The sequence below is a fragment of the Chiloscyllium punctatum genome, chromosome 7, assembly GCF_047496795.1.
Source record: "Chiloscyllium punctatum isolate Juve2018m chromosome 7, sChiPun1.3, whole genome shotgun sequence".
In the NCBI taxonomy this organism is placed as follows: Eukaryota; Metazoa; Chordata; class Chondrichthyes; order Orectolobiformes; family Hemiscylliidae; genus Chiloscyllium; species Chiloscyllium punctatum.
In genome coordinates this window covers 66,559,265-67,712,697 of record NC_092745.1, presented here as the reverse complement: position 1 = coordinate 67,712,697, position 1,153,433 = coordinate 66,559,265, and the positions used below count along the sequence as shown (strand labels likewise).

General features: G+C 41.8%; 2 protein-coding genes, 2 long non-coding RNA genes and 1 pseudogene across 5 annotated transcripts in view; 3 read left to right on the top strand and 2 right to left on the bottom strand.

Moving 5' to 3' along the window:
* Window positions 1-271,370: 271,370 nt before the first annotated feature.
* LOC140479464 (uncharacterized) lies at window positions 271,371-279,975 on the top strand. The gene is made up of 3 exons (XR_011961048.1): window positions 271,371-271,444; window positions 271,542-271,682; window positions 279,582-279,975. It is a non-coding gene; the product is annotated as an uncharacterized lncRNA (long non-coding RNA).
* An 80,440-nt stretch (window positions 279,976-360,415) lies between these two features.
* LOC140479765 (potassium channel subfamily T member 2) lies at window positions 360,416-1,083,972 on the bottom strand. 2 transcript variants are annotated; one of them, XM_072573900.1, is made up of 31 exons: window positions 1,083,863-1,083,972; window positions 1,083,269-1,083,385; window positions 830,252-830,331; window positions 826,012-826,111; window positions 817,610-817,654; window positions 812,415-812,463; window positions 798,064-798,123; window positions 776,040-776,114; window positions 772,446-772,529; window positions 771,954-772,048; window positions 739,674-739,854; window positions 726,457-726,621; window positions 724,954-725,090; window positions 721,103-721,166; window positions 707,635-707,743; window positions 691,950-692,058; window positions 686,053-686,109; window positions 685,788-685,937; window positions 676,218-676,447; window positions 672,219-672,435; window positions 665,740-665,845; window positions 663,415-663,587; window positions 651,176-651,247; window positions 646,450-646,584; window positions 619,032-619,143; window positions 571,940-572,041; window positions 568,689-568,772; window positions 537,207-537,335; window positions 473,830-474,136; window positions 377,881-377,965; window positions 360,416-372,835 (listed from the first exon to the last, which is right to left on the bottom strand). In XM_072573900.1, exons 2-31 carry the CDS (start codon window positions 1,083,361-1,083,363, stop codon window positions 372,718-372,720), a joined length of 3,525 nt encoding a protein of 1,174 aa, XP_072430001.1. In that variant the 5' UTR covers window positions 1,083,364-1,083,385; window positions 1,083,863-1,083,972; the 3' UTR covers window positions 360,416-372,717. The 2 variants fall into 2 exon arrangements, with proteins under 2 accessions (XP_072430001.1, XP_072430002.1); XM_072573901.1 differs by lacking the exon at window positions 651,176-651,247.
* LOC140479766 (uncharacterized) lies at window positions 378,920-436,150 on the top strand. The gene is made up of 4 exons (XR_011961117.1): window positions 378,920-379,084; window positions 427,665-427,827; window positions 429,027-429,191; window positions 434,738-436,150. It is a non-coding gene; the product is annotated as an uncharacterized lncRNA (long non-coding RNA).
* LOC140479497 (large ribosomal subunit protein uL2-like) lies at window positions 826,496-827,045 on the bottom strand (annotated as a pseudogene).
* A 44,210-nt stretch (window positions 1,083,973-1,128,182) lies between the features above and the next one.
* The window catches only part of LOC140479763 (complement factor H-like), a 92,787-nt gene continuing 67,536 nt past the window's right edge, over window positions 1,128,183-1,153,433 (top strand). Inside the window, exons 1-4 of the mRNA XM_072573899.1 lie at window positions 1,128,183-1,128,315; window positions 1,137,630-1,137,803; window positions 1,144,337-1,144,442; window positions 1,147,044-1,147,120. Coding sequence (XP_072430000.1) covers window positions 1,128,243-1,128,315; window positions 1,137,630-1,137,803; window positions 1,144,337-1,144,442; window positions 1,147,044-1,147,120 — 430 coding nt within the window. The 5' untranslated portion in view covers window positions 1,128,183-1,128,242. The remainder of the gene's footprint in view (window positions 1,128,316-1,137,629; window positions 1,137,804-1,144,336; window positions 1,144,443-1,147,043; window positions 1,147,121-1,153,433) is intronic.

The following is a 1,153,433-nucleotide window of genomic DNA, read 5'->3' as shown; positions in this document are numbered from 1 at the left end:
CATAAAAGATGGAGCAGGCTGCTGATGACATTGAGATAGGCCTTGCCAGACTGATTCTATCACAAATCTCGCTGTAGCCCACAATGCTAAGACGTCTATAAGATTCTGATCCTCGTTTTCAAATTCCTCACTGGACTCTTCCCTTTTATTTATGTAACAAAATGCAGCCTAACAACCCTGCAAGGTATTTACAGTTCTTTATTTATGGTTTCTTGAGTACCTCCAATTTTAATCATGTTGCAGTCTGCAAGGTGCCTTCAGCTGCTAAGGCTCCAAGCTTTGACATTCCTTGCCCTTAAACTCTTGACCTCTCTCTCTCTCATTAATTTTATAAGACACTTCTCAAATAGCACTACTTTAAATAAGATTTGGTCCTCTCTTCTAACATCTTCCTTTGTGTCAACAACTTGATCATTTTTTAAAAATTCCTTGAGATCTTTAATGACAATGAAGGAACTGTGTAGATATGTATTGTGAGCATAAAGTGGTCCCTTTATAGAGGTTTGGCAAGGTGTGCATCTCAAAGCACACAAAACTAGCATTGAGGTGCTACAATTGATGCAGTTCAATTATTTCAATATGGTCCTATCTGTATCAGGCATAAGTGCTTACCTCAAGACCAGTCGACAAAATCAAATCAGGCTGGCAAATTTTATGTTCCAGGCACGAGTTAAAAATGACCTCTCCTGCAAATGTTTCAGGCTGCATCAATCATTGTTACAAGTTAGTGACTCAACAGGGGAACAATTTTTCCTTTGTGACATGTGAATAGTCCATTGTTGATGGCACAAAGTTGCTTCTTTGCTCTGAAAAGATGAAGTGCGCGATGGTTTGAAGGAAATGACAAAAATAACAGAGCAAGTTGAGAGTTCAGTGTTAAAAGGGTGTGAATTTTCAAATAATGAATTAAGCGTCTTTAAATTAAGTAAAAATTAAGGTCTAGGTTGGATTTTGTTGAATGAGACATGAGGAATTCCTAAAAAAAAAATGCCCCATTACAAAATCACACAAGAGCAGGAAAAGGTTCCTTACTTTGAGATTTTGAGAATGTAATGGGAAATATTGCTCAATACCTGAGTCCATTCTATAGTCTTTGGTAACATTTATGGTAGCTAATAAAATTAATTGTAAAACTTTGGTTCATGAGTAAAATGATTAAAGCCTTCATTGAAGCCTCTGGAGGCTTCTATTCAAGGGCTTGCTCTGTGCTAGGGAAGAGATGATTCTGAATGAATGCTATTATTGTACTCAGCAATCCCAAGACTGGAAAGACCAATGCACTTGTTATCAACGCTTGTGTCCTTTGCTCTCCTCCTTCCAGTTCACATGCATGCATTTTGCTTACAACATGATCAATTCTATACATTACTTGAATATTCATCAGTCCAGGCAAGATTTGCAGCAGAGCTTCAGCGTTGAAGAGGGGTGGGAGGAATGTAAAATCAAGTGGAGACTTGTGATAACAGATTCATTGTAATTGTCACTTCCTCAGCCAGAAACACAAGTGTTTGGGTGAATTGCAAAAAATCAGATTGACCTTCCCAGCTGAAATTATGATCGTTCCATATACAAGAGTGTAGTGCTGGAAAAGCACACCAGGTCAGGCAATATCGGAGGAGCAAGAGAATCGACATTTCGGGTATAAGCCCTTCATCAGGAATGAGTCTCTTCATTCCTGATGAAGGGCTTATGCACATAACATCGATTCTCCTGCACCTCGGATACTGCCCTGATCTGCTGTGCTTTTCCAGTATCACACTCTCGACTCTGATCTCTAGCATCTACAGACTTCACTTTTTCCTTCATTCCAGACACACCAACAGAGAGGACCATGAATAACAAGATCCATTTTGCAGCTAAGTCAGCACAGAACAGAGTTCTAAGGTATGTTTAATGTGCCTGGATTAATCTAGAGGTGCTTTTTCACACAGATTCAACATGGTGGAGATTTTCTCTTGTATCAGCAATAACAACTGCAACACATTAAAGGCAACAGAATGAGTCCTCCAATCACAGACATTGCAATGATCAAACATTCAAAATTTACCCAGCAAACTCCCCAGCAAGCTTCATCTAAAGGACATATTGAACTGGGAGAAATTATAGTTTCAACAAGATACTTCATGCAATGTTGATCAACAAAACACCAAAGGCAATTGACATTTTCCAAGCATTCTTCACAAGATGTATTTGTAAAATCTAAGCAATCTTGCATGGTAGGTCGGAGGGTGACCTTGCTCCCAACGGGTACCATAAACAGTAGCATAGAGTACAATAGGTGATTGGGGGTGGGGATGGAGGTGATAGGTCAGCGAGGAGGGTAGGGGAAGGTAGCAAAGAGTACAATAGGTGAATGGGGGTGGGGATGAAGATGATAGGTCAGAGAGGAGGGTGGAGTGAATACATGGGAAGGAAGATAGGCAGATAGGACAAGTCATGGGGACAGTGCTGACTGGAAGGTTGGAGCTGGGGTGAGGTGGGGGAAGGGGAAATGAGGAAACTGGCAAACCCCGCACCGCCCGATTCTACCTCCTTCTCAAGATCCACAAGCCTTCCTAAGATCCACCCCGGCCGACCCGTTGTCTCAGCATGCTCCTGCCCCACCGAACTCATCTCCACCTACCTTGACACTGTCCTACCTCCCCCCCATCCCCCCAGTCCAGGAACTCCCCACATACATTACAGACACCACCCAAGCCCTCCACCTCCTCCAAGACTTCCGTTTCCCCGGCTCCCAATGCCTCATCTTCACCATGGAGGTTGAGCAATTCATCACCTTCACCAACACATTCCACCCCGACCTTAAATTCCCCTGGACCATCTCTGACACATCCCTCCCCTTCCTGGACCTCTCCATCTCCATTACTAACGACCGACTTGACACTGACATTTTTTACAAACCCACCGACTCCCACAGCTACCTGTATTACACCTCTTCCCACCCTACCTCCTTCAAATATGCCATTCTATATTCCCAATTCCTCTGCCTCTGCCATATCAGCTCCCAGGAGGACCAGATCCACCACAGAACACACCAGATGGCCTCCTTCTTTAGAGACCGCAATTTCCCTTCCCACGTGGTTAAAGATGTCCTCCAATGCATCTCATCCACATCCCGCACCTCCACCCTCAAACCACACCCCTCCAATCGTAACAAGGACAGAACCCCCCCTGGTGCTCATCTTCCACCCTACCAACCTTCGCATAAACCACATTATCCGAAGACATTTCAGTAATCTCCAAACGGACCCCATCACCAGGGATATATTTCCCTTCCCACCCATTTCCGATTTCCGCAAAGACCGTTCCCTCCATGAATACCTGGTCAGGTCCACGCCCCCCAACAACCCACCCTCCCTTCGTGGCACCCTCCCCTGCCACCGCAGGAATTGCAAAACCTGCACCCACGCCTCCTCCCTCACTTCCATCCAAGGCCCCAAAGGAGCCTTCCATATTCATCAAAGTTTTACCTGCACATCCACCAATATCATTTATTGTATCCGTTGCTCCCGATGTGGTCTCCTCTACATTGGGGAGACTGGACGCCTCCTAGCAGAGCGCTTTAGGGAACATCTCCGAGACACCCGCACCAATCAACCACACCGCCCCGTGGCCCAACATTTCAACTCCCCCTCCCACTCAGCCGAGGACATGCAGGTCCAGGGCCTCCTTCACCGCTGCTCCCTCACCACCAGACGCCTGGAGGAAGAATGCCTCATCTTCCGCCTCGGAACACTTCAACCCCAGTGCATCAATGTGGATTTCACCAGTTTCCTCATTTCCCTTCCCCCACCTCACCCTAGTTCCAACCTACCAGCTCAGCACCACTCTTATGACCTGTCCTACCTGCCTATCTTCCTTCCTACCTATCCACTCCACCTTCCTTTCTGACCTATCACCTTCATCCCATCCCCATTCACCCATCATACTCTCTGCTACCTTCCCCCACACTCCTCTCTGACCTATCACCCCCATTCACCTTTTGTACTCTATGCGACTTTCTCCCCACCCCCACCCCCCTCATTTATCTCTTCACTCTGCAGGCACCCTGCCCTCTATTCCTGATGAAGGGCTTTTGCCCGAACCGTTGATTTTCCTGCTCCTTGGATGCTGCCTGACCTGCTGTGCTTTTTCAGCCCTACTCTAATCTAGACTCAGGAGAAAGAGGAGAGCAGGCATTGCCCTCCAACATGGTGGAGACTGTGCTTCATGTTTTATCACTTTCAGCTGAAGTATTCAATGAAGCGGGTCAGATGGGGGCCATTCAGTCCCTCGTTCCTGTGACAGTAGAACTATCCAATTAATCTTATTCATCTGCTTTCCCCCCACAGCCCGTTGTTTATCTTCCTCCAAGTAGTTACCCAATTGTCTTTTGAAATTTCTATTGAATCTGCTTCTCTGTCCTTTCACCCAAAGCATACAAGAACGCACAGACTCTGTCATGACTGGTGTGGGATCAGTGTGAACTGATTCCACTCCTGGCTTGATTGTAATAGTGGTTGAATTATTTAAAAAGATGAAACGTCACTTATTATTTCCACAGTTAACCATATGAAGCTTGATGTATAGACATAAGATAGCTTCCTTAGATTAAATAATTAAGGAGATAATTTTATTACTAAAATTCACCAGGGTAGAGGCATAGGAGGATCCTTCCACATCTGGCAGAGATTTTCCTGCACCTCCAAACACCTCATCTACTGTGTCCATTGCTCTTGATGTCATCTCCTCTGCGTTGAGGAGACAGGACTCCAACTTGCGGAACATTTCAGAAAACATCTCCAGAACACACGCACCAATCAACCCCACTGCCCTGTGGCCAAACTTCCCCTCCCACTCCGGCAAGGACTTGCAAGTCCTGGGCCTCCTCCACTGCCAAATCCTAGACACCCGACGACTGGAGGAAGAACACCTCATCTTCCACCTTGGGACCCTCCAACCACATTGGCATCAATGTCGATTTCACCAATTTCCTGATATCTCCACATCCTACCTTATCCCAGATCCAAACTCCAACTCGGTACCACCCTCTTAAACTGTCCTACCTGTCCATCTTCATTCCCACCTATTCGCTCCACCCCCACTCCGACCTATCATCATCGCACCCCACCTCCATATGCCTATCGCATTCCCAGCTACATTCCTCTCAGCCCCACCCCCTTCCATTTATCTTTCACGTCCCACATTCCTGATGAAGAGCTTATGCTCGAAACATTGACTCTCCCGTTTGTCAGATGCTGTCTGACTGGCTGTGATTTTCCAGCACCACACTTTTTGACTCTGACCTCCAGCATCTGCAGTCCTCACTTTCTCCTAGAGATAAAGAAGAACATTGAAAGGCAGAGACTTCTTGACTTCCACAATGCACACAAGCAGGCAAGACACAAGTTACAAGGTAACAGAGGATAAAATGATAAAAGATAAGAGATAAATGCTCAGATTACTCTTCAATGATCCAAGATACTAGTTTACAGCAGCTTGTCAATTTGGGTTGCTCTTCTGAAGACAGTGGCACTGAGTTGATGTCTTCTGTTACAGCTCTGTCTGCAGCAGGTCTGCATCCAGTCAGTTGCAGGATGCAGCTGTTGAGAGCTTTCAGAGAGAAGGAAAGGAAAGGACATGGATGGATATGCAGTTGCCTCTTTTGTCTTGGTTTCTCAGGATGGCTCTGGAAAGAACTGTAATGGTTCTGCCTTTCCTACACATCTACAGTCAAAGTGGCTGCTGTCCAAAGTGACTGGATTTCAACATAAAGCATCACGGTAACCATATCAGACAGTTGGGTAGTCCCCAGCATGGGCTGAAACTTATTGTTCCTTAACAAGGCAGATTTGCCTTCCCTTACAAGGAACATAATAGTTGGAGTTCGACTGACAAGCATTTAGTCAATATCAGAAAAATGTGATCTCAATTTTCTTGATTACCCTTTCAACTACTAGATATGGAAAGAAGGAATGTGCATGTGACACTATTCATGACTGTGAAATGTCACAGAGTGGTTTACAAACAGTGCAATACTTTTGAAGTGTAAGGTGGGAAAGGAGGTGACCAGCTTGTACACAGTGAACTCCCAATGTCTACGATGAAAATCGATAGAGAAATTAGATTAGATTAGATTACTTACAGTGTGGAAACAGGCCCTTCGGCCCAACAAGTCCACACCGCCCCGCCGAAGCGCAACCCACCCATACCCCTACATCTACCCCTTACCTAACACTACGGGCAATTTAGCATGGCCAATCCACCTGACCTGCACATCTTTGGACTGTGGGAGGAAACCGGAGCACCCGGAGGAAACCCACGCAGACACGGGGAGAACATGCAAACTCCACACAGTCAGTCGCCTGAGGCGGGAATTGAACCCGGGTCTCTGGCGCTGTGAGGCAGCAGTGCTAACCACTGTGCCACTGTGCTGCCCACAATGCTTACTGAGAATCCTGTTGTGCATTCCCATCATATGGAACACATTGAATGAGCAGGCCAATTATAAAGTCATATAATCTGGCATAAAAGAAAATTACTGCAGATGCTGGAGTCTGAAACCAAAAGAGAAAATGCTGGAAAATCTCAGCAGGTCTGGCAGCATCTGTAAGGAGAGAAAAGAGCTGACATTTCGAGTCTAACTGACCCTTTGTCAAAGCTAAAAAAAGGGAGAAATAGGGAGGTATTTATACCAGGCTGAGAGAAGGTGAGTCATGGCTCCAGAAGCAAAGGTAGTTACTAAGAGGTGATAGTGACAGTGCATAGAGAGATTATAGGGAGATTAGGAGCTGTGAATGACCAAGGCTGAAGCCAGTGCTATGTGACAAAATATGTGGGGGATGGTGGGGATGGGTGAATCAGAGGCAAAATGGAAAACAGGGGAGAAGGGTACAAAGAGGGAAGAGGAGAGGAAAAAGGTGATGAGAGAGTGGGGAGTGAGAGAAAGAGAGACAATCAAGAAATAAGAGGTACAGAACAGTGAAAAAAAATAAATAAAATAAATGAAATAAAGTTTGTGAGAAGATTTGTAGCTTGGGTGCTCGTTGTTGTGGTTCTGTTCGCCGAGCTGGGAATTTGTGTTGCAGACGTTTCGTCCCCTGTCTAGGTGACATCCTCAGTGCTTGGGAGCCTCCTGTGAAGCGCTTCTGTGAACTTTCCTCCGGCATTTGTAGTGGTTTGAATCTATCGTTTCCGGTTGTCAGTCCCAGCTGTCCGTTGTAGTGGTCGGTATATTGGGTCCAGGTCGATGTGCTTACTGATTGAATCTATGGATGAGTGCCATGCCTCTAGGAATTCCCTGACTGTTCTCTGTTTGGCTTGTCCTATCATAGTAGTGTTGTCCCAGTCGAATTCATGTTGCTTGTCATCTGCATGTGTGACTACTAAGGATAGCTGGTCGTGTCGTTTCATGGCTAATTAGTGTTCATGGATGCGGATCGTTAGCTGTCTTCCTGTTTGTCCTATGTAGTGTTTTGTGCAGTCCTTGCATGGGAATTTGTACACTACATTGGTTTTGCTCATGCTGGGTATCGGGTCCTTCGTTCTGGTGAGTTGTTGTCTGAGAGTGGCTGTTGGTTTGTGTGCTGTTATGAGTCCTAGTGGTCGCAGTAGTCTGGCTGTCAGTTCGGAAATGCTCTTGATATATGGTAGTGTGGCTAGTCCTTTGGGTTGCAGCATGTCCGCGTTCCGTTGTCTTTCCCTTAGGCATCTGTTGATGAAATTGCGCGGGTATCCGTTTTTGGCAAATACATTGTAGAGGTGTTCTTCTTCCTCTTTTTGCAGTTCTGGTGTACTGCAGTGTGTTGTGGCCCTTTTGAGTAGTGTCTTGATGCAACTTCTTTTGTGTGTGTTGGGGTGGTTGCTTTCGTAATTCAGGACTTGGTCTGTGTGTGTGGCTTTCCTGTATACCTTTGTGGTGAATTCTCCGTTTGGTGTTCTCTGTACCATCACGTCTAGGAATGGGAGTTGGTTTCCTTTTCTTCCTCTCTAGTGAATCAGATTCCTGTGAGTGTGGTGTTGATGATCCAGTGTATGTTCTCTATTTCTGTGTTTTTAATGATTACAAAGGTGTCATCCCCATATCTGACCCAGAGTTTGGGTTGAATTTGCGGTAATACTGTTTGTTCTAATCTTTGCATAACCGCTTCTGCTATGAGTCCAGAGATGGGTGAGCCCATGGGGTGGCATACTCAAACTACTGGACCTGTGCCTCACAACACACTTCACATTGCGTATGCAAGAAAGTGTCACCCCCTGTGTCCTGACAAACATTGGGTTGTAGCTGCTGTCCCACAGCGGCTACGGTGAAGGGCAACTTCAGACTGCCAGCTCTTGACCAGGTGCATGGTTTGGGATCAATGCTGGCCTAGCATCATGCATTCTGGGATATTTTAGCAGAGAGTAGCTGCGTCTGCCTGCCATGAGTGGGAAAACCAGGCTAGCATTAGTAGAGCAGAATGTCACGGGGCGTGGTACTGAGTTAGTGAGGTGATTTTGGGATGATTTTGTGAGACCGTGTGGAAAGAAACCCTACACAAAATTTGACAAACATGAGACTTCATCGATTTCTGGTAAGATTCAGGGCTTTGACTTAAATTCAAGCCTTTTGCCTGCATGCCTTTTACCTACCAGCGCCCGGCCTATATCCCTCCAAATCCTTCCTATTCATATATCCATCCAAATGCCTCTTACATGTTGCAATTGTACCAGCTTCCACCACTTCCAAACGTTCAAACAAAATTGAGTTCGTTGCTGTCCTTTCCCAAGCTTGGAGCTAATTACTTATTACTGACTGAATGTAAGAAGTCCTACTACCAGCTAATTGTTATGAACTTTTACCCTCAGACCATCTGCAACAAATTCTTAGCAAGGTCATCTCACACTAATACACTTACAGTTTGCCTGGGGCGCCAACCTTTTTTGAATCATTTTGTTTATGACTGCACACACCCCTTTGCAAAAAGTGTTTTATGTTGCCAGACTCATAACGATTATTTTCATATCTGCAAACTTATTTCTAAATTCCGCATTAGCAAATTTTTGACCCATTATCAGTCAGAAATTTTGTCAGTAGTCCAATCCAGTCCCTATCCAAATTTCCATTACTTTATTGAATTAACTGCACAGAGGCTGGTATCCTGTCACCAAGTCACCCTTTATTTACTTGTGCACACTACACTGGCTGTGACCAGCCAGCTCGGAGTCAGTGCCTTGAATTGAGGTGATTTTAATCTCCTGGGATTTTTTTTGTTTTAACTGACTGTGACCTAGCCAGTGCAGAGTCAATCAACCTGAACTGAGGCAATTCTAAATCTCCTGGTAATATTTTTTCTCTATGGCACCAGTCAGCACAGAGACATTTCCCTAAATTGAGGCAATTCCAAGTCTCCTGCCTATATTTTTTTTTCAAAAGAAGAAAGAGAAACTTCAAAACAATCATACGAAAACAAAAAAAACCCAGAAGTCAAATGTCTCCTGGCTCAGAGAACTCTTTCCTGGTTATGTTGGTCAGCCATGGCTTTCCTGATTGGTCCAGGTTAACAACCTCAATCAACGACCTGGTTCCAATCACTACATTTGCCCACAGTATTTTTCAAATTTTTACTATGCGTTGTTGTTGGCCGACTGGTGGCCAAACCTCAGAAATGTAAATTAAAAGAGTTATTTTTTCAATCTCATTAAAATGTAAAAATAACAGTAGGACATTTGGCCCAGTAAGCCTGCCCTGACGATTTATAAGGTCATTATTGATACGTCCCAGGCCTCAACTCTTATAGAGTCATTGAGTCATAGAGAGGTACAGCATGGAAACAGACCCTTCGGACCAACCCGTCCATACCGACCAGATATCCCAACCCAATATAGTCCTACCTACCAGCGCCCGGCCTATATCCCTCCAAATCCTTCCTATTCATATATCCATCTAAATGCCTCTTAAATGTTGCAATTGTACCAGCTTCCACCACTTGCTCTGGCAGCTCATTCCATACACGTACCACCCTCTGCGTGAAAAAGTTGCCCCGTAGGTCTCTTTTATATCTTTCCTCTCTCACCTTAAACCAACGCCCTCTAGTCCTGGACTCCCAGACCCCCAAAGAAAAGACTTTGCCTATTTACCTTATCCATGCCCCTCATAATTTTGTAAACCTCTATAAGGTCACCCCTCAGCCTCCGACGCTCCAGGGAAAACAGCTCCGGCCTGTTCAGCCTCTCCCTATAGCTCAAATAGCTCTCAACTCCTTGATGTTCCAAAATCGACTTCCATAAACTATGAGATGATAAAAAGTCAGAACAAAAGACAGCCATTTGGCCCGTTGAGCCTGTTCTGCCATTGAATAGGATCATGGCTGATCTGACATTCCTTAGCCAGTTGGTGGTTGATTTTTGGAACTCATGGCCACAGAAAGTTTTGGAGGCCAAGTCATTGAGAGTATTTAAGACTGATGTAGATAGGTTCTTTATTAGTAAATGAATCAGGGTTTATGGGGTGGGTGGGGGGAGGCAGGAGAATGAGGTTGAGAAACATTCAGTTAAGATTGAATGGTGGAGTAGTTTTGAAAGGCCAAATGGTCTAATTCTGCTTCTGTATTTTATAGTCTTATGGTCCTCATGTCCATTTTCCTTCATTTACCAAGTAGTCCTTGATTCCCCTCCACTTTAAATACTTATAGAGATGCAGCTTCCACAATTCACTGGCGTAAAGAATTCCATATGTATTTTTACCCTGAGAGAGTACAATTTCCTTTGAATCCCAGTTTTAAATGAGTGCCCCCTTATTCTGTTACTATGTGGCCTATTTTGAGATTCTCCCATTCGTAACATCTTCTTAACTTTTACCCTGTCCAGACCTCTCGGAATCTTGTATGTTTCAATAAGATTACTCCTCATTCTTCGAAACTGTAATGTATAAACATCAAGCCTGCTTAGCTGTTCTTCATATGTCAATCCCTTCATTTCAGCAAACAACCTAGTGAAAATCTTTTGAATTGCCTCCAATGTCACTACATTTCCTACAGTAAATCCAATTTGCCAAATTATTGTCCACTCACTCATTCTATATCTCCTTGTATAATACTAATGTCTTCATTGTGATGTGTCCTCCTACCCATTTTTACATCAGCAGAAAATTTGAATACAATACAATCTGTTCCCTCTGCCAAGCCATCAATACAGATGGTAAATAATCAAGCCCGGGGACCGATTCTTGTTGTACTTTGCTAACTACATATTTCCAACCTGGAAAAGACTCATTAATCCCAACTCTGTCTTCTGTCTGTTAAACAATCATTAATCTATTTTAATACATGAACCCACTAACACACTAAAACAGCAGTTAATGAACCTGAAAAACCCGATACAAACAATAAGTAAAACTAATGTTATTTACAAAATACCTTGCACTAACTGTAACAAACACTACATTGGACTAACAGGCAGAAAACTAGCCACCAGGATACATGGACATCAACTGGTGACAAAATGACATGACCCACTCTCACTCATATCCTTACATATGGATGAGGAAGGACACCACTTTGACTTGGACAACACATCCATCTTAGGACAAGCCAAACAGAGACACACGAGAATTCCTAGAAGCATGGCATTCCAACTGGAACTCTATCAACAAACACATTGACTTGGATCCCATTTACCATGCCTTGTGAAAGAGAACAGGAAATGACATCACAATAGGAAATGATATCACCACAGGACATTACATCACTAATCCTAGCAAACTCAAACATATAAATAGAAAGAGGGCTTTCACCCAAAGCATACATGGAGGTTCACTGAAGATGTTACCTAGTATGGTGATGAAATGTCTGAAAACGAGCCACCTAGCTCAGTGAGCAAATCTACATCCAGAACCTTATCCAGAGCTACAAATCTTCTCAAAGATAGCTAACTTTGCTCTACGCTAATGTTTCTGTCTAGAGTTTGCTGCAATGTACCAATGAAACACAAGCTTAATGAATACTACCTTATTTTTTTACAGCCTCAAAATCTCAACACTGAATTTAATAACTTAAGAAAGTGGCTGTATTCTATCTGTTCTCCATTTGTTTTGCATTTCCCTGCATACCCCTTTTCCCATAGCTGTGTCCTGTTTGCCCTTGCTTACTTTATTTTATAAGAGTTAACTTAACATTACTACTGGTTAATGAACCTTATCTTATTACTTAAGATAAGTGCTTCTGCTACTAAGATGGACTTGCAACTTCATCTTACACCACAAACCAATATAAAACCCTTAGTCTAATATTCAAAGAAGGTTTGGTGGCAACTATCGACTTAACCACAAATAATTGGCCCCTCAGCCTTCTACCATTGTTATAACAGTCCTCATTCTGAATTGAAGATTAATTTTATCAGGGCAATGGCAGGAGGACAATAATTAATTTCACGGCACCTATAGGAAGTGTTCATGTATGTCAGATGAGAAGTGGATAGCGTTCCTGTATGGTATGCTTATAGTCACATAACCTACTGACTGCAATCTCTCGCAGTTTGTGTGTAGTATATTTTCAAGAAATTTATTCATGATATCATTACGGTACGTAGTATAGAAGTATAAAGGTCAAGAACTCCATCTTGACAGGGATCACCTGAAGTCTGATAAAAATGTGCTACTGTTTGTAACTGATTTGTTTGACATTGGCCAAGGGCCTTGACTGCAAGATGTGTACATATTAGAAGCTGCAACAACATATGTTGAATCTTTAAATGCCACATTACCTGTGTTTAATTCTTATGTTATGGGAGATAACATAAGTATTGCCACACCAGACACAAATATCCTCTTGGAGGCAAAATCCACATCACAGTGACAGATCACCAATACTCCATTTCAAAGGCTGACAGGTGACAATTGGCTTTGAGGCGCTGTCAATGCCTATGGAGCTTTATCTCAATAGAAATTCAATGCCTTTCAGAAAAGGAGAATAGAAAATTGGGAAGAAAGAGAAATTGACCTACTGCTATAAATTGCAGTATTCTCTGTTACACTCCCTACATATGTTACGAACTTTGGATTAAATTCTGATAATCTTCAAGTAATGTGTCAAAACTTTAATTGTTCAGTCAAAGTGCCATCAAACATTGATTGAGTGAAGAGATTGAGCTCAGATAGTACTATCAAAGGCATCTGGATGGGAGCATGGATAGGAAGAGTTTAGAAGGGCATGGACCAAATGCTGGCAAATGGGACTAGATTAATTTAGGATATCTGGTTGGCATGGACAAGTTGGATTGAAGAGTCTGTTTCTGTGCTGTACAGCTCTGTGACTCTATAACATTACTACACAGGAACAGGCTCTTTGGCCCATCAAGGCTGTGCTGACACATGATGCCTCACTGAACTAAAAATATTTTGCTTCTATATGGTTCCATATCAGGGTGGGTGAGTGACAGCAATGTAAACACAATTGTTACCATCAAATGCCCCGACATGCATGTTTTATATATAATGTAATATGCACTTAAATATGTATTTTTAAATAGTAGGGCATTATTTCTGACTAAATAATTCAATTTTAGTGCTCAAGGGACAATTGACTGAAGCTTTATTCTTATGGATTATGTTGATCCGTTGATCAGACTCCTTACCAGGGGTCATTTCATCATATCTGTTATTCAACACATAAATCAAACAATGATTTATTTTACACCATTGTACTTTTAAGCTGTAAACAAATTGCTATTTAACCAATGAGGATTGTGAAGTCACAAAGAGAAAGCTTCCTGGTGTATTTTATATCACTGATTGATGTGGAGTAAAACATGCTGCCACTTTGATACATGGCTGAGGACATGCCCATAAGCTCACACTAAGCTTGCCAGTAATGTTCTGTGAAGTGCTAAGTTGCAGCTTCTACACAAAACCCAAATGTATGCTGTTTCATTGCTTCTGCACGAGATGACAACATTTCAATCGATCATCATACTTTGAGGTGTAATTCAGTTTGTGTGTTTATATCTAGTGTAGTGGGAGTAGAATGAAGCTGCCAGGAACTTAAATTTTTCAATACATTTAAGTAGTTATCGACATGTATCTTTATATCCTATCGACGTTATTTTTTAGGTTCACCAATTCTAGCTTGGTTGATGCTAAAATAAGTTTTTTTTTAATTCACTGAAGACAGATGATTAATTGTAAATCGATACTGTCTCAAAGTCAGCAGAACACAGATTGCTAAGCATTCTGAGAAAGGATTTGTTATCTGCTACACATTTAAGTGTGCAGTTAACATTGTATTTTTTGCTCTATTTGAGTAATATGTGTTTTATTTATTGTTTTTGCTGCATTAGGACATGCAATGAGCTGCAAAGATATTCTGTCATATTCATTAATTTAGCTTGCTATGATTCTGGATTTGGGTCCAAACTGTAGCTGATAATGAAGCACATCAACTACAAATGTAATGAATCTTGTAGGTTCTCTGTTGGATTATTGTGGAAAGCAGCCAATCTCTCATCTTGCACCCATTAGCTTATTGTGATTCCAATTAGCTTGATTGAGGTTGTTATTGCTGTCAGTGCAGTTAGCATCCCAATTGAAACAGAATCCATTCGAAAACGCTGCAAGTGAAAGATAAACAAAAAGAGGCTGAATTCTCCCCTTCCCGGAGCAGCATGAACAACAGTGCAAAAGTTGGGAAATTAGGTCAAAACTGCAATGCCATAAGGGAGGGAATTCCAGGATTTTAAGACCATAAGACCATAAGACCATAAGACATAGGAGTGGAAGTAAGGCCATTCGGCCCATCGAGTCCACTCCGCCATTCAATCATGGCTGATGGGCATTTCAACTCCACTTACCTGCATTCTCCCCGTAGTCCTTAATTCCTTGTGACATCAAGAATTTATCAATCTCTGCCTTGAAGACATTTAGCGTCCCGGCCTCTACTGCACTCCGTGGCAATGAATTCCACAGGCCCACCACTCTGGCTGAAGAAATGTCTCCGCATTTCTGTTCTGAATTTACACCCTCTAATTCCAAGGCTGTGTCCACGGGTCCTAGTCTACTTACCTAACGGAAACAATTTCCTAGCGTCCACCCTTTCCAAGCCATGTATTATCTTGTAAGTTTCTATTAGATTCCCCCTTAATCTTCTAACCTCCAATGAATACAATCCCAGGATCCTCAGCCGTTCCTCGTATGTTAGACCTACCATTCCAGAGATCATCTGTGTGAATCTCCGCTGGACACGCTCCAGTGCCAGTATGTCCTTCCTGAGGTGTGGGGACCAAAACTAGACACAGTACTCCAAATGGGGCCTAACCAGAGCTTTATAAAGTCTCAGTAACACAATGGTGCTTTTATATTCCAACCCTCTTGAGATAAATGACAACATTGCATTCGCTTTCTCAACCACGGACTCAACCTGCATGTTTACCTTTAGAGAATCCTCAACTAGCACTCCCAGATCCCTTTGTACTTTGGCTTTTTGAATTTTCTCACCATTTAGAAAGTAGTCCATGCTTGTATTCTTTTTTTCCCAAAGTGCAAGATCTCGCATTTGCTCACATTGAATTTCATCAGCCATTTCCTGAACCACTCTCCCAAACTGTCTAGATCCTCCTGCAGCCTTCCCACTTCCTCAGTACTACCTGCCTGTCCACCTAACTTTGTATCATCGGCAAACTTTGCTAGAATGCCCCCAGTCCTTTCATCCAGATCATTAATATATAACGTGAACAGCTGCGGCCACAACACTGAACCCTGCGGAACACCGCTTGTAACTGGCTACCATTCCGAAAAAGAATCTTTTATCCCAACTCTCTGCCTTCTGTCAGACAGCCAATCCTCAATCCATACCAGTAGCTCACCTCGAACACCATGGGCCCTCACCTTACTCAGCAGCCTCCCGTGTGGCACTTTATCAAAGGCCTTTTGGAAGTCTAGGTAGACAACATCCACTGGGTTTCCCTGGTCTAACATACTTGTCACCTCTTCAAAGAATTCCAACAGGTTTGTCAAGCACAACCTCCCCTTACTAAATCCATGTTGACTTGCTCTTCCAAGAATTTAGAATTTTGACCCGGGGCAGTTAAGCAATAGTGATATATTTCCAAGTTAAGGTAGAGAGTGGCTTGGAGGGAGATTTATGGGTGATGATGTTCCCCTGCATGTGCTGCCCTTGTCCTTGTGGATGGAAATGGTCATGGGTTCAGAAGGTGCTGTTTAAGGAGTTTTGGTGAATTTTTGCAGTGCATCTTGTAAATAGTTCATACTGCTGCTATGAAGCATCAGTGGTGAGAAGGTGCTGTGGGATGCTTGTGCATGTCGTACGAATCAAGTAGGTTACTTTAACCTGGACAGTGTCAAGTTTCTTCAGTGTTGTTGGAGCTGTAGTTATCCCAGCAATAGGGGAGTATTCCATCACACTCCTGACTTGTGCCTTGTAGATGGTGGACAGGGGTCAGGAGGTAAGTTACTTGTCGTAGTATTCCTAGCCTCTGACCTGCATTTGTAGTCACGATGTTTTTATTGTGAGTCCTGCTGAGCTTCTGGTCAATGCTAACTTCCAAGATGTTGATAGTGGGGAATGTGGTGGTGAGAACACCATTGAATGCCAAGAAGTACTGGTTAAATTGCCTCTTACTGGAGACAGTTATTGCTTGGCATTTTTGTAGTGTGTATGTTACTTGACACTTGTCAGTCCAAGCTTAGATATTGTCCAGATCTTGTTAGATTTGAACATGGTCCATTTTTGCATCTGAGAAGTCACAAACATGCTGAATAGACAATAGACAATAGACAATAGGTGCAGGAGTAGAACATTCAGCCTTTCGAGCCTGCACCGCCATTCAATATGATCATGGCTGATCATTCCTAATCAGTATCCTGTTCCAGCCTTATCTCCATAACCCTTGATTCCACTATCCTTGAGAGCTCTATCCAACTCTTTCTTAAATGAATCCAGAGACTGGGCCTCCACTGCCCTCTGGGGCAGAGCATTCCACACAGCCACCACTCTCTGGGTGAAGAAGTTTCTCCTCATCTCTGTCCTAAATGGTCTACCCCGTATTTTTAAGCTGTGTCCTCTGGTTCGGCACTCACCCATCAACGGAAATATGTTTCCTGCCTCCAGAGTGTCCAATCCTTTCATAATCTTATATGTCTCAATCCCTCTCAGTCTTCTAAACTCAAGGGTATACAAGCCCAGTCGCTTCAGTCTTTCAGTGTAAGGTAATCCCGCCATTCCAGGAATTGACTGCGTGAACCTACGCTGCACTCCCTCAATAGCCAGAATGTCTTTCCTCAAATTTGGAGACCAGAACTGCACACAGTACTCCAGGTGTGGTCTCACCAGGGCCCTGTACAGCTGCAGAAGCACCTCTTTGCTTCTACACTCAATCCCTCTTGTAATGAAGGCCAGCATGCTATTAGCCTTCTTCACGACCTGCTGTACCTGCATGCTTGCCTTCATTGACTGATGTACAAGAACACCCAGATCTCTCTGTACTGCCCCTTTACCTAAATTGATTCCATTGAGATAGTAATCTGCCTTCCTGTTCTTGCCACCAAAGTCGATAACCATACATTTATCCACATTAAACTGCATCTGCCATGCATCTGCCCACTCACCTAACTTGTCCAGGTCACCCTGTAATCTCCTAACATCCTCATCACATTTCACCCAGCTTTGTATTATCAGCAAATTTGCTAATGTTATTACTGATACCATCTTCTATATCATTAATATATATTGTAAAAAGCTGCGGTCCCAGCACGGATCCCTGCGGTATCCCACTGGTCACAGCCTGCCATTTTGAAATGGAGCCGTTTATCACTACCCTTTGTTTCCTATCAGCCAACCAATTTTCAATCCAATCTAGTACTTTGCCCCCAATACCATGCACCCTAATTTTATTCACTAACCTCCTGTGTGGGACTTTATCAAAAGCTTTCTGAAAGTCCAGGTACACTACATCTACTGGATCTCCCTCATCCATCTTCCGAGTTACATCCCCAAAAAATTCAAGAAGATTAGTCAAGCATGATTTCCCCTTCATAAATCCATGCTGACTCTGTCCTATCCTGCTACTACTATCCAGATGTGTCGTAATTTCATCCTTTATAATAGACTCCAGCATCTTTCCCACCACTGAGGTCAGACTAACTGGTCTATAATTTCCTGCTTTCTTTCTCCCACCTTTCTCAAAAAGTGGTATAACATTAGCCACCCTCCAATCCTCAGGAACCAACCCCGAATCTATCGAACTCTGGAAAATAATCACCAACGCATCCACGATTTCCAGAGCCACCTCCTTCAGTACCCTGGGATGTAGACCATCAGGCCCCGGAGACTTATCAACCTTCAGACCTAACAGTCTCTCCAACACCAATTCCTGGCAAATATAAGTTCCCGTAAGTTCAGGTTCTTCAGCCACTATTACCTCAGGGAGATTGCTTGTGTATTCCCCAGTGAACACCGATCTGAAGTACCCATTTAATTCTTCTGCCATTTCTTTGTTTAATATTATATAATCATGGCGAACATCCCCACTTCTGACCTTATGCTGGAGGGAAAGTCATTGATGAAGCAACTGAAGATGTTGGGCCTTGGATATTACCCTGAGGAACTCCTGCAGAGATATCTTGGAGCTGAGATGACTGACCTTTAAGAACCACAAGCACCTCCTTATGAGCCAGGCATGGCTCCAATCAGCAGAGGTTTTCTCCCATAATTCCCACTGATTCAGTTTTGCTAGGGCTTCTTGATGCCTCATTTGGTCAGATGCAGCCTTGATGTCAAAAACTGTCACCCTCACCTCACCTGGAAAGCAGCAGCTTGCCAACTGCTTATCCTAGCCTTTATCCAGATCTCTCCGCATCAACATGTCACAATGGACATCAAGTTTCTCATTCATCTATGCAAATCAGCATTGACAAAGCTTACCGCATCATTATGCCTGGCCTTGGTCCAACACAAGGTAAAAACAATGGCTGCAGATGCTGGGAACCAGATTCTGGATTAGTGGTGCTGGAAGAGCACAGCAGTTCAGGCAGCATCCAAGGAGCAGCAAATCGATGTTTCGGGCAAAAGCCCTTCATCAGGAATAAAGGCAGAGAGCCTGAAGCGTGGAGGGATAAGCTGGAGGAGGGTGGGGGTGGGGAGAAAGTAGCATGGATTATAATAGGTGAGTGGGGGAGGGGATGAAGGTGATAAGTCAGGGAGGAGGGTGGAATGGATCGGTGGAAAAGAAGATAGGCAGGTAGGACAAGTCATGGGGACAGTGCTGAGCTGGAAGTTTGGGACTAGGGTGAGGTGGGGGAAGGGGAAATGAGGAAACTGTTGAAGTCTACATTGATGCCCTGGGGTTGAAGATGAGGCGTTCTTCCTCCAGGCGTCTGGTGGTGAGGGAGCGGCGGTGAAGGAGGCCCAGGACCTCCATGTCCTCGGCAGAGTGGGGGGGGAGTTGAAATGTTGGGCCACAGGGCGGTGTGGTTGATTGGTGCGGGTGTCCCGGAGATGTTCCCTAAAGTGCTCTGCTAGGAGGCGTCCAGTCTCCCCAATGTACAGGAGACCGCATCGGGAGCAACAGATGCAATAAATGATATTAGTGGATGTGCAGGTAAAACATTGATGGATGTGGAAGGCTCCTTTAGGGCCTTGGATGGAGGTGAGGGAGGAGGTGTGGGCACAGGTTTTGCAGTTCCTGCGGTGGCAGGGGAAGGTGCCAGGATGGGAGGGTGGGTTGTAGGGGGGCATGGACCTGACCAGGTAGTCACGGAGGGAACGGTCTTTGCGGAAGGCGGAAAGAGGTGGGAAGGGAAATATGTCCCTGATGGTGGGGTCTTTTTGGAGGTGGCGGAAATGTCAGTGGATCATTTGGTTTATGTGAAGGTTGGTAGGGTGGAAGGTGAGCACCAGGGGCGTTCTGTCCTTGTTACGGTTGGAGGGGTGGGGTCTGAGGGCGGCGGTGTGGGATGTGGACAAGATGCGTTGGAGGGCATCTTTAACCACGTGGGAAGGGAAATTGTGGTCTCAAAAGAAGGAGGCCATCTGGTGTGTTCTGTTGTGGAACTGGTCCTTCTAGGAGCAGACACGGCGGAGGTGGAGGAATTGGGAATACGGGATGGCAGGTTTGCAAGAGGTAGGGTGGGAAGAGGTGAAATCCAGGTAGCTGTGGGAGTCGGTGGGTTTGTAAAAATTGTCAGTGTCAAGTCGGTTGTCATTAATGGAGATGGAGAGGTCCAGGAAGGGGAGGGAGGTGTCAGAGATGGTCCAGGTAAACTTAAAGTCAGGGTGGAATGTGTTGGTGAAGTTGATGAATTGCTCAACCTCCTCACAGGAGCATGAGGTGGCCCAATGCAGTCATCAATGTAGTGGAGGAAGAGGTGGGGAGTGGTGCCGGTGTAATCACAGAAGTTCGACTGTTCTACGTAGCCAACAAAGAGACAGGCAGAGCTGGGGCCCATACGTGTGCCCATGGCTACTCCTTTGGTCTGGAGGAAGTGGGAGGATTCGAAGGAGAAATTGTTAAGGGTGAGGATCAGTTTGGCCAAACGAATGAGAGTGTCGGTGTCAGTCTTTCAGAACTTGTTATTGGAACTTAGAGTCAACTATGACTTGCAAGCTTCTTCCAGGTTACTTTGCAAAGGCTCTGGCAGCCTCCATGGCCTGCATTATTGTATAGTGCAAAGGGAGATGCAGGCAGTTTGACTTCTGACCAGAGATAATAAGCCAAACTAAATCAGCCTTAATGCCACTTGATTTACAACATAGTGAAATTAAAACATTTGATGTTCTTCAAAAATTTTCAGTTATTTGAAACAACTTGAAACATTCGGATGCCATGCCTTCATGCAATTCTTGGATAAAGACTTGCTCACAGGCATGACTGTGTATTTCAACTCAAAGTCATCAATGAATATGAACAGTTCAATAGCTGTCGAAGAGAAATGACCTATTAATTACAGACCAGGATTCTTTTCTCAGAACATTCAACAATTCTTTAACCAGACAGAAACTGGGGAGAATAAAGTGTCATAGCCAGTCTGGAAATCCCTCTGCACCTGAAAGAAACAATCAGAACTGGTTTACTCCCTCCTGTTCTTTGTTTTTAAATCAATCTTCTCTGTGGTTGACTGACTAGCCCTCCCTTAATTGACCAACTCAACATCCAACCAGCTGCCATGTCTGGGTATGGCAATATATATTGTGGAATAGTCTGCAGTGTTCCTTAGTGAGTAAAGTCATAAGTAAGTTGCATTATCTTCTGGGCCAGTCACCATCAACAGCCATTGGCATTTGGTTTTCTTTGCCTTTTTTTTAAAGGTACGCAACCATTCAAAGTTCAACTAACTCAAACCTTGGCTCAAACTTCCAACAAAACAAAATTGAAAACAGTGATAGTCTCCACACTTGTCAGAGTTGGAGCATTGATCAGTGTGGTGCTGGATAAACACAGCAGGTCAGACAGCGTCTGAGGAGCAGGAGAGTTTAAGTTTTGGGCATTAGCCCTTCATCATTCCTAACCTTCATCATTTGGATGCTGCCTGACCTGCTGCGCTATTCCAGCACCACACTTTTTGACTCTGATCTTCAGCATCTGCAGTCCTTACATTCACCCTGGGAGCATTGATCAGTCAAAGGACACTTGATGGAACTATGCTATGTCAATATCACATGTATCAAGAGCTTAATGGGAAAACACATTTGGGCTTCAAAGAAATCGTTAAGTGTGAAAGTCAAAAGAGGAACCTGCTGAGAGGGGCAAGTGGCTGGGGGGGTTGGGGGGAGGCTACAGTCACAGGAGGTGTCATCACACACAGTTGAGGGTTACTGGATATAGACTTGTAGAGTCTCATGGAAAGTGGGTAACTCAAGTATGGGGATGGGCTTCATTAGACTCAGTTGTTGAGGGGAAGTTTACAGTGAAAGTGGACAATTAGAGATAGAATGATACATCAAAACAGGGGATGGGGATCACTGGTGAGCTGAGTTTAGTGGGGTGGTGGAGCAGGTAGCAGGGATAACAGGATATTATCACTCTGGGTGCGTGAATGGTGAACAAGGGTGTGGCACTTTGCAGAGCCATGGGCTTCAGTGGTATTGTGGACACATTAATGGTTATATAGAGGGACCAAATGAAAATTGGGTAGACTGAAAAATCATTGGGGACAAGGAACTGTGACATAAAAGGAAACAGAAAGGACAGTGGGATCATCCTGTGACTGAGGCAGAGCTTGCAAGTCGCTCATCAAATGGAAAATAAGTTTTGAATTAAAAGATCTGCCACAATATCATTTAATTGTGGAGCAGGCTTGGAGAGCTCCTGCTCTTATTAAGTTTGCATTTTTCCGCTCTTTTCCTGATCTATGGACCATCATCACTCTTCTTACCTATTTGAAACTCTTGGTTAATAATATATCAAACTGTGTTCAAAATCTTCTGTGCTCTTGTGCGATTCTACATCTTGAACTGACAACTCTATCATTGACATGTCAATTCCTCATGCTACCTGATCTGCCTGTGCATCAGCGCGTGGGGCTGGCAATTGGAGGGCAATATCTGACCAAGTAGCATTGTCATAGCCCAATTTCCAATACTGCACAAGAAGGCAGAGCTAAAAATCTGTGATAAAGTTTCAAAATGACTTTCCAAAGATGAAAGCTTCACACCAGTATTCAAATTTTATCACAATGGTAATGAGGGAGTGGAACAGATCAGAAATGTCATTCAATACTCTTATAAAAACCTATTTACGGGGTATGTGGATCATTGGCTTGGCCAGAATTTATTGCCGTTGAGAAGGTGGGAATGATCTGCCTTTTTGACTGCTGTAGTCCACATCAGAAGATTCTTCCATATTGCTGTTAGCAAGGGAGTTCCAGGATTTTGGCCAAATAACAGTGAATGAACCATGATACAGTTCCAAGTCAGGGTGGTGAATGGCTTGGATGGGAACTTGCAGGTGGTGGTGTTCCTTAGGAAACATCTTAATATCATTAAATGTAACATTATCATGGAATGTGTTCGATCAGCTATGTTTATATTAAACAGCACAGGCTTGACGGGTTGAAGCCTATTCCTGGTCCTATGTCCTAAAAGTCCAGACCAGGCTGGCGTGTGACTTGGAGGGGACCTTGCAATGTGGTGGTGTTCCCATGCTTGTGGGAGAGGTCATGGGTAATCTTTAAAATAATTGCCATTTATAACATGCTACTCATGTAAGGGACTACGTGAAAGATAATCTTGGACAGCTAGGAAATAGGTGGTGGAAATCAGCGAAATACAGTGAGGAAGAGGAATAAAAGATGAAATTTGGGCCATAGTGGTAAAGGGGGAAAGTGAACAGAAAATGGACAGACAGATGTTCAACAGATATGGCAAGGAGTTCAGCTCTCAGATACACATGACAGCACATGAGTAAGTTACAACACAAAATTGTTTCAGGGATTGAAAAGCCAGAAATCAATGTTAACACAATGTTAATATCCATTGGAGCTAATTCTTGGTATTTTGATTTCAAGCCTGGCAATTTGAGTTCATATTTGTAAAATGTTATGATTCATTGCACATTCTCCGTGAATTGGAAATTAAACTATTAACTTCTGCAAGCTAGTAGCATTTTAGATTTGGGTTCCTAACACTTGCAATGCATTTAGGCTAATCTAACTCAACGAGGCTTGGCACAATGAGGGTGTTCTGGAGAACTAAACAGTTTTGATGAGTGGGATGCAATGTCATTTGGTGCTGTGCATTTGAAAATTACACAAAATGCAGTGGGTGGATTCCCACGAGGTGAAATAAGTTCATTCCTCACAAAATTCCATAATGTAATAATGTACTGCTCAGGATATGTTTTGTAACTGAAAACTTTTATCATTATCTCTGTCATAGGCTTTAGAATTGGAGATTGTGCACAGGGATATTCCTTTAGAAATGGGATGAATTAAGTTATTCACCCTGGTATTCTTCACGGGAAATCAGTTGAAAGACGGAGTGTGCACGTTCTGAGTTAAGTGCGTTTTGCATTATGAAACAAAGAGAAACGTTTGTCTTCCTAATGTGCTTGCTAGTGAAGATGAGATTTAAAACAATAAGAATTTAATTTCTCTTTCCTTGCATTTGAACTGTTTTTTTCTTCACTTGTGAGCTTCCTTTTTTTCTTCAAGGTGAGGCTACAGCAAATAAATAGAGCATTTTTATAGACATACTCCATGCACCATTGCTTTTCTCTCAAAGAAAAAATATCTTACTACAGGCCTTTTAAAGCACACAGTAATTTTATTGCGTCAGTTATTTCTTTAGGTTTAAAAAGTATTTTTCGCTTAATTGTCTAGAAGAAATTATTCCATTCAGCATGAGAGCAGAATTTAAAAAAACATTTCAAATATCAGATTCAATGCTCCATTCAGGGATATTGATGAACTATTGATGATAATTCAGCTCTTGCTTACTGTTTAGTTCAGTATTCCACCCGGCTGGTTTCCTCCAGTGGAAATGGATTTGAATGTACAGAAATTAATGACAAAAGAAATAGTACAAAACAAGGCTTCAGCATAAATCAACATCAGTTCTAACATCCTTAATTTTGAAAAGGTTAGTGCTTGTCTTTAAAATGTTGTCAATATATGACTTTGCACTCTCATCTTCAGTGGCAAGTGGGATTTGTCAAAACCACACATGCTATTAAATTAACATTGAGTCATGGTGAATATGTGCTGGTACTCAGATGGAACTGATGCATTGTGACTAGGATGCTTTTAGTGCTGTTTACTGCAGTGATTTAACCTTTTGATTCATATATTCATTAAAAGGCTTTTTTGTTGGAATCATTGAAATGGTTTTGAATTCATGATAGAATAATGTTGTGGTGAGGAGTGTTCTACATTATTTACAAAGAACTCAGACAGCAAATTTCTGTGACCACACGTGAACAACAAAATGCAGGAACAAGGAAGTCACTGTCCAAGATGCCCTGACTGTGTCCTGCCAGTGGTATTCTGCTGAGAGTTTCAACATTGAAACACATGGAACAGTTGCCATAGAATAATCTGGAATAGATTCACTTCCTGCACAAGTACCTCTTCTGTCATCAACGTTGTGTCCTTGACCTCCTCTTAGTTATCATCCTCATTCAAAAACACAACATCAGGTTTCTTGTACAATGGTGGCATCCAGCTCAACCTCACTGCAACCCCTCTCATACTGTTCTCGGTCTATAATATTATCATCCAGCATGAAATGAGCTGATATGTTCTGTCATTAACTATCCCTCTCCTCAGTCATTGCCCGAGGCTGAACCATGTTTGCAACTTGTGTGTCATTCCTGACCTCAAAGTGAACTTCTGGCCATATCTTTTGAACGACCTTTTCCCTCCACTCTGGTGCAATAGTGCATGCAGTTCTGGTCGCCTTAATATAAAAAGGATATTATTAAACTAGAAAGAGTGCAGAACAGATTTACTAGGATTCTACCTGGTCTGGAAGGTTAATGTTCCAAGGAGAGGCTGTACAGGCTGGATGTTTGTTCACTGGAGTGTCTGACACTGAGTGGTGACTTTATATAGGTCCATAACATTCTGAGATACACAGGTAAGGTAGATAGCCACAGCTTTTCCCCATGGTGGGTGAGTGTAAAACTAGAGGGCATAGGTTTAATTTGAGAGGGGATAAATACAAAAGAGTCCAGACAGACAATTATTTCACACACAGGGTGCTCAGTGTCTGGAACAGGCTGCTGGGGTAGTGGTGGAGGCGAGTACAATTTTGTCATTTAAGAAACATATACACAGGTACATGGATAGGCTAGATATGGAGGGATATGGGCCAAAAGCTAAATGGGTCTAGCTTAGAACTGGGTGGCATGGACAAGTTGGATGAAAGGGCCTGTTGTAGATCTCAATGACACAGGTTTACATCAATGTGCAGACTTGTTAATCCTAGCATGTACACGTTTTAACCTAATTTCTCATCCTGCCACATTGTTATCAAACCCATAATGCATTCTTCAGCCAAGTACCATTCCTTGATGCTCTGCACTGAGTTCCACTACAATTCATTTGCATTTAGTAGTAAGAAAGAAATTGAAGAATAATTGCATGATTCAAAGTGAGTGATACAACACAAAGGTGAACAATCCATTGGTTTACACTTTTTCACTTCTGTACCATACTCCTCAGCTACTCCACATCTGCTGCTGAAGCCTTATTCCTTTGTTACCATCCATGTCCCAATCGAGCCCATGATCTCTGTGTGTCCTCTGTGTTCTCTCCAAATGGTCTCTGAATTAAGCAGTGCCTTGTTTTCAAGCTCTCAGTCATTTTATTGTGTCTTTCCATGGCGTCATCCCTCACTATGTCCATAAGCTTGTCCAGCTCTACAACCTCAGACATAGCTGTGCTCCTCTGTGACCTTTCTAAATCTCTCCGACTAACTGCTTTAGAATCTCCTTCTGTTGCTCACTGGCCAAAACTGATGAAAAATGTTTGCAATAAAAAGCATGTTAGAATGTATTTCTGTCAAGTGCATAATGTAACATTTTCCATTCATTCGTTCATTGGATTTGGGGATCACTAACTAAGCCAACAATTCTTGCCCATTCCTGGTTGTGTTTGAGAAAATACCAGTGAAGTAACATTTCCAACCATTCTCGTCCTTGGGCTGTAGGTACATCACTGTGCTGGCTGGGAGGGAATTTCAGGATTTTGAAGTCCATGAGTGGGGGAGGATTAATGTATTTTCATATCAGCATGGTGTGTGGCTCAGAGGGAACTTGTGGTGTGACAGTGCATGCTCTTCCAGGCAGAAGAGGTCACTGACTTGAGCCTTGGTGAATTTACACACTGCCACTGTGTATTGATGATGAAGAGAGTGAGTATTAAAGGTGGTGGATGGGATGCTAACAAAGTGGAGATGGAGAGTAATCAATCATACCCCTCACTTGTCGATGGTGGACAGAACTTGTTGAGACAGGCAGTGGGATATTTATCGCGAAACTCCTAGCCGTGAAGCTGTTCTTATAGCCACTCTGATAAAAAGCCTGGTTCAGTTCAGTTTCTGGTCAATGGTAACTCTCCCCCACCCACCACCACCCCAGCTGTTAATATTAGTGAATTCAGTAACTGTGACTGAATATGGGGTTGGAGGGGGGGGGAGCGGGGGGGTAGGTGGATAGTCACATTCTCTCTTGTTTGACATTCTCTCTTGTCCTTGTCTGGCACTTGTGTGGTGCACATGTTACTTGCCATTTATCTAAGCCAGGACATTGTCCAGGTCTTGTTGTCCATGGATGAGGGCTGCTTCAGTATTTGAGGAGTCATGAATGGCGCTGAATGTTGTGCAATCATCAGTGAACATGCCCACTTCTGACGTTATGATGGACGGAAGGTCATTGGTGGAGCGGCTGAAGATGGTCAGACCCAGGTCCTACCTTGAAGAACTCATGTAGAGCTTTCCTGAGATGAAGATGATTGACATAAATTATTGATACAACATACATTAATATTGCTATTTTTCCAACATTACTGAAATATTGAATCCAGTGTTATATTTGAAAGGGAGAAATTTTTAAGTCCTGTTAAGGCTGATTTAAGATGATGAGACAAATTATTTCCAGTTAACTGCACAATCTGTTAACGGACAAAAAGACAGAAGATCAGTGAGAGATGTTGAAAAATAATAAGTTACAAAACAGGTTTCTGACTGATCAGGAAAGCCTGTACCTGAAAAAACACACACACACATGGCTAAAAAGTAAGAAACAATATAAAATGGAAAGAGAAAATTACAAAGTGCAAGATCCCTGGAAAAAAGCAAGGATAAAAAGTACATCAAAAAGTTTCAAAGCAGATAGTAGCAAAAAAAATTGTAAAAATAAACCAGCAAGGGATATAAAAAACCAACATGAAAGCAACTACACTGGAAAAGAAATTGAGATTAGGAACAACATGGAATTCTTGACGACTGATAATATTTTTAAAGAAAGTAATGAAACTGCATAAAAATTGAATTATATTGCCTCAGTATTTACAATGGAATTTCATAGGTATTGAATTACATTGCCTCAGTATTTATAATGGAAGAAAATGTTAAAAGACTAGAAATGTCAAAGAAACAGAATTTGAATTAAGGATTATAAACACCCCAAAGTTAATAGGAATAAAACAAAAATGGGGCCAATTGGCTGAGAAATGCAGATGGAGTTTAATTTGGATAAATGTGAAGTGTTGTGTTTTGGTAAAACAAACAAGGGCAGGATTTATACAGTTATTGGTAGGGTCGTGGGTACTGTTGTTGAACCAAGAACCTAAAGGTGCAGGTACATTGTTCCTTGAAAGGTGCATCACAGGTAGATAGGGTGATTATGAAGGCGTCTTAAGATAGGTGTCTGTCACTGCATACAAAGTTAAAAATCACACAATACCAGGTTATAGTCCAACAGGTTTAATTGGAAGCACACTAGCTTTCGGAGTGACGCTACTTCATCAGGCATCTCCGAATCATGACTGCATACAAAGATATGCATCATTATAATGATGTGTGCCATTGTGCTCCAAAATGCAGCATTGAATTGCAGAACTACATGGTATGTGGGTTGGAGGTGCAGCAGGAGGTTGCGAAGAAACTCATACACATTCAATGTCAACCTCCATGGGCAGGAGATTTGCGCTTTTTGGCTGTCTATGAAGCAATCTCTGAGATGTTGCTGACTTCTGTCTATGTGCAAGCCTGGAGAGGCAAGCAGTAAGCAGAAGCTTCTAGGTACCCACTCTGACTTTCACATCAAGAATTGTCATTGTCTAGTTTCTATCCAGTGAGTTGGAGCACGAGAAACTGCACATCAATGGGGTGAAATAAGATAATAATAGCATGCATACAAATAGGCACTAATAGGTCCCTCATCCTCATGAATGAGATTCTCATCTCAATGATCAAAACTTGGTTGGAGAATCAGGCATTTTCTTCTTGATATCAATAATCTAATTTTTGTTGATCTCAACCTATTTTCCCAACTGACTCACCAATACCCATGTTGTTCTGGAGCTGTGTAGATTCTGTCCACAGACCCTAAACAGTGAGTGGCCTCTGAAGTGAGATTGTTTCCATCCAGGAACTTAAAGGTAGTGGATGAGAACACTATGCACAGCCTGACTCTAATGTCTAAAGGTCTCTTGATTCAGAATATATTCCTTTAGTTGGAAAACTGTGCATGACACTCTGCTTTTTTTAGAAAGGAGGGAAATTATAGATGAGTCAGTCTAATCTCTTTGTTGGAAAGAACTAATGTGCATTATCAATGATAAGGTGACTGGCTGCTGAAGATTTTCAGCTGACTAGGGAGAGCCAGCAATGATTTGCTAAGAGTAAGTCATGACTAATGAAGCTAATTTTATTTTTTGAAGAGGTAGCCAAAACAAATGCCTATGGATGTTATTTGTTGGATTTCTAATACCTCTTTGCTGAAGTTCTTCCTAAGAGGCTACCAGCTAAAGATTTTGCCAGTAGGATTGAAGGCAAACTATTTCCTGTTGTACAACCAGAGTGTTTGGATAATGGGCGCATGTTCTCATCATCAGGATGTGGAGAGTGGTGACACATCCTCAACTATTCCCTCTGTTCAGGGTAATGGGTTAGAAAAACACAAATCCCACTTAGATTTGATTTGATTTGACTTATTACTGTCACGTATACCAAGGAACAGTGCAAAGTGTTGTCTTACATGCTTTACAGGCAGATTGTACCACACAAGTACATCAGGGTAGCAGAGCAGAGTACAGGATAAAATGTTATAACTGCCAAGAAGGTGCAGAGAGAGGTGAACATTAAAATTGAAGAGGTCCATTCAAAAGTTAACAGAGGGGAAGAACCTGTCCTTGAATCTGTTCATACATGTGTGCAAACATTCTTATCTTGTACCCAACAGAAGAGGGTGCAAGAGAGTATAAATGGGGAGGGAGGGGTCTTTTGATGATGTTGGTTGCTTTCCCTAAGCAGTGGGAGGTGTAGATGAAGTCAATGGATGGGAGGCTGGTTTACATGATGGACTGGGCTGAGTTCACAACTTTAGTTTCTCTCAGTCTTGAGAAGGGCGGTTACCATACCAATATGTGATGCACCCAGATAGGATGCTTTCCATGGTGCATCTATAAAAATTTGGAAGAGTCTTTGTAGACAAGCAGAAATTATTTGACATCATCAAACTAAGCTTCTATGAATATGAAGATAGAAAACCAATGTTGGTAAAATTGAGACTTGGAACCTGTATGTGTTCATCCTTATGGTTTACCATTGAGGAGCAGATTTGTTTTGAAATCATTATGCAAGAGAATTTAGCTGCAACCAATTAGTTGGTAATATGGTTATTTGGCACTTTGAGGATGGGCATGATCAATAATAATCTAAACAAAATGAGGCACATGTGCAATAAATTATAACCTGGATATCAAAGGATCATAAAAATAAAATGAAGTGCTAATTTGCTAGTTAAAGTTTTATAACTATTTTAGAGTCAGAGAGTCATAGAGTCATACAGCACAGAAACAGACCCTTCAGTCCAACTAGTCCACATTGGCTATAATCCCAGCCTAAACTAGTTCCACCTGCCTGGACTTCGCCCATATCCCTCCAAATGTTTCTTATTCATGACTTATCCAAATGTCTTTTAAATGTTGTAACTGTACCCACATCCACCACTTCCTCTGGAAGCTGTGTGACACGGTGGCTCAGTGGTTAGCACTGCTGCCTCACAGCGCCAGGGACCCAGGTTTGGTTCCAGCCTCTGGCAATTGTCTGTGTGGCATTTGCATATTCTCCTCATGTCTGCATGGGTTTCCTCTGGGTGCTTCGGTTTCCTTCCAAAGGTGGCTGCATTAGCCATGCTAAAATTGCCTATTGTGTTCAAGGATGTGTAGGCTAGGTGCATTAGTCAGGGGATAATAAAGGACGGGAATGGGTCTGGGTGGATTACTCTTCGGAGGGTCGGTGTGGACTTGTTGGGCTGAAGGGCCGGTTTCCACACTGTAGAGATTCTATGAAGTTCATCCTACACATGAGCCACTCTCCATGTAAACAAAAATGTTGCCCCTTGTAACTTTTTAAAATCTTTCTTTTCTCACCTTAAAAATATGCCCCTACTTTTGAAATCCTCCACCGTGGGGAAAAGACACCTGCCATTCACTTTATCTACAGCCCTCATGATTTTATAAATCTCTATGAGGACACCCCTTAACCTCCTGCGATCCAAATAAAAAAAAGTCCCAGCCTATCCTTATAATCAAATCGTCCATTCCCAGCAACATCCTGGACATTTATTCTTTTTTATATTTTCCAAGACGTCTAGCATTCCCTCTTCTGAAATGTGAACTGTTTTCAAAGCATCAACATTTATTTCCCTGGGCTCTTTAGCCTCCTTTCTTTTTCCACAGTAAAAACTGATGAGAAATATTCATTTAATATCTCTCCCATCTCTTGAGGTTCAACACAACAACTTCTTTTAGTCTTTAAGGGGCCTATTCTCTCTCTCTCTCTCTTGTTGTCCTCTTGCTCTTAATGTATTCAGAGAATCTCTTTAAAATATCCTTAACCCTACCTGCCTCAAAACTCACCTACCTGCCAAGGCTATCGCTTATCCACTTTTTGCCTTCCTGATCTTCCTCTTAAAAAGGCCCCTATTCTCTTCATGCTGTTCAAGAGATTCATTTAAACTCAGTTGTCTATGTAATTTACTTTATTCTTGACTAGAACCTCAACATTTTTATTCATTTGTTAAAAGTTTATTGTATCCAGGATGAACAAATTAAAAGAAAAGAACTGACAATATTAATATAAACTTCTGTTCAGACCAAGGTGCATAGCATAAGTGCAGAGAAAACAAAAGACAATTGAAGCAGATATTTAATCCAAAACGGAAACTGAGAGATCCAGAGGAGATTTTGCTTGTGTGAGATCCCAAAGGTATAACCCCCCCCCCATTTTGTTTTAAATTTTCATTGTATATTTATATATAATTTTGTTGTGTTAATAAGGCTAATTTTGCTAAGAGCGGTTAACTGAGGTCAGATATGATTTGGCTCGTGTGGACTGGGAGAAGCTATTTGCAGGTATAACTGTCAGAGCCGAGGGGTCATTCAAGGAGGGAATAGAAGGAGTGGAGGGCAAATGTTGTCCTATAAAGCCAAAGTGTGGGACCAAGACCAGAGAACACTGGATGCCAAGGGACATAAAGTTTAGGATTAAGACAAAAAGAGAAGCTTATGACAGATATTGCATGTTTCCTCTGGCAGAGTCCTCAGACAAGTATAAAAAGTGCCTTGTTTGCTTGTGAGGAAAGGAAACCTAGAGTGAGGTCAAAGACCTTCACCCCCCTGATGCCATCCCATTCAATGGTTGGACTGGAGGGGTACAGCTGAGTGTATAGATTAAGCAGGAAATGGGAATGCTAGACCTGCCTCTCCATGGCAGCTCCCAACTTGTCCAGAGAGGCAACCAGATGGTCTTACGCCAAAGGCAGAATGGTGCCAACAACATTGGTGCACTCCTGCAATATCTGTGTCAGTTAGTCCAGTGCCTTCGGCAGAGCTACCTGCTGCTCCTGCCGGTGCATTCCAATGAAGTTTCTAGAATCTTAGAATTAGAATCCCTATTGTGTGGAAACAGGAGCCCAACAAGTCCACACCGACCATCGGAAGAGTATCCCACCCAAAACTATTCCTCTATGTTTACCCCTGACTAATACACCTAACCTATACATCTCTGAAAACTATGGGCAATTTAGCATGGCTGATTCACCTAATCTGCACATCTTTGGATTGTGAGAAAAAACTGGAGCACCCAGAGGAAACACACACAGACACAGGGAGAATGTATAAACTCCACACAGACAGCCGCCTGAGGCTGGAATCAAACCTGGGTCCCTGAGACAGCAGTGCTAACCACTGAGCCACCTAAGTTTTTAATCTGTGGGGTCCTGTCCTGGCTGGAGTTGAGCAAAAAGGAGCAGTTGTATCTGGAATCATGCCCAGCCAAATGTAATTTTACATATTGCCATCATGCAATAAGCCTTGTTATCTAAGCCTGCAGATACTCTCTGGTTGGTGTATCCTTTACCACTAATCACTAGAGTGGCCCAAGGCAAAACAAAGACAATGAAGGATTGGTGACAGTGAACACTCCTCACTGAATGCCACATGCTGGTAGGGGTGGCAAATACCACAAGGTGCCAGGAGTCTACTATTGGGAAATACAACTGTTAGCAGGGATGAGGAAGTTCAATTATGTAAAGAGACTGAAGAATATAGTATCGTTTCATTTACAGGAACGAAATTAAGAGGACATTTGAAAGAGATGTTTACAACTGTAAATGTTTTTTAATGTAGTAAATTTGGAGAAACCTTTTCAGCAGGAGAATGGTCAGTAGTCCGAGGAGATAGATTTAAGGTGATGAGAAAGGAACCAAAGGTGACAAGAGGATAAGCCTTCAATTTTTACCACTTACATTTTATTAATTCCTACACCTAAATAGGTCACTACTAGCATTCAAATAACATTAATCATAAAATCTGCCATTCAGTCTCTTGATCCATTAATTATAGAGTCATAGAGTCCTAGAGATGTACAGCAAGGAAACAGACCCTTCGGTCCAACCCGTCCATGCCGACCAGATATCCCAACCCAATCTAGTCTCACCTGCCAGACCTGGCCCATATCCCTCCAAACCCTTCCTATTCATATACCCATCCAAATGCCTCTTAAATGTTGCAATTGTACCAGCCTCCACCACATCTTCTGGCAGCTCATTCCATATACGTACTACCCTCTGCGTGAAAAAGTTGCCCCTTAGGTCTCTTTTATATCTTTCCCCTCTCACCCTAAACCTATGCCCTCTAGTTCTGGATTCTTCAACCTTAGGGAAAAGACTTTGCCTATTTATCCTATCCATGCCCTTCATAATTTTGTAAACCTCTATAAGTTCACCCCTCAACCTCCGACGCTCCAGGGAAAACAGCCCCAGCCTGTTCAGCCTCCCCCTGTAGCTCAGATCCTCCAACCCTGGCAACATCCTTGTAAATCTTTTCTGAACCATTTCAAGTTTCACAACATCTTTCCGATAGGAAGGAGACCAAAATTGCATGCAATATTCCAACATAGGTAACTGATTGATACAATGGCTTGAAAGCATTTTAAAAATTATGAAGTATAAATAACACTTATCTACTAGCTGAAGCCAACTTCCACTTCATTATAAAGGACAATGACTCACACAATTACCTAAACTCTATCACTGTAATATTACTTCAACAATGCATGATATAGACAGTACATTAGTCAAATAATAATTTGATTAGAGTCAGAATCGAGGAGTAAAGAATGGTTTTGTGTATTCACTCACAGGGGGAAGAGCATTGCTGGCTAATCAGCATTTATTTCCCATCCATAGGTTGTTGGTCTTCAGGGGTGGTTCGGTGGCACAGTGTTTAGCACTGCTGCGTCACAGTGCCAGAGACCCGTGTTCAATTCCGGCCTTGGGCAACTGCCTGTGTGGAGTTTGCACTTTCTCTGTGTGGGCACCCTCCGGGTGCTCTGGTTTTCCCCCCCACAGTCCAAAGATGTGCAGGTCAGGTGAATTGGCCATGCTAAATTGCCCGCAGTGTTAGGTGAAGGGGTAAATGTAGGGGAATGGGTCTGAGTGGGTTGCTCTTCGGAGGGTCGGTGTGGACTTGTTGGGCCGAAGGGCCTGTTTCCACACTGTAAGTAATCTAAATAATTTGCTGCATTTTTAAGAATCACATTCATATCCTAATATAAGGAGCTGTTAATTGTATCAAAAATGTTGGAGATTTTGTTTCAAAAATGCCTAGTTTTATACACAAATGGAGAATTGGCTTTGTTGAGGCGAAAGGAAAGACAGTTGGGTGCCACAGAGAAACTAAGGGCTTTCCAGCACAAAGAATGACACAAATGAGGCACTGAAGTGGAACCGTGCTGTTTAAATATATCAGACCTCCAGCTTTTGTGTGTAGCTAGTAAGGAATTGAGTCAAGGTTAGGGCATTGTGAAATATCTAGAGATTCATGTAGGTCCCATTCACCATTCTGAAAAACATTACTCTCATATCAATCAGGACAATATGAGGAAAATCAGTTGAATATTTCATCACTGTAACCAGAGATGTAAAATTCATGATCAAGCCAGAATGGTTTCTGACATAGTAAGCCTTTTAAATTCAGAACCAGGGCGCCAGTTTATTTTTTGTTAAAAAAGAAAATTCTTTTAAACAGTGTGAATAAATATATTCAATAAGTTTCAGGGGAAGTTATGATGGATTGGAGATTTCAAGAATCAAATTAGCCCTTATTGGTTAATTTGATCTTTGAAAAGTAGCTCCTTAACAGATAATGTTGCAATCTTTTTCCACTCAAGTGAGATATATTCAATGTAAGGTAAAGAAGGAGCACTAGACACTCATTTATCATGATATAAATGGTGCTTCACAAAATTATCTTGGGGGGCTTGAAGAAGCTATTTCCTGTGTCTGGAGGGTCAATAACCAAAGGATATAGATTTAAAATCGTTGGTAAAAGAACCATAGATGAGATGAGAATATTTTCCTGCAGCAAGTAATGATGATCTGAATGCAGTGCCTGAAAGGGCTTGGGAAGCACGCTAACTGAAGATTTCCAAAAGAAATATGTGAAGGAGCAAAAAAGAAAGGACAATGGGGGAAAAGCAGTGGAAGGTGCCTAATTAGAGAACTTTACCAAATAAACATGATGGGTCAAGTGGACTCCTCCCTTCTACTCTTTTAAACAGAAAGTAAAGTTCCCTTTACACTATCTCCATCAAACACTCATGGACAGGGAGAGCATAGGGTCAGATACAAAGTTAAATTCTCTCTGCACTATCCCCAACAAACACTCCCAGGACAGGGAAAGCATGGGGTCAGATACAGAGTAAAGCTCTCACTATCCTTTTAGACAGAAAGCAAAGTTCACTTTACTCTTCTAAACAGAAAGTCAAACAATGTAGTCAAACAGACCCTGCTGGGGTGCTGGAACAAAAAAACCCCACATATTAACAGTTTACCAGAATCTTATTTAATGAAAAGGAAACTGACTAAATTAAAATAACATTGTTCATAGTTGGGGGTGGGGGTGGTAATTATGCACCCCAGGCCCTGTGGTGTCACACCCGTTTCTAAAAGTCTCTATTGTGTCAGTAAGCACTGTGTGCTCCCTCTCTGGGGACCCCTGATCACAGACATAACTGCAAACAATGGGCAGACGGTCAGGAACAATGCCCCCTCCACCTCCCTTCTGCGCTCTGTCTTTCTGAGTTGATAATTGTACTAAAGCCATTAATGAAGTTGCGTTCACAACAGGACCCATTATACATTGTCAATTAAAACACCAACCTTGATGATGCAATGGCGTTCCATTATTTCATGTTTCTCGATGTTATGCCTTTTTTTATGTTATCATTTATTTGTTACAAGGAAATTCACTTGCTAATAAGGAATGATCTATGCACCAAAGGTCCCTGATTATAAATTCAATTTAAATTATCAATTAGAGATTACATCTGTTTCTGGGCAAAAAATTTGGGAAATAAATTCCATGGAGGAAATGCTGGCACTCAGCATTAGAATATGAAACCATCTTGATTTGCATTAAAATTTGTAATTCAAAATGGAAAGTCACACATCACCACTTCTTACTTATTTGCATGCAGCTGCATCTTGTCTTCATTACACAGTATAGAAGACAATTATCTGCCAGCAGTCAGTGGCTCATATTTATTTTCTGTAAACCTAACTTACAGGCTACATAGCTTCACATGCCACTTTCATGTGAGTTGCATTTTAACAAAATGCTTTTTTCAGTGGAAGTGAGCACTTACGAGCCATTCATTAGTGGAAATGAGAGCTGTTGCTTTCTAAAAACCTATTTTCTATTCATTCTTTTTTTTTAAAAAAAACATTATTTTTAATTACTGCCCAGAAAACTGTGATCAGATAATATAGCCAACATTGTTCTCAAAGGTGGAAAAGTACTCCAATACTTTTAAAGATTTCCTTCACAAGTTTGAAACAGTATCCTAATTTTACTGATTAAGGATCTGAAGATATTGGAAGGAGTGGGGATGAATCCTTGGTGCTAATTGGCCACAAATAAGGTTTTCAAGGTAAAGCTAATTTGTCTACATGAATGATGGGCATTTGAACCCTACTGGGAGTAACCAGGTGGATTGCCGACTTTGAGAGGTTATAAAATGAGTTAAATGATGTCAGTTCCCCCAACTCCCCAGCCTAAGGAAATAAACACAATACTCAACCTATGGAGGAGCTAAGCCATATTCAAACCAACACCTATTCCACAAGCTTCTCATTTATACATGTGAGAAGAGATTATTTTTGAATCTGACTATGATTTATTCAAACCTGTAACATCGGCAGACTTTATACGCGACTGAACTGAGTGTAATGGAGTTGAGAGCATCTACTTGGTACCTCCAAGCATTAAATCAAAGTAGTATAGCTTTTTGCTGGGCAGAGAATTGAAAAATGAAAAAAATCACTGTAACAATTAAATAGAAACTCAAATGAATAAGTGCAGCAAATAGGATCTTTTATTAATTTCCTTTCGATAAATGAATACATATATGTCATCAACATAAACAATAGCTATGTGAGTATATATACATTAGTGTGCATATATGTTTGTGTGTTTGCATGCAAGCTTGAGTACTTACATGTGGGCATATAATTTTTCTGGAAACCAATTATTGAAATTGCACTGTTGTTCTCTTGTCATACAACTCCACTGGTCAAAACATAAATTTGAAAGTTTAACCTGGTTGCCAGCATGGCAAATTATATACTTTATCTGTGTTATGTTTCAAACTGAAAATGTATCAACCAGGTTTATTTAACAGATGACAGAATTATTGATTTCTTGTGAAAGCAGGACTTAGTCAACAAGATGCAAATATGATTAACATAGCTTGAAATAGGTCAAGACTGATCGTGCAACCCAATAGCCTAATTCTGCTTTCTCCCCATAACCTTTGGTCCCATTTGCCCCAAGTGCTATACCTAGCCATCTCCTGAATATGTTCACTATTTTGGTATCAACTACATCCTGTGGGAATGAATTCCACAGGCTCACCAATCTTTAGGTGAAGAAATGTCTCCTCATCTCTGTCCTAAATTGTCCATCCTGAAATTTCAAACTGTGACCCCTGGTTCTGAATGCATCCACCTCTGGTAACATCCTCCCTGCATCTACCCTTTCTAGTCCTGTTAGTCTTTTATAAGTCTCTATGAGAACCCCGCCTCATTCATCTGAAATCCAGCAAAAACAATCCTAACCTCGTCAATCTCTCCTTATCTGTCAGTCTCACCATCTCTGGACTCAGCCAAGTAAACCTTGGCTGTACTCCCTCGAGAGCAAGAACATCCTTCCTCAGAAAAGGAGACTGAAACTGCACACAGTATTCTATGTTGACCTCACCAAGGCTCCGTCTAACTGCAATAAGACATCCCTGCTCCTGTACGCAAAACCTCTCGCAATGAAGGCCAACATAGCATTTACCTTCTTTACTGCCTGCTGCACCTGCATGCTCACCTTCAGCAAGTGGTGCACAAGGACACCCAGGTCCCACTGCACACTCTCCTCTCCCAACTTACAGCCATTCAGGTAGTAATCTGCCATCTTGTTTTTGCTTCCAAAGTGAATAACTTCACTCTTATACAAGTTATACTATATTTAACATGAATACACAAAAATATATTACTGATGAGGTAGCTTCAGAACAATTTATGGATGTATATATGCCTGCATGTATGCCTACATAGAACATGACAGAATTTTGGATAATAATGAAAACTCATATATCATTTATATATTTGATTACCGAAATATTCCATCCCCCAAAAAATGTGTTGACGGAGACATTCTGGAATACGTTGAGCACTTCCTATAGTCTGCTAACTATTGTGGTTGACAAGGGGATCCAGCGTGAGATCAGCTTCTCCAACTCAACTTTCCACAATGTACAGCAGCAAAAATATCTCCACAAGTCAACAGAACTCATAGTGTACAGAACAATTGTCACCATATTCCTGTAATGCAATAAATCTTAGGTTATGTATTGCTGATGTATATGAACTCATGACATTTTTCATCAGCAACGTCCCTGCCACATCCTAAGGATTTGATGAGAGAATTGCTTAGCAATGATCAATTGTTGCTTATTCAGGAGACATGCCTGCAAAATGGGCAGCATGGTGGCTTGGTGGTTAGCATTGCTGCCTACAGTGCCAGCGACCCGGGTTCGATTCCAGGCTTGGGTGACTGTCTATGTGGAGTTTGCACATTCTCCCCCTGTCTGTGTGGGTTTCCTCTGGGTGCTCTGGTTTCCTCCCACAATCCAAAGATGTGTAGGTCAGGTGAATTGGCCGTGCTAAATTGCCCATAGTGTTAGGTGCATTAGTCAGGGGTAAATATTGGGTAGGGGAATGGCTCTGGCTGGGTTCCTCTTCAGAGGATCGGTGTGGACTTGTTGGGCTGAAGGGCCTGTTTTCATACTGTAGGTAAACTAATCTAATCTTAAGTCACCTTCATTGGATTAACCACAAAGACAGGATGGCTGAAAGCTGCCTTCATGTCTTCAGGTCCGCTGTCCTAAACTCTCAGATGACCAATATCCCAGAGTATTTGAAGAAATACATTTGTCTCTAGTCTTCTGACTGGCTTGCCATTGTCATGGGACCTCTACCTCTGCTTTAAGAGCTGCCAGTTAAGGTGACCATTAAAGCATATTACTTTAATATGGCATCTGAACTGGGAAACTCAATTTGAGTGAATTTTCAGAGCTGTAAGAGATCGAGCTGCTGCAATCAAAAGCAACAAAGAAGAATTGAAAAAAGAGCATTTGCAACATTTCAGTGCTGAGTGAGTCTGTGAATTTTTCATTCCTTTTTGCTGCAGAAATGAAAGGAGGTGTGAGACATGACGTATTCTGCTCTCAGTGGCAAAACTATGAGATAGCAATTGAATTGAATAAAAGAACTGACTAAATAAGAGTAATAACCCTGTTATGCCTGAAACGTCAATTCTCCTGCTCCTTGGATGCTGCCTGACCTACTGTGCTTTTCCAGCAACACGTTTTCAGTAATAACCCTGTTACTAATGTTGGGGGGAAAGAGTGCAATAAGCTACAATGCCAAACCAAAACATTATTAGTCAGTATGTGATGGGATTGATTCATTTAGCTGGAGGCTGAGAATTCAAGCAAGTGTGAAATGAGTCATCAAAAACAGGATTATCATGGGCATAAGAGATCCTGCAGTGAAATGAGATAGAGAGCTTGGTGTCATGGTGCAATGATAACAACCTCCCTCTCAGTGTCAGTAAAACAAAAGAACTGATTATTGACTTCACAAAGAAAGGAGGAAGGCATGCCCCCATCTACATCAATGGAGTGAAGGTTGAGGGGGTGAAGAGAATCAAGTTCCTAGGAGTGACGATAACCAACAAACTGTTCTGGACTTGCCACATAGATGTGACAGGCAAGAAGGCACAATAATGCCTGTTCTTCCTCAGGTGGCTCAGGAAGTACAGCATTTTCAAAAAGACCCTCACCAACTTTTACAGCAAGCATACTATCAAGGTGCATAATGGTAAGGCAACTGCTCTGCCCAAGATAAGAAATTATAGAAGGTGGTGTGCACAGCTCAGATCATCACAGAAGCCAACTTCCCATCCAAGGATTCCATTTACATGGTTGGTTGCTGCAGAAAGGCTGCCAATATTATCAAAAACCCCTCCCACCCTCTCCTCCAACCTCTTCTGACAGGCAGAAGACACAGAAGCTCAAACACATGCATCAGCAGGTTCAAGAACAGCTTCTCCCCTGTTTTTATTAGACTGATGAATGGATGCTCTAACTTCAAATAATATTGATCTTGCTAAAGTTGATCTTGCTTTACACACCTCCTGTGCAGTAGTAACCTGTATGTCTCGCTCTGTCTGAGCACCCTATGGACTGCACGTCCTTGTTTGCTATGATCTGCTTGCAAAACAAAAGCTTTTCACAGTACTTAGGTACATGTGTCAAATGTAATCAGACAAAATCAAATGAAAGCAGGGCTACTGTGAGAGGATAAGCTTCTCTCAAGAGAACTATTGAGTTGCAGGGGCTCTGAAGTTGTCAATAATCAGCAAGAGTGTATTAACGAGACAGCAGTTGGGACTTTGCATTATACTTAGAGAGAGTCCAGGCTGAATGAGAATAACATACTATTGGAAAAATGTAAGAGATATTTCAAAAAGATCAAAAAATCATGGCCACACAGCAGGATGTGACTATTATGGCAGATATCACACAAAAGAAAAGAAAGCATGCCCAATGTAGGGATTGGGTGGCATGGTGGCTCAGTGGTTAGTGCTACTGCCTCATAGTGCCAGGGACCTGGGTTCAATTCCCACCTTGGGCAACTGTCTGTGTGGTGTTTGCACATTCTCCCCATGTCTGCGTGCGTTTGCTCCGGTTTCCTCCCACAATCCAAACATGTGCAGGTCAGGTGAATTGACCATGCTAAATTGCCCATAGTGTTAGGTGGATTGGTTAGGGGTAAATATAGGGGGGTAGGTTTCTCTTCGGAGGGTTGGTGTGGATTTGTTGGGCCAGAGGGTCTGTTTCCACACTGTAGGTAATCTAATACAATGATCTAACTTGAACACGTTGAATTACTTTGCATGAGAGTGCTCAAAATGCACTTATAATGATAGCTGCCAGAGAAATAATTAAAACTAATCACTCTCCACCATACATCCATTGAACATCAAGAGGCAATGGTTAATTTCTCTCTTGTAAGAGATGTTCATTGCCTGGCACTTGTGTGGCACAAATATTGCTTGTGACATATCAGTCCAAGTCTGGATGTTGGCAAGGACTTGCTGGATATTGGGGCAGATAGTTTCAGTATCTGAGCAGTTGTGAATGGTGCCTAACATTGTTCATCAACAAACATCCTGAATTCTAGCATCATGATGAAGGGAAGGTTATTGATAAAGCAGCTGAAAGTGGTTGTGCCTAGGACAGTATCCTGATAAATTCTTGCAACAATGCCCTAGACCTGACGTGATAAATCTTGATTAAGCACAGCCTATTTCCATTCCAACCATCAGGAAGCCCCCATCTCCAGCACCACTTCCAACCACCATGCCCCCCCCACCCCAACCGTCCCCATTCCAAGCTACTCCAGTTTATCCGCAGCTCTTTGATGCCATGTTTGGTTAATTGCTGCTTTAACACTGAGGGTAATCTTCAGTCATTTCAGTATTGTGAAAAGTGCCAACGACCCTCAGTTCATGAAAGAAGAATTCAGGCACTTAAGAAATGATTGGGAAATTAAACACTACACATGATCTTCATAGACGCACACAAACTGCATGTCATACGCATCAACTCCACACTATCCCTAGTGAAATGGAAGGGTTGAGGCAAATGATACAAATCACCAAAGGGATTAAAAAGAAATAAAGCAGATTAATACAACCCTGAATAAGGCAACACTTGAGTGTAGAAACATACAAACTGAGGGCATGGAATACAGTCCAGGCCATAACATCCAAATCTTTCAACTGTGACAAGTGACTAAAGCCAGAAGTAGTAAAATGTAAAATTAAAGTGAAATGATAAAAAGCCAAATTTTACTTCTATAAAACTGCCTGAAGCAAAAATAGAAATTGCTAGAAAAACTCATAAGGTCTGGCTGCATATGTCAAAAGAAAGCAGAGTTAACATTTCAGGTTCAATGACTCTTCTTCAGAACTAAACTCCAGTTTAGATGTTGCCAGACCTGCTGAGTTTTTTTCCCACAATTTCTGTTTATGTTTCTGATTTCCAGCATCCGCAGTTCTTTGATTTTTAAGTCATTGTCTGAGTGGAACATTGAACAGCCAGCCAGAGTGTAAAAGGCTCTTAACAAGAGTAAGCCCACACAACAACTTGGGACCTGTATGGAGCATTTGTCTCTTCAGTCATATTCAATGAACATGATATATAACAGCAACCCCAGGCATTTACATCCAAACGAAGAAGCAGAGCGTTCACTGCCGGCAGCTGCTCAGCAAGATGTGATTTCACCATCTGTACAGAGTATAGAAAAACCATCAGTCCTAGATGTCCACCTGTCTGGCTCAGTGGTTAGCATGCTGCCTCATAGTGCCAGGGACCCAGTTTCGATTCCAGCCTCAGGCAACTGTCTGTGTGGAGTTTGCACATTCTTCTCCTGTTTCATCTGGGTGCTCCAGTGTCCTCCCACAATCCAAGGGTGTACAGGTTCGGTTAATTGGCCATGTTAAATTGCCCATTGTTTTCAGGGATATGTACGTTAGGTGCATTAGTCAGGGGTAATGTCGAGTAATAGGGTAGGGGAATGGATCTGGGTGGGTTACTGTTCGGAGGATCGGTGTGGATTTGTTGAGCCAAATGGCCTGTTTCCACACTGTCCAGAGATACTCACACATATGGTTGACTCCCATATCTGCAAGGGACATTCCAAGACGTACCATGGAAGCCCGAAACCACGGATAGTAGCAAACCCATTCATTGAAATGGGAAACTTACGGTCCCGGCAGCCCTCAGTCCATGGTTCTGGAAGGTTTCCTGTAATATGTTTGGGGCACAGTAAAATGTGGGTATCTGAAACCGCATAAACAGGACCCACAAATACAGATTTGGAGATGCCGGTGTTGGACTGGGGTGTACAAAGTTAAAAATCACACAACACCAGGTTATAGTCCAACAGGTTTAATTGGAAGTACACTAGCTTTTGGAGTGATGCTCCTTCATCAGGTGATAGTGGAGGGCTCAATCCTAACACAGAATTTATAGCAAAACTTTACAGTGTGATGGAACTGAAATTATACATTGAAAAATTGATTGTCTGTTAAGTCTTTCATCTGTTAGAATACAGTCATTATTTCACTTCTTTCATGTGTAAATCACAAAATCTTTTTATATAAAAAGTTGCATTCTCGGGTTAGCTGTTAACAATGGTGATAGCTAGATAATATGTTGAAAGGTGTTGGCCCCCCTGTGTTCTCTGTCTATGCCATGATGTTTAGATTGATTTGAATCTAAAAAGTGAGATAACGGAGTTTTACGTAAATTCATGCAGTTTTTGAGCAAAGTACAATGTAACCCTGCAAGTACAAATTCACCCCACAAAATATATGTGTGCATGTGGATCTTTGTCTGTCTGTGTGTGTGTGTCTGTCTGGGTTGGGGGTTGTGAGTGTGAGAAAGTGTGTGTGTGTGTGTGTAGTGAGTGCAGAGTGTCTTAAGTCTGTGAGGGGGTGCATGTTGAGTGTGGGAGTGTGTGTGTCTGTAAGGGTGTGTGTGGGTGTCTGTGTGCACATCTGTGTGTATGTGTGTGTGTGAGAGTGTGTGTGTGTAGGAGTATCTGTGTGTGTGTATAGTGCAATGGTGGTCATCTGTGATGTGACATGAACCCAAGGTCCCGGTTGAGGCCCTCCCTATGGGCACCGAACTTAGCTATCAGCCTCTGCTCAGCCACTTTTCTCTGCTGCCTGTCCCGAAGTCCACCTTGGAGGATGGTCACCTGAAGGTCTGAGGCTGAATGTCCTGGACCACTGAAGTGTTCCCCAACTGGGAGGGAACCCTCCTGTCTGTTGATTGTTGTGCGGTGCCCATTCATCCGTTGTCGTAGCCTTTGCTCGGTTTCCCCAATGTACCATGCCTCAGGGCATCCTTGCCTGCAACGTATAAGATAGACAACTTTGGCTGAGTCACATGAGTACCTTCGAGGAGAAAGTGAGGACTGCAGATGCTGGAGATCAGAGCTGAAAATGTGTTGCTGGAAAAGCGCAGCAGGTCAGGCAGCATCCAAGGAGCAGGAAAATCCTGAAGAAGGGCTCATGCCCAAAATGTCGATTCTCCTGCTCCTTGGATGCTGCCTGACCTGCTGCGCTTTTCCAGCAACACATTTTCAGCTCACGTGAGTACAGTACCTGCCATGTACAAGGTGGGAGGTGTCCCCATGTGAAATGGTGGTATCTATGTCCACACTCTGACATGTCTTGCAGCGTTTACCGTGACAGGATTGTATGGAGTTGTCCTGAGAGCCGGGCAGCTTGCTACGAACAATGATCTGTTTGAGGTTTGGCGGTTGTTTAAAGGCAAGTAGTGGAGGTGTGGGGAACGTCTTGGTGAGGTGCTCATCCTCATTGATAATGTGTTGCAGGTCAAGAAGAACATGGGGTAATTTTTCAGCTCCTGGGAAATACTGAACAATGAAGGGTACCCTGTCGGTTGCAGCCTGTGTCTGTCTCCTGAGGATGTCATTACGGTTCATTGCTGTGGCACGTCGGAACTGGCGGTCGATGAGTTGGGCATCGTACTCCATTCTTGTGAGGGCATCCCTGAGTACTTCCAGGCCTCCGTCATGTTCCTTCTCATCTGAGCAGATCCGGTGTATGTGTAGGGCTTGTCCATTGGGGATGGCTGTTTTAATATGTTTTGGGTGGAAGCTGGAGAAGTGTAGCATTGTGAGGTTGTCTGTGGGTTTGCGGTAGAGTGTGGTGCTGAGGTGTCCATCCTTGATGGAGATGCATGTGTCCAAGAATGAGACAGATAGTCGAGAGTAGTCCATGGTGAGTTTGATGGTGAGATGAAACTTGTTGATGTCACTGTGTAGTTTTATCAGTGACTCCTCGCCATGGGTCCAGAGGAAGAAAATGTCATCGATGTACCTGGTGCACAATGTTGGTTGGAGATCCTGCATAGATAAGAAGTCTTGTTCGAATCTGTGCATAAAAATGTTGGCATATTGGGGTGCAAATTTGGTCCCCAAGGCTCTTCCGTGTGTCTGTTGCTGCGATGCCATCCTTGTGGGGCATCGCGGCAACAGCCTCAGTACTCAACACCAACAACTGCCAGTCTCCAAACACCATCCTACAACTCATCCGCTTTATCCTTGATCACAACGTCTTCACCTTTGACAACCAATTCTTCATCCAGACACACGGAATAGCCTTGGGGACCAAATTTGCACCCCAATATGCCAACATTTTTATGCACAGGTTCGAACAAGACTTCTTCTCTATGCAGGATCTCCAACCAACATTGTGCACCAGGTACATCGATGACATTTTCTTCCTCTGGTCCCATGGCGAGGAGTCACTGATAAAACAAGCTGTCCGGCTCTCAGGACAACTCCATACAATCCTGTCACGGTAGACGCTGCAAGACATGTCAGAGTATGGACATAGATACCACTATTACACGTGGGGACACCTCCCACCTTGTACATGGCAGGTACTCACGTGAGCTGAAAATGTGTTGCTGGAAAAGCGCAGCAGGTCAGGCAGCATCCAAGGAGCAGGAGAATCGACATTTTGGGCATGAGCCCTTCTTCAGGATTTTCCTGCTCCTTGGATGCTGCCTGACCTGCTGTGCTTTTCCAGCAACACATTTTCAGCTCTGATCTCCAGCATCTGCAGTCCTCACTTTCTCCTCGAAGGTACTCATGTGACTCAGCCAACATTGTCTATCTTATACATTGCAGGCAAGGATGCCCTGAGGCATGGTACATTGGGGAAACTGAGCAAAGGCTACAACAACGGATGAATGGGCACCGCACAACAATGAACAGACAGGAGGGTTCCCTCCCAGTTGGGGAACACTGCAGTGGTCCAGGACATTCAGCCTCAGACCTTCAGGTGACCATCCTCCAAGGTGGACTTCGGGACAGGCAGCAGAGAAAAGTGGCTGAGCAGAGGCTGATAGCTAAGTTTGGTACCCATAGGGAGGGCCTCAACCGGGACCTTGGGTTCATGTCACATTACAAGTGACCACCATTGCACTATATACACACACAGATACTCCTACACACACACACTCTCACACACACACAGGCACTCCTATACAGACATACACACAGATGTGCACACAGACCCTTACAGACACACACACTCCCACACTCAACATGCACTCCCTCACAGACTTAAGACACTCTGCACTCACTACACGCACACATACACTTTCTCACACTCACAACCCCCAATCCAGACAGACAGAGAGACACGCACACACACACACAGACAAAACCCACATGCACACATATATTTTGTGGGGTGAATTTGTACTTTCAGGGTTACATTGTACTTCGTTCAAAAACTGCATGAATTTATGTAAAACTCCGTTATCTCACTTTTTAGATCAGAATCAATCTAAACATCATGGCATAGACAGAGAACACAGGGGGCCAACCCCTTCAACATATTGTCTAGCTATCACCATTGTTAACAGCTAACCCGAGAATGCAATTTTTTATATAACAAGATTTTGTGATTTACACATGAAAGAAGTGAAACTATCGCTGTATTCTATCAGATGAAAGGCTTAACAGACAATCAATTTTTCAATGTATAATTTCTGTTACATCATACTGTAAATTCTTGCTATAAATTCTGTGTTAGGATTGAGCCCTCCACTATCACCTGATGAAGGAGCGTCGCTCCGAAAACTAGTGTACTTCCAATTAAATCTGTTGGACTATAACCTCGTGTTGTGTGAGTTTTCACACAAATACAGAGGTTGCCTTGTGTGTAACAGAAGTGAATCAACAGCAACAGTTACCACAAGAATAACATTCACTATGAGATTGACACTCCCTGTAGAAGAAACATCACCTGGAGAACAAGCAGATACCAGATACACAGCCGACAATAATGCACATGCATAACATTCAGAGGTATGTGCAAACTTATTGAAAGTATTTGCAGTACACATCCAATGGCTATAAGTGGGACTGATTAGAATTAACGTATGGTTTTGTCAATGAATGATAAATTTCTTTGCCAACAATGGATAACAAATATCTTATAATTTACAGCAGGAAATGGTGGCACATGCACATTTTTCTTTAGAAAAGGGAAGATGTTTGGATTATTATATTTCTGCTTAGTGTACTAGCTAGCTTGCTGTAGTCATGTGGTCTCTACCTCTGCTGTAAGAACTTTCACTTTAGTTTATAGCAATCATTACAACACATTACTTGAAATGCAGGGAGTGATAAAGAAAGAACTTCAAGGATAAGTTGAAATTCTCCTTGAAGTCAGGAAGCATTGAAATTATTGACTTGGTGGAGAGTGATATCAATGGTCAGAATGGTGGAGTTAAGGTCAATGATTTATATGTATATTTTAATATAATTAATTTCAGAGTTTAGATCATGCACTAATGACATGTGCATTTGGCCTGTGTCTATGAGAGTGTTTAATGATTTAACTTGTAATTCTGAAGTACTGGTGATTATTTTGAAAAAAAAACACTTTGAGAGAGAGAGTTCTTTGAGACTAATGGGAATTTGTTTACATTGTGAGAGTTTTAGCAAGTGAAGAAAGAAAATAGTTGTGCACTAGATTTCAGGTGGATGATTCTCATTTAATTTGTCTTAGCTTAGAAGAATCAACCATAGCTAGGAAAAGCCTTTCATTTGCAGTATGACAGTTTTGTGGAAGTCTTGGCTGAAGCTTGATGTGTGGAACAGTTGTCTCAAACAAGAAAGATCATTGAGAACTGTTAAAAGAAAGATTACCTTGATGGAAGGATTTTAATTTTAAAATTTCAGATTAAAATGTTTCGTTGAAACCCTGAAAGATTTATTTGAAGATGAAGAAGTCTTAGCTCAGATGAATGAAGACTCAAGGAAGAGAATAAATTAGACAAGATAAATGTGGTAAAGAAAGGAATTCTGTCTGATATGAGTGCCGTAAAGGAGTGCTATTTTGAATAATAAGGTTATCTATTAACCATATGTTTCAAAATCTTTGAACAGGCGTTCTATATAAATAGTTCTGTTTATTCTACTTTATCTTCATTTCTTTTGTGTGATAAGCTTCTGTTTTACAATTGAAATCAAATCGGCAACATTGCATGTTTGTATTTCAATGAAAAATTGCATTGTTCAAACCAAAAACAATAAATTATGACCAGTCATGCCATCAGTTGATATCATAATCATGTTGACTATTCATCGACCTATCTTCATCACATTCAGAGTAACAACATCTTAATGATGAGGAAGGGAAGGAAGAAGAATTGGAATCAAATCCTGCCTCATGAGACATCCTGTTGCATGTGTCAAAGACCTGTGCGTCACATGAAAACCCGTTGCTGAAGCCAACATCTCTGTGTAGATGGTATTTGCAGATCGAGGGAGAGCTGATGTTGTACGGTTAAATGTCAGTAAGTCAACATCGTGAAGTCGGAATAATACAGTTGTACAGCATGGAAACGGACCTATTAGTTCAACTTGTCCATGCCATCTAGATATCCTAAATTAATCTAGTCCCATTTGCCAGCATTTCACCCGTTTCCCTCTAAACCCTTCCTATTCATATACCCATTCAGATGCCTCTTAAATGTTGTAATTGTACCAGCCTCCACCACTTCCTCTGGCAGCACATTCTATACATGCACCACCCTCTGCATGAAAAAGTTGCCCCTTAGCTCCTTTTTAAATCTTCCCCGGTTTGCTTTTGCGGTCCCCACCCTGGGGAAAAGACCATGTTTATTTACCCTATCCATGCCCTTCATGATTTTATGAGCCTCTGTAAGGGATCCCTCAGTCTTCAACACTCCAGGGAAAATAGCCCCAACCTCTCCCTCAAGCTCAAACCCTCCAACATCCTTGTAAATCTTTTCTGAACCCTTTCAAGTTTCACAACATCCTTCCTATAGCAGAGAGATGAGAATTGCATGCAATATTCCAAAACTGCTCTAACCACTGTCCTGTACAGCTGCAACATGACCTCCCATCTCCTATACTCAATGCACTGACCAACAAAACAAAATCTTCATGATACATAACGTGGCCCTGAGGTTGCAGCCTCATGACCTCATAATGACAGCAGAAAAAATGAATGAGGAATTATGCCATCATAGGACTAACTCTTGAATTTTTTTAAGCTAAGTGCAAGTTGCATTGAGTTTTCTGAAAGGATCCTCGTCACAAGTCTGCATGAGATTCCTGATCTGTAGCTTAGCAACGTTGTTTCATTAAATCAAATCTTGCCATAGCCCATGTTGCTTAGACTCCTATAAGATTTCACCTGTGGTCTTTTTTAAATGCTTTAAAATGCAAGTCTTCCTGTGTATCGGACAGGTTACAAGTGTAAAACAAAAGGCAAAAATACTTGGAGCAGACTCTGATACTGTCCATTTCCCAATTGCTTTTTCTGATGACAGGAGCCAGATCATCACTTGGATAGGTTACACATTTCATAAAACAGGGTCTTATTTTGAAATACTCTGAATCTTTCTGCTTTATTCTTTTAAACTTGAATCTATCCAAGCTTTTCCTCTCTAGGTATCTAGTATTCACCCCAAGCAATTGCAAGTGGCTTAACAAGTCTGCTGATCTGATATTGTCCATTTCTAATCTCGAGTTACCTGTGCAAAACTTTAGCTTATCACAGGCATTGCACTGTGATATTCCAGCTGACTACTTTGACACAAATAGAATTATATTTCATCCAACTTGGACGTTTTGTGATTTCACTGTATCTAAAAACAATACCATTGGTCAAAGCAAAGAGGTACATAGAACATAGAACATAGAAGAATACAGCGCAGTACAGGCCCTTCAGCCCTCGATGTTGCGCCGATCAAAGCCCACCTAACCTACACTAACCCACTATCCTCCATATACCTATCCAATGCCCGCTTAAATACCCATAAAGAGGGAGAGTCCACTACTGCTACTGGCAGGGCATTCCATGAACTTACGACTCGCTGAGTGAAGAACCTACCCCTAACATCAGTCCTATATCTACCCCCCCTTAATTTAAAGCTATGCCCCCTTGTAATAGCTGACTCCATACGTGGAAAAAGGTTCTCACTGTCAACCCTATCTAACCCCCTAATCATCTTGTAAGAGTTGATCAGCAGAAATGGCAGCGGTCAGGGCGAATTTAAGTTATGGTTGCTCTTCCCCTATTTAGCACAATACAGTATGGTATCAATTGAGTTATTCTTTTTATCATTCCTGTCCATTACTGAGTTAGATTGAAAAGTTTTCTCCAAACCTTGCATTTTGGATTCCAATTTTTGAAATAAACCCTTGGCAAAATCCTTTAAAGAAATCAAGGAAAAGGCTAATTAACAAACCATTCAAAATGCAGGGGAAGTGGACTTTGCAACTGTATCCTTGCTCCCACACACCCTGGGATTTAAGGAAAACAAGACAGGAAAATAATCAGATTTGAAATGACAGCTTCCATCAGTTCATGTGAATTACAATTTCCTGTAGTAACTTGGTGAACTGGGCCCTGTGGTTTTTCCTTTTCACAGATGAAGCATTCTTTGGAGCAGACAACTTTAGATTAGATTACTTACAGTGTGGAAACAGGCCCTTCAGCCCAACAAGTCCACACCGACCCTCTGAAGAGCAACCCACCCAGACCCATTCCCCTACATTTAACACTTCACCTAACACTACGGGCAATTTAGCATGACCAATTCACCTGGCCTGCACATCTTTGGACTGTGGGTGGAAACTGGAGCACCCGGAGGAAACCCACGCAGACACAGGGAGCATGTTCAAACTCCACACAGACAGTTGCTTGAGGCGGGAATTGAACCCGGGTCTCTGACGGTGTGAGGTAGCAGTGCTCACCACTGTGCCACCATGCCACCCAACTTGGAAGCAGTGAACTGTTGTTTGATGGAAAAATGGACCCTGAAAATTCTCCAGGAGTCAAGCTGCTTGTGCAGAGGAGAGACCAGCAACAAAACGGCGAAATATCTCAAATCAACCACCTTTTTCACTGGGGCTCTGGATATCCCTCGGACCTGTGTGAGTGCAGCTACAAATTCCTGGATGATGGGATGTGGGAATGTGTAAACCACACTCAAGGTAGATTCATCCCTCTCCAAGAGATGGCATTCTGGCTCAGTGGTTAGTACTACTGCCTCATAGTACCAGGGATCCAAGTTCAATTCCAGCCTCGGGCAACTGTTTGTGTGGAATTTGGGCATTTTCACCATGTCTATATGGGCTCCCTCAGGGCGCTCTGCGTTCCTCCCATAGTTCAAAGTTGTGCAGGCTAGGTAAATTGGCCACATGGGGATATGCAGTCTAGGTGGGTTAGCACTGCTTCCTCACAGCAGGTTTATTACTGCATGTTTATAGGGTAGTGGGGTGGGATGCTCTTTGGAGGGTCATTGTGGACTTGATGGGCTGAATGGCCTGACTCCACATTCAGGAATTCTATGATTTGATATGATTCAGAGATGGTAGCTTCAAATCAGGCTGCAAACTGAGCCTGGAATCCTGTTCTCCCTCTGCAGGTCAAATAGCAACAGATGTAGAATTCCACAATTGTATGTCGAAGCAATTTCAGTCATGTGACAATGAAGCAGACAGCTCATCGTCAAGTCCTTTGTGCCAGCTTTAACTGGGATGTTCACATTCTGCAAGGGACTCAGAAGCCACAATGTTACCTGTTTTCTAACAGAAACAGACTTTAAACCTGAAAATACAGATGAGGTATTAGCTCTCTTTTGAGATTTCCCTTCATGCTCACTGGCCATGATACATTTATTAGCTTGTTCATCTTGTACTCAATAAATTTATTTGATAATTTAGATCTAAACAGTGTTTGATTTTGTGATACTCCATCAATCACTGAAGATGGGATTAGAATCCTTGGGATGCTTTTGTTAATTTCATAATCAAAACAGTTATTTGAGAGCTTTCCCTCTTAATTATCCCGAACACTTCATTGTGTAATACCTAGCTATCAATGTGAGGGATGATATTTTTAAAACCACAGTCAGTTGGGACTCAACTGCATGAGAAATACAAAATAGAGAAACCATAGCATTGTGAGTAACAACATTAAAGGTAAGTTATATTGCAGCTTGTAGATATTCAAGATCTTTACAGAGCTTTGTTTGCACTCTCATTGAAATGCAATAATGAAAAATTTCAATGTTAAATTTAAATGTGACAGCAACTTCATTCAGAGGCTGGTTTACAAAACCACTGTCTCACCAGATAGTTTGGGCTGCACTTGCTGTCTTCAGTTCAGGAAGTGTGAGCCAAACCATTTCCCAATATCACATTCTTGACTTTGGAAAATACATCCATTCAGCCAGAATTGTGATCTCTGATCATCCTGTATAAATTGGAATCATGGCGGTCACTAAGTTAATACAGACTTGAGGTGGGAACCGAAGCTGGGCAGATATTGAAGCCAGGAAAATTGACTCCTCACCTCTATCCATCTCAGTGTTCCACAAGATTGTTCAGGGCTTATCCATATACCCTCATGCTCTCTTCTTACCTCACATGCTAATTCAGCCTGTCTCATATCTCCTATGCTCCCTCCATGCTTTTTCATACACAGAAAGCCCTTCCATATCTTCCCTGCTCTTTCGTTCCTCATATCTCATGCCCCTACCCCTCTAGGACACATACCCTCTCCAAACTCACTTGTCCACCATCAACTATGTACCAAAGTCACAATGGTGAGGACTTTTACAAATGCACAGGCAACCAAAAAAAAGTCTCAAAACGCCTATTAATAATATGCCCACATGGAAACTGAAAACCTCATCAAACACACAGCTATTGAAATACTCCTTAAAATAAAATACTTCCTTATCTCAACTGCTCACTAATCTGTCAAAATAAACATGCATTCACAACCATCGTGAAAATGTCAATTCCTACGCTGAGAAAACTGGCATCTAAACAAAGTACAGAGACCGCTCACAACTGTGTAACAAACCTTGCTGAGCTGAATTGAGTCATAGTGCTTGGAACTCAGCCATCTATTCATAAGGAGATTAACATATGCAGCTGAATAAACAGACTCCACAAACGCCAATAGACTGTTAAATTTGCCTAACCAGATTTGCTGCCATCTGTTCCATGTATTTTAAAGGCTTGGTGGAGTTTCAATCAGAGGAGTCTGGCAACTAAAAATTAAATTGTTAATATCCATAACACAGTCTGCAGATTGCCCATTTAAAAGAGATTTTCAATACCATTAAATGCAGAAACGCATTCTACCCATTGGAACTACTCTGTTCCATTCTGCGGTATCCAAGCCCATGCAGAAGAAGAGGATGAACATCATCAACAATGATGCAAGCTGTGAAGTGATGTGTAAGCCATGGTTGAACAGCTAGAGGTTTATGAAGCCAGTGAAAGATGGCTGTGTGGCTGGTTGCATTGATAGGTGTGTGTGAATAACATGGAGTAGCAGGATGTTCTGCATGAATCATAGGTACAAAGATCTGGTAATGTGAGACTGGTAGGGATGTGTTGCATTGATTGCAATGAGAATCTGATACATCTGTAGATGTGAGAGTTATTCATTGACTTTGACTATCCGAATATGGTCATTGATCTTCTTATTGGACTGTTTCTCGCTCCTCTGTTCTAAATGCCAAGAACTGAACTCCCTACTCATATGTTTGCTATGTTTCCTGAGAGATGCTGTTAAAGACTTTGTCTCCCCCAATGGAACTGGGACCACTTCCACCTCGCCCATATCCATCAAAGACATTCAGAACTGGAACCATGATCCTAGACCCATATCAATGCCCTGCTGTTCTATTTCCTTGTTTAAAATTGCAGCAATAGTATTCAGTAGTAACTCTTTGTCACTCAGTGCAGTTTCCCTTTACAAAGGATATTCCCTTTACGAGCAGAAGGCTGGCTACAGTACCTGAGCTGAACAAATGCTACTGGGCACCAATACTGAAATGTCACATCATTCAATACATTCCAGTGATACAACAGACAGTGAAACACAGCGTTTGCATAGCTAGCAGGAGAATGGCACAGCTCGGACAGCAACATTTAGATTTTTGAATTTAATCACGCATCTGCCACTTGTCTGAAGTTGCTGTCACATTTGCGCATAAACAGCAGCAAATGTCATTAGCCTCACTGTTAGCTTGACAGCGTAATCTGTGGCACTCTTTTCCAAAGGTTGGTGTGTGGAAAATTCACCTAAACTAACTGGCAAAGCATTTCCATGGTGTGTGAGATTTGCAAAGATAAACCGGCCTGTGAAACAACTGCAGACTTAACCATTGGGTCTTTCTATTCTGTGTACTGTAATTGCAAAATAAAAGAAAAAAAAAGGCTTGCTTTTGTTAGATGAGTCTTGCATGAATGCTGCCAGATGGAGACTGTTGTACTCAATAGATTGTGCTCATTTGTGAACATGCAGAGAAATTTCTAATGCATAAGTAAAAAGGAAATCTGTATCAGGTATGAACTAGACAGATGGAATAGTCATGGATGTTTCTTCAGATGACAGGATGGTTGTCACCAGTGGAATATCTCCCAGTCAGATTTATATTTATTGGCTCCCTCATTACTGTGCACATTCTGTGATGTTGTCATGGCACTCTTTAGTTGATTTATGCATTACATGCACTATCAGATAGCCCTTGTTTCGAGTCACCTTCTTCTAAGTCCAAATACTCAGCTTGCATTTAAGGAGGAGTTTATGGTAGTGAGAAATGCTTGTCCTCATTCTGTTTTTTATTTTATAAAAAGGCTTTTCTCTCCTGATTTCTTGAATCTGTTATGATTGGTACATTTAATGTGCTGCAATGTCACAATACAAAGCATCACCATTATTAACAGCAAGCATTCTGTTTACATAACACAGTAGTATCTCTTTATATCTAATGCTTGGATAAATGATCTTACAATCATCTAATGTACACAAAATAAAGCACATAAATATTCGAAGTATTTGGGTGTTTGCTTCTAATTCTAATATGGTCCCCATTTTTGGAACTTTTCCTGTTATTTTTCTTCCATAGATACATTTGCCTCTGACTTTTCTGATCTCCTTTTCCTATCTGTTTAGTTTTCACTTCAGGTTTTACCAAATGTTCATGTTTTACTGAGATTGCATTACAGAGAGCTGCAATCAGAGCATGGCAGGGTGTCACCAAGGTTACAATCAGAGGGCTCGAGTCTGCAATTAGAGGGTATGGATATTTGGGAGATCTGTGTCTTATACAGGTTTTCAAATCAATATAAACATTAATATAGCTGTCTGAGCTAAAAGCTGGATGATTTTAATGATCGCTTGTTTAGCCCAGATAACTGGTATGTACATTCAGGTAAGATTTGGAACAGACTTAGCTTTTTGATTGAAGCCATTAAGAATTCACTGTGAGGCTGCATGTTTTCCCTGAATGAAGCTGAAATCCATACTGGCTGACATTCTGCAAGCCAACATTACAGAAGGAGCCATGAACAGACATTAAACCTTTAGTTTGTCTCTGCAGAGTATCTAGCATTTGTTTCAGGCTCAGACCCTTTTCTTTTGCTTCTACTGATATGGTCATTTATTCCTCTGGCTCATAACGTAATATTGGAGGCATGGGGACCTGTTTATTGCTGAGAAAATGGGCAAGGTGCCTTTGAATCTAGACAAGTTATACAGTAAAATGTCACAAAATTATGCACTGTATATGCCCAAATTTCCAATCTTTATTTGTGACAGCCAAAACTTCCAGTCGTTATGTCATCATGAAATTAACACTTTTATTGCAAGTATATAGCTTCTGAGATGGTTTTAAGCAAGTACATTATTATTCTGTACCAGAATTTTAAAACACAACACTCTGATTTGCCCTTATGCAATACAGTAACACCTTGCATTGTACCTTAAAGACAGGCACATCCACAGTGCTATGAATGAGGCTTGATGCAGTTGAATGGCTTGCAATACCATTCCAAAGGGTAGTTAATGAGCAACTACATTGCTGTGGATCTGCAGATATCCCATAATTCCCTTGATGGCTGAAGTGAGGCACGTACCCACAAAAGTCATGTTCTACACACTGAGCCATTGGGCAATTGTTGGACCAATCAAAATCGAGGAATCCCATGAGATCAGAATAAAATGGGTGCAGAATTCTTGGAGAGTTGTAGGGTGGGAGGAGGTGAGAGGCAGGTGAGGCAGGTGAGGCAGGTGAGGCCATAAAGGGATTTGAAAACATGAATAGGGCTTTTTAATTCAGTACAAACCCATTGTGCAGGGAACATTGATTTTTCATGTCAGTTCAATTCATGGTTTTGACTCCTTATATGTGAACAGTCTGATGTTAAGTAGAAACAAACACACATTTATTCTGTTAACTTTCGGTATATTAACTATAAACGTTGAGGTGCATGGCTCCTGTCTTAAGTCTCTTCCAGGCTCTGAGGAGTAACAGTTCACCTACAAAAATGCAGATAAGGATTACACAGATGTTTTACAATAATGGAAGAGGTTGTTGAGCCATTTCTGCCTGTGTCAAGGTTGACTCCATTCTTTGATCAGTTTTCTTGAGTCTCATTTTCCATTTCCTTCCCTAAAACCATTAATGTCTTTGCTTTTCGAATATTGTCACCCTGGGACCAAAATATGTAGGAGAGGTGATGGCCATTTAGCCCACTGAGTCTGCTCTGCCATTCGAAGAGATTATTGCTAATCCGAGATTGCTCTGGGAGAAGACATTCCTCCTCATTTCTACTCTAACTGGGTGACTCTGAGTTGGCACCCTCTGGTTCTTGACTCTACGCCACGGGAAAACAACTTCTCCGCAACTACTCTGTCAACTATCTTTCAATCATAGAACATAGAACATAGAACAATACAGCACAGAACAGGCCCTTCGGCCCACGATGTTGTGCTGAACTTCTAACCTAGATTAAGCACCCATCCATGTACCTATCCAAATGCCGCTTAAAGGTCGCCAATGATTCTGATTCTACCACTCCCACGGGCAGCGCATTCCCTGTCCCCACCACTCTCTGGGTAAAGAACCCACCCCTGACATCTCCCCTATGCCTTCCACCCTTCACCTTAAATTTATGTCCCCTTGTAACACTCTGTTGTACCCAGGGAAAAAGTTTCTGACTGTCTACTCTATCTATTCCTCTGATCATCTTATAAACCTCTATCAAGTCACCCCTCATCCTTCGCCGTTCCAACGAGAAAAGGCCGAGAACTCTCAACCTATCCTCGTATGACCTATTCTCCATTCCAGGCAACATCCTGGTAAATCTTCTCTGCACCCTCTCCAAAGCTTCCACATCTTTCCTAAAGTGAGGCGACCAGAACTGCACACAGTACTCCAACTGTGGCCTAACCAAAGTCCTGTACAGCTGCAACATCACTTCACGACTCTTGAATTCAATCCCTCTGCTAATGAGCGATAATACTCCATAGGCCTTCTTACAAACTCTATCCACCTGAGTGGCAACCTTCAAAGATCTATGTACATAGACCCCAAGATCCCTCTGTTCCTCCACCTGACTAAGAACCCTACCATTAACCCTGTATTCCGCATTCTTATTTGTTCTTCCAAAATGGACAACCTCACACTTGGCAGGGTTGAACTCCATCTGCCACTCCTCCGCCCAGCTCTGCATCATATCTAAGTCCCTCTGCAGCCGACAACAGCCCTCCTCACTGTCCACAACTCCACCTATCTTCGTATCATCTGCAAATTTACTGACCCACCCTTCGACTCCCTCATCTAAGTCATTAATAAAAATTACAAACAGCAGAGGACCCAGAACTGATCCCTGCGGAACTCCACTTGTAACTGGGCTCCAGGCTGAATATTTACCATCTACCACCACTCTCTGCCTTCGACTGGTTAGCCAGTTTTCTATCCAATTGGCCAAATTTCCCTCTATCCCATGCCTCCTGACTTTCCGCATAAGCCTACCATGGGGAACCTTATCAAATGCCTTACTAAAATCCATGTACACTACATCCACTGCTCTACCCTCATCCACATGCTTGGTCACCTCCTCGAAGAATTCAATAAGACTTGTAAGGCAAGACCTACCCTTCACAAATCCGTGCTGGCTGTCCCTAATCAAGCAGTGTCTTTCCAGATACTCATAAATCCTATCCCTCAGTACCCTTTCCATTACTTTGCCTACCACAGAAGTAAGACTAACTGGCCTGTAATTCCCGGGGTTATCCCTATTCCCTTTTTTGAACAGGGGCACAACATTCGCTACTCTCCAGTCCCCTGGTACCACCCCCGTTGCCAGTGAAGACAAGAAGATCATTGCCAACGGTACTGCAATTTCCTCTCTTGCTTCCCACATAATCCTAGGATATATCCTGTCAGGCCCGGGGGACTTGTCTATCCTCAAGTTGTTCAAAATGTCCAACATATCTTCCTTCCTAACAGGTATCTCTTCTAGCTTAACAGTCCGTTTCACACTCTCCTCTTCAACAATACGGTCCCTCTCGTTCGTAAATATCAAATCACCTCTTATTTTTTAAACTCCAATGAATACAGGCCCAACCTACTCAACAACCTCCTCGTAAGGCAATCTCTCCATACAAGGGATTAACTTAGTGAACTTTTTCCTTGCTGCATCCAATGACACAATATTTTTCCTTAGATAAAGAGACCAAAGCTATCCACAGTATCCCAGGTGTGTTCCAACTAGAACCTGTGTACTTTTAGCAAGACTTCCCATTTATTCAGCTCTTCTGTTCTTCCTGTCAAAGTGCATAACCTCACATTTTTTGCCATTATATTCCACTTGCCATGTCTTTTGACCACAGTGACATGGTGGCTAAGTGGTTAGCACTGCTGCCTCAAAGGGACCCAGGTTTGATTCCAACCTCATGTGACTGTCTGTGTTGAGTTTGCACGTTCTCCCCGTGTCTACGTGGGTTTCCTCTGGGTGCTCCGGTTTCCTCCCACAATCCAAAGATGTGCAGGTCAGGTGAATTAGCCATGTTTAATTGCCCATAGTGTTCAGCTATGGGTAGGTTGGGTGCATTGGTCAGGGGTAAATATAGGATAATAGGGTAGGGAATGGGTCTGCGTGAGTTACTCTTCAGAGGGTTGGTGTGGACTTGTTGGGCTGAAGGGCCTGTTTCCACACTGTCAGGATTCTATGATTCCCTCAACCTGTTTTTATTCCACTGCAGACTTTTTGTGTCATCCTTACCGTTTGCCTTGCCACCTAATTCTGTATCATCTGTATGCTTGGTTATACATATTCCTGTTCCCTGTGCAAGCCATAAATACATATTGCAAATAATTGTGACCCCAGCACTGATCCCTGAGGTACTCCACAGTTAATGAGGGGAAGCTCCCCTCTTTAAAAGCCCCTCTTGGTGCGTCAACAAACACTTTTACTTTGTTTTGACACACAGCAATATCACACATCAATTAAAAAAAATTGTTAAAGTCCAAACTAAAGGAGTTAATTATAAGGTTTTCTTGTGTCAGGGGAAGAAGAATTTTATTACCAAGTAACTAATGGAATAAAATGTGGCATCAAACATATGTACAAACAACGGCAATAATTTTGTTTTATTATGAAAGAGTGCCTGCTATAAACAGGGAGAATAAAGATTACTCAGTTTAAAAGTCCATAGAGTCCTCAAAGTGGTGGCCATGGTTGTTTAATTGCTGTTTAGCATCCTCAGCAGTGGTGAAGCCCATAGCTATCCTTGAATTCTTGGTTAATGATTGTTTCCCCTGTTTGCTTTTTTAGTAGGCACTGTTTTAAGATAATGAGAGAGATATGTGCAGAGTGAAAGAGTAATGAAGACTTTCCAGGTAATTTGCTGTAGAGTCCATCATCCCTTCTGTCTGCTGGTCTACTAAGGCCTTGCTTTAAATATAGTTTGCTGTGCATATACCCTGAATCTGACTCTATTGTCTTTTGAAGTTGGCTAACTGGCCAGTGAGCCTTTCATCTTTCAATATGTGAAATAATCATACATGTGTGAATCAAAACAGGAGATGTGAATTTCTTGTTGCTGACTCAGTTACTTAGTTTCGATGTCTTTATTATTTTCAGATTCTGGAATCGGCAGCCATGCAGGAACAAACCTTCTGCATTCTACAAGGCTAATGCTACCGTTTTCTCTCCACTACCATGCACTCACTTTAACTCTGCCACTACCACCAAGACCTCCCACCAATGCTCATGTTCAATCACTCTCACTCACACCATTTCATCAGACAATTAACCCTGCATGCTTTTGTGCTGCCTACTCGCTCACTTGGGACAGCTTCCTCAGCCTGCACCAAAACAAAAATCTGCACCAGCCACTTTCACCTCACTCAATTCTTCCCTATGTTTCATTCCAAGAGACAACAGTCCACAATAGGGTTGAGAAAGCTAAGACGGGTGGTGGGGTGCCTGATATCTTTCTCCTCACCCCCCGAAGAGGAGGGAATCCTTATCTTTGTGGAAAAGCACCACGACCAGTCATGTGATGATGCCAAAACCTCCATATCGCAGCAAACCAAATAAGATTCATTGTCAATGCTGCATCTCCCATCATTTCGCTGTGAGTATATTCTTAATATGCTCAAACTTGCAGCGATTTTGTAATTCACTCCCTTGCCTGTCTGCTGGCAGCATGAATGCCAACCACTCATGCTGCAAAAGATCTCTGCCCATCAGAGATCTGCCCCTCCAGACTGATCCAGCTCTGAGGGAGAAGTACCAGATCCCGCCCGGTTAGCTGCAGCAAGGCCACCTCCTGCACCCTCGACACTGCACTGGGGCTGTAGATAAATAGGATACGGGAGAACATACTGGCGAGGATGTCACTGCTGTGTCTCTGCAGCAGGCTGACGAAGAGGTGCTGGCACTCAGAGGCCTGCAGAGTCCCAGGGACCTGCCCAGTGCCCAAGGCTGGAGAGGAGCCCTGCCCAAGGAGTCTTGCCCAAGCTGCCTGGAAACTCTGCATTATCAGGCTGCTCTATTTCTGTTGTAGAGCTCGATGCTGGTCACAGGCTTCCAGATGCCTTTGTTCCTCAGCCATTCCTATGGATGCTCTCAATGCAGTGGTCATAGAGACAACAATGATTCAACCTACTGGGATAGTTCCAATGAACTTATGTGGGCAATGTCAGAAACAAGACAGCTCCTCAGTAATGGGATCATTCAGCACACACAAACAACACTTGAACAGCATCCTCAAAACATTTGAGGTGTAGAGACCTCCAATAAGGAGGGTAATAGGATGCCTCTGCATGGACTTTGCTCATCATTGACTTTTTTCAGATGAATGTTGCTCGTGAGCTCTGGCACTTGTGGTGCTTATACGTGTGGTAGAAATAATGAGAACGTCTCCCCTATACCTCCAATCTCTACATTACTGAAGAAAGGCAAAATTACATGGAGGATAATGGTGAAGACATAGTACAACATGTGAATTGAGCAACTCCATAAGACTATAATGCATAGAAGCAGAATTAGACCATTTGGCTCATCAGTTTGCTCGGCCATTTTATTGTTAGAGACAAAAAAAACTGCAGATGCTGGAATAACACAGCAAACCAGGCACCATCAGGAGATAACCTTTCTTCAGGGCTGGGAGTGGGGGGGGGGAATGGTAGTTGGTGAAGTAGGGATAGATGAACCCAGGTAGAGGATATGACCTGGTCGATGGGAAGAGTGAATCCAGTTGGTAGCTGGAAGAAAGAATCAATCAGAGGAATGGGAGGGAGTAGGGAGATTATTTGAAGTTTTTTTTTAGATTACTTACAGTGTGGAAACAGGCCCTTCTGCTCAACAAGTCCACACTGACCCACCACCCACCCAGACCCATTCCCCGACATTTATCCCTTTACCTAACACTACGGACAATATAGCATGGCCAATTCACCTAACCTGCACATTTTTGGACTGTGGGAGAAAACCAGAGCACCCGGAGGAAATCTGCACAGACACAGGGAGAATGTGCAAACTCTACACAGTCAGTCGCCTGAGGCGGGAATTGAACCTGGGTCTCTGACGCTGTGAGGTAGCAGTGCTAACCACTGTGCCACCGTGCTGCCCATAAGTTGGAGATGTCAATGTTGAGTCCTCCAAGCTGTAGGCTGCCCAGGCACAAAATGAGGTGTTGTTTCTCCAACCTGCAGTCTGATTCACTGTGGCACTAGAGGAGGCCACAGATGGTAATGTCGGAAAAGGAATGGGAAGGGGAATTAAAATGGGTGGTGACTGGGAGATCAGGTCAACCCCTGCAGGCCTGGCTGAGATTCTTGGTGAAATGGGCCCTGAATTTACATTTGGTCTCTCCTAAATGTAGAGAAAACCACTTCGAGAGTGACGGATACCGGATATAGAACATAGATAGAACATAGAACAATACAGCACAGAACAGGCCCTTCGGCGCACGATGTTGTGCCGAACTTCTATCCTAGATTAAGCACCCATCCATGTACCTATCCAAATGCCGCTTAAAGGTCGCCAATGAATCTGACTCTACCACTCCCTCGGGCAGCGCATTCCATGCCCCCACCACTCTCTGGGTAAAGAACCCACCCCTGACATCTCCCCTATACCTTCCACCCTTCACCTTAAATTTATGTCCCCTTGTAACACTCTGTTGTACCCGGGGAAAAAGTTTCTGACTGTCTACTCTATCTATTCCTCTGATCATCTTATAAACCTCTATCAAGTCACCCCTCATCCTTCGCCGTTCCAACGAGAAAAGGCCGAGAACTCTCAACCTATCCTCGTACGACCTACTCTCCATTCCAGGCAACATCCTGGTAAATCTTCTCTGCACCCTCTCCAAAGCTTCCACATCTTTCCTAAAGTGAGGCGACCAGAACTGCACACAGTACTCCAAATGTGGCCTAACCAAAGTCCTGTACAGCTGCAACATCACCTCACGACTCTTGAATTCAATCCCTCTGCTAATGAACGATAATACTCCATAGGCCTTCTTACAAACTCTATCCACCTGAGTGGCAACCTTCAAAGATCTATGTACATAGACCCCAAGATCCCTCTGTTCCTCCACCTGACCAAGAACCCTACCATTAACCCTGTATTCCACATTCTTATTTGTTCTTCCAAAATGGACAACCTCACACTTGGCAGGGTTGAACTCCATCTGCCACTCCTCAGCCCAGCTCTGCATCATATCTAAGTCCCTCTGCAGCCGACAACAGCCCTCCTCACTGTCCACAACTCCACCTATCTTTGTATCATCTGCAAATTTACTGACCCACCCTTCGACTCCCTCCTCTAAGTCATTAATAAAAATTACAAACAGCAGAGGACCCAGAACTGATCCCTGCGGAACTCCACTTGTAACTGGACTCCATGCTGAATATTTACCATCTACCACCACTCTCTGACTTCGACCGGTTAGCCAGTTTTCTATCCATGGCTGACATGTTGCTCAACCTCATTCTCTTACCATCTCCCTATAACCCTTGATCTCCTTACTAACTAAGGACCTGACTATCTATTGCGGCCATGTTCTGGTGGGTCCTATGATATGGTGGGCTGTTTTGGCAGCGGCTTCAGTGACAAAGTGGGTCGGGGCCCGTGGGAAACATGGTGTCACAGTGGTTAGCACTGCTACCTCACAATACTCAGAACCCAGGTTCAATTCCACCTTTGGGCAACTATCTGTGTAGAGTTTGCACATTCTCCCCGTGTCTGTGTAGCTTTGCTCCGGTTTCCTCTCACAATCCAAAGATGTGCAGTTTAGGTGAATTGGCCATGTTAAATTGCCCATAGTGTTCAGGGATATATAGGTTAGGTGCATTAGTTAGGGAGAAATGTAAAGTAATAGGGTAGTGAGGTGTTGTTGAACCTAATGGTCTGTTTCCACAGTGTAGGGATTCTATGATTCCAAAGGTCTGGAAGCTACATTAGTATCATGGTGAATCCAACCCAGGATTCCTTATCGTGGCTTCGGTGTTGGGTTTCTTTGACTTCAGGAGCTCTGGAGCTGTGTATTGAACTAAGATGGACTTTATCTTAATTAAAATAAATATATACTTTTATTTGCTTATGGGATGAAGGCATCACCAGCCATACCAACAATTATTACCCATACCTAATTGTTCAGTGTCAGCCACATTGCTGTGGGTCTGGTGTCATATGTAGGTCATTAGTGAACCAGATGGGTTTTTCCCCAATAATGGATCCATGGTCAGCATTACACTCTTAATTCCAGATATTTATTGAATTCAAATCCACTATCTGCCATGGTGGGATTTGAACCTAGGTCTTTGGGGTAATAGTCCAGTGATAATGCCACTAGGCCATTACCTCCCCTACCTATACTTTCCATACTAAAATGGCATCAGTTTGTGATGATGTAAACACTTTTCACTGCATTTTCTTTTGTGACAATGCAAGTGACAATAAATTACTATTCTGTTCCATCTCCGTCTTAAATACGCTCAATGACTTGACTTCCACAGCCCTCTGTGGCAATGCGTCCCACAGGTTCACCACTTGAAGAAATTCCTCGTCCCGGATATTGTGCAGACTATGGAATCTTGGAAGCTGAATGCAAATTGTGAACCGAGGGTTAATCTTTACAGTTCACCTGACATTACTTGAGTTTCACAGCCATTGGTAGGATTAATTTGAAATGTTGAATGATATAGTTGAGACTGCTTGAGGCCAGGATTTACAGTTGGCACAGTGAGTGAGGCCCACATACTGAATTATATGATCACAGATACCTTAAACCCACACTGCGTGAGTCTGTGTTATGCTATTGGCTTCTTGAAGTGCCCTACATTGCTCACCAATTGAGCTTGCTGTCTTAGCCGAGCTGAAACCTTAATCCCGCCATTCTCAGATCTAGGGGTAGTCATTTTCTGATTCAATTGCCCACTTGTGATTTGGATGAGGATGATAGGGAACACAGGTAGTGTCCCCGGAGTAAGTCACAGGCTCAATCTCTCAGCACAATTAACCTTCCTGCTTCAATATGCCTTGCCCTCCCTGATCAAACCAATCAGAATTTATCTTCTCCATTTCCCACTCTCCTTTTCTTTTAAATTTAACTCTACATCTACTCAGAAATAGAGCTCAGTTGTGGCAAAAAAACAGTTCTGCACTATTTTTCTATTGAAGCCAGAGGCATGGTGACTGTTAATGACACCCCCTTCTCCCAGTGCCTCTTACCAGCCCAAGCTCTATTATCTCACACCTTTTACATGTGGAGTTGCCTTCCTTCACAGTGATTATCCCCTTTGTATCCCAATGTGCTGCCTTCAGTCCCCACACTTGACTCCCCTAGTGTCTGTAACACAGCTGCGGTTGTTGACAACTCCCTTGATTGATAGTGGGCCATGTCCAGAACCAAATGCAAAGACACCCCTGACTGGTGAGTGACTATATCTCGGCTGATCACTGTGCAGCTGCTAATCCACAGACTGATTGCGTTGGATGCACGGGACTGACCATTTTCCACTGTCCAGACCATAATAACATGGAGGCCCTGACTCTGATCAGCTCAAAAGGCCAACTGAGTGCGTTCAAGCCCCTAAACTGAGATCAGGCAATGCCCTTGACTTACTGGCCTGGTACCCTCTCTCCATCTTCTTTGACTTGCCTGACATGCCCCTACTCACCCACAATCCGTATCAATATTATTGACTTCTGTCTCAGAAGTCGGGGTGCTCAAAGTACAGAAAAATGACATTAGAGGGAGCTTTGCTCCAAAGTGCAGGACCGAAGTGATGATCTGTTTTAAAAGTGAATTGGAGACATGCCGTGGCGAGGTTGGTGTGTGTCCAATGCCAACCTCCGTGGATGAAGACCACAGTCAGTGTCTCTGCCTATGGAGCATGCCCACTGTTCAAGATGGAGGCCTGGAGGAGGAGCAGCAAGCTGAAGTTACAAGCTGTCTGCTCTGTATTTCATGTTGGGAATAGTCACCATGTAGTTTCTCTTTGCCATGTGGGGCAACAGCAAATTGCATCTAACTTAGACAAGAATGACATAATAATGAGATAGTGATACATGAAAATGGGTCTCTCACCACTTGCTAGCAGGAATCCCATCTCATCACTAAATCCCTGGGTGGAAAATTGGACATTTTTCTCACAATGTCGAGAATCTCATTTATTCCGATCTCACCAAATTTTTCAAATTGTGTCATCATTGCCCACATCACCCAGGGGCTGGGATGATTTAACTCTATGTTCATTTGTTCCTGATCTGAGCATCAGTAGAAGAATTTAGCAGTACTTGTCCTTTCAAATCCTTCAAATTCCCCACTTCTATTTTATTTAACTATAATCATCATTTAGTGCAAACTTAGCTTGATGTAATAAGTTGGAGTATTTTAAATAGATGAATCATTTATTTACTACAATTTGTAATGTGCTTCTTTCGTGCCGGTTAAGTACATTTTGTAACATGCATCATTACCTCATAGAGGTGATATGATATTTTCCCAGTCAGTAGAATAAAAATGGTAATTTGAAGATTACAAATGTAAGAGAAATAAGAAAGTGACTATTAATCAAGGTATTAATTTAAAAACCAAATGGAAGTACAGTTAAGTTATAGAATCCCTGCAGTATGGAAACAGGCAATTTGGCCCATTGAGATTAGAGTGGTGCTGGAAAAGCAGAGCAGGTCAGACAGCATCCGATGGCAGGAAAATCAATGTTTCGGGCAAAAGTTCCTGATAAAGGGCTTTTGCCCAAAACGTTGATTTTCCTGCTCCTCGGATGCTACCTGACCTGCTATGCTTTTCGAGCACCACTCTAATCTGGACTCTGATCTCCAGCATCTGCAGTCCTCACTGCCACCCATTTGCTCATTGAGTCCACCCAGACCCACCCACCTGTTCTGTAACCCTAATTTCCTATGGCTAATCCACCTAGCCAGCACACCCTGGCCACTATGGACAATTTAGCATGGCCAATCCACCTCACCTGCACATCTTCGGACTGTAGGAGGAAACTGGAGCACATGGAGGAATCCCACACAGGCGAGGGCAGAATGCAAATTCCACACTGGGTGGAATTGAACCTGAGTCTCTAGTGCTGTGAGGCAGCAGTGCTAACCACTGAGCCATCGTGCCACACCCCCCAAGTTGAAAAAGGGCAGAGTTGGAAGCAAACGTATTCCTGCAAATGAGAAGTTGTCATTTTCTGTTTTTGATTGAAATTACTCACAATACTTCAGTAGTCTGGTGTTCAATTCACAGTGCTAAAGAAAGGAAGGCTTTTAGACCTTAAACTGTTTCTTCCATTGATGCATACAAATTGCCCTGTTGTGGATTATTACACATACTTGTTATTCTGAGAAGGAAATCTCTGCAACTCCTCTCCCTAGCTCTAAGTAGGATAATGGAGTCCTTCTCCTCAATCTTTAGTTACCTTCAGACTAATATTGACATTTGCATTGTCAAAATGCATAGAAACCATTGCACTCAGAGATTTATCCGATACGGATGCCAGTCCCTGTTGACTATTTGGAGAAAGTGAGCACTGCAGATGCTGGAAATCAGAGTCGAAGAGTGTGTTGCTGGAAACGCACAGCAGGTCAGGCAGCATCCGAGGAGCAGGACAATTGACGTTTCAAGCATAAGCTTTTCATCAAGAATGATGACATGCCTGATGAAGAGTTTTGCCCGAAACGTTGACTCTCCACTCCTCGGATGCCGCCTGACCAGCTGTGCTTTTCCAGCACCACACTCTTCAGCCCTGTTGTCTATTTGTGTATTTCATGATGGACTGCCACTTTAAGAGTCTGATCATGTGAGATTATGATAACATCATTGATCATTTTGGCCCGGCAAACAGTTTAGCCTAAACTTGCTACCTATAAACTCCTCCATACTAAAGCTCCTGCTGTTATATTGCTTCAATCTCCTGGTCCTTCCTGGAACATAATCCAAGAGGAGAATTGGCAACAAAGATTAAAACTGCTGCAAGATCCATGAGGTCAATCCGATGAGGTCAATCTGCAAAAGCAAAAACAGAATTGTCGCCCTTATTGAAGATCTTGGAGATACAAAGAGGTAAAAAAGAAAAGAAGAAAAGACACCATCTCTGCACTGAAGCAGGTAGGGTCACCAAGGAAAAAGAATCAAATTCACTCCAGGAGAGAGGTGAACAATACAGAGCAAGCTCACTGCATGCTCCATCCTGAAAGAACTGTGAGTAACGAGTACCCAACATGGAGGGAAATGTTTTGTGTTAGTGGTGTAGACTTGGAAGAACTAGGAAACCTCAGGAACATCCTGCTTTAAATGGGACAAAACAAGATATGCTAAAGTCTTCATGATACATTGTACAATACAATGCCATTCTCAGTTTAGAACTAGAATTAGATTTTGTTGTCACGTATACTCAAGTACAGGGAGACATGGGTCCAATGAAAAGTGTACAAGGTTGCCAGTTCTGGAACCATCTCAGGTATAAAGATGCCTAGGTACAAAATCTGAGGTGTACAGAAAGTAAGGAGTTCAGCATTACAGTCCTTCTAAAGTAGATAAGGAAAGAAAAGGTTTTGAAGCAGACGGAGCAGATGAGTCCGCACTGGGCTTTTCTTCAAGACAGGGAATCAACGCTAGGCTTCACCTCAAGGCTGGGAGCCTACACTGGACTTCACTTCAAGACCAGGAGACTGCACTGGGATTCACCTCAAGACCGGGAGTCCGCACTGGGCTTCACTTCAAGGCTGGATTCTGTGCAGGGCTTTACCTTGAGAATGGAAGTGTGCACTGGGCTTCACCTCCAGGCTGGGAGTCCACACTGGGCTTCACTTCGCTGCTACTGATGCCTTCTGAGAATGAGAGGTAAATAGAAAGGAAAAAAAGATGAAAAGAGAAAAGAAGAAAAGAAATGGACGAAGCAGAGGAGCTCCAGCTCAGGAGCCCTACACTGCCGCCATCTTGGATTTTTAAAAAGGTAAGAAATCTTGGCTGTGTGGGCTCGTATGATGAAAATACAGAGAGCTGAAACTCCTACACATAGAGACAGACGTTTGATTTCTTTGTTAAGGTGACCAAACTTGAAACAGATACAGTCATCAATGCATTCCTGAGTGTTACGGGGAGGGGTAGAATCTTTTAACCTCCTGAGGGATTTGGTAAAACCAGAAAAGCTGATTTCCGGAACTCATGAAGGAATATTAGGGATCCCACAGAACCATCTTCACCAAAACCATTGCTGATTGCTGGACGATTCAGGTTCCACAGACACAGCAAGCACGATGGTGAATTTATCCCTCTGTTTGAAGCAATTTTGAAGAGGTTAGCAAAATAATGAGAAATTGTAGGCAACTTCAATGATGCTATCAGAGCCAGACTGGTCTGTGGTTTAAGATATGGAGCAATCCAGAAAAGATTACCAGACAAAAAGGAACCTAGATTTAAAGAAAGCACTGGAAATAGCATTCCTGATGGAACTATCAGCCAAGAAAGCTCAAGCCATGTGAGTTTACAAAATGGCTGCTGAAGGCTGAGCACCAACACAGACCCAAAACTGCCACTGATGTGGAGAAACGGGTCGGGCAGCAGCAAATAGCGAAGAAGGTTACCTCAGATTACAACAGGATCTGGACCAGTTGGGCCAATGGGCTGCAAAGTGGCAGATGGAGTTTAATTCAGATAAATGCGAGGTGCTGCATTTTGGGAAAGCAAATCTTAGCAGGACTTATACACTTAATAGTGAAGTACTAGGGAGTGTTGCTGAACAAAGAGACCTTGGAGTGCAGGTTCATAGCTTCTTGAAACTGGAGTCACAGGTAGATAGGATAGTGAAGAAGGCGTTTGGTATGCTTTCCTTTATTGGTCAGAGTATTGAGTATAGGAATTGGGAGGTCATGTTGCAGCTGTACAGGACATTGGTTAAGTCCTGTTGGAATATTGCATGCCGTTCTGCTCTCCTTCCTATCGGAAAGATATTGTGAAACTTGAAAGGGTTCAGAAAAGATTTACAAGGATGTTGCCAGGATTGGAGGATTTGAGCTACAGGGAGAGGCTGAACAGGTTGGGGCTGTTTTCCCTGGAGTGTGGGAGGTTGAGGTTTACAAAATTATGAGGGGCATGGATAGGATAAATAGGCAAAGTCTTTTCCTGGGTTGGGAGAAGAGACTTGGGGAGGGGCATTGGAAATGCGATAAGTGGAAGGAGGTTAAGGTGAGGGTGATAGGCCAGAGTGGGGGTGGGGGCGGAGAGGTCAGGAAGAAGATTGCAGGTTAGGAAGGTGGTGCTGAGTTCAAGGGTTGGGACTGAGACAAGGTGGAGGGAGGGAAAATGAGGAAACTTGAGAAATCTGAGTTCATCTCTTGTGGTTGGAGGGTTCCTAGGCGGAAGATGAGGCACTCTTCCTCCAGCCGTCGTGTTGCTATGGTCTGGCGATGGAGGAGTCCAAGGACCTTCATGTCCTTGGTGGAGTGGGAGGGGGAGTTGAAGTGTTGGGCTACGGGGTGGTTGGGTTGGTTGGTCCGGGTGTCCCAGAGGTGTTCTCTGAAACGCTCTGCAAGTAGGCGGCCTGTATCCCCAAGATAGAGGAGGCCACATCGGGTGCAGCGGATGCAGTAAATGATGTGTGTGGAGGTGCAGGTGAATTTGTGGTAGATATGGAAAGATCCCTTGAGGCCTTGGAGGGAAGTAAGGGGGGAGGTGTGGGTGCAAGTTTTGCATTTCTTGCAGTTGCAGGGGAATGTGCCAGGAGTGGAGATTGGGTTGGTGGGGGGTGTGGACCTGATGAGGGAGTCATGGAGGGAGTGGTCTTTTCGGAATGCTGATAGGGGAGGGAAGGGAAATATATCCCTGGTGGTGGGGTCCATTTGGAGGTGGCGGAAATGACGATGGATGATACGGTGTATGTGGAGGTTGGTGGGGTGGTAGGTGAGGACCAGTGGGGTTCTGTCCTGGTGGCGATTGGAGGGGCGGGGCTCAAGGGCAGACGAGCAGGATGTGGAGGAGATGCGGTGGAGAGCATCGTCGATCTCGTCTGGGGGGAAATTGCAGTCTTTGGAGAAGGAGGCCATCTGGGTTGTTCGGTATTGGAACTGGTCCTCCTGGGAGCAGATGCGGTGGAGACGAAGGAATTGGGAATATGGGATGGTGTTTTTACAGGGGACAGGGTGAGAGGAGGTGTAATCTAGGTAGCTGTGGGAGTCGGTTGGCTTATAGTAAATGTCCGTGTTGATTTGGTCTATCTCCTCATCTTCCGCCTAGGAACCCTCCAACCACAAGGGATGAACTCAGGTTTCTCCAGTTTCCTCATTTCCCCTCCCCCCACCTTGTCTCAGTCCCAACCTTCGAAATCAGCACCATCTTCCTAACCTGCAATCTTCTTCCTGACCTCTCCGCCCCCACCCCCACTCCGGCCTATCACCCTCACCTTAACCTCCTTCCACCTATCTCATTTCCAACGCCCCTCCCCCAAATCCCTCCTCCCTACCTTTTATCTTAGCCTGCTTGGCACACTTTCCTCATTCCTGAAGAAGGGCTCATGCCTGAAACGTCAATTCTCCTGCTCCTTGGATGCTGCCTGACCTGCTGCGCTTTTCCAGCAACACATTTTCAGCTCTGATCTCCAGCATTTGCAGTCCTCACTTTCTCCTGGGTTGGGAGAGTCCAGAACTAGAGGGCATAGGTTTAGGTGAGAGGGGAAAGATATAAAAGAGACCTAAGGGGCAACTTTTTCACACAGAGGGTGGTATATATATGGAATGAGCTGCCAAAGGAAGTGGTGGAGGCTGGTACAATTGCAAAAGTTAAAAGGCATTTGGATGGGTATATGAATAGGAAGGGTTTGGAGGGATATGGGCTAGGTGCTGGCAGGTGGGGCTACATTGGGTTGGGATATCTGGTTGACATGGACGGGTTGGACTGAAGGGTCTATTTCCATGCTGTACATCTCTATGACTCCATGACTCTATTTAGAAGCTGCGTTCAGAAACTCCAACAACAAAGGGCACATTGAACAGGCATGTCTGTGGAAAAAATATGAACATACTGCAAAAGTACAGAAACCAAAGAGTAAGAAGAACATCTACATGGTATGAAAAGGGGCATGAGAAACACCCAGACTCACAGTCCACAGAGGAGCTGCGATTAATCATATTGGCCTTTACTGGTGATACCAATCAATACTGAGTCACTGCATTTTCCAAAAAGATCAGGAAGTGTTGGCGAGGAATTACACCAGTGATGAGGAAGTGGGTACCAGCCATCATTATATTGCTGACTCGACCGGTCTCCAACACTGTATTGATGAGAGAAGTCACGCGGATCAACTCTTGGCAACCGCAACGAATGAGCTAGAGATAGCATTAGTTGAAGGTCCACTAATAACTGCCAAATAAAGACCCGGATGTACCTGAGGACAGAGCAGTAGATGGAGCATCTGAGCAAGACAATGTGCAAACTTCGAAATATTCAGTTGTCTCAGAAAAACAAACGACAGAAGATGTTCCTAGTACACTTAACACATCTGAGGTTAAATGCAACAGGAAGTATAAACAGACACCTGAGGTGTGCCAACAGCTAAATAGGAATCAATATCCTCCAGAATCCCTTGTCTACCGGTGATGACTGATTGTATACACAATTGTGAATATTATGGATGTTTTCATTGCAGGAATCTCTGACATAAAAGGAGAAGGATGCTGTTGTATTTGTGTAGAGATGGTGGACTGTCAATTTAAGAGTCTGGTCACCTGGTCTAATGGTGACATCACCAACCAATTTTGGGCAGAAATCAGCTTCGTCTCACCTCACCTCCTATGGAGTAAATATCTCCAGAACGAAGTCCTGCTGTTTATCACTTCAGCTTCCTGGTCCTTCTTGGAATGTAATATTCTCCCAATCTGTGATTTCTTGATGCTTTATTTGTTCTCAGCAAGAACCACATTTATTGCCCATTCCCAGAATCAGTTTATAACATACACAAGTCCTAAACTACGTTAAGCTTAAAATGCTTCATAACATTGACCACAAAGTGTATTATTCTAACAGCAATGACAATGGAAATAGAAATATCAAAATTTCTTTATTTGCAAATATACATGAGTAAAAGCACAATAAGAAACCAATAATGTAACTAAAACATATAACTTGCAATAAGCCTATTCACCTGCATTTAAAATACTTTTCAATAAAACTATGTTTTCTTAATTAACATAAAAGAAAAAAAGCAATACAAGAACAATTACACACTTGCTAACCAGAAAGTACAATTCAACCTGAGAAATCTTAAAACATTGTATTTTGTGAATAGTCCCTGATGATGCCCACAAACAATAAGCTGTAAAATTATCCATGTTCAATGTGCATTGTGCTTAATGAAGACCACATTTCTGAAAGCATTGTTGTTTACAATTTGTTTTTTTTTACAATTCATTCTTGATGTATTTCGGAGGCAAAAAAATGTCATTTCTCAAGCAGTTTGTGTCCAGCAGACACAAAAAGAGACACAATATTACATCTTCAATAGGGAAAGCCAACGGAATGTGATCTTGGATGATGACAGTTACAGATCCTGGTGGTATAAATGTCCTTTACATGAATGATGTTCCTTGATATAAGTTTGGAAATGCTTTATTTCTCAAATGACCACTAACATCATCAGGATAATCTTTTATCATAAGCTTAGGGCTTTCACACAGATATTTTTTCCTGAAGCGTCTAAACCGACCAAGACCAAAAAATATTTTGCATCATTATCATCATTTCTTTTGTTCTTCAAGTTGGTGTCAAATGCAAACGTTTAAACAATTTAACACAAAACTTTTCTCTTGGAGAAAATATTTCCTCATCATTGGGTCTAATACCATCATTAAGTGCTATTTTTCTCATTTGTTTCATTTTATTCACATATTTGTCATCTGCATCAAGTTGTATTTTGTTTTGCCTTGCTTTGAATTCAATTTCATCAGAACCTTCTTGGGTTCCTTTCAAACAGTGGAAGGTGTGTGAGTAGAGTTTTGTACAAGTGATAAGGATGCATCCTGTGGGGCCTTGCTGGATTTGTGCAAATGGTCTAACAAAAAAATTCCAAAGATCTAAAATGATCACAGAATCAATAACCTCCATTTCCTCCTGCAGAATCCAAGCTGTTTTCCTTCTAATACCTTTTTTTTTACCAGAATGAAGATAAACAACAGCATTATTTATTGAACTATATGCTGATCTATGGCTGGAGTAGTTTTTGCATGTGTCTCCCTACCAAGTGAAGTCAAAATGTCAAAGAGCTGCTTTGGTGCCATTCCACATGGTTAAGAGAAGGGGTTGAGTAACCAATTTAAGAAATATGAGCTGAGTTTGTGCTTTCTTTAAGAATGAAATGAAGAGACATTAGCTAAAGAAAATTGCATCGGAAATTTCCAAAAACACAAACCAATTATGCCAGTTGAAGAAAGAGCTTTAGCATGGATATGGGGATTTTGTAAAAATGCTGAATCCCTCTTCCTTTTATTTGTAATAAGATAATTTCAAACAGTTCTTGCATGCTGCAATATAGATTGTGGCTTTTTTTGGTGTAATAAATGTTAATGTTCTTTGCAAAAACTATATCAATAATGTCTTGTTGCTATGTCCTGTGACTGACCTCAATGATAAATCAAAACAAAATAAAACTTATGGTCTATCAAGCCAGGTTCACTATATGATTGGACTGGTCTGTCCTATCATCAGATGTTGTCATGACCTTGTTCTCTTCTCTTACTGAAGGTAACTTTGTTGTCATTGCTGAAGTCAGCCAGCCCCCAGATGGCTGTACATTGGCAAGTATGCTTTTCTAATTCAGGGAATTTGGAAAGAAATCAATGGACACGCCATCATCGGCTGACACCGATCTTGCAGGAACAATTTGTTTATCAACCTGGTGTAAAGTGATCAATCTGCAACATCCTGTAAGTATGAAGGCTTCCCACATTTGCTGCTTCCAGATTATTTTATAGAAACGGATCAACTTAGTAATAAGCTATTTGAAGCCAAGGACATTCCCGTGATGTGGCAAAACAAACTTTACATGCTTCACCTGAAAGTCAATCCATATTCTGCAAATGTGCTCCAACTACAGTAAGACATTCAAGTATGTGCCTCCAGTACTCTGCACATTTCTCATCTGATCCTCCAGGTCTTAATCTCATGTTAGCTCACTAAGTTTCATCTAATATGTGAGCAAAGCTGTTCCGTGATCCTCAGAGTTCTGATGATTTTAGATTCTAACAAGACCTTTGTTCATCATTAACCTCATCACTAATTGGTGCTGCTGATGATGTTGCTGACAGCAGGAGAGGACACAAGGCATTCTTGATAGTATTTTTCACCATTAACTGTTGGAAATGAACTCTTCGCACAAAATCAATTTTGGTTTTTGAATGACTACTTCAATTTCTGAAATGAATCAGAAAACAATCAACAATGTTGACACTCTGAGTAACCTTTCTGAATCCAGAATGAGTGTCATCCTGTGCCAAGTTTACCCAGAGACCATGACCATGTGCACCTGTTGTCTTCACCTAGAATTATAGCCTCTGGATCCTCCATCAGTTATGGTAGTCACATTCACGTCGTTGATTCTAGTCGAAGAGGTAGATGCTTGTGGGTTGTTGTGGGTTTGGCTGGTTCTCTTCAATATGAGATCCCTCCTTTATTACAGTGAAGAAGCTGTCAAAGTTCAGTAATTGTTTGTGCTGCCCTTCAGGCTGCTACTTAGCTTTTCACTTCTGACATTCACTATCAAAAGACCTGTTCATTTCAACAGTTCCTCTGTAATAATGGGAGAAATAAACTCCAGACAAATCCTTTGAACTCAGTCCTTTATGTTTATACATAAAGTAGAAATAAAAGAACGCAGTATGACAAACTTATAACTAAACATCACATGTGGGACCAGGAGTGTGCCAGTTGATCAAATATTCTGGAAAATCAAGAGGCCATATTAATTAATGTAAAGGGGCACACTATTGGGATGCAGGAGGTTTATGCATCATACACTGTTATATTATATGTACAGCATAAATGGCTTAAATAATGATGCAACTTTGCCTTAAACAAAACATCTGAGCAGCGAGCCTTCTGAATCACACCCTCACCTGCTCAGACATCGAGGTAGATCATGGTATTTGTGGAGGAATTGATTCAAAATTTAATCAACTCTTGATATTTCATGTAGCCATTTGGTTGAACAAGTATACTTGCATTGAAATAGATAAGTTTAAAAAACAATTAATAATAGGACAGACTAACACAGTAAACTTTGCGGTATTTGAGGTATGTAGTTTTTGCTGGTTTATCGAGAATGACAGTTTGTAGGGTGCGAGTTAAAACAAAGTTTGCTGTACTTGCATTTCAATAAATATATATAGTTCACGGGTCTTGAGGTAAGAAGGGGGTGCTTTTCACAATTTATATGCTTTTAGAAAACAAATTTATTATTTGAAAATAAAAAGAGTTAAACTTCAAAACTACTTTAATATTTATAATTATCTCAATAAAACAATGCAAGCAACTTGTATGAGAGAAGGAAATGTATAAATGGATTATGTGACTGTCAAAGGTCAGAGAAAGGGTGGTTCTGGATTGTTTCTGACTCATATTGTAATCCACTTCATCAGTGGGAGACAAAGGTGTCTAGGAGTGCAAATACTGCATTTCAATGGAGGCTTCAAAGCTTTTTAATTAGTATTTAACATTGGTGGCTGTGTGGAATGCTCTGCCCAGAGGGCAGTGGAGGCCCAGTCTCTGGATTCATTTAAGAAAGAGTTGGATAGAGCTCTCAAGGATAGTGGAATCCAGGGTTATGGAGATAAGGCAGGAACAGGGAACTGATTAAGGATGATCAGCCATGATCATATTGAATGGTGGTGCAGGCTCAAAGGGCAGAATGACCTACTCCTGCACCTATTGTCTATTGTCTTGCATTACTATATAAATATATATTTATAATATCAGAATGCAAGCATGTAGGAATGTAGTTTTGGTTGCCAACAGGTAGCTGTTTGGTCACTAGTTAAATTTAGACCAGTTATTGATGGCACAGGCCTTCTGCCTACCAACAGTTGTGTGATTGGCTATCAGGTAGCTGAACAGCTTGGAAATGTGAATGTTTGGGAGAAGTCATTCAATCTCCACAAGGACAGGAATTGTTTCTTTTCTTTGCAGTGAAACCTGCTGTAGCCTGAAGACAGTAATTTTACCTTTCCACAGCAGTTGTTTTAAGCTATGGCTCAGAACCTTTAAGCCAGAGACTTTCTAAAAGATGAAACAACCATTCTGTAGCTTCTACAAGCAAATAGAGTCATAGAGATGTACAGCATGGAAACAGACCCTTCGATCCTACTCGCCCACGTCGATCAGATATCCCAACCCAATCTAGTCTCACCTGCCAGCACCCAGCCCATATCCCCCCAAACCTTTCCTGCTCATATACCCATCCAAATGCCTCTTAAATATTGCAATTGTACCAGCCTCCACCACTTCCTCTGGCAGCTCATTCCAGACACTTACCACTCTCTGTGTGAAAATGTTGCCCCTTAGGTCTCTTTTATATCTTTCCCCTCTCACCTTAAACCTATGCCCTCTAGTTCTGACATACCTGACCCCAAGGAAAAGACTTTGCCTATTTATCCTATCCATGCCCCTCATAATTTTGGAAACCTCTATAAGGTCACCCCTCAGCCTCTGACGCTCCAGGGAAAACAGCCCCAGCCTGTTCAGCCTCTCCCCATAGCTCAAATCTTCCAACCCTGGCAACATCCTTGTAAATCCTTTCTGAACCCTTTCAGGTTTCACAACATCTTTTCCATTGGAAGGAGACCAGAATTGCATGCAATATTCCAACAGTGGCCTAACTAATGTCCTGTGGAGAAGCAGAACCTAGGAGCATCACATCCTGACCATGCCAGTGAACCCAGTAAACAGGTTCTTCCCTGTCTTACCATCATACCCTTTCTTTTATTACCCGTCTACGTCTGCCTGTATGTTTGTAATGAGAGAGAAGTCCCATGAGCTGGCAAGACTATGGCGACTTTGCCTTTGTGGGGGATTTTATGACAGGATTAGAGTTTTAACTCTTGGAATTATATGTCAGTGGTTCATAATTGTTTATCTGTGGTACTTTGCAATCTCGGTGGGCCAAAGGGGCTCTTCTAGTGCTGTGCTGTTTTCTGTTGTTTGTTTATGTTCTATTTATTTGTTATTAATCATGATTGTTTTTAATGCAGAAACCTGGTACAGGATTTCTGTCAACAGAAAAACGTACGAACAAGGAAAGGACAGTAGGCCACTCAGCACTTTGAGTCTGATCCACTATTCAATAAGATCATGGCTGACAATATTAACCTCAACTCTACATTCCTGTATATCCTTGATAATCATTCATCCTCTTGGTGATCATGAATCTATCGACCTCTGACTTAAACGATATTTAAAGGTTCTGGTTTGACTGCCTTTTGACGAAGGGAAATCCAATCGCAAACCTCTTAGAGAAAAGAAAAAGTCTCCTCCTTCCTGTCTTAAGGGTGACCCCTGAACTTTTAAATTGTGCCCTTCGAGTTCTGTCACCCTGGGCCTGTAAGACAGATATTTTAGGGAATTTTGAATGCTTTTAGAAAATCTTTACTATTTGTGATGAATCCAGGAATGGTGGATCTTGATTTCCACAGCACAACCTTAGTGTAGTATAGCAACATGTTCATGCTGAAAATCATGAGGGGACTGAAAAGCAAACAAATAGGACAAGCATAAGATGCCTCACTTCTGTCAGATCTCAACCAAAGTTTAAATTGTAATCAAGTGCCTCAAGGTGTGGTCAACAATTTGTTTGCCTTTTTCATGGCTGATTAGAAGTGCCCAGTGTGCATTCAAGAGTTCAAACCTTCTTATTTTTCCACAACAAAAACAAGTTGCTAGTGAAACTAAGCAGGTCTGGCAGCCAACATGGGGAGAAAGCAAAATTAATGTTTCAAGTCCGGTTTCAGAACCGATAATAACTCTGAATGAGTGGTATTTATGCTGAAGACGAGATTGGGGTGGATGGAGGGTGGAGGTGAATGGATAGGTAGAGACGAAGCCCAGAGAGAGAGGGAGAAAGAAAGAGAGAGAGAGAGAAGTGAAAGGAGTAGGTAAATGAGGGGATTAGTGATAGTAAGTGAGAATGGGCATGCTTTCTGTCATTTGGCACATGACTGTGTTCCATAATTAACACTTCTGTCTCAGGCCTGCTGCAGCATTCTCGCCAGCCTCAGCCTAAGCTCAAAGAGCAGCCTCTGATTTTCTGCTCGTGGTCCCTGCAGCCTCTAGCACTTAACATCCAGTTCAGTAACTTCAAAGCCTGATTCTGTCATTCCAACTTTATTATCCACCCCCACACCCAGCTCCAGTCATAACATGGGCTGCTTTCAGCAGAACCTGTCCATTCTCTCCTACTCTCAGCTCTCATTATCACTTATTCAGCTTCTCTTCTGCACTGGCTTACTATTAATCATCTCATTGTTTACCCAACCACTTCATACCTCTCTCACTCTCTTTGCCCTGTCTCAATGTATCCACTCACTTCCACCACCTATATATCATTCCTGAACCTCATCTTCAACACAAACATATATATATATATATATATATATAAAATCACCTTTCTCTAGCTGCTATTAGTTCAGTCCTGTGACACCAGACTCGAAACATTAACTCTGCCTTCTCCCCACAGATGCTACCAGACCTGCAGAGTTTTGCCAGTAATTTCTGTTTTAGTTTCAGATTTCAACCATCTCCAGTTCTTTGTTTGATTTTACTTTTTCACCTTTGCTGAAGGGCATTTGGACCCATTTGATATTTCCTGTTCTAATCGGCATCCATCTGCCATCGCTTAGCTCAACCGTTTAACTGGTGCTTTGAATGCTGTCTTTTTATGTTTATCATCTGGCCACATGGCTTCTAGTGATTAGGAAATCCTATCATGTTAAGACAATCAGCCTTTTCCATTTTCCATACAAATCGTGTGAACAGTAGAGGTGCAATGATGTGTGTTATGAGTCCCATAGGAATTCCTGCTTTTACTTCATCGAGCTGCAAGGACAACGTTCCGGTTATACAAAATATTACTTAGTTATTGGTGCTAACCTGACACAATTACACTGCAGGTTTAAATTAATAGCAGGCAGGTCATCAACAAGAGAAATGAATAGCAGACAGCAAATTGATTAGCTGAAATGATACAAAATTGTGCGCCCACTGGCAAGCCAAGAGACATCGATGACGGCATTTTGTTTCAAAACTGTCAGTTAGTTACTGTAAATAGCTTCACAATAGTCTATATGTGCCTGTTTAAAGAGTATAAAGTAATACAAAAGTGTGGAATGCAAAAAGCTAATTGTCCCAATCAGCCTATTTCCTTCTATGTGTCATGTGTAATCTGCACTTTTATGTCTTCTTTTTAACTTGTTTAAATCTCTAGAGACAGGCAATTAATCAGGTGAAATGTTAACACTGTCCAATTTCAATGGATGATATTGCCACATTCCGAATAATGTGCCTCAAACAATTGAACCATCTATAGATAACTTTAACATCAGAAATATCAACCCCATTTCTAGCTAGATAATTACTAACACTTGCTAAACTGGTAATTAATGTAGCACAGAGGTCTAGTCTGTCTCTCAGTGTGCAACTTCAATCTATGCCATTGTTAATATTAAGGTGATTTTGTGATGTTGGAAACAGCTAAATCAATTTTGTTTTTGGAATGAACTTTTTGAAGAGCTACAGTGCAGTTACATGGTTCTGGAGATTAAAGGTATGTTACAAGCGCGTCTGCAACACAAGATGTCTAATATAGTAAAGAACACGTATATACTTCACAATCAAGAATTCTCACTTTTGAGTCTTAACTTCAATCTTCTTCAAATAGTAGAAGGTGTTAAACTTATTTGTGCTGAGAAATAACTGATTGAGCAATAGCCTGTCATGCCACAGTGATTCAAAAAATGGCTAGTCACTGAACCACAGATCAAGAAAATGCTAACCAGTGAAAAAATAGTGAAGGACCAGTTGACATAAGATTTCTGAGACTCATTGTGGAACCCAAGAACAAGACAGAATCCACTAACTATGTTTCCATTTTGGATACTGCTTAATGTGATCCGTCTTTAGAGGATTTTAGTGGGAGGCAAGCTTGTGGCAATGTAAGTGGGGGACAGTGAAGAAGATAGGAAGGGTAAGCAATTCAATAGGAGAACAAACAGCCATTTGTGTAGCTGTAAACATGACCCCAGGACGATATATTGTCTCCCCGGTGCCAGGGTCAAGGATGTCACAGATCAGCTGCAGCACATTCTTTTGAGGGAAGGTCCACATTGGCACCAGCAACATGGATACAAAGTGGGATGGGTCCTGAAAGTAGAACTTAGGGAGCTGGATAACAGACTGAAAAGCAGGAATTCCAAAGCAGTAACCTCAGGAGAGCTCCCAGTACCAAGTGCAACATGAAAATAGGACGATTGAGTGAATGACCACATGATTCAGGGCTTTATATTTCTAGGGCATTTGGACCGGATCTAGGACTTGCACAAGGAGGATTAGATTAGATTCCCTACAGAGTGGAAACAGGCCCTTCGGCCCAACAAGTCCACATTGACCCTCCAAATAGCAACCCATCCCCCTCTGATTAATGCATCTCACACTATGGGCAATTTAACATGGCCAATTCACCTGACCTGCACATCTTTGGACTGTGGGTGGAAACCGGAGCACCCAGAGGAAACCCACGCAGACACGGGGAGGATGTGCGAACTCCACACAGACAGTCACCCGAGGCTGCGATTGAACCTGGGATCCTGGTGCTGTGAGACAGCAGTGCTAGCCAGTGAGCCACCAGGGATGGACTATATCTTGTCAGAAATGGGGCAAATATCATTGTGGGAGATTAGTGCCATTGAGGAGGATTTAAATTAACATTTCTGGGGATGGGCTTCTAAGAGGCAAATCAGATAAAATAAAATCAAAGTGCTCGTGAAAAGTATAAAAGCTGTAAGTGTCAGTGGAAAGCAGTACAAACAAATCCTAGAGTAAATAATAGTGTTAAAAAGGCAGAATTAAAATAGCTTTATCTGAATCTAGGTAGCATTCACAATGAGACAGGTGAATTGATGACTTTGGTAGAACTTAAAATATCTGGTTTAATTGCCATCATGGAGATGTGACGGAATGGTGACCAAGACTGGGAACTGCTTATGAAAGGATATTTGTGATTGTGGACGTATGGACAGAAAGGAAAAGTGAGTGGAGCAGTTAGAAATGAACAGGATCATTGTATTAATGAGAGAGGACCTCTGGGGATAAACAAAATGTAGAATCTGCTTTAGTGGAGCTAAGAAACAGCAAGAGACAGGAGAGGTTGCTAGAAGTGTCCTAAAGACCAACACACTGCAACAATAATGTGGGGTTATCATATAAATCAGGAAATTAGAGATGCATGTAATCAAGGGGAATACAATAAAAGGTGACTTCAATTTACATAGAGACTGGGTAAATCTAATGAGTACCAATGTTGTGGAAGAAGAATTCCAGGAATGTGTTCAGGATATTTTCCTGGAACAATTTGTTGGGGAACTAACTGGAACAAAGGTTATTTTAGATCTGGTATTATTCACAACAAAAGAGCTAATCAATAATGTTGTTGTAAAATAGCCTTCAGGGAATAGTTATTATAGTATGACAGAATTTGCCATTAACTCAAAAAATTGTGGTTCAGTCTGAAACTAGGACCTTTAATCCAAACAAAGGTAATGATGAAGGTATGAGGAGTAAGTTGGATATGATAGGTTGAAATAATAATGTAGCCTGTGATTACTTCTGTTTCACAGAGTTGTCTATCATCAATCGTCAAAGGCTGAAGACATGGTCAAGTCTGTTTGTGACTAGTATTTGCACCCCACACAGTTGGAAACACCATGCTTTTCCCATGCACTGTGACACAATCACAAATCACTTCAACCTGGACTCAGCAAGTTTGAATTTACCCCTTGATGGTCCTCCTGTTCATCAGATGTCAAACCCGCCCGTTGGGATGGTAAACAAATAATGATTCTACACACTCTGATTGTGGTTGCAGACATTTTCCACTCCTAGTTCATATTTAGGATTTTTGAGAATATGAAAGGTAACACCACTGCAGCTCAGCCTGGCCTAACCACCTCAAGCGGATGACCTACCAGGCGGGACAGCACCCAGACTGATCACAAATAATGCCCTTGACCACCTGGACCAGGACCCTGTCACTGATGCCAATGTCCCTTCGGCTTTCAGACATGGCATTTGGTTGAAGCACATGCACTTGCTGCCATTTACACTGTTAGCACATGCTGCAGGTGTGACATTTAGATAGCATAATATTGTTTAGTCAGTTCTGCTATAACACGCGTTTCTTCAACCTGAATTGGCTTTAATGCAAATGAAGAAATTAGACCCTTATTTGCTACAACTCAGTTCCGGTCCTATTTGTTAAAATGGCACAGCGCGATTTTCTTATAAATGCCGGATCGCACAAGAATGGAACTAAAGTGTTATATCAGAACCAACTGTACAGCAACATATTCATCTCCTTGACTGATGACTGCTAGGAAGCATGACAAGCCACCTGGCTTTGTGTCAGATTTAAACAGCAAGGCAAGACATCAGCACTATGAGCTTTAAAGGCATGGATAGGGCACAGAACAATCAAAGACAAAGCAGAAATGCTGTGAGAGTTGAAGTAGGCACAAGTAAATGAGCACTAAGGGACCAAGTGAGCAAGTCTGAGATAGCAGGAGACAGTGAGGTCTGCAGATGCTGGATATCAGAGTTAAGAGTGTGTTGCTGGAAAAGCACAGCAGGTCAGGCAGCATCTGAGGATCAGGAAAATCATTTCCTGATGAAGGGCTCCGGCCCGAAATGTTCGATTTCCTGTTCCTTGGATGTTGCCTTACCTGCTGTGCTTTTCCAGCAACATACACTCAACCTGAGGTAATCTCTAGCCTGAATCATGAGCTAGTTGCCAGTCTCTATGCAGAAAGCATCCTGCAGCAGCAGTTTCAGTTTCCCACCATCCTGAAATCCTGGAACAAACCCTTTCCAACAGCAATGTAGGAATACCTTCACTGCATAGACTGTAGTGGTTCACCACCACCTTATCAAAGGAAACTGGAGATGGGCAATAAATACTGGCCGCATCAGCAATGCTCATGTCCTATGAGTGAACTAAATGTAAATTATCAAAAATGCTTTTGGTAATCAAGCTGGTGTTTGAACAGTTCAATTATTGATGTACAGTGAATTGAGACATTGAAGCATTTAGCTGATCTGTGAACACAGCAGTTGGTACTTTGTTCTGATTTCTCCCACACTGACTCGGAATAACGCTTTTACCTTGTAATAACCCTGTGCTGTGCATTGCTAATATATCTCATATCTGGTCTTGTCTTTCATTGGAATTGAAGAATTAATATACCAGCGAAACTTCATCGCAGCACCCTTCACAATCAATGATCACATGCTTGTTATCTACCCGGCTAAAACAAAAAAGATCAAATATTTCTTCTCCAACTCACTCCATCAGCCACATGTATATTGTATTGGAATCTTTCATACACCTCTGAAACCAGTCTCTGTCTCAAATTGTAACAAATAGATTGCAACGTTATCCAGAATCCTGTTGAAACTCCAAAGCATATGAGACTACATGGCACATATTTAATTCTGCTTTCAAAAACCTGTATCCAACACCCACTATTAGTTAGACATGATTTAAAGGCCACAAAATCCATTTATTTGTGCTGTGTGTGCTGTTTCAAATTGCCTGCATGCATAAGTTTGGTTCATGCTGCACCAAATGACATTTGTACATGTCATTTCTGCAGACACTTGTATCAGCAATGTGCAGAGTAATCACATTGTGATGTCAGTCAGCTTGTTACACTAATTTAATCATAGCAATGTAATTTTCAATGCTTCAGCTATTGCCCTCTCTTAACCTCACATACCTGAATTTGTCTTAAGCAGCAAGGATGATTCTCCCACCAAACCTATTTAAAATGATCATTAAACACCTTCAGGCTAGTTGCTGGTTTGTTCCTATGAGAATAGAATTATTTGGAGGCTTCTATTTACTATTAAATTTGGTAAAGGGCTGTGGTGATGGATTTGTTTTGCAGTTAAGAGTTTTACTCAGATACTTGCACTCTATGATAGGTATATTATTCTCCTCGGCCTGCAATGTGATCGAGAGAATAAGCAATGATATCATAGAGGAGAGAGCAGGAATAAGGGGTGACTGCACCTAGCAGGAAGTTATTCTATTTACGATCTTCTGTGATTTTCCAATCTCGACCCCAATGTGGAAAAACATATGCAATTACATTATTCCACTGATGATCCTGTACATTTGCCGGCTTTTGCAGACAGTTCTGCAGCTTCAGAGTTGTGGGAGCAGTGGTTGTAAAGCGAGACTGTGTTGATGAATCTCTCATGTTGTACTCTCATGTTTTCAGGCTGGAGCTGGTGACGTCTCCACATCTTGCTATTCTCCATCCGCTATTGTTTACATGAGATGACTGATGAACTATGCGAAGAGAATATATTGCAGTTTCGAATGTATTATTTCTTTCCATAGAGAAGCAGGGAAAGCGAGTATCTTGAATTTTCCAAGATATTGACTTTCCCACGGTGTAGGGACAGACCCCACATGCAACTTGAGAGATGGAGCACAATTGCAAGGGTTCGGTGTCCTCACTGTGGAGAAGGTGTGCAATAATGACCCAGAGAACCCGTTCTAATCTGATTAACTGTACCCTGAGGTGGGTGTACCTGTGCTGGTGCTGACTATTGAAGCAGTGAATGACAATGAATGTTCAGCAGAGTAACTAAAAGAACAAACCTCTTTTGCACATTTAAAAAAACATAATAAGCTCAAACATGCATTAGAATCTTTATTGAATAACACTCCCTAAATAGCCTCTCTCAGATTAAAATGTGCTGTAATGCTTTGCTGTAAAGTGTAGATTGGAGTAAATGTGGAAGGAGGAAGAATAATGAGAAAAAAGATGTCCTGATATTCAACTTTGATGGTGCCTCAGCTTTATTGTGGGTAACCCAATGCTCTTGAACCCCATCACATTCAGGAGTGGCATGAGCAGAATATCTAAAGGAGGGAGAGGCTCTGGTCTAACCCCTCCACTCAATCCTGCAAACAGAGAAATAGAACTGATATATTGAAAGTTTGCACAGCATATAGATGAATTATGAAACAATGACTATTTTGCAGCCAGCTTGGCAGTTTTTTGCAGGTTAGTTTGTAATAAGTTTGCGTTATGCAGTTTGTTATTCATTGTGACTGTATTACCATTTTCTCAGCACAGTTAGGTGAGGACATTAGGTGCCAGCCTTGCAAACAGCACATGCATAGCTAGCATGAGTAGAGATATTACGGACTTGTGACAGTAACACAATGTGGATGTGATAATCCCTGCCCAGCTTCAGTACATTATGCATGGTAAAATTGAAAAGAGCTGTTTTGTCAGAGCTTAGCATGTTGTCTGTGTCGGCATGGACCAGGATGAGAAAAGAATGTTGAAAGCCTGTATTTTTTGGCAAGCCATTGCTATAAGGCAATATTATCTTACCTTTCTCTTATTGATGTACTCAGATTTTGAAAAGTCCCATTTTAGAGTCATAGAGTCATAGAGATGTTCAGCACGGAAACAGACCCTTCGGTCCAACTCGTCCATGCCAACCAGATATCCCAACCCAATCTAGTCCCACCTACCAGCACCCAGCCCATATCCCTCCAAACCCTTCCTATTCATATACCCATCCAAATGCCTCTTAAATGTTGCAATTGTACCAGCCTCCACCACTTCCTCTGGCAGCTCATTCCATACACATACCACCCTCTGCGTGAAAAAGTTGCCCTGTGGGTCTCTTTTATATCTTTCCCCTCTCACCCTAAACCTATGCCCTCTCGTTCTGGACTCTCCCACCCAGGGAAAAGACTTTGCCTATTTACCCTATCCATGCCCCTCATAATTTTGTAAACCTCTATAAGGTCACCCCTCAGCCTCCGATGCTCCAGGGAAAACAGCCCCAGCCTGTTCAGCCTCTCATAGCTCAAATCCTCTAACCCTGACAACATCCTTGTAAATCTTTTCTGAACCCTTTCAAGTTTCACAACATTATTCCAATAGGAAAGAGACCAGAATTGCTTGCAATATTCCAGCAGTGGCCTAACCAATGTCATGTACAGCCGCAACATGACGTCCCAATTCCTGTACTCAATACTCTGACCAATAAATGAAAGCATACCAAACGCCACCTTCACTATCCTATCTACCTGCGACTCCACTTTCAAGGAGCTATGAAACTGCACTCCAAGGTCTCTTTGTTCAGCAACACTCCCTAGGACCTTACCATTAAGTATATAAGTCCTGCTAAGATTTGCTTTCCCAAAATGTAGCACCTCGCATTCATCTGAAATAAACTCCATCTGCGACTTCTCAGCCCATTGGCCCATCTGGTCAAGATCCTGTTGTAATCATGACTTCTGTAGTTTTGAACTGCTATCCATTCTGATATTCACTTTTTGCTAAATGCCCTGCATAATCTTTTCATAAGGAAGTTGCCTGGGGCTACCAGACAGGATGAATCTCTTTTGCAATATCTCTGCCCCAAACATCTCCTTTTATATTCCAATATTGAAGTTTTCCCCTTTTCAAAACCAGAAAAATACCTTTATTTTTAAAACCTGTTTTTCTAATTGACCTGTTCAGCAATGTTAAGATACACTCCTGGAGTAGGTGAGTCTTGAACCCAGGTCTCTCAGACCAAGGGGGAGGGACACATTTAAATGCATGTTCAATGAATGCAGCTGTGTGTTATTTTTCAATACCCTTCTGACATTCAACTCCCACAGGTAAAGACATTCTGGACGAATGAATTAATCTTGGGATGCATCTTCAGCAGGTGTTAAGCTCTCCAATCCAGTGTCACTGCAGTTCAGTTCTTTAGTATAATCCAATTGTGTGTTTTGTGACAGAAACATTCAACAACATGGCCACAAACTCAGATGCGGTTCTTGCAGACATTTAAAAATTTTTTTTTTTCCTTAAACTCAGAGAGGGTAGATTTTCATTACCTTTTCATCATAGAATCCCTACAATGTGGACACAGGTCATTTTGGTCCATCAAGTCCACGTCAATCCTCTGAAGAGTAACCCACCCAGAGCCATTTCCCTAACCTACACATCCTTGGACACTAAGGGCAATTTAGCATGGCCAATTCACTTAACTTGCACATCTTTGGATTCTGTGAGGAAACCCACACAAATAAGGAGGCAACGTGCAAACTCCACAGATACTCAGCCGAGGCTGGGATTGAACCTGGCTCCTGGCATTGTGTGGCAACAGTGCTAACCACTGAGCCACCGTGCCACACAGTCCAAGATACTGTAGACATTATTATTGACCAGAAACTAACCTGAAATAATCATATATATATTGTGGCTGAAAGAGAAGTCAAAAGCTAGGAATCCTGCAGTGAGTAACTTCTTGTTTCCCCCAAAGTCTGTCCACCTTTTTCAAGGCACAATTCAGGAGTGTAATGGAAAACTGTGTACTTGTCTGGATGAGTAAAACTTCAACAACACACAAGAAGTTGGACATTGTTGAACCATAAGCAAGTCATAACACAGTAAGAAGCCATTCAGTACATCATGTCCCCACCAGCTGAATAAACTAGCCCCCATTCTAATCCTACTTTGCAGCATCTGCTCCATGGCCTTACAGGGGACAGCTTTAGGCACAAATCCAGGTCCTTTTAATTGAAAACCACCAACAGGGCAAAAGTTTCTCAGGCCCACTGCCCTCATGTCCCCTTTAATCTTTATACAGGTCACTTTAGATCTGTGCCTCCGGTAATTGATCTGTCCACCAGGACAGGCATGTCGAACCAGTCTATTCTATCCAAACCCTCCTTACTATTGAACATTTTAATTAAACCACCCCTTAACCTTCTCTGATCTAAGGAAAATAGCCGTAGTCTATCAATCTTTCCTCAGAGCTACAATTTTCAATTCCTGTCAACATTCCTTTAAATCTCCTCTGTAGACTCTCTAGAATAATTATGTTCTTCCTCCTGTAATGTGGCAATAAGAAATGTACACAATACTGCAGCTATGTCTTAACCAGTGTCTTATATGTTTTGAGAATTATCTCCCAATTGTCGTATTCCCAACCTTGTATAGTGAATGAAAGCTTCCTATATGCCTTCCTTGCCACATTATCTGCCAGTCTTGCCACCTTTAAGGACCTTGGACATAGACTCCAAGGCTTTTCACTCTCTCTATCCCTCTTAATAGCCTCCTGTTAATTGTGTATTCCTATGCTTCATTTGTTCTCCTCAAATGCATAACCTCACACTGTTCTGGATTGAATTCCATTTGCTACCTTTCCGCTCACTCGACCAAATCATTGATATTACCCTGTCTTTGACAGCTATCCTCTTCACCATCAATGTTTGTGTGTTGTCAATTTTCTGTGTCTTTTCTAAATCTTTCTCAATTGCGCCACCTAATTATGCAAGTCAAATTAGCCTGCTTCACTCATACCTCAATCTTCATATTAGAGATTTAGCTTGTCCACCTCTACCACAGAGTTGCAACAGTATATACCAGCTACACAAAGCACTGCAGTGATTTATCATTACTTCTTCAGCAGCACCTTTCAAACCCCTACCACCTAGAAAAATAAGCACAATAGGAAATGAGCACCAAGGAAAAACTAAAGTTCCCCTCCAAGTTACTCACTATCCTGACTTGGAAATATATTACTATTCCTTCAGTGTTACTGGGCTACAATTCTGGAGCTCCCTCCCTAACAGCACTGTGCTGTACCACATGGACTTCAGCAATTCCTGAAAGTGGCTCACATCACCTTCTCAAGGTGGATGGGAATGGATATTGACCTTATCAATGGCAATCGTATTCAGTGAACATTCTTTTTTACACATCGATCATCTAAAAATGGAATACAGCTGAAATTAAAATCTGAGTTTGTGAATTCATCTGGGACTACTGCAACTTCCTTGTGGCAAGTGGCAATGATCAAATTCCAGTCAATGCAAGGCCATTGGATGGAGCTGTCCAAAGTGCTGATTACAAATCAGTACACAGTGGCGCTGTTCCCTGTGATGATGCCGTGTCTTTAGAAGGTTGTTTTCTCCTGTTTCTTTTGAAAGACCAATTGAATGAGAGGTGGAGAGATGTCTGTAGGAAAGTAAAAAAGCTTGTGAGGCCTTGCAGTACTTTTTTGGAGTTGGAACAATGGATACTCCTTGGCTGGGCGTGGTCAGCTAGCACAGACCAGGATTTCTAGTTTTCTTTTTCATTTTTAGCTTTAAGCAGTTGCTGTTGTGGGCTTGAAGAGGTAGAAGCTATCTTCTCCCTTTCTAAGCTGCAACTGAAAGCTGGAATGTGGGATACCTGTGAAACAAATATTTTTTTCTGGTTCATTACATCACTGTGCCACATTGTTAGGGTACACTATACCAGCAGTATGTCATTGCTATTGTTGTGAATGGATTATATTAGCCTGGGTAGGTCACCAGTAATTTTCACAGTAAGGGTAGGTACAGCATTAAGGATGAAGTTAAATGCAGCTCTTATATTTGAACAAGCATTTTGGTTTACATTACTGTTGTACAGAGCTAACAGCGTAGAATTTCCCACAGTAAGGGATATGGAGTCTGACTTATCTGTTGCTAAAATGGCTTGTTACCCTGTTCAAAACTAATAATCTTCTTTAAATACACAAAGGAGCCAATTTTGACTTCACCTGCCATCAGAAAACTCATGATATCAGGGACAATGTAGGTTTTACAACCCTCAAGTGCTACTTTGTCGGTAGACATTATATAGGTATAAACGAAGATGTGAAAAGGAGAAAGTGAGTCTGCAAGTGCTTAGAGCAGGGTCAACAATACACAAGCAGGATATGGATTGCCTTGGTGGAGGGTATTAAGAGAAATAGAGGTCAGAGGTCATGCTTGGAACTCAATATTGAGTCCTGGATGTTGTAAAATGCGAAGTAGAAAATGAGGGTCTGTTTTTCCAACTTGCAAAGAGCTTCATTGGAACACTGTAGCAGGCCCAGGATACAAGTGTTAGCAAGGGAGCAAGGTTGTTTATTGAAATGGCTAGCAACGAGAAGGTTGGGGTCATTCCCATGGACAGAGTGAAGGTGTTCCGCAAAGTGGTCAAGCAAGACTTTTAGTCTTGCCAATGTGAAGGAGATGGTGTTGTGAGCAGCAACTACAGTAGACGATATTGCAAGAAGTACAAGTACAATGCAGTTTCACCCTGGATAGTGTTTTTGAAATAAGCCCAGGCACAGGCTGAAACAATAGGCCTGCTGGGGCACTCCTGTTTGTGGATTGAAAACTTGAGTTCTTTTCTTGTTTTGACTCTATGTTATCCCCTATTGTTCAGTCTCTTCCCACTTACATTTATGATTTTTCTGCTGCTTTACAATAGTTCCACAGTTTCCAGTTTTCAGGCCCTAGCTACCTTCTTGTCAGCATGGACGTGCAATCCCTCAGCCTGGGTCCTACATTAAAACAGCCCAAAAGCTGTTTGCTTCTTAGGACAGAGCCTGAACCATCCCCATCTACCTTCTTGATGGTGTGAAGAGTTATCTGGAAATGGAAAAAGTAACAGTGGATTATTTGAAATCTCTGATGAAAGCTAAAAGTTGAGAGTTAACAGATAAATTGAAGGTAGACGTAAAAGCTGGATCTTGTAAGGATGAAACTTAGAATATTTTGAGCAAATACAGATTCAATGGGGCTAATTTTAACTCCAATAAGTTGATGGATTTGGTTAAGGTAACTGGTATAAGCTTAAAAACTGCAAGCCCCCACCTCATCCGTTTTAGCAGAGGCAGGTTGGCATAATTAAAATTTTTTAAGGTGTTTGCATGCTAGTATTTTAACCAGCTAGTTATTTGCAGCTCACGTTAGCTGGGTTTTTCTTACCTTACAATATTTGACATATAGAAGCAAACAAGAAGGGCTGGATCGAACAGATGCCTTTATAATGCTACTTGTGGGTCCAGGACTGCTATCTCCAGGCTTAGAAAACTGATTGTAAGGCCACCCATTTGTTTCTTCCTTCTATATCCCCTTCCAGTCTATGTTCCACACCTCAAACACCAACTCAATGCCATCAAGACCTACCCCCAACACTAGCAAACTCGCTGACAGCAATCTCTACTTAACCTCTCCTGTTGCACATTTAGGTTGCAGGTCTTCTTCCCTGAGGGATAGCCAGCTGCAAATCAGTTGCTTTGTTAAGGAAACGTCTTGGGAGAAAAAAAATGTATAAAAATTAATTCACTCCCCACTTCAAAATTTCAGTATATATTGTAGCTAATGTAGTTTGTTGATTTGCATGTAAAATGGGAGGCTTATCTATTTATTCACAGCATGAGGGCATCGTTGGCTAGGCAACATATATTGCCCAGAAAAGAGTCAACCACATGTGGGTCTGGAGTCACATGTAGGCCCAATCAGGTAATGCTGGCAGTTTTTTTCCCTAAAGGGCATTTGTGAACCAGATGGGTTTTTCCAACATTTCATCATTGCACTCTTAATTCCAGATATTTATTAAATTCAGTTTCAATTATCTGCGGTGGTAGGATTCAAACCCAGGTCCACAGAACATTACCTGGGTTAAGAGTCCAGTGATAATACCACTGGGCCATCATCTCCCCATGCTAATAACCACTCCAGTTCTGTAGGACTCTTGCGTTTCTGCGGTAGAATTTCAACTTTCTAACATGAACAAGCGAAGCTATAGAGCAGTTCTGGCATCTTTTTAGTGTACATAAGGCATTGAAACAGAATGGACTCCTTAACCCAGCAAGCTCCCAACTAAACAGCTTCAGCACCTTGGGCTAACAACTTTGCTACCTCGCTCCTCAAAGTCATTAATATATACAGAGAAAACAAAGATGTGGAAGTACCTTTGTTTCTATCACTTCTGTCAATGTCCTCATGTCTGAGAAGCCATTTAGCAAAACTGATAATAACAGTGCTACATGATACTGGCTTCCATTCCAACTGTTTCTCAGCCATCAAGCAGAAAGCCCATGGTAAAATTAATAAAACACGCACAGATTCTCCTGTGACAAACAGTAAATACTAACTTCAGCAATCTGAATATATATTTTTTAAGGTGTCACTATATTTTGGTTCTTTTGAAGAGGAAATGCACGGAGTATATAACTATTATAAACAAGGGGAATGTATGAGACCATTTAGCCCCTCAAATCTATTTTACCATTCATTAAGACTGTGATGGAGCTGTGATTTAGAATCTTACCCTGTCTTTTCCCATGTCCCTTTCACTTGCATACCTTGTACCAGAATTCAAAAAGTAGGCACTGTCTAACTCTATCAAGCAAAATTGAAAAGCTTTGACAGTGAGAGGGTAACAGCATCTCATCCCCTCAATAGGGCACTGACAGGATCAAGTCCAATATTTGTTTTACCTTGCCTAATATTACTGTGCAATAAAGTAATATTGAGTAGGATGTCAAACTATCCTTCTGTATTCAAATTCCAATCTCACCTCTTTCCATTTTATTATCACTTTGTCCAAAATATTGAAGCCCCATGCCTCTTTCTACCCTCTCTAGCCCCTTGAGTTAATTAGAGTTAAGTGGGAAGCCTCCTCTGGCATATATGTAATGGCTTCATATTTGCAATACCAATGCCTTCTTGTGATCAAATGCAACTGCTAAAATTAAAAAGAGCAGAGACAAAATCAACCCCATGCTCAGTCTTCTGACCATCTCGTGAGTTCATGAACATCCACTGAGCAAGTAGCTTGTATTAGGAATATACTTGGCATTCCTACATTAGAGAATTTATGAGAGACAGTGCAAACTTGGTCATATGCCAGCAATGCAGTGTTCCCTGGAAAAAAAGATGTGTGTAAGGAAAGTATGTGAAAAATCACCAGAGTGCTGAGCATGTGTTCTCTTTAAAGCTATACGGAGTTTTCAATTATCATATACAAAGTAAGACCAACTTGTCTTAACAACTTTTCAGAAACCAGCAGAGTTCTCCTTCATGTGTTCTCAGTGATGTTTTGCACACAATGCTACATTTAACCTTCCATTGGTCTTTATTATGACTGGCCAGTTTCTTTTTTTGGATACAAGATGAGACTCAGAAATCAGTCAAATATTGTCACGTTCATTTTCATGATGTTCCTCTGTACCTCTGAAACTCACATGATTAAAAGCTCTGTACTTGGAAATGCCCCTAGACTGTGATAAATGCAAAAAGCTGATTTTAATTTATGAATTCACCCCGAGCCATTATATTGCTGAATCACTACGAGACTAAACTCCCTGAATCTGTGCTGACATAAGCAACAGAAGCCAATGAGGACCTGTTATGACCTGGTGAGGAGGCGTGAATCAGTTCATCTCTTGATAACATTCTCAATTTGCTGCAACAAAAACAATTCTTTGTAAAGTTTCAGCCCATTCTTAAAAAAAAGGTTTAGCCCATTCCAACAATAATGTAGTTCTCCAGTTGACTGGTATAAAATAGGGAGCTCCTTGCAGGCTTTTCTTGAGTGACAAAAGAGCAATTTTGTAACTCACTAATCCAGGAACAATAATAATAACATGCCATCAAACATATACACATGAACACTGGCATAAAAGTTTAAAAAGTAGAGAATGTCTGCTACAATATTTAGTTTAAAAGTACTTGGCATCCATCAGGTGTTAGCTTTTAACCTGGGACCAGTATTGTTTAAATAATGACTTCCATGCTTAGCAGTAGCAAGACTGGCAGATATTTTTAAGTTCTTGGTAAGTGGATGCTTCTTCCATTTGCTTCACTACTGGAAATTATTTTTAAGAGAGATGGAGACTATACAGAGAGAAAGAATCTTTCGGTTCTGTTGTTACAACTCAATTTTCCATCCCCTGTCTGCTTTGCTAAGCAGCTACTGAAATACTGTTTATTAGTGTTTTCATGAGTTTGGCTTGAGTGTTCTTCTGACCTAGAAATTTTCAGTGGGAAAAGATTTGCTAACCCACGAGAGGCCCACAAAGCAAATTGACCAAATTGTGCCCGGACACCCAGAATTCCCGAGCAGCTCACAAACTGAGTCAGACAGCACCCAGACTATGGAATACACTTTAAGCTCCCATGGACATGACAGAGATCTGAAAGCCTTAAGGGCAATTTCACAACCCAGCAATACCAAAGCCACACAAAGAGCAGGACAGACTGAGAGGCACCACAGGACAATGGAAGCACCTCATCACTTCAGAAAAGACTTTAACACCTACCTGTGAAGATGAAAGGAACCATGATACTGTCAGGATGTTGCGTTGTGTGAAGGAACAGGACATTCATCCAATAAACTGTTTTCCAATTAGCATCCTTGCAACTAAATTACTCCTTTTCCAGACACATTGTAGTTTCCCATTTCTTAATCAGTGTCATTGTACAGCATTACTTTTAAACTGGTCTCATCTTCAGCTCTGGGAAGAGAAAATCTGATCTGGCTGCGCAGACTGTCAGTTCTGTGTCAGTCTGGGTCAATTTCTCTGCCAGCGATATTGCTTGCGATAAACTGTTTGTCAATTTCACTTCGAGCTGTGTTTTGTGATCTCTAACCTATTGGGTCAATTTCTCTGACACATTCAAATCCAAAATGTACAACATACCATACAAGTGCAAATTAAACAGGCGATGCAAGTTTCTTGATGCCTGACTCAACTGTCTTCTTTTATTGTCTTTTGAAAAAAATTATAATTTTGGTTCAAAGAAGTTGTTTTTTCCATTTTGGTTTCCTGAATTTGCCTCAATATGTAGTCAGGTTATCACTTGAGTCAGTTTAGGTTGGTGCTTATTCCATAAAGGAAATTGAGCCCATGAAGGTCTTGGATATTAAAATCAAGTGATAATAGTTGAAGATTGATAGTCAATGTTTTGTCCCTATCTTGACAGACACACATATGATTAGTCTTTGACTCAAAACATTTAACTTTATGGCTATTTCACAAATTTTATTTACAAGGTGTCAGTCTTGGTGTGGTTGGTAGCAATTGCACTTCTGCATAAGCATGTTGTAGATTCAAGTCCCACTTTAGATAATGTAGCGATAAACTAACACTTCAGCTAAGTACTGAGGAAATGTTACACTATCAGCGACACTGCCTTTAATGCCTTTAAAAGAAACATTAAACTGAAGGCCCTTTGTCCTTTTGGGTGGATGCAGGATATCAATGAGGAAAAGACCTCCTTGGTGTGCTGGATGATATATATCTTTCAACAGACAGCATTAAAAAGAAAAGCCATTTATTATCTTAATGCTGCTTGTTTGAGCTTCCATGTATAAATATGTGTATCATATCTCGCAACAATAATTGTGTAATGTTGTACAGCATTTTCTGATCTCCTGAGTTTCTCAAAGTGGGGTATAAATGCCAGTTGTTTTCTTTCTTCTTCAAAATTATTTTGCATTTGTGTATTGTTCTCGTACTCACCAATTGAAATGTGTGTTTTATCATTTTGAGGAAGAATCATCAGAAGGATTGGGTGATTCAGGGTGATGGGCTCAGGTCCGACAGTTTGAAGGACCATGTCCTAGACCATGAGTTCCTGAAAGGAACTGGAAGCTGGAATGGGAGTGAACTTTCAATAGGGGAGAATGGTTTTGTTTGATCTTTTGTTTTGTTTCTGATTTAGTTGCTTAGGGGAGAGGCAGGTGGGGGATGTGTCACACAAGTGATTTGTCCCAGGCCCCAGACCCTCCTCAGGACAGCTTTGCCTGGAGGTCAAGAGTCTATGGGGATACTTGATACTATTTTTGGTACATCCAGCAGTAACAAAGGATATTTCTATTTACAAACCACCCTAAATCCTGTTCAGAACATGTACAATATTAACTATTGGAATTCAGGGTCACTAACAATATGGCAAGAGGATATGGCTACGAGATGGGTGGAATTTGGATGACAGAAGTAAATGCAATATTGCCAAGTTTGCAAGGCAATAGTCAGAACACAGCTGGATTACTGTGAACAGTTTTGGTCCCCTTATCTAGAGAATGATATGCTGGAATTGGAGGCAACTTAGAGAAGGTTAATTGGGTTGATCCTGGATGTGGAGTGATTCTTCTAAAAGGAGAGGATAAGTTTGTTGAGCCTATACTCATTTGAGTTTAGAAGAATGAGAAGCAGCCTTATTGAAACTTATAAGATTCTTAGGGGGGCTTGTAAGGGTAGATGTGGAGAGGTTATTTCCCCTTGTCAGAGAGTCCAGGACCAGGCAACATAATTACAAAGTAAGGGAGCACCTATTTCAAATCGAGATAAGGATCAATTTCTTCTCTCAGAAGGAATTGTGAATCTATGGAATTCTTTACCACAGAAAGCTAGAGAGGTTAGGAATCAAGAGTACAGGGATGATGTAAGAAAGTGGAGCTGAGAATTATCAGGTCAACCAAAATTTCATTGAATGGCAGAGCAGATCCATTGGACCAAATGGCCTACTTTTTTTGATGTTGTTATGAGTGGAAATGAAACTCTCTGCTTGTGATTGTAACATTTTCTACCACGTACAGTATAAACGTGAGTCAATATGATTCAGTTTTTATTGCTGTAGGGGATACAATAAGTGCAAGGCTGGAGTCAGCGAGAAGTCTTTCCTAAATAGGTGGAGATCTGCCAAATGCCCATTTCACCTTACATCTTATTAACAGTAGGTAATACTGTAACTTACAAAGGTTTCAGAAGTTGTTGGATCACTGTTTCAAAGAGGGTGTCATGAAATGAGGAATTAACTAGAAAACGATGTTTTATTTGCCACTTGAAACTTTTCCTGCTATCTCAAATGAAATAAATCTCATTCTGTATTGACTGCTACAACATTCATATGATACTAAAAGTTTAAAGTGCTTTGAGTGGTTTGACTATCTACTTGTTGAAGTGTTGACAAGAACTTACATATGGTCTACCTTTGTCTGCTATAGTTCATTTCAACCCTTGCCAGGTAATGTCATCAAGAAGTTTTGAAAGTTGACTCTCAGTCTGAGAAGGGTGACAGCCCCTAACAAGGATCAGCGATGAAAATAATTTGTCCGTTCTGAAGAAGGGTCATTGGACTTGAAATGGTAACTTTGTTTTCTCTCCACAGATGCTGCCTGACCCACTGAGTTTCTATAGCTGTTTTTGTTTGTTTTAGATCCCCAATATCCACAGTTCTTTGTCTTATGTTAAATAATTGGTCCGGCACGCTGTATTTTTTGATTCAATGTTGAAAGTCTATCTCAGGTAAAGAAATTGAGATCCTGAGAAGGAATTTTTATGAAAGTGTTTACGCATGTGCAAATTTCACTGCATGGCGTGGGTGCTATGAAGATGATATATAGTTAGTCATATAGAAGTGATGATGAATTAGAAACTGTGAGCCCAATAGGAGCTTGTCAGAAAGGATAAGAATGTTACTATGTGTCAACCAACCAATTAATCCTGAACTACTTGAGTAGTCATAAATCAATGAAATTGAAATAATTGATCTCTACTTAATCTGATTATGTGATTATAGTTCTAAAGGGAAAATGACTGAAGATGGTCTATGCAACTAAGCCTTCATCGAGATGGTAGAGGAGAATTATCATAGAATTCCTGACGATACAAAAATGTAGGACTTCTGTTTTATTGTACATTTGTACAGTAGAATCCCATCAAATAGAAGCAAACATGTTCTAGAACTTAAAGCCAAACAGATTCTTGGAAAAGGCATCATTTACTCAGTTCTACCTGTCAGTTGATGGGCATCAAAACAAACAGAAGGTTCAACCGGATGACCTTCCCAAGTGCTTAATAGCCATTTTAATGCAGCACAGCCCATTACTATTTTAAATTAAAAGCCCTGCAGGTAAGAATGGAAATGTTCCATTACTCAGATGACAACTGGAAGCAACGCAAAGGACAAATTTTATTCTTTATTGTGCAATTTTCCCAAAACATAGCAAGGGAGAGAAAGGTTGTGAATGAATGATTTCATAACAAAATGTTCACATTGATAACAAATTGAGAAATTGAGGTAGAATACTTGTTTTTAATACAATTGGCAATTAAGGCAAAAAAGCCTTAAAATTGCTTTATTTTCTCAAATGCCACTGAATATAAAATCTGCCCCGAACCCATACGACATGACATTTTAAAATGCTATTTATTTTTAAAACGTTTTGCTTGAAATGTGACCTTGATACATTAATGAATGTAATGTGGTGCAGTTTGATTACCACAGTTGAAACTTTCTCACATGAAAAATAATCATTTTGCATCAGTGTCACCTGTGAGTAATACTGTTTTAAACCACTGTAAGTGACTTTTGAAACATGTGCAGAACTATTTATCACTGATTTGGTAGTCAGTTTCTTACAATTATACAAAGAACATTCAAATGTTTTTAAGTCATGCCTATTAATGTTCTTGGACCCAAGATAGATAGCCTTCCTAATGGCTTAAATACCAGAGCAAATAAAGGAAACTTGGCATGGTGATTAATTCACTATGGGAATGTTGGCCAGATTTGGGGTTGGATCCTGCTTCTAGGATGATCTTTACAATATTATGCAAAAATATTGGGGAAACCAAAGTTGTGCTGACTGTATTGAAGACAGTCAGGACTGCAGATGCTAGAAGTCAGAGTCAATCGATGTGAAGCTAAAGAGCACAGCAAGTCAGACAGCACCCTAGGAGCAGGGAAGTCAACGTTTACGACCGAAACCCTGGACTCAGCCCTGACGAAGGATTTCAGCCCAAAACCTTGACTTTCCAACTCCTCGGATCCCGTCAGACCTGCTGTGCTCATCCAGCTTCACATTTATTGACTTTGTGGTGAGTGTAATTTGTACTTAGAATTCTGTGATCTTTTGCACAGGTTAAGCCAATGTTGGATGAGGTACATCATGAAATCCAACACAAATGAATGGAAATTCTACTGTATAATTTAAGATCCTTTTAGTAAGTATTCATTGACATATTTTATCACATAAAGGGATTAACTAGCTATGATAATGTTATAATTGGCTCTGTTATCAGGGGGTATTATCAAGTTAATTGGCAAGATCATCCAGTGACTCCCACACATTGGCAAGTGTTCAGTAGATTTTGGAAGAATCAGCAATCTGAGCATGTTTTCAGTTGGTAAAGCTATGCAATGCTGAGCTAAAAAAGAACTGGTCAGCACAGAACCATCAAATTTTACAGCACCAAAATCAACCATTTTCCCCATTGTGCCTGCGAAAGCTCTTTAAAAGACTTAAACAATCAGATGCACTTCCATATTCTTCTCCCATTTAGCTCTATCTATTACGTGCTGCTGTCATTAGCAACAGTTTCTGAGTAAATCATAATATTAATGCTTTCTGTTGGTTGAAGCTACTATAACACTACATGGTTTCTGGGCGTTTTATCATTCAGAACTGCACTCAGAAGGTGATTCAGAGCAGTAGAACTGTTTCTCGTTGACCTTTCAATTTTGTGGGGTGACATTTCAATAAAATTAGCAAAATAGAATTTGATTGAGGTCCTGAAAAACATACCTGTTTCCAGTCTTTTTGTTCTTTTTAATTTTATAAAGGGAATTATACATTCACTTATTTTCTTTTGGTAATTGTACTAGCAAAGGGATGAAAACATACTATTCTTTCTTTTAAAAAACATGCACCTGCATATTACATATGGTCACTGAGGGTTTTCTCTGCAGGTTAAGCTGCATGTAACGAAACAGCAACTTTATTTGAAATCTTCCCCTGTGCTTTGTTGTAAGTGCTGGGTTTTGAATTCCTTTTTTGTATTCTGAGAAGCGATGTTTGTGATTTAGTATTATCACAATCATTTAATTAGTCACCAGTCATTCATTATGATTGTATCAGTAATCAACTTGGTAAAGGTATTAGGGTATCGGCTACTAGTGTTTTATCCTAGAGAAAAGGGGATTGAGAGGTGTAAAATTTTAAAAGGGTATAATGAGACCATAAAAAATAGGGGCAGACGAAGGCTATTTGACCCATTGATCTGTTCTACCGTTCAATAAAATCATTCTGATCTGATAATCCTCAACTCCACTTTCCTGCCTTTTCTTTGTAACCTTTGATTCCCCTACTGATTAAAAATCTGTCTAGCTCAGCTTTGAATATACTTAATAACTCAACCTCTACACAGCCCCAACAGTAAGGAATTCCATTGCTTTATTAGCCTCCAAAAGAAGGAATTGCTCATCTTTGTCTTAAATGGGAGACTCGTTAATATGCCCTTTGGTTCTAGACTCTTGCACAATCAGAAACAACCTCTGCATTCACCCTGTCAAGGCCCCTAAGAGTCTTGCATGTTTCAATAACGTTTCTTCTAATTATTCTAAACCCCATTGAGTACAGGTCCAACCAACTCAACCTCTCTTCATAACGCAGTCTTTCCCTGATCAACCTAGTGAACCGTTTTTGGTTTGCCTCCAATGCCAGCATATTTTGTTTTCAATAAGGGTCCTAAAATCGTTCACAGTATTCTGTGGTCTCATTATTGCCTTGAAAGGTTTTTCTAAGATCTCTCTGTTTTTATACTCTATTCCCTTTGAAATAAAGGCCAATATTCCATTTGCCTTCCCTGTTCTCTGCTGAACTTACATGCTAGCTTTTTGTGATTGTGAATGAGGACTGCCAAATCCTTCTGTCCTCCAGTTTTCTGCAGTCTTTCTCCATTTAAATAACTTTCAGCTTCTTTGTTCTTTCTACCAAAGTACAAACTAATTGGGTAAATGCAGAATTGTTATTTCCTCTGGGCGGAAGATTAAAAATTGGCAAAATATTCTTAACATTTAAGCTAATCATTTAGAAGGCCAATCAGGCAGTGCAGAAATCTTTCATAAGTACTTTCCGATTATCCTGTGTAATAAAATTATGAAAGTTTCATAGATAAGCTATTAAACTGGAAAGAATGCAGAAGAAATTTATGAGCATGTTGCCAGGACTCAAGTGTCTGAGTTATTGGGAGAGGTTGGACAAGCTAGGAGTTTTTTCTTTAGAGCATAGGAGACTGAGGAGGGTGGGGGGGGGATCATATTGAAGTGTATAAGATCATAAGAGGCATGAATAGGATGAATGCAGTCCTTTTCCCAGAGTTAGGAATCAATGATTAGAGGGTATCACCTGAAGATTAGAGGGGAAAAAATAAGGGAACCAGACTGACAGTTTTTTACATCGAAGATGGTACGTTTGTGGAATGAGCTGCCAGTGGAAGTGGTTAAGTCGGGTACATTAGTAACATTTAAAAGGCATTTGACAAATACATGAATAGGAAAGGTTAGGAAGGATATTGGCAAATTGCAGGGAAATGAGATTAACCTTGAAGGACATTTTGGTCGGCATGTACCACTTTGGGCCAAAGGGTCTGAGTCCATGCTGAGTCCATCTATAACTTAACAATGGCATTTCTTTCACCTCTGTCTCTGGTTTTGAATTTGGCGAATAATTTCCAACCATCCAAAATTATTTTAGAACAGTTACAACATGTGCAATGTTTTAATTTGTACAGGACCAAATCAAGATTTGATTAAAAATCTACTATCCCAAATAGATTATATTTTAAAATAACAGAAGTGGAAGTTGCTGGAAAAGCTCAGCAGGTCTGGCAGCAACTGTGGAGTGAAATCAGAGTTAACGTTTCAGGTCAAGTGATCAGAAACTGAGGAACTCGGTTGGCCTTTCTTTAAAAAAAAAGTTCTGAGGAAGGGTCACTCGACAGGAACTGCTAATTCTGATTTCTCTCCACAGATGCTACCAGACCTGTTGAGTTTTTCCAGCAATTTCTGTTTTTCTTATTTTAAAATATATATTATTTGAGATAATAGCTTTGTTTAAACAGACCTTGATTTCGTCATGTGCAAATTAAAACATTGCACATGTTGTAACTGCTCTAAAATAATTTTGGATGGTTGGTAATTATTTTGTCAATTCAAAACCTGAGACAGCAGTGAAAGAAATGCCATTGTTAAGTTCATCCATGAAGCTTTTAATGTCACTACACAGAATAATCGGAAAGTACTTACAAAAGATTTCTCTTCAGTACTTCCGCAGCGTAAAGAATGACAGAGCATTAACCATGAAGGTTACATGTAATTTTCCCAGAAAAGTTAATGGTTTCACAGTTCTATATCTATAGATAATAGGACAAAAATACAAATTCGACAATCACATAGAAACATTTACAGACTAACTGTACATACATCATCACTGCAATTTATGGAAAGGATTTATTTCGCAGAGATTGAACCTGTGCTAGTACACAATAGCAGAGAAAACAAACATCAATGTCACTGAGGTACTGTTGAAGGAGATTTGGTGAGTTACTGCAGAGCATCTTGTACTCTGGTGGACCTGCTGCCTCTGTGAATTAGTGGTGGAGGGAGGAAAGGTGGTGAATTGGATGGCAATCAAATAGACTGCTTTCTCCAAGATGACATTGAGCTTCTTCGGTGTTGTTGGAGTTGTAGTCATAAAAGCAAGAGGACAATATCCTATCACATGCCTCACTTTGCTTTTAGATGGTGTACAGGCTTTAAAAAGTAAAAAAGTGAGCAACTCTCCACAAGAATTTCCAATTTCTGACCTGCTGTTGTAGTATTTATATGGCTAGACCAGTTCATTTTCTGCACAGTGGTAATCCCAGTATGTTGACAGTGGGGATTCAGTGATGGTAATGTCACTGAATGTCAAGGGGAGATGTTTAGATTTTCCCCTGTTTGAGATGACCATGAGTGATGTGAATATTGCTTGCCACTTATCAGACTAAAACCGAGTGTTGTGCAGGTCTTGCTGCACATGGACACAACTGCTTCAGGATGTGAGGAGTCACAAGTGATACTGAGCATCAGGGAACTTACAACTTCTAACCTTATGATGAATGGAAGATCATTCACGAAGCAACTGAATATGATTGGGCCTAGGACACCACCTTGAGGAACCCTTGCAACGATGCCCTAGAATTGAGATGACAGCTTCCAACAATTTCAACATCTTTCCTTTGTGCAGCAGGTCAGGCAGCATCCGAGGAGCAGAAAAATCAACATTTCGGGCAAAAGCCCTTCATCAGGAATTCTTGATGAAAGGCTTTTGCCTGAAACATTGATTTTCCTGCTCCTTGGATGCTACCTGACCCTCAGAGCAATATTGTCTGTTCTCATCATTGTAAAGGCCCAAATTGAAATGGGTTTGGTAAGTAACCATCCAAGCTGCATCTGAGTTCAGTTTCAGATGCACAGAACTATTTTATCAAGGTTTAAAAATCACACACCAGTCTATAGTTCAACAGGTTTATTTGAAATTACAAGCTTTCGGAGCGCTGCTCCTTCATATGGAGCTAGTGGGGCAGGATCATAGGACACAGAATTTATAGCAAAAGTTCAAAGTATCATACCATTGATGTGATGTGTTGAATAAACCTAGATTGCTGTTAAGTCATTAATCACTTAGAATGGGGATGCAGGTTTCGATATACTGGTAAAACTTTAGTGATCTCGGGACTGTGAATTGAAACAAGTTCTGGGATTTTCATATTAATCAATCGAGTTGAAGAGTGTGGTGCTGGAGAAGCACAGCCAGTCAGGCAGCATCTGAGGAGCAGGAGAGTCGATGTTTTAGGCTTAAGCGCTTCATCAGGAATGAGGCAGCTGGACCAACGAGGCTGAGAGATAAATGGGAGCAGGATGGGGCTGGGGTGAAGATAGCTGGGAATGACATAGGTAGATGAAGGTGGAGGTGAAAGTAATAGGTTGGCGAGGAGGGTGGAGCAGGTGGGTGGGAAGGAAGATCGACAGGTAGGACCGTTCAAGAGTTCACCAGTTTCCCCATTTCCCCTCCCCCCATCTAATCCCAGTCCCAAACCCCAACTCTGCATCATCCTCTTAACTGTCCTACCTGTCTGTCTGTCTTCCTTCCCACCTATCCGTTCCACCCCCACTCTGACCTATCACTTTCACCTCCACCTTCAATCTCCCTATTGCATTCCCAGCTACCTTCCCCCCAGCCCCACCCCCCTCCCATTTATCTCAGTCCCCTTGCCCCACAAGCCTCATTCCTGATGAAGGGCTTATGCCTGAAATGCCCATCGGATGCTGCATGACCTGCTGTGATTTTCCAGCACCACACTCTTCAAATCTGACCTCCAGCATCTGCAGTCCTCACTTTCTCCTACATTAATCAATCGAAACCTGCAACCCCATTCTCAGTGACTAAAGACTTAACAGCAATCTAGGTTTGTTCAATACATCATATCAGTTGTATGACACATTGATCTTTTGCTATAAAATCTGTGTCCATGATCCTGCTGCACTAGCAACCTGATGAAGGAGCAATGCTCTGAAAGCTAGTGCTTCCAAAGAAACCCGTTGGACTAGAACCTGGTGTTGTGTGATTTTTAACTTTGTCCACCTCAGTCCAACATCGGTTCTTCCACTTCTTGTCAAGAATTGACGGACTCCCTCTTAGAAATCACAATGTTGATTAGAAAGTGAATGGAAATGGTATATTCACCTGAGAATCAAATTCAGGGTCAATTAACCCATTTTCAAATTTATTTAAAACCTCTTAATCTGTTCCAGGCATATTGAGAATGTTTTCAGAGAAAAGCAACATGATTGCGAAAGTGGTATTAGTAAATTCAGGAAGGGAAACAGCAATCAAACTGACCAGAATAAGAGAGGGAAATGATAATCACAGCGAAGAATACTGACCATCACAAAGTGTCATTCGCCTGAAACATTGGACTGTGTGTCATGCCCCTGCTCTGAGCATACATTTAGGAGGGGCATTGGTGAGGTGCACTCCTGAAATATGAGATATGCCCAGCTAACTATCTTTCCACCTAACCCCAAGCTGCCGCCCACAATCCTTTTGGGTGGGTTACTGAATGCCAAAGCCAACAGCCCACCAACCATATCCAGATAAATAAGCATGTGTCAACTGAGCTTGGTATCAAGACATTCAGTGGGGATAATGCACTGCCCTCACCTCAAGATGTTTGGCGTGGGTGGGAGTGGGCAGTGTGTTTCTTGTAGATAGGTTGAAAAAGGGTGGGAAGGAATCAGGTACACACCATTCTGTGCCCTGTGCGCTATGCAGGCTCTTTACCCAGGATATGAAGCCAAGCCCACTTCTACCCTGAGGTATCACGTCTCTCACAAACCCTTCCCCTGCACACCACTATCATGTTCCTCTCTGACTGCCCTCCACCACGACGTGGGCTGCAGGGTGAATCTCCTTCTGATGTGTCGGCTGACTGATTGATTTTCCTTCTGGGGTGTGGGGTGAGAGGTCTGCATTCCATCCTGTTATAAGTTGCTGCTCTTTTTCTCTCTCCCTCAATGCAGTCTGAGGTTTCCTCATCTGAAGTGCTCAAGGGTATCAGTTCCAGTGCTTTATTCTTTTCAGAATGCTAATCCAATCTTGACCCATAACAGATATAAATGTTAGCTGCATCTCATACGTGGTTCTGTCTCAATATTTTCGTAGGAGTGTAAATAAATGTTGTGACTAATAAGGTATTTAATTGTTGGCAGTAGTACAAGACCTTTTGATGATAAGTAGTCTTGTAATTTGGTGCATGTTGGAAATAACAATTGTACAGTGATTTGAGTAAAAGATCCAAAATAGTAGCTTAGACACTATAATGTTGACTTTTTTGATGTTTTTAATAATACTTTCTAATAAACATTGCATTGAATAGTCACATCAATACTATGTCGGTCCTAGTTTAGAACAGTGCAATTTGGAACAGTGAAAATAAAGATTACGTAGATGAAATTATCACTTCACTGCTCTTGCCACAAATTGTATTGCCACTCTTAAAAGTACCATAGTATAAGATTAATTTAGAAACATAGGAAGTCGGCAGGAATAGGTCATTTGGTCCATCAATCTGCTCTGTCATTGTATATGATCATGGCTGATCATATTTTAACATCATATTCACACTCTTTCCACATATATAGTATATATAAACCTGTACTTATATGCGGGGACTTGGCCTTATATGGTACAGAATTCCATAGGTTAACCACCCTCTGAATCAGTAAAGTTCTCTATATCCCCATCCTTGTATTGTGACATAAATTCGAAGGTCTTATTATCACGATCAATAAATCCTAACCTTTTTGTACGTGTGCTCACCTTCATTGTAATAGAAAACAAACTGTTATTTTCTATTTAAAAAGATCTTTTGTCTTATCATTTATCAGAATGACTGGTGTTGTTAGTTACATTGTTTTATGTTTGTTTTTAGTTATCTCTGACCCAGTTACAAATGGGCCATTCTTTAGCCAGGTGATTGTAGGAATGTGAGTAACTGATGTGACTAACTATCATGTGAATAATTAATAAAGACAAATGATAGAAAAATAAGAGAAGATTCAGGACCAAATAGAGTCACACACCTGTCATCACTTTGACTACTTTTAAAATGTTCATCTTCACTGCATGTCTTTATCTTGCAATGTTCATAACAATTTGTGAGCTAATTCTTGGTCAAAAAGTGTGGTGCTGGAAGAGCACAGCTGGTCTAGCAGCATCTGAGGAGCAGGAGAGTCAGCGTTTTGAGCATAAGCTCTTCATTGCTAATTCTTGGGTTGGGTTGAGGCATTGGCAGTCCTGTTCAAAGAAGATCCAAGAACTAACTCGCTCTTGGAGGTAACAGGGCTATTTGTGATGAGTATGAAGGGCTGATTGTCTGCCCCCCACCCTCTCCCAATCACCACAGCCCACAACTTCTACAGCCCTTCCTTCATCATTAAAGCACGCTCACAATTTAAACTGGAAATGAGAATTGTTGGCATGTTTGTGACTGTTTAAATGTCTGTGTTTAGTATTCTAGTCTCGTTATTCTAATACATTAGTTCATCAAAATGAAATTCAAAGTGAAATGATAAAGTAGTGCTGGAGGTCTGTTGCCCGTTTCTGTGAGACAACAGTATATGCATAGATGAAGATACTGCAGCAAGCTCAATAAAACTTAATTTATTAAGCATTTAAGTAAAAGATACATGTCTTTAAGTAGTAAAGATATATCAATCACTGTCTTTCACTCCCCTGGGTTCTGTAACCAACACCAAACATTATGACCCAGGAGAGTTGGCAGCTGGCTAGACTGAAACTCTTCTTGGTATCTTAACCACACCTGCTGACATAACTTACTACCTCATAGTTGTTCGTCTTGGAGCTACAGGGGTTTCCTGGGCTACTTTTTATACAGCTCAGACCTGCCAAGTTCGCATTCCGATTGTTTTGGAATTGCTTGTGAAACTTGTCCAGTTCCAAATGGGTTTTAACTTAGATGGCTAGCAATTGTCACATTCCTTTGGTTTTTGTTAATGCTTATGGTTTCAATCGTAAATTAGCCCCTGATTGGTTTTCACTGCAGCTGGAATGTCAGTCTGTTAATTCTTCCTAACCTGCAGCTGGAACTTGGGTGCAATAACCTATTTATCTCAGAGAACCGCTTTCTACAATGTCTTCTGTCTGGCTTACAGCTAACTTGTTCCAGTCCATTGGGTGGAAGGATTTATTGGAATATTTGAATGATGTTATCAAGTTCTACGTATTCTTACCTGAGAGATGAAGAAGGATGAAGTTGAAATGTATTTTGTTTCAGGACATTGACCGATAAGGAAAATGATATAATTTTGTAATAATTGATTGTATTGGAGGTTATAGGATTATAATTTCATTGTGTATAATAAAAAACATTTATTTGCCTTGCAGGAGATCTCTGCTTAGGTTTGTTTTGAGGCTCACTATTTTTTACATGTTACAAAACAAATGTACCACTGGATCCATTCAAAGCCACTGACAAGACTGAGGTCCCACACAATTGCACAAATTGTTGCTTAAATATAAGGAGTTGGGTGTGGGGCGGGGAGCAGGGAAAGAAAGGAAAGAGAAAGGGAGGTAAAAGTAATATGTCATCATGATGAATGGAAACAATGTTTTGATGGGCAGAGTGATTGGAAAACTTCAGATTTGGTCCATAAATTTACTAAAAGGATAATAACCAAATGCATGGCCCCATAACTATCCATCCATTATTATGATCCATGGTCCCTGTTAAGCTATTTTCCCTCATAGTAGGGATGAGAAAGAGATGGCCAACTTGTCTCTTGTGATGATATTGAGATTGTTAGGTAAGTTGGTATTGAAAGAAGGAACTATTTCATAGAACCTCTACACAGTGGAAGCAGGCCATTTGGCCCATCAAGTCCACACCGACCCTGTGAAGATCATTCCACCCAGATTCACCTTCCTATCCTATCCCTGTGACCTTGCATTCCCCACATTAACTCACCTAGCCTGCGCACTATGGGCAATTTAGCAAGACCAATCGATCAACTTGATGAAAATGAGGACTGCAGGTGCTGGAGATAAGAGTCGAGAGTGTGGTGCTGCAAAAGCACAGCAGATCAGGCAGTATCTGAGAAGCAGGAGAATTGACGTTTCAGGCAAAAGCCCTTCATCAGGAATGAGGCTCAGGGGTGGAGAGATAAATGGGAGGGGGGTGGAGATGTGAGAAGGTTGCTGAGAGTGTGATAGGTGAATGGAGGTGTGGGTAAAGGTGATAGGTCGGCGGGGAGGGTGTAGCGGATAGGTAGGAAGGAAGATGGACAGGTAGACAGGCCATGAGGGCGGTGCTGTAGAGGGGAGACAGGATGTCTACTGGCAGAGCACTTCAGAGAACATCTCCGTGACACCCGCACCAACCAACCCCACCACCCCATGGCTGAACACTTCAACTCCCCCTCCCACTCCACCAAGAGCATGCAAGTCCTGGGCCACCTCCATCGCCACTCCCTGACCACCCGATGCCTGGAGGAAGAACACCTCATCTTCCACCTCAGGACCCTCCAAACCCATGGCATCAATGTAGATTTCACTAGTTTCCTCATTTCCCCTCCCCTCCAACTTATCCCAGTTCCAACCTTCCAGCTCAGTATTGCCCTCATGAGCTGTCCATCTTCCTTCCCATCTAACCACTCCACCCTATCACGTTTATCTCCACTTCCATCTCCCTATCACACTCTCAGCTACCTTCCCTCCAGCCCCACCCCACTCTCCCATTTATCTCTCCACCCCTGAGGCTCCCAGCCTCATTCCTGATGAAAGGTTTTTAAAAGCTCAAAACGTCAATTTTCCTGCTCCTCAGATGTTGCCTGACCTGCTGTGCTTTTTCAGCACCACACAATCGACCAACTTGTACAACTTTAGACTGTGTGAGGAAACTGGAGTATCTGGAAGAAACCCATGTAGACACGGGGAGAATGTGCAAACTTCACATAGATTGTTGCTTGAAGGTGGAATCGAACCTGTGAGGCAGCAATACTAATCACTGAGCCACTATGCTGCCCATGAATATATCTAACATACTGCAGTTAAGCAACACCCAAAATGCATTGTCAAGAGCTTAACATTTAATAAAGTAATGCTGATAAGGAGTTAACTGTTTTCCCCCCACCCCCCACAATTGATTTATGAAAAGCTATCTATTTTCTTTTAAACAAGAAGTGTTCAAATATGTAATTAGCTTTTCATGCCTTAATTTGTTGTGGATGATCCAAAGCACAATGGTGGAATTCTAATGAAATTTGCATTGTTAGTTTAGCACGAATGATGCTTGGACTTGGATAGGCATCCACTGAGTTTCTCATTCAGTAGAATGTTAGAATGGGTGAAAAGAAGTGGCTTAGTAATTGAGAAAGCTTTTGCAAAATTCCACGGCATTGGAATCCCCTATTTCAGACATGCCACTGAAAGCTGAAAGATCTAATCATTAGCTGTTCTTTGGCAGTTACTAGTGAGACTGAATCTATTCTAAGCTAGAAGGAACAGCGGACCTGCTGCGGAATCTAATAGAAAATAATAAGCCAAGGGAGGAAAAAAAAGCGTTTGTTAAATTGGCTGGTATATTGGCTTCATTTGGACAGCTATGTTCATCATTGGGGCTCTCAAGCATTCAGTATTAACAATGTTGGCAGATTCATGCGTGCCCTCTGAAACATTTAGAAAGAAGCAGTCAATGTGATTAGGAAATCAATGCATTTGTTGGCACAGTTGATTGTTCTAGGAGACAGGAAGGCCTGTTGGTGGACTTAAGCCCTGTCAATCTGACAAAATAAAAATAAATTCTCTAAGTTGAATAAAAACATGATGGGAAAATATTCAGCAAGTAAACAAGAACATATGTTAGAATAATGGACATTGTAGAAAGCTACTGAGCAAGTCCTTTCTCGTTTTTGTGCAGGTGAATCAAAAGGAAAAAAATCTATTTTTGTCCTGACAATATCACACACACACATTTGAATTGTGTACATTGATGCAATTTATCATTTATAGGCAGACTTAAAAAGGTTTCTCAATCATGCATTCACAAATTCATCATTCTTTCAAAACCAATGCTTGCAAATTCCCGAAATTTGGTATAGTGTAGGTTCACAAGCATGGGCTATGGGAAAAGGTAAACTGTTGGATTTTCCAAGTAGAGAATGCAGTTATCTGTCTTGCATACCTAATGGTATTACCTTTACTTTGGACATCAATATTCCCTGCTCAACTCACAGCTGAAATGCTTTTTTGATGTGACAATTTTTTGAATTTGTTATCATTTTTGGAAGTTTGACAGTTTGTTTTATTTTTCAGTTTGTGGTTACGCTGAAGTTAATTCTTGAAGTGCAGTTGGCTTTATATAGGCCTCATGAGATAATTGGCCAGATTTCCCTCCTAGATGTCCCGCTTAACTTCACTGTCAAACACACATGGGTGTCATTTGATGAGAGGAATAATCACTTTATTCTTTCACTGGATGCAGCCATCTCTAGAAATGCCAACATTTACTGTCTGTCCATAATTGCCCTTGAAGAGTTTATTGGGTCATTTCACAGGACAGGTAAGAGTCAATGCCATTGTTGTGGATCTGGAGCCAGACATTGATCAGACCAGATGAGGACAGCAGATTTCCTTCCCTAAAGAACATGAGTGAACAAGACAGCGTTTTGAATTAATCTATATTAGTTGCCAGGGTCACCATTATTTGTAAAGCTGTATATAACCAATTTATTAATTTAATTCGCAATCTACCAGATGGGGTTTTGGGAATTGAACCCTTCTCAGCTGAACGTTAGCCAACTGGGCTTCTGGATTACTGGTCCCATAGCAGTGGTAGTGTGCTTCTGTCTCCCCTCATGTGGTTCAATGTGAGCCTCCTCAAATTCCAATTCCAAATAGTAATCCTTTAGAATGGAATCTTGCTGAAGAAGTTATGAATGTGGTCAGCAATCATGGTTGCTGATCTATTGGGCACTTACCAGTCCAGCTTACGTATAGTACCTATTGGACTGTGCCACTAAACACCTGTCAGGTATAAGAAGTGTTTGGTCAACCAATGGTTTATATCTGACAATAACTTAACAGTTGCTCCCATGTTTAACTTTAAAAAAAAGTGTTGAGGAATGTTGTGGTGCAGTCGTACTGTCCCTATCTCTGGACCTGGAGATGTCAGTTCAATTCCCATCACAGAGGTGGGTGATGGTATTTCTGAACAGGTTGATTGGAACATTTTTTTAAAAGTGAGAGCTGCCCAATGACAAAAGAAAGTCAGCATGCCAAACTATTCAGTCTGGGGAGCCAATTTTACTGAGGTAAACCATTGGGTTTATCTTCTTTTGGAGACTTTTCCAACTCTTTGCCCTTTGTGTTGATAAAACTTCAGTCTTTTGCTTTTCTATGACTATATCCTGCTTTGCACATTTTCTGAAAGTGACTACTTCATGCAATACACACGTTCAGTTTGACAAAGCTGTGTGCTGTTTACATTTGTTAAGTTTCTTTCCTTCAGAACATTGACAAGGACTTTTATGTGTGTGTCTGTTCTACCTACTGCATTGGCTTATTTGGCGTGTCTTTTGTGGTTTTATGTATTCTAAATGAATAGATTCTGCAAGTCTGCTGTAACAAGTCTTGTCTCCTCTTAGGACTAATCCATTTTGTTTCCAGATGTCTGTTTTATTAGGCTTTTGAATAGCTTTCTCTTGTGTTAAGTCGTCTTTGCACTCTCATAAATCTGACAAAGGCTCATCAGTGATGACTGCATCAATACAGCCTCTGATGAATTCTGACTTTAAGTCACCATAGTTTCATCTCTCCATCAACCTATAAAGATCATTAATGATATTATCTATTCATTCACTTGAATACTGTACTCTTTTGTTAAATCTTGCCCTTTGAAGAACATTTTTTAGTTCTGTGGTTGAAATAATTATCAAAGGATTTCAATGCCTCAATGAATTTTATTTGTGCTTCATCCACCTCTTGAGAAGCAATACCATCATTTGCTATTCTCTCAGTTGTGTAAGTATATGCAGCTTCTGTCTTATGATTAACTTATATATTTGGAAGATATTCTACACCTCAAGAATTATTTTCTCTAGGATATCCAATCTTATGTTCCATTTTTGAAATTAAGTCTTCTTGGCAATGTTCTTTCTGATGCCATAGCTTTATAATGTAAATAAGAAATGGTCTTACTTAAAGATGTGTAATCAACAGTTCTCTAGTGCTTTGCTGCTGAATGTGAATGTTTTCGTATGTTTTGTAACTATACTGCTGATTTTCCCACATTATCTGGCTATTATGGATATTTTCTCCTTGTTTCCTAAAAAATGATCTGTGTTAGACTAGAAGCTTCTTTAAATTGTCCAATGCTTATCTGCCTTCAGTGGCTTGGTCAAGGCTTTTCCTGGCTGTCTACTCCTGAAATATATGAGTTTTCTCTCATGGCCCACTTAGTTTCAGTTTCAAACCCATGTGTCTTTTTATGCACTGTGGTGGTGTAACACTGTCTTAAGTTACTGCCCTTTTGGCCTTAATGAACACAATTTAAAGTTTGCCAATTGGTACAAAGACCTTTTTGGCTTTGCCTTATACAGTTCTTGATTTCTGGCAGGTTCACCAACTCAGCTGCCTCATGATACAGCCTGTAACTCCACCTTTGAACTGTGGATTTCTTCTTTTCCTGTGGGTCTTCTACCAGGTCTGAAATCTGTGTCATTCCCTGAAGTATTCTCCTGTGTTGAATGTCACCAGGATGTCTGTGGGATTTTCTGTTGAGAACAATCAGATTTATCTGTTTATCTTGAAGGCTTCGGGGTAAGCAGGATGTTGTTTTTTTTTGAAGCTGTGAACACTAATGTAGAATTCGATTTTAGTTTTATTAGAATTGGATTTTATTGTCACATGTATTCATATAAAAGAATGCGTGAGTACTGTGAAAAGTGTACAAAGTTGCCATTCTCTGGCATCATCTTGGTTACAAAACCAGAATAAAAAGAGACAACAGAAAAAATAGAAAAGAGCCCAAAGGTACATCCAGATCTTAACGTCCGAAGTCTTATCTCCACAAATTTCTTTCAGTTGGCACCACTTAGGAGTCATGCACATCGCCATTGTTCTCTATGTTGTGCCAAGCACCCATCATTGCCACTATTTGTGAGGACAAATATAAACCCTATGGCTTGAAATAGGAGAACTCATTTTTAAAAATTCAATTTGATTCCCTACAGTGTGGAAACAGGCCCTTTGGCCCAACCAGTCCACGTCAACTCTCTAAAGAGTAGCCCACCCAGTCCCATTTCCCTCTGACTAATGCACCTAACACTATGGGCAATTTAGCATAGCCAATCCACCTGACCTGCACATCTTTGAACTGTGGGAGGAAACCCACGCAGACTCTGGGAGAATGTGCAAACTCCAAACAGACAGTGACCCAAGGCTGGAATCGAACCAGGGACCCTGTTGCTGTGAGGCAGCATTGCCAACCACTGAACCACCCTTTTAACTGATAATTCCCCAAGAAACAAACCCACATTTTGTTTTGAACTTACATACACCAGTGCTTAACATGGCATTTCAACATGCTGCAATATCACAACTGATCCACAGAAATGGCAGCGGTGGGTTTTGAACCCACGCCTCCTTAGAGACTGGAACCTGGATCCAGCATCTGAGACTGCTCAGCCACACTACCAGCCTCATGGAATGGAAGGAGTGAGTCTAGGACAAGATATCACAGTGTCAGGATACAAGCTAGGCCACTTTGGATTGGTACAAAGAGAACTTTACTCAGATCTAACGGAAGAATCCTATATCACATAAGACCATGTCACTGAATATAGAAATAGATTTCTAAACACTGGAGTTGTCAGGGCTGTGTGGAAACAGTGTGACTATGGCATTGAAGTAGAGAATCAGCCATGATCATATTGAATGGCAGAGCAGATTCGATGGACTGAATAGCCTATACCTGCTGATTTCCTATGTTTCTAAGTTTTCTGGACCATAGATTATGATGTTTTTAAGGATGGCTATATAATTTCTGGTAAGAGCAGTGGAGTGATATTTTCATCTATGTAATCCTCATTTTCACTGTTCCAAATTGCATGGTTGTAGACCAGGACAGGTACACCATTGATATAATTATTCAATGCATATGTAAGTATTTTTAATTACTTCTGTTAATGTACTTGGAATGATTGCTGGTCATGCCGAGTCTTGGGATTGGGATTTGAATCTTGAGATTAAACATTTGTTGTACTGAAGAGAGCACTCCTGAATCTGCAGGAAATCAAGGAAGCAAAACTTTTATTTGAGTGTATGCAAGTCAGCAGGTTTCATATGCCTGTGAGCCTTACTCAACTTCACAGAGTTAGTAGCACATACATCTGATACTCAGGTTTCTGTACACAGTAACAAAGTTTCACAATTTCATGACTCATTGGCTTAGTAATGTCCAGAGGGCAGGACGTGAGAGGGATCCTAAATAATTTTTATTTAAAAAAGGTACATTATTTTGTTGAAATTCTTTCATTTCGTAATGTCTTTTGCTAGACTGTAAATAGCTGTTATCAAATGCAGAATGGACAAGGTGACCACTTCCAGAAATTGCTGGAAATAGCCAGGACTAAGGCAAACATATCAGTCCTTGGAATGCAACGTGTCTTGTGAACACTCCAGTCAAATCAACAAAGTGACATAATAGAAGATTGGCTGGTTATCAGAATGCAAAGTCGGTGTAAATGGCTCTACTTCAACTTGCCAAGATGTAATAAGTGGTGTGCCACAAGAATTAGTGTTCAGACCTCCACTGTTTACAATTTATATGAATAACCTAGATGAAGGGACGATAGATATGGTTGCCAAATTTGCTGATGACAAACATTGGTAGGAAAATGGCGAACAGGCCACAAAGAAGTTACGAAGATATGTTGATAGTTTAAGTGAGTTAGAAAATGATTTGGCAACTGGAATATCTTGTAGGATGATGCGAAGTTGTTCACTTTGGCAGGAACAATAAAAATAGTGAGAGATGGCAGAGCTCTGAGATGCAGAGAGAACTGGATGTCCTCAAGCATGAATCACAAAAGGATAATATGCAGGTATAGTGAGTAATTAGAAAAGCTAATAAAGCATTACCATTTGTTGCAAGGGGGGGAGGTTGAATACAAAAGTAGGAATAGTTACATTTCATTCATACAGGACACTGCTGAGATTGATTCATATTGGTCACCTTGTTTAAGGAAGGATGTAAATGAATTACCGGCAATTCAGAAGATTTTACTAGGCTAGGCAGGTGACAGGGAGGGCCGAAGAGGTCTATGCCCTAGTGACACCAGCAATGTCTGTTAGTTATGAGCAGAGCCAAGCTACAATCCTCAGTGCACATTAATTAGTTCCAGAGGCAATTCAGGAGTGTTCATGCAGAGCTATCTGGAATTCAAAAGGCAAAGGCAAATTGCTTTCAACCTGCGGGTCTGTTCCATAAAAATGCTGCACACCTCTGATGAATTACGGGAGATAAGATTTTCTACCTCCTCACGTGAGAATGCACTTTGAGGAGCAGACAGTCCCACACAACTGCGATCGCTGCCGGAAACTAAGAGCTCACTAATAAACTCAGCAGCTCAGGTGAATATCTTCAGAGCCATCCCCGATATCACTGGGATGACAGGAGGGGAGAACGGAGTAGAAAGGAACGATACCCAGAAGGGAAGTACAAGTGGATGTTGGCAGTGATCACCTCATATGTGGAAGGAAACCACCCAGAGAGTGGTCTCTTCCCTCTGTTAATACAATAAATTACTCCAGGCTAAATGCTAGACGTGAAAAGGGAAGTAGCTAAGAATGGTGCACAACCCGCAGGGATCTTGCAGCAGAATCTAGTTACTTAGGAGAGTTGGCCCATTGTTTGGTCCACCCAGCAATGCTCTTTGAAAGCTGCAGGTGTTTCATCCTCCCAGATACAGTGACTCCACATCCCTCTCCAAAAATGAGAATGTCTATTGCCTTGCTCAGAGACATAAGGTCTACTCAACCCTTAATGTCAAGAAGGTTTCTAAAGCATTCTCCCCAGTCTGGTTTGAAAGCCAAGGCCTAGATCAGAGAAATGGGTGGGTTGTGCATGTCTGTTCCCCTCCATGAGGTTAATCTACAGAGTGATGTAGTTACACATTCCATAATAGTCGTTCCATAATGTACTTTGGTAAGAAGGATAGATGCACTGACTATTTTCTAAATGGGGAGAAAATTCAGAAGTCTGAAGTGCAAAAAGACTTGGGAGTTCTAGTCCAGGATCCTCTCAAGGTAAACTTGCAGTTTGAGTCAAATGCAATGTTGGCATTTATTTTGAGAGGATTTGAATATAAAAACAGGTATTTACTTCTGAGGCTCTGTTCAGATCATATTTGGAATATCTCAGGAAGGATGTACTAGCCCTGGAGTGCGTTCAGAGGAGGTTCATGAGAACGGCCCTCGGAATGAAAAGCTTAACATATGAGGAATGTTTGAGGACTCTGGCTCTATACTCAATGGAGTTTAGAAGGATGAGAGGGGATCAAATTGAAACTTACAGAATACTGAATGGCCTGGACAGAGTGGATGTTGGGAAGATACTTCCATTGATAGGAGACACTAGGACCCAAGGACCATAGTCTTAATGTAAAGGGAAGACCTTTTAGAATGGAGATAGGGAGAAACTTCTTCAGCTAGAGAGTGGTGAAACTATGGAATTCACTGACACAGAAGTCTGTGGAGACCAGGTCATTGAGTATATTTAAGACAGAGATAGATAGGTTTTTGATTGTCAAGCGGATAAATGGTTACGGGGAGAAAGTGGAAGAATGGGGATGAGAAACTTATCAGCCATGATTGAATTGCAAAGCAGACTCAATGGGCTGAATGGCCTAATTTCTGTTCCTATGTCTTATGGTCTTATGTCTGAGTAACAATTGCACCTGAGCTACCAGTAGCAAAGATAGATTCTACTTGAAATGGCCTGACCATTAATTAAGTTGAGTAACTCCAACAAGCCTAGGTCAGACAAGCACCACAAGTGAGACTGAGTCTCACAGAAATTGAGGAAGGCCAAGCTAGAGCTCGCCAAAGTAAATGGGGTCAATAAAGAACCCCTCAGGAAATAAACAGGGTGAAAAGGGACCTATTGAACAAAAGGGTTTCATCTTGCCTTTCAGAAAAAGAAAGGGGTGCCACTTCATCAAGGTTCTGCAAAGCTGCAGGAAGTGAGCAAGTGAATGGCCACTGTAGGAGATAGTGGAATCCAGAAGGGTTAGAATAACCCAGATTAAATCCCAAGAAATCCAGAGGGCTGTATTCAGACCAAAAAGAGTCCAAGGATCATAAGGAAGACAGGGTAATGGAGCAGAAGTTGCAGAGCTTGAAGGAGACACAGCATAACGTGTGGGGACCAGCACTGTCTTTAATCACAGAGTTAACGGAAGACTCAGGAATTTCCCAAAAGAGACAGCTACATGTGGATAGAAGAAACCCACATCCTTGCTGGCCAACTGGGAAGGCAGGCTAAGCAGAACTTTCTCCCTCCTAGACCAGATAATAGTGAGAGAAATGCCTCACCCAGTTGATTAGCAGCAGTGCAGAGCAATAGGGGCCTGACAGCCATGTGAGGGCTGTAGCGTTCCAACAAATATGGGACCAGATGTCAACTAACCCTTGTCAAAAGCCTCAGAACTGGAAAAGGTAACTCTCCTGAGGTTTGATCAGCCTAACAAATAATGGTCAAGCAAATAGGATTCAGAAACGGCAGCACCACTCAGTGGAGTTATTTGCTTCTGACTGTTATGAACTAAACCCATTCTAATATACCATATACATAAGTTTTGAGTCTGTGCATGAGATGTTGAAAAATTTCCTGTAACCTCATCGCAGGAAAACTGCCTGATAATATTGTAGAATGCACCTCATAAATCTAATGTACCTTTTGGATCAACATCAGAATTCCAATATATCTTCAGATTCCATGTTGTAAAATCAATACCATTCTTTGTCTTGTGTCACCTATTTTCATCTTCAGAAAACAGAGAAGTATGAACCGAAAATTGCCAAAAAGAGACATAGCTATCTGTAAACCAATGGATGTTTTCTCAGAGAATTTAAGACACCGATCCAGTTTTGGATTTTAAAATGAAATACTATTGAAAACTTGTCTTCCCTAATTTAGTTTATGACCCCCACTGAATCAACTGATTTGAGGAATGCCACATAATTGAAATAAGAGTTATCAATTTGAATTGGCTCTGGATTGAAGTCAAATGTTGAGTGAAAACTGCAGTGTCAAAAAACACTGCAGGAAGTTCTCTTCAATTCAGTGATGTTGCACATGTCTGGGAGGTGCAGCATTACAAACTGGATGTTTAAGCTGAGTCGTATTTAGATTTTAATAAACTAGTATTCCAACTTGCATTGACCTTCATCCTCAAAAGCCGCTACATTTTCTTACTTAAATATTTCATTATAACCATGACATTTTGTCATTCAGACATGAATAGAAGCAATATTTGAAGGGCTGAACAATAACTAACAACACAAAAGAAATAATCAGCCACTGCTTCCCAGCAGGATTTTGAAATACAACTATAAATATCGAATTTAAGTGTCTTCTTATGATGTCATTTCCCAAAATTCCTTTGAAGGCTATTGATTGCAATTGTCAGCCACAATATCACAAAGACAGCAATGAGATGGATGACCATTTAATATTTTAATTGGTAACTTTTGCTAAATAAGAGGTATGGCCAGGTCATTTAACAAACCACTTGGCCTTCTTCCATTCCTCATGCAATCTTTTCTGCTAGATTAACATCCTGAATGAAGCATAGCAGATTTGACACCTATCTAACAATTCAGTACTTTCTCAGCCACACAACACTCAGTCTGACTGAAGATTTGAAGGGATAGTCTGAAAAACATTTTGGAAAACACTTTGACATGTATGCAATTAAGAACATGATTTGTAGTATTTGATCTCAAACTACATTTGGTGTGAATGGGGAAAATGACAAGCCCTGATCTTCTTTTGTTGATTCTTCTGTTTTCTGAGAGAATCAAAGTGGATTACAATCAATTACATTTCAGTGTTATTTTTGCTTAACCAAGATGCTTTGTCACCACACAAGACATGATAACATCTTCTTTACATCTGTGCTTAGTTACACATAAGATAATCCCATTCTTCCTTTTCAAAATAACTAGCAGAGTAGGTTGTGACAAGCTTAAATCCTTTTTAACACTTGGAGAAGTTGCTAACCTAATTAATCACAATCTGTGCAGGTAATAAGCCTGATGCAATATGGAGGTTAACATGTCGTTGTATGTGGATGTCAAATCCATACAACAAGATCAAATATCCAGCTTCTTGGGACAATTTACATTGTGATCAGGTCAATGAGCACTCCACTAGCTGTCAATTCTGTGTCTTACGATCTTATACTCCACAACCACCTGATGAAGGAGCAATGCTCCGAAAGCTAGTGCTTCCAATTAAACCTGTTGGACTAGAACCTGGTGTTGTGTGATTTTTAACTTTGTACACTCAGTCCAACACCGGCATCTCCAAATCATAACCCAGCTTTTGACTTAGCTGACTTTAAGGCAGGGATCATATCACTATCCATGATGATGTCTTTGTGAATTAATTTCAGTTTGACACTGAATAAGAATAGTGTTAGAATGGAGCATGATTGAAGTTTTCACCCAAAGAGCTATTGATGAGAAGAAATCAGCTATGGAAGCAAGTCTGATATTTCAAAGTTGCAATAGGAAAATTATGAAGGAGGCTGGTTGTTAGTCTGGTATTAAAAGGAAAATACTGCAGATACTGGTATTCTGAAATAACTGCAGAAAATGCTGGAGAAACCCAGCAGGTTCAGCAGCATCTGTGGAGAGAGAAACAGAATTAATGTTTCAAGTTGGATATGATTATTCTTCAGAACTCAGAAGAATCATATTGGCTCAAAATACTAATTCTGTTTCTCTCTCCACTGATGCTGCCAGATCTGCTAATTTACTCCAGCATTTTCTGTATTTGATTCAGATTACCAGCATCTGCAATATTTTGCTCTTGTTTGAGTGTTCAATTTCACAACAAAGTTGGAAATTAGACATAAGTTTTATTTAATTGAAGATTTGCCTTTGGATTTTTCAGCAGGCAGATTTGTTACCGAGGTTTAGTCAATTCCTGTTCCAGGAGGGTGTAGTTACACTCACTCACATAACATACAAAAGGCTAGAGTGTCAATGGCTGCTAGTCACATGCTCTACATCCTGTTACTTGCTCATTAGGATGTTCCTTCTTTAAGTGTTATCACAACAGATAATGTAATCTGATGGTGTAGCAATTTTTTCATTATAGACTAAAACAATGTATATTTTGTACATGGATACACCTTAGAAGCTTTGGCATTAAATATTCAATCACTGAAAGTCCAGAATTGTTACGATGCAGACATTGGGTTGAGTCCGTAAAGTATTGTTGAGCTCTGTGATGTTTCTTAAGAAGCATTTTTTCTCTAAATTTGCTTCAATTAAACAAACAAAAGGATATTATGTTATTACATTAAAGCTGTATAAATGCTGTAGAACATTTTTCAGTTCTATGGCTGCACCCAGCCCCAGCAACCATTCCAAACTCTGATTCTAACAACTTTACCTTCAGCCATCCCCGTTCAAGGCTCTGGAATAGTCTTCACAAATTTCTCCACCACAATTTATTAAATGAAGATGCTCCTTTTCCATCAAGGTTTGGTTCAACGAAGAGTGTAAGAAAGCATGCCAGGAGCAGCACCCGACATACCTAAAACTGAAGTGTCAACTCAGTGAAGCTACAAGTCGGGACTACTTGCATGGCAAATAGTGTAAGCAGCAAGTTATAGACAAGAGGCAAAAGATGAACCTTAGAGATGTTTGCAGGAGACCTAAATAATAGTAAAATCCAGTCCAACATTTTGGTTGAAGGTGTTACACTGGTATGGATTGAGCCTTGAGATGAGAGCATGACTGTAAATCGTAGAAGAGGTAACTGGCCATAGCAACTGACCATACCAGCCAAGTCCACAGACTCAGAGCCAGGAATTTAGATACTCCCATTGCTTCAGTGGACAGCAATAATTTCAAAGCTCTCTTCTATTCCTTGTTATTCCTGTGGCAAAGTTATTCATGTCCGTTAGCATGCAAGAGTTGAGGAAAGAATAATGCTGCAGGTAATGGTATTCCTGATCTCAGTCATGCACTAGATCAAGGTTGTAGAAGAGTGAAAACTAGCTCAGGAGTTTGGAAATCTTCAAATGTTCCTATGATAGATCTGGGAAGAAAAATTCATGCTGTCGATCAGAAAGATCAAGCATTATACTCAGAAAGAGAGGAAGAGAAAACAGTTTGAACAATGAGAGTAAATGGACTGAAGATATAATTCTAGCGCTCTCTGTAGAACTGAAATGATGGCCAGAGCTTCGCAACTTACCTTTATTTGTGAGCACAGCAGCAGCGTTGTTACGTCAGAATTGAACAAATCCTATACAATTGTACACGAAATCCCCAACTCAAATTCTCTTGTTTGAGACTGTCTTCTCTCAGAGGGTAGTGACCTGTGGAATTCTTTCCCAACGAGGTCTGTCAAAGCTGGGTCATTAAGTACATTCAAGGCTGAGATAGATTTTTATTCAGTAAGGGAATCGGGATATGTGGAAAAAAGGAAAGTGGAGTTGAAGATTGCCAGATCAGCCATAATTTGATTGAATGACAGGATCAGACTTCTTTGGTTGAAAGACCCGTTTTTGCTCCTACATTTTATGGTGTTTTCACATTGGCTGAGTCGATTGCTTTCTGATAACCACACCACCTTCGTTTGTGCCATGTGTGACCCTTGCCATTTGAGAGTTATACCCCTCAATTCCCATCGACTTTGGTTCCAGCTGCTTGACATCACAGTCAGTCAAATGCTGCCTAGATGTCAAGTGCAGTTACTCTCACTTCATCATTAATACTCGATTCTTTAGTTCATTGGAACAACCTGTAATGAGGCCAAAAGCCAAAATGTCCTACAGAAACTAAGCAAGCTATTGAGACTCTATTGGTATAGCAGTGGTGTCTCGATTCCTGAAGTAGGAATCCTAAGTTCAAGCCCCACTTATACCAGTGGGGTATAATTAAGGGTGACACAATGGCTCAGTGATTAGCACTGCTGCCTCACAGCATCAGGGACCCAGGTTTGATTCCAGCCTCAGGTGACTGTCTGTGTGGAGCTTGCATGTACTCCCTGTGTCTGGGTGGGTTTCCTCCAGGTGCTCCAGTTTCTTCCCCCAGATGTACAGGGTAAGTGGATTGGCTGTACTAAATTTCCCACATTGGTGAGCTAGCCATGGGAAATGCAGGTTTATGGCATGGGGAGGGGTGGGTGTGGGTCTGAGTGTGATGCTCTTCAAAGGGCGGTTATGGACTTGATGGGTGAAATGGCCTGCTTCCACACTGTAAGGATTCAAATTTTCTTTAAATTGTGTTTGTTTCTCAGGCCAAATGCTTCTCTTCAGTTTGCTTTTATTTTAATTAACCCATTTTTCTAATCAACCCGTTAAAAGATGTTATTACACAAGTCTGGAGGAGGTGGTACTTGAACCCAGCCCTCTTTAATTCACGGGTAGGGACGTTACCACTGAACCACAAGAGGGCCTCCACTCTTAGGAGCCTTTGATGTGTGAATAGATTGGAACAACCACTTCCATCACTTTGCTAATGATACAGAGTAGAAGGCAGTGAGTGGCTAAATTGAATTGCCCTGCAGTACACTTAAGAGGGAAATCAGGAGGGCAAAAAGGGAACATGAGAGAGCTTTGGCAAATAGAGTTAAGGAGAATCCAAAGGGATTCTACAAAACATTGATGACAAAAGGGTAACTTGAGAGAGAATAGGGCCCCTTAAAGATCAGATATGTGTGGAACTGCAGGTGATGGGAGAGATACTAAATGAGTACTTTTCATCAGTAATTACTTTGGAGAAGGATATGGAAGATAAAGAATGTGGGGAAATAAATAGCAACATCTTGAAAAATGTCCATATTACAGAGAAGGAGATGCTGGACATCTTAAAATGCATAAGAGTGGATAAATCCCCGCGACCTGATCAGGTGTACCCGAGAACTCTGTGGGAAGCTAGAGAAGTGATTGCTGGGCCCCTTGCTGAGATATTTGCATCATCAATAGTCACAGGTGAGGTGCCGGAAGACTGGAGGTTGGCTAACGTGGTGCCACTGTTTAAGAAAGGTGGTAAGGAAAAGCCAGAGATCTATAGACCAGTGAGCCTGATATCAGTTGTGGGCAAGTTGTTGGAGGGAATCCTGAGGGACAGGATGGACATGTATTTTGAAAGGCAAGGACTGATTAGGGATAGTCAACATGGCTTTGTGGATGGGAAATCATGTTGAGTTTTTTTCAATTATCAGCCAGTATCCATGATTTGGAAGTGGAGGAATTGCAGTGTTTTAATCTGATCTATTAGTTATTAATTTCAGTATAAACAAAAAACAAAAATAATCCTACATCCTTTGGTTACTGATCTTTAGACCAATGGAAATGACTTGTCCAACACACTTATCCAGCAAACAACCTGTGGACTACACTGTGTTTTGCCAATGGATCCTGCATTGCCCACTAGGCCATTGTTCATAAGTTCAGTCTAATTGGAAGATTTTTCAAGTGTCTGATCCTCAAACATCAAGAATAATGTTGAATTTGTGAAAGGTACTTGTTAGACCTCAGCATATTGTGTACAGTTATAGATACCCACATTATCAGAAATTTATGAATGCATTGGACAGAGTGCAGACATAGTTTACAAGGATGGTTCCATGGATGAGAAACCTCAGCTATGAGGATAGGTTGATGATGTTGGGTCTGTTGGAAGGGAGAAGAAGGCTGAGAAAAGATCTGATTGATGTTTAGGAAATTGCGAGCCGGCTAGGCAGAGTAAATAGGATGAAGTTTGGAAAAGAAACAAGAACAAGAGGGCATAGATTTAAAGTGATGTGCAACCAAAGAAAGGGTGAGGTGAGAAAAACCTTTATCATAAGTGAATTATTGGCGTCTGAAATGCTGTGCCTGGAAATGCGATGGAAGCTTTCAAGTCAGTATTGAATAGTAAGTTGAGTAGTAATAGTGTGCAGGGATATAGGAAAAGGCAGGAGATTGGCACTTGGTCATTGGGTTTGAATAGACAATCGAATCAGTAAGGGGCTAGGGCTAAATAGAGTCATAGAGTCATAGGCATGGAAACCGACCCTTCGGTTCAACCTATCGATGCCGACCAGATATCCCAACCCAATCTAGTCCCACCTGCCAGCATCCGGCCCATATCTGTCCAAACCTTTCCTATTCATATACCCATCCAAATGCCTCTTAAATGTTACAATTGTACCAGCCTCCTCCACATCGTCCAGTAACTCATTACATACACATACCACCCTCTGCGTGAAAAAGTTGCCCCATAGGTCTCTTTTATATCTCACCCTAAACCCCCGATCCCAGGGAAAAGACTTTGTCTATTTATCCTATCTGTGCCCCTCATAATTTTGTAAACCTCTATAATATCACTCCTCAGCCTCCAATGCTCCAGGGAAAACAGCCCCAACCTGTTCAGCTTCTCCCTATAGCTCAAATCCTCCAACCCTGGTAACATCCTTGGAAATCTTTTCTGAACCCTTTATGGTTTCACAACATCTTTCCAATAGGAAGGAGACCTGAATTGCACGCAATATTCCAACAGTGGTCTAACCAATGTCCTACACAGCCACAACATGACCTCCCAACACCTGTACTCAATACTCTGACCAATAAAGGAAAGCATACCAAACGCCTTCTTCACTATCCTATCTACCTGCAACCCCACTTTCAAGGAGCTATGAACCTGCACTCCAAGGTCTCTTTGTTCAGCAACACTCCCGAGGACCTTACCATTAAGTGTATAAGCCCTGATAAGATTTGCTTTCCCAAAATGCAGCACCTCGCATTTATCTGAACTCCATCTGTCACTTCTCAGCCCATTGGCCCATCTGGTCCAGATCCTGTTGTAATCTGAGGTAACACTCTTCACTGCCCACTACACCTCCAATTTTGGTGTCATCTGCAAACTTACTAACTGTACCTCTTTACTCGCATCCAAATCATTTATGTAAATGACAAAAAGTAGAGGGCCCAGCACCGATCCTTGTGGCACTCCACTGGTCACAGGCCTCCAGTCTGAAAAACAACCCTCCACCATCACCCTCTGTCTTCTACCTTTCTGTATCCAAATGGCTAGTTCTCCCTGTATTCCATGAGATCTAACCTTGCTAATCAGTCTCCCATGGGGAACCCTGTCGAATGCCTTACTGAAGTCCATATAGATCACATCTACTGCTCTGCCCTCATCGATCTTCTTTGTTACTTCTTCAAAACACTCAATCAAGTTTGTGGGACATGATTTCCCATGCACAAAGCCATGTTGACTATCCCTAATCAGTCCTTGCCTTTCCAACTATATCAACATCCTGTCCCTCAGGATTCCCTCCAACAACTTGCCCACCACTGACATCAGGCTCACTGGTCTATAGATCCCTGGCTTGTCCTTACCCACCCTTCTTAAACAGTGGCACCACATTTGCCAACCCCCAGTCTTCTAGCACCTCACCTGTGACTATCGATGATACAAATGTCTCAGCAAGAGGCTCAGCAATCACTTCTCTAGCTTCCCACAGAGTTCTCGGGTACACCTGATTAGGTCCTGGGGATTTATCCACCTTTAACCATTTCAAGACATCCAGCACTTTCTCCTCTGTAATCTGGACATTTTGCAAGATGTCACCAACTATTTCCCTACAGTCTATATCTTCCATACTCTTTTCCACAGTAAATACTGATGCAAAATATTCATTTATTATCTCCCCCATTTTCTGTGGCTCCGCACAAAGGCCGCCTTGCTGATCTTTGAGGGGCCCTATTCTCTCCCTAGTTACCCTTTTGTCCTTAATATATTTGTAAAAACCCTTTGGATTTTCCTTAATTCTATTTTCCAAAGCTATTTCATGTCCCATGGCCTCCTTCTGCGCTGTAATAATTCTGTGATTTCCCTCCTGCATTTGCTGCATGAACCTATCAGTATCAAATGTGGAAGAGGAACTGTTTGTCATTGGAGGAGCAGCAGAACAAGATGGGTTTGAGTCAGCCCAAAGCCTGGAACTGTGATGGTGAGTCTGCAAATGGGGGTCAGGGAGTGTTCCAGAAACACACTGGGTTTGGAGAATCAGACTTTTGATTGAGAGGGAGCATGAGAGTTGTGCTACTGTTGAAGGGAAGGATGAGAGTCAGATCTCAACCTGGAGAGCAAAAGTCAGGAAGAATTAATGCAGCAATGTGAATTAGGTTTCTGGAGGTGTGGGGTGGAGCGCTTGGAGTGCTGGGTGAATGTGAATTGCACCACCTGTAGCTGGGGGAGAACAAGACTGGGTTGTTGGGCAGTAAGAAGGAAGCAATGGGAGACTATGAGATCCCATGCTGCGCCTAAGTAATAAAAATCAGCAAAGTACTCAGGCCTTGGGAGTGAGCGAGTGAGTGAGTGGGTGAGTGAGTGGGTCGAATGGTGACTGTGGGTACATTAGTGAGAGAGTAAATTAATGGGGTGGTGGGGTGGCTCAGTGGCTAGCACAGCTGCCTCACAGCGTCAGGGACGTGGGTTCAATTCCTGCCTCGGGTGACTGTCTGTATTGAGTTGGCACCTTCTCCCCGTGTCTGCGTGGGCTTCCTCCAGGTGCTTCTGTTTCCTCCCACTTGTCTCTGGAAAGAATAAAACTAAGGATATTCATTAGCTTCTTGGCTGTTTATAAGTGGTCCTTTTGTTGTTGATGACTTTTTAAAAAATGTGCTCTTGTGGAAAACCTCACCTTGCTAAAGTTTGTTCACTTGCCCCTCCTCACCTCCTGAAGTAAAGACCTCTACACCTCTGTGAAAGGGATGGACAGCCTTGCTCTACGTTTTACATTTCTATAGTCAGAAACATGGTAACCAATCTACACACAGCAGTGTCTTGTAAACAGTGCTCGGTTGGCTGGATGGTTGCTTTGCAATGCAGAATATGGGTTCAATTCCCACACTGGCTGAGGTTATCCTGAAGAACTTTCCTGCTCAACCTCTCCCCTCACCTGAAACACAGTGACCCTCAGCTTAAACCACCACCCGTCATCTCTCGCTAGTGAGAGAGCAGCCATATAATGCAGTAGGATGACCTGATCATTTCTGTTGATGTTAATTGAGGGATAATATTGGGCACGGCTCCCATACTCTCTCTGGAAGTAATAAGCAGACTAAGACAAGGCAAATTTCCAGAAGTGGCTAAAAAGCATACTTCTTTGGCAGGTGGCAATGTGCTTTAATAACATGACACCCAAAAGAAACAAGCAAATAAGCAAACACCTTTTCTCAAAGTTACTCTTCTTAAAAATACATGCTCCATTTGGCTTTCTTTATTTGTTTGGATACCACAAACACCAGCCACCTCAGCCTTTGAAAATTGCACTGTTGCTCTTCGTACTCATCAAAATGATGGATGACATTGTCGGAGAACAGAACTTTGTTTTTCTCTCTGTGAACAGCAAAAGTATCAAGTGTTCCAAGGTTAGATATTGCATAAGTCACAAGCAATTTAGAATGCCTTCGACACTGCTTGAAAATCCATACACCCCAGCACCTTCCGTCTGCCAATGTGAAGTCCTGTGTTACCACTATCCTATTCTTTCCTACTCTTTTCATTCCCTGATATGTTGAAACAGATCTTGCATCCAATCAAGGTAACGTCACAGACATTAACTTCCTCCAACTTCACGAGAACCAACTGATCGTCCCACAATCTGATACTTCTTTTTCTGCCTTGCTTCCCATCTCTTAATAAAAACAGTTGCACTCTTTTGGTATTACTCATTCAGTCACGTTGCTTGCCATGTTGTTATTCTTGACACCCTTTCCACTTCAACTTGATCAAGGAAATTCTGGTGGCCATACAGTGTACCACAACAAAGAATTTATTTTGCATTGACAAACTTCATTCAGTATCCAAACTCGAAGTATCTTAGTATATGAATATATAATGTTGGCAGCTCCCCTTTTTTTCCCTCTTCTTGAGTCAACATGAAGAGATGATCAACATTCCTTTAATGCCTTCTATGAAAGCTTCATGGAATCTGAAGGGGGAGGGTGAGCAGCCAGAAATCATGGTACATATTGGTACCAATGATATAGCCAGGAAAGGGATTGAGAATCTGAAAAGTGACTACAGAGAGCTAGGTTGGAAGCGGAAGAGCAGGATGAGTAGAGTATGATCTCAGGTTTGTTACTGATCCCACAAGACAGTGAGGTGAGGAACAGTCAGCGAATACAGCTTAACACATGGCTGTGCAGTTGGTGCAGGAGGGAGGGTTTCAGATACTTAGACCATTGGGATGCCTTCTGGGGAAGCTGAGACTTGTACATGAAGGATGGGATGCATCTGAACTGGAAGGGTACAAATGTCCTGGTTGGGAGATTTGCTTGTGTCATTCAAGAGGGTTTAAACTTGTTTGGTGGGAACCAAAGCTACATATCCGAGAAAAGGGTAGTTGTAGATAGGGCAGTGACAGAATGTTGTGAATCTATCGGGAAGGTTCTCATGTGATGGAAAAACGGGATTGATTAAAGTGTGTCTGTTTTAATGTAAGGAGTGTCAGGAATAAGAGTGATGAACTTAGAGGATGGATCAATACTTGGGACTGTGATGTTGTGGCCATAATTGAGATGTGGGTTTCACAGGGGCAGGAATGGTTGCTGGATGTTTAAGGGTTTAGAAGGTTTAAAAAGAACAGGGAGGGTGGAAAAAGTGGAGGGGGTGTAGTATCGCTAATCAGAGAGTGCATCATAGCTACAGAAATGAAGGTTGTTGAAGAAAGTTTGTCTACTGAGTCAGTAAGTTAGGAACAGCAAGGGAGCAGTCAGCTCATTGGGGGTTTACTACGGACCCTCTAATAGCAGTAGGGAGATCGAAGAACTCATAGGCTGTCAAATTTTGGAAAAGTACAGTTGTAGCAGGGTTGTTGTTATGGGTGACTTCAACTTTCCCAATATTATCTGGAACCTTCTTGGTGCAGATGGTTTGGATGGAGCCATTTTTATCAGGTGTGCTCAGGAAGGTTTCCTTACTCAGTATGTAGATAGGCCAATGAGGGGAGAGGTCATTTTGGATTTGGTACTCGTCAATGAGCCAGGACAGGTGTTAGATCTCGCAGTGGAAGAACACTTTGGTGACAGTGACCATAACTGCCTCACATTTACCATAGCCATGGAGAGGGAAAGGGACAGTTACCATGGGAAGATATTTAATTGGGGAAAAGGAAATTATGACACTATCAGACAGGAGTTGGGAAATACAGACTGGGAGCAATTGTTCCACAGAAAGGGTACAACAGACATGTGGAGATTATTTAACGAGCAGTTGTTGCAAGTGATGTATGAATTTGTTCCTCTGAGGCAGGCACGAAGGAGTAAGATTAAGGAACCTTGGATGACGAGAACAGAGGAGCTTCTCGTCAAAAGGAAGAAGGCAGCTTACGTAAGGTGGGAGGAAGCAAGGGTCTAGCACAGCTTTAGACGATTACAGGCTTGCTAGAAAGGAGCTCAGAAATGGACTGAGGAGAGCCGGGGCGGGGGGGGGGGGGGGCACGAAAAAGGTTTGGCGAGAAGGGTTAGGGAGAACTAAAAGGCATTTTACTCATACGTGAGGAATAAGAGAATGATCAGGGAGAAGGTAGGGCTGGTCAGGGATAGTGTAGGGAAATTGTGCATGTAGTCTGAGCAGATATGGGAAGCCTAAATTAGATTTTTTGCTTTGGTTTTCACTAAGGAAAGGGACCTTGTTGTGAATGCGGACTTTGAGGAGCTGGGAAATAGGCTTGAACAGATCAAGATTAATAAAGTTGATGTGCTGGAGATTTTGGCAAACATTAAGATTGATAAGTCCCCAGAGCCAGACCAGATGTATCCTGGGCTAGTCCGGAAGCGAGAAAAGAAGTTGCTAAGCCGCTGGCAAAGATCTTTGTTTCCTCACTCTCAATGGGAGTTGTACCGGAGGATTGGAGGGAGGCAAATGTTGTTGCTATTTTCAAGAAGGGTAATAGAGAAATCCCTGGCAATTACAGACCAGTCAGTCTTATGTCTATGGTCAGCAAAGTTTTGGAAAGAATTCTGAGGGGTAGGATTTATGACTATTTGGAAAAGCATAACATGATTAAAGCAGTCAGCATGGCTTTGTGAGGGGCAACTCATGCCTCACAAATCCTACTGAGTTCTTTGAGGAGGTGATGAGACAGGTTGATGAAGGTCAAGTAGTGGATGCGGTGTATATGGACTTCAGCAAGGTATTTGGCAAGGTTCCACAAGGTAGGCTTATTCATACAGTCAGGAGGTATGGGATACAGGGAGATTTGGCTGTCTGGATTCAGAATTGGTTGGCTGACAGAAGGCAGAGAGTGGTGGTAGGTGGAAAGTATTCTGCCTGGAAGTCAGTGTTGAGTGGTGTCCTGCAGGGCTCTGTTCTTGGGCCTCTGCTACTTGCTCTTTATAATTGATTTGGATGAGGAGTTTGAGGGGTGGGTTAGTAAGTTTGCCGATCATACAAAGGTTGGAGGTACCATTGATAGTATTGAGGGCTATTGAAGGCTGCAGCACCATGTAGACAGGATGCAGAAATGGGCCGAGAAATGGCAGATGGCGTTCAACCTGAATAAATGCGAAGTGATTCATTTTGGAAGGTCTAACTTGAATGCTGAATATAGGATTAAAGATAGGATTCTTGTCAATGTGGAGGAACAGTGGCACCTTGGTGTTCAAGTGCATAGATTCCTCAAAGTTGCCACCCAAGTGGATAGGGTTGTTAAGAAAGAATATGGTGATTTGGCTTTCATTAACAGGGGAATTGAGTTTAACACCCTCTAATTGAGTTTTGCTGCAGCTCTACAAGTCCCTGGTGAGACCACACTTGGAGTATTGTGTCCGGTTCTGGTAGCCCCATTGCAGGAAAGATACAGAGGCTTTGGAGAGGGTGCAAAGAAGGTTTACCAGGATGCAGCCTGGACTGGAAGTCTTGTCTTACAAAGAGAAGTTGACTAAGCTCAAACTTTTCTCTCTGGAGAGTAGGAGGAAGAGAGGTGACCTGATCAAGGTATACAAGGTAATGAGATGCATGGAGAGAGTCAATAGACAGAGACTTTTCCCCAGGGCAGGATTGACTGGCATGAGGGGGTCATAGTTTTAAGGTGTTAGAAGGAAGGCACAGAGGAGACATCAGAGGTAGGTTCTTTACACAGAGAGTTGTGAACGCATGGAATGCCAGCAGTGGTGATGGAAGCAGAGTCATTAGGGACACTTAGGTGACTGCTGGACATGCACATGGACAGCAGTGAATTGAGGGGTGCGTAGGTTAGGTTATTTTATTTTAGATCAGGAATAATCCTTGGCACAACATCATGGGCCAAAGGGCCTGTTCCGTGCTGTACTTTTCTATGTTCTATGAGTGTTATTTTCAAGAAGATCACATTCTGAAGAATGATCTCTCTACCACATCCTCAGCTTTCTGAACTGGAATCATACTCCAAATCTCAACAAAAGGCACGAACAATCCAGAGCGCAGAGAAACAAGCCTTGTTTATTGCAGACAGAGTCCATCATGATTGGCCATGCAATACGCTGAATGTCACCAAGAGGTGGCTGTGTGCCCATCTCGGGGATTTTTTTGAATGTTTCTCTGTGTGAGCTCTAGTTGGTTACCTCATGGAGTTCTCTGCTGCTCACCTCATGGGAATATTGACCAGTATTTGAACCTTCCAGGATTGCCGCTGCCAGCACCTTCTTTAAAGGCCAGCTGGATACCATCAGTTGCTGCCAGTGATAGATAACCCTTTATTGTACGCATAGCCAGAGGGAAATAAAGAAGAACAACTTCTGAGAGGACATAAGACGGGTGACACAAGTGGAAAGAAAAGGGCATATTCCAAAATCTATTGCTACTTTTGATCATCACATGTCAGATCAGCTTTCATTGTAACTGTAGCTCCAAGAATTAGGCTACCTAGGCAACCGGTCCCGAATGATGTCCTATGATCGAGTATTACTCTTTCCCTAATGCTCACATTTTGTCATAGAGTCATGAACAGTCTTAGATGAACAGTTTATAAATGTTTTGAGGTTTCCCACCTTGACTACCCTTCCAGATACCCACAACCCTTGGGGCAAATTTTCTTTTCCTCAAATCCCCTCCAATCCTCGTACTCCTGACCTTAAATCCTGGTTATTGATCCCTATATTAAGGGGGAGACATTTCTCCCTATCCAGCCCATCCATGCCCCTCAAAACTTTGTGCACCTCAATCTAGATCTTTTAAGGAAGATAACCCCAGACTATCTAGTCCATCTTCTTCATTGAATCACTCAAGCCCAGGCAACAACCTGGTGGATCTCCTCTACAGGATGAGACTCCCCCCACAGCAAACCTTCATTTATTGATACCCTCTGTCAATCTCTTCAGTTCTGAGCTTCCCCACGTTCCCCAAAACACTTCCATTTCACTCTTTATCTCTCTGAACTCCAGACCAGCACCATTAGCCATGACGAGTACTATGGTGCACTGTTTCCCCCCTCCCACTTCAAAAGCAGATGGAGATGAGTTGCCTCTTTTCACAATTACTGGCCCCACTGCCTCCAATCCACACAACTGACTTTCCCAGCTTCCCTATATCAATGGTAGCTCATGAAAACAGCCACCACTCCTTGACTTTCAGTGAACTGACCCCTGAATTGACCACCCCATCCCCACCCTGCCAAACCCATGACCTACTTGGAAGATCTCTGTACAGCTCCCGGACTGACTTGGTGCCAACCTCGGACTTTGAAGCACTGATCTGTAGGACTGACCATGGCCCACTGTAATGCAGAACCCCTGACCCTGAGTGACTCAAGCAGTTGATTGATTGTGTCCTAACCCCTGGACTGACTAACATCAGGCACTTTGACTTAAACAATGACCACTCCCCTTAGACTTTGAAACATAGCCATTTGGCTGAAGTACACCCACTGTGTTTGCTGCATAAGCTGCTGGCATATACTGTAGGTGCAACATTGATGTAGTGAGGTGCCACAGAGCAACACGTCCCTATTTTAGACTGATCACTACTGACAGCTGTGACAAACTGCCTGCCTTTGTGTCAGAGCTAAAAGGCACGGCAAGGCTGAAGTACTGTGAGCCTGTCCAGTTCTGAATGAGGCTGCAAAGTGCAAAACAGCAAGCCAGAGATGGCATCAGCATCCACAGAGTGCACAAAGTGCTAAGAAAGCAAATGAAAGCCTTGAGGTGCACCCTGTTGTGATGCATGAGATGGATGTCTATGTATAAAATGGCCCCGTAGCAGTGTTACAATAAACACTGATACATTCCAAAGTGCAGCATTGAGGTAGCTGACTGTACTCTAAATGGGTCAGAGATTAGCCATGATGATGGGATGAGGCTGGTGCATGTCTGATGCTAACCTGCATGGATGGGCAGTGGGGATGCAGGTGGTCACTGTCTACGGAGCATACCCTGAGATGTTGGGGACCATTGTTCAAGATGGAGGACGGACGGGAGCAGGACCCGCACTGGAGCCGCTGACCTATATGTCAGGAATTGTCGGCATCTAGCTTCTCTCTGGTGCATGGAAGAATTTTTAAAAATGCATATAAATGAGGTGAGAAGAGATAATATTGAAATCTTAATGCATGCAAATTGGAACTCTTATAATTCATTGATGCTCATTCTTGCCGTACAAATCCTGGGTGAAAAATCACAATGTTTCTTTCTCAACATTGAGGAATTCAATGTTCCATTCTTGCTATATTATTCTAGCTGACTTGCCATTACCCACATTGTTCACTGGCTGGGAAAGTTCAGCCCAGTGGTACAACATCAGTAATTATAGTAAATAGTTACTATCCAATTATTTTTCCCTTTTTCTTTGTTTTATCAGACACAGAAATAGCTCTTAAATTGTGTGGAGGACTAATATCAAAGACCTCAAGTGAAAGGGTTCAGATGTAATTCAGGATGTTACACTTTTAACTTTGCAAGCTTGGTTCAGTAACGCTAACCCATTGTCTTCAGTGAACCTCCATCTCATATGAACTACACTGTGCATTTCTTTGCAGAATATAAAGCAGACCTACCACAACGAAGGTTAAAACAGAGTCATTTCATCACCATGTCTGAAGCATATTGTCGTCTGGGTGAAGAAAGATACTAAATCAGATCATGGCCAAGGTCATAAAGCACTATAAAGCAATGAATAAGAAAATTAATAATATTTTCTACAAACAGTTTATTCACAGTAACTACAAGCATTTCTAATTTGTGTAAGTCTCAGTACTACTTTGGCAGTTAAATCATTCAGAAGCTATATATTACCACAGAGCTAATAATTAATTGGCTAATCTAATAGAGGAAAGAGAGTTGGTATAAGAGGGCAATGTTAGATTGTCAACGAGTAAGTAGTGGAGTGTCACATGATCAGTGCTGGCATCACAATGATTTACAGCATATATTAAATGAGTTGGATGAGGGAAGTGAATGTACTCTAGCTAAGTTTGCCGATGGCATAAAAAATGGCAAGGCAAGTGATGAGGATGGCACAAGGAGTCAACAGAGGCAGAGAGACAGGTTGAGAGAGTAGACAAAAAAAAGTTGGCAAATGGAATATAATGGGGGAGGATATGAGATTGCGCACTTTGGCACGATGAATAGAGGAGTTGAATATCATTGAGATAGAGAAAGGCTGCATAAAACTACTGAATCACAAAAAAAGTGTCCAAGTTCAGTGAGTTAAAGCAAAGGCAAGTGGAATTTCAAAAGGAAAGTAGAATAAAGCAGAGAGGTTTTGCTAAAACAATACTATCAAACCTGTGGGAATATAGTTGGCCCCTTATCTGAGGCAAGATATACTGGCACTGGTCCAGAGAAAGTTTATGAGATTGACACCTGGTATGGACGGACAGTGTTATCGAGAGAGGTTGTGTCGGTTGGGCCTGTGCTCATTAAAATTTAGAAGAATGAGAGGCAACCAGATTGAAATATATGAGATTCTTAGGAAACTTGACAGTGTAGATGGGGACTGGTTATATCCTCTTTTAGGAGAGTCTCAGACCAGAGGGCATAATCTCACAATAAACTGACAGATGTTTTAAGATTGCGATGAGGATGCATTTTTCTCTCAGACAGTAGTGAATGTGAGGAATTCTTTATCACAGAGGACTGTCAAGTCTGGGCTTTAAGTCTATTCAAGGCTGAGACAGGGAGATTATTAATTAGTAAAAGAATCAAGGGTTCTGAGGAAAAGACAGAAAAGTAGAAATGAGGATGAACAGATCAACCATGGTCTCATTAAATGGTGGGATAGATTTGATGGACTGAATGGCCTACTTCTGTTTCTACATATTGTTGCCTTATGACCATTCTCTTCCCTTATTTAGTTTTTAGACAGGCTTTCTGCATGTGTAGCACTACCCTGTCAAATCATTTTTTTTACAGTAAACTGGAGCAAATTTAAGCATAAATATTTGTATTAACACCTGTTGATGGTTAAATGTTCACCAAAGTTTTAAGTATTTTAGCTAAATCCTTCCCAGGAAACCTTCCCAGGATTTTTTCCCAAACATTTTAGATGATCTTTAAGAATTGCCTCTGTGCAAGGTAATGGCAACCCACGCACAGCAAGTGTTCACTGAGTAAACATTTTATGCGGCAACGCACAAAAAGCTAGCAGTTACTCATTTTAACTCACTTTGTGCTGTAAGGAATCTAATAAATTAGATTAGGAATCTAATCTAAACATTTAAAAGGCACTTGGATGGATATATGAATAATAGGAAGGGTTTAGAGGGATATGGGCCAAGTGCTGGCAAATGGGACTAGATTAGGTTGGGATACCTGGTCACATGGACAAGTTGGACCAAAGGATTTGTTTCCATGCTGTACATCTCTATGACTCTAAATGGTCTGAAACAAAACGTTTGGGGTCTTGTATCTTGAAATCAAGTGACATGGGATATAAAGCTGTTTGGAGAAATGCACAGGGTTCTGGAAGACTTGCCACTGTTCACTCAATTTCTGCTTCTACTTTCTCATTAGTTTGTCTATTTTCCAGGCATTGGAAAAGTGTTCAGTTTTGGTGAGTTCCACCAAGGCTTTCTCTTGGCAAGTTCCAGTGAGCTTTTGCCCACTATCTTCCCAAACTTGCCTCATTACCTGTCCACCAGATCCACTTGTTCTATTCTGCCACTCACTTCAACCAAATGTACTTGCCACTGCTGAATTATCCAGAGATTGCTGGCACTGGTTCGGAGGAAGGCTCACTTGACCCGAAACATTGACTCTGATTTCTGTCCACAGGTGCTACCCAACCTGCTGAACTTTTCCAGCAATTTCTACTTTTGTCCCTGGCACTGGTGCCAGCTATAAAGGCCAGCTGTGTACTTGCATCAACAGCCTAGAGTTACCCTTCACAATGCACACAGCAGGAGAGCTGCCACAAAACCAACACGTCAGGGCACATAGGTGGCACACAGACATTACATTGAATATACAATTATACAGTCTTACATCCATTGCTAAATAGGGGCCAAGCAACACCGATTACCCATCCTTAGCCTCATCCCATCTTACAACCCTGGCTAAGGAAGTGCTACACTTTCCCAATGCCAAGTGTAGCCAAGTCTCATCTCATTACCCAAGGTTGAACAATCACATACTGGAAAGCCTTCAAACACTTCACTAAAAGATCACTTTTAGTCAGCAGCAAAAAAGCCAGATGAAAAGAAAAATGGACACAAGCTGCATTTACCCCTGGCAAGAGACAGGGACTTGCCTTTCCAGCACCAATTAACTTACAATCAATGAGTGATCATACAAAAAGTATACATTGTTAAATGTAAGAGGTTCTTCTAATTAAGTGAGAAGTGTTTTTTTTCTCTACCACCCTAGAATAAGCAGGCCTTTTTTGTTTCCTACACTGGTAGAGGATGATGGTAACAACATAATAAGGTGGCACACATTGACAATCAGGTAGGCAGCAGTACAGATCTAATTTGACTTGACATACTGCATGGTGGGCAGTAATATGAGATCTTCTGACTCAGCTTTAAGTCATCTACTCATACCGTACAATCAGCAGCAGCAGAAACAGCTGAAGATTTAAGAACATTACCTCCTCAGGCAGCTTATCCCATAGACGCATCACCCTCGCCATGAGAAGATTGCCCCTTAGGTCATTTTTAAATCTTTCCTCTCTCACCCAAAAGCTATGCCCTCTAGTTCTGGACTCCCACACCCCAAGGAAAAGTCTTGTCTATTTACCCGATCCATGCCCCTCATGATTTTATAAACCTCCATAAGGTCACACCCCCTCAGTCTCTGATGCTCCAGGGAAAACAGCCCTAGACAATTCAGCCTCTCACTATATCTCAAACCCTCCAACCCTGGCAACATCCTTGTATATCTTTTCTCAGATCAGGGTAAGAGACATGTTGCAACAAGGGAGTAAGCAAGTCTGTGGGGAAGAGAAATTAGCAACCCCAAAGCAGATACATCGCTAAGTCGCAGTTTGTATGATTGGTCCCAAATTCAAGTTCAGCGACGGCCAAATATCAGAAGTCTCACAAACTTAAAGCTTAAAATCTCTGGTGGACCAAGGTAGGGAGTCTTTAAAAATGTGCAGCAATCCAATATGGAAAAGCAAGAGGTTAAAACACTGATTACAGCTCTGATCAAGTGTCACTGCTGTGGTGAGGGGCTAGCAAGAGGGAGAGCTACAGAAACAGTAATAAAGAGTCTCAAAATGCAGACTACTCTGAGGTCACAGAGTAGAGGATATCACAAAGCCAGTAAATACAGCATGAACATTGCACAGGCTAAAAGCTAAAGCAGGCTTGCTCTAATGGAGAAACACAGTTTGGAAGATTTTATTAACAGCAGGGAAAAAGCAGAAGATACTACCTAAAATCTGAGATAAGCATAGGAATCATATAGTCAAATCATTCAGGAGGAGTGGGAATCACCTTGATTCAGGTGGTAATTATTCATTAACACTGAGATTCAGGCTTTGAAGCTGCAATAAACATAGTAATCTACCTGATTAGCTATGAGAAGGCAGGAGACCTCCATTGTTAGCCACAAAGTGCAGGAGAATTTTCCATTGTAGCAGCAAAAAGCAGATTAACTGTTACTATCGCAAAATACAAGGCCTACACAAAAACATTTTGTAATCACAAGGAAGACATGGCATCAAAAATAATATTGCCCCAAAGTCTTGCTTTCAGAGTTGAGGTAAATTGCCCACAGATTGGACATGTTAGCGAAAATAACGTCTGAGATGCAGAATAGCTTCTCATTTGATATTACATTGGAAGGTGAATAAGTAACTTCAATTTGAGACACAATGGAGTACAGCATTGATGGCATAGTTCACCAAGACACCAAAGAAGCAATAGATGCTTTTGAGGAGGCACTGAAAGCCTCTGATAATTATTTCAACCTGAAAAGTAATGAAATTCTTGAAATAAGAAAATTGAATAAAAAGTTTCAACATCCAGGGGAATCCACAGATTATTTGACTACTGACCTCTCCGGATAGTGAAGAAATGCAATGATGTTGCTCTTAGTCAGAATTCATAAGAGACAGAATTGTTATGGAGACTGCCAATGAGTCTTTATTGGATTTAGTCCAAAAACAGACCTGACTCTGGAGAAAGCCATACAGATGGTGAGTGAAGAAGACATCTGGAAGAAACATTGATCAATCCTAGGAGAAGAGGAACAGCCTTGATGCAGGAAATCAGCAGTCTCCATTCAAGTCCTATAGCCACAAATGACACAATGTGGGAAACCATAGCAGTGATTAGGACAGGCAGCAGACACTAGGAGTCTGTGGCAGGCTTGTTGAACAAAGAAACTCGCAGAGTCAGACCATGCCCAGCAAGTGAGAGAAAATGCTTTCTTTCTCACCCAACAGGTACATTTCAGAAAATATGCAAATTTGGGACACATTTTCAGAAAAAAAACATAAAATCAATAGCTTCCCACACAAAATGGTTAATGACGTAGAATAGACCTCAGCAGAAGAGAAACTTGAAGTATATCCAGAGGAAATAAATGGTCCAGACCAAACATTTTGGCAGCTTGATATTTATGGCAATGGCCCTTTCATAAAGTGAAAGTTAGACATCATGGTGATACGATCCAGCTCACTAGCTGGTGTTGTGTTTTGGATACTGGTGAGGACATTGGCTGCTCAGAGAAGTCAAGTCAGGATGAAGTCTGTGAAACTACATGTGGCTTAGCTATACAGGCAGGAAGGACAAACAGTGGCAGGTCAGTTATGCTGGAGGATTTGTTAATCTATGGCAATGGACAGGATGGTACATCACCTCCTTAGTGTTTGGTCAAGGATGTCACAGACCTGCTGCAGGACATTTTTCTGGGGGTGGGGTGAATATGGAGATCAAGAGCAGTGTCGGTACCAATTACTTAGTTAGGAAAGGGGATAAGGTCCGAAAAGAAGATTTCGGGAGACCAGGAAGGAGTTTTAAAAAAAGGACCTCAAAAGCTGTAACCTCAGAATTACTGAGCTAGTCCCAGATGCTAGTGAGAACAGGAAAAGGAGAGCTGACTGTTGAACATACAACTGGAGAACTGGAGGGAGGGCATCAGATTGCTGAGGCCAGTTCAGGGAAAGTTGTGACCTGTACAAAATGGATGGATTTTGTAGTACTGGGACTAATATCCTTCATTACATTCCTGGTGAAAGGCTGATGCCTGAAACGTCAATTTTCCTGCTCGTCAGATGCTGCCTGACCTGCTGTGTTTTTCCAGCGCCACACTTTTTGACTGAGACTAATATTCTTGCTAGGAAAATCGCTTTTGCGGTTGAGGAGGGTTTACACTAAACCAGCTAGTAGAAGGGAACCTGACAGGAAGATTGTCAGGTAGCAAGAAGTAGAAAAGTAATAAGAAAAATTAGAAGAAAGAAAGCAAAGGTAAGCATCAAATAGGATCTGAATGGAGAATTCTGTTAAAAAGCAGAATTAAAAAGTAGAATCTATCTTTATGCATGTGAGTTCACAAAAAGATTGACCATTTGTAGACACAAATTGATTTTGTTGCTATTATAGAAACATGGCTAAAATGTGACCAAGCACTGAAACTAAACATCCAAGGGCCTTCACCATTTAGAAAGAATAGGCTAAAAAAAGGAAAGGGACGAGATCAGTACATTATAGAGTCATAGAGCTGTATAGCAGGAAACAGAACATTCAGTCCAACTTGTCCATACCGACCAGATGTCCTAAAATAATCTAGTCCCATTTGCCAGAATTTGGCCCATATCCTTCTAAATCTTTCCGATTCATCTACCCATACAGATGCCTTTTAAATGTCGCAATTGTACCAGCCTCCACCACTTCCTTTGGCAGCTCTTTCTGTATGTGCACCACCCTCGGCGTGAAAGAGTTGGCCCTTAGGTCCCTTTTAAATCTTGTCCCTCTCACTTTAGAACAATGCCTTCTAATTTTGGACTACCCTCAGAAAAAAGACCTTGGCTATTTACCCTATCCATGCCCCTCATGATTTCATAAACTTCCATAAGGTCACTGCTCAGCATCTGATTAGAGAAAGCAGAGAAGCAAGAAGAAGTAAAGAAGGGAAGAAAGCAGAATTGATGATTCGAGTCCAGTGACTGCGGTGAAACATCACTAATCATTACTAATGCTGTCGAGGATGAATTCTTAGAGTGTGAGAAAGATAGGATGATCCTGGAGCAGTACATCGAAGAAACAATTAGAGATTTAGAAATTTCATATTCAGCATTACGTAATAAAAAAGGATTAATTATTAACTTTGCAGTAAAGGAACCTTTGTGAAGTAGTGATCATTATTTGATCGAATTTCACACTAGATTTGAATGTGATACTGCTCATTATGAAACTAGGGTTTTGAATTTGAACAAAAGAAACAATGAAGATATGAGAGGCAAGTTGGCTGTGATGGGTTGGGAAATACAATAGAAGGTTTAATGATGGACAGGTAAGGTCTAGAATGTAAAGCAATCTGACATGATTTACAACAGATGTACAGTCCTCTGAGGCACAGAGACCCAAAGGGAAAGATGAATCAACCTTGCCCCCTCAAAAGTAGTTGAACATGTGTTACATTGGAAGTGCCTTGAAAAAGTGTGAGGAATAGTTGTAATCCTGAGGATTGGGAAACCAGCAAAGGAGAACCACTAAACTAATAAATAAAGGAAAATGAGAAAATGAAAGTAAGAAGCATAAAGGTGGCCTTTTTTTTTAATTTTTGGAAAGGAAAAGATCAGCTTTAATAAATGTCAGTCCATTTCAAGAGAATTTATGGCAGAGTACAGAGAAATTATAGAGAAACTAAGCTATTACTTCTTGTCTGTCTTGTAAGAAGCATTGGAAAATTTCCAGAAACACTAGGCCACAAAAGGAATCAGCATCGGTCAAGAGCCAGTGCTTGAAGCACTAATTGGATTGAAGATGAACAAATAACCTGGACTAGATGGGCTAAGGCAGTTGCTGTAGACAGGATCAGTGACAGAAACCGTTGGCCTCAATGTTGCTCCCAGTCCTGTATCTACTCCCCAAGTTGAGCATGGTGGCCATGCTCCTGATTTGAGAATAGCAGCCTCATGCTGAGCACAAGTGTGCCTCCCAGAGCCCTGATGGGCCTTCCAATCCTTGGCCTTGGTTACAGAGATACTTAATGCATTGGTGGTTATCTTTTGAAACTCTATAGATTTTGGAAAGTTTCCATCAAGCTGGAAGGTTGCAAATATATCTACGCTATTTAAAAAGGAGAATGGAGAACTACAGACCCGATATTTTGATGTCAGCATGAGGGAGAATGTTAGCATTTATTATAAGGGATATTTAAACCTGTACACATAGAAAAGAATGATAAAATTAGGCAATGTTAGCATAATTTATGAAATGGATATCATGTTTGATTGTTGGATATCTTTGAGGAGAAAGTGAGGACTGCAGATGCTGGAGATCAGAGCTGAAAATGTGTTGCTGGAAAAGTGCAGCAGGTCAGGCAGCATCCAAGGAGCAGGAGAATCGACGTTTTGGGCATGAGCCCTTCTGGCAGGTGCTGAGGAAGGAGATGTGGCTGTGGTAGCGAGTCTGTTTGAGAATGTGGCTGAAGAGCTTCTGTGCAGAAGGGCTGTCCTGAAGAAAGGCTCTTGCCTGAAACGTCGATTCTCCTGCTCCTTGGATGCTGCCTGACCTGCTGTGCTTTTCCAGCAACACATTTTCAGCTCAGTGTTGGATATCTTTGACAATATTGCTTGTACGATAGATAAGGGATAACTACTGGATGTTGTGCATTGAGATTTTCAGGAGGGTTTTGATAAGACCCCACACAGAAGTTAAAAAACCAAATGCGAACACATTGGATTGTGGGTAATGTACCAGTATCGATGGGGAATTGGTTAACAGACAGAAACCAGAGAGAAGTTGTAAACAGATTATATTCAGGATGACAGCCTGTAATTAGTGCAAAGTCTAAAGCCATTCAAAATCTAGAAAAAGATATGGGGACCAAATATAACAGTTCCACATTTGCTGATGACACTAAAGTAGGTGGAACCGTAAGTTGTGAAAAGAATGCAAGGAGACTTCAAAAAGACTTGGATAGGCTACATGAAAATGCTAGAATATGGCAGATGGAACATAATGTGAATAGAAGAGAAGTTATTCACTTTGGTGACAGAACAGAAAAAAGAAAACATATCTGAAAATCCTGAGAAGTTGGAAAATGCCAACATCTACAGGTACCTTAATGTCATTATTAATTAGTTACTGAAAGCTAGCATGCAGGTGGAACAAACAATTAGCTTTCATTAGAAGAGGATTTGACAACATGAGTATAGATGTCTTGCAGCAATATATAGGATCATGTTGAGACTAGAGAGAGGCAATGGCTTAGTGGCATTATCACTGAATTATTAACCCAGAGACCACAGTAATGATCTGGGGACCCTGGTTCAAACTCTGCCATGCAATATACAGTCATAGCATGGAGACAGGCCCTTCAGCCCAATTGGATCCATGCGACTGAAATGTCCATCAATGCTAACCCTGTTTCCCTGCACTTGACCCATATCCTTCTAAACTTCTCTGATCTATGTATTTGTTTAAATGTTGCTAATATATCCACCTCAACCACTTCTGTTGGCAGCTCATTCCATATGTGCACCACCCTGTGTAAAAAAAAAGTTGCCTCTCAAGTTCTGTTTTATTCTTTCTCTTCTTACCTTACACTGATGCCCTCTTGTCTTTGATTCCTCAACCCTGGGAAAAAGACTGACTGCATTCACCCTTTCCCTGCCTCTCATAATCTTATACACTGCTGTAAGATCCCTCCCCCTCCTTCAGTCTCATATGCCGTAAAGAAAAAATGGTCTTAGCTTATCCAACCTCTTCCTATAACTCAGTGCATTGAGTCCTAGCAACATCCTTCTAAATTTCTTCTGCACTCTTTCCAGTTTAATAACATCCTTCCTACAGCAAGGTGACCAAAACTGAACACAGTACTCCAAATGTAGCTTTACCTATGTCCTGTACAACTGCAACATAACTTCCCAACTACTATACTCAATGCCCTGACTGATGCAGGCCAGTGTGCCAAAAGCTTTCCTCAGTGCCCTGTCTACTTGTGACTCCACTTTCAGAGAACTGTGCACCTGAACTCCAAGGTCCCTCTGTTGTAAAACACTTCTTAAAACCCTACCATTCATCATGAAACTCCTACCTTGATTTGACTTTCCAAAATGCAAGACTTCATCTGTACAAAACTCTATTTGCCATTTCTCGACCCACCTGCCCAGCTGCTCAAGATCCTGCTGCAATATTTGATAACATTCCTCGCTGTCCACGATACTACCTATTTTAGTGTCATCAGCGAACGTACTAATCATGCCTTGTACATTCTCATCCGAATCATTGATATAGATAACAAACTGCAATGGGCCCACCACCAATCCCTGAGGCACACCACTAGTCACAGGCCTCCAGCCCAACAAACATTTTCCACCAGCATCCTCTTCTTCCTACCATCAAGCCAATTGTGTATCCAATTTGCCAGCTCCCCCCAGATTTCATGTGATCTAATCCTCCAGAGTAGCCTACCATGTAGAACCTTATCAAAGACATTACTGAAATCCATATGGACTACATCTATCACCCTGCCCTCACCAACCTTTCTGGTCATCAAAGAACTCTAATAAATTTGAGGCATGATCTCCCACGCACAAAGCTGTGCTGACTGCTCCTAAATAAACCCTGTCTTTCCAAATGCATGTACACCTTATCTCTCAGAACCTTCTCAAATAACTTGCCCACCACAGATAGTATGTTTACTAATCTATAGTTGCCAGGTTTTTCTTTGCAGCCCTTCTTGAATAAGGGCACAACATTTGTTACTCTCTAGTCTTCCAGGACCTCACCCACGGCTAATGCTGATGCAAAAATATCAGCCAAGGCCCCGCAATTTCTTCTCGAGCCTCTTGCAGTGTTCTTGGATATACCTGGTCAGAATGAGGAGGTTTATCTAACTTCATACATTCTAATACTTCCAATATCTCCACTACAGTGATATTGACAGTTCCCAAGATATCACCACTAACTTTCCCAAGTTAACAAGTCTTCATGTCTTTCTCTACAGTAAACACAGAGGAAAAATATTCATTGAGAACCTTGCCCATCTCCTGTGGTTCCAAATGTACATGTCCACTATGATCCTTAAGGGGTCCTATTCTCTATTTAGTTGTCTTTTTCCTTTAATATATTTAAAGAATCTCTTTGGATGCACCCTAATCTTCTCAGTCAAGGCTATCTCCTGCCCTCTTCTCGCCCTCCTGATTTCCTTCTTCAGTAAACTCCTGTATTCGTCCAGGGATTCCCTTGATCCCAGCTGCTGTACCTGAGCCACACCTCCTTTTTTTTCTGGTCAAAGCCTCAATATGTCTTGGCATCCAGGGTTCCTTATTTCTGTCAACCTTGGCCTTCACCGTCACAGGATCATATAGACCTTACTCTAGCTATCTCATTTTTAAAGGCCTTCCACTTGCTGGAGATCCCTTTGCCTGCAAACAAACCATTCCAATCAACCCCTACAAGCTCCTGTCTAATTCCATCAAAATTCAAAATAGTGGAATTTGAATTCATTTAGAAATATGGGATTAAGAGTCCAATAAAAAAAATCAAAAGAATTCCAGTTGCTGGAAATCAGAAACAAAAACAGAGATTGCTGCTAAAAAAGAAAGATGCTGCCAGACCTATTGAGTTTTTCCAGCAATTTCTGTTTTTGGTTAAGAGACTAATGATGGCCATGGAACCAATGTCAATTGTTGTGAAATAGCCATCCGGTTCACTAATGTCACGAGTGAAGGAAACTGCCATTCTTACTTGGTACGGCCTTCATTTGACTCTAGTCCCGCAGCAATGTGGTTAACTTCCAACTGCATTTTGGGAAAGTAGGAATGGACAATAAATGCTGGCCTAGCCAGCAATGCCCAAATCATGTGAATGGAGTATTGTATATGGTTTTGGTGTCCTTATCCAAAGGAAGGATAAAGTTGCCACAAAAAGAGTACAATAGAGGTTCAGCAGATTTATCCTTGGAATAGTGGGATCATTTTATGAGAAATGTTTGAGGAATCTGGGTCTGCATTCTTTAAAGTTTCAAAGACTGAGAGGTGATCTCATTGCAACTTGCATGAATCTTACAGAATATGACAGAGTGGATGTTTAGATAGAGAAGATGTTTCCCCAGGATGGTGACTCTAGAACCAAGGCACATCTTAAGAGGCAAGCCATTTAAGACTAGGATTAGGAAGAATTTCTTCACTCAGTGGATGATAACTCTTTGGAATTCTTTACAGCAGAGAGCTGTGGAAGATCAATCACTGAGCAAATCAAGACAGATATCATTAGACTTCAGAGGGATATGGAACTTTTGCAGGAATCTGGTATCAATGTAGATAATCATTCATATTCAAACTGAATGGCAGGGTGCCCTGGTGAGGCTGAATGACCAACTCCTGCTGCTATGTTTGTACATCCAAACTAATCAACACGTTGGAGAGAAATGTTTATATGCTTCATCAAAACCTCCTGATGAATAGAGGATAAAAATCTCCTGTCGCAGATTGTAAATATGCTGCAAACAACTCCATAGAAGCCAGCACTGAGGCACGCTGGCTGCTATCCAGTGACTCAAGATACCATGAGGAAGAAATTGCCTCTTGCAACAGAGAAGGCATCCTCCATGAAGGAAATCGAGGAGGTTAAAGGTCTTACAGAACTCAGTGAATCAAAGTACACAGTCATCCACCCAGTAAAAAGGACCAGTCTTCCACATGAAAAGGGAATGAGTTCTGGAGTAAAAGCAAAACCTCTAGATTTCCTGAATTTATAAAGTCAGAGACTTGGGGGGAGATGCACTTGTGGTAAATGTGATTGAGTTAACAAATGTATAATTACTTGTCATGTGAAAAAGGTAGCTTGGTGGGGGAGATGTTGTCTGAAAATGTTCACACTGAAGATTGCCATGAGCTCCACCCACTGTGGTGATGTGGTTTTCCTTCATCACACGAGACCAAGGGCGGCACGGTGGCTCAGTGGTTAGCACTGCTGCCTCACAGTCCTAGGGTCCCAGGTTTGATTTCAGCCTTGGGCAACTATGGAGTTTGCACATTCTCCCTGTATCTGCGTGGGTTTCCTCTGGGTGCTCCAGTTTCCTGCCACAGTCCAAAGATGTGCAGGTCAGATAAATTGCCTATAGTGTTAGTCGAAAGATATGCAGGTCGGGTGAATTGTCCATAGTGTTAGGTGCATTAGTGAGAGGGGAATGGGTCTGGGTGGGTTACTCTTTGGAGGATTGGTGTGGACTGGTTGGGCTGAAGGGCCTGTTTCCACACTATAGGGAATCTAATCTAATCTCAAGTAGGCCCTTTAGTATCCAACACTTAAACAGGAAAGTGGCAGCAACTTTCATTATGAGTTGCAATCCATAGATAGAGGCATAAGCTGGCATGCCCTTATCACAGTCCTCATAAATGGAAAATTAAGAGGGCCAGGAAATCACTTTATGAGGAGCTGGCAGACAAGCAAGCGGAAGTAGAAAAGGTAGTCATTTACAGGACAACAGAAGAAAGAAGTGTGATAGAGAAAAGATCAGACCACGGATGAAAAGATGCAGCTGAAGATGCCTGAGACCCAGCATAGTTCGTGCACTGACAACAAAAGGACATCGCTTGGATCTTGACAAGATCAGAGCCATAGCAGAGATGCAGCAACCAATGTTGGAATCGTGAACAATCGAGCAAAGTTCTCATCGAATTTTGTCAAAAAGTATGGTCATTCACACAAACTCGCTGTTGAAGATGTACAGAGGCACCGGGAACACAGAAAAAGCAGCAGCTTTCACTCAAATTTAACAAACAAAGACAGCCACAGCAGGTTGAAATGCTCTGGAAGTCACCAACCAGACAGACAGTGAACCTGAACGACAAGGGTCTTGCTCTGATTAAGGATTCACCATAGGAATAGAACTTCCCAGAGATGGAACTTTACCCCAGGAATGAGCAGATAACAGAAAAACTGCCAACAATTATTGCATGCAAGCTAATAAAATGCTTTCACATATAAACATATGAGTTAGAGTGTAGTGGGCCAGGGATAGTAAGTAATTAAATGGAATGGTATGGTTTATTATAAGGAGAGTCTGATCCCCTATTTTACAAGGCCATGCATGATCTGATTTTAAACTCAATACCAAGTTCTAGCCTATCAAGCCCCATAAGCTTTTGTTTCTTGCTTAACACAAGATCTATCCAGTTCTGTCTTAATAATATTCAAAGATCCTGCTCTTTTGAGGAAGAGAGTTCTAAAGACTTATGTCACTCAGAGGGGAAAAAAATCCCCTCGTCTCAGTCTTAAATGGGTGATACCTTATTGAAAACAGCTGCACCTAGGTTTAGTTTCTGCCATGTGAAGCAACACCCTCTTCGCACCCACCCTGTTAAGTCCCCTCATTATGATCTAATATGTTTAAATCAAGTCACCTTCTAAATTCCAATAAAAACCATCCTAGCATCTCCCAGATTTCCTCATAAGACAATCAGCCATTTCAATTAATAGTCTGGTAAACCAACTCTGAAATACTTGCATTGTGTTCCATTCGTAGGGTGAATGCGGTACTCTAGATGTGGTTTCACCATTTTTTAAATTCACTCGTGGGACATGTATTGCTGGATGAGTTACCATTTATTGCCTGTGCCTAGTTGCTTTGAGAAGGTAGTAGTGAGCTGCCTTCTTGAATCACAGCAGTTCATGTATTGTATAAGCTTAACCTCCCGACTTATGTATTCAATTCCCCTTACTATAAACAATAGCATTCTATTAGCTTTCCTAATTACTTACTATTCCTGCATACAAGTCTTTTATGCATGAAGACACTCAGATTTATCTGTATCTCAGAGTTCTGCAATCTCTCACTATTTAGATAATTTGCTTCTTTTTTAGTATTCCTGTCAAATGAGATAGTTTCTCATTTTGCCACATTATATTCCATCCCACTCAACCTATTTCCCTTAGTAATCTCCTTATGCCGTCTTCTTCACAACTTACTTTCATATGTAAATCAAAGCAAAGCACTCCAGATCCTGCAGATCTGAAATAAAAACTGGAGGTGCTAAAGAAATTGGAACATTCAAAGTCATTTATATAAAGTGTAAAAAGTTAAGGTCCGAGTCCTGAGCCCTGTGGCACACCCCTCATTATATCACGTCAATCAGAGAAAGATCTATTTATACCTATTGTGCTTCTGTCCGAGCCATTATGTTAAGCTCCCCTACACTGTAACCCTTTATTTTTCACAATAACCTTATCAAATGCCTTCTGGAAATCTAAATATAGTACATCAACTGATACCCATTATCTATGTTACTTCTTCAAAGAACTGCAATCAAGTGATTGAACAAGATTCCAGTAATAAATAATCAATGAAATAATGTGCGGCAACTGATGAAGGTGGGATAGACTAGAATTAACATGCATTTTTCCCTAAATAATAATCTGTTTTTGATGACCACGTGCTTCGAGTAATATCAGCAATTTGTAACTGCAAATGATAATGCATGCAATTTCTCTGCTTTTTCTGAAAAGGAGATGTTTTGAGAAATACGTGTGTGTTATAGTAAATGACTGGCTTGACATAATAATGACTTTTACCACTGATGTAACTTGTTTATGTATTAATTTTTTCAGTCTTAGAACATGATTTATGAAACAAAAGCTACAAAATTAAGTTGCCCCTACTTATCTTCTTCATCTTCCCAGACTACTTTGCAGAGGCACCAATTGCTGGGATTCCAAGGGCAAGACATAATACTAGCTTTCACTCGGCACAGCAAGAAAATAAATTGAAAGGTCGTGCATTTTTCCCTCCCATCTCCACTCAGTGCTTGTGACCGTCCTCTGCATTCTGAGGTGCAGGCCTAACTCTGTCCTTTGTCCCAGAACGTCCTGGAAATTCCATTAAAGAAAGGCTCATGGAGTTGATGAAACAGGACTCTCACTTGATCTTTGTCCTGGTTCGTGGACATTCCATAAGGAAAAAAGGCAGTAAAATTATTCAGTTAAGTTGGACAGAGCAATGGAAGATGGAATTTAATCCTGGTAGGAGCAAGGTGATGAATTTTGGGAGGTCTAAAAAGGGCAGGATATAGGCATTGAATGATAGGCCCCTTGGGGCAAAGGGACCTTGCAGTACAAATCCATAGATCCCTAAAGGTGGCAGTAAAGGTTGACAAGGTGGGAGAGAAGGAATTTGGGATGCTTCCCTTCATTAGCTGAGAAATAGAGTACAGAAGCAAGGATGTCTTGTAACAACTTTATAAAACATTAGTTAGGCCACAGAAGAAAAGACGTTGTGCCGTTTTATTTGTCATGTTATTGGAAGGTCGTGATTGAACTAGAGAGGTTGCAGAGGAGATACACCAGGGTGTTGCCTGGGATGAAAAGTCTTAGTTATGAGGAGAGACTGGATAGACTGGGTTTGTTTTCCTTGGAAGGTGAAGGGCAACCGGGTGCTCCGGTTTCCTCCCACAGTCCAAAGATGTGTAGGTCAGGTGAATTGGCCATGCTAAATTGCGCGTAGTGTTAGGTTAGGGGTATGGGTGGGTTGCGCTTCGGCGGGTCGGTGTGGACTTGTTGGGCCGAAGGGCCTGTTTCCACACTGTAAGTAATCTAATCTAATTTATAAAAATATGAGGTTCACAGATAACATGGATCATGAGAATCTTTTCCCCATGTCAAGTGTATCCAGACCAGAAGGCATAAGTTTAGGGTGAGGAGTAAGTGACTTAGCACAGATCAGAAGAAAATATTTTTCACGCAAAGGGTGATAGAAAATGGAACGCATTATCTGAGAAGGTAGTGGAGGCAGGTAGTCTGTCACATTCAAGAGGCATTTAGATGAGCACTTTAAATGTCAGGGGATAGTGGGCTATGGGCCAAGTGCAGGTAACTGGGATTAGTATAGTTTGATGTTTGTTGGTCCGCAAAGATCTAGTGTGTAGAAGGGCTGTATGACTCTAAGAGTCTAATCAAGTTTTGGACATCTAAGCAATTATTTTCCAAAATTCCAGATTTTCTATTTTATGAGGATCTACAATAAAAGGCCAGTTTAGACTGGAAGTGATTGAGCCCTCCATGATGGATATCTTGGCATTCGTCAAATGTACAATAAATGACAAATGGAAAAAGAAGCATCTTTCAGAATTAGAGAAGCACTTATGTGTCTTAATATATAAGGTGGAAAGATGTTAAAGGGGATGAACAAAGTAGACGCGGAAAGAAAGTTTCCTCATGAGCAGCAATCTAGAATGAGAGGTCACAGTTTTAGGACAAGGGGTGGCAGGTTTAAAACAAAGAAGAGGAGAAATTACTTCTCTTAAAGGGATGTAAATTTGTGGAATTCACTATCCAGAGTGTGGTGGATGTTGGAACAGGTTACGGAGTGTGGTTGAAAGGTTATGGAGAGCAGACAGAAAAGTAGAATTGAGGCTGAGATGAAATCAATCAAGTATTGAATGGTGGAGCAGATTTGAGGGGCCAAATTGCCTACTCTTGTTCCTCACTCCTTTTCTCTTATATTCTTAAGTTAAGGTATTATGCAGATGTTCTTTATCCGTAATATTTATTCACAGTTCATGTGGCAGCTATTTGATTCCACAATTTTTTCATGAATATGAAAACTTTAGGATAGCATGCTGTTGCTGATGTTTTATGAATACAGTCTAGAAGATCAAGCCTTTCTTAGAATTTCAAAACATAGCATTATGTTTTAAATTCTCTACAGGCAAATGTGTTGATTAGAAACTGAAATAAAATCTTGCGCGATAAAACCTTTGGTCTATTAAGCCCTTTGCATTTACATGCTATGTACCATTTGCTTTATCAACGAACCTGTCAAAGACTGAATCTCCTGAGAGAGGTGACTAACCACAGGTAAAAATTCTAAGATGTCGAGGCTTTGTGAGATATTTTCCAGTCTCCCCATGGTGATCTAGCAAACTCAAAACTGTCAATCTAGCAAAGCAGGCTATTTTGTTACAATCCACAGATGACATTTCGATGGTCCCAATAGCACTGAAACTTGGTTGGCATATTGCTGAATTAATATCAGAAATTGCAGTTTTAAGGCAATTTTATATTCTGTACCAAGGTAGCCAAAACCAATTTTATTCAGGATCTTTTAAGGCTTTTGGTGAGATTGGGACTTCTGGCTTTATGTGGACTGAGTTTATACCTGGACCCTGAAGTTAAAGGAATAAATGTTCTGGTGCAGAAATACCTTGCAGAAATGGACTGCTACTCCTGCACACTCTAATTCTTTCTGTCATTGTTCTGATGTATGTTCTGACTGCTGTTTAAATTTGCTCTTTATTGTTCAATTCAGAAATGCAGGTCTAGAAAGATAACTATTTTTTGTGGTTCATTGTTGTTCGTCTGTGTTGCACATTTACATTTGTTTGTCATCAAGCTCTGTTTGGATAGGATGTAATTTCCAGAAGCAAATTCCTCTCACAGTGTGATCTCTAAGATGACATTTATAAAAGGTCAATCAACTATATTCCTTTCATTATTTTGCTTCTTTTCTGCTTTGAGTTCATATTCAGTTCCACCGTGGAAAATTGTCAAACAGATGCCTTTGCTTTGCCATTAAATATACTTTTCATTTTTTTTTTGCTGATTGGTACTGATTAAAGATGCCCATAATATTGACCAGTAAATGTCAGAAAAGATCCATTTTACAAAATTGTTTGAGATGTTTACACTTCAGTCCAGTCTCAGGCAATGTCAGAGACGGCAAAAGTAATCTAAATTCTGAGATTATTCATTAAACATCATCAAGCTTCTTGTCAATGTTTTCTTTTTCAGAAAGCTGTGTTTTGAAGGGCACAAATATATACTTGCCCTGCAGCCTTTCTATGATGACCAAGAAGGCATCACTCTGAATTATTCGGTGGAAAAAATGCACTTCAACAGAGATCAGTATGTTTATGTCAGAAAATCAATAACCTCTAAGAAATATTAAGTAGGACAAATGGCAATAATTTCACAGAAGCTTGAACTCAACACTTTTCAATAAACATTGATGAAACACTGATCACACTTATTGTTGTGGTTATTCAAAGCTGTTGAATTTTCTCCATAAGTAGCATGAAAGTGATTAAAAATCCATCTGTTCCCCTTTTTTGTGATGTATATGAGATTGTATATGAGTTTTGATCAATTTATCACCCAGATCCTCAAAAAGGAAGGGAGGTTAGCTCATTGTGCTACCTTTCTTTCTTTTTGAGGATCTGGGTGATAAATTAATCAAAACTCATATACATCATGCTGGATTTTAATGTTAAGATTTGAACCTGTTACAATTTAGGTGAGGAGAGATTTGAATTACGTTGGTATAAGGATGCTATTCTACTGGATTTAGATGGAAACAACTTCAATTGGTGTGATGTACAAGAAACACAGCCAAGAATAAAATAATGTAGCTGCTCCTTAACAAGCAAATGTGTTTAATCAAGCAAAGCCAAAGATTTAATCTAATAACTAATGCCATTTCTTTTTGTTTAATCTCTAATATCTGGCTAACTACTGGCGTAACTGCTTTCAGGCATTATCCTATTGAGCTCAGCTAGACTTGTGATAATGTTATTGATTGTGCAATTAAAATTGAATGCAAAGAGGTTGTTTCATTGAAACTTCATGTAATGTTTATGCAAAAGCTAATTTCCATCACTTTACAGCCAGCATTAAGAATTAACCTTCAGTGTGACTTTGCTTACTAAGCTTATTATTATTTTAATAATCTCCAAATGTATTGTTCCAACTTTAAGAACATGGATTTCCAATAATTTATGTGCATTAATAAGGTTTAATTTGAAGATAATCCCGCAATCCAGATAGATTTACTAAAATGACCTGGACAGGGCCCATGTTTGAATTTGAAATTGTTCCCCTGTGAATTAAGGAGGATGAAGAGATGAATGCAGCTTGTTAAGTGGAACAGGAGGGGATTGTCCACATGGAAGTCGACTCATAGGAAAGCACTACTTTATACCCTGTGCACTTTGAAAGAGGCGCAATGCATTACAAGTAGTGCTCAACTGGAGAACCAATTAAACTCAGCCTGCAATAACAATACTGCCGGGCTACTTGCTAAGCAGCTAAATGGGCCAAATTAATAAACTGAAATCTGGAGAGATTTGATAATCCTGCATCATGTAGTCTGTACAGATTGTTGTGTGGAACTCGATGAGTTTCAAGGCAATGCATGAACTTAGCGGTTTTAATGTCAACCATTCTGCTTTTCTCATATCTAAAACTGCAGCTTATGTTAAAATAACAAGGCTCCTTGTCATCCTTTCATCATTTGCAGAATATTAATATACTGACTACTGTAAAGAGTAGTCATTTATGAAAGAGCTCCAGTTACGTGCTGTAGCAATTTTAGTTTTACAAATATCCCCTGAAAGAATAAAAAGTTGCCATTTTAATACCATGTAAGCATAATTTCTTGTTTCTATAAAACACCTAATTTATCAATCAGGATCAGTTGTAACCAATATGGTGATCACATTGAGTTGAAAATGGATTAAAACAAAGAGTAAAATCTGTGACAGGCAATAAGTACTCATCCAAATTAAGCAGGATGACCGGTAATGTGCAAACAGCTCTTCTTTTTCCTATCCCCTTCCCAGTGCCTCATGATTTCATTACTGCTGAGACTATTCTTTAGAAAGTTTAAATCATGGTGTAAAATCTCACCTTTATATTCTCATCCATCTTCAGTGGCCTCTGCACACATACCATCCTCAGTCAGGACTGGTTTACTTGCCTCTTTTCCTTCTTCCCCAATGAGCACTTTCAATGAATACCACCTCCAGCCTTCAAACTAATTGTCAGGAGGTCCATTTTTTGGATTAGTCTCTCATCTGTTGCTTATGCTTAGATCCATTCAAGGAGCCTCTTAATGAGCCGTTCATAATGGCTGTCCAGACTCACCATACTAATTTATCAGATCATTGAACCATGGAGTCATTCACGAAGGTAACTCCTATCCTATTTCTGCACACTAATTGCATTTCAGCAAGCTTCTTAAATAGGCAGGATGAACTGGAAATCTGTAACACAGCTTTGCAGCAGTTTTTTGTTTTCCCTGTTACTGCAAGTCTCATCTGACCATGGCCTGTTTTGGGATTAGCTGCAACTGCCATCACTTGAGATTAATTATTCCACTGGCTTTGCTACTGAAGACTCAAAATTTTACAGGTTTTGACTAAAGCAGAAACAAACAAAAACAGAAACTGCTGGAGAAATGCAAAGGCCTGACTGTGTCTGGCAGAGAAAACGGTTAATATGTCTGGAAATGTTTAGGAAAGTACAGTTTTTATACTGTTGCTGGGGCAGTGGGGAGAGGATTGAATGGATGGGTGGAGATGGAGATGGAGCCCAGAAAGAGAGAAAGAGAAAAAGTAGGCAGACAAAGGGATTATTAATAGATTCTTGACAGGACCTAGGGCTACAGAAATAGGTAATGGACATGGAAAGAGATGTTCCTGCTCTGAAATTGTTAAACCCAATGCTGTGTCTTAAACAGCTTATATTTATATGTGTGTAAAACGTATTTCCAATTTGTAACAAGATCCCAACATAATTATAAGAGTAAAATGGCATGTTCATTCACAAGGTGTGCACTTACTTACTGCTTGCTGTTTTAGCATGTCTGACTCTTAAGTTTAGCTAAAAAACTAACATTTTGCAAACTGAGCAGTCATTCCTCAGACATCCTTTTTTATTTATATTTCAAATATCTATTTCATGCCAACTAACAAAATACAAACCAATCATGTTAATAGCAAAAGGTTGCAAGAGCACTTTTAAAAACATCAATGCAAAGGTAACAACTCAGCTCCACTTCCTCTCGACATTATCTCATTGCTGTTTATGGGACTTGAGAATCCCTCCAAGCAGATAGAGACCAAACAGTCCATTAAGTCTGCACTGATTTTCTGAAGGGCATCCCACCAAACCCAATCCTGCATTTAACATGGCCAATCCACCTAACCTGCACATCTTGAGACTGTTGGAAACCCACACAGACACAGGGAGAACATGCAAACACCACAGAGACTATCAAGAATGGAATCGGACCCAAATCCTTGACTCTCTGAGGCAGCAGTGCTAACCACTGGGCCAATGTGCTGCCCTGTGTGTGTGGCACCTTGCTGTGTGCAAATTGGATGCTATGTTTCCAACACTAGAACTGTGACTACATGTCAAAAGTACTTAATTAGCTTTATTCCTGTCACTTTTTTATATACAGCATGAATAAAACATAAATGTTGTCTTCATTATTACTGTTATCTCATGCCCCAGGCTGCTGCTTGTTGTAGCGGTGAAGCACTTTACATCAGGGACCTGGTGATTTTTTACTCTTTGCTGTTTCACTTCATTTATTTATTTTGGCTTTCCCTCTGTTCCACATGCTGGCTTCATCTTCCCCCTTACTTATCTGCTTGTTTTTTCTTGTGCTCTGAGTAAATATTATCTGTTTGTCCATGTGAATTCAAAGATTCTCTTTGAAGAAGATAAATTTTTCCTTGATCAGCCTCTAATAAGCAAGAACACCATCAATGTAAGATATTTAGGCAACTTTAGCAGTGTTTGTAGATGTTAACAATCACTCTATTCATAGTATTGCACCAAATTGATATACTTTAATGCACTCATAATCCCCCACACAACAGAGAAATCCCATCCATTGTTCTTCTAGAACTATATCGTAAAAGCTTCTTAAATATCTCCTTGTCAGGCTGTCATTCTGCTTTTAACATTGTAGTGTACGGATGAATGAACTTATTGTAAATTATGCCCTTTATTCTAACAAAGTCACCAACCAATTTAAAATAAATGTGAGCATTCACAACGAAAAGTGTGAACAAGTTGTAAGAAAAATCAGCTGTTTTCCCTCCTTTTGCACTGGAGTCACGGCATTTTACAATGTTTCACAGTCCCACCCAATTCTCCCACTGACTACATGGACCAGGCTTGCCTATTTCTGCACAGCCATGTTATGCACCACTTGTGCAAACAGGAGTATCAGTCAGGAAGGACTGCACGTTCATTCTAGTGGTTGAACGACAGGGCAGGCTCTTTTGCCAATATGTGATCCAGCCCTGACCATCTTCCTTTCAAGTTTTGGTTATTGGAAAATTTGCCCCTCTAACCTTCTTTGAAAGCCATGGCTTTCAAAACAGAAGTTTGGAAGCACTTCATCACTGCTACTTGATTTACCTCAGTTTCTCTCTGATTTTTGTTTTCTCTTTCAACCGTGGTACTGCACATCCTATGGTCCTCAGCTTTTCACAGGTTTTTCAATGCAAAAAGGTATTCATGTATGAAATCCATATAACGGTGATTTAACTTTAATTGCATAGCACATACTTGAAACGAATTATCGTGGTTATCCACTCACTCATTTCTGCTTATCTATAAATATAATGAGGTAATTTGAGCATGCAAATACTCCATAGACCATATTGCCAGGCTGGAGCCTATTAAAATGATTTTGAAATGAACTACCAGCATGAGGTGAAACAGGAGTCTGATGAATGAAAATATCATGCTGCAAAATAAAATAATTGTTTGATAAGTACGCTGTTGCAAAATTATCATGTGCTAAACTCTTCAGATTTAATCTCTGGGAAGAGGTGAATAATTTCATCTTCAAATAGACCATGAAAAGAGGTAACGAACACCATTTGAAATTGAGAAGTATTCGGTTTTATTAAAATTGTTTAAGTTCAAAAGAAGATACGTAGGCATCGGAACTCACACTGTGCTTTTATGTACAAAACGTTTCACGTGTCTCTCTGAAATGTCTGCTATTTTAGGGATGGTGCTATTCCTTGTATCATATAAATGAGCTACTTGCAATCTTTCAACTGATTCAGTGCACCAATTGTTGAAACCCTTCTCCATATCTTTGTTACCTCCTAACTCAACCATTCTGATGCATTCATGGTTGGTCTCCTATATCCTGCTCCTCATAAATTTAATGTCATCCAAAACTCTGCTGCCCAGGTCTTAACTCACAGCAAGTCCCATTCCCCTCCTACTGCTATGAGTACTACATTGGCTTCCAATTAAACAGTGGGTGAAATGTTCCCTTTTGCAGCTAAGTGTTTTGCTGAAAGTGGTTCTTGACTCTCGGGTCCACCCACGGCTCAGTTATATTGCTCACTCAATCTTCATCTCCTCACCTGAACCCACCCCTTCCGCACCTTTCCTGCAGCTGGAGTTGGGGATGCGCTCATCACTGCCATGTTTACCTTCCTGACGTACTATTCACAAGTGAACTACACGCCACTTCCGATGCTGCCGGGCAGGACCAGCCCCTCACACTGTGGTGCCAGACCATTACCCTTCAGAAAGGAAGCCACACTTTGCAGATAGGGAGCTGCCTGGAGGTGCTGGTGGGTGGGCTGGTGGAGAGAAGAGCAGTCCTTTTTTCACTCAAATGACACAGGAGGCCAAGTCACCAGACCAAGTTGGCCTGGGCACAGATAGCAAAACGGTTCAGTACTGTGCCCTGGGTAAAGTGAGATGTCTGGCAGAGCAGGATAAAGATTAATAATTTTCCGCACTCCTTGTTACCACCTTCTCTCTTCCACCTCACACTCTCAGGGTCACCACTCTCTGCCATTGTACACTGGTCACACTGAAGCTCATGCACTATAACTATCACTGTTGCATGGATCATGTACACTTGACAGTTCTCATTTTTCCAAACTACTAACCTTTCCCATTCACTTGCTTCCCACTTATTCATAGTGGACACCTCATGACCTCTCCTGCTGTTATATCACCTCTAACTACACTGCCATTCACTTCCCTCATACTCAGTCCCTCCCTTTGTCTCAGTTCAGGTAGACTGGCCCACAATCAGCTAGTGAAGGTTAAGACAGGAAGGGCTGGTGCAGACTGCAGGTTTCGAAGAGAATATTCTTGATTTAACTGGAAAATACCATGATTACTCAAGTGGCGATGAAGTGACCTCAATGGGCACCAATCTATTGTACCATTCAGTACGGCTCTCCCATTACCATTCTTAATTTGCACAAACGTTTATTCCTCATACGTAACTAATGCCATCTTTTCTCCCATACTGCCACGAGCTACAATTATTGAGATTCCACAAGAGGCCAGCACCAGACACCCTAAAATCCACCTCTGCTTCTGAGAAGGAAGCCACTCAACCTCATAGGAGACAACACCATACACCAGCTCAGAGACTGTCACTTCACTGCCATTCTCTCTCTCGATTAGACTTGGGAACAGGATCTGGCCCACACAATCAATGACAACTCTCTGTAACTCATTGAGGGAGAGACACCCCAGATCTACCTTTCATGGTGAATTAAGCAGTGTATTGGAACAGAGGGACCTTGGAGTTCAGGTGCACAGTTCTCTGAAAGTGGATTCACAGGTAGACAGGGCACTGAAGAAAGCTTTTGACACACCGGCCTTCATCAGTCAGGACACTGAGTATAGACATTGGGAAGTTATGTTGCAGTTGTAAAGGACGTTGGTGAGACCACACTTAGAGTATTGTGTTCAGTTTTGGCCACCTTGCTGTAGGAAAGATGTTATTAAACTGGAAAGAGTGCAGAAGAAATTTACAAGAATATTGCCAGGACTCAACGGTCTGAGTTATAGGGAGAAGTTGGACAAGTTGGGATTTTTTCTTTAGTGCATAGGAGACTGTGGGGAGATCTTATAGAAGTGTATAAAATCACGAGAGGCATGGATAGGGTGAATGCACTCAGTCTTTTTCCCAGGGTTGAGGAATCATAGACTAGAAGCTATTAGTTTATGGTTAGAGGGAAAGAATAAAAGGGAAACTGAGGAGCAACTGTTTTACACAGAGGATGATATGCATGTGGAATGAGCTACCAGCGGAAGTGGTTAAGGTGGGTATATTAACAACATTTAAAATGCATTTGGACAAATATGAATAGGAAAGGTTTAGGAGGTTAAAGGCCAAGTGCAGGGAATTGGGTTTAGCATGGAAGGGCTTTTTGGTCAGCATGGACCTGTTTGGACCAAAGGGTCAGACTCCATACTGTAGGACTCTCTGACTCTCTCTGATGCTTTGAGGACTGCTAGAGACAAGGCACATGCTCAGCCAGGATCCAGGTTCAACACACTCAGGGCCTAATGGATAAGCTCATGGACCTGCACTCCATTCCTCTGGCTATAGACGCACAGCAGCAATGATAAGGTGAGAGGGGATCTTGACCCTGACTCCTTCCTTTCAGGGTGAATACTTCTCACAGGTTGGTGCCAGCAGATAGCACCAACAAGGAGGAGAAGCCACACACAACACATACAGAAGATTCTAACAACAATAGAAGTTCCTGGAAAAATCTCAGCAGGTTTAACAGCATCTGTGAAGAGAAATCAAAGTTAACTTTTCAGGTCCGGTGACCCTTCCTCAGAACTGATGGTAACTAGGGAAATGTGGGGTTTATATGCAGAAAATAGGATGGGGGTAGGGAGAAAATTTTAAGTAAGGATAGAGCCCAAAGAGAGAGAAGAACAGTTGGACAGACAAAGAGGAGTCAATAATGATCTGGCTAGGAGGGTGAATAGCTGTTAATGGAGACAGTTAGTGGCAAACAATGATAGTGTAATGGCAGGCTATGTGATAACAAGGCCCGGAGTGTGTGGTAGGGGCCATGACATGGGAGAGTTCAGGCACTAAAATGATTGAACTCGATATTGAGTCTGGATGGTTGCAAGCGGAAAATGAAGTGTTGTTCTTCTAGCTTGCACTGAGCTTCACTGGGGCACTGCAGCAAGCCTGAGATAGAGATGTTGGCCAGGGAACAGGGTGGTGTATTGAAGTGACAGACAACTAGAAGCTCAAGGTCTTTTGTGTGGCAGAACATAGATGTTCTGCTTAGCAGTCACCCAGTCTACATTTAACTTCCCCAGTGTAGTGGAGACCGCACTATGAGCAGCAAATGCAGTGGACTCGATTGTGTGACATGCAGGTAAAGTGCTGCTTCACCTGGAATGTTTGGGCCCTTGGATACTCAGGAGGGAAGAGGTAAATGAGCAGGTGTTGCACCTTCAGTGGTTGCAGGGGAAGGTGCTGAGGCACCAGGGAGTGTTGGTGTTGGGGGTGAATGAAGAGTGAACCAGAATGTCCTGGAGGGAATGGTAGCTGTGGAAGGGCAGACAAGGGAGAGGAGGGGAACATGTGGATCTTCGGCCTATCAAGTCTATGCCAACATGTATGCCTTTCTAAACCAAAAGTCTTTTGCCTCTACACTGTCATATCCTTCAATTCCCTGTCTACTCATATATCTATCAAGATGTTCTTAAACGTTGCTATTGTATCTGTTTCTGCCATCTCTTCAGGCAACATATTCCAGGTACCTATCACACTTTATGTAAAGAAACTGCCTCTCACATCTCCTTTAAATTTACCCCTTCTTGCCTTAAATCTACGCCCTCTCGTAATTGACATTTCTACCCTGGGAAAAAGACTCTGACACCACCTATCTATTCTATCCATTTCTTTCATCATTTTGTAAACTTGCATAAGGTCACCCCTCAACCTTCATCGTTCAAGTGAAAACAAAACAAGTTTATCCAATCTCTTCTCATAGCTAATGTCCTCTAAACCAGGCAACATATTTTTCTGTACCCTCTCCAAGGCCTCCACATCCTTCTGGTAATGTGCCAGAATACGGTACACAATATTCCAAATTTCATTAAAATTGCAATGTAAATAGTTTCTGCTGAAATAATTGATTTTTAGAAATATATTAAATATTTTATACAGTAACACACATTTAAGACCATTGACTTTGAGTTTAGGTTTAGACATCTGAGCTAAATGTAAGTATTAATGTTGCTGCTTCAGTCTGCACAATCATAGAATGAAACAACACAGAGAGAGGCCATTGGGTGCATACTGGTTTTTGGGTATATTTTGCTGTATATTTCCTTTTGTCAATCTGACAATTTTTGGCAAAAGTAAGGACTGCAGATGCTGGAAACCAGAGTTTAGATTAGAGTGGTGCTGGAAAGGCACAGCAGGTCAGGCAGCATCTGAGGAGCAGGAAAATCGACATTTCGGGCAAAAGCCCTTCATCAGGAATGCCAATTACCTTAAATTTGTGTCTTCTGGTTACCAACTCTCTTGACAGTGAAAGTAATTTCTCTTATCTACTATTTCAAAATCTCTTAGTTTTGAAAGATTTCTCTCTGTCAAATCATCCATAACCTCTGCTCTATTAGAACAACCCCAATTTGTCCAGCCTCTTCACAAAACTGAAATCCCCCATCCTTAGTATCATCTCTGCCAACCTCCAATCCACCCTTTCTCACGTCTGGACTTCTGTTCTTGAACATAGGCACTAGAATTGGATCAAATTGGTTTAGCATAACTTCCCTTCTTTCTGCCTCTATTGCAAAGCCAGGGATCTAACTTTCAGAACAGCATCCTTGAATTATTCTACTGTGTTCAAAAACTAGTTCTTATGACCTCCCATCTTTCTATATTTTTCTATCCTACGAACAACTTAGACATTTCCAGGCATTGGTTACTTTAAGAGCTGAGTCAATAGATGGTCCTGCAAATTGGTGTATCACAGAGGTTAATGATGTTTTTCAGAGATTATTACAGTTTGGGAGCATTCATGGAGAAGGCAATATTTCTGCAGTTTTGCAGGAGCATTTACCTGAATTGCAGGTTATCATTCAGAATGTGGCCAATCTTGGATCATCACTGTGGGGCTCTCCATGAGTGGTATCTTATGCTCAAAGATAGCTTCCAGTAAATGAACTGATTGTATATTTTGAGTTTAATCCACAGAAGATTGATTATTGGTGAATCAGACGAAACCATCATAATGTTTGGCTTCAGCAACCTTCTGACTGTGATGAAATTGCAAAATGTCAACTATCCTCCTTATCATAGAGTACTGAATATTGGCAAATCAAAACTGACAAATGGTGTGAAACAAACACAGAAAATACTGGAGAAACTCAGCAGGTCTGGCAGCATCTGTACAGAGAGAAAAACAGTATTAACAGTTTGTATCTGGTATAACTCCTGTTCAGTTCTAAAACACTAATTCTGTTTCTCTCTCCACAGGGTGTGGAATGATAAAAGGAGAATGAAGTTTTGATGTGTCCATAGATTAATTGGCTGAGCCTGCAACTCAATTTGCTAAGTGCGACCTGTGCAAGGTTTGTGAAGGTTTGTAGCTCAGAATGAGATTTAGGGTGTAGGTTTGCTCTCTGAGCTGTAGGTTTGATATCCAGACATTTCGTTACCTGGCGACCTCCAAATGAAGCGAAGCTGTTGTCTCCTGCTTTCTATTTATATCTTTCTCCTGGATGGGGTTCCTGGGGTTTGTGGTGATGTCATTTCCTGTTCATTTTCTGAGGGGTTGATAGATGGCATCCAGGTCTATGTGTTTGTTTATGGCATTGTGGTTGGAGTGCAAGGCCTCTAGGAATTCTCTGGCATGCCTTTGCTTAGCCTGTCCCAGGATAGATGTATTATCCCAGTCGAAATGGTGGCTTTTTTACAGTGTGACCTGTGATGCCTTCAACAACATTGGCAATAAGTAATGAAAATGGAAACCTGTTATAATCACATATGTAGCAAATGGAGTAAGTGTTTATCTTTCCCATCTGAGCATGTGGACTTCACTTGTGAACACTGAGAGACTTTTCAAGGGGCAATTATATTAATAAGGTACTTACACGGTACTGGTTGAAGGCATCAATAATCTCAGTACTCTTACAAAGAAAGTTAACTGTGGGAAAGCAAAAATTAATATTTCAAGAATATGCAAATGGCACAAAGCTAAAACAGCAAAGGTGACTCAATCTTGACTTACAAAATAAATTAGGGTCTGTGTTAAATTCAAAGAGGGGACATAAAATTTTGAGGAAAACAGGAAGCCTGAGGATGGGGAGCATTTTAGCAATCAGCAAGAGAGGAGAAGAAGCTGATCAATGGGGGATAAATGGAGTATGAGTAAAATTCCAGAGATCATAAAAACTGACCAGAAAAGCTTTGATAAACACGTGAAGAGAAAAAGATTGGTAAAGTCAAATGCAGGTCTCTTAGTCAGAAGCTGGGAAAAATATATTGGAAAACAAAGAAATGGCAGAAGAATCAAATACATACTTTAGTTCTGTTCTCACAAATGAGAGCACAAAAATATCCCAAAAATGTTAGAGAACCAAAGGTTCAGTGAGAGGGAAGAATCGAAGAAAAGCAGTATTAGCAAGAGAATGGTGTTGAAGAAATTAATGTGGTTAAAGGCTAATAAATCATTAGGGCCTGATAATTTGCATCACAGAATAGTAAGAGCCCTGGAAATATTGGATGCATTGGTGATCATCTTCCAAAATTCTACAGAGAAGTTCCTGCAGATTGGACAGTGGCAAATGTAACCCCACTATTTAGAACAGAAAAACGGAATTACAAACCACTGAGCCCAACATCAATAGTAGGGAAAATGCTGGACTCAATCATAAAGAGGTGATAACAAAACATTTGGAAAACATTAACGTGATTGGACAAGGCCAGAATGGGTTTATGAAAGCGAAATCATGCTTAACAAATCTACTGGAGTATTTTTGAGGATATATGTAGTGAAATAGATGAGGAGAATCTGTGGATGTGGTATATTTGGATTTTCAGAAGGCCTTTGATAAAGTCTCATATAAGAGGTTAATGAAAAGAATTAAAGCACATGGGATAGGGATTAATATATTAACAAGAATTGACACTTAGTTTACAAACAGTGTAGAATGTGAGAATTGATGGGTTTTTCACTGAGTGCCAGGCAGTAACAAATGGGTACCACAGGGTCAGTTTTTTGACCCCAGGTAATCATAATGTATGTAAATAGACTATGAGGTTAGCATTCCAATGTTTTCTGATTGTGCAAAGTTGGGGGGATTATGAATTATACATAGGATGCAAGGAAACCTCAAGAATGTTTCAAAAAGTTGAATGATTTATTTGATTTGATTTATTATTGTCACACATACCAAGGTACAATGAAAAATATTGTTTTGTATGCTAACCAGACAAATCATACCTTATATAAACACACCAGGGTAATATAAAAGAATGCAGAATATAGTTACAGCTTCAGAGAAGGTGCAGAGAAAGATCATCTCTAATATATGAGAGGTCCATTCATAAGTCTAAAAACAGCGGGGAAGAAGCTGTTCAGAGTGAATGGGCAAACAAGTGGCAGGTGAAACAATACCATGACTAAATGAAAATTATTACATTGCAGTGTGAACAACAGAAAGGAAACATATTATTCAAGTGGAGCTGTATTGATAGATGTGGCTTTATAAAGGGATCTGAGTGTCCTCTTACAACAATCAATGAAAGTCAACAGGCAGGTGCAGCAAGCAATTAAAAAGGCAAATGCCATATTGGCCTTCATTGCAAAAGGATTTGAGTTCAGAAAGAAGAATGTCTTACTGGAATTATACTGGAGTTTGGTGAGACAACATCTGGAGAACTGTGTCCAGTTTTGGTTTCCTTACCTAAGAAAGAATAATCTCACCAGAGAAGGAGTGCGGTGGAGGTTTGATAGGAAGATGCTGGGGATGGCAGTATTGTCCTTTGATGAACTGTGTCTGTATTCAGTAAAGTATAATTAATTGAATTAACTTTATTGACATGTATCCATTTAAGTACAGTGAAAAGTTTATAAATCCCCACTTACAGCACCATCTTAGTTACATATGCAGAATCCTTAGTTACAGAATAGAGAAATGAAGTTACATTATATCTATACACAGTATGACTGCTGGTCAGGAAAAACACGAAGCAAAGTTAAAAAGACAAACATCACAGTCTGTCTCCAAAGACTGTCTGCTGCAGACCAGTGCATGGAGTGTCCACGTGGTGTGACCACTAGCTGCTGCCATGCCCCGCACTGGGCTGCTGGTCGCTGGCATCCCCGTTTCAGGCTGGGCATCTCCGCTGACCCCACCTAAGAGGCTGGGAGTTGGAGGCTGAGGCCGGGTGCCTGAGCTGAGAGAAGCGAGGAGAGAAGGGGGAGAAAAAGAGAAAGAATGGGCGGTCGAAGGAGCTCCGTCTGGAGCGTCCTCTTGTGCCGCCTTCTTATCGGATGGTATGAAGATGGTTAGAATGATGAAAGGGGATTTGATTGAAAAGTATAAAATTGTAGCAGGCCTGGACAGACTAGATTTAGGGAGGATGTTTCCTCTGGTTGGGAGTCACAGTCTTCGGATACAGGATAGACCATTTAGGAGCAGCACAGTGGCTCAGTGGTTAGCATGGCTGCCTCAAAGTGCCAGGTTCGAGTCCAGCCTCAGGCGACTGTGTGGAGTTTGCACATTCTCCCCGGGTCTGCATGGGTTTCCTCTGGCTGCTCCCACAGTCCAAAGATGTGCAGGTTAGGTGAATTGGTCATGCTAAATTGCCCATAGTGTTCAGTGATATGTAGCTTAGGGACATTAGTCGGGGAGTAAACATAGGAAGATAGGGTAGGGGAATGGGTCTGGGTGGGTTACTGTTCAGAGGATCAGTGTGGACCTGTTGGGCCCAATGGCCTGTTTCCGCACTATAGGGATTCTGAGATTTCTGTGATTCTGTGACTGAGATGACGAAACGTTTCTTCCTTCAAAGGGAAGTAAACCTGTGTAATTCTCCACCACAAGAGGTTCTGAAGGCCAAGTCACTGAATATGTTCAAGGAAGAGATTGATAAATGTTTAGATTTTGAAGGTATCAAAGGATATAGGAAGAAAATAGGAACATGGTGTGGAGATAGAGGATCAGCCATGATCAGATTAAATGGCAGAGCAGGCTCATTGGGTCAAATAACCGACTGTGGCTGCTGCTTTCTATGTTTCTGATGACTCATTTGATTTCTTCTTTTGATGTAACTTTGTGTTTGTCAGATGAAGAAGTCACCTGTAGCTGTGTTCCAGGAGAAGGGGAAGATGCCAATTAGGAGAAAAAATGTGTTAGCCGCCCGAGACAGGTTACATTTCCTTAAGCCAATTCAGTGTCTGTTTCCTAGTGCCATTTCCCAATGGACAAAGGCAAAAACGCAGAGAGCTCTTCTCACTCTGCTTCTGTCTTATCGTGCAGAGAATGAATGAATAATGAAAATAGTGAAGGTGAGTGCAATTTTCATCCACTTTCATACTTTCTGGATATTCTGCCTCTAGCACCTGTCTTCAGGCATTTTGCACAGTATCTCTTTATGCGCTGCTATTACTCATATAAATTTCACATAATAATTTGTAATTAAAATTATTGCAGTTTTATAGTAACAGTCACCCAGGAGCACATAGGTCTCGAAGTAGAGGGTATTGACTGGTGAGGATCACATAGGGAGAGAGGCAAATACATGGATAGGAAAGGTTTGCAAGGATATAGGCCAAATGCAGGGAAATGGGGTTATCCTGGATGGACATTTTGATTGGCATGGACCAGTTTGGGCCATAGGGCCTGTCTCTGTGCTGTAGGACTCTATGACTATGAGGTTGGTGCCTTGCATCGGAAAACCAGCGCGCACGCTGTGGTATTTTAACTCCAAAATTAAAACAACTATTTGCATTTATATAGTGCGCTTACTGCAGTGAAACATTTCAACCTGCTTTATGCAAGTGTTAGACATCAATCCCCAAAAGGTGATATTGGGGCAAATGATCGAAAGCTTGGTTAGAGGTAGGTGCGAAAGTGCATCACTCAGGAATAAAGCCAAATGGAGGAATTTTGGGAGAGAATTCCAAATTCCAGATTTTTGGCAACTGAAGGTGCAACTGCCAATGTTGGAAGAATTACAATTGGATATGCACAAGGGCCCAGTGTATATTGCCCATTCCCAGCTGCCCTTGAGAGAGCAGCACTTCCTTGATCTGCTTCAATCTATTTGATATAGGTATATCCATAGAGCTGTTTAGAAGGGAGTTCCAGAAGGATTTTGACTCAGGAGAGTGAAACAACAGTGATATAGTTGCAAGTCGGGATGATGTGTGTATGGAGGGGATCTTGCATGGCAGAGGTGCTTCCATGCAAGTGCTGCCATTATCCTTCCTCACCTGGATATCAACCTGATTGTCAATCCTGGCTTCTCTCAGACAGGAAACAGTCTGGACCAAGCTGCTGGATGAATTGTGGCCAATCTATGACCCTAGGGGAACAGATAGGAGTTTTCAGTCCTTACACTGGAGATCTTTCCAATGGTTAGGGGTGCCTGACATTGAGGATATGAGGAAACGCCAGCATTCGTCTTGACCCACCAGCAGTGCTACAAAAGCACTGACTTGCTCCTCAGCCACTTTGCTTCATATGCCGATTTTCCTCAGGTCTGGGAAACACTGTTGCCCAGTGTCAATCCTGCAAATCAGGTTAGCTCAGAAGCTCCCGGCTGCATCATGCATTTAAATGAACACCTCACCTTTTGCAAGCAGCTTGGCTATTTTAGTTTTTTACTTTCCTTTGGTAAACCCAGAGGTGTGCATGTTGTTGGAGGGGGTTGGGGGGGTGGGGGGGGGGGGTGGGGTTAGGGTTGGGATGCCAAACCACAGCATTTTCCTGCCACCCAGCCCCCCCCAACCAACTACATCCATTCCCGTTCCACTTGTTTCATGCTGCAGTGTCCCTTCCCCATGACCTCACAGTATCAATTTCCCTCAGGTCCTAACATCATTAAAAAACCAATGCTTTAGTCCATAGTGTCCTCTTGCTTTTATGTTACTACAATAATTAACAAAATTAAACCTCGCCAAAGAACTTTACACAAGTCTAAACATAAAATACTTGTAGTCATCCTATTATAACAATTTTCACTGGAGTCTATTAGATGTACATTTTTATTGCTATTGTTCCCATAATATGAAATATGTAGCTGGGAACTATCCATCAAACCTTATTCTTGCGATTAATTATCGATATTGGTTCTGAGTGCGTTATGTTATTTAATTTGCAGTAACCCTAGCAAAATGAAGCACAGCTTTCTTTTAGCATAGATTACGTCCAAGGTAATAAAGTCTTCCCCAACATAGCTTTGATAATTTCACTTCTGGTTGTCAGAGGCAGTTAGAGAGCTTATGCCTGCAGCGTGTTATGTTCTTCTAATCTACTTTTTGAACTTTTGCAGCAATATTTTCATAGAATTTCAGACTTGATAGATGGCAGTTCCATCCCTTTCCGAAGCCATATAAAAGTTTTGTAATGATGCACACCAGTTAAGTGTTTCTAGCTGGACTGTGAATTTATTAGACCTGTGACACATTGCTCTGGACCACTGAGGTACAGTTTTTATCAAGGACCTGTAACGTTACTGCTGCCTGAGACTCCAGTTCATGTGTAGCATAATGTCTTTTCAGAATTGGGGATGGGGCTTCTCTCTCCATCATTTTGTATGCTTTATTCTAGAAACTTTGCTTTATGTAAGTTAAAATCTCTCAACTAGTTTGTTTGAGAGTTTTTTGGACTTACTTTGAAGTGATCATTTGTCTATTTTTATTTCAGACTTTAGTTCTTGTTTGTTGTGCTATGCACTCTTTGCACAGTCAATACCACTGACTTGGAACAAAGATGGCACAGCCAATACAGTCACACAGCAGGCAAAATCCTGATCCCCAGGTTTTTGGCACATTGTAAAATCTGCGATCAGTCCATTTTCAACCATAGTAAGATGGGATGGACAATCCAGTTTCATTCATTGAGTAGAAACCTTTGAGTCCACCTCTGCACTGCACCAGACAATGAGTACTATTACCATGTTCATTCCACACAGTGAAGCCTCCCAAGCAAAAAGTATAACTAGCCCCTGGTTACAGAATGACCTTGCTCAATTATTCTTTTGGGAATAGGAGGTGCAGCTACAATCCATGAAAGTGATTGGCAAATATGGACCAAAACCGTTTAAGGTCCAGTTACTCCATCCTTCATAAGTGCTATAAAGAAAATCCAGGCAGAGCTGCTACCTACAGAAGCATCAAAACACTACTGAAGAGATCACTTTTATCAGACCTCACTGGCACCATCTGCTTATGTGCAAGGCAGCCATCTTTGACAGCCATCTTGGCAACACATGTGCCTTTTCTTTGCAATAATCTCTGTAATATTATTTTGCTTTTTGAAGAAGTATTTTCCCATTCTTCCTACTGACAGGGTGTTAATAGGAATATGCACAGGAATCTCTGCAGTTTGTTCTGAACCATGATCAAAGTATGGTGCTTTACAATGCAATTTACATAAGTGTTTGCCAAGTTGCGATTGCCCCAATGATACGCCATGTTAATTATGTTTAAAAGGCTGGAAGTTGAAGGAGCTCATGCACAACTGCATATTTACTTGGCCTAAAGGTCAACCTGCCAACCTTTTGTTTTATTCATTTTAATACTTTTAGCAACTATTAACCAAAGACTAACTTTGATATTCTTTCAACCTAAAATTATTGGTGATTAATGACTCCAGAGACTTACAAAGATTTAAAATTCACAGCTTTATTTGTTTTTGTAAATGTTAGAAAACTGTCCAAATCCACCTCATGTATCTTTCTTTCGGGCAGCCATGGTGACGATTCATCATGCATCAGCTATGCAGATCTCTGAGCTGAATTATTAATTTTGGCTCATATTGACTGGACTTGTGTCTATTTTGTGCACTTTTCAGAAAGAACACTTTGAAAACCAAGGGAGACTGGCTGCAGCAGGGAAAAAAGTTTGCAAAGAATACAAACTGCTTGGCTGGGGTCAGTGGAGACTGCAATAATGTCAGAGAAAAGGCTCGAATACAGACAACCAGTGAGACCTTACTTGGAACAACAATCTTGCTTTCTCTTCCTCTCAAACATCTTTCGATCTTTGTGAGTTGATAACTGACTGGAAGAATGGACCACCACAAGGAGAGGGTTCCAAAAGGAGTACAGAGGAACCTCAATTGTCCGAATGTCAATTATCTGAAAATCGGATTTTCCGAAGGAGATCTCGAGGTCCTGATAGAAACATTACATCAAAGGTGTGTTTCCAGCAGTGATTGCGTCTTGTTTATAGTGATTAAACAGGCACCGTCTCCAAATGATTGACCTCCGGCCCTCTCTCTATCTCCTCACACACTTTCCCTGGAGTTTGACAGAGGGGTGTACACTAACCCCCCCTTCCGCAGATAATCTGACCAACATTGTCCTGCACAGGGCAAATGTGGAACCTGTCAAAAAGTTGCAGTAAAGAGTTGTGTGTTGTGGGGGGGGGGCTGTGTGTGTGTGTGTGTGTGTGTGTGTGTGTGTATGCGCGCGCTATTTGGAGACTTACCCCACAAAGGCAGCTGCAGCAGCAGCCTTGTTGTTGGTGTCCAGTCTGGCTGCCCCAAAAAGGGGGCGGGGTGGATGGGGGGGTCAGTGTCAGACGGGGTTGGGGGCGGGTGCAGGCGGGGGTCGGTCTTGGACGGGGGGGGTGGGGGGGTCTCGCGCGCTGTGTGTTAGTCTCCTGCTGCTAGTCTCCTGAACAGGGAGCAGACTTTAAACCGAGCCCCAGAGGAAAGGCATTTAATCGATCAAGCGAATAATCGATTATCCAACAAAATAGTGCCCGCCATCTCGTTAGGATGATCAAGGTTCCCCTGTATATGGAATATAACACTAATGTTTTCAGAAAAGTTAGCTTGGCCAGCCCGTACTGATCCAGGAAGATGCACTAGTGTGACAGTGTTTGTGTGATACGTAGATATAACTGCAGATCAACATATGAAAAGTTCTATAATTTGTTTTTGAATTTAATTCTTATTTAGCTCAAAAACTTTTAAGATAACTCTGCACTATTTTATATTTTCTTACTAGTTCAGAAATCAGAGAACATAGAGCAATACAGCATAGGAACAGGCCCCTTGGTTGAACGTGATGCCAAATGTAACTAATCCCTTCTGTCTGCTTTTGGTTCGTGTCCCTCCATTTCTTGCATATTCATGTGCTTATGTAAAAGCCCTTTAAGTGCCCCTATTTAATATTCCTTCACCACCCCTGACAGCATGTTTCAGTCTCCTGCCACTCTTTGTATAAAAACTTGCCCCTCACATCTCCTTTGAACTTTCCCCCTCTCATCTTAAATGCATGCCCTCTAGTATTAGACATTTCACCTCCAGCAAAAAGATTCTGCTGGTCTACCCTATCTATGCTTCTCAAGTCTCTCCTCAGCCTCTGCCACTCCAGAGAAAATAACCCGAGTTCTTCTAGCCTCTCCATATAGCTCATACCCTCTAATCCAGACAGCAACTTGGTCAACCTCTTCGGCCCCCTTTCCAAAGCCTCCACATCCTGCCTATAATAAGGCGACCAGAACTGAATGCAGTACTCTAAGTGTGGCCTAACCAAAGTCTTATAAAGCTGCAACATGACATCCTGACTCTTGTAGTCGAAAGTGTGGTACTGGAAAAGCACAGCAGGTCAGGCAGCATCCGAGGAGCAGAAGAATTGAAGTTTCAGGCATAAATCTTAATGAAGGTCTTATGCCCAAAACATTGATTCTCCTGCTCCTCGGATGCTGTCTGGCCTGTTGTATTTTTCCAGCACCGTACTCTCGACTCTGGCCTCCAGCATCTGCAGTCCTCACTTTCTCTATCCTGAATCTTCTACTCAATTCCCCAACTAATCAAGGAAAGCATTCCATATACCTTCTTTACCATACTATCGACTTGCGTGGCCATTCAGGGAGTTATGGACTTGAACCCCAAGACTTGAGCTCCTTTGTACATTAGAGATTGTATGTTTGCTTATAATATGGCTATTTGTATATATGTGCACGGTTTAAACCTTTTACTAACAATCTTCGGTGCTTTACTTGAGTAAATTTAGTTTGCAATAAACCAGTTCTGCTTAATGAACATGGCTGACATGTTTCTGATACTGAGTTACATGCAGTCTGACAGTTGAACATGTGTATTGGCAATGCCAGCTCCCATTTAGAGTTCAAACTTTGATGGGATCGGTGAAGGAGCAGTTGAAAGGAAGGAATCAGTCCGTCTCACCGTGGAAACAGAATTGGTTGAAGCCCTCCTCCCTTCAAAAAGTCATGATGTGGAGGATGGGGAGGTGCCAGCGTTGGACTAGGGTGGGGTATACTCCCTCTCTCTCTCTCTCTCTCTCTCTCACTTTCTCTTTCTCTGTTTCTCTCACAGACACACACTCTCTCATACACACATACACACACACAACACACACACTCTCTCACACACTCACTCACACACACAGACACTCTCTCTCTCTCTCTCTCTCCCTCACATGCACACACACGGGGTGAATTTGCATAGCACACACTCTGTCAGCAGTCAGTCCATGTGACATTTGATAAATTCCTACTTTGGAAATAAAACCAGTCTGACTCAAGGTTGGAATACAGATAGACTCTAATCTCGCACCTTTAATACATTGTCTGAGTTGAGATGTCACATTTATTTATAAAACCTTGAGTTATCTCAGGAATGTGACTTTAAAAGAATTTCTGGAATTTACATATTATAACCATTGTAAGTGATTAAAGACTTAACAGCAATCTAGGTTTGTTTAATACATTGCATCAGTTGTATGACACTTTGATCTTTAACAGAAATTCTGTGTCCTATGAACCTGTTCCACTAGCTACCTGACAAAGGAGCAGTGCTCTGACAGCTTGTACTTCCAAATAAACTTGTTGGGCTATAACCTGGTGTTGTGTGATTTTTAACTTCAAAAAGTCAGCCTGTGCAAGGTAGGGGAGAAACTGCAATGCAAAGCCTGCAGGTTGTGCACCCCATCCCTGGTATTACAGGTGACTGTAAGCACAGCAGAGCTACATGTTTGAAAGGAAACTACACACTCCATGACTGAGTGCTGAGTGTCAATGTTGTACAACCTAGCCTCACGGGAGCTTGGAGCAGAATCCATCACCTCCTCTATCATATGATAGCAGATCCCTGGCAGGCTGCTCAGTGAGCTCAGAATTTGCCAGTGTGTCAAGACTTTTATCTTTGCTAAGCAGGGTACTGATATCTAGATACCTCTGCTTCTTAATGAAGCTACAACATGAGCTTCCTCCAGTAAGTTGTTTCCTGGGTCTTCCTGCTTACCTGCACTTCGCTGAGTGACTCACTCTGTACTTGCTCTCCAGTGCATGAAGGATGTTGATCTCTCTGCGGCCTTCAGTAGATCTGAATCACTGCAAGGGAAAAAAAGAAGAACATGTGCTTGTACAGCATCTTTCATAATTTCAGTATCTCCCGAGGCATATTATAGCCAATTAAATACTTTAATTAGAACTGTCACCCTCTTGTTATGTAGAGAAATGCAATAGCAGTTCACTGATAGCAAGGTCCCACAAGCAGTACACAGAGCTTCCTGCATGGGAAGAAGTGTATTGGTTCATTGCATATGGCAATATAGGCACCTATTTTTGATCCCTGTCCAATTTTGCGTCAATCTGAGTGCCCCATTTGTGCCACAAGAAAAGTGGTCTACAGTACTAGCAGCTTGCCATTCATACTTAAACAAGATGCATTCATCACAACCAGTTCAACCTCCTGTCAATATGATTGAGAGTAGAGCAATTGGCCTACTTGATCTGCAGACAGATATTGGTCCCAATAGGACAGTGTAGCAGACCCATCAGCCCACACATCTGTGCCAACCTCATGATGCAAATCTAAATTAATCCCATCTCCAGCACACGGTCCATTTCCCTTTGTTCTCTACCTGGTCATGTGTCTGTCAATAGAACATAGAACAAGAACATTACAGCACAGTACAGACCTTTCAGCCCTCGATATTGCGCCAACCTGTGAAAACAATCTGAAGCCTTTCTATCCTCCACTAATCCATTTTCATCCATATATTTATCAAAATGCCTCAATCTTTGCTACTGTATCTACTTCTACCCTGGCAACTCATTCCAGACACCTACCGTTCTCTGTGTAAAATACTTTCCTCGCAGATCTCCTTTAAACTTCCCCCTCTCACCTTAACTACTATTTGACATTTCCACCCTGGAAAGAGCCTACCATTATCCACCTCATTCATACCGCTCATAATTTAATATATTTCTATTAGATCGCCCCTAGTCTCTGATGCTCTGGTGAAAACAATCCAAGCTTAGCCAACCTCTCCTTATAGCAAATACACTCCAATCCATCCTGATAAACTTTTCTTCACCCTCTCCAAAACATCCACATCCTTCCTATAGTGCAACAACCATAACTGCGCACAGTACTTCAAACGTGGCCCGACCAAAATCTTATAAAGTTGCAGCCTGATTTGCTGACTTTTATACTCAATGTCCCAACTGATGCCAAGGTCGTATGCCTTCTGTACAATCTTATCCACTTGTGGATAATCCACACGTTCCCAGCCTTCCACCCAGCCCCACCCTCCTCTGATTTATCTCTCAACTCCCCTAGAACCGCCCTCTTGACCTGTCCATCTTCTTTCCCACCTATCCGCTCCACCCTCCTTTCCGACCTATCACTTTCACCCCACCTTTATCTACCGATCACATTCCTAGGTACTTTCCTCCCAGACCAACCCCTCCCATTTATCTCTCTGACCTATGGCGCACAAACCTCCTTCCTGGTGAATGGTTTCTGACCGAAGCATCGATTCTCCTGCTCCTTGGATGCTGGCTGACCTGCTGTGCTTTTTCCAGCTTCACACTTTCGACTCTGAGCTCCAGCATCTGCAGTCCTCACTTTCTCCTGTCCACTTGTGTGGTCACTTTCAGAGATCCATGGACTCGAACCCCAAGATCCCTCTATATATTAATGCCCCGAAGGATCCACCCATTTGGAGTAAACTTTCCTCTTGCATTTGACCTCCAAACATGCCTCACACTTGTCTGGATTAACATCTATCTGCCTTTCCTCCACCCAACTTGCCAGCTGATCTGTATTTTGCTGCATCCTTTGATATCCCTCCCCACCATCCACAACTGGACCAATGTTCCTGCCCTCAGCCCCCTGACATTTTCCATATAAATATATATAAAACAAATCATAATTTCCTGGATTGTTCCTGTTGCCCTTCTTGAAAAAAGGAGCAGCATTGGCTATTCTCCAGTCTTCTAGGACTTTGCTTGTGGCTAAAGAGAGTGCCAAAATGTCTGCCAAGACCACAGCAATCTCCTCCCTTACCTCCTTCAATATCCTGGGGTTGATCCCATCAGGACCTGGGAACTCAAGGTATGCAACATCTCCTTTTAAATATTGACAAGCTTTATGCAAAGTGCTCATTAAGGACCTCACCCACTTCCTTTGGCTCCACACATAAATTCTTTCCTTTGTCCTTGAGTGGATATATCCTTCACCTAGTTACCTTCCTGCTGCTAATATGAGTGTAAAATATCTTGGAATACTCCTCCTTAATCTTACTTGCTAAGAACATTTCTGGTCCTTTATAATCCTCCTAATTTCTCTTTCAAGTTCTCTTCTGCTTCTTTTACAATCCTAAAAGTGCCTTGTTTGATTTCTGCTTCTTAAACCTTACATATGCTTCCTTTTCCTTTTTAACTAACCTTGTAACATCTCTTGTCATCCAAGGTTCCTGAATCTTGCCATCCTTATCTTTCACCCTCACAGGAACATGCTGGTCCGGAACTCTGGTCGACTGGCTTTTAAAAGACTCCCTTCAAACAGCTGCCCCCCCAATCCAATTTTATACTGTTGCAATTAGCCTTTCCCCAATATAACACTTTCACCTGAGGATTTGCCTTATATTTTTCCATAACTATGTTAAAATCTATGTAAGTATGATTACTGTTCCCAAAATCCTCCCCCTCTGAAACCTGAATCACCTGGCCAGACTCATTCCCAATACAAGGTCTAAAACAGCACTGTCCCTTGTTGGATTACCTACACATTGTTTCAAAAAGCTCTCCTGGACTCACCTAACAAATTCTTTCCCTTCTAAGACTAAGGGAACTTCCCCTCCTCACACTAAGGGAATCCCAGTGAAAATTGGAGAAATTAATATCACCGACTACCATAACCCTATTGTTTTAAATTGTTCAATAATCTGCTTACACATCTATTCTCTAATTCCCACTGGCTATCAGGCGGACTACAATATAACCTCAAAATAATGATTGCACTTTTCTTATTCCTGAGTTCTACCAATCCGGTCTCTTAGTATAGCTGTGAGAGTCTCCTTAATCAGTAATGCAACATCGCTCTCCCTTTTACATCTCTGTCTATCATACCTTAAACATTGAAACCCTGGAACATTCAGCTGCCAGTTTTGTCTTTCTCTCATCATGTCTCACTAACTTGATTGAATTTTTTGAAGAATTAATGAAGGTGATTGATGAGGGCAGAGTGGTGGACGTGATCTATATGGACTTCAGTAAGGCATTCGACAATTTTCCCCTTGATAGACTTGTTAGCAAGGCTATATCACATGGAATATGGGAGAACTAACCACTTGGATACAGAACTGACTCAAAGGTAGAAAACAGGGTGGTGATGGAAGGTTGCTGTTTCGACTGGAGGCCTGTGACTAGTGGTGTGTCACAAGGATCAGTGCTGAGTCCACTGCTTTTTGTCTTTTATGTAAATGATTTGGATGTGAATATAAGAGGTATGGTTATAACGTTTGCAGATGACACCAAAGTTGGAGGTTGGATAGCGAAGAAGGCTACTTCAGAGCACAACAGGATCTTGAACAGATGGGTCAATGGGCTGAGGATTGGAAGATAGAGTTTAATTTGTATAAATGTGAGCTGCTGCATTTTGGAAAAGCAAATCAGGGCAGGACTTATGCACTTAATGGTAAGGTCCTGGGGAGTGTTGCTGAACAAAGGGACCTTGGAGTGCAGGTTCATAGTTTCTTGAAGATGGACTCACAGATGGATAGGATAATGAAGAAGGCATTTAGTATGCTTGTCTTTATTGGTCAGTGCATTGAGTATAGGAATTGGGAGATCGTTTGCAGTTGTACACGACATTGGTTAGGCCACTTTTGGAATATTGTGTGCAGTTCTGGTCTCCTTCCCATCGGAAAGATGTTGTGAAACATGAAAGGCCTCAGAAAATATTTACAAGGATGTTGTCAGGGTTGAAAGGTTTGAGCTATAGGGAGAGGTTGAATAGGCTGGGGCGGTTTTCCCTGGAGCGTCAGAGGTTGAGGGGTGACCTTATAGCAGTTTATAAAATCATGACGGGCATGGATAGGGTAAATAGACAAGATCTTTTCCCTGGAGTGGGGGAGTCCAGAATTAGAGGACATTGGTTTAAGGTGAGAGGGGAAAGATATAAAAGGGTCCTAAGGGGCAATGTTTTCACATAGAGGGTGGTGCGTGCATGGAATAAGCTACCAAAGGAAGTGGTGGAGGCTGGTATAATTACAACACTTAAAAGGCATCTGGATAGGTTAAGAGAGAAATGAGCCAAACACTGGCAAATGGGACTAAATCAGTTTTGGATATCTAGTTGGCATGGACGAGTTGGACCAAAGGATCTATTTCCACACTATGTATCTCTATGATTCTATGACTCTGTATCTAGGTTTCCTTAATGGCTACCACATCATAGTTCCATGTAGTCATCCAGGCTGTCAGCTCATCTGTCTTATCTGTTCTACTCCTTGCACTAAAATAAATACATTTCAGACCAGCAGTCACATCATATTTATTAACCTGGACCTGACTATTCTTCTGAATAGACTTTCCTGACTTAACTTCTACCTTCTCCTCAATCACTCCACATGCTGTGGTTCCTAAAGCCTTGTAACACTGGTGTAAAGACTCCCGAGGCTCACTTCCTGCAGGATATTGGTACCACTCTAGTTTAGGTGCAACTCGACCTTCTTGTACAGGTTCCTCCTGCCCTGGAAGATAACCTAGTCATCCAGATATCCGAATCCCACCCTCCTATACCAGCTCTTTAGCCACACAATCAACTGGATTATCTTTCTATTCCTAGCCTCATAGTGTATGGCACAAGGAGTAATCCGGAGATTACAGCCCTAGAGGTCCTGTTTTTCAACTTCTCACCTAATGCCCTAAATTGTCTTTGTAGAATCTCATCTCTCTTCTTGTCTATATTATTAATACTAATATGAACTATGACATCTAACTGTTCACCTTCCCACTTCAGAATATCCTATGCCCACTCAGAGACATCCTTAACCGTGGCACTAGGGAGACAACACACCATCCTGGAGTATCGCTTAAGGCCACAGAAACACCTATCTGACCATAGAGTCCCCTATCCTTACTGCCCGCCTACACTTCAACCCTCACCACATGCAACAGAGCCAGTCATGGTGCCACTCATCAGGCTGTTTTTGCTTTCCCCTGAGAGGCCATTCCCTTCCTAACAATATCCAACTGGCATGTCTGCTTGAGGAGAGAAGACCTTAACTTTACTAAATTTTGTACATTTCCTGTTAGGCCAGTGTCTCTTTCAAGGTCAAAGTTCTAAAGAAACGTAAAGGTACCAGCATGGTTTTACCAGACTACATTCTCATTAGAAAGAGACAGACGCTTGGTGGTAGTTTAACTTGATTGTCACCAAGTCCTCGGCAAGGGAAGACATTGAGAAGGCATGTCCTTCATTGTAACCTCAGCCAGTGCAGGAGTTGAACCTTTACATTGGACATCACTCTGCATCATATGCCAACCAAGTTAACCAATTCCCAAAAAGCCGAAAGGCAATAAAGAACTATTCAAACAATTCTACCCCAGACAAGATAATGGAAGAAAATAGGCACAGCAGGAGAACACTTCTTGGAGCAGTACAGTGGCTCAGTGGTTAGCAATGCTGCCTCACAGCACTAGGATCCAGGTTCAATTCCAGTCTCAGGCAACTGTGTGTGTGGCGTTTACACATTCTTCCTGAGTCTCTGGGTTTCCTCCCAGAGTCCAAGGATGTGCAGATTAGTCATGGGAAATGTAGGATTGGGGGGAGTGGGGGGTGCTGAGTCTGGGTGGGATGTTCTTTGCAGGGTCAATGTGGCCTTGATGGGCTAAATGACCTGTTTCCACACTGGAGGGATTTTATCATTCTTTTTCATTGATTGGTACATTGGGGAAGCAGTTTGCTGACATGGAGCTGGAACAAAAAAAAACTTGAATGTCCTGACAGCAAGCAATAGGAGGCTCTCCTTGCATGCATTTGCATCTCATTCGCATTAAAAGGCCAATCACCAGAATTCATTCCTCCCTCACAATTAAGTGAATTTCATACTTTCAAGTTCCTGATTGCAGCATGGAATTGTACGGCAAGCAAGGGAAATCTTTGGAATGAGCAGCCACAGTTTACTTCTCTCTGAAAAGCATTCATCGATACCATGCCTTGACTGTTATGGAGTGTCTGTTGTCTAAACTGCAAGAAGGATCGAGGAAGACCAATGCAGGGAGGCTGCAGTATAATGGGCATGGGGCAAGGAGGCTGGCCAAGGATGGGAGTCTGTCCAGCCACAGCCTGGGGTGGTCATCAGGGAACGTGAGTGTGCAGCTATAACTGGGAGGGGTGCTGATTGAATATTGTATCTACAGGGTGATTCGGTAGTATCAGCAACAGGGTCTTGGAGTTAAGATAAGAGTACTGGAGTGGCTGAGATGGTGACAGTGATGGGGGAGTGGAACACAGTAGGTTGGGTGTCTCAGGGTCATAGCTGGGGCCTGGATGGTCTTCTGAGGTGGTCTGTTAAGGTGAAGACAAGGTGATAATGGGAAGGATAAGGGTCAGGGTTATCATAGGGAGCTGCAGGCACATGGATGATTATTGCATTAAGGTGCAGTGTAATGGGGAAGATTGATCCTGACCTGGGGTTAGTGAAGGACAATTGCTGGGGGGGAGGGGTATATTGGTGGGTTACAGGATGAGAGCAGACAATGGTGGATAAGAGTAAACAATTGAATTGGGAGGAGAGTTTTTGCATTTTGAAAAGACTAAAGGCAAACCACATAATAATGAGCTAACTGACTGACGGCCATCCTCAGGTGTGATCTCCTGTCTATGCAAAAGCACATAAGGCAACACTTTTACTCCATGATTCAGGGGTTTCAGGATTGAGATCCCAACAAAGGCAGGAGCTGTGGTGAAGTTTGAGATGAAGCATTTTCCAGATATAAGTCTGCAGTTCAGGGAACCAGGGAGAGCTACAAAGAAAATGCTGAACAGGGTGATCGCTGCCATTTGTTCACATTTATCACCTCATGGACACAAACTGGGACACATGCATCTCCTTTTCATATTAACTATGGTGCACTGAACCATGAGTCCATTTCAGTCTGTTCTGAGACATCCCCATAGATGGGTGGAGGTGACCTTAGGCTACAAGCATGCAGATACAGAGGGCTGTCCAGGAGCCCCATAGAAAAATGATTCTCTGACCTTTGGCTCCAGAAAGTCCAAGCAGAGAAATGCCCCATAAAACTTACTGGTCTTCTCCCACGTGGAACATATTGAGCTGCAAACGCATTGTTTTTGTTCCTTTAACTATCCACAAGCCTTCTTTTTTGGCCATCCTACTCATGTCCATTTAATACAGTACTTAACTTGCAAAATAAAAATGAAATTGGGTTCCACTTGTCACTGACTAAATTTATCTGATGTTTGGAATAACCTGACTGACATTGAGCTGCTTATCGAAATTGAGATTCCAGCACTGATGTGTGATTAAATGTATATGATACATTTTATTGTCATTTTTGGAATTTGGATTGTTTTTAAAAAGCGAGACAGACTGATATGAGTCAGTTCTGTGAAGATTTTTTTTTAAAAGGTCAGTGAGTCATTTTGGACCAGTGACTTAAATCCAGCATTTCTCACAAATCATGTGACTGTAGCCTCATGTGGTGTTAAAGAAAAGATGTTTATATTCTGGGATTATAACAGGCTTTGTAAACACATCAAAGGCCACTCGCTTCATTTTTCAGTTCTGTTCAGAAAATACCAGAATTGAATTCAAAGACAAACTTCAGTTTCTTTCCTAACTGCAGTTTCCAGTTCAGTTCAAGGGAAGCCAGTCACTCCATCAAAAGTGTCTAGTTTTTAAATGCTTCCCTTTGACTAGAAATCCGCAAGTTTTTGGACACATGGATTATAGACTGTCATCACTGTGAAGAGTTCATGACAGTAGACAACAGAAAGGAACCATCAAATTATCTCCACAATCCAAGGGGAGGAAAGTGGGTAGGCGTCACTTAAGTGCAAATATTAAAGTTTGGGATAGGGGTACAGTTTCTCTGGATTTGTGTCTCTGCAATGGATGATGTTGGGAATAGTTTGAAAATTTGTTTCAATATTTTTGTTAAGATCTTGCCAATTGTAAAGTATCAATTTAGCTTGGTTTGTTTGTTACCTCCTTTTTGCAAAATAAACTTACGCATTCTTGTTAAAGACACATGCAGCCTTGTGTCAATATGTCTCATTGACTAATCACCATGTTATTTAACTAAACAAACAAACTTTTTCTTTCATTTCATTTTTTATTTCATTCTGGGATCTGACTTGTCTGCTGGTACTATCATTTGGGATCATAACAGATGTTCTCTCGATAATTCGCAGCTCAAATTATATCAGAAGAATATTTGTAAACTTTTTTTTCTAAAATGTTACTTTGAATTAAGAAGAAGAAACATAAAGTTTGTAGACTTACTTTGTAGAATTCAGCAGGTATTAGAGCTGTCTAAACCTTCAAGTACCTATTCTATGATGTGGAGGTGCCAGTGTTGGACTGGGGTGGATACATTTAAAAATCACACAACATCAGGTTATAGTCCAACAGGCTTATTTGGAAGTAAAAGCTTTTGAAGCGCTGCTCCTTCAACAGGGGTAGCTAGTGGGGCAGATCATAGGACACAGAATTTATTGCAAAAGGCTATGTGTCCTATGATCTTGCTCCACTAGCTACCTGGTGAAGGAGCAGAGCTCCAAAATGCTTGTATTTCCAAATACACCTGTTGGACTATAACGTGGTGTTATGTGATTTTTAAAAAAATTCTGTTCTACTGAGTAATATTGGATAAGAAATTTAGATAATGAGGATATTGAAGCTTCGGTGAAGCAATACAAAGGAAAATAAAGTAAAAAATGAAATTGACACATTCACATTCTTTTAGCACTCTCTGCAGAAAATATTAATATATTTCTGGGAATTTTGCATTTTAATTTGTTTTAATGCTGTGCAGCAGCGAGAAAAATACATGTGGTCCAAGTGTGCAGGGGTTCAATTGGTAAAGTGAAGGAACAAGATGGAGGATGAGCAAATCAGATCCAATTGCACACTTATATAAATCAGAGTCTTTGTAGCTTAAGAAGTAACCTGTTATCCCAGCCTTCCTACCTATGGGTCAGACTTGCAGTGAGCTCTAATTATAAACCTCTGGGATTTTCTTTTGAAGTTTCCTCATTAATGTGAAAGTAATTAGATCTTAGCAATGATGAAACGGATAATGTACGGGTCCCATTGTGATAGCATCTGCAAAAACAGATGAGCAACAATCGATAATGAAGTTCTGTTCTAGGAGTAGAGGAAATACTAATTTTTCTTCATGCTGGTACATTTTGCATGACTAGCTTTTGGAGGCAGCATTCCTGATTTTACACTGGCCCCTTATTTAACGAAGACTTGTATACTCTCAACACAAATTACATTGTGAGCAGGGAGCTTAGCGGCAAGGAGATTACATGGTATTCTGGGAAGGGTCAAAAGTTCACAGGCACAGCTTCTCATATCGGTGGAAGGATTTGAGTACAATTTATAATGTTAAGTTAAAATTAACTCTCAATGAACTGAATTCACAGAACAGCAGGGCTAGGAGACGTAGATCCATGTTCAGGCAAATATTCTATCCATATTATTTGGAACAATTTGAAGTTTGGCTGAACATTATGCCTCATTCACATCTATTGGCTGGTCTTTTATTTCTTCTTCATGGCAAATGGGCATTGTTAGCAAGACCAGCACTCATTGCCCATTCTAGCTGCTCTTGAAAAGATGGTGTAGAGTCATTATCTTGAATACCTTAAAAGATCTATGTGGTATATATCTTTTAAGATATTAGGACATAGCTTCTAGTTGACTTGCAGAAGAATATATTAATGCGTTAGCTCTTGGTTAACCTTCAGAGAGAGTTCAAAACAGAAAAAAACTCTTGGAAAGGCTCAGATGTACCAGTCCCTGGATTGTTGGAGACCAAACAAACACCTCAAGGTATCTGACAGGACCATTATAAATCCAATATGATGACCATGTGGAGATTGCGGAAGATCTAAGCTTCTGATATAAGGTTATCCTCCAAAGGAAATCCCCAATTCTAAAGTAGTGTCTTATATTGATAGATTGTTTTTGAAGCTTTATATTCAGCCTTCTGGGATATGATTCCAGAGTTTAGATAGTTCTTGACCAAATGAATGCCATGGCCCAGTTAGGACAGGTGGACTTCCTGTCCTCACTCCACACCTCCAGCGACAGCACCAAAGTTTGAATTTAAGAGGGAGGTGATATTGTTGATTACAAGCTGCATTGTCAGACACAACCAAGCCATATCATACAGTCATAGAGTCAGAGAGGTGTACAGCATGGAAACAGACCCTTTGGTCCAACCCATCCATGCCAACCAGATAACCCAACCTAATCTAGACCCACCTGCCAGTACCCGGCCCATATCCATCCAAACCCTTTCTATTCATATACCCATCCAAATGCCTTTTAAATGTTGCAATTGTACGAGCCTCCACCACATCCTCTGGCAGCTCATTCCATACGCGTACCACCCTCTGTGTGAAAAAGTTGCCCCTTACATCTCTTTTCTATCTTTCCCCTCTCACCCTAAACCTATGCCCTCTAGTTTTGGACTCCCCGACCCCAGGGAAAAGACTTTGCCTATTTATCCTATCCATGCTCCTCATAATTTTGTAAACCTCTATAAGGTCACTCCTCAGCCTCTGATGCCCCAGGGAAAACAGCCCCAGCCTGTTCAGCCTCTTCCTATAGCTCAAATCCTCCAATCCTGGCAACATTATTGGAAATTTTTTTCTGAACTCTTTCAAGTATCACAACATCTTTCTGATAGAAAGGAGACCAGAATTGCATGCAATACTCCAACAGTGGCCTAATCAATGTCCTGTACAGCCGCAACATGACCTCCCAACTCCTGTACTCAATACTCTGACCAATAAAGGAAAGCATACCATACGCCCTCTTCACTATCCTATCTATCTGTGACTCCACTTTCAAGGAGCTATGAATCTGCACTCCAAGGTCTCTTTGTTCAGCAACACTCCCTAGGACCTTACCATTAAGTGTATAAGTCCTGCTAAGATTTATTTTCCCAAAATGCAGCACCTTGCATTTATCTGAATTAAACTCATCTACCACTTCTCAGTTCATTGGCTCATCTGATCAAGATCCTGTTGTAATCTGAGGTAACCCTCTTCGCTGTCCACTCCACCTCCAATTTTGGTGTCATCTGCAAACTTACTAACTGTACCTCTTATGCTCACATCCAAATCATTTATGTAAATGACAAAAAGTAGGGGTCAAAGCAATGATCCTTGTGGCACTCCACTGGTCACAGGCCTCCAGTCTGAAAAATAACCCTCCACCACCACCCTCTGTCTTCTACCTTTAGGCCAGTTCTGTATCCAAATGGCTAGTTCTCCCTGTATTCCATGACATCCAACCTTGCTAATCAGTCTCCCATGGGGAACCTTGCCGAACGCCTGACTAAAGTCCAAATAAATTATAACTACCGTTCTGCCCTCATCAATCCTCTTTGCTTGTGAGACATGATTCCCACACACAAAGCCATGTTGACTATCCCTAATCAGTCCTTGTCTTTCCAAATACATGAACATCCTGTCCCTCAGGATTCCCTCCAACAACTTGCCCACCACTGACATCAGGCTCACTGGTCTATAATTCCCTGGCTTGTCCTTGCCACCTTTCTTAAACAGTGGCACCACGTTTGCCAACCCCCAGTCTTCTGGCACCTCACCTGTGACTATCGATGATACAAATACCTCAGCAAGAGGCCCAGCAATCACTTCTTTAGCTTCCCACAGAGTTCTAGGGTACACCTGATCAGGTCCTGGGGATTTATCCACCTTTACCCGTTTCAAGACATCCAGCACTTCCTCCTCTGTAATCTGGACATTTTGCAAGATGTCACCATTTATTTCCCTACAGTCTATACCTTCCATATCCTTTTCCACAGTAAATACTGATGCAAACTACTCATTTAGTATCTCCCTCATTTTCTGTGGCTCCATATGAAGGCCACCTTGCTGATCTTAACAAACAAATATCTTGCAATAAAGATCTTACTCAAGCAAAAATGTGAGGAAAATGAACTAATGATTGAGACACTCAGATAATGGTGAAGGGACACAGGTTCAAATCACACCCCAGCTGATGGAGAATTTGAGTGCAATAAAAAAAAATCAAATCTGCAATAAAAAGTCTAATGATGACCATGAAACCTTGTTGATTCTGATAAAAAATAAACTCATCTGGGTTACAAATGTCCATTAGGGAAGGAAATCTGCCATCCTTACCTGCACTGACCTACCTGTGACTCCAGACCCACTTCAATGACTCTTACAGCTCTTGAAAATGGGCAAGCAGGCCATTCAATTATATCAAAGTGCTACAAAGTCTCAAAGGTATCAAACCAGATGAATCATCCAGCACCGACATAGGAACTAGACCACCAAACTCAGTCCCATCCACCCTTCAAAGTCTTTTTTCCCTAATACCTGAAGGCTAGTAACAAAATTGGGAAAGGTGTCCCACAGATTAGTCAGGAAACAGCTTAACATTGTCATAACCATGGAATTGTACCCTGCAGACAATATCCCAGAGCCACCATTACCAGCCCTGCAAGTACAGACCCAGCAGAGGTGACGGCACAGTGGTAGACAGTAAGGTGGAGTTGCCCTGGGAACCTTCAAAATTGACTCTGGGCACCATGTAGTTTCATGGTATCAGGTTGAGTGTGGGCGAGGAAACCTCTTGCTGAAAACGACGTACTGCTCCCCCCATGGCAGACTAATTAACACTTCTCTATGTTGAGCATCACTTGGAGAGGGCACTGAGGATGACATGGGCGCATATGCGTGTGGGTGGTGGGGGGGATTTTAATGTTCATTGCAGAGTGGTTTAGAAGGAACACTACTGACCAAGTTGGTGCGGTCCTAAAGGACATAGCTGCTGGACCGGGATTACGGCAGTTGGTGAAGGAACCAACAAGAGGGAAAAACATACTTGACTTCATCCTTATTAATCTGCCAGCTGCAGCTGCATCTGTCCATGACATTGTCAATAAAAATAACAACCGCACACTTCTTGAGGAGATGCAATTCCACCTTCACACTGAGAATATCCTCCACTATCACTGTGCTAAATGGCATAAACTTTGAACAGATCTAGCAACTCAAGTTTGGGCATCTACGGTGTGCTGTGGCTCATTGGAAGGGTAGAATTGTACTCCAATACATCTCTGTTAGCTCATAGCCCAACCCATATCTCTCACTCCACCATTACCATCCAGAGCAGAGGATCAGTGCTGGATCAATCAAGAGTACAGAAGATCATTGCAGGAACGACACCAGACATACCTAAAAATAAAGTGTGAACCTGGTGAAGCTAGAAAACGGCACTACTTTCAAACAGCAGAAACAACAAGTGATAGACACAGCTAAGCAATCCAATAACCTAAGTTTTGCAGTCCTGCAACATCCAGTTGCGAATGTTGATGGACAATTACACAAATCAATGGAGGAAAAGGCTATACAAATATCCACATCAATAATGGGAAGGCCAGCACACCAGCACAAAAGGAAAGGCCTAAGCATTTTCAACACTCTTCAGCCAGAAGGACTGAAAGGATAATTCATATTGGCTTGCCCCAGCATTTCAGATGCCCATCTTCAGTCAATTCAATTCACTCTATGTGATTTCAAAAAATATGAATAATGCCAAAGCTATGACAGAATTCCAGTTATCGTATGGAAGATTTTGTGCTCCTCTAGTCAAGCTATTTTAGTAAATCAAAGCCCTGGCATCTACCTGCAATGCAGAAAATTGTCCAGCAATGTCCTGTGCACAAAAAACAGAATAAATCCAAACAACATAATCAGTGATGTATCAGTCTGCTCTTAACTAGCAGTAAAGTGACAGAAGCTGTCAGGAACTATGCTATCAAGGCAGCTCTTGCTTAGCCATAACCTGTTCAGTGATCCCCAGTTTGAGTTCTGCCTGCCACTCAGCTCCTGGCTTCATTACAGCCTTGCTTCAAACATAGACAAAAGAGCAGAATTCCAGAGGTGAGGTTGGAGTGACAGCCCTTCACACGGAGGTCACATTTGACTTGGTGTGGTATCAAGGAACCCTGGTAAAACTAGATTCAATGGGAATCAAGATGGAAAATTCTTTGCTAGTTGGAGTCATATCTGGCACACGGGAAGATGGTTGTAGTTGTTGGATGTCAGTCATCTCAGGTCCAGAACACCTCTGCAGGAGTTCCTTTGGGTAGTGTCGTAGGCCCAACCAACTTCAGCTGCTTCATCAATGGCCTTCCCTGCATCATTATATCACAAATAGGGATGTTCACTGATGACTGCACAATGTTCAACACAATTTGTGATTCATAGTCAGAGTCATAGGGTCATAAAGCACGGAAACAGACCCTTTGGTCCAACTAGTGCAAGCCAAACATAGTCCCAAGCTAAACTAGTCCAAACTGCCTGCTCCTGGCCCATATCTCTCCAAACCTTTCCTATTCATGTATTTATCCAGATAGCTTTTAAACATTATAATTGTACCCACATCTACCATTTCCTCAGGAAGTTCATTCCACACATGAACCACCCTCTTTTTAAAATATTTGCCCCATACCTTTTTTAAATCTCTCTCCTATCACCTTAAAACTGTCCTTCCTCATCTTGAAACTCCCAAATTTATGGAAAAGACAACTACCATCAACTCTATCTATATCACTCATTATTTTATAAACCTCTATAAGGTGGTCTCTCAACCTCCTACGCTCCAATGAGAAAAGTCCCTCTCCTTAGGAGCCTATCCAGCCTCTTCTTATAACTAAAACCTTCCATATCCGGCAACATTCTGGTAAATCTCTTCTGAACCCGCTCCAGCTGAATAATATCCTTCCTATAACTTGGCACCAAAATTGGACACAGTATTCCAGAAGAGACCTCACCAATGTCCCATACAACCTCAACATGACTTCCCGACTCCTATACAGCAAGGACTGAACAATGAAGACAAGCGTGCCAAATGCCTTTTTAACCACGCAGTCTATATGTGATGCAAACTTCGAAGAATTATGTACCTGAACTCCTAGGTCCCTTTGTTCTACAACGCTACCTCAGATACTGAAGCAGTCTATCGCCAACTATAGCAAAACATGGACAACACTAAGTCTGGGACTGGCAAGTGGTACATAATATTAATGCCAGGCAATGCATGTCTCCACCAAAAAAGATTCTAACCATCACTTTTTGACATTTAATGTGACCACCATTGCTGAGTGCCCCACTACTAAGTCCTGGAAGTTGATATTGACCAGAACTGAACTGGTCTAGCCATATATATCCTGTACCTACAAGATTAAATGTTAGTTTGAGAATCCTAGAGTGAGTAACTCACCTGTTGACTAACCAAATCCTACAAAGAACAAGTCAGGAGTGTGATGGAATACTCCCCATTTGCCTGGAAGGGTACAGCTCCAACAATACTGAAGAAGCTGGACACCATCCAGGGCAAAGCAGCCCACTTGATTGGCACCACATCCACAAACATTGATTCCCTTTAATGATTCTCCGTAGCAACAGCATGTGCAATCTGCAATGACCCCCACAAATATTCGCAAAAACGCCTCAGACAGGACCTTCCAAACCCGTGACAACTACCATATAGAAGGACAAGGGCAACAGATACATGGTAACACCACCACCTGCAAGTTCCCTCCAAATCACTCACCATTCTGGAAATATAAGTCCTTCAGTGGTGATGGACCAAAATCCTTTTGGTAGTGTGGTGACCAGAATTGTACACAATATTTCAAGTGTGGCTAAATTAAAGATCTATGTAGCTGCAGCATAACTTGTCTATCCTTATACTCAATGCCTTCCAATGAAAGAAGTATGCCATCGGCCTTTTTTAATTACCTTATCTATCTGCGCTGCCACCTTCAGTGATCTGTGGCCCTGCACAACCAGATCCCTCTGTATACCAATGCTCCTAAGGGGCCTGCCATTCACTGTATAATTTCCACCTGTGCTTGACCTTTCAAAATGCATCGCCTCACATTTATCCAGATTAAACTCCATCTGTCATTTTTCTGTCTAGGCCTTCAAGTGATCTATATCCTGCTGTATTCTCTGACAATTCTCCTCACTAACTGCAACTCCACCAATCTTTGTATCACTCACAAACTTACTAATTAAACCAGCCACATTTTCCTCAAATGGCAGAGGCCCCAGCACCATTCCCTGTGGAACAGCACTAGTCACAGACCTCCATTCCAAAAAGAATCCTTCCACCATTACCCTCTGTCTCCTATGACAAAACCAGCTCTGTATACATCTAGCCAGCTCTCCCTGATACCATGTGACTTCACCTATTATAATAGTCTGCCATGAGTAGTTTTGGTACAATTGCAATGTTTAACAGACATTTGGATAAGTACATGAATAGGATAGGTTTAGAGAGATGCGGACCAGGAGCAGGCAGGTGGGACTAGTTTAGTTTTGGATTATGTTTGGCATGGACTGGTTGGACTGGAGGGTCTGTTTCTGTGTTGTATGCCTGTGTGTATGATCTACTTAAGTTGCATACATGCATTTCTGGTCATAAATTGAAGGAGTATTTCAGTACATTAATATACATGCAAACATACAAATTAGGAACAGCTGTAGGCTATTTGGTCCTTCCACTATTCTTTAAGGTTTTGGCTGATCTGTTTGGGTTCCAAATTCTAAATCTCAAAAGATTGAGATGAACTTCTCATCAAAGCAGTTATTGCCAATCTGATTTTTCCAATTTGTATTAAAATCACCCACAATTATTACCATCCTTTATGTCTATATTTCTTCCTGTGCTAGTCATCCTACATCATCGTTGTTATTCAGGAGCCTATAGAACAACCCAATAAATGAATTCTTGCCCCCACTATCTCCACCCAGCTGATTGCTTTATTCCTGATGAAGGGCTTTTGCCCGAAATGTTGATTTCGAAGCTCCTTGGATGCTGAATGAACTGCTGTGCTCTTCCAGCACCACTAATCCAGAACCTACCTGATTCTATTCCCTGGCCTCCTGACCAAACTATTGACCGTGTTTGATTAGGAACACTAACCATCCAACTTTACTTAAATTCCTGTTCTTTTTGAGTGTCATATAATCATCAGTACTCAAAACTCAATCCTTGTCATCCTGCAATTATATTTCTATGATGGCTCTCAGGTTATATTTATTTGCTTCAGTGTGCCCTCAATCATTAACTTCATTATCAATGCTGCACACATTCAAATACATAGCCTTTAGTGTTGCTCTTTTGTTATCTCTGCAGCATCTCATTTTGCTGGCTGGCATACTCTTTTGTGTTTTCTCTCTGTGTTCTTGCCATTCTCTGACCTTTGCTTACACATTAGTATTTCACTCTCTTGCCTCAATTCTATCCCTTGATTTACTGCACCGACTCAAATTTGATCGCTCACCTCTTTATTTAGTTTAATTACTCACTACTTCCCTACTTATGCACTATAAACATGGGTCCCAGCATGATTCAGGTGTGGATTGTTCCAATGGTACAGCTTCTACTTTCCCCAATATTGGTGCCAATGCCCCAGGAATCAGAACCTCTTTCCTCCACACCAGTCTTTGAACCACACATTCATTTCTCTATTTAATGCCAAGTGGCATGTGGCTCAGTAGTAATCCAGAGATTATTACCTTTGAGGTTTACCTTTTTTTAAAATATCAACACCCAGCACATAGCTACACCTGAAACATTGACTTCTCCACCTCTTGATGCTGCCTGGCTTGCTGTGTTCTTCTAGCCTCCTGCTTGTATATCCCATATTCTTTCAGCAGAAACTCTTTTTTAGTATTATCCGTTTCATTGGTGCAGGTGTGGGCCACAACCATTGGATCCTTTATTTCTTACTGCAGATTCATCTCCAATCCAGAGTGATTATCCTGAATCCATGCAGGCAACACATCCATCTGGACTCATGGTCTTTGCTCAGAGTCCCCTCACTGCACTGTGCTCCACTTGAACAGCTTCCTGTGCCAGAGTTCCACTGCCAGTTAGCTCATACACCCTACAGCCCTTAGTCCTATAAAAGCAAGCTGAAAAAGCCTCAAATCTGTGGGGTAATTGCACAGGTTGAGATTCCTGTATCCCTTCACTGGGGTCCCTTTACTTATCTCACTTGGGGTAACACTTTCTTATCCTGACCTCTGAACAAATCAGAAGACCCTGTCCTAAGGAGTGTAACCTCCTCCTGAAATAAAGTGGCCTGCGTAACTTACCCCCTCACTGACGTGCCACAATATCTGCAACTCAGCCTTTATCTCACTAACTTTGAGCCACAGTTCCTGCCACCACATGTACTTAACTGTACATGCATCACATCAGCATCCAGAAGTTCCCACATTCTTCAATCACAGCATACCTGGTCCCCTGCCATCTCGAATGAGTTCTTAATGAGTAATTGATAATTTATTTTACTTTCCAAAATATTTTAGCACTGCCAGCATACTTTACAAGACTAATGAAACAATACTTCTGGTATAGGTAATGCTTAGAGTTTCTAACATTACCAATTAATGGTTTACCCTCACCTTCTGCTGCACAAAATTGGAACTCAAATGCTGGAGGCTGGTATAAAGTAGTAGGAAAACAAAACCTTCTTCCCACCCTTCAGCAAACTCCCTCCTCAGCACAATTTACTTATTGCAATAAACCTTCCTTGAAGCACTCTTTTCCTTCCACATGCAAAATTCCCACCTTGAACCAAATTCCTATATAGACTCACTCAGCCACTGTCTCATCAGGCAAAGTCACCCTCACATTGACCATGCTTCTTACCAACAATAATCAATGCACTCCCAATACCTCGGTTACTAGTGTTCCAAGTATTGTTCATGTTTATAATAGTAAGGAGAGTCACAGATTTTACAAAATAACTGGGAATTGTTAAATACAATACTATGCAAGTTCCTTAATTCTCACCTGCTTGTGTTTAGGTGGTCTTGTAAATACCATTTCTGTCTTTGTTTAATTGACTTTGATTTGAACTTATCTTGATAAATTTACCCTTGCTTCACTGCAATAAGAAGACTTGATATTCAATATTATTTGTCCTCACCATTAATAATGCATTATGCCATGCTAGCGATTTGTGTAATGAAGAAGAAAAAGGATTGAGTATCCTATGTCTTCTTTTCCTTTCATCTTTTTATGGTACCTTTGATGTTAGTATCTAAAATTATAGGGCTATCTTAAGAATCTCGTAATCATTGCTTGGATAATTGGTGGAAAATGGTTCTTTCTATTAATATTCTGCTGTGTTCTTCCATATGTGGCTTGTTAGGTTTTTTTTATTATCTAGCTCATAATATTTGTAATATCTTTGTTTATCATTTCTATTTCTTTTTTATGGCCTTGAAATTGATTTATCTGCCCAGATGTTTTGTATCAGAGCATATTTCTCTTCTCTCCAGGGTGAATTATATTAAAACACTAGGCTCTATTAAATTGGATTTGGGCAATTGGTTATATGATCCTCTCTCCATGGATGAAAAACATTGAAGCAGTCTTGCTGTCTTTTTGGTAGATCACGATTATGTTGACATTTTATGTCTTTCTCAAACTTTTACTTTTTTTTGTATTTTTAAAACATGTTTCTTTATTAACATGTGAAGTGTTGGCTTTCATTGTATTTCTACTATTCATTCCAAATAGGTTCGTGTTGTGGATATTGTTCCTCTTTCAACTAAAACTAAGGTAACAAAAAACATAATTTACATCTGTAACTTGTTTTGACAAAGCTCTTTTAACATAACAAAAGCATTTTTTCAGGAAAACTGAAGCAAAATTTGACAGTGAGTTACATTAAACCAGATGACAAAAAAGCTTGGTCAAACACGTAATTTTAAGAAATATCTCAAAGGAGGAAAGAAAGAACAAGAGATATAAAAGCATGATTAACAATATCTGTGCTAATTTTAACCATATAGTTCTTCAGCTCTATGCCTTAAACTCTAAAAAGGTTACAATGGGGTCCGTACTTACACATTTTTGAGACTATTGCACTGTGCAGCAGACTAAAGTTCATTGTTGCCTCCAATGTTCCAGTTCAGCTTTCAGCCAAATTATTAAAAAAAAAGGCCAAAGGACCAAATCAAATTGGAGATTAAGTTGATGGCTTATTTTGGGACCAATGATTCACACGTGCCCAGATCCTTCAAAATCTTGGGCATCCTTCATAATCAAAGACCCTTTCCAACCCCATCCATTCTGGTTATACTCTATTTCACCCTCTTCTATTAGAAAGAAGATACAAAAACTTAATAACACGTACCAATACATTCAAAAACAGCTTCTTCCCCACTGTTGTCAGACTTTTGAATGGACCTCTCATATATTAGAGTTTCTCTTCCTCTGCGCCCTCTCTGTAGCCACAACAACAAATTTTGTGTTTTGTTCTGTTATCCTGATGTGCTTATGACTGGAGAACGCACAAAACAATACTTTTCACTGTATCTTGGTACATGCAACAATAATAAAATCAAACCAGGTTGCTCAAAGCATTGGAGAAGTATCACCAGAAGTACCACTGGCGAAGCATTTTCCAAGATCCTCCAAATCCGGTTACAAGAAAGCGCTCCAACAGCAATGTCCTCTCACTGTACCAACTTGCTCAGCATTGAGGTTCTACTCATTCAGAATTTACCTCTGCTGAATCAATCGCATTGTTTAAATGGAGGAAAATTTAAATGTAAAAGTAATAGGACAGTGATAGCAGGGGATATTAACTTCCCCAATATCAACTTTTCTCCGATGGATGCATTTGGAAAAGGTCTAACTTGAAATCTTGGCTGGCAAAATTGCTGACAGGTAAATTAGTAACTTTAAAAGGATTACCGATCTGGCATATCTGGGCCATTAATATAAAAGTCTGACAGTATAATTATGCATATGATAACAGACATATAAGAGCTAGGAGCAGGAGTAGGCAATTTAGTCTTTTTTTAAAAATTCATTTATGGGATGAGGCCAGCATTTATTGCCCATCCGTAATTGCCCAGAGGGCAGTTAAGAATTAACCATATTACTGTGGATCTGGAGTCACATCTAGGCCAGACCAGGTAAAGACAGCGGATTCCTTTCCTAAAGGATATTACTGAACCAAATAGGTTTTTCCAACCATCAGCAATGAACTCAAAGTCTTCATTGGACTCTTAATTCCAGATATTCATTGAATTCAAATTCCACTACCTGCCAGGATGGGATTTGAAGCCAGGTCCCCAGAACATTACCTGAGTCTCTGGATTAATAGCCCAGCAATAATACCACTAGGACACCACCTCTCCAACTTGCTCTACTGTGATCTCATCTCACCTTCAACTCCACTTTGCCTACTCCCTAAAACTCTTTTCCCTTTACTAATTAAAAATCCATCTACGTCCTCCTTAAATTTATTCAGTGTCCTGGTATCCACCACACTATGGGGTAGTGAATTACAGAGATTCTCAACTTTTTAAGAGAAGCAACTTCGCCTTATCTTGGTCTGAAATCTGCCTCCCTTTAGCCTAAAACTAGAACCTCTCATTCTAGTTTGCTCCACATGAGGAACCGTTCTCTCTACGTCTACTTTGTCAATTTCCTTAGCATCTTATATCACTCAATTAGATCGTCCCAGCCTTCTAATCTCTACCAAGTACAGACTTAAAATGCTCAATCTCTCCTCATGGCCTGTGGATCGGGAAGCTGAGGATCCATTTGCAGCCCCACTCTCTGTAAATGGATCCTCAGCTTCCCGATCCACAGGCCACAATCAGTGAAGACTGGGGGCAATATTTCATCCTCACTAACACTCAACACTGAGCCCCCCAGAGTATGTACTCAGCCCTGCACTGTACTCACTGTATACCGATAACTGCATCACCAAATACCAGAGTAATGCCATTTACAAGTTTGTTGATGACACCGCCATAGTCGATTGAATCTCAGATGGCGACGAAACAGACGACAGACGGGAGGTGGGAGACCTGGAAAAATGGTGCACTGAGAACAACTTAGCTCTCAATGCCGGCAAAACCAAGGAACTCATTATTGACTTTCGGCAGGATGTTACTCATGCCCCCCTACACATTAACAGCACAGTGGTGGAATGAGTGGAGAGTGTCAAACTCCTGGAGTGGTCATCCACAACAAGCTTTCTTGGACTCTTCATGTGGACACACTGGTTACAAAAGCCCAACACCATCTCTTCTTCCTCAAGCAGCTGAGGAAATTTGGCATCACAGCGAATACCCTCGCCAACTTTTATAGGTGCGCCAGCGAGGGCATTCTGTCTGGATGTATCACGACCTGGTATGGCAACTGTACCATTCAAGATCAAATATGTTTACAGAGAGTGGTGAATTTGGCCCAGACAATCACAAAGGCCAACCTCCCATCTGCAGAATCCATCTACCAGGCCCGCTGTCAAGGAATGGCCACTAGCATTCTCAAAGATCCACCCCATCCTGGCAATGTTTTTCTACAACCTCTACCCCTGGGGGGGAGGTACATAAGCCTGAACACATGCACCAGTCGATTTCGTAACAGTTGCTACCCTACTGTTATTAGAATACTAAATGGACTCACAAACTCTTAACATTCGCCTGTATCTGTGTTTTTGTTTTTGCCACTGTTTACCTATTATTTACTTATCTATGCTACCTAACACTGTGATCTGCCTGTATTGCTTGCAAGACAAAGCGTTTCACTGTGCCTCGGCACACGTGACAACAAATTCAATTCAATTCATTAAACAAGCCGTCCATCGCTGGAATTAATCTCAAGAACATTTTCTGGCCTGTCTTCAGTGTAATTACATACATCCTCAGGTCAGGGGGGCCAAACCTGTATGCAGTACTCCAGGTACAGTCTCACTAATGCCTTGTACAGTTGCAGCAACACTTCCCTATTTTATACTCCATTTCTTTAGCAATAAATGCCAAAATTCCTTATGATCTGCTAAACCTGCATACAAGGTATCTGTGCCTCATGCTTGAGGACATCTCGATCCCTCTGCACCAAAGCATGTTTAAGTTTATCTCAAATTAGATCGTAAGTTGCTTTTATTCTTCTGACCAAATCAGATAACCTCACCTTTATCCATGTTAAAATCCATTTGCCAAATTCTGACCCACTCACCTAACCTATCATATATCTGTTTGCAAATTTCTTATTTCTTCACTGCAACATACATTCCCACCTATTTTAGTGCCATCTTCAAAGTTGGTTATAGTACATACTATTCCTGCAATCCAAGTCACTAATATGGATTGAAATAGATGGAGCCTAAGGATTGAACTCTGGGACACCTCACCAGTTACATCTTGCTAACCAGAGAAAAAAATCTAATTTATTTTTACTCTCTGCTTTCTGTTGGTTAGCCAATCATTTAGCCAAACGAATAAGTTACCCCTAAACCCATTTGATCTTACCTTTTGTGTGACACCTTATCAAATACCTTTCACAAGTCCAGATATACTACATCTCCAAGATCCCGATTGTCCAATTTGCTTATTACAACTTCGAAGAACTCTAACAAATTAGTCAAATACCATTTGCCCTTCCACAAACCATGCTGCCTCAGATGGATTGTATCCATATGTCCCATTACCACTTCCTAAATAATGGACCCCAAAACTTCCAAATGACAGACATTAAACTAACTAGCCTTTAGTTTCTTACTTTCTGCCTCTCTCCCTTTTTAAATAAGCATTTACTCAACATGAGCATTTTTTCTGTCCACTGGAGCCATTCCAAAATTCAGGAAATATTAGAACATAGAACAAAGAACAATACAGCGCAGAACAGACCCTTCGGCCCTCGATGTTGCACCGCCTGTGAACTATTCTCAGCTTGCCCCCTTACACTATCCCATCATTGTCCATGTGTTTATCTAAGGATTGTTTAAATCTCCCTAATGTGGCTAAGTTGACTACATTAGCAGGTTGGGCATTCCACACCCTTACCACTCTCTGCGTAAAGAACCTGCCTCTGACATCTGCCTTAAGTCTATCACCACTCAATTTGTAGTTATGCCCCCTCGTACAAGCTGATGTCATCATCCTAGGAAAAAGACTTTCTCTGTCTATCCTATCTAATCCTCTGATCATCTTGTATGTATCTATCAAATCCCCTCTTAGCCTTCTTCTTTCCAATGAGAACAGACCCAAGGTTCTCAGCCTTTCCTCATAAGACCTTCCCTCCAGACCAGGCAACATCCTGGTAAATCTCCTCTGCACCTTTTCCAATGTTTCCACATCCTTCCCAAAATATGGCGACCAGAACTGTACACAATATTCCAAGTGTGACCACACTAGCGTTTCGTATAGTTGCAGCATTATATTGCGGCTCCGGAACTCAATCCTTCTACCAATGAAACCTAACACACCGTATGCCTTCTTAACAGCACTATCAATCTGGGTGACAACTTCCAGGGATCCATGTACGTGGACTCAAAGATCCCTCTGCACATCCACACCAAGAATCTTTCCATTGACCTAGTACTCTGCCTTCCTGTTATTCTTCCCAAAGTGCATCACCTCAGATTTAGCTGCTTTGAACTCCATTTGTCACTTCTCAGCCCAATTCTGCAGTTTATCCAAGTCCCCCTGCAATCTGTAACATTCTTCCAAACTGTCCACTACTCCACCAACTTTAGTGTCACTAATCCATCCACCTATGCCTGCATCTGAGTCATTTATAAAAATTACAAACAGCAGTGGTCCCAAAACAGATCCTTGCGGTGCACCACTAGTAACCGGACTTCAGGCTGAATATTTTCCATCAACCACCACTTGCTGCCTTCTTTCAGAAAGCCAGTTTCTAATCCAAACTGCCAAATCACCCTTAATTCTTTGCCTCTGCATTTTCTCCAATAGCCTACCATGTGGAAACTTATCAAAGACTTTACTGAAGTCCATGTATACCACGTCATCCGCCCTGCCCTCATCCACATGCTTGGTCACCTTCTCAAAAAACTCAATGAGGTTTGTGAGACACAACCTGCCCTTGGTGAAACCATGTTCACTATCTGAAATCCCATCCAGCCCAGGGGACTTGTCTACTTTCACTCCTTCTAGAATTGATAACACCTGTTCATAACTAACCTCGATCCTTTCTAGTCTAATATCTCATAACTCATTCTTCTCCACGACAATATTTTCCTTTTCCTGAGTGAACGCTGATGAGAAATGTTCATTTAGCACCTCTCTGATCTCCACAGGGTTCACACTCAACTTCCCATTTCTGTCTTTGACTGGCCCTATTCCTACACTAACCATTCTTTTATTCCTCACATACCTATAGAAAGCTTTAGGCTTCTCCTTTATTCTATTTGTTAAATACTGCTTGTGTGCTCTCTTTGCTCTTCTTAGCTCTCTCTTTAAATCCTTCCCATCTGATCTGTAAGTTTCCATCGCCTCGTCTGAACCATCTTGCCTCATCAACACATAAGCCTCCTTCTTCTGTTTAACAGGAGATGCAAATTCTGTAGTAAACCACGGTTCCCTTACCTTATCACTTCCTCCCTGCCTGACAGGGACATACCTATCAAGGACACACAATATCTGTTCCTTAAACCAGCTCCACATTTCCATTGCCTGCATCCCCTACATTTTGCTACCCCGTTCTATGCATCCTAATTTTGCCTAATCACATTATAATTGCCATTGCCCCATCGATAACTCTTGACCTGTGGCATGTACCTATTCCTTTCCATTGCTAAACTAAACATAACTGAATTATGGTCACTCTCTCCAAAGTGCCCACCTACATCTAAATCAAACACCTGACCTGGTTCATTACCAAACATCAGATCCAGGGTGGCCCCCTCCCCTCTTGTTGGCCCTTTGACATACTGTCTCCTGTACACATTAGACAAAAACTGATCCATCTGACGTACTAGAGTTAAAGCATTTCCAGTCAATGTTGGGGAAGTTAAAGTCCCCCATAATGACCACCCTATTCCTTTCACTCCTACCCAGAATAATTTTGCCAATCCTCTCTTCTACCTCCCCGGAACTCTGCAGAGGCCGATAAAAAAATCCAAGCAGTGTGACCTCTCCTCTCCTATTTCTAACCTCAGCCCACACTACCTCAGTAGACGAGTCATCGTCAAATGTTCTCTCAGCCACCGTTGTACTATCTTTGACTAACAAGGCCACACCTCCCCCTCTTTTACCACCTTGCCTGTTCTTAATGAAAGATCTAAACCCTGGAACCTGCAACATCTATTCCTCACCCTGCTCTATCCATGACTCCGAAGTGGCCACAATATCGAAGTCCCAGCTACCTATCCATGCTGAAAGCTCACCTACCTTATTTCGGATACTTCTGGCATTGGAGTAGACACATTTGCTGTCTGCCAGCACATTCCTGTGACCCTGAAATCCTGTCCCTGTCGTTCCTACTCTCATCCTCCTGTGTACTGCAACTACACCTCTGGTTCCCATCCCCCTGCTGAGCTAGTTTAAACCCACCTGAATAGCACCAGCAAATTTCCCACCCAGGATATTAGTGCCCCTCTGGTTCAAGGGAAGACCGGCCTGTTTGTACAGTTCCCACCTTCCCCAGAATGAGTCCCAATTATCCAAAAACCTGAAACCCTCCCTCCTGCACCACCCTTGCAGCCACATGTTCAGCTGATATCTCTCCCTATTCCTTGCCTCGCTATCACGTGGCAAGGGTAACAAACCAGACATAACAACTCTGTTTGTTCTAGCTCTCAGCTTCCATCCTAGCTCCCTGAAATCCTGCCTTACGTCCCTATCCCTCTTTCTACCTATGTCAATGGTACCGACATGGACAACGACTTGAGGCTGGTCACCCTCTCCCTTCAGGACCCCAAAGATACGATCCAAAATATCACGGACCCTGACACCTAGGAGGCAACACACAAACCGCAAGTCTCGTTCATTCCCAACAAACGTTCTATCTGAGCATCTAACTACTGAATCCCTAGTGACTAACACTCTCCTCCTTTCCCTCCTTCCCTTCTGTGCAACAGGGACAGGCTCTGTGCCAGAGACCTGGGCCCCACTGCAGACCTCTGGTAAGTCATCCCCCTCCACAGTATCCAAAATGATATACATGTTTTTCAGGGCAACGACCACAGAGGATCTCTCCACTGACTGTTTTTCCCCCCTTCAAACAGTCACCCAGCTTTCTTTGTGCCTAGGAGTAACTACTGCCCTGTAACTCTTATCTATCACAGCCTCTGCCTCCTGAATGATCTGAAGTTCATCCAGCTCCCGCTCCAGTTCCATACAACGGTCTTGGAGGAGCGAGAGTTGGGTGCACTTCCTGCAGAAACACTTGGATGGGACATAATGGTGCCCCTCACCTCAAACATCACGCAGGAGGAACATTCCTCTCCCTGCACTGCCACCCCTGCTAGTCCTCTTATCACAAAATAAAAAAGAAGAGACGCTTAGCTGATGTATCCCTAGTCTTTAAGGTTAGAGGAGGTGGTTGGGTGGGTGGCACTACAATGGTAGGGTCTGGGGTTGAAAAAACACTGACTTATATAGCTGGACAGAAATAAAAATAAGAAGTCCCTCCTTTCCCAGAAACTTCTGCTCTCTGACTTCAAATATGTAAGCACAAATCAGTGACTCACCGTTCCCAGCAGGCCCCTGGTGCAAGCTTCGAGTTGCTGCTGCCGCTGAAAAATAGAAATGGAGGTCTCCCGAACTCGGGGTAAGTTTTTAAAGACTCAAATCAGTGAATCACTGCTCCTGGCAGGATCCTGGTCCAAGTTCCCACCCTTCGAGTTGCTGCTGTCACTGAAAAACAGAAAACATTGAAAAGCATTGATTATATTGGAAAAATATAGTCAATGCCTCCGCTATCTCTGTTGCCACATCCTTTAAGACTCAGGATGGAGGCCATGAGGCCCTTGAGATTAATTCTGCCTCTAATCTCAATAGTTTCCTCAGTACATTTTCCCTTGTGTTTGTGATCCTTACACACTGAGACCCTCTCAAGTACTTCGCCTGTCACTGCCGAGGACTGACAGCAGTGTTACCTTCTGTATGCTTTATAAAGGAGGTCAGGTGGCTCTGTTGGCAAGATGACTAATCTATGTTTCAGAGTACTGTCAACTGCTGCTCCAGGACCTGACCCTGACAGTGGAGGGCAATAGTGAGGCATCACTGGGAATATTGCCAAGAAACAACTAGGCTTGATGCATCATCAGACAATAACTGACAATATGCCTTTAGGCAAAAGACACATGACATGATGTGACTTTATAATGTAAGATGAGTATGAAAAAAAATTGAGAATGCTTCTGTTCTCTCCAAAATGTTAAATGTTTACAAGATAGAGATTTGACTAAGGCATCTGTAGCATTGCTTGGATAATGCCAAGCTGTTTACTGAGCTGTGCAATTACTAGTCTGAGACAAATTGCAAACAATCAACTGTGCATTTGAGTGAAATTGTGAATTCTACATCACCCCTCACTTGGAGATCCTCTCACTATCCTTCTTAGGTCACAGACATTTTTCCTTATTCGGATATACATCAGAGTGTCATGCAGCGATTCATCATATATCATTTCTCATTCGTCTGTCCATTTACACCCGTTTTCCACAGACTTCCATCTCTTCCTTCATGCCTCACTCAGAAAATGACCACAGACCTTTCTGCAAGAAACTATACAGAAAAGGACGTAAATTTTCCTTGCAATGCACTTTGTAATTTGATTATTTTAGATGTAAACAATACTCAATTCTGAATGTTGATAATTCCACCTAAAAGATTTGTTTGTAATGAGTTGACAACTGTTTATGGGTTATAGATGTGCAGAGGTTTTAGTTGCTGCAGTTAAAAGATATTCTATGTTCTTCCATATTATTTAGAAGGCACTCAGATGTTTTAATGTATGCCAATCTGTACTACTTCGCTATCTGCTGGAGGCAAATCAGTGAACCTGGAAAGGAGATCTGATTTGGTGCTGCAGGGAATTCGGCCAATAAATCTCAATTTCTCCAGTGCTTGACAGTTTTTTTGTTGTGGGTTTCAAATATGGATCCTGCCTAATGCAAACGTTGTGATGCAGGGAACATGTGGCAGATTGAGAATCCCCTAGTATGACTGGCAGCACGTGTGGGCAGCTAGTTAAATGACAAGTTCATAAGGAGGGAAATATACCTCTGGGAATTTTGGTTTGGATTATAGATGGCAGAGATGAACTGGAGGATTGCGATGTTTGGTTGTTGTAAGTGATGGTGTCAAGCACTAGTAATCCAGAGCAGCAAATTAACATTTGAATACCAGATTAAAATCCTGCAGAGCATATGGTGAAATTCAAATTCAATAAGAAGTAATGAAATTAAAGACTAGTCCTAATGGCGACCATGTAGTCACAATCACTTGTTGTAAAAGTCCACCTGGTTCACTAATGTCCTGTAAGAAAGGGTATTTGCCATCTTTATCTGGTCTGACCTATCTGTGGCTCCAGACCCATAACATTGTGATTGATTCTTATCTGGCCTCAGTACAACCTCTGGAACCAGCTGGGTCTTGTTGACTACGAGATCATTGATTGGGGTCGGTAATGTGGGCCATTCAGGAAAGCCCTGGTTGACCGGTATAACCAGGCAATTCTGAGGTTACGTTTGAGCCCGGGAGTCTCTGGAAAAGGAGCATGTGGGTGTCTACCAACTCCCTCGAGCTGTCCAGGGAGAGGTTGGCACCACAGGGAGTAGCGTGCTTTATTTTTCCCTCCAACTTTATTTTGATTTAATCCCTGCCCTCCCCTTGACCTTTTTGATCGCATAGCATTGCCCTTTGATGTGAAGGGCATTGCTTGTCACTGGCCACTTGGGTGTTTCCTTTCTTCCTATGGTGGGAATTGAATAAAGATTTCTAGACCTGTTGTCTGTCACTGTGTCTCACACCTGCACACCCACAACATGGGTGCTGGGGAAAATATAAGCACTAGCACAGTTAGACGGTAGTGTGGGGCTAAAATAGAAAGAAAGGAAAAAAAAACCAGATGATTCAGTGGTTATATTAAAGCCCAGGTGTCTCTGGAGAAGGAACATGCGGTGACTACCAACACCCCCGAGATTTTCAGGGAGAGGTGGGCACGGCAGGGAGTAGAGTGTATTATTTCCCCCTCCAACTCTATTTTGATTTATTCCCTGCCCTCCCCTTTACTTTATTTGATCACGCAGCATTGCCTTTGGTAAGAAGGGGACTGCTTGTCACTGGTCACTCGGGTGTTTCCTTTCTTCCTGGTGGTGGAACATAAATAAGGATTTACACATGTGTTGTTTTTCACTGTGTCCGACACCTGTACACATGGGTGCTGGGGAAAAATAAGCAATACCGCTGACAGGCGGTAGTGGGGGGGGGAAAGAAATAAAAGAGAGAAAAAAACAGGAGTTTCAGACATTTTGTTCACTAAACAAAAAATAACCAGGAGATTTAGAATCTCCTCATTTCAGGGGACTGACTCCGAGCTGGCTGGTCACAGTCAGTGTAGCATGCACAAGTGAATAAAGGGTGACTTGGTGATGAGATGCCAGCCTCTGTGCAGTTATTTCACTCAGAAATAGCACTCAGTCCAAGGGCAATTAAGGATGGACAATAATTGATTTCCATAAATGACTAAGCGGGAGTTTTTTTCATGAAATGGAGACTTAGAGTAGGAAACTTGGCATTCTGAAGGATATTGGCAGAGATTATGCCTCTTTGAGTTGGGTGGAATTTTTACGATGAGTTAAGATTTGGTATTGAAATGGTGACACATCGTGATGGAGCAGTGATAGCAGCAGTTATAGTCTGTACTAGTGAGAGATGCACTCGTAGAAAAGACTATTCAGCAGGATAATGCCAATAAATGAATTCGCAGGAACTACTAAACTCAGACAGCAGTCAATCATATGTATTAGCTAGACAATTGATGTTAGGCAGACAATATGTTATGATTTGGAGATGCCGGTGTTGTACTGGGGTGCACAACACTAGGTTATAGTCCAACATGTTTAATTGGAAGCACACTAGCTTTAGGAGCACCATTCCTTCATCAGGTGGTTGTGGACTGTAGAGTGTGGGAGTGTAGAGTGGTCTAAGACTACTCTACATTCACAGACACTCACAACCCCCCACCCCAGACACACACACACATATGCGCACATGTACATATACGTTTGTGGGGTGAATTTGTACTTGCAGAGTTACATTGTACTTTGCTCAAAAACTGCATGAATTCATGTAAGACTCTGTTATCTCACTTTTTAGATTAGAATCAGTCTAAACATTATGGCACAGACATAAAACACAGGGTGCTAACACCTTAACCATATTGTCTAGCTAACACCAATTGTTATAGCTAACCTGAAATGCAACTTTTAAAAAAAGGTTTTGTGATTAACACATGAAAGAAGTGAAACTATCATGGTATTCAGACAGATGAAAGACTCAACAGACAATCAAGGTATTTTTCAATGTATAATTTCACTTACATCACACTGTAAATTTTGCTATAAATTCTGTGTCTTGCAATTGTGTCCTCCAGAACCACTTGATGAAGGAGCAGTGCTCCAAAAGCTAGTGTTTCAAATTGAATCTGTTGGATTATAACCTGGTGTTGTGTGATTTTTAACTTTGTACACCCCAGTCCAACACCGGCATCTCCGAATCATAGTTGCTTCAGAGTGACCATTTTCATCAAGAAGCACTGAAACTCAGTGAAGTTTCAAAAAGTTGCATTTGTTTTTGTTTTACTCACCTGCACAAGATTATTTCACATATTAGTGACGAAAGGTTACCTGTGTGGTGTTTAGTTTGAAAATGTCAAGGAGTTAGACTTGTAACATGGAAACAAATCACATCAACTTTCCAAGTTTTCTTTGAGCAAGAAAGGAGAGAGAAAGCAAAGTGGACTGATGGCAGCAAGGAGACGAGAAGACCTTTTCTCGCGTTCTGTGTCCCTCAAAGTCGGAAACTACCTGATGCAAAAGCAACTTGGAAAAGTACCATTCCTTAAGGAATTGGGGCATGCAAAAACTGTTACCCCTGATGAAATGGGCTAACAGCAAAACTGTTGAGACTCAGGTTTCAGTCTCACAATTCAGGAATTCTAAAACCTTTAAACTATACTTGCACCTTCCTGTGTGTATAGTTACCACTTCACTCTATTTTTAAAGCTTGACTTGCTGTGTGTATGCACAAGTGATGGTGCTGCACTTTTATTACCTTCCTTGGGGTTAATAGGTAATAAAATATCACTTTCTTTCACTCGTCATTACCTGGGAATTGGCTCTCCCTCATTTTTGATTTAACAAAATTTATTTACGTGTGATCTAAATGCGAAATGCGAAAAAATAAAATGAAGATATTTGCTGTGGAAGAGGGGAACCAATCTGCTCTCCTCACCTAATGGGCTGATTTAAACCATTAATTCGCTAAGCATCAATTTTGCAAGAAGTTTGTGGAGAGTTTGTCACCCTGAACTCCAGTGAGTTACCTCACACAATTCTTCACTGCACATGACACCACGTATGCACCACACCCCACCGGTGCCACTCTCACACTAACTTGATCTCGCCAAGGCACTGCCAAGACCATCCTGGCTTTCAGCTGCCAACACCATGCTTAAAGCCCTGCTGTGCACCAGGTCGGTCACCGCCAACCCCAAATCACCTCTCATAGTGCATGCAGTGTCAAAAATTAATAAGAAAGTGCACTTTTATGTGATTGAAATTTTCCTGGAGAAAACACGTCCAACATCAGTGCAGCCGAGAGCGGGACTGAATTTAGAAAAAAGTGAACACGGACCAAAATTTCATGTTACAAATCTGATGTTATTACAATTGCTAAAGCATCATAGCACAACAAGTTTACGAGGAAAGGCTGAGGGACTTGAGGCTGTTTTCGTTAGAGATAAGAAGGTTGAGAGGTGACTTAATAGAGGCATTTAAGATAATCAGAGGGTTAGATAGGGTGGAGAGGGAGACCCTTTTAGATAGGGTGATGGCGAGCACGAGGGGGCATAGCTTTAAATTGAAGGGTGATAAATATAGGACAGATGTCAGAGGTAGTTTCTTTACTCAGAGTAGTAAGGGTATGGAATGCTTTGCCTGCAACGGTGGTAGATTCGGCAACTTAAAGTACATTTAAGTCGTCATTGGACAAGTATATGGATGTACATGGAATAGTGTAGGTTAGAGGGGCTTCAGATTGGTATGACAGGTCGGTGCAACATCGAGGGTCGAAGGGCCTGTACTGCGCTATAATGTTCTATGTTCTGTATGTTCTATAACAGAGGCTAAATTGAAGATTATGGTAAACTCTTGTTTCCAAACACATCATCTTAAATAATCGCGGTATTGAAACCCAGTGTTTGTCAAAATACACAGAATGGTTATAAATGAGGCCAAAGTAAATTCAATTATTTGAATGTGTCAGTTACCAACTCCTGAGTGAATATTTCAGCCCAAAGTAATGTCTCTTTATTTAAAGCGTAAAACTGCGGATGCATAAAATTACAAATATAAACTAAAACTATGGAAATATTCAGCTGGCCTCGCTGCATCTGTGGAAATATGTTCACTCTGTTTCTCCCAAGCTGTGACCTTTCATTAGAATTGTGAAAAGTTAAAAATGCAACAAGCTTGCTGTTTTTTGTTTGCCCCATCTCCATTTTTTTAGGTAAAAGTGATGTGCCAGGATACAGAGAAAAGGCAGGAGATTGGCACCTGGCAATAGAACCGATGGGAGGGATAGCCCCTTCCTGCAGGGCAACAATTCTTCTGTCATTCGTTGTACTGGAAGATTAACTGTCCTGCTGTAATCTGTCATGTCTTCCACTGTTCCTTCTGTCCTTTTACCCTCCCAACACTTGCTCCAATCAATGACAGTTACTAATCAGCACCCTGCCAGTTAGGAGGGGGAGGGGGGTGAAGGCCAAGGTTCACAATCAGCCATAGTGGACGAGTGGTCCCACTGTGTCCAAGTGGGTCCCAGAGATAATGGCAGCCAACATGAAGGGGCCTCTCAGAAATACGTTAGCAAATAGCAGCTGTGACATAGCCAGGAACAAATGGCTGCTCAAGCAGGCTGACCTGATGAGTAAAGGATTCTTGGTGCAGAGATTGGGCAGCAATGCCTCTGGCTCCACTCTTGGAGAGACCAGGAGGGAAGGATCTGTGGTGACTAGGAGGATCAGAGAGTAGGACACAGGAGATAAGTAGCAAGTCACATTCTTCTTTTATATTTTAAAACTGATTTTATATAACGGGTTATTTCATTTACCAATGTAGGAATGTAGCCATTTTGTTCTGATAAAGAAGCCTGATGGAACTTAGCTCCAGTTTTAACATCCGTCCCCATAGGAGTCAATGCTTCACTTAAAGTCGCTTCACATAAAGTTGTTATTCAGAAATACAAGCCCAGCTTTAAGTGATAACTTACTGTATATTGAAAGACACTCTGAGAAAGTGTATATGTAACATTTTCTATATCTCATTCAGTACTGGGAGTTAGAGTTTGGCCAAAATCCAAAAACTGTCCATCACACACAGATTTTGCTTTAAATGTTGGTTTATCTTCATTTTAATGAGTTCTTGCTGAATGGCTGGTTATAGCAATATTCTGTTTTAAATAAAGGAATGCTATTTTGGGATGAAATAGTAATAAAGGAGTTGGTAATGTGCATTGTACTGAGCACATCAAACCAAATTGAAATTATTTCTGCCTCATTAATAACTATTCTGTGCGTTTTGGCATACAATTGGATTCAATTTTCATGATTGTTTCAGATGACATTAGCAGAAACAAAAATTCATCACAATCTTCAATTTAGTCTGCCCTGTGCTGTGACATTTTAGTAATTGCAGGATGTAATAACACCAGGTCTGTAGGTAGCAAATTTTGAACAGTGCTCACTTTTTGCAAATTCTTCCCAGCTCTGCTATAACAGCCAACACTGGGCAAATCCAATTTCATTTCAGTCTTTTTTTTCCTTACATTTGCTTTCAGACATCATCATATTTGCTTTCTCACCAAAATTTACTTTTCATTTAATGCATTTAATTGAGCATTTACTTTGGATTGCAATTCATAAAGCTCAAAAATAGAAGTGACTGGCATGGTTTGTTGGTATGGAAAGGCCTCATGCTGATCAGTTTGTAGCTGTGACATGGATGCCTAACCCCACTGCCATGACGTTGGCTAGTTCCCATGTGTCCCATGAGGCTTTGTACCAGGATAATGGTAGCCACAGGTACCTGTGTGAACCTCAGAGGGCTTTGATTAGGTGCTACTCCAATGAAACACTGACCACTCCACTGTGGTAAGGTGATATTGGGTACTCAGATTTAGGTAATGAACATGCCTCTTCATTATTTGCTGAGGAGAAAACAGATGTGTGGCTGTAAGTTGGATCCCTGCAGCCTTGCCACTTTTCAAGGCCCGATTGCAAGTAAGTTTTGTTTCAGACTTTTATCAATTGGACATCGCATCACGGAAAGTGCCTTTGAAGGACTCTAGAGTGTTTTTGGTGACATGTCAGTTTTGTGGCACCTCTATGGACAAAGTAGAACGTGTGTTTGTGTGACAGCAGAGGAGTTCATGGTCTACACACACAGGCTCTCCCAATATTCAAAATGCCTCATGTTTCCCAGCGTTGATTTGTTTTGGATGAAAATCAGTATTTTGGCTTAACGGTTGTTCCCAGCACTCTGTCAATTCAGCCGTACACTCACAGCATTGCTCGGAGTAAGGGTATTGTTGGCACAAGTGCTGAGACAATTACGTTCCTGAAATGATTGTTACGCGAAAGGAAATCTGTTCTGATTACTTTCCCTGATTGTCTCTGCTCTCTTTTTTTGCACTGTTTATTCAATATTTACTGCCACTTACTGATTACAAGCCCAGACTACTGATTATTTTTGTTCATAAAAATCTCAATCCTGGCAAAGGGCTGAGTTAGCAGCTGTAACTCAGCAAGGCAAGTACTTTTCCCCATATTGTAACTGTTGCTCTGCGTGCATGTGTTCTAGATTTCATAGTCAGCAAAGATCAAATGTCCCTGAGGAGACCTTTTCTTTTGACTATAATAAATGCTTACCGAAGTGATATCTTTTAAGAATGTATCGAGGGATTTCTTGCTCTTTGTAAGCAACAATTTCAAACAAAAATATTGTGCACATGGTATTCCCAGTTGTTTGATGACTGCAGGTGCTGTTTTGAGACTAAACTGGGTCCCAGTTTCGATGAGGACATTGACCCACCTATGGGGTCACCTTCATTTTGAGGCATGAAGAGCTTTACTAACTTTGCCCAGCTGCCTCAGAAAGCTGACCAATGCTATTTACGGAATCATCAACAGCTCACGATTAATCACTGGCTGATTTCTTCTGCCTGTTTATTTTGATTCTATAAATTTTTGCTGCTTTATGTAATTGTTTAATGTCACCAAAGTCTACAGGGTGTGGTCTGGCTTGTGCTGATGGGGTTTTTGCAGCTCTTCCAAATACAGGTGCACCACCCGACATTCCCATTGGAATACTGCGTGATGAAAAGAGGACAGGCAGAGTAGTTCAAGCTGCTGAAAGGGAGAGGTGGAGAAGTGCTCTCAGTAAGAGGCTGTATCCACCAAGGATACACCAAGAACAACTCTCCTGCCTCCACCTCGATGAGGAACAATGTGCGAGCGGGCTGCATTTCAGTAAAAGTGTCTTCACTGCAATCTGTCACATACTGTAGCCACTAATTCAACGTTAATGCAAGGCAAAGGCCATACTGCCAGTGACTGAATAACCACAAAGATGCACTTTAGTTCTTCTTGCTTTTTCCAGGCTGAGGCAATGCAGTTGCCCACTCTCTGAAATGCCATATCAAGTTACTCAGTTGTAGCAATTAAGGATGGGGAGCAGGTGCTGGCCTTACCAGCTATGCCCAAATCCCGTAAAAGAGAAAAATACCTTATGAGTTTGCTGTTCTCTGTTGCACAATGGAAGCCACTGAGGCTCTCTATACCTAACTATATTTCATTCTCTCTTGTCAAAGCAAATCAAATTGATGCCACGTGCTTGCTCTTTCAAATTGCAGGTTTTGCCATGTACTGCAGGATACCATTGACTGCACGACGAATCCATTTTATACTAGAACCAACAAGGATTCTACATCCTCAATTTCCAGCTGATGTACAACAATTAGCATGTTACGTCAATGCCCTGTATCCTGGCATTAGTCTTTATTCTCTCCAAACTTATTGCATTATGTCTCATGATCAATATGTCTGTATGCCTTTCAGAAATATATCATAATGCCATCATTCTACCATAATGTGATTGGTGGGTATGAAAGTCCTTACTCCACTGTACCTGGCAATCACTTGAAGCATGACATGAATAATGCCGTTCTGTGCAATTCAGTAGTTTAATGTGAGCTGAGATACTGATGTGGATGTGAATGTAATGCTTATATATAACATCCAGCTACAATTAACATCTGTTTGATTCTTCAATACCACAATCCCCAAACACAGTTTCTCATGTTTCAAGGAATAGTATAATCATTGCTGCATCAGGTAACATACATTACTGGAGGCAATACCCATATTATGGTTAGTAGTAGTGACCATCTAAAGAATGCTTGGGGCTGACCATCCCTTCTATGTTGGAAATATTGAGCTGTAAATCCTTTGCAAAGCCCTGTGTCATGTTGATGACAAGTTCCTCCATACATTGACTGGAAGCTTTCTGGGAGGATTCTGCTCTGTACCAGACACAGTGAATACTTTTATAATGCACAGGACTAAAATCAATATCGTTCAGACTTATTTATCAGGGCTTAATGCAACATCACACCATCCCCATGCTAGGGCATTCTTCTTTATCTTAAATTAGGGTCTTAGAGTCATAGAGATGTATAGAACAGAAACAGACCCTTCGGTCCAACTCGTCCAGCCGACCAAATATCCTAAATTAATCTAGTCCCATTTGACAGCATTTGACTTATATCCCTCTAAGTAAAAACAATGACTGCAGATGTTGGAAACCAGACTCTGGATTAGTGGTGCTGGAAAAGCACAGCAGTTCAGGCAGCATCTGAGGAATAGGAAAATTGATGTTTTGAGCACAAACCTTCATCAGGAATAGAGCCTTATATCCCTCTAAATCCTTCCTGTTCATATACACATCCAGAAACTTTCTAAATATTGCCATTATACAAACCTCCACCACTTCCTCTGGTAGCTCATTCCATACATGCACCATCCTCTATGTGAAAAAAGTTGCCCCTTAGGTCCCTTTTAAATCTTTCCCCACTCACCTTAAACCTATGCCCTCTGGTTCTGGACTCCCCCACCCCAGGGAAAAGACCTCGCCTATTTATTCTATTTACTTTAAATTGATCTTAAAACATAGCCACCTTATAATATATAATAATATAACAGAATCCATAAGTGATCTTTGGTTCGTTGTCCCTCAAGTACTCAACTGAGTACTCTGCAGCACAGCCCATGTGCGAGCTGAGATTTATAATATCCATGTCCCCTGCCCTGGCTGCAAGTTGCTCAAGCCTGATGTCTCACCTTCTATATGTCCAAACTCTAGGCTTTCCACTAAATTGTGTGCAGTGTCAATATGAGAGAATCCATACAGTATGGAAACAGGCTCTTTGGCCCAACAAGTCCACACCAACTCTCCAAAGACCAACCTACCTAGACCCATTCCCCTACCCTATATTTACCCCTAATGCACCTAGTTACAAATCCCTGATTTATAACTAATGTAGCATGGCCAATTCATCTAACCGGCACATCTTTGAATTGTGGGAGGAAAGCTCCGCAAACACTGGGAGAATGGGCAAACTTCACACACAGTCACCCAAGGCTGGAATCGAAGCCAGGTCCCTGACATTGTGAGGCAGCGGTGCTAACCACCGAGCCACCATGCCACCCACAGTAGCTGAGCTGATGGAAGCAAGTGTGAAATTGAGTGGCAGTGTGTTTTCATCATCACTTTGTCTCTACACATCTTTTATTAACTAGGCAGATTCTACTTCATAGGTACCTGAAAGGACTAGGGTTCTGGCATGAGTGGGGTTTGGATTAAGAGATTGTTTCTTGTACTAACTGCAGTTGCAAATCAGAGTACATTTTGGGTTGAGGAGAGGGATCACCTGTGATAATTCTATCACAGTCAATGGTTTCAGTCTAATGCAGAAAATAATCAAGAAAACTAATGGAAGGCTCCACTTTATATCTAGGGGACCTGGAGTACAAGGATGCAGACATTACGCTGCAGTTAAACAAAACCCTGGTTAGACCCCGCTGAGAGTACTGTGAGCAGATCTGGGCATCACATGGGAAGAAGGATGTGTTGCTTTGGAGGGAATACAATGTCGGTTTACAAGAATGGTATCTGGATTTCAGGCATCAGGTTATGAGAGATTATGAAAATTAGGACTGTTTCTCTCGAATTTAGAAGGTTAAAGAGTGACCTGTTCGAAGTCTTCAAGATGTTAACAGGAAAAAGCCAGGTCTGTTAAACTTAAACTATTTGCACTGCTTGGAGATTCTAGAACTAAGGGATTAAGGCTGAGAATGAGGGCCAGGCTGTTCAGGGGAGATGTTAGGAAGCATTTCTACAGACAAGTAATGGTAGATGTTAAGAATTCTCTACCAACATTGGTAGTGGATGCAGGATCAGTTGTTAATTTTAAATCAGAGATATCTAAATCTTTGTTAAGCAAAGGTATTAAGAGATTATGGGCCAAAGGCAGGTATATGGAGTTAGGCAACAGAGCAGTCATGATATCATTGAATGGCGGAACAGGGTCAATGGGCTGAATTGCTTATCTCTGTTCCTATGCATCCTGGTCACAGACTTAGCAAAGGCCATGCCAATATATTTCAGCATTGTCTCCTCTGTAGGGTTTCCTGAAAAGCAAGCATCTCTGTCCCCCTCGAATTAGCTTCTGTTGCCTTCAATTGCCTCCAACCAAACAAGAGAGGGAGAAGTACGTAAATGCCTATTGTGTTTAATATCCCAATTGTCCATATGTTCAATTAGGAGAAAGTGAGGACTGCAGATGCTGGAGATCAGAGCTGAAAATGTGTTGCTGGAAAAGCGCAGCAGGTCAGGCAGCATCCAAGGAGCAGGAGAATCGATGTTTCGGGCATGACCCCTTCTTCAGGAATGAGGAGGGTGTGCCAAGCAGGCTAGGATAAAAGGTAGGGAGGAGGGACTTGGGGGAGGGGCGTTGGAAATGCGATAGGTGGAAGGAGGTTAAGGTGAAGGTGATAGGCCAGAGTGGGGGTGGGGGTGGAGAGGTCAGGAAGAAGATTGCAGGTTAGGAAGGTGGTGCTGAGTTCGAGGGTTGGAACTAAGACAAGGTGGGGGGAGGGCAAATGAGGAAACTGGAGAAGTCTGAGTTTATCTCTTGTGGTCGGAGGGTTCCTAGGCTGAAGATGAGGCGCTTCCTCCAGTCGTCGTGTTGCACGGGTTGGTTGGGTTAGTTGGTCCAGGTGTCCCAGAGGTGTTCTCTGAAACGTGATCGACGATGCTCTCCACTGCATCTCTTCTACTTCCTGCTCCTCTGCCCTTGAACCCCACACCTCCAATCGCCACCAGGACAGAACCCCACTGGTCCTCACCTACCACCCCACCAACCTCCAGATACATCATATCATCCTTCATTATTTCCGCCACCTCCAAACGGACCCCACCACCAGGGATATATTTCCCTCCCCTCCCCTATCAGCGTTCCAAAAAGACCACTCCCTCCGTGACTCCCTCGTCAGGTCCACACCCCCCACTAACCCAACCTCCACTTCCAGCACCTTCCCCTGCAACCGTAAGAAATGCAAAACTTGAGCCCACACCTCCCCCCTTACTTCCCTCCAAGGCCTCAAGGGATCTTTCCATATCCACCACAAATTCACCTGCACCTCCACACACATCATTTACTGCATCCGCTGCACCCAATGTGGCCTCCTCTATAGTGGGGAGACAGGCCGCCTACTTGCGGAGCGTTTCAGAGAACACCTCTGGGACACCCGGACCAACCAACCCAACCACCCTGTGGCTCAACACTTCAACTCCCCCTCCCACTCCACCAAGGACATGCAGGTCCTTGGACTCCTCCATCGCCAGACCATAGCAACACAACGGCTGGAGGAAGAGTACCTCATCTTCCGCCTAGGAACTCTCCAACCACAAGGGATGAACTCAGATTTCTCCAGTTTCCTCATTTCCCCTCCCGCCCACCTTGTCTCAGTCCCAAGCCTCAAACTCAGCACCACCTTCCTAACCTGCAATCTTCTTCCTGACCTCTCCGCCCCCACCCCCACTCCGGCCTATCACCCTCACCTTAACCTCCTTCCACCTATCGCATTTCCAATGCCCCTCCCCCAAGGCCCTCCTCCCTACCTTTTATCTTAGCCTGCTTGGCACACTTTCCTCATTCCTGAGGAAGGGCTCATGCCCGAAATGTCGATTCTCCTGCTCCTTGGATGCTGCCTGACCTGCTGCGCTTTTCCAGCAACACATTTTCAGCATATGTTCAATTAGGCAGCAAAAGACTTCCACAGATATATAGGAGTTTTATTATATATTTATAGTTTAGCACAGACACCAGTTTCCACCATTTCGGTCCTTTCCTTGAACAGAAACTAAGTCCACACTGAGGAAGAACCCAATTTTTTCATTCACCAAATGAACAAAAAAAATGAGCAATTCTTCTTGAATTGGAAGTGATCAAAGAAAATATCAACTAGTCACAGAGTCTTAGAGTGATACAGCAAGAAAAAGACCCTTCGGTCTAACCAGTCCATCCCGAACATTCCTGAAGAAGGGCTTATGCCCGAAACGTCGATTCTCCTGTTCCTTGGATGCTGCCTGACCTGCTGCGCTTTTCCAGCAACACATTTTCAGCTCATCCCGAACATAATCCCAAGATAAATTAATCCGACCTGCCTGCTCCTGCCCCATATCCCTCCAAACCTTTCCTATTCATGTATTTATTCAAATGTCTTTTATATGTTGTAATTATGCCCACAATCCACCACTTCCTCAGGAAGTTCATTCCACGTGCAAACCACTCTCTGTGTAAAATATTTGCCCCTCATATCTTTTTAAAATCGCTCTCCTCTCACCTTAAAAATGTGTCCGCCAGTCTTCAAATCCCCCAATCCTAATGGTTGGTGTCTTTTCCCTAACTATGTCCCTCATGAACTTAAGATGCATTCCAACCTCTGCTGTGCCCAAAACTCCAAAAATCCAGGTCTGTTTTAAAAAAAGCAAATTACAAATTCTGCCCACCCAGAGTAGCATGTTGGTAACCAAAAAACAAGAAACCAAAAATGTGGAAAAAGTGCAGTCAGAATCAATGAAGTATTAGAGTAGGAAATAAATTATTCCTACCCCTGTGGTGCCCACCTAAAGTATCAAAAGGAACCAGTGGACACCTCACAGTCCTTCTCTCAAGGACACTGTGGATGAGGCTGGAATCAAACCTGGGTCCCTGGTGCCATGAGACTGCAGTGCTAACCACTGAGCCACTGCTCCCCATGGTAGGCTCATTCATAAAGTCAGGAGGGAGATTTGGCTGCCTGGATTCAGAATTGATTGTCTTACAGAATGCAGAGAGTGGTTGTCGACGGAAAGCATTCTGCCTGGAGGTCAGTGGTGAGTGGTGTCCCGCAGGGCTCTGTTCTTGGGTCTCTGCTCTTTGTAGTTTTTATAAATGACTTGGATGAGGAGGTTGAGGGGTGGGTTAGTAAATTTGCCAATGGCACAAAGATTGGAAGTGCCGTCAATAGTTTCGAGGGCTATTGCAGGCTGCAGCGCGATATAGACAGGACGCAGAGCTGGGCTGAGAAATGGCAGATGCAGTTTAACCTGGATAAATGTGAAGTGATGCAGTTTGGAAGGTCGAACTTGAATGCTGAATATAGGATTAAAGACAGGCTTCTTGGCAGTGTGGAGGAATAGCGGGATCTTGGTGTTCAAATGCATAGATCCCTCAAAGTTGCCACCCAAGTGGATAGGGTTGTTAAGAAAGCATTTGGTATTTTGGCTTTCATTAACAGCTGGATTGAGGTTAAGAGCCATGAGGTTTTGCTGCAGCTCTACCAGACCCTGGTGAAACCACACTTGGAATATTGTGTCCAGTTCTGGTTGCCCTGTTATAGGAAAGATGCGGAAGTTTTCAAGAGGGTGCAAATAAAGTTTACCAGGATGCTGCCTGCACTGAAGGGCTTGTCTTATGAAGAGAGGCTGACTAATCTTGGACTTTCCTCTCCGGAGAGAAGGAGGAAGAGAGGTGACCTGATTGAGGTGTACAAGGTAATGAGAGGCATGGATAGAGTCGATAGTCAGAGTCTTTTCTCCAGAGCAGAATTGATTGGCACAAGGGGTCATAGATTTCAGGTGTTAGAAGAAAGGTATAGAGGAGATGTCAGAGGCAGGTTCTTTATACAGAGAGTTATGAATGCATGGAATGCGTTGCTAGAAGTAGAGTCATTATGGACATTCAGGCAACTGCTGGACATGTACATGAACAGCAGTGAATTGATGGGTGTGTAGGTTAGGTTATTTTATTTTAGATTAAGATTACTCCTCAGCACAGCATTCAAGGGAATCATGCATTTGAGAATTATGACCCCAAAACAGAATTGAAATTTCAAGTCCATTACAACTCTTCATCTGAAATGAAGAGGAGCAATTGGAACAGATTGAGGGTGGCCAGAACAAATGACAATAGTGGTGCTAATTATGCTGAAGGAAAGATAGAGATGTAAAACAGGTGTAAATCATAGGTATGAAAATAGAAAATGGCTCCACTCTGCTGAGAGGAAAATCAATAAGACATGACAAGGCAGGAAGTGGGACATCGAGGAAAAAGAGAGGTCAGTGGTTAAGTACTGTAGTTGTGGAACGCAAGTTTGAGTGCTACAGGCTGTAAAATGCTTATGTCGACAATGAAGCATTGATCTTTCAGCTTGCATTGAGCTTCAGTGGAATGCTGTAGCAGGGCCAGGATAGAATGTTAGCATGGGAGTACAGGTAGTATAGCATCATCTATCATTGTGAGACTAAATGCAGGTCAGGTGATCATTTTGTCCAGCCATGCTTCTTCTTGATGCAAGTGCTCAGTGCAACTCTTACTCCATACTTACTTATGGTTTTATTTTGAAAGATTTATTGGCTTCATTTTTAAAAAAGCTATCCTGCTGTTAAGTTTGAATATCTCTGCTAGATCTCCTCTGCACATTTTCCTTTGAATGGAAAGAACCTCAGTTTCTCTATTCTATCCTCAGAACCAGTCTGTGATCCCTGCTATCACCTCTGAGAATCACTTTTGCAACCTTTCCATGACTTGTACATTGTTTCTAAACTATAGAGCTCAAAGCAGGACCCAATAAGGGCAGCCTAATCACTACTACAGGCTTCTCCAGATTTTTGGTAATCTGCCGTAAATATACTTGAGCTGCCTAAGTTTCTTTTATGTTGCTGCTGAGAAGAGTCTTCCAATGTTTAATTGTGTTAAACGTTCTATACGTAAATGTATTGTTGATGTAGGATTTCTGCAATGTCTTGTTTTATAAATCACTCAATCACATTTTTTAGAACTTTATCAATGTATCCTACCACTTTTGAATAATTACATGTCTAAACTATTATTCCTTTCTGCTCCTCAAATCCTTTAAAATACTTCACTTTTAATGGATAGTTCTGATATTCCTTAGCACTAGTGACAACACTCTATGACAGCATAGAGTTATACAGCATGGAAACAGGCCCAACCTGTACATGCCAACCAGATATCCTAAATTTATCTAATTTCATTTGTCAGTATTTGGTGAATATCCCTCTAAACCTTTCCTATTCATATACCCATCCAGATGCCTTTTACATGCTATAATTGTACCAGCCTCCATCACTTCCTCTGGCAGCTCATTTCATACACACACCATCCTCTGCTTGAGAAAGTTGCCACTTAGGTCCCTTTTAAATATTTCTCCTCTCAACTTAAACCTATGCCCTCTAGTTTTAGACTCCCCAACCCCAAGGAAAAAGACTTTGGCTAATCACACTATTCATATCCCTCATGATTTTATAAAACTCTATAAGGTCAACATCTGAGCTCCAGGGGAGAAATGCCCCAGCTTATTCAGCCTCTCTCTGGAGCTCAAACCCTGCATAGAGTCATAGTCATAGAGATGTACAGCACGGAAACAGACCCTTCGGTCCAACTCATCCATGCCGACCAGATATCCCAACCTAATCTAGTCCCACCTGCCAGGACCTGGCCCATATCCCTCCAACCCTTCCTATTCATATACCCATCCAGTTGGTTTTTGAATGCTGCAATTGTACTAGCCTCCACCACTTCCTCTGGTACCTCATTCCATAACATGTACCACCATCTGAGTGAAAAACTTGTCCCGTAGGTATCTTTTGAATGTTGTACAGCCACAACATGACCTCCCAACTCCTGTACTCAATATTCTTACCAATAAAGGAATGCATACCAAATGCCTTCTTCACTATCCTATCTACCTGCGACTCCACTTTCAAGGAGCAATGAAGCTGCATTCCAAGGCCTCTTTGTTCAGCAGCACTGCCTAGGACCTTACCAGTAAGTGTATAAGTCCTGCTAAGATTTGCTTTTCCAAAATGCAGCACCTCACAGTTATCTGAATTAATTGACATTTATCTGAATTAAACTCCATCTGCCACTTCTCAGCTCATTGGCCCATCTGTTAACCGTTCTGCCCTCATCAATCCTCTTTGTTATTTCTTCAAAAAACTCAATCAAATTTGTGAGACATGATTTCCCACACATAAATCCATGTTGACTATCCCTAATCACTCCTTGCCTTTCCAAATACATGTACATCCTGTCCCTCAGGATTCCCTCCAACAACTTACCCACAAACACATCAGGCTCATGTCAGTTTCCTGGCTTGTTCTTACACCCTTCTTAAACAGTGGCACCTCATTAGCCAATCACCAATTCCTCTCCATCTCAACCCTTAACACTATGGCAGACCCAGTCTTTGTTTGGAAAGTTAAAATCCCCTATCATAACTACCTTATTATTCTTACAGATAACTGACATCTCCATACAACTTTGTTTCTCAATTTCCTGCTGACTATCAGGAAGTCTATAATTCAATCCCAATAAGGTGATCATCACTTTCTTATTTCTCAGTTCAACCCAAATAACTTCCCTGGATGTATTTCTGGGAATATCCTCCCTAAGTACAGCTGTAATGCTATCCCTTATCAAAAATGCCACTCCCTCTCCTCTCTTGCCTCTCTTTCTGTCCCTCCGGTAGCACTTGTACCCTGGAACATTAAGCTGTCACTCCTGTCCATCCCTGAGCCACGTTTCTGTAATTGCTATGATATCCCAGTCTCATGTTCCTAATTGTGCCCTGAGTTCATCTGCCTTCCCTGTTAGGCCTCTTGCATTGAAATAAATGCAGTTTAACTTATCAGTCCCACCTTGTTTTTTGATTTGTTCCTGCCTACCCTGACTGTTTGACTTGCCTTTGTTCTCAACTGTACCAGTCTCGCATTGAAATCTTTCTTCACTATCTCCTTTGGTCCCACACCCAACCTTACTAGTTTAAATCCTGCTGAGCAGCTCTAGCAAATTTCCCTGCCAGTATATTAGTCCCCTTCCAATTTAGGTGCAATCCATCTTTCTTCTACAGGTCACTTCTACCCCAAAATAGCTTCCAATGATCCAAAAATGTGAATCCTTCTCCCATACACCAGCTCCTCAGCCATGCATTCATCTGCTCTACCCTCCTATTCCTGCCCTCACTAGCTCGTAGCACTGGAAGTAATCCAGATATTGCTACTCTCGAGGACCTCCTTTTTAAATTCCTGCCTAACTCTCTGTAATCTCTCTTCAGAATCTCAACCTTTTCCCTTCCTATGTCATTGGTTCCAATGTGTACAATGGCCTCCTGCTGGCCCCTCTCCCCCTTGAGAACATTCTGCACCCTCTCTGAGACATTCTTGATCCTGGCACCGGGGAAGCAACACACCATTCTGATTTTTTGCTGCTGGCCACAGACTAAAGAGTCCCCTAACACAATCGATTGCTTGGAACCCGACATACTTTTCATTACATTAGAGCCCGTCTCAATACCAGAAAATCCCAACAACACCCTTCAAAATAATTTTGGAACCCATTCAAGTTTAACAACATCTCTCTCATAGCAGGGAGACTGGAATTGCATGTCGTATTCCAAAAGTGGCTTCACCAGTGTCCTGTACAGCCATACAATGACATCCAAACTCCAATACTCAATGCACTGACCAATGAAGGCAAAGATGCCAAATGACTTCTTCCCTACCCTGTCCACCTGCAACTCCTTTTCCAAGGAATTATGTACCTGCATCCTTATGTCTCTTTGTTCAGCAACACTCTCCAGGACCCTACCATTAAGTGTATAATTCCTGTCCTGATTTGCCTTTCCAAAATGCAGCACCTCACATTTATCTAAATTAAAGTCCATCAGCTACTCCTCAGCCCATTGGTCCATCTGATCCAGGTCCCACAGTTCTCTGAAGTAACCTTACTGTGCAATCTACTGCATCTCCAATTTCGGTGTCATCTGCAAACATACTAACCATACCTGCTCTGTTCACATCCAAGTGGTCTAAAGGCTTCTGGTTAGTCTCAATCGTCAGTAAAGTGATAGAAGGTGTCATGAACAATATTATCAAGGCAGTGCTTGCTTAGTAATAATCTGCTCAGTGACGCCGGGTTTGCGTTCTGCCTAGGCCACTCAACACCTGCCTTCATTATAGCCTCGTTCAAGCACAGACAACAGAGCTGAATTCCAGAGGTGAGGTGAGAGTGAGAGTCCTTCACACTGATGCCACATTTGACTCGGTGTGGTATCAAGGAATCCTGGCAGAACTAGAGTCAATGGGAATCAAGAAGGAAAGCTCTCCGCTGTTTGGAGTCATACCTGGCACACAGGAAGATGGTTGTGGTTGTTGGATGTCATTCACTTCAGCTCCAGGGCTTTTCTGCAGGAGTTTCTCAGGGTAGTGTCCGAGGCCCACCAACTTCAGCTGCTTCACCTTCCCTCCATAGTAAGGTCAGAAATGGAATGTTTGCTGATCACTGCACAATGTTCAACATAGTTTGTGACTTATCAGATATTGAGGCAGTCCATCTCCAAACACAGTAAAACCTGGACAAAAGTGAGCCTGGGGCTGGCAATAATATTAATTTTAAACAAATGCCATACAACAACTATCGCTAACAAGGGAGATCCTAACCACCACCTTCACATTAAACGCTTCCACTACTGCTGAGCCCCCACGATTGGAGTCCTGGAGGTTGACTTAACTTAGCTGGTCTAGCCATATCTTAGATTCTTTGCCTTTAAGATCAGATCAGAGGCTGGGAATCCTGGAGTAAGTAACTCGCCTCCTTACTCCCCAGAGCCTGTCCACCATCTATAAAGCACAAGTCAGGAGTGTGATGGAATACTCCTCACTTGCCTGGATGGGTGCAGCTCCAACAATACTCCAGAAACTTGACACCATCCAGGACAGAGAAGCCCATTTGATTAGCACCACATGCGCAAGCATTGGCTTCCCCCACCACTGACGCTCAGTAACAGTACTATCTGCAAAGTGCATTGCAGAAATTCACAAAAGATCCCTCGACAGCATCTTCAAACCACACTGCCACCTGCAAGTTCCTTCTGTGTTGCTGGGTCAAAATCCTGAAACACTCTCACTATTGTGGGTCGATCCAAAAAAACATAGACTGCAGTGGTTCAAGAATGCAGCTCACCACTAACTTTGCAAGGTCAGTTAGGGATGGGCAATAAATGCTGTCCCATCAGTGTCACTTACATCCCATCAGCATATGAATAAATTAATAAATGTATGAATAAAATTATTCTGGTGGCATGGATTCATTCGTGCGATAAACCTTACACTAGGCATCCAGGCTAATGTAATGTAAAAGGACAGTTGTTTTTTCACAAATTTTAAGGTGGGCAAAGAGATCTGCATCTTGTGGAACCAGATTCTATACGAATTTGGAGCCCCATATATCCTTGCCTTACATTTCCTCTTGGTGGGAATCATCTTATTTTTCCCTGTACTGAACCAAGCATTTAAATTTCATCCATATCAAAGTTAGAAATGAAATGAAAAAAAAAACACTTCAATGGTTTTGAAAAGAATCAGTAAACCTTTCATATAGAAAATATAATTTCTTATTCTGCTTGCCAGGTAGTTATCAGCCTGGAGACCCCTGCAATGGGTAATTCATGGCCAACCTGATTCTTGAGTGTTCCATCTAAGATTATATGTTAAAACTGTTTTGATATTTTCAAGTGAAAATCAGATCCAGTTTAAGGCTGTGGTTGCATTTTTTTGTTCAAAGCGATAGAAAATTATTTATAAATGACTGAAAGGAAATCTGCCTTTTTTTTGAAGCTATGTTAGATAAGTCATATTTAAGTGATGAGATTGATTTCTGTGCAACTACAGGAGAGATTTGCAAAATATGTCAAAATGCTAGTTACAAACGCAAGTCATTGCTTTACCTATCTATTCAATCACTTGCTGTTCGTGGTAACATTACAACTGAGTCACTCAGATGGTGAGTTAAATTTGAAGCGAGAAGCCATTAAAAGTTAAAGGCAAGCACATCCGTAATAGATGGCACATTGGGTGAAGTTGAACAATTGTGTTTAAGAGTTGGATGGTGATGCAGAGCGGCAAGTTTATGGTTGAGGTCATCATGGAGGTTCCACTTCCTCAACGTCAGCACTTGTCTGAGGCGTGGTGACCCCCAGTTTAAGCTCACCACCAGTCATTTCTCTCATAGGAGACAGCAATTCTCTGGGACTCTCTTGACTTTGCTGTTTTGTGACAACATTAACTCTTACCAATTCCTCCTATGCTAAGGTCACAAAAAAAGCAAATGCTAAGTTAAAGCGTGAGATTGAGCTGGAAGAGTATTATCAGCAAAACAAAATATTATTATTTAGTTGAATTGGCTTGGTGTCTCTAGGTTGATTCTATCAAAAATAGGCTGTGGATTTGATTGTATGAGCAATGGACCTTTATTCCACTGAGATGTTTATGAGAATTAAGTACAGCTGTTGATTTTGTAGGAGAAACTGCAAACTATGGCAATGCGTGTTTGATCACAAAGAGCTCCACAACTCAAAATCATATTGTGCAGAATAGTTGTCATCACCACACTCTTGTACAGCAGGGTGACCTGGACTGTGTACCACTGACACATAATAGTGCTGGGGAAACTCTATGAGCAACGACTCATCCTCTCATTTCAATGGGAGGATCGTCAAACAAATCCTATCGTTTCTTTTGAAGCTAGCTCCTTGAGCTTTCAGGCTAAACCCCTGAAAATTCAACTTTCATGAACTGGACATGGTAAAATTGGTGGAAAACCATTCGTTCCACCAGCTGTTCTCTGAACCTCGAGTGGCTGGTCTTCCAAGAGAAGACACACAAAACGCTTTAAAGACACTTTGAAGTTCCTTGAAATGTAACCACATCAAAATTAATGGCTGGGAGGAGTTTACTATTAACGGTTCAGAATGGTAACGATTTACCCATCCAGCTCGGCATGTTTTGAGTCACAACGTCTTCATGATGAGGGACAGTAGGAAAGAAAGGGAAACGAATCCTACACTTCAGATCCCACTGCTTCAGGAGAACATCATGTTCCATGTGTCCAAAATAATATGGTTCAAACGTCGGCCAAACTAGTCTCATGAGGACCCCTGAAAGGAACTCATGACCCTGAATAGACATCATCCTCAAACTGATGGACAACTGATGATGACAACATTTTTTGGATTAGTGGTGCTGGAAGAGCACAGCAGTTCAGGCAGCATCCGAGGAGCAGCAAAATCGACGTTTCGGGCAAAAGCCCTTCATCAGGAATAAAGGCAGAGAGCCTGAAGCATGGAGAAATAAGCTAGAGGAGGGCGGATGATGACAACAGTTGATGCCAAATTGTTCTAAAAGCCTTTAATTTCAGCCCTCAGGATATAGAACTACTGGTTCAACATAGTTACCTTGTTACCCCTAACTAATGACCTGAACCATTACTACAGTTTATAAAAGCAACAGATTTCCAGTTTTTACTGTGGTTGAAGATCAGCAGCATTAATTTGAATCTCTTCACTCTCCCCAAAAGCATGTAGATTCATGTTAAATGTGCTACACTTATAACCACCCTGTTTTAATTTCATTGTACATTCCATCCTCTTAGAACCCAAAATAAAGTATGTTTCTAGGAGAAAAAATAATTGTGCCATTAGTGATGTCTTGGAGGATTTTCTTTTTCAATCACAGCATAAGCTAGTTCATCATTATGCTTTTACATCATAAAGAAGTACTTGACTCAGCCAATCATTGCAGTCGAAATTTAGCTGGCTTTCAGTTGACAAATAATATATTCTATTGTAGTTTAACTAATCTAAAATGTGCTCCTGACACCTTAAAATCTTGTGAAATAATCACCAAGTACATGATTATTTTCTGTGGGACTTATTACCTTTTTGTGTATGATTTTCACTATTTAATGTAATTCCTTTATATATTTTCTTTATATTTCTCCAGTAATTTATTTGCCTTATCTCAGTTCTCTCAATAGAATGGATAATTTTCTATAAAGAGCAAATTCAGCTGCTGTGGTAAGTTAAGGAAATTACTATTTTGCATTGTGGAAAATAATATATTCAGCACATTGGTTCTTTCATTTCTGATTCAAGTCAAAACCATACATGAGTCACAATAGCAGATGATTAAATGCCCTGTTCCTTACAAAATAAATCTAGTTGTTGGGGGAGGGTACATCCAGGAGTGTAGGCTCCATACTTTAGAAGTTTCTGCATCACTGGTTCATTCAAGATCTTGAATAGCTATGGAGGCTGGGAAAGTGAGTAAAATGAGTTATTCGGGCTTTGAGAAAGATTTGAGTGGCATGGTGGCTCAGTGGTTAGCACTGCCACCTCACAGAGCCAGGGACCTGGATTCAATTCAAGCCTTGGGTGGCTGTGTGAAGTTTGCGTCTTCTCCCCTGTGTCTGCATGGGTGCTCCAGTTTCCTCCCACAGTCTGAAGATCTGCAGGCTAGTTGGATTGGCGATGCTGAATTGCCCCATAGTGTCCAGGAAGGTGCAGCCTGGGTGGATTAGTAATTGGTAATGGGGCTGGGAGCATGTGGGATGTTCTTCAGAGGATCAGGGCAGACCTGATGGGCCAAAGAGCCTCTATCTGCATAGTCGGAATTCTGAGATGGGACACATGTCCACTGGGAAAGTCCAGCTCAGACTGTAAAATTAACAGTGGACAACATTGCTTGGACCATGTATCAAAGATTTGTGGGGCAGATTCACTTTCAAAGAACCATCAAAAATTGTTTTGTCTCAAACATTTCTTCCTAACTATTTTAATCACAATTGCCAGTCACTTCTATCAATCATCTCCCATCAATATACCTTGTCTGAAATGGGATAATTCTTAAGTCAACATAAAACAACAGTACTCAAAGTTTACTAATGCAATTATGTTTTTAAAAAACTGCATTGTACTTTTTGTATCAATCATGGAAGCATCATATTTTTCCGTCAAACTTTCTATTTCACTCATCCACATCAAGGCTTTTTATTATCTCAGCCTTCTCATTTGTAGAACAAATCAAATCAGAATTCAATTTATACAGAATCACAAAAGAACAAATCAAATATATGTAGCATGTAATGTATCAATAATAGGAAAAGTGAACAATAAATGCTTTTATTCAAGCAAAAGGTGTCTTAAGTATAATTTCTGGCATTAGAACAAAATACAAAATGCAAGGTAACATGAACTATAGAGTCATAGGGATGTACAGCATGGAAACAGACCCTTCGGTCCAACTCGTCCATGCTGACCAGATATCCCAAACTAATCTAGTCCCATTTTCCAGCATTTGGCCCATATGCCTCTAAACACTTCCTATTCACATACCCTTTCAGATGCCTTTTAAATGTTGTAATTGTACCAGCTTTTACCACTTCTTCTGGCAGCTCATTCCATACACGCAGCATCCCTTAGTTGCCCCTTAGGTCCTTTTGAAATCTTTCCCCTCTCAAGCTGAACCTATGCCTTCTAGCTCTGGACTCCCCTACCCCAAGGAAAAGACCTTGTCTATTTACCCTATCCATGCCACTCATGATTTTATAAACCTCTACAAGGTCGCCCCTCAGCCTTTGATGCTCCAAGGAAAACAGCCCCAGCCTGTTTAACTTCTCCCAATACCTCAAATCTTCCAACCCTCGCATCATCGTTGTAAATCTTTTCTGAACCCTTTCAAGTTTCACAACACCTTTCCAATAGGAAGGAGACCGGAATTGCACAAAATATTCCAAAAGTGGCCTAACCAATGTCCTGTACAGCAGCAACATGACCTCCCAACTCGTGTACTCAATACTCTGACCAATAAAGGAAAGCATTCCAAATACCTTCTTCACTATCCTATCTACCTACAAGTCTACTTTCAAGGAAATGTGAACCTGCACTCCAAGGTCTCTTTGTTCAGCAACACTCCCAGGACCTTACCATTAAGTGTATAAATCCTGCTTTATTTTGCTTTTCCAAAATGCAGCACCTCACATTTACCTAAATTAAACTCCATCGACCACTCCTCAGCCCATTGGCCCATCTCATCAAGATCCTGTTGTACTCTGAGGTAACCTTCTTAGCTGTCTACTACACCTTGAATTTTTGTGTCATCTGAAAAACTTACTAACTATATCTCCTATCTTCATACCCAAATCACTTATGTAAATGATGAAAAGTAGTGGACCCAGCACTGATCCTTGTGGCACACCACTGGTCATAGGCCCCCAGTCTGAAAAGCAACCCTCCACTACCATCCTCTATCTTCTACCATCGAGCAGGTCTGTATCCATATGACTATTGTATTCTCCTTGTATTCCATGAGATCGAACCTTGCTAACCAGTCTCCCATGGGGAACCTTGTTGAACCTTGTCGAATGCCTTACTGAAGTCTCTACAGATCACGTCTACTACTCTGCCCTCAACAACCATCTTTGTTACTTCTTCATTAAACCATGCTGACTATCCCTAATCTGCCCTTGCCTTTTCAAATACATGTACATCTTGTCCCTTAGGAGTCCCTCCAACAACTTGCCCACCACTGATGTTAGTCTCATCAGTCTATACCACCTTTCTTAAATATTGGCACCACGTTAGCCAACCTCCAGTCTTCTGGCACCTCACCTGTGACTATCGATGATGCAAATATCTCAGCAAGAGGCCCAGCAATCACTTCCCTAGCTTCCTACAGAGTTCTTGGGTACACCTGATCAGATCCTGGCGATTTATCCACTTTTATCTGTTTCAAAACATCCAGCACCTCCTCCTCTATAATATGGACATTTTTAAAGATGTCCCCATCTATTTCACCACATTCTATATCTTCTATGCCCTCCCCCACAGAAAACACTGATGCGAAATACAGGTAGAAGATCTTTTATCCAAAATGCTTGGGACCAGCCGTTTTTCAGAATTCAGAATATTTTGGTTTTCAGAATAAGTGACAGCTTAATGGTGAAATTTTAAAAACTCTTTCCAGATGAGCAGATTTCTAAGTAAGAATGTGCTTGGCCACGCCCTCCATGTCGCAACTGAGTGATACGCATCAAGTGGGTGTCGACTTGGGGGTGTTCACAAAGAAACCCCAGGTCTGTCTGTGCTTGGCCACACCCCCCACGTCGCATCTGAGTGACATGCATCCAGTGGGTGTCAACTTGGGTTAACTGTTTGCTCACCTAACAACGTTGTTAATGGGAAAAAAACCTTCACAAAAAAACCTTTGGATTTCGGAGCTTTTTGGTTTTTGGATGTCTGGATAAATGATCTTCTACCTGTACTTGTTTAGTACCTCCCCCATCTCCTGCAGCTCCACACATAGGCTGCTTTGCTAATCTTCGAGAGGCCCTATTCACTCCCTAGTTACCCTTTTGTCCTTAATGTATTTATAAAATCCCTTTGGATTCTCCTTAATCCTATTTGCCAAAGCTATCCACGTCCCCTTTTTGCCCTCCTGATTTCCCAATTAAGTATACTCTGACTGCCTTTACACTCTTCTGGGGATTCATCCAATCTCTCCTGTCTGTACCTGAAATATGCTTCCATCTTTTTCTTAATCAAATCCTCAAATCAGTTCTAAAATTGATTCTTAGGCCTTTGTACATCCTTGCTAATAGAATAACTGAATGGACAAGTGATTGTTTCCATTGATTTTAATTTGATCTTTGGATGTGATGTCGCTGATTAGGTCAGGATTTACTTCCAACCCTAAATTTCTCCCTAAATTAGAGAGAAGCAGTGGCCTAGTGGTATTGTCTTTAAATGTTTAGTCTCGAAGCGCAGCTAATGTTCGAGGGACCTGGGTACATGGCAGATGATGGAATTTGAATTCAATAAATATCTGAAATTAAGAGTCATGGTGATCATGAATCCAGTATCAGAAAGACGCATCTAGTTCACTAATGTCCTTGAGGGAAGGAATTTGCCATCCTTACCTGCTCTGGCCTACATAATGACCCCAAACCCACAGCAATTATCCCTCTGGGTAATTAGGGATGGGTGATAAATGCTGGCCTAGCCAGAGATGCCCAAATCCCAAAACAAAACTTGAAAAGGTGGTGATGAGCCGCCTTCGTAAACGACTAAAATTCATGAAGCGTACATACAAGGTTTTTGGAGAGAGAATTCCAGGGTTTTTATGCAGCAACCATGCATGAAGAGGGCTGTCATTCAAATCCAAGATAGCATGTGTATTGGAGGAGAACCTGGAGGTAGATGTCTCACTTGGTGCCCTTATCCTGTAGATGGTTAATGCCATGAGTTTGAAAAATGCAATTGAAGGAATCTTGGTGAGGTCCTGGTAGGTGGTACATATTGCTGCCACTGCACACCAGTGATGCAGATTGTGAATGTTTAAGGTAGTGGATAAGATTTTAATGAAATGTTTGGAGCTGCTCTCATTCAGGCAATAAAGAATATTCCATCACACTCCAGCAGAACATATCTTTATGATGAATCATTGCATTAAAACACATCAACTAAACAATACAATGCATCTAATAGCAACATTTAGAGATATCAAAAGTATGATCCCAACTCCTCAGCTGAAGTCCTCAATGGGCATGACCTCTCTAAGGATATTTTTTCTTAAAAAGAACTTTGCAAATCCTGCACCACATGAAAAAGGTGTGCAGTAGGAAATATAATTTTCACATGCACCCTGACATAGCCTTTTGTACGCCAGGTATTCCCGACCACACAGAAACATTAAGAGTCAGGAAGGTAGACTAAATCAGTTTTCAGAGGAAAAATACTTCAAGTGTAGCATTTGCACCCCTGCTTCTTATATATATGCAAAGATAAATATCTAGTTCTTGTTAATAGCTTCTGAGCTTCAGTCGAGAAATGTCTAATGCATTCCAACTTGTATGGCATCAAACTAGACAACATTTAGTCATAGACCAAGCATAAGACATACCAATATAACAGTGGAACACACTACTCTCTAACCCACTGTGTATCTCCAGTGGGGACCATTGATTCAGGTACTTCAGATGAACAGCTGAAACAAGCTGTTGGCTCCCGAAAAATGTCAATCGGAGAATGTAAGTGACTCCCATATAAATTCTCTTCCTGATGTGTGGGGCAGGCACCTTGCAGCCTCTCCCTCGGTCAACACAGTCCTGATGGTTAGACATCTTTTGTCTTGTCTTTCCCTGCCCCATTCTAACCATTGGAACTCACCTGAGGACCACAGCTGAAGCCCTGAGGTGCACTTGTCTTGTTGGGTGTGCCGACTGTGGAAGTATATGGATGAAGCTAGTGGTCCATTTTCAGGCATCCCTGAGCCTCTATTCAGGCATGCACTCTAGGTCAAAAGACACAATCATGCTCTAACATGGGAATTCCTGATTGTACCCCAGTGTTCCAGAATCCCAGACCAAGGGAAACAACCTCTCAATATCCATCCTGTCAAGTCCACTCAGAATCATGTATGTTCTTCACAGAGAACACACTGAAGGTCTTTAGATTTACCTCAGGGAGTTTGTACTATTCTTTTTTTTCAACTTTTATAATATTTCTGTCCTTCTTTATACCCATAAATAATACATATACCCCTTCAATGACAGCTTATCACCATTTATTCAAAAGGGTAAGAAGCCTATATTAGATAAAATTTGTATTTTCCAATAAATTGAAAGCATTTTGTTTCATATCAATTTAAATGGAATTCAGCACTTTTCCATTTAACAGTTCATGTCCTTTTTTTTGTAATGGTGTAATATCAGTGTAAATCAAAAACAAATATAATGCATCTTTACATATGGTGCAATGAAAGTGAATTGTGCATTTTATATTTTGAAAAGGATTATTTTATGACAGACCAGTTAACCCAGTGTTTCTTGTGCATGAAATCTGTTGTTGGATTAAGACAGATGTTTGGAAGTTGTTCCAGAACTCATCATTTCAATGTTGTCTTTATAGCACCAGCTGTCTTCTCAGGTTTTGAAGGAATATTAACAAATTGAAATAACTTAAGGGGGCTGAAACAGTTCTGATGTTAACAAGTTGCTAGTTTATATTTGCATGCACCGGGCTGGTAATCTCATAAAATAAGGCTAGGGATGAGGTGGGACATTTACATTTCAATTCAGACGGTTCAAGTCTGACCTTGCATGGAAATGCATCATGGGAAGAAATAAGTACTTAGCGGGAAATAAAATCAACGGTAAAAATCATCTTGCATTATCAAGAAATGGATGTCTTAATCCAACTGTGCCTTTCCTCTTGCAGCTTCTACCAATAAGGAAGACAAATAACATGATCACCGCATCGCCCATAATGTTTTGCATCCACCATTGCCTTTTCAGGGCAATGGGTGGGTGAGGTGCACTGCTTTGTCAACAGCATCCATAACAAGTACAAATATTCTAATAGACTAGAGGATATTTCCCCCAGTTGGGGAATTTATAACCAAGTGTTACAGTCATGGGGCACAAGGTAAGTTGTTTAGGACCGGGATGAAAAATGCATTTTTTTCTCTCAGGAGGTTTCAACTTCTGGAATTTGCAAGCATAGAGGGCTGTAAGGCTGTCTCACTAAATATAATCAAGAAAAAAGATTTATTTTAGATATTGAAGGCGCCTGTGGCATGGAAGGAATACGACATTGAGACAGGGGATCACATATGTTCACATAGGGTGGCAGACCAGGCTCGAAGGGCCAATGGCCTACTATTGCTTGTAGTTTCTATGATTCTAAAAAGTAACTTTGAAAATTCTTCTTTGATTATTTTGCCATTGGTTTAAATATAACTAGACTTTGCGGAGTTCCCATGTACTAAGCTCTGTTTTGCTTAGCCAGAGAATAATGTACAATTAACCACACAGATTGACTGCCTGCCTATCACCACCTGCCAAGCCAAAGATTGTGGACAAAGAACTATGCCAAAAGACAAAACTAAAATCCCTTTGTTAAGAATTTAAACCATTGGTACATTCAAACAATGGGCCTCTTATTGCCAATATAGCGTTGTTCAATAGGCAGAAAGGGAGTGAAATTGCCCCATTTTGTCTTTAAAGGGATAGCCCAGCCAAAAAGATTTGAATCAACTTATATCAAAATATAATCTTTCATAACAATTAAAACAGATTGAGGCTGAATTTTCTTTCCCCTGCACAAGGGGAGCAGTGGATCTTCATCCCCTTTATTGTGTTTCTTGAGATTTGAGTTGGAGAAATTTAGTAGGACAACCAGAGATATTCCTTGCCATTCTGCTCCATGTACCATTTTCAAAGGTGCTTTTAGAATCTTGAAGTAGACCTTGTGGCTGACTCATCCCAGAGCAGAGGGTCTGAGGGGGTTGGGTGGATATGTGCATAGTAAGAGAAGCCTTTTAAGGTATGTAAAACACCCTCAGCATTCTTTCTATGGACTGTTTTGGCTGACGGCCTTCGGGCATCTCCCACACTTGCAAACCTCTCAGACCTGCAGCAGAAGCTCCAATCTCTCTCTATATCTGAGCTCAAAATTGGCCATGCCAAGTTGCCCATAGTGCTAGGTGCATTAGTCAGGGGGAAATGGGTCTGGGTGGGTTGCTCTTCGGAGGGTTGGTGTCAACGTGTTGGGCCAAAGGGCCTGTTTCCAAACCGTAGGGAATCTAATCTAATCTTAAAAACTCTGGTAGTGGGCTGCCTTGTGTCACAGACAGTACTTATATATTCCCCCGCTGCTCAATGATTAGTGCTATTGTATGAAAGACGTCCCAAGCTTTCTTAATCTTGGAATGAGTGCTCCTATTAATCAATTATGTAGCAAGACCTCTGTGGGTTTGAACATAAAGTTTGTTTATTCTCATCCACATACCCCAAAAATAATGCCAAGGCTGAACTAACTCATCTCATAAACTCACTCATATGCGAAAATAGATAAAGAAGGAGGTAAAATATTGTTTCAACTTAGAATTATCCCAACCTCTTTCATGGCAGACCTATAGTTTCTCAGATGAAATTGACACTTTAAAGTTGAAATGAAGATTCTGAAAATTAAAGGATTCTGCGTAAACTACTTTACTTCAATTGACACGAGATTGGAACGCAGCCAATTTGTGGATGGATTCCTGATGAAGGGCTCCAGCCCAAAACGTCGACTTTCCTGCTCCTTGGATGCTGCCTGACCTGCTGTACTTTTCCAGCAACATACCCTCAACTCTGAACTCCAGCATGTGCAGACGTCACTGTGTCCTTGTAGATGGATTAGTGGATTTAGAAGGCGTATTAGGATGTCTGATGTTCAAGACTGGTCTTTATTATCTGAGCTGCTCAGATGACTTGCTGTGAGTTTGATGCTATCTTATGGATCTCACCATCTTCAGAAAGCTGAAACAATGGACTTAAAAAGGACACAAACACAGTGGTTTTCTCATATGTCACTTTCACAATTCCAGAGTCCTTTTTTTCCCAAATATAGTTGATACATATATTTATTCCAATCAACTTATGAGGCTTGATTCTTTAAGAAAGCCAGTCCAGTTTGGATGAGGTCAAACAATCATAAGACATTGGAAGGTTGAATAGATCCATTCACACTTGCCTTACACAAATTGAGGAGTCTCTGATCTCAGCACCAAGGAAAAGAAAGAGAAGAACAAGAAAAAATAATTACTACAGTTCCAGGCATTAAACAAAAGAGTTAGCTGAGCTGACTGCTTAACCAGTGTGAGTAGCTATCAGTTGGATGGTGCGTTTGCCACTCAGTCTGCATTCAACTGTAAACTGCCATTGGACTGTACATAGAGCAGAGGGGCGATTGCTCACAGTTAACCACGCCCCAGTCCATGTTTCAATCCACTTGGATCCCTCTTCTCCCATGATCTGTAAGACCAGTTCCCCGATACAACATTTACTTTGACTGTGGATGATCCTCTATCCTAGCAGCTTGTACTGACAGCATGCAGTCTCGTCCACAGGCCAGAATGTTCTGGAGTTGCCCGCTTACCAGCCCTTGACAGCCGGGATTGCCTCAGCTCTGGTAACAATATCAGCTGAAAGCCCACTGTCAACCAATCAGGTGCCTGACTTCTGGAAGATCCAGTGACATTTCATATCCTGACGGGCCATGGTTCTCATTCTTCAATTTCACCTCCCTTTGGACTTTGCCCAGTAAATGCTACCCAGAGAGAAAGATCATCTGGAATTCTGTTGTATTTTTGTCATGGTCCATCCTTACAGAATGGTACATGTGAATTCAATGAGATATTTGCTTCAAATTCAGAATTTCTGAAATTCAAACTGCCAAAGGTCATAAGGCTTGCAGCAGTCATTTTAATCGTCAGTTTCTGGCCGGTTCTAAACTATATCGATGAAAATTCAAAACCTGCTAGGACAAAAGATTTTCAATGATGGTAAATTGGCAGGACTTGGAAATGGAGGGGGATTTAGCATCACAAATGGGACATGATTTTGGGTGATGCCTACTTGGTTTCTATGTGCAGCAGAGACACTATCATTGGTCTCAATATGCTTACCACCCTTAATAGCAGCCATATGTAAAAGGATCTTTGTTAAATATATAGTCATCATCCATTCAGTGCTAGACTGTACAGTACTGGTTAAAACAAGGACTGCAGATGCTGGAAACAAGAGTCTAGATTAGAGTGGTGCTGGAAAAACACAGTAGGTCAGGCAGCATCCGAGGGGCAGGAAAATCAACTTTCGGGCAAAAGCCCTTCATCAGGAATGGAGCCTCTATTCCTGATGAAGGGCTTTTGCCTGAAACATTGATTTTCCTGCTCCTCGGATGCTGCCTGACTTGCTGTGCTTTTCCAGCACTACTCTAATCTGTATAGTACTGGTTGTTACATGCTTCCATCAGGAACTCTTGCAATGAAGGTATCACAAGTTGGAGATAGGTTACAACCCTATGAATTCTCTGGACTGCATTATCTTTGAGCACAAAGCATATCAAACAATAAACTATCCTGTAATTATTTATTTTCTTCTATATTTGCTCACCAAAAGAGAGTTTCTCTGTATCTATCCCATCAAATCCCTTTATCATATTAGATATGCTGATTAAATCGCTCCTCAGTCTTAGCACAAGTATAAGTTATGTTATTGGTCTTCATGATGTAATACTTTAAGCCCTGGTGCGATTCTGCACTGTTTCATTTCAGTATATCCTCACTGAAGTAAGGTGCCAAAAATGAATGCATATTCCATCAAGAGTATAAATAAGACTTGTACTACAAAAGCATGACTTCCTTATCTTTGAGGTAAGTGCAAACATCTCATTGCCTTTTTCCATTTTACACTGATAGAGAAACTGCCTGATTTTACTTAAGAGGTTGATTTTTTAAAAATCAGCCAGTTCCTGTAATAAACAGGCAATCTGGAAAACTAAAATTTTTACTGGGCAGCAAGTTCAAAATTGGCCTGACCTTCTTACTCCATCAACAAGGTGTTATAGAAAAATGCTTTTGGGCTTTTCTGCTGGACTTCCGATAAATAATGCATATTTTGTTGAATGCCATGGTGCGTCAGTCAGCACTTACAGTTGGGTTGGCTTCAGACTTATCTTCAGTTGCAGAACCGTGCTAATTTGACTCATTGAAACAGTTAATTTTAATTTAAATTGAATTGTTCAACAATTTTGCATAGTTCGGCCAGGTATCACATTCAAAAGCTTAATTGGGTTGTATTGAGCAATGGAAATTCAGAGAGAGTTCCTGTTAGTAAAATCATTCATTTAAAATTTGGGCATGAGTTTTTCTTTGCTGTCTGGCCAACTAATTAATTTACTCATCATATGGCCTGAAAATTACCAATTCACATAATTATTATCAAGTATTTTGTTGCAAATTTGTAAAACACCAATCTTTTACACAATATTTGTGTTACTAATTCTATTAATCATACAAAACACTGAATGCAGCAGTGTTTGTTCTGGAGAGTGAAGGATTTCTCTGATCATGTACATTTTTCAGTTCCCATGGAGATAAAAGACAAGCATTCATTGGAAAATGTAATCAATGTTTGTTGTATAATATATTCCATCCAATATCTGTTTTGTTTTTCACAAGATTGCTAATGTATAAAGATACCAAAAATAGGAAAATAAAAAAAAGAAATACTTCTAAAATGCATGCTCTGATCGAACCATTTTCTCAAAATGTGGGGCGTAGATTTGCCTAAAGTAAAAAGACTAATTTTCCTTCTGCTTGCACACAAAATTGATTTTCTCCTGTTTCCTTAGAAACAGTAAGTGGTTATAGCTGGTTGCCAATATCTTTATTTCAGGTGAAACTTTCCAGATTTGTCCTTTTTCCTCCCCTTCCTCTGTGCTGCATATCAGCAAGGAAATCTACCTTCTCCAGAACTTGACAAGAAGCCTTTGTCCTCACTTTGCTGTGATAAAGATAATTTTTTTTCTATAAACATTCCCTTTATCCTGGTTCCCCCTGAAAGCATGCAAACATTTTCTACGGTGTACAGATACTCATAACATTGAGGCTGTTCTGTAACTACAATGTGTACCTTTCCGCAGGCCACCAGTGGCTATAACAGCTTCAGTTGGTCTGTACCGAAGCACTCTACTGCCACGTAGTGCTGCTTTGAGCCTTCAGATCCTGAAATCTATCCAGTGAGGACAAATGAGAGCGAATGACTTTTGAAGTTAGAATGCAAAATTGGAACTGTGCAATGTCTGGCTTTCTGCTATTGCTCAATGACATTTCCATCTAATTATTGCAGATTTCATGCAGGTTAATATGGTTAGAGCATCTTGGCAATCTTATTTTGGACAGCAATATACTCACCTGATAATTCTATTACCGGTAGATGAAGGTTAGAAGTGTGAAGGGACTAAAGTGCTAACCCATTGGAAAATGAGAAGCTCCAGCAGCACAACACCACTGTGATCTAATTTTCTACATGGTCTAAGTTAAGTCCTAGGTTCTTCCACCTATTTCAAAAACAACATAATTGTGGGCAGTGTTTAAACCTGCCCAATAAGTTTTGAGATTAGATTAGATTCCCTAATGGTGCATTAGTCAGAGGGAAATGGGTCTGCATGGGTTACCCTTCGGAGGGTCGGTGTGGACTTGTTGGGCCAAAGGGCCTGTTTCCACAGTGTAGGGAATCTAATGTACTTAAAACTATGGGTAACTTAGCACAGCCAATTCACCTGACCTGCACATCTTTGGACAGTGGGGGGAAACCAGAGCACCCAGAGGAAACCCACGCAGACACGGGGAGAATGTGCAAACTCCACACAGACAGTCACCCGAGGCTGGAATTGAACCTGGGACCCTGGTGCTGTGACGTAGCAGTGCTAATCACTGAAACACCGTGCTGCCCCTTATTAGAGCCACTACAGTGTGGGAAACAGGCCCTTCGGCCCAACCAGTCCACACCAACCCTCTGGAGAATAACCCACCCAGACCCATTTCCCTCTGACTAATGCACCCAGCACTATGGGCAATTTAGTATGGCCAATTCACCTGACCTGCACATCTTTGGACTGTGGAAGGAAACAGGAACACCCGGAGGAAACCCACACAGATACGGGGAGAATGTGCAAACTCCACAGTTAGATTAACATTCCTAATGTATCCTACATTAGTGTCAATAAGGACAACTTGTACAGATCAGCAGTAAATTAGAAATAGTGGTTTGGTTAAAAATAGGGGCATTTTCAGCCACTCAGCCCGTCTTTATTATCTCTATTTGTGAACCTCCTGTCTCTCAGTTACAACATCATCAGAATTCAATTCTCCACTCCTGCTCTTCAGTATCTGTTATGCTCCTTGGTGTTATTTCTTACTGAATGATTCATTTCTGTACATGCTCCCTTGATCTTCTCTGCTTCCCATTTTAGTTAATTGCAGCATTCTGGCTTATGAAAGACTCCAAGTTTCTGCCTGATGGGTGCCTGATGTGAGGCAAAGATTGCAACGCATCATTAAAAATTCACTTTCTTCTGCTACAATATATGTGTCTGGAATGAGGTGCCTCAAGACAGTATTATTCTAGCGTATTATGGCCTGTGAGATTGAAACATTTCTTCATAAGAGCATAAAACTAAGAGCAGAAGTAGACAATTCAAACCCTTGAGCCTGCTCCATCATTTAGTATGATCTCATCTTGGTTTCATCTCCACTTTCCTGCCCACTTTCCTGAACCCTTCAACCCATTACTAATTAAAACTCTGTTTATCTCCTCTTTAAATTTATTTAGTGTCCTGCCATTCTTTGCATTCTTGGGTACTGAATTCCAGATACTCATGACCCTTTGAGACAAGTAATTCCTCCTCATCTTGGTTTTCAATCTACATCTTAGTCCGAAGCTATAACCTCTCGTTCGAGATTGCCCCACAAGGAGTAACATCCGCTCTATGTCTACTTTGTAAATCCCCTTCAGCATCTTGTATACCTCAATTAGATCTCCTCTCATCCTTCTAAACTATGGCAAGTTTTGGGCTAAATTGCGTAATCAGTCCTCAAAGGGTTCAGAATAGATTTAAATGGATGCTACCAGGGCTGGAGGGTTTGAGCTATGTGTAGAGGCTAGGGTTATTTTCCCTGGAGCGTCGGAGGCTGAGGGGTGACCTTATAGAGCAGTGGTTCTCAATCATTTTTTGGCCATGGCCCCCTTATGAGCTCTTCTCAGCCCTTTCAAACAGGGATACAATATGACCAAATCGACAGAAAATTATTTATTATTGAACACCAAGAAGACTTGAACATTCCAACGTATTGGACAAAACTTTAAAAAAGACTGTATGAAATTAAACATCTATCAGGCCTAATGTGATCCAAATATGTTGAGGGCAAGGCAATGAAAAATACTTGGGCTTTTTCCACATCGCGTTGTAAATTTGTTCGGCAGATCACTTTTGATCCAAAAATCTTTTTGAAGCTGACTGAACAGTGTATTGGAAAGATATTATAACATAAAGGTTTAAAAAAATCATGCACAGCATGACAAGGTAAATAGACAATGTATTTTTCCCATGGTAGGGGAGTACAAAACTAGAGGGCAAAGGTTCAAGGTGAGAGGGGCAAGATTTAAAAGGGATCTAAGGGGCAACTCTTTCTTGCAGAGGGTGGTACGTGTATGGAATGAGCTGCCAGAGGAGGTGGTGGAGACTGGTACAATTGCAACATTTAAAAGGCATCTGGATGTGTATATGAATAAGAAGGGGTTTAGAGGGATATGGGCTTAATGCTGGAAAATGGGACTAGATTAGGTTAGGATATCTGGTTGGTGTGAACTAGTTGTACCCATGGGTCTGTTCCCATGCTGTGCAGCTCCATGGCTCAATGACTCCATATGATAAGCCTTTCATCTCTTGAATTAATCTAGTCAACTAAAACTAAACTGCCTCCAATATAATTACACTCTTCTTCAAGTCACAACTCCAGTCTTGGTTGTATCTAAGCAGTTCTTTTGGTTCGGTTACATGTAATTAACAGAAGTCTCAACAATAGCAAGTTGATTGAAAATGAGTATCTATTAAGTAAGAATAAAAGAAAGGGGAAAAGACTGAAATTGAACATCAATTAAGTAATGAAAAATGAAAAAGGAAGGTATAGAAAGCAATGTGCCTCATGCCCTTCTGCCCATCGGGTACACTCTCAATCGACAGCTGGACTTAGGTTGTTCCTGGCATCATTCGTTATCTCAGTCTGGGGTGAAGTCCCACGACTTGGAATGAAACTTTCTTATACAGTGTAACAGACAACAAGGCAGAGAAAGGAAAACCTGATTGTGCTGGCTTTGGCAGGTAAGGAAATGTTCACAGGACTGATTCAAGGTCATGCAGCTGCTGAATATCTTCATCAATTTTAGCCCATACTGTACAGGACTAAATCTCTACACGGTACTCCAGATCAGCTCTCACCGATGTTTTGTATGGCTGTGGCAACACTTCCTTACTTTTATACTCCATTCCTTTACCCATAAACACCAAAGTTTCAATTGTAATCCTTATCACCCACTGAATCTTTAACAGATCAAGCTTTTAACAGAATAAGTTCACATTCACTGTATGAAAAATGTTTGCAGATTTTTCTATAGACTAATATACAGTTACATACAGTATCTTATATATAGAGTCATACACAATTTTGTAAATTCATTAATGGGATATGGGTGTCTTTGGCTGGGCCATCAATGATTACCCCTGAGAAGGTAGTAGTGAGTTGCCTCCTTGAACCACTGTGGTCCATGTCATGTACGGTGACCTGCAAAGCCGGTGGGGAGTAATTTGGTGGAGGGGCAAGAAAGCAATCCATAGGGACTCCTGCCAGAGATTTAACTGGAGTAAAGGCAGGGCCCTAAGCACCACCTTCCCCTCGATTGAACGCTCCTAACTGATCATGGGTACAGGTCAGAATTCAGTCATCTCTGACTTAAATAAAGCTATTTTTAAGCCAAACAAAGACAGTCCACCAGCAAAAGGCCACATAATCAAATAAATTGTATGGAGAGGTGAACCCTTTAGGTTAGTATCCTACAGGGTAGAGACTGATTTGCTGAGCAACTTAATCTCATATTGTACAAACACAAGACCCCATGTTTATATCACATATAAAGGCTTTTAAATGCTTCTAATTTGCAGTGTTTATGTCAACAAAGGAGTGTGGTCCATTATAACGGAAGGTCCAGTTGTGGTGTTCACACACAACTAATGAATGTGTTACGCATATAAATGAAAACATCATGATCAAGCTTTTAGGCCAAGAAATCCAAGATGTCCTCTGATAAATAGCTAAGCACTTAGCCTCCTCGAAGTCTTGGGAGGTGCCTTTCTATTGTTTGAACATACAGAATGTCATTAAAGCTTTTGCATTTCCTTGAAACTGTTCTTCTTATTAAAATAACTCAGGCTTCAAACTAAATTCCAGTAAAAATTGTGAATATTTAATGTACCCTGAACATTACAATATAACAGGGATACATAAATGATAATGGTGTGTTAGGTTGTCTTAAGATTATTTTGATGTTGAACCCATCTCCATCATCCAAAACAACATACTTTTTTCTTCTTTTTTAATAACCTTCTCTTATTTTTCCCTGTGATATTCTGTAATGCTATCACTAACTACTGTTGGGAATATCTTGCCGGAAAAGGATTTCATTATTTGCGTAGTATCTATAAAGGCAGTGAAATTTGATAAGAAATACAGCAGTGTAAAAGGTGAAATGAAAGATAAACAGATGGGGGACAGTGCAGCACAGTCAAGTAGAATAGCATAATTTTACTGCTGGGAGTGATAGTAATGACTAGCAACTTGTACTGACTATAAACAAAATGGGTTAGATGCAAATCTCACTGGTTCAGATGGTTAGAAATTCACAGCCCAGAACTGCTCATAATTTCAGACTAATCAAGGAAAAAATTCTCACTGATAAAGTGTTTTTCATGAGTCCAAGACACTTCAAGGTGTCCCCAGTCAATGAGATACCTTTGGAATGTAGTCACCGGGGTAAAGCAGGGAAACAGAGTGGTAGAGCAAACTCCCACAAACATAATGATAATGACACATCATGTTTTTAAAAAATATGTCGGCTGAGATATATATATTGGCCATGGTAACTGGCCCAGTTGTTTCATTCTAGCCAGAGAATTCTTTGAAGTGAATGTAAGGAGGATGTTGAAGAACATGCTTGAGCAGACAAGACAGAATTCTATTCTATACCTCGTCCACAATCTGTTCATGCACGTGTTCCTTAGAAGCTGCCGGCAGTCCATACAGACAAAAGAATAAAGGAAAAGAGACACTTTGTTTTACACTGACCTAAATTTTCTCCCCTTCCAACAATGTTACCGGCCCTTATTATTTTAAATGGTGACCATGGAATGCAGCCATGCAGTGATTTTATTCAAATCTGGTACAAATTATGACTAAGGACTCATTGTCAATTCATTTGTAATGATAGGCGTAATCTTGTAGGGGCCCGAGTGACATGGGCTATGGTGGTTTGTGACAGAATTGAACAAGATGATTGGCAAGGCCCAGTTTGGAATCAGGGGTGTCTTGTTCCAGCTTATGTTTTTGGCGCGGGTGAGGTGCTAGGCAGTGCCAATTAAGGAAGGTTTCGACTTAGTAAAATCTCATAACATGCTCCAGTAATACTTCCTTTCTCACCAAATGTACCAAATGAGCTATATGTCAGGAAATCCTGATATGGAAATCAGGCAGGCACCTGGCAACTTCAGCTCACTGCTGGGTGTGAGGAACCTTCACGTTTATCAGCTCTTCGTATCGCATCTCAAGGTATGATCCATAGGCGCCAGCCCTATGGACCTCTCATCCACAGAAATTGGCATCTGGTATTTACCAACCCCTCAAAAACATCATAGCACCTACCCAAAACATGACCAGACTGCTTACGAAGCAAATGTGCATTGCAGGGTGCACTGACAGCTAAAGTTGAAAGACAGGAACACGTTCTACACAGACACGGGCACCCGGCTCACAGATTGGACCAGACTGCACCTCAGGGCTGTTTGCTCCTGTCATTGCAATTTTGCTTTTAGCACCTAGCTGCATGCACATAGCTGGTATGTGTCACCTTTCCATACCATCCCTGCAAGCTTTTGACTCTGGCTAAATCACCAGTGCACTATCAGACTGCCCGATTGAGATGCTGCTTTGTGCAGATGGACTGACAGGCTGTTTGTCTGGAGGAATCTGTCCAAGATGTTTTGTACATCTTGATAAATGACACATTGTGATGTTAGTTTAACATCCGCAACGTATGCCAGCTGTCCATGTAGCAAACACATTGTACATGTATTCAGCCAAATTGGAAATTGGGTGGGAGGTCCTCCTCAATTCAGTCATTGGGGTCTGCTGTTCAGTCAGGGAGTGCCCTGTACCATCAGTCTAGGGGCACAGTCTGCACACAGCCCAGGGGCTTGGCCAGGGTCAGCTTGGGACACTGACCATCAGGGGAGCTATCCGACTGCTGTCTGCACTGTCTGGGCAATGGTCTGTCCCGTCAGCTCAGCGCCAGCTGTTATGGGAACGGTGTGTGAGCAGTCAGACAGCTGCAAAGACAGCAGTCAGGGGGCTAGTCTAGGGGCTGCTTTTCAAGTCCGTCAGAATGCCACAGTGCTGTGGGTCCCTGTGTTGATTGCTTAGGAGGTTGCACAGGTGCCCTGTATGGGCAGAGGGATGCAGATGGGGGATTACTGTGCTTCTGGGGATAGAGGGAGAGCTGAGGAAGTGGGGTTTGTGGAGGTGGGAGCAAGGACGGTGATGAGGGGCTGTGGAGGTTGGTAGGTGAGCTCCAGGTATAGGTGGTGGCGGGGGGGGAGTGGTGAGTTTCAGAATGGAATTGCAGGGCGCAGCAGCCTCCTAAAGTGGTACTAATGGCAATCACCACCACTATCATGGCATCCACAGAGGAACATGGTGGACATCGTACAATTATAATGTCAAGGAGCAGGGAGGACAGACGGGAAGTTTAATACGGTGGGTCTTTAAACAGGGTGGGGGTGTAAATGGGTGTGAAGTGGGCTGTCAGGCTGTAGTATATGTGATGATGTTACCCCATTAACAAGGTTATGATGTCCTTGTTTTTTTACTCAATGGGGTCATATTGGTGGAGGTTCTGAAATGTCAGGAACTATCTACTTGAAAAGGCTTTTAAGATTGACTTTTGAAAGCACTAGTAAAATGAAGGGGGAGTGGCTGGTTCTCCCAGTTCAGAGTTTTTTCTGGTTTGGTTTTGTTTGGGTTTTAGCAAGCAGTCTGTTTGAAGCTGTTGGTCAAAGAAAGCTGCTGAGGGAGAAGGCTCCCTGTTTCAACAGTGGTTTCTGGCTGACTATCACTCTCTCTCTCTCTTATGTCACTCCTGTAAGAAACTAATTTTACCTTTTGTGCCAAGGGGCTGACACTGGAGATGTTGCAGTCATTTGAAACACCATCATTTAGTTGTGATAGAGCCGGCTAGATTTTCAGGTAGGTTAGGTTATTCTATATTTTGTCCTCTTTTGTTTGTGTTTCAATCATTTTCTGAATATCCACTCTACTCCTGCTTAAAACAATTAGGAATGATAGCATGTGGGGCTACCTTCATGAAATGTTTTGAGGGGGTCTGGCCTGGTCCATAACATGTGTGCCAAGGGGACATGTAGTTACTAGGATGGGACTTGACAACCAGGCAGAGCATAGTGTTAATAGTAACACTGCAATCTGCATTCTCTGCCATCAATTACAAGATGACAGTGCTCTGTGTCCATGTGCTCCTGCTCACCTGGCCGGCTGCACTCTTCTTTGTTTTTTTTTCTTTATTTCATTTCTTCGTCTCTATATTAAATCAAAGCTCACCTTCTCTGTGGCTGGGCTGGAGGAAGGTGATGGTGAGAGCCTGTAGTGGTGGTGGCAGCGCGGAGGATCCAGATATCCGTTCCTCATGTCCATGGTAACCACAGCCTTATCCAAGGTCAGTGGACATCCAATGCTCTCTGAGAAGCTCAATTGAACCCTTCTCCATCACATTTCTAGGTTATACATTTTAAACCCCAACAACTCACGGTTTTTCTCACATTGACCTTGCTTCACTTGCACATCTATATCCTCTCGTCGTTTCTTTTTACAAGTGAAAACAACTTCAACAAGTTCTCCTGCAACGCCATTGTTGTGTTCCAGCGAAACCTCACTTAATAGAAAATCACTTAGTAGAAATAATGGAGCCTGTGGGAAAAGTGAGGTTACGGATAGACCAGAAAAATATATCACGCAAAACTCACTCAATAGTCTAACGCAAAGTATAGCACAGCCTGAATGAAGGTTGAAATCATATTTACTAACAAAACAAAAGTAAATTTAACACAGTACGTTTTAAAAGATGTAAGAAAGTTGACGTCTGTACAGTACCTCTCACAGAAGGCTGCTCTGTTGGTAGCTGACATTGGCGCATGTGCAGAACGAAACACGTGAACTGGAATCGCTGTATTGCCAATGGAGGTAAGCATTCTCCAAAAAACCGTTCCCTCATTCTTCAGTGACCTTATAGCCAAATCACTCTGCCAAAACATGCGTTATCCTGGAACTACCTGTACACTCTCCAGGCCGCTCATGAACTTGAATACCCTTATCAGATCTCCTCTCAGCCCTCATTTGTCCAGGGAGAACAGCCCTAACTTTTTCAATCTTTCATCGTTGCTGGAGTCTCTCTTCTCTGGAGCCATCCTAGAATATTGTTTTTTTCACTCTGTCCAATACACTCCCTCTAATGTGATGCCCACAATTATATACAATACTCCAGCTGAGATCTAACAAGGGTCTTGTACAAATTCAACACCACCTCCTTGCTCTTAAACTCTTTGTCCCTGTTAATAAAACAGAGGACACCATTTGCTTTATTCGCTGCTCTCCACCTGCCCTGTGACCTTCAAAGATATGTGTGGGATCTCTTATTTGTGCCCCCACAAATACATCAGGACAGTGACCAATGCCATCTGTCAGATCAGTTTGTTTTCATGTGCTGAGGTCAGTGCGACAGGTCAGGTAGTAGGATTCGGAAACATCAGTCAGCTCCCTATGCGCAGGGTGCCATTGACTGCACACGTCTTGCACTGAGATGGTCATAACACAACACCATGGAACTCATTACCTGGAAAGGCTACCTTTCTGTTAATCTGCAACTGAACTGTGATCACTGTTACCACTTCCTCGAAGTGTCTGCCCCTCTATCCTGGCAGCTGCTGTTGCTCCTGTACCCTGCAGCACTAATGTGTACCCTCTGTGTCTGAGGGATCGGATACCTTATAAGGCTGGTTACTGGGGGGCAAAGCATGGCTCATAATACCATTGAGTAAGCCCCTGACTGATGGGGAGTGTGGATGCAATGCTGCCCACACTTCAACCAGAGCGGGATGGAGCAGAAGCTGGGGCTGCTGAGGATGAGGCTTAAGTGCCTCTAGTGCCACCCTGACAGAATGCACTGCATCATCTTGGTCTGCTATACCGTGGAGCAACCAATGAGGTGATGTGTCAAATTCTAAGGAACTGGGAGAACAGGAGCCTGATTCCAAGAAAAAGAACAAGGTCACTGGGAGAACAATACTCTCCTTGTCCATGACAGAGGTCAGATGCATCAGGTACTACAGGCCTGACAGGACCAGACTGACACACTCTAGTAGATGGGAACTGGACAGAGCAGATCATCCTGGACTTTATATCCATGAAGACATAGAACCAGAATCTCTCCCCCAATCAATGTGCCTCATAGATGCTCTGACAATCACCAACTCAACTTTCCTGCCTTTTTCATTCTCTTATCATTTAAAATTCTATCCATCTCAGCTTTAAATACACATAATGACCCAGCCTTGACAGCCATCTTTGGTAAAGAATTCGACAGAGCCACTACCCTCTAAGAGAAAAAATTCCTCCTCGTCTTGGTTTTAAATGCGCTGTGGACAGGGCTTGAAAAAAACATGAATAAGGGTGGTGTGGGGAGTGTTCAAGTGAAGGAAGATTCAATCATTCATATGGATTGTTGGATGTTTGGAATAATAGTCTATTTCCATTATCCCACCAATGCCCCCATTATAAAACAATCATTACATAAAATGTATTTGTCCAGTTGCAGTGGGTAAGGAAATCAGCAAATTATTTCCAGAAAGCATTTAAAAATACTTCAGCCTGTGTATTGATGGAGGAAAATGACAAGTCTTTCATTTCTCATCCTGCCACTAGAGGTGAACTACTGCTACACTATGGAAAAAGTGTCACTAACAAACTCCAGTCAATCAATCGTACTTGTTGTGTCACCCTCGGTCTGCAAGCATTCTCACACACAAACCTTTTTCACCTTCGACCACATTGCACTCATAGTCCTAAGACAATTACAAATCAGAACAGAGAGGAAAATCTGCTGATCCAAAAGCCGAAAGTCTGGAATAATTAAAACTACAACAAAGAGCTGAAGATGTGAAACAAAAACACCAAATATTGCTGGAGAAATTCAGCAGGACTAGCAGCATCTGGAGAGAGAAAGAAGCAGAGTTAACATTAAGTGTCCAGTGACCCTTCTTCAGCACCGTTGCAGCCAAATCCGCCAAGTTTCTCCAGCAATTTCTGGTTTTCACCTGAAATAATTAATCCACTCAGTATAGTGTCAAATTTCTTTTGGCTGCTGCTCTAACATTAAAATATCTAAAAGTAAGACATGATGTAATAGAGAGATAAAGTACACATTTCATGATAGAACAACTAAAACCACCTATAAAACTATGTTTGCTCTGAATATTTACAATTTTTTTAACATGGAAAGGTCAGTGTCTTTGAAAAGCTACAAGGTGAAGTTAGAATCCAGATTGCAACCTTTTAGTCACCTGACTTTTTAAAAAAGAAATTGGTATTTTCAGTGAAATTTCTTTGACTAATAGTTCAGATGATTCTGCTTGAAGCTTTTTGAATCTGCTGCTGGGCTGAGTAATAACATTACAGTGTTCCAACTGCCCGTTTCATCAGCTTTGAAAGAGGGAGGAACTGAGGTAGTCTGTGATGTAATAACTTGGAGAGTCCCAAATTACTGCAAATGCAGTCAAATTCTCTTTTTGTGGGAGTACCGAAGCCTTGTAGCTTCAGGAGCTTCCTAATCCCTGCAACAGCTGGAAAGTATTGTTTACTCATTACCAGAGATGACAAAAATGCTACGTCTGTAAGAGATGTTCAACATACTGATCACACTGAATTCAAATGAGAAAATTCGTCCTTATCCTGTTTGATTACTTAATGAGTTGCAGCTGTGTAGCAGAACATTTCAAGGAAGATGAATTATAGCAATATAATCAAAGAAGATGCAACGTCTCCAAATAAAAGGAATACAAAATCACCGCCTTGCAAAGCCAATAAGTGTCTTATTTTGTTCAGAGTTTGCTTTTGAGAAGCCGCCACTTTCAATGGATAATAGGTTATTGTCAAGATAAGCATATACCTTCGTGCTACAGTTGATCTCTTGTGCATGATCATTAATACTTGGCTCCATTCTCATTTTTCATTCTGAACAGAATCTCCACAGCAGTCCATATCATTACGGCAGTGTCCTTCATTGGCTCAGTTGAAAGCAATTAGAACATTGTTTGAACTGATTATTACATTTTTTTTAAGAAAATGGTTTTAATTCCACTTAGTCAATTCGAGCGTGACCAAACTCAACGAGTGAGTGCTCTATGATTTTTTTTCCCATCAACTAATGGATTGAGGTATAATTCTCCTGATGTCACCATGGATATCCAATCCCTCTACACCTCCATCCGCCATGACCAGGGGCACCAAGCCCTCCGTTTTTTCCTCTCCCGACGTCCCCAACAGTACCCTTCCACCGACACTCTCATTCGTTTGGCTGAACTGGTCCTCACCCTTAACAATTTCTCCTTCAAATCCACCCACTTCCTCCAGACCAAAGGGGTAGCCATGGGCACACGTATGGGCACCAGCTATGCCTGACTCTTTGTTGGCTACGTAGAACAGTCGATCTTCCGTAATTACGCCGGCACCACTCCCCACCTCTTCCTCCGCTACGTTGATGACTGCATTGGCACCACCTCGTGCTCCCGCAAGGAGGTTGAGCAATTCATCAACTTCACTAACACATTCCACCCTAACCTTAAATTTACCTGGACCATCTCTGGCATCTCCCTCCCCTTCCTGCACCTCTCCATCTCCATTAATGATGATCGACTGGACACTGACATTTTTTACAAACCCACCGACTCCCACAGCTACCTGGATTACACCTCTTCCCACCCTACCTCTTGCAAAAATGCCATTCCATACTCCCAATTCCTCCGCCTCTGCCATATCTGCTCCCAGGAGGACCAGTTCCACCACAGAACACAACAGATGGCCTCCTTCTTTAGAGGCTCCAATTTCCCTTCCCACGTGGTTAAAGATGCCCTCCAACGCATCTCGTCTACATCACGCACCTCCGGCCTCAGATCCACCCCTCCAACCCTAACAAGGACAGAACGCCCCTGGTGCTCACCTTCCACCCTACCAACCTTCGCATCAACCAAATCATCCGCCGACATTTCCGCCACCTCCAAAAAGACCCCATCACCAGGGATATATTTCCCTCCCCACCCCTTTCCGCCTTCTGCAAAGACTGTTCCCTCCATGACTAACTGGTCAGGTCCACGCCCCTCTACAACCCACCCTCCCATCCTGGCACCTTCCCCTGCCACCAGAGGAATTGCAAAACCTGCACCCACACCTCATCCCTCACCTCCATCCAAGGCCCTAAAGGAGTCTGTCCACATCCATCAAAGTTTTACCTGCACATCCACCAATATCATTTATTGTATCCATTGCTTCTGATGCGGTCTCCTCTACATTGGGGAGACTGGACGCCTCCTAGCAGAGCGCTTTAGGGAACATCTCCGGGACACCCACACCAATCAACCACACCGCCCTGTGGCCCAACATTTCAACTCCCCCTCCCACTCTGCCGAGGACATGGACGTCCTGGGCCTCCTTTACCGCCACTCCCTCACCACCAGACACCTGGAGAAAGAACGCCTTATCGTCCGCCTCGGAACACTTCAACCCCAGGGCATCAATGTGGACTTCAACAGTTTCCTCATTTCCCCTTCCCTCACCTCACCCTAGTTCCAAACTTCCAGCTCAGCACTCTCCCCATGACTTGTCCTACCTGCCTATCTTCTTTTCCACCTATCCACTCCACCCCCTCCTCCTTGACCTATCACCTTCATTCCCTCCTCCACTCACCCATTGTACTCTATGCTACTTTCTCCCCACCCCCACCCTCCTCTAGCTTATCTCTCCACCCTTCAGGCTCTCTGCCTTTATTCCTGATGAAGGGCTTTTGCCCGAAATGTCGATTTTACTGCTCCTCAGATGCTGCTTGAACTGCTGTGCTCTTCCAGCACCACTAATTCAGAATGATATCTAAACGTACCTATTTCCAAGGTTTTTTCAGTGACAGTGCAATAAATAGGTCAAATCAAACAGGGAAAATCTGAAGTTACTGGTCCCCACAATAGACGAGAGGGAGTGATTTTGTAGCAGCTCATTGAGGAACCTATGAGGTGGTCAAGGTGTGTTCTATCGCTGATACATCATTTGGCGTAAACTGTCATCTTGGTGAAGGATTTTGAAGTGATTGCTAGGCCTTGAGAGACTGATTGGCACTTAAATTGTTCTTTCTGAATAGTGACAATCTGATTGGGAATAAACAGGTTGCTGCTGAGGAGTTCAAGCACTACTCAAAGGTGTCCTCACCTTCCCTGTTCGCTGGCTGCTGGAGGTTTGAAGGGGGTTCTTAAAATGTTGCAGGAGACTGTCAGCAACAGCCTGTCACAACGTTCCTTTTATTTATTCTAGAAACTCTTAGACGCTATCAACTAAAAGTGCTGTGCAAATCAGGAATAGTTCGAAAAATAAATGACGTTTCTTCATCCAAATCTTTTAATAAGTGGAAACTCATAAGTATAGGTTGCATGGTCTGTTCTCTTCCAGTTAATGTAACCATTTTAGGATCAGAATTAATAATTTAAATGAATGTCACTATTAATCAAGTCAAGTCAGGTTGATTTATGTTTTAATTTAAATGTGAACTGTGTTTCTGCATGCTAGGGTCAATTTTAACTTGTGGTAGGACGTGTGTTGAGCAAGGTTGAGACAGATGAGCATCCTTACATGAACTATAACTCCAAGGCTGCATTCACTCCACCAGGACATGTTGAGCAGTGATAACCACCGAACACAAAGAAAATATTTTCAGTTGCATGGAAAACCTCTGCAATTGACCAGCCATTGACTGTGTGATTGCGAGGGAAAAGTCTTTGTGATTAGAGTCGGGTGAACTTAAGCTGGTTGAAGAAGATACCCTGATAAATTCCTATTGGCAACTAAGGGGTTGTCCAGGTAACTAAACCAAATACACTTGGCTCTCTGAGACTCTTCTGACTCCAAACCTTCATTTCTAAAAAAAAAATTCAAAATGTGTCTTTCCTTGGGATGTGGGGTCCAGAACGCGAGGCAAAGGTTTAGCGTGAGAGGGGAAAGTTTTAAAAGGGACCTAAGGGGCAAATTTTCACACAGAGGGTGGTGTGTGTATGGAATGAGCTGCCAGAAGAAGTGGTGGAAGCCAACATTACAACATTTAAAAGGCAACTGGATGGGCATATGAATCGGAAGTGTTAAAGGGATATGGGCCAAGTGCTGGCAAATGGGGTAGATGAGTTAGGACACATGGTCAGCACAGACAATTTGGACCAGAGGGTCTGGTTCTGTGCTGTATGACTGTATGGGATTCTCTTGAAAAGGTGTCTCCTTAAGCAGCTGTAGACAATTTGCTACAGATATACCCACAATGCTGTTTGGGAGGATATTTCAGTCTTTTGACCCAGCGACACTGAAGGAGCAGTGACATATTTCTAAGTCAGGATGATGAGTAGCTTGAAGGGGAACTTTGTATTTCCATGTATTTGTCCTACTAAATGGTAATGGCTGTCTAAGAACCTTGGTGAGTTTTTGCAATGCATCATGCTACCAGTTTGATCTGTTGGAAACACCTCAGCTTTATCTCTGCACTGTCTTCCAGCCAAAATTGCAGTTGCACTCTGAAGACATCAATATAGATGTTGAATGAATGCCTAAGACGTTGTCCCTCATGTCTGTTCCACAGAGCAGGGTAAGATTACAAATCATGGGCTGGCATTGAGATTAGTGAGGTTAAGTCATGCCGCCCATTTTAAGTACCCGCTGATATGGTTTCCCCTAATCTAATGGGACTAAAATTGGCAATTGTCAAATCTGGATTGCGGTGAAGGATTTTGTTAGCACAGAGAAAGAAAGTGATGACACACATGCAACAGTGCCAGCAATTAATGTGTGTAAATCAGAGTTTATTCAGTAGATTTCAATTCTTTCACAGTAGGTCGGACAATTTCAATTAAACAGCTACAATACAGCAGTGGCTACACAAGAGCCCAGAAATGGGGAGGAGATTCAAACAATGGGTGGTTAAACACCTTTCACTACCCATTTCATTGCTAATTTGTTCCCAGCTGGTTATCAAATGGTGAACACATCAATTATTGAAATGTTTCTTATTCAAGCTACTTTTCCAAAGACAATTCCCATGTGATAAAGGGTGGATGAGAGCATAGTACCTATTCTTAGCCATTTATTGTTAAAACCAGCAGCATTCCTACCCCTTCACCATTAGCTCTAAACTGCAACATGATACTGCTTTTGCAACATTTTCAGGAAAGCAATTAATACTCAAGTTCTTCAGAACAAAGCCATTTTGAAGTATTTCATTTCTTTGAATTACGAGTTTCACAATTGATTGCTACAGCTGGATGGAAGATTTCTGTCCTCTGAGGTTACGTTATTTTGTTATAGCTTTCGAAATTATTTAAATGAAACATGAGGCAATTAGGTCAGTTACTGAGGTGCTGCCAACAAGATTTTGCAGCAGTGTTTTAAATTTTGCTGAAACTTTGAATTTAAATAAACACATGTTGGGTGTTCTAGTAACTGGGGGTGTATTTGCTATCTGGAAATATTACAAGTGTTTGCCTTTTATTACCATGTTGGAGTTACCATGGTTTCTTGAGCTATTGCTCTCTTTTGGATGTGGTGCCTATCATGACAAGCTTCAGGAAGTATGCTATAGAGTGAACTGCTGTGCTCTTCCAGCACCACTAATCCAGAATATAGAATGAACATCCCATTCCTCTGTTATTTTATGAGGCTATCCGAATAGACCAGAGAAAAGGTTATATGGAGCACTAAGCTGGCACAGGCTGATTGGTCAGATGGTGTGTTTCTGTGCTGCAATTGCACTGTGGTTCATTTCTTTGTACTTAGCCATATGATCCCACTGACCGACTGTGAAGAAAGAACAGTCTCCTGTACTCACAGCTCTACTTCCACTCACAGACTCCCTTCCTCATTAGAGTTTGGAGCTCCATCCAAAAAAAAAGTTACACGTCCTTTCCAAGTGAATCTGTTTGTGTTGGTCCTGGGACTGGAGCAGGCATAGTGCCATGATTGGATTGGTGAGTATGAGATAAGAACAGGGCACCCTTTGACCGTGGTTTTTCATCTGAACAGTCAACATCTTTCTCCATGAAATTCCCTAGAGTTTCAAACATGTTATCTGTCAAATATTTGCATGATCTCTTTAAAAAACAATATGGCTGCGTACACACCAAATGCTGCATTTTGAGGCCAGACAGAACTAAAACCCTTGCCTTCCTCTTGCCCTAACTTTGTCAGTCAATCATAGAATCCCTACAGTGTGAAAGCAGGTCATTTGACCCATTGAGTCCACATCAAGTGGTCCGAAGAGCATCTCACCCAGGCCCCAACTCCAATGGTTAATCCACCTAGCCTACACATCTCTGGTCACTATGGGCAATTTAACATGGTTAATCCACCTAACCTGCACATCTTTGGACTGTGGGAGGAAACCAGAGCACCCAGATGAAACCCACACAGCCACAGGGAGAACGTCTGAGTGGAGTTTGCACAGTCACCCATGGCTGGAATCGAACTTGGGTCCCTGACACTGTGAGGTAGCAGTGCTAACTACTGAGTCACTATGTTGTCCACTTTTTTTTGTTTTGCTCCTCTATTTCTGTAAACTCCTGTAGTCCCTACGACCCTCAGCAATCTGTTTTCTCCAGTCCCTACAGTTCTCCCTGTCCCTGTATACTACTTTCCACTGATTGGAAAGTACTGCATCTCCAGGAACCTTCCTTATCTGTGGAACCTCCAATGGACTCTCTAACCCTCTCTGTATGTGTAACCCCTTCAAACCCCCCAATCTCAGCATCTTTTCACCTACATTTTTTTCAGTTTGCTGAAGAATGTTATCGGTCTTTCCAGGAATTTCAAGTTTGATGTTGCTCTTCTGTTAATAGTACTTAGGTGTTGATGCTGCATTACTCTTTCCCTTGTCTGGATAGCATGTAAAGGTCTGAGTAGCAAGGATGCTTGTAATTAATTATTTATTTGTGTGCTTTAAATACCACTTCTTCAGTTCAAGCCAGCCCATTGTATCAGGCAACTCATCCTACTCAAAATGCTGTGAAGTTCACAAAGTACATATTGTCTCAAAGGAATTTCTGCACGTGAGTTAACCTTTGTGACTTGGGTAAAAACCGTCAGTTTGAGTCAGGTTACCTGGTTCTGTCAGTCTGTTTGTGAGGCATACTGCTCTTGTCTATCTTGACTAATCCTGTGATGTTAACTGCTTTGGGTCACAATTCATTTGATTTGTTGCTTCTGCCAGCTCCTTCCACCAAAGCCTGCCAACTCCTTGAGGGAAAAGCAGAATACTGCAAAGGCCAGGAATTGGAAATAAAAACAGAGAATAGTCAGCAGACCAGGCAGCTTCTGTGAAGAGGGAAGTATGGTTAATGTTTCAGATCTCTGACCTTTCATCACAACCCCTTTCGGAGGCATTCCTTCAGGCATTCTGAACACCGTCAACAGCGAGAATCACGTCCTAATGTTGGTAGAAAATTCTGCACTCTGGTGTGTCGGGGCAACTAAACAACTTGGGGGATTATCAATGAAAGGGTCATCACTTGAAGATCAGCCCTTCTGAACAAGGGTTAAAATGCTGCCAGACCTGCAGAGTTTCTCCATCAGTTTCTGATTTTGTTTCAAAACAGTTGGCAAAAACAGTAAAATCAACCTCGATTGGGTTTTAGTATCCTGGGGCATAAGTTAAACCGATTGGCTAAATTTGATTTGTTGTCAAAACAGCAACCAACTCAGGTATCTATTTCACAGCCAAATGTTACATATTTTCAATTTTCCAGTGCACACTGAGACTGCTAGATAGTCATATGACACATGTTTGTAAGCTCTCAGTGCAAAACATCATTACTGTCTCTTAAAGGTACAGTACATGCCTTCAACTTCATAACAATGTTTATCTACTGCAGCAGCAGTGAAGCACATCTTGCAATCCGAGCATTCTTTCTACAGTCCAATGATTCAAGTGATGAACACTAAAGTAAAATACTGAAATGAAAGGTACTCTCCCAACATTTTAAGAAACACTCGCGTTTCCAGCACTCCCAGTTCTTTCACTGAGCTTTCAAACAGCAGAAGAACAGGCCTTTCAGCCCATCATTCCTGTCCTGACCAACAAACACCAAAGTATACTAATCCCATTTACCCACATTTAGGCCCTGGTATTTCAAGTGCTCACCCGAGTGTTTCTTAAAATGTTGGGAGAGTACCTTTCATTTTTGTGTTTTATTTTAGTGTTCATCACTTGAATCATTGGACTGTAGAAAGAATGTTCAGATTGCAAAATGTGCTGCACTGCTGCTGCAGTAGATAAACATTGTTATGAAGTTGAAGGCATGTACTTTACCTTTAAGAGACAGTAATGATGTTTTGCACTGAGAGCTTACAAACATGTGTCATATGACTATCTAGCAGTCTCAGTGTGCATTGGAAAATTGAAAATATGTAACATTTGGCTGTGAAATAGATACCTGAGTTGGTTGCTGTTTTGACAACAAATCAAATTTAGCCAATCAGTTTAACTTATGCCCCAGGATACCAAAACCCAATCAAGTTTGATTTTACTGTTTTTGCCAACATCGAACCAATGAGATGCTCTGATGTTTGGGATATAAAAAAGGAAGACATTTTGAAAGTCAGACTGAGAGTAACTGCCATCAAGAAAGACTGCCATTCAAAACATTCTCTATCAAAGGTACCTCTTTCATACAAACATCTTTCCAGTAAAAGACAGAAGATGGCCCAGGGAGATCTTCAGCTGAAAGAAGAAGGACACCGAATATGACAACTGCTGTGTGGTTTTGAAATTAAGTTGATACAATTTTAATATGGGATTTATTGGAACAGAATATTATTATAGAGTTGGAGGCAGATAATTAGCAGTTAAGAGAAAGGGGGGTCTTAGAGTTGTGAATAGTTGTTTAATGTTCACTTTTAGAGTTAAAGAATAAATTGATACTATTTTCTTTAAATAGTGGAATTTGGGAGTTCTCTGTCACTCATACTTTAACAGATTATGAGGCAGGCTGAGCTTTTCTAGGTGAGTGGTTTAATTAACAGAGGGGTTGACCACCATGTCGCAACAGCATCAGTCACGTGCCTGTTACTGTGGAATGGAAAATACAGTACTCCTGACTGGGCATAGAATCATAAACATCATCTTCTATTGGAGCAGTGTTACTTGAGGGATAGTAGAATATAAAATGTACTTTTTAATCAGCAGTGGAGGGCATTGGGATTTAGTAATCAAAATCAATTAGAAAAGAAAAATGACAATAATTCTGAAAGAATTTTTATGATTTTGCATCCATCAAGGGCTACAGCATCTTCTATCTGATTATAATAGGCAGAGGATTATACTGTCTCAAATGCACAACAAAGGTTGTCAGCAGCAATCTTGTATGGTCAGACACTAGTCGCTTGATCATAACACCATCTATTCCATGTCAACAGATACACAGCAGCCAAGTGTTCCTTCTTAAAGAAAATACAAAGAAATCATTTCCTTGAGATCCAAGATGTTTTTCAATTAAATGCTTATTCTGCCACTGCTTGGAAAAACATCCTGTTCTGTTTAATTTGATTTTCCAGATATTTTCCTTCTGTTTGTGTGCTGCATTCACGTGCCTGGGAAATGCTGGCACCAGCCACTTTCATTAAGTTTCAAAGCAATTACAGCTGTAGAGTTTGTTATATCAGGGTGAAAATTCATTACGCTTGGTGCAGGGGGACTCTGTTAATCTGTTTGTCATAAGTGTCCATTATAATGAAGTTTGTCAACTGAATTAAAACTAAAAAAAACTTCCAAAATGATAGGGAAGACATTAAGAGGTTTGTAATGAGCATATTGTGGTTTTGAAGTTTTGTTTTGTTTTTGTACAACAGACAGAGCTTCACTTTTTTTTTAATGCAGTTCCTTTTTTAAAGCATACCTACGTCATACACCATTCCAGTCACAATGAAATAAAAGAGGTTAAAAAAGAATACAGTGCACATGCATATTCCCTACGCATTTGCATTTAGTCCAGGAAATTAGTGTGGATTAGTCACTAATCCTACATACATGGAAAGGCACACATTGTAACTCTAAATAAACTGTTGTGTTATTGGGAGCTCAGCAGGATAAAAGCAAGTGTTGCAGGGAAAGGAAAATATTTGGGATGTCATGGGAAAATGAGAACTTTCTCCATAGGGCATATATTCATCGGTGATTAAAAACACACAGGAGGAAGCTAAGTTAAACAAGACATCAAATTTCCCATGATGCGAGGTTTAAATAGACAAATTCCTCCCATAAGCAATCTTCTGATTCTTACCTTATTTATGCTGTGAGGTGATTTCTGCAGAAGCAGATTAGAGATAGGAAAATTGAGACTCAATACCAACTAACGTTAGTATGTCCAGAGTATTAGAAATTAGTATTCAGACACAAAGTGAAGTTTGGAGGGTGGGGTTTCATTTACCAGACAGGAAGTGATGTTTGCTTGAATGCAGATAATCGTCTGCCATAAAAATGCCATTGAGTTTGGATCCTGAAATCATTCCATACATTTGTGGTTTTCATCTAGGTAGGGTTTGAAAGTGAACAAGCAGTCCCATATTAGGCACATTAAGTGCTGTTTTAACCCTCACTTCTGCTTATAACAGTTATAGAACTTGTCAGCATCATGCCAGTACACAATGGGAAGGGCTGCTTCTGTGAAACAGTCGAGAGTGGGAGCCCTTTGACTCGTGAGACTAAATCAGTCTGCACATAGCCAGGTGATGGACTGTTGCTGACAACTCTCTTTCTCCATCTGTTAATGGCACACTTTTACAGCTGGAAAGGTGATTCCAATTTCATGATAGGATCTTTTCTATTCTTGAAATGCATCTGTATGCCCCTCTTAGAACCCTCAATGAATGGCAGTCAATTTGACAGAAGGTTACCTCAGATTACAACGGGATCTTGATCCGATGGGCCAATGGGCTGAGAAGTGGCAGATGGAGTTTCAAAGAACATAGAACATTACAGCGCAGTACAGGCTCTTCGGCCCTCAATGTTGTGCCGCCCTGTCATACTATCTGAAGCCCATCCCACCTACACTATTCCATGTACGTCCATATGCCTGTCCAATGACGACTTAAATGCACTTAAACTTGGCGAATCTACTATCATTGCAGGCAAAGCATTCCATACCCTTACTACTCTCTGAGTAAAGAAACTACCTCTGACATCTGTCTTATACCTATCTCCCCTTTTTTTTCACTGGCCGCACAATGGCACAACAGCCATAAAGCCACGCTTCTTACAGACCGAGCTAGTATTATACAACCCCTCACAAATACAGCCCCATTCCCTCACCCTCGTTACTGTCTAACCACCACAACTAATTTTATTTAGGTAAATGTGAGGTGCTGCATTTTGGGAAAGCAAATCTTAGCAGGAATTATACACTTAATGGTAAGGTCCTAGGGAGTGTTGCTGAACAAAGAGACCTTGGGAGTGCAGGTTCATAGCTCCTTGAAAGTAGAGTCGCAGGTAGATAGGATAGTGAAGAAGGCGTTTGATATGCTTTCTTTTATTGGTCAGAGTATTGAGTACAGGAGTTGGGAGGTTATGTTGCTGCTGTATAAGACATTGTTTAGGCCACTGTTGAAATAGTGCAATTCTGGTCTCCTTCCTTTCGGAAAGATCTTGTGAAACTTGAAAGGGTTCAGAAAAGATTTACAAGCATGTTGCCAGAGTTGGAGGATTTGAGCTATAGACAGAGGTTGAATAGGCTGGGGCTGTTTTCCCTGGAACATCGGAGGCTGAGGGGTGACCTTATAGAGGTTTCTAAAATCATGAGAGGCATGGATAGGGTAAATAGACAAAATCTTTTCCCTGGATTGGGGAAGTCTAAACAAGAGTTTAGGGTGAGAGGGGAAGATATAAAGGAGACCTAAGAGGCAACTTTTTCACGGAGAAGGTGATACGTGTATGGAATGAGCTGCCAGAGGAAGTGGTAGAGGCTAGTACCAATATAACATTTAAAAGACATCTGAATGGGTATATGAATAGGAAGGGTTTGGAGGGATATGGGCCAGGTGCTGGCAGGTGGGACTAGATTGGGTTGGGATATCTGGTCAGCATGGACAGGTTGGACCGTAGGGTCTGTCTCTATGACTATATAGGTCAGACCAGGAAAAGAGTTCCTTCTCTAAAGGAACAAGATGAAATATCCTCAACTATCTTAAAAGTCCATGAAACCAGCTTGACATACCAGATGTTACCTACTGCATTTAAATTCTACCTGCTGCCACGGTAGGATTTGAACTGTATGTTCACTGATTTACAAGGCCTGTGGCATTAAAATTGTGCCACTTCCTTCATTTACAAAGATGAAAAGATGTACAAGTAGAGCTGGAAGATATGTTGACTTGGGATGTGTTCCACAGGACATGGCTGGACAAGGCAGAGGTTAGAGCTCAATGAGATTGTTATACATCATTCACGTTTCCTGCCCTCCTCAGACCCTGGATTCTTTTGCTGCACAGTCACCATGTTGGAGGGGCCAACATTTCTGCTTCTGACTTCCTCAACACCCATTATCCCTTGTCCCTTGCTTGGAAATACTTCAATCTTCAGGGGAGATCACCTTACTGCACCCCTTGAATTCAGAAGCAGGATCTCACTGGGTCAGAATGAGAGTCCTAGTGAGCAACTGTCCCAGATATTCTTGCTATTATTCCAGATTCTGCAAAGAAACCAAATTCTGGTGAGTTCCTATAAATCAGATCATGATCTATTGAAATAGAACTCCTTCCACTGACATTCTCAATGTAGCACACTGCCTGCCCCTCCCTGACTCATGTGCAGTCCACAAGCTGGATTCCAAAGATGTTGGTCAGTTAAAGAGTCCTGGCAAAGTCCACAAGTTGGTCCATCAGTACTCGAATCTCCAATTGGTCCCACCACGTGGCCAGAGTTGAAACTTGGAAATTGTCCCAGGAATTCAGCCGTGCATCTAGAATATAAGTGCACCCAAATTTCTGACTCCATTAGTCTGAAGACCTCTGTTTCTCCCAAGCCAAGTATGCTTTGGAATGATATTTGCATGGACAGTTACCTTAGGTGTCCTCGACAGCCGCTAAAGTTTGGAGTTCGGGTTCTTCTCAAATGACCAGAAGATCTACAAAGGCCATCAAGAGTAAAATGGCATCCAGCTGCACTGGATACATGGAAATGCTTCTCAGCTGTTCCACCTGCCCTTGACCCAGAATGTCTGCCCATCCTTATCAGGTTACTTTGCTTTTATGCATCTATTAAAGGTGTGAATGGAATGGAGCACTGCACCTGCAATCACCTTACTATTCGCTTTGTTCATATCCTTGAAGGTCCACCAATCTCTCATTACATCTGTAGCATATTTATTCTTTATTCTTTCATGGGATGTGGGCATTGTTGACTCGGCCAGAATTCATTGAGCATTCCATTTGTCCTTGAACTGAGCAGCTTGTGAGGTTATTTCAGAGGACCAATGCTGTGGGTCTGGAGTTGAGTGCAGGCCAGACCAGGTAAGGACAGCAGATTTCTCCTTAATGATCCAGGTAGGCTTTTCAACAATGTTGATGGCTTCAAGTCACCATCACCACAACCAGCTTTTGATTCCAGATTTACTGAATGCCATGTTGGGATTTGAACCCATTTTCCCAGAGCATTAACCTGAGTTACTAGAATATTACCACTCCATCAGCCAGCCTCTCCCGGAGTACATTGTTATCTATACCTTTGTTACCTCGAGAATCAACTATTCAGGTTGTTCTCAGTCTGGTCTCTCATCTTCCACCCTCAGTGTGAGCTGCCAAACTTAACATTCTCATCCCAGTTTCACATTTCTCCATGACCTCCTCCTTCCCTCCATTCCTACAGCTCGTGGAGATTTCAGCATACCCTACAATTCTGACCTCCTTGGCAATCCTACTTTATATTGCTCTCACATTGGCACTCATGCTTTCAGTTGTCTAGGACCTATTTTCTGAAACTGCCTCCTTTAATCTGTCCACCAATCCACCATTCTTTTCTTTAAGGTGCTCACTAGAACCTTCCTTTTTAACTGAGGCCTAATACGTGGTTCACTACCAAGTGTAATAAGGGTCCAGCATTGCATTAAAGGTGCAACAAACATTGTTGTTGGCGGTGATGCTTATTGGTGATTGTTTCAGGAAACAATTTTCAACCCTGTTACCAGTAGGCTCTGGACCCATTGAATGCACCCTATTCATCTCTGGGGAGGTGAGGCTCATGCTGCAACTTATCATGACGATTAGCCTCTCCATTGAGCATCCTGCTCCTCAGCTGCTGCCTGACCTGCTGTGCTTTTCCAGCACCACTCTAATCTTGACTCTAATCTCCAGCATCTGCAGTACCCACTTCCGCCTCTCCATTGAGCAGTCAAATTAAAGTTATATATGTCAAGGGAATTCCGCGGAGGTCAAGAATCGTGATTTTATTTCATTGGAATGTAGCAAGGCTGATGCGAGCTTTGCAGTTACCTAAGTCAGTGGCAGTTAGTATTTTGGACTGCATTCTCCAAGTTAGTTTGCAGTTGTTCTCACAAGACAACTCCTAAGCAGAGCAGCATGGGGAGCAGGTTGTTTATATTCATGGCAGGTGTATTAGAACGTTTATATTCAAAGTTTGGAGGCACCTATGGTGAGCCTATTATAGCAAGCAATGAATATAGATGGGTTACAAGGAACTGGTGGAGGACAAACCTCCTGTGGTTTTTTTTTAATCGAAAGATCATGAGCACAATGCAAGGGAAGGAGCTGCAGGTAAATAAGGGAGAGGCATCCTCTCATTCAGAAGAGGACCCTGCACAACCCAGACAGCAAGGGTTGATTAACTTGCTGTAGCTGTGTAAAATATAACACAGGAAACAATTACAGTTGAGAGAAAGTCGAGTAGCCTAAGCAATGCAGACATCTGCACATCACATTAAGGCAATCAAAGACATGCAGCGGGATAAAAGAATAACACTATTGTCAAACCATGTTGAACGTTTTTGGGTAAATTTATTTCAACAACCAGAACCTTCCCAGAAGCTTTCTTACTCACAGCTCTCTCATATTCATCTCCGCATCTAGATCATTATATGTGATAGTTCCAGAAATGAGGACTGGGCAGCAATGTAACCTCAGCAGGTTTTCATTAAGTAATCCACCTGAGAAACGAATAAATGACAAAGAAAAGGTAGCAATTATAAGTACCAGCTATCTTGTCTTCTGATTCTTGTGAAAGAAAAAAAATGGAAAGCTACAGTCAAGATCAGGAAGCTATTGACTTACAGTCGCAAAAAAAAAACGAAATTGCTGGAAAAACTCAGCGAGTCTGCCAGCATCTGTGGAGAGAAAGCAGAGTTAATCTTTCGGGTCCAGTGTGAACTGGGCCAGTTCTGAAGAAAGGTCACTGGACCTGAAACGTTAACCCTGTTTACTCTTCACAGATGCAGCCAGGCCTGCTGGGTTTTTCCAGCAATTTCGGTTTTTGTTTCTGATTTCCAGCATCCGCAGTTCTTTGGCTTTTTGACTTATAGAAATGTTGGAGTACAGGTCAGAAGTTATTGGAAGCTGCTGCAGTACAGATCAAGGGAATATTGAATACAAGCTTGAAGAAATACAAGCACAGCAAGGGGGAGTTGTTGCAGTCTTGATTGAGGGAGTTCTGCAGTACAGATTATAGGAACGAGGTATTAATATTGTTAAAGTAAGTTGACAGGATGGCCCTGTGAGGTGTACCTGTATGCACTCACAACGGGGTGACATGGTGGCTCAGTGGTTAATACTGCTGCTTCACAGCACCAGGGACCCAGGTTCGATTCCAGCCTCGGTTGACCGTCTGTGTGGAGTTTGCATGGTCTCCCCATGTCTGCACTGGTTTCCTCCCACAGTCCAAAGATGTGCGAGCCAAGTGAATTGGCCATGCTAAACTGCCCATAGTGTTAGGTGCATTAGTTGGAGGGAAATGGGTCTGAGTGGGTTACTCTTCGGAGGGTCGGTGTGGACTGGTTAGGCCAAAGGTAAAAACAATGACTGCAGATGCTGGAAAGCAAATACTGGATTAGTGGTGCTGGAAGAGCACAGCAGTTCAGGCAGCATCCAACGAGCAGCGAAATCGACGTTTCGGGCAAAAGCCCTTCATTAGGCCAAAGGGTCTATTTCCACATTGTAGAGAATGGAATCTAATCTAAACTGAAGCAGGTATTGAGCACTCCTTTTGAAGGATAACACCAGAATTCCACCTTCATTGCCCATCCTCAGACTTGTCCTCTCCTCCCCCCTCACTGAAGCTTATGAACTGCTCTCAGTGATATATCTGTGATGGCTGTGTGCTACTGTTAGACTGGGCACTACAGGGTGCTGTGAGGTGCACAGTTGAAATTGTAGATTAGACCTGGGAATTCATTCTTGGCACAGGAGAAGAATATGTTTTATTGTGCTTCAACTAAAATGCTACAACAAATGTCAAATAAATGCGCATAAATTCCCTCAACCCACCCTGGTGGCATGAAATGTGACCCATACAGTTTGTTAGAATGCTAACCACCTTATTGAAGTGTGTGAATATATATTCCTAAGGATGTCTTCAGTTGCCTCGATAATAGACAATAGAGTTCTCTCCTGACATCTCCTAAAACAATTCTCTCTCTCTCCCCCACACTTTCTCTTACTCTCACACACTATCACTCTCTTATTCTCTCTCTCATTTGCTCTCTGTCTTTCGCTCTCTCACTCTTTCTCTCTCCTTCTGTCTCTCTCTTTCACTCTCTTTCTCTCTTTCTCCCTCTCTCTCTTTTTCTCTCTCCACATTTAAATTACACTTTTAAACCTATCTCTTTGACCAACCTTTTGGTCACCTGTTAAAGTGTCAAAGTTTGTCTAATAACATTGCCGGGAGCTGCTACAATAAGGCAAGCTTATTGCGTTTAAACCCTGACACTTCAATGCAGCAGTTTTGCACAGTACCACTCAAACAGATAAACAAGTGATTAGGGACACCAGTACTGTCCTTCTGTGATTGTCCACTTAAAGTTTGCAATGGAAAGCAACATTAACACAAGTAAGAGATCCTATTAAGATATTGTCAGATGTTTGCTGACTTATCTCAAGATGCCCAGAAAATCTTTGAAATAACTGCTCCTGGTTTCAGGACATAAGTGAGATTGAATTTGCACAGTCCATCAATTTCAAACAATCTGCTGTTAAGAAACTCTTCTTCATAGAATAGCCTTCTCATCTGAAGAAGACCACCCACCTCAACATCACTGGAAACATGAGTGCTAAATAAGGGCTAGTCTTCTCTTAGTTTTGTTTCAGTAGAGCTTCCCATCTACTTGTCATCATTCAGAAGCAATGATAAACTGACACTCTTTCTACCAATGTAGCTTTCATCCATAAGCTCATCCAAAACTTTGATATTCTCTCATTAATCTGTTCAGAGATGTTATCACACACCTCTGAAGCAGGTAGGACTTGAACCAAGACTCTCTAGTTCAGAGGTATGAGCACTGCCACTGTACCATAAGAGACCCCCCCAAACCAAGCCATGACCTTTAGATTTTTAGTCAAACACTCTCCTAGATGTGCCACTTCAGTCAAGCATTGTTCAAAACTCTGCTTCCCCATGTCTTAACACCCATCAGGTACTGTTCACCAATCAGCACTGTTCTTACTGACCTACACTTTTAAGCGATGTCTTCATTCAAGGTGGTTTCAAGTCCCACCTTGACAGTCCCATGGCCACCTGAGATATCTGCACTCATCAAACTTGGCCTCGAGAGTTTTGTTGAGCGTATCTATTCCAGCCGTGGTGGCCGTACCTTAAGACTTTACCTTGAGGGTTTGGAGTTCCTTTCCATTGACTCTCCACCATTCTAAAACATTTTGCTCCTTTAAGGCACCCTTAAGACTTAACTGTATGATCAAACCTTTGGTCAACCACAGATTATTCTCTTATAATGCGCATTTCGTCAATGTGATTTGGCTGTAACATGATTGGTGAAGAGGGGAACGATGCTTTAAAAATGGCTATTACATGATTCCATCCCCAGCACTAGGTGCGTGGAGGACTTGACTCGTGTTGACATCACATGGTCATTTGGTTTGCACGCTTTACAGTGAATTGCTTCCTGAAAGGTACAGGCTGGTACTCAGTCATTTTTTTGGTCCTTTTCTTTGGCAAATCTCTTTGTGTTTTCCATGAATATGGAAAGACAAAGTTGCAAGAATATAATTCAGTATTGTACAGTACTGTAACTCAGCAAACTCAGAAACCCCTTCATGTTACCTTCCAGTTTTTCAAAGTAAGTGTTAAATTTATTGTATTATTTCATTAAAATATTCAATATTAACATTTACTTAAAGTGTGCAATCATTTGTGTTAGGCTAGGTACTGTTTTTGTTTCGATTTTTACTGATATTTTTGGTGGATCATCCCTAAACCTATTTCTCCCATAGACCCATTAGTTTTATAACATGGTGTCGTATGTTAACGCAACTACAACATTACCGCCAACCGGACTGTACCTAATATCTCCTTGATGCCTTGTTTTGTTTTAAAAGCAACTTTGATTATATTAAGAAAGCTATTTATCTCCTCAGTGTCCTGGCCAAAGTTTATCCCTCAACTAGCATCACTGAAAGCTGATGATATGGTCTTTCATGTATTACTGTTTGTGTATGCTTACCGTGTACAGATTGATTTCCCTCCCAGTTGGGGAACACTTCAGTGGTCCAGGACATTCAGCCTCGGACCTTTGGGTGACCATCCTCCAATGTGGATTTCAGGACAGGCAGCAGAGAAAAGTGGCCAAGCAGAGGCTGATAGCTATGTTTGGTACCCATAGGGAGGGCCTCAACCGGGACCTTGGGTTCATGTCACATCACAGGTGACCACCATTGCACTATACACACACACACACACACACAGATACTCCTACACACACACACTCTCACACACACACAGGCACTCCTATACACACATACACACGGACACACATACACACAGACACCCACACACACCCTTACATACACACACACTCCCACACTCACACATGCACCCCCTCACAGACTTAAGACACTCTGCACTCACTACACACACACACACTTTCTCACACTCACAACCCCCAACCCAGACAGACACACACACACAGACAGACAAAACCCACATGCACACATATATTTTGTGGGGTGAATTTGTACTTGTAGGGTTACATTGTACTTTGCTCAAAAACTGCATGCATTCATGTAAAACTCCATTATCTCACTTTTTAGATCAGAATCAATCTAAACATCATGGCATAGACAGAGAACACAGGGGGGCCAACCCCTTCAACATATTGTCTAGCTATCACCACTGTTAACAGCTAACCCGAGAATGCAACTTTTTAAAAAAAAGGCTTTGTGATTTACACATGAAAGAAGTGAAACCATCACTGTATTCTAACAGATGAAAGGCTTAACAGATAATCAATTTTTCAATGTATAATTTCAGTAACATCACATTGTAAATTTTTGCTATAAACTCTGTGTTAGGATTGAGCCCTCCACTATCACCTGATGAAGGAGCGACGGTCCGAAAGCTAGTGTACTTCCAATTAAACCTGTTGGACTATAACCTGGTGTTGTGTCATTTTTAACTGTGTACAGATTGGCTGCCACATTTCCTGCATTAACACCAACAATACTCTTCTTGACTGTACCATTTTGGTGCATCCTGAGGCCATGAAAGATGCTAGAGAAACGTAAATCTTTCTTTCCTTTCTTGTTAAGAACAGCTTAACTCTTTAAAGAACTGGTGGCACTCGAGATCCCTGTGTGCTCCCAGAATATTACACACCTTTAAGTTATTCTTAGGTAAGGTCAGCCTGCTACTTTGCATGTTAAAACATCTTAGTGCTGTTAAACTGAACTTGAGTCATTGATAACAAACTACTCAGAATCACACACTGCCCGAGCAACTGTTCTCTGCTTGACAGTAACACTGGAATCAGAAAATTTGCTACGTGGGACTTTGTGGAACCAAAGTAAAATCCTTCATCCTCCTTGTTATTGCTGTGAATGAATTTAGTCTTTGATTGTCTTGTTTTCAAACTCATCAACAAAGGTGATATTGCACCATGCAAATTATGGGAATATGAAAATTGTTATCTTTATTAATTAGTTGGTTGAGACTGACGTTCCTCTTTAGTTCACATTACTATTTACACAGTCGGCACTATGCATTGAAAATTACTGGTTTAAGGTTTGGCTACAACCCAGAAGGAAGATATACAACCTACAGCATCATATTAAATAATTTACTTGAAGCTGCTGTTAATAGGCAACTAGCAGCAATTTCAGTACAGACCAAGTGTTCTCGATTTCCATTTCCAGTTCTTCTGCTTTCTATTTAGACAGTTGCATTTTCCTGTACAATGAACAGACTTCCATGGATCTGGATGTTCTGTATTTTTTTAAGGTGAGACCCACTGCTCATTAGTCCTCAGATTGCAAATACTTAGTTGCAACTCATTTAATACATGTGAAACAAGTGAACTGTTTCAAGGGTGAGCTCTTGACTTTCTCCAAGAAGTGATTTGCTTTAATATTGCCAAAAAATGAACGCTGTGAGAACAAGGTTCAGTGACTCATGCTAATTCTTTGGAAATGTACAGTCAGATATAGTCATAATATTGGAATCAAACCAATTTAATTACTAAGCACATTTCTGCAGCTCCTAATTGTTACTAACAATGTTAAAAATGACAGTTACAAAGAAATAGCAAAGTGTAGTACTTCCTTTCGACTGATGCTTTTCATTGTGCTGCTGCCAGGTTGGTAGGTACAGTCATACTTCTTGTGGATTCAACTCAGGTGCATCTCAGGTCTCCTCAGTTGCTGTCTTAGTGCTCACTTACTTGGTTGCTCACAGATCTCTGTCTTGCTGTGCCTTTTTGCAATTTGCCCCCTTAATGGCTCACAGTGCTTCTGTCTTGTCTTGCTGTTATGCGCAGGCGCTGTTGGAGAGTGGTGACCAACAGCTACAGATACCCTGGCCATTGCTGGGGGGATGGAGGGTGGGGAATGGTGCAGCATGATGGTTCACAGAGATGACTCTACTGAAAAGCTGAAGCTCAGGGAAATGTTGGAATACAAAGACAGGCATAATTCAAAGAGGTGTATGGACACAAATGGAGGCTGAAATTTGATAAGCTCAATAGAGAGAGCGCGAGGAAGAAAGGAGCATAGGGGTCAGAGGTGGGACTCTGATGAGAAAGCTGAGCCTGCGACTCACTGTGCCAATGTGTTGCCTTCCATACACATGTGAATCCTAAGTGCACAATGGGAATAGCAAATGGTCATGGTCACATCTGGAGTGGGTGGAGTAAGTGTTTTTTTCTGTCTGAGCTCACAGGCTCTACTTGTGAACACTGTGAGGTGCTTCAAGAGGCAGTTGCATTAGTCAGACAATTTCTTATTACAGGTCTAGTTCATCTGTAATTATAATACCTTGCATGTGGAATATATTTAGTGTCTGACTGCATTCAAGCAATTTTGACTGTGTCATTGGTCTTTTGCAGAATGAAGGCTGTCATCTCTGTGAAGCATAAATAATCACAGGCGATCTTTCAACTGGCTCCAGCCGGCGACAATTCACCAGACAATCCAAAGTCTCAAAGGCTGCACAAGGGCACAGAACTGATTCCCTCTCACCTTGAACTGTGAGTATTCATAAATGTGCTCTAATATGCAATGCTGTCATTCTTAGATGATATAGGGTGGGGGAGGATATGGAAAGATAAGGTATCAGAAATCAAATGGCACTGACAATCTCCCACTGTTTGGCGCAGGATGACTAGTGCTTCTTTTATCAGAATAAGATTCCCAAGTCAACGTCCATGTGACAGCATCTCATGATCGTCCTCGTCAGAGCCCTCCATGTCCCATGGCAGGGAGAGTTATGCTAAATAGTTAAAGGCCAGATGCCTCACAGGAATGGCTACTGGGAGACAAGGACCTCTGCAAGCATGGCTCCTAATTCCATTGGGCAACCTCCCTATCCAAAGCTGAGCTTAGCACAATGCAGTCCATCCGTCTGCCTGAGCCAGTATGAAGCAGATGGTTGCTGGGATGAATAAGAGCTTCTGATGCTTGGATCAGTCTGGGAGAACCCAGATCAAGCCATGGTACACCCCATTCAGAATGCACTGCCTCATCCTTACACGCTGTCATCTGCACAACAGGCAATGAGTGGATATGGCGCCGTCTTGGGAGAGCAGCAGAAGTCCTCCTGAGGAGGAAGTGAAGACAGTGAGCAGGAGGGACATCGCCTTCAGCATGATAGACCTCTGCAGTGTCAGAGCCAACAAGCCAGACTGGGTGGAATTGACATCTGGTTCCAATCGACTTGAGTTGGGCGCAGTGATCACTCATTGCTTGTAAATTTGTTGCTGCTGGAAAGGCAAGTGGCCCCTCTCTGTCCCCAGAAGCAAATGCTCATAGAGGTGTGTAAGAGTAACGATCAGGGATTTCAATTTCCCCAACATAAATTAGATAGTCACGGTGTTAGGAGAAAGTGAGGACTGCAGATGCTGGAGATCAGCCCTGGCCCACAAGTCTCATTCCTCATGAAGGGCTTATGCCTGAAATATTGATTCACCTGCTCCACAGATGCTGCCTGAACTGCTGTGCTTTTCCAGCACCACACTCTCGACCATAGCCACAGTGTTAAGGGTTTGGAGTGAGTGGATGTTTTGAATTCTTTCCCAAGGAGCTTTTTGTATCAATACCTAGAAGGCCCAACAATGGGCAGCACAGTGCTGGGGCTGGTCCTGGAGAAAGAAGCTGTTCAAGTGTCCAGTGTGGCAGTGGGGTAACATTTTAATGATAGCAACCTCAGTATGGTACAGTTCGAATTTGCTCAGGACAAGGAAAATGATGGCTAGTAAAAGATGGCGTTGGATTGGGGGAAGGCAGATTTTATTAGAATAAAGCAGGATCTAGCCATAGTTGACTGGGAACAGCTCTTTGAGGGTAATTCTACAGCAGAGCAATGGGGTGGGTGGGGGTGGCATTCAAAAAGAAGCTGGGATGAGTACAGGTCCAACCTGGAGGGAAATGTAGGAACAAGAAGTTTAGAGAACCCTGAATATCTAGGGCAATTCAGGACTTGATAAGAAAGAAAACAAGGGCCTTTAGCAAGTTCAAAGGTAACAATTCAGCTGTAGCCCTGGATTAAAGATGATGATTTATTTATTGTGAGAAATACAGGAAGTACAGGATGAAACTTAAGAAAGCAATTAGAAGAGTAAAAAGGGGGCATGAGAAAGGAATTGCAACCAGGATTAGGGAGAATCCTAAGTATTTTATAATACATCAAAGGCAAGAGGTTAACTAGAGCAAGATTATGGACTGGCGGCAACCTGTGTTGCCACAGGATGTTGGAAGGGTGTTGAATGAATACTTCTCTTCAGTCTTCACTCTGGAACAGGAGACTGTAGGTACAGATTTCAGGAAAAGGGACTGTGGGGGACTTGCACAGTTTGACATAGGGAATGGAAAGTTATTGGAGGCTCTGTTGGGCTTAAAAGCAGACAAATCCCCTGGCCTAAATGAATTGCATCACAGGCTGCTGTGGGAGGTGAGGCAGGAAATTGCAGGGGCTCTGACTAAAATTTTTAATTCTCCCTGGCCATGGGAGAAGGGTGCAGTGCCAGAAGACTGGAGGATGGCTAGTGTGGTTCCACTTTTCAAGAAGGGCAGTAGAGATAAAATCCAGGATATTACAGACCAGCGAGTCTCACATCAATGGTAGGGGAACTATTGGAAAAGAATCTGAAGGAGTGAATACCCACTTGGAAAGGCACGGGTTAATTAGGGTTGTCAGCATGGCTTTGTCAGAGCAAGGTCACGCCTAATAAAAATTTATTGGAACTTGTTAAAAATGTGATCATGTGTGAATGAGGGAAGTTCAGTTGATGTAGCTTATGTGGATTTTAGCAAAGCTTTTGACAAGGTCCCACATGGGAGACTGATTGAGAAGGTTAAAGCACATGGAAATGAGGGAAATGTAGCGAGATGGATCAGAAACTGGATTATAAATAGGATACAAAGAGTAATGGTAGAAGGCTGTTTGACTGATTGGAGGCCAGTGTCCAGCAGCATCCCATAAGGATCAGTACTGAGACCCTTACTGTTTATTATTTACAGAAATGATATAGATGAAAATGTGGGGGAAATGTTAAGCAAATTTGCAGATGATACCAAGACTGGTAGAATGGTTAATACTGAAGCAGATGGCTGTAGGTCACAGGAAGATATGGATGAGTTGGTCAGATGGGCAGACCAGCAGCAGATGGTATTTAATCCTGATAAGTGTAAGATGATGCATTTTGGAAGAAGAAATGAGATGAGGCAGTATTTAATGAACGGCAGGACATTGGGTGTCTTAGAGGAAAAGATGGATTATGGGGTAATTATTCACAGATTTCTGAAGTCAGCAGAGCATGTGAATAGAATAGTTAAGGAGGCATATGGGACACTTGCTTTCATCAGTCATGGCATAGTGTATAACAACAAGGAATGTTGGAGTTGTACAGAGTATTGGTCACAGCTTGAGTACTGTAGGCAGTTCTGGTCGCTTCACTAAGGGAAGGATGTGATAATACTAGAGGGGGTACAGAGGAGCTTCATCAGACTGTTGCCTGGGATGGAGAAATTGAGCTATAAGGAGACACTAGATGGGCTTGGATTGTTTTCTCCAGAACAGAGAAGACTGCTGGGGGACATGATCGAGGTGTATGGACAGGGTGAGTAGAGAGCAGCTGTTCCCCTTGGTTAAGGGGTCAATCATGAGAGGGTGTAGTTTTAAGGCAGGAGATTCAGAGGGGCTTTGGGGAAAAAACTTTTTCACTCAGTGGGTGTTGGCAATCTGGAATGCACTGCCTGGGAAAGTAGTGGAGGCTGGAAGACCGACAATATTTCAGAAATATTTGGATGAGCACTTCAAATATCATAACATTCAAGAAGACATGAAGAGGGCAGGAAATTGGGACTTGTGTAATGTTTTACTGGTAGTTAATGTTGGTGCAGACTCAACGGGCTGAAGGGCCTTTTCTGTGCTCTATGAATGAGATTTATGTAATAGGTAAGGCGTGACTTCAGTATTTTATCATCCTAGGACAATAATTTTGATGTGGCTTATGATATTTGGAACAGGATCACTTTGAGAGAATGTTAACATTTTGCTAAACTGCAAATGCACTCAAAATCCCATTCAACTTGATTGTTCTTCGTTCTCACTTTAAAGTCAGGACTCTGCCTTTCCTACCACAGCACTAGCTTAAAAAACAAGATATTCTTTTCCTCTGTCAGCCGTATCTGCCATCACAAATGGAATGTGCATGTTCAGCCTTATCTAACACCGGTTTGAGATACTGCAATTGTGAATTTCTGTCTCAGCATAGATTGACACTGCAATATCTCTGCCAGATGTAGAATAAATTTGGTCAGTTTTCTGACAAGCTGCCAGAGGAAAGTTGCTTTACTTTGCAAGGTTGAAGTGTTCTGTCACTGTAGATCAAATGTGACTCTATCCATTTCTCCCTTCAGGAGGCACGTACCATGTCTGTTTAACTGTTCTACAGCCATTGAATTTACAGTTAAGTCAGTCAGGCTTTTCAAGATATTAAAAAGATGAAAAGAGAGAAGAAGCGGTTAAAATAAACTCTATTGCTTTTAAGCAGGGAACTGAGATACTCTGAATATTTTTCTCAAATCCATATAAATAGAATAGAAACCTAGTCCACAGTAAAGGCTTTTGATCATGGGTTAACATTCTAATAGGCTGCATAAATGCAAATTGGTGTAGATATATCTGAAAATTGGGCCATTGAGCCTGTTTCCATTGCTCGATAATTTCCTGGTAAGCTACATTTAGCATCCTCACAAATTTTAGAGTAAATTTTACTCATTAGTGGGTCTGCTGCAGAGCCTTATGTGCAAGGTGCTCATGTTGGGAATTCAGGCCTGTAGGCCAATTTATAAAAAAGTTTCTGGAGAGGATAATGTGCGGACTGTACTAACCTCTGCAATTCACTTCGCAATATGTGCTTCCATAACGTGAAAAACACTTATTGGAGCAATAAATTGAGCTATAGCTTCATTTAGACTATGGAATTCATGCAAAAGTATTTAAATTAATACTTGCCACAATCTTTATACACAAATTGCACTGTTTGCTTTCAGAATTCATTATTAATGGTCTGGGGAAACTCATTTACATTGGATAGGGGGATAGATTTTCTGCGATTTTGTTTGTCCAAATTCTCATAGAATTTTAGGACCTTATTGCTTTTATTAAGTTCATTAAGTTTTCTTTTTCAATTTTGCAAAATTAATTTTCCTAAAATGGGCATTGCTAGTGAGACCAACATTTATTATTCCACCCAGCTAACTTTGCGAAGATGATGGTGAGCAGCTTTTTCATAGAGTCAGGGTCGTATAGCAAAGAAACAGACCCTTCGGTCCAACCAGTCCATACCAACCATAATCCCAAACTCAACCACCGACTCCCATAGCTACCTGGATTACACCTCTTCCCACCCTATCTCTTGCAAAAATGCCATCCCGTATTCCCAATTCCTCCGCCTCCGCCGTATCTGCTCCCAGGAGGACCAGTTCCACCATAGGACACACCAGATGGCCTCCTTCTTTAGAGACCACAATTTCCCTTCCCACGTGGTTAAAGATGCCCTCCAAAGCCTCTCGTCCACATCCTGCATCTCCGCTCTCAGACCCCACCCCTCCAACCGTAACAAGGACAGAATGCCCCTGGTGCTCACCATCAACCCTACCAACCTTCGCATAAACCAAATCATCCACCGACATTTCCACCACCTCCAAAAAGACCCCACCACCATGGATATATTTCCCTCCCCACTCCTTTCTGCCTTCTGCAAAGACCGTTCCCTCTATGACTACCTGGTCAGGTCCACGCCCCTCTACAACCCACCCTCCCATCCTGGCACCTTCCCCTGCCACCACAGGAATTGCACTCACGCCTCCTCCCTCACCTCCATCCAAGGCCCTAAAGGAGCCTTCCACATCCATCAAAGTTTTACCTGCACATCCACCAATATCATTTATTGTATCTGTTGCTCCCTATGCAGTCTCCTCTACACTGGGGAGACTGGACGCCTCCTAGCAGAGCGCTTTAGGGAACATCTCCGGGACACCCGCACCAATCAACCACACCGCCCTGTGGCCCAACATTTCAACTCCCCCTCCCACTCTGCCGAGGACATGGAGGTCCTGGGCCTCTTTTACCGCTGCTCCCTCACCACCAGATGCCTGGAGGAAGAACGCCTCATCTTCCGCCTCAGAACACTTCAACCCCAGGGCATCAATGTGGACTTCAACAGTTTCCTCACTTCCCCTTCCCCCACCTCACCCTCGTTCCAACTTCCAGCTCAGCACTGTCCCCATGACTTGTCAGACCTGCCTATCTTCCTTTCCACCTATCCACTCCACCCTCCCCCCGCACCCAACCTATCACCTTCATCCCCTCCCCCACTCACCTATTGTACTCTATGCTACTTTCTCCCCACCCCCACCCTCCTCTAGCTTATCTCTCCACCATTCAGGCTCTCTGCTTTTATTCCTGATGAAGGGCTTTTGCCCGAAACGTCGATTTTACTACTCCTCGGATGCTGCCTGAGCTGCTGTGCTCTTCCAGCACCACTAATCCAGAATCTGGTTTCCAGCATCTGCACTCATTGTTTTTACCTCATACACACATGAGCTGTGCATGGAGACAAGGAGTTCGACTCTCGGCCTCAGAGGGAGTAGATATCTGTGCCAGTCACCAAGGGTCCTTATAATTAATACTGAACAAATTTTGTTGTACTTATTGCTAATGTAAGACAAATCTTATTATCTAAGAACATTAGCTCTTCTGTTGATACCCTCTGGTGGTGAACTTCTATCATTATGTAGAGAAAAGTCAAAGGAGCACTGGTGATGACAAACTATTTCAAACAATCCTTACGTGGTACCACGTGCTGGTAGAGGGACAAATGCAACAATATTACATAAGTAACCATCTTGTAAAATCCCAACTTACTACCACCATAATCTTTCGCTTCAGGATGCCAAGATGGCCTTTATAAAAGGTCAGTGAACTTCTGAATCCTCAGTCAGTTTGGCTATGTTCCCCTGAATTATGCCTCAGATTATTATGCAAGCAAAGCCCAACACAGAGCAAAAAACATGATAATGGCCTGTATATGGCCATGCACCGCACTGCTGGATTTATTATAATTAAGTACTAGAAAATATGTGTGGCAAAGTGTTGTACTCTGAGTTGCATCTTGACTGCATTTCCTGCTGGAGTACTATACAAAGCATTAATTCTGGCTGCTATGTTTCTTTCCTGTGTGTGTGCTATGAAACTAATTCAAATTTACCTATATACATGATAGAAGGAAAGATTTGCATCTACATAGCACCCTTCACATATCCAAGGTGTTCCACAGCACTTTGTAGCTGATTAAGTACTTTGAAAGTACAGGCAGTGTATTTATGCATAGCAAATTCCTACACACAGTGGTATGATAATGAATTTTGTTTTTAGCGACATTGATAGTGGGATTAATACAAACCACTACATTGGATTAACTCCACAGCTTTCTTTGAAATAGACAGGTTCTTTTTGCATTCACCTGAGAAGGTAATGGGTCCTGGGGTTAACACACCATCTGGAAGACGGTGCTGACTTCAGAGGAGTTTAACAGCAGGCAAGAGCACCCACCTAGTGATTTTTATAATTGTGACTCCAGACTGGGGCTTGAACCCATGTACTTCAGACCTTCCTGGTGAGAAGGCTGCCAACTGAGCCATGGATGACATGAAATCTGTTCCAACAACAGAGGCATGATCGGACATTGACGAGGAATTATTCCAGAGGTGGGGGTGGTGGGTCATCATCTCGGGATAAGGAATCAGACACTTCTGTGTGGAATAATATTGAATTTGTCTGCTCAAGTTGTGAATCTTTGAAATTCCTTCCCATTAAGGGCAATGGATGCTTTGTCATTGAGTGCATTCAGATAGGGAAGAATTGAATTTTTTGGACACTCAAGTTACTATCGGGTGTGATTATAGAAGGGAAAGTGACATTGAGTTTCAGCCAGGATGTTATTAAGTAATGCAGCAGGCTCAGATGGTAGATAGACTTCTTTTTCACTGCTACTTCTTTCATTCTACATTTTCATTCAATGCTCATCACTTGTTATGTTTCGATCTGTTATGGTTAGCCAATGAGATTGGCAACATTGTAGATAAGGGCTTGCTGAGCCAATTGTATTTTTTTCCCTATAAGACATGTGACACTTTGGACACATGAGCACTTTCAAAGTGTAGCACACAAGCGATGCCTATGAAGAAAAACTTTCAAGTGCAATGCCTTCGAGATGTCATGCAGGGGAGACTGTGGGCGCCCCAGACTTTGATTTATAAATAACAGCTTAGAAATCAATTTGAAGAGCAACAGAATTCTAAGCAGCCTGAAATATCTGCCTTTTCTATCAAAATCATTTTGCAAATTTTATTTATTTTCACAGAAACCCTTGATGCATATGAACAATAGTCAAAAGGATGAGGGAACAGGATGACTGCTGACTTCCAAACAACTTCCCAGTAGTGCTCAGTGCTTTCAGAGGGGAGTGGGGAAAGAAAGAAGAAACCTCTACATACTGTGTGGGAAAAATAAAGCTGCTAAGCTCAGAGTGATGCTTCAGACTCATATAAAATAGTTATTGTTACTCATTTCAGCTTCAACCTTAGCCTTCATTTTGATCTAAATTCATGACAATTAATTCTAGGGCATACAAACAGGACTAAAGCATTCGCAAGATGATCGATATGTACTTTACTTCAAGCTTCTACATTATTTCTCAATAAAATACCCAGTTGGCTGTTTCAACATACATTGAAGATAAATTTTCTACACATCCGTTTCCATAACCTTTACATAAAAATATGAAAATTTATTTTAACAATTAAATAGAGCTCAATTAAATCCTACAATCTTTCTCTACAGTTTTTTTTCATTGTCCAGTGACACACAACTTGTTATAAAAAAGCTAATTAACATATTCGTTTTGCTATTCCAGTGTTACACTGCGTGTAAAGTGCTATCAACCCTTTTCTTTGTGTTTGTTAAACTAACAAGAGATTTAACCTCTTTGTTTAAGAAATAGATTGTCAATGCAAGACCTTGGACCTTCTGCACTTAAAGCAATATAAGGACCTAATTTACTGTAAGCAATGAGCCCTGGTGATACAAGGGTAGAGGAGATTAGAGGAAATGTCCTTGAGAACAGATAATGCAAGTAAGTCAAGTGCAAGGAACCAAGGTTAATCGCACCATATGAATGACAATACAAAATCAATTCCAGAATCACATTGGTGAACAGAACTCAGTGACTGCTTCAACCATGTGGTTTTTGAATTTAAACAAGTGTGTAGTAACTGCAAAAGTCTATAGGATTGCTTAAATCAGGAGCATCTTTACTTTTTAAAAATTATAATTGTTTGATAGTAAGGTCCTAGGGAGTGTTGCTGAACAAAGAGACCTTGGAGTGCAGATTCATGGCTCCTTGAAAGTGGAGTCGCAGGTAGATAGGATAGTGAAGAAGGTGTTTGGTACGCTTTCCTTTATTGGTCAGAGTATTGAGTACAGGAGTTGGGAGGTCATGTTGCGGCTGTCCAGGACATTGATTCGGCCACTTTTGGAACATTGTGTGCAATTCCGGTCTCCTTCCTATTGGAAAGATGTTGTGAAACTTGATAGGGTTCAGAAAAGATTTACAAGGAGGTTGCCAGGGTTAGAGGATTTGAGCTACAGGGAGAGGCTGAATAGGTTGGGGCTGTTTTCCCTGGAGCGTCGGAGGCTGAGGGGTGAACTTATAGAGGTTTATAAAATCATGAGGGGCATGGATTGGGTAAATAGAGCTGGTCTTTTCCCTGGGTTGTGTGAGTCCAGAACTAGAAGGCATAGGTTTAGGGTGAGAGGGGAAAGATTTAAAAGAGACCTAAAGGGCAACCTTTTCCCATAGAAGATTGTACGTGTGTGGAATGAGCTACCAGAGGAAGTGGTGGAGGCTGGTACAATTGCAACATTTAAAAGGCATCTGCATGGGTATATGAATAGGAAGGGTTTGGAGGGATATGGGCCAAGTGCTGATAAATGGGACTAGATTAGATTAGGATATCTGGATGGCATGGATAAGTTGGATGGAAGGGTCTGTTTCTGTGCTTACTCTCTATGACTCCATCTGATAAAAATCTTTGTTTGAGTGAATACAAATTTGATTTATAGAGTTTGATAGATGCAAATCTTGGCAGACAAAAGTAAGTTTTTGTTACCTTCTTCATCAGAGTTTAAGAGTGCAATTATATCGGGAAGCTATGATTCAATTTAAAAGCTATAGCGCACCAAATAATGGGAAGCAGGTTTTCAATTTTGAGCATATTTTATAACTAATCATGTTGTGTTATCTAACACCTTGTTTTTGAAATCATTCCTGAGAAATCTAATAAATGAAGTAAGTAAAACTGCAAAATAGATCAAAGTTTTCTGACCTTCCATGTCCAGTCATGAATGGAGGTAGAAAATTCAACTCCTATTGAGAGGAGAGGGCTGCACAAATATCCTTAACCTAAATGATGATGATGGAGCCCAGAAAGTGAGTGCAAATGTCAATGCTGAAACATTGGCAACCGTTGTCCACCAGAAGTGCCAAATGGATGATCTGTCTCAACATCCTCCTGAGGTTTTCCTAGTATCACAGATGCTCATCTTCATCTAATTTCCACTCACTATGTAACATCAATATATACTGGATCCAGCAAAGGATCAGGATCCTGACTGTAGGTGTAGAGTCACAGTCATAGAGTCATACAGCATGGAAATAGACCCTGCAGTCACACCAGCCATGGGCACACGTATGGGCCCCAGCTATCCCTGTCTCTTTGTTGGCTACGTAGAACAGTCGATCTTCCGTAATTACGCCGGCACCACTCCCCACCTCTTCCTCCGCTACATTGATGACTGCATCGGCACCATCTCGTGCTCCCGCGAGGAGGTTGAGCAATTCATCAACTTCACTAACACATTCCACCCTGACCTTAAAGTTACCTGGACCATCTCTGACACCACCCTCCCCTTCCTGGACCTCTCCATCTCCATTAATGATGACCGACTTGACACCGACTTTTTTACAAACCCACCGACTCCCACAGCTACCTGGATTACACCTCTTCCCACCCTACCTCTTGCAAAAATGCCAACCCGTATTTCCAATTCCTCCGCCTCCACCGTATCTGCTCCCAGGAGGATCAGTTCCACCATAGAACACACCAGATGGCCTCCTTCTTTAGTGACCGCAATTTTCCTTCCCACATGGTTAAGATGCCCTCCAAAGCCTCTCGTCCACATCCCGCACCTCCGCCCTCAGACCCCACCCCTCCAACCGTAACAAGGACAGAACGTCCCTGGTGCTCACCTTCCACCCTACCAACCTTCGCATAAACCAAATCATCCGCCGACATTTCCGCCACCTCCAAAAAGACCCCACCACCAGGGATATATTTCCTTCCCCACCTCTTTCCGCCTTCTGCAAAACAGTTCCCTCCATGACTATCTGGTCAGGTCCACGCCCCTCTACAACCCACCCTCCCATCCTGACTCCTTCCCCTGCCACCACAGGAATTGCAAAACCTGCGCCCACACCTCCTCCCTCACCTCCATCCAAGGCCCTAAAGGAGCCTTCCACATCCATCAAAGTTTTACCTGCACATCCACCAATATCATTTATTGTATCCGTTGCTCGCGATGCGGTCTCCTCTACACTGGAGAGATTGGACGCCTCCTAGCAGAGCGCTTTAGGGAACATCTCCAGGACACCCGCACCAATCAACCACACTGCCCTGTGGCCCAACATTTCAACTCCCCCTCCCACTCTGCCGAGGACATGGAGGTCCTGGGCCTCTTTTACCGCTGTTCCCTCACCACCAGACGCCTGGAGGAAGAACGCCTCATCTTCCACCTCAGAACACTTCAACCCCAGGGCATCAATGTGGACTTCACAGTTTTGTCATTTTCCCTTCCCCCACCTCACCCTCGTTCCAACTTCCAGCTCAGCACTCTCCCCATGACTTGTCCTACCTGCCTATCTTCTTTTTCACCTATCCACTTCACCCTCCCCCCGCCCCCAACCTATCACCTTCATCCCCTTCCCCACTCACCTATTGTACTCTATGCTACCTTCTCCCCACCCCCACCCTCCTCTCACTTATCTCTCCACACTTCAGGCTCTCTGCCTGTATTGCTGATGAAAGGCTTTTGCCTAAAAAGCAATTTTACTGCTCTTCAGATGCTGCCTGAACTGCTGTGCTCTTCCAGCACCACTAATCCACAAATCTGGTTTCCAGCATCTGCAGTCATTGTTTTTACCCTGCAGTCAAACCAGTCCATGCTGACTATAATCCCAAACTAAGTCCCACCTGTCAGCACTTGGCCCATACCCCTCCAAACATTTCCTATTCGTTATTTGTCCAACTGTCTTTTAAACATTGGAACTGTACCTGTATCCACCACTTCTTCTGGACATTTATTCTACACACAAAACTCTCTTTTTGTAAAAAAAATTTGCCCCTCATGTCCTTTTTAAATCTTCCTCATTTCACCTTAAAAATATGGCGCCTAGTCTTGAAATCCCCCCCATCTTGGGGAAAAGCCACCTGCTATTGACCTTATCTATGCCCTCATTATTTCATAAAGCTTTATAAGGTCACCTCTCAACCTTCTACCTTCCAGCGAGAAAAATTCCCACCTTACCCAACCTCTCTTTATAACTTTAGCCCTCCATTCTCTGCAACAGCTGGTTCAGCTCTTCTGAACCCTCTCCAGCTTAATAATATCAATAGACAATAGACAATAGACAATAGATGCAGGAGTAGGCCATTCAGCCCTTCGAGCCTGCACCGCCATTCAATATGATCATGGCTGATCATTCCCAATCAGTATCCTGTTCCAGCCTTATCTCCATAGCCCTTGACTCCACTATCTTTAAGAGCTCTATCCAATTCTTTCTTAAATGAATCCAGAGACTGGGCCTCCACTGCCCTCTGGGGCAGAGCATTCCACACAGCCACCACTCTCTGGGTGAAGTAGTTTCTCCTCATCTCTGTCCTAAATGGTCTACCCCGTATTTTTAAGTTGTGTCCTCTGGTTCGGCACTCCCCCATCAGCGGAAATATGTTTCCTCCTGCCAGAGTGTCCAATCCTTTCATAATCCTATACGTTTCAATCAGATCCCCTCTCAGTCTTCTAAACTCAAGGGTATACAAGCCCAGTCGCTTCAGTCTTTCCGTGTAAGGCAATCCTGCCATTCCAGGAATTGACCTCGTGAACCTCCTTCCTATAATAGAGAGAACAGAACTGGATACAGTATTCCAGAAGATGCCTCACCAACATCCTGTACAACCTCAATAAGTCTTTCCAATTCCTATACTCAACTGTCTGAGCAATGAAATCAACCATGCTAAATGCCTTCTTAACCATCTTGTTGAAATGTGATGCAAATTTCAAAGAGTTCTGTACCAAAACCACTAGGTGTCTCTGTTCTACAACACTGCTCAAGGCTCTACTTATAATTGAGTAAGTCTTGTCTTTGCTTGTTTCACCAAAATGCAAAAGTTGTTTTGATATCTTACAAGATGTTTTTGTATTGAAATCTGTTGTGTTCCTAGCCAATCTACAATGCAGGCATCTATCACGAATGTACTATTGCTCAGATAGACCAGGTCCACAAACAACCGCTAGAGCCAACTCAGCCAATTACCACATGATCAGTCTGCTTTGATCACAAGAGGAAGCATTAAGAACTGTCATGAGGTACTCGCCAATGTTTGGTTGCATTTTGTAAAGGTCCATCCAATCCAGAATTCAGGACTACTTGGGTTCAAAGGTGGACAAAGGTACTGAATTCTCAAGGTGATTGATTGCCTTTGGCAGCAGATCAGCACTTGATTGCACATGGTGTCAAAAAGCCTGAGAAACGTCGATTCTCCTGCTCCTTGGATGCTGCCTGACCTGCTGCGCTTTTCCAGCAACACATTTTCAGCTCTGATCTCCAGCATCTGCAGTCCTCACTTTCTCTACAAAAAGAAGCAGCAAGGGCATTTCACAATAAAGGTTATAGTATGATAAGGGAAACTGGATAAAAGAACAAGCTGGAACAAACAAGGAACAAAGAATGCAGACAAGGACAGCAGGATGGCCAGATAAGAAAATAACTAACAAGTGAGGTAATTGGTTTATGATAGGATGGGAAAAGGGAGGTGTGATTCCGTAACTTGTAAACTGAATAAGAAAGCTAATATGCTCTGTTTTTGCGCGCATTTCTGCTTGATTATAGAAGCGTCCGGTTCTTGCAAGGCTGTAATAAATTGTTCTTATTTCCAAGGCTTTGTCTCAGACTGATTGATTTGTGAGTGAGTTCTGTTTCTCACACACCTGTCTAATTTTTCAGAAGAATAACTATAAATAATTGCTGGACGAGTCTTTGAGATTTGTCTTGTATGTATGCTTTTCTTACTTAGAGCCCCTGTTGCAACAGTTTAGCTCGTAAATGGCTGAAGCAAGCTCCTCAGAATACCATGTGGGCACTTTCAAGCAACGCTGGGCCTTGAGGGAAAAATGAAAACAGAAAATGCTCAGTGGGTCTGGCACTAACAGAGGATAGAGAAACAGAGCCAACATTTCAAGTCGTTCATCAAAACAGCCTGGAACATTAACTCGATTTCTGTCTCCACACCTCCTGAGTATTTCTAGCAATTCAGATTTCCAGCAATTGCAATATTTTGCTTTTGGCTGAGCCTTGGGACCCTAACATTTTGCTGAGAGCCTGGCTACTCACTCTAACATCCCAGAATGGGGGCTGAGGCAGTCCAATGCAATTGGATATGTGACACTAACTGAATTCTGTGAACGTGCCCGATGTTAACAATTAACTTGTGGCTGGATAATCCCTTCCCGCTCCAGCATGTTATCAGCAGTTTGTCTCCCAGCCCCCACTGAGAATTTATTCAGATTGTGCAATAAACATGTGAGACGACATGAAACAGGGAAATGCAAACAGTAGCAAGTAGTGAAGTGTTCATCTCAAGGTAGTCACGCTAAAAAAAGAGTAACGGCTGTGCGAGATCACGCATATTGGGACAGCTATCAAAGAAACGAGCATGATGTTGCGAGTATTATGGTAATGAATTGTGCTGTACGGAAATCGTTATGCATTTTTGTTGGAGTACACAGCTGGATATTTAATAACTATCTAACAGGAAATGTTCCTTGCTTTTCAATTTTCCAGTCCTTCAGTAATGCTCAGAACGTGCAAGAACAGGCAGACCATAATGTTGGAAATAATAGCTCAGAAAGCAATTCAGAGCTTTTGTTTATAGCCTTGTATAAGTCTACAAGTGGCAGCTCCTTCGCTTACTTTTTCTTTTAATGGAATTCTAGCACGAAGGTAAGAGAGGAACAGAGAATTGTTCCCAGTAATGAGTAACATTGCTATGCTGTACAACAACTGCCCCGAGCACAAAACTGAAAGAGATAAATTATCGCAACCATATTCTTTGTTGCAATGGTCTATACTGGACCCCTGGGATTGTGAGTGATGTACTCAGCAGTACTGCTGGATTCCCAAAGCTTAAACGCTTGCATAGTTAGGCTCTAGGATAAATGGAGGGACCGGCTAGACTGGTTGCTGGTGAGGTCCATTTTTAAAGGACCTCAGGGCCTCAGTGAAACTTGGCAAGTTTTACACTTGGCTTGCAGTCATCTGTGCTGCAGCCACTCCAGTGCAGTTAAAGTTCCCAATGTATCATAGTTCCCCTGCATAGAAGCCAGTTCCTTCTTCAATCGTTATAGGGTAAAAATTATGAGCTTACATGTTGGAAATCACTGCAGCTTGGTGAAGATTTTACAACATTTTATATCTCATAACAACAACAAACGACAAAGCCGATCATTTCTTTCCTGATGAATTACATTGAGACGTTTTCTTTGAACAGAGGTGCTACTCAAATGTAGGTTACTGTTGCACTAAGGAAACATACAAGACGTTATCACATGAAATTAGGGCTCTTGGGATTGGGAACCATATATTCGCATGGATTTGGGATTAGTTAAACAGGCAACAGAGCCGGAACGTGCAATGTCACAAGGATCCGTACTAGGGCCTCAGCTATTTGCAATCTATGCGCACCACTCAAGTGAAGGAATTAATGGTTATGTATCTAAGTTTACTGATGATACAAAGCCAAGTCAGAATTGAAGTTACAAGGAGGCTGCAAAAGGCTTCAGATAAATTGGCTGATTGTGCAAGAATATGGCAGATGGAATATAAAATGAAGTTAGGCACTTTAGTAAGGAAACTAGAGAACAAAATGCGTTTTGACTGATGAGAGACTAAGAAATGTAGGAATTCAGAGGAATGTGAGTGTTTTTGTATTTGAATTGTATAAAATTTAAATGTAGGTACATAGGACATACAGCATGGAAACAGACTATTGATGGCAAGCCTCCTTCAATCTTGCTTCATCTAACATTATGAGATTAAACCCCTATTTTCTTCTATCTCATATCCTTATCCAGTCTTAATTTATTCCCTTCAACCACTGTTTATGGTAGGGGGTTTCACATTATCAGGATTGGAATTTTAAAAAAAAATCTTTCTGCTGAATTAATTGAATTCTTGGTAACAATTTTATGTTGATGACCTTCCCAAGAAGAGGTAACGTTCTCTCTATGTCCATTTTATCCAAATCTTTCAAATTTTTGAAGTCCCAAATTAAATCACTCGACAGCATTTGTTTTTCAAAGGAAAAGGGGACCCAGTATGGCAACTGTTTTCTGAAATATATGTTTATACATCCCTTTATATAATTTGATGATCACAACATCATGCAATACTCTAATTTGGTCTGACCAAAGATCATTATAGTTGTAGCATAGCTTTTCTACTTTTCAATTCTATCCCCCTGAAGTCTAATGGCTGGTTTGCCTTTTTATAGCTTTGCTAATCTGTAATGCTGCTTTCAGCAATTAATGTATTTACACTCTGAAATCCCTTGGCTTTTCTACTCCACTTAGATACTTATTTTCTATCTAACATGCAAGCTCCTTATTTTTCTTGCCAAAATATATTACCTCACTCTGACTTCCTTTGGAATTAATTTGCCAGTCGCTTGCCCCTTCTGCAAAATTGATATATTTTCATAATTTGTTGTCGTTCTGCTCAATATCAACATTCTCCCCTTCCAATTTATAATTTGTTTCAATCTCTGATTCACTAATATAAATTGAGGTTTGTAGTCTCAGCATTGCTCCTGGGTGGAATTCTACTTCCCACATTTTGAATCACTACCCTTAGAAGGAGGACATCAAGTCAGAGAGGTGGGATGTGTAGGGAGAGAAATGGACATCTTGGGCCCTAAGCAATCGATGCATGGCATCTCACAGCGGTGCAATTACAATTGGAAATGGGCAAGGTCAGAACTAAGGGGCACAGATATCTCAGAGTGTTGTGGAGGTGAAGGAATAGAGATTGAGAAGTACAATTTCAGAACAAGAATGGGAATTTTATTGAGTCACTATTATGGTTTTGATTTCTACATTTTCTCTGATACCTCTCTCCATGAACATTCAATTATTAGTCCTAACACCAATGTTAAATTGACCAGTCTATCGTTCCCTGGGCATGATCTGTTGTCATTCTTAAACATTGGTGTAACATTAACTTTCAATCAATAATCTGACACCTTTTGTGAATGTCTTATTAAAAATGTGCAATGTTGCCTTTGTTTCTCCTCCCCTAGATCCTTCTGCAGATAAATATGTGGATATAATTCATCAGGACCCTGTTTTTTTTATCCTCCATTCATTTAATTAAATACTTCACCTCTTTTTATTTTAAATGCAGTTATATTATTTTAATCTCATCACTCATTGTCATGTCTGCCTGCCTTGTTTCCTTTGTAAATGCTGAAGCAAAGTAATTATTTAATATTTCTCGTAGTTCTTTAATATTGCTGTGATATTATCCTATCCATCGTTAATTGGTCCTATTCCCATTGCTGCTATCCTTTTTTCTATTTATGTGTCTGTAAAAATATTTTACTGTTTTGTTTTATGTTCTTTGGTAATTTAGTTTCATGGTTCTTTTTCACTGCTCATTTTTTATTTTTCTTCTAATAGCGTCATATTCTCCTTTATCATGCTGTCCCCTGCTGTTCATGAAATTAGTGTCTTATCTTTAATTTTTTTCTTATGTCTCCATTCATCCACGATGACTCATTAATGCCTCAGTTTGTTCTTGACTTTGAGCAGAGTGCACTTTCATGTACTTGGTTGAAAACCAGTGAAATTATTTCGCATTGTTGTTCCACATTATTGTTGCCAAAATAGTTTTCACTTATTTTCTAAAATTCTATTCTTGACCCGGCAAGTTCAACTTATTTTTTTCAATCTCTTACAGAGGTCTTTATGCTCTGGTCATTCCTGTCTTTCAATTCTAATGTCTGGCTCCTTTGTTAGTACTAAGTTCAGAAAACATGAGAACGGAAGGACCTTGAGCAGGAGTAGGCCATCTGGCCCTTCGAGCTTGCCCCGCCTTTCAATAGGATCATGGCTGATCTTTTCGTGGCCTCAGTTCCACTTACCTGTGGTCTCACCGTAACCCTTAAATCCTTCATGGTTCAAAAAAATCAATCGGAGCTTTACAAATGTTTACTGAAGTAGCGTCAACTACTTCACTGGGCAGGGAATTCCATAGATTTACAACCCTCTGGGTGAAGAAATTCCTTCTCAATTTAGTCCTAAATCTGCTCCCTCTAATCTTGAGGCTATGCCCTTTTGTCCTAGTTTCACCTGCCAGTGGAAACATCCTCTCTACTTCTATCTTATCTATTCCCTTCATAATTTTATATGTTTCTTTAAGATCTCCCCTCATTCTTTTGAATTCCAATGAACATAATACCAATCTACTCAGTCTCTCCTCAGAAGGCAATCCCCTCAACTATGGAATCAACCTAGTGAACCTCCTCTGTACCCCCTATCGCGCCAGTACATCCTTTCTCAAGTAAGACAACTAAAACTGCACACAGTACCCCAGATGTGGCCTCATCTCCACTTTGTACAGCTACAACATAACCTCCCTGCTTTTAAACTCAATCCCTTCAGCAATGAAGGACAAAATTCCATTTGCCTTCCTAATTACTTGTTGTACCTGTAGACCAACCCTCTGTGATTCACACATGGAGAATCCCCTCTTCTGAGTTTTCTTACATTTCAAATTAGGAAGGAGTCCTGAACACAGTACAGAAAGTGCATTCCTTTATCCCCTTTAGCTACTGCTTTTTGTCAATTAATATCAGGATGATTGGTGTCAAGTACAATTATTACTTATTTCTTTTTATTTTTTCCTTATTTCTTTTTATTTCTTTTTATTCCTTTTTTGCAATTATTTTCCTCCAAGTTCATTTCACTATTAGGAGGCCTGCAATTATTATTATTCCAATGCAATTCCAGATGGACTTCAACATTCTACCCTTTGTAAGCTTTAAATTCTGGTGCCTTAATCTTAATTTATACCAAGATCTGCTCCCTGATCATTCCTGTGCTTGTTGACATGTATTAACTCCTAGTTAAGCAAAGCATAGAATTCTGACAGTGTGGAAGGAGGCTATTCGGCCCATTGAGTTCACACCGACCATCCAAAGAGCATATCACCCAGATCAAAACCCCTACCCTTCCCCTGTAAACTCTGCATGGCTAATCCACCTAGCCTGCAACCCCTGGACACCATGGGCAATTTAGAATGACCATTCCACCTAATGTGCACATCTTTGGACTTTGGGAGGAAACCCACTCTGACACAGGGAAAATGTGCAAACACCACGCAGACATTTGCCCCAGGGTGCAATTGAACCCATGTCCCTAGTGCTGTGAGCCAGCAGTGCTAACCACTGAGCCACCATGTGACCCCAATGTTAAAACACAATTTTAAAATTTTTATGCTATTTTCAAATCCTTCAAGGGCCTTACTCCTCCTTAACCTTTATTATGTTCTTGATCCCCATAACCTCCAGGACATCTGTGCTCCATTAGTTCTGACTTTTGAGTATCCCTAATCTTATTTCCTCTAATTGGTAGTCATGCCTTGTCACCTAGGCCTTAAACATTGAACTTTCTGAATTTCTCCATATTGTGAGTTATCTTTCCCCTTTTAAACTCTCCTTAAAACCTACCTCTTTGTCCAGGCTTTTGATCATCTGCCTAATATCGCTTCATTCAACCCAATGTCAAATTTTGTTTGATAACACTCCCGATAAATGCCTTACGTCTTAGTGCAGTTCAGATGCTCAATATTTGTGCCAATATAAGTGTACTTTGTTTTGTGCTTTAAACCAATACAGACACTTAACACATATATTGCCTGGAGTCTCTCAGGCTGTCGGTGACTGAACATACACTGTCTCACAGTCGGCTTGCTCCTTATCACTAAATCATGTTCTAATATCCTGTATTGCTTCTTTGTTTACATCTGTATAGAGCTGTACGTTTATATACATTTTATTTCAAAAATATACATTATTCATAAAATTATTTTGATATCTTTACAATTGGTGGTGCCATACATACGTATACATTCCATTTCTTTACATACAGAGATCGGAATTAATCACTCGTATGTACAAGTCTGTACATTGACTATCCAGATATTCTGCTGCGGTGTCAGCAGAGCCCAGTTACAGGTGGGCCCCCTGTTCTTATTTGGCAGGCAGACCTTACAGGGTGGTCTTTCCACACCACGGCTTGGCGGCAGCTACCCCAAGCTTCAGCGCGTCCGTCAGCACATAGTCCTGGACCTTGGAATGTGCCAGTCTGCAACACACTGTTGGGGTCAATTCCTTCAGCTGGAAGATCAACAGGTTTCGGACGCACCAAAGAGCATCTTTCACCGAGTTGATGATCTTCCAGTCACAGTTGATGTTCGTCTCGGTGTGCGTCCTGGGGAACAGACCGTAGAGCACGGAGTCCTGCGTCATGGAGCTGCTCAGGACGAACCTCGACAAACACCACTGCATTCCTCTCCAGACTTCCTCTGCATAGGCACATTCCAGAAGGAGGTGTGTGACAGTCTCGTCCCCTCTGCAGCCGCTTCGAGGGCAGCATGTGGTGTGGCAGAGAGTCTGGGCCTGCATAAAGGATCTCACAGGCAGAGCCCTTCTCACCACCAGCCAAGCCATGTCTTGGTGCTTGTTGGAAAGTTCTGGCGATGAGGCATTCTGCCAGATGACTTTGACAGAGTGCTCAGGGAACCGCTCGATAGGATCTGCCCTCTGCTTTTCCCAAAGGGTCTCAAGGACACTACGTGCTGATGGACTTGTGGCCAAAGGTGTTTTTCTTCATAGATTTCCCCACGAAGGACAGGTGATATGGAACGGTCCAACTACTCAGAGCATTCCGCGGCAGCGAGGCCAGGCCCATCCTTTGCAACACCAGGGACAGGTAGAGCCTCAGTACATAGTGACACTTGGTGTTTGTGTATCCGGGATCCACGCACAGCTTGATGCAGCCACACACAAAGGTGGCCATCAGGGTGAGGGTGGCATAGGGTGTGTTTTTCCCCCCCGTTGCCCAGATCTTTATACATGGTGTCCCTTCGGACCCGGCCTATCTTTGATCTCCACTTGAAGTGGAAGATGGCCCGGGTGACTGCGGCAGCACAGGTTCTGGGGATAGGCCAGACCTGTGCCATATATAACAATACTGACAGTACCTCACACCTGATGACCAGGTTTTTTCCCACGATGGAGAGCTACCGTTGCTCCCATCTGCCTCACTTTCTTGATCTACTCCTCCCAAGACTTGGCGCGCACCCCAGCCCCACCGAACCAAATCCCAACACCTTCAGGTGGTCGGTCCCGACGGTGAAGGGGATCGAGGATTGGTCATCCCAGTTCCCGAATCGCATAGCCTCATGCTTGCCTCGGTTTACCTTGGCCCCCGAGGCCCGTTTGAACTGGTCACATATGCACATGAGTCTGTCCACGGGCAGCGGATCCGAGCAGAAAACAGCGATGTCATCCATGTACAGGGAGGTCTTAACATACAGGCCATCGCTGCCAGGAATAGTCACCCCTCTCAGGCTCGCATCCTTCCTGATGGACTCAGCAAATGGCTCTATACAGCACACAAGCAAGGCAGGGGAGAGAGGGCAGCCCTGCTGACTCCAGATCTGACCGGGAAGCTATTTGATTCCCACCCATTGATTGAGACTGCACTGACAATGTTGGTATAGATCGGTCTGATTCAATTGCAGATTCTCTCCCCAAAGCCCATTTTAGAGAGAATATATGTGATATCCTGTCAAAGGCTTTCTCCTGGTCCAGGCTGATGAGGCAGGTGACCACCCCCCTGTCCTGCACGTAGACAATCGTATCCCTGAGAAATGCAAGACTTTCAGTTATCTTCCTGCCCAGTACAGCACAGGTTTGGTCAGGGTGAATCACCAATCCGAAAGCAAACCTGACCCGGTTGGCGATGAGGGTGATGATGCCTTTCTTCATGGATTCACTCATGGTACCTACCAGAAGCAGACTGACATACACCTCCAGCAGATCCTGGCCAATCAAGTCCCACAGAGCGGAATAGAGCTCGACCGGTAAGCCGTCGGGTCCGGGAGTTTTATTCTTTCCGAAGGACTCGAGGGCCTTGGTTAGCTCATCCAGAGATAGCAGCTGGTCCAGCCTTTCCCATGTTCTGTCGTCTAAGACCTCCGTGTCAGGGGACGGGAATGACTGGGAGGCCGCGCTGTCGGTTGGCTTTGAGTCATACAGACTGGCATAGAAGGATTTACTGATCCTCATGACGTCAGCCTGAGATGACGTTATTGAGCCATCTTCTTCCTTCAGGCTGCTGAGCACAGAGCTCTCTTTGTGCACTTTCTGGAAGAAAAAACGTGAGCAGGTCTCGTCCTGATCCTCCGAGTGGACCCTGGACTGGAAGATTATCTTGGAGGCCTCCGAGGCAAAGAGCGAGGCTTGCTGGCCCTTCACCTCCTGGAAGTCCTCCGTGACATTGACCCCCATCGTCTGCAGCAGAAACAGGTTCTGCATACTTTCCTGGAGCTGGGACAGTTTTCCCCGCCTCTTTCTCGCCTCCTGAACACCTTTGAAGATGAAGAACCTCTTGATGTTCCCTTTTACTGTTTCCCACCATCTGCGGGAGACTCAAAAAGGGGCTTCATGGTTCTCCAACCTGCATAATCCCGCTTGAGCTCCTCAATGTTTCCTGGGGTCAACAGCTCAGTGTTCATCTTCCACGTTCCTGTACCAGCCTGCTGATCATCCTGTAGGTAACAGTCAGCCAGCAGGAGGCAGTGGTCAGAGAAGAACACCGGCTTGACATTGGTGAATCTGACTGAGAACGTTCGGGACACAAATAGGTAATCTATCCTTGAGCGGATAGACCCGTCTGCCCGTGACCAGGTGTATCTACGCTGCGCTCCATCTGCAGGGGTGCTGAAGACATCGTACAGCTTGGCATCTTTTACCATGTCCATCAGGGCTCTGGACGTGGCATCCAGTTTACTGTCGCCCCCGCCGGATCGTCCATCTGCATCAATGATACAGTTGAAGTCTCCAGCCAGAATGACCGGCCTGGACGTAGCCAGCAACAGTGGAAGCTGCTGCAGGACGGCCAACCGTTCACTCTTACCCACTGGGGCGTACACGTTAATCAGTCTCAGGGGAGCATTCCTGCACATGACGTCAGTGACGAGGAGGCACCCGCCCACCACCTCCTTAACCTCGGAGATGGCGAAGTTGCCTCCTCGCAATAGGATACCCAGGCCGGAGGAGCAGCTATCGTTGCCCTCCGACCAAACTGACGGCCCATGGGCCCACAAACTCAATTATTTCCTGTAGCTGCTGAGCTGCGGTATCCCACACTCCTGCAGAAACAGGATGTCGGCTTTAATGTTGGTGAGGAAAGCCAAAGTTAAAACACATTGCGTAGCAGATTTAATGCTACACACATTAATATGCAATTTTTATCACCGTTTTAACAGTTTATCAGGTTACCAGTGTCCATTTGCCACTGGTCCTGCCTCTCTGGGGTAGCTATCTGCATCCCCATGATGAAAGCGAACTCACAGGGCTGAGGTAGCTGTCCGGCTCCACCCTGCAGACATTTCCCTGCTCTGGTGTCTTCGGGTCGGGACCAGGGTTCGCACAGTCCTGTTCTCTGTCTAACAGCGGGGCTATCCGAGGAATGCTGCTCCTAGTTACTTGGAGCTGTGGGGCGGTGGGTACCTCCTGGTTCTCACCTGGTAGCGGGGTGGTCTTCACCAGTCCCCTCAGAAGGTGCATCATTTCCTGTTTGGGCGGTGCTGCCCTCCTTTCTCCCCGCAGCACTCCGTCTTCACCATCCGAAGAGCTGCCTATATCCTCCTCGTGCAGCTGCCGTTTCCCCCTTTTCTGGGAGGTTTTGGCGGCCTGGCCAGGTTTCCTCTTCCTGGTTTTTACAGGAATCCACTCCTCTGCCTCCTTGGTTTGCTCCTCCTCCATCTCCTCCGTCTGTCCTGTTGGAGCCTGGATTAGCTGCTGCACCTCCCTGCTGGCTGCTGTCTGCTTCCGCTCCATCCTTCTGGGTGCCCCCAGACACCGTTCTCCTGCTGGTTTGTGGTACCTTACTGGTCTTTTGCGGTCCACAGCTCACACTGCCACCTCTGGCCAACTGTGCGTAAGTGCCGGCCACTCGTCTTGGGCAGGCTTTGTACATGTGGTCCGCCTCTGCGCACAGATTGCAGTTCTTGGCCTCTTTGTAGTCCTTGGTCGGGTGACCACGCCCCCTTGAAGTTCCGACAGATAGTGACCTTACAGTCCACCACCACATGGCCTGACCTCCCGCACGTTTGGCAGACTTTCGGCTGCCCTGCTTATGTCAGGTACCCTCTACTCCCTCCGATTGCAAAGCTTGAGAGTGGGTGGAGGATGTTCCCACTGACATGGACCCTGAGAGTTATCCTGACCTGCCGCTTGCTGGTCCAGATCCCGAAAGTGTTGACCACGTCGGTGCTTTCTCCCTCGACCTGGACATATCTTCTCAGGAAAGTCAGGACGTCAACTGATGGGACGTGGGGGTTGTACATGTGAATCATAACCACCCGACTCCTCTGCGCAGGAAGCACACACAACGGGACTGCTGACAAGATGGAGAACAGAGGTTCCCCTTCCTTCTCCTTAAAGACCTTCAGGAGCTGCTCGCACTGCTTCATCCTCCTGAAGGTCACATCGAAATAGCCTGCCCCAGGGAAATTCTGCAGGCAGTACACGTCTTTTTTTATTTCAAAAATATACTTTATTCATAAAATATTTTGATGATTTGTACAATTGGTGGTGCCATACATTCGTATACATTCCATTTCTTTACAAACAGAGATCGGAAATTATACGTTTATATATACAGGTCTGTACGTTTACCATTCATATATTTAGCTGAGGCTTCAGCGGAGCCCACTTACTGCGTGGGCCCCCTGTTCTTCTTTGGCAGGCAAACCTTGACAAACACCACTGCATTCCTCTCCAGACTTTCTTTGCGTAGGCACATTCCAGAAGGAGGTGTGTGACAGTCTCGTCCCCTCCACAGCCACTTCGAGGGCAGCATGCGGTGCGGCAGAGAGTCCAGGCCTGCATAAAGGATCTCACAGGCAGAGCCCTTCTCACCACCAGCCAAGCTATGTCCTGGTGCTTGTTGGAAAGTTCTGGCGATGAGGCATTCTGCCAGATGACTTTGACAGTCTGCTCAGGGAACCGCTCGATAGGATCCGCCCTTTCCTTTTCCCGAAGGGTCTCAAGGACACTATGTGCTGACCACTTCCTGATGGACTTGTGGTCAAAGGTGTTTTTCTTCATAAATTTCTCCAGGTCCATCCTTCGCAACACCGGGGGACAGGTCGAACCTCAGTATGTAGTGACACTTTGTGTTTGTGTACCCGGGATCCAAGCACAGCTTGATGCAGCCACACACAAAAGTGGCCATCAGGGTGAGGGTGGCATTGGGTGTATTTTTTTACCCCATTGCCCAGATCTTTATAAGCGAGTCCCTTCGGACCCAGTCCATCTTTGACCTCCATATAAAATGGAGGATGGCCCGGGTGACTTGTCGGGAATAGGCCAGACCTGTGCCGCATATAACAACGCTGACAGCGCCTCACACCTGATGACCAGGTTTTTTCCCACGATGGAGAGTGACCGTAGCTTCCATCTGCCCAGTTTCTGCCTCACTCCTCCCAAGACTTGGTGCATGCCCCAGCCCCTCCGAACCAAATACCCAGCACCTTCAGGTGGCCAGTCCTGATGGTGAAGGGAATGGAAGATTGGTCGGTCCAGTTCCAGAAGAGCATGGCCTTGCTCTTGCCTCAGTTTACCTTGGCCTCTGAGGCCCGTTCAAACTGGTCACATATGCACATGAGTCTGTGCACGGACAGCGGATCCAAGCAGAAAAAGGCGACGTCATCCATGTACAGGGAGGCCTTAACCTGTAGGCCCCTGCTGCCAGGAATAGTCACCCCTCTCAGGCTCGCATCCTTCCTGATGGACTTGGCAAAGTGCTCTATGCAGCACACAAACAAGGCAGGAGGGAGAGGGCAGCCCTCTCCAGATCTGACTGGGAAACTGTCTGATTCCCACACATTGATTGAGACTGCACTGACGATATTGGTGTAGATCAGTCTAATCCAATTGCAGATCCCCTCTCCAAAGCCCATTTTGGGGAGAACATCTCTCATAAAAGTATGTGATATCCTGTCAAAGGCTTTCTCCTGGTCCAGGCTGATGAGGCAGGTGTCCAACCCCCCCTGTCCTGCATGTAGGCGATTGTATCCCTGAGGAGTGCGAGACTCTCAGCGATCTTCCTGCCTGGTCCAGCACAGGTTTGGTCAGGGCGGATCACCGATCCCAGAGCAGACCTGACCCGGTTGGTGATGACCTGTGACAAGATTTTTTTAATCCGCATTCAAAAGTGAGATTGGTCTCCAATTTCTGATTTCCTCCCTGTCCCCCATCCCTTCTGGATGAGGCTGATGATGCCTTTCCTCATGGATTCACTCACGGTACCTGCCAGAAGCATACTGACATACACTTCTAGCAGGTCCTAGCCAATCAAGTCCCATAGAGCAGAATAAAGCTCGACCAGTAAGGCGTTGCTTCCGGGAGTTTTATTCTTTTCGAAGAACTCGAGGGCCTTGGTAGCTCATCCAGAGATAGCGGCTGGTCCAGCCTCTCCGATGTTCTGACGTCTAAAACCTCCGTGATAGAGGACAGGAACGACTGGGAGGCCGCGCTGTTGGTTGGCTTCGAGTCATATAGACTGGCATAGAAGGATTTGCTGATCTTCATGATGTCAGCCTGAGATGACATTATCGCACCATCTTCTTCCTTCAGGCTGCTGAGCACAGAGCTCTCTGTGCACCTTCTGGAAGAAGAAACATGAGCATGTCCACAGAACGGACCCTGGACCGGAAGATTATCTTGGAAGCCTACAAGGCAAAGAGCAAGGCTTTGCTGGCCCTTCACCTCCTGGAGGTCCTCCATGACATCTATCGATTGACTCCACCCACCATTGACTGTCTGCTTGGAATCCACAGTACTCAAGCAGCATCTTCTTGACAAACACTCGCTGATCGACTGGTGTATGCTCCTCCACCTTCTTCAAAGTCAGCCTGACTGTATTGCGAATCCCCTGTCCTGGGCTGTGGGTGGCTGCTGAGGCCATAGCTCCCAGGTTGGCTAGTCCCTGAATTGGCATTAGGCTGAAGTCAGCATGAAGATCCACCAAGAGCAGGTCAACACAACCAAACGATCCTCTAACATCCAATCATGATGCAGCGATGAATCCCTATAATGTGGAAGTAGGCCATTCAGCACATGGAGTCCACACCAAACATCCCACCCAAGCCTTCCATTTACCATGGCTCATCCACTTCCTGCACAACTAGCTCTGATGGCTCACAACTCGACACCCATCCTAATAACATCAGACACTTGATCTGAGCCAAAAGGCCGCAGTTCTCTAAGTCGTGTCAAAAATTTCTCTCTCTTTTCCCATGCATATTCTAGGTTGACATCATCTTACCTGACTGATGTCAGAGTCATGTGTGTCGTGATATCTCATGCTTTACATGAATCTTTATTATATAACAGGGTTCACCCCGTCATCACTAGCACTAGCCCTTCAGTTGCATATTTCTTTAGGACTTACAGTAAATTAATATTAAGACTCATATTGGAACTCCAAGCAGTGGGACTGATTTTAGTAGCCAATCACAAAGGAATCCTTTTGTTTAAATTTGCATTTGAATTTGATATGCGGTTAGTTCTTACATCTTCTAGCTAAAGCATAGAGAGATCTGGGTGTTGTAATGCATGAAACACAAAAAGTTAGCATGTAGGTACAGCAAATAATTAAGAAGGCAAATGGAATTTTTGCTTTTATTGCGAAGGCGTTTGGAGTTTAAAAATAGGGAAGATTTGTTATAATTGCACAAAGTGTTAGTGAGACTGCACTAGGTACTGTGTACAGTTTTGCTTCCCATATTTAAGATCTGGCATTGGAGGCTGTTCAAAAGAGATTCACTACACTGATTCCTAGGAGGAAGGTGACTTACCAAGAATGGCTACATGGGTTAGGCCTTTACACATTAGATTTTAGAAGAATGATCCTATTGAAATATGCCACATTCTGATGGGGCTTGACAGGGCCAACATTGAGAAGATGTCTTCACTAGTGGGGTAATCTCAGACTAGGAGATGTACTTACAGAAAATGAGAACACTCTTTTAAAACTGAGATGCAAAGAAACTTCTTCTCTCAGAGGGAAGTGGCTGTCTGGAATTCTCGCCTGCAGAGAATTGAGGATATTAGATCAAGTGAAAGTATATAAAGATGAAGTTTTAATATTGGGGAATCATAGAATAGAATCCCTATAATGTGGAAGTAGGCCATTCAGCACATGGAGTCCACACCAAACATCCCACCCAAGCCTTCCATTTACCATGGCTCATCCACTTAACCTGCACATCTTTGAACTGAGAGTGGAAATCTACACAGACACAGAGAGAACATGTAAACTCCATACAGACAGTTACCTGAGGGTGGAATCAAACCCAGGTTCCTGACACTGTGAGGCAGCAGTGCTAACCACCGAGCCACCATGTCACCTGTAAGGTGAGGGCTATGAGGAGCTGGCACAAGAGAAGAGTTGAGGGCAGGTCAGCTATGGTCTTGATGAATGGCCAACTCCTGGTCCTATTGCTTCTGTAACAGCTAGAAATATATAAAACTGGATGTGGCTATATTTGAAATAATGAAAGCAAACTCTAAGCATTGAAACCACTCATAACTCTTGATGGTGGGCAGAAAGTGTCAGGGCTTCAAGGAAGTGGGCAATTTTGATTATAAATTTTGTGATAAGGCCATTAGTGTTCTCCTGGTGGATATGGGTCAAACAAGCATGGGATCCTGAGTGTTAGACACAATAGAATGAGTCTAACAGTATTCAGAATGACATACCTGAGAGCAAGCTCAAAACATTACCAAATCAGCCAAGGTAGGAGACCTGCCTTTTGTTTCTACTGCCGCACTGCGTGAAATGCATGTAACCCTTAAAATTGGCTCATTTGAGAGTACTTTCAATCACTACATTTCATAGCAGGATGCATTTTTAATTCTGGGCCTCAGCTAAGTCCAGTTGGTTCGCACTTAGTGAATATTGTTGAAATTCACCATGCAAGGATACACGCCAGGTTTTCTCCATCACCTCCATTGTGAGACAAATTATGGTACCTCTATCAAGACCTAATTAATCTAGCATGAACTGAAGAGAAAAAGCTCCCTGTGCTGCACTGCTTAGCTACGCATTGTATTATTCCAATTTCATACAGATTTACAGTGAACTAAAGCTTTCAAATATAAGACTGCATCAGACGGTTTTACTTCTGGAAATTGCAATTGATTTCTGTGCGCCATGCTGAGCTTTTACATACTCCAATGACACCCCTTATTGTTCAGTGTCAGTTTAACAGCAGTCAGGCCATTACAATGTCACGATGCAATATTCAATTTTGACACCGTCATACTAATGAACAGTATCACTCATTAGGCAGATTCTAAAACGACCATGTCAAAGAAGAACATCTTACTAGATGGCAAAATAAATTTCTCAAAATTGTTTCCGTTGCACAAAAATTAGCTTCAGAACCCGAGACCCGTGTGATCTGTTGTGTGCACTGCTGTTTGCAACATTTTGCTTTCACTTGGAGATTAGCGCTGGTTGAAAAAGGATCTGTCCATCATTGTGATTGCTTAACCCACTGAGCCAAGAATTAAAAAGAAATTCTATCAATACCACATGCATTGTTTGGAATTCTGACCTTGTCCAAAGCGGGATAATCATTCTGAGGCTGAAATACCAACTAGGGCACTGAGGCCTGATCCTCATCAGTGCTTTGCTGTCATCAGTTGGCAAGTTCCATCCAAGCCTAATGAGATAGAGCAACTGGAGGCACTGAACCACAAGTTAGAATCAAGGTGAATAGCCAAGACACTACTCAAGTCTGGAATTATTTTTAGTCATAAGCTTCTTCTTAGATGTCAAAGGATGTAAAATGCAGAATGTTTGGCACAGAAGCACTTAACAGTCGGCACTTCCAGTCAATGATTTCAAGTCATGTGTATCGTGGACAACTGGACTGGATTTATAGCACACGCAACAAGTAGTCTGGTGTTGCATAATTTTATTGCCACTGTGCTGTGTTGTGTTTTCATAAAGATTTTTGTAAAACTACAAAAGTATTGCTTTAATAGTTATCTGCTAACAGGATTAACAAAGAATGTCTGAATTAAAACTATCATGGGTTATCAGGAGAGTTGATGGCCTGGTGGTATTATTGCTGGACTGTTAATCCAAAGCCCCATGTAATGTTCCAGGGATCTGGGTTGAAATCCTGCCATGGCAAATGGTAGAATTCAAATTCAGTGTAAATCTTGAATTAAGAGTTTAATGATGACCATGATTATCATTGATTGTCAGGAAAAAAAATAAACATCTTGTTCACTCATGACCTTCAGGAAAGGATACTGTTGTCTTTACCTGAGTTACATGTGACACCAGACCCACAACAATGTGGTTGATTCTTAACTACCTTGTGGGATGGACAATAAATGCTGTTTGTCAGCAATACTCTTATCCTGTTTAACATTTTTAAAAATGTGATTCGATTGGAAACATTCTCCTTAATGTCAGTGAAGATCATAACTCTTGGAATGCTGTAAGAAATGGTACTTCTCAGAGTGTTAGAGAATTTGTAGGGAGTGGCCCAGAAAGCTGATTTTATTCTGTCTCTGGAAAAACTGTAAATGTTCCCTCAAAATGTAGAGGTCTCCTAGATCAGGATTCCCTGTTGGCATTCCTAATTTAACAGGATCATGCTTTAAATCCTCATGTCTACATGAATATTTAGTAAAGGATAACAACTGCTTCCCATCATGAGGTATCCAGCAAGGTGACCTCAAATTAAAATGATGGATTGGGGAGGCGGAGGTGGGGGCGCAGGTGACCAGCCTGATGTCTTCAGTAGCTGTCCTTTTTCCAGTGGCTAGTAAGTTTCGAACATATGACTAATATGGTGTAAAGACAAAATGGTGCAGAAATCAAGCTTATTAATGGGTTCTTGTAGGCAGATGTTATGTACTTGCCATACAGTTTTCTTTTTATCCAGAGGGTTAGGGCAGATGGAGAAGATTGAGAAAGATGAGGAGGAGTGCTTCCAAACACTTCCATCTACTGAGCAAAATGCTGCTGCCACAAGCTGCAGAGATTCATGTGCTCTGTACCAACTACCCATTTGTCCTGTGGGATCACGAAACTGCTCTTACCTGTCACGGTCCATAAGCTTCTCCTACCTCTGAACAGTTGTTTCTTAAGTAACTTCAGAAATTACCTTAAAATCAGTTCTGAATTATTAACCACTCAGTGTGGGTAATCTGTAAGTCCCTAAACCTAAAACATAGTGTGTTCAATTGAGGGAAATGGCAGAAGATTGTGTATTGCAGGCCCTCTGAGCAATGTGCAGTTAACTGTTAGGCACGGGATAATGGCAGCGCTTAAGTAAAGCCATCATCAATGTGAGTGTAATTTTCAAAGGGGTCATTAGCTAGGTAGGCAGTGACTAAGCATTCAGAAGATAAGTTAGGAAGAATTTTACAAAAGTTTAGAGATGGGCAGTCCTCTCTCACAGAAACAGTCAACCAATGTTAATTCATCATGTTAAATGTGTGATCAATTGTGGCGGACCCAAACGATAAGGAGCAACGATCAGTGGATAGTTGGGACACACACAGCAACACTCTAACTAAATAGGGAAAAGCTGGTTGACCTTCACCTTGTACATAAGTCACTCAACTCAGTGAATCTAGGATTGCATAGTGCAACGATGAAGTGGATATTTGAAACTTAGACACAGCTGTCTTCCTGTGATTGCTTCAAAGTTAAGTATGAATTCCAAAGCAATTTACAGCTTGGCATCCCAGGACAGCACTGTTTGTATACTGGCTGTTGATCCCAGGTCTGGCTGTAGAGGATGGATGCCATTTTGTCATGATTTTCTTACTGTGCTAATGCTACAACAGTGAGAATGTTAATTTATGGAGCACCTTTAACATAATAAAACATCACAAGCTGCTACACAATTGTGTTCTCAGGTAAAAATTGACAAGGAGCCATTTACAGAGACATTAGAACAGGTGACCAAATGTTAGGTTAAAAAGGGTACTACATAAGGATGGAGTTAGAGAGTCAGAGGGATAAAGGAAGAAATTTTCACAGCTTTGGGCCCAGGCAGCTAGACTATCATTTATCAGGTAAATACTATTGTTGCCTAAACTCCACCAAAGTTATGGCAGCAATTTGCCCCTTTGTCTTCTGAAGATAATGAATCTGTTCGTACAAGTTGTATAAAGCTAGCATTTTCTTGATTGTCTATGATGACTTCTTGTTTCAGTGCTTCAAATGCTGTGGCACACAGGAATTTTACTCCATGCACTCACAAATGGGAAACTGATTGTAATTTTAACCAGCAGCAGTTACGTCTCTAGTCAAAGCACAGCTCATTCCTTAAACAGCCAAATGAGTCTTCCTCATGAGAAAAACAATGCAACAGGGAACCCTGGTCAGCACTGAGTTTAATTGGTGTCTCCCAAATGCATTAGTAAGGATTGAGCATGTTTAATCCAAAGTTCAACATCACCAATAGTCCCAAGTGTTGGGCAGGCCAGCTATACAACATACTTCACATATCCGATAGTGCAGGCTCTCTGCACTAGACAGCAAATATTAATAGGCCACCATGCTGCCCTGTTAATCCATAGACCTACGTAATGTTCTGTGGATCTGGGCTTGAATCCTACCACAGCAAACAGGAGAAGTTGAATCCAGTAAAAATCTGGAATTAATAGTCTAGCAATGACCACGAGTCAATTGTTGGAAAAACCCATCTGGTTCACAAATGTCCTTTATGGAAGGAAGCTGCCATCCTTACCTAATCTGGCCTACATGTGACTCCAGAGCCACCGCAATGTGGTTGACTCCTAACTGCTCTCTGGGCAATGAGGTATATGCAATAAATGATGTTCCAGCCAGTGAGGCCCTCATTCCATAAATGAATTGTAAAAATTGAGATTATGTCCTCTGATCCTAAACTCTCCAAAAAGGGGAAACAACACCTCCATATCTACCCTGTCAAGTCCCCTAAGAATATTATATGTTTCAACGAGTTCAAGTCTCATTCTTCTAAAATCCAGTAGAGTTACAGCCAATTTCCTTACACACTCAGTCTCTCCATACTCTGTATCATCCCAGTGAACCCTCGCTGAACTGTGTCCAATGCTGATATGTCTTTCCATAGATCAGAGAACCCCAGCTGTTCCCAGTATTCCAGCTGCGTCTTGTGCCTTGTACTATTTATCAAAGTGTCTTTACTTTCATACTCCATTCCCCTTGAAGTGAAGGCCAACACTCCTTTGGCCTGCCCTGTTACTTGCTGAACTGAAGTGCTAGCATTTTGCAGATCATACATGAAGACTCACAAATCTCTCTGCTCTGAAGAGTTTTGCAGCTTTTCTCCATTTAAGCACTATTCCACTCTACATTCTACCTACCAAAGTGTATATTTTCTGCCCAACGAAAGGTTGTTGGTTATTTCGGTAGGCTGGACAGCTGGCCTGTAATTTAGAGTGACACCAACAGCAAAGGTTCAAATCCTACAGCAGCTGAGCTCACCATGAAGGCTCCACCTTCTCTACCTCTCTTGTGGCATGGCGGCCCTCAAGTTAGACCACCACCAATCATCCCTGTCTCGCTAATGAGATAGCAGCCCTCTGGGATTACACTTACTTTAACTAATACACATCTTTTCACATGACCATTAATTTTGCTTCAAGTTATTGTTTCTGATAGTTTCCCCACCACAAAAGTAAGACAGGCAACTGGTACATTATCAATCACTATCTTCTCTGGCTGGTAGTATGATCTCTCTGGCCATAATGCACCTTGTCTATTATCCAGCTCAGTGAGATTGCTCTTGTTTTGGCCACGTTTAAGGTGACTTCTACCTTTCCGATCACGAGTATTCATAACTTACCTTCTCAACACCACAGCTTTCACGTGAAACACCAAGGTGCTATTCATGGTCCTGAAAGGGAAACTTGAATTATTGGTAATAGTGTTGAGAGTGTGGAGCACCACACTCTCGACTCTAATCTCCAGCATCTGTAGTACTCACTTTTTCCGTATAAGCAATAGTGGTTACTGAAAGGGGAAAAAGTTATAAACAGTGTAGCTAGTTATGGAAGTTGTATATTGGATGGGGGTTGGCTAATTAATAAAACACAGAAAGTTGGGATAAAGGAGCATTTTCAGGTTGGCAACCATCAGCCCTGTGTGCCACAGGAATCAGATGGTACTGCAGCTAGGACAGGAGAACGTGTAATGATATAATTGGTTATGTAATCACATGGATCAATCTGAGTAGTATTGGATAATATAGTCATTGAACTAATTTGGAATGTACACTATGCAAAATGTTTGGGTCGAGATTGGTAAGTAAAGTGTTACATCTTGATTGGAGATTATTGTTTCTTAGAATAATTGATTGGAAGCTTGTTACCTGTAAAAAAATTATAAAACCTTTGCTCTGGCAGTAAACATTTAAGCTGTGCAGCACTTTTGGATACGTACATATCCCTTGCATGCATGAATGAACACTTAAACAAAGAAACCTGAGTTTTGCCTGATCTAAAAGGAAATAGAGTACCCACTCTTTCAGTCCCCTCATTGTTGTCAGCCTGGAGTCACATGTCAGTCACACAAGGTAAAAACAGCACGTTTTCATCCCTGAAGGACATTAATAAACCAGATGGGCTTTCAAAACAATGGTGAGATAGTCACAATTTGGCTAGTTTTACTATGAGTTCAAATTTCACTGTTACCCATTTTGGGATTTGAAACCCTATATCAAGGAGTTTAACCTGGTGTTCTGGATTATGACGCCTGAGGCATTACTACTAAGCCACCACCTCCCCCACAGTGGACAATTAGCAAAACAAAAATGACACCAAGCCACATGAAGAGGTATTAGGTCAGGAGACCAAAAGCTTGGTCATGAAGCTCAGTTTGGGGTGTGTTCCTATTGCAGAGTGTGTCGATGAGGTGGGAGAAATATGGGAAAGATGTAACAACTAAACATGGCCCAAGGGACAGGTAAAGAGGTCAGTCTTGAGGAAGAAAACAATTGAACTCAGCTGTGGGATGCCAGGATTGAATGCAAAATGGGATCAATCATGCAATAAGTGGGTTAGGTTGAAAATTTTCCTGAACAAATATTGCACATAGCAATATGGTTGTCCCAGCATGGCTGGAATTTTAGAAGTTCTTAACCTTTCAATAATGACATTAAAGTGCTAAAAGGAAACTAATGTGTAGTCTTGCAAGAGGTAAGCTTAAAGTTTTTGTGTCACAAGATTTAATGATTGGTTAAAATCCTTATTGTACTAATTGTAATGAGATCAGCCAGGTGGACATCATAAATATCAGTTGCCTGACTGGGGCTGTTAATCCAGTCCAATCAGGGAGCCCTGGTTGACAGAGAGAAACAGGAGTGTCAGAGGTCCTGTTCACTCTGAGAGTGGGCTCTGAGGGAGCTGCAACTTTCCACATGTAAATAAAGGGTGACTTGCTGATAGGATGTCAGCTTCTGTGGTGTTATTTCGACTATGAAGACAGATTTTTTTGACCTGCTTGATTTTGTTTTGTTGCACACATTCTAATATATTGATGATTTCATGTTTCAGCTTCCAAGAAATTCATAATGGACAAACTAAAAGCATTGGAACAATGGTGCTACAAGCACATGCTTTCAGTGAGCTAATGCCGCATGAATAAAGCAGGAAGGGTTTTTACACTTACTCAGACAGACTGTAATATGATTGACTCCTGTTTAAGGCATACGTTGGTACATGCCAGTTACTGCAGGGTCGATAACATTGGGAAGATCCTGTTGATGCCCTCATTGTCATCTTCACATCTTCCACTTCTTGTCAAATTAACACTAAATTACTTGTTGTGCCTCATTTAGTTTCCACCACAAAACTATCATCAGCCACAGTGTGAAATATCAGTTTTCTGATCTTCGAGCTGCAGCTCTACAATATTATATTCATGTCTTATGGGTATATAGGAAATATTCTAGTCTTGAAATTTAATCATGCTGCGCTTGTGTATCAGATGCAAAACGATTGCCCGTGGGTGCAAAACTGAGGGCAATAAGCACACATTCTTCTGTATCTTAAATGTGCTGCCCAGAATTTGAATTAAATGTTATGCTACATATTCAGAACAGGAGGCCCCTCTTTTAAGATCTCCTCATATTCTTTTATTTGCCTCAGCAGTGCCTTGCTCCCCTGATGAGACTGCTGTCCTACCAGTGCATCCAGACCTCCAACTGTGTGTATGGCCTCGGACACCTGACTGACAGCTTTACAGTGACACATGGAAGTGGTCCCTTTGTTGGCTACCTCCCTTGTTGGCACATTCCTGACATGTGTGGAGGTTAGGACCAGGGAGTGGTGTTGAACTGCAACGTCAACGTCAATCAGATTTCATTCATTCACTCCGTCTCTCTCTCTCTCTCTCTCTCGAACAACTCTAGCATTTTCTCAAAAATCTCTAGCATTTTCTATTTACTTATTTTCACATCTTGTGACTCTCATGGTCACCTTAGCCCGAAAACTAGCATTACGGGTTCATTCCTGTCTGCAGCGAAAGCTCCTTGTTTGTTGTTCATTGCTGTTTCGGAGAGATGGGAGAGGATCTCTACACCAGAGTCAGCAGATAGATACATTACTCTGGATAGAGTAATGTAGAATGAGAGAACACAATGCAAACTCCCAGAAGGCCCACAGACTACAGGCCCTGTGTAGTTTCCATGAACAAACTCAACATCCCTCTCAATGGAAAAGGATCTCCTTCCTTGACTATGTGGATTATTTTGCTGTCACTGGCAATGTATGACCTGACTTTGTGCTCAGTTTTCTCGCAGCAATGTTTCATTCATTCTGTGCAGGTCCTCTGTTGCTTCCTTACTCAAACTAGGACAGAGATTTGTGGAGCAATAAATAGGTTACAAGGGATATTTCGTCCAGATGTGATCCAAGCTCCTGCCAGAGCCATGAGCAAAGAGACACAGCCGGCCTACATTGAGTCACAGAGTCGTACAGCACGGAAACAGACCCTTCAGTCCAACTTGTCCATGCTGACCAGGTACCCCAACCCAATCTAGTCCCAAATGCCAGCACCCGGCCCATACCCCTCCAAACCCATCCTATTCATATACCCATCCAAATGCCTTTTAAATGTTGCAATTGTACCAGCCTCCACCACATCCTCTGGCAGCTCATTCCATACACATACCACCCTCTGCGTGAAAAAGTTGCCCCTTAGGTCTCTTTTATATCTTTCCCCTCTCACCCTAAACCTATGCCCTCTCGTTCTGGACTCTCCAACCCCAGGGAAAAGACTCTGCCTATCCTGCAATCTTCTTCCTGACCTCTCCGCCCCCACCCCACTCCGGCCTATCACCCTCACCTTGACCTCCCTCCACCTATCGCATTCCCAACGCCCCTCCCCAAAGTCCCTCCTCCCTACCTTTTATCTTAGCCTGCTGGACATACTTTCCTCATTCCTGAAGAAGGGCTGATGCCCGAAACGTTGATTCTCCTGTTCCTTGGATGCTGCCTGACCTGCTGCGCTTTTCCAGCAACACATTTTCGGCTCATGCTCCAGGTAGCCATGTTGGACAACCTTGAGCAACTTGGGGCTTTGAGGACCCCTTTGTAACCAGCATAATCCTGACATGGGCTGACAATCTGGCCACGAATCATGGACATGGATGCTACTTGGTGAGGGAACAGGGATCCTGTTATCCTGAGGAAGCCAGCAAAGAGCTCCAAAAGAGGTACCTTCGCTGACCTAGGACCTTGCACCTCAGTGCTGCTATCAGGTTGCCTGAGAACAGAGTGCAAGATTGAATGCCATTATCGATACTGGCCTCCAGAAACCAGGTTGACATCGCTGTGAGCTGTCACAGAAGTCAACAGTGATACATTTAGAGTTGATCACACAGCCTTGTTCACGGACTTACCACACAGTTCAATTTCAACAGCATCAGCATGGCCTGTATGAGATGGAGACTTGGGTTCCTCCACACTCTTAGCCAATGTGCACAATCCTGTTACTGAATACTGCTCAGTTCCCATTGTACTTCATGTTTTATGTCTTCATTCATAGTATGACACCTTGATGATACTATCTGAATCCCCTACTGCAGGAATTGATTGTGGCAACTGCCCTCTGGTGAGTTGGCACATGTGATGTTCTGGCCTCTTCTTTGTGCCCAGTGGCTCATCAATCAGATCCTTTCTCCAATTTACTAAATTCCTTACAGTTCTGCTCTCTGGTTCTAGTCAGGGTCAAGTTCATTGAAACTAAAGGGGAGGTGATGGCCTATCACTGGACTGTTCATTCAGAGACCCAGGTAATGTTCTGGGGATCCAGGTTCAATTCCTGCCATGGTAGATGGTGGAGTTTGAAATATATAAAAATTTGGAATTAAGAGTCTAATGATGTCCATTTGTTAGTTATCATTAAAAGCCCATCTGGTTCACTAATGTCCTTTAGAGAAAGAAACTGCCATCTCTACCTGGTCTGGCCTACACGTGACTCCAAACACATAGCATTCTGGTTGATCCTTGAATGCCCTCTGGGCAATTAGGGATGAGACATAAATGTCATTTCCAGAACAGGAAATGAAATCACCTCAGGAAATGATGTCACCACCAGAAATGACATCACCAGCCCAAGGAAACCTAAACACATAAATAGAAAGCGGGTCACTAACACCTGTGCTTCACTGGAGGCTCACGGATGATATTACCTAGTATAGTGATAAAACATCTGAAAACGAACCTTCCACTCAGCAAGCAAACTTACATCCTGAACCTCAACCTGAGTTCCAAATCTTCTCAAGACTCGCTGAAACTGCTAAAAGATATGGTAACTTTGAGAAACCTATAAAACTAGCAGGTATACAGTTGTGAACCCAAAATAAAATGGAGGTTTTCTCTTTCTTTCCTTCTCTGGAATGGAAACAACTTCTTAGAAGCTAGATGCAAAGCTAACTGGAGCCAGTAGCACGAGAGAATAACTTCTTCCATGATTATATTGAGATTTCTTGACAAAGCTCCTGGCTCAGGCCTCCATGAAAACATTCCTGAGTCAATAAGAGAAGAAATTAGAGGCTTGACAGCACTTGTTAGGCTATTAACCTTTATCAGCATTGTCTCATATGGTGACAAAACTACCCACATAGACCAATAGTAACAGAAATATTATCTGCAGGGTCACCCCCACAAACCATCAGGTATTCCCCTCTGCAGTCTGTTCTTAACTGGTGTCTTAATTCATTTCCTGATGCTGTCCAAATGAACCTATAGCCAATCAGCAGCACAGAGAGTTTTGGCTTTATGCCTAACTTGATACATAAGTCCCAGCATGAATTCCAGGTAATGCTTTCTGCAGTGGAGAGAGCGAGATGGAGAGACACACACACATACACACACACACACACACAAACGCACACACACCCCTCACTCCTTGCAAACGCTGACTACTTCCACAGTTCTCCTCTACACATTCTTTTCCTATGCATCCTAGCAACCTTACATCATCTGTGAACATCCCTCCCATCTCTCCAGAACCTTGCCTCTACTCTCTTCCTTGATATTTTTCTGGCTTGATCCTATTACCATGGCCTGCACCTTCCTTGGATCTTCTCCTAGTACTGCATAATCCAAATTCGACAAGTTTCCTTTTGGTCTATATTGCACGATGAAAGAAATGCTGTCAGTACTTTAAACACTAAAGAGCATATTTCAGCAGCCAGTAGTATTAAATTGAACATGCATTGGAGGGTTGCAGTAAGTGCTGGAGCCAATTCCTTTTAAATCTTCCATGAAAACTCTATTCTCAGTTTATCAAGTTAACGTAATTTTTTGGAGATTTTTCAGCAGTGACACACAGCAATATATAATCCTTTAATACCCAGCTTTGAACATGAGCAGTGACAGTTTTGATGTCCTATGATTACAGTTTCATTCTGACGAACCTCTGATACCACTCCTGTCACCCGCCAACAGAACAGTGGTCGCTCTCTCCACTTCTCCATATCCCCACAGCATGTTTATCAGGGTTTTAGTCCAGATACAGCACTAATCCTTTTCTCTTGGATGACGGTGGTCACAAAAGAGTGAGAGAATTAAACCATATAAATTATTCACTAAAACCGCCACTGCTTATACGCCACGTCAACTCCTGCTTTTCCCATGACTCAGTTCAAATCATTGCTAAAGTATAAGAAATGGAAATATTGTGTAGATTGGTGGCGAAAAGCCTGAATTATTTAAAGAAGGTGTAACTTCTTACTTAAAGGTCAAGAGCAGGATTCACACACAGTTCCATACTCTCTTGTGCAGGTTTGTGTGCAAAATGAATCAAGGTGTAATTCATTTCCTCTTTCTCTGTGGTTTTAACAGCCCGTGAAGATATACAGTGCAGCTATTCTTGGTTGGACTTAAGACCCAGTGCACCTGAGACTGCCGATCCAGATTTTTATTTCTCATCCTAAATTTGTGAAGCGATGAAGATTAGAGAAAGAACAAAATCATTATTCTGGAAGTGCAATTGACTTTGGCTTTGGCCCTTGCAAAATATACAAAACAATTGTTCTGAGAATGACCAATTGCCACTAAAGCACTTTAATATTAAATCCCTCGAGGCCCCAGAAAACACTTGTTAATCCAAAGAGTAAGAGATTTGGAGGGGTGTCTCTAAGCATAGATGAAGACATAGATCTTGAAGAGGTATTTAATACCGACTGGGCAGGCAGAATAATGTACAGGAATATTCCAAAACGTAGGACACTGGTGATAAAAGGCTCTGAAACTCTTGGTGGACCGAGATGGAGCTGGGCCAAGACAGAGTGTTCATAGTGTAGGAGGGTATATGACTGAAAATAAGTTTATTAAGCTTCTCCATCATAAAAGCAATTAAGTCAAAACAATGAAATACTCAAAAATATTAAATGGCCAACAAGTTACAGAAGGCCAGCAAGAGATAAAACTAAAGCTGGAATTTATCATGAATCTCTGACCTTGAGTTGAACCTTACATTTTGTTTTACTTAAGTGTGAATTGTGTCAAACGGTTTGGAAGGTTTCAGTTGGCAGGCCTTGCAAATGCATCAAAACATCTGTGCGAGCTTTCCTCATTAACTACCTACACCAACCTTATCACCGATTTTAGCTATTCTCTTAACAACCCGTCACTGAGCAATAGCTGCTGAAAGACCAACATCCCATCCACCTGTGCCACATTTAAAAAGCCATTGTGCTCCCAGACAAGTATTGGCAACCCACTGATGCCTCTCACTGGCTACATCGTGATGCAACTGCTCATGGCACAAAACCAGTACAGCTGACAGTCCCACACCCCCACATGCAATATCATTCTCTCGTTGGTTTTCTCTCACCACCAGATTGACTACTGTTTGCTGCATTCCAACTAAATGTCCTCCCCAGTCTGTCCCCAGTGCCCAGTGTTCACCTGGGTCTTGTTATTGTCCACCAAGGGAGCAGCATGTATAGACAAGCAATGGTCAACCCTGAACATAAGCTATGACAGTCTCCTGCCCTCAACTGCCATCTACCGGAACCAGGTGCCACACATGTCCTGCCAGACATGTACAGCATGATGCAGCTGAGAACTGTCAGGCACAAGGAGAGCTTCCTCCTCCACAACACCTTTGTCTAATCCTTGGAAGACAGCTTCTGTTTCCCTGGCTCCTTATCTCATCAGAGCTGAAAAACGTATTGCTGGAAAAGCGCAGCAGGTCAGGCAGTATCTAAGGAGCAGGAGAATCGACGCTTCGGGCACAAGCCCTTCCTCAGGAAAGCCATTCCTGAGGAAAGGCTTGTGCCCGAAGCGTCGATTCTCCTGCTCCTCGGATGCTGCCTGACCTGCTGAGCTTTTCCAGCAACACATTTTTCGGCTCTGATCTCCGGCATCTGCAGTCCTCACTTTCTCCTTATCTCATCACCCCATTGCCTGCTCCAAATGTGCAGAATACAGCATGCTAGGAAGGTGCAGCACACTCTGCCTGGACTGTACAGGAACACAACCCCTCCACGGGTACCTCTTCCCTGTACCCCTCCCAACCCCAGACCCCTTCAAGCAGCAAAACTGCATCCTGATCAGCCTCATCGCCTGCTCCATCATGGGCTGGTTGAAGCACAAGCACCAACTTGACAAATGCGCCACACCAACTGAGTGACAAACTAAGATGTTGTATTTTGGTAAGAAAAATCAGGGCAGGACTTAAACACTTAATGGTAAAGTCCAGGGAGCGTTGCCAAACGAAAAGACTTGGCGTGCAGGTTCATAGTTCCTTGGAGTCACAGGTAGACAGGATAGTAAAGAAGGCATTTTTACACTTGCCTTCACTGTTCAATGCATTGAATACAGGAGTTGGCAGGTCATGTTGTGGCTGTGCAGAACGGTGGTTAGGCCACTATTGGAATACTGTGTGCAACTTTGGTCTCTTTCCTATTGGAAGGATGTTGTGAAACTTGAAAGAGTTCAGAAAAGATTTACAAGGATGTGGCTGAGTTTGGAGGATTTGAGCTATAGGAAGAGGCTGAAAATGCTGAGGCTGTTTTCCCTGGAGCATTGGAGGCTGAGAGGTGACTTTATACAGGTTTATAAAATCATGAATGACATGGACAGGGTAAATAAACAAGGTCTTTTCCCCAGGGTAGGGGAGTCCAAAACTAGAGGGCATAGGTTTAAGATGAGAGAGGGAAGATATACAAAGGACCTAAAGGGCAACTTTTTCATGTGGAGGGTGGGGTGTGTATAGAGTGAGCTGCCAGAGGAAGTAGTGGAGGCTGGTGCAATTACAATATTTAAAAGGCATCTAAATGGGTCTATGAACAGGAAGGGTTTAGAGGGATATGGGCCAAATGCTGTCAAATGGAATTAAATTAATTTAGGATATCTGGTCAGCATGGACAACTTGGACCTTAGGGTCTGTTTCCATGCTGTACATCTCCAAAACTCTATGACATTACATCAAGAAGGGAATGTCTGTTCTGCTTTGGCCCTCTCCCCATCTCTGACCCACATCAGTCATTTATCTTCTCATTGTATTCAGTCCAGCCCATCATTATATCTATGTGAAATGTAATAATATTCCCTTCGTCCCACATCATCCTTGGAAGCTTCACAAATGATTGGACACTTTTAGCCATCATTTGGCTCTTTTTAAGCCATTATTGCTACCTCCTGCATCACTGAGATGACAATGTTAGATTTGCAAACATCAATGGTATGGGGCAAATCATCTTTGAGCAGAATTGAGGCCTAAGTTTGTTCACTCTGCATGTGTGGCAAATTGGATGAAGAAATGATTGGAACATGGAGTTTGCAAACACTTGCTTCATGTTTTGCCACTTCAATGTCCTAGTATCCAGCAAACATGGGTCCCACTTATACCCATTAAACTGTTTGGTACTGCACTGACTCTGGGGAATGCCTCATTTTCCAGCTGCATTTTGCATCCAGAGAACAGCAAGTGATGACAGGGAATGTAACTCATGGTGGATACTATCAGCCCTGGACTCCACCTGCTGGCCAGATACCAGGTCGTCAGGACTGAATAAAAGAGAGATGTATACAGGTACAAATAGAGCAAAACAATGGAGGCCTGAGAGGAGCATGAAAAATGTTGAGGGGATTTCAAGAAAGGAATTGGGAGAGCAAAGAGGGGGCATAAGAAAACTTTAGTGAGCAAAGTTGTGGAGAATCCCATGGTATTCTGCAACTATATCAAAGGGAAGAGAATTTCTGTGGAAAGAGGAGGCCTATTAGGGACCAAGGAAAAATCTGTGTCGGAAGTTAGAGGACATTGATAAAGTGTTAAATGAGTATTTCATACATGTCTTTACTCAAGAAAAGGAGGATGTAAGTACAAGAATTTAAAAAGATGGATTGTGAAGTTCTTGAGCAGGTGGATGTAAGAATGAGGAAGTATTAGAAGTTTTGGAGGATTTAAAAGTGGACAAAACCCCAGATCTGGATGGGGTGTATCCCTGGCTGCTGTGTGGGACAAAGGATGAATTACAGATACTGCCACAGGGGAGGCACCAGAGGACTGAAGCATAGCTAATGTAGTTTCCCTTCACTAGAAGAGCAATAGACATAATACAGTGAACATTAGACTAGACTAGTGGGAGGGAAACTATTGGACAAAATAATGAAGGAGAAAATTCATCTCAGAAAGAGAGGGAAGGTTTGATCAGGGGTAGTCAGTACAGCTTCGTCAGAGGAAGGTCATGCCTAACTAATCTGATGGAATTTTTCCAGGAGATGGCCAAGTGTTTGGAGGTGGATAGGGCAGCTGATGCAGTGTATATGGATTTCAGAATGACCTTTGTTAAGGTTCCCGTGGGAGACTGATAAAGAGGAAGTGGTGGATCAAGGCAAGTTGAGTCCAAAATTGGCTTAGTGACGGGACAGAAGATGGTGGGAGAAGCTTTTTGTGTGACTGGAGGCTGGTGTGCAGTGGTGTATCACAGGGATTAGTGTTAGGTCCCTTATTGTTTGTCATACTTGTAAATGATGTAGATATGAATAGGGCACAGTGCAATGGGTAAGTTTGCAGACGACACAAAGATTGGCCGGGTGGTTGACTGTGAGGAGGAAGGTGATAGGTCATGGAGGATACACAAACAAATTAGTCGGATGGACAGGTCTGTGGCAGGTGGATTTCAGATGATGCACTTTCAAAGAAGGAACAAGACAAGGGAGGACTCAATGAATGGCAAGAGTAGAAAGCTCAGAGGAACCAAAGGATCTTCGGACGCTTGTTCACAGATCTCTAAAGATGGCAGAACAGGCTAATGGGGTAGTTAAGAAGGCATATGGGACACTTGTGTTTATCAGGCATGGTACAGATTATAAGAGCTGGGAGGTCATGCTGGAGTTGTACAGAACTTTGGGTAGGCCACAGCTAGAACACTGCGTACAGTCCTAGTCACCACACTATAGGAAGGATGTGATTGCACGAGAGGGAATGCCAAGGAGATTCTCCAGGACGTTGCCTTGGATGGAGCATTTTAGTTATGACCAGAAGATGGATAGGCTTGGGGTTTTTTTTTGGCGCGGAAAAGGAGGTCCTGATAGAGGTGTATAAGATTATAAGAGGCATGGTCTGGGTGAACAGAAAGATGTTCCCATCGTCAAAGGGTCAATAACAAGAGAGCATAAACTTAGACAGGGTTTGAGGACAGATTTTTCCACCCAGAAGATGATTGGAATCTGGAATACACTGCCTGGGATCGTCGTTGAGGCAGGAAACCTGTCAACCTTTAAACAGCGTTTGCTTGAGCATAGAGTCATGGAGTCATACAGCACTGAAACAGACTTTTCGGTCCAACCAGTCCATGCTGAACATAATCCTAAACTAAACTAGTCCCACTTACCTGCTCCTGGCCCATATCCATCCAAACCTTTCCTATTCATGTATCCATGCAGATGCCTGTTAAAAGTTGCAATTGTACCTGCATCCACCACTTCCTCAGTTAGTTCATTCCACACAGGAACCACCTGCTGTATAAAACATTTGCCTCATGTCTTTTATAAGTCATCTTTAAAAATGTCACTTTAAAAATGTGCCCTTAGTTTTGAAATCCCCTATCCTCGGGAAGAGACAGGTAACATTAACTCTATCTATACCTCTCATTATTTTATGAACTTCTATCAGCCAGCCTCTCAACCACTATGCTCCAGGGAAAAAAGTCCCAGCCTGTCCAGCTTTTCTTTATAACTCATACCTTCAATACCTGGCACCATCCTGGTAAATCTCTTCTGAACCCTCTCCAGCTGGATAATTTCCTTCCTATAACTGAGCAGCCAGAACTGGACACTGTTTTCCAGAAAATGCCTCACCAGTGTCCTGTACAACCTCACCATGACTTCCCAACTTCTACACTCAACAGACTGAGCAATAAAGGCAAGCATGTTAAATGTCTCTGACAGCTGAATGTGATACAGACTTCAAAGAATTATGTACTTGCACCCCTAGGTCCCTCCGTTCTACAACACCACCCAGCACCCTACCATTAATTGTATTAGCCCTACTCTTGTTTGTTTTACCAAAATGCGAGACTTCATTTTTATCCAGATTGAACTCCATTTGCCATTTTTCAGCCCATTGACACATTTGATCAGGATCCCTTTGTAATCTTAAAAAAACTTCTTCACTGTCGACTATGGCACTAAGCTGGTGTCATCCACAAACTTACTAACCATGCTTTCTATATTCTCATTCAAATCATGTGTATAAAAGACAAACAAAAGAGGCCCAGAGCCTGAACCCTGTGGAACACACCGCTGGTCACAGGCCTCCAATCTGAAAAGTAACCCTTCACTATTACTGTCTGTCTCCTGCCATTAAGCCACTTATGCATCTGATTGGCATACAAGTGTCAACCTAGCTCTCAATGCCAGCAAAACCAAGTAGGACATTACTCATGCCCCCCCATACATTAACAGCACAGAGGTGGAACGAGTGGAGACTGTCAAGCTCCTGGGAGTGGTTATCCACAACAAGCTTTCTTGGACTCTTCATGTGGACGCACTGGTTACAAAGGCCCAACAATGCCTCTTCTTCCTCAGGCAGCTGAGGAAATTTGGCATGATGGCGAATACTCTTGCCAACTTTTATAGATGCGCCATCGAGAGCAATCTGCCTGGATGTATCCCTACCTGGTATGGCAACTGTACCATTCAACATCGGAGAAGGTTACAGAGAGTGGTGTACTCAGCCCGGACAATCACAAAGGCCAAACTCCCATCTATAGAATCCATCTACCAGGTCCGCTGTCAAGCAAAGGCTGCCAGCATTCTCAAAGATCCATCCCACCCCAGCAATGTTTTTCTACAATCTCTACCATCGGGGAGAAGGTACAGAAGCATAAACAATTGCACCAGCTAGTTTTGAAACAGTTTCTACCTTACTGTTGTTAGAATACTGAATGGACTCACAAACTCCTAATATTTGCCTGTACCTGTGTTTTTGTTTTTGCCACTGTTTACCTATTATTTACTATCTATGCTACTTAACTCTGTGATCTGCCTGTATTGCTCGCAAGACAAAACTTTTCACTGTGCCTCGGTACACATGACAACAAATTCAATTCAATTCAATTCATAAACATTCAAGGCTATGGGCCTAGAGCAGGAAAATGGGACCAGTGCAGGTCATCTTACATTTTTGGTGGTACAGACTCAATGGGCTGAAAAGCTTTTTCTGTGCTGCCCGATTCTATGATTCCGAATCCCACCCCAGAACCTCTGTCCCTTTTCACCTTGCTCCACCCCGTCAGCCCATTTCCACTCATTCGCCCATGTAGAGACCCACCACATGGAACCTTACCAACTGCCCTCACTGCCCTCCTATCCCTGATACCACCCTGGTCCTGTATACTCCACCTGGGGAGGCCACGGTAATAGTTGCTGCTAATACACTCCTCACCACAGGTTACAATGGCTGTGATGCTATTGCGCTGACATCCCTCCTCCCCAATGCACCTTGTTCCCACCTCCAAACGTGCCTCTGCTTTTGTCCCCAGCCTTGACAGTCCCACTCTGTTAGGCAGTGACTTCCCTGCTACCCCGACAACGACCCTCCATGTACCCTCTTCAACAATGACCAGGCAACCCCCTCTGGACATTTGTTACCTCAGATCTCAGACTGATTTTGATGAGCAACTCCTAGACCCCTGAACACAGTGTTTGTCGCTCTCTAATGGACAGTATATAATTGCCCAGACTTGTTGATGGTCAGAAGGGACTGGCTATTGCCTTCCCCTGACTGTGAGCAGATCATTGTCAAGGCCCCAGACTGTGTGCTGATTGTGCCCATGGCTCCTGGTACCAGCATTCCCTGAGGATATTGCCTCTCACCACCTTGACTGTCCTGCAGTGTAACCTCCACATACCTTCTAACCCATGATTGAGTGACCATTCAGTGTGGCACATACTGTCTGTGTTAGATTGACATCTTGTATGTTGTACACAAGAAGCCCCCCTGAGCCCAGACAGATCCCGACTAACAAGCGTTCTCTCTGTGGGTCTGCACAAAAGAACATGCCAATACAGCAGGACAGATAACCTTTGGCTTTGGCTGAATTGACAGGCTTTGCACAGCAAGGATGAGTCAAGGCGTAGAGGTAGGTGAGCATGCAGGTAGGTGAGAAGGGTGAAAGCCAGATGACCTGAGATGCAGCCTGGTTCACTCTGTGAGCTGTGTACCTGTGCCTGTATGCACTGTGTCCTTGCAGCAGCTCCCAATGCTGAATGATGGTGCACCTTGCAACTGCTAGGGAAGGTAGGAGCTGAATATTAATGAGGTGAGTTTTGGAGTTAATAAAACATTTAACAAGCTATAATTCTCCTAGCAGCTTGCTACTGCCTAATGAGAGACTTGCATCACCTCTTGACACATACATAAATACATACATCCAGTGACATTAAAGTGGACCTCACTGGACTCCACATGTGAACAATGCCACAGACTTATCTTTGCCCACATCATTCAGGCTTCTATAAAATTAAACCCTGGCGTTCGCAATTAATTTGTTTTTTTAAACAGCATAACTGGTGAAGAAGACTGAACAATTTTAATCACAAATTGCATCTGGTGCAATTTCCACAATCTCAAATTCTAGTTTTCAGAACATTGCACAAGACGCACCCACATATCTGGCCGTATCTCCAGGGAGATTTGATCACCATAGCAACTTCCCACTAATTAAACTCCATTTCAGACCTTCCAGGTGACTCTGAAATTAAAGTGGTTCTGGAAACAGGACATCAATAGGTATGTTTAAAAGGTTTTGAATTTATCACTTTTCTAATTACTAAGAAACAGACAGTGCATCCAGTCTAACTGAAATGCACCTATGGGGGCGGTGAATTGACTCTGATTAAAAATGCCTTTTTTTTGAGGTAAACCCATTCGTGATTGCTTTAATCAAACTGTATCAACCTGTTACTTTTAAATATTTTAAACAGTATTTTTAAGGCAAATTTGCTTTTTTTAAAAATGAAATCATTAGTTTCTGATGATGCCTCGAGATGAGGAAAAATTACTTTTCTCAAAGGGACATGAACCTGTGAAATTCATTACCAGAGAGTGTGATGGACGCTGGGACATTGAGTAAATTTAAGGAGGAATAGACAGATTTTTAATTAGGAACAGGTTGAAGGATTATGAGGAGCGGCAGGAAAGTGGAGTTGAGACCAGCTATGAATATTTTGAATGTCAGAGCAAGCTTGAGGGACTGAACTGCATACTTCTGCTTCCAGTTCGTATGACCTTATTGTGCTGATTTAATGGTGAATTTGTATTCATTGATACGCTTATGGGTCTGAGTGAAAACCTGGGAGGAAGTAAAACATTTTTCAAAAAGGGTCAAATTCACTTCGACTCTTACCCAAATAGAAATTCAATTACCCAGTGTTTACTTTTCGATTCGATTTACAGACATCTGCATCAAAGCCCATTGCTAACATTGATTCATGTTGTGAAAAAGAATTGCAAGATGGAGGTGAACGATTTCAGGAAAAGTCTGAGTGACAATCAGAGCATTCTTGTGACGCCCTGTTGGAGATAAACCCTCACCTCATGACTGGGCATGTAGCGGGCTGATAGAGACTGACTACAATTTCATTTTCACACATCAGGTTTTTTTAAAAAAATGTTCCATTTTTTTCGGAACACCAGAAAAGCTCACATAATGTAAAAGACCAGAAAAGCAGAATCACACGAATGTTTGTTCCTCAGCATAAAATTGTATCTGAGAGTTATTTCTGACAAAAGCTACGGGAAGCTGTCCAGCCCAAAAGGTCTTTGTGTAGTGAGCTAACACCAGCAGTGCTATGAAGCACCTAGTTTGTGCAATTGGATTGAGCGCAGGCTCCTGACCTCCTTTCGTAGGTTGTTGTTCTGAGTGATTGTTGATGTTGTCTCCTGTCATTGATGTATTTGTGTAGCCAGTACCAACTCTAATCTAAGAAGGCTACTTCAAAGGATTCTTCACATACAGTTAAATAAGAATATGAAATGAAGTTGCAAAGACCTGCTTTGCTCAACCAGAACCTCAAAAATTCCTTTGACACACATTAGGTAATATTTATGCAAATAGAATAAGCAAGTACAAAATGTCTGAACAATAGGCCTCACTTATTTCATAGCAGTACCAATGGTTACTCCCTCACCAGGTGCTCCTCACTGTCTCTCCTGCTTATGCATCACCACTAACCTCTCTCCTATCCACTTCCATCATACTCAACCCCCCTTTTATCGCGTTGCAAGAAATATCAGCCCATAATCAGAGCAAGAGAACCACAAACAATGGAGGGTTGGAGGTGGCGGATGGTTATGGGCATCAGGCTCCTCACTGTCTATGACAAGACAATATTGATTGTGGCTACAGAGGGGAATGCTCTAGTGAAGATGGAAAGATATAAATGGGCACAAAACATAATATGTTTCGTTGGGCTCTGCTGCACTGCTCTCCTATTACCAACATTACTGAGGAAGACGAGTGTCGACTCTCTTCACTTTAGGAAGCACTAATGGCGTTCACTGAACCTATGAAAAGAGGCCAGCACCAGAGACCCTCAGCTCCAGCTTCACCTCTGAGGGAAAGGTCACTGAGTCCTCAGGAGATGCAATGGCATGGCTTTCACCTGTTTCTTTAGCAGATTAGAGACTTGCACCTTGGTGAGTTCTCTGTCTAGGTTGGATTCTGGATGACAATCTGGTGAGGACATCAATGACACATCTCTATAGCTGGTTAAGGAAGAAACACCCAGGTCTCTGATTCAATGAGGGCTGCTGGAGACCAGGCACCTGCTCAGCCTCAGGCAAAGGATGACGCCCTGTTTTCGGCTATTACCGATTTGGTCAAACATACTGGTAACCTCCATGGGGAAGCAGGTCCAACACACTCAATGTCTGCTGGATGTGTGCACATAGACCTACACTGAGTACTCCAGCCCTAGATGCTCAGCATCAGTGACAACATGAAAAGGGGATGAGAGATCAAGGAGCCTCAAGGTCATTCTGGGAGACAGGCACCCACATGGTAGAGAAGCAAGGAACAAACCCCTGTTCTTAGAAGATTCTTCTCAGATCATTCCAAAGGAAGCTACCCCTCCAACTCTCCAAAGCCCATCCAGGGTTCAAGCTGAAGAGGATGAGCTTGCGTTTGGGCAGGAGACTGTCTGCAGGCAGAGGACCTCTAAGCCCAAAGGCACCAGGTCATCAAATCTTCTGAGCAAATACAGCCAATCACAGTGCAGCTCCTTCCATCCCCATTATCAAAGTTGGGACTACAATTAAACTTAGTTTGAGAGAAACGAAGAATATAACTCACTGAGGGCATCTCCATAAATGATATTTAACTTCTGTACAATTTGTTAACTTGTAGTGTTACTAAGTTTGTCAAATGATTTGAGTTGTTGTATCTGGTTGGGTCACACACATGCGCAACATAAACAGCCTCTTTGGACAGTCATGGATGAAAGGATTTGCAAGAATCAAGGATTGCTCATCTCCCACAAGCAACCGATGCCTTGATTACAGACCGTCAGAATTGTGAGTGGCAGTGACGACTGCAAGCAAGCTGTTCTCATTGAATGTGGAGTTAGACACAATGTGCAGAGTCTGGTCTGCTCACATCTTCCATGCTTACACCCACTTCGTGAACGACAGTATGGAATCAATGACACAGATCTCTGCAGGGGAAGGTTTATTCTGTGTTTCTGTGCTTTCTCAGGGCCAGAAGATGCACATAGGCCAGCTCACATGTCCACTCTCTGTCGTAACGCAGAGAAAGATTTGCACAAAGTGCTGCCTCTAGCATTTTTTAAAAAGTGTCTGAGGAGAATCATTTCACTATTACCCCATTTATTTTGTTTCCAAAGTTTTCTATCTGCTTCTTTGGACAGTTTTAATTATTTTTCAGAATAAAGTGTAGAAATGTAGTTTTTTTTTAATATCCATTGCTCTACATTCCTGTGAATGATTGGCGAAAAGAGCTAAAAGAATGTTTAAGACTTCAAACTGCTGGAGAATCCACTCTAACACCTGCATCATTCAGTCACTCTTCAAAACCCCTGGCAAGAACCTCCACTTTAATCTTGTAAGTCCTATCTCCAAACACTTCTTCAAGATAAAATTATCCATGTGTCAAACCTAATTGACTCTCATCTAGTACTTCCGAATAATTTAAAACTTTCTCTGATTATCTCATGTCCGTTGTTTTTTTGCTCATACTGCTTTACCTTTTAGTTTGTTGGCTCCACCAGAACTTTATATCAGCTTTTCCATTTTTATCTTGGTTACATAGTCTTTATCTCATTCCCTAATATATTCAACCTATGTCCTCTACTTCCACATCTGATGCTTGTCATGGACCACTGCTGTACAACCTAGGTGCTGCAGTATTGGACGCTTTTTCTCTGATACATCATTGAATTCTTAAGTGGAACAAACTTCTGAATTCTTTGCTAAGGCTTGCATACACATATTTTTCTTTCCACTATTTCACCCAAATCAATCTCATTTCTTGGTCATGGATTGTCATGTGATTGAAAGGTTGATTTTGACCTTTGGGTACATCAGGTCGATTGTCCCACTAGGTACTGGGATCTGGAAGTCAGGATTTGTTTTCTCCACCTTATCTCTCTGCTACATCACAAATGACAATAATGCTTTGCCTCAGTAAACAGCGCCTCTCCAATTGTCTCAAATTTAATTAACTTGCCATGCTTCATTTTACGATTCATTTGTGCTTTTATTTCATAGCATATTTACTCAATGGCATTTCATTTGAGACAGCAGATATTTTCTGAACAATCAGTTCAAAGATATAGGCAAGTAGGACTTGAACTCAGGCCTCCAGACTCAGAGGTATGGACACTATCACTCTGCCATAGGAATCATCACAGAGACTACACCAGTACAAATATAAAGGCTTAAAATTACTAATTTACATGAAATTACAATTGTATTTAGTGGTTGTAAAGTGTTGTCATCATCAAACTTAAACCAACTGACTTAATTATCTTAATCTTCACTAACGTAATGTAAACTGGGATTTATATACCTATATTTTTAATATAATTTATTGTAATTTGGGGATTATGGTTTGTGAGATGATAACCTGTGGGCTTTCTGTGTGTCTGAAATTACTAGTTAATGCATAAGAATTTTTGACACTGTGATGATTTTTTTAATAAAAAGCTTTTGAGGCCTAACTTTAAAGTTAATGGGATTGTGTGCACTACAAGTGGATATTTTGGCCAACTTAGATTGTTTTGCAACCCAGCAAGGTAAATAATGAGGCCTAATAATCTGGACCTTCTTTTAAGCTTAATGGGAACACCCACAGCTGAGACCTGGTTTCTGTTTTACTTTGGGATTTCATTAGTCCTGTGAAGTCCTTGAAATTGGCTGGTGCCTGAGGAGGGAAGGGATATGTAGTTAACGAGATTGGCTTAGAGCAAAGAATTAATGTTAGTTCAGAGGTTTTGGGATAAAATCCTAAAGAGGTAACCTAAAGCAGAGGTCATTAATGTTCAAGTCTAAAATAATTCCAGAAAGTTACAGTCTAAAAACCCACCGAGGTATTAGGTTCAGGGACTGTGTTTAGAGAAATAATGGGTATTATGGTACTGTATTTTGGTACTGTACAAGGGACGCATTGTGAGCATCGTCACTTGAGGATGGAGGAAAGGTCATTTTTCCTGACAATTGGCAAAGGCTTTGTGGTCATCATTAGATCTTTAATTCAAAATATTACATTGGATTAAAATTCCACAATTTGCCATGGGTCCTAGAATATGAACTGAGTTTTTGGATTAATAGTCTAGTAACAATACCACTAGACCATCACCTCCACCAGGGAATAGTCACTCTCATTCCTTTTCTCTTTCCCTTTCTCTTTCAGCATAGTTCTTGCAATTCATAGAATCCCTACAGTATGGAAGCAGGCCATTCAGCCCACTGAGCTTACACCAATCCTCCAAAGAGCATCCCATTCAAACTCATCCTCTACATAACCCTGCATTTCCCATGGCTAATCCACCGAGATACTTTGGGCAATTTATTATGGCCAAACAATCTGACCTGCACATCTTTGGACTGTGGAAAGAAACCAAGCACCAAGAGGATGCACACACAGACAAAGGAAAAATGTGCAAACACCACACAGTCACCCAAGGATGAAATCGAACCTGGGTCCCCAGCGCTGTGAGGCAGCATATTAACCATTGAGCTGCCTTACTGCCCTAAATTGGTTACAGCAAGACTGCAATCCTCCAGTCTCCTGGGACTAATCCTGTGTTCAGAAGGCCTGAACCATTTATGTCACAGCCCTACAATCTGCTTCCTTAACTCTCTCAGTGATCTAGAATGCATTGCATCTCGGCCTGCTGACTTCTCCACCTGGAGTGCTACCAGGCTTTTTTGCACCTCTTCTTTCTCATTATAGTGTTCACTTACTCAACACCCATATGTTCAACTATGCCATTACCACCATCTTCTAATTTGGTGAAGATGGATGCAAAATATTCATTTAGTATCTCTGTTATATCCTTTGCTTCAGTGAGCAGCTTATCCTGCTTTTTCCTTATGGGCCCCACTTTATCCTTCTCTAATCCTTTCTCATTAGTATGCTTGAAGAACATTTTACTATTTGTTTTAATGCAGCCTCCCATCCTTTCCTCATACTTCCTCTTAGCCATCCTTATTCCAGCCTTGGAGAAAGTGGGGACTGCAGATGCTGGAGATTAGAGTCAGACCACAGCCGATCAGGCAGAATCCGAGAAGCAGGAAAGTTGATAATTTGAGCATAAGCTCTTGATCAGGAATGAAGAGCTTATGCTCAAAACATTGACACTCCTGCTTCTTAGATGCTGCCTGACCAGCTGTGTTTTTCCAGCACAACACCTTTTGATTTATTCCAGCCTTACACTGTCTCCTGCATTTGAGATACTCATCCTAATCTCGATTGTTATTGCTATTATTCTAGAATGCATCACATGCCTCCTTCTTCTTTATTTTCTCATCAGTATTCTTAGTCATCCAGGGTATTCTATAGTTTTGGATGCCCCATACTCATGAATTTGCACACTTTTTACCTCCCTTTGGAAATTTTTCCATTTCTCATCTACTGTTTTAGCTACCAAATTGATGTGCTCCAGTTCAACTTTTAGACTTCTAAAATCTGACCTTTGCCAGTCTGGAATCTTAAGTTTCGACTGATTTTTATCTTTTTCCAACTTAATATTGAACCATATAATGTTATGATTGCTATTTCCCAAATGCTCCGCCACTCTGATATTCTTTAACTGGCCTGCTGCATTTCCTCGGACCACATCCAGCGCAGCCCCCTCCCAGGTAGGTCGGGAAACTTGCAGTTCCTCGAAGATCTGCTGCACACATTACACAAATTTCTCCCCTTCTGTACCCACACTCCAGCTTTTTTCCCAGTCTACCTTCGGATAATTGAAAACTAACACACCCTTACGTGTCCTGCACATTTCCATAATCTGCCTAGAAATGCTGTTTCCTGCTTCTTCACCACTATAATAAATACCCAACAAGGTCACTACTCCATATTTTCAGCCATTACTAATCTAAATTTAGAAATATGCATCAACTGAGGAAATGTATTAAATAAGGAGATCATTGATACAAAACTGCAGATGCTGGGAGCCAGAAACAAAAACAGAAATTACTGGAAAAACTCAACAGGTCTGGCAGCATCTGTGGAGAAAAATCAGAGTTAACATCTCGGGTCCACTGATAGTTCTTCAGAACATCATCAATACAATTGGTTTCATATGCTTTATTGGATTTTAAGGTCAAGCTGTCTAAGAAATAAGCAGATTATTATTTCCAATCTTTTCTAAGTTCCGTTATCCTGAACTATTTTAAATACTGATGGTTGCAGTTTGCTCCAGGAACTTTAGCTATGTCATGGACATAACTTTACCTTCCCTGAGGTGGCAAGAAGGATAAATAATTGGGTGAGTTAACCCTTGACACTTCATCTTCTCGCCACCTCTGCAGTTAAAATCTGGGTAACCTAGGCGACCTGTGTGACTGAATGAGAGTGAGTAAGAGTGTATGTGAATGTCTGAGTGACAGTGAGTGTCTAAGAGGGCGAGTATGTGAATGAATGTTTGTGTAGGAGTAAGTGAGAGTGAGTGAATTAGTATATGCGTGTGTTTGTGTATGAGTGAGTATATGAGCAACTGTGTTTGTGTGTGAAAGTGAGAGAGAGAGACTGTGTGTATGCATGTATGAATGAGTGTTTATGGGTGACTGTGTGTGCGTGTGCATTTGTATATGCAACAGTGTGTGTATATTTCTGTGATGGTCACTGATCACCTTGATATAAATTAACCATCTTAATTGAGGGCTCTTCTTACAGATGTACTATTTTGTTGTTTTGCTAACACTGAGATAAATTTTCAATGCTTTACTTTTCTGAAGTTCATTCTTCAGTCCCATCAGTGTGAAAAAAATTGAAATGTATGTCCTCACATGACAAGGTTGTACAGCCCTAATCCAGCAAGAGATCTATCTGGTGAGAAATGTCAGCAATGGAGCAGGTTCCTGGGGGAGATGGTGGATCAACATTTCAGCAATAGAAGAATAGAATCATTTCAAAGAAAAAGTTAGGTTTGATCATTGGCAATGCTAGAAATTTGAGGGAGATGAATAATTCACTTCTTCATCTTTAAGTAATTGGATCATGTCACCTCTGCTGGGTGATAATTCAATGCATTAACGGCAGTGAGAAAACACATTTTATTTTCAGTTGGAATGACTATTCAGTGCAGTTCAGGAAACAGCTTTAATGATGAAAGAACTTTCCACTTCTTTGAATTTAATATGGGGCCTTTGCAACAGCATTACAGACTCAAAGAAGAAATAAATTATACTAATCAGAAACTTATGATAGGCCAAGTGAGGGAAAAAATGTATTTATGCAGCAAGGTTGCTTGCTTATCTTCCCAATCTAACAAACCTGAAGGTAAAAGGCCAATGCTGATGCAACTATTTGAAAATGCAGAATGGTTCTCCAATCAAAACTAATTTCTTAACCGGATGACAACCATCTGTATCATCATGAAATTAAAAATTGCTTTGTGTTGAGCAGGCTAGGAAAGCTGAAATGCTGTTTTATCCCATGGTTTGTTTGAATTAGAATTGCTGACTATTATCCATCATTCAGTCACATTTTAGGTATGGTACAATAAACAATTAACCATAAAATGAGCCAAGCTTCTGGATTGAAACAGTGAAAAAAAAAACCCTGGGGGGGAACAATACATAGAATTGGATCTGGGGTTGATTTGTGCATTCCCGTTGTTAGTGAAAGACAGTGATGTCTTGGGTACATTCAGCTGAAGAGATTCCAATAAGACCCACAGACTCTTCACAAACTCCACTCAGGGCAGACATGTTTCTGAGAGAACTTGTGAAGCTCTCATTATCCAGAAAATGTTTAGAATATTAAACTTTCTATGGTACAAAATATTTGAAGGGAATTGCATTTAGATATTGGTACTTGGAATAAAGGGATAATAGAATATGCTGATAAAATAGTGTTGGAAGAGCTCTGCATGCAGCATTAACACTGGCATTAACACTCACATGAGGAAGCAATGGCCAAACAGTATTACCGTTGGACTGTTGGCAGATGGCAGAATTTGAACTCATTAAATAAAACCTGGAATTAAGAGTCTAACAATGACCATGAATCTATTGCCAATTGTCAGGAAAACCTACTTGGCTCACCAATGTCCTTTAGGAAAGGAAACTGCTATCCTTACCTAGTCTGGTCTACATGTGACTCCAGACCTCAGCAATGTGGTTGACTCTTAATTGCCCTATAGGGAATGCTAATGGAGACTTTTTGCTCTCCATTAATACATGGAAAGGAAATAGTGGAGCCAGTTGCAAGTCTCATCCAAACAGGGCTTGATGCGTAATAGCATTAAACATATTTCAATCATCTTTGGGGAGCCAGATGTCATTTCCTATGCCTAGTACACTTTTGATTTATTTTCAATTAATATTACATCAATCTAAGATGCACAACTGAAGACAGTATTTATGACAAATATTGTGGAATGAAACTTACTGCTGATCAATGGCAAAAGAGGGAGTCAGAGAAAGAGTTCCATGAGGTACTAAGGAAAATGTTGCAAGAGAATGGTGTACCAAAGTGGGAGAAGTGCCAGATTTCAAAAAGCATATTAACCCCACTAGAGTGGTGTAGACTAGTAGGAGTTGGCTGACCTATCTACATTGATGTATCTCCACTGACTACTGTTATGGACCAGGCCAGACCCCCTCAAAACATTTCAAGAAGATAGCCCAGACCCTAATCTTTTTAGCTGTTTTGGCCATATGTAAGGTGGATATTCCAGGAGCGATGCATCTGGTCAAACCATTTAGCTTCAAATAAAAAAGAATTTATTTATACACCACCAAATGATACACGGGCAAAAGAAGACTGAATTTAGAATAATATCCATTTGAAAACTCATCCAATGTGATATCCCAACGTCTTAACAAAGGAGCTGTTCCAATTTCTTGCAACATCCCCATTAACATACCTCTTGGCAAAAAAGGTAAGTTCAAACACAAGTTCTTTCAGGAGAGATGTTAGAGAGACAGAGAGAGAGAGAGTCAGACAGAAAATCTCTGTTGAATCAGGGAGCCTTCTCCCTCAGCAGCTTTCTTTGACCAACAGCTTCAAACAGACTGCTTGCTAAAACCCAAACAAAACCAAACCAGAAAAAACCCTGAACTGGGAGAACCAGCCACTCCCCCTTCATTTTACAAGTGTTTTTTTAAAAAAAAAAATTACCGAAAGGCCTTTTCTCTGATTGTTGTCATAGCCAGTATCTGTTAGCCATGAGCAAAGTCCTTAATTCCAGACAATTCAGAACCTCTGGCTTTTGTAATCCCTCTTTGAAAAAAAAACCAAGGACAATATAATCTTGTTAAGGGAGCAGCGTTGTCACATGACTGACTGCATTTAGCAACAAAATGCTTCAATAATTAGTTCAGTGATGCATCTACATGGCAGACCTTGGGCTGTAAGCCACAGCCTCACTGGTGATCCTAACTCTTGGATTATTTTGCTAACATTAACAATAAATAATGGCATAAATTGAAGTAAACTTTTAAACATTTGTGAAGGCTTTGCCAGTCAAATTATTGAAAAAATCATATTCTTGCTTCAGTGCATAGATAGAAAGGTGATGGCTTCTGCTTTAATAACTGAAATTAATGTGAGCTGCAGGTGTGTTGTGGAATTGACAGGATCAGAATGAATAGCACTCTTTAGAAATAAACTTAAATAGTTCTCAAAGACTAAGAAAAGTTTAAACAGATCCATCAGTCACTTTATTTATAAGAGTGTTGTGGTTGTATAACATATTTCGTTGGACCAAGAAAAACCGATAAGTTCACTGTGTTGAGGAAGACTAAATCCATGGGCTGAGTCTTACCAGGAATTAGCTGTGTCATCTTTTGCTGAGTTTCCTGGAGACTTTCTTTCTGTGAGGCCTGACAAGCTTTCTCAGGCTACCATTACAACTCACCTCATTAACTATGCACCACGCAGTGTGTCCGTTGCCATTTTATATTTGCAGTTCGAATTTAGAATTCAATTAAACATAAGTCTCAGATCCTGCCTGATAATCAAGGTCATTCGATACAGCTCTTCCTGGCTGGTACTGATCTCCCACATCATCTGGAATTATGCCGGCAGCTCATATCATGACCCCCTGGGCCCTGAGCCTGCGGTTTAGTCAAGCCCACCATTGTGCCCCACAGTCTACCTGTTGGATTCCAATGGGAGTGACTGATAATAATGCCCCCGTTCTGCAGTGTCCCTGTACTATTGTCAACCCCCATATACGTCACAACTCCACCCTCCCCCCCCACTTCAGCATCCATCTCCCCTCCACGTCCTAACTGCTCATCCCAGCAGTGAGCATCAACATGGCACAAAGTGAGGGAGTGCTATGAGAGTGAGTGAGCAGTCCTGAGGTACAGCCTGGTGAGATGGGCAGCTCTCCCTCTGTGCACATTGTCATGGCTGCAGCATTTCAATGCAAGAGGTATCAGTCTGCACTAAAGTGAAGTGCAGAACCAAGGACTAAGTGAATTGGTTTTGTGTCAGATGTCAACCCCTGTTGATAGGGAATGCGGGCAGTTGCTGCCCATGGAATGTGCCCCTGAGATGTGGGTGCCAGATGTCCAAGATGGAAGTCCAGAGAAGCAATTGGCTAGCTGTAGTTACTAGGCAACCACTCTGACTTTCAACTGGGAAAAGTAACCATCTTGTTTCTATCCAGCAGGTCAGAGAAAGATTGCATGCTAATGAGGCAAGATTAAGTGTTAATGAGAGATGCTCATGTACTTAAATCTGACCTCACTAGCGAGAATCCCATCTTGTCATTCAATACTTGGATGGGAAATGGAGCATTTTGCTCTCAATGTTGAAATGCTCCTCACTGGACATCTAACAACTTTTCCCATCATGCCCACTTTGTTCAGGGGCTGGGAAGACTTGGCCCCATGTGTGCCTTTAGAGGACTGCTGAGGGTCAGCAAAACAGCACTTTCCAATTCTGTGAACTCTACCATCAAGAAGGATAAGGATCTCCACTAGATACACATTCACTGCTGATGGGCATGCCATTCTGATTTAGAACAGGATTGCTGTATCTCCACTGTCACTAAGTCAAACACTTGGATCTACCTTCCTTACAGCAATGTGGCTGCACCCATATACCAAGAGATTCAAAAAGATAGCTCACCAGAACCTTCTCAAGCTCAATTGGAGAAACACAATAAATTCTGGAATGGCCAATGATGCCCATTTCCCATGATCAATTTTTTAAAAATGAGCAGTGATTTCCCTAAATCCAACAAGTCCCAGTAAACTCCACACGCCAAATGATCAGTCTGCTACCTGAGAACCCTGACCACTATCAGCTCTGCTCAACCATGTTGAACCCACATCCTCACCACTGACTTCCCCAACAATCACTTCCCACCTGAATCATTAACAGACAACCCCATTGCACCCCACCCCCACACCCTCCAGCCACTATATTTCCACCCCAACCCTCTGCAAAACAATTCCCATCTGCAATGATACCTCACCCTTCAAAACCATGATCAGAGCCTTCCCCTGGATTTGGATGTCTTAGGAACATTGGAACAAGCTTAGACCATTCAGCTCCTCAAGCCTGTTCCACAATTCAGTGAGGTCTTGGCTGATCTGTGGCTTTACTCTGTACACCTTTCTTTGGCCCATATCCCTTAATGTATTTGCTTAACAGAAATGTATCTATGATTGAAAGTTAACAACTTATCATGTATCCACTGCCATTTGTGGATGTGAGTTCCAAACATCCTTGATCAAAATTCCCCCTCCCTTACAGTGGATTCACCCTCTCCACCATGATCAGCACACTTCCTCCATGAATTTTTCCACCCCACCTCCATCCTATTTGTTCCTATCTCAGCTCAGCTGTTCCTTGAGCTGTAGGGTTTGCCACCACGGGTCTTGATCCTTGGCTTGTCAATTGGGCTGACTGTAGGGGAGAAGGCGAATTTAAGATCAAAACTTCCAGATATTTCGGAAACCTAATTTTACGACTTGACCAGCCTCAAACTAGTGCCTCCCTCACACCTCAGCATTGAACATGCCTTTGAGCCAAAATTGTGAAAGACTATCATGAAAAGCCATTTTGAGATACGGTGAAATGGTAGGTGTCTTTTCCCCAGGGTGGGGAAGGTTCAAGACTATGGGGTGTATATTTTAAGGTGAGAGGAGAAAGATTTTAAAAAGACACGTGAGACAATTACTCAGAGAGTAGTTTGTGTGTGGAATCAACTTCCAGAGGAAGTGATGGATCCGGCTACAATGTAAAATAGGAAAGGTTTGGAGGGATGTGGGCCAGGAGCAGGCAGGTGAGACTAGTCTAGCTTGAGATTTCAGGCTTATGCCCGAAATGTCGATTCTCCTGCTCCTCGAATGCTGCCTGGCTGCTGTGTTTTCCAGCACTACATTTTTAAATTCTGGTCTCCAGCATCTGCAGTCCTCACTTTCTCCTAGTTTGAGATTATGTTTGGACCATAAGGTCTGTTTCCATGTTGTATGACTCTATAGTTCTATGACTCAATGAGAGGCAGATAGCTGAGTTTCTCTTTTACTCAAGTTGGTTATGAACTGTTGTTTTCTTCTCAATTTTACAACACATTTCAAATTAAGGCCAATGACATTGCCAATTTTAGGCAGAAGAATAATACTCCAGAGTCCAAGTCTGTCATTACTGTTACTATCTGATATGGAAGGCGGAAGTGGAATCGCACTGGATCCTTATCTCCCTTCTATTCCGTCAACATGAGAACCAGCAAACCATGATCTGAAGCTGAGTTTGGAAAATGCAAGTGGAACTGAAGGATTCCATTGTATGATTAGCCTGGGCTGGTGGTTTATGGGAGGGGGGGTGGTGAGGTGAGTGGAGATGGTGGTGTACGAGGTACGTGTCTTATTAGTTGCATGAAAGTGCCCAATTGCATTATAAATCTCGCTGAAACCTTTAGATCAAAAGCCCCACATTAAATTTGGACAAATTCGTTCCTAACAACATTTATGTAAATGTCTTGGTTCTGTGTCATTACCATCTCACGTTTGTGTGAGAGAGAAAGAAGTGAATACAATAGAACGTGATCTGGGTAACACTCTGCGAATTCAGTGCATGCGATTTAATGAAAAAAAGGAAATTATTTCCATTGAAATGTGCTGACCCACAATGAATAGATGAGATAAAGTTTTTTCCTCTATTGTAAAAAAGGAAAATGTAACTGTAAATTGAAGCTGCAGTCGGTACATGAATCACATCTTTACAATGTAATATCACATGATCATTCTTTATCCTGCTCTCTAAGATGGTCCACGCTACATAATAAGACAGTAATGCAAAGTTTCCTCAGAACATGCACTGGTGAGAGATAACAGGTTATCACATCTACCACTGCACAGAAAATATATGACTTGGTGTATGAGTGCACATAGCTTTATGTTGAAAAAAGATTAAAATTTTTAAGAACAAGACCTTCTGTATTCTTGTGAAATAGTGTTAGAATATTCAGTCATATGACTTGTGTAAACATTTTATGAGGATTCAGATTTAACCATTGCTGAAACAGTGACATCGACTCAAATATGTATTTCAGGGATAATGTTAGGACCCAAAGAAGGGAGACCACACAGCAACCTTCGGGAGAAACAAGAAAAAGTACTGTCGTTGATTTTAGTGTTGATTATGCCCTGTTTGTTCTTAAAGAGACGCTTTATGTGAGAGTCTCTCCAAACATTCAATCAGGCTGCAGTCAACCCTGTGGCTTACTGCCTCTCAGGTGAATGTAAGAGATGCATGGCACTAAAACAGATAATCAAGTCATTACGACATTGCTGTTCGGGGGAGATTGCTGAACACAAGTTGGATGCTGCATTTCTTAGGTTACACTATTGGCTATACTTCACAGGCAAAGAATGTCATGGGCTATAAAGCACTTTTGGATATCTTGAGGTATTGAAAGGTTTTGAGTATTTATCTCCCTTCTTGCACTTCAAATTCCAGTCCATCCTGGAGAAACATTTGGAATGATCCACGCACATGGGCTTTGGTAGGTTGTTGAAAATGAGATGGGAAAGGCCACAACTCCAATCTGTAAGAACACAAATAATGCCGAGTTCCCTCACATTCACATTCAGGAATTCTGGGAGAACAGGATTCTTCGGATGATTTGACTCCATCTGTCTTTCTTTCTGTTGCTGTAGCTAATTCATTAGCTTTTACCCTTTCCTGGCCTTGCTGGGCTTGTCAACACAGGTTGAAGAAGAGAGGAAGTTGGGAAGTTTAATAGCAAGGGGTTTTGGTGGGTCAGGCTACTCAATAGCTGCTCCACACTATCCAATTGGGACACATACACATTGGCAGTGGTGGAGTTCCTTCTGGAAAGGCTGCTTAACTAGATCCCCTGGGGCACAAAACTGATACATGTGAACGTCTGATAGGATCCTATGCTGGCGAATTCTTCATTGCTTAATGTTCTGGTCTGCCAGACTTCAGGCATAACACAGAATCATGAAATATTATTAATTGTCTGTGCCACAGTTGGGAATCTTGTGCAAATTCCAACTGATATATGACCTACATTATCAGATAAGCACATGCATTGCTGTCAGTGGTGCAAGTGAATCCCAGGGATTGAAAATGAGTCTTGCTATGTCCAAACAAAAAGGTTTATAGTACGTAACAATAAAACATCAGCATATTTGCGTGTGCTCAGATAAAAATCATTCCCAGACAAGTATGAAAAGTAGAATTTCATATTTGTTATGAGCAGATTCTGGGCAAGGATTCCTAAGGTTCTGTGGTTCCAGATGTTGAATCTGTTGAATTGTTAAGCTCCAGGGAGAGAAGGATAAATTTACTCCTCTATTCACCCACTCTCTCAGTAGGATCCAACCCCCAGTGCTTGCTTTTCACCCATTCCAAATTAATTTGTTTTAAAAGGAGACAATTTAATCAGATTTTCTAGAGTTAATAAAAAAGCAATTTTATCATTAGTTGCAAAATTTGAAAATAACAAGAACGCAGACAGATTAGGAATAATATGCGAGTCCAGGAAATGATGGAACTTAAAATGTATATGGTTCAGTCTCTCTGGGTGGTTTGTGAAAGGTAGATATAGAAACTTCAATGGTTGAACAGTTGACTTTGGAAACCTTGGTTTTGAGGTTAGTTGAAATCCTTTTGTCTTGTTTCCTTTTTGTGTTGGATTCCAACTTCTGGGCAACTGTCTGTGTGGAGTTTGCACGTTCAATGGCAGGCCTTCTTTCACCAGCACACACAGACCAGGACTGTAGGCAGAATTTTTGCATAGTGCTGGCAGGGCAAAACACAAAGCTGTTTGCAGGATATGGCTTCCAGCTGAGATAGGGAGGACATAGTCAGCCCTTTTGTCATCACTTTCTGTTATGTCTCTCTGTCTCAATTTTCCTAACACTCTACAAGTGCAGCATTTCATGGGATCCACATACGACTTTGCCAGACAGCACCGAATTAATTGCAATCTGTTGTTGTGTCTGGTAGCCTTTTCTGAAAAAAATATGTTTTGTAGTTCAAAGTTAAAAATATCTATTGTATTTTTGGATTCTGAATCATCATAACAACACATTAAATTTTCATTTCACAGAGTAGCAGCTACAATAGGTTGAATGATCTTCTCTGTGTCAGATCCATTCTATGAGTCTGGAGATCATTTTCAGATTTTGAGTCCCAACAATATGCAAATGAGAGATCATGACTTCATTACCTGGGCTGAGAAGGAGGCCATTCAGTCTATCGTATGTAGTGGTAGTGATTATCCAGTGAGTTCCATTACCTTGCTATTTCCTGTCGCTATGTAAATTTTTCCCTTCTGATCTTTGTATAAATAAAAAGATTTTCAATTATTCAACTGTTTGAAATTGAGGAGTGCTAATTTATTTCATCTCGTAAACATTTCTTCCAGTTAATTGGGTGACATGAAAATTTATTCATTGAGATTTTCTCAAATGGATTATTTGGAAGAGCCATTGGGTAGCCAAATCAGTCAATTAAATCTGTAAAAGAGTAGTTCCAATTCATTTTGGCCATTATTTGTAATCTCAGTCACAACTGGGAACTTACAAACACCAATGGGAAGTAAAGGTTGGCTTGTTACACTGCTGATGTTAATACCCCAAACATCAGTTCCCCAGCATCATTTTTCCATAATTCCCCATTTAGCCATTCTTCTAACACAAATTTTCATAATGTCCTCTGCTCAAACCTTCTCAAATAAAAGACATTTCAAGAAATAGAAATCATCCAACAACATGGAGAAAACATAGCGTCAATCCTAATGTCCCTGCACAGTGCTGCCTTAGTGGAAGGCTGCAAGCACTCAAGAGAGGAGATTGCTGATGGCCTTGCAGGGTGACTTCTTGCAGTTTTGAGCATTGAGAGTTCAGATTCAGGCAGCACCTCCTCTCAACAGATCGGAGGGGAGCAGCTTGGGCTTGCTGGCTGAGAGCCAGTAACAAGAGCTCTGGTTTGGCAGTGTGGGAGCACAAATACTGTCAGCTGGGAAAAGAATCATTGAGATCCTGCCACTCTCGCAGAGCAGCACCTCACACAGCTCAGTAATCTGCTGAAGGGCAGATTGCTGCATGGCTGTCAGAACACAACCCCCCTCCAGCCCAACCCCCACCCCTACCTCCACAAGCCCCTGTGAACATTGACAATATTGAAAGGTGGAACAGGCTCAAAGGGCCAGATGGCCTATTCCTGGCTCCTTGTCCTTATGCTCTCTCCTCATGACCAATGATCTGAGTCTTCAGGGTGGTCAGCCTGGATTAGAAAGCAGAAGCAGATCTCAAATTGAGATCTCACAGCAGCACGCAGATATTGGGTGGCTTTTGCCTGTACCATAATGCATACTGAAAGAGTGGCTTCCAGAAGCTGCTTCATGGTTAAGTCTGCAAGTGTTGCACGCAATAATGGTTCCGAAAGGGTAAATGTTGGAGGATGCATTAGTTTCCATTCAATCTGAATCGATTACACAGTCTCGGTTGGGTGATCCTGATGGGGTCAGAAATGCCATCCTGGCTCCAGATAGTCTAGTAATTATGCTGAACCAGTCAATGTCACTGGTATCTATTGTTTTCATGCAATAGTACATCACTTATTCAAAATACATGGAGTCGCAGATAGATAGGATAGTGAGGAAGGCTTTTGTTATGCTTTCTTTTATTGGTCAGAACATTGAGTACAGGAATTGAGAGGTCATGTTGCGGCTGTACAGGGCATTGGTTAGGCCACTGTTGGAATATTGCGTGCAATTCTGGTCTCCTTCCTATCGGAAAGATGTTGTGAAACTTGAAAGAGTTCAGAAAAGATTTACAAGGATGTTGCCAGGGTTGGAGGATTTGAGCTGTGGGGAGAGGCTGAACAGGCTGGGGCTGTTTTCCCTGGAGCATCGGAGGCTGAGGGGTGACCTTATAGAGATTTACAAAATTATGAGGGGCATGGATAGGATAAATAGACAAAGTCTTTTCCCTGGGGTGGGGAAGTCCAGAACTAGAGGGCATAGGTTTAGGGTGAGAGGGGAAAGATAGAAAAGGGACCTAAGGGACAACTTTTTCACACAGAGGGTGGTACGTGTATGGAATGAGCTGCCGGAGGAAGTGGTGGAGGCTGGTACAATTGCAACATTTAAGAGGCATTTGGATGGGCATATGAATAGGAAGAGTTTGGAGGGATAGGGACCAGGTGCTGGTAGATGGGAATAGATTGGGTTGGGATATCTGGTTGGCATGGACGGGTTGGACTGAAGGGTGTGTTTCCATGCTGTACATCTCTATGACTCCATGACTTACTGTTAAGATAAGTGCCTCTTCTTGTTAAGACTTAAAACTGGTTCGCCCTCTACCATTGTTAACTGAACAGGTACTTAGTCTGACAGGGTAGAAAGAAGGATTGGTGGCAACACTCATCGCAACCATTATCTTGTACTGGTTAGTTCTGCATGGTAATGTGATGGCTGCGTGAATATCTCAAGGTAAGAAACAATAGAAAATATTCAATCAACCTACATGAAAAAAAAGAATTAGAAGACCAATTATTTATTGCTATAAGGCCATTACCACTTTAAGAACACTCAAGCCAGTTTGCAGTTACAAACACTTAAGCAGAGAAGTAGACTCCTGGCAGGGCAAAAACAATATTCCAGGTTCAACCTTTTACCTCAGGGCTGGTGGTCAACACAGAGAAGACAGCGAGGGCTAGTAAAGGAGTGAAAAGTCTCAACGCACTTGGTAGTTATAATGTCTTAAGAGAGGAAAGATCTATAGAGATGGCCTTGTTTGGAAGTTTGACTGGGAATTGTTTCAGTGCTATTGTATTCAGGATAAAGATTCCTACAGACAAGGGGAAACAATATAAACTGACAACATGGAGGACCAGTATGAGAAAGGTAGAAGTTAGAAAAGGAGCAATTACCATTCATAGTGTGTCATCACCATAGTCAGCACACTGCATGTGTAATAGCTAGAGTAGTGAAGCCAACAGCCATCAAACATATTAATGCCAAAGCCACAGCATCAAAAAAGTTGCCAAGCAGATTTATAGTGACACATGGGCAGATTAAAAGGCTTGAAGGACAGAGTCTGACAGAAGAAGGCAATTAGAAGAATGTTAAGACTGTGATAACATCAGGAGATATATCATTTAAACAATGGATTTAACAGGATGACTTACTAAGGCTGCTGCCACTGATATTTATTTGGAAAATTGGAGAAAAGGATGTGCATTTTGTATCAGGCTGAGAAAAGCAGCAAAGTATCTATTTTGACAAGGCAGAACAATACCACCCCTCATTCTCCCCACCCCAAGCAAAGCTTCAGAATATGGAAAAATCTCCATTTTATCCACAGGAGGTGGGAAATTTTCATTTTTATTGTAAAGCAAGTGGGAAAACCCAGCAAACAGTACACAGATGCAAACTTTTTACTTAACAGGTTTCAATTGACTATAAAACAAGGATATTTAAGTCATATTGTGATATTTCAAGATTAAAAGCTTAAAAGCCAGCAAAATACAAAGTACATTGAGATCCTGCAAATTTGGAACAGCTTTATGGTGAGAATAAATAACTATGTTCAGAAGACATGGCAGGGGAAATAGTATCACTCTGAATTTTAATTTCAGGGATGAGCCAAACAGAATGTAGGATTAGATATCTTGGAAAAAAATAATTGTTAAATATAGAATTAGTTCAAAATTAAAGAGTAACTTCCAAGCTGAAGAGACAAATGCACTTTGTATTCAGCTACAACTGTTGCTGTTATAAAAAAGGCACAACTACATTTCAAGAATTTCTAAAACCTTTGATCATTACTATAATCTGAGCAGATATAAATTAATTGAACAAACAGCATTTGTCAGAGGAATTTAGCATTTAGGGCCATCCAAAGATGTAACAATTTAATGGAGTAACGGGCTAAAATTTAAATCCAACTATTCCTGGACCTATTACAAAAGTTAAAGATTTTAAAACAAATACGCAAAAATATTCCCCAATTTACCTGATTTTCAGACCCAGCTTGTTAGAAAGTATACACCAGACTTCTGTAGCTAACAAGAAATATTAAATACACTTGATTAGCAAGAGCTAAATAGTAATAAACCATTATCATATAATACTACAAATAAAAACTTTATACTCTAATTCCTTTATAAATTTCCCTTTATATATCATTCAATTCAGACATAGAAAAGGGGCAAAAAAAAGTAACATTGGAAAAAAGAACAGTTCAATAGCATTTGTTCATAAGATCTGTTGAATTTTTACTTTGTTGTTCAGAAAATTTCTCTTCAGCCTTCCTTATGCTTATACTATTTAGCAAGAGGCAAATGGTGGGTGGTTAATTTATAAAGGTTCTCTGAGTTATCAATTTAAAAGCTTATAATTGACAGCCACTGCTGAAGGTAAGATAAACTGGTTTCTGTCAGGTTTAAATGTATTTGACTGCAGAGAACAGAGAGACAGCTCCTGAGCTGGTGAAGATCTGATTAGCTCTCTGTATTTTCTTCCCAGCCCCACCTGCTCAGTTACCTGAGTAACAATCATGCAGTTACCAGCTAACAAAAGACCTTTGTAGTCAATGACGAGTCACTACTCCATAGATCAATCAACCTCTTGTTGCTAACCAGAGCTCCATCTGAATACGCAATACTTTGGCTCCAGTTTGGTTACAATCCAATCTGTAATTACTGCTTGTTCAGACAGCTATTTAAATGATGTTTGCCATGAGTGTCAGATAACTAGTTTTTTCAAAGCAAGTACAAATTCTTTAAAACAAGTCTTTGCCATTTCAATATACAAGGTTCAAAAACAAAATAAAGACATGGTGTTTCCATGAATGAAATGACCTTTACAGATAAGTGCTAACATGTGACTGTGGAGCACTAAAATCAGAACTCATAAACAATTGTTATTGAATCATTGATGAGTCTTTATCAAATTGTACTGGGAGTAGAAATCTGGAAGACTAACAAACAATTCCTAACAGGAGAAGAATAACCTTACTATGGGAAATGAACAGAATCAATCAATATTACAATGCACAAACGCTCTGTGGATACATATGACAAAGTACAGCCAAAATATAGATACTAATATTCAGTGTCAGTGTTATGAAACACGAGGAGACTTATATTTACAAGTAGTTCTCAACTATGACAAAAGAATGTCCCATCTGTAAAACTGTCACTTCTAGAAAATGTTCAGACTATGACAGTTTCACAGTAGCAAAAAGACAAATGCTCACTCATACAAAGATGTTAATGCAATAAAACTTCCAGCACTGGAAGAAAAATACCAGGGGCATTCCCAGGGGAAATTGGTGATTCAACTAGCTTAAGTTTGACAGAACTTGGTTTTGTCAATATCCAGTTTTAAGTTTGATAAGGAACCTAGTGTCACTCTCCTGTCAGGTCAAATACCATGACTGAAGTAACAAAAGTTGTCGCCGACATAAATGAGACTATATGCTCTAAATGGAACAACTCTCAAGAGGAAAAGTACTCTCCAAGTAACACAAAGAATGTAAGAGAGTTGAAAATGCCTGTGGAATTTCAATCAACACTTCTCACTTTTGAACCTGCATGTATGTCAAGCCCTCAATATCTTTGTGGTGACAGAAGGAGTACAAGTAATTTCAAGAAAACAACTGGATCAGGAACAAACCATGGTTAGAAGATTTCATGGGGACTCTGAGATGCATGGTGGAATGCACAAGGGCAAAATAACTTATTGACATGACCTTTACGGGTGTAAGAGAATTGTTCCAAACTTCCAACAGGAAAGAAATCTGCAACTCTACAGGTGTGGTGGAAATGTTTTCTTTTCCTATCATCACTGAAGAATATTCATTATGGCAAAGGTCAGCAACATGTGTGAGAAGAAGCTGAAAGGAACAATGAGCAGTACAACCCACTGGCGCTCATTGACAAAGCTTTACCTGAAGTCATTCAGCCAACAAAACAAGCCACTGAACAAACTGATACAGCAGATTTCCCTTTGACGATGGACAATGAGCTGATGCAAGTTCAAGAGTAATATTTCAATCCTTGAGTCTTTCAAATTACCAATACAATGAGAAAGCCATATCAACAGCATTCAGTACTGTGACTGAAGACATAAATATGTTGAATTCACCAGGAAGACATGAAGAGACCAGCAAATGAGAGTCCGATCTACTCTACAGCTTGAAGTTAACAGCTTATGTACATAAAGACAGATCTGTCGGGGTGCAAGAAAGAAAATACTTTCTTCAACACCGCAACAGTTTTCCATGATGCTTATTCTTGTAGTTGTATCATCGATAGTCACAGGTGATGTGCCGGAAGACTGGAGGTTGGCTAACGTGGTGCCACTGTTTAAGAAAGGTGGTAAGGACAAGCCAGGAAACTATAGACGGGTGACCCTGACATCGGTGGTGGGCAAGTTGTTGGAGGGAATCATGTACATGTACTTGGAAAGGCAAGGACTGATTAGGGATAGTCAACATGGCTTTGTGCATGGGAAATCATATCTCACAAACTTGATTGAATACTTTTAAGAAGTAACAAAGAGGATTGATGAGGGCAGAACAGTAAACGTGATCTATATGGACCTCAGTAAGGCATTCCAGATGGTTCCCCATAGGAGATTGGTTAGCAAGGTTAGGTCTCATGGAATACAGGAAAAATAACCATTTGGATACAGAACTGGCTCAAAGGTAGAACACCTTTGGTGGTGGTGGAGGGTTGTTTTGCAGATTGGAGGCCTGTGACCAGTGAAGTGCCTCAAGAATCAGTGCTGAGTCCACTGAGTCCACCATTTATACAAATGATTTGGATGTGAGCGTAAAAGGTGTAGTTAATAAGTTTGCAGAAGACACCAAAATTGGAGGTGAAGTGGACAGCAAAGGTTACCTCAAATTACAATGGGATCTTGATCAATTGGGCCAATGGGCTGAGAAGTGGCAGATGGAGTTTAATTTACATAAATATGAGGTGCTGCATTTTGGGAAAGCAAATCTTAGCAGGACTTATACAGTTAATGGTAAAGTCTTGGGGAGTATTGCTGAACAAAGAGACCTTAGAGTGCAGGTTCATAGCTCATTGAAAGTGGAGTCACAGGTAAAGAGGATACTGAAGAAGGCGTTTGGTATACTTTCCCTTTATTGGTCAGAGTATTGAGTACAGGAGTTGGGAGGTCATGCTACGGCTGTACAGGACATTGGTTAGGCCACTTTCAGAAAATCGTGTGCAATTCTGGTCTCCTTCCTATTGGACGGATGTTGTGAAACTTGAAAGGGTTCAGAAAAGATTTACAAGGATGGTGCCAAGGTTGGAGGATTTGAACTAAAGGGAGAGGTTGAATAGGCTGGGGCTGTTTTACCTGGAGCATCAGAGGCTGAGGGGTGGTGTTATAGAGATTTATAAAATCATCAGGGGCACGGATAGGGTAAAGAGACAAGGTCTTTTCTCTGGGATGGGGGAGTCCATAACTAAGGGCATAGTTTTTGGGTGAGGGGAAAGATATAAAAGAGACCTAAAAGGTAACCTTTTTGCACAGAGGGTGGTGTGTGTGTTGAATGGGCTGCCAGAGGAAGTGGTGAAGGCTGGCACAATTGTAACATTTAAAAGGCACCTGGATGAGTATATGAATAGGAAGGGTTTGGAGGGATATGGGCCAGGTGCTGGCAGGTGGGAATTAGATTGGGTTGGGGTATTTGGTTGGCATGGACGGGTTGGATCGAAGGATCTGTTTCCGTGCTGTACATCTCTATAACTCTAATTAACCATCTCCAGGTGACCTTATAGGCTACTACCTAAGTTAGCCAGGAAGGCTTCCTCAGTGATGGGGTTTCAGAAGATTAAGGATCTGCCAGATAAGGTACTGGGCCAATACTTGATTTAGCAGAAACAACATACTTTGTGAAGGATATCCAAAAGGTGAAAAGTACTCCCCCAGAGAAATGATCAACAATCAGAATCATTGTAAATTGCCCACAGGGAAAGACCCTTCAATGGTCCAAGTTTGAAGAGAATGCATTCTGAAACAATTGTGAAAATTCCAGATACCCTGAACTTGTGAAATCAGAGACCTAGGGGAAGCTCGGGTCATGATAACTGCACAAATAGCTATGCAACTGAATGCATAAAGTTAACTATGAAGGGAAGAGCTTGGGGTAAGTTGTTTCATAAGTTAATGATTCTGAATGAGTTTATATTGCATACTGAATTAAGCTCTACCCAACCTGGTGATTTCAGACAGTTTTGGTGGAGGATCAAGGAATTCAGTTTGAGGCATTATTGTGACCGGCTGTTTCTGAGGGGCAGCACAGTGGTTCAGTGGTTAGCACTCACAGTGCCAGGGACCCAGGTTTGATTCCAACCTCAGGTGATTATCTATGTGGACCTTGCACATTCACCCTGTGTTTGGTTGGGTTTCCTCTAACAGTCTAAAAATATGCAGTTAAGGTAAATTGGCCATGTTACAGTGCCCATTGTCTCCAGGCATGTGCAGGTGAGGTGGATTAGGCATGGAAAATGCAGGGTTATAGGGTTGGGGTGGGGTCTGAGTGGGATGCTCTTTCGAGGGTCAGTGTGGACTCAGTGGGCAAATGGCCTGCTTCCACACTGTAGGGATTCTATCGCTGGTAGTCTTGGCATATAGTTCCTGCTTAACTAGCCAACGTAACTTGTCATATATTGCTATCATGTGACAAATTATATCTTTTTGTAGGACACCTTCTTGTTAAGATTCATTAGTGATTTAGCCTCTCCTGCTGTTAACCAAACAGGCCATTAGGCCCAGTCAAAAAAAAGAAGGGCCAGTGTCTTTATCCAAAACCTTTCCTGGCAGAAGTTTATTCTAAAAACAAATAGCAACCACTAGCTTCACGATGGAAAGAATAGGGCCGATCTCTTCACAAGACTTTTGCTAAGATGTAGTTTTCCTCTGTGTCCTTTGCAGCAAAAGGTATCAGAATTCTCATCTCCTGGGAAGCTATCAGGCAGGCTGTCCTTACCCGTTTCCTTGCTGCAGCCACTTGCGCCCAATAGCTGACACACCTTGTATGCCACTTTCTAAAGTATGTAAACTCCAAGTATCAAGTTGGCTGTTCGTGTCAGATCCAGTGGTGACACTTTTTGGACCAACTATGTGTTTCTTGTTCTCTTCATACAGAGCCTGTATTGGCTGACCAGATGACAGTCCTTTGGTATTTGAAAGCACAAAATTCAGAAGGCAGCGGTTGATCGGGTTGGGGTGGTGGACGAGGGACTTTTGGGAAGTGACGGTGAGGAAAGGGGTGTTGACTGGAAGGTTAAGGCATGGCCACATCATCTGTTGTTTGCACTTCCAACCAGCCAGTGGAATGAGGGTGAAATAAGGGATTTGTGAAAGTGACAGTGTGGGTAACATACTGATAGTCTCATTGCAAAGGCTTTGGCTACTACCAGTTCCAGGGTTCTCAATTCTTCAAATGCATTCTAACATGGCCCCTATTGCTTCACTGCTGCTACTTCCAGTTATATGTGACTAAATTCTACAAGAGAGAGCGCACTCTGCAAGACATATGCATGATGTGTCTGTTATGATTGAATAGCTGACAGTGTGTGGGAGCTATGAGAACTAGGTGGGAGGTTTGTGGTAAAAGTGGTAAACGTACCAGGTGAGATAGAAATGAATGTCATACATGAATCCTACTTGTTCGATCTTGCTAACGGCTGAGAGATGGAGGTCGGATAAAGTGTGATCTCCTCAAGGACAGACAGATTGAATTGTCTTCTTCTCTTCCCTTCACTGAGCATGTCGCGAGGTGGGTTCCCTGAAGAAATATGATCTTTTAGCTGCTTTCCACTTTTGGGCTATGTCAAATCATATATCGTGTCAATTCTCTCTTTGCCTCTATGACTCCCTCTTTCTCCGAAACACATTTGGAGACAGTTTCATGACCAATTGCAGCCAGAATGAACTCACTCTTAGGAATGCATTCTACCTGTTAAAAAGTGCAGGCTTGCTTTACTTCACATGAGCCTCATGTGAGGCCATCCCTCCCACTGAGCGTGCAGACAGCAACATGTTTCAAGCTGGGCACGCACACAACACTCATGCTGATGAGCAGGCTGCTTGAACTTTGTGTGCTGTTTACGTCAACCTGACCAGTCAAGTATAGCCTTCAGCACAATCCAATGCTCAGCCCGACAGTCCAAACTGAGATATTAATCAAAATGAAAACATTTTTAAAAAGTGACAATTATGTGAATAACTTTGCCAAAGAATTTATTTGAGTCTTTATCTTTCACTACCTGAGGCTCTCTTGAGAGCCGATTTCAGAGTTTACAGTTTGGCCTTGTTAAGTGACTGTGTTCACTTCACAGTGTTACTGTGTGCACTGTGAAAAAATATTCACCTTGTATCTGTATGGGTATCCTACAGTCTTTTTATGTCTTGAGAAGACTTATCTTCTTGCTTCCTTCTAAACAAATCTAAACAGGACAACTGTAACTTTTTCAGACGGTTTACCTCTAGCTGAAACAAAACCATAAAGTAAGGTTTATTGCCCGTCCCTAGTTGTCCTTGAGTAGTGATGGTAAGTGGCTTTCTTGAACTGCTTCAGTCCACATGGTGTAGGTTGATTTACAAAGCCTTCAGGGAAGAATTCCAGAATTTTGACCCAGCGACAGTGAAGGAACGATGATATATTTCCAAGTCAGGATGGTGAGTGGCTTTGAGGGGAATTTGAAGGTGGTGCTGTTCCCACATATCTGCTGCCCTCATCCTTCCAGATAGAAGTGGTTGTGGGTTCGGAAGATGCTTTCTAAGGACCTTTGGTGAATTTCTGCAGTACATATTATAGATAATACCAACTCTAGCTATTTAGCATTGGTGGTGGAGATAGTGGATGCTTGAGGATGCGGTGCCAAATCAAGTGGGTTGCTTTAGCCTTGGAAGGTGTCAAGTTGCTTGAGTGTTGCTGGGGCTGCATTCATCCAGACAAGTGGGCAGTATTCCATCATACTCCTGACTTGGTCCTAACAGATGATGGACAGGCTTTGGGGAGTCAGATGGTGAGTTAATCGCCACATCATTCCTAGCCTCTGACCTGCTTTTGGAGTCATAGAATCATAGAGTCTTGCAGCATGGAGACAGGCCCTTTGGCCCAAACTGGTCCCTGCCAACCAAAATATCCATCAACGTGAATCCTATCTCCCTGCACTTGGCCCATATCCTTCTAAAACTTTCCTATCCATGTATTTGTCAAATGCCTTTTAAATGGTGTTAATGTACCCACCTTAACTACTTCTACTGGCAGCTCATTCCATATGCATACCACCCTCTGTGTAAAAAAGTTATCCCTCTGGTTCCCTTTTATTCTTTCCACTCTCACCTTAAATTGATGCCCTCTAGTCCTTGATTTCCCAGTCCTGGGAAAAAGACTTGAGTGAAGAAAGTGAGGACTGCAGATGCTGGAGATCAGAGCTGAAAATGTGTTGCTGGAAAAGCGCAGCAGGTCAGGCAGCATCCAAGGAGCAGGAGAATCGACGTTTTGGGCACACACATCATCTATTGCATCCGCTGCACCCGATGTGGCCTCCTCTATATTGGGGAGACAGGCCGCCTACTCGCGGAACGTTTCAGAGAACACCTCTGGGACACCCGGACCAACCAACCCAACCACCCCGTGACTCAACACTTCAACTCCCCCTCCCACTCCACCAAGGACATGCGGGTCCTTGGCCTCCTCCATTGCCAGACCATAGCAACACGACGGTTGGAGGAAGAGCGCCTCATCTTCCGCCTAGGAACCCTACAACCACAAGGGATGAACTCAGATTTCTCCAGTTTCCTCATTTCCCCTCCCCCCACCTTGTCTCAGTCAAATCCCTCAAATTCAGCACCGCCTTCCTAACCTGCAATCTTCTTCCTAACCTCTCCGCCCCCCACCCCACTCCGGCCTATCACCCTCACCTTGACTTCCTTCCACCTATCGCATTTCCAACGCCCCTCCCCCAAGTCCCTCCTCCCTTCCTTTTATCTTAGCCTGCTGGACACACTTTCCTCATTCCTGAAGAAGGGCTCATGCCCGAAACGTCGATTCTCCTGTTCCTTGGATGCTGCCTGACCTGCTGCGCTTTTCCAGCAACACATTTTCAGCGAAAAAGACTGAGTGCATTACTATCTATGCCCCTTATGATCTTATACACTTCTATAAGGTACACCCTCTCAATCTCCCATGTGCTAAAGAAAAAAGACCTAGCTTGTCCAACCTCTCACTATAGTTCAGATCCTTGAGTCCTGGCAGCATCCTTGTAAATTTCTTCTGCGCTCTTTCCAGTTTAAGATCATCCTTTCTATAGCAAGGTAACCAAATCTGAACACAATACTCCAAGTGCGGCCTCACCAATGTCCTGTACAACTGCAACATAACTTTCCAACTTCTTAACTTGGTGCCCTGACTGATGAAGGTCAATGTGTCAAATGCCTTCTTCACTGCCCTGTCTACCTGTGACTCCATTTTCAGAAAACCATGTACCTGAACTCGAAGGTCCCTCTGTTCCAATACACTCCTTAAGACCCTACCATTCACCATGAAATTCCTACCTTGAATTGACTTTCCAAAATGCAAACCCCACACATCTATATTAAACTCCATTTGCAATTTCAAGGCCCACTTCCCCAGCTGATCAAGATCCTGCTGCAATTTCTTATAACATTCCTCACTGTCCACCTTACCACCTATTTCAGTGTTTTCTGCAAACTTACTAATCATGCCTTCTACATTCTCATCCAAATCACTGATATAAATAACAAACAGCAAGGGGACCAGCACTGACCCCTGAGGCACTCCATTAGTCACAGGCCTCCAGTCTGACAAGCACCCTTCCACTATTACCCTCTGAATCCTACCATTAAGCCAATTGTATATGCAATTTGTCAGTTCCCCCTGGATTCCATGCAATTTCACCTTCCAGAGGAATCTACCATGTAGAACCTTATCAAAGGCCTTACTGAAATCCATATAGACTACCTCTAATGCCTTGCTCTCGTCAACCTTCCTGGTCACTTCATCAAAGAACTCTAACAAATTTGTGAGGCATAATCTACCACATACAAAGCAATGCTGATGACTCCTAATCAAACCCTGTCTTTCCAAATGCGTATATATCTTATTTCTCAGAATCTTCTCAAGTAACTTACCTGCCACAGATGTTAGGCTTGCTGGTCTACAGTTCCCAGGTTTTTCCTTGCAGCCTTTCTTGAATAAGTGCACGACATTTGCTCCCCTCCAGTCTTCCAGGACCACACCTGTGGCTAACAATGATGCAAAAATATCAGCCAGGACCCCCACAATTTATTTTCTAGCCTCCTGCAGTGTTCTTGGATATATCTGGTCAGGACCAAAAGATTTATCCACCTTCATATGTTCTAATGCAACCAACACCTCATCTATTGTGATATCAACTATCCCCAAGATATGACCACTAACTTCACAAAGTTCCCAAATCTTCATTTCTTTCTCCACGGTAAACAGAGAGGAGAAATATTCATTGAAAACCTCGCCCATCTCCTGCGGTTCCACATGTACATGTCCAATTTTGTCCTTGATGGCTCCTATTCTCTCTCTAGTTATTCTTTTTCCTTTAGTATACTTAAAGAACCTCTTTGAATTTATCCCAATCTTCTCAGCCAAGGCCCCTTTTTCATCCTCCTGATTTCCTTCTTCAGTAAACTCCTATATCCCCAGTATACCTCCAGGGATTTCTGTGATCCCAGCTGCCTTTTCCTGAGCCATACCTCCTCCTTTTTTCTTGTCAAAACCTCGATATCGTTTGTCATTTAGGATTCCCTGTTCTTGCCAACCATGCCTTTCACTCTCACTGGAACATATAGACCTTGAACTTTAGCTATCTCACTTTTAATGGCCTCGCACTTGCCGGACGTCCCTTTGCCTGCAAACAAACCATTCCAACCAATCCCTGCAAGCTCCTCTCTCATTCCATCAAAATTCACCTTGTCCCAGTTTAGAACTTGAACCTGTGGACCTGTTTTATTCCTCTCCATAACTATTTAAAAATTAATAGAGTGCCAAAGGACCAGTTTCTGTGCTGTAATTTTCTTTGTTCTTTGTTCTGTCTACCTCAGTCTTAAATAAACCCAATGACCTGACCTCCACAGCCTTCTGTGGGCAATAAATTCCATAGATCCACCCCTTCTCTGGCGAAAGAGGTTTTCCCTTATCTCCATTCTGCAAGGTCTTCCCTTTACTCGAAGAAGTCTAGCTCCTATGTCCTTTAGCATTTGCTCTGCTCAGTCAGTTGGGGGTGCTGCTGAGCCATGCCTGGTGATGGGTATTGAAGCCCCCTACCCAGAGTACACTCTGTGCCCTTGCCACCCTGATTGCTTTCTCCAAGTGGAGTATAACATGGAGTAGCACTATTCATTAGTTGAGAGAAGGCTAACGAAGAAGAGAAGTAAGTGGTAATCAGCAAGAAGTTTCTTTATTTGTGTTTGACCTGATGTCATGAGATTTCATGGGGTCCAGAATCAATATTGAGCACTCCCAGGGCAACTCTCTTCTAGCATAGATCAATGCGCTGCCACCCCTGGTTGGGTTCTCCTGCTGGTGAGACAGAATTTGGTGTTTGAGACATTGTAAGGTATCATTCTTCGAGTACGACTATATTGAGCTGTTACTTGACCAATCTGTGAGACTGCTGTCCAAATTATGATGCAAACCTCCCAATATTGGTAAGGAGGACCTTGCAGGGTGGACAGGGCTATGTTTGCCACTGCTATTTCTGGTTTCCGGGTCAAGGCCAACTGCTTTATCAAATTCCATCCTTTTCTTTCAGCTTTGTATCAGGCTGTTAAGAGTCAACCACATCACCGTGAGCCTCTAGTGACATGTAAAGTAAGGATTGCAATTTCCTTCCCTAAGGAACTTTAGTGAATCAGATGGGTTTTTCACAACGAATGACACTAAGTTATCTTTTAATTCCAGATTCGATTGAATTCAAATTTCACCATTTGACATGTCCCCAGAGCATTGAATTGGGGTTCTAGGTGACTAGTCTAGTGACATGACCATGATGTAACCAACTCTACCTCTAATGATATGTCATCAACCTCAGGCATTAGCCCTATTCCTCTCTCAATAGATGCTGTCTGACCTGCAAAATACGTCCAACATTTTCAGATTTTCAGCAGCTGCAGTGTTTTGCTTTTGTAGTCAGTTTGTGTTATATCTGGCAGAACAGAGAAAAATTAAGCAACAGCCTGCCAGCTCTTGCTCAGTCTTTCCTGCATTTTCATATGTTTATCTTCCTTGACAGGTGGCTGAGTTGGCACAATTTATGTTGACGATTTCATTTTTGTCTTGGAAAATTTAAGACATAGCTCTCATACTGTCACTGTAGTTCAGCGTAAAGGAATCATGCTTATTGAAGTATGATCACTTTTTATACATATCTTTGCATAAACAGCTGTGTATATTCAACTTTTTTGCTGCAGGGATGTTTTTCCATCCTTCACAGAGACATGAGGTGTGACAATTATAATAATCTCAGCACAAATAGCCTTTTGTGGTAGAAAATGATACTCGTTGTTCACACAGTTGAGAGCATAATACAGACTTAAATCAGCAATACACCAGTAAAATGGCAACATTTTTTCTGGGATAGATAATCACTCTATTTGTCCAGAATTTGCTGGGAAATTAATGCTGAGCTTAATACGTCTGCAGTTATTAATTTATAAGATCTAGTGATGTGTTCTGAATCACCAGAAATTGTGGGATGATCTGCAGAATTTTGTTATTAGTCTCCTAGAAAGGGAATCCCTATGTCACCATCATGTGAGTGCCAAGAGATTACTACAAGTGTAAAGTAAGTTTGAGTTATAATGGGAAGTAAGTTATTAAGGACCCCTAAAAATGGCTGATTTATACTCCTGACAAGCAATTCCATCCAGAGTCCAAGAAAGGAAACAACAAAGGCCTCCCTCCTTCCATGAATAAATCCCACTGAACAATTCCGAGAGATGTTTAAATTTAAGATTAATTCTGTTATTGCTTTTCCTTTCTTTTGTTCCTCTTCTGACCAAATCTTTTTTCCCTCTTTATCTCTTTTTGATTTGACTTAATGAACCCTGATAACTCCATATCCTTCTGCACCATTTTTGTTCTCTGACCTTATATCACACCACTCACAGAGGATACCCACTGAAGTCCTGTGCTCTCCATTGGCTTTGAATGGTGTTAAGAATACATATTATTAGTGTTTTGCAATAAAACATTAATTAGAGCTTTGCGGTTAAGGACACGTTTATCTTGACAGCATTCACTGCAAAACGTCCCATTGCAGTAACTCCTGGGCCATAATTACACATTTCCTTAACGTCTGCACTTGAAGTTAGTCAAATATAATGACTAGGACTTGTGAAGCATGTATTGTTTATACATATGAATATAATATATTAACGCCCATCTAGAATACAAGGAGAATGAAGTGTGATTAAAATACACGAAACATTGATCATGGAGGACATCAATGCTACAAAATGAGGCTTTTTCATCTGCGACACCTTCTGATGGCGTGGCTGGCCGTGGGAGGTGGATTTGCAGTTGTGGAGTTGAAGAGTATGATATGAAGTGCAAATAAAAGAGGTCAGAGTATTTGTCAATAATAATAAAAATTTATGTTTGTACCAAAAGGGAGTGGTTTTGCATAATGTGCAGTTTATAGAACTACTGATTACAACAGAATTCTGGCTCAACTATAACGGATACTGGTAAATCAGTTAATGTTTATCAGTTAGACATAGCTATGTTTGATTAAGATTAGCACGATTATTTCAATTGACACTTTCAGAAACTACAAATACAAATTGCTTTCAAGATCAGCTGTGCAAAGGAAAGCATTACAAGAAAACATTTCGAGGGTCAGCAGACATCATATTGAACAGAGGAACGGACTCGAGGGCTGCCATTGTCATCTCCTTCTCCAGTTTCTTCTGTTGCTATGCTGTAGTGTCGAATTTGTGCTGTCCAATTCACAACCTTGGGCAGTTTGGCACGGAGGTGCTTTCATCACTTATAGATAGCTGTTGAAAATGAGAACAGCAGGCACTCCATCTTCCTCATGAAAGTGAGGTCGGGGAGATTTTAACTCCCCGGGTTGTGTTTAGATAGGACAGTTGAGTTAGTGTGAAGGATGGGCCTGCCAGCTCATGAACATTTGAGCATACGAACAAGAAACAAGAGTAGGCCACTCACCTCTTCAAGCTTGCTCCACTTCCATTCATCAAGATTATGGCTGATCTGATTTCAACTTTAACCCTACCCTCCTGCCTATCCCCAATAATTTTTCACTTCATTGGTTTACAAGAATCTATCTACCTCTGCCATAAAAAATTTTTAAACGTTCTGCATCCACTGCCTTTTTGAAGAAGCAAATTCCAAAGACTCAACCTCCTGTCTGTACTGTAACACCATTGTGGGCGGTACTTATGGCTGGCCACGGTATTAACCCTTTCAGACCCATATTGAATAGCTGCTGCTCAGGACATAAGGAGGTCATTGCTTCCCATTAGGTTAGTGGGAAAATGGGATGCTGACTGCATTCTGGCTTTGGGGCCTTGGATGGAAATGATGGGGGAAGGTGTGGGTGCAGGTTTTACACCTCTTGTGGTGGCAAGGGAAGGTGCCGGTAATGGAGGGTGGGTTGGTGGGGGTGCGTGAACCTAACGAGAGAGTCGCAGAGAGATTGGTCTCTGCAGCATGCTGAAAGGGGTGGTGGGGAGGGAAATATATCGATGGTGTGGTGTCCGACTGTAGGTGGCAGAAGATGATGCGTTGTACCCAGAGGTTGAGGGTGGAATGTGAGAACTCAGGGTGGGTGGGGGGTGGGGAAGGTCTTGTTCTCTCTTTGTTGTGGTTGCTGGGATGGAGTTCAAGGGCGGAGGTGTAGGAAGTGGCAGAGATGCATTGGAGGGCATTGCTAACCATATGGGAGGGGAAATTGTGGTCCTTGAAATAGGAAGCCATCCGGGATGTCCTGGAGTGGAATCACTCCTCCTGGCAGCAGATGCAGCAGAGGTAGAAGAATTGGGAGTAAGAGATAGCATTTTTACAGAAAAGGGAGCAAGATGAGGTGTAGTCCAGGCAGCTATGAGAGTCAGTGGGTTTGAAGTACATGTCCGTGTTGAGTTGTTTGTCAGAAATAGAGATGGAGTGGTCCAGGAAGGGGATAGAGAACTTGAGGTCAGGGTGGAAGGTATTCATGAAGTTGATGAACTATTCAACCTCCTCATGGTAGTTCAAGGTGGCGCCGATATAGTCATTGACATAGTGGAGGAAAAGGTGGGGAATAATACTGGGTAACTGTGGAATGTGCTTCATTACCTATAAGGAAATTCTTTATAAAACAAAAATTAATGAATATAACTTAATCCAGGCTCTTTTGTGCTGCACGGTTGTCTGGCTGTGCAACCAAGCAACACAGAGGTGAGACAAAAGGAGGAGCCCAGATCAAATATAGCCCCACAGGATAATTCAACGATGAATCCCTACAAGCCCTATCCAGATTGAGAGTCTTGGTGTGAGGTCATCATGGTAAGGGATGGAGAGAGAGTTGGTAAACAGGGCAATAAGAAGGATGATCAGCCATTATACTGAAATATGGAGCACAGCAGGTCAGGTAGCATCCGAGGAGCAGGAAAATTGATGGTTTGGGCAAAAGCCCTTCATCAGGAATGAGGCTGGGAGCCTCGGGGGTGGAGAGAAAAATGGGAGGGGGGGGGTGGGGCTGAGGGGAAGGTGGCTGAGAGTGCAATAGGTGGATGGAGGTGGGGATGAAGGGGATAGGTTTGGAGAGGAAGGTGGTGCAGATAAGTGAGAAGGAAGGTTGACAGATGGAACAGGTCATGAGGACAGTACTGAGCTGGAAGGTTGGAATTGGGGTAAGGTGGGGGAAGGGGAAATGAGGAAGCTGGTGAAATCCACATTGATGCATTGGTGATGAAGGGCCCCAAGGTGGAAGATGAGGCATTCTTCGTCCAGGCGTCAGGTGGTGAGGGAGTGACAATGGAGGAGGCCCAGGACCTGCATGTCCTTGGCAGAATGGGAGGGGGAGTTGAAATGTTCGGCCATGGGGGATGGGGTTGATTGGTGCGGGTGTCCTGGAGATGTTCTCTGAAGCGCTCTGTGAGAAGGCTTCTGGTCTCCCCAGTGTAGAAGAGATTACATTGGGAGCAACGGATACAATAAATGACTTGTGCGGAAGTGCAGGTGAAACTTTGATCTATGTGGAAGGCTCCCTTGGGGCCTTGGATGGAGGTTGGGTGGTGGGGGGGAAGGGGGGTAGGATTTGGGCATAGGTTTTGCAATTCCTGTGGTGGCAGGGGAAGGTGCTGGGAGGGAAGGGTGAGTTGTTAGTGGGCGTGGACCTGATCAGGTAGTCGCGGAGGGAACAGTCTTTACGGAAAGCAGATGGGGATGGGGAGGGAAATATATCCCTTGTGGTGGGGTCCGTTTGTAGGTGGTGGAAATGTCAGCGGTTGATGCGATTTATGAGGAGTTTGGTGGGGTGGAAGGTGAGGACTAAGGGTGTCCTGTCCTTGTTGCGGCTGGAGGGGTTGGGTTTGAGGGCAGAGATGCAGGATGTGGATGAGATGCATTGGAGGGCATCTTCAACCATGTGGGAGGGGAAATTTCGGTCTTTAAAGAAGGAGGCCATCTTGTGTGTTCTGTGGTGAAACTGGACCTCCTGGGAGCAGATGCAGTGGAGGCGGAGGAATTGGGAATAATGGATAGCATTTTTGCAGGAGGTAGAGTGGGAGGAGGTGTAATCCAGGTAGCTGTGGGAATCAGTGAGTTTGTAGAAAACGTCAGTGTTGAGTTGGTTATTGTTGATGTAAATGGAGAGGTCCAGGAAGGGGAGGGAAGTGTCAGAGATGGTCCAGGGGAATTTAAGGTCGGGGTGAAATGTGTTGGTGAAGTTGATGAAGTGTTCAACCTCCTCGCGGGAACACGAGGTGGCACCGATGCAGTCATCAATGTCGTGGAGGAAGAGGTGGGGAATGGTGCCGGTGTAACTCCAGAAGATGGAATGTTCCACGTAGCCAACAAAGAGACAAGCATAGCTGGGGCCCATGTGTGTGCCCATGGCTACCCCTTTCATTTGGAGGAAGTGGGAGGATTCGAAGGAGAAGTTGTTGAGGTGAGGAGCAGTGCAGCCAAACGAATAAGAGTGTCAGTGGAAGGCTACTGGTGGAACGTCGGGAGAGGAAGAAAAGGAGAACTTGGATGCTCTGGTAATGGCAGATGGAGGTATAGAGGGACTGGTTGTCCATGGTGAAGATGAGGCTTTGGGGGCCAGGGAAACAGATGTTTTGGAGGAGGTGGAGGGCATGGGTGGTGTCCCAAATGTATATGGGGAGTTTCTGGACTGGGGGGATTGAACAGTATCGAGGTAGGTGGAGATAAATTCAGTGGGGCAGGAGCAGACTGAGATGATGGGCTTTTCGAGATAGTCAGGCTTGTGCATCTTGGGTAGAAGGTAGAACCGGGTGTTGTGGGGTTCCCAAGCTACGAAGTTGGAAGCTGTAGGTGAGAGATCTCCTGAGGTGATGAGGTTGTGTATGGTCTAGGAGATGATGGCTTGGTGATGGGGCATAAGGTCATGGTCGAGGGGGCAGTAGAGGAGGTGTCTTCGAGTTGACACCTAGCTTCAGCGGTGTAGAGGTCAGAGCACCCCAACTACCACTGCACCCCCTTTATCCGCTGGTTTGATGGCGAGGTTGGGGTTGGAGCAAAGGGAGTGGAAGGCTGCGCGTTGTGAAGGTGAGAGGTTGGAGTGGGGGAGATGGGTGGGCAGGTTGAGACGGTTAATGTCTCGGCGACAGTTGGAAATGGAGAGGTCGAGGGTGGGAAACAAACTGGCATGGGGTGTCCAGGTGGATGGGGTGTGTTGGAGGTGGGAAGCTTACTTGATGGAGAAAGTCAACTTGGAGGTGGAGGCGGTGGAAGAAGTGTTCGATGTCACAATGCGCATTGAATTTGTTGATGTGTGGAAGGAGGGGGATGAAGGTAAGGCCTTTGCTGAGGACTGATCGTTCATCCTCAGTGAGGGGGAGGACTGGAGGGGATGGTGAAAACCTGGCAGAGCTGGGAGCTAGGACCTGGTATAGAGCTGGAGCTGGGAGTGGGGGCATCCTCCATCGCCACTCACCCGACACCTGGAGGAAGAATGCCTCATCTTCTGTCTTTAAACCCTTCAACCCCATGGCATCAATGTGAACTTCGCCAGTTTCCTTATTTCCCCTCCCCTCACCTTATCCTCGTCCCAATCTTCCAGCTTAGCATCATCCTCACGACCTGTCCCATTTATCCATCTTCCTTCCCACTTATCCGCACCACCCTCCTCTCCGACCTATCAACTTTACCCCCACCTCCATCCACCTGTTGCACTTTCAGCTACCTTCTTCCTAACCTCACCCCCCTCCCAATTATCTCTCCACCCCAGGACTCCAAGCCTCATTCCTGATGAAGGGCTTTTGCCCGAAACGTTAATTTTCCTGCTCCTCGGAGGCTGCCTGACCTGCTGTGCTTTTCCAGCACTACTCTGATCTTGACTTTAATCTCCACCATCTGCAGCACCCACTTTTGCTTGAAATACAGAGCAGGCTGAATAGTCTGTCCTGCTCCTAAGTTTCTAATTGCTTTGCCAACCTGTGATTGGTGCTTTTGATGACTTGTTTTCATATCTCTAAATTGTATACCATAGTTTGAATACAATCTACAATGTTTTGTTATTGAATTTAATGATTTCAATGAACAATTACATGATTTGTTTCTCAATGCAAATCCTTAACTTATTAAGAATGAAATGATCCTTGTGGAAAATCTTCCTCTTATGTTTCTCCAGTCTGAATAAGTATTGTTTATGCCGACTCTCTATTTTCTACTTTTTGAAATATTTTCTCTCCTGTTCCAGCCAATTTACTTTCTGTTCAGCTATTTGAGCACAATGTTGCACGCCCTAACCGTTGTTGTGGACTTAAATATAAAGCTGTTGCTATTAATTTCAATAGGGAATTCAGGAGAAATCGCCTTTGCTTATAGTGGTTGAAATCTTAAATACAATACAGCAGGGAACAGTTGAGACGGTAAACACAGAGGACTTAAAGGGCAACTAAATAACCAAATGCAGGAAAAGGTGAAAGATGTGCCGATAGGATTGATTACATGAAGAGGAGAGGAGCATGTGGAGTGGGATTGCTAGTGTATATCAGTTCACTTAAATGGCTTGTTTCTGTGCTTTTGGCCTGACATACCTGAGTGTCTGGGAAGTTTCCAAACCCAATTGTAGCCTGTTGCCAGCAATGACCTCACTAAGTACAGAGCACTAAAACTGGGCTCTTGTGTTTGAGTCAAAATAGTGCTTGGATCTTGATTTCTATAAACTGCTGATGAAGCAAATCGACAAACCTTTTAAACACAGCACTCTTACCTACTTACTTATTAAACAACCCAATCAGACCAAAACAACAGGAGTTACTTAAAACAGGATGATAATTTATCTATACATAATTAGTTCTATAAATGATCTACTGTTTCAAGGTGTAGCATGGGGCTGGATGACCTTTGAAATACTTAGTGTGATGAACATTTTAAGTGGATACTTGGGAGGCATTCATAGAATAATTAATCAGAGTTTAGGATTTGAGTATTCTGCTTATGTGTAGGTGTTCTGAACAATGAGAGTGAATTGGACATGGTTGTCTATTGAAATTCTAGACAGGCGCATTTATAAAATTTCCGATCATTTCTTTCAAGATGTCATTTATAGCACCATGTTGAATTACTTTGAATTATAATTATGACCAATATGTAAGTAAATACTGTGGTATGTTGTAAACGGTAGGTCTGTCAAGCGACAATCTAATAAGTACCCTCTTTGTGGTAACATAGGACCAGCCTACAGAATACGTCTATCAATGTAATCTTTAACATATACCTGAAACCCCAGAGCTAGCTTTGTTTTAACAGCAATCACTATAAAGCAGTCCTCTTAATATATTGCACTGAGGTCTTAACAGCATTCATACTGCAATTAGATTTGACTTGGCCAGTGTGATTGTCACAATACCAATGCTTTGCAATTCTATGCTCAGATCTGTGGGCAAATGCAGGTTCGAGACAGCCAAGGGTCCCACCATTGTGGTGCTGAAGCCGAGGGTATATCTCAGACCCCAGTGCCTGCCTAATACACATTTTCTAAGGTTTCAATAAGTAACCATTAAGCTCATCATATATGTCGTCAGTTTTGAATTTTAATGGCAAAAAACTTTGATAAACCAGTATAACAAACAAATACAGTAAAAGGTGCAATATGTGACAGACACGTGCAGTATAAAATTGCAGTCCGTTGCAAATCAAAACAGTTAAAAATTCTACATTTGGCAAATTGAATATCTTCTCAACAAATCAATGTTTCACAATAAAAAGGCCAAAAAAAAATTGACAGATTGCAGACATGTATCAAAATATTATATCATAAATGAGACTGTACAGTTTATTTTAGACACCAATGTTGCATTAACCTTTAAATTCCTTCATAAGACTATAAAACAGCATTCCAAATAACATCTTGAATTATGGGCCCTTGAAAGATACTTTGACAGAGCCTGAATTTATTTAAACTATTTCAAGAATGGTCATCTTGAGTACATTATAGATGTCAATCACAATCTGTACCTTGTGATGTAGATTTAGAACTTTCAAACTGACTTAAAAAGCTGAAGAAATGGGTTGAAAATCAAAACAGATGTGCAAAACTAAAGCAAATTAAAATGACATTCAGAAGGCCACTTGTCCAAAAGGCTAGTGAATTCTTTTTGTTGTGTGTTGATTGCACAGTGCTCCCACTTAACATATAAGCTTTCGGATCACAATTGCCCATCGATACTTGTGGGAGCACTAATTATGTTTCTTTAGTTTCTGCAGCTATTTCAAAGCACAGGGAATGATAATTTGAATGTATCCTGTGCTATTTCAAACAGATTCTGGATTAGTGGTGCTGGAAGAGCACAGCAGTTCAGGCAGCATCCAAGGAGCAGCAAAATCTGCTCCTTGGATGCTGCCTGAACTGCTGTGCTCTTCCAGCACCACTAATCCAGAATCTGGTTTCCAGCATCTGCAGTCATTGTTTTTACCTTATTTCAAACATATGTCTAGTTACATTCTCATCTGAAGGTCATAGTGCATTCCCTATAGTCCTTCTCCACAAGCAACTTGTATTTATTGGGAAAGCTTCAAATAGCCCGAATCATATTCAAGTGCTATTGAATCTCCAATGATACTGCAAAAGGATTGGATGCAATTGTCTTAGCCAGTTCCTTTTGTATGCCCTTATACGTTACACGAGTTCCTTTCCTTCAATCTCATGTTTCACTCGAGTCACATACAACATATTAAATTCTTATTCATTTGGTGGCACACATTTGGGAAACGTTCAGGATGAATGGCCTTAAATTTGTGGTATGTCACAAAGTCTTAGCACTGCATTGAAACTTCTACAATGTTTAAATCACCTCCAGTATGCACTGATGAATACGTTTTGGTTTCAATACATGTTTTCAATTGGGTTGAGCTTTAGAATAATGAGATAAAGGCCCCAAAATTTGATAAGATCAGAAATTGGCTGTAGGCATTGGGGTTGACCTGCACTCATTGCTTTTATTGCAGGCAACATGCAAACTTCGTGATGCTCACTCATTTAAATTATTGCAATGGATAGCATTAATTGTGTTATTTTGTAGCATCACACCTAACAAGGGAACACAAAATAGCACTATTTAACATTATTCTATGGCAGACCAGTATTAAAATGCCACTATGGTAGCCAGGGACTTACATAGTCAGCCAAATGAATCTGCAATAAAATTAATGGTGATCATTGAAAGTGTCAGGTTTTTGTAAAAACCTATTTGCCTCACTGATGTTCTTTGGAGGTGGGAATCTGCAGTCCTTATCAAGTCTAGCCTATCTGGAATTTTTCAGCAACGCCCATATCCCAAGAAAGGGCAGGAGAAAAAAGAGCCAGCCTGCATTTCTTAAAGGTGTCCTGGTTGGAGCAGGGATGAGAACTTGTTGCAGAAGAGAGTTTGAGTAAGTGAAACACTGAATTACAGCACAAGACAGCAGATTGCCAGTTATCTGCTTTTTCAATGTGGCACTGGAAGGAGATGAAGAGATGTCACCTACACACAAGTGCCAGGACAAACTGCCCCCACCCCCACCCCCGGCCAGCTGTGTAAGCCAGTGGGGCCAGCTGTGTGTGCTGATCAGAGCCAAGAGGCTAACTTCAAGAAAGAAGGAAGCATATGTCAGTTATAGACAGAATAGATCAAGTGAATCCTTAGAAGAGTTATAAAGGCAGTAGGAGTATACTTAAGAGGGAAATCAGGAGGGCAAAAAGGGAATATGAGATAGCTTTGGCAAACAGGATTAAGGAGAATCCAAAGGATTTTTACAAATATATTAAGGACAACTTCTTGAAAAATGTCCAGGTTACAGAAGTGCTGGATGTCTTGAAATGGATAAAAGTGGATAAATCCCCAGGATCTGATCAGGTGTACCCGACAGCTCTGTGGGAAGCTAGGGAAGTGATTGCTGGGCCTCTTATTGAGATATTTGTATCATTGATAGTCACAGGTGAGGTGCTGGAAGATGGGAGGTTGGCTAACGTGGTGCCACTGTTTAAGAAGGGTGGTAAGAACAAGTCAAGGAACTATAGTCCAGTGAGGCAGCATCCAAATAGCTTCGAAATCGACATTTCAGGCAAAAGCCCTGATGAAGGGCTTTTGCCCGAAATGTCGATTTCGAAGCTATTTGGATGCTGCCTGAACTGTTGTGCTCTTCCAGCACCACTAATCCAGAATCTGGTTTCCAGCATCTGCAGTCATTGTTTTTACCATATAGTCCAGTGAGCCTGACATCAGTGGTGGGCAAGTTGTTGGAGGGAATCCTGAAGAACTGGATGTACGTGTATTTGGAAAGGCAAGGACTTATTAGGGATGGCTTTGTGTGTGGGAAATCATGTCTCACAAACTTGATTGAGCTTTTTGAAGAAATAACAAAGAGGATTGATGAGGGCACAGCAGTAGATATGACCTATATGGACTTCAGTAAGACATGCAACAAGGTTCCCCATGGGAGACTGATTAGCAAGGTTAGATCTCATGGAATACAGGGAGACCTAGCCATTTGGATACAGGACTGGCTCAAAAGGTAGAAGACAGAGGGTGGTGGTGGGGGGTTTTTCAGACTGGAGGCCTATGACCAGTGGAGTGCCACAAGGATCGGTGCTGGATCCACTACTTTTCGTCATTTATATCAATGATTTGGATGTGAGCATAAGAGGTACAGTTAGGAAGTTTGCAGATGACACCAAAATTGGAGGTGTAGACAACAGTGAAGAGGGTTACCTTAAATTACAACAGGATCTGGACCAGATGGGCCAATGGGCTGAGAAGTGGCAGACGGAGTTTAATTCAGATAAATGCGAGGTGCTGCATTTTGCGAAGCAAATCTTAGCAGGACTTATACACTTAATGGTAAGGTCCTAGGGAGTGTTGCTGAACAACCTTGGAGTACAGGTTCATAGCTCCTTGAAAGTGGAGTCGCAGGTAGATAGGATAATGAAGAAGACGTTGGTATGCTTTCCTTTATCGGTCAGAGTATTGAGTACAGGAGTTGTAAGGTCATGTTGTGTACAGGACATTGCTTAGGCCACTTTTGGAATATTGCATGCAGTTCTGGTCTCCTTCCTATCAGAAGAAAGTTGTGAAACTTGAAAGGGTTCAAAAAAGATTGACTAGGATGTTGCCAGTATTGGAGGATTTGAACGTAGGGAAAGGTTGAATAGGCTGGAGCTGTTTTCCCTGGAGCATCAGAGGCTGAGGAGTAACCTTATAGAGACTCATAAAATCATCAGGGACATGGAAGGGTAAATAGACAAGGTCTTTTCTTGGTGATGGGGAGTCCAGAATTAGAGGGCATAGGTTTAGGGTAAGAGGGGAAAATATAAAAGAGACCTAAGGGGCAACCTTTTCACACAGAGTGTGGTACGTGTATGGAATGAGCTGCCAGAGGAAGTGGTGGAGGCTAGTACAATTGCAACATATAAGAAGCATTTGGATGGGTATATGAATAGGAAGGGTTTGGAGGGATATGGGCCGGATGCTGGCAGGTGGGAGTAGATTGGGTTGGACCAAAGGATCTGTTTCCGTCCTGTACATCTCTATGGCTTCATGACTCTAAACTGGATGCAGTGTCATTAAAATGAGTTCATTGGATCACTAATGCATCTTCAAATGTCATATCTTACCCAGTGAACCCTTCATCTCAGAATTGCAACCTCTGACATTCCAACTCCACTCACCTACCAATAAACTTAGGGAACTCACCTACCCTCCTGATGAAGGGCTTTTGCACGAAACATTGATTTCGAAGCTCCTTGGATGCTGCCTGAACTGCTGTGCTCTTCCAGCACCACTAATCCAGAATCTGGTTTCCAGCATCTGTCGTCACTGTTTTTACCAATAAATCCTATCAATACCAACCACAGCTTGCATTAAAGCTTCACTTCTCCTTCACCCTCAGGATTTTCCACACACAGTATTTGACACACTGTCTGCTATTGGACACTGACAGTCACCGTAACCAAGAACAATGTGCCACATTCACTGAACCTTTCTTCTGCACAACAAGGTGTCTTGTTACCCACAAGCAGAAGCTATTAAGCTGCAGGGGACAGGCACGGCTTCATGTCGAGGAGATAGTGCTCACTATCTTTGGTGGGACTGCAGGAGAGGGGAACCAATGACAATGTAGGCTCATTCCTAATCCTCCCTCTCGCATCACACTGGCCTCTCATTCCACATACTCACCTGATAACATGCTGCAGAGACTAGCTTTTGCATCAACTCTTCACAGCATCGACCTGCCTTTGTGCCTTTTCTTTTCAGTATTCTGCAGCACTGCCAGGCAGGTAGTGGAAGACCAAGATGCACAAGGACAGGAAGATAGCAAAGAAGGATCACAATCTCGCGCACTCAGCCACCACCAGAACAGATAATGAGACAACACGTCCTTTAGAAGTGAGATGAGAGTTGAGATCTGCACATTGTGAGAGACTGATGGACTGCAGTCAGGTGAGAGGCCATGGTAATACTCTCTGGCGTATAAGGTTCTCTCACTCAGGTTCTGCTGCCATGGGTGGTATGGTGGCTCAGTGATTAGCACAGTTGCCTGACAGCGCCAGGGACCTGGGTTCAATTCTCGCCTCAGGTGACTGTCTACATAGAGTTTGCATATTCTCCCCGTGTCGGTGTTGGTTCCCTCCCACAATCCAAAGATGTGCAGGTTGGGTGAATGGGCTGTGCTAAATTGCCCATAGAGTTCAGGGATGTATAGGTTAGGTGCATTAGTCAGAGGTAAATGTAGGGTAGGGGAATGAGCAGGTTGCTCTTCAGAAGGTTGGTGTGGACTTTTTGGGGCAAAGTGCCTGTTTCCACACTGTAGGGATTCTATGACCCTGGATAGGATTTCCACATGGGGGAGTGGGGAATGGGGTTCCCAGCCCGCAACCCGAACCTTCTATAGGGAAGCATTACAGCCCCATTACAGATTGCCCAGCAGTCCTTTAACACTCCAAGGCTGGGAAGTGACATCTGGCTCTCAACTGTGAGGGGGTCGGAGCTCAGAGAGCTGCTGTCCAATTACATTGACTGGAAGCTCTCCTGCCTCAACAACCTAAGGAGCTCCAGCAGAGAGAATGACAAGCAAGCTCCTGAGTTGAATGGTGCAGTTTACATCTCTCTGGAGGTGGTAAGAAGGAGAGATAACTGGTTGAGTAGATGCTGGACAGATGCTTAACTTGCCATTGCCCCAGCAATTAAGCACTGGGCCAGAATGTCCATGGGCAGTGTTTGCAACTCCTCAATTCATGGCCATTTCAGGGAATCAGCTGACCATCTACTTGATTACCTATCTTCCCAGGTGACAAAAGTGGGTGGCTTCTCAACTCGGTAACCAGGGCAACTTCTCTGTTGGGTTTGCAGTGGATGCCTCCTTTTGGCCCAATCTGGAGACTCAGAAGTCACCTCTCTTCTCTTGCCTCTGATGACTTCCTCCCTGCACCCCCTCTCCCCAAGACCATCAACCTTCAAAAATCAAAAGAAAATGAGAGACACCTACATTCTTGCAGTTGGATTCCCTGAAGTGTAGGCCTCAACCTGGCCAATCAGCTCTCAATTAGCTGACTGACATGCAAGACAAGGCAGAGAGCTCTTCCGATGGTTGGGGCAATGACTTTGTCAACATCTAACAGCCCCAGTTACGGAGGTCATCTCAAAATGGCAAAATTGTGTGTCCTAAGTTCTAGTGTCGATGGTTCAGTAAATGTGGGGCCTTCAGAGTAGTGAGAGGAGGTGAGGCTTGAAGGGGGATTGGAAGAGCCACTGGATTGTGATAGAGAGGCTGGGGTAAAGTAAGGTGGGAGCCGATGCTGAAAGAAGGTCATTATTGGAGCATCCCTTATCCCATTTCCTTTGCCAGGCCTCAGGTAGGTCATTTGGCTTTCCTCTGCCCTCAAATAACTTTTCTCAGCTTAAAAATTGACTCTGGGCAGGAAACGGTTCTTAGGTAGTCATCAATTGCAACTCCCACTTTTCCCTGAACTATCAAAAAATTAAACCTGGTGAATTGTATCGGTAATGGTGCAGCACATGCTGAATGTGTTGGTTCTTTTTTCAAGAGTTCTGATTAGATGGTTCTGTCCCAGAAACAGGTGCAATAGGCTATATGCTTCTTGTTACCTTGGAGAGGTGACATATAAGCTGTCTGAAGAGGAGGAGTGGGGAGACACATTTCCATTTGGAGGCTACTTCTGCTTAGGATCTTGTGCAGGTCAGGTGAACTGGTCATGCTAAATTGCCCATAGTGTTAAGTGCATTAATCAGGGGTAAATATAGGGTAGGGGAATGGGTCTGGATGGGTTACTCTTCAGATGCTCAGTGTGGACTTGTTGGGGCGAAGGGCCTGTTACCATAGTGTAGGGAATCTAATATCTTAACCTCAGTAGTGAACAGTATCCCTGCTTCACCAAGCTGATACTCATTGAAATTTAGACAACTGCTGCATTCTCTGTCCGAGCTGTCCATGAAGGACTGAAGGTGAACTGAAGGTGACCATTGACATGGACTTTCATGGCGTCTGGCTCTGCTTCGGCTGAAGTGAATGGTACCAGCACAACTTATCCAGTTGCTATTGACTGTTACATAAGGGAGGTCTCTGAGTCTTTGTATTCCAAGAGAGCTGAATGCATTTCGTTCTCTCTTGCCAGAAAGAAATTGAGAGGGGTCTGTGCACACTGCCATATTAGTGGGTTATCCCCATGGTGCCACTGACTGCATACAATTAGCATTGTGGTTGCTGTATGTGAATTCAAATATGTACCACCAGCCCAGAAGGCTCAACCACTTTCAAGTGCAGCTGTTTGAGACTCTGCTTAATGCATGTCACTGGCTCCACTCATCACACCTTCATTCTGTGTCAATCTGCTGTGCCATCTGTACTTGAGCTACTGTGATAAAATCAGAGGGTGGTTGCTAGGCGACAAGAGTATCTATTGACCACTTGGTACAAGGATGGCGGCATGCAAGCCATGCTGTCACAAAAGATGTGATCAAGCAGACAGCTGAGATGCTTCTACTACATGGTCTGTACCAGAGGACCTGTACAATAACTCCCTGAGAGTATAATCATTGTGGCCTATTGCATAACTTCACCATTATGAAGGGATAGCTCTTACTCGGGATACTCTCTTACCATAGGGTGGCATGTGGCACAATGGTTAGCGATATTGCCTCACAGGGCAGGGGTTCAATTCCACCCTTGGATGTTTGTGGAAGTAGTGCCAATCGAGTGGGGTTGATTTGTTCTGGATGGTTTCAAGCTTCTCAAGTAATGTTGGAACTGTACTCCTCCAGGCAAGTGGACCACATCATACTCCTGGCTTTTGCCTCACAAATGGCAGATGAGCTTTGGGAGTCAGGAGGAGAGTTACTTACTGCAGGTGAGTAATGCTCGCTTCTGATTTGCTCTTATAGTCACAGTATTTATGTGACTAGTCCAATTCAGTTTCTGGTCACCCCCAGGACATTGACAGTGGGGCATGCAATTGAACATCATTGGGTGTTGGCTAGAGTCTCTGTTGTTTGATATGGTCAATGCCTGGCTGTTGTGAATATTACTTGCCACTTGTCAGCCTAATGCTGGAAATTGACGATACGTTGTTGTATTTGGACATGGACTGAGTATCCCACTGTCTGAGAGGTTGTGAATGGCACTGAACAACATTTCCTTTAAGCTGCGTGATGTTCCACGCATGGCAACTGGCATTGGTATGCTGCTTGTAGCATTGACTTCTGGTTCTGGAAGTTGTTGCCAGGGACGGAGCTCAGAGGCTGGTGCAGCCAGGCTGAAAATTAGAGGGAACACTGGCGCTGAACATTGTGGAGTCATTGGCAAATATCCTCACTACTGAACTTATGATGGATGTAATGTCAGTGATGAAGCAGCTGAAGATGCTTAGGCCCAGGACAGTTCAATGAGGAACTGCTGCAGAGATGTGCTGGAGATGGCTGACTTCTAACAATCACAACTATCTTTCTGTCTGCCAGGTGTGACTCCAACCACAGGAGGGTTTTTTTCACTGATTCCAACTGATTTGCGAGGGTTCCCTGATGCCGCACTTGTTCAAATGCAGCCTTGATGTCAAGGGCTGTCACTCTCACCTCTCCTTTGGAATTCTGCTCTTTTGTCCACATTTGAACCAAGGGTGTAATGAGGTCAGGAGCTGAGTGGCTCTGGCAAAACCCAAACTAGGTGTCACTGAGCGGGTTATTGCTATGGTGCTTCATAACACTGTTCATGATATGTTCCATCACTTTACTGATGCTCAAGAGTAGACTGAAGTAGTAATTGCTTGTGTTGAATTTGTCCTGCTTTCTGTGTACAGAACACACTTAGACAATTTTCCACATTTTTGGGTAAGTTTTGACTTTCTAGATCTGTTTTAAATCTATTCCACTTAGCACGGTGATAGTCCCATATGACATGATAGCATGTCTCCTCAATGTGTTGGCATTGTCTTTTCTGGTACCTAGCTCAAGTTAAGGTGGTCCATCTGGTTTCATTCCTTTTCTGAGACTTTTTAGACATTGATATATCTGAATGGCATGTTTGGTCATTTCAGAGAGCAGAGAAGAGTTAACCATATTGCTGTGGTCTGGAGTTATATGTGGGCAAGAGATTTCCTACCCTAAAGGCATTAGTGAATCAATGAGTTTTTTTACAATAATCAATAGTGGTTACATGATCATCATTACACTGCTAATTCCAGATTATTGTTTTAATGAACTGAAATGGGATTCCAACCCCAATCCTAGAACATTACCTGGGTTTCTGGATTACTGATCTGGTGATAATACCACTGTACTTTTGTCTCTCTACTAGCTGTGAAAAATCACCAAACTGTTTCAGGATTAACCTGTAGAAATTAAGCAGCAACAAACCTAAAAGTAGTTATCATCCTTTCAAGCCCTGTTGATTTGCCCTTTCTACTGCTGACTGTATATTCAACCCTGTGAGGTTCAAGATTATCTTAGTTGGTGCATTTGGAGAGGGGTTCTTGTGGTGCAATGGCAGAATCTTCACCTCTGAGCCTGGAGGTCTGGGGTCAAGTCCCACCACCTCCAGAAGTAAGTAATAACATCTCTGAACAGGTTGATTGGAAAGCATCTAGTTGGTACTTTTGGATGGAAAATGGCTGTGCTGCCTTCAAATCCATGTCAAGTGCAGATTGGTAAACAAGCCTCCCAACTGGCACAGCTCTGTGCACATTCTCTGTGCCCACAAAAGAACCTGTGTCAAAATGCAACTCAATGCCATCAGATCAAAAGAATGAGCATGAGCACTGTTATTTTAGACTCAAAAGGACACCCATACTGCTATAAACATTGATGCCAATCGCCACACTTTGTGGCCTGTAAATCATTCAGTGTAAGCAAGCTATCCTTCCAGCACCCCATGGTCCTACAACTGCCAACCACCTTCAGGGGACAGATGTATGAAACTTTGAATGCCTCTGTTTTTAGCTCATCTTGTTCGGCATTCCCTTCAACAAAAAACATGATTCAAATCCCTGCTCAACTCCCATTTTAAAGTTCCTTTGGTTTTCAAAGATAAGTAAGCCTACAGCTGCTTTCTTCTTATGGGGCATGTTGTCAAATTGTAATACTTCTGTGTGACAAATCTTCCTTTGCAGTGTGATGCACACAATCACATTGTAAGCTTATGGATTAGAGGAAACATCAGGATTTTATAAGCAGTTTTCCTGATGATCACAGAATATGCTATCCTTGTATTTCTGATAAGAATTTATCAAAAATACAATTTGTAGGAGTTATATATGTTGTGAAAGCTACACTCAATAGTCAATGAGGGAAAACAAATAAACAATACTGTGTTCTTAAACTGTCACTTTCCAAGTGGGTCCAACCTGACAGTGAACATTCTACCCAACATCTGTTAAAGTGGATTTAACAACAAGAAGAAATTCGCTTATTCTTGAAGTCAAACAATCAGTTAAAATGCATTAGGTTTTCCCTCTAAAATAATTCACTCTTGCTCAGGTAATGTTCGAGGGTTAACAGTGGCCCTACGTTTCCTTATGCAAGTGGCCATCCATAATGAATAAACTTAAACATGAATGATGAATAGTTTAGTCAACTACTGAGGGCATCACATCCAAATCCAATCCTGTATATACCTGACACTAACTACTGGCATTTTCCAACAGAATTAGTGATCAATTCATCAGCAGAAGGTTCATAGCTGATTTGTCCTCTCTAATCTTGGACCAACGTAGTGAATTGCACTATTCAAATGACTTTGTATGCTGATCAGCTAATGTACTATTTACCATAGGTCTATAGGTCTGACTGGTTCAGTATTGCACCATTTGTTTATGCATGAAGCTATCAGTAAGTTTTAACAATTTGTCTGTCAGGGATTGAGCCTGGGATGTTCTGATCTACACGACTCAGTATCATAATGGTGCATTACCTTTTGCTCACTCAGCCACATAAGCTGTAGAAAACTGTTTTCCTTCTTAATATTTATACCATAATATATATTATAACTTTCCATTTCCTTTCCAAAAATTACCATATTTTAAGTTTATTCAATGGGAAACATGATCAAGCGTATTTCTGCCACAAATATTAAAGAAGATTAAATTGCAAACAGCTAATATTCCATTTCAGCTAGCCCATGTTACCCCCTACAACTTCAATGAAATGCAGCTAGTTTTATGTTCAATTGAATTCTTAGCTGTATTTGATAACTGCTTAACTAAAGGTCATCCTTTTCCTAGGGTGTGCCCTTTAAAAACACAAATAGGCCCTGTCCTAACAATACCCAATCAAGCATATAAGGCTAAAATTTATCTGCCAATGCTCACACTAATCAGCATAATTTGCAACATATTTCACTGGGTGCCCTCTAGCATGTACTGAAAATGTATTCAGAATTAGTGACAATGCGTACGTCTGTATTCTTTGTGTCATAATCAGTAATGATGGGGGGAGGGGGTGTTGCAAAATGATAAGCTGTATTACAGAGACTCAACATTTCAACAGCTTCAAAACTCTTCTATCAGTGTTAATAAATGATTCTGGACTCCATTATACTGTGGTTAAATTCAACTGTGATCTTTGCAGATCCCAGCATTGCTACAAACAAGGCCTGAGCCTGCGAAACGAGCTGGGAACAGGAGATGGGGAATTAGAAGAACAGGTATAAAAATCTCAGCCTGCCATCCCCAATACTCAGTACAAGAGTTTTGACCTAGATGCTCACTGGTGTAAGATACTTTTGTCATTAATCAAATCAAGTAAAATTGTTTTGGTAAATGTAAACCAGAAAGACCAAACTATGGAAATCTGTATCTTTCAATATTTGAATTTACTCATATGTGTAGAATTATTTATAAATTAACTTTTGGTATTAATGCACGTTAACACAGGATTTACTTCCAGGTTTCCCTTTTCTCCCCCCTTTTGATGGAGTTAAATCACCACTGTATATTAATTGAGGACTAATTAGCTGTTGGTCTTTAATAAACCTGCAATAGACAGACATCTGTAAGTGGAATTCATTTCACTGTTTATCTTCTCTATTATGTGCATTTTCAATGCTATTACTGACGTTTTAAGAAACAGGACCATGATGATATGATAACAGGCTAGGTATTGACGAAAAGCTCCAAGCTTGTTCAAACCATTCTTTGACTTTAGCGGTGAGTCAGATCGATCAGCTCGGCATTATGTCATTCATTGTTTATTTGACTTAGTCATAGTGAACAGTGTTCTCAGCAATTTCCTAACACAGTCCTGTTGGTTTCTTATTCAATTTACTAATGGGATGCTGAAAACTGTAATACTTCTTGTTGAATGCTTGCATTGACACATTTTTTCTGCAAAACATTGAGTGATTATTTAAAGCTGTGTGTCATCCTTTGTGTCCTGTCCACCCCCACTATTGTTGCAGACACTGATCTTGAGACTGGGTTTACTGTTTGGGACATAAGCCAAAGGATCAGGCCGGATCAGGTAGCTGCAGGCAGAAAATAAAATAAGAAGATTAATTGAAAAAGGGACAAGGAACAAAGCAGATTAGGAATAAAATGATTGAGAAATATATTCAAACAGGAAGAAAGCTATCAAATTCGAACTACTTGGTTTATATCAAGTAGAAGTTAAATATTGCTTTAACATTTCCTGTTCATACACAAACTAATTCTAGTGTTTATTAATAATGCACACATCCTTATTCATGATGCCTAATTATATGAAAGAATCTACTGAGAACTTCATTTGATCTGCATTAAAATTAGCCAAACTTTGTGAGACAATGTTTTATGGAACATTATAATCCATGGTAACAAGATGACAAAACTGACTTTAATTCCTTTCTTTCATGTAAAAGTATGAATTTGATGAAGTTATATCATGTTTAACTCTTCGGATAAGCTCTTCATTAGATTGTGGAAAAATCCAAAGAAGTCATTAATAAATTTGTTCAAGTGACTTTGCAATCATTTCTCAAAGCTCAAAGAATTCAATTTCCGAATTCAAGCATTTCAAAAGGCCATTTTCAAAATAAATTTTGTAATTTGTTGCCTTAATTATTGGATTAAAATGTGTTCTGTGAATACCAAAATCTTTAACTGAACTCAGATTCCAATAAGGTCAGAGAATGGGAATGTCCTGAGGTAAATTGGAGTCAAGGATTGACAGGCAATACTGTGACGGAACAATTGGTTGTCTTTTTGAAAAAAGAGATAGTTTGATCAGATAGTTTGAGGTGGCACGGTGATTAGCACTGCTGCCTCACAGCGCCAGAGACCCAGGTTCAATTCCCGCCTCCGGCAACTGTCTGTGTGGAGTTTGCACATTCTCCCCGTGTCTGCGTGGGTTTCCTCCGGGTGCTCCAGTTTCCTCCCACAGTAAGTAATCTAATCTGTAATCTAATCAAGGTACCTTCTGACAAGGGAGAAAGGAAGTGCGACCCTGGATAATGAAAGCGATAGAGAGATGAAGCAGAAAAAGGGAGGTACGTGATAGCTATTGGGTTAATAAACCAGACTGAATACAGAAATTCAAGAGAAATAGAAACTAACATTGGACAAAGAGGTAGTATAAAAGGAAATCCAGAAGTCTTGTATAGGCATGTAAATAATCAAAATGATATGTTAAATGAGTACTTTTCATTTGACTTTCCAAAAAAATTCTGCCAAAGTATAATAATTGAGATACTGGATTGACTTGATTAAAAGGTATCAGACAAGCTAGAGTACTTAAAATTGATACCGAGTCAGATGCATCCAAGTGTACTGAGAGAAGTAAGGTATATATACTGATTATGGTCAGTATTGCTGTAATTTCAATATAGGGGATAATGACAGCAAAGAATTGCAAATGTCACACCCTTGTTCAAAAAAGGGTGCCAGAATAAACACAGCAGCTACATACGGGCCTGTTTCAACGCCATGGGAAAACATCTCTCAGTAATGATAATCTACAAAATGATCATTGCATGGACAAATCTAAATTAAGAAAGAAAAGTAGCATGGATTTGTATTAAATTGTATTTACTTAACTTGATCGACATTTTTATGAAATAAAAGTTAGGGTTGACGTGGACTTCCAAAAGTCAAGAGTGTGGTGCTGGAAAAACACAGGTCAGGCAGCATCCGAGGAACAGGAGAATCAATGTTTCGGGCATAAGCCCTTCATCAGGAATTATGTCCAAAACGTCGATTCTCCTGTTCCTTGGATGTTGCCTGACCTGCTGTGTTTTTCCAGCACCAGACTCTCGACTCTGATACTCCAGCATCTGCAATCCTCACTTTCTCCTAGTGGACTTCCAAAAGGCATTTCACAAAATGCCATATAATCGGCTTGCCGATAAAATTGAAATCCAAGTAACAGGAGGAACAGGGCAGTGTGGATACGAAGTTGGACAAGTGACAGGTAACTGAGAGTGACAGTGAGAAGCTTTCGGACTGGAGTACATATATAACAGAATTTCTGAGCATTTAGCAATAGTGAGTTTTTTTTTCAAAAACTGCCAATGAGCTGGGTGCGCAGGGCACAGTTACAAACAGGCGGTAACTTGGGAGACATAGGGCTGAATTTTCTTATTTTCCAATTGTGCGACTTCAGGGACTTCCATGAACATGTCTCGTTGTATGCGCACCTTGGATTTTCTTCTGCTGCCCACCTCATTAATTATCCATCTGAACTCCGCAGTGCCCATCCCATTCTATCACACGGCAACAGAGATAGGCATGCTCACCATTTCTGACTAATTCTGCCACCCACCCTATGGGCACTGTGTTTAAACCCAGCTGCATGCCAATTCAAATGCTACAAGTCACGAACTGGCTTTTACACAGCGGTGCTTGGCCATTACGGCAGAGGATAAGTCTCAGCAAGAGAAGCTAGCAATCTGCTTCATCATCAAGGATGTGGAGGTGCTGGTGGACAAGTCGGTGAGGAGGAGGCCCAGACCATCCCCCTTCCTGGAAATCACCACCAAATCCAGACTAAATCCCGTTTCTTCGACCGAATGAAAGCCCAGCAGTGTTGAAGGAAGCCAACAACCTTCCACACTCCTTGAGGGTTAGTGCCAACATTTTCTCTCTGCTTCCTCTTACATTAACTCTGCATCTACACCATAATATCACCAAAAATAATGGTGTATCACTTTGACCATTGCATGCAACATGTCCTTTCAATGGCTTTTACCCCTCGCACCTTCCTAAATTACTACCACATCCTGCCCTCTGTGCTTTCTACTCATTCCCTGAGGACACCTCACCATCTTTCCTGTTTGGGTGTCACCATAAACTGCTCTTCCAGCCACTTTCATCTCAATCAATCCTTCTTCATTACAGAAACAAATGTCTCATAACCGGGTCAAGAAGGCCAAGATGAGCAGCAGAAATTTGGCTCTTGACCCCCTCATGGGCACAGGATCCTCAAGATGGCTGGAGAGGATCAAGACTAATCACATCAGGTGCCCAGACAACACAGAAAGCTTCATTGTGCTGCTCTCCCACTACCATTATTGTTAATGAGATCTTAACATGTTCCAGCTTCAACCACCATGAAACAACTAGTGGCCTCTCCTCTTATACAGATACCATGGCACCCCCACAACCTCTGCCAGTCCTCCGGCTCTTCCTCCACCTCTCAGGAGGAAGTGACAGATCCCTTGGAAAATGCATTGACAAGGCTGTCTCCTCCACCCTCCAGCAGCTCAGATACTGACACCTTGTTGGCACAGTGCCCAGATCGGGAGCTCAACCTGGTCAGCCACAGGTCGCTGGCACTCAGAGGACTACTGGAGACCTGCTCACGCACCAGGGCTGAAGATAATCCCTGGGTGTCAGTCCATTAATAACTTGTTTAAAAAAGCACTGCCACACAACCAGCAGGCTGGTCTATCAGAGACAGGCAGCAAAACAGGTCAAATGTTGGAGGAGTCCACTGGCGTTATTAGTGTTGTGCTGGTTCCAAGATGCGGATGTCTGGCTGTCTCTGTGGACAGGTCGGCAGCTTCCACTGATAATGGGGTTCAGCAGAACCCTCATTGGAAATGCACACTGAGCTGCTCTCCATCACATTTAGCTCTGCATCAGGAGCCAAGTGAGAGGAGGAGGAGAGACATCAACCTCAGTCCAGGTGTTCCTGCCTCTCGAAGGAAGCAGATGGTGCCAGTAGGCACCCAGACAGAGCAGAAAATACTTACTGAAACTCTCCAGAAGGTTTCTATCAGGGTGATCTGAGGTACCAGGCCCCTCCACCTCCTCCTGGCATACAATCCCCAACCCTACAGAAGTTGCAGCTGAGTAGAATGACCCTAAATCTGGGCAGGATACTCTAAGGTACGGCTAGTCCCTCTAGCTATAAAGTTTCTGGTGTCAGCAGCCCAAATCTTCCACTGCAGAGCAAGTCCCCTCCACCCTTGCCTTGGACCACAGTTCTGCACCTGGATATAGGAGGAGGTCACATAGGTAGGACGGACAGATCATTGCAAAGACCTATATATGCAATTTCAATCGGCACATCAGATTGACTGCCATTTTAGTGGTACACACTATTAGGTGGCTACCATGTTAGAGTTAAGGAAGCTCTTCACACAACCCAAGAAGGAAGGAAGTCATAATGGCAAGGCACTCCTTGTCTCTGAGAAGCATCTTGGGAAGTAGCAGATGGGTTGGATCTTTCAACCCTTGTGTTCATAAATGCAATGGCAACATCACTGAACTTGCAATACAAAATCCCAGATTGTGTTCTGGGGATATTGGTTTGAATTCTATCCACAGCAGGTGATAACATTTAAACCTGCAATAAGAAGCTAGCCCAACAGTGACTATGCACCCACAAGTGATTGCTATAAAATCCACTAGTGCCCTCCAGAGAATGAAATCTGCCATTATTACCTAGACTGGCCGACATGTGACCCCAGACCCATTGTAATGTGGTTAACTCTGGGCACTCAGGGATAGGTAATAAATTTTAGCCTCGTCAGAGGAGTTATAAACAATTTTTAAGAAAAATCATGATGGGTCTGGACAGAATAGATGGGAAGAAACATTTCTCATCGGTGGAAGGGTCAAGAACCAAAAGTGCAAATATTTAAGGTGGACATGAGGAAAAGTCTTTTGGTACAGTCAGTAGTTAGAATCTGGAATGTACTGCCTGAGCATGGAGTGGAGGCAGATTCAACTGTAGATTTCAAAAAGGAATTTGATATTAAAAGGAAAAGAAAATGCAGGGGCAGGGTTGACTGGGCAGGGTGAGAAGGACGAGTAAAATAACACTTAGCTTAATAACCCAAATAATGCCCTTCTGTGCTGTAAATATTCGATGATTCCAGAAGAGTTGAACTTTCAAACTATTGTGTGCTGGATGATTTGTCTGGAGTGTGAACTGGACCAGACAATAAGTCAGAATTTGTCGCCTGACACCAGAACATAAATTCTCCAAACTGCTTTTAACCTTTCATTCAGAGTTGCTTGGCTGGAAACTGTTGGTATGTTGTATAATATCCTAAAACAAAATAAATGACTTACTAAATAAATAACTTACACAACATCATTCAGTTCCAGTCTCATATCTGGTGATGGATTGATGAGAATATATGACAGCGTGTTCTGGTGATCATTCATTTCATCTGAAACAAAGTAAGGACATTGTGAGTGACCTGTGCTGGTCAAGGAAAGCAATTCTCCTGCAACCTTACCTGCACACTATACCTGTTCCCCTCTGCCAACAACACAGGCAAAAGGAGAAGAGATATGATATGTGCAAGTATCATGACCTCCAAATTCCCCTCTAACTCAAACAAGCATCCTGAACGTGGCACATATTAGTGTCTTTCAATGTCACTGGGCCATTATAAAGGAATTCTTTACCTTTCCAAGCCATCACCACAAGGTTCAAAAGAATTAAACAGAAACATCAATGTATCATAAATGTGGCCTTATGAACACTGTGCCTATTGCAGTAACAAAAAAGACAATAGCAAGTTGCTCCCAAGGTATTTTCTTTTAAGAGTAAACATACATCACTACAGGAAACTGTAAAAACAATGTTCTATTATTCTGTAGCAGTTACATATTAAGACAAATGGGGACAACAGATTAAAAATACTTCATTTTTTTAACTGATGTGTAACAGCTGAAGTATTTTTATATATACGAGGAACTTGTTATACACTTAAAGTTAAAATAAATCCAGAGGAAATCAGATTCTATATTATATATCAAGACACTGAGGTGTTCATTACTGAACTACATTGCAAAAACATTGACATTTTTAGTACAGCAGCTTTTAAAGTTCGAACACATGTTTAGAATTAAGGTTTTTGTTCTATTACTCTGATAAAAAGGCTATGTAGAGTGGAACATGTTGTCATAACCACTGCAATTCATTACGAAAGTTATCATCTTCTGGGTTACCTTTGATATCCAATCTATTGACAGCAAAATTTGTTGCAACCTTTCCTTCGACCTTTCCTATTGCTTTGTGTTATTTAATACATTCGCAAGCGATTCCCTAAATCCCACTTAATACATTCCCAGCATCCTCCTCAGCAAAGGTCAAGCTATCATCTGCCTCTGAGCAAAGAAGCTTCTGAATGAAAGGCACCCTGCTGTAGGCCCTCTGCAAAAAATATGCATGAACTGTGTGAACAATGCTGCTCCTCTGCTGTCTCTGCAACATAAGCTTTGTTACCTCAGTAAAACCGGCACATTCCATCAGAAGAATTAATCTTGGTGTTCAGATGAAAGTAAGTGATACAAGTTGTTCCACTTCAAAGTACATCAGATAAAAGCAAGTTAAATTCATACAAAGATTTTATATTTTAATGTCGACAAGATTTCACTTCTGCTATGAGAATGCTGAGCATTTATAAGCACATTGTTAACCTGCTGCAGTACTTTGCAAAACACCTTAACACTTGCAAAGGCCATGAAGGGTTTTAAATAGATTTATGTGCTTTCCTTTGCTTTGTTTTCTTAGTTGATACTGTTTTTGTGACTTTCAGTTAAACATGTGTCACAGGATATAATTAAGAAGATACAGTCAATGTGAAGGTTACATTAAAATCATTGGAAAGAGTTATAGAATTGTACAGCAAGGAAACAAAACCTTTGGTCTAATTCGTCCATGCCAACTAGTTATCCTAACCTAATCCAGTCCCATTTGCCAGCACTTGGCCCACATCCCTGTAAACCCTTCCTATATATATCCATCCAGATGTCTTTCAAATGTTGTAATTGTACCAGCCTCCACCACTTCCTCTGGCAGCTCATTACATACACGCACCATCCTCTGCTTGAGAAACTTGCCACTTAGGTCACTTTTACATCTTTCCCATCTCACCCTAAACCTATGCCCTCTAGTCCTGGACTCCCCCACCCCAGGAAAAAGACCTTATCTCTTTATCCTATCCATGCCCCTCATGATTTTATAAACCTCTATAAGGTCACCTCTCAGCCTCCGCTGTTCCAGGGAAACAGTCCCAGCCTATTCAGCCTCTCCCTATTGCTCAAACCCTCCAACCCTGGTAACATGCAAAACGTGAGTAGAAATCAGTGAAATCACCTTCAAATGTAGGGCAGCAATCTAATCTAAACAAAAAAAGGGGTCAAATTAGTTTTGGAGGATGACACAAAATTGGCAATACTGAATTCTCATTTTACACCTTCCTGAATTTCTTTTCTATTGACATCAGTGTCAAGTATCTGCCTTTTGGAGGCTGCAGCTTCACTCCTGAGTCTGAAACACAGTTCTTTTTCAGTGATACATTACTGGTTTTTACACTATTTTTTGCAGACATAAAGTGGCTAAGATTGTATATGGAGTGGTTTGGAGAGAGCATACCTTGATCTTTCTGATGGTCCAGGATGCAGGTTTAGTGGAACGTAAGAACTCGGAGCAAGAGTAGGCCATCTGGCCCTTCGAGCCTGCCCCGCCATTCAATAGGATCGTGGCTGATCTTTCTAAGGGCTCAGCTCCATTTACCTACCCTCTCACCATATCCCTTAACTCCTTTACTGTTTAAAAAGTTATCTATATTCGCTTTAAAAATACTCCACAATGTTAGCTTTGGTTTTGATTTGAAATTGTTTCACATTGTTGCCACATTTTAGTGTGAATCATGAGACATGTCAAAACCTTGAAATATAGGAGCATGGAAATTAGGAGCAGGATTAGGCCATTTGGGCCTCTCTGCCATTCTGTTCATGCTTTTGCCACATATTCTTTGACCCCTTTAGCAGGAAGAATTACAATCACCACAATCACGTTCTGTGGTGGAGAATCCTACAGGCGCTGTGGATGAAGAAATTTCTCCTCATCTCAGTCATAAATGAGCTACCCGATATCCTTAGACTGTGACCCCTAGTTCTGGACTCTCCAACCATTGGGAACATTCTTCCTGTGTTTACTTGACTCAGGCTGCACTCATTCCACAACCCTAGTGTCAGACACACTAACGTTATTTGTTGTACAAATACCTGATAGTTCTCTTGTGCGATGTAAAGTATATTCTTTTGTAAGCCTCCGCTGAGGTTCAGTAAGAGATGTTCCTGGTTTTGACTGCTCAGTAACATAAGTTCAATATCCTGACCACTCAATATCTGCATTTGAATTTTCCCATGTTCCAGCACTAGCCTTATTAAATCATAACTTTATATTGTTTGGTACAATTTTTTTGTATGCTTTCAATCTGTAATCTGGATTTTATTTGAACATTCTTCTTCAACAGCAATCATCATTTGTTACGCAGTTTAGGTATGCAGCAGGATAATGAGGTTATTGCAATTAATGTCATCACACCATCCTTTGGGAATTATTCAACTGCTTTCCCTCTTCTGAGCATCAGCCTTGAAGATCCACAACATAAAGTGTTTATAAATAAATTGCAATGTGAGCCTTTTGCTAATGAGCAAATAATCTTAAAACTCGATAGAAACAAAAATCCTGAAAATACAAGAAAGAGCAACACTATAATTTTAACAAAAATAATGTGGCAGAGGGTGTTACTCAGTTTTCAAATGCAGTTCATGCTAGTTGTCTTTCAGACTTTATAACCAGTTAATGGGGCGGGGAATGAATAAGCTCTCGTCTTTTTCAAACCTCTCCTGGTCGGTTCAAATGAATTTTTTTTAGCATGCAATTAACACATGTCGATCTAGCCTTAGTTTACTAGATTCAAATGATGGAGTCAGTTCCAAGGCTGCTTGAAAAGATATCCTTGAGTGAAATGAAGAAATTTTGTTATTTATTATCATGGAAATGTAATATGACTGTGATATTCAACTTATACGAACATGGTACTAAGTTTAAAAAGAAGAGTGGAGGGTGTCCAGTACAAACAAGAGATAAAAGTATATGCAGTTTAAAGTTCTCAGAAGCTGTGAGGTGCGAGATTGAAACCTGAGTGCATGACTGTTTGGATCCTCTTGTTTCCTCATCAGTAGCGCGAAATTTGTTGAGTTCTTGGTTCTTGGTGAACAGTGGGTTTTCCAAGTTGTTTTTTCACTGGGTGCTTCTTCCAAGAAACGTCAAAACATTAGATTAGATTACTTACAGTGTGGAAACAGGCCCTTCGGCCCAACAAGTCCACACCGCCCCGCCGAAGCGCAACCCACCCATACCCCCACATCTACCCCTTACCTAACACTATGGGCAATTTAGCATGGCCAATTCACCTGGCCTGCACATCTTTAGAGTGTGGGAGGAAACCGGAGCACCCGGAGGAAACCCACGCAGACACGGGGAGAACGTGCAAACTCCACACAGTCAGTCGCCTGAGGCGGGAATTGAACCCGGGTCTCAGGCGCTGTGAGGCAGCAGTGCTAACCACTGTGCCACCATGCCGCCCATGTGGAGAGATAGAGACAGCATGCCTTCCGGTCCTCTTGTCATGAAGGCATATTCTTCTCTCTCTTTGCTACTTGAAGTTATCCGCTGAAATAGAGACCTTTCGTGTATTCTGCAGTCCACCCTCACTATTTTTCAAAGCTGGATACCCTGCAGGCAACTCAGTGCTTTAACATGTTAACACGAATTAAAAAGGAGATACAAATGTCTTTATGGTAACTGAGTTGTCTGTTTTCATTGTCTTTGGACAAAGTGTATTCAATTTAGGATTCCTCGACTTGCCTCAATCTGTGGTCAGGTGATTACAGCAGCCATTTTAGATCAGTATTTGTTCTTTTTAAAGAAAATCACTTTAGCCCATGAAGGTGTCAGGTATTAAAGTCGGGTTCAAATTACATTAAATATCAGACTATGTTTACTACAGTTGTGAAATAGGCAGAAACATTCTGTAAATTATTCCACAAACAAAATAACTCACAAGTGACCTCTTGAGACAAGACTAACCTGATTTTTACTGCACAACTATCCTGGGAATTTAAAGGGAAAAAGAAGAAACACTTTGTTTATATTCCAAGCTTATTATAAAGACACAGCAAACAAAAATAATTGTTTCCCATGTGTGTTGAAAAATATACATTGTAAAATAAAGGTTGCTTTAAAGCTTACCAGAAGATATCTTTGTAAACATGGGAGAAATTTTTTTTAAACAAGCTGCCAAATTTGATATTTTCTTTTAAATTGCAGTATTTCTTTCCTTTTTTAAAAAATGTCAACTTTGAATCATTCTTGAATGTAAAGATTGTCAATTATAGAACAAGAAATATCCCACATGATTCAGGATGGTAGTCTGTTAAGTATGCAGTCAGACCGACAGCAGTGAAGTCACTATCAAAACAATTACATTAGTCTTTTCAGAATGATGGTGAGTCAGGAGTATTTGTCAGCCCTAACGAGGGATCACTTTCAATTATTTTGCAATGAAGTACTGTTCAGATGCTTATTACTGTTTTATAAATTTGTTCCATGTGGCCTCTAAAGAGTAAATACAAAATGTGCCCTTCGTAAAAGTTATCAATGCTTTAAGTGATGCCTGCAGCTGAAATCATTAATTAGGCACAACAGTTTCTGTCTGTTGCTCAATGACCCTAAAAAGTATCTTACAAAACATGCCATGACAACAAGGTTTTCATGAAATGATTCAGTTGAATTTAAGGCAGTAGCAAATACTATGCAGGGGTATTTGCTTGTTAATTCTTACAAATAACAATTGGCATTGTGCATACCCTTAAATTTCAGCAATTGCAGTAACTTCTATGATTATAAGAAGTGTTATTTACAGATCACATATGCATTGTTTAAAACAGGAAGTCAGCTATGGGTTTCTTTGACAGAACAGTACTGAATGAACTAAAGCCTTTTTCTGTTTGCTTAAGTTCATGTTCTCAAATCCCATGAAGCTTTTAATCACTTCGCACATAGTACCAATGGCCCTGCTTAAACTGGTACATTTCAAAGGTACGAAATTGCAGACCTTTGAATTGGCGTGAGTGTTTGAATTTGATTGGTATGAAACAAATTTGGTGAGCCATTGTGGCAACGGGCAAACACACTATCCTTTTAAGCAACTATTTCTCTTTTAAAACATTGTAATGGTAAGTTGAAGTAATGATGACTAAGAACATCCTTGGTCAGACTCAGACAAACCATACACAAGTTAAAGTGAAGCCTTATTTATATCAACTCTCTGCTGATTAACTGGAAAATGCTGTAGAAAGTGAAACTACTCTGAAGAATTCAATAACACAGCTATGACCAATTAATTTATTCATAGCCTGCTGTCCAATCTTCAGTTGAGCCAGCTTGCAGCATTAGTATTGCAATTTGGGTTATTTCCTTCTGTCTTTACTTGGGCTTAAAAAAAACGAAGTTGTCAATTTAAACTAGATTCAGACATGCAAAAGAAAACCTTGACAACAGCAGCTTGACCAAATATTACTCGCCCACGTCTCACATAACCAAGTTAATGAAGCATGACTGAATTGGACTTGGAGATTGCTACCTGACTGGCAGATTAGAGCCATATGTGCTGGAAACACTCAGCATCTGCAGAGAAAGAAAGTGGAGTTGATATTTCAGGCCCATGAATCTTTGCTGCGAGTCAAAGCAAGTGACCATCGTATCTCCATGTATGTTGACCAACAGATATCCAGCATCAAAAATAAGGGTAAACACTGTAATTCACAGGTCTACTTATTGTTATCCTTTCAAGGATATTTGAGTTGCTGTCAGTAAAAGATAAGTGGAATCTAAAGAGAAAGAACTTTAAGTGGTGTCAAGTGGTAACTCAGCAGGCCAGTCAACATTCAAACACAAAGATTTTTAACTTCTATCTCAATATGTGGGATCCTTCATTAGAACTCAGGGCTCAAACGTTATGAAGCAGATAAAGTTAGAAAAATATTAAGAGGTAGGGTGAAGGCCTTTAACAATATGGAAAGACTTGAGCTGAGAATCTTCCCTTAAGAGTAGAAAGGGTGAAGAGGAAATTTGATAGCGATATTCAAATCTATGAGGGACTTTGATGAAAGTTAGGTTGTTGTGGGTCAGTGACCAGAGGTTACTGACTTTGAGTTAGAGTCATAAAGTCATAGAGATGTACAGCACGAAACAGACCCTTCGGTCCGACTTGTCCACGCCAACCAGATATCCCAACCTAATCTAGTCCCATCTGCAAGCACCTGGCCCATATTCCTCCAAACCCTTTCTATTCATATATCCATTCAGATGCCTTTTAAATGTTGCAATTCTACTTGCTTCTATCACTTCCTCTGGCAGCCCATTCCATATACACACTATCCTCCATGTCAAAATGTTGTCCTTTAGGTCCCTTTTATATCTTTCCCCTCTCATCCTAAACCTATGCCCTCTAGTTCTGGACTCCCCAACTCCAGGGAAAAGACCTTGTCTATTTACCCTATCCACAGGCCTCATGATTTTATAATCTTCTATAAGGTCACCCCTCAGCCTCTGCACTCCAGAGAAAACAGCCCTAGCTTAGTCAACCTCTCCATATAGCTCAAATCCTTCAACCCTGGCAACATTCTTGTAAATCTTTTCTGAACCCTTTCAAGTTATTATTATTAGCAAAATTATTAGCAATTATTAGCAAAAAAAGCAGACAAGAGATAGAGAGATATTTTCATGTAGTAATTTTAATGACTGAAATGCATTATATGAGAACATGGTGAAAAGATTCAGTCATAACTTTCACAAGGGGTATGAAAATGCACTTGAAAAAAGAAAAATATACCAAGTTTGGGGAATGTACAGGGGAGTGGCACTGAATAGCTCTTACAAAGGGTTGACACTTGCACAATGGGTTGAATAGTCTTCTCAGCTTTGGATTCTATGCTTCTATGAAAATACAATGGAAGTAAGAAAGAATTAGAAGATATCCCAAATATAGAAAGGGGGAAGACTTCATAGAAAAGTATTAGATGGTTTAAAATTGAATTGAATTGAATTTATTGTCACGTGTACTGGGGCAAAGTGAAAAACTTTGCCTTGCAAGCAATGCAGGCAGATCATAGAGTTAAGTAGCATAGATAAGTAAATAATAGGTAAACAGTGGCAAAAACAAAACAGACGTATAGGCAAATGTTCAGTTTGTGAGTCCATTCAGTATTCTAACAACAATAGGGTAGAAAGTGTTACAAAACCGGTTGGTGTGTGTATTCAGGTTTCTATACCTTCTCCCCAGTGGTAGAGGTTATAGAAAAACATTGCCAGCGTGGGATGGATCTTTGACAATGCTGGCGGCCTTTCCTTGACAGTGGGCCTGGTAGATGGATTCTATATGTAGGAAGTTGGCCTTTGTGATTGTCTGGGCTGAGTTCACCACTCTCTGTAACCGTCTCCGATGTTGAATGGTACATTTACCATACCAGGTAGTGATTCATCCAGACAGAATGCTCTCGATGGCACACCTATAAAGATTGGCAACGGTATTCGCTGTCATGCCAAATTTCCTCAGCTGCCTGAGGAAGAAGAGACATTGTTGGGCCTTTGTAACCAGTGCTTCCACATGAAGAGTCCAAGAAAGCTTGAAGTGGATGACCCCTCCCAGGAGCTTGACACTCTCCACTTGTTCCCCCTCTGTGCTGTTAGTCTGTAGGGGGGGCATGAGTAACATCCCACCAAAAGCCAATAATGAGTTCCTTGGTTTTGCCAAATATTATCAATGTGGTGATACAGAGACATAAAAAGGTCAAATTATTTTGCATAAAGTGTGGGAGCGTTAGGAGGCTTGGGAGAAACAAACAAATAGATGTGAAAGTAAAGTGAAACAAAAATAGAAAATTACAGTAAGCTGCAAATGCAGATTTAAAATTTAAACGGAAAAAAAAGCAAAACACAACAGAACCGGCAATCCCAAGACCAGAAGGAAAGATCTATATCACAGATTACACCTCCTGAATTATATTCTGGTGAAAACTCTGTGCCAAACAGTAACCTACAACCTTACCACCCCCAACAGATGAGAACATAGCCAACCCAGATCTCATGCACCCTGTTCAGTGAAGAAAATGGAGGCTATAATTAAAAGGCTTGAAGGTAACAACACCAAAATGAATCCAGTGATGACTCATCTCACTATTGTTTATGAGACTTTAAATTGCCCAACTTTGCTTACAAGCAAAGTTTATTGTTTACACTTTGGGATCATTCTCGACTTGTGACAAAACTCAGTAGAAGTTACAAGTAAAAATATCTTACTTTACTGCAGGACATTTTCTAGACTCTGGTCTGAAGATTTAGTTCAGTTATTTTAGACAACAATTTGTTTTTCTCCTTCCAGAAGCTTACTGAACCTGATGTGCACTTTGTTTGTTTCTAGCTTCAGCGCCAATTGAATTCATCCATTCTATTTTTATTTATTTCTGAAATTCAATTTTATTCATTATTTGTTCTTCGATCACATTGTAAGAGGAGTCTTAAACAAAATGTAAGCTTCAGCTGCAATTAGGCTTGAATGTAAGATATACTTGGGTGATTTTAAAACCATGGACTCTGTTCTCAGCTTATAAATGCTGAATGAGCTGTAGCTCAGTGTGAGCACTTTCACCTCCATGTGAGAAGATTTCGGATGTGGTTTGGACTCAAGTGCAGCACTCAGGTAGTGTAGTTGGAGGTGCTCTCCTAGAATCCCTAGAGTGTGGAAGCAGGCCATTCAGCCCATCGAGTCCACAGCGACCCTTCAAAGAGCATCCCATCCAGACACACCCCTATTGTATCCCTGCATTTCCCATAGCTAACACACCTAACCTACATATCTCTGGACACTATAGGCAATTTAGCTTGGCCAATCCACCTAATCTGCAGATCTTTGGACTGTGGGAGGAAACTGGAGCACCTGGCAGAAACCCATGCAGACACAGGAAGTATGTGCAAATTCTACACAGTTAGTCAGCCGAAGGTGGAATTGAACCCAGGTCCCTGATGCTGTAAGGCAGCAGTGTGCTGCCTCTGCTTCAAATGAAGTATTAAAACCAAGACCTTTTTAAAAACTCCTCCCACTGCCACAAATTTTTAGTCAAGTATCCCACATTTCAGGACAACACAGATGTCAGCACACCTGAAGTGCAATGGGATAGCCTTGCATTGGGAGAACCACCTTCATGATCATGCTGTCTTCCATCTGCCCTCTCAGTGGGTATAAAAGATCCAACAGCTTTATTCGAAGAACAGCAGAAGAGTTCTTCTTGGTTTTGTTGTATAAGGTAATTGTTCTGAAAAGGTTAATGACAGTGACTATTTTAGTGCAACCTGGTCTGAATGTGTTGCACACTAGAGAATTAAAGACTCCAGCTGTGGTTCTCAATGGGCTGGCTCCTGGTCATCTTAATTATAATGTATGTAGGAGCACATAGACACAAATTAATTAGACAACCAGATAGATAAATTAAAGGGAATATGGATGCAGAGCAGACTGGGAGCTTGGTGTAGGGGGAACTCATGGTCAAGGCATTTAAAGGACTAAAACAAAACATACTAAATGCAGGTTTAATTCAGAACTATGCAGATCTGGAATGGACATAAGCTGTTTAGCTACAGGATGAATCATGACCTTAATAATGTATGTAAGGTAGAACCTTGTTTAATATAACAGAGATAATTACTGTGAATGGGAACCTTTTGCCATCTGTAGATACATGGTCACTGAACAAGGATATGGTAGGAGCATAACTGGCCTTACAATGAAAACATTGATTCCAACTAAGTGGCACAGTGGCTCAGTGGTTAGCACTGCAGCCTTACAGCACTAGGATCTCAGGTTCGATTCTAGCCTCGGGTGACTGTGCGGAGTTTGCACGTTTCCTCTGGGTGCTCCAGTTTCCTCCCACAGTCAGGTGAATTGGCCATGCTAAATTGCCCATAGTGTTAGGCGCATTAGTCAGAGGGAAATGGGTCTGGGTGGGTTACTCTTCGGAGGGTCGGTGTGGACTGGTTGGGCCGAAGGGCCTGTTTCCACACTGTCGGGAATCTAATCATAAGCACTGGGGTGTAGTCTCCGAGTAAGACATCAATGCTGTAACTGACTCGTATTATTTACGGTCATGTGATTGTTTCCTTCATATAATTAAATACTTTACATTGTTAATTGAATTGTGAGCTGAATGTGTACTAGTAGAATAAAGTTTTTGCCTTGCTGGACCTCTAACCAATGTCAAGTTGATTTCACTGTCAAGTATCATTGGAAAACCCCATCATGCGTGATTACTCAGGTAATTTGTATCGCTGGTAATCATGCAATAACCTCCAGTTTGCAGTTAAGACCTCTTCAGTGCCTCTTCTTGTTAAGACTCACAAATGGTTCACCCTCTACTACCATTAACTGAACAGACTCTTAGACCCTTAGAGAAAATAGGATTAGTGGAAACACTCTGCTTCAAACATTACCTTATAGTGGTTAATAGATGACCGATGTCTGAGCCAATATTTATCCCTCAATCCACATCAATAAAAACAAATGATCTGGTCATTATCATATAATTGTTTGATGGACCTTGTTATGCACAAATCAGTTGTTGCTACCTACATTATAAGATTGACTATAGTTTAAGAATTCTTCATTCATATAAAGTGAGAGGAAAAGAACAGTCACTATATCTAGCCTCAAGTTGTGGTGCCTTAAGTATCATTATTTCTAACAGTTCCTCCAATGCTGTTCTCCTGGGAGAGGCAAAAAAAAAGATCAACAATCTAAGGCCAACTTCAATCAAAAAAAGAAATTTGAGGCTATTAAACTAGCCCAGGAGACCAGAGGAATGGAATTTATGTTATTAGGTATTCCACCAACATTTTGTATACTGCTTTTGTCAGGAACTGCTTCAATTCTCAGATACCTTCAACAGCATCGTCCAAAACCATGACCTCTACCACCTAGATTAAGAAGGGCAGCACATATATGTCAACATCACTATCAGCTACACACTAACTTGACGTGGAAACATATCACCTTTAGTTCAGTGTTGCTGGTTCAAAAACATGGAGCTGCCTCCCTCCAGCTCCTATGCTGTTGTAACAATCTGTAGTGGCTGAAGAAGGCAGTTCACCGCCATGCTCTGCAGGACAATAAATGATGTCCTGGCTAGTGGTATTCTGGTCTCATGAACCAATACAAAAGAAAAGTTCCTCTTGAATGTACAAGTCAAAACCTCACAATCCTGTTAGTGTCCTGAAGGCTCTGTCATTGTCTTTTCAATATGGTTTATTATAATCCTATTGATTTTTCATCTTAGTAGTGTTTTAACAAAATAAGGAGCCTAAACATTTCAAAACTTTCATCATAACTCAATCCTCTGACACTAAGGCCAATTTTAATGCTTTTATTTACCCAAGCTCGAGAACATAACAGTCTCCTATTACTAACATTGCTCAGAGCTTCAAAGTTACATTTCAAGCAGATCACTTTGGAGCACGGCAGCAAATCTTTTACGTTCCACTGTTTCAGCAATATGGTTTAGCATTCAATTTGCTTATTTGATTGCTGCTCAGCAGCAACTTGACACTTTAATTGCCAAGTGTACAAATAACCCTTCAGATAAAAACCTTGGGCTGTTTGCAATCCCTTTATCATCATTAAGTAGAGAAACTTGAATTTGCATGAAAACCTCTCAATACCAGCTACAGTGTTGCTAATTTTGGTTGCCCTGGCCAGTGCTCTATGTTATATTAAGGCTCAATAATGTAATCTTCACTCCCTCTGTTGGTGCTAAGGTAATTAGTTCACAAGAGGCGTTAGACAGTAAAGGCATAATAGATTGATCATGAAAAATATCAAGCTCATCAATAAGAACACTAACTACTCGTGAATACATATCCAGACAAGATTTACAACAGTCCCTTTGTCTTGATGACTAAGTGACAAACTCTGGTTGGTTTGTCACTGGGGGGACTGAAGGTCAATTCTTGACGAAAAGGGAGCATAGTAGTTCAGTGGTTAGCATTGCTGCCTCAAGTACCAGGGACCCAGGTTCAACCTCGGTTGACTGCCTGTGTGGAGTTTTCACGTTCTCCCCCCCCACCCCACCCCCAACCCCGGTGCTCTCGTTTCCTCCCAGTGTCCAAAGGCAGGTTAGGTAAATTAACTATGGGAGGAGGTCTCAGCGGGATGCCCTTAGGCTGATCATTCATGGACTTGACAGGCTGAATGGCCTCCCTTCACATGGTAGGGATTCTATAATCCAAACAACGTATTATCATTTTGAGACACCAAGAGAGAATAGGAAAACAGACAGAAGTAAATAGCTAGCTCATTTACAGTCCCATCCTCATTGTTATTCGTGATTAAGTAACCAGAGTGCAGCAATATCTGTCATCTATGATTTTTGAACCATCAGCATAATCCTAGTAAACAGATGCAGATAACGTCCAAAGTAACTGACATGCTTAACATGTTCAAAGCATGATCTTTTAATCGGCTAACAGCATTCCCCCGACACTGATGCCATAGTGTTTCTTGGCACACATAGCACAGTGACATTAAGTGAAGCAGGCTGTGGCAAATTCCTTGCCACCTTGACCAAAATAAGTTGATCTTCAAAATATTCCTTTGTACAGGCAGGAGGAACTTTTGTTCCCATGGAGAAAGTGAGGACTGCAGATGCAGGAGATTGGAATTGAGGGTATGTTGCTGGGAAAGCACAGCAGGTCAGGCAGCATCCGAGGAGCAAGAGAATTGACATTTCAGGCATAAGCCCTTCATCCTGATGAAGAAATATCGATTCTCCTGCTCTTCGGATACTGCCTGACCTGCTGTGATTTTCCAGCACCGCACTCTTAACTTTTGTTCCCATGTCTATTTTCAGGAGCTATCCTGCTGAAGCCCTCCATGCAGCTAATAATATCCTCACCACGGACATTAAAACAAAAAGTTTATGATTTCCTCGTTCACCTCTCCTAGTCTTCATTTGATTTTGACAGGCCAGACATTATTTCCCTGCCTGTCTTTGGATAAACATAAAAAGTGTGGCTTGGTCAAAAAAGAACTGCTAAAATCCTATTCCCAGTGAGGATGTAACAGCAGTGGAAAACCCAGTTCAGATTGTGATTACGCTGCAGTACAGTGCAACACTTTACAGCAACATCTTGTTTGTCACAGTGGTACACCATTATATCAGGAACCGGTTGAGTGAGCAGTGCGACAGTTTGATGAAACGAGAAACAGAGAGTATAAGTTCACTTACAGTAAATATCCAGCCTACACTGAAATGGTGCATTTTCAACACTGAGTTCAAGATAGATTAAAACACTCCACTCCACAGCCATGTGGTGCATTCTGCTTTCTCAGGTATCAGGTGAGTGAGTTGAAAAATTCACTGCACAGGTCATGAAAATATTTTACCCCTAAACTGGGTTGGTTAGCTCAGCTGGTTGGTCTGCAATGCAGAGTCACACTACAGGCTGAAGTTACTGTGAAGAACTCTCCTTCTGTACCTCTCCCCTAGCCTGAGGTGTAATGATTCTCAGGTTAAACCACCACTATTTGTCTCCAGCCCTATACCCTGCTTAGACTATAGCGACTTTAACTTTTACGCGTTAAAAGTGACTACCTTTCATTGTAATACTGGATTAAAAAAATAATCAGGGCATCACTGAGGTGTTGTACCAGATGGTTCCTTCCTGTAGTTGTTATGCTTTTGGTCAAGATCAAAAACCTCTTGATAAGGTTAATAAGCCTGAAATCTCAGTTACTTATTGAAAGAATGAAGTCACGAGGTCAACCTACATTTTAAAACCAAAGAGATTTCATCGCACAATAGTCAAACAAAACAAATACTAAATACTAACATAGATAACTAGCTATACTCTAAAACTAAGAATCAACACAAGTTAAAAATGAATTAATAGGCAAATTGGAATCAAGTTAGACATTAAATGGCAGACTGAACCAAGACAGATCTTGCAGAAGCATAGAAAATAGGAGCAGGAGTAGGCCATTCACCCCCTTTGAGTCTGCTTGACCTTGTTGATCATCCAACTCAAAACCCTGTTCCACTTTGTCCTCACACCCCTGATCCCTTTAGGCCAAAGAACTATATCCAATTTCTTATAATTTGGCTTAGCAGTTCTCTCAATAATTATGACATCAATGTCATCTGCAAAGTCCTTCAAGACTCTTTCACACTCCCAAACAATTTCAGCATCTCTTCTCTGACTTAGCCTGAACCCCAGACAGCCACAGTGCAAAACTGACCTGAATCAGGGAAGATGGTGTCAGACCGGTAATGTCACTGGGCTAGTAACTGGAATAAAAAAGGCTCATGTCTTGAGGATTATGGTTAAGAATGCCACCAAGGCACATGGTAAAATTTGAACATAATTAAAATCTGCCCAAACAGTGACCACTGTCACCTGTCACCAAAAAAAAACTGGCTCATTAATGGTGAGTGAAATCTACTTCCTTAGCTGGTCTGGTCTACAGGCGACACTGGATCTACAGCAAAGTGGTTGAATCTTAACTGCCCTCTCGGTAATTAGGGTTGGAGATCAGTAAGTGCCAGCCTAGTTAGTGATGCCCACATCCTGTGAACAAGTAAAACATAATTTCACAGGCACGGTCTTCAGCAAAACTGGCACACATCTGCAGAATCTCCTTAACTTGTTTATTCCAGATGGTGTCAATCTTCTTCTATTATCTCCAAGAAACAGAAGCAGCTGCAGTAACTGTTTATTTGGCCATTGCCCCAGCTTCTGGATCTGTCACCTGTCAGCTTCTGTCACCTTCAGCCGGATTGTGTTGCATCACTAGAATCAGCATCATTTTCTGAGTCCTGATGGTTTCAATCGACTCCAGACTTCTCAGAGGTTTTGGTTTCCAATGTGTTTCAGTGTCCTGAGAGAAGTTTCCTTTTGCATTTTCCCTTGACAATTAGGGTCTGTCACAAAGTATATAAGCTTTGAAACCATGGAGTCCTTCACTGTCCCCAAAAATTGCATTCCATTATTCTTTCCCAAACTAAGGCATTTAATCATATTCTTCTCCAAATTATGGACTTTAATCAACTAGTAATAGGGGTACATTTGCCCTCCTGACCTACTTTGTGGGTAATGGTTTGTAACTTGAACATAATTGTTTCGATTTCAGGATTAACTAGACAGAATCTTACACAACTTAAACCTGTACATGCAGCTAAATTAGTGACAAGCCTTACCCAGATAACTCAACGGATACTTTCCCTATCCTTTAAATTATTGCGACATTAAGCTGAAAACAATAATGGCTTACATTGCAACTATAACACATAAAAGCATCCCAAACTGCAAAACAGAAGCACGATAGAAGCCAAAGGAATAAATTTTAGGAGAGACAGTTAAATATTTTGTCAAATGCTAAGAAGTTTTAAAGAAGAGAGACATTGAGGGATATTTAGGAAGGGAATCCCAGAGGTTTGGATTGAGTCAGTTAAAGGCTAATAGCTGGGACAAGGGGGTCAGGGATGTACAAGAATCTAGTGTTGGAGCTTTGCAGAATTCTGGAAGTGCTATCGGACGCTATGTAGAGAACGGGTGATGCTGACATAGAGAAAGTCCAAGCAGGGCAACAAAATTAGTGGATGGGAATGGATGTTCTGTTAGAGATCTCAGACAATGGTTTTGGTCCTCCCAATAGCTAAATGATTTGGATATGAACATAGGAGGTATAATTAGTAAGTTTGCAGATGACACCAAAATTGGAGGTATAGTGGACAGTGAAGAGGGTTACCTCAGAGTACAACAGGATCTTGATCAGATGGGCCAATGGGTCGAAGAGTGGCAGAGGGAGTTTAAATTAGATAAATGTGAGGTGCTGCATTTTGGAAAAGCAAATCAGAGCAGAACTTATACACTTAATGGTGATGTCCTAGAGAGTGTTGCTAAACAGAGACCTTGGAGTGCAGGTACATAGTTCCTTGAAAGTAGAGTTGCAGATAGATAGGATAGTGAAGAAGTTGTTTGGAATGCTTTCCTTTATTGGTCAGAGCATTGAGTATAGGATTTGGGAGGTCACATTGCAGCTGTACAGGACAACATTGCGTGCAATTCTGGTCTCTCTGCTATAGGAAAGATGTTGCAAAACTTGAAAAGGTTCAGAAAACATCCACAGGGAAGTTGCCGGAGTTGGAGGGTCTGAGCTTTAGGCAGTGGCAAAATAGGCTGGGGCTGTTTTCCCTGGAGCATTGGAGGCTGAAGGGTGACTTTATAGATATTTATAAAATCATGAGGGGCATGGATAGGGTAAATGGACAAGGTCTTTTCTCTGGGTTGAGGGTACTAAAACTAGAGGGCATAGATTTAGGGTAAGAGGGGAAAGATTTAAAAGGGACATAAGGGACAACATTTTCATGCAGAGGGTGGTGCGTGTATGGAATGAGCCAGAGGAAGCGGTAGAGGCTGGTACAATTACAACATTTAAAAGACATCTGCATATGTGTATGGACAGGAAGGGTTTGGAGGGATATAGGCCATGTGCTGACAAATGGGACTCAATTAATTTATGATATCTGGTCGGCATGGACAAATTGGACCGAAGGGTCTATTTCTGTGCTGTACATCACTATGACTTTATGACTCTAATAGCCAGTTCATGGAAACAATGACTCTTCTAGGACTGAATGTCAAATTCAGACTGACAACACAGGTGCAGTAAAGGGGCAGATAAAAGGTATTGCTGAGATAGATCCAGGTGCTATCGGCACATATGTGGAAGCTGCCAACATGCCTTTCAATGATTACACTGAATGAAAATTTAAGTCAGAAATAGAAGGGGGTTGAAGATTATCCTTGTGGAACTCCAGAGTAACATACAAGGACAGGAGGAGTAGCCCCGATTGTAGGTGATTCTCTGGCTGTGACTTGTCAGACAGGAATGAAAACTCAGACTCCCACAGTTGGATGATGGAGACGAGGTGTTGGTGAAAGATGGTGCTCACTTTGCCAAAATGTTGTGGACAGATTGAGAAGAAGAAAAAATGATAAAGGATGCCATTTGTGTATTTGATTCAGACTAGCGGGGGTGGCAGGGGGAATGGAAGGGTGGGGGATGGGGTCGGAGATTGGTGGTGGTACGTGAAGGGATCTGACTGGAGAGGTTCAAACATGGCATTGAGAGAATTGTTGGACATGGGTTGGCATTGCAGGTAACAACACATTCAAGGGCTTCGGGAAGCAAGGGAACATTGGAGATGGCTGGGAAGTTTGTAAATGCAAAGATGTTTTCTTGAGGAGAGGGCTGCTCGTGGCAGATTTGAAAGAAGTTGAGGCAGTACATTTTCTGAGAGAACGATTTACAATCATTCAAGCTGGGGGACAGGAAGGGAATTTGAGTGGTTAGCAGTTTAATGGAAAATGTCTAGACAGCAGCATGTAAGCCTCATCAACAAGCTTAGGGAATGCAGCAGCAGGGAAAAAGTAGAAAAATAAGAGAAATATTTGGGTAAGAAGAACTTTTGAAGAAGTTTCGCTGAGTAGATAGGAGTGATGCAACAAAGGCAGCTTGATAATCTTAATGGCAAGGACTTCATTTGCTCCTTGTACTTGTGGAAAGAGACAATGGATGGGACAAAAAGATATTGAAGGGATGTTCAAAAAGGCAAAAAAAGAATTTGGAGTTACCTTTGCATTTTGTGACAATTCTCGAATAAGGAGAAGTGCATTGCAGCAACTGTAAAGCCTAATGATTATTATCTGCCAGACACACAAACACCACTAACTAAAGGGTAAGCCTCTCACAAGCTTATACTCCATCACACTCATGCACACACTTTACCAAGCACACACACAAACTTGCACTCCCTCCCACACACGTCCACACATGTGTAGGTCGATGGGTGAATTTGCATTTGTTGATCTGTATTTGCAGATACATTCCATTTTGCTCAACAAGCACACAATCTGCAGGCAGTCAATCCGAGTGACATTTTCTATTTTGGAAATAGAACCAGTCTGATTCAAGATTGGAATACGTACAGACTCTAACCTCATACCTTTAATGCATTGTCTGAGCTGAGATGTCACTTTTTTGATTAAAACCTTAAATTATTTTGGGAATGTGACTTGAAAAAGTTTCTGGGATTTACATATTAATAAATCAAAACCTGTAAAGATGAAAGATTTAACAGCAATCTAGGTTTTTTTTCAATATATCGTATCAGTTGCATTACACTATAATCTTGTGCTATAGATTCACTGTCTTACGATCTTGTCCCACTAGCTACCCGATGAATGAGCAGCGCTCTGAAAGCTTGTACTTCCAAATAAACCTGTCGGACATAACCTGGTGTTGTGTGATTTTTAACTTCGAATTTTAAAGGCAGCAAGTTCACAGGAGCAACAGCACCTCCAAATCACATTGTTATCTTGACTTGGAGATATACCCCATTTCTTCTTCACTGCTGGGTCAAAATCCTGGAACTGCCTTTCAAATAGCACGGTGGGAGTGCCACTGCCACCATCACCACCACACAGTCATTGAGGAAGATAGCTCAACATCCTCTTCTGAAAAGCATCTAGGGATCGCCAATAAACACTAGCCACATCGGGAAAGTCAATTTAAAAAACAAAACTTGGACAAGCAGTATTAAAAAAAACCTGTTCTGTGAAAGCATTGCGAAAAGTGGAAGCAAAACGCATGCAAAGTCTCTTCCCTCTTTCATGTCTCTACTGTTTCCCAAGAAAAGAATTATGAATCGTGACATTCATATTATAAGACGACAACACGGAAGAGGTTACATCCTGACATTGAACAACAAAAACATTCGTGGTGGAGAGCAGGGCATGATTCTGCTACCGATGTCTAATCCCCAGATCAGGTGTTGAATGATTTAACTTGCTACAGGCCATAACTACAGAGATCTGTACCTCTGAGCTTAATTCAGTGAAGCTGAAGGCCGAAACTAGGATGGGAGGGGCGGGCAGGATTTGCTGGAGATAATGGCATCAAACATAATGGTGATAATATGACAGTATATACTGGTAGTTGCAGAAAGGAGCATCAAAGGCTAGAAAATTGGAATTTGAAAGACCTAAGTGGCTGGAAGTTAGGAGTCTCTTTCCTGTGACTGAGATAATGGGAATACTGAGGACATTGAAAATAACTAGTTCAAGGAGTTGTGCTACATCAGGGGCCAAGAGTTTAGATGAAGTGCAAGGCTAAGAGAAGATGGTGAAATTTGAGCAGCAAGGGCAAGCAGTTGGAGGTTGAAAATTGCACAATGCAGAGGCAGAGAAATGCAAGAATTGAGCATTTCGCAATGAGAATCTTGGATGGAGCTTGAATGAGCAGTAGAGTAGGAAGTTTTAAAGGGGAGCTGAGAAGGGTGAAACAAGGTGTGGTACTCAACATGCCCTTGAATGGTTTACACAGATGTAAACAAGATTAACTTATGCTCTACTGTAGTGACTTTGTGGAAATAACATTGATTTTATTTGTACAAGCTTAGCTTTCATCAAAAGGTCTAAGCAGCATCATTTATTTTCAGAGTTTGGCTTCGTAATTGTCATTAAAACTAACACGTTTAGAGGACACTTTTTATGCAAATCTATTCATCGTAAATACTACTATATTGACAAGACTTGGCAGCTTGCTGTCATTGCTTAGTCTGTCAAATTGGAAATGGTATCAACTGGGATTCAATTAACTGACTACTATAGTGATGTTCATTACACAGCAGAAACACCAATTACAGTTTCTTGTTATGCACTTATGTTTGCACAAAATCCCATGAAAGTTCACCTGAACAAAGACTTTTTTTTCGTGATTAGTGGTTATGAAACAATCAACTATGCATCTAATTGTGTGCTATTCCAGTATTGCCAATACATTTTATTTTAAGGAACAGTACCAGAGAAATGTTTTAGATGTTGCATTCTTATTGAAGTGCATGAATGTAGGGTGGAACAATGTACATTTCATATACAGTCCAGACTTAAACAATTTCTTTGTTGGAAGGTACAGTAGCCCAATACAGTCATTGGAAATCTTGGTTTAGTAAGGTAGACAGGAGTCAGAAAAGTAGCTTCCAATGTTATTCCACGACAAGGTGGAAGTACTAGGAGCCAGTAGATAGCAATGCCCACTTTATGTTCTGCAGCTAGGATTCAAATCCAATTTAAAGAAATAAAATTAAAAAACTCAATTAACACAAAGGTGACCTGAAGCAATTTTGCTGGACACGAAACATAAAAATCATTACGTTTATTTCAAGTGCACATTCAGAACAAAATAAGATAAAAATATTAAGGGGAAAGATCAATTGTTTACGATACTTCCCATGTAATTTATGTTTTAGCTTACAGATAGGATGGATCACAGTAATTCACTTGTGCGTATAATCCTAATTAGTTAGACAGCCTTCAAACTTGTAAATTAAAAGGCCAGATTACATTGCATGTCTACACTTAACTTCTGTGGATATTCTGGTACTGAGATGTATCTGGTGTTAGCTATTTCAGTCTATTGTCATATATAAAGTGATAGCAGAAAGCAAAATAAGTCCTAAATTTAGTTTAAATAGATATTCATTGTTCTAATTAGCATAAATAGCTTAACAAGGCATCAAAGCTCAATGACAGTCAATACTACTGCATTATGCTGGAAATTGTATTGCAATCAGAAAGCAGCATGGTTTTCCCAGAGTAATGAATCAGATTTAAAAGGAAGTTTCAGCAATTAGAGAGGACCCAGATGAATTCCTACAGCACATCAATCACAGTAAATCTCCTGAGAAGATGCTCACTAAGCATGCCTCAATTAGTGATGTGCACGTTTCCAATTAGGGGTGTAAAGGTGAAAGGGAAATAAGGTAACATGTTTTAAAATCCTTATTAAAAAAATATATAAACTTCTCAAGGGTAATTACATCATAAAAAGGACAGAATAAAAATTATGAATGCTGACTGATGGTAAATCCAGTGCTCTGTTAGATTAAATCTGTCTTCATATTTATGTATTTTTAAAATAGCACTGCAATACAATTTGAAAGCCCAAGGTCAGAAACACATTTTTCTTTAATTCACTCATGGGACGTGGGCATCTCTTACATTAATTACCCATCCCTAGTTGCCCATGAGATGGTGGTGAGCGGCAGTCCACATACTGTAGGTAGATCCACAATGCTTTTAGGGATGGAATTCCAGGATTTTGACTCAGGATTTCCAAGTCAGGATGGTTAAGTGGAACTTGCAGATGGTGGTGTTCCCATGTGTCTACTATCCCTGTTCTTCTAGATGGAAGTAGGCATAGGTTTGGAAGGTGCTGTCTGAGGATTTTGGGTGAATTTCTGCAGTGCATATTGTTGATAGTACACACTACTGCTACTGAGCATTAGTGGTGGGGGGAGTGTGGCTTCAATCAAACGGTCTGCTTTGTCCTGGATGGTATCAAGCTTCTTGAATTTTGTTGGAGCTGCATTAATCTAGGCATGTGGGGAGTATTCCATTACACTCCTGACCTGTGCCTTGTAGATGGTGGACCGACTGACAGAAGGTGAATTACTCGCCGCAGTATTCTGAGGCTCTGACCTGCTCTTGTAGACACTGTGTTTGTGTGGCAAGTCTAGTTGAACTTCTGGTCAATGGTAACCCCAAGGATGTTGTTGGGAGTTGGGGGGAGGGTTCAGTGACGGTAGCACCACTGAATGCCAAGCAGTATGGTTAGATTGTCTCAGAATAATGTGTGGCATGGACTGTAATTCTGTTTATAAAAAGTGCAGAATTTCAAAATTCAGAACATTGCAATGTTTTGTATTCTGAAATTTTGTCAACACATTTGACACTAAGCTCATTGGATATACTAACAACCTAATCAATTTTACTTATTGTAGATGAGCTTGAAGTGTATTAATACATTCAGGCACTAGAACAAGCTCACTGTATTGGAAATAATTGACTCCTCTTCTTCCAAGATGCTGGTGTCAGTCCACTGGAATGGCAACGTGGTATACCTCCATGTCTTTGAAAATTCATTAAATTCTGGAAACATTCCATTAGACTAGAAAATAGCAAATAAAAAATAGCAAATATTCATGCAGAGTGGGAGGCAGTAAAACCTATAGATCAGTTGGCTTGACTTCTGTGATGGGAAAACTATGAAAATCAACATTAAGTGAGTTGTATAATCGGGCACTTGGTGCTTACACAAAGTAACCTGCAAGAGTCAGCATTGCTTTTTGGAAGAGAAATCCTGTTTTACCAATTTATTGGAATTATTTTAGGGAGTAAAATGCACCATGGATGAAGGATGCATTTTACTTGGATTATTTGAAAAGATACCTATAAAAGTCTGTTCTGCAAATTCAGACCTCAAGCGTGGATAGATTGGCTGTCAGGAAACAGAGAGTATGCATAAATGGATCTTTTTCAGATTGGGAGGAGGTGATGAATTAGGACCCATAGTGGTCAATGCTGGACCTTCAACTTTACACAATTTATATCAATGACATGGACAAAGGAGTCAAAGGCCTGGTGATTAAAATTGCAAGTGACACAAAGATCAGTTGAAAAGTGTGCTAAGAAGATGGCATAACAAGGATAGTGACCAATATAGATAGGTTAGGTGAATGGACATAAATCTAGCAAATAGAGTATAATGTGTGAAGCGGTGTTCTTTTGTGTGAAATTGTTCACTTTGACAAGAAGGTTATTATTAAAATGGAAAACAATTGCAGAATTCTGAGTGGCAGAGAGATCGAGGTGTTGTAATGCATGTGTCACAAAATCAGAAGAGACACAACACCAGGTTATAGTCCAACAGGTTTATTTGAAATCACAAGCTTTCAGACCATAGAAGCTTTCAGGTGAAGTGAGGGAGAGGATCACACAGACACAGAGTTTGCGGCAAAGAGATCAAAAGATTAAACTGGTGTGAGTGGAGTGTCAGATAATAAGTCTCTGCAAGTGACCAAGCGTATCAGACAGTGTGAGTAAAGTGGAGGCAGCTGAATAATCAGATCTATAATCTGATTACATGAGGCAGAGAGATAATGACAAAAAATTAAAAATAGGGTGGTGCTGGAGACAAACCAAATGATTAGAATAACATGATAAGTATAAGAGTCACATGGCGAGGGTCTAACCAAAGTAATGAGTAATCCAAAACTGTACAAACTAATTAAGGTAGAGAGATCATAACAATTTATCACAGTGTTGGTATCTAAACAGGACAGTGAGGAAGATTTTTCAGATACAGAACGGTGTGGTGGGGTCACATGTAACACAACATAAACCCAAGATCAGAGTCGAGGCCATCCTCATGGGTACGGAACTTGCTATCATTTCTGTTTGGCGATTCTGCATTGTTGTGTATCTCGAAGTCTGCCTTGGAGGATGCTTACCTAAAGGTCAGGGGTTTGACCACTGTCTGGTGTTCCCTGACTAGGAGGGAACATCCCTATCTGGTAATTGTTGCACAATGTCCATTCATCTGTTATTGTACAGCCTGAATGGTCTCACGAATATACCATGCCTCGGGGCATCTTTAGCCGATCATGATATTCCAGTCATTTGGTTTGCCTCCAGCACCACCTTATTTTTAATTTTTTGTAATTATCTCTCTGCCTGAATTAATCAGATTATAGGTCATCCCTTCGCTGATTATTCAGCTGTTGACACATTACTCACACTGTCTGATACTCTTGGTCACTTGCAGAGACTTATTATCTGACACTCCACTCACACCAGTTTAATCTTTTGATCTCTCTGCCTATAAACTCTGTGTCTGTGTGATCCTCTCCCTCACTTCACCAGATGAAGGGGCTGTGCTCCAAAAGCTTTGATTTCAAATAAACCTGTTGGACGACGTGACTTCTGACTTTGTCGACCCCAGTCCAACACTGGCACCTCCACATTCGGTGTCACAAAATATTACTTTGCAGGTACAGCATATAATCAAGGAGGCTGAAGAGGTGCTAGACTTTATCACAAGAGGAATTAAACTTAAATGTGAGGGTGTTATTCATCAATTATATAGGGCATTGGTGAGAACGCATCTGAAATAGTGCGTACAATTCTGGCCTCCTTGTTTAAGGGAAGATGTGACAGCATTGAAGCCAGACCTGAGGAGATCTACTAGATTGATTCCCGAAATGAGGGTGTCTTCTGAGGAAAGACTGGACAAGCGGACTTGCTTTCACTAGAGTTCAGAAGAGCAAGGAATGATTTGACTGAAGTTTATAAGATTCTGATTGGTCCTTGGAAGATGGATGTGGAAAGGATGTTTATACCTGTAGGTGAGTCTGAAACGAGGAGCACTGATTAAAAATTGAGCATTTCTGTTGAGGACAGAGATAAGGGTATTTATTTTACTGTTAGAGGGTCATGCAACGTTGATGGTGGAACTGGTTCCTTGAATACTTTTGAAGAGGAGAGAAAATTTTGTTAGGGAAGAGAGTCCAATGTGTTCAGGATAGATGAGAATGTGGAATTTGAAACACAAGCAGATCCACCATGATCTCACTGTATGGTGGAGCAGGCTTGAAGGAGTGAATGACATACCTATGATAGTTGCTCCTTTCTGATTGTCTATCTTACACTTTGGCAGCTACAACTTGATGAAATCTGTTTCAAATCTCATTCCCTTCTTCTCAGGGAAGCGTCTTGGACATTCAAAAAAAGACGTGATGATCAGCCACGATCTAGGTAAATGATGGAACAGGACTGAGGGACTGAATGGCCTACTACAATTCCTGTGACCCTAGACAAGTTAATACCTGTGAGAATTCAGCTTATTTTGCCTCTAGGCCTCTAACTTCCTGCAATCTCTCTATATTAATGTTTTGAATAACTCTCAGGCGCTCACATTTATCCACATTTTCCCACGTAGTCTGTATTAAAAACACTTCAGGAAAATATTCAATAAAACTCACTTTCTGTCAAAGAGTTAGCAGTGTGCAAACAGTATGCCTAGCCTAAATGTGACAGGTTTCATGCAAACTTTGCACTCCCTGTACTCCTCAATGATTGCGTTGCATAATTGTGTGCAATATGCTTTGCTGACTGGCTACAACATCAGCAAAGGGTCCAGGAGCATTTCTAGGGAAAGCTCACGAGGACAACACCTCTTAAAAGCATGCCACCCCTCTTCTCACAGAAGGAGGGGCAGCAACCCCTTCAGGGAGTCTTGGCTGGAAAGTAAAGGGCAGCACAGGGAGAAACAGACAAGAGGTGGGGTTCTGTCATTTGGGTGCAACCCTGGAGGTCTTCAAGATGGAGGTGGGACAAAAGACAGAAGAGTTGACCAGGGAACTCAATAAGGGAATTGGAATACCTGACTTGGGACAGAATTTCCCAGAGTCTGGCCTCAAGGCGCTGGTTACAAAAATGACCTCACAGGAGTTGTCAAGGTTTGTATCGTTAAAGGTCATTGCTCACTTGAAAGACTTGAAATACACTACAGTCTCATCAGTCACTTATCAGCATTTATAACATTCAGTTACTCCTCCTCAAGTTCACACACTTGTCAATGCTACCAGTCTCGCGCTCATTCCTCTGCTTCCACAAACTTTCAATTATCTAGCTGTGACAGGCATATAGCCCAAACCCATTGCAAAGTACTCACTGATACCCCATGCTTCTTTTAGGACAAAGGTGACCATGATTACCTCCTGAACAATCTGTCAAGACAATATTTCCCATTGTTCCTGAGGTCAATGCATTCAATGTTGCTGAGAACATTCTCAATGATGTCTCTCATGCCCCTCTGAAATTCCACTTCAGCCTCTCTCCAGGAAGCACAAATTGTGGATCCCACTCCAATTTTCACTCCATTCTGCATCCTTGCTTTCTGATTCCAGAATCTACTGCCAGGCCAGGCTGTGTGTCATGAAGGACATATGCTATTCTGATGTGGAAGCAGAAGTTGAGAATTGCAGACATGAGCATAGCTATGGAGTGGGAAGGATAGAGCTGCAATCAGCACGTGGCAAGCTGCCAGCCTTGGTGGGATTGCAGCCTGGTGAGGGGAAGAGGATAGTCTGTATGTCTGCTCCTTGGAGGCCAAGGTCATATACTAACTCTACTGCAGATGGCTCAGATGGGAACCTGAAAAGGGCACGGTGGGGGTTGGCAGGGGGGGAGTGAGTTGGCCCTACATACACCAGATGGACAAGCAATGTGGAGGTGGTTGGTGCATTGGCAGGCCTGCCACAGTGCCTCTTTTCCCTGCCAAGGAACTTCAAGGTGTCTGGTTCCAACTTGGCATGGGGTTTCACAGGAAGTCTGCTTTCCAGTTTGGAGGTGGTGAGCTTCGTTTGCCTGGTTGGGTGCAGCTCCAACAACACTCTGGAAGCTTGACACCAGTCAGGACAAAGCAGCCTCTGCTTGATTGGCACAACATCCACGAGCAACCTCTCCCTCCATCATCAACACTCAGTAACTGCAGTAGGTATTACTGACAAGATGCACTGCAGAAATTCACCTTAATTAGCATCTTCCATACCCACGACCACTTCCATCTAAAAGGACAGGGGCAGCAGAAACATGGGAACACCACCATTTGTAAGTTGCCCTCCAAGCCAATCCCGAACCTGACTTGGAAACATATCATTGTTCCTTCAGTGTTGCTGGGTAAAAATCCTAGAATTCCCTCCTGAAGGTCATTGGGGTCAACCTATAGCAGGTGGACTGCAGCCTGTGTGTTCAAGAAGGCAACTCATCACCAGCAATAGGCAATAAATGCGGGTAAGCCAACAACATCCATGTCTCAAGAGTGAATTAAAAAAAACACTCATTTTATCATCAAGCACTCCTGAGTGATACATGTCATTCACCATTTTAGATGTCAGTCACTTTTAATGGGCATATCAAATAACTGATGATCTCAGACTGAGCATGCATTACATCTAGACAAATGAGGTGATGACTTACTTTCACAGATTCTTCTGTCGAAGGGACCACACAACTTCAAAGGAAAGTTGCATGTTCGTCAATGTCCTGATGTGCTAGACTGCAGGTGTGACCTTGCCAGCTTAAGTCTATAATTCATAATGAATCATTTTTGCAGGCTTGAATTTTAGCATCAGCTTTTCTGGCTCCCTTGAGGAAAGCCTGATTGCTGGAAGTTTTGACATTTCAGACAATCTTTTTAAGGCTTTTTCATAATATGCTCTGGTGAAAATACAATTTGAGGAGTTTCTATTCCTGACTGTCTGATATAGGATCAATTTCAGTTCTATAAATTAGCTCCAAAAATATGTGTACAGTTAGTTAATAATGACTGGAATGCCAGAGAACAATTCCACAATGTGGCCAATGTGGAAACATAGACATCCAAATCTTGTGAACTTATAATATTACATTTACCATTCATTGGCATCAGAGAGTCATAGAGATGTAAAGCACGGAAACAGATCCTTTGGTCCAACCTGTCCATGCCGACCATAGAACATAGAACATAGAACATAGAACAATACAGCACAGAACAGGCCCTTCGGCCCACGATGTTGTGTCTAACATTTATCCTAGCTTAAGCACCTATCCATGTACCTATCCAATTGCCGCTTAAAGTTTGCCAATGATTCTGACTCTGCCACTCCCACAGGCAGCGCATTCCATGCCCCCACCACTCTCTGGGTAAAGAACCTACCCCTGACATCCCCCCATAGCTTCCACCCTTCACCTTAAATTTATGTCCTCTTGTAACACTCTGTTGTACCTGGGGAAAAAGTCTCTGACTGTTTACTCTATCTATTCCCCTGATCATCTTATAAACCTCTATCAAGTCACCCCTCATCCTTCGCCGTTCCAATGAGAAAAGGCCTAGCACTCTCAACCTATCCTTGTATGACCTATTCTCCATTCCAGGTAACATCCTGGTAAATCTCCTCTGCACCCTCTCCAAAACTTCCACATCTTTCCTAAAGTGAGGCGACCAGACTGCACACAGTACTCCAAATGTGGCCTTACCAAGGTCCTGTACAGCTGCAACATCACCTCACGACTCTTGAATTCAATCCCTCTGCTAATGAACGCTAATATACAATAGGCCTTCTTACAAGCTCTATCCACCTGAGTGGCAACTTTCAAAGATCTATGAACATAGACCCCAAGATCCCTCTGCTCCTCCACCTTACTAAGAACCCTATCGTTAACCCTGTATTCCGCATTCTTATTTGTCCTTCCAAAATGGACAACCTCACACTTGACAGGGTTGAACTCCATCTGCCACTCCTCAGCCCAGCTCTGCATCATATCTAAGTCCCTTTGCAGCCAACAACAGCCCTCCTCACTATCCACAACTCCACCAATCTTTGTAACGTCTGCAAATTTACTGACCCACCCTTTGACTCCCTCTTCCAAGTCATTAATAAAAATTACAAACAGCAGAAGACCCAAAACTGATCCCTGCGGAACTCCACTTGTAACTGGGCTCCAGGCTGAATATTTACCATCTACCACCACTCTCTGACTTCGACCGGTTAGCCAGTTCTCTATCCAACTGGCCAAATTTCCCACTATCCCATGCCTCCTGACTTTCCGCATAAGCCTACCATGGGGAACCTTATCAAATGCCTTACTAAAATCCTTATCAAATGCCTTACTGCTCTACCCTCATCCACATGCTTGATCACCTCCTCGAAGAATTCAATAAGACTTGTAAGGCAAGACCTACGCCTCACAAATCCGTGCTGGCTGTCCCTAATCAAGCAATGTCTTTCCAGATACTCATAAATCCTATCCCTCAGTACCCTTTCCATTACTTTGCCTACCACTGAAGTAAGATTAACTGGCCTGTAATTCCCGGGGTTATCCCTATTCCCTTTTTTGAACAGGGGCACAACATTCGCCACTCTCCAGTCCCCTGGTACCACCTCCGTAGACAGTGAAGATGAAAAGATCATTGCCAACGGCTCTGTAATTTCCTCTCTTGCTTCCCACATAATCCTAGGATATATCCCGTCAGGCCCGGGGGACTTGTCTGTCCTCAAGTTTTTCAAAATGCTCAACACATCTTCCTTCCTAACAAGTATCTCCTCTAGCTTACCAGTCCGTTTCACACTCTCCTCTTCAACAATACGGTCCCTCTCATTTGTAAATACTGAAGAAAAGTACTCATTCAAGACCTCTCCTATCTCTTCTGACTCAATATACAGTCTCCCACTACTGTCATTGATTGGACCTACCCTCGTTCTCGACCAAATATCCTAACCTAAGCTAGTCCCATTTGCCAGCACGTCACCCATATCCCCTCTAAACCCTTCCTATTCATATACCCATCCAGATGCATTTTAAATGTTGTAATTGTACCAGCCTCCACCACATTCCATACCCATACATGCACCATCCTGTGTGTGAAAACTTTGCCCCTTAGGTCCCTTTTACATCTTCCTCCTCTCACCCTAAACCTATACCCTCTAGTAATGAACTCTGCATTCCAGGAAAAAGACATTGTCTATTTATCCTATCCACGCCCCTCAGGATTTTGTAAACCTCTATAAGGTCACCCCTCAACCTCTGATACTCCAGGGAAAACAGCCCCGGCCTGTTCAGCCTCTCCCTATAGCTCAAATTCTCCGACCCTGGCAACATCCTTGTAAATCTTTTCTGAACCCTTTCAAGTTTCACAACATCCTTCCGATAGGAAGGAGACCAGAATTGCACGCAATATTCCAACAGTGGCCTAACCAATGTCCTGTACAGCCACAATATGACCTACCAACTCCTGTACTCAATGTTCTGACTAACAAAGGAAAACATTTCAATTGCCTTCTTCACTATCCTACCTGCTTTCAACTCTACTTTCAAGGAACTATGAACCTGCACTCCAAGGTCTCTTTGTTCAGCAACACTCCATAGGACCTTACTATTAAGTGAACAAGTCCTGCTCTGATTTACTTTTCCAAAACGCAACACCTCGCATTTATCTAAATTAAACTCCATCTGCCACTCCTCAGCCCATTGGCCCATCTGATCAAGATCGCATTGTAATCTGAGGTAACCTTTTTTGCTATCCACTACACCTCCAATTTTGGTGTCATCTGCAAACTTCTATGTTCACATCCAAATCATTTATATTAATGATGAAAACTAGTGGACCCAGCACTGATCCTTGTGGCACTCCACTGGTCACAGGCCTTCAGACTGAAAACAACCCTCCACCACCACCCTCTGTCTTCTACCATTGAGCCAGTTCTGTATCTAAATGGTTAATTGTTTTTCTATGCCACGAGACCTAATCTTGCTAACCAGTCTCCCATGAGGAACCTTATCAAACTCCTTACTGAAGTCCATATGGATCACATCCACCACTCTGCCCATATCAATCCTCTTTGTTAATCTTTTAAAAAGCTCATTAAAGTTAGTGAGACATGATTTCCTACGTACAAAGCCATGCTGATTATCCATAATCAGTCCTTGCCTTTCCAAATACATGTACATCCTATCCCTCAGGATTCCCTCCAACAACTTGACGACCGCCAATGTCAGGCTCACTGGTCTATTGTTCCCTGGCTTTTTCTTACCACCTTTCTGAAATAGTGGCATCACGTTAGCCAACCTCCAGTGTTCCAGCACCTCACCTGTGACTATCGATGATACAAATATCTCCACAAGGGGCCCAGCAATCTCTTCCCTAGCTTCCCACAGAGATCTAGGGTACACCTGATCAGGTTCTGGCGATGTATCTACTTTTATGCATTTCAAGACATCCAGCACCTCTTCCTCTCTAATAGGGACATTTTTCAAGATGTCCCCATCTATTTCCCTACATTCTTCCCTATATCTTCCATGTCCTTTTCTACAGTAACACTGATGCAAAATACTTGTTTTGTATCTCCCCTGTCTACTGCGGCTCCACACATAGGCCACCTTGCTGATCTTTGGGGGTCCCTATTCTTTCCCTAGTTACACTTTTATCCTTAATGTATTTGTAAAAACCTTTTGGGTTCTCCTTAACTCTATTTGCCAAAGCTATCTTATGTCCTCCTTTTGCCCTCTGATTTCCCTCTTAAGTATACTCCTACTGCCTTTATACTCTAAGGATTCACGCCATCTCTCCTGTCTATACCTGACATATGCTTCCTTCTTTTTCTTAACCAAAACCTCAATTTATCTAGTCATTCAGCATTCACTACACCTACCAACCTTCCCTTTCACCCCAACAGGAATATACTGTTTCTGGACTCTTGTTATCTCATTTCTGAAGGCTTCCCATTTTCCAGCCATCCTTTTACCTGCGAACATCTGCCCCCAGTCAGCTTTTGAACGTTCTTGCCTAATACAATCAAAATTAGCCTTCTTCTAATTTAGAACTTCAACTTTTAGATTCGGCCTATCCTTTTCCAACACCATTTTAAAACCAATAGAATTATGGTCGCTGGCCCCAAAGTGCTCCCCCACTGACACCTCAGTCACCTGCCCTGCCTTATTTCCCAAGAGTAGGTCAAGTTTTGCACCTTCTCTAGTAGGTACATCCACATACTGAATCAGAAAATGTTCTTGTACACACTTAACAAATTCCTCTCCATCTAAAGCCTTAACACTATGGCAGTCCCCTTCTATGTTTGGAAAGTTAAAATACCCTACCATAACCACCCTATTATTCTTACAGATAGCTGAGATCTCCTTACATATTTGTTTCTCAATTTCCCACTGACTATTAGGGGTCTACTATATAGTTTCCCCCAATTATTATTTTTTAATTACTTGCAACTAGATTTCAAATTCACAATAAAAAAAATACTTTCTGGTTCCTGCAGGACTTAATATTCTAAAATGTTTTTCAGAATGGCAATCAGCCATTTCATTCTTCTTTAAGTTGGCCCACCTGACTCAGGTATGGCCCTCATCGATACACAACAATTAGAATTCTATTATCTCACTATGTTCCTGCGGCTGTCTTGATTACTGAAACGCCAGAGGGATACAAAGGCCCTCAAGAGTATGGGTGAATTTTACCAGAAATTGGCCAAGTGTTATTTTTGGTGAGTTTCACAGATGGTTCCTGACCATAAGGCCTAGTGCGTTTTCTCATGCAATCTTCCCAAACAATATTACCTATCCACTGTTCCATTTTGGTGCCCTGATTACTGTATTCTCCTTTTGCTGCAAGTGCATGTCCCCACACTCACCACAACAAGGCACTGTCATCATTCCTGGCACCAATGCCACCGTTAGCCATGCAGTCAGTCAAGCGTTGTCATTCTGGAGCTGCCTTTCGCTGTGCACATAATGGGAGAGGAACTGAAAACAAACACTTCGCATGACACATAAGCAGCATGGATGACACTTCAGTGCACATTTATACATCACTTGTTGTTTAAGGGAGTGCTGTTCTTTCCCCATTATCCAATGAAGTTGAATATCTTCTCACTGTTCAACCCGGGACCATCGCTCACTGGAAAATTCTCAAATAGTTCAAAATGTTCGCTTTCTTTCAGCGAAAGCAAAAGTGAGTTAAAACCAAACGAACAGAAACTGCATTTTGCACCTAAGGACAAACAGGGACCGCTTGTCTGTTGAACACCAACAATTATACAATCAATGAGTGATCACTGTACCTCGCTCACATCTACTGCAGCCAGGTGTCAATTAACTCCCATGTGGCATGCTGCACTTGACACTGCACTGCTCTATGATGTTCCCCGATATTAAATGTTCTTATCTTCTTCTGAGAGGGACAGTTACTGTACTCCCAGCTCTTCAGGGTCTGCCACATCCCAAATTGTGAGATGTACAGAATGCCTGGATTGTGCAACACACTCTGGAGTATATGGCAAGGCCAGCACCCCTCCCAACCAAAGACCAATTTGAGCATTGGAACCTCATCTTCAGGAGGCCAATCATCCGTACTAGGAGATGACCCTGGCTGAAGAATGGGCTGCACTGTATCTATCCTCAGCCTCAGCCAGGACTCAAAAGCCAAACAGTAGCCATTGTAGTCGAGTAATGATTCTTGTAAGGCATCCAGTCCTAAAAATGAAGCAGAAGTTCATGTAAGGGGATGTAAGCATCATAGCAACTCCCAGTGTTCGTGGTGCAGGCCTCTGAAGATGTGGTAACAACGATCACAGATGCCTTGGATATTGATGCTGTGGAACCTTTTTCTAATGATAAAGCAGTGTACAGTCTATGTCTCCCAGGGGAAGCCAACTGTGCTGCTAAAGTCTATTTCGATTTAGATTTAGATAACTTACAGTGTAGAAACAGGTCCTTCGGCCCAACAAGTCCACACCAACCCTCCGAAGAGCAACCCACCAAGACCCATTCCCCTAACACTATGGGCAATTTATCATGGCCAATTCATCTAACCTGCATGTTTTTTTTTGGACTGTGGAAGGAAACTGGAGCACCCAGAGGAAACCCACGCAGACACGGGGAGAATGTGCAAACTCCACACAGACAGTTGCCTGAGGCGGGAATTGAACTCAGGTCTCTGGCGCAGTGAGGCAGCAGTGCTAACCACTGTGCCACCGTGCTGCCCATGGGCTGCAGTGCTGACCTCGTCGTGGGAAAATGAAGGAGCAATGTGATCGTGCAAAACTTGCTTCAGTAACAGCCTTCACACATTTGTGGATTAAAGACCGTGAGGTCTCACACAGGTCCCTAGTGGCTCTTATGAAGGACCTAGATGCATAAATTCCAATGCAGTTGTCACCTGAGTAGCCACTGGCATAGGATGGCCACCGTTCCTACAGGTCACAGATTGGGCTCTGGCAGCTGATGTAGTTCACAGTATCACCTGGTATATCCTCAGCCTGTGGCAACACAGCACCTCACTCAGCTACAAGAAATCGCATCAGGGACGATGGACTCCTGCATCACCAGTGCACCCCAAGGAGGCCTTCTGTTGCGATGTCATCACATGGAGGCAGCTCAGGTGTCTGCTGGAGATTGTTGCTGGTTCAGGAGTTGCTGGCACAACTGTACCTGTGTTTCTCAGCACTTTTTGCTGTATCACAGCAAGAGTGTCGATAACGCCCGGCTGTGGCTGGATCAAGTGGTCATGCTTCCAATGAAAGAATACAGGAAACAGAATAGAGCCTTAGTAAATGTGAACAGTCAGCATTTGCATCGCTTAAAAAACAGGGTTTGGCGTAGTTCTCCACTAATCCATGGGCTTTTCAGCATCTTGACAAGGACAGCCATGGAATGCCTGTACATGGACCCTTGACCACGGGACCTTATTCTAATGACTGCAGCACAAACCATGTCACACAAGTACAACAGGAAATTGTGAATGCTGTGGGATTACTGATACTCCCACCCCCACATCAGTCACGAATAGCAGCATTGTACATAAGAGCATGTTGGTGAATACTCACAGTTCAAGGTGAGAGGGAATCAGCTCCCTGCCCTTGTACAGTGTCTGAGACTTTGAATTATCTGGTGAATTGTGGCCAGCCGGAGCCAGTTAAAAGCTCACCTGTGATTATTTCTGCTTCACAGAGATGACAGCCTTCAATCTGTAGCAACCAATTATATGGTCAAGATTGCTTGTGACCAGGATCTGTATCCCATACTGTTGAATACTGAATGTATACCACATACAGGGTACTATGATCACAGATGTCTTTAACCTTGACTGAGAAAATGCCTGGCGAATGTAATTGCCCCTTGAAAGGCGATTACATTGTTCACAAGTTGAGCCCACAAGCTCTCACAGAAAAATAAACACTTACTTCAGCCACTTCAGCTGTGGTCATTGCCATTTTCCAGAGCGTGTTTATGAGCATCTTGAGTATGGAACGCAATATGGCTCCCACTTGACTCTGAGTCGTAGGCTCAGTCTAATAATGAAGGGGGCCACTGAAACCCCATGTTTCTTTCTTCCTTGATGAATCACTCGTCCTGAGCTGCCACACATTCCCTGAGTTATGACTTAATCTCTCAGCATTGCGCCTCCGAGCTCCCGCTGTACAGTTTAATCATGCCAACCATGGTACTGCATTGTCCCCTCATTGTGCTCTACTCTCTGAATGATGTGGACAGACAGCCCTGACCGATAGGTGACTGAACCCTGACTCATATTCTCTCTAAGCTCTGCAGCAGTTTGTGTGCACAGCTGCTCCGGTGTTCAGTGTGTGACGATCGATGTTGGCCAATCGCGGCATGGACCCCTGGTTCCAGATGTCACTGCTGTGCACGAGCCTTGGAAACCTGCGTGGCTGCCACAAAAATGCAAGGGAACGCTGCCCCTGACTGACCTGTGTGAAGCTCTCACTCACTGCAAACTCCTGTATTGGTTGCATTGGCATGGCCCAGCTCCCAAAGTGTAGGGATTTGTAACCGTGGAAGCTGACCACCCCAAGCAGCCAACTGACCAGTCCAAGCCCCTGTCCTGATGAAACCTTTGACTTACTGTGCTGGACCGCTCGACTGAACGCTGTCTCCCCAGACTTGATTGAGGACTACTCCCCTTAGACTTTGGGACATTTGGTGTGTTTGCTGCATAAAGTGCTGGCATGTAGTGCATGTGTGAGATTGGTGTAGCACTGTACCATTGTTGCGTAACCGCCCCAAAACTCATGTTGGGAACTGTTGCTGTCTAGTTTCTATCTGGCGGGTGGCAGAATGGTAAACTGCATATCAATGAGTTGAGACAACGTTCACAATGGGGATGATAATCCTTGCAAATAAGCCTCTTGTCACTTATTAGCAAAAATCACGTCTCCCCATTCAATGATTTGTTGGAAAATGGGACATTTTGCTCTCAAAGTCAAGAATTGCATTGCTGCCAATCTCAGGCAATTTGCCCAACCTTTTCACCAATGCCCGCATCATTCATGGTACCTGGGAAGATTCCATCCTGAGTTTTAAACTAAAACAAGGCTGTTCTTTGGGTTCGACGAGCAGAATCTTAGCCTTTAGGGTTACTGTCGGAGTAAGAAAAGTCAAAATGAAAGCCAAAATGTATTCAAATACAAATGATTACTCACTTTCACTTTTCTTATTAATTAAATGACTTGTCTTTTGATAAATTAGTTTTACAAGAAACATTACAATTTAATGGTAAAGACAGAAGTAGACAATTCAACCAAACACCCACATGAACCAACAGGTATTTTAACATGAAAAGCAGCCATTTTGAATGTGACACAATTATAATGGAACAAGAGTATCAAGTTTTGGTGCATCTTTCTATAAAGATATTAAACAACTTCAAATCAATTAAAACATGAATGATAGTGGATCCATTAGTGGATGGGTTCAATGTTAAGCAAGAATAAACAAGTAGAAAATGATGATCATCTTTACTCTGTGTGAGGCCTCACCATTTAAATGTGGTTTCAGAAATTTAGGTCTCAGGTTTCTAGAAGAGTGAGATATTTTAAATAATTGAAAAGTGCAATAATCAAACTTCAAAAAGTGTGGATTCAATTTCTCACTGAAATGGTTATAAGCAATTTGTAGAAGCTCCTAGTACATTTCTTCCTGCTTTATTTTTTTCTGGAGAGTATTTTTTTTAATAGAAGGATCTAACACAGTGCTTCACGAAATTTTCCTGCAGAGACCTCTTTTTAATGTGCTAGGGTTAGGGTTATACACTGTCTGACCCCACAGCTCATGTTCCGCCCCCCCCCCCCCCCCCCCCCCATGAGTTTGGACAACTCATTTAGTTCCCTTTTAGATTTGAATGGTCTTACTGAAGTATAACTAGCAGCACAGCTTTGTTTTGAAATAAGATCAAAGATTAGTTTGCCATACAACTATTACTGTCAGATGTTAAGCAATGAGTGACAATTATTAACTAACATACAGGTACAATAGTTTAAAATAGGCAAAGATAAAGCATACTAAAAAAGAAGAAAATAAGATCAGTCTGTTTTGTTGCAGGCCTGGCTTTCATGATGATTTCTCTTACCAAGGTGAAGAAGTTGAAAACTTAAAGTCAGAATTCCGCAGTTGTCATGGTTTTTGAAACAAATAACTGGAAATTTCTCCCACAGGTGGTCTGAGGAAAACAGCTTCTAGGAGGGAGGGAGGAAGACTTCTTTACTTCATCTTTATGGCATTGCAGGTTTTGGCCTTGGTATCCTGGTTCAGTTATTATGGATTAGACCAAACCCCCTCAAAATATATTAATAAGGTAGTTTAGACCCTAACTTTTTCTTAAAGGTGTTGCAGTCCACTTGCAATTTGATTGGTTAAACTACTTGACATTAAGCAAAACACTCTTCATTTTTACACCACTGTTAAAATACAGACAAAATAAAAATAAAAGAATTAGCTTAACTGCAACTCTATTGAAGTGCTTAACAAAATAATAGCTATATTACCTACAACGAATTGACTGTTCCAATATAGCAACATGCCATAAACACATGTTTGGCAAAGACAAATTCAGTAAAACAGACTGTCTCACATGCAATTCTAGCAGCAGGAAAAGAACCTCAGCTTTTAACGGTAACAGAGAGAGGAACTTGGGCAGCACAGTGGCTCAATGGCTAGCACTGCTGCCTCAGTGCCAGAGAGTTGGATTCAATTCCAGCCTCGGGTGACTGTATGTGTGAAGTTTGCACATTCTCCCCATGTCTACGTGGATTTCTTCCGCGTGCTCCAGTTTACTCCCACAGTCTGAAGTGTGCAGGTCAGGTGAATTGGCCATGTTAAATTGCCCAGAGTGATCGGTGCATTCGTCTGTTGGAAATGGGTCTGGGTGGTTTACACTTCAGAGGTTCGGTGTGGACTTATTGGGGTAAAGGGCCCGCTTCCACACTGTAGGGAATCTAATTTAATAAGAGCTTTCATATCCACTTCAAGACCCCAGCAACTGCTGAAAGCTAAAACCAAAAGTCCTGGTCTGTGGGAGTTTGACCCCACCCATTCAGGCTGCTTCTATTGTTCAAACTTTAAATAAAAATCCCAAGGCCTCACAAACTGTTTACTTTATTGGCTTTGAGCACCTCACTCGTCATCTCTGAGTCAGCACTTGCTCATTAAAAGAAAAATAAAATACACCTCTTAAAGCCGTAGTATCATCACATAAGACAGCAGTCCTTTGTGGGTTTACCTATTTCTATCTATCTGTTGAGAAATATTTCTCTGTGTGTGGTAACTCTCTGCGTTCTTCCTGCAGTTCTGACAAAGTAGTATCTCACACTCTGCCTTACCACAACCAAAGTTAAATGGTGCTGTTTTAAATTTGACAAATTATTATTCTGCAAAGTCAATAATGCTGGATTTCTCTGTAGTGTCTTTCCAGTCTCCTATTCTCTGAAAAGATTTGAATTCTCGCACTTTTATCAGGATTGATTGCATTGTACAAAGATTAAAATTGTTCCCAATGCCCCCCTTTGTAATTGATTCTGAGGTAACACATTGTTCTGTGTGCTTTTTGGCTGCTATGAATTAACAAACACATTTCTGAGAGCCACCTTGTCAGATTCTGCAACCTTTTGAAAGACATACATAGCCTTCTTTGTACAATAGATAATTGTAACAACATTGTGCACTTTATCAAATGGCTTTAGTTTAAGACATTCATTGATTCCACTTTATCCACCAACTAGTATCATCCTCAAAAAGTAAATTAGTGACATGTGATATGCCTTTTGTAAAATCATGTTGAGTTTGTATGATCGTACTATAGTTTTCTAAGCGCGGCTTTGCCCTGGTTGGACAGGTGCCACAACTTAATGAGAGAGATAGCATCAAATTTTAGAATTGACTGTTTCCACTGACACAGCTGCATAAGCCAATTTCCAGACCCCTGTTCCTGGCATTTATAATAGAACCAAAAATAAATAAATCACAAGTTACGCACTGACAACACTAACATGCATTTTTAATTTTATGAATGTTTACTCAGCCCTTCACAGATGGTTTGTTATGAACAGAGAAATGGGTCTGAGCTGTCATATGGGGCTTGTCATATATGTCAACCATTATTCTCTGCGTGCCCCTCAGCTGCATCTAGGAAAGGAGGTTTAGCTAACCTGCTTTCTTTGCATCATTCCTTAAATACTGCTTCAGTCTAAATGCAGTTTAACTGGCATTCCTAGTACCAGTATAATCAGCTGGTGGTTGTACAGTTCAAGATTTCAAGTTGAGACCATTGCAATGAAGCTCTGTGAAATTATTACAAAAGCTGCAATATACTGAATCCCAACATTTCAGGTTGCAAGTTCTGGATTCAAATCCTAGTCCTGGATTTCAGCAATAACGACTGAATTTCCCTGCCACCTTTGAGGATACAATGGAAACATAGTGAGAAAAAGTTTCAGGAAGGGAGCCTGCCACCAGGCTATACTGCCAGCAGTGTGGAAAATGGCAACAGGGTTGCAAGCCGGAGGGCCAACTGAATGTTCCTTTGGGTGGTCCCTTCTTCCCTACAGCGAGGCTGCCCTTACAGCTATGATACCACAGGTTCTCGACATCAGCTCAATTCAATTGTTGTCTACCTGGCTCCAATTCCTTTACTTATCTGCTTCTGATGCCACCGAAGTGCCTTTGCCGACAGCTAAAGCCATTGGAATAGAAGCCCCTGGGGAGGGCAAGGGGTCTGGATGAAGGGGGGGAAGGGGATGGTGGAGGCACTATCATTTAGTTGGATGGGATCCCTGGCTGTGGGCATTAAACTGACTGTTACTGGCTCTAAGCTGTCCAGGATCTCCCACAAACTGAAGTGGGATTGACTCCAAATTGTAGTAGAAGTACCAAGACCTGTAATAAGTAAAGGAGACAGGATGATACTTGTTTGGAATTCTAGGTCCTCCCTCTTCCATGGTCAGTGGACTGTCAGAAGGAATTCAACCGTGCAGTAGCATTGGGATTTCTGCCTGCTGATAATTATTCAAAAATTAGAATCGTCGACTATGTACTTGCTGACCAGCTCTAACCCGTGCGTTTATATAGCACATGCAACATAATCAAACATCCCAACACAATGCAGAGGAGCATTACCAACAGAATTCAACACTGGACACCATGCTGAGACAGATAACCATTTGGTCAAACAGCTAAGCTCTTAAAGGAGGAGAGGCAGAGAGGGAGATGAGGGTCTAATAGGGCAGCTAAAAACATGGCCATCTACAGTGGTGTGATTCAAGTTAGGGATGTGCAAGATGCCGAAATATCTCAAGGGTTTGAATTGGGCTGGAGGAGAGAATCAGCAAGGGGTGAGGCCATGGAAGGGAATGTTAAGGATGATAACTTTAAAAGTGAAGCTTTTCAGACAACGTGCTGATATGGGTCAGTGGGCAGAGGTGTGATAGTTGAAGTAGGAAATGCAATGTGTTCCATATCCATTAACACTGTGTTGGGGTGCAAGAGGGGACAGGAAAACTAAGTCATGGTGTCAGCTGACAGTCTATTGCAGTACCGAGGGAGTCCATTCAAGAGCGTTTCCTGAATTACATGAGACATTAATCCATAATCTTGCCTATTCAGAGAGTCGTTGAAGCAGCATTTGTCAGAATTCAAATATTTTGGTATAGCCACACAGAGTCATAGAGTCATAGAGATGTGCAGCATGGAAACAGACCCTTCAGTCCAACTCGTCCATGCCAACCAGATATCCCAATCCAATCTAGTCCCTTTTGCCAGCACTTGACCCATATCCCTCTAAACCTTTTCTATTCACATACCAAATGCCTTTTAAATAATGCAATTGTACTAGCCCCCAATACTTCCTCTGGCAGCTCATTCCATACACACACAACCCTCTATGTGAAAAAATTGCCTCTTAGGTCCCTTTTATATCTTTCACCTCTCACCCTAAACCTATGCGCTATAGTTCTGGACTCCCCGACCCCAGGGAAAAGATTTTGTCTATTTATCCTATCCATGCCCCTCTGCATTTTATAAACCCCTCTGCCTCCAACGCTCCAGGGAAAACAGCCTCAACCTATTCAGCCTTTCCCTCTAGCTCAAATCCTCCAACCCCAGCGACATACTTGTAAACCTTTTCTGAATCCTTTCAAGTTTCACAACATTCTTCAATAGGAAGGAGACCAGAATTGTACACAATATTCCAAAAGTGACTTAACCAATGTCCTGTATAGCCACAACATGACCTCCAAACCCCTATACTCAATGCTCTGACCTATAAAGGAAAGCATACCAAACGCCTTCTTCACTAGCCTATCTACCTGTGATTCCACTTTCATGGAGCTAGGAACCTGCACTCCAAGGTCTCTTTGTTCAGCAGCACTCCTTAGGACCTTACCATTAAGTGTATAAGTCCTGCTAAGATTTGCTTTCCCAAAATGCAGCACCTCACATTTATCTAAATTATCTCCATCTGCCACTTCTCTGCCCATTGTCCCATCTGATCAAGGTCCCATTGTAATCTGAGGTAACCTTCTTCTCTGTCCACTAGACTTCCAATTTTGTTGTCATCTGCAAACTTACTAACTATACCTCCTATGCTCAGATTCAAACCATTTGTATCAATGACGAAAAGTCATCAACCAACACATTAATCAGTCATTAATCTCATTGTTTGTTGGATTTTGCTGTGTGCAAAATTCTTGTTGCCTTTTCCTTTGCAGAACAACAATAATTATACCTTACTGTAAATTACGTGCTGACCATACATTTTATGTTTGCCATTCGAACAATGAGTAATGCTTGTATGCTCATATTGGTTTCCACTCTTTCATTATTTCAAAATAGTGGAAGCCTTTGGACTTATTCCTTTGGGTTGTTAGGCACAGGACAGGAGACTCAACTGTGCGCTGAGGCTGGGCTTTATGGGCAGGCTGCACTCCATGAAGGACATTAATGAATCAGTGCTTTACCAATGACAATGTATCGTCACTCCCTTCACCACTCATGAGCAAAAACAGCTATATGTGCTATCTGGAGAAAGCCAAAGCTTCTCAAATAATTCCTAAATTCACAACCCTCACCACTGAGGAGGTCAGTGGAAGCAGAAGCAAAGAATGGTATCACATCTGGGCTGCCCTTCACGTTCCACAGCAGTCCAACTTGGAAGTGCATTGCCATTACTTCATCACCACATTATCCTGAAACTCCCTAGCTCACCACTACCTTCTCAAGGACAACTAGAGATGAGCAATGCCTACATCTCAGAAATTAATTTAAAATACATTAGCATTTTAATTGATCATTATTCATTTTGGATGCCAACATCCAATTTATTGAATGTGCTTTCATGAATTGCCGTAGTGGAATTCATGTCCACCTGGATTACAAGCTCTGTCTTGTTTTGCTCACATTCCAACACTGTTGAAACCATCAACTATCTGAGAGACAAAATAAGATCCTACATGCATGCAAGCCTTCCCTAATTAATATGTGGACAGGGTCAAGTAACAATAAAAAAAAAGAGCTGCACATTTAAGCACTTGTCATAATCACATTGCAAAAGTATAACTTCATGTGGAATTATACCATAATGAGTGACAAGCCAGCCATTTACCTATTACACATACACTGGCAGTAAGGCACTTAATATGTTGAATCCAAAGGTGACAAGAAATTTCAAACACACAAGAGTAATTTTAATAGCAAAACACATTAAATAGAGAAAGATTTGGAGAAATTGAAGCAATGCTGCATTATAAGAGTTGATGTTCTTTGGATGAGATGTTAAATAACCTCACTCGAATGCTGGAAAGGGCGGTGCTGGAAAAGCACAGCAGGTCAGGCAGCATCCGAGGAGCAGGAGAATGAACGCCAGCCATAAGCCCTTTATTTCTGAAGAAGGGCTTGTGTCTGAAATGTTGACTTCCCTGCTCCTTGGATGCTGCCTGACCTGCTGTGCTTTTCTAGTGCCACCCTTTTCGACTCTGACTCTCCAGCAGCTGCAGTCCTCACTTTCTCCTCCTCCCTCCATGCTGGGAGTACAGCAGTATCTGGCGGCCATTGTACTCTAGCATTGACGTTTCCCGTATCTCAAGCAAGGGATAATTAACCACAAAGAGGTAGGTACCTGCATCAATTATATTGATGCACCAGTTTGACGAAGTGTATGGCTTGTTTAAAGCACAAGTTTTCAGTATGAAATCTAGATGCTATCTGCATCAAATGGCTTCACCCATGTCTAGATATCACAGAGTGAATCAAATTATCTGAAAACTGCTGACAATCCCAGGAAGAGTACTTCTGGTTAATTTTGGTTACAAATCCATCCAAAAGGACTTTGGCACTGTTGAGCTGTGCATCCCCAATGTTGAAAATGGGTCTATTTGTGGTATCCTCCTCTGACTTTTTATTTCAATTGCCTTATACCATTCCTGATGAAGTGTGGTATTGCTTGACTATTCTGTTGGTTGTGGGATCCTTTAACTCTGTCTATTGTATGCGGTTTCTACAATTTTAAAAACAGAGATCCATGTTGTCAGTTCACTATGTTGAGTGCTTGGTGCTACTCGTAGAGCAAGCTCTTCTGCACTATTTACTGAACTAACATTGATTCCCTGGCTGGATTGCAATATGAACATAAGAACTTAAGAAACAGGAGCTGGTGTAGGTCATTCAGCCCCTCATCCCTGCCCCAGCATTCAACAAGATCATGGCTGATCTGCCCCAGATCTCAACTCCTTTTTTATGCTGGTTCCTCCCAGCACTCAACATCCTGATATTTAAAAATGGAATGCCCATCTCCTTTTTAAATGCTTTCAGTAATCTAGCCTCCACAGTTCTCTGGGGTAGGGAATTTCAGATATTCACAACTATCTGGGAGAAGATTTAAATGAGTGTGCCCTTATTCTGCAACTGCCCCCAGTTTGAAGTTTCTCTCACCACTGGAAACACCTTCCCAGCATCTACACTATCATACCTCCTCAGAATCTTGCTGCTTTTAATAAGGTTCTTCTAAACCTTAATGAATAAAGGTCTAACCTGTAAAGCCATATTTAGTAAGTCAATGCAATCATCCCAGGACACAGCCTAGTGAATCTCTTTTGAATATCCTCCAATGCAAGTATATCCTTCTTAAAGATCTGGTCCAAACGTATATACAATGCGTTAGGTGGAGCTTCATCCACACCCTGTATGGTTTTACGAGACTTCCCTGTTTTCAACAGCCAGGAGGAAGTGAAGACTGCAGATGCTGGAGAGTCAGAGTTGAAAAGCGTGGTGCTGGAAAAGCACAGCAGGTCAGACAGCATCCGAGGAGCAGGAGAGTCAACATTTTGGGCATAAGGCCTTCATCAGGAATGTGGAGGGGGAAGGAGGCTAAGAGATAAATAGGAGGGTGGGGGTGGGGCTGGGGGGAAGGTAGTTGGGAAAGCATTAGATGGATGCAGGTGCGAGGTATTTGTGATAGATCGGTGGGGAGGGTGGAGCGGATACGTGGGAAAGAAGATGGACAGGTAGGATAGGTCAAGAGGGCAGTATCAAGTTGGAGGGTTAGATCTGGGATGAGGTGGGGGGAAGGGAGGTTTGGAAACTAGTAAAATCAATGTTGATGCCATGTGGTCGAAGGGTCCCAAGGTGGAAGATGTGGCGTTCTTCCTCCAGAGTTCAGATGGCTTGGATTTGGTGGTGGAGGAGGCCCAGGACTTACATGTCCTTGGCAGAGTGGGAGGGGGAGTTGGTATGGTCTGCCACAGGGCAGTGGGTTGTTTGGTGTGTGTCCCAGAGACATTCCCTAAAATGTTTTGTAAGTTGGCATCCTGTATCCCCAGTGTAGAGGAGATCACATCGAGAATAACAGACACAATAGAGGAGGTGTTTGGATGTGCAGGAAAATCTCTGCCAGATGTGAAAAGATCCTTTGAGGCCTTGGATGGAGGTGAGGGGAGAGGTGTGGGTGCAGGTTTTACACCTCTTATGGTGGGGAAGGGAAGGTGCTGTGAGTTGAGGGTGAGGGGGGAACCTAATGAGGGAGCCTTGGAGGGAATGGTCTCTGCAGAATGCAGATAAAGGTGGAGAGGGAAATATATCTCTAGTTATGGGGTCTGACTGTAGGTGGCAAAAATAGCAGAGGATAATGCGCTGTATCCAGAGATTAGTGGGTTGGAAGGTGAGGACCGGGGGATTCTATCCTTGTTGCAGTTGGGGGGGGTGGGGTTGAAGGGCGGAGGTATGGGAAGTGGAGGAGATGCAGTGGAGAGCATTGTTTACCACGTGGGAGGGGAAATTGTGGTCCTTGAAATAGGAGGCCATCTGGGATGTCCTGGAGTAGAATTACTCCTCCTGGGAGCAGATACGGTGGATGGAGAGGAATTGGTAGTAAGGGATCACATTTTCACATGTGGATGGGGTGGGAGGAGGTGTAATCAAGGTATCTGTGGGAGTCGATAGGTTTGAAATAGATGTACAGTGTAGAGTTGTTTGCTGGAGAGGTCCAGGAAGGGGAGAGAGGTGTCCGAGATGGTCCAGGTGAACTTAAGGTCAGGGTGGATGGTGTTAGTAAAGTTGATGAACTATTCAACCTCCTCATAGGAACATGAGGTGGCACCGATACAGTCATCAATGTAGCGAAGTGCCAGTGTAACTGCAGAAGATGGACTGTTCCACGTATCCTATGAAGAGGCAGGCATAGCTGGGGCCCATGGCTACCCGTTTTGGTCTGAAGGAAGTGACAGGATTCAAAGGAGAAGGAGAAATGATTGAGGGTGAGGACCAGTTCCACCAATCTAAGTACTCCATGGAGAACATCCAGTCTCTATACATGTCCATTCCCCATGGCGAAGAGCTCCAAGCCGTCTGTTTCTTTCTCTCCCACTAACCCAACCAGTAAGCCTCCAATTGGAAGTCTCTCTCCATTTAAATAATAGTCTGCCTTTGACTTTTCCTGACAAGTTACATAACTTCACATTTGCTGACACTAACCACCATCTGTGAAGTTTTGCATTCAACCTTTCTATATCCCCTTACAGATTCCTCATTTCCTTATCAGCCCTCTCAGCTATTAGCGACAGGCAGCATGGGTGAGTGAGTGAGTTTCGAAATGACAAAATTGATTAATGAGGGCAGGGTTGTAGGTGTTGGTCTACATAGACTTTAGCAAGGCATTTGACAAGTTCACTCAGGGCAGGCTGATCACGTGGGATCGCAGTGAGCTGATAAGATGACCACAGAGGACAGAGAGTAGCAGTGGAAGGCTATTTTTCTGACTGGAGATCTGTGACTAGTGGTGTTCCACAGGGGTCTGTGCTAGGATCCCTGTTGCTTGCAATATGTATATATACAAATGATTCTGAGGAGAACGTAAGTGACTAGTTTAGTAAGCTTGCATACAACACAAACTTTGGGGGAGCTGCAAATAGTGAGAAGGATTGCCAGAGGATACAGCAGAATATAGGTAGTTTGGTGACTTGGGCAGAGAAATGGTAGATGGAGTTTCATCCGGATAAATGTGAGGTGATGCATTTTGGATGATCAACTGCGGGAGGAAAGTGTACAGCAAATGGCAGAACTCGTAACAGCATCAACATACAAAAGGACATAGGCATACAGGTCCACAGTTCCTTGAAGGTTGCAATACAAGTGGATATGGTGGTCAAAATGGCATATGGCATGCCTATCTTCATTGGTCAGGGTTAAAAATCACACAACACCAGGTTATAGCCCAACAGGTTTATTTGATAGCTCTGGTTGTAAACCACCTGATGAAGGAGCAGACCTCTGAAAGCTAGTGCTTCCAAATAAACTGTTGGACTATAACCTGGTGTTGTGTGATTTTTAGCAATGTACACCCCAGTCCAACACCGGCATCTCCAAATCATTGGTAAGGGCACAGAGTAGAAAAATTGGCAAGTCATGTTGCAGCTGTATAGAACTTTAGTTAGGATACATTTGGAATATTGTGTACAGTTCTGATTGCCACACTACTAGAAAGATTGTAGAGACATTGGAGAGGGTACAGAAATGTTTTACCAGGATATTGCCTGGTTTGGAGGGTGTTAGCTATGGAGAGAGATTGGACAAGCTTGGTTATAACTTGAATGCCGAAAGATGAGGAGTGACGTGATAGAAGGCTACAAATTTATGAGAGGCCTGGATAGAATGGATAGTCACAATCTTTCTCCCAGGGTAGAAATGTCAATTACTAGAGGACATAGGTTTAAGGTAAAAGGAAGTAAGTTTAAAGGAGATGGGAGAGGGAGGATTTTTTTTTAAAACAGAGAATGGTAAGGACCGGGAATGTGCTGCCAGAGGAGATGGTGGAGGTGGATACAATAGCAATGTTCAAGAGGCATCTTGACAGATTAATGACTAGGCAAGGAATAGAGGGAGATGGGCCATGGAGAGGCAAAAGGTTTCTATTTTGGAAAGACGTCATGTGTTGACACCTACTTGGTGGCCCAAAGTGCTGTTTCTTTGTTCTTCTAGTGTCTAATATTTTATGACATCGAGTGTTAAAATGAGTCTCTCATTGAGCAGACTCAAAGCTAATAGTCCAGCTATTTCTGATATTTGAGTTTTGTGACGCACGCAATATTTCAACCTAGTGTGCCAGACTCACCATTGTTTACTTATTACAAGTTTTGCTGATTTTCTAATTAAAATGTGCTTCAGCGAGCAAATCAATTAATCAAGCACTCAGCAGCGAATGAAGAGTTTAAGTGATGACAAATTAACATGTGGAGCCACAGGAGGTTTTCAGTGAACAGAAACAGCCCTCCTTCCATAAGCCTTTATCTCTAATTATTTTAAAATGTAGTGTTTCTACAGGTCATTCCAAGTCATGACATAATTAATCACAGAACCACTTCAGCACAGGAGGTGGCAAGTTGGCCTGTCTGAATCTCTGAAAGAATGCTTTGCCAAATGCCACTCCTGTGTTGCACTTCACATTTTTCCATTTCAGATAATAATCTAACTTCCTTTTCATTGCCACAATTGATCCCTTCTCTACCACATTCTCAGGCAGTGTAATCCAGATCATAACAACCCACAGTGTGATCCCCATCTCACCTCTACTTTCTTTGCTAACTACCAAATATGTGACCCCTCTTCTTAGAGAGTCATAGAGTCATACAGTGAAGAAGCAGATCTTTCGGCCCAAACAGTCCATGCTGATCATAATCCCAAACCAACTAGTCCTATCTGCCTGTGCTTGGCCTATATTCCTCCAAACATTTCTTATTCATATACTTACTTAAATATCTTTTAAACATTGTAACTGTTCCAGTATCCACCACTTCCTTGAAATTCAGTCCACACTTGAATCACTTCTCCGTGTCTTTTTTAAACCTTTTTCCTCTCACCTTAAAAATATGCCCCCTAATCTTGAAATGTGCCACTCTAGGGAAAAGATACCTGCCATTCACCTTATTTTTTTCTCCCTCTTGACTTTATAAACCTCTATAAGGTCATCTCTCAACCTTCTAAGTTCCAGTGAAAGGTCCCAGCCTATCCAACCTTTCTTTATAACTCAAACCCTCCATTCCTGGCAACATCCTGGAAAATCTCTTTCGAACCCTCTGTATTTAATAATATTTTTCCTATTACTGGGCACCAGAACTGGACACAGTACTCCAGGAGAGGTGGCACGGTGGCTCAGTGGTTAGCACTGCAGCCTCACAGCACCAGGGACCCGGGTTCAATTCCAGACATTGGCGATTGTCTGTGTAGAGTTTGCACAATCTGCCTACGTCTGCGTGGGTTTCCTCCCACAATCCAAAGATGTACACGTTAGGTGAACTGGCCGTACTAAATTGCCCATAGTGTTCAGGGATGTGTAAGTTGGGGGTAAATGTAAAGTAATGGGAAATGGGCTAAGGTGGGATACTCTTTGGAGGGTTGGTGTGGACCTTTGGGCTGAAGGGCTTGTTTCCATGCTGCAGGGATTCTATGAATTAAAAGGCCTCACAACCTCAACATAATGTCCCAACTCTCAGACTCAAAGGTCTGAGCAACAAATGCCTTCTCAAGCATCCTGTCTATATATGATGCAAATTCTTCTTGATTCTTTTAACAATGAGAATAGTGTGTCTCTTTTTCTGAATGGATCATTCAGGATTGTGAATATATACAATAAAGCTCCTCTCACGATAGAATGATGGGACAGACTCGATGGGCTGAGTGCCGTCATTCTGCATCTATATCTCAAGGGTTATGGTCTCAAACTTCATTTCTCCCAGGAAATCAATGCCAACTACTCCAGTCTAACACAAAACAAAGAACTGCAGATGCCAGAAATCTCAAACAAAAGCAGAAATTCAGCAAGTTTGGCAGCATCTGCAGAGAGAAGGCAGAGTTAACGTTTTGAGTGCCGTGGCTCTGGACTCAATCCAGGATGGAAGGGTAAATGAACTCTTTGTTTTATTTATTCATTCGTATATACTTGAGTTTGTGAACACAATGATTAGATTAGATTCCCTACAGTGTGGGAACAGGCCTTTCAGCCCAACAACTCCACACTGAACATCCAAAGAGTAACTCACCCAGACCCATTTCCCTGTGACTAATGCACCTAACACTATGAGCAACTTAACATGGCCAATTCACATCTTTGGACTGTGGGAGGAAACCGGAGCATCTGGAGGAAACCCACACAGACACGGGGAGAAACTCCACACAGACAGTCACCCGAGGCTGGAATTGAACCTGGGACCCTGGTGCTGTGAGGCAGCAGTGCTAACCACTGAGCCATCGTGCCACCCCAATGAGTACAAAGAGGTCTTGAGATGGGAAAACCAATTCACCTAAAGGGTTCTGAGAAAGCAGCAGCAAAAGCTTAACCTGCTGCTGGGAGGATCAATTTCTGCCTCCTGCCCAATTCTGTACCTTTGGGCTACTGTTATAAAACTTAACAGTGGTTCTGGTGGAAGACTTGGCCCACTGACTTCCTGTAATTCCAGGCACATGAAACATACTTGGAGACTATACGGACAAATGCATTAAATTATACATAACCAATTGAAACAACCGTGATTACTAAGAAACTAATGAGTTATTAGCAAATATATGTTCCTCAATGTTATGATCTTGGTGAGGTTAGATAAAGAGAATAAAGCATTTAACGTCCGAAAACAATCTCAAATTGAATTGGCACTCACCATAAGGTGTAACAATAAAATTGAAAATTCTAGCTGTGGAAAATAGATACATAACAATTCTACTTGTTTAATCTTTACAAAAGTAATGCATTTTTAGCAGCTAGGATTTTAAACCCTATCAAGATATGGATCACACAGCTGACAAGCTGTATTGACCATGATTTTCTAACTTCAGAGACAGTGCTCTGGAAAAATAGCTTAAACCCAAGAAAATCATGATCATTATTGATTCTTATAGGGGCAGAGCTATAATATTTGCTGTTTTCAGTGAGGATAATGATGGATCTGTTCAAAAACCAAGCAAAATATACAGTAGCGTAATTTAATGATGTGTGTAGTCACCAATGTGGTCTTGCCGTAGTGGTGGTGTCCTTACCTCTGAAACACATTGATTGATTCAAACTTTCTACAATTGACTTTAAATGTTCCTTTATGTTGCCTAAGGTTTCCTTTGGAGAAAGTGAGACTGCTGGAGATCAGAGCTGAAAAATGTGTTTCTGGAAAAGTGCAGCAGGTCAGGCAGCATCCAAGGAGCAGGAGAATCGATGTTTCGGGCATAAGCCCTTCTTCAGGAATGAGGAAGGTGTGCCAACCAGGCTAAGATAAAAGGTAGGGAGGAGGGACTTGGGGGAGGGGCGTTGGAAATGCGATAGATGGAAGGAGGTTAAGGTGAGGGTGATAGGCCGGAGAGGGGGTGGGGGCGGAGAGGTCCGGAAGAAGATTGCAGGTCAAGAGGCGGTGCTGAGTCCGAGGGTTGGGACTGAGATAAGGTGGGGGGAGGGGAAATGAGAAAGGTTTCCTTTGACAGATATTATTACATTCTTATGATACATATAGTACATGTGCCCAGGAATATTTGAACACAACTGAACATAATCTTGGTTCTAATCAAAAGGAGGGGGGTGGTGGTGGTGGTGGAATGTAGCCTCCTTTGTGGGAAAACACCTCAGGGCATCTTAGAAAATGTTTCCACCTCCTTCTCACCTCAGACCTTCCGGATGTGACAAACACATTGATGAAGATAGAGCAGTGGATGTGGTGTACATGGATTTTAGCAAGGTGTTTGATAAACTTTCCCATGGTAGGCTCATTCAGAAAGGAAGGTCGCATGGGATACAGGGAAATCTGGCTGTCTGGATACAGAATTGGCTGGCCCACAAAAGACAGAGGGTGGTGATAGATAGAAAGTATTCACCCTGGAGCTCAGTGACCAGTGATGTTCTTCAGGGATCGGTTCTGGGACCTCTGCTCTTTGCGATTTTTATAAATGACTTGGATGAAGAAGTGGAAGGGTGGGTTAGTAAGTTTGCTGATGACATGAAGGTTGGTAAAGTTGTGGATAGCATGGGGGGCTGTTTTAGGTTGCAAAGCGACATTGACAGGATGCAGAATTGAGCTGACAAGTGGCGGATGGAGTTAAATCTGGAAAAGTGTGAAGTGATTCACTATGGAAGGTCTAATTTGAATGCAAGGTTAAGGGCAGGATTCTTGGCAGTGTGGAGCAATAGAGGGATCTTTGGGTCCATATCTTCATAAATCCCTTAAAGTTGCCACCCAAATTGATAGGGTTATTAAGAAGGCATATGGTGTGTTGACTTTCATGAGCAGATTATGCTGCATCACTATAGAGCCCTAGTTAGACCACATTTGAAATACTGTGTTCAGTTCTGGTCGCCTCATTATAGGAAGGAAGTGGAAACTTTAGAGAGGGTGCACAGGAGATTTACCAGGATACTGCCTGGATTGGAGGACATGTCTTATGAAGAAAGGCTAAGGGAACTAGGGCTTTTCTCATTGAAGCAAAGAAAGAGGAGAGGTGACTTGATAGAGGTGTACAAGATGTTGAGAGGCATAGATAAAGTGGATAGCCAGATAATTTTTCCCAGGGCAGAAATGTCTATCAGGCCGGGGCATAATTTTAAGGTAATTGTAGGAAGGTTAAGGAGAGATGTCAGATGTTGGTTCTTTACATAGAGAGTGGTAGGTGCATAGAATGCACTGCTAACAGTGGTAGTAGAGTCAGATATATTAGGGACATGTAAACAACTTTTGGAAAGGCACATGGAAGAAAGTACAATGCAGGGTATGTCGTCGATCTGATCTTAGATCAGGATTAAAGTCAGCACAACATTGAGGGCTGAAGGGCCTGTACTGTGCTGTACTGTTCTATGTTCTATGTTCTTCTGAGGACCTGGGATACCTGTGCATCAGCAGTAAATTTAAATATGGCACTCAAATGAACCTTGAAAACACGATCTATGTTTGTCAACAAAGTGTCCCATCACTTCACAGCACAACTCTCAGAATCTGGATATAAGATCATAAGACATAGGAGCAGAAAGTAGGCCATTTGGCCCATCAAGTCCGCTCCTCCATTCAATCGTGGCTGATAGGTTTTTCAACACCATTCTCCTGCTTTCTCCCTGTAACCCTTGATCTCGATACTGAAGAACCAATCTATGTCTGTTTTAAATATACTCCATGACCTGGCCTCCATAGCCTTCTGTGGCAACGAATTCCACAGATTCACCACTCTCGGGTTAAAGAAGGTTATCCTTATCTCCATTCTAAAGGGTCTTCCCTTTAATCTAAAGCTGTGCCCCTTGGATCCTCACCTCTCCTGCCAATGGAAACACTTTCCCAACAGTAGTTGACACTGGAAACTATTTTTGTTGCTGGAAGGGTGTTTACCTGGTGTGAGGGAATTACAAAACTCTCAAGTAATATAAATTAGGGTGAATAAGATCAGTTGAACTGTCAAGCTGTGAAGTTACTTAAATCCCCAATCTTTCTTTAAAAAAAGGCTGCCTGTGCCAGTGAGTCTTTATAACATCAGTTGTAGCAATTACAATAACTGTTTGTTGACATGACCTGAAGGGCTATCATTAGGTCATCATTATGCTTTCTAAGGGATCCTGTAATCACAGTTTGATTAGTAGCTCAAATAAATTATTGAACATTTAGCTGTCTTTGCTTTGAGATTGTAAATATGTCGGGTTTTTTTTAAATGAAGTGGACTTAAATGTTTGGAAGAATTTTCATTGATGTGAGTTTAAAAGAAATTCTGTTACAACCATATAGAACTTGATTTAAATTCATCTCAATATGGATCAAGTTATCTGCCCATGATGGATACTGGGTGAGCTGGCTTGGAGAGTGTAAGGGCAAAGGATGATGTATGCATTGACATGAGTTGGCACAGATTGGGCTTGGGGTGCAGCTGGGAGGATGGTTCTGTGTGAGGGGTGAGGGCCCAGAATTTAACCAAACAACTGGACTAAGTCCCAAAGAACTAAAGTAAGCCTTTTAAACAACCTCTGCACTCAACAGCTCCTGTAGCCAATCTTTGTCTGGGTGGTAGAGCCTGAGTCCATCCTGGATGAGGTTAGACAAACATGCTGATGCTACCTAAAACCTAGACTCCTTGCTGTGAGCACATGAATAAAGCCAAACCAACATTTATTTTCCCCTTTGTAAACCAGTGTTATGCATTTTGTTATGGACTTTAATCTATTGTATGGAACAATATCGACCCCGTAATTGTCTGCAGTTTCAAAACTCTATGGTTAAAAGGCAGTTGGGTTCAGTACTGAGAGAGTTATGTGACCAAGTCTTCTTGAAGGTTGGGAGGGAGGTAACAGTAAAACTTGCATTGCAGATAACAGTCTATCGACCATTCCAGAGATTAACATTTTTCAATCCATCATCTTACAAGATAGTAATTTAATACAGTAATTTAATTGCAACCTGATAGTGCAAGGTATTTTTCTTGGAGACCTCTTTGTCTCTGTAACAGATTATAACACAATAATTAGTATTCCACACATATCAGCATGGTACATGAGATATTGATTGTCTGTTTTTGGCTTCTGAGAAGCCTCTGAAAGGAATTGCTAAGTCTAGTCATATGATTGCAGCAGCCATTTTTGTTAGGACAATATAACACCGAGAACTGCAGGTATAGGAGGAAATCTAACTTTCTTCAGATGGTTAACTGAACTTGAAACATTAACTCTGTTTTCTCTCCACAAATGCTGCCAGACCTAAAATGATGAAAAGAACTGTAGAAGATGGAAATCTGGAACAAAAACAGAAATTGCTGGAGAATCTCAGCAACAATTTTTTTCAGAACTGGACTGAGTCCAAAATGTTAACACTTATGCTGCCAGATTTGTCGAGTGTCTGCAGCAGTTTGTTCTTTTTGTGTGTGTTTCAGACATTTGTTAGACTATTTAATGTATTTTTAGAACATTCTTTTTTATTAATTTTTAGAACAGGCATGTATTACAATTTTCAAAAAATCCATTTGAAACACACGCCATACAGCTGTGATGTGCTTGTGCAGCAATACATGCAACTAATGTCTTGCGTGATGGCGAAGTCTAAAATGCCGGTGCACGTCAAATGTTCATCCTTGGTCATCACGCACGAGGCACTGTTATTTATTTTCAGTCGTTCTGTCACTCAGTGAGTCAGATAAAGATTATTAAAGCAGTTACTTAGGCTAGCTTGTAGACCCACAGGAACTGTCCATTCAGTTGCAACTTTGCCAAAGTGGCTAGCCTTTCTGCATGATAAGAAATCATATTACCTTGGGGAACGTCACATCGGACCCTGATCTGATCTTCAGCTGCTCTCTTTCCAACAGGCATTAGTGAATTGCAGTTGTGATTGGGAAACCTGCTCGATTTTCCCTTGCTAACCTCAGGAAAAGCAATAACAGTTGTAACACCATTAACACTGCCAACAGAACAACTAGCTCAGAAGCAGCCAATGAATTTAGGGGTTTTTTTGACCAATGTGGCTGACCAATCTTTCAGTCAAGTGGTGCTGAAGTGCCTCATAAGTAGCAAATCAGTTTTGGTTTAATCTTGGTGGTTTTGCTAACATTTGAATTTTAACCTACAAGTAATTTTACTGTGCGTGATAGTTAAACTGTCAACATAAACCCCTGACTTGAAAGTGCCGGTGTTGAACTGGAGTGGACAAAGTTACAGTCCAACAAGTTTATTTGGAACCACTAGCTTTCAGAGCCCCTGATGAAGGAATGGCACTGTGAAAGCTAGTGTTCCAAATTAACCAGTTGAACATATAATTAGGTTCAGTTTACTTGAGTAACATTCAGTACTATGTTAGGAACACGGTTAAGAATAGCATTACGCCATTGAGTATTGTATTAGCCATTTGACTCAATACATCTGTGCAAATGTCCATGCTCAATATGAACCTTCTCACAGTCATTCTGACTTAACTACATCAATTTATCCTTCTGTTAAATTCTCCCTCATGTTTTTATATTGCTCTCCTTAAATACATCGGTGCTAGTCATCTCAACCACCCATTGGCATAGCTAGATTCTAACTATTAACTGGATACAGACTTTTCACCAGAATTTCCTTTTGGATTTGTTCATGACTATCTTATATTTACAGTCACTAGTTCTAGTTTCTCCTCAGGCAGAAAGATCCTCACAAGATAGACGTCTAATCTCTTCTGACAATTTTAAACATATCCATCAGTTTATCCCTTTGGCTCCTCTTTCGTAGGTTAAAAAAATACCCTTGATAAGTCTAGCCTTGTAGTTTTGGTAAATGTTTTTATGCTTCTTCCGTAGCATTTATATATTTTCATAGTATTTTACGTGTGGTCTAACTCAAGTGCTATGCAAGTTTAACATTATTTCTTTGCTTTACAATTCAATTACTCAAGAAATAATCTCCATGAATTCTTTGCTTTTCAAAATAACCTGTCTTTTTAACCTGTGTTGCAACTTCTAATGGTTTCTGCATTTTCCCACAGATTCTTTTTGCACCTTTACTCATTTATTTGGATCCCCAGGGAGAAATTTTGACCTCTCTAAATAGATGGGTTGGAACTGAATGCAGATTATGTGATTTTTAGAAATGGAGTCCCTCATCTAGGTCTAACAGAGACAAGTTTGCATCAAGTAACAATTGGTTCAATTAACATCCTTATCAGAAATTTAGAGCACTTTCTAACTTGTTTGTAATTTAGCTCAAAACTTACTTCGGGGAGCATTCACTTCCAAAGGCTCAGGAAACTGGTGAGGGAAATCGAGACAAATTCAAGTCCCAGTTTAGGCAAGTACTGAAAATTCTCATTGTTGAATCTGAATAAAACTTTATTTATTTCAGCCAGTATTTTTGATTCCTCTGGCAAAGTCCTGGGCCTCCTCCATCGCCAAATCCACACCAACCCATGCCTGGAGGAAGGATGCCTCATTTTCCGCCTTGGAACCCTCCAACCATACAGCATCAACGTTGATTTTGCCAGATTCCTCATTTCCCCTCTCCCCATCTCAACCGTCCAACTTGGCACCACCCTCCTGACCTGTCCATCTTCATTCCCACCTATCCACTCCACCCTCCTCACCAACACCATCATCTACTTATCACCTTCCTAGCTACCTTCCCCTAGCCCCATCCCCACACTCCTATTTATCTCTCAGCCACCTTCCCCACACCCCAGCCCCCCAACATTCCTGAAGGGATTCTGCCTAAAATGTCGATTCTCCTGGTCCTTGATGCTGCCTGACCTACTGTGCTTTTCTAGCGCTGCACTTTTCGACATCAGAAGAGGGAGGAGCCCGGTGTGGTTCTTGGAATGCAGTTGTGTAGTGACATTACCACTGTCATATAAACAAAGCCTCTGGCTAATGGCCTGGGGACGGAAGTTCAAATCCGGGTACATAATAGCCTGGTTTGGCAACTGCTCTGTCCAGGACTGTAAGAAACAACAGAAGATGCTGTGAACAGCCCAGACCATCATGGAAGTCAACCTTCCATCCATGGACTCCATTCGCTGCCGCAGAAAGGCTGCCAACATCATCAGAGACCCATTGCATCCCAGTATTGCTCTCCTACAACCTCTTCCATCAGGCTGACGATACAGAAGCCTGAACACACGCACCAGCAGGTTCAGGAACAGCTTTTTCCCGGTTCCTACTAGATTGATGAATGGACTCTTTCGCCTCAAATATTGCTGACCCTGTTAGTGTTGAACTCACCGAGTGCACGCACTGTGCAATGTAACCTGTATGCCTCTAAGTCTTTTTACAATCTTTGATCTGTACCTCCTTGCAAACTACGATCTGCTGATAAACAAAGCTTTTCGCTGTTCTTCGGTACACATGACAATAAAACAATCAATCCCTCCATAACTGAAGGTGAAATTCAAATTCAATTAACTAACCTGGAATTGAACACTAGTTTAATGCCAACCATAACGGATTGCATTTAAAATTACACATCTAGTTCAACGATATCCTTTAGGGAAGGAAATCTGCCATCCTCATCTGGTCTGACTTACACGTGGCTCCACAGCCGGTTCAAGGGCAATACATGTTTACTTTGCCAGCAATGCCCACTCGCTATGAAGTAATGAAAAAAGCCCATTCTTGGTAACAATAACATGGAGTTGGCTGTAGTTACATGCATGAGGCAGGTCACTATTAGGTTTGCCAGAGCCAACAGGCACTTAAATACCCTGTGTGGATAATAGCCAGAGTGAGATGGCACTCTGGCTAACTTCACTGATGATTATGATTTGGAGATGCCCATGTTGGACTAGGGTGTACAAAGTTAAAGATCACACAACACCAGGTTATAGTCCAACAGGTTTAATTGGAAGCATGAGCTTTCAGAGTGCAGCTCCTTCATCAAGTGGTTGTGGAGTGCACAATTACAAGACACGGAATTTATAGCAAAATTTATAGCAGGTGAATCCATGCAGGACTCTGTTAACTCATTTTGTAGATTAGAATCAGTCTAAATATTATGGCACAAACAGGGAACACAGGGGGTAAACAACTTCAACACATTATCTGGGCTGACACCGATTGTCAAAGTTAACCTGAGAATGTAACTTTTAAAAAAAAGTTTTGTGATTTATATATGAAAGAAGTGAAACTAACATGGTCATTCTAACAGATGATAGACTTAACAAGCAATCAAGGTATTTTTCAATATATAATTTCAGTTACATCACACTTTTGCTGTAAATTCTGTGTCTTACAATTGTGCTCCATAACCACCTGATGAAGGAGCAGCGCTCCGAAAGTTTGTGCTTTCAATTAAACCTGTTGGACTATAACCTGGTGGTGAGTGATTTTTAACTTTGTTCACTGATGATGGTCAATGCCAGCTATTGGGACTGAAAGTGGGAGCTGGTTCGACTTTGGCCCAAGGCACGATGACACGGGGGCCATGGTGTGTCAGTGGCAGGCAAACAGTGGTTTTGCCAGGGCTATCATTCAATTAGGGGCAGCAACCACATTACTAGGAGTAGCTATTGCTGAGGCCACATCACCAATAAATAGGCAGTGCTATCAAAGGCAGGTCGGAGTGCGATTTGGGAAACCAAAGATGGGAAGAAGGGGTGTGGAACACCAGGATATGTGAGGGAAGCCCACCATGGACCCATCAAGGATGTCCACCTTAACCCCCCGGCCCCTCCCCATTCCTAAGAAACATAGTAGAAACTGCCTCACATGTTGTCCTGATGCAGGCAAAATGTCCACAGAGGTAGTAAGTGACCTCAATTGACCTATTAATGGAGTTGGACTCTTCCATTTTCTGCACTATTGTGGCAACTACAAGTAGCGTCTATCTGGCTAAGGTATAAATGCGTCTTTAGCCTTCCCCTAAATTTCCAGGATTCATTATCTGTGCCAGGCTTAGTTTGGACAGGATTATAATTCCTAAACCAGGCACTCCACAGCTGTCCCTGCCAGCAGTGTCTGTTCATGCTCACTTGAACCATCAGGTGAAAGTCCAACTCACTAGTGACCTCATCGAAGTGCTAGTGTTTGTGCTGGTGTGGTGTTGTGTATCCTGTGACACTCAGGAAAATTAAATCTTCTAATAAACCGTCCCTGTAGATGGCCTCAAAAACTTGCTAGTTGCAGAAAAGCCTGGGATGACCAATACAATATTCAATCTTCTCATCAAGTCATGGATGAATTAAATTTAGAATGGGCATGTCAGAGGTATTCACTGTTTTATTATCTTTCTCTGTATTCCCAGTCTTTTCAACTTCAAAGGGGAGTGACACAGATATGCTGTTTATCACTCTGACTTCATCCTCTCTACCTATGAGCTGAACACCTCTAGATAATGCTTCTCCCTTGCATTTTATACATTCATCTCCTGCAATGAGTGAGGCATCAGAGTAAGTAAAAAGCAACGCATCAGTAGGTTGACCATCGGTCACATGGATCACATTGCCTAAGGATAGGAGTGAGAAGCAACAGTGATAGATAAATGAGTTGATCAAGTGCATGGTGGTGAAGAGTGATGTGATATAGAATGCTTGACAAGGCAGAGTAATGACAGACAGGACTTCAACCACAGGATGCTGTTAAATCAGCAAAGGTACTCCTATGGTGACTATGTCCTTATATCACTTCCTACAATACAACCATGACTTGAGCACCAAACTGCTGCTGTTCATCTCTTTAACTATCTTCAAACACAAGCTTGGTGAGAACTGCAGGTGCCTTCCTTCCCTTAATGGGGACAAGTATGGCTTGACTACTCCTGACTGTAAACCAGCAGCAATTCCAACAAGGCATCATTAAATCTTGACGCAGCCTTTGCTCTATGTCCAGTAACAATTCTGAATACCTTCACTTTCCATTTGCCCAGTGCCTTTAAGACTGCTTCATGCTGCTTTGCTACAGGGCTGATGAGCAGCTTGGAGCCACAACGCGAGGAAGGAAAAAATAAATGGACCGACCAATCAATCAATCCAACCCACTCAGTTAACTTCCTCAGGTGCACCATTCACTAGCAAACCTCATTCAGAGGCTATCCTCACACAGATTTCTCAAGGAATCCTTTTTGTTGTGCTAAAAAATATGCCTTTTCATATTTATCTAGATTATCACTCCCCTCCCATCCCCACAGTCCTCCTATGCATTAACTATTTTGGGAACTTGATGTTGAAATTGTATTTCTAACCCAGAATTCAAATCTCTTCAGTAAATAATACACAAGAGTTGTCCCAGCAGTGATCAGTGCCAACTTTTGCCAGCGTGAGTAAACATACTTACCCTATACTCTCCAATTTGTGGTCTTTAGTCAACTTACTATCAATTCTCACCTACCTCTTTACTCCACTGACCTTTGACAAAGTGCTGACACTAACCACTGACTTGTCAAAAGCCTTTTGAAAATATAAACATTTGTCTACTATGTCAGCCTTGTCTACTCTCTGCTGCTTCTTCAAAGAAAGCCAAAAACTAGTCAGAAACGACCTTCCCTTTTGAAATCTGTGCTGACTTCTCTTTATTATTTTTTTTCAGTTTCTGGAATTTTTTTCTATTACATCAGTGAGGAAGGATTTCATCACCTTTCTTGCCACCAATATTAAGCTGTCTGATCTGTAATTCCCCTGACCTGTTCCCTCTCCCTTCTTAATTACATGTATCACAATAGCTATCGGTCAGCCATCTGAGATAATTTCCTTTTCAAATGAGGTTTTATTTCAGTCTGAGTCTGCTATCTATTCTCTCACCTGTTTAATATGCAAAAATGCAATCCATCTGGGCCTGGAGTTTTATCTTCTCTAAGCTTAATTAGCTTATCAATCATCCTCCAGTTTTATCTTAAATATCTTCACATTACTTTTAAAATTACTTTCTTATGTCATGCCACATTAATCTCCTTGATAAAGACCAAGGTAAAGTAATTATTCCATATTTATTCCATTTTGTTATCAGTACCTGTGAGTTCAGTGTCTATTTCTCACCACTCTAATCATTTTTCTAAATGTTTGTGTCAGTTGTGTCTATAGAACACTATTATTTCTTCTGATTAAATTTTATAATTGAATTTTAAAGTTTCTTGTTGCCTTTCTAATTGTTTTTTACCTTCCTAATCTCTATGTACACTTTTACATCTGACTTTCCTTTGTTGTCTATAGAGTGTATTTAATATTTAATAATCGTTCAAATACTTTGGGGAAAATTGCATTGTCTTTACATCACAACTGATGCAAATAAAGACAATTGTACAAGACAGGGATTCTCATTCCCATAGCTGGAGCGTGTGAGGTTCATGTTGTACTGCTAGGGGTTCACATACGTTATGCCATTTATCTTTAACTGATGGTGTGAAACAGCTGACTTAACAATGCTAATCTGGCTGGCTGCCAGGCCATGATTATTTATCTAATGACAGATTTTCTGGAAGTCCAAATGCATTTCAGATACAGAACAATTGATTTTGACTCTGCGGGCTGGATTTAATGGAGGTGACTGGGGTCTCACCAACCAGCTGGGGAGCTGATGGGAGCTCTTCGTTTGTACAACGCCTGATAAACTAAGTGTCATATAACCGGACAGCATTGGGACCAAAGACCCAGGACCCAGAAGTCCTGCCTGCCAAGAGCTACCGACCAATTAAAGCTGGCAGCTCTATTGAATGGCAGCAGTACAAGGGTTGGGCCTGTTCGGCACCCACCTGAGGCCTGGCATAGCTGTTGGATACCAAGCTGCAGATTAGTGGCAATGGAGGAGGTTGGCAGTAATGGCAGCAGGAATTCCAGCCATCTCAGATGCCCGGCTCCCTAAACAGTCACTATGCCATTGAATAAATGAGCTGCTGAGTAACCCTACATGGGTGGTCTTGTCAGTACCTCCTAGAAAAGCAGGAGAATGAGGCTCTTCACTGGGAGTTAGTTATTGAAAATCTCGGCGGACAGGTGGACAAAGAAGTTTCCACCAGCCTTCTGGCTGTGGATCGATCTGTCAGGGTGGAGGCAAGAAGGTGGGGGGGGAAGTTCCCCACCTGACATTCTCTGGACTGAGTGAACTAGAAATGGTGAGACTGCGTATCACTTTGGCTAAAGGGTGCAACTGCATTGGAGGCAGTTCAGCACAGGTTCACTCGATCAATTCCAGAGGTGAAAGGTTGGTCTTTTGAGGAGCGATTGAGCAGTTTAGGTCTATACTTGCCAGAGTTTAGAAGGATGAGAGGAGATCTAATTGAAGTGTACAAGATGCTAAAGGGGATTGACAAAGTAGACATAGAGTGGACGTCACCTCTAGTGGTGCAAGCTGGAACAAGTAGTAATGGTTTTAGGCTAAGGGGTGGCAGAAACGGGGATGAGGAGGAATTATTTCTCCAAAAAGGTCATGAATCGCTGGAATTCCCTACCCCAGAACGTGGTGGGTCCCAGGATACTAAATAGCTTTAAGGAGGAGACAGGTTGTTAATTAGTAATGGGTTAAAGGGCTATGGGGAGTGTGAAAATGGAGTTGGGGTTGAGATCAGCCATGATCGTTTTTAATGGCAGAGTAGGCTGAAGGGGTACTCTTTATGTTCTGACATAAATTGAATTTATTGTCATGTGTACCGAGGCACAGTGAAAAACTTTGTCTTGTGAGCAATACATGCAGATCACATAGTTAAGTAGCATAGATAAGTAAACAACAGCAAAAACAAACACATAGGTATGGGTGAACGTTAAGAGTTTGTGAGGTTCATTCAGTATTCTAACAACAGTAGGGTAAGGTAGAAACTGTTTCGAAATCGGTTGGTGCGTGTGTTCAGGCTTCTGTATCTTCTCCCCAATGGTAGAGGTTGTTGAAAAACATTGCCAGGGTGGGATGGATCTTTGGGAATGCTGGTGGCCTTTCCTTGACAGTGGGACTGGGAGATGGATTCTATAAATAGGAGGTTGGCCTTTGTGACTGTTTGGACAAAGTTCACCACTCTCTGTAACCATCTCCGATCTTGAACGGTACATTTGCCATACCAGGTAGTGATACATCCAGACAGAATGCTCTCGATGTCGCACCTATAAAGGTTGGCAAGGGTATTTGCCGTCATGTCAAATTTCCTCAGCTGCCTGAGATAGAAGAGACGTTGTTGGACCTTTGTAACCAGTGCATCCACATGAAGTGTCCAAGAAATCTTGTTGTGGATAACCACTCCCAGGAGCTTGACACACTTCACTTGTACCACCTCTGTGCTGTCAATGTGTAGGGGGGCATGAGTAACATCCCACTGAAAGTCAATAATGAGCTTCTCAGTTTTGCCAGCATTGAGAGCTAGATTGTTCTCAGTGTACCATTTTTCCACCTCCCGTCAGTGGTCTGTTTCATTGCCATCTGAGATCCGACCGACTATGGTGGTATCATCAGTGAACTTGTAAATGTTCTCCATTTCCAAATTCACTATTTCGGAAAGGCTTTACATTCTACTCTGTGAGATAATATTAAATGGGTAGTAGGGAGTTTCCAGTTTGTTTTAAATCTTTTGTTGCACATAATCGCACAAAGTTACAACTACCATGTAAGCAGACATAGGAGGGTGTGGACAAAAGTCAAGCTGCAAGCCATAATATTGATTTGCAAATCTAAACTATTTTTTAGGAAAAATCTGTATTCCTTACAGTGTGGAAAGAGGCCATTCAACCCATCGAGTCTGCATAGACCCTTCGAAGAGCATCCCATCCATGCCCAGCCCCTTACCCTCTCACCATAACCTGTGGGGCACAACAGGACAATTCAGCATGGCCAATCCATCTAGTCTGTACATCTTTGGAATGTGGGAGGAAACCAGAGCACCCGGAGGAAACCTACAGAGACACAGGGAGAATGTGCAAACTCCACGCAGACAGTTACCCAAGGGTAGAACTGAACCCAGATCCCTGGAACTGTGAAGCAGCAGTGCTAGCCACTGTATCATCCTGTCACAATCCCTCATTCTTTGTTTATTGATTGGTCATGCATGCCTCAGGTTTTTTTCTGAAACAGAAAATGCTAGAAACACTCAGCAGATGCTTAAGGAAAGAAAAGAGCGTTTAATTACTTTATCTGCTTTGTTTTAGCCTGACTCAAGGAGAAGAAGAAAATCAAAAAGTAATTCTACACCACAATTGGACTTGTTAGCTTATAATTCATGAAAGACAAAGGATCTCAAATAAAAAAAATGTAGGGAGCAGAATCATGGAATCCCTACAGTGTGGAAGCAGGCTATTCGGCCCATCAGGTTCATGCCGATCCTCTGAAGAGCATCCCATCCAGACCCACAGCCCTACCCCATGCCTGTAACCCTACATTTGACATGGCTAATCCACCTAGCCTGCACACTTTGGCTGTGCTAAGTTGCCCAATCTGACTATCCTGTGTGACAATGCTGTGGCTTTAAGAAGTTATTTTGTCCTGGTTTCTTTAAGAGAAAAATTGAATGAGAGATGCTGAGCTGGTTAGTTAAGACGAGTTGTGTAAACAGTTTGGGAGGCCTTAGGTTTTTTTTAACGCAGCCTGAGTGGGTGTGGCCAGCTCTGATGGAGCAGAATTTCTGGCTTTCAGTTTCTCGGTAGCATCAGAAGCTGCTGGATTCTCAAGAGTTGGAAGCTTCAGTGAATGTCTCCTGGCTGCTACTCTCTCTGAATTTTCTCTTGATCCTTCTTCCTTCTGGTTTGAAGAATTGCATGTGAGAATCTGTTTCTGAATTTGCCTTTTGTCAACGACTGTTTATGGGATGTTACTACATAGGAAAAGTTAGTGGCTAACAGCTATTGTATCAATTATTGATATGTTTTCACACAGAGTTGTTATTCTAAATATTTCTTTCTTTTGCTTGTATTTTAACTGTGTTTAAACAAATTGTGCTTTTGCTTAACGTGGAGTAGTTTGACCAGACACATCACATCTGGAACACGGCACTTCACATTTGCCTTTAAAATAAGAAAACATTAGGTTCTAGGCTACCTTCTTCAAGTATTTTCAGGGGGTCTGCTCTGGTATCTTTGCATATCTTTGAACAGTGGGAGAAAACCAGAGCACCAGGAGGAAACCCACACATACACAGGGAGAACATGCAAACTCCATGCAGTCACTTGAGGGTGGAATCAAACCCGGGTCCCTGGCACTTTGAGGCAGCAGTGCTAAACACTGAGCCACTCTGCCCACCCTAAAAGAACGATAAGGGTGGATAAACTTCCAAAAATGAAGTAAGGGCACAAGGAAAGAATTAATCAAGTATGAACAGTATGCCATTAGAAATAAAATTAGTAACATAAGAAAATCCAAAGATGTGCAGGTCAGGTGAATTGGCCTTGCTAAATTGCCCATAATGTTAGGTGTGTTAGTCAGGGGTAAATATAGGGTAGGGGACTGGGTCTGGGTGGGTTACTCTTCGGAGGGTCAGTGTGGCCCTGTTTCCGTACTGTAGGGAATCAAATCAAAAAAAGGAGCAGGTAGAAAGGCATATAGAATGCTTATAACTAAATGCCTTGTCTTAGGATTTCAAATTCATGGATGAACTCTGAGGGGGCCGAGGGGGGGGGTAACACATGTTAAAATGACAGTATTACACTAACTGAGCTCTGGAGGGATCGAATTCACAGTACAGCAGGGCTTATAGATGTGAATTAGTTCTCAGATGCAACATCTGAACCAGAATATTGGAGACATGAGAAGAGAGCTTGTCATTGCAGTGATGGTTCAGTCAGTGCTGTAACATCGACTCTTATCTTTTCAAACACATCAGGGACCATTGTTAAGTTTGACTAGTGGATTCCACTCTGAAGTGGGATGGCGGAGGTGGGGGAGGATGTTTCACTAAAAGCTGATGCTGGATCCAGACTTTTGAAAACATGAGAAGTGGCAAAGCTAGAGCCAGTCAGGCATCGAAACGCCGGGAGGTAGCTGGAATAAAGGAGCAAGCAGTTGGAAAATTAGCTTTTAAGTCAAGCAGGAACGGCCCACTGAAGTGTTCATTATTTTGTGCTATTAGGTGAAAGGCAAGTTGAATCGATGGCTATAAGTGAATCCAATTGTAACTGTTATTCTGTATGTTTACCTGATGGAAAATAAAGCAGCTAAAAACGATTCATATTCAGTCTCTCATCTGACTGCACGATCTGTCATCAAAGAGATTGATGATCTAGTTATGCCAGTTTGAATATCCAGTCCAAGACACAATAGAATACAATTGTTCCATTTCAAGTTATGCTATTGCAGCTGTCAATTCCTGGAATATATTTTCTATGCCATAGTTGCTGCCCTACTGTAACCTGTTTTCATCGCAATTTTAATTGATTATCAACCATGAGTTTATTTACTCTTTTTTTCTTATTTTTGGTCCTCACCACAGAAATGGAGGGCCATGTTTCTCATGCCAAACTCCCGATGTGTTTATGATAGCCAGCAAGGCCTCAACTTTGTACAGTTTACCATAACTTTAAAATTAGGCTATTGTCCTATTTCCGGATTTTTTTTCTGACAAATTCTATCTGGTAACAGCCAAACTTTATTTGGAAATTTATTGGAAATTGGTTATTAGTTTATCATTAAAAACTAATGGTATTCCAAACTGTGGTATTTGTTTACAATCCATGTTATGAAGATGTGGGTGTACTGTACCTTTAAGAGAGTTAAAAGCTAGCAGAACTACCGGACAGCACCAAGTGTTCTGAATAAGGTAACAATGTTACACTGGGTTGAAAGCTAGATTAGTTGGGTTGCCTGGAAATGACAAAACAGATTTGAATTAGACCAATCAGTTTGAATTATACACCGAAAAATACCAAATTCCAATCAAGTTTGAATTTAGTATATTGACAATCTTAAAAGCCAATGACATAATCCAATGCTTTGGGGGTATAAGACTGGGGAAAACTGAACAGCTGGGAGGGGAACTGCCAAGCCAATGACATCTGCAGACTGCCCGGAGAATAACTTTCTTAAAGGTACCTTTATCAATCAGTGACCTGTGAAGTTCAATAGCTGGCTGGTTTTGAAAACTGGAATTTTTGGTAACTCTTAATTGGGGGTTTTATCGGACTAGTATTATAGAAAGGAAGGTAAAGGATAGCTTAGAGGAAGGAGTTGTAAATAGTTGTTAGTTAATTATTCTCTGTTATACTTTAAGAAATAATGTTGTCAATTTTTATTTCTTGGCCACTCGAATTTTCACAGATTACTGCACAGGATAAATCTTTTCTGTATTGCAGGTTTAAATTAAGCAGAAGGATTTACCCTGTGTCATAACATCCATAATTAGTATTGAAAATATTATTTCAGTTCTAGGACCAAGGAAATAAATCCTCACCTTAGACGAGACAGAAATTAACATTATTTGCAAATTCTTTAGCCCCAATTCACTTTCCTCCACAATCACTGCACTTCCCTCCCTTGTAACAACACAGTTTACAATGTGAGATCCATCAAAAGAAATTATTTCTTCCAGGTTTTTTGTTTGCAGCACATATCTGTGTTCACATTTTGTGCTATGTGTCATCTTTGCTTTGACAGTGAGGTAGTTTTTCAGCAGCATGCTTCATGAAATAGGCAACAAAAATTGATGTTATAATTGCATATAGATACTGGATTATGCATGTCTGCCCGAGAATTCATTTCCAGACTTTGAAAGAGTTAGAATATCAATCAACGCCTCATTTAAAGTTTACACTAGAAAACAAATAACTAAACAGGCAAATAGAACTAGATAATTTGTGGGGCACTAGTTATAGATTTAGCATTATAGATACCATTTCAAGAATGAATAATGAATGACTACAAAACATGTCAGCATTGCCGCTGACTGGAAAATCCAACTCAAGAAGGAATTAAGCAGTGTTTAGTAAAGTATCGAGAAATGAAGGAGGGCAAATTTTAATGGGGTGGGGGGGAGTGCCTGATTATTGGCAGCCATAATTTAATTAGATTTAAAGTAGTTATGGAAAAGGGCAAAGGAAACAAAAAAAAGATAATATTCAATTGGAAGGGTCAATATCACAGAATGCATGGAAACAAAGGAACAAAGAGCTAGAGAAGAGTAGCACCCTCTTGGCTGCTAGAACACAGATAAGATTGCTAACTTGGTCAAACAACAAGGTACGCTGGGTACACTGGCCAAGTAAAACTCTGAAGTCACAAAATCCAAACACCATACTCAGTGCGAACACAGCGGCCAAGTGCTGATGACATTAGCATAATGTGAAAGGCAACAGTTATTCTGGATAGACATACCTCCAGCAACTTATTCACCAAACAAATGAGGGTCCAGACAGAAAGATCCTGTTACACACAAAAAAACAAGCAGTAGCAAGCCATCTGAACAATTGACAATGTTTCAAACTATTAAGTGCATCTCCCTGTTTGGTCAGGACTATAGAAAGTTTCAGAAAACCATTCAAAAAGGTTTAGAAAAAAGGGTTCACCTGCAAACCAATCCCTTGAACCTTCTGAGGAGACCAACATGGTCAAAGGCAGACACCCACTGACCATCTGGAGAAAAAGGGGTGGGGGGAGGGCAAAGGAAAGTGGAAGAGGGAAAACAGTTTTTCAGTCTCACAGAGACAGAGCGCGCTGCTGTCTACAAGAGACCTGGGAAGTGCTGTGAACTTCAGGGGCTGAATAGGATTAGAGACAGCATTGTTTTGTAGTAAACACTAGTGCGACTCGTTTCCTAATAAAGCTGTGACTGTTTGCATTGGTACCGACTTGTGGTCACAGTGATTTGACCGCTTCGGTATTGTGGGGTACCTGGGAAAATTCATTCATAACATTCTGGTTGGAGTTGTCTAACTTATTTTAAAGAGGAACTAGACAACAGAATCCTGAGAGAGAGGAAAATAAACCCTGTGGAAATTGTAGGCATTTTTATCACAAATTCTATAAAATCTCAGTTCCATTCAACTTAGCTTCCTGATAAACCTTTACAGAGTCTGCTTGTTCTTTTGGTTTACTTCTTTGATCTGATGTGACTCTTTCCATAATTACTTCAACCAGGTTTCTCACTAGCAATTTTCTCCTCTACCATCCTGCATTTTTCTTTTTTCCTTCCTGTTAATTGCAATGACTTTTCTATGAGGCCTAAACTCTTCAACCAACACATTTGCCACCTTCTCCATTACCACTTGTGTAGAATCTCACACGGCTGCCAACCTCCATCATTTGCAATATTTCCTTTGAAGGAAACTTTGGATTATATTGTGCATTAAAAAAAATCTTGCCAAGGTGCTTAAAGGACTTTTCTTTTGACCATACAGCTTACAGCAGATTTCTGCTTTAATTAGGGTCCACATCAGATGTTTCTCCTTGAGACTGAAGTCCTGCCACAGATTGTACCTTCATGACCAATATAGATTTGTTTACTGACACAATCCAATGATGTAGACAACGTTCAGATGCACAATTGTCTTGCTTGTGGCTTTATCATCACAAAACCATTTTTTGCATCTTCTCTCTCCAGCTCACAATAATCATGGAAAACATGCCGGTGTATTTTTTAAAAATTATATCATGTTACTCATTCAACTTACAGCTTCCCATATGCTCTGCCTTTTTCAATGCAAAAGACCAACATACATTTTCAAATTTGTTGCTATGCAAGACACTGTCTTCCTCATACTAGTTCAAAAAACAAATAAATCAATAAGAAAACAATTTGATGCTGAAATTATGTTTTAGAAAAAAGTATTGTGGAGTTAATGAACGGTAACGTAGCAAACTTGTTTCATAACCATATTTCTAATGGGATTGGAATATAATGTCATATGCTTCTTCAAGTCATTGGACTAGGTGATGCCACAGGTACTGTTTACTGTGGTCATCAATTAAAAACAATTTTGTGCTATAATGAGATTCATGTAAATCACAATGATGCAACTGGTAACAATGTCACCAATGCTTTGACTTGGATGAGGGAGCCAAGGGCACAAATCAAGGCAGGAGTGAGAGTAGTTAGGAGAACACAGGAGGCTTCAAGGTGACTTAAGCAAATTGAGTGATGGGCAAATACCATGGCAAATGCAGTATAATATGGATAAATGGGAAATCATGCACCTTGTTTTGAATAACAGAAAGGATGAGTATTATTTAAATGGAGATATATTGGGAAGTCTGGATCAACAAAGGCAGCTGGGTTTCCTTGTAAACAAGTCAGTGAAAATAGACAGGCAGATGCAGCAATTAGAAGGGCAAAAGATAAATTGGTCTTCAAAGCTAGAGGATTTACTTTCAGAAGTATGGACATTATACTCCAATTATACAGGGCCTTGGAGTACAATGTCCATACTTGGAGTACTGCATGGAGTTTGTGTTGTCTCACCTATAAAAGGATACATTTGCCACTGGGGGAGTAGAGTGGAGGTTCACTAAACTGATACTGGTGATAATGGGACTGTCCTATGCGGAGAGATTGGTTCAACTGGGCCTTTATTCACTAGAATTTAAAGGAGAAGAGGGGGCTCTGATTGAAATGCAGAAAATTCTAACAGGGCTGTACCAACTAGAGGCAGGGAGGATGTTTCCCCTGGTTGGAGTGTCTAAAAACATGGGACATGTGGGGTAGACCTTTATGATGAGATGAGGAAACATTTCTTCACTCAGCGGGTAGTGAACCTTTGGAATTCTCCACTACTGAAGGCTGCAGAGGCCAAGCTACTCAATATATTCAAGAAAGAGATAGATACAGTTCTACATTTAGAAGGCATCAAGGGCTATGGTATTGAGATACAGGATCAGCCAAAATCCTACTAAATGAAGACGACTCAAAGGGCTGACTGGCTGATTCTTGCCCCTAGTTTCTATTTGTCAGAGGGTATATGAGTCTAGAGTGAGCTTGTGAAGAGAAAGGTCTTGGACACTACACTGGAAAGCTGTGTTTGATAGCCTATTCTGTACAGATGGAAATAAAACAATGTTACAGTGTATAAGGAGTTGAAGTGCCTTGCTTGGAGATAAGAAAGAAGCAATTTTGGCGTTAGTATATGTACAGATACTTACAGACTGTGATATTCTCAGTGGTAATTCGATGTGTGGGTATCACTATTGGTTTAAAGCACAAGGTGAAACAAAGGTTAACAAGGAGTTCCCAGATTAAATAAAGCATTATAGGTAGCTCTCCTATAACGTGGTAGCTGCATTCCCATGTGACACCATGTTATAGAAAACCACGCAATAGAAGTAATGGGGATTATGGGAAAAACAAGGTTGGGGAAAAAACACCAAAACTATCAGTAAAAATCGAAACAAAAGTAGTAGTTAGCCTGACACAAATAATAGCACAGTCTAAGTAAATTTTTGAATCATATTTTAACGAAATAAATACAGTAAATTTGACACTTTAACACTAAAATCACTGACTACAACACTATACCTTTCACAAAGCTCTTCATCAGAAAGCACGTGAGTGACAGACCACGTGATACTGATGTGGAGTCCTCCCTAAGATTCTCCTCCTGTTTGAAATAAAGTTCCTTCTAAATGTAGACTGCAATTTCCAGTTTCAAGCGAAGTTTCAAGATTTGCAGAGTTAGTTGCATTCCTGTTTTAGCTGAACACACAATGTGCATTTTGCAGACAGAGAATCCTGAGGTTGGGTTTTGCTGTTTAGCTAGTGCCGGGGATGGAACTGTGTAACAGTGAACGGGAGTTTGCTTTATTAAAAAAAAACTGCAGTTCACAAATCGCATTATAACCAAATCGCGTTTAAAAAACGTGTGTTATAGGCGAACTACCCATATCTGTTTTGTTGCAGTTCAACATGGCAACACAAATTAGCTGCGTGAACAGAAACAAATCCTGGGAGAGGAGTGAATTATTGTGGTGATGATTGAGTGTAGGAATGACAGCGCTACATTGGATGTAAATTAAGACGACAAGCCATTCAATCCAACTGATTCATGCCAGTAGTTCGGAGATCATAAGAAATAGGAGCAGGAGTTAGTGTTCAGTCCACCTAACATGCTCTACCATTCAATAAGAATATGGCTGATTTGATTGTAGCCTTCACATGATTTGCTTGCTTGCACCCCGTAACCCTTGCTTTCCTTTTTGGAAGAGAATTCCAAAGACTAATGAACCTCTGAGAAAAGAAATCCTTCCTTGCCTCTGTGTAACAGGACCTCCAGAAACAGGTGGCAGTGATGGGGAGAGATGGTGTGGTGGAGGGACCTGAGCAGTGGAGCTCAAGCAGTCAAGTGAACACTCTCTGGGTGTCTTTGGCAAAAAGAATACTCATGGAGAGAGGGCGAGACAGAGAAAGGATTTCCTCAACCAGAAATGATTCCATGCAAACGCTCTATCTCCTTTGTTTTACCTCCATATTTATAAAGAACTCATGCCAGTGGAATAAATAACCCCTTCTTCATGATATTTGGGCTGTCTCTCTGCTTAAATTGTGTAATGCACCTGTCTTCAATGGGGAGCTGGGGTGCTTTTTATGCTCCTCCCAAATCTCTTCATCTCATCTTCCAGCCTAATGCTTTGTTCTTTCCAACCTCATGTTTATTCAGCTTTCCCTTAAATGCATTTACGTTATTCTCAACTATTTTTTGCATTAACAAGTTCCATCAACCCACCAGTCTGTTTTCACCCACCTGTGTGTAATATGGGAGTTGCTTGTTATGTCTAAAACAGCCTTTTTCCTCATCAATAGAAGCTTTGCTTAGTTTCCTTTGATATCGCTAGATGTTTGGTGCCGCACAGTCAATTGCATTACCGTTCGCTGGAAGTCTATTTCCTCTAATGCCTCTGGAACCATTTACAGCTAAAATCACTTTGCTAGTCCAAACACTGTACACTTGATCTACTGTTCTTTTATTCAAATAGCTCCAAACATCTCTCCGCAGGTGGTAAAGAAGCATGTTTTAAATATAAACAATCCAGCTGCTCTTTGGAAGCTATCTTTCTCTCAGCTTTCAGATACTTTGGGATTGTTACTAAGCACTGCATCTCCAAGGTTTACTGAACATCTGCTGCACCACAGATTTTTATGACAACTCCCCAGCTCATCATTATTGTCTGAGGCCTTCTGGTAGATAAGTCTTAATTATACAACAGTGTGCGTGACTTTTAACTCTTTTTGATCCTCAAACTTGATTCCAAAATGAATACATTTCTATACAGTATTAAGTAGCAATGATTTCCTGCAGAACATAGTCATCTCAAACAACTTGAAATTTATCCTTACCAATGACAATTTTTCATCCAAACAAAAAAACAAATGCATCACAGACCAATTTTCTTCCTTTGTCTATATCAGGGAGAAAAGCATTTTTCATAATCACCTGAGTAAATGAGAATAGAAAAGCAAGATGCTGGAGAAAAATATGAGAAGGGTAAAATCATAGTTAAAGTGTGTGCATTTTAAGGAAATGTCATATAATCAGACATTGAGAATGAAACAGAAGGCAGCAATTAGACCCTTCATGTTCAGACTGTTTCTCTGCAACAGCAACTTAACCTGTTCTACCTCTCTGCATTTTCTTCATTACACTGCATATATATTTTGTTTCAGGCAATTATTCCAAACCTTTGAAAAATCCAAGATTGAACCTGCCTCCAATACATGACATTAAATTCTAGATCTCAAAAACCCAGTACGTAAAAGGGCTTTTCCACATGTAGCATGTTATGGAAAGCAATGGTTCTGAAAGGTTTGATGTTGGAGACGACATTTCCAAACAAATCATGTAACTTGAACTTAGCTGCAATCATGTTAAGACCTTCTTCTTGTTAAATCTGACAAACGATTATTCCTCTACCACTGTAAAACAAAGTTAAAAATCACACAACACCAGGTGCATTTGGAAGTACAAGCTTTTGGACCACTGTTCCTTCGTCGGGTAGCAGTGGTCCGAAAGCTCGTGCTTCCAAATAAACCTACTGGACTATAACATGGTGCTGTGAGATTTTTAATTTTGTCCATCCCAGTCCAACACCGGCATCTCAGCATCATAATAAAACAAATAAAAGTAGTTCTTCTATAATGCGATTGTTGTGTTCCCATGTTATGTAAAAATTGCACCTTAGCAACAGCACTTAAAGTGTTGGTGATGTAATTGCGTGACAACCAACACATATTTTAAAAGTAGGAACTTTAGAAATAGTGTCCCCAATTTATCAATCGCGTTACAATGAATTCACGTTAATGAAGTGCGTGTTATAGCATAATACAGTACCTGTAGCTCTTTCTAACTGGCTGCACAGGCCTCCAAGGCCCTGTAGATGGTGCAATGTTTGGAATCAGGAGTCAATGCCGCGATCAGCCTGCTAACACTGACCACTGTGCGTGGAACATTGGAGCAGCTGCAAATGTGGGCAGTTTAGAGGGAACGTTGGCTTTCGATCCAAGCAGTGCAAGAGGAATGGTCACAGCATCTTTGTGTTTCCAAATAGCACAATGCCTTCTGTTCTTTTGCCAATTACCTTAAATCAGTGTTCTTTGGCCTCAACCATTCCAGCAAACTGCCTCTCAACCTTCTCATTACCAAAGAGAACAGCTTTAGTCAATCTATCCACATAACTGATATAAAAATCTGTCCTGTGCTTGTAAATCTTATCTGCAATCTCTACAATGCATCACATGCTTCCATAAATTTGGTGCTTAGGATTCGACAAAATCTGGGGTCAATATATTGTTATTCAGTGTTCCTCAAAATATTCTGGAGGGCTGCGTTTTGATTTTCAGAGTTTTTTTTTCATTTCAATTAACATATATTTGTTGATAAAGATACCTAGTTACAACACCTCATATGCTTGTTTCGACACATGGGCTATTTAAACTTGGACAAACATAGAGTATGAATAAAACAAGATCCTCAATAAGTGATCTTTCTATTAAACTTAAAGCAACAACACACATGGAAAGCATTAATTTCTAAGCCACTACTATATGGAAATTGGTACAAGACAAAACAGATAAGTCATTAACACCTTTTTCCTCAAAGTAACTGATGTCAACTTTGATATAGAAAAAGTCGCCACCTAAACGCAACTTCCACAGGTTAGTGAGGCCAGAGCTAATGGGTTTCCATCACATATGCAGAGGGGTGGAACATTTTAACCAGCCAGTTATGACCCTCCTTACTGCATCTCACAGTTAAATGCATTAATTAACACAGTGTTCACCGCAGTGAGGTTCACAACATGTTTTCCAAGTATGGTAGCTCCTGACCCTACATATATTTAGGACAGAGATTCCATATTAATTTACAAAAAATTCATTCCCTCAGTAATTTCAAGTAATTAAAAGCAACTGCAAGAAATGCAAAACTTGCACCCACACCTCCCCCCTTACTTCCCCCCAAGGGATTCTTCCATATCCGCCACAAATTCACCTGCACCTCCACACACATCATTTACTGCATCTGCTGCACCCGATGTGGCCTCCTCTATATTGGGGAGACAGGCAGCTTACTTGCGGAACATTTCAGAGAACACCTCTGGGACACCCGGACCAACCAACCCAACCACCCCGTGGCTCAACATTTCAACTCCCCCTCCCACTCCACCAAGGACATGCAGGTCCTTGGACTCTTCCATCGCCAGACCATAGCAACACGACGGCTGGAGGAAGAGCGCCTCATCTTCCGCCTAGGAACCCTCCAACCACAAGGGATGAACTCAGATTTCTCCAGTTTCCTCATTTCCCCTCCCCCCACCTTGTCTCAATCCCAACCCTCGAACTCAGCACCACCTTCCTAACCTGCAATCTTCTTCCTGACCTCTCCGCCCCCACCCCCACTCCGGCCTATCACCCTCACCTTAACCTCCTTCCAACATCCCTCCCCCAAGTCCCTCCTCCCTACCTTTTATCTTAGCCTGCTTGGCACACTGTCCTCATTCCTGAAGAAGGGCTCATGCCCGAAACGTTGATTCTCCTGCTCCTTGGATGCTGCCTGACCTGCTGCGCTTTTCCAGCAACACATTTTTCAGCTCTGATCTCCAGCATCTGCAGTCCTCACTTTCTCCTTAATGATCCCCAGGACTCATCTGAAGACAGAATCCCAGTAACTCCCTCATGACCAGCGCTTAGTTTTCTTGTTGAATGCTGCTTCTTCCCCACATTTGTTGTGTGACAGGTTTGCCAATGAATCCTGTGTAGTGACCCCTGGAGGAGAACCTGCCTAGGACTGAAGGAGTAGCCCCTCACCATGTCATCCCTTTCTATTTGGGTCGGGCTGACCTTTCTGAGGTTGGTCCACTTCCTGTCGACGGATTGGATTTTCCTGAGCAATTGGGAACTTTCAGTGCCTGAATTGCCCGCTGGCCCCATGCACATGGTACTCCAGTGGTGGCCGAATCAGTGAGAGACCAACCAGCATGGATGCTCTCCTTTGAAAACAAACAGTCAGGGGATTTTTACCATTCATCCAAGGGAGCAAACAGGGACTCGGTTTGTTGTCTCACCTGAAAGACAGCATTTCTTACACTGCAACCTTGGAGCATCCACTTGGATTTAGTGCTCAAGTCTGTGTAGTGTGTCTTCAATCCACAACCTGCTGACACAGAGTGCTACCATTGATCCATGGCCGACATCGCAAATAAGACTTGTAATTCTAACATATCAGCCTTCCTCTATTGCTTCCACATTTTGGATAACGTATCAGCAACATCATGGAAAAACCAGCAAATCTGAATGTGTAAATATGATGAATGATGACTCCACTGAAAGTGTTAAATATTAGCCCAGATTATTGTAGCTGTTCAATTTTAAATACTGCTGATGGTGATTGCTTTGAAATAAATTGGTTCATACTAAAAATTAGGTGATATTTTATACTAAAATCGGAAAGGTATTTTTGGAGAGTTTCAAATGGATGCTACTGTCATGACTAGTGGCCAAAGCCTCAAAGTACTGCAGACATTTTGAGAATTTAATTCCAATGCTTTTAAAAGGGGATTCCCAAACAGTCACAAGAACTGCAGGTGTAAATTCAGAAGTTAACTTGCAAAAAGGTTCTACGTGGGGCTGATGGGACATAACACCTAAATGGGTCAAAGAAATTTCAAACAGGTGAAACCAAGATCTCTTGCAACAAACAGAAAATTAGGAACTGACAACTCTTAGTCACATTAAGCCACCCCCCTTTATTTCCCAAACTGCTGATATGTTGTGTAATTTTTTCTTTTGAAGAATAGACAAGGATCAGCATTAAAAAGACAGTTTCAATTACTGTACACTTGTGGGACTGAACACTTTTGTGTGCACCAGCTTGGGTTTGAGCAATAGCATGCAGTGTTGGTCACAGTCAAAGAACCATCTCCTAGATAACCCTGCCTTGCAGGTCAAGGTTTTCTCTCACTCGAAGTGCTGCAAACCAGTTAGAAACAGGAATCAGGAAAGGAAATCTTGCAAAGGAAACTGCATGTTCAGCTGCCAATGTTGATGTAACGCAATAGAGCAGCAATGTTTTCTTATCTGCTTTCCAGGAAGAATTCAGAGATTGATTCATAGACTCAGAGAGATGCACAGGATGGAAACAGACCCTTCGGTCTAAGCCGTCCATGCCGACTAGATATCCCAACCTAATTGTCAGCATCCGGCCCCACATCCCTCCAAACCATTCCTATTTATATACCCATCCAGATGCCTTTTAAACGTTGCAACTGTACTAGCCTCCACTACTTCATCTGGGAGCTCATTCCATACATGTACCACTCTCTGCATGATAACATCCCTTTTATATCTTTTCCCTCTCACTCTAAACTGATGCCCTCTAGTTCTGGACTCCCCCACGCCAATTTAAACACTTTGCATATTTATCCTATCCATGTCCATCATGATTTTATAAACCTGTATAAGGTCATCTCTCAGCCTCCGACGGTCCATGGAAAACAGCTCCAGCCTATTCAACCTCTCCCGATAGCTCAGAACCTTCAAACTTGGCAACATCCTTGTAAACCTTTTCTGAACCTTTCAAGTTTCATAACAGAATTGCACGCAATATTCCAAAAGTGGCCTAACCAATGTCCTGTACAGCTGCAACATGACCTCCCAATTCATGTACTCAATACTCTGACCAATAAAGGAAAGCATACCAAATGCCTTCTCCACTATCTTAACTACCTGCGACTCCACTTTCAAGGAGCTATGAACCTGCATTTAAAGGTCTCTTTGTTCAGCAACACTCCCTAGGACCTTACCATTAAGTGTATAAGTCCTGCTAAGATTTGCTTTCCCAAAATGCAGCACCTCACATTTATCTGAATTAAACTCCATCTGCCATTCCTCGACCCACTGGCCTATTGGATCAAGATCCGATTGCAATCTGAAGTAACCCTCTTCACTGTCCACGACACCTCCAATATAGTATTTTTTTAATATTTAATGTTTTAAGTTCATTGCTTACTTCCAATTTGTGTGCACATGTGTTATCTGAATATTTCTTCTCTCATGTGGTCATTAGTAAACTCAATCATTTTATTAATTCCAAGAAAGCCTAATTCAATTGGCTCTCTTTAAAACATAAGTTAATTTGTGTTTGGAAGAAAGTTTATCCATGAGCAATGGGATCTTTTATTTTAATTAACCTTGCTGCAAGCAGCCACAAGGTGAATAAAAAAGGGGAGCTGATTCATCTCTCCCCATGTGGTAGCCTATCAATTTGGGAAATCCTGTCTGGCACTGTAACAAATTAGGCTGCATCACCTGCAATCTGGTAATAACAGCATCTAACAGAAAACCCAATCTGTTGGTTCGGACTGAATTAGGATCAGAGAAGTTTCTCTTTTAAGGATGGGAGACACTGGTTTGATGCAGAAAGGCTCTTGAATGGAAGAAAATACTTGCCTTTATTAGTCAGTGTATTATGTATAGAAGTTGGAAGGTCATGTTGCGGCTGTATAGGATATTAGTTAGGCCATTTTTGGAATACTGTGTTCAATTCTGGTCTCCCTGCCATAGGAACAATGTTGCGAAACTTGAAAGGGTTCAGAAAAGATTTACAGAGATATTGGAGAGTTTGAGCTCTAGGAAAGGGCTGAATGGGCTGGGTCTATTTTCCAGGTGAAAGTGAGGACTGCAGGTGCTGGAGATTAGAGTCAAGAGAGTGGTGCTGTTAAAGCACAGCAGGTCAGGCAGCATCCAAGCAGCAGGAAAATCGACGCTTTGGGCAAAGATCCTGAAGAAGGACTTTTGCCCGAAACGCCGATTTTCCTGCTCCTCGGATGCTGCCTGACCTGCTGTGCTTTTCCAGATCCACACTCTTGGGTCTATTTTCCCTGGAGCGTCGGAGGCTTAAAGGTGACCTTATAGAGGTTTAGAAAATCATGAGGGACATGGATAGGGTGACTGGTCAAGACCTTTTCCCTGGGGTGGGGGAGTCCAAACCTAGACGACATAGGTTACAGCTGAGATGGGAAAGACTTAAAAGGGACTTAAGGGGCAACATTTTCCCACAGAGGTGATGTGTGTATGGAATGAGCTGCTAAAGGAAATGGTGGAGGCTGGTACAATTACAATATTTAAAAGGCATCTGGATGGGTATAAGAATAGGAAGGATTTGGTGGGATATGTGCCAAATGTAGGCAAATGGGAGTAGATTAGGTTAGGATATCTGATCGGCATGGATAAGAATTGTGAACATCAATGACTCAATTTGTTCTCTGAAAGGAAAACAGTATACATCTTAACGGCTTCATCAACTGTACATGTACCAAAGATTTTTTTCTATGAATGAAGTACATTTTTGAAATTTAAAAAAATCTGGTAGGCATGCATGAGTTGGACCAAAGGGTCTGTTTCCATCTGTACAGCTCTATGACTCTCTGACTCTATAACTCAGTTTGCTATAGTAAATTTTTTAAAAATTAAGATGCTTTGGGCCCATCCCAGGGAATTGCACATCTCACTATGATGGGGATTTCACAACCTATGTAATTAAAGGAATCACTGTTTGCTTGAAATAAGTTTGGGAACCTGGGATAATAAGTGGTTGACAGTGGCTTACAAGGCAATAATTCAGTTGATTGAATCCATTGTCATTAACTACAAGATCAATCTTTGGCAGTTTCGGAACATCAGGAGAATTATTCAAGTGAACCCATGATTCATGCTTTTTCTAAAGGATATAAATTAGATGCTCACTTTATCACTTTACCTAATTGGTGACACTGGGGGTTAAATGTTGTTGCCTTATTTTTAAAGCGGGATGCAGATTTATTTCCTGGTCTGTAACATGCACACTGTGAGTTCAGTGAGAAACTCACTCTCAGTTCATGAGAAACCCCAATGATTGCCATACAATGAAGGACAACAGACAGGGTGAGGAAGCAGGAGGGCAAATCAGCACAAGGGCAACACCCTTTAATGTCACTGCAGTGGCAGGATGGCTGGGGTGAATGGCATGAAATAGGGTGGTCCAACACCAATGCAAGGTGAGACTGCAGGAACCAGCAACTAGCACAGTCGGGGACAGTGGTGTCAGTGACCTACCATTGTCATGTTTGCAAAATCCTCGAGCTTGCCACTGCCCACTGAATATTCAGCTGTAGATTATACTGCTCCCACCACCTAATGTGCACTTGCCTCCTGTGAGTTCACAAGTTAACACACATTGGTTTGCTCCCCTGCCCTACTGGCTAACTTCCACTGTCTTGGGACAATGGCTGGGAACTAACGAATTAATAAATCCATTGCGCTAGGCGAAAGTGAAGACTGCAGATGATGGAGATTAAAGCCAAGAGTGTGATGCTGGAAAAACATAGCAGATCAGTCAGTATCCGAGGAGCAGGAAATTTGACGTTTCGGGCAAAAGCCCTTCATTAGGAATGAGGCACGGGCGTGGAGAGATAAACGGGAGAGGGATGGGGCTGGGGAGAAGGTAGCTGAGAGTGCAACAGATGGATGGAGGTGGGGGGGGGGGGGGGGGGAGAGGTAATAGGTTGGAGGGGATGGTGGTGCAGATAGGTGGGAATGCAAATGGACAGATGGGACAGGTCATGAGGATGGTGCTGAGCTGTAAGGTTGGAACTGAGGTAAGGTGTGGGGAGGGGAAATGAGGAAACCGGTGAAGTTCACATTGATGCCAAGGGGTTGGAGGGTCCCAAGATGGAAGATGAGGCATTCTTCCTCCAGGCGTCAGGTGGTAAAGGAGTGGCAATGGAGGAGACCCAGGGCCAGCATGTTCTCGGGAGAGTGGGAGGGGAAGTTGAAGTGTTCAGGTGTGGATGGTTGGTGCGGGTGTCCCGGAGATGTTCTCTGAAGCGCTCTGCGAGTATGCATCCTATTTCCCCATTGTAGAGGAGACTGCATCTGGAGCAACGGATACAGTAAATGGCATGTGTGGAAGTACAGATAAAATGTTGATGGACGTGGAAGGATCCTTTGGGGCCTTGGACAGAGGTGAGGGAGGAGGTATGGGCGCAGGTTTTGCAATTCCTGTGGTGGCAGGGGAAGCTGTGAGGAGGGGAGGGTGGGTTGTTGGGGGGGGGGGGGGGGGGGGGCGGGCACCTGATGAGGTAGTCGCAGAGGGAATGGTCTTTACAGGAAGTGGATAAGGGTTGGGAGGGAAATATATCCCTAGTGGTGGGGTCTGTTTGTAGGTGGCGGAAATGTCAGAGGATGATGCGATTTATGCGGATGTTGGTGGGGTGAAAGGTGAGGACCGGGGGTTCTGTCCTTGTTGTGGTTGGAGTGGTGGGGTTCGAGGGCGGAGGTGCAGGATGTGGATGAAATACGCTGGAGGGCATTATCAAATACGTGGGAGGGGAAACTGCAATGTTTAAAGGAGGAGGCCATCTGGTGTGTTCTGTGGTGAAACTAGTCCTTCTGGGAGCAGATGTGGTGGAGGCAGAGGAATTGAGAATAAGGGATAGCATTTTTGCAGGAGGCAGGGTGGGATGAGATGTAATCCAGGTAGCTGTGGGAATCAGTGGGTTTGTAGAAGATGTCAGTGTTGAGTCGGTCCCCTTTGATGGAGATGAAGAGGTCCAAAAAGGGGAGGGAGGAGTCTGAAATGGTCCAGGTGAACTGAAGGTTGGGGTGGAATGTGTTGGTGAAGTTGATGAACCCTGTTCAACCTCCTTGCGGGAACACGAGGTGGCACCGATGCAGTCATCAATGTAGCAGAGGAAAAGGTGGGGAGTGGTGTCGGCATAACTCCGGAAGATGGACTGTTCTATGTAGCCGACAAAGAGACAGGTTTAGCTGGGGCCCATGGCTACCTATTTTATCTGGAGGAAGTGGGAGATTCAAAGGAGAAATTATTGAGGGTGAGGACAAGTTCAGCCAAATGAATGAGAATGCAGTGGAAAGGTACTGGTGGGGACATCGGGAGAGGAAGAAATGGAGGGCTTGGAGGCCCTCGTCACGGCGGATGGAGGTGTAGAGGGACTGGATGTTTGTGGTGAAAATGAGGCATTGGGGGCCATGGAAACAGAAGTCCTGAAGGAGATGGAGGGCGTGGGTGGTGTCCCAAATGTATGTGAGGAGTTCCTGGACCGGGGTGGGGGGAGGATAGGTCAGCATCAAGGTATGTGGAGATGAGTTTGGTGGGGCAGGAGCAGGCCGGAATGATGGGTTGGCCGGGATAGGCTTGTGGATCTTGGGTAGGAGGTGGAACCCGATGTTGCAGGGTTCCCGAACTAAGGTTGGAAGCTGTGGATAGAAGATCCCCTGAGGTGATGAGGTTGTGTATGGTTTGGGAGACGATAGTTTGGTGATGAGAGGGGGCAGTAGGAGGAGGTGTCTTCAAGTTGGTGGCTGGCTTCAGTGTTGTAGAGGTCAGTGCACCCCAACTATCACTGCATCCCCCCACCTCCCCCCTTGTCAGCTGGTTGGGGTTAGAGCAGAGGGAGTGGAGGGCTGCACATTATGAGGGTGAAAATTTGGAGTGGGTGAGGTGGGTGGACAGGTTGAGGCGGTCAATGTCTTGGCGGAAATTGGAAATAACGAGGTTGAGGGCAGGTGGCAGACTGGCACGGAGTGTCCAGTGGATGGGGCGTGTTGGATACAGGCAAAGGGGTCCTGGAAGGTGGGCTGAAGTCTTGATTGAAAAAGCATGCTTGGAGGCGGAGGCTACATTGATGACTGCATCGGCACCATCTTGTGCTCCCATGAGAAGGTTGAACACTTCATCAACTTCACCAAGACATTCCACCATGACCTTAAATTCACCTAGACCATCTCTGACACCTCTCTCCCCTTCCTGGACCTCTCCATCTCCCTTAGCAGTGACTGAATCAACTCTGATATTTTCTACAAACCCACCAACTCCCACAGCTAGCTGAATTACACCCCCTCCCACCCTGTCTCCTGTATAAATGTTATCCCTTATTCCCAATTACTCCGTCTCCATCATATCTGCTCCCAGGAGGACGAGTTCCACCATAGAACACACCAGATGACCTCCTTCTTTAAACATCACAATTTCCCTCCCACGTGGTTGATAATGCCCTCCAGCATATCTCATCCACTTCCCGCAAATCCGCCCTCAAACCCCACCACTCCAACTGCAACAAGGACGGAACGCCCCTCCAGTCCACACTTTCTACTCCACCAATCTCCATATACAACACATCATCCTCCGCCATTTCTGCCACCTACAAATGGACTTCACCACCAGAGATATATTTCCCTCCCCACCCCTATCCACTTTCCATAAAGACCGTTCCCTCTGCGACTACCTTGTCAGGCCCATGACTTCACCAACACATTCCACCCTGACCTTAAATTTACCTGGACTATCTCTGACACCTCACTCCCCTTCCTGGACCTCTCCATCTCCATTTGTGACGACCGACTTGACACTGACATTTTTTACAAACCCACTGACTCCCACAGCTACCTGGATTACACCTCGTCCCACCCTATCTCTTGCAAAAATGCCATCCCGTATTCCCAATTTCTCCGCCTCCACCGTATCTGCTCCCAGGAGGACCAGTTCCACCATAGGACACACCAGATGGCCTCCCTCTTTAGAGACCGCAATTTCCCTTCCCACGTGGTTAAAGATGCCCTCCAACGCATCTCGTCCACATCCCGCACCTCCGCCCTCAGACCCCACCCCTCCAACCGTAACAAGGACAGAACGCCCCTGGTGCTCACCTTCCACCCTACAAACCTTCGCATCAACCAAATCATCCACCGACATTTCCGCCACCTCCAAAAAGACCCCACCACCAGGGATATATTTCCCTCCCCACCCCTTTCCGCCTTCCGCAAAGACCGTTCCCTCCGTGACTACCTGGTCAGGTCCACACCCCCCTACGACCCACCCTCCCATTCTGGCACTTTCCCCTGCCACCGCAGGAACTGTAAAACCTGTGCCCATACCTCCTCCCTCACCTCTATCCAAGGCCCTAAAGGAGCCTACCACATCCATCAAAGTTTCACCTGCACATCCACCAATATCATTTATTATATCCGTTGCTCCTGATGCGGTCTCCTCTACATTGGGGAGACTGGGCGCCTCCTAGCAGAGCGCTTTAGGGAACATCTCCGAGACACCCGCACCAATCAACCACACCGCCCCGTGGCCCAACATTTCAACTCCCCCTCCCACTCTGCCGAGGACATGGAGGTCCTGGGCCTCCTTCACTGCCGCTCCCTCACCACCAGATGCCTGGAGGAAGAACGCCTCATCTTCTGCCTCGGAACACTTCAACCCCAGGGCATCAATGTGGACTTCAACAGCTTCCTCATTTCCCCTTCCCCCACCTCATCCTAGTTTCAAGCTTCCAGCTCAGTTCTGTCTCCTTGACTTGTCCGACCTGCCTATCTTCTTTCCCACCTATCCACTCCACCCTCTCCTCCTTGACCTATCACCTTCATCTCCTCCCCCACTCACCCATTGTACTCTATGCTACTCTCTCCCCACCCCCACCCTCCTCTAGCTTATCCCTCCATGCTTCAGGCCACTGCCTTTATTCCTGATGAAGGGCTTTTGCCCGAAACGTTGATTTCGCTGCTCGTTGGATGTTGCCTGAACTGCTGTGCTCTTCCAGCACCACTAATCCAGTATTTGCTTTTCAGCATCTGCAGTCATTGTTTTTACCTTGTTGATTTTAACCCTACTGCGAATCCTCTTGCAAGGATGCCTGCCTTGAAGAAGTTTTCCTCCTCTCTCTACAAGAATCTCAGGGAGTCCCTCTCCCACTGCAACGTCCAGGTCATTTCCTCTGCTCTGAAGCTCTTCAACCATGTTGTGAAACAAACTCGGTACCACAGCCACATTTGCTTCCTCAGTGCATGCCTCCATAACCAACTCATCCCACACGGACTCCAGACCACCTTTAAACCAGCAGAGTTCGGACCCGAACAGGACAAACACTACAGACTACAGATTCAAAAACACCAGCAACAGTTCTCCTTCAGGATCCTCCGCTCCACGCTTGCAGCAATGCGCCGTCACCTAACCTCGCTACAATCAGCCCTGCCTCAGCTGAGGGCCACACTCTCTCAGAATTGCAAAGGACCCACTCTGTACGAAATCCTCAGGAGAATTCATACTCTCAACAAACAGTATTTCAATTCCATCTTAAACATCAAAAACTGTAAGTACAACAAACTTTTATCCACCCACCTCCATAACCAGCGCTCCTCAAACATTCCAGAAGATTCCCCTGGCCTCGGAAACGCCATTAGCCATGCGGCTGACGCAGCTACCACCCCCACACTGAGTGGATGATGTCACTTCCGCCCACATCATGGCCACTCCCACAGCCACTTCCGGCCCTCACATCATCGCTGATGCCACATGCTCAGTAACTTCCACCACCCCTACTGCCATGATCACCACCACTTCCACCCCCACCAGCGCCACTCACCTGCATTCTGCTGACACGCCCCCCACAGACCCCACTGTCACTATCCCCACCCCCCAGAACCCCGAGGGCAACATCACCCCAGCTCATGCCTCCACCCCCATTCCCCCCACCATCACACCCACTCCAGGTACTGGCTCCGACCCACGTCCCAGCTCCACACCCACACCAGATCCCAGCTCCCGGCCCTGCCGAGTTTTCACCATCCCCTCCAGACCTCCCACTCACTGAGGACGAACGATCAGTCCTCAGCAAAGGACTCACCTTCATCCCCCTCCGTCCACGCATCAATGAATTTAATACACGATGTGACATCGAACAATTCTTCCGTCGCCTCCGCCTCCGAGCTTACTTTCACAATCAGGATTCCCGCCCACCTTCCGAGGACCCCTTCGCCCACCTCCAACACACTGCATCCACCTGGACACCCCGCGCTGGCCTATTACCTGCCCTCGACCTCTTCATTTCCAACTGCCGCCGGGACATTAACTGCCTCAACCTGTCGTCCACCCTCCCCCACTCCAACCTCTCACCCTCACAACGAGCAGCCCTCCAATCCCTCTGCTCCAATCCCAACTTCACCATCAAGCCAGCGGATAAAGGGGGCGCAGTGGTAGTCTGGCGCACTGACCTCTACACCGCTGAAGCCAAACGCCAACTCGAGGACACCTCTTCCTACTGCTCCCTCGACCATGACCCCACCCCCCCATCACCAAACCATCATCTCCCAGACCATACAGAACCTCATCACCTCAGGAGATCTCCCACCCACAGCTTCCAACCTCATAGTCCGGGAACCCCGCACTGCCCGGTTCTACCTCCTTCCCAAGATCCACAAGCCTGACCACCCTGGCCGACCCATTGTCTCAGCATGCTCCTGCCCCACTGAACTCATCTCTACCTACCTTGACACTGTCCTATCCCCGCTAGTCCAGGAACTCCCCACATACGTTCGAGACACCACCCACGCCCTCCACCTCCTCCAAGACTTCCGTTTCCCTGGCCCCCAACGCCTTATCTTCACCATGGATATCCAATCCCTGTACACCTCCATTCGCCATGACCAGGGCCTCCAAGCCCTCCGTTTTTTCCTCTCCAGACGTCCCCAACAGTACCCTTCCACTGACACTCTCATTCGTTTGGCCGAACTGGTCCTCACCCGTAACAATTTCTCCTTTGAATCCTCCTACTTCCTCCAGACCAAAGGCGTAGCCATGGGCACACGTATGGGCCCCAGCTATGCCTGTCTCTTTGTTGGCTATGTAGAACAGTTGATCTTCTGTAATTACACCGGCACCACTCCCCACCTCTTCCTCCGCTACATTGATGACTGCATTGGCGCCACCTCGTGCTCCCGCGAGGAGGTTGAGCAATTCATCAACTTCACCAACACATTCCACCCTGACCTTAAATTTACCTGGACTATCTCTGACACCTCGCTCCCCTTCCTGGACCTCTCCATCTCCATTTGTGACGACCGACTTGACACTGACATTTTTTACAAACCCACTGACTCCCACAGCTACCTGGATTACACCTCGTCCCACCCTATCTCTTGCAAAAATGCCATCCCGTATTCCCAATTTCTCCGCCTCCACCGTATCTGCTCCCAGGAGGACCAGTTCCACCATAGGACACACCAGATGGCCTCCTTCTTTAGAGATCGCAATTTCCCTTCCCACGTGGTTAAAGATGCCCTCCAACGCATCTCGTCCACATCCCGCACCTCCGCCCTCAGACCCCACCCCTCCAACCGTAACAAGGACAGAACGCCCCTGGTGCTCACCTTCCACCCTACAAACCTTCGCATCAACCAAATCATCCACCGACATTTCCGCCACCTCCAAAAAGACCCCACCACCAGGGATATATTTCCCTCCCCACCCCTTTCCATCTTCCGCAAAGACCGTTCCCTCCGTGACTACCTGGTCAGGTCCACACCCCCCTACGACCCACCCTCCCATTCTGGCACTTTCCCCTGCCACCGCAGGAACTGTAAAACCTGTGCCCACACCTCCTCCCTCACCTCTATCTAAGGCCCTAAAGGAGCCTTCCACATCCATCAAAGTTTCACCTGCACATCCACCAATATCATTTATTGTATCCGTTGCTCCCGATGCGGTCTCCTCTACATTGGGGAGACTGGGCGCCTCCTAGCAAAGCGCTTTAGGGAACATCTCCGAGACACCCGCACCAATCAACCACACCGCCCCGTGGCCCAACATTTCAACTCCCCCTCCCACTCTGCCGAGGACATGGAGGTCCTGGGCCTCCTTCACCGCTGCTCCCTCACCACCAGACGCCTGGAGGAAGAACGCCTCATCTTCCGCCTCAGAACACTTCAACCCCAGGGCATCAATGTGGACTTCAACAGCTTCCTCATTTCCCCTTCCCCCACCTCATCCTAGTTTCAAGCTTCCAGCTCAGTTCTGTCTCCTTGGCTTGTCCGACCTGCCTATCTTCTTTACCACCTATCCACTCCACCCTCTCCTCCTTGACCTATCACCTTCATCTCCTCCCCCACTCACCCATTGTACTCTATGCTACTCTCTCCCCACCCCCACCCTCCTCTAGCTTATCTCTCCATGCTTCAGGCTCACTGCCTTTATTCCTGATGAAGGGCTTTTGCCCGAAACGTTGATTTCGCTGCTCGTTGGATGCTGCCTGAACTGCTGTGCTCTTCCAGCACCACTAATCCAGTATTTGATTTTCAGCATCTGCAGTCATTGTTTTTACCATGCCCCCTATCAATCCACCCTCCCCTCTCGGCACCTTCCCCTGCCACTGCAGCAATTGCAAAACCTTCGCCCACACCTCCTTCCTCACCTCCGTCCAAGGCCCCAAAGGAGCCTTCCACATCCAAAGTTTCACCTGCACTTGCACACGTGTCATTTACTGTATCCATTGCATAGGTCTCCTCTACATTGGGGAGACAGGACACCCACTCGCAGAGCGCTTTAGAGAACATCTCCGGGTCACCCGCACCAATCAACCCTACCGCCCCATGGCCGAACACTTTTTTTTTAGATTAGTTTAGATTAGATTACTTACAGTGTGGAAATAGGCCCTTCGGCCCAACAAGTCCACACCGACCCGCTGAAGTGCAATCCACCCAGACCAATTCCTTGACCTAACACTACGGGCAAGTTAGCATGGCCAATTCACCTGAACTGCACATTTTTTGGACTGTGGGAGGGAACCGGAGCACCCAGAGGAAATCCACACAGACACAGGGAGAATGTGCAAACTCCACACAGTCAGTCCCCTGAGGTGGGAATTGAACCCAGGTCTCTGGCGCTGTAAGGCAGTAGTGCTAACCACTGTGCCGCCCATGGTGAACTCAATGGTGAACTTGAACTCCCCCTTCCACTCTACCGAGGACAGTCAGGTCCTGGGCCTCCTCCATTGCCACTTCCTTACCACCCGACGCATGGAGGAAGAATGCCCCATCTTCTGCCTCGGGACCCTCCAACCCCATGGCATCAATGTGGATTTCACCAGTTACTTAAATTCCCCTCCCCCACCTTACCCCAGTTTCAACCTTCCAGCTCAGCACTGTCCTCATGACCTGTCCCATCTATCCATCTTCCTTCCCACCTAGCCACTCCACCCTCCCCTCTGACCTATCACCTTTACCCTCACCTCCATCCACCTATTGCACTCTCAGCTACCTTCCACCCAGCCCCTTCCCATTTATCTCTCCACGCCCGAGGCTCCCAGCCTCATTCCTGATGAAAGGCTTTTCCTGCTCCTTGGATGCTGCCTATGCTTTTCTAGCACCACACTCTTAAATCCAATCCATGATAAACTTAAAAGCATAATAGTACTCTCTGGTTGCCATTTGTGTATGTAGTCTTATGTGCAATCGATTTTAGATTAAACCAAATTGTTGAGTGTTGACTTTTTTCTAATCAACCTGTTCAGAGATTTTATTACACGCCCTGGAGTAGGTGAGGCTTGAAGTCAGGCCTCCTGGCTCAGAGGCAGGGGCACTACGACTGCACCATAACAGCCCAAGTTACTAGGTGCTGATTTTCCATGTGACACATTGTCTTTTTTCTGTCTTGCAAAAATATTACAGCAACAACTAACATTGGTTTCAAATAAACATCAGAGATCAAAACCGTTTGAAAATATACTGATAATTTATAGATCTTATTAAAATATGCAACTGTGAACAGGATTTGACCATTTGGCACATTCAAAAATATTCTACCATTTCATTAGATCTTTGTCTCAGTTTCACTAATACACCTTTGATCATACCTCTTTATACCACCATGCAACAATAACATCCTTATCTCAATAGAAAACTTAAACTGATGGAGCTTTCAGAAAGAACAAAATTTCACTATTCTTTCTGTATTACTTCATGGAGTGCGCTGGTCACTTGGAAGGTGAGAATTAGTTCCCCATCCTTGTTGAATTTGTTAAATTGGGCCACATCAGAAGTAACCACATTGCTGTGGTAAAGGAGCCAGCCCAAGTGAAGAATCAGATGATAGCAGAGATTGTTACCATCATTAAGAGCAGTTTGATAATCCAAATTTATTGATTTAATTTCAATTCCACCCACTGCCATAGTGAGATTTGAACCATGTTCCCATGGAAGTCATCTGGGTCAGTGCCATAACTGCTACACTACCATTTTCCGTCTGGGAAGCACCGCTTTTAAATGACACCATTTCTAATTCAATTCAGTACCTCATCACTCCTCCCACACCCACATCCATCAGCACAATCTTTTTAACTTATTTCTTTTTGTTCATCTAGCTGTGCCTTAAACCTATTGGTACTATTTGTCTCAACCATATTTTGAGTTGTAATTTTGCATTCTGAGCAAATAAGCTTCTCTTGAATTCTCTATTCAATTTACCTATGAGTACTTTATATTTATGTTTGGACTTAACTGCACACAAGTGGAAACATCTCTACTTTAACTGTACCTAATAATCCTAAAGACCTCCATTATATCAATCCACCAACATGTTTTGTGCATCTATAGATGGCAATCCGACACCATCATTTGTGGCAAAGCTGGAGCATTACTGATGCGGGTGTCATTTTACCCACCAGAATTTCCAGGTTAGAAGAAAAGAAAAATCAGCAAGGGTTTCAATCTTGATGGCCTTTGTGGTTTTGACCAAAGTTTCTCCACTCTCTAATAGCTGTCCATTGCCAGCGTTTCTAAATGGATTCACAGGCAATCGCTTTCAATGGGAGAGTATCTGGAAATATTGACAATAGACAATAGGTGCAGGAGTAGGCTATTCGGCCCTTTGAGCCAGCACCACCATTCATTATGATCATGGCTGATCATCCACAATCAGTATCCTGTTCCTGCCTTATCCCCATTACCCTTGATTGCACCATCCTTAAGAGCACTATCTGTCTCTTGAAGTTTCCAGAGACTTGGCCTCCACTGCCTTCTGGGGCAGAGCATTCCACATATCCATCACTCTCTGGGTGAAGAACTTTCTCCTCAACTCTGTTCTAAATGGCCTACCCTTTATTTTTAAATGCTGTCCTCTGGTTCTGGACTCACCCATCAGTGGAAACATGTTTCCTGCCTCTAGATCCCCTCTCATCCTTCGAAACTCAAGTGTATACAAGTCCAGTTGCTCCAATCTTTCAACATATGATAGTCCCCCCATTCCAAGAATTGACCTTGTGAACTTACGCTGCACTCCATCAATAGCCAGAATGTCTTTCCTCAAATTTGGAGACCAAAACTGCACACAACACTCCAGGTGCGGTCTCACCAGGGCCCTGTACAGCTGCAGAAGGACCTCTTTGCTCCTATACTCAATTCCTCTTGTTATGAAGGCTAGCATGCCATTGGCTTTCTTCACTATCTGCTGTACCTGCATGCTTGCTTTCATTGACATGTACAGGAACATCTCATTGTACTTCCCCTATACCTAGCAGGGGGAGGTGGAAACTATAGGAGCACATGGTGAGTTGGAGCCACCAGATACTATTTTTCTCAAGTTACGAAGAACAGCTTTTAGACTTGAAACATTGACTATGTGTCTCTGACCACAGATGCTGCCAGACCTACTGGCTCTCTCCAGCACTCTGTCTTTATTCCTAATAGATGACAATTTGATTTCTTGCAAGGCAGCCAAAATGTGATTAATGAAGGTTTTAGGTGAAAGTTTGTTGAATCCGTCGTATCAATGGGACCTTTGAAAGAAAATGTCATTTTGGAGCAAATCTCCTAAACCGATACTTCTGACTTAAGTGAGGGCCTTCCAAAATGGCACATTATCTTGAATGCGGTTTCCACAGAGACAAAGTGTTCTGCTAATAAAGGATACATTGTGGATTGAAAATTAGATTCTTGTTGTACTCCAATGGAGCTAGTGTCTGGCTCAGAAAACAGTTTTTTTTATTCATTCATAGGATGAGGGTGACGATGGTTCGGCCAGCTTTCAATGCCCATCTTTTATTGCCCAGAGGGCAGTTAAGAGTCAACCACATTGCTGTGGCTCTGGAGTCACATGTAGGCCAGACCAGGTAAGAATGGCAGTTCCCTTCCGTAAAAGGCATTAGTGAACCAGATGGGGATTTCCCCGAGAATCAACAGTGGAACCATAGTCACCAGTTGATGCGTAATTCCAGATTTTTTTACATTAAATTTAAATTGCTGTGGCAAGAGTTGAACTGGGGTCCCCACGACATTACCTGGGACTGTGGATTAGCAGTCCAGTGATACCAGTAAGCCATGGCCTGATGTGGTCTTTACATCTTTATCCCCAGCTCAGATCAAGAAAAACAATCTCCAAGGCTTTACTGGAGGTGACTGACCCTGAACATGGTGTTTTCTCATCAATTTATTTATTCCGGTTCCAAGAGGCTGAGTATCACTATGGCAACTACCGCATGGTGACCTCAAATAAATCAAAATTATCATAACCTGAACAAGCATGAACGGTTATTAAAATATCCTCACTCTGCTCAAAACAAACTTCTCAATCCTACTGTACCCCATTCCCCAATCCTGCTATTCTGCAAAGTTATGAGAGCAGATTTGAATTTAGACTGGTCACTCGAAATACAACTCAACTAAACTTTCAGGAATATAAATTTCTATTAGGTTGTTTAAGTTCACAAAACGAGTTTTTCCATTGAACAATTGCACAGCACATACAATGAGAATAGTTCATTGATTATGTTACAATGACGTGCTATCCAAATGATTAATTTAAGATATATTTATATCCTGGAGAGTGTGAAAAGAATATTTTGCAAAAAATGAGAGGCTGCTGCAATATGTTGCATTTGCAAAGATCACAAGCTGCTTGGCTGGAGTTATTGAGTCTGAAATACTTGCTGAGATAGGTTACATTACCTGTTTTGTGGTTATAATTGGATTTGAGCACAAGCAGTCTGAGAGATAACTTGGAGCAACAGCCTTTCCCCTCTTTTCTTTACCTGAAACCCTTATCAGCAAACTGTGCGAGTTGAAACCCCACTGGAAAACGTCATCACAGCAAGTGGAGGGTTCCTAAAGACAAAATTGAAATCTACACCATCTCTGTATCCAGAAAACCAAAGTCAGCCAGCCATGCCTGATCCAGCTTGTGTGCAAAGTGACTTCAGGTCCAGAGAAACACTTGGACAATCTGTAATCTTTTATTCCTTGAATTTACCTGTTACTCAGACAAATCACTTCAATATAACACACCACAGAGTATATTTTTCCCTCAGAATTTGAGCTTATTTTAATTTGTTGTGTTATTTTCAAGAAGGATACTAGTTGTATGCACAGTCTGTTCTGATACAATGCAATAGTTGTGTTCCCGTGCAATCCTGCATTATAAGAAAAGCACGCGAAAGCAGCACATTTAAACTAATGGGACCAGAATCACATTATAGTCAATACCGGAAAGGCAAGTTTGCGTTCTACAAATAATGGTCAAATTTTTCAATTGTGTTATGGCCAATGTGTGTTGAAGAAATGCGTGTTAAGCAGAACTCACTGTAACTGCACAGATTAAACAGTCTGTTAATAATCTTTGCATCCTTGATGTTTTAGTAGCAATAAACTAGTTATTTACTTTTTACTTAAGGAGATTGACTGACTAGTTAACTGAGCTATTTGCAGCTTGACACATATATATAATTAACATTAATAACTCCCATTTTAAATTCAGACTTTATTGTGACCAGTGGAGGAGAGGGACAAGGACTGCAATTGGTTCACTCCTTCTGACTTAGCTGTGATAATTACTTTCAGCAGGTGATATAACTCAAAGTGAATGTAATTAGAATAACAATATAACAACTTTTACAGAACATTAAACCAGATGTTTTTATTTGTAGTAAACTATCAAATTTCAATCAAAGCAATGGTACCACTTCATTCTGAATTTTCAGATTACAAGAAAACGACGATAAGGAGGCATGCCAGTCTTGATTGGCATTCTAGTGATCACCTTTGGAAACGTGTGTCTGGATATCTCGAAGAAGAGGATCGAGAATGCCAGGGATAATTTCCACAATTAAGCCACGTAAACTTAAAAAAGTCAAAAGGTCAGGGTACCAATGGGCTTTTCTCACTCATGTGGCTGTACCGTCAACACAGGAAGAGGGTATCAAAGGGAAGTAGGAACACAGGTTTGTGTCTGATGTCACAGCAAAAAGTTCATTTTGAAGAATATAACCTTTTACAACAAGCTGGCAATTCAGAGTGTGAAAGTCAAATCTTTATCTTACCACTGTGCTACACATTTTATTTGGTCCTGAGGCTAAATTAATTGCTGCAATATAGACTAAATCATTTTTGCACAATGTTTTCAAAGGTAGATTAATTTACTATTCTTACCTGTGACTTCTTTGTTCCTGGATGTACATGCTCTGCTGAATACTATTAATAAAAGGTTATTGTAACCCTTTGTGATGTGTGTACATACAGCATTACATCATCATCTGACCAAAGGACGTAAGCATATTTTCATTCTTCAGCATGTTAACAGGTTATTATGTGCATAATAATTATCATAATAATGTCTAAATGTGACAGAAGAGCAACACAACTTAGGGGCACACATATACAGATCATTAACAATATCTTAACAAGGCCATGATATGTGCAAACTACCACTTGAGTTCAGTTTTGTGAAAAATAAATAGCAAATCAGAACTTACGTTCAATAAGTTTGTCTAGATGACACAGAGTGGTTTGTCTAAGTTCTGGAAGGACCGTAGAAAATTCAAAAAATATTTTAAGATGATGATGCCAGAAATGAGAGGTTCTATCATATCCTGAGAAAGAGGCAGGATTTTGTTTCTCCAGAAAAGAGAAGATTGAGGGATGATTTATTAGAGATCTTTAAAGTTAGAAGATAGCCATAGAGAAGCAGTTTACACTTGAGGGGGGAGTCCAATGTTAGACCATGATTGTGATAGTCACTAATGAATCCAATGAAAAATCAGGAAAAACTGCTTTATTCAGACAAATGATTAATACATGGAATCTGCACTACGTGATGTAGCTGAAGGAAAAACCATAGATAAATTTAAGGGGATTCTGTTAAGTACACAAGGAAGAAAGGAATTAAAGATATACAGAAAAGGTGAGATGAAGTAGGGTGGGAAGGAAGTCTGTCTGTGTAAAGCATAAAGACTAGCAGAGACCAGTTGAGTTGGGGCCTGTTTCTGTGCTATAAATTTTAAGTAAAAACAAATTTTGTAGCCGGTTGACCTTACCATATCCTGTTGTTGAAAGGCCGAGGTGCTTCATTCGGGTTTTTACTAGTTCAGCCAGTTCTTGTCTCTCCGACCTTTTGCATAAGGTCATGCGCTGACGATTAATCCGCTCTGTTACTTTATTAGAGTGTTTTGGTGCTTTTCGGCTAAGGCGCCTTGCCCACTGCATGCTTTTACGCCTCAGTAAAGGATGATCTGATTGGTCACTGGACGTCGAGTTCCGGTGGTAGTGATTGGTGCAATAACTCATGTGCTCTTTGGTATCTTTTGTATCTTCCCAGTCCTCGACACTAATGGATACTTGAGACTGAAAGAGAATCAATATTTTAATAACAAGCTTTAAACTGTATGACATAAAAGATACATCTTGATAGTTCCTACACTTAACTATGTTAAGTGCGCACACAGAGCAGAAATGCATCTAAGTCCTGGCAGTGCACACTGAATTATGTGGCTGCATGGGACAAGCCTTGATCATTTGTCAAGGATGCTCATTATATTTCAACAGATATGCTATCAGGCTTAACAAACTATTGAATAGTAGCTGCCTATTCAGTTTAAATGTTGGTTTTCCTAATACACTTTAAAGCCAGCTCACACTTCTTAAAGGAGTAGGTGCACTTTGGATGCAGGCAATCTGAAGACAGCTTTGTAGATGATAACACATACTAATGTTGAAAGGGGCCCTTCACTTTTGGAACACCACATTGGCGATTCCAGTGGAGCACTTTGGGAATGACACACTTTTTGCTTGGCTTTAGAGGCCCAGGAGGTGAAAGTCACCCCATTGCCTGACAGATTTGGTTCTGTAGGAATAAGTGCAATGATATGCTCAGGGTTATACCCGGTGATTCCTAACTCCAATTCTGGTTGTCACCACCTCAACCTCTGCTGTGGCATCCAGCAGCATCCCACACTCACTCTAGATCCTTTTGCTCTTAATGCCATAGCTTACAACAGCTACTATCCTCAACAGTACCACCATAGGCTCCTCACACCTTGGTTACACTTCACTCTTCAGTACTACAAGTAGATATTGATGTGGGATAGCCTTGAACATCATCTCACCAGTGAACCATTCTCACAGTCCTGGTGTCAAAGGAGAGGAGGTGAGGAGATCATCCATTTCAAAAGCTCTTCTCACTTAAACATTGCAGCGAGTAACAAACATCAGAAACACAGTCTGCTATGCTGCACAGCTGCACCAGATTAGTCCGTGCCCTCAGGCGATTATAGTTTGCCCCATAAGAGCTCTGGAGAACTCTTCTGTTTTTGCAGAGCCAGACATATTGCTGTGGGTCACAGACATGAAGGGACAGGGGTTTGGAGCAATGTAACGACATGGTTGTTATTGCCACAGAGGCCAGGCACAGGCCTCGTGCCTACTCTAGATGAACATTGGAGCACTGGAACAGTTTCCTCCTATAAACCATAGCTGGTTCATGACAAGGGAAGAGCAGGCCAAATGTGAAGGACGTCTTGCATCCAGGGAAATCTAGGGCGGCACGGTGGCTCAGTAGTTAGCACTGCTGCCTCATGGTTCCAGGTTCAATTCCAGCCTTGGGCGACTGCCTGTGTGGAGTTTGCACATTCTCCCCGTGTCTGCATGGGTTTCCTTCGGGTGCTCCGGTTTCCTTCTACAGTCCAAAGATGTGCAGGTCAGGTGAATTGCCCATGCTAAATTGCCCCATAGTGTTAGCTGCAATAGCCAGAGGGAAATGGGTCTGGGTGGGTTGCTCTTCGGAGGGTCGGTGTGAACTTGTTGGGCCGAAGGGCCTGTTTCCACACTGTAGGGAATCTAATCTATATTTAAAAAAATCTAATCTAAATCTGAGATGTTTTGGCTCCTCAGCAGCCTCCAAAGGAAAGTGATGCATTACTAGCATCTTGAAAACAAGGAATAAATGTTTGTGTCTGTCAGAATTGTAATCTTACTAACCTTGTGGACGTCACTGGTTGCAGCCTGAAGTAGCTGGTTATTGGGTAATTAAGAGCCACTATTACTTGAGTCAGAGTGTTTGGTCCTTATGTCTCCTGCTGCTATACCAGACATTGCTAAAGTACAGCTGCTCCTGTAGTATTTTAGGGTGTGACATCCTGACCTGGACAACAATACTGGCCTCTTGCTTGTTGTCATCTTTGACCCTGATCATGTCTTCATTGTCATGTTACTATTCCTGTTGTTGCCACACTGATAGCCTCAATATAATCCTAGCAACATACTGATTCTTTTTCAATACACTTGCAGCCAGTTAAGGCAAACAGTGCAACTGTAGCCAAAGGTCAACATTTCAGCTGCTCAAACCCTGGTCAACTGCCAAAACAGCCAAAAGTATTACCCCCAAAATCTGTAACAGGCAAACATTAGTTAGCAAGAAAGATGAACGTAAAGAATAACAAAGAAGAATATGCTGCTGAGTCTTTTGAAACCTGCCCCACCATTCAATACGAACATGGCTGAACTAATCATATCAACTCCACGTTCCTGCATATCCTTGATAATCTTTCACCTTCTCAGTCATCAAAAGTCCACCTACCTCTGTCTTAATAATATTTAGATTCTGCATTTTGAGGGAGGGAATTCCAAAGACTCTCAGCCCTCTGGAAGAAAAACTGCTTCCACATCTGTTTTAAATGGATGATGTCTTATTTTTAAAACTCTGACCCCTCGTTCTAGATTCTCGCACAAGAGGTAACATCCTTTCAATATCTACCCAGACAAGTCCCCTCAGGATCTCACATGTTTCAATTAAGGCACATTTGATTGGAGCAGAAAAGTTTGAGAGGTGACCTGATAGAGGGGTATAGATAAGGCGAACTGCAGGTGCTTTTCCCTCAGGTGGGGGGATTTCAAGAGTAGGGGCATATTTTTAAGGTGAAAGGATAAAGATTTAAAAAAGACATGAGGTGCAACTTTTTTACACAGAGACCGGTTCATGTGTGGAATGAACTTCTAGAGGAAGTGATGGATGTGTGTATAGTTACAACATTTAAAAGACATTTGGGTAAGCGCGTGAATAGGAAATGTTTGGAGGGATATGGGCCAGGTGCAGACAGGTGGGACGAGTTTGGTTTTGGATTTTGGTCGGCATAGACAGGTTGGACCGAGAGGTCTTTTTCCATGCTGTATGATTCTATAATTCTTCTAAATTCCAAAGGATACAGGCCTACTCTATCCAGGCTTTCCGCATAAGTGATCTGCTAATTCCAGATATTAGCCTAGTAAACCTTCTCTGAACTGTTTTTAATGCATTAGCATCTTTGTGTGAGTACAGTAGAATACAGAGTACTCTTGTTGTGGTCCCACCAATGCCTTGTAAAACTGAAGTATTACCTCCCTACTCTTGTGCTTAAATCCCCTCGCAATGAACGAGAACATTTGATTCGTTTTCCTGATTATTTGCTTATCTGCATACTAACCTTCTGTGATTCATGCACTTGGTCGCCCAGTTCGCTCTGACTGGCAGAGCTCTGCAATATGCTTCTCTTTTTACAATTTCAGGTAAAATTTCACCATTTTCCACATTCATTTAACCAATCAATATCACTTTGAAGGCTTCTACTGTCATCGAATCATAGAGATGTACAGCACGGAAACAGACCCTTCAATCCAACTTGTCCATGCCGACCAGATATCCCAACCCAATCAACTCTTACCTTCCAGCACCCAGCACATATCCCTCCAGAACCTTCCTATTCATATACCCATCCAGATGCCTTTTAAATATTGCAATTGTACCAACCTCCACCACTTCTTCTGGCAGCTCATTCCATACACGTACCACTCTCTGTGTGAAAAAGTTGCCCCTTAGGTCTCTTTTATATCTTTCCCCTCTCACCCTAAACCTAAGTCCTCTAGTTCTGGATTCCTCCAAGCCCAGGGAAAAACTTTGTCTATTTATCCTGTCCATGCCCCTCATGATTTTATAAACCTCTATAAGGCCACCCCTCAGCCTCCGACACTCCAGGGAAAACAGCCCTAGCCTAGTCAAACTCTCTCTATAGCTCAAGTCCTCCAACCCTCGCACATCCTTGTAAATCTTTTCTGAACCATTTCACGTTTCACAACATCTTTCTGAAAGGAAGGAGACCAGAATTGCATGCAATATTCCAACAGTGGCCTAACCAATGTCCTGTACAGCCACAACGTGACCTCCCGATTCCTGTAGTCAATACTCTGACCAATAAATGAAGGCATACCAAACGCCACCTTCACTATCCTATCTATCTGTGACTCCACTTTCAAGGAGCTATGAACCTGCACTCCAAGGTTTCTTTGTTCAGCAACACCTCTTCACAACTCACTTTCCTACCTGTTTGTGTCGTCAGCAGATTTAGCTCCCATATCTTGGATCCCTTCACCCAAATCATTTATATAAATGGCGAAGACTTGAGGCCTCAGCACTGACCCATGTGGCTTACCACTTAGGACATTGTGCCAGCCTGAAAAAGACCACCCTATTCCCACTCTCTGCTTCCTGTTAGCAAACCAGGAACCAACATAGTTAGAAATCCCTTGGAATAGCATTCTATCAGCGTCGTGCTTTTCTGACAGATAAAGGACAGAGGGGATGAAAGGCTCTCAAATGCCAAGTTTTTAAAGGAACCCTCGTTAAAATAATTTAATGAAGCAAATATTAATTGCTACTATTGTAAATGGTGGACAGCTGATGTCTGCTTTTACCAATATGGCTCCAATAAAACTGGCTACTTGTGATTGATTCTTTTATTGGGCATTCAAAAACTAAACTTGTATATCCAATGCTGAATTCACATTTGAAAATGTGGTTGGATAAAAGAATTTCTACCCTTACATGCCTCATCCCCTTTGGTACTGTATTTCCAGCTAAAGAACAAAAGAGATGAGGATCCTGGAGGCAAAGATTAGCATCGAAAGAGAGAGAGGACGACCTTGTGCTTCTGAAAGAGCAGGAAGCACTCAGTGGGGAAAGAGCTTCATAATGAGAAGGGTGGAGTTGAGTGAAAAGGGAAGCAATGTCAGGAAAGAAAAACTGGCAACAGAATGCGCTGCAACCTGTTTCAACATGTCAGAGCCAAAGTGCAGCAACAAGTAGATGATGTTTGGGTATTTAATCTGTGTCTCTTGTAATTGGTCAACACATTATGAGTGGTACAGTTAAGACATTCACATTTGAAATGTTTAACATGACTGGGCTGGCGATGCGTTGCAGCTGTTGCATGTGGGAGCTGGTGGATCGTGGCGTGATCCATGGTGATGACATCAGTGGCAACTGCTGGCTGCTCGAGCAACTCTGGCTCAGAGGTCATGAGCTGTAGTATTGGCTGCAGACGTTATGACACATCCTCATGAGAAGGGGGGGGGAGATGTCAGGAACCTGGGAACTGTGTTTCAGGAGACAGTCACACCTCTGGCATTAACTACAGCAAACTTGGTCCATGGTCAGAGACTGGGCAGGGTGTGACTGCAAATGAAGCACTTGCAGAGTTTAAATTTGGAGCTGCTGCTATGAGTGCCCTTTCCCAATAGGATATTGCTCCCAGGATATTTGAGGGCACAGACTGCAAGGAAGATGGGCAAGCTGACCACAGCACCATGGTGAGGTGAAGGGAGAAGAGTGTAGCAGCGATAGAAGATTGAAGAGTTGGTGAGTAGATTACTGTTCTTTGAGCAAAGACTGAGATCCCAAGGCCGTGTTGCCTACCTGGTGCCAAGGTTCAGCACATCTCTTCTGAGCTGGAGAGAAACTTGGCGATTGCAGTCAATGTAAGTACGAATGACTTATATGGGGCAAGAACAAAGGATCTGCTGAGGTATTAAAAAAAATTTAGCAGGACTTACTTAAAAAGCCAAACCACAAAGCTAACAATTCTTGGATTACTACCTGATCCAAATGCAAACTGGCACGTGGTAAATAAGATCAGAGGGGTGAATGGATGGCTCAAAGATTGGTGAGACAGAAATGGCTCTGATTCATCGGACATTGGAACCAGGACTGGGGAAAGTGACAACAATTCTACTGGAAAGAGCTTAATTTGAAATATGCTGGGACAGTTTTCTTGGTGAATCATATAGCGAGGGATGTATATAGGGCTTTAAACTAATTGCTGAGAGAATGATTCAATTAAAGGGCAGTTTATGAACTCAAAAAAAATCATGAGAGCATGGATGCAGGTTAGTGAAGTGACACGTGATAAGCAAAATGTGACAGGAAGGGATAGAAAATATATGTCGAAGAGAGCAACAGAAATTTAGAACCAGAGTAAGTAATAATGGTAAAATGGCAATGGTCAAGTCTCTTTGTCTGATTACAATGAGATAGATGAGTTGATGGCACAAGATAGAAATGGCTTGATGGCTATTATGGAGACATAGTTGCAAAGTGACCAAGACTGAGAACACAATATTCAAGGTTATTGATATGTCAGAAGATAAACCAAATGATCAGGTAGCTCTGTTCATAACAAAAGCTATCATTGCAGTGGTGAGTATTCATGTAGGTACAGTGGATCATAATGTGGAATCACTTTGGATGAGCAAGGGAAAGACATCAAGAGTGTGCATTGTCACTAGACCCCCAAAGAGACCCTTCACTATAGGACAAAGTATAATCGGGAAATTATGGAGATGTGTAACAAGGGCAGTACAACTATCATGGGTGATTTTAATCTGCATATTATCTGGACAAATCAGATAGCCTGAAAGACAAATCTGTTGAATGATTCAGAGATCATTTCTAGAACAGTACATTGCAGAATATATACAGGTACAAACTATTGTAGACAGAGTAATGTGTAATGAGATAGGATTAATAAGAGATCCCGTTATCGAAAATCCTCTGGGGGTAGAGATCATAGCATGGCTGAATTTCAAATTCAGATTGAAATAGAGAAACTTGGGTCTCAAACTAATGCACTCAAATTAAACTAGGTCAATTTAAATTTATCTAAAGCGGCTGGGTAAATAGACTAAGGGGATGGTTATGAGACAAGCAGTAGCAGACATTTAAGGAGATATTTTACAAAGGCTTAGCAAAAATTCATTCCAGTCAAAAAAAGGATGTGATGAAAAGGATGAAACACCCATGTTTAACAAAGGTGGTGAAGGTGGCTAAAAAAAACTAAGACATACAAAGTGTTGAAAACAAATGATCGGCCAGTGAATCATTATTCTCTGGTTTCAGAACCAGCAGCAGATGACTACAAGTCTAATAAAGAGGGATTCACAGAGTAGATTTTGAGGTATGCTTTCACTAAGAGGGGAATCTTGAACTAGAAGACGTAGTTACAAAATAAGGGGGCATTCATTTAAACCTGAAACATGAAGGAATTTCTTCTGCTGGAGACCAATGAATGTCTGGAATTCTCTAAACCAGAGAGTTGTGGAGACAAAATCACGCAAAGTGTTTGAACAGGAGGTAGGTTGACATTTTTTAAAAATGTCAATGAGTTGATGGCTGTGGTGAGCTGGCAGGAAAAAGGAGTTGAGGCCATGATCTTGTTTAATGGCTGGCAGGGTGTCTGGGCTGAATGGTCAACTGAGATGATTACTTCTTAAGTTTTTATATTGTTATATACATATAAAGAAGCATTTAGAATACATGACAATTAGAAGAAATATACATGTGGATCTTTCAATAATGGGGTTAAATGCTGATTTTGAGTAAATTGGGTGATATTGAGCGATCCATCTCTCATGAGTCTGATTTCCATGAAAGTCAGTTGGGAAAGATAAATATTGGATTGCTAACTCACTACTCCATGTTTTACACATTGCACACATAAACATATCCACCCCAACTATGACTTTTAAAAACGCTCAAACTGTGAATCCTTTTTTCAGATTGATTTATAGTCATCACAACCACAGTTTGCTGACTTTCTTATTCAAGAAGGAAGCTAAGCTCCTCCTTCAACATATATCCTCACGATTGGATGCAGGAAAACATTAATAACTTGAGAATGAAATGTTATTTGTGCCTCGCACAATCTATACCAAATTTATCAGGGAGACAATTACACTGGAGCTTCAAAGTGATGTCTTTCCATCTTCTGCACCACACAACCCTAATTATTTTTACAGTAGTTTGGCTGATTGATAGAGCAGATTGATAACAGCAGTTGCGTGAATTCGTGCTGAACTAGTTGAAAATACAATCACTCATGCTTAATGTAATGGAACCATTCATGGATATTGTTTGTTAAAGTCAAAGCACAATCACTATTTTTCTCATGTGATTTGCCAATGAAAGGCATTCAATCTCAATTTAGCTATGGCCTAAAATAAACTGAACATTTCAATTGTATTCGTTGGCAATAAAATAATTATTTATTCAACAGTTTGTGTGTTGTATAATCCATATGTCAAACTATCACTTTATTGCGTGCCACATTTGATATACAAGAAATATTTGCAAAATTAAAACACCATGCAAAAGTTCACAGAACACTTATCCTTTTCATTCTTTATCATCGCCAGTCAACTTTACTTTCATAGAATGCTCTTTGTTAAACAAGGATGATATTATCAATGTACTTTACAGGACTTCAATCTGAAATTTGCTCATTAAAGTCAAATCAGAAACAAGAGAATGTGATATGAAATGTACCATTTTCAATTAAAAACGATTGTAATAAAATCGAATAAAAATGGTCTGGCTGTGATATTTCAACAATCCACTTCAAGTACCCACAGCAAAGTACAATTTCTACAGCTATACCTCTGCCTTAGAGGGTAGAAATACTAGGATCATTCATCAAACAGCACTGGTTGTTGTGAATAAAACATCTCTAGCACATCAAAAATTAGAAATTAAACATCTTATTCTTGCTAGCAAGTGAACAGTGACTTTAAGAAAGGAGAAAAGCCTTTGTTCTGTTGCTCATGGCAAATGCAATTGTCTAAGTGAGCACTGAGATGTCACATCTGTAACGATTCTTTTCAGCAGTGACTACACTTCTGAAGTAATTCATAGACTAGGAAATGCAACAGAACATCCTGAAGTCATGAGAAGTGCTATGCAAATGCACGGGCTCTTCCTTTCTTCTTTATGTTAATTCCATTTTTTTGCAGTTTCTGAATTTAGCTCTCTATTCATGTTCCGGTAAAACTGCCAACCCTTTGGTAACTTGCGAAAGTGACTTCTCTCCTTTCCCAAGTATCAAAAAAGTGATCTTGTGTGAGACATCAAACTGTGCCCGATATTGTTTCCATTATAGTTGCGATGTATGTTACTGAATAGTGAAAAGGAGCAGAAACTCACCAATGTACATTTTCTCCTTCCCTCAAGCATGGCAGATAGAATAGAATGGAAGCTGATTATTGTTCCCTACTTTTGATCTATTTGAGACCAGTCAGTTCAGTACAGAAAGTTTTAATCCGTGTTTTATATGGCTAGTTTATGCCACTTAAAGCATTTATCATCTAAATCATTAGCTCATCCCCCATTGTTGTGGTTCTGTTCGCCGAGCTGGTAATTTGTCTTGCAAACGTTTCGTCCCCTGTCTAGGTGACATCCTCAGTGCTTGGGAGCCTCCTGTGAAGCGCTTCTGTGCTGTTTCTCCGGTATTTATAGTGGCCTGTCTCTGCCGCTTCCGGTTGTCAGTTCGAGCTGTCCACTGTAGTGGCCGGTATATTGTGTCCAGGGGACGAAACGTTTGCAAGACAAATTACCAGCTCGGCGAACAGAACCACAACAACGAGCACCCGAGCTACAAATCTTCTACCAAACTTTGATCATCCCCCATTGTAATTAATTCTTCATATACACTCATTTAAAAATATTTGGACATGTGATGCAATGATGTCTATTTTTCAGTTCTGCTTTAAAAAATAATGGATACAATCAACTGTAAAACAAAATATAATTACACATTACGTTGAATCCAATCATTGTAAATCATAGGGAAATCAGGCAGACATCATTTACTAACATATACAGGAAGTATTAAATTAAGAAAAGGGTGACTGCATTGCACATGTTACCCTGGTATTTAGCAAAATATCATTTTATTAGAGAATTTCTTAAAGTGCAAACAAATTATGCTTTTTGAGTACTTTGCAATCTAAATTTAATGTTGTACTTATTTCAGGAGCAGAAAACAAATTAGAATTTTAACAAAGGGAAATTGTAGCATCTATTTCTGCCAGATCAAGGATTATTGCCTTCTTTTAAAGGCAGCCACTGGCTCATTGAAATATTGGAATGAAGTTTTTCTTCTCAGTTTGGTCCATTTCAGAAATTGCTGAACATCAGTGCTTGTGTTGACACAAATTCCAACTCTTATCAGGCTCAACAGTAGCTTAACCAAGAGCCATGAAAAAACTACTCAAACTCACAGTAAAAAGTTTCCACATTAATAATGCAGCTAAAACCAGCCTACCCTTTTCCCCTTCCAATAATCTCTTCCCTACTCTTTGGTACAACTGTGCTAGCTCCACCTGGGCAGGACAATATTCAGAAATTTCTGGACAGTAGTGCAGCAAACTCCATCAGGGTATCAGGCAATTCCTGCAAGCCTTGGCTGTAAGATGGAGAAAGTGAGGACTGCAGACGCTGGAGACCAGAGTCGAGAGTGTGGTGCTGGAAAAAGCACAACGGGTCAGGTCAGCATCCCAGGAGCAGGAGAATCAACATTTCAGCCTTAAGCCTTTCATCAGCAGATGGATCAGCTCTGGAGGTAAAAACAATGACTGCAGATGCTGGAAACCAGATTCTGGATTAGTGGTGCTGGAAGAGCACAGCAGTTCAGGCAGCATCCAACGAGCAGCAAAATCAACGTTTCGGGCAAAAGCCCTTCATCAGGAATAAAGGCAGTGAGCCTGAAGCGTGGAGAGATAAGCTAGAGGAGGGTGGGGGTGGGGAGAAAGTAGCATGGAGTACAATGAGTGAGTGGGGGAGGGGATGAAGGTGATAGGTCAGGGAGGAGAGGGTGGAGTGGATAGGTGGATAAGGAGATAGGCAAGTAGGACAAGTCCGGACAAGTCATGGGGACAGTGCTGAGCGGGAAGTTTGGAACTAGGGTGAGGTGGGGAAGGGGAAATGAGGAAACTGTTGAAGTCCACATTGATGCCCTGGGGTTGAAGTGTTCTGAGGCGGAAGATGAGGCATTCTTCCTCCAGGCGTCTGGTGGTGAGGGAGTGGCGGTGGAGGAGGCCCAAGACCTCCATGTCCTCGGCAGAGTGGGGGGGAGAGCTGAAATGTTGGGTCACGGGGCGGTGTGGTTGATTGGTGCGGGTGTCTCGGAGATGTTCCCTAAAGCGCTCTGCTAGGAGGCGTCCAGTCTCCCCAATGTAGAGGAGACCACATCGGGAGCAACGGATACAATAAATGATATTAGTGGATGTGCAGGTAAAACTTTGATGAATGTGGAAGGCTCCTTTAGGACCTTGGATAGAGGTGAGGGAGGAGGTGGGGGCACAGGTTTTATAGTTCCTGCGGTGGCAGGGGAAGGTGCCAGGATGGGAGGGTAGGTTGCAGGGAGGCGTGGACCTGACCAGGTAGTCACGAAGGGAACGGTTTTTGCGGAAGGTGGAAAGGGGTGGGGAGGGAAATATATCCCTGGTGGTGGGGTCTTTGTGGAGGTGGCGGAAATGTCGGCGGATGATTTGGTTTATGCGAAGGTTGGTAGGGTGGAAGGTGAGCACCAGGGGCGTTCTGTCCTTGTTACAGTTGGAGGGGTGGGGTCTGAGGCCGGAGGTGCGGGATGTAGACGAGATGCGTTGGAGGGCATCTTTAACCACGTGGGAAGGGAAATTGTGGTCTCTAAAGAAGGAGGCCATCTGGTGTGTTCTGTGGTGGAACTGGTCCTCCTGGGAGCAGATACGGCGGAGGCGGAGGAATTGGGAATATGGAATGGCATTTTTGCAAGAGGTAGGGTGGGAAGAGGTGTAATCCAGGTAGCTGCGGGAATCGGTGGGTTTGTAAAAAATGTCAGTGTCAAGTCGGTCATTGTTAATGGAGATGGAGAGGTCCAGGAAGGGGAGGGACGTGTCAGAGATCGTCCAGATAAATTTAAGGTCAGGGTGGAATGTGTTGGTAAAGTTGATGAATTGAGCAACCTCGTCGCGGGAGCACGAGATGGCACCAATGCAGTCATCAATGTAGTGGAGGAAGAGGTGGGGAGTGGTGCCGGTGTAATTACGGAAGATCAACTGTTTTACGTAGCCAACAAAGAGACAAGCAGAGCTGGGGCCCACACGTGTGCCCATGGCTACTCCTTTGGTCTTGAGGAAGTGGGAGGATTCAAAGGAGAAATTGTTAAGGGTGAGGACCAGTTCGGCCAAACGAATGAGAGTGTCGGTGGAAGGGTACTGTTGGGGATGTCTGGAGAGGAAAAAATGGAGTGCTTGGAGGCCCTGGTCATGGCGGATGGAGGTGTAGAGGGATTGGATATCCATGGTGAAGATGAGGCATTGGGGGCCGGGGAAACGGAAGTCTTGGAGGAGGTGGAGGGCGTGGGTGGTGCCTCGAACGTATGTGGGGAGTTCCTGGACTGGGGGGATAGGACAGTGTCGTGGTTGGTAGAGATGGGTTCAGTGGGGCAGGCGCATGCTGAGACAATGGGTCAGCCATGGTGGTCAGGCTTGTGGATCTTGGGAAGGAGTTAGAACCGGGCAGTGCGGGTTCCCGGACTATGAGGTTGGAAGCTGTGGGTGGGAGATCTCCTGAGGTGATGAGGTTCTGTATGGTCTGGGAGATGATGGTTTGGTGATGGGGGGTGGGGTCATGGTCGAGGGAACAGTAGGAAGAGGTGTCCTCGAGTTGACGTTTGGCTTCAGCGGTGTAGAGGTCATTGCTCCAGACTACCACTGCGCTCCCTTTATCTGCTGGCTTGATGGTGAGGTCAGGATTGGAGCAGAGGGATTGGAGGGCTGCGCGTTGTGAGGGTGAGAGGTTGGAGTGGGGGAGGGGGGTGGACAGGTTGAGGCGGTTAATGTCCTGGCGGCTGTTGGAAATGACGAGGTTGAGGGCAGGTAATAGGCCAGAGCGGTGTGTCCAGGTGGATGCAGTGTGTTGGCGGTAGGCGAAGGGGTCCTTGGAAGGTGGGCGGGAGTCCTGATTGTGAAAGTAAGCTCGGAGGCGGAGGCGACGGAAGAATTGTTCGATGTCACGTCGTGTATTAAATTCATTGATGCGTGGACGGAGGGGGATGAAGGTGAGTCCTTTGCTGGGGAATGATCGTTCGTCCTCAGTGAGGGGGAGGTCTGGAGGGATGGTGAAAACTCGGCAGGGCTGGGAGCTGGGATCTGGTGTGGGTGTGCAGCTGGGAGTGGGGGCGGAACCTGTAACTGGAGTGGGTGTGATGGTGGGGGGAATGGGGGTGGAGGCATGAGCAGGGGTAGTGTTCCCCTTGGGGTTCTGGGCCACTCCCACAACCACTTCCACCCCTCACAATTCCTCATGCATCACACGTGACATCACTTCCACTCCTCACATCATCGCTGATGCCACACGCTCAGTGACTTCTGTGACCCCTCCTACCGTGGTCACCACCACTTCCGCCCCCACCAGCGCCACTCACCTGCATTCTGCTGACACGCCCCCCACAGACCCCACTGTCACTATCCCCACCCCCCAGAACCCCAAGGGGAACACTACCCCTGTTCATGACTCCACCCCCATTCCCCTCACCATCACACCCACTCCAGTTACAGGTTCTGCCCCCACTCCCAGCTCCACACCCACACCAGATCTCAGCTCCCAGCCCTGCTGAGTTTTCACCATCCCCCCAGACCTCCCCCTCACTGAGGACGAACGATCAGTCCTCAGCAAAGGACTCACCTTCATCCCCCTCCGTCCACGCATCAATGAATTTAATACACGCCGTGATGTCGAACAATTCTTCCGTCGCCTCCGCCTCCGAGCTTACTTCCACAATCAGGATTCCCGCCCACCTTCCGAGGACTCCTACGCCCACCTCCAACACACGGCATCCACCTGGACACCCCGCGCTAGCCTATTACCTGCCCTCGACCTCTTCATTTCCAACTGCCGCCAGGACATTAACTGCCTCAACCTGTCCACCCCTCTCCCCCCACTCCAACTGCTCACCCTCACAACGCGCAGCCCTCCAATCCCTCTGCTGTAATCCCAACTTCACCATCAAGCCAGCAGATGAAAGGGGCGCAGTGGTAGTCTGGCGCAATGACCTCTACATCGCTGAAGCCAAACGCCAACTCGAGGACACCTCTTCCTACTGTCCCCTTGACTATGACCCCACCCCCCATCACCAAACCATCATCTCCCAGACCATACAGAACCTCATCACCTCAGGAGATCTCCCACCCACAGCTGCCAACCTCATAGCCCAGGAACCCCGCACTGCCCAGTTCTACCTCCTTCCTAAGATCCACAAGCCTGACCACTGTGGCTGACCCATTGTCTCAGCATGCTCCTGCCCCACTGAACCCATCTCTACCAACCTCGACACTGTCCTATCCCCCCTAGTCCAGGAACTCCCCACATACGTTCGAGGCACCACCCACGCCCTCCACCTCCTCCAAGACTTCCGTTTCCCCGGCCCCCAACGCCTCATCTTCACCATCTATATCCAATCCCTCTACACCTCAATCCGCCATGACCAGGGCCTCCAAGCACTCCATTTTTTCCTCTCCAGACATCCCCAACAGTACCCTTCCACCGACACTCTCATTCGTTTGGCCGAACTGGTCCTCACCCTTAACAATTTCTCCTTCGAATCCTCCCACTTCCTCCAGACCAAAGGGGTAGCCATGGGCACACGTATGGGCCCCAGCTCTGCCTGTCTCTTTGTTGGCTACGTAAAACAGTTGATCTTCCGTAATTACACCGGCACCACCCCCCACCTCTTCCTCCGCTACATTGATGACTGCATTGGTGCCACCTCGTGCTCCCGCGAGGAGGTTGAGCAATTCATCAACTTTACCAACACATTCCACCCTGACCTTAAATTTATCTGGACGATCTCTGACACGTCCCTCCCCTTCCTGGACCTCTCCATCTCCATTAACGATGACCGACTTGACACGGGCATTTTTTACAAACCCACCGATTCCCACAGCTACCTGGATTACACCTCTTCCCACCCTATTTCTTGCAAAAATGCCATTCCATACTCCCAATTCCTCCGCCTCCGCCGTACCTGCTCCCAGGAGGACCAGTTCCACAACAGATGGCCTCCTTCTTTAGAGACCGCAATTTCCCTTCCCACGTGGTTAAAGATGCCCTCCAACGTATCTCGTCCACATCCCGCACCTCTGCCCTCAGACCCCACCCCTCCAACCGTAACAAGGACAGAACGCCCCTGGTGCTCACCTTCCATCCTACCAACCTTCGCATAAACCAAATCATCCGCCGACATTTCCGCCACCTCCAAAAAGACCCCACCACCAGGGATATATTTCCCTCCCCACCCCTATACAAAGCTTATCACAATATGAACATTCACAAAGCTGCACATAGTATTCCAAAAGTAGCTTTGTAAGTTAAATAACTAAGTTCAGATAATAAGAAAATCAGAAGTCTTCAATGTCTATATGTTAGGGGATAGATGTTCTTGCTTTTAATCTACTCCTGAAATAATAGGGTTCACAGCAATAACTGTCAGATGTTCAGAGATGTATTAGGCATACAGTAATTAAACTTACACTCATGACCAAACCTTGCAAGAATTAGCTGCAGAAATTAAACATGTTACAGCCCTTGGTGTACAGACTGATCAGACCTTTAATTGAATTCTAAAGTGTCTGTTCCGACAATAACTCACTGTTTTAAAACCTCTTCTACGTGACAAGCAATGTGTTTTGCAATATCCAGTAAAAGTCCACATAAAGTTAATTCTAATGAGCTTGAGTCAAAAATAAATCAATAAGGCCTGATACTGGGACTAGGGCTCACAATGCCTTAGGATCACCCTGCACCCGATGACTGAGTGAGAGAGAATGGGGTTACATGGAATGGAGCAGGAGGTGGCAATGACTCCACAGATCTTAAGCAGCTGTCTTCTCGGTGGTTAACAATATCTGTGCCTCCACCAGTGCGTGTCCAATTGCTTCACAGCCAGCCTCGAACTGTACGAGATTGTGTCCCTCAGTGCAAGTCAGCTGCATTCCCTCAGCCATGCTATAGACATCGTGGCGGGAGTACAAAGTCACCACAAGACAGGAACATAGCAAATGTACTAACATAATTCGTTCTGTTTTGTATGGATCTTCTGAAATGCTGTCAGATAAAGTAAGATTAGCCTTTTGTTGGTGTCCTTTTATTGTAGGATGGTGGCCTGGATAGACAACATGATGGCTCATAGCAAGTTGGAAGGTGGCATCGGTGATTTGCAATGTGAGATTTCAGAGGAACTAGAGTCCGTCGATCCATTCACAGCAGCCCATCCAGAAGCAAGAGTCCAGAATAACTGCTGTCACCCCGTGTCTTTTTCTTCCCATCCTGACACATCCTTGGAAGGCCTGGTGACCGGGGTTGCACTCTCATGATAGTGAGCTTGTGGCAACAAACTCTTCTGGACAGACCCTAGAGCAGTCTGGGCAGCAAAAGTATTCATTCCGAATACAAACCATCTGTTCTACAATATTTGTGTGGCACCATTTTCCCTTTGCAGGGATGCCATTCATCTTTAGTCAGGTAGCAGAGGGGATTCATGAGCCAAGAGTTGAACATGGATCCCTCATCACCCAGCAGCTAGTCTCTCGTCGTGCATGTGGGCTCACAATGGTGGACGTGGTTCACTGGATAACACTGGACATGTTGAGACCGCTTTCAGGGTAGTGGGCCTCACTGACTGGATTTTCTCTGCCATTGTCACACATCTACAGGACGTTCATGGAGTGGTGGCACTTTCAGTTCTGTCACATTGTCCCATTGTGAGAAGGGTAGGAAGGGACATCATCAATGGCATCCCCACATCCATTGGGAATCCTGGTAGCCTGACATACTACATTCCTTCATCAGGAATCCTCGAATGCTGCCTGACCGACTGTGTGTTTCCTGACTTGCTAACTGGCAATAACTCTCGTTTAACAAGTTATTTTTCTGCACTCGGTAAAACTTCTCAAATTTCTCTCTCAGGTAGGTGCTCAACTGCAAGGCCTCTCTCCTGATAAATTCACATAAGCCCCTTGACAGAACTGACCAACTGATTAAGTTCTTTGCTTTTAATTAGGTCTATTATGTAAATTGGCCATTGCTTAAAGGTGTGTTTTAATTTTACAGTTCCGTGGTCACTTCATGAATCAACTGCAGTGTAACATTGTGAAATTATTTGCTCTATCATTACAGCATTATGCAGTAGTTTTATAACCAATACTTGAGAACACATTTGAAGAACGGTCACTTATTTCTTCCGAATTATTTTTTAATAGCCTCGGTCTCCTTGACTCAAGTATTCTCTTACTAAGAGAAAATAAAAATTGAAGGAATTAATTCCACTGAATTACTGCCAAAAGTTACAAAGTGCCTGGCACTGCAGTAGATGCAAGTTACAGAATCTGGCTTGGGATATGGCTGAAACACATAAGCCAGTTGTGAGAAATTCACTGGGGTGAATAACATATACTCTTTTGCAAATGTTGAAGTCTTTGCGTGGTTTAATCTTTATTGCTGGTTGAGAAATGATCTTTGTGTTTGTCTATTACGGTTAAACCTAATTACACTTCTGTTCACACTATCACCAATACACGGATGTCATTGGACAACTCCGATAACTGAAGACATGTGTAGCCAGGCATGACAACATAGGGATACGGCCAATCAAGCTGTCACATATGCAGCAGTAGTTTAGCCATCTCCATTTGGACTATTGTCATCTCATGAGCTGGAAGCAGTGGCTTTTACATGAAAGACAGATCTCATTTGGTGGTAGTTGTCCTTGTACAGTCAGTAATTGGTCATCGGAGTTTCAATCATATTAAATCTTACCCCCATTGAATATGGAATAAGGAGGCACTGAGTTGCTTTATTAAAATGATTATGTTTGGTATAATGACACATCACACTAAGGCAAGCAGGTTTCTTACCAGCTTCCTTGACATAATGTTTGAAAGGGACAGAGAATTTATAGGAGTTTAATCACAACCAGTTAGAACTAAGCTGAAATGTACAAAAAAAAGAGGATTCTCTAAATCCTCAGTAGGTCAGGCAGCATCCACACATAACGTGAAATAAAATTAATAATTCAGGTCATCGGCTCTTCATTAGAATTGGAGAGAAAAATTAGCTTTGACAAGCTTCAGACAAATATGGAGGTGGCAGTGAGAGGGTGATGGGTGGACAGTGGTCGACACTAAATGATGAAAGTGATGGTGGTAGAAGTCAAAGGGAAATGGAATCACTTTGCAGATCTTGAGAAGGAGCAAGCTATGCTCTGCTGGTGGATAGTAAGTTTGAAGGTTATGGAGAAAAGACATGAACGTAGGATAAAAATAGGGTCACTTCATCCCTCAAGCCCAGTCCATTATTCAACAAGATTATTGTCGACCAGTAACCTAACAACCGGAAACAAAACCAGAAATTGCTGGAGAAACTCAACAGGTCTGGCAGCATCTTTGGAGAGAAAGTGGAATTAATGTTTTGACTTCTCTCCACAGGTGCTGCCAAACCTATTTTTTTCCAGCAATTTCTTTTTTAGTGTCCAACTTTCAGCATCCACAGTTCTTTTTTTTTGTTTAGTATCTAACAGCCTCCTAGCTCTAAACTCCTTGGCTAAACCAGCTTCATCCAATCTTGCCTAACTGCTCCTTTTAATCTCCATTGCTTGTAATGCCACCTAGTTTTGTGTCGAGGCCAATTTAAGTAAAAAGTAAAGTTGCCGTAGTCTTACCAGACCATAGGGAAGCTCTCTCATGAGGGAGAGACATGATGGGTGGTGATTTAACCTGAGGGTCACCATGCCTCAGCCGAGGGGAGAAGTTGAGATGGAGAGTCCTTCATGGTAACCTCAGTCAGTTCGTGAATCAAACCCATGTTGGTGGCAACACTCTGCATTACGAACCATGGTCCAGCCAACTGAGCTAACGAACTCCCAAGCAAATCTCAACAAATAGCTTTCAATTCAGCCATGCAAGTCATTCTCACCTCAGCTGAAGTTACCAAGAAGGTCCCACCTTCTGTAGCTCACCCTGAGGCAGGGTGAGCCTCAAGTTAAACCAACACCTGTCGTCTCTTTCCCTAATGACAGAGCAGCCCTGTGGTTCTCTAGGATAATGGCGACTTTATCTTTACAATATTCATGACTGCAATGAATTAGCTGCAGCCCTTCCACAGATTTTTTTCCCAGGACACCACTTGCTAAGTAAAGTGCTAGCCTATTGTATTATCTTTACTTTGTCTCATGCTGCTAACCAAAATTCCTCATGATAATTTCTCTTAACTTTAACTGTCTCTTTTGAGAGAATTCATTCATGCTGCTTATAAAAGACGTATCGAGGAGGTGCTGTTCATTGATGGAGATGAGGTTGGAGGAGCTGTCAGAGAGTTGCTACTGAGCCTTGACAAATTAGTAGCATCCTTACTTCTGAGTCAGAAGTTCGCTGACGCCAAGTCCCACGCCCCCTCTCCAGTGACTTGAGCACAAAACTCAGACTAACACATTAGAGCATTCCTTGGAAATGCTATACTTTTGGAGATACTAGAAATCAGACAGGCATTGGGAGCTGGATTTTCACTCCATGCAGGGGAGTAGCAGTAGTGGGAATTAATAATGGGCCTATTATGCCTGGATTCCATGTGGACAAAGGCTGTGTGAAAGACCCACTTTAGTGATCTTTAGCCTTCATCCCAGCTGTAATCCCATTTCACCCTATATTCCGGAGGATGCTCATACCCTGCATGCCAACCTATACCCTTCTACCAACCCCACAGGTTAATTCAAGCATTTAATCCTTTACACAGGTTTGCCTTCATAGCCCTACATCAAAGGTTTGGAGCTGTAAATGAAATGTGAATTTATAAGTCCCTCACTGTGATAATGTTAGGCTGTCAACTGCAGTCATAATATCCCCAAGAGATATCTCAACAAACAGCTTTGTGAAATTGCAAGCACTATTTTTTTTACCCCAACTGCAATGTGTCCTTTTTTCCTCAAATGTAAAGAGTTTTGCATTCAAAATGCTTTAACAGCTTAATAGTCCTCGTGAGTCTATTTTCATATACATTCATCTCCACTCTTAAAAATCCCATGAGGTCTTGATTACTCCCAAAGACAACTGAGATCTGTCAAAGGGAATCCACCTACAAAGACCTTAGCACTCAAGAAGGTTACCTACCTCACCAAATGATGCAATTTTAGATCTTTTTCTCAGATGTTTAAAATTCATGAGTCATGTTTTATACATTTCCTGAATGAAAATTGTGCCTGTTTGAAGGCAGGTGGACTCCTGTACAACTGTCTCTGAGAACCACGAGCATGCAAACTATGTCTCCCTTGCCCACACACATGAAAATGGTTGATGTTGGGTTCAAGAAAAGGACTTGCTTAGGACTGAGGACCTCTGGACAATTAGCAATGGGTAATACATGATGACCTGTCCAGCAATGCCCATAACCCCATGATTGAATAAGGTCTTCCTCTCTGTTTGTTTATGGACAGCTAGAAAGGGGACAAGGATTTCACTGTTTACCCTCAACATATATGCAACAACTAGATATGATCTAGTGGTGGCACAGTGGTTAGCACTGCTGCCTCACAGCACCAGGGACCCAGGTGCGATTCCAGTCTGTGTGGAGTTTGTACATTCTCCCCATGTCTGTGTGTGTTTCCTCTGGGTGCTCCGGTTTCCTCCTACAGTCACAAAGATATGCAGGTTAGTTGAATTGGTCATGCTAAATTGCCCATAGAGTTAGGTGCATTAGTTAGGAGGAATGAGTCTGGGTGGGTTACTCTTCAGAGGTTTGGTGTGGACTAGTTGGGCCGAAGGGCCTGTTTCCACACTGTAGGGAATCTAATCTACCCTACAATAGTGACAACACTTCATTAACTTTAAAGTACTTTGGAGATCCTGGGATGCGTAGGTTTCCCTGTGGAGGAAAGATTGAAGAGACCAGCCTATAGTCTCAAGCATATTTTTTGATTGCCTACAGAGTGGAAACAGGCCCTTTGGCCCAACAAGTCCACACCGACCCTCCGAAGAGTAAATCACCCAGATCCATTTCCTTCTGACTAATACACCTAAACTATGGGCAATTTAGCATGGCCAATTCACCTGACCTGCATATCTTTGGACTGTGGAAGGAAACCAAAGCACACGGAGGAAACCTGTGCAGACACGGGGAGAATGTACAAACTCCACACAGACAGTCACCCGAGGCTGGAATTGAACCTGGGACCCTGGTGCTGTGAGGCAGCAGTGCTAACCACTGAGCCACTGTGCCACCGAGAAGCATGAGAGGCAATTATTGTGAAACATGTTAAGTTGACAAGGAAGGTAAATGCTACATCTGTTTTATCTGTCTTTTAAAAAATGCTTTTAGTTATGAACGGGAAATAGGCCTCACTGGTTAGACAAACAGGTACTGACTTCCTCTAATTTCACTGGAGATGGTGATGGTGAACTGCCTTCTTGAACTGCGGCAGTCCTTTGGATGTAAAGACACCCACAATGTCTCTAGGAAGGGAGTTTCGTGATTTTGACCCAGTGACAGTGAAGGAACTGAGATGTGTAGTTCTAAGTTAAGGTTATGTTGCAGGTTGAAGGGGGAGCTTCCGGGTGGTGGTGTTGGCATTGACATGCATCTGCTGTTCTTGTCCTTCTAGCTGGAAACTGTTGTGTTCAGAATGTGCTATCACAGCAGCCTTGGCTGAGCAGTCATGAACTCAGGATCACAGTCTCATGATAAGGTGCTGTCCCAAGGGAATGACAAAGAGAAATTTCTTCAATCAAAGAGTTGTTGAATCTTTTGAATTCATTCCCCCACTAGGATGCTGTATCATTTGTGATATTCAGGATTTGACATTGATTTGGGACAAGAAGGGAATCAAGAGGAATGGAAGCTTGGAAATTGGAATGTAGAGTTAAGGTAAAAGATCAGCCATTACCTTATTGAATAGCCGAGCACACTCACCAGTGTGGACCACTGTTGGACCACTCCACCTCCTGCTTGCAATAAGAACTGAGAAAAACAAACTGCAGGCCATGATTGGGCCGAATGACCTGTCTTGGTGCCACTTACCTTGTGTAAACCTGCAAAAAATGAAAGTCTTCCATTTGTAAACAGATGGGAAGCAATTATCCTTTCCCATGTCTCACAGTGAGTCACAATTTTTCCTCTCTTTATGTAAAAGACATTTTTCAGTAGATTTCCTTTCCAAACTGCAACAAAGGCCACCCCAAACTTGTGAAATAAGTGGATTCATGTTTCGGTAATTAGTAACATAGCTTGGCTCAAGTAAGCCCCACGCTTGTGGAGCTCATAGAGTATTGTACATTGACAGTGGGAGTGAACCAGCCTTGATAAAATAACTTCAGGAGAGTGAAATCACCGAGATACAATAAGGAGTGAGCTAGTTGCTTCAATCAATGCCAGTGCTCCTGTTCATTTGTTTTGGATGTTTTGGACTCAAACAAAATCCAGAAATGTCAATCCATTTTCATCCGAATTGAAACCATTGAGTCAGCTCTCCAGTAGGGTTTGATGGCTGTCTGGGTTTGCTGTTAGTGCCCTTCACCTGAACACGGTCATCCCAGCTCTTTGGTGTAAAGAAATTTCCATATGTTACCAAGAACGCAAGGAAGTAAGAACCACGCTCTTTTCTTCTGGTGCCTATGCAGAGATTATCAAGACTTCAGGACATCCTGAAGTTTTACATAGGCAATTGAGCACTTCAGAAGCATAATCACTCTTGTAATGTAGCAGCTAATTAATGCATAGCAAGTTCTGACAAAGGCACAAATCACCAGATAATCTGTCTCTGTGATATTGGTTGGGAGATAAATATTTGACAGGAAATAGGGCCAACTATTCTGCTTTTCCTTGAATATTTTGGTGCAACATTGGATCTGGGTGTGAATTAGAATCCCTACAGTGTGGAAACAGGCCATTTGGCCGAACAGTTCCACACCAACCCTCCGAAGAGTATCCCACCCAGACTCACTCCTCTACACCTATTACTTGACATTTCCCCTGACTAATGCATTTAGTGTACACATCCCTGAGTACTAAGGGGAATTTAGTATGGCCAATTCACCTAACCTGCACATCTTTGTATGATGGGAGGAAACCAGAGCACTAGGAGAAAACCCACGCAGACATGGGGAGAAGGTGCAAACTCCAATCAGACAGTTGTCCCAAGGCTGGAATCAAATCCGGGTTCCTGGTGCTGTGATGCAGCAGTGCCAGCCACTAAGCCGCCTGCTGCCCACCGTGGGATGCTCTTTGGAAGGGCAGAGTGGATTTGATGGGCTGAGTGGCCTGCTTCTATGCTGTAGTGATTCTATGAGTCTATTTTACCAAGAGGGCAAATGGGACTTTAATTTCAACGTCTCATTCAGAATGCAATACTTGTGGAAAGTAACAGCCTAGATTACCTACTTAAGTCACTGAAGTCAGATGGAATACACAACTATTTAATTCAGAAGCCACAGTGTTACCACTAAGCCATGGTTAGCATGTTTTCATGATGGTGTATCCCATATTTTCTTTGGGATGAGGAAGATACCGTTCAACAGGAATGATCCTGTAAGTCAAAGCTTTTCAGAAGACAAGTCTTTTATAATAAAAGGATTACAGACATGGAGGCTTTGTTCTTTTTTAACCTGCTTCTGAAATCTTACAATATTCTGCTATGTTTAATGCTTGATAATGCAGCAGTGTCTTCCAAAGTCGATACAAAGTTAAACTCAGCAGTAGCCCAAGGACGTTTTACTGACCAAAAAGGTTTTAAAAGAAGAAAACTGTGCAGCTGGAATGGCAACACCAATAGAAAAAAAAGCTTTCTTTCTGAATATAACAACGGCAGTTCTTTAAGGGCTGTCTCTGAGTGGTGCAGGGAGGGGAATTTCACTTGGATTGGCCCTTAAAGAGACAGATGAGCAAACAAAGGAAAAGCAAAACTACCTCTGCCCAAAACTGGAGTGGTGAAATAATTTTCAACAGATCTCACGTGCCATGTTTCTTATTCATCTTTGAAATCAACAAGCTGGGGTCAATTTGAGTCGAGCTATTGTGACCAAAGCTAATTGAGCTGACATGTTCAAGGTTATCGTCTGCCTTAAGTGTTTGAGATTTGGCACTTCAAATGCATCAACTGCCTAAGTGTTTGAGATTTGGTATTAACAGTTGACTGCCTTGAACCAAATAGAAGGCAATGAGGCGCATAGTTTGTAAAAAGTGACACTGATCACCAACAACCTGGGAGAATCAGTGTCAAAGAGAGACATAATAAATATGCTGTCAAATGCATGACCTGACTTAGACCAGACATTTGGCAGTGGGCAAGCTAGTTGATAGATCGGCCTGAAGAACCTGTCAGTCGATATGGAGCATTAACTTAAATGCACAAAAATGTTACTGCTGCCAGTAAGCTTTTGAAAAGCAGTTGTCACTTGTCATTTTACTCAACACGGGGCTCACAATAAAATATCTCACGTTACTCAAATCTTCCAGTCCTTTGCGCATTTTAGCATAGCTTAAAGCCCTCTAATTATAAAATCACTTAAAAGTTAATCGACAAAAAAAAAGCAACAAAATAAAGCTGGCACTTAAAAATAAGTGATGTAGGCAAATGATGACAGCTGAAACTGATTGGAAGAGACAGGATCTGTGGGGTAGAACAAGTGACCAGTGAATGTGCACTGAGAACTTTAAATTATGGTCTGAAGCGTGAAGCCAGGCTTTACCAGCAAAAGATCACCTACCTGTATTTTAAGGTGTTTCCCATGTCCATGTCATTCTCAGTGAGTATACCAAGAATAACATCCATCACTGCTCCCTAAATCTAATCGCACCATTGCTGACATTTGTTCCCTCAGTGGATATTTGAGAAAAGCCTGGTGTTATACAAACCTCGATTCAGGCAGTCAGCTGTGACAAAATCAATAGATCCACTATTTCGAATGAGATGCAGTGAACTTTGTCTGCTGACAAATACCACAGTGAGTTCAGCTTCAGGAAGCATTTATTTGATTAACACCATGCACTAGCTCAAACCTACCGTGCTAAAAAGTCACTGGCTTAAAAACATTATCTGACACAGTAAGGTGACCGCTTCCTGCCAATATTAGACATTCTGTCCACTTGTTTAATTAATCTTGGAAACCTGCTCAACTGCAAACAAAATTTGGTTGTCATTTAGTCCTTAGCTCTTAAGCAGTGACTGTGCAGCAATGATCAACAATAAATGGGATTTCCAAGTAAAGTTTTTACTATTTTTTCCCAAAATGTACTCTAATGCATTTTTTGCTGCATTTTAATATCATCAGGAAAACTCTTAACTCATAACAAAGGAATTTGGAGTGGAAGTTAACTGTTAACTGTGCTGAATATGAAGTTTCAATTAAACATTTCTTAAATGGACTTCTTACACTCTAATGCTTAATATCTTATGTGCAATACTGAAATGAATATAGAGAATAAGCTTCTGAGATAAAGTGTCAAATACAAAGAGATTTTAACAAGGGGGTGAGAATTTTCAAGGGTTGTGGGGCCTTACAATTGGCAGGTTTGGAATGACAGATATATATGTAAGGGTTTCAGCTGTAGATAGTGAGAAGTAGCTGTAGAAGTGGGCAAGGGTGTGTGGATGGAAAAAGGCAATCTTTGACATAAAGAGGATAAAAGGACAAAAGCTTCGCAGAGTGTTGACTAAAATGTCGAGGTAATGAACCAGTAGGTTTAGCCAGACTCAGTGGTCGTGGAAGTGGGAATGGTGTCAATGGGAATGAAATTTGCGATGGGAGTCGAAGACAATGATCTTTTTCTTCCAACTGTTTATCTGCAGAAAATTGCACCTCATCTTAGGTATTGGAGAAGCAACTGGACAAATATGAGCGAGAAAGAAAGGCAACATTGATGGTGAAGGATAAATCATATTGATGAACATAGTTGACTATTTTAAGGCAATAATTAATGCTGTAAATAAGGGAATAAAAATGGATGTTCTCTATGTGGACAACTGGAACACATTCAAAAAGATTCCATGGAAGGTAATGCAGCCAAAATGATCGTACATGAAATTTAAGGTACCTCTTAGCTTGCATAAGGAAGCAGGGAGTAAGAGACTGTGAGTGTGCAGAATGATTATGTATTAAAATTGGTATGGTGCAACTAGTGGCGCCTGCCAAAGATCTGTACTAGCAAAAGAGATTTTCACATATGTTCATAAATGTAGGTGATGAAGGGATAGGAGATCTCTGACAGCATTAAGCTGGATGGCACAGTGAGACTGAATTGGAAAGTCAAAAACAGAATTGTGGTAAGATGGAGTCCATGGTGGAAATTAGGATGGCCATGTACTTTGGACTTAAGAAACGGAGGTCAAAATATTTCCTTAATAATGCCAGTCTAAACACGGTGAATGAGCAGGGAGATCTAGAGGTTCAAATACTAAAAGCTTGAAAAATTAGTGGATAAACACAAAATTAAATAGCCTCACAGAATGCTGGCCTTTATCTTGAGAGGGCTGGAATACAAACCGTCAGCTCTAAGTTGCAGGGTCCCAAATGGACTGGCTGCTCTTCAGGGTGGGCTGCTGCCCCTTATAGGATGGCAGGCCAGGGGCCTGCTGCTCACCAAATGAAGTTCCAGGTCCTGCTGCCAACTTGAAGTGAGGTCACTGCACCTCCCCACACCTTTTCCTCTGCCCAGGTCTGGAAAATCCTGATCAAGACACCAGCTCCAGCTCTCGCTCCCTCACTGACCCTTGTTAGGAAAGAGGATAAATTCAAAGGACCTTCCATTGGGAGTGAGGGAATGTGGGGAAGAAGGAAGACTCAAATTTTGAAACAGGACAGAATTGATGACCTGACAGATGGAAAGTCTAATGATATTGTAATACTACACAGGTCCTCAGTTGCAGACTGGAAGTAGGCAGGATGTGAGAAATTGGTAGCTGTTCACTGTGCTGCCATTGGCAGAACAGCATGTGCACTGGATGTGAACATAGGATCTCTGTTCCTGAGGTGCTACAGAACACTAGTGCTTCCTTGCACATGCCCAGTTCCCCTGAGCCACAATTTCATATCAAAATCCATTTGTGTTATTCAGAGTGAGTAAGCTTATGCCAGTGTTATATGTATAATGAAAGAGGGGTTTTATCAGTTCCTGGTGATACTGCCGCCTACACAGTCATCAGGAAATCAATCCAGATATAGAGAGATGGCAAACACAAGTGTAATCATGAGAACGTTTTTTTGTTTAATTGGCTTGCCACGGCATGCAGTGGAGCAGAAATGACCAAAATTGTGTCGCATGTCATCTGGTCATTAAAGAGCTTTCTACCTGCAGGGGAGCAGGCATATCCAGCAGAAACTGCAAAGTGAGGTGGACGGTGGGTACAAATGACCCCTGCCACTAAGTCTATTTGCTAATGTCTGTCTCACTCAATAAAAGCCACAGGTCAGCAAAATTTGTCAAAAAAAATTGGTGTGTAAATTCATGATGATCCCAACATGAAAACTAAACTCTGCAGCTTCCTCCGAAATGGGCTGCCACACTTCAGTTGTAAAGTCTGCGCAATTATTTTCTTTAGCCTTGCCAGTAATTACTTGATGATCTTTTACAGCCAATTGCCGCAGTTTCGATCTTTCTGCTGTGCTCCAATTAACAGCTTGCAGAATCTTTAAGGTTATGAATTTCCTTGCAACAGTCATTAACATCTCTGTGGATGTCAGAGTAACAATTCATCCTTCTAATGATTCGAGGTCATGCCTTTGCATTCTAATGTGGCAGTAGGAAAGATTTTGCTGCTTAGCATACGTTCTTCCTTTACTGCATTTAATAACAAAACATATCGATTCCTTTGGCAGGAGATTCCTGGGGTTTCAGGACCTCCAGAACAGAAGCAAAGAGAAGTCCTGAGCTCACACTTGTCAGGAAACAGGCCCAGGGCAGTAATTTTCCCAGCATGCCATTCAATTAGGAGACAGCTAGGATATTAAGAAGGTACTTCAAAATGGAGGATGAAGACAATTAAATGATTTAGAGGTTTCAAGCAGACTAACCATTCCAAAAGATTACCTCTCCATGGAGCAAGGAAAGTACCCTGTGATTAGCAAATTTCCAACATGCCCTCTAATCGCCTCTGATGGAGGACCCTCTGGTGGTCGGATTGCATCAGAAAGCCATCCTGCCGTAGTCCCACCCATAATTTTCTGGTCTGGCCTCCACTCCTGCCACCCCAGGGCTTGTGTTGTTTCCCCCAACGTTGTTTAGCTTTCACTGCCAATGGCGGAACAATAGGTGTCACGTACCTGGGTCAAATAAATAATTTTAATGATCCATTGAGGTGATTTGCATAATACTAATTTCCATGAGTTTGAGTGGCTTAAATATATGCTAACAGTATAATGAAATCTAGCAGAGCGGAAAATAAGATCTGATCAGTTAGATACCAACAGTAGAATTAACAACTCAAGCTACATCATACACCTTTACATCCAAAGATCTGATAATGTTGTAATTATCTATGCTCAGTCACCCAAACTTATACTTACAAATTATGTTATAAAATATATTTTCAAGAATAAGAAGCCTGTGAAAATATACAGATTGAAAACAAACCCCATTCCACAGACTCACAAGTGAAGTGACACAGAGTTTCCTTGTTAACTGCCTGTAGCCAAAATGTTCATGCATTTTTCACAATTAGTGTTTTTGGAAACATACACAAATAATGTTTTAATTAGCCAGCACATCATTTATCTTCCAACGTTCCAACTTCCATCATTTGAAAGAGCATGGGAACACTTATCACTCCAAGTTCCCCAACAAGTTGCACTCAATTGACTAAGCCATAATTGACACACTATTGACTGTTCCTCACTGCTCTTAAAATCCCCTGCACAGTCAGTTCTTCTATAATGTGGTGGCTGTGTTGTTGCACAACGCCGCGTGAGAGAAAAATCATGCTTTACAAACAGCACTTAAAGCGTTCGCAATGCAATCGCAAACACGCTCTTTAAAAATTCACGTTTTAGAAACAGCATCCCCAATTCGCGCATTATAGTGGAATGATCTATATAACGATATTGCGAGAGCGCAATTTATGACACGGACCGCAGTATTTAGAAAAGAAGACCACCGACACTTATTGATGTAATGAGAAATTGTCAATAAATGCTAGCCTTGATGTTGAATTCCAAATCAAAAAATGAAAACTCTGAATTAGAACATAAAACATAGTTCACTTCACTGTAATCACACTATGGGGGAACTTTTCAGTGAAAATGTGTGATTAAGGATGCCTGACTAAGATGGCCGTGTGATTTTCCACTCTCCGCCTCACTGGTTACACAACCAGGCTCTGTGGAACCCTTCCTGGGCATCTGGATGGCTGGAGTATTCTACACTACCAGGACATTCCAGCTTTCAAGTCTCTGGAGCTATGGTTAAAACCCATTTGCTCAGCACTTCAGACGCTGCAAGCCAGGAATGGCGCCTCACACTGGTGCATAACTCTGTCACAACAAATGATATCCTTTGACATCCTGGTCAATCAAGAATATGCCTGACTCAGCACCTGAGAGATATTCAACCATCCTGCCTCGACTGGTCTCTGGGGAAGGGGCAAATAATACTCAGAGAGGAATCATTCTCCTTACCTTATAAGAATTCCCTTGTTTTGAAACTGTCTCCTAGCTCTAGTCGCTCACTACAGAGAGAACCCTCTTCGATTCCACCTTGTCAAGTCCCCTCAGGATCTTGTACGTCTTGACAAGATCAGCTTTCATTATTCAAAAGGCAAGTGTATACAGGCCCAACCTTTACTTATAAAGTAATTGCCCACCCTCTCAGTAAATCTTATTTGAACTGCTTTTGATGCAATTATCCCTTTAAAACTGTGCACTTTTAAGTGCTTCAGATGTAGTCTCAACAAAGCTCTGTACAATTGTAGCAATCCTTGCCGCAAAATTTATAATAGGTTCCCCAATAAGCACCAATATTCAACAATATTGGGCAGCATGGTGGCTCAGTGGTTAGCACTACTGCCTCACAGCATCAGGGGCCAGGGTTTGATTCCTGCCATGGGTGACTGTCTGTGTGAAGTTTGCATGCTTTCCCTGTGTCTATGTGAGTTTCGACCAGCTGCTCCGGTTTCCCCCTACAGTCTATAAAGATGCGCAGGTTAGGTGGATTGGCCATGCTAAATTGCCCCCTAATGTTCAGGGATGTGCATGCTGGGTGGGTTATCCATGGGAAATGTAAGATTATGGGGATGGGGTCAAGAGGATGTGTCTGGGTGGGATGCAGTAGGCAGACACAGTGGGCTGAATGACCTCTTACTGCACTGTATGGATTCTATGATACTATTTCACTTACCATCCTAATCACTTGCTACATCTGCATATTAACTTTGTGTTTCATGTAGCAGGGTACCCAGATCCCTGTGTACCTCAGAGTCTGCAATTTCTCTCGATTTAAATGATAAGCTGTTTTTCCATTCTCCTGTCTAAAGTGGATTTGTTCATATTTCCCCACATTATATTCTATCTACAAATTATTGCCCACTCACTTAACCCATTTATTCCTGGATTCAGGATGTGTGCAACTTAGGAAGTACTGTGGAAAACCAAGGAGCTTGAAAAATACTGTTTACCCAGCTTTGGGAATGAGATACACAAAGCTGTATGTCTGAGTGTTAATTCAGTGAATAATAATAAATATTTATAAAACGTTAAATGCAGAATCACAGTGAAGTTGGAGGAATCATAGATGCTGGATGAGATGAATCAGAAAAATGCACCTTCCAGCTGGGTTCAAATCTGACCCAGTATGGGAAAGCAAAGTACTGGTGGTCATAGCGTGAGCAAATCTGAGCCTGGCTCAATGGGCCATAACACAAAACATCCCAGATATTATTCAACCATCAGACTGTTATAAAGTAGAGGGAGCGTTATTCTTTATTTCACCCATACATATCTCCTAGTCACCCAGAGATACAGTCAAGACCCAGGATGCAATTGGTGTCCAGGTTGGCAAGTCCTTTTTCCAACCACCACCAGAAACAGCCAACCTGGGCACCAATTGCAGCCTAGGTCATGACTCTATCTCCAGGTGACCAGGAATGCCCATCAGCATAGAACACAATTCCTGAGGAAGGGCTTTTGCCCGAAACGTCGATTTCGAAGCTCCTTGGATGCTGCCTGAACTGCTGTGCTCTTCCAACACCACTAATCCAGAATCTGGTTTCCAGTATCTGCAGTCATTGTCTTTACCGCAATGCGATACAAACCAAATAGACTATCTTGTGTTATGTTGCATTGTTATCCCATCACCGCTAGTGTTAATTCATTCTTAATTTCCACAAGCTTTTGCCCATCTTCAAGAAATAATCCCCTTTCTTCCTCTTCAATGATGTGCAAGCATCTAGTCAACTTCTGTCAGGAAGAGAAAAGTGCTCCACCTCTACTTTGGAGCAGGAAGCACTGAAGCCTCAGAGGATGTTCTAGCAAGGCTTTCATCTGCTCTCTCTACCAGCTCAGAGGCTTCTTCCTTGACAGATTGTCTCTGGAGATTAGACTCTGAAGTATGCTCTGGTGAGCACATCACTGACACACCATTGTACTTAAACCATGCCAGGAAGGAGAGAAATTTATCCCATTTTTTTAGCATAAGAATCAGTACTTCAGAAACATAAATGATTAATACTGATCAACTGGGTATTGGTGATTGAAGCTGAAGAGTATAGAGAATTTTGTTTTGACATTGGATAAATAAGAAGTGGGTAACAGGGACTCACTAGTCCAAACTCCTGGGGAGCCAATGGAATTTTCTCAGATCACCATTCACCTTTATCACATGTACTTGATAAAACATATGACAAATCACAATTTATTATTAGATCTGGATTCTGGTACTACTGAGATTCAGCAGGTCTGGCAGCATCTGTGGCCAGAGAGCAAAGTAAACATTTTGGGTCCAATGACCCTTCTCTCCACAAATGCTGCCACACCTGCTGAGTTTTCCCAGCAATTTCTGTTTTTCTTCCTGATTTCCAGCATCCACAGCTCCTTGTTCTTTTTCCTAATCAGTTAATATTGTTTGCTTTATTAAAGTACTCACTTTATCGATTCCTTAACGTGAGTTTGAGAGCGTAATTTCCTAAAGTTTAATTGCTGCTGTTTCTAAAATAAATCTGGCTCTTTAAAAAGAGAAGTTTGCTAAAATTGTTCATGGATTTCCTTCTTACGATCCCAGTAGATATTATTACTGAACAAGTCGCATTCCAGACTGAATTCTGATTAGATAGATTATATTTTGTTTTTTGGGGGTTTTTTTTGGCTTTAACAAGATGGTCTTTCACTGAAACACAAGCATACGATGCTGCAAATTTGGTTTTAACTATAAATTAGACACTCAGTGCACATAGGAATTAAAAATTGAACTGGAATAAACTATGCTATTTACATATAGCACAAATCTAAAGATTTTAAAACATGTAGTAAAATACAATCCCATTAATTCCAACAGCACTCCTTTACAATGCTCATGTCAGAGAGAATTCCCATCTCTAGCACATCTATAGAACAAAACACCAATACTTCAAACACTTAAAATAGTTTCAGCATTAACATAATAATTTTGAAAAAGAAGTTGATCTCAAATGTGATTGGAGTAAGCCACAGCAGTTAATTAGATTCTTCTATGTATAACTTTTACAAGAAAGCAGACTTCTGAAGAAGGGTCACTTAACTCAATATTAACTCTGCTTTCTCTCTAGAGGCAAAAGTGAGGTCTGCAGATGCTGGCAACCAGAGTTTAGATCAGAGTGGTGCTGGAAAGGCACAGCTGGTCAGGCAGCATCCAAGGAGCAGGAAAATTGACATTTCGGGCAAAAGCCCTTCATCAGGAATAGAGGCAGGTAGCCTCCAGGGTGGACAGGTAAATGGGGGTGGGGGGGGGGGGGGGGGTGGTATGGGGTTGGGGAGAAGGTGGCAAAGAGTACAATAGGTGAATGGGGGTGGGGATGGAGGTGATAAGTCAGGGGGAGGGTAGAGCAGATAGGTGGGAAGGGAGATTATCAGGTAGGACAAGTCATGAGGACAGTGCTGAGCTGGAAGGTTGGAACTGAGGTAAGGTGGGGGGAGGGGAAATGAGGAAACTGGTGAAGTCTATATTGATGCCCTGGGATTGAAGTGTTCTGAGGCAGAAGCTGAGGCGTTCCCTGTACAGATACTGCCAGACTTGCTGAGTGTCTCCAGCAATTTCTGTTTTTGTGAGCAGGCTACACTAAACCAGGTAATGAGAAAGAGATAAGGTTAATTAATGACCAAATAATGAAAGCACCCTCAGGGAGCAGTGATCATAATATGATTTGACTTTACATGCAGTTTAATATATTTTTTAATCAGAATTAACATTTCAGTCCAGTGACTATTCTTCAGAACTCCTTTCTCAAGAAGGATCACTGAACCAAAATTTTAACTCTGTCTTCTCTCCACAGTTGCTGCCAGTCCTCCTGTGTTTTTGGAAAATGTTTGCCTTTGTTTGTGACATATTTTGCGCTGGTGTTCACTACGGAAGGTACAAATAACATCCCAGTAAATCAGGAAATGGAAGAGAGGGAGGAACTCTAGAAAATTACAATTGATTGTGAAGTGGCATTGAGCAAATTACTGGCTCTTTGGGCCAACATTTCCTGGGTCCTGATAGACTTCACCCTGGTTCTTAAACAAAGGGGCTAATGAGATAGTGGATACATGGACTTTAATCTTCCAAAATTCATAAAGGAAAGGTGACAGAAAGCAGGAACCTACTGACTGGTTAGCTTATCAGCTAAAACAGAGAGGATATTAGAAACAATTACTAACAATGATATAGCAAGGGATTTAGAAAAAAAACAAGTTAATCAGGCAGAGACAACATGGTTTTATGAAAGGGAAATCATGTTTCATCAACAAATGGGGTTCTTCGAGAAAATAATTCATAAGTGCAGCATATAATTAGTAAATAAAAGCCAAAAGAAATACAGCTGCTGCAAATCCAAAACTAAAACAGAAATTGTTGGAAAACCTCATCAGGTCTGGCAGCATCTGTGCAGAGAAATCAGAGTTAATGTTTCAGGCTCAGTGATCCTTCCTCAGAACTGATGGTAGGTAGGAAATATTGGTTTATAAGCAGAAGACAGTGTGCAGGGAGTGGGGGAGGTTAAGGAATAAACCATAAGTTAGGGTAGAGTCCAAAGACAGTTGGACAAAGGAGTGGGTAACGATCTGGCTAGGAGGGTGAATAGCTATTACTGAGGACTGTGGAAGGGTCACCGGATCCAAAACATTAACTCTGATTTCTAATCACAGATGCTGCCAGACCTGCTGAGCATTTCCAGCTATTTCAGTTTTTGTTTCTGATTTACAGTATCTGCAGTCCTTTCAGTTTTTATGTGATAACAAGACCTGGTGTGTGGGGGATAGGGCTAGGACATGGGAGAGTTCAAGCCCTAAAGTTATCGAATTTGATATTCTTTGATTGGGAATAGAGACTGTGGTGAGCAACAGTAATCAACAGCGACTCTTAGTAGCACGGTGCATAGTGAGATGACCAAAGATAGGAGAAAATTTCAGTCAACACAATAGATCAAGAACCATATGATCCATCATCAGAGGCACTGCAAACTGATATTATTACATTGTGAAGTGAATGAATCTATTGCTTTTGAGCATCATTCTTTGTAGCTGTTAGCATAAATTCACTAAATTTTGTCAAACTCATAGAAACAATTTGTAACTAGAATGAGTCTTCTAAGTGAACAGGACTTATACTCCTTTTGGATTGCTTTTCTCAGTCCTATTTCTGTATTCAGTTTTGTATAGTTGTAATTGAATTAGATCTTACAATCAAAACTAAAGCAAAAACCCCAAATCTTACACAGGGACTTGTGTTGGAATTATTTGATTGTAACATTTGCTGTACTCACAATACACAATTGTCATACAGTAACACTATATGGCTGTTACAACTATTGAGTCTCCTCATGCCTAGAATGATAAAGTTTTAACATCGTGTCATGAGATCAGTAAATTGCATAGAGAACTGAACCACTTACAAAGCATAGAACAAGCACTAATGAGATATACAAGAACAATAGGCTGTGTTTCAGTTTGAATATGGCTCTAATATGGTATTCATCTTGCAATCTCCCTGAGTATTTAAAATGATTGAAAGAAAATAAATATGATGAGGATCACTTTATAATTACTAGTCTCTATTGAGAATAATCTCAGTTCATGTTAGTTCTGCATCATTTTCACCCACCATTGACTGTTGCTTTGTCAAAAACGCTGACTTTTATTCTCGAAATTTTACATCCATTTGTATGCATTTATTCAAGAAAGATTAACTGGAAGCTGACTTCTGTGCTTGCAAAACCACTAAACACTGACAAGCAAAACATTTGAATAATGATTACTGCATGTGAAGCTGTCTCTTCTACAAATAAAGATACAACATAAACTTTCAATAATCGATCTTAGCAGAAAAATCAACCTAATCTGAAAGTAAGCCAAGCCATTAAATAATTGACTTTCTTAAACAACTGTTAGAAAAGTGTAGTTATAGTCAAGACTGGAATTACCACAAATTTATGAAGAATCTGGTAATAGTGGATGTGACACTACCAAGCAATAACTTAAGTATCAAAGTGATAACACTTTAAAGAAATATTTTTGAAGAGCTCAAAATTATGTTGAATGTTTTGAGTATTGATTTTATTCAGCGATCAAACCCTTTGCAGCTTCATTTGCTGAGAACATTCTAAACAAGTTTTTATGAAAAAAAAACAATAAATAAATTTGTTTTTATTGTTGGTGAGGGAAATAACGAGCTGAAAGCAAGGGTATTGACAAACAGGCCACTTTCCAAGACAATACATTTCAGAGATTGGTTTTATTTATTACAAACAAAAGAGCCATTTCTGGAGTTCATTTCCATTCTTTTGCATTTGCTGCTATGCATAAACCAGCCGAGAGAGCAATAAGTTTCATATTTGCTGCCTTGCATTAGGTTACACTCCATAGGTTTGCTGTTGACCTGGGTACGATCTTTACTTTTAATCTCTTTGGTTTGTTGAGGAAGATCTCTTGCTTGAAATGGTGAAGAGCATTAAACGTACTGTGGCTTAGCAGGCAATCAGTTAGCAAGACACTCACCACTGGAGTGTTTGCCAATACACGGTGGAATTCTGCTGCAGACAGGAAAACCAATTTGCTTGTCTTAGTTCTTTCTGTCTGTGCAGTAGCATTTGGAAATATGCTGAGGGAAAAAAATATTGACTTAAGGGAGCTGGATGGTATTTCAAATTGAATATGTTGGCCCAAGCCATACTTCTATTCTGTTTTACAGAAGTTAGCTTGTTTATGCATATTCTTCTTCTTCTGATAAAATGCACCTATAATCAAAAGACCCAGCACAGCAATAATCCTGAGACATTTTGACAGTGGAATCTCTGGCTGTCAGAATTATTGGATAGCCTAGTATTTTGAGAACGTTGCTTCCTGGTGCTCATTAGAGTGAGTGACAGATGCTGTGCTGTGTAATGGAAAATAACATCAACTCCAGTTTAGTTGCACCTCTCTTGCTGAAGTATAGACATGTTGTTTTACCAGAAGTGTTGGATTGCTCTTTTTGAGCAACACAGTCTTTCCATCTCTAAAATCTGGGTCATCAATACCTCCGTTAGCAGCGCAAAGTATAAAAGTTGCCTTGGCATGATTTTCCATTCCTTGAATAGACCTTTGGTGTGCACATGAGTGTGAGAGAGTGGCTTGACATGTGAGAGAGAGAGAGATAGAGAGAGAGTGGGTGAGTGAATGTGAGAGTGAGAGAACATGCATGTGTACACGCATGTATGTGAGTAAGGGACTGGTGTGACATGTAAGAGTGAGAGAGTAACAGTGAGAGAGAATAAGTGTAAGCACGTGAGAGTATTGTGAGTGTGTGTGGGGGGTGTTTGCATGTGAGTGTGTGTGCGCGTGCAGGACAGAAAATTACTGTGTAAGAGTATGTGTGAGTGCGAGAGACAGTGTGAGAGCTTGTGAGAGAGTGTGAGAGAGAGTGTGTGAGTCTGTGAGTGACAGTGGGAAACTGTGTATGGGTGAGAGAGACACTGTGAGAGAATGAGTGAGAGCGTGTGAGAAACGGTGTGAGAGAGTGTGAGTCTGTGAGAGACAGTGTGAGACTGTGTGAGACTGTGTGTGTGAGAGAGACACTGAGGGAGTGTTTGTGTGTGTGAGTGAGTGAGAGAGAGACAGTGTGAGTGTATGTGTGTGAGAGACAGTGTGAGACAATGTGTGTGAGTGGGTAAGAGCGTGTGTGAGAGACAGTGGGAGAGGGTGTGGGTGTGAGAGAGACAGTGTGAGAGCTTGTGTGAGAGCTTGTGTGAAAACTTTTGTGAGAGTGTGTGTGAGAGACTGAGAGAGATTGTGAGAGAGTGTGTGAGTCTGTGAGTGATAGTGTGAAACTGTGTGTGTGAGAGAGACACTGTGAGAAAGTGAGTGAGAGTGTGTGAGAGACAGCATGTGAGAGAGTGTGTGCGACTGTGTGAGAGACAGTGTGAGAGTGAGAGTATGTGAGAAACAGTGTGAGTGTGTGTGTTTGTGTGAGTCTGTGAGAGAGTGTGAGACTGTGTGAGTGTGTGTGTGAGAGACAGAGTGAGACAATGTGTGTGAGTAAGAGTGTGTGTGAGAGACAGTGGGAGAGGGTGTGGGTATGAGAGACAGTGAGAGATTTGTGAGAGAGTGTGTGAAAGAGAGTGAGAGACACTGTGAGAGTGTGTGTGAGTGAGTGTGTGAGAGACAGCATGTGAGAGTGTGTGTGTGTGTGAGAGTGTGAGAGAGTGAGTGATAGTGTGTGAGAGACTGTGAGAGACAGTGTGAGACTGTGTGCGAGTGTGAGCGTGTGTGTGAGAGACAGTGTGAGCGTGTGTGTGAGAGAGTATGAGAGAGTGTATTGAGAGTCTGTGAGAGACAGTGTCAGGGAAAGTGTGTGAGACAGTGTGTGTGTGTGTGTGTGTGTGTGTGAGAGAGAGAGAGACAGTGAGTGAGAGTGTCTGAAAGACAGCATGTGAGTGTGTGAGTGTGTGTGTGAGAGACAGACAGTGTGAGAGAGTGAGTGAGAGACAATGTGAGAGAGTGTGTGTGTGTGAGAGAGAGAGTATGAGACAGAGAGTGTGTGAGAGACAGTGTGAGAGACAGCATGAGAGTGTGTGTGTGTGAGACAGTGTGAGAGTGAGAGAGTGTGTGTGAGAGTGTGTGTTAGGGTATGTGAGAAACAGTGTGTGAGAGTCTGAGTGTGAGAGACAGTATGAGAGACAGTGAGAATGTTTGTGTGTGTGAGAGTAAGTGAAAGGGAGACAGGGATTGTGAGAGAGTGTGTGAGAGTGTGTGTGTAAGAGAGAGTGAGAGAATGTGTAAGAGTGAGTGTGAGAGACACTGTGTGTGTATATGAGACACAGTGGGAGAGACAGTATGTGTGTGTGTGTGAGATACAGTGTGAGAGAGTGTGTGAGAGACAATGTGTGTGTGTGTGAGAGAGAGGATGAGAGAGAGAGAGACAGTGTGTGTGCAAGTGTGAATACATGAGAGTGTGAGAGACAGTGTGTGAGTGTGTGTGATAGTGTGACAGATAGTCCGTGTGAGAGACAGTGTGAGAGAGTGTGTGACAGTGTGAGAGACAGTGTATGAAAGAGAGTGTGAGTGAGATGGTGTGTGAGAGTGTGTGTGAGACAGTGTGTGTGAGATGGTGTGTGTGAGACAATGTAAGTGTGTGTGAGACAATATGTGTGTGTGTGAGATTGTGTGTGTGAGAGAGAGTGTGTGAGGGTATGTGAGAGATAGTGTGTGAGAGTCTGTGTGTTAGAGACAGTGTGAGAGACAATGAGAGTGTGTGTATGAGTGAGTGAGGGAGAGCGAGACAGTGTATGAGAGTGTGTGACAGTGTGAGAGAGAAAGTGTGTGAGAAAGAGTGTGTGAGATAGTGTGTGTGAGATAGTGTGTGAGTGTGTGAGACAGTGTGTGAGTATGTGAGAGAGTGTGTGAGAAACAGTGTGAGAGTGTGTGAGGATATGTGAGAGACAGTGCGTGAGAGTCTGTGTATGAGAGCCAGTGAAATAGTGTGTGAGAGAGAGTGTGAGAGAATGAGTGTGAGACAGTGTGTATGTGTGAGAGACAGTGTGACAGTGTGTGAGAGACAATGTCAGTGTGTGAGAGACAGTGTGTGTGTGAGAGACAGTGTCTGAGAGTGAGAGAGACAGTGTGTGTGTGAGTGTGTGAGAGACAATGTGTGTGTGAGAGTGCGTGAGAGAGATTGTGTATGTATGTGTGAATGTGTGAGACAGAGAGAGTGTGTGTGTGAGAGAGAGACAATGTGTGAGAGTGTGTGTGTGAGAGACACAGTGTGAGAGAGACAGTGTGAGAGTGTGTGTGAGAGGCAGTGTATGAGAGACACAGTGTGTGAGGAAATGTTTGACAGTATGAGTGTGTATGTGTGCGTGTGTGTGTGTGCATGTGAGTGTGTGAGAGTGAGTGTGTGAGAGACAGCGTACATCTCCTATTAGAATCAAGAGAAAATCCACAGATATACTGCCTGGCCTGCTGAACATTTTTAGTATTTTCTGTTCTATTTCAGATTTCTCACATCTCGGTAGTATCTTACTTTGATACTTTCGTAGGTATCAATCCCGGAAAAGGTGGAGATTGAGTGTTTGTAAAGAAACTTTCTTTGCCAGCTTGAGGACAGCTTCTCTTGCAAAGCTGCTGGAATGAAATCTTTCAAGATCAAGGAAGGAAGCAGCATAGGAAGCGTAGGTGCAATCAAATCTCCAAACACTGCAAGCACTCAAAATTTCTTGCCTCTAAGTTATTTCTTACGCTCCATCCAAATGGATTCCACTACCCCATTTTATAAGATCTGCCCCTGCTATGGTGTTTATCCCTTCCTTTATGATGGACTGTTTGAATGCCAAATTGGGAAAATGCAGGTCCTGGTAAAACCTGGAATGTCTACTCTTTGAAAACAAAAGCAGCTCTAAGTAAGATAGGCCCGACAGTAGTGTTACTTAAAGTACAAAAGAAAGCACTCCACTTGCGAGCAAACAAAATCTATTGAATTTCTTCTTCTGGCAAGTGTGTGTGAACTGCTTTTTGGGGCTGTTTGATGTACTTGCTGGATAGCATGCTTTATCCTCACAGAGATGATAGGGAAGTGGGACCACAGTGATCATCCATGAGCAGCTGTGGGCCATCCACAGGAGTAGGACTGGATTCTACTGTAATCTGTGTCTTTTTGTCTCTACATGTACACCACACTCCTTTTACAGATTGACCCTGGGTTCAACGAAGCTTGTGGGATGGTATGCCAAGCAACACCAAGCACAGCGAAAAATAAGGGGTGAACCTGGTAAATCGATCACGTGGGACTACTTGCATTGCCAAACAGCAAAAGCAAGATGCAACAGTCAGGACTGGGCAATATCATAACCAATGGATCGTATCTAAGTTCTGCAGTCCTGCCACATTCATTCATGAATGATGGTCAAAAACTCAACACTTAACAGAAAGGGGAGGTTGCACAAAAATCCTCATCCTCAAATGTTGGGGAGCCCAGAGCAGCAGTGCAAAAGATGAGATTGAAGTATTCCGAACCATCTTCAGCCAGTAGTGCCAAGCAGATAATCTACCTTGTCCTCTTCAGAGGTCCCCAGCATCATAGAAGCTAGTCTTCAAACAATTCGAATCACTGCACATGACATCAAGAAACAATTGCAGGCACTTCCACTGCAGAGGCTACTGGCCTTGGTAATGTTCTCAAAATGGTATTGTGCTCCATAACTAGCCCTGCAACTAGCTAAGCTGTTCCAGTACAGTCACAACACTGGCATCTACCAAACATGTGGGAAATTGCCCTAATACATCCTGTACACCAAACGCAGAACAAATCCAATCTGGCAAACTAGCATCCCATCAGTCTACTCTCAATGTCAGTGCTATCAAGCAGCACTTGCTCAGGAATGAGTTGCTCATTGATGCTTAGTTTGAGTTCTGTCACTTAGCTCCTGACTTCCTTGCAGCTAATGCAGCCAAATATGGACAAAGGAGCTGAACTTCAGAGAGGATATGTCCTTGACAACAAGGTCGCATTTGATGAAGTATGGAATCAAGAATTTGCAAAACTGCAATCAATAGAAATCAGGGAGAAACTCCTGTTGGTTGGAGTCATATTAAGCACAAAAATAATGCGATTGTTGGAAGCTATTCCTCTCAGCCCTAGGGCATCTCTGCAAGAGCTTTTCTGGTTAGCCCTAGGCCCAACCATCTTCAGCATCAATTACCATCCCTCCATCATAAGTCAGAGGTCAGGTCCTTTGCTGATGACTGCACAATATTCAACACCATTTATAACTCCTCAGTATCCTCAGATAGTGAAGTAGTCTGTGTCCATTAGCAGAAAAATCTGGACAATGACCACCTCAAATAAGAAGGAACCTAACCATCATCCTTTGACACTGAATCTCATTACCGTTGTTGAATATACCAGCCGTATAAATACCATGGCTATGAAAGCAGGTCAGGGGCTGTTGTGAGGCAGTCCACCTCCCCAAACCTTGCCCACCTGTTACAAAGCACAGGTCAGGATTATGATAGATAAGTGCAACTCCAACAACATTCAAGAGGCTTGTTACCATCCAGAACAAAGCAACCAGCGTGTCTGGCGCCCTGTTCACCATCTTCATCCTTCATTTTCTCCACCACAGGTATACAGTGGTAGCAGTGTACATAACAACAAGTTGCACTTTGATAACTCACCAAGACTCCTCCAATAGCAAATCCATGATGTGTACCAGCTAGAAGAACAAGGAGGGTAGATATATACGGCCACCACCAACTGCAAGTTTCCCCAAGTACCACACACCATTCTGCTGTGGAACCGTGTCACTGTTCCTTCACAATAGCTGGGCCAAAATCCTGAAAATCTCTTGCTGTCATTAAGTACCTGTACACCCAAAGGCTGCACAGGTTTAAAAAAGCAGCTCACCACCATCTTTTCCAGGCAATTATGGATGGGGAACAAATGCGGATTAGCCAGTGATGTCGATATCCTGTGAATGAATGAAGAATAACAAAGGTTGCGACTGCTCTGAGGAGAACAGTGGCAGTGCCTCTGGTTCTGTGGGATATCAGAGATATCGAGTCAGGATTGCAGGGAGTGTCAGCCATGCCGCGCCCTCAGTCAACTTAGAGACAATTCCGACATGACAATAGCAGAAAGTCCAGCAACTGGACCCATCATCCCAATGTGCATTTATGATCCCATTCATGCGCTGATCTGAGACCACTGCAGCAGAACCCTTCTATCACTTCAACTTCCAGAGAGTGGGAAAGAAACATCCCATCTGGCTGCAGGCTACTGGTGCCCAGTGGTTTACCATGTGTTGATACCACATCTATACTAACCTCCAATTTACTTCCAGATCCAGTGCCCGCCAGATCGACTGCGGGGACGGATGCATCAGGATTATGCTGCTTGTCTTCCACTTCCCCCTCAGGCAGCTGTGGCTCAGCAGGTGACCATTTCTGGATATCTGAAGGCAGGAATTCAGATGGGTAATGTTGGACTGAGGGAAAGTGGATGGGGTGGAGAGAAAAAAGGTCCCTGGTCACACACCCAGCAGCAGCTTGCTCATCTAACAGGGTGAGCATTGTTATAAGGCAGGAGGAGGCAGTCATCCATAATATTCCCAGCAACATCAGAGCCAGGCCCTGTCACAGCCAGTATCAGGAGGCTGAGAGCCATCTCCCCTGTAGGAATCAGGAAATGCAAGCAGCCTGGTCCCCTGCAAACTCTGCGCTGTTCCTTCCCACAGTGTATCTCCTTGTTCTGAAAGGGTGATGGTCTGCCTGACATAGCTGAATAACTGGAAGTATGTGTAAGCATCAAGATGCTTGTGTGAGACATTGGTGTGTATGTGAGGGTGGGCTGGAGCACCTCCATGTTAGGCATGTGGTCTGGGTGTACCGTTAGGTAAAGGATGGGTGGAGAGCTGTGTGGGAGGTTGGTGCTCTCCTAGAGAGGGGATGTCTTGGGAAGATGTACTCCCAGATGTTGATCCTTCCTACAAGGTCATCAACCACTTGTGGTGCTGTTATCAGGGGTCCAAACTTCAGTAGCTGAGTCTCTTGGCCATGTGCCCTCACTCTCTTAACAGGATGGTCCTTGAGGGTCGCCTGGATCTCCATAGGAATCTGCAATCTCTCTTTTCACTCACCTGCAGCACTAATGGCTCTGGCATCTCCTCCATCAACCTGGTCATTCTGAATAAGTCGGCGCTCATTTTGCAGCATTTTCCACAGTGGCAAGCTGTGGCTCCAACTTGCCTTTCAAAACCACAAAGCTAAAACCAGGCTGCCTGTCCCCCATGATTAGAGTCAAGATTAGAGTGGTGCTGGAAAAGCACTGCAGGTCAAGCAGCATTCGAGGAGCAGAAAAATCGATGTTTCGGGCAAAAGCCCTTCATCAGGAACAAGGTCATTCGGAGGCTGCCTGACCTGCTGTGCTTTTCCAGCACCACTCCAATCTTGACTCTAATTTCCAGCATCTGCAGCACCCACTTCTGCCCAGTCCCACAGGATTGCTGAGTAACACATTAGCATTACCACCTGCATGCGCTGAGCTCACAGAGCTGCTGTAAATCAGAAGTGACCAGCCTATGGGCCATAGACTGCCATACTGAAATCACAAAGTGAGAGAGTACGGGTGCATTGTACATCACAACAGCTGCACACCCACCACCCCTGCCACAACCTCATCTCCCTCCCACCCCCCCCCATCCCCAAAATAAACTAGGGCAAAGTCATTTCTTGATTCCTCTCTTGACATCAGACCTGACATTTTGCTGCTTGTGCTATTATTCACTGTTTCAAATAAAGGTACCCGCAAAGGACATTATTCACCAAGGTCTCAGATTATAAATGGTGTTAAGGATCCTGTCCTCTCTCTCCTGTTCTGCTAACTTCAAAAAAAGAAAGGGAAAGGAACAGTTGCCACCATAGAGTTGCCCTCGTGAAGTGAGTATCACAATCAATACAACTATTTTCAATCAGTTGTCATGGATTCATTGACTGAGGCTGCTTTAAGGCATTATGCTTTGGACAAAAAGGAACATTTTCTCACACACTTTCTATTCTAAAACTATTTTTGATCAAAATACATCATTGTGAACCAGCAAGTACAAGAACTTACTTTGCTATAATCCATGGTGATGTCTGATGGAGACTAACATTTTTGGGCACATTATTTTTCTTGGCCACTCATGCTCTGACACCTGTAATATATTTCTCTAGTACATGTTTCCAAAATACCTCTGTCCAAATTACGCATTTAATTTAAAAAGTCCTCTGCATCATGACGTACCTGTATTAAATGTTAGCATAACTGAGGCACTCAGGGAAGGTAAATGCAATTATATTTGAAGACATTGGGGAAAATGTCACATGAACAGAAGTCACTTGATCAAATAATTGATGGTGAACCTGGAATTGGATTTGTATTTTAAAAATGAAACAAAATGGAGAAAGATCATATGAGTGTGGCTAAGATATCTCCTCAAAAGGGTCATTGGTGTAAAAGGAGGAGGAGAGAGTCACCTGCAGAAACTCTGAAAGGGACAAATATTTAACCAGTGGGTTAAAGAGAACATTGGTGGGCAAGCTACCTCGTCTTATTGCTAAAGAGCTAAAAATCATTGAAGGAAACATAAAGAACCTCCATCACCTCCTATGCTCCAGGCTGGAGCCATTGAACTGTACTTCCCGGATTGTTTTTCCCACCCTTATATCCATGTCTTGTGTATCTCTGTTTGTGAAAGAGTGAATTTCAGAAAAAGTAGTGTTTAAGAGAAAAGGATTGAAGACACCAATTCTTATATCATTTTGTCCATTAGTTATTGAGAGTCATAGAGTCATACAGCATGGAAACAGGCCGTTTGGTCCAACCAGTCCATGCCGACCACAATCCCAAACTAACCCAGTCCCACTGCCGGTGCTTGGCCAACATCTCTCCAAACATTTCTTATTCATAAACTTATCTTTTAAACATTATGGATAATTTGTTCATAATAAGCATGTATTTTCTTGTGAATTACAGAAACCTAGTCAGTGTTTCCCTTTTACTTAAGTTCATCAGTCAGGTAAATTGGGATCTTTGGATCGGTTGAATAAATATTTTCGTATTTGTGACAACTCTGAGAATACTTGGGCTTAATGTTTAGCACAAATTAAATGGAGAAGTCCCGCCTTTTATGCTTTAAATAGATCATTTGTGCTTTATGACTTTACTGAATGAATCCCACTCTCCCAGGCTCTCTAAAATGAATCTCATTCCTTTAATGTATTTCCTTAGACAATATCCTACAGTCTGTATGGTTAAGAATCTTCATCGCTTCATGGTGTTTCTTGGATAACCACTGTTGTATGTGGTTTAAATAAATGCTTCCACCTTTACCATGTTTTAAATAATGGATCTCTACTTTTTCTGAAGTTTCAATAGTCTCTTAATTTCTTTTTTCTGGTAGATTTTGTCTGCTTAGACTTCTAAATTGACCTATCATCACTTTAATCCTGACTTGCGAGTGCCCAGCTCTGACTCCTCATTTTAACTTTCTTCTGTGGCCTTTGGTTTCCTTTCCTGCGGCCATATTTCATGATGTCCACTCTCGAGGACAGTGATGCTTAACTGTAACTGTAAGTGCTTTGTTTAGTAATAGATTCCCCAGTCTAAAAAGTTGCCTTTGTTTTCAACATTTCTCTTTGTCCATCAAGGATTTCAACTTTACTCAAAAAGGCTCCAAATCCCATTTTACTCTCAACTTGGAATTGTTCCGAGGAGTGAGTCCAACTTCATCAAGTTCCATGCTCACACTCACTGTCATGCATCTCTTGATTGGGTCTGAAATGCTTTTTACCACTGAGTGTTCATTCTGCCTTGTAGAATCTTATCGCAAGGTTCACGTCTGTGGGATTTTTGAATCTTTAACGTCTTCCTTGCAGGGTGTTAAAACCATGCCTGCTGAATCTCCTTGGGGACCAGGACTTTGTACACTGTAGCCGTGAGCTGGCCAGGCAGCTTGCCAGTCTGTTTTCCGATGGATCCTCACTGCAGCTCATCATGTAGGATCCGTGTGGTCAATTTGCTGACACCATCCTCTCTCGAGCTGGGGATCTAAAGGGTCCTAAATAAAAACCGAAAGAACTACGGATGCTGTAAATCAGAAACAAAAACATAAATTGCTGGAAAAGCTGAGCAGGTCTGGCAGCATGAGATAGCCTACTAATCATAGGCTTTTGTTTAAACTGGACACAGATTGCTGCATGATAAGCAACAAGTTACACTGTTATGAAAGACCTTACTGGGGCAATGAGGGAGATTTTGCTGTTAGACCTTACCGCTTCAAGATCCTTCCCTGTCCAAGTGAGTATGGTGCTTTATACCCTCCTCAATATTAACCATTTCATACCCTTATCCTTTTACACAACAGCCAGCATTATTACAGTGGGCTGAATGGCCTCCATCAGTGCAGTATGTTTCTCTGAATGAAGCACTGGTGTTTGTGCTGACTGGGTAAAGAAGCAACATTTGTGGGACAGAGATGATGCAGAAACAAAGAGTCTGGAAAGTGACAATGGGGTCATGTGTATGATCCCTGAATAGAGTCAAGCTGGCGATCAGCAGGAGGACCCTGTGGATGAATCTGCCTCCAGTTTTACTGCAGCTTTTCGTTCTGAAGTGCTCTTGCATAAAATACATGAGCTTGACTTTAATGTGTTAATGCATGAAATTAAATGGGCACAGGCTTGATTTTGATTTCACTCTGTAATGTGCTCAGTTCACTCATAAAATTAATGATCAGGTTGCAGCATTGTTCACATATCAGGAGGACCAGCTGTGCCTTTGTTTGGAGCAAAGATGAAACCAGATTTTAAATTATGATTAGTGAAAGTTGAGCTTTTCAGTATCTTTTTGTTAGTTTCTTTAGTCTTGCCCTTACGTCTGGCGATGGGATCTCCAGGTCTCTCTTTCTCTGGCTTTATAAGGGAGAGAGAGAGAGAAGAGGAGACGAAATGGAATGCAAGGCAGGGTCACTTGCATCCCTCACCCCTGTGCTGGGAACAGCCAGGGATATTAATAAACGCCATATTTCACAAAGGAGATGGAAAGGCAGAAATTGGACCTTGATGCATCCATTTTACAGATGCTAAATATACATATCGGAGAGGACAGATGTATGGCTTAAGACCCACCAAGGAAATTGAGATGCCTTGAGTGTAGCACTCAGCTCAATTTTTCAAGAGAGCAAAGCAGCCTGAAGTTGCTTTTAAAAGCAAATGATTTGATGTGGAGCCATGAATTTATCTTCCCAGTTCCACAGCACTCGCTGCTGTTGGCCCAATATGGTCCCTCACTGTATTTTCCTCTCCTGACGTAACTTCAAGTGTGTGTCTGACATATAATCTATGTGGAGGAGTGACAGAACAGGCAATTGACTGACGATTGCCATCGAGGCTCGATGGGACAATTGTGGACCCACGTCAGGCCTCCCAGGAGAGAGGCGCACAATACACTCAGAACCAATTTCAGACGAGATAGAAACAGGCTCAGCCAGTCAGTGATTCAGAACAAGGAGGCATTGATATGGCATTAAATGCATTTCAGCCACAAGTACTGAGTGGATTAACATCTTGGTCTCCTCCGGGCTCCACACCACTACAGCTGCCAGTCTTCAACCAATCAGGTTCGCTCCACATGATATCAAGAAACAATTGAAAATGCTGGACACTGCAAAGGCTGTGGACCCTGACAACATTCCAACAATATTACGGAAGACTTGCACTCTAGATCTTGCCAAATCCCTAATAAAGCTGGAAAATTGCCCAACAATGTCCTGTCCAAAAAGAGTAAAACAAACTCAATTATCCAATTACCACCTTAGCAGTCTACTGCTGTTATCAGGAAAGTGATGGAAAGGATTGTCAATGGGTGATAACAAGCAAAGGAATAACCTGCTCACTGACTTCTAGTTTAGATTCCTTCAGGGCCAGTTAGCTCCTCATCTCATTACGGCTTTGGTCCAATCATGGACAAGAGAGCTGAACTCCAGAGGTGAGGTAAAAATGTTTGCTTTTGATATCAAGGCACCCTGTTCAATTGTGTATGGAGCTGAACAAAACTGGAGTCAACAGAAACTGAAAGAACTGCGGATGCTGTAAATCAGAAACAAAAACAGAAGTTGCTGGAAGAGCTCAGCAGGTCTGGCAGCATCCATGGAGAGAAATCAGAGTTAACGTTTCAGGTCTGGTGACCCTTCCTTGGAAGAAGACCTCTGAGAAAGGGTCACCAGACCCGAAACGTTAACTCTTATTTCTCTCCACGGATGCTGCCAGACCTGCTGAGCTTTTCCAGGAACCTGTGTTTTTGGAGTCAATAGATATCTGGAGAAACATTCTCTGGAGAATTTTGGAGTCATTCTCAGTGCAGAGAAAGAGGGCTGTGCCTGTTGGAGGTCAATCATCTCAAGAGAGCATCCACCCAGCCAGCCTTGTCATGGCTGAGTTCTTCACAATCAACAAAAGAGCCCAGTTGCTTGGCACCGCATCCACAAACATTCACTCCATCCGCCACTGATGCACAGTGACAGTAGTCTACATGATATATGGCAAAACCTCACCAAACCTCTTCAAAACATACCTTCAAAACCCACAGATTCTATCATTTAGTAGGACAAGGCAAATAGACACATGGGAACATCACCACCAGATGCAAGACACCCACCCACCCCTCGCCACACACTGTCCTGACTTGGAACTATATTATCATTTCTTCACTGGCGCTGGGTCAAAATTGTGGCTCTCCCTCCATAGCAGCACACTGGGCAGCTGATTAGCACCTTCTCCAGGCTAATAGGGATGGGAAGCTAATGTTTTCTTGGTGAACAACACCCACCTTCCATAAGCAACAACAAAAAACAGACGATATGAAGTGAAAAGCAGAAGCATCCTTTTGCATGGTGTATGATAAAGCTGCTTCCTATTGCAATGTTGACAGCAGTCAATCGCAATGCACAGACCTGTCAGCAGATTATAATGTGTTGTTTGCTGAACAGCTTCATCATTTTCTCACAGTGTCCTAACAGCAGACCGTGTGTGCTTGCAATTTTTATTTTTCAGAAAAATTTCAATTTTTATGTCCAAAACATTGTTGATGACATCAAATCAGTAATGTTCTACTGCAGCAATAAGGGGCACTTGACTGTTAATTCCCTTATTCTCCCTGGTCAATTATTGTGCAACATGCATGCAGCATATTAGCACTCAAAATAAAATCTCTTCATGGAGCAATTTTGTCACAACTAAAAACACAGCAAATGAGCACCATATTTTACTCCTTAAAGATTTGGCTCCTATCAACAATATTTAGACCACATACTACGCACTCGCTGATTTTTGTTTTAAAGGTGGCTGAAGTGAACAGCAGAAAATTCACCCTTTACCAAAGTAATGCTTATCCTTGATGAATATGGAGTCTGGAATATGAGTTGCCTTTTACCTAGCTCTTTTGAGCCACCGTTGAAGATGGGAATACGGAGGGAATGTGTGTCTGAGAGAGTTCCTCCATTCCTCCTCTGCATCCAATTTCACACTTCACACTCAATCCCTCCTCATACTCAACTCTCTCCTATGCTTCCTTCCCTCGAAGTCATCAGAAAACTCATCTAATTTTATAGAGGGCTGTTGATTCATATCTCCAGCTAGGTCTTCCCAGTGAGGCAGATATACCTCTTCATCTCATCAGCGATTGCCTTGTTCAAGCCTCTGCTGCTTTTGCCTGATTTCTTTATGATCCCTTTGACAAACTTCACTATCGCCTCAACCTTTGTGTTTGATTGCTACAGCGTGAGATGACGCCTGGTCACAGAGTCATAAAGGCATAGAGATGTACAGCATGGAAACAGACCCTTCGGTCCAACCCGTCCACACCAACCGACAGATATCCCAACACAATCTAGTCCTACCTGCCAGCACCCAGCCCATATCCCTCCAAACCCTTCCTATTCATATACCTGTCCAGATGCCTTTTAAATGTTGCAATTGTACCAGCCTCCACCACTTCCTCTGGCAGCTCATTCCATACATGTACCACCATCTGTGTGAAAACGTTGCCCCTTAGGTCTCTTTATACCTTTCTCCTCTCACCCTAAACCTATGCCCTCTAGTTCTGCTCTCCCCGACCCTAGGGAAAAGACTTTGCCTATTTACTCTATCCATGCCCCTCATAATTTTGTAAACCTCTATAAGGTCACCCCTCAGCCTCCGACGCTCCAGGGAAAACAGCCCCAGCCAATTCAACCTCTCCCTATAGCTCAAATCCTCCAACCCTGGTAACAGCTTTGTAAATCTTTTCTGAACCCTTTCAAATTTCACAACATTTTTCCGATAGGAAGGAGACCAGAATTGCACGGAATATTCTAACAGTGGCCTAACCAATATCCTGTACAGCTGCAAATGTTAAGTTTCCTCATCTTTTATGAAGCAGCTTCACTTGTGAATTGTGGGCCCTTGTCACTCACCACAATATCTGGAATGACCAGCCAACATCAAAACTACCAAGATGATTCAGGCATTCAAAACTCACACTGATCGCTGTTGATGTCAGTGGTTCTAACACTCGGTCAGAAAAGTTGTCAACAGTGACAGTTTCTGCAAAAGAAAAGAGATCAACTCCATTGTCATCACTGTTTTTCCAGGTCGTTATGAATCATAAGTGACTCTTTATGCTGCTTAGCTCTGTATTCATTTTAAGCCCTGCATTGACAAATGTAGTCCTTAATGCCATTGGCCAGTAGCACACTACTCTAACTTTCTCAGGCTAAAGTCTTTTAGAGTTTGCGTGGATGAGTTTCAGCATCTCTTTTTTTCAACTCCTTGCACAATATTGAGTTTCCCCTTCATTTCTCTGTGGCCTTGATGCTTTCAGGCCATCACTGCATCATTTCCTCGTGCAGCTTTTGGAAATGTGCATCGTGTTGTGTAGTTGTTTAATTTGATCGTGACAGTGGTGTCCTCCACTCAGTGTTTCTGCTGGGTTAATTACTTCCAGAGCACATTACATTGTTGCTCCTTGATGAATCAGACAGATTTTCAAACACCATCTTCACATCTTCTAAATTCTGTATAAAGAGTGCTGCTCTTGACAGCATGTCAGCTCTTTAAAGTGGTTTGTGGTCGGACTTCATCAACATTTTGCCTCTTCCAAATGGGAATCGATCAAAATTCTCATAAGCCAAGGCAATAGCCTGGCACTCTTTCTCAGTCTGAATGGAAGGCCTGAGTTTGCATTAAATGCAACTGTCAGTTCTTGCTGCATCCAGATTTCTCCAAGTCCGACCTAGCTGTCATCATGTTGTTGGGTAGCTTCATCAGCACAGCCATTTGTTTCAATAGTCATTCAATACTAGTGAAAGCTGCTGTGTGTACTGTGTCCCAAACCACTGCCTATGCTTCATAATGAGATTGGGTAGAAGCTCATATTTGAATGACAACTTCGATGAGAACCTCGCGAAATTGTTCACAAACCCAACAAATTGCCGCCCTGCTTTCACACTTGGGGGTCAGTTAGCCAGCTGGTGGCTACTTATGTAATACAGAGTGATGCCAACAGCATGTGTTACGTTCATGTCCTGACTAAGGTTACCATGAAGTCCCCGCTATACCAACCTCAGCACAGCACAGACCGCCAGTTTAAACTTCTTCAATAATGAGGGAGCATCCTATGATCGTCTGGAGCTTGCACTTCCATTTTTCACATCGGTTGGTTTGTGGATCTCGGCTACAGATCTCAACTTGGCAGGGCCAAGCCAAAGTCCTTCATGTAATGAAATGTCAGAATCAGGTGGACTTCATTTACAGTTAAAACAAACTGAGTATGAGGACAGAATGAAAAAAAGTACTGGAGATGGAATTCCCAAAGGGGAAAGCAAATAAGAAAAGGGAAATGGCTCTGGGGATGAAAAGGCAAGAAATGGAAATGAGATTAGAATCAGAAGTGCAAGAGAAAGATAACTCAAGGGAACGTGACTATATACTTAGAATGATGCAGTTGTAACAGGAGATGTTAGATGCTGATGCAGGCTGGTGGTTAATCTCAGATTGGTGAAGATCAATAAGGAAATGTTTAACTTTGCACAGTCCTAGGAAAATTTGCAGAAGAGGGAGGCATTGTTCATGTAATTTGTGAAAGTCAAACTTTGGTCTGAAAGTCAGGTAAATTAGTGTGTACCTTAAAGAAACATTAGCATTTGGTATAAATCTGGGATTTGTGACCTCAACATATGGTGTGCTACCACAACAGATTGTACAAGATCACTGCCTTTCATTGTGCTGTCTGAGTTGATACTCTCTGAGAACACTGGAAATGCCAAGTACCATGCACAACCATCTGAATTGCCTGAATGTCACCCAAAATGTAGTTAGATTCCTGGTGTTTCCAGGCAGCTTCACCTGCCAGTAGCCATCCTTCACGCCAAGGGTAGCAATAGACCTTTGCCTTTGCAACTTCTGGCAAAATGTTTACAATGGTTGGTCTAGGGAGTGCGATTTCTTCAAAGCTTAACTGAGATCCTTTAGATCTAACATTCTTCAGATCACTGTCAAAGTGCTGCTTTCAGATATGTGGCCACGTGACCGAGAAATGAGCCCTGGATCATGATCTTTGGTATTCCACAAATTCCAGCCTATGATAGGGAAAGAGATTCACAGTTACAAGACTGCCAATTCTGTTTTAAATGGCATTGTGGGAACTAAATTGTCATGTATTGTCCCTCTGTTTGAGGAGTGTCTGTGAGCAATGAAATGTCACTGGCAGACCTGAGCTCTGTATTCAGCTGTGAGTGGAGCTGGCCAAGGAAGCATGACGCATGCTCGCAGAGGCCCCGTCTTTTAGTAGGTTACATCTTAAACTAAGGAACAAGAAACCAGTAGGTGCAATCTCTCCCATCATTAAAAGTTATAATGCGAAGCTGTATGGTTATTCAAAAGCAGCTTGTCACACCTGCTTTCAGGCAAGGAGCTCAAGAAGAGTTGAGAGCAGAGCAACATTGATTCCGTAGAATAGCGGACTGGCTTTTGGAAATGACCTCACACGTATTAGAATTTAGGCTGCTTACGAGTCAAATCTGCTCTCAATTCCTTCAGTTTCTTGTTGGTTTTGTGTGTTCATGCATATCCAGAAGTGTTTTGCATGCTAGGGAAACATTAGTATATCGTGCATAGGAACTTTGGCTCAACTTGCAATTTTAGATCACTAGCTTAATCTAGTTAATTATAATGGGAGGGATTTTGCAAAGATTGACAAATACGCTCAGATTACAGGTTTTGGGTCCCCAAGGGAGAGGGGTGTGTCAGATCATGGTTACATGAAAGGGAGTCTGGGGAGAAAAAGAGATGAGGTGGTGTGTGGTAAGCAAGGAGGGATGTCAGTTTAATAGTTACTCCAGATTTAGATTTGGTTTTTAATAGTCTAAAGCTTCCTGAGTAACTAACGACTAACCCTCTGAAATCTGATCTAAGTGATACCTTTGGAGGATTCCAGGTACAGCTGAACTGTCCAATGGAATCTTCAATTTCCCAGGCAATTCCCTCGCAGTCTGCTACATCAGGGATTCAAGGGGGTGTCCCTGCTCAACTCCCATGTAAGCTGCAGAAAGCGTTATCTCAATTTTACCTTTCCTGACAATATTTAAAGTTATGGAAATAAAACCACAATACTTGCAAAGCAAATTCTTAAGAGACATTGAAATGCCATTCGAGAAAAGGAGATAGCAGTCACTGGATAAATAACAAGACTGGAAACCTTAATGCCGCAAAAGGAATGAGCAGTTTACAAACAAGCATTGTTAATAATTCCTGAAATGCCTCTGTCACAATGATAGTATCAAGATGATACATCTCACAAACCTCTGTCTGTTTCAATGTAGTGAAGTATAATTGATAGGAGCCAGATACTTCGCAATTGTAAGTTTTGTGCATAGTTATTCATATCCCTTGTGATTTTAAGTCAATTTGAAGATTGCACAACAGTAAAAATTATAAATGCTCCATTAGAAAAAGTGGCCTTGTGGGGCAAGATGGTTTTCCTTGTTCCACATTTTACGCTCCTAATGTTTTGAAAATCCATCAAAATGTCACTGTCCATTGCTGTTCTAAAGTTCTGTTAGTGCACTATGAGTTCAGTTTTTTCTGAATCTTTCCAAAGACGAATTCTGAACACAACTCAACTAAAATTTCTTTCACAGAATGAATCCAGCTCTGATTGCAAAACTATTTCTCTGCATTTAGGAAATGGTCATTTCCATGTGTGTGCTTAGAAACCTTTTCTTTTACATATTTCCACTGTCGAGCTGGGTTATCACCTTTCATGGTGCCAGTTAAATTCTCAACAATCTGAAGGTCTGTCATCTCCGATACTTTGTTCTCTTTTATTATGGAAGGGTCTTGAATTAGATTTGCACAAAGACAAAAGCATATTCAGACATGATAAAGTCACAGCAAGAGATTTCGGTTAAGATTTTTAATACATCAAAATATCATCTTGGAGGCCCACCATCTCCAAAAATAAAGAATAACTTTGTTTTGCATTCTATTACTAAATTTAAACTTGCAATACACATTAGAATGGCAAAGAATCAAACTAAAAAGAGTTGTTCTAACTTCATGTGAACAGTGTAATGCTGCTCATTTTGAAATTTTAACCAGGTTTTCCAAGCCAGCTTTCAAACACAAGACACGTTATTTATTATCTAATTTACTCTTAACTCTACTACCTAACAAATGTTGTGTGTCCAATGTGATTTTGAAGTCATGCATAATTCAATGTGTAATTGACTCCATAAAATGGCACAGTATACCTTATACGAGTGAGCTACCATGAACTACATATTGGAAAATGTGTTCTGCCCTTACAGTTCATGAGCAAGTAAGCATAAAAGGAGATAAATTTGATTTTTGCAAATGGATTACTCATGAAAGCCAATTTTTGTGTCAACTATTAACTCTGTGTTAACTTGTAACTCCCTCAGTACACCCTAGCCACTACAGAGACTCTGCATAAGCATTGACAAAATTCCATGCTTCATAATAAACACTGATTAGACACTAGATATAACTCCTTTTTCTTTTAGCCCCTGGCTTCTGCAGTGTTGATTTGGGCAGGACAGAAATTTGATATAGCTTTATTAACCAGATCATCCTAAAGCTCTGTATGCTTCTTCTTACTCTCTAGAAGAGACTTAAGTGGATATTTTTCAACAAAGCAACTTTGCAATGTTTCGTTACCTGGCAGATCTTTTATTATTATTGCCTAAGTAATACTGAAACCTGCTTCGATAAATTCATCAGGACTCTAGCGCTTTTAGGAAACAATGAAACATATATATTCACATGAACAAGTTGATAAAGGGACCAAAGGCTGCTATAGTTCCACTTTTAAATTCAATATTCAGAGCTTCTGACACTAGTTTCCTCTTAAATGCTGTTTGGCCATATAGGCTATTAGTGTCAGAGACCAAGGGTCATCCGACACGAAACGTTAACTCTGATTTCTCTTCACAGAAGCTGCCAGACCTGCAGAGCTTTACCAGCATTTCTGTTTTTGTTTCTGATTTACACCATCCACGGTTCTTTCAGTTTTTTCATTCATTTACCAGTTCCCTAAGAGCAAGTTCCCAAAATGTTCCTTTGCCAGGTACCAGAAACGGTTATGCACGCGGGTACAGCTTATGCTGTATCTGCCACTGTATGTGAAGCTTCTCCAATCAATAACACAGCTGATGTGTATCTGTCAACCTTTGTCAGTATTAGTTTTACCTGTGCAAAGTGATATTACTCATGATCTGAGGCTTGGAGAACCATCCCATCAAGAATTAGATTAGATTACTTACAGTGTGGAAACAGGCCCTTCGGCCCAACAAGTCCACACTGCCCCGCCGAAGCGTAACCCACCCATACCCCTACATCTACATTACCCCTTACCTAACACTATGGGCAATTTAGCATGGCCAATTCACCTGGCCTGCACATCTTTGGACTGTGGGAGGAAACCGGAGCACCCGGAGGAAACCCACGCAGACACGGGGAGAACGTGCAAACTCCACACAGTCAGTCACCTGAGGCGGGAATTGAACCCGGGTCTCAGGCGCTGTGAGGCAGCAGTGCTAACCACTGTGCCACCGTGCCACCCACAATGAGGTGGTGATGGTAGTCATTGGAGAGCAGCAGAGCAAAACAAAGCTATTGAGTTAGGTGCCCATTTAAGTCTCCATACACCAACATGAGTGGTCATGTAATTCTCTAGCCAAGTGCACCGTCTTCTCCACACATAGGGTGAGGAATCTATTTCTGCCCCATCAACTCCCCAACTCCCACTAACCTGTGGACAGATGGATATGAAGGCAAAGCACCATGTTTGAGCCAGATTGAGGTCCCTATCATGATGCCATGGCAAAAGTCAGAATGAGTTCAATGGACTCATTGCATCAGACGCTGAAGGCAATTAATTTGAGAGTTCTAAACCACTTTTATTGGGTTAGGGGAATCTTTGTGCAATGAATTCATTCAATAAACTGTTCCACATGAAGTTAATATGAAGATTTGGTGCTATGTTCCTTGTTATATTTCAGAATGTTGACCACCTGCATCTGCACTGATGGTTACCAATGGTCATGCCTTCCTCAGTCCTGGAATCTGTTGGTCCACACTCCATTTGAAGGAACAACACTTCTCTCTGATGTTGACTTTTTCAGCTGCTTCCATTCACATTTGCTCAGTTAGAGAGGATCTCTCTCTCTCTCTCTCTCTCTCTCCCTATCCCTGGAAAAGCTCATTGCAGTCAAGCACTTCAGGGAGCGGCCCTTTGCACATCTCCTCTCCATTGCTGCCATTGCTGCAGCCTGAAAGGTCTACATGCTGGTGAGGTCCTTCAAACCCATTCTATGGTGTGTTGAATTGACGTGTCATCCTAGCTGGCCTTGCTAATGGATCAGAGAGCCCAGAGGGGAGATGTTGGTTCACTTCGACTGGGAAGAGTCTTGGTATACCTGCCCAGATGGAATTCAGACTCCCAACGAGAAGAGATCCTCATCATTCCAGCACAGATTGAAGTAATTCCATAAGGTTCTGCTGAAGATGGGTGTGAAATGTTTCCTGATTTCAAGGGCAGCTGGTCGAATTTCCGATTTGCTGTTTATCAGGAGCAACGTTCTTTAGAATTTTGATGCCTAGTGTTTCAGCTATTGTATGAGATGTGAGGGTGCAGTTTGGTTTTAATATTTTTCATTTCAAATCCTATGCAAGATGCCTCAATGGTATTGAAATGCGAGAATCTCACTGTGGAGTTCCTGCTGAAATCGTATTTTGTTTAATTTATTCTCAGTTAACCGTTTTAATTTATTAAACCGGTGGATTGCTTTCAAACGTTGGCTGCTGCTCTGACATAATTAAGCTGTTTTTGTGCAGGTTGATAAAGCAGCTATTTGCATGTGATTGTTCCTTAAAAAAACATTTATAGTACACGGCTGCCCCTTTTGTATTTCATTAGATTGTTGACATGAGCCTTCTGCATCATTTTACATTTGGAAGAAAGCAGCAACAAATTCACAGCTAAGAGTGACGTGTTACTATAGATGAAAGAGGTTCTATTTTTGTTGTCAAAACCTTTCACAAATTGATTCTTAACATTATTTTAATAACAATATAACCTTATGTAATAGGAAGGAATGTATACAATATTCATATTCGGGGCAGCATGGTGGCTCGGTGGTTAGCAAGAGTTCCCTGGACACGGGTTTGATTCCATCCCCGACTATTTGCCTGCATGAAGTTTGAATATTCTCCCTATGTCTGTGTGGGTTTCCTCTGGGTGCTTCAGTTCCTCTCAAAGGTCAACAACGTGCAGGTTAGGTGGATTAGCCACGCTACATTGCCTATAGTGTCCGGGGATGTACAGGTTGGATGGATTTGCCATGGGAAATGCAGGGTTACAGATATGGGTTGGGTCTGGGTGGGATGTTCTTCAGAGGTTCAGTATGGACTTGATGGGCTGAGTTGCCTGCTTCCACACTTTAGGGATTCTATGATCCAAAAAGGTTGTGAGTTCACAGTTTTTATTGTTATCAAGTAAGTTCGACTGTTTTGTTTCCATGCAAGGGAACACAAATATTAAAAACAGGACAAGAGTATGTGTATCGAAGGCTAAATCCATCCCAAGTAATTGTGGATAAACTGGAAGGTTGCCAAGAAGGATCTTTTCTCAGTCCTTCTGTAGCTAACCAACCCAAACATTGATATTTTAAAATGTTAAATTAGCTCTGTGTTCATACGTGATTGCACCAAATATGATATTGAACAAACTGGATTTGTAATTCAATTTACTACTGTCTAATGGTCTACTGACCAACTTTCACTTTTCTCTTAGCTTCTGTGTATTTTTTGCTTTCACTAAACATCAATCACTCTCAAACTGCCTTGGAGTCGCCAGCACATTTTCTTCCAGACTACTTCATATGGCACATATGACATATAACATTAGCAATGTAATAGCAAAATGCTTTTTTAGGGAGCGTTATTGCTGTGAGGATATGGATCCATTCACACCAGTTGATCTTCTAGGAATATTGCTACACAGTGGTTTTTTCCTAAGGCATAGAGTCAGAGAACCATTGAGTCACAGAAGGAGGCTATTTGTTTCATTGTGTCTACACTGGCTCTCTGCAGAGCAATCCAGTCAGCTCCAATCACCCACTCTATCCCGATAGCCCTGCAGGTACTTCAAGAACTCATCCAATTTTCTTGTGAAATAATTAATCATCTCTGTTTCCACCACCCTTGGAGGCAATAAGTTAGCTCCTTTTTACTTGACATATAAAAAAGTTGCTTTTCTTGGCATCTGCACCACTTGCTCCAAGATCTGGGTACCCTGATCCTTCTACTACTAGCCTTTCTTTCGCTAAACCTGTAATAATCTTGTAAACTATTACATCTCTACTCAATGTCTTTTGGTTTAAGCAGAACAACACAGCTTCAAAACAAAAACACTATCTCTGCAGCTATATTTCTTTATTCTTTGCAACAATTCTGGCAAATCTGCTCTTCATCCTCTCAAGGACATTAAACTCCGTCCTTAAGTACGGCAACCAGAACTGGATGCAATATTCTATCTGTAGCTGAACCAGATATTTATAAAGGTTCAGCATCAATTCCATGCTTTTGTACTCCCTAAGACTCTACTCAATACCTTTATTTATGAAGATCAAAGACCCAGATGTCCCTGCACACTTTTTAAAGCTAACTTCTTAATGGGATTATGGTCAGCATGGAATGGTTGGACCGAATGGTCTGTTTCCATGCCGTATGACTATAATTCTATATTCCCAAAATGGAAGACCTTACGTTTCTTTGCATTAAGTTCCATTTGCCATTTCTTTGCCCATTGTTGAAGCCTACCTATATCCTAATGCAGTCAATTTGAATCATCCTCACTGTCAGTCAACATAATTTGGTACCATTTTGAACTTTTGAACAAATTTTGAACTTTTACATTGCATTCCAATATTACGAAAAAAAAAAGACTAGGAGTGAACTTTGAGGAATGGAACTGTAAAAACATCTTCTATTCTGCAAAGCAATCGCATAACATGATTCTCTGATTTGCTTTCAGCCACATTTTTCTGTTCTGTAATTCTCCATGCCCCTCAGTTTTCTTAACTAGCCCTTTGTGTGGCACTTTGTCAAATGCTTTCTTAAAATCCACCAAGTCAGCATCTATTGTGCTCTCTTCATCAACCACGACCATTACAACATTATAAACCTCAATTAGTTACATATGATCAATGCATGACTAATGGAGCAATGGCCTTTACTGTACAAAAAACTACTTATTTCCAAGCCTGACAATACACAATGATTGGGAATAATCTCATTTCTATCATGATTATTATCCTTTTCTGCATTGCATAGTATCAACAAGCACTAACATTTGAAATTTAATACAATTATCTGCTGGTCAGCGCACAGAATGCCTGACCAAATTTCACAGCCAGGACATAAACATTAGAGCTGCAAAAGCAAGCATTGCAAAATTGCGCACAAAAGTAAAAAGCAACCATTAAATCTAATAGCTGTCAAGGTGTCATTCTCTGGATAGAATATGATATATGTGTACATAGTAGTTATTAGCAGCCATGAATTACACAGGTACACACCCTCTCCCTACGTTGTAATTAGGCACAAACAATATGAAGTGAACACAAAAAGCTAATTATTTAATTGGCATCCAAAAGTTATTCAGATTTGTAGCCCAATCCATTTCAATGTAAAATGTTTGTTTTGCCTGGCTATCTGCCTTTGTATCATCAGATTAATAAGATCTTGTGCCTCTACACAAAAGCACAAAAATGGATCATGTACAAGCAATCTTAATTTGGAAACATCTCAGTACAAAGAGAGATATATTACTGGAACAAGGTTCCCCATATATAGGAAACAAGAGTCCAAAGTAAGCAAAACAAAAAAAAACTGCAACATTAAATATGAGAAAGAAAACATAAAATGCTGCAAACATGTCGAATTTGGACAGTCCTGCTACACCTGGTTGAGAGTGGCAGTTAACAATTAAACAACCTGCTGAAGGGGATGGTGGCTTCACAAATATTCTTATTCTCAAACATTGGGGGTGGGGGGAGCAAATGAGAAAGTTAAGGTTGGAGTACAGGGCATTTTTCAACAACGTGATGGTTGGGTTCTTGTACAACTCTGTGTTATAGAAAAATCACGCTTTGGAAACAGCGCTTAAAGTGTTGGTGATGTAATCGCATCACAGCCAACACACATTTTAAAAGTTTGCGCTTTAAAAGCAGTATCTCCAGTTCATCAATGGCGTTACAGTGAATTTGCGTTAATGAAACATGCTTTATAGCAGAACAATCTGTCTCCGCATTCATCTTCAGCCAGCAGTGCTATACAGATGATTCATCTTGGCATCCACCAGAGTCCTCAGAATAAAAAAACACCTTTCTTCAGCAAGTTCAACTTGTTTCTTGTAAAATCAGGAAATGGCTGAAGACAATGGATCCTGCAAAAGCTATGGATGATGACAACATTCGGGCAAAGATTTGTTCTGGAGACCTTTGTGCTGCATTTCCATCTAAGCTGTTCCAGTACAGCTACAACACTCACATTCATCTGACAATGTGAAAAACTGCCCAGTTTTGTCCTGTACACAAAATTCAGGATAAATCCCAACCAATTACCATGCCATCTGTCTACTCAATAATAATTTGCTCGCTAATGCTCAGTTTGCATCCTACCAGGCCTCCTCAGCTCCTGACCTCACAGCAACTTTGGTTCAAACATGGGTGAAAGAGCTGGATTTCAAAGGTGAGGGTGAATGCCTTTGACTTCAAGGCTGTATCTGGCAGAGTTTGGCATCAAGCAGCTGTTGCAAAGGTATAGTCAATGGGAACTATGGGAAACTTCCTGCAAGTTGGAGTCATACCTCGCACAAAGGAACTTAGTTATTGGAGGTCAGCCATCTCAGCCATAGGACATCATTACAGGAGTTTCTCAGAGTAGACTGCTGGACCCAATCACCTTCATCATTGACTTTCCTCCATCATAAAGTCAGAATGGCTCACTTTTGATTACACAATGTTCAGCACTATTTGTGACTTCTTAGTTACTGATGCAGTCATGTATTTTTGAACCAGACAACATTCAGATTTGGGCTAATGAACAGCAAGTAACATTTGTGCCACCCAAGTCCCAGGCAATGACCATCTCCAACAGGTGAGAATCCAGCCATCACTCCTTGACATTCAATACTCAACCATGGTTAGATCCCATATTTTCTGCAGGTTGCCATTAACCAGAAATTAAACTGAGACGGTCATATAAATACTTTGGCCACAAGACTTGATCAGAAGCTTGGAATTCTGGGGCAAGTAACTCTCTTAACTCCTCAAAGCCTGACCCAAAAACTAAAGGCTATATGTAATTTGACTGCTACAGGCAATGTACTGCCAGCAGGAAGGGGTAGTTTGTAGGTCAAGAAGTAAGGAGCTAAAGAGATTCCCAATCATCCAGACAGGCATAATCTACTTACAAAACTTGGTAATTCACTGTTGGCCTGTAAACCCACTGTATATATATGTATACCTGCAAGTCAGACCTGTGTCACCAACATTATGTCTTTTATCCTCACCAATTCTAGCTTGACATCTAGAAGTTCACCAGTCTTGCACTGATGAATGCCACATGATAATTTTGTTTTTCTTTACTGGTGCTTAATTTGCTACTGAGAAACTACAAATGATTCTGAATGCTTGGGCCTTATGTTAATTTTTAGTCAATGTGTTGATGTGAAGTATTAATTTGTCGGCTACATTCTCTGTGAAATGCATATTCAATCGGGATATTTCTGGAATCCAAATGCAATAAACAAAATAAAAGCTGGCACTTAGAAGTAACGGGTGGAAGTTATTGTACCCCCAGTGCCCCTCATTGCGCATTGTGTGACTGGGGGGCATTTAATCAGGTCGAAGAGTGGCAGGTAGGGACACCATGGCCTTCCCAACTTTGCCTGAATTAGGTCCGTGACTGGCAGAGGGAGCACAGATAGAGCCCTTTCTTAGCTGTCAGTTGAGATTTTTAAAGAGGACACTAATACTGATCTGGGTTACAGCAAGGTATCACCAAGATAGAATACCACAAGTACACCATGGTTTGTTGACTTCTGTTTGTGCTCTCCTGGGAGGAGGTGAAGAAAGCACCCCTGTGGCACTCTAGAATATTGCACAGAGACTCAACTTTCAAATGGATTAACACAGACTCTAAACAAACTCAAAATGTTGCTCTTCTGTTCAAGTTTCTTTGAAGTTCAGAAATGTTATTCAGCTATCTCAGGAGAGATTCAATAATTATGCCAACAGAGATTTTGAAGTTGTCACTGAAACTACATTCAAAGATTAAAAACAACTAAAGGAAAATAAATACTTGCATTATATTTCTGTTTCTTCAAAACACTTTATTAGAAACATAAGAAAATGATTTATTTGCCTGAAATGAACAAATTTAACAAACATAAAAGATATTTTTGTCCTTCTTCAAACTGTATTTAAAACACTTTCAATTAAGGGTGAGTTTATAAATTAGTTAATGCACATACCTCTGATGTTGTGAGTTTTTGTGATTCTGTGCGATAAATACCAATAGGAATGTCCCCTGATGAGGAGCAAAGCTTTTGGTAAAGCCGGCCATATGTTCTGATCCATAGGTCATCCTCTGTGATTTTCATCTGTAAGAGCATAAGAGATGAGACTGTTCAGCAAACGTGGCCATGACATCAAGTTTATAGATTTTGCTGCACTTGTCCCATTGCATTGATTTGTCTGAGTTTAATTACAGTCAAGAATGTGGTTCTGGAAAAGCACAGCAAGCCAGGCAGCATCCAAGAAGCAGGAGGATTCCTGTTGAAGGGCTAATGCCTGAAACGTCGATTCTCCTGCTCCTCGGATGCTGCCTGAACTGCTGTGCTTTTCCAGCACCTCACTCCCGACTGATTTCCAGCATCTGCAGTCCTCACTTTCTCTGAGTTTAATTACAGACAATGATGGTTTCAGCAGAAACTAGGTTAAGGTAAATTAATACATTACCATCATTCAATCACTACACTAATTCAAACTTGAATCTGATTATGCCTTCTACTTCCGCACAGTCAAGAGAGGCATTTTTAGACACAATAATTAAAGACAAAAAAGTAGAGGCTTTCCTCCACATTATTTGACCATTCCTAATAAAGTCCTTGACTCTTCTCCAGAGGGTATCTTGGATTTAGTGTCATCATTGTGTGAATAACGTACAAATGCACAGCAGTTGACAGGCCAGGAACAACTTTCAACTGGACAACTGTGTTTTTTTCTAATAAAATTTGCATGCGTTATTTCATAGCCCTGCAGGAGCTGGTGTAAGGGCTCACTGCACTTTATTGCTGTTGTTCCAGCCCTGGATTTCTCTCTTCATTTTTCCGAAGGCTCACACCGCAGTAATTGCAAAAAGAATAAAGATGGACAAATGTGCCATTTGCTGTAATGCGTCTTTCAAGAGATTCAAGATGATTAGCAGACAGACTGACAGATCATCAACCAAATAACTATGATTAGCAGCCCAGCTGTTAACTGCTAAGCAGCACATGTATCTCTAGCCATCTCAATCAGCTGCCAGAGTGTATGTGAAGCTAACCGTGCTGAGTTTCATCCTGAGGCAGCTCACCCCAGGTATTTGCTTTGATAAAAGGGAGCTATTTCAACAAACTTGCAGCAGCGTCTTAACTTTCCAAAGTGTAGCAAAACTAAGCAGTTTGATCAGGCTGATGTGGAACAATTTTGTACTGGTTTTAGTCCTTACACTTCATCCAGTTTGTATTTAAGTCATTCCAGAGGAGGAGCCAGTGACGTTTGCTATGGGTTTCCAAGAGTATATTTTTTTGTTTCCATTGGGCATTCAGTCTTTCCTCAATTTCCTCGGATGAAGAGAATGATGCAAGAATGAGGAGAAGGTCTTGGGAGATTGACTTTCTAAATGAATTTCTGGACCCAAGTTGGATGGGGCCAAGTAAAGCACGGGCATAGTGATTGACTAGGACAACAAAGTGTCTCCAGAGCACGAGATGTGAGAGATTTTAATTTTCTAATGAACAAATGCTGATTTTGACTCCTGCCTGAAGTAGGTGGGAATCCTGTCATGGGCTGTGGGCAGGAAGTGAACTGGAGAGGGTAGGATTGCAGTATTAGACCAGGTGATCACAGAGAAGTAAACAGAAGTCAATGGTGGGGAATGGAAAAATCTGAGAGAATTGGAGGCTGGAGCAGTGAATGGTGGAAGGTGGAGAGGGTGCTATGAAAGCAAGGACAGAGGGGTACATGGTTTCCTCAATGAGAGAGTAAGAATGGCGTTTCAGAATTTCTTGGCCCGCAAGAAACTGGTAAAATTCAAAGTTACAAGCTTTCACGTGAGAAGGATGCAGGCAAGTTTGATACTACAGACCAGTATTTCAAGTCGGAGGAAACGTTTGGGAGTTGGGACTAAACCTGACATCACGATGCTGCCTTCACTGAAAACCACTATAGGCAAGTTCTTCCAGAGATTTATGGGCCCTTAAGGCAGGACCTGCCACCCAAGGCAGGAATGGGAATGGCGTGAGTCCACAGTGGGCTGATTAAAAACACCAACCTCTGCATCTCAATCTCCCAATGCTCCTGAGACACTCAGCAGTTTTGTTATACACAACCGATACCTAATTTAAGTACCCCTACCTCATCCAAACCTCATACCTCCTCTGTCCCTCAATTCTTAACCCTGATTCCATGATCTGCAGCCGCTCATTTTACTCACTGCAAACAAACAAGCTTTTCTGAGCAGCTTCTATGGAGAAAATGATTAAGCAGTTAAACTGCAACTTGAAGCTGTAAAACCTCCTGAATAAACACCTACCCTAGCAGATGGTCAGACTGTATATATCAATGCAATTGGAAAAATGATACAGTTCCACCTAGTTATCATGCTAAACTTTTCAACAGTTTGAAATGCACTCTATATCACTCTATTGATTAAATAGACCCTTCTAATTCATTTAAAGATATTCGTAGTTTTACAATGTGGATCTTTTACTTGTCATTTTGCAGAAGGAACAGTCTGTCAGACACATGGAGCTGAATTTTCCATTTGTTTGACCAAATGTTTTTGACTGAGATTCACAGCAGTCAGTCTAATGTCTGGCTTTTCACACAAATTCTTCTGCTCTTTTAGTTATCAATTATGCAACCAGCTATCTCCCATGGACAGGCTGGCTACCACCACAGAAAGCCAGATGCAGCTCACTTAGTGCCTACCAGATACGCGCAAGACAGACCGGCCCTCAATCACTGCAGCCATAGGTACACCGCATCAAGAACATGGGAGAGGGTGGTGAGGAACCTCGACTTCACTCCAAATGCATTTTCCTCTAATGGAGGCAGAGTGGTGCAAGCAGGCATCCATGGAGAAAAAGTCCCATATACAGGACACTGTCAGCAGATCTAGTCCACCGAGGCCCTAAAAGCCCCAGAAACAACCAGCCACGTCTTCCAGTCCAACAGGGCCAAAAGCAGAATGGACTCCCTCCATCCCAGCTGTAGGGCAGCAGAGGAAGAAGGCAGCATACTCAGGGCCCATAGATGGCATGGTTGACAAATTATTGGAAAGTTCTTATACTTTTGTAAACATATATATACTTGCTTTTTTAAACAATCTCTTGTCATCTCTTTGTCACTGTTGGAGCGGGTGAAGTCTCATATATTTGACACATGAGCAGCCTCCTCAGACATCCCAAAGCTGAAAGAAGTTGCAATGTGTTTCTCACCTCTCACAAGCAACCAACTCCTTCACTGCAAATATTATCATGAGATGAAACAGATCATTTAACAGTCAGTTGCACTTGGATGTGGACATCACTGAAGCGACAAGCAAAGATTGTAATACAAACCATTCAAATGGATGCCAATCTTGTCAGTGAGAGCAGGGAACCAGGAATGATTTCACACATCTCTGGAAGCGAAGGTCCACAGCGTCGCTCCGAAACTAGTGTGCTTCCAATTAAACCTGTTGGACTATAACCTAGTGTTGTGCGATTTTTAACTATCTATCAACTTTTCAAGGAAGTGTACTGCCACCTGGAGGAGGGTGATTGGCATTGGGCAGACCATTTGCCTAGTCTACCTCATAGTGCAGTGGTCTGCCAAAGAGAAGCTGTAGAGAATGCTGCCTCTCCTGGGTTAAACACTGTCCTTAAGGATGTCCAAGCACTTCAGCAAAATTTAGCAGTCTTTATGACCTGCCCTAATGTGAAGGCTAACTGGGTGACAGAGAAGCAACACAGATTTACTCCCAACCTGCTATTACAAATGACTTTGCTACACAACACCCAGGTATAATGTAGTGATTGAAGCCCGAAACGCCACCTACCCTTAGTATGTGATGTTAGTGCCCTGGCTCTCTTCAGTATTGCTTTCTCCTTATCAATAAATAGGGGACCTAGAAAGTGTAGATACTTGTAAGTGAGATTATTCAAAGATTCAAGATCCACCAGCCTCAGAGGAGTGTCATAACATTTCTGAACAGATTAGATTAGATTACCTACAGCGTGGAAACAGGCCCTTCGGCCCAACAAATCCACACCAACCCGCCGAAGTGCACCCACCCAGATCCATTCCCCTACATTTACCCCTGCACCTAACACTACGGGCAATTTAGCATGGCCAATTCACCTAACCTGCACATTTTTGGACTGTGGGAGGAAACCGGAGCACCCAGAGGAAACCCACGCAGACACGAGGAGGATGTGCAAACTCCACACAGTCAGTCGCCTGAGGCAGGAATTGAACCTGGGTCTCTGGCGCTGTGAGGCAGCAGTGCTAACGACCGTGCCACCATGCCGCCTACAGGTTGGTCAAAAGTAGCTACAAATCGGATGGATTCAAGTAACTTATTCAGCACCAGAAAAGTTCTAGCACTGAAAAGTAATCAGGTCCACATGCATTTTGGATTGACCAAGGCTTGCTTGCCATAAAACAAACAAATGAAAATAAGTTCCAATCCAGCTCATTCATGTCTGAAGAGTCTTGGTGAATTTCTACAGTACACCCTGTGGATGGAACACAGTGCTTCCACTGCCAGGGGGGAGTGGACAGAGTAAATGCTGGTGGATTTGGTGGTCGTCTGGTGATGCCCATTTGGGTGGCTGAAGGTGGAAGACGAGGGTGGCCATGGAGCATGCAGGGAACATGTGAGGATGAAAGAATTACCTGAAGACTTGTACATATGAACCTGGAGCAGTAGCTGGTCATTCAGCCCCTTGTGCCTGCTCTGCCGTTCAATAAAATCTAGATGGATCTGATTGTAACCGCAAATCCACATTCCTGCCCAACCCTGCTCATTTTTCATCCCCTTGCTCAACAACTATCTATCCAGCTCTGCTTCAAGGACTCCGCTTCCATCACCTTTTAAGAAAGGATTCCAAAATCTCACAAGCCTCTCAGTGAAAAAAAAACTTCATCTAATCTCTTTTTCAATGGGTGACCCCTGATTTTCAAACAGTGAACCCAGGTTTTTTGCTTCCTTCATAAAAGCAAACATCCTTTCTGCATCTACCCTGTCAAGCTCTTCAGAATCTTTTTTTTGTATCAATCAAACCAGTTCTTGTTCTCCAAAACTCCAGCAGAGGAAACCTCTGAACCGCCTCCAATACATTCACATCCTTTCTGAAATAAGGTAACCAATAGTGCACATTGTACTCCAGATGCATTCTCAGCATTGCCCTGAACAACTGAAGAATAAACTCCCTATTTTTATATTCAATTCTCCTTGAAATCCTCCTTTGAGAGGCATGGTGGCTCAGTAGTTAGACTGTTGCCTCACAGCGCCAGAGACTCGGGTTTGATTCCGGCCTTGGGCGACTGTCTGTGTGGAGTTTGCACATTCTCCCCGTGTCTGCATGGGTTTCCTCCCACAGTCCAAAGATGTGCAGGTCAGGTGAATTGGCCGTTGTAAATTGCCCATAGTGTTAGATGCATTAGTCAGAGGGAAATGGGCCAGGGTGAGTTACTCTTTGGAGGGTCAGTGTGGACTGGTTGGGTCAAAGGGCCGGTTTTCACACAGTAGGGAATCTGATCAATAAATAACAGCTCACTATCAGCTTTCCTGACCACTTGCTCAGCCACCATGTTAACCTTTTGCAATTAATGCTATGTTACGTTGAGGTTGTACAGGACGTTGATGAGGCCTCTTCTGGAGCACTGTGCACAGTTTTGGTCACCCCATTTTTGAGTTTAAGAGGGTTCAGAAAAAAATTTACCAGGGTATTGCTGGGAGTGGAGGGTTTGCGTTACAAAGAGAGGCTGGACAGGCTGGGATTTTTTCACTGGAGAATAGGAGGTTGAAAGGTGACCATATAAAGGTTTATAAAGTCCTGAAGGGTATGGATTTGGTGAATAATAGGTGTCTTCTCCATAGGGTGGGCGATTTCAAGATCAGGGTGGTGGGGGGGGGGCATATTTTTAAGGTGAGAGATGAAAAATTTTAAAAGAAGACATGAAGGGCCTTTTCTTTTTTTTATACACAGAGTGATTTGTGTGTGGAATGAGCTTCCAAAGGAAGTGGTGGGAGCAGTAGAGTTACAATGTTGAGTAGACATTTGCTTGGAGGAAGCTGGGTCAATCACAGGTAGGTGGGACTCGTTTAGTTTGTGATTATGGTCGGCATGGACTGGTTGTTCCATGCTGTATGTCTCTATGAGTCTACACACGAGGACACCTGGTTCTCTCTGCACTTCAGAGCTCTGCAATCCTCTGTTCTTCCAGCCAAGATCATCTTCATATCTTCTGACATTACACAATCTTTCACACTCATTTTAACTTATCAGTACCTTTTTGTAGCCTCCTTATATTCACTTCACAACACACGTTCCAATCTACACTTGTGTTGTCAGCAAACTTGGCAGCCATGCCTTCCGTCCCATCGTCTGAGTCACGAATATAAATACTGGTGAGGTTGCAGCACTGATTTTTATGGAACACCACTCACTACATCCTGCCAGCCTGAGAAAGGCCAACTCATGCCTACTCTCTGCTGCCTGTTAGTCGGTCACTCCTGTATCCTGGAAAAGCAAGCAGCAAGAGGATGCCACCAGGTAACTGCTTGAACTTTTACTTTGGTGAATTGGAATGCCTAGTTCGTCAGGAAGGGGATAAGAATTGGAAACTGTGCGGAAATGAGATGGGATTAGCTCTGATGGCAAGCTGTCAAATGCATGAAAAAGGCTTCTCATTTCCCATTTTTTTAACCGTTTCTCATGCCCTCCTGGGTGACCTATTTAAGAAAGGCCTTGTTGAATGTGTACCATCAGTAGGCCTCACACAGACAGGAAGGAATGGTCACATCCAGTGTCAGGCATGACCAAAGTGAGTCTATAGTTTTGGGAATTTGGGGGAATCATGGGACTTCAGTGCAGAGGGGAAGAGGTGCTTTTTGCTTGGTCCATAGCTGGCCAAGTTTTCTTTTTAAACAAAACAGGATAAATTGAAGCCCAGGATCAGGGGCCGAGAGCAAAAGAGTGACATCATAGGCAAACAGTAAATTCATTGGTTGCTGATCACTACTGAACTGACTATCCATTATAGGTTACTTTCAGATCAAAGATAGAAGGAAATACTTACAGGTTACAAACTAAAAGACCAGTGGGAACACTTTAAAAATCAAATTAAGAACTAAGTAATTATAATAGGGATGTTGGGCAATGTATTGGAACTGCATGCTGTGGGAGCTGATGGACCCCATTTTGGTTCGTAGTGATCACACTTGTAACAAGTGTTGGTTGCTTGAGGAACTCCGGCTCAGAGTTGATAAGTTGGAGTCTGAGCATTGAACACTGCGACACATCAGGAAGGGGTAAGAGTTACCATGGACAATGCATTTCATTGAAACTTACAGAATACTGAGAGGCCTGGATGGAGTGAACGTGGAGGAAATGTTTCCACTAGTATGAGAGACTAGGACCCGAGGGCACAGCCTCAGAGTGAAAGGATAACCCTTTACAGCTGGGACGGGGAGGACTTTCTTCAGCCAGGGGGTGGTTAATCTGTGGAACCCATTGCTGCAGAAAGCTGTGGAGGCCAAGTCATTGAGTGTACTTAATAGATAGGTTCTGGATTAGTGAGGGATTCACACAGGTTATCGGGGGAAGGCAGGAGAACAGGGTTGAGAAACACATCAGTCATGATGAAATGGCAAAGCAGGCTCAATAGACAAATTGCCTAATTTTGCTCCTATATCCGATATTCAACAGAAAACTCAGCCCAGATCCTACATCCTTCAATCGCAAGACTCCCACAACTCATTCTATTGAACACAGTTATAACTCATACTGCAGCATTTAATCATGAACTGTAAAGGAGACAAATAAAACATCTTACTTGTTTTTAAACACTTTGACCTGACAATCCATGGTTCGCACCCCTCTGCAATCTCTACGTGGAGAACATAACAGTGGCTAAGCTGGCCGCTTCCATGGAAATTTTAAAGAGTAACTTGTCTGGTGTGGGATCTCAATATCCTCACAGAGCTGTCAGTTCCATGCTCTATAGGTAAAGGGTGTGTTGCAGGGCTCCTCCCCTCCACTGCACTCAAGACCATGCCCTTCTGTTGTCCTGTTTGGCAGCCATTTCAGTCTTATGACCATTTGGTCCCAATTTGGGCCAGAAAATCTGGCAATCTGTGGTTAAAATAGGATTTGTATTCCTACAAATTAATTTGGACCTTGCCATCTACATTGGACTCCTACTTTTGGGTGCTGGGTGGAACTATTGTGCTCGATTTCAGGGTAATTATAAGCAGTAATGCATCTGGAAAATGGCTTGCATGGTCTCTTCTCACTGAGCAAGGGAATTTAAATTTCCTCTCTCTTATGTGACCCAATAGGATTTGTGTAATAAAGAAAATGTATTTCTCCCAAAGATTTTGTTTTGGATAATCAGCTGATTTTAACATAAAAATGGAATCAAACTATTCCCTCATCCTTTTGTGGGGAACAATCACCCTTGTGAAAACATGGAGAAATCACAGAGACACTTATTATGAGATATTAAACAGTTTTGAAGCCTGCTGCAAATGAGATTCAGTTTCAGCCACAGCTAACATGACGTTTAAAAGAATCCTGTGTTAAAGGAGGTTGCATGGATAAAGCAGACCTTACCAAAACTAGGAAAGGCAACTGCAAGTATCTAAATTTTAGATATTACAGGCATGAATTTCAAAACTTTCTGATAGTATTGCAAACAAAGTGAAAAGTTGATGAAAGCCATGTGATGTGCAGACTCTTAATGCATACAATGAACTGTAAAACTGTTAACCCAATATCTTTAACCATTAATATTTGAAAAGAAATATAATTCTAAAGGAGCTAGATGGCTTTTAATTGCCTACACACTAAAGGCACTTTTGAAATGGATTTCCTGTTACGAGAAAAATCCATTATGACACTAATTTAATTGACAACTTATTAACATCTTCCTAAAAGAGGCTATTTGTTGAAATATGTCAAGAACGAAAACATAAATAAGTCTCATGTAGCAAAATGGATGTCTGTCCACAGATACAAATTTGTATTTATATTTCAAACTAAGACTGTTGGCATGTGACCTCGCTGCTGTTGCTGTGAACACCTTTCATTATTGAGGAGGGTAAGTGATGGGTTCCAGCAGTATTGTAGGAATAGTGAAGAATTGGCTTGACAGTATCACCCGTCTAACACTCTTTATGTAGCACATGTATTTTATCAAATACAGTACAACCTTGATTATCCAAACATCAATTATCCAAATTTCAGATTATCTGATCAAGATCTCAACGTCCCGTAAAAATGGCATTAGGCAACTCAGCATTGTTAAGGTAAAAACAATGACTGCAGATGCTGAAAACCAAATACTGGATTAGTGGTGCTCGAAGAGCACAGCAGTTCAGGCAGCATCCAACGAGCAGCGAAATCGACGTTTCGGGCAAAAGCCCTTCATCAGGAATAAAGGCAGTGAGCCTGAAGCATGGAGAGATAAGCTAGAGGAGGGTGGGGGTGGGGAGAGTGTAGCATAGAGTACAATGGGTGAGTGGGGGAGGAGATGAAGGTGATAGGTCAAGGAGGAGAGGGTGGAGTGGATAGGTGGAAAAGAAGATAGGCAGGTCGGACAAGTCAAGGAGACAGTAACTGAGCTGGAAGTTTGAAACTAGGATGAGGTGGGGGAAGGGGAAATGAGGAAGCTGTTGAAGTCCACATTGATGCCCTGGGGTTGAAGTGTTCCGAGGCGGAAGATGAGGCGTTCTTCCTCCAGGCGTCTGGTGGTGAGGGAGCGGCGGTGAAGGAGGCCCAGGACCTCCATGTCCTCGGCAGAGTGGGAGGGGGAGTTGAAATGTTGGGCCACGGGGCGGTTTGATTGATTGGTGCGGGTGTCTCGGAGATGTTCCCTAAAGCGCTCTGCTAGGAGGCGCCCAGTCTCCCCAATGTAGAGGAGACCACATCGGGAGCAACGGATACAATAAATGATATTGGTGGATGTGCAGGTGAAACTTTGATGGATGTGGAAGGCTCCTTTAGGGCCTTGGATAGAGGTGAGGGAGGAGGTGTGGGCACAGGTTTTACAGTTCCTGCGGTGGCAGGGGAAGGTGCCAGAATGGGAGGGTGGGTCGTAGGGGGGTGTGGACCTGACCAGGTAGTCACGGAGGGAACGGTCTTTGCGGAAGGCGGAAAGAGGTGGGGAGGGAAATATATCCCTGGTGGTGGGGTCTTTTTGGAGGTGGCAGAAATGTCGGTGGCCTCCAAGCCCTCCGTTTTTTCCTCTCCAGACGTCCCCAACAGTACCCTTCCACTGACACTCTCATTCGTTTGGCCGAACTGGTCCTCACCCTTAACAATTTCTCCTTTCAATCCTCCCACTTCCTCCAGACCAAAGGCGTAGCCATGGGCACACGTATGGGCCCCAGCTATGCCTGTCTCTTTGTTGGCTATGTAGAACAGTTGATCTTCCGTAATTACACCGGCACCACTCCCCACCTCTTCCTCCGCTACATTGATGACTGCATTGGCGCCATCTCGTGCTCCCGCGAGGAGGTTGAGCAATTCATCAACTTCACCAACACATTCCACCCTGACCTTAAATTTACCTGGACCATCTCTGACACCTCGCTCCCCTTCCTTGACCTCTCCATCTCCATTAGTGACGACCGACTTGACTCCCATAGCTACCTGGATTACACCTTTTCCCACCCTATCTCTTGCAAAAATGCCATCCCGTATTCCCAATTTCTCCGCCTCCGCCGTATCTGCTCCCAGGAGGACCAGTTCCACCATAGTACACACCAGATGGCCTCCTTCTTTAGAGACCGCAATTTCCCTTCCCACGTGGTTAAAGATGCCCTCCAACGCATCTCGTCCACATCCCGCACCTCCGCCATCAGACCCCACCCCTCCAACCGTAACAAGGACAGAACGCCCCTGGTGCTCACCTTGCACCCTACAAACCTTCGCATCAACCAAATCATCCACCGACATTTCCGCCACCTCCAAAAAGACCCCACCACCAGGGATATATTTCCCTCCCCACCCCTTTCCGCCTTCCGCAAAGACCGTTCCCTCCGTGACTACCTGGTCAGGTCCACACCCCCCTACGACCCACCCTCCCATTCTGGCACTTTCCCCTGCCACCGCAGGAACTGTAAAACCTGTGCCCACACCTCCTCCCTCACCTCTATCCAAGGCCCTAAAGGAGCCTTCCACATCCAAAGTTTCACCTGCACATCCACCAATATCATTTATTGTATCCGTTGCTCCCGATGTGGTCTCCTCTACATTGGGGAGACTGGGCGCCTCCTAGCAGAGCGCTTTAGGAAACATCTCCGAGACACCCGCACCAATCAACCAAACCGCCCCGTGGCCCAACATTTCAACTCCCCCTCCCACTCTGCCGAGGACATGGAGATCCTGGGCCTCCTTCACCGCCGCTCACTCACCACCAGATGCCTGGAGGAAGAACGCCTCATCTTCCGCCTCGGAACACTTCAACCCCAGGGCATCAATGTGGACTTCAACAGCTTCCTCATTTCCCCTTCCCCCACCTCATCCTAGTTTCAAACTTCCAGCTCAGTTACTGTCTCCTTGACTTGTCCGACCTGCCTATCTTCTTTTCCACCTATCCACTCCACCCTCTCCTCCTTGACCTATCACCTTCATCTCCTCCCCCACTCACCCATTGTACTCTATGCTACTCTCTCCCCACCCCCACCCTCCTCTAGCTTATCTCTCCATGCTTCAGGCTCACTGCCTTTATTCCTGATGAAGGGCTTTTGCCCGAAATGTCGATTTCGCTGCTCGTTGGATGCTGCCTGAACTGCTGTGCTCTTCCAGCACCACTAATCCAGAACTCAGCATTGTTACCAGCCTGGCAGCATTATAGTGTGCATTGCCAGATAACCGAAGTATGTTCGTTAACCGGAACTCAAATTACTGCTTGTTTACGATCAGATCAGTAATCCAAACGATCAATTATCTGAACATAATACTCCCCACCCGTCTCATTCAGATAATCAAGGTTGTTTTGTCCCTACAAATAAACACTAACTCGAAATCATGCTTTTCAAATTGCTTTTACAGGTTACTCTTGCTGAACAGCCTATGCTCCAATCATATTTCATGATTTCTGAAGAAGAGCTCATGCCCGAAACGTCGATTCTCCTGTTCCTTGGATGCTGCCTGACCTGCTGCGCTTCTCCAGCAACACATTTTCAGCTCTGATCTCCAACATCTGCAGTCCTCACTTTCTCTTCCATGCTCCAACATTATGTGAGCTTGTCACAGCTAACCAATAATATTAAAAGTCGAATATTAAATTCACATGCCAGAACACCAGCATACAATTTAGCTTTCACCTGATTCGCTGCTGTGGAACAGAACAAGCTCTGGCTTTGATTCCACAGTATTGGCACAGCTCTAAACAATATAAAGTTTTGCAACAAACAATTGCTGTTGCAAAGAGTTTCGGGGTAATTTAGCAATTAAATATTAGATCCTTCACTGCTTAGGAAGGTTAGTGACTGCAAAACAAAATGGTGCAAGCTAGAAGAGGGCTTCAGCTCATCCCCTGTCTTGGCTGAACTGGTTGCTTCCCGTTAAGACAGCAGTTATCTACCACAATGGTACAGAGGGATAATTGAGTAAAGTTCCCACTCAGGCCATCCTCCATTTTATACGGAGATCAAACATGGCCAGGGTCCGAAGGGACTCGATGAACAAAGATCTGGACAACGGGGGAAAAAACACACCCAATACCACCCTCACCCTGACGGCCACCTTTGTGTGTGGCTGCATCAAGCTGTGCATGGATCCCCGGTACGCAAACACCAAGTGTCACTAGGTACTGAGGCTCTACCTGTCCCTAGTGTTGCGAAGGATGGGCTTGGCCTCGCTGCCGCGGAACGCTCCAAGTAGTTGGACCTTTCCGTATCACCTGTCCTTCATGGGGAAATTTATGAAGAAAAACACCTTTGACCACAAGTCCATCAGGAAGTGGTCAGCATGTAGTGTCCTTGAGACCCTTCGGGAAAAGCAGAGGGCGGATCCTATCGAGCGGTTCCCTGAGCACTCTGTCAAAGTCATCTGGCAGAATGCCTCATCGCCAGAACTTTCCAACAAGCACCAAGACATAGCTTGGCTGGTGGTGAGAAGGGCTCTGCCTGTGAGATCCTTTATGCACGCCTGGACTCTCAGCCGCACCGCACGCTGCCCTCGAAGCGGCTGCGGGGGGGACGAGACTGTCACACACCTCCTTCTGGAATGTGCCTATACAAAGGAAGTTTGGAGAAGAATGCAGTGGTGTTTGTCGAGGTTTGTCCCAAGCAGCTCCGTGAAGCAGGACTCCATGCTCTACGGTCTGTTCCCCAGGACGCACACCGAGACAAACATCAACTGTGCCTGCCTGGAGGATCATCAACTCAGTGAAAGATGCTCTTTGGTCTGCCCGAAACCTGTTGATCTTCCAGCTAAAGGAGCTGACCCTGACTGAATGTTGTGGACTGGCACATTCCAAGGTCCAGGACTACGTATTGAGGGACGCGCTGAAGCTTAGGGCAGCTGCCGCCAAGGCGCGGTGAGGAAAGACCACCATATAACGTCTGCTTGCCTAAGCACAGGGGCCCCACGCAGTAAGTGGGCCACACTGAAGCCTCAGCTAAATATATGGATAGTAAACAGATAGACCTGTATATACGAACGATTACTCGATCTCTGTCTGCAAAGAAATGGAATGTTTACATATGTATGGCATGACCAATTGTACAGATCATCAAGATATTTTATGAATAAAGTATATTTTTGAAATTAAAAAAAAATAATTGGGGAGGGTTCCTGACTTCAGCGACTCATGCTTTAAGTATTCGTATAGACACAGTACAACGGCATGGTTAGGCTTAGTCCTGATTGAGCAGCCTGCAGACATTCATAGTTGGGGGTTCAATGTCACCCTTAGGCGAACAACAGAACATGTTCACTCCTTGTGAAACTGTACCTCATCAGGTCGTCTTCAGAAAGAGAAAGAAAGTATTTGAAAAGAAAACAGTAGTCAAAACTAAAGACATGCAATACAATAACAACAAAATCTTCTTTATGCGCCACATGAAACAACATTACATTCTTCAGTCCCAAGTGCATTATAAACACAGGAATAAGAATGGTTGGTTCCAGTTCATCACCAACAATCTTGCGACAGCCATCTTATGAAGGCCTCATCTGCTCTTGCTGCTGCAAACTTAGTTCTTCTTTCATTATTACCAAGTGGGAATACCATGAAATTCACACTGAATTCTTTGCCTGTCATCCTGGGCAGAGTTTTCACAGGCCATTGGGGCTTGGCTCGGTAGAAGTCAGGGTCTGAAAGTCCAAGTTATCAGGTTGGGGTCATGATGCGATCCTGCCCTCTGCTGCATTTACCTTGGACGGTACGCAAGGCAAGTGGGGAACACCCTTTGATCTGTTAGTTGAGTAACTAGGGGATCAATGAGTTAGTTAAGAAGCCAGTTAGGTCCTGTTTTAACTTAGCATCCAATATCTTCCAGACAGGGGCACCAGTCAGCCACTTGCTCAGATCATTGAGATGAGGACACAGTGAAAAGATCTTCTTCACTGAAGCTGAAGGTGTAGCAGAATTTAAGCCATTTACACAGTAAGAGCTCCAATCCTGGTCATTGACAGACTGCTGTTCAAAACACCTCCACCTCTCAAAGTGCTAGCACCAGCTGAGAAGTGATTTACAACTTCCAGAATGGTATTTCACCTGGTCCAGTATTTCATCCCCCTCCAGCTGAATTCCTCTGCTACTGCAGGGCATGGGTTGCAGCTTATGTAACTGCATCTCCCATCTCTGTTGAGAGTCAAGGGTAGAGACCGTGTAACTGTCAAGAGCTCCTGCAGGAGCAAAAGCAGATGTAACACCACCTGCCTTCACCAGCATCACCTGCCTCCAGTAGCATGCATCTCAGAAGGTCAGAATGGAATGGATACTGAGACCCCGCAGAGAGATGCCAAGGTCCCCAACACATGGTCTACAGGCAGAGATTCAACTCTCATGACATGTCCAAACACCAGTGCCTCAGACAGTCTGGGCACTCACGGCTGACCATCTCCTTTGCAGCAGATTGGCACATGATCACCAGTGGTCAACAAGATGCCCTTCACTGCAGGTCAAACTCGCCCTCCACCCCCACCCCCCAACCCTGCCGAGGCATCTCCCAAGTTGGGTCAGAGTCATAAGGATGTACAGCATGGAAACAACCCTTCAGTTCAACTTGTCTATGCTGACCAGATCTCCCAACCCAATCTAGTCGCACCTGACAGCATCCGGCCCACATCCCTCCAAAACCTTCCAATTCATATACCCATCTAGATGCCTTTTAAATGTTGCAATTGTACCAGTCTCCAGCACTTCATCTGGCAGCTCATTTCATGGACGTACCACCCTCTGCATGAAAAAGTTGCCCCTTGGATCTCTTTTATATCTTTTCCCTCTCACATGAAATCTATGCCCTCCAGTTTTGGACTGTCGCACCCCAAGGAAAAGACTGTCTAGTTAGCATTTCCATGCCCCTTATGATTTTATAAACCTCTATAAGGTTACCCCTCAGTCTTAGTCGCTCCAGGGAAAACAGCCCCAGCCTGTTCAGCCTCTACCGATAGCTCAAATTCTCCAACCCTGGCAACATCCTTGTAAATCCTTTCTGAACCTTTTCAAGTTTCACAACATCTTTCCAATAGGAAGGAGACCAGAATTGCATGCAATATTTCAACAGTGGTCTAACCAATGTCCTGTACAGCCGCAACATGACCTCCCAACTCCTGTACTCAATACTCTGTCCAATAAAGGAAAGCATACCAAACGCCTTCTTCACTATCCTATCTATCTGCAATTCCACTTTCATGGAGCTATGAACCTGCATTCCAAGGTCTCTTTGTTCAGCAACACTCTTTAGGACTTTACCATTATGTGTATAAGTCCTGCTAAGATTTGCTTTCCCAAAAGGCAGCACCTCACATTTATCTAAGTTAAATTCTGTCTGCCACTTCTCAGACGATTGGCCCATCTGATCAAAATGCTGTTTTAATCTGAGGTAACTCTCTTCGCTGTCCACTACACATCCAATTTTGGTGTCATCTGCAAACTTACTAATTATACCTCTTATGCTCACATCCAAATCATTTATATAAATGATGAAAAGTAGTGGACCCAGCATTGATTCTTGTGGCACTCCACTGGTCACAGGCCTCCGTCTGAAAAACAACCCTCCACCACCAACCTCGGTCTTCTACCTTTGAGCCAGCTCTGTATCCAAATGGCTAGTTCTCCCTGTATTCTATGAGATCTAACCTTGCTAACCAGTCTCCCATGTGGAACCTTGTCAAATGCCTTACTGAAGTCCATATAGATCACATTTACCACTCTGCCCTCATCAATCCTCTTTGTTACTTCTTCAAAAATCTCAATCAAGTTTGTGAGACATGATTTCCCACGCACAAAGCCATGTTGACTATCCCTAATCAGAGGCCCAGCATTCACTTCGCTAGCTTCCCACAGAGTTCTAGGACACACTTGATCAGGTCCTGGGGATTTATCCACTTTTATGTGTTTCAAGACATATAGCACTTCCACCTCTGTAATATGGGCATTTTTCAAGATGTCACCATCTATTTCCCTATGTTCTATATCTTCCACATCCTTTTCCACAGTAAACACTGATGGAAAACACTCATTTAGTATCTCCCCCATCCACTGTGGTTCCTCACAAAGGCTGCCTTGCTGATCTTTGAGGGACCCTATTCTCTCCCCAGTTACCCTTTTATCCTTAATGTATTTGTAAAAACCTTTTGGATTCTCCTTAACTCTATTTGCCAAAGCTATCTCATGTCCCCTTTTTGCCCTCCTGATTTCTCTCTTAAGTATACTCCTACTGCCTTTATACTCTTCTAAGGATTCACTTGATCTACCCTGTCTATACCTGACATATGCTTCCTTCGTTTTCTTTACCAAACCCTCAATTTCTTTAGTCATCCAACATTCCCTATACCTACCAGCCTTTCATTCCACCCTAACAGGAATATACTTTCTCTGGACTCTTGTTATCTCATTTCTGAAGGCTTCCCATTTTCCAACCGTCCCTTTACCATCTGCGCCCAATCAGCTCTTGAAAGTTCTTGGATAATTCCATCAAAATTAGCCTTCCTCCAATTTAGAACTTCAACTTTTAGATCTGGTCTATCCTTTTCCATCACTATTTTAAAACTAATAGAATTATGGTCGCTGGCCCTAAAGTGCTGCCCCACTGACACCTCAGTCACCTGCCCTGCCTTCTCCTGCAAGGAATCAGAATGAAGAGGTGTTAGTGTTACCAGTGGCATGTGTAGGGAGAGGAAAGGCTGCCCTTTTTGGAGGGTAACTACGTAGTGCGGACACAAGAGAGCACAAGGCTGAGGGAGAGTGTGAGAGGGTTGGCTGCTCAGATGACTGTCCAATGATTACAGATGGATGGAGCTGTATCAGCCTGAAATGTGCTTTGCAAGTGAATGCTGGGATGTTACGGTGTGGGAACTAATGGGGACAAATGACAGAAATGGCTATTACAAGGGGACAAAATTTTAAGATGATTAGAGGAAGGTTCAGAGGAGATGTCAGAGGTGAGTCCTTTACACAGAGAGTGGTAGGTGTGTGGAATGAACAGTCAGCAATGGTCGTAGAGTCAGATATATTAGGGACATTTAAGCGATTGGGTAGGCACATGAATGGTAGTAAATTGAAAGGTTGTTGGTTAGTTTGATCTCAGAGTAGGATAAAAGGTCGGCACAACATCAAGGGCTGAAGCTCCTGTCCTGTGCTGTACTGTTCTATGTTCTGAGTCATTCACATTGTTCATCCTCCTGTATCCTCTTAGCGTACTGTCTCCAGTTGGGAAGTATGTCATTTCCACTGCTGACTCCTTCCCACATTTCCATCCACACCTGTTTTGTAAGACAGAGTACGCTGTCTTCCTGCTGTCCTTGGGTGAGATCAGCTTCATTGTAGTCCCTCAGTCCCCAGAGCAGGAACTCCAGCCTGAAGTGAGCGGCTCAGGGAGCAGCCTTCCTTATTCCTGTGGTTTGTGCAACCTCAAAGAAGATGCTGTTGACTTCTGGTAACCCATGTTGTTGCCCCTTAAATTACAAACCCTCCCCTTTGGAAAAAAAAAGGCCCATGCTCCCTAGTTGACCAGGAAGCCCTCAAAAAGGATTGTAATTTGAATGATCTGGGAAAGTGCAATGCCAAGTGGGCAACCAGCAAATCAGTTCTGGCAGTGAGAGAAACATTTGTTTCTATGTCAAATGAATGTTCTCCATCACCATATACAAACATCAATCAACTTTAAAATAACACAATTTCATTACATTTCCATTTATGCTTTCGGCAACTGCAGCCCACATCTGTCAGTTCACTTTTGAAGCTGACTTTCATAACTCACTCATTATTAAGTAGCTTTGATGAGGAAGAAGGATTCCCCATACATTGGAAATTAAATAAAAAAACTTCAATTAAGCTTTTACAGCTTTGGTAAAAGTGGAAGAAAATCTTGCCCTCACACTATATTCTTCACGTGTGAAATTGCAAGCATTTCAAAAGGCTTCATCCACACGTAGGTCCCCAAGAAATGTCTCAGTAAGGCTTTCTTGTAACAAATGGAATATGCAGTTACAAAATGATGCTTTGGATTGTGGATTTGGGTTGGCGTTAATTGGTTGGATGGATCAAATGCGAAGAAGGGAAAGTTATCATAGTCCTACCAGACCGTAGGGCAACTCTCTTTTCAGATGCTTTAACCTGAGGTCACCATGCCTCAGGCAAGGGGAGAGATTGAGAAGATGGGCTCTTCAAGGTAACCTCAGCTGGTATGGGAACTGAACCCACTATTTTGGCATCAGCTCTGTATTGCAAACCAGCCATCCAGCCAACCAAGCTGAATGTACCCCTAACTGCTAACAGGGAGACACAAAATTGATCCTGAGTGGTATTGCACAATAGTAAGGTGTTCCATTGGCTGCCTATTTTCAAACTCAGTGCCAATAAAGTCAATGGATCCAAATTTTGGACAGAGTACAATCATTGTTGCTCATGTTCATAGGATTTTCTATGGTATTGTCTAGGAAGAATAGGAATCATCTTAAATGCTGATGACCATAAGGATGTAAAAGAAAATTTAAAATAGATTTGCAAACTGTTGACTGGAAAATCTGCTATTTAATGCATTTAAAGAGTTGCAACAGTATTCATATCTAGTCTTATGGAGGTCACAAGTTAAACTCCTTCATCTTACAAAGAATAATTACTCAGTCAGCATGTGTTATTTGTATAGATTTCCCTCCAGCTTGTTTAATTTTATTAAGTATTATCATGTGCCCCATCACATTAAAATAATTGACAAATTAATCAATGCAGTTAAAAGATGACATACATATTTGCATTCAGTTTAAAAGTGCCATGCTAATCTTAGAATGCAGTGTGAGGTGAAATCTTGCTGGTTAAATACAGATGGTTTTGGAGATGGATGGTTGAGGTGCTTTGAACATAATGCATTAGAGCATGCCACCTGACGGGCTGGTCCTCCAGCCTAGTCTTGCCGAAGATGGGTAAGCAACAGGAGCGCCTACTTTTGGCTATGGTCAGTAACCAACTGGTGTCAATTGACAAGCGACTTGGGAGGAAGTTGGGAATACTGTCAGAGGCTGACTGACAGTAGCAGGTTGGCAGGTCACTCGGAGCTTTGCAGAGAAGCCGCCTTTTTCTATCTCCCAGCCTCATGTCTCCCCATCAATGGGCCCTGGGGCCATCCTGCAGAGAGTTTCCACTTCACCAAAACTGCAGCCATTAAATAAGTTTACCATTTTCCTAGAACTTGTGTCCTTCTGCTTCCAGAAGCAGTGCCCATCTCTCCCTGTGGGGCTGCTCGCAGGACAACTCTGCTTCCAGAAGCAGTGCCCATCTCTCCTTGTGGGGCTGCTCGCAGGAGAACTCTGCAATCCATCCCACTGGCCCAAACTAAGTACATATTCGGTAAAAACAATGACTGCAGATGCTGGAAACCAGATTCTGGATTAGTGTGCTGGAAGAGCACAGCAGTTCAGGCAGCATCCAAGGAGCTTCGAAATCGACGTTTCGGGCAAAAGCCCTTCATCAGGAATCCAAACCAAGTACATGCCCCACCCACAGTTCTTAGTTTAACAGCACCTCCAGAAATTAGCTTTCAATTGTCTCCCGCTGGTAAGATCGTTTTGGTGGGCAACCGTGGTACCATCTCCTTTCAGTCACAACCTCAGAAAATGTCTGAAGGTCTCACCCATTATGTGAGATAATAAATGTAGTCTAATAAATCGAACGATGATTGTGTTATATTGATACTAAATGAGTCCAGCAAAAGCAAAAAAATCATCCTTATTGTGCATTTACAATGTATCTGGTGCAAGGCAGCCTTGCTTCACTCCAGTGTTAAGGGTATACTGGAAATTAAGATTAAAATCATGCCTTCACTCTGGATTTACATAAAAACCTTCGTGTTGGTGCAAACTATTTTAGTTTGCACTCAATAAACCATCGCCAATGCATTGTAGTGGATGCTATTCTCCCATAACTTAAATAAGTCAAAAATCCATGATCTGTTGGTGTAGTTAGAGGAGCTGTTAATTTCCCAAAGATTAAGGCAAGTAAGAGTCAAATGTTGAAGATCAAGAAAACAACACATTGTTTGTAGGTTCATGATCAATATGATTTGCACGAAAGTGGATATCACACTATTTTAATGCTGTCTTTCCTACAGCAGTTTTGAATATTGGTTGTTCCTTAATGCTGACTTGCAATTGCCTTGAACATCCATTTTCTAAAAGTAGCTCCAAATCTGAGCATAAGCTTAAAGAAGCTGAGCTTCTTCCTGATAAACAAGTAAGTTGACTGTGGTGTTACTGGTTAGTTAGGTTACGTTCGAAGAGTAAGCCAGCAACTCTTTAATATAACAAAGGAAACACAATTACCCCTGCACTCAGGATTCATTGTCCAGCTCTATTAGAAAGTAATAAAAATAATTTACACCCACACACATGAAGGACGTGTGGAAATCCTTTTGCATACAGATCTCATTTATCTATTGCACAGAAATGTTACAGCACTGACATGCCATTCAGCTCAGCTTCTCTGTGCAGGCTCTTCATATGAGCAATTCACCCAATTCCGTTCTCCTATCTTCTTCCTATAACTGCACACTGTTCCACTTTAAATAAATAACTAATTCCCTTCCCATACCTCAATTGAACCTTTTTCCACCTCACTGTCAGGCAGTGCATTCAAGAATATAACCACATGCCATGTGATAAAGTTATTCACATACCACTTTTGCTCATTCACATAAATCTGTGCCCTCACATTGTTGAACCCTTCATGAGGAAAATCTTCCCCTCCACACCCACGCCCTCCACCTCCTCCAAGACTTCCATTTCCCCGGCCCCCAACGCCTCATCTTCACCATGGATATCCAATCCTTCTACACCTCCATCTGCCATGACCAGGGCCTCCAAGCCCTCCGCTTTTTCCTCTCCAGACGTCCCCAACAGTACCCTTCCACTGACACTCTCATTCGTTTGGCCGAACTGGTCCTCACCCTTAACAATTTCTCCTTCAAATCCTCCCACTTCCTCCAGACCAAAGGCGTAGCCATGGGCACACGTATGGGCCCCAGCTATGCCTGTCTCTTTGTTGGCTATGTAGAACAGTTGATCTTCCATAATTACACCAGCACCACTCCCCACCTCTTCCTCCGCTACATTGATGACTGCATTGGCGCCACCTCGTGCTCCCGCGAGGAGGTTGAGCAATTCATCAACTTCACCAACACATTCCATCCTGACCTTAAATTTACCTGGACCATCTCTGACACCTCCCTCCCCTTCCTGGACCTCTCCATCTCCATTAGTGACGACCGACTTGACACTGACATTTTTTACAAACCCACCGACTCCCATAGCTACCTGGATTACACCTCTTCCCATCCTATCTTTTGCAAAAATGCCATCCCGTATTCCCAATTCCTCCGCCTCCGCCGTATCTGCTCCCAGGAGGACCAGTTCCACCTTAGAACACACCAGATGGCCTCCTTCTTTAGAGACCGCAATTTCCCTTCCCACATGGTTATTGATGCCCTCCAACGCATCTCGTCCACATCCTGCACCTCCGCCCTCAGACCCCACCCCTCCAACCGTAACAAGGACAGAACGCCCCGGTGCTCACCTTCCACCCTACAAACCTTCGCATAAACCAAATCATCCGCCGACATTTCCGCCACCTCCAAAAAGACCCCACCCACCAGGGATATATTTCCCTCCCCACCCCTTTCCATCTTCCGCAAAGACCGATCCCTCCGTGACTACCTGGTAAGGTCCACACCCCCCTACGACCCACCCTCCCATTCTGGCACTTTCCCCTGCCACCGCAGGAACTGTAAAACCTGTGCCCACACCTCCTCCCTCACCTCTATCCAAGGCCCTAAAGGAGCCTTCCACATCCACCAAAGTTTTACCTGCACATCCACTAATATCATTTATTGTATCCGTTGCTCCCGATGTGGTCTCCTCTACATTGGGGAGACTGGGCGCCTCCTAGCAGAGCGCTTTAGGAAACATCTCCGAGACACCCGCACCAATCAACCAAACCGCCCCGTGGCCCAACATTTCAACTCCTCCTCCCACTCTGCTGAGGACATGGAGGTTCTGGGCCTCCTTCACCGCCGCGCCCTCACCACCAGACGCCTGGAGGAAGAACGCCTCATCTTCCACCTCGGAACACTTCAACCCTAGAGCATCAATGTGGACTTCAACAGCTTCCTCATTTCCCCTTCCCCCACCTCATCCTAGTTTCAAACTTCCAGCTCAGCACTGTCTCCTTGACTTGTCCGGACTTGTCCGACCTGCCTATCTTCTTTTCCACCTATCCACTCCACCCTCTCCTCCTTGACCTATCACCTTCATCTCCTCCCCCACTCACCCATTGTACTCTATGCTACTCTCTCCCCACCCTCCTCTAGCTTATCTCTCCATGCTTCAGGCTCACTGCCTTATTCCTGATGAAGGGCTTTTGCCCGAAACGTCGATTTTGCTGCTCCTTGGATGCTGCCCGAACTGCTGTGCTCTTCCAGCACCACTAATGCAGTATTTGGTTTTCAGCAACTGCAGTCATTGTTTTTACCTTGCAGATACACATAGATAACTCAAAGAAAAATGAATGTTCTGGATGGAGGGAAAGAAAGGTGGGGAAGTGGTTCAAAGGTGCCAATCCTCAGGATTCAACGGAGTGGAGCTTTTGTTTCCCAAGCGATCCAGTTCTCTGAAGTTTTCCTTCAGGTCTTTGGAGGTGCAGCACCATAAAGTTTCTGCATTACTAGTTATAATCTACAGCTTGCAGCAACTGGTGGGAGAGGGGGGGTTAGAAAGAGAGAGAGAGAGAGAGACACACACACACACACATACATACACCATCTGCCCTCTCAGCACTCCACACTTCTCTGGCAGGAGCCAATCTGATAACTGTTGTCAGGCTGATGGCCTTTGGCATCCACTACTGGTCACAACTCCATAAACCAATCAGCTGCCGGCTGACTGCACATCCCTTGGTGTTGGTCTGACCAAGAAAAGATTTCCCCAGCTGCTTGAACAAAGCAGCAATGTAACTGCCACACCCATAGGCTTTCAGTAACTTACTTTTTCAATGTGTACTTCAGTAAAACAGCTGTGCCTTTACCAAATTTGTCAAGGAAACTGTCAAAAGTGGCATGGTCAGCAGGAATGACAAGCTGAAGGCAATCCTAATAAATAAATCAGTTTTGGCCAGCCCTAATTTCTTCATTCATGTAAAACAATCCTTTTCTCAAGTCAGTCCACAATCATAATTAACATAGAAAGTTGCAATCTTTATATGCCTCCACACATCTTATACCATAATTCAAAAAATACACTTCATCACAAGATACGAGCAACACAACTAACAAAACTCAGGACTTACATCCATTAATCCTTCCTCCCCCGCCTATACATCCTGAGCGTTTCTTGAACCTTTAGCTTACTCTATCATCTTACATCAAGGCAGTACAGCTATAATTACATTATCTCAGCCAACAATGTGAAAATTTTTTATATTAAATGCTCAAAACTAAAGACTCCATCTAAATAGTGTCATAGCTAAAATTTTAAATTGTTCAGTGAATGCCAGCGGATTATGATCAGAGTAAATTAATGTTTCTTTGTTACCATGTCCGGTACAGACTTCAAAGTGTTGAAGAGCCAAGAATATTCCCAATGTCTTTTGCCCGCATGATTGAGTGATACTGGTTTAGTTTCTTTGAGTAGCATCCCACTGGCTCCTCAAATCCCAACTCATCACCCTGTGTTAAGACTGCACCAACTCCCAAGTCAGTAGCATCAATCACCATTTTAATGAGTCCAGAGAAATTAGGGCTGGCCAAAACTGATTCATTTGTTAGGATTGCCTTCAGCCTGCCATTCCTGCTGACCACGCCACTTTTAACAGTTTCCTTTACAAATTTTTGTAAAGATACAGCTGTTTTGCTGAAGCAACACACAGATTTCTCGTAAAATCCACATACTTACAGAAAGGATGTGGAGGCTTTGGAGAGGGTGCACAAGAGGTTTACCAGGTAACTGCCTGGATTAGAGGGTACGAGCTGTAAGGGGAGACTGGAAAAACCAGGGTTGGTTTCTCTGGAGCAGTGCAGCTGACGGGAGACCTGATAGAAGTTTATAAAATTGTAAGAGGTATAGATCAGGTTGACAGTCAGAATATTTCTCCCCCAGAATTAATATGTTGAATATTAGGGGCATGCATTTAAGGTGAGAGGAGAAAATTTCAAAGGAGATGTGAGGGACAAGTTTTCTTTTACACTGAGAGTGGTAAATGTTTAGAACGCACTACCAGGGGTGGTGGTGGAGGCAGATACGATAGGGGTGTTTAAAGGGGTTTTAAGATAAGCACATAAACAGGCAAGGAATGGAGGGATATGCACGAAGGGCTGGAAGAAGGCGTCATGTTTGGCACCAACATCGTGGGCCGAAGGATCCGTTCCTGTGCTGTCCAGTTCTATGTTCTATATTCCAAAAAAACTCCCATAACTTCTAATTCATTTTTAGGAATAGAGAATTCTATCACTTTTTGTTGCACTTGGGGCAACACTCTACCTTGTCATATAGTATGCTTTAGGTAACTTACTCGGTTTCACAAACTCATTTTTACCTATATTTGTTCCTAAGCTAACCAACTGTAACTGCTTAAACAGATCTGCCGACTGTTTCATGTGCACTCCTCACTATACATTATGACACTATCTAAATAAATTACAAAATTACGGACCTCAACTGTGACATGATTAATAGGCCTTTGGAACATAGTTGATGGATTCTTAAACCCAAATGCCACAACTTGACATTGGTATAGCCCATTTGGTGTGACAGAATTGGATATTTCTTTAGCCTTTGATGTTGATGGCATTGAATAGATTAACCTTGGAAAGGAATGAGGCACTGCCAAACCTATCAACACAGTTTTCCACTCATATAAAGACTGAACAAACTGTGGATGCTATAAATCAGAAAGAAAAACAAAATTGCTGAGAAAGCTCAGCAGGTCTGGCAGCATCTGTGGAGAGAAATCAGAGTTAACGATTCAGGTCCGGTGACCCTTCCTCAGAACTGATGGCAGCTAGAAAAATGTTGATTTTTATGCAGAAGATAGGGTGAGGGGCAGGGGGTACGGAGAAAACAATAGGTGGGGATAGAACCCAACAAGAGAAAATAGCTGGACATATAACTGGGTACAAATCTGTTTTCATGATGGCATTCAGCTTTCTGTAGACTATGCAGAATCTTGTTGCTCAATTTAGTTTAGGAACTAATACGACTGGTAAACTTTGACTAGGTTCGACTATGGTTTCCCACCAGTTTTATACCAAGTAGGAAAAATAGGATGTGCATCGCAAGGACATCAGCTTTGCCATGTTACTGCACAGCATCACTGGCTGTAACAACACAAACACAACTTGCCTGGCAACTGCATTCAATTGGGTGAGGTCAGTTTTAACTCACTGTAAATACAGTAAGAGGCCAGTCTCCCTTGATTAATTCCAAATGCAAATGTTGCTTACCATTTTATTCTTTCTTCACTCTTCCTATTGTTAAATAAAAGCTAAGGCTACAACCTGATGGAAGCTTTCACAACACCTGATTTCCATTCAATCATGTCAACGTATTGTGTTAGTATGGGCATTATGGGAAGGACAGCTCACCTTCAGACAGGGTTAGAACCATCGTGTGATGCTAGGGATGCCAACTGTCTTTACGTTCATTCTTGTAGCTACACTCAAAATGATCACAGAGCTATTGCTCGAAGCATATGATTACAAATTGGTTACTCTATTCACAAAGCCTTGTGCCATCCATGTACCTTTAGAATGCCTTCTTTGTCCTCCCAATGTGTCCAGGTACAGTCGTCCCAGAGTGGAAGAAGCCTAGCCCATAATGGAGCCTGTAGCCTTTGGAGTTTTGGGCAAGTGGCCCTGGCAGAGTTTGGCCAGAGGGCCCAAACATGCTAAGATTGTCCTGTCCAGATGGAAGCTCACCCTCTTCAGTTTGAACTTCAACAGGGTGAGGGACTGCAAGCATAGTAGAGATGGAGAGTGGGTGAGAGGGAGGGAGGGAAGATATTGCATGCAATAGCGGGAGTGGAATAGCATGAGCAACTTGGTGGGAAATGGGCGGAATTGCAAGATAACAGTGAATGTGAGGTGGCAGAGACAGGGCAGTGGTACTTAGCTTTGTACCAGAGGGTAATTAATCTTCTTCCTGTAATGTTGGGTATTCCTCCATACCATAGGTACAGCAATGATCCAGGTGGAAGTTCAGACCAGGCTGGTGAGGTCTGATACTGTGGTCTCCACTGGCAGTCCTGAGGAAAGAACATGTCCCTCTTCACCACCACTAGAACCTCCAGGTTCCTGTAGGTAAACTTTCCCATCAGCCAACTCTGCAGCAATACTTCCTATGCTGCAACTGAGAAAGGCAATTCCTGACTGGCAGCATTTCAGCTGATGCACAGCTGGGCTTTCAACATTGAGTGAACAGCAGGAAACCCACAATGTCCCATCAGCTGTTGGAGAGTGCAAGACAGTGTGCGGTCAGAGCCTGGAGGCAAGGCGCATACATCATGAGCACCATGATAACTCCCTGGGTCTCATGGAGAGAAACCCTTCATGGAAGTGCTTGAAACTGACACTGACCCAAATCACTGAGAAAAAAATTCAGCCTGGGTCTGGGAATACAACTAGAGGAAAGTACTCAGTGTTGACCCCTCGGGATGAGTTCTGGGACCCTTGGCTCTTTCCACGTGTGGTGTAGAAGACGGAGCCAGGTTTTCACATTTTCGAATCCTCAAAGGTGACAGAACTACTTGATAAAACTATTAAAACAAAATAGAGGATCCTTGGTTTCACAAAAGTAATAACATTATCGTACATTGTTGGTTTGTTCCCAGCTTGGACTACTGAGTCATCGAGATGTACAGCATGGAAACAGATCCTTCAGTATAGCTCGTCCATGCTGACCAGAATTCTTAAATCAATCCAGTCTCACTTGCCAGTATTGGGGCCAAATCCTACTGAACTCTTCCTATTCATATACCCATCCAGATGCCTTTTAAAATGTTGTAATTGTACTGTGTCCAATTTTGTATAAAATAATTTGGAAGAAAGAGATTTAGGCCACGGAGGTTTATGAGAATGACACCAAAGATGGTCAAATTCAGTTAGACAGAGAGGCTGGAGAGGCTTGGGTTGTTTGACTGAAAGCAGAGAAGATAAAAAGATGATTCGATCAGAGTGTGAGGGCAATGAGGCTGCAGACAACGATTAAGTCGCCTGGGTCCAAGCTCCCTACTCTAACACATGACAATATATGGGTGAAAGGAAGCAGATCTGCTAGGGATGAGGGCACTGTCAGACAGGAAGGCAGAATGTTATGGAGCCTAAAAGTGCACTCCCACGAAAATAATGAGAACCCACCATTAAAATTGTCAGAGTTCTCAACTGATTCTAGGTGATCACAACTGATTAGAAAATGTACTTAGCAATATAACCAATTGTGTATTTTGTGAAGTTTGAGCCAGTCATCATTCTTGTGAGCTTTGAAAAGACTAGTTGCGTGACACACTGCTCTCAATTGATTTTGAAACTGTTGGCCAGGGTTGGCAGTAGGAAAGGAGATGGGAGGTTGGCTGAGTCAATTTTTTCAACCATCCTTCCTGATCCTTCAGATAAGACGTAGTGGGATATAAAAGCACGGAAGAAATGCATTTAAATTAAATGCTGCACATAAATCCAGAGGCACTGACCTCAGTTTCATGCTGCTGAATAAAATCAATTTTTATACCATGGTGCTGTGGTCTCCGCTTAGTTTTATTACTGCTGCAAACAACACATGCCCTAACAATGAAAGAAACTGAATTTGTTTCCTCAATGCTGCATTATATTGCATTAAAATGCAATGATGTGAAACATTACTTAATACTACATTTTAAAAAAATTATTGTTACAAGGAGCACGTATTGTAATTGATGCACTGTTTGTTTTCTCTGACTGGAACAGAATTTTACTTGCTGCAAGCTTCCAACGTCAGGGAGAAGCTTCTGCCAATGATGTAGACGCAGATTCCCCTAATTAATCGACAAGTAAGTAGACTCACCATTAAATATCTCTGGTGTTTGAAGCATGCATCCTGTGATAGTACCTAGAAATCATCCACAATCATTGAGTCACTCCCCCCCTCATGCTTCTAATTTCCATTGAGTAGATCCAGAGTCTTCAACTGCTCTTCACATGTCAAGGCCTTCATCCCCAGGATTATTCTTGGAAATCTCCTCTGGATCCCCTCCAAGGCTAGCACATTTCCTTAGATAGGGGGTCCAAACCCGCTCAGTATTACACAGCCTCAGCAGTACATTCCTGCTCTTGTGTTCTAGCCCTTTTGAAATGAATACTAACATTGTATTTGCCTTTCTAACTGCCACCTGAACCTTCATGTTACCCTTGAGAAAATTTTGAACCAGGACTCCCAAGTCCTTTTATACGTCAGACATCTGCAGCCTTTCCCCATTCAGAAAATAGTCTATGCCTCTGCACACTTTTGTACATAGCATTCCATATGCCACTCCTTTGCCCATTCTCCTAGCCTGTCCTTCTGCAGCCTCCACAGCTCTTCAATACTACCTGTCCCTCAACCTATCTTTCCATCACCTGTAAACTTAGCAACAACACCCTCAAGTTCCATCATCTGGATTATTAATGTATAACATGAACAGTTGTGATCCCAGCACTGACCTCTGCGGAACTCCACTCATCACTGGCTGTCATCCTGAAAAAGATCTTTTCATGCCCACTCTCTGCCAACTGCCAGAACCCCATCTACCTGCCATTGGGCACTCAGGAGCCCAGGTTCAGCTGCCAACACTAAGATGCAAGCTATCTCCATAATGGCTCCTCATGTAGAAGCACTGCTACAGATTTATTGCAAACATTTTCTCTGGTGGGTAATGTCTTGAAACTGTAAAGGACAACCAGTTTTTTTGCCAATTACTGGGTTGTTCTTTCAAAGATCCAGTGCAGGCAAGGTCACTGAAATCTCCTTCAGTGCTATATTATTACATGAACTTTGGGAGTCTTGGTTTTCTGCCACCAATCCTGAAACTCTCCCCCATTGATGTTCAGAGACTAATACATCATGCCACTTTTGGATTTATGACCCCTGTCTATTAACTCTCCCCCTCCCGGTCCTCCACAATAGGAGTCACCTCCTTCTTGTTACAGGTCCCTCACAAAGTCAAACAGTTAATGCTGGAAACAGGGCAGCTGACTTCCTGTTGCTTTCCATTAGATTCTGCCCAACTCTCTCAAGAGTTATAGAAAGACTCTAGAGAAAATTCAGGGTCATAATATCTGGTTAATGGGAACAGAATTAGCTAAAAATAATATATAATTCAAAGAACCAATTTGAGATTTCAGAGCAACTGGGATGAAAGTAGTCTTTAAAACACCGTGGGTATACAATATTATTCTGGCCACTAAGAAATCGTGACAATTTATTCAGCAACATCAGCAAGGCCGACTAGAACATACAGTTGCTTAGTTACCATCCAGGGCTTAACACTGATTATTATTGAATGCAAATTTCTGAAGAATTAAAACCAGCAAAGAATCTCATTTCTCAGTCACACAAATATTCACACTTAAGATTTAATAAAACCAATAAAATTTGCCAAATAGTGATTCTTTCTTTTAAGGGCCAAGATGCAGAGTGTGCAATGCCATCAGGATTGAAAGACTAAATGGGATGGTGAGATCAATTAGCAAGTGTTGTTAGATGATGCCAAACAGGCAATAAAGGGAAATCGTCTGCTTGGTACTTTTTGGAAGTGAATTTTTGGAAGTTCAGTACCCTCAGCCTGTGAATATGCGTGCAAAACAAAAGCAAATTTATATTCTAATTTCTGAATAAATTAAAAGAAAAGCTGAGAAAAATGAGGAGCTCTGAAGGTTTACTATTTTTGGTCTTCCGAAAGGTAGTAATGTGATTGCAAATTCTCTTATTTCAACATTGCATGTGTTTGTTCTCCCCATTGTATAAGAGCAGCAACCACAATATTATTAATGAGACTGAAATACAAAACGTTGCCAGAGAGAGAGAAAGAGAGAGAGAGTGAGAGAGATTAGAGGATGGCAAATATTTTCTAACATTCGACACTTCTGATGCAACACACATATTTGTCTTTCTGTCTGTTCTGTAGATTCGGAGTCTCCTCTGCCATAAAGGCAAAAGGCAAACAGTCTTACCACACCATAGGGCTGCTCTCTTATGACAGAGAGATGATTGGTGGTTAGTTTGACTCAAGGGTCACCATATCTCAGACAAGGGGAGAGGTTGAGAAGAAGAGTCCTTTAGGGTAACCTTAGCTGTCACTCTGCATCACAAACAAATAGTTCAGCCAACCAAGTAAACTGGCAGCCAAGAATGAATATTTTTGTAAAACTAAATAGCAGCAGATGGCTTTGATCCATCTGGGTTACAGGTCTAGAATACTTGCGCTGTGCCACTCTGCTTGAGATCTTCTACTGAACCCACATTTCAAGAGCTATTATTACTTCTCTTATTTTTTTTTACAGAGTCCAACTCTGACATCTATGGACAGCAACAGAGTACAATACCTAACTGTTCTAGGTTGGTCGGCAACACATGATAAATGCAGCTGACAGAGATCCAAAAAATCTGATCCTCCATTTAGGGGTAATTTGAACCATGAATATTCTAGAGAAACAGGACTTCAGACAATAAAACATTCAGAAAGAAATGTAACAAATGCTTAAGGAACCATTTATGCCTTAGGATTTGCAAGAATGTAAAAACAGAACTTACTGCACAGAGAAATCCTGAACCTGGAGTGGTATCTAGTCCTAAAAGCAGTCTTGTAATGGAGATCATGTAGTCCTTCACAAATGACTGCAAGCAAAATGAAAACAGTCATTTAAATAATAATGTGAATGGAAACACCTACCACAGCGAATTGTTATTTACTCCTACAGGCCGTATGAAAGTGTGCTTAACATGAGCAGATAATTAAATTGCCCCACCAGCAGGAAATTCAACAATGACCCCCTGTCATTGTCCATGGATACGTTATAAACCCATACAGGCCATTGTGCCATAATGTTCGCTTCGTCAGCATGAATTGGCTATGACAAATTGTAGGTGTTTTTTGGATAATATGAACTTTCTACTGAGTGGATGTAGTGATTTTCTCTTCGTGATTTACTACAGCGTGATTTTCTATAGCGTGAGGTTACAGAGGGACACAACTGTCGCATTATAGCAGAACGACCTGTAATAACAAACTAAAAAAGAATCAATCATCTGAGAAGTTAGTCAGATTTCAGTACTTAATGACAAATACCTTGTTTTAAAGACATTTACGGTATTACTGCAGTGATAGGTGTATTTACTTCTATTTTTAAATCACAGGAACTTGGGTATCACTGGCACAGACAGTATATTCTGCCCATCCCAAAGGGTCCCCAAGAAAGTGGCAGATGATAAGTTGCCTTCTGTTACTGCTGCAATTCATGTGGTGATGCCACTCTGCTAATGCTGTGAAAGAGGGAGTTTCGGAATTTTGATACAGTGATTGTGAAGAAATGGCAATATGTTTCCATGTCCGGAGGGTCTGAGACTTGGCAAGGAACTTGCAGTTGATGGTATTCCCCGACTTTGTAGGTGGTAGTTGCTGTGAACTTGAGAGGTGCTGTCAAAGAATCCTGGGTAGTCGCTGCAGTGCATTTTACAAATGGTTTTTGGAAGAAATTAATAGTTAAGGCAGAGGATAGAGTGTCAATGGAATCAGGAGAAAGTAAGGACTGCAGACGCTGGAGATCAGAGTCGAGAATGTGGTGCTAGAAAAGCACAGCAGGTCAGGCAACATCCGAGGAGCAGGAGAATTGATGTTTCAAGCATCAGCCCTTAAAATGTCGATTTTCCTACTCCTCGGATGCTGCCTGACCTGCTGTGCTTTTCCAGCACCCACTCTTGTCGATGTAGTCAGCTTACTTTATCCTAAATGGCATGTCAAATTTCTGACACTGTTCAAAGTTACGACGAGAGGATAAAGAGAATGCAATAATTAATGGTCTGGTTCAATCCTATATTTCTAAACATTTTTTAAATGAGACATGTTTGCATACCAAACCCTTACACTGTGAATGGAAGGTTATAGCTATTTTAACTGACCCAGCTGGAACTTTTGAAGAGTTAGATTGACAGAGATGAACCAGGACAAAACAGGAAATAAATTGTTGTCAAATAAGAGTTGCTAAACCTTGGTCATCATCTTGGTTGAAGGTAAAATGTAATGTCCATAATAAAATAAGATATGGCACTGTTATCATGGCTTTCCTGTGGGGTTGAGTTAAGGTTTGATGTGAGATTGTGTAAGAGAATGTCAACTGTCTGTGATGGATGGGAAGAAATTATGAAGAATAACATTTACCAGAAATATAAGTTTGGAGCCACAGTATTTCCTGCCATTGTTCCATGCCAAGAGATGCCACTTGGTAGGCAATGACACAGCCAGGATTTTGACAGCATGATGATATAATTTTTTTTATATACCTGAATTAGAAACTCAATCCTTTATTAACTGAAATAATGCAATTATAATTTATGCATTGTTACAATGCTCCTCTGAAATTTTCTCACTAAACATGATTTGGAACTGACGAGTTGGAACTGAAACACATTCGCAATGCTCCCCCAGAGTTAGGGATGCACTGGAAAAGCCGGGAATGAAACATGGACATGAATAAGCTGGATCGTTGGCCTTCCGTTACATCAGAGGACAGGCTGCTGGAGGTTCAGAGACAACAACTGCAATTTAATGCCCTCCCCTATGATGAACAGATTGGAAGGTGGCGACTGGGCACCCAGCTCCCTTCCCACCTCCATGTCGATTAAGTCAGTGGGAGATCAGTGAGAATAAGTCAGTTAAGGAAGGCTCCTAGACAGCCTTCTTGCCCTGAGGAAGCTACTTGGATGCTGCCTGAACTGCTGTGCTCTTCCAGCACCACTAATCCAGAGCCTTCTTGCCCTGTCAATAATTAGGCCAGCAATTAATGTAGAATAGTGGGGGAGCAAGATGAGAGCTAACCCTTATTGCTGACCCCCTCCACTCTAAATACCCTCTTCCCATTGCTTCCCTGTGGCCTGGGGTCCAGTATTAGGGCTCGGGTTGGTACTGTGTTGGCAACTGTTCATTACTGAAGAGTTGCTAGTGTCTGACTGACCAGTAGCTCTTAGACACCTATGCTCCCAGGATCCTTGCTTTGAGCGAAGGCTCGCCACTGTCCAGTTAAGGACATGATTGGCACTTAATGTAGCAAGTATGCATGAAAAGTGGTGATTTGGCACTCTTCCTAGATCTATAGCTGACGGGTGAGACCACCTTCACCCCTACTAAAGACTGCCTGGAACCTCTGCCTGCAGAAATCACTACTTGAAGTGATCTCACAGTAACGAGCTCAAACATTCTTCACTTTCAGGCAGTGTATGCAGATTTCTAATCCTGCTAAATCTTACAAATGGATAGAAATCCAATACCCGTTCCCAAAGGATGCAGTAACATTTTATAACCAAGTCACAAATAAATATACAATCATGCAGACTTTTGAAGAAGAGGTGAAAGGAATTATCAGGACTGAGGTATCTATTTCGCAGCTTTGACACAGTAACAATGAGTCTCTGTCCAAATAGAGATGGATGACTTTTTTATCTGTAGAAGGTAAAGTAACAAATATCAAATCAAACCTTGTTAGGAGGTTATTTTGACATATGATAGAGTCAAAGATCTTAATCCATTGCTTGGATTGCTCGATTATATTCAGCCGAGTAACAACATTTTGGGCTGTTGATTTATTAGATGAATGTTAAACAAAACTAGATGTCAATCAGTCTGATTAAAAGAGCAGATACTAATCTGCAGAACAGGTATAGAATTATCAGAATTCATGATCTGGCAATATTCCAAGGCACATTAAGCTGATGCCATTATGCATTAGGGTTGATGGCAATCTGTTGGTGTGTGGATTTATTTTATTAATAATAACAATGAAAAACACTACCTGGTACAGCAGTGTATCTAGCATGCTGATGCTGAAGACTCTCCCAGCGGCAAATGGTTGACGGAACATGAATGCTAGATTGGAACCTTTTTCACGTTCTTTCTGTGAGAGAATCAGATCAGATTTAGTTTTTATTTTAGGCAGAGCAACACTGCCTCTATCTGGGTAGTGCAAGAATTAAACAACACCAGATGAAAAATCTGTTGGTCTTTACTTTTGTCGCTAGAATTTCCAAAAAGATGAAGAAATTTGCAGAATTTTGTTGATTATTACTAATGAATTGGTATGCATAACTGGATTGTTTAAAAAATATTCCATTATCAATACAACGAGCAATTTGATAATTTAGTCAAAGACTATTATACCTATAGCAAAAAATATTAAATGGAGAATTATTTTTACTGTATAGCTTTGTTATATTACAGGACTTAATTTGGCATTGAAATATCAAATGTAAATATTTGGGAACAGCATTTCTTTTGAATGAAAGGACTGTGAAAGAGTATGATGACCACAGCTTGCATCGGCACCACTGTATATAAAAAACAGTATTGAATATATTTCAGCTGAACAGTAAAGATAAGGTCACCTTGTGTAGGTGTGAAGTCATTGGAAAATTTACATTTTTTAAAAAATGCCCAAATAAACATACTTACATTATACATGACCATCCTGATTCAACAATTACTTTTCATCATCCAATCTATACTTCTGACTGTTAAATTATTCACTTGGATTGATCCAACAAAATGATAAATTGGATATTTGCATCTGCATGATTTTTAATGTAATTGCATGTTTATAATATGGAAAGTAATAAATATGTGAAAATATAGAAATTTTCTTAAAACTACTCATTAGAAAAACAGTAAAAGTGAATATATTAAATAAAAATAAAGATAAAAGATTTTAAAAATGAGTCTTTCTTTTACTCACATGAGAAAAGTCAAACAAATGAGCTCTCTCATCATTGAATCCTTACAGTGTGGAAGCAGGCTATTTGGCCCATCAAATCCAGTCTGATCCTCTGAAGAGCAGCCCATCCAGACCCACCCCATCCCTGTAACCCTGCATTTCCCATGATTAATGCAACTAGCCTGCACATCCCTGGACACTCTGGGCAATTTAGCATGGCCAATCCACCTAACCTGCACAGCTTTGGACTGTGGGAGGAAACTAGAGCACCCAGAGGAACCCCACGCAGACACAGGGAAAATGTGCAAACTGATGGCTCAGTTAATTATTTCAATGATTACCTGAGATGCATAGACTAAGAAGGCTTCTGATTTGATCCTCAGCCCAAATTGACTACTCTCCATTGGTGTGACGGAGAGCATGCGACCATTAAACTAAGCAGAATATTGAACTGCACAGTCAAACTGTGCAGACGTAATTCATAGGAATCATGATCATACCTTGAATATTGTGCCCAGGTCACACGAGTGACATTCAAGGCCAGAAAATCATCTGGACATGTACGGAAGTTGATCTTAGCGACAAAGAATTATTAGGGAAGTCTAGAGAACGAGGCCGATTGGGCCATGTTCAAACAGTCTGCAGCTACCTTGGACGAGTACACCACCACTGTCACAGACTTTATCAGCAAGTGTGTGGAGGACTGCATACTGAGGAAGTCAATCCAGGTATTCCCAACAGGAAACCCTGGATGAATCAGGACATGCAGGACCTGCTAAAAACCTGGTGTGAGGCCTTCAGATCAGGAGACCTACTCAAATATAAGGAATCCAAGTATGGCCTTCGCAGAGCCATTAAGAGAGCCAAGGACCAATACCGATCCAAACCAGAGACCCAGACAGACACCCGGCGACTATGGCAAGGATTGAATGACATCACAGGTTCTAAAAGAGACAGTGCAAGGTAGCAGCTGATGACATATCCCTCCCAGATCATTTCAACGCCTTCTATGCTCACTTTGAGCAGAGGTTTGGTGGAGAGGTAACACCTATTCCAACAAGTCCTTACGAACATATCCCAATAGTCACTGCATCAGAGGTCAGATCAGTTTTCCTTTGTGTGAATTCAAGGAAAGCGATGGGACCAGACGGAGTACCAGGCCGTGCACTCAGAGAAGCACAGATCCACTGGCAGAGGTCTTCTTGGACATCTTCAACCTCTCCCTGCAGCAGGCCATTGTGCTGCCTGTTTCAAGAGGGCCAACATCATCCCTCTGCCTAGGAAGGCTCATGCAACATGTCTCAATGACTACCACCCAGTGGCCCTAACTTTGGTGGTCATGAAGTGCTTTGAAAGGCTGGTCATGGCATTAATCAACTCCAGCCTCCCCATTACTCTTGACCCACATCAATTTGTCTATTGGACCAACAGATCCATGTCAGATGCTATACACTTGCCCTTCACTCCTCCTTAGATCATCTTGACACCAAGAACAGCTACATAAGAATCCTACTCATTGCCTACAGTTCAGCCTTCAACACGGTTATCCCCATGAGACTGATTACTAAATTTAGTGATCTCGGACTAAGCCCTACTCTCTACAATTGGATCCTGTTTCCTGATCCACAGGCCACAATCAATGAAGATTGGGAACAATATTTCATCCTCACTAACACTCAACACTGGAGCCCTCAGGGTCCGTATTCAGTCTCCTAATGTATTCACTGTATACCCATGACTGCGTCGCCAAATACCAGACTAATGCCATTTACAAGTTCGCTGATGACACCACCAAAGTTGGTCAAATCTCAGATGGTGACAAAGCAGACTACAGACAGGAGGTGGAAGACCTAGAAAAATGATGCACTGAGAACAATCTAGCTCTCAATGCCAGCAAAACCAAGGAACTCATTATTGACTTTCGGTGGAATGTTACTTATGCCCCCCCTACACATTAACAGCACAGAGGTGAAACGAGTGGAGAATGTCAAGTTCCTGGGAGTGGTCATCAACAACAAGCTTTCTTGGACTCTTCAGGAAGTTTGGCATGATGGCGAATACCCTTGCCAACTTTTATAGGTGTACCATCGAGAGCATTCTGTCTGGATGTATCACTACCTGGTATGGCAACTGTACCATTCAAGATCGGAGACGGTTACAGAGAGTGGTGAACTCGGCCCAGACAATCACAAAGGCCAACCTCCCATCTAAAGAAACCATCTACCAGGCTTGCTATCAAAGAAAGCCTGCCAGCATTCTCAAAGATCTATCCCACCCTGGCAATGTTTTTCTACAACCTCTACATCTGGGAGGAGGTACAGAAGCCTGAACACACACACCAGCTGGTTTTGAAACAGTTTCTACCCTTACTGTTGTTAGAATACTGAATGGACTCAAACTCTTAGCATTCACCTGTACTTCTGTTTTTGCTGCTGTTTACCTATTATTTACTATCTATGCTCCTTAACTCTGTGATATGCCTGTATTGCTCACAAGACAAAGCTTTTCACTGTGCCTCAGTGCACGTGACAATAAATTCAATTCAATTCAAGTCAATTCAAACTCTCTCCAACTGGTGGGCGAGGACCAAGACAGCCCTTGAAATAGAATTACTCCATGTTTTGCTTTCAACTTTCCTTTTGAACTTATTGCTTCAGAGAGTGGCATGTATGTACTAGCATAGATCAGAGAGGCTGAATGGCCTATTTCTCATGCTCCTCCAGTGACAGGGCTGAAATCAGGGTAGTGGACATGTAAAATCCACTGGCTAACCATCCACCCCATAACTGTCTGAGATTTTACAGGAGATGGAGTGGTGTCAGGCAGACTGTCCATCTCTGGGCCCACTAAACCCTTTGAATGGTCAACTGATAGCCACATAAGGGCCACCTCCAATTGGAAGACATATCCACAACTTGCAACTGGTTGTATTTGGATCTTCTTTGGGTAATTTTCTGCCACCAATCCAATGGCAGTTTTTGTGGCTTACTAGCATTAACTGGTGAAGGATTAATCATTAACAAAGCCTTCAGAGGAAGAGGAATGTACATGAGTAACAAGAAGTGGTCTATGCCATTTCTTCTCAGGCAGGACCCTGAGACAAAGGATGTGTTCCTTCCATTCTGGAGGTGTGGAGCCTTGAGGTGACTAAACAGCCCCCACTGTTAGGTCTGCGCACCCTGCCAAAGTGAGACAAGTGGAATTTGCAGATGAGCAATGCTGGGCTTTCATACAATCCGCCTGTTGTTTAAGATTGCCCTCATCTGCCTGTCAGAGATGCTCAAAATGGCTGGTAGTCTCACTGATTCTTCTTCTCAGAAATAATACAACATTAGCCTGTTTTCTCTCGAATTTAGAAGGTTAATGGATGACTTGATCAAAGTCTTCAAGATATTAGTAAGAAAGACAGGATAGATAATGTATTTCCGCTATTTGGGGATTTGAGAACCAAAGGGCTTAGTCTAAGGATTAGGGCCAGACCGTTTAGGAGAGATGTTTGGAAGCACTTTCATACACAAATGGGAAGTAGAGGTTTGGAACTCTCTTCCATTAACAGCAGTGGAATTTGGATCAGTTGTTAATTTTAAATCATAAATAGGTTCATTTTTGTTAAGCAAAGGTATTAAGGGATATGTGCCAAAGGCAGATATGTAGATCAGCCGATAATCTCATTGAATGGTGAAATGGAGTCAAGGAGCTGAAAGACCTATTCCTGTTTGTATGTTCTCCAGTCTGGGTGATTTTTGGGCAGGAGCATTTCTTCAGGGAGACATGGAGGATGTTGTTGAAGATTTGTCTCTGCCCTCCTGGTAACTGTTCACTGGGACAAAGTACAGAGTAGAGAGCTTGCTTTGGAAGTCCTCTGACAGGCAGGGGGACAGTCTGGCATACTTAATGCAGCTGATTGGCAGTAATCAGCTGCTATTCTGCTGATGTTAACTTCTGTGGACGAATGGTGGAGCCCAGTGCTGACCATGAAGTGTCCCATGGGAATGCAGGTGAGCAGAATCAAATGATCCCCACAGTGTGGAAGCAGGCCATTCAGCCCATTGACTCCATACTGCCCCCTCCAAAAAAGCATCCCATCCAAATCCAGATCCAGATCCAGATCCAGATCCAGATCCATCTCCCACCCTATCCTGTAACCCTGCAATGCACATGCTTTATTCACCTAACCTTCACATCTTTGGACTATGGGAGGAAACTGACGCAGACATGGAGAGAATATACAAACTCCACAAATCAATCACCCAAGGCTGGAATCGAATTCAGGTTCCTGGTGCTGTAAGGCAGCAGTGCTAACCACTGAGCTACCAGAGAGAGGCTCAGAGAAGCACCCAGTGAGTTTTACAGCCAGCTATCTACTAATGTGCAATTGGAATGCAATCATTTTACGCAGTGGGTGAAGATTTTTCTGCATTCTGGCATAAGCCTCAATAACTAATGCAAAGTGAAGCTTCAAGAATATACATGAGTCCCAAGTAGCTCGACTGGAGCTCACTGCCCCCACCCACTTTGGTTAAAATTGCCAGCAAGCCAGTGAGGCCACCTAATGTGTGTGAAAATTTATGCGAGAAAACATTTATTCTTCAGAAGGGATGGAGAAGCGCAATGCTCCCCCAGATATCACAGGGAAGTCTGGGTGCCTGCTGTCATGGGGTCAACATGCATTCCCCACTTGGGACACCTTTCCCTTGTCTATGACTTATCTGATTGCCAGCAGCCTTCTCATTCTTCTGGTTAAGGTCCTGCTGAACTTTGCTGGCTCAATGTTAATTCTAGCTCCAACCAACAGAATCACAGACTGGTGAGAGTTAAAATGTGCTGTTAGGGGCTGTAGTCACTGGCAGTTAAAATCAGCTCTATGGTATTTTTTGGTACACACCATACCCTGCTCTTCTTGGAGTTGACCCAAACGTTACGGTTTTTTTTAAAGTACGCACATTCCAGCAATTTACCTGACGGTCAGACCAAGGTTGATAGAAAGCACAGACCAGATTTCTGCATTAAACAGGAGTTATCATTGAGAAGTATTTAGATTGTAGCTACAAGTAACCACAAGTAATTAACACTGCTAACTAAAACTCCAATTCTCTTATAAGCTCTCCCCTTGCACACGCAGAGACAAACAAAGAGGGAAAATTGATTACTTCTGGAGGTGGTAAAAGCTGTAAAGTTAGTTCAGTGGTCTTTCACAATTCCACTGTTAATATAATATGGAGGTACTGGTGTTGGACTGGGGTGGACAAAGTTAAAAATCACACAACACCAGGTTATAGTCCAACAGGTTTATTTGGAAGTACAAGCTTTTGGATCTGTGGTGATTTTTAACAATGTTAATATGATCCTACTTTAGCTAGCCAGGCCCCCTTGTTGTTCTCATGTTCTATGGAATTCCCTGCTGTGAAATAATGCAGCCTTCTTGTTAAATCTGTTTTTTTTATAAAAGGAACAGTTATTTCTCCTTGCAGACCACAGATTTTATAGACATAAAAAGAGAAAAGACAGTTCTTACAAAGATGATGTCAAACACATAGGTGCATCTATAATACCTAACAGTTTGGAAAATGAAAATCAAGAAAATTACATTCTGAGACTAAGATAAAGAGACAAAATTAAAACCTAGCAAATGGCAGAAAGTTGGAACAGGGTCTCAGTTAGAGCATTGAAACACAGCTATCCTGCATTCTATGGGAGACAGCTGAGACTGCAGAGACACACTTTTTGGGATATTCTTGTGTGAATAAAAGACAATGGATTAAATTACATTTTTTTCTCACTGTTCATTATCTTGTCATCCTTGGTCAAAATTGTCACAGTGTTTGTTGCATGCACTGGCGCAATTGCACTCTAGCTATATGTTATTACAGGGCCCCCATGGCCTAGCATACATAAGAATAGCCATCTTCTGGTCTAACTAGAAGTGTCTTTAAAGCCGAGCTTTATTGTATGTTTCAGCTACTTACATGTTAAGCAGATCTAACAATGCATTATTACAGAGACCATTAGAAAGACCTGGTCTTAAGTCTGAGATCTAACTCCTTCAAGATCCTTAGTTAATCTCCCCACTAGTCCTCATGACCTCATCACAATGAGGGATGCTTATAGCAATCACTCAGTATTCACTCTTTCAGGCCCTTATAAAACACTACCCAGTAGAAAGGCATTCGCAAGAGAGAGAAAGAGAGAATATATATGTACCATACTTCATGTGATTAGGATTAAGCTGGGTTATAATTTTCTAAAAAATGACTCAGCCGGTCTACACATGCTCTTCAGTTTTCTACACAAATAGAAGCTGCTTGTCAGAGGTACCAAAAGATACATAGACCTCGACAGAACGACAGCCCAAAATGAAGTAATGTCTTAATAAAGGCAGAGGAAACAGCAAGTGAATGATAAATAAGGGAAAATGTTAAATCTATCTAATGGCAACTTTATTTGGAAAATAGCTTAACTGTGGAAGGAAAATTAATTTAGCAAAGGACAATCATGGTGTTCAAATATAATTCTTCGCTATTAATAGACATCTGAATTAAATAATATAGACAATGGGAAAAGAAGAGAAACAGCATTATTATGACTGACACCACATTTTAACCACTCAATGATGTGATTTTCATCTTTGACAAAATGATTCACAGGATTTATTTTTTACTCACACATTCTTCCTGCACCTCAGTGATTGTATTGCACATAGCACATAGCATTAAAAGGAACCTAGATGCATTTATTAATGTGACAAATATTAACCTTGTCACTTACACCAGTACCTGCCAATCCATTAAAAAGCACTCATGACAAGTGGCAAGCTGACTAATAACTAACAGCAATCCTTCATCACGTCTAAGTATCCTACTCTATGCTGACTGCGTAAATTCAAAGAGGGCTAAACTGGATGCCACATGACATAGATTGCAGGGACCATACCTGATCAAAACTGTCCTGTGCTGACTGCTCTTCAAAATGGTTGTGGTAAGCACCCAGTATTGAATTAGCTGCTGCAGGCCTTCAGGCATCCGAAGGTAATACAAATCGATGTGAAGTTAGTGCCACTTACAGCTAACCAGCACTACTTCAAAAGGAGGTGCATCCTGGCTGTAGCAGCGGTCAAAACTGCTGAAAGAAAAGTGGAGTACTTGAAGGGTGTACAGACATGCTGCGCCAGACTAGAAAGTGCACCCCGAGGATCTTGGATGCTGGGCTTGTTTCATTGATGCAAGAGAAAAATTGAAGGAGAGAGATTCTCTCTCCTCAAGGGATCAAGCAACCCTCCAGGCAAGTACTGAGACTACAGTGGATCCATGTGCTGTAGTTGTCTCTGTCAATATCCTGGCTTTGTGTGCTTGAAAATAGTGTCATAAGAGCTTTACTGACCTCACAAGAATGGTCAAGGTTAATGAACGCATTCTCCCATGTCATATCCTAGTAATGGCATCATCTGCATTCACCACCACCCTACTAATCATCACAGATAGCTTTATAAAGAGTACAAAGACAGGCAGGCCAGAGACAGTATAAAAAAAGAACATGGAGCGATATGGACCCTGAGACAAAGATTAAACAGAACATGGAGAGGAGGTGGACTTGGAGACATGGAAAGATATCCTGCAAAAAAAATCAGTGTAACGACAAAGGGAAACAAAAACTGACTAGTTGGTGAGTATTTATTTTCTAAATTTCATTAACTAGTCACGTAGGTTATTTGTGACTGTGAAGTTTTTTTTAAGCTATAAAGGTGGTTTTATTTTTTATATTTGTTCACAGGAACTGGCTCAAAAGGTAGAAGACAGAGGGTGGTGGTGGAGGATTTTTTAGATTGGAGGCCTGTGACCAGTGGAGGCCACAAGGATTGGTGCTGGGTCCACTGCTTTTCAAGATTTATATAAATGCTTTGGATGCGAGCATAAGATGTAAAGTTAATAAGTTTGCAGATGACACCAAAATTGGAGGTGTAGTGAACAGAATACAACGGGATCTTGATCAGATGTACCAATAGGCTGAGAAGTGGCAGATAGGGTTTAATTTTGATAAGTGTGAGGTGCTGCATTTTGGGAAAGCAAATCTTAGCAGGACTTATACACTTAATGGTAAGGTCCGAAAGAGTGTTGCTGAACAAAGAGACCTAGGATTGCAGGTTCATAGCTCCATGAAAGTGGAGTCACAGGTAGATAGGATAGTGAAGAAGGCATTTGGTATGCTTTCCTTTATTGGTCAGAGTATTGAGTACAGGAGTTGTGAAGTCATATTGCAGCTGTACAGGACATTGGTTAGGCCACTGTAGAATATTGCGTGCAATTCTGGTCTCCTTCCTATTGGAAGGATGTTGTGAAACTTGAAAAGGTTCAGAAAAGATTTACAAGGATGTCGACACAGTTGGAGGATTTGAGCTACAGGGAGAGGTTGAATAAGCTAGGACTGTCTTTCCTGGAGTGTTGGAGGCTGAGGGGTGACCTTTTAGAGGTTTATAAAATCATGAGGAGCATGGATAAGGTAAGTAGACAAGGTCTTTTCTTTGGGGTGGGGGAGACTAGAACTAGAGTGCATTGGTTTATGATGAGAGGGGAAAGATATAAAAGAGACCTAAAGGGCAACGTTTTTACATAGAGAGGGATGCGCGTGTGGAATGGGCTGCTGGAGGAAATGGTGGAGGCTAATACAACTGCAACATTTAAAAGGTATTTAGATGGGTATATGAATCGGAAGGGTTTGGAGAGATATGGGCCGGGTGCTGACAGGTGGGACTAGGTTGGATTGGGATTTCTGGTCAGCATGGACGTGTTGAACTGAAGGGTCTGGTCTGTGCTGTACATCTCTATGACCCTATCACTCTATGACTCTGTGTAGGTGTCACTGGCTAAGCCAGCATTTATCACCCATCCCTAAACGACTAGAGGGCAGTTACAAGTCAGCTGAGTTGCTGTAGGTCTGGAGTCACATGTAGGTCAGACCATGTAAGGATGCCAGATTTCTATCCCTAAAGGACATTAGTGAACCAGATGGTTTTTAAAAAATATTTGACACTATCTGCCATAGTGGGATTCAAACCCAACTGCCCTGAATACTACCCCGGGCTTCTAGATTGCTCGCCCAGCAACATTGTCACTATACCATGTCCTCCCTGGCTAACAGAAGTAGCAAGGTTTGTTCATGAAAATACAAAATAAATGAACTAAAACATAATAAAGATGGCAGGACTCTATTAAATGGAAGCTGATGGAAGTCAGTGTCTGTGGTTCAAGGAGGTCTGACTCAGAGTCAATAAGCAGGAGGCCAAGCTGCCCACACAGCAAAAAGGGGGATTTTCAACATCAGAAAGCACTTCACACACCTGTGGATAGGATCGCCTGATTTTGTCAGTGGACAGGGATGGGGGGAGTGTGACTGAGAGTGAGGCAAATAAAGAGACTGAAAAACTAGAAATGGAGGAGCTTCAGCAGGTTCAAGATTCTAAAGGTGAGAAGTTCTGGGGAAACTCAGCAGGCCTGGCAGCAGCAGTGGAGAAAGAACTTGGAGTCCAATACCACTCTTCTTCGGACGTCAGAAGAGTCATTTCAGACCTGTGATGTTAACTCTGTTTCTCTCTCCCCGGATGCTGCCAGATTTGCTATATTTCACCAGTATTCTTTGCTTTTCTTTCAGGTTTCCAGCATCTTTAACTGTTTGATTTTATTTGGTTTGAAGTTCCTGCAATCCATATGATGAGAGTAGGAAGCAGGGAATGGTACAGTTGCACTCAGAAAGCTAGCTGCCTGCCTGGTGTCTAGGTTCAAGTCAACTCATCAGGGCTAGAGGGTAAATTTTACAATGAGAATATCCTGTTGTCATGGCCCATGTGAACACTACCATCATAAAAAGGATATGAAAAGAGGTTCTGCTTCAGGATTATTACAGCTAGATCTAACTTAAAAAGTGGAGATAATAACCATTTAATTATTACTAAGGCCACAAGCAAAGTGGCACAGGATACATAAAATTAGAGAGATGAAAGTTTGGTGCAAAGATTGATGTGGGCAAAATGAGTTTTGCTTCAGTGGTTACTGGCATCATTGCTGGGGAAATGTGGAGCTGTAATTTTCAGACAGATTGATATTGAACCCATACTAGGACCGATGTTTTAGCAAGTCACATAGCTCGGTTAGCAAAAGAGGCTTTAAAATGGGATGAAGGGATTATGTGAGAGAAAATGAGCTAAGTCAAAGTGAAGCAATTCATTAACATAGTAGGGTCGTGATTTTGGTAATGAAACTCATAACTGGCAGGAATGAATAGAGAGTAAAAGCCTAAAAGCAGTTAAGACCAGAGATTGCAAGGACATTAATAAAACAGAGATGAAGGCTCTGCCTCTGAATTGATGCATTTGCAGTGAAATGGATGTATTCTTCATGTGGACAGAAATCAATATGTATGAGCTAATAGCCATTCTAGAGACTGGCAGATTGTGCAGGTGAAGGCGGCTAGAAGCTCAATATTGAAAGTTTTTTGACAATTCAAAAGTATGGAAGCTAACGAAAGTTGGTGGGGTGGCGCTGTTAATTAAGCATTTCATTAGTATGCTAATGAAAGAATGTCTTAACTCAAAAGAACAAGATTCAGAATCAGTTTGATAGAGATAACAGCCAGAAAAGATAACAGGGTATAGTTTATAAGCCCCTTGACAGGAGTTACACTGTACGTCAGCATATACAGAAGAGTAAATGAGGGGTGTAAGAAAGATTGCACAACAATTGCAGATAATGTCAACTTACTTGTAGATGGAGAGAGCAAAGGTAACTTGGAAATGAGCTCATCAAGTATGGTCAGGATTATTTCTTAAAGCAATCAACCAGGGAGAAGCACATAGTAGGCATAGCAATAAGATAGGATTAATCAATTGCAGAGGTGACAAAAATCACAACAATAGTATTTTTGGTCAGTTTGAAATAATCATGGAATCCCTACAGTGTGGAAGCAGGCCATTCAGACCATCGAGTTCATACCAACCCTCTAAACAGCATCCTAAGCAAACCCACCTCTATAACCCTGCTTTTCCCACAGCTAGTCCACCTAGCCTGCACAATCCTGGACACTTTGAACAATTCAACATGGCCGATTCACCGAACCTGAACAACTTTCAACTGTGGGATGAAACAGGAGCACCAAGAAGAAACCAGCGCCAACATAAAGAGAATATGCAAACTCCACACAGATAGTCTTTCAAGGGTAGAATTGAACCCAGGACTCTATTGCTGTGAGGCAACAGTCTTAACTGCTGAGTCACCTTGGGCCCAAAGAATGAAATGCAGGTATAAAACTAATGTTTTAAACTTCAGTAAAGGTTACTGTATATGTTTAAGGGCACGAAAGCAGAATGAACTGGGAAACAATACTAAAAGGTAGCTTAGTAGAGATGCAGTGGCAGATTTTTAAGGAGACATTTAATCATTCTCAGATTTATTCCAGTGAACCAGCTAGGTAGTTTGAGAATTATTCATCATTTATAGTTAAATAAGGATAGTCACAAATCAAAAGAAACACTGTACAAATCTGCGAAGATTAACTGTAGGTCAGATGATAGGTCAGCTTTTAAAAACCAGCAAATAATGAAAGATTCTGGGAAAACAACTGGACCTATGGGCAGAGAAGTCCCCAGGACAGGATGGCCTGCATCCTGGAGTTTCAAAAGAAATAGTTTCAGAAATAGAAGCATCAGTTACTATTATCCACAAGTACTTAGATTCTGGAGGGGACGCAGCAGATTTGAAATAGCCCATGTAAAATTGTTATACAAGAAAGAAGGGAGGCAAAAGCTGGAAACTGTAGGGCAGTTATCCTGGCACTTCATAGGAAATTCAATAAGAAGAAGAATACAGCAAGACATCTAGAGAATCACAATGCTGTTAGGTCAAATTAACAACAGCTTTATGAAATGAAAATCATTTCTAACTAATTTTTTTACAGTTCTTTGACAAAGTTCTTTGTCACCAGCAAGGTCAAGAGAAAGGGAAGCTGTAAATGTCATGTACAAGGATTTCCAAAAGCCATTTGATAAGATGCCATCTGAAAGGTCATTAGAAGCTAAGAACACATGGCTAGAAGTCTGATTGGCTATCTGGGCTGGTGCATCAACTATGCACAAGCTACATCAGTGACTTATATGAAGAGACAGAACATACTGAATTTTTTTTACTCAGAGGGTAGTAGGGGCATGGAATGCACTGCCCACAACAGTAGTAGACTCACCAACTTTAAGGGCATTTAAAGGGGCATTGGATAGGCATATGGAAGAGATTGGAATAGTGTGGGTTAGATGGTCTTCAGATTGGTTCTGCACATCGGTGCAACATCATTGGCTGAAGGGCCTGTACTGCACTGTAATGTTCTATGTTCTATGAATCAAATCAACCAAAAGCAACACAGAGAACTAAAATAAGAATTTGAAGTTGGTTCTCAAACATAATTTTGTGTGAACTGAATTTGTGAATTTCTAATCTGTGAACTTTTCCAGCTGACTTTGGAACTCTGATTCATTGGTGACCTGTATGTCATATACAGAAGAATTTTCTATGAGACCTGTTTATGTTTTTTATTATGAAATGCAGTACTTGGATAAATGTTTTGTGAACTCAAAATCATTAAGCGTATAATTCATGAACAAGAAAAGAATTTACAAAAGTGTTACCTGGAATACATTGGCTTACGCCTGACCTAATGCCACATTTTAGGCAAATTTCTGCACGCCATTGTTTATTCCTGTACACACTTTAGAGTCAATGCAATAGTTCCAGGTTAACAAGTATTCAATAATAAAAGTGATATCTAAGAACACAATTACATGCATGTGAATGCATGTATAAATCCTCATTTCCTACTATATAGTAGAACTTTTAAATTAACTGCATTTTTTCTTGGAAGAAACTGAAGCTACGAACACGTTCTCTGAATGTGTTTCTTTTTGAACAGTGCGAAACATCAAAAATAATTTATAGTTCCAGTAATTGCTCATTAAGTAAATGATACCAAGGTGTGTCACTGAGCCAGATGGAAACCCAGTTTCAATTTTTAATGCCTGATTTGTTCTTTACAAGTATAGAACGGGTGGGTTGCAGTTATAGTCTTAGTGTCCATGGTATAGGTGAAAGAGAATTTAAAGTGTGCTCTTAAACCACAGTCACTGAATCACTAAACCACAACTGGGAATAAGATCAAGTTGATGTTGATAGAGCTCAAATTCAGATTCTGGTATATTAACTCCACACAATAGTAGAGTTCAGTGACTTACTTTTTGGCGCAGCGAGATGCTTTTAAAAAGGTTTGCAACAAAAATAATTTTAAAACACAAATGGATGATAGGTTAGACACTTTGGGAATTAATGTTGTAAACATTCATCTGATTTTGCAGTAATGTTCTACTTAGGTCATTATGTTCATGATTCAAAACTTTTAAGACTAAGAATTTTACCATCTTAATTATATATTCTAAGTTAAAACCTGAGGGATTAGACTTTTCTGCTCTTTAAACAAAAGTGTGACACTTCACAAGGCATGGGATAAATGACTTATGAATATTCAAATACAGCTGCTGTGCTGAATGTTTCTCCTTTATGGAAGAAACTTATCACTTTAAATCCATCTATTTATGTACTTAAATTTTTCCTCAACTGATTAATGTAAAGCAGTTGGTTGGGCCAGAGATGTAAATCGACTTGGGAAGTGACATGGGCCTCTCTTCTAAATGACTTTCAGCAAGAGTCATCACTTGTATTAATTATTAAAGCAGGAGGGTACGAGATTCTGAACTCTTTCTCTTTTCACTCCTATCTAATTAGGAAGCTCATTATTTATCTATGCATTGGTAACAGCATTACAATAGTTATCACTCATCTACACAGTGATCCCACAAGAGGTGGGCACTTTGCAGAAAAGGCAAGATGCATTTTTACACAAACGTCAGTCCAAACATTAAGACAATCCAACAACAAAACATAATACTGTATGAGTCAACACCATGCAACTTAAAGACACAACGTATTTGCGTTGACATAACATAGCCACTCAACAGAGAAAATTGCAATGTCTTCTGTACTGACATGGGCATCAGAAAGGGTAACCATGGCTCATATATGAAACAGACATTCAGGAAGACCAGGGAGGTGGGGGGGGGGGGGGGGGGGGGGGGGGGAAATGGCAGGGGGCAGTGGTGGCATGGAAACTGGCTCAAGCCAGTAGCAGATTTGCAGCGACTGGACAGCCATATTTTTCTGACACTGATGATTGATATTTCCTGATGACTTGGAAAATATTGACAAGAGTTTAAATTTCAAACCAAGGCACATCTACAACGAGAACAGTACATGGATGTTTTTTCAAAGAATTTTCTGTGCACTTTAATGGAAACATGCATCATGGAAGGTGATAACCAGGCTGCTAATTCACTATATTTTTGCATCGCACTGCGAGGTCTGCATGCAGCTTATGCAGAACTCCTTAAAGGCAATACTGCAGGCCAACACCCAAAAGCTGAACTTGGTTTATTTTACAAATACTGACAATAATCTGCAACTAGGAGGGTCCGCTAAAAGCAAGGATCCCTTTAGGCCATCACTCACTGTCAGTACTCTGTCCCCTCCTCACCTAAAACAAAACACTCCGATAACTATTCCTGGACTCTGATTGCTGTCTTTCCTTTCACTCATCCCCATCTGGTTGCCTCTTTGCTGTGGGGATTGTTCCTTGTACTCAATTTGAACGTCATTGTCCTTGTATAACAACAAGCAGACTTGGTGAATCTGCAGATCTATATATACATCTTACATCGACGACATACATCTACTGTTCTACAGGAGGCAATAAAACTCAAACATATCGCACTTCTCACCACCAAAGCATCACCACCTTCTGAGTAACAAATCGTTAGTTCCTTCAATTATCATCCAATTAAGTTATTAATCAAGCATCTGATTCACTAAACATAACGGAATCAGCAAGTGTAAAATGTCCCTGTGCAAAGGAAGCACAATCAGCTGCAAGTAAACAAGCCAGTCCCTCAATACTTAAACCAACAGCTGGCGTAAAACCAATTAATTCTGTCCTATGCTTTTTTCTCATTTTCAAATAAAATTATTGCATTCCATTAAGTCAGTGCCAAAAGCTGAAGCGAGTATTAATTTACACAAAGTTGCATGAATCTTTTAAAATAATAAGTTCATCCAAAGAATTGAAGTTAATTCTCAAATGGCTTCCAGGAAATTCCTACAACTTACGCTCAAGGATTTCAAGTGGATGATTCCACATGAGATGTCGGAGCAGATGTAAGAATCTGGATGTAGGTTTGCTCACTGAGCTGGAAGGTTTAGTTTCAGACGATTCGTCACCATACTAGGTAACATCATCAGTGAGTCTCTGGACGAAGCACTGGTGGTATGGCCTGCTTTTTATATATGTTAGCGAGTTTGGAGAAGATTGTGAAAAGATGTTGTGATGTCATTTCCTGTTCTTTTTCTCAGGGGTGGTAAATGGGATTCAGGTCAATGTGTTTGTTGATAAAGTTCCGGTTGAAATGCCATGCTTCTAGGAATTCTCGCGTGTGCCTCTGTTTGGCTTGTCACAGAATGGATGTGTTGTCCCAGTCAAAGTGGTGTCCTTTCTCATCTGTATGTAAAGATACTAGTGAAAGTTGGTCATTGAGAGCTTTGACAAAGGGTCAGTTAGACTCAAAATGTCAGCTCTTTTCTCTCCTTACAGATGCTGCCAGACCTGCTGAGATTTTCCAGCATTTTCTCTTTTGGTTTCAGATTCCAGCATCCGCAGTAATTTGCTTTTATTTGGTCATGTCTTTTTGTGGTTAGTTGATGTTCATGTATCCTGGTGGCTAGTTTTCTGCCTGTTTGTCCAATGTAGTGTTTGTTACAGTGCTTGCATGGTATAACATTAGTTTTTGTACATACAGATGAGGAAGGACACCACTTCAACTGGGACGACCACTTCCTAGGACAAGCCAAACAGAGACATGCATGAGAAGAATGGCATTCCAATCAGTACTCTGAATGTAGGGGGTGATGGATTCTCAGGAGAATGTAGCACGAACAGCCAAGTTTCTGGTATTGAGGCTGGCTCTAATGCAACGAGGGGTACGTCGGGTTCCAAGAGATCAATTGTGTTGGGGATTCTTTAGTCCAAGGAACAGACAGATGTTTCTGTGGCCTGCAGCGAAAAGTCAGAATGGTGTGTTGCTTCCCTGGTGCCAGGATCAAGGATGTCTCAGAGAGGGTGCAGAATGTTCTCAAGGGGGAGAGGGGTCAGCAAGAGGTCACTGTCCACATTGGAACCAACGACATAGGAAGGGAAAAGGTTGAGATTCTGAAGGAAGATTACAGAGAGTTAGACAGGAATTTAAAAAGGAGGTCCTCGAGAGTAGTAATCTCTGGAATAGTCCCGGTGCTACAAGCTAGTGAGGGCAGGAATAGGAGGATAGAGCAGATGAATGCATGGCTGAGGGGCTGGTGTATGGGAGAAGGATTCACATTTTTGGATCATTGGAATCTCTTTTCGGGGAGAAGTGACCTGTACAAGAAGGACGGATTGCACATAAATTGGAAGGGGACGAATATACTGGCAGGGAAATTTGATAGAGCTGCTCGGGAGGATTTAAACAAGTAAGGTGGGGAGTGGGACCCAGGGAGAGAGTGAGGAAAGAGATCGATCGGAGACTGGAACAGTTAAGAACAGAATAGAGTCAAAAGGCCAGGGCAGGCAGGGACAAGACAGGACTAATAAATTAAATTCATTTATTTCAATGCAAGGGGCCTAACTGGGAAGACAGATGAACTCAGGGCATGTTTAGGAGCATGGGACTGGGATATCATAGTAATTATAGAAACATGGCTCAGGGATGGGCAGGACTGACAGCTTAATGTTCCAGGATACAAATGCTACAGGAAGGATAGAAAGGGAGGCAAGAGAGGAGGGGGAGTGGCATTTTTGATAAGGGATAGCATTACAGCTGTGCTGAGGGAGAATATTCTTGCAAATACATCCAGGGAAGTTATTTGGGTGGAACTGAGAAATAAGAAAGGGATGATCACCTTATTGGGATTGTATTATAGATCGCCCAATAGTCAGAGGGAAATTGAGAAACAAACTTGTAAGGAGATCTCAGCTATCTGTAAGAATAATAGGGTAACTTTCCAAACATAGACTGGGACTGCCATAGTGTTAAGGGTTTAGATGGAGGGGAATTTGTTAAGTGTGTACAAGAAAATTTTCTGACTCGGTATGTGGATGTACCTACTCAAGAAGGTGCAAAACTTGACCTACTCTTGGGAAATAAGGCAGGGCAGGTGACTGAGGTGTCAGTGGGGGAGTGCTTTGGGGCCAGCGACCATAATTCTGTTAGATTTAAAATAGCGATGGAAAAGATCTAAAAGACCAGATCTAAAAGTTGAAGTTCTAAATTGGAGAAAGGCCAATTTTGATGGTATTAGGCAAGAACTTTCAAAAGCTGATTGGGTGCAGATGTTCGCAGGCAAAGGGACAGCTGGAAAATGGGAAGCCTTCAGGTATAAGATAACGAGAATCCAGAGAAAGTATATTCCTGTTAGGGTGAAAGAAAAGGCTGGTAGGTATAGGGGATGATGGATGACTAAAGAATTTGAGGGTTTGGTTAAGAAAAAGAAGAAAGCATATTTAAGGTATAGATAGGATAGATCAAGTGAATCCTTAGAAGAGTAAAAGGCAGTAGGAGTATACTTAAGAGGGCAATGAGGGGGGAAAAAAGACATGAGATAGCTTTGGCAAATAGCATTAAGGAGAATCCAAAGGGTTTTTACAAATACATTAAGGACAAAAGGTAACTAGGGAAAGAATATGACCCCTCAAAGGTCAGCAAGGCGGCCTTTGTGTGGAGCTGCAGAAAATGGGGGAGATACTAAATGATTATTTTGCATCAGTATTTACTGTGGAAAACGATATGGAAGATATAGAATGTAGCGAAATAGATGGTGACACCTTGAAAAATGTCTGTATTACAGAGGAGGAAGTGCTGGATGTCTTGAAACGCATAAAGGTAGATAGATCGCCAGGACCTGATCAGGTGTACCCTCGAACTCTGTGGGAAGCTAGAGAAGTGATTGCTGGGCCTCTTGCTAAGATATCTGTATAATCGTTAGTCACAGGTGAGGTGCCAGAATACGGGAGTTTGGCTAATGTGGTGCCACTGTTTAAGAAGGGTGGTAAGGACAAGCCAGGGAATTACAGACCAGTGAGTCTGACATCGGTGGTGGGCAAGTTGTTGGGGGGAGTCCTGAGGGACAGGTTGTACATGTGTTTGGAAAGGCAAGGACTGATTAGGGATAGTCAACATGGCTTTGTGTGTGGGAAATTATGTCTCACAAACTTGATTGAGTTTTTTGAAGAAGTAACAAAGACGATTGATGAGGGCTGAGCAGTAGATGTGATCTATATGGACTTCACTAAGGCATTCGACAAGGTTCCCCATGAAAGACTGGTTAACAAGGTTAGGTCTCATGGATAAAAGGGAGAACTAGCCATTTGGATACAGAACTGGCTCAAACGTAGAAGACAGAGTGTGGTGGTGGAGGGATGTTTTTCAGATTGGAGGCCTGTGACCAGTGGAGTGCCACAAGGATTGGTGCTGGGTCCAGTACGTTTTGTCATTTACATAAATGATTTGGATGCGAGCATAAGAGGTACAGTTAATAAGTTTGCAGATGACCCTCAAAATTGGAGGTGTAGTGGACAGCGAAGAAGGTTACCTCAGATTACAACAGGATCTTGACCAGATGGTACAAACAATGACTGCAGATGCTGAAAACCAAATACTGGATTAGTGGTGCTGGAAGAGCACAGCAGTTCAGGCAGCATCCAACGAGCAGCGAAATCAACGTTTCGGGCAAAAGCCCTCCTGATGAAGGGCTTTTGCCCGAAACGTTGATTTCGCTGCTCGTTGGATGCTGCCTGAACTGCTGTGCTCTTCCAGCACCACTAATCCAGTATCTTGACCAGATGGGCCAATGGGCTGAGAAGTGGCAGATAGAGTTTAATTCAGATAAATGTGAGGTGCTGCATTTTGGGAAAGCAAACCTTAGCAGGACTTATGCACTTAATGGTAAGGTCCTAGGGAGTGTTGCTGAACAAAGAGACCTTGGAGTGTAGGTTCATAGCTCCTTGAAAGTGGAGTCGCAGGCAGATAGGATAGTGAATAAGGTGTTTGGCATGCTTTCTTTTATTGGTCAGAGTATTGAGTACAGGAGTTGGGAGGTCATGTTGTGGCTCTACCGGATGTTGGTTAGGCCGCTGTTGGAATATTGCATGCAATTCTGGTCTCCTTCCTATCGGAAAGATGTTGTAAAACTTGAAAGGGTTCAGAAGAAATTTACAAGGATGTTGCCAGGGTTGGAGGATTTGAGCTATAGGGAGAGGCTGAACAGGCTGGGGCTGTTTTCCCTGGAGTGTTGGAGGTTGAGGGGTGACCTTATAGAGGTTTATAAAATCATGAGGGGTAAGGATAGGGTAAATAGACAAAGTCTCTTCCCTGGGGTGGGAGACTCCAGAACTAGACGGCATGGTTTAGGGTGAGAGGGGAAAGATATAAAGGAGACCTAAGGGGCAAAGTTTTCACACAGAGGATGGTACATGTATGAAATGAGCTGCTAGAGGAAGTGGTGGAGGCTGGTACAATTGCAACATTTAAAAGGCATTTGGATGGGTATATGAATAGAAAGGTTTTGGGGGGGATATGGCCCAGGTGCTGGCAGGTGGGTCTAGATTGGGTCAGGATATCTGGTCAGCATGGACAGTTTGGACTGAAGGGTCTGTTTCCATGCTGTACATCTCTATGACTCTTTGACTCTATCAACAAACACTTTGACTTAGATCCCATTTACCACCCCCTGAGAAAAAGAACAGGAAATGACATCATCACCGGAAATGATGTCACCAATCCAAGGAAATGTAAACACATAAATAAAACGTGGCCACACCACAAGTGCTTCATCCGGAGACTCACTGATGCTGTTACCTAGTGTGGCATCAAAATATCTGAAACCAAACCTTCCAGCTCAGTGAGCAAACCTACATCTAGAACCTCAACTTGAGCTACAAATATTCTCACAAAAAAAAATTTAAGAGTCTAATGGTGACCACAAAAACATTGAAAGTTTTCAGAAAATCCACCTGGTTCATTAATGACCTTTGGGGAAAGTGCTGCCATCTGTTCTGGCCTTCTCCAGATCCACAACATTGTGGTTGAATATTTACTGCCCTCTGGGCAATAAAACGATGGCCAGGCCAACGACACCACGTCTCGTGAGTGAATAAAATAAAAAAAATTCTCATGAGTCAACAGCCATCCATGTGACAACACTACCATCTGGCTCTCAGAGACAAGATCTCACACACAACAGTCACCAACAGTGCCTAACTGACCCATAACTCTACTCACTGTGACCCCAGAATGGCATTCATGCTGTTGTATTGGTTTAGTTACAGTTCCAGCAGTAGCCTATAGATTGATTATGACAAGGATAGCCAGTTGGACCTCATAGAATACGAGTTTCCTGATTGAGGCTCGTAATCTGGTCCAATTAGGGAGCCCTGGCTAACATATGTGATGGGTGAGTTTCAGAGATAAAGGTTTTCTGATAACCGATTCTATATGAGGCAGCACTACAGTCAAGGACTCCTCCTGTGTAAATAAAGAGTGACTTGGTGACGGGATACCAGACTCTGTGGAGTTATTTCAGCCACTATCAAGGTGGAACTGCCAGGAATGAAGATCTGTCATCAGCTAGCAGCTCATGAAGGCCCCACTTATTAAAAAGGATGAGAGCCCCAGCAGTGAATCACTAGATGCCTGATTGGACATTGAAACAGCCAAAGCAGAGTTGCTCTGGTTTCCAGCCCATAGATATACCTACTGTTAGCTAACAAACACACTGGCTAAATGTAAAATTCCTCTGCCTGCTTCAATACCGCGGGAATTAATTTGTTGCTTTTGAATGGATTAATGCCTCTGTTAAAATAGCGAGCAAATAAATCTCATACAGGAAAATAAGTAGTAATTTATTAATATTATTGATGTAAATTGTAAATTCAGGTATTTGCAAGATAATTCCAAATTAATGATTATGCAGCAAATATTAGGAGCCATGTTTAGCTGGAAGGGGAAGAACACATCAAGCTATGGCTGCTATTATATTTAGATAAAACATACAGACTTATCAAGGCTGTCAGAATCTGTCAACCAAGTTTCTATTTTCGTCATTTCTGTAGCTACAGTAAGCAGATGTATGTTATGCAAGCTGGAATAAGCAACACTTTATTCGGAAAGTACAGTGAATGCTATTGACTTGAACATCTGAGTCGAAAGATTGTTGCAAAGATAAAAACTTAAGATCAACTGTTACTGAAGTATCAAATAACAGTTCTTTGTGGCTGTGGGACTATTTCAGCATATGCATTTGGCCACAAAGATTGGACTTCACTCCATGTCACACTTTTAGTTTATCACTAACCAACTTTGACCTAAAAAACAGGATTTTCCAGGATTAGCTGCACTTAGCCCTGCATAAAAATTCTCCTTGAACAGTTTGATTTATGGCCTTGTCTTTCTCTCTATTTTGCTAATGCTCATTCGCGCTTGGTAGTGACAAGATTGTCCGATACAGGCATGAGAGTGAAGAGATGAGCGGTAAGTGAAATAACCACAAATCCACTTAACAAAATTGTTCACAATCTGGAAGCGGCATGGGTAGGAACACTAAAGAGATTTAGAAGATAAATGGAGACAGCAAAATATCATGTGCACCTTTAAACTGAAAGTGCAAACAGGCATGGTAACAAGATAAGGACATCTTCCCAATACAATGGAGTAGTATTCAGAAATAATACATACACTGAAAAAAAGGGTTTTCCAAGGAAGTTAAAACTTGTACAAAATGTTCAAATCAAAAATAAAATCGAGTTTGTGAAAATTAGGATGAGGCATCAAAATCAACTAAAGGTCAAATCCATTAAAAACCCCCAAATAACTCTGAAATATTAACAAGAGGACAGTGATGATATTAGGACAGCGATGATATTAATCTTTTTCTCTTCTACTCAACCTTAGTTATACCACTGAAGAGTAATGATGTACAGTGGAAAAATATTTGGACCAAAGAAGTAAGGCTTTTTTCAGAAATAGTCTTGTCATAACATTAGAATTCCTATTTAAAATGGATAACTCATATATAATAGAATCAGCACAGTTGATAGGTCTGAATAAAAAAAGCTGAGAAATACCTTGGAAAAAATTCACTGCAGTGCTAAAAATAGAAAGGATAAGGAAAGCTAATTATCCATATCGATTCCAAACTAATTCTGTTTTGTGTCAAGATACTGATACCACATGTAGAAAGATTGGTTAGTTTTGTGCTTGGATATTAACTGTATCTTGTGAAGACCAATTTTGTACATCCAAGCAGCACTGAAAATATGTCCAATACCACATTGATTCAGGTACTGCAGAGGAATCCCAGGTAGCTGCCCAAAACTGCTTTCAACATGCAAATCAGGGGTCTTACCATTGCTTTCAAATTCAAAGCAAACATTGATTTACTCTGATACAGCTAGACTGTCACTGATACAGTTGGGCTAGATTCTTTAGTCTACTTACAACCGAACAAGCCTTCCTTGACGTTTTCCAACATAAAAATACATATGTACCTAAATGTAGAGTCAGGAGAAGCAGGAGTTCAATTGGTGGTCTATTGTTCATTTCCCTTCCCCAAAACCTCTAGCAGGCATTGACTTGCATCCCAGCTATCCAAGCTCATGATTTCTCCCCAATGCATCTCCATCACCCAGTTAACCAGCAAGCCTTGGAGAAATGACTGCTATGCACAGCTGACTTGCATTGTCAGTTGGAGATAGTGGATTAATGTGTTATGGCTCTGCTGGCAACTTCAATGGGTAGATGCAACATACATTGCAACGGAAGCAAATCCGGATTCCAATTAATATCTAGGTCTGTAATCGCTAGTGGGAATTACAATCTAGTGTACCTGAGGGGTGGATTGCAAAAGATTGACAGTCAACTGTTGTCACCTTTTGAATGCAAAGATATATTTAAAAATTAGTACAATATAAAGACCTACATAGTATGTTTGCATTCAAAACCTATTACATATCTATCCCTCCTTGCTTTTAACAAAAGGTCATCCTGACCTGAAATGCTTCTCTCAACAGATACTGCTTGGCCTGCTGAGTGTTTCCAGAGTTTTATAGAGTCATAGAGATGTACAGCATGGAAACAGACCCATCCATGCCGACCAGATATCCCAACCCAATCTAGTCCCACCTGCCAGCACTCGGCCCATATCCCTCCAAACCCTTCCTATTCATATAAGCATCCAAATGCCTCTTAAATGTTGCAATTGTACCAGCCTCACATGTTGATTGTATGCTTATACCCTTACTATTTTTTTCCAAATCAATCAATTCACAGAGCAACACGGTGGTTAGCACTGCTGCTTCACAGCGCCAGAGACCCGGGTTCAATTCCCGCCTCAGGCAACTGTCTGTGTGGAGTGTGCACATTCTCCCCATGTCTGCGTGAGTTTCCTCCAGGTGCTCTGGTTTCCTCCCACGACACAAAAATGTGCAGGATAGGTGAATTGGCCATGCTTAATTGCCCATAGTGTTGGGTGAAGGGGTAAATGTAGGGGAATGGGTCTGGGTGGGTTGCTCTTCTGAGGGTTGGTGTGGACTTATTGGGCCAAAGGGCCTGTTTCCACACTGTAAGTAAGTAATCTAATCTAAGATGTTTTGACACACCTCGGAAGCAGGTGGGACTTGAATTCAAGATCTCTCAGTTCAGGGGTGGGGGTGCTACCACTGCACCACAACAGGGCCCTCTATGTATATCCTTACTGTACTACTAAGATTATTTGGCAGCGACAATCATCTAACCATTTATTTCAATAGCATGAAAATTGCATGGGCTCTGCAATGGATGGGTGGGGTGGATAATCCACTCAATTAGGTTTCTACTCCTTAAAACAAGATAAAATGCTTGTAAACAAAGTATGTGAATCTTGCAGTCAAGTAAACCCAAAGATGATTTCACACAAACAAACTTGTGGGTTTCTCTCCATATTGTTCACGTCCACAAGTGCTAGCATTGAGTAATTAATTTCTGTAAATAACATAAATGTCTGACCTTTTCAGTGCTGATGTTAATTATGCACTGTCATCGCTTGATGACAATCAGTAAGTAATTAGCTAATTACAAACAATTAATAGAAGGCAAAAAGCTGAGAAAGTAACAACATAAGTAGTGAATTAATTTAAAAAATAATCACCATCTCTTATTAATTATTAAAGGAATGAAGAACAATATTGGTAGTCTTCTTGCTGATCTTCTGTTTAATTAAGAAGCTCTTAATTCATCAGTACACCAGAATGCTTGTGTATCTCCATCACTTAAAAGTCATCAAAAAGGCTAATGAAGCATTGGCCTTTGGCTTAAGAAGATTGGAATTCTGTATTTCAGTTGTACAAAGCTTTGATCAGACCCCATCTGGAGCATTATGCTCAGTTTTAGCCAACAAACCTCAGGGGAAAAAAAATCGTTATGCATAAAAGGGGGAGAGAATCCCTCAAATGACAGCAGGGGCTGAAGAGTTAAATGTGAAGGAAAATTGCATAAGTGGGGTTTGACATTCAAAAGTGGAGGCGTGAACGAGGGTATAAGGTCATGGCTCTGAATGAGTTAATGTTGAGTTGCATTGCACTACGTTAAACTTGATGATGCCACACTTCCTTTGGTTTTTATGCTTGAGATTCCAATGGAGACAGATGTGCCATACCTAGCTCCTGATTTAACTACAGCATATCTTATTAAGAAAGACAAGTTTCTCTATTTGTTAAGAATCTCTAATAATCTATTCTCTCCCACTGACAATTCACAGGCCCTTTGACTCAGCAGAAAACAGGGGATTGGGCTTGGTGCCATGGCTTAGATGCCAATGAGCAGGCAGCTCTGATTTCAAAACCCAGCATTGTTTTACTTTGTTCTTTCGAAACGCTTGTTTCAATGAAACTGATATGTACAATAGATGTTTGAGGGCTCTTGTGGCTTGGTGGTAGTGTCCCTACTTCTGGGTTAGAATGTCCAGGCCCAAGTCCCCACCTGCCCCAGGCATAGAGTCATACAACACAGAAACAAACCCTTCAGTCCAACCAGTCCATGCCAACCAAAATCCCAAACTGAACTAGTCCCACCTGCCTGCTCCTGGCCCATATCCCTCTGAACCTTTCCTTTTCATGCACTTCTCAAAATGTCTTTCAAATGTTGTAATTGTACCCACATCCACCACTTCCTCAGGAAATTCATTCCACACACAAACCACCCTCTCTGTAAAAGATTTGCCCCTCATGTTTCTTTAAATCTCTGCCATCTCATCTTATAAATGTGCCCCCTAGTGTTGAAGTCCCCCAATCCTAGGAAAAAGATAACCACCATTCACTCTGTCTATACCCCTCCATTATTTTCTCAACTTCTTTAAGGTCGCCTCTAGACCTCCTACGCTTTAGTGAAAGTCCCAGTCTTTCTTTATAACTCAAACCTTCCATACCCAGCGACATCCCGGTAAATCACTTCTCAATACTCTCCATCTTAATAATATCCTGTCTATAACTGGGTGACCAGAACAGGACACAGTACTCCAGAAGAGGCCACATCAATGTCCTCTACAAGCTCAACAAGACTTGCCAACTCCTAGGTGGCAGTGAGGTATGCAGATGCTGGCAATCAGAGTTGAGAGTGTGGTGCTGGAAAAGCACAGCAGGTCAGGCAGCATCTGAGGAGCATAACCCTGATTAAGGGCTTATGCCTGAAACGTTGATTCTCCTGCTCCTCGGATGCTTCCCAACTTCTGGGGCTGTGGCAGAATGTTTCTGAACAGATCGATTAAAAATACTTCAAACAGAAGATTTGTTCCACAATCAGCTGGTACCACAGGGGCTCCACTGCATCATCATGCCCCTAAAATGATATTTTACTTAAATCTATAAGTTTCCTTTAGAATTTTGTTATACTGACCCTTTGGGGTTATCTGCATTTGCATTGTTTAATTTGATTATTTTAAATGAGCAGAATGGCCAATAAGAGCAAGCCTTGTGATCCAACCAAAATTTGGACAATAAAGTCAAGGTTCAAGTCCCACCTCACAATGTGATAGCCATGGAAGCACCCCATAACAGGCTGAACTGGGTGATTACATTTAGTCATTACAGTGGATTCTGTGGCGTAGTTGTAATTTCTCCAGAAAGGTAGGAGAAGCCCAGGCAAGATGACAGAATCTTTCAATAAGAACTGTGCCTTATAAAAACACATTCCTTTCACACAAAGGATTGTGAAAATTTTGAACTCTCTCCCTCTCACAAATGTCAGCACTATGACCTAGGAGGAGAAACACCACCACCTCTGGGTGTTACAAGTCACAAATGATCATCTCTGGGAAAGATATCACGGTCGTTTCATGGTTGCTAAGTCAAAATCTTGGAAGCATCAACATTGTGATATTGTGGCCCAGTTGTAAGGGTGGAATGCCCAATTAATGTTAGTATTGGACAAGCCAGATTCCCAACAGGAACCTGACTAAATAGATCATTTTTAAAAAAATCAAGGTGCTATTTTACTAAAACAGAAACACATACTATTGCAGTCTTTGTTCAAACAATAAAACAAAAGTTTATTAACAACAAGCAAAGGAAAACAAGGGGGGAAAAGTAATTAAAACTCTACCATGATAGTTTGGAAGATAAGTTTTTAAACACACAGTAGTAATGATCCATCCGTTCTTCATATTTTGAGCTGAAACAATAAGTGTGCCTGAACCAGTACACTCTAGTATAGCTTATTAACATTGCTACCTTTCCAAGATCATTTAGTGTTGTACTTCTAACAAGACCGGATCCAGACTATTTCCAAGGCAGTGAGACAGAGACAGTTTTATTTTAACACCTTGATATGCTTGAAGTTATAAAAATCCCAACTGCTTTGTTGGAACTATAGATGACTCTTTCTTAATTATAATGCTTCTGACTTAGAATCATAGAATCCCCAAAGTGTGGAAGCAGGCTATTCAGTTTATCGAGTCCACACTGACCTTCTGAAGAGCATTCCACACAGACCCAACCCCCTACCCTATCACCCTGCATTTCCCACAGCTAACCCACTTAGCCTGCACGGGCCTGGACATTATGGGTAATTTAGCATGGCCAATCCACCGATCCTGCACATCTTTAGACTGTGGGAGAAAACTGGAGTACCCTCAGAAAACCCACACAGACACAGGCAGTCGCCCGAGAGTGGAATCAAACCTGGGCCGCTGCCGCTGTGAGGCAGCAGTGCTAACTACTAAGCCACTGTGCCACCCCAGTTAATTCATTCTAATATTATACTATTCCTGACATAGCTTCAATTCCTTTCTTTTTTTCAAAAAAAAACTTCAAAAATCTAACTTCCCTTCTTTTTCACTGACAGTATCCTAAAGTCCAGAATAAATAATAACTTCTTACTCTAAGATAATTTCATTTCTTTAAACTCATTTTATTAGGAATACTGTTCAGCATGTATTACTCTATAAAAAGTCTTCTCAGCACTTTGGAGCTTGATACATGCTTCTATTTCAAGCAGCATAAGCTGAATCAATTAGGAAAGTGATTTCCCTAGGCTCTCTGGGAAGATCTCTAGGAATTCAGATAACATGCTAAAGACTCTTATATATTTTTATAGATGCACCATAGAAAGCACCCTATCTGGATGCATCATAGCAACCAAAGCATCATAGCCTTGTGGTATAGCAATTGCTTTTCCCAAGACCAGAAGAAACTACAGAGAGCTGTGAACACAGCCCAGTCCATCATACAACAGCTCTGATCCATTGACTTCATCTGGACTTCCTGCTGCCTTGGAAAAACCGACCCCTCCCACCCCAGTTTTACACTCCTCCAGCCTCTTCCAGTGCACTGAAGATATAAAAGTGTACATGTACAAACAGACTCAAGAACAGCTTTTTCCCTGCTCTTATTAGAGTTTTGAATGGACCTCTTTAATGTTAATGTTGATCTCTCTCTCTGCACCTTCTCGGCAGTTGTAGCATTATATCCTGCACTCTGTTCTGTTAGCCTGATACATTTGCGTAGTACTATCTTCCTGTAAAGCATGCAAGTTAACACTTTTCACTCTATCTCGGTATGCGTTACAGACATAAATCAAATCAAATCAGGGATCTTCTCACTTTGAATTAAGGACATCGTAGTTTATTTTCCTCAAAAGACATCTATGAATTCCACACGAACGGAGAAACCAATACATCCAACTCAGAGCTCCAACAACTGAAACTCATAGTAAATGATACCAAAACATATAAAAATCTCAGCTCCATCACACTTACCAGACGTGACTCTGGGAGTACCTTTGCTGCATAAAGTGCAGCTTTTCAAGAAAGTAATCATCCACTCAAACACAATTATGGATGGGAAATAAATGCTGGCCTTACCAGCAAAGGCCACAGCTCATGAATGAATTTTTAAAAAGAAGTCCTCGCAAAGGCTGTAGATTAGACATCAATTGAAACGTCAAGGTTGAAATCAATAGATTTTAATTAGGTAAGGGCATCGAGAGATAAAAATCAAAGCGTAGTAACTGGACTTGAAGTGCACAGCAGCAAACTCTAATCAAATCATGGAATAGGCTGGGAGGGCCTATTCAGCTTTTCTAAAAGATAATGGGCAATGCTACACCCAGAAGAAATAAACGCAATTTGACAAACTGTCAAAATCATAAGGGGATCAGGTAGTTGGTGAGAAAGGCTATTTTATGAGCAGAAATCCAAGATAGCAGTGAATCAATACTCATCTGCAGTGATACTACAAAGGAGCTATTGTTCCAATTGGTCACTATAATTTTATCAGAGGCCTGAGCATCTAGATGGTGATACACAACTGTGAAATGAGTGACTGTGACAGCAATGTAAAGTGCACTTCATTTCACTAACCCCACCAGAAGGCACTGATGAACAGGGTAATGGAGAAATATAAGATCATTATTAGCGGGGCTGCCAGGTTCCAAACATGGGAAAAACAAAATGTCAAATGTGCTGAATGCCAGTGACAGAATGAATACTGTTTCAGGGAATTAGAGAACCTGGCAGAAAACCCAGGCACCAAGATTAGTAATGATAATTAAGAGCAAAGGTATACATGCATGCAAGAGACAGGTATAGTTACAATTATAAACTCAAAAGAAACAACACTAACACAGAGACAGCAAGGACAGAGTTGAAAATAACAGGGTTAATCAAATCACATAATACATGTCACTATTGAAGAGCGAAAGTATTGTAAAATTGGTATTTCTAACAAGCAAACTACTTTCAAGGACATTTTGTGAAATTACACCCCAGATGCAGGATTTAACCCAGTGGGACTGTTTATTCAGTGGTTAGATATATGTAACTCCATGATTTTCCTTCAGAATAAGCCAAAAGTGCACATTCAAAATTAATAAAATGATCCCTTATGTATGAATTCTCACTACATTTATGGATAAGAAATAAATGCGCATATTATACATGCACACATACACTAACTAGCAAGTTCCTTAGACAAAAATGCATAATTTCAACATAAAGAAAATATTTGTGGTAGTTTGTGGTGGGAGAACTCAGGAGGGATTGTAGAATTGTTAAAGTGAACTAATGGTAAATAGCATATTTTATGTATTATTTTTCATTATATGATGTTTTATGGTTTACATAATGTAGTATACAGACATTCAGTGCCAAGCCCTAACTGTACACAATGATACAATTTGGGTGGAAATGTAAGAAGGCATACATTAAATAGTAATGCTTTAGAAGGAGCAGAGAAACAGAGATTTAGGGCTGTAAATAAACATTCCTTTTAATAGTAAGAGGACAAATTGAATCTCCAAACAAATATATTTATAAGATATATAAAGAACAAACAACAATACAGCACAGGAACAGGCCCTTCAGCCCTTGAAGCCTGCCCCGCTACATTATGTCCTTCCAAACACAAAACAGAACAGGATAGAATTGAAACATGGCAATGTTTAAATAAACAGATCATGACCAAATGTCAGCTGTAATATCTCACTGTAATTCAACAAACAAATGGAAAATAACTTATATTTAAAGAGCATCTTTTATGCATGAAATTCCTTGAGCTGTTTCACAAGCGCATTGAACATAAAACCACAGAAGGAGATATTAGGTCAGATGGCCAAAATCTCAGACAAGTTGGTAAGTTGTACAAAGAATCCTCAAGGAGGAAAGTGAGATAGAGAGGCAATGGAATGTAGGGTGGAAATTCCAGAGCTTTAGGACTAAGCAATGGAAGGCATGGATACCAAAGATGGAGCAATCATTATTGAGAATGCATGACAGGTCAGAACTAGAAGGTTGCAGAAAATACAGAAGGATGTGGATTTGGAGGTGCAACAGAAGAAGGGAAGGGAAAGGTCATGAAGGGATTTGGAAATAACGACGAGTATTTTAAAAGCCAGGCGCTGTGTGACATGGAATTTAAGAGTTGTACAGCACAGAAACAGACCCTTCAGTCCAACTTGTCCATGTCGACCAAATAGTCTAAATTAACCTAGTCCCATTTGACAGCATTTGGTCCACATCCCTCTGAACCCTTCCTATTCATATACCGATCCAGGTGCCTTTTTAAATGTTGCAATTGTACCAGCCTCCACCACTTGTTGTTTGTAAAATACAGGGGTAATGAGGGATACAGGTGGCAGGTAGAATGTAGGAGGATCTACCAAGATGCTTTTGAATAATAAAGTCTGGATGTAATGAAGGCATGAATGATGGTAGCGGCAGATCAACTCAGACTGGGTGAAGTTGAGCTGTACTGCAGAGTTGGAAACAGTCTTCAAAATGGTATGAATGAAGTCAAAAGCGCTTCTGGGTTTCTGATGTCACAACAAGATTGCCAAATGATTGGCTTAATTTCAAACTGTTGTCAGGGAGCTGGAAGGAGTTGGTACTGAGGGAAATGAATTTGAAGTGGGGATTGAAGACAATGACATCAAGTCTTCCCAATATTTTATTAGAGGAAATGTCCACTCTTCTTGCACTGACTGCCAGCTAGTCATCTGATCTTTTACCAACAGTGCACCAACCTTGTGATGAGGCACAGCTGGCTGTCATTGGCATATGTCTGAAAACTAACTCCACATCTTTTGATTTTACCAGGCGACAACATCTGGATGACAAATAGAAAAAATATAATGCGGTAATACCCACCTCACTGTCTCAGAAATCAAGAGCTCTTTCTTACTCTTGGGAGATTTGGTTCAGAAATCATAAGCCAATGCAACTGGACACTCGTTTGATAAATTCCATTTATGGTTTGTTTAATTTCTTTTTAGGTCAGAGTTGCTTACCAAAAGATTTTGCAAAACTTCACCTGTTATTCCAGAAAATACTTAAGAATAATTTGCCCTCCCACCATTGTAGAATGAAGCAGCATGGAAAGAGACAATTTGAACCTTTATCCCAAAGCAAGCTTTTTGACAGAGTTATCACTGCTTGCCCTCTAAACATTTCTATTAAAATGTTTATCCCATTCCACGCCACTGGTCCAATTTGAGGCACAACCTCTCACTAGCAAACATTTAAACTTGCATCTTAACTAAGTGGCCTTCAGACAGCTATTCACCCTTTAAGGACATCGGAGATGAGCACAATCTTGTTTACACCCCATATTAGCACACAAAGACGTAGGTACATAAACATTAGTCCTTACCTGTTTGCACTTCCCAGTAGACATCATTCGATAGCTACTCATTTGCTAAACCTCCATCTGACCTCTCTTCTCCAGTGCATATGGTCACGAGACCAATTGAGGTCCCTCATACCATCAAGCGAGACTTGCCAAATGGGGAACAGGCACAGGAACAGATCATCGTGCCTTCTGAACGTAGACAGATTATTAGTCACGCACAATGTCTTGTGAAAGAGTAATTGTGCTTGTTCCATATTTCCCAATTTTGGCTATATCCTCACAACCTCTTCATCCTGAAGTCCTTTTTCATTGTCTTTAAAAATTATTAACAGTATCTGCTTCCAACTCTTTCATTCCAGATCCTGACAGATCTAGACTAAAAGAAATTTCAATGTCTTTCCCCTCTAATTTAAATGTTTTGTGTATGTTTTATAGGTGTCTTTTGTTTAGGCTATACAGTAACACTGGAATCAAACATGACAAGTCTTGAAGATGTGTGTTTAAGTTCATTGTTTAAAACCAAGGCAAATTGTTGGAACGATGTTCCAGTGATGCCAATGTTAGTTGGATGAATCAGTTTAATTCTTGTTAGGTTTGCTGTCTAAACTTTCTTACAATGTTCAAGCAATTCCAAGTTAAATTGGTGTCACCTAATGACAACATTCTATAACCTTGATAGGCCATGGATCATGGATCTGAACCTTTAGCTGAATTAGACAATAGCATGTTTTGCAATTTCAACAGCAGACTGGACACTAACGTATCACCTCAATTATTTGAATCATTCACTTTCATGATGCAATAAAGGCTATTGAGAACAGTAGCACAGTAGTAGTGTCCCTACCTCTTGATCAGAAGACCTGGGTTCAAGTCTCACCTACTCCAGAGGTATATCATTGCAGGTTGATTTAAAGATATCTATAAAGGTCTCCAAGCTGGCTAAGATGGGAATCCACCATGTCCAACCTAAATAATTATTATCATTTTACACAGAATACCTTTACCAACATTAATATGTTGCCTGTAACAGGTTAAGAGCAAACAAGCTAGCTTCTGAGAACATTAAGCTTTGTAAATGACAGCTGTAGTTTAATGGACAAACTTGGATTTTTTTTGTTGTTTACAGCCCTGTAAGAATGTATATTTATGATATTGCTCAACAATGTGCACAGTAATTGAAATATTCTGCTCCCTCTGTTCATTAGGAGAAAGTTAGGACTACAGATGCTGGAGAGTCAGAGTCAAAAAGCGTGGTGCTGGAAAAACACAGACGGTCAGGTGGCGTCCAAGCATCGACATTTTGAGCATAAGCACTTCATCGGGATACTCGAAACGTCAACTCTCCTGCTCCTTTGATACTGCCTGACCAGCTGTGCTTTTTCAGTGCCTCACTTTTTGATCCCTCTGTCCTTTGATATCAGCAGCTCCTCTAATTGGCTGCTTTCTTTGACTTATTTCATTGTTTCATGAACAGTGGTTACCACATTCATTCAATATCACAGGCAGTGCATAACTATTGACTGTTTAATCTGAAACTTTATACTTTCTGAAAAGCAAAAAGCACTACTGTTAATGAGAAATTTTCTTTACAACAGGGACATGCTCTTTATAACATGCTCTTTCAGGCCATCTTAAAGGGCCGCTGCTATCTCAAATGTCTTGTCATACTGTTGATAGTATAGCGATCTCTGTCTTCCCTTGGCATAAATTGTGTTATTCCATTGTAGGATATCATATGCAGTCACTAAGATATCCTATTACCAGTGCCAATCGCACCTGACTTGCAGAAATGACAGACAACAAAATCACAATCACAAAATCTTGCATGAGAGAGGAATAATTTTACCCAGAAATTGTCCCACGTGTTTAATTTGCAAAGCTTGCCATGTCTACAGTTGTACTGGCCACTGAGCAGTGTAACCCAGTGGTTCTTAAAGGATCTCTAGAGGCAGTTTAGAAAAGTAAATTTTTCTTCCTGATAAAGGGGAATTTACTTACAAAGCCAAAAGGTGGTAGAACATTTTCTGGCTCCCCAAAAAGCTTCCTTGGCACTACAAGACGAATCTTGCTGCTCTGATGATCTATTCCACACTCACCACTCCTACTCCACCACCCCCCAACCCCCAATCACCACCAACTCCCATTCCCTAACCAGCCCTGGTGCCAGCCAGCTCTCTAAGGTTGGCTGATTTGCAAAAGCCAGTGAGCTGAATGGAAATGCCATTTGAGCATGCAGTGCCCCAGCCTGAAAATGGTTCTGGCTTCCTCAGGGCTGAAACCCTCTGCTTTACCTTTGGGAAAATATTGGCTGAAACCACGTAAAGATCAAAAATCAAAATCAGACATTCATTTTATTTCCTATTGCTTTTACTGAATAAAACCCGCGGGCTAGTTTTGTAACTCTGCATTTTCAGCAAGATTCTGCACTTGGAGGATGCAGGGGTCATGGCTAGAACAATGTAACCTATGTTATTTTGCATTTGTTTCCTTAGTGTGTGACTCCCAACTGGGAGTAAGGGATTTTGCAATTAACAGGTTAATTGCAATAAGCCATTGTGAAGTAACTGAACAGAGACAGTGCAGTTACCATAGAAACCAGCACACTTAAGTGTGGTTCTGAGAAAACTCTTACTGAAAGAGATTTCAAATCTGTAACGTGTTTATTGTGATTAAGCTGAAATACACCTATAACTTGTTACAATATGTAATTCATGGTAAATCATAATTTCCTTGGGTCTGCACTAAGTGATTTGTTTGTTCAAGCATCTCAATATTGCTCTATGCCTGCTCTTTTTAAAAGTATGTCTTCTAAATTTCACCAGTCGCTTCCATTTTAAATTATCTAGTAGTGAATTCAATTCGTACATTTTATTTTGTTAATTAAATTTTATTTAATTTGCATTTATCTGAAAAGCTAAATATATGGATAGCAGTAAGTCATGTAAACCCTTTGAGTGTAAACGTATGAGATTCTATAGGTTCAAAATAATCTATTCATCTCTTTGGCATTGCTATTTCACAAAGGGGATGCCATGTTGCTATGCTACTACTTTGAAAAAGATACTCCAGAGATAGCTCTTCCTGTGATCAGGTGCGAAGATTTAATGCCAATGTATCCTTTCAATCCACCACGAATAATATCCATTAAATCAGTCAGTCAGTCTGTTATTCACAGAGTGCTTTGGTTACACTTCATCACATTCCCCTGTGGAAAGGAGGCTTCAGGTTGACAGCGCACACAACATTCCTCATTCTCAGGAATGCAAAAACACAGCACATGACAGTTATGCAGTAAAAGCAACCACCGCACAATCCTCATGGAGACGAAGTTCCATCTTCACATTGAGAATAACCTCCAACACAGTGCCATGCAACAATCACAGTGCTAAATGGGACAGACTTCAAACTGATCTAGCAATTCAAGACTAGGCATCCCTAAGGTGCTGTGGGCCATCAGCAGCAGCAGAATTGTACTTCAGCACAAGCTGTAACCTCATGACCGGTGTATCCCCCACTCAATCATTATCGCCAAGCCAGGGGATCAACCCTGGTTCAATGGAGAGTGCAGGAGGGCATGCCAGGAGCAGCACCAGACATACCTATGGATGAGGTGTCAACCTGGTGAAACCACTAAACAGGACCACTTGCATGTCAAACAGCATAAGTAGCAAGTGATAGACAGAGCAATGTGATCCCTCAACCAATGATCAGATCTAAGCTCTGCCATCATGCCACATCCAGATGTGCATGGTGGCGCACAACTAAACAGCTCACTGAGGAGGAGGCTCAACAAATGTCCCCATCCTCAATGATGGAAGAGCTCAGCATGTCAATGCAAAAGATAAGGCTGAAGCTTTTGCAGCAATCTTCAGCCCGAAGTGCTGTGTGGATGAGCCTTCAATGGTCCCCAGCATTACAGATACCAGTCTTCAGCCAATTTGATTCACTCCAAGTGATATCAAGAAACAACTGGAGACACTGGATACTGCAAAAGCTACAGATCATGACAACATTCCGCAATAGTACTGAAGACTTGTGCTCCAGAACATGCTGCTCTCCTAGACAAGCTGTTCCGATATAGTTACAACACTGGCATCTTCCCTACAATGTGGAAAATTGCCCAGGTGCGTCCTATACACAAAAAGCTGGACAAATCCAACCTAAACAGTTGCCGCCCCATCAGTCTACTGTCGATTACCAGTAGTTTGATGGAAGGTGTCATCAACAGTGCTCAACAATAGCTTGTTCAATGACACCCAGTTTGGGTTCCACTAGGGCCACTCAGCTCCTGACTTCATTACAGCCTTGGTTCAAACATGGACAAAAGAGTTGTATTTCAGAGGTGGGGTGAGAGTGACAGCCCTTAACATCAAGGTTGCATTCGACTGGGTGTGACATGAAGGACCCCAAGCCAAACTGGAACCAGTGGGGATCCGGGAGCAAACTCTCTGGTGGTTCGAGTCATACCTGATGTATAGGAAGATTATTGTGGTTGTTGGAGGTCAGTCATCTCAGCTCCAGGACATCTCGGCAGGAGCTCCTCAGGATAGTGTGCGAGGCCGAACTATCCTCAGCTACTCCATCAATGACCTTCCCTCCATCACAAGGTCAGAAGGTGAAATGCGTGCTGATGATTACACAATGTTCAGCACCATTTGTGACTCCTCAGATACTGAAGCAGTCCATGTTCAAATGCAACAATATCTGGACAACATCCAGGCTTGGGCTGACAAGTGACAAGCAACATTTGTGCCACACAAATGCCAGGCTATCACCAACAGGAGACTATCTAACCACCCCCCCTTGATGTTCAATGGTGTAGCTATCACTGAATTCCCCACTATCAACATTCTGGGGCTACCATTGATCAGAAACTCAACCAATCTCACCACATAAACACAGTGGCTACAAGAACCAGTCAGAGGCTAGAGTAACTCACCTCCTGACTTCCCAAAACCTGTCTACTAACTACAAGTGACAAGTCAGGAGTGGGATGGAATATTCCTCACTTACCTGGATAAGGACAACTACAACAGCATTCAAGTAGCTTGATACCATCCACAAGCATCCACTCCCTCCACCACTGATGTTCAGTAGCAGCAGTGTGTACTATCCAGATCCTTACACAGCACCTTCCAACCCATAATCACTTCCATCTAGAAGGCCAAAGGCAGCAGATACATGGGAACACCACCACCTGCAAGCTCCCCCTCCAAGCCACTCGCCGTCTTGCCTTGGAAATATATTGCCGTGCCTTCCCTGTCAGTGGCTCCAAGTCCTGGAACTTCCAGCCTAATGGCATTGTGGGTGAACCCACAGCAGGGGGACTTCAGCAGTTCAAGGAGGCAGCTCACCATCAGCTTCTCAAGGGCAACTAGGGACGGGAATAAATGCTGGCCAACCAGCGATGCTGATAAATAAAAGATATACAGACTGCGGAACACCAGGTTCCTCCTCCTCCTACCATCCTGCCACAGGCAAAGCCTGGCCTGCTCAACAGGGTAGCCATCCTTGCAATTCCTTTGTGCAGCAGCATGCCCCTTTTCCCACCAAACAGGAGGCTGGCTGCTACACATCTGTGTCACTTGCCTACATTTTGCCCAGGAACATCACTTTACTCAGCAATCCATGCCCTCCCCATCACTTACCAGCCTCATCGAAGACAATAAAATAGGTGCCAGTTATTTTGTAGGTTGATGAAATAAATATTTTTTGACATATAATATTTTTCACCAAATGCAGTCACAAAGTGCACAAAACTGATTGAAGGGGTTAAACATTCAGTTGCTTGTGCTTCATGTTATCCAAAATGGAAGCTAGAATCTGTGATTCATCCAAAATATCTCTTCTGGGGGATGAATACATTTTTAAGAGTATAATTTGGAGGAAAACAATTGACTTTTGGAAAAGTATGAACAAATTAATTAACATGATTCTATTTTCCAATGAAGTAATGGAGCAAGTCACTGAAGGCTTTGCACTTGGTGGTGTGTAATTGGGCCTTTTAAATGGGTTTGACTAAGCACTGCACAATACATTTGCAAGACTGGAATTAAAGGGCCCACATGAGGTGGCACGGTGGCTCAGTGGTTAGTACTGCTGCCTCACAGGGCGAGGGACCTGGGTTTGATTCCTGCCTTGGGCGACTGACTGTGTGGAGTTTGCACATTCAGCCTGTCTCTGCGTGGGTTTCCTCCGGGTGCTCTGGTTTTGACTCACAGTCCAAAAGATGTGCAGGTCAGGTGAATGGGCCATGCTAAATTGCCAAGTCAGGGTAAATATAGGGTAGGGGAATGGGTCTGGGTGGGTTACTCTTCGGAGGTTCAGTGTGGACTTGTTGGGCCGAAGGGCCTGTTTCCATACTGTAGGATTCTAATCATATATGATTGACTGAAGGACAGAAAGTAGATAATCTTAGAATAGAATCCCTACAATATAGAAACAGATCCTTTGCCCAAACAAGTCCACACCAATCCAGATGCATCCTCCCACCCTATTGCTCTATATTTACCCCTGACCAGTGCACCCAACCTACACATCCATGAACACTGTGGGCAATTTAGCTAATCCACCTCACCTGCACAGCTTTGGATTGTGGGTGGAAACTGGAGCACCAGGAGGAAGTGCACACAGACACGGGGAGGATGCACAAACTCCACACAGACAGTCTTCCAGGCTGGAATCAATCCCAGATCCCTGGCGCTGTGAGGCATCAGTGCTAACCACTGAGCCACCGGTAAAATGTTTTTTTTAACCACATGGGATTATTTATATTGCAACATTAGGGAGTGCAATAACTTATGGGGTGGAAACATATCGGGGTCTGATCGATGTTGGCTATGGTGAAAGATATTATAACACCAGCCACTCAGGCCTCCTCGCCATATTCCTAAGTATCTCCAACTTTCCAAAAACCTCCTTGTCACCACATCAAATTCCTTGATCCCTAAACTCAAGCAGCATTGTGTCATCCTCCACTTGCTTCACTATTGGCAGCCATCCCGACCACCATTCCTGTAAAAATCAACACTTCCATTAGGTTTGTGCTCACTCTCTTAATGTGGCTTGACATCCATTTCTGTCTGGTAGTGATTCCTTGAAAGATTCCTGACACATTTTCTTTCTATTTTAAAGGCATAAAAACATAAATGCAAATTGTTGTTTATGGTGTCTTTTTATTCAACTCTGAATGGGTAGTTAAAGTACTGAATTCAAGATATTCAAGCATAATGGGTTCTCAAAAGACAAATAATAAAATAATGCTCTTGTTTATGCTTAGAAGAAATAATCAGTAAAAATCTTCAAAGAACACCCTAGTACAAGGATATAAACAAAGCACAAACGTCGAAAAGCTCCACAATTTCAGATGAGATACAATTAAATGCAGAATTCTATCATGTCAATGTCTCACAGTTAAGTCCTACAAATGTAACAATTAAGGCAGTTTCCATGACAACATTGGCTCGCTTAGAAAAACTGTGAACTTCATATATTACATGTTTTAATGCAATTTAAATAAATAAAAACAAGTAAACCACTTCACAGGTGTACTCTGTCTAAATGTTGATAACATTCAGCTGTCAAGAACTGAGGAGGTTTCAAAACTGCATGGAATAATTGGGTTCAATCAGTTTTTATAAATAAGAATGTCTTCAAGAAGTGGCTTGTCTGCCTAAAAACTGATGCATAATGAACATAACACAAAAGAGCTGTATGTCACGAAGCCAAACAGAGCTAATAAAAAAAAGCCAGCAGAGTCCCCATTCTTTTTCTTTCTGCCAACTCTGAAGGTTAGTGAAGCCTTCTCTGTTTTAGATTATCTTAGAAAGTAGCAAGCATTTCCTTATCTGCTTTCCACATAGCTACTTTGTGTAGAATGACAGGTGTACCTTTAAATCTGGACAATGCCAGACAAACATGAATCCACATCAGAATTCACAACTGAACTAACCTGTAAAGCGGGGAAAAGAACCTTACCATAACAACCATACTTTCATAATGTACATTACGCATCACTTTAGCATGTTTTCAGTCCAGTAGAAACAGTCTGTCACTGATTGCTGATGGGCTGTCATGTAAATGAAATCAAAAATTTAAAATCCTCAAAATGTGTGCAATAGCATTGGAAAATAATTCATTTACCATATCGAAGACGAGTGCTTTTAGCAGTTGAACAATAATCTTCTGTTTTATCTCATGTGAAAGGGATGACAGTCCGACACAATGCATGAAGTGATACCTAGAAACTCTTTTACAATGGATGTTTTTGCTGATAGAGTTTAGACAATCTGCCTAATGCTTAAAAATCACACAACACCAGGTTATAGTCCAACAGGTTTAATTGGAAGCACACTAGCTTTCGGAGCGACGCTCCTTCATCAGGTGATTGTGGAAAGGAGCGGCGCTCCAAAAGCTAGTGTACTTCCAATTAAACCTGTTGGACTATAACCTGGTGTTGTGTGATTTTTAACTTTGTACACCCCAGTCCAACACCAGCATCTCCAAATCATGCCTAATGCTTGATAGTGTTGGTCTGTATTCTGTTGTAAATTTTGTAGCAGAATCAGGCTCTCCAGAGTTCAGGCTTAGGACTTTAATGCTTTCCAAAGAAGGAGCTATATCCACTAAGAAAACTTTTTTCTGTGCAGGGGCATCAACTAATCATGTGTCTTCTCTACCATCCTAAACTCGCCTTATTAACAATGCACTACACCCTTATGCTTGTCTGATGCTATCATGATTCTACCAATCCCACAAGTGAAAGTCCTTGCCCCTTTTGGAATATCCTGGGATTGCAGATGCTGGCACCATCTTTGATCCCCAGGCATGCACCTAGTCAAGCGTTGGTATTCCATAGATGCCCCAGCTCCAGATCAATGCTTCTCATGGCACTGAGATGACACAGCTGACACTTCCTTGCACATGTAACTATACTATCACTGTTTAAGCACAAAGCCACACAGCTCCTCTCTCCTTAGCTTTGTCTCATCGTATGACCCTCTAAGGACTCTGCTCTACTCTTTATACAATGCCCGCTGGATAAGGATAAGATGCTGGGTTCAAACCCATCACTTTTATTCAGCAACAAGAAAAGGAAACAAAATGAAACAAACAGACTGAAGTTGCATTTGCCTTTCGGAACAGAAACGGGCTGCTACGTCTGTAAAGAACCAACAAATGTACAGTCAATGAACAAAGAAGGGGGATCCAATTAATCCCTCCTCATTTGTAAGATGAATGACTTGGAGTATCCCATCCGGAACTGTAATGAATTGGGGACAAACCAGGAGTGTGATGAAATGCTTCCTACTTGCCTGGACGGGTGCAGCTGCAACAACACTCAAGAATCTTGACACCTTCCAGAACAAAGAAGTCCACTTGAATAGAACCCCTTCCCCACCTTTAACATTCACTTCCACACCATTGACACATGTTAGCAGCAGAACCACTGACAAGAACACGGAGACACCTCATCAAGTCTCATTCAACAGTAAGGAGAAAGTGAGGACTGCAGATGCTGGAGATCAGAGCTGAAAATGTGTTGCTGGAAAAGCGCAGCAGGTCAGGCAGCATCCAAGGAGCAGGAGAATCGACGTTTCGGGCATAAGTCCTTCTTCAGGAATGAACAAAGAATGAACAAAGGAACAGGAAGATTCCTGAAGAAGGGCTCATGCCCAAAACGTCGATTCTCCTGCTCCTTGGATGCTGCCTGACCTGCTGCACTTTTTCAGCAACACATTTTCAGCTCATTCAACAGTAACCCTATAGTGACTGCTACCAGTTACAGGGACAAGGGCAGCAGATACATGGGAACACTACCACATGCAAGTACACCTTCAAGCCACAAATCATCCTGACTTGCAACCATATTGCTGCTCCTTCACCAATGTTGGGCCAAAATCCTGAACATCCCTCCTAACAGCACTGTGGGAGTCCCTTCATCCCAACAACTGCTGTGCTTCAAGAAGGCAGTTCATCTCATGGTCTCTGGAGAAATTAGGAACGGGCAATAAAGGCTGGCTTAGCTAGCAATGCCCACATTTTGTAAATGAATAGGTTTTTCTTTTAAAAAGTTAACTCTGATGTATTGAGATGTCACATGGAGAAGGCAATGGGGTACTTTTAGCTTCCAAAGCTGCTTAAGAAGATACAAGGATGCAACATATCCTTTTGTTTGCAGGGTTACTGGCTGCCTTTGTCCCGATGAGTGGAAGATGGAAAGCTTTGGCAACTTTATCTCTTCGAAACGATTGATTGATTGTTCAATCTGACAAAATCACTGTGTGCAGCATACTAATTACCTTTCCCCTCAGTGTGCTTTTTATTAAACTTGTGAGAATACACTCAGCATTTAACAACACAAGTTTGAATAGAGCTCTTTTATAGCTCGATTTGGTGGAAAGACACTCAACAGAAATCCTGAAACGAGGAGCACAACCAGATATTAACGCTTAGTGCAACCTGAGCCAATACAGATGGTCTGAGCATAAATAGTACTGTGTTAAGAATAGGAAGATTTTCATTCAGAAAACACATTCAGTTTGCATTAAACACAAGCATTATTTTGTTGGACTGATAAATTCCTCATGTGGTTTGACCTTATTTGTGCTTTTCATCAATTATGCACCAAGAGTCTCAATTGAGCTCTGCATTCCTACCACATTATGGGTGGCACGGTGGGACAGTGGTTAGCACTGCTGCCTCACAGCGCCAGAGACCCGGGTTCGATTCCCGCCTCACACAACTGACTGTGTGGAGTTTGCACGTTCTCCCCGTGTCTGCGTGGGTTTCCTCCGGGTGCTCCAGTTTCCTCCCACAGTCCAAAGATGTGCAGGTTAGGTGAATTGGCCTTGCTAAATTGCCCGTAGTGTTAGGTAAGGCGTAGATGTAGATGTAGGGGTATGGGTGGGTTATGCTTCGGCGGGGCGGTGTGGACTTGTTGGGCCGAAGGGCCTGTTTCCACACTGTAAGTAATCTAATCTAATCTAATCAGTCGTGAACGGTACTAGTAAAAACTGATAAGGGACGGCTCCACCAATATCCCCATTCTCTATGAAGTGGGGGGTGCGCAGCACATCAGTGCAAAAGACAAGGCTGATGCATTTATTTTAGGTCTGCACTCAATGGAGTTTAGAAAGGTGAGGAGAGATCTGATTGAAACTGACAGAATGTGGAGAACTAGCAGAATAGGCTAGAACCCAAGGGCAAAGCCCCAGAGAGGAGAGATGGCCCATTAGAGCTGAGATGAGGAGGGTGGCTAATCTATGGAATTACTTGCTGCAGAGGGCTGTGAAATCCAAATCACTGAGTCTATTGAAGTCAGATTTAGATAGGTTCTTGATGGGTAAGAGGATGAAGGTTTACAGGAGAAGATGGAAGACCAGCCTGATCGAATGGCAGTGCAGACTTGGTGGTCTCCTGCTGCTCCTATATCTTATGGCCTTGAGACAATTATCCTCAATCGAAAGTGCTGAGTGGATGATCCAAATCAACCACCTCCGGAGGTTTCCAGCATGAGAGATGCCAGTCTTCAACCAATTTGTTTCACCAGTTTTATATCAAAACATTATTGCAAAAGATAAATCCAAAGACATGCAGGTTAGGTGGATTGGCCATAGGGAATGCAGGGCTACAGGGTTAGGAGGTGGGTTCGGGTGGGATGCTGTTTGAAGGGTTGGTGTGGACTCGATGGGCTGAATGGCCTGATTCCACACAGTAGGGATTTTTAAAAAAATTCTATTCTACTGGAAAGTCTATAGGTCTTGACAAATAGTCTGGCAATAGTAATGAATATTCAGGGTTGTGTCCTAGGCTCAACCATCTTCAGTTGCTTCATCAATAACATTCCCTCTATCATAAGGTTAAAAGTGGCGATATTCGCCTGTGGTTCCACAATGTTCAGCACCATTCACAACTCCTCAGACACTGAAGCAGTCCACATTCAAATGCAACTGGACAATATCCAGGCTTTGGCTGACCAGTGGCAAATAGCCACAAGATCATCTCCAACAAGAAAGAATCTAACCATTATCTTTGGACATTCAATGGATTTACCACCACTGAATCCCTCACTATAAACAAGGATTGCTGGCCAGCCAGCAACATCCACATCTTACAAATGAATAAATAAAAACTATCAATGTCCTGGAGTTTTTGTTGACTAGAAACTGAACTGGACTAGCCATATAAAAACTGCAATTAAAGAACAGGTCAGAGGCTTGGAATCTTGCAGTGAGTAACTTACCACTTGACTGCCAAAAGCCTGTCGCTTATCTACAAGGCAAAGTCAGGAGGGTGATGGAATGTGTACCATCTACAAGATGCGCTGCAGAAATTCACCAAGGCTCCTTAGATTGCGTCTTCCAAACCCATAACCACTCCCATCTAGAAAGAAAAGGGCTGCAGATCCATGGGAACACCACCACCCGCAAGTTCCCCTCCAAGCCACTCACCATCCTGACTTGCTGCTTCTTTGCTGTCACTGAGTCAAAATCCTAGAATACCACCTTAATGGCATTATGGGTCTATCTACATCAAATGGACTGCAACGTTTCAAGAAGGCAGTTTGCCAACTTTTTCTCAACCTCATCAAAGGTAGGCAATAAGTGCTGGGTCAAGCCAGCACATTCACATCCCATAAGTGAATGAATAAAGAAAAAGAGAATTTCACAATTGCTCTTTAGCATTCAATGGAGCATTATCACCAAACTCCCTATACTGGGAGTTATCATTGACCAGAAACTAGACTGGACGAGGTAATAAATGCTGTTTAGTCAGCAATACCCACAATCCATGAAAATGAAAGCTTATTGGAGCGAAAAACAAAAAAGGCCACATTTTGGTTTTCTCAATTAGACATAAATTAATTAATGAGTTCACCTTTACTGATGCTATGTGGATGAAATCTCATATTGATTGGGACATTTTGCTTTTTGTTTATCTTTTGTAAACTGGTCGGATTTTAAACTCAGGAGAGAATAAGGCTATAGTGTCAACTGGTAGAGACAGTATCAATGGAGATGCTCTGTAAACTGATCCAAAACATGAACTGTTAAAAACTGTGAACTGCTGAACCACAATTTCTCAAACATTTTGTAAAGATCTTTGACTGACAAACTTGAAATAAACTAAACTATACAAACAAAGGGCTATCTTGTCACCATGACAATTGAACTGGGAATGATGACAGCAGACATCCATTAAGAGCGCACATTTCAAACAGAAGTGGTTTTGAGCTTACCCTGAAGCAGGCTATTTTCTGAAACATATGGAGTGGTAGCCTTCTCAACACAAATTGCTCCCAGCAGACAGAACCACCCTAATAAAGTGTGAGTTCGAGATAGGTTTAATGCACTGATGTGCTGAGATGTGCCCCTTTCTAATGTTGAATTTATCCTTCAACTTAAAGAGCCAAAGTGTTTATTTGATTATGTTACAGGTCCACAGGCCTTAAAAGCACAAGTAGGCCATTTAGCCCCTGGAGCCTGTGTTCCACCACTCAATAAGATCATGGCTGATTTGATTATGACGCCAACTCCACTTTCAGTCCAAAGATGTTGACTGATTTGTCTATTAAAAATGAATAATTTGAATGACCCAGCCTCTGTTGTCTTCTGTGGAAATGGTTTCTATGCACTGATGACATTCAGAAAATAAAATCTCATTTTCATTCAAAAATGGAAAGTTGATTTTTTAAAATTGTGTCCTCTAGTTCTAGTTTCTCCCACATATATTCTCTCACTGTCCACTCTATCAATTTCACGCAGGATTCTTGTATGTTTCAACAGGGTCACTTCTCATTGTTCTAATTCTCAGATAGATACTGAAGAGAGAAGTGACAATAGTCATTGCTAGAGGAATCTCTCTCCACATTAATGTACTTAAAAGTACAAATTAACCACTACTAAAAAGTTCTGACCTCACAACTTCTGGATATGTTACAGATGCTTCATGATACTGCACTGGAAAAGTACTGCATTATAGTATGTCCTGAGGCATAAATGGCACTAAATGGATTGCCAGTTTCTGTCTTTCTGAGCTTCTTCATTTCTTAGTTTCTATCTTTATGTTCAAGAATGTTAACTGATACAGGATGGATTATAAAAATCACAGCAACATAATTTCCAGGATTCACAGAAAGCATTGACAAAAATGTTTAATTCCTTTTGTATTGTTCTAAGTGAGTATGGAGTAAGTTTCTGATGCTACTGTTTGGAAACAGGCACTTGCATCGTCAAAAAATAGAAATATCAATAATTGCCAACATTAATGATCTAACCACATGTTTTTTTTAAAACACAGCTACATTATGCATAAGATCAAAATGCAGATTTCAGGAAAAATAAAAATATAGAAGAATAATTCTCACCTTTTCAAGTTTAGACAAAGCCAGTGAATAGCAGTCTTTAGCCCTGAACTGCATGAATCGCATATTGGCTGGATGTGTCAATTCTGTGATAATACTAAGACTGGAGAATAACCTACATGTAGAAGAAAAATGGAGAAGACATGATTGGTCATTGCTGGGTTATACTCATATCAACTAAAATTACGAAAATTTAAACATAGCAATTTGTTTTCTTATAGTAATCCAAACCATGATTCTAGTGACACCTAAAGAAACAAGTATCCCATCAATTTATGTGGATTTATAATTAAAATGAATAATAGGGCATAATTGGCTTCATGTGATGCCCAGCTATCCACTGACCTGGCCATCCTCAGAGGGCATGGTGAGCACAAGGAGAAAGTCCCCAGGAAGGTCTGAGGTCACAAAGTGTGAAATGTGGAGAATAGCCCATGGATAGGTATGGGCATGAACAGAGAACATAGAAGGTACTTGGGCCACCTTTGTTTCCACTCAACAGGCAAGACAACATGGTCACGACGAACACAGTTGAATTGTTCATGCTGTCCATTACCATCTGGATGATGGAGAGGGGTGCAGCTTTTGGCAAAGCCATAGATCTGGCAAAGCTGCTGCAGGATCTTGCTCTCAAAATTGCACCCCTTATCCCATTGACTGCCAAAAAACATAACAGGGGATTTGTACACACATATGGCTCAAAATTCATTCAGGAGGGATTCTTCATACTGCTGGTGTCAGGTCAATACAAACAGGAAGGGAAATTAAGGATCAATAAGAACTACATACTGTCCACTATGTACATGAAAGAACACTATGGACTACACTACACTGAGGAATTCCTTTATCTGCCTGCCCTCCCATCCTATTAGCAAAGACACTGTTTTGTTTCCAGTGATAGTCCATTTGACTGCTCCAGTTGCCCTCCCTCACCATCACTATCTGTTGCTGGAGGTCCTATTACAGCAAAGAGAGCCTGCTTCCATTTTGAACTACCCTCTCACTTGCTTATGTGCCTTCAGATGCTGTGCACTTTTCATATTGGAAGATGATTGTCATGTCCTCTAGTTTAGGCATCCTGCCCACTGTCCTTAATTAGATAGTCAGCCAAACCCCTCCTCTAACCATTAATTGTCCATACACACTCTAGCCAGTAATAGGCCACCTCATGGAAAATCACTCAGTGACTGTTTCCCACATAGTGTGCTTTTCTGATTGACATTTCAGCCTGGAATTGGAAAACTTCAAGGGTGATAACCTACCCATAGAGGGAATTGTGGTTAATGGGTCAAGCAGTAAAGGAAACAATCTTGGCTGTGGATTTGATGTGAGAAAGGAAGTACAAGTTGACCCTGAGCAGTATGTTAGAGTTAACTTGCTGTGACAGCTGAAAACTTAACCTAGCCACAACAAGAGAGGAATCCTTGCTGGTTGGTAGTTTGGGACACAATAGGATTACAACGTCATCAGCCTCCTTCCCTGAACCCCAATCATTGCAAATATAGCTCTTTGTTGAAAGCATTGTGAAAGTTTGAGGGAATCAAGTCAGGACAATATCACAAAAATAGACAACAATGCAGGAGAGTAATGATGATAGAATGAAGGCAGTGTAAAGATACAAGAGATTGAGCAGAAATGTTAGAGGTAATACTGAGGACGGGATTGTATCCTAAAAGGATTTATATTTTGATGTGGTTTCCTTTTGCTTTAATACAATGAAGAAGAAAATTTAGAAATTATTGTCTTTTCTATCCATGATTTAGTAACAGCCTTCCCTTTACTGAATGGCAAAACAATGGAGAAGCAAGCCTCTTGCCTTTTTTTAAACTGAGGTTTGCAATGTATTTTCTTTATTTAAAGCTTAATAACATAACATTTGATAAAACAGCTGTAGTTCAGTTGGGATTTCAGGTTGCTGACGCCAGGTTGCTAGGAAAATGAGGACCAGATAAAGGAGAGAGCCATGAAATCGACTTTGACCCTAGGTTGCTCACAGAAACAGAAACTAATTAGGATGAAACAAACCTGAGGCTAGAAGTACACAGCAAGCCAGGCAGCATCAGGAGTTGGAGAAGTCAACGTTTCGGGTTTAACCCTTCTTCAAGACTGGGGGTGGGTGTAAGGGGAGATAAAGAAGGTGGGGGGGGAGGTAGTAGTGAGGTAGGGATAAGTGAATGTAGGTCGTGGGTACGACCTGGTTCATCAGTTTGAGGAATGAATCCGGTTGGTTTTTGGAGGGAAAGGTTGATCAGAGGAATGGAAGGGAAGTTATTTGAAACTGGAGAACTCAGTGTTGAGTCTTCGGAGCTGTAGGCTGCCCTGGCAGAAGATGAGGTGTTTTCCTCCAATTTGCGGTTTGGTCCATTGGAATGGAAGAAGCTGTGGATGGCCATGTCGGAAAGGGAGTGGGAAGGGGAATTAAAATGGACGGTGACTGGGATGCTCAGCGAAATATGCCCTGAGTTTACATTTGGTCTCCCACCTATCTATCCCTCACCACTCATACCCTCCGCCCTCCCCACCTCTCCCCTTCATCTGCAACTCCCCCTTACAACCCCTCCCCTCCCAGTTCAGAAGGAGGGTTACACCTGAAATGTTGACTTCTCCACCTTCTGATGCTGCCTGGCTTGCTATGCTGTTCCAACCTCCTGCTTGTCTATCTTGGATTCCAGCATCTGCAGTTTTTTCTGTCTCTAATGAAACAGACCTGAGGCAGATTAATTTCCAGCAGTAGTCAGAACTGCAAGGAGACTGGGACAAACTGTGCAAGTAGTTCAGGCATATTGAGAAGCTGGGTGGTTTCTAACCAGAGCTGACTGTTCAACGCACCTGGATGTCAATGAATGATTGGATGAAGGTGTCCCTTAGGGAAGCTGAGCATCAGGCTTATTATAAATTGAGTGTTGACAGTTCTTGCAGTGACAAGAACCTTTTGCTGATAATTATAACAGTGGGGGTCAAATGGAGTGAGGCAGTTGTCTGAGACCACTTGTTCAAATCATCCATTAGGAAACTGAAGGACCACTGATGGAAGCCAGCATTGTGAAGGACTATGGAACTGTACATTATGCCAAGTGTGTTGGAGGAACTGCCAGTAAACCCATCGGATCTACTTGTATTTAACTAGCTTTTTGAAGCATGAATTATAGTTTGTGTTGATTAATATTTGCCTGTTAGTTAATGTTTAATTTATATTGATTTTGAATTTAAAAATTAAAGCATTGTTAATTGGGTTTTTCTATCGTCATCACTTGGAAAGTTCAGTTCTTTAATGTTATTCATCTCCACAAATGAGTTCAGTTCTTTAATGTTATTCATCTCCACAGATATTATAACAAGAGTCTGACAGTTCCATAGTGCTATATATAGTTTTTGGTACATTTAGATAGTTATTACTATTGCCATTACATCACACTGGTTTTGTAGTCTGTGTAATCAATCTAGTTTACTTTTCACAGTCATGTATTTTCCAACACTGTTAAAATGCTATTGTAGTTTGTAAAAGAAACATAGAAATAAAAAAAACGTAATCAAATGTTGTACTCCTGTAATTAGCCTGTTGTGAAGACACGAGGAAATTCAGCAACCTAATGTTAAAATGAAACAACTTGCTGTGATATAAATTAAGATATGATTCAAATCTTCAAAGCAAAATCTTCACCTTGCCCTTCAGAAACAGAAGAGACAAGAATACCACCTCTTTCAAATTAAATAATCCATGGTAAATGAGTATTATATGCCAAACATTTATTGGTCAGTAAGGACTGAAGAAGCAAGAGAACTCTAGGAATTCAGATGGTGTCATGCAATGTGTGGCCAAAGCTCTTACCACTTGAGGCTTTTTGAACTCTGGTAGGGTTTCATTGAAGTTCACTGGTTCATTTTAATTTTCAGATACTGAACACTGTATGATGTCATAATTTGCTGCAGCATGATAATGAATAACATCTGTCAGTTAGACTTGACCTTTTTTTCCCAATTAGGATGAAATGCCGCTGAAAATGTGAGTGGATAACATGAAGTGAGGAAAATCGAGCATTAGGTATGAGTGAACTGTGAAATTAACAGAGGAAGTTGTATGGTGGCTCATTGATTAGCGCTGCTGCCTCACAGTGCCAGGGACCTGGGTTTGATTTCCGCCTAGGGTGACTGTCTGCATGGAGTTTGCACATTCTCCCCATGTCTGCGTGGGTTTTCTCTGGGTGCTCCGGTTTCCTCCCACAGTCCAAAAATGTGCAGGTTAGGTGAATTGGCCATGCTAAATTGCCCATAGTGTTAGGTGCGTTAGTCAGGGGTAAACATAGGGTAGGGCAATTGGTCTGGGCAGGTTGATTTTCAGTGGGTCGGGGTGGATTTGTTGGGCCGAATCGCCTGTTTCCATACTGTAGGGAATCTAATCTAAGAAGGACCGAAGTGAAGGGTGCAATAAAGTGGATGAATTTATCCTCAAATCAATTAATGAAAAACAGAGGGCGAAACAAAGATCTGGTTCAAAGAATGAAAGAAATAAAAAGGCAAATTAAATGCAAATACAAAATTATTATCTACAACGAAACTAAAACTCAAAATTGAGACTCCGCAATTGTAATTGTTTGGCATCTCAAAGGGGTTGACTGACAATAATTAACACTTCTCATGTGATTAAAAAAGTACCTCAATTGAAATGGACAAGACTGAACTTTGTGATAATGTTAGCTTACATTTACCTCACAAATATAGCTGGTCGGTTCTTTTCGATGAAGAGATGCAATTTATGCAAACCCAACAGCAAGGCATCACACATCTTGGATAGCAAGTTTGGGTTTCAATGTCTGCCATTTGCTAATGTTGCTGCAGCATTTCAACATCAAGAATTATTGAGCTAGTAAGCACTATTAACCTTGTCCGTTTTCAGTGGGAGTAACTATAAATAGCTATATGCTAAAACATGAGGACCAGTAAGTTGGGCAAATTTGTCCTTATTGTAGTTTTGACAGTAAATTTGATAAAATAAGCATAAATACACTGCATAAATAGGACTTCACAATGAATATGTACATTCAGCAAGCAACTGAACTGTGCAATATAGGTCAAGTATATATGGCTTGAATGTTTACCATATAATAACAACATGGAAAAACACTGCAGAATTATGCTCAGCAGTCTTGGTTAATAGAGTTCATTAAGTCATATTATACCGGTCTAACAGAATCCACACCAACAATATGATTATTAACATTATTAATCCATTTCTGCAATTATAAGATACATCTGAAAGTGTTTGACCTAGCAACATTAGAATAAGTTATAATAATGTTCTGTTTAACTACTCAAAAGGATTGGGCAATATGATGATGCAGTTACTGGGAAAAAGAAATGAAACTAAAAATCTAAATTGCATTATGTTCTAAATTAAGCCTGTAAAGGACTTCACTTATTCTTTACTCTGTCCTGACTTGGCTATCCACCTTTTCAACAAATCGGAACTAGGATATTGAAAATTCACCTTCCATTTTCTTGATAGGTACTGAACCATATGACAACCCTAGAGACTGTAGCATTTAAGGAATATTCAAATGAGCACTTGCAATATCAGGTATATAAGGCTACAGGCCAAATGTTAGAAAATGGTATTAGAGTAGATGGTTGTTTTGATTGCTGTAGATTTGATAAGTCGAGGGGCCTTTTATTGTGCTGTGGATCTCTATGCCACTATAATCATTTCATACATTATTAAGTCTTATTTTGTGGTCATTTCTTTCTGCTTATTGCATAATTGCATAACATTTTCATCTTTTGCATATTGCAGAAGAATCTTCTCCGATCACTTCAGCAATTTATCATGATGGCTTGACTTGAATGATTTTTAAAGGATATAATAGCTTCAGGTATAATAAAATCCCTCACGCATTTTGCCAATTTCTAACCCATTTGCCATAAAAGTTTGAAATCGCTTTGTATTTGTTTGTGAAGCACTTTATGTGATGCATTTAAAGACACCACAGTTTATCAACTGGCCCAAAGTAGTTTAATGCCTATCATTTTTCCGATCTTATGGATTGTGATAACATTTTCTGAGAAGAAGAATGAAAGGCTATGGGAATACTTTCAGAATGAAGCACTCTCCATTTGTTCGGCTTTTTATAAAAACTAACAGAATTGAAGTAGATGTAGAAAGGATTTTCGATTTAGTGAATTATTCCCTTCCCATGGAGACCTGCCACATTAGATCTCCACTTACCCTTGGTATTGCTACCGATTATACTGTATGCTCAGAATTGATTTTCCCTGGTCTGGATGGAAAGTCAAAATGGCAGGTCTCTACGGGAGGGGAAATGATTCACAATAAATGTACGTCAGCTCTTGAAAAAGGTTTCTTGAAGGCTAAATTGCAAACATTCCTGAGAACTGGGATTGTGATGCATAACTCATGCTTATCAATGTACAGTCAATATTGAGAGTGAATGTGCCTCTTAAAACTAGCCTAAACTGCTGAAAGAGAAAGTGTATTATGGTAGAAGCAGATGGTGGGAGTCATGCTTGGAGAGAATCGCTGTTAGGAAACAGTGAGGAGTGGCACAACAAGGGAGAGAATAAGAACACAAGGACAGTGAATGCAACTGTAAATGCCACATCTATTAAACCCAAACGTTAAACCCAGATTTTGCAAGTAATAATGCTGCCAGCTAGTTAACTACAACAGCTACCAGCTAAACAAACTCAGAAATACTTCCTCCTGACCTGCCGGACAAGGTGGCACACTATAGGGGCAGCACAGTTGCTCAGTGTTTAGCATGACCATCTCACAGCACCAGGGACCCGGAGGTGTGACTGTCTCGGGCGACTGTCTGTGTGAAGTTTGCAAATGGTCTTGCTAAATTGCGTATAGTGTCCAGGGATGTGTAGGCTAGATGGATTAGCCATGGGAAATGCAGGATTACAGGGATAGGGTAGGGAGGGGGTCTGGGTGGGATGCTCTTCAGACAGTTGACGTGGTCTCAATGGGCCAAATTGCCTGCTTTCACACCATCAGGATTCCATGATATTGGGAGTTGGTGTTTGTCCTGATAGGGAGATGCCAAACTAAATGGCCTGACCTCCATGGATGATGGGACTATCTAAGATGACAGCAACCTCATACTCGACCCTCCTTCTCATGTCCCACATAATCCTCATCTTACATTCTCTTCTGATCTTTGAAGACAATGCATACATGCATCTTTGTTTTTCTACCTTCTGTTCCATAACCAAAACCCTTCTGTTCTTTTTTTGCCCCAGAAGAATATCTGGCCGGTAATGGAAGAAAAACAAGAAGGAAGTGATGATGAAAACAAACAGCAATCACTTGATTTGACCATCGCAGCCACCAGCTCGGTTGCTGACACTGCATGTATCTTTGAGGAGAGATTAAAGACGGGATCCGCTTGTGATGAGACACCAGACACAAATGGACTGCAACAAAAGCTGGAAGCAAAGATACCACAGGCACTTGCTCACCAGAGAGTGAGTGTGAACACAGCTTTCAGTCCTGTACACTGGAACTCAGCTGAGAACTTTGATATGACTTTACAGACCGAATGTAACCCAGTGTGGAAGTGGTGACCAACTGCATTAACATATTCGTCAACCCAACTGTGATGGAGCTCCAAGTAACTGATCTTGCAGCTTTCATTACAGCACACCTATGGAGCAACTACTCAATGTCTGCAAAGTGCTGGACAAACGGAGACCAATTGTTGCCATACTAACTCAAAATGTTTGCAAACTACAGCATGCAAAGGGACATGCAGGATATCACAGCTGACCAGCAATGTGTCCTCTAAGACATTACTGACAGACTGCCCCAGGAGAGTGACTGGAGCTCCGTTGAGAACAAACCTCTCTCTCAATCCTCCCACACCTCCCATTCTGTCAGTGCCCTCACTGTTGCCAGTCAGTACCAAACCAGACTGGTGCCACCTGGACACAGACCTTTCCTGCTCAAGGACATCATCCAAAACCAGAGTATAGTCAATTTAAAGTTAGACATGTTGCAGCCAGTGCAGCACCACGAGAGACAAAGGCACAAGGAGAACACTCTTATAATTAAGGAAATGTGAACTGACAATGGGTCTTAGGCACGTAGACCCCAGGAAGATGGGACTACAAATAGAGGCATTTTGGAGGTCACGTGCAGCTGGAATATTGATAGGATATTAAATATCACCCACGACATAACCAAAAGCTGAACCCCATCAATACATTTGTGAGGAAATAGAAAGTAGTACTGTGGTCTTGTGACAGAAGATGGCTAAGACAGTAAGTAGGAGAAAGTGAGGACTGCAGATGCTGGAGATCAGACTTCAGAGTGTGCTGCTGGAAAAGCACAGCAGGTCAGGCAGCATCCAAGGAGCAGGAGAATTGACGTTTCAGGCATAAGCCCTTTTCATCAGGAATGAGGTCATTCCTGATAAAGGGGCTTATGCCTGAAACATCAATTCTCCTCTCCTCAGATGCTGCCTGATCTGCTGTGCTTTTCCAGCACTACACTCTCGACATTTCTCAAGTAGGCCAGTAAAAGTCAGTATGGGCTGTGAAGCTCAAAGTGAAGCCACCTTACCAAGAAGAAAGGAGAAGCCTCATGAAAATAAATCACCGTAGGCAGAGAAATTGGACTAATTTATTTTTGCCTACATATCAGTGCTGGAGCTCATGTACAGCTTCAGCTGGGCCAAACCCATAAGCCTACTGCTGTACGTCATAAACTATTGAGAGATCATCAGTAAAAAATTTCCAAACAGTGAACAGAGAAATTTGTCAGGGATGCGATGGCTCCACCTAAATTCTTGAAGAATCACAATAATAGCGCGTTTGGGCTCCTCCTAAAGATATCCATGCATGCTAAATCTTCAGAAAGCATCTTCATTTATGTGCTCTTTCTCATTCATTCAGGGGGTATGCTCATCTCTATTTGTTCTTGAGAAGTGGGTGAGCTGCTTTCTTTAACTACTCAAGTCTATGTGGTAAAGATACACTCAAATTGGGAGGAGCTTCAGGAATTTGGCCCAGCGACAGTGAAGGATTGGTGGTAGAGTTACACGTCTGAATGATGTGTGGCTTGAAAGAGGCTTTGTAGGCAACGCTGTTTCAATGTATCTCCAGCCTTTGTCCTTCTAGGCCCTGGAGCTGTGGGTTTGGAAGGTGTCATCAAATGAGCCTTCAGAATTTTTTGTAGCTGGTACAAGCTGCTGCCACTGAGCACCAATGGTGGAGGGAGTGAACATTTGTAGATGTGGTGCCAATTCATGGGCTGCTTTGTCCTGAATGGTATCATTCTTCTTGAGTGTTGTTGGAGTTGCACTCATCCAGACAGGAGGGAATATTACATCACACTCCTGACCTGTGCTCTATACATGGTGACAGGCTTTGGGGAATCAGGGTGGATGATTCCTAACCACTGACCTGCCCAATGGTAAAAAATCCAGTATAGGCAGAAAAGTGAAACAATTTCTTCTGCCTGCATATCTTCACTGCAGGAGCACTCCTGGTACACACTCTGGTCCATGGTAATCCACAATGTTGATAGTAATAGAATTCAATTATCTTAATGTCATTGAATGTCAATGGCCGAAAGTCAGATTCATTATTTTTGGAGACAGTCATTGCCTGGGACTTGTGTGATGCAAATGTTACTTTCAATTTTCCAGCTCAAGCCTTGATATCATCTTGGTCTTGTTGCATGTGGACATGGCCTGCTTCAGTATCTGAGTAATCATAAACGTGGCTGAACATTGTGCAGTAATCAGTTAACATCCCCACTTCTGACCTTATGATGGAGGGAAGATCATTGACGAAGCAACTAAAGATGGTTAAGCCAAGGATACTACCCCAAAGACCTCCTGCAGAGATGTCCTGGAGCTGAGGTGACTGACATCCAACAACCACAACTCTCTACCTGTTCGCTGTATTTGATCCATGTGTGTGCATCAATGAATAAGAAGTCGGTTGCCATTAAACCTCTATCATTTATTTTCATTTAACATTCCAGAAACACACTTGTGCCCATTCATAAAAGCCACAGCACTCAGGAGGTTAAATTCCTTCTTGAAACTATATCATGTTGCCAATAATGAGGTGTGTATTAGAGGGAAATTATTCCATATTCTTCCACTGTTTGTAACAAGAGATAAAGAAGGGAAAGGCTATGAAGGGACTGAAAGACAAGGATAAAAACTTTAAAATGTGGACAGTTCAGGAGCCAATATTAGTAAGCGAGCACAGAAGTAATGGATGAATAGAACTTAATAAGAATCGGGTCATGACTATCGGAAGTCCAGGTGAGCCCAAGTTTATGGAGGGTGTAAGATGGGAAGCTGGTAAGGTCAGCGTTGGAATCATCAAGAACTGATGCAAGAGAAGTATGGATAAGGGCTTCAGCAGCAGATAGACTGAAGAAGGGACAGAGATAGGTAATGCTATAGAAGTGAAAATAGGCCATGTTGGTGATGAGGTGGCTATAAAAGCGTAAGTAAATAAGAAATTGGACCAAGAGTAGACTATATGGAGACGGGTTTGTGACTAAATGCTGCCATCTTTGCCTTTAACTCCACTTTCCCACACTGTTCCCAAATCCCTTGATTCTCTGCAACATCAGAAATTTGTCACCCTATATTCTGCAAAGGAGCATCCACACTCTTCAGGGTAGAAAATTCCAAAGTTTCATAAACTTTTGAGTGAAGAAATTTCTCCTCAACTCAGTTTGAAATGATCACACCCTTATCCTAATGGTGTTTCTCCATGCTCCAGAACCCCTCACCAAGTGAAACAACCTCTCTGTGTTGTTTCAATGCATATGCAATCTTATATATTTCAATAACATCATGTCTTATTCTTCTAAGTTTTGAATAATGTCAGCTAAGTGTACTCAGACTCTAACCAGGGCACAACCCTCTAATCGCAACAACTAATCCTTTGAGAATCCAGTCACAAGCACATCCTTACTTAAATGTCAGGCTACAACAACATACATTATTCCAGGCATTAGCTCACAAAAACTCTGGACCATCGTAGTAAGAATTGTTATTTCTGCTGAGGCGCCCAGCATCACAGATATTGGTCTTGAAACAGCTTATGCTCTCCATGTGATATCATGAAATAGCTGAACACATGATATCATGAAATGGCTGAATACACGATATCACTGAATATGCCGGACACTGCAAAGATTCTGACTACATTCCAGCAATAGTACTGAAGACATGTGCTTCAGAACTAGCCAGCTACAATTCTGGCTATTCGCCAGTCATTGTGGAAATTTGACCAGGTCTGCATTGCCAAACGAAGCCAGACAAATCCAACCCAGCCAATTACTGCCCAATTACTTGACCATCAGCAAACTACTGCAAGAAGTCATCAGAAGTATTATCAAACAGATTGCAAAGGAAAGCATTTCTCACTGGCGCTCAGTTTGGTTACAACATAAACAAGGAGCAGGAATAGGCCATTCTGCCTCTTCAACCTGCCCTGCCATTCAATAAAATCATCATTGTTTTGATAGTTACCTCAAATCCATACTCCTGTCTCACACTGATAACAGTGCAGCTTCTTGCTGAACATGAATCTGACCAACACTCCCCTTAAAAAATCCATCCATCATCTTTTCAAGAAGAGTTCCAAAGACTAACATAAATCTTTCTTACCTCATCTTCGTTTTAAAATGGGTGTCTCCTGATTTTTAAACAGTAGTCCACATTCTTGCTTCTACTGTACAAGGAAACATCCGCTTTTGCAAAATCCCTCACTGCCTTATGAGTTTCAATTAAATAACCTCTCATTCATCTAAAAGTCGATGGATAAAAGTCGGGGCTTTCCAACCTTTCTTCATAAGACAACCTGCTCATTTGAGCTACTAGTCTGAAATGCCAGGGTCATTTGGCTCCTAACCTCACTACATCCTTGGTCCAAATGTGATCAAAAGAGCTGAACTCCAGAGGCGAGTTTGGAGTAACTACCCTTGACACCAAGGCAGCATTTCACGAAGTGTGGCAGCAATGAGTCCTAGTAAAACTGGAGTTAATGGGAATCAAGGGGGAAACACTGCACTCGGGTAAAAATCACACAACACCAGGTTATAGTCCAACAGGTATACTTGGAAGCACTAGCTTTTGAAGTGCTGCTTCTTCATCAGGTGGTTGTGGAGCAAGACTCCGTAAATCCCACTTTAGAAATACAATCAGTCTGACCTAATACTGGGACACAGACAGGCTTTAACCTCACACCTTCAATGCATTATCTGAGTTGAGATGGCACCTATTTTTAAAAGTTACCTTGAGAATGTAACTTCAAAAAAAGTTTTGGGATTTACACATGAAGGAACCGAAAGTAACATGATCATTCTAAAAGATGAAAGACTTAAGCTAAAATCTGTTTAATATTACATTCCATGACCCTGCAACCCAGTTGCTATAAATTCTGTGCCTTATGATTCTGCTCCATAATCACCTGAAGAAGCAGCCCTTCAAAAGCCTGTGCTTCCAAATAAACCTGTTGGACTATAACCTGGTGTTGTGTGATTTTTAACTTTGTCCATCCCAGTCCAACACCAGCACCTCCAAATCATGACTAGCACAAAGGAAGATGGTTGTGGTGGTTGCAGGCCAAGGATCTCACTCCAGCCTGCTTGATGAGCACCCATTCATCACCTCCATTGTTCACTCTCATCGACCAGCAGTGACAGCAGGTGTGTGCCATCTACAAGATGCATTGCAGTAGCTCACCAAGGCTCATTCGATAGTACCTTTCAAACCTCTGACACCCACCACTTACCAGGACAAGGGGAGCAGAGCTCGGAAACACCACCACCTGCAGGTTCACCATCTCCTCCCCATAACTCATTGCTATTCCTTCACTGTTACTGGATCAAAGTCCCAGAACTCCCTTCCCAACAGTACTGTCGGTGTCCTGACACTGCAAGGACCACAGCAGTTTAAGGTAGCAGCTCACCACCACCTTCATCAGAGCAAACAGAGATGAGTAATAAACATCAGCCGAGTCAGTGATGTCTAAATCCCAAGAACAATTTTTAAAAAATTCTAATCCCATAGCAAAAAAAAGACTAACAAACAATTTCCCTTCCTAATTGTTTGCTGCAGCTGCAGGCTAATGTCAGTGAAAATCAAAATTGACAAGTTTCATGCCTTTTCAAAATATTCTGTTTCCCTTTTTTCACTCTCGTGGATAATCATCATACACTTCACCACAGCATATTCCATCTGCTACCTTGTCACTCACTCACTTGTCTATATCGCTTCACAGCTTTAAACACTTGGCTCAGCAGCTTGTAGTTCCTCCCTACGCCCAAACTGAGTTACATTACTCTCTGTTTCTTTGGCAAGTCAGCGGCATTGTTCGCAACTTTAAGAAAAAAATTAACCTTTTTTTAAATCAACCAGTTGAGCAATGTTATCGTACACCTCTGGATCAGGTTGGACTTGGAAATGACCAAGGCCTAACACCCCTCCTTGTTTTGCAGTTTTAGGAAGAAACTGTAAGAACTCACAGGCATCATTCAGAATGCAAACTGTACGCCTTATTAAAATATGGGTTCCTTCATTCTGGAATCTTTCTACTGGTATATGGGTATTGTAGCCTTAAGTGGACAAAACATATAACACAATTTTTAAAGCACTACACTAGGGCACACTCTAATCATTAAAGCCTGCCTTCTTGAAAAAGTCCCATCTATCCCTATTCTTCCTATCAACTAACCAATCCTCTATGCATGCTAATAAATGACCTCTAAGTCCTTAAGTCCTTTTCTTTTGTATTAAACTTTTGTGTGGCACATTATCAAAGTCCTTTTTGGAAATCCACTTTCCCTGCCCTCTAAGACAGATTCTCAAAATTTCCCATTAAATTTGTCAAACAGGATTTTCCTTTCTGAGGAGCTTTCTCTGCTATTTCAGACTGTCTTGACAGTGGTTGATTATATGACTTTCTTAGTGGCTTGTTTAGACTTCCTTTACAATAGATGACACCAGGTTATAGTCCAATGGGTGTATTTGAAAACACTAGCTTTTGGGGCATTGCTCCTTCATCATGTGCTAGTTCCAAAAGCTAGTGTTTTTAAATAAACCTAATGGACTATAACTTGATATCGTGTGATTTTTGACCTTGCCCAACCCAGTCCAACACTGGCACCTCCATATCATTAATACCAGATTGAAGGGCATACCCAATGACACATTAGCCTGACTGGCTTACAATCTCTGATTTACTTTCTCTCTCCTTTCTTCTATAGCATTGTTGCATTTGCTAACTTCCAAACTGCTGGGAGTATTCTAGAACCCCAAAAAATTGGAAAATTACAAGCAGTGCACCTGATATGAGGTCAAGTTCAACATAGGATCATACGGGAGGCTGAGATTGCGAACGGGCCGCTAACACAACTTAACGGCTTAAGTTGCGAGTTCATTTTGTATAAGCAGCAGTCATTTCACTCAGGCAGCTGTTCAATGTTCAGAGCTGAGCAAAACTTTGTTCTCGTTTGGCTGCTAAATTCCCAAAGGCCAGTTTGCAGATTGGGGTATGGTGGGGCCTGACAGATGGGCACCATAATTTTAATCACTATGATTAATGAATCAAGAACAACCTTACTGTCTACACACAAAAAATCAAGGCAATAGATGAATGTAAATTTAAGTGTTTTCTGCTTGCTTTTTTTTCTCAAAAAATAGGGACAAAGCAATTCAGTGTATTTAAGTAATACATTTGTTCTCAAATTACAAGGGCTCGATTTTAAAAATGTAGCTATCGCTAAAATGCCAGATACAAAATGGTCCACATTTGAAAATAATTATGTTTACGTTTATGGAAACTTTCACTAAAACCATATTATGTTACAATTAACTAATCATTATTTTATAAACTCAACTGAACCAGTAATCAAATTAAAGGTTGCTTAATTGTAACTGAATATCAGTGAGAATTTCAAGACAGTTCACTCCAGTTCTAACACCTATTTCAGTGTTGGTCCCCACCCCTACTCAGGGTTATGAGAAAAGTTGAGATTCACGAAAATGACTGGAAGGTAAGTTACCACTGTTTCCTCATTAACTGTACAACCAGGTTTTTTTTCCTTCCTAGTAACAATTACGGAAAGCTAAATTTCCCAATGTTCTAAGTTTATAAAAACTGAACAAGGAATTGTGATTTTTGCAAGGGATTGAGGACCAGAATAAAGTGTTCTTAATGAGAGCATTCTTTGTGAATATGAAACTCTAACAAGAACAAATAGAAATTTTGAAGTATTTCAGTAAATTTCACATAGTTACAGAAGTAAAATTAGACCACGGACCTCTAATGCCGGAAGATTGTTTGGTCAAAAACAGTTTCCCTCGCGATTTGAAGGCAGGAAGGATGACATCATAGCTGTTAAACACATTTGTTGAAATCACCGGCTGTTCTAATTCAGAGAGATTTATAGAGCATATAGATTTATCAAGAATGAATTAAATATTTAATTTCCTGATTGCTCTGTTAGATTTATAAGCAGTACCACCTTACTTGTAGCAGATGGCTACTGTGGGGAAGCTAATGAGGAAAATACGTCATTTTCAGAAACACGATAAGAAAACTCATAGGAATGTGGTCTTGAGGATTTACCCACTTCGTGCTTTAATCCAAGATGCTTTTATGCATCGAATGTTAAATTTCAAGATGAAAGCCATTAGATTTTCACAATGCTAAGACAGATGGCCTGAAAGTCTATGGTCTCTAAAGGGCCATGAGTAAAATGAGCTTGATCACTCATAACGTAATGACTTATCTTAAAGCACTGTATAAAATCTGCCAAGTCCTGCAGTAATTGACATTTTTTTCTCACATAAATCATAAGAATATAGCATTTGGGAAACATAAAATCTGCATTTAGCACAGTGAGTGTTCTTCTCATTCCTTGGGTGAGGAGTATTACTGGGACAATGTAAGGAGAGCCTTGGATTCCAAATGACCTGAGGCAGAACATAATTCAATTTGGCAACTAAGAGTGTACAATTAAAAGTAATTCTGATTAGTGGTGAGATAAATTAAAATATCCAATGAAATAAATCATTTTCTAATTTGTTTTAAATCCAGCACCAATTAACAAAAATAAAGCCGCCCTTTAGAGATATAATGAAAAAATGTTTAGTGCCTATTAACATCAAAATTTATTCAATTTAATTTTGAGAAAACATAAAATACTGTTTCTCACCAACAAATTAATTTTTATCATGGTCTTTTCTGTTTTAGAAGTTGGAATCTTCTATTTAATCTAACCATTCAGGAATGTTAAATTCTTTGCTGTTTGGAAGCAGTAAAGAGTATTTCAACATATTTTATCAGAACTGTAATTGTATTAATTAGAAGCAGAGTGTAAGGACAAGTGAAGGTGAAAAAGGAAATCCTCTGCCACTTGTAAGGCATTTTTCAATTGTTGAAATAGTTATGCAAAGCAATTCTCCAATAAAAGGTAAGGTTGCCATAGTCTTACCAGATCATAACTTTATCATTCATTAGAGAGACAACTGGTACTGGTTTCACATGAGGGTCTGCACAGCTCAGGCATGAGGAGAGATTGAAAAGGAGAATTCTTCATGGTAACCTCAGCCAGTGTGGGAATTGAACTCAAGGTTCTACAGTATTAATTCCATTTTAAAAGGTTGAAGATACAAATTGCATTTGATCCTGAAGGTTCATGGTGAACATGCAAAACATTGGGTAGAGTTCTTATGATAAAGGTACAGATGCAGATCTATGGTCTTGTGACTTCGTTGTGTTCCTACACTTCTAATTTTACAGTGTTTATCAAAATGAAGCAAAGTATTAAATAAGTATCAAATATGGAACAAATAAATAAGCCTTAGGGAAAAACTATTCATCACGCACTGAGATTAAAGGATTATCAGTGGGGCCGTGACAGCAGCTTTCCCATCACTGATTTTTAGCTAACCTGAATCACAAAACATATTATAATAGGGATAGTGCTGGGCAAGTAACATAAAGCAGACAGTCGTGGCAAACTGCTGTTGTCCAAGATGTAGAAAAGGTCACAATTCTGTTTCTCACAGATCAATATCCAGCTCAATACTCTTTAAAATGTATATGTATGCCCTGTGAATAGGGTAAGTTGGGGATTTAATGAAATTCAGATGCATGGAATTAAGACAGTTACCATACAATGGTGTTTAAACCTAATGAGGAAAATTGTGTAAAGTTTTCTCAAGACCGAGATTCTGAATTTTGCATTTACTCTGTATTTTCCCACCTTCCTCAGCTCACACCAGGGAAGTGGAAATTCTACCCCGTTTTCCAATTGTGGCTTAATTGTTGCTGGTGGATGGGATGGTACAGAGAAGGGGCACCCTCTTGCTGGGAGGGCCAGCAGAGAAGGTCATACTCGGGCTGCCTGGTTGGAGTCACCAACAAGGTCAATGCCGTTTCTATGCGCGAGAGGAATGGCCAGCCATGCCACATGGAGGTCATTGATCTTCTCTGCTCCACTGGGGTAAGTGCCACATTCTTCTCTCTGCTATATCACACTTACCCCATCTCTGCTGCTGTACCCACTTCCCAACAAGGCTCGTGCTCTGCCAATTTCATTATCACATGCAATGTCTTCCCTCACTCGCTCTATTTCACCCCACTCTACCCAACAACCCCACAAACCCTGCATGGCATCTCCACTGCCTACTCAGTCCGAGTCACAGAACCTGTCCGTATCCACCAGACATCCCAATCTGACCTAATGCCATTGCCAGATTGGGACGTCCCTCTGAATAACTCACCCCTAGACCACATGAACCAGCCATGCTGATAACTTTCACTTCATTCAATCTCTCCCTTTCTTTCATTCCAGGAGAAAGATATTCCAAAATACACCAGATAGTGGCAGGGTCAAGGAATGCTGGACAATACTCTCGGCACCCAATGAGGAGAAAATCCCTCACATTATAAGACGCGGACTACTTCCTGTGGGGATGCTGAAACACCCATGTCCTGCCACCTGATTAAGTGCTGCACTTCGTCCATTCTGCTGCAACGCTCACGTTAACCTTGTATCAGTGTCTAGCCACTGATCACAGCAGCTTCTCTCCCTCATCTCTTGCAGATGCCAGCGGGATGCCCCGTAGTCCCAACGGAGAAATGGGCTGCTGTATCAGAAGATACCTCTCAACCTCAGAGTCAGAAAGTATCGAGGCTGCAGAGGAAACGTCAGAAAGGCTGCGTCCCACAAAAGCCCCCTCCCTCGAGCCTGGATACTGACACTTCAGTGGGAACACAGAGTATAGACCATGTGGGACCACAGTGTGGTGAAGGTCTCAGTGATCTCCACAACTGCCTGAGGAAATAATGATCCTGGCCGTTAGCATTTACAGAGACCAGGCTCCTACTCAGGCCCAGGTGGGATAGCACATTTCATTCTTGCACTAGACATCTTTGAACCAATCAATTATTCATTTTAATAGATTTACACATAACTAAATTGAAGGAGCATACAGGGAGGAGGTTATTTTGACCATGCCAAATGGTTCCTGGAGGAATCCAACATTAATTCCAACATTCATCTTCAGATCTGCCATTGGGTGGATCAGTGTCACAGTGCAAAAGTGAATGCTTGAAACTGAACCTTCCATTCTCAATTTCTGCCATCAATGAAATGGCAATCCACTTGTCTGATTCACAATCATCGTGAAAGTAATTGAGGCCAGTCACCTCACACCTGCACACAGACAGCTCAAACAGACAATGGGCCAGAGCCACAAGAAGACACACAGTGGCCATGTGACAGAGGGCCAGCTGGATTTGGTGTCCATCGCGTAGCTTGTAAGTTGCTATAGGGACTTCCATCACTTTGCAAGCTCTGAGCCATCCTCCAGGAGCTGCTGCTCCTCACTCCCAGCAGCATCATTGAGAGCAGTGGTCATCGCTGAGACTGCACACTGCTTCAAGAAACCGTGATGTACATTGCACTAGTAGCCAAGTTATGTAGGATCAGCTCCCTTGGGGTCTTGGGTGGTAGTTGGTGAAAGAAATAACTTTTAAAAATGGGGGTGGGGGGGTGGGGGCGCTGTGTGCATTTCACCAGGGTACTTCCCCCCTCCATGACACCCGCCACACCACTAACCAGAAGCCAAAGGAAAGTTGGCAAGGTTCACCAGCTGGTCTGCCTACGTGGTGGGGGGCTTGCCCAGCGGTGGTAAAATGCCAGCAGTAGACTGGCAAAGCAAAGAGCAAAGTCTCCACTTATCGAGAGAACCATAGGGCTGCTCTCTCATCAGACAGAGTCGACTGGTGGATAGTTTACCAGGCCTCATCACAACCTCAGCCAGTGTAGGAAGCTGAGCCACGCTGCTGGCATCACTGTGTCGCAAATCAGCCATCCAGCCAACTGAGCTGACTGAAATCCCCCCCCCCCCCCCCCTCCAAACTAGCAGAAGACAGGGGAGATACTAAATGAGTATTTTGCATCAGTGTTTACTATCGAAAAGGACATGGAAGATATAGAATGTAGGAAAATAGATGGTAACATCTTGAAAAATGTCCATATTACAGAGGAGGAAGTGCTGGATGTCTTGAAATGCCTTAAAGTGGATAAATCCCCAGGACCAGATCAGGTGTACCCTAGAACTCCATGGGAAGCTAGGGAAATGATTGCTGTGCCTCTTGTTGAGATATTTGTATCATCGATAGTCACAGGTGAGGTGCCGGAAGACTGGAGATTGGCTAATGTGGTGCCACTATTTAAGAAAGCCAGGAAACCAACCACCAGTGAGCCTGACTTCAGTGGTGGGCAAGTTGTTGGAGGGAATCCTGAGGGGTAGGATGTACATGTATTTGGAAAGGCAAGGACTGATTAGGGACAGTCAACATGGCTTTGTCCATGGGGATATCATGTCTCACAAACTTGATTGAGTTTTTTGAAGAAGTAACAAAGTGGATTGATGAGGGCAGAGCAATTGACGTGATTTATATGGACTTCAGTAAGGCGTTCGACAAGGTTCCCATGGGAGACTGGTTAGCAAGGTTAGATCGCATGGAATACAGAGAGAACTAGCTCAAAGGTAGAAGACAGAGGGTGGTGGTGGAGAGTTGTTTTTCAGATTGGAGGCTTGTGACCAGTGGAGTGCTACAAGGAATGGTGCTGGGTCCACTGCTTTTCATCATTCATACAAATGATTTGGATGTGAGCATAAGAGGTAGAGTTAGTAAGGTTGCAGATGACACCAAAATTGGAGGTATAATGGACAGCGAAGAAGGTTACCTTGGATTACAATGGGATCTTGACCAGATGGGCCAATGGGCTGAGGAGTGGCAGATGGAGTTTAAATGCAGCGAGGTGCTGTATTTTGGGAAAACAAATCTTAGCAGGACTTATACACTTAATGGTAAGGTCCTAGGGAGCGTTGCTGAACAAAGAGACCTTGCAGTGCAGGTTCATAGCTCCTTAAAAGTAGAGTCGCAGGTAGATAGGATAGTGAAGAAGGCGTTTGGTATGCTTTATTTTATTGGTCAAAGTACTGAGTACAGGAGTTGGGATGTCATGTTGCGGCTGTACAGGACATTGGTCAGGCCACTGTTGGAATATTGCATGCAATCCTGATCTCCTTCCTATCAGAAAGATGTTGTGAAACTTGAAAGGGTTCATAAAAGTTTTACAAGGTAGTTGCCAGGGTTGGAGGATCTGAGCTACAGGGAGAGGTTGAATAGGCTAGGGATGTTTTCCCTGCAGTGTCAGAGGCTGAGGGGTGACTTTATAGAGGTTTATAAAATCGTGAGGGGCATGGATAGGGTAAATATACAAGGTCTTTTCCCTGGGTCAGGGAATCCAGAACTGGAGGGTATAGGTTTAGGCTGAGAGGGAAAAGATATAATCTAGACCTAAGGGGCAACTTTTCATGCAGACGGTGGTACGTGTATGGAATGAGCTGCCAGAGGATGTGGTGGAGGCTGGTACACTTGTAACATTTAAAAGGCATCTGGATGGGTATATGAATAGGAAGGGTTTGGAGGGATATGGGCCAGGTGCTGGCAGGTGGGACTAGATTGGTTTGGTATATCTGGCCGGTATGGACAAGTTGGACCAAAGGATCTGTTTCCGTGCTGTACATCTCTATGACTCCAAATGAACCTCTTAATCAGACCTGCAGTGGGACAACTGTCCTCTAGAGGGACAATCATCCTCCACATTCTCCACTGTGGGTAGAAGAGGAAGGTAACCAGAACTCCGGCTCTCCCCAACTCCCTGGCCTCATGTCTACATACCTCATCAAACATAGTCTGCAGATCCCTAGCATCCTTCTCCCTGGGCAGAGTATTTTAAAATTTAGGAAAAGATAGCTGAAAATATATTTGCCTCAACGAAAAGCAGTCAAAAATAAAACGTAACTGCCAGAAACCTCAATTAACAAAAGGAGACAGTTAAAGGAATTAGATTTGCACTGACATTGCACTGCGCAAGATATAACATCGAACCAGTGTGACAGCCTCCTGGAGTGGAAGGCTTTAGTATATTCAAGAATCCAACTGAGAACTGTTCTCAAGTCTCACTGCCAAACTGCATCAACGTACACCCAAAAACACTTTGCATCCATTTAATGGTCGCAATTAAACAGTGGTATAAATCTTTGCAGAATCTTATCCATTAAAAATAATAGATTACAGATCTGGTCTTGATTAATCATTGTAGTGATTCCTATGTTGTATGTTGATGTATTGCATTTGGATGCAAATCTTGAAGGGAATCTCATCAAAATTGTCAGCCGAAACTAAAAGTTGTAATTCATGCTGCCCATATTGTTATCTCTGAACAACTATTGCGTAGATTAATGTTAGAGGAAAGATACAAGTCAGCAGGAGACCCATTTTGTGAACAAGGATTGGTGTTCTGCTGCAGAATTTGCCCAGGAATAAACTGTTAACTATAGGGTACACTGTAGAAGCACCTCACGTTCAAGTGACAGAATCACATAGAATTGGTACATCAGGAACAACTAGAGTTAGATTAGAGTTGAGAGTGTGGTGCTGGAAAAGCACAGCAGATCAGGAAGCATCCGAAAAGCAGGAAAACCGACGTTTCGGGCAAAAGCTCTTCATCAGGAACGAGGCTGAGAACCTCGGGGTTGGAGAGATAAATGTGAGGGGGATGGAACTGGGGGGAAGGTAGTCAAGAGTACAACAGGTGGATGGAGGGTGGGGTTAATGGTCATAGGTCAAAGGGGAAGTGGAGTGAACAGGGGGTGGGAAGGAAGATTAACAGGTGGGACAGGTCATGAGGACTGTGCTGAGCTAGAAGGTTGGAACTGGGGTAAGATCGGTGGGGGGGGGAGAGGGGAAATTAGGAAACTGGTGATATCCACATTGATGCCAGCGGGTTGGAGGGTCCTGAGGTGGAAGATGAGGCGTTCTTCTTCAAGGTGTCAGGTGGTAAGGGAGTGGCAATGGAGGAGGCCCAGGACCTGCATGTCCTTGGCGGATTGGGAGAGGGAGTTGAAGTGTTCGGCCAAGGGGCGGTCGGGTTGGTTTGGTTAGTGAGGGGGTCCCAGAGATATTCTCTGAAGCACTTTCCAGTAGGTGATCTGTCTCCCCAATGTAGAGGAGACCACATCGGGAGCAACAGATTCAGTAAATGACGAGTGGAAGTGCAGGTGGAACTCTGATGGATGTGGGAGGCTCCTTTGGGGCCTTGGACAGAGGTAGGGAGGGGGTGTGGGTACAGGTTTTGCAATTCCTGCAGTGGCAGGGGAAGATGGGTGGTTGGGGGACATGGACCTGACGAGGTAATCGTGGAGGGAACGTCTTTACGGAAAGCGGATGGGGTGGGGAGGGAAATCTATCTCTGGTGGTGGGGTCTGTTTGTAGGTGGTGGAAATGGAGGAGGATGATGTGATGTATACAGAGATGAGTGGGGTAGAAGGTGAGGACCAGGGAGGTTCTGTCCTTGGTGGGGTTGGAGGGGTGGGGTCAGAGGGTGGAGGTGCGGGAAGTGGATGAGATGTACTGGAGGTTACCACCAACCACTTGGGAAAGGAAATTGTGGTCTTTAAAGGAGGTCGTCATCTGGGGTGTTGTGGTGGAACTGATCCTCCTGGGAGCAGATGCGGCAGAGGCGGAGGAATTGGGAATAAGGGATAGCAATTTTACAAGAGGCAGGGTGGGAGGAAGTGTAATCCAGGTAGCTGTGGGAGTCGGTGGGTTTGTAGAAAATGTCAGCATTGATGGAAACGGAGAGGTCCAGGAAACGGGGGGTGAAGGGGGGGGAGGGGGGAGATATCTGAGATGGCCCAGATGAATTTAATGTCAGGGTAGAATGTGTTAGTGAAGTTGATGAACTGTTCAAACTCCTCATGGGAACATGAGGTGGCGCCGATACAGTCATCAATGTAGCAGAGGAAAAAGTCGGGGGGCGGGGGGGGGGAGGGGTGGAGAGTGGTGCCAGAAGATGGGACTGCGAAACTCCAGAAGATGGAATGGTCTACGTAGCCAACAAAGAAACAAGCATAGCTGGTGCCCATGCAGGTGTCCCTGGCTACCCCTTTCATCTGGAGGAAGTGGGATGATTCAAAGGGAGAAGTTGTTGAGGGTGAGAACCAGTTCAGCCAAACAAATGAGAGTGTCAGTGAAAGGGTATTGTTGGGGACATCAGGAGAGGACAAAATGGAGGGCTTGGAGGCTCTGGTCATGGCGGATGGAAGTGTATGGATAAGGCGTTGGGAGCCAGGGACCCCACCACCAGAAATATATTTCCCTCCTCACCCCTATCCACTTTCCGTAAAGACCGTTCCTCCGTGACTACCTGGTCAGGTCCACGCCCCCTAACAACCCACCCTCCCTTCCTGGCACCTACCACACAAGAATTCCAAAACCTGTACCCACACCTACTCCTCACCTCCGTCCAAGGCCCCAAAGGAGCCTTCCACATCTATCAGAGTTTCACCTGCACTTCCACACATGCCATTTACTGCATCCATTGCTCCCGATGTGGTCTCCTCAACATTGGGGAGACAGGATGCCTACTCACAGAGCACTTCAGAGAACATCTCCAGGACATCTGCACCAATCAACTCCATCGCCCTGTGGCGAACAATTCAACACCCGCTCCCACTCTGCTGAGGTCATGCAGGTCCTGGGCCTCCTCCATTGCCACTCCCTTACCACTTGGCGCCTAGAGGAAGAAAGCCTCATCTTCTGCCTCGGGACCCTCCAACTCCATGGCATCAATGTGTATTTCACCAGTTTCCACATTTCCCCTCCCCCCACCTTATCCCAGATCCAACCATCCAGCTCAGCACCATCCTCATGACCTGTTTTACCTGTCCATCGTCCTTCCCATCTATCCACTCCATCCTCCCCTCTGCCCTATCTCCATGATCCCCACCTCTATCCACCTATTGCATTCTCAGCTACCTTCTGCCCAGCTCCAGCCCCCTCCCATTTATCTCTCCACCCCCGAAGCTCCCAGCCTCATTCGTGAGGAAGGGCTTATACCCATAAGGTCGATTTTCCTGCTCCTTGGATGCTGTCTGACCTGCTGGGCTTTTCCAGCACCATAGTCTCAACTCTGATCTCCAGCATTTGCAGTCCTCACTTTCACCTCAAGTAAGATTCAGGCCAATCAAGGACAGTAGTGGGAAGTTGTGCGTGGATTCCAAGGAAACAGGCGAAGCATTAAATGAATTGTTTTCATCAGTATTCACACTAGAAAAAGACAATGTTGTCGAGGAGAATACTGAGATACAGGCTACTGGGCTAGACAGGATTGAAGTTCACAAGGAGGAGGTGTTAGCAATTCTGAAAAGTGCAAAAATACATAAGTCTCCTTGGCTGGTTAGAATTTATGCTAGGATTCTCTGGGAAGCCAGGGAGGAGATTGTAGAGCCTTTGGCTTTGAATATTATGTAGTCATTGTCTACAGGCAGAAGACTGGAGGATAGCAAATGCTGTCCCCTTGTTCAAGAAGGGGAGTAGAGACAACCCTGGTAATTACAGACTAGTGAGCCATTTTTGGTTGTAGTTAAGAGTTCGAAAAGGTTATAAGAGATAGGATTTATAGTCATCTGCAAAGGAGTAAGTTGATTAGGGATAGCCAATATGGTTTTGTGAAGGGTAGGTCATGCCTCATTTGCCTTACTGAGTTCTATTAGAAGGTGATCAAACAGGTGGATGAGGGTAAAGCAGTTGATGTGGTGTATATGGATTTCAGTAAAGCGTTTGAAAAGGTTCCCAACGGTAGGCTATTGCATAAAATACAGAGGGATGGGATTGAGGGTGATTTAGCAGTTTGGATCAGAAATTGGCTAGCTGAAAGAAGACAGAGGGTGGTGGTTGATGGGAAATGTTCATCCTGGAGTTCAGTTACTAGTGGTGTACTCAAGGATCTGTTTTGGGTCCACTGTTGTTTGTCATTTTTTATAAATGACCAAAATGAAGGCATAGAAGCTTGGGGTAGTAAATTTGCAGATGACACTAAGGTCAATGGAGTTGTGGATAGTGCCAAAGGATGTTGCAGATTACAGGGGGACATAGATAAGTTGCAGAGCTGGACTGAGAGGTGGCAAATGGGTTTTAGTGCGGAAAAGTGTGAGGTGATTCATTTTGGAAGGAGCAACAGGAAATTAGAGTACTGGGCTAATGGTAAGACTCTTTGTGGTGTAGATGAGCAGAGAGATCTCGGTACCCATGTACATAGATCCTTGAAAGTTGCCACACAGGTTGATAGGGTTGTTAAGATGGCATATGGTGTGTTAGCTTTTATTGGTAGAGGGATTGAGTTTTGGAGCCATGAGGTCATGCTGCAGCTGTTTGAAACTCTGGTGTGGCCACACTTGGAGTATTGTGAATTGAATTGAATTGAATCTATTGTCACGTGTACTGAGGCACAGTGAAATGTTTTGTCTTGTGAGCAATACAGGCAGATCACAGAGTTAAGTAGCATAGATAGTAAATAATAGGTAAACAGCGGCTAAAACAAAAACACAGGTACAGGCGAATGTTAAGAGTTTGAGAGTCCATTCAGTATTCTAACAATAGTAGGGTAGAAACTGTTTTGAAACTGACTGGTGTGTGTGTTCAGGCTTCTGTAACTTCTCCTCATTGCTCGAGTTGTAGAAAAACATTGCCAGGGTGGGATGGATCTTTGAGAATGCTGGCGGCCTTTCCTTGACAGTGGGCCTGGTAGATGGATTCTATAGATGGGAGGTTGGTTTTTGTGATTGTCTGGGCCGAGTTCACCACTCTCTGTACTCCAATCTTGAATGGTACAGTTGCTATACCAGGTAGTGATACATCCTGACAGAATGCTCTTGATGGCGTACTTATACTGTTCTGGTCACCACATTCTAGGAAGAATGTGGAAGCTTTGGAAAGAGTTCAGAGGAGATTTGCTAGGATGCTGCTTGGTATGGAGGGACGGTCTTATGGGAAAAAGCTGAGGGACTTGAGGCTGTTTTTGTTAGAGGGGTGATTTAATTGAGACATATAAGATAATCAGAGGGTTTGATAGGGTGGACAGTGAGAGCTTTTTTCCTCAGATGGTGATGGCTAGCACGAAGGGACATAGCTTTAAATTGAGGGGTGATAGACATAGGACTGATGTCAGAAGAATTTTCTTTGCTCAGAGTGTAGTAGGAGCGTGGAACGCCCTGCCTGAAACTGTAGTAGACTCGCCAACTTTAAGGGCATTTAAATGGTCATTGGATCAACATATGGATGAAAGTGGAATAGTGTAGGATAGATAGGCTTCAAATTGATTTCACAGGTCGGCGCAACATCGAGGGCCAAAGGGCTTGTACTGCGCCGTAATGTTCTATGTTCTGAAAGACATTATTCAAATGGGGTGGCAACTTAAGCAGAAAGCAATACTTTGCACTGTAGTATCAGCTCAAATTGAATGATTTTTTTTCGCTGATTTGCCAAAACTATTTATTGACTTGATTCCATGTCTGCTCAACCCAAAATTTGCTTTAATTCATTTCATAATAATAATAAATTTCATATTTGCTGCTAATGTGTATTATACACAATTAGTACAGAATTAAACTTATTGTACCATTATGCTGGAAACAGAACAAAAACACAGAGCAAGTCATGTAGTATCTGAAGCATTTCCTGCTCCTTAGATGCTGCCTGACCTGCTGTGCTTTTCCAGCACCACTCTAATCTTAGCATTAGTATCTGAAGTGTCCACCTGAAACATTAAGTCATTTTTTTTCCCCATTTTAGATTGTAATGTAACCTCGGTGCATCTCCAGAATCTTTATTTTGATATCTGGGTTTGGAGTTTTCTCAGCCTAATTTGGTACCAGTACATCCGTCATCATGGGCAAATAATGGGTTGTTGTTTTGAATGTTAAAAGACTTAGGTACTTCACAATACCACCATTAAAAGCGAAGACGACAACCTTTTATGTACTAATGTAACACTCACCTAAAAAGCGTTTGCACATTTACAATCGTTTTGGCATCTGCCATGTAATCTTCCTCAGCACTCATTGTGCTTTCTTTGTCTACCACAACCATATTGGCAGCAAATGTCACTCCACATCTTAGTAGATCATCTAGGCTTTTGAACAAGAGATGGGGTAAATTAATGCAATTTATCAACAGTCTCTGGATATATCATGAATTAATATGCAACAGAATATGCCCTAGAGCCAAATAAAGTCAATACATTAAGGAGAACAATTAATCCAAAATTGTTGAGACAGTATTTGTACAATACTTACCAACATATAAAACAAAGATGTACTGAAAGGATGTCAGAGCAATTATGACATTGATTTGGAATTTGTGGCAGTAATTACAGTGAGGCTCCCAGTCTTCACCACTATTACTGCGCAAAACTGATGGCAATTTCTGAGGTCAGCACATGCACAGTTAAACATGGAAATTTAAGAATTGGTCACAGACTGTGCACTTGCAGTCTTTGCATACATAATCAATTAAATTAATTGCTTTAGCATGAATTTCAACTATTTGCACATTATTATAGCTGTAAAGAGCAATTATCAAGTTAACTCTTGTTCAAACAGAAGTAGCTTTTTTTTCCACAGTGCACTAACTCATAGTTTCTCCTGAACAAGCTTTATGGCCCTGAAAAAAATAATTTCATAAGTAAGAACTTTTATTTTCCCACAGCAACATGTAAACACTGCAAATTTTAAATATACTATAAATATTCTGTGAAGTTTATATTCTGACATTTACCCCATTTCATCTTTAATTCTCTACATCCAGAGATTTTAATTGCTTTCTGTCCAATGATTTAGAAGTGATTTGTACACCCTTCTTTTTTACATCCATTTTGCAGTCTGTGAGAATACTTCAGTATTGATTAGTTGATCAGCATGCCCTCAATGTTGGATGTTACAAATTTTCTATAGAAGGCAACAAACTGACAATGATACTGAAAAAAGGAAGTCCATGCTGCAGCGCTTGCTAAAACTTTGAGGGCAGTTTTCGTTAGCCTCCTTGTCCCTTTGCCACTAGCTGGGAAAACCAAACCATTGTATTAAATCTCTGATAAAAATAGTATTTTTCCTTGTTTCTTCCTGCATATCAATTGATGATTGAAAGTCTAATTTGTCATCCTTGTTTTAACGGAAAACAATGTTAAAACATAGGCTTTTTTTTGCATAAAACACACACTGTACAACAACTAACTCATTAACAACAGTCAAAAACAGCAGAAAGACTCAGTAGGTTAGTCAACATCTGTGGAGAGAGCAGACTGGTTAATGTTTAAGACATGAGCTTGCATAAGGCAAGAAATTTCAACATAACTTGAGACTGTGCAAGCAAAGAGTCAAGTGGATTAGAGTTAATCTGGAGGCACTTGGTCCATGGATCTGATTCTGATGCTTCATGACAAAAGGGAGAACATGGTGGGACAGATTTTAACTATTGTCGCTCCATCAGCACAGCCATGCCTTGCTGAGGCCACAGGTGCCAAAGTGTAACTTTCGCATGCCAGATCAACACAATACCAGGCAACTTCAAGGCTAGAAGGAGATATCAATTGCAGAGGAGTCAGAGATCAAAGGCAGCAGTAGCTGACACAGAAACAGTCATGTCCCCTGGGCCCCGCAAAAATAAGAGCAAAAGACCCTACATTTTTGGTCCACTTCCCTTGAACTGTTGGGTAGTGATGGACAGAGAGTTACAATGTATTTCAGATCAGTTGGCCCCTCAAATAGCAGTGACCATTGTGTACATCATTGGACCTCAATTTCCTTATCATCTGAAACAGTCGGGCTTTTTAAATAAGTTAGCAGCCAGCTCAAAGTAGCACTGGGTCACTATAAGTCCATCCCTTTCATTTTCATGGCATTAATACCCCAGTTCCACTCAACGGAGCCAGCAAAGATTTTGCCCGGTAACTTAGAGCATTACAGAAGCAATGTCACTATCAATTCACTTTTTGTAATACTATTACTGTTCTTTGAATTTATGTTTAGTGAAGTCTAAGGATGTAACATCTGCAGACCATGCAAAAAGTATTGAAAGGGAAGCTTGAAAATCAACAATGGCCAGAGGTCCTTGTACATTGTCCCCAAAGTGTTGTTGAGAATACATAAAACAAATCGATGCTCAAGTGAAATCGCAGTTTTAGGAAACATAACTCGTCTACACCAGATAATGTAAAATTTAAGTCCGCAGAACTCTCTATAGCTTAACAAATTAAATACCAATTATAGAAACACACTGGAGGATTCGTAATTCATAACTGGAAATCAATCATTCTAACAAAATGTGGTGTTTAAAAGTCAAGAAATAACCTAGGAATTGGATTTTTCCTAAATTTGTGTAGTATGTAATCCAGCCTGTATAAACTCTCATTTTAAAAGCTTGATTCATCTAGGCAGCGATCTGTTCTGTGGGCCACTTATCAGTTATTTCTCCACTGTTGGCCTTTCCTGCATTGCTCAACTTCTGGCACAAGAGATCAATCCAAAATCACTGGAAAAAACCCAACTTTTTTTATGGCTGGGAAAATTAGCCTTAAGCTTAAAATCTATTTGTTTTGCCACTTATTGTCAGTCTCAAAAAATTGCAGGTTAGTCATGCTTTGGTTTTAAAGAGAAGATTTGATGTCTTATTTTACATAAATAAGCAGGAAAATGACAACCAGTGGGCCAGGCATCACCAGTGGAGCAGCAATTCCGTAATGAAGATGCTCAATTGATAATCATCCACTTATCAACTTCCAAGTCATTTATATTTTGGAAAGTTGGCTTTTACTGGGTGTCCTGTGCTGATAAGAAACCACACGTCTATCACTGAACCAAAAGCTTTTGATAAGAAATACAGTATTCAGCAATGCTTTTTCCAGCTGCTCTTTTGTGATGCCCTGAACTGCATAGGTTGGAAAGCAACAGCCCTGAACCTGCTTCAATGTAATGTGTTAGGTCTACCAATTGCCAAATGTTGGGCAACAGAGTGATATACAGGGGCTACAACTTGTGTCACTGGATATAACCTCCAAAGCAATAAATACAGGCAATGATGTGGTAGAGAGCTTTGATTCCAAAATTTATGTGTACGTGTGTGTGTACATGTGGGTGTGTTTGTGTGTGTGTGTATTTACATGTGAGTATGAGTGAGAGAGAGAGAGAGAGAATGAGGGGGAGAGGGAGAGAGGGGAATATATATAGAGAGAGAGAAACAGCGAGTGTGTACATGTGGGGGTTGGATATGGGTATAAGTGAAAGGTAAAGGTCAAATGGGACCAAAAAAAAACTAAATGCAGTGCCTTCATTTCTTTTTTCTTCACTCATACAATATTGGCATCTCTGGCTGGGCCTGCATTTATTGTCTGTCCCTAGTTGTCCCAGAGAAGGTGTCGGTTGCTATTAGGGAGGAAATTTGACATGGCTGTTTATGCCATTGTCATTTCTGTTGCCTAAGTCGATGCCAGGTGATTCGCCCAGTTTTATTTCTTTTTTTCAGACTTTGTAGTGATCGTTACAAGTGTGTAGTTGCTAGGTCATTTCAGAAGATCGTTATGAGTAGAGCTAACTTTGTTGTGGGGCTGGTGTCACATGTAGGCCAGACCAGGTAAGGATGGCAGATTTCCTTCCCCAAAGGACATGAATGAACCAGCTGTTTTTTTCTGACCATGTGCAATGATTTTATGATCATCATTATACTCTTGATTCAAGATATTTTCTTGAACTAAATTCCATGATTTGCCATGGCTGGATTCAAACCTGGGTCCCCAGAACATTACCTGAGTCTGTAGATAAATAGTCTAGTGGTAAAACTAGGCCATTGCCTCCCCATTACTAAATAAAAAAGTAAATGTTGGAAATCATTAATAAAAACAGTGAAAGCTGCAAATCTTCAGATTTATCTTACTTTATATCAAGTTAAATGTTTGAATTCACATCACACGTTGCCCTTAAACTTCAGTTTCTGGAGGATGTTTCTAGAAGATTACTTGTTAGAACATTTGCCCTAGCTATTGTCCATATTAAAATAATATGTTGTTATTATTACAGCATGGGTCAGATTGACAGTAAGATTTACCTTTGTGATCTTGAACTGATATTATCCATTGCTAGCTGCACCCAAAGTAAAGGTGTTGATTTTTCACCACAGTGTGGCTTGTTACAGATTACTAATCCATATTGAATGTTGTCAGGTTTGGTGCAGTGACCTCTCACTCATGTATTATGGCACTGAGTTGACAAAGTGTTCCTTCTATTTGAGCTGACCTGCATTTCAACTCTCAGCTCACAACCGGAAAGACAAATTTGTCAACTAATTCTGAGAGCATGAACTTTTCATAATATTTATTATCTGGGATCAATTCCCTAAAGTCCTGAACACTCACTACTTGTTAGACAAAAGCAGCGATGGGCTATCATCAAGCACAGCATCCCTGAGAGTGAAGACTGAATGTGGTCCAGTTGTGTTTTTAGTGCAGTAGTCAAGAATACATATACAAAAGGTAATGCACAAACACTGAACAAAAACACACAGATGTACATGCAGCTCATGCAACAAAGTACTAATCTACTTTTGCCACATAAGACTTTTGGGGAAAAAAAATAATAAACAGAAAACTCATGCTAAAAATAGTAACGATTACTGTGCACAGATTACACAAAGCTTTTATCATTTTGTCAGCCATGCCTCAAAGTCTTACATACTTGTCAATAGAGCCAACCATGTAGTAAACCATTGGAAACCAGCAGATTGCTTCCAGAAAATGTACATCTGGCCTGGAGGGAAAGCCATAATTTAGAGACTGTGCTTTACATACATTGTAACTGTGAAACAAGCATTTCTGCAAGGATGTAAGTGAAGAGAAGTTTGAACACACAAAGACTGCCTAAAGCTAAAATGATATTTGCACAGATTTTTATAACGAAAACACTTTGTACTTTTTAAAAGATAATCAGCTTCTGAAGAATGTATTTTTCAAAAATGTTCAGATCCTTCTTGCCTCAATGTTTTATTGTCCCCTTAACATAAACGAGGCTGCCCGAAAGCAATGGACACAGCGCGATGGTCACAGTAGATCAAATATGGCCAATGCAATGTTGCAAATGGATGCCATGTGAAAATAATTTACAAGTCACGTATTTTTATTGTGCTTACAATATAAACATCACCGTGGAATGGAATTTCCTCAAAATCTTTGTCATAATTATTTTGTATGAACAGCATTATGCTTTAAAAATAGTCATGTGTGTAATTTAGTTTTATACTGAAGTATTGGTCTGAGCACATTTTCCTGATCTTTAATGTTGATGTGTCCTGTGAAATACGGAACTGAATTTTACCAAAAAGAAATATTATGCAAGGGTCTGAAAGGGTTAATGCTGAGGAGTTCCTTAAATACCACCCACTTTGATGACGCCAAATGGGATTGGTGGCAGGACAGCCAAAGATCTCAAAGGAGTGAGACTCAATGTCTGTGCCTTCCTCATAGTCTCTGTGACAATATACATCACGTCTGTGCAACTTGTACATAACTGTTATCATGCTGTAAACTACACCTTCCTGAAGGCAGGAGGCCGTTTTCTCCTCATTTGTTTACCATTTCTCTCATTTCCCGTATCAGAGTAGATAGGGGTAGGGGAAGGCAGGCGTGTAGACTTCAACCCTGGAAAAACTACCTTATGGTCAGCAATAGTATAGGTAGTGCACAGAACACAAAGAACAATGGTACAGATTGCTCATGCAACATGGTGAGCAGTGATACGGCTCCACTTAGTGACCTCCTCTATTTGGCAGCGGTGGAGGTGTGAGGATTTCTTCAGGCACGACTTTAAGAAGGCTGACAGTCAGCAACTACAAGAGCTGATCACTTGAGATCCCTACAGAAGACCACCTCGTGGTTACATTCAGTCAGCCAGAATCTACGGTTAACAGTAGAGGCATTTCAGACTTGGCACACAGAAGCAAGAAGTGCTCAGAACTCGCTGGAGTTGGAACTGGAGCACAAAACCCTCCAGGACGGTTATAAATTGCATCGATTGCCCCTGGTCCAGGAACAGATGATTACAGAATAATTGGTCAAGGAACGTCGGTCAAAGAGTCATCAGTCATGAGAAACCAGTCAAAGGATAACTGCTCGGAGATTTCATAGGGTTCCCTAGATTCATGGTGGACCCCAACATGAAGGCAGAATATAAATTAATTTTAGCAATATTCAATTAAGAAATTAGGTTCAAACTGTAAGCAAGTTGGAAATCTGTGACTATGCTGGATTAGCAGAAATATTTTCCACTGCTGTCAACAGTAAAGAGAGGTCAGACTGCAAGAATTAGCAACCTTATCAAGAAAACACCAGCAATCCGAATGCCAATGAGCAGTATATTCCTTTTGATTTAATCAATGAACCTTGAACGAATATAATTGAGAGTGTAACCCAACTTTTGATAAGCTTTTGATAAAGTCCCACACAGGAGATTAGTGAGCAAAATTAGGGCGCATGGTATTGGGGGCAAAGTACTAGATTAGATTGAAAATTGGTTGGCTGGTAGGAAACAAAGGGTAGTGATAAACGGCTCCATTTCGGAATGGCAGGCAGTGACCAGTGGGGTACCGCAGGGATCCGTGCTGGGACCGCAGCTTTTTACAATATATGTTAATGATATAGAAAATGGTATCAGCAATAACATTAGCAAATTTGCTGATGATACAAAGCTGGGTGGTAGGGTGAAATGTGATGAGGATGCTGGGAGATTACAGGGTGACCTGGACAAGTTAGGTGAGTGGGCAGATGCAGTTTAATGTGGATAAATGTCTGGTTATCCACTTTGGTGGCAAGTACAGGAAGGCAGATTACTACCTCAATGGAATCAATTTAGGTAAAGGGGCAGTACAGAGAGATCTGGGTGTTCTTGTACACCAGTCAATGAAGGCAAGCATGCAGGTACAGCAGGTAGTGAAGAAGGCTAATAGCATGCTGGCCTTCATAACAAGAGGGATTGAGTGTAGAAGCAAAGAGGTGCTTCTGCAGCTGTACAGGGCCCTGGTGAGACCACACCTGGAGTACTGTGTGCAGTTCTGGTCTCCAAATTTGAGGAAAGACATTCTAGCTATTGAGGGAGTGCAGCGTAGGTTCACGAGGTCAATTCCTGGAATGGCAGGATTGCCTTACACTGAAAGACTGAAGCGACTGGGCTTATATACCCTTGAGTTTAGAAGACTGAGAGGGGATCTGATTGAGACATATAAGACTATGAAAGGATTGGACACTCTGGCAGCAGGAAACATGTTTCCGCTGATGGGTGAGTGCCGAACCAGAGGACACAGCTTAAAAATATGGGGTAGACCATTTAGGACAGAGATGAGGAGAAACTTCTTCACCCGGAGAGTGGTGGCTGTGTGGAATGCTCTGCCCCAGAGGGCAGTGGAGGCCCAGTCTCTGGATTCATTTAAGAAAGAGTTGGATAGAGCTCTCAAAGATAGTGGAATCAAGGGTTATGGAGATAAGGCAGAAAGAGGATACTGATTAGGAATGATCAGCCATGATCATATTGAATGGCAGTGCAGGCTCGAATGGCCTACTCCTGCACCTATTGTCTATTGTCTATTGGGACAGAACGGTTATGCCAGATTTAAGTCTGATGGTAGATGCTGAGGTGATTCAAAAGACAAATTCAGAGGCAGAGTTTAATTTCCTTGACTTCCCAGGAAGAATCCTCAATGACAGTAACAGAGGTCATGGGAAGAAAGGAGGAATCCACAAACTATACAACTGAGGAAGTGGGCCCACTTATTTCACCAGGAGCGCAACCACTGAGGGTGAACGAAAGGGACAAAACCATTCAACAAGTTAAAGAATCAATGCACTTCTGCATTGCCTTACTGGCAGGCTGAGAACAAGAACCTGACTGACACAGATTGAGGACAGGATGGTGTTAGGCTTGGAGATCATGGTGATTTGGCGGGGAAGGGTTGCTATGAGGAATTTAGTCTGGGCATGTTCAACCGGTGATGCACTAGTTTTGAGATTGTCGCTGGAGGTGGGGGATCTCTGTGAATCATGTGGCACCCCTTATGAAGGCACCCCCAGCAACCCACTGAGAGAGCTTTCCTGCATGATGATGACAGCAAGCCCTCCTAATGTGGGCTAATGTCACCTAGCCTGCACACTATGAGCAATCTTGGAAGTGTGGGTGGAAACCGGAGCACCTGGAAGAAACCCACACAGACACGGGGAAAATGTGCAAACTCCATGCAGACGGTCACCTGAGGTTGGAATCGAACCCAGGTCCCCAGTGCTGTGAGGCAGCAGTGTGAACCACTGAGTCACCGTGCTGCCCTGTTCTGGGAGAGGAAGAACAGCAGAAGTGGCAGTAAGTGGAGAGGAAGACACAATGAAATGAAAACTGCCAGTCAAAATCGCCAGTGCAGCAACACACGTGGGAGTTGCCTCCAAGCTGCTCACATTCCACCAGTGCTACTCTGCTGGAAACCTACTTATAAACCTTCAACAGACTAGCGCCAATGGCAGATGAACATCTCATAAGAACTTTCCAGCACTTATGCATTTTGACAGTGAAATCATTTTAACGGACGCTGTGTAGGTTTGAAAAGTGCCCAAGGTCCTGGTTGAAGGTTCAGCTCATTGTTTCTAACCTATTTGTAGATAGAGGAAGACTGGCTATTAACTGACAGCAAGTCCACCTCCTCGTAGTGGTGACCTGATTATAGTAGACTGGGAAGGACATTTGAACTTGGCTACATTTCAATCCCTTTGAAGCAGTGGAGTCACAAGTTGGGACTTTTAAAATACCTGCTTTAAAAATGGGACATTCCGGTTTATTATTTCACCAGCATCTGAAGAAATCCCTTCTGTCTCACTCACATCATCCTTCCCTATTTAATCCCTGCTTCCCTCCCCATCCACCCACACTTGTTCCATACTTCCCTCAGCCCCCATCTAACTCTCCTTCATTTAAACTTCCTCTCTTACCACACCCAGATACCTCCCCTCATCCTTTCCGCCCCTTGATGGTTCAGTCCCCACACTCCAACAAATAAAACTTTGCCCATTCTAGAGGCTTTGGCATTGCCAATGCCCACACTGTCAGAGGCTGGGTGCAGCTCCTCCATGAATAATTCTTTTTCGGAACAACAGAGTAGCCTGCTAAAGAGGATCAGAGTTTGGGTTCCAGTGGAAAGGGAGCGGAGACCTCTTCTATCACCAGGTGCCCCTGTATCACTGAGGGCCCAAGTAGACTAAGTCATTGTCATGTTGTAGACTAATGGGTTAACGTCGCAACAGGTCCGTGGAATCTATGGCAATGGCAAAAGGATGACTACATTACAAAGAGGACAGAAGCAGTGGCAGATTGGAGTTCATGCTGAGTTTGTAATGTATACATTTGGCATAGTCTAAGGAAAAAATAGTTTAAAATAAAGAAGCACACTTCTCATGTTAGATTAGTTCCCACCCCCAGCACCATCACTGTCGAAAATGCCAAGCACACCTGGTTTCATTAGTGACCGGGTCCTGAAGCAGCTTGAGGAACCACCCAGCAACAGAGTTGCTGCAGCCCGTGCAACTTCAGGGGAAACTCCAAGAAAAGCAGAGAAAAGGCAATAAGCAAAACCGTCCATCAACCGGCAAAAGGCGGAGCAGCAGGAAAACCTAGACCAGGGTGCGCTCAATCTTGTGGCTTCCAGACACATTCAAAAATGTGGAGGGACCACCACAAATATGCGTGAAACAGAGGAAGTGATTCACATCAAGGAAAATTCCTCAGGGCTAGCAACACCAAATCACAAACAGATTAGTAATCAGGGTTTTAGACAAAACTCTTTCAGAGTCAAGTAAAAATTGATCTTTTGAGAGCAGAGTTGGAAACAACAAACCCTGTACCAGCCTCATTGCTGGCAGAACGTCCTGTTCTTTCACTTTTAGACTCTTCTCCCTGACCTCCCACTAGACGTTGAACAATCGATAATGGCCCAGCTAAAAGCTAAAAGGCAACCACTCTAGCTCGTCCAATGATAGCTTGTGTCCCACCTGCCCCCGCTGCTCCTCCAATTAGAAATTCTCTTTCTGGAGGAGCAGCAAGAGCTAGTGGAAGGGAATCTGTGATTAGAGGAGTTGGAGTAATGAGCACAGAAGAGATGGAGTCTACAATTGTTGGAGATTTAAGAGCGGGAGAGCTGGAGTCTGTAATCATTATCTGAACCGGGTAAGCAGAAACCGGCTCAGCATCTATACGGCTGAGTGTTATCGGCCTTATAAAAACACAAAAAATAGGAATAGAAGTAGGCCATTCAGCCCCTCAATCCTGTTCTACCATGCAATGGGACTATGCCTGATCTGGTATTCTTCACGTTAAATTTCCTGTCCCTTTCCCCATAACTCTCAATTCCCTACTGATCAAAAACCTTCCCTCTGGGAATGGGCTTGGTGGTGCTAAGAGTCGAAACGTGTGGCACTGGAAAAGCACCTTCAGACATAAGCAGCTCATAATCACATTCCTGATGAAAGGTTTCTGCCTGAAACATCAACTCTCCTGCTCCTCGGATGCTGCCTGACCTGCTGTGCTTTTCCAGCGCCACACTTTTCGACTGACTCTCCAGCATCTGCAGTCCTTGGTGCTAGTAAGATTGGCATGAGGTGGTGCCAGGTGACAGATCTGTTGCCTTCATATTACCATGCCACCTTCCTGGAGCCCAATTAAGCCATTTAATTCGACTGAGAAGTTTCTGAGGAGATTACAGGTGAACCCTAGTGGCCTCCCAGTGAACTCTGGGGTGGGGCTGCCTGATTTATGGGTACACTTTGGACCTCAGAGTCCCCTGTCAACCAAGATTTGTCCCAATTGCAATGGCACCATTGCCTTCAGATACAATGTTAACCCCTACACCAGCCAAGGTATCAAACTGGCCTCTGGTCAGGGAAGGAGAAGACAAAAAAAAACAGGCTTTATTTTTCATGGAAATCTATTTTTGCTGGAACTTGTCTATGAAGGGGCAGGTGGTGAATCAAAGATTTTTGGTATTGAACAGAATGTTGAGAGGGTCTTTGTTAAGAGTAGTTAGCAGGCACCCAGTCCTGAATTCTCTAGGGACCTGCCAACTCCAGATATTGCACAGTGTGAGCCCAGCAAAACACATACAAAAGTGACATAAACAGCTGGCTTTTCTCTGGGGACTTGGGGGGCATTCTTCTAGTTCCCTGCCACAGTTTAGGTGGGAGATCTGTAGGGGGCTCGCTTCTTTAAATAAGAGAACGGGGCGCTGTTTTTCTTGTAAATGTTACATTATTCAAGTGTAAGTTATAACAGTCAAAGCAGAGGACTCTTACAAAAGACAGGTGCTAAAGACAGGAGTACCCAGTTCTGTTCAGAAGGAAGAGCTATTGCTACCTGGCAGGGTTACAGATGCTGTCGATATGGTGTGATGGGAGTCAGCACCTCTTAAAATAACATGCTCAGGCCACTCAAGGAGCAATGAGACAAAACTAACTCGACAAACTAACCATGGTAAACCCAAATTCATAACCAGCAAATGACTGGATTGAGTCATGGCTTGAGTTTATTTTGCAAAATAAGCTGAAACATAGAAAATAGGAGCAGCATAGGCCATTCAGCCCTTCGAATCTGCTTCACCATTCATGATGATCATGACTGACCTTCTACTCAATCCCCTGTTACTGATTTCTCACTATACATTTGACCTGAACATCCTTTACCATCTACCTCTACCATCGAGGAAAAGGTACAGAAGCCTGAACACACGCATCAGCCAGTTTCAAAAGTTACTACCCTTACTATACCCTTAGAATACTAAATGGACTCACAAACCCTAAGCATCCGCCTGTACCTGTGTTTTTGTTTTTGCCGCTGTTTACCTATTATTTACTTCTCTATGCTACTTAACTCTAATGTGGCTGTATTGCTCGCAGGACAAAACTTTTCACTGTGCCTCGGTACACGTGACAATAAATTCAATTCAATCCAATTCAATTCAATTCTTTATCGTCTCTTAGGCCTTAAGAACCATATCTAGCTCCTTCTTGGAAACTGTCAATATTTTGGCCTCAGCTGCTTTTTATGGCAGAGAATTCCACAGTACAACTACCCCCTGGGTGAGAAAGTTTCTCCTCCTCAGCCCAGTCCTAAATGCACTACCGCGTGTCCCAAATGGTGAACATAAAGTCTCCTGCTGATTTTACTCAATCAGTTAATTATTTTGTAACCAGATGTTTTCTAATGAAAATGACCCTCCTTTACTTTGCTGGCTGTTTGAAAATTTCAGTGGATACTCAACAATGAATTTGATATGTGGCAGAACAAAATGCTTTGGTTGTTTACCGTTTTAACAGGACTTCCAACAGGTTTGGATTTGTGTTTCTGTGCTGGTCGTCATGCAATATTAACTACTGTCAGCAGATGGCGATTGTCACCTGTTTGCTGAAGAAATGAAGGCGAATAGAGATCTATGGGTTTCTTTGCCTGAGTACTGTAAATATCATTTCATCGTGTTTTGGTTTCAGAAATTATAGGATTCCTCAATGTTTTTAAAATAAAAAATCTAGCCAATTTTCTAATAGCTTCACAATTTTTAAAATAAAATTCTGATAAAAGGGTGACAAATCTAGATGTATTTGCACAAAACTGTTTCAGGTGGCAAGGCAAGAGACCAGGCCCATTGCGGATTTCTCTAATAGAAGTGAGGCAGTCAGTGTTCGTCACCATTACCACGCAATATTCCTGGCTATAACTTCTGATGTCCACACTGACATCTCCACAGGGTGTGCAGCTGCAGTCCCAACTGATGAAATCTGCTCAGAAATCTGCACCGTCACCGCACAAACTTAGCTAATGATTTACCATTCCCACTCTGAAGACAGCTAAAAAAGTTAGTCTTTGATCAGACAGGGCAGAACGAGCTTTTAAATGGCTTACGTAGTCACCACTGGTGAAGAAATCCTGTGGGTCAGCAAAACTAGTTTTGCGAATATGGGATCTCAGAGGAAAGTTAGCACTGCAGGTGAAAAACATATTGTTTTGCCTTTCCTTCTTTTATTTGTTTCCATTGATTTCATATGTATGTTACAGTTTTTGTTATTTTGCTCCCTGTGTAATGGTTTAAATGTTATTTATATTTCTTGTTATTTTCTATTATAAATTTCCTACTTTGCTATCTATGCGAATACCTTATTCCAGTCAGTTGTAAAGCATTTCTTGTGTCTGGCCTGCTCAGTGATAGCATTAGTCCCCTTTAAGTATCAGATGACCGAAATTCCTTACTGACAAGAAGCTTGAGGGCCAATCTATGTGATGTCAATAGTGAAAACTGTTCCTGTATCACTCGCTGTTAACAGGGCTGCTCAGGTTTTGAAATGGTTGGTGCCCCCTTTCAGTCAAGATTAAAGAAACCTCTTCCAACAATGTGACTTGTTGATTTAATATTAAAATAATCTGTTTTCTCCACCCCCCACCACCCTACCAGTTGAGAAAGTGAATGGAATATATAATCAAAAATTGAGGCTTGTGGCATTTTCCTCAGAAGCCATGCTGGGTGCTGTGCACTGATTAGTTATCTGCAGTGTGTGAATTGGAGAAATGCATGCAGTAAAGAGAGGGCTGGTTGGATCAGAGTAGATAATCAGGAATATAAAGTAGGCTTGTGTGTGTTGAGATGATTTTAATGCTATAGTGTGTGAACAGGACAATAGAAGTACAGAATAAAAACAATTTCCCTGACACTCCAGGCAAGGACCAAGATTATATTAATAGCAGCATTTTCTAGCTCTGTCCTATCCCTACATTTAAAAAAATAATTTTCATCCAAGACAGAGGAATCAACTTGAGCTGCTACAGTGAGTATATGAATGTTGTCCCATCACAGAGTTCTAATTTCACCATATTCTGTGGCAAAATCTGAACACACTGCAATACTTAAGTCCTCAGTTCCAACATGCGAGGTGAACAGTACAAACACAAAGACATTTAATAAACCTTTCAATTTGGCTGAAATTAGCAAAGCTTTTAAAATGGTTAAGTAGAAAGGATTTGGTAATTAAAGTTATTGCATTTTAACGAAGTGTGGAAAGCTTATTGATTTACTCAAAATCGTCGGCATGCCTGGGATAAGTGGTTCCTTCAGAAATGACATTGTCAGTGATGGCAATGCTCACGGGAAATTGCCAAAAATGTTGCTTGTCAAAAATAAGTGTGGTGTAAGTGTGGGGGCTGTACATAGTGGTGCAGGACTTTCTTACTTCAAAGCCGTCCTCTACACTTAAGACTGAAGACAGGTTTGAGACCATTATCCCTGATACTGCATTATTCAACCTCACTACACTGTCCTGTAAGATAGTGGTGATTCCCAAAAGGTGGGAAAGTAAAATTACAAGTTGGCCTTTCTTTTGAATACTTGAGAATCAAATGCAGAAGACATCGGCATCCAAGGTCACCTACATACACTTTTAGATGGGGAATGGCATATACCGTGGACTGTTCAAAGAAAACAGCAGGAAAGAAAAATTCAAAATGAATCCTTCCCCAAAACAGAGTAAAAACATAGTTCTCATTTTCATTGTTTTGTCAAAGACCAATTTTATTCAACATAGAAAATTTAACCTCATTATAACTGGAAGATTAAACAATCAGTTGTTTGCATCAGTAGGAATTTATGTATGCATACTTTACCTAAACATTTACTTTAGTTTAAAATTGGCAATTGTCTGTCAGAACAGCTCTACCAAGTTACATTACTCAAGATACAAGTTGTTTTCATAAGTACTCTGTAAGTAGACAAACACTCAAAACCAATGTAGTATTTTCTGCAGTTGTTCCATGAACTGCATCTCATGAAGCCAGGGCCAAGATGAATTTGGATGGGGAATGGGATGGAGACGGCTCTAATACTGGGACCACTGGAATCTGCCAACAAAGTACCCAATGAGTAACGTTTTTTTGGGTTGGGAAGTAGAGATGATTTTCCAGGGTTCAGAGAAAGAATTGTGAATCTCCTCAAGGCCAGACAGCTCAGCATGGGGGCCAGACAATTACCAAAGCAACAGAGACCTGTTTGGTACCCCTAGCACACCAGTAAAACATCTGGGCCTCGAAGTTCACTGTAATTCCTAGAAATTGCATTTAGTCTCCACAGTATGCACAGTATACCTTGGATAGGGGATTTCACAAAACAAATCATGCTAAATTTATTCTTCAGATTCCAAAATTATCTCAGGCTGGAATGGCTCATGAGTTATGTTCCACTGAGTGCCAGTTTTCATCATATTTAGAACTCAATAGGCAAGCTGTCAACATCTAAAGTAATACATGTCACATTGGCTCAATAAAATTGACACGTAATGACCATCTCCAACAGGAAGGAGTTGATTGAACATCGCAGCACCATTGCGAATCGCCCAGCATCAAACATCCTTGGGATTTAAACTGACCAGAAACATAAATAATGTGGCTCCAAAAACATTTCAAAACTTCTCAATTCTATGCAAGTAACACATCCTGAGTTAAGAAACCTGTTGCCATCTAAAAGCCACAAAGATCCCAGATGCCTGGATGAGTGCAGTTCTAACACTCGAGAGATCACCCAGCACAAAGCAAATATTTAATTCGCAACACATCCTTCACCTCAAACATTAATATTTCAACATCAGAATACAGAAGCTGCAGTCTGCCCCAGCTCCAATAACCTAATTCATCATGGATCCTTCAGCCAAGCCTTCCAAACACACCCATGAGAACAAAAGCAATAAATGCAAAGGAAACAGCACCAATTGAAAGTCAGTCACCATGCTGACTTGAAAAAATATTGCTGCGTCTTCGCTGTCATTAGGTCAAAGTCCTAGAACTCTCTAGCCTACAAGATGTTAGTGTATCTACACCACATGTCCTGCACTGCTCAATTATCATTACCTTCTCAAGGATAATTAGGATTGGGCAATAAATAAAAACAGAAAATGCCAGAAATGCTCTCCAAGTTAAGCAGCATCTGTGGAGATAGAAACCATTGAATGTTTTCAGATGACAGGGTTATTGACCTGAAATGTCAATGGTGTTTCTGTCCAAAGGCACTGTTGTACCTCCTGAGAAATTCCAGCATTTTCTGGTTTTATCCAGCATCTGCAGTATTTTACATTTGTATTTGGGCAATGAAATGCTGGTCACACTCCAACCAAACAAATGAAAAGATATGAACAACAATTATGCATATATAAATGACTGAACAGTTTTGAACACTCCTGCTGTAATCCTCGTCCATATTTATGGTAACTTTGTACTTAACTGTCCCAATATTCTTTTGTCTAATCTTCCTTCTTCCACTGACATAAAGTATTTGGCTGCCTGTGTTCTAAATTGCACCAAATTTTGTTAACCACACCGCACCCCTCCCCTGCCACCCCTCTCCCCGTGCCCCCACACTGATCTACATTTGTTCCCAATCAAACACCACCTCCATTTGAAAGTTATCCTTGTTTTAAAATCCTTCCATGATCTCATCTCTCTGTATTGTCTCTTCCAACCATGTAGATCTCAATGCTTCTAGAATCTAGAATCTAGAATCTTGTGCATTTTCAATGTGAATCATTCCAGTATTGGTGACTTACATTCTTATCCTCTTTTCCTAAGTCACTCTCTCTATCTCTTGCTCTCTTCCATGAAGGTGTTCCTTAATACCTATCACTTCGATTATGCTTTTGATCATTTTTGTTCAAAATTGCTTGTGGAAAACTGTCAAATTTTATTTGAGAACCAGCTACGAAAACAAAATGGGAAATTTTGTTTTACAAACCGGCAATATAAGTAAAGGTTGTTGCTCTCACTGCTTTTGCAAGCCCATTATATTTTACACATACTTGAAGAAACCCGTTTTACGTGATGAAAGTATGGATGAGTATTGGCAAACCATAAAACAACAAGAAAGGACTTACGGATTATCCAGAAGCAATATTATGGGATTTAACTCTTTCTTTGGTCTGTAGTAAGCTCTAAGAGGAACAATAAAATTGTACAATCCATTTCCAGCTGTTTCTGCTGAAACAATGATTAGCTTGTTCCTGAAACCATATGCTTTTGCATCTTCATTGTAATTATGTTGGCACCCCTGCGGAGCAAAAGAATTAAATTTACTCACTTCAGTTTTCAAACAAGTAGATACTTGAACATGCTTAAAGTCAAATTCATTTTCATCCATTAACATGGATGCCAACTTGATTCTTCCTTTCAAAGAAAATATTTTCATTGAGTTCATCTTTTTAAAATATAAAAAATATTACAGGATGACAAAAAGAAAATGCCTACACGTATTACTAGTTTGTTAGAACTGTTCATTTCTGTCCAAGGTTTGTCCATCAGGCAAACTATGTGTAATTGGGAGTTATTTGAGAGTTTAAAACTGGAGAGCCCATTGCTGGCATAAGGAACCATGAGTGATCTTCATTTATCTTCCATTGGAATGCTTCAAGTTTTGAAAAATTGTCATTCACAAATTATTGAACTGTTTTGCATGTTTAATTACACATGTAGAGGAGATGGTTGGGGAGTAAAGGGTTATCTACGCGTTAATTCTAAATAATAGCTGACCATGTGGGGAAGGAGCGTGTCAAATCAGATGGAAAATTGTGTACACTTAAAGAGACATCCTCTCTTACCATTTCTTCAGTGTAGCTATTCTTAATAAAGGTTTGGCCTACTTTTGACCAACACCACACACCTGATCATACTACAATTGCTTTAAAATTAGGTAATTCTATTTCTTAGAGAGGGTGTGTTTTTAATATGAGAATCCAATAAAGTTTAAAGTTTTCAAATGGGGTTGGAAGCAATAAATTATTACTGTAGATTGTGGTGTATAAGTTGCTTTTGAGGCCTTGAACCTCCAGATTACAGGGTTGTGTAACACTGTGTATACAATATGAACTACTGGCATTGGTGGAGGTGGTCATCATTTCAAAATAACACCAGGGTTTCAAACTGTGATTGTTGCATTGAATCAATTAATTGTAAATGGGCACCTTTAATCACAATCAAAATTTATCAAAAAGGGATTCCACCCATGTTGTTGAAATGACAGAATGTGTTCATGCAGCTGCCTGATAACAAATCACTGGAAACTGCACATATTAGCACAGAAGCCTTTGCTTGTAGTCCCTGAGGAATCAGTATTCTATCATAATAGTCAGCTTTGTCATCCGATAAAGTGACTGTAACAACCAGATTCTGCCCCCGCCACCCTTCACTTCAGCTCTAGACTCAAAATGCTACCTTGCTCTCTCTCCTTGGCTGCTGCTTCACCTGCTCTGATCCACAGCTTTTTTTATTTAGAAGACTGATTCCAGCATCTGCAGTTATTCGTTCCTACAGATGTTGCTGTGGTATTTGTTGCTGGTGACAATATAAACATTCTGCTAACTTTCAGGAAATCATTCAATACAGAGCAGAGCAGTGGCATGACTTTGCTTTTTTGGTGTATTTGTTCTTGGGCCCTTTCTTCAGGGTCGATTCCTCCTTCCATTTTGGCACTAGTATTTTCACCCTGCACCACTGTTCTTTGATAAGTTCGCAAAATCTAGAACGTTTAGCTTTCTACCAGCTCCATTCTTTTTGCTGGTGGAGCCATCCCTGTTTTCTGTCCACCCTGGATGGTCTGCTGTACCTGGGCATACATTAAACTTGCAGGCAGAATGTGGTCAGCACCTTCTGCTTTATCTCACATGTCCACTGATAAGGTGAAAGAAACATGGATTGTTGCGGTGGGAAATTGAGGCTGACTCCTAGTGCAAGCAGAGCAATGTTTAGCAGGAGTGGGGGTGTTGACCCCCTCCCTCTGAATTTCCTTCTTAATTCTGTGTCTTCTAAGTGGACCTCAGAGGTCACTGCATCACAGCAACTTCTGAAACCAGATGTTAATGTATCATTGTACCAATTGTCAAGGCCAGACACAGCTTCTAGGGACTGCTGGAGTAGATACTTATGCCAAATAAGAGTTTTGGAATAAAAAAGTAATCTTATATGTCAGTCTGCCTTTTCTCTACGATCTATGGTATTTTTACCTGCTGCAACGTTGTAGCAATGGTGGATAAAATTATGACGGAAAAGTTGTGTTTTTGACTTTCAAATAGGCAGGTGCTTATGACTTTGCAAATCACTGCACTGAAAATGTTTTTTTAAGAAAAATGTTCCTCCTTCTCAATTCATGAAAGAAATATGCTCCACGATTGTTGAGCACAGTTGAAAAACAAGACTTGATGCCATACCTTATCTAATCTCAGACAGCAAAATGGGACTTTCTCCTGCAGTAGGTGACATAAGGTTGGAGAACTTCCAATATAAGGCGAATTCGGAGGATATCCTTTAACATACCTAAACAAATCAAGTCAAGTCATTTTAAAACTGGGAATCGAAAACAGTTTTAAGCACATCATTAATTTTCCGAGAAATGTGTGTTCATGTGCAAAGTGGGAGTGAATAAACAAAATAGGGATCCCTTTCATCTCCAAACTTTACTGTTTCAGCTTTATACGTATAGCAAAATACTGATACTTAAAATATATATTAGAAATAAGATGCTTTTGGTAGACTTCACAGTAAAAACATGTGGAATTTTTTTTGAGTATGGTTGTTTGAGTTAATTAATAATTTTTTTTTAATTGAGGATGTTAAGCCATTGGGAGGCTATAGATGACGTTTCGCAGGATGAAAACAGGGATTTGGAGTTCAGATATGCGGATTGAAGAAACTGAGATTGTTCTCTTTAAATCAAGAAAGGTTAAAGACAGACCTAGCAGAGGAGTTTAAATTAATGGGGGATAATGATGCAGCAAGTGGGGGAAAATGGTATCACCTGGGAAGTGGGTCAGTTACTCGCAGTGACAGCTTTGAAATAACTTGTAAAATAACTAGGAGGGAAAGGAGAAGATGTTCCTTCACACAGGGGGTTATGAAGATCTGGAGTGCACTGCTTGAAAGGCAGCAGAATCAATTTCCACAGTAACTGCTGAAAGGCAAGTGAATGCATACTGCAGGCTGACTAATACGCAGGGTTAGGGAATTGAATCAGAATGGCTTGAAAATGGCTAGTACTGATGCAATGACCTTCTTTGGTACTGTAAAGTTCTAGGATTCTAGTTCGTGGAATACAATCGAGGGACTTTGTCAGAGAAATAAAACGAGAAGAGTCAGATCACACAATAGGGAGACATCGATGCAGGCTTGCAAACTGTTTTGTTTGCCAGGAGGGCAACAAGGCATTCTGGGTAAATGGTAAGTGATGGGACCCAATTGCCCATCTCCTTAACCAATATGATTTTAGGGTTGAAAATGGAACCAGAACGTCAGAGAAGGCAAGAGGGAATTATAGTCAAACAAGCTACAAAAAGAGAAAACAATCAATAAAGAGGAAAAAGAGGAAACAGAAAGGGATGGTAAGTAAAAAGACATTTAAAACTTCAAAAAATCTCTGGAGTGACATGCAGAAAATAAAAACTTGCCATTAAAAAGCTCTGTACACAGTTAAGAACCATCATTAACTTTGTGCGGTTGGTTTAATAAGCAATGGATTTGAAAATGCAGAATTGACTTAAAAGTTCATTCGGAGATTGTTTTGCCAAGATTAACAGCAGAGTAATATACATTGTCCAACAATCTTAGTGAAGATTCACAATATGTCTTCCCATAAGTTGTTGGGCGACTCACACATTGATTACCTCATTCTTATTAAACTCAACATTATTTTGTTTGTAAAATCTAGGCCGTGATTAATACTGATGAAGGGAGGGTTCAATGTGAACTTAAGAGAGAAGGAAGTGTAAATTTTAAAATGTTGCTGGGACAAAAATGGCTCCATAAGTAATGATGCTCAAGAGGCTCAACACCATTCAGAACGAAGCAACCTGCCTGATTGGCACTACACTGACAAGTTTCCACTTCCTCCACCACTGCACACAGTAGCAGCAGTGTGTAACATCTACAAGGTACACCACAGAAATTCACCAAACCCGTGACCACTTTCCAAACCCATGACCACGTTCATCTAGAAAGACAAAGGCAACAAATATATAGGAATACCACCACCACCTTCAAGTTCCCCTCCAAGTCACTCACCATCCTGACTTGGAAATACATCGCCGTTCCTTCACTGTCACCGGGTCAAAATCCTGAAATTCCCTGCCTAAGTGCATTGTGGGTCAACCCATAGCAGGGGACTGCAGTGGTTCAAAAAGGCAGCGCACCACCACCTTCTCAAGGGCAAATAGGGACGGACAATAAATACTGACCAGCCAGCAACATCCACATCCCACAAATGAATACATTTTAAAAAAACATGAGTCAGCTGTTCATTTCCTTCTTGGCAATAAAGGATTAACTGTTACTCTCAAGTAAAACCAAAACTGCCCTTGTTGCTTCAAACATACAGACAGTTCTTTCCTTTGCTTCTGCATCAAAGGAGAAAATGGTTCACCGGGACGGTAAAGACACAGTCAAGTCACTAGTTGTGCGTGAAACAAGACTCCCTGAGAGGAAAAGCTTTCCTGACCAATGCTCCACAGCATGTCTGACACTTCAGCTAATGACTGTAACAGCTTTGATATCATTTATGATAATGTTATAAGCCTGAAACTGTTCTGAGTGAGATCACTACATGGACACATGAAGCTTTAATTTAACATTAGGAAACAAATTGTGATTCTAACCAAGATTTGTGTTTGCGTAAACCAGCAGTACGTTTGTCGAATTGAATGGAAAAAAAAACAGGGGACATAACTAATCTGAAGCAACATTTAATTTTCATCACTAAAGTATTATAGCGTTATTTGTTAATCATACTGCTCCCACCTCTACAAAGCAAAACATGTCCAATTCTGCTTGAAGATCCATACATTTACTTGCATATGTAACTGATTTTTGAAGTGTCTTTGATACTGGCAAACTGGTGATGCAGCAAAACACTCAGTCTTTGCTTCTACATAGGTCCAAAGCATGGAAGGACTGGAAATTCTCATGCAATAGATTGTTGTACATGTTCAAGAGAGCTCACCTGTAAGGACTCATGCTGTATGCACAATATGTGATTCTGTTGGCAGTTAGTCTGCAAGCTGCCCAAACAGAAATCAGCTGATTTGATGCAATGCCTGTTTCCAAACTTATGAAGTGCTTTATTGTGTGACTCATGGACTCAATCAATCTCTGACAAGTAGATCAATATGTCATCAAACCATTATCAATAATATGTCACAGTGGATATCAGTAGAAAACATGATGCTAATGGACCCAATTTCCGACCTGAGATGCCAGTTTAAGTCATTTGTGAAAGGCAAGGAAACAATCAGACAGGGTGCCAGATAGATGGCAAGGGAAGGTCAAAGACATACTGTCAGAATGTCCACTAAGTTCCCTCATTTAATTGGGACACAGCTTGTGTCCTAACAGAGGACAAAATGTTTAAATAGTGGTCAGTACCACAGTTTCTAGACTTGGGCGTGCAAGCCATTGAGCTTTGCTTGGCAATTGTGAATGAAGGTCTACACAGACTTAACATGTCAGAATTAACAGCTGAAGAGCTTAAGGTCCCCAAAAGCTATGCACCACATTACAAGCCCAATTCAGAATCAGATCAAATTTCCATAATCTTCATCTAGCATTTGTGGCACTTAGACAAAAGCCCTACAGAATCTAACGACTATTGACAATATGCAGAGAAATCTCATTTTGAGATTATGTGATCTTTCAAATGGAGAGTTAAGAGTCAGAATTGTTGGTTTGGTGACCACATCCACTGAGTGGGAGCTTTCTAGGAAGATTTGTTACGCGAGCTAATGACTTAGCATCGAAGATCTAGCAAAGGATAAATGGAAGTACCAAGTGATCCTCACAGGTTGTTGAAGCTTACAGCTCCTGAGTACAAATTCAATGGTTGACACAATCACTGGAACAAACAAACATTGTATGACAGGTGGAAGGTGTGAAATTTTGCATATGCCAAGGAAGTGCCCAGCTTTCAACCGATTTTTCACGGCATATTGTAGAAAAGGCAATCGATAGTGACACTGCATTAGAGTGGAGGTAGGTGCAACAGCAAAGAGTTGTGGACCGACCACAACAGAATGTGCACTAGAACTATCTCTAAGCTGCAATAAAGGACATCTGAGACCATGGTGTTGGCATATACATAAAAAGCAGTGAACACATCTCACACTGTTAATCTCCGTCATCACACCATCCAAAGTCTTTGCAAAGATCCAAGTGATCGGTCCTCAGAACATGAACTGGCTACCAATATATAGCTCCTGAAACTTCTAAAAGCTGTGAGAAAGCCAATAAAATGTCTGCAAGTCCGTGAGCAGGGTTAATGGTGCTGGAGTGCAAGTACAATCAATGGTCCTGAATGTCACAGAAGTCTGACATTGTAGACAGTGTTGGAGCAGCAAGTTCAGGTGTATGAGCACACTGTGACCTAGTTATCAGTTAAACATCAGAGACACAACACAAGCTGTAGCAGTCTATTCAAGCAACACTTGCATGGCTGAGTATAAGAGCAGGACTCTTCACATTCTTTTGAATGAGTTGAAATAAAATCTCAACTTTTTGCTCAGGGAAAGAAAACAGAAGTTCAATTAAAAAGTCTGAACTACTAGAACAGGACAAATCCAAAATTGAGAAAGCAATCTTCGATGAAGAAGTCTTTAGGGGACACCTTTACTCAGCTCACAAAGGTAAACAAAAGGCTGGAAGAGAAGAATGGAAGCTGGATGAATTATAGATACTTTCTAATCAACATGGACAGCAACTTTATGACATACCTCTAGAACAGGTGACACTTGCACCCAAGCTTCCTGACTCAGAGGTAAGGACACAACCACTATACCCTTCACTACCCACAGTATGACTTATATGCTGCATATAGTCAATACAATGAAAAGGTTTACAGGAAGATCTGTTGCAAATTGCATATAAGAAAGATGGTGTTCAGCCAGAGCAGTTACAGAAATCAAGAATCGAATTCAAAGCAATGCTGGAAAAAATTACAGAATGCCAAAATCAGGTGAAAACATACAGTATGCACATCGAGGGGCTGCAAATCACTCAAATGACAGTATTTTCTTAAATAATTCACAAAATCACAGAATGACTACCATGCAGGAGGAGGTTAGTCAGCCCCTCATGTCAGCACTGGCTCTCTGGATAAGTATTGTGACTCAATCTCAATCTCCTACATATTCCCCATAACCCGAAATATTGTTTCTATTTAAATAATCATCTAATGCCCTCTTGAATGCCTCAACTGAAGCTGTCTACACCACATTTCCAGCCAAATACAAGCAATGATATGAACAATCCAGCGAAGGAACTGGAGCAGGAGGTAGAGGAAACCGAAGAAGCAGTGATACAGCAAGTGGAAGGGGGTCAGACTGAAAAGGAAACAAAAACATAAAAGAATGTTGAAGAGACTGGGCACTTTTTATAGCAGGTTATGAAAGAGAAAACGTACTAGGCCAACAGAAGACTAAAACAACAACAGATTTGGGTGGCACGGTGGCACAGTGGTTAGCACTGCTGCCTCACAGCGGCAGAGACCGGGTTCAATTCCCGTCTCGGGCGACTGACTGTGTGGAGTTTGCACGTTCTCCCCGCGTCTGCGTGGGTTTCCTCCGGGTGCTCCGGTTTCCTCCCACAGTCCAAAGATGTGCAGGTCAGGCGAATTGGCCATGCTAAATTTCCCGTAGTGTTAGGTAAGGGGTAAATGTAGGGGTATGGGTGGGTTGCGCTTCGGCGGGTCAGTGTGGACGTGTTGGGCTGAAGGGCCTGTTTCCACACTGTAATCTAATCTAATTTAGAAGTCTCCAGGGTGTAAAGTCCAAAGTTTCAAAATCAGCTGGAAGCAGTTAAGGAATGAACCTGTGAATGCCAAAAAGATTTAAATTATTCTAAACAGCTTGAGGTATGAGATCAGTCAGTGCAGAACGAAATCTGGCTCTAGTACATGGCTGGGATGAGCAGGTTTAGTGACAGCAACTGCAGTCCAGGACAATAAGTACTTGACAATGCAAACAGGACTGATAGGCAATGTTACTGATGACTGTGGGAATCAAAAGGACCTCCAAAGTCACCTTCATGAGATCTGGAAAGATCTGCAAATTACACAAATGCTGTAAAAACTCAGAGGCTCACTTGCTGTTGTAAATTGTTACACCTTAACTTTGTAAAGGAGAGAGTTGATGTAGGTGTACTTTGCCTTTAAGAGAATTCACCCACAAGGACACTATGTATTGTATGTATTTAATTTTGCAACTGTTAGATAGTGGGTCTAAAAGCTGTAAAGTACAAACTGTACCGTTGTACAGAATCTGTATAGAAAGAAATCAAATGATTTGCTGTAATCTCTGCTTCAGAGATGAAAACATATTTGTTTTACTCTTTTAATTAAACTAACCCAAAGAATGACTCTGTGATGTGTGATTGATTATTTTTCTGTTTCCATTAACATGACAATAGAATAGTTAAATGAAAAACATAAAATAATCAGTGACAGAACCTTGATTTTTTTTTAACATCTGCAGTTTGCAAAAAGGGTCTTATCAGTTAACCACATGCTTATTCTTAATGGAAATGTCTTCAGGTAATAGTGGTCACCATTTCCTTTAAATGCATCTGTAGCCTCATGTAAAATAACTCTTAATTCTAAAATTCTCAAAGTAGTAAAACTATATTACATATTTCACAACTGTTGAAATCTTACTCTGGTGCTGATGATACTTCCTCATCAGAATGATTGGCTTCATCCTCCGAGTGGTCACTTAGAAGGTCACAGGCTTGGATTGATGAAACATCAGCTACTTCTAAAACAGGAGCAATGCTGGGCCTTCTGTTTTCTTTTGCTCCATCTGAAGGAAGCGTCAAGGTAGGACCAGCTGGAGGTCTACACCTTGTGTCTTGGAGGTCTATGGCTACTGTGCCTGAAAGCAACGAATGACATTAAAATAGTTGACAAATAAATTAATACTATCAATGCCTTTGCATGATACACAACGCTTGCAGTTGTCTTAAAACCAATCAGATTTGTCAAGTAACACATTGCTAAAAAGGAGGCAAGATTTTGCCAAAGTGGGGTACTTAAACTCTGTTCTAATAGTTGATAATACCATCGCAGATCTAGTTTTTAAATTATTTGGAAATGTAGATATTTTCTAATCAACTTATTCAGAGATGTAATTTCACAGCTCTGGAGCAGGTGGGATTCAAACCCAGGCTTCCTGGCTTAGAGGTAGTACACTACCACTATACCATAAGCACGCTACTGATAATAGTGCAGTGAATGCAACAAGACATCCAGAACCCTGATAAGGATTGGAATAACAATGTATTTCCTCAACCAATGAGTTAAAATGACTGTGAAGTAATCAAAGGAAGAGCTGAGAAAGAGAGTGAATTCATGACGGTAACTTAAAATATCAAACCAGGTATGGAATAAGAAATTGAGAGACAGAGACATTGCATTAAGAGAAAGTGAGAAAGAGAGAAAGAGGGGGGGGGGCAGGAGGAGAAAGAAAATTTGTAAGTAAGCACTCAAAAATATTTTGTTAAAGCACAATCTAAAAAAAAATGAGACTCCATCCAATTATCTAATTTCTGGACAAGACAGCACATTTACACCAATAATTGCTGGACTTTAATTGTCTTTTACATTTGCAAATGCAATTCATGTATAAATCCATGGCTCAACGGTTAGCACTGTTGCCTCACAGCACCAGGGACCCAGGTTTGATTCCAGTCTCGGGCGACTGTCTGTGTGGAGTTTGCACGTTCTCCCCATGTCTGCATGGGTTTGCTCCGGTTTCCTCCCACAGTCCAATGATGTTCAGGTTAGGTGGATTGGTCATACTAAATTGCCCCATAGTGTTCAGAGATGTGTAGGTTAGTGCAGTAGTCAGGGGTAAATATAGGGTGGGGGAATGAGTCTGGGTGGTTTACTCTTCGGAGACTTGTTGGGCCGAAAGGCCTGTTTCCACACTGTAGGGATTCTTTGATTCATGGAGAGGTTGTGTCAAATGCCATTTTTTTGCAAATCTAACTGCAGAAAGATGCAAAGCAGTCAGCAAGTTTTGGCAATTCACAGACTAACTTCTTCGTCACAAGTTTCTGGTTGATTGGTGCATTGATAATGACAGGCATCACTCCAATGCTGATTGTTTTCATCAAAATCGTTCTTCTGATGAGAAAATATGAATTATAGGACAGCAACACAAACCACTGTAATTTCATTTAGCTAAAGACAAAGGCGCTGTTCCAATTGTGCAAACCAATTATTTGATGCAACATTTAGAAGCATCTGCACAGATTTTCCAAGTGGATCTCCAATCTGGAATAAGGCAGGCCACTGTAATTAGCCCGACCTGACCATCAACACACTGATCCCAACAGGGATCAAACTAATAAATATTATTAAGTTGAGCTCCTGCTGTTATAAGGAAATTGCTTGCTGCAATCGAAAGGAATAGTTGAGATTTGTTGACATGGCATGATAAGAATTTTGATCTGACTGTTTTGAGTTGTGCTTCATCTGTGCATTACTATGATCTTCACCTAGTGCCAATTACCAGCGGGGAGCAGGTATTCCAGAGAAGGTTGCTGTGTACTCAGGCAAACTGCTTCGACCTATTAATGGCCATCACTGCAAATGTATTGTTCAAAAAATCTAACTTCAGTGATCAGGGTCAGGCAAGATAACCGATTGCAATTTTAGATTCATACTAGATACCAAGTATATGTGCCACTGAGATAAATTTCCACCTAGCACAGAGGTCCTGGATGCTTACTATAATAACGTCCTTATCACTCACAGGCTTCAAAGCACACATTGAAGTCTGACACTACATTCTATGGGCATAGTAATGTCTTGCATTGTTGGACTGGTAATCCTGAGAATTAAAGTTAAATGGTCCTATGGTAGTAGTTTGTTAATTCTTTTACAAAAACGGTCTGATAAAAAGCTGAGTGACAAGAACCTGACTGGTTCACTCCTCTCCCTTAGTGATGGAAACCTGCTAAGCCGACAGTCCCATCACAATCTGGTTGACCATTCAGTGCTCCCTGATGTGGCATAACTTAAAACACAATGACTGAGCCAAAACTGAACAGTGAAATGCCTTGAAAATAAGGACTAAACAGCATACGTTTTATTTACTAGCTGTTCTTTTCCATTCAAAATTAACTCTGGAGTTAAGATTTGTCTGGGCGAAAATCACGGCGTTTTAGTCTTATCAGAGATTGAAGCTGCCAGCTGTTTGTGGAAGGGGTACCCTCCACAAATACAGACTCCCGCCAGAAATACACGTTATTAGCTGCGATGCAAAGTTATGGCTTCTAATCCATACTTGCTCAGTTATGCTCAATTTATGAGACATTCATGAGCTGAAAATTGACATGTAATGTGTCTTTTTGATCCACTATTAATAATTGTCACTTATGTTTCAAATTTCTCATAGAATTATCTCCAGTAAATTTGTATATATTATGTCACAAATCCAATTTATATGTAAAACTATATGCATGCTCCTGGGATTAGAGAATGGCTATTTCATTTGACACTGATATTACATTTATATTAGACAGTAGCTTTGTTTTTGCAGACAGCAACAGTAACAAAGTACAGTCAGTTACCTTGCTACTTAGACTCAACCCCTGTGGTTGAGGTATCAACCCAGCCAACATGATAACTACACAGCAAACTCAATGGCACAGTTATAGCCAGTAGCTATCCTTCAACAGCCTGTAACTGCTTGTTGGAAATTGTAGCCTGGGAAATTCTCTTGTTGAGTGCCCATGATCTATAACTCGCAAGTTCCTACATTTCAATTGACACCTGGTGGACACCTGCTATGTTTATGCAGTTGTAAATCTAACAACAATGACAGAAAACAGTCTGCAAAGTCTTAGATATGTGTTTGGTCTAAAGCAAAATAACAGGGATTTTTGCTTGTTTAAATAAGCAATTGATTTGTATGTGCATTCTACCATCTCAGTATAACCAATTCAATTATGTAACTTTAATTAGACTGGAGATAGTAATGTCTGGAAGTCTACCATTCCTTGAGCATCAGCAGTCCTTCACAATTATAACCCGACGTGTCAGATTATGTATCAGAGAAGACAACAAAGGTAATTCCTGACGGTTCCAGCAGGGCTCACTGAACAGTAATCAGGAGAAGAAATCCCAGTTGTTTTTCAACTCCATTTCATGGTCCAGCAGTTGTAATATTGCAACTGCTGTCCTGCCACATAATTACCAATTTAGCAAAGATGTGGCATTAAGCCATGCCCTTCTAAGCTCTATGGTTTAATACCACACAATCAATGTTATTCATGGGGCAATTTACCCAGAAAAATCCCTTCTAATAGCCAATAGATTCACTTTTAATATGCTCTTAAGCAGTTTTGAAACCGTCATCTAGTGGCATGAAGGTAATGGATATACTCTAATAACTTAGAAATGAGGTCATTTTCAACTTATCTTTGTTCGTTCATTGATGGCAACATACAAGAGATCCCTAGTAAAGTAATCTCTTAAAGTTCAGTATATCTTGATTTCAATAATAGCAGAGATCAGTTCATTGAGCACAAACCATCAATCAAACTTTTTTGATTTGGTGACTTAGCTACTTTCTTTATTACCAAGCTAAACCAGCAAGGGAGCTCAGAAGTTACATTGATAATGATCACAACTGACTGCTATGCTTACCCATACTAGCAATGATGCTGTGAACAGGTAATCTGGAAGCTCCGTGATATATAGTATTTGATATACTATTTATGCTTTGTTCATTTTGCTTTATAAAAGCTGAGTTTTCTTCCTTGGTAATGTTGATATAAAAACAGATGTCTGTGGAACTCATGATGTACCGCGGACCTGGATTAAGTAAAATATTTTTGTTTTCTTCCCTCTTCACGCCGATCAGACAGGCTCCATACCTAAAGAAAATCATAAAGGGAAATTCAACACCATCATAGGATTTATGCCTATAGATTTAACTTCCTATACATGCAATCCCGTTGTCCTGCTCATATTTGAAATGATTCCTTTCAAAGAATTGAAGCAATCAACCTCAAGATTAAAGTTATATTCAACTCATATCTGTTAAACAAACAGCATGACTAAAAGATTCTAAGTTTGCTCATGGAATAAAAGTGATCGTAGCAAATTGGATACAAAACTGACTCACTGATAGGAAACAAGAATGTCATGGTCAATGCGTATTTTTTGAGATGGAAGAACATTTGTAATGGAGTTCCCTCGGAGTTGGTACTTGGACCTTTACTCTTTCTAAAATATGTTAATGAGCTAGATCTGGTTTGCAGGAGCAATCATAAAATTCTCCAATGACATGAAACTTGGAAACACTGTTGTCTGTGGAGAAGACAGTGTAGAACTTCCAAACGACATTTTGTGGAGCAGGTGGCTAGGTGACAGATGAAGCTCAATGCAGAGAAGTGACGGATGATTTGATTTACTGCAGATACATGTACCTAAGTACAGTGAAAAGTTTTGCGAGCAGATCATAGCAAACAAGGATGTACAGATCATTGGGTGCTCAGACAGAGCGAGGCACACAGGTTACAACTGCACAGGAGGCGTTCAAACCAAGATCAAGATTAGCAAGTTAGAGAGTCCATTCATCAGCAGGAAAGAAGCTGTTCTTGATGCGTGTATTCAAGCTTGTTGGTACAAGATGGATTAAGTACGATAGTGAGGAATGACCATGGATCAGAGGATGTAGAATCCATATGGGGGTGGAGATAAGAAATAAAAAGTTGAACACTGGCAGGAGTAGCTCATGTGCCCTCTAACAATAACAGAATACATCAGGAGTTAATGTGAGCATGTATCAAAAGCAGTACATTAATCATGGGTGACTTTAATCTTCAGCCAGATTGGAAAAACCAGATTGGCAGAGGTAGCCAGGAGGAAGCATTCACAGAGTATATTTGGGACAGTTGCCCTGTGGATCCAAACAACAACCAAGCTGTTTCAGATCTGGTGATGTGTAATGAGACCGATTTAATAAATGATGTTTGAGTAAAAGATCCCCTAGGAAACAGTGATGATAACATGGTAGAATTTAGTATTCCGTTTGAGAGGGAGGAACTTGGGTCAGAAGTAACTGAGCTAAGTTTCTATAAGGGCAATTACGATGGTATGAGGGCAAAGCCAGCTGGAGTGGACCGGGAAAGGAGTTTAGTAGCAAAGACTACTGAGGAAAAATAGTTCACAGCTCATAGCAAAATATATTTCAGTGAGGAAAAAGGACATAAGTTAACCATGGCTAACCAGACATGTATCAAATTAAATAAAAAATGAATTGTTGGCCAGGGGCTGCTCACACATAAAAACAGCAATTTGTGAACTGAAGTTACCTGAGCCCCAGCCACTGGCTTGGGCTGGCCTGAACTGGTTCAACTCTGAGGGGTGACATAAAGTGCCTGTCCTTACTTGGAGGAAATACAATGAGGCAATCCTAACCATGTCCTTGAAGTGAGCCTACAGTGGAAAGACACCAGCTCATCAGATGCAGAAGAGCCAACTAGAACATGGCACCACAGTGTGGGAAGATGAGGAAAAAGGATAAAAATGAAGGATTTCAGCGTGCCAGCAGTGAAGACTCTGGACAGCAACTTTCACGAAGTTGTGGACCCCATGCTTGGAAGTAGAGAGATAACCCTGACACCAGGAAGAAATCGTCCAGCCAGCGGGGACTTCTATTCTAATCACTGTGGGACTCCACTGGTTAGAGGTTGACACCCTGAAAAAGTAGCTCCCCCCCACACACACACACAACGCTCCAGTTATTCCTAACTCCCTGTCTTCTACTAGTTAACCAATCCTCTATCCATGCTGATAGCCTTTATTTTTGTTGTCTGTTCAGTGAATGTCTTTGGAAAACTAGTGCGTGCGCTCTCGAACTTTAGCCTTGTATGAATTACATGCCTGCTGTTAGCCTTTTCTTAACCAAATGGGGTGAATTGTATGTCTGTTTTAACCAAACAAATAAAGTTAGTGGCGAGTTGATACAAATTTGACTCTTGTCCTCTTTGTGCCATGTCAATAAATGTTGTCGACATTGGTAACCGGGCAACAAAATACATTTTGAGAAAGATTAATGGTTCAGCAGAGGATTGGGAAAGATTTAAAAACCAACAAGAGACAAAAAAAAGGTGAAGATAAAATTTGAGGGTAAACTAATATCAAGATTCTTTGAATAAAGAATATTGAGAAAGGCCAAAGTGAACAAACATCCCTTGAAAATAAGCCTGGGGAAATAATAATGGAGAACTAAGAAATAATGGAGGACTGGAATCAATATTTTGCATCAGTCTTCACAGTACAAGATACTAATAGCATTCCAAAATTACAAAATAATCTAGGTGCAAAAGAGCATAGGAAATAAATGCAATAACTATCATTGAGAAAAGGTGCTAGGGAAGCTAATTGGGCTAAAGACCGACAACTCCCCAGGACCTGATGGGATGCATCCTAGGATATCATAGGAAATAGCAACAGAGATAATAGATGCACGGGTAGTAATCTTCAGATTCTGGTAAAATCCCAAAGGATTGGAAAACGGAAAATGCAACACTTTCATTTAAAAAGGTAAGGACAGGGTAGATCAGTTAGATTAATGTCTAGTATCAGGAAATGTTAGAATCTAGTATAAAGGACATAATAGCAGAGCATTTAGAAGTATATGATATGATCAAGCAGAGTCAACATGGCTCTATGAAGGGGAAATCAAGCCTGTCAAATTCACCAGAATTCTTTGAGGTGGTAACAAGCAGGTTAGATAAAGGAGAAGCAATGAATGTAATATATTTTGATTTTCAGAAGGCGCTTGATAAGATACCATACATTAGGCTATTTAATAGGCAAAGAATCCAAGAGCTCAAAGTGTTGGAAGTAGTATATTAGCATGGATAGAGGACTGGTTAACTAATAAAAGACAGGGAGTTAGGAATAAATGGGGGGGGCATGCTTTTTCAGGGTTGCAACCTCTAACCAGTGGAGTGTCACAGTGATCAGGGTTGGGGCCACAATTATTTACAATATATATTAATGACTTGGATTACAGAAGTGAATGTACTCATAGCCAAGTTTGTGGATGGCACAAAAATAGGTGAAAAGGCAATTGCTGAGATGAAACAAAGTCAGCAGAGAGATATAGACAGATTAAGCACATAGGTAAAGACTTGGCAGATGGAGCGTAATGTGATAAAATGTAAGGTAATGCACTTTGACATGAAGAATAGAGGAGGTGAATATTATTTAACTGGAGAAAGACTGTACAAATCTAAGTACCTCGGTACAGAATTTTGGTACAAGGGAAATAGACTATACAAGTCAGGCAATCTTGGTAAAACTATAGAGCGCATTGGTCAGACCACAGCTAGAAACTGTGAGCATTTTGGGCCACTTATCTAAAAGATATACTGGCATTGGAGGTAACCTAGACAAGGTTTGCTAAGTTGATGGAACTTACTGACTGTCTTCTGAATTTTATGCTGCCAGAGGGCTGTTGAGGCTGGGTTGTTAACTGTATTTAAGACTGAGATTGACAGTAAGGGAATCGAAGGTCGTGTGGAAAAGGCAGGGAAGTTGAGTTGAAGGTTATCAGCCATAATCTCATTAAGAGGTAGAACAGACCTAATGGGCTAAATGGCCTACTTCTGCTCTTATGTTTTATGGTCTTATGGTACATTGGCTGGGAAGAACATGGACAGACAATATAAAATAAGGGGGATAATTCTAACAGGATGTGCAGCAACAGAGGCATCTGGGTGTATATGTGCACAGATCATTTAAGGTAGAAGAGCCATCGTAAAGAATAGTGGATAGAGCATACAGTATCTTGGACTTTATTAATAAGGGTATAGAGCACAACAGCAAGGGAGTGATGCTGAACCTGTACAAGTCACTGGTTAGACCTCAGCTCGGGCATTGTGTACAGTTCTGGCACCACATTATAGGAAGGTGTGAATGCATTCAAAAGACAACAGAAGGGATGTGCAAGATGATTGTGGATTGTGAAACTTCAGATAACAGGACAGATTGAGGGATTAGGACTGTTAGCCTTGATGAAAAAGAGGCCAACAAGCAATCTGACCAATTTTCAGAGGGGGGTGCATGAGTAGATGGTGAGAAATATTTCTCATTGTAAAAGGATCAACAAATTTAAATTCATTTACAGAAGAAACTAATGTTAGTTGAGAAAAGAAAACTTATTCACACGAGTGATTTGGGTCTGGAATGCGCTACCTGGAAGTGTGGTAGAGGTAGGTTCAATTTAGTTATTCAAGGTGGCATTAGATGATCTTTTAAACCTAAATAATGTGCAAGGATATGAGGACAAGGCAGGAGAGGGCCACAAAGCCATGGTGCTCATTTGGAAAGCCTGTGCAAACATGATCAGCCGAATAGCCTCCTTCTGTACCATAAACCATAAGACCATAAGACATAGGAGTGGAAGTAAGGCCATTCGGCCCATCGAGTCCACTCCGCCATTCAATCATGGCTGATGCGCATTTCAGCTCCACTTACCAGCATTCTCCCCGTAGCCCTTAATTCCTCTAGACAACAAGAACCTATCAATCTCGGCCTTGAAGACATTTAGCGTCCCGGCTTCCACTGCACTCCGTGGCAATGAATTCCACAGGCCCACCACTCTCTGGCTGAAGAAATGTCTCCGCATTTCTGTTCTGAAATGACCCCCTCTAATTCTAAGGCTGTGTCCACGGGTCCTAGTCTCCTCGCCTAACAGAAACAATTTCCTAGCATCCACCTTTTCAAAGCCATGTATTATTTTGTACGTCTCTATTAGATCTCCCCTTAATCTTCTGAACTCCAACGAATACAATCCCAGTATCCTCAGCCGTTCCTCATATGCTAGACCTGTCATTCCAGGGATCATCCGTGTGAATCTCCGCTGGACACGTTCCAGTGCCAGTATGTCCTTCCTGAGGTGTGGGGACCAAAACTGGACACAGTACTCCAAATGGGGCCTAACCAGAGCTTTATAAAGTCTTAGTAGTACATCTCTGCTTTTATATTCCAACCCTCTTGAGATAAGAGATAACATTGCATTCGCTTTCTTAATCACAGACTCAACCTGCATGTTTACCTTTAGAGAATCCTCGACTAGCACTCCCAGATCCCTTTGTGCTTTGGCTTTATTAATTTTCTCACCATTTAGAAAGTAGTCCATGCTTTTATTCTTTTTGCCAAAGTGCAAGACCTCGCACTTGCTCACGTTAAATTCCATCAGCCATTTCCTGGACCACTCTCCCAACCTGTCTAGATCCTTCTGTAGCCTCCCCACTTCCTCAGTACTACCTGTCTGTCCACCTAACTTCGTATCATCGGCAAACTTCGCTAGAATGCCCCCGGTTCCCTCATCCAAATCATTAATATATAATGCGAACAGCTGTGGTCCCAGCACCGAACCCTGCGGGACACCGCTCGTCACCGGCTGCCATTCTGAAAAAGAACCTTTTATCCCAACTCTCTGCCTTCTGTTAGACAGCCAATCCTCAATCCATCCCAGCAGCTCACCTCGAACACCATGGGCCCTCACCTTGCTCAGCAGCCTCCCGTGTGGCACCTTATCAAAGGCCTTTTGAAAGTCTAGATAGACCACATCCACTGGGTTTCCCTGGTCTAACCTACTTGTTACCTCTTCAAAAAATTCCAACAGGTTTGTCAGGCATGACCTCCCTTTACTAAATCCATGTTGACTTGTTCTAATCAGACTCTGCTCTTCCAAGAATTTAGAAACCTCATCCTTAATGATGGATTCTAGAATTTTACCAACAACCGAGGTTAAGCTGATTGGCCTATAATTTTCCATCTTTTGCCTTGATCCTTTCTTGAACAAGGGGGTTACTACAGCCATCTTCCAATCATCCGGGACCTTTCCTGACTCCAGTGACTCTTGAAAGATCTCAACCAATGCCTCTGCTATTTCCTCAGCAACCTCTCTCAGAACTCTAGGGTGTATCCCATCGGGGCCAGGAGATTTATCAATTTTAAGACTTTTTAACTTTTCTAGCACTATCTCTTTCGTAATGGCAACCATACTCAACTCAGCCCCGTGACACCCTTTAATTTTTGGGATATTACTCATGTCTTCCACTGTGAAAACTGACGCAAAGTACTTGTTAAGTTCTCCTGCTATTTCCTTATCTCCCGTCACTGGGCTCCCTGCATCAGTTTGAAGTGGCCCAATGTCTACTTTTGCCTGTCGTTTGTTTCTTATGTACTGAAAGAAACTTTTACTATTATTTCTAATATTACTGGCTAGCCTACCTTCATATTTGATCCTCTCATTTCTTATTACACTCTTTGTTATCCTCTGTTTGCTTTTGTATCCTTCCCAATCTTCTGATTTCCCACTGTTCTTAGCCACTTTATAGGATCTCTCTGTTTCTTTAATACATTTCCTGACTTCCTTTGTCAGCCAAGGTTGTCTAATCCCTCCCCGGTTAATCTTTCTTTTCTTGGGAATGAACCTCTGTACAGTGTCCTCAATTATACCTACAAATTCCTGCCATTTTTGCTCTACTGTCTTCCCGGTTAGCCTCTGCTTCCAGTCTATTTTAGTCAGTTCCTCTCTCATGCCTTCATAATTACCTTTATTCAACTGTAACACCATTACATCAGATTTTGCCTTCTCCCTTTCAAACTCCAGACTGAACTCTACCATATTATGGTCGCTACTTCCTAAGGGTTCCCTTACTTTAAGATCTTTTATAGAGTCTGGTTCATTGCAAAGCACTAGGTCCAGAATAGCCTGCTCTCTTGTGGGCTCCATGACAAGCTGTTCCAAAAAGCCATCCTGTAAGCATTCCATGAATTCCCTTTCTTTAGATCCACTAGCAACATTATTTACCCAGTCCACCTGCATATTGAAGTCTCCCATGATCAATGTAACCTTGCCTTTCTGACATGCCTTCTCTATTTCCCGGTACATGTTGCGTCCCTGGTCCTGACCACTGTTAGGAGGTCTGTACACAACTCCAATTATGTTTTTTTTGCCTTTGTGGTTCCTCAATTCCACCCACACAGACTCCACATCATCCGATGCTATGTCATTCAATACCATAGATTTAATTTTGTTCTTAACTAACAAGGCAACCCCACCCCCTCTGCCCACCTCTCTGTCTTTTCGATAAGTTGAAAAACCATGGAGGTTTAACTGCCAGTCCTGATCCCCCTGTAACCAAGTCTCTGTGATGCCTACTACATCATAATCATTCACTATTATCTGTGCCATTAGTTCATCGGCTTTGTTATGAATGCTACGCGCATTCAGGTAAAGTGCCTTAATGCTAACTTCCTTATCATTAGAGATGTTGGAAGTCATATGTCCTAATTTATCCTTGCTTTTTTCTGCATTCTCAGTCTGCCTCAATTTTAAATCCGCCTGGAAACATGCTATCCTGCTGCTTATCTTTCCATTTACCTCCATACTCCCTGTCGCTTTCACTTTCCCTTCCCCCCCCCAACTCAGAAGTTTAAAGTCCTACTGACCACCCTATTTATCCTCTTCGCTAGAACATTGGTACCTGATCGGTTCAGGTGGAGACCGTCCCAATGGTACAGATCCCCCCTGTTCCAAAACTGATGCCAATGCCCCATGAAGTGGAATCCCTCTTTCCCACACCAATCCCTTAGCCACGTGTTTACTTGCCTAATTTTCTTGTCCCTATGCCAATTGGCACGTGGCTTGGGCAGTAATCCGGAGATTATGACCCTTGAGGACCTGTGCTTCAATTGCCTGCCTAGTGCTTCGTAATGCCCAAACAGGTCCTCCACCCTAGTCTTGCCTATGTGATTCGGAGACAAAATCCCTGTCTGCTCTGGTTAGATTGCACGAAGCTTTGAGAATGTGATGCTTGAGATAATGTTTTGTAATTAGATTCAATGTGTTTCTTAAAGGAAAGTGTCCATTAATTTGGCAGGTAAAGGAAAATTGTTTCGTATGCAATGAAATTTCACAGGGAATTCTGAACAAGGGAATATTCTTACACGTGTAGATGGAATGGATAAGTGAAAACTTTATGTAAAGCTGAGTACAAAACATACAGTTCAGAAAAGAAGTGAAATAGAATTCTATGTGTCTTCTTAAAATACTTTGAGTGATGAAACTAATGGTACACTCATGGAGCGAGACGCATTAACTATATACATGGCTGGCAGCTTTGTATTCCATTGCTTTCTTAGCTGCTTATAAAGACAAGCAAATGGTTGCAGTTATGAAATTTATGCCCAATGTCCTCTCCAACATTTATTCCTCAATCAACAGCACAGAAACAGACTGTCTGGCAATTAATAGATTCTGTTTCTGGGTTCGAACTCCTACAGCAGAAAATTCTTCAAGACATGAAAAATAATGTATAAATTCGAGCATTTTCCTCATCCCCTCTTCCTTATTTTACCTATAATTTTGTAATTCCTGGTAGTCTCATCAAAGGTCATGGGATTTTATTTAAGATGTGGCGAATATATGTTGCTGTACTGAGGGAATAATTTGATCAGTGCCTCGACCTGCAGCACAATTTTCTTGTTGGTGACTATGTTTGAGAGGAGGTTTGGGAATACGTCTCTAGACTGAACTTTACACTTGGATATTTATAAAGAGCGGGAACCTACAATATAGCTTTCTCTGAAAATAATCAACAGGAAATTACATGAAGTTAATTGGCACTCAACAATAAGAGCAATTAGCTGGTACATCTATTCAGCAGTCTGATGTACTTCTAATAATTTCACTCTACAACCAGATAAATTAAAAGCTTGATGGAAATCTGTATCCTACTTAGAATTAAAATTTGAATAAATTATCTACAATGATTATTCTACATTAACATGATGGTTCTGAAAACACTTTGGGAGAGGTTGTTAAAAATTAGCAAAATCATTATAAATGTGTACATTTATAAGTTGCCAGTTTAACAATAGTTAGTGAGAATTTCACAGACTGTTTCTTCGCCACAAACACTTTTAGTGGCTGCAAGATTACTGTAATAACCATAATTTCAAAAATGCACATAGGAATAAATCTTGTTAAATGTGGTTTGAAAGCCTTAAAGATTATTAAAGCTGGATTATGTTTATCTAATTAAAAACAATCATCAACATTTGATAAATGCCATTAGCAGACAAGTTAAAATACTGGAATTCTGCATCAGTGCTAATTGCAATTCTAAACAGGGAAACAAACAATGCACTATTCATTATGAGGAAAGTAGTGAAAGTTCTCACTTTTTGTGTGCATGGAAGGAAGTGTAAGTAAAGCTCTTCCCTTCAAACTCTGTGAAGAATGTGCTCTCTTCCATCTTAATGTGATAGACTTCATTGCCTGAACACTTGCCATAAACCTTTTGCCACTGTTCATGGGATTGGTGGCCATCCCTGAAAAATGCAGCAGCAGAAAAGTATCTGAGAATAGTTATTACGATACACAGCAAATGTAAAGCATTAGCAGTTTGCAAGCACATTATTGCAGATGCATATATTTGCACTTCACCTGGTTTGAGTCTGCCTAGTTCCAGTTAGTTGTCTAAATGCCTCCCATGGTGCCGATCTGAAAAGAAATATAATTAGTCCATTATTTAAATCCTGATACTTGTTCATCTAAATTACAGTAAAGTCTCATCATTTGTCTGTTACCATTCACAAATGTGCTTAGCTGCACACAACATGATGGATGGCATTTCATGGATCCGATGTTTATTGTTTTCAGAAGAAAATAGAAAACTCTGGAAAATCCAATTAAAAGATATCTGGAATTAAAAGCTAGTCCAACGCCAACCATGTAACCACACTGTCAATTGTCTAATCTAATTCATTAATGTCCTATAATCTGCCGCCTTTACCGGATCTGAACTATAACTGATTCCAGATCCTCAGCTATGTGGTTGACTCTTAACGGCCCTCTGAAATGGCCTAAGAAGGCATTTAGTTAAAGGGTAATTATGGTCGGCATTAAATGCTGGCCTAGTCAATGCCACCAACATACTGTGAACAACTTAAAGGAAAGTCAGGGGCAGTAGGTGAGGAAAGTCTTTCTACGTTAGGGAAGGTGGCAGAAGGATGGGAGAAGGAAGGAAGGAAGAGGATATACTATTTCTTGAGGAGACTGCAAAGTGGATGGGCAAAGCGCACTCCTTACCACCTTCCTTCCTTCAGTTTATAAAGGGCTGCCCACCAACACCAACTGCATTCTGCTGTGGACAAGGTAATATTGGGGTCAACTGAGCTTTTCACAAATAGTGGGCAGGCCGATGATTCAGTCTCCGTATTAAGGGGGTGAGCTCAAGGTGAAAACAGACCCAGCAGGGACATGTAATGGCCAGTACTGTCTCTTTTTAGTTACTTATTCCCAAACTACCCAGTTATTTCCTACTGTTATTTGCCGTTCCCAGTTACAAGTCTACATTATATCCATATATTCTATGTGAAATGTGCTCTATTTTCCCAACATACTTTGTTTCATTTGCTTGGTAGTATCCAGCTACTTTCTTAAGCTAGCCACCAATCCCTTTAACTCTGTATCTCTCTATTGGGACATTGCATTTTACAGCACCTTTATGTCCTTGGGAAAATTCAAAGCATTTCATGTGTTCCAGTTAGCAATTCAATACAGACCACTGCACTGGATCCCCCACTACCTCTTTTCAACTGCTTCAGTGTCTCTAAATTTAGAGTGACCACATTAAAGAACATGTTTTCCAAACACCTTTCCTAGTATGCAGTTTGTGGTTGTGGCCATCAGCATTTTGAACCCAGCATTCCCCTGCTTGGGCAACACAAACGTCTACCATTTTATGCTTGTGCTAATCCTATATCAAATGTGTGTTAGTTGTATTCAGGCAGAGAATAACATCTGTGGACTCTCTGTGTCCATATATACAAGGACAAATGAAAAGCAGAATCATTGTTTGGATGTGCAAAATACGCTATGTGCAATGCTGTAAGTAAAAGCTTTGAATGTACAACGACTTTACTTCTTACTCTATTCTTCATTGCATGGCTAACTAAGTTCAACTACAGGATAATTTATAATGCAGGATTTTTGACAAATATATTGCAGGGACGTCACTGGCTTAGGTTTCAATATTGTCATTAACATGCACCCAATATCTATTCCACTGTAAACTGAATTCATTTGAACTATTTACCTATATTCTATGTGCCTGCCTTAATGTGAATCTCCGAGCTAAAGCAAACATTCTCTCAGGAAAACAAAAATCAATCTTTGATTTCCTGAACTTGAGCTCAGAAAAGTTGTTGTTAGCACAACCTTATTCCATAGCAATAAGAATTTAGGTATCTCCCAATTTCAATTTCATAATCAGTACAATTTTATTGATTTATGCCATGTGGTAGTTAATTTACTTTCCATTCATCTATTATTCAGACCAAATACATCATAATTGATTCTCTGCAGATATATGTGGGCTTTTAGCTCATCAAAACAAAATTGCACTTAGTGCCTTTCCCAACCTCAGGACATCTTGAAGTGCTTGATAATCAATTAAGTAATTTTAAAAGGTTGTCTCTGTTGTAATGTAAAAAAAAACAGCAATCAATTTGTGCATAGCAAGGTTCCAAAAATAACAAAAAGCCAGATGATCCAATTTAAACATTGACTGAGAAATGAATTTTAGTCAGACCAACTGCAGAATACCTTTTACTCTGCTCATTTATAAACTTCTGCATTTGTTGTCAGCTGTAGCTCAATTAGTAGCGCTGTCACCTCAGTTTCAAAGTGTTGTGTGTTAGGTCCCACTGTGGGACTGGAGCAGAAGATTCAAGCTTTGACCACTCTGCAGTCTTATCCAGTGGTAGTGCTTACACTGTCAGAAGAGGAGCCATCTTTCAGGCACTATATCAAAGAAGACCAGCAGTGTCCTCTCTAACAATTACCACTCAATTAAAGGAACAGATATAATTAATCTTGTCATTAGCACATTGTTGTTTCTGGGAGCTTGCTGTGTGCAAACCAGCTGCCACATTCCCTCCATTTCAACACTGGCTACATTTATATAGACACAGAAACATAGAAGATAGGAGCAGGACGAGGCCAAGCTTGCTCCACCATTAGCATGATCACGAGTGATCATCGAGCTCAACACCCCAATCCCACTCTTCCCCACCCTGTATCACTTGATCCCTTCCGCCATCTCCTTCTTGGAAACAGAGTATTTTGGCATCAACGTCTTTCTGTGGTAGTGAATTCCACAGGCTCACCACTCTCTGCGTGAAGAAACTTTTCCTCATCTCAGCCCTAAAAGGTTTACACCCTATCCTTAAACTGTGACCCCAGGTTTGGACTCCCCACCATTAGGAAGCATCCTTCCTGCCTCTGACCTGTCTAGTCCTGTTAGAACTTTATAGGTTTTTCGGAGGTTTCCCGTCATGTTTCTAAACTCTAGTGAATACAATCCTAAACAACTCAATCTCTCAGCGTACACCAGTCCTGCCATCCCAGAAATCAATTTGGTAAACCTTTGCTCTGTAGCAAGCACATTCCTGGACCACACTGCACACAATATTCCAGGTGTGACCTCACCAATGCCCTGTATAATTGCAGCAAGTCATCCTTGCTCCTGCACTCAAATCCTCTTACTATGAAGGTTGATTTCTTTACTGTCTGCTGCACCTGCACACTTACTTTCAGTGACTAGTGTGTGAAGACATCCAGGTCTCATTGAACATTCCCATCTCTCAATTTACAGCCATGCAAAGAATGATCTGCCTTCCCATTTTTGCTACCACAGTGAAAAACCTCACATTTATCCACATTCCCCTGCATTTACCATATATTTTCCCACTCACTCAGCCTGCCCAAATCACACTGTAACATCTCTGCATCCTCCTCACAAGTCACGCTTCCACCCAGCTTTGTGTCTTCTGCAAATTTTGAAACGTTACATCGAGTTCCCTCATCTAAACCATTAACAGACTATATTTTTTAGCTGGCACTTTCACGTACTTCCATAATACATCCATGGTATTTTCCACTAAACGAAGCATTTTGGGCTGACCTTTGGTCAAGAAAGGTGCTATATAAATGCAAGTCTGTCTTTTTTGGATCAGTAACAAATTCCAGTGACTCACAGGACCATTTAATCAATTGTAAATTGTGGTTCTGTTCGCTGAGCTGGGAATTTGTGTTTCAGACGTTTTGTGCCCTGTCTAGGTGACATTCTCAGTGCTTGGGACCCTCCTGTGAAGTGCTTCTGTGATCTTTCCTCCGGCATTTGTAGTGGTTTGAATCTGCTGCTCACAGTTCCAGCTGTCGCTGCAGTGGTATTGGGTCCAGGTCAATGTGCTTATTGATTGAATCTGTGGATGAGTACCATGCCTCTAGGAATTCCCTGGCTGTTCTCTGTTTGGCTTGTCCTATAATAGTAGTGTTGTCCCAGTCGAATTCATGTTGGCTACTAAGGATAGCTGGTCGTGTCGTTTCGTGGCTAGTTGGTGTTCGTGGATGCGGATCGTTAGCTGTCTTCCTGTTTGTCCTATGTAGTGTTTTGTGCAGTCCTTGCATGGGATTTTGTACACTACATTGGTTTTGCTCATGCTGGGTATTGGGTCCTTCGTTCTGGTGAGTTGTTGTCTGAGAGTGTCTGTTGGTTTGTGTGCTGTTATGAGTCCTAGTGGTCGCAGTAGTCTGGCTGTCAGTTCGGAAATGCTCCTGATGTATGGTCGTGTGGCTTGTCCTTTGGGTTGTGGCATGTCCTCGTTCCGTTGTCTTTCCCTTAGGCATCTGTTGATGAAATTGCGCGGGTCTCATTCGATGTAACGACACTGTTCACCTCTATCGACAAAACCCTAGCCAGAGAAACAATAGCCAACCTGCTGGACATACAGTACAGACAACAGACATTGAATCTATCAACAAAAACGGCATACTCAAACTACTAGACCTGTGCCTCACAACACACTTCACATTCAACAACCAAATATATGAACAAATCAACGGCACACCCATGGGCTCACCCATCTCTGAACTCATAGCAGAAGCAGTAATGCAAAGATTAGAACAAACAGTCTTACCGCAAATTCAACCCAAACTCTGGGTCAGATATGTGGATGACACCTTAGTAATCATTAAAAACACAGAAATAGAGAACACACACCGGATCCATCAATGCCACACTCACAGGAATCCGATTCACGAGAGAGGAAGAAAAGGACAACCGATTCCCATTCCTAGACATGATGGTACAGAGAACACCTAATGGAGAATTCACCACAAAGGTTTACAGGAAAGCCACACACACAGACCAAGTCCTAAACTATGAAAGCAACCACCCCAACACACACAAAAGAAGTTGCATCAAGACACTATTCAAAAGGGCCACAGCACACTGCAGTACACCAGAACTGCAAAAAGAGGAAGAAGAACACCTCTACAAGGTATTTGCCAAAAACTGATACCCCCGCAATTTCATCAACAGATGCCTAAGGGAAAGACAATGGAATGAGGACATGCCGCAACCCAATAGCCAGACTACTGCGACCATAGAACTAATCATAGCACACAAACCCAACAGCCACTCTCAGACAACAACTCACCAGAATGAAGGACCCGATAACCAATGTAGTGTACAAAATCCCATGCAAGGACTGCACAAAACACTACATAGGACAAACAGGAAGACAGCTAACGATCCGCATCCATGAACACCAACTAGCCAGGAAACGACACAACCAGCTATCCTTAGTAGCCACACGCAGATGACAAACAACATGAATTCGACTGGGACAACACTACTATTATAGGACAAGCCAAACAGAGAACAGCCAGGGAATTCCTAGAGGCATGGCACTCATCCACAGATTCAATCAATAAGCACATCGACCTGGACCCAATATACCGACTACTGCAGCGGACAGCTGGAACTGACAACCGGAAGCGGTAGATTCAAACCACTAAAATGCCGGAGGAAGGATCTCAGAAGTGTTTCACAGGAGGCTCCCAAGCACTGAGGATGTCACCTAGACAGGGGACGAAACGTCTGCAACACAAATTCCCAGCTCGGGGAACAGAACCACAACAACAAGCACCCAAGCTACAAATTTTCGCACAAACTTTGAATCAATTGTAAAGCTTTGGCAATGGAAGTAATAAAAATAGTAAGAGTACTCCTTGTTGATTTAAGAGTTCTAAGGTATTTGGAATCTCTTCCAAGGTGTAAGCATGACCAGAGTACAGTGTTAATTTAAAAGCTGACATCACTGACGGTTCAACACTCCCTCAGTGGTGCACAACAAATTGTGCTTCACCCTAAATTGCATAATCATGTCTGGATTCAGGGCTCAGGTTAACTTGTATACTCAATAGTACGACATTCAGTCCAATACATTTGGGGGACAAACAAAGCTAATATTTCAAAAAAAGCTAGCACTTACTGTCCCCTGGAGGTATGAACCAGCAGAGTAATCAGTGTTGACGTGGCTGGACAGATGCAATTCAGTGCCAGCATGGCATATTTGAATTCCTCTTCACATACAACGTGATCTAAATAAAAGCACACATACAGATAGCTGAAGCGATGCAACTAAAACAGTATGAAATTGTATTCACATATTAGTCAACTGTCTAAACATTATATGAAAGATATATTTAAATTTCACCCATCAGTGAAGCACTTACTCCTCAATGCATTCCAAAAATTGTGAGTAGTAGCAGGGGTTTACTCAAGTGATCTCATTACTGATTGCACTGGAGCAGCAAAAGTGCAATCCCAAGTAACTAGTTACTTGGCCAACAAACTCAACTCTGACCATACGACAGCAAAGGGACGAGGGAGGTGATTCCAACTTGATAATACCTCCTTCACAGAAGCTACGTAAGTAAGCAGTTAAAATTATCCAAGTTATTTACTCACCCTGAAGCCACCTAGAATTGCTGGGACCAAGTTTAATGCCCATTAGAAGGTAACATCTATGGTACACTCTTCCAAAACTGTGGGTCTTTGGTCAAAATGCAAATCGAGGACCTATGAAATCACTGGGGGCTGACTATAATTGTACTTCTGATCTGAGTGGGTAAGTTCTAAAGTCATACAGGCAATTTTCTATAACGCAATAGTTGCGTTCTTGTGCAGACCTGTGTTATAGAAAAAGCATACTTTAGAAACAGCACTTAAAATGTTGGCATTGTAACTATGTTACAACCAATACATGTTTTAAAAGTTCATGCTTTAGAAACAGTGTCCCCAATTCGTTAATCGTGTTACAGCGAATTTGCTTAATGAAATGTGCATTTATAGCAGAATGACCTGTACTGGACTTTAATCATTGACTGATTCGCTTGCCCCAAGTCCTGCCATACCTGCTGAGTTTCTCAACCCTTTCCACTTTTATTCCAGATCTCCAGCATCCCACAGTCCAATTGCCTTTATCTGTGACTTACCTGTCAGGCTGAATACAGTTGGAAATTTGAAGATGCCCAAACCACTTACTTAACTTCTGTGGCAAGCAGAATCAAAAAAGTTCTTTCAAGTCTCCAATGGCCATGTTGATTCAGGATTTCTGCATATTTTCTCCCAAAATTAAGGGAAGTCTCAAGTAAAGTTCTTTATTGGTTTTGTACAGCCAATCAGTTACCCAAGCAGTAGTGATCTCCCGATCAGGGGACTGGTAGGTTAACTGTTAAAATCTCTTTGTTACTGTTTAAAGATCACAGCTTACAGCAACCGGTGAGGAAAGGTAAACTGGCTTTCTCTTACATCCAATTGGTTTACACCAGAGTGAAAAACACACTATCTACCCTTGCAGCTGTCCAAAAGCTTTTGCCAGTATTGTTAATACCCACAAGCTTTTCAGCTACTAAAATGTCAAACGCATGGGTGTCATCAGGCTGATAGCATTTGGTATCCACAACCAGTCACAATTCCACAAACCAATCAGTGGCCTGCTGTCAGCCAAATTTCACTTTGTACACACCCCATGGTGTGGGCCCATGTCCAAATCACTGCCCATTGCTTGAACAAAGCAGCAGTGCAAACACAACTTCCAAGGAGTTTCAGTCACTTGCTTTTTAGAAGTACAGCAATTCCTTCCTCTGTGCTTGGTTTAAAAAGTTCTTTCTCCATCTCAGAGCACATTCAAAAATATAGAAAAATGAAAACAAATATTGCCTTTACAGTGTAGCATGAGAAAACACTACACATATAAATTTCTGTATGTGATATATTAGAGCAATTACCTTTCTATAGATCATAACAATGGAAACTGCGTGAACAATAAAAACAGCCCACTGAACTACTATTAGGTCAACTATCCAAATTAATAAAACAACAGCATGCAAAATGAAAGAATATTTGTAATAAGAAAAGGTTTGCCTGATGGACTGACACAATAAGACATTTATTTTTATGGTATATTGCTGACTAAGAATCTAATTTCTGCAGATAGCACTTTACTAATGGTAGCAATAATGAATAACCAGTGTTTTTACTCCAATTTTACTTCGGAACTACCTTATGGCAGACCAGACAATGGTATCAATGAAAAATAAGGAAATACAAAACTCATCTGATGAGTTTTCCTTGATTAAATGCAAAACCAATAAGTCACAGTGAGGAGGGAAAGGGTACAGGGCAGGTGAGGGACCAAAGCATGTTGAAAACTTTACATTGTGATAACGCTGCTCATTTAGCAAGGTTATGCTGCCCTTGGCTTGTTTTTCCAGAGAGGTTGTAAAAGCTGCGATTCCGAAAAGTCTGGCTTTTGAAGGGTTTTTGGGCCAGTTTCATTGGATTTAGGACCATTTGGTGCAGCCATTTTGGCATGAGCAATTTGGCGCGGCATGTTTGGCGCAGCCTATTTTGCTGCAGACCCATTTAGGTGCAGAACTATTTTGGCGCAGATATACGGTAGTCAGCAATGAAAATCAACATAATAGTACAATTATTAAATGGGTAGTTTCCAGTGGTTTGTAGTTATTATTAAAATAACTAGTCATCAAAGAAAAACAACTGTAGAGGGAACTTTACAAGTGATTAACGAGTGCCTAGAAAATTTGTCGGAAGCTTGCCAAGGAACGATGCCTAACAACAGAGCACTGAAGAAAATGGTTTGTAGGACAAGGAAAGAAATTGGTGCTTACCCAGTAAATCCAAGAAATTTAGAAGAACTTGTAACTCCAGATAGCTTTAAAACATATTCTGTTAATGAATATAATGAAGACCAATTTTTACTAGCCGACAGCAGTAGCACCACCTGCAGAATTATTACATGTGGAAGAAAAAGGGATGCCGAGTTTCTGAAACAATCAAAAAAGTTATATGTTGATGGAACATGCAAAATTTCCCTACCTCTATTTTCACAAGTTTATGTTATTTTAGGGGAAATACATAAAGATGTGTTCCCACTGTTGTATGCTTTACTACCAAATAAGTTGTGAACAACATATGATAAATTATTTGAAATGGTTCTGGAAATACAGCCTGAATGCCACCCTGACACTATCAACTGTGACTTTGAACTTGTACATCTCGTAGCGGGGCACAATATTGCGTTGAAATTAAAGAAATTCAGGGAATTTAACAGTTTATATTTTCTTTTTTTTTAGAAATTTAGAGGAACCACTGTTAAGAGCGGACTAATCATAGACTAAGTGCAGGTGATACAGAAATGACTACAAACCACTGGAAACTACCCATTTAATAATTATACTATTATGTTGATTTTCATTGATGACTACCGTGTACCTGCGCCAAAATGGGTCTGCAGCAAAATAAGCTGCGCCAAACAAACCGTGCCAAATCGCTCAGGCCAAAATGGCTGTGCCGAATGGTCCCACTCCGGGTTTCATTATAGTTAACAGGTACTGCCTCAGGCAAAGTTAAAAAAAACACTTGTACAGAGGAGTGGCCAGTTCTCCCAGCTTGGCTTTTCCCTGATTTGATGTGGTTTTTGGCAATCCGGTTATTCACTGAAATCAGTCAGGCAGTTTTGAGGCTGCTGATCTAAGAAACAGCTACATGGAAGAGGGTGCTCCATGCTGCCATCTCTCACTCTCACTCTCTCTCTCCTGTAAGACCCTGTGTTTGATTTTACCTTTTGTGCCAAGAGGTGTTTATGGGGATTGTTGCAAGTATTTGTAACAGCATCATTGAGTTGGGACAATCTGCTCGGTTTTCGGATAGGTTAAGTTATTCTGTATTAGAACATAGAACATAGAAGAATACAGCGCAGTACAGGCCCTTCGGCCCTCGATGTTGCGCCGATCAAAGCCCACCTAACCTACACTAACCCACTATCCTCCATATACCTATCCAATGCCTGTTTAAATGTCCATAAAGAGGGAGAGTCCACCACTGCTACTGGCAGGGCATTCCATGAACTTACGACTCGCTGAGTGAAGAACCTACCCCTAACATCAGTCCTATATCTACCCCCCCCCTTTAATTTAAAGCTATGCCCCCTTGTAATAGCTGACTCCATACGTGGAAAAAGGTTCTCACTGTCAACCCTATCTAACCCCCTAATCATCTTGTACACCTCTATCAAGTCACCCCTAAACCTTCTTTTCTCCAATGAAAACAACCCCAAGTGCCTCAGCCTTTCCTCATAGGATCTTCCTACCATACCAGGCAACATCCTGGTAAACTTCCTCTGCACCCGTTCCAGTGCCTCCACATCCTTCCTATAGTATGGCGACCAAAACTGCACACAATATTCCAGATGCGGCCGCACCAGAGTCTTATACAACTGCAGCATGACCTCAGGACTCCGGAACTCAATTCCTCTACCAATAAAAGCCAGTACACCATATGCCTTCTTCACTGCACTATTTACCTGGGTGGCAACTTTCAAAGATCTGTGGACATGGACACCAAGATCCCTCTGCTCTTCCACACTACCAAGTATCCGACCAGTAGCCCAGTACCCCATCTTTTTGTTACTCCTACCAAAGTGAATCACCTCACACTTACCCACATTGAACTCCATTTGCCACCTTTCTGCCCAGCTCTGCAGCTTCTCTATATCCCGCTGTAACCTGCCACATCCTTCCTCACTGTCTACAACTCCTCCGACTTTCGTATCATCTGCAAACTTGCTCACCCAACCTTCTAACCCTTCCTCCCGGTCATTTATAAAAATGACAAACAGCAATGGTCCCAAAACAGATCCTTGCGGAACACCGCTAGTGACGGCACTCCAAGATGAACCTTTGCCATCAACTACTACCCTCTGTCTTCTTCCAGCCAGCCAATTCCTAATCCAAACCTCCAACTCACCCTCAATGCCATATCTCTGTATTTTCTGCAGTAGCCTACCATGGGGGACCTTATCAAACGCCTTACTAAAATCCATATATACCACATCTACTGCTTTCCCCTCATCTACCTCCTTAGTCACCTTATTCTGTTCTCTCTCGTTTGTGTTTCATTTGGTAATCTTGTAACTAAATTTTGATTTGTTTAATACGAAGCGGTTTGACCAGCTGCATCCCTCCTGGAATATCCGAGTTACACCTGCTTAAAACAACTAGAAAAGTTAGGTTCTGGACTACGTTCATGAAATGTTTTGAGGGGGTCTGGCCTGGTTCAAAACAACATCAAAATAAAGCTTTAAAAAGTGAATATTCAGTACAGCAGAGGGCATGAAGAAACTGTTTTAGAACAACAAAGACTGAAGACTGGAATTAGAATTAGAATTCCTACAGTGTGGAAACAGGCCTTTTGGGCCAACAGGTCCTAACCGCCCCTCTGAAGATTATTCCACCCAGACCATTACCATACATTTCCTCTGACTAATGCACCTAATCTATACATCCCTGCACCTTGGACAATTTAGCATGGCCAATTCACCTGACCTGCACATCTTTGGACGAAGGGAGGAAACCGGAGCTCCCAGAGGAAACTTGTTCAGACACAGGGAGAATGTGCAAACTCCACACAGACAGTCACCTGAGGCTGTAATCGAACCCATCCCTGGTGCTGTGAGGTAGCAGTGCGAACCACTGAGCCACCATGTGCGATCTCAGCTGATTGAGTCGAAGAAGTTGTGACTTCTGTTATGGACCAGGCCAGAATCCCTCAATGTATTTTAAGAAGGTAGCCTAGACCCTAACTTTTCTTATTTTAAAGGCAGATGTGAAGTGGATATTCCAAGTGTGATGCAGCTGGTCAAACCACTCAGTTTTAAGCAAAACGGAATTAATTTAAACACTACAGTTCAAACATGAACAAAATAAAAGCGAAATTCAGAAAAACAACTGTTGGAAAACTTTACTGACCCAACACAGCAACTTAACTAAGACTCTGTTCCAATCCATAAACACACCCCTTGGCAAAAAGGTAAATTCAAACACATGTTCTTCCAGGCAGAAGGGAACAACTTCCAAAGAGATTTCAGAGAAAACAAACAGTCAGGAACAATCTGCTAAAGCATGAAACCTTTCTGGACTGCAGCAGCTTGTGAATGCTACAGCTAAACCAAACTAGAACAAACCTGAACTGGGAGAACTGGCCACTCCCCTGCCATTGTTAAACTGGACACTTCCACACCTCTGCTTTTACGATCTCTCTTGAAAAAAAACCAAGGACAAAATAACTTTTTTAAAGTGACAGCAGCATTATGCTTCATGTGACTTGAATGCAAAATTTAATTTGGCCCCCTACAGGCTGAAAAGCCAGGCGAAGAGCATCTGTTGGACACAGGGTTTCTTAAGAGGAAGGACTCCACCCTGCCCCTAATCCACAAACAGGCCTCCAGGCAAAATAGTTCAGAGAAGTTTCACGTGGCTAATTCCGAAGAATGAGGGGACTGTCTTATGAAGAAACATTAAGCATAGTAAGCCTATATTTATTGGTGTTTAAAAGAAAGAGGTGATTTTACTGGAACTTGAAGGACTGCAAGGGCGTTGACAGAGTAAATACTGGGAGGATATTTCCACAAGGGACATAGTTTCAAAATATGGGATCTACCATTTTAGACAGAAATGAGAAAGAGTTTCTTCTTCAAGAGATTTTTTGATATATGGAGTTCTCTTCCACAGACAGCAGGAAAGACTGGATCATTCAATATATTGAAAGCATTGAGTCCGATGGAATTTTCTTTGACAAAGGAGTCAAAGGGCTCATGTGGGATGGATATACAGGTGCAGTAAAGACCACAATCAGATCAGCCATGATTTAATGAATGGCAGAGCAAGTTAGAGGGGCCAAATGGCTTACTCCAGCTCTCATTTCTTATGATGTTAAAGAAAAGGTCTATAAGTTGCTCTTAGCTGGCCAATTAAAGAAGACCAATTTGTGATTTGTCACAACCAGTTAAGGAGGGATAAATTGGGTCCCTCATTTCTACCTTCCCAGTTGGATGGATCAAGAGTTTAAGGTTTTTTGGCGTATGGTTATCCCTTTCTTGAATTAAAACATAAGTAATTAATTTTTAACTGTGACAGTAATGAAGCAATCACAAGTTTTTGTTGAGTTAAAGAAGGAAGAGGTGATTATCTGCTAACTCTGGAGAGATGGGGCGGCATGGTGGCTCAGTGGTTTCCACTGCTGCCTCACAGCGCCAAGGACCCGAGTTCAATTCCCGCCTCGGGCAACTGTCTGTGTGGAGTTTGCACATTCTCCCCGTGTCTGTGTGGGTTAAGGTGCTCCAGTTTCTTCCCACAGTCCAAAGATGCGCAAGTTAGGTGAATTGGCCATGCTAAATTGCCCGTAGTGTTAGGTGCAGGGGTGAATATAGGGGAACGGGTCTGGGTGGGTTGCTCTTCGGAGGGTCAGTGTGGACTTGTTGGCTGAAGGGCCTGTTTCCACACTGTAGGGAATCTAATCTAATCTAATCAGAGCTAAAGGTACAATGTCAAGCTAAAGGCCTTTGGACAATCTTAGACATAAACACACAAAGGTACAAAGTTGAAAGGAATAATGTTCAGTACGACGAGAAAATAAAACTTTGTGTAATTTTGAGGCCTTGGTCTCCTTGAGGAATAAGAGTGGGACCTAAAACCACTCTTGTACTGTTGATTTCTGAAATGATCGGCAGTAAACAATATTGTGGTTATCTTTTAAGTTCTCATTTCCTGATTTTGCTTTTTAGTGTTGTCACCAGGCTTTAATGCTTGATAGAGAGCGGGAGTGGAAGAGGAAGAGAAACAGAGGTCTTTCCAGCCTGCTTCAGTGCTATACTCAAAAATTCATCTCTTTTGCTTTTGCCAACGGAGTCCTCAAAATTGTATGTGCATCCCATGTCTGTGGGAGTTAAGTTTTCAGGCTTGATAATTGTAGGCAAGGCACTAGCTTCAGCATATGGAGATTCCCACATTGGTGTAGAGAGTAGAATGCCTTCTCACACTACCTAAGGGAGAGGTTTTCTAGCTAGTTCCATCACCCTTGGGCATAAAGTTATCTTCTGCTCATGCTTTTATTTATTTATGCATAGAAGTTTCATGACACATAGCCAGCCTGCATGCTCAAATTATAGTCGTGGCCATTTTTAGTAAGTACTTTTGGTCCTTTGGTAAAAATCATTTTAGTCCATTAAAGACATTAAGTCCCATGTATTGAAATGGATAAAGGAATTTACATCTTAATAATCTATACCATTATGACACATTAAATTACACACCCCCACCCCCAGCAATTTCACTGAATTTAGGCCACTTCCAGTCCCGAAGAGGGGATCAAAGAGTCCAGTCACCTGCTCCAGGGATTCTTTTATCAACAAACTCCGAAAAACAAAAGAACATTGTTCTTCCAGTTTCAAGAGTTTGATGGAGCATTGTAATTTATATGTAATTTTACTGCAGTGTTTGACTATAGGGTTCTATCCTGCAACGGCATGTTGCCAATTTTTGATCAGCATTGCTTAAGGAGGGGCATGGGGTTTATAAGGAATCATGGGGTTAATAACTGGGTTATGTGAGGGATGAGGGTTTGACAGCCTGTCATTCATTTTTAAAACCAGTCCAATATCTCAGGAAACTATCTCAGGATATCTCAGACCTCACTGCCTGTCGGCCTACCCATCTGCCCACTTATTACTGCCTTGGATTTGCCTCCTGAGGAATCTGGTCCATCTCCCAGCCTCCACTTTCTCCAGGAAGTTTAAAAAAAACGTAGCTGGGAGCACATTGAAAAAAGACAAGTCTGCCAGGTCAACTTGACTTTCCCTCCTCCCCATTAAAGTCCAACCCAATGTGTTTAATGGTTTTCAATGGAAAGTCAATCAAGATAACCTTACAAATGTATTTTCTTATAAATATCTGCATAGTTATCTATATTTAACCGAGTTATTAATTGATAATTATTAATTTATACTATGTCCTGCCAACAGGCCTTTGAGTTAATGCTCACCTTACCTTCTTTATCAAATCTATAAATCAGCCTATTCACATACTTCATGTTGCATCTGTTCCTAAAATGTGCTGCTGACATTTTATTTGTGCTATCAACATGATCACCAATTTACATTTCAGTAAAATTGCTCAACTTCACCCCACCTCAGTTCACTTGCTGCTAGAACCCTCACTTTACTTCTAGACTTGATTATTTCAGTGCACTCATTATATCACCAATAAATTGGAGGTCATCCAAAACTCAGCTGCTGATTGGCTCCCTGTCAGGCTGGATCGAATCCATATGCAAATACTTTGGCTCCAACAACAGGTCACAAAACCATCTGCTAGGCACAGAGTCAAGAGGGTGATGGATTATTCCCCACTTGCTTGATGACTGAAACTTCAACAACATGCAAGAAGTTTGGCACCATACAGAACAAAGCTGCCCACATAACTGGCATCACAGCTACCACATTCAACAATCACTCCCTGCACCATCAGTGCAAGATAACAGCAGTGTGTACCATCTAAAAGATGCACTTCACTAACTTTGCGAAAGAGCAAGAAACCTTGACCGGGGTCAAAGACTCAGGAGGCAGGCAGGAATCAGGTAGATGGGAGATGTTATTCCTATTCAAGCAATCACCAGTTCATGCAGGAAGAGGGGCAAACATCTTCCCCAAATCTGGCCTTGACGAGAGAACAGTTGTTCCTTTAATCTTTGGCTCAGATCGGAAGAGCGATCAATGACACTCTGGTTTTTTCACAGTGAAATATAGCAGTTTTTATACAGTACGGTAATCACATACAACGTGGTCACTGTATCTGTCCCTTTATTTTATACATCCAAATCTATGAAACACCTAATCAATGTTCGGCATTCCTATGAACAGTCTCAGGTTCCCATGATCTCATGGTGGCTAACGGACATTGTCATTGTCAGGCCTTGGGATATTTCTACACATCCTATTAATTCACATTTCAAAATTTCGGTATGTGCCCAGACTTGCATATCTCTCAGGACTACTTGAATTCTGTTGCCCCTTGTATTCCTTTGCTATCTCTATCAAATTCTGTTCCTCCCCATATTTTCCCACTGTCTCCTTTATATTTACATTTATAAAAACAGTTGGTTCTAACTAACTGCTATAAGATTCATAACATTAGTTTCTATTATAAAGGTAATTATACGTAAAGTTTTATAGCTACTGCTACTGTTAGCACTTCTTAGTTAACGAATTGCGAGCACTTTATTCTGTACAGGACATGCCAGACATCTTTTTCAGTAAGAAGGAAAACATTTTCTGAGACAAATTAACTTTCATATCTATGTTTGAATGTTTCTCCTAATGCTTCTAATATATTTTAGTTATATATGTGTATCTATAATTACACTGAAATCTATCTCTGCAATTGTCTGAAGAATCTTTAACTAGAAGCTATTTCTTAACACTGTAAATTACTTAAAAGAAACAAGTGATTACTAGAAGGTAACTTTAGCTGTCATTTTCACAGCTGCACAATGAGTTAGGCTGGCTGTCTCATGGACTGAGACTAACTGGCGCTGTTCACCTAATGGGGCAACATCCTTTCATAAATAAGGCTTGAATGAATCATTTGACATGGTTTAATGAACTTGTGCCTATCCATATACATCCTCCTATTGAATTGTCTCTGTCAGATGTTTGTGCAGGATCTCCCATTCATCTTGGAGTAGCCCTATTCAAAGGTACCATTGTGTTTCATTTAAATGCTGGAGCAGGCATTTAATTCTGTTTATTACTTGCCTGCCATTTTGTGCCTTTCAAATATGGGCAGACCTTACATCCTCCAAAATTATCTCCCAGCTCCTAACAATTACCATCTAGAAGGACAGCGGCAGCAGATGTATGGGAACACCAATTCCTGCAAATTCCCCTCCAAGTCATACACGATCCTAACTGGGAATTAGATCTCCAATCCTTCACTGCTGCTGGATCAAAATCCTGGAACTTCTTTCCAAACAACATTGTGGGTCTAAGGGCTGCAGCAGTTTAAGAAGGCAGCTCACCACCACATTCTTTAGGGCACTTAGGGGATGGGTAATAATCACTGGCCTAGCCAGTGAATCCCACATCCCATGAACAAATTAAAAATAGCAACATTGTGCATTTGAAATTCTGATCCATGTTTTCAAATCCCTCCATGGCCTCACTCTTCCCAATCTCTACAGTCTCCTGCAACCCAATAACCCTTCCAAACATCTGCACTCACCTTATTCCGATCCATTGTGCACTCCCTATAATAATTGCTTCATCATTATTGGCCTCCAGTTGCATAGAAAGACTCCATAAACAGCAGCATGGATTGACCAGATAATCAATGCTTCGTGGTGTTAGATAAGTGATAGCCAATGGGTCAGAACACCAAGGAGAACTGTCCTGCTCTCTTTCAAACAGGATCACAATACAGTTGCAAAGGTAAAAGGGATTTATGTTCAAAAAACTTTTTCAGATTTTCACCTGAAAGATGGTGCCTCAAATAATGCAGCATCCCTCAGTTAAACAGTGTACCTAGATTTTCAGCTCTAATTCGTCGCCTCATTATAGAAAAGATGTGGAATCTCTAGAAAGGGTGCAGAGGAGATTTATCAGGATGCTGCCTGGACTGGAGGACATGTCTTATGAAGAAAGTTTGAGGGAACTAGAGCTTTTCTCATTGGAGCGAAGAAGGATGAGAGGTGACTTCTTAGAGGTGTACGAAATGATAAGAGACATAGATAGAGGGGATAGCCAGAGACTTTTTCTCAGAGTGGAAATGGCTATCATGAGGGAGCATAATTTTAAGGTAATTGGAGGAACGTTTAGAGGAGATGTCAGAGGTAGGTTCTTTACAGAGAGTGTGGTGGGTGTGTGGAATGCACTGCCAGCAGTAGTAGTAAAGTCAGATACATTAGGGACATTTAAGCGACACTTGGATAGGCACATGGATGATAGTAAAATGATGGGTATGTAGGTTAGTTTGATCTTAGAGTAGGATAAAAGGTTGGCACAACATTGAGGGCCAAAGGGGCTATACTGTGTTCTTTAACTTCTGAAATTGGGCTTTAAATGTCAGCCTTTTGACTCAGAAATGCATGTGTTATCTTTAAATCCCAGAGAAGAACTATACCTGAGTTCACTCGTGAATTTGTACATTTGGTGACTCATTTATATTACATCTTGATATTATCTTTACAAAGAAATATTGAAGGAAAAAGGCTGTAAACTGAGTCTAATTATGTTTGGCCAATTTTCTGTTAAACAAGGGTTTTGGAGGGATTTTCACTATGAGAACTAGCCAGTTTTCTCACCGTATCTCAGCAGACTCAGTTCATTAACCAGCCTTGTAGCACCCTCTCATCTTATTCTATTCCCATCGGACCACGGGTGGCTCACTGAACAACTGACTACTCAGCAGCTATCTCAGCACTGATCAACATCACTAGCACTGATGCCAACTTCAAAAAGCCTGTTGTGCACAGTGATAAGCTGTATTCGTCCAGAGCTTCCCAGTACAGTTCCTGGCATTTGTTCTGGACTGTGGCACTCAAGGATACCGGCACAAAATTGGAGGTCCTACTGGATGAGTGGTGCACAGTGTGGGATGCCTTCCATTCCCCGGACCAAAAGAGGAGGGCATAAACCCCAGATCTCTCCAAACCGGTCCAAAGTTGTTTGCATTCCCATACCCCCCCCCCCCCCCCCCCCCCACCTCTACAGTCTCAGCCATCTGGAGGAAGTGTTGGGAGAAGGTCCTTCTGCCTCTGCCAGCATTTGTGTAACCAACCTCTCTCTCACACCTTACACTCACTCCATCTCTATCCACCTCCCACTAAGGCTCATGCTCTACTCTCACTATTGACCCAAACATCTTCCCTCACTTACTATCACCCAACCTAACCCCTCCCCCACCCTGACACCACTAACCCCTGCGTGCCCTCTGCACTGCCTACTCATTGTTCAGGCCACCTCCCACCTGCACCAAATGTAAAAGCTGCACCAGCCATTTCTTCTCCCTTAATATCAGGGTCTCTTTGTCTCTCTCATTCCAGATGGAAAACAATACAAAAAAAGTGACAGAGAGTCAAGACCAGTATTGGCTGCCCAGATTCAGCTCCTTGGCCCTTAAATGGATAGCATCCTGGCTCTGCCCTCTCCACTTGGCTGACTGACTGTGCCCAAGCCCCTGGACTGGTATCAGAGGTTGCTTTTGACCTATAGTGCCAGGATACCCTGACTGAAAACTATCTCCCCGGACCTGACTGAGGACTGCAGACCACCATGTCAAACTTCTGGCTTTGGGTTGCGCTAAGTGGTGAGGCAGTAAAGCAGTACTGAGCGCTTGGTATCTCTTACTGAGGGGAGGTAAAGCACAGGAGGGCAAGACAAGGCAATGTAAGCGAGTGTCCAGGTATACTCAGAGTGATGTGATGGAGAGAAGTGAGCAAACAGCCTGGAGATGCAGCCTGGTCCAGTCCATGAGCTGTGTCCATTTTCCTGAGTGTACAGTGTTCTGACAGCTACATTGCAACACAGGAGCATCCAATAAGTGCACTACATATGGGCGATGAGGGTTCTTTGAGACTGGCATATGCCCTATGCCAGGGTCTGTGGATGCAGGGTGACATGTGGCTGGTGTCCTGAAAGGCCTGCTGTCCAAAACTGAGACCTTTGGAGAAAGCAACGAGTTGGAGTCGCCAGATACCTACTCTGATTCCCGTGTTGAGAGTCCTCCAAGTCATAGAGTCATAGAGATGTACAGCATGGAAACAGACTCTTCGGTCCAACCCGTCCATGCCGACCAGATATCCCAATCCAATCTAGTCCCACCTGCCAACACCCGGCCCATATCCCTCCAAACTCTTCCTATTCATATACCCATCCAAATGCCATTAAATGTTGCAATTGTACCAGCCTGTTTGTTTGGTGCATTTGGTAAGATAAGTTCAATATTAATGAGGCAAGTCCATGCTGATAATTGTTCACAAGCAATTACTGCCTTGAAGTAGAAGCCCATCCCTGCTTAGCAAGAAACCCACTTCAATGCTGGACAAATGCATAAAGATGCAGCTAGATATTCCCAACATCGAGGAAGGCCTCACTGGACTGATGCTGCCACAAATCTCCCCATAACCCATGTGATTAAAGATTCCCTGAAAGATTCTGCCTAATGTCAGCTATCCAGGTCTGAAGAGACTTGTTTCCAATTTATTGTCTTTGGGGTCTATTGCTTACTTCATTATTCCAGCACTCAATTTCTTAGCCTCCTTTTACATGCTCATCCTTTCACTATCTAATTTTACTCCGACTGATTCATTGACTAAGTGACCTTTGCTCAACAGCAATTACCCACCTATACAGATTAAGTTGCAGTGAAGAAGGCTGAGTTCCCATCAGTCAATACAAACTGAAGTAAAACAACGAGCCTGGGTGGAAGGGGCTTCTGAGGTTTCCACATCAACTGTAGGCTGGTCTGGTTTCACTGAAGGTATAATGAGCAAGTTATATTCTCTGCTGCAACATAGATATAGCACAAAGCTCTGAAACAGCCCTTCCTGTTACTATGTCATTCAGCTTTCATACAACAGAATTCTTCAAGGTAACGGCAGAGGACATCTGCAGAATAAGCCAATCTATGGACTATTTCAGCGTGAAACATGCGACTGATATCACATTTGCCAGGGGAAGCATCATTAACGGTTTTCTCACGGAGAAACCAAGTGAAGAGTACAGGAAATGTTTATCGATCATAAAGACATCTCAAGGGCACAATTCATCATTCACATCTTACAATTAAGACAATGCCTTCCCATTCAGAAAAGGATCCCACTCAGTTCACAATTGCCAGTTTCAGGTACTATTCTACATGTAAGCGTTCATTATCCATGGTCCACCCACAAGGTTTACAATCTGATGTAAACATGCAGACGAAAATAAATTTGCTTCAAACTAACTGGATAAGCATTCTAAACAAAATGTTTGAAACTATTTTTGATGTTTCCCAGCTGAAACCCCAGTGTAACCAAGGAAAAATACCATGATTCAATACTATATAAATCCAACAAATTAATGAGAATGAAGACTTCAGGTTTGGAATTATTAAACTGAATTTCAATTTTGTGCCAAGAAGGTTCCCCATTTGGTCACCATTTTTGTGTATATATACTTTGTACCTATAATGTAGATATATATTATTGTACTTGGCATTCCCCTTCAGCAACTTAACATCTAAATCCAAACATTTAACACTACTGCAAAATCAATTGCAAATATAATCTTTTTGAAAGAGTCATTGTCCAAGCTGTTCATTTTGCTCACAAATGGCACAGTATGCCTGTAGATGACACTGAATTTGAAGAGACATCAGAAGTCCCTGTTGACAGGTCTGCTAAACATATGTAGGCAGCTGTATGTCAGATGAATGCCAAAAGCCATTACTCTACAGCCCATAGTGAACTTTGGACTACTGTAATCCTTGCATATGATACCATGTCAAAAATGTTGTGTGGCTCTTTTCCCCTCTGGAGTATCTCACGTACTCCATACTGTGCGCATGTGTCACATTTTCTGTTCAAATCGTTAGTTGCAATAATTTGGAATCACATAGTTGAAACAGTGCATCACATATCAAAATCAAGCAACAAATCTAAAGTTAAAACATACTTCTGTCAGGGAAAAATTACTGATTAAAGTTATCAACTCATCCACCAGAAGTTCTTCATTGTTGGGTGAGTAGCATCTTACTGTTCTATTTCGCTAAACAAGTTACCTGCGAATTTGACATGGAATTTATTCTCAGGTTTCAGTATCTGAACGTAGAGGGGACACTTTGGTGCAAAGTCTTTGACAGCCCATGCTCTCAGGATGGTTTGATGATCCTGGGTTAAAATACAACAAAAATACATCTTATTTGATGATGGGAATCGATGTGAGAAGATGAAATGGAAGACAATTATGACATGTAAGGGCTGACACTAATAACGAGCTAAATGCACAGAAACACATATGTGACCTAATGCACAGGGAGTTACAACTAAATGTAGTCTTCACATCAATCTTACTGTTAACCTGATACATCCTCAGTTCCACTGTTGAAGGAGTTAATTTACACAAAATTAATTGCCTCTGTTGAGAGTCTATTATTAATTCCTCTGGGATAACTTTCTAAAAATATCCTCTCTCATGTCAAGGCTACTTAAACTATTGGAAGCAAACCAATTTATTGATGTAGAAAGCAGTCAGTGAAAGGGAAGTAATGTGAGTTTTGAGAAAACATGTATTCCAAAATTCCCGTTAATTTAACTGAAAGGACAAGTATTCAGAGATTAAATAAATTTGTGTTCATGATAAACCAAAATGTATGTTGGCTTGGGCAACCAATCATCTATGGATTTTCATCCTTGCTGCAGTTCTAACACCTTTGAAATGGACAAAAATTTAACAGCATGATTTCTATAGGCACAAGAGCTTTGGGTTGATCTCTTGTTTAGAATGACTGGAAAATTATCATTGACACCAATATCTTCCCACTGGTACTCTGTCAAAAATCTATCTGAAAATACTCATAGCTAGAGTCGCAACTTTGGAAATAGGATGTAAATAAATTAATCTTTTTCAAGATGGGAGCGAGGGAGTTGAGAAGTGGAAAAAAACTTTGGGAAGTGCTCTTTCATTCCTGTTACAAACAAAATAGATCCTTAATAGCTAACATTTGCCAATGCTTTAAGCATGTGAAAATTAGAAACCAATTTGGAAAACATTAAGTTGAGATTGTGTTTTTAACATGCTACTGTCACTGTTTTGCTAATAATATTACATTGAATGTAACAAACACATGGATCAAACAGATGATCATGGAACTAGACTTAAAACTATTATTTTGATGACCTTGAAAATTTAATAATAAGTAATTGATCTTAACTGTAACCCATTAAATCTGATAATTCCTCAAACAGAAAGGGTTGAACACAAATCAAAAGAGAAATGACTTTTAATGTAATGGAATTGGTCAAATATGTATTTATCAAATGCTGCATTCCTATATTAAGCCAAGCCTATCTGGCCAAATGTCCCTTCAGTACCCTCCAACAATTTCAGCTCAAAGACTCGAGTGTCTATTTCTTGGTGTGTAGCAAATCAAGTTCATCTGTCAATTTAGTCTTTTATTGAACTGCATTAATTCTAGTTTCTCAAACATTCCAATGTAAAATTCTTCTCTTCACATTGAAACTTCTTCCTGAAGGGTAGTAGCTTCCACTAATGGGGCAATCTTGAACAAGCAGTCGTAGTTACAGAATAAGGGGACACTCATTTAAAACTGAGATGTGAAGGAATTTCTTCTCCTAGAGGGCAGGAAATATCTGGAATTCTCGACGTCAGAGAATATTGGAGGCTGCGCCACAAAGTATTGAAAGAGGATTTGGGAAGGGCTTTGAAACACCAGGGAGTTGAAGAGCAGAATGAGCTGTCATAAATGAAGAGTTGAGACCTGGAGTGGGTCAGCTGTGACCTTGTTGAATGGCGGGGTCATCTTGAGGCACCAAATGGGCTCACCCTAGCTCCTACAGTTGTTGTCCGAAAACATCTCCTTCCTATCACCGTAGTACCCAGCATACAAATCCAGCAGCTACATCAGCATTCAACAACTTTCAAAACACCTTGATTAACAATCTCCAGGCATTTTACCATGAAATAAAACTGAAATCCTGAACAGCTATGGTGACCACCACTTTATTCGTAAAAGACATTATAATTAACCCAAGTTTAAAAACAGGAAATACTTGGCAGATATTGCAAAATGAAGTTAACGGGCAGAGTCTTGTGGCTTCTTAGAGTAGGGTGGTAGATGGCAGAGGACCCCAGTGTGTGTAAAATTCTTTTGAGGTCAAGGTCACTAGCTCATGGCGTTACTACCAATTTTATGCCTCCTCAAGCCATTAAACAGACCATTTACTGGTGGGGTAATTGAGGGTCTTAATTGGTCAAGGGCTTCACATCATTCCCACCCCACTGCAATTTTCCCATGACGTATGGAGGCCATGCTAAATGGGTAGCCTTAACACTCTTCACTTCTTCAGTTGAGTTTTTGGGCAAGGCTGGGGTACCTCCTTCACATCAGAGGCCTCACCCCCAAGGCTTCACCTCCTTGGCTCCCCCACACATCCCCAGTCTGTTCACCTGAGTCCCTTAATCCTCCTACCCAGAGCTGTTAGGCTGGTCCTGTGAACACCACTCCCACTGCTTACGTCACCATCTGGCTCTGGGCTCAGTAGCGGCCACCAGCCCAGCGGTGTTCCTGGCATCAGTGAGTTGATGGCCTTTGATTATGCTGACTGTTTTTGGAGGTCTTATATCCAGTCGTCTCTCGTCAGATGAGGCTGAACCAATTAAGCTCGACCTCATTACCTTCCATGCAGTTCTCCCATCCACACAGCCCTGTAAAATCCCTCTGCTAAATTAGTGTCCACCCACACCCCATGCTTTGCCCTCACATCACCAAGTATCTACTATAGGTGGATCTCAGAACCCAATCTAGATGATATAATGTTTTGAGTGTCCGCTGCAGAGTCCTTTTCTAAAAGTTTCAAGAAGCCCACTTACATTTCTTCATCTAAGGTAATCACTTATAACCACAAACATTGTTAAAGTGCTACAATAGGCTATAACAACAAACACTGGGATTCACCAAAATCCCAATTCAAAGAGTCTATAACAACTTGGAGCTGTCAAACAAACTATGAAATGGTATGCACTCTATTCTGATGATGGCAGGTTATGAAATCAGCCATGCTGCACTAATCCCATGATGGGAGCCCTCTGATCTAGATCTAGCGTGAAAAAGCCAGTAATTTTATTTTTAAACACTCTAGGCAGCTTTGCTTTCTCACATATTTAAAGGGCAGGACTCCTAAGCACCTACTTGTCAGCTTCCTTTGACAGTTTCTCTTGATACTCTTGACAGTTCTGTGTAGGTTCACAGTTACAAGGAGTTAATGTGCCTTTTACACATGCTCGTGCCTATTTTTAACAATCCTAAAGCATACAACCTCCCTCAAAGGTGTCCCAGGACCATGTTTATTGAGATACCTTACATCTCCAAAAGAGGACTCTGGTTATCCAACAAAAATTATAAAGCTCATCGTCTACAACTGACAAATGTTGCAAATTCTATACTTTGGTTGTGAAGCTCAGACAGGACAAGAGTTAAAAATCACACAACACCAGGTTATAGTCCAACAGGTTTAATTGGAAGCACACTAGCTTTCCAAAACAGGACAAGAGATAGCTGCTGATTTACGAAGATGGTAAGTGCTTCAAATTTTCAGCTTCCTGCACTGTTTCCACGCTGAAACTGCAGTCAACTATCTTTACATGCACTTTTAAAATCATAGTATTAAAAGTTTCTCTTTTATAGACGAAAAAGTCTTATAGCAAATACGTCTTATTGCTCCCAGCTCCCAATGGGTTTGAACTTCCCCATTTTGCTGAGTAGTGACTTCAAAAATCCAGCTCCAGGGGTGTCCTTTACCTTAAAGAGTTTTTAAAATCTACTAGCTATAGTAAATGATGGTTCTTCCACTCTGGTCTTGCCAAGATGAATCTCCTGGAGTCTGTGGATCATGTGGATATGTCTCTTTGACTAGAGACCATCTTCTCCTGAACCCAACTGCAGCAGACTGTGGGGCTGATTATAAACACAAAGAACTGCAGATGCTGGAAAGCAGAAGCAAAAAACAGGAAGTGCTGGAGAAACACAGCAGGTCTGGTGGCATTTGTGGAGGGGAATATCAACGTAAACCTCTGAGTCTAGCAACCATATATCAGACCGGCTGAGTTTCTCCAGCAGTTTCTGTTTTTGTTCAGAAATGATGTTTAGCTGTTTTAGACATCCACGCTTTTTTGTTGAATGCAATACAAAACCCCTCTGATCAGAAACAAAAAAAAATCTTGTCCAAGCATATTCACAATATTTCCACAGGGCCATTGGTGCTTTGAAAATTTTGAGCATCACATGACTATTGGTCCTGAGAAGAAAGTGGTGGCTTATCTACCATTGAAAGCAATAAGACAGCTGGAAGAACAATAGAGAGCCCCAAGAGGTGAAATGAAAGAGTATTCAACAAAACTGTAGACAGAGTAAACTGTACTGTGGTGAGACAGGAGGCAAATAAACAGCAAAACATTTGTCAGGACCCCAAAAAATATTAATCTAGCACAAAAGAAAAGCACTACCCAACAGCAAGCATTGGAAGGGATCACAGTCATGCTGGCAGGGTCAAGTATTATCAACAAGTTCCATGTCTGCAGTAGATACTGAACTGCGAAGCTTAATGAGAAATTGTTGCTGTTGACAACATTCAACACATATACAAGGCATGTGTAACTGATAATATCCTGAACTATGGTGCAGATTAAAAGATAATGACTGCCCCAGTGAAGCCGCACAGAGAATCAGGAAGCCTGGGATCACGCTTAATGCAAAGGCATTATGGAGGTGACAGAATGCCAATTCACTGGAATGATGCTCATTTCAGACTGAATCAAGAAGAGTCTTTAGAAAAGGATTGTTATCTTGGAGAAGAAAGCTCTGCAAGCCAAGGGAGTCAAGAAGTTCCCTTGGATTTGATCCATTAAACAAGCTCTTTCATACCTCACAGGCCAAAGCAAATGGCAAACCTATGGGAGCTAATGAAAGAAGATCCCGTGAAGCAAAGGTCAAAGTTACATGAGAGGAGCTTCAAAAAACTCAAAGCAGCCCTCGCATCTGTCATTTAAGACAAAGGTATACCTGTCACTCAAAGTCAATGCAGCTACATAAGTATGAGAACAGCTATGCATAAGAGGAAAGAATGAGTGCATGTGCATCCAAAGCATCAGCTGGAACCAGATTTGACAACATGGAAACAAAGCATTTGATAGTTGTGCATGGGTGTGAGAAATTCCATGCATTTCTGAATGGGAGAAAGTTCATATTGGATCATGAGTGATTATTGCCTTATAGCGCAAATCTACAGGAAAAATCAGTGGAGAGCACCAGCAAGATTGCAGAAGTTACTACAAGGGGTTTGAATTTATAATTTCACTCTGAAATACAAGCCAAAAAGAGAGCTGCTGATAGCAGCTGCCCTATTTGACAGAAAACACAAAATAAAATGAGCAACAATATAAAGATTTAGCACCTCATAAATGTTATGCCACCATAACTATGTCAAAGTAGAGAAGGGATCTGTAAAAACAAAGAGTTATAAGACAATCCCTCAGCAAGTGGTCTAGGGATAGTAAGAGAAGAAGACACAGCCAGCACTAAGGCAGTATTGGTCAATGACAGCTGATAGCTCATTAGACTGGATCCAGACTCAAATCATCGGACTCAAAATGACGCAGAGAGAACTCCTCGGAAGATAAAGGAGGTCACATGGAAATGCAGAAGTGCAAACTTAGAGCCAGGCAAGCTGTGCATTGGATAGCATCTATATCATTGCTTGGATTGTATGGTATGGATGATATCCTCACATGATGTATACCAGAAACACTAAATACAGAGCAAAAAGGGAGCTACTATCTACTGAGGTATCATCCCGACTATGGCATACTACAGATTCCAATTTCACACACAGTCAAGAATGACATTGCATGTTAGCAGATTATTACTCAAAGACTTCTTATAACAGAAAGATAAAAAAAATTTTAGAGCAATCGGCAATATTAGCTGTTTGCTGAGTTTGGGATTCCTGAAAAATGAATTTGTGATCATGGAACCCAATTCACCTCTGGAACATTTAAACAGATTACTAAGTGAGTTTCACATCGTTATGTCATCGTTATGACACATTTTTAATAAAAATACAAGCAGGCAGTCAAGCGATTTCTCACAAAATGCCAAGAATCAACATTGAAGATCCTGCAGAGCTACTTAATAACGGAAAGTACAAGAAGTGTAAGACCAGGAGGAAGGAAGGTAATAAGTGACAGATGCACAGATGGGAGCTAGTCAACCCTCCTGAAAGCATGAGAAATCTTTACTTGACGCATTCAGAGGGTAGACTGCACAGGATCTCGTCATCAAAACCTAAAGCATACATCACCCAGACCAGCTGGTAAGCAAATGAGTGGGAAGTTCAAGTTCAACCCACATCCAAGCTGGGCAAACAGAAAAGGTCACCATCAACACCAGCAATATCACTCACAAGAGAGGTGACGCCAACAGCATCATCGAGTGGTGCAACATCAGCAAGTGATAAGCAACAAAACAAGCAAATCTCCGTTATCACCAGGGCCACTACATTGAACCAGTTAAGTAGTATACTGTGTAAGATATTGAGAAAAGAAAACAAGCTACAAAAACTCCTAAGTTGTTCAGTTTAATTATGAAAATCAATTATTAACCTCATTCCAAGAGTGAAAACTATAATGTTATGTGCACATAAACATATTTACAGAATGTCACATCTATCCATTCAATCCCTAGAGCATGGACACAGGCCATTTGGCCCAACAAGTCCATGCCAACCCTCCAAAGAGCTTCCCAACCAGACCCATCTCCCTATATTTTCCCATGGCTAATGCACGTAGCCTACACATCACCAAATTCTGGATAATTCCACACATCCAATCTGCCTAACTTGTACATCTTTGGACTGTGAGAGAAAACTGTAGCACCTGGCAGAAACCCACTCAGCACAGGGAGAACATGCAAACTCCATGCAGACAGCGGCCCAAGGCAGAAATTGAACCCAGGTCTCTGGCACTGTGTGGCAGCATCGCTAACCACTGAGCCACCATGCCACCCCTCCTACACTGCAGTTAATGTACAAAATAAAAATGTATCAGTCCATCAGCCACATGGAGCATTACAAAAAAAATGAAGTTCCAGCATTTGACTCTAAGAATGTAATTATATTGTACGTCTGGAAACCACAATGTCATAGATTTGCTACTGTCGTATGGGTACCCAGTTACTACAGTATGGCTAGTGTGTGGTTCAGGGATGAAGGGTAACAGCAGATTCAAGTCCTGTACCGGCTCACCTACATTTAGAATATGGTTCTTTGCCCTGCTCCTGATAATGGAAAGCAATAGCAAACGAAAATCTGCCAGTAGAAAGAGTTCAGGATGGAGCAGCAGCAAAAGACTTGCCCTTGAGCAGAGTCAGAGTGAATTATTGTTGCATAAACTGGGAACACAGCATTTATCGCAGCAAATAAACTTTTCTTTACAACATCATCTGTTGTTTATTCATTTTTTAACTACTTGTGATTTATCTCATTATGACAGCTCAGAAAGTGCATGTTGAGAATGTTCCATTTCCAAGTCACTGAAAGCAATTTGTCTCTCATAAAGATGATTAAAACTAAAGAAAGTAAATAGAGGTTGATGGAATTCTCTTAAAATACTGAAATATGTAAATATGCAGGATGTTTTATTTTTATTTCACATTAAAATACAACCAATTGAACATTTGCAATGATTCCCACTATAATAGATTGTTAAAATCCTCCTTGTATAAGGTGAATAACTAAGAATGTTTATTAATGCTTTTTTTCTGCTTAAGTAATTTAAGGCATGCTTCAGAACACAATCAAATGATTGAAATGAGATTTCACGAAACTAAAGAAGAAAGGAAATAATTAATGATTGAGAGTCACAATATTACCCAATGCACAGCTCATGAATAAAATCAATTGGAAATTACCCTGAAACACAATTTGGAAATGTTGCCCTCTTCATGAATATGTAAAACATAATGTGGGAATTGCTGAAAAACTGTAAACAATGTTTAATTTTCCATCGGGAAATAAAGATGCATAAGTTAAATTTGAGCAGATTATGATAGCAAGTATAACTGAAAATGAGACTCTTTCATTAAGTGTCATTAGTGAGACATTTTAATTTGCCAAATTTGTTGGTACCATAAAACAAAAATATTGGCCTGTAATTTCCTGGAACTTGATGGCAAAACCATGGGTGTTTAAGAGCTGGTGTCATGTTTTTTTTAAAAGAAAAACATTTGCAGACTTTGTCCACTTTAATGCTGATACACTGTCATACGTGAATTTCTTCATTTATCTGTACTGTTTTCTACATATGTAGATCACATTCTTTAGTTGTTCATTGACACAGCCCTACCAAACACATTAAAAAAATCAATTTTTTGCAACTTCATGGATTTATACCACTAGTATGCTAGCAAAGATTTGCCCAGACAGATTCAGCTGCAGGAATGCAGTAATAATGCAGGGTGGCTCAGTGGTTAGCACTGCTGCTTCACAATACCAGAGACCTGGGTTCAATTCTAGCCTTGGGTGACTGTTTGCATGTTCTTCCCCTGTCTGTGTGACTTTCCTCTAAATTGCCCATAGTGTCCAAGGATGTGCAGGTTAGGAGTATTAACCACAGGAGTTGCAGGGTTATAGGATATGGGGGTGGGAGGGATGCTCTTCAGAGTGTCAGTCTGGACTTGATGAGCAAAATGGCCTGCTTCCACACTGAACAGATTCTACAAGAGAAATTACCTGATATTGATACAGGAGATTTCTTGCATGTGACAAGAGTTTAAATTTTTGATACTCTTTTAAAAATCAACACCTGCGCTTTAATCAACCAAAGTGTGATCATTGCAGCTGAAGTCGTTCAAAAATGTACTTTACAGCTAAGTGTTTGTTATGACCAAATTGCTTGAAGGTCTTTTCCAATTAACATGTAATTCTGCATTTTAATGGGACTGGAACAGCAGAGTAAGTAATTCTGTGAGGTGCCTCAGCACTATACAGCACCTTCAGTACTGGTGCCACAATTACAATAGCTTTTACATTCCACTTCAGACCAATGTGTCTCAAAAGAGGTTTCAGTGAAAACTTCCATTTGGAAGGTGAGTATATTAAGCCAAAATCTCAATGCAATTTCTGCACATACAACCCATGAAATTCTGAACCAAACAGATCACACTATGATTTTGGAAGTCCGATAAGGAAATATTTTGTCTGGATTTGTAATCATTTTGAGATTAAAGACTAGCAAATACAATTAGAAAACTGACGCCATTTTACCAGAATTTAATTTCATAATGCTTCATTAGTTACAGTTTTGCATCTGGATAAGCATTTAAATAATCAAAAGAAACCAGGACAGGCAAATAGTTTATGTTCCATTTACTGTAACCAAAATATCAAATGATTAATTTTAAATCATTTCAAAGGTAATTTTCTCTTCATACAGTAATACACAAAGATTTCCCTTTGTGTTGCAGTAATTTATCTTCTTTCAAAGAGGATACAAATCATTAAAAAAACATAGCTAATAATTATCCAAGATTATTCATTCTAGTCACAACTAAATATGCTATCAATGGTAATTGAAACAAAGAAATGCTAATATAATCAAATTTATGCATTATTTTTTGTTAGCATGTAAATAAGCAGTTTGCAAAGTGATTTTCAAGTGATAATTCGGTAGAAGACTGAATCTGTTTGGAGAACTGGTTGCCAGACTGTATTTATGATGGAATTATATCATAGAACCTGTTTTTATGTCTCATGTGTGCATTTGTGTGCATGCATGAGAGATTGGGGTGAGCGAAGGGGTGTTGAGAAAACAAAACTGTTTCTTCTCCTGGCCTCAAATCTAGAAAACCAGAATTTGCAATATTATCACATGTTGAGAGTGGATGTTGTTGGGAATCAAACAGACCTCCTTCATCAATGTTTTTAGACTAGATTCCCTACAGTGCGGAAACAGGCCCTTTGGCCCAACAAGTCCACACCGACCCTCCGAAGAGTACCCCATCCAGACCCATTTCCCTCTGACTAATGCACCTAACACTATGGGACAATTTAGCATGGCCAATTCACTTGACCTGCACATCTTTGAACTGTGAGAGGAAACCGGAGCACCCGGAGAAAACCCATGCAGACACGGGGAGAATGTGCAAACTCCACACAGACAGTCGCCCGAGGTTGGAATCAAAGCTGGGACCCTGGTGCTATGAGGCAGCAGCGTTAACCACTGAGCCACCGTGCTGCCCTTTATGTTCCGAAAGGGATCCTGAAGCAACAATTAACATTGATATTTACATTGAGTCATAGAGTTATACAGTATGGAATTCGGCCATCCTGACCAAGTTTCTCTAACTAAGCTAGTCCCACTTGCCTGCATTTGGCCCATATCCCTCTAAACCCTTCCTATTCATTGTTATGGACCAGACCACCCCCCCTCAAAATACATTAAGAAAATAGTCTAGACCCCTAACTTTTTGTTATTTCAATGGTAAGTATAAGGTGTTATATTCCAGATGCAATTCTATTGGTCAAATTACTCGATGCTAAGCAAAATACACTTTGTTTTTAGACTAGATTAAAATACAGTCAAAATAAAAATAAAAGAATTGGCTTAACTGTAACTCTATTAAAATGCAAAAACTTAATGCCAGCACCTAAGTATTTATCAATACGGTAGTGCCTTTTCCCCCAGTTGCAGACTGGGATTTCTGGCCCTGGAAATATCTTTGCAGCCATGTCTTTTCCCAGAAGCCGGCCCAAAGGAAAAAATTCCATCCTAAACTTTTGCTTACCGTCTGAAAAGGATTAACAAATTATTATCTCTTGGTTACAGTCGTGCATTAAACACTTCCTCTGCTGGAAAACAATGGCAGAAGAGCCATGCATTACATAAAAAGGGCCACACTAACAATTAAGAAATGAAGAACTTTGGAAACCATGTTTCCCAAATCTGTTGTGTTCAGGTACAAACAATCGTCAGTACAGATCAATACTGTGCTTACCACCAGGTGAAGTTAAATTTCTGCTCAATTCCAAATACTTCAAGATCCTAGTTTAGCTGGGCCACTAAAGGAGCTGAATAAAAAGTTAGGAGAAGCATTTTCGCAAAGGACTGGAACACCGGAAGGTGGGTCTTCCACCATGGATCCCAAGGAGATCCTGTACATAACTAAAGGATATTAAAGCTGGATGCCCAAGATACCACCTGCTTTCCCTGTCAACAAATGGTGCATGCTGGGGCATTAGAACTTGATACACATAAACAAGTGGGTATCAGCTGGAGAAAAACACTGAAAAACTTTAAATTTAATCTATGATGCTCACATACCAGAAAAATGGAAAATGACTTCAACAGCAGTGGTTTCTAAACCAGTCAGCTTTAAGTAAATAATGACCGTTTGTTCTGCATTCCAAACTAATTAGAACCATTGGTACTGCAATACTCTTCCTGGCCTTGGTTAAAAAATAAAATTTGGAGGGTCAAGTAGAGAAGGAAGTCTATTCCTGCTCCCAGTGACTGCCTCACATAAAATTAACACCATCAGCGTTATTAAATGGTTGAAGATGAGGTGGCACAGAAGTGGAGAGGAAGGCATCAAGGTGGCTCAGTAGTCAGCACTGCTGCCTCACAGCATCAGAGATGCAGGTTTGATTCCACCCGCTGGTGACTGTTGGCATGGAGTTTGCACCTTCATCTGTGTCCACACGGATTTCCTCTGGGTGCTCCAGTTTCCTTCCACAGTCCATAGATGAACAAAGATGGCCATACTAAATTGACCATCGTGTTCAGGGATGTGCAGATTAGGTGGATTAGTGGCGGAAAGGTAGGTTTATAGGGTAGAGGGATGCTCTTCGGTGGGTCAGTGTGGACTTGATGGGCTGAATGACCCGCTATAGGGATTCTATAACATGCCCTCTCCAGGTAAGGTACAATTCTGCTGACATTTGAGATCAGTCGGATACCTGCCAGTTCTATCTCCCAGCAGCGTCTGTGGGAATATTGACCACTTCTAGGCCTACAGGCAATACCAAGAAAGATGAACTTGGCTACGTAGAAGGGAGCTCGACTTGACATCCTGAGAAGGCTAAAGGCAGAAGTAATGACACACCCTAATGTGGGGATAATCCCCACCATGGTGGTATCAGGCTGTAAAGGAGGACAATTGATTTAACTTAATTAGCACAAGGATAGACTGGGCACCTGATTCTGACTTAGAATTGCAGAGGGGACAGGGTAGAGATGGCACAGTATCCCGTGAATTGTCTTTGCTGCACCCTCCCTTCCAACCTGTTAGGAGAAGAGTGAAAAGTCCAGTCCCAAAAGTGCACAGGGTAAGATCCATCTGCCCATTTTTGTTCCAATGAAAATAGAAACCTGCCCTAACCTCACCTTCTGGGCCAGAGCTCTGTAGGTTTGGGCAAGTCCAATTGCAAGTCCCTCTTTAAAGCATTTGGATTTCTGCCTTTTCAACTCTTCTAGACAGGAAGCTCAGGTCCTTGCTACCCTCTGGTGAAAAGAAATATCCCCAAATATGACTTATCAAATTGTTTAAATTTGTGTACCTCTGATTATTGATCCTGAGGCTCGAGGATAGAGAACCTGCCTATCTACTCTATATAAGCTCCTCATAATTTTATGAATTGAAACAAAATCTTTATGTGGCCTCCGCTTTTCCAAAGAAAACACGAATCAGTCCTCAGTACTAAATTTTTCGAGTCCTGGGAATTTCCTCATAAAAGTATTCTGTATTGCAATTACATCCTTTCTGTAATGAAGTCACCAGAATTGGACATAATACTCTAGCTATTGTCTAACTGGTGTTTTGTACAGTTTTTACATAATTTCCCATTTATTCATTTATCTATTCTTCAGCTAATGAACTCGGATATCCTGTCTGCCTTGATAACCACCATATCGACCAGTCTGTTTCTTTCTGGGATTTCTCCATTCTGCTACATTCATTTATTGAATATTCTCTTATCTTGTTTGCACACCCCAGCATGCAATATCTCACATTCCTCTGGGTAGAATTAAATCAGCCACTTCACTGCTCACCTTAACAGTTGTCCACTGAAATATTTTCGCAGTCTACAGCTTTCTTCCGCATGAACAAACATTTGACCAATTTCTGTTGAATCTCAGCATTTGACATAAAAAGCACACATCAACCATTTTCCTTTGCTTCCTCCCATGGAGTCAATTTGGACTGAAACCGTCACTTTTCATTAGATTGAGTTTGATTTTCTGGCCAATTTGCCAAGTCTGACCTTATCAAAAACCTCCCCAACTTACAATGATTAGAGGAGTAATCTAGAAACAGCTGCTATGAAGATCGAGCTGATCATGTTTGATCCATCTGAAAGACTATATTCTGGGTGAAATTAGGCTCTTCTCGTCTATCCACCCCAGCTTTCGTTTTGGAAAATGCATGGTAAATTTCAGTCCTAGGTAAGATAACTTACAGCAGCTGTCCTGTCAACTTCATATCGACTGCTAAGGATAAAACAGGCTTCAGCATCATCCATTCTGAATCAGTCACCAAAAGATCCAGTTGTAGAGGAAGGCAGCATTTAAGGAAATGGATTGCAGATTGAAAAAGAGAAATAGTTCAGAATCATTACTGTATTCACTGGTGTGTTTGCAAAATGATGACAAAAATGCATGGAGACTTGCAAACTACAAACACCAATATAAATGTTGGTCCAGATGTTGCATTAACAACAGTTTTATCAAATGTGTATTAAAGCTGAATGTGCAGTGGAATGAAGAAATTCATGGCAAAAAATCTAATTCCATTAGTTTCAATTGTTATCAATTCTAAACAAAGTTCTGCACTTTATAACTATTTTTGTACTTTGAAATGTGAACACACTGGAGATCACAACAATGAATTAGCTATTTTTCTTAGTTTAAAATCTGGTACTTTTGAAGGAAGCTCTATTCCATTTTCATACATTTTTCACATTCCATAACTGACGTCAATTGCCAAATGTCCCACTACAGCTGTTGCACAATAGAATTATTGATAAAGGATAAATGATTATCAAACAGTTAGAGTGTAGTTAGCTTGCAATCAGAAAAATAACAGACATAAAACTACATATTCATGGAGCTTATATAACACTACTGGATCTCCAGTGGTTTTGCTTGTGCTGAATTTTGGATCTATAGTTTTATTACATTGTACTCATGGCAACAACAACTCCCTTCCTTGGCAAAGCCCGCTCCTTGAGCTCTTCTAGTTAAGAAAATCTCTCGGCACCTTCCTTCTCCAGTCTGGTTTCTCATCCTGAACAGTAGCCTTCCTGTAGCGTCAAGGCAGAGTATTTCACCCTGTGTCTTCAAACCCTTCTCAACAAGATACCACATTTACAGTTAATGACAAAAATGGTGTCATTCTCTGCTCACTTCCTGTCTTTCTCATGCTCTCTTCCCAGAAGGATTCTTACTGCTGTCTCCTTCTCTATCAACGTTCCCTAAGTTTCTAGCTTCATTTTCAGGTGTAAACGAGTCTCCTTTTAATCTCCCCATAATAAGAACATCCCCAACCTTTTCCTTCTCTCTCCCATTCACTCATTTATACCTGAAATAATACATATTGAAAGGAGTTCAATCCATGAAGACCTGTTCCTATGCATGTATTCATTAATGTTATTCATCCTTCAAATATTTGTCCAACTTCTGTTGAAAGCTACTGCTGAATCGGTGTCCACCATCCTATCAGGTAATATATGCTATATTTCACAACTTTGAATCAAGCATCTTTCCACAGAATCACAGCTATAATAGATCCTGGCTTGTCAAATTCATTGCAAAATTTACTTTCCCATTTCACACTGTTGTTGGAGAATCATCTGAAAAAACATATCATGAATTATACAAAATATTCTATCTAAAGTATAGGGAACACCAGTTTTGAGAACAAAATGGCTCACAGCTTGTACCAATAGATTATTTAAACAAGTCACTAGGTTGTTGAATGCAGTCAAGAAAATGGAGCACAATTATTCATGTATGCAAATTCCAGTTAGTTTAAAAAAGGCAAAGATTCTATAAGTTAACTGCATTTCATTCAGCAAACCGTGATTAAGATCATAAGATTATGATGCTGTCTAAGATAGACTGAATAGAAAAGCTCAGTCAGAATCCCATGTATTGACTTTCAGACTCAAGGCTGCGATGAACGCTGCTGTTACTCACAGCTTTCTGACTGCAATAGCATCTATTGAATCAGCTTTTCCATTAAGCAGCAGTTTGAGAGTCCAAGGGCCAATACAGTGGATGTTTGTTGGAGTATCTATGGAAAACTGCCATTTTTCAGCACAGCAACTCGTAATTAGCCACTGACCTCGCCTGTCCGTGCACAATCTAATCCTCATTTAGGAGATGCCGTATTCATTCCCAGGATGAGGGCATCGCTGACCAGATGGCATTTATTGCCCACATAGCAGTTAAGAGCCAACCACATTTCTGTGAGTCTCTAGTTGCATGTAGGCTAGACCAGGTAAGGATAGCAGTTTCCTTCCCTAAAGGACATTAGTGAACCAGATGGGTTTTTCTGACAATCGACAATGGATTAACAGTCATCAATAGATTCCTAATTCTAGATTTTTTTTAAAAATTGAATTTAAATTCCACCATCTGCCGTGACAGGATTCGAACCTGGGTCCCCACATATTATCTGAGTAACACTCCAGGATGATACCATGAGGCCATCATATCGCCATAAAATGAGATGAGATTGACCAGGGTATGGGCAATCCTTAGAACCAAGTTACCAGGAGGACCTGAAGCACCTCAAGATCTACCTCTCAAGACACTGGCCTACAGATTGCATGTGACAGAAGCTCTGGAATAGAAAATAGAAACATGTTTTGATAACCAAGTGAAGCACAGTGTGGAGGAGGACCAGAAAATTATTGATAACTAGAATATCATTAAATAGAACGGTCTTTTCAGATCTACAGGTGGAACTACCTGGGTTCCATATCGTCATGCAAAAGTTAGCAAAGCTCCTTGTGACCTCTTTCATAAAATATATTAAAGACAATCTCACTGCGATTTTCATAAAATATGCATGGCCTGCAAATTCTTTGGAATTGAATGCTACAGCGCAGATCCTCCTTTTCATTGTTCTTTCATGCTTCACTGTTCGTACTTTGCCAGCAACATAGGGAAATCAAACTGAGGATCACATGTCCTCATCTCTCAAACTCCAGGGTAAGTGGGAAAAATAATTCTAACACTCTGTCCCTCAAGGTAGTTTGTGTTCAGTTCTCTCTCAGTATTACACAGAGTTCAGTAATTGCAATTTAAAGCTTCTCCATGCAGCACACGCCAAAGTAAAAGCATTCAGTCATTATCGGCTGCAGCAGGTAAACTGCTGCTCATTCCTTCCAAGTCAGCCTTTATGGATTGAGAATATAGGTTGTAGGTTTAGTCACTGTCAAACCAATCTTTCACATTTGTAATTTTTCCAAACAGGCTTCAGGGAGGAATGGCACCTGTCATGGGTATAGTCCTAGATCCAAACGGAGGTGGCAGTGTAAACATTTCGGGAATGGAACAAGCTCCATACCATCATCATTCCCAAATTATGGTTCCCAATTAAAACAAAATTAATTTCCAATAATGTGCCAGCAGTAGTATCAGGGCATGAAATAAGCAATAAAATAATATGGAGTCAGTGCAGTTTAAAGAGTAGGATGCCATGTTTGATTAATTTATTAGATATCTTTGAGCAGATGATAGACCTAGATATTTCTAATCCTCATGTGCACTTAGCCCCTCAGATACATAACCCAAAAGTACTTTGAAGTCCAAGTACACAACATCCAGTTCTGTCTCACCACCCATCACTGCCTCAGATTTCACAGAGCTCATCCAATTAAAGGAGCAGAACTTCTCCTGAAGAAAGATCAAGAGCATATGCTCTAGGTTTTTTTCACATGCAACAGCTTTAGATAATTTGAATCCAGGCATGTTTTTCAGTCTGTAAACAAATTTTATACCTCTATTGTTATATTTACAGTTAAGTGCAACAGATTAAAATGGAAAATAGAAGATTTCTTTTCATGGACACATTAGTTAAGTGTGTGGAGCAGATTGTCAACTTGGATAATGGGACAAGAAGCATTAATGGGCTTCAAGAAGGGACTAGAGAGATTGTGACCAATATGTATGATTCAAGGCAATTCAGAATGCACCATTTACACGGAACAGACTAGAGGAAAAGCAATCATCTGCTTCCTGAAAGCGTTACTACGCTATTTTCAATTTCATTTGCACAATGGAAAAATCAGTGTAGACCTACTTGGCTCTCAGAAGATCTTGGTCCTTCAACGCTGACCCCTGGAGGTAAATTACCCTTTGTGCCCACATTGGAATTTGCAACACTCTTCGAACCTGTAAATCCATTTCAGTAGGACAAAGGATCACTACATAGTAATCCTGTTAGAAAAATGAAATGTAAATACAATTAGCAGAACATGAAGCATGTATTCTTTAATACTTAGTGAAACAAAAATAAGTATCTATATTCTTCAAAGTTTTAACTGACATTATCAAATTGAAGCAAAATATACCCATGTAATTTTCAGTTAGTACTGATTCACTTGTTAATGTGCACCCATATTTATTGGTTAATTATTTTTACTTAATTCAATTTAGATTAGATTAGATTCCCTACAGTGTGGATATAGGCCCTTCGGCCCAACAAGTCCACACCAACCCTCCGAAAGCAACCCACCCAGACCCATTTCCCTCTGACTAATGCACCTAACACTATGGGCAATTTAGCATGGCCAATCCACCTGACCTGCACATCTTTGGATTGTGGGAGGAAACTGGAGCACCCAGAGGAAACACACACAGACACAGGTTGTCTTGTATAATTTCTTGTCTTGTCTAATTTAATGCAGAGATATTATTATTATTAACAATTTTTAATATTTGTTTACAATGCATACCGGGGCAAGTCAACAATAATAATTGATAATGGGATTCCAGAGTATGTTATATTGTGTATGCTGCTATTGTTGTTTACGGCTCTCATCTATACTGATTCTTGATGTCTGCAAACACAGCTGCACTGATCTGCAGTATTTTTGATAATAAAAATTGAATGTTATTGCACAAACTGGTCGCTACTGATGGAAAGATTCAGATCTGGTTATGTTGTGACTTACCTCCCAAATTCATTCACTACACAATTACTTAGAAGATGCAGCATGGATAAAATTAACTGTATCCACCTACCCATTAATTGATCACTGTAAATGACACAATGATTTAAAAAAAACTGCACAAGTTTACATCAACTAATTAGATGCTGCAGAAGTTACATAAGTAGCCAAGGTAGTGCTTTCTTGCACAGAAGTGCAGCAATGTAAAAATTATCACATATTCCTTCACATGATCTTTAATCCTATACAAGGTGAAAAATTACTAAAATCCAAAAGCACACATATGCCAATTTATTTACTGGTTAAGCAAAAATATTAGTAAAATGCTCATAATTTTCTCATAGAAATACCTCTTACAGAAATATCAGTGGCTTAATTAGATTAAGCAAATTTGAATGCTCAAGATCTACAATGGTATTCTCTCCTTAGTTGAATGAATCAAATTTAAATGCATTTTTGATTATTTCAAAAAGTGAATTTATTGATTTTGAGAAGTAAAATATAAAATTGTACTGACAAATTTACTTGTAAGGGTCAACATGGCAAAGCAGTTTGGACTGATGTAAGGTTGTCTGTATTTTAAATGCTTCTTTTTGTGGACAACTATGTGATTAGAACACATTCTTTATAACCTGTAGTCTGGGATGAGCGTAGAATTCATTCAAAAAATCCATTAGCAGGTCAATCTTCAAAGAGGTGACACATAGTACAACATGTTTTTCTGTCTGAGCTCTATGACGACTATAGTTTCCTCCTGACTTCTGCCTCTCCATCCACAGATAGGCCAGCTGTTCAAACTGTAGGATAAAAACAAAACTACTTATCAATTTTCACAAGCAAAATTCCAAGATATTGTTCATGACTAACAGACAGAAAATCAATATGGATAGATTTGTTTTATTTTTCATTGCTGCAACAAATCCAGATCAACACAATGTTTACTTGTTGTTATGCATTTCAAATCCAAAATTTGCAGTATCCATACAGATAATATGAAGGGGAAAATGAATTCTTGTGAGGTTGTTTATTCAGTACATTCAAAGCAGAGGGATAGATTTTCTTATCAGGTGGATCCAGTTACTGGGAGTAAAGTATGTCTAACCAATGGGAAAAAAAATAGTTGGCACATTATTTATGGGAGAAAGTGAGGACTGCAGATGCTGAAGATCAGAGTCGAGAGTGTGGTGCTGGAAAAGCACAACAGGTCAGGCAGCATTTGAGGAGCAGGAGAATCAATGTTTCAGGCATAAGCCCTTCATCACCCTTTTTAAATGTTCCATCCAATTTTCCTGTTCGGTTTTACAATGATGTCAAATTTTTCAGTTAGCCTTCTGTGGATGTTATTGAACTGACAATGTAATTTCCAACTCTTTTGCCAGTACAAGATTTGATCATCTTGCTTCACATGCAAAAATTGCACCTAGGGCTTTAACAGTGTGCTGAATGCATATAAAAGGCTCTTGGGGAAGATTTGCCATAACATTTTTGATGACCTTTGTTCCTCTATCTAATTAATTTACCTTTGTTGTTCTGGAGACGTGGGCATTGGTGGAAAGGCCAACATCTGTTGTTCAACCCAATTTACCCTTGAACCGAGTCACTTGTACAGCTGTTTCAGATGGCAGTTAAGAATCAGTTGCATTGTTGTAGGTATGGAGTCATACGTGGGCCAGACCAGGTACCAATGGCAGATTTCTCTCCCTAAAAGACCTCAGTGAACAAGGTGGATTTTTGTGACAATTGATAGTACTTTCAGGTCACCAGCTTTCAATCCAGATTTATTCCACTCCATTATCTGCTGTAGCAGGATTTGAACACCTGTTCCCACAGCATCAGCCTGAACCTTTAGATTACTAGTTTGGAGATTTTACCACCACATCACCATCTCCCCAACTTTATTGTTTAGAAAACTGTGTTCCAAGTTCTCTGACACTACCCTTTTTTTTGATAAACCCACAGTTGTGGCCCAACACGTTTCTGGGTGTGTTTACCCTTTTACTTATGCTCATTTTGAGAAATAATAGCAGCAATGAAAGGATACCAGAGATAGATTGCATCGACCTGCTAATAACTTCCCATTCACAGTTACAGACGACATCATGGATTCCAGGTCAGGTGACATGAAAAGCAGTGCTGCACTATCTAGTGCCAGGTTACCTGCAAGCAGTAAATATCACAGCCATTGCCTCGCTAGGGCTGAAGCAGTGACGGGTCAGGATTGGCATGGCCAGGGAGATAGCAACTGTGCTGCCAGCTAAGGGTGGAAATGTTCATGGAGCAAACAATGATGACAGCCATGGGACTTGATGGCTATAATAATAAAAGCACAAGAACAAATTGTTTTTCTCCATCTGCTAATATTGTAAACTATCCTGAGGGTATGTAATGCACTGGAGTGCAATGCAGATCTTCACTCTTGATACACTACTTGCACTTTGACAGACAACCACCAAAAACTTTGGAGGGCTGAGTTACTCCATCCCCTATCACAGACTTTATATCTCCATCCTGATTGTATCAGTTACTAATGTTCAACAGATATTTTTGATACTGAGATAAACTTTGAAAAGGCGTAAATTGGATATATTAAAATAAATTGACAACCACTATCCATTTTCCATCAAACATACCAGTCATCCTTGTAAACAGCCAACTTTCAGGCTGCTAAGAACAGAGGAAATTCTGCCAAGGGTGTAATTTAAGCTTATTGCATAAAATCAGCTGGGCCCATCAAGCTAGTTGCACTTGCTGCCATCCAACTGCAGGGGGTGCACTCACCACACATGCAGCCACAATGTCTGCGACGTGTTAGTAATGATGTAGATAGCTCTCTGCATCAAAGAACAGGACCATCCACAATAATGAGTGGTGCAACGTAACAAGCAGATGAAAAATGACTTTTTTATCCCTCCAGATATTTCAAATCAATTGAATCCTGGGGGATTCTTAACTAGTCACGACTTTACTGCCAGCACTTGGCTGTGCCGCTCACTCCCTCCCTTACCATCCTGCTCCTGATTATTGTGAGTAAGGGAGCAGGGCAGTGAGTGAGTTTTTTTTACTCATTCAAAGGATGTGGGCATCACTGGTTGGACAAGATTTATTCTCCATCCTTAGTTGCCCCGAGGGCAGTTAAGAGTCAACTATTTTGCTGTGGGTCTGGAGTCACATGTAGGTCAGATCAGGTAAAGATGACAGATTTCCTTCCCCAGATGATATTAGTGAACAAGATGGGTTTTTCCTGACAATCAATGGTTTTATGGTCATCATCAGACACTTCATTCCAAAATTTTATTGAATTTAAATTCTATCATCTGCCCTGGTGCGATTTGAACCTGGGTCCTCAGAACATTACCTGAGTCTCTGGATTAATAGTCCAACAATAATAACACTCGGCCATTGCCTCGCTAAGATGGAAACAGTGAAGGGTCAGGATTGGCATGGTCAGGGAGGTAGCAAGTGGGCTGCCACATAAGGGTGGAGATTTTCATGGAGCAAAAAATGATGATGGCCATGTGAGCAGGGTAAGTGGGTGCTGACCTCCTGCCCCAGTGGCAGGGGATACAGCGGTACCAAAACTCCATTCCCAAAATAATGCCTATTCAGGACTCTATGTCAAAGGAGACACTTTCCCAGTCCCTGGACAACTTGGGCAATATTAAGAATTTTTAAAATCTCGACGAGAAGAAAGAAGTGCAAGTTTCCACATAAGGTTTCAAAGGTTAGATGAGATTCTCACTAAAGAACAGTGAGTGGACTATTCTCTAATCTTGCCTCATGTCCATGCAAATTGCAATTTTTCCCAAGCAGCAGGGAGAAACTAGATGGCACCAACTTCTGACAGGAAAGTCAGGGTGGTGAAGCTCAGTGGTATATTTTGTGGGCATCCACCTTGGCCAACGTTCCCCACCATCTCAGTGGGCATGACATTAAGAGCAACTGCCCACATCCTCCACACACAGAGATTGGAATCAGTAGATCACCAGCCTCACCACATCATCATGGCACAGCTTCAACTCACTTGTGATGCAGTTCTCTACTTCAATATTGCACTTGGGAGCTCATCAGCAACTTACATTACGATACTTTTGCCAAGTTGCTTGGAGCACAGCAAAATGCATCAGAACAGGGTCTATCTTTGGCTTATTTTCTTGCTTTCCTAACATTCATGCACTTTGTACTTACTTGGACACACTCAGCATCTCTGCCTTGCCTTGCCTTTTAGTGCAGACACAAAGCCAGGCAGCATGTCATTGTTGTCAGCAGTGATCTGTCATAGTGGGTACACAGTTTGCTGTATAGCACTGTGCTACATCAATGTCGGCATTATGCTACATGCCGGCAGCTCACAAGGCAGATACAGTGAATATGCTTTGATTTCAAAGTGTAAGGGGAGTTATCCTTAGTCTAGAAAAGACAGAACTATTGTCAATCAGAAAGTGCTGCAACAGTAAAGTCAAGGTTATTGTTCAGTCTCCATCCAGAGTCTGGGACACCATCAGTAGGTTGCCTATGGCGTCAGGAGATCCATATCATTACAGTCTAGGAAGTGGGTCCCAGTCTGTTCTGTACGTCAAATACAACGTGTCTGATATTAGAGGTAAATCTTTCAGGGAGCTGGTTGGGGTCTGATCATTCATCGGTCAGGGCTGTTCCTCCACACCAGAGTGTTGAGGCATGGGTCAGCCTGAAGGGCCTGTTCGTGACTGGTCAAAGCTTGTAATCAGGGGCCACTTCTGTGGTGGGGAATTTGTGCAAGTGAATTAAGGAGAGTGGGAGTTACATGCTAGGATGTAGAGGGAGCCAACTCAACATATAAGGGTGTGAGAGAATAAAGGAAGGGAAGACACTGGCTACCACAGGAAGTGGGGGTGGGGTCATCAATAGTCACTAACAGCTTGGCTTCAAAAGGGGGGGGCAACACTGTGTTGTGATGTTTGGCATGACATAGGCATGGGCAGAAAGTGAGGACTGCAGATGCTGGAGATCAGAGCTGAAAGTGTGTTGCTGGAAAAGCGCAGCAGGTCAGGCAGCATCCAAGGAGCAGGAGAATCGACGTTTCCGGCATGAGCCCTTCTTCAGGAATTCCTGAAGAAGCCCATTCCTGAAGAAGGGCTCATGCCCGAAACATCGATTCTCCTGCTCCTTGGGTGCTGCCTGACCTGCTGCGCTTTTCCAGCATGACTTAGGCATGCCTGGGGCTCGGGGGGTAAAGTGGGGAGGTGAGGAGTTAAATAAGAGGGTTGGCTGGGAATGGGGGGGGGGTGTGGGGATTGAAACCTATTGGGGTCGCTGGGGAGAGCAAGGCAGAAAGGAACATAAAGGTTTGAGGGCGGGGAGCATGTCACGAAGAGGTGAGCCTGCGACGATTACTGTGTTGCCTTCCATCCTCATTCAAATCATGAATGTCGGTGAAAATGAGGAATCGTTGCCACCACGCCCAGAGTGGGCAGAATACATTTTTTCTTCTCTGAGGAGTTATGCGTGATATGAGGTTCTTCAAGGGGCAATTAATCAGCCACTTGTACATTACCGGTGTATATGCATATATTGAAGAGAGCTTTAACCACAGAATTCTGCAATGTGACTGCACTATGTCGATTACAAATGCTGAGCACTAGCAACCTTAACCAATACATTGATCATTGCAAAATAATCCTAGTAATCACAGACAACTTTTAAAAAGTAATCCTTCCATAAACAGAGTCCAAGGTCTCTCAGGCTGCACAAGGTGCTGAAGCTTCTCTTCTTACACATTTGTTGGTAAGTATTATACAACCAATTCTTATATGCAGTGCTGCCTTTCTTTGGTTTAGCGAAGGGTTGGATTGGAGGGGATGGGGGCAATGGGAAGGGTATATTTATTCCTACCAGACTTTCAATTTCCTACTGTATACACAGCATCTCTTGTGAAGGACACATCTGATTAAGGTCTGCTATGTTAAAGGTCCATGTTGGGGCATCCTGTTACCCTTCATGCCCCAATGTATGGAGGACTATGGTGAGCTGTCCTTTGTATCTGCTGTGGCTGCTCACTGTTAACAAGAAGCTGATTTATTTTTGATCATGTCCACAGAGGCTCATTGAAATCACTTGCCAGTAGATCCAGCACAGCTGATCACTTGTGTGACTCCAGTACAACTAGCCACAGAGTGTGATGAGGAACACATACTAGCTCAGGCACACCAGCTAATATAGAAAAGCCTTCAAACCAGAGTTTGTAGCAATAAGGTCCACTCACAATACAAAGAAAGGGCAGAAACCCACAGTCTCTTTCTACCTGGGCCACATGAAACCTCCTCAAGATGAGGTTCCCATGCTTGGACAGGTTTGGGTGGTTTCTTGCAGTACATTACAGACAGAATACATTGCATAATCCGCGCACACTGTGCTCTGGACAACAGGAACAGACCAAAAGGGGCCAACTGGAGGACCAGCAGTATTCGTCTGAGGAGGAAGATGAGGGCAGTGATTGACGAAATATCACTTTCATCATGAAAGAGCACAGAAGGACAGGCAGAACTTATTTGGGACCCCTCTTTCAACAGAACAGAGTTGGATGAAGTCATTAGTCATTGCCTATCAGTCTGTCAGTGTTGGAAAGCAAGCAGCTCCTGTTTATTCCCAAACGTAAATGTAACTCTTCAGTTTGCTTTTTCTCTAACATTCCTGCTGTGCAGTAATAGTTAACAAACCACTGGAATGCTTTACAACATCTGTTGCTCCCACATTCAGATATGACAATGTTTTATAGTTGCAGAGCACTCCTTTAGACAAGGTTCTCATATTGTGTGGCACTAAGGAAGGCTAGCCTCTTGAGCTTCATTCTTGTAGCCACAGCTAAAATAATGGCTGATCAGACATGTAATGATGTAAAGTGAAAATATATATCTACAAATGAGAGATTCTATTTACATTAAGGTGTCACCCGTAGAACCTATCTGCCCTAGGAAGGTTTTCTTTCTCCTTTCCCTCTCACTACACCCAAGTGCAGTCCTGACTCTTCATGGAAATTGCCAACCCTGCTCATGGGGACAGCCAGAGCCAATATGGTACTGATACTGTGGTGGTCTTCCCCAATTTCCAATCCAATTTTCTCCCAGTGTCTCTAGCAACCTTGTCTGCTGCTTCAGTATGTCTGCTTTACCTAAATGTTCAGTGGCTTCCTTGATGGGGTCTCTTGACTGAATGGACTGGAACAAAAATGGTTATGGTTGAGGAGATCAGAAGCTGAGGTCAAGGGGGATTGAAGGCCTGGGTCAGGGCTGGTCTGGGAAGGATCAGAGGCCAGGATGAGGGTGATTAGAGGCCTAAGTAAGGCAGATCAAGAGGCCAGGAGCCAGGTTTGAGGCATCGTCAGTTAGGCATGAGAGTCTAGAAGGAAGATGTAACACCAGGGTTGAGGAGACTGGAGTAGAGGAAAGTCTGAAATGCAGAAGACAGATTAGGACAATGGAGGAGAAATTTGAGAAGTGAGGGAAATGTCTGAGCATGGTGGCCTATTTGAGACAATCAGCTGGATCTGGCAGATAAGTGGAGATCTCCTCAATCCAGCAGACCTCAACTCCAAAGGCCTAGGAAACGTAGCCAGTCAGGATTAAATTCAAGTGATTGTTTGCATCGAGGTCAGCAAATCGTTATTCTACATCCAGATGAACAACTGTGAAGTACCTCATAATGCAATATAAGAATGTGGAATTAGTAGCTATATGATTAGCTAAGAGGTAAAAAGCAGAGCAGTGGTGAACACTTTTTCCTAGCCTGCAGGGAGGTCAACAGTGATTTTCCCAAGTGCCAATATTTGGACACCTGGTCTTTCTGGTCAGCATCATTTTGCATTTTCCCCAGCCAGTGCCCCATTGCCTAGATGAACCGAGACAACCACCTGGTCTTTTTTGTGCCCAGGTCACTGACCAAGTGAAACACCATGTGACAATGCAACAACACTGCCAGGTGAATCCAGGAATGTGTAACAATGCTTTCAAAAACAAGACAACAAGGGTTCTGGAAATGTTTACAATAGCAGCTTTTCTTACTCTCCCTGCCTCTTGGCACCTGATAATGTAAAAAATGCTCTAAGAAATGGCCTTGTATCTTCACCCTTGATGTTTGCTAATGACAGACAAATTTGTCACCTAGAACTGCACGGTCAGATTTTAATGTCTTGTCATTGTATTGGCTGGTTCGGCTGTGTAGTGCAATGTAACGTAATAGCATCAATCTGTAGTGTCTGGGCGCAGTCTAGGGAGCCATGTGTGGCCCTTTACTGAAAGATCACAAAGTAAACAGCCAGCAGCCCTGGGCCTCTGAGCAACCCTCCAACAATGGATCTCCATCACAAACATTGAATTTATAGTTAAATACACAATTGGTCAGTGTGCTGTGTGTCCATCTCTCAGAACAACTCAGAGGAATTTCACATACAACTAATGTACTTGCAAGATAAAAAGTTTATTGCTATCTACTTTGCCTATGGCTCATATTTCATTTTGTAGCTAGCAAGGATTTCCCAGTTGTGATCTTTCCTTTGTGCTGGGCTCGAGAAAAGGTAAGTGGCAGCAAAATAAAAATAGACAGCACTACTGAAAGGATTGGCTCCCAAAAGGCAAGAACACACTGACCTTTAATGGCCAATTTGAATGAACATAGAACATGACAAGAGTGCGACAAACTACAACAATTTGATTGCAGCTTCCTCATCTGCTGATGAGAAGGTACTTTGTCTAGGAAATTAAGCACTCTGGGATGTATTTTTACTGATCTGACTGGCAGTGAGTGAGTCAGCAAAAAGTCAGGAAAAGCCAAAATTCAGGATTCTCCACCGGTTGTGGAGTTTTCACTCCATCACACATTTCTGGCCTGCGCAGATGGGGTAGGGGAGGAGAGCAAATAGGGATTTGTTGGGAGGGGAGAAAGGAGAGTGCAATTGAGTTGACCAAGTTGATCAAATGTAGTTGGAGGAAGACATCACCATGATTGGATGGGCTGCTTATCTGGAGAAGTGGGGTCAGAAAGTGGGAGATGGGGGAGTGGTGGTGTCAACGCTATCAGGGCTTGAGATGGGTATCAGAAGTTTGGCAAGGAAAGAGGAATCAGCATTCCCTGGAGTTGGGAGGGCTGGGTTGGTTCACTAGATGCCTGAACAGGGACAGATTATGAATATGAGGAATGGGGGTTGCACAGAAGAGAGTAAGATTCCTCAGGTGGTAAGTGTGAAGACACTGCCAAGGTCCAACAAATCTTCATCTCAATGGAGTTCTGGAAAGTTCTGACACTTCTGAATCCGCAGTTAATGTTAAAAAATAAACAAATGACAATGAGGTATGCTGCCTCATTATCACGTTCACATTTTATTGGGTAAAAGCTCCCCCTACTCTCCCAACCTCAACAAGAAAGAGTGCGCTACAAACACAAAACTATTTGGCAGGTGCAAGAAGCGGGCTAGAAGCTGGAAAAACTGAACTTGTAAGTTTTCAGCCTCCCCCCTTACTAAGACAAATCCCATCAGTGAAAGCATATTTTGACAGTAAGGATAAGAATCAGCTGGCAGGCAAGACAAAACACACAATTTTCACTCTTAGCTGGTCAGGAATAATGGGAGCACAACATGAGGGAATGCATCAGAAGACAAACTATGCTGGTTCAACGAGACAAGTTCACTTTGTTTCCCTAAATTATACACAGTGGGGTCACTATTGCTGATTATTTCAGCATTCTTCTCTTTTGGGAAAATGAGGCATATCTAGGTAGAAAATTGTGTAATTAATAAGCGAAAACAGTATGGGGGTCTCTCTTAACCTTGTTGAATTCACGACTCAATGAAGGCAACAGCTGAGGCTAGAGAGCCTGAACATAAAAACAGTAATCAAACCAATTGATTTGAAAAATGTCTGCGGTGATACTAGGAACCTGAAAGACAACATGACGCTTTTGAGTTTCATTTTAAATGCCAAACTTAAAACCAGTTAAACAAATCTGACATGGATAAAAGTGCTACGTTTGAAGAAAATATAGTTCTTTGGATGTGGGCATCTCTGACAGAGTAAACATTTATTGCTCATCCCTAGTTACCTCGAGACAGCAGTGATGGAACATCTTCCACTAGCTGTTGTAAGGCAGCCCAGTGACTTGGCCACTTCCACGGGCAGTTCACATGAAAATGGAACTGAAGGTGCATACAGGCCCAACTGAGTAAGGACTGCGAGACCATTAGATCAGTTGTGTTTTGACGACAATCTGACAGCTTCACCTTCACAATAAAGACATTGCCTTTTCCTACTTTAATTTCTCAAGAGGGATTGAATTACTCCTGCAGGCCTCTGATTTATAATGTTCAGGAGCCCAACCATTGCACTATCACAACCCAGAACACATAGTTACTGAGCCAGTTAGGTAGAATAAAACTGTTTCAAATGTCTTCCACAAAGGAAAGGCTGTAATTTTAAGAACTGCACGAAATTATTGCCCTTCCCTCAGAAGTTTTAAACGTCATGCTTGTTTTGATGGGCAGCACTTCACAGTTTCCTACCAGTGGGTTTTCAAACAGGAAATAATCTTCACTGGGGCTCCAACCTAGCCACACTTTTTACGAGGGGAAGCCACTAAAAGACTGCTTCATACCCAGACTCAAAGCGTGAATCTGGTGGGAGCAGTTCAGAGGCCATGGGATGCCCACTCTAGGTCACTCTGCTCATTTCTTGGAAGTTGGGAGGGCCTCCACCTCACTTAAAGGGCCCCTTTCCACATCGGATGCTCTGCCCTGCAAGGTCCACATCATCCCCCACCCTCCCAACTTACTGACCTCTCCGACAAGACTCAATCAGGTTGATTGGCAGCTCTCCAAATCAGGACTCTGTTCAAGTTGGAGATGGACAGCCGACCTTGAGGCAAGTAGAGTGTTAAAGGATAGTGGGCCTGAACTGACAGCAGGGGACCTTCTCCCAGTCAAATCTTTGAGTAGCGGGACAGGAAATCTATCCATGGGCCTTCCTGCCTCAGACTTAATCAGGTGGAGGAAAGGTGGCAGTGAGCCCACAACCTCTCCTGCCTTCATACTTGCCATTTAATTCTGCACAATGTGTGACTTGGAGGGGAACTGGCGGTGGTGGTGTTCCTGTGCATCTACTGCCCAGGTCTGTCTCGGTGGTGAAGGCCATGCAGTTCCTCGAGATTTACTCATCTTCATTCTTTTTCTGTCCAATTTACCTCACAAAATGAAAACTGAAGTAGACGGGAGGCAATCGAAATGTTAAGTAACTTGCCAAAAAAAAAACGTCCTCCTTGGGTGGAGGCTGGTTACAAATGGCATCTTCTCCTGCACTGTGTTATAGATGAACAGCCTTCATTAATTGTTTTGCTACACGTCTACGTTTAGAATTGTTTCCTATGAAATCTAGGCCTAGAGATGGGAACAATGATCAAAGCCGGAAACCATGAGTCAGTCTATCAAAAAGAGAAATTACATCATGGAAATGTTAAGTTAGCACTGCAGTTGACGGGAAAAGAATGTAAATTTGACAAATTGTGCAATTTAGTCTCACCATGTTGAACTCCTGAACACAGAGCTTTGAAAAAGATTGACAATAGCACTTCAATCTGCAGCTGAAATCCAGTTTTGTGAATCAACTGAAAAAACTTTGTGTGGTTACTATGTTCAAGACATAAATGGTTTTCTTGCTACATTTCTTAAGGAGTTTTTCAAATGTAGCAACACAAATGTATCATGATATGGTTAAAATAATTAGCAATTTGTCAGCAAAATACATAAATTTCTGATGTTCTGAAGAACAGGCATAATGGACTTGAAATGCTAACTCAGTAGCATCTGTGAAGAGAGAAACAGAGTTTCTCCAGCATTCCCTGCACGCTTCAGATTTCCAGCATCAGCTGTATTTTGCTTTTATGTAAATTACGTAAAGTAGATTTTGAAGAAAATGCAAGTTATATGAGATTGAATTTACTTTAAATTATTTGAGTCATCCTTTTGGAAATGTCGTGGAAAAGCTGTGGAATAATCTTGAATCCTCCCAACAAATTCTTTAATCTTCAGACAGAAGCGCGATGATCCATCTCGGCCTGGTCCAGTGGTCCCCAGCATTATAGATACCAGTCTTCAGCCAATTCGACTCACTCCAAGCGATATCAAGAAATGATTGGAGAAACCGGATACTGCAAAGGCTATTGGTCCTGACAACATTCCGGCAACAATATTGAAGGTTTATGCTCCAGAATTTGTTGTTGCCCTAACCAAGCTGTTGCAGTACAGTTATGACACTGGCATCTACCCAACAATGTGGAAAATTGCCCAGGTCTGTCCTGTAGTCAAATATCAGGACAAATCCAACCCAGCCAATTAGTGTCCCATCAGTCTACTGTCGATCATCAGTAAAGTGATGGAAGGTGTCATCAACAGTGCTATCAAGCAAGATCTTCTCAGTAATAACCTGGTCAGTGACACCCAGTTTGGGTTTCACCAGAGCCACTCAGCTCCTGATCTCATTACAGCCTTGGTTCAAACAAGGAAAGAGAACTGAAATACAGAGGTGAGGTGAGTGACCATCTTTGAAATCAAGGCTGCAGTCGACCAAGTGTGGCATCACTCCCCACTATTCTAAGGTCAGAAATGGGGATGTTCGCTGAGGATTGCACAACGTTCAGCACCATTTTTGACTCCTCAGGTGCAGAAATACTTCCATGCCCAAATGCAACAAGATCAGGACAATATCCAGACTTGGGCTGACAAGTGGCAAATAACATTCACACCACATGAGATAATTATTAAGAGATCATTAAGAGATAATCTAACCACTGCCCCTCGATATTCAATGATGTTACCATCACTGAATCATCCACAGTCAATATCCTGGGGTTACCATTGACCAGAAACTCAATTGGACTTGCCACATAAGCACAGTGGCAGGTCAGGGGCTAGGAATAGTGCAGCGAGTAACTCACCTCCTGACTGTCTAAAGCCTGTCCATCACCTACAGGACACAATTCATGAATATGATGGAATACTCCCCACTTGCCTGGATGGGTGAAGGTCCAACAAAATTGAAGATGCATGACACCATCCAGGACAAAGTAACCAACTTGATTGGTACCACATTCACTCCCTCCGTCACTGCTCAATAGCAGCAGTGTGTACTATCTACAAGAAATCCTACACTGCAGAAATTCATGAAATATCGTCATTATTGCACATTCCAAACCCAAGACCACTTCCATCTAGAAGGACAAGGGCAGCAGATACATGGGAACACCACCACCTGTAAGTTCCCCTCCAGGCGACTCACAATCCTGACTTAGAAATATATCACTGTTCCTTCACTGTCACTCGGTCAAAATCCTGGAATTTCCTCCCTAAGGGCATTGCGGGTCAACCTACAGCACATGGATGGCAGCGGTTCAAGAAGGCAGCTCACCACCATCTTCTCAAGGGCAACTAGGGATGGGCAATAAATGCTGGCCAGCTAGTGATGCCACTATCCCACGAATGAATCTTAAAAAAAAATTACAATGTGGAGGATGATTTTACTTCCTGGGTACATGACTGCCTATATTAAATGTTAATCACCTCTTCTGGCCTCAGTTTTATTGCTTCTCATATGACACGATTAAGGTTTGCTTTGAAAATGGGAACATACTTTCCAGCTAATGGTACAGTGAAAGATCAATAAATCATTGGAATTTTGCAATTACTTGAAATAAATCAAACACCTGAAAAGTTCAGCACATCAGAAATAAATGTGTCGGAATAACAATTATTAAAAGTACTTACTTTTATCATTTTAATATTGAAGGTTATTGATAATATTTTAAACCATATTTTATACTGTGCACTGCTTACCTGAATAGGCAACACCACAAGGGCGACGCAGATCATGATGACTACCAACAACTTGGAGGGCCAGATCTGGGGTGTAACATCCCCAAACCCCACCGTAGAGAAGGTGACAATGCAGAAATAAAGTGAATCAAACAGGGTCAAGTTATTCCCTGCTCTTTCCAAATGTTGTATTCCACAGATGCTGAAAATTGAGGGAAAATTATAAGGGTTAAAAATACTGCCAACCAATCTCCAGCCGTACAATCTAACACACACTTTCAAACGAGGATATTTTCATTCTGTATCCCTTGGTTGTTCGATAATCTCTGTTGTGTTTAAAAGTGCATCATGATTCGAGCTTTTTTTTGCTACTTCTTTTGGGGAGTACATGGCTTTGTTTCTTAAAAGTTATTGGATTGATGTGTCATTCTTTTTGTAGTTATATAGATTCTCAACAGATTCAACCAAAACAACTGTGTGACTTTTTTTATGTAGCAATAAGGTGACACGAGAAAGCATATTCTGGCCAAAACCATCATCAGTTAGAATTTCATAACGCTAACAGGGAAATGGTTAGCTAAAGAGAAATAAAAGCAACTCTTTTTCACTGTTGAGTGTAATCTTTTGAACATGTCTTTGACAATATCGAAATCAGGATTCCATTGCTCTTGCTTCCACCAGACAAAACATCCAAACATTCAGACACAATCCGAAATCTAGTCAGTGTGATTCAATGACAGATCTTTGTGAATTTGTTCCTGACTAAACATCACCTTGACTGTTTATGATGGTGAGAAATGGAAGCCTAAGAAAGATTACAAACTAGTTGAGGTTTACTTCTCAAACAAATGTTAGTTTTAGCTTATTGTGGCAATTTGGTGTAAATTTATACTTCTCTTATTTATTGTTCTGAAGTGTAATAAAACGTGGCAACAATAAATTCCGAACAATAACTTTTTAATTCATGCAATATACTAATTGAATCAATTGGGAGACAGAGCTAACATAATACTGGGCACCCATGGCACGCTTGCTATTTGAAGAACATTACGCAATCTTATGGCCTGACACATCCATCAGACCTTTATCACCATTTAGACAGGAAACTAACCCTCATTCAATAAAGAGTATTCTGCAACAGCCATACTTTAAAATGAGGCACAAATAGTGAAGTGATTACCCATGGACACACACATTCTCAGTACCAAAAAAAGCAGACTATAAAAAGGCCATTCCATTTCTTTTGCCCAGCTGTGTTTTGTTTCTTTTGTCTTGTCCCCTCTCCTGTTAATCTCAAGTACCTTCCAGTTTTCAGGAAGGATCCATATTCGAAGCTTCTCATCTACTCTCTGAACAGATATCTATACAGACATACTTGATGTTTCAACATTTCCTATATTCATTTCAGATTAAAGATTAAGCTAAGATGTTCCACAATACAAGAAAGGATAAGAGCAAAGTCTCTCTCTCTAAATTCAATTGCAAGTAGGAAGCTAGAATCAGATAATTAACATGAGAAGGAGAGTCTATTAATGTCCCCATAGTCAACTACAATAGAATCAAGCATGATTACAATGATTAGACTACATTGAAGAGCTTACAAGTCCACTCAGCTAAGAGTGCAACCAAACACTTATTCTCCTCCTGCTACCCCATTATCATAGATGCCAGTTCAGTTCACTATGAGTGACATTATGACCAGGTGATTGCATTGCACACAGTACAGCCCTGACATCAATGAGGTATCTAACAGTATCGTCATCGCTGGAAGGATTCAGAAACCTCAGACTGTATCAGAAAGCTCAGCTTGAATTTCCCCTAAATAGCTATCCATAGCTGAAGGTCAATGCAGATTTAGATTTTCCAACTGTCAGTGTTTTAATGTGAATTTATTTTGAAACAATTTATGGCTGGTTATAAAATAATGACAGGTATAAAGTTTAATTCCCACAGGGGTGTCCTCAGCACATATTTGTGGTACTCCTGCAAAAATCTTTTGAGAATTAACAGCATATCCCCTTTGTTATTTGAATGCCTCATCCATCCAGCTTTCCCTAGTGTTGAAACTTTCATTGTAGTTATTTTACTCGTATGGAACTTTTTTGGTTCTACATTCAAAGAAAGAGAGAACCTAACATTAAGATCATCGTGAAAATATTCAGCTTTCATCACTTGACTTTATTACCCAAGATTATCACAGACTAAAAAAAAGTTTCACAAAGGGCACTACTGCTCTAAAATGGCCAGCGTGATCACTTTGTAAACATAGTGTGGAGGTGTCGGTGTTGGATTGGGGTGGACAAAGTTAAAAATCACACAAAGGCAGGTTATAGTCCAACAGGTTTATTTGGAAGTACAAGCTTTCGGAGCACTGCTCCTTCATCAAGTAGTTCAGAGTGCTCCAAAAGCTTGTACTTCCAATAAATCTGTTGGACTATAACCTGCCTTTGTGTGATTTTTAACTTATAAATATAGATAATCTACGTGCAATCTATGAAACTAACTGCATTGAAAAGGCCATTTTATTCAAGAGGCACTGAAAATCAGTACAGGATATCTTTTTCTACTCACAGTTGTATGATAAACTCTCATACTGAAAGGTGAAAGTTTGGCTACCACTATTCAGCTTGGAATAAAGCGATGACAGGTAGCAGATTCAACAAAAGAAGTGCACATCAAGAGCAGGAGCAACAAAGGAGAGAGAACGCAAGATCGACTAAAAACCCCAAAGAAATCGGAATCTCTTCTCTCCCTCCTTCCATTAATCTCAGAGGTGAGTGCCAGTCGAAAAACAATTTGGAAAAACCACCATTCACTGAGAAATCAAGGTCCTATGCATGCTTCAGCACTTCGGAGGAAATAAGACAACAACTCAACAGTTTGGACTTAGCTTTCACTCTTGGCACTGTGGTGAATTACCCCTCCTACCTGGTCATCTCATTGAATTTTAAGTTCGTCTGCAGTAACTTAGAAAGCAAAAGCATTAAATACCTGATCTCCCAAGCTACAAACTTAAGCATAACTGAAGGAATTACAGACAAACCAGGGAGAACAGGAGCAATATTTTGTAGTTTATATAGTTTATATTAAAGATAGCCTTTTAATCACTATCCTTCCAGTCGGGTGCTCTCCCTAAGGCTGAGCCCCTTGCCCCCAGGTACTCCCGCCTTGAGTGACTTTGACATCACGACCTTCAGCCCTCACCTCCTGAGATCACTGCAGCCACCTGACACTGCAGGTTCCAGCATTTAAATCTACAGAATCCAAGAAAAAAACATTACTAAACCTTCTTCTTTTTGGTTAAACAGTTAAAAGACATTACGCTCTTTTTAAATATCTGTGAGACTAAGTGTAGAATTTCGAGCACAAGAGAATAAAAGAGAGATGAGGGGGAAGGTGAGTCAGAGAAAATATCCCAAATAGACAGGAAAGGCAGAGAAGATATTTTCAATTTTCTAAATTGTTGATGAAAGGACGCCCGTTGAATTGTAAAAGCAAACAAACCCCTGTTTGAGAGGAAGAAATAGGAGGTTATATGATATAATGGACTGTGCTTACTGAAGAGCTTAAATGATAATTCTTTTGGTTAATATTAACTTATCTATTTTACCCCAACCAACTGATTGTTCTGTTACCAACTGTACTAGGAATGGAAGTCATGCCTTGAATATGTCAATCGTAAACTATCTTCTGAATAACAAACTTGGATAGTGCAAACTCTTGGTATCCTCACAGCTAGCAATACTAAAACATAAGTGATCAATATCAGTCATGTAATATGACCTGAATCTAAGTATAACGCTGTGTGCACTTAGGTGCATGTACTGCATGTCAAACATAAGATGGTCAACAACTTGACCATGTTTAATATCTGCTCGTACACACAGCAAGCAGATTCAGTCAAAAATACTGCAGAGTTTTATTATGCCAAGCACAGGGAAGCAACATTTGCAATGCAACAGGGGCTTGGTCTTGGCGTTGCGGCTCAGAAAAGGATAATCGTTTTGAGCCATTCACTTTCTGGGAGCTCCTGATTGGCATTTTGAATGGAGCAACATTGAACTATAATACCAAATCTATAAAGGGTTGATGGTTGTCTGTAATTCATAGGCATAGTCAGTGAAGAAGAATCTGACTACTTTAAAATTATTTTTTAGCTTTTTTTTTCAAAAGTCAATGAGACAATGGTTCTTTTGTACCAGCAAATAAAGAACTATTTACTAACCTAGTTGCATAATATTAACATTGACTTAATATAACAGTTTTATCTGGATTGTTCAGGCAAGATAATATTGGCTTAACCTTCAAGAGATTTAAAGGCTTGCTTTACGAGAAACACATGGATTAGTTTCCGTAAATCATGAAAAAAAACACGGTATGTATTGCCAAATTTTCAATCTATTTTGTTAAAGAACATTGGGGGTAGCATGGTGGCTCAGTAGTTAGCACTGCTACCTCACAGCACCACTACCTCACAGCACAAGGGACCCGGGTTCGATTCCAGCCTCAGGCAACTGTTTATGTGGAGTTTGCACATTCTCCCTGAGTCTGTGTGGGTTTCCTCCGGGTGCTCCAGTTTCCTCCCACAATCCAAAGGTGTGCAGGTCAGGTGAATTGGCCATGCTAAATTGCCCCATAGTGTTAGGTGCATCAGTCAGGGGTAAATGTAGGGGAATGGGTCTGGGTGGGTTACTCTTTAGAGGGTCGGTGTGGACTTATTGGGCCAAATGGCCTGTTTCCACACTGTAGGGAATCTATCCTAAGTGGACAAAGATACACTGTGATTAATTGAAGTCAAAATGTAAAATAAAACCCATTCCCCAACATATTACCTCCATTCAGATTATATTAAAATGATCTGTAATAGAATATGAAAAGCATACTTTTTTCTGTTTCACAAGATTTCTTAAAGACCCCGCAAAAAAAAGACATCGCCAGCTAACTAATTTCAAATGTATTTCCCTTCTTTAGTATCAATACATTACATGACTGATTAGAATCTCACAGTTGTACTTGATAATACAAAGCTCTACAACTTAATCTAGTCAGATCCTATTTAAGGTCCAAATTTAAGACTGTAACTGAAGAACTATGGTGGTTAAGCGCAATAGTCATAAGTCACTTGACACCAGGTAAAAGTCCAGCAGCTTTATTCGAAATCACAAGCTTTCGGAGCACTGCTCCTTTCATCAGGTGAAGTGAAAAAAACACACAGGTACACAATTTATAGGCAGTGAAAGCCCAAGATTATACAAATATTGTGAATGGACAGGCCGAATAACAAGTCTCTGCAGTTGACCAGAAGTGTCAGATCATGTGAGTAAAGTGTCAACAGCTGAATAGCAAGTGAAGGGGTGACCTATGATCTGATTAGTTGAAGTAGAGAGCTCAATGGTGGTCACGTCACACCAACCAGAAGTAATACTCCATTGCGATCACTAAGAGAATACAGTCTAGATTTGCTCAGTAAAATATCTGGAAGCCTTCCCAAGGTCACAAACATTTTACAGCGCGATTATGGCATGGTCAAAAATTAACAGAAGTAATCTGTGCTTTCAGCTCACCCTTCATCGGTCTACTAGACGAACAGCTGGAAGTTGTGCAGGGCATTATAGGAGGAAGATGTGGAAATTTAATATGTGTCTCAAAGCTTAATAATTTGATATACTTTATTTCCACTCATTACCTTCACTATATCCAGAATGGTAAAAGTGGATGCAGTATTTGTTTTCTCCCATAAGATAATCATAATCCTTAAACTGTGTAGGACCTGTCTGTGCAGTTGAAAATCCTGTTCTTTTGATCCCACACAAAAACAGCATTCAACTGAATGTCGTTATAACAAGATACATTGCATTGTCATTCATAATGATTTTATAGTTACACTGGAGGATCCTATGCTCCATTTGTGACCTTTCCCTCCACAAACTTGGATTTTCCAAACTGTTCTTCTTGGCAGCTCCCGACAGGAGATCAAATGAGACTGGGATCTCGAGACAATAAGGCTCACATGTTGTAACCGCATGCCAAATCACTCATTGACAGAACATTGGCATTGCAAAGTATTGCTGCTGCACAATATTCTCAACTGAATATTTCTTGAATATAAGGTGTATAGTTTCAATGCCATCCAAATATAACGTCATTGCTCTTAGATATTCTACATCTTCGCTCCAATATCTCTTTTGGCATTTGTCACCTGATCTCAACAAAGCTGATTTGGCTCCTTGTTACTTATCATGCCTTTATCATCCTAATGGATTAACTGGGTTTAAAGCAGTAAATCACTGTTTTAAAGGCAGACATAATAAACAAAACAGGCAACATTAAAGTAACAAAAGAAATAGCAACATACATTGGAGTTGTTAGAAGGCTCAAGCCTTTTGCAGAAAATGGATGCACCTCACACAAGAGCCCTCTTCCTACATCAGGATACCCCCACCCCCTTTGCCAAAGGTCATTATGGTCCCAAAGGTGCCCTCTCTCTATCAGGCCTCCCCCCTCCCTCTTCCAAAATTCTCAGGCCCTCCTGGGAATCACAAGGTCCCGGGTTTGGTATTTGGTTTCTGTAGCTACCTGCCCTGCCAGCGGTGCTGCTGGAAATACAGAGCTGCCAACCAACCAGACCAGTCAGCACTGCTCTGAGAGGGAATACCCAGCTCAGGTCCCATCTCCAACCAATTAATATTCCTTGCCCTCACCATGACATTCACTCCTCTACTTCTAGAGGGTTAAAACTGAAAAGACGCTAGATTAAAACTGTATTAAACCTCAAACACAATTAGAGTAACACGTGCAATGCTTGCTGCCACATTGGAAAAAAAAAGACATGAAGAAACATTAGCAAAAAACTGTGATAACCTATAGGGACAATGCCAGAAGTACATCATAATACATTGCAGGAAATGTTCGACTGGCCGTTGTCTTGACCAACGGAGGCTGAGGCTTAATCTATGGTCTTAATAATTATGAAAGGGTTTGAGGGAGTGGATAGAGAGAGAATGGAATGGATTCAAAAAAAGGTTCAAAGAATGGGCTGGAATCTAGGAGGTTTGGAAAATTGGATGGAGGGGGGGTACGAGATGTGTCAGGGCTGTCACATTCCTTTTCTCCTGGCTGGCATTGAGGAAGGTCAGAGGACAGCCCTCCACTCTGAAGCTAGTTGTGTAATCAATTCCAAGGCCAGACAAGGGCTCCTTATTGCTGTCGCTGGCATTTTACCAGTGGCAGGTGGCCCTCTACCACATATGGAGATCAACAGGTTAATCCGTGGCAGCCTGTCCAGATCCAGGGCCCAGTGTTCCATGGAGGCTGCCTCCTACAGCAATATTGTCTCCAATCCTCAGTGACCCAGAACTTCTGCCCCTCGCAAAGACTGGCATTTTTGGGGGCAGAACATCAAACATTAAAGTGAATGGAACTCCAATGCCAGGCACGATATGAAGTACGGTTAGAGCTCTGAGAAATGGCTGAGGTGGGGTCACCTCAGACTCACAGACCAATGAAATTATTGATCACCCCATAAATAGATGGCCAATGTAATGACTCATGGGAAAGAACATGATCAGGGCCATGATGATAAGATAGTCATTGGGAAATCCAGAAGAAACTCCTTTAACCAAAAAGTGGCAAAAATTTGGAATTCAGAACCACATTAAGTGGTTGAAGTGAATAGCACAGATTTATTTAATGGGAAACTGACAAAAATTGAAGGAGAAGGGAATAGACATTCATGATAGCTAACAAAAAAAAACAAGGTTAACATTATTCACAAGGAAGATTCATATAAAGTTGCAAGAAAAAAAAGCAAACCTGAGGACTGGGAACCATTTAGAATTCAGCAAAGGAGTATCAAGAGGGGATTGCAAGGCAAAAATTGACAATGAGTTAAATTGCAAATTCGGACTGTAGCATCTTCCATTAATATGTAAAATTGAAAAAAATTAGGGCAGCCAAGTGTAAGCTCCTTACAGTATACAATGCGCAAACTGATCATTGAAAACAAGGAAATGGCAGATGAGTTAAACTACTATAAATTTGTCTTCATCAAAGACAACACAAATAGCACTCCTAGTATGAGCAAAAAAAAAGTGCTGGAGAAACGAATGAGATTGAAAACTGATAAATCCCTAGGGCCTGATAATCTACACCCCAGGTAACATAGGAGGTGACATGGAAATAGTAGATGTGTTGGCTGTCACGTTCTATAAATTCTAGAACAGTCCTGGCAGATTGGAGGGTGGCACACATTATGTCACTATTTTAAAAGGAGGAGAGAAACAGTGACATTTTGGAACAATTAATCTAATATCAGTTGTAGGGAAAATGCTAGTATCCATTATAAAGGATGTGATCACAGAACACTCAGAAAATACCCACTGGATTAGACAAAGTCAACATGTATCGATAAAAAGGAAATACTGTTTGACAAACCTTCTGGAGATTTTTTGAGAATGTGACTAGAATAGTAGATGAAGGTGAGTCAGCCGATGCGATTTACTGGATGTTCAGGAAGTACTGATAAACTCCCAAAGGTTAGTGTGCAAAATCAAATCACTTAGGATTGGTGGCAACATACTGGCATGGATTGAGAATTGGTTAGCAGATGAGCGACAGAGAGTAGCAATAGTGGGTCATTGTTTGAGTGAAAGACAGTGATGAGTGAGGTACTGCTGGGACCAATACTTAGGCTCAGCTATTTACAACATAGATGAACAATTTGGATGAGAGAATCAAATCATATTTCCAATTTTGCTAATGATATAAAACCAGGTGCGACTGTTAGCAGTAAAGAGTATTTAAAGAAATTTCAGGGCAATTTTGGCAGAGAGGGGTGAATGCGTGCAGACACAGAATCACGTGGATAAGTGTGAAGTTGTCCAGTTTGGTAGAAAAAACACAATGGCAGAGTATTGATAAATGGCGATAGATTGGGAAACGTTGATGTACAAAAGAAAGTTGAGTGTCCTTGTTCACTAGTCAGTGTAAACAAATATGCGAGTGAAGCAAGCAGTTAGGAAAGCAAGTGGTATGTTGGCCTTCACTGCATAAGGGTACACGAGTAAGGAAGTCTTACAGCAGCTGTATAGGGTCTTGGTGATACCACACTTGGAATATCGTACCCAATAAACGATATACTTGACATAGAGGGCGTGCAGTGAAGGTTCACCTGAGTGATTCCTGACATGACACGTCTGTCACATGAGGAGAAATTTGATCAGCTGGGCCTGTATTCACTAGAGATCAGAAGAATAAGAGAGTCCCTCCATAAAACTTATAAAATTCAAACAGGGTTGGACAGACTGAATACAAGAAGGACGACTCTCCTAGCCAGGTGTACAGAACAAGGGCTCACACTGTGGTAGGCCATTTAGGAGTCTAATGGAGAGCTATTTCTTTCCTAAGAGAGTGAATCTTTCTACCACAGAAGGCTGTGGAGGACAATTCACCAAACACGTTTAAGAAAGAAATAGATTTCTAGAGGCTTAAAGCATCAAAGGTTATGGGGTGAGAGCAGGAACATGGTACTGAGAGAGGATCATCCACAATCATGTTGAATGGTCAAGCAACTCAATGGGTCAAGTATAGAGTATATATTCCTGCTTCTAAGTTTCCATGATAGTCTTAAAGGAGGGAAGATGAGGAGACTCGAGCAGAACATAAAACTTAGCACAGACCATTTGGGGCAAATGGCCTGTTTCTGAATACCCAACATAATCCCCTGTGGTTCCCTGTCTCTTCATTTTTGCCAAAAGCTCCAATAGGCTGAAGTGCCTTTGCAGGCTCTCCAGTTGTTTTCTGATTTACTAGCACTATCTTTTAATGGTGCCCATCCTTATCAGTTTCACTTCTGTGCAATTCTCATTCCAATCGCTAATGTGTTTCCTATGCTCGTTTGAGTCAGTGTTTGAAAACATACCAATAAGCTGACCTCAGAAAACTTACAATAGATTGTCTTAAATGCATGAGCATCTATTATATTGCAATTATGTGAAAAAAATCCAAACTTTGTGCTCCTGTAAACATACAGTACTGGAAAAAAACCCAGCAGTAATTATCTGGTATGTTTATGTCCCTTTGTTTTGTTTTCTGTTGCTTAAATTTACTTTCTTCACAGTGATTTTTAATTCATTTCCATAACTTCTGATCCATATTGCTTGTATGATTCTGCCTAGGTCACATCTGCTCTTTCTTGTATAATCCAATGCGTTTTCGTTTAAGCACAACTATGATTATCTGTAATATAACACTCTCAAGTCACAGTCTGAATTTACATGTAATTGTTTGCCCTACTCATTAGCAAAACTTATTGCCTCTGCCATATTTTGGTGAATCCCAAAATTTCAGTACTCACATGGAAGAATATTGCTTTTATCTGGATCATCATTCCAGCACAGCCTTACCCCCATTCCTATTTTCATAGGGTCTACTTTGAAACCATCCACAAGCTGAAATCACTCAGTTTTGTAAAACATGAGGGATAGATACCACAATGCGCTCTCTATATCAATTCATGAATCTACATCAATGTTTTAAGTGTGTGTAAGCAGGAAACGTGCACTGTTAATATCATTTGTTGTGAGAAAAGGGCATGTCCTTTCGAAACGGGCTGTACAGGTTTTAGTTGAGAGTGTGGTGCTGGAAAAGCACAGCAGGTTAGGCAGCATCCGAGGAGCAGGGGAATCGACATTTCGGGCAAGAAGCCTCATTCTTGATGAAGGGCTTCACCTGAAACGTTGATTTTCCGGTTCCTTGGATGCTCCCTGACCTGCTGTGCTTTTCCAGCAACACACTCTCAACTCTGATTTTCAGCATCTGCAGACTTCGCTATCTCCTGGACAGTTTTCTAAATGATTAGGCAATGGAAGCAGCCAAATTCAATGTGGAAATTCTCATGCTCCATTCTTCAGAGGTGTAACCTCTCATACAGCACAAACGTCCATCAAGGTTCCAGCTTGGTGCTCACAAATTTGTAAGCAGAAAGATAAGGTGAAATACATTGTATATTCAGGAACATCGGGTACCCGATAAGCACAGTCGGCCAATTTCTGCACAACAGACCTAAATAGGAAGACACAACACATGCAGAGCCATCTTACCACACATCAAAGACATCTTAGAGATGATGACCAGACCACTTTGGTCTCCAGGCATCATGGTAGCCCACAAACCCACCACCACACTGAAACTGCTCCTGATGAATTTAAAGGACACCATACCAACAACCATCAGAATGAACATCATATACAAAATACCCTGCAAGGACTGCAACACACATTACATTGGACAGACAGGCAGGAAACTAGCCACCAGGATACATGAGCACCAACTAGCCACCAAAAGACATGACCAACTATCATTGGTATACCATACACACAGATGAAGAGGGACACTATTTCGATTGGGACAATATCCATCCTGGGGTAGGCTAAACAAAGACATGCACAGGAATTCCTAGAGGCCTGGCATTCAAACCAGAACTCCATTAACAAAGGTATAGATTTAGACTCCATTTACCAAACTCTCAGAAACAGAAATGGAAATGATATCAGCCACCACAACAATCTGAGATAGATAATTAGCGAGCGGGACAGAATACCAGCACTTCACCAGAGGCTCACTGATGATGCTATCTAGCATGGTGATGAAGTATCTGAGAACAAATCTACCAGGTTAGCAAGCAAACTTACAACCTGATCCACAAGCTCAGCTGCAAATTTTCCCCAGAATCTCAAACCCGACAAAGAGGCAGGCATAACTGGGACCGATGCGGATACCCATTGTCACAACTTTGACCTGAAGAAAATGAGATGAGTGAAATGAGAAGTTGTGCGGGGTGAGGACCAGCTCAGTCAAGTGGACAAGAGTGTGGATGGAGATGGTTTAGGCCTTTTTTCTAGGTAGAAGCAGAGAGCCCTGAGACCATTCTGACAGGGAATGGATGTGTAAAGGATTTGCACGTTGATGGTAAACAGGAGGTGGGTGAAACCCATGAACTAGAAATTTTGAAACCATCACAAAGCATGAGGGAGGGACTGGACAAGGGGAGAAATCGAGGTAAGGTAGGAATAAATAAGTCCCATGGGCATGAACAGACAGAAATTCAGGGTCTACTGGACAGTTCTGTTTGTGGATGTTAATGATTTAAATTATGGGAGGGATGATTGGAGAATATCCAGATGACATTAAAATTGGCTGGAAAGTTGATAGTGAAGAGGATGATGGCGATTGTAGAATGTCAATATTGGCCAGGAAAATGACCATCTCCAACAAAAATCAATCTAACTACTACCCTTCGATATTCAGTGGTGTTAACGTCACTGAATCTCCTATTATCAACAATCTAGGGGTTACCATTGATCAGAAACTGACTAGACTTGCCACATAAATACAGTGGCAGGTCAGAGGCTAGGAACACTACAGTAAATAACTCACCTCCTGACTCTCCAAAGCCTGTCCATCATCTACAAGGCACAAGTCAGGAGTGTGATGGAAAACTCTCTACTTGCCTGGATGGGTGCAGCTCCAAAAACACTCGAGAAGCTTAAAACCATCCAGGACAAAGCAACCCATTTGATTGTGATACCACTCAGTCACTTTACCACTGCTGCTCAGTAGCAGAAGTGTGTATAAGACACACTGCTGAAATATGCCAAAGATGCATAGACAGCAGCTTCCAAAGCCACAACCACCACAATCTAGAAAGACAAGGGCAGCAGATATATGGGAACACCACCACCAGCAAGTTCCCCTCCAAGCCACTCATCATCTTGACTTGGAAATACAGCTGTTCCTTCAGTGCCACGGGGTTGAAATCCTGGATGGGGTGGGGGGTAGGGTGAGGTGCCACACGACTACTTACGATCTATGTTAATGACTCAGGTGAAGAAAGTGAATGTACTGTGTCCAAGTTGCAGATGACACAAAAATAGGTGGGAAGGCAAGAGGAGAGAATGACAAAATATCTGCAGAGGGATATGTTCAGCTTCAAGTGGACAAAACAATATGGCAGATAGAAAATAATGTACGAAAATGTGAGATTGTACACTTTGGCAGGAAGATTAAAGGAGCTGAATATTATTTAAGAAGAGAAAAATTACAGAAAGCTACCAAACAGAGGGATTTGGGAGTCTCCATTCTTGAATCTTAGAAAGCTCTCATCTAAGTTCAGAGGGTAATAAAAGAAGGCAAATGAAACAAAGGGAATGGAGAAAAAAAAAGTAGGGAAGTTTTGCTGAAGCTATACATCAGACCACCGCTGGAGCTGGAATAATGTGAATTCTTTCGGGACTCTTATCTGTGGAAAGAAATTGCAGTGAAGACAGCCCAGAGAAAGTTCACTTGGCTAAGACCGGATATAATTGAGGAGAGGTTGATTTGGTTTGACCTGCACTCCTTGAAATTTAGCCGAATGAGAGACAACCTTATTGAAACATACAAGATTCAAAGGGGACTTTACAGGGTTAATGCAGAGAGGTTGACTCCCTACGTGGGAGAGTCTAGGACCAAAGGGCATAATTTCAGAATAAAGACTCACATATTTAAGGCAGATAGAAGGAGGATGGTAAATATTTGGAATTGTTTATGACAGAGGGCTGTTAACTCTGGGCCATTAAGTACATTCAAGGTTTCACCAGACAGAATTGTAATCCATTAGGGAATCCAGCGATATACGGAAAAGGCAAGAAAGAATAATTAAGGGTTATCAGACCAGCCATGAAGATCTTATTGAACAGTAGAGCAAACTTGATGGACTGAATGGCCTACTTCTGCTATTATGTCTTATGGTTCTATGTAAAGCTGAAACTCCTGCTATGACCATGGATCAAGACCTTAAAGTAACATGGACATTGTTAACTTTGAAATCAAAATGTATTTATTACAATAATTCTGCTGCAGCCAAAATGCAACTAATATTCACTATCTAGCAAAGTCCCATGTGGGCCTCATGGAATGTTGCTCCTGGAGAGTGTCAATGAAACTTCAAAACAGGCAGAGAAACCTTCTTAGCAGAAAGCCATATCTTATAGATTTTGTGTATTTTGTCCTTCCAAGAATATACAATAAAAGGACTAAAAACAAATTGCACCACTACTGTATGTTAATGTTGAAAAGTGTGGCACTGAAAAAGCACAGCAGGTCAAGCAGGATCTGAGGAGCAGAAGAGTCGACGTTTCAGGCATAAGCTCTTCATCAGGAATGTGGGGGGTGGGGGGGAACGAAGGGGGCTGAGAGATAAATAGGAGGGTGGGTGGGGCTGGGAGGAGGGCAGCTGGCAAGGTGATCAGTAGATGCATGTGGGGGGTGATTGTGATAGGTCGGTAGGAAGGGTGGAGTGGATAGGTGGGAAGGAACATGGAGGTGCAATGTTGGAGGGTTGGACCTGGGATGAGGTGGGGGGGAGGGGAGATTTGGAAATCAGTTGAGTCCCCTCCCCTCTCATCCCAGGTCCAACCATCAAACTTGGCACCACTCTCTTGACCTGTCCTACCAAGCCATCTTCCTTCCTACCTAGCTGCTCTACCCTCCCCACCGACTTATCACAATCACCCCAACTTGCATCCACCTATCGCTTTCCCAGCCACATGCCTCCACCTTCCCCCCCAGCTTCATCCCCTCCTATTTATATCTCAGCCCCATTTCCCACTACCACACCCCCACATCCCTGATGAAGGGCATATGCCTGAACTGTCGACTCTCCTGTTCCTCAGATGCTGCCTGACCTGCTGTGCTTTTCCAGCACCACATTTTTGACTCTGACTCTAAAGCATCTGCAGTCGTCACTTTCTCCCAGTCCTTCTATATTAATAGCTTGATGACTTATTTTGTGAACTAGAGTAGTGTGGGGGACACTTAGAATAGCCATTAATCACCCCTGCACTGCAGGTAAAGGAAAAGAAAAAATATCTTCCACTCTGAGTGCTGCCAGCCAGCCACTGCTGAAAGGAATCAGGATAAAGAGTTTTAATCAACTTACAAATCCAAGAATCTCAAATTATCTGTTGAACTACAAGTGTCAACATTACCATTGATGTACATTGCAAGGTTCAACAATGAACTCTTCGCAAATAATTCAAAAAATGGTCCGCATTTTTTATTTAAACTTTTATCTTTTCAGATTCATCTTTTTGTTTTAATCTGTGGATATGTCTACTCTGTTACGATTTTGTTTCATGATTAGCAATTAATAAATGCATTCTATGCTAATTCAAGATAGACTGCCTTAATTGGCTTTTTTAAAAACATTATTTCATTTAAAACTGGGAGAAATATATCTGCAATGGATGGGATCCTATTAAAACTTAACTTTGTTGCGACCAACTGAGGGGATGGGTGAAAAAAGGGAGCCAGTTCACACTCCTCACCTGGAGCTCAATGGTTTGATCCAGTCTGGAACTGTTATAAATTGTGCAACCTCACTATGGAACTGGTTTGTAACACTATACCAGACAATGGTTAGGTGACAGCTGGAGTTTTGTGCATAGTTCTGATCATCACTCTTCAGGAAGGACATAATTGCTGCTGAAAGAATTCAGAGGTTTTTGCCAGAGTTCATATCACCATCATAAGATATGGTTTGATAACTGTTAGTTATCAACTACCAGCACAAAATGATATATGTGTCATGTCTGCACACCTTAATTAAACACTTCCTCCATGTAATCCAGCCAACCACTCCAGCAACAAAAGAATTTCAAAACCACATCATATTTAATTTGCTCTCTAGTAATAAAACAATTCAACCTAACTGAGAATTAATCATTATTTCTAATTTAACCTATTTTTCTGAACCAACTTGTTCAGAGGTGTTATTACATACCGCTAGAGCGGGTGGGATTTGATCCTGGATCTCCCGATCTCGGGTTAGGGACTCTACCTCTGCACTACAAGAGGGCCATTTGAGAATTAATCATATGCTCTATTTATGATTAAAGACTGAGATAGGCAATAAGCCAAATTCAAAGGAAGCACAAGTACATCAGTAAATATCATTACAGGTTCTACTGTATCATGTCAACATGAATCTATTTAGTTGAGCCGCCACATTTTAATCAGAATGCATTAAAACATGGTCAGTGTAAGTTTCTGGTTCAGCTTCTTTGTTTGCCATGTTTTTTTTGGACTGCCGTTCTTCCACATATATCAAAGGCTCTGGATTTATTGCACACATTTTCATTCACAGTTGAACAGTTTCCCTCAAGCACACATTCAAGTCAGAGAGATTTGTGACTAAAACATCAAGTTATTCAGCTGACAATAAGCTAAGTATTGATTCGGTAGTAGCAGTCTAGACCTCGATGAACATACATCCAAATCATGAAACTGTCCTCAAGTCAAAAGTCTTTTTTTTAAGATTAGATTAGATTACTTACAGTGTGGAAGCAGGCCTTTCGGCTCCAAAAGCCCACACCGACCGTCCGAAGAGCAACCCACCCAGAACCATTCCCCTACATTTACCCATTCACCTAACACTGCAGGCAATTTAGCATGACCAATTCACCTAACCTGCACATCTTTGGACTGTGGGAGGAAACCAGAGCACCCGGAGGAAACCCACGCAGACATGGGGAGAATGTGCAAACTCCACACAGACAGTCGCCTGAGGCGGGAATTGAACCCAGGTCTCTGGTGCTGTGAGGCAGCAGTGCTAACCACTGTGCCACTGTGCCACCATGCCACCCATTAAGTCTTGAATGAGTAAAGCCGAGATAGCAGAGGATTGAGTTTAGTTTGCACTGCATGAAGAGGCAGTGAAGCCAATTGATGACATCAAAGCGTAATATACATTTATGCTTGCTGGTCAATGGAAAAGCAATTGTTCTCCTTTAATGCAGGTGCTGAAGGATGAGAGATATGTACAGGGCTCATTAACCAGGAAAACAGTCTGCTTTGTACAGAATACCTACAACTGTGCTCCTACCCTATAATCATCTGCATTTTGCCTGCTTGACACATTAACAAGTGACTGGTAGTTGTTTACTGGCAGAGTTGGATCCAGGCAGGCTGGACCCTTTACTGAAAGTTAATCCAATCCCTGTTCACTGACATCAGAATGGTTCCCTACAGCAGGATGATGGAGCTCCTGCAAGAGGTCAGGCAGTGCCATCATCTGCTACAGCCAGGAGCACAAAAAAAGTGACCAAACCTGAAAAGAAAAGGTCTTCGGAAACACAGAAAAGTTGCTGTTGCAAATCTGTGCTTAACAAGTTGCATTCTCAAATTCTACCATGAACCCATAACAATTATACAATAATGCTGAAATCTGCTGCCAAATACGTTGGATTGAAAGCTCGTTTTCAAGGCAATTAAAAAGGATGCATTTTACCATCAGCATGTATGCACCAGAATGTAAACTAGATGTGTCTTTTTATAAAAATAGGGTGACAGGAAAGGGTTGAGAGGGTGTTGCTGGAAAAGCACAGCAGGTCGGGCAGCATCCGAGGAGCAAGATAATCGACATTTCAGGCCGGAGCCCTTCATCAGGAATCCTAATGAAGGGCTCTGGCCCGAAACATCAATTTTCCTGCTCCTCAGATGCTGCCTGACCTGTTAAGTTCTACCAGCAACACACTCTCAACTCTGATGTCCAGCACCTGCAGACCTTACTGTCTCCTGACAGGAAAGGGTGCAGATTCAACTCCCAGGTGGGATGTTGCGAGCTTTCTTAAACTGCCTGCTTGAATTGAGCATCATCAGGGAGCGAGCAGGGTGTTGTGTCTGTGAAGTTGCCTGGAGGTTGCTAGGCTAAAGATCAGGTGGGCTGAAAGGGCTGGGAAATTTGGAAGAGCGAGTTAGGTTGGTTTTGTGGATGAGATAAGGAAGTATAGGGTGCTGACATAGCGGCAATCATGCTGAGCCCATCACAGATAGGTGTCAAATGTAAGTGGCAAGATCTCCACTAGTTTCTTAGTAGTAGGCAATTACAGTGGGGTCTCTTCAGTGACAGCACATATACAGTATTTCAGACTTCTTCCAGAGTCACCTGGAGACTTCACAATCTCAAGAAAACTGTGATTTGCTAAAAATGAACTGTCAGGAAAGAAAAGCAAATGAATGAAAATGTGCAGCTTGGTTTCTTCCAGGCAGGGGAAGTAAAAACTCCCTCATCTGTTTTTATTTACAGAAGTTTGACATTGGATCAAATTTGGACTTCAAGTTTAAATAAATTCCAAGTCAAATTGAAAAGAGTAAGAGAACTCTCCTCATTCACAAACTGTCTCCCTTATGTGTTGATCTGAACTCTCAAGTGGAACAACAGCGAATGGGAGGGACAACCACTGATCTTTCCACCTGGTAGAAATGCCTGGGTCTCTTCAAGATCTTATAGGTGATTCGGCCACCTACAATAGGCAGCTGGTCTGTACATCGAAAAAGGAAGATTCGACTTCCCAGAGGTCACCTTCTGGTACTTTTCTAAGTTGAAGTGGTTTGGCAGTGGTTTTACTGTTTAGAACGATTGGCATCCAGATCCGACTTTGGTATTCCACTTGTCTCACAAGTGTGGGCTGGTTGGGTACAATCTGTACCTTTCGTGTTATGAACTAAAGGTGATACTATTTAATACAATGCTCCAGTTTCCAGGACATGCAGCCTACCACACTTGGCAACACACCAGCACTGAAATTCATATACCATAGTATTAATTTGTTTGATAGGCAGATGTCTTCTTGGCTTGACAGCAGCATCCTGTTCACAGTGAACACCACTTGTGCTGCATAGTTGTAGCATGAAACAGCTAGCTTCACTTGTTTCTCAATTCTTTGAGTTACAATATTCTTCGAGTTACATTATTCTTCCAGGCTAACCTGAATTAGGATTGTCACTTGAGCTTGCATTGTGGTGCACCTACTAAAAGGTACACATGTTAGCACACAAATGAATTTTGAATTCAGAAAGAATATGTAAATTCACTGTACTTGTTCAAACACAACAGAATACATGGCAGCATTACCGATTCAACTGTGACCGGTATCAAACTGTCAAGCTTAAAATTTAAATGAAGCCCATGGATAACTGTCAATCATCATTAATGGACACATTTTCAATAGAAACATGCCTATTAATCAAAGTCCACTTGCCTATCAATCAACATTCTCCTCTCATGTCATATAAATATGTTGGTTTTCCCTTGCATTGTGTGATTTATCCTCATGAGTGCAAGTTAAAAACTTTTTTAGTAGTGAATTCGAGGAACTAGAGGATGATATTTAATTTTATCTGCACATGGGTCTTTCAGCGTTTAGCCAATTCGCAGAATTCCAGCATCAGATGAACAGGTGACAGCCAATAAAGAGCTAGTGGTGTGAAACAGAGAGGGGGCAAGGGGGCAATGTAAACATGGGGATGAGCATAAAAATGGGGGTCTGGAGGCATAGATGATAATGTAGCAGAATTTGGTGTCGTGTAAGATATAGGCAGAGGTTTGGATGAACTGAAGTTTATGAAGAGGATGGAAGCACTGATGGAATAGCAACATTTGACCTGAATGAGGATTTCAGAGTTGGTGGGTCAAGGCATGGGCAGAAACAGGCTTTGTTAAGGAGATGGAAGTAGAGGGTTGCCCTTACAATGGAGAATATATGGGATAGAAAGCTCAGCTCATGGTCATATAGGTTACAAACATAGCAAATCTCTGTTGATTGTGATACAATTCCAATAGGATGAGAGCAGTGTACATGTGATCAAGGGATCATAATATCATGGAGTAGCACGTAGACGATGAAAAGGCAAATACTAAGGAGAGATTCTAGGGGTGCTGTGAAGTAAAAACAGAAGAAACGCCATTGCTCCAATTCCCTGTTCCATTTGGAGAACTCAGAAGGAAACTAAGTGAGAGCACACCCACTGACGTACATGTAAAAGAAAAATAGCTGCAGGAGAATGATGTGGTCAAAGTGGAAATGAAACACCACAATCACGGTGATGTGTGACTTTGGTTTGCATTGTTTTAATGCTTTGACAGGGTAGGAAACTGGATCAAAGAGCTTCCAGTATAGATTTTCAAGAAAGGTAGTCAAAAATTAAATAATACAGAGGAAGCTGAACAACCATGGAGAGGTGAACAATGTCAGAGATATTGTGGTTGATAATAAAAACCCAGGGACTAATGATGGGCTTTTTGAAAATGCAGGTAATGATGGCTGTTTTGAAAGCAAAACAAAAGGATCGCACCTGATGTGAGGAAACTTTATGGCAAGTAACATCAAGGAAGTTCAACTGAGAGTAGTGGGAATAGGATCAAAAGATCAAGAGGTGGATCTCATTGAGAAGTTGACCTTTGACAGGGCACAAGGGTAAGTTGCAAGAAGATGAGGGTTGATGGCTGGTGAGCACAGGGTAAAATCGGTTGAGGTTTTCGCTTAGCGGTTAAGAGGAGACATCATGGGCATCTGAAAGGCTTGTCTCAAGTAATGAAGAGATTCAAAAATTTATTTCCCCTTTTAGAGGTAGAAGAGGTCAGGGACAGGGTTTAAGAGAAATCAGCAGTGGAGGAAGAAGATAAATTGTCATTTGTCTGCTCTCCTGCTTAGATGGGGGTGAATGGGGTGGTCATTTTGTAAGATAGAGATGATTCTGGATCCTGTAGTCAATGTAGGGTTCTTTTCAGCTAAAATGTTTCTTTGACTGTTTTATTGACACATCCTGTATTTGGTACTGATGGGAGCAATTCAGAGCAATCAATACCATTAAAAGTCAGAAAAAAAAATCACTCTTCCATTTTGACCTGCCTAAATTCAATATTCTGAATTCATTGGTCATATATTAATTATCTACTGAAGATCTCTCCCCTAACGTTACACAACTACAAAAGACATCTAAAAAAAATTGAAGCCTTCTGCATTAGAAAAAATATTTTATATTATACTTTTGTTATTTTTGATAGTACATATTCGGTTGATGATGGTTTCCTTTGACATTTTTGTGCAAACTGTAGAATATAATTTATTTACCAGGATGCAAAAAAACCCACCATCTTAAATATGTACGTTTTAAAAAAGAAAATAGCATTTCCAGGCTCCTTTTCTTCTAAGGTCTCAGTCTAATCAGTTTGATCGGGTATAGACAGGCTGAGTGGTGTCATTGCATTTGGCTGGGGACTGGCTTAATTGCCAATAGCGTGGTGCTGGAAAAGCACAGCCCGTCAGGCAGCATCCGAGGAGCAGGAGAACCGATGTTTCGGGTATAAGCCCTTCATCAGGAATGAGGCATGTGGGCAGGGGGGGCTGAGAGATAAATGGGAGGGGTGTGGGGTTTGGGGGAAATGTAGCTGAGAAAGTGATAAGTAGATGAAGTTGAGGGAGAAAGTCAGAGGGGGAGTTTAGGCCAGTAGATGGGAAAGGTGATGGGCAGGTCAGGAAGGCGGTGCCGAGTTAGAGGCTTGGGACTGGGATAACGTGGGGGGCGGGAAAAGGAGGAAATTGTTGAAATCCACATTTATCCCAGGTGGTTGCAGGGTCTCTTTCCGCGAATCAAATCATCTCACTCAATGTTAATTGCTCTCAGTGATTGAAATTCTGTGATGGCGGTTCTGGATGGTAGCTGGGGTGTTGACATTGGGCCTAGCTACATGAAGGCCAGGGCCTCTAATGGACAGCTCTGAGACCAAGTGCTCCAACTGTGGCCATATAGTCAAGCCAGGTTCACCAGTCAGACTGCAGCCAGCGGAAAGACTGAACTACAACAGTGACTCCACAATAGAATTTAACCACATAAGCAATGAATGACTGTGCGTTAAAAATTAATGTTACGTTAAGAAGAAAGGCAGGAAGAGCATCTTTGCCATTTCTTGTTGCACCACGCTGACTCTATGACATGAACTCCATCCATCCAGGGGACATCTAATTTGAATTCTGGGCTCTTTTGTCTGCTCTGTATTGCCCATTTACTGTTAAACATATGTATCCAATAACTGCTACTTAATCTGGAAGGGACATGGAAATGTAAGGGGTGGATGGATGTTTGTGGACTGCTTGGCCTCAGTGGCATTGCAAGGAGAGGGGTGAGGTTGGTGTTAGTGAAAGTGCAGGAAGAAAAGCCGCTAGCAAACAATGCAACAAATAAATCTCTGGCGCAATGGTTCTTTCGGGAAGAGTCAGTTCCCAAGAACTGATCATTTTGCCAGTGCTCAAAACCAAGAGTGCAGTGGACTGAGAGACAATTGATTAATGTGTGAACAAAATTTCCAGATGAGAAACTCAGCTAAAGGAGTTTCAATGTTGTCAAGCACACATTGACTGAACAAGGTTCAATATTCTCGGGGAAAGATCTGTTAAGGCAATGAATTAATGGATTGATCCAATAAAACCCATTTGGAGTTTCCATTTTTTTAAAGCTGGCTGCATACATTTCAGCCAAGCCACAAGCTCAGAATTGTAGCCAACGGCCAATATTACTTGACAAAATCCATCCATCAAGAGAACAACACAATTTACTCTTACTCTGCCTGCTGCTGGTTTATTCACAAGGAACTGAAAGTTCAGGCACGATTTGCAGAATCCCAGGTGGAGATTATAACCAAGGGAGAAGTCTGCAGGATAGAATGTCAAATCCAAGCATTAAAAAGGAACAGTATTTATGAAGAATGAAGCTCTCTGAGGAAGTAATTACTTGAGGTTGGTCAAATGGTAGCACAACACTCTCAATGGAGAAAGCAGCTGTGCTCACGAAGGTCATGGCAGTGATGATTTTCAAAGCCGGCTCACTCCGCCCACTAAGTAGGGAGAAAACTTCTCAAGCCAGCAAATTGTTCAATTGAAACTTGATAAATCAATAATGCCACATTGCAGAGGGATTACAGCCCCATGGGTTTCCACAGTCATGCAAATCAACAACTGGGGGAAAAAAAAGGCAAAAAAAAAGACATTGAATGCTACAAGATCTTGGCTATATTTGATTGAATTCATATTAAGGTAAGAGTGCCCAAGTTATCTGACGACTCATTAAATTTGCAAAAGCTTCACATGTACTGTGAAGCATAGGGCTTCCTAGGTATAAATGAACAAAACCCAAAAATCTTCAATGCCATCCAGTCGCCACTGGTTACAAAATTTGAATGCAATTGCTAACTCCAAGTCTTGTTGCCACATGAGTTGGTCACTGCCTGAAATTGTGATTTCTTACATTAATGCACAGCCTACAAATACTGGTATGAGCTGTGCTTGAAGGGAATACTGATCAGAAAACCACTGCCATTTCTATTGTCTGTGCTTCAATTCAATGTAACTCCCTGGTGAGAGCACTAGATGGAGAAATTTACACAATGTGAACTTCATATTGCTGGATATAACATTATTCTGTTCTTTTCAACAGAAAGTTTTAATTTTTGATTACTTAGTCATAACATTCCATATTTTAGTGTAATAGTGAAACTAAAACAAACTGTAGTTTATACTTAATCTTTAATCTGATTCCTTAAATTAAATGTGCACTTTCTTGCATATGATTGACATTTTACTGTTTTGGTTCATGTAGTATTTTCAAAAATTTAACTATTAATTTGGCTAAGCATAATTACATTTTTAAAAAAAATCTCTTTACACTGCTCAAAATATAGTATTAAATTCGCAATATTCTTTGTGCTATCATGATTTGAGACACTAAGGAAGGAGAGAATAATAACACCGAACTATAGACCAGTTAACCATCATAAGGCAGCAGTTATTAGGGATTTGATATAGTCACGCTGATAAAAAAATCCAGAACAGATTTGAGCAATTTTAAATGGATTTGTAAAAGGAACATTTTGTTGACAAATCTGTTACATTTGTTTTCAGAATGCAACTAGTAGGGTGGTTAAGGGTAAAACAGCATGTGTTGCATTTAGATTTTCAAAAATACTATAAGTTGTTGAACAACCTGTAATTACAGAATTTGAGTTCTGAAATTGGGAGTGATATTAGCATGAAATGAGGATAAGTCATTGGATAGGACCATAAATCTGCAAGACCATAAGTTACAGGAATAGAATTCGGCTATTCAGTCCATTGGGTCTGCTCCATCATTCGATCTGTTTCTCAACCTCATTTTCCTGTCTTCTTCCTGTAACCCTGGATCCCCTACTATTCAGGAACCTATCTATCTACCTTTGTCTTAAATACAGAGTCACTGATTTTGCCCCTACAGCCCTCTGTAGCAATGGGTTCCACAGATTAATCACCCACTGGCTGAAGAAATTCCCCCCCATCTCAGTTCTGTTACGTCGTCCCTTTATTCTGAGGTAGTGCCCTCAGGTTCTAGTCTCTACCACTAGTAGAAACATTTTCTCCATATCCATTCTACCCAGGCCTCTCAGTATTCTGTAAATTTCAATCAGATCCCTCTCCACCTCTACATCTTTCTAAACTCCATTCAGTACAGACAGAGCATCCTCAACCACTCTTCATATGACAAGCCCTTCAATCCCCAGGATCATTCATGTAAACATCCTCTGGACCCCTCCAATAACAGCACATCCTTTCTTAGATACAGGGCACAAAATTCCTCACAACGTTTCAAATAGGAGTCTGACCAGAACTTTACACAGCATCAGCAGTTCATCTCTGCTCTTGTATTCTAGCCCTTTTGAAATGAATGCTTGCATTTGTCTTCCTAACAGCCAACCAAATCTACATGTTAACCTTAAGAGAATCCTGAACTAGCACTCCCAAGTCCCTTTATGCTTCAAATTTCCAAAGCTTTTCCCTGTTTAGAAAATAGTCGATGCCTCTATTCTTCTACGAAACTGCATAATCTCACACTTCTTGACAAAGTGTTCCATCTCCCACTTCTTACCCCACTCTCCTGGCCTGTCCAAGTCCTTCTACAGCCTTCCCACTTCCTCAATACTATCTGTTCTTCCACCTATCTTTATGTTACCTGCAAACTTAGCAACAATGCCCTCAGTTCCTTTGTACAGATTGCTAATGTATAATTCGTCTGCACAATTCTGCTCCCAGCACAACTCTACTAGTCACCAGCTGTCATCCTGAAAGAGACCCCTTTATCCCCATTCTCTGTTTTCTGCCAGTCAGCCAATCCTCTATCCATGCAAATACCTTACCACGAACACAATAGGCTCTTATCTTCTTTAGCAGCTTCTTGTGTGGCACCTTGTCAAAGGCCTTCTAGAAATCCAAATATAGCTTGTTGACTGGCTCTCGCTTGTCTAACCTGCTCATTACAGCCTCACAGAATTCTAACAGATTTGTCATGCATGATCTTAGCTAACAGACTGAGAGGATTGTCCAATGCATCATCTTAATCCTATCCCCCAGTCCTAATATTCGATCTAGTGAACTTGGGTTGCTCTCCCTTTCAAAGAAGTATTTCCTTTCTGAGGTAAGGAAACCAAAATTGGAATAAATGTTCCAGGTATGGTCTCATGAAGGCCCATACACAACTACAGTGAGACATCTCAATTGGCAAGGGAATGGTGACTTAGTCAAAATGCAATTGCACTGGCAATCAAGTGACTTGGACTAATACTCTGGACACAAGGCAGATGGTGGAATTTAAATATGGAACTATTGAGAAGAGTAGGTCTACATTCCCTGGAATTCAGAAGAATGAGAAATCATTTCATGGCAACAATTAAAATTCTGAACGGAGTTAATCAGCTAGATGCAGAGAGAACATTTCCCTGGCTATAGAAAGTAGAATTTGGTGTCACAGCTTCGGAATTAGGTGTCAACCATTCGGGACTAACATAAGAAAAGATTCTCAAAGGTTGGAATTCTCTAATGTAGAAAGCTATAGACATTAAATTGTTACGTATGTTTAAGAAAAATTATATTAGATTTTTGGATATAAATGATCCAAGGGATAATATTGCAAGGTAAATTTGAGGAAGAAAATGAGACATTATCATACTAAATGGAACAGCAACTAAAGGGACCAAATGGCCTAACTATGTTCCTGTTTCTCATGTCTTGATGTTCTTATGGACATGGCATGGTAAACTGTAATGTTTGTTTGTGGTGCTGTATGCTCCTACAATAGGAATCATGAAAATTTATGACTTGTGAATACATTTCTACTTCAAAGTCATTCTTTCTATTTTGAATATCATTTAATATTCAGGCTTATGCTGACAATACACAAAAGATAGCTCAATTGATCAGTTATTCTCAGTTGATAATTTCAGTACAAATGGCTCCCTGTAAGACAGACAGACAGACAGACAGACAGACACACACACACACACACACACCCTGCTGTCTGGATGTGTAAAGCTAAGGTTAGGAGATATGTTTGTTATTTTTTCCTTGGAAAGCACTTGCAAGTAGCCCTTTACTACTTTTTCTCTTAAAAGGCAGAAAATTGAAGTCCCTGTCTGAATTCATCATGGTTTGGCTGTGTTTCAATGATGGTAGGCCATTATTTACTTGTCTAACTTTGATATTACTCATTGTATCCATGAGACTTGAAAAATGGATTTTGTGGTGTAAAACACGTTGGAACGACCTAATAACATAACTGCAATCATTAGTTTTGAGTTGTGCTTGGCTACACTCTCAGCTGCAGTGTTAGGGAGCAAGTTAAAAGAAATTCAATATCATCCTACAAAATGTATTTGCATTTTCAGCAGTTTGGTGAGCAGAAATCACACAATGTCCACTATAGAGTAACAGTCATATTAGATTTTCTTATCCAGCAGATGCACAAGATTTACACTGCCCACATATTGAAGGGCAACTTCTGTTCACCAGATTAGATCTACACAGATTTCTATGAGGGTAAGGAAATTGGCAAATTACAATCCATATCAATGACTTAAATGAAGGCATGAACTTAATTGAATGTCAAGGCAGGCTAATTGACCAATTCCTGTCCTATTTCTTTTAATAATGTTATAGATCAGGCCTTTAACCTCATTGAAGATCTCGTCTTTCAATGTGGGTCACAATCTCTTGTCCATTCACCACCTTCCTCCTGTTATCACAGATCCATTTCATGATTTGATGCTGGTCCACCTATAGAATCCTTGGGTAGTTTTCAAAAGGCAACACACTGTTCAACTAATCATTTTGCATTCCAGGTATCAGGAAAACAAATTTACACAGATGCAATTACATCAGTCACTAATTCAGATCATTAAACAGGGAGAGTCAACAGTAAAATGAGCTCCTGAGAGTAGCAGTCAGAAAAAATAGGGTTCCAAATCATAACAAAAAAAAACTGGAGCTTATTAAGTATATTTTTTTCTAGGACAATAACTCTAGCATCAAAACTAAGCAGGAAGTAATACTCTGAGCAAGTCCCCATATTTAAAAGACAATATTTTAAAAGGAAAACAAGTCATTTCCCCCCCATCTCATGATCAATTGGCTTAACATACAGGATTACAGGAACATGAGTAGGCCACTTGCCTAATAAACTTGTCCTACCATTTTGTTACCATACCAACTCATGCTCAGTTAATCCCAGTTCTTTCCCAATTAATTACATTCTTAAGCTCAACTAATTGTGCATCAATGACTGCCTGGAACAGTTGGCTGAATTATGGGGCCATGCCAAGGCTGCCATTGGATATGGGCAGGGCCTGAAAACAGCAGTAATTTGCACGCCAGTTCTCACTTACCATACCTGGCACTGACTTTGATCACCAGAGTCAGGAGAGCAGGGTCAAGATGGAAATGCTACCTGATCCCCCATGAAGCGAACTGTAGAGCTCACGAAGAGCTCACCAACATGGGGTGTGGAGGATATTGGAAGATTCACAGGGACTAGAGAGGTTTATGGGAAGACCAGATGAAAGGAGACAGGCACAGAATGGGATTAATCATGGCTTCTCCAGAAAATAACATTCAAACCACAAACATTTAAATAGTTTGCAAGACAACTGGAAGATTGGGACATAGGTGTCTGTAGGGCTGTGGTGGGTAGGCCCTCTGTCTCAAGGCACCTCTGGGCAGAAGAACAGGGGCAAGACTGCCAAGGTCAACTGAACAACTAAGTACAAGGAAGGCAACAGCTGACAATAGCAGCACAGTTCTCAGATTTCATATCCAAAGCTGTTCAGGCCAGCACTCTCTGCACGGGGTAGGATGGATCCCGTGACATCAGAAGGGCAGAACAGAAGAGCAGGAAGGACCACAGAGATGATACACTCCACAAAGAATCTACTGGGGTTTAAAGATTTATGAGAGACTGTGATTCTCCAGGTTAATTGTCATCTACTCCTGTACCCTCACCACCAAAGACCTTTCACTTCACAGCACTGCCTGTAGCTATAAAATTCACTGTGGACTTGAATGTTTTCACATCTGACTTCGTCCAAGGATTAGTGCACGCACTGCATTTCCCATGATCCTGAATGACCTACTTACCAGAGCTGCATGAGTCTTTAAGTTTACAGGAGATGAGGCCTCAGGAGTTACAGAAGGCAGTGGGTGTCACAGTCTTGCTGGATTCCCCGAGGTGGATGGCATTGTTAATTGTACCCGCATGGCCATGAGGAACTCTGTGACCATCCAGTCAGATTCACTAATAGGAAGGCCTTCCATACTCAAAGGTTCAGTAAGTCTGTAATCCCAACAGCTTCCTCATTGAGTGCTCTTGCAGTTTGACAGTTGCTGTGATGTCTTCATCCTTCTGCCAATGATTTATTCTGCCCCATACACATTGGCTTCCCAACTTGGCCACTCCCAAGCAGCCCTCTCCTTGGAGGAGGTGGAGGCAGCCTGTTCACTTGCCTCTGATTGCTGGGCTTGCCTCCACCACTTACCACTGCAGCACAGAGCTGCCACTTTCAGAGCAGACAAGGAGTCCAAGAACAGAGATGGTGCCACACAAGGGATGGATCATTTATTGACCCTTTATTGTACACCCAATCCTTGGCAAGTGCTCAAGACACATTTAAGTGGGTAAACGGCATCCATTCCAAACACATCTCTGCCATAAGTACCACTGCCTGGTCCAAGCTGCACCATGTGGTGTGAGTCCTGTCAATGTACAGTTGCAAAACTGGACTCCAAGTGTTTCTACACAAGCTGTATGGACATCTCCGTCCTCAACCTGCACTGTCTCAGGGAATTTCAACAAAGGAGAGGATGACTTCTGCTCCTGCTTTCAATAAAGTCTCAATACATAATGTCACAATCTGTTTGGGAAAATTCCCTGATACTCGAGCTCCATTGTTTCTGGGATCAACTCTAAAGTTAAAGATTCAATCAAAGTACTTAAAGTAGCCAATATACCTGTCTGATGAACTTGGGGGAGCAGAAAAGACTCATTTAAACTTAAGAAAGAGTATTTATTATGAATAAGTAAATTCAAACCACAGACAACAAAGAATAATCAACATTTAACTTTACTAGTTAAAAATTTGATCCCCTTTAAAAATATCTACATACACAGACAAAGACTAAAATTAGTAGTATAGGTAGTGCAAAATAGCTGGGGAAACATAGTACAATAGCACCAGTCCACAGGCTTCAATGAAATGTTCCTTTTTCTTCCCAAGACCTTCTGTTCTTTAAACTCCTTCTTTCCTTCCATGTTTTTTCAGTTCTTTGCTGAAGTCACAGAGGCTTTAGACATTAATTGTTCACTTTCTCAGTCGCTGGCTACAGGCAATAGGTTACTACAAATATTGGGACAAAAATAACAGACTGTCTTAAGGCTTGAATTGCTTAGCTGCAGAGACCCTGCTTCTCCCAGTCTGGTAACATTATTTCCCTTTATTGTTCACATCCACAAGCTGTTCAGCTGCCCAGGAGCCAATCAGAGAGTTGTCATCAGGCTGGAGCACAACTGGTTGCAGTTGCACAAATCAATCAGCTACCAGTTACTGACCAAAATTCACTCTGCACAGACACTACAGTACTATGCTGTCTCATTCCATTTATCCCACTTATCCCACTGCCTGCAAATCGACAGTGTAAACACACTCACAATGAGTTCCACTGACTCGTTTCCAAATGTACAACAATTGCTTTTGCAGTGCTTGATTTTAAAACACTGCTGTTCCATTTAAGCACATAAACTAAAGGAAAATAACATGATGTAGTCTTTACAGTATTTCTTCATCTACATCCCAGTGCTTTTCTACTGAAGTTGTATCCTCAATCTTGTGTCCAAAATATACTCTCATATTTTGGTACATTCAACCAGGTCTGCCATTATTATGCTCATTCTGAATTCTTCTGTAATTTTCCTGTTCTCTTCTTTCTCATTAATGACTCATTCTCTGCAAAGTTGGATAGACTCATTTACGTTATGTTGCACAGTTTAACCTCAGCCAAATCCTAAGGGAGGTAGGATTGTTATTTGTTATTGCCAATTTGTGAATGTTTCATCAAAACTCTCTGCTTTTCACTTTAAACAAACTTGTTATCCATACCACGAAGCTTCTGACAGTTCAAAGCACCTAAACTTCATTCAGCAATCTGTTTGGAGCCTTAACCATTTAAGTATCCATTGGTCCCTTTCCAATTATGTCACAAATCATTATTAGCTTAGTTAAACAATAACCTGTAGAAAAGTATGCCCACTTTTCCTAATCAGCACATACTTTTACAAGTGCACAGGCACTTGGACAGATATTACATTTTTGCATTTCCACAATTCTGACATTTAGCAGCATAAGGTTTTTGCTTCTCTCTTCCTCTTTTGCAAATAAATAATCTTGTTTACGTTGTCTCTCCCCATCCCTACCCTCCACCCACAATTTCTCCTTTCCAAGTGATTTATTCATTCTATTATATTATGGTAACTATTCTCAAAATATCCACTTACTGACATTTAGATTAGATTCCCTACAGTGTGGAAACAGACCCTTCGACCCAATAAGTCCACATCCACCCTCTGAAGAGTAACCCACCCAAACACATTTCCCTCTGACTAAAGCACCTTATACCAAGGGCAATTTAGAATGGCCAATTCACCTGACCTGCACATCTTTGGACTGTGGGAGGAAACCGGAGCACCCAGAGGAAACCCACGCAGACACGGGGAGAATGTGCAAACTCCACACAGACAGTCACCTGAGGCTGGAATCGAACCTGGGCCCTTGGTGCTGTGAGGCAGCAGTGCTAACCATTGAGCCACCGTGCTGCCCCTAACAATTCATAGTTTGTCAATTATTAAATCATTAACTTAGCAAAAATGTTTACATCTGTTTTTCTGTTAGATTGCTTTTACAAATAATTTATCTACAGGGTTTATCGTTTGGTAAATCAATTTGCAAAGTTTCCGCTAGCTGCCATTTATTCTCTCCCCCTTTGCGCTTTGCTACAGTTGAGAAACAAGCCAAGGCAATATTAATTCTTTGCTGCAACAAAAGATGGTCTGATTATATAAATACATCAAACATACCCCCAAAAAATGGAAAAAGGTTCAGGACCATGACATTTTATGTGACACAAAACAGGATTAACAAAGTTTGAGATGTTGATGTTGGGAATATCAGAGTCAGCAAATTAAGACTCAAGAATCAGTTTTCATTTGAGGAACAAGTATCAGAGATATGGACAGCCACAGTATGATTCAGGTACAGAGCAAGCGTTCATAGAAAATCCATAGAAAATCTCACAATCTTGGCCACCTCTATCAATACCACTCCAAAATCAACCACTGGGAGGTGCACAGGAACAGCTCACAGTAACTCAAAATTAGTAGAATAACAAAGATTATAAACATGAGATTCTGAGTAGGCAGAAGAGATACCTTAGCAGGTGAGAACCGATGACATTCAAGTAGTGAAATGAAATGCAGATATATAGACATATTCAGACATTTGTGAGTTGTGCGTGTTTTATAATAAATGTGTGCTTTCCAGTAAAAGGCATATATTTTTGCGAAGTGGTTTAAGTGTGTCTAAATGGAAGGGATGATTAATCACGCTAACACTACTAAACCTAAGCATGTACAGGTTTCTATTGGACATGGTTTCTTAAAGTATGTCCTTCCATTGTGAAAGTCTGGTTTCCTAATTCAAATGTGTTAGAATGTAACTTTTAGTTCAGGAATCAGTTGTTCTATTCAATACAGATAAGTCACAAATCTGATCAAGAAAGTAGCAATAACCCTGATGTAAATGCAAATCAAATCAGCTCAAGTTAATTAGATAACAAGTTACTTGTGCTTATTAAATAAGGTCAGAGTTAACAGTCAATAACTTAAACAAGTACAGCATTTATAATGTGGACCAGGAAATTGTTAATGTCTTGCTCTCACATTCCTGAAGAACAGTTTAATGAATTCAATGGGTAATGGACTGTTTTGGATTTTATTTGCATTTCCAAAAAAAACTTCATTGGCAAATTTTAATCATGCAGAAATAAGCATTTTCACAGAACAATATGACATAACAACACTTACCAGGTAAAAATGAGGCACAGTAAAGTGGATATAAGTATAAGAACCTGATTAAACATAGCAGATTGGGTTCGCTGGATAGCTCTGTGAAGATCATTCTAAATTAATAGAAAAAAGTTAAAATTAAGGGCAAAGTCCTATTTAATTTTAATGCCACATTCTATTCTTTTTGACAGAAGTTACATATGTTTATTAAAATACAAAGGCTTGATCGCCGAAGAAAAAGATGCAGATAAAACCAATGATGATGTTTGCACTTAATCAACTTTTACATTCCAACAATATGTTAAAATGACCTGATTGTATACAAATTATGAAATTATATAACTTTTCCATTAATTACGGCCACTGGATTATCAGTTTCTAAATTCTAGGTATTCAGTGAAATGCTGAACAGAGGTCCTGTACACCTGTACCACAGATGAAAAGATCCCATGATACTATTCAAAAATGTACAGGGGAAATTGGGAAACATTTCAAGGTTCTCATACTCACAATCATATTCTCCAGGGCATGCTTGGCTAACCAGCAGTTCAGAAATACTGGGATGAATAGATTCCTTAATGGAGACCAAAATATCTGGAATCAAAGCAGCTTGATTGAACATACAATTTCAGAGAACTTCAGAATACATCGCAAAATTTGTCTATTCTACTCTGTAGATTGTAATGTCACACTGATTATAAAATATCTAAGAATGACCGAAGGAAGGGGAAGACACTCAAGATGAGAATTTTGTCATTCCCAAAGGTAAGGTTCAGCTGCATGTGATTGGACAGGAGCATGTGAGGTGTTGAGCCCATCCTCCCCCAGCTTGCCTCCAATACAGTCTGGGCTGAGAAATCTTGCAGGTGGCCTTCCCACACAGAAGTTAATGGCTGCCCTTAAGTGGCAATGACTGCTAACCAGTGAAGGGAGTCTGGAGGCCATTCAGTAAACCCTGCTGGATTTAGTCTACAAAGCATAGCCCTTCATTTACAGGCACTCTGTACGGAACTGACTATGGGTTTTTCATACATCCACCTCAAATTACAAACCATACTGGATGGCTGTTGGTTTTGTTGCTCCTTGAATCATTGCAAATTTCCTGTTATAGTCCTGTACCCACGTCTCTAGCCCTTGGCCCAAATGTGCAACAACAGGCACAGAAATGCCCATCATAGTGTGTGATGAGCTTCTTCCCACATACATATTAATAGTCCTGAGGGCATAAATGTGAAATCAAATTCCTTGGTGTGGTAGAGACCAACCTACTGTGACCTTGGTCAGTCTAGCCTTAGACACCAACAAATACTGACTGAGTCACTATGAGTATATTGGGTGTCGTCGGCAGTTTATCCTGCACATATTATAGGGCTGAGTCAGAACTTCAGTACCTGTAATGTCATCCTTGTTAACCTTTTCCCATCTAGTAATGAGACCAGTGGTTGTGGTCTGTTGCCAAGATCAAGACCAAGACCAAGACCAAGAATGTATTCTAAAAATCTCCCAAAAGCCCTTGTAATCAGGAAAGCTGTCTTCTCTATGGTGGTACACCTTGGTTATGTCTGACAGTGTGCATGATGCACAGTACACTGCTTTTCAAAACTCATTCAAGACCACTGCTCCATCATTAGGTCAGAAGTTTGCTGATGATTGAACAATATTCCGCATCACCAACGACTCCTCCGATACTGAAGCAGTCCATATCCAAATGCAACAAGATCTGGATAATATCCAAGCTTGGGTAGACAAGTGACTAGCAACATACATACCACACAAATGCCAGATAATGACCATCTCCAATAAGGAGCAATCTAACCAACACCCATTGACATACAATGGTGTTACCATCACTGAATCCCTCACAATCAACTATTGACCAGAAACTTGATTGGACTCACCACACAAAAACAGTGGCTACAGGAACAGGAATACTGCATTGATTAACTGACCTCCAGACTCCCAAAAGCTGGTCCATCATCTCCAAAGCACAAGTCAAGAACGTGATGGAATTCTACTCACTTGCCTGGATGGGAGCAGCCCCAACAACTCTCGAAGTTTGACACCACCCAGGACAAAGCAACCCGCTTTATTTGGCAACACATCCACAAGCATCCACTCCCTCCACCACCAATGCTCGGTAGCAGCAATGTGTACTATCTACAAGATGCACTGCAAAAATTCACCAAACCTGAGACCTCACCTTCCAAACCCACGACCACTTCCATCGAGAAGGACAAGGGTAGCAAATACATGGGAATAGTGCCACCTGTAAGTCCCCCTCCAAACCACTCACCATCATGATTTGAAAATAAATTATCATTCTTCCACTGTCACGGAGTCAAATTCCTGGAATGCCCTCTCTATCAGAATTGTGAGTCAATCTACAGCACTTGACCTGCACGATTTAAGAAGGCAGCTCATCACCACCTTCTCAACAGCAAATAGGGAGGGCAGTAAATGATGCCCAGTCCCACGAATGAATAACAAAAAGGTCTGTAGCTGAAAGATCAGCAACTATGGTGTTGGAAAGAATGGATTTCAGAGAAGAAAGTAAAAGGAAAACTAATGAGACTAAAGGCTATTAAGCCCCGTGGATATGATAGGGTGCATCCTCAGGTATTAAAGTATGCAGCTTTCGAAATATTGGACGCATAGTTAGCATTTTTTCAGAATCCTTACTTTCTGGAAAAGTTCCAAGGCTTGAAAAACTGTCAAACCAAACCCTCATTTGAAAAAAGGAGGAAGACATCAAAACAATTAACGATAGGACAGTTAACTGAACATCTGCAATCAGAAAAATGTTGAAGTCTATTGTAAGGTAGTAAGAACAGAGCATTTAGAAATGTACAGCATGATCGAGCAGAGTCCAAATGGGTTTATGAAGGGGAAATCTTGCCTGACAAATTTATTAGAATTATTTGAGGTGGTACTATGCAGGACAGATAAAAGGGAAACCAGGAGATGCAATATATTTGGATTTTCAAAAGAGTCAGTGGGCTGAATCTTATTTTTTATAAACTTAGTTTAATAGGAGTCAGTTAGCTCCATTGGCTAGCTTGCAACATGGGGTGATATAACATAGAACACAGAATATTACAGCGCAGTACAGGCCCTTCGACCCTCAAAGTTGTGTCGGCCTGAAGAACCAATCTGAAGCCCATCTAAATGATGCCCAAAGTGTGGGTTCAATTCCTACATATACTGTCTATTAGCTGCATAAGCTGTTCGACAAATTTCACCGTTGCCCATGTCGCTCAGAGCCTGATAAAGATTTCTTTCCTTGCCCCTCCAGCTTCAAAAACCAATCCATTGCCCTTATTTGGACCAAAGGATGGTCTCCATGCTACTTAAAAGGGCACACTTGTGAAAATTCCAGTGAGCGTCTGTTTCTTCATGAAATGCAGGATACATTCGGTACTGGACATAACTCATCCCACTTCAGTTTTTCGCCTGCAGAGGGAAATTCCAACCCATTGTCCTTTTTTGATCTAGAAACTGTCATGTACCTTCTTAGCTGATTAAAACCAAAATAGACAGAGAGCAGAAAGTAGCAGGACTATTTTGTTGTCAGGTTTAAGCAGTTTGATGCTACCTTGTTTTAATTAGATTCATTGATGGTAGCACACGTCTGGAAATTAATTTGAACTCTGCTTAGCGAACATAAGAGTACATTAATTCATAATGGTAAATAAAATGAGCCATCACCTTAATTTACAATGTATCAGAAGCACACAAGCTGTCTTCCCACACATTCACAAGTATTTGAAGTCTATCCTTCAATTGAAATGAACAATCTTTATTTCTGAATTACAGCTGGAACATTTTGCAGTTTGAGCACAATTACGACAGAAAATTGAAGTCAGTCAGGTACAACCTTCAAACAACTGGTAGGTGTGAACAGCATGAGTTTATCCTTCCTGTGCTTTTTATAAAAATGAAGAAAAAAGCAATTTGGTTAAAATAGATACCTCTGCCATTTCTTTGGAATGCAACCCTGGTGAAAAGATAAACTTTAAACATGCTGTTCACATTGGAAAAATATTAACTTTATAATTTCTGCCAGCCAGACCCCCACTGAATATTTGATAGCACAGACAGACTCACTGTGATGATAAAGGGCACGGTGTTGATCATCTCCAGGATGAAGGATATTCGTAGAATTTGTTCCCAAATGTTCCCCTGTGAGAAAGAATAACCGCAAGTAAAAGGTCAGAGACTTCAATGACTTCAGTATTACACAAATCAGAAAAATGGCACAATATAGAACAATTAACATACAAAAAAAAGTATCCTATTATTCAATTTTTTAATTCAATCAGTGCTGTGTGCAATCCACGGATGCCTATTAAAAGTAAAATTGAGTGCAGCAAGCTGTGTTTGCCTCCATATCTAATGCGTTTAGCACTCCATAATTAAAGAATAATACAGACTTAGAAGCCATTTGGCCCAACAGTGCGAGGGATATCCAACTAATCTTACTGCCCTATTCTGTCCCTACAAATACTAAAAATTCTTTTATCCTTCAAGCATTTATCCAACTTCTTTCTAAAAATTGTCAATAAATCTGCTTCGATAGTCTTTTCCAAGCAGTGAAATGAAGATCATTATGACTCACCATGTAAAACATTATTACTATTTTTGCCTCTGGTTCAATTACCAATAAGTTAAATTTTTGTGCTCTTGTTACTGGCTCTTCTGACACTAGAAACAGTTTCCCTTTACTTCATCGATCAAAACCAATCATAACCTTGTACATCTCTTGCTGTTCTAAGAAGTACAAACCCAGCTTCTCCAGTTTCTCCGCATATCTGCACTCCCACATCTTGGCATCATTCGATTAAATGTCATCTGCACTCTCTCAGTGGCCATTGTATATTTCTGAAAAATCACACCAAACTTGAAATGTTAACTCAGTCTTACTCTTTCTCGATGGTGCTGCTACACGTCCAGCATTCTATGTGCTTGTTACCACTACATATTTGTTCTTTGGGTATGGGATCTCATCCTGCTACATAGTGTAGGATTAGAGTGACCAGGGGGCAAGAACCTTAAGGGTGGGAGTCTCCCTTCCATAAGAGACATTTGTGAACCTGTTCGGTTTTGGAAACAATTCAGTAGCTTTCATCATAACTTCACCATAGACCACTTGGTGTTCAAATTTAAGTTCCCAAAACATGGAATCTAAACTCCCAATTGCTGCATTGTTTATCAGGTCCTATAGTTTTATGTTTTTCTGCAAGTATGATGGACTGTCACTTTATAGTCTGATCGTGTGACATAATCATGACATCAGCCACCGTTTTGGGCAGATTAAACAACTCTCTCTAACCTCACTGTCTGTGATGTGAACACCTCCATAATAAAACTCCTGCTGCTTCATGCTTTTGTGTTGTAGTGCTTCTTGGAACTTAAACACAAGGCTACCTTTCTCTATCAGATTCTATTGGACATGTACACCAATTTTGCATGATTTTGTGAAGGTACCTTGGCCACGTGCTGGAGAACGAAGTGTCATCTTATTTCAGGCAACTCTGCCACATGCAGCTCCACTCAGGTATTCGATAGGCTAGCAGTGGGCCTTCCCTGGGAGAGCTGCAACCATTCAAAGGCCAAGAATTCTGCTGAGTGGCAGTACCACTGGGAGGGTGGTGGCTGCTGCAGGCATAACACCCACACAAAGTCTAGTATCATCACTGGACTCTCAGCTTGCAGTGAGAGAAGGGAGTGGGGCTGGGTGCAGGGGAAGGGGCTCAGCAGAAAGAACATGGTCCTGGTGTTCAGTGGCCATCCACTTCTCAAAATCAAGTCCTTCGATCAGCTACCCGCCCAAAATCCTGGGAGCCTATCTGCATCCCTGCATGGGTACATTCACCGTGTTCTCCACATGGAGAGCTGCCCTTTCTCTGGTAGATTAATATGAAGGATGGCAGAGTAAGGCCCTTAAAGTGGGCATTACTTGACAATGGAGAAGAAAGGACACACAAGGGTCTTCATGGCCTGGACTTAATTAGGGTGAAAGTGGGAAGGTGGTGGGGTCACCATCCTCCTACCAACTGAAAAGCCCCCCCCTTACCAAAATCACCACAGCTGAGGCCATAAAGTCCCACTCAAAATGTGCAACAGACTCCTAATTACTTATATTTCAACTGAAAGTCATTGGCTTCCCCATCATGCAACAGGGAACTGCAAGCAATGATCGATGATTCAAATGCTTCATTAGATCAGGCACTGCTAGGGAAGCTTGTTGCCTTCCATGAAGCCATTGCTCTATTTGAGACATTCTTTGGAGCTTTATGGACCAAGGCATCTTTTTCAACATTAGAAGTGGTCAATAAATGCAAAATGTTGGGATTGTTAGCTATCCTTAGGCAACATAGTTTCTGCAAGGTTTTCATCTGGCAGGACACAAGAATTTATTGATTTAATTTAAACATTCCTGAAAACAACATTAAAGCTAGCTGCTCCATTTGTCACAAAACTCCATTCCTTTTGCCTCGTGATTTTGCCATCTTCATTTTGCTAAAGGGCCTCAGTAACTTCATCCCTGAATTAAAAAGCAGCCCAATGAAATTGCATTGATACAAGTGTCCTGATAGGTTACAAAAACCAAGCATCATGGCTGTGTGGGCCTGAAGCCAAAATTGTGTTTCTTGATAAGTTAAATGGGCTATCGTTCCTTCATTAGGACCACGGCAAAAAATAATCCATTCCCTCTCTCCTGGCCAGCTTCCATGTTCATTCATCCTGTGGTGCTCAACAGTGCCAGCATTATTTGAAGGATTAATAATGTCACAAAGCTTCAGATCACAATCACCACATGGTATCAAATGCCAAGGGGGCAGCAGAGATACATCCTCGTCCAGGCACCTACCAGTGCCACAGAGCAAAACAAAACATTGGCATCTTCACAAGATAATTCCTAATGCTTGAACTAATTGTTGGAGTTCTTCAAGGTTACTCAGTTAGATTGACTAACAGAATAGCGTGAGAAAACAAAAGGCAGCTGAAGACAAAGTTAGGCAAGAGGCAGCAGGGTTGCCTGTTGAATGAGCCTCTGACACTTGCAGTCAATAGTTCAGACTGAATGAGTCGGACATTAGAAAGTAGCCTTTCTGCACCACCTTAACATTAACTCAGGCCGCAGTACGAAGAAACAGTTCTCCCCAATGGGTCCAACTGTACATGTGCATTTGTGTAGATCATCTCAAAACTCTGAGCAAGGCCAAAAACAAAACAACTGTCAAAATCTTCTAAACAACCTGTTTATTAATGATAGCATGGTGAAGGTGCTTTCAGTATTGAACATCATAGAATTTCTAGCGTGGAAACAGACCCTTTGGCCTAACAAATTCACACCAACCCTCTGAAGAATAATCAACCCAGACCCATTCCCCTATATTTACCCCCCTAACCTACACATCCCTGAGCACTATGGGCAATTCAGTATGGTCAACACACCTAAGCTGCATATCTTTGGATTGTGGGAGGAAACTGGAGGAACAGAGGAAACTCATGCAGACACAGAGAGAACATGCAAACTCCACACATCCAGTCACCAAAGGGTGGAATCAAACCCAGGTCTGTGAGGCAGCAGTGCTGACCACTGAGCCACCATGTCTTGGTGCTTCCCTTTAGTCAGGGGCTTTTGTGGTACAGTGGTTGAAGTCCCACCTGCTTCAAACATGCATCATAACAGAACTGAACAGGTAGATTAAACAGTATCAGCTTCCCTTGAGTCAGAGTTTACTGATTACACCATTCACATTTTCTTTCTCAAGGATCTTCCAGTTGGAGAACAAGGTGAAGTAGACTGTTGCAGCATTTTAAGGAACATAGATCAAACAATCACTCTTTCTATTGAGTCAGACTGGTTTTTGCAAGTGAAAGTGTACAATCTTTCAAGGTCTGCCTGATTATATCCAATGTGTACCTATTCTACAGAACAGAATCCTGCTTTTTTTTTGTCTAACTGTGACTCCCACCGAGTTTGATGGAATGAAACCACTGAGAGATCGGGCGAGCTATCTCGTTGCATCTTACCAACTTCACCTCTGGGGCAATGCAGCCACTCCTGTGACAGTCTGGCTGTCCCCATCAACAGCTTGGCAGCTGCAATGGAGCCACAGGGCCAGCACCCTCATGGGATGTTGGAGTATCGCACACAGCTGTATTCCATCATCTCAGGCTTTGGTCTTTAGGATGAGAGCAGGCCAGGGGCATTGACTCCATTCCAGGTGCCCCATCCTCATATGGAGACAGGACAGTGTCAGGAAGCACTCAGCCACAGGAAGAGGCACACAGAGCTCCCTTGGTAATGTACTGCAGAGGTGGCCTGGCCCCCGCTGCAGCTCCCTCCCCCACCCCAACACACACACACACACACACACACACACAAAACATTCCTTTGAATTTCAGGCTGGGAAGCTTCACCTCACCTCAGGCAAGATGACCTTCAGCATTTCTAACCCATCTGGACAGGAATATCTCCAGGGCCACCATGCGCCCTCTACATCTGCACAACAGGGAGCTCAGTAAGGCACAGAAGGAGGGGGAGAAAAATAAAAGTTTTGAGAAGGCACATGGGGATCTCAGCTGACACATCACATAGTTTGTCAATGTCTCTGTGCAAGACTCAGATGGGTCATGCAGCACTAGCCCTTGTTCTGACACTGCATTATGGTTGGGGTGTACAATGAGCGCTAGTCAAATCTATGAGAGCAGTGTTAGCAATGTGTTATGGACCAGACTAGACCAGATCCCCTCAAAATATTTTAGGAGGTAATAAAGGAATAACTTGTTCTTATTGTATAGGCAAATGTGAAGTGCCATGTTCTGGGTATAATGTGACTGGTCAAACTATTCGACATTTCGCAAAGAACAATATATTTAAACACTACAGTTAAAATACAAACAGAAGAAAGAGGAATTTAGAATAACGTAATTATTGGAAAACTCAAACAAATAATAAATATGATACTCATTACTAACTAATTATTGCAATATAGTAATATCTCACAAACACAACCCTTGACCAAAACATAAATTCAGACACTGATTCTTACATGCAGTTCTCCAATCCAGGAGGAAAAAGCACCAGGGAAAATTCAGAGAGAATAACAGCCAAGAGACATTTATTGAAGCTGCTAACTCTTTTGAGACCTTGAAGGCTGCTTATGCTAATGAAAAAAAAACAAAACTCAAAAATCTGGATTTGAGAGAGCTGGCTACACCCATTCATAAGACCATACGACATAGGAGTGGAAGCAAGGCCATTTGGCCCATTAAGTCCACTCTGCTATTTAATCATGGCTGATGGGCATTTCAATTCCACTTACTCACACTCTCCCCATTGCCCTTAATTCCTTGCGAGATCAAGAATTTATTAATCTCTGCCTTGAAGACACCCAACGTCCCGGCATCCACTGCGTGGCAATGATTTCCACAGGCCCACCACGCTCTGGCTGAAGAAATGTCTCCTCATTTTCATTCTAAATTGACCCCCTCTAATTTTAAGGTTGTGCCCATGGGTCCTAATCTCCCTGCCTAGCGCAAACAACTTCCCAGCATCCACCCTTTCTAAGCTATGCATTATCTTGTATGTTTCTACTAGATCTTCCCTCAACCTTCTAAACTCCAATGAATACAATCCCAGCATCCTCAGCAGTTCATCACAAGTTAGGCCTACCATTCCAGGGATCATCCATGTGAATCTCTGCTAGGCACGCCTCAGTGCCAGTAAGTTCTTCCTGAGGTGTGGGGCCCAAATTGGACACAGTATTCAACATGGGGCCTAACTAGAGCTTTGTACAGTCTCAGAAACATGTTGCTGCTTTTATATTCCAACTCTCTTGAGATAAATGACAACATTACATTTGCTTTCTTAATCATGGACTCAACCTGCAAATCAACCTTTAGAGAATCCTGGACTAGCACTCTCAGATCCCTTTGTACTTCAGCTTTATGAATTTTCTCACCGTTTAAAAATAGTTCATGTCTGTATTCTTTTTTCCAAAGTGCAAGACCTCGCATTTGTCCGCATTGAATTTCATCAGCCATTTCCTGGACCACTCTCCTAAACTGTCTAAATCTTTCTGCAGCCTCCCCACTTCCTTAATACTACCCGCCTGTCTGCCTAACTTCATATTATTGGCAAACTTCACCAGGATGCCCCAGTCCCTTCATCCAGATCACTGGGTGGCACGGTGGCACAGTGGTTAGCACTGCTGCCTTACAGCACCAGAGACTGGGGGTCAATTCCCGCCTCAGGCGACTGACTGTGTGGAGTTTGCACATTCTCCCCATGTCTGCGTGGGTTTCCTCCGGGTGCTCCGGTTTCCTCCCACAATCTAAAAATGTGCAGGTCAGGTGAATTAGCCATGCTAAATTGCCTGTAGTGTTAAGTGAAGAGGTAAACATAGGGGAATGGGTCTGGGTGGCTTGCACTTCGGCAGGTCAATGTGGACTTGTTGGGCTGAAGGGCCGTTTCCACACTGTAAGTAATCTAATCTAATCATTAATATAAAAGTGAACAGCTGTAGCTCCAACATTAAATCCTGCGGGACCCCACTTGTCACTAGCTGCCATTCCAAAAAAGAAACTTTTATCCCAACTTTCTGCTTTCTGTCAGACAGCCAACCCCCTATCCATGCCAGTAGCTCACCTTGAACACCATGGGCCCTCACCTTATTCAGTAGCCTCCCATGAGGCACCTTATCAAAGGCCTTTTGGAAGTCTAGATATATAACATCTACTAGTTTTCTCTGGTCTAACCTACTTGTTACCTCTTCAAAGAGTTCTAACAGATTTGTCAGGCATGACCTCTCCTTATTAAATCCATGCTGGCTTTTTCTAATCCGACCCTGCACTTCCAAGAATTTAGAAATCTCATCCTTAACGATGGATTCTAGAATTTTGCCTACAACCAAGGTTAGGCTAATCGGCCTATAATTTTCCATCTTTTGTCTTGATCCTTTCTTGAACAAGGGGGTTACAACAGTGATTTTCCAATCATCTGGCACCTTCCCTGACTCCAGAGACTTGTGAAAGTTCACAGTCAGTGCTTCCACTACTTCCTCAGCCACCTCCCTCAGAACTCTAGGATTTAGCCCATCAGGGCCAGGAGATTTTTCAATTTTTAGACCTTTTAGCTTTTCTAACACTTCCTCTTTAGTAATGTTTACCATACTCAACTCTGCCCCCGATTCTCCTTAATTGTTTGGATATTACTCATGTCTTCCACTATGAAGACTGACACAAAGTACTTATCAAGTTCTTCAGCTATTTTCTTATCTCCCAGCACCAGCCTTCCAGCATCAATTTGGAGCAGCCCAATTTCTACTTTTGCCTCACATTTGTTTCTTATGTATTGAAAGACATTTTTACTATCATTTCTAATATTACTGGCTAGCTTACCTTCATATTTGATCCTCTCCTTCCTTATTTCTCTCTTTGTTATCCTCTGTTTGTTTTTGTAGTCTTCCCAATCTTCTGATTTCCCAGTGCTCTTGGCTACTTTATACACTCTTTTGTTTTGTTTTATACATTTCCTGACTTCCTTTGTCAGCCATGGATGTCTAACCCTGATTGTGGTACGGCTGCAACCCGTGGTGAGTTGGGCTGTTAACAAGGTGTTCGACAACCAACAAAGAGTGCCAATTGGGAACTTGCTGCTCCCTCATGAGAATCTCATCATACCTCTTGAGTAAAGTGAAGATGTTGCAACAAAATGATCTCGACATCAAGCTAATCACCTTGTGTGATTCCACAATACATCTCACCGTGGCTCACACTGCTCAGTTGCTCTTAAGCATTTGCCCATTGTCTTTTAGATGAGGAGACAGGATTTATATATTTACTGCTACAACTAGAGATAACAACATCATCTATACTGACCACTACCACTGACTGGCTACTTGGTACTGCTTCAGTTTGGGCACAAACTGGTAGTAGACAGCAGAACGTTGTGGTGAATGGAAGAGTTGAACTGCTGCACTGTGACAATTTCAATCCAATTGCCCCACCTATATAAGCTAGAGGACACAGTCACTTGTTTGCATGAACTCAAGATCAGTCCAACTAATCCTCAGAAAAGCAAAGGCTGGATTCAGAACCATTGCTGCAGAGGAGTCCGAAATAAGTGCACACTCCATAATCTCCTGCAGAGGGAAAAGCATCAGCACCCAAATGCAGATTGTGAATTTGTTTATCGACTATCAGCATTATACAGCTGCACGTCACAATGTCAATTCTCTTTGAAGCTGGGCTCAAGAATACAATTAGAAATGAACTGAACATTTTTTTAAAATTCTTTCACAGAGTCCTGGGCCAACATTTATGGCCCATGCCCTTGAGGAGGTAGTACTGAGCTGCCTGCTTGAACTGTTACTGTCCCTGAGAGTGTACATACAGCCACGGCCTGTTGGAAAGGGAATTCCAGGACCTTACTAGTGACAGAACGGTGATATAATTCCCAAGTCTTGAGTTGCTACAGGATCTCTTACAGGTGGTATGCATTGCTGCCACTATAAAGAGACAGTGGTGCACGTGAACATTTTAATGTGGTGGATTGGTGCATATCATGGGGCTTACTTTGCACTGAATGTTATTAATTTTCTTGAGTGTTTCTGGAGGTGTAATTATCTACTCAAGTAGAGGACATTCCAGCACAATCCTCACTTGTGTCTTATAAATGTGATAGGCCTTGGAGAGTCCATAGTGAGTTATTCACTGCAGAATTCCCAGCTTCTGACCTGCTTCTGTAGACCAAGTATTCATATGGATGGTCCAGTTCAGCTTGTGGCCAATGGCAAATCCTTGGATGTAGATAGTGAGAGATTCCAGTGATTATAATATTGATGAGCGTCAAACACAATGGTTAGGTTCCCTCTAACTAGAGATGGACATTATTTGGCACTTGTGTGGCACAAGTGTAATTGTTCCTTATCAACCCACAGATATGCATTTTCCAGGTCTTGCAGAACATGTACATATTGGACTACTTCAATACCTGAAACATCATAAATGGTGTTGACCATTTACTTCTGACTTTATCATGACACAAAGGTCATTGATAAGGCAGCTGAAGATGGTTAAACCTAAGACACTATCCTCAGAAACTCCAACAGAGATGTCCTGGAGCTGAGATGGCCAACTACCTTTATGTTAGATATGACTCTCCCTCTTCACTCCCATTTACCATTGACTCCAACTTTACAAGGGCTCCTAATGTTGCACTTAATTAAATACTGTTTTGATATCATGGCAAATCATCTAGGCCTCAACTCTGCAATTTAGTTCTTTTGTTGATATTTTGGCCAAGGCTGTAATAAGGCTAGGGGCAGAACAACTAGTAGAATAAGTTCCACTTGGTAACACTGGCAATGACACCTTCTATCATTATTTTAATGATCAAGATTAGACTGCTGGGATGGTAACTAGCAGAGTGTACCTATCCAGCTTTGTGCGGACAGCACATATCTGGGCAAGTTTCCCTATTTCTGGGTAGATGCCAGTGATTTAACCATATTGGAACAGTTTGGCTAAGGACTTGGCTATTTCGGGGGCTCAAATTTTCAACACAGTGCCTTCAGCTGTTTCATCATGCAGGGAGATCTGAATTGCCTCAAGAGGAACATAGCCTAATGTTGCAGTCCTGCTCCTAACTCATATGACATCTGCAATTCAGGCTAACTCAGAAGGACACCAAGACTGATGTTCTATCAGCATTTCTGGCAGATGTTGACCAGAGATGGTTTATCTGGTGCACTGCAATGCTGGACTCCCCTATTGTGAAGGATGAGAATAGTTACAGAGCTTTCTCCTCCTGCTGGTTGTCTAATTGTTCACCACCCTTCATGACTGGATGTGACAGGACTGCAGAGCTTAGATCTGATCCATTGCTTCTGGGATCACTCGGCTCTGCCTTTCATACAGCACTTCTGTTTCATTTTATTCACTTGTGTGCTGTGAACATCAGTGGCTGCCCAGCATTTAGTCACTCTTGAGAAGGTGGTGGTGAGCTGACTTCCTGAATCACTGCAGTCCATGTACTGCAGTCCACCATGCTGTTAGAGAGGGATTTCCAGGAATTTGACCCAGCACTAGTAAAGGAACGGTGATATTTTTCCAAACGAGGATGCTGAGTAGTTTGGAGGGCAACTTGCAGGTAGTGGTATTCCCATATATCTGCCCTTGTCCTTCTAGGTGGAAGCTGTCGTATGTCCTGAGGATAGTGAGGATTGTGGGTAGCACGGTGGCACAGTGGCTAGCACTGCTGCCTCACAGCACCTGAGACCCGGGTTCAATTCCCGCCTCAGGCGACTAACTGTGTGGGGTTTGCACATTCTCCCAGTGTCTGCATGGGTTTCCTCCGCGTGCTCCGGTTTCCTCCTACAGTCCAAAGATGTATGTGCAGGTCAGGTGAATTGGCCATGCTAAATTGCCCCTAGTGTTAGGTAAGGGGTAAATGTAGGGGCGTGGGTAGGTTGTGCTTCGGCGGGTCGGTGTGAACTTGTTGGGCCAAAGGGCCTGTTTCCACGCTGTAATGTAATCTAATCTAATGTAATCGTTGGTGCATTTCTGCAGTGTGTACAGTACACACTACTGCTCCTAAGCATTACTGGTAGAGGGAAAGGATGCTTGCGGATATTGTACAAATCAAATGGGCTGCTTTGTCCAGGATAGTATGGAGTTTCTTGGAGCTACATTCATCCAAGAAAGTGGGAAGTAATGCATCACACTCCTGACTTGTGCCTTGCAGATGATGGATAGGCTTTGGGGAATCAGAAGGTGACCTTACTTGCTGGAATATTCTGAACCACTGTGTTTGCTTAACAGGTCCAGTTGAGATTCTGGTCAATAATAACCCGCAGGATGTTAATAGTGAGGATTCAGTGACACCAAGGAATGGTGGTTAGATTATCTCTTGTTGGAGATGGTCATTGTCTGCCATTTGTGTGGGTGCAAGTGATACTTGCCACTTGTCAGTCCAAGCCTGGATATTGTCCAGTTGTTTTTGAACATGGACTGCTTCAGTATCTGAGGAGTCACAAGTGGACTGAACATTGTGCAATGATCAGTGAACATGCCCACTTCTGACCTTATGAAGAAGAAAAGGTCATTGATTAAGTAACTGAAGATATTTGGGCCTATGACACCTGCAGATATGTCCTGGAACTGAGATGACTGACCTCCAACAACCTTGGCCATCTTCCCATGCATCAAGTATGACTTCGCAGAGTCGAGAGCTTGCCTCTGATAGCTAGTTTTGCCAGGGTTCCTTGATGCCACATTCGGTAGAATGCAGCCTTGAAGTCAAGGGCTGTCACTTCCACCTCACCTGTGGAATTCAACTCTTTTGTCCATGACTAAACCAAACCTGTGATGAGATCAGGAGCTGAGTAGCTCTGGTGGAACCCAAACTGTCACTGAGCAGGTTATTACCGAGCCCCATTGATGAAATCTTCCATCAATTTACTGATGATCAAGAGTAGACTAATGGGGCAGTAATTGGCAGCATTGAATTTGTTCTGCTTTTTGTGTATAGGAAATACCTAGGTAATTTCCCATATTATCAGGTAGATACCATATTATAACACTACTGGAATAGTTTGGCCATGGGAGCAGCAAGTTCAGGAGCACAAGACTTCAGTATGATTGACATAATGTTGTCTGGGCCCCTAGCCTTTGCAGTATCCAACCATTTCTTGATATCATATGGAGTGAATCAAATTTGCTAAAGACTGGTATCAGTTATGCTGGGGACCACTGAGGAAGGCAAGATGGATCATCCACTTGGCACGTCGGGCTGAATATGGATGTGAATGCTTTAATCTCATCTTTTACATTGATATGTTGGGCTACTCCATCATTAAGGATGGGGTTATTTGTGGAGCCTCCTCCTCCAGTGAGTTATTTAATTGTCCACCACCATTAATGACTGGATTAGATTAGATTAGATTAGATTAGATTACATACAGTGTGGAAACAGGCCCTTCGGCCCAACAAGTCCACACCGCCCCGCCGAAGCGTAACCCACCCATACCCCTACATCTACATCTACCCCTTACCTAACACTATGGACAATTTAGCATGGCCAATTCACCTGACCTGCACATCTTTGGAGTGTGGGAGGAAACCGGAGCACCCGGAGGAAACCCACGCAGACACGGGGAGAACGTGCAAATTCCACACAGTCGCCTGAGGCGGGAATTGAACCCGGGTCTCTGGCGCTGTGAGGCAGCAGTGCTAACCACTGTGCCACCGTGCCGCCCATGTTCCAGGACTGCAGAGCTTAGATCTGATTCATTGGTTGGAGGATCGCTGGCTTTGTCTACCATTTGCTGCTTATGCTGTTTGGCATGTAGGTAGTCCTGTTTGGTGGCTTCACCGGGTTGACACCTCATCCGGGGGGGCTACTCCTGGCATGTTCTCCTACAATCTCCATTGAACCAGTGTTGATCCCCTGACTGGATGGTAATGGTTGAATGGGGGATATACCAGGCTATGAGGTTAGAGATTGTGCTGGAGTACAATTCTGCTGTTGCTGATGGCCCACAGTGCCTAATGAATGCCCAGTCTTGAGTTGCAATATCGGTTCAAAGTCCTTAGAGAGGATCCGCCTGGGTAATATGCAATACCATTTGACAATTGTGTAAGTGATTTATACAGAACCTTCAGAGGTGGAGTTTGGCTGCATAAGGGCCCTGGCTTCTCTTGTATTTGTTTAGCAAGGATCACTCTCCCTGTGGTACATTAAGGCCTGCCATTTGACCATCCGAGTTATCACACGGATTCCTATGTTTCTCATTCCTTGATCTAAAGAATGATTCTAGAGCATCTTACTCTGGAAGGATGCTCTAAATGGGACACCAGGATGGAAGATGGGCAGTAAGTGGATTGAACAGGTTGGAAACAAGTGAGGATGGCAGATGCTGGAGCTCAGTGTGGTGCTGGAAAAGCACAGCAAGGTCTGGCAGCATCCAAAGAGCAGGAGAGTCGATGTTTTGGGCATAAGCCCTTCATCAGGAACGTATGAAGGTGGTTGTGGTGGCGGTGGCGATGGGGCTGAAAGGTAACTAGGAGAGGGATAGGACTGAGGGGGAAGTTTGCTTGGAAGGCGATAGGTGGATGTAGGCGGGGCTGATGGTGATACGTTGGAGCAGAGGGTGGAGCAGATAGGTGGGAAGGAAGATGGACAGGTGGGAGATGTTCAAGAGCATGGGGCTGAGTTGGAGGATTGGATCTGTGATGAGGGAAGGTGAGAAAACCAGTGAAATCAACGTTGATGCTGTGTGGTTGGAAGCTCCAGGAAAGGTTATGAGGCGCAGCATGAATAGTTTCAAGCCGCCTGCTGGTTTTAGTCAGTCAGCAGATGCAGGGAAGGAGTATTGCTCAGGAGGAAAGAAAGCCAGGGGAGTAGTGTTGTCTGAGGGCTCTTATTATGATGTGCATTTTCCCCTTCAAACTGGATGTCAGCACAATGTGCCTGTGATACCCTATAGTGAACATACCCCACTGTGGAATAAGACAGGGCAAGTGCCAAGGTCCAGACTACTGTGCCACATAGATCCAGTGAGTTTGGTTAACAGGTTGTTTCTAGTATGGACCTTTGCTTTAGGATGTCAGCAGAAGAACTAAGTTTTACCTCGAGTTGCACACAAATATATTGGTCTGCGAGTGTCTTTTAACCTCTGGCCATTTGTAGTTAGGCAGTTTTTTTTTGGACTGGCATTGTGGTGACGGAATATGTTGGAAACGCTTGGAGAGTTTCAAACCCAGTTTTGTAGCAATCATTCAATTTTGTAACATCTTTGTTAAGGGTCTGGAAGGGCACGGAAGGTTGGAGCTTGTGTGGTACAACAGATGTCATCAGCAGAGCTGAACTTGTGAGACAGAGTGTTCGGCAGCTTATTTCTGCACAAACAGATCAGAGTTGGGGCTAGCATTTCACTGTGTGGTAGGTCATTGGCCAGACTTCTCAATGCATTTCGCTCTTGTTCAAGATCGATTCTAGATCACCTGCTGCAAAAGTGTTTTATCGACTGTCCCAATCCAGGTTGGAAGCAGTCTGGGCAGGCTAGTGAGCCATAATGCATCAAGGGTAGCTTTGAGGTCATTAGCTTAATGCCTGTCTTCAGATTGTTATGGAACCCTTTTTTGACATAGGTGGTAAGAGCCAAGATTTGGTCACATGTGCTGTGACCCTGGTCAATGCTTGGCCAATGCTAAGAAAGGTTCCTACTGCTGGCAGATATTGGTGGATAAGATGCTGTTTACTAAACCATAGATGATTCTCCTGGTATTTTTTTCTTGTGCATGGTTTATGGGTATTGGTGAGCCAGCACTTATTATTCTTCCCTGGTTGCCCTTGAGAAGGTGGCGACTTGTCTTCTCTGGAGGACATTAGTAAACTAGATCTATTTTTGCAACAATCAACAATGGTTTCACAGTCATTGTTAGATTTCTAATTCCAGATTTTTATTGCATTCAAATTCCATCATCTGCTAGGTCACCTGGATCCCTGAATTAACATTCTCTTGACAATAGCCCAAGGCCATCACCTCAACAGATTCAATTTTGCAGACACCATGGGGAATGTCCTCCCAACTGTAATCACTATGTCACCAACTCTGGATTGTAATGATTGAGTGGAGAACTATTCTGAACCATGAGGTTAGCTGATGCTGAGGGCTCACAGTTCAGCGTCATTGAGCGTGCCAAAACAATATGATGCAGAGCATCCTCAAAGTGAATCTTGGATTTGATCTCTACAAGGACCATGCAGTAGTGACTTTTATCAATCAGGTCATGGATAGATGCATCTGTGACAGGTAGAACCAGAATAATAGGTGTTCCCTCTTGTTGGTTTCCAGATCAGCTGATCCAGACATCTTCTGTCATTTAAGACTCAGCCAACTCTGTTATCAGTGGTCTTAATAATCAGTAGGAGATTGAAGTCTCCCACCCAGAACGACCCTTACCATTCTCACTGCTTCCCTCAATTGGTCTCCAACATGTAGGAGCACTGATTCACCAGCTGAAGTTGGGTGAGGGAGGGTGGATGTTGATAGGTAGCAAGAAGGCAACTTCCTATGTTTAACCTGATACCATGAGCTATCAACATTGATGATATCCAGGCTAAATCCCTCCAAACTGTGGGCCACTGTGCTAACGGGTCTGGGGCTTTTGTGCTGCTAGTGGGTCAGAACATGATGGGAATGTGTGGGACATTTTCTTGAAGGTATGATTCCATGAGTGTGACGAAGTCAAGCTGTTGTTTGACTGCTTTGTGGGACAGCTCTCCCAACTGTGGCACAAATGTGTGTGAAATGAGGGCTTTGCAGAGTTGGCCAGGTCCGATGTTTTTGTTTTTTGGCTTTTCTGGAGTGGTTTGACCCAGCTGAATGGCTTGCTAGAGCCAATTTCAGAGGGCATTAAGAGCCAACCAGATTGCAGTAAATCTGGTGTCACATGTCAGCAGGTTTCCTTCCCTAAGTGACATAAATGACCCAAGTATGCTTTAATGACAATCAGCAATCATATCACAGTCACCACTTGAAGGATGGTGGCTTAGTGGTACTATCACTAAATTATTAATTCAGATGTTCTGGGGACATCAGTTTCAATCCCACCCTGGCTGATGGTAAAATTTGAATTACATTTTAAGAATCTGACATTAAAAATCTTGCGTAATTGCGACCATTGTCAACTGTCAGACAGACACGTCTGGTTGACAAATGTCATTTTGGAAGGGAATTTGCCCTCATTACCTAGTCTAACCGATGTGTGACCGAAGTCCCACGACAAGATGGCTAACTCTTAATAGGTCACTGGGCAATTATGGATGGGTAATAAATGTTGACCTTGCCAGCAACACCCACATGCAGTGAACAAATAAAGAAAAGAGATGAGCTTTAATTCCAGATTGAATCACTGAAGTCAAATTCTGTGGCGAGTTCCGAATCTTTGGGCTCAGCAACTGAACGAGGCCATGAGGCTGCCCTCTGACCAACAAATTCTGTCACCTGCAATTCTCCCGGCACTTTCTCCTCCTTACTCACACTCTGCTGCTTCAACAATAGCTTCCTCCTGGAACTCAGAGATAATAACAATGATTCATGCTTTTAACACTTCATTGCGGTCCTGGCACAACACGTAATAAGCAGTGGGAAAACCATGAAATTATTTAAATTCACTGACCTTGCATTATTATGCAAGTTCAGCTGTTCCTTGCATGGCCATGCAGAGGCACAGAGCAGCATCAGCCGCATAGTGTAGAGCTGTGAAATTAGCTCTACATTCTGCAAATGGACAATTATAATTGTATTCACTTCCAAACTGAAACTAATCCATAAAGTTCTTTTTGTATAGTTTCACTAATATTTTGGCTGTGGAAAAATAAGATGGGACAAATGGTACTGACATTATCACCTCTGAAGGAGCAAGGAAGATTCCAGTGGTCTAACTACCAACTAATGGACTACGCAATATATATTATGCTTTATATTGAAATTTAACCCACCATAATAGCTGTTCACCAAAAAGATTACAACTGAATACATTTTTACTTTGATATCCATGTCTGCAAATAATGCATAATTGAGTAACTGAATTCAGAGCTGAGCCCTATTTATTGGATTTGCTCCCATACAGAGGAGTAAGATAATTGTATGACATGCCAAAATTAAATTTGGCTTTAATTTTTCATCATATCTTTTTCCATTATGTCAGTGAGATTCCTCTCTCTTCCAATAAAACTTTATTGCAACCTTTCTATATTAATGAATTTGACAGATGTATGGCAGCACAATTACATTACTACTTTATATAGTAATACTGCAGAGGGGTTGACCTCTAAAACAAGACAGTTAACTAATGATATATTTACGACTTCTATTTTTAAAACAGATTTCCAATCCAAGTTGGAAAAGAAAATCATCCCTTTCCCCTATCAAGAGAAAATAAGGCACTGTATTGACCACAGCAGACTGAACCAGATTTAACACTGGTTTCATCATTACCAAATTACTCACCTTTCCAGTTATTAAAGTATCCCAGCAATATGATCTCACAAAACAAAATTGGGGAAGACCAGCAGCGAGCAAATGCTAACTCTGCCAGTAATGTGGACTTGCACAAATCCATATGCCATGCAAGGTTGCCTTTTGACACCACTGAGCATAGGGACTCCATCTGCTGTAACCCCATGAGCATGCTCTCAGCAGGAAGAGATAAAGTCACTTCTATCAAGCAATCACATTACAAGCTTAGCTTGTAAATTGATGCTGTAGAATCATCAGATAATAATTTCAAACCAAAATCTTGTCACTCTGCGAGACCACTTGTGGAATATTTTAATGTAATTCTAACTCTTGCAAGATGTAAGTGACAATGTGCAGTTTAGTGAAGTAAATGAACCAGTGGTTTCTCCAGCAAACAGTTTGCTAACCTCAAAGTCTTCTTGAGTGACTGAAGGACATAGGGAGTGGCACAACAATTATACACTTGACTTGCAGTCTTTCCAAAGTGGCATAATGGAAGGTTAAGTTCATCACATATATACCTCCACACATGAGTATCCAAATGCCAACTCAATTGACACAGAGGGTTAGATTCTAACAATGAAAGGAGAACATATGGAGTTGAAAACATTCTCAGGGAGACTTGGTAATTTGAAGCATTGCTTCGTGCCTGTAGTAATTCTCTATGCAGCTGTGCAAAGGTAAATCTGAAAAGATCTCACCATCACACTATTTATTTACTTTTGATTTCAATACTGAGAGTTAGTTCACACATTTTTTCTTTGATGTGAAATCTAACTTTGTTATGCATCAAAGCATTCTGCGAGTTAAACTATCTAATTCAATTATTATTCTTCTGATTTTCAGTGCAAGTATGATTACAATTATTACATTTTATTATTTTTTGGATTATTAATTTCACATTGGGAACAGTTTGCTGCTCATCCACTCAAAAAGTGACCAGGGAAATACATTTTTTACCCAGAGAAAGAACTTTCCATTACCTGGTTGTCAATTCCCTATCTTTGCAAATTAACTGATTTAAGAAACCAAAGGTGTTGGAGACACAGATGTGGTGGTCTTTTCGCAGCCTCGTTTTCTTAAAGACAATTTACATTTCATTAACTCAACATATAGTAATGCTGCAGAGGAACTGACCTCTAAAGCAAGACAGTTAATGAATTATATTATTACAATTTTCATTTTTAAAACAGATTTACAATCCAAGTTGGAAAAGAAACCCTTCTTTTCCCTATCAACAGAATATGAGAATACCATGCAGTTTCGACCACAGCAGACTATGGTGGCTTGTGAGTCAGATTTAACACAAGTTTCATCTGCCGCAAAATTACTAACCTTTCCATTTCTTAAAGTATTCCAAAGTCCAGCAAGGTGATCTCACAAAATATAGTAAAGTTCCCATCCCTAAACTGGAAATATTTCCTTCGAATTTGAAATTATCATGCGCAACAGTTGCAATTGTAAAATATTGTTTTGAAAATTAAGATGGTATCACTGTAGAATGAATATATCATGCGGGTAATCTTTCTGCAGTTTTGCAGACCCAATATCAACTGTGAAATTTATTAAACAATAAAGAAGCTCATAGCTGAGTGAGTGGGTTTTTTCACTCTTATTTGGAACAAGGGTTTAAATCTGTCATTTTGTTTAATACAGCATCACAAATCACCAATTATTTGCATAGTCTTCTGGGTGAATCTGTTATGCAATTTTTACCCTCAAAGCAGAAAAATGGGCAATTAAAATCTGCTGGCAATAACGCTCACTTCTATGTCTCTCAAGTGACTCAACAACCACTTAACCAGTTAAGCAATAGTCATTGACATTAATGAAGCTTTGGAGTATTAAACTGGAGGTGAAGAAGTAGGAAAGACTGTACATTTGTCAGCCCATTTCACTGATGTAGTCATTTTTTGGATGTGAAGAATTTGAAGAGCTTATAAATCGACAAGCACTAAATCAGTTTTGATTCTACTTGCCCAGCAGAAACTAAACATGTGAGCAAAATGTCAAAACTTCAATTCCCAGATTCCGTCGTATCTGATTTTATTCGACATATAAAAAGCAATTTCCCCAAAGCCAGCAGTACTATCATTTCCACGCATTGCTGCCTTCTTCCTCTAGAGGTATTCTCAGAGGCCAGGAACCACTTCGAGAATAAGCAGTGAACTAGTGATACATCAATGATGCTCAATACTTAAAATTGCATGGTCTCACACCGCTGCCAGTTGAAACTAAATTAAGCCTTTAGCTCCCAGTGGAAATCTGGTTGTTCAAATCCACACCAACCCCCAGCCAGAATCTCTCAACCATCTTTGACGTGCAAGCAACCTTAAAGTTTAGAAATGGCATCTTAAATTTAAAATACAATTCAAGATTTAAAATGCACTAATTAACTTTGCCTGTGTAATTTGTATGAAAAATTGAATTTCAATTGATTGTTTGTCCAGACCTGCACTTCCTTATACTTAAAGTGCATTATTTAGACAAAATAACTAAATTTCAGCTACCTATGAGGAAGAAGGAGAGCCTAGCTGAGCAGTGCTGGAGTCTATTAATCGTGTTATTACTCATTTATTTAAGCGCTAATGTACAGAGTGGGGTTCAACTGATTGAAATGCCAAGCATTACAGTGTAGCAAACTGCTTTTAAAAATTCCTAGTGGAGTTTGTAGTCCTCGGTGCAATCTATCATAAGGAGGCTATTGGGCCCACTGAATCCAAGCTGACTCCTTCATCCTTACCCCTGGAATTCTTTTCTTCTTAATCTACTTATCTAAGTTCCTTTTTAAAGGAACTATTGAATCTGTTTCACCCACATTTCAGACAATACTTTAAAAATCTGCACCACTTGTCTCATATTAAAGTTCTTCCTCTCTAAAATTCTCTCTAGTTCCTTTGCCAATTCCCTTCATTGGTGTCTTCTGATTTACAGCCCTTGCTATCCAGCAAAGGTTTCTTTTTTTTTAATTTCTTCTCTCTAAACTCTGCATGATTTTAAACACTGTTTGAGCAGATGTAAAATTTAGCCATATAAAGGCAGAACGCTGCTGATGATGGAATTGAAAGTAAAGTCAGAAAATGCTGCAATTATTCACCAGTTCCAGCAGTATCTGTGGAAAGAGAAAGCAGGCTAGAATCCCTAGTGTGGAAACAAGTCTTTTGGCCCAACAAGTCAACACCAACCCTCCGAAGGGTAACCCCACACAGACCCATTCCCCTACCCTATTATCCCATATTTACCCCTGACTAATCCACCTAACCTACACATCCTGAACACTATGGGCAATTTAGCATGGCAATTCACCTAACCTGCACATGTCTGGATTGTGGGAGGAAACCGGAGCACCCGGAGGAAACCCACGCAGACACGGGGAGAATGTGCAAACGTCACACAGATAGTCATCTGAGGCTGGAATTGAACCCGGGTCCCTGGTGCTGTGAGGCAACAGTGCTAACCACTGACCAACCCTGCCGCCCCCTTTCAGGAGATGGGAAAGGGAATTTGGGACCATTTCTAGATCCCTAATATGCTTTCAGAGAAACGGAAATGAGCTGTAAGTGACTATGTTTAACACAAGTGGGAATGGAGGCGGGACAATCAGCCAAGGGATGGAAGGTTAAGGTTGAGGACTCCCAGGGAAACTGGTTCCAGATATGCCACCAACCTTGGGCCAGGCTATACCCAGGGATGGCAATACTGGCATTCGCAACCTATGACTCCGTGAGTTTGACTGGTTTCGATAGAAACAAAAACAGAATATGCTTGAAGAGCTCAGCCGGTCTGGCAGCATCGGTGGAGAGAAATGAGAGCACACATCTTGGGTCGGGTGACCCATCTTCGGTCGGGTGACCCATCTTCAGAACTTCGACTAGTCTGTGGAACAGGCCTCCCAATCTTTGGACTTTTCTTCAAATAGTAACCGAAGGGTTTTTGCAGGGCTCTGCTTGCCATTGTTGTTTCTGGTGCCTAGGCCAACAGAAGGGTGTCCATCCAGTTTCACTCTTTTGTTTGGACTTAGTAGCAATTTCACAGAACTTACTATGCCATTCCTGAAGGTTAAAGTTAATAATCACACAGCACCAGGTTATAGTCCAACAGGTTTATTTAAAGGGAGTTAAGGAGCAACCACATTGCTTAGAGTCTGGAGTCACATGCAGGTCAAAACAGACAAGAAGGGCTGATTTCCTCCGCTAACAGACATTAGTGAACTGGATGGGCTTTTTAAAGCAATCGACAATGGTTACACAGTCACCACTAGACTAGCTTTTGATTTCACAATTCCCTGAATTGAAATGTCACCACTTGCTATCCCAAATGGATGAGAAAAATCCCAGTTTCTACAATCTGTCCACATAACTAGTCCCTTGTCTCTGAAACCATTCCGGGAAATTCCTTTCGGGATGCCTCTCTAAGCTTCTGGCTCCAAACAGCCCTTTCTGCCAGTGTGGACATCAAAATGATGATGTAACCTCTCTCGGAAACTTGCCAATGTAACAGGATAAGTGATCCAAAATTATGCAATGTTCAGCTCTGTGGCAGGTTAATTAATTCCTACCTGGTTGTTTTAATTGCCTCTGACACAACAAGGTTGCATCTTCCCAAGCTTTATTAAAAACAAAGCCCGGGTATACTGAAGTAATAACTGACCTTCTTTTGTTGCCCAAGCAAATAAATCTAACCATCTTCTGGTTTCCTACACTTTGTATGTTTATTTCTGGGATGCTTGCTATTGTAAATAATGGACAACATGTCCTTGTATGTTCTTAATAATTTGTTAATATATTCACAAGAACTAATACTCATTGTACACAGTAACCCTATCATGTTCTTCCACTATTTAATATTTTAATCCACTATCATATAGCTATTTGCAAACTTTTGCTATCTGAGTGGTAAAATGAAACAATTACTGGTTAACAGCTGAACCGGTAAAGATTGTTCCCTCACATCCATTCAATTTATGCAAATTCTGCAGACCTCTGTATCATGACCAACTAGTAAAATCAATCTGACAGATCCCCGAATGTGGAGACTTCGTGCAAGCAATGGGTTGCCAAGCAACCATTTCAAATGGAAAGACTTACCTTATAGCTGAGATAAGCCAGCAACATTGTTTCAAAGAAACTTATCAAGGCCACTGTAACCTGAAAGGAAATGGCAGAAATTAACATGACACGTTCTCTGGCTAAAGGAGCTTCAAGGATTTTGAACAAGGATTTAATCAGCTTTCTTTTCAAAAGAAATCATCTTTTTGGGCATTTTAAATTATTTGGCAAGTATTTCCAAAATATATGTTTAATTAAGACAGCAGTATCAGCTTTTCAGTGATAATACCAGTTCTTTTCCAACACAGGTAAAATCATTTACATTGTCAGTGCTTATATCTTGGGACATTGAAGCTCTGATCGTATTGTTAGTGAGAGAAGGGCCGTTTTATAAAGGAATTTTTTTCCTTACTTAATAGTATTCTCTTAACGCTATCTATTATAGACTGCACTGTTTAGTTATGTAAGACTGACAATGTAACAGATGTATGATTGTGTTACATCCAATGAGATGCACGGTTGAATAAACATGTCATTGTGTTGATGAGCTTGGGACTTTATCACTCAGTGAACTATATCAGTAGTCACAGGGTTTTAAAAAAATCAAACTATTCTCTAGTTTGGTGTTTTTCATGAGCAATTTTCTGTCATTCCCATTGCTGTTTTCATCCTAACAAAAAGCTAATTGATGCAACATACAGTGAGTCGTTGCTTTGCAAATTTTAATGATAACAAGATTTAACGACTAACATCATCTCACCGGTAACTTTTCTAGGGCCCAAGAGAAGCGTTCTTAATAATTCGCTCATCTGAGCCTCATGGACCTCATGTCAGGTGTGAAAACATGAAAAGAAGAACTATCTGTTACAAAATAACCTACAGCTGTCCTGTATTATATCATTATTAACCAAAAGGTATGCAACAACACCACTGCCAAACTGAACTAACTCACAACATTCAAATGGAGACAGAGATCCTGAACTCTGATTTGACCTTCAGGAAAAATACAAGTTGCCCATTTAACAGTCTGTACTCAAGTGAAGGTCTTGATGTTATCTTAATTATAATATTGTATATTATCTCAAACTAGAACACTTCACTTACCTGAGTAATGTTGCATGAATTAGTGAAGTTGTGGCAAACATTTCACAATACTGTATTTAAAAGTTTCATTCTTTTAAGGTAAAGGAAACAATTTGCGCAGTGGACGAGTATCCACTTTTCACTTTCAATGAAGAATACCTAAACAGTGGATCACAGACCTGTATGAGGTGGCGGAGGTCACATTTGGGGTCAGGAGCATCCCCCTTGGCTGAGTAGGAGGGGTAACCCCAGCCTCAAAACACTGAGGGGATAGGCCAACACCCAAACAATTCCATCGGAAAGCATACAGTGGCTGGTGAGCGGAAAGCGCTCTTTTAACTTCAGAAAACACTACTGGCAGTCAGTTTGAATGGACTCGGGATGTTTACGAGCCTACGTGCATGGCTAGAGGCCTGCAGGAGTAACCCATTCACAGTGCCCATTGCGTGAAGGCCTGCGCATCTGTGAGGCTGAGCCAGGAAAGGTGAGCGGCAGCCTCAAGCAATGCATCTTACTGACATACAGGCTTCGAACCTAGGATAACAACTTTGTTTCACAGGTACCAGCGACATGACCAAAGGGGAAAAGAGAAGCAGCTCAATGAGTGAGTGCGTATGTGTGTGTGTGTGTGTGTGTCGGGGGTGGGGGGTGGGGAATGGTGATGGTGAGGAGAGTCCTGAATGGGTATTACTATTGTGTGAGAAGTAGGAGGAGAGCTGAGATGGGGAATGGGCTGCTGGATGGGAGAGGGGAGGGAGCATTCATAAAAAGGGTTACTGGATGAGTGAACAATTAGGAGAAGGTCATAGAGTCATAGAGATGTACAGCACAGAAACTGACCCTTTGGTCCAACTCATCCATGCCGACCAGATAAATTAAATTAATCTAGCCCCTTTTGCCAGCATTTGGCCCATATTCCTGAAAACCCTTTCTATTCATATACTCATCCAGATGCCTTTTAAATGTTGTACCAGCCTCCACCAATTCCTCTGGTAGCTCATTCCATACACGTACCAAACTGCATGAAAAAGTTGCCCCTTAGGTCCCTTTTAAATGTTTCCCCTCACACCCGAAACCTATACCCTCTAGTTCGGGACTCCCACACCCCAGGGAAAAGGCCTTGTCTATTTATCCTATCCGAGGCCCCATGATTTTATAAACCATTATAAGGTCACCCCTCAGCCTCCGACACTCCAGGGAAAACAGCCCCAGAGTATTCAGCCTCTCCCGATAGCTCAAACCCTCCAACATCTGGCAACATCCTTGTAAATCTATTCTGAACCCTTTCAAGTTTCACACCAACCTTCTTATACGTGGGAGACAGAATTGCACACAATATTCCAAATGTGGCTAAACAAATGTTCTGGACAACTGCAACATGACCTCCCAACCCCTATCCTGGATTGGGATGAGGGACTGATTTTTGTATGTGTGAAAGATGGACAAAAAATATTTAACATTAAGTCACCATAATATTATTAAAACATGCCAGATTTAAAATCTGCATTAAATTTCCTCTCAATTTCTCTACTGCAGAAGGAAGCTCCCAGTATTTTGGATCTTTCCTTGTAATTGCACTCTCCTATCTGTAATATGCTCCCCATGACTTTACTGCCGATCTGCAATAATAAACATGAAAAGCTCCAGGCAACCTTGTCAAGCAAAATATCTTCAACGTATCACAAGGAACAGCAATGTTTAACGCGGCATTGCAAAATTGGTGCTGGAAGGTTGAAACATTGGTCAATAACTGAGGAAAGGCAAAAACAAATAGGTTGTATCAAAGATAAATATTCTCGAAATGTTTGCCAGCAGATGTGCAAGTGTCAGCATGAACCTGAATTTTTTTTTTTCCGCATGTTCCCATTTTATACATAACCAGCTGTTAGCAAATGCTAGCTAATTCTGACTCAGAATTAGCCAGACAGGTCGCTTCTATTCTGATTGTTTTATGCAAGATAATACTCCATAGGGAAACAATTTAACATATCTTGGATTCATAGAAACAAATCACTACTGGCACTGAACCTAACCTGCTTTTCTGGTTGCTCAGCACACTTACCCAGTCGTGACATGCTTACCAGGGAGACTGCAATCCTCAGCCTGCACAGTGTTAGCTGATTTCAGTCAAACCTACCATTAGACTTAGTGACCCAGGATTAAGGGGCAAAAATCTGGTAGATTGATTTCTGGTGATCCTTACCAGAAGTGCAGATGTGCAAATATTGAACAAAGACACAAACAAATAGTTACCCATAGTCAAAAACAAAACCTCACCATCAAGGTTCATGTATAAATAATAGGAAGCAGGGCTCTGGGGTGATGATTTAGTACTTTTGAGACTTCTTGTGTGCAAGAACTCAACACATTCAACAGAAGGAGGGAAAGGATTGAAAAAAAACCCTCAGCTAACCCTAGGAGGGGGCTGAGGGTCACAAATAATTCTAACTTCCTGGCTTTACAGTGAGCTTTTTTGTCTCTTGCCTACACTCTTAGATGCTCTTTCCCTCTAGCCCTGCAGTTATACAAGTGCAAAATGCAGTCTCTACTGTATCGGGCAAGTGATGTTCTTATTATGGGCAACAGAACATTTAGATGCAAAACGTTGGGGAAAACTATCTTACAACAGCATTCCCAACTCTGACAGAACAGAAAGAAATGACACACATCCACACAAATAATGACACCATTAGGGCAGAGCCATTTCTCCCCCCAAGCAGAGAGCATTGCAATATGCAATTAACCCATTCATTGCACTGCAGACAGCAGGGTCAAATTGCTGTTTTACATGGTTTCCACATGTAGTCAGTGCAGGCCATGCCATTTATTCAACACTACTTGAAAGCAACCTGCACTTTGTCAAGGGGTGGTGTAAGAGGCTGCAATGAGTGATATGTGGTTCTTCAAAAGTCAGTCAGGTCTGTGATACTTTGAGCAATGGTGGAAATTGCTGAAGTAAAATTCTCAAAGAATGCACTGGAGATCTTGTTCAAAAAGATGAATAGGAGAACTGATATGTCACATTGCTGGGAGCCTGAGCCCACCAGATGTATGTCCATATTAGTAACATCAGAAGTTGCTAACTGGAATGCTGGCTTCAAGAACATAAATACAGAGCAGGAAGAAGTTCAGCAATCCCACACAACTTGTCAAAGTTAATGATTTCATCAAACTGTATTTCCTGCCAACTCATCACTATTCTCACATGTTGTTGAATTCTCTACACTATAAAACCCAGTTACCAACAATATCTATTAATTAGTATTCAATCTGTTACAACCTCCATTGAGACCATCAACATTTAAAGAGAAATTCAAATACCAATCAATTAACTGAAAGAGCTATGTCACAAGATTTCCTGGTTTTTAAAGAAAAAACAAACTTCACTGCAGAAATTAATACAGTTAAAAAGAGCAAGCATTATGAACCTGAGAGTTCCTTTATACATCATGAGATCTTGCAGATTTGTTTACATCATTATCCGGGATCAAACCAAGAAAAACGTAGCTCTCTGGAATGCACTCTGATTTGGAAAGTGGGAAAGTGTGAGGTCATACGTTGGTAGGAAGAATAGAGGCATTGACAAGTTTCAAAATGGGGAGAAAATTCAGAAAGCTGAAGTGTAAAGGGACTTGGGAGTCCTAGTCCAGGATTGCCTATCCTTGCAGGTTGAGTCGGTAGTTAGGAAGGCAAATACAGTGTTGGCATTTATTTCAAGAACATAGAACATAGAAAAATACAGCGCAGTACAGGCCCTTTGGCCCTCGATGTTGCGCCGATCCAAGCCCACCTAACCTACACTAGCCCACTATCCTCCATATGCCTATCCAATGCCCGTTCAAATGCCCATAAAGAGGGAGAGTCCACCATTGCTACTGGCAGGGCATTCCATGAACTCACGACTCACTGAGTAAAGAATCTACCCCTAGCATCTGTCCTATACCTACCACCCCTTAATTTAAAGCTATGCCCCCTTGTAATAGCTGACTCCATACGTGGAAAAAGGTTCTCATGGTCAACCCTTTCTAAACCCCTAATCATCTTGTACACCTCTATCAAGTTACCCCTAAACCTTCTTTTCTCCAATGAAAACAGCCCCAAGTGCCTCAGCCTTTCCTCATACGATCTTCCTACCATACCAGGCAACATCCTGGTAAACCTCCTCTGCATCCGTTCCAGTGCCTCCACATCCTTCCTATAGTGTGGCGACCAAAACTGCACACAATACTCCAGATGCGGCCGCACCAAAGTCTTATACAACTGCAACATGACCTCAGGACTCTGGAACTCAATTCCTCTACCAATAAAAGCCAGTACGCCATATACCTTCTTCACAGCACTATTTACCTGGGTGGCAACTTTCAAAGATCTGTGTACATGGACACCAAGATCCCTCTGCTCATCCACACTACCAAGTATCCGACCATTAGCCCAGTACCCCATCTTCTTGTTACTCTTACCAAAGTGAATCACTTCACACTTAGCTACATTGAACTCCATTTGCCACCTTTCTACCCAGCTCTGCAGCTTATCCTGCCACATCCTTCCTCACTGTCAACAACACCACCAACTTTCGTATCATCCGCAAACTTGCTCACCCAACCTTCTAGCCCCTCCTCCAGGTCATTTATAAAAATGACAATGGTCCCAAAACAGATCCTTGCGGAACACCGCTAGTAACTGCACTCCAAGATGAACCTTTACCATCAACTACTACCCTCTGTCTTCTTCCAGCCAGCCAATTCCTAATCCAAACCTCCAACTCACCCTCAATGCCATACCTCTGTATTTTTTGCAGTAGCCTACCATGGGGAACCTTATCAAACACCTTACTAAAATCCATATACACCACATCTACCGCTTTACTCCCGTCCACCTCCTTGGTCACCTTCTCAAAGAATTCAATAAGGTTTGTGAGGCAGAACCTGCCCTTCACAAAACCATGCTGACTATCCTTGATCACATTATTCCTATCCAGATGTTCATAAATCCTACCCTTACAATTCTCTCTCAGACTTTGCCCACAACAGAAGTGAGGCTCACCGGCCTATAGTAACTAGGGTTGTCCCTACTCCCCTTCTTGAACAAGGGAACCACATTTGCTATCCTCCAGTCTTCTGGCACTATTCATGTAGACAACGAGGACATAAAAATCAAGGCCAATGGCTCTGCAATCTCCTCCCTTGCTTCCCAGAGAATCCTAGGATAAATGCCATCAGGCCCAGGGGAATTATCTATTTTCACTCTTTCCAGAATTTCCAACACCTCTTCCCTACATACCTCAAAGCCGTCCATTCTAATTAATTCTGACTCAGTATTCACATCGGCAACAATGTCCTGTTCCTGAGTGAATACTGACAAAAAGTATTCACTCAGTGTCTCCCCAATCTCTTTAGCGTCCACACGCAACTTCCCACTACTATCCTTGACTGGACCTATTCCTACCCTAGTCATTCTTTTATTCCTGAGAACTGGAGTATAAAAGCAGGGATGTACTTCTGAGGCTTTATAAAGCTCTGGTCAGGTCACATTTACAAAGTTGCGAGCAATTTTGGGCCCCATATCTCAGGAAGGATGTCGTGGCCTGGAATGGTTCCAGAGGAGGTTCATGAGAATGATCCCAAGAATGAAAGACTTAACATATGAGGAAAGTTTGAGGACTCTGGATCTATACTTGATGGAGTTTAGAAGGATATGGGGGGATCTAGTTGACAGTTGCAGAATACTGAAAGGACAGGATAAAATGGACGTTGGGAAGAGGTTTCTATTAGCAGGAGTGACTAGACTCAAGAACACAGCTTTAGAGTAAGGGAAGACCCTTTGGAATGGAGATGATGCGAAACTTCTTCAGCCAGAGTGGTGAATCTGTGGTACTCATTGCCACAGAAGGCTGTGCAGGCCAGGTCACTGAGTATATTTAAGACAGAAATAGGGAGGTTCTTGATTGTTAAGGGGATCAAAGATTAGAGGAAGAAGGTGGGAAAATGGGGGTTGAGAAACTTATCAGCTATGATTGAATGGTAGAGCCAAATGGCTGAATTTCTGCTCCTATGCCTTATGGTCTTATGACTTCTCATAGAGTCATAGAGGTGTACAGCATGGAAACAGACCCTTCAGTCCAACCCGTCCATGCCGACCAGATATCCCAACCCAATCTAGGCCCACCTGCCAGCACCCGGCCCATATCCCTCCAAACCCTTCCTATTCATATACCCATCCAAATGCCTCTTAAATGTTGCAATTGTACCAGCCTCCACCACATCCTCTGGCAGCTCATTCCATATACACACCACCTTCTGCGTGAAAAAGTTGCCCCTTAGGTCTCTTTTATATCTTACCCCGCTCATCCTAAACCTATGCCCTTTAGTTCTGGACTCCCCAACCCCAGGGAAAAGACTTTGTCTATTTATCCTATCCATGTCCCTCAATTTTGTAAGTCTCTATAAGGTTACCCCTCAGCCTCCCAAGCTCCACGGAAAACTGCCCCAGCCTGTTCAGCATCTCCCTGTAACTCAGATCCTCCAACCCTGGCAACATCCTTGTATATCTTTTCTGAACCCTTTCAAGTTTCATAATATCTTTCTGATAGGAAGGAGACCAGAATTGCATGCAATATTCCAACAGTGGCCTAACCAATGTCCTGAACAGCTGTAACATGACCTCCCAACTCCTGTACTCAATACTCTGACCAATAAAAGAAAGCATACCAAACGCTTTCTTCACTATCCTATCTACCTGCGACTTCACTTTCAAGGAGCTATGAACCTGCACTCCAAGGTCTCTTTGTTCAGCAACACTCCCTAGGACCTTACCATTAAGTGTATAAGTCCTGCTAAGATTTGCTTTCCCAAAATGCAGGACCTCGCATTTATCTGAATTAAACTCCATCTGCTGCCTCTCAGCCCATTGGCCCATCTGGTCCAGAATCCTGTTGTAATCTGAGGTAACCCTCTTCACTGTCCACTACACCTCCAATTTTGGTGTCATCTGCAAACTTACTAACCGTACCTCTTATGCTTGTATCCAAATCATTTATGTAAATGACAAAAAGTAGAGGGCCCAGCACCGATCCTTGTGGCACTTCACTGGTCACAGGCCTCCAGGCTGAAAAACAATCCTCCACCATCACCCCCTGTCTTCTACCTTTGAGCCAGTTCTGTATCCAAATGGCTAGTTCTCCCTGTATTCCATGAGATCTAACCTTGCTAATCAGTCTCCCTGTCGAAAGCCTTACTAAAGTCCATATAGATCACATCTACTGCTCTGCCCTCAATCTTCTTTGTTACTTCTTCAAAAACCTCAATCAAGTTTGTGAGACACGATTTCCCACACACAAAGCCATGTTGAGTATCCCGAATCAGTCCTTGCCTTTCCAAATACATGTACATCCTGTCCCTCAGGATTCCCTCCAACAACTTGCCCACCACCGAGGTCAGGCTCACCGGTCTATAGTACGCTGGCTTGCCTTTACCGCCCTTCATAAACAGTGGCACCATATCTGCCAACCTGCAGTCTTCTGGCACCTCACCTGTGACTATCGATGATACAAATATCTCCGCAAGAGGCCCAGCAATCACTTCTCTAGCTTCCCACAGAGTTCTAGGTCACACATGATCAGGTCCTGGGGATTTATCCACCTTTAACACATCCAGCACTTCCTCCTCTGTAGTCTGGACATTTTGCAATATGTCACTATCTATTTCCCTACAGTCTATATCTTCCATATCCTTTTCCACAGGAAATACCGATGCAAAATACTCATTTAGTATTTCCCCCATTTTCTGTGGCTCCACACAAAGGCTGCCTTGCTGATCTTTGAGGGGCCCTATTCTCTCCCTAGTTACCCTTTTGTCCTTAATATATTTGTGAAAACCCTTTGGATTCTCCTTAATTCTATTTGCCAAAGCTATCTCATGTCCCTGTTTTGCCCTCCTCATTTCCCTCTTAAGTATACTCCTACTTTCTTTATACTCTTCCAAGGATTCACTCGATCTATCCTGTCTATACCAGACATATGCTTCCTTCTTTTTCTTAACCAAACCCTCAATTTCTTTCGTCATCCAGCATTCACTACCAGCCTTTCCTTTCACCCTGACAGGAATATACTTTCTCTGGATTCTTGTTATCTCATTTCTGAAGGCTTCCCATTTTCCAGCCATCCCTTTACCTGCGAACATCTGCCTCCAATCAGCTTTTGAATGTTCTTGCCTAACACCTTGGCCTTGCTCCAATTTAGAACTTCAACTTTTAGATCTGGTCTATCCTTTTCCATCACTATTTTAAAATTAATAGAATTATGGTCGCTGGCCCCAAAGTGCTTCCCCACTGACACCTCAGTCACCTGCCCTGCCTTATTTCCCAAGAGTAGGTCAAGTTTTGCACCTTCTCTTGTAGGTACATCCACATACTGAATCAGAAAATTTTCTCGTACACACTTAAGAAATGCCTCTCCATCTAAACTTTTAACACTATGGCAGTCCCAGTCAATGTTTGGAAAGTTAAAATCCCCGACCATAACTACCCTATTATTCTTACAGAGAGCTGAGATCTCCTTACAAGTTTGTTTCTCAATTTCCCTCTGACTATTAGGGGGTCTATAATACAATCCCAATAAGGTAATCATTCCTTTCTTATTTCTCAGCTGCACCCAAATAACTTCCCTGGATGCATTTCCGGGAATATACTTCCTCAGCACAGCTGTAATGCTATCCCTTATCAAAAATGCCACTCCCCCTCCTCTCTTGCCTTCCTTTCTATCGTTCCTGTAGCATTTGTATCCTGGAACATTAAGCTGCCAGTCCTGCCCATCGCTGAGCCATGTTTCTGTAATTGCTATGATATCCCAGTCCCATGTTCCTAACCATGCCCTGAGTTCATCTGCCTTCCCTGTTAGGCCCCTTGCATTGAAATAAATATAGTTTAATTTACTAGTCCTACCTTGTCCCTGCCTGCCCTGACTGTTTGACTCACTTCTGTTCTCAGCTGTACCCATCTCAGATCGATCTCTTTCCTATCTCCCTAGGTTTCTTCCCCCCCCCCCCCCCCCCCCCACCTCCCCTTGCTAGTTTAAATCCTCCCAAGCAGTTCTAGCAAATTTCCCTGCCAGTATATTAGTCTCCTTCCAATTTAGGTGCAATCCGTCCTTCTTGTACAGGTCACCTCTACCCCAAAAAGGGATTCCAATGATCCAAAAATGTGAATCCTTCAGCATTCATCTGCTCTATCCTCCTATTCCTGCCCTCACTCGCTCGTAGCACTGGGAGAAATCCAGATATTACTACCCTTGAGGACCTCCTTTTTAAATTCATGCCTAACTCTCTGTAATCTCCCTTCAGAATCTCAACCTTTTCCCTTCCTATGTCGTTGGTTCCAATGTGGCAATGACCTCCTGCTGGCCCCTTTCCCCCGTGAGAACATTCTGCACCCTCCCTGAGATATCCTTGATCCTGGCACCAGGGAAACAACACACCATTCTGCTTTTTCTCTGCTGGCCACAGAAACATCTGTCTATATCTCTGACTACAGAATCCCCTAACAAAATTGCTCTCTTGGAACTCAACATACCCCTCATTGCATTGGAGCCAGTCTCAATACCAGAAACTTGGCTGTTCGTGCTATGTTCCCCTGATAATCCATCACCCCCTACATTTTCCAAAACAGCATACCTGTTTGAAATGGGTATATCCACAAAAGACTCCTGCTCTAGCTGCCTACCTCTCTTACCCTTCCTGGAGTTAACCCATCTATGTGACTGTATCTGAGACTCCTACCCCCCCGCCTTCCTATAACTGCCATCCATCACATATTGTTGCTGTTGCAAATTCCTCATCGCTTCTAACTGTCTCTCCAATCGATCCACTCGATCTGATAAGATTCGCATCCAACAGCATTTATGGCAGATATAATCCGCAGTAACCCTTAAACTCTCTTTAAACTCCCACATCTGACAAGAAGTACATATCACTGCAAAGGCCATTTTTGCTCCTTCACAATCTACAGACCCAGAAAATAACACCGTCTTATTCCTCTACAAACACTGCCCCAGGTTAAATTAATAGCTATGGCTTATATTTTAAGTTTAATCAAGAGACTTATCTCCAAAAACATATAATCAAGAAAGAATCCACTATACTCACTACTGCAGCCTTTCTCTTGGACAGACTTAAAACAACAATTAACTTATCTGATTCTGTGCTATGAACTTCGCCCAACAGTTCCTCCAAGATCAGTTGTGAATTTCACTGTTTGTTAATTTTTCCAGAAGCAGTCTGATGTCCAGCGATACACAAATTCTCTCCGATGTCCAGCAATACGCGAATTCTCATGTTCCAGCTATTCTCTCTGGTGTTTGAGATTTCATGAGGAGACTTCCATTATGTTTTAATAAGCATCTGTCCAAGATTCCTTTAAGACCTCTGAGTGTGGATTCATCACCTCAAGCTAGGACCTCACTGTATTCAAGAACTTAAAAACTTGGAACACTTAATTCCTCACGGTCTCTAGGCTTTGCGTCTGACAGCTGGATGAGAACTGGCATTCTGAAACCATTCTTCTCAGTCAGTAAAGACCAGGTCAGAACAGGGAGAAGTGGCACTAATATTCTCTGACAGGAATCTGGAGGTCCTGGTGGATGAGACTGTGCAAAGGAGAGCAGTCTTTTTGAAGGCGACCAGCAACTGAGGTCACACCACCAGACCCTGGTAGCCTAGTCTGAAGTTGCCACTCTGGTCAGTGCCACCTCCCTGATATAGAAAAACCAGATGATAATGGCCTATCAACAAGGGGTGCATCTGACTGGCATCTGAGGATCATGCTCTGGGCTGCAGGTTGATTGTAGACAACATAAAGGCAACTCAAGTGTAAGTGACAATTAGGAGGTAATGCAGCACCTGTAATACAGACACGGCAGGGCTCAAATTTCTCCTTCGCTCAGTTCTTTCTGCAATGCTTTCCTGCATTATCAATTACTAGTAGAAGTGGCCTCACCCCTTTCACAGATAACTCAAATATTTGTAAGTGTGGCAGAGTTGTTCCTGGCAAATGCCTGGAGCTAATCTTGAGTTTCATGGGAGTCATGATCAGATTGGCTAGCAGTGATTTTTGAAATGCAACATAAAACAGGAACATGTGAGTTGCAGCAAGCCTGATGCACACCTAGTGTAGCTGCCAAGGCCAATCACACAATCAGGCGCTATTTCAACAGAAAGGACATGCAGATCATCGACTGGCATTGGGGAGCTGGGAAACATAATTTGAGATACACAAAGATTTCTGCTGAGAAAAAGCAGTAGGTTTATTTAGCATTGATTTTTTTTTGTCTCAGTACTACACTGTCTTCATCAGAAGACAGGGTATCAATACATTTAATAAAAATGTCTCGTGACATGACTATATTTAAAAGTTAGACATTAGTAGTGAAGCACTATACAACAATGAAAAAATGAAAGGCACTACAAAAAGGTAGCAAATGAAAGGCATTATAAAAACACATTGTTTATTTGTTGTTTTATGATAGGAACGTATCAACATTTAAACTGAAAATTTGCACTGTGAATTCATAATGGTTCAGTCTAGTCAAACCTGCATTAAAGTATGTGGTAATTAATGAATATGTTTCTATCACTGGACGCCAGAGTGTTCTATCTCAATGGAAACACAAAACCCCCAGCCAGGTTCACTCAATTAACTCTTGGGAAGCACTTTTCAATACCTCAAAAAAAAATTTCTTTGTAGCTGCACAAAAAAGGAAGAAATGCTGCTGACAGGCCAAGTCTTGCTTTTCATATACCCAGTGCTGATTTTATTTCTCCAAAATGTAATGTTTGCTATCTCCCAGGGGGATTTTATGCTATAGCTGAAAGGATGTATCTTATACTCTGAGGAACAACAAAAAGGGCAGCAATCGTCTCCAAATAGTTTAGGCACTAAAGAGCTGGCCAAGATGAAGTCTTAGGCCAAAGTGCCAAGAGAGCCTGCTGCTAGTGCAGAGGCACCTATGCACAAGAAGCTGAAACCAGCACGAGGAATAGTCAACCAGAGGCTTAATAAATAGCTGATTGCCACTAAAGATACCTGCTGGTGTTCATCACAAATGCTGTTCATCAGCAACCAACTGTTTGGAAATTAATACAGCACTGATGTTTATTACAAGCACTACTTAAAGGGATACTACCACTTAAAGGGATATTCACCAATTGGTGCTCTCATTGCTGCTTGAGCTATGAAGAGGACTCTGTGACAAATCAGGGATTTTCCATGGCTTCAGAAACATCAAAACAACACTCGTTTGTGTGCTGTCCCAAGTCATAGCTGTTACCAGGAGAAAGGAAGCAATTGTTTGTGGGCATTTTGCTAGGGATTCACACTACAGAATTGTTAAGATGCAATAGGTCATCAGTGGCCTCAGCAACAGCTTTCTGAAAGAGCTTTTCACTTTGTTCTATTCTCCTGCCTCTCCCCATAATACTGCATATTGTTCCTCTTCAAAGCAAAATCGGATTGCTTTTTGAGTGTCTTAATTGAACCTGACTCCACTATATTCTCAGCCAGTGCAATCCAGACCCTAGCCACTCACTGCACAAAAAACGTTTTCTCCCTCATGTCGTTTTGCTTCTTTTACCAACTCTGCACAGATTTATCACTTGTTTTCATTCTTTGGCCAAAACAATTTTCATTGACTGATTGCTCATTAATTCTGTCCTGAGTTTCGGACATGGCCTGAGCAGTCACAGCTCTAGGCTACACAGTTTAACAACAAGTCCAAAAATAAATGACTAATTGAGGCACAAACACATTTCAATTCTCTTTTTGCAGACAGCATAAATTACAGAACACAGAAAGCTGAATTAGACTTGTCATATGTAGATTCCAAATTTCTGTAAAATCTGACCTTATCTACACTGTAGTTAAATACAAAAGCAAGGAAATTGACAGGACCGAATTTATTGCAACTATCAATGTAAATTGGCTCAATGCTACAGAAAGCCCGACAGAAATTTATGATTCCAATAAGTTTAAGAAACATTTGCAAAAGGCAATAAGCAAGTTGCTTGTAGGCATGGCACCTGTTTTATACATTTTGTGCGCTATAATGATTAGTTGTAGAGAATAAATAATGTATTAAGTTCACGCAGAGTCAGAGCAAGAATAGAAAAATGTGGGATTGAAAGAAAGTTGTTCTGCCAGTTATTTAATTTCATCTTTCAGCTAAAACCTCAGCACTCCAGCTAATATGGGCTTCAATTTGACTATATTGTAAACTAAAAAAGTCTATTAAAGCTATCATTGTTGAACTAGTTGCATCTTACCTGTAAACCCCACAAGGGAAGACTCCTATCTACCCAAATTATAGGGGACCTGGTGGTAAATCAAAATAATAACACTGGTTAGTTTGTATTTCAAATATATTTGTCATAGTGTACTTACTTTTTTGAGCACACACAAGCAAGTTATTGGCCAGGTGATTAGCTCATGGATCAGAATAATGCCAAGAACAGGTCTGTACCCTGTTCCGGCTGAGGTAGAACTGGGACTTGCCTCCTTAGCCTGCCCCATAGTCAATTCATATAGTGCCAATTCAGGGGACCCTCAAATAGAGAATGTTACTTAGAAGAAGAATTTACAAAACATGAGAAGTATTTATGGGAAAACAAAAATCAGAATCCATTCATATGATCCACAAAATACCTTGAAACATCCTGAGTAGTTCTGTAACATCATGTAAGAAATATATAATTTGACTTCATTCTCTCTCCATCAGAGTTGCAAAATTGTCAACAGGGCAAGGCAAGCAAGTCGGTGTCAAGAAATACCTCAGCTCATTCATGCCATATACCAGCACCATGAACATTATCCTGCACGTCACCTGACCACATAGTAGTTGCAACTTGCATTTAAATTTTGACACGAGTGTGCAAGCTTGAAATCATGAGTTCTGATGATAAATGAAAAACAAACTACAAAGGAGATATGCACTCAAGCTTCAGTATGGAAGAAAGCTATAAGGAGAAAAATAGTGTTTTGAAGGTTCTTGTGGAAGTGGTCGACAGAAGGATGAAAATCTAATTTCAGTATGTCCACCACTTTAAGTGGGCAAAACCCTACTGTGATTACCATTACAGTTGGAAAATGGTTACTGGGAACAATGTAAAGAGTTAATCACATAAGACATGGCTGCAATGCTGAAAAAAAATTTAATGACCACGTAAGAGGTGGCATAGAATCCTACTCTCTTACTCTCTGCTCAGACTTCAAAGACCTTAAGTATGCAAAGACTGCTCGACAGATAGATCATTATTCTCCGACAATCACTGATCAACTCAGAGATTGGATCCGTATGTACTTTGGACACAAGGGATATGTTGGATCATGAAATGTAAGTGTTCAGGGACTTAATGAGTGCAATGAGATGAAATTGTATAATAGCTACACTGCGGAGAACTCAGATAATGAATTAGAGAAGCCAAGCTATCAAACAGCTTTTTTTTGTTCACTCATGGGATGTGAGCAATGCTGCTAAGCCATCATTTATTGTCAGAAGATTTGACCAGATCACTCTGTCCAACATGGTCCATTCTTGGTGGCCACCATATTCTGGCATCTCTACTAAAAGCTTCTGCAGCAGCCAGTCTTGCAATGTTACCATGGAAGCTCACGTGGCTGCCATTTATGTGAGGAGTGAGGGTTGGCAAGGGCTTCCAAACAATGGTCTCCCTCCTGCATTCTGTTGTCACACAGAGAAGCAGCAGTGTGGAGGCACATTTCCAGGAAAAGGATCGTGGAACCTTGTCTTCTCAGAGCTGGATGTGTATTCCCCCGGCACCCAGGCTGTTATTGCCACACAGCCAGCTGGACCAGAATTCCCATTCCAGAATTATTTCTTTCCAGGAATGGAAAAGAATAATAAAAATTTTGTTTAAAAAAGCCTTTGTACCTTGATTAAAATTTCATTTTAAACACATTCTTTCAGTGTGTTATCAATATTACAGTGAACCAATTCCTAACATTTGAGTAGCTGCATTTATTTTCAATATTGCAATTTATGAGCTGTAAACAAATAAAAACCAGTCGGCTAGGGGAAACAGAAGGTGATAAGCTTGAATGGAAACATTCTCCATAATCTAGAGTGCTGTTGGAGAGATTGATTTGTGTAGAAGCCCTGCATTTGGCCATAAAAGAGGGGCAGTGCTCTCACAAGTGTTCTCTGCCTATCCAAGCCCTTTCAGATCTTCGCCCCTGATCACATGCTGTAAGAGAAATAAAAAGGCAATTTTACTCCCTGCAAAAACACTCAGGGTTACTTTGGGTGGAATGTTAAAATCCCCAAAACCTCAATCTTAAAAACAATCCACATTGGATGCACCCCCATCAGTTTTTAACAGAGGCAGAGAAGGCAGGCAATAAATTCACTACCAAAGGCGATGCGGCTGATTTAAGTATTTTAGTGGAACTCCATGCCTCTGTTTCTTTCAAGTATTATCTGGCCCTTAAAATTCTGGCTCCTCAGGAATCCCAGAAACTGATGGGAATCCTTCACGATAAAGCATGTAGTTTTCCAGCTTTGCTTGCTGGCTGTAAGGAGCCCAGGTCCTTTGGTCTGGCACCCTGCCTCCAATAAAATCTATGCCACTGCTATGATTTCCAGTCTCACCCACAATCCAATCTAAACTAGGATCAAGAATAAGCCATTCGGCCCTTCCAGATTCTGGATTAGTGGTGCTGGAAGAGCACAGCAGTTCAGGCAGCATCTGAGGAGCAGTAAAATCGATGTTTCGGGCAAAAGCCTTTCATCAGGAATACAGGCAGAGAGCCTGAAGGGTCGAGAGGTAAGTGAGAGGAGGGTGGGGGTGGGGAGAAAGTAGCATGGAGTACAATAGGTGAGTGGGGGAGGGGATGAAGGTGATAGGTCGGGTGGGGGAGGGTGGAGTGGATAAGTGAAAAAGAAGATAGGCAGGTAGGACAAGTCATGGGGACAGTGCTGAGCTGGAAGTTTGGAACTAGGATGAGGTGGGGGAAGGGGAAATGAGGAAACAGTTGAAGTCCACATTGATGCCCTGGGGTTGAAGTGTGTTAGAAGAGGGTCCAGGATTTTGACTCAGCAAGAGGGTGAAGTGTAATGCACGGCCTGGAGGGGAATTTGCAAGTGGAGATGTTTCTACATAACTGCTGATCTTGCCCTTCTGGGTGGCAAAGGTTGTGGGTCAGAAAAAGCGGTTGAAAGAATCTTGGTGACTAGCTGCATTGTATTGTAGAGAGTGTAAACACTGCTGCCACTCTGCACTGGTGTTTGGAGGCAGCAAATGTTCAAAGTATTAGAAAGGGTGCTGGTAGACTGCTTTGTCCTTGCTGATATGAAGCTCCTTGAGTGTTGTTGGAGTTACAGTCATCTAGGCAAGTAAGAAAGTATTTCATCACAACTCTGACTTGGGACTTATAGATGCTGCACAGGCATTTAGGAATTGGGAGGGGAGTTACTCACTGCTCTTTTAGCTCCAGTGCTTATATGGCTGGTCCAGTTCAATTTCTGGTCAATGGTTACCCCCATGATAATGATAGTGGCAGGATTGGGGATTCAGCAATGATAATGCCATTGGATGTCAATGGGCAGTGGTTGGATTCTCTTTTGCTGGAAATGTAATTGCTTGGCATTTACGTAATGCAAATATTTCTTGCCACATCCAGGTCTTGCTGCATTTGGACATGGACTGCTTCAGTATCCTGAGTCGTCACAAATGGTGCTGATCATTGTGCAATCATCAGTGAACATGCCCTCTTCTGACCTTTTAATGAGGGACGGTCATTGATGAAGCAGCTGAAGATGGTTGGGCCCAGGACATGATCCTGAGGATCTCCTGCAGTGATGTCCTGCAGCAGAGTAGACTGATCTCCCTCAACCACATTGATCTTCCTTTATGCTGGGCATGATTCCAGCCAGCAACAGTTTACCTCCAATTCCCAGTTACTCCAGCTTTGCGAGGGCTCCTTGATGTCACCCTCAGTTAAGGGGTCAAGGACAGTCAACCTTCACATGCCCTCAACACTTTTGTTCCGTGTTTGAACAAAGGCTAAAATCAGGCCAGGAACTGAGTGGGTTGGTGAAATCCAAACTGAGCATCAGTGAGGTCATTGTTGAATAAGTGTAACTTAATGGCTTTGTTACAAACCCCTTCCAATACTGTGCTGATGATAAATTGTAGACTGACAGAGTGGTAATTGGCCAGGTTGGATTCATCATTTTTTTTGGGGTCAGGACGAATCTTAATCCTTGCCAGCCAGACTTCAATGTTATCAGAACTATGTAGTTAGAGGAATAGCTAGTCCCACAACACAAACTTCAGTTCAATTGCTAGAATGTTACTGAATTTCCTCGCCTTTGTAGAATCTAGGGCCTTCAGCTATTTACAATACCACATGGAGTGAAATAAATTGGCTGAAAACTGACATTTGAATACTCTCAGCATTATTGTTAGTTATCAGTGTATCTTTTGTGAGTTAGTATCAGTCACTGGTACAATCCATGTAGCTCCCCACCTTGGGATTCCCCTCTAAAATAACCCTCCCTTCTTGATTCCTTTCTTCAGCTGGCAGTATCCGGAGTCTCAGACCTTCTCACAAACCAATTGCGGATGCAGAACAATAAGCTTAGATACTCAATTCTGCAGAATCCAACTATTATAGTTGAATGAAATTAAAATGTGTAGCTGTCACCCTATCCAAATGCCACCAGGTCCAAATATCACTTGGCAAACCTTTAGAAATGCCCCTCACAGGTGATGAACCTGGGAGCTTACTGAGGCCTTCTTAAAGCTTCACTGAAACAGGTAGCTTCAGCAAAGAAAACTCAGGTAGGAGAACAGTGGCTCAGTGGTGAGCGCTGCTGCCTCACAGCACCAGGGACCCAGGTTCGATTCTAGCCTCAGGTGACTGTCTATGTGGAGTTTGCACATTCTCCCTGTGGGTGTGCTCCAGTTTCCTCCCACAGTCCAAAGATGTGCAGGTTAGGTGAATTGGCCATGCTAAATTGCCGATAGTGTTAGGTGCATTAGTCAGAGGGTAATGGGTCTGAGTGGATTACTCTTCGGAGGGTCAGTGTGGACTGGTTGGGCCGAAGAGCCTGTTTCCACACTGTAGGTAATCTAATCTAACAAAATGTGTTTTGAAACCTCATCCACAGGGGTCTTGGGTGTATTCACTGCATGTACTGAATCTGGTCCTCCCTTTTTGTAAAACTCCAGAACTTTTAAGGCCCAAACAACCATCATTCTGAGCTGTGTAACATGAATGTATCTTCACTTGTCAGGGTTTATTTTTCTCTTGGATCCTGGATCCTGCAAAGTTAATACTGATATCTGTTCATTGGCATTTGCAAACATTGCATTCATTTAGCATAATTTCTATCTATGCATGCTACATATGTTTATAATGTTTATTTTTAAAAGTTAGCAATAAAAGAGATTTTCTTTGATGCAGTTTTAATATACAGACATATAATTCCCAAGCTTACCGCTCAATATATGTGACATTGTGGCTTTGATTGGAGCAGCCCCAGCTAGAAAACAAAATAAAAATGCATTAAATAATAACCTCAGGCCAGTCTCTTCAATTTACAAATGCATGCCACTTTCTTTTTGTAATGGTTTTGTTACATTATGCCACTTTTGTTTTCATGGTCATATTTTTTCAAGAGATGGGCAACCATCAGGTAATAATCAAGAAGTAGTGTTTTTCAAAGAGATTGTTTAAGTGGACAAACATAATCATTCTTCTAGCTCTGCTACATAAAAACTTATTTGAACTGAAGTGGGATTTCACATGCCATGCTGTAATACTGGTTTCTTCCACAGAAAAGGTTGTGCATATCCCTACTTATGGATGCAATCTCTGATTATTCTTGTCCTAACCAAGCGTGTCCTATGGTTTTCTGTTGCAGCTGCTCTTTGACGGACATCAGCTGGCCAGTTCCTGGCCTGATTTTAGCCTTTGTTCAAACACGGAACAAAAGTGTTGAGGGCATGTGAAGGTTGACTGTCCTTGACCCCTTAACTGAGAGTGACATCAAGGAGCCCTCGCAAAGCTGGAGTAAATGGGAATTGGAGGTAAACTGTTGTTGGCTGGAATCATGCCCAGCATAAAGGAAGATCAATGTGGTTGAGGGAGATCAGTCTACTCTGCTGCAGGACATCACTGCAGGAGATCCTCAGGATCATGTCCTGGGCCCAACCATCTTCAGCTGCTTCATTAATGACCATCCCTCATTAAAAGGTCAGAAGAGGGCATGTTCACTGATGATTGCACAATGATCCATTTGTGACTCCTCAGGATAGTTACTGGTGAGGAAATGACTGCATCTTATCACCATTTCTTCCATCTGGCACAAAACACAAAGTTGGCATGTACTGCTGGGTTCCTAGATCTGAGGGCAATCACAGATTAACCACATCACATTTTACTTCTCAACTCAGACCACTCCTGGCACAATTAGGGATGTTAATCCAGTTACATCCTTCGTGGGGAATTTTAAAGCCTCTCATTGTGGGGGGGACATTACTGCTGAGCATCCCTTTCCCACAGATGGGGTGGCTGACACAACATTCCCAAAGGGCGACAGATAGGTGGCTGATACACACACCTGAGACATGTGATAGGTAATTTTAATGTGCAAATTCTGCAAGGCACTGAAATTGGGTATTCACAGGTCCAAAGCTGACAATTCCAGTCCATTTCCATGTGGGTAGTATTAAGGTAACAAAATGTAATTGATTTGTATGATATGGGGTTACCTTTCATTTCATCTATTAATGTTAATTGTTATGTCATAAAAAGGGTCATTTCTGTATTCATGATAAATTAGGGTCAAGGACAAATGCCTAACAATATGCTTCTAGATTTTACAGAATGACACAAAAACCATAAACAAATTTTACTCATTAGTATCTACACTGTGATATATCAGAAGTTATTTAGTTTGAAAACATCAAATGTAATGTAGCACCGCAGATATGATTAATATAATAGATGGATTACTATTTCTTTTCATCATGATATTTCAAACATCCCATCATTAGTAAAATTTGTTTTCATTGCTGTACATATCAGAAACTGATTATTTTGAACTTCTCTGGCAATTAGGAATACCTCCTCAATGATTATTTAGCTGGAATTTATCAGACAGATTGAGCCTCTGATCACTATTTTACAATATGGGGTAATCCCCTCTGCTAATTTAAACCAGCAAAACAAAAAAGATTCACCCCGTGCTGTAATCTGTTAAAATTCGAGAAGCAAAGAACTATCCCCAAAGTCACTACTTAAATTCCAAAAATTCTAAGAACTTTATTCTTTAGTCCATCAGAGAATATTAACTAACAACTATTTACAACTCCTTTCTCTTAACCTCTCTTTTACCCCCTCCCCCTTCTACAATACTGGTTCGATAAAACTCCCCAAAAATTCAAATTTTAAAGCCAACCAACTGTCGAATCCTCTCTTTGTATCTTCCTCTGTCTTCTTTTCTTCTTCTTAGGGTTTCTGTTTCACAGGTCATTGATTGATAAAGGTACCTTTAAGAGGGCCATTCTGCGGACAGGCTGCATAAGGTGGCTTGGCCGTTCTCCTCCAGCTGTTCATAGAACATAGAACATTACAGCGCGGTACAGGCCCTTCAGCTCTCGATGTTGCGCCGACTTGTCATACCAATCTGAAGCCCCTCTAACCTACACTATTCCATGTACGTCCATATGCTTGTCCAATGACGACTTAAATGTACTTAAAGTTAGAAAATCTACTACCATTGCAGGCAAAGCATTCCATACCCTTACTACTCTCTGAGTAAAGAAACTACCTCTGACATCTGTTCTATATCTATCACCCCTCATTTTAAAGCTATGCCCCCTCATGCTCGCCATCACCATTCTTGGATAAAGGCTCTCCCTGTCCACCCTATCTAACCCTCTGATTATCTTATGTCTCTATTAAGTCACCTCTCAACCTTCTTCTCTCTAACGAAAACAGCCTCAAGTCCCTCAGCCTTTCCTCGTAAGACCTTCCCTCCATACCAGGCAACATGCTGGTGAATCTCCTCTGCACCCTTTCCAAAGCTTCCACATCCTTCTAATAATGGCGTGACCAGAACTGTACTCAATACTCCAAGTGCGGCCGCACTAGAGTTTTGTACAGCTGTAGCATAATCTCATGGTTCCGGAACTCAATCCCTCTATTAATAAAAGCTAATGCCTCCTTAACAACTCTGTCAACCTGGGTGGCAACTTTCAAGGATCTGTGTACCTGGACACCAAGATCTCTCTGCACGTCTACACGACCAAGAATCTTACCATTAGCCCAGTTCTTTGCATCCGGTTACTCCGACCAAAGTGAATCACCTCACACTTGTCCGCATTAAACTCCATTTGCCACCTCTCAGCCCAGCTCTGCAGCTTATCTATGTCTCTCTGTAACCTACAACATCTATCGTCATTATCCACAACTCCACCGACCTTAGTGTCGTCTGCAAATTTACTAACCCACCCTTCTACGCTCTAATCCAGGTTGGTTATAAAAATGCCGAACAGCAGTGGACCCAACACTGCCCCTTGCGGTACACCACTGGTAACTGAACTCCAGGATGAACATTTCCCATCAACCACCATCCTCTGTCTTCTTTCAGCAAGTCAACTACTGATCCAAACTGCTATATCTCCCACAATCCCATTCCTCTGCATTTTGTACAATAGCCTACTGTGGGGACCCTTATCGAACGTCTTGCTGAAATCCATATCCATCACATCAACCAGTTTACTCTCACCTACCTGTTTGGTCACCTTCTCAAAGAACTCAATAAGGTTTTTGAGGCACGACTTATCCTTCACAAAACTTTGCTGACTATCTCTAATCAAATTATTCTTTTCTAGATGATTATAAATCCTCTCTCTTATAGCCTTTTCCAATACTTAACCAACAACTGAAGGAAGGTTCACTGGTCTATAATTACCAGGATTGTCTCTACTTCCCTTCTTGAACAGGGGAACCACATTTGCTATCCTCCAGTCTTCTGACACTATTCCTGTAGACAATGACGATTTAAAGATCAATGTCAAAGGCTCGGCAATCTCCTCTCTGGCTTCCCAGGAGGAATAAATCCCATTCGGCACAGGGGACTTATCTATTTTCATACTCTGCAGGATTTCCAATACCTCTTCACTGTGAACCTCAATCCCACCTAGTCTAGTAGCCTGTATCTCAGTAATCTCCTCAACAACATTGTCATTTTCTAGAGTGAATACTGTTGAAAAATATTCATTAAGTGCTTCCCCTACCTCCTCTGACTCCACACACAACTTCCCACTACTATCCTTGATTGACCCTAATCTTACTCTTGGCATTCTTTTATTCCTTAAATACCTACAGAAAGCCTTAGGGTTTACCCTGGTCCTATCCGCCAACAACTTCGCATGTCTCCTCCTGGCTCTTCTGAGCTCCCTCTTTAGGTCTTTCCTGGCTACCTTGTAACCCACAAGTGCTCTAACTGAGTCTTCACACCTCATCCTAACATAAGCCTTCTTCTTCCTCTTGACCAGAGATTCCACTTCCTTTGTAAACCACGGCTCCCGCGCTCTACAGCTTCCTCCCTGCCTGACAGGTACATACTTATCTAGGACACACATTAGCTTTTATTTGAATAAGGTCCACATTTCTAATGTGCCCTTCCCCTGCAGTTTCCTTCCCCATCCAATGCTTCCTAAATCTTGCCTAATCGCATCACGATCACCTTTCCCCCAGCTGTAATTCTTGCCCAGTGGTATACATCTATCCCTTTCTATCACTAAAGTAAACATAACAGAATTGTGATCACTATCACTGAAGTGCTCACCTACTTCCAAGTCTAACACCCGGCTGGGCTCATTACCCAGTACCAAATCTAATGTGGCTTTGCCTCTTGTTAACCTGTCTACATACTGCTCCAGGAAGCCCTCCTGCATACTCTGGACAAAAACTGACCCATCTATAGTACTCATACTATAGTGTTCCCAGTCAATATTTGAAAAGTTGAAGTCCTGTTTTTTTTTTCTCCTGTTTTATACCCCAAAGCATCGGATCATTTCATTGGTTTTAATATCGTCAAAATATCAAACTTGACTGGAGTTTAGTATCTTGGGGCTTAATTTAAACTGATTGGCCAAATGTTAATTTGTTTTTGTCTCATAGCAACCCAGGTACTGCTAGCTACTGGACCAAATGTTAAATTGTAAATTTTACAGTACTCTATGTGCTTCTTTAAGCCCTTGCTAGCTTTCAACTCTAAAGTACAGTACCCTTTACACCTTCATAACACTATCTATTCTGAGGTTGTAAAACATTCTCAAGTTGAGGATAATGCTCAGTTACATACTGCACACATTATTATTAGATTGATTAATGATGTAAAGCATTTGTCATTTCTGATAATCCACATGTTTGATGGGATGAGAAATGATTATATTAACATGACAATTGGAGAGAGAGGACCTGGTTTCCATTCCCGAATTGGGTGCACAGAGGCTGGAGACTTCCAAACTATGAGACCCCAATCTTTAAAAATGACCGTCCCACACTCCCCATTGTCAGACCAGAATGATGGGCTGATGACCCAGGGACAGCAGAGGACACTGCTGGTTCCTAAAGCAGGCTGGGCAAAACAACCAGCCTAGTGATTTCAGCATTGTGCTCAAAGTTTAAATATAAAACATAAAACATTCCTCCTGCTCATCCTCTCTTCACTCCACACGTTCCAATGTATGCTTCTGAACCTACCCTCAAAGCCTTATAGAACCATTCCCCACCCTTTGACACCTACCTATTCTTCCATGGTTCTTTATATCCTCTTGTCAAACAATACATTTTCAATGGCTCCTCAAACCCCCTATGCCTGCGATCATTCCAATCTGCCCATGCCAAATCTTTACAAACTCATACCTCCCCTTCTCCCTCCTAACTCTGTGCAAACTCACCTATCATCTATCTAACATGGGCATAAGTCAGGGGCCATCATGGCAGAAAATAAAATTATCACTCTATTGATAATGTCACTTTTGCAGAACAAAAAAGATTCTGACATCAAAGATATCCAAAACACTGAAATTCCTTCAAGTAATCACTCTTTAGACTGGCATTTCACTCAACTGCTCAATTCCTTATGTAAAAATTAAATGTTCATTCTAGAAGCAGTTAGAGCTATCCATCAAAAATGCTCACTTGTTAGATGTTCTATTGTGAAGACAACACAGATGTATGGTTATTCATAAAAACTTGTATCAAAATGACTTGTCAAAAGGTCAAAACCTGTTAACGCTTCTCAACGTCATGTCATGATGGAAAGTTCCAATGGGTTTGTGCACCTTTCACATACACAATCTTGTCCATACTTAATAGTCCAAGGGAAACCTAAAACCCTTTTCCCATCCTAAGATATCATGGGCCATATCCACAAGGGTACAACAACTGTTCAAAGGGGTATTCTGGCTATTAAAAGAAATGTTCTGAGAAGAGTCCTATTCTTACCTGGTCTAATCCCCACACTAAAGTTCCAGACACCAGAGACTCCTAAACCAGGTTTCATTGGAGGTAAATGGTTAGTTAAATGGCCAGTGGTTTGAGAATCATGTGTGCACGAATTCCATCCCTGCAAAAATGAGAAATTCCAGGTCTACGATTGGACTTGGGTTTCCCATTTTTGCTATAATGCAGATGCACCTCATCTCATCAAAAAGAAAAATCAGGATCACAATTTGTGGCAGAAATAAAGAGTGTACAGAGCACCAGTGTTCTTTTCTTATTCATAATGTATTATCCAGAACAGCAAAAGCAGTAAATCTGATCATCTTGTAGATATATTTTGGTCCAAACTAAAGGTTCATCAAATTTATATTAAAAAAGTTATATTCATAATAACTTATACTACAGGCAAACAAAGTGCTTATTCACTGAAAAATCATTTTAGATGATGGAGAAAGAAACAGGGATGTATAGGCTCCCAAGCTCCTGAGTAATTCACCTCAGTGATAAGGATTTAATATTTTCATCTTGTTTGCAGAGAACGGATCCCTGCATATAAGTGCATAATGTTTCTAGCAAGCATGAATGAGTTTTGTTACAATCTTAACTGATTGTGTTAAATTGGTTGTGGGTGCAGCTAAGGGTGGTACAATGGGCTCAGCAGTTAGAATAGCCTCCTCATAGCACCAAGGATCCAGGTTCGATTCCAGCCTTGAATGACTGTGTGGAGTTTGCATGCTTTCCATGTCTGTGTGGGCTTCCTCCAGGTGCTCTGCTTTCCCTCCATAGACCAAAGATGTCCATGCTAAACTTCTCACTTTGTGCCCAGGGATGTGCAGGCTAGGTGAATCAGTCATGGTAAATGCGAAGTTACAATAGGGTGGCAGCTGGGTTTTTTGTGGCATGCTCTTTGAAGGTTTGGTACAGACTCAATGGGCTGAATGGACTCTCTCTGCTTTGCAGTAGTTCTATTAATGAAAACATGATTATTCAGAATGTTCTGCTTAATTGCAAAATCACATCTGGGACTGAAGAGAGTTTTTTTTGGGTTTTGCCAATTGACTACAGATTGTACCCTGATTCCTGATGAAGAGCTTATGCTCAAAACGTCAATTCTCCTGCTCCTCAGATGATATCTGACCAGTTGTGCTTTTCCAGCATCACAATCTTCGATGACATATTGTACCTGACCTATTCCAAGCCCCTGGTCAACAAACAACAACTAACTTTCGATAATCAGTCATGTTCATAACATGGCTCATTTACATTTGCTAGAAGCAACATCACTCTTGTGCAGTGATCAATACTCGGGCAAAACAGAATAAGTTCAGGCCTCAGGCTTCTGTTGAATTACCTGAGAGGTGGGACAGCCTATGGTTCCTGCTACTTTCCCCCGACAATGCTTCAACCAGAAGCAACTTGCAGACCAATCAGCACCCTTTTCTACTGCGGTATAAATTGTCATGATTGTTTGAAAGTTGACATTCTTGTCTTTGACCTGATAAATGCCAGACAAAAAGGCTTGATGATTGTCCCTCTGTTTTTAGCTGTGCTACCAAGTGACATAAATTCTTATTCAGTGAATGCTAGCAAACTGAAATCAATAAGAACCTATATCCAGGAAACACAAAGTAAATTCAATGGTAAAACAAGAAATGAGCTGTCAAAATACAGTACAAAATTATTACTGACTAATGGGAACAAGAGATAGTTGAATTGATGTGGATAATAATATTATTGTTCCTGCGGCTGAGTGTATAAATGCTGCTCTCCTTGAAGAGACTGCTGATAGGATCTTGTTATTGTTTTCTAACAGAAAATGATCCAATCTTACCTGCAATTCCCTGGTGAATTCTACATACCAAAAAGCTCCATGCCAGAAGTCTGACCATGTACAATTAACCCTTATAAGTTTACAATTACAGTTAGGTCAGTTCACTCAGTTAGTTAGCGGCTAGTGTCTAGTTCAGAATCACTAACTACAAAGTCTAAGTTTCTGTCCTAGTTGAGATAGGTTTGGAACCTACCTCCTCCGTCTGTCCACAATGGTGAATGGTATTGGCAAACTATGAATGATGAATATGGCACAGGATAAAGTACAACAGACAATCAGCCAGAGACCTGCCTTTGGGAAGGTTTATGGCATACATGACATGTCTCATACACATCAAAGAAAGATTGCTCACTCTATTTAGGCTACGTGTAGCAGAATCTTCATGAATGTGGTATTCCCTCGACAGGAGTAAAATGGCAAGATGGGTTTTGACTTATTGGACAACTAATGTTTATAATCATGATGCTCCACTTGTACAAATTTAAAACCACATTGTAATCAAAGAGTTATTTGAGTTCTAAAGAAATGAATCTTTTTGTACTTACCATCCATTTCTTTCTCTGGGATCATCAAGTAAGACACGAATAATGTACAATAAGCAGCTGAGGAGCTTGAGAGAAAAGTTGAACAGACGTATTCTTAGGCCTGAAATGATTCAAAAATCCTCAGTCAAATGCAAAAATACACTTTCCTCAGTTGAACTAATAAATTTTCTTCACTTACGAGACCATAATTAAATTCAATTCTATGTTCAAACCATAAAAAAGTTGATTAAGTTATATGGCTAAAATGTGAGTAAATGTACATGATAATCTTTATAATACCATACTGACATTTTTTTATCCAAGGATATTTTCCATTAAAAAATTACTGTTGTGTGCCAAAACTAGTTTATTCAAAAACACAAACGAGTAAACCTAGTGTACATGGTATAAAACTGAGGATGCCATGAACACCATCCAGTATGATGGTGTCATCTGGGTTTGAAAGCAGGTCAGCCCCAGATCCTAAAGGAGTGAGACCTAACAATTAGGTCCTCCTCAAAGACTCTGTAACAATGTCCTTAGTATGAATACCAACAATGGCTCTGTTAGCATAGGAAGCAACTTTCTTAGAACTTGATGGTAACTTAACATGACTTTTCTTAATCTCGGCATTGTGGGAAATGACTGCGGTGGAACTACCAGAGGCACAGGCAAGGTACCACGGTGACCTGGCTTCCCTTCTGGACAACATGCTATGGTGCCTTCTGGCATAGTACCCACAGGTGGACATTTCCAGTGTTCAACTGAGCCTTCTTTCCACAGTAATAAACTGACCGGTGTGAATACTCTCTGCTGCAGTGAACAGACCAGTCCTCCTTCTGAATCAGTAGGGATCTCGGAACACCTCCTTTGCAAAAAGAGCACCACTGCCAGGGACATGAATCATACACTTTACAATACCCTTGATATAACCATGTTGCTCAGCAAAGTCCACAGCTCTCAATGTTACAGAACCTATCCTGTGTTTCACATGGGCTTTGAAGATGGAGGATGGAGCCTGCACCCTTTATCTGGTCTCCTATTAGATGACCCATCTTGTACCTAGGTGCTAACATGCAATAAATGAAATCTTAACTACAGGATATTCTTCTGGTTGGACTAGAAAGTATTTTTCTTCCAATGACAGCAGACAAAACAGACAAAAATGATTAAATAGTGTGGAGTTGTTAGTAACATTCATCATGACAATCAGCTCACACAGTCTTGAGTCAAAATACGTGTACAACAAAGCCATCGTTTCAAACCACAAGGACACATACACCCCCATCTTTAAAGGAAACATCAGAAGATAGCTGAATAATTATAAACCCAACATTCCAAAAGCACAAAGCAGAAGTAACCAACAATTTCCATTTGATTGCTGTTTACCAAACCTAATTGAAGTGCATTATTTGCAAAAGTAGCAAGGTCATTCAGGAATCAAGGAGGAAATCCCAAAGTCTCAAAAAGTGCATGTCGTTAGACAATTTTCATTTGAATTTTATCAGTGCTAAAAGAAAGCAGGACCATCCAATAAAAGCCTTCTAATGCGAAAATTCAGGCACTGGTGAGTAGGCCATCACACACGCATGTTTGTAATTACACACAAGCCTTCCTCTTATCACTTAGTGGAGTTTAAGATGCTGTATAATTCATATTTGCTGGCTACGCATTGCACTGTACTTGACACTGATCCCTGCAGTACATTGGCATTATTCTTTGAACCCAGAAGACATAATTATCCGAATGATGGAGCAGTTCAATAAGTTTTAATAGATAAAAGGGAACAATCTCAAGTATGGGAAATCTGAAATTAAAAAAAGATATTGTAAATGCATAGCTGATCTGAATGAAAAGATAGCTTAATATTTCAAATGATATTTCATCAAAGCAGAGGAAGCTACCTACTAGAATTGATTAAAATAAATAGAATGAAGAGAGAACAAACAATGGGGATCAAGACTTTCAATGCACAAGGTAATTTATAGATCAGGCAGATAAATAATTTTAATAGCCTGTAAATACTCTCCATGAAATGGTTATATAAATGAACTTGAGAACAGAAGAACAACATTTGAGAGCATGAACTGGCTTTAGAGCCACTTGGGGCTGTTCCAACATTCAATAAGAACACGACTGATTCAATTTTGGCCTTAACGCCACTAACCTAACTATTATGCATAATCCTCACCTTCCCTTTAATTCAAAACTTTCCCTTCTTCAGCCTTGAGTATATTCAATGACTGAACCTTTGTGGGTCCCTGGGTAGAGGTCTACTAAGTGTGTGATTTTCCTTTTGTTTTTCTCAGTGTGTGGAGGCAAGCATTGTCGATGGCAATTAACATGCCAATCTCCATCACCAAGAAAGATCCACCTTTCGCGCGTCAATCAACTCATTAAGAGCCGGCAAGTGAGCGTGGGCGGGTTTCCCACCCTATCACAGGCCTTGACACTGGTATCCAGGACAGCAGAGGCTACTGGCCAATCAGAGGCCAGCTGCTCCTCAGTCCTGAAAATTGCTGGTTGAGGCCTTCACCTCAGAGAATCCTGTGGTAAAAAGGCATTTTTAAACTTTTGTTCAGGGGCACATGCAGCAGGGAGGGAGCGGTTGTGAGATGTTTGAGTTGAGGGAAAGGTATAGTTTTCAGAGGCCACCCCATTGTCTCTCATCCATGCCTTGGCCTGCAACCAGACTGGGGCAATTGGAGCTCCCAACCTCCCCTTCCCCAACCCCAAACTCAACAGACAGGTCACCCTACTTATCCACTCAGGAAACTAGCAATTTTCATGTGGCCATTCTGAAAGTGAAAAATGTCTGACGTGATGACCATGCACACAGTTTGACCGATATTGGGTTGCAATTGACAATCAAGGTGCATTTTGATTTTTCCTGTGTGAAGGTATTTTAGGCAGAATGGCTGGGTTTTGGAAGCCACCTGAAACAGTCCTTATTTTCAGACAGAATTCTTAAAACAGTTTGTTCATTTCAAGCATCATATAAGTTGCTGCCTTATTAGTTAGATACATTTTCAGTGCAAAGATTGACCATAGAACTCTGCCCTGCACAGATAATTTGACATTTAATTGATCAGCTTTTTGTAAGTTCTCACATGTGCACTTTCTTTTCACTGGGGAAAGTACTATAATGCATTCAAGACTAGAAAACAGTCTTCGGGAACGACAATGTTATGATCTAAAGTGATTTAAAAGCCCTTTAAATTTAAGGAGAAGGGTTTGCAGCTTCCCCTTAAACAAAAAAAAAACACCTACTCCTGATCTATTTTGACTGACCACAGCTTTGAAAGAAAAAGCCATCTTTTCTTGAAGTGTCAACGGGCTTCTTTGTCCACAATCTGTCATGGTTTCCATTATGAACAACTGATTGAGTTTTAAGAGCTGCAGAAATCTTCTTTAGCAGGTTGATATGTTGTCAAATGATTCTCTCTCTTTGATGTGATTACAGTAAGCAAAGTTCACCAGTTTTTACAAGAATTTGACCACATGAATGGATTTAAACTTTCATTTGCATTGTGGCAGAATCATTTAAAAAAATATGCACGCTTGTGTTTTGTCACTGACTACTAGAATGGATTTTTAGAGTGCATTTTTTGATATCTATTTCAAAGGATTGATATGATTGCTACATGTCGTCCAAGTTCTGTATGCAGTGGGTATTGGGTGTCTCCCCAAGAGGGCAGAGCTGACCAACTAGAGTTTCCAAAGTCAGGAACTGGCCTGACTTGCATTCCCATCCAGAGGCTATAATCACATCCTGTATCCCCCTCACGTCTTGTTTTACAATTGACGTTAAGTCATAAGCAGTGCTGGCTACTAGTTAACCTTGGAGGAGAAAGTGAGGCCTGCAGATGCTGGAGATCAGAGTCAAAAAGTGTGGTGCTGGAAAAGCACAGCCTGTCAGACAGCATCCAAGGAACAGGAGAATCGATGTTTTGGGTATAAGCCCTTCATCAGGAATGTAGGGGCAGCCCAAGGGGGCTGAGAAATAAATAGGAGGGGGGAGTTATTCTCATCTATTACTGTCTGTCAGGGTGAAAAGGAAGCAGCAAGCTGCAAGATCTTGGGGGACAAGGTATGAAAATGTTAGCCACTTTTAGAACAGCTAAAAAATAATCCAAAGAAAGTTAAGTATTCTGAGCCTCTAAAGTTTCATTTCATCCTGTCTTGAGCAAAGTCAGCACAAAGGTATGATTTCCTTCAAGCTTAGCTACAGAAATGATAGTAATCATTGGAAGGTACTTACTTGACCTTTGGTTTTTTATGAAAAACAGCTTGAGACGTTCTTTGAATGTATTTTCATTCACATAAAATTCGACTTGTACCCTGTGGATGAACCAAAACAGAAGACAACTTTCAGATGCTTGGAATTAATCTCTTTCTATTTCAAAAAAACAAGAAAAATAATTATCTAAGTAATGTTCACAGAACCATGGTGGGATTTATAATAGTTGAAATAAGTGAATACATTTGAACACAGATAATGATTTTTGTCTGCACAAATTCCAAACAATCACGAGTGAAAATAGATTGTATTGTGATCTAATGGAGCAACATCACCACAGGATGTTTTGATTCACTGACACATATCAGCACTGGAGTCTGTCCAGTGGCCCCTATAACCTTTTCTACTATTTAATTAGACCATGGCTGATCCAATTGTAGCTTTACCTCCACTGTTCCGCCTGTTCCACCACTATCCTCAAATCCCTTTTCAATCAAAAATTTGTCTGTCTTATCCAGCCATGAATATATACAATGCTCAACATTCTTTGGGATTCTCCACCTCAGCAGGCAAAGATCAATGACAGAAGAAATTCTCTATTAATTTCTGTCTTAAATGGGAGACATCACACATTGAAGCATTCACCCTTCAATAAACATTTCATTAAAATGTTTATAAGTTATAATGCGAATATTTGAAACTCTAACACTGAACCCTGCGGCTGTCCAAAGTTTATCTACCTAAAGATGTCCAGACTTTCCATTTTCTATTAATTACCTATCCCCAATTCATGCTAATATATCTAAGAATCATCAAATCATAGAATTCCTACAGTGCAGAAAGAGACAATTCAGCCTCCGAAGAGGCACCCCACCTAGGCCCACCCTATCCTCTTACCCTGCATCTATCACAGCTCATTCACCTAGCCTACACATCTCTGGACACTATGGACAATTTAGCATTGCCAATCTACGCAAAATGCTCATCTTTGGACTGTGGGAGGTAACTGGAGTGCCCGGAGGAAACCCATGAAAGTTCCATAGTATTAAAAGTTTAAATGGAGAGGAATTTGTTAAGTATGTACAAGGAAATTTTCTGAATCAGTATGTGGATGTACCTACAAGAGAAGATGCAAAACTTGATCCACTCTTGGGAAATAAGGCAGGGCAGGTGACTGAGGTGTCAGTGGGGGTGCACTTTGGGGCCAGTGACCATAATTCTATTAGTTTTTAAATAGTGATGGAAAAGGATAGACCAGATCTAAAAGTTGAAGTTCTAAATTGGAGGAAGGCCAATTTTAACGGTATTAGGCAAGAACTTTCAAAAGTGATTGGGTGCAGATGTTCACAGGTAAAGTAATGGCTGGAAAATAGGAAGCCTTCAAAAATGAGATAACGAGAGTCCAGAGAAAGTATATTCCAGTTAGGGTGAAAGAAAAGGCTGGTAGGTATAGGGAATGCTGGATAACTAGAGAAGTTGAGATTTTCATTAAGAAAAAGGAAGCAGATGTCATGTATAGACAGGATAGATCTAATGAATCCTGAGAAGTGTATAAAGGCAGTAGAAGTATACTTAAAAAGGGAAATCAGGAGGGCAAAAACCAGGCATGAGATAGTTTTGGCAAATAGAATTAAGGAGAATCCAAAGGGATTTTATAAATACATTGAGAACAAGAGGGTAACTAGGGATAGTATTGGGTCCCTCAAAGATCAGGAACGCAGCTTTTGTGTGGAGCCGCAGGAGATGGAAGAGATACTAAATGAGTATTTGCATCAGCGTTTACTGTGGAATAGGACAGGGAAGATATAGAATATGGGGATAGATTGTGACATCTTGAAAAATGTCCATATTACAGAGGAGATGGTGTCGGATGTCTTGAAACACATAAAAGTGGATAAATCCCCAGCACCTGATCAAGTGTACCTAGAACTCTGTGAGAAGCTAGGGAAATGTTTGCTGGGCCCTTTGCTGAGATATTTGCATTGTATCATCAATAGTCACATGAGGTGTCATAAGACTGGATGTTGGCTAATATGGTGCCACTACTTAAGGAAGGTGGTAAGGAAAAGCCCGGGAACTGAAGACCAGTGAGCCTGACATCAGTGGTGGGCAAGTTGCTGGAGGGAATCCTGAGGGACAGGATTTGCATGTATTTGGAAAGGCAAGAACTGATTAGGGATAGTCAACATGGCTTTGTGCGTGGGGAATCATGTCTCACAAACTTGATTAAGTTTTTTGAAGAGGTAACAAAGAAGATTAATGAGGGCAGAGCGGTCAACATGATCTATATGAACTTCAGTAAGGAATTCGACAAGGTTCCCCATGGGAGACTGGTTAGCAAGGTTAGATCTCATGGAATACAGGGAGAACTAGCCATTTGGATACAGAACTGGCTCAAAGGTAGAAGACAGAGGGTGGTGGTGGAGGGTTGTTTTTTAGTTTGGAGGCCTGTGACCAGTGGATTGCCACAAGGATCGGTGCTGGGTCCACTACTTTTTGTGAGGTGCTGCATTTTGGGAAAGAAAACCTTGGCAGGATTTATACATTTAATGGTAAGATCCTAGGGAGTACAGCTGAACAAAGAGACCTTGGAGTGCAGGTTCCTAGCTCCTTGAAAGTAGAGTCGCAGGTAGATAGGATAGTGAAGGGGGTGTTTGGTATGCTTTCCTTTAGTGGTCAGAGTATTGAGAGTTGGGAGGTCATGGTGCAGCTGTACAGGACTTTGGTTAGCCCACTGTTGGAATATTGCGTGCAATTCTGGTCTTCTTCCTATCAGAAAGATGTTGCAAAACTTGAAAGGGTTCAGAAAAGGTTTACAAGGATATTGCCAGGGTTGGAGGATTTGAGCATTAGGGAGAGATTATACAGGTTAGGGCTGTTTTCCCTGGAGCATCGGAGGCTGAGGGGTGACCTTATAGAGGTTTACAAAATTATGAGGTACATGAATAGGGTAAATAGACAAAGTCTTTTCCCAGGGGGGTGGGGAAGTTTCCAGAACTAGAGGGCTTAGGTTTCGGGTGAGTGGGGAAAGATATAGAAGAGATCTAACGGGGAACCTTTTCACACAGAGGGTGCTACATGTGTAATGAGCTGCCAGAGGAAGTGGTGGAGGCTGGTACAATTGTAACATTTAAAAGGTACCTGAAATGGGTATATGAATAGAAAAGGTTTGGGCTGGGTGCTGGCAGGTGGGACTAGATTGGGTTAGGATATCTGGTCGGCCAGATGGACAAGTTGGACCAAAGGGTCTGTTTCTGTGCTGTACATCTCTATGCCTCTATGACTCCAGGAATGTGCAATCTCCACCTAGATAATCGCACAAGAATCAAATCTGGGTCCCTGGTGCTGCGAGGCAGCTGTGCTAACCACTGAGCTAGCGTACTGTCCCACATGTCCCTGGTATGTTCTGCTCCTAACTCACATAGTAACAATTACGCTGTAAGTGATCTTTCACATCAACTCATTCCCACACATTTATCATGCTTGAATACAAATAAATTTGTCAAAACGGTTGTCCTTTCACAGAACACTTTGACTCTACTTGGGATTTTTATTTAAAAATTATCATGGTACTACTTTCTTACGAATGGATTCCAGCATTTTGTCAATGTCAGACGTTAGGTCAACTGGTGTATATTTCCTGCTTTCTGTTCATTTCTTTAACAGGCATTGTACATTTTGCAGTTTTCCAATCTGATGGGACTTTTCCAGGATCCAGGGTACTTTGGAAGCTGCTATTCCAAGGATTGAGAGAAAAGAGGATTTTGCTATTTAATCTTCAAGAAATCATCACAGTACACCTTTAAAAAAAGCACACTGTGCAAAGTGTAAGTGGGATGGCACACAGGAAATCAAGCCCTGCTACTCTCAGAGACATCACAGAAGTTGAAGAGTTAAATATAAGTACAGACTATTTTTCTGCTAGACAGAACCTTGCTTTTTAGTCATTTTTCTCCAGATGCTTTCACTGGTTTGCAAGAGATACAAGGTGGCTGGTTCACCTTATCAGGTCAAAGTCACAGCTTGCAATAACTGCTGAAGCAATGTCAAACTGGTTTTCTTCACATGCAAAGAAGTTATTGATGTAGAGAACAGAAAGACAGCTCCTGATCTGGTAGAGATCAAATCACCTCTCTTGTTCCCTGCCCCAAGCTGTTCAATTACCTGAGAACCAATCAAGTTTTGAGAAGATTTGTAGCTCAGGTTGAGGTTGTGGATGTAAGTTTGCTCGCTGAGCTAGAAGGTTCATTTTCAGACTTTTCGTCACCATTCTAGGTAACATCATCAATGAGCTTCCGATGAAGCACTGGTGGCATGGTCCACTTTCTATTCATGTGTTTAGGTTTCCTTGGGTGGGTGACATTATTTCCTGCGGAGATGTCATTTCCTGTTTTTTTTCTCAGTGGGTGATAAATGGGATCCAAATCAATGTGTTTGTTGCTAGAGTTCCGGTGGGAATGCCATGCTTCCAGGAACTATTGTGCATGTCTCTGTTGGCTTGTCTTAGGATGGATGTGTTGTCCCAGTTGAAGTGGCGTTCTTCCTTATCTGTGTGTAAGATGAGGAAGGACACCAGTTTGGGACAACACATCCATCCTAGGACAAGTCAAACAGAGACACGCATGAGAATTCCTAGAAGCATGGCATTCCAACTGGAACTCTATCAACAAATACATTGACTTGGATCCCATTTATCATACCCTGAGAAAAAGAACAGGAAATGACATCACCACGGGAAATGATCTCACCACAGGAAATGATGTCACTGACTCAAGGAAACCTAAACACATGAATAGAAAGTGGATCATGCCATCAGTGATTCATTCGGAGGCTCACTGATGATGTTACCTAGTATGGTGATAAAATGTCTGAAAATGAACCTTCCAGCTCAGTGAGCAAACCTAAATTTAGAACCAATCACATGGTTGTGGCAGGCAAATAGCTTTTTTCATATATAACTGGTGACTACTCCCAAGACCAATCAACTTCTTACTGCCACCCAACTGCATCTGTACAGAAGCCCTCAGTTTCAATTTAACAACAATCCAAACTTCAATTACTGCTTGTTCATACAGCTATTGAAACAATGCTTGCCACGAGCGTAAGGTTACTGGCTTTGAAAAAGATGAAGCAATCCTTTAAAATACTGGTTTTAAAAAAGTCAGTTCTTCCCCATTTCAGCCCACAACTAAAATAAAAAGACACCATCCTTACAAGTCTCAACAGGATGATAGTGTGACAAGCTAAAAATGCAAGTTAAAGCCACAACGAGCAGTTCAAGTTGATGGGCACAGTAAGGATGTGCTTCTGATGTGTAGTAACAAAAGTAGGTTAGTCTATCCCTCAAACAAGTATCATCATTCATTTAGATCTGTAGCACAACTTACTTTAGATAACATCTCATACTGTCACAGGGAACAAATGTAACTTTTGCAAGTGAAACTCTCATTGCATCATTTTCTATTTAAAAAAAAACATGTATCAAATATCACAGTAACCTTGAAAACTTACGTCTATTCTGCTAAGTTGGTAGAAACTTTGGTTCAATTTATATTCCAATATTGCTATGAATTTAATCTCGGCTCACAAAATATTAACTCCCAGTGAGGAACATAAACTATTTGGAATGTCATTAAATTAACTGGATTATCAGGCACATCAGTGTTGTGCTTCTCCCATACCAGATGCGTTCGACTCCAGGAAATCACCCAACACCTCAGAGAGACACTAATAACTCATACACTGGATTGGTTTATTATTGAGCTGCCTGCAGGAGGTTTCACTGAAACAAGGTTGCTATGACGCCTGTACAAAGGGAGCAAACTTCTTATTGAAGGTGGTAGATTTGATTTGCAGTTCAGCTGACCAATCCTTTACACAGCCATCTGTAGAAGAGGCCAGAGATCAAGCATCTCTCTCTCTATCTTTTTTCTTCCCCGAAGTGGGTTTCTACAGTTCTATCCTGGAATGGAGAGTTTTAAAACAAGGTCTTGGTTTATAAAAGTGGGTGCCAGTCAGTTTAATCCTTGCTGACTTATTGAACAAGTGTTGAAATACGTTATTTATTTTTGCTACATCTCATGGAGTGATAACAAAACATAGAATCCCTACAGTGCATCAAGCCTGCACCGCCCCTCCAAATAGCATCCCACGTAATCCATGTAACCCCGCATTTACCATGGCCAACCCACTTAACCTGCACATCTGTGGAAAGAACCTGGAGCACCCAGAGTAAACCCACGCACACACAGGGACAACATGCAAACTCCACATACACAATAATCCAAGGCCGGAATTGAATGCAGGTCCCTGGCACTGTGAGGCAGCAGTGCTAACCACTGAGTCACCTATGATCGAATCTCAATTCAAAAGCCATGTCCTATTTTTTTGCGTATACCTTGTGAATCTGTTAGTTTACAGTATGGGTTAAAATGTCACTCGGTGCTATCTGCATCATTTTTAAAAGGTAGGAGTAGTTTATCTGACACCTATTTCAGGGTGAGATACAATTCCCTCCAGCTAAACACTCTGAAGACAGAAACCATCTTTGGCTGTTGCAATAAACTCTGTATCCTTGGCACTGATTCCAAACACTTCCAGGCTTCATGACTGATTAGATTATTGAGCCATTTCGAACTTGCCTTATTTATTTTCTGTGCTGTCCATTTAATGCCTGTTCTGACAGGTTTTAACACCAACTCTTCAATTATTATGATCTAAACGTGTCAAAAGGAAAACAAACATTTGCTAGGAGTGAATGATAGCGCTAAATGCTGCAGTTTTAGCTGGCTTCTTTTTAAATTGTCTGAAACAAGTCCATTTTTCTTCTTTATCATAGTTATCAACCCTGGAAAAATGTAAGAATTGTATATTATATCTGTATAGTGTTACAGCATGAGTGAAGATTAAATAAAAAGTTCTGTTTTTCCAAGTCCAGTGATTCAAATGAGAAGTAGCATTGCTATGTGGAACCAATTGTGACTCATTAAATACTTCTTTAAACTTTGATCAATCAATATTTATGTTGCTTTATAAACTGCAGATAATAGCCAATTGTCCTCAATAATCACACTTTGATCGAAACACTTCATTGTCACTCCTTAGTTAAGAAAAACACTTGAATTGCAAAATGAGGAGCTAAAACTGAACAACTAGGAATTTAATGCTAACACGGTGAGAATAGAAGTTGTTCCATCATCACCTTCCTCACCTTGTATTGCATTTGCATCTAGCATGCTGTTGACTGTTAGTTTTATTACAAATTGGTCTCAGAATGGAGGCTTAAATCTAGAATTCAATCACCACAGTGATTGTTGGAATTAAAGATGGCACAGATGAGGCCATTCAGCTCATCAGGTCTGTGCTGGCTCTTAGAAAGAATCATCCAATTCATCTCTCTCACCGACTCTTTCTTCACTTTTTTTGCAATAGGGATAGAGAAATTATTTCCTCCCGCTCCCCATAAAATAAGTTTCTTTTGCCAGAGATAAGCTGAAATGGAAAAATAACTGATGTTTAGAGTTGTAGTGCTTTATTGAAAAGATACTATGGAGTATGCCTTTTCTCAATACAAATAGAAAATTCACAAGTAGTATTAAATTTTCAGAACAATCAATATTAACTCAAGTTTGCTTCACTCAATTAATTCTGTTTGTTGAAGAACATCTTTAGAGCTCATATTATGTCAGGCGCTGGAAGATAAAGCTAAAAGAGATGTCTCTTATCAGAAAGTTGCAGGGTTCCAGTATCATGACTGCTGTCGAGAATCCAAGAAAGATGGAAGAATCTTGGAAGTCTTTCACACACAGATTCTACATCATCAAGCTCTTCCTACAGATACATGAAACTGCTTGAAAGGTTTAAAACACACTATGCAATTTTTAAATGTCAAAGAAACTTCACAATTGTCATTAGAAGTTGTCAACTTTCTGATTAAAGTATTTCTTTGGTAGAAAGCTCTCTCTCTCTCTCTTTCTGGCTAATCTTTACCAATGGCAATTAGCAAGCACTGGAGAAGTAATAGGATATTGGATATATTCCTACCATGGGCTTAAGTGTTAAGCTGCCAACAGTTAGCTAGTTTATTTCTGTTGCAGAAATCACTCCTATAATACCCTCAACTACCAATGCTTTAAACCTAACTGGTAATTCTATGTTTCTTAGTACTCTAAACATCTACAGAATATATTTTTGTAGGACCCTGACATGATACAAATTGCTTAGAAAGTCAGAGTTTAAGATCAACATGGGATATTTTATCCACTGCAACACTCATGAATGACTCTGGATTTTCACAAAGTTTTCACTTCCCCTAAAAACTGGTCATTTTAACACAACATCCTGCCCACCTGCCTGTCCTCGGCATGCTACAATGCTCCAGCGAATCACAGTACAAACTGGAGGAGCAGCATCCCACCTTCAAACTAGGCAGTTTACAACCTTCTGGGCTCAATATTGAGCTCAACACCTTCAGACTGTGAACCCATTCCTTTCCTATCATTTAGCTTTGCTGCTTGCATTCTCTGTCACCCTCTCTCCCCTCACCTCCCCCCCCCCCCCCCCCCCCCACCCCAATGGGACTGTTAGTTCTTTACAGTCTAGCAGTCAGACACACCATTGTTCTGCCATTCTCATATTCCGATCACTTAATCTACATTATCGACATCCATTCCCCCCCAGTACTCCAACTGCCTTCCCCGCCCCACCCACTATTGCATAAATGCTGCCCCCTCCACACTTCACTTCAACTTTAATGAAGAGTAATCTATTGAAACGTTAGCTTGCTTTCACTCCATGCTGCCTGGCCTGCTGTGATATCCAGAACCTCTTGTTTTCACTTTAAAGGATTGCGGACGCTGGAGATCTGAAACGAACTCAAACAGAAATTGCTGGAGAAACTTGGCAGGTCTGACAGCATCTGCGAACAGAAAACAGAGTTCATGTTTCAACTCCAGTATTCTGCAGAAGGGTCACTAGACTCACTGGATTCACAACATTAACTTTTCACTCTCCACATATGCTGCCAGACCCAGTAGTTTTGGAAAACTCTTTTTCAAAAAAATCAGTATCCCAAAAATAGGTGTGTGGAAATGAAGTGTGTTATAAACAGTGGATTAAAATTAAAATAAGATATTGCAATCACTTAGAGTCATAGAGTCATAGTGATGTACAGCACAGAAACAGATCCTTTAGTCTAAATCGTCCATGCTGACAAGATATCCTAAACTAATCTAATCCCATTTGCCAGTACTTGGCCGACATCCCTGTAAACCCTTCCTATTCAGATACTCATCCAGATGCCTTTTAAATGCTGCCATTGTACCAGCCTCTACCACTTCCTCTGGCAGCTCATTCCAACACGCACCACCCTCTGTGTGAAAAAGTTGCCCCTTAAGTCCCTTTTACATCTTTCCCCTCTCACCCGAAACGGTAGAGTCACAGGTAAATAGGATAGTGAAGGCGGCGTTTGGTATGCTTACCTTTATTGGTCACAGCATTTAGTACAGGAGTTGGGAGGTCATTTTGCAGCTGTACAGGACATTAGTTAGGCCACTATTGGAACATTGCATGCAATTCTGCTCTTCTTCCTATCGAAAGGATGTTGTGAAAGTTGAAATGGTTCAGAAAAGATTTACAAGGACGTTGCTAGAGTTGGAGGATTAAAGCTGTAGAGAGAGGCTGAATAGGCTGGGGTTGTTTTCCCTAGAGTCCCGGAGGCTGAGGGGTGTTCTTATAGAGGTTTATAAAATCACGAGGGGCATGGATCGGATAAACAGACAAAGTCTTTTTCCTGAAGTGGGTCAAATATTTTCGTTTTCAATCTACTCTGCTTCTATTTATTTTTAGTTAATACATGGACTGGTACTAAGCAACATCAGCGTTTGTTTTATTTGCTGTTTGCAATACACATTTAATGGTAGAAAGCCACATAATGTGTAGGGAGACAGCAGTGAAACTTACTCCTAAAGTAATTAGGTTCTATAAATGTGATTTTACAATATGCCTTTGAAAGCACTTCACTTGCTTTGATGTACTTTGGTAAATTGAAAGTAGATGTTTTGATTTGCCTTTTTAGTAGCTGGCATCATGTTATTAATGTTTGCATTCTATTATATCCGTATGAACAACATCATGAATATCACTTTGATGTACCCTACTTAAGAACACAAGAACATGAGAACAAGTAGGTGTAGGTCATACCTAGAGCTTGCTCAGTCACTCAGGAAGTTCACCACTGATCTGATCTTGACCTCAAATCCATTTTTGCTACCAGTCCCTCCTTAATTCTTGTCTCCCATAAAGTTAAAAATCTGTCTGACTCAGCCTTGAATATATTCAAAGATTTAGCTGTCACAGCTCTCTAAGGTAGAGAAACCTTCACATCTTTCCTAAAGTGTGACCCAAACAACTGAATGCAATAGTCCTGTTGATGGCTAAGCTAATGTTCTATGCAGGATAATGTGACTTACTTGCTTTTGATTACTTTACCCCTAATGATAAAGCACAGGATGCTAAATGCTCCATTATTGGAGCTTTTCATCTTGCAAGACAATGGCTTATGCCATGTTAGTTAACTCTGTGTTATGATGTGGAGGTGCTGGTGTTGAACTGGGGTGGACAAAGTTAAAAATCACATAACACCAGGTTATGGTCCAGCAGATTTATTTGGAAATACTAGCTTTCAGAGTGCTGCTCCTTCATCAGGTGTGGAGACCAGAACTGTACACAATATTCCAAATGTGGCCCAACTGAAGTTCTATGTATCTGCAACATGACATGCCAAATTTTACACTCTGTGCCCTGACTTCTGAAAGCAAGTGTGCTATATGCCATCTTGACCATTCTATCTACATGTATTGCCACTTTCAGGGAACTATGGATCCGTACACCTAGATCCCTCTGTATGTTCATGTTCTGAAGAATTCTGCCATTTAGTTTATACTTCTCTTCTGCATTAGATTTTTCAAAATGCTTCACCAAGCAATTGTCCGTATTAAACTCCACCTGCCATTTCTCCCCCAAGTCTCCAGCCTAACAGTTGTGTCCTCTGGCAATCCTCCTCACTATCCACAGCTCACTATCTTCTTGTCACCCACAAAGTTAATAATTAGACCACCTTCATTCTCCTCCAAATCATTTAGGTATATTACAAACAACAGGAGTCACAACATTAATCCCTGCAGAACACCACTGGTCACAGATCTCCAGTCAGAAAGACACCCTTCCACTGCTATCTCTATCTTCTATGACTAAGGTAGTTCTGTTTCCTTCTTACCAGCTCATTGTGGATAACATGTGACTTCACCTTCTGTATCAGCCTGTCGTGAGGCTTCTTGACAAAGGCCTTGCTTTTATATATAGATAACACCTACCACCCTGCTCTCATCAATCATCTTTGTTACTTCTTCAAAAAACTCAATCAAGTTTGTGAGACACAACCTTCCCCACACAAAGATACACTGTCTATCACTAATAGATCTAAATTTTTCCAAACGTGAGTAAATTCTATCCCTAATTATGTTCTCCAATAATTTCCCTACCCCTAATGGAAGGCTCACCAGCCTGTAATTTACCAAATTATCCCTCTTGCCCTTCTTATGATAGCTATTCTCAAGTCCTCTGGGACATCTCTGACTGAAGAGGATATAAAGATTTCGGAGAAGGCCACAGCAATTTCCTCACTGACTTCCCTCAGCAATCTGGGATAGATGCCATCAGGTCCTGGGGACTTGTCTATCTTTATGCATTTGAAAATACCCAAGGAAGGATGTTGTGAAACCTGAAAGGGTTTAGAAAAGAGTTACAAGGATGTTGCCAGGATTGGAGTATTTGAGCTATAGGGAGAGGCTGAACAGGCTGGGGTTGTTTTCCTTAGAGCGTCAGAGGCTGAGGGGTGACTTATAGACGTTAATAAAATCATAACGGGCATGGATAGGGTAAATAGTCAAGATCTTTTCCCTAGGGTGAGGAGTCCAGAATGAGATGGCATAGGTTTAGGGTGAGGGAGCAAGATTTAAAAGAAATCTAAGGGGCAACTTTTTAATGCAGAGGACAGTATGTGTAAGAAATGAATTGCCAGACAAAGTTGTGCAGGCTGGTGCAATTTCAACATTGAAAGGGCATCTGGATGGGTATATGAATAGGTAGGGTTCAGAGGGATCTGGGCCAAGTGCTGGCAAATACCAAATTAGGTTAGGATATCTGACCAGCATGAACGAGTTGGACCAAAGGGTCTGTTCCCATGCTGTACATCTCTAAGAATCTGTGGCCTCCTCCTTTTTTATATTGACATGCTCGAGAATATCAACACAACCTTCCCAAGACTTACCATGCACCATGTGATTCTCCTTTATGAATATTGATGCAAAATATTCATTAAGGACCTCACACATTACTCCACCTCCATGCATAAATTCCCTCCTTTGTCCTTAGGTGGATCCACTCTTTCCCTACTCACCCTCTTGCTCCTTAAATATCTATAAAATGCCTTGGGATTTTCCTCAATCCTGATGTCAAAGCCATTTCATGATGCCTTTTAGCCTTTCTAATTCCCTGTTTGAGTTCTTTCATGCTACCTTCGCATTCATGGAATCATAGATATGCAGCATGGGAACAAACTCTTTGGTCCACCTCTTCCATACCAACCAGACAGCTTAAACGAATCTAGACCCATTTGCCAGGCCAATATCCCACCAAACCTTTCCTATTCATATACTTATCCAGTTGCCTTTTAAATGGAGTAATTATACTTGTCTCCATCACTTCCTCTGGCAGCTCATTCCATACACGCACCACCTTCTGTGTGAAAAAGTTGCCTCTTAGGTCCCTTTTAAATTTTTCTCCTCTCACCCTCTCGTTCTGGACTCCCCCACCCAGGGAACAGACCTTGCCTATTTACCCTATCCATGCCCCTCGCGATTTTGTAAACCTCTATAAGGTCACCCCTCAGCCTCCAGGGAAAACAGACCCAGTCTATTCAGCCTCTACGTATAGCTCAAATCCTCAAACCCTGGCAACATCCTTGTAAACTTTTTGCATTCCTTGAAGGCGCTGTCTGTCTTCAGTTCCCTAAACCTTACCTATGCTTTCTTTTTCTATTTGACTGAGCTTTCAATTTATCTTGTCATCCAAGGTTCCCAAATCTTGCCATCCTTATCCTGCATTTCCACAGGAACATCTTGGGTCATCAACTCTGATCAACTCGCTGCAAAAAATCCCCACAAGCCAGATGTGGATTTATCCTCAAACGGCTGCCCCCAATCTACATTCCACAGTTCCTACCTAATAGCGTGGTAGTTTTACCTTCCCTCAATTTAGTGCTTTCATCCAAGGATTACTCTTATCATTATCCATAAATGACTTCAAACTTGCAGGATTATAGTCACTGTTCCCAAAATGCTCCCCCACTGAAACTTTGATCACCTGATCAGCCTCTTTCCTCAAAACCATAAGTCTATTAGTTTTAAAACAGTGATGGAAAAGAATAGACTAGATCTAAAAGTTGATGTTCTAAACAGGAGAAAAGCCAATTTTGACGGTATTACGCAAGAAGTTTGTAAAGGGATGGCTGGAAACTGGGAAGCCTTCAGAAATGAGATGTTAAGAATCCAGAGACAGTATATTCCTGTTAGTGTGAAACGAAAGGCTGGTAGGTACAGAGAATGCTGGATGACGAAAGAAATTGAGGGTATACTTAAGAAAAAGAAGGAAGCATATGTCAGGTATAAACAGGATCGATCGAGTGAATCCTTAGAAGAGTATAAAGGCAGGAGGAGTATACTTAAGAGGGAAATCAGGAGAGCAAAAAGGGGATATGAGATAGCTTTGGCAAATAGACTTAAGGAGAATCCAAAAGGTTTTTACATTAAGGACAAAAGGGTAACTAGGGAGAGAATAGGGCCCCTCAAAGGTAGCCTTTGTTTGGAGCTGCAGGAGATGGGGGAGATACTAAATGAGTATTTTGCATCAGTGTTTACTGTGGAAAAGGACATAGAAGATATAGAATGCAGGGAAATAGATGATGACATCTTGAAAAATGTCTATATTACAGGGAAGAGGTGCTGGATGTCTTGAAACACATAAAAGTGGATAAATTCCCAGGACCTGATCAAGTGTACCCTAAAACTCTGTGGGAAGTGAGGGAAGTGATTGCTAGGCCCCTTGTTGAGATATTTGTATCATCAGTCACAGGTGAGGTGCCTGAAAACTGGAGGTTGGCTAACGTGATGCCACTGTTTAAGAAAGGAGGTAAGGACAAGTCAGGGAATTATAGACCAGTGAGCCTGACATCAGTGATGGACAAGTGTTTGGAGGGAATCCTGAGGGACAGGGTGTACATGTATTTGGGAAGGTAAGGACTGATTAGGGATACTCAACATGGCTTTGTGCATGGGAAATCATGGGTCACAAGCTTAATTGAGTTTTTTGAAGAAACAACAAAGAAGATTGATGAGGGCAGAGCAGTGGACATGATCTACATGGACTTCAGTAACGTGTTCGACAGGGTTCCCCATGGGAGACTGGTTAGCAAGGTTAGATCTCATGGAATACAGGGAGAACTAGCCACTTGGATACAGAACTGGCTCAAAGGTAGAAGACAGGGGTGGTGGTGGAGGTTTGTTTTTCAGACTGGAGGCCTGTGACCAGTGGAGTGCCTCAAGGATCGGTGCTGGGTCCACTACTTTTTGTCATTTATATAAATGATTTGGATGTGAGCGCAAGAGGAATAGTTACTAAGTTTGTAGATGACACCAAAATTGGAGGTGTAGTGGACAGTGAATAAGGTTGTCTCAGATTACAATGGGATCTTGATCAGATGGGCTAATGGGCTGAGAAGTGGCAGATGGAGTTTAATTCAGATAGATGTGAGGTGCTACATTTTGGGAAAGCAAATCTTAACAGGAGTTATACACTTAATGGTAAGGTCCTAGGGAGTGTTGCTGAACAAAGCGACCTTGGAGTGCAGGTTCATAGCTCCTTGAAAGTGAAGTCGCAGGTAGATAGGATAGTGAAGATGGCATTGAGTATGCTTTTCTTTATTGGTCAGAGTATTGAGTCCAGGAGTTGGGAGGTCATGTTGCAGCTGTACAGGACATTGATTAAGGCCACTTTTGGAATAGTGTGTGCAATTCTGGTCTCCTTTCCATCGGAAGGATATTGTGAAACTTGAAAGGGTTCAGAAAAGATTTACAAGTATGTCACTAGGGTTGGAGGATTTGAGCTACAGGGAGAGGCTGAATAGGCTGAGACTGTTTTCCCTGGAGCGTCGGAGGCTGAGGGGTGACCTTATAGAGGTTTATAAAATCATGAGCGGCATGGATAGGCTAAATAGACAAAATTTCTTCCTTGGGATGGGAGTGACCAGAACAAGACGGCATATGTTTCAGGTGAGGGGGGAAAGATATAAAAGACACTTAAGGGGAAATTATTTCACGCAGGGGGTGGTGTGTGTATGGATGAGCTGCCAGAGGAAGTGGTGAAGGCTAGTACAATTGCAACATTTAAAAGGCATCTGGATGGGTGTATGAATAGAAAGAGTTCGGAGGGATATGGGCCGGGTGCTGGCAAGTGGGACTAGATTGGGTTGAGATATCTGGTTGGCATGGACGGGTTGGACTGAAGGGTCTGTTTCCATGCTGTACATCTCTACGGCTCTATGACTCTATGTCAAGGTCTCGTATGGCCCCTTCCCTATTATTTCAAAAAAACTGTCCTGGATGCAACTAACAAACTCCCTCCATCCAAATCTCTTGCGCTAAACGATTCCCAGTCAATGTAGGGGAAGTTGAGATCTTCCACCACCACCCTCATGTTTCTATATTTTTCCATAATCTATCCACATTTCTGTTCCTCTGTCACCCACTGGTTATTGGGAGGCCTGTCGTACATTTCCATCAATGTGACAGCACCCTTCCTATTCCTGAGCTCCACCCATATGACCTCACCGGATGAGCACTCCAAGTGCTCCCTCTGTACTGCTGTGATATTTTTTGTTCGCGGTAACCCAACTTCCCAATTTCTTTTACATCCCCTTCTATCTCGTCTGAAGCATCTAAGTCCCAGAAGATAAAGTTGCCAGTCGTGTCCCTCTCTCAACCAAGTCTCTATAATAGCTACTTAGATGTATTATCCAAGCTCTGGGTTCATCTGCTTTATCTGTCATACTCTTCCCATTAAAATAAATGCACCTCAAACCACTAGTCCTGCCATGCTCAGTAACCTCTCCCAATTTCTACTTCATCTTAGTCTTACTGTCCTAAGTCTCTGACTCTTCCTCAGTCATTTTACTTGTTGACCTAGGTTTCTGGTTCCCAACCCCTTGCCATACTAGCTTAAATTCTCCTGAGTGGCATGAGTAAATCTCCTTGCCAGGATGATACTGCCCTTTCAGTTTAGATGCAGTCCATCCTTCTTGTTCAGGTCCCACCTGCCATGGAAGACATCCCAGTGATCCACATGCCTGAAGCCCTCCTTCCTCTGCCAGCTCTTTAGCCACGCATTTAACTGTACTATCTTCCTAGTTCTAGCTTCACTGGTACATGGCAAAGGAAGTAATTACAATCCTCGAGGTCCTGCTTTTCAGCTTCCTACCTAATTCCCTGAACTCCCTTTGCAGGACTTCATCTGTCTTTCCGCCGAATTGCTATTAGGACTAACATGGACGATAACCTCTGGTTGCTCACCCTCCTCTCTTCAGACTGTCCTGTGCCCATTCAAAGACATCTTTGGCCGTAGTACCACCATCCTGGAATCTTACTTATAACCACAGAAATGCCAACCTGTGCCGCTGACTGCAGACCTGGTCAACACCGCTCGCCTACATTTTGACTTTACCTGCTGCACAACAGAACCAGCCGTTGTGCCACTGAACTGGCTGCTGCTGCTGTCCCGAGAAGTCAGTGCTCAACAAGCAGTCTCCAAAATGATATATCGGCTTGAGGAGGGAACAGCCACAGGGAACCCTTGCGCTTGCCTGTCTTTCTGGTGGTCAGCCAACTCTTCTCTGTCTGTGTAGCCCTTATTGATGGTGTGACCAGCTCACTAAACATGATATCCACAACATCCTCAGCCTCATGGATCCTCCACAGTGAGTCCATCGGCAGCTTCAGGTGCTCCATGTGGCAAATCAGGAGCTGGAGCTAATCACACTTCCTGCATACATGGTCACGATGGAAACTGGAAGGGTCGCTGATTCCCCACATAGTGCTGGAAGAGCAATCCACGGGACAGAGTTCTCCCGCCATTTCGAACCTTATTGACCAAATCAACTAAGACAATAACCCAGGAACTGATAATCCACTTTGTCTCCCATCCTCTATTCCAAGCAGACTGCAACTACAGAAAGCAAGTACTTTACTTCTTTCCAGATATTACTTACTCAGTTCTTGGCTTACTGAGCAGCCAAGCTTAGGTCAATTTTTGAATCATGTCATTACCTCTGGAGCTCCACATTTGCTCTGACTGACCCCACTCCTCGGGTATTTATCCAGCTGTCGCTGTTCACCCCCTTTTTCTCCCCTGTTGAAAGAATTTGCTGGTTCCAGTTGGCCTTATAGTCATTGTGCCCAGCTTCACAGTGATGCTGACCTACGATACACGCCTCCTCGTGATCCTCTTAAACACTCTCACTCTCCTAGGACTTCCTCAGCCTTAGCTATTCAGAGCTGCTCAAGTGATCATGAATTTTCACAGAGTCCCAAGCTACACAGAGAAGCTGTCTCAAACAGCACTGATGGTATTTCTTGAAGCAAAGTCTATACATAGTTCAGGTTTCAGAACCATAAGGAAGAGCTGGAAGGATGTTTGCCTTACACACAAGGGTCCTGGCATCAGCACAGCCGTCATGGTGATCGAAGACTCTCATCTTTAGGTGTTTGAACGTGGCACTCACAGATTGGATGCAGTATTGAATCTGTCAGTAAACCCCTGGGACAGTCCCCAGATGCAGAAATGCATCCTAATGGGAAGTGCATTGGGAAGTCATTCAATGTGAGCAAATGCGAGGTCTTGCATTTTGGAAAAAAGAATACTTTCTAAATGGTGAGAAAATTCATAAAGCCAAAGTACAAAAGGGATCTGGGAGTGCTAGTTGAGGATTCTCTAAAGGTAAACATGCAGGTTGAGTCTGTAATTAAGAAAGCAAATGCAATGTTGTCATTTATCTCAAGAGGGTTGGAATATAAAAGCACCGTTGTGCTACTGAGACTTTATAAAGCTCTAGTTAGGCCCCAATTGGAGTACTGTGTCCAGTTTTGGTCCCCACACCTCAGGAAGGACATACTGGCACTGGAGCATGTCCAGCGGAGATTCACACGGATGATCCCTGGAATGGTAGGTCTAAGATACGAGGAACGGCTGAGGATCCTGGGATTGTATTCATTGGAGTTTAGAAGATTAAGGGGAGATCTAATAGAAACTTACAAGATAATACATGGCTTGGAAAGGGTGGACGCTAGGAAATTGTTTCCATTAGGCGAGGAGACTAGGACCCATGGACACAGCCTGAGAATTAGAGGGGGTAAATTCAGAACAGAAATGCCAAGACATTTCTTCAGCCAGAGAGTGGTGGGCCTGTGGAATTCATTGCCGCTGAGTGCAGTGGAGGCCGGGATGCTAAATGTCTTCAAGGCAGAGATTGATAAATTCTTGATGTCACAAGGAATTAAGGGCTACGGGGAGAATGCGGGTAAGTGGAGTTGAAATGCCCATCAGCCATGATTGAATGGCGGAGTGGACTCGATGGGCCGAATGGCCTTACTTCCACTCCTATGTCTTATGGTTTAATGGGAATCCCCTATTGCTTTCCCTGTGAGAGGAGTAAGAACGTGGCATAATGCTGCCTGATGGGATACTTGACCAAGGTAACAGGTGACCTGGCTCTCAGGCTCGTAGTGTAATGAAAAAATACTGCTGGAGATAAACACTGAGGTTGTGTAAGTATAGTTTGATGAAATATAGGGAGTGTATCTTGAGCTTGTTAGTTTCTCTGTCCTTGAGCAACATCAAAGAACACAGGGAGTGGCTACACTGTGCTTATCTTTATCTTGAATTATTGTATTCAACATTACTTGAATGTGGAATGTAAGCGAAGTTGTTTGTATCATTGTATAAGTATAGGCTGATTGTTCAGCTTGGGAGTGTGCTGTGAGACGGTGATGACTGTGGCAGCTTCTCTGTGAATTCACGAAGAATGAAGCTTCTTGAAACAAGACTCAAAGTCTCAGACTAAGTAATTTCCTCAACATTCCAATACACCAACTTCAATTGCATCTCCACAGCAGCTGGAAAGTCCAGCCCTGCCTTCAGATAATTATTTTTCGTCATTTTCTAGAATCCATAAATTTGCTTTTAGATTAGTTGCGATCATGAATGCAGATGACAAACGAGTAATTCTGGTAAAACTGCAAACGTTTAACTTCAAAACTATTTATCTTTCTTTAATGAATTCAGAACTTGGTGCATAAGGACTAGCTTTAGTTGAGGGCACCTACAATACATTCTTCTTTCCCAACAACAGATGGATATTCCCTTCCCCTTCCCTTGTCAATATTCCGCATGGACCATTCCCTCTGAGACAGCCAGATCAACTCCTCCTTGAAACTCATTTCCTTGAAAAACAAGGAAATACCCACATCGGGGTTTGCGCCAATGCTTTACCTATTCTCCAGGAAGGATCCAGGAGGGTGTTATGTTACAGTGGACTCACATCTAAAAGCCAGTGGACTCACATCTAATCACTTCAGCTTCAGACATGTTTCAAACATTCTCAACTGTTTTGTCTTGCTCAATCCACTGCATTGGGGAGCGGAATTTCAGGTAAATCAGCAGGAATGAGATTGGGAGATTTAAGATACAAGAAGGTGGTACGGTGGCACAGTGGCGCAGTGGTTAGCACTGCTACCTCACAGCGCCAGAGACCCGGGTTCAATTCCCGCCTCAGGCGACTGTGTGGAGTTTGCACGTTCTCCCCGTGTCTGCGTGGGTTTCTTCCCACAGTCCAAAGATGTGCAGGTCAGGTGAATTGGCCATGCTAAATTGCCCGTAGTGTTAGGTAAGGGGTATGGGTGGGTTGTGCTTTGGTGGGGCGGTGTAGACTTGTTGGGCCGAAGGGCCTGTTTCCACACTGTAAGTAATCTAATTTATCTAAAAAGGCAGTGATGGGATGATAGATCTTGCAAGTTCTAAACATCCCTTTGTGAGCTCTCCTACTTTTTCCAACTTCGCTTCCTGTCAAATTGGGCTGATTCCTTTCAGAGTCTTTCCCACATCCGAAGACCAGGGTAAAATCAGAGCCTGAGGGCTCTAATGATATAGTGGGCATGTCCCTACCTCTGGAGGGAGAAGGTCCAGGTTCAAGACCCACCTGCTTCAAACAAGTGGCTGAACAGGTTGATCAAAATAACTACATTAAATGCGTGTCTGGCACAGTGGCAAAGGACCCAATCTGTAATAATATTCTAAGAAGAATTGATACTCTCAACAAACAGTATTTCAACACCATCTCAAAAATCAAAAACTGTAAGTACAACAAACTTTTATACACCCATCCCCACATCCAGTGCTCCTCAAACATTCCAGATTATTCCCCCAGCCTCTGGAACTGCTCGGACACCATTAGCCATATGGCTGGTACAGCTACCATCCCCATGGTGATCAATGATGTCACTTCCATCCCCATCAAGGCCACTTCCACAGCCACTTCCGCCCCACACGATTCCTCATGCACCATACGTGACTTCACTTCCACCCCCCCATGTCATCGCTGACATCACACTTTCAGCGACTTCCGCCCCTTCTACTGCCGTGTTCACCACTTCTGCCCCCACCAATGCCACTCATCTGCATTCAGCTCACACGCCCCCCCCCCCCACAGATCCCACTGTCACCATCCTCGCTCCCCAGAATCCTGAGGGGAACACCACCCCTGCTCATGACTCCAGCCCCATTCCCCCTACCACCACACCCACTCCAGTTGAAGGCTCCGACCCCAATCCCAGCTCCACACCTACACCAGATCCCAGCTCCCAGCTCTGCCGAGTTTTCACCATCACCCCAGTCCTCCCCCTCACTGAGGACGAACGATCAATCCTCAGCAAAGGCCTTACCTTTATCCCCCTCTGTCTAGACATCAATTAATTTAATACACGCCGTGACGTTGAACACTTCTTCTGCCGCCTCCGCCTCCGAGTTTACTTTTTCAATCAGGACTCCTGCCCACCTTCCGAGGACCTCTTCACTCGCCTCCAACACACTCCATCCACCTGGACATCCCACAGTGGCCTATTACCTGCCCTCAACCTCTTCATTTCCAACTGCTGCCGAGACATTAACCGCCTCAACCTGTCTACCCCCCTCCCCCACTCCAACCTCTCACCTTCACAATGCACAGTCCTCCACTCCCTCCACTTCAATCCCGACCTCACCATCAAACCAGCAGATAAAGGGGGTGCTGTGGTAGTCTGGTACACTGACCTCTACACTGCTGAAGCCAGGCGCCAACTCGAAGACACCTCCTCGTACCGCCCCTTCTACCATGATCCCATCCCCCATCACCAAACCATCATCGCCCAGACCATACAGAACCTCATCACCTCAGGAGACCTCCCACCCACAGCTTCCAACCTCATAGTCTGGGAACCCCACACTGCCCGGTTCCACCTCCTTCCCAAGATCCACAAGCCTGACCACCCTGGCCAACCCATTGTCTCCGCATGCTCCTGCCCCACTGAACACATCTCCACTTACCTCGATACTGTCCTATCCCCCTAGTCCAGGAACTCCCCACATACGTACGAGACACCACCCACGCCCTCCACCTCCTCTAAGACTTCTGTTTCCCCAGCCCCAACGCCTCATCTTCACCATGGATATCCAGTCCTTCTACACCTCCATCCACCATGACCAGGGCCTCCAAGCCCTCCATTTCTTCCTCTCCCAACATCTCCAACAATACCCTTCCACTGACACTCTCATTCGTTTGGCTGAACTGGTCCTCACCCTTAACAATTTCTCCTTCGAATCCTCCCACTTCCTCCAGACCAAAAGGGTAGCCATGGGCACCCGTATGGGCCCCAGCTATGCCTGTCTCTTTGTCGGCTATGTAGAACAGTTGATCTTCCGTAGTTACACCAGCATCACTCCCCACCTCTTCCTCTGCTACATTGATGACTGCATTGGCGCCACCTCGTGCTCCCATGAGGAGGTTGAGCAGTTCATCAACTTCACCAACACATTCCATCCTAACCTTAAATTTACCTGGACCATCTCTGACACCTCCCTCCCCTTCCTGGACCTCTCCACCTGCATTAAGGACGACTGACTTAACACTGACATTTTTTACAAACCCACCAACTCCCACAGCTACCTGGATTACACCTCTTCGCACCCTACCTCCTGCAAAAATGCCATCCCGTATTCCCAATTCCTCCGCCTCCGCCATATCTGCTCTAAGAAGGATCAGTTCCACCACAGAACTTACCAGATGGCCTCCTTCTTTAGAGATCGCAATTTCCCTTCCCACGTGGTTAAAGATGACCTCCAACACATCTCATCCGTAACAAGGACAGAACCCCCCCCCCCCCCCCCCACCCCCCCCGCCCCGGTCCTCACTTTCCACCCTGCCAACCTTCGCATTAACCGCATCATCTGCCAACATTTCCGCCATCACCAAACAGACCCCACCACCAGAGATATATTTCCCTCCTCACCCCTTTCCACCTTCCGCAAAGACCGTTCCCTCCGTGAATACCTGGTCAGGTCCACACCCCCCAACAACCCACCCTTCCGTCCTGGCACCATCCCCTTCCACCGCAGGAATTGCAAAACCTGCGCCCACACCACCTCCCTCACCTCCATCCAAGGCCCCAAAGGAGCCTTCCACATCATCAAAGTTTTACCTGCACATCCACCAATATCATTTATTGTATCCGTTGCTCCCGATGCGGTCTCCTCTACATTGGGGAGACTTGACGCCTCTTAGTAGTGGGCTTTAGGGAACATCTCTGGGACACCGGCATCAATCAACCACACTGCCCTGTGGCCCAACATTTCAATTCCCCCTCCCACTCTGCTGTGGACATGGAGGTCCTGGGCCTCCTTCACCGCCGCTCCCTCACCACCAGACGCCTGGAGGAAAAACGCCTCATATTCTGCCTCAGAACATTTCAACCCCAGGACATCAATGTGGACTTCAACAGTTTCCTCATTCCCCCTCCCCCCAACCTTACCTCAGTTCCAACCTTCCAGCTCAGCACTGTCCTCATGACCTGTCCTACCTGCCAATCTGCCTTCCCACCTATCTGCTCCACCCTCCTCTCTGACCTATCACCTCCTTCCCTACACCCATTCACCTATTGTACTCTTTGCTACATTCTCCCCAGCTTCATCACCCCGCCTGCCCCCCCCCCCACCCCCACCATTAATCTCTCCACCCTGGAGGCACCCTGCCTCTATTCCTGATGAAGGGCTTTTGCCTGAAACGTTGATTTTCCTGCTCCTCAGATGCTGTCTGATCTGCTGTGCCTTTCCAGCACCACTCTAATCTAAACTCTGGTTTCCAGCATCTGCAGTCCTCACTTTTGCCTGGCACAGTGGCAGTGTCTGTGACTCTCACCAAGAGACCCAAGTCCCACCTGCCCCAGATGTGAGTCCATAACATGTTCAAACCGGTATATAAAATAAGAAAAATCAAAACAAAAACAGAAATTTCAGATTTCCAGCATCTGCAGTTCTTTCAATTTTTTTGTCAAATAAAATCAAAGTCTTTCGTAAAAGAGTAGAACCTCTTTTACAACACCAACAAATTCAGCTGCATGCCTGCCAGCTACTTCTACAAGAGTCATAGAGGTCTACAGCTTGGAAACAGGTCCTTCTGCCTATCTTGCCCATGCCGCCCAGTTTTCACAATTTTAGACTCATCCCATTTGTCTGTGTTTAGTCCATATACCCCCACGTACCTGTCCTCACTTCCACCATTACCTCTGGCAGCCCATTCCAGATGCTCACCATCCCCTATGTGAGAAGTTAAAATTCACACAACACCAGGTTATAGTCCAACAGGTTTATTTGGAAGCACTAGTTTTTGGAGCGCTGCTCCTTCATCCACCTGATGAAGGGCTTTTGCCCAAAACCTCAATTTCCCTGCTCCTTGGATGCTGCCTGACCTGCTGTGCTTTTCCAGCACCACTCTGATTTTTAGCTTTTTACATCCCAGTCCAACACCGGCATCTCCAACCTATTGGGAAAACTGCCTCTCTGGACTCTTTTGTACCTCTCCTGTCTCATCTAAAACCTATGCCTTTTAGTATTAGACTCTCCTACCATGCGGAAAAGCTGTCAATTCTACCGTATTGATCTCCCTCATAATTTTACAGACCACTATAAGGTCACCCCTCAGTCTTTTACGCTCCAGGGAGACAAGTCCCAGCCTATCCAATCTCTTCTTTTAACTCAAACCTTCCAGTCCAGGTATCGCCCTAGTAAATCTTTTCAGCATTCCTTCTGGTTTAATAATATCCTTTCCATAGTAGGGTGACCAGAACAGCATGCAGTAAGTACTCCAAATGTGGCCTCACCATCGTCATGTACAGCTGCAACAAGACATCCCAACTCCTGTATTCAATGCTTTGACTGCTGAAAGCAAGCATGCTGAAAGCCTTCACCACTCTGTCTACCTGTGACTCCATTTTCAATAGCTTTCTTTAATCTGCCAACAGGATTGTAAGCATTATATGAGGAGACTGCAAGGTACAGCTTAGAGAAAATAAGGAGGTCTCAATCACCAAACAGATCAAAATATCAGACAGGAGTTTCCAAACCACCAAGTCATTGGATGAATTCAGAGAATCGTACAGTACAGAAGAGGCCCTTTGGTCCATGGAGTTTGTGCCTTAAGTCAGTGAAAAGTTTCCGCTGGATACATGGAAATTGATATGTAAGCTCTGTAACATCAGGATCATTTTCCTGCATTAAAGTCATTTGCACCAGACTCTCTGGCAGAACCAAATAGATTCTCAATTCTGAAAATGATGTCCATGGAATCCCAGTTGAAGTGGAGGCTGTAGCAATCAGTATTAGGTCAAGATCAACAGAAGCAGAAATCAGAAGAGATCATGGGCTGAAAATGAGACTCAAGTGAAATAAATCAAAATGGGATCAAAACAGAATGATTTTTTTTCCTTTGGAGTTCAAAATTCAAGAAAGGCATTACCCCAAGTAGAGGAAATATGATAATATTTGGCAGAAGAGCAAAGCTGATTTAAAAGTGTTTTTTGCTGAGATTATTAAATAAAAGTGAGCAGATTTTGAAAAGGAAACTGCAGCATTTCAGCAGCTTTTGAAAAACTAACTGAAGTTAATAGGATAGTGCTTGTAATACTAACATTGTAATGGCTTCCATATTTGTAAGTTTGACGTTTTATAGCTCAATTAAATGGGGCCACTTTAAAGTTTAATTTATTTATAATAGATAAATATAGTTCCACTAAGAAAGGAAAACACCGTTGAAACAAATGCACACTATTATTTCAACTACTTTAAGCTTAAAGCTTCAGAAAGAATTTGCACACACCAATGTTATTGAGAAATTTAGAGTAATACAACAAATAAATACTTCAAATTTTAAAGCAAAGGCCAATAATTACAATGACAGAATTGCCTTGTCCTCTTTCTTTCACTTTCCTGTTCCTCCTCAGGCTAAAGTTCCTTGGATCTGGCAGCTTGTCAACCGTGTTCTGCACAGCAAATCCTAACCGATGTTGCACAGATTACCCCAGTGCAACTTGAGATGAGGTCAGTTAATTCAACACAAGTGAGAGATCAAACACAAAATCATATTGTTCTATACTGCTCAGCACAGAAGTCACACTGTATTCATCCAGTGAAATAATGAATTGCTTTCCACTATAGTTGTGGACAATAACAGATCATCAGCATCAATGCAGGGTGCTTTGGCTCAGTGAGCTTGATGACTAGCATGTAATTAACAGTACTGGTTCAATTCCTGTTTTGGATGAAGTAGATTTGAGGCCTGCTTTGGAGGCAGTAGAAATCCACATTTGCTAAGGAATATACCTCACAGCAGACAATGAACCAAGAGTGTGCCTTTTAGGCAGAAAACTTGTGGACTGGAATGACATCATCAATGCAAAGTAAAATATTGCAATTCAGTCAATTGTGCTCAATTAATGATGACTAGCATAGCTTTTGCAGCATTGTTCATAGTGAGTCAGGTATTGCTGTAGAATTAGTTGGAAACTAACATTTCATGACTGATATAAATTATTATAATATTAGATTATACTTTAATTGTGTAATTATATCACACTGCTTAACAGGAGCCAATGCAAGTCTTGGTACAGTAATATCATGCAACTCCACTTAGCCTCACTTGATGAAGAAATATGCCATAGGACTGGGAACAGATTAAAACCATTAATAATTTAAATGCAAAGACAAGGCTGAGGAATCCCTAGTTCACCAATTGCCATTACAAGATTGTAGATTCCAAGGCTGAGGAATCCCTAGTTCACCAATTGCTGTTACAAGATTGTAGGTTCCAATGCTGAGGAAGAAAGCACACATGTCCCCAACTCTTTAGCCCACGTGGTTAAAGATGCCCTCCAACGCATCTCGTCCACATCCAACGCATCTCAGGCCCCACCCCTCCAACCGTAAGAAGGACAGAATGCCCCGGTACTCACCTTCCACCCCACCAACCTTCACATAAACCAAATCATCCGCCGACATTTCCGCCACCTCCAAAAAGACCCCACCACCAGGGATATATTTCCCTCCCCACCCCTTTCCGCCTTCTGCAAAGACTGTTCCCTCCGTGACTACCTGGTCAGGCTCACGCCCCCCCCAACAACCCACCCTCCCATCCTGGCGCCTTCCCCTGCCACTGCAGGAACTGTAAAACCTGTGCCCACACCTCCTCCCCCACCTCCATCCAAGGCCCCAAAGGAGCCTTCCACATCCATCAAAGTTTTACCTGCACATCTACCAATATCATTTATTGTATACGTTGCTCCCCATGCGGTCTCCTCTACATTGGGAAGACTGGATGCCTCCTAGCAGAGCGCTTTAGGGAACATCTCCAGGACACCCCACCAATCAACCACACCGCCCCGTGGCCCAACATTTCAACTCCCCTTCCACTCTGCCGAGGACATGGAGGTTCTGGGCCTCCTTCACCGCCGCGCCCTCACCACTAGACGCCTGGAGGAAGAACGCCTCATCTTCCGCCTCAGAACACTTCAACCCCAGGGCATCAATGTGGACTTCAACAGTTTCCTCATTTCCCCTTCCCCCACCTCACCCCAGTTCCAAACTTCCAGCTCAGCACTGTCCCCATGACTTGTCCTACCTGCCTAGCTTCCTTTCCACATATCCACTCCACCCTCCCCCCGCCCCCGACCTATCACCTTCATCCCCTCCCCCACTCATCTATTGTACTCCATGCTACTTTCACCCCACCCCCACCCTTCGCTCAATTATCTCTCCACCCTTCAGGCTCTCTGCCTGTATTCCTAATGAAGGGCTTTTGCCCGAAACGTCAATTTTACTGCTCCTCGGATGCAGCCTGAACTGCTGTGCTCTTCCAGCACCACTAATCCAGAATCTGGTTTCCAGCATCTGCAGTCATTGTTTTTACCTAGCCAGTTTTTAGCATCAATGAAGTGACAAAAGAGGAGTCATTAGAAAAAGGAAAAAGTTATGGCCACAGCTGTCTATTGTAATTATTTTAGAAATGAAGCCATTGACTAAATGTAACTTTTTCACTAAAGTTAACTTTGCAAAAATATGTAGCTGCGATCATCCTTTAGACTGTCATTACCTAAGACAATGTATTGAATAATATTTCACTCGCTCTCAGGTAACTCTGTATATCAATTTGTTTAGAATAGCACTTGGTGATTTTCAGTATTCATTTTTATGTAGTTTTGAAATTAGAAGCAAACCTTTCATAATATATCTTGAACATTTCTTTTTGGAAAAAAAGGATAATGTTAATTCTTTCCAAGCTTTCAAACAGCAGAAACAAAAAACAAACTTTAAATGAACGTATAGCTTGTAGGAAAACCAAATGGATAGTTATGAGTGTCTGATTTAATGGGAACTTTGCCAATTGAGCCAAAATTTAGACATGAACTCAAGGATATCAATCTTTGAGTTCTGACTGCACACACCTCCCCTTTCCTGAAGGGCTATTGAACATTTCAAACTATCTTATCTTAGTAAAATTTTAAAAGAAAAATGAGAAAACTTAATGAAGAAGATTGACCCCATTGAAAATTGACAACTTAAGGAATCAGACAAAAAATAATAGGACGTGACACCTGTCAATGCCCATCACCCTTAAGAGGCTATTAGAGATTGTTCATAGAACTTAGAACAATACAGCACTGAACAGGCCCTCCAGCCCTCGATGTTGTGCTGACCTGTGAACTAATCTAAGCCCATGCCCCTAGACTATCCCATCATCATCCATATGCTTATCCAAGTAATGTTTAAATGCCCCTAATGTGGCTGAGTTAACTACATTGGCATGTAGGGCATTCCACACCCTTACCACTGAGTAAAGAACCTAATCATCCCTCAATCTGCAGCTTTGCCCCTTCGTAAAAGCTGATGTCATCATCCTCGGAAAAAGACTCTTATTGTCCACCCAATCTAATCCTCTGATCATTTTGTATGTCTCTATCAAATCCCCTCTTAGCCTTCTCTCCAGTGAGAACAGACTCAAGTCTCTCAGCCTTTCCTCATAAGACCTTCGCTCCAGACCAGGCAACATCCTGGTAAATCTCTTCTGCTTCCAATGTTTCCACATCCTTCCTTTAATGGAGCAACCAGAACTGTACACAATATTCCAAGTGAGGCCACACTAGAAGTTTGTACAGTTGCAGCATGACATCCCAGCTCCAGAACTCAATCCCTCTACCAATAAAACCTAACACACCATATGCCTTCTTAACAACACTATCAACCTGGGTGGCAACTTTCAGGGATCTATGTACATAGATAGCAAGATCCCTCTGCACATCCACACTATCAAGAATCTTTCCATTGACCCAGTATTCTGCCTTCCTGTTATTCTTCCCAAAGTGAATCACCTCCGCCATCTCCTCCCTAGCTTCCCAGAGAATCTCATCCAGCCCAGGGGACTTGTCTACTTTCTCAGCTTCTAGAATTGATAACACCTCCTCCTTACTAACCTCAATCCATTCTAGTCTAATAGCCTGTATCTCAGTCTTCTCCTCTACAATATTCTCCTTTTCCTGAGTGAAAACAGGTGAGAAATATTCATTTAGCATCTCTCTGATCTTCATAGGGTCCACACACATTTTTCCACTTCTGTCTTTGACTGGCCGTATTCCTACCCTAGTCATCCTTTTATTCCTCACATACCTATAGAAATAGTTCATGTCATCCTTTAACCAAGACTTGCCTAACCTTGGCCAATCAGTATATAATTGTGTAATTGATTGTGTTGTGGGTTGTGGCTTGGAAAGAGTTAACCAACAACAGCTTTCTGTGACCAAGGTTTGTGAAAAGTTTGAGAGTGAAGTTATCCTGCTGTCTAATCTGGAAGTGGAATGTCCTTGAGGTGCCAGAGATAGACCAGAGACAGAGTGGCGACCTGCATCCCAATCCAAACTGGAAAGCAAAGGGCCATGGTATGCCCGTAAAGCTACTGCTTCAATAGGTATCAGTTATGATCTCAGCAAAACTTCAGAGTTACTACACGGAGCTCCTGTTGCCTTGTTGGTTAGGGTCTCAAATGAACAAATTATTGAATTCTAAATTGTGACCTACAGAACTTGCATTGTGCCACAGTGAAAGAGGGACTTTTGTGGACCATACTGCCCAAGAACATGAGAAGAATTTGGAAAGATATTTAAAAAAATATTTATAATTTAAATTAATTAGAATTATTTTATATACAGCAGATAGAGTTGACCAGTCAGCGAAGCACAATGAAAGAAATTTAGGGAGCCAAATACAGCAGGATTAAGGGTGTTAGCTCGCAGACAGAGAGAGGGCCAAGGAGCAGTATATAACCACAGACTCCCTATAGTGTGGAAAGAAACCATTCAGCCCATTGGGTCTGCAGTGACCCCCCCAAAGAGTATCCACCTCGTCTCAGACCCCAACCTATCCCCATAACCTGTCATTTACCATGGCTAATCCATCTAGCCTGCATACATATCCCTGGACACTATGGGCAATTTAGCATTGCCAATCCATCAAACCTGCACATCTTTTAATCAGAGATGTCAGCAGCATTAATAGCAAGATCCAACCCAAGCCTTTCAGAATTGAAAGAACGTAAAATAAATATTGGATAAATTTTCACTTGATTGTTTAGTTTTCATTTTGCAATGAAAGAGCCTAAGGCTCTCCCAAAACCCATTGCCTCCTCATTCTATTTTCAATCAAGATTTTTTTTTACAATTACCTCTTCAACCAAGTTATTCATCACTTGCCTTGATAATTTCTTTCAGATACAAGTGACTGAGTACCAAATTGACTGCTAATGCTCCTTGGGGGTGTTATATTAGAAGGTGCTATATAAATACAAATTATTGTTGGTGCAATTGGGATAATAGCCTGAAGCTGATAGTGGAGCAGTTAATCCAAAGAAACTACAGGGTACAATTGCTCAGAAAATCAGCCTTTGAATAGCAATGGGGAGAAACAGTTCAATGAGGAAATGTTCATCTGAGCAATATGGTTTTTAAAAACTCCTTGTGAACTTACTTCAGACAGCATTAATGCAGTCTTCAATGGCTATTGTAGACAATGCAAAGCTATCAGACATTTGACAGCAATTGGTAATCTAACAATAACTTATTAAAAATAATGCTAAATGAGCAATAAACTGCCATTGATGGAAATCTGAAATAAAAACAGATAAGGTCGGAAGCACTCAGCAGGTCTGACAGCACCTAGAGAGATATAAGTGCAAAGTTAACTGGCTGGATTTTCAGTTGCTGGCAAATTCGGAATTGGTCATAGGTGAAACTTAAAAGGATAGTTAGTCATCACAATGAAATGGTCTTTTAATATGGTCTCACCAACAGAAGACCTGGCAGAGATTCAAGCCATATCTCTCACAGGCCATAACTTCACACAAGCTCCTGGTAGACTGAGACCCAAGTGAAATGAGCAAGCAAGCTGTTGATGTCAATTGGGCACATTCTTGCAACTCAGTGGTCAGGACTTTATCAAATCTAGCAGCTCAGATGCCAAAGTAGCCCATAAGTAGTTCCTAAGAAGTTGCATGTATAACCAGTAGTTGACTCTTCAGACTCAATTAGATTAACGTTGGTCCCCACCTTACTTGATTTCCGTGTGACTGATATCAGAGTCACAGAAATACAATGTTTGATGGATACCTAGATATTTACTGAACCTTGAACTGGAACGTATATACAGATACATTTAAAAGCTTGAGAAGATCTTGCCAAGGTGCAGTTTAAACCTTTAAAAGGGGAGGTTGGACATGAACCAGCTGAAAGACTCTGGGTAACTTTGGATGACATATAGTACAGGAGCATGTCCTGATGAAGGGTCCTGACCCAAAATGTCAACCTTTCTGCTCCTCCTCCAATGCTGTCTGAACTGCTTTCCACCTCCACATTTTATCGACTCAATACATTTCCTGGTTGGTCTCAACCCACAACTCCTAAATCACAAGACCTGACAGTGTTTCCTTCAATGCTATTCAATTCGGCTCTTAAAAGTATCTCATCATTTGAAGTGCTGGGCGAATTTTCCGAGTTCATGCCCAGGTGAATTCTGGGACCATAAGAGATCATGGCTGATCTAATACCCTTTACCTGTGTTCACCTATCCCTACCACACCATCCCAGGCCCCCCTCCTTCGCTGACTCTCCCCCACCCTATCTGCAGCTCCCTGTACACCCACCCCTAGTCCTGAAGTAGGGTTACACCAGAAATGGTGACTTCTCCACCGCCTTATTCTGCCTGGCTTGCTGTGTTCTTCCGGCCTCCTGCTTGCCGATCTAATAACTACAGCCCATACCTAACAAAGGTTTTCCACCTCAGTTTTAAATACTTCATTTGTCTTTGAACCTACAATCTTCAGAGAAGAAAGTTTCAGCTTCTCATTTCTTTTTAAGTAAAATCTAGCAATTGACTTCACTCATATATGGCTTTGCTCTAATTTTACGTCTCTTCTTCTATATTCACCTACCAGTACAAAATATGTAGTAGAGTCTCTTCAAATGATATAATTTTGGCTCAGCCATCTTTCAATCACCTAAACTCAAGAGTATACAGACCAAACATGAAGGCTGGCCTCAACTTTTTTTAAATTCCTGCTGGAATGAAGCTGCTCCTTGAACAAGGTTAGGTTGTCCTTGACTTTTTCTTCAGGAGGTCATAAAAACATATGTTCCAAAGTGTCTGAGTTTAGATGGATTTAGGGCCAATTTGTTTATAGCTAACAGATACTGCCTCAGGCAGAAGGCTTTCAAGTTTAGAAAAACTGTGTGTAATGAAAGGGAAGTGACCAGTTCTCCAAGCTCAGGCTTTCTCTGGCAGTAGTGAAGAAAGACTGATAGAAGCAGGACCCAGCTAGTTCTCTCTCTCTGACTTCATCCTGTACAAACTTGTTTGGTTTTACCTTTTGTACCAAGGGGTGCTGATAGGGATTGTTGTAAGTAAGCTGGAACAGTATCATTAAAGTGGGATGATCTGTTGGGTTTTCGGGATAGGATAAGTTATTCAGTGTTCTGTTTTCTGTTCTTTGTATTTCATTCAATAATCTTATAAATAAAATTGATTTTGTTTAAAACTAAGAGTTCTGACCAGCTGATTCTCTCCTGGAATATCTACAGTACACTTACTTAAAGCAACTAGCAAAGTTAGGGTCTGGACTACCTTCTTGAAATATTTTGAGGGGGTCTGGCCTGGTCCATAACACTGCTAATATTCTGATGAACAGGTAGTTCATCCCTATCTAGTACATATCAATTCTTTCATTTGACTTCAAATATTGAAGATGAAATAATATTTCACAACTTAAAAAAACGTACAGGATATTCATCTCAAAAGTTTAAACTGGGTCCAATGGAGTACCATCAACATGACTACCTGTCTATGTCTCTAATGACCAGCTGACTTACTGTTTCCAGCACTTCCATTTTGATGTCAGCGTTACAACACTTGAAGAATTTTGCTTATTGTAAAATTAGGGAATAACAGAAAGACACAGCACAAAAGGAAACCATTTAGTTCATTGTGTCTTCATCAACTGTAAACAGATAAATGCATGGCTAAGGAGTTGGTATATGGGAGAAGGATTCACATTTCTGGATCATTGGAATCTCTTCTGGTGTAGAAGAGACCTGTACAAGAAGGACAGATTGCACCTAAATTGGAAGGGGACTAATATACTGGCAGGGAAATTTGCTAGAACTGCGTGGGAGGATTTAAACTAGTAAGGTGGTAGGGTAGGAACCAGGGAAATAGTAAGGAAAGAGACCAACCTGAGACTAGTAGATTGGGAAAATGAGTGAGTCAAACAGTCAGAACAGGCAGGAACAAAGCAGAGAACAAGGTCAGACTGATAAATTAAACTATATTTATTTCAATGCAAGAGGCCTAACAGGGAAAGCAAATTAACTCAGGGCATGGTTAGGAACATGGGACTGGAATATCCTAACAATTCCAAAGATGTGGCTCAGGGATAGACAGGACTGGCAGCTTAATGGTACAGGATACAAATGCTATAGGAAGGATAGAAAGGGAAGCAAGAGAGGAGTGAGAGTGGAGTTTTTGATAAGGGATAGCATCACCGCTGTACTTAGGGAGAATATTCCTGGGACTATACGAAGGGACATCATTTGGGTGAAACTGAGAGATAAGAAAGGGATGATCACCTTACTGGGATTGTATTATACCCCCCCCCCCCCCAATAGTCAGAGGGAAAATGAGAAACAAATTTATTAGGAGATCTCGGTTATCTGTAAGAATAATAAGGTGGTTATGGTGGGGGATTTTTACTTTGCAAATATAGACTGGGACTGCCATTGTGTTAAGAGTTTAGCTGGACAGGACTTTGTTGCGAATGTACAAGAAAATTTATTGATTCAGTATGTGGATGTACCTACTAGAGAAGGTGCAAAACTTGACCTACTCTTGGGAAATAAGGCAGGGCAGGTGACTGAGGTGTCAGTGGGGAAGCACTTTGAGGCCAGTGACCATAATTCTATTAGTTTTTAAATAGTGATGGAAAAGGATAGACCAGATCTAAAAGTTGAAGTTCTACATTGGACGAAGGCCAATTTTGATGGTATTAGGCAAGAACTTTCAAAAGCTGATTGGGTGCAGATGTTCGCAGGTAAAGGGATGGCTGGAAAATGGGAAGCCTTCAGAAATGAGATAACAAGAATCCAGAGATAGCATATACCTATTAGAGTGAAAGGAAAGACTAGTGGGTGTAGGGAATGCTGGATAACTCGAGAAATGGAGGTTTTCATTAAGAAAAACTAAGCATATGTCATGTATAGACAGGATAGATCTTGTGAATCCTGAGAAGTGTATAAAGGCAGTAGGAGTATACTTAAAAGGGAAATCAGGAGGGCAAAAATGGGGCATGAGATAGTTTTGGCATTTAGAATTAAGGAGTATCCAAAGGGATTTTATTAATACATTGAGAACAAGAGGGTAACTAGGGATAGTATTGGGTCCCTCAAAGCTCAGGAACGCAGGTTTTATGTGGAGCCGCAGGAGATGGAAGAGATACTAAATGAGTATTTGCATCAGCGTTTACTGTGGAATAGGACAGGGAAGATATAGAATATGGGGATAGATTGTGACATCTTGAAAAATGTCCATATTACAGAGGAGATGGTGTCGGATGAATTGAAACACATAAAAGTGGATAAATCCCCAGCACCTGATCAAGTGTACCTAGAACTCTGTGAGAAGCTAGGGAAATGTTTGCTGGGCCCTTTGCTGAGATATTTGCATTGTATCATCAATAGTCACATGAGGTGTCATAAGACTGGAGGTTGGCTAATATGGTGCCACTATTTAAGGAAGGTGGTAAGGAAAAGCCAGGGAACTGAAGACCAGTGAGCCTGACTTCGGTGGTGGGCAAGTTGCTGGAGGGAATCCTGAGGGACAGGATTTACATGTATTTGGAAAGGTAAGGACTGATTAGGGATAGTCATCATGGCTTTGTGCGTGGGAAATCATCTCTAACAAACTTGATTGAGGTTTTTGAAGAGGGAACAAAGAGATTGATGAGGGCAGAGCAGTGGATATGATTTACATGGACTTCAGTAAGGCGTTTAACCTCATAGTTAGCAAGGTTAGATCTCATGGAATACAGGGAGAACTAGTCATCTGGATGCAGAACTGGCTCGAAGGTAGAAGACAGAGGGTGGTGGTGGAGGGTTGTTTTTCAGACTGAAGGTTTGTGACACTGGAGTACCACAAGGATCGGTGCTGGGTCCACTACCTTTCGTCATTTATATAAATGATTTGGATATGAACATAGGAGGTATAATTAGTAAGTTTGCAGTTGACGCCAAAATTGGAGGTGTAGTGGACAGTGAAGAAGGTTACCTCAGATTACATAAAGAATCTTGATCAGATGGGCCAATGGGCTGAGGAGTGGCAGGTGGAGTTTAATTTAGATAAATGTCAGGTGCTGCATTTTGGAAAAGCAAATCAAAGCAGGATATATATACTTCATGATAAGGTCCTAGGGAGTGTTGCTAAATAAGATGATCCTGGAGTGCAGGTTCATTGTTCCTTGAAAGTAGAATTGCAGGTAGATAGGCTAGTGAAAAAGTTGTTTGGAATGCTTTCCTTTATTGGTCAGAGTATTGAGTATAGGTTTTTGGTAGGTCATGTTGCAGCTGTACAGGACATTGATTATGCCACTATTGAAGTATTGTGTGCAATTCTGGTCTCCTTCTAATTGGAAGGATGTTTTGAAACTTGACAGGCTTCAGAAAAAATTTACAGGGATGTTGCCAGAGTTGAAGGATTTGAGCTATAGGGAGAGGCTGAACAGGCTGGGGCTGTTTTCCCTGAAGTGTCAGAGGCTGAGGGGTAACCTTATAGAGGTTTATAAAATCATGAAGGGCATGGACAGGATAAACAGACAAGGTCGGGGAATCCAGAAGTAGAGGGCATAGGTTTAGGGTGAGAGAGGACAAATTTAAAAGAGAGCTAAAGGGCAACTTTTTCACACAGACGGTGGTGTGTGTATATGGAATGAGCTGGCAGAGGATGTGGTGGAGGCTGGTACAATTACAACATTCTGGATTAGAATGGTGCTGGAAAAGCACAGCTGTTCAGGCAGCATCCGAGGAGCAGGAAAATCGATGTTTTGGGCAAAAGTCCTTCGTCAGCTCTATTCCTGACAAAGGGCTTTTGCCCGAAACATCGATTTTCCTGCTCCTCGGATGCTGGCTGAACTGCTATGCTTTTTCAGCACCACTCTAATCCAGAATCTGGTTTCCAGCATCTGCAGTCATTGTTTTTACAACAATTGCAACATTTAAAAGGCATCTGGATGGGTATATGAATAGGAAAGGTTTGGAGGGATATGAGCCAAGTGCCGGCAGGTGGGACTAGATTGGGTTAGGATATCTGTTCAGCATAGACGAGTTGGACTGAAGGGTCTGTTTCCGTGCTGGACATCTCTATGACTGTATAATTCTATAACTTTGGGACAGATATTTAATTTAAACCACTCTCCTGCTCTTTCCACATCACACTCTTGTTTGCCAATTCTTTGTTGAATATTAATATCAAATCTACTTCCAACACCTGTTCAGGCAATGCATTCCAAATCATGGCAACGCACTATTTAAAAATAAGCTTCTTCAGTTCACCTCAAGTGTTTTTGTCAATCACCCTTTTACCTGTGTCCTCAGGTTACTGACTATCGTCACTGGAAACAATATGTCCTTGTTGCTCTGTCGAAACCCTTCATCAATTTGAATACTTCCATTAAATCTTCTGCAGCCTAAAATAAATAATTGAAGTTCTTCAGACCACTGCTTTCCTGAAAAATCTACCTCAACATTAAGTCACACCCCCACACACAACTGTCCACCTGAGAGTTAACAGAGGCATTCTGTGTTCTCTAAATATTTTGGCTCCCAATTGCACTCATATCATTCAACACTTCACCCATTTCATAGACGTACATCAAAAGGATCTTTTCTTCGTGGTGGGAATGCTACGATTCCACCTTGATACTGACAGTACCTGTTCACAGTTACTTCATCCTGAAGAGACAAGGCACAGGCTACAAAGACCTGTCACTTCTCAAAGCAAGCCCAAAGTGCCAGGGGAAGCAGGTAAATGCCACTGTTACCAAGGCCTGCCTATGTTCAATTAGGCTTGAATCCTCAAAATGGTTACTTGTTCTTCTCGGGACTCTGAGCTCTCAGACCCTCACCTCCCCCTCCCCCCCACCCCCACCAACACATATCCCCTCTACCTTCTCGCCACCCCTGGTCCTTCTGATCTCATTGCATCCTCCATACCCATTTTTCCAGTAACCGGGAGGTACAGCTCAATGGCAAGTTTTTGAATTGTTCATGGAATTGTCAAAATCAGCAAGTAGGCATTAAAAATGACCTTGCAAAAACATAACCCCATTTACAAGCTTAAACTGTCAAACACAGCCATTCATACTCTCACTGAACAACGCTACATGCCTCTTAACAATTCTTAACCCTGTCTAAATAGATGAGCAGGTATGGAAAAACCATTTGAAAGAAAAATCAAGCTATTGCATGCTTGTGTAATGGCCTAACGTGAGTCCTTCACAGCTTGGTAAGTTACCACAACAGCACTGAAAATGTTAGTGGATGTGGAATTCAGACAAGCATTCATAATAGCATTTTATCACATAGCTTTGTCAACAATAGCTCTAAATGTGATACACTGACACCTTTGAAGGCTGAACAGATGGCCATCTAACTCACCAGATGGTTGGTATCTTTGAGTGACAGCTTGAAATATATCAATGTATTCTGTTTTAGAGTCTTTGTTGTCACAGGTCTACAATGGAATCCCGCCTCCACGGTACACCTCCCTACAGTTCACAAATTTGAGGTGTACGAACCATGCCTTCTAATAAAAGGGGCTTGACTTCCATTAAAATTGCAAAGATATATCATTTCCATGTAATGGAGTAGGCAAGGACAGCAATGCCAATTAGAGACTTACTCCCTACACACTTAACCTGGACAAGAAGAATCCACATTATAAAAATGGGGGTAGGAAGTCCAAAGTCTGGTCCTGCCTAACATTTGTAATTACCACTGTCTCTGTTTGGACATGGACAGATAAGAAATGAAACTCTATCACAAAGAATTAGAAGGTTCTAGATTTCATCTAGCCTTTGTATAAAGAAGTACTTGAACTGAATTGAATTGAGTTGAATTTATAGTCACATGTACCGAGGCACAGTGAAAGCTTTGTCTTGCGAACAATACAGGCAGATCACAGAATTAAGTAGCATAGATAAGCTGTTCTTGATGTCAAGGTGTTGTAGGGAGGAGTGAAGGGCAAGTGATCTGGCATCTGATGTGGATCGGTTGATCCGATAGGCAAATTGGAATGGGTCAAGAGTGGTGGGGGGGCTGGAGTTGATTAATGCCATGACCAGCCTTTCAAAGCACTTCATAACCACTGAGGTTAGGGCCACTGGGCGGTAGCCATTGAGACATGTTGCATGAGCCTTCTTAGGCACAGGGATGATATTGGCCCTCTTGAAACAGGCAGGGACAGTAGCCTGCTGTAAGGAGAGGTTGAAGATGTCCGAGAAGATCTCTGCCAGTTGATCGGCACATGCTCTGAGTGCACGGCCTGGTACTCCATGTGGTCTGATTGCTTTCCTTGGATTCACACGAAGGAAAACTGATCTGACTTCTGATGAAGTACTTTTGGGATAGGTTTGTCAGGACTGTCAGAATAGGTGTTACCATTCTACCGAAATTCTGCTCAAAGCGAGCGTAGAAAGCGTTGAGACGATTTGGGAGGGATATGTCATCATCTGCAATCTTGCACAGTCTCTTTTTAGAACCTGTGATGTCATTCAGTCCTTGCCATAGTCGCTGGGTGTCTTCTGGAAATCACTTGGATTCCCTACACTAATTTTAAGGGTCTGGCCCTTTGTTCTGAATTTCCGATCAAACAAGTCATTTTTATTCAAATTTCCTGCCAAATCCATTACTCAACTTCAACACCTCTAAAGAAATTGAGGTTTGGTGAAGAAAAAGAAGGAAGCATATGTCAGGTATAGACAGGAGAAATCGAGTGAATCTTTCTAAGAGTATAAAGGCAGTAGGAGTATACTTAAGAGAGAAATCAGGAGGGCAAAAAGGGGACATGAGACAGAGTTAAGGAGAATCCAAAGGGTTTTTTAAAATTTAAAAGGGTATCTAGGGAGAGAATAGGCCCCTCAAAGATCAGCAAGGTGGTCTTTGTGTGGAGCCACAGGAGATGGGGAGATGCTAAATGAGTATTTTGCATCAATATTTACTGTGGAAAAGGAGATGAAAAATTTGAACGTAGGGAAATCGATGGTGAAATTTTGAAAAATGCCCATATGACAAAGGAGGAAGTGGTGCATGTCTTGAAATGCATACAAGTGAATAAATCTCCAGGACCTGACCCTATCTGTGGGAAGATAGGGAAGTGATTGCTGGGCCTCTTACGGAGATATTTGTATCATCGATAGTCACAAGTGAGGTGTCAGAAGACTGGAGGTTGGCTAACATGGTGCCACTATTTAAGAAAAGTGGTAAGGACAAGCCAGGGAACTATACCAGTAAGTCTGACATCTGTGGCGGGCAAGTTGTTGGAGGGCATCCTGAGGGACAGGATGTACATGTATTTGGAAAGGCAAGGACTGATTAGGGATAGTCAACGTGGCTTTATGCATGGGAAATCATGTCTCACAAACTTGATTGAGTTTCTTGAAGAGGTAACAGAGAGGATTGATGAGGGCAGAGTGGTAGACGTGATCTATATGGACTTCAGTAAGGCATTTGACAAGATTTCCCATGGGAGACTGGTTAGCAAGTTCGATCTCATGGGATAAAGGGAGAACTAGCCACGTGGATATAGAACTGGCTCAAAGATAGAAAACAGGGGGTGGAAGCCTGTGACCAATGGATGCCACAAGTGCTGGATCCACTACTTTTCATCATTTATATAAATGATTTGGATTTGAGCATAAGAGATATAGTTAGTACGTTTGCAGATGATACCAAAATTGGAGGTGTAGTGGACAGCGAAGAAGGTTACCTCAGATTACAACAGGATCTTGATGAGATGGGCCACTGGGCCGAGAAGTGGCAGATGGAGTTTAATTTAGATAAATGTGAGGTGCTGCATTTTGGGAAAGCAAATCTTAGCAGAACTTATACACTTAATGGTAAGGTCCTTGGGAGTGTTACTGAACAAGGATACCTTGGAGTGCAGATTCATAGCTCCTTGAAAGTGGAGTTGCAGGTAGATAGGATAGTGAAAAAGGCATTTGGTATGCTTTCTTTTACTGGTCAGTGTATTGAGTATAGGAGTTGGGAGGTCATGTTATGGCTGTACAGGACATTGGTTACACCACTGTTGGAATATTGCGTGCAATTCTGGTCTCCTTCCTATCATAAAGATGTTGTGAAACTTGAAGGGGTTCAGAAAAGATTTACAAAGATGTTGCCAGGGTTGGAGCATTTGAGCTGTAGGGAGAGGTTGAATAGGTTAGGGCTGTTTTCCCTGGAGCGTCAGAGGCTGAGGGGTGACCTTATAGAGGTTTATAAAACCATAAGGGGCATGGATAGGATAAATAGACAAAGTCTTTTCCCTGGGGTGGGGGAGTCCAGAGCTAGAGGAGATAGGTTTAAGGTGAGAGGGGAAAGATATAAAAGAAACCTAAGGGGCAACTTTTTTCACACAGGAAATAGTGGAGGCTATTATGATTGCAAATTTAAAAGGCATTTGGATGGGTATATGAATAGGAAGGGTTTGGAGGGGTATGGGGCAGGTGGGAGTAGATTGGTTTGGGATATCCAGTCAACATGGACGAGTTGGACTGAAGGGTCCGTTCCTGTGCTGTACATCTCTATGTCTCTGTGACTCTATGGCCTCAGTTAGAATCAATGTATCAATCTTATTCTCTCTAACCCAATTCAGACTAGTTCCCTGGTGCCGTTGTGGCACAGTGGTAATGTCCTGCCTCTGGCCCAGTAGGCCTGACCTGCTCCGATGCTGTGACAAAACATATTTGAACAGGTTCATTAAAATATCTATACTGGTCACTTTTCCATTAGTCTTGCTATTGACCCCTCTCTGGCATCAGTATTATCTCCTTATTAAATGTAGTGAGCAACATTGGCAGAACGACAGCACCTGACTTCCATGAGGGATTAGGTACCTAGCCTCACCAACTGCGGGACACTGGGCCTCCAGGGATTGTCAGCCTGGGAGGTTTTGGGCCACATCTGGGCAAGGGGCAAAGTCAAAAACGAATTGGGGTGGAATGTGGGCCAGAGGTGTGGGCAATAATCAGAGAGCTGGGTGAAGGAGGGTCATGGCCCAGACTGCTGGGTGAAGGACAGGTGAGTCAAGAATCGACAAGGACAATGGGAGGGGAATTTGCAACATGGAGCAGCAAAGGCCCCAACAAAGGAAACCCAAAGCCTCTGTCAGTAGCTAGACAAGTAGAAACAGAAATTCGAGCAGACATATCACTTCTGGACCACGTCCCAAAGTGCAAGCGACTACGAGGAGAGCAAGATGGCCTTTGTGACTGGTTCAACTGGTCACAAAAACAACCAATAGGCACTTCACCAATTTAACAAATCCAAAAATGTTGCCTCAAATCCTGCCATTCCCACATCGTGTCTTATCCATTAGTCTTTTCCTTTTACTCCACTCATTTGCTTCAGATCAAAGGGATGGCCATGGGTCCCTGCATGGGCCCCAGTTATGCCTGTCCCTTTGTGGGCTACATTGAACATTTCTTATTCCAATCCTACTCTGATTCCCAACCACCACTCTCTTCTGCAAATGTGGAAATATTTCATTTGGTTCACCATCCAAATCATGAATAGGAATTGTGAGCTGTTCCCAAGCACTGATCTTTGCAGTGCCCCACAGTTACAGCCTGCCTACCTGAAAATGACCTTATTATTTATACCAAAAGAGAAAATGCTGGAAAATCTCAGCAGGTCTGGCAGCATCTGTAAGGAGAGAAAAGAGCTGACGTTTCGAGTCTAACTGACCCTTTGTCAAAGCTTTGACAAAGGGTCAGTTAGACTCGAAACGTCAGCTCTTTTCTCTCCTTGCAGATGCTGCCAGACCTGCTGAGATTTTCCAGCATTTTCTCTTTTGGTTTCAGATTCCAGCATACGCAGTAATTTGCTTTTATCCACTTATTATTTCTACCCTAGTTTCTGTCCATTAAGCAATTCTCGCTCAATGTCTAAACATTTTTGCCAATGGCACGTGCTCTTTTTTTCCAAAACTAATCTTTAACGTGAGATTTATCACAAGCTTTCTGGAAATCTAAATAACCCATAACCACCAGTTTTCCCTATTCTACTCTATTTATATCTCCAGAGACTGTAGCCGCTTTGTTAAACATGATGTCCCATTCATTAAACCATGATGATACTGCCCCACTTGATAGTTATCTACTAAGAGTCCTGTTATTACACCTTCCATTACAGATTTCAGGATTTTCCCTATGACTCATGTTAGGCTTAAAGATGTGTAGTTCCAAGATTTCTCTCTTCCTCCTTTCTAACAGGTGACACTGCATTTGTCGCCTTCTAATCTGTGTTTTAGCCTCCATCACAATTTATTCCCCTCACTGCCAACACTTCCACATCAGTGCCATTCACCCGAGGATCCCAATTATGAGCTACCTCCAGCTACGAGTGGAATGACTGAACGGAGTTAGGGTAGAAACAGATCACAGTCTGCTTGAGTGAAAGAACAAATTGGATAGCCAATGGGTTTTAACCTCAAAATAATGTTTTGTTGCTAGGTGTGGGAGTACAGCAAAGATTAGTCAGAGTTCAAACAAGCAGTTAATTGCCTGTGCAAAGGAGAGTTGATCAGAACATTTTACACTGAAACCACAAAGCCTTACTCATTCCAAACGCAACTGCATCCGCATGGATCCAACAACTGCAGTAGTTACTACTGGAGTGTCTGTGGTAGGAAACATCAATTTCCATCAGGTGTCTTGCTTGCTTGCTTGCTGAAAGGAATGGGCATCCATCCTGACAGTTTTGAGTAAGGTCCACAATATACTTTTTCAAACAGGAAGTTCAGAGTCTAGTGGTGGCCTTTTCTTGGAATGTCATCCCTACGTATGGAAATCCTGCCCAGCAAGAGCTGTGATCCAATCAGAAGATGTCAGCTCTTGTTCTTGGCCTGACCAATGCTGCTGAAGAGTCACAACATCACCAGGACTCAAGTTTCAGGAAGGAATTTTTGTTGGGCTGGAATCTGAGTGGGAGAGGGAGGGGGCAACATTTCTGGGGCTTGGGGTGGAGAGGTTCCAGGGAGATGGTCAACTCAGTCAGAAGGGAAGCAGCTCTGCGATATCTAGTCCCCGACCCACAATACTCCTGCTTCTTTGTTTCTTTACCATAGCTGTGGTAGTACCCCCAAACAGTCAGATGGTTGCACAATTTCAGTTTTTTCTCTCAGAGCAACACTGTTAAGTTATTAATATGCTGACAGTTTGACTTATGACCAGCCTATGGCTCAGTGCACTGTGTTTACCTAACCATTCTTACTTTTCGTTTAGATCTGTCATCTGGGTTGAGGCTGTCAGTCAGCTTTTACCCACTTTCTAAGTTGGCATGTTCAAGCCTGACTGCCTCTGTGCTATGATTAAATATCGCCAGACAATCAGCTGCAAGATGAAATCATCATGACCATGAAATCAGGGGACAAGACTGTTCAACTGACATTTGTATGACTCAATAGCAGATCCTGTGCCGATTAATTTTCTGATCTCTGATTAGAATCATTAACAAACTAAAGGGCAATTACCACAAGGTCAGGCCCCATTACAAAGAAGAAAGTGAGGAAATGCAGATTCTGGAGATCAGAATCGAAAAGGCTGCAAACACAAGATTCATGTGGGCAAAAGTAGAGACCCTGTAATGCGTCACTCAAAGGCTCACTGTATTGTTTTTAGTTTCTACAATGGTTCAAATTTAGTGCTGTTCGTGGCAGATGTCTTTTGGGCTCTGCCCCCACCAGGAACTTCGCAGGATCAAGTTTCAAACATAAACTTAGCAGCTAATGTATCAGTACCTCTACACTGAAGTCCTGCCCCTTCAAAAGCTTGCAATCAATGTTACTGGAAGCTGGAGATTGTCACAGGAGGTTGGAGGTAGTGCTGTGTTAAATGTTACAGGAAGCCCAGGCTACACAACTGTGAAGGTTAGGTGAGGGGTGGTCACAAGAAGAAAGGGTACAGAAGGATCAGATGGGAGTGGCTTTCAGTGGCCATTCACTGCCCCTGCCCCACTTCCACTCCCACGGACTGGGGCAGCTTCTCCACCAACCTGGCAGGAAGACTTACCCTGTTTTCCCACTCTTTTTTTCCTGCCAGCAAGAATTGTCTGAGTAACTAAACCAGCGGTGAGTTGAGGCTATTACAATGACATTAACTTGATGGCGCAATGGACTTAATTGGTAGCAGGTCAGGACTAATCACCAAAGGACATTAAACATGGTATTACTGCAGTGCCACTCACATTTTAACACTTGCCACCAGTTATGGAGACAGGAAATCCTACCCAGTGACAGGAGAATCCAGCATTTTGGTCAACTATGGCTTTCACTTTGCTACGGAGCATTTTTGGGCAAAAGTCGCGATGTAAAGATGAATCAGCAGCTTGCTGCATCCCTTCGCAAGAGTTAGCAGCCACAAAATAAAATGATTCCAGAGATTGTCTTCAGTCATGGGCAATAAAGTTCTTCTGCGCAAATGACAAAGCTGATGCTCTTAAAGGACATGAAGATATTCAAGTGTCACAGGATAGTAAACTGTTGTTAAGAAGGTTTATAGGACCCTTGGGTTTATAACTAGAGGCAGAGAGTATAAAAGGAAATGATGCTATACCAAATTATTGGTCAGATCACATTGGAGCATTGTGTTCATTACTGGACACCTTATTTAAGGAAGGATGTGAAAGCCCTGGAGCAAGTTCAAAGAAGATTTACTAGAATGATTCCAGGAATGAAGGCTTTTAGAAACAAGGAAAGTTTACAGAAATTGGGCTTATTCTCCTTGCAGCAGAGAAGATTAAGGGGTGATCTTATCGAGTTGTTCAAAATTATTAACAATTTGGAGATTAAAGAAAGATATTCTGTTTCCATTAGTTGGTATATCAGTAACTAGGGGGTCACAATTTCAAGATTGTCAGCAAGAAAGCTAAGAGTGAGATGAGGAGAAACTTCTATAATCACAGTGTTGGTAGGATTTAGAATGTGCTCCCTGGGAGATTGATGGAGGTGGGTTCCATAGGAAGTTTCAAAGGAGAGGTGGATATATATTTGAAAGTGATGAAGATAAGGGCTATGAAGATAGGGTTGGTGAGGGGGACTAGCTGAGTAACTCTCTGGGGAACTGGTAGAGATATGATGGGTCAAATGCCCTCTTTCTGCATGTTAAGTTTCTGCAATCTTATGATTCCAGTACTGTACAAACATACCATTCAACCAAATAATGTAGAGTTGAAAACACAGTTGGAGAAGTCAAGTGAATCAGCCAAGCTCTTTCCTGGGGTATTCCAAAGCCTTAAGATCTCCTTCTCTAGCATTCCAATACGGCATGATCCTTTAAAGCCAGTAGCAGAAAAACAGCGTCTTACCCGCGTTATCATATTGTCCACAATTCCCAAATCTTTGGGATCACCCCACAGCTGCTAGATCCTAGAAATATCCCATTACTTGCAGTGTCTTTTAGTCTTCAATACCCACACTATCACATCAATATTGTCAGATCAGTGATAGAATGCCAAATTCCATTCTATTTTTTTGGCATCCGGTCCTTTGAAACTAGTTCGCAAAATCCATCTCAGTGTTCCTTGTCCATTGTCTTTCAAATTGTCCACTGTTCACGGTGTGTTTATCACCGAGGTCCCAGGATCATAGTATTAATTCTCCTGTGCTCTTATAGGCAGAGACACTGCTGAATAACATTGCTGCACTCAGACTTCACCATCATTTCCATGATACATGTGTCAAAATTGGGTCTCGGGGCATCAGGAGGCACCTAGATTCTAGCAGTAGGAGGTGAGTCTTGTCAACTTGATTGCACTATGTTAGTGAGGGTGTCCCAGGATCCGGTAACATTGGTAAGAAGCTGGAATCTGGTTTGATGCAATCTAATCTACATCTGATGCATTCCCAGATCTTCAGGTTAAGCATGAAGCTTAACCTCCAGTGTAAAGCACTCTTCAACATTTGTTAACTGAATGTTTTTTCTGGATATTCTATTTCTAAATATAAGCTTGTGACTCTTTTTGTTTAATAATAACTAAAACTCAATTGCCTTGATGATAGCTATGTGTCCCTTTACTCTTTTACTTTTTAGGTATCCCTCAGGTAGATCAGCTCTCCTAGCCTATTCTACAAAACCTCAGATGCTCTCCTTACTAAGTGTTGACTGGTTTCTTATAGAAATGTAGAAAATAGGATGAGTAGATCATTCAGCTCCTTAAGGCCGCTTCACCATTCAATAAGATCAAGGCTGATCATCCAATTCAGTACCTAATTTTTGGTTTCTCCCCATACTCTTTGATCCCTTTGGCCCTATCAACTACATCTAACTCCTCCTCAAAAACATTCAATGTTTTGACCTCCCATGTGTTCAGTGGCAGAGAATTCCACAGGCTCACCACTCTCTGGGTGAAGAAATTACTCCTCATCGCATTTGTAAATAGCCCATCCCACATCCTTAACCATGGTTCCAGGCTACTCAGTCATTGGGACATCCTTCCTGCTTCTAACACGTCTGGCCCTGTTGGAATGTTATAGGTTCATTTTTTTCATTCTTCTAAACTCCATTGAATGTAGCCGTAACCAATCCAATCTCTTTTCAAGTGTCAGTCGAGCCATTCCACGAATCAGTCTGGTAACCCTTCATTGCAATCCTTCCAAAGCCAAAACATTATTCATCAGATAAGCAGATTGTAACTGCACACAACATTCCCAGAGTGGTCTCATCAAGGTCCTCTGCAATTGCAAAAATACATCTCTGCTCCTGTACTTGAACCCTCTTCTTCCCACCTGCATGCTTACTTGTAGAAACTTGGATACAAGGACAACCATCTTCTTTTCCTTTGTTTTGTAATCACGTCTTTTTTTTTCATTAAAAACACCAGTAAATAGGTGAAAATAAATATCTAGTCATTCGTTTGTAGCTTTCATGGGTCCGATCTTCAAAGCACTAATTCAAAATCTAAGAATGCAATCAATTTTTATGTCAACTAAACCAGCGGCTCTGGCAAAATATCACATATTACGTTATAAAGTATTTCCTTTGTTAAACAAAACTCAACCAATCTCACACACACACACACACACACACACATAGCTATTAGATGTAAATTGTAAAAAGCTGGAGTCCCAGCACAGACCCCTGCAGGACTCTACTTGTCAGATGCTGCTAATCAAAAAAAAGGCCCATGAATGCCACTCACCTCATCTATACAGATGGTACGTTAGCACTGATACAGTGAACTCCTGCAAGTGAAAATCATTCACCAGAAAATTCCAAAAGACTGGTTAAACATGATATCCTTTTCACAAACCAGGCTAATCCTTCCCAGTTTCCTTGAGTTTTTCTAAGTGCCCAGCTATAACCACAATGATCAGTTCTAGCATCTTTCCGACAACAGACATCGGACTATCTGGTCTGTCGTGCCCTGTTCTCTGGCTCCCTTGCTCCTGAACAGAGGAATGATATTTGATGCTTTCCAGTCTGATGGAGCCTTCCCAGAAACTCATGACTTTTGGAAAATGAACACCAATGTGTCTTCCAACTCCTGAGCTACCCTTTCAAGAACTTAGGAATCCACCAGAATCTGTCACAGCTTTGGTCAATTCTTCAAATTTCACCAAGTTCCTCATTCCATTCCAGCAACCAATTTCCAGGTATTTACATGTAGCCACATCACTGTAATGGCTATCAGATCATATTTACTTACTTCCACGTACATGCTCAGTTCATGTCTTTCGTTCTGAATGTCGCATACATTCAGATACAAAGCTTTTCTTCTTGTTATTTTTTGTAACATTCATTTTTGATTATTTTTCCTTCCCTTCTTGCCATTCTCTGATCTTCACTTTGCATGTGATTTTGTTCTTCTGCATTGACTCGATCTTTTGATTTCTTCTATCCAAATGTGATCTCTCACTCCCATTATTCAGCTTCAAAACTCCCTCCATTTCCCTAGTTGTACATTTTGCTACAAGACGACATTCCCAGCACGTTTCACGTGAAGATTGGCATACCAGTGCAAGCACACACCTTTCTCCAGTCCTGATGCCACTGCCCCACAAATGGAACCCAATTCTCCCACACCTGTCTTTTAACCATACATTCCTTTTGCTAATTTTATGTACCTTCTCCCAATAGCACGTAGCTCAGGCATAAGACCATAAGACATAGGAGCAGAAATTAGGCCATTCAGCCCATCGAGTCTGCTGTGCCACTCAATAATGAGCTGATAAGTTTCTCATCTCCATTCTCCCTCTTTCTCCTTGTAACACCTGATCCCCTTGATCCTCAAGAACCTATCTATCTCAGTCTTAAATATATCCAATGACCTGGCCTCCACAGCCTTCTGTGGCAATGAATTCTATAGATTCACCATTCTCTGGTTGAAGAAGTTTTTCCTTATCTCAGTCCTAAAAGGTCTTCCTTTTAATCTAATGCTATGCCCTCAGGTCCTACTCTCCCCTACCAATGGAAACATCTTCCCAACATCTACTCTATCCAGGCCATTCAGTATTCTGTAAGTTACAATTAGATTCCCCATTATCCTTCTAAACTCCATCAAGTATAGACTCAGAGTCCTCAAACATTCCTCATATGTTAAGCTTTTCATTCCTGGAACCATTCTTGTGAATCTCCTCTGAACACGCTCCAGGGCCAGTACATCCTTCCTGAGATATGGGGCCCAAAACCACGCACAATACTCCAAATGTGGCCTGACCAGACATTATAGAGCCTCAGAAATACACCCCTCCTTTTATATTCAAGTCCTCTCAAAATAAATGCGATCATTGCATTTGCAAGTTTACCTTGAAAGAATCCTGGACTGGAATTCTTAAATCTCTTTGTACTTTAGACTTCTGAATTTTCTCCCCATTTAGAAAATAGTCCATGACTCTATTTCTTCCTATCAAGATGCATGGCCTCACACTTTCCCAAGTTGTTTTCCATCTGCTACTTCTTTGCCCAATCTCCTAACTTGTCCAAAGCCTTCTGCAACCTTCCCGCCTCCTCAATGCTACCTGTCCCTCTATCTATCTTTGTATTATCTTCAAACTTAGCCAGAATGCTCTCAGTTCCTTCATCTAGATCATTAATATATAAAGTGAAAAGCTGTGGTCCTAACACTGAGCCTTGCACACCACTTGTCACTGGCTGCCATCCTGAGAAAGACCCTTTTATCCCTGTTTTCTGCCAAACAGCCAAGTTCCTATCCATGCTAGCACCTTACCTCTAACACCATGGGCCATTATCTGACTCAGTAGCCTCCTGTGCAGCATCTTGCAAAGGTCTTCTTGAAGTCCATTGGCTCTCCTTGGTCTAACCTGCTCATTGCTTCCTCAAGGAATTCTAGCAGATTTGTCAGGCATGACCTCCCCTTGATGAAACCATGCTGACTTTGCCCTATTTTACCACACATTTCCAAGTATTCAGAAATCTCATCCTTCACAATGGATTTCAGGATCTTACCCAAGACCAAGCTTAGGCTAATCAGTCTGTTATTGTCCGTCTTTTGCCTTACTTCATTTTTAAACAGGGGTGTCACATTAGCAATGTTCCAGTCCTCTGAGACCCTCCCTGATTCTAGTGATTCCTGAAAGATCACCACTAACACATTCACTATCTCTTCAGCTATCTCTCTTCAAACTCTGGGGTGTAGGCCATCTGGTCCAGGTTATTTATCCACCTTCAGGCCATTCAATTTTTCTCGCACTTTCTCCTTCATGATAGCCACCATACTTTGCTCTGCCCCCACACTCTCTTGAATTTTGGGATATTACTGTCTTCCACCATGAAGTAATTATTCAATTAGATTAGATTACTTAGTGTGGAAACAGGCCCTTCGGCCCAACTAGTCCACACCGACCCGCCGAAGCGCAACCCACCCATTCCCCTAAATTTACCCCTTTTACCTAACACTACAGGTAATTTAGCATGGCCAATTCACCTGAACTGCACATCTTTGGTGCTGTGGGAGGAAACCCAGCCATTTCCTTGTTCCCCACTACCATCTCTCCACCGCCATTTTCCAGCAGCCCAATGCCTGTCTTTTGCCCTTTATATATCTAAAGAAAGTCTTAGTGCCTTCCTTTATATTAATGGCTAGCTTGCTCTAAAATTTAATTTTCTCCCTCCTCATTTCTTTTTTGTGGCCCTCTGTTAGTCTTTGTAAGTTTCCCAATCCTCTGGTTTCCCCCTGCCCTTCGCCACATTATATGCTTTCTCTTTTAGAAGAGACATCATTACTGTTGAGTTTCTACTTTTCAATTTAGTGATTAGTTCCTCATGCAATCTAACAGAACCTTTTTTCTAGTCCTATATACTGCTGGTATATATTTTCTATATTATTTTCTATCAGTTCTCCACTGTAAACACAACAGAGCCACCAAATTATTTAAATAAATTGTTATTTGTCCATCAGGCCAAATCTAATGCAGCAGTCGAGGCGTAACAGCCATTTTAACTTTGCACTGTAAGTAGAAATTGACAATTGCATTTTCTACCATGTCTCAATAAAATCCTTAAAATCCCTTTATGACATTCTTTTCTTATATCTATATTCTTCTTAGAGCTACAGTCTTTCTGCATTTTGTAGAAATTCAATTATATGTAATGTTATTGAAATGGAATCATTTATTTCATATTCATTAAATACATCTGCAATGTTGGTTCTAAAAATTCCTGCACCTATGATGAATAAAAGATCATTGTTGAAATGGATCATATTTTGAGTGCACGAGATTTTAATTATGAGATTTGTCTGCTAACGTTCATTCCTTATGAGGAGCTTCTGGAACAATTTGTAACTTCTAACATTCAGCAAAAAGCTTGAATGAGTACGTGACCAAAATTACAATTTCACTTAAAAATTAAACTACAACGCTAATCAGCAAAATAAATTAGATAGTGTTCCTCATTTTCAGCAGAGTCCAAAACTCGTTTAGACCGATAAGGTGAAAATGTCTTTCTTTAAATGTGAGGTATTACATGATGAGTTTCCTCCTGGTTCCCAATGATTATAAGACCACAACAAAATTACAAATGCCAGTAAGTATGACTGAGTGTTAGAAAATCTCGCTATGGGACAATACTGAAATCCCTTTGTATCTTTAGTGTTGAGAGACTATTTGGCAAAGATCAAATAGAGCTTCACACTATAGCAAATGAGTGTTATTATAGCTGAACTAATGGTGCGAGACCTGGAGAAGGAAATTCCTAAAGAGAAAATGGTGGAGAACTCAGGGGGTCTGGCAGCATTGGTGAGAGTAACATTGCGAGACTGATTTGATTCTAAAGAAGCCGTATCAGACCCAAAACGATTATCTTTTCCTCTCTCACAGATGTTGCTAGACCTAAGCTTCTCCAGCATTTTCTCTTTTTTTTCAGATTTCAAGTATCTGTAGTTTTTGGCTTTTACTTGATGGAAATTCCTACCTTTACTAATCTTATTCCAAGGTATTTGCTCTGGACTTTGGGTTCACATTAGTCTGATAATGCTGCTCCTTTACAAGGTTATGTTGTCCTTAGTTTTTTATTCAGAGGGGTCATAACGTCATGGGATCCAAAATGTCTGGGTTTACCTACTTGGAGAAGCTTTTAAGTTTAAAAAAAACACTTGCACAATAAAAGGAGAGCGGCCAGTTCTCCCAGCTCAGCTTTTCTCTGGTTTGGTTTAGTTTTAGCAGTCTGGTTGTTCAGAGCTGCTGGTCAGTTTAAGCTGGGGAATCCAAAGAAAAAGGCACAGTGGAAAGAGATTCCATGCTTAACCTCTCTAACATCTCTCTCTCTCCTGTAAGAACCTGAGTCTGATTTTACCTTTTTTGCCAAGGGAGTGTTTATGGGGAATGTTGCGGGCATTTGGATCATCATCATTAAGTTGGGATAGTCTGTTGGGTTTTCGGATAAGTTAAGTTATTCTGCGTTCTGTTCTCTTTTGTTTATATTTCATTCGGTACTCTGTGAATAAATTCTGTTTTGTTTAAAACTGAGGGCTTTTGACCAGCTGCATCTCTCCTGGACTATCCCATTTATATCTGCTTAAAACAACTAGAAAAGTCAGGGTCTGGGTTACCTTCTTGAAATGTTTTGAAGGGATCTGGCTTGGTCCATAACATTAGATATTTGTGGATTAAATGTCAACAGGCAATCCTGCAAGTGGACATCTAACTCAGCAATGAGGCTACTTAAATGATGCACTGTTTAGCTTGACCCTGACAGCAGAGGTTTGAAATCCCTCTATGTGCACTGGACATCAGTGTCTTATCATACCCATACTGCTCATCTTCCAGAAGGAACATTTATCAGCCTCATAATGGCAACAAATATCATTCATAATCTTGATTACAGTCTATTCAGAGCAAGAGCGACAACCTGATTGCAAAGTTTAAAACAGAGTTGTGAAAAAAAGCCCCAAATTTGAGAGGTGGAAACATATCAAAATGAGTCAACAGGAAATGGGGCATGTCTTAAACGTACTTTGTCATAATTCAAACCGATGTCCCTTTCTTCTGTACTAGCATTTTCATTGAAAACAGTATACAAAGTTTGCTTTCCTCAACCTCTCAAAATCCTTAAATAGCGCCAGGAGAGCTCAAACCACTCTGCTGTTCAGAACTAAACTCTTAGTACTGCAAGCTCAGTCTAAAGACTCTTCACTTACTATTGCAGATGCTTAAATTACTTCCTTGTTCTCTCCTGACCATAATTAGGTGCAATATCTCCAGAACATTTGATGATAACACCTTTTGACTTATATTGTACAGCTATGGCTATGTAATACCATATTCCATTAGCTCTGGTTGGATATGTCCCCCATTGATTCCATGAAGGTTCTGATTTCATTTTCGGTATCATTATGTCAGTTGTTGGGCAAGTGAGAGCACTGACCCTCAAGTCAGGAAATTGGTAGTTCATGCCCCAATCCAGGTTTCAGGGCAATTAACCTAGGTTGACACTTCAAAGCAGTACTGTTGAAGTGCTGCATTGTCAAGGGCCACACATTTTGGAGGAAGCATTAAACAGAGTTTCGAACTGCCATCACCGAAGATGAAAAAAATCCCATGGGATCATTTGAAGAAGAATAGGAGAATTCCTCTGGAGTACTGACCTACTATTATCCCTCAGACAACACTAACAAAAAGAGATAGTCTAGTAATTTACCTTGTTGCAATCTGTTGGACTTTCCTGTATGTGAATTGGTTTTTGTCTTTCTTTATGTTACAGATATGATTACACATCCAAATACTTCACAGGCTATGCAGTACTCTATGACATCGGGACATGAAGCAAGGTTGTACATAAATGCAAGCTCTTTCTTTAACTACCCTAACATGTTTCATGTAATCCATACATCATCTACTTTTTCTTCCTTTCTGCTTTACTTCACAATTGTCCAAACTAAAATTACTTCCTTCTGCCCACACATAGTTTATGAAAATCATCCTGTAATTCCACTGTTCACTTGGCTGGTATCAGCTGAAAGCTTGCTTTCTTTTCGTTGAGTTTCTAAATTCATATAATTTATGTAAATCCAAAATGATTGCATTCTCCACACTCAGTACGTAGGCAACCGACTCAATGCTTCTGTGTTCCTTCCTTCCAATGTAGTCCATCGAGAACATGATTGCATTCAGTCAATGTTTCTCAGAGTGCGAAATGGCTTTGTGTTAGCCAGCATCAAGGGTGATTCACTTCCTCTTGACACTTCAGGTGACAGGGTGAGAAAGCCCACCAGTCTATAAATCCGGCCCCAAGTAATTAGTCAGAATATGTGCTGTTTTGATGTCATCCTTGGTTTCAATACAGTTTCCACACACTAAGGTTTCCACCTTTTCACTGTCATTTACTAATGTGGTACTTGTATAACATCTGTACTGTGCTTTTGAATATTCGCCCTTCCATCATATATTCACATGCCTGGTCTTCACCACCATTCACACTGCAGGATTTGTGAAGGTCACAAACATCCTCGTCATCTCACTTATAGCATATGTGGTTCATCATTTATTGCCACATTAGTCTTTTTTTCCTGAGTTTATTTCTTTTCAGAGTGCAGTTATCCTGCATGGTTAGCATTATTATTATTGAAGGTGACCACCTGTCTAACACTTAAGTGTTATTGAACACTTTCTCCAATTCTTTAGCTTAGCAGTTTGATAGAAGGTGGACATTTTAAATACACGTACCCAGGTTTTAGGTATCCTGTTAAACTGAACTGTTTTGAGGTGGGTCTTTTCCCCTCGGGGAGCTATGACAACCATAAGAAAGAAATAAAATGGAAATGGATTTACAGAGAACTGTACTTCATAGAAAATACATTATTTAGCTCCTTCAATAAATCTAATTATTTTTTTATGAACCATTAACTGATGCATCCATTAGGGGGAATATATCCACATCAACTGCATAAGCAGTCACCTAAGGCACATAACCTAACAAAACTAGTCCTACATAAGCTACATAAGGCATCATTAAGCAGACCATATGAGCTAGCTTCTATGTTTGTCCGTCTGTTATTCTGTAAAGATCTAAATTTGCCATCTGTTGCAGAAACACTGTATTAAGTGGATAATAAAAACTTACTGAAACTCAAACAGGAACATGCTGAAGAAATCAATCAACAAAAGAAAAACAAATCACTAATGGCCACTTTGAAAGTTTTTCTTTCTGTATTATGGAGGACAGACTTAAAAGAAACTGCCATTTCTCCATAGGAACATTATTTTGTCCAGCAGTCAAACAATTCTCTCAGATGATACTGCCAACCAACAGATGAAATGGCTATTTGGCTCACTGCAGCTAATGCAGAATTGCCAGTGTAGAAAAGCTGCTGGACCTTGGCCTTAACCAACATTACAAGACTCACCACTGTTCAAAGTGATTCATCGTGTGAATCAAAATGCTACAAAGATAATAACATAATAAAACACTAAATAAATGCAAGCATTGCCAATATGTAACTGACTATGCTCATCTTGTTCAAATGAGCTTCCTGAGGTGACTCAAATATTCCCATACCCAGTTCTTTACTTCATCCATTAAAATAAATCCAACTGTATCTTTTGAGCTCTTCGTTGAAAAGCAAGATGTCAATTGCAATATATAATCCTTTAACTCAGGCCAACAAGAGAGTAACTAGAGTAGAATATCTAAACAACCTGGCTAAAAAAACAGGAAATTAGTAGGAAAAAGAACATACACTAAGCCAAAGCTATGAACAATTAATGTGAATTTAGTACAAAAATGAATAATATAATTTAGTAAAAACCAAACAACTGATGTTCTAATCCCTGTTAAAGTGGGCAGTTACACTCAATACCCTAGGACATTCACTCCAGCTTATTGGAATGATCACATTTGTTTCCAGTGAAGTTTTATAATTGTTAAGTAAGTGCACCCAATACAGCATGAGAAATTTCTGTGAAACTAGTCCAAATTGTAGGCGCATGTGAGCTTAACTTTATCTCCATACGAGACTCACTATCAGCATAAACAGGTTTTACAAGGATATTGAAAGAATTGTAAGTGGAGGTAAAGTTCAGCCGAGGGAGGAGAAGTGTCAGGCAGAAATAAAGTGAAAGGAAATTAAACAGCAAAACTCATTCCACACAAAAGACAGTGAATGGTACAGTACTCACTTTGTTTCAGGAACTGTTAAGAGGACATGCAACTGAATGAGAAAGGTGCAAAGAGAGTCGCCCAATTTGTGCCAAACATCAGCAGAGCACTCCTATTCACCAGGTGGGCAACACTACGTAACCACTATGCAGTGTCAATGTCAGATCAATTGCACTGTTACAATTTCGTAACTGTCATTGTTATGGTCAAGAGAAACAGATTGTGATACTAATTGTCTGCAGGAACATATAAATAGGGACCAGCTTTGACACTAGACTGTTAGATGAGAGCTGTAGGACTGTTCAAGTCAACACATTCTCCACAAAGAAAAGCTGTGCACTGAGATCTGGACCTCACTAACTAGTTTGGAATCTTGTAACATTTGCAGCAGAGAATGGTTGTCCAATTTGGAATTCCCTTATTTTTAAATTTAAATCTTATTTTTAAAATTTATTCCTAAATTTCCTTAGATTGGGAAATAAAATTTTTTTCAGACAGAATGTTGGAAAGAAAGTTATAGAGTCATAGAGTAAATAGCATGGAACCAACTTGTCCATGCCAACCAGATAGCCCAACCCAATCTAGTCCCATTTGCCAGCACTTGGCCCATAACCCTCTAAACCCTTCCCATCTAGATGCCTTTTAAATGTTGCAATTGTACCATCTCCACCACTTCCTCTGGCAGCTCATACCATACACGCACCACCCTCTGCATGAAAACGTTGCCCCTTAGGCCCCTTTTATATCTTTCGCCTCTCACTCTAAACTTATGCCATCTAGACCTGGACTTCCCTATCCCAGAGAAAATACATTGTCTATTTGTCCTATCCATGCCCCTCATGATTTATAAACCTCTATAAGGTCACCCCTCAGCCTCTGACACTCCAGGGAAAACAGCCCCAGCCGATTCAGCCTCTCCCTATAGCTCAAATACTCCAACCCTGGGGCAACATCTTCTGATAGGAAGGAGACCAGAATTGCAAGCAACATTCCAAAGGTGGCCTAACTAACATCCTGTACAGCCGCAACATGACCTCCCAACTCCTGTACTCAATACTCTGACCAATAAAGGAAAGCATACCAAACGCTTTCTTCACTATCCTATCTACCTGCGACTCTACTTTCTACTTTATGTACCTGCACTCCAAGGGGGTTACCTTGAAGAACAATGGCTGAAATCAAGAATAAGGTGTTGGGCTTTGATTTCCCACTGTGAATAGCAAAATCAAGTGGATATACAGACATGGGTTGTGACTTTACCAGGGAGAAGGGTCAGGTCTGACCTGAAGCACTGCCCTTCATATTAGAAGTAGGATCGGATAAAACATTGGATACTGAGGAAGGTTTGGAAATTATAGAATTTATAAGGAAGTTGAAATATTAAATGCATATGAGGCACAATCAAACCTTTATACATTTAGAAAGAATGATGGTTATTTTGTAGAGAAGAAATAATGGAATTTAACGGACTGTATGTAATATTATAAACATGCAACTTGAAGATTCTGATTCAGTGCTTGCTATAAGTTGTTGGATTGTGCCGACATGTTGAGCAATGGATAGACTCCCAGTATTAACTGAAATTATGATTCCTTTGGAAAATTGCTTTTGTATTAAATTGTATTTGTATTAATTGCTTGTAGCCTTAAAAGTGAATCCTGGGAAAACAACAGAGGCGTTCATCAAAAACACAAAAAAATGGAAGATTTCATGATAGCGACATTCTGAGACTTTCAAAATTAGAGTTGCAAATATTAACATAAAGGAAGGATTAAACCCAAAATCCAAGAATAGAGACTTCTTCAGCAACTATGACAGATATCAGGAATTGGGGAACTATAACAGAACAGCATACCCCATGAATACCTGGGAAATGGTCAACAGGTTTTCAGATGTGACTCAAAATCTCATCACATAATGAGTTTTCCTAAATGGAAGAACAGGGTTAACTAAGTACGCTATAGAAGCAATCAATGATAAATGTGGCATATGAAAAAACATAGGAAGACACCATCGCATCAACTGGCACATGCCATTCATAAAGTTGTGGTAATGAACTTGAAACTGAGAGATAAGGAAAAATAAAATTTTCATTTTGCATTTCATTGACATGGTAACTAGATTTAGACAGTGTACAATATTATATTGTAAGGATAAGAGAAATGGACAGTTCTAGATGGGGTTTGGAGGGGAAAGAGCAATTGTCTATAATTCCCAACTGGGCAATTGGAGATGGGGGCAGTGTCAAATTGTCAATTATGAATTTCGGGATAGATCCGAAAATATGAGCATGGTCATAGAAAGTTCTTTAAGTAATGGAGTTTGTAAAATAATTCACACAACCATCGCTGATTACAGACTTCATATAATGTAAGAGGAGGCCATTTGGCCCATTTAATCTGCACAGCCTCTACAAATAAGCATAATTGGTCGATTCTCCTGCTCCTTGGATGCAGCCTGAGTGGCTGTGCTTTTTCAGAACCACACTCTTGACTCTGATCTCCAGCACCTGCAGTCCTCACTTTCTCCTAAGTAAGCATTATACCGAGTGCCAATCTAGTGTCATGACGCATGAGCTCCTTCAATGTTTAACCTTTTGACAGGACAACAGGATGCCACCTTGAGGTGTCAGTGCCAACTTCCTGGTGGCCTCTATCAACAGGTTTCCTCTGGATCTGTGAACCAGCCTACCTTTTATACAGGCATGTCATTATGGAGAATTCTCTGGAGATCCACGCTATCCAGCTTAGAAAGAGGAAAAGAAATCCTTAACAAAAACAGCGATACTTCCAAGGGACTGTTGGCATCCTATCATCTGGTACCTGAACAAAAATCAAAAATGGGCACTCCAAAATATACCAACAGACTAAAGCACACAAAAAAAGGATTTTAAGCACATTAAAGTAATGACCGGAAGGGGTGAGGAAGACACTGAGGATTTCCATCTTGGAATCACTCCAATTTCCGAAACATGGAGGACATATCCACAGAATAATCAAGTGTGTATTTTGCAACAGGGAGTACCAGTGCTCCGGTGATCCTGGGGGAAATGGAGGACTGGCACATGCTGATAGAGCAATACCATACCTGATTTTAAATCCTGTGTCCAACATTCAACTGAACCAGGAACACACAAGAGTGGAATTTCAGACCCTAATTTCAACTTGGACAGGCGCAGAAGGGCAACAGAGAAACATTGTCAGAAATATTTTCATTTGAAAATAAAGGCCTTCCTCCTATCGAATGGCAACTGGTTAGCACTCCTCATCAAAAAGATGAAAGAACTGCTGATCAATTTTGTTATACCCTATTCTTCCACCTGTTTTCCCACCCTTTCGGGTTATTAGAACACGTTGCCAGCATCACACACTGACCAATAAAACAGTTCAGGATATAGTTCAGTACATAAATTAATGAAAGTGATGTGGAGATGAAGCAAGAACATTGCAGGAGTTTGACTATTGTAACAATGAACATCATCATTTAGATCCTTCAATTGTCATTATTTATCATCGTCCATGGCCAAATTTATTTTAAATGAGATAATGGCAACTCTACAATATTAGAAATTGGAAAATCCAAGCAAATTAATAAGAGGACAGAAGATAGCTTCCACAAACATTTAAAATAAGCAACCTGAATGCAGTGCCACAAAAAAACAATTGACATCATGAGCCACAAAGATAAAGAGCTCTCCCATAAATATGTTAGAAAATGAAGAAAAGAAATCTGCTGAGTCAAAAGCTGCTCCCTATCTCCTTCAAACAGATGTTAATATAAATCATCTCAGCCACAGTACGGTTCTAACAGAGGATTTGTCTGCTGCTGAAAGATAGCTATACTGAAATCAAACAGCATTTTTGATTACATTTACTGTGGTGACAATACAAATCATTTAATAATACGCTACTCTGAGATATGGAATAAAGTGGCCATGATGGGTTACCTCATATGGAAGTTGGCTGGGGGTTGGGGTCATAAAAGCACATAGGATACAGGAGGTGCCATGCCTATTCTCATTCAGCTGCCAGTGGCAACGTCACCACTGCAAAGTAATAGCCTCTTCCTATTCCTGCTGACATTTTACAAGCAGCAGAGGGGTAGGGAGGGATGTGAGGGTGGGGCTTGGGCTGGGGTGGAGGTGGAAAAAGATGACAAGGAGGCCATCCAGTAAAACTCGTCAACTTCCTTATTGGGAAAACTGTGACACATGGGCTCTCCTCCTCCGGCAGCACAAACCAACCCTGCAGGAAACAAAACCCTACCTTCACGAGCTTTCCCCCCCTGAACGATTCCTACCGTCACGTTGCCACGCTCCTACATTGATCCAGGATGGTTGGTTCACAAATTGCTGTAGTCCTTGCATTTTCCACTGAAACTGAAGAGCTGACAGCCTTTCAATTGGCCGAGAGAATTGCACTTCAAGGTTATGGCAGTACACAGCGGTCATGTCACTGGACTGGTAACTCAGAGGCCCTGGTTAATTATCTGCTGGAAAAGCACAGCAGGTCAGGCAGTATCAAAGGAACAGGAGAATTGACGTTTCGGGCATAAGCCCTTCTTCAGGAAGTCGATTCTCCTGTTCCTTTGATGCTGCCTGACCTGCTGCGCTTTTCCAGCAACACATTTTTAAGCTATGATCTTCAGCATCTGCAGCCCTCACTTTCCCCTGGTTAATTATCTGGCAACATGGGTTGAAATCCCACCACGCCAACTGAGGAATTCGAATTCAGTTAATTAATAAAATCTAGAATTGAAAACAAACTATTTAAAGCAAAATGCATCTGGCTCACTAATGCTCTTTCGGTAAACAAAACTGCCATCCTTACTTGTCAGTGCAAAACATAGTTCTCTCTTAACTGCCCTCTGAAATGGCCTGGCCAGCCACCAAATTTAAGGCTTATCAGGGATGGGTAACAAATGCTGATCTTACCAGCAATACCCATAGAAGGAAAGAAAATGGTCTCATGACATGCAGATACAAACTTGGTAAAAAACAATGACTGCAGATGCTGGAAACCAGATTCTGGATTAGTGGTGCTGGAAAAGCACAGCAGGTCAGGCAGCATCTGAGGAGCAGTAAAATCGATGTTTCGGGCAAAAGCCCTTCATCAGGACAAACAACTTGGCTCATTGTCCAGCCAGTGGTCAGGGTCATCACCACCTGTGAGAAATTCTGACCATAGATATCTAGAAAATTGATGAATAGATTGAGGTCCAACTCATAAATAAGATCAGTAAACATCTTGGGCTGAGTTTTTGCCTGGAATGTAGGATGGGAACATGGTGACTAAGTGGAGCTCTTGAGCCTAAACGTGCCGGATGGGCACAGGGGTATTGCAACAGAATCCTCCTCACTGTGGGGGAGGGTAGTAGGGGACATTACCTCACTGCCCAGTGAAGCATAGCGTGGGGAGAAGCCCCCAGCGGTTGGCCCAAACAGACAGATAGCATCTGTGGAGCCTCTGCAGCCCTACTGGGAGTAGTGGGTGTGAATGAGGCAGGTAGGAAACTCAGAAAGCACCCCAAAAGCACCTCAGAAGCATCAACACTATATTTTAAAGGGACCTAGCAGGAAAACCCCATAGACAAAACTTTGCGACACTCTTGTGACAGCATCTAAGTTGTAGACAGCTGCCTCAATGCCAGTGACATCCTCCTTAAAGCATGGACTGCCTCGATTAAGCAGGAGGCCTGCACCTTTATCTTGGCACTGGAGGTAGTGAGGATTGCAGACGCTACAGAGTCAGAGTGGAGCTAGAAAAAGCACAACAAGGCAAGCAGCATCTGAGGTTAAGGCGAGTCGACATTTCAGGTTGGAACCTTTCATCAGGACTGGGGGAGGGGAAGGGGCTGCGATAAAAAGAGAGAGGTGGGTGGAGCTGGGGGCAAAGTGGGTGGCAGCCATTCTTCCATTGGCAAATGGCATGACTAATTTGGAACTCAATGATTTCAATTGACTCCTCACTTTCATTCATCTGCCTAACACAGCTCCCACTTTTTCCCAGGACCCAGCTTCCATCTCATCAAGCAGAGATTGGGAAAACCCAGCCCATTTTGTAACTGACCAGAACACGTTGCACCGTATTACTCACAGGTAGCCTGAAAGTGCAGTGTGTAATGAAATCCAAGGGCTACAGAGTTGAACATGTACAAAGCACAAGTGGCTTTACAATTTGTCCTGAGACTTTCTTAAGCACCTGGCAAAATTGCCCCCTGGGTCAGGATCTACCTGCAATGCAGAGCAAACCATGGCTTCTTTCTTCCAATAACAACCACCTCATAAACTCTTCTCCGCTGTCTTTTCACCTTCAATTCCAAGCTCAGCTGTGAGAGGCTCCTTCATCTGAGATTCCTGCAAGAACCTCACCCCACCCCACTTGACTTAACCTCTACACTTACATCATTGTTCCTCTTTCTGTGAGATCCAGCACTTGGCCCTATTCTCATTAAACTGCAGACCAGTCTGTTTCTCCTCATGACAGTTTGAAAAGTACTTCTGCCAGGATATTTACCCCCTTTTCCACAAAACTGCATTTGTCAACTTCCGCTTGCAAGACAAAAGTCACCTCTACCCCTCCATTGTTGGAAACCACTGCTCCATCACCGGTCTGCCTTTCCTTTCCAAAGTACTTGAGTATATTCAACCTTGTTATCTTTCTCTTCACCTAATGTCATACCTCTCCAAACAGGTTACTGAGCTGCATGAGCATTGAGAAATGGTCTATATTAAAGGTACAAATGATCTATCCTGGGTGCTGTAATTGTGGAGTGCTACCCCTCATTTTAATTGATTTCTTTGAAAACTTGGCAAAAGCTGTCTTGGTCACTGAGAGCTGGTGAATGTTGAAATTCACAGATATTTGAGTGTCTGTTATCCACAAACTCTTAGAAACTTAGTATGCCGATTGTCACAATTCACTGGGGTAGTGCACTGGAAACCAATCCCTGTTATTCCTACAGTCGTCACAAAAGCTAAAGACATCTTTCAAAAAGCAAAATTTCCCAGTTCACCTCAATTTCAGACCCAGGTTGATAGAAAGCACAGATCAGAAGAATTATTATTTATGACAAAACATTAGACTCCAGCTACTAGTAAACAGTTGTATCTTGCTGTCTAATACTATAAATTGAAACTGTAATGCCTTTATGAACTGCCCTCTTACACAGGCAAAGACAGGTGTACAGACATGAAGAAAGACACATGGACGGAGGGGAATAAAATGGAAATACATTTCAATTGCCTTTGTTCCCCAATTTGTGCTGAGTTGGTTCCTGCTGACCTGAAAGTTTTCTAAACGTTTGGGCTAGTTTCTAAAAGGCAGAGAATGACAGGGTCATTTGAAAAATGTTTCTGATTTTTTTTATTAAAAGTCACAGCCTGCAGCAACTGCTGAAGCAAGATGAACTTGTACTTTTCAGGTTTTAAAGTGAGTTTTGACTGCAGAGAACAGAGAGATTGTTTCTGACTTGGTGGAATCATAGAATCCCTGCAGTGTGGAAACAGGCCATTTGGCCCAACATGTCCACACCAACCCTCTGAAGAGTAAGCCACCCAGACCGATACTCCTACCCTATTACTATATATTTACCCGTGACTAACACACCTAACCTACACATCCCTGAACACTATGGGCAATTTAGCATGGCCAATTCACCTAATCTACACATTTAGGACGTGGGAGGAAATCAGAGTACCCGGGGAGATCAAATCCTCTCTCTAATTTGCTCCCAGCTCTAAACTGTTCAGTCACGTTTCAACCAATCACGCGGATTTTGGCAAGCAAAAGATTTTTGCCATCGACAACCGATCACTACTCCATAGGCCAATCAACTTTTCATTGCACCCCAGCAACCAGTTGCAACTATACACTAAGCCTCAGCTCCAGCACGTTAAATATTGCTTGTTCAAACCATTATTTACAATGCTTGCCATGGGTGTCAAGTTACATACTGTTAAAACATGCAGCCATCCTTTCAAAATACTGGGTTTCAAACAGTTCTTCTTATTTCAACTTGCAATTTCAAAAGCACAAAAATAAAAAGACATAGACTTACAAGATAGGTCAAGCAATGAGCAAGGCACGATATGGTACGGTTAGATTTTATTACAGAGGGAACACAATAGTAACAAAATCTCCCTGCAATATAAAGGGCTTTGATGTGATCACACCTGGAGTGCTGGGTACACTCTCCTTATCTGAGAGAGCATTTACTTCCCTTCATGGATAAATAATAAACGTTTGACTTGAATAATTTCCTTGACTAGAAGGCTCTCTTGTTAGATAGGTGGAGAAGAATGGGCCAACGTTCACTGAGGTTTACAGAGTAATACTGGATTAGTGGTGCTGGAAGAGCACAGCAGTTCAGGCAGCATCCAACGAGCAGCGAAATCAACGTTTCGGGCAAAAGCCCTTCATCAGGAATAAAGGCAGTGAGCCTGAAGCATGGAGAGATAAGCTAGAGGAGGGTGGGGGTGGGGAGAGAGTAGCATAGAGTACAATGGGTGAGTGGGGGAGGAGATGAAGGTGATAGGTCAAGGAGGAGAGGGTGGAGTGGATAGGTGGAAAAGAAGATAGGCAGGTTGGACAAGTCAAGGAGACAGTAACTGAGCTGGAAGTTTGAAACTAGGATGAGGTGGGGGAAGGGGAAATGAGGAAGCTGTTGAAGTCCACATTGATGCCCTGGGGTTGAAGTGTTCCGAGGCGGAAGATGAGGCGTTCTTCCTCCAGGCGTCTGGTGGTGAGGGAGCGGCGGTGAAGGAGGCCCAGGACCTCCATGTCCTCGGCAGAGTGGGAGGGGGAGTTGAAATGTTGGGCCACGGGGCGGTTTGGTTGATTGGTGCGGGTGTCTCGGAGATGTTCCCTAAAGCGCTCTGCTAGGAGGCGCCCAGTCTCCCCACCTCCTTCACCGCCGCTCCCTCACCACCAGACGCCTGGTGGAAGAACGCCTCATCTTCCGCCTCGGAACACTTCAACCCCAGGGCATCAATGTGGACTCCAACAGCTTCCTCATTTCCCCTTCCCCCACCTCATCCTAGTTTCAAACTTCCAGCTCAGTTACTGTCTCCTTGACTTGTCCGACCTGCCTATCTTCTTTTCCACCTATCCACTCCACCCTCTCCTCCTTGACCTATCACCTTCATCTCCTCCCCCACTCACCCATTGTACTCTATGCTACTCTCTCCCCACCCCCACCCTCCTCTAGCTTATCTCTCCATGCTTCAGGCTCACTGCCTTTATTCCTGATGAAGGGCTTTTGCCCGAAACGTTGATTTCGCTGCTCGTTGGATGCTGCCTGAACTGCTGTGCTCTTCCAGCACCACTAATCCAGTATTTGATTTTCAGCATCTGCAGTCATTGTTTTTACCTTTACAGAGTAATAGTTGAGTAGATTGAAATGTACAAAATTCTTTAATGCCCAAACTGGAAACGTGAAAACTCATAGTCTCAAAGCAAAAGCTAGGGAGGTTAGGAATGAGAACCACCACCTCCTCAAGGGGATCTCAGGATGGACACTAAATGCTGGCCCAGTGACACCCGCACCTCATGAATGAATAAAAAAAAATACATTTTTCTTCACTGAAAGCTACATGGTCAATCTTTGGAATTTTCTATCCCAGAGGGCTGTGGATGCCCAGTCACTCGGTACTTCAAGCCAGAATTTGACACATTTTATGAACTAAGGGAATCTAGAAATATGGGGATAAGACAGCATAAAGGAGCTCATTCAAAGTCCAGCCATGTTCTCACTGAACAGCGAAGCAGGCTCAAGGGATCATATGGCCTATTCCTGCTTTGATTTCTAAGCTCTGGATTTTTTAACCATATCTTCTCTTTAAACGCTGACCTTAAGGTTTCCTTCCTTAACTATGGTTTTTGACACCCTTCTTAATATATCCTTCATAGGCTCACAGTTGAATCTTATCTTCTGATGTACCCGTGAAATACCTTGAAATGTTTTTATATTGTAAAAGGTGCTATATAAATTGAAGATTTATTGTTGTTGTATGTTTGCTGCCATCCTGTCACAGATTTAACAGAACAGTAGTTCATCATTTCAACTTGCTCCAGAGAAATATTTTACTAATATAAACAAGGTCTTTCTTGATTAAAATATTAATTATCTTTCAATTCGTGCTTTAGGGCAATTATTAAGTTCTCAAAGACTTGCGTAAAATTCATTTTTGCTGTACCTTCATGAAGGATTGGTGATATTCTTTAAATACTTCAGTTACTCATATCCCTGTCTGCCTCAACATCATCCTTGTTCATCTCAATTATTTATGCGACCAAAAAAATATTTTGCCTCTCTGCTAATCCCCAACAGATTTCCAGCTCTGTTGAAATCATTGTCACGATTTTCTCATACAGTTTAATGCTACACAAGGAATTTGGGGTCAAGGCAGACTGGGTGAGGAGAAAGCCAAGCCAATAACTGTCTTCAAGCATAAACTTCAAAGTAATACTATTTATTATACATTAATAATAAATACCGTTCTTCATGTTGATCAATAACATACCAGACTATGATGCTATGGATACATTAGGCATGGTCCTAATGTATCTTCTTTGTGTACTCATCCTCTTGTGCCTGGGAGTACTCCAGAGAGTTGGCTGTAATGGCTGTTCTACCTGTGCTCACATGTTTATAGTCAGTGATGTGCAATTCCATAGCATCACCGCACAATTGGTCCAGGGTCCTGATACTCTTACACAACAGTAACTATATTTATGGAGCTTTGAGGTGGTGCCTGATCAAAGGAAAAGGAGAATAAGCATGGGGGTGCTATATGAAAAAGACTCAGTATGATTTAGGATACAGGCAGCAGATTTGGAGAAACTCGAGTTTATGACAAGTTGTTGTATAAGGCTGAAGATAACAGGAACTGATAAGAGGCTTTACAATGGCCTGTTACATGAATGGAATTACAATGAGGCAGTCAGGTCTGCAAAGAGCTAAGATTGCAGGAAAATCAGTAACTACTATCTGTGCCAAATAAGGCACACATTTGGACAAAACATTCAGGATTGGTCACATGCACAGATAATTTCAAGTAAGGCACACACATGGCATAAAGACTTGCGTATGAAGAGCATGAAGAAATCTCTTTGTTCAGCAGTACTTCAAAGATTAACGTTGCAAGAAGTACCCTACATCAGGAGGCATGGCAAAGACATCAAGCAGAGTTCCAGCCTGGCTAGCTGCCAACTCTCCCAGGTCATAAGGTTTGGGTGTACTTTCAGAAATCAGGGTCATGAAAGACATTGATTGAGATAGCTTTCATGGTTAAAAGTGTGTGTTATTCGTTTAATACTTAATAAATCAATTCTGGTTTTATAAAGGGTCCCAAGGGTCTCCACTGTATCTTCATCCATGCATTTACTGTTATCTCTCAGAGATGGACAACAAAGTGAACGATTGCTGAAAGGGTGTCACAACCATAAAGTCGAGAGGTAGTAAAACCATTTGTAGGGACCTTCTGCAGCAAAAGGAAATCTGACAGTGATAACATTAGGTGATGTGACTGAGGTGGGTGTAGGCAGGTTTGATGAGAGAGGGGATATATAGTTAAAAGCTCAACTCAGCATTAAGTATGTCACCAGAGCTGAGACAGTCTGCTTCAGCCTCACACATTTGACTGAGAGATAGGAATGCCAGCAATGTAACAAATTAGAGACAGTAAAAAGTTTGAGCAAGGCGATGGTTGCGATAGAGATCAGAGTCACTAGTATATATGCAAAATGTAGTGCTGTGTTTATGGATAATGCCAGCTATACATTTCATAAACATTTCCTCTGCCCACAACAACAGAAATAAACAACTTACCTCAAAGAAAAATCACAGTTCTGAACAAAGTGTATGCTATATAAAGTAATGTAAGAAATGAATCAAAATATTACCTTTTCTAGTCAGTGCTGGTGCCAAAACTTTGTTATTTGTAAATGTTTTTGCTCATTTTTCACAGTATGCTGTTGTATAATTTGACAGCCACACAATGAAAACTAAAACATCCATGATGGATCTCTCCCATTGGCAAAAAATAATTCCCCACAGCATCTTGAAAATCCAGAACCAAGGCCCAATTGAAAGTTTAAATTCTATCTGAAAATCTATAGGGAAAACGTGCTGATTCAAAGTGAAACTACTTGCAGGCATTACTAACATTCAACAACCAACTTCATTGCTAAGTGCATTGACATTTGTTTGCCAGAATGGAGCAATTCTTTACACGTATGAAGTGATATACTCACAACTGAGCAAAGAAGAGAACACAACGGAGACCTCTAATTTCTTGGTGATGGCAACTTTCTTTCATTTTAATTAGTTGGTGTTAAGGATAGATTGTGAATTTGGACATCCCACAATGAAATCTTTATTTTTATGGCATGGGGAGTGTTGTATCCAGATATCGACAACTTACTTTAGAAAGAAGCTTAGGTTTTGGAGATAGTGCAGGAGAGATTTGTTTGAATGTTTCCCAGGAAAGAAGGATTGCGGTTGCATGGGTAGATTGGAGAACTGGGAATATTCTTAAAACAGAGAAGGTTAGGGTAAAACGGTTTAAAACTAAGACTGGTCTAGATTGAGAAAGTGATGTGAAACTGTTTCCAATGGGTGGAGACACAATTACCAGAGGACACATTTATTGTGGCTGTAGCCTTCACAGCAGTTCGCATTATCAGCAGCCTTCTGTACATTCAAGGTATTGTACAACCAATTTACAACAATTTCAATAGATCAAACAAATAAGACAGGCATAACCTTGCAGGATTTGTTGTTTGTTGATTTTGTGTGACCATGAAGAAGATTCAGTTTTTCTTTTAAATTTAAATTTTAATTTAATTCCTTTTTAAATGAATTTGTATCAATTCTTGAGAAAATAAAACTCCAAGATGAGGAAGGGCTTTTCTCCTGCTCCCCGGATGCTGCCTGACCTGCTGTGCCTTTCCAGCACCACATTCTCAACTCCAAGATGAAGAACTCTAATCTATTTTTACTGAGACTTCCAGACAGGACTTTAAAAGGCAGTATAAGTTCAAGGTTTACAAAAGTTGTGAAATACACATTCGGGAAAAGTAACAAGCAAAGATACCCTATGAGTTAAGCGATGCGATCAGACGATGTGAAGTTTCACACACCAGCCATGACTTCATTTTCAACTTAAAACAAGTGGGTATGAAATCCATTTATAAAATGGACAGCTGATGTGATTTATTCACCAGACAAATTTGGATTAAAGTTACTTTTGTTATTCAGATACATCAAAGTGGACATTAGTAACTACAGAAAATGGAAAGGTCACTGGTAACACTTAAAAGCAAAATACATTTGATACTGGAAAGCTGAAATGGAAACAGAAAACGTTGCACGTATTCAGTGGGTAAGGCAGTATCAATGAACGAGAAACAGAACTCAAATTTCAGGGCAATGATCTTTCACCAGAACTGGAAAATGTTAGAGACACTCGAACAAAGTCGAGAGATAGAGAAAGGGGCTGGGGTAAGAAAATATTGGAGAAAAGATTTCAGATGTGGAGAAAGGTGGACATTAAATGATGATAGGAATATTGTATGTGGACAATAAAGAAACAAAAAGGTGTGTCTAAAGGAGAGGTCCATTAGGAAAGCAAAAATCACCACCTACAGCTATCATCAGACAAAAAGGGGAAGGCGGAGGTAAGGACCTAAAATTGTTAAAAACAGTAGGCTCAAAAGAGCCTAAGCAAAGATAATATGCTCTTCCTCAAACTTATAACAACATTTATTAAACTAGAGTAGGAGATTGAGAACAAAAAGGTCAAAGACGTAGGGAATTAAAATGATAGGTGAGGAAATGATTGCATTTACAGATACAGTGGAGATGTTCCACAAGGGATTACCCAATGTGTTTAGCCTTCCCAGTGTCAATGAGATGGGGGGGGTGGGGGGGTGGGGGGGGGGGGGGGTGGGGAATGAATAAAATACACTATTTTGGAAGAAGCAAACATGTAAATCACTGTTCCACTCAGAGGCATGTTTGAGGCCATGGAAGACAGAAAAAGATGAGATGATTTATCAGGTATCATATCTCCTGCACTTAGATGGAAGATTGTTATAGTTAATGCTGCAGTGTTAGAGTGACTGAAGAGTAAACCAGGGTGTCATAGAAAAGAAGCAGGCCATTCAGCCCAATGAATTTGCCCAAGAACTCAAAACGGTTATCAAAGTTTGAACATTTTGATGCCTTTTACCCACCCTACCCCATGATGCTGTAGACCACTCCAGAAATCTATGGTCCTCTATTAGAAATACAGGAGCATAGGAACACAAGAAAAACAGAACAAAACTGATCCAGGGGAATGGTGAAAGGGATAGGAAGGAAGACGTGCTGGCAATGAGGTGATTAGAAATAATCTGTGGATCAGACCGGAGGAAGGTAAGCACTAAAAAATCCTTTTTGTAGTTCTGAGAGGGAGGCAAAGGAATGAGAGCAGAACTATGGAAGAACAGGCAGTTTTGAGGATCCTGTCAAGAGGAAAAGCAAACATTGGAATTGTAATAGAAGTTTAATGACTACACTGTCAAATCATAATTAACATAAAATAGAGGTATTGGAGACTTGGTACCATTTATGGAGTTTTAGTCATTGCTCATCATTAAGAACTCACTGTTCATTTCTTTTTCCAAGATGTAAAACATGATCTCACTTACCATACATACCATACAATAATGAATACTGAGTCTGACTACTTTCTTTTACTGTTCCAGTGCTTGATGTCCTTAATTTACTTAATCATTTTATTTCTATAGTTTTGGCTGCAAGGGCAACTTCTACAAGAGCATTTTAAATTTCGTACTATTAAATAATAAGAAAATTACAATTAAATGCTTTCATTCAATGCATAAAACATGTCTTCTGAAAATTCAACTTTTGTAGGAGTTGGTTCCTCCCAAATTGAGTAAATATTTTCCCATGAGCATGGAATCACTTTAGTAACTTATCAATTCAAAATTTAACAGACAATAGTTGAGCAAAATAAAAAATATTACCCATGTTTCAACAGATTAAACCGAAAATTATCTGCAAATCCCCACTAACAATACCTCTTGTCATTAATGTGATGAATCAATTATACCCATGACTCCCATTACCACTCTAAATACAACAGAGAAAAACCTGAAACTACAGGACACTACACACACTCGACAATTATTCTATATTAGCATAAAACAGAAAGCAGCTCAGAATAATCAGGAAAAATGTCAACTAGCAACATTTGAAATGGAAAGATTGGTAAGAGATCCCAAGTTAGCCTAAACAGGGACATGCAGAGGAATTCATGGAGGCCTGGCATTCAGACCAGAGCTCCATCAATAACTACATTGATTTGGACCCCATTTAGCCACCTCTGAGAAAAAGAACCGGAAGTGATATCACCCACCTTAACAAACCAAGACACATAAATAGAAAGCGGGCCAGAACACTAGCCCTTCACCGGAGGCTCACTGATGAGGTTACCTAGCATGGTGATGAATTGTCTGAGAACAAATCTACAAGTTCAGTGAGCAAACTTACAACCTGAATCCCAATAGAGCAACAAGTAGGGAATAAAGATAACAGACCTGCCTCTATCAAATTTTAGTGTCTTGTCTGACTCAGTAGCACCATATCATGGATTAGAGGTGAGAAACAACTTTTAAAAATTCAACTATCTCAAATAGGAGTCTCATGGCCATTGAGGTAATATCATCTAGTTACCTAGATGGGTTAGAGGGTGGTGATAATAGCAGAGACAATGGGAAAGGTACATGCTTTGAACTTGAAAATTTGACGATTCAAACCTCCCCCGCCCCACACAACTGACTTAAAGCCAGGATCTCTTAGATAATTACACACAGTATTGCCCAGCAACAGGGCTGACTGTCAGTTGACCAGTGAAAGATTGGGCTAGGGATTTCCTTGTAATTGGAGATTTGGGGTTCTTGTGGTGCACTGGCAGTGTCCTTACCTTTAAGTCAGAAAGATGTGTAATGACATCCGTGAACAAGTAGATTTGAAAACATTTGTAAAATGGGGACTGGGGAATGGGAAAGGGATGTCTTGCACATTCTTGTGCAATTGAGGAAAGATCAGGGTTGCTCAAGGACACTTCCCTGACTGGCAAGCAGGAAGAACTCTTTATTTAAACAGAACGCCTTCTTTAAACACCGCTTGGCTTCATCAGACTATTTTGCTTCTGCCAAGGTGACGCAGTTACAAAGAGAGAGAGACATGCCATGGGTTTGACATTAGTATTACTTAGGTGAAAGTGAGGACTGCAGATGCTGGAGACTAGAGTCAAGATTAGAGTGGTGCTGGAAAAGCACAGCAGGTCAGGCAGCATCCGAGGAGCAGGAAAATTGATGTTTCGGGCAAAAGCCGTTCATCAGGAATGAGGCCTTAGCTGTACTGCTAATATTATTACCATTGTGACATCTGCATCTTAAATGGGCTTTGGTGTGCTTAGAAAATCTCATTGATGGCCTGAAATGCCACTGTTGCTGTTTTGGTAGCCTAGAACTTTGCAAGTCAGACATGGAGTCCCAGTTTGCAAAATTTTAATTCTTTGCCTGACCCATTCATGAGTTTTAGTGGTGGCGTGAAGTTAAAATAGCAAGCTGTGTGTTCTGTCATAGAGATGTACAGCACTTCTTTTAAAAATGTCTGCAGCTTCCATAAAGTGCTTGCTTTTGACTCTGTCTATTGACACAAAATGTAGAACTAGTAATAAAGGATGCCTGCTGTAGAAACAGACCCTTCGATCCAACTCGTCCATGCTGATGAGATAGCCTAAATTAATCTAGTCCCATTTTTCATCACCTGGCCCATATCCCCCTAAACCCTTCCTATTCATATCCCTATCCAGATGCTTTTTAAGTGTTGTAATTGTAACAGCCTCCACCACTTCCTCTGACAGATAAATCCATACACACACCACTTTCTGCGTGAAAAAGTTGCCCCTTAGATCCCTTTTATACCTTTCCCCTCTCACCTTAAAGCTATGGCCTCTAGTTCTGGAATCCCCCAACCCAGGGAAAAGACCTTGTCTATTTACCCTAGCCATGCCCCTCATGATTTTATAAACAGCTATAAGGTCACCACTCAGCCTCCAACACTCCAACCTCTCCCTAACACTCACTGTAGCCCACAAGAAGAAATAATAACCAGCACATTGAGCATATTTTTTTGTATCCAACAAACTGGAGGTGCCAGGACCACTTCTGGGTTATTAGCCAGCTTGTGTGAATATTCATACTGCAAGCAACATATTGCTGCAAATCTTGCTCAAAGCACTATGCCCTCAATTACAGCTAGGACTAAATATTCGCAGGGATACAGAGGGTTTCCAGCTTAGCCAAAATGGTTTGGAGCCCTGTTTGTGGAAGCCCCCACCCCCTCCACCCAAATACATGCCTAGCAGGAAGGTGTATTGTACTTTGTCTTTCTGTAGTCCTGCACACTGTCACCTTCTAACAGGGCTAAGCTTGACAAGTGAGATGTCCAAACAAAAACACTCCTTGCACACTTTGTTGGAAAGGTCTAAACATTTTTTTTTAGAGTTAGGGTACCAATTTTGGAGAGGAATTGGTACCCATCTGGAATGATCAAGTGACACCCTTTGGAGCAGTCAAGTGTCCCTTGGGATTGTTAAAAGTAAATGTATGTGCCGGTGCAGACACAACAGGCTGAATGGCCTTCTTTGGCACCATAACAATTTTGTATTAATGAAATGGATAAACTCACTGGAGCTGTCAAACCTTGAAAGTGTTTCAATCCCGGCCTTAAATTTTTAAAAAAGTCTGCAGTTTGGGATGTCTGCTGTTGATTTCATATATCATTATCACAGAGGGATGCCTGCCAGTTTACAGTTTAATTGGCTCTAAGTGGTTATGAAGCATCTGATGTGGGGCTATGAATAAAAATGCATGTTGTTTTAAGGGATTAAATGCTTGAAGGAATTAAAGAGTGAATGGGCATTTAGTAATGAGAACATTTTGCCTAATTATGAATTTACCAATAGATACTTACAACTTATTTCATCTCATTTTGGGTCCTAAGGTTTGCTCATGGTGTATTTTGAGTGCATCGGTCTGGATATGTAAGTGTAATGGGTGGTGGGGGCACAGGTTAGCACTGGGCAGTTTGAAAGGCCTGAGTAGAGGAATTAAGGATTGTGGGGCAAATGCAGGTTCATAGGTTGGCGTGGAGCAGCATTTGTTGGAATGGATGGGCCCCAAGAACTATGTGAAGGGGTTGGGGCGTGAGGGGATGTGAGGAGTGAGGTGCTGTTATTTTGTCTTACATTTTCCTTGAAAATCCTGGAGCACCAAAGGTGTACCCAATAGGCCCAGGTGGTTCCCAGAATGAAGATCTGTCCAGTTGGGGCACTTTCTCCTGATTCAAATTTAAGAAGTAAAACACAGATTGTGGAAAATCCAAACCCCTAGTTTACATTTGAACCACTTCTGCACAAATGTGATTCTCACATGCCATTAAGTACATTATTATAGGAAGAAGTGGATTCTCAAACTGACTGACTCGACATAAGACTGATGTTGTAGATATTTTTTCATCAATCTATTCAGAGATTTTACTATAGACCTCTGGAGCAGCTGCAGCTTGAACCTGGATCTCCTGGCTCAGAGATAGGGACACTAACATTACACCATATCCTTAAAGCCTACACGATATTTCCAGACAGTCTCCCATCCACATATTAACTAGGTCTGAATATGCTTTGTTTCTGAGGTCAGATGAGGTTGGATGTTTTCACATCAGCATGGCTCTGGGCAACTTCTCCTGTTCTCACCATAGATATTTTCTAATGTTCAGAGATGGTATGACACAGCTCTAGACCACATGGAACTTGACCCCAGCCTCTGGGCGCAGAGGTAGGGGTCCTACCTTTGTGCCAGAAGACCCCCAAATAGGAATCACCTGAATTTCATTTTCATTGGTATCAATTGTAATAAAGTATCTTGTTTGCATCAGTTTTACACCCAGATACACAAGGTAAAACAATTCACTGGTTTTATTGGACAAAAAGGTACAATAATGAAACACCAGCAAAGTACATACAATCTTCAGAAAAAATGCTTTTATTTTACATTTGCCCTGCCATTCCAGAGACAGGAGCGTGTGTACTGGAAACACAAGTGATTCAGGGAATTATCGAATGTGAACAATGCATTTTGGAGATAGGTGAAAATATGAAACCACTGAATATCAATCCTTGCACTATCTTAAATAGGTGAACATTGAGATGGTTGGAATGCTTCACCTTTATATTAATGTCTGAGAACAGCCTACTGTTTATCCTCTATGGGGAGAGCACACATTCATGCTCTTTGATTTCACTTTATGCGTGTTGTTATGAAAATTGACTACTTACCTGAGTGTTACTTTATCAGTTCAACCAGTAGTAGGGTTACATTCTCCTGTTTCAGACCAGAATGATATAAAATAACTTGGATGGGCAAGTTTTATTAACATTTTCTGCCACAAATCGTGTACAAAACTTGTACTTTAAATTTCAACCTGCATGGCAAGGAGTGCTTATTTCACTCCCAGTACAGGCGAGTGAAAACACAGAAAAGTCATCAGGTAATGATGACAATGAAGTTGGAGGAATAAGGTCTTGCAAGTAATCTGCATTCTAAGTGGCAATTGTCAGTAAGAATGCTGAATGCCTCTAATAGCTTCAATTTCAATAGGCTGCAAGCTGCCTTTAAACGGAATTTTAGATTAGATTCCCTACAGTGTGGAAATAGGCCCTTCCTCCCAATAAGTCCACACCAACCCTCCGAAGAGTAACACACTCAGATCCATTCCCCTACCCTATAGTTACCCCTGACTAATGCTCCTAATACAATGTGCAGCTTAGCATGGCTGATTCACCTGAAATTGCACATTTTTTGAATTGTGTGAGGAAACAGGAGCACCTAAAAGAAACCCACACAGGCACAGGGATAATGTGCAAACTCCACACAGACAATTGCCTGAGGTGGGAATTGAACCCAGGCCCCTGGAGCTGTGAGGCAGCAGTGCTAATCACTGGGCCACCCCAGTTAATGATATCATAAGGAGAGTGTTATCACCACTATCACTCTACAATGGGCAGAGGCTACTTTGGAAATCATGGGGAATCTCTATATAAACCCAGATTTATTTGTGCTGCTATAGAGCTACTTTAAATTCAAGCAAAGGATTCAAATATTTCAGGTAACTGTAATGCAAGAGGTTTTTGACTAGTTGGATGATTCGTGCTATTGTATGCATAATTACTTCATTCTTTTGCTTTATGTACTCAGAAGTGTACTCCAAAGCCCTTTAGAGCAAAAGAATGCTCAAATTGCTTTTCATGATCTCTGACAAATGTTGAGGAGATCCCTCTTAAGAATTCTGTGCTGGTCAGATAAACAGATGCCTGACAGAGCTATTAAACTAAAGATGATATATTGTTCGGGCAATTCAATGTTCATGTGCGTTGGCAAGAAAATTAACCTATTTCTCTCAGCATCAACTGATACCTTAAGCAGTGGTGCTCTGACCTCTCTATAAATGACCAGAATTATACAGCTAGTTCACATAAATACTGTACCTCCGTCTGTTCACATATTTCTTTACTGATGGCTTCCAACTAAGTGTTTCATCTGTTTAACAGCACATACTGCAAATTATATTTCACTCAGTAGATTAATGTACACACACTAATTGTTCTTAATCTAATGTCAGGCTTGCATTTTTGAGAAGGCAGTAACTTGAAAAAAATGCCACTGCCAATGAATGCACTACCCATTGTTCTGAATGCATCAATGGGGATTACAGAGAGGAATCAACATTTCCCTCTCTCTTCACAAAGCAGAAGGGATGTTAACCAGTTAAATCAGGACAAAACAGCTCAATTGTTGATCTACCATCACTAGTTTGGATGATTTCCATTGGTGGAAGAAAATCTCGGTTTATTATAAAAGAGCAGCCCTGTTCAGAGATGTTCATTCCAATTACAGAAGTGATTCACTGATATTGAAGAAGGAATAGCTATTACCCAAGCCGGAGTTTTAGAATCATCCACAGTAAAGTGGATGCATTAGTTACACAAATAGGTACATATGGGTCTGATGTATTTGAGATTATGGAGACGTGGCTGCAGGCTAACTAGGGATGGGAAATAAATATCCAGGTCCATTACCATTTTAGGAAAGACAGAAAAAAGAAAAGAAGGTGTGGGGTGGCCTTGCTGGTTCCAAGGAAATCCTACAAAAATGGGGAAGGATATTGGTTTTGGTGAAGTAGAATCTGTATAGATAGAGGGGCAGAAAATTAGAGTGGGAGTTTAATATAGACCCTGAATGGTAGTGGTATTGATGGGGAAGGCAGTAAACAATAAATTAGAAATGTAAGCAATAGAGGTGCAGCTGTAATTTTGGGATGACTTTACTCAGTATATCGATTAGGCAAATCAGATCAGCAACAATACTGCAAAAGAGAAATTCCAAGATTTTGCAGGAGGATGGTTTTCTGGATCAATATGTTGAGAACCAATTAGAGAACAAGCCATTTTAGACAAGGTATTGTGTAATCAGAAAGGAATAACTGGGAATTTGTGCAAGGCACCTTGGGAAGAGTGGCCATACAATGATAGAATTCTTCATTAATATATAAATGTGGGCGGCACGGTGGCACAGTGGTTAGCACTGCTGCCTCACAGCGCCTGAGACCTGGGTTCAATTCCTGCCTGCGTGTCTGCGTGGGTTTCCTCCGGGTGCTCCGGTTTCCTCCCACAGTCACAAAGATGTGCAGGTCAGGTGAATTGGCCATGCTAAATTGCCCATAGTGTTAGGTAAGGGGTAGATGTAGATGTAGATGTAGGGGTATGGGTGGGTTACGCTTCGGCGGGGCGGTGTGGACTTGTTGGGCCGAAGGGCCTGTTTCCACACTGTAAGTAATCTAATCTAATCTAAAGTGACATAGTTGATTCTAAATAAAGGAAATTACAATGTTAAGAGGTGTGAGCTAGCTACAATAAGTTGAGGAACATTACTTAAAAGGATGACACTGGATAGGCAAGAGTGAACATTTAAATAGATTAGATTCCCTACAGTGTGGAAACAGGCCCTTCAGCCTAACAAGTCCACACCAACCCTCTGAAGACCAACACCCCCACCCCCCCCCCCCCGACTAATGCACCTAACACTATGGGCAATTTAACATGGCCAATTCACCAGACCTGCACATCTTTGGACTGAGGGAGGAAACCCATGCACACACGGAGAGAACAAGCAAACTCCACACAGCCAGTTGCCAGAGGCTGGAGTTGAACCTGGGACCCTGGTGCTGTGAGGCAGCAGTGCTAACTACTGACCCATTATGCCGCAAATAGCATGAGAAGGAAATGCAACAATTGCACATTCTTGCCTGGCACATAAACGAAACAGGAAAGTTGGCCCAACAATGTCTAACTAGGGAAATTAGGAATAGTATAGATCCAAAGAAGGGCACACAAATTAGCCTGTGCTGGAGTGTTACGTTGCTGCATTAGAGACTGATCGGAGTTTGGTGACAGAGGGAGCAAGTGATCAGTCCTTTTTTTCTCCTGGTTGGGTAATTCTCCTCTTTAATATCCAAATAAGGGCTTAAGGAATTTTTGAGCAAAAAGAGGAGCTAGTGGGAGAGGTGCCTCAGGGATCAGAAATGGCAGGGGGAGAACAGAGTAAGGTGACAGGAAAAGCCACAAGTTGATTGGTTGGTAAATAACTGCTAATTCAAATACCAGTTCTAAATTGCTTTCAGATTAAAGGTAATTTGGAGAAATATTTTACAGATTAAAAATTAAAGATATTACAAATTAAAAACTAATTAAATAATTTAGAGATATAGGACCAGCTGACATGCTGTACCTGCATGATATGGGAGCTGATGAACTCCATTGTGGTTCACAGTGATTATATCTGTAGCAAATGTTGGTTGCTTGAAGAACTCCGTTCAGGGTTAATGAGCTGGAGCCTGAGCATTGGATACTGCAACACATCAGGGAGGGGAGAGTTACTTTGATGCTGTGTTTCAAGAGGCTGTCAAACCCCTTTGAATACCTCAAACTCGATCAGTGGTCAGGGACAGGAAGATATGACTACAAGTCAGGCAGGTAGAGAGATCCTGAATTTAGCATTGGAGGAGATTCAGTTCTTGACCTTGTCCAACAGGTATGAGCTACTTGCTCCCTAAGTGGGTAAGGAAAAAGACTCAGGAGGGGATAGGCAAACTGACCAATGCACCATGGTATAGGAGTGCATTTAAATAGAGGGAATCTAAAGAAAAGTGGATGAATTCTAGAATTAGAGGTACTGATAGCATCCTTTGTAAGCAGGATCAAGAGTCCTGCATGATGTGTTGCTTCCCTGGTGCCAAGCTAAGGGACATCATGAACTGGCTTGAAAGAATACTGGAGTGGGAGGGGGCAGAACCAGTTATTTAGGCAGGAGTAAGAAAGAATTTCTATTAGGGGAATATCAGGAATTAGGAATGAAATTAAAGAACACAACCTCAATATCTGCATTATTACCCAAGCTACTTGCAATTGGCTTGGAGATAAGAAAACTAGGGAAGTAAATGTGTGACTCAAAGAGGAGTTCTGTTTCATGGTGCACTGGCATCAGTAATGGGATGGAAGGAACTGTACTATTGAGCTAGGGTCTACCAGAACCGATCTGGGTCCAATTCTGAGCTGATAGGGTAAGAAGAATGCAGCAAGCCAGGCAGCATCAGGGAGGTGGAGAAGTTAACTTTTCAGGTGTAAAACCCAAAAGGTAAAGGGTAGAATAAGGACTTTAGACTACTATTTGGAGGGGGGGGGGGGGGGGGGGGGGAGCTCACAGGAAGTCATACAGTTTCAAAAGAAAGTAATAGGACAGAGTAAAGAAACAGTCTGGAATCTTGCTTCAGGTACAGCAGGTAAATCACAAAACTATAAAATGTGCATTAATTAAACGGGAAGAGAGAAATAATAAACAGGTAAATCAAGTATCAGTGCTGAGCGACAGATTACAATGTATGATCCAAGTAAGAGATCTATATATAAATGCACAGAGTAAAAGGAATAAATTAAATGGGCTGCAGGCACAAATTTAAGTTTGAGATGATGACGTAGCAGCCATTACGAGATATGTCTGCAGGATGATCAGGTTTGGGACCTAAAAATGCCAGGTTTTAAGGTTCACAGGATGTACAGGAAAAATAGCAGAGGAGGTGGAGTAACCTCAATCATTAGAAAACAAATATTGCAATGGTGAGGGAGAATGTAATGAGGGAAGAGCATTCAGTTGACACCATGAGGGTGGAACTCAGCAACAGTAAAGGGTCTAAAACTCTAATAGATGTGTACAGACCCCCTTAAAGCAACTCTGATGTGCTAGATTGTATAAGAGCAGAAAATAGGCAAGTGTGTAGCAAAGCCATAGTATTAATGTAGGATTCTAACTCTAAAATGGGTTGGGAGGGACAAACAAGCCTACCTGACAGAAAGTTGGTGAATTTCTGGAGAGTGTCCAGTATAGTTACCTGCAGCAATATATCCTGAATGCACAAGGGAATTTCATAATGAGTAATAAGCCAGATTTAATTAGTAACCTAAGTCAGTGTGAACATTGGTCATAAAAGTGATCATAACATGATCAAAATCAATTTCAATGTACTGTTTGAAAGTGAAAAAGTATCAGCCCCCAGAATTTTAGATTTAGGTAAGGCTAACTTGAATGCGATATGACAGAGACTATTCCAAGGTAAACTGGGATAATGGGTAAGACAACTGAAGAACAGCAGAGGACATTTCAAGAAAAATTTAACACAATACAGTTTATACCCCTGAGAGGGGAAAGCTCCACTTCACAGTAAAAAAACAGCCACAGACAGCCAAAGAGATAAGGGACAGCATAATACTAAAAGAAATGACTTACAAAATGCAAAAAAAGCACAAATCCTACTGCATGAAAAAAATACAAAGACCATCTGAGGCAGACAAAACAGCTTAGAGGACCTACTAAAAGGGATTAAAGAAGGAAAACTGCCAGGGGCATCAAAATCAATAAGACATCACTTTCTGGTTACATAAAGGGAAGGCAGGTGGTCAGGAGCAATGCTGGCTCACTAAAGACTGAAAGTGGGGAATTTTCCATGACTATGGGGAAATGGCAGACATGTTGATTAATTACTTTGCCCCAGTATTCATAGTGTAAAAGGTGGACAGCTTGCCAGTCGATCAGGAACAGAGACTGAATAAAATTAACACAAGTAAAATGTCAGTAATGAGGAAATTAATGGAATTACAGAGTAACAAATCCCCAGAACCTGACGGTTTCTATCTGAGGTGTTTAAAGGAAGTTGGGGAGCACGTTGATAAATGACCTATTCGTAATCTTCCAGAGTCCTTTACGTACAGGATTTACCCCTCTGGACTGCAAGGTTGCACGTCACTCTGCTTTTTAAGAAGAGCAAAACCAAGGAATTACAGACCAGTTAGCCTAACGTCTGTAATGGAGAATGTGTTGGAGTCGACAATGAAGGATGGGGCAACTGAACATCTTGAAAATTTTCAGTTTACCAGGGAGAGCCAGCATGGATTCATGACAGGTAGGTCATGCCTGACAAACTTCATTGAATTAGTTTGAAGAGCTGGCTCGGATAGCAGACAAGGGAATGTCGATGGATGTTGACTATATGGACTTCCAGATGGTAAATTGAGGGCACATTACTGACATAGCTAGGAAAGTAGTTGAATGACAGGCGACAGGAAGTAAAAATAATGGGTTGGCCCTAAAATTGGCAGAATGTAACCAGCGGTGTCCCACAGGATCTGTATTATGGCCTCAAATATTCACATTATTTATTAATGACTTAGAGAATGGGACAGAAATTTGTATATCCATATTTGCTAATACCACTGTTGGGTGGTATTATAGATAGTATAGATAATCTTTCATTTCAGTAAACAAACAAAGGCAAGACTTGTACAATTAAAAGTAGGGTCTTGGGCAATGTCGTAGAACAGAGAGACCTAGGGGATCAGGTACATATTTCTTTCAAGTTTGATTCACATATCGACAGGGTGATTAAGAATACATATAGCATGCTTGCCTTCATTGCTTAGACCTTTGAGTATGGGAGTTGTGACATTATGTTTAGGTTGTACAGGGCATTGATGAGGCCTTTTCTGAAGTACTGTGTGCAGTTCTGGTCACTCTGTTATAGGAAGGACATTACTAGGCCAGAGAGGATTCAGAACAGATTTACCAGGATGTTGCCAGGAATGGAAGGTTTGAGTTATAAGGAGAGGCTGGATAGGCTGGGAATTTTTTCACTGGAGCGTAGGAGATTGAGAGGTGACATTATCGAGGTTTATAAAATAATGAGAGGTATAGATAAGGTAAGTGGCAGCTGTCTTTTCCCTAGGATGAGGGATTTTAAGATTAGAGGGCATATTTTTAATGTGAGAGGAGAAAGATTTAAAAAGGACAGGAGGAGCAATTTCTTTAAACACACAGAATGGTTTATGTGTGGAATGAACTTCCAGAGAAAGTGGAGGATGCGGGTAGTTATAACATTTAAAAGACATTCAGAAAAGTATATGAATAAAAAATGTTTGGAGTGATATGGGCCAGACACAGGCAGGTGGGACTGGTTTAGTTTGGGATTATGGGTTGTATGGACTGATGAAACAAAGGGTCTGTTTCTAAATTGTTTGACTTTGACTTAATGATGGCATAAAATCACAAAGGAATACTGACAGACAAAGTGAACGGGAAAAACAGTGGCAGATGGAGATCAGTGTAAGGAAGTGTGAGGTTATCCATTTTGGACCACAAACGAATAGGTCAGAATTAAATTTCTTAGAACCAGAAATTAGTATTAAACACCCGTAATACTTATCCATGTAAACCATCGCTAACAAAGAGTCAAGTAACATACTAACTTGGCTCTTCTGGCTTTTCACATTAATCCTGGGGTAGTTCAACACTTCATAAATTTTGCTTTCCAAACTTAGCATTCAGAGCAGTCCCTCAATTGGCTCAAACAGTTTGGAGACTAGCAGATTAGCCTTCATGTCTCAATGGAATGCTGGAACTGTTCCTTCACCTGGAACAGTGTGTGTCCCATTACACACTGCTTCAGTGAAGTGCTTACTGCTATCCAGTCTCTAGGACTGATCTCCAGCCTTCTGTTACCCTTGCAATGTCCCTGATCCTGGTGAGGTATTGGAGAAAGTTTATTTTCTTGACCAATAAATTCACTTCAGTAGTAGATTTCAACACCTCTGGTAGCCTTTTCCATTGCCAACGTTGCTGCCAGTACGTTTAATTGTGTGCTCAGGTCTAGCTCTACTTAGTCTCTCAACATAGTGTTGCTGGAGTCTATGGAACTTTGAACGAGAATTTTTTCTTCACACTAGGTTAGAGTTTCAGGTCCCTTCCAGCTCGCTCTACTTAATGATGTGACTCCAACAGCACTGTTACATAATCACACATTCTTCCAATGCTAATCCTATTTCACTACAGATATAGATTATGGTTTATCTACAAATGAAAACATTCACCAAACCTCATTGAGTGTGAGAAAGCAGGAAGCACTTACGTTGCTGCCAAAGGAACACATTCTTAGGTGGGACCAATTCAGATTTCTAACGGTTTCAGAGCAACCTCCACAATTCTTACCCCTCCACAATAATCACCACACAGCTCCCCAACCACGCTCCACCTGCCCACCCCACATATTCTCTTCCTGTTACGGAATATGATTAGGGTTCGGAACACACCAAGTGCACACTACCTCGCTGGCAGAGGAACTGCGGTGGTAAACACTTTGGGCAGTAAAATTTGTAATTGTACCACATGCAGAGTTAGGATTTTAAATTTTATGCCAGCAACACTTATTTTTGACACTTCAGCAGGAAACTCAACCAATGCAAAGCAATGAAGCTTAATGTTGTCAGATGAAAATGAGCACACTGTCAAAATCATTGAGTACCAATGTCAGGAAGATGCAAACCCTGGAGTTTTACTGCAGTTCAGCTTACAACATTTGACAAAATTCAGTCACAATTGCTAAGGCTAACTCCATACCCAGAAGACAAGAACAACGCATCATCATTGATAGTTGAAAAGGTAATGAGACAGCAGGAGGTCTTCCCAAATTGTGATCTAACATGCTTGGCATCTTCCACCTTCTTCACACTGCATAAATAAACAAGGAATGCCACAGAGATGCTCATTACGTGAAGGAAGAGCTAGCTAATCAAGAACAAGCATTGCAAAGCACATCCTAAAACATCCTAACACCCCAACCTCACCATCCTTCCCACCACAGTTAGACAAACCATTAGTCAAAAAAAAATCATCCAGCATGTCGTCCACACGCTTAAAAATTTGCAGACTACATACTTGCATAACTTGTCATTTAAAGAGAAAAGCAGTCTGGTAAGACCACATGCCCATTTCTTGGGATGAAATCAAATTATGTACTTCCAGATTAAAGTGAAAAATTGGGATTGATACCTAAGTAATGTTACTTGTACTGCAAGATCAAAATAAAATGAGACTTCCTCCAATTTCATATTGCCTGCTGGAAGCTTGCACCATCTAATTTATGGGCAAAAGATTCAGTGGAACTGAAGATGGTGAACCTTGAGACCAAAGTACAAAAAAATTGTAGATTTAGGAAATGACATCTCGTGAGCTTACTTTTATTGTGGCCAGCAGGACCCTGAAATGAAATGCCACTTGCTGACAGTAGGGTGAGTTTGGCGATTTTGCAGGAAGTGGAATCCTCAGTGTCTGTCTGCCTGCCATTGAATTGAACTTCAGCAGCCTGACCAGCAAAGACATGCAGGAGACCTCAGATATGGCTGAAGATAGAAATGCTGTCAATTTGAGATGGCCAAGGATGACAGGCCCCTCACAATGAGAGTGAAATGCTTCCAGATCCAGCATTGGGACCATAAGCCTGCAGTTTGTGCCCATGGCCCCCTCTTTTCTGAGACCATGAGGCTCCTGCTGCTGCAGAGCTAGTGACCTTGCAAAATGGCATGTGTGTGCATGCTTGTGTCTTCTACCAACAAACTGATGGCATCTACTTTAGGCTGTAGAATTAGAAATAGGTGGCACATCTCTGTGGAGTAGGCACCTATCTGACATCCCCCTTCGCTGCTGGAAAACCTCTCAATTTCTTTGACAGCATGAGCACGACAGAGAGCCAACCCAATGCAGCTGACTGTTATTTTACCAACCTCCAACTCACCTCTAGTCCTTTCATCCAAGTGACCAACACAATTCAGCATTAGGTTTCTACTGCATTTGGCACAAACCTAAATTGGCCTGTCTTCAAGCCACTACTTTTGGACTCACTCTTTGCTTCATGCTTTTGGCTACTGAAAGTGTTTAATGCGCAGCAGCACCTTAATTGCTGGCCTCGACATATCATGGGTCAACTGTACTTGTCAGAACCAAACAGTAACCATGACAGCTGAAGTCCAACATATCTGCAATTGACAATTGCTGTCAGTAATCTTCAAAGACAGGGATCAAAGATAGTTCAAAGCCTGAGCTGCTGTTCCCTGGTTTCAGAAATACACACATTTCCTCACTTATACTTCGCTTTGCTTTCAAAGGAACATTCAGAGAGACGTCACAGTCAATTGGAATTACCCCAAGATGTTGAAAGAAAAGTGACCATTTTCTTAACTTCCACTCAATTTATATTAACAGAGAACTGTGAATGCATTGAGCACATTTATGTTGACAAAATTAATCTGTGCTTTACAACAACATAGCATATTAAATAGCCACATCATTATAATACTGAACATTATTTATTTTGTGACACACTTAACATGGAGAGACACAAGGTGACTTGTTACTTCATTCACTTAATGCTTTTGAACCTTTATTCATTTCTGGACCCAATATGGTTAAGTAAGTTGGAGAGAATTATTCCTCACATGTTACACCATGCATCACAAAATGAGCCAAAACAATTCAAGTGAAATTGAACATCATAATGAATTCGCTTTATTTACATTTAAGGATTACTAACATGTTTTAGAGTAGGAAATGCCGAACCAAAGGAAGCGATTGCGTAAAGCACTGTCATTAAACTGTGCAACTGTAATGACTTCACTTTGCTGCTTTAAGGAAAAGTGCCATTGTGATTTCTTTTTAAAAGTCTCCTGGACTAAAGGTGATTAATACACTAACAGTTGTTATTTTCCTCAGAAATTGGAAGTTAGATTTTCAAGGAGGAATAGTCTTAACGTCTGTCTTGAGTGTAAATCAATGCATACATGAAAACAAGTGTTATCATCTCCAACAGAATTGCAAAAAAGCAATGTCACCTCACAGAGGATGTTCCTGAGTTGACACAGAGTTATTTTCAATCTGCCACAGGGTAAAGAAAGAGCAAAAAGCAGTCATACTATTACTTACTGTTCTCAAAATGCAGACATCATAACTGAGATAAAATTACTTTAGCTCAGGTAAAATTTAAAAATGAAAGTGCTTTTCTGAATTCTGACATTCAGACCATGTTTCTCAACAACAAAAATTCATTGACATGGATGCAAGTTTGCTCGCTGAGCTGGAAGGTTTGTTTTCCAGCATTACATCACTATATTAGGTAACATCATCAGTGAGTCTCTGGTGAGGCACTGGCGTTAGTGACCCACTTTCTATTTTTGTGTTGGGTTTCCTTGTGTTGGTGATGTCATTTCCTGTGGTGATGTCATTTCCTGTTCTTTTTCTCAGAGGATGGTAAATGGGGTCCAAGTTGATTTTTATGTTGATAGAGTTCTGGTTGGAATGCCATGCCTCTAGGAATTCTCATGAGTGTCTCTGTTTGGCTTGTCCTAAGATGGATGTGTTGTCCCAGTCGAAGTGGTGTCCCTCCTCATGTATATGACTGCCAGACTACTCAGACCTCTTGGCATTATGGTAGCCCACAAACCCGCCAATGCACTAAAACAACAGCTAATGAACTTGAAACAACAAGCAAAACTAATGTTACTTACAAAATACCTTGCAAGCACTGTAACAAACACTATATTGGACAAACAGGCAGAAAACTGGCCACCAGAATACATGAACATCAATTAACCACAAAAAGACATGACCCACTCTCACTAGTATCCTTACATCCAGATGGGGAAGGACACTACTTTGACTGGGACAACATATCCATCCTAGGACGAGTCAAACAGAGACACTCAAGAGAATTTTTGGTGGCATGGCATTCCAACCAGAATTCTATTAACAATCACATTGACATGGACCCTATTTACCACCCTCTAAGAAATGACATTACCTCAGGAAATGACAGCGAGTCAGCGGGTCACTAACACCAGTGCTTCACCGGAGGCTCACTGATGATGTTACCTAATATGGTGCCGAAACGTCTGAAAATGAACCTTCCAGCTCAACAAGCAAACTTATATCTAGCACCTCAACCTGAGCTACAAATCCTCTCAAAACTCGCTAATTAATTGACATGACTGGCAACTGCAATAAAATCTTTGAAAAGAAATGGTTCGAAAATATTTGCAAGAAGATCTGTTGCCCCTATTAATGGCATGATGACTCAATGGTTAGCGCTGCTGCCTCACAGTGCAGGGACCTAAGTTTGATTCCAGACTCAGTTGACTGTTTGTGTGGAGTTCGCACATTCTCCCTGTGTTTGCATGGGTTTCATCTGGGTGCCCTGGCTTCCTCCCATAGTCCAAACATGTACAGGATAGTTATATTGGCCATGGACGTGGAGGTTAGGTGGATTGGTCATGGGAAGTACAGGGGTAGTGTAGGGGGGTGGATCTGGGTGAGATGCTGTTCACAGGCTAGGTGTAGACTCAACGGGCTGAATGGCCTGCTTCCAACTGTAGGGATTCTATGATTTTTACTTATTGAAAAGGGCAAGTATAGCAGAAGACGGAGGGAAATAAATGATGACAAAATGTAGTCACCTTCAAGTGTTTATGGCAGCTAGAATTCAAAATGGAATTGATTGAATCCCTTAAAACATCAAAAAACAAGTTTATAATTTCAGCAAATGAGCCAGCATTTCAAAAGGGCAAATCCAAGAGAAACATGATTTTATATTCCACAACTTTTCATTTGAAATATAAAAATGTAAGGACGAAGCATTTGCAAGCATCTTCAGCCAGGGGATCTCACATATGCCAGTCTTATGCCAATTTGATTCACTCTACATGATATTAAGAAACAGCTGAAGGCACAGGATACTGCAAAGACTTGGATTCTGACAATACTCCAGCAATAGTACTGAAACCAAATGCTCCAGAACTAACCATGCTTGTAGCTAAGTTAGCTCAGTGCAACTGCAACACTGTCATCTTCTTCACAACATAGAAAATAGCCCAGGTATGTCCTGCCCAAAGAAAAGGACAACTTGAACCTGGTCATTAGTGATCTCTCGAGTATCCAAATGATGAAGGTGTAATCAATCATGTTATCAAGCAGTACAACTGCACACTGATGTTCAATCTGGGTTCCACCAGAACAGGTTGGTACTCACATCATTTCTGTCTTGGTCCAAACATAGTCAAAAAAAAAGCTGAACTCAAGAAGAGGGGTGAGAATAACTGCCCTTGACTCATTTACAGCAGTTGACAACGACAAAATGAATCCCTGGAAAACTAAAGTCATTGGGAATCAGAGGGAAAACACTCTGCTGGTTGGTATGATACACTGCACAAAGGAAGATAGTGAGGCGTAAGGACATAACTATGAGCAACTCCTCCAGTGGTGGCATTGGAATGAGATGATTGACCTCTGACAAGCCCAATTTTATAAATACTGTGTTCAAAGGCTCGGAAGCCTGCAGTAAGTAACTCACCTCCTGACTGTTCATCATCTGCAAGGTGCAGGTCAGGGGTGTGACTGAATTCTCCCACTTGACAGGATGAGTGCAGCTAGGAGAAAGTGAGGACTGCAGATGCTGGAGATCAGAGTCAAAAAGTGTGGTGCTGGAAAAGCACAGCCAGTCAGGCAGTATCCGAAGAGCAGGAGAGTCAATGTTTCGAGCAGAAGCCCTTCATCCTGCTTTTCCAGCACCACACTCTTCGACTCTCGATGAGTGCAGCTCCAACATAAATTTTGACACTATCCAAGACAAAACAGTCCCCCCTTGATTAGCATCCCATCTAATATCTTAAACATCCACTCCTGCTATCACCAATACAGAGTGGCAGCAGTGTATACAAATCATAGGATGCACTACAGCAATTCACCAAGGCTCTTCCAGAAGCATCTTTCAAACCATTAACCTCTATCACCTAGAAAGACAAAGACAACCGATGCTTTGGAACACCACCATTCGCAAGTTCTCTTCCAAGCCACTCACCACCCTGGTTAAGAAATATAAGGCTATTCCTTTTGTGTAGCTGGGTCAAAACTTTGCACTTCCCTCCCTCAGGGAATTGTGAGACTATCTACAGGACAGGGCCTGCTACGGTACAAGAAGACAGCTCATTAAAAGGACAGCTAGGGACAGGCAATAAATTCTGACCCAGCTAGCGACACCCATATCTGATGAATGAAGCAAATAAGCATCCTGAAACTTTGATAATGGCAATCAGCGATAGATAACAAATGTTAGTTTTTCCAGTAACTTCCATATACAAAAAGAACTGAAATGGAATAAGAAAAACTAATGGCCAATATATGAGCAGCTAAAATATTTTCCATTGTTATATTTAATAAACACAACTAAAATATTACACAGGAAATGTGCAAGTGATTTTATGATGATGCTATCAATAGTTGAAAGTTGTGATCAGCCAACATACTTATGCGATTTTAGAAACAAATATGAATTAATTCCTGTACAGGAAAGATGACTATCACTTCAACACAACATTAAAGTGGCATTAAGACAAGAGCAAAATTCCAGCCGTGCAAACTGAAAACACAAAAAATAAATGACAGGTCTTGCAGTATCTGAAGAGAGGAAATTGGAATCACATTTCAGATTGATAATCTTACTTAAGAACTGCGAAAAGTTAAAAATGTTAGATGCTGTGAAACTTGAAAGGGTTCAAAAAAGATTGGCAAGGATATTGCCTGGGTTGGAGGGTTTGAGCTACAAAGGAGAGGCTGAATGGGTTGGGACTGTTTTCCCTGGAGATTCAGAGGATATAGGGTGACCTTATAGGGGTTTATAAAATCATGGGAGATATGGATAGGATAAATAGACTAGGTCTTTTCCCCGGGGTGGAGGAGTCCAGAACTACAGGGCATAAGTTTACTGTGAGGTGTGTAAGATTTAAAAGGGACCTAAGAGGCAACTGTTTCACACAGAGGGTGGTGTGTATATTGATTGAGCTACCAGAGGAAGTGGTGGAGGCTGGTACAATAACAACATTTAAGTGGCATCTGGACATCTGCCCAGCCTGAATGATTTGGACTGAGGGGTCTGTTTCCATGCTGTACAGCTCTATGACATGTTACATAACAATATATAAAACAGGAGCAGTCACCAGTTCGCCAGTCAGCGGTCCACTATCTTCTGCCTGCAAACTCAGATATTTGCTCCACAGAAGATGGGAACACCAACAAGCATTTCCTGAGTATAAAATGGCCTCCTTCTTTCATTTGATACTCTGCTTACATCAACTAGCCTGAACTCTTCCCCAACTATCTCCAATCCAGTTTTGTTCTTCAGCATTTCTCTTAATATAAATGATATCCCTTTTCTCTATCTTTGCTATTTTATTTCTCTTATTCTTATTAGTTATCCTCAGTTTCAAAGCAAAGAGCAAGTCCCAATAATTTGCTTGGTTTGATAAAGCAGAGTTGTCGAACAAGTATATGCTATTTAGACCTCCGTATGTTCTCACAAAACTGCTTTGAATTTGTAAGCTACATGGTATAAATTCAATCTTTGCGAGTTTAGATAGGACGGCTGACCTTAGCTAACACCTGCTTCAACAGAAACCAACGCAAACTATTGACATGATTCAGAAGTTGCCAATTGCCACATTGCAAATGCTAAAGTTAATATTGTACAACAATCTGTATTTGTAATTAAAGATGACATAGTATTAATGTGCAGCAATGTGATTGGATAGATTCTTGTGTCATGTTTCCAAAGCTATTTCATTGTCAGTCTGCAGACGTAACATATGACTGATATATTAGAGGATACGTCTTGAAATTCCTGCTTTTTGTTTTAGTGGGCTTTGTTTACAATGATTAAAATTCATGTAAATATAAACCATAAAGGATAAAGCTCAAAATTGTATTTTTTAAGAGTCCTTTTAAATGAATTGTGCTATCTTGGTGAAGGCATAAACTTAGCAATTTGTTTTCTTACCTCAGAATAAGTTATTTCCACGTGAACAAGGTGCACATGAATGCAACAAAAATTTGTGCATTTATATTGAAAGAAAACTATCTGCATAAACTGTCAGCATAGCACAAGAATATGTGCAATAATAGAAACTGAAAGGAGAGGAAGTAACACTAATACAGATCATTCCTCAAGATATCTGCCCTGCTACAAACTTAGACATATCCCTGCTTCCAACCCCCATTCAGACAGCTCTGTGCTATCAAAGCCTCTTCGCTTCTTCAGCACAAACAAAATGCATTGCAATGTCATACGCAGTGACTGAATTCAAAGACCAGCAACACTGTTTTATTCACAGCTGCAACAATTGGTGAAACAAAAAACTTACTAAAAACAAATGACACTTGCGAATGATCGGTCAAACTTCTTGGAATGTTTTTATGTCACTACAATGCAAGAGCAGAATATGGGAGTTTTGTTTAAATCCTGCCTTGCCACTGTTCCTTGCAAGCTGTAGTTCGAGAGTTGAAGATTGTCACGGCTCTGGTAATAGGAGGCATTCTGGGAAGTTTCATTATTTGAGAAGCCTCTCTACAGTCATGACTAAGACAATTGTTTTTTGGCTGTATCCCCACTTCTGCATAACAGTCCCAATATGATTGAAACCCATGCAACCAACTTTTATGTAAGTGATATAGTGAGAACCAATTTCCGCAAATGCTGGGAGCTGAAAGAAAACCAAAGTGCTGGAGAAGCACAGTAGACCCAGCAGCATCTGAGGAGAACAAAGTACACGTATATTAATCAATGTGGTGAAATGTCCTTCAGAGACAGGTCATCAAAATTTGACATGCAGCCTCCCAGAGGCTACTGGCTACATTTTTGTTGTGATTGTACTGATGAATAAAATCACTTTTCGTCGGATAATTAACCAAGAATGAAAACCTCATTGAACCTTTGTCCAATATAACTTATGGTGTATAGAAAAACAGTGGTTTGTCAAGCTATTTAATAAAATGGCATACAAATATGGGTCCGATAGCAAAACAATACTTTTGTCATTTCTCAACCTACCTGCCTTAAATTGTAAATATTAACAAAATGTTAGAAAAATCATTAATCTTATAAATGGAAGACAACCAGACATTGCCTTTCAATTTTGTTCAAGGGTTTTATACTTTAATGTGCTGGTCAGGTAGACCAGGGAAGCAAACGTCACAGACACAACTTCCTCTCCTGTTAGAATGAAGCTGGATAAATACTTGAATGTGAAAGAAATTGATGCTACTCACAAATCAATCACACCCACTAACTTCTCTCCACCTCACAACTATTTCCTTAATTTCAGATTGTTCACAGCAAATGTCTGAAATTACAGTTCCTTTGTTTTTTGAGCACCCAATGTCCATTCCTGTGAGAACCAAAATTTGTAAAATTTTGTTCTTTGTTACCTACTATCCTGCCTCATGTCAACTCAAATTGAGCAAAACCTTCTCATTGTGTTCAATCTACAAATCACCAAGTCCACTTACTTTCACCCTTCTAACACTTTCTACACTTAGTTTTCACCTCCATTGTGGGGACCCTGATCAAAATGTATGACCAATTTATTTGTTGGCCTTTCCTTAACCACTCTTGACAAATGCAGACCTAATCAGGACACAGCTACTTGCCATCATCATTTATATAAATAATCTGGATGTGAACATAAGAGGTATAGTTTGTAAGTTTGTAGATGACACCAAAATTGGAAGTGTAGTGGATAGCGAAGAAGGTTACCTCAGAGTACAACAGGATCTTGATCAGATGGACAAGTTGGCTGAGGAGTGGCAAATGACTTCAGGTAAAAGTGACGTGCTGCATTTTAGAAAGGCAAGTCAGGGTAGGACTTATACACTTAATGGTAAGGTCCTGGGAAGCAATGCTGAACAAAGAGAACTTGGAGTGCAAAATCATAGTTCCTTGAAAGTGGAGTCTCAGGTAAATAGGATAGTGAAGAAGACGTTTGATATGCTTTCTTTTATTGGTCAGAGCATTGAGTATGGGAGTTGGGAGGTCATCTTGTAGCTGTACAGGACATTGGTAAGGCCACTTTTGGAATATTGTGTGCAATTCTAGTCTCCCTCCTATAGGAAGGATGTTGTGAAACTTGAAAGGGTTCAGAAAAGATTTACAAGGAGGCTGGCAGGGTTGGAGGATTTGAGCTACTGAATAGGCTGGGGCTGTTTTCCCTGGAGCATTGGAGGCTGAGGGTTGACCTTATAGAGGTTTATAAAATCATGAGCGGCATGGATAGGGTGAATAGACAAGGTCTTTTCCATGGGGTCGGGGAGTCCAGAACTAAAGAGCATAGGTTTAGGGTGAGAGGGGAAAAAGTTAAAAGGCACCTAAGAGGCAACCTTTTCACACAGAGGGTGGTGCGTGTATGGAATTAGCTGCCAGAGGAAGTGGTGGAGGCTGGAGAAGAAGTGGCAGATAGGCAAAGTCTTTTCCCTGGGGTGGGGGAGTCCAGAACAAGAGGGCATAGGTTTAGGATGAGAGGGGAAAGATAAAAAAGAGACCTAAGGGGCAACTTTTTCATGCAGAGGTTGGTATGTGTATGGAATGAGCTGCCAGAGGAAGTGGTGCAGGCTGGTACAATCGTAACATTCAAGAGTAATTTGGATGGGTATATGAATAGGAAGGGTTTGGAGGGGTCTGGGCCAGGTGCTGGCAGGTGGGCCTAGATTGGGTTGGGATATCTGGTTGGCATGGACAGGTTGGACCGAAGGGTCTGTTTCCATGTTGTACGTCTCTATGACTCTATAACTATGAATCTATGCTGAAATCTTCATTCAGGACAAACTCCAACCACATACACGTGTTGTGCAAAATCAAATCTACTTGGTGAATCTACTACCAAATCTTTGAAATGCAACTGATGGGGACAAACATATGAACAGAAGATTAGCAATTTCAACCACAACTCTATGACTTTAAGGCTTCTGGATGGGTACATGAATAGGAAGAGTTTAGAGGGATATGGGCCAAGTGTTGGCAAATTGGACTAAATTGGGTTGGGATATCTGGTCGGCATGGACAAATTGGACCCAAGGGTCTGTTTCCATGCCATATATCTCTATGACTCTATTCTTTGCCACCTTATGTCCAGTTTATCCATCAGTCTCAACCTTTTTTATATACACCGACTCTCACTATGGCCGACTGCCCTTTTATTTTGCACTTCGAATCATGGAACTGTAGTCACTCCCTTCAAAATAATAGTATGGGTGACGCTCTACCGTAAGGAGGTAAAAACAAGGACTGCAGATGCAGGACCTCACCTCCATCCAAGGCCCTAAAGGGGCTTTCCACATCCAAAATTTTACCTGCACATCCACCAATATCATTTAACGTGTTCATTGCTCCTGATGCGGTCTCCTCTACATTGGGGAGACTGGACACCTCCTAGCAGAGCGCTTTAGGGAACATCTCCAGGACACCCGCATCAATCAACCACACCGCCCTGTGGCCCAACATTTCAACTCCCCCTCCCACTCAGCCAAGGACATGGAGGTCCTGGGCCTCCTTCACCACTGCTCCCTTATCACCCAACACCTGGAGGAAGAACGCCTCATCTTCTGCCTCGGAACACTTCAACCCCAGGGCATCAATGTGGACTTCAACAGTTTCCTCATTTCCCCTTCCCCCACCTCACCCCAGTTCCAAACTTCCAGCTCAGTACTGTCCCCAAGACTTGTCCTACCTGCCTATCTTTCTTTCCAACTATCCACTCCACCTTCCTCTCTGACCTACCACCTTCATTCACCCATTGTACTCTTTGCTACCTTCCCCCACCCTCCTCTCTGACCTACCACCTCCATCCCCACCCCCATTCACCTATTGTACTCTATGCTACTTTCTCCCCACACCCATCCCCGCCTCATTTATCTCTTCACCCTGCAGGCACTCTGATGAAGGGCTTTTGCCCAAACCATTGATTTTCCTGCTTCTTGGATGCTGCCTGATCTGCTGTGCTTTTCCAGCACCACTCTACCGTAAGGAGGCAACTCACCACCATCTTCACCAGGGCAATAAATGCAGCCTAACCAGGACACCCATATTCCATGAACAGATTTCTTTTTTTTAAAGTCAGGTTGCATGTCATGGTTATAAAGATGGAGTTTGCTAGGTTCTATTTCTTTCTATATCTCTTCACATGGCATTCATGCAGCTGTCATATTGCCATTTACATGTCAACTATACATAACCACCATACCAATTGCCACGTTCTTTGGCTTTAGTATCAAGAAATATTTTGTAAGTTAATCGCTCCTGCCACCCATCTTATCAGACAACTTCCTTTACTCTTATTCCTGCCTCCCCCACCTCTCCTGCTAATGATGTGAAAGCTTTGATACTTCTATCTTCTTTCAATTCTGATGAAAGGTTGTATAAAATATAGATGACCTCTCTACAGAAGAACCTGGATCCCTTTGCTTTTCCATGAATCAGAGAGTGTTACCATTTCGCACATAAGCAATATTCTCAATTCTATTATCAAATTTAACAACTGCCGATATATCCCCATTGTAATTCATTGCTTTGGTTGTCTTAAAAGGAAACAATTTATCTAGATCAATTAGTTTGCTTTAATGGCCAATACACTCAATTCATTTTACACTTATGGAACAATGGTCTGTCCTGTGATTCATCAATATATATTAAAAAAAAGAGATCCTAAAATTAATGCCCATGGAACTTCTCAGACAATCAGCATCCAATACTCATTTATCATTATCACAAGCAACTTATCTTTTATGCACCAATCAATAAGTTTGATACTTTGCCAACATGCCAAGAAAATTAGTCTTGCATTTTGTCTTGGATTAGACTTGCATTTTACCAGCGAGCCTGATGGTGGTCATGGTGAAGGAGGGGAAACAGGTGGTTAAAGGAATGGGTGAGAGCTGATATCCAACATACCTGCAATGCATACCTGTGCACCTTCCATGAGCTCAACAATGGGGATATTCACTCCTGATGGGACACACTGACTCATGGAAGGCACTCCAACAGCAAAATCTGCACCTCACAGCAAACTCCCCCACATGGCCTCTCAATCCATACCTTTGCCCCTGTTAGTCACCCACCTGAGACAAGGCCTGTTTAAACAGCTCCAGTAAGCTACCCCACTTACCTTTACTCCAGCATTACTCCCAATCTGCGGCCTTATGCAGTCCTGGTTATAGTCAGCAGTCCTGGGGCACTGCTGAGACTGAAGAATTGCCATAACTCTGATTTGCCAATAGCTTTTGGAAGTGAGATACCCTGCCTCAGAAATCAGAGGCCATGATCTCAGGAACGAACTACCCAATGACTATTTAGTTGTCATCACTTCTAGATGGACTCACCCTAGAGCATGCACCTGGTAAGCAGGAGCATTGGCCCATAGTCAATCCCAGCCTTACAGTCATGATAGTACAGTCAGAGAGTTACAATTTACTCTTTTCTATTTTCTCTCAGAGTGAAAAAGCTATTCCTCACATCACCACCACTAACTCTTTGCCAATCCCACCAGCATTTCACCCAAAACCTAATATTCATGCTCTTATACTGTCAGATAATAGAAAAGCAGATTTTTTTTCAAACCTATCTTATCTACACCTCATAACTTTATGCACCTCCAGCAGATCTCCTCTCAATCTCCTTTTCTCTAAGGAGAAAACCACATCTTCCTCAATCTTATGTAATTTTCAAATTCCTCTCTCTGCATCTATTCTTCTGCACCTTCTCAAGTTTTGTAAAATATTTTGTGTTGTTTCTCTGCTTCTGTAATCAATCTCATTTATAAAGCCCAAGATTCCATATGTTTTGCTCACTACTTTTTCAATATGTTCTCTCACCTTCAAAGGTAGATATTCCTGAACCCAGATTCCTGACTGCACAAATTTTGGAAATGAGCCACTAAGTATATATACGGTCTCTCCCAATGCTATCTGCCAAAGTGCACCACCATACACATTGCATTCAATTCCATCTAGCGCTTCTATGAGCTAATCTAGTTCCTGTTCTGGTTGGGAACTCCAAGTGTGTTATAAACAAAAAAATTCAAAAAGTTTTGTCCATGAGCCAACATTCTATTCCCATGTGCGGTCTTAGCATTAATCCTCAGACATCTCCAAAGTCCACCATCCCCCGGTCTGAAAAACAATTCTTTACCACAACTCACATACCTTTTGTAATGTTTCACCCAAGCTTAAATTGACCTTTCTATGCCATAAATTTCAGTTTTCTTTACAGATGTTCACTGGTACTTTTCAAACACTTCATAAAATCCACATACCCTTTACCAGTTCTCTGCTAATTCATCAAAAAATTAACTTATTCAAAATGGCCTGTCCTTCATAAATTGGAGCTAGCTCTCCTTCATAGACTCAATCTCTCCAACTATCTGAAGCTGTAACTTATGTGAACTGATTTTTAAATGTTTCTGGATTCATCAAGCCTTGCAATTTATAGCTCACCTCCTCCCCCATACTGTCCTCAACTTCCCGAGCACACAAATGTGTGCATGCAGACCTGGGAACCAATTTTTTTGCAATCTGAATGCTTCATTAATAAAACCTCTGTTTGATTTCATCTTAAAATATTTTGCTATGGGTTTGCCTTAAACATTGGTACCCAGAAACCAGGGTTTGGAACTGTCTTTCAGTCTACCTCAGTAAGGGATGAGAGTAAAAGGGAAAAAGACTAAATTAATCAGTACTTCAGAGTTCAGCAGTTACCTATCACACCCCTTTTTCTGTTCATTCTACATACATCTCTGTCATGCCCCTTCTGAACCAATGCTGATTGATCCAATTATATCATATATTTTCCTCACAATGCAATAAGGATCATTGGTCAATTTTAGTTAGTTGTATTGGTTTACTTAGAGAAAATGACAAACAAACAATTTCATTTTGTTTTTGCCCAACTCCAATAAACTTTGGAAGACCCCACCATGGGGATTATAATCTGCTCACCTGGTAGAACCAAGGGTAGAGGGCGAAAGAATCCCTTAGACTGCTTATCTTCCTTACACTTCCTATAACGCCTTTCTTTGTTATAAAGAAGGTTGACAAGTCTTTCACCTCTCTAAGACTCTTTTCTCCCATCTTTTTTTCCCCTTTTCTTCAAAATCAAAAGCTAACAATACTGCTACCTAATTGCACTCAGGCACCATACTGATTGGTCTCCGGACTCAGCTCTCTACCCCGATTGACGATGATGTAGAAAAACGAGAGAAGAGATACAATGCATCAAGGGTTTGCAATTTTCAGCCTACTCTCGTAGAAGTGGGAAAGCCACCATTTCCATTACGTATTTTGCATCCTCAAGGTGTCACCAAGTGCTCTGCAACTCTCAACTTTCAGATTCGTGCTGCAGTGCTACAACTGAGCTGACTCAACACAGTGAAACAACATTGCAATACTGTGACCTAGACAGAGAACATAGAAGTAATTAACCAACAACCATGAGTCGCAAGTGATGCTCAAAAAGAGCACAACTGAGCGATTAACCAAAACATGAAGTTTGCATTGGTATGGTTTCTATTTCTCCAAATGAAGCACCAATAAGATTAAACACTTGACCAAAATGAATAAGAAATACCAGTTACACTAGACATGAACTGAACAGTAAACCAACTTCTTTTTTTAAAAATTGATCGCCTAAAATGTCACATGCCATCAACTAATTTGGAATCCTTGTCCAGGAATAGTAACGTACGTAACATTTAGCAATCAGTATTTGATATAATGCTGGATACACGGACAGATATTTAATTAACTGCGGTCGACAGCAACCACTTCAATTAATCTCTGTTGCCCTATCATATTTTATTCCTCAAATCTAACCAAGAATTGTAAGCAATTTTAAAAATACATGAGTATTACTGTGGGAGTAGCATAAGACCCCAGGTTGGATCAATTTAACTAATGACTTTCTATTAGTGGAGTCATCTGTCTAAAAGAAAACACAAGCAGGGCTTATTGAAAACGTTTCTTCTGCCAATGGAGTGGCATTGACTGGGCGTCAAGGTCAGGACTTCAGGGCCTGAAGTTAAGCTTAATACAAATACCAATATGTCCAGCTGAAATTCTTCTCTCCCCACAATGCTAGTGATAACTGGGTCAGATGCATTTGTTAAAATAGAAGGGAAAGGATTCGATTCGATTCCCTACGGTGTGGAAACAGGCCCTTCGGCCCAACCAGTCCATACCGACCCTCCAAAGAGCAACTCACCCAGACCCATTTCCCACTAACTAATGCACCTAACACTATGGGCAATTTATCGTGGCCAATTCACCTGACCTGCACATCTTTGGAACATGGGAGGAAACTAGAGAACCCGGAGGAAACCCACGCAGACACGAGGAGAATGTGCAAACTCCACACAGACAGTCACCCAAGGCTAGAATCGAATCTGGGATCCTGGTGCTGTGAGGCTACAGTACTAACCACTGGGGCGGCACGGTGGCTCAGTGGTTAGCACTGCTGCCTCACAGTGCCAGGGACCCAGGTTAGAATTCCCGCCTCGGGCAATAGTCTGCGTGGAGTTTGCACATTCTCCCCATGTCTGTGTGGGTTTCTTTTGGGTGCTCCAGTTTCCTCCCACAGTCCAAAGATGAATTGGCTATGCTAAATTGCTCATAGTGTTAGGGGTAAATGTAGGGGAATGTGTTTGGATGGGTTGCTCTTTGGAGGATCGGTGTGGACTTGTTGGGCCGAAGGGGCTGTTTCCACACTGTAGGGAATATAATCTAATCTAATCAAAAGTAAATCAAATGGTTAATTTTGTGAATCACGCACCATTATTGTTTAAAATTCAATTTCTATCCTCTACTTATTTCAACTGAAAATAAATTAATCTTATGTGCAAATTCTAATTTATTCTGATTTGAGAATAAAATCTGATGTTAAAACCAGCCGTCTTTTTTTATAAGTAATTGGCATTGGCCATTCAAACTTAATCATTTCAGCAGTGGAGAACTTCCTAAGTTGAAAGTGAATGTTTAGTGTTTTTCTATCCTTGTCATTCACTGGCATTAAAGATAGACAACAAACCATTTACACACTCGCAGTGGAATTAATTATGACTGTTGAGAATATTCTAAGCAGAGCTAATTACAAGACAGCTCTCCTATTTATTTTACAGCATTCCTATCTAAAATCATCTTATTAGATTGGAATACGTAAATTATTTTTTCCATGTTTATTATGCCATCATTATTGGAGTATGACCATGCTTTGTCTCAAAAACGTATCTTGAATTTTGGCATAGACTTCTGCGTTGAAATCTGTTTGAAGAAGAAACCCCTCCACTACATTGGATAGTTGATGTGTTATCTTCCAGATGACAGAAGTGCACTGTCTTTATCTAGTCCCACTACTCCATAGATCACAACATAAATGTAATCATTTTATATCTTAGAATTTGCTGGGAAAAGTATATATATATATATATATATATATATTAAAAATTTCTCTCAGCATTTCTTCTTGCATTCATCAGGACAATTCGCAAGAATACCAGTAAAGGTGAAAACCAATATTTTTACTGCATGAGAGACGGTGCTGACTAGTTGGCAAATGCATTCCAAATGGTACAGGCATTTCAATGGAGAATGCACCAATCAATAATGACTGACTGTCAGGCTTTCTTTAGAGTCTAAACTGGGCAAATTGAATCTGACTGGTTACAGCATAGCCTTGAGAAACAAATCAGCAAACATTTTATTGAGTTGAAACAGTGCTCTGACCAGAGTCAACCTGCCGGCTTTAAAACCTAAAACAACGCCTGGCAGTCAACTGTCAATCATTACCTATTGCATTCCCTTAGGCAATGCCTCTACCAATGCTTCAGAGTCCAGAGTCAAACTGGCTCACGTGGATACGTCACTAGATATGAGGTCTTGGCAGAAACATTTGCTCAGGATACAGCACTCAGTAAGTCTTCCAGTTGCTTTTAACAAATGCCCTGCAGAAACAGGAGAGTTGAGTCAAGCAGTCTGGTCTTCAGCAGACTTCTTGAAAACTGAAAAGTGAACCTTTAAGCTACCTGCAGAATACAGTTGAAGCAGAGCTGCTGTAAAATCCAGTCAGATGACTCCCAGCAAAACTTCAGTAATTAGCTGAAATTATGTGGTTTCTAAGAAATGACCTGTTCAAAAAATGTTCCAATGTGCCTTTTCATTGATTTTTAAAAAATCAGGTATCTACACAGAAATCAAAATAAATCCATCTTATGGAACATAAACCAAGTAAAAATGTTCTTATTTTCCAACCTTACATTGACCCACTTTGTAAAAATAGATAACATTTTGGTCAATCTGTTCCAATTCAACCAATATCCAATGCAGCACCATTAAATGAACATGACTGATGCCTTCTGACTAGTACAATGTTTTTCTTATTTCAATTTATCATCATCTTCTCCCTCCGAATTCTCTGTGGCATGCATCACTCGAAGAATGCTGCTATTCCCCTTTGAGCAGTTCATTACAATGACAGTTTGAAGCTACTGTTAATTGTTCCCCAGAACCCCGTGGGTTTCATTCACCTATTATTGCTGCTTTAATCCTGTTGCCTGTTATAGTGTATGGATCTTCCAAATTGCTTTCTTCCTATTTCCTCTGTCTGTAACCCTGTCTTTATACTGGCACCTGTGTCTAGTATCTGGACAATCCAGGCTGCCATAATCATTGAGTCCTCTATCCTTTATTGTTACAGTACGGAACATCACAGTTGTGCTACAAGTTGATTGGAACTGTCTGCACGCCCAGGAATATTTGAAGACAGCAGAGATCTGCTCCAAAAGGGAATCACTTTCAAGAACCAAACTTCAATTAAGACTAAGAGCCTGTTCACATGGGAAGGCATGATATAATGGTAACATCACCAGACTCGTAATCTGGAGCTCCAGGCTAAGGTTCTGTTGACTGGGTTCAAAATCCACCATGACAGATTGTGAAATTTGAATTCAATAAATACCCCTGAAAGAGGGAGCTGTTCTAGTGGTGACCATGTGACTACTATCAATTTTTGTAAAAGCCCATCTGGTTCACTGATGTTCTTTAGTGATGGAAATCTGCTGTCCTTACCTAGTCTGGCATACATGAGACTCCAAAACCGCAGACTCTCAATTGCCTTCACAGCATTTAGAAATGCGTAACAAATGCGGATGTGGCCTCTGACATCCACATTCCAAGAACAAATAAAAAAGTGAACACTTCAGTGCAATTTAAATGCGAGCCAGATGTGAAACTCAAAATTAAATCCTTCAAAGTCTGACCATGTCCTCATAGGCATTCAATAAGTCGTTATTCTAATATATGTCATCCAAAAAACTGTATACAAGAGTCAAACCTTCCCCAGTGTTCAACAAACAGGCTTCCGGCTCACAAAACCCAATTTCTGAATTAACTTTTATCAGGAAATGACAATGCCAACACCATAACTTGCTTCTCTTTGTTAGGGACATACCCTATATGCATTTTGTTTTTCTACTGGTCAGAAGTAGTCATAGGACTCTGTCAACAAAGCGTGATCACACCCCAACAATTTACATTTACTTTCAATCATTCTTCATGAAAATTTAAATGATAATTTTGGGTCTTTAATGAATTCTTAGTTTCCAACTTTCAGTGCTACTATGTTAAACTTCAGACAGCCAGTCGCAGAATGAGGAGGAGATCAGAAGTCAATGTTTTCTCAGACTTAAAATTTGTTCTCAAATTGAAACATTACTTCCTAACGCTACAAGCCAACCGCCCTTATGAATAAATGGATCTCTACATAATTTCTTATCACCCATCAAATGAGCATCCTGCACTTGTACACACTTTACAAACTGATACGATTGATATCTCACACTGTAAACTATAGATGCAATATGATTTTTCTGTCATGCTGGGCAAAAAATTAATCCTAATTTGTCTATCTTTTCTGTGATTTAAACCGGCCATACAGATCAGCCAGCCTGCCTAAACTGAATCAGATTCTCTGCCTCAAATGGTACTTTCACTGATTCTCTGAGAAATTCTGTCCCTTTACGCTGGATCAGATAGAAAAGGAGACAAAAGTAACAGAAAAGGGAATTCCTTCCCCCAGCAGCGACAGATAGTTAATAAAATGCACTAAAGAATGTGTTGAGTTGTTCATTGGTTATACATTCCGGATTTTTCCATAAGGAGAGAATCATAAATGAAAATAAAGTTTTAGAACAGGATATTAAACACATTACAGAAAATATACAAATCATCTTATTGTATGGGCAGATGCTTTACGGAATAGAAAAAAATGGATTTGAATTGTCCCTCATTTGGGGATTGACTACCCTATTAAATAGTATTCTCCAGTGTACAGATTAGTAATTTGTAATGATGATCAGGCAACAATAGATCAGCCATTCATTTAAATCCCAGAAAAGAACAAAGTTAATAAACACCAGTCACAAGAAAGAAGGTGGCATGTAACTGCAGCCAGTGTGCTTTTGAGTTTCTTCCATTTATCCACCCAGCTCACATATGCTTAAGTTTTCAAAATAAATCTCCAGGTTACAGGGCAGTATGCATTCACTAAGTAAACTTAGAGCATTCTTTGGTGACAGGCAGGATGTGTTGCTGTGGGTTGAAATTTACTATGCCTTGAACTTGTTTTTCCAATCTATATTTGTACAGATTCTTCTGCCAGCCCCAACAAAGACAGCTGCTTTTCAGGTGAATAGAGAATGTGCATCACATACTTTATCAGCTTGCATCCAAATAGCAATTTGACAGTCGTTGTTCAGTGCAACTTGTATTTCATCTCAATATACCCTATGGAGCTCTTGTGATGGTAGTGACCCTGTCTTGAATTAGGAGGCCAGAGTTCAAGTCCCACTTGCTCCCGATGTGTCATAACATGTCTGATCAGGTTGTTTATAAATACCTACCCTTTACCTGTGCTTTAATATCTGTTGTACATTTACCAAAAAAGTGACTTTGTTCATATTCTGGTCATGAAATGTCTACCCATCATTTCACCAACAAAACATTCAAATTCAATACTCCAGAAGGAAAGCAACCAATACAGAAACTCTAAGGTTTGTTGTGTCACTCTTACTCTCTTTCTGTTCAGACTCTTTTTAGACACACACACAGTCATACAGCATGGAAGCAGATCTTCCAGTCCAACTCATCTACACTGACCAGAGATCCCAATCTGACCTAGTCTCATTTACCAGCATTTGGTCCATATCCTTCCTTGAAGGAGCTCTCCATTTTGTCCATACCCCTCTACATCCTTCTGATTTATACATGCAACCAGGTGCCTTTTAAATGTTGTAACTGTCACCACCTCCACCACTTCTTCTGGCAGTTCATTCTGTATACACACCACCCTCTGTATGAAAAGGTTACCCTTCAGGTTATTTTTAAACCTTTTATTTAAAAGGCAGCTGAATGGGTATATGAATCAGAAGGGTTTAGAGGGATATGGGACAAATGCCTGGCAAATGGGACCAGATTTATATTGATATCTGGTCGGCATGGATGAGTTGGACTGAAGGGTCTGTTTCTGTCCTGTATATCTCTGTGGTTCCATGACTCACCTTAAACCTAGACTCTCTAGTTTTGGACTCCCCCACCCTAAGGAAAAGACCTTATCCACTCACCCTTTTCATGCCCCTCACAATTTTATAAACCTCTGTTGAAACAGTTCTAGTAGCTGCTCTAGCCAGAATATACCTCACATTTAAGAAGCACAGGCTGCCTTTGAGTAGCATGGATACTAGTAAAGTGACATTGTTGGTGCAAAACTTTGAGCCCAATACAAAGTGGTGTAGATATTTCTCAGAATGCTTAATGTTTAGCCATAACGAGACTACTGTTTAAATGAGGAAGCACTACAAAGTTTACATGCACCCTGGATTATTACAAAAGGGTGGGCAGGCGAATCACAATCTTCATTCCCTTTATGATTGCCTTTATCCAATTATTACCCCAAAAACCTGCTGTCTTTTAAGTACCACTTAATGGCCAGGCACATCCGTAGAGTAAAGGGAAGACACCTTAGAACAGAGGTAAGGAGAAACATCTCTAGCCCCAGAGAGTGGTACATCTGTGGAATTCCTTGCCACAGAAGGTGTGGGGGCCAGGGCATTGAGTATATTTAAAACAAAGACAGAAATGTTCTTGCTGGAAAAGCATAGCCGATCAGGCAGCATCCGAGGGGCAGGAGAATTGATGTTTTGGGCAAAAGCCCTTCCTGTTTTTCCAGCACCACACTCTAGACTCTGATCTCCAGCATCTGCAGTCCTCACTTTCTCCACAGCTAAATTCTTTATTGCCAAGGGGATCAGAGGATACAGAAAAGTGGAAAATGGGGTTGAGACATCTATCAGCTATGACTGAATGGTGGAGCAGACTCAATGGGCCGAATGGCTTAACTTCTGCTTCTATCTCTTAATTTAAACACAAAGCTTTTGGAGAATATCAGACTGTTTCTTACCAATAGTAGAATCCCAACTAAAAGGAGGAACCCTAACTAAACACTCTGGCTTCTAATGAGCAGGTAATATGGATTTCCGAAAGGAATAGCTTGCTTGAGCAACCTCACCAAATTCTTCAAATATGTAACAGAGAGAGTCAACAAGAGAGAGACATAATGCAATATATCTAGATTTCAAAACGCCTTTGATAACACCACACGATAATGTTCGAAACATGCAGAGACAGCGGATAAGTGGCACAATAAACAGCTGTTAAAAAAACTCAGTATGGGGAAGGGGTAGATATTTAGGATGACAGAAGCCGCAAAGTGGATCCTAAACTGATTTGTATTTGAATTTGAGTTCTTCATAATTTACACGAACAACTTAGGCCTTGGAGTCAAAAATATTGTTTCTAAGTTTGCAGATTGCATCACATCAGAAGGGATAGTAAATGTTGAGGAATGCTTCAGCAAATTACTTGAATTTTTAATAAACATGCAGAATTAACATTTAATTATAGAATCGGAAATCTGGCTGTACAGATTAGGCCCTTGGGCCCATCAAGTCTACATAGCCAAAACTATACCACCCCATACTCTAGATTCACTTTCCTATACTAAGTTCATAGCCTTGAATGCTACGATACTTCAAGCGCTCATCCAAGTGCTTTTTGAAAATTTGCCATTTAAACCACCTTTCCAGGCAGTACATATTTACCTCAAATTCCTTCTAAACTACTGCTTTATAATGATGCCCCCTCCCCACCCAACATTGTTCCTGATCCTTCACCTAAGGGGAACAGCTGCTTTCTATTCATCCTGTCCATGCCCCTCATATTATTATACACCTCTATCAAGTCGTCCCTCAATCTTCTCTGCTCCAGAGAAAACAATCCGGTCTAATCCAGCCTCTCTTCAGAGCTAAAATGCTCCATACCCACTCCAATGCAATTACATCCTTCATATTGTGTGTTGACCAGAACTGCAAACAGTGCTTCAGGTGTGGCCAAACCAGAGTTCACATAGTTTCAATATAGCCTCCCTTCTCCTATAATCCATGCCACTACTGATAAACATCTTCTTAACGTATGCCTTCTTAACCTGTTCTTTCACCTGTAGGGATCTGTGGACAAGCACCCTAAGATCCCTCTGCTCCCCTGAGCTTGCTCATGTCCTGCCAGTTACTGAGTCCTCCCTTGTCTTGCTCTTTCTTCCAAAATGCAGCACCTCCCATTTACCAGGCTTAATTTACATCTGCCACTGATCTGCCCATGTGCAAAACAATTTCAACATTGGTAAGTGAGAGGTTTCTTATTTTGCGTAAGAAAAATAAAGTGGTCAACATGTAACATAGAAAGTAAAAAGCTAAATGGGATAAAAACAGAAAGACTTTCTAAACAAAGTCCAAATGGTCTTGTGCACGATTGTGTCCAGCTGTCAACCAGCACGTCCAGAAGTGGCACTCCTAGCCTACTCATCCACAGCTCTTTCCTCATGCTCCAAGCCATAGCAGTCCCCAGCATGGCTATTCCATGTTTTTGACACTTGGGAGTAGGCTGGAAATTTCTGCCGAGCTCAATGCCACTAATTGAATGCTAAGTTCACTTCCTGATCAATTAGACTATTTGCACTTAATGGGCACGGGAGCAGGACCAAGAATACGTTTGGGTATCAGGTTCCTGACGTTGGACTGAAAATCTGGCTCATCATATCGGTGTTTTCTCTCCATTTATGCTCTCAGACCTGCTGAGCATTTCCAACATTATCTGATTTCATTTTATAAATAGCTTGGATTTCTTTTCACTCTAAAAGGAAAATGCTGACCAGTAACCTAACAAGTCTTCAAAACTGCAAAGATTTTGAGACATTCAACATAGAATGGGATCCAAAGCCGGCACTGGCCACCCAATGCAATTTTCCCCAGGGCAGCCAATTAGTGGCCAAAAGACAGTCTCACAGTCCAATTAAGGATGAAGGGCAGCTCTCAAAGTCAAGGACAACATGCTTTCAAAGCAGCTAGATGGCACAACATGAGGAAGAAGGTCACCAAGGAAACCAATTGGGAATCTAGAAGAAACTATTTTCTAAGAGACTGGTGTGAATATAGAACTCACTAACAGAGGCAGTGTTTGAGACAAACAGTATAAATGCATTTAGGGAGAGGACATCTCGTATATTTGATTGACAGCTTCTTCTGTCATGACCTGCCATGACCTTCACTTCTGGCTGTCTAGCTGTCATCGTTTGAAGAATTATGAACAAGTTCACATGTCAGGTAAACTCAACAGTCTGAAGCTTTCGGTCTCTTAATACAACTGTGTCATTTTGCTTTCTTCAACTTTATAATAGGTGATTCTCTCTGCAATCTTTTCATTCGATTTTCCTTCATGATTTGGCAATTGTACAAGAAAATATCCTTTCTTCTCTCCAAGGTTGCATTCTGTCATAAAAAGGAAGTTATTGACATTTATTCCACCCATCAGCGAATCCATTTAAACTGACAATTTATTTTCTTCACCCTAACAACTAGAAAATGCATGAAAACTATTTCCTGTTAGTTTATTATTTTAGCTGTGATTATCACCCATTCATCACTGTGATTGACAATATCCACAAAATCCGATCCTCTACTCATTGGCTAGCATGACTCAACAAAGCTGTTAACATGACCATGATCCCTGATGGAATTATTTTCAGGCTCTGTATAGAGGTGCTAATCAAGGCATGAAATGTTGAGCTTTTTTTTTTAATTGCTGGTCATACAATCTTCCTCAGGTGTCCGTCCTCCAAGGTGGACTTTGAAATACGCAATACAGAGTTGCTAAGCAGAGGGTGATAGCCAAGTTCAGTACCCATGAGGATGGCCTCAACCAAGATCTTGGGTTCATGTTACATGACAAGTGACCCCACCACACTATACACTGTCACACATACACTCACACATAAGTATGCATATACACAGACTCACACATACACCTCTCATAGAACATAGAACATAGAAAAATACAGCGCAGTACAGGCCCTTCGGCCCTCGATGTTGCGCCGACTGAAGCCTACCTAACCTACACTAGCCCAATAACCTCCATATGCTTGTCCAATGCCCGCTTAAATGACCATAAAGAGGGAGAGTCCACCACTGCTACTGGCAGGGCATTCCATGAACTCACAACCCACTGAGTAAAAAATCTACCCCTAACATCTGTCCTATACCTACCACCCCTTAATTTAAAGCTGTGTCCCCTAGTAACAGCTGACTTCATTAGCGGAAAAAGGTTCTCACTGTCAACCCTATCTAAACCCCTAATCATCTTGTACACCTCTATCAAATCTCCCCTAAACCTTCTTTTCTCCAATGAGAAAAGCCCCAAGTGCCTCAGCCTTTCCTCATACGATCTTCCTACCATGCCAGGCAACATCCTCGTAAACCTCCACTGCACTCGTTCCAATGCCTCCACATCCTTCCTATAGTATGGCAACCAAAACTGCACACAATACTCCAGATGAGGCCGCACCAGAGTCTTATACAACTGCAACATGACCTCAGGACTCTGGAACTCAATTCCTCTACCAATAAAGCCCAGTACACCATATGCCTTCTTCACAGCACTATTTACCTGGGTGGCAACTTTCAAAGATCTGTGTACATGGACACCAAGATCCCTCTGCTCATCCACACTACCAAGTAGTCTACCATTAGCCCAGTAATCCATCTTCTTGTTACTCCTACCAAAGTGAATGACTTCACACTTAGCTACATTGAATTCCATTTGCCACCTTACTGCCCAGCTCTGCAACTTATCTATATCCCGCTGTAACCTGCCACATCCTTCTTCGCTGTCCACAACTCCACCGACTTTCGTGTCATCTGCAAACTTGCTCACCCAACCTTCAAGCCCCTCCTCCAGGTCATTTATAAAAATGACAAACAGCAATGGTCCCAAAACAGATCCTTGTGGAACACCGCTAGTAACTGCGCTCCAGGATGAACCTATACCATCAACTACTACCCTCTGTCTCCTTGCAGCCAGCCAATTCCTAATCCAAACCTCTAATGCACCCTCAATGCCATACCTCCGTAGTTCTTGCATTAGCCTGCCATGGGGTACCTTATCGAACGCCTTGCTAAAATCCATATACACCACATCTACTGCTTTACCCTCATCCACATCCTTGGTCACCTTCTCAAAGAATTCAATAAGGTTTGTGAGGCACGACCTGCCCTTCACAAAACCATGCTGACTATCCTTGATCACTTTATTCCTATCCAGATGTTCATAAATCCTATTGCTTACAATTCTCTCTAAGACTTTGCCCACAACAGAAGTGAGACTCACTGGCCTATAGTTACTCGGGCTATCCCTGCTCCCCTTCTTGAACAAGGGGACCACATTCGCTATCCTCCAGTCTTCTGGCACTATTCCCGTAGACAACGACGACATAAAAATCAAGGCCAATGGCTCCGCTATCTCCTCCCTAGCTTCCCAGAGGATCCTAGGATAAATGCCATCAGGCCCAGGGGACTTATCTATTTTCATCCTTTCCAGTATTCCCCAGACCTCTTCCCTACGTACCTTAAGGCCATCCATTCTAATCACTTGTGACTCAATATTCACATCAGCAACAGTGTCCTGTTCCTGAGTGAATACTGACGAAAAGTATTGATTTAGTGTCTCACCAATCTCCTCCGCCTCCACACACAACTTCCCACTACTATCCTTGACTGGACCGATACCTACCCTAGTCATCCTTTTATTCCTGACATACCTATAGAAAGCCTTTGGGTTTTCCCTAATCCTACCAACTAAGGACTTTTCATGTCCCCTTCTCGATGCTCTTAGCTCTCTCCTCTCTCTTTAGATCCTTCCTGGCTATCTTATAACTCTCAATCGCCCCAACTGAACCTTCACGCCTCATCTTTACATAGGCCGCCCTCTTCCCTTTCACAAGGGATTCCAATTCCTTATTAAACCACGGCTCCCTCACAAGACCCTTTACTCCCTGCCTGACTGGTACATACTTATCAAGGTCACCCATTAGCTGTTCCTTGAACAATCTCCACATATCATTTGTGTTCTTCCCTTGAAGCCTATTTTTCCAATCCACGCATCCTAAGTCATGCCTCACTGCATCATAATTTCCCTGCCCCCAGCTATAACTGTTGCCCTGCAGTGCACACTTATCCCTCTCCATCGCTAGAGTAAAAGTCACCCTGAGGACTAAGTGTGAGAGTGTGTGTATATGCATGGTTATATCATACACACGCTTTCTCCTACGCACACATTCATGTGCATACCCTTTCACAGGCATATACTCCTTCACACTCACACACACACACACACACACAGACACTCTCTCCCTCTCCCCCTCTCTCTCTCATGATGAACACATTCCTTTAACAATATTAAGCTGTCCTTGGCTTTTTTTTGGACAGGTTATAAATGACACAGGTTCTCGAAGGTCTGAAGTCAAATGGATTTCAGGGCTAATTTGTTTATAGCTAACAGATACTGCCTCAGGCAGAAGGCTTTCAAGTTCTGAGGGGGAAAAAGCTTGTATAATGAAAGGGTGTGGCCAGTTCTAGCAGCTCAGCTATGCTTTGGTTCGGTTTTAATGCAACAGTGGGTATGTGAAGAAAGGCTGCTGGACTCTCTCTCTTTCTCGGACTTCATTCCTTTAAGAACTTGTGGTTGATTTTATCATTTGTGCCACGGATTGTTCATGGGGATTGTTGCAAGTATTTTGGAACAGCAGCATTATGTCATTATGTTGGAATAGTCTGTTGGGTTTTTAGATAGGTTAAGTTATTCAGGATTCCGTTTTATCTTCTTTGTGTTTCATTTAGCAATCTTGTAAATAAAATCTGTCTTGTTTAAAACTAAGTAGTCTGACCAACTGATTCTCTCCTAGAATATCCACTGTACACTTGCTTAAAATCACTTAGCAAAGTTAGGGTCTGGGCTACCTTCTTGAAATGTTATGAGGGGTTTGACCTGGCCCACAACACTTCCTCTCACCCATATACACACACTCTCTTTCCCTCTCTCTCACACACACACAAACGCACACTCTTCTCCCTCTCTCCCGCGCACACACTCTCTCCCTTTCTTCCCCCTTTCTCCCCCCCCCACACACACACACAAAAGTTAATGGGATGAATTTGCAATTGCTGATTTGTATTTGCAGATACATTTTATTTTGCTCAAAAAGCACTCAATCTATAGGCAGTCAGTCCATGTGACATTTTATTAATTTCTACTTTGGAAATAGAACTAGTCTGACTCAAGGGTGGCATACGGACAGACACTAAGCTCACATTTTTAATGTACTATCTGAGCTGAGGTGTCACTTTTGTTATACTGATAAAACTGTAAGTTATCTCGGGACTGTGACTTGAAAGAATTTCTGGGATTTACATTTTAATCAATTGAAACCTGTATCCCCATTCTAAGTGATTAAAGACTGAACAGCAATCTAGGTTTCCTCAATACATCGCATCAGTTGTACGACACTTTGATCGTTTAATATAAAATCTGTGTCCTATGATCCTGCCCCACTAGCTACCTGAGGAAGGAGCAGTGATCCGAAAGGTAGTGCTTCCAAATAAATCCGTTGGACTATAACCTGGCATGGTGTCATTTTTAACTTTGTCCACTCCAGTCCAACACCGACTCCTCCACAACATGGTTCCCTATTCCCATCGTTATTGTGCTTTCCTTTCACAGGTTAGGAAGTGTTTGGTTACAAAATTCACGCCTCTCTTCTTGGATCAGGGTCACCACATAAAATATGGTAAAAAATATGTAAAAAAAATAACAGTTTTCCACCGTGAGTACAGACATTTTCAAAATCTGCTCAAAATAACTATTTCTAACAATTCGTTAACAATGGACCAGAGCAAAATGTAAAGTAGAGCTCATTTCATTTTACTGGATTAGTGGAAAGCCTGGGCCTGCCAGTGGAAGTCTATACATGCATGGCACTGGAGTCTTGTGTATGCACAGTGGGCAGAGGTGCCTGGTGTTAGCAGGCACTATCTTCAATAACAGACACCTCGGCTCCAGAGAGAAGTGGAAGCATGGACCAGCCTTGGGCGCTCAGTCAAAGCAGCAATGTCTCCTGAACATTTCATCGCACACTTCATACCTTATCAGAGCATACTGGCTTGGAAATGACTGCATTACAGTGCTATTTCCACTGCAGAAACAAAAAAAAACTATGCATTACGCAAAATGCATTAAAAGTGTTTCTTAAAAAAGTCCTATTAGGGCCTCATGTTGTGTTTGTGCTGAATTTAAATTGTCTAACAGCCCTTAAAAATTATCTCTGCAGCTGCTCCCGTCCACTTAGTGTCAGGCATTCTGCCATGATATGCGGAAATGTCACTCTCAAGCAATATAGCTGGCTGTTTTATCGATGACAGTTGTAGCCATTTCCAATGCTTTGCTCGGTTTCAAAAGCCACTATGGCTTCAGCTCAGCAGGTGGCCTTTTGATCTTAGGATGACTGAAATGTTTAGGCAATTATAATAAAAGAATATGCCTTTGGGGCGGTTCCACTTCTCTACAAAAACTAATTGGTACCTAAAAGATGATTTTTATTTTCCATTCCTGCATCAATTAAAGTGTTTAAATTCAGGGTTAAGGGGAAAGAAGGTAAACATCTAACAATGATTAAAGATAATTCCCATTGCTAATGCATGAACATTGAGCAATGTGCGTAATACATCATGGGTGATTGGCTTTGGACATTGCACAGAGAGAACACCATGAAGAATCCAAAGACACGTGGCATGTTATGGAATGCATGGAGAGGTGATGTTACATAAGGTTTTATGTGACCAGAGGGACTACAGAGGTTGCATGAATGACCTCAAGTTTCATCAGGTAGCAGAGGTCACCTGATGGTGCATGGGGATGGGTGGGGAGATGGGGTTTAAGTATCTTTTAAACAATGTTGGCAGGTGGGTTGGAGTACTGGCCCATTTTCCCATGGCAGCTCACAGAATGGACTGTGTGCACAGAAAGAAATCCAAGACACGGTCACACCTGGGCCAGGTGAGCATTTCAGAACACACAGAGTGAGTCCACGGGGAAATGCAGCCACAGCACTCAATATGCAAGAGGTTCTGCCCCACTGCTGAGAAGTAATGGGGACAGTTATCAAGGTTTTGAAAATCACACCCGTCTTGTGTTCTCAATTTTTATCGTGCCTGATTTTCCTGCAGCTGCAGCTGATGATGCTTCAATGCTAAGACATGAAACATAAATAACCTTAATTCAGCAAATTATGACTAATATTAATTTAAACAGGTTCAGGAAATGCACTGTTTACTCAAATAAAATGAGTGATTGATAGTGAGGAAGGAAATTGGTCTTTCTAGCTTTGAAATTTCCTCAAGCTTAGTGTTTTAATGAAACAATGTTGAAGTCTGGCTAGCTCCTGTTTTTATCAATTTATACTAATTCTTCATATACATTATTTCTCAACATTTTGAGAAGTTTTACTGGAGTCTTCAGTTTACCAGCATAGTCTCCTGAAAACTTAACAATTACTTCTACAGTTCAAATTGCGGCTAATAAAGTTAAGACTATTTCGATGGTGCTGAAAGAACTGGATGAGGCAAGCCAATTTATAAGATTGCAAAACCTTCGAGTTCAAAGTCACCTCATAGGATATAACTGCTCCAGGTAATAGATTGACAGTGTTCACAGACAGTGTCATTCTGATGAAGTTACATCAGAAAGGTAAGCTTGTCTTAAATCAATGAAGCAGAAAGCAGGTCACTTTTTAATAAATTTCAATCATGGATGTGAGAATCACTGGCTAGACCAACACATTGCCCATCCCCAACTACTGTAGAGGTAGTGAGCTGTCTTCTTAAACTGCTGTTGTCCTTGGAGTGACGGGAGCCTCACACAGTGCTATTAGGATGGAGGTTCCAGAATTTTTACAGTGACAGTGATGGTGCCAAGTCAAAATGGTGAGTGGTGGATGATGCTGACCTACTGGTCTTGTCCTTCAAAGGGATAGAGGTCATAAGCTTGAAAGCTGCTACTGAAGGGCCCATGGTGAGGAACTGCAGATAAAGAAACACTGCTACCATTCTGCACCAGTGGTGAATGGATTGAATATTGAAGCTGGTGGATAAAGTACCAATCAAGCAGGCTGCTTTGTCCTGATGTCACTGAGGATCTTGAGTATTGTTGGAGCTGCACCTATTCAAGCAAGTGGAGGTTATTCAGTCACACTTCTGACTTGTGCCCTGTAAATAGTAAACAGGCATTGGAAGGCAGAAGGGGAGTTACTTGCTTCAGAATTCCCAGTATCGGACTTGCTCTTATTGACACTGAGTGTTTCTGGCTAGTACAGTTCAGTTTCTGGTCAGTCGTAACCCCAGGATATTGCCAGGGAGGTATTCAATGATGATATATCTGTGAAAGTCAAGAAGCAATGATTCGTGCCTGCCAAAAATAGTCTCTGATTGGCATTTGCTTGCTGCAAACATTACCTGCCATTTTGTCAGCCCCAACCTATTTGTCCAGGTCTTTTTGCATTTGGACATGGACTGCTTTAGTACCTCATAAAATTGCAAATGCTGCTGAACATTATGGAGGCATCAGTGAAGATTCTCATCCGTCACATTTTCAAGATAAGAAGGTCATTGATGGAGCAGCTGAATTGGGTTAGGCCTGGGGCACTAACCTAAGGAATTCCTATAGAGATTACCTTAAGTTGAGATGAATGGCCTCCAAAAAGCACAAACATTTTTTGTACTTGATGTGATCCAACCAGCAGAGAGCCTTGCTACCTGATTTCCAAAGATTCCGAATTTGCAAGAGTCCCTTGATGCCAACCTCTGTCGAATGATGCCTATGATGTAAAAGGCAGTGACTCTGATGTCCACCTCTGGATTTCAGCTATTTCATGTTTAAACCAAGGAGGCAATCTCAATGAGTATCATTAAGCATGTTCATTCTTTTACAAGTTCTATTTAAGAGCATCGTTGACAATTCCTTCCATCACATTGCTAATGATTTTGAATAGACTGAGTGTGGTAATTAACTAGATTGAATTTATCCTGCATGTTAGTGCTAGGACATACCTGGGCAACTTTCCACAACATGCCATCTATAATGCAACCAGCTATGTGGTTCCTCCCATAGCTATGAAGGTCACTGTTGTATTAAAATTCCTAAGCCACTGGATCATTCCAGATGGACACTAAGGTTACCAGCCAGAGAGACATGGTCTGAATTTCATTCCTGGAAAGATCAATTTGATAACATTGTATTGGCTAGGGATAAACTTTTATTACAGCTCAAACAGAAGAAAGAGAGTAAATGGAAAAAAAGCCCATTAGGATTAAGAATCTTTGGGTTATTGATACAAAAAAAATGCTGTCAAAGCTTTTCATCTTGTACTTATTACAACAATTTGCATGAAAAACCAAAGGAAAGAGAAAACAACATTGGTGCTTTATGAGAAGAGAATGCTTATTGTTTGGTAAATTGTTGGAGGTAATACCATGGAGAATGTACCAGTTTAAATAAGGCAGATTGACTAGAGATTGGCTGTCACTTACGTTGTTGTGTTGAAACAAATGTAATATATGCACAGGCTTCCCATCTGCAATGAACACAACTTTGTGCACTTACATAAGTAGGTTCTAATACGTGCAAATGTGTGCCACACTGTACTCTCAAATGAATCTTAAATTGTCTGTCAGTATACAAATTATCAGTAAATTATATCCAGTTATTGAATTACAATTAATGGTGGACTCTGTGTTGTGAATTTTGGAAGCACAGGCTGGTTGGGTACAGTCAATATGTTACTTTTCATCAAACAGCCAAAGGGGTAGACTTTGCAGTATGATCCACCAATTTTTTTGATGTACTTCCTACATCCTTGGCATCACACAGACACTAAAATTCATATAACAAATTACTCATTTACTTAATGGCAGAACATCTTCTCAACTTTACTGAAGCATCCTGCTGGTCATGAACATTATTTGTGTTGCTAGTAGGATAAAACAGTTGCTCACCTTTTGCTCAAACCTTGGAGATATCTACTCTTCCATGATAATTAGAGGTATGCTGAGCACAAAAGAGAGTCAGAGTTATACAGCATGAAAACAGACCCTAGGGTCTAACTCTTCCATGCCAAACAATCTTCCCAAACTATGCTAGTCCCATTTGCCTGCACTTGGCCTATTTCCGTCAACCTTTCCTATTCATGTATCTGTCCAAATGTCTTTTAAATATTGTAACCATACCCGCATCCACCACTTCCTCAGTGGGTTCATTCCACACCTCTGTGTGGAAAAGTTGCCCCTCAGGTCCATTTTAAATCTTTTCCCTCTTGCCTTAAATCTAGGCACCCTAATTTTGAACTCCTCCATCCTTGAGAAAAGACCTTTGCTCTTCACCTTATCTATACCCCTCATGATTTTACAAACCTATATAATGTCGCCCCTCTGCCTTCATCAATATTGCTCATTACTCCTTAAAAAAACTGAAATAAATTAGTGATACAAGATTCCCTACGTACTATGTTGACTATTCCTAATCAATTCAAATACATGTAAATCCCATCAATCAAACTCCCTTCCAAAACTTATCCACCACTGACATCAGGCTCACCTGTCTATAGAGCCTTGGTTTTTCCCTTACCACCTCCTTTAGCCACGTTAGCCAACCTCCAGTCTTCCACACCTTACTCATAGCTATCGATGATTCAAGTATCTCAGCAAGAGGCCCAGCAATCACTTTCCTACTTACAACAAAATTCTGCAGTACACCTGATCAGGTCTCAGAGATTTATCCACCTTTATGCTTTTTAAGACATCCAGCACCACCTCCTCTGTAATATGGACATTTTTCGAGGAATCACTATTTCTCCAAGTTCTCCAACTTCTGTATCCTTCTCCACAATAAATACTAATGCAAAATACCCATTTAGTATCTCACCCATCTCCTGCGGTTCCACAAATAGTCAGCTTAATTGTTCTTTAAGTTGATCAGGTCCTGGGAATTCACCTCTCTTTATGCTTTTAAGACCTCCAGCACCTCCTCTTCGATGATGTGCACTGTTTTCAAAACATCAATATTTATTTCTCTGAGTTCCCTGGATTCCATGTCTTTCTCCACTATAGAAACTGATTCAAAATATTCACTTATTATCTCTCCCATCTCCCCAGTTCCATAGACAACCTTGTTGATCTTTTAGGGGCCATATTCTCTGCCGAGTTGCTCTTTTGGTCTTAAATGTACTTAGAGAATCTCTTTGGATTATCCTTAACTAAGGCTCTTTCATATCCTTTTTTGCCCTTCTGATTTTCCTCTTGAGGGAATGTAATTACGCCCCTTATACTCTTCAACAGATTCACTTGTTCCCAGTTGTCTGTACCTAACATATACCCCCTTTTTATTCTTGACCAGAGTCTCACTACGTTTACTCATCCACTGTTCCTTATTCCTACTAGCCTTACCCTTCACTCTGACAGGATTGTAATGTGTCTGAACTCTTGTTATCTCACTTCTGAATGCCTCCGCCTTGCCAGGTGTCTCTTTACCTGTGAACAGACTACTCCAATCAAATTTTGAAAGTTCCTGTCTTATGCCTTCAAAATTGGCCCTCCTCCAATTAAGAACTTTAACTTTAATACAAGATCTATCCTTTTCCATAACTACTTTAAATAAATAGAATTATAATCACTGGTCCAAAAGTATTCCACCAACTAACACTTCAGTCATTGCCCTCTCTTACTTCCCAAAAGATCAAGTTTTGCTCTTTCTGTAGTTGATACATCTACATGTTGATAAAGAAAATTTTCTTGAACACAGCTAACATATTCCTCACCATCCAAAACCAAACAATATGGCAGTCCCAGTCTATGCAAATCTGCAAAGTTAAATTCCCCTACCATTGCAACCCTATTCTTCCTACATAAATTGAGATCTCTCTGCATATTTGCTCCTCAGTTTCCCGATTACTGTTGGGGTTAGGGAGTCCATAGGACAATCCTATCAAGATGATTCCCCATTTATATAAGCAAGGACATTCTTATATGCTGCTGCTGATTAGAATGCCACAATTATACCGTCTATATGTTAGATGTACGCAAGGTGTAGGTTAGGTGTCATTCCATTCAAAATGCATTTCTCATGGAATTCAGGTTTCTAGAGCTGGGCCAAATATCGATTATATAGCAAGATAATCTATTTAAGCATACATGAGAACATTCAAATTGATAGCAATTGTGTGAGTTTGATTTCATAATACTGATTTCTTGACAGCAGTGGATCTAGATCACCATTACATAATGCTGCGATATGAAAGTCTATAGCTTCCTTCAATGGTAAATTAATGAATAGACAGCAATGTCAAATGAGTACATGAACGCTGCAATACTAACTATGTGCAATAGCTGTATTGTCTGCAAATGTGAAAGAATCCTTCACAGATGTAGCAATTCAAGCTTTGTCTGAAGGAGAGTCAGAACAGAATTGTAAATTGCGTTTCTTTCTAGGTTTGGGAGAAGATTTGTATCTCGGGTGCTCGTTGTTGTGGTTCTGTTCGCCGAGGGGGAATTTGTCTTGCAAACGTTTCATCCCCTGTCTAGGTGACATCCTCAGTGCTTGGGAGCCTCCTGTGAAGCGCTTCTGTGATGTTTCCTCCGGCATTTATAGTGGCCTGTCTCTGCCGCTTCCGGTTGTCAGTTCCAGCTGTCCGCTGTAGTGGCCGGTATATTGGGTCCAGGTCAATGCGTTTGTTGATAGAGTCTGTGGATGAGTGCCATGCGTCTAGGAATTCCCTGGCTGTTCTCTGTTTGGCTTGCCCTATAATGGTAGTGTTGTCCCAGTCAAATTCATGTTGCTTGTCGTCTGTGTGTGTGGCTACTAAGGATAGCTGGTCGTGTCGTTTCATGGCTGGTTGGTGTTCATGGATACGGATAGTTAGCTGTCTTCCTGTTTGTCCTATGTAGTGTTTTGTGCAGTCCTTGCATGGGATTTTGTACACTACATTGGTTTTGCTCATGTTGGGTATCAGGTCCTTCGTTCTGGTGAGTTGTTGTCTGAGCGTGGCTGTTGGTTTGTGTGCTGTGATTAGTCCTAGTGGTCGCAGGAGTCTGGCTGTCAGTTCGGAAATGCTCCTAATGTATGGTAGTGTGGCTAGTCCTTTGGGTTGCGGCATGTCCTCGTTCCGTTGTCTTTCTCTTAGGCATCTGTTGATGAAATTGCGAGGGTATCCGTTTTTGGCGAATACCCTGTATAGATGTTCCTCTTCCTCTTTTTGCAGTTCTGGTGTGCTGCAGTGTGTTGTGGCCCTTTTGAATAGTGTCTTGATGCAACGTCCTGTTGTCTGTCCAGCAGATTGGCTATTGTTTCTCTGGCTAGGGTTTTATTAACAAACTCCATATCCACGGGTCTAGTTTCCACAGTTTCAGTTACCTGCAGTTTGCTGCGGCCCGAACATTTTACCGATAACATTCTAGAACCAGGAACCAGGGAGCTGCCAGGTAGGTAAATTTTCTATTTAAATGATAAGGTTCACTCCTTTCTGCAGTTTCAGGCTTCTGCAATAGGTCTTGGAATGTATCCCTTGTGGGTAGGAGGGGACTACTGTATTACAAAGTCCTTCAGACACTCAAGTTTCTATGGGAAGGAGAATTAATGCTGCATTGCTACTCTGACTGTCAGGTACTCTATAATCCAGCCAACATTTCCAAACTCATTATATTTGCATGTGGCACAATCTGCTGCCAATTGACAAAGCATGCTGCTATGCTTAGGACAATGCCCTGCAGCAAGAGAAGAAGCAAGACAACAACATGAATGTAAATGATGTCCAAACTTGTTGATTAGTATGGAACTCAGGGCAGTGATTTGCATGACTAGGTAGATCCTGTCACGGATTAATCTCACCATTCCTTATGGACAGTACTCATACTCAAATGTGATATTGGGAAACAAAGCTGCCTAAGGTACAGTAATTTGAATGGAAGCTCTTATTCTCTGTGTTGCTACCTCCATTGGACAGTGAGAACCATGAATGTCCAGATGTAAAGTAATGCAACTGCAATAACTGAAGTCAGGTCAGAGGAGTTGAGGCCTGTCACCAGCGGTGTTCCACAGGGACCGATTCACAGTCCTCTTCTGTTTGTGATTTATATAAACGATTTGGATGAGAATATGGAACGCATGGTTAGTAAGTTTGTGAACAATACCAAAATTGGTGGCAAAATAGACAATGAAGAAGGTTTTCTAAGATTACAAAGGAAACTTGATCAAATGGGTCAATGGGCTGAAAAATCTGGATGAATGTGAGATTTTGCATTTTGGTACAACAAACAAGGGTAAGCTTAAGTTTACATCTAATCTAGACAGGGTGGTTAAAAAGGTGCTTGGCATGCTTCCCTTCATCGCTTAGTCCTTTGAGCATAGGAGTTGGGAAGTCATCTTGAGATTGTACAGGACATTGGTGAGGCCGCCTCTGGAATACTGAGTCCAGTTCTGGTCACCCGGTTTTAGGAGGGATATTATTAAACTGGAGAGGGTTCAGAAGAGATTTGCCAGGATGTTTCCAGGCATGGAAGGTTTGAGTTATAAAGTAAGGCTGGAAAGGCTGGGACTTTTCTCACTGGAGCATAGAATTTTGAGAGGTGATGTGACACAAGTTTATAAAATAATAAAGATATAGATAGAATTAATGGTAGTTGTCTTTTTCCTAGAACAGGGCATTTCAAGACTAGGGGTATACTTCTAAGATGAGAGGGTAAAGATTTAGAAAAGACATGAGGGGCAATTTTCTTTTACACAGAGGCTGGTTCGTGAGTGGAATGAACTTCTTAAAGAAATGGTGAATGTGGTACAATTACAATGTTTAGAAGGCATTTGGATAAGTATATAAGTAAAAAGGATTTGGAGGGATATTGGCCAGGAGCAGACAGGTGGGACTAGTTTAGTATGGGATTATGGACTGGTTGGACCAAAGGCTCTGTTCCCGTGTTGTATGACTCTATGACTCTACGACAGCACCGAATTTTCTGTAGTACTTCACAATTCAGAGAGGAGACTCTCTGGAAATGGGAGGAAATGCAGATATATTGAGAGAATATTACCCGAATAGAAACTTGGTCTTAAAGGACCCCACAATTAACTGAGATCAGTCTATAACATGTGACAGATATCATGTATAGCCTCAATTAATTGCTCTTTTCAAGCAATCATTTAGTCTTCAAATCAGCAGAAACAGATACACCTGAGAATGCATTATTGGGGTTGAGCTTGAAAGTGAGGTGCCAACATCAAACCATTAATTTTTTTCTTAAATGACTCCATGTATTCTCTTCCTATCCAGATTCGGCAGCTATATTTCCAAGCAGCAACATGTTGGGATAGTGATGGGGAAATCTTAGGATTTTTAGATTTTATTGTCATGCTTACTCAAGTCCAGAAGTACAGTCAAAAGTGTGTGGTGCCGCCACACGTGGTGCCATCTGAGGTTCCAAGGAATCTAGGTACAAAATAAGCTTAGGTACAAAGTAGCAGGAGAAACAAGAGTTAAAAAGTTAAGCATTACGTCACAAAATAGCATAATAATAAAGGAATAGGTAATACATCAAAGTCTTTCATAGGTTAAACTTGGATAATAAAGGAATGAGTTAACAGTTCAACAATCTTTGATGAGTCCTCCACTTATCTCGCTCTGCTGTCTGTTCTCAATAGTGCCACTGTAGATACCGTCACTGCAGCCTCTCTGATCTCCTCTGGTGCCTTGGGAACACGCCTGGGCAGGATCCACTAACACGCCAAGCTGAGACACCGTCATGAGCCAAATCTTACTCCTCCCCAGACCCTATTTAGATTCTTCCCAAGACGAGCAGTTCCAAACAAAGTGGTGCCGTGGCTTCAAGGGTTTCACAGCATATTCCGTTGCTCACTTTCCTGCCACCCACCACCATCATGCATTTTTACATGCTTGACTATATACTGTAGTTACAAGTCTGAAAAAAAACCTGAGATGGACCGCAAATTTCAGGCTGTGTACTAAGATCATGACATTTAACTGACGTGTTCTTATAAACGGTTTTGTCTTCCTAAAGTTGTTGTTCCCACTGCAATGTAAACCAACACATTTTTTAATATATGCACACCAGCTTGCAAGAAAGCACATACTTCACATTCTAATATTCCCTTCATATGTAGTGTGGAATATGAAGTTTTTCAAAGAAAACTATTAAGCTCTCTTCAGCTCTTTATCAATGGACGAAACAGTTGGATCAATATAAAATGAGCAAACTCAATTACAGTAAGGATGTTATTTACCTGAAAGGGCATGGAGAAGATTTAGAAGGATGTTAGCAGGACTGGGGGGTTTGAGTTATAAGGAGAGGCTGGAAAGGCTGGGACTTTTGCCCTGGATCATAGGAGGTTGAGGGGTGACGTTCTAGAAGTTTACAAAATCATGAGGGGTATAGATAAGGTGAAGAGTAAAGGTCTTTCCCTGGGGTAAGGGAGTTCAAAACTAAACGGCATAGGTTTAAGGTGAGAAGGGAAAGATTTAAATGGGACCTGAGAGACAACATTTTCGCATGGAGGATGTGACATATATGGAATGAACTTCAAGGGGAGATGGTAGAGGTTTGTACAGTTACAACATTTAAAATACATTTGGACAGTATATGAACAAGAAAGGTTTAGAGGGATATAGGCCAATCATAGGCAAATGGGACCAGTTGAGTTTGGCTTATCTGGTCAGCATGTACGAGTTGGACCAAAGGGTCTGTCTCTGTATGGCTGTAGGTTAACCCTTTCACACCCTCACTGGATTTGTGTCTGCAATTTCCTTCAGCCCATCATCCCTACAGCAATGTCCTACTTGCTTCCCATTCTGGACTTGGGTAGGACTCCCTGTCGTACGATGGCGATGAGAAAAAAATTATTATTATTTTCTATTTGTCTCCTTTTCTATTATGTGTAAGGTAAATTGAAAATAGATTTGGGTTGATTTATTTTATTATAACCAAACAGATCAAAACTTCTAAAAAATGGTCAAAGGTTAATGTCTTCCTACTTTGACTGCAATATCTATGATGTCATGTTTGAAACCCTATCTAGTTTTAATTGAAAAGTGGCATTCATATTTATCTGACTTGCACAGATGTCTGTGGTTAAGCAATAGAGTAAGGTATTAAGCATGCAGCCAAACAGATTTATTGCTTAAAGCACAGCTTTCACCACTCTCCAATACTTTCAAACTATTTTGTGGTCACAATGCAAAATTAATATTTCCACCGAATTCAAAACCATGTTTGTCTCACTCTGATTCAAGTAATCAATTATTTTCCTTTCAATTTTCTGCCACGACTAAGTTCTAACTGAATTCTGAGTGCTCTCGTTGTCTGCATTAAACTGGTTAAACAGGTGGTTAAGAAATAGACACAAGTTAAAAGTATTTCCATTTACATGCTGCACTGTTCTGTATGCATATTACTTTCTTAATAGAAATGTGAGATACAATCAAGATTACCAAGATCAAATATTATCTGCATCATCAGGTAATTGTGACTCCAGAGGACATGTTGTTCATAATAATGAGCGGAATAAATTTAGCATGACAATTTTCTGACAACCCCATGGACTGATTTTCAAGGTTGCTTAAGGTGACAGCAGTAAGCAGCTCATAATAAAAAGTGGATGATACTTGGAGAGAAATAAAAAAGGTCCAAGGTTTGGAATCAGAGATGAAGCAATGGCTCTGAGCACTGATTTTGATGAAAACTGTCCACAAAGATCTGACAGGCCCTGTTTCACAGATTTCACTTTCCCGAATGTGCATTTGAATCTCCTACCAAACCAAGAGGGTCTCTAGGTATCCAGTGGAATAAGCAGTCAAATGCATCAAAATATTCTCACAGACAAAATGCCAGCAAGGAAAACACCCTGATTATCCTTCACTTTTCAGAAATTTTACGCAGAGCAAAGTAATAAATTAACAAAGTAAAGAAGGACAGGGTAGACCAGAAAATGAGAAGCCAATCAGTCTAAACCGCAATGATGGTAAAATTATTAGAAAGGATTATGGGGGATCTGCACTTTAAGAGGTGGGGATTATTCAGGGAAAAACAGCATGGATTTGTTAAGGGATGGTTGTGTTTGATGCAAGAATAGAAGTAGACCACTCAGCCCAACAAGATAGGTAGAGATGAGTACTGCAGATGCTGGAGGTTAGAGTCAAGATCAGAGTGGGGCTGGAAAAGCATGACAGGTCAGACAGCATCCGAGGAGCAGGAAAATCGATGTTTCAGGCAAAAGTCCTTCATCAGGAATGAGGCTGGGAGCCTCAGGGTGGAGGGATAAATGGGAAGGGGGGTGAGGCTGGGGAGAGCTTAGCTGAGAGTGCAATAGGTGGATGGAGGAGGGTGTGAAGGTGATAGGGCGGAGAGGAGGTTTAGAGCAGATAGGTGGGAAGGAAGATAGACAGGTGAGACAGGTTATGAAGACGCTGCTGAACTGGAAGGTTGGAACTAGCGTAAGGTGGGGGGAGGGGAAATGAGGAAACTGGTGAAGTCCACATTGATGCCATGGGGTTGAAGGGTCCTGATGCGGAAGATAAGGCATTCTTCCTCCAGACGTCGGGTGGTGAGAGAGTGGCGGTGGAGGAGGTACAGGACCCACATGTCTTTGGCAGAGTGGGAGGGGAAGATGAAATGTTCAGCTGTTTGGTTGATTGGTGCAGGTGTCCTGGATATGTTCTCTAAAGCGCTCTGCGGGAACGCGTCCGGTCTCCCCAATGTAGAGGAGATTGCATTAGGAGCAACGGATACAATAGATGACATGTGTGGAAGTGCAGGTAAACCTTTGATGGAATTGGAAGGCTCCTTTGGGGCCCTGGACAGAGGTGAGGCGGAGGTGTGGGCACAGGTTTTGCAATCCTTGCGGTGGCAGGAGAAGGTGCCAGGAGGGGAGGGTAGGTTTGGCGGGGGGGGGGGGGCATGGACCTGACCAGATAGTCACGGAGAGAACAGTATTTGCGCAAAGCAGATAGGGGTGGGGAGGAAAATGTATCCCTGGTGGTGGGGTATGTTTGGAGATGGCGGAAATGTCAACGGATGATGCGATTTAAGCGGAAGATAGCTCCACTACTCAATGAGGCCAGGGCTATTCTGATCATTTTCCTCATTACTTTCCCACCTTTTGCCCTTAACCCTTTACTGATTAAAAATCCTTCCACTGGATCCTTGGATATACTTAATGACCCAGCCTCAATGGCTTTCTGCAGTAAAGAGCTCCCCAGATTCACCACCTTCAGAGAAACAAAAACTCATCTGTCTCAAATGGAAAACCCTTACCCTGAGATTATGCCGTCTGGTCCTGGTCTCACCAACAAACAGAAACAACCTCCTTGTACCTGCCCTGTTAAGATCTCTAAAAATCTTACATTTCAACAAGGTCCCCTCTCATTCTCCTAAACACCATTAATGTAGGCCCAACCTACTCCACCTCTGTTCAGAAGAAAATCCCTTCATGCATGGATCAATTTCGTGAGCCTTCTCTAGATTGCCTCCAATACCAATACATAGTTCCATCAGGAAGGGAACCAGAACTGTCCGCAGTATTCCAGCCATGGTCTCACCAGTGCCTTGTACAGTTTCAGCAACACTTGCCAATTTTAACTGACAAACCTGATAATTTTTTTTGACAAAGTAACCACGAGTGTTTATGACGGTAATGCTTTGACCTAATCTGCATGGACTTTAGCAAGGCTTTTGATATGGTGCCTCTGTCAGACTAGTCAAGAAAGTAGGAGCCACAGGATCTGAGGCAAAATGCATGCTGGGTCCAAAGTCGGTGGAGAACCAGGAAGCAGAGGGATGTTTCAAAAATTGGAAGTTGATTTCCAGTGGAGTTCTGCAGAAATCAGTTCTGAGAGCCTTGCTGTTTGCGATGCACCTTAATGATTTGGATTTAAAGTTGAAAATATGATCTAGACGTTCATAGATGATGTGAAAATTGATAGGTGGCAAATAGTGAGGATAGCTATAAATATAGGAGAGTATCAATGGACTGGCCAGGAGGACAGAGCAGTGTCAAATGGAATTCAATCAAGAACAGTGTGAGCTAATGCACATGGGGAAGGCTAATAAGGCAAAGGCTTATATTATGGATGGGAGGACCTTGGAAGCATTGACGACCAAAAGGACTGGACTGTTTATATTCACAAATCAGTGAAGACAGCAAAGCGAGTGGACAAGGTGATTCCATTATCTGGGAATATTTGCCTTGATTAACAGAGGCGTAGAATGCGAGAGAGGTGGTTGTACTGGAACTGTATAAACGTTGGTTGGGCCACAGCTGGAGTACTGTGTGCAAGTCTGGTCACTACACTCCAGGAAAGATGTGACTGCACTTCAGAGGGTGTGGAGGAGATGATTGAGAAACACACTGAATTGTGCTAAAACATTGAACGCTTTCAGAATGGGAAAACCTGCAACCACACAAACAAACAAACAGTTCTTCAGCAGTGTTAATGATTTGGTATGCTCTTAAAAAAATCTTACGCACCATTAAAATGCAGGCTGGGCAGTGGATAGGGGGAGGTTCATAGCAATAGAGAGAGCAGAAAGGAAAGCTTTTATCAGTTTCACTGATTATAAATAGTTGCTGTGTGAAGACTTATGGGCGGCACAGTGGCTCATCGGTGAACACTGCTGCCTCACAGGGCCAGGGACCCGGATTCGATTCCGCCCTCAGGTGACTATCCATGTGGAGCTTGCACATTCTCCCTGTTTGTGTGTGGGCTTCCTCTGGGTGCTCTGGTTTACTCCCATAGTCCAAAAATGGCTAAATTGCCCACAGTGTCCAGGGATGTGCAGGCGACCTGGATTAGGTATGGGATATGCAGGGTGACAGGGACAGTATGAGGGGAGGTGGGTGGGGTCTGGGTGGGATGTTTTCGGAGGGAACGATATCGATCAAGTAGCCTGCTTCCACACTACTGTAAATAAAAGACCGGTGATGACAACATTGAAATTCTACGTTTATCTGCACATGCTCAGAACCCTGAAGTTATGTCAGTTTCAGGGGATTCCCACAAAATCTGAGATATTCCAATTTATTGCAACGTGTTTATTTCATGGCTGCAACACAAGCTTCATTACATGCTGCTTTGGTTCAGTTCTGCTCTAATATTAGAACATGATTTAGGACAACAACCTATGCTCAAACAGGACCAAAATATTCCAAACATTACTGAAATAAAAATGTGGCACCAAAACACTGCAGACATTTGGCTTGATTACCAAAAACTTGATCAAAAAAAGGGAAGTTTTAAAGTATGATTTAAAGCAGGCAAGAGAAAGAAAGAGGTGAGGAATACTTGGGAGGAAATACCAGCATGAAGAGACTCTGGTAGCTAAAGGCAAAACAGCAACGAAAGAATAATTAATATCGGCAATGCTCAAGAGGCCAGAAACCGGTGAAGCAAAAAACACTTAAGAGGTAATAAAGCTGGAGGAGGTCACGAGCATAGAGAGGGTGAAGCCAAAGTAAAGCCTTGCATCAATGTTAAAACTCTGTGCTGGGAACCAAAAGGTCAGCAAGCACGGGTGAGATAGTGAGAGTTAGGACAGACAGCCAAATATCAACATGAGGAGGGTAGATGTGCAAAGGTTAGCCACCAGTGTGTTAGAATACTTACAAATTTGAGGGAATGAGAGAACAAAAATTTTGGTGGTCCACTAAAGGAAATGGCTGGAAACTCCTGGATTTATAAACTTCACGGGCATCAGGACAGTTCCCTGTCCAGGTCAGCAGTCACCACCCGGATTGATTTTGTGAAAGGCAGGCAACTAATGGGCTGCCTTTGTGTTCGATATCCAGTTCAAATGGTGGGATACACACAGGTATTGGGGGATCAGAGTGCCTGTTGGGAGAGGTGAGCACAAAACGGCAATATGAGCAGAAAAATGCTAATCACATTTACAAATGGGGAGGCAATGGCCTAGCGATATTATCACTGGACTGTTAATCCAGATACCTAAGTAATGTTCTGGAGACCTGGGTTCAAATCCTGTCATGGCAGATGATGGAACACTAATTCCAGTTATTTTTTGAATTCAAGAGTCGAATGAAGACAATGAGTCCACCGCCGATTGTCAGAAAAACCCATCAGGTTCACTGATGTCCTTCAGGAAAGGAAACTGCTATCCTTTCCTGGTCTGGCCTACATGTGACTCCAGCACCACAGCAATGACTCTTAACTGCCCTCTGGGCAACTAGGGACGGGCAATAAATGCTTGCCAGTGACAGCCTCATCCTGTGAATAAGTAAATGAAAAGAAATAAATCGGGCAGCCAAAACCGTTAGAATAAAGGCAGAATACCTCCTGATGAATGCTTTCAGCCACATAGTTCCTGCTTCCAGCCTTTGGTATTATTAATTCTGCCATGTGTAGGAGTATCCAATTCCCCGGCACCTCCTGCCTCCAAAGTGTTGCCAGTCTCCAGGCACAACAGGGGAGTGAACAGAAGCCTGCCCCTCTCCAAAAAAAAGGCCACAAAACCATTTCTTAAACATCTTGATTGCTTGCCCAGGTGACCAGTTTTTGCAATGGCAGCAACAGCCCAGCCCTGGGAAACTTGCCCGGAAGTGGGAATATGTTGGAGAGTCGTCCCAAACAAATTTTGGAAAACTTTCACGAGCGAACAACCTTCGACTGTCATCTTCAAGGAACTGGGAAGTCTCCTCAACATCTGCATTCTTCCTAATATTTAGAGGTTGGAGAAAATTTCCACTCATCCAGCATCAGATACCAGGCAGGAACTTAGAAGTCTGACAGTCAAGGGAGGCGCTGTCATGTGGATACCTGGCAAAACCCATGCGATGCTTTTGACTGTTGCCCCTTATGTGCAGTACATCATTGAAAAATAAGAAAAGGCCAAGAATAGATTTTTTGGGGACGCTATATGTTTGGGCACAGGAGCAGAAAAAGGCTTTATCACAGTTATTTTTCCAGCACCAAGTATGCGTACATGGCTTTGGTAAAAGCCATTTCATTAATGTGGTGCTGTATTATGATTTGTGAAAAGCCAAGAACTCATTGTTATGTGACTATATATCCCAGGATTCTACATTTTGGTGCTAGACTGCAATCAGGGGTTTAAACATCATTCTACCAGATGCATGGAAGACAGAGACAAAAGGGAAGAGAGAGAGTGGGAGAGAGAAGAGGAAAGAGAGAGAGAGAGAGCGTGAGAGAGAGGGAAGGGAATGTGAGCGAGAGAGAGAGAGAGAGAGAGAGAGAGAGTGTGTGAGTGTGTGAGTGTGTGAGAGAAAGAAAAAAAAGAGTATGGGGAGAAAGAGAGAGAGAGACAAAAGGAAGGGGGGGGGGGGGCGTGGGAAAGCAGGTGGAGGACTGATTGAATCATATAAAAATGAAAGGACCCCAACACCAACAAATATAAATCTCCTGCCTGTGATGAACTGAAAGGCTAATGGTATCATACAGGCGTTTGAGAAAACTGACCATATAAATAGACAGATTTTCAAAAGTCAGTAACTTTAGAAAATGCATTGATGAAAGGAAAAAGCTAGCTACATTCTTTTGTAGGCAGGGGAGAAAAGAAGTTAAATTGATTTAATAGCTGGGAGCTGAGTGAACCAACGGAAACCCAGACCAAACTTGAGAAATTCAGCAGAAATTTTCAGCCAAAGTCAAACCATTCGGTCTACTGATATGAATTTTAAGGCTGCAGACAGGAGCTAGGTCAGTCTATTGACAATTTGATAAGAAGATTGAGAAATGCAGTCAGAAAACGTAAATTGAAGGACACAGATAAAAGGCTATGAGATCAGCTTGTCTAAGTTCTGCACACTCTGAAGGGGGAGTGGACACTCTCATAACAGATAAAAACGAGAATGGACTGGAAAAGTAATTGATGACTCGAATGATTAGCTTTCAATAGAGTCAAGAGAAACACAGCGGGAATACTGTAGTGAAAAAGTAACAGAAGAAAGCATAGCAGGAAAAGATGCACAACAGCTGGAGATGATGCAGAGTTGAAAAACAGAGGAAATGTCCCACATGTGGTTCACATGGAGAGCTTGCAGAAATCCAAATTGCTGGAAAAAGTTGTGCAGAACAAAAAGAATGGTAAATGAATTATCACGGATGCACAAGTTAAAAAACAAAGCATGTATATCCTAAAGATGACAATGGGTTTGGGCACTCACAGACAGTGGTACCAAACAAATGCATTAAATGTTTGTGCTACAATTACCAGCGAAAGAAAATTCAAATGCTCATTCAGATCAGAAAGAGAGCAAAAACAAAAGCTTACAATGATGATTGATATTGGAGCACAGCACACCAGAAGATCTTTCCTGAAAATGTCAAAGCAAATGAGAATCTAAGGAATGGCATTCTGAAACTGAACAACGTCACACTAATGGCATATGACAAAACAGATTCAACAGCTAAGAATAACCAAAATCAGACACACACATAAGGAAAGGAATGTCAACCGTGTTCTCCAATGGAATAGATGATCCTACTATCCTCGGGCTGAGCAGCTGGAAAGAGCCACAGTTTCTCGAATTTAAAAAAAGGGAGATGCTGTGGGTGGAATGGAGAGTGGAGAGGGTGGAGGATTAGGGTACTGAGCTCACTGATAAGGCATGATAATAATGAATGGCAGAGCAGGTTCGAGGGGCCCAATGGCCTGCTCCTGTTCCTTTCTTAATTGGTTCGATGTTTCTAAGTGACGGCGGCATAATGCTGCGTGCTGAAGGTAATACACCCAAGAAAAAATACCCCCAGATCAGAAGCAAGGGAGCTCTGGCATGAAGATATTCAGAAGTGTTTTGCTGAGATAGCTGAATGCTTTGAAGAATGAAAATCAGATCACAACTGATCCAACGATGAAACCAGTCATTCATTCATCCCCCACATAAAGTATCAACAGAACTCAAAGGAAATCTTAAAAGCAAGCCTGAGGAGATGGGAAAGGTTATCACCAAAATCACAGTGCTAAAGTTCTATTATATTGAAAGGGAGGCCAAATGCACAGGTAAGAACTTGCCTGGATCCCAAAAATTTTAAATCAAGCAATACAAAACCATTATTATTCCATTCCTACACTGGAAGAGATCACACCTTAACTGATTCAGGTAACATTCAGGGTGGCATGGTGGCTCAGTGGTTAGCACTGCTGCCTCACAGCACCAGGGACCCAGGTTTGATTCTGGCCTCAGGCGACTTTCTGTTTGGAGTTTGCACATTCTCCCCGGATCTGCATGGGTTTCCTCCCACAACCCAAAGATGTGCAGGTTAAGTGAATTGGCCATGCTAAATTGCCCATAGTGCTAGGTGCATTAGTCAAGGATAAATGTAGGGGAATGGATCTGGGTGGGTTACTCTTCAGAGGGTCGGTGTGGACTTGATGGGCCGAAGGGCCTGTGTCCACATTGTAGGGAATCTAATCTTAAAAACTTTCAGTAAGACCTGAAGCTAGAACTGACCATTGGAAAATGAAGGTTGACTAGGAAAATTCAATGTTGACAATGTTCATCATCCTGTTTGCAGTATGAGTTCCCATATCTACATTTTGGTATTAAAGTGAGTGAGAAAGTGGTCCAGCAAAAAGCAGATGAGGTACAAAGGCCAATGACATCCAGATCTGCGTAGGATCAGGAACTTAAATGAGAAACAATTGACCATCATGCACAGGGAAAAAAACTAGAAATGCTAAGTTTAAGTTGCGCGCATGCTCAAAATGACAATGCCAGTTTATTGGAGTGTTGTATACACTTGACAGTCCTCAAAAGAACACAGCCATCCCAGAGATGGAACCTCCAGAAGACAAAAAAATAGCTGAGGAGTTTCCTTGGCTTGATGCATGACCTGAATTCTGTCATATCTCATTTGTCAGCAAAAGAGCAAACCTACAAGAACGGATGAAAGATGATGCTGAGTACTGGTGGTCAGTCACACAAGAGAACTTTCAACAAAAAGGTATTCTCTGCAAGGAGACAAGCCTGACATGCTACAGCAGCAAGAAACTGGTCATCCTCCAAGTACTTGATTGTGTGGACATGAGAAGAGGTGGCACAGAGCACGAGATTTAGCAAGTCACTAGCGACAGTAACGTCGCGACGAATTGTTGGTGATTGACTTTATAGTTGAGAACTTGAAAGTGCATTGGAAAGTGACTTAAGGGAGAATGATTTTCCAGGAAAGATAAGAAGGGAGTCGAAGTACTGATTGAGTCGAGAAAACAACAAGGAAATATAAAACAGGAGAATGGATAAGAATAAGTAGGAATGTTAACATAAAGGAAGAGATTTAGGGAAGAGAAGGAGTAGCAGCAAACTCAGAAGAGAGACAAGAAGCATTGGGTTGAAGATCAAAATCCCCAAGGATGAGAAATCATTCAGTGCAGAAGCCAAGGGGGAAAGCAGAAAAGATGTCTCAGCAAGAAGTAAGTGGGCAGAACAGATCAGGAAGTTAAATAAAAATTATGAGGAGATTAACAAGGAGCAGGTTTGTCAGAGCAGGGGAGGTTGCCAGAGGAGCATGAATTCAGACCAAGGTGAAAGGTAGTGGCTGTACCACCACCACGATGGTTTGGTTACGGCAACTATATCCAAGCAGAGAGGACTTGCTAAGAGGAAAGGTATCATCCTGAACCACAACTCCATCAAAGTCACAGTGTCACCATGATAATCCACAATAAGCTCATAGGTGTCATGGCCATTCTCTCTAAATGAGCATTCTGATAGGAGATTTCGAAATGATAGAGATATGCAGAAAGAGTGAGAGTAAAAGAGAGGAAAAGAGAGAAATTTAAAAACAAAATGGTTTGATTAACGATGTGTAACTAACAGTCTATTTAATTATAACAGGCCCCATGATGTTTCTTAATTGGAATACAATCAGTCAAACAATTGAATGTTTTCTCCTGTCGTGAAGCAATCTGAAGTCCAAATGTAAAATATGTGCACAACTTTATTGCCTTATGCAACAAGAATGATGTTTAGTGTCAGGGATTCTCTAAGAATGCCAGTTTTAAACTGCTTGAACAGAAAAATAATGTGATTACGAGATGGATTTCATAGTTTCTGTGCTTTTGGATGTTGCAGTGTGTCGCACACAAATTTGTAAACAAATTTGTCATCAAACACATATGCTATTAAAATGACCTCTAAGATGTGATGAATTTGTTTTGCATTCTTCTGCATGGGTTGTGATTCCACTCCCACTGACCCAATGGCTGGCAGTTACAAACATCCTCTTCCAAAATGTGCTCTGCTAATATGTTAATGGTTCATTCTCCTTAATCATCCTGGTGAGTTTGAATTCACGTAAAACAGGTTTACTTCCACATAATTAAAATCAGATCCCATTTCTTGAACTGTCTTTCCTGTTTTCTTTCCTACCGAGGTGATTTTCATTTTAAAAACATCATTCAAAGCAACATGATCTCAACAAAGATCCAGTCATTGCAGTGTGTACCTAATGTTAAAGGCCTCCAGCAACACTCAAACTCAATGATATCAAGTTATTAAACTAAGTCTATCCAATACAACGTACAGCATCCCAAGAAATTGAAGTGGATTTATGGTTAGAGTCAAATAAATGAAGAGATAAAAGTAAAGATAGATGAAAGAAATTGTGTGTCGAGTGTAAAAGCAGCAGCATTGGTCAATGAACCATTACAGACAAGAGCCATAGCCAAATGCACAATACTTGAGTCAGTCAAACCAGTGAAGCTGGAATTCAAATAACAACAAAAAAAATTGGAGAGAAAGCATGCCTACCAGCTTCTAGTTCAGTGTCCTTTTAATTCCTTCAAAGGGCCCAGATGAAGCATAAATTTACTCCTGATTTTGGGTCTGCTCCCAATGGTGGGCCATTATAGCCATTCAATGTTAATAAATCTCAACTAAAAATGTGGATAAAAGAGCCAAGATCTGGATAAAGCACTGCACACTTCAGTATATGCTCCCAGAGGAAATGTGTTATTGACACAGGGCCTGCTTGTAACAAAGATGTAGGAAGAAATTGATCTCAGGTTTATTATAGCAGGATAACCAAAGTCCAGTGAAATCTATGCAAAGAAATGTCTGATTACATGACAGTGTACAGTCAAAACTGATTTATTGCAAGTTCTACTAAGATGTGAATTAACTTCTAATTAAATAGAGGAGCAGGATGTGATTTTGCATGAGAGAAGAAAAAGAATGGAAACAATTAAATTTTCTTTCTCCTAAAGCTGTATGTTTTTATATAGAATTAAGTATAAGGCACATCTTGTTTCGATATATGGAATTGCAATGTGCATGGGGTCAGTCGATATTCATAAAATATGATATTGGTAGAATCACACAGTGTGAAAGGAGGTCATTCAGCCCATCAAGTCCACGTCATCCCACCCAGACCCCATCCCCCCCACTGCATTTCCCACGGTAAACCCACCTAGCCTGAACAGCCCTGGACATTATGGGCAATTTAGCATGCTCAATCCACCTATCCTGCACATTTTGGGAGGAAATTGGAGCACCCAAGAAAACCTGAACAGACACAGGGAGAATTTGCAAACTCCACGCTGATAGTCACCCAAAAGGTGGAATCAAACTTGGGTCCCCCCTAGCGCTGTGAGGCAGCAGTGCTAACCACAAAGCCACCGTGTCACCCCTAAGATACTGGATTGCTACAGGAGTTACCTGACCTTTGTCAGATTTACAGGATGGTAATAGCATGTTTTCTTTTAAATCAAAGGTTCTTTATTGGAATACACAAAAACTTCAGTAACAAGATCGACAAACTAATGTCAAAATAGAAATAAATAGTTTTGATCATATGACCACACAAACGCAAGGCTGTCAAATGACCAAGGTTGGGGGAAAAAAAATCTGAAAAAGGCAGGCAGAATGGAATAGAAGTAGTCCTCACCCTAAAACATGACATGTACACAATAGTAAGAAAGGCTTCTGGCTCAATACAGCAGCAAGTCAAAAATCAGTCTGGGTGAAAATGAGGAATATTATAGGGACAACAAAAAATGGTTGGTGTAATGTATTGGAATTTATGGAATACTTCCATGGCAGCTTCCTGGAGCAACACACTGTGGAACCAATCCAGGACAAAAGTATTGCTGATGTGTATGGTGTAATGAGTCAGAGTTAATTAGTAATTTTAATTCTATGTCAGGTTTGAAAGCAATATATTTGAGGCAAAAACAAGAATCTTGAACTTAATGTCAGTTGCTTTGGTATGAGGGGAGAATTATTGAATGTTGACCGGGTAAATATACCGAAAGGTATGGCTTTAAAGATTCAATAAAATTTTACTGTCTTTGAAAACTTTAAGGGCAGTATCACATCAAAAGAAAGGACATAGAATATGAAGCATAACAATAAGCCTGAAAGTTGGGAGATTTTTAGAAACAGCAAAGAGCAAACAAAACATTGACGAAAATAATGAAAACAGGACATGAGAATAAACTAACCAGGAATATTAAAACAACAGATTTTAAGCTTTAACAAATATGTAAGGAGATTAGCTAAAGAATGTGCTGGCTGAGTTAAGGCAGAGGTAGGAGAAAATAATGCGGGAATTGTAAATAATATAAGAGAGGAAAAAACAATATTTCACCTGTCTTCACAGCAGAAGACACCAAATTCCATGCCAGAATCAGAGGGTAACCATGGGGAATATAAGATTAATAATCTTAATATAACTAATATTGGCAGAAGGTTAAAGGGACCAAATGCCAAAGAATGTTTAGAACCTGATGATCTGCATCTTTGGATCCAAACGAGTTATCTAGCGAGATGGTGTGTTCACTGGCTAGGATTTTCTAAAAATTCCCTAGATCCAAAAATGCTACCAACTGATTGAAAGTTAACTAATGACACAGTTATCATAATGTCATGCCACTTTTCAAAAAAAGGAGCGAGATTAAAAAAAAGTGAGTTATATGTTAGCCTGATATCAGTCATTTGGAAAATGGAACATGTTATTAATGAAGTCTGACCTATACATTAAAATAAAACATGATCAGACTGATCCAATGTAGCTTCACGAATGGGAAATCATGTTTGTCAAATTTATGAGCATTTTATTGAGAATTAAATTAACAGTGCAGATAAAAAGTGAGCCAATAGATGCAGTATATTTCGATGTCCAAAAGGCATTAAAGAAAGCAGCACACATTATAAGAGCTCTGAAGTGTAAGATATTGTCACAGAGGGAGGATTCAGACTGGAAGCTGAGATTAGGGATAAATGGAAAAATTTCAAGTCACCAGGCTAAAGCTAATAAGTATCTCAAGGATCTATGCTGGCTGCGAGCGTAAGCTATGAGCATGCCAAAAAAGCTATCAAGAGTTACAGACCGTTTTGAGAGTGGGTAGCAAATGGCAAATGGCCTACAATATGAGGAAATGTGGATTTATTCAATTTGGAAATGAGAAGAGGCAAACAGAATATTTTTAAAAGTCATGGAAGTTTTAAATGCTCATGTTCAGAGCTGAGTGTACTCAAACAAAGGAACACAAAGTTAGTTTGCAAGAATATTCATCAACAAGTCAAAAGGACATTTAGTAAGAAGGTACATCTCTGCCATACTATTTGAACTTAATCACAGAATCCCTACAAGCCCACACCGACCCTCAGAAGAGTAACCCACCCAGACTCATTCCCCTACCCTATCACTCTACATTCATTTCCTAACTAATGCACCTAACTACTTATCCCTGAACCCTACGGGTAATTCAGCATGGCAAATTCACCTAACCCACACATCTTTGGACTGTGGGAGGAAACCCAAGCAGCAGTGCTAGCCACTGAAGCACCATGCTGCATAACGACAGTAATGTTACTGCAGTTACAGAGATTCAGTCAAAGAATTGTCATGCTGAAAGCAGAATTAATTTTATTCAGAGCTACCATCTCACTAGGCAGGCTTCAGGCCAATCCACATTCAACAACGTGCTCATAAAACTCTGCTCACATTTTAACAGCTGGGCCAAATTCTGCCATAGCTATGACAAATCACAATGTTCTAAAACAATAAACAACATTCACAATAAAAAAACACATAACATTCTTCAAAAGTCATCAAAAAATCCTATAATTTTAAAGAACTATTTAAGACAAACATCCACAATCAAACTTTGGAACAGGAGCAGGCATTTTGGACCTAGAGACATTGTCCACCGTTCAATATGATCATGGCTTATTTTTAACCACAGCAATACCTTCTCACATGATCCTCATTTCCCCTTATATTCAAAAATCTATTGACTTCTGTCAAGGATTAAGCAGTGCTCTTGAGTAGATACACATATTTCAGTCAATAGATTTCTCATAAGCCCAGTTTTAAAAGGCTAATTCTTTACTAAAGGGGAAATATCCTTCCAACATCAAACCTGTCAAACATTTTACATTTTCACAGCAATCACCTCTTATTCTGACCTAAAGGGAATATAGGCATAAATTGCTCAATCGTTCCTCACAGAACAACTCTATCATCTATGGAAGCAGTTAAGTGAACTCTGGTTGCACTCGCTCAAAAGGTGTATCCTTTCTTAGGTAAAGTGATCACAAGTACATCAATAGGGCTGAAATTAATGACTATGGCCATTTGGAGGAGCCCTGCCTGACTGAAAGTTTGATCAGACACTGCAGCGCCTGCTGTGGGGAATTCCCAGCTCTCTCGAGACAACAATCCTGCCTGCAAGAACTTGCTGGTCAATCAGTCAGAGGTTAGCAGCACTTCAGTCCCAACAACATTCAGTGCTGGTGCTCCAAGAGGCCCAGAGCAAGGAGAATACATGGGAGGCCCCAGTGATCAGGCAAGTGAATGGGCCTTGGTTTTAGTTAGGCTCCAAGGAATGGAAGGCATTTCATGTTGAGGGGTGGTTGATTCTTAACAGCAGGGCACTGCATGAGTTTGATGGTGTTCAAAAGGATGAGCGCAGCAACGCACAACTAGCTAACCCACATTTCCCACTACAACTGATGTAGTCCTGTATGTCCACACTACACTTGAGCAAAGACCATAAGGTCAGTGGTAAAATGAACTGTTGGTACGTTTCACCAAATGATCAATTTATCTCATGAAACTAAGTAAAACAATCATGGAATATTTTAACAACCAGGTAGCACAAGATCTTTCCTAAAAGTGAATTTTCCCAATCAAGCATCAAAATGATAAATTCTAAATTAAGTACTGACAGAAAGATTGTTAATCAACAAGCACAAATAAAATAAAAAAGATGGCAACTTCTGTTGCTTTACATTAAATTTATATGACATGAACATTTAAGAAAGATTTGGGTGCTTCTTTCAGCAAGTATATTATACCAAAAAAAACTTCTGTTAAGAAAAACACAAATTTAGTCTGGTTAGTGTTAAGTGGATAAAACTTCCTGAAAAGGTTCAAGCTTTTACATTGCATCATTGTTCTAGCATCTGATAAAAATACTGAAATGCATCTGAACATTAGAGAAGAAACAAAGTACCCTAAACATCACTCAAATACTGATAACATTAATTTCCAAGATGTAAAACATTGAAAGAAATTTGCTTTCCTGGTGAACATTAATACAATTTACTGTCACTGTTAATATAAAATTGAGCACAATATTTTCCTACTACTGAGATGTCGATGGTCAGTCAGATATGCTCTTGCACATGATGCTAATTGTATACTTTACCTGTGTATTGCGTCAGCTGCTATCAAATCGTGGCCCTGAAATTGTACAAAGGTAGAACCACAATGAATAAGATTCTGAGCTTCGGTGGCACTTTTCTGACCAGCACTCTCCCGAGATGAGTCTACCATGTTCAGAGCCATTTCACACTATTTACTTCAGTCTGACAAACATAAAACAGTGCATGTTCCAATCATCTGTAGGTAGATAATACAAGTGTCTGCTCTTTGCTCATGTTTTTCTACATCTTCACTGGCTGCTTTAATAGTCGCTGGTGCAGAATTTTACAGGCATTTTCAGCTGAAAGCAGGGAAACAAATGATCTAACTAACTTGATTATGATCCAGCTCTGCACAATAATTACTATCAAGCAACCTGTCGTACAGAGTTTGTAGTTCTGCAGTTTCCTTGTCAAAAAGACTGCTCAAGCTTAACAGAACTTCCAGTGATCACCGTATGCTTCTCTTATCAACAATCCACATATTTTTACCAAGAGGAGTGGCAAAACTAAGTGAATCACTGTTGTTAAAAAAAAAGAGAAAAGATCACAATACCAGTTGCTTAAATGCAGTGCAAGAGCCATTTGTTTTCTTCCCATGTGGAACAGATACGAAAAGAAAGACTCTGTTCTGCAGCATTAGGAATTAGGAAATTAAATAACATCTATAAATTGGCAAGAGAAAGGAACATGCCAGCTTATAACATATATAAATGATTGGACAAAACAATAAAATGGAAAACAACGTGTGCAGAAAATTGCACAGCGCATGCAAAATTAACTATTCCCAGCCAAGACAGCAACAGCCTGCAAAGGGTCAAACCCATTAGTCTTCCATATTTGAAGTACATATGATGAAGTTACATTGTTCTCTCTTCAACGAGTTACTCTCACTACAAAAAATGTAGCAATCACTTGTTCATTGTTCATCCTGAATGCTACAGACACTATTATCGAACTGGTAGATTTAAACCTTGTAGGAATATCAATAGGGACTAAATTATATATCTATTATTTCTTATGTGGACTGCAACAATAGATGGACATTTTGGAGGAAAGACAGAAAAACACAATATAGGGTGGATTCTCTTCATCCCATCATTTAATGACAATGGCACAACAGTATTTGGAATTGTTGATTCATCAATATCAGTTAAATTATGTTTCATTTCCAATGAATAGTTTATACAATTGAAGTCATCACTTCAACTGCTATGCATCCAAAGAGGTTATGGGATTTTATTCTTTATCCCCCATCTAAGAAAGTTCCATTGAAAAAAATCTAACTTCCGGTCTCCCAGAGTATGCCTTTACCTGGTCAATACCTGAGGCATTAGTTTGTTGTATTTGGTTTTGGGATACCAACCACAGGAGGGTGCTGTTGGGGTAGTTCACTGCCACAAGTTAAGTCTGAACAAGAGGGGCTCATATCATAAATACAGATTCATAGAGATGAACAGCATGGAAATAGACTCTCCAGTCCAACTTGTCCATGCCGACCAGATATCCTAAACTAATCTAGTCCCATTTGCCAGCACTTGGCCAACATGTATCTGTTGCACCCAATGGGGTCTCCTCTACAGCGGAGAGACAGGACGCCAACTTGTGGATCGTTTCAGAGAACATCTCCGGGACACCCGCGCCAACCTACCCCACCGCCCCGTGGCCGAACATTTTAACTCCCCCTCTCACTCCACCAAGGATGTGCAGGTCCTATGCCTCTTCCATCGCCAAACCCTAACTACCCAACACCTGGAAGAAGAACACTTCATCGTCCGTCTTAGGACCCTGCAACCGCACAGGATCAATGTGGATTTCACCAGTTTCCTTATTTCATTTCCTCCAACCTTAACCCAGTCCCAAGCCTCCAACTTGGCAACACCCACTTGCCCTGTCCATCTTCCTTCCCACCTATCCGCTCCACCCTCTCACCTTCATCTACCTATCACATTCCCAGCTACCTTCCCCCCAGCCCCAACACCCTCCCATTTATCTCTCAGCACCCCTGCCCACAAGTCTCATTCCTGACGAAGGGCTTAGGTCCAAAATATTGATTCTCCTGCTCCTCGTATGCTGCCTGACCTGCTATGCTTTTTCAACACCACACTCTCGACCTTTGCACAAATCCCTCCAAACCTTTCCTATTCATATACCCATCCAGATGCCTTTTAAATGTTGCAATTGTACCAGCATCCACCACTTCCTCTGGCAGCTCATTCCATACACGCACCACCCTCTGTGTGAGAAGGTTGCTTCTTAGGAGCTTTTTAAATCTTTCTCCTCTCGTCCTAAACCTATGCCCTCTAGTTCTGGACTTCCCCAAGCCAGGAATAGGACCTTGTCTATTCACACTATCCACACCCCTCAGCCTCTCACACTTCAAGGGAAATAGCCCCACCCTATTCAGCCTCTCCCTCTAGCTCAAACCCTACAACCCTGGCAACATCCTTGTCAATCTTATCTGAACTCTTTCAAGTTTCACCACATCCTTCCGATACTCAATGCTCTGACCAATAGAGGAAAGCATACCAAACACCTTTTTCACTATTGTATCTATCTGCAACTCCGCTTTCAAGAAACTATGAATTTGTACTCTAAGGTCTCTTTGTTCAGCACCGCTCCCTCGGACCTTACTATTAAATGTATATGTCCTGTCCTGGTTTCCCTTCCAAAATGTAGCACCTCACATTTATCAAAATTAAACTCCATCTGTACTCCATGTGCCACTCCTTGACTGATTGTTCTATCTGATTAAGAAGCCATTGTACTCTGAGGTAACTTTCTTTGCTGTCTACCACACTTCCAATCTTGGTGTCATCTGCAACTTGCTAAGTATAACTTCTATGTTCACACCTGCTGAAAGTTTGTTGAATGAGATAATTTCAGGCAATATTTACATTGATTAGACAGATATTGTTATGAAGGCTATTGGGAGACCTTGAATATAGTTCTTCACTGAACAAAATCCTAATAAGCTTTACCTATCTCCTGCTAAGCCAGTATATGATCAGATCAGCCGGAGTTAATGTAGTCTTGAACATTAACCATTTCAAAAACATGAACTTGTTCAACACCCTACCTCCCAAGCTTATCTCCTCATAATTAACATTCATATATAATTACAATATGTCACTCCCTGTCTCTGCAGCCTCTCCCTGACTAGTCTCTGACTTCATAACTTCAGGTGGTCTGGAGGTTTCAAAATTTCTGGATGCTCCCTTATCAGACTTGGATGAGCATTAGGTCTTAGACTTGAGGACTTTTAACCTTGAGTCTGTTTCGTCACTGTATGTCTTTCTCTGCTGGAGGATCCCTTAACTCTTGGGATGTCTTTTGCAGTGGACAATGTTCCTCCTAAAACAGACAGTTGATTCATTATGTTACCTGGTGAAGGAACAGTGTTCCCAAAGTTTGTGGTTTCAAATAAACCTGTTGGACTATACCCTTGGGTCATGTGACTTCTGACCTTATCTAGAAGATGCAATCACTGTAATTCCTTTCACAATCAAGCTCTTCCCTGCTGATTCAAGAAGTTGACCCATATTATCATGTGAAGGACCTTTAATCTCATTGTTGTGCTATCTGAGATATGGACCTTTCTCTTTATAAGTGGCCACCACCAATAATTCTGACCTCTTCTGCCCTCACAATCTACAGTGGATGTGGTGATGGGCGGTCTTGCCTTCAGCAGGCTATTCAAATCTGAGGAGGTGATACTATGTAGACTTCTGTACCATGAGAAATAAACCTGCATCACATGGTACTGAAAGGTTTGTTTGATATTTATTACAACTCCTGATATTAACAGGTATTACAATCACAGGCACTTGCTTTGCTCGAGCTAAGCAATTCAGTCAGACTGCAGCATCCATCCATAAGTGTGTCATGCTGCAAGTGGGCCCAGTAAGATGGAGACTGAGACCTTTATATTATCAAATCACATGCTATGATATGGTGATGATATCATGACCACATCCCTTAAAAGGTATATTGCACACTAGTTGTGAGACATAACAAAATCCTTTCATAGAAGGTTGCTGCCCTCAGGAAATAGTTTCTTTTTTGCAGAATTTGCAGCCAAGTCATTCCTTCCTCACAATACCCTGGATTGCTGTGCCAGGTTATTTCTCCTTGACCATGCCCTGAATTGCTGGACATTGGTTGTGGCATCTCAGTGTTGGCTCCCATTGAGTAGTATGAAGTCCAGCTGAGATCTGGTGAAATAAGTACTGTATTTTCAATCTACTGAGTCATTAGTGCTGAAGGATGTGAACTCTTGCCTTCATCTTGCCGATTAGATTGCCAGTCTTCATTTCCCCCACCCCCCCCTTGGTGATGGTGGTCCCAACATATTCACATCCTGAGACATGCGATCTGTGGATTGATGCTGGCCTAAATCTGCCATTGGGATGGATAATTTCTCCTGAAAGATGGAGAACTGAACTATTTCATCACAGCTTGCCTCATTGCATCACCTGACATCAATTTTGAATCCCCTGTTACAAACAGCTCACCAGACTATGTTGGTGCCTGGTCAATTTCAGATAAAAATTATACTGCTCATTTGTTTGCTCCTTGTCAGCATCTTCTCTCCAAATTTGCTAGTTTCTGTCATCTGAAGCTTCCTGCTATCTGCTGTTTGACCTATTCTGTGTATTGACTTGTCATAAGTTTAACTTATCTCTCCTGAAATTGATTTTTGGCTTGTACTGTAAGTAAACCTTACACAGCAATGATTTACACTAGAATCTCTTTGAATATATGAGCATTTTTCCTCCAATCACAATACAAACTCTCAGACAAATGCTTTACTTTGAATCAAAAGACCCAAAATGCACCAGATATTAAACAGAGATTTAGACAAAACTCATGAGATATTTGCGTTTGCTCCTCTTCTGATTTGGGCGTAAACTGGTTCTGGCAACTGAGTATATATGGAAATAAGTAGATCTATTTCATTTTTAAAAACCCCATATTCAACATGGCAAATATAAATTAATGCAATGATATTTCAGCTGAAAATATTTATTCTGTTCTGTTACAGCTGCATAATGAATGATATGGTGGCCCAACCAAGTCCATCTCACAAATGTGTCATTAAGTTCTTGTGTTACAGAACTGAATATGAATTTTGCATGGAATTAAGTAGTGTTATTGCTGCTTACTGCAGCACAAGGACAATTTATTCAAGACCAGGCAATGATTAAATGTTCTTCTTCATCCTTGCAGGGGGAAAAAAAAACTCTTCCTTAAGCGCAGAGACTCCAATTAAAAGAATGAGATTTGAATAATAGTTTATTCCAAATGATTCAAAGCATAATCCAACTGTAATTTTTTTATTCAGCAAGAAGGGCCAAAACTTCAATCCAGTGGGCATAGGGACGACAATGTACTATTTCCCCACTCCGAACCAATGTGACGCAGGCAACACTCAAAACGTCTAGCTGCTAGTTCATCACCATAATGCTGAACACTTGGCTGAATAGCTGTACAGGCGGCAGGGGGCCCTAAGTGTGTACAAACCGACCACAATTCACAGGCAAACTGTCTTTCTTAAAGTCAGACTGCCCCTCTTAAAGGGGAAGAGTTACTCAGGCTGTAGTCACCAGTGGAATGGTCTCCAATAAACGTCTCAGAGAAGGGACCAAAGGCACCAATTGAGCCGAGAGCCAAAGTGAGAGCTCCCAGTTTATTCAGGGAAGTTAATAAGGCCTGCTCCAGAGAGTGGAAGGGGACAGAAAGATCATGTTTCTGCAGGGAACCAGGCACAATAATGGGGCAGAGATCCATAGCAGTCTAATTAAAGGAATCCGACCCATGAGAACCAATCTGCAATAATACAAGGCAGCACAATATACACAAACAGCATATGGACAAAAAAAAAAGCTGCAGCAGTTTGTTTTTTTTGTCTGCAGTTAAATAATGGCTCATTGATTGTAACCTCAAGACCACTCTCCTCCCTATGCCTGAAAACCTCTCACTCCCTTGCTGCGCAAGAATCTAACTAGCTCTGGCTTAAAGTTAACACCGAGACAGCACAGTGTATCAGTTGTTAGCACTACTGCCTCAAAGTCCCAGGGACTTGGATTCGGTTCCAGCCTTGGCTGGCCGTCTGTGTGGAATTTGCACATTCTCCCGGTGTCTGCGTTGTTCCCCTCTGGGTGCTCCAGGTTCCTCCCACAGTCCAAAAAATGTGGAGGTTAGGTGGACTGGCCACAGGAAATTGCCCATAACACCCCGGGAAACAGCAATACAGGATATGGACTTGATGGACCAAATGGCATGCTTCCATACTGTAGAGATCCTATGATGTTGACTCTGCCTGATCAAATTAAATTTAGAACATAGAACATTACAACGCAGTCCAGGCTCTTCAGCCCTTGATGTTGCGCTGCCCTGTGGAACCAATCCAAAGCCCATCTAACCTACAATATTCCATTCTCATCCATACGCCTATCAAATAACCATTTAAATGCCCTTAATGTTGGTGAGTCTACTGCTGTTGTAGGCAGTGCATTCCACTCCACTACTACTGAGTAAAGAAACTACCTCTGACATCTGTCCTATATCTATCACCCCTTAATTTAAAGCTATGTCCCCTCATGCTAGCCATCACCATCTGAGAAAAAAGGCTCTCACCGTCCACCTGATCTAACCCTCTGATTATCTTATCTGCCTCAATTATGTCACCTCTTCACCTTCTTGTCTCTAATGAAAACAGCCTCAAGTCCCTCAGCCTTTCCTTGTAAGACCTTCCCTCCATACCAGGCAGCATTCTGGTAAATCTCCTCTGAACCCTTTCCAAAGCTTCAACATCCTTCCTATAATGTGGTGACCAGAACTGTACGCAATACTCCAATTGCAGCCGCACCAGAATTTTGCACAGCTGTCTCATGGTTCTGAAACTCAATCCCTCTACCAATAAAAGCTAACACACCATATGCGTTCTTAACAATCCGATCAACCTGGGTGGCAACTTTCGAGGATCTATATACATGGACACCGAGATCTTTCTGCTCATATACACTACCAAGAATCTTATCATTAGCCTAGTGCTCTTTATTCCTGTTATTTCCTTCCAAAGTGAATCATCTCACACCTTTCTGCATTAAACTCCATTTGCCACCGCTCAGCCCAGCTCTACAGCTTATCAATGTTCCTCTGTAACCTACAACATCCTTCATCACTATCCACAACTCTATCAACCTTACTGTCATCCGCAAATTTACTAACCCATCCTTCTATGTCCTCATCCAGGCCATTTATAAAAATGACAAACAACAGTGAACCTAAAACAGATCCTTGTGGTATATCACTAGTAACTGAGTTCCAGGATAAATGTCTTCTTTCAGCAAGCACTTTTTTTATCCAAACTACTAAATCACCCTCAATCCCATGCCTCCATATTTTGTGCAATAGCCTACCACAGGGAGCCTTACAAATGTCTTACTGAAATCCATATACACGACATCAACTGTTTTACCCTCATCCACCTGTTTGGTCACCTTCTCAAAGAACTCAGTAAGGTTTGTGAGGCATGACCTACCCTTCACAAAACCATGTTGACTATCCCTAATCAACTTATTCCTTTCTTAGTGATTATAAATCCTATCTCTTATAACCTTTCCCAACACTTTACCAATAACCAATGTAAGGCTCACCAGTTAATAATTGCCAGAGTTGTCTCTATTCCCTTTCTTGAACAAGAAAACAACATTTACTATCCTCCAGTCTTCTGGCACTATTCCTGTCGACAATGATGACATAAAGATCAAAGCCAAAGGCTCAGTAATCTCCTGCCTGGCTTCCCAGAGAACCCTAGGATAAATCCAAGCTGGTCCAGGGGACTTACCTATTTTTACACTTTCCAGAATTGCTAACACCTCCTCCTTGTGAACCATCTAGCCTGTATTTCAGTACTCTCCGAACAACATTGTATTTTTCTAGTGTGCATACTAACAAAGAGTATTCATTTAGTACTTCCCCTGTCTCCTCTGACTCCATGTACAACTTCCCACTTTACTAATCTTGATTGGCCCTAATCTTAAATTTATCCAAGTGGCCTGCTGTAATGTTTTATTTATTGGATATTAACCTTTAATATTTTGCCTGTAAGAGATATCAAGCTAATGGGCCAGTAGTTTGCTTTCACCCTCCTTTTTTTCCGAATAAAAGGAGGTATATTTGCCACTTTCTAGTCTAATGTGCTCTTCAAATCAAGGGAGATTTGGAAAATTATTTTAAGATCCTACAATGAATTCTGTCAGAACCTGGGTATTTGTCAGCCAGCAGTTCACAGAATCCCTCCAGTGTGGAAACAGGCCATTTGGCCCAACATGTCCACACCAACCCTCTGAAGAGTAACCCAACCAAACCCATTCCCCTACCCTATTATTCTATATTTACCCCTGAATAATGCACCTAACCTACTCATCCCTGAACACTATGGGCAATTTAGCATGGCCAATTCACCTAACCTGCACAACTTCAGACTGTGGAACGAAATCGGAACACCTGGAGTAAATCCACACAGACATGGGGAGAACATGTGAACTCCACACAGACAGTCGCCTGAGGCCGGAATTGAACCCAGGTCCCTGCCACTGTGAGGCAACAGTGCTAACCACTGAGCCACTGTGCCTAGATTCCAACAAATTTATTTGTAACACTTTTCTGCAACTTGTAATTTTCTTGAATTGCTTCCTCCCTTCCACTTCCTGATTGATAGAGAATGCAAGTAACATGCCAGAAGCATCTATCGTGAACACTGATGAAAAATAACTTGGGAGTGGGTGGTGGGGGGGGTGGGGGGAGGAGGAGGGAGGGGAGTGGATTGTCTTTGTCTACTGTCTTGCTCTGCTTAGTTTTCTATGCTGTAATGTTGTTTCTGCATTGCCAAAGTGGGCAGGTCTCCGTATGATACGTTTAGGTATCTAACTTGGTCTTGCATCGCCTCTTGGCATTCCGGGCAGCTTTGCAGAGGTCATATGTGGATTTTCTGAATTGGTCTGGGTCATCCAACCTGAATGCTGCATGCCTGGTCTTCAGTGGGCAGTGGATTTCCCGATTGATCCAAGGTTTCTGGTTGGGCAACACTCGGATTGACTTCCTTGGCATGCAGCCCTCCACGTATTTGCTAATGAGGTCTGTGACAGTGTGACGAATTCATCTTGATTTTCCACCGAGTTCTTGAATAAAGTCCAGTCCACTGATTTCTATCAGTTGCAGAGACTGTCTTCCACAGCCTCAGACCAGCATTATACTACTTTCTGTGAAGGATCTCAGCTTCTGCTTGTAAGCTGGGAGGAGGAACACAGCGCCATGATGTGATTTTCCCGAACTGTGGACGTGAGAATGAAGCGGTAGACATTTTTGATTGTTGTGTAGCAATGGTCCAGGATGTTCCATCATCTGGTGGGGTAGGAGACATGTTGGTGGCATTTTGGAGCACCCTCTTGAGCTTAGTCTGGTTGAAGTCATCGACCATGATAAAAAAGCCTTGGGGAAGTTTGCCTCCAGAGCGTTTGTGGAGGTGTAAATTTCATCCAGGGCATGCGCCACATCCATCTGGGGTGGTATGTAGACTCCTGTCAGGATAGCAGAGCCGGACTCACATGGCAGATAGTAAAGACGCCATTTTACTGTAAGGTATTCTAGGTCCATGAACAGTGGCTCACCAGGGGCTCAACATCTGAGCACTAGGAGGTGCTGATTGGGAAGCATATTCCTCCATATTGGGAAGCATATACCCAAGGACACCACGCAGCCTATGCAGTGTATGGAGAACCCAAAGCAAAACTGTGTGACTGGGCAGTACTTTCTGAATATTACTGTGTGTGCCGTTGACAAGCAATTTAAGATAATCATTCAAGCATGTAACGTGGCTAATTAAGGGCCCACAAGAAGCAACATACACAGTGCACAGAGACTCATTAATCAGCAATCAAAAGGATGTTTCAAGTCTTGTCATTTTTCAACTTCCCAGCAACTTGGGGAACCAATGCTTTCCCTAATGTAACATTTCAGAAGAGTTCACTTGCTCATCAATCAGCTCACCATTCTCCACTTGGATAAAATTGTTGCCATTATTTGAAATTCAGATTTCTCATAAGATAAGATGCTTTAGCGGAATCTCTCTCTTTTCAGTAATATTCATAGAATCACAGAATCCCCACAGTATGGAAGCAGGCCATTTGGCCCACCGAGTCCACAGCACCCCTCTGAAGAACATCCCTCCCAAACTCACCTCTCCCCACCCTATCCCTGTAACCCTGCATTTCCCATGGCTAATCCACCTAGTTTCCACATCCCTGGATTCTGTGGGCAATTTAATATGGCTAATCCTTCTAACCCACACATCTTTAGGCATTCGCATTCTTTATTACCAAACAACTGCACAAATACTTTTACAAATTCTTCACTGTAGCTTCCCTCTCAATCCAGTCACAATAACGTGTTTCACTAGATGAATATTTAAATTTAAACTAAAATGAATATCACGAATTTGTAACTTTTTGAGATTAGATTAGATTACTTACAGTGTGGAAACAGGCCCTTCGGCCCAACAAGTCCACACCGCCCCGCCGAAACGCAACCCACCCATACCCCTACATCTACCCCTTACCTAACACTGCGGGCAATTTAGTATGGCCAATTCACCTGACCTGCACATCTTTGGAGTGTGGGAGGAAACCGGAGCACCCGGAGGAAACCCACGCAGACACGGGGAGAATGTGCAAACTCCACACAGAGAGTCGCCTGAGGCGGGATTTGTTGATTTGTTGTGTGAGAATGTCTCAGTGTAATTGATAATATCACTGCTGCATCACATCAAGCCTCCCCCTTGACTTGGTACCAGATATTAACTGCCTTGAACAGATGGGAAAACCACACCACAGACATCGCTTGAAGTTCTTGTAATGCTGATTGCAATAAAGTATGGATCCAATAGAACTGAGCCATTAAGTAAACGGGGAAGATCACACTACTTATGACAGGAGGCTTGAAATATGCTTCTATTATTCCTTGATGCAACAGTACATTTCACGTCATACACCTTTCACTGTTAGCACATTGCAGAGATTTTGTCAGACTTTATCTCATCTATTAAACACTGGTGGGGTCTCAACATCCCTTCCGCAATAGAAGTAAAGGTTAAATAAAATATTGGAAGATGTGCCTTCTAAACATGGGTGCAGGGACATATTATACAGTAACTAAAAGAAAGAAACATCCAAACTAGTCTCCAAGTGGTACTCGAAGGCTGATTTGGAGAGTAGCTTCACTGAGTGTTAGAATGTGGGTCAAAGTCAGCAAATTCTTAGGGTGCAGCCAGGAGCATTGCCTTTACTAACATGCTAAGAAATCATGCTGAAGGTGGAAGTCCAAGCAAAGGTCTACAGGACTGTCTCTTCAACCAAACACTTTCAGACCTGCATGGGAGGAGGTGACGATAAATGCATTCTTTGAAATTCGAGGGCAGCTTGCAGGTGAGCAATAAAGAACCTCAAGAGGCTCAAAGTGAGAGTAGTCAACTTACTGAATTACATGATTCTGTGCCTACAGCACACACATATACATCTAACAATTCGTAATTCATACTCTTTTTAATGCTGCTTTCACACACACACCCCTTGCAAGGAACCACTGCAAGGTTTGTGAGAAGATCCATTAATAACACTCTCACACATGTTTTTCAAAGGGCACCTTAACAAGAAAAGCTTTAGATGGAAATAGTAAACTTTCAAATAAATTTGGATTTATTAGTGTCCTATGGCCCAAAGGTCGCTACAACATCAATAGTTGTGCTTCTTGCTGTGCTGTATCAATGGTGTGGCCCCTTTTCTCTGCTGTGGAATGTCTATTGCTTCCTCAAGCTCTATCACCAAAAGAGAGAGTTCTGCTAAAGAAATGGCTATGCTGAGTCGATTAACCTGTCCAGCAAAAGTAGCTGGCTATTGTCAGGTCCAGAGTATTCAGTTTGATTCATTACACATAACTACAATAAACTGTTAAAAACAAACTCAATCCTACACTATTTTAAAGGTGGGGCAAGTCAACTTCCAAAGCATATGTTGGAAAATGATCATTCTGCCTCGAGATTAGAAAGGAAATTAGATTTCTTGGACTAGAAATTCTTGTGCAACTATATTTTTGAGCACAATTGGTAGGGATGGGAGTAAAAAAAAATTCCCCTGAATTTGATTGGTAAGTTTCAACTTGCATCCAATATTGGGCCTTGTTAGGGATGCCCATGACTGAGCGGCATAAAATGGCTGACAACTGCCTCTGACAAGCTCAGCAGAACATGGCTGACAGTATTTCAAATGTGTGGGAAAACACTTGATTAATGTAGTCTCAACAAGTCAAGCAGAAGCAGGACTGTTTAACCAAGGTTACTGGCTGGGATGGAACACAAAGCTACAATTGCTTATACAAGTAAGAACATTTTACTAAGTAGTTGTTTCTCTTGAATTATTTAATCAACCCGTTACAATATTAGAAGTAGGTTTTAGTTCAGATTGATCAGATAACCACAGATATAGATTCTGAACTAGTTATCAATCGACATATATACAAAAGAGATCACCAAAAGATTCAAACTAATTTCAGACAGTAGAAATCTCACCCCCACCCCCAGCCCCTTATCATTAAAGTCTGTGAAAATATCATGTCTTTGGTTGAACCACCAGCCTGAACATTTAGATCATAGAGGCATAGAGTCTTACAGCACAGAGACAGGCCCTTTGGCCCAGACTGGTACATGCTGACCAAAGTGTCCATCAACGCTAACCCCAATTTCCTGTACTTGCCCCATTTCCTTCTCAACCTTTCCTATCCATGTATTTGTCCAGTGTCTTTTAAATGTTGTTAATGTACCCACCTCAACCACTTCCACTGGTAGTTCACTCCATATGCGTACCACCCTTTGTGTAAAAAAGTTGCCTTTCAGGTTCCCTTTTAGTCTTTCCCCTCTAACCTTAAACTGATGCCCTCTAATCCTTGTTTCCCCAACCCTGGGAAAAACACTGAGTGCACCCTATCCATGCCTCTCAATCTTATACACTTTCTATAAGATCCCCCCTCAGTCTAAAGAAAAGAGTCCGCGTTTGTCCAATGCCTCCCTATAACTCAGACCCTTGAGTCCTGGCAACTTCCTTACAAATTTCTTCGGCGCTCTTTTCAGTTTAATAACATCCTACCTATAGTTAGGCAACCAAAATTGAACACAATATTCCAAGTGTGGCCTCACTAATGTCCTGCACAGCTGCAACATAACTTACCTACTTCTACACTCAGTGCCCTGACTGATGAAGTGTGCCAAAAGCTTTCTTTACTGCCCTACCTGTGACTCCACTTTCAGAGAACCATGCACCTGAACTCCAAGTCCCTTTGTTCCACTACATTCCTTAAGAACTACCATTCACCATGACACTCCTACCTTAATTTGACTTTTCAAAATGCAAAATGTCACACTTATCTGTATTAAACTCCATTTACCATTTCTCGTCCAAATTCCCTAGCTGATCAAGGTCCTGCTGCAATTTCTTATAACCTTCCTCACGATGCCTCCTATTTTAGTCATGATTTGGAGATGCCGGTGTTGGACTGGGGTGAACAAAGTTAAAAATCACACAACACCAGGTTATAGTCCAACAGGTTTAATTGGAAGCATACTAGCTTTCGGAGCGACGCTCCTTCATCAGGTGATTGTGGAGGGCTCGATCGTAACACAGAATTTATAGTAAATATTTGCAGTGTGATGTAACTGAAATTATACATTGAAAAATTGATTGTCTGTTAAGCCTTTCATCTGTTAGAATGCAGTGATAGTTTCACTTCTTTCATGTGTAAATCACAAAAACCTTTTTTTTTAAAGTTGCATTCTCGGGTTAGCTGTTAACAATGGTGATAGCTAGACAATATGTTGAAGGTATTAGCCCTTTTTACTGTTAGTGTTAGTCCTATTTTAGTGTCATCTGCAAAGTTACTAATCATGCTGGTACATTCTCATCCAAATCAATGATATAGATAAAAGACAGCAATGGGGCCAGCACCGACCTTGAGGCACTCCACTCGTCAAAGGCCTCCAGTTGACAAGCACCCTTCCAATATTACCCTCTGCTTTTACCATCAAGCCAACTGTATACCCAATTTACCAGCTCCCCTCAGATTTCACGCAATCTAACCTTCCAGAGCAGCCTACCACATAAAACCCTATCGAAGGCCGTACTGAAATCCATATAGACTATGTCTACCGCCCTGCCCTTGTCAACCTTCCTGGTCACTTCATCAAAAAACTCTAATAAATTTGCAAGGCATGAACAATTTCTCTGTTGTTTAGTGATCTTAGTTGGAAATACACTAAAATTGCTGTCTACTGTGTAAGATGCTGTACAAGAGAGCTAATGACAGAGGGACATCTCAACACTGTTGACCTCATTGTATAAGAGGGGTGTGAGCACTCTAAGTTTTAACAGTATGCAATCTGAAGTTTTTGTAATCTTTAATGTGAAGAAAATCTTAAGCTGTAACAAAGCTGTACCTGAATCTACTACAGGATGCAGAATCATTGTAAATGAGATCCTACATTATTATCATTGAGTTGTAGACATTAAATCGTAGCTCAGTGTAAAAGTAGAATGGAAGATCGGCAAAATAGGACAGGAAACAGGAAATGGGGGCCACTGGGGCCCCATCTGTTCTTCTATCCAAAGTACAGGTGTGGAAGTGAGTAAATGAAAGAAAAGTGAGTATTCACTTCTATGTATTTCTATTTGTTTATTCAAAGGATGTTGGTGTCACTAGTTGGACGAGTATTTGTTATCCATGTCTAATCCAGAAGGTGGTCATGGTAAGTTGCAGTCCTAGAAAGCATCGAGTCCTCTGCAGCATTAATCACAACATTTGAACTTAATGATACAAGTTTTCAATTAGAATTTTGAATTGCCCATGATTCATTAAGTGCAACTATTTCAATTTAGTTCAAAATTCCCCTAACGATCTCATCAGAATATTCAAATAAAGATGTTTTTACATTATGTCCTCACAGTAAACAATGGACTAAAATTATGAAAGGTGTTTTCAACATTAGCAAGTTCACAAATCCTTCTGACCCCAATGGTGCTTGCTACTTCAATCACAAAAAATGGGAAGATGTCTGTAAGATTAGCTTGGCTTTCTTACTCATTTTGATTTTTCATGACAGTGCAATTCTCACACACAATTCCCATAAATTGTTAGTTCAGTTAGGTCTTGAAAAGTATCTAATGTATGCGATGGCAATAGTGCATACATGTCTCTAGATATTTGAACTCAGTTCTGCTTCAGCACTACCCTTTAAATTCAACACCAGCCCACCACCCCACTCTACTTGACACTGAGTAATTCCACATTTGTTATCACTGTTGATCATCACCTGGGATTGGCATAACAAAATCAGAAATGAACCTTACAAAGGAAGCATTCTCCATGTGACTTCACGCAAGATGAATTGCTTCAATTTTATTTTCATTTTTCTTTCCAATTTCTCCTGGTTCTTGTGCTTTATTGACAGTCAGAGTCCCACCAGGTGGAATTGCACAGCAAAGCATTGTTCAACTGTTTTCCAGCCCAAAATGAGTATGCACTTCTCAGGGTAAGAGTAGGATGCGAAGGAAACTCTAACATAGTGTGGACTTGGTCTAATTCTATCCTGTCACAGCCTGTTGAGGAAGCTGCTCCTGTTAACTCGTCATAAGAAATGAGACTGGAGATCTGCGGTTATGAATATTTTAAATAATGTGTGTTACAGCTGGTAATAGGATTTGTGTTCTAATGACTTGATCATTGCTCAAATCTCATTTTCATTATTGAATTAAAATTCCCCAATCATGCGAGAGCTTCATAATGCTCTTCTTGGAAACTTTGTTTTTACTGTTTCCTTGAAATCTGCACCTGTGCCTCAACAATTTGAAGTGAATCATTTTCAGAGGCTTCTTTTTTTGTGTGGTGACCTGCACTGAATTCACTTGTTCTTGTTATATACCCGTCTGTACACTTGAATGAGTTAACACAATATGTTTCAAATGATCTTTTTACAAGATGGGCACTATTTGGGATTTTCAATCTGGACCCCAGTGTTCAGGTGGAGTGGTGGTCCTGACCCCATACTGCATTGGGGGGGGGGGAATGGGGGTGTCAGCCTGCATTGATGCATCTCAGACTGACCAATTCATGGGCAGAGGGTGTGCTCACTGTCCAATGAACAGAAGCAGGAAGTCTCTCACATCTGCAGGACCAACAGGAGATTCCTCCAGCTTGGCAGAAGCTGAAACAGCCTCCTGTTACTGGTAAGGAATAACAAACGTGCAGCCCAACTGCCAGCCGGTGATGTCTGTTTACTTAACTATCCTTCGCCATCCTCTTTCTCTCCCCCCCCCCCCCCTTTGATGGTGAAAACATTGTGTGATGTCTCCAGTGCGTTGGACAGTCACATTTCACCAAGTTCACCTTTTTGCCCCTTCAGTAGCAAACAATGTCTTTGCATTTTACATGCAATCAAGTGCAGCTTTTAACCTGCTCTCATTAAATCCAAAAGGTATTGCCTTACCACTTGGAAATAAAATACTCTGCATCCACCATGCTACAAAGAAATGGAATCTACTGAAAACGCACAAGTGATGTTTTATTTCTTGAGGATTTCAATTGGATCTTACTTATCTGACCATTTATGCAGTTAATACAATGGATCATCTGTAAAATCAGGGGTGAATAGAGAGTGAATAATCAGTCCTGAAAAGTATATACTTCCTGGAGGCAGACCAGTGTTTCTCTATAGTTAAAACACCATGGAAACAACAGTACCTACAATTGCTCACCTCTGAAAAAGTAGTACATTGAAATAGTTATCCTTTTCAAACTAAAAGCAAAGGATGTGGTGAAATCAATAGTGCCATTGAGCTGGATATTCAATTACCACTGCTAATTTTAAGCTTCTAGTTAACTGTATTTATACGGGCCTTCAGACGAGCAAGAAAATAACTGTGTTTAAACACTGACAATGATAAATCTATACCAGAGGAACAGATGAAAAACAGCTTCGAGTCAATCTTTGCATTCAATCTTAATAAATAGCTGTAAAGGTCATGGGTATAATCATCAATAATTTTCATTTAAATACTGCCTTTAGCATAGCTAAATACTTACCAAGGAATTACACAGAAGGGCAAGGATAAAGACTGTCAGCTGTAGCTCAATGCGTAGCAATCAAATAAAAGCAAAATGCTGCAGATGCTGGAAATCTGAAACAAACATAGAATGCTGGAGAAACTCAGCAGGTCTGGATGCATCAGTTGCAAGAGAAACAGAGTTAATATGTTGAAACCAGAAGGACTGTTCTTCAGAACTGGAGATTTGGACCTGCCAAGTTTCACCAGCATTCTCAGTGATTGTTTCAGTTTGCGGCAATCCTGCTCCTGTATCAGAAGGTCATCAGTTCACATTTTACTTTAAAGACCTGAGTCCAAGAATCTCAGTGCCTTATTGAGGGAGTGTCACAGTGTTGGAGGTGCCATCTTTTCAATGGGTTATCCAACTGACATCCCATCTCCTCTCTCCAGAGATCAGAAAGTACCTTTCTGACGAACAACTGAGGAGATAAGATATTTTCTAATTAGCTTGTTCAGAGATGTTATTACACACCTTAGAGCAGGAGGAACCCAGGCTTTCTGGCTCAAAGGTAGGGACAGAACTACTCCACCACAAGTGCCCAAGGATCTATCCTTATTGTCCTGGCTAATACATATATTCCTCAATCAACTTCTCTTTCATTAAAAAAAACGGTCATTATAATATTGCAGTTTTCATGCATAAATTGAATGCTGTCATTTCTACATTACAACAGAAGCGGCATTTCAAATGGATCGCCATTGTCTGTGAAGCACTCTAGGTCATGCTATATTCTTGAAAGACACTTACAAATACAAATCTTTCTTATCTTAGTTAGATGCCAAAAATGAGATAGAAGGATTACTGGAAGCATGGTCAAAAAGAACAGCAAGAAAGGGACTCTTAAAAAAGGAGACTTGTTCAAGGAGACCTAAGGAAAAATGGGAAATCCCGATCAAGATCACTTGGATAGCTGAAGGAATATCCAAAGGCATCAACAGAACAAAGAATTCAAGGATGACGCTTGTAACACTTGAGGTTACAAAGCTAAATAGGGCATAGAGAATCAACAAGAAGGAAAAACTGCAACTTGTGGCATTGGAGGATCAAGATCCTATGCAGATTAATGAGGAGGTGGATGATGGGTGAGCAGAACTTGGTGCAAGATAAAACATCAACAGTTTGGATGAGGTGAACCTTTTGAAGAACGTGCACAGGAGGTCAATCAGGAGATCATTAAAATAATGGAGTATGCAGGTGAAAATGGTACAGATGAGGGTTTCAGCAGCCAATAGAGTAATATGGATGGAGCAGGACAAGGTTAGAGGTAAAAGTCCTTGTATTTTCTCATGGAAATAAGGCAGTATTGCAAGTTCAGCAGTGGGTCAATCAGGACATTAAGAATACATGTAATGAGGCAGGTGAGAAAATAAATCATTAATAAAGATATTTCAGCCATAACTGGGTGGGCACAATTGAAATAAAGCAAGATTAGTCCCACCCAGCTAGTCAGAGGAGAAGTACTGGAGGAAGATGACATGATCAAAAACGAAGGAAGTTGACAAATAATAAATTAAGCCATCAACGTTTGGAAAATCAATGATGAGTGCACAAATCTGAAGTTTTTTTTTTACAATTTATGCTTTTCTCCCCCCTCCCTTTTCAGAAGGGTCTAAACCTTAAAGCTGTGGAACATTGGATTTCATTGTTCTGCTTCGCAAAGCCTACAGAATCACCATGGCAATCAGTCACATGAGAGACAGGTAGAAAAAACAGAAAATAGAAGCAGCATTTTATGTGGTTTGGAGAAATGCAAAAAAAAGTGTGACTTTTCTGTTGCTGATCTCCATGTCATACTTTTGCAGTGACCTCCCACAATTTCATACATCCCAACTCATACCTAAACTTTAGTTTATATATATTTTACAATGGAAATAAGTCAGACATTTTCTGCTTATCCTCATTCACCTTTAGCTTTGGATATCTCCTAAATCCTCTCTCAATCTAAACTTGAACAAGTAATCCAAGCTAATAATATACAACTCCTTATTGTTAACCAGGTTATTCTCCAATTTATCACCGTCACTGACTGCAAGGGTTTCCTTCATCTTTATTCTATCTGAGAAAATCTGCCTTTTATTTGTGTGATCCTCAATGTATTTTTTCAGTCAGTTTCATGCAAATTTAAATATTTTGCGTTGTTAAATACCAGCAATTACTCTCGATTACATTAAACTACGCACATTTCTCAATACAGGCCCTTAAAACATCTACAGGTCTTTTTCAGACAATGATCACAAACAAGACTGTTGGGAATTCTGTAATACTTTTGGCTATCATTCACCATATACTTATCATTTTGTCACTAACTTCCAATTAAAGACACAGCACCAATTTTAAGGTATCATTTGAAATTTTTCAAAGACTATTCTCTGAAAATGATTTTGCTTGACAGGAACCGAACTTAGAAAACCCTGTAAATTTCCATCAGCTAATAGAAGTAAATCCTACTCAAAGAAAGTCAAATCCAAACCAGAAAATCACAATAGTGAAAACAAATGGGTTGGGAAACAATCATCAGTCCATCATGGTTAACCCTTCCACAGACTAAGTTCATGTCATTGTATGAAATTCTGTGGGTGGACCATAGTCTCCAAGTCATAACTGCACAAACACTTCCTAATTCCAATTTTTAAAAAAACAGTGCAGAAGCATCATGATTCTTTACACAAAGAGGGAAGCCATACAGCCCATTGCAGAAAATTGAAATTTAAATTAAATTAAAACCCTCAAGCAAATTAACATCTTCCAATTTTCCAATATCACTATCTTTTCCTGCTTCAAGTATTTGTCTGTCTTTCCATAAAAGATACAATTGTCCTTTCTATAATTGAAAAGCAATCTATTCACCAGCAAACCACTCCCTTAGAAAAATTTTTTTCCAAACCTTTCTAGTGAAAATTTTCCATTAGTGGTTTTTCAGTCCCCAGGATCCCAGATGAACGACAAAATATTTGGCTTATTAAATTGATGATAATGTTACAAATACAAACTATCTCTTAGTTTTCTCTATTGTTGTGTGAATAGTTCTTTTTGCTCAATCCTCTTTCTACAACTGTAACTTTCTTCCTATACAATATATTAGCAAGTTCACAATGTTGGTTCACTATGGTTCTCATGTACTTTATTTAAAAGTTTTGAGAAACCAGGCACAAAAGATGCACAAATCCTGAGAATTATTATATTGAATTGTGTCCAAGTACTTTAGGTTTCCAACAGGAAATTTCCTTGCAACTGGGATCCACTGAAAAGTCTCCCAGAAGCTTTTAGTGATTGCTGATTCACGTACCTGGATAACAATTCACAAATATCAGATGGATTTAATCCTGAGTAACGATAAACTGCCACCTCTCTCTGACCTCAACCCATCAAGCACAACTCCAGATTCCTTCCCCAAAATCTCTACACAATCTCATCTTCACCCATTTACCTGCCACCCTACACCCCATTCCTACTCATCTCCTCTCTGTAGCACATCAATAAAGCAGCGGAACATTTAAACTCTTCACAGAAGACCAGAAGATGTAAAAGCAAAGGTAGGTCATTTGGCCCATCGGACTTGCTCTGCCATTCAATGGGATCATGGCTGATAACCCTCAACTCCACTTTTCTGCCTTATCCCCATATAAATTCCCTTATTGATTAAAAAAAACATCTATATCAGGCTTGAATACACCAAACAACCCAACCTTTAGAGGCCTTTGCAATAAAAACTTCCACAGATTCACCAGTCAAAGGAAAATCCTTCTTATCTCCAACTAACATGAGCAAACCTTACTCTGAGATTATGCCATCTGCTCCAGAAAGGAAGAAAGATCCTAGGAGGAGGCATGGGTGGCCGTGGCTGACGAGGGAAGTTAAGAAACGTATAAAGTTAAAAGAGAAAAAGTATAACATAGCAAAGGTAAGTGGGAAAACGGAGGACTGGGAAGCTTTTAAAGAACAACAGAGGATTACTAAGAAGGAAATACACAGAGAAAAAAAACGAGGTACAAAGGTAAACTGGCCAAAAATATAAAGGAGGATAGGTATGTGAAAGGCAAAAAAATGGTTAAGACTAAAATTGGGCCCTTGAAGACAGAAACAGGGGAATATATTACAGGGAACAAAGAAATGGCTGAAGAATTGAATTGGTACTTCAGATCTGTGTTCACTGGGGAAGACACAAGCAATCTCCCTGAGGTAACAGTGGCTGAAGGATCTGAACTTAAGGGAATTTATATTTGCCAGGAATTGGTGTTGGAGAGACTGTTAGGTCTGAAGATTGATAAGTCCCCGGGGCCTGATGGTCTACATCCCAGGGTACTGAAGGAGGTGGCTTGAGAAATCGTGGATGCGTTGGTGATTATTTTCTAGAGTTCGATAGATTCGGGATCAGTTCCTGTGGATTGGAGGGTGGCTAATGTTGTACCACTTTTTAAGAAAGGTGGGAGAGAGAAAGCAGGAAATTATAGACCAGTTAGTCTGACCTCAGTGGTGGGAAAGATGCTGGAGTCTATTATAAAAGATGAAATTATGACACATCTGGATAGTAGTAACAGGATAGGTCAGAGTCAGCATGGATTTATGAAGGGGAAATCATGTTTGACTAATCTTCTGGAATTTTTTGAGGATGTAACTCTGAAGATGGACGAGGGAGATCCAGTAGATGTAGTGTACCTGGACTTTCAGAAAGTTTTTGATAAAGTCCCACATAGGAGGTTAGTGAGCAAAATTAGGGCGCATGGTATTGGGGGCAAAATACTAGCTTGGATTGAAAGTTGGTTGGCTGATAGGAAACAAAGAGTAGTGATAAACGGCTCCATTTTGGAATGACAGGCAGTGACCAGTGGGGTACCGCAGGGATCAGTGCTGGGACTGCAGCTTTTTACAATATATGTTACTGATATAGAAGATGGTATTAGTAATAACATTAGCAAATTTGCTAATGATACTAAGCTGGGTGGCAGGGTGAAATGTGAGGAGGATATTCGGAGATTACAGGGTGACCTGGACAGGTTAGGTGAGTGGTCAGATGCATGGCAGATGCAATTTAATGGGGATACATGTATGGTTGTCCACTTTGGTGGCAAGAACAGGAAGGCAGATTTCTACCTAAGTGAAATCAATTTAGGTAAAGGGGCAGTACAAAGAGATCTGGGTATTCTTGTACACCAGTCAATGAAGGCAAGCATGCAGGTCCAGCAGGTAGTGAAGAAGGCTAATAGCATGCTGGCCTTCATAACAAGAGGGATTGAGTATAGAAGCAAAGAGGTTCTTCTGCAGCTGTACAGGGCTCTGGTGAGACCACACCTCGAGTACTGTGTGCAGTTCTGGTCTCCAAATTTGAGGAAAGACATTCTGGCTATTGTGGGAGTGCAGCGTAGGTTCACGAGGTCAATTCCTGGAATGGTGGGACTACCTTACGCTGAAAGACTGGAGCGACTGGGCTTGTATACCCTTGAGTTTAGAAGACTGAGAGGGGATCTGATTGAGACATATAAGACTATTAAAGGATTGGACACTCTGGAGGCAGGAAACATGTTTCCGCTGATGGGTGAGTTCCAAACTAGAGGGCACAGCTTAAAAATATGGGGTAGACCATTTAGGACAGAGATGAGGAGAAACTTCTTCACCCAGAGAGTGGTCGCTGTGTGGAATGCCCTGCCCCAGAGGGCAGTGGAAGCCCAGTCTCTGGATTCATTTAAGAAAGAGTTGGATAGAGCTCTCAAAGATAGTGGAATCAAGGGTTATGGAGATAAGGCAGGAACAGGATACTGATTAAGGATGATCAGCCATGATCATATTGAATGGTGGTGCAGGCTCGAAGGGCAGAATGGCCTACTCCTGCACCTATTGTCTATTGCTCCTACGCTCTCCCAAGAAAGGAAAACAGCCTCTCTGTGCCTACTCTGTCAAGTGCCCCCCTCAAGAATCTTTTATGTTTCAATAAGGTGACCTCTCATCTTTTTAGACTCAATTTAATGCAAGCCCAACTTACTCAACGTCTCATAAGGAAGTCCTTCAAAACCCAAGTTCAACTGAGAGAACCTTCTCTGCATTGCCTCCCAATGGCAGTCGATCTGTCCTTATTTAAGGAAACAAACCTGTTCACAGTATTCCAGCCACATTTTGATTATTGCCATGTCTATTTGCCTTCTATATTACCTGAACTTGGCTAATAAGTTTTTGTGATTTATACATTAGAACACACAAATCTCTGTGCTGCAGCTTTCCCTATTTAAATCATATTCAGTTCTTCTATTCTTCCTATCAAAACGCATAATCTCACAGTTTCCCACATTATATTCCAATGGTCAAGTTTTTGTCTAGTGTCTTTACCTGTACATGTCCCTCTGTAGAATCTTTGGAACAACTGGTTTTCCTATTTGTTTTTCTATCATGCACAAACTTGGCAATAGTACTTTCAAGTCCTTCATCCAAGTAATAAACACATTGGAGAGAATTGTGATCCCAGCACTGATCCTTGAGACTCCACGTGTCACAGGTTATCACCCTCCCAGTGCTCCCGTTATTGAAACGCTGTCTTCAGTCAGTTCACTAACCCCTACCAATGTTGATATACTACCTCAACCCCAGAGGCTTTTATGTTATGAAGTGGCCTCATGTGCTATACCTTATCTAATATCTTTTGGAATTCTATATATTATTTACTGGTTCCCCTTTATCTATCTCACGAGTTACCTTCTGAAATATTTTGTCAGGTATAATGTCCCCCTTCATGAAGCCATGCTGACTCAGGTGATCTTATTCTGCATTTCTAAATATTCTGCTATTACCTCCTTTAGAATAAATTCTAACATTTTCCCTAACCACATACATCTCGCTTACAAAAATGAAGCCGATAGTGATATAAAAAGGGGTGGATGAGAGGTTGACTTTATCTGATGATCCCACACTGTTAGGATTCAGGTAGATTGAAGGAATGCTGCATATTTCTGAAAGCTCTGACAATGGAACTTGGGCCAAGAAATGGAGAAGGCAGGGTATGAAAATGTTACAGCAAGGTAGTTGTGATCTATATGGACTTCAGTAAGGTTCCCCATGGGAGACTGATTAGCAAGGTTAGATCTCATGGAAGACAGGGAGAACTCACCATTTGGCTATAGAACTGACTCAAAGGTAGAAGACAGAGGGTGGTGGTGGAAGGTTGTTTTTCAGCTTGGAGGCCTGTGACCAGTGGAGTGCCACAAGGATCGGTGCTGGGTCCACTACTTTTCATCATTTATATAAATGTGAGCATTAGAGGTACAGTTAGTAATTTTGCAGATGACACCAAAATTGGAGGTGTGGCGGACAGCGAAAAAGGTTACCTCAGATTACAACAGAATCTTGATCAGATGGGTTAATGGACTGAGAAGTGGCAGATGGAGTTTAATTTAGATAAATGTGAGGTGCTATATTTTGGGAAAGCAAAACTTAGCAGGACTTATAGGTAAGGTCAGAGGGCATATTCATAGCTCCTTGAAAATAGTCGCAGGTAGATAGGATAGTGAAGGCTGCGTTTGGTATGCTTTCCTTTATTGGTCAGAGTATTGAGTACAGAAGTTGGGAGGTCATGTTGCAGCTGTACAGGATATTGGTTAGGCCACTGTTGGAATATTGTATGCAATTCTGGTCTCCTTCCTAACAGAAACATGTTGTGAAATGTGAAAGGATTCAGAGAAGATTTACAAGGATTTTGCCAGGGTTGGAGGATTTGAAATATAGGAGAGATTGAATAGGCTAGGGTTGTTTTCTCTGTAGTGTCAGAGGTGTATAAAAATTATGAGGGGCATGGATAGGACAAATAGACAAAGTTTTTTCCCTGGGTTGGGGGAAGTCCAGAACTAGAGGGCATAGGTCTAGGCTGGGAGGGCAAAGACATAAAAGAGGCCTAAGGGGCAACTTTTTCATGCAGAGGATGGTACATGCGTGGAATGAGCTGCCACAGGAAGTGTGGAGGCTGGTACAATTGCAACATTTAAAAGGCATCTGAATGGGTATATGAATATGAAGGGTTTGGAAGGATATGGGCCAGGTGTTAGCAGGCGGGACTAAATTGGGTTGGGATGTCTGGTCGACATGAACTAGTTGGACCAAAGGGTCTATTTCCCTGCTCTACATTTCTAGGACTCTGACTCTAATTGCTACTATCAGAAGGTTCAACTCAGTTTAAGGAGTTTAGCAAGATAACTGCTAGATGTATATTTCCTCTAGTTGGGGAGTCTACAATTTGGGGTCACTGTCTCAGAAAAAGGGACTAGCCATTTAGAACAGAGATGATAAGAAAATACTTCACTTGAAAGGTTCTGAATATTTGAAATTTTCTATCATAGACAGGGGTAGATGTCTACGAGTAATTAAGTCCAATAGACTTTTGGATTCTAAATGGACCAGGGGATTGTGGGGGATGGTGTAGCTGACGTTTATGATCTTATTGAATGGTGAAGCTGCTTAAGGGGCTGGCTAAATGGCCTACTAATGCACTTCTCTCTTATCTTCATAGGTTCTTAAATTATTTATCTGTCCCCAACCACATTATGTTCTCATATACATGCACCCTCCACAACACCAGCTGTTATTTCTCATTTATGCTTCAAATCCAGGCCAATTTCTGTAACTTCCAATCTCATTACTGAGTAAATATGTATCCAGTATTTCTTAGAGGTACATCATCAACTGTCTCTCTTCTGATCTATTACTTAGTAGGAAAACTGTTCAAATTTTACACAAGTTCATGCTTAAGTTTGCAAGCACAGATCATTCCTTGCTTTGACCACAATTGCAGGGGATGTTCCCAATGGAGCCTGCACTATTTGCATAAGGGATTACCAGTTACTACTCAGCTTCGGCTGGCTATCAGTGCTTACTTTCCAGTGGTTACACAAATAATTAAAGGGGAGATGGGAACAATTTACTTGTTCACTCTCAATGAGGGAATAACACTGCTGCTGTCAGGAATCAACAGTGCCAGTGAATGATAGCCAGCAGTAACAAGAGTGACAACATAGACTCCATACCCCTCTAAACATAGAATGCAGACAGTACGGGAGCAGGCCGTTCAGCCCACTGAGTCCACGCCAACCCTTCAAAGAGCATCCCATCCAGACCCACCTCCTACCCCTGTAATCCTGCATTTCCCATAGCTAACCCAACTAACCTGAACATTTTTGAACACTATGGGCAATTTAGCACGGCCGATCCACTTAAACTGCACATGTTTGGACTGTGGGAGGAAACCTGTGCACCTAACGGAAGCCCACACAGACATGGGGGGAAATGTGCAAACTCCACTCAGACTGTCGCCTGAGGGTGGAACATTGAATCCTGGTGCTGTGAGGCAGCATTGCTAACCACTGAGCCACCATGCCATCATGTACCAGTGTAAATGACGTTTAAATGTTATAACGTTATGACGATAAACTGAAATGTGACTTACTACATTATCACATATTAATATGCTGATAAAGAATACATTTGAACACAAATACATATTTTGAAAACAAGAAGGGGTTGCATTTTTTTTCAAAATATAAGAGAATGGTAACATTTACTATCCTGGAAATAAACTGCAGAAACAGTAGAAGGAATATTTGTATAAGTTGACAAGGGGAATATTGACCGCTTCTTATAATGCTTGAATCACAACTACCACTGTCAATGTTCATTCTTATTGTTCTTTGATGTATGCAACCTGTTTATTGAACCATGGTTCCTTTTCTAGTGTGGGGTCAGGGATGCACAAATTACAAAGGGAATGGTTGGTTGTCCAAGTTGCTTATTGTGTTTTCTTTTTTGCCGACTCTACCTCCATACACCTGTATGGCTTAACAGAAAAATTGATCAATTCTATGTTAAATTGAATATTAATCCATGCCCTTGAAATGGTTGGCAACTTGGGAGTTTGAACACCAGCATTAAAATAATCACTTGAATAGTTCCATTCGATAAATATACAATTGTTTGAAAAAGTAACACTGGAATATTGGAAAGACAAAGTGAGTCTGAATGAAAAATATTTGAAGCTTTCATTACTACACTAGACTATGTGGAAAGGAAGCATAGCACAATGACTGAGTGCAGAGACAAAAGCTGAAAATGTGTTGCTGGAAAAGCGCAGCAGGTCAGGCAGCATCCAAGGAACAGGAGAATCGACGTTTCGGGCATGAGCCCTTCAGGAAGAAGGGCTGATGCCCGAAATGTCGATTCTCCTGCTCCTTGGATGCTGCCTGACCTGCTGCGCTTTTCCAGCAACACATTTTCAGCTCTGATCTCCAGCATCTGCAGTCCTCACTTTCTCCTTGCAGAGACAAAAAGCAAGTTTCAAAAAAGAATTATGTTGAATGTTGTCATTTATTCCTATCTAGGTGGTACATAAAATCTTATCAAACTGTGGAAATAAGTTTGTCTTAAAAACTATAATGGCAGAAATGTAGCACAATTGGCCAGAAGCCAGGCTTTTAATTTATCCAATACAGTCCCAAAAATTTAGCATGTACATATGCTAGGTCTGTGATTTAAACTTTTGTTTTTACTCTCATGCTATATGGGCATCACTGGCTGGCTATCATTTATTGTCTGTTCTCAAGGTCATGGTAAGCTGTCTTTTGGACTACTGCTGTTCATATGGTGGAGGTACACCCATAATGCTGTTAGGGAGGGAATTCCAGGATTTGGATCCAGTGAGTATGAAGGAATGGAGATTTGAATTCAAGTCAGGATGAAACCCATTTCAAAGTTTCACGGTCGCAAAGCCACTGGAAGATCTCATCCCCACAAGTGAAGGGTTCCTGAAGGAGAATACAAGATCCACTCCACTCCCAAGAGAAAATCAACTTCAGCCAGCTGTAGACAATCCAGGAAGACAGGCCCATGCCAACAGTTATGAGCAAAGTGACTTTGGCTGCAGACACATATCTGGACAATCAGAGAATAATTATTTTTCTGAACGTAATTGTCACTTGGCCAAAGTATTGTTAAGATAACATTCTGAAGAGTTTATAGTTCTGCCCCCAGACTTGTATGCACATGTCAGTTTTAAAGAAGGGTGATTGTATTTGTGAACAATTTACATCTTTACATTCTCACTTGATTAAGTTTTGTTTGTTGTTTATGGAACTTGGCTGGCTTGTTTGTGACACTGAGCTGAATACATTCTGACAAAATTGTCAATACCACCTCCAATTTTAAATTTAAGCTTTGTGGGAATCAGTGGAGGAGTGGAACAAGGAAAGCAATTAGTTCACCCCTCCTAATGCAGTCAAATAAAAATGACCAGCTAAACTTTACTTCAAAATTGGAATATTCCTCTAAAACATCAGCCTGCATCTAACAATGTCAGTACAGATTTTGAATCAGTTAGACAAATTTATTTAAGAATACTATTGCCAGAGGATTAGGTTGAGTTTAATACATGTTTAATGGAATTAATACTCCTAATAATGAGAGAAAATGGAAGAAACAGATAAAATCAACTCCATTCAACATTAGATGCAAATAGAAACTGGCAGATCATAGTAAGTCCCTCAGGAACTGGCAGGATAGATCATTCAGTCCCTCAAACTTGCCTCACCATTCAATAAGATCATGGCTGATCTGCCTCTGTGACAGCACCTCATAGCCCTCAATTTCCTAATGCAAAATTCCATCTGCCTCCTCTTTGAACACTTTCAATTATCTAGCCTCCACAACTCTGTGGGGCACAGAAGAAGAGACATTGACTACCTCAGAAAAAAACCCTTCACATCTCAGCTTTATACAAGTGCTCCTTTTTTTCTGTAACTATCCCCTACTTCGAGATTCCCCTACAGGTGGAAACATCTTATCTCCCATGTCGAGCCACCTCAGAATGTTGTTTGTTTCATCCTTCCAAACTCTAATGAATAAAGGCCAAACCTGTTTAGCCATTCTTGATAAATCAACCCCCTCATCTCAGGAATCAGCCTAGCGAATCGCTTTTGAACCATTTCCAGTGCTGATATATCCTTCCTTAAATATGGAGACCAGAACGGTCTCCCAACAACCTGTACAGTTGTAACAAGACTTCCTTATGTTTAAATTTCAATGCCTTAGCAATAAAAGCTTAAATTCCTTTGGGCTTAATTACTTCATTAATTCTTAATTGCTTCTCAATTGCTTCAACTAACACAAGAAAAATTAAAAGGAGCTCTTCCATATAACTCACGCCTAATACAAGGGTCCATTTCAACTTGCCTTGGTACTGGAAGAAAGCAGGCTGGAGCCAATCTCACCCTTCCTGGCCACAATGTCAATTTGAGCTTTCATAGCTAATGCTGAGACCACAATTCAGCAAGACCAAGCCTGAGGCACCATTAGGTAAATGGTTTTGTTTCTCCTCATTCCTTCATGGGATGTGGACATTGCTGACGAGGCTAGCAAATGTTGTCCTTACATGTCCTTGAACAGTGTCCAAAAGGGGGAAGGTCATTCTCCCTTTGCTATTCAATAGAATTCCAGCTCTCCGCATCAAGAAATAATTGAAAAAGAACGAACAGCATCAGGTGCCTACACATTATGATAAGATCATAACAAAGATCAGATGTTGGGGTTTTTTAAGCAATTGACTTACATTTGGCTCCCTAAAGCCTACCTACCACTGACAAAGTGCAGGTTATGAATGTGATGTTGGACTGAGCTGTGATAACAGTGAAGAAGCTCGATCTACAAAAGGTGGTGCAACTGATTGGTGCTTCACCCATTAGATTAAACCTTGATCAGCTTCACCACTGTGTTTCCCTGCAGCAAGACTTCCCAAATTATTACAGTTCTAGATAGTATGTCCCAAATTGTTAAATTCCCAGCTGAGGAGGAAAGATCTGGCTCCCCTTTTCCTTTCTTTTAAATGCACCTATCCCTTAGGTTGATCATAACAAGGTTCATCTGAAAAAAAATCCTTCCTTTTGGAGGCCTTTCCCCCAGACCAAATGCATTTTTTTTAAGATTCCCTACAGTGTGGAAACAGGCCCCTCCGCCCAACAAGTCCACACCGACCCTCCGAAGAGTAACTCACCCAGACCCATTCCCTCTGCCTAACATACCTCACACCATGGGCAATTTAGCATGGCCAATTCACCTGACCTGCACATCTTTGGATTGTGGAAGGAAACCGGAGCACCTGAAGGAAACCCACGCAGACACGGGGAGAATGTACAAGCTCCACACAGACAGACAGTCGCCCGAGGCTGGAATCAAACCTGGAACCCTGGTGCTGGGAGGCAGCAGTGCTAATCACTAAGCCACCGTGCTGCCCTATAAATAATTATTTATTCGATACTTATTTAACATGGCTATTTAATCAGGCATCTAGCACAAATTTATTAGTTACTAAACAAGAATAAATAATAAACACATATACACAGTGATTTGGATATGCTGGTTTTGGATTGGGGTGTACAAAGTTAAAAATCACAACACAAGATTATAGTCCAACAGGTTTAATTGGAAGCACTAGCTTTCGGAGTGCTGCTCCTTCATCAGGTGGTTGTGGAGTATCCACATACTTCACAACCACCTGAAGGAGCAGCGCTGCGAAAGCTAGTGTTTCCAATTAAACCTGTTGGACTATAATCTGGTGTTGCATGATTTTAAACATATATACAGATTAGGAATAAGAAATGAAGCATCTGGCAGCATGTGTACAGGGAAAGCAGAAGCTAATGTTGCAGGTTTTGAGTTTCTGAGTTCTAAAGCCTTTTTTTGTTCAGATCAGTCTTGCCAGGTGATTCATGAAGTGAGGACTGCTGATTGTCAGTCAATCTCAGGACTCTCGGCTCTGCAGATAGTTGAAACCCTTTTGATTGTTTGCTTTAGATTAGCAACATTCTTGAAGGCTTCACGAGATGGGCTAGGACCAAGAAGAGTCTTCACCACCTTCTCAAGGGCACTGAGGGGATAAGCAATAATGGTCAATTTTCTTAACAATGCCCACATCCTAAAAATTAATTCAACTTAGCATTGTGTAAAATAATCTTGATTCCATCAGTGATGGATGAAAAATAAAAATAATAATTTTCACATGTTGAAAATATACTTTGCAATGGGATTTTTTTTAAAAACACAAGTTTTCTTATCTGATGCCAAAATGGATGTAGGAAAATACACTGCTCCAAACAGTTTAAGAATGAGACAAGAGCTTTTATCGCACATTGCTCTCCCTAGCCCCTTGCTCCACAAAGGGTGGTGTGTCTTTGGAAATCTATTTTTTTTTAAAAGCGATGGAAACAGAGTTGTTTGAGTATTTTTAGAGCAGAAGTAGAACCAATTCCTCTCTGGACCCAGCATCTGTCCTGTTACCTAATACACACAGACACCAGACTCGAAGCACTCAGCCATCCTGCTAACCTCGCCACTGCCACATATTATACCATCCCACTGGCACATACCTGTTATACTACACCTCTCACCTGCCACCTACTTACCTAATATTCAGCCCCTCACTTTATTTTATACACTTACCATCTCCCGACGGCATTCAAAGCTGTTTTGCAACCTTTAACTCCTGGAATACAGCAGCCAGTGTCAAAGTGAAAGGGGAGCATGGTGACTCTGCTAACCTAATCCATAGCAGCCACACAGAATAGACTACCTCAGCTGGGAAGGCTCCTGACCCAAACATTTGTAGATTTAATGTAGAATCTACAAATATTTGGGTCAGGAGCCTTCAACCCACCAAATCCACACCAACCCTCCAAAAAGTAACCCACCCAGACCCATTTCTCTCTAACTAATGGACTAGCACAATGGGCAATTTAGCATAACCAATCCACCTAACCTGCACATCCTTGGATTATAGAAGGAAATCGGATCACCCAGAAGAAGCCGAGGCAGACATGGGGAGAACGTGCACACTCCACCCAAGGCTGGAATCAAACCTGGATCCTGGTGCTGCGATGCAGCAGTGCTAACCACTGTGCTACCATAGCCCCAAGCCACTGTGCCATCCCCAAACAAATTTACTGAAACAAATTTACACAGCAAATTTCTGACAGGGCCCATTCATATTTTTATTTCAAATCCATGTTTGAAAAACTGATCAGAAAATCTGTTCTTCACAGTTAGAACGTTGAAATGCACAAGATGCTGCTAATAATTCTGGATCTTACCCACCGAGATCACACAGCTCTCTGCCTCCTCAGTCACTTGACTGTAATCAGGTGATGATTGCTGAACAAAGACTCCTCTCATCCCTTTTACCCTATTTGTCTTGCTTTAAAAGGTCCTTGAAAGGATTATATACTGTTGAATAGGGTGTAATTGGATTTTTACATGACAAACCAAGTTCAAAACAACCTAATTGATTCTAAAACAATAACTTCATTTGTGGAATATCAAATTTCTCCCGTTACCATAAGACCGTTACCATAAGACCTAGGAGTGCCCAGTATTCAGTGATACCACAGTTGATGTGATAGCCCTCAACTCCACTTTCCTATCTTCCTCATAGCCCTGTCTGCCCTTCACTGCTTTGGATGAAGCATTAATTATATCCTTGATACCCCTCTGAAGTAAGGAATTCCATAGATTCATCCCCTCAAGAGACAAAATTCCTCCTTATTTCTGTCTCAAATGGGAGACTGCACACTGAAATTTCCTCCTCTGGTCCTAGACTATCTGTAAAAGGGAAACAACCTCGCAACCTATAAATCCCTATTTTTCAATAAGGTAATCTTTCATTCTTCTAAACTCCAGGTTGGAGGATTTGAGCTACAGGGAGATGAAGAATAGGCTGGGGCTGCTTTCCCTGGAGCGTCGGAGGCTGATGGTTAACCTTATAAAATCATGGTGGGCACGGATAGGATAAATAGGCAAGGTATTTTTCCCTGGGGTGGTGGGGGGTCCAGAACTAGAGGGCATAGGTTTACGGTGAGAGGGGAAAGATATAAAAGGGGCTTAAGGGGCAACTTTTTCACCCAGAGGGTGATGTGTGTATGGAATGAGCTGCCAGAGGAAGTGGTGGAGGCAGATACCATTACAACATTTAAGAGGCATCTGGATGGGTATATGAATAGGAAGGGTTTAGAGGAATATGTGCTAAGTGCTGGCAAATGGGTTGGGATATCTGGTCGGCATGGATGAGTTGCACCAAAGGGTCAGCTTCTGTGCTGAACATCTCTATGACTCTAAGTACGTGCCCAGACTGTCTCACATCATTAGACAGTCCCTCTATACCCAAAAATTAATCTACTGAACCTTCTCTGGCCTGCTTCCAATGCCAATACATTTTTCCTCAGATAAGGGGTCCAAAACTGTTCATAGCATTTTAGGTGTGGCCTAACTAGTGCCTTGTATAGCTTTCCCTTCTCCACTGAAAAAAAAAGTCAACATTCCATTTGCGTTCCCCATTACCTGCTGAGCTTTCATGAACTTTTCATGATTTATGGATGAGTACCCCAAATCACTTTGCACTACAGTTTTCTGCAGTCTTTCACCATTGAAATAATATTCATTCCTCTATTCCTCCTGATAAAGTGAAAACCCTAATATTTTCTCACAATATATTCCATCTGTTGAGAATTTCTTCCATTTACTTGACCTGTCTAGGTCCCTCTCAAATCTCTTTGTATCGTCCTCACCACTTGATTTCTCACCTGTCTGTGTCCTCTGCAGACTTGTTTGTGTACACTTTGTGTCCCTTATCCAAGTCATTACTACACATTGTAAATAATTGTCGCTCTAGCATTGTTTTCTGTGTCCTCCATTAATTACATGTTGCCAACCTGAACATTATTTATTGTTCAACATGAAAACAGAGTCACTACATGTGGTGTATAAAGGTTGGCCCCAGCTTGGGACAGACAGCTTTGAAGACCTATCCCTGGGTCTGCTTTTTTTTTTGAAGCCCACTTTTCTAAACAGCCTGTTCAGCAATGTTATTACACAGCTCTGGAGCAAGCAGGACTTGAACATGGGCCTCCCAGTACAGGGAGGGAGTCAACCACTGTGGCGCAAGAAGGTCTTTTATATGTATTGCTGCTAGAACCAAGGCTCAGGTGATGCGCCTGTTACAAAGGGAATCCATACTCAACGACCTCCATTGGGAGACTAATTAGTGATTCTCCTGGACCTGAGAGGGGTTTTTCCCAATATACAAGCTGGCGGCTATAATAAACTACCCAAATGTTACAGATGTGGTGGAAAACAAAATTGGGAAATGCAGTTCAATAGGACCGGAGGACAGTGGGGAGTCCTGTGCTTCTGCTAAGTTATTCGGATCTCCAATCCTTTTCTTTCCAAGTCATTTCATTCCTTTAATCCAGACACAGGGCAGTTGGCACACTAATTGTTCAGTGTCTTAAGTCACTGATTAGAGGCAGCACCTTAGAGGCAAATGGTGAGTGAGAATAGCCAATCATCTTCCAGGAGGGAGATGCTGTCTTTTTTGAGTCAGGTGGCTTATTACCCCTGTATTGTTCACACACAGGCTATCCACCTGCCCAGGAACCAGAGAGTTGTTATGCATTCTGGTCCGAACTAAAACAAAACCAGATCAACATTCTCTGAGCGAACTTGCTCTGAACACAATCCCAGAGTGCTCATGAGTGCAGCCAATCTGACTGTACCCCCAAACCCCACTGCTTGACCAAAGAAACAGTGTCAATATAATGCAATGAGTTCAAGCAGCTTGATTATAAATTGCAATGTCTCCTTCCAACAAAGTTTATTTGGTCCACAATCCAAAAATATACTAGAAGTGGTCTTTACAATGAAAAAAAACTTAATCTGATGCACCTATCTGTATCATCTATTCCTCGATAAACTGAAAAAATGCTCAGGACTTCTTACTTTCTTGTCTGTGAGAATACCACAATGCGATTGGCTGTTTATCCTGTTGATGACATCACTGTGGCTGGATGCTTTGAAGCACTAATAGATATGAACATACTGGTCACCTTGATTAGAGTCATATTAAAGACAAGAAAGGGAAAAGTCATACCACAGACAGAGTACGACCTTTGTGAGTAGTCCAGATTACAGCGGTGCTGGAAAAGCACAGCAGGTCAGGCAGCATCCAAGGAGCAGGAAAATCGACGTTTCAGGCAAGAAAGGTTTTGCCCAAAACGTCAATTTTCCTGCTCCTTGGATGCTGCCTGACCTGCTGTGCTTTTCCAGCACCACTCGAGACTCTGATTTCCAGCATCTGCAGTCCTCACTTTTGACCTTTGTGAGTAGGTTTTCTTTAAAAAGAACACAGGCTCTATGGCAAGTACTCTTAATTGACTGTTGACTGTGAAATCCCAGCCTCTTCATAAATGTGCTGTTTAGTTAAAACCATGCTAGTTTCAGGCCACAGGATCTAATCAAGGTAAATAGGCAGAACTTGTGTGACATCAAAAGGTCAATTGAAGGATATTTCTTTCTCCAAATGATCAGGAAAAAATCATCAGGAAACAATTGCTCCCAATGAATAATTGAGGCGACACAGTGGCTCAAAGGTTAGCGCTGTTGCCTCACAGCACCAGGGACCCAGGTTTGATTCCAGCCTTGGGTGACGGTCTGTGTGGGGTGTTTGCACAAATTTTCCCCTGCCTGCTTAGGTTTTTGCTGGGTGCTCAGATTTCCTCCCACAGTCTAAAGATGTACAAGTTAGGTAAATTGGTCATGCTATCATGACCAGGAATGCGCAGACAAGGCGAGTTAGACATGCGAAATGCAGGGTTATAGGGGAGTGGGTCTGGGTGGGATGCTCTTCAGAGGGCGAGTGTGGACTTGATGGGCTGAATGGCCTGCTTCCAACTTGTAAAGATTCAATGATTCTAATAATGTGATTGGCTCAAAACAACACATACATTATGTTGATTTAAAAATACGTAACATTGAATCAGAATAAATCAAAAGCGGTCATGCCTTTTCTTCAATAAAAATTATGCAAGATGATGACGACAAATCATTTTGATTGCAATCAAGAACTAGTGACTAATAACAATGACTCAAACAGTACTACATTAAACATTAAATCCAGACATGAAATGATTACCTTGCAGTAAGCAAATTTATATGTTGATTAGAAAAATGCATGTTGCCTCAGTGGACTTAGTAATTCTGTTTCCTTAGTTTTCTATAACTTATTTGAAAGATTTCTTTTGGAAAAAAGCTAAAAAGGTTTGCTTTTAACGCAGTCTACCATTAGCTAGTTTTTAAACATGCCAATGAAAATACGTCAAGAGAAACTATAATCTTGTTCTTTTAACATTCAAGTCGTCTTCCTTAGCAAGCACAAAAAATTGCACTTTTGTAATACATATGCATCAATCACATGATATAATGTTAACTCCAAGTGCACACATTTTTTTGACAAGGGGCCTGCTGTGTTCATGAAATTAGAAATGGAACATCACAGTACAAACACAGAATTGTTCAACAACTACTATTATTTTTGGTATTAATGTCTTAATTTAAATAACAGAGAAGGGAGATTTAAATGAACCAGGCTTTCAAAAAAAAATCAATGCTTGTACCTGTGTGACATGATGGAAACCAATTGTATCGAGAAATCTCTCTCTCTGGTCTAATGTAAAGATGGAGGAAAAAATTCTCAAAGGTTGTGTCAAGCAATTGCTAAAAAGAATAATTTTACTTTACGAAAGCACTGAAATTCATTGTTTATAAGTAGAGTGTAATTTGGTTGGAGTATAGATCTAAACATATTCTGATGAAATGTTACCAAGTTAACACCAAACAATTTCAACTCACTCAACATCAATCTACTTACAGTTAAAAAACAGACCCGCTGGTTCAGTTTCTTTCCCTGCAGATGTTATCTGACCTGCTGAATATTTCCAGTCTTTACTATTCTCTTTACTTCTTAATTCCAGCAGCCATAGTATTTTGCCTTTGGCCTTAAATACAAAGGGCTACAATTTGAACGCTATGCTCTTTGGCTCAGACATACAAAGCCATAGCCTTGAAGATTGGGATAAATTCAGAATTCAGCAAAAGGAGGTCTAAGGTAATGAACAGCAAGAAAACAAACTATGAAGGCAAACTTGCAAGAATTATAAAAACTGGCAATAAGAGCCCTTTAAAATATATAAGAGAGAGGTCAAAGTGAACATAAGCCCTTAAGAAAATAAATCTGGGGAGACAGTTACAGGGAACAAGGAAATGACAGTGGAGTGGAACAGGGATTTTGCAGTCTTTACGGTGGAAGGAACTTCAATCATTCCATTATTACTAAAGAATGTGGGTGGGAATAAATTAAGTGCCATCACCTTTACTGGAGATTAGTATTAGACAAACTCACGGGGCTAAAGATAGACACGTCAACAGGCCCTGATGGCTTTCATCCTATGATTCTAAAATAGATAGCCACAGGGATTATGAATGCATAGTTTTAATTTTCAAAAAAAATCTGGATTCTGGAGAGGTAGCAGGGGACTGAAGAAAAATGCCAAAAAGTGACACCTCTATTCAAAAAAGGGAGGCAAAAAAAAAATCAGCAACTGTAGATCAATTATCCTAACATCTAAAGTTGGAAAAGTATTGGAATCAATTGTAAGAAAATAATAGCAGGATATTTGGAAAACCATAATCTAGTCAAGCAGAGTCAGCATCGCTTCATGAAGGGAAATTATGTCTGACTAACTTAGTAGAGTTTTTTCAAAGGAAGTCTCAACCAGGTTGGATAAAGGTGACCCAGCAGAGGTGCTGTGTTTGGACTTCCTGAAGGTATTCAACAAGATATCTTACAAAAAAGGTTAAGTCATAAGAGACCATTGTGTTGGAAATAGTGTACTGGCATGGATAGAGAATTGGCTTATGGGCAGGAAATACTGAATGGGGACAAAGGGTTCTTTTTCAGATAGGGGACCAGTGACCAGTGATGTTCTACAGGAAGCAGTGCTGGGATCACAACTATTTACAAAATTGTACATTTGCAGATGATACAAAGAAAGGCAAGTTGCAACGGGGATACCAAGAGCTTACAGAGCAATGTTTAGAGGTTAAATAAGTGGGCAAAAAGTTGGCAAATGCAGTATAATGTGGAAAAATGGGAAGTTGTTCATTTTGGAAGGGAGAACAAAAGAACAGTATTAATTAAATTGAGAAAACTGCAGAAAGCTACATCACAAAGAACCTGTGGGTACTTGTGTACAAAACACAGAAAGCTAGTGGACAGGTGCAGCAGGTAATTAGGAATGCTCATGGAATGTTGGCCCTTATGTCAAGGGAATTGGTGTTAATGAATCTTGCTGCAATTGTACAAGGTGCTGGTGTAGCCACATCTGGAGTACTGTGAGCAGCTTTGGTCCTTTGTTTAAAGAAAGACATCATTTCATTGGAGGAAGTTCAAAGAAGGTGGAGGACTGATTCCTGGTATGGAAGGATTATCTCATGAGCAAAGGATAAACAGGGTGGGATTCTAATCACTGCATTTTCAAAGAATAAGAGGTTATCTCTTTGAAATACATAGAATTCTTATCGGGCCTGACATGGTAAATGCTGAGAGAATGTTTCCCCTTCTTGGACAGTTCAAGACCACAGGACATAGTGTCAGTAAAGGGGCAGCAATTCAAGACTGAGATGAGGAGGATTGTCTTGTCCAAGACAGCTGAGTGCCTTCGTAACTCCTTGCCACAGAGAGCTGTGGGGCAGAGTCCTTGTGTATACTTAAGTCTGAGACAGATACATTTTCAACCAAGGATTACAGAGAAAATGCAGGAAAGTGGAGTTGAGGAATGTTGGATCAGCCATCATCTATTGAATGGCGGAGCAGGCTCAAGGGGTCAAACAGCCTACTCCTTTTCCTATTTCATAGGGTCTTAGGGATCAGTAGAAAGTGTACGGGCAAACAGTATGCAATTTTATTTCTGAATTTCAACCTCAGGAAAATACATATCCAGCATTAAAATACAATAGAAACCACGAAAAATATTCCAGGGGTTCAGCATACATAGCATCACCACTCAAGATAGAAATCAGGATGCCAAAGGAGATCACTAAAAAGGGTTTTTAAATTTTTAAAACTCAATGCCTGTTCTGAATTGCCCATGAAAGGTGAAGGTGAACAGGTGAAGTCAACAGGTATAAAATAGATTCTTGCTGATTTTTGGGTAGAAGGGCAAGTTCCTCCATGCTTGCACCAATTCCAATGGAAGTGGGTGAATTTGTGAATGATTGTGGTACACGCCCCTGTGCTTCCAATGCTCATCTCCTGAACAATGCCTTCGAGCTGTACACACAGCATAAGAAACAGGATCTTATTGTCATTTACTCCAAACAGTGCCAAGACACAGAAGTAACGAAGGCAGAGAGGAACAAAACCAGCTTATAAGTCAGCCAGCAAGCAAGGGAATGGAAGGCAGGATGTGAATGCAATAACCTGCTTAATCTTCTGATGTTGCCGCCTCTCTCACCCCTGTTTCTATGATGCTAGTTGCAGAATAGAATATAATCACTCTCAAACAAAGTGGAGATGAAATAGCGCATGTTGGCTAAAAGTGTTTAATATTCAGTGAATTGAAGAATTCTGAATTGTGAATAAAATATCGGGGAGAGCCAAGCTGAGGCAGAGACAGAATTAAAGTAGAAAGCAAGTGAGATATTTTAGATGCAAAAATTCATAGCTAAAGAACATTAGAATCAGGTGAGTTCTGACCCAATATACTAATCTCACCATGCTCAAGACACACATGTTGAACGGGGAGTTTGCAACCAAAGGACAGATGGTTGGAACCTTATTGCAAACCTTGTTGGAACTAAACTGGAAGGGCCAGCAAGTCACTAGACTTATAGAAACCTTTGAAGTAGTACTCAGACCGTTCAAGTAATCTTCCAATTTTTTATCAGTGTGCAAGTTGAGATTATTAATGATTTACAAATAATGAGAACAGAAAGCAATGTAACCATAAGAGTTTGGTTTAGACCATAATTGACAGTTCAGTATACTTTTAATATCTTTAACATAACTTGCTATTAAATATGGAGTGGAGGTATTCAGATTCATGTTTCTTGAATTTGGTGTAGCAAAATGTTTTTGATTTAAACCATGAACCTCATGGCTACTTACTTGGATTCTTGAAAGAATTTGGAAACGTTTCTGGCCTTTACTGAGATAATGCTAGTGCAGAAGAGCTCCCTGTATCTGACTAATCAGCAGCTCTCTGCAGGAAAGGCCCGCTGCTGATCTGATAAGTGCTCAAGTGCATTCACAAGCTTCAGTCAGGTCTATGGTAAACTATTCCAGCAGTAACTGTTATTTTACCAGAACCACTAATGAAACAAAAATGGAACACCTGAAAAACGTTTACATGTTTGTCATAAAGGTTCCACAAGAATAAAGAGTATTGATTGAAAAACCCCTTTCAATCTTTTAAGCTAACCAATGCACTGTTGTTTCTTATTTAGAATAGATAAGACAGACATGATGATCAAAATCAAAGCAACAAAGTGAAATGACTAAAGTAAAACAAAATGAGCACTTACATTTGTGTAGATTGAATCCTGAGGGGATATCATCTGTCCTCCCACTGCGTTACACTGGTTAAATTGCTTTGTTTAATTTCCACTATACAAATGGGAATCATTTCAAAATTGTGCTGCAAATCCTTAGCCATAGTGCACATATATGCTTTGCAAACATAATCATGGTTATGATAAAAGGTTTTGCAAGCAATAAACCAAAAGAAAATTGTAGCAATCTTTAGTCTCCAAAGACTATTTACAGGCATTGAAGCTTTACACTATTGTCTGCGATACAGGGGAATTTGAAAAAAAAATTTAAGTAGGGTTGTAAGGGAATTGTTCAGCGGAAATGATTCATATTTATAAAAAATCTTTATTTAAGTTCATTTTGTGGAAAAGTACATAGGTGCAACATATCTAATACAAACCCAACTGTTACAGAGGGTGAATAGGGTCACGAATTAAAAATAATTCCCGTGTCAGAGTTGGATTTCTAAAAACAATAAATGATTGTGAGACTGCTGTTTTGATATTATAGGTAAACATTTCAGGTTACCAACTATAAGTTACAAAGGTGAGAAAAAATGTCAAATTCAATATATATTTGTGCCAAGATCATGTTTTGGGACCAGATTTTCAGGCACAAAGGGATTATATTTTATGCAAGTTGTAAAAGACATTTGGACAGGTACAGGAATAGGAAAGGTTAGAGAGACATGGACCAGATGCAGGCTAATGGGACTAGTTAGTTTTGGAAACTTGGTTGGCATGGACAACTTAGACAGAAAGGTCTGTTTCCATACTGTATGACTGTAAGTTATCCCTTGAGGGGTTGAATTCAGTGCTGAGTCCTTGGAACTGTTGAACTAGTGCGAATAGCAAACCCAGGCTATTGACAGTTACCTCTGACTTTTAAATGAGAAAACAGCAATTGTGGAAAAGACTCACGAGATTGTGCTCACTAAACCCATTCCTAAAACTAACACAAATGGTGAGAAAAAGAGAGGATTTCGGGCCAAAGAAATGGGGTCAATAATTAAACAAGATTGAATATTACTCAAATATTTATGCTTGAGCTGTTCAGAACAGCATGTCCTGTCAAATAGTCAAGGAGGAATTGTCGAGATAATGTTTTTCTTCATGTTTAGTCATGCTTGGAGATTCAATTGCTATTACTCATGGATGATTTTGTAACAACAGCAGAAATGCAACATTCATGACCATGAGTTGAAGAATATAATTTCATAACCACACATAGATGTTTATGTTATATATTTGATAACATTATAGAATCACAGACTCATACAGTGCAGAAGAGGCCCTATAGCCTATGAGTTCTGTACCGACACGTGAGAAACACCTAACCTCAACCTAAACCTATTTACCTGCACTGTGTCCACTGCCTTGAATATTTTGCATACTGCTCATCTGGTTACATTTTCAAGGATGTGAGGCAATTTGCTTCTACCACTCTCCCATGCTGTGCATTCCAGACCATCATTATCTTCTGGGGAAAGGAAAGATTTTCCTCACATTCCCCAAAACCTCCTGCCCACCACTTTGAGCCTGTGTCCCCTCGTGACTGACGCTTCCACTAAGGGGAACAGCTGCTCCTTATCCACTCTATCCATGCCCCTCATCGTCTTGTACAATTCAATCAGATTGCCCCTCAGCCTTCTCTGCTCGAATGAAAACAACCCAAGCCTCTCCAACCCTCCCTCATAACTTAAACTTTCCATTCCAGGCAACATCGTGGCAAATCTTCTCTGCATCCCCCTCCAGTGCAATTACCTGTAATGTGGTGACCAGAACTGCACACAGTCCTCTAGCTGTCTTCTCACCAATGCGCAGATACTTCAGTGACCCGTTATTAATTATGTGTTTGCTACAATGCTTTGGGTGTTAACACCTTGGAAATTGTTTTGTAACGTGTATATTCAAATGGCTATTAAATGGTTTGTGCTGCACTGTTGTATACCTTGCCAATTACAAACATCTAGAAGTCAAAATAAAGAATACACCAGAGATTTTCAAACTTTATTTAATGTCAAATTCTCTCTTAAAAATTCTTACCATAAGCAATGTTTCCTTTTAGAATAAGTGACTGGAGATTACTGCAGTAGTGATAATGGCAAGGAAATGAGGCTCCAATGCACCCATCCTTCAATGACAAATTTACACAAAACATTCCAGAAAACAACAGTGAATGCACCAGTCAGGTCACCATAATCTTACCTGACCACAGGGCTTCTCTTTCATTAGAGAGAGATGACAGGTGGCAGTTTAATCTGACAGTCACCACACCTCAGGAGAGAGTAGAGGTTGAGAAGGAGAGTAACCTCAGCTGGTGTAGGGATGGAACCCCTGCTGTTGGCATCACACTGCTTTTATAACCAATCATCCAGCCAAATGAGCTCAACCAACCACTGTGTACAACTAACTTGAGTTCTTTGAGGAAGTAACAGGTAACGTATATAAAAAGGGAAATCTGGAGTTGTGGCATACTTGGGATTTTCAAAAGACATTTGATAATGAGCCACAAGGTTACTATTCAAAGCAAAACCTCATGGTATATGGAGAAATATATTATCGTTAATAGAGGATTGATTAACTAACAGGATGCACGGGGTATGGATAAGAATATCATTTTTCAGATTGGCCGGATGTACATGTGCTGAAAATGTGTTGCTGGTAAAGCGCAGCAGGTCAGGCAGCATCCAAGGAACAGGAGAATCGACGTTTTGGGCATAAGCCCTTCTTCAGGAATCTTGAAGAAGGGCTTATGCCCGAAACGTCAATTCTCCTGCTCCTTGGATGCTGCCTGACCTGCTGCGCTTTACCAGCAACACATTTTCAGCTCTGATCTCCAGCATCTGCAGTCCTCACTTTCTCCCCGGATGTACATGTGGCCAACTTCCTCACTACTTACAATCTCTGTAACTGACCTGAATTATGAAACCGAAAGCATGGTCACTCAATTTGCTGACTATAAAGGTAGGCAGGAAAACAAATTATGAAGAGGACATGAAGAGGCTATAAAGGGAGTTAGTTAAGACAAGTGAGTTGGCAAAAACATTTGGCAGATGCAATGTAATGTGGGAAAAGGTCAGCTCATCGTTGTTGGCAGGAAGAATAAAAAAAAAGTCAGTATATTATCCAAATCAAAAAAATCTGCAAATCGTTGCAGTACAGAAGGATCAGGATGTCCTGATACATAACACAAGATTGCTAGAGGAACAGGTTTAGGCCATTCAGCCCCTCAGGTCTGTTCTACCATTCAATTAGATCATGGCTGATCCCTGGCCTACCTTTGGCCCAAGTCCCTTGATATCTTAGCTTCACAAAAGTTTACCTTTCTCAGATTTAAAACTAACAACTGACCTAGCCCACTGTCATTTGTGGAAGAGATTTCGAAATATCTGCCAAACCTTCTGCATTATCAGTACTTCCTAACATCGTTCCTGATTGAGAATTGGGGGGAGGGGGTGGTCATAGTCTGAGAATTAGGGCCAGACCCAAAGATCCAACCAATAGAAATAGTTTAGCTTTTACATTATCTACAATGTCTCTTCATGTTAATATCTTGAGAACTTTGATCAGATCATCCCTGAACCTTCTAAATCCTAGAGAAGCTAAGCCTGATTTGTCTAATGTCTGCTCAAAATTAACCCTGAAGTCCAGATATCATTCTTGTAAACGTATCCTGTACTTCTTCCAAGGGCATATCCTTTCTGAGGTGTGGTTCCCAAGATCTGCTCTGACTAGGGTTTTCAACAACTGCAGTTCAATGTGTGCATCCTTATACTCCAGTTTCGAGATATCTGTCAACCACTCCATTTTTATTATTATTTTCTGCACCTGTTTGTGACGTTTTAAAGACCTTTGCACCTGAGCCTCCAAGTCTCTTTAGACATTTACCTATTTTTAACTTCATATCATCTAGAAAAAACCTGATCTATCATTCTGAGGAAGGGTCACTGGACCCAAAACATTAACTCTGATTTCTCTGCTCAGATGCTGCCAGACCAGCAATTTCCATTTTTTGTTTCTGATCTATCCTTTGTCAGTTGAGAATGAATAAGCTCATTGCTCACATTGAATGCCACCTTCCACAGTTTTACCCATTCACTTAATCTATCCATATTCCTTTGTGCTATCATCTACACTGTCTATAATGCTGCCTGACTTTGTGTCATCAACAAATTCGGATACGTGACTTTCTATTTATTAACAGCTTGGATAATGGCATAATGTGAACAATTTAGGCTCTACCACAGATCCTTGTAGGATACCACTAATCACAACCTGCCAATTTGAATTCCTACCCATTACCCTTACTTTCTGTTGCCTGCCACTCAACCAATTTTACAGCCATGTCAGTAAATTGCATTCAATTCAGTGGGTTTCGACCTTAGTTAACCACCTCTTAATTTGGGCTTTATCAAATGCTTTCACAAGTCCATATAACCAACATCCACAGACATTCCCCTGTTCACCAACTTAGTCACTCTTCAAAAAGATTCTATGAGGTTTGGCAAGCATGATCTACCTGTCATGAATCCATACCAGCTATCCCAGATTAACTACAAATTTTCAAGATGTTCAGTTACCTCCATCCTTGATTACAGATTCCAATAATTTCCCCACCACTGATGTTAGGCTAACTAGTCTATAATCCCTTGGTTTTCCTCTCTGCCCTTCTTAAAAAGTGAAGTGATGTGTAATTTTCCAATGTAGATGGATGACTCCTGTATCTAAGGAAGTCTGAAAGATTACAGTTCATGTTTCTAAAATGTTCTCCCCTACTATATGGAAACTGTTCATATCCTGGGGACTTGTCAATCTTGAATTCCATTAATTTCCTTTCATTAATTTCATTCAGTCCCTGTTACCAATTACTATTCATTACCTCAGGATTTCTAGCCACACATCCTTCTTCTCCACTGTGAATACTGAGGCAAACTAATTATTCAACATGTCCACCATTTCCCCATTGTCATGGACAATATCCCCACTTTCAGTCTTTGATAGGCCAACAATGTTCCTGACCACCTGCTTTACCTTTATTTAACTGTAAGTTTTCTTCTCATTGATTTTGAAGTCCCTTTTAAGATTCATTTGATAATCCCTGCTCATAAAAGTTAGCATGCAGATACAGCAATTGATTATGAAGATGAATAGAGTGTTGGCATTTATTGCAAGGGAAGAGAAATATAATGTAAGAAAGGCTTGCTACAAGTATATAGGGTATTGGCAAGAACACATTTGGACTCCTTACTTGGGAAATTACACAATAGCATCAGAAACAATTCAGAGAAAGTTCACTTGACTCAATTCTCAGATGAAGGGGCTTTCTAATGAGGAAAGGTTGGACAATTTGGGTGTGCATTCATTGGAGTTCAAAAGACAGAGGTGATAAGACCATAAGACCATAAGACAATGGAGTGGAAGTAAGGTCATTCGGCCCATCGAGTCCACTCCGCCATTCAATCATGGCTGATGCGCATTTCAGCTCCACTTACCAGCATTCTCCCCGTACCCTTAATTCCTCTAGACAACAAGAACCTATCAATCTCGGCCTTGAAGACATTTAGCGTCCCGGCTTCCACTGCACTCCGTGGCAATGAATTCCACAGGCCCACCACTCTCTGGCTGAAGAAATGTCTCCGCATTTCTGTTCTGAAATGACCCCCTCTAATTCTAAGACTGTGTCCATGGGTCCTAGTCTCCTCGCCTAACAGAAACAATTTCCTAGCATCCACCTTTTCAAAGCCATGTATTATTTTGTACGTCTCTATTAGATCTCCCCTTAATCTTCTAAACTCCAACGAATACAATCCCAGTATCCTCAGCCGTTCCTCATATGCTAGACCTGTCATTCCAGGGATCATCCGTGTGAATCTCCGCTGGACACGTTCCAGTGCCAGTATGTCCTTCCTGAGGTGTGGGGACCAAAACTGGACACAGTACTCCAAATGGGGCCTAACCAGAGCTTTATAAAGTCTTAGTAGTACATCTCTGCTTTTATATTCCAACCCTCTTGAGATAAGAGACAACATTGCATTCGCTTTCTTAATCACAGACTCAACCTGCATGTTTACCTTTAGAGAATCCTCGACTAACACTCCCAGATCCCTTTGTGCTTTGGCTTTATTAATTTTCTCACCCTTTAGAAAGTAGTCCATGCTTTTATTCTTTTTGCCAAAGTGCAAGACCTCGCACTTGCTCACGTTAAATTCCATCAGCCATTTCCTGGACCACTCTCCCAACCTGTCGAGATCCTTCTGTAGCCTCCTCACTTCCTCAGTACTACCTGCCTGTCCACCTAACTTCGTATCATCGGCAAACTTCGCTAGAATGCCCCCGGTTCCCTCATCCAAATCATTAATATATAATGCGAACAGCTGTGGCCCCAGCACCGAACCCTGCGGGACACCGCTCGTCACCGGCTGCCATTCTGAAAAAGAACCTTTTATCCCAACTCTCTGCCTTCTGTTAGACAGCCAATCCTCAATCCATCCCAGCAGCTCACCTCGAACACCATGGGCCCTCACCTTGCTCAGCAGCCTCCCGTGTAGCACCTTATCAAAGGCCTTTTGAAAGTCTAGATAGACCACATCCACTGGGTTTCCCTGGTCTAACCTACTCGTTACCTCCTCAAAAAATTCCAACAGGTTTGTCAGGCATGACCTCCCTTTACTAAATCCATGTTGACTTGTTCTAATCAGACTCTGCTCTTCCAAGAATTTAGAAACCTCATCCTTAATGATGGATTCTAGAATTTTACCAACAACCGAGGTTAAGCTGATTGGCCTATAATTTTCCATCTTTTGCCTTGATCCTTTCTTGAACAAGGGGGTTACTACAGCCATCTTCCAATCATCCGGGACCTTTCCTGACTCCAGTGACTCTTGAAAGATCTCAACCAATGCCTCCGCTATTTCCTCAGCAACCTCTCTCAGAACTCTAGGGTGTAACCCATCGGGGCCAGGAGATTTATCAATTTTAAGACTTTTTTACTTTTCTAGCACTATCTCTTTCGTAATGGCAACCATACTCAACTCAGCCCCGTGACACCCTTTAATTTTTGGGATATTACTAATGTCTTCCACTGTGAAAACTGACGCAAAGTACTTGTTAAGTTCTCCTGCTATTTCCTTATCTCCCATCACTAGGCTCCCTGCATCAGTTTGATCTTATTGAAACAAAACTTACTCTTTGCATCAACCTTGTCAATTTCCCTTGAGGGGAGGGCTAGAACTAGGGGGTACTACCTAACAAGAAGGGACTCCTATTTAAGACAGACTTGGAGAGGGAGTCTGTTTTTTTATCTTAAACATGGTCTGTGCAATTCTCTCCTCTGGAGAGCAGATGAGTTGGGTTGCTGAGTGTCTTCATCACTGGGGGCAAAAGGGTGACCAGCAAACAGGACCTGGTGCACATTAAAACAACAGAAATTTGGATGAGCTCCAGTTCGTGGAAAAGTAGAAGTTGGGACACAGAACAGGACAGCACTAGAAAGGTGCTGTCTAAAATAGTAGCGAAATGACATAGGAGGGTTTCAGTAGAAGACGAGCCAAGTCTGATGATAGCACAGAGATGGACAGATTTACACACACTGTTACAACTGACATGTAGTCAGAAGCTCACGATGGGGACAAATACAGCACTGTGGTTGTGAATAAGGGTTCAGGATATTGTCAGTGAAAGGTTAGAGCCAGTGGCTCTGAGTGTTTGATGACGTTAGAAGACACCAGCTTTGGTCTTTCCAATGTTTAGCCAAAGATAATTTCTGCTTGTGCATCAATTTAGAAAATAGTTTCCACACTACTAATGAACAAAACCACCACTGTGGAAGCTGAAAAACGTTTTTTTTAAATTTGCTTGGGTTTGATATGTCCTATATGGATAATGAGAACCAAAATCTGTAGAGCAGTGTGGAGTGACTACTCACAAACGATGTACCAAATCTGTTTTTCAGCACTTGCAACAACATATCCATGTTATATCTCATTGAATGTATTCAACCTATACTCCACAGTTGACAGGCAAATTACAAAAATACACTACTGTACATAAGCAGCTTCTGGATAGCTCACTTGGTATACCGTACATTATGGGGTGGGGTGGGATGGGGGATCTTTACCAGGCCCTAGCAGGTGGTATTAAGAACAAACAACAAAGAAAAATACAGCACAGGAACAGGCCCTTTGGCCCACCAGGCCTGTGCAATTCCTAATCCTTATTTAGACTCACTACTTAATGCTCATGTGTGATTTCTATCCCTTTGCTCATCTCCCATTCAGGAGTCTATCAAGAAACATTTTAAATATTGCTAACATGCCTACTTCCACCACCTCCACTGGCAGGGGGTTCCATTCACCCACCACTCTTGCTATGAAAAATTTCCCTCGTACTTCTTCCCTAAACTTGCCCCTCTCACCTAAAACCTGTGCCCTTTCGTAGATGATTTTTCCATCCTGAGAAAAAGCCTCTTGACAATTCACCCCATCTCTGCCTCTTGTATCAGGTACCCTTCAGCCTTTTTCTTTCCAGTAAGAGCAATCCAAATTCCTATTAATGAATAGAGAATGAGCTCTTACCATTGATTCAATGTCTGCAGTTTATCTGACCATGTTAGAGATATTGCAAGCAAAACCACACCCGGACACACCTGACATATGTAAACCAGTCAATGCTTTTCTAAAAGAAAAAAATTAAAACACAGGCCATTCGACACAAATGCTCCAAGCTGGTGGTTTTATACACTGCACAAGTCTCCTCCTAACTCTATCCTCAAATCCTCTATTCCTTACCCATTAAATATTTAAATATCAGCAAGCAGCAAACACATTGCTTTAAAAAAAAGAAACAAGCCACAATGATGTCAAGCGGAAAAAGAAAGACCTTTAGAAACAAGGGAGTGAGAAGAGAGAAAACTTCACTGGACCACTTTCCAAACATGTTTCTGCTTCTTCACATCTCTCCCAGAAGTGACAAAGTTCCCTGCAGCAGCACGGAGTCTATTCAACTGGGTAAAAAGGCAACCTATTGCAAAAATTCTTGGGAAATGCAACTTTGATAGCCACACACTGGCCCCACACTGCGTTGGAACCTCATCTACTCAGGTGAAGTGGTGGCACAAAAATAAGACACAATCTAGCTGCTTAATGGTGAAACTGGCAATATTGAGGGCATCTACCACATAGGGTTGCCATTACCAAGAGACTGCTTTCACAGGGAGCATTCAGAAATTGCAGAGGCATCTGCCAGGTCACCCAGTCTCTTTTTAGCAGCCATTTCACTCTGTTCTCCTTCAAGGGTTTCATTTCAGCAACATAATCACCTGTTGTGATTGCTTCTTCACTCACCTCAATCCAACTACAAACTGAATTACAATATCCTCGTACCAGTTTACAGAATTATGACAGAACCATTTGATCTTCATGCCAGGTCACTACCACAAGCCATTCATGTTTTCCCATAACTTTATAAAATCATTCTCTACAGATATTTTGCAACTTTCTTCAGGAGAGCTCTAACTGAATTTGCATCCAAAATCCAAGGCAGTACATCCTGCTTATATCTTTTTCCATTTCACCTTTGATTCTTTTCTATTTACCTTCCATTGGTGTCCAATGGTTCTGGCAAAGAAATGTTTCTTTCCATCTATTCTGTTTAGGTCACTCAAGCTTTTCCACATCGCTACTCAACTTCACTTTTGGGAGAACAATTCCAGTTTCTCTAAGTTATCCATGTAACCGAACACTACTACCTACAAATTTATCTCCAAGCCATTCACTATCCTGACTTGGAAACATCACTGTCCTACACCATCTCTGAGTCAAAGTCTTGGAAATCCCTTTCTGACAGCATTGTGGATCTATCTACACCAAATGAACAATTGCAATTTAGGAAGGCAGTTCATTGCCACGTTCTGAAAGAAATGGACAATAAATGTTGGTCTAGCCAATGAAGCCCACATCCCCTGAATAAATGAGTGAATGAATGAATGACTAACTGAACGAGTGAATGAACGAATGAATAAAAAGGTTGAAGTCCCTTATCCCTGGAACCATTCATGTAACTCTCCCTTTTTAAAGTGCGATGTCTAGAATTGGTTTCATGCTCCACAGATCTGCCATTGCTTCATTGGTTTTATTCTCCATGCCTTTATTACACCAGGAACCCACAAACTATTTTATCCAGCACTACAATCTAGCCTGACCACCCTCAATGATTTGTAACCACGTACCCACAATCCTGTGTCCCTGCGACCCTTTTAAATTTACACCCCTTCTTTTCACATTACTTCTCCTCGTTCTTCCTTTCAAAATGTAGCCCTTCACAGTGCTGAAAAACTTAGCTTCTGATTACTCTGGCAACTGCTGGATGGCAGAACAAATGATGGTGTTCGAACTGGCCAACAACATGGCTCCCTGGACCTAAGTGCCCAGCAAAGCTGTTAGGCCTGACTTCACATCTGCTGCCACCTCAAGACAATGCAGGGTAGACAAACAGGAATCTGGAAGAACACAACAAGTCAGGCAGCATCAAGATGTGGAGAAGTCAACGCTTCAGGTGTAACCCTTCAATGCAGGTCAATCTTTCAGGTCAGTGACTCATTATCACCACATCTGTTCTCATATGAAGCCCTCTCATCCATTTATTTCCTGGTCGACACTGTAGACTTAATGATAAAAGAAAACTCAAGACTCCAAACACAAATCCAACACTTAAAACAACAAGTTCTGAAAAACGATCAGTGGACTCAAAATGATAACTCTGCTTTCTAGGTTGCCAGACCTGCTGAGTTTCTCCAGTTATTGCTATTTTGGTCTCAGATTTAAAATGCTGTTAAATTATTTTGACTCTTTTGACTGGATTTTTACTTCCATACACCTGGGGTCAATGGATCCTTCCTCTCCACGTTAGCTCTGACCTCACTGTCTGATGCACCTTCCTCATTCCCTGTTTAAAAGGAAAGATGAAACATTGTAATACCACCTGATACCCTGTAAATGAATTTTATTTTGATCTTTCTCCATTGTGGCCTTGCATCCTTGCCTTTGCTCCCACTCATGTTAGTGCTGGCTATAGATAATTTTGCATACTTAGATGGGACATTGGAATCTGACAAAAAAAAAGGTTCTGATAATGAGCCTAAATTGCTTAATATGACCTTGACCCTAAACCATATCAGACCATAAATAATTGAATAGGAGTTGATTTGAAATGGAATATAAATCCTGGATAATTGGAATAAATGGTAAAGCAAATATTAAAAATATGTATGTCAGTAGCTGCATCACTGCTCGCATTCATGCATTTCCAACTGGTCCAAGTATTATTAGCACAGGATTGACATCATTATTAATGTTAAAATATAATTAATTCAGTTTTGAGCTTTTGTTTAGAAAAGCAAGGCAAAGATATTTCAGTTTCCAATACTGTACAAAGATCTAGAAATCAACCAGAACTAATATAATTTGCAAATGCTAATTATGCGATTTGTTTTTATCATCCTTGGGAGAAGTTCACGTTAAAAAATAACCTCAACTGTTTGTTCTAAAATATCTGCAGGTTTTGCACAAACATAATATTAATGTCATTACACCAAGCCTATTACACCGTAATGTAAAAGTTTAAAGGTCAGTACTAATCTAACCAGTTCGCAATCACCAATGTTGATGAGAAGTGGAAAAATAATAATTACATTTAAAATTCTTTCAGTGAGAAGAATGGCAGGGCAGTGCAAAGTCCGAGGAAATGACGGCTTGGTGAAAGCTGTCAATGGGGGAGCACTTTGGGGCCAGCGACCATAATCCTATTAGTTTTAAAACAGCAATGGAAAAAGATAGACCAGATCTAAAAGTTGAAGTTCTGAATTGGAGGAAGGACAATTTTGACGGTATTAGGCAAGAACTTTCAAAAGCTGACCAGGGGCAGATGTTCAGAGGTAAAGGGACAGCTGGAAAATGGGAAGCCTTCAGAAATGAGATAACAAGAGTCCAGAGGCAGTATATTCCTGTTAGGGGGATGAAAGGAAAAGCTGGTAGGTACAGGGAATGCTGGATGAGTAGAGAAATTGAGGTTCTGGTTCAGAAAAAGAAAGAACCATATGTAAGGTATAAACAGGAGAGATCGAGTGAATCCTTAGAAGAGTATAAAGAAAGTAGAAGTATACTCAAGAGGAAAATCAGGAAGGCAAAAAGGGGGACATGAGATAGCTTTGGCAAATAGGATTAAGGATAATCCAAAAGGGTTTTTACAAATACACTAAGGACAAAAGGTTAACTAGGGAGAGAATAGGGCCCCTCAAAGATCAGCAAGTTGGCCTATGTGTGGAACTGCAGGAGATGGGGGAGATACTAAACGAGTATTTTGTGTCAGTGTTTACTGTGGAGAAGGACATGGAGGATATAGAATGTAGGGAAATAAATGGTGACATCTTGAAAAATGTCCATATTACAGAGGCGATGATGCTGGATGTCTTGAAATGCATAAGAGTGGATAAAGCCCCAGGATCTGATCAGGTGTACCTTAAAGAGCTCTGTGATAAGCTAGAGAAGTGATTGCTGGGCCGCCTGCTGAGATATTTTGTGTCTTTGATAGTCACAGGTGAGGTGCCGGAAGACTGGAGGTTGGCTAACGTGTTACCACTATTTAAGAAAGATGGTAAGGAAAAGCCATGGAACTATAGACCAGTGAGCCTGACATCAGTGGTGGGCAAGTTATTGGAGAGAATCCCGAGGGACAGGATTTACATGTATATGGAAAGGCAAAGACTGATTAGGGATTGTCAGCATGGCTTTGTTCATGGGAAATCATGTTTCACAAACTTGATTGTTACCTCTTCAAAAAACTCAAAGAGGATTGATGAGGGCAGAGCAGTGGATGTGATCTACATAGACTTCAGTAAGGTGTTTGACAAAGTTCCTTATTGGAGAATGGTAAGCAAGGTTAGATCTCATGGAAGAGAGAGAGAGAGAACTAGCCATTTGGATACAGAACTGGCTCAAAAGGTAGAAGACAAAGGGTGGTGGTGGAGGGTTGTTTTTCAGACTGGAGGCCTGTGGCCAGTGGAGTGCCACAAGGATCAGTGCTGGGTTCACTACTTTTCATCATTTATATAAATGATTTGGATCTGAACAGAGGAGGTATAGTTAGTAAGTTTGCAGATGACACCAAAATTGGAGGTGTAGTGGAAAGCTAAAAAGGTTACGTCAGAGTACAACGGGATATTGATCAGATGGGCCAATGGGCCAATGGGCTGAGGAGTGACAGATGGAGTTTAAATTTAGATAAATGCGAGGTACTGCATTTTGAAAAAGCAAATCAGAGCAGGATTTATACACTTAATGGTAAGATCCGAGGGAGTGTTGCTGAACAAGGAGACCTTGGAGTGCAGGTTCATAGCTCCTTGAAAGTAGAGTTGCAGGTAGATAGAATAGTGTAGAAGGCGTTTGGTATGCTTTCCTTTACTTGTCAGAGTGTTGAGTACAGGAGTTGGGAGGTCATGTTGCAGCTGTACAGGTCATTGGTTAGGCCACTTTTGGAATGTTGCATGCAATTCTGGTCTCCTTCCTATCGTGAAACATTTCAGAAAAGATTTACAAGTATGTTGCCAGGGTTGGAGGATTTGAGCTATAGGGAGAGGCTGAGTAATCTGGGCTGTTTGCCCTGGAGCGTCAGAGGCTGAGGGGTGATCTGATAAAGGTTTATAAAATTATGAGGGGCATGGATAGGATAAATAGACAAAGTCTTTTCCCTGGGGTGGGGGAGTCCAGAACTAAAGGTTTAGTGTGAGACGGAAAAGATATAAAAGAGACCTAAGGGGCAACGTTTTCATGCAGGGGATGGTGCATGTGTGGAATGAGCTGCTGGAGGAAGTGGTGGATGCTGGCACAATTTCAGCATTTATAAAAGGTTGGATATATGAATAGGAAGGGTTTGGTGTGAAATGGGCCAAGTGCTAACAAATGGGTCTAGATTACGTTGGGATATCTGGTCGGCATGGGCGAGTTGGACTGAAGGGTCTGTTTCTGTGCTGTATATCTCTATGACTCTATGTGATGTACCATCAAATGGCAGGACAGTACATGATTAATTTCATGTCTCTCAAGTTAAAATGTGCAATAGCTCTGTTGAGACATTGTAAGTAACAATATTTTCCACCCTGCTGCCTTACCCAAAACAAATCATGTTGGCAAATTCTGAAGTGGAATTAATTGAGCAACTAACTCCTTGTAATGATGATGTCCCTCCTGTTTATTTGGTCCCAAACAGACATTCTCCAAAGCAGATAGAATTCTTTATTCAAATGCTATTTTTCATACATTGAAATATTTCTCACTAAAGCGTTCACAAAATTAAAATAATAACCGTGTCTTGCATTAAGTATCATTAAAATTACAGCAATAGGTATTGGCACAAAGATTGGAGAAAAATTTATTCCACTGACAATGATGTCAAAAGAGCATTAACAGAACAATTTAAGCTATCACATCAAGCTAAAGTAATACAAAACTAATTTATTGATGTTATTACTGGGTTCTAAGAGATAATCTTTTGCAAAACCTGAGACGAAGAATATCAAGAGCTGGGGTGATTTTTAAATTGGTATTTATAACTGACGATGAGAAAGCCACGCTCATTAAATGGTCAACTGGATAAACAGCAGGGAGCATGTAGGTTTTCAGGGAAGAAGGTTAACAATTCATTTGCATGATCACCAGTACCAATTGAACCTAAAATCAAGTAGGAGTCCTTATACTGGAAAAGGGGCAGCTCAGGAGGAAGATTAACAATTTCAAGAGATGTGTGATAACACCTCTCAAGTCTATAGGAAAATACACATGGGCTTACTACATCCAGGCTGACTTCATTCCAACCATTTGACCTCTATCCCACCAAATTGCCTCTAATTTGTCAGACAGTTTGTTAGATATCCAGTACTGAATAAACAGAAATATTCTCTAAGTATTGGGTAATCCAAAGGTCTTGTCTTCAGCCCCTGCCAAAAATTCCATTACTCAAACCACTGTCTTCCTCCCTTGCCACTGTCAGAAACTGTGCGTGTTTATATATGACACAAAGGTGAGATTCCAACCAACTATTCAATCACTGAGGCTACTATCTCTGCCAGTCCACCCTGACCTCATTGGCTGCAGAAACTTTGATCTATGTCTTTGCTACCTCCAGTCTTGATTCTCCCCTCTTCAACTGGACAGTCTCCCACCTTCCTTGTGTCTACATAAACCTGAGCTCATTCCAAACTAAAGCCACCACAATCTTAACTTGGACTAAGTCCCATTCAGCTATTGCCTCTGTACGCACTGGCCTACAATGACCCACAGTCGGGCAACACCTTAAACTTAAAAAAAAATCTTTTTTTTTCCAGCCTTGCCTTTTGCTGTCTACGTAACCACCTCCCATCTACTAATCTGAAACATCTCAGTGATCCCTCTAATTCTGCCCCCCTTGTACAGTGATGCATTTAATCACTTCACTATTGGGCACTGTTGCTTTGAACTTCGCGGTGCTAAAGCCCCAGAAGATGTCTCAAGTTTTACCCATATTTTCTTATTTTAGACACCACTTTATGCCTCCCTCTTTGTCCGATTTTAGGTCATCTGTCCTAATATCTCTTTAGTGGCCCAATATCAAATCTAGTCAACAGCTTTCCTGGAAAGTCCCTTTAGATGTTTTATTATGTCAAAAGTGTTTTATAAATTGTGAGTTGTTCAATTGCAAAATAATCAGCTTGCTGTTCCTTTCTACATTACTGGATTGCAGTACTGGACTCAAAACAGGATGACCCTTATACAATCTCCTGGCTCTCCTCTGAGCTGATCACAGCTTTCAGCTTTAGCAATATGATTGCCTGCTTTTGTTGGTTTCTTTTTACTTAATATTGCCTTCTTTTGACAACTAGACGATTGAAAACCTTTACCGCAAGGGTGAGATGGTTGCTGTCAGGTAGTTGTGTATGGTGGACTGAGTCAAGCTAGGAAGTTACTTATTATTTACAGTTTGTGGGAGAATGTGAAACATTAGCAAATTTGCTTTGTAACATCTACTCTCTCAGTACCCTTCCTCAAATGTGTGAAGTTGCTGGTCTTTAAAAACCCATTTTGAATGAATTACACTTGCCCAGAATTTATTGTAGGAAATTACTAAAATGTGACAGGAGGTTTGGATAGGACACAACACAAAAGCAAGATCTTCAGAAGAAATAAATGCAGTATGTACACAAGAAATCAAAAGGTCTGGCAGCATCTGTGGAGAGAGAAACAGAGCTAATGTTTCGAGTCCAGTATTAATTTTTTTCAGATTTTCAGCAGGTATGGAGAAGATTGGATACTAAATTCCAGGTACAGAACAATTGAACAAGATCAGCTACCAAAGGCAGATCGCCAGGAACTGAGATTTTACTGACACCATCAGCTATACATCACACACGAGATGGAAAATGATAAAGTAAAAGACAAATGTCGTGGATTTCATCATGATGTTGTAACAGCATTTCAGTTAAAAGTAACTGGGGGGGGGGGGTTCAAACCCTCTGATGAATCCGACAATCACTACACAACTCAGCAGCAAACTACCCAATGAATCATGGGAAATAAGGATCACTCAAGTTCAGGCGCACAGTTATTGTTCAGAATCTTTAACAACTGCCTTAATTCTTTTGACCTATCTCCTCAATACAAAACAACTGTCACGAATAACTGGAAGCTCCATAATTTTCTCTCCCATGAAAATGCAAAAAGGTTAAGAACACGTACAAATGAACCTTAAGCGAGACATGAAGGAAACTGAGTGACAGGATACTGCACTGAAACTAAAGAGCCATTTAAAATGCAAATTTCACTCCATCCAATCATCTTAAAATAACCGGTGGTGCAAAAGAAGAATGAGTTTTAAATTGACCAAGGGATTACAATGAACTTCACCTGATTCACATAGAAATAGACAACAACCTAATTAATGTTTATTCCTAGTTGATCAGGTGAACAGTTTCAAATGAGTTTAACTTGACAAAAGACATGAACAAACATTAAAATTAGTGCTTAATTAGATGGCATCCTGAATGACATTCTAGGAAATATGCACTTCAAATTGTTTTTTTGCAGTTTTTTTTAAAACAAAAGCCAACAGCAAATAAAAATCTTTATATCTATTTTAAAAATCACTACCAACTGCCTACAAAATGCGCTCTTTTTAAATATTCACAAGGTTTGTTTTGAAATTACCAGGGAGAACTTATTTCCCTATCTCATACTGCGACAGATCAAATGACTTAAAGTGAATTTTTGAATATACATATGGCGCTGCACTGAAAGCAACTGACAGCTTGCTGTGCTACTGTCCAACTGATGTGCGGAGGTGTTAGAAATTATCAAAGTCTTTCTCTGCCTGCCATATTTTTAAAGACAGGAGGCAGTGCACACTTTAGAAAGTAAGTGATACTGAATTTTTTTCCCCTCTTTCAAAGCAATCATCTTCCAAAATTCCACGTCACTAAACACTAATGAGCAATTTATGAATGGAGTTTAATTGCTTACATGGTTCACATTAACAATACGACATCACATCATGTATTAAGTTCGTGAAAAGGAATCCTCATCGCAATTACTGATACTAGAAGCCAGACTGCAATAACTTTTACCAGTTACAAAACACAAAAAATGCTGGAAATCACAACAGCTCAGGCAGCACCCATGGAGAAAGAGCAAGCGAACATTTCAAGTTTAGATGAATATTAAAAGAATTCTGCAGTACATGGAAACAAAAAAAATATAGTTTTTGACTTCACCGTATTTAATAACACCCTTTTGGGTAATGGCACGAGTTCCCTTTCAGAGTAAATTAGAACAACATTCAAACGCAATGAAAAGGTACAATCTCAAAGTTATTACCAAATAAAACGAAATAAAATGAAGCAATCAAACCTGGGGGTTAAACCATAATATTTGTAAAAATTGCCTGACTATATCAAATTTACTAACATTCTATTGTTTTGTGAATTGATGTCCAAATGTTACATCTTTAAATTCTGGTAGCAAGTTGAGGGGTGACCTCAGAGGTTTATGAAATCGAGAAGGGCATAGATAAGGTGAATAGCAAGGGTCTTTTCCCTTGGTTGGGGGAGTTCAAAACTAAGGCGCACATTTTTAAGGTGAGGGGAGAAAGATTTAAAAAGGACACGAGGGGCAACTTTCATTTGTACACAGAATGGGTCATGCATGGAATGAACTGCCAAGGAAAGTGGTGGAATCAGGTATAGCTACAACTTTAAAAGACATATGGATAAGTGCATGAATAGCAAAGGTTTGGAGGGAAATGAGCTAAATTCAAGCCAGTGGGACTAATTTAGTTTGGGAATGTGGTAAGTGTGGACTAGTTGGACCAAAGGGTCTGTTTCCATGCTGTATAACTCTACAACTTTGTAGTAATGACACAAGAGGATAGGCAAAACAGTTACTTATTCTGCAGGATGTGTCAGCTGAGAAGAACAAGACAAAACTCACAATGGGCTTCTGTGACATTGGCCGTGAAGTTTCAACAACGTTGTAACCAGCAACATAACCCTCAGGTTAAGCTCATTTCATAAGCCAAGCCTCGAGTTACGAGTGTTACAAATAAATTTCTGTTGGCAAAATGGGTTGAACAAACTGCATTGTGCTGACAAGTGGCAATTTAAGAATCCAGATGTGCCACAATTGGTGACTTACACCTTCTACAACAACGATTTAATTCTTGTCTTCTTTGACCAAAGGCAATTGGACCCACAGCACCACAATCTCCACATCATGTAGGGCAAGGAACCAGATCCTGAATCCAGCTCAGACAGAATGGGAACCAAATCCTGTGTGGTTAGTAACAAAAATGATCCACACCACCTGTCCAGCTACCTGAACCAAACAGCCCCAACGAGTCAAAGTTGTTGTGACAACATACATTTTCACTGGCATTTTGCAGTCCTGGAGCTAAAAAGGTAAAGTGGCCGTAGTCCCAGAGGACCACAGTGTAGCTCTCTCATTAGACAGAAGCGACTGCTGGTGGTCTAACTTCAAGGTCACCATGCCTCAGGCAAAGGCAGAGAAACCTTCATGGTCACCTCAGCCAGTGCAGGAATTGAACACACATTGTTCACATCACACTGCATTACAAACCTGCCATCCAGCTAATCGAGCTGTAGTTTACTCCTTATTTTAAAATGATGCTGTAGGCAAAGATAGCCAACCTTAAATGTCTCAGATAAAACAAAGTCACGTGGTCAACATGTCCTTAACATGCAGTGACAGGGTTTAATGAGTATTAGCTTCGAACTGAATACATCAAGAAGATTTGAGATTCTAAATACTTAAATTAACAATTCAGAATGTGAGAGTTTAAATATATCCACAGATTGAATAAAATGATATAACGAATTTGAACTTGCACAACCATAACTTACCTGGGATGGTGACATTTCCAAGCAGAATTTTACAAGATCCACTCACAGTTTATTCACATGGTCAATTTGCATATTTATTTCTTGCCCTAAAGTGGCAGAAATAGGAAAGCTACTATAAAGGCAGGAAATTCAGGATGCCACACAACATTTTACACTTTCTGAAAGGTTACATACTGGCAGAACAATGCAAACGTTCTCAGTACTGCAATTATGTTATAGCGTGAAAGGCATAATTCATAAGACACAGTTTTGTGCTGGAAGGCAGACCCCAACACTGTAGACCTGTCATTCCAAAGATGCAAGCCTCCAGGCAATTGCAAGCTGCTGAATAAAGGTTGAATAATGTCAGAGCTTATCACTGACTAATGTCTATAAGTCCTCATGAGTTCCACTGTCCACTAGCCACTGAAACAAAACCTGCTCTTAAAATGAAGGCTTTGAAAATAATTACAAATATCTTTGAAAAGATTTTTTCTCATTTTTTTCACTCAATCCTGTATACAGTTGTCACTACTGTAGCTATAACCTGCAAACAAATTATTCATCTCATTAGTCCTCATGGCCCCTACATATATAAAAAAACAAAATTGCAAATAAAAGCAAAACACTATAGATTCCGGAAGTCTGAAATAAAACCCAAAACTGCTGGAGAAACTCAGCAGGTGTGGAGAGAGAAATAGTTAACCTTGCGTGTTTGATATGACTCTCAAGAGAGAAAGGAGCTGGAAAACAGTGGCTTGTGTGCTGTTGACGGCGGAAGAGGAGGAGTGAGAGGAACAGCTACCGAGGGTGACCACAGAAAAAGGCAAGAGGAAGTGTTAATGGCAAGAAAAGACAAAGTCAGAAGTCTCCCAACACCAGGTTCCAGGCCAACAGGTTTATTTGAAGCCACAAACTTTCAGAGTTCTACTCCTTTGTCAAGTGAAGTCTGACTTCACCTGGAGTCATGTGACTTCTGACTTTGTCCATCCCAGTCCAACGCTGGCACCTCCACAACATGGCAGTAAAGGAATAAGTGTAAAATAGGCGTAAATAATAGATAAGGAGAAAAGGGGTCCACATAAGCTGTTCCACCCATTGCCCCTGTCAACAGCATTAGAACCAGCATTTTTCAGGTCCTTTCAGTTCTGAACAGTCTTATTGAACTCAAAGCATTAACTCAGTTTCTCTCTCCATCTACGTTGAGTCTCTTCAGCATTTTATGTTTTAATATAGAATAGCACATTGGTGGTGTAGGACTTCACGCAAATTCATCAAATGAGATTGCTCATCCTTGATTGATTTGATGTTTGGGAGTGCTAATTAGGGCAATTGTTCAGAGTAAAAAATGGGAATGTGCTGGAATTGAGCTTGAAATGTGATTTCCACCCAAATCCTTCATGGGCTGGTGTCATCAGTAGCTGTGCCAATATTTCTTGCCAATCCTGATTTGCTCTCGAGATGTTGATGGCTGATGGGTCCTCTTCAACCACTGTAACCCATGTGGTGCAGGACTGCCCACATTGCTGTGAGAAAAGGAGTTCCAGGATGTTTCCACATTGACTGTGAAGGAAGAGTGACATTGTTCCAGGTCAGGATGGAGTGTGGATTGAAGGGAAACTTGCTGGTGCCATTTTTTTAATATGAGCGTAGCCAAGTTCCCTAAAAACACGGACAGCAACAAGTTCAAGAGATATACTTACAGTTTTTAAAAAGTACAAAAAACTTAATCTAAATGTGAGAATTGAAGGTCAAATAGTGAGGTATAAAACAAGTTGAAACTTCTCCAGGTAAGGCTAGCACATATCAGATTAAATCAACAGCACCTTTGGATGAATGGCCACGAGGGAATTACTTTTAAACACATACAGGATTACCAGAAATGCACTCCCTCCTTACCTAGCTTTGATAAATTGCCACTACCTCTATGAATCCACTTGGAGAACACTTGATTTACCAGCACTATGGACACACATTAATCGCTTAAATTCCGTCACAAAACAATAAAATCAATTATGAAGAGGATGACTTGATTAATCATACAATACAATATAAAACAGTGAACAAGGACTCAAAAAGTTAAATTCTTACCTGACCACCCACCTTGACTCCTTTCAAGAATTAACAACCCAACTGGACCTTGCCCGACCGAACTATATATTGGTACCTTTTCTTACAAACTTTTACACAAATGTTAGTTGTCAAGATAAAACTTTGGGGGATTTAGCATACGTGGCGTGCATGGACACAAAACTTGTAAAAGGATGCAGTAAAAGAAGTAGCAATGTTACCAAAGGTGTGCGCCACAAGATTGCATTATCTAGCTTTAGTTAGTAATTTGAGCTCAAATTAAGTGTAAATTAGTAAAATAACAGTGAAAGTAGAATCATGGAATGAGCTGGACAAGAAGTGGATCAATGACAGTCGATACACACTAAATATTGATGGGAAAAAATGGTCAACTTAAGTTCCACAAACAGTGTTGAAGTACCAATGGGTGAAGGTGAAAAAGGCCCAAACTTGATCCTGATACCCCTGGGAGTCAGCCTACAAAGGCAGTTACCGTGCCTGATGACTATTTTCACCCTCGCTCCTGCCCAGACACCCTGGGTATTTTATTTGAGAGAGACTCGCAGCAGGGAGAAAGTGAAGTCTGCAGATGCTGGAGATCAGAGTCAACAGTGTGTTACTGAAAAAGCACAGCAGGTCAGGCAGCATCCGAGGAGCAGGAGAATCGGCATTTTGGGCCGGAGCCCTTCAGTAGGATTGAGGCTGGGAGCCTTGGGGGTGGAGAGATAAATGGGAGGGGAAATGAAGGTAATTGAGAGTGCAATAGGTGGATGGAGGTGGGGTAAAGGTGATAGGTCGGAGAGGAGGGTGGAGCAGATGGGTGGGAAGGAAGATTGACAAGTGGGACAGGTCATGAGGGTGGTACTGAGCTAGAAGGTTGGAACTGTGATAAGGTGGGAGGAGGGGAAAATGAGGAAACTGGTGAAGTCCATATTGATGCCCTGGGGTTGAAGGGTCCCAAGGCAGAAGGCCTTCTACCTCCAAGCGTCGGGTGGTGAGGTAGTGGAGACGGAGGCGGCTCAGGACCTGCATGTCCTCGGCAGAGTGGGAGGGGAAGTTGAAATGTTCGCCACGGGGCAGTGGGGTTGATTAGTGTAGGTGTCCCGGAGATGTTCTCTAAAGTAATCTGCAAGAAGGCGTCCAGACTCCCCAGTGTAGGGAAGACCGCATCGGGAGCAACGGATACAATAAATGACATGAGTGGAAGTGCAGGTGAAACTTTGATGGATGTAGGATGCTCCTTTGGGGCCTTGGATGGAGGTGAGGGGGGAGGTGTGGGCCAGGTTTTGCAATTCCTGCTGTGACAGGGGAAGGTGCCAGGAGGGGAGGGTGGGTTGTTGGGGGACGTGGACCTGACCAGGTAGTCACAGAGGGAACGTAGCAGTTAACTAGGACCCATGTTGACATTACCCAATATAATTGTGTGCTCTCCAGATCATTAACTATGCCTCTAGTCTCATCAGCATTAACCCCTGTGGAATCATGCAGCAGGAGAGGCAGGAATGCTCACCGCTAATGGAACACAGTAACATTCACACCAGTAATGCCACAATTAAATCCCTGCTCCCCAGCAGATATGATTCTGTGCGTTAGGAAATGCCCCTCACACTATGGTTTTCCAGCGTGATCAGTGAGGAAATGGTCCAGAGAGCCAAATTAGTTCCCCGCTTTCTGGGCAGGGATCTTAAGGTGCTGTTAGAGAGGAGGGCTATCCCTTTTCCAGTTGACTGGGGAAGGATGCCAGGCCTACCAGATTCAACCACTCAGGACTACGGTGTTCGTCCAGGTCAGTGCATTGCCTGAGACAAGGAGTATATAATTCAGCTCAATGACCTTCCGCACCTTTAACTAGAGCCTAATTTTTAATCTTCTGAGTAGCTTTTAAAAATTAACTATCTTCTAGAAACTAACCTTAATTGTTGTCCTGATAGTTGCTTAATGAGTTGACCAGGCCGTATTCTGTACCTGGTGGTTTGTTCATTCACTGGGACAATCATTCCCACATTCTCTCTGCTACCTCACATCTCATCAAGGTTTGTGTTATTATTGCCTGCATTATGTCCACTGAATACCTCAACCTTCCTCATGACAAATGCTTCCTGCCCTCTGCACTTCTTACTCATTCACTGTGGACACCTGGTTACTGCTCATGCATCATGATTAACTGCTCTTCCTCCCACTTCCAATCATTTTGATTTATTATCGTCACGTTTCAGGATACAGTGAAAAGTATTGTTTTGCATGGTAACCAGACAAATCATACCTGAAATAAGTACAATGTTTTTACTCATTCATGGGTGTTGCTGGCCAGACCAACATTTATTGCCCAGCCCTAATTGCCAGAGGGCAATTAAGAGTCTACCACATTTCTGTGGGTCAGGAGGCACATGTAAGCCAGACCAGGTAAGGACAGCAGTTTCCTAACCTAAAATGACATTTGTAGGGATGACTTGTACCTGCTTATAACAAAATGGCCCATGTCTGCTCACATAAAATGGCTGACAAACAAAGAAAGGCAGCCTGCCCCAGCATTAAAACACAAGATGGCTGACAGGAGATAAATAAGATGAATAGTCTGTTCCAACCTTTAATTAAAAGGCACTAAGCATCTTTGAACAGAGTTACACCAAGGCCATGAGTACACCATTCCAGACAGTTGTGATATCATTATGTCTGCAAAATAGACAAGCGACTAATCTTAACCTTCATTAATGGAAGAATAATTGTCCCAGTGAATGAACAAAACACCAGATGCAGGATACAGCCCAGTCAACTCCCTAAGCAGCTATTAGGACAACAACTAAAGTTATTTAATTTTTTTTAAGTCACTCAGAAGATTAAAAAATAGGTTCTAATTAAAGATTCTTCAAAACCATTGGGGTAGTTTACAACATAAAATAGATGCATATAATCCATGCTTAATAAAAGTATTAAAGAAAAAGCATTTAGACTGAGATTTGAAATTTAGGAAATGAGTTCATGGTCCATTAATTACAATGTCCTGACAGTAAAGGGTAGTTATATAATTTTACACTGTATAACTAACTTTGTAACAGAAGCCTATATTACTAATCCTACAGCAAGTAAGTTAAATTAACTGTCTTTTGTATTTCTTTTAACACATATAATCAGAGCAGGGGAAAACATAAGACTAATTAATGATAAAATACAATGAATAACAGAATTCAAACTGTCCCTACAGATAACCCAGCATTAGAGGCCCAAAGAAGTGTAGCAATTAACTTTGGAATGCGAATGAATAGGATGCATAGAAAGATCCCAAGACCTAGAAATTATAATGCCTGTTAAGAGACATGAGATCATGGGAACCTGGGGCTATCCATAGGGATGCCCATCATAGATTAGATGCTTTACAGGATTGAGTGTATGGATTAGGAGGGAAGAGCTGTAACCACATTGTATGTGATCATTGTAATACAGAAATGTATAAAATATTGCTTTTCCCTCTACAAGTGGAGTATATCATGGATTTCCCTTCCAAGGCCAGTCTCAGGGGAAGACCTTTTGGCCCTCTTCCTGCATTTACTGGTTTATGTTGAATAAACATCTTCCACTTGCCTGAACTCTACCTGTCTCCTGAGTTTTCATCTCCCCTTTAGGGGAAAATTCTCCTGTAACGTTCATCATGCTAATAGAACAGATTGCAGAACACAGTTACAGCTACAGAGAAAGTGCAGAGAAAGATCAACTCTAACATACAAGGGGTCCACTCATAAGTCTGAGGTGGGAGGAGTCCTTGATTATATAGGCTGCTTTCCCAATGCAGCAAGAAGTATAGACAGAGTCAATGGAAGGGAGGCTGGTTCTTGTGATGGACTGGGCTGGGCTCACAACGCTATGTAAATTCTTGTGGTCTTGGGCAGAGCAGCTGCCATACCAAGCAGGGAAGCATTTGGATAGGGTGCTTTCAATAGTACATCCATAAAACTTGGTAAGAGTCAAAGAATCATTGAGGTTACAGCGCAGAAACAGAACCTTCGGTCCAACTCCTCCTTGACAATCATATATCCTAAATTAATCGAGGCCCTTTTGCCAGTACTTGGTCCATTTCCCTCTAACCACTACGTATTCATGTACCCATCCAGATGCTTTTTAAATGCTGTAATTGTACCAGCCTCCACCACTTCCTCTGGCAGCTCATTCCATACATGTACCACTCACTTTGTAAAAAAGGTTGTCCCTTAAGGTTTGTTTTAAATCTTTCCCTTCTCACCCTAAACATGTCCTCTAGTTCTTGAGTTGTTAAGAATGTGCTGAATGTCTTTAGCCTCCAGAGGAAGTAGAGGCATTATTGCTTAACCAGATTTATTTCAATGTACCACCATCCCACATGCCCAAAAAGAACAGACTTTACAAATCTAATTGATGTGGACATGTAACAATTCTTCTATACTGTCCTGTGCATTGTGTTCTGAGAACTGGTCTGTCTCTGGGTTAAATATATAAATTAATTTGAATGTTAATCCCATACATATTAGAATGTGAGCAATAGTTTACATCTTCCCAATCAGGTTCATCCCAGTACGGGGTTAATTGGCCACGGATGTGGAGTGATTCAACTCATAACAAAAATCTTCATTGCATTTTCCAGTGGGAGATCTTCCTTCAGGAGTGAAAGATCTGAAAAAGTCATAAATTCCAAAGACAATCATGCTTCTAATAGGTTCTGTTTGCAATGCTCCACATTCTCAAGGTGAAGATGCATGAAATTTGTTGACAAAGTTGTCAGCAGGTTCTCATGGAAACTATATTCCTTTATTGACTCTTGCTCTGTTTATAATGCGACTAGTTCTTTAAAAATGACAACAATTTATGAACAAAAGGCACAAGTCTCTTCATTGACTGTTTTCCTATTTATAACATGATCGCTAATAGTCTCACAGAATAAATAAGCTTTTCTACTTGCGATTTGGTATGTAGACTTGCAAAAATTCTGTTGCTCATGATTTGCATTTTTCACACTGATCAATTTAATCCTCCATCTGATGTATCTGTAAGTCTTCAATCTGCCTGGATGTGTAATAACCTTCCCCATTTCTTTATCTAAATTAAATTGTTCACTTTTAATTCTGAAAGCTTTTTAAAATTATTTATATTCTACAGCACATTTATGCCACAAGTTTGATGTGCAGCTTCCATTCAATTGCTGTAAAGCTTTTCAGAAAAATTCCAGTTGCAAGAAATTATTTTCTGAAATTACATTTTATTGATAAAGATGGATCTTATTAGCTATTATATTACAGAAGAGTGGTTGCTTTAATAGAGATTTAAATCTTCCATTTTCTCTTCTTCTTTGGAAAAGGTTTTAAATTTTTGAAGATTTTAAGAAAGCTTAAACCTGTGAAGTTAGTCTCAATAAAACCTTGGAAATTAATTTCAAGATAGGTGGAGTTGTGGACAGTGAGGAGGGCTGTTGTCGTTTGCAAAGGGACTTAGATATGATGCAGAGCTGGGCTGAGGAGTGGCAGATGGAGTTCAACCCTGCCAAGTGTGAGGTTGTCCATTTTGGAAGAACAAATAAGAATGCAGAATACAGGGTTAATGGTAGGGTTCTTAGTCAGGTGGAGGAACAGAGGGATCTTGGGGTCTATGTACATAGATCTTTGAAAGTTGCCACTCAGGTGGATAGAGTTTGTAAGAAGGCCTATGGTGTATTATCCTTCATTAGCAGAGGGATTGAATTCAAGAGTCGTGAAGTGATGTTGCAGCTGTACAGGACTTTGGTTAGGCCACAGTTGGAGTACTGTGTGCAGTTCTGGTCACCTCACTTTAGGAAAGATGTGAAAGCTTTGGAGAGGGTGCAGAGAAGATTTACCAGGATGTTGCCTAGAATGGAGAATAGGTCGTACGAGGATAGGTTGAGAGTTCTCGGCCTTTTCTCGTTGGAACGGCGAAGGATGAGGGGTGACTTGATAGAGGTTTATAAGATGATCAGAGGAATAGATAGAGTAGACAGTCAGAAACTTTTTCCCCGGGTACAACAGAGTGTTACAGGGGACATAAATTTAAGGCGAAGGGTGGAAGGTATAGGGGAGATGTCAGGGGTGGGTTCTTTACCCAGAGAGTGGTGGGGGCATGGAATGCGCTGCCCGTGGGAGTGGTAGAGTCAGAATCATTGGCGACCTTTAAGCGGCATTTGGATAGGTACATGGATGGGTGCTTAATCTAGGATAGAAGTTCGGCACAACATCGTGGACCGAAGGGCCTGTTCTGTGCTGTATTGTTCTATGTTCTACGTTCTAATTTGGAGACTGCAGAAATTTCTTATGTTATCATTTCATCAATTTCAGATTTGAATATCAAGCATTAAGATTGGTGATTGGCAAAAGTTTGACCCTTCTTGATGGTTTTCCTGAGGTTTTCAAACAAAAATGGACAACTCACACTATCTTGACTGCTTTTTTCCAATACATTCATGCGCTTCTTAACAGAAAACGAAGGCATTGTGGTATTTTTACATTTCCAGGTACTTCAGAGCAACTAATTTTCCTTGAACTTTTTCCCTTTAGCTTTTAGATTCTAAACTCTCAAACAATGTTAATGGCCTGAAGAAGTCTGAAATTATGTGTGATGGAAGGATCTTTCTGTAACTAGAGGAAACCCACACAGGCACAGGGAAAATGTGCAAACTCCACAGAGACAGTCCCCAAGGCTGGAATTGAACCCAGGTTCTTGGGCACTGAGGCAGCAGTGCCAGTCACTGTGCCACCCAAGTGTCTGACAAAATTCAATGTGGTAGACTGGTTAGCAAGGTTAGATCACACAGAGTAGTGGGAGAGGCAGCCATTTGGACACATAACTGGCTTTAGGATAGGAGACAGTGGGGGCTGGAGGAGGGTTGCTTTTTGGAATGGAGACCAGTCGTGTGCCACAAAAGATTAATGCTGGGTCCACTGCTTTTTGTCATTTACATAAATGATTTGATATGAACATAGGAGGTATGGTTAGTAAGATTGCAGATGACACCAAAATTGGAGGTGTAGTGGACAGGGAAGGAGGTTACCTCAGAGTACAACGGGACCTTGATCGGATGAACTGAGAAGCAGCCAATGGAGTTTAATTTTGACAAGTGTGAGGTGCTGATTTTGGTAGGACAAATTAGGACAGGACTTATAGTCATAATGGTGAGGTCTTGGGGATTGTTGCTGAACAAAGAGACCTTGGAGTGCCGGTTCATCGTTCCTTCAAAGTGAAGTCACAGGTAGATACAATCGTGAAGGCGGCGTTTGGTGTGCTTGCCTTTATTGATCAGTGCATTGAGTATAAACGTTGGGACATCACGTTGTGGCTGTATAGGACATTGGTTTAGCAATTTTTGCAGTACTGCATGGTCTTTCTCCTTTAGGAAAGATGTTGTGAAACTTGAAAGGGTTCAGAAAAGATCTACAAGGATATTGCCAGAATTTGATGGTTTGAGTTATTGGGATAGGCTGAATATGCTAGGGCTATTTTCCCTTCAGCATTGGAGGCTGAGGGGTGACCTTTTAGAGGATTATAAAATCATGAGGGGCATGTATACGTTAAATAAGCATAGTCTTTTCCTCAGGATGTTAGAATCCAAAACTAGAAGGCCATAATTTTAGGGTGAAAGTGGGACAATTTGAAAGGGATGTAAGGGCCAACTTTTTCATGCCAAGGGTGGCATGTGTATGAAATGAGCTGCCAGAGGAGGTGGAGAAGGCTGGTACAATTACAGCATTGAAAAAACATCTGGAAGGGTATGTGAATAGGAAGGGATTAGGACAATATGGGCCAAATGTTGGCAAATACAACTAGATTTATTTGGGATATCAGGGCAACTTGGATTAAAGGGTCTGTTTTCTGTGCTGCATATCTCTATGAGTCCATGACGTGAAGTTAACTGGACATTGAACTGTGAGAAGGATGCAGTTTGGCTTCAGTGTGATTTGGACTTTCATAGTAATAGAAGCAAGAGTAGGCATTTGGCCCATTGGGCCTGTTCCACCATTTTTCCGGATCATGAATGACCTATCCATCATCTCAGTTCCTCCGACCAGCATTATCCCCATAACCCTTAATTCCCCTACATGCAAAAGCCCAACTGTGCCTTGAATATATTTAGTGAAGCTACCTCTGTTGCTTCCTTGGGCAGAGAATTCCATAGTTTCACTATTCTCTGGGAAAAGTAGTTCCTCATTTCTATTCTAAATCTACTCTCCTTAAACCTGAGTTGTGAAGTCATGGAATGCGTTGCCAGCAGTGATGGTGGAAGCAGAGTCATTAGGGACACTTAAGTGACTGCTGGACATGCACATGGATAGCAGTGAGTTGAGAGGTGCATAGGTTAAGTTATTTTATTTTACATTAGGATTAACTCTCGGCACAACATCGTGGGCCAAAGGGCCTGTTCTGTGTTGTACTTTTCTATATTCTATATTCTCATGGTGATTTTCACAAGAAAACAAATACTGAATTTAATAACATAACAAATATCGATTTTTCAAGCTTTCCAATTGTAAAATTCAGCATTTTCATCCTAACTTACTTCTGGAGTCTAAAATTGATAGACTTCTCCAGATTGCAACTCTGCGTCTTCCTTGCAAAGTTATAAAATGTCAGGCTTCTTTCTCATTAGAAAGAGATACTGATGGCAGTTTAACCAGAGGGTCACCACAATTCAGATGATAGGTGAAGCAGAGCAAGAAGCGTTCATGGTAACCTCGATTGTTGCAGGAATTGAACCCACATCCGTTACCATCACACTGTGTTACAAGCCAAATGGCCAGGCAACTGAGCTATCTGAACCCCTGACTGCTGTTGTTGCCTCAGGAGCTGATTGGATCTGTGCTCCTTCTTAAATGCTGCTCAATTCTTCAAGAGGCACTCACTTCCTTAAGTGGAACTTTTGCTCTTCTCCTTCTCTTCAGATTGCTCTTGATTCATTGCACTGCTGGTGTTTTTTTAACTTACCAGTTTATGTCACAACATGGTGCCAATGGCAAAGTCCAGCTGATGGCACCGAGTTAGAAGCAGGAATGTTGCCAGGTGTTCACTTCAACGGTGTATGAAGCTATTGAAGAGAAAACAGACACTAATCTCTCTTTGAGTACATCTAAGGCTTACCAAATGGAATCCTTGGCAGAAGACGCCCATTCTTGATTAACGAGCAGTTAATTATTATCATTTTGTTATTTTACTATTAAGTAGGAGTAGGATTTGACAGCAATATATCTTGCCTATTGCTAGTCTAGTCATCTCCTAAGAGATAGTAGCTATGTTTACCAACTGCAGTCCCTCCCAGGGCCTATCACTTGTATCAGAGGATGGAGCCATACCAATATTCCTCAGTTGAAGCCTTTCAATCCAAATGCCTTATTTAACAAAAGCTTCTGGGTGCAATGTCTGTATTTGGCGGAGTAGAAACTTTCAGAACGTGAAGCTCTTCAAAACAAACTGTCCACTACCATCTTCAACTCATGCATCCACTTCTACTCTCTTGTAAACCATGTCACCAAGTGAAAACCCAATTTTCAATAACTGTAAACCACTAGTTTCTGAGCTGGTTTCATGTCTGTGTTGGCCTTGCGATAGTATACCCTAAGAGGAAATAACCTCCTCTGACAAGTCACTAGCATCTAATGCATAACATCAGCACACGTCTTTATGAATGAGTAAAGATATTGTGGGTGATTAAAAATATGAATGAATACCATCTGTTATGAACTTATAAGATTTTCATGAGGCACATGTCAACAGCCAGTCAATATAAAATTGTGAGAGATATGCAATGTGGCTATCTAACATGGCTTTCATTCTATTATCAGGCTGTCAGACTCCCATCCACAGCTAGACGTAAGACTGCTAGAGGGATACCTCTTGTTTCCTGGCTTTCCTACTGCTGTTGCACTTGTTGTTCCTGCAAGGAGGGAATCAGGAGCTCCACAAGTGACAGCAATGGCATGTATTCGCCACAGTCAATGAAGATCATTCATTGAAGGTGCCTATGACAGAGACATTGCATAAAACTGAGCAGTACAATGATGACAGATAGAAGGAGATGCACTGACAAAGAGTGACATGCATTTGCAAGTTAGCATGAAGAGTTCTGACAAAAAGATCATTAACTGAAACACCATTTTCAGTTTCTCACTCCACATGTGCTGCATATTTCTAGCATTTTGGATTTTTAGTTAATTTTTCCAGTTCCTGCATTATTTGGCCTTGGTGTTGGTGTGATGCACAAGAAGCAGAGTGAAGAGATTGAAGGGACATATAGGACAATACACTATTGCTCCAATTTTTCCTGCCTACTTAGATCACTGAAGGGCTTCCTTCATTGGACTCAGGGCCTCCTTGTGCGTCTAGTAACCACATTGTCTTTATTTTCCTCATTAAGCTTCTTCTGCTCTTTGGTGGGGAATAGCATCTCAATCCAAGTCCTCAATGGCCCGCAGTACCCTGAAATGAAGTATCCCCCTCAACTCCACCCTTACGTTTCTTTCCTCCCTGAATGACAATTCCAACTGTTCCACTTTGCACAAAACTGGAATAACTCCGGATGCTGAAACCAGAAACAAAAACAGAAATTGTTGGAAAAACTCAGCAGATCTGACAGCATCTGTGGAAAGAAAGCAGAGTTAAGGGTTCAGGTCCAGTGACCCTTCTTCAGAACTGACAGTAGCTAGGAAACATTTGGTATTTATGCAGAAGATAGGGCGGGAGGAGTGGGAGAGGAGTAAGTGATAGGTGGAGATGGAGCCCAAAAGAGAGAGAAAAATAGTTGGACAGACAAAGGAGTGGGAAAGCCTGCTGAGTTTTTCAATCAATTATGTATCTGTTCCACTTTGCACATTTGGACTGGCTGCTGGAATACTCAAGTTCAGATTGCACTGGGCAAGTTATCATCATGACCACAGATGTTATATCAAGGGAAACCCACTTACCTATTATTAACAAAGTAGCTGCATTATCAAGCATCCAAGATGTGCACTGTATTTATCCTTGAGTAAGCTCAGTTAGGGGGACACTGGTTTCCGATGCAATGACACTGCAACTAGCATCCGTTCAATTCCTGTAACAGCTAAGGTTACCATAATGGTACCTCCTTCTCACTCTCACCTCCAGGTTGAGGTATAGTGATCCCTAGCTTAAACTCACCACCAGTCATCTCTCTTTGATAAGAGAGCCACCCACTATGGTCCTCTGGGATGATGGTGTCTTTACGTTTTCATACCCCTGAGTTTAGAACTTATTATCAGGACTCCTGCTCCCAGTACATCTGAGCATCAAAACCCATTGCAGTGTTTCCGTGGATTGTTTTGCAATTTAGTCCCCGAGGTGCAGGCCATGTTCTTTGATCCTACTCTGAAAGGATAACTTGTCATCATCTACATTACTGTTATTAGCATTCATGAGGGATTAGGTAATCATATCACTGCTCGGCCTTCTCATTTCCATTGAGAATGTACTCAATTTGCATAGTTGCTCCTTACATTCGAACCCTCCCTTCACCGTAATCATTCTGCTTGGTCTCTTTTATATTCAAGAACGACAATATTCTCTGTGCACCAGAACCGCACACAACACACGATTTTAAGTGCAGTTTTACGAAGTGACAGGATTATCTCGCTATGACCTGAATAGTAGTAAGTACCTTGAATCTGTTGAGTGGGGTCACAAAAGTGAGGTTAACCTGTGTGTTTTTTCGATCATGGTAAAAGTGCACAAAGAGCAGCATCAGCACAGACAGCTGCCCATCCAGCAGTAGTGGGAAGTCAAATCAGGATATTTTCCAGCCAATCCATTGTTTCTCCAGAGAAGACCAGGAGCTCTGTGATGTGCACAGATTGTTGTTTTAATTCATTTCCGAGATGCGGGCATCACTGGCATTTATTGAATGTCCTCAGTTGTCCATAGGGCAATGGAGTCAACCATATTGTCTTGGGCGTGGAATCACAGACCAAACCAAGAAAGAACGACACATTTCATTCCCTGAATGGCAATAGTAAACCAAATGGAATCTTAAAACAATTGACATGGTCACCATTTAGCTAGCTTTGAATTCCATAAAAATCTGGAATAAAAGTTCACCATCTACCATGTGGGATTCAAACCCACTTTAATCTGGGGTCCTGGATTATACTAGTCGAGTAACATTACCACTGTGACACTGCCTCCCCTCACCCACACACAGGAACCAAGCACAAAGTGGGAGAACTCACCAGCTCTTACATTATGGGATTTGCAAATAATCAGAAGATAATGGAAGTCAAGGTTAGGTGGAGATCTGCCTTTGTGGGAGTCTCTCTGGAAGCCCTCTGCCATTGCACAGAGAGTGCCTTCCCTTAATAAAATCATTCCTGCTCTTTCCTCCTCATCTCCCTTTCACATCATATGTCAAAGTACAGGCCATCAGGTTCCCAATTGACTCTCCTAGCTGCAGCTCACCCACTGTCCCTAATTGGACAGCAAACATGAAGAGAGTTCACCAATTGGGGTGCTTCACATAAAACTAATGCAGTAAGCATTCTACCAAAACAGGAGGCTGGGAACTGGAAACACTCCAAACCATCTGGTCCCCAGTGCTTACTGCAAAATACAGCACACTAAATTGGCTCAATACAGCCAGTTCCAACAGTTGATTAACTCTAATCAGTGTAAGAGCTTCAAGTTATTGTTAACCAGAACCCCTGGATCTCCTGCCACTTTCTCTGCACATTTCTTTGCCCCATTTAAGCAAAAGTCACTTATTTGATTTTTTTTGCCTCCCCCGTGAGGCACTTCACATTTCTGCACATTTCATTTGCCATCTGTCTGTCTAATTCCAGAGTGTATTGAAGTCTGTGCCAGCTTGTCTTGTTCAGCCTTCAGAGTCTACCACCTTCATTAGCTTTATGTCATCTGCAAATTTCATCGCTGAGCTGGTGACTCCCAGCTTCAGATTGTCTGAAAAAAAATAGAAAACAAAACAGATCCCAAAACAGATTTCAGTGGGACCCCACTAAGATTATTCTCCCAGGCTGATCACAACCCCTGTAGTACACCATTCTTTGCTCTGCATTAACTAGACAATTATATATTCAGTGTGAAAGAGTTCCACTTGTTCACATTTTAGTTTTAACCAACTGTCTGCAGCAATAAAGGAGTCTCAGGGTCTTTCATTATGTATGGGTTATGAAATGACCAAAGCCCTCCCTCATTTCCAATTATTTTATTGGTATGAAGCTACTTGGCAGGAAAAACAGACAGATTTTGTGATAAAAAGTAATGGTAAGGCACACAAGATTCAAACTTCCAAACAAAATCAAACAGCAACATTAGGCACACGCTGTTAAATGCAGGAATCCGAAATCTGCTCTACAATTCTGTGATTCTCCAACACACTTCCCAAAGATGGCATTTCACCCACCCAGAGTGACCACACTGAAGTACACAGAATGACTGACATGAGGTTAATATGTCTGTCTATCTGCAGGAGATTAAAAATTCCAGACTTTCAGATGGAGACTGGAACAGGGGAGGCTATGACATTATTGCCAAATTATTAATCTGGAGGTCCAGGTGAAGTTCTGGAGAACTGTGTTTGAATCCCAATATGACAGACAGCAGGATCTGAATTCAATAAAATGAATCTGTAATTACAAGTCTAATGATGACTATGAATCCATTGCTGATTGGCAGGAATACCCAATCAGGCTCACCAATGTCTTTCAAGGAAGATCTGGAATACAAGTTCACCATCTAATTTGTGGGATTCAAACCCACTTTAATCTGGGGTCCTGGATTATACTAGTCGAGTAACATTACCACTATGATACTGCCTCCCCTCACCCACACACAGGAACCAAGCACAAAGTGGGAGAACTCACCAGCTCTAACATTATGGGATTTGCAAATAATCAGAAGATAATGGAAGTCAAGGTTAGGTGCAGATCTGCCTTTGCGGGAGTCTCTCTGGAAGCCCTCTGCCATCTTATATGTGAGTCCAGACCCACAGCAATGTGGTTGACTCTTAACTGCTTTCTGAGCAATTCAGGATTGGGCAATAAATGTTGACCGGGCCAACAATGCCCACATCCTGAGTATTAATAAAAACTCTCAAGAGCGTGACCTGCATAGCGTGCATTCTTCAACCAAACATCGACTGCACTAACAGGAAAGAACATGACTGCTAAACCTTTGTTTTTTTTTTGCTCTGTGAGGGTAGAATGGATATGTTTGCATTGAGGCAAGGTTTAGATGGTACGAGAGCATTAGGCATCAAGCATCCTTGAATGAATATGCAAACAATTGTTAAATCAGATATGTAACAACTAACAGCACTAGATATTTATAGGTATCAAAGCATAATTACAATTGTGCTGCCCATATGCCTTGAGAGGATTTTTGTTTGTTGCCTTTCCTTATGTCTAGGCATTGGCCTGCAGTCTGGAGCTGGAATGGGAGCAACCTGCTCTGCTCTGCCTATACACCTGGAGGATGTGGGCCCACAAGCCTGGGAGGTATCTGTAGCTAAAGGACCCAGACACACTCAGTTCCTACAGGGTTGTGGATGGCGGGCTGTGTGAAGCAGCAGAGGTCAAACCCCTCTGGACTGCCCTGAGGGGAGACTACTGGAGAGCAGTGGGTGGCTCCTCTTCTGGTTGGGTGCCTAATGGCTCCTTAAGAGGAAGAAGCACCCAGAGTGAGGCCAAGGTCCCTCGTGACACGACCAGGTCATGCTTCCATGCCTAACCTAGACAGAGAACCACTGAGGTGGAAGTCTGTGACCTAGAGAAGGGTGCAGGAGAAGATTTGCCTGTGCATCCTCTGGGATATCTGTGCTTTCTGAAGAAGCGATGAATCTTCTTCCTCAGAGGAAGAGCCAACAGCCTCATTGGGACAGCAGCTACGTGGGTGCCAATGGTGCCTGCATTAGAGAAGAGAGGCCATCAACTGTGCAATAAGGTTAGAAGCTTGAGTACATTAAAAGACATGTAGACAACAGTGACTAAACAGAAGACGTTTGGAGATAGAGAAGGGTCTAAGCATGAGGAAAATCAGTTTAATACAATGGAAAAGGTTGATTTGAATGCTGAGGATAGAAATTGAGAAAACAAAATGGACTGCAATATTTGCTAAAAGCAACATGAAACAAGTATTAAAAGTGGTGTTAAAACTCAGGGAAACATATATTTGCCTAAAAGGAAAGAACAATTTGAATACTAGTGAGAGTCACTGAAATTGATTAGGACAGAAAAATAAATAAATAGTGATGGTAATGGGAAAGTTGCACAACCATAGCACAAAATAGTCAATTGGTTTCTCTTGGCATCCCCAGATGACCAGCCTCTGGCTTGTTAAACCATCTTCTCTTCATATTGGGGGGGTGAAAAGTTGAATGTCAGCCCCACAGCTAGTTCAATAGCTGTACTAACAGTGATGGTGCCGGAACAGAGGTGGTGAGGTGTCTCAACTAAGTGAATGGAAAGCAGAGAGTGCAGGAAGGTTTTGTATTTAGCTTAAAAAGGTGTAATTAAAATGAGGTGAGTTGCAGATGATCGCTTGAGAATGGGCCATTGTGGGAAACTCTCTATGAAAGTCCCCAACAATAAGACTCAGCCAAAAACAAAGGGAATATTCAGTCCACTGTGCAGGACTGCAGGGAAAAAGCACCAAATTATAACACAAAACACTCGTTACGGTACTAAGTTTGAATGTGTGTTTGAGAGCTGTACTGCAACAATCTAAGATTCTGTTAATTGCTTCAGCTGAACAGGGATAGAATCCAGGTCAGAGTGGAAATTGTAAACAGGGAGGTGGCAAAGGCTTTACCTTAAAAAGGGAAGGGTCTCAAAGAAAGGTAGCCAGCCTGTATGTAAACAAATCAAGGCAGGAGAACACAGGCCAAAGAATAATGTAGGGAAGGACATGGATGGTTAAGGAGGAAAGTAAGGTTGTAGAAAAGGCATCGGAAAGGACGCCAAAAACTATTGAAGAGGATATCTGATCAGAAGTGAGTTAATTTGTGTGTACAGCCCTGGATATAGTGTTTGCAATAAAAACATAAGACAGCTGGAAAGAATTGAGAGTGGGAAGGAAGCAGACGGAATAGGAATTACCGAGATAAGCCTACAGAAGAGTCAGGACACTGAATTCAACATCGCAGGGTATAACTGGGGAAAAAGAAGGGAGGTTTAGTAGCTGCATCTAGTAGAACAACATAATGGCAACAGAAAAAAGGTCACAGCTCTCAATAAGACAGAATAGAATCCATATTCATACACATAAAAGATACATTAACAGGTGGAGTCTATAGACCAGGAAGGTGTGTGTAGATAAATGAGGAATTTGTTTAAAAGATATAATAATCACGGGAGTTTCAATTATCCCAATATTAACTGAACCAAACACACAGGTAAAGAGACAAAGAACATATTTCCTTCAATATATGCAATATTCCTTTCTAAAGGCAGTAAGTGAAAAGTCTATCAAGGGGGCCCAGTAATGATGGATGAATCAGCAAATAGAGAAGTAAAAAGAGAGGAACATCTAGACAACAGTGACCAAACAGAATACACTTGAAAATAGAGAAGAGCATAAACATGAAGAAAATCAGGTTAATATACTGGGAAAAAGCTGAGATGCTGAGGATAGAAATTGGGAAAATAAAAATGGACTACACTACTGGCTGAAATAATAGAAAAATACTAAAAATGGTGTTCAAACTCTGAGAAAAATACGTTTGCCTAAAATAACAATTTCAATACTAGTGAGAGTCCCTGGACTGAATTAAGACAGAGAAAACAATTGAGGTTTGGGACCAAGGTACATTACATGCACTGGCTGCAAGATATGAGGAAATAAAAAGATTTCAGGAAAAAAAATCAAAAACCTAAAGAGGAAGGCAAAAGAAACTGTGAAACTAAATTATCAAGAAACATAAAGTAGTAAAATCCGTTGCGGGCATATTCAGAAGATAAAGGGAAAACTGTGAACATGACCATTAGGGATAGACAGGATAAAATCACCGCTAACTAAAGAGAGATGGCAAAACCATTAAATAATATACTAATATAACACCATATTGATACTTACTAGTGCAGGCCTAAAATTGAATGATGAGATGACTAAACAATTTGAAGTAAGTGCATTTAAAACAATAGGGTACACTGAATAAACTAAGTGAATCAATAAGTAAAAATGAACTAAGTGGAGGTAAAACCCCTCAATCAAATTGATTGTATCCATATATTTAACAAAGACTCTAGGGAGGCAATAGCATAGGTATTACTATTCACATTTAATAATTAGAAAAAGGACCAGTGCCAGAGGACTCATAGATACTAATGCAATTCATTTAAAAACCTGACAGTTCGGTATAAAAACAGAGTTCCGAGGAAGAGTCACCGGACCTGAAACGTTAACTGATTTACCTTCACAGATGCTGCCAAACCTGCTGAGCTTTTCCAACAACTTCTGTTTTTGTTTCTGATTTACAGCATCTGCAGTTTTTTTATTTAATGCAATTCAAGTATGTATTTGACAAGCAAGTTATAGATCGGTCAGATTAACAGCAATAGTAGAAAACAAACAATGAAATCCTTACCAGAGGGGCGAAAATAAGAAAATCAAAAAACAAGAAATAATGACTAGCGGGTATGCATTTCAAAACGGAAAATCTTGTTTGGCCAATTTTTTTTTTGAGGAGTTAACAGAGTAATGAGAATGCAGAAGATATTATCTGGATTTTCAAAATTCCTTTGACAAATGTCCCATTAAAAAAAAGAACAGAGAATATAGAGTCAGGACAAGTGGGAGAATGGTCTGCAACTGGCTTCAAAGACGGAAGAAAGTTGGAATAAAGGGTGGAGGAGGTGGAAAGTGGTGCCCCATAAGGAAGAAAGCTGGGACTATTACAGTTCCCAATTTAATTTACAATTAGGATTCTGAAATCAGAAGCTTAACTTCTAAATTTGCAAATGACAAATTGGACAGATAGCCAACACTGGAGTGCACAACAAAATTACAAGACATTAATGAACTTGCAGAAAGAGCAAGTAATTGGCAAATTAAGTTCAATGCAAATAATGAGAAAATAATGAAATAAAGTTTGGCAAGAAGTCTAGGAAGATCACATCGATTGAAAGTTGCAAGTCTAGTCGGTGCATTGGAACAAGGAGAACTTAAAGCACAAATTACATTTTGTCACAAAAGTGCGCCACAATTTGTCGAGTCCACAGGAACAATAAAAGCACGCTAAATATCATGTGTGATTCTTTTTAATGTAAAAGTAAGGAAGTTAAGTGAAACACATATCAAACCTTGATTAGGAATACTGTGTAACTCTTGTTGCCAAATAATTAAAAATGATATAAAGGTGGAGAGATAAGGATAAAACCAGAAATACATAGGTATACATATCAAGCAAGGCTCTGAAAGGTTGCATCACTTTTCTTTTGGAAATTAGAGTAAGGAATGATTTAGTGGACTTTTATGATTTTGTTCAAGTGGGTATGAAGAGAATGCTCCCGACTTAGGGAAAGAGGATAACAGCCAATAATGCAAGAAGGCTAGTCACCAATAAACGAACAGGCAGCTCTGAATATATTATTTTTTACTCTGTAAATATTAAACATGCCACCACATGGAGTGGTTGAACAGAAAAGTATAGACACATCTTATGGAGAGCTAATACAAGGGAGATGGGAATCAATGATTATGGTGGTAGATTTTGAAGAGAGATTGGAGAAGGCCCAATTGCATCATTAATGTTAGTGTGGAAGGGGCAGACCAAATGTCTTGTTTCTCTGCCATATATTCTATACAATCCTTTGTGACCTGATTTGATAAATTCAATATTCCACTTTACACTCTCTGCTACTCGTAACAATTCTTCAGTTGGAATAAGATGATTTCTTATTTGTCCAATTGACGTATGTGTAAGGGATATTATGTTTTTGGGATGGTGGATTGACAAGCCATGCATCTCCCACCCACAGCTTCCAACCTCATAGTTCAGGTACCCCGCACCGCCCAATCCTACCTAAGATGCACAAGCCTGACTACCCTGGCCAACCCAACGTCTCAGCCTGCTCCTGCCCCATCAAACTCATCGCCACCTACCTCAATTACTGTTTTATCCCCCAGGTCCAGGAACTCCCCACATACATTTGAGGCACCACCCACGCCCTCCACCTCATCCAAGACTTCCGTTTCCCCGGCCCCCAAAGCGTCATCTTCACCATGGACATCCAGTCCCTCTACACCTCCATCTGTCATGACCAGGGCCTCCAAGCCCTCCGTTTCTTCTTCTCCTGACATCCCTTCCATACCCTTCCACTGACACACTCATTCATTTGGCTGAACTGGTCCTCACCCTCAACAATTTCTCCTTCGAATCCTCCCACTTCCTCCAGATGAAAGGTGGAGCCATGGGCATCCACATGGGCTGCAGCTATGCCTGTTTCTTTGTCGGCTACATAGAACAGTCTAACACCGGCACCACTCCCCACTCCTTCCTCCGCTACATTGATGACTGCATTAGCACCACCTCGTGCTCCCGCGAGGAGGTGGAACAGTTCATAAACTTCACCAACACATTCCACCCGACCTTAAATTCACCTGGACCATCTCTAACACCTCCCTCCCCTTCCTAGACCTCTCCATCTCCATCCACGCGGACCAACTCAACATTGATTTTTTTTTAAACAAACCCACCAACTCTCACAGTTACCTGCATTACACCTCCTCCCACACTACCTCCTGCAAAAATGTTATCCTGCATTCCCAACTCCTCCACCTCTGCCACATCTGCTCCCAGGAGAACCAGTTCCATTACAGAACACACCAGATGACCTCCGTCTTTAAAGACCAAAATTTCCCTTCCCACGTGGTTGATGATTCCCTCCAGCACATCTTATCCAGGTCCCACACCTCCGCCCTTGAACCCCATCCCTCCAACCGCAACAAGAACAGAACCCTCCCTGGTCCTCACCTTCCACCCCACCAACCTCCACAAAAATCACATCATTTGCCGACATTTCCGCCACCTACAAATGGACCCCACCACCAGGGATATTTCCCTCCCCACCCCTATCCGCTTTCCACAAAGACCATTCCTTCTGCAACTACCTGGTTACGTCCACGTCCTGTAACAACCCATCATCCCCTCCTAGCACCTTCCCCTGCCACCGCAGGAATTGAAAAACCTACGCCCACATCACCTCCCTCACCTCCATCCAAGGTCCCAAAGGAGCTTTCCACATCCATCAAAGTTTCACCTGCACTTCCATAAATGTAATTTATTGTATTAGTTGCTCCCGATGCAGTCTCCTCTACATTAGGGAAACTGGATGCCTTATTGCAGAGCGCTTTAGAGAACATCTCCAGGACACCCACATCAACCAACCCCACCGCCCCGTAACCGAATATTTCAACTCCCCTCCCACTCTGCCGAGGACATGCAGGTCCTGGGCCTCCTCCATCGCCACTCCCTCACCACCTGATGACTGGAGGAAGAATGCTTTAACTTTCACTTCGGGACCCTTCACCCCCAGGTCATCAATGTGTACTTCACCAGTTTCCTCATTGCCTCTCCCCCCATTTTACCGCAGTTCCAACCTTCCAGCTCAGCATCACCCTCATGATCTGTCCCAATTGTCAATCTTCCTTCCCACCCATCTGCTCCACCCTCCTCTCTGACCTATCACCTTTACCCCCACCTCCATCCACCTATTGCACTCTCAGCTACCTTCTCCCCAGCCCCAGCCCCCTCCTATTTATCTCTCCTAGCCTCATGCCTGATCAAGGGCTCTGGCCCGAAACACGTCGATTCTCCTGCTCCTCAGGTGCTGCCTAACCTGCTGTGCTTTTCCAGCAACACACTCTCAACTCTGATCTCCAGCATCTGCAGACCTCACTGTCTCCTAAACCGCACATAAGCCCACAAAACGTCTAAGGGTTCCGTGCAAATTTAATTAAATGGCTGATACAATTTGTTTGCTGCCAAGAGGAACATGCGTGGACAGATTGATACCTCTCATCTACCACAGGCATAAAAATCAATTGCGCGCTGTGTGTGCACAGGACAGACTGGTACCTCTCATCTACCACAAGTATGAAAATCAATTGCATGGACTGCATCTGAAGTTGGATATATTAAATATGCAAAATATACAGATACTTCTTTTTATAAACAGTTTAAAGAATATTGTGTTTGTGTTGGCTGTGATACGTTTACAACAGCAGTGTTAAATTCAAATGTGAGCATAATTTGTTGAAAAGGAATTGCTGCTCACATCCTGAAAACTGTACAAAGAGCGGATGACAGAATCTTATAACTGCAGTGTTAAGAATGAAAGAGAGACCCTCAAAATCAAAAAGGAAAACAAATGCAAGTAGTATAGAAAAGTGATGCAGAGAATCTGTTATAATGAGGGAAGTTGCAAAGGAGCAGAGGTTGAAGGATAATAAAACATTTATTTCAAACACGTAACAAACAAGATCTGTAACTCCAAGCATAACCACTGCTGTAAACGGAATGTTTTGTATGATCAGGAGTCAAACTGTATTAATAAATGAACATAAACTTTATGCTCACTGACAGTCAGATAATGCATTATTTTGAAATAAGTGGTATTTAATATTATGGACAGCATAACATCAGGGCCAAAGACTTCTAATTGCTAAATAGTTCCAGGTCAATTTTTAAATTCATTATTATGCAGAATTAATTAATTCTATTTTTGTTTTGGTTGTAATCAACCTGTTACACCTTTGGAACATGTATATTATATACGTATTTTGTTTGGTTTAGAGATTTTATCTGTTACTAGTTTAAAGAGGTGAAAATAAGCAACATATCAAAAGGGCATACAAGGCAAGTTAGATATGAAGAAGGTCTTGTTTTTCAAGATTTAGTCAGATATGCAGTCAACAGCAGAGTACAACCACAACAACTTTCCCAATCTGAATCTTGAGCAAAAATGAACCTGAGCCTCCTTAATGCTACTTCCAATAATCTAGATGACAGAGCCACCAATGTTATCATCACTTCACAGAAACAGCTGCAGAAATGGTAATTTGCCAATTCGCAGCTTCTGGATTGAGCAGCCCATTTTCTTCAGCCTTCCTGTACTTCACCAATCAGAGCATTTTCAATCAGTGTTAGACTTTCCACAAGATTTGGTTCCAATCTCAGTACAAGTCTTGGTTTCCTTAGTAACTCAGACTGTTGCAATTTCCTTTCTCAGGTTTCCTATCCAATTCGGATCTGTCTCAAAAACTACATGTTTTACAACTATCCATTGCATCACAGTGCATGCAGAAACCTAGAAATTGCCATGAGTGTTTCAGTGCTCCTCAGCGGATGAGCTGTTAAGGATTCCACCACCTCCCTTCCCTCAACCTATTAAATAACACCCACCAGACTTCAATCAATGGGAAATGTATCTATGACAAACATTTTTACTTCTTGTGGCTGTTAATTCACTGGAAAAAACACTGTAAAGAAAACACTTTGAAGAAGGAGGTGTATCAGGCCTTTTGACAACTCATTGACAGATTTTGGTCACCATGAACTTAGGTTTGATGTCAGGACCCAATGCAGGAGGGCAACTGCAGCAATCAACTTCGCAGGAAACTAATAAGGAGGCATTGTCAGTCACACCATCTAACCACAGATGCCAAGCTTTCTCCTTGGTCTTGAAGGTTAGCCGCGCTGTAGCCTCAACAGCATCATCATGGGGAGGGAACCACTGTTGAGACAGCAACGGAAGAAATGGCCTACTTGAAGAAGTCACCTCAAAAGAGGCGGCAGAGCCAGGGCCAGGGCCAGGGCCGGGCAAGCCCTGGCGATCGGAGAAGTGATTACACAGACAGCAGTGCGCTCGCCCCGTCGCCAAATGTACCCACCACCTTCCCCGCCTGAAAGCCACTTAGAGATCACCTTCATTCAGTTATTCAGTTGACAGCTTCCTGCCACTCAGTAGCCCAAACAAAGCTGTATCTCTAGAATGCAATGACATGATCTGAAGAAGCAAATGTGGCAGCCAGCTCCTAATGCCAAACCGAGATGTCAGTTAAAATTGTTACATCTCACCAGGATAGCAAGCTGGAGCTAAGCACCACTATTCCCAGAGTTGTCAAAAAAAACCTAAAGGACACACAAATTTCTCTAGTTTGACTGTCTTTTAGACCCAGGGTGATAGAAAGACTAGACCCTGTTTCTGCACTTAAACAGGGACTAATGATTCTATGGCCAGCAGCAAAAAGGCAGAATGGTGTGTTGCTTCCCTGGTGCCAGGATCAAGGATGTCTCAGAGAGGGTGCCGAATATTCTCAAGGGGAAGAGGGGCCAGCAAGAAGTCATTGTCCACATTGGAACCAACAACATAGGAAGGGAAAAGGTTGAGAGGGAAGGGAAAAGGGGAAGAGAGAGTTAGGCAGAAATTTAAAAAGGAAGTCCTCGAGAATAGTAATATCTGGATTACTCCCAGTGCTACGAGCTAGTGAGGGCAGGAATAGGAGGATAGAGCAGATGAATGCATGGCTGAGGAGCTGGTGTATGGAAGAAGGATTCACATTTTTGGGTCGTTGGAATCTCTTTTGGGGTAGAAGTGACCTGTACAAGAAGGATGGATTGCACCGAAATTGGAAAGGGACTAATATACTGGCAGGGAGATTTGCTAGAGCTGCTCGAGAGGATTTAAACTAGTAAGATGGGGGGGTGGGACCCAGGGAGATAGTGAGGAAAGAAATCGATCTGAGACCGGTATTGTCGATAACAGAAGCAAGCAAACAGTCAAGGCAGGCAGGAACAAGGTAGGACTAATAAATTAAACTGCATTTATTTCAATGCAAGGGGCCTAACAGAGAAGGCAGGTAAACTCAGGGCATGGTTAGGAACATGGGACAGGGATATCATAGCAATTACAGAAACATGGCTCAGGGATGGGCAGGACTGGCAACTTAATGTTCCAGGATTCAAATGCTACAGGAAGGATAGAAAGGGAGGCAAGAGAGGAGGGGAGTGGCATTTTTGATAAGGGACAGCATTACAGCTGTGCTGAGGAAGGATATTCCTGGAAATGCATCCAGGGAAGTTATTTGGGTGGAACTGAGAAATAAGAAAGGGATTATCACCTTATTCGGATTGTATTATAGACCCCCCAATAGTCAGAGGGAAATTGAGAAACAAATTTGTAAGGAGAGCTCAGCTATCTGTAAGAATAATAGGGTGGTTATGGTAGGGAATTTTAACTTTCCAAACATGGACTGGGACTGCCATAGTGTTAAAGGTTTAGATGGAGAGGAATTTGTTAAGTGTATACAAGACGATTTTCTGATTCAGTATGTGGATGTACCTATTAGAGAAGGTGCAAAACTTGACCTACTCTTGGGAAATAAGGCAAGGCAGGTGACTGAGGTGTCAGTGGGGGAGCACTTTGGGGCCAGCGACCATAATTCTATTAGATTTAAAAATAATGATGGAAAAGGATAGACCAGATCTAAATGTTGAAGTTCTAAATTGGAGAAAGGTCAATTTTGACGGTATTAGGCAAGAACTTTCAAAAGCTGACCGGGGGCAGATGTTCGCAGGTAAAAGGACAGTTGGAAAATGGGAAGCCTTCAAAAATGAGATAACGAGAATCCAGAGAAAGTATATTCCTGTCAGGGTGAAAGGAAAGGCTTGTAGGTATAGGGAATGCTGGATGACTAAAGAAATTGAGGGTTTGGTTAAGAAAAAGAAGAAAGCATATGTCAGCTATAGACTGGATAGATTGAGTGAATCCTTAGAAGAGTATAAAGGAAGTAGGAGTATACTTAAGAGGGAAATCAGGAGAGCAAAAAGGGGACATGAGATAGTTTTGGCAAATAGAAATAAGGAGAATCCAAAGTGTTTTTACAAATATATTAAGGACAAAACGGTAACTAGGGAGAGAATAGGGGCCCTCAAAGATCAACAAGGCGACCTTTGTGTGAAGCCACAGAAAATGGAGGAGGTACTAAATGAGTATTTTGTATCAGTATTTTCTGTGTAAAAGGAGATGGAAGATACAGACTGTAGGGAAATTGATGGTGACATCTTACAAAATGTCCATATTACAGAGGAGGAAGTGCTGGATGTTTTGAAATGCATAAAGGTAGATATATCCCCAGGACCTGATCAGGTGTACCCTAGAACTCTGTGGGAAGCTAGAGAAGCGATTGCTGGGCCTCTTGGTGAGATATCTGTATCATTGATAGTCACAGGTGAGGTGCCGGAAGACGGGAAGTTAGCTAAATTGGTGCCACTATTTAAGAAGGATGGTAAGGACAAGCCAGGGAACTATAGACCAACAAGCCTGATATCGGTTGTGGGCAGGTTGGTGGAGGGAATCCTGAGGGACAGGATGTACATGTATTTGGGAAGGCAAGGACTGATTAGGGATAGTCAACATGGCTTTGTACATTGTAAATCATGTCTCACAAACTTGATTAAGGTTTATGAGTATGTAACAAAGAGAATAGATGAGGGCAGAGTGGTAGATGTGATCTATATGGTCTTCAGTAAGCCATTCAACAAGGTTCCCCATGGGAGACTGGTTAGTAAGGTTAGATCTCATGGAATACAGGGAGAACTAGCCATTCGGATACAGAACTGGCTCAAAGGTAGAAGGCAGAGGGTAGTGGTGGAGGGTTGTTTTTCAGATTGGAGGCCTGTGACCAGCAGAGTGCTACAAGGATCAGTGCTGGGTCCTCTACTTTTCGTCATTTACGTTACTAATTTGGATGCGAGCATAAGAGGTACAGTTAGTAAGTTTGCAGATGACACCAAAATTGGAGGTGTAATGGACAGCGAAGAAGGTTACCTCAGAGTACAACAGGATCTTGATCAGACGGGCCAATGGGCAGAGAAGTGGCAGATGGAGTTCAATTCAGATAAATGCAAGGTGCTGCATTTTGGGAAAGCAGATCTTAGCAGGACTTATACACTTAATGGTAAGGTCCTAGGGAGTGTTGCTGAAAGAGACCTTGGAGTGTAGATTCATAGCTCCTTGAAAGTGGAGTCGCAGGTAGGTAGGATAGTGAAGAAGGTGTTTGGTATGCTTTCCTTTATTGGTCAGAGTATTGAGTACAGGAGTTGGGAGGTCATGTTGTGGCTGTACAGGACATTGGTGGGCCACTGTTGGAATATTGTGTGCAATTCTGGTCTCCTTCCTATCGGAAAGATGTTGTGAAACTTGAAAGGGTTCAGAAAAGATTTACAAGGATGTTGCCAGGGTTGGAGGATTTGAGCTATGGGGAGAGGCTGAACAGGCTGGGGCTGTTTTCCCTGGAGCATTGGAGGCTGAGGGGTAACCTTATAAAGGTTTACAAAATTATGAGGGGCATGGATAGGGTAAATAGGCAAAGTCTTTTCCCTGGGGTCGGGGAGTCCAGAACTAGAGCGCATAGGTTTAGGGTGAGAGGGGAAAGATATAAAAGAGACCTAAGGGGCAACATTTTCACACAGAGTGCTACGTGTATGGAATGAGCTGCCAGAGGAAGTGGTGGAGGCTGGTACAAATGCATCATTTAAGAGGCATTTGGATGGGTATATGAATAGGTAAGGTTTGGAGGGATATGGGCCGGGTGCTGTCAGGTGGGACTAGATTGTGTTGGGACATCTGGTTGGCATGGACAGGTTGGACCAAATGGTCTGTTTCCATGCTGTAAATCCCTATGACTCTATAAATTGCAGGTAAAGCATCATGAATCATCAACATTCAAGGCTAGTGTCAAAACTCTAACCCCACTTATGAAACACCCCTGCACTCAGACATAGACAAACAGACACAAAACAACATGGGCATATGGACTGAGGGAAAGATAAGGAAGGCAGTTCAATATCCACTGCCTTCAGGGCATACTGAGAAGATTGTTTTGGCTTATCAGGACTTGCCGCTCCTTCATCTTCCATCATCAGGTTCATTTGCAATAAAGAATCTGCCTGGAAGCATTAGGAATGGAACAATCTACTACTGACACAAACTGCACTTTTTTTAAATGCAGCATAAAACCTTAAATCATAGATGGAAAGCTAATCACTGCCACTCAAAGCTATGACCATAATTTTATTTACATTTCTTTACCTGACGCCTTCTTTTTTGTTCATTTCTAAAATATATTTACTGTTAAAAATGGTATTAGGAATTGCTGCTCTCAGAACTAAAGTAAGACTCTCAAATCTCTGTTTTGGTTCTGATACATGATCTTTGGTGCCTGCTCCAATGTTCAATTAAGTTTACTCTCTGCAAATATCAGAGACTTCTGGCGTCAGGGCAGATGGTGGCATTGTGGTGATGTGAATGTGTCAATCCAGAAGCTCAGGTTAATCTGCGATAACACGGGTTCAAATTCCCCCATAGAACCTGGGGAAAATTAAATTCAAATACTAGAATCTAGAACTGAAAATTAGACTCAGTAATGGTGACCAAAAAATGCTTATCAATTGTCAAAAAAGCTAAGGGAAGGAAATCTGCCATCCTCACCACCTCTGACTCCAAACGCACAGCAACAGTTAGCTGCTCTCAGAAGTCATTGGCAAGACATTCAGACATATCACTCAGACATATAATTTGGTAAATTTATTTTTTCATGGACGCCAGCTAAAAACAAGTGCTCTTAGAACACAGGAAACGTACTTACAAGCTAATTTATTTTTTAAGTCACAACTCCAGCTGTAATAACAATTACTGCCTTTTAGCTAACACATCTCTGTATGAGCAGATTGCAGTTTACATTTTTCTACATAGTATTTATCACATTGTCAATCACTAAGGAAGCAACATTGCTGCTATGTTAATGGAGTTGTTCTCTGTTCACGAAGACCTGCAAGGTACAAGTCATTTACTAAAAGGACAACAACTAATGAAACAGGAACAATTTTCACACCTTAATCTTACTTCTGCTTCGATTTCTACACACTGGGATATCTGCAGAAAGGTATTCCTCTTTGTCTAAAATGCTTTCATGATATGAAAAGTGCTGTAAGAGAAGCACTTACCACTGAGAAATCTACTGCGTTATTTATTTTCAATGCAAGTATAGCACTTCCATGATGCTAACTACTGGGATCTCAATGGCCGAGCAGTAACTGTCTTTCTGAACATTATAAGAAGTGGATTTCATCGCAGTATGTAACCAGTTCAGACTGTACAATCCAACATCCAGGGAACAGGCAATTACAGACGGTTGCTGCCTTTGACTGTTCAGAAATGTTATAGTTACATTCAATTCCGGAACAAGAGCAGGACTGGTTATGAAGTTTTCCATAAATCACTCAATAGTTGATAAAGACACCAGAAAAGGCACAGCAGGTCAGGCAGCATCCAAGGAGCAATGCAGTCAACATTTCAGGCAGGTCCATTCTTCAGGTCTGGGAAGGGGAAGGGGGCTGAGAGATAAATGGGACGAAGGGAGGGTGGGGCTAGGGGACAGGTAGGCAATAGGTGGGAGAAGGTGGGAGGTAATGGTGATAGGTCAGTTGGAACAATGGAGCAGATGGGTGGAAAGGACGATGGAAAGGTAGGTCAGGTCAAGAGGGCAGATTTGAGTCAGAGGGTTGGATCTGGTGTGGGGTGGGGGGAGGGGAGATTTAGAAACTGGTGAATTTAATGTTGATGCCGTGTGGTTGTAGGCTCCTCAGGAGGAAGGTGAGGTGTTCCTCCTCCAGTTTGCAAGTGGTCTTGTGTAGGTGGTGGAGGCAGCCCAGAATGGACACCACCTCTACTATGTAGCTGACGGAATATTAACCTGAAGGTAATGTTGTCACTTTACTGCATCTGTCTCAAAGACTGGACTGTCTGTCCAGTGAGGATCAATGTTTCGGGCGTAAGCCCTTCATCAGGGATCTTGATGAAGGGCTTATGCGCGAAATTTTGATTCTCCAGCTCCTCGGATGCTGCCTGGCCTGCTGTACTTTTCCAGCACCACTCTCTTGGCTCTAATCTCCAGCATCTGCAATCCTCACTTTCTTCTATGTCATCAGAGGAGAGTGGAAGGTGGTGTTGAAATGGATGGCCACGGGAAGGTGGTGCTGTTTGTTGCAAACAGACCAGAGATGTTCCCTGAACCATTCCACAAATTTGCGCTTGGTCTCTCCAATGTAGAGGAGACCACATTGAAAGCACCAGATACAACAGATGAGGTTGGATGATGTACAGGTAAATCTCTGCCAGATTTGAAATGGTCCTTGGGGGCCTAGGGCAGAAGTGAGTGGGCAGGTGAGGGTACAGTATTTGCACCTCTTATGGCAACTGGGAAAGGTGCCAGGATTGAAGATCGGATTAGCGGGGAGTATGGACCTAACGAGGGAATCGTGGAAGGAACGGTCCCTACGGAATGCAGATAGGAATGGGGAGGGAAAGAATAGTTCAAGGTTCATATAAGACAGTTCAGTCTTGGAGACAGATGCAGTAAGGTGACAACATTATCTCCAGGTTAGTATTCTGTCAGCTACTTAGTAGAGGCTCTATCCCAAAAATAGGTGCTACTGCAGCACACTCAGAGTTGTTAACAGTCAGGAGAACTCTGGGGAGCTTGCAACTGCTGCTAAGTGTTCGGGTTAGGATTCATAAAAGGTCTTAAGAACTGTCGAGGTTTGAGAGCAGCAGTAGCCCAATAACAGTATAACCCAGCTTAAGGCAAAGATGAAGCCCACACGCTGTATTTCCTTTATGCAGCTGAACGAGTTTCGAACTTGGAGAAATGAAGGGGCAGTACCAGCTTCAATGGTAGCTGCCTGTGGACACGCTGACATTGTGTCTGCAACTGGGTGCTGGAGTGTAGTTTCCAGAATCCCAGGAATGACAATCCAGATTGAAAAAAAGTGAACTAACGCACTTGAGGCATCATTAAGACAGTCCTTGTTGGGGCAGTTTTTGAGAGAGCCCCAAAGCTAGATTGTCAGCAGTGAAGAATCAAAATCTCTTGTAAATGTTCCAATGAGATTTTGTGGCGCACAATGTCACTCAAGTCTTGGACATTTCTGAGAAATATGAGGCAACTGTCTCGACCACATTTGTTATATGATGTGCTCCATGGTAATTAAATCACAATGCACCTGTTACCCATATTGACATCAGGTTAATCCAGTTGCATGTTAGACCACAAACTTCAAAGTAAATTGTTTTGATTCTAACTTTGGAAATTTTATTCTTTGTTCAAAACCATATGGTTTTATTCTCTTCATTAGGTACCTGGGATCTCACACTGTGTCTACTTAAATTAAAAAAAAGGTTTCTGGCCCTTCCCCAAACTGTGACAGATTTGGCAGTCTGCTTTGACATTAAATCATAAATCATAACAGTAACAATTTTGGAAATTGTAATTTATTTACTTTCTCACACTCAATTTGATTTTCACAGTAGTTTTTGTAAGTGGTTTGTTAAATACAGTGTTTTAATAATACAATCTACCATAATGAATATTATCCTTGATTTGGAATGGAGTGTTACTAAATTGGCTGAAGAATTTGTGGCTAGGTGTCGACATGTACATGCAAAATTAGACATTTGGACTGGATTATATTTCCATGGTTTTCAATTGCTCGACGATTGCCAAAGCTTTAAGTTCTAGAACTATTCAAACCTCTGTCTCACTTTCTTCAGCTAACAGCTTTTTCTTTCATAAACCAAACTTTTGAATTGGTTGACTGAAGCCACATTCTTGGGAACTCTACTTGCATGACGCAGCTGATGATTGCAATGTTACAGATTCCACCATTTTCAAGACTGAACACGGAACATAGAGTAGTGCAGCACAGGAACAGATCCTTTAGCCCGCCATGTCTGTGCTGATCAACTGGAGTGCCATTGGTGGAAGAATCTGATATGGCCACTTGGATGATACCAACAAAGCCCCCTTGGCACAGCCACATTGCAGAATGTGATTTCTGCAATAACACAACACATTGCCACAGGCAGTTAGTGACGCAGAATGGGTTCATAAATTTTCCAATCCATGCAGAACATTAGCAAGAATGCACTCTTCAATTTTTCAGAGCAAAAGTCTGCTCCTCATGATCACATGGGTTCCTATCACCATATCACTTCACCATCCAATTACTTTGTGATTTACTTTGTGAGGGATTGTTCTTTCCAAAATAAAATAATCAGACAGTCCTTCTAGAACACTGTTCTAATTCAGTATGAGTCAGACAGAAAGAAAGGACATGCTGGAGTGTTAATGACAATTGATTTTACTGTAGTGATTTAGGCATATGAGGTAAAGTTGAAAGTCATTAGCTTGCTTGCACTCTGGATAATCAAGGATTGATTTTAGCTTAGGAAACTCAGAGCTTAAAAGTTTAATTTCTCTTCTAAACAGGAACATATGACAGCTCAGGGAAAACACATAGTTACCTCAGTATGAAAGATTACTTAATGCAACTTCTAAACCATAAGTGTTCAGTTAGAAATCTGCAAGTTATTAAAAGCTAAGAAAGTCTAAGCTCTTTTTTGGGCATACTCCTTTAAGAACGCTTCACAGTTCACAGAGAAACACTAGGAAAAATAATTTAAAATCAGACTTAAAGATTTTGTATAGCGGGATTTTTTTTAAGATTTGAGACTCTTGGAACAGTTAGTGACCGGAAACTGGGTGAGTCTTTGTTTCATTGTATGATTTAAGATTTTCAGACTGTATTCCATAGTTAGTTAGCTTGGTTTATGAAGGCTTTTTGTCATTTTAAATTTTGATGACTTCTTTTCTTGCTTGTCTACGTATTTTATTCCAAACCATCCGTAACTTGTGATATTTGCCAGAGAAATAGTTAAAAAGAAAATAGGAAATAAATAAATGGTGATTTTCCTGGCAGTATTTAATATACCTGTGAGTCAGCAAGAAAAGATTGGAACTAATAATAAATGATGTCTCACTGACTGATTAGAGTGAATCATAGATATTTACTGTGAAGGAAGTGGTCATTCAGTATATCACATCTGTGTCAACTGAGAAAGTGTAAGCTATGTGGAGTTTTGAGCTATTGATGATAGCCTCATAGGTTAAGGTGCTTCAGGTACGTATCCAAGAATTTAAAAACACACAGGAAAGGTAAGGCAAGTTTATCCTGGATGTTTTTATCTTCATTTAGAGACTCTGTTTTCTTTAATTCCGTCATTTTGTATTTTACAAATGGCAACTTTGTACACTTTGTACTGTATCTTTGTATTCCTGTACACGTGACAATAAAATCTAATTCAAATTCTAATTCCAATTCCAATTCCTCCTTAACTCCCTTCTAATCCTTCTCCCAAATACTTTAGCACTACGCTACTTGGGAATTTCTGCAAAAAGAAAAATATATGTCCTATACACTATCTAAAACCCAAATGACTCTAGACTAAAAACAAATTTCAAGTCAAAGAGAAATTTGCATTTTATCAATCAACTAAATCTCAACCCAACCTCCTCTACTCCAAGGAAAACAACCACAGCCCATCCAATTTCCCCTGAACAGCCAGAATTCCCCATTCCTGGCAACATCCTACCCTCTCTAGTGTAATCACATTCTTCCTGCATGCAGTGACTAGAACTACACACTGAACTCTAGCTGTTCCTCAACCAGTATTTTGTACAACTTATTGGTTTTTATTTCTTTAAAACCTTCACTAATCAAAAGGTACCTCAAATCCCTTTCTCACCATTTTATCATCCTTTAGAGAGATCTTTGAATACGTACTCTGTTGTCCAGACATTAGACACTTCAACCAGTTTATGTATTAAAAAGACTTTTGTCGGTGAGGTGAACCAAGGCACATTGAATCTGGTTTGAGGTTCAACTCAATTTTATTAACAAGCTGTCCAGCTCTGCCTGAGAACGGGTATTGCCCACAATGATCCAATTGTTTGAGCTAGACCACTGGAATCCCCTTCCTCTTTGACACAGAACTGGCTCTTTGCCATGAAGTGGAGTCTCACTGGTCAAGACAGACTGTCTCGGTTGAAATAACTCCACAGAGGCTGGTATCCCATCACCAAGTCACCCTTTATTAACACATACATAGAGCTTGCCACTGGTCCAGATTCCTCCGGAGCCAGCCCTTAGAGCGAACAAAACCTCTAACACACCTGTTTATATCTGGCAGCCAGGGCTTCCTGATAAGACCAGGTTAACAACCCCAAGCAGGGAAATCATATATGAGGTCTACCTGGCCGACCTCATTCCAATCATTACATAGAACTTCTTTGGTTGCCGCAATATCTTTCACCACAGGTGTTGCGCAAGTCACCATTGAGCAGGGGTGGCTTTCATCCCCCTCACCCCAGACCTTCCAGAGTTTCATGTGGCTTTTAGCCAATGGGGTCATAAGCTAGATTCAAAACATCCAGTGGAGTTGTGCCAACACTCTTCACTGTTGCCATGCCAGAGAGGTCAATGTCCAGTTGCCAGAAAATCTGACTGATAGCCCTCTAAACACACAAACCTCAGGCTAGTTGTAAGTGGTTCCCCCTGAACCTTGTGACCTCTTTGACCCTGGTTTTTACTGTTCTTTGTAGCCCATAGTTGCTGGTTGCCATTTAGTTTGGCTAATTTTCTGTCAGGGTCAATCTAGAATGCCCAACTTAAGCTGTAATCACTTGACCCCAACTCCTAGGTCAGTTTCTCTACACTTCTCGGAATGTAATCATTTATTGCATTGACCCTTGCCTTGCATGCCTTCCCCATTCGCATTACTTCACACTTCTCCCCACTGAACTTCATTTCCTCCTTTTCTACCTCTCTGTCCTGATAGCTTCCTAAAGACGGTCAATGGTTTCCCTATGATCAACTAAATAATTTCTGTATAATCTGTGACGCCTTAAATAACGTACCATACTCAGTTAATCCAACATGAACTTCCTTTAACAAATCCATGTTGCCTTCCTTTGATTAATCAGACTATATACTGTCCTTCAGAATTGATTTCAATAATATTTCCTCACAAGGTGAGCCTGACCAACCTGTGCTTACCCCTTTCTCTTTCTTTAAGAAAAATAAGTCAATACAATGTCCATAGCCAGACAGTACTGGAAAAATGAATATTACTGGAAAGGCTCAAAAGGCATAATATAAATCGCTGCACACTTTTTTGTATTTTTGCTGGTCAGGAGATGCTACTTGATTGTGAAAAACTAGGACCACTGCTCCTCTCTTGGGTGATAGAGTTCTTATGATCAGTGGATACTGCAGCACCACCGACTTGCAGAACACACAAATCATCTCCTGAAGTGCTGATCAGAATTCCACACCGCATGCCCAAAGTAAATCCAAAATGTCATGAATAACTAGCACATTTCCCAAGATACTAAATAATATCATTCATGCAGTCACTGCCCGCTCAATGGTGTCATGAGAAATGTAATGCTTTTGACAGTACTTAACTACATATGCCATCCTTCTTTCCACTAATCACCTTCTTACACTTATGCAGCACTTTAAATCACTACTGGTTCAATGGCAGACAGGATACAGCATCAGAAAAGTAGTTACTAAAAAACAGACATGCCATTATCTGGTTGTCAGCCACCTGCATATTTACAGAGTGTATCCAGAAGCAAAGGCAGCAAATAGTCTTCATACTGTTCCCAAACAATCCTATGCTATAAACCTTCTACTTATATTAGGAGGTATACAGTGTCCATTTAGCACATTTTTTAAATACTGGCTATGGATCCGCCTCAGTTTGTGATTGACTTCTGAAGTTCATTAAATCATTCAGTATTATGAAATCGTACAGCTTTTCAATCAGTAACTTAGAGAGACATAACACACGATGGGCACCATAAAAATAAATGGCTGAATTTCTTGCAAACTTGCTTGAATGATAGGAAAGGCAGTGAGTGTGACAGTCAGAGTGGGTGGAAAATTGACAGCTCATCCATGGAATTACCTGTACAGGCATGGGCCAGCAGCCTTCATTAAAATGCTCAGTTTATGTGACCTGTACCAGCCTCTCTGACTATCACTGATACCACACGACAAACAGCGGAACCAAAGTGTTTCGACCTATGAGAGCTGGGGGGGGGGGGGCGGGGGGAGGTCAAACACAGTCGGTGACAGGCCATTTCATGCTCCTTTCTTATTCCTCCTGGCACCATATAAAGAGAAAATAAGTCTTTAAAGAAAAACTGTTTTCCAACTTAGGTAACAAACTAACTCCTGCCAGAAACAAGCAGCCATGTTACTCATCATTTGCATTAAATGAGCCAGGGTCATGAATGAGTATTAGCTCATTAGCCAAGCTAAATTCGGTCTTAATACTCAGCTGCCCTCTCCAATTACCAGGGGAAAAAAAAAGAGGTGGTCAGTGCCTAAGATTTTATATTGCATAAATTTTGTATAAATTTTATATTGGTTCATAACCCAAGTACTCAGTCCATCTTTTTGGAGAGAGGAGCCTTGTGACAGCATCTAATACAGTCCTGTGGCAGGTTAATGGTTCCCTGTTTAAAATGCTTTGGTCATAGTATAATTTACCTTATACATTACACAACCAAAATAAAAATTGTAAAACAGATGAAATCAACTTATGGCAAAGATTGGTGACACAGAACCAAACCAGAGCAATGGTGGGGGGGGGGGGGGGGGGGGAAATAGTGGGAAACCAAGCTATCCATTTATTTTAAGTTTTATTTTATACGTCAAGAACATGGATCCAGCCCATCAAAACATTGCACTTATAGTGTCAATTTCATGGAGGGTTTACCCTCTGTCAGACCTACCAAGTTTTCTTGTGCTATCATTCCAGACTTGCCTCATTAACTACCTACCACATCTAAAAGGCAACTTAGAAAATATAATTAAGATAGTTACAGGAGGTGGAAAAGCTGTTATTACAATGGAAAGCAACAAAAACAAATCCTGGGATCAATCTGTGTCAAATTACGAGATGGTATTAAAAAAGCAGAATTAAAAGCATTTTATATGAATGCACACTGTATTCGCAACAAGATTAGTCCAAGTAGAAATTAAGGGTATCATTTGATTGTCATTATGGAAATGTGGCTACTGAGTGACCAATACTGGGAATAGAATACTAAAGGTTAGACAACATCTAGGAAGGCATAGATAGAAAGGGAAAAAGAGGTGCGGGTCTGTGGATAAGGAAAGCTATCAGTGCAGTAGTAAGAGAGAATCTCCAAGCAGAAGAATAAGACATGGAATTTGTTTGGATGAAACTAAGAAACAGCAAAGGGCAGAAAATGTTGTTCAGAGTGGTTTATAGACCACTAAACAGTTATAGTAATGTAAGGCGAGATATAACTAAAGAAATTAGAGGTGTATACATCAATGGGAATGCAATAAACGTGGATGATGCAAATCTACTCACAAACAGGCTAAATCTAAGAAGCACCAATGATATGGAGAAAAAGGAAGATCATGGAACATGTCTGAAATGTTTTCTCGAACAAATTTTGAAGAACCAATAGATTAGTTTAGCTCTAGTGTAATGTAATGAGAATGGGTTAATAAATAATTTTGATGTAAAATAAATTAATGAAAGTGGATGTTGATGAACCCCAGGTCCCAATGACCTTCACCCAAAGTACTGAAAGAGATGGCTACAAAATAGTGGGCACCCTGGTGATCACCTTGCAAAAATTCTATTAAATTCTACAAATATGCCTGCAGATTGCATGTTTACAAATGTAACGTTACCATTTAAAAAGAAAGAGAATGGAAAGGAGGAGAGAAAAATAACAAAGAATTATAGCCCTGTCTACAGGTAGCAGGGAAAATACTCAAATCCATTGTAAAGGATAGGATAATCAGATATTTAGAAAATAACTGATTGTGTAATGCATAAACCTTCCCTTCCTCCTAAAATCAATTGCATTCAATAGCTTTGCTTGCAACTCTACTTTAATACAAGCAGTTGTTCCTGGGAACTTCACAAAACCAACTAAATTATTGAGCTGTCACTTCAGTTGCTTTGGGGTCATCAAGATTTAGTAAAGCTTCACTTTCCAGTGTAGTACTGTCTGGACAATTGTCTGTAAAATGCCCAGCTTGGTGATTTTTCTAAGACTAGCATAAAGATTTATTGCTTTAGTGGAAATGTTCAAATTGAATGAACTAAGAATATATATAAAAAGAATTAAACAGACATATAGGTTTTTGAAAAGTTAAACATAAAAGGCATTTTCATACAAATAGTAAAAGTCCAATAGGAAGTTATAATTCATCCAAGCTAACCAGTAGTAATGACAAAATCAGGAAAAGCTAAAAAGAAAACCTAAAATTCGACACCACTCCCACCATCATCCGTCGCCACTACCAAGTATTGCTCTTAAAATTATAGTGTAAATATGGCCCAAAAAGCAGCAGATTGCACATTCTCCCCGTGTATGCTTGGGTTTCCTCCGGGTGCTCCTATTTCCTGCCACAGTCCAAAGATGTGCAGGTCAGGTGAACTGGCCATGCTAAATTGCATAGTGTTAAGTGCATTAGTCAGGGGTAAATATAGGTTAGGGGAATGGGTCTGGGTGGGTTACCCATTGGAGGGTCAGTGTGGACTTGTTGGGCCAAATGGTCTGTTTCCACACTGTAGAGATTCTAATCTTTCAGAAGTGACAATTAAATAAAGAGGCTGGAACAGTTGTAATGTTAATTAATTTTGAAAAGCAGTTCTAAATTCTCAATTTTCAAATGATCTTAATCTAGTGTCAAGCACCTTTGACAAGTGTGCTTAGCATGAAATAACCTCAAAGACTTTTGCTTTATTTTTCCCCCAGGCACAAGACCATGTAGTAGACGTGTAATCAAGAGTTACTAAGGCTTCACTGGAATGCAACAGCAATATGCTCCTTCCAAGTGTCCAGTGAAAGGTGAAGGGTGATGACAGCATTTCTCAAGAATCAAGCAACTTTGCATCTGATAATAGTGCAGTACTTGCCTGGTCCTACAATGTTGTCTATCTTGATGGTGGAGAAATGGAGATGTTGGCTGATGATTGCACAATATTCTGCACCATTCCTGACTCCTCAGGTACCAAAGCAAAGCCTAACCACTGTCAACAATGCACAAGTCAGGAGTGCGATTCAGTACTACCCAGTTGCCTGGATGGTTGCAGCTCCAACAATACAAGAAGCTTGATACCATTCCACTTGATTGGAATCACATCCACAAGCCTCTAATCCCTACACCAGTGTATACTATCTCCAAGATGCTCAGCAAAAATTCAAAAATCCTTCAATCACATATCCAGAAGGACAAGGGCAGTGGATACATGGGAACACCACCGCCTGCAAGTTCCCCTCCAAGCCACACACCATCTTGACCTAGAAATATATTGCTTATCCTTCTCTGTTGCTGGGTCAAAGTGCTGGAATTCCCTCTCTATCAGTATTCTGGGTTGATACAGAGCAAGTGGACTGCAGCAGTTCAAAAAGGGAAATTCACCACCACTTTCTCAACAACAACGAAGACAAGCAATAAATGCCAGTTAGCCAGCGATGCCCACACACCACAAGTGAATAAAAGCATCTTATTGGTGTGGCTGCTGACAGACCAGCTATTTGAGGCACCAGAGGACCATTTCCATGTATCAGGAGTGCCTATCACACAGGCAGACGGCCAGATACAATTTTGGCACATTTCCAGTAGATTCCCAGAGAAGGGAAGCCCCTCCTTTAATGGGTATCTCATGGTCCACAGAGAAGCCCACCCATGGCCCAGACTACCTGCTCCCAAAGTATCACTCCCATAACAACCTCATCTTGTGGTTCTCCCAAATCCTGATCATTAACTTCAGATGAATGGTCAATGATCTGTAACATTAACTTTCTGATTTGCTGTGAGTTTTTTTCCAACACTTATTTTTATGTCAGATTTCTAGCATCATCGGTATTTTGCAATTGTAGACTCCAAGCTTGAATCAGGAGAACTAAGTTAATAAATTACACAAACTCTCTAATGCCTTTGTGAAATGATGGTTGATCAGCAATGAAACGGTTTGTGAGCAACACCAGAATTAGTGGTGGAGGTAAAGCTGATCCACCAATCTCTTTATCATTTACTTCTCCTAACGTGTGCTCCTTTTATTCATGGGATATTCCTTCGAGTTGCTCACTAACTCAGAGCTCCCTAGAGTGTGCATTTCCATGCCTGTGTGCACTGTAACAAATGCCTCTTGAAAGATTGGGCAGTGGGTTCAGCAGATAAGAGAAACATTGCAGGTGAAAACAGCAGCATTGCTTGTGATGGGGGTACAGGAGGAATAAACATCAATGGGCCATATTTCACTATTCTTTCTCTCTTGGTAAAAAAAATAAGCATTAATATTTGACTATATACAATGTAACATATAACCTGACAAAAATCAAACAGCATTGTTTTATTTACACCGATGCACCATTTCTGTATCAGCCTCTGTTACTGCTATTATCTCTTCCATTCCCATCCATAACATCAGCAGTGTACCTTGAGGTCATCCTGTTTTATGTGATGAGCCATTGAATTACTTGTTTGTTTTTATATAGTTTGATTCACATTAACACCAGCCTGCAGCTGGTATTAACCACAACCAAAGATGGAGAAAATAAGAACATTTTCTACAAAATTCCTATCATCATATTTAGAGAGAACGATTACAAGTGAGCAATGGCTTAGCTCTAGGGACACTTCTGTGGATGAAACAAAAAGGAAAATAAATACTAATACCAATACAGTTTGAAAAAAAACGAATGTAGTGTGCAATATCAACATTAGCTTCAATGTCGAAGTGATAGCTTTTGATAATTACATTGTTAGAAAGTTATCCCCAATAACGTACTGGTGAGAAGTTGGGAATGTTTTCTGTGACATCAGTAAAATGTGTTGCTCGTCTCCAGCCATTTGAATAATGGGTGGACAGCAGCAACGTGGACAAGTGCAGGAGAATTTAAAAGAATACAGAATTGTATTAATGTTAAAAAGTTTAAGAAAAGCAGCTTCAATGTTTCAAGACTCGAAACAAATATTTTGATGGCAGGATTTTACAAGATAGTAGTGCCCCTAGGTGTTTTGGGTCGGGGGGGGGGGGAGGGGGGGGTCTTAAAATTCCATCTCATTTGTGGGTAAACACTTTCTCATCCATAGAGTCTTCACAAGAATAATGCATCCTAAGATTTGTCACAGCCTCTGTATCTAGACAGCGGTGTGCTATTTTCTTCTGCCTCATAGAATTTAGGCAAGGCCAGTCACTTAGTGGGAGTTCCATTTCACCTCTATTTGGGGGCCACTAAGTGGTGACTTCCATAAAGAACTATTGGCTCCCAAGGTCAGTTCAAACTGGTCGCAGATGCTCAGGAATCTATGCATTGACAGCAGCAACCCCAAATGCAATGGCCATAACATTCAAATACCCACTCTCCACAAATAAATCAAATACTGATCCATATATCTTAGCTTTTATCCTCTTCAATTCAGCTCTTATTTCTAATCTGTGTGTATGCATTACATTTTTTTCTCAGATTTACTCATGAACAAACTCTCCCCTCCTGTTAATTCAAGGAAGATGAACTCATTTTCAGAAAAGTTCTTTGGATCTAGGAGAAAGATACCCTTAAGGAAAGGATCCTTTTCAAGTTGATCTTGTTGCAACCATAGAGGGTGTGAGCGAACAAGGAAGTGGAATAGTTATTCAGGAGCCAAACAGTTTAGGATATCATCCCTGGAACTATTATGAACTCGGGAGCCTTGTCCGAAGTCTGATCATAACAAGACTGAAACTTATGTCACCAGCTAGACAGCTATTTATTCTATCACACCTTTCAAATTGTGCTAGTTTAGTGGACTATCACCAAGCACAAGAATCATCGCTACTTATAGAGTGTTAGCGCATTAACTTTATTCTATTAATGGAGTTAGACATAGCTGTACATCAATGGATTGTAAACCTCTTCATATCACATGTGTCACTAGTTAGTGGTCTTAATAAATAGCCATATGATATATACTCAGACCTGCACTTGAAAAACTGCCACCTAAGGGCCCTCTTGTGGTGCCGAAGTAGTAGTTTAGATCAGAGTGGTGCTGGAAAAGCACAGCAGGTCAGGCAGCATCCCAACAGCAGGAAAATCAACATTTCAGGCAAAAGCCCCTCATCAGGAATTGAGGCAGGAAGCCTCCAGGGTGGAGAGATAAATGGAGGGGGCGGCGGGAGGTAGCAAAGAGTACAATAGGTGAATAGGGGTGGGAATGGAGGTGATAGGTCAGAGACGAGGGTGGAGTGGATAGGTGGGAAGGGAGATTGGCAGGTAGGACAGGTCATGAGGACAGTGCTGAGCTGGAAGGTTGGAACGGAGGTAAGGTGGGGGGGGAGGAAATGAGGAAACTGGTGAAGTCCACATTGATGCACTGGGGTTGAAGTTTTCCGAACGCCTCATCTTCTGCCTCGGAACACTTCAACCCCAGTGCGTCAATGTGGACTTCACCAGTTTCCTCATTCCCCCTCCCCCCAACCTTACCTCAGTTCCAACTTTCCAGCTCATCACTGTCCTCATGACCTGTCCTACCTGCCAATCTCCCTTCCCACCTATCCGCTCCACCCTCCCGTCTGACTGATCACCTCCATCCCCACCCCCATTCACCTATTGTACTCTTTGCTACCTTCTCCCCAGCATCCCCCCATTTATCTCTCCACTCTGGAGGCTTCCTGCTTCTATTCCTGATCAAGGGCTTTTGCCCGAAACGTCAATTTTCTTGCTCCTCGGATGCTGCCTGACCTGCAGTGCTTTTCCTGCACCACTCTGATCTAAACTCTGGTTTCCAGCATCTGCAGTCCTCCTTTTTGCCATGCAGAAGTAGTATCCCCACCCTTGAAAGGAGAGACTTGGGTTCAGGTTCCACCTACTCCAAAGGTGGGAAATTACATCTCTGAACAGGTTGATTAGGAAAATATGTTAAATTTTAAAACAAAAAGAAAAACTGTTGCCTGGCAAAGGTGCTGCACCATCTTACATTATTGAAAGTAAGGAGAAGATTTGACACACAAAGGTTCTTATGACTTGCGTAAAGCAGCAATGGATGGACACTGTGCAAATATTCGATCTAGCAATGGCAGCAAAAATATGGTCAGAAGTCACACAGCACCAGGCTATAATCTCACAGGTTTAATTGAATTCACATGCTTTCTGAGCACTGCTCCTTCATCAGGTGAAGTCTCCTTCAAATCATCGCTAGCAAAAATATGATCATGTAATCATGTGTTGCAGTGGGCCAGAAGATAGGTAGGGGTGTGTGTGTGTGTGTGTGCTTGGTTTGCACTACTCTTCCTCCTGCGAAAGCTTCAGTCCCTTTGGAAAGCCCATGAGAATGGCAATGCTGAGTGCTACAGTTGTAAAAAGAAAGAAGCTGTCATCAATAAAACTGCTGAGCTCAACTTTAAAATGCAGCAGCAAGATAGATATGGTCCAAGAGATACCATCAGAATGAATGGTCCAAGAACATTTCAAAATTATGTTGTTATCTGTTCCTTTTCCCTTTTAAGAATCGAAGTGCAAACAAACAGCAAGAGGCTTCGAACTCTGCTTTTGAATGGTGAACTGGTGTAGAGTGAGCAGAGCAAAAGTAAAATTTGGAATTGCTCAGATAATTAATTTACAAGCTGTCCAGTTCATTCAGAATTTGGATGATTTAGATCATAAGACCGTAAGATACAAGAGCAGCCCAAGGAGTCTAATCCACCATTCGTTCATGGCTTATGTATTTCTCAACCCCATTTTCCTACCTTCTCCTTGAAACCTTTGATTCCCTTACTAATCAAGACCCTATCCATCTCTATCTTAAAGACACTCAATGATTTAGCCTCCACGGTTCTCTGTGGCAATGAGTTCCACAGATTCACCACCCTCTGGATGAAGAAATTCCTCCTTATCTCAATTCCAAAGGATCATTTCTTCACTGTGAGGCTGTGCACTCGGGTCCTAGTCTCTCCTAACAGTGAAACATCTTCGCCAAGTCCATTCTATCCAGGCCTCGTAGTATTCCGTAAGTTTCAATGAGATCCTCACCCATCCTTCTAGACTCCATGGAGTACAGACACACAATCCTCAGCTGCTCCTCATATGACAAGCCCTTCAGACCCAGGATCATTCTTGGAAGCCTCTTCTGGACCCCCTCCAATGCCAGCAGGTCCTTCCTTACATATGGGGTCCAAAACTATTCTCAACATTCCAAATGCAGTCTGACCAGAACCTTACATAGCCTCAGCAATATATCCCTGCTCTTGCATTTGCCTGCCTAGCTCCCATCTGAACCTGCATGTTAGTCTTAAGAGAACTCTGAACAGGACTCCGAAGTATGCTTCAGATTTCTGAGGCTTTTTCTCACCTCTATTCTTCCTGCCAAAGTGTATAAATTCACACTTTCCTTTATTGTATTCCATCTCCAACTTCTTTGCCCACTCTCCTAACCTGTCCAATTCCTTTTGCAACCTCCCTGCTTCCTCAACATTCCCTGTTTCTTGATTTATCTTTTCACCTGCAAACCAGCAACAATGCCTTCAGTTCTTTCATCCATATCATTTATGTATAATGTAAATAGTTGTGGTCCCAACACAGATCCCTGAAAATGCTACTAGTCACTAGTGGCCATCCTGAAAAAAAAACCCCTTTATTCCTACTCTCTGCTTTCTGGTAGTCAGCCAATCCTCTGTGCCAGTCCCTTGCCCCCAACGCTATGCACTTTTGTTCAGCAGTCTCCCACGTGAACACCATGTCAAAGGCCTCTTGGAAATCTAAATAGATCAAGTTCATTGGCTCTTCTTTGTCTAACTTGCTCATTGGTTAGAATTCTTGGAGGAGACAATTTGTCAGTCATGCTGACTCAGCCCTATTTTACCATGCACCTCCAAATAATGCACAATTTCATCTTTAATAATGGACTCTAAAATCTTACAAACGATCAAAGTCAATCTAAGTGGCCTATAATTTCCTATCTTTTGCCTCCCTCCCTTCTTAAACAGGGGAGTTATCTTGGCCAATTTCCAGTCCACTGGGACCCTTCCTGACTCCAGTGATTTCTGAAAGATCACCATCCAAGCCTCTGCAATCACCTCAGCTACCTCCTTCAGAACTCTGGGCATAGCCCATCTGATCCAGGCCATGTTCTATTGTTACAAGAATATAATGCATCTTCATAATCTCCTTTATAAGTTCAATACCAGAATAAACAGCAAATTAGATAACTTAAAAACACAAGGCTAACATCTAAACTGAATTCAACGTGCCACAACAATAGCTCTTCAACTTTACACATTTGCAACTACGACAGTTTGTGTGCAACATGGATCAGATCCCTCACTTTTCCATTAGTGCAACTAGTTACATATTGTAAAATCAACCAACTCAAAATCAGAAAAAATTTAAAAGCAAGCCATACAATTCTTATTAAGCATGCAAAAAAGCAACTGATGATCCAATTTTATTTGCTGAAGAAACAGTCTTTCTATTTTAATTGAACAAATCATTTTAGAAATTTAAGAAACAAACAATGCATTAATTTTGCATCAATATGAATGCCCTATCAACATGTTTATGTCAATATCTGCAACTACATTTGTAATCCAAGCGTCCTCTATAAACACATCCATCAGTGATTGAGTTGCAACAGCACCAATGGTAAAAAGGAAGTGGTTGTAGCTTAATATTCATCCCAGTCTCTGTAATCATGTTACTTTGGAGGCATGATAACCTATAATAAAAATCTAAGGGATAGAATGCCTGATTTAAAAGTGGGACAGAGTTGTATCTGCATGACCTGATCCAATTAGTCCGTGCCAATTTTGTTTCCTCTGAAACTTCACTTGGTCCCAGAACTCTCACCTCCAGTACCACAGAACTTAAACCAGTCTCTTATGTGGTTTAAGATCTTGAAACTTACTGTTAGACTATATAACTTATAACAGTCAAAGATATCTGTCCTCAACAGGTGCCATATGTCACCGTATCTTCTGGCCATCAGCAAATGATTTGATTTATTTATCGTGAAGTGTATTTTATTACAAAATAAACAGTGAAAAGTGTTGTACAGTGTTACCACTCTTCTTAAAACACAGAAGAAAGCTAAACACATCAAATGTAAAGGCAGAAAGATGAAGAAATAAAGAAAAAAAAAAGTGTTAAATGCTCCACCATGGGCCATGGGCCTGGTGGCCAGGCATGAGTCTCCTTCACTGTGCTGCTGCTAGAATTGAAGTCAACACAGGACCTGATCAGGTGTACCCTAGAACTCTGTGGGAAGCTAGAGAAGTCATTGCTGGGCCTTTTGCTGAGATATTTGTATCATCGATAGTCACAGGTGAGGTGCTAGAAGACTGGGGGTTGGCTAACGTGGTGCCACTGTTCAAGAAGGATGGTAAGGACAAGCCAGGGAGCTATAGACCAGTGAGCCTGACGTCAGTGGTGGGCAAGTTGTTGGAGGGAATCCTGAGGGACAGGATATACATGTATTTGGAAAGGCAAGGACTGATTAGGGATAGTCAACATGGCTTTGTGTGTGGGAAATCATATCTCACAAATTTGATTGAGTTTTTTGAAGAAGTAACAAAGAGGATTGATGATGGCAGAGTGGTAGATGTGATCTATATGGACTTCAGTAAGGCGTTTGACAAGGTTCCCCATGGGAGACTGACTAGCAAGGTTAGATCTCAGGGCATACAGGGAGAACTAGCCATTTGGATACAGAACTGGCTCAAAGGTAGAAGATAGAGGGTGGTGGTGGAGGGTTGTTTTTCAAACTGGATGCCTGTGACCAGTGGAGTACCACAAGGATCGCTGCTGGGTCCTCTACTTTTTGTCATTTACATAAATGATTTGGATGTGAGCATAAGAGGTACAGTTAGTAGGTGTGCAGATGACACCAAAATTGGAGGCGTAGTGTACATCGAAGAGGGTTACCTCAGATTACAACAGGACCTTGACCAGATGGGCCAATGCGCTGAGAAGTGGCAGATGGACTTTAATTCAGAAAAATGAGAGGTGTTGCATTTTGGGAAAGCAAATCTTAGCAGGATTTATACACTTGGAGGTTCCTGGTTACAGATGTTTCAGTAAGATTAGGGAGGGTGGTAAAAAAGGAGGGGGGGTGGCATTGCTAATTAGAAATGGTATAACGGCTGCAGAAAGGAAGTTTGAGGGGGATCTGCCTCTGGAGGTAGTATGGGCTGAAGTCAGAAATAGGAAAGGTGCAGTCACCTTGTTGGGTGTTTATTATAGGCCCCCCAATAGCAGCAGAGATGTGGAGAAACAGATTGGGAAACAGATTTTGGAAAGGTGCAGAAGCCACAGGGTCGTAGTCATGGGCGACTTCAACTTCCCAAATATTGATTGGAAGCTCTTTAGATCAAGTAGATTGGATGGGGCGGTGTTTGTGCAGTGTGTCCAGGAAGCTTTTCTAACGCAGTATGTAGATTGTCCAACCAGAGGGGAGGCCATATTGGATTTGGTACTCGGTAATGAACCGGGACAAGTGGTGGGCTTGTTAGTGGGTGAACATTTTGGTGATGGTGACCACAATTCTGTGACTTTCACCTTGGTTATGGAGAGAGATAGGTGCGCACAACAAGGAAGTTTTTACAATTGGGGGAAGGGAAATTACGATGCTGTAAGACAGGATTTGAGGAGCATACGTTGGGAGCATAGGCTGTCAGGGAAGGATCTGGTGGAAATGTGGAACTTTTTCAAGGAGCAGATACGACGTGTCCTTGATATGTATGTACCGATCAGGCAGGAAAGAAATGGTCGTGTGAGGGAGCCTTGGTTGACGAGGGAGGTTGAATGTCTAGTAAAGAGGAAGAAGGAGGCTTACATAAGGTTGAGGAAACAAGGTTCAGACAGAGCAGTGGAGGGATACAGGATAGCCAGAAGGGACCTGAAGAAAGGGATTAGGAGAGCTAAGAGAGGGCATGAAAAATCCCTGGCGGATAGGATCAAGGATAACCCCAAGGCATTCTATGCGTATGTGAGAAACCTGAGAATGACGAGAACGAGGGTAGGTCCGATCAAGGACAGAGGTGGGAGACTGTGTATTGAGTCGGAAGAGATAGGAGAGGTCTTGAACAAGTACTTCTCGTCAGTATTTACGAACGAGAGGGACCGTATTGTTGAAGAGGAGAGTGTGAAACGGACTGATAAGCTAGAAGAGATACCTGTTAGGAAGGAAGATGTGTTGGACATTTTGAACAACTTGAGGATAGACAAGTCCCCCGGGCCTGACGGGATATATCCTAGGATTATGTGGGAAGCAAGAGAGGAAATTGCAGTACCGTTGGCAATGATCTTCTCGTCTTCACTGGCAACTGGGGTGGTACCAGGGGACTGGAGAGTAGCGAATATTGTGCCCCTGTTCAAAAAAGGGAATAGGGATAACCCCGGGAATTACAGGCCAGTTAGTCTTACTTCTGTGGTAGGCAAAGTAATGGAAAGGGTACTGAGGGATAGGATTTACGAGTATCTGGAAAGACACTGCTTGATTAGGGACAGCCAGCACGGATTTGTGAAGGGTAGGTCTTGCCTTACAAGTCTTATTGAATTCTTCGAGGAGGTGACCAAGCATGTGGATGAGGGTAGAGCAGTGGATGTAGTGTACATGGATTTTAGTAAGGCATTTGATAAGGTTCCCCATGGTAGGCTTATGCGGAAAGTCAGGAGGCATGGGATAGAGGGAAATTTGGCCAATTGGATAGAAAACTGGCTAACCGGTCGAAGTCAGAGAGTGGTGGTAGATGGTAAATATTCAGCATGGAGTCCAGTTACAAGTGGAGTTCCGCAGGGATCAGTTCTGGGTCCTCTGCTGTTCGTAATTTTTATTAATGACTTAGATGAGGGAGTCGAAGGGTGGGTCAGTAAATTTGCAGATGATACAAAGATAGGTGGAGTTGTGGACAGTGAGGAGGGCTGTTGTCGGCTGCAGAGGGACTTAGATATGATGCAGAGCTGGGCTGAGGAGTGGCAGATGGAGTTCAACCCTGCCAAGTGTGAGGTTGTCCATTTTGGAAGAACAAATAAGAATGCGGAATACAGGGTTAATGGTAGGGTTCTTGGTCAGGTGGAGGAACAGAGGGATCTTGGGGTCTATGTACATAGATCTTTGAAGGTTGCCACTCAGGTGGATAGAGTTTGTAAGAAGGCCTATGGAGTATTATCGTTCATTAGCAGAGGGATTGAATTCAAGAGTCGTGAAGTGATGTTGCAGCTGTACAGGACTTTGGTTAGGCCACATTTGGAGTACTGTGTGCAGTTCTGGTCGCCTCACTTTAGGAAAGATGTGGAAGCTTTGGAGAGGGTGCAGAGAAGATTTACCAGGATGTTGCCTGGAATGGAGAGTAGGTCGTACGAGGATAGGTTGAGAGTTCTCGGCCTTTTCTCGTTGGAACGGCGAAGGATGAGGGGTGACTTGATAGAGGTTTATAAGATGATCAGAGGAATAGATAGAGTAGACAGTCAGAAACTTTTTCCCCGGGTACAACAGAGTGTTACAAGGGGACATAAATTTAAGGTGAAGGGTGGAAGGTATAGGGGAGATGTCAGGGGTGGGTTCTTTACCCAGAGAGTGGTGGGGGCTTGGAATGCGCTGCCCGTGGGAGTGGTAGAGTCAGATTCATTGGCGACCTTTAAGCGGCATTTGGATAGGTACATGGATGGGTGCTTAATCTAGGATAGAAGTTCGGCACAACATCGTGGGCCGAAGGGCCTGTTCTCTGCTGTATTGTTCTATGTTCTATGTTCTTAATGGTAAGGTCCTAGGGAGTGCTGCTGAACAAAGAACCTTGGAGTGCAGGTTCATACCTCCTTGTAAGTGGAGTCACAGGTAGTTAGGATAGTGAAGGCAGCATTTGGTATGCTTTCTTTTATTGGTTAGAGTATTGATTACATGGGTTGGGCAGCCATGTTGCATCTGTACAGGACATTAGTTTGGCAACTGTTGGAATATTGCATGCAATTCTGGTCTCCTTCCTATTGGAAAGATGTTATGAAACTTGAAAGGGTTCAGAAAAGATTTACAAGGATGTTGCCGGGGTTGGAGGATTTGAGCTACAGGGAGAGGCTGAACAGGCTGGGGCTGTTTTTCCTGGAGCATCGGAGGCTGAGGGGTGACCTTATGATGGGTATGGATAGGGTAAATAGACAAAGTCCTTTCTATTGGGTCGGGGAGTCCAGAACTAGAGGGCATAGGTTTAGGGTGAGAGGGGAAAGATATAAAAGAGCCCTTCTAAGGGGCAACTTTTTAGCACAGAGAGTGGTACGTGTATGGAATGAGCTGCCAGAGGAAGTGGTGGAGGCTTGTACAATTGCAACATTTAAGAGTCATTTGGATGGATATATGAATAGAAAAGGTTTGGAGGGATATGGGCCGGGTGCTGGCAGGTGGGACTAGATTGGATTGGGATATCTGGTCGGTATGGATGGGTTGGACTGAAGGGTCTGTTTTCCTACTGTACATCTCTATGACTCTATGAATCTTTGGCGCCATCTTGCCTCCACCATTGCCCTTGACACAATGAGTCCTCGCTGGACCACACCAATGCAGACACTGCCGAAGCCACTGGGTACCGTACCCACCAAAACTGGACTTCACCACCTTCATGAGTCTGCTTTGGGCACACCTCGCTGATGCAGCCATCGCTGATGCTGCCGGGTCTCGTACAGGACCCAAACCCATCTTGGCTGCCATGAATCTGTGCCAGACACCAGTGCCACCAGCTGTCGCCACAGCAGTAGCCATGAGTCAGCGCTCAAACCGCATCAACAATACAGAAGTGCCAGGAACCCAAACTCTGACACCACCATCACGAGTCCACACTGCTGGGCCTACTCATTGCCATGGCTCAGCTTTTCTACAAAAGAGACAAGTTAAAGAAACGAGAGGAAAAAAAAAGAGGAAAAGAAACAAAAAGAAAAGTAGATGGAGTGGACAAGCCCCAGGCTCAGAAGGCCTACTCCAACACTATCTTATCTGAAGGGATGGGATTTGCTCGTCAACTCAAATAATCAACACACCTTACTTGAACCAAAGAAATAAAAGTAATCAAATATGTGTTTTATTTAATACAATGCTCAAAAAGCTGATAATGACCATGAAAAACAACAAAATCCACTTTAATGCTGCTATCTCGTCAACTCTTTGCACAGCCATGTTGTTTTGCAGGCAATTATTGATAAATATTATTTTTTTTACTTAAGGTGTGTAATAAAAATAACAATAATTGGTTAAATGCATACAAAGGCCTTTTTTTCACCTTAGATACTGTGAATAACAACTTTTTTTTAAACCAGGCATAGTACTGACAGCCTTTGGAGTATAGTCTAAAGCAATCTTCACTTGCTACCTGCACACATTAACTGGTTTGGCTTTTGATTTTTTTTCTGGCATGGACAATTCCAGAATCCATTCTTGCAATAAATAAATGAACTCAAGAAGTTGCATCTGAATATTTATTTCAACAGCAATAAAGTTGGGTCTGAGCACTGAATAACAAAGATGTGATGTCAGAGAATTTAGAATGAAATTGATATGATACCAAAAGATTAAAACCTGCAGCAAAATTAATTGTGGACGGTTACCAGCACATGAAGACAATTCATCTCTATTGCGATTGAAGACAATTAAAGATAGCTGCAAATGCTGTTCTCACTGTTTCCCAAACAAATGATATCCCAAAAATTGTTTGCAGGCTACATCTTCTGTGCAGTTATTAAATAGACAATAAATCATGGCAGCAGACTCTGCGTGTTCATGAATGACTTCAAGAAGAGGAGACAGGATGCAGGTCTACTGAAGGTTCAGAACTACAGTACTTGAATGAGATCCTTTTATCTACTCTTTTTGGGAGGCAGCCCAACAGACCGAGATTTAAATTTCTCAAGGCTATTCTTCCAATGTTATTGCACTAGTGAATTAGTAATAGATGCGATAACGTTCGGTTATCTTTACAAGAGTGCATACAAAACAATCACATCTACAGATTAATTTCCACGTAAGGCAAGAAAGAAATGACAAACATCGCTCAATCAGAATTCTGTTATCAACCGTATTATGAATCTAAACGTTTCCATTTAGGCCTGTTTAGACAAGGGCATTGTCTGACAATATTTTAGCAAAGAAACAAACTTTCCAATGCGCGTAACAAGTTGTATTTATATTAAAATTGCGTATCTTTCTTTGCATCCAAGACACCTGGCAGTCAAATGTCGATTAAAAGAAAATCACCAACCAGACCTACCTGTCATCTGCCTGCCAACCTTGATCTCCAAGGAGCAAGTCACGAAATCTGTACCTTGGAGGAAGAGGAGGCACTTCGTTTTCCAGGTCCACCATTCTTTCCAGCTATGCAGTGTACCTATGTCAGAGACGAAATATATATATACATATATTACACGAATATAAACGCACAAATTTCCCACTTGTTATCTCAAGGGATCACTTTGTAAGAAAGGCGCACACACACAGAGAGAGTGAGGTTCACTTTAGTTGTCTATGGAAGCCTGACATGCACAACTCTGCGAGCTGCTGCTCGATCCGGCTCATCGCGCTAAAAGGGAAAGTGCTGAGCGCGCGGCAGCGACCAGCAACCCCGGGGCACTCTGATATAGAACGCCACCCGGAGCTCGTGCCTCCCCGGGGCAGTCAGGGGTAGAACTCTACCCGGAGCTCGTGTCTCCCTCGGGGAGCATTCAGGGATAGAACGCTGCCCGGAGCTCCTGCATCCCCCGGGCTGAACGCTGCCCGGAGCTCCTGCATCTCGCTGGGGCAGTCAGGGGCTGAACGCTTGCCCAAAGCTCGTGTCTCCGGAAGCAAAATGAGAATCTGTCCGCACCTGTGTCCATTGCAGGCGCCACCACCGCCTCTGCCTGAAACTATGGGATTTGTCTCCCTAGCTGAGGGAAAATCCCTCCCTCGGGTTGTTTACTGGCTGACTTCGTGCACGCGCAATCCCCAGATCGAGGGAATATCCTTTCATGTGGAGTCGTGTGATTTATAGTGGGTGAGGGATGTCCTTGTTCAACGGTGATTGTCCAATAGCATAGAGCACACGAAGCAACATACAACACACTAAAAGGATTCCCCCTCCGTCTGCCTCGCGTGGGAAATACCTTCCCGGGGGCGGTAATGTTTCCCAGCAGATTTTATTTATAGTTAAGCATTTTGAAAATGGATCGAAGGTTCGCTGTGCTTTTTTAAAAAAAAAATAATTTTCAGGGAGTCGACGGGCGCTCATTGTCCACCCCCAACTGCCCTTGGGAAGGTGGTGGATTTTCATTTCAAAGCAATAAAGAAACTCCTGCCATCGGTCCAAATGAGGATTTTAACGCACGTTGAGCTGTTGATTTTCCAGGTCTCCTGCCCCTAGCCCTCGAACTGGTGGAGATCGCTAATTTCAGAGGTGCCCCTGGAAAATAAAGCATGGTAAACTGTAGCAAGTTACCCTGTAGATAACACACTGTACATCTGCAAAATGCTTACTGTTGGTGGAGCAAGTCAATATCCAACAACAACTTGCATTTGTATAGTACATACAAGGCAGTAAAATGTCCAAAGATGCTTCACAGGAGTGTTATCAAACAAAATTTAGTACTGTGTCACCTAAAACCAGGGACTTGTTCAAACAGGTTTGAAAAGAGCTTATGAGGTAGCAAGACATAATAATTTAAGGAGAGAATTGGTTTAGGGAAAGAATTCCAGGGGTTAGGTCGGGGCAGAACTTGCTTCAGCAAAACTAATGTCAACGGAAACTGGAAGAAAACTGTCCACTGGTTGGAGTCATGCCTAACACAAGTAAGGCGTCTGTGATTTTTGGACAGCTTTAGGCCACTTCTGCAGGAGTTCCTCAGGGTAATGTCCTTGGCCCAGCCATCTTTAGCTATTCATCAATGACCTTCCCTCTGAATGATTATAAGGTCAGAAATGGGATGGTTCACTGATAATTGCCCAATGTTTGGCAGTATTCATGACTCTTCGGATACTGAATTAGGACATATCTAAATTCAATAATATCTGGGTCTGAGCTGACAAGTGGCAAGAAACATTTGTGCCACACAAATGCTAGGCAATGTCCAACTTCATCAAGAGGGAATCCAATCATTATCTTGTGGCATTCAATAGCATTACTATCATTGAGCACCCACCCATGCCCCACCCCCCCAAAATAAAACTTCCTGGGAAACAGGAGTGTCACAGGTTCTGTTTACTCTGAGAGCTGGTTAAAAAAAATAAAACTTCCGGGGGCCAACTCTTAACCAGAAAATGAACTAGCTAAGTCATATAAATATTGTGGTTACATAAGAATATCAGAGGCTTGGAATCTTGCAGTGAGTAACTCATTTCCTGATTCATCAAAGCCTGTCTGCCATCTACAGGGCACAAGGCAGGAGAATGATGGAATACTTCCCTCTTCCTGGATGAGTGTGGCTCTAACAAACTCATGACACTTGACACCATCCAGGACAAAGCATCCTGGTTGACTGGCACCCCTATTAACATTCAACATTCACTCACTTCACCAACGATGCACAACGTAGTGGTGTGTACTATCTACAAGATGCAATGCAGTAACTCACCAAGGTTCCTGCAATGCCACCTTCTAAGCCCCAGACCTACTTTCTAGGAGAAGAGAAGTCAATGCATGGAAATACCAACACCTGCAAGTTCCTTTCCAAGTCACTCACCATTCTGTCTTGGAACTTTACTGTTATTCCTTCATTTTCAATGAGATAATGTTTTCCCTAACAGTTCTGTACCTGCACCCCAGGGACTGCAACAGCTCATGAAGGCAGTTCACCCACCAGCTGTGCAAAGGCAATCATAGATGTGAAATAAATGGTAGTCTAATCAGCAACACAGTGGTTAACACTGCTGCCTCACAGCACCAGGAACCTTGCTTTGATTCCAGCCTTGGGCGACTGTCTGTGTGGAGCTTGTACAGTCTCCCTGTGTCAGTGTGGGTTTTCTCCAGGCGCTTCATTTTCCACCCACAGTCCAAACATGCGCAAGTTAGGTGGATTGGCCTCCTGAATTACCTATAGTGTTCAGGGATGTGCGTTAGTCATGGGAAATGCAGGGCTATAGGGATAGAGTAGGAGGATGGGTCTGGGTCTGGGTGGGAAGGCCATTGGAGGGTTAGTGTGGACTCTTTGGGCCAAATAGCCTGTTTCCACACTGTGGAGTTTCTATTCTATTCCAACATCCACATACCATGAGTGAACTTTAAAAATACCATCTAAGCTATTGAATATTTCAAGCGTATTCTTTTTCTATTAATTCTGCCGCTGAATGAGAGTGGAGAAGATTTTTTTCAGAAGTTTGTTAACTTCATACCTGAAAAGCTAATGGATTTCAATGAAACTTGGTACACAGATGGAGTGCAGAGCAGTGAAGAACTGATGCATTTCTTTTTGGCAAAAACACTGACCCCAATCCCTGAAATGTTTTCTTGAGGATCTGTCAACAGTGAGAAATAGGGCAGATTGACATTATTTTGTTAAGAATACTGTGTGTTGTTTTATTTGTAATGTTGATTGTCTTAAATTGGTATGGATTGTCTCAGCTTCTCTATCTTCTAAATATGCAAGATTGTGGAGGCCACCTGGTGCTGAGGCTCACTCTGCAAAGTGAAACCACTGTTTTCCTCCATCGTTGCCCAAATTGCAAGCATGCAATGGAGGTGGAAAAGGCTCCCCCCGGAGCCAGAGTGGCCAGAGCAAACGTATCATTTGCGAGGGAGGAGTTTCCTCCTCTGTGCAATGTGAGATCCCACAAAGTGTCCAACAACCTGCCCATCACTCCTGTGTCTGAAAGTGAAGTTGTTCATTGCCAACACCAAAGGATCCTCTCCTGAGATGGGTGCCTGCTCCTCCAATTGTCGGTGCAGGGGGGCCCCTCTTTCTTGGCCAGCTGCAGGGATGCGCTCACCAGCATGTGCCTCTGCTTATGATACCCACCGAGTGTCTGAGCTAGTGGAGGGGTGCAGGAGTCAGCCTCGCCAGTATATTCTCTCAGAGATCCATGGCTCCTTCCTCAGAGGTGAAAGAGGAAATGTCCTGCAGGGGACCCGTCTTGACAGCAGCGAGGGGCCTGCGGGAAATAAAAGAGAGAAGAAATCACAAATTAGGGATCAAAGTTCCAGCATGGTATATATCCACCGTGGCAATAGTGGAGCACAGCAATGGACAAAGTTTGTTACTTAGAGAAATCAAAAAGTGTGGTGCTGGAAAAGCACAGCTGGTCAGGCAGCATCCGAGGAGCAGGAGAGTCAACATTTCGAGCGTGAGCTCTTCGTCAACGATTGTTACTTGCTAGCTGGAGCATGGAGCTTTTGCCACCACCACATGAAAGGTCACAATCCTCTCCTCACACCATCTGCTTTGACTCTCTGTGCCCTATTGTGGGCAATTATCTCCTGGATTGAGACAAAGGATCGGCTGAGGTGGCTAGCACAGTTGTGAGAAAGCTGGTGAGCTGTACCAAGTGAGTGAATAGGCAGCACAAAGGGCAAGGAGGGTTAGTGGTCTGGGGTTGGTGAGAGATAGAGAGGAAAGATACGGCATGCAATAATGTGAGTGGTAATTGATGAGCCTTAGGGGCAGGACAATGCAGAAGCAGCGAGAGAGTGAGGTAGCAGAGATACAAGGGTGTCACTCACCTTGACAGAAAGTAATTGAATTTCTTGTGGCATTAATGGGCATTTCTTGGGACCATCAATGCTGCACTGACCCAGGTGGCAACTTGGGAGAAGGCTGACAGGGCCTGGTGGTGTAGCCTTCTCTCTGCCAGTTCTGAGATAAGAGAAGGGTTTTTCTCTGCACCACTTTGACCACCAGGGTTTCCAGGCCCCTTTTGGCAAATCAGCATGCCAACTTATGAGAAGGGGCTGTGGGGGAACCTCCATTATTTGAAGGACATGGGCAGGGAGTATTTTGTTCTGTTAATCGAATTCAAGATAATCAAATGTTGGATTACATAGTTTAGTCAAGTATCGGGACTTTGCAATGTTGCTGGATAATCCAATATTTGGATAATCGAATGCCAGATAGTCAAGGTTACTATGTACACAACAAGGTAAGTGAGCTGGTAGCACAAATTTGAATTGGTGGGTACAATGTTATGAGTATCACAGAGAGATGGTTGCAAGCGATCAGGGCTGGAACTGACTATCCAACGATATGCGTTCTATGGAAAACACAGGTAGTTAGGCAAAGGGGACAGAGTTGCCTTGTCAGTAAAAAATGAAATTCCATCCATAGGAAGAAGTGATATGGAGTCAAAACCTGTATGGATAAAGTTGAGGAACCACAAAGTAAAAAGTACACTGGTGAGAGTTATGCACAGGCCTCCACCTACCAGTAGTCAGGATGTGGGCAAGAAAATAAATCAGGAGATTAAAAAACAGTCATGTAAGAACGACACTATTATAGTAATCATGGGGAACTTCAATATGCAGGTGGACTGAGAAAATCAGGTTGGTAACAGATTCCAAGAAAAGGAATTCATGCAATGTCTTCAAGATGGTTCTTTGGAGCACCTTGTGGTAGAACCCACAAGGAAACAGGCTATTCTGAATTTGGTGACGTGAAATGAGGCTGACCTGATTAGACAGCTGAAGGTAAAGGAACCCCTCAGGGGCAGTGACCATAATATGATCGAAGTCAACCTGCAGTTTGAGAGGGAGAAGCTGAAATAAGATGTAACGGTATTACAATTGAGTAAAAGTAAGTGCAAGAAGATGAGGAGGAGCTGGTCAGAGTTGATTGGAAGGGGAGCCTAGCAGGGAGGGTGGTGGAGCAGCAATGGCAGGAGGTTTTAGAGATAATTTCAGAGGTGCAGTAGAAATACATCCTAAGGAAGAAACAACACAGTCAGAGGAGGATGAGGCACCCATGGCTGAGAAGGGAAGTCAGAGACAACATTAAAAAAATGAGGTGAAGAAGATTGGGAAGCCTTTCAAAAACAGTAAAAGATAACTACAAAGCAATAAGGGGGGAGAAGATGAAATATGAAGACAAGCTAATGAGTAATATAAAATAAGATTGCAAGAGTTTTTTTTAATACTTAAAAGGTAAGAGAGAGGCAAGAGTGAAAATTGGACCATGTTGGTGAAGGAGTAACAGGGAACATAGAAATGGCAGAGGAACTGAATCAGTATTCACACTGGAAGACACCAGGACTTTAAGAGAGTCAGGGGCCAGATGTGAGTGTCATGCCCATCACTAAGGAGAAAGCATTGCGGAAACTGAAAGGTCTAAAGGTGATATATAAACTGAACCAGATGGACTATATTCCAGAGTTTTGAAGGAGATAGCTGAGGAGATTGTAGAGGGCTTGATGATGATCTTTCAGGAATCACTGGAATCAGGGCGAATACCAAAGGATTGGAAAATGGCTAATGTAACAACCTGTTTAAGAAGGGAGGGAGGGCAGAAGACTAGAAGTTATAGGCTGGTTAGACTGACTTTAATCTTTAATAAGATCATAGAGTCCATTATTAAGGATGAAATTGCAGATTACTTGGAAGTGCATGGTAAAGTAAGGCTGAGTCAGCACCGCTTCATCAAGGAAGATCATTCATGACAAATCTGTTAAAAATCTTTGAGGAGCTAAAGGACAGGTTAGACAAAGAAGAGCCAGTTTTTCGTGATCTATTTGGATTCTTAGAAGGTCTTTGAAAAGGTGCCACATAAAAGGCTGCTTAAACAGATAACAGCCTATGGTGTTCAGAGTAAGATACTAACATGGATAGAGGAATGGCTGACTGGCAAAAAGCAGAGAGTCGGGTAAAAAGGGGTCTTTTTCTGGATGGCAGCCAGTGACTAGTAGAGTTCCACAAGGGTCAGTATTAAGGCCACAACTATTCATGTTACATCAATCTGGACGAAGGAACTGAGGGAATTGTTGCTAAGTTTGCAGATGACCCAAAGATAGGTAGAGGGACAGGCAGTGTTGAGGAAGTAGGGAGGCTGCAGAAGGACTTGGCCAGGCAAGGAGAGTGGGCAAAGAAATGGAAGTGACGTTAAAATAGACTCTTGATTAGTAAATGGATCAAGGATTACAGGGAGAAGGCAGGACAATGGAGTTGAGAAACATATCAGCTATGATCGAATGGCAGAGGAGACTCATGGGTGCCATGGCCTAATTCTGCTGCCGTATGTTATATAGTCTTATGGTGTTATGATCTCTGAGGTAATTCTTCACATGAACGCACTGACAGGATAGCTCTGGACCTACAAAAGGGATGATGGGATGAGTGGGGTGCCATTGAGGCTGATGCATAGCTTACAAGACAATTTTGGGGACGAGCATGAGAAATCCCACTGAGGATCATGGAGAGAAACCGTCCATGAAGCCAGCCAAAATTGACATTTAGCTGATTTCTGGTATAATTTAGCCCATTCATTACTGCCCTATGTGTCATACTGAGAAATATACCTTTGAATTTCAGTCTGACTCAGTAGTGATAAGTGCAAGGCCAGATTAGTTAACGTTTGATGCCAATCTCAATTTAAAAATGTGTACGATTTCCCAGCTTTGGACCAGTCGTCACTTTATTGACCGAAGCAGAGATCTGAAAACGAAATTTTGAATCCGCAGTCACTACTGTATTTACCCTTTAACATGTAATATTTAAATAAGCTGGAGCAAAAATCCGATGTATACATTCAGTATTAAAAGCATGAATACTGTGCTGTGACCTGTGATTCACTCACTGCAGCTATTGGTATCACACCCATATAACAGCAACCTGTATCAATCTCAAACATGTAATAGTATTCAGGGCAGGAGTCCAAATCACACTAAGGATGTATTTAGGTTGCAGCTGTGCCAATCAGAGGTTGGTGCCTACTGTTTAGCTTTCAATTGAGCAGGGCAATGCTTGTGTTGCTTGGTTCCAGCTTGGCTGAATCTCTATCTATCTGCCCTGTTCGGCAATGGATCAGGTGATCTCTGTCTCTATCTGCCCTGTCCAGCACAAATTTTTAGCTTGTGTGGATATTTCATCTAGTCAGTATTCACTTCCAACAGTTAGAAATTTAAATGCTTTATAGACATTTGTGCAACCAACAGGAAATATTGTTTCAGACGCTGCAGAACAAAAACTAAAATAAAAACATTTTCAAATCTTTGTGCTCGAGAGAAATAAAATTTACACTTCTTTCAACTTTTAAGACAGTATTCGCTGTCACCAGATTTAGAAACATAGATCCAGGAGTAGTCCAATCAACTCCTCAATCATATTTTACTGTTCAGTCAGATCATTTCTGATCTGCACCTCAACTCCATTTATTCAGTTTTGCTACACATCCTCTGATATGCGTATCTAACAAAAAAAACATCAGTGTCAGACTTGAAAATTGAAATTGACTCACCACGTGCAGTCTGTTGGGGAAGAGATTTCCAGATTTCTGCTGTGCTTCAGGGTTAAAGTAAATGATAGTGCCTGCTCAGGAGAGCCTACTTTCCTGGTTCTTAAAAGAGGAGCAGGGGTTATATTGCTACATTGATGATAACTTGGTGACATTTTGCTTTTTCATGAAGTGATTGACAAGAAATTGTTCTTCATTATCTGCAGTGGTTCCACTGAGTAAATGTATAAATAGACTGAGGAAGAAAAGGCGTGAAAATGCAGTGAATGGGAACAGCTGTCTGCTTTTCTGTCCACTTTTTCCTTTGCAGCTCTGTGCCTGCACCTGTTCTTTACTCACACCTGAAAATATCATGAGAGAATGGAGACCAAGATGGGTTTCCTCTCCTGTTCATCCTCCCCATTTGTGAAACGTTTTCCTGAAAACAGCATAGACGTGTTTGAATAATTGTTATGCAGTGAAGGACAAACAGGTATGCCCTTGTGTCAGCAAAAGTGGGAATGATAGGGGAAGAAACACAATAGAGGGAAAAGCAAGAGGAACAAGTTGTCAGGTTGTAAGGAAAGAAGCTATTGGTGTGAAAGGGAAGCATACCAAAGATTTTCCTGGGGTAGATAATGATGATTTTTTTCATGTAAAGCTTCCAACATAGCTTAGGAATATAAAAACAAAGGCGGGCTGGTCATCCGATTCGTATTAGTAAATTTCATCAGTATCAGGTTATGATGGGATCTTTGACTTTGGACACCTGGCAAAATCTATAAATATTTTACTGACTGCAACCAAATCTAAGCAACAGTGCTGTTACAAATAACATATGATGTATGATATCATCTCCATCTAGGCAAATTGAGACAAAACCTAAATATCCTCTGTAGGAAGGAGGACCTAATTGTTCTGCATCAATACTACAATGCAATTTTGAGAGAGGTCTTCAATTCTCCAATGACTGTTAATTGACATGACTGTGGGTGCATTATTATGTTTTCTTTGGCTGAGAATTTGCTTTTACTTTTGGCCCCTTTTTAGTCATAAGTTTGGCAACATGTTCATTATGTATACCAGAAGGTCAAGGCCTCATCACTGCAATTCTGGTAAATGCTGTGGGGATTCAGAGTGGCGCCTGAAATAGGTCTCTCATTCATAAATGCAAGTAGTCACATGGCTATATGAATGAGAGTTATCAGGGATGTATGATACCCCCCTGTTCAATTTAGTGGATCTCATACCTTTTCATAACATGTGCTGTTTGCCATCCAAAATGTGGCTCCAATGGCATAAATGTTTGGCTCCTTTGTTTTTCACATCACTGAAGATATACTGCTGGAAAATTCAGTCACATATCCTTTACTGCACACTAGTGGTGAGCCGCAAATCAGACGGATTTCCATGCTTGCAGTTTGCCCGCAACATATGAATTGAAGGGTTCCAGCACTCCAACGAGCTAATCCTGGCACACCCACTAAGTCTGAAATTGAAGATAAAAATCAGTCCAAATTTATGGTAGTTGCATATTCCATGATACTAAAATGATTATTTCATCTCTATTGCAACTCAATGTCTCACTTGGTAAACTGGGCTCTTCAAATTTGTTGCTGAACCATAATGATAAGGTTTATGTACACTCTGCAGCTGGATGAACAGAACTTTCATTATTTATATCTCTAAGTGGTAAATTAGCTGATTAAAAAGTGTGAAAGGAGTTTTATTGCCTGCATGTTGTGATTGGTTACTTTCACAAAATCAACTTCAGGGCAATCATTTTACCTGGCAACAATTAAAACCTAAATAGAACACATTATTAAGTATTTCCCAACAAGGTGTTATGTGAAGTTACATTCTCAAAACCTACTGCTGTAATGGATGATGTACCTACTTGTTAGTGGTTCCTTATCTTGTATAGTGAGACCATACTGCTTTAGAATGATCTAGACTGTAAAAATGTCAGTTTTAATTTTTATTTGCTTTCTCTGTTTCAATTACCTCAAATCTGCTCTGTCTTAAAGGTATATTTGTGATCTGTACATATATTTAAGTTACAATCTCAATATAGGCATTAAATTTTGCAATGATTTAGTGCTGACCATACTTCAAAGTATGCAGAAAAAATGTACAGTACATCACAATCTATTTTAAGCTTTGCTCAATAATTAGTCTTCAATTAACCCTTCATTTGCCAATTTACATCACTTTAATCCCTAAACGACCAACATGAGAAGTTACTTTGAAACAATCCGCTTTCGAGCATTCTTTTATTTCAGACTCTCTCATGATCTTTTCCAGCTTTAAAGATACTAAGTAAGTGCATATTTCTGTTGCCACGGATTCACTTTTAAAAATTGCCTGCGAGACCACATGTTTGTAGAGTACTCTAATAGTCCCATTTATGAATTGCCCAGCAAAGCAGAAGTGCATTAAAGAAGATTGCTTTCAGCTACTGCTGTGACTTTCTCTTCCCATTGAAACCTATCCTGAACTAAAGATCACAAACAATATCTTTCACTATTAACTAAAGCAGTAAAACATGAATGCCTTTAAGAGTACAAAGAGTGCCTAACATCAGCCAAGCAGCACTTCTTCAGGACTTAGTCGGACTACACTGACACTGACTGTTCACAATACTTTCTTCTTTCCAAAATGGGTCCCAAAGTTCATTAGCTGGACAGGATGCAAGCTGAGCAACTGAATAGCAAGTTCGTTATCCTAAAATAAAACAGTAAATGCTAGAAACACTCACCAGTTCAGGCAGTGTCTGTGGAGACAGAATCAGAATTAATGGCCTGAATTTTACCAGAAATTGGATAAGCGTCTGTTTTGTTGAGTCCTATGGAGGACTTCTTTCCGTGAGGGCAGGCAAGTTTTCTCACTCTACATTCCCCAAGTGATGTAACATGCCTGGATTGTACCCTACTTGTTATGTCCTCCCTATTCATTGCAGTTAGAAATACTCGCCATGACCAGGACCTCTTGGGTGCCATTTTTAAAGCCCAGTCTTACACCCATTCAAGTACTGTCAATCAGGAGCTGCTCATCAGTTTGCATGTAGTGGAAAGGGAACAAAAAGGCTGAAATGCCAGTGCACATTCGCAAAATGTATGCTGTTTAGGAAACTTGCTCCATAGGTTACCCATCCTTAGTCTCATCCCATCTTAGAGCCTTATCTATTAGGCAATGTTACTCTTTCCCCAATGTATAATGCAGATTAATATCTTGTTATTGTTCAATCTGTGAACATTAGATAATGGAAAGCCTTCAAGCAGTTGAAAGCATTCTCTTTAGTTCAGTAACAGCCAAAGCAAAGAAAAATCAAACAGTAGCTGCATTTGCCTCCAGGAACAAACAGAGACTGCTTGCCTGTTGATCACATTTCTAACACAATCACAATCAATGATTAATCACTGCAGCCAGCTTGTGTCTACTGGAAGTAGGTGTCAACTTCTGGCTGTTAGCATTTGATACTGCAGCCGTCTTCGTGAAGAAGGTGATGTTCCTCCTGTTCAATGTCCTCATCTTCATTCTGGGAAGAATGCTGCCACTCCCACAACTTTTCAGAACCCATCACATTCCTTCTTTGCATGCCCCAGTTGTGCAGATCACAGTATGCTAGGATTATGCAGCACAATCTGTCTGGATTGTATCACAAGACTTCCCCAACTCAGATTGATCCAAGTATCAGTCCTTCATCTCGGTCAGCCAATCACCTACTACACCATGGGCCTAAGTAGAGAATGGGCTGCAATATCTCAATGCTCTGCCTCAGTCAGGGGATTGCTTAATGGACTCATCATCCATTGTTATAGAGGGTAGCCCTTAGCTTCCACTAAGTATTCATGTAACCTATCCAGCCCTAGTATATTAATCTATAAAGTGGAACTCGAGGTCTCCAATGAGGAGGCCCATAGAATGCTTCTACATGGATCTTTGACATCAGCATCTAACTCTGATGAATGCAGGATAAGCTGTGTCACCAAAAGAAGATTGTAAGTGTTCTATGATTAATTATACGTTGAGCCCCGACATCACCTAACAAAGGCAGCATCACATGTCAGAACATTTTTGGCAATACTTACAAATCAGAATGAGAGCCAATCAGTTCTGTGCCCTGACAGTCTACAGGCTCTTGGATTGTCTTTGTCAATAATATGGTGCAGATGCCACTTTTAAGGTCACCTATAATTTTCTGTGCTTCATAAAGATGACCATTTTCAATCTCATGACATGGTCAAGATTGGTTGTGACAAGGATGTGTATCCCACACAGTTGGACACTACATGCATTACATATACAGGGTATCGTGATGACAGATGACCTCAAGCAGTAGTGTAAACATGCCTAATTGATGCAATCGCTGAGTACAAAGCTAAGGTCTCCTTCTTTAATGGCATTGGACAAATGAACTGTAGTGGTTCAAGAAGGCAGCTCACCACCAAGAGCTACTGGGATGGGCAATAGATGCTGGCCCAGCCATAATCACTTATGGCCCATGAATGAATAAAAGAAATTATCGATTAAAGAGCCTCAAGCTGCTCACAAGTAGAGCCCTCAAACTCAGGCAGAAAACAAGAGCACTTACTCTGTCCACTGCAGCTGCAATTGCAGCCATATTTTCCATTTCCAGTGTGCAGTAACGAGTTGCATGACTATGAAAGACAATGCAGGTTCCACACGGTACAGTGAGTCACAGGTTCAGCCTGGCAATTGAGATTCCGTCCACAGCCTCCCCAAGTGAACCTCCGTGTTCTTCCTTCCGGGCAGCCCAAACAGCACCTATCAATACTGAGCTCCCAAATGTTCCCACCCAATGCCTTGACTTAAGGCTACATCTCATGAGAAGATGACACAGTGGCTCAGTAGTTAGCACAGCTGCCTCACAGCACTAGGGACCCAGGTTCATTTCCAGCCTTGGGCGACTGTCTGTATGGAGTTTACGCATTCTCCCCGTGTCTGCGTAGGTTCCCTCCGGGGGCTCTGGTTTCCTCCCACAATTCAAAGATGTGTAGGTTAGGTGAATTGGCCATGCTAAATTGCCCATATGTTCAAGGATGTGTAGATTAGATGCATTTGTCAGGAGTAAATACACGCATAGGATGATAGGGTAGGGCAATGGGTCTGGGTGGGTTACTCTTTAGAAGGTCAGTGTGGACTTGTTGGGCCGAAGGGCCTGTTTCCACACTGTAGGAATTCTATGATTATGACCTGAACCCTGGCCCTACAGCTTACAAATGTCAACTACTACTCTGCCACATCTCGTTGCCTGGCTTTGTGTTAATGCTTAATATAGTATGAGCCTTGAAACTTTGGCCGAGATGGCAAAGCACAGAAAATTCAAGAGACTGTAAATCTTTGTTAACTCTACCTGAGCAGTTTGTGAACATTTCATTGTTGAATATACTTAAAGTTGAGTTGGTCAGACTTTTAGCCTCTTAGGGAATCAGAAGATGTGGAAAACAGGCAGTAACATGGATTTAAGGCAGATGATCACCCATGGGATCACCTTGAACCCAAATATTTACTCCCTCCTGTTCCCAACTTTCCTTTCACGGGGGCTACAAAGGTGCAGTTTCATATGATTACAGGCAGATAATTGCAGCACAAAGAAGGATACAGATACAATACAAGGTGCAAAGTAGTCTGATCTCTCACTAATCAAACTTAATTGCTATGTTAGGCTTATCCGTCAACCTACGAGGATATCACTTGGCATTATATTGCCTGCAACAAAACCCATCTGGTTCACTAATATCCTTTAGGGAAGGAAACTGTCATCCTTATCTAGTCTGGCCTATGTAACCACAGCAACACAGTTGACTCTTAATTGTCCTCTGGGCAATTAGGGATGGACAACAAAATACTGGCCTAGCCAGTGATGCCTATATTTCGTGAATGAATTTTAAAAATTCCTGTTCTCTCAACTGACACTATGTTATTTGTTTCAGAATTTAGGTGACTTTGCAGAACTTACGTCAGCTGTATCACTTTCTGTAGTACACTGGAGCACAATGCAGTTGTCCACTCTAGGGGCAAGTTCCTGATACCTACTATTGCTATCTTCCACTGCAAATATCTGATTGATTGTGACTAAAATATCTGGAAACTACAGCAGGATGCTTTAGGTCCTAGTCCCTGTTGCCTACTAATGTATTGCTGCCTTCCATTGCAAACATCCTGCCTCTGAGCCAGCAGACTGGGCTCAAAGCACACCTGCTCCAGCAGTGTGTCATAACATCTCTGAAGAGGTTGGTCAGAAAATATCCAGAATTAACACTTGATGAACTACTGAACATAAGAAAGTCAGGCAATTTAGATTTGAAAGTGGAGCCTATTCTACCTGAAGGGTAAAGTACCTACTGATAGGTGCATTAAAGAACATTAAAACATCTTCTGCTGGATAAAGAATATTGGATGGCAATCTCAGAGACATTGTTATGTAAAAGAGAGTGCTAGCAGAGCAAGAGGCACATAAGATGGGCTGTGTAATCACTAGAGTGCATCACTTTGCTGTCTTCCAACTTCTGATTGGGAAGATGATTCAGTTCATTGTAGGACAACATAAGGAAATGGAACTTGTCTCTTCAGTTCAGTAGAGAGCTAGGTAAATCAATCAGCTCAGTGAGGGCAGCAGATCTTCAGTGACTGTCTAAAAAATCATTGGAGTCAATTACATTCCAAAGTATAATGGCAGCATTTCAGTGGTACATTTCAGTGGACCACTGGTGGAAATTATGCAGAGGTGCATTCGGTAGGTGACCAGTGCCTCACTTACATGTTGATGTATAATAACAACAATCGTGTTGTAGATTAAAGCTGTTGACGTCTTGTGGAGATTTCTGTTAAAGACCCCATTGTGCAGTTTTTGGAAGGATTGTGTGCTAGCACAGCAGATTCTGTGCTAGATGGTTAATAAATTCAAAGGCTTTAGCCCTATCAATAGGGTCCATCTCCTGGCTTTTGCAATGCCATCTTTAATTTATCTCATTTCCTTGCAAGAGAAAATACATGTTTGAACTATTGAGGCATATCCCGTATCTCCACTGTGGGGAAGGTTCTCACGTGATCCTCCTGATCCACCTCATAACGTCAGTGAATATATACTCACAGAATCCTAATGTGATTTCTGGTCATCCAAGGGAACCACAGACAGTAAACCAAGAACAGGATCTAGAACAGCAAAATATCTCAGCACAACTAAACCACATATGGCTAATACTCCCAAGGGCTTGATGATGTTTTGGATTCCCTGAAGTCCTTTCTCTCACGTAGCTTCCAGTGCCAAAGAAGCCTTCATTTCTTTCAGGACCATACTCTAAACTAACCTATTTCAAACTCTTGCCCTGTATCCCAACCATCCCGACATATGGAGTCTTAACCAAATGGTTAGTTCAATCCCAAGAGGCATCAAATATTTTGCAGCAACTGTCTAGATCAAAAATCTCCCTACACACCCAGTATCACATAAAAGAAAAGCTAGGACATGTTCAGAAGAAAAAATCACAAAGTTGTAACAGCTGTGCATTCATTGCTCCAAAGTCAAGAAATCATTTTATAAATCAATCATTGGAATACTTGATGTCAAGATTGTTTTTTGTTTGGTTCTTTTGTTTGACATGTAATGTGCTGGTGTGAAGATTTGGTATTAGGATGTTATAGCTAACAATGATCAGTAAAGCCTTAACTAACATCATAGGGAGTTATGGTAGGATGTGAATCTCTGATGGATAGAGACTTCCAAATAATGATGTTCTATTCATCTCTAAAGGAGCGTTAAATGAATCTGTCTGTCAGCTGTCAAACAACTGTTACTACTGCATCTGATTTCTGATATTAATGGTCTACATCCTCTATGTGAGTAGTGCCACCATCAGACTCTCTGGCATCCTGCGAGAGACCTAGCAGATATTCCTCAATTATAAAGTTGTGAAGCTGACAACGTACAGTCACAGTTGACAAGACAGTACTAGCCACATATTGCAAAACACCACCAGACCTTTCTGCACATTGAATCTGCCATTGTCAGTTCCATCAGCTTTGCATGCCACAAATGTAATCCTTTTCGTTGATACTTTGTGAAAAACTTCCATTCCCTAATTCACTAATTCATTTCCATGATAGCAGGATACTATTTTTACAAACATTAATTGTGTAACTAGCTCAACCAGATTCTGGATCCTTTTAACAGATGAAGACTTGAAACTATGCAATGCTCATGGATGCAATCAGTATCTCTGAAAAGCTTAGTGGTTTGGTAATACTAACTTGGTCTGGTATCCTCTGGCAATACCTAATCAATTTCACATTTAAGCATTTTGTTACTGCCATTTCTGTTTCAGTATATATATCACATTTAAGTGGATTCCATCAGACACTCAAAAGGTTTTCCATAAAACACTTTGTTGCTTTTACATCAGAAGCCACCGATTATCCCTTTAAAAACAGCTCATTAGGCTGCTCACTGCTTAGCAAACACTAGCATTTTTTAATTGAGGGCCAATAACCATCGAATTTACAGCACAGAAATAAGCCTTTAGTACATTTGATTCGTGCCAGTATTTATGATCCTCATGAGGTGTTTCTTATTCTTCTTCACCTTTTCCCATCATCATATCCTGTTATTCCTTTCTCTCTCATGTCTTTATTTAAATTCCTTCTCAATCCATCCATGTTAGTTGACTCAACTGTTTCTTGCTGGAACAAACTTCCAGTCACTCCCTGGTAACATTAGTGACTATCTTATACTTAAGGTCTCCCTAGTTCCAAGCTCTCTCCCAAGTAGAACCATCTTATCTATTCAAATAAAAGCAAAATACTGTAAATGATGGAAATCTGAAACAAACACAGAGAATGCTGGAGAAATGCAGCAGGTCTGGCAGCATCTGTGGAGAGAGAGAGTTAATGTTTTGAGACCAATATGTTCTGAAGAAGTCATGCCACTAAATCATTCTTGCACTGCGTTCAGTGCTGCTTATTATAAGAAGCTTTTTACAATAAGGCAAAATTGTTCACAGTGATTTAACCAGGATTCTATACAAGTTTAATATAATTTATCTCCTTTTCAAAAATATCTGCATAGAAATTAATCTCAGACTTTATTCACTTTTTATTGGCATTGTTAACTTGAGTGGCTACTTCTAGTGATTTATCTATCTGTACCCTTGATTCCACATCTCCTTTCCTCCACTTACATTTAGTTATCAAGGAGTATATGAAGTCTTCCTTATTTTTTGTACCAAAATATACACTCACACTGAATTAGATTGGAGCTGATTTGTCAATTACACACCCATTCTACAAATTTATTAATGTCTTCCCATATTTTCTTGCAGTCCTCCTCTGAACCAATTGTCAGATCCCATTTAGCAAATGCTGCAAATTTTTATATCGTACTCCTTATATCTGAGTCCAATTAACTTATGCAAATGGTGAACCTTACTAGTTGTGGCACCAATCCTAGTGGAACACCATTTTGCAAGTCTGAGTAAGTACCTCTAATCCCTATTTTGTAGCCATGAACCATCCATCGGGTTTGTCCCCTGACTCCATTTATTCTGATTGTAGTCATGAGTCTGCTTTGTAGTATATTTTCAATGGTCTTTTGAAAATCTAAGTGTATTTTCTCTATTGTATTGCTTTGGCCTATCTTCTCGTACGTTTTCAAAGAATTCAAAAAATCTGGAAAGCATTAGCTTTCCTTTTGAAATCTGTACAGACTATTGTGTTGTATTTTCAACTTCTAGGCTTTTTTTTCTATTACATCTTTCAGAAAAGATTTCATTATTTTTCCCCTTACTGATGTTAAGCTAATTGGTCAGTAATTCAATGGGCTCATTCTATCTTGTTTTATACATACAGAAATCACAAAAGGACGCTGACTTGAATATTTGGTTACCCTGGCCTGAAACGGGCAAGGATGTTATTCAGCTACTTAAAGGCCTGTTCAGACATAGCTTGGGTGTAATTGGGATGGAAGAGGTTCCCACCATTAATCCCTTTCTCACATCTAGTTTTTTAATTGCCAAGAGCTCCACTTTTAGACAGAAACAAGTTCAGCAGCAGTGAAATACTGTTAAGTTTTCAATTAAATTTTTAAATTATTAATAACAGATTAACACTTCCAATACTTGAGAACAGTAGACAATTATTACAGCATTTCAGTGGTTGTTTAAAATGTAGACTGAAAAGCTATGAAAGGGACTGCATTTTTTTGTATGCAACTTCTATGAAACTAAATGCAATAGTGATGAATTCTTACAAAATAAGATATACCTCTAAATAACAATGGACTACAGTAGGAAACAAGGCCTGTAGTGATTGTAATGAGGTCAGCCAGGTGGACCACCTTAGTATGTGAATTCCCTGATTGAGGCTGTTAACCTGGTCCAATCAGGAAGCCTTGGCTGACTGAAAAAACAGGAGTATCGGAGGGCATATCGGAGGACCTCCTCGTGGGTCTGCTCCTGAGCCTGGCCAAACTGGCCATAAACATAAACAGGTCCAGGCAGCGAGCCATGGAGGGGGTCATTTGGGCCGACTGCCTGCCTCTCTTCCGCGGTTACGTTAGAGCCCGGGTGTCTCTGGAGAAGGAGCACGCTGTGTCCACCAACACCCTGGAGTTGTTCAGGGAGAGGTGGGTACCGCAGGGAGTGGAGTGCATTATTTCCCCGTCCAACTCTATTTTGATTTAATCCCTGCCCTCCCCTTCACTGTTTGATCATACAGCATTGCCCTTTGATGTGAAGGGCACTGCTTATCACAGGCTACTCTGGTGTTTCTTTTCTTCCTGGTGGTGGAAACTGAACAAAGATTTGTGCACCCTGTGTTTCTCACTGTGTCTCATACCTGCACACACACAACATGGGTGCTGGAGAAAAATAAGCACTACCGCAGTTAGGTGGTAGTGTGGGGGTTTAAAAGAAAAACATTTTAAAAAATAAACAGGAGTGTCAGACATCCTGTTCACTCTGAGAGCTGGCTCTTCAGGGAGCTGGACCTGTGTGTGTGTACTGCAAGGACTCTCCTCCTTGACTGCGTCTGAGGGGAAGGGGACTGTCTCTGGACCAGCTGCCCCACATCCAATGAGCTCTGAGAGGAAGGAAGGAAGAAGAAGAGAAAAAAGAAACAGGAGTGTCAGAGGGCAGATCGGAGGACCTCCTCTTGGGTCTGCTCCTGGGCCTGGCCAAACAGGTCCAGGCAGCGGGCCGTGGAGAGGGTGGTTAGGGCCGATTGCCTGCCCCTCTTCTGTGGTTATGTCAGAGCCTGGGTGTCTCTGGAGAAGGAGCATACAGTGTCCACCAACCCCCTTGAGCTATTCAGGAAGAAGTGGGCACTGTGTGGTATGGAGTGTTTTATTTCCCCCTCCAACTCTATTTTGATTTAATCCCTGCCCTCCCCTTCAGTTTAATCGATCACACAGCATTGCCCTTTGGCGAGAAGGGGATTGCTTATCACTGGTGACTCGGGTGTTTCCTTTCTTCCTGGTGGTGGAATATAAATAAAGATTTACACACTTGTTCTCCACTGTGTCCGACACCTGCACACACACAACATGGGTGCTGGGGAAAAAGTAAGCACTACCACTGTCATGTGGTAGTGTGGGGCAAGAAAAGAAGAAATGAAGAAAAGAAAAAGAAAAGAAAGGAGCATCAGAGGTTTTGAAAAAAAAGGAAAAGGAAAAAACAGGAGTGTCAGACATCCTGTTCACTCCGACAGCTGGCTCTGAGGGAGCTGGATCAGTGTCAAGAACTCTCCATGTGTAAATAAAGAGTGACTGGTGACGGGATACCAGTTTGTGTAGAGTCATTTCAAGGCCATGTCAAAGTTAAAGCTTTAAAGCCAAACACATTTTAAAACAAAATATAAATTATTCTTTATTAAAAGTAGTGTTTATTTGTTCTAACTTTAATCCATCCTTTTTACACTGGCAACTTTGTGCAATAACTTAGAAAACTAAACTTCAGTATGATGAATTTGTATGCATAAACATTAAGTGAGAAACTGATTTAGGCATGCTCTTGGCATTATCTCACAACAGATTCATTTGCCTATTAATACATGCCAAGACTGAGTTTTTGAACCAGTCTTATTTCAGTGTGATTAATTCACCAAGTTGTGGAGTAATTGCTGCAAGCAACAATCATGAGGTCTTGCATAGTATGCATGCATACGTTGAATCGTATTTTAGAGATGAGTAACATTCATATTTATCTGGAGCAATGGAAAGAGGATTGTCAAATGGATTATAATGTAGACATATATAAGCTGATGTACCTATAAATAGGACACACGATTGATGTATCAAGGAATGTGCACTGACAAAGTTGGAAAATTATTTCTGTATCAGAATTGATATTTTTAAATTATTAATTCTAATTTAAAATGAATAGCAGTTCTTTAATTACCCATTAAGAAAAATCTGCAGGTGAAGTACTTTTTTTCAAATTCCTCCAAGACCTCGCTCCTTTCTAATTCTGTAATCTCCTTTAAGCCTACAAACTTGTTGATCACTGCAATCCACCAATTCAGGCCTATTAGACATTCCCTATTCACAGATCCTTCTATGCTTCTCCTTTTTTGGGTCTTCTTGCCTTTTGAATCTTCCTCCCAAAGTAAATGACCCACATGAAACACCATCTCTCAAGTTTTTGACCACCCACCAAACCTATCTATATCCCTCTGGAGATTCTTTATGTCCTCATCACAACATGCCCTCCCAAATTTTAAATATCTTCAGCAAATTTTGCATACCAGAAACTCTGCTCCTCCTTGAAGTCATTATGTAAATGGTAAATAATTGAGGCCTTAGGTCTGATCCATGTAACTAGTTATGGCTTTCCAACAAGAGAAAAAACCATCAATCCCAACTGTCTATCTTCTGTGTGTTTGTCAATCCTCAACTCATGCTAATACATTACCCCTGATAAAGTGTCGTCCTAACTTGTGCAATAAATTTTTGTTTGGCACCTTATTGAATGCCTTCTGGAAGTCAAAAGATATTATATTTACCAGTTCCCCTTCAATTATTCAGTTCACTTTATCCTCAAAGAACTCTATCAAATTTGTTCAATGTGGTTTTCCTTCCATGAAACCAATCTGTGTGATTGTGTTAAGCATTTTGTTTCTAAAAGCTTCGCTAATCCTTTCTTAATGATAAACTCTAGCATTTTCCCAGTAACATTCATTTGCCTATTAATACATGCTAGACAATGGGTTTTTGAACCAGCTTTATTTCAGTGTGATTAATTAACCCCGAGTCATGGGGTTGTTGCTGCAAGCAACAATCATGAGGTCTTGCAAAGTATGCATGCATACAATGAATAGTATTTTAGAGATGACTAACATTCATATTTATCTGGAGCAATGGAAAGAGGATTGTCAAACGGATTGTAATGTAGACATATATAAGCCGATGTACATATGAATAGGACACACGATTGATGTGTCAAGGAGTGTGCACTGACAAAGTTGGAAAATAATTTCTGTATCAGAATTGATATTTTTAAATTATTATTTCTAATTTAAAATGAAAAATGAATAGCTGTTCTTTAATTAACAATTAAGAAAAATCCGTAGGTGACGTTTTTTAAAAAATTCCTCCAAGGCCTTGCTCCTTTCTAATTCTGTAATCTCCTTCAATCCTACAAATTTGTTGATCACTGCAATCCACCAATTCAGGCCTATTAGACATTCCCTATTCACTAGAACACCCAGTTCCTCTTCCCTGGTCCTATTGGCAACTGCCATTGAGAGTCAAGTTTAACAGAAAACTCAAACATGGTTTTGGACATATTACTCTGGTCAAGGATTCCACACAATGGTGGTTAGGTGAGAGGAAGATTAAGAACCTTGACATCCTTCCAATTGCCCTTTCTCCAGGGAGTCAGGAAGGTGCCACTGTGTACCAACAGAGAAGAGAAATGCCAGAAATATGGATATAACTTATGTAAATATATCCATTGGAACACTACTTATGTATGTTGAATTGTTATTGTGTTGGGAGCAATACCAAATGATTGCTGCATTTAAGAGCATTACACAAGAACACAGAAACATCAGAACTGGAGTAGGCCATTCAAAAGGATTGTGCTGACCTGGTGTGGTTCTGATGGTCCTTCCTGAAGAAGGGCTGATACCCGAAACATTGATTCTCCTGTTCCTTGGATGCTGCCTGACCTGCTGCGCTTTTCCAGCAACACATTTTCAGCTCTGGTGTGGTTCTGATGCCCGCTTACCACCCTCGACAACAACTATTGGCAAGGCATAAACAGGACAAGAGTAAAACCTGATTCAACTAGCCACCAACTTTTTACTTTGGTTAAAACAGACAAACAATTCACACTGGGAGAAAGTGAGGACTGCAGATGGTGGAGGTCAGAGTCGAGAGTGTGGTGCTGGAAAAGCACAGCAGGTCAGCCAGCATTCCTAATGAAGGGCTTATGCCTGAAACACTGATTCTCTTGCTCTTTGGATGCTGCCCGACCTGCTGTGCTTTTCCAGCTCCCCATTCTCGATACAATTCACACCATTTGGTTAAGGAAAGGCTAACAGCAAGCACGTAATTCGTACAAGACTAAGATCCAAGAGCACACACATTAGTTTTCCAAAGATTTTCCCTGAACAGTCAACAAAAGTAAAGGCTGATGTCCAAGAATAGAAGCTCACATTTAATAGGGTGGTTAAGAAAGCATAAAGGACACTTGCCATTATCAGCTTTAGCATTGATTATAAGAGCAGGGAGGCTATCTTGGAGCAATATAAAACTTTGGTTTGGCCACAGCTGGAGTCCTGCGCTTGGTCTGGTTTCCACACTAAAGGACAGGGTGTGATTGCACTGGAGTAGTGCCAAGGAAATTCGGGATATTGCATGGGTTGGAGCATTTTAATAATGAAAAGGGACTGAATAGGCTCACACAATCTCTGTTGAGTAGGGAGGGCAGAGGGGTGACCCAGTGAGTGCTATAGAGGGTATAGACTAGGTGGATGGGGAACACCTGTTCCCTTTAGTTGAAGGATCAATAGTGAGGGGACATTATTTTAATGTGAAGGGAAGGAGGTTCAGAGGGAATTTGAGGAAAAAGGGGTGGAGAGAACCTGGAATGTGCTGCCCAATGTGCAGTAGAGGTGGGAAAACTCACAACCTTTAAAAAGTACAGGTCTAAGCTCCAGGGTGCTTACAAGGTTCCACCTCGAGTCGCATGGATTTAAATTTGTTAAGTGAGTGGGTGAAAATTAATAACATAATGTGGAAAAATGTAAATTTGTCCACATTAGCAGGAAGAATAGAAATGCAACGTTTTATTTAAATGAAAAGAGCCTACAGAATTCTGCATACAGAGAAATCTGGAAATCCTGATACATGAACAACAAAAATGTCAGTGCGCAGGTACAGGTAGTGACTAGGAGGGGAAATAGAGTGTTGTCTTTTATTGCAAAGGGCACTGAGTGTAATATAAAAAGAAGTTACTCCTCCTGTATAGGACCTTAGTGATTTTGCACCTGGCATACTGTGCAAAATTTTGGTTTGATTACTTGGGAAGGATATAATTTCATTAGAAACAGCACATAGAAGATTCACTTGTTTCATTTCTGAAATTAATAAGTTATCTTATGAAGAAAAGTTGAGAAAGTTGTACCTATAACCATAATAGTTTAAAAGAATGAGAAGTGACCTGATTGAAACACATTACATTTTGAGGGGACTTAACAAGCTGGATGCTGAGAGGAAGTTCCCCCCTTTTGGGGGAGTCTAATACCAGGGGGCAAAGTTTAAAAATGAGTGTCCTTCCATTTAAAACTAGGAGCTACATCTTATTTTGGCAAAATGAGAATCGCAATCAGGTTCACTGGAATGATTGTCAGCGAGAGGGTCAGTGTGTTTTCTCACTGTATCTTCCCAAACTTGCCTCATTGAGGCCTCATGCCAGGAATCACATTTGGTTCTGCCCCATCATATCACACACAATTCCCAGAGTATCTCATCTCTTAACATTGATCCTAGAACTGACCTGGCCGAGGTGCCATATTTAAAGGCTGTTATATAGCTGGACAGATGCTGTCAGTGCAGAGCTGGCCTGCATGATTCCTGACATTTGTCCCAAACATGGGAAGCACAGGAAATTGGCATTTGCTATGCAAGCATGGTCATGGAGCTCTTCATGGGGAGGTGCACAGTATTACAATAATAATTGCTGGTGCAGCCCGAGGTGCAATCATTTATGACCATCCCTATAAGTGGATCAGACATGTGCCCTGAGGGTTCATTGAGAATTCTGTGTCCTATGATCCTGCCCCACTAGTTACCTGGTGGAGGAGCAGCGCTCCAAAAGCTTGTACTTCCAAAAAACGTGTTGGATATAATCTGGTGTTGTGTGATTTTTAACTTTTTTCACCCTGGCTAACACCGGCACCTCCACATCATAGAAATGTAGAAAATAGAAGCAGGAGCCAGCTATTCAGCCCTTCAAACCTGCTCCATCATTCAACATGAATATGACTAATTATCCAACTCATTACTTCGTTTTGTTTTCGGCCTAACCCTTTAATCCCTTCAACCCTAAGAAGTATATCGAAATCCTTCTTCAAAGCATTTTGGCCTCAACCTTTTGGTCAGTAAAATGTTATAGAAGGAAAGTTGTGTTAACAAGTTGAGTGTACAATATCAGTAACTATATTGATTGACTTTTAAAACGTTTAACTTAACTGACTGCTTACAATAGAGCTTTGTTAGTATTCTTTATGTTGTTTGATTCTTGTGTTGTAAAATTATTTTGTTTTGAACTGTAAACCTTATGGCTTCATTTTGTTGTGAATATCTGGGTTTTGGATTCTAATGAATTAATAAATTAATTAATGTTGCTGGTCTCTAGCAGGAGCATAACAATTATTTCTTACTAAATGCTGTCTCCTCAACATGTCATTGATCTTCAGGGGAAAAACAATAATGTGCTCAAACCTGGACGGGAAGCATGTCTTTGACGTGCTCATTTGACACAAGTATTAATTGTATTTTATTTAGTTAAACAAAATTTCTGTCTTCAGTGTTTATTCACACATCAAATTTCAAACATTCCACATTTCCCAAGCCATTTAATTATAATAATCTGCCACTTTCTCCATCTGTCTCCACATCTGTTGCAATCCCAACCATATTCCCTGGGCACTACTATTTTAGGTATGTTTTCTATCTATTCTTTAGTCCTCTCTACTGTATCATTTATTCCAGTTCTCAGTCCACCAGGTGATTGTCTGCTTTGTTCCTAGCTTATTTAAACACTTGCACATAGCTGTTGGTTACTGATATGTCTGAATGCAAATGCATGTACGTATTAATTAATTACAATATGTAAAAGACATCAGCAAAGTTGGGAAATTTTTTGGCTCACTGCATCTACTTTGGAAAAGAATGTACTCCAAACAATGAGAACTTCATTGTAGGGGAGAGAGATTTAGGTGCTTGCTAGAATTAAGACCCCTGCCCCAGCATGCAATTTGGCCACAGGAGCTGCCGAGTACTGAGCGAGCTGGTGAAAAGACCCACCCCAGTTCTCAGTGGCTTAGTACCTGTTGTGTTGTTAAATATTTGATGCCCTACCCCTCAGCTCTCATACCCCTGTTACTTCACCCATTCATGATCCATCCATGGCAACTAACACCCCTCACTCTTCCCCCAAGGCTACTTATAGCTCTACACCACCTCATGAACCCTATTAACACCCATGTTCTCTCAAAGCCCTTCAGCAAACCTTATGTCGCCATACAATAGCCAATGCTCCCCACCCATCATCCTTTGCGTTGACAGTCTCCAAACAAACTCAGCCCGTTTTCATCATGGGCAGAGGTCAGGAGCCACACTGAGCTGTAAGAAAATAAAATGTTAAGTATCTTTTGGACTTCATTAAATCCCCTCAACTACCTAATCCCATTAAAAACAAACATTTGTATTCATAACTCCATGTTAAAGGCAACCATTCCTATATTAACCTCTTACAGCTGCCAATCAAACTGAATTTACAGGGCCCCATTGTGTTAATTACAGCCTTTAGAAACAATCAAGCAATAATATTGTATAATAGTAACCCTTAATGTTATTTCAACCAGCATCTATCGAAACAGCATGTACAGATATTTTTCAATTCAAATACAGTTCGACTAGTTTTGATTTAAACATTTAAAATGCTGCCCATTTTCAGTTATTTGACAGCTTGACAGTTCCACCGACCTTATCAATCTTTTATAAACATTTATATCTACTCTTAAAGACAATCATAAATCATACATTTGAGTTTAAGCTTCTCGCTCCAGTGAAAATAAGATCTGCTTGAACTTAGCACTGAGTTCAAATGGTCGTGCTTAGTTTGGTTTCCCCAGCTTGTGAGATATGGTCCTACATTGACAGCCCATATTATAATGCAGCTGACTCTATTAATAGAAAGGATTCCATACAGTAAATATACATCTCATCTATGATCATCAGTATCACTTCTTAGATGTCTGTGCCAAACACTCTGGGAGTTGCCATTCCCTCCTCCCACAAACAGGATCTGTCAGAATGGGAGTCAGATGGCCTGATCCAGGTTCCCAGCACCATTTTTGAATAGGTTATGAAATCTTCACAACTCTGTATCCAGACCCAGGTCTGTCATAAAATAAAACATCTTAACCTAATTGTACCACATGGATAATGGCGGGTCATTTACAAAAAAATAAGACTGTTGACTGTGAGAAAAATGTCTGAACCTCTCTCATACACGAAGTCCCTCACATGTGCTCACACATATACACCCATACTCACACCCACATATGCACCTTCTCACAGACTTATACCCCTTTACACCTACCCTCACACACATACACATACACACACACTCTCACAGACACTCATACCTGTGCCATCCCCCAGCCACACACACCCACATGTACATACACACATATGTAAAATGGTGGGGTGAATTTGTACTTGCAGAATTACATTTTATTTTACTCAAAAACTGCATGAATCCATGTAAGATTCTGTAAATCCCTTTTTTAGATTAGAATCAGTCTGAACACTGAGGCACAGACAGCCTCACACAGGGCATCTCACACCTTCAATACATTATCTGGGCCAACATGGCACCTATTGTTAAAGTTCACCTCAGAATGTAACTTTAAAAAAAGTTCTGGGGTTTACATATGAAAGAACTGAAACCAACTTAGTCATTTTAAAAGATGAGAGACTTAACAAACAACCCAGATCTTTTTCAAAGTATAATTTTAGTTGCATCACATTGTAAACTTTTACTATAAATTCTGTGTCTTATAATCTTATATTCCATAACCACCTGATGAAGGACCAGTGCTGTGTCAGCTTGTGCTTCCAAAAAGGACTATAACCTGGTGTTGTGTGATTTTTAACTCAATATCTCAGAGCATGCCCTGCAGGCAGTGACCAATTGTACCCTTCATCTAAGGAGGTTGGCATTACCCATGTACTAGCCTCAACACATCCTCATGACACAGCTCTGATTCACTTATACTGCAATTCATCACTTCAAAGTGACACCTAGGAGCACAGAAGTCTTTTTCATTGTACTGTTTTGTGGATAGGGTCAGGAAGCATTGGAACAGAGTGCATCTGCGTGCACTTAATACTCACCCACTTTGTATTTACCTTGTTGCTCATTGTCTCTGTTCCTTACCTTGACTTTTTGAGCATTGTCACCTCATGCAGAACTTACAGGCTCACAGCACTTGTTTCTTGACTTGCTTTTTAGCACAGACACAAGCCAATACAATCATCACGGTTGCCAACAGTGGATCCGTCAAGGGGGTAGACATGTCATGGTATGGTACCATGCTACACCAGTCTCACATCCATAGCATGTTCCAGCTGTGTACACGCAAGCAACTCAGCCAAATAGCTATGTCTCCAAGTCTAAAGGGACCGGTCCTCAGCTCAGTCAAAGGTAACCATTGTCAGTCACTGGCAATCAACAGCATTGTACAATCTCAGTCCTGGATATGGTTAGTCAGCCTCTTGGGGTGGTCAGAGTTGAGTGGGCCTCTCTATCACTACATCCAGTCCATGGGAATTATCAGAGCTGAAAAATGTGTTGCTGGAAAAGCACAGCAGGTCAGGCAGCATCCAAGGAGCAGGAGAATCGACCTTTCGGGGATAGGTCCTCCTGCAGGATGCTGCCTGACCTGCTGCGCTTTTCCAGCAATACATTTTTCAGCTCTGATCTCCAGCATCTGCAGTCCTCACTTCCTCCATGGGGGTTATCAGTCAAGGTGTGTTATCAAGGGTCACTGCAGTGGCAGAAACATTGGGGAAGTCAATTGTGGGGACTGATGACAGTGCGCCAGCATGCAAAATGAAGAATACTTGTGAAGGAGGCAACTCAATTCACAAAGATGGGAGGCAATAATCCACTGAAGGTCACAGTTTACAATGAGAGACGGATTAATCGATGATCCTTACCACCCTGTCTTCAATGTCCATCATAATTGTTGGCATAGCTAGTCTATAGGCCCAGCGCTCCAGGGGGTAATGTTGGGAGGCAGTTAAATGAAAGAATTGGGTGAGTACATGTAAAAGCTGAGAACTAATGGGGTTGATACGAAGTGCAAGCTAAAGGAGCATAAAGGTTTGTAGAGGAGGTTGGCAGAAGGAGATGAATAGGTTGACTCTGTAACTCACTCTGGAAAGCACAGCTTGTGTTGCTTCCCCTTCTCATCCCAAAATGCATAAAGTAAACAGAAAAAATGTCTGGCTCCACACCCAGAATGGATGAAGCACAAGTTTTTTTTTATAGTTAAAATTGCAGACTCCACTTGTGAGTGGTATGAAGCCCTTCAAGAGGCATTTGTATTAATCGGACGTTTATGGTTTACAGGTTTAAAGCCTCTCTAATCATAGAAATGTTCTTGTGAAACACATGCAGTTACCAGCCATATCAACTGCAAATCTTAGGCACATCATTGGTCATTGCAAATCGATCATCGTCTTCTCATGAAGCAGAAATAATCACAGGCCACTCTAAAAGCAGGCCACAGTTCACTGCAGTTCTTATAGTTGGTAACGTCACTGTGGTGTTGATTACTGAGCAGGACACCCTCTGGATTTGTGTGTCCAGAACATCCATAAAGTTTATTTCAAATGGGAGGTCACTTCAGTGGTCACCATTTGTTTCCAGGTCCCCTGATCGGCTTGCATTGCTTGGAGGGGAAGCAGCGGTCCCTGTAATTTTTCTATGTCTTGCGCAAAGCTGCTAGACAAGCAGAGGAAGAAAAAAACTGCAGATCTGCAGAAAATGGGCAGAGCTGCAGAATCAGCTAAACTTATCTTACAGATAGTCTCCACCAACATAATGGACTGAGCAGCCTCCTTTATTTATTCATGCTGTAGTATCCTAGCTTCATGCATCAGTTCCTTGTATATTTCTTATTCAATTGTTTACATTGCCACCACAAAATTTACTTTACCCTGCATTGATAGTCCACCTTAAACAATCTGAAACATGACAGCAACAAACTGTCAAAATGTGCAAAGAGTACGCACTTCTCTCTGAGTCGCACATGGAAGTGATATTGCAGAAATGGAAATTATGACGTTAGATGTGCATGCAATGAGGGAACATGGATGGGTTCAAATGCTAGAGACTCTGCAATCAACCTGCTGATCACAGTCTATATGTTGCAAACAACAGATGTATAGAAATTCCATGACCCTTCTTGTTGGATTCTGTTATGTTCCACTTTATTGAGGACTATGCTAAACTATCATTTGTGCTGACTGTTCACATTGATAAAGTCCTGCTCTGCTTCTGAAATTCCCCACACAGGTTTATTGGCACCATGATCAATGGATCTAGCCACAGCAGGTTTTTCATTGATGTAGTTGCGATGTAATGAAAGTACAGAGAAATGGAGGAGGAACAGATGCTCCAGCTAGTTCAGGGCGAGCAGCTGTCAACCAGCTTCCACATGAAGGTGTACTGTGCTGTACTGTTTTCCTATGCTGAGCTGTACTGTCCTCCTGTGCTGTGCTGTACTGTCCTCCTGTACTGTGCTGTACTGTTCTCCTGTGCTGTGCTGTACTGTCCTCCTGTACTGTGCTGTACTGTTCTCCTGTGCTGTGCTGTACTGTCCTCCTGTACTGTGCTGTACTGTTCTCCTGTGCTGTGCTGTACTGTCCTCCTGTACTGTGCTGTACTGTTCTCCTGTACTGTGCTGTACTGTCCTCCTGTACTGTGCTGTATTGTTCTCCTGTGCTGTGCTGTACTGTCCTCCTGTACTGTGCTGTACTGTTCTCCTGTGCTGTGCTATACTGTCCTCCTGTACTGTGCTGTACTGTTCTCCTGTGCTGTGCTGTACTGTCCTCCTATACTGTGCTGTACTGTTCCCCTCTACCGTGCTGTACCGTTCTCCTGGACTGTGCTGTACCGTTCTATATTCGATGTTCTATGAAGAAGTAGCAGCTGAGGGTCACCTCAGCATGTAAAGAGAATACAGAAAGCCCAGAGGCTATCATCCTCGATATTATTTCTCCAGATTATTAAGGCAAAATGCCACCCCAGACTGATGATATCCCACACAACCATCACTGAACTGTGATGGCGCTATTGGCACTAGACTTGGAACAGAAGGGGTGGGTGGCCATTCTATTCCATGAAGGTGACTGCTGCGCTAAATATTTATGCCATTGGCTGCTTCCAAGGATCCATTTGGGGCCATTGTGGAATCTTTCAATCCTCAACCTTCCACAAATGTATCAAGGCTGTTACTGATGCAGTTTGTGCAGAGTCCACTACCTCTCATTTTCTCATAATGAGTGCAATAGGTTTGCCAACACATCTGACTTCCCTTGGATACAAGGTGCTTTAGACTTCACTCTGTAGACATCGCATTGAGAGCCTGTATCATAATGCTTCACTAATACAAAAGGCTACCATACAGTAAATGCACATCCCATCTGTGATCATCAGTACCATGTCTTAGAGGTCTGTGCCAAACATTCTGGGAGCTGCCATGATACCTGTACCCTTGATAACTATCAGGCTACTGCTTTATTTCAAGGGTTGGATGTCTTACAAGGGCGGCAGCTGGGTGACAAGGGCTACCCTCTGCAACCATAGCTGATGACTCCATTATGCAGCTTCCTGACTGAGGCTGAGCATAGATATAATGGCCATGGTGGAGCTGATGTCAGGCTTCTTGAAGATAAAATTCTGATGCTTGGATCAGACTAGGGCGGGTGGACAGGAGCATGGTGTGGTGGCAGGGCCAGAGTCTTGCAGTACAATCCAGGGCAGAGAATGCCACATAATCCTTGCGTGCTGTGCATCTGGAGCAGTCAAAGAGGGGATATGATGGGAGTGGAACATCTGGGAAAGCAGTGGAAACCTTCCCGTGAGGAGGATGAGTTCACTGAAGAGGAAGAACATCACCTTCAACATGATGCAACAGAGCAGTGCCCGTACCCACAGGCTAACCAAGACTTAGTTGACACCTGTTTCCAATAGATGTGAGTTGGGTGAAGTGATTATTCACTGACTGTGAACTTGTTGTTGCTCAAAAGGCAAGTGACACTTGTTTTTTTTTCCAGAAGCAAATGAAGCTTCTTTTGATTTTACTCCACTCTTGCTGTTCAATAAAAGTTTTAAGGCTTTGCAGTTTGTAATGCTCCCACATTGAACAATGACAAGATATTATGATAGATTGGACATTAGAGAAAGAACAGCAATCCAACTACAACACAGGCAGGATCTAATATATTATTACATTAAGGACAGGTAAACAGGTGCTAAGTCCACTATTGTTTATCATTTAAATGAACAATTGGATGGGAATAAAGGAAGCATGTTAGTAAGTTTGTGGATGATCCCAAAATTAGGAGTATAGTGGACATATTTTAAAAATGTATTCATTTTGTTGGATGTTGGCGTCACTGGCTGGCCGGTATTTATTGCCAATCCGTAGTTGCCCTTGAGAAGGTGATGCTGAGCTGTCTTTTGAACTGCTGCAGTCCATCTGTTGTGGGTTGACCGACAATGCCATTAGGGAGGGAATTCCAGGATTTGACCCAGCGAATGTGAAGGAATGGCGATTTATTTCCAAGTCAGGATGGTGAATAACTTGGAAGGGAACCCAAAGGTGGTAGTGTTCCATATATCTGCTGTCCTTGGCCCTTCTAGATGAAGTGGTTGTGGGTTTGGAAGGTGCTGTCTAAGGATCTTTGGTGAAATTTTGCAGTGCATCTTGTAAATAGCATACCCTAGAAAGTAGTGAAGAAGGCCATCTAAACGTACAATGAGATCTTGATCAACTGGGTCAATGGGCTGAGGAGTGGCAAATGGAATTTAATGCAAATAAATATGAGGTGTTTTTGGTAAGATAAATCAGGGTAGGACTTACACAGCTAATGGTAAGGCCTTGGGGAGTGTTGTCAAACAGAGACACCTGGCAGTGGGGGTACGTTGTACCTTGAAAGTGGTGTCACAGGCAGACAGGGTGGTGAAGAAGGCATTTTGCATGCTTTCCTTTATTGGTCAGAGCATTGAGTATAGGAGTTGGGACATCATGTTGTGGCTGTACAGGCCATTGGTGAAGCCACATTTGGAGTCCTGTGTACAATTCTGGTCTGTTTCTGTGCTTTATGACTATGATTCCATAACCTGTGTAACTTCATTCTTGCAACTGCACTTATAATGACAGTGAATCAGACAAGTGATGTGAAGAGGCAATACATTTATAATTGTGAGATTGTCTTTCTAATGAATTGCCACCCTGGTTAATTTTGTACATTTGGAAGGATGTTATTAAGCTGGAAAGGGTACAGAGAAGATTTATTAGAATATTGTCAGAACTGGAGGGTTTGAGTTATAAGGAGAGGATAGATAGGCTGGGCCATTTTTCTGTGGATTGTAGGAGGCTGAGCCGGCTGAGAATTTATAGATTTTTATAAAATCATGGGAGCCATAGATAAGGTGAAAAGACAGGGTAGGGGAGTCCAAAACTAATGGGCCTATGTTTAAAGTGAGAGGGGAAATATTTAAAAGGAAACTGGGATGGGGAGCAACCTTTTCAAACAGGAGGTGGTGCGTATGTGGAACGAACTGCCAGAAAAAGTGGTAGAGCTAGGTATAATTGCAACATTTAAAAGACATTTGGAGTAGTTAATGAGTGGAGAAATATTGGCCAAACAGGCAGTGGGACCACCTGGTTAGCATGCACAAATTGGACCGAAGGGCCTGTTAAGGGTCTGTTTCTGTGCTTTATGACTATGATTCCATAACCTGTGTAACTTCATTCTTGCAACTGCACTTATAATGACAGTGAATCAGACAAGTGATGTGAAGAGGCAATACATTTATAATTGTGAGATTGTCTTTCTAATGAATTGCCACCCAGGTTAATTTTGTACATTTGGAAGCTTTCCTTTTCCATTTCCCTCAGCTACATCTCCGGGGAAAGGCTATTCCTGGCTGGCAGCACAGCTGGGCATTTAATATGGTGTTGGTGGCACTAATGCTGGAAGATCCTGGCAGTGACAAGTACTTCAGCAACTGGTGAGTGCACTATATGCAAGTGCACGGTGTATACCTTGAAAACGTCAGCCAACAGCTGAAAGTTGAATGGACTTAGGGAGGTGTTTCCTTGTGTAGCAATGAAAGAAAATAAATTCAGTACAGGGTTCAAAAACTGCTGTGGCATAAAGTATGTGCTTTTAAACTAATGTGTATCAACAAATGGCTAACAATAACTAATTTCACAATAAAAGAAACCCTGAAGTTCCAGAGGACATAAAAATGTAATGTTGTAATGACCCTTCAGACTAAGCTAGATTTCTTTTATGCCAAAAGAAAGTGTGTGAGTTTTGACTTGAAAACCTTTTCTAAATAATCAGATCTAAAGCAATAGGCTTTGCTTTAACTGAAAGTCTGGAGGAGTTGGAGTTACATATATTGACTGTCTAAATGAGAAGAGAAAGTGAGGACTGCAGATGCTGGAGATCAGAGCTGAAAATGTGTTGCTGGAAAAGCGCAGCAGGTCAGGCAGGAATGAAGAAGGGCTGATGCCCGAAACGTCGATTCTCCTGTTCTTTGGATGCTGCCTGACCTGCTGTCTAAATGAGAGGCTAATATAAAAATCAAGAGCCACAGCTGAAGCTATAACTGACAGGGCCAAGTAATAAATGCATTTTTAAAAATACAGTGTATATCTAAAAAGGATGAAAACAATAAATTGTAGCTCCGTTTTATCTTGAGGAGCTTTATACATTTGCCTAATTAATTCTGATATTAACGTAAATCAAAACAACTCAGTTAACAAGATTCCACATTAAAACCAGATATTAGCTCAAACAGAGAAAAAGGACTGAAATTAACATTATTGGCACCAAATTAAATAATGATTCATTTTCAGATTCATATCCAGAAAAGAATACCACAGTAATCAGTACAATTGCTACAAGAGGATAATAACCGGGTTTCAGATATCCATTAGCTACACCTTTGGCAAAATTAATTGTTGCATTTATACAGCACAATAGTTGGTGTGGGTCATATATTTTCCCTTCCGTCTGTAGCCTATGCATCACATAGTGTGAAGAGAGCTGAGGTCTTTGCTCAGGTAACAGTTAAGCTGCCACATTAAAACAAAAATAGGGAAATTATCGATGGAATTGGAAGATCATGACAATAAAAGTGTTGTGTTGCTGCCGGCTGATACTCCTTATGCTGATTTACTGTTATGTGGGCAAGACTGTCTAGACATCAAAATTCGGTTGATAGTATTTATACTGATTCACAATTGTGACATAAGTTTCCCACATAGATGCAGATATTATGCTCCCAAAATAAAATGATTAATTAGGCCAATTACTTGAAATGGAGGAGTTTGATTCAGCAATACGACAAAGGACAATTGTTATGGACTAGGCCAGGCCACTCAAAACATTCTTAAGCTGGCAGCCCAGACCATAACTTTGCAATTTGTTTTAGTAAGTGTACAGTGAAAATTACCCGGATTAAGTTAGCTAGGTTGATTATCAGGTTTTAAGAGACAAAAATGTATTCACAAGATGTACACACAATGAAACACAAAGAACAAAGTACCTCTACAGAACATAGTCTATCCAAACTGGACTTAATTATGCTGTTCCAAATGTACACAACAGTCCTAATAAGCAAACCCCCTTAAAAACCAGTATAAATGGAACAGTTGCTCAAAGTGGAAGTTAGAAGGGCAGAAGGAGAGAGAGTTTGTTTCCGCACAGCTCATTGTTGAACTTCCAACGAGTTCTGGACTGAACTAAACAGCTCAGCTAGAGAGCTGACCACTCACCTTTCATTCTACAGGTCACTTCTAAAAGTTGATCACTTTGACATGACGTCTCAGCTGTTTATGTATAAACAAAAGGCCTCTCAAAATCCATTTCGTCTCTGTACCAACTAGTCTGATCGGAGCCCAGCCTGGTTTATTCCCCCTCCGAAAAAAATCAAGGACAGAGTATCTTGACCCAAGGAACAGCTTTTAGATTAAAAAAAAGGACTAACTTTGTGACACAATGAATTATATCATACTGATATAAGAACTTGGATATGTAGCGATGGTGAGGGTTGTATGCAATTTCAGCTTGTCACTCATTGCCCTCAGATCAATTTCCTATGTAAAATGTTACAAGTCGTCAACTCACACATGAAAAAAAAGTGATCTTATTAAAATAAACTACAGGAGGTTGATATAAAAATGTTAATTGGAATGGTGAAAATACTGTCACACCTAACATTATCATTATTTATACCAAGCCTATACTAATCACCTCACCTTTATTTGTGTGAAGAACTTTCTTCTGAAATTCCTATTGGATTTTTTAGTGACTATCTTAATTTTATGCCCTTTAGTTATGGTCTTCTCCACAAGAGGAAGCATGCTGTCTGTAGCCATTCTATCAATGCCCTTCATTCTTTTGAAGATCTCCATCAGGTTACTCCTCAACTTTAGAGTTGTTAACCATGGCTGGATGTATTCAAAGAGACATTGCTGGAAATGATGCCATAGAATCCCAGTGACACAGTGTAAACAGGTGAACAGTGGGGTGGATATGTTTAATCACCCTTATATAATATCCACAGAGCATAGTTCCTTAAAAACGATCATCCACACATAGATACAGACTGGGCACTGACATTTGCAACTGCAGCAATTTGAACTCAATCCTGAGCAGTTTGTTTAGTCATCCTCCACATGTTGGAATTGGGACTTGCATTCAACATCTGGTTCCTGTCAAAGCACCAGAGCTTGCCCCCTACTGTTGACCTGTACTCACAGGCTGTAGCAGCTGCTGAGTAGCCCTCTGAGCACTTTACAAAGCAAACCAGCGCACATCAAAATAATATTTACCTTTTCATTACTCAGAGTACAATCCCAGATAATGGTAATACTGGACAAGTCAGATTTCGAGCAAAATTTAGTTTGATAGGCCTTAAGCTTTATTTTTACAATTTGGTTGTATGATGTTTAGTCACTTAAGGTTGTCAGTGTACTCTTCATAAAATACGCAAGATTATTACATAAAATTTGAAACAAGTTAAAGCTGATGAAGGACTCCGGCCCAAAATGTTGATTTTCCTGCTCCTCGGATGCTGCCTGACCTGTTGTGCTTTTCCAGCAACACACTCTCAGCTCTGATCTCCAGCATCTGCAGACCTCACTGTCTCCAAACTAAAGCTATGCCAATTTGAAAATATTCAACTCTTTTTCCCAGCAATATCCTATTCAGACCCTCAACTTCAATGAAATATTCCTCCCACTTTCACTTTAAAAAATCTTTCTGAACTGATGAGGTCATAAGTATTTCCTTTTAGTATTTTTTTTACACACTCACCACATGTGATTCTCTCTGTTATTGTCAGAATAACAGCCACATATGGTAACTCAATGACGTTTTTCTTCAAACGCTCTGAAATAATCTGCTAAACAGCAGATCTGCTGGCATGGTTCTTTTCTTCTGAACTACAACCTGCTTTTAGGCCCACGCCTCTTTAGCTCATAAAAATGCATGTCAACAATAAATAGCAATTTTCTTATGAAGTAGCTTGTTGGGTGATTTAGCTTAGGTCACATGAATTCTTGGAAAGATTGTCTTTACCTCACTATTCCAAATTACTTTCTGCACTTTTAAAAACAAAATCATGGAAATAATTTTTCTCTATTTTATAATCAAAACTCTGAAATAATATGTCATAAGCTTACATCACAAGAGTCACTGATACAGCTCATTCACAGTTCCTGCTGGTCCTGGGATCCTGGTTCAGAGGTCTCTTTTGAGAAGGCTGGATATAACAAGTGGTGTACCACAGTGTCTCGACTACTTATAACCAATTTCGATGACTTGAATGTCAGGATCAAATACAATTGTTAAATTGGCTGATGACAGAAACACAGGTATGAGGAGAGTATAAAAGTCTGCAAAGCGATTCAAGTTAATTGATCGTAGAATCACTACACTGTGGAAGCAAACCACTTGGCTCATTGAGTCTACCCTGACCCTCCCTAGAACATCCTATCCAGACACACTCCCTACCCTGAGTCTGTAACCCTGCATTTCCATGGCTAATCCACAAAACCTGCACATCCCTGGACACTGGGGGCAATTTAGCTTGGCCAGTACACCTAACTTGCATATCTTGGGTCTGTGGGACGAAACTTAAGCACCCAGAGGAAATCCAGGCAGGCATGAGGACAATTTACAAACTATATACAGATAATTGCCAGAGAACAGAATTGAACCCGGGTCCCTGGTATTGTGAGGCAGCAGTGCTGGCCACTGAGCCACCATGCCCTCCACAGTAGGAAAATTAACTGGGAAGAAAATTGACAGATCGAGTATAATGTGGAAAAATATGAACGTGTCTGCTATGGCAGGAAGAATAGAAAAGCAGTATATTATTTAAAATGAAGGAGATTACAAAACTGTGTAGAGGATGATCTGGGTGTCCTAGTGCATGAATTGCAATATATTATTAAGCAGGCATAGCAAGTCATTAGGAAAGAAGATGGATAGTTGCCATTTATTGTATAAGGACGGAAGCATAAAGGTAGGGATGTCTTGTTACAATTGTACTGAGCATTGGTGCGGTCATACCTGGAGTACTGTATACAGTTTTGGTCTCTTTATTTAAGAAAGGATATAAGTGTGTTTGAAGCAGTTCAAAAGGATTTCACTCAACCGATTTCTGGGATAAGACAATTATCCTACAAGTTCCGAAGAAGGGTCACTGGACCTGAAATGTTAGCTCTGATTTCTCTCCATAGATGGTGCCAGACTTGCTGAGATTTTCCAGAAATTTCTCTTTTTATTTCAGGTTTCCATCATCCACAGTTCCTTTGGACTTTTATCCTACAAGATGAGCTTGGATATATTGGGCCTGTATGCACAGGAGTTTAGAAGAATGAGGGAATCTAATGGAATGTTTTAGAATCTGAGGAAATTTGACAGGGTTGATGCTGAAAGAATATTTCCAGTTGTGGGTGAAACAAGCACTAGAGGACATCGTTTGAAACTAAAGAACGTTTGAAACTTAAGATAGAGAATTTCTTTCTCTCAAAGGGTCATGCATCTGTGAAACTCTCTTCCCGTAGTCCAGTGGATATGGGATCATTGAATTTGTTTAAAGCAGAGGTGGATGGATTCTTGACTAACAAGAAAATCATGGGTATTGGGAAAACAGGAATTTTGGAAATAATCAGATCAACTATGATCTTTAGAATGGTAGAGAGGCTGAGTGAGCTGTTCCTCTTAATTCAAATCATCATACATGTCTGTAAAGATACATCGAAAAGTGTATTCAATCCTCTTTGTAATCCTTTTTCTTCACCTTTAATAGGCTGAATCTTCCAAAAAGTGGCAGTCACAGTCAAAGGGTGAAGGGAATAATGTAGAAAGTGGTTGGTTGAGGGATAGGATTGCAAGTAGATTGCATGTCACGTGGGTGAGGCAATAGAGAAACAGCTAAGTGGGTGAGAAGGTAGGGTGTGTTGGTATCGTGGGATCAGATTGGGAAGGACAAGAGAGGAGGTTGGTGTTGACGGGGCTTAGCCAATGGGTTTTGGAGTGGGTGCAGATGTTGGGGAAGATTGTGGTAGAGAGTTCAAGAGTGATGTAGTAGGTGAAAAAAAATCGCACTTTACTGATAAATATTTCTTAATTAAAGGGAAGGATTATACGACTGAATGTATCAAATCATAGGGCATATTGGAAAACCATGGGTAGAAAGAGAAGGTAAAGATAGTCTTAGATTGAAGATAAAGGATAATATTGTTGTTAAGTATACCAAATCTAAGTTCACTAAAGAGTGAGCAAGAAATTAAGAAATACATAGAGTAGCTATTTTAAGTTGTTCAGCTTAATTATCACTCAGTTGTTGGGACCGATATTCAAAACAGCATCAGGAGTTTTGTATTAACATTGTTTTGTGCCAAACCCAATAGAGGATCCCGTGCCTCAGTTGACATAGTTTCATGAAACCTCTCCCACACCATGACACTCTCAATCACTAACAACCTTCCGTCTTATCAACCTTCTCCCTCATCTCCTCGCCAGGTTGCAGTTTACTTCTGCAACTCAAAGATGCTATTCCTGCCTCTTCGTCAGTCATTAGACAAGCCTCCTTTATAGTCAAAGTTTGTTAAAGGGAAGCAATGAGCAGGACAGGTTGTAAGAGAGAGGTTAGACAGAATAAGTTTTGGTGAGGCGGTTCACTAGTGTTGGAGAGAAAAAGCGATGGCAAGCTAAAGGGTCAATGAGCCGGATACACACCCGTTACAGGGGGAATGGGGTAGAGGGATGGAGTGGTGTCAAGGCATAGATGTGGCAACACAGAAAGGCGGCAAGATGAAGGATTGGCAACTGGGAGAGGAAGCTACTGGGTAACTTGGAGAAACCATAAGCCCACAATAATTAGGAACGGGAGTAGGCTGTTCAGCCCCTCGAGCCTGATCTGCCATTCAATAGGATCATGTCTGATCCCACATTCCTCAAGTTTATTTTCCTGCATTTTTTCCATAGACCTTGATTCCCCTATTGATCAAGAAAGTATGAGGGATGTTAAGTGAGAAATTCAGTGCATTGGAGAGCTGGTAAGCCAGTGGTAATTACAAAGAGTCAGTTTATTTCTTTAATAATTTCAAATATATTTCATTTTTAAAGGTATTCAATTTAGAAATATAGGAATTTAACAAAGTAAAGTATTTCAACTTGCACAGCAAAATTTTCAATGTCTTTTTTTCTGATCAGAAAGGTTCTTCAGAATCTAACTACAGATTTTACATTGGTTATAATGGGAATAGCCTGATTTGCTTAATGTTATCTGATTTAATTCTAATGTGCTTTTCAGGAACATAACTACAATTTAAAGTGAGCACCTAGCATTAAGAGAAAGTTGATTATTAGATTAATCTAGCAATATACGTATCAACAAGTTGTAAAAAATTCAATAAACGTGCAACATTGAAAAAATTCATGAAAGTAAATATATCTCACTTAGAGGCAGAGCAAGACAAATTACAATGGGGAACAAGGAAATAGAGGAAACATTGAAAAAATATTTTGAATCTGTCTTCACAACAGAAAAAAAAACAAATCCCCAAATAGCAAGGAATCCCCAAATAGCCTTAGTGAGAACGAGGACCTTCAAGCAATAAATACTGTACTTCTAAAGCAATAGTACTGGAACCTAACAAATCCCTTTCACCTGCTGACCTGAATCTTAAGGTCTTAAAAAAGGTGATTACTAAGATAGTACATATACTGGTTTTAATCTTCCAGAATTCTCTCAATTTAGAACATATACCCTATGGATTAGCAGATAGTAAACATAATTTCAATGTTCAAGAGAAGAGGAAATAAGGGAATACGAGCCACTTGGGCATTGATGCAGTATTTGGAAAAACAGTAATGAGATGTTTAGAAAATAATATGATTGGCCAGAGTCAACACTCACTTATTATAGGGAAATCATGTTTAATAAATCAATTTTTGAACTCAAAGAATGGAGAAAAGAAAGCCAGTGATGTAACATAATTAGCTTTTCAAAAAGAATTTGATAATTGTTTTTGAAGAAATAGTATCCAATTTGGTATTATAATCAGAATACATTTGGAGAGAACCATGGTTATTATTCAGTAGTATTGAGGTGTTCTGGAACACAAATCACATAACCTGTAGGTACAGAACACAATTAGGAAGACAAAAGGTATGTTTATCACAAAGAGAGTGCATTATAAGGGTAAAGAAGTCTTACTGTGATAATATAGAGCCTGAGCGAGATCACACCTGGAACACTGTAAACTGCTTTAATTGTCATACTTGTCTTAGAAGGCGCCTTTGAAAGTTCAGTAATCTTATTGCCATGTTCGGGGATTGTTTCATGAAAAGAGACTGAATAAACTTGCTCTGTATTCCTTATAGTTCATAAAAGTAAGTGGTAATCTCATTGAGACTTGACAGAGCAGATGGAAGGAGAATATTACTTCTGGCTGGGGAATTGAGAATTATGAATCAGCGTCCCAGAATAAGAGGTCAGTTATGAGAGATGAGGAACATTTTCTACCCAAAGGGTAGTGAATCTTCAGAATTCTCTGTAGCATAAAGCCATGGATGCTTAGTGTTAAGCACTTAATTGTTAATTACAGAGATAAAGAGACTTTTAGTTACTAAGGGAATTCGGGCACATTGGGATAGTGCTGGAAGGTGGAGTTGAGATAGAAGATCAGGCATGATCTTACTAAATAGTTAAACAGGCTGGAACGGTCTATTCCTAGTCCTATTTCTTATATTCTTAGAATCAAATACAGCATGCATTCTCAAAATTCTTCAGTGTTTTTAAGTGAAAACGCTGACACCTTGTGGTTATTATGGTATGTGTTTTTTTTCATGAATGGTAACTTCTCTTCCAGCTGTACATCAATAGTTGAAAGGGAGAGAAGAATTTTGTCAAATTAGTGACACTAGGAAAATGCAACCAAGTGGAGCTGCAGCTGATAATTCTCTTTGTCCAGATTTATTTCATTCCAAGGTCTTAAAAGCGGTTGTTAATCAGTTAATTGGTGTTGATTTTTCAAAATTCCCTAGATTCACAAAAGACTCTATTCAGATTGGAAAGTAGCAGACTTGATGTCTGACATGGTGGAGTTGTTAGAATTGATTATTAAAGAGATTATAGCTGCACACTTAGAAAATTCAAAGTAATTGAGAACAGTCAACTTGGTTTTATCAAACATAAATCACATTTAGCCAATTTATTGGAGTTTTTTCAAAGATAACATGCATTTGGGAATAAAGAATTATGCCTGAAACGTCAATTCTCCTGCTCCTCGGATGCTGCCTGACCTGCTATGGTTTTTGCAGCACTATACTCTTGACCTGTAGACGCACTGTACTTGGAATTCCAGAAGGCATTTCAGGAAGGTGTCATATCAACATTTTAAAATTTACCTCAACAACTTAGTTGAGGAGAGCCAAGGCATTGTAGCTACATTCACATCCAACACCAAGATAGGTAACAATGTATAAAGATACTTGAGGAGGTTGCAGACAGTTATAGATAGTGAGTGATGCGGCATAAATGTGACAGATGCATTATAATGTGCGAAATGTAAAGTTGTTCACTTTCACAGGAAAAGTGAAAAAGTCGTGCATTACTTCAAGAAAGAATGGCTGGAATTTTGAGGTGCAGAGGTATTTAGCTGTTGGAATGCATAAGATACAAAAAGTTTGTACATAGTTCCAGCAGATACTCGAATAGGCTAAAGGGATGTTGTCCTTCATTTTGAGAAGAATTGAACATGAAAGCAAAGATTACATGCTTCAGTTATACAAGGCATTAGTGTAAAAAATCAGTTCGAAAATTGTGTACAGTTTTAGTCATCTTAGTTAAGGATGTAAACTCATTGGGTGAGGTTCACAGATGGTTTACCAGGCTGATAGTTGCAATGAGTGAGTTGTCTTTTGAAGATAGGTTGGACAGGCTGGGGATATTTCATCTTAGTTTTGTGTGGTCAGCAAACTTGGAGATACTTTATTTGATTCCCTCACCTAAATTGATATATTGAGAATAACTGGGACCCAAGCACTGATCCCTGTGGGTCTGCACTTGTCACCACCTTCCATTCTAAGAAAGACTGATTTATTTCTACTCTGTGTTCCCTGTCAGCTAACCAATATTCAATCCGTGCTAGTATATCATCCATAATTCCATATGCTTTAATTTTGTACACTAAGTTGTCATCTGGGAAATCCAAACTCACCACATCCCACTGGATTTCCCTTATCTGTTTTAACTAGTTATGTTCTTAGAAAAATTCCATTGGGCTTTGTAAACATGATTTCCCTTTCATAAATCCATGTTATCTTTATCTAATCTCCTTGATGTTGTCTTGGTGTCCTGTTATGACATCCCTTTAAGATAGACTCCAATATTTTCCTACCATTGATGTCAGACTATAATTCCCAATTTTCTCCCTCCCTTCTACTTGGTTTCATGAGGTTACTATTTAACACCCTTCAATCTTCCAAGATTGTTCCAGAAACTACAGACCTTCAGAAGATAACAATACACAGCCATTACATCTATAGCCATTTCCTTTAGCATCCTGATATGTAAATTATCAGCTCCTGGAGAGTTATCAGCTTTATTCCCATTCATGTCTACCGCACTATTGTTTTTCACATTTCCTCCTTGCCAGGAGGCCCTGACTTATCTAACTTTTGCTGAGAAATTATTTTCATTTTCTGTGGAGGCAGGACTCAGCAGATCCTTGAACCAGGCTTGGACTTAAGAGCAGAAAGTCAGAAAAAAAAGAGCATTATGTCTCAAAATCAAGACAACAGATGATTAAACGTAGCCTTAAGGAGACCTGGAAAAACTGAGGCCAGTGTGGATCAGGTGAAAAACCTGCCAGTGACTGGAGTTATAAGTGACACAAAGGAAAATGTGTGTTGTCATCATAAACTAATTGACACATTCCCTACTAAGTTTCAATGGCACCAATACTAACATGTGCCTCATATTCAATTTACTGAGAATCATTGTTGACCAGGAGCATAACTAGACCACCCATATCGACAACATGACTATTATAACAAGGCAAAGTCTATTTTGATAGATCCACACTGCAATAATCAACCCTCCTATATCATACATACCACAGCTGCAATATGATTGATAGGGGTCACTGACACAACTTACTGAGGGTACTCACTAGCAGCTCCCTCATCTGCAGCTTCTCCAAGCATGAAGGATGAGTTAAAATTTCAAATGAATACCATTTCTTTCAAGGCTAAGTTCTTCTCTAAGTCAGTTACCAATGTGCCTTGCATAAATATCACAGTGCCTTCATTACTACTGTGTCAATGTATAATCTGTGCCTAACATCAGTGTGGGATCACCATTACCTCAAGGGCTTTAGAGAATATATGGGCCTGCCATTATCTCAGGGCGACTAAGGATTGGGAATAAATCCATTATTTTGTCAGTGCTATCCATATCACAAGCAAGAAAAAAAGCTACATTTTAAATATCATAATCCAAACTTAAGTCAAAAATTTACAAACCACTTCAGTAAAATTAACATTTCCACAATGATACATGTTGCAAAAAAACAAAACCTCTTTTATTTGAGATTCAGCAAGAACAGAAATGTATACTGTTGACTTAATATTGAGTTCACTGAACTAAAATATCATTATCCAAACAGACAAGGGATCAGATGTTGACTTTTAAAGTAAAACTTTAATAGGTTAGTTTCAGTCTGCATTCTGATAATATAGCAGAAGGCTACTGATTCAAAAGTCTCTCTTGTTCTGCTAAAATGAAATTATCTGAATTTGTTTTCCTTATTACCATTTTCAGTAGTTCTACTGGAGAGTCTGCACTGAACAGAAGTGAGTACAATACTTTTCTTTATTCTAACTTTTTAAAATTTGCAAAGAAATGAGTGAATGTGAAGTATACAGTAGAAACCAGTTCTGAGGAAGGGTCACCTGACCCGCAACATTAACTTTGATTTCTCTTCACATATGCTGCCACATCTGCTGAACATTTCCAGCAACATCTGTTTTTGTTTGTGAAGTTTATAGTTAAGAGCTGACCTGGTTTATATAAGTTGCTGTGGATGGTAGTGAATTGAAATTCCCTTTCATCAAATATTCACATTGGATTGATTCTCTTTCTCCCACGCATATTTACAACTTTTGTTTAATTGGAATGATGACATACACTAAACAATCTTTCTTGCCATTGGAATATTCTCTTTCAATGGCTTCCACTGTACTGTAAGCAATCCAGTAGAGAATTTACAAGAAACTTCTTTTCCCAAGTAGCGGTGAGAATGTGAAACTCACTGAAATGGGCAGTGGTTGCAGTGACAATGTATGGGGAAGAAGGATTTACAGAGCTACACAGACAGATTCTGGTAAGATAGATGGGAGCTGGTGCTATATACTGACATGACTGGTTGCGTTGATTGGCTTGTTTCTGCATCATATATTCAATGTAAACCTGGTTCAGAAGCTAGCCAGCACAGGTTGGGAAGCATAAGAGTCATTGAAGATCTGCAATGGTTCTTGTATATTCCACAGTCAAATTCTGTGCATCATCACAGATGGGAGGCTGCCACATCTGACATATTAATTTATGAATTACCACAGTGATCTGTGTATCACTGGTATCCTCTAGTCAACAGCAATACCCTATCTGGGCTGCTGTGCAATAAATACCCAACCATTTTCCACAATTTCACAACTCTTCGGAATGATCAAGAAAATCTTTTCAACCAAGTTTTAACAAGGTCTTTCAAATTGGTCCCATACAGTTAAGCATTGACAGTATTAATCAAAGCTGTTGAAGCTTCGGAAACTGTATGCAAGTCATAAGATGTCATAATTAAATACCATGTGAAAGACACAATGCTGAAAGATCCTTGCTTTGATCTTTCACAAAACTCACAGGCAACTATAAACTCCCTTTTCACAAACTATGACATATGCAGATATTTGGAGCAAAACTGGAAAATTAGAAACTCTTTTGAATAGAACTATGGTCACCTAGAACGATACATTAGAGTCTGATTCAAGAGTGTGGTGCTGAAAAAGCACAGCAGGTCAGGCAGCATCCAAGGAGCAGGAGAATTGACATTTCAGGAATGAGGCTTATGGGCTAGGGCTGAGAGATAAATGGGAGGAGGGTGGGGTTGGGGGGAGGTAGCTGGGAAAGCGATAGGTAGATGAAGGTGAGGGAGAAGGTGATAAGTCAAAGGGGGCAGTGATGGGCAGGTCCAGAGGGTGGTGCCGAGTTGGAGGCTGGGGACTGGGTTAACGTGGGGTAAGGGGAAATGAGGAAGTGGTTGAAATCCACATTTATCCAGTGTGGTTGCAGGGTCCTAAGGAGGAATAAGGCCCAGGACCTGCATGTCCTTGACAGAGTGGGAGGGGGAGTTGAAGTGTTCAGCGGTGGGGTTGGTGGGTGCGGGTGTCCCAGAGATATTCTCTGAAATGATCCGCAAGAAGGCGTCCTGTCTCCCCGATGTAGAGGAGACCACACCAGGTGCAACGGATGCAGTAGATGACATAGGTAGAGGTAGATTCTGATTCACAAGTACAGCAAAGGCAACCCAGTGATATGTGCTGTTACACTCAATTGTTTGGCTTACATGTACATTTATATAGCCTTAAGAAAGACAGATGGTCATTCTGTGAGTTTGAGTTACAACTTTCCACCAAAAAAAGGAATAGAATATTGGTGGAAGAAAACACATTTTGAAACAAGTGCATATTATTGCATAAAGGCTCCAAAGTCTGCTGTGGCATAGGTCAGTGATACTGCACTTCCAATTTTAACAAACTTGGTTTTAATATTCCTGGGAGGATTTCATTTATTACAGCTGTAAATAAGTACTTCAACAAAAAAAAAAGATATTGCAACCGTAACTATGCTTTAAAAGTATTTTTTTGTAAAGTATTTGCAGTATCCTGAGGTTATGAAAGACAGTATATAAATTCAAGTCTCCTTTCTTTCCTGCTCCCTTATGAAGTAGACTTGACTGGGCGTGAATTGCACTGAATATATACGATGATGGTTCTCAAGGACAGTTGTATTTTAATGGAAGCAATTTGGGGAAGAAATTAATTATTTTAACCAATTAGTGTGAAGCATGACTTTCAACTGGATAAATGAAACAAATCACAGCTCGTCAGTACAAAGTAAGCACTGGAATTAAAGTAACACTGCCTGTATAAAACAAATCGCAAGAAAAATACACAAATTCTTACAAATAATAACATAGAATATTGGAAACATGAAATAACACATCACAGGGGGAGTGGTAAGCTTAACATTTTGGAGCTGTTGATCCTTTGGCACCCAGTTTCAAACAAACGGGAGTCCACTCTCAGTATTTTACTTTAATCTCATGAAATGTTTTAGCAATTGTTTTCTTTGTTCAAAAGGGATGGGTGCCAAAAGAACATTTAATAACATAAACAATGATACACTTTTTTTTAATAGAAAATCATGTTGTAGCACGGTCTTGTAAGTAAATCGGAGAACAAAAATTAGCCAAACAGTTCCCAATGAAAATTGGCAAAACAACACGTAATGCAGCCTGTAAAGTTCTGCAGGTGTGTTGCCAACAGCAGAGGTAGGATTGAACTAATGGCACTTTGAACAAGAACACAAATACAATAATCCTAAAAGCACATTTTGGGTGACAGGCAAGCAAGTGCTTAAGATATTTGTCTGAATTCCGTCCTGCGCTATTTCACTACTATAAATAATTCTGTTCAGGATCAGCACAAGAGATGAATCTTCAGTGAATCAGGGTTGACCTCAGCGAATGGACTGTTTTACAGATTATTTTTGATACAATATTACCACCTACTGGCTCAAAAGCTATCTACATCAACTTAAGCACTCAGACATCTCGGGTGAAAGGAGTCTGAATTTCTAACCTGTAATGAGCACTACAGCTGATTATCTGGGCAGGTTCTTCCACACATCAGAATTTACACAGAATTTGAGGTGGATGAATTAGAACCCAGAACTGAGGCAATGACATCATACACCATCAATCTTGTTGTTTACACCCCAGTGATTTTGACTGGCCCCTGTACATCTTTCAATTCTTGGGAAACGTCCCAGAAAACTTTCTTTAATTCATGTAAGTTTTACAAAGGTAATCAGTTAAAAAAAATAAAAGCACTGTGAATGCAACTTGTTAAGTGAGTAATGATCTATATAAGTTGTTCAATGACAGTTGTATGCTTATTCTCCTGTGGAGCACCTTAGAGATACTTATGCCTCAGTGGAGCTATGTAAATACAAGTTGTTGCTGATAACTGAGAAAAATAAATCAATCTCATATGCTTTTTAAATCCGTGGAAATAATGCTTTGTACATGCAATGCACAGAGACTTTAACTTTGTAACCTTTCTGCCTCGTTAAAACAGGAAGACCTCTAACATTTGATAAAGAACATGCCAAATGTTCCAATAGGACCTACATTCTGCTTGACACTAAGTTCTACTTGCCCAACAACTTTCATCTTGGAAACCTCAGTCATCTTTCATGCGAGATAACATGAAATGATAGGTATTTGCCCTCATTTACTGATCTATCCATGGCTTCACTGCTTCTCACTAGTGCAACTTTCTCAGTTCTACATCCCAGCGCTTATCTTTCATCTCCAACTTTAGGTCTCCATCACAAAATCCATCAAGTTTCTCAGGTTTGCTCCCCAGAAATCTTTTTGTTACTACATCTCTCTTTATCTTTAATTACCTCCTCAAAGTTGACTTTTAACCCATGCTTGCAAGTTAAATCTCATGCCATGTTTGCTATTTGAAGTATTTTAGGTGCCTTCTATGTTGGAGATGCCTCAGGAGTAGATGCTTCACCTTTCCTCTGCTGATCTTATCAACTTCAATAGATATGGCATGTTTGTTAATTTACTCTTCTTTTAAGTGAACTTCTCTTTCTCTCTCTCCCATCCATAAATCCTTTTCTCCCTCACAGTAGCTACAGAAATCCCCGTTAATTAACCTTAAAAACAATTTTAGCAAAGGTCTTTTTCCCAGGGTGGGGGAGTCCAAAACCAGAGGGCTCAGGTTTAAGATGAAAGGGGAAAAATATAAAAGGGACCTGTGGGGCAACTTTTTCATGTAGAGACTGGTGCATGTATAGAACGAGCTGCCAGAGGAAGTAGTGGAGGCTGGTACAATTGCAACATTTAAAAGACATCGAGATGGGTATATGAATAGGAAGGATGTAGGGGGATATGGGCCAAATGTTAGCAAATGGGACTAGATTAATTCAGGATATCTGGTCAGTATGAGTGAGTTAGACAAAGGAGTTTGTTTCTGTATTGTACAACTCTATGACTTTATGTCCTTTTGTTTCTCTTTATCTCATTTTCCTTTCAACTCCATTTTTCTCCTAACTCAAGTCTTTTCATTTCAAACAATATCTTAGCTAATTCCAGCTATGACATCCCAATTTCTGTTTCCTTTCTTCCAATTATAATTACTGGATAATAATTTGCAGCATCTCATACTATGAGACCCTGCTTTTACTTTCACCTTCAATTCATGTGCTATCTCTCAATTTAGCTTTAATCAAAGATCTCAAATAATTCACTGCTCTATCATCCACTTACTGAAAACTCTTAGCTAAATTTAAAGGCATCTTCATATTCCGTACAATAAAATTGACCACAACACAGGCATTTTATGTTCAAAAGCACTACACGTCAGTTAGTTTAAAAAGAAATATGTAGACCTCTCCTAAACTCAGTAAATTCAGATCTCATAGATCTCATTTAATGCTGGACATGTGAGATCCCAAACTGAGATTTGGCTTGATAGATTTTACATTACAACACACTACAGGCCCTTCAGCCCTCAATGTTGCACCGCCCTGTAAAACCAATCTGAAGCCCATCTCATCTACTCTATTCCATTCTCGTCCATATGCCTATCCAATGACCATTTAAATGCCTGTAAAGTTGGGAGTCTACAACTGTTGCAGGCAGTGCATTCCACACCACTGATACTCTCTGAGTGAATGAGCTACCTATATTTATCAGCCCTCAATTTGAAGCTAAGCCCCCTCATGCTAGCCATCACCATCTGAGGAAAAAGGCTCTCACTGTCCACCGATCTAACTCTCTGATTATTTTATATCTCTCAGTTAAGTCACCTCTCAACCTTCTTGTCTCTAATGAAAGCAGCCTAGACCCTCAGCCTTTCCACCATACCAGGCAACATCCTGGTAAATCTTCTCTGAACCCTATCCAAAGCTTCCACATCCTTCCTATGATGCAGTGACCACGCAGACACAGGGAGAACGTGCAAACTCCACACAGACAGTCACCCAAGGCTGGAATTGAACCTAGGACCCTGGTGCTGTGAGGCAGCAGTGCTAGGCACTGAGCCACCATGCCAGATGACAGCAGCATATGTGGCAAACATATTGAATGTGCATAAGCTGAGTGGTCATGTCTCAAAGTCTAAGTGAAGTAGTTACTGCTCAAGCCAAGGGAGTCAATCTTCACTCAGCAGTGTGTCAAGTATAGTAAGTCAAGGGAGATGTGCCATATCAGTCCAGGGGGTTTAGGTCACTTGACTGTTTGGGGTGGTGAGGGTCAGGTGGCATGTACTACTACAGCTCAAAGAGTGGGCCATGGTCAGCCCTGTAGATCCAATAGAACCAGAGGTGGGGATTTTTGAAAATGAATACATTGGATGTCGATAACGCTAGTTGGGCCAGCAGTTATTGTTGATCTCTGGTTGCCTTGGAAGAGTGATGGTGAGCTCCCTTTATGAATTGCTCTATTTATGAATCACTGCAGTCCATTTTGTAGATAGACCCGTAATTCCACTCGTGAGGGAATTCCAGTACTTTGACCTAGTGATGCTAAAGGAACAGAAATACATTTCCAAGACAGGATGTGTGGCTTGGAGGGAAACTTGCAACTGCATTTGTCCTTGTAGATGAAAATCATTATGAGTTTGGTAGGTGCTGTCTCAGCAGCCATGGTGAATTTCTGCAGGGCATCTTGTAAATGGTACACAATGCTGTTACTGAATGTTGGTGGTGGAGTAAGTTAATGTTTGTAGATGTGGTGCTCATCAAATTGGCTGTTTTTATTTCCTGGATGGTATACAGCTTCTTAAGTGCTTTTGGGGCTGCACTCATCCAGGTAAGTGGTGAGTATTCAATCACATCCCTTAATTATGTCTTGCAGATGGTGGATTGGCTTTGGAAGCCAAGAGGTGAGCTATTCACTTGAGGGTTTGTAGCCTCTGCCCTGTTCTTGTAGTCACAGTATTTATGAGTAGTTTAGTTCATTTTGTGCCCAATGGTAACCCCCAGGATGTTAATAGTGGAACATTCAGTGATGGCAATTGAATTTTTAAAAATTCATTCACAGGATTTGGGCTTTGCTGACTATGCAGCATTTATTGCCCATCCCTAATTGCCAAGAGGGCAGTTGAGAGTCAACCACAATGTGTCTGGAGTCACATGTAGGCTAGACTAGGTAAGGATGGCAGATTTTCTTCCCTAAAGGGCATTACTGAACCAGATGGGTTTTTCTAGCAATTGGCAATGGATTCATAGTCATTAGACTTTTAATTTCCAATATTTATTGAATTCAAACTCCAACATCAGCCAGGGCAGGATTCGAACCCAGGTCCCCCGAACATTATCCAGGTCTCTGAATTAACAGTCCAGCAAGAATACCACTAGGCCATCAACATGCACAATTGAACGTGAAAAGATGATTGTTCGGTTTTCTCTTGTTGGAAATGGCCATTGACCAGCAGTAGCGTGATGCAAATGTTACTTGCCATTTGTCAGTGTCTAGGTCTTGCTGATTTTGAACATGGGCTGTTTTAATCCCTGAGGAGTTACGAATGATGCTGGACATGTGCAATGATCGGCAAACATCCTCACTTCTGACTTTGGTGGAGGGAAGTTCATTGATGAACCAATTGAAGATGGTTGGGGCTAGGACACTATCCTGAAAAAGTATTGTAGGGATGCCCTGAAGCTGAGATGAAGACCTCCAAAAACCATCTTCCTATGTGCTATGTATGACACCAATGAGAGGAGAGTTCCTTGATTCTAATTGGATAAGACTCCTTGAAACCACAATCGGTCAAATGTGACCTGATATGAACTGGTCACTCTCACCTCACCTCTGGAATCCAGCTCTTTTGTCCATGTTTAAAACAAAGTTGTAATGAGGTCAGGAGATGACATGCCATGGCTGAATTTAAACTGGGCATCACTGAGCAGGTTATTGTTGGGCAGGTGCTTGATAGCAATGTAGATCATACCTTTCATCACTGTACTGATGATCAAGAGTAGACTGCAGTGGTAATTGACTGGTAGGACTTTTCCTGCATTTTGAGTACAGGAGATACCTGGGCAATTTTCCATGTTATCAGATAGACATCATCCACTTGGCACTTCTGGTTGAAATGGTTAAAAATGCTTCAGTCTTGTCTTTTGTAGCGTAATGTCTCTGCATCAGAGGCCATATGGAGGTATTCCATGGCCTGCATTGTCAGAGTTCTCCAGGTCCCACTGCATTGAGGGTTGTGCTGGACTGTCAAGTGTCAGATATTGACTAGGAGACAAAGGTTATGTTCTGCAACCATTGTCAATGACTTGAATGTGCATGCACCACCAAATGTGTCTACATACTGTTACAATGCAATCCATTCTTTGACTAGAGCAAAGACGGAGAAGACAACAGGCCTGCTGAAGGTGATGTTCTGACATTTGGAAAATGCCTGGGGATGGTGGGGAGGGTTTGCAGTTTAGTCCAGACAGACTGTACTTTGCATGCTGTGCTCTGCAAAACTGGAGCAGGCAATGGGGGGATGTGATGGTTGCTGAAGAACTGGAGAGAGGAGGCAAACTTCTTAGGAGCAATATAAAGACATTGAGTCAGAGGAACATCACCTTTAACATGATTCAGCAATGCAGCAACAGGTCAGAAGGGCCTTAATTGTCACCCAATTCTGTGATGTGAGCTATATCATTCATTGACTATATTAGTTGCTGTTCAAAAGTCAAGCAATCTCTGTCTATTCCCAGAGGCAAAGGCAGTTACTGTTTGTTTGTTTTTTTCTTAACTTTTGTTGCCGAATAAAAATGAAGGTTTTCAATCATTTGAAGGTTTTCCTATGTGTAATGTTCCCACATTGGGAAGAAGTTTATGAAACAATGAGATAGAGTTAACAGTAGTTGTCTTTTCCTTAGGATGTGGGATTTCAAGATTAGGTCACACTTTCAAGGTGAAAAGAGATAGAGTTTTAAAAAGCAGCAAATTTTTACTGAGGAGGTGGTTCATGTGTGGAATGAACTTCCTGAGGAAGTGGTGGATATGATTTCAATTACAATATTTAAAAGCCAGTTGGATAAGTACATGTAGAGGAAAGGTTTGAAGGGATATAGGCCAGGAGCAGGTAGGTGGGACTAGTTTAGTCTGGGATTATGGTCGACATGGATTGGTTGAACCGAAGAGCCTGTTTCCATGCTGTATGACTCTAAGTCTCTATGTCAGGATACACTGGCTAGTGGGGAAAAATATACTTCCCCTTAGACAGGATTCTAGGATAGAATGAAAACTTGGTACTTAAATAGCAACTCATCGACAATGTGAACTTCTGTTTGCAATGAAGTATCAGCCCAGCTGTCTATATAGCATGAGAACCATTGGTTTTTGCTCCCTCTTCCTATTACATTCACACTGAAGGACAACTTCGGCTGGCAGTGCTTGACCGGATGCATGGTTGACCTTTAATAATGGCATCAGCATCATGAATCCTAGGAGGTCCTCTAGTGGCAAGTATTTCTGCCTTTGGCAAGAGAGAAGGAAGACAAGTAAGGCACCATACCAGAATGATCTATAGGTAACACAGCGAGTTTCAGGTAATCGCATGAGAATGCTCACCAGGGCTCATGAAGGGAATGATTCCAAGAAACTTGCCAAAATTGATACTTATCCAACTTTGATAAAATTCAACCCAATGGGAAAAAGTGAGGACTGCAGATCCAAGTCAAGAATGTGGTCCTGGAAAAGCACAGCAGGTCAGGCAGCATCCGAGGAGCAGGAGAATCAATGTTTCGGGCATAAGCCTTCATCAGGAATCATGATTTTTAATGTGAAACTTTTTATTTCTTGCTGTAGATTGTGGGCTTCCTCCAAAATTTGAAGTGGCACGAACTCTTGTATCCGACGATGACGTTCACGTTCATGGGACTGTAATAAATTACAACTGCATAGTAGGATATGTGGGTCGCATTAGACAGAAGTGTGTGGATGGAACATGGAGAAGTGTAAACCCAAGCTTCCGTTGTGAATGTAAGTGTACGCAGCAGTGCCTTTTTTACATCAATTAATTTTAATCCACTTTCTCAGTTAAAAGACAAGTTAATATTGGATGTAATAGCAGCTCTTATAGTTTATCATTTAAATAAGCTTTGTTGAAACAAATTATAAAAGTTTAAAAAGTTAGGACTAAGGCTTTTTCTGTAATTTTAAATGACCACCAATACAATCTGGTAGACACCTCGAAAGAAATCTTTTTAGAAATGCTATAAGCTAAAGTGTGTCAGAAGATGTAATAAACAGGATATTTTCAGATATTTTAAACAAAAATGTATCCCAAGTCCTTTAATTATATTTGGAATGCATGATATAAGGTAAACATTCAGTTCAGCCCAAAATTGATTCTTTCACTTTGTACAGTATGGTTGCTGCTGTGTGTTCAGTCTTAGCACTTGGGAGAATGAGAATCTTTTGTATCATGAAGCAAACTGTCTATCAGCTTGATGCCAATTGAATACTGAGTAATCTGAGAGTTTCTGTGTCTATACACTGCTGTTCTGGGAGCCTGGTTTCAGTTAGGATCAGTAATCAGTAATCAATTCACAAAAGTCTTAGTCTTCCATGCATTCTTCAGAACTTAAATCAAACATGGCATATAGATTGATCAACATGAAAATGTACTTTTTTTATGTTACTGAAGGTGTAGGATTCACAGATTTATTTACCCAATTTCAAAGGGTGCGTTGACACAGTAATTATCACCAGAATGATTTTCGATGTAAGAGGAATAATTCATTAAGGACATTCAATAGCTTATTTTCATTGGCAAAACGTAAGCTGAATTCTCAAAACAGACATTAATTTCCATTTCTGCTCTTGGAACAATAACCTGATCTTTTAATATGGTCCACCTGTTCATCCCAATTTCCTGAGGGCTCAGAGATCAAAGGAAGAGGCATACAAATTGGCTAGAATAAAACCTGAGAAGCGGGAGCAGTTTAAGTTGATTAAGAAAGGGAGAATAGAGTACAAGAGCAAGCTTGCAGGGAATATTAAAGCTGACTGTAAAAGTTTCAAGGGTATGTGAAGAGAAAAAGGCTTGTAAAGACATATGTAGGCCCATTACAGGTGAATTTATAATTGGGAGTGAGGAAATAACTGACCAACTAAATACTTTGGTTCGGTGTTCACCAAGGAATACACAAATAACACACCAGAAATATTGGGAAACACAGAATGTAGTGAGGAACTGAAGGAAATCAGTACTAGTAGGGAAATGGTATTGGAGGAATTAATGGGATTGAAGGCCATAAATCCCCAGGCCCAAATAATCTACATCCCACACTATTTAACAAAGTGGCACTACAAATAGTGGGAGGTCATCTTTGAAGGTTCTATGGAGTTGGGAACATTTCCTACAGCAAATATAACCCCTCTATTCAGAAGGGAGGCAGGGAGAAAACCAGGAATGATACATTAGTCAATCTGATGTCTGTAGTTGGGTACTGGCTAATCCATTATAAAGGAATTAATATCTGATCATTTGAAAAACAGTGGTAGGATCAGACAGAGTCAGCATGGATTTATGAAAGCAAAATCATACTTGATAAACCTAATGGAATTCTTTGAGAATGTAACTTATAGAGTTGATAATGGTGGCTATTGGATGTGGTTTATTTGGACTTTCAGAAGGCTTTTCAAAAATCCCACAAAGAAATTAGTGTGTAAAATTAAAACAAATTGGATTGGGGACAGTGTATTGAGATGCAGTCAGGAAACAAATATTAAGAATGCATGGGTCTTTTATTGACTGGAAGGCAATAGCTAGTGACGTACCACAGTGTTCAATGCTAGAACTGTTGTTGCCATAGCGAGAGGTCAACTGTTTTAAGTAACTTGACAGAATTCCCAACAAATGATGTGCTGACAAAATGCAAGGTTAGACAGTCTGTACCAGCAGATCTTAAAACTGTGCTTTATTTTGGAAGGAAAAAAATTACATTGAGGCAGAACGACTAAGATAAAGGGGAAAAAAATCAATTTGGAAAACAATAGTGTGTGAATAGGAATGCATTCATCGTACTGGCGCTCCATCATAAAGTAAACAAGATATGTCGGACCAGTATGTCTGAGCAGCAAATTTTACTGTTCAATTTCTCCTTCTGGGAAGTCACACATTGGGACATTGAAGATGATATAGTAGAAGACATTAGAGACTAATTTCAAGTCACTGCCCAAATGAATGTTCGCAGTCAGTTTTCAATGAGGCCTGACTGGATATAAGACTAGATTAGGTTAGATTACTTACAGTGTGGAAACAGGCCCTTCGGCCCAACAAGTCCACACCGACCCGCCGAAGCGCAACCCACCCAGACCCATTCCCCTACATTTATTAGATTGTATATAAGGTCCCTTCTATTCCAATAATCAAAGATCTGGCAGAGGAGAGTTCCCACATTGTATTCCCCTCTATTTCCCTGTTGATTCTGCCTAGTAATCTGATCAGCAGGCTTTTTGTTATTATTCATTGTGGGACTTGGGCATTGCTGGCTGGCCAGCATTGATAGCCCATCTCCATTTGCCCTTGAGAAAGTAGTAGTGAGCTGCCTTCTTGAATCGCTGCAGTCCACTTGCTGTGAGCTGACCCACAATGTCAGTGAAGGAACAGTGATATATTTCCAAGTCAGGGTGGTGAGTGGCTTGGAGGGGCACTTGCAGGTGGTGGTGTCACTAAGTACCTGCTGCCCTTGTCCTTCTGGATGGAAGCGGTCTTGGGTTTAGAAGGTGCTGTCTAGGTAATTGTGGTGAATTTCTGTAGTCCATCTTGTAGATAGTACACACTGCTGCTACTGAGCGCCGGTGGGGAGGGATTGAATGTTTGTAGATGTGGTGCTAATCAAGCAGGTTGCTTTGCTTGGATGGTGTCAAGCTTCTTGAGTGTTGTTGGAGCTGCACCCATCCAGGCAAGTGGGGAATATTCCATCAAACTCTTGACTTGTGTCTTGCAGATGGTGGATAGACTTTGGGGTGTCAGGAGGTGAATTATTTGTCACAATACCCCTAGTCTCTGACCTGCTGTTGTAGCCACTGTGTTTATGCAGTGACTTTAGTTGAGTTTCTGGTCAATGGTAACCCCAAGGATGCTGACTGTGGGAGATTCAGTGATGGTAATACCATGGAGTATCAATGGATGATGGTTAAAATGTCTCTTATTGGTGATGGCCATTGTCTGGCATTTGTGTGGCGTGAATGTTATTTGCCACTTGTCAGCCCAAATCAGGATAGAATGCAGACTTTGAGTTATTCACCATGAAGACCTCGGTTATGTAGCAAAAAGGAAATAAAACTGGAATCTTGACAAATAGCCATGATTTTTCTTCTATTGAGATTTTTTTTCTCATTGATTTCTTCCATTTTTCACAGAAGGCTGCCTGCTCCATTAAGATATAGCATCCTCTGTCCTCTTGCAGGAGTGACTATACTGTTCTTGGCCATTGAATGTACATGTGTATCACCAGTAAGCACAGGGTTTGGAGGTTGGATCTTGAACTAATCTTCCTTGTTAAGACATTAATAGCGCTTTTTGATCTCTCAGTACCATTTCATAAGCATTAAAAAATACCTTCTACCTTTGAAAGATTGCATTGCCAATGCACACACCTCCAACTTTATGTCAATGTTGTTACTCTCCAGGTCCAGATTCAAGCCAAACCTTCTGTTATCTTTGCATAACTTAAGACTAGAAGAACATATAACTTGAAGTAGGAGTAGACAATTCGGCCCTTCTAGCCATTTGATACGATCATGGCCAATCTCATCTGGGCTTCAACTCTACTTTCCTGCCTGTTCCTCATAACCCTTTAGCCTGTTACAAATTAGAAATCTGTCTATTTCCTTCTTAAATCTATCCAGTGTCCTGTTGTCCATCACTCTCTAGGGTAGTGAACTCCACTGATTCACAGCCTGTAGAGGGAAGTTTTTTCTCCTCCTCTCTACTTTAAACCACCTATTCCTTAGCCGAAAACTATGATTTCTCCTTCTAGCTTGCCCCATGGGAGGATATATCCACTCTAAGTCTACTTTGTCAATCCCCTTTAGCATCTTATTTACTTCAAATAGATCTCTTCTTACCCTTGTTGAACTCCAGCAAGTCTAAGCCTACACTGCTCAATCTCTCCTCTACTCAATAAAACAGTCATAAATGAAAGAACTCTACACATCCTACCACCCCAAACCAGTGCTTTTCAAAGGTATCATGAGGTATTTACGGGTTAGTTGGTGCATTATTTTTCTCGGTTCTTGTTGTAATTCCACATGTGTGTGGAACTTTTCAATACCTGGCTAAAGTTGCAATGGTTTACAGATAGTGGCCTGGCTGGTGCTTAGTATATTTTTGGGGAAATGAAGGATTTCGCTCAAACCAATTACTTCCAGGTCTGAATGGACCTATAAGCCTATCTTTTGGAACTGCACATGACTAGAACAATGAGCTGAGGCTACTCAGAACTGAACAAGCTGCTAGAAAAGAGGAACTTGGAAAGATGGACTGTGAAAAGGAGGCCATATTTGTTGGAGGACAAATTCTCCTAACTCAACTTCATCTTGGAACATCTTACTTCACTAAATTGGTCATGATTGAAATCAAGCAACTGTAGATGTCACATCTCCAACCTTACAGGAGGATGAGGGCCACCTTGTCCAGGGATGTGAAGGAGACCGTAGCCTCTGAGTGTCTCAGAACCTTCCAGTTGGAAATTTAAACAACAACCAAGAGCTTCTGAAGGAGAGTCAAATCAGGCTCCCAATACTAACTCTTTTTTTCCCACTGACCTGCTGCATTTCTCCAGCATTTTGTGTTTTTATTCCCCAAGAGATTGCAGTGTACTTTTGCATAAGGGTTTTCACTGTGGAAAGAGACACCTTCATCTAAGTCACATTTCAGAGACAAGTTGGTGGAACATGCTTGAGGGTTTGTCTGTGTCATATGTGAACCTCAGCATTTTCCTGATCCAGAGGGACTTTATTCCTTGAGTGTGCAGGCGGTGTTCAGCCAGCTGAAAGCAGACATGATTTGTTCATTTTGTGGCAGTTCTCTGGGTCAGTTATATTTGGACAACAGTGGGAAGAAGAAGGCAGGCTGCTGGATGGTGACGATTATCAAAACTTCACTTATGACTTCAGCCCAATCCTCACACATACATACACAGCAGAACTGCCAATGACAGCCAAGCTATCGCAAGGAACATTTCAGAGCACATCATTAACATTCTCAAGCAAAGCTTCCTCTGCCCACTATGGGAGAGCCAAATCCAGAGGACCCAACAGTACTCAGCTCAATAGGTATTAAGGTTTGTGGGAATAGACATTTGGTCGTGGTGATGGGAATGAAGGCCACAAGAAGTGCTGCCTCCTATTGCATGCTGTATGTCTCTTCAAGAGAGAGGAACATATGTCAATGAGTGCCAATTAACCAATATGGACGGCATCATTTAATTTGGCAGCATATTCAGTCTGTGAGATGATTGCTTGAGTCTTGCCTCTAAAGCTAAGTGTACAGGGATAGGTTGACAGTTAGTGTTGAATCCTGATGAGTATAATTTATTTAGTAAAGAACTGAGAGAGGTATCATAAAATTAGAAGTAGATGCAACTACATAAGATATACCAGTTGAAAGTGAACTCACCGACCTTGACAATTCATACAGGATCATTAAATCTTTTACTGTACTGCATCAGGTTTTTGGAATGACTTCTGATATTGACATCCAATGTTTTTCCTTCACATTGCCTTCAAGCCTTGTGTTCAGAGTGCCTTTTGCCCATCTGTCAGAAAGGATCTTTTTCTTCCATGCCGTCTTGTCCACTCAGACTCCAGTGCAGTTTCAGAAAACTGTGGACCATGCTTTTCACCATGGTCAGCTATTTCTTGGTCCTTCATAAGACTCTTTTGAAAGAAATTTCCATATTATAAGAGATGTGGTTTGTGCTAGATACATATGATAACAGGATGTCCATTGATGCATGTAGCTTAAGAGTCATGTGTGTCTCTGGCCGCAAGCATTTGCTATGCTGCCTGCAATTGTAATGAACGAGTGGGGCATCATAGTCTCTGCACAGTACCTCACAAACTCCCTTGTTAGGGATTATCCAACATAACCTCAAAGATTTGGCACATTCAACCATTGAAATATTAATGAATAAAGGAAGAATGCTGTTGATAACCCATGCATGCTATCAATACAATAGCTATCAATACCAAAGGAAAATATTCAGTGGCTGGCCTAACTAATTTGTGATAGATCAACAATGATATTCAAAATTATGTGATTATTTTAAAATAGCCAATTATTTAATAGATTTTAAGAAATCATCTACTACTTGTCACAGATGACAATATGTGTATCTTTGTTCATTTTACAGTTAGTTAAGTCAGATAGTAGAAACCAAAGGTGAAATATGAATTATTTGTGTAACCAATCATTCATGATGTTAATCAATAAGCATCAATGATTATTTTTTATTGCTAACTCATCAATTAATGCTATTTCAACCTACCTTCAATATCAGTAAAGCCATGCACAAGCCCTGGAGATATTCCACATGGAACATTTCATCTGGTTGAAGGTGAAGATCTGGTGTTTGGTGCACGCATTGAATACACATGTGATGAAGGGTAAGAGATGCATTATATTAATCCATTTCTATTAGTATCAGGAGAAAGAACAGCTACACTTGACATGTAAAGTCATCATAGTCCTAGCAGATCTCATTAGAGAACGATGACTGGTGCAGGTTTAACCTGAGGGTCACCACACCTCAGGCAAGGGGAGAGATTGAGAAGGTGGGACCTTCACTGTAACCTCAGCTGGTGCAGGAATCAAACCTACGCTGTTGACATCACTCGACATCATAAACCAGTTATGCAGCCAACTGAGCTAATCAACTAACTACTTGACATGGATGTACTACTTTAATCATTTATCTTGGGCTCAATCAATGAAGAAAGTATTTCTACAATAAATCCACTAGATCTTCTATTTAGCAGAGTTTTCATGGTGCTTTAATGTACCTCCATGTATTATGTCTGATCATATTATGTAACAGTTTACATATAATATGTGCTTCCAGTTCACTATCTCTAGCATCCTGTGTCACAACTTCAAATGATATATTTTACATCAACATGTATTATGGAAGTGGCGTATCTTAATGTTTATAATAAGAAACCCTACGTTAAAAAAAAATGAAAACTCCCTATTTCAATGTTCACGATGGGGAAATTTTTCAACATGATTTGTAGAATAGCCAAATTACTATTGGAACTTTTTCAGAGGAAACATCCTATCTTTTTCTTCCCGACAGTAGTAATTTTAAGACAATACTTCAATTTTCAAATGGATATATGATATGTTGCACAATAATGTATTCAGTGAACAGCCTTTTGTTTCCTTTAATACCATAGTAAACGTTCTGCCTGAAAGTTTCACCCTCGTTTTGAGGTTTTAATTGTGGATTTGATATTTTTGCCCAACACTGTCGCTTTTAGCTGAACACACATACAGATAATGGACATAAATATGCACAAACCTTTGGTCATATTAATTCCAGCCCAATTGTTGTCGATTTTCTGTTCACCAACAGGTTTTGCTTGGATGTTTTTAAGAGTTATTTGAAGATCAGTTTGAGGTAGAAATTCAGTTGAATGGCAGAACTGACTTGATGATCCGAATAACTTATTTATCTCCTACGCCCTTATGTACAAAATCTATATTGAGATAAAAATATAATTTGCAATATATAATAAGGTGATATATAATTTGTAAATCTAATGGAACATGTGTGATAGTGAGTTGTAGAGAGATCATTGATGCTCTAGGAGTATATTAAACTGAGTGTTCAGCCAAAGAATAGTGCAGATAGTGATGCCTGCTTGCAGACATCATTAGAATTTGCTGCTATCATGAAGTTCGTGTGCTTTCTGTATGATACTGAACTAGCATTGGGTATTCATGCAATGCATGGCCGTGCATATTTTCAGGGACTTATCAACTTAACCCCAACAAACTCCAAATACCATACGTGAAGGGGCAAGGGAAAGCTTCAGTTCTATCCAAGCTCTGCCACAAAACATCTGCCATTAGTACTGCCAGTTTGTGGAGACACAATATGAAAGTTTTACTCAACTGGTTTGATGCATGTCAGCTATTATTCCTCATTGATAAGTCAAAATGGGGAAAGTGATAAAATATTGAGTTGTTTCAGGCTTAGATATAAATAAATAGATTAGATTAATGTACCTATTTAGGTAAGTGAAGAAGTGCTGGTTTCAATATTCTAAAACAGGCAGACATTTCTCAAAAATTGAATATCTGCACTCTAGGGCATTTTGTTGTATTTGAAATTAAATTCAGTTAATAAAATGAGGAGAAAACAAAACATTAGGTGAATTCATAACCATCTTGCATTCTGTGCCAAACATCACACCTAGCTTGCTACAGTGTGTTTTGCTCCTCCTGCCAAAATTGAGCTCTTATTTTGCCACCTCTGCGTCTCTGTAGGTCTCAGCCCTTTGCCTGTGCTCATCATTTTCATTCTGCCAGCTGTAGCTCAACTGGTAGCACTTTGACCTCTGAGTCACAACAGTCTGGATGCAAGACCTATTCCAAGGTTTAATCACAAAAGGCATGGCTGATGATTCAGTTCAGTCCTAAGGAGAACTGCACTGTTGAAAGCCACCTTTTAGATGAGACCTTTGATAGAGGCTCTATCTCTCTGCTTGGTAGAGGTAAAGGATCCTTAGAATCTATTTTGAAAAGGACTGGTGGACTTACCTACAGTATCCTGGCTATAATTAGCTCTCAACTCTTATCATATGTATGGATTGCATGGTTATTACCACGTTCTTGTTTGTGATGGTTTGCTGTATTTGGCTGCCACTTTCCCTACATTAAAACAGTTATTGTGCTTTAAAAATAAGTATTTATTTGGCTGTAAACCACTTAATGAGGTCTTGCACTCTTAAAATATAAATACACAGAGGAACCTCGATTATCTGGCATTCGATTATCTGAATATCAGATTATCCGGCAAGATTGCAAGGTCCTGATGCTTAGCTAAACAATGTTCTGCAGGATTCAATTATCCGGAATTCGATTAACCGAGTTAAATGCTCCCTGTTGGTGTCCTTCGGTTAATCGAGGTTCGTCTGTAAATGTAAGTTCTTCTTTCAGGCTAAAGAAAATGATTAGCATTTTTATATTGCTTCCTTTTAAAGATATAGGATGGTGGGTACAAAAAACTACCGTATTTGCGAAGCCGATGGATGGAGTGGTCTTGTTCCATATTGTGAAGGTAAAGAAAGAGCATTTAAAAAGCTTTGTCACTTTGTATTTGTTAGAGATCATTTTTAGATAATAATGAAACATCTATGATGAGATTTGTAGTAAAATTGAGTAAGATGTCCAGTGAAATCTATTTTGACAGAAGGAGCAACTCGCTGCAATGTCTATGCATCAGGAACTTGCCGAGAAGGGTGGATTGCTGTTTGTTAAACACTGTCTTAAAGGCCCAATTCACGTTATTCAGTTTCCTATTTTACCAACTATGCCAAATGCAACTCACAGCTAAGGACATTGGCATCCAACATGTACCTCTAAGCACATATCCAATCCATTTACAGTACACGTTTTCACCTCAGTGCTACACCAACAACTATCATTGTGATGCTCCTGTAAGGATATCTTCAGTCAGGGACACAATCCTGGCTCATGGATTGAATCAGGTTGCTCCTCTGGGCTGTTTGTCCAGCCAAAGTACTGAGTCTCTCTCAGACTACCTAGAGGCTCATAGCATCATAGCATTGTGTTACCTTGCCTTTTTTTGCAATTTGCCCACTCAGCCAAAGAAACCAAGTTCACCTTACCTCTTTCTGTTGTCTTGCTGTGTGGTAGCATAGAAACAAAGCTTGTCCCTGATCATCAACAGCAGGCCATTGGTCCCTGATCAGCAGGCCTCAGTCATTTCAAGGAAGGTAGCCTTCACTTAGGGTACCCCAGTGCAGTAAGTCAAGGGCACCCATTGATATCAGCCCAGGGCCTGTATACAGTCAGTCAGGCCTCAGATTGGTCAGAGTCAGGATACTATCCATATAACGGGTGAGGAGCCAAATGTCAAGCAGACCGCAACCTGTCCTTTCTCTTTCTACCCTTCCAAAGGGTTTTTACAAATGTATTAAGGACAAAAGGGTAACTAGGGAGAGAATAGCGCCCCTCAAAGATCAGCCTTTGTGTGGAGCCACAAAAAATGGGGAAGATACTAAATGAATATTTTGCATCAGTATTTACTGTGGAAAAGGATATGGAAGATATAGAATGTAGGGAAATAGATGGGTGATATCTTGCAAAATTCCCAGATTGCAGAGGAGGAAATGCTGGATGTCTTGAAATGGTTAAAGATGGATAAATCCCCAGGACCTGATCAGGTGTACCCGAGAACTCTGTGGGAAGCTAGAGAAGTGAGTGCTGGGCCTCTTGCTGAGATATTTGTATCACCAATAGTCACAAGTGAGGTGCCGGAAGACTGGAGGTTGGCAAACGTGGTGCCACTGTTTAAGAAGGGCGGTAAAGACAAGCCAGGGATCGAAAGACTGGTAAGCCTGACCTCAGTGGTGAGCAAGTTGTTGGAGGGAATCCTGAGGGACAGGATGTACATGTATTTGGAAAGGCAAGGACTGATTAGGGATAGTCAACATGGCTTTGTGCATGGGAAATCATGTCTCACAAACTTGATTGAGTTTTTTGAAGAAGTAACAAAGAAGATTGATGAGAGCAGAGCAGTTGATGTGATCTATATGGATTTCTATATGGGAGACTGATTAGCAAGATTAGATCTCATGGAATACAGGGAGAACTAGCCATTTGGATACAGAACTGGCTCAAAGGTAGAAGACAGAGAGTGGTGGTGGAGGGTTGATTTTCAGACTGGAGGCCTGTGACCAGTGGAGTGCCACAGGATCAGTGCTAGGTCTTCTACTTTTTGTGATTTACATAAATGATTTGGATGCGAGAATAAGAGGTACAGTTAGTAAGTTTGCAGATGACACCAAAATTGGAGGTGTAGTGGACAATGAAAAGGGTTATCTCAGATTACAACAGGATCTTGATGAGATGGGCCACTGGGCTGAGAAGTGGCAGATGAAGTTTAATTCAGATAAATGTGAGGTGCTGCATTTTGGGAAAGCAAATCTTAGCAGGACTTATACACTTGATGGTAAGGTCCAAGGGAGTGTTGCTGAACAAAGAGACCTTGGAGTGCAGATTCATAGCTCCTTGAAAGTGGAGTCGCAGGTAGGTAGGATAGTGAAGAAGGTGTTTGGTATGCTTTCCTTCGTTGGTCAGAGTATTGAGTACAGGAGTTGGGAGGTCACGTTGCGGCTGTAAAGGACATTGGTTAGGCCACTGTTGGAATATTGCGTGCAATTCTGGTCTCCTTCCTATCAGAAAGATGTTGTGAAACTTGAAAGGGCTCAGAAAAGATTTACAAGGATGTTGCCAGGGTTGGAGTATTTGAGCTATAGGGAGAGGCTGAACAGGCTGGGGCTGTTTTCCCTGGAGTGTCGGAGGCTGAGGGGTGACCTTCTAGAGGTTTACAAAATTATGAAGGGCTAGGATAGGATAAATAGACAAAGTCTTTTCCCTAGGGTCGGGGAGGGCATAGGCTTAGGGTGAGAGGGGAAAGATATAAAAGAGACCTAAGGGGCAACTTTTTCACTCAGAGGGTGGTACGTGTATGGAATGAGCTGCCAGAGGAAGTGGTGGAGGCTGGTACAATTGCAACATTTAAGAGGCATTTGGATGGGTATATGAATAGGAAGGATTTGGAGGGATATGGGTCAGGTGCTGTCAGGTGGGCCTAGATTGGGTTGGGATATCTGGTCAGCATGGATAGGTTGGACCGAAGGGTCTGTTTCCATGCTGTACACCTCTATGACTCTATGACTCTATGCCTTTTTGTGAGCTGTAACTCTCCTGGAAAGGGAGACTGGCTGGAATGATGGGAGGAGAAAGCAGGTGGCCTAACCATTACTTTTGCTGAAGGTGGAGGTGCTCTGAGTCAATGGGTAAGCAGCACAGAGAGCTGGCAAATCAAATGGTGTTGGGGTTGGCATGAGTAAGAGTAAATGAAAATGATGTTCCAAGCATATTAGTGGCAGTAGAGCATGATCCTTGGTGAGAGGTGGGTACAGTAACAGAGATAGAGTAAGGAAGGTATCAAGTGATGGTAGCACTTAGCTTGGCACACTGAAGATCATTGTCTTTCTTCCTACAATGCTGGACATTCCATCTGATGACCGAGACTGTATTGAGTCGAAAGTGTGGAATTCCTGATGAAGGGCTTATGCCCAAAATGTCGATTCCCCTGCTCCTCGGATGCTGCCTGACCTGTTGTGCTTATCCAGTGCCATACCTTTCGACTCTGATCTCCAGTATCAGCAGTCCTCACTTCCTCCTGAGACTGTACTCACTCAGGTGATAACTCAGGCTGGTCTGATATCCAGGCCTCCACTGCTGGTCCCAAGGGAAGACAATGTCCCACATCTAAGAGAAAGTGAGGACTGCAGATGCTGGAGATCAGAGCTGAAAATGTGTTGCTGGAAAAGCGCAGCAGGTCAGGCAGCATCCAAGGAGCAGGAGAATCGACGTTTCAGACATGAGCCCTTCTTCAGGAATGAGGAAAGTGTGCCCAGCAGACTAAGATAAAAGGTAGGGAGGAGGGACTTGGGGGAGGGGCGTTAGAAATTAGATAGGTAGAAGGAGGTTAAGGTGAGGGTGATAGGCCGGAGTGGGGGTTGGGGCGGAGAGGTCAGGAAGAAGATTGCCGGTTAGGAAGGTGGTGCTGAGTTCGAGGGTTGGGACTGAGACAAGGTGGGGGGATGGGAAATGAGGAAACTGGAGAAATCTGAGTTTATCCCTTGTGGTTGGAGGGTTCCTAGGCGGAAGATGAGGCGCTCTTCCTCTAGCCATCGCATTGCTATGGTCTGGCGTTGGAGGAGTCCAAGGACCTGCATGTCCTTGGTGGAGTGGGAGGGGGAGTTGAAGTGTTGAAGATGGTTGGGTTGGTTGGTGCGGGTGTCCCAGAGGTGTTCTCTGAAACGTTCCGCACGTAGGCGGCCTGTCTCCCCAATATAGAGGAGGCCAAATCGGGTGCAGCGGATGCAGTAAATGATATGTGTGGAGGTGCAGGTGAATTTGTGGTAGATATGGAAGGATCCCTTGGGGCCTTGGAGGGAAGTAAGGGGGAAGGTGTGGGCGCAAGTTTTGTATTTCTTGCAGTTGCAGGGGAAGGTGCCGGGAGTGGAGATTGGGTTGGTGGGGGGTGTGGACCTGACGAGGGAGTCATGGAGGGAGTGGTCTTTTTGGAACACTGATAGGGGAGGGGAGGGAAATATATCCCTGGTGGTGGGGTCCGTTTGGAAGTGGCGGAAATGACGACAGATGATACGATGTATGTGGAGGTTGGTGGGTTGGTAGGTGAGGACCAGTGGGGTTCTGTCCTGGTGGCGATTGGAGGGGCGGGGCTCAAGGGCAGAGGAGCGGGAAGTGGAGGAGATGTGGTGGAGAGCATCGTCGATCACGTCTGGGGGGGAGTTGCGGTCTTTGAAGAAGGAGGCTATCTGGGTTGTACGGTATTGGAACTGGTCCTCCTGGGAGCAGATGCGGCGGAGACGAAGGAATTGGGAATATGGGATGGCTTTTTTACAGGGGACAGGGTGGGAGGAGGTGTTGTCTAGGTAGCTGTGGGAGCCAGTTGATTTATAGTAAATGTCCGTGTTGATTTGGTCGCCTGAGATAGAAATGGAGAGGTCTAGGAAGGGGAGGGAGGAGTCTGAGACGATCCAGGTAAATTTGAGGTCGGGGTGGAAGGTGTCACCACATCTGTCCCACATCTGTCCAGTAGGACATACATCTCATTGTCCATAACGTGGGGTAGCAACTTATCTTCTCTGCCATGACTGGGAAAATGTCAGGACCTACAAAGGGCAGCTCCAACTGACAGCTATGGTCTGGGTGCACAACATGTTTTTAAAGATAGTGCATGTGCAAGAGACGCTGGTCACTGGTTGTGTCCACGTAACAAATTGTTCCAGAACAGCAAGTGATAAGATTGGGATAGACTCAGACATGAGGGATGCCGTAGGGTGCGGTAGGTTGTTAATGAGGTGAGTTGGTGAGGAATGGTGAGAAACCTCATTTGGCCGTATGCTGAGATCCCTCCCAAAAACTAAACACAACTTGCATTGAGTCAAAAAAGCAGGATTCAGACCACAATGACCATTCAATGCTTCAAGATCAAACTGAGAGCAGAATCAGCCCGAAATTTCTCTTGCTCAAAATTTTAAAATCAGACAAATTATTTCCAGTGAGATAGTTGTTCTCTAGCTTGAATTGCTAACTGCAAAGTGTGCATGGAATATTTCTGTGTGATTTCTGAGCAATCTTCTTCTCCTTTCCACGTGGTCCTTAAACCTGATTAAAATATATCTCTTAATTAATGTATTTTGGATCCACCTGCCTCCCATCTTCATTAAACCATGTCTCATTCATGAAACATGGTCTTCTGTTATAAGTTCTTAATCTTCCAACCTTCTTCCTAGTTTCATATTCACTAACAAAACCAATGTGCCCCAGTCCTCCAGCTTCATCCCCTATAACTTACACAACAGCAAATGTCACTAAAGTCACTCCCACTCTGTCTGACCATTAGCTTTTTTTTTATTTTTAAAGTCCTAAATGATCGTTGCATTCCAATTATGATCTTCCTTGGTCTTAACTGCAATCTGTAATCACTCACAACACTGAGGTTACAATGGCATGACTGGTATTTCGGCTTATTGAAGTTTCACTTGTCTTTCCTTTCAGAAATCATTGCTTGTGCTTTGCTCATTTTATCACTTTGTTGGTGGACCTTCCCTTTAATGGGACCATTGGAAACATGGGGTCAGTTTTCATTTGTGCGCCTTTCACATTCAACACATTTCTCATCTACTAGTGGTGTGACGGTCACTGCTTTTTCCAACAACCTCACCAAACATAGATGAATTTTGGTTTCGTCCAGTATAATACCAGTGCATGCAAAATCATCTGTTTTATCACACAAGAGAAAAGTTCTTTGAAGCTTAAACCCCCTTTTTATAGTTGCCACCTCAGCTTCAATGCAAAGACAGGGAACTTTGTCCACTGCTCAAACCTGAGCTCAACGTATTCATTCTCTATCTAATTTGGCCATTTTTCATGCCACACTCATTACTTTCTGCAAAACCTTCTGCACTGGAAACATCAAGAATGGGTTTCATCAGCACTCTTTCTGATAGCCCTCATGCCTCCATCTTCAAAACACTAAATGTACAGCTTATGTACTCAGCTTTATAAAGCTACATGCGCTTGCTCAGCTCCATGGACTCTTGCAGAGAGTCTTTACTGAACTTCCAATAACAGTTCATTGGGAGTAGAACGTAAACATTGCTGAAGAGAGAGAGAGAGAGAGAGAGAGAGAGAGAGAGAGATGTGGCCAATGCTATTGCTTTTACAGTTATCAGGATAAATGTAGGAATGCCAATTTTTTTTTAAAAATCAAAAGAATTTAAACAACAAGAGAAAATGAAATT

Excerpts from the sequence above, each read along its gene's own strand:
- LOC140479765 (XM_072573900.1), bottom strand. The coding sequence starts at position 1,083,363 with ATGGTGGACCTGGAAAACGAAGTGCCTCCTCTTCCTCCAAGGTACAGA. Across the intron at positions 772,049-772,445 it reads ATGCCCTGGAGAATATGATT|AATGATCTTCACAGAGCTAT; the intron begins GTGAGTATGAGA and ends CTATTAATTTAG. Across the intron at positions 665,846-672,218 it reads GAAGTATCATCAGCACCAGA|GTATGTTAAAGGATATCCTC; the intron begins GTAAGATTTCAA and ends TGATTTGTTTAG.